We start from the raw sequence: 1,153,433 nt of genomic DNA, 5'->3' as shown, positions 1-1,153,433 counted from the left end.
TCCGTGCTAAGTGCAGGCCATTTGTCAGGAATGTTGCAGAGAGGATTCTTATTCAGGTAACAGTCCCACCAACTGAACTCTGAGGTGCTTACTAACCTGGAGATTCTATGAGTCTTCCAAGGCAAATCCTGGCTCCCTTCCATCACCCTCAATCCCATCTTTCACCTCCACCTCAAAGAAGGGGGCGCTGACGCATTTAATTAAACATAATGACACTCGGGGAAGTCCACCCTCTACCGAATAATGATAGACTCGGCTTCCCAGTCTCACAGGGCTGGGCAGATGTTCATTAACTCTTACAACACCTGGGTGAAACAGGCTTCCTGTAAAGGTGGAAAAACTAAGGACAAGAAGGACCTCGCCCAAGGTTCCTGCACCACAAGACAAAGGCTCAGCATTGGATACAACTAGCCCTCATTCCAAAAGAACAGGAGAACTAGAAGGAGCCTTAGAGCATGGAAGGGAGCTCAGAGATCATGGGGTGCAACCCCTGCCTTCTTTTACAGAGAAGGTAGCTGGAGTCCTGCATTGGGGAGGTGGCCTGCCCAAGGGAAGCTCCTACTTTACGACCTTCTTTCCTGCTTGGGATCCAGGATATTCCACCTTCCCTGGAGATTTCCTGGAGAAAATGTGAATAATAATACTCATTCTACCTACCTCACAAGAGTGTTGTAAAGAAAAGCATCTCATAAGCTGTGTGGGTCTATAGGAATGGGAGCAAGCAGTATTGCCTCTAAGGGCCAGGCCTTAAAGCTCAGCTGCTGCACAACTGTACTGTATGAGCTCCCTGAATCCCGGTCAGATAAGGCTCCCCACTGGGCTCCGTGTGGGCCCTGTTCATTCTTGCCTCCTGGTCTTTGCCAAGGCCTTTCCTCCTCCACAGCAAGTCCACCTCCATCATGTTACATGGTGGGAAAGGCTTGTTCATTCATTGATTGTTAGCCGGTGTCCACTTTCCCCCATTTGGGGAACAGGCCTCAGAGAAGCTGCTCTAGCCTTTCTCCTGGGCTTTGCCTTCCCCTGGTGACTAGGACAAATCCCTGGTACTGAGAGAGAGAGAGAGAGAGAGAGAGAGAGAGAGAGAGAGAGAGAGAGAGAGAGAGAGAGAGAGAGAAAGAGAGTGTGTGTGTGTGTGTGTTCTTTTTCTTTGGTCTTGATCTCAGATTTTATTGGCGTAGGGGAACTTCCACTGTGGAAACTACCTCCACAAATGCAGATCTGTAATTCCTCCATAAATTATATGCCATACATACACACATATATACATATATAATTGATAGGAAGACAGGCAGGTAGGTAGACAGATAAGGAGACAAGGAGGCAGGCAAGCAGATAAGCAAGGAGACAGACAGGCAGGCAGACAGACAGACAGATAGGCAGGCAGGCAGACTCATATAGAGAAGGCAGGACATATATAATTCTTCAATACTTTCAGGATCTGTGATTTTCTCACATTCCTTCCACTCATGCAAATCCGGAGCTCATTTAAGACTTAGTAACTTATTTTAGGATTCCTGTGTTGAAGAATTCCATCAATCTGTGGCCACTCTGTGGCGATGAGCTTCTCTGAGCTTAGAATGGTTCCTCTTCAGACAACAGACAGTTGGCCAGTATGGCCAACATCACGAGGCTTGTACTTGAAGCCATCCCAGCTGATCAGGACCTGGCCAAAGTCCTGCTCTGGAGGAGATGTCAGGGCTGCCTCCAGGCCACAATGAGACATGAGAGAAGGCTGTCAGCACAGGACACAATTATAACATACACCCTCCCCTGAAGTCCTTTGTCTAATCTCTTGTTGTGGCCCCAAGGTGACCCTGGATTCTCAATTGCCCAGCCTCATGCACAAGTGTGGGCAGGTCCTATCTGCCAGAGCTGGAAAGCCTTCAGGTATGGGCCTGGAATCTGAGTTTTGTGTTCCCCATCCATCAGGGAACCAACCAGAACCTGGGAATATTCATCACTGGAAGGTTGGCCACAAGGAGATTATTCTTTCCAGTCATAACCCAAGGAATCCACCTACTAAGGTATAAAGGGAAAATATCCTGCCTGATTGGAGTTACTAAATCCAGAATCCTTGAAATATGTATATATATGGACCATATATGCATGTGTGGATGTGGATGCGTGTTATATGTGTATTATAATTATAATGGTAATGATTGTGATGACAACTCTAAGTTATACAGTGCTTTGAGTAGAGCTATTTCCCCCCACAGTGTCCTATGAGAGAGCTAATGCTGGTGTTATTTCCACTTTACAGATGAGAAAACTGAGGCTCTGAGAGGTTAAGTGACTTTCTCATGTCCTACAGTTAGTAAATGTGAACTCAGGTCTTTTACCTCCAAGACCTATAATCTTTACACTAGGCTATAATACCTCTCCCTGTATATGTGTTCATGTACCTAGGCACATGTATGTGTGTATAGGATCACAGGCTATCAGGGCAAGAAAAGGCCCTTAGAGACTATCTAAGTCCCACCCTAGACCTCCCTAATTTTGTGGAGGTAGAAATAGGCTTAGAGAGATTGAATGACTTTGTTCCCAATCCCATGGAAGCATATCTGGGATTCCAACCCATGTCTTCCAGTGGCAAGTTTAGGCCTCTTTGAACTCTTAATACATTGTCTTCACAACTCAGTGGGCTGCCATACTGGGGCCCCAGAGAACAAAGTCAAAGCAGGAAGGCTTGTAGATGTACATAGATGTGTGAATTATGTATGGATCCACATGTACTTATAAGTATAATGTACACATGTCCCTTTATATGCACGCAAGGACATATGAGCCTCCAGTACTTGTGTATACTTTTGTATTTATATACACATTGTTTTGTGTCTTATAGGTGTTATGTATACAGCTATAGACAAATATGTGTGTATTTACGTGTATGTGGACATTCAACGACTCATTCAATGAGCCTTCATTAAGCTCCTACTGTTTTAAGAGCACCATGTTGGAGTCTGAGGGAGATGTGCGTTTATGCTTAGGTCTTTGTGACCATGTGCATTATGTATGTGTGTACGTGCGAGAGGCAGCATGGTATAATAGAAAGGCCATTGGACCTGCAGTAAGGAGAGAAATGATTTCACACAGCCTGTGTGACTCTGGACAAGTCATTTATTAGTAGTCATAATAATAAGAACCACCAGCATTTAAGTAATACTTTAAGATTTGCAAAAAGCTTTATATATAGTTATCATTTGGTCCATACAACAACCCTTTGAAGTGGTGTTCTACAGATGGGGAAACTGAGGCTGAGAGAGGTTGAGTGATTTGGCTGAGGTTACACAGCTGGTAAGAGTCTGAGGTAGGATTGAAATTCACACCTTTTTACTCCAAGTCAGTCAGTCAAGGAATCAGCAAGCATTTATTAATCACTTGCCATGTGCCAGGCACAATGCCAAGTGCGGGGGGGGGGGGTACAAAGAGAAGCAAAAACAGCCCCTGCCCTCAAGGAGCTTAGATGCTAAATATGGAGTGGGGAGGAGACAATATATGTAAATTAGAAAATACAAGCTATAGTGGGGAAGTACGTATAGAATAATTTTACCCACATACATGTATGTATATACATACATATATGTATACGTGTGTATACATGTGTATATTATATATACACCTATTTGTGTAGCCAGATCTAGGGTGGGGGAGAGAGAAAAAAGAAATTTATATGATAATCTTGTTGGATATTTGAAAGGAATAGCAAGTTGTCCATGGTAGATTTGCAGTTTCATATACAATCATCTTTTTATTGTACTATTTATGGAATTGCTTGTTTTATTCCACAAATTAAAAATAAAATAAATTGAAAAGATATAATGGGGGACTGGCCAATGTGAGTCTTGTCCTAAAAGAAAAAAAGCTAGTATTTATATAGAGCTTTAAGGTTCGCAAAGCTCTCGATATCTCATTTGATCTCATCAAAGAAACCTACCTGTGAGGTAGGCATTATTATTTCCATCTTATGACTGACAGAACTGAGGTTTTGAGGGGACATGTGACTTGTCACATAATAAGTGTCTAAGGCATGATTTGAACTAGGTCTTCCTGACTCCAGGTTTAGCACTTTTATTGACTGCACCACATTGAATCATGGTCTGCGCTATGCAATCCCACAATCAGCTTAGAGCGTGCACAGTACTCTATGACTATTTCCTATCCACTTACTTGGTGGCAACTTTTTTTCTCCCTGGCTATATTGAGTGAAGAGGATGAACTGTTGTGCACCTCTGAGTGGGGGAGGGGCTGAGGGCCCTTTCTCCCACAGGCTACAGTCCATGAACACGTAGCCCTGATCTTGCTTCCATTGCTGAGGTTCTAGTCTTTCCTGCTCTTAGATGGAGTACTAGGCATGGAATGAACCAGGCTGTGACCTTGTAAGCTTTGAAAGGTCAGGGGAACCACCCAGGGTCCAGGAATTAGAGTCCTTATGAGAGTTTTCTAGCAGCTGAGCCTGGTGAAGTATCAGGGCACCCCCTAGGAGGGAATGACCTGCTTGACCCAGAAGAGCAGTGAATGGACCTAGCATGCCCAAATGGCATTTTCTGCAAGCAACTGTGCTTTGTCTATTGTCTATGCCATATTTGGAAACCAACTTGGTAGGTCAAGTGCCTTGTAGCAACTGCTTTCTATTTGAGTTCACTTTCCCCAGAGACCAAGTTATAGTGGGAAGAGTATGTCCCTGATACTGGGGGGAAATGCTTTGTAATTGCATCTTCTTGGCTTTGTAAAAGTTAATTGATTATTTGATATTGGGGTGCTGATTGACGGGTCAATCAATGATATAGGAGAGATACTACTAACTCTAACTTGCAATTGATAGTACACAGAACTAGACCAAGGGCTCCAGGTGATAGACTTGGAAAGACACCTCCAACCCCTTGGGACTACCCCTAGAAACCTGAGGAGGAGATGTGCTAGCTGCCCTTGCAACCTAATTCTTCAGTGCTGGTGGGAGTTGGGCAAAGGGCTCCTGGTCCTTATCTAGGCTCCAGAGAGAAATAAAGAGTAGATGGAAGGCAGCTTTAGAGAAGGTCAATGTCATGGTTTCCAGAGCTGGACACAATCCTCCAGTTCACAAAATCACAGAACCCGAGAGTTGAAAGGAGACTCAGGGGTCTTCTAGTCCAATTTGTATTCCAAAAGTATACTCATCTGTAGCACACCCAATAAGTAGTCACCCAGCCTTGGCTTGCAGACCTCCAACAAAGGGGAGCTCGCTCCCTCTGGAGGCAGAGGGGTGGTCTGGCCAAGGCAAAGCACAGTGGGACTCGTGTCCTTCCTTAATGATCTTTTGTTAATGCAGCCTAAAGTCCTAGGTCTTAACAGAGGATTTAGGACCAGAAAACACCTTAGAGCTCATTTAGTTCAACCCTTTCGTGTTATAGATGAGGGAACTAAGGCCAGAAGTGACTTGTAGCAGTGAAGGGGACCGGGAAAGGCTTCTGTGGCTCTTTGTATGCCACCGAGCTAAATGAATCTATTTCTCCATTTGTAAAATGAGGATGATAACCCTCACCTGACCTATCACCCAGTTTGAGAGAAAGGTAACTTATCAAGGAGCAGCTAGGCGGCACAGCCCTGGAGTCAGGAAAACCTGAGTTCAAATCCAGCCTCAGACACTTGACGCACTTACTAGCTGTGTGACCTTGGGCAAGTCACCTAACTCCAATTGCCCTGCCTTCCCCCCCTCCAAAAAATAAAAAAAGAGACAGGTAGCTTATCAATCTTCAGATGCTATAGAAATATAAGTTATTCCTATGTGGTTATACCTCTGTAGCCACAAACACGTACGTGTGTGTGTGTGTGTGTGTGTGTGTGTGTGTCTGGGAGTTCCCTCATGACTTGCTGCCTTTGCCTTGGGGTTGTCCCAATTGCTGGTATCAAGGAGGAAGCTGAGGCCTGGGACTCCCTGCCCAATCTGGATGCCTGGGTGGCTGTAGCCTCAGGACAGAGGAAGGATTGGGGTGGGGGTGTAGCAGGCATGGGAAAGCAGGTCTGGCAACCTGGTGGAGGAACAGGCAGGCAGCCAAAGAGAGATCAGACATAGCACTACAATAGTCACCCCTGGCCTGGTTCAGGGCAGCTTGCTCAAAGGTAAGAAGGCCCAACAAACAAGCCCTTCTGCCGCTAGGAACTTTGAGCTCCTTTCCTTCCCTTCCCCCTCCCCACTGTCACTCATAGGGTTCCAGTCCCACCCCTGTCTGGCTCTGGGGCCAAGGCCCAGGCAATATATTGCTTGGGCAGGGTTGGCTCCTTCTCAACAGTCTCTATGAGTTTCGAAAGGGAAGTGCCTCAGGAAGGGAGTAGGAATGATGGGAGCAGAGATTGGGGTGGCGGTATGAGGAGGAGGGCACCTAGCTAATGTGATGTGGTCTGGTGAAAAGAACACTGAGTCTGTAGTCAGAGGACCTAGGACAGAATCCAGGATTTGCTCTTTACATCCTGAGTTACCTTTCAGTCTGTCCCCTTCAGCTTGGCACAACAGAAAGAACACTTGCTGGCCGACACTCTGTGCCAGTCCTAGCTGCTACTGACTGACCTTATGATCTTGGACAAGTTTCCTCTATAAAAGGAGATGACTTCTAAGGTCCCTTCCAGCTCTAGCAATTGATTATAAGTCACCTCTAGCTTTAGTTCCCTCATTTACAACACAAAGGGGTTGTACTGAAAGATCTCTAACGTGTTTTCTGGTCCTAAATCCTCTATTAAGACCTAAGACTTTAGGCTGCATTAACAAAAGTGTATTAATGAAGGACACAAGTCTCACCGTGCTTTACCTTGGCCAGACCACCCCTCAGCCTCCAAAGGGAGTGAGCTCCCCTTTATTGGAGGTCTGCAAGCCAAGGCTGGGTGACTACATATTGAGTGTGCCAAAAATGAGTATCCCTGAGTCTCCTTCCAACTCTCAGGTTTTGTGATTCCATGATCTGGAGGATTGTGTCCAGCTCTGAGAACCATGACATTGACAAGCTTTGTGTCACCTGGAGGACAACTGGGTTGGTGAGGAGAGCAGAGAGCATGATACCCAAATATATATTGGAGAAACTGGGATACTTAGTCTGCCAAAGAGAAGATGAGAGCATGGAGCTCTCACTTCAGCTAGATGAACAGCTATGATGAGGAAGAAGGTTTAGACTTGTTTTACTTAGTCCCAGAGGATAGGACCAGAAGCTCCGATAATCCCATTGATCCATGATCTCATTGGTATGGGTAAGTCCTTTAGGGAGGCAGATGGCAGTTCATCTGGACCTGCCCATCTTGGGCCATCCCCATTGATATATTCCCATAAATTTGCTGAGGGGTTCCACACAATGGGCTGAAGATTTTCCTCTTATTCTCCCAGCATTAACATTGGAACATGAGTACTGTCCATTGGCTGCCTCTTGTTTCACTACATAACTGGCTGTCTCTTTTTGTGATAGCAAATCTGATATCACTTCTCCTGGGGACTTTGTCATTTAAAATGTGTTGTAGCCAATTCACACTCACCATGCACATCTTCATTGATCTCTGGGTGATCCTCAACTTTACTTCTCCAGGGACAATATTATTTCATGATTGGTAGCCACATACTGGAAGAATGTTGGGTTTTGGGTGGGCGCTTGAGACTAGGTCTCCCTATCTTATCCAGGATGGATGTGCAGAGGCCACTTATGGATCCAATCCCACTGCTGATTGGCATGAAAGCTTTTGACCTGCTCCATTTACAACTCGGGCAGTTTACCTTCCTTGGGCAGCCTTGCTCCTAGGCGCTCACCATATTGGGGCCAAACCTACAGCAGACATCCATTTGGCTTTAGACCTACTTAGGCTCAGAACTCTTAAATGCAAACAACCCATTAGCCTCAGCTTCCCCCAATAGCAGAGATTACAGGCTTGTGCCACCATGCCCAGAAGAATACTGATTTTAAAAGATGGCTCTTTGTTTTAGGGAGAAGGTTGGGGTTATTAAAAGTACTTCCCAGTTTCCCAAATGCAATCCAACCCACTGTTTACCCCCTGTTCAATTCTGGGCCCGGTTCGTTATCCATTTATAATATATCTTAGACATTGTATACTGATGCACATGCTGTATAGGTTGTCCGTTTTGCTGCCTATGACTAGGCATATGACTGCGCAGACAATAGACATTCTTCATTCATTTGGTTTTTCCTGTGGAGCTAGTTACTATATCTAGCCCAAGCTCCTTTGAGTGATTATGAATCTTTTTTAGCAAGTTCTGCCATGTTCCAGGAATGGATGCCGTCAGCACAATGTCATCTGTCAACAGAAGCATCTGGAGGAAGACTCTTTCTATCCCTCTGGCCTCTATCCTCCCTCTTCCATTTGGATTCTACACTGAACATCATCCTCTGTGACAGTCATTAACATCATAGGTGAACAATTGGGGTTTCTAGGTGGCACAGAAGTGAGGCTCTCTGGACATTTCAAAGCTCACAGGGTCACATGGAAAGTTGGACCTGGAGTCAGGAAGATCTGAGTTCAAATGTGAACTCAAACACTTATTAGCTGTGTGATGCAGGCCAAATCACTTAACATCTGCATGCCTCAGTTTCCTCATCTGTAAAGTAGGGATAATAAAAGCACCTGCCTCCCGGGATTGCTATAAGGATCAAATGAGGTATTATTATTCAAGTCCCACCTCTGAGATTTGATGACAAGCAGATGCACATCCACATTTTACCCATGTGTCTTTGGGCAAGTCATTTAACCTCCCTGGGCCTCAGTTTCTTCATTTGTAAAATGAAGGGGTTGGACCAAATGACCTCTGATGTCCCTTCTAGCTAAAGTTCTATGATCTCGCATTCTGCATATGCCTTCATATTTTATGCTTTGTTTGATATTAATAATCAGAGCATTGAACAAAGTTCTATGTTATTGCATCTATAAAGGTATCTTGAATGATTTAGATATGGGTGTGGGAGACACCTTGTTGGAGAGCTTTCAAAGTGTGGTTTTACTTTAGAGAATCAAAAGCTTTTTAAAAAATAGTTTTAAAAACCAATTAGCAAAGTGGGATCTTGTATTCTCTGTGTCTTTCAGTCAATTGTGCTCAAATGTGGTCCTCTGGAACTGGAGATGGCCAGAGTTACCCTGAGTGGAACAGAACTTCCTATTCTAAGATTATTGTCAGGGGATCCGTTATGTGTTCAGGGAATGTCTTGGTCATAGTCTATAGAATCTTTGAACATTAGAGGTAGAGATTCATAGGGCACCTTGTCCAACATCCAAACACACTTCAGAAATCTCTTTTATGGAATCCCTAGCAGATGATGACCATCCAACCTCTTCTTGAACATCTGTAGAGACAGGGAGCTCACTACCATTCAAGGCAGCTAATTTCATTGTCAGACAGTCTGGACTGTTAAGAAACTCTTCCTTATATTGATCTGGATTCTGCTCTCTGTGTATAAGAACAACTCAAATTCTTTTTTTATATAGCAGCTCTTAATATATTTGAAGACAGCAACCATCTTACTCCTAAACCTGTTCTTCTCCAAACTGAACATCAGTAGTTCCTTCAACTTATCTTGGCGTGACATGGTTTTCCGTCGTCTTGAGGTGGTTGGTAACTCTCATCTGGATATGTATCTGCTTGTCATATAAGACTAGATTACAAACTGGCTTCTCCATTAATTGCTATCAGTGAAGTTTGGGCTCTCTGCTCTCATCTGTCAATCATGGTTTGATGAAACTTACCACAAGGGTTTCATTTCCTTTCTCAGAATGGAAGGGGGTTTCTCATCGGCAGATGAGGCCCCTCTGTCATGCAGGGCCTGAATTTCAGCATGATGTGGTAGAAAGGACGCCGAACTGGAAGTCAGAAGATTTTAAGTTTGATGCCATGTAATGACAATAAACAAGCCTGTCATGAAGAATAGATGAAAAGTGCATGTCCACTCCTTCTTTGCAGAGATGGGGGATTATGAATGTAGAACACCGCATATATTGTCAGATGGTTGAAGTGTTGCTTAATTTTGATGAATTGCTTTCTTTCTTTCTTTTTTATCATTTGGTACAAGGAACTCAAGCATCTAGGTGATGCAGTGTATAGAGCTACAGGCCTGGAGTCAGGAAGACTTGAGTTCAAATCCAGCCTCAGACACTTGCTAGCTGTGTGATGCTAAGCAAGTCATTTAACCCCGTCTGCCTCAGTTTCCTCATCTGTGAAATGAACTAGGGAAGGAAATGGCAAACCATTCCATTATCTTTGCCAAGAAAACTCCAAATGGGGCCATGAAGAGTGGGACACGACTGAAGTGACAACAACAACAGCAAAAAAACAAGGAACGACTGCCTGGATAGAAGAGGAAGCGGTGTATATATTTGGAAATGAAGGTGATAAAGAAACAAAAGATAGCAACGTTTTCTTTTCAAAAAGGAAGATGTAGGTACTAGTCCCAGTTCTTTATTAGCTGTGGGACTTTGATCAAGCTCCTGAGCATCAATTTCCTGATCTATATAATGGACATAAAACTTCTTACCTACTTCCTTAAACCTAAAACTCCTGACCTCACAGGGTTGATGTAACCTGTAACTGTTAGAAATAGTGGCTGTTAGCATTCTCATCATAATTATAATAACGATAATGATAGCTACCATTTACAGACACTTGAAGGTTTGCAAAGTGCTTTACAAATATTATCCCATGGACAGTAATGCTGGGAGATAGGGGTTATTATTATCCCCATTCTGCAGACGAGAAGACTGAGGCAGATAGTGGTTAAGTGACTTGCCCAGGATCACACAGCTAAGCAGTGTCTGAAACTAGATTTGAACTCAGGTCTTCCTGACTATACAGCCAGCCTTCTATCCACCAAGCTATCAGTTAATAGTTGTGGCAGGCACCTAGTGTTTTGTTCAAGGGCTGTCCCAGGGTCAAACAGCCAACCTCAGAAGGTTAAAAAGAGAAGTTCCCTTTTGTGGACGTGGACTCCTGCAGCTCAGGGCACCTATCTTTCTGGAAGCAAAGAAAGGGGCTTTGGTGCTGTCTAGGGGAGAAAGAGATTTACAGTTTGGTCTAAGTGCAAAATCTCCCCTGGGTCCCTGGCCTGGAAGCTGGGGGAGGTGGAAGAGACGAACTAGCAACTAGGCCAGCACAGTGTAGTGTGGCAGCTTCCTTGGGCATGTCACTTCCCCTCTGCGGGCCTCCAGCTTCCTCCCCATTTAAAAGCCAGGGTTTAAACTATGTGCTCTCTCATGTCCCTTTCAGTCTTGATATGTTCTGTCCTAATGATCTCTACTCTAAATCTCCTTCCAATCCTAAAATCCCGTGTGCTAACAGTTCAGGTTCTAAGGACCTCACGTAGCACTTCATACCCTTTGGATGCATTTGTCACATTGCATTGTTCCTTGGACTTCTCTGCATTTGTATCTCATCTGCCTTCTGCACTGTGAGCACCACTGAATTCAGACAATGCGTCTTAATTAAACTTTGATCTCTCTCGGTGCCTAGCACAGTCCTCTGCTCCCAGTGGGGCTTAGTAAATGTTCTCTCTGTTGGTAAGGTTCCTTCTAATGCGGTATAAGCTCTGGGAACTCTCCTCAAATCTTCCCACTTGATCTGGCTTTTCATGCCCAAATCTGCTACCCTTAAACTAGCCTAGCCCTCCATTGTCTGTTACCTCTGGATTGCCTCTGGCTACTTCCCCGCCCTTGATCCTATCAAAATCCCACTCTCTGGGTTCCTGGAGTCTGACCTCTAGTCACCCCAGTCCCATCACGATCCTTCCTAAACCCCTCCTTTAGTCACCCCCAAACTACTTGGCCACTTCTAGATCCCTCCCACAATCTTTCTGTGTATAAGATCCATCTTGCCTCTGAAGGTGCTCAGATTTAATCTAGCTCAGACTCAATCTGGCTCAGATTGTTCTGGCCCACTTGTCAATACAAGCACCACAAATGCTCAGATTCCTTAAGAGTCTAGCCCATGGTAAACTTTCTTAAGAGCCTGCTCAATATGATGAACCTTTAATAAACTTTGTTTTTCTTTGTCTGAAAGAAGGCTTGGGTTGAATTCATTTGGGCAGGCCCCAGCGTGTTGGTATTTTGGGGTCCTGAGCACTCCTAAACCTCAACACTTCCAACCTCAATTCTATTCGACACATTTTTAGATACTTACAATGTGCTATCCTAGGTGCTAGTGATACAAAGACAAAAGAAAAACGAAATGGGCTTTGATATTAGGAAGTCTATGCCTCCCAGCTCTAATATTCTATTATCTATATTCTAATAGTCTACATTTTAAGGTCCCTTCTAATTCTAACATTTTACACTCCAAAGTCCTTTACAGATTTGTGGTGCAGCGGAGAGCAGGACTTGGAGTCAGGAAGACCTGAATTTAAATCCTGACTTAGACATTGTCTGTGCGACCCTAGGCAAGTCATTTGACCTCTCTGTGCCTCAGTTTCCTCATTTTTAAAATGGGGATAATACTAGCATCTACCTTACAGGGCCATTGTGAGGACCAAATGAGTTAGCATATGTAAAGTGCTTTGCAGACCTTAAAGTTCTACGTACATGCTAGCTATTATTTTTAGTTATTATTATCCTAACATCCTACGATCTCACTAAGGTCCCTTCCAGCTCTAACATTCAATGTCCTAGAGTCATTTAAATTGGAAAGCTCACTCTGGCCCTGCTGTTATTGTTAATATCCAATCTGATTATTATTTTGGCCTAAATGATGGGGAGGTTTTGTGGTGGAGTAGAAGGAGCGCTATATTTGGAGTCAAAAGCTCTGGGTTGAAATCATGGCTCCACCATTTAATAACCGTATGCTGTTTTTGTTCAGTAATTTAGTCATATCTGAGTCCATATGACCTGATGGACAAAGTCCATGGGATTTTCTTGGTAGAGATACTAGAGGTTTGCCATTTTCTTCTCCAGTGGCTCCGCATTTCACAAAGGAGGACGAATCGAATAGGGGTTCAGTGGCTTGCCCAAGGGTCACAGAATTAGCAAATGTTGAGGCCAGATTTAAACTCAGATCTTCCTGACTCCAGGCCTAGTATTCTAACCACTGTACCACCTACTTACATGGCTACATGCATGGCTACAGGTAAATTATGTAACCTTCCTGAGCCTCAGGGTCCCGGGCTAAGGTCAATGATTATATCACTATCCACAAACTATCTCCTCGACAGAGTTCGGCTTGCTGTTATGAACAACAGTGATAATAATTCACATTTCCTTTTCTGTAAAATATGGTTAATACGATTTGCATGACCTACTTCATAGGGTTGTTACAAGGAAAGTGCTTTGTAAACTTTATAGGATGTATTTTATCATCATTATCAATCATGATCAAAAATGAGCTGAGCCTTTAGAGGAAAGGGTTTGTGGATAGTAAATTAGTCTTTCATTGACTTAAGCCGCTGTGCCTGGGAATACCCTGGCAGCATCATGAGACTTCACAGGGCAGCTAGGTGGTGTAGTGGGTAGGAGTCAGGATGACCTGAGTTCAAATCCAGCCCTGAATACTTATTAGCTGTGAGACCCTGGGCAAGTCATTTAACTTCGGTTTGCCTCAGTTTCCTCAAAGGTAAAATGGGGATAATAATAGCACCTATCTCCCAGGGTTGTTATGAGGGTCAAATGTGATAATAATTATGGAAAATGTTAGCACAGTGCCTGGCACATAGTAAGTACTGCATAAAGGTTAACTATTATTCTCACTAGGAAGTCTGAGATGCTGGATTGTGGAGCCCTTGGAGAAAAATACTAATACTAGTTCATAGGTCACAGTTGGGAGAGGAGATGAGAAAGGAAAGGGTTTCAGATTGCCTCGTCTGGTCTGGAGTAGGACTGATCTGATGCATTGATACCCTGTGGAGAGAGGAGGAAAGCTTGTGCCGGACCCTGCCACTAAAAGAGAGATAATTTCCGGAATCTTCCTTCCTCCGTGCAAACCACAGCGTTTCAGAAGAAGATGTTACTTATTTTAGAAGCCGCCTCCCCTCCCTCCACCTCCATCACCACATCATTTGCAGCTCAGTACCCTTTTAGGAAACATCTGATCTGTTGCCTCCAGAGCAGAAAACTCGGGGAAACAGCAGTCCCGCCCTCTATTCCTCCAAGTTCCCCTTCTTCCCCCCCCCCTCTACATTTTCATTGTCCACATCTCCCAGCCCCTAGTCTCCTTACTCATCTCTTCCTTCCTTCCCCTCCATCCCCTTCCTGTCCTAGTCCGCTAACCCATGAGGAGGATGGGGATGCGGGACAGATCCCTTCAGTCGTTATGGGGTTTGAGGACCAGCATGGGAGGAGGAGAATTCAGAAAGAATCCTAGGACGACTGGTAGAGTTGATATTGTGAAAAGCGAGGGGCTTCTTGAGAAGGTTATGGGTTTAATAATGCCTGCTGAAGAGTCGCCCTGAAGCCTCAACTGGATCCATGGTCTGAGCAGGGGTGGGGGAGTTCCAGAGAAGCCTCATGGGACCAAAACCAAGTGACTCAGGAAGAGAACAGTACTGGTGGTAATTAAAGGGGAGCCCTATATTTGCTTGTATCCCCAGCACTTAGTAAGCACTTAATAAGTACTTGTTAACTAACTGACTAGGAAAAACAGTCTAAGATAAAGTCTTCCATGTTTTCTTCCTTATTTCCCCCTGAATCATTTTCAGATAGGATCATAGAATAATCAAGCTAGAAAGAACCTTAAAACATGAAATGTTAGAGCTAGATGGCACCTTAGAACATGGTATCTCAGAAGACAGAACAGAACATCAGAGCTTGGAGAATTTCAAAACACAGGATGTTATACTCCAAAATTTTATAACACAAATATTGGGGCTTAGGGACTGTTCTTGATCTTGGCCCCTACCAAAAGAGGGTGATACCTTTTCTACGATTTATAGTCTTACTTGCCTAGAGCACTGAGAAGTTACTTGGCCTGGACCACATGGCCAGTATGTGTCAGGGAGGGGAACGCATCTATCTTCCTGGCTTCGAGGCTGGCTTTCTGCTACATCACATGAACACAGTGTCAAAGCTGGAAGGACCCAGAATGTGAGAGTTGAAAGGGACCCAAGAAGCTATAAGAGACCTTAGAACACAGAATGTTAGAACATAGTATATGAGAACTACAAAGGACCTTAGTTTCATCGAGTCTGGCCATTTTATAGAGGAAGAAACAGGGGCCCAGAGAGGTGGATACCAGATCTTTAAGTACCGGTCTTATACTTGAACCGAAGTCTCTTGTTGCTCTATCAAAAGGCATCTTAGTGGGGTGGAAAGCATAAGAATGACTTTCCTGACCCTACCACCCACTAGAACCCTCCCTCCATAAATACTTGTATTTAACTTATCATCATTCAGTTGTCGTTCGGTCCTGTCCGACTCTTTGTGACACCATTTGGGGTTTTCTTGGCAGAGGTACTGGAGTGCTTTGCCACCACCTTCTCCAGCTCATTTTATAGATGAGGAAACTGAGGCAAACAGGGTTAAGGTCACACAGCTAAGGAAGTATCTATGGCCAGATTTGAACTCATGAAAATGAGTCTTCCTGATTCCAAGCCCTGTGCTCTATTCATTGCACCACCTAGCATATTATCCTGCACATACACATGTTGTCTCCCTTCTCCCTCCTCGCCCCCACCTCCAGCCTCCATCCCATAAAAGCTTCTTGAGAATAGGAATTGTTTTATTTTTGTGGACTCCCCTTGCCTGGTACTGTGCCTGGCACATAATAGGTCCTTAATAAATGCTTGTTGAAAGCATGACCCCAAAGAAGAGAGATGAGATGATCCTTCCCCCTCCCTTGCAGAGGCAGGAGGTAGATAGGTGTGGAAAACTGCATATATTTTCAGACTTTTCTCATCATATAAATCAGTTTTGCTGATTTTTTTCTCCTCTTTTTAAAAAAATTATTCTCTGGGGGGAGGACAGCTAGGTGGCACAATGTAGAGAGCACCAAACCCTGGAATCAGGAGGACTTGAATTCAAATCCAGCCTCAGGCACTTACTAGCTCTATGACTTTGGGTGAGCCACTTAACCCTGATTGCCTCCGAAAAAAAATTCTTTGTTGTATGGGATGGCTCTTTGAGAGTGAGAGAGGGTGGGAAACAAAAGATCAAGAAAAATGTATTTCAAGAAAGAAACTTGTAGGTTGAATTTGAGTCTGAAGCCCTGGGTTTGAGTCCTAGTGATGCCCCTTCGTGGGGCGGATGCTCCTTGGGAAGGTTGCTTCTACTCCCTCAGTTTTGGTTTCCTCACTTACAAGATGAGGATAACACTATTTCATGAGGCTTTTGAGAGGAAATTACTTTGTATGCTACAAAGCACTGGAGAAACGGAAGATACCATGACACGATGGCATCATTTCTTAGCAAGTGTGGCATGAGCAGGCATGTGCACACATGCATGGGTGCACGCATGCTCACATGCAAATACACAGAGAAATCAGGGAACAGCCAGAATTCTTTGCTTAAAGAAAACCCTCTATTAAAAATGTAGGATGCGTCGGCAAAATAATTAAAGTGGAGAGAAGACAGCAGGCCTCTTTCCTGGTTCTCAGAGGCTCTCTCGGGGCCAGCCTCTCTAGGCTGTGTGCAGAGTGGCTTCTTCCTATATATTTGGAGAAAAGGCACTTTATTACAGTAATTTATCACCTCCATAAACGTGGCTTCTCTGTAACGCGGAATAATTTGGAAAGAAATATGTTTTAAAAATTAAAAATGCAGTCAGTGTGCGCCCAGTCAGGTCTGCGGGGAGACATTTTTGCAACTCCGGTAACTGCCCCGGTAGCTTTAATACCGACTCGTTCCATTATTTAAAGTATGATTATATTTTTCCTGCTCAGAGCTTTGTCAGCTATAAATAAAATATAAGGGTTGAATTGTGGTGGGGCCCAGTAAGCAGTTCCATTATTGGTACTTAATGGGACTTGAGGATGGAGGGAGACTGGGGGAGTGAGTAGGTAGTTCAACATGGCGCCAACACCCATGAGCTCTGGGTGCAGAAAAGCTGATGGCATGGGTTTGCCCGGTTACTTTTCTGCTTGGGTTTTTGTTTCACACTTTGAGTGACCTACTTCCCAGCATCCTTTAGGACACTGTTGACAAGGCCACATGCATACTCATCTAGACCCATAGCATGTTAAGGACCTTGCAAAGAAAAACCATGGACTCTTAGAGTTCCAAGAGATGTGGAAGGACCCTTAGACAATAAGATGTCAGAGCTACAAAGAACAGAGAATTCAAAAACATGAAACATAGAGTGTTAGATCTATAAGGGCCCTTAGAACACAGATTCTTACCACGTGGAAAATAGTATATTAGAGTTTTATGTTCTAACTATTCTTAGGACATAGAATGTTACAACGTGGAATATGGAATGTTAGCTATGTAAAGGACCTCAGAAATATAGTTGAGTGTATATAATTCAGGAAATATTTGTATATGCCATGAGCCCTATCCTCAAAGAATTTACAATCATATTAAGATACATACCTATCATCATTGTTCACATTTCCATAGTACTTTTCAATCTACAAAGTTCTTTTCTCAAATCAACCCTGTGAAGTAGATAGCACAAATATTATTATATACATTTTACAGGTAAGAACATAGAGACTCAAAGAGAAAAAGTAATTTGCTAAGGATTATACATCTAATAACCGGCTAAGTCAGGACTTGAACAAAGATCTTGTGACCCAAAGTCTAGCACTTTTTGCACTATCCTACTGCATAGCTTTTCACATAAAAGAGTCTGAATACTAATTTGAGCACAACTAAGGACCAAGGCAGTTGTGAAAGGACAGAATTAGCCAGTGAGTCATGGTGGTGGCTGTGGGTTCTTAAGGGCATGGAGAAAGGGGAGGAGGGGGAAGTAACTCCTGAATTCTAAGAAGTCACTTTGACAATCAGATAGAGACAGAGGTTGAGTCATCTGTAGGGCCTTATTTGGATCTAGTTTAACTGGAACTGAGAAATTGGGGTAAAGGCTTCCATTTCCCTGCCCCATTGAAGTGAGGGGACTCCCTAGCACCTTACTGGGCACCTGCCATGGCAAGCCTTCCAGAAACTACAGTGGGCAAGTCAGAGCTAGAAGGGACCTTAATGATCATCCAGTCTAAGCCCCCCTCCCCTTTATAGAGTAGAAAACAGATTCAGAACAGTAAAGTGATTTGCCTGAGGTCACGCACAACTTAACAGGGGCAGAGTCAGGTTTTAAAACCAAGTCTCCTTGCTCCCAGTAAAGTGCTCCTTCTACATCTGGCTGCTTTGTTGATAAATCTGGATTCCTCTGGGGTGGCCCTTCCCAAAGGCAGCCTGAAAGACAACTTTGTTTAATTGTTGGGGGAAGGAAGTATCTCTCTCTCTCTCTCTCTCTTCTCTCTCTCTCTCTCTCTCTCTCTCTCTCTCTCTCTCTCTCTCTCTCTTTCTCTCTCTTTCTCTCTCTCTCTCTCTGCATGTGTGCTTTTTCTCTTCTGCTCCTTTCCTTCCATTGTCTCCAAGTCTCCAGGGCCCAGTCAGCCTTCTAAAGCTGTAGGCACCACTTGGCTGCGCATTGAGGAGATCACATCACTACATCACTCCCCAGAGAACCAGCTGGAGGCATTTCTTGCTGAGAACTCATGGAGCTGAGGGTAGATTGCTCGGCCTTCCAGGGTGAGGGCCATGAATGGGCCAGCCTTCCCTGCAAGGGACCCCAGTGAACAGAGGGAAAGAATCCATTGAACTTATTCCCTTTGTCCTTAATGCAACTTTTCAAATGACTACACTCCTTCCTCTGTGGCTAGCTAACTACGTGACTTTGGGTAAAGATTGAACTCCCTGACCTTAGTCTCCTCATCGGCAAAATCAATGTGTTGGGTCAATCAGTGAGCAGAGCTCTTACTACATGGCAGACACTGTGCTAAGTGCCGAAGGGACCACGAAAGGCAAAAGCAATCCTTATTCTAATGGGAGAGACAATATGCAAACAATTATGCACACACAAGATATCCCCAGAGTAGATGGCAGATAATTTTAAAGGTGAAAACACTAGCAAGAGGGGAACAGAGGGGTGTGTCCAGAAAATGTCCGAATTCTATCATCTGTCAGCTCACTTTCAGTTCTAACATTCTATATTCTAAAATCCCTTTTAATATTCCGTAATCTAAATTTATGTTTGTTCTAAATTCCCTTCTGTGCCTCACACTCTTTGACTGTAATGATCAACTCTGACCTAGGCCCCCCAACAATCCAAATCTAAAGCAGAACCATTGGAGTCAGTGGCTAAAGGATCTGGGCCTGATCATCTCTGGTCTGGGCTGCTCATAGCTCCCTTAGACCCAGAATCATTATCTGTATTCTTGAAAAAATAGGGTATCTTGCTTAATCAAACATTCTGGTCCCCTGAGAGCTACCCTTTGTAATAAAATGCATATAATCAGTGAATCTCAGAATGTTAGTTCTATAAGAAAACAGCCTCCAAGAGGTAAAGTCAATTGTCCAAAGCCATGCCAACATTATGTGGCACAGCTGGTACCTGAAGCCTGGTCTTTCCTGTTCCCCGCTGTAGTCCTCTTTCCACCACATGACACTTGATGAATCTTAAGGTCAAGAGGGACTTTTGAGTCTAGCCCCCTCATTTGATAGAAGATAATCCAATGCCCAGCGAGGGGCAGTGATTTGCCCAGGGTTAAACAGCTAATCAGTGGCGGAGCTTTGACTAGACTCTCAGAACAAAGCTTCTCCCATGGCACTCTGTAGTATTCTCAACATCAACATTTTCCTCCCTGACTGTACTAGAGTCCTGTGTGGCCTGCTCTCTGTAATAGACACGTGCAATATTTAATTTACTTTAATTAAAATATATTTTAGTGGGTTTGTGCTTTTTTTTGGGAGCATAACTCATTTTGATGGGAACCCATTGGATTTTAATGGGAAACCGATTATATGAACATATTGTGTATTTTAATGAAGCTGATGTGTGATTGTAGGAAGAGCCACCTACAGGTAATTAAAACCTCCTGGGTCCATTAGGGAATAAGGTGAAATGAAGTTAGGCTTGTTTAAGACAATTAGTGTAGACAATGATCTGAGAACATATTAAATGGCCCTTGATGAGGTACAGCTGTGCAGGTGGCTAGTTCAGGGACAAACAAACAGGGCTTTTTATGAAATAGTAATGATTTGAATATATCTGTTTATGTTAGCAACCAGCACCCTCTCCTCTCTACCCCAGTGATGTCTCTGATGGGGGGTTTTTCCATTCCCTTGGGCCCCCTCCTTGGGGCTCTCATTCCTGCCTTAGTGTGAGAAAGGACTTCCTATGGGTGCTGCCATACAAAGATGAATGATTCTCCATGGGCTGCTGTACCTTTTGGGACGTGCCCTGGGACTAGGGGCAATGAAGGTACTGAATGCATAGAATTTCTTGAAGATGAGGCCTTCATGGTCAAGGAAAAAAACTCATATTCCTTTTTCTCCCTATGATTTAAACTCCCAGAAAAATAAATTGTGTGTTTCTGAGACCTATTAGAGTGAGTTGGGCTGTATGTACAGTATTCAGGCTATAAGGACAGTCCAAATTCTAGTGAAAATGGAGAAAGCAGTGCTCTGCATTCCCCTCTCCCCACTCCTCAACCTTCTCCTGTCTCAACTGCAATCACAATAAACATTTCTCCCACATGTTAGAACATTCTAAGTTGTAAGATTGCTCCTGGTACTAATTTTCCATGTCCTGTGTTCTAACAACAAACATTCTAAGGTTCTTTTCAGCGTTTCCATTCTATAGCCAGGCCCTCAGAACTACCAAGCACAGCAGCTTACATGTATACTCCCCCACATGAACAAAGAACCAAGTAGGATTCCTAATATTTGGGATCAGTGGGGCTCAAGCCAGGGTGGGGAGTCAGCCCTAGACATAGCAAAAGGCCCCCTTTATCTAGCAAACCCCAGCAACAGCCCCACCAGCCACCCAGCCTCCCAGACTCCTGCCTCCTGCCAGGGGCCTCCGCCAAGATTTCCCCATCCAGCCCTGACAGGGGTCTGTAGCTAAAACATTGATCTGGCAGTTTTCCCTCTTTAAGTTGAAGTGTTATGTTGGCACATGGCACACTGTGGGTGGCAATTTGCCAGGGGGAAGCATGTGTTGGAAATCCTTGCTCAATATTATAGCAATCTGGGGTGTGTGCCTTATACAACTCAGGAGCCAGCCAGCCTGAGGGCCCAGGAGCCTTCCCCTGTGGAAGAGAAAAAGGGAAGAGAAAAAGGAAAGGATTGAGAGACTATGCAAGAGAGGCATGAGGGAGAAGAGAAGAATAAGAAAGAATGAAAGAAGAGAAAAGAGAGAGAATGAAGAAGGAAGAGGGAAAACATGAGAGATGGGGGGGAGAGAGACAGGCAAAGACAGAGAGAAAGAGAGACAGGGAGACGGAGAAAGGATTCAATTGACGAGATCAGTGAAAAAGTGAGAGAATAGAAAGGAGTGACAGCATGAAAGAGAAGAAAAAGATGAGATAGAAAAAAAGGAATGAAAGAGTAGGAGAGAAGAAAACCAAAAGGAGTGAGACCATAAGAGTGAGAGAAGAGAGAAGTGAGAAAGAAAAGAGAGGAGCTAGGGTATAAAAGAGGAGGGGAATGAGAGCATGAAAGAGAAAAGTAAAAGATCATAAGAGAGGAGAGAGACAAGGAATAAATGAATGAGACGGGAGACAAAAATCACAATGGGAGGCGTGAGAGATAAAGAGGAGAGGAGGGGGAGGTGACAGAGGGTAGGATGGAGAGGGAAATCAGGAAGAAGGAAGAGAGAAGAAAGGGAGGGGAAAAGAGAGGAAAAGAGGAAAGAGGACTTGACAGAAAAAGATACTGAGAGAGCAAGAAAAGACAGAGGAAGATCAGGAGACAGAGAGAGGAGGAAGTAGGAGAGAGGGTAAAGAAAGAAAAACATAGAGATGAAGGGAAGACGAGAGAAGGGTGAAGTACATCAAATCGTGTTGTAGATCAGGAGATTAACTGTGCCCAGGACCCTCCACTTCTTCTCCCATAGATACTTGGTTCAGGGCCTGGGAACACAGAATGATTTGAGAATGTGCCTAAACCCGGTGTAAGAGAGAAACCATAGTTCCCATGATTCCCAACTGGAAGGCGACACTTAGAACCTCAGTGAAGTTGGAGCTGGAACCTGAACATGGACCAGTTTCCTGCTTGCATCAAGCTGAGTTAAATGAGTTAAAACACACACACACACACACACACACACACACACACACACACAACAGGCCTCAAGGATGACGTCATCCTAAGTTTGTGCTTTGGAAGTAGCTTCCCCTAGAATGAAGGAAAACAGAAAAAAACACAGTGTGGTGATTGAACAGGACAGGACTCTCCTGATAATCATAGCCTTGTAGAATTATAGGTGTTAGTGCAGGAATGGACCTTAGAACACAAGATTAGAAAATAGAATACAAGATAGTAGAATTGAAAAGGATCTGAGAAAGTCGATTTCAATCCTCTGAGTCAATAAGTCAATTGATAAACATTTATTAAGCATCTACTATGTGTTAGGCACTGTTGCTAAGTGCTGGGCATTAAAAAAGGCCAAAAACAGTCCCAGCTCTCAAAAATTTCACGGTTGAATGGGGGAGACAACATGGACAACTTTGAGCAATCTCTCTCTGTCTCTGTCTGTTTCTCTGTGTCTCTGTCTCTCTGTGTGTCTCTCTGTCTCTGTCTCTATCTCTCTTCTCACATGTATATATACATATATGCACATATATACATACATACATATATATGTGTATATATATATAGTATAAATTGAGACAATCAACAGAAGGAGGGCGCTAGAATTAAGGGAGATTGGGAAGACTTCCTGTATAAGGTAGGATTTTAGCTGGGACTTAAAGAATACCAGGGAACTCAAGAGGCAAAGACGAAGAAAGAGAGAATTACAGGCATTACAGGGGGATAGCTAGAGAAAATGCCCAGAGTCTGAGGATGGAGTATCTTTGCCAAAGCACAGTGAGGGGGCCACTTTTACTGGATTGCAGGGTACGTGGGGGCAGGGGGAAGGTATAAGAAGATTGGGAGTAAGCAAAGAGGTTAGGGCCAGATAAGTGAATTTGAGAATCATGTTCATAGAGATAATAATTGAATCCATGGGAGCTAATGAGATCACCAAGTAAAATAGCATAGGGGGAGAAGAGAAGAGGGCCCAGGATAGAGCCCACACTTAGTGGGTATGACCTGGATGAAGATTCAGCAAAAGGGACTGAGAAGGAGCAGTCAGATAAGTAAGAGGAGAACTAGGCGAGAACGGTGTCACAAAAACCTAGAGAAAAGACAGTATTAAGGAGAAGAGAGTGATTGACAGTGTCAAAGGCTACAGGGAGGTCATAATGAATGAGGATTGAGAAAAGATGATTAGATTTGGCAATCAAGTGATAATAAGTAACTGGAGAGAACAGTTTTGGTTGGATGATAAAGTGAAAGCCAGACTGTAAAGAGTTAAGAAGAAAGTGAGAGGAAAGGAAGTGGAGGCACCTATTGTAGTCCACTTTCTCGAGGAGTTTAGCTACAGAAGGGAAGATAGGTATGGGATGATTGCTAGCAGGGATAAATGGATCAAGTGAGGATTTTTCTGAGGATATGTGAGACATGGGCACATCTGTAGGCAGTATGGAAGCAGCCAATAGACTGAGAGAGACTGGAAGATAAGTGAGAAAGTGGGATTGATGGAGAGGACAATCTGCTGGAAAAAAATGGAATGGAATAGGATCACTTCAGTGGTGGGATTCAGCTGGTTCACGCAGGTTCAGTAGAACTGGTACCTAATTTTAGGCTTAGTTCCACGAACTGGTTGTTAGGAGGGGTGGGGCCTATGCTCACCAAGTCAATGGTGGGGGCAGCGCCTTGGCTCGATTCCATGGAGAACTGGTTGTTAATTCATTTGAATCCCACTACTGCATCACTTGTGTGTGTTACAAGGGTTAGCCTTGGGAAGAAGATGGGCCAGCTCATTATGTGGGACAGGAATGAAGGCAGAGATAGTGGCAGAAGGTATCTGAGAGATGCAGGTTGAGGAGGAGGGGAGAAGAGGAAGCTCTTAGCTAATGGCCTGAACTTTTCCAGTAAAATTTGAAGTGAAGTTCTCAGCTGAGAGACTGGAGGAAGGGGAAGCTATAGGAAATCTGAGGAGGAATGAAAAGGTTTGGAAAAGCTGCTGTGATGAGTGGGAGAGTGAATCAATTAAGGAGGTATAGGATTGCTTTGCTACAGTGAGGGCCCAGTTGAGGATACCTAATATAAATTTGTGATGAATCCAGTCAGCAGTTTTGTGATTTTTTTCCAGCTTTGTTCAGAAGCACATGAATAGGAGTGAAAGGCAGCAGATGGTGGGAGTAATCCAGGGCTGAGGTTTGGCAGGGCAGGAGCTGCAATAAGATAAGGAGGGAAGGGATTCAAGGAAAGAGGACAGTGTAGAGTTGCACTGGTTTATCAAGATGGGGAAGGCTTATCAAGATGTAGTCAGTACAGGGGTAAAGGCCTGGGAAAGAGCTAAGGGATTGATAGATTGGAGGGCAGGGTGAAGATGAAGAACAAGATTTGGGGTTGCAAGGCAGAAGGACAGGTGGAATGACAGCAGATTAGAGAATTTCAGAGTTCAGAAACATGGAAGTGGAGCATTTCTGGGTGAAGGTATGACCATCTCTGTTAAAGCTGAGGTGGAATGGAAGAGGAAGTCATGGGAAATGAGCAAGTGGAGGAACTGGGAAGGAAAGGTGTTTGAGAGAATAGCGATATGTATGTTGAAGGCCTTTAGTATGAGGGTAGGTGCTGGAGAGGAAAAAACATCCCAAACCAAGCACTGAACTTACCAATGAAAGGAAGAGAGTGTTCTCGAAGTTGGCAAGCAACAGCTACCAGAATTTTGATTGGATGGTAGATATGGATGGATTGAACCTCAGAGTGGGAGAGATTACCTAATGATGGTGGTGGAGGGAGAGCCTGGAAGTGACAATGGGGAGCAAAGAGTATTCTAACTCCCCCACCTCAACCAATGAATTGGGGGAGGGATACGAATGTGTGAAAGTACAGTCAGGACTGGAAAACGTGGCCAGGGAGTCTCTAGCATCAGGAGGGAATCAAGTCTCAGTGAGAACCAGAAGGTGAAAGAAGTGGGAAAGGAAACAATTTAAAATGAAAACAAGTTTGTTACCTATGGAGCAATTACTCTAAAGAGCACAGTGTTGGGGTGAGTAGCTTTAGAGTGATACATTGTGTGTGGTGGTGGTGGGTGTTGTTTGAAGGGTCTGGGAAACCCTTGATTGGGCAATGAAGGATGGAGGATGGGATTTATATAATGACATCTACAATTCAAGATCGTTGGGATGAGGGAGAAATGACCAGGTTGAAGCTGACAGATGAATTCAGGAGGGTTATCAACATCACTAGGAGTGGAGTGGTGTCTGTCCTCTTAGGCTAGGAGGAGGGAAGTATGGTAACTTGGTGAAGATACCCCAGGGGCAGAGCTGGGATTTGACCCTTATCTCTAGATTTCTTGAATCTAAGTCCAGTGCTTGTTCCTTTATAGTTACCTCACTGCATATGAGAATTCCCCTCCCCTTCAAGACAACTGAGCTCATTTTAATTAATCAAGACCATTTGAGATTTAGAGGGTTCCCTAGAATGGAACAGATAAGCCAAGAATTTCTAGGCCTTAATCAGGAGATGGCACTAATAAGTTAAATTAAATTGGTCTTTCTACATCTTCTATACCCCACCCCATCTTTGTTTCTAGTTTGTTTTTTTTTAATCTGGAACTAAGGGAAACAAGTGGATTCCTTCTACTCCATGAGAGTCCTTCAAATTCTCGAACATATTGATCATGCCCCATGGTCCCTCTTTTCTCTTGTCTTCTTTTCATCTGTCATGCAATAAGGGCCTATCCAACACAAGCATCTTTCTATCTGCCCAACTGCTGGTCCATGTCTTCCCAACTTCCCAACTACCCTCTTGACCCAGACCTTCAGAGATCAACACCCTACCTCCTCACCTTTGAAGAGTTAATCCACTTGACACTCATCTCTAAGGCTAAACTAACTTGATTAATGAGTAACAACTCACCTATCCCACTATATTATGTGTTCTATTCAATCTAGACATCCACTAGGAAATCAGGGACTACTTGACATGAGCATCTTAACATCTTCTCTGCCACATTTTCCCTCCCCCTTTCTCAAGGGCTTCCATCCCTTGAACCTTCCATGATTCAAATTCCCAGCTCTAGTGGGGATTACTGCTTGAACCTTAAATTGAAAAGGACAAACAAAACTGAACAAGGCAAGCACCCCAGCCCATTTCTTAGACCTGAAGTAAAAGAGGGAGCAGGGGAAGAAAGTCCTTTCCTTCTCACTGGTTCAGTTATGGTGCCTACACTGTGAGCAAACTGTAAATTGGACACAATAGGGAAGAGGCCACTCATAAAAGAGCTTGACCAGAAAGATCTTGACTGTCTTACTATTGCTGGTTTTAAAGATGTAGCCTTTATGGCTTTGCAGCTAATCAAAGAAGACTACCCCTGGCCACATGGTAGAGGGTGAAAAGTGTCTCCATGCTAGGCAATCTAGGCATACTTCAAGGGCCCCTCTAGATGCCTCCATGTTAGGTGATCTGGTTATGTTCCAAAGATCCCATTACATACACACACACACACACACACACAGAGACACACACACACAGACACACACACACACACACACACACACGTTTTTAAAAGCTGGGCTTTATTGATGAGTTCCTTGTACAGCTACCTCAGTCTCTTTAGGCAGCTCCCTTCTCCTTCTCATTGGAATCATTTTTTCTTGTGTCTCATATTCTAAAGAATTTGCCATTCCTTGTGGTCTGACTTCCCTTTCAAAGTATTCATTGAATGGATCCTCACTATCCTTTCTCTGAATCATTCAAAATCTGTTCTCCCCAAATCTAGGGTACAATTTCAGACTGAGTCCAGCATTTCATTCCATCTCTGTTATGAACTCTAGGATGGAGTTGTCATTTACCCCCAAATGTCCTGTCATTTCTACTTTAGTCGACCATTCCTTCTTGTTGGGTCAGAGTTAGGTCCAGAATGCACTTCCTTTTGTTACCTTTTGAAGGATGAAACTAACATTAAGTCAAGTTAAAAATTTGTCAATTTCTCTGCTTTTGGCAGAGACAGAGCTCCAGCAGATGTCCAGAGAGTTGAAGTCTCCCATCATTACAATAACATGTTTCCATGCCAGATTTTTTTTTCATAATCTATTTCCCAAGCTTCTCATCTAATTCCTCCTTCTGTCCAGGTTTTCTGTAGTATATTCTCACAACAATATTGCTTCTGTTTCTAGATCTCCATCCAAATGGTCTCCACTATATTTCTCTGTTCAGATTCATTGATTTCCTTGCATGAGAAAAATTCCTCTTTTTGTTTTCTTGAGATTAAGCCTAAGTCTCCCAAACTCACCTAGTGGCCTCTCACAGGCCTAATCTCAGTGCTGTTTAGCACAGAAGTTCAACTTGCTCCATTTCCAGCCTGGGCTGGTCACTCTTCGTTAGGTAGCCTGGTGGCCCCACACTTTAGGAGGCTCACCATGTTGGGGCTAGACTTTGTGCAGTAACCTCATTGATTTTAACTTTCCTAAAGCTCAGAATTCCTGAGCTTAGGTGATCCACCAGCCTCAACTTCTCCTCACAGCTAGGATTATGGGCAGCATCAACATACCCAGCCTGAACATATATACTTAATAGGCAGTACTATTCAAGAAAATGGAAATAAAGTATATGTTCATCAACTGGAAAATGACTAAACAAGTCGTGGCACATGAATGTAATGTCAGGAATATTACTGTAGCATTTATATGAAACAATGAATGTGAAGACTATAGGGAGGCGTGGAAGGACCTATAAACAAGCCTAAGTAGCAAAACAATGCACATAAAGACTACAAGAATGGCACATCAAAATGAAGCTGGATGTTCTATAATTATAACAATTAAGCTTAACTTTGAAGAAGAGAGTGCAAAAAGTACATCCCTCCTGTCTTGGTGGAGTATGTGGATGGACCACTGCATATACTGTCAAGCTCAGCTGATGTGTTGATTTTGCAGAACTGAATTTTTACTGACTTTAAAAAGAAACAGGCTTTTAAAAATTCTGAATCTAAACACACAGCCAAAATAGGGCATCTCCATATGCACAGAAAAACACAAAGAGGATTGTATGTGAAACCATGAATTTCCAATTCATACTGCTTACTTTAAGAAAAAAAAAGGTATATAATAAATTCCACTTTACTTTCGAAACTGTCCTGCTTTTCAGTGCTTCCTTGTGAACTTTCTTCTGTTCTTTTCTGCTCATTTAAAAAATGTTTTTATGGCTTTTTTTATGTTGCTATTGCTGACTCCCTCTTTTCTCCCTACACACTCTCCCAAGTAAAAACTACGGTGAGAAAAACAACAAACAGAAGGAAAAGCAATGACGACAAAAACGGTATAAGTACAGTCAAGCAAAATGGATCAACGTGGTGGCTGTGTTTAAAAATGTATGTCTCTTTCTGAACCTTGTATCTATCACCTCTCTGTCAGGAGATGAGTAACATGATTCTTCTCAGGTCCTCTGGAGACATAGTTGGTTGTCACTTTAATCAGAGTTCTAAAGTCTTTCAAAATTGTTTTTCTCTTCAATGTTGTTATTGTAAAAGCTATCCTGTCTCTGCTCACTTTACTCTGTATCAGTTCATAATAACCAGGATTCTCTGAAAAAAAAAAAGTCTTTCATCATTTCTTTCAGTGAAATAATATTCCATTACATTGATATATCATAATTTGTTAGTTATCTGAGGCAATCTAAAGCATCTCTGTTCTTTGCTTTTTCTTTTCCTTCTAAATGCCCCCTCCCCCCCTTCAGGATAATTTGCTTTGCTTCTAGGCTAGACCCTCCCTGGTATTATTCTCATTCTTACCCCCCACCCCACCTACCAATCTTTTGAGTTTGGTGTTTTTCAAACTGTGAGTGTTCAACCCTCTTTTGTGTATTTCATAAGAGTAAGGTTATTCTATTGCCTATTACCCCCACCCTTTCCTCTATCTTTGTGTGCTCTTCTTACCTACCACAATTATGTGAAATTTCAAGTTCCACCTACTTCTTCCTCCTTTCCACACTAGCGTATTCCTTCTTTTGCCCCCACTTCTCTTTCCTTGATTCAGACTGTCAGAACAAAACTAATCCACCCCTCAGGTCCTCCTTCTTTTTTAAAATTTAACTCTCTCAATACCCTTTGAAAATATTAAGATTCTGAAGGAATATTTATCTCCCCTTATTAGAATGTTAGCACCATATCATCATACAGCTCTTTTTAATTGCTCTAATAAATTTACCTTTCTAGATTTCTCTTGACTCTTGTGTTTATATTTCAAAGTTCTTAGCTCTTGTCTTTTCATCAGAAAAGATTGAAAAGTCTTTCTTCCAATAAAAGTTCATTTTTCCTCCATAGGATTATACACAGCTTTGCAAAATGTTATTCTTGGTTGTAAGCCTATATCTTTTGCCTTTTGGAATATTATATTCCAAGACAGTGCTCACTTGAGCAGCCCATATACTAAAATTGGAATGATACAGAGTTTAGCATGGCCCTTGTGCAAGGATGATATGCAAATTGGTGGTGTTCCATAATTTTTGGGAGCTAGGTGGCACAGTGAATAGAATGCAGGGCCTGGAGTCAGGAAGACTCATCTTCATGAGTCCAAATGTGGCCTCAGACATTTACTAGCTGTGTGCCCCTGGGCAAGTCTGCTTAAATTTCATAATCTGCAAAATGAGCTGGAGAAGGATACTATTCCAGTATTTTTACTAAAAAAAAATCCCATATGGGGTCATGAACAGTTGGGCATACTGAAAACAACTCAACAACTCCAACAAAAATTCTAAGATACCTGGTTTATAATAGTAACTTCTAAGCCTTTTGTGATCTTGACTCTGGTTCCTTGGAATTTGAACAGCCACTTTCTGGGTACCTACGGTATCTTTTCTTTCTTCAGTGTGGAAGCTCTAGATTTTAACTGTGATATCTCTGGGACTTTTTAGCATTTCTTTCTAGAGGTGATTGGCATATTGTTCTTATTTTTACTCTACTCTCTGGTTCTAATTGATTTGGAACATTTGGATTTCTGATTTCTTGAAATATAGTGTCCAGGATTTTTTTTAAATCATAATTTTCAGGAATACCAAGCATTCTTGAATTATTTTGCCTTGACCTCTTTTCTGGGCCATATTCTTTTGATACCTTTATTTTCTTCTATTTTTGACATTTGAATTTTTATTCCAATATTACTTGCTTTCTCATAGATTCATTGCTTTCTGTTCTAATTTTCAAGGAATCTGTTACTTAGGTAAAGATTATCATTTTCCCTTCTCATCTATTTATTCTCCTTCCAATTCTTTCATCCAGAGCTTTTTATTCTTTATCTTTTTCTTCATTTCTTCTAGGAAGGTAGTTTTTGTGGATAATCCTTTCAGTCTCTCTTTATGGCTATTGTGAACTTATTCTCTCCTTCTTTAGGGGGAAATCTCCATAACAATATTTTTTTTGTTGATTGATATCTCCTTTGTTTCACTCATCTCTACTACTTTAGTTTTTTAGTTGGCCCTTTGTGCCAGGGTCAGGCCCTGGCCTCTGCTGTGCTTTGGAGTAGGGTGGTAAATCTCACTTAGTCTCACCCTAGATCACCTGGGTTCCTATGCTAACCAACACTTCCTAGGGTTAGCACCCTGCCACACACACCAAATCTTTGAGATTCAGGGTAACAGGGACCTTGGAGCCCCTGGGTACATGAGTTGTCCTCTTCTGAGCATTTCTATGCTACACTGATTGCTTTTGTTTCCTTATGCTTTCAAGATTTCCACCTCAGGGCTTTCTGAATACCCTAAGACTCTCAGAGGAGCCCTCCACTCTTGCTACCTCTATATACAGATCCTTACATACCACCCATGTCTCAGACTTATTGCTAGTCACACTGGGAGGATGCTGTCTTGTTTGCCTATAGTAGTTGGAGTTGGCTTTGCTGGTGGCCCCCTTTCCTATTGCCCCTGGGCTTCTGGTTGGCCTTTTGTGCAGTTCTGGGGTGAAGAAGTCATCTTAGCTTCTCATTGGTTTTCTTGATTATTACTTGGTCTGGAACATTCAGAGTTTTTGATGGAGTAAATGTGTGAGAAGTAGAACTGCCTCCATTCAGACAGCCATCTTGTCTGGGAAGCTTCTGGCTTTCTTTTTTATTTTTTGTTCCAAGATGACTCTCTGGGAAAGGGAGAGGCAACATATTTGGAAATGAAGGTGATATCGAAAAGTAAAGATATTTTAAAAATTAAATATCTTTTCAATGCTATTCTATCCCTATCTTTCATCTGTCCTGAGCATTTTGAATACACCTCAGAGAGAAGTTCCAGTCATGGGTCCCATCCTACATCCATGAAGACAAATTTTCTGCTTTGCATTGTAATTTCTAGATCATCTTGTTTATTACTCACACTTTGTGCATTTGTGTATAGACATCTGAGGGGTGCTATTGGATTTTATTTCTGACTCGTTTCTTGGATGTTGTCTCCCGTGAATTGCTGTGCCTCTTTTCTGCTGTGCTTCTCCCTATATGGTGTCTTCCTATGTCTACTACTCTCTGTGGTACCTGATTTATGGTCAATTTTCTCCTTTCCTCTCCCTTTTGCATTTAGTAACCTCTTGATTAGACTCACAAGACTCTAGGCAAATATGTTTTTACTGGCAAAATATATGCTTTTTTGCAGGGGCAAATATGCCCTTTTTATAAAGGCAAACATCTCTTGTTAGGTGTACTTCATCCCTTGCTCACCCCATAGACTCAAGAACTCATAATTTCTTTATTTTAAATCACGGTCCAGAAATACTAATCCTATTAACAGAAACCATCTTCTTACCCAGCTGAGTATATCTCAAATTTCAATTTCTCTTTTGATTTCCCCTCCCTTTGTTTGGCAGTAGCGATAAAAATGCCACCTGTTAACACAAGGTCTTCTGGGTTTTGCCCAGGACTATATAATCTTTAACAATGCTTTATATGTTCCTTTTGGTGGTATCATTTGCCCCAACTTGAAACACCAGAATTGAGAAGTAACAACCATTGGATCTGACAGTTCTCAGGATGCTTTCCATCATCTACTGAATATATGTCCCAGGAAGACAGCAGATGTCTGGGCTTTTTCAGATCATTAAATAGCTGCCTAGGTACCCCTCAGCCGGGAATCAGCAAACCATTAATGGTGCTATGGAACCACACCATCATTCCTGGGAACACAAGAAATTGCTTCCTTCAGAGTTGATCCAGCTCCCCTACTCTACAAGAAAAGCCTCAAACCTATTACATACAACCCAACATTCAATGGTTCTTCCCTCCTTTCTGGGTATCACATTTTTTCTACCTTTCACTCTTCTACTGTAAGTGAGGAATCCCTGACTCTTTACATGATTTTTCTTCTCTTTATTCCTTCAAGCTCTTCTTCCATCCTTTAAAGGACCCCCTTTTTTATTCCTGGTAACCTGGAGAGTAAGCAAGCATTCCTCCAGACCCTTCATATTCTCATCTAGAATAGAGACTATCTTGCATTTTATTCACATGTAGGTGTTCTGCCAGAATTTTGAACTGGCAAAAGTATAAGCATAGTACGTTCTCTGCAGGCCACTGAAAAATTCTTCATATTTACTTGACAGATCATTTGTCTTCTTTTTTTGGTAGTTCTCTTGGCTTACTCATGATTACATATAATTGCAAATTGCTTATTTTTGAGAGTCAAAATTAGGAATTTTTTTTCTAATTCAATTAAATAAACATATTAAACACCTACTAAGTAATATCCTGTGCTAGGTGCTAGATATATGAAGACAAAAATGAAATTAGTCTTCAAGGAATTTACATTATACAGGAAGAAATAACATGTAAACAGATAAGTAAGATAATTCAAGGAGGGAAAGAGAGCAAACCAAAGAGATCAGGAAAGGCATCAGGGCACTGAGCCTTGAAGGAAGCTAAGATTCTAAGAGGTAGGGCTAAGGAAGAAGTGCATTCCAGATGTGGAGAACAGCCTGTTCAGAGAAATGGAAGTAGAAGATGGAATGCCAAGTTCAAGGAAGAACAAGTAAGTGGGTTGGAACATAGAGTGACTGACAGGGAGTAAATAAATCTGGAAAGTGTTAGATTGGGAAAGACTTCAAATTACAGGGTGAGTAGTTTGTATTTTATCCTAGGTGCAACAGACTGTTCTTAGAGCTTACTGAGCAGGGGAGTGACACAGCCAGATCAGTACTTTTTATTTTTAGGGAGGGAATCAAAGTTAAGTGACCTGCCTAGGGTCACACAGCTAGTACATATCTGAACCTGAATTTGAACTCAGGTCCTCCTGACTGCAGGGCCAGTACTCTATCCGCTGCACCACCTAGCTGCCCCAGACTAGTAGTCTAGGAAGCATATTTTGGTGCTTATGTGGAAGACAGACTAGAGAGGGGAGAGATTGGAATCAAAAGTTCAGAGAGTTAGAGCTTGAAAGCACATCAGAGGTCATCTACAATTTTTTTGTATCGTTCATGTTTTCTTTGTTTTATTCATCTCTATACAACTTTAGTTCTTGAATTAACCTTCTGTGCCAGGAAGATCCTGTTCCCTGCTGCGCTTTGGGTAATAGAGGCCTAGAGAAGTTAATGGCCTGCCCAGGTTCACCCAGGTAGTAATAATCACATAGCACTTACCCTGTGCCAGGTGCTTTACAATTATTATCTTATTTGATTCTCACAACAACTCTGTGAAGTAGGGGCTATTATTATCCCCATTTTACAGTTGGGGAAACTGAGGCAAGCAGTGGTTAAGTGGCCAGCCCAGAGTTACACAGCTATTAAGTTAGATTTGAACTGAATCTTCTTGACTCCAGGCCCAGCACTCTATCCACTGGACCACCTTTGTGGTTGTGGTTGTTGTTCCGTTGAATCTGACTTTTCGTGACCCCATTTGGGGTTTTATTGGTAGGATTTTATTGGAAGGATTTGCCATCTCCTTTTCCAGCTCATTTTACAGATGAGGAGACTGAGGCCCTGGATCACACAGCTAGGAAGTGTCTGAGGCCAAATTCGAACTCAAGTTTCCTGACTATAGGCCTGGCACTCTATCTACTACACCCCTTGGCTGCCTCTAAAGTCTCACTAGGGCACATGGGCTTAGGAGTCATCTGTGTCTGAACATGTTCAGTATCTTTTGTTGTGAAGGGAATAAATAGCTGTCTTATAGCTGATATTTACTTGGAGAAATTTTTCTAGAAGGATCCTATTAATCACTTTTATAGGAGACCCTAGACATGAGTCATACTTAAGCTTCATTAAAGAGATTTTCCCCAGAACTCTGGAGGTAGGGCCAGGCTATGAGCCATAGAATTCAAGAAAAGCCTGTTTCCCCTCTTTTAGGGGTCATGACACAGTCAGGAATCAGTCCAGTTCTTGTGAGTTCTGAGCTGAACTCATAGGGTTATAAAACCATGCATACCCTTTGACCAAGCAATACTACTACTAGGTCTGTGTCCCAAAGAGTTAAAAAAAAAAAAGGGGGAGGAAAGGACCTATGTGTGCAAAACTATTTATAGAAGCTCTTTTAGTGATGTCAAAGGGGAATGGCTAAATAAGTGGTTATATGTGATTGTGATGGAATACTATTGTGCTATAAGAAAGAGAAGCAGGATGCTCTCAGAAAAACCTGGAAGGACTTACATGAACTGATGCAAAGCGAAATAAGCAGAACCATGAGAACATTATATGTGGTAACAGCAATATTATATGATGACCAACTATGAGTGACCTAGCTATTCTTAGCAATACAATGATCCAAGATAACTCTGAAAGACATAATGAAAAATGTTATCCATCACCAGAGAAAGAGTTAATGCAATCTGAATGCAGATCAAAACATACTTTTTCTTGGGTTTCTTTTTGTTCTGTTTTCTTTCACAACATGACAAATATGAAACATGTATTGCATAACTGAACATATATAACCTATATCAAATTGATTGCCTTCTCAGCGAGGGGGGAAGGGAGGAAGGTAGAGAATTTCAAACTCGAATTTAAAAAATGTCAAAAATTGTTTTTACATGTAATTGAGGAAAAATAATTTTTTTAAAGTATATGATGAAGCTCCATTGATCCTCAGATGAATAGTTATGGCATTGACTGTCCTGGTTTTCCTTCTTTGGAAACATTTCAGTTTGACTGTATCCTTCCTAAAATATGATTTCCAGAACTGAAAATAATACTCAAGATGTGGTCTGACCAGGGCAGAGGACAACAGCATTATGACTTCCTCTAATATGGCCTTTCTTTCTTTTTTGTTAAGTTTTCATGTTGCGTTTTGCTTCTAGATCACAGTCATTTCTCAAGGGAAGACTTGAGCTTCCCCTCTCCCCTCCTGTATCAGTAAGGCAAGATTCATGACCTCGAAGATAACCATGAACATGCCTGTATAGTTTGGAATCACAAAGTATAAGAGATTCTCTAGGTAGAAGGCAGGGGAAGTATAACATTTATTTAGACACCAGAGGACCAAATCCCAGAACTAGTCATTCCAATTTGATATAGCAGTAATTATATTCCAAAACCAGTAAGTCCACCTCAATGTAACAAGAAGGAAATTATAACACAATATTACAGCAAGGAACCAAGTCATCCCATAACCTTCCCCCCTGCTGGGGCTTTTCCATAAATACTCATGAATCCCAACTATCTGCTTGCCTGCATTCTCTCCCCTCTCAGTTTTCTGGTCTCTGCAGCTCCCTGGTTTCCACTCTCCTCTCTGCACTTTCTCTGCTGTTCTGTCAGCTTGGAGTTCTTGCTTCTCCTCTTTGGGCTGAATTCTGAATTCTGACCTTACAGTGGCTACCTTCTGGGTATTCATACTCTTTTTAGGGCCCAAGGGCTTCATGCCCAATCAGCAAAAGGGTGTAGGCCTGGGGTTTAGCACTTAGTAAGTAAAGGGTATAGGTCTGCCTCTAATCAAACCTCTCTTAACTGGCCCCGCCTGAGGCCTATTGGATAGGCGGGAAAGATTTTTAATCACTGATTGGCATCACATTGCCTCCCCCAGCACTCTCCTTTAACCAAGAAAAACAGTTAAGCAAAACTGATTGACATGGCAAGTACATCTGACCACATCTGCAACAGTCTGTACCTGGAATACTCCACTACTCTACAAAGAGGAGGGAAGTGTGTTTTTTCACCTGTTCTCTTGGATCAGGATTTGGTCAGTTGACTTTCATTGCTATATTGTTTGCATTGTTGTAGTCATTACAAATAAATATTATACACACATTATTTATAGTTCTCCTGGTTCTATTTAAGTCCAATTTAGTTCAGATGTATTCCATTATTTCTCTTAAATTCTCATATCTGTTATTTCTTGTCCATAGCACAATAATATTTTATTACATTTATAGAAATTTGTTTAACCATTCTGCACTCAGTGGGCATTCACTCTATTTTTTTGATAACATAAAGAAGTGCTACTCTGAATATTTTGGCATACATGGAACACTCCCCCTCTCCTTCCTTGGGAGTGTGAGTAGGGTGATTGTTAGGTCAAAGGGTATGATCAGTTTAGTGACTTTTCTCACATACTACAAAATTGGTTTCTGGAATAGCTGGACCAATTCACAGCTCATAGGCTTCTCTTTAAAAAGCCTAAAATTGCATTCATTGCTTTTTCTACCTTACCACAGCACTGACTCATATTCAGCTTGTGGTCCACTAAAACTGTTAGATTTTTTTCCGCGGGAACTATTGACTAATCATGTATCCCCTATCCTGTATTTGTGAAGTTAAGTTTTTGGATCCATGTGAAATACCTTATTTACCCCCATTAAATTGCATTTTATCAGATTCAGCCCATCATTTGAGCCTGCCAAAAACATTTTTGTATCCAGTGGTCTCTATCACCCAATATGTTGGGTTTTTTGCATGTGCAAATCTGATAAGGATGTCTCCATCCATGTCACTGATCAAAATGACAGAACATAACAGGACAAAGAACAAATCCCTGGTATGTTATACTGGATACATCCTTCCAGGGGGATGTTGACCTATTAATAACTACTCTCAGGATTAATCCTTCAGCCTCCTCTAAATCCAGCTAACTCTACTAGCCTACATATCTCCGTCAAGTTCACAAAGGTAACATGGGAGCCTTTACCAAATATGTTGCTGAAATTTAAATATGCTATCGTTTTTGTGAGCTCCTGGAGATGTCTTTTGTCTTTCTTTGCAACCCCAGTGCTTAGTACAGTGCCTGGAACATTATAGGCACTTAAAAATGCTTATTGGATGATTAACTATGGGCTTCCCCATATCCATTTAGTTGCCAGCATAGTCACCAGTCTTATAAACCGTTTTTAAAAAAAGGAAATGAAATCAGCCTTGTGTGACCTGAAGCCATGCTGTCTCTTACTGATCATCATATTCCTTTATAAACACTTAAAACTAACTTTTTAATAATATTTAATACTTCTATGGAGTTGTGTTCTCATCAATGTGGGTAATCCCTTCAATAGTGCAGAGCATGACCCATCCATACCTTTTCATCCTATGTAACTCTTGTCCGTGTCCTACTATCTACCTACCCATCTATCATCTCTCTCTCTCTCTCTCTCTCTCTCTCTCTCTCTCTCTCTCTCTCTCTCTCTCTCCATCTATCTATCTATCTATCTATCCTCCACAGGGGTCTACCCTCTATAATCCTTTTAATTAGTCTTTTTCAATTATCAAGCATTAATTTTGTCTCCCTTACACTTCCCCTTTTCCAATGGTAGGAAAAGAAAAGGAACAACAAAACTCTTATAATCAGTATGCATAGTTAAGCAAAACAAATTCGCTCATTGGCCGTGTCCAAAGGTATGTCTCATTCTACATATTTAACACATCACCTCTCTGTCAGAAGATGGGTAGCACCCTTCATCCTCAGTGCTCCAGGATCATGGTTGGTTGTTTCACTGAACAGAGTTCTTAAATCCTTCAAAATTGTTCCTTTTTATGATGTTATTGTTATGATATAAATGTTTCCTTACTTTGCATCAGTTCATACAAGTCTTCCCAGCTCTCTGAAATCATCTTTCATCATGTCTTGCAGCACAATAGTATTCATTACATTCACATACTGTATTTTGTTCAGTTTTCAGGATACACCATATTTTGTTCATATGTCATAAATTTTTATGCCATAATTTGTTGAATTATTCCCCAGTTGATGACCACTCCCTTAGTTCCTCTGTGATCTCATAATATTATACAGGTACTCATGGGTTGTCTACAAATTAATCCTCCCTCTCATTACATGATCAATTTACCTCTTTTTCTAGGTACACATTCCTTAATGACATATTTTGTGCCTCTTCTGAACACAATTTATATTTGAGCCAGCTGGGTAGTGCAGTGGATAGAGTAGACCTGGAATCAAAAGATTCAGGTTTAAATCTGGCCTCAGACACCTACTAGCTTTGTGACTCTGGGCAACTCATATAACTTCTGTCTTACTTTCCTCTACTGTTGTTTAGATAAAATGAGATGATACTTGTGAAGCACTTTGCAGACTTTGAAGCACTACACAAATACAGGGTGTTCCTAAAGTCTGGACACATAGGTAAAAATGCATATTTTCAAGAAATGAAATGAATGAAATTGTCAACAACATTTTATTTAATTTGAATATTAACAAATAACATCTTCAATATGATTTCCATCATTTGTGCTGCAAAGGTTGATGTGCTTTGCAAGATTCACGTGACCTTAATGCAGTAACTCCACATTTCCTACATGTCCAGACTTTAGGAACACCCTGTACAAGTTGTCATATTGTTGTTGTTGTCCAGTCGCTTCGGTCATGCTGGACTCTTCATGACTTCATTTTTCCTGGCAAAGATACTGGGATGGTTTTCTATTTCCTTCAACAGCTCATTTTACAGATGAGGAAACTGAGGCAAACAGGGTTAAGTGACTTGTGCAAGGTCACATGGCTAAGGCCGGATTTCAACTCTGTAAAATGAGTCTATGCTGTGTACTACGCTGAAGAGAGGCGGTATGGAGTGCTGTGGAGATGGCTGACCCCAGAGCCAGGAAGGCCTGGGCTTAAGTCCTGGGTCTCCCACAAACTACATGTGTGATCCTTGGCAGGTCACTTAACCTTTCAGTCACTATCCCTAAAGGCGATTCTTGAAGACTAGAAAAATAACGCCTAATGATGATAGTTAGCACTTACATAGAGCCTTAGGTTTTGCAAAGTGCTCCGTGTGTTACCTCATTTGACCCTCACCACTGCCCTGTGGTTTATCAGCGCATTGCACACACTTAAGGCATGCTTGCACCTAGCAGCCTAGGGGCTACTATTACCCCCATTTCACAGCTGAGGAAACTGAGGCTGAGAGGTCAAGTGATTCATTGGATCATGCGCCTAGTAAATCATCCGAAGCAGGATTGGAATTCAGGTCCAACTTGACCCCAAATCCACAACTTTACCCACCAAACATCTACTTCCAGAACAGGTGCCAACCTGTATTGGAAGAGGGAGTTTCCTCACCATAGGTTCCCTTCCTCAATGGCATTACAAGTCTAGGCTGAAATAAATGTCATCGTCTATTTGCACTCATTATCATCTCTCTGCAGTGGATAGAGTGCCAGGCCTGGAGTCAGGAAGACTCATCTTCCCGAGTTCAAATCAGAAACTCACTAGCTATGTGACCCTAGGCAAGTCACTTAACACTGTCTACCTCAGTTTCCTCATCGTAAAACGAACCGGAGAAGGAAATGGCAAAACGCTCCAGTATCTTTGCCAAGAAAACTCCAAATGAGGTCCCAAAGGGTTGGACACAACTAAAATGACAGAACAACAGCAATCTTTGCTCCATTGTTTTTTTGGTTGATGCAAAATCTGAAATCTTTGGAAACTGTTAGCCCATGATTTCTAGTTATATTTTGTTGTAGTTCTACCGCATTGCATCATGGGAATATATTAGCATTAAGAGGATAGATTTTCATAGAACTAGAGTCTGAAGAATGTTAGTTATCATCAAGTCCAACCTCTCATTTCACAGATGAGGAAACTGAGGCACAGGGAGATTAAGCTACTTACCCAAGGAGACACAAATGCTGCGCTATTTCTCAGATTCCATCCAGTCCACCCTCTCCCTCTTGTTCTACTCTGGGCCCTGCTCATTGTCCCTCTACTCCCTCTGTCCGTGATCTGCGCATTGGGAGAGCATCTCCCTGGGCTATCTGATGCATATCACCATCTAGACAAGAACAGGACTCACATCAATCTCAGGTTCCAGTGATAAGATTGAAGAGACAGTAGAGGCCTGACCTGAAGGGTATGCTGAGTCACTACAAGTCCTCAGTCCCAGTTTTCCAAAGGTAAAGCCACCTTCAGGAGCTGAATACCTGCTCTACATACAGGGTATCTTCTAGCTGGGCTTCATCCCTCACCATCTTGGGGTGAGGTTCTTGGGTGGGTGTCAAACACAACTCCAACTTGGACTCCCTAGGGATCCAATCCTCACATTTTTCTTCCTTTGTTGCCATTGCCTCTGAGATTTCAAAACTCTGAGATACTGGGAGCTAGAGGGAACTGAAAGCTAGTTCTAGAGGGAAACAACATCCATTTCAGGCCTCACCAGATGTAGTAGAGGGCTAGCTCTGAAGAAGATGTGGTCGTCTTAGATTCCAGGTCTCAGTGCACCAAAGGTATTAATAAGTAAGTTTTTCTCCTGAGGATGTCAAGAGCAGGAGGTGAATATCTACTACATTAATCCAGGATAATGCCCTATGCATGTGGCAGGCATTCAAAACCTGATTTTGATATCCTCAGGAGAAAAACTCACTCCCTAGTGCCTTTGAAACCTAAGATGACTAAGTCCCCATCATCTTGGGTGAAAAGAGAACATGAGTTCTGCCTTGCCCCCAGTGATTCAACTGCCACCTTATTCTTCCTTCATTACTAGCAAGCAATGGGCTGAACCCCAAGAAGACGAAATTGGTAGGGATAAATGTAAAGTCTCACACTTGGGCATAAAAAATCAACTTCCAAAGTATAAGATGTAGGGAAGACATGGTTAGGTAACAGTATGTCTGAAAGAAAATTGGCGATTTAGTGGAACTCAATTTCAATAGGATAAGGTGGCAGCCAATGAAGGTAATAAGTTCTTGGGTTACATTAAAAGTCATAGCTTCCAGGAGTAAGAAGGGGATGGTCTCACTGAATTAATTAGAGTATTATCTCCTGTTTGGGATGGGCAGAGTGGGTGGAGAGAGGGTAATGGTTTAACAAGGACATTGATAAGTTGGAAAGTGTCCAGAGGAGGACAACTAGGATGGAAAAATGTCCTGAGTCCCAGTTCTATGAAGGTCATGTGAAAGAATTCAGGGTGTTTACTCTAGAGAAGATAACTATGTTCAGGTATTTGAAGAAATACCATATGGAAAAGGGACTCAGTTTGTGTTATTTGATTCCAGAGGGCAGAATAAGTAGCATTGGGTGACCAGTGCAAAGAGGCAAATATATAGGTTTGGTGTGAGGACGAACTTCCTACCAATCAGACCTGTCCAAAAATGAAATGGACCTCCCCTAGAGGTTGTGGCTTCTCCCCTCATTGGAAGGCTTTCCTTTTTTTCTTTAAATAATATTTTATTTTTCCAATTACGTGTAAAGACAGTTTTTAACAGTCGTTTTTAAAAAAAAATTTTAGTTCCAAATTTTTTTCTCTCCCTCCCTCCCTCCTCTCCCTCTCCCTAAAACAGTCATTGAGGGACTTTTAGCAGAGGCTGGAGGATGACATGCTGTATGGCTTGTAGTAGAGATTCCTTTGGGAGTGTGAGAAGGACTAAAAGGCCACTGAAATTCATTCCAGATCTCCAAATCTGTAATTCTGGGATTTTGTCTCAGAAATAGAAGATATCCTGGCGTTCTGGGTTCCAGAGGTGGTAAGGGCCTGCCCTGAATTGGCATTCAGTCATAGCAGATCCCAGAGGATAGGTGTACTGAGGGTTATTCTCCATGGTGGGCAAATGCTCAGCTCCAGCTTCCTTTACCCCTGAGATTCAGAATCAATGACTGCTAGGGCAGGACTGCTCTTCCCTATGTTTCCTCTCTCTAATCTCATCCCTACCTACTTCAGCCTCACTGCTACAGAACCTACATCAGGGATTCTTAACCTTTTGTGTCTCAGAGACCCCTTTGACCCCTTTGGGGAAGCCCTTCCCAGAATAAAGTTTTTAAACTGATGAAAATAAAGAAAGAATTACAAAGGAAGCCACTTAAATTGAAATAAATATGTAATTCTTTCTCATCCAAATAAATGTACTCCCTGGAATCATGCCCCACCCCCTGGGACATTGAACCTAAAGTTAAGAATTCTGGTTTACACTCTCTGCCTCCTACCTCAAAACTATGCTCTGCTATTTATAAACTCCCTTTGGATCTCTTCCCTTCACACTCGTTTCATCTTCTTCCACTAACGGAAACCTGACTTTCTCCAGAAAAACGGTGCTTTCCTGGCCACCCTCTCCAGTATGAGGTGTTCCTTCTCTCATGCTCTTTGAAGCATGAACCCCTTTTACCTTCAAGATCATATAAAAAATCCTGTTTGGGGCAGCTAGGTGGCGCAGTGAATAGAGCACCAGCCCTGGAGTCAGGAGGACCTGAGTTCAAATATGGCCTCAGACACTTGACACATGTACTAGCTGTGTGGCCTTGGACAAGTAACTTAACCCCAATTGCGCTGCCAAAAAAACCAAAACAAAACAAAATCCTGTTTGGCTTTCAATGCCCTTTGTAACCTGGCTCTTTTCCACACTGACAGGCTTTTTATACCTAACTCCCTTCCTTGCACTTTATGATCCAGTGACACTGTCCTCCTTGCTGTTCCTTGAATAAGACCCTCCATCTCTTGCCTCTGGACATTTTTTGTTAGCTGGCCTCCCTGTCTGGAATGCTCTTTCTCCTCAACTCCTCCTCCTAGCTTCCTTGGCTTCCTTCAAGTCTTAGCTAAAGTCCAAACTTCTGCAAGAAGCCTTTCCCTGTCCTCCTTAATCTTAGTGCCTTGCCTCTGTGACTACTAACGTATCATCTGTATAGCTTGTTTGTACAAAGTGGTTTGTGTGTTGTCTCCTCCATTGTACCATGAGCTCCTTGAGAGCAGGGACTCGTTTTTGCCTTTCTTTATATCCCCAGAGTTTAGCACAGTGCCTGGCACATAGTAGGCACTAAATAAATGTTAGTTGACTGGCTGGCTTACTGATTGAAGCTCCAGAAACATCTTGTACCTTCCATCACCTATTGGGTCCAGCATGTGTCCCCTGAGGGAAAGGGACAAGGGGCTGGACTTGGTGTTTTCCATCTGTCTCAAAGCAACAAATTGGATGTCCAGTAGAAGATAACATCACCTCTGGTGCAAAGAGAAGCAAACCCACCTTTGACCTCAGGATTTCCATCTTCTGGGGTGCCTTTTCCTGTCTAATCTCTAGTCTTTGAAGGGAAGAGGAGTTGACCATGTGCCTGCCATCTCACATTGCACTTGCCTCCTGCTTGATCTCCAACCTTTATTGGGAGTAGTACCTTCCACATTCTCCCACCTGATCATATCCTTCAGATCCCAGGGATTCTGAACTTCTGCAGATCATCCTTCAAAGCTTCTAAATGAAGATGGAGAAAATCATGCAACCATTTTGACTGAGTCCACTACAAATTTATGTTACATAACCTCAAATGGGCCCTCACTGCTGCTAGGCAATCCTACTATACCTCCATTGTCAACTCTGTAGCCCACTCTTCACAGCAGCTCTTCAAACCTTTTTCAAACCTCCCAAAGATCCTCCTACCCATTTTCTCAGCTAGAATCTTGCCTTATATTTTCCAGAAAAAAATTGAGACCTTTCCCTATGAGCTCCCTCTTCTTTTCTCTTCTTTATCTCCTATCACTCAGATGCTTTCTACCACTATTTCTTCTTCACCCCAGTCTCACATGATGAAATTGCTTATGGTTAACCAAGGCTAACCCCTCTAACTTGTTCAGGTAATCACTTTATATCCTGTCTGCAACAAATTGCTCCCTCTGTCATCCCCATTCTTTCACTTATTTTCAATCTCTTCCTGTCTATTGGCTCATCCCCTACTGCCTACAAAGATGCCCATGTCTCCCCTATCCTGAAAAACCTTCACTTGATCCTTCCATTCCTGCTATCATCCTATATTTCTTCTTCCTCTTATCGACAAACTCTTCTAAAAGGCTGTGTACTTACTCTCTTCTTAGCCCCTTACAATGTAATCTCTCACCTCATCATTCCACTGAAACGGCTCTCTCCAAAGTTACTACTCATCTCTTAGTTGCCAAATCTAACGGCCTTTTCTTAATTCTCATTCTCCTTGATCTCTCTACAGCCTTCAACACTGTTTATCGATCCCTCCTCTTGGATACTCTTTTCTCTACTAGGTTTTTGGAACACAACTCTATCCTTGTTTTCCTCCTACCTATCTGACTATTCCTTTGCTGAATCCTCTTCCAGATCACAGTCTCTGTAGGGCTTCACTTGGTGATCTCATCAGCTTCCATGGATTGAATTATCATTTCCATGCTAATGATTCTCAAATCTATCTATCCTTCTATAAACTCTCTGTTGACCTCCAAGCTCACATCTCCAACTATCTTTTAGACATCTTGACCTGGATGTCCAGTAGGTATCTTAAATTCAATATGTCCAAAATTAAGCTCATCATCTTTCCTCCTAAAAACTACGTCCCCTGCCATCTTCCCAATTATTGTAGAATGCAACACCATCCTCCCAGTTCCTCAGACTCACAACTCGAGTCATCCTGTACTCCTCATTATCTCTCATTCCCATATTCAATCTGTTGCCAATGCCTGTCAATTTCACTTTTACAAATATGGCCCCTTCTCTCTTCAGATCTTGGTACCAGTCTGGTGCAGCCCCTAATAATCTCTCACTTTGACTTTTATAATAGTCTGCTGGTAGATCTGCCTGCCTCAATCCTCTCCCCCCTCCAATCCACCCTCCATTCAGGTATTAAAGTGATTTTCCTAAAAGACAGGTCTAATCATGTCACCTCTCTACTCAACAAACTCCAGTGGCTCTCTATTGTGTCCAGGATCAGATACAAAACACTCTGCTTGGCATTAAAGCCCTTCATAACCCAACTTCTTCCTACCTTTCTAGTCTTCTTATATCTTACAGGAGGTCCAACACATACCCTTTGATCCAGTCGCATTGACCTCCTTGCTGTCCCTTGAACAAGACACTCCATCTCTCTTCTCTGGACATTTTCTCTGACCATCCCCTATACCAGGAACGCTCTCTCTCCTCCATTCTGATTACTAGCTTCCCTTTAGTCTCAACTAAAATCCCATCTTCATAGAAAGCCTTCCCCAACCATTCTCCATTCTAGCTCCTTCCTTTTGTTAATTATTTCCTATTTATCCTAACTTGCTTTGCCGATATTTCTTTCCATGTTGTCTCCCCCATTAGATGGCAAGCTCCTTTCTTTTTCTACTTTGTGTATCCCAAGTGCTTTGCACAATGCCTGGAACACAGTAGGTGATTAACAAATGCTTATTGATTAATTGATTGAAAAGGAAGAACAGACATACTTCTCCTTCTTGACTCCCACTTCTAGACCACCCTCTTGCCACCACCATTCAATGTAACTTTTTTTCATCTCTAGCTTTTCTTTCCATTTAATGTTGATTTGTATCTTTGCTCTAACAAACCTATACTGTACACAGACAGGTGATTCAGAAATGACTCCCACATGGATCACTAGAAGTCCACATCAAGTTTTGCTTTGCTACTCAATGCTCTCCATGTCCGATGCTTCCTAACTCTCTTCTTAAAGAAAGCATTCATGATCATGGGATCATCGGATCACAGACTTAAAGCTGGAAGAAACTTTAGTGACTTTATCTAGTCTAGTGCCCTCATGTTACAGATAAGGAAATTGATATATAGTCATGAGACTTCTGTATAGTCTACAAGACTTTGGCTTTTGTGGTTTCTTCATCCTGAGTCACATTTTTCAACATATTATTTTTTCCACCCGCTTCTATACCCACCTTTGCCCTGAAGTCTCTGAATATCGAAGGGTATGTTGATTGAGCCTGAGGTCCTGGTAATTCCAGAGTAGCTGTGATGGGGAATGTTAAAAGGGATGGACTTCACAGGCAGAATTGACTACATGTTTTGTTTTTTTTGTTTTTTTGTAGACAGAGGGAGGTGGGAGAGAGAAAATAAGAGTTTAATAGTTGAAAAAAGGAATTTAAAAAAGGAAGAAGGAAGAACCAGGAAAATAATATACATAATGACTACAACAAGGTAAATGAAAGGAACAACAACCCAAAAAATTAAATATGGTAAAAGAATCATGATTAAACTTGACCCCAAAGGAGAGATATGAGCAGCTAACTCCCTCCCTTTTTCCCCAGAAGTGGGAGGCCTTTGGGTATGGAACATTTCTTATACTTTCCAACTCAGCTAATGTATTGGTTAATTTGATAAACCGTTCTCTCCCCCTCCTCCCTTTTCTGGATTATTCTTTGTTACAAGGGATGGTTTTCTGAGGAAAAGAAGATGGAGGGGATATATTTGGAAATAAAGATGGTGTGAAACAAACAGAAAAAGAATTTGGAGGTTCGTATCGAGTTATTTTTTTCCTCTTTTTACTTTGTTCACTGAGTTTATTTTCATCTGAAAATGTATAACCACATTTCATGGAAGAAAATACACATAGCTCTCGACTCCAGGAAAGACAATTATGGTACAAACAGTTCTATTTATGACAAGAAGAGAGCGATGCCACCATGGGCAACAGCTGCATTTCTCAGCCCCGGAGCCTTTGCAGTCTTGCTCTGTGACATCCTAAAGGCCCTTGGCAGAATAGCAGGAGCAGCAGCTTTTCTTGCAGGAGGCACATTTGCATTCTTTGTGTTTACAGAAGCTTGCTTAAGTATAGGAGCCGCCAGTGGAACAGCAACGGATCAGGAGGCCCATGGCTCCGGCATAAGACAACTGTACGATGGAAGGAGCTCTGACTTTGGAGTCCAAGGACCTGGGTTCAAATTCTGCCTCCGATGATGCTACTGTGTGATCATGAGCAAGGCATTTAACCTTCCTGGGCCTCAGTTTACTTATCTATTAAGCCAGGTCCCTTCCAGTTTTAGAGCCACAATTCTATGACGTAGATAAGGAGGGCAATTGGAGAGGTCTCTAGTGGCTGTCTGTTATCTCTAGGATGAAATAGAAAATCTTCTGCCTGGCTTTTACAGCCCTTCACAACTTGGCTCCTTCTTGCCTCTCTCAAGTCTTCTTATGTTTCACATCCCTCCACATACTCTACGATCCGGCAGGATTGGCTCTGCTGCTGCGTGAACAAGACATTCCATCTCTTAACGGAACATTTGCACTGGCTGCTTCCCAAGCCTGGAACACTCTCCCTCCTTTTCTCAATCTCCCGGCTTCCCTGGCTTCCTTCATATCTGAACGCCAATTCCACCCTCTTCTCTGCCTCCTACTGCTAGTGTCTTTCCTCTGAGATCACCTCCAATTAGATTGATAGATATAGATATTTCATGTCCCGATATTTGCATGTTCTTTCCCTCATTACAATGTGATAGAGGGCAAAGACTGTTTTTGCCTTTCTTTGTAGCCCCAGGGCTTAGCGCAGTGCCTGGCACATAGTAGGCACTTAATAAATGCTTATGGACTTGACCTGACTGATCCTCTTGTGTAAGTTCTTCACAGAATTTCTCCATCCACCTCTTTACTGTCTGCAAGGGATAGCAGCACAAAGGCTGCGATACCTTACTAGTCTTGTCAATCATGAGCTCTGCAGCTGTGAGAGATGACCAAATGTACCATTGAAATGAGGTTGCTTTTGCAAGCATTTAAAAACCAGTTTGGCCAGCTCCTTTATTTGCTTCTCCAAAGAGAACTTATATTTAACTGTAACTTCCTTATTTCTTCTGGTTTTATTTATAATGAAAATGTCAATATGGATATGATTCATTTCCTCTGGTACTGTGTTGACTCATCGGCCATTAGATAAGAATCTCACTTTTAGAGAACCAATAATTATTTATTTATAGGTGGTTTAAACGTTGTGCTCCTTGACACCTTTTCCCCCTCTTCTGCAGCTATGCTACCATCGCTGCAGACATGGAAAGGGATTGTAGAGGACCAAAGGCCATTTTGTATTGTTCTTTGTTTCATGGTCGTCATAGCCAAAGAATCCATGACCTACTGACCCACCTCCTGGTGATGAGGCTCTCTGTACTTAACCAGACATGTTCTTTGGCTAAGATCATACTCTGAGCCTTCCCAGCATAGTGACAGACATGATGCTCCACTAACATGGCCTTCAAGAAGCTTAACCAATAAGGCATTGCAATTGGACTTTTGTGGTGGGGTTTATGACATCCTAGAATTTTCCCAAAAACTGAAGTCAAATTCAGTGGCCAATAATTTGCAGGTTCCATTATTTTTTTTGAAGGTTAGGTCAAACTTTACCTCTCTGTAGTTCTGTGGCACCACTCCAATTCTCTGTGGTCTTTCAAGGATCATGGATAGGGGTTCAGTATTCACATCTGCCAGTTCTTTCAGTACTCTGTGAGGTTGTTTGTCTGGCCCTGGTGCCTTGAATTTATTGAGGGCAGCTAAGGTTTCAATTCCCAGTTCATCATTTTTGTTCTATATTTGCCAGTTGGAAGATCATTCTTTTTGGAAAAGAAAACAGAAGCAAAACACAAATTGAGTAGTTCTGCCTTCTTTCCTTTGCCCCACCCACTCCCCAAAATGATCCTACCCCTCTTTAATCTTCCTGTCTGCAACATACATAAAAAAGCCCTTTTTTGTTAATGTTGGCATTCATACCCAGCTTCAACTTGTAGTGATTCTTTGTCCTCCTGCCATTATTCTTGCAAGACCATGAGACTCTTTAGTATTTATCCTCCACTATTTGTCCTTGCTTTTGCCTTCTTTATGTGTCTTAAAAAATCAAAGTTAGTGATTTCCCTATGCATCAATACGGGTCTCTCTCACTGTCTTTTTTTTTTTTGAGGCAGTTGGGTGATTTTCCCAGGGTCGCACAGGTGGGCTGATATTTGAACTCAGGTTCTCCTGACTCCAGGGCTGATACTCTATCCACTGTGCCACCTAGCTGCCCCAACACAGATCTCTTTAGACGCTCCCCCTGTGCTTACCCACTGAAATTGTTTGTGTTTCTTTTGTCAAACTTTCATTCTTCAGTGGTTCCTACCCCTCTTCCCATGTAATATTTTAGACCACAAGATCTTGTCTATCCTATGGAGGCCCTTCAGCACTGTAGAAAACTGTCCTGAATCTGGAATCAAAGGAGCCGGGCATCTGAATTCTAACCCTGCCGCTTACTACTTGGTGTGATTGTGGTCACTCAAGGCTCCTAACGTCTCTGGGACTCACTTTCCTCATCTGTAAAATGAGAGACTTGCATTAAGTGACCTCTAAGGCCCTTTCTATCTCTAAAGCCAAATGATCTTCTGATCTACGATCCTTTCTCTGAACTATTTGGAATCCCTTCTCTCAAAGTCTAGGCAGTATGTCAGAATGGATCCAATTTTCCTTTCCTTCTCTAACAGGAATTCGTGATCTCTTCTCCTCAAGTCCTCCTACCAGTTCTAGCTCAGCAACCACTACCTCCTTCTTGGTCAATCAAATCCAGAATTCCAGCTCCCCTTCTTCCTTTCTCCGCTTTTTGAAGAATAAATTGATAATTAGGGCAAGTCACAAATGTATACAGTTCCCTGCTTTTGGCAGCTCGAGAACACATCTGAATCTTTGAGGTCTCTTGTGTCCTGGCTGTAATCATGCCTCTGCAGCAGGTTTGTGATCTGTTTCCCATGCTCCTTAGTCATTTCTTTCTTTTGTCCAGCTGGTCTGTAGTATTTTCCCACTATTAATATCAATTCTGTTTATTTTTTTAAATTGATTTTCACTCATCAATTCTGCACCCTGCTGCCCTCCTCCAATTGTGGGATTTCTTTAAATGAATGTCTTTTCAGTATATGATGCTAGAGAAACACTATGCTGAAATAGATTGAATCCTACCTCTGATGCATACTGGCTATGTGAGCTCAGCAAGTCATTTAACCCCTTAGTGCTCCAGGCCAGTTACTTAAGCATTCTGTGCCCCAGGAGACTCTCCACCACTCTAAACTGCCATATAACTTCAGCTGCAATGGTAGAAGGAGCTTTCTCTTTGGGAATTAACCATACCAACGAAATCATGGGACCTGTTCAAAATAATAATAACAGAAACGATTAACAACAGTAATAATGATCATAATAATAACACATGGTCCTACTTCACTTTTCCTTTTACTTATTACATTCCTTTGCATCAGTCTCTCATTCCATAGTCATATCCCAGTTATGACCTCCATCCCACAAATCCCAGAGAAGCCACTGATGTTACATTTTCCTCCTTGTGCTATTTTTTATTACCTTATTTGTTACTCATACTTTGTGCATTTGTGTATTGACATATGAGGCCATAGATTTTATTTCTGGTTCTCTTCTTGGCTATTATCTCTTGTGAATTACTGGTCCTCTCTTCTGATCTTCTTTCTTCTTCCTAACTTACACCTCAATAGATATAGGTGGGTAGTTTTCCCCATTTCCTCCCACCCCCGTCTGCAATTTAACAACTTTTTGATCATATTTACAAAACTTCAGGCGAATATGTTTTTACCCACTTTCAGGTACGCTCTATCCCTGGCCAAGAGTTCATCATTCTCTTATTTTAAGCTGTGGTTCATAAATGCAAATCCTGTTCTCAGACGTCATTTTAACCAGCTGCTTACTTTCCATATCTGCCTGTTTCTTCTGAATCTTCTACTTTCAATCAACTATAGTGAAGAAAACACCACCTGTGCCCCTCAAGTCTTCTATTTCTTGCCCATAATTCATAATTACTTGCAATGCTCTTATGGCATCAGGACCCTAGGCCTATCTCATTTTGTTGACCTTCTTGAGAGCTTGGTGTCATTGTGGAGGCCTAGACTTGGTATAGCTAAGCTGAAGAAACTAATGATAATAATAATTATTATATTATATTAACGTTTATTTAGCACCTACTATGTGCTAAGCTGAGCATTTTATACCCATTATCTCATTTGAGCCTGCCAACCACCCCAGGGAGGTAGGAGCTATTATTATCCCCATTTTACAGATGGGGAAATTGAGGCAAACAGAGGGTAAGTGATTTGCATAAGGTCACATAGCTAGTAAATGTTTGACTTCAGGCCTTCACTCTATCCACTGTACTGCCTGACTACTCTATGGGAAAATATGCTCCCTTTGCAAAAAAAAAAAATATTGCCTCTAGTAGTATATTGAAAGAGCCTGCTCAGCTTGCAGTTCTAGAATGTTCTAATCACAACTTGGTCACTGGATCCCACTTACCATGCCTTTATCAATTTCCTAACTTTGCACTTCTTTCTCCCAGAATTATATTTACTCCACCAATCATCTTTCTATTCTCTACAATTCCTTCTTTGTTCTTTGTCTTCTTGATGCAGTTATAAGTTGTATTTTGAATATTTGTAAGGTTGTAAATTGGTCACTGTTACTCCATTTGGCTGTGAGACCTGCTTGCATACACATAGCCTAACTGCCCCCTTATTTTGTTGTCGTTCAGTTGTTTTCAATCATGTCTGCCTCTCCGTGACCTCTTTTGGAGTTTTCTTGGCAACGATACTGAAACGATTTGCCATTTCCTTCTCTAGTTCATTTTACAGCTGAGGAAACTGAGGCAAACAAGGTTAAGTGACTTGCCCAGAGTCACACTTATTAGCGTCTGAGGCCAGATTTGGCCCCAGGTCTTCCTGACTCCAGGCCTGGCACTCTATTCGCTGCACAACCTAGCTGCCTCTGTCCCCTCAGATATACAAGTCCACTGCATCTGGGGCCATCACCAATTGTCCTGACTCATGTCTTGCCACTGGACTCCAATTGCTCTGGAGGATAGAATGAGGCTGATGACTTTGCATGGCTCTGCCTCACTTAAATCCAGTTCATTTGTAAGTCAAGACATAACCCTCCTGATGTCATTAGTCCTCTTTGAGAATGAAGGTCAAACAACAGCAATATACAAGTAATAAAAAAAAAATGCCTTGGCTAAGCCAGAAAAATGCAGAATCCTAAGTTAATTTTTTTAAAACTTGCTAGGTTTCTCTTAGGGTATACTTATCCCCCTTCTGGGTTATCATTTGTATCCACAGAAATTACCAGGAATGAGCAGTGGTCATCAGACGTAACAAGTCTTGAGAGATTCTCCATTATACCTCACTTAAATGTCCCAGGATGAAAGTAGATCTCTTTTCTGTTCCTGTCAGGTTGACAAATAGTACTCAGTTTGGAGTCACCCGCCATCTCTACTCTTCCTCATTTGGCTTTTATTGGCTGTTGTCTCTCCTAGGAACACTCAAGAATACCTAGAATTCTTTCTTCCAGCAGAAGAGGCTGTTCCCTTCTGAGTGGGTTCCACTCTCCCCTCTAAAGGAAGAGATTTGTACCCATTTGTACCCATTACTCAATGGTCCTTTTTTCCTTCTATCAGAGATTAGGCTTCTCCTCTGACACTCTGGATTCTTTTTCTTCTTTGCTTTGAAGAATTTCTGTTTCCCTCTCCTTCTCTAGTAATACTTTGTTTTCCCTGATAGGCTGAAGAATAGAGAGACATTTTTCTAGCCCTTTCACTATATCCTTGGTGAGGGATCCCAAACTGCGTTTTGCCCGATACGGCCGCTACTCGACACTGGCAGCAACACATACGTAACACACATGGCATGTTGCTATGAATTCCCTCTGCCCTCCACAGTGACTGGAAGCTAGATCCTCCTTTTTCTCTTCTCCCGCTCATAGCTTTATGCCACACCACCACTTTGCCCCACCTTCTCATCTAACTGGGGGCTTAGCTGCTGAACACTCCACATGAGGCTTCCCTGGCTTTTTCTCATGAGGATGCTAGCTTGCTTAGTTGCATTTGACTGGAAATGAACAGTTTCTTGTCAAAGCCTCAGTGAAAACAAAATCTGCCCAGTCCCCTGCCAGAGGGTTTCAAACAGAAACCTAATTACTAGAAATATTTTATTGATTTAAATCGAATTACCTGTTCCTTTCCTCTTACCACTGGTAGGCTCAAGATGCCGCCTTGACACCTCTCTGGTACCTGTTGGTAATGTGTCTCAGGAGTTTAAACTCAGGAGAAACTCAGCTGGGGACCAAGCTGGTGTATCCTGGCCTGATTGGGAGCAGGAAAGATATGACCCCAATGAGGGGTGAGGGGATCATATAGAGAGCAGAGTAATAGAGGGGAAAATAGAAAACTCCTCGCAGGAGTTCCAAAGCTATAGGTCCTCCTAGCTCCATTTAGAATGGATTTCTTGGGATTGCAGTTCGGTGCTAATTAACTCATATACTACTTTAGGAATTCATAACTTTGTCACTGTGTGTACTCCTTCTACTGACAGAGACAGCAACCCATCTATATCGTAGAAATGCTTCATTGGTAGTAGAGAGAGCATATGATTATGAATTGGGGAACCTGGGTTCAAATCCCAGCTCTCTCCTTTTTTAAAATAATATTTTATTTTCCCCCAGTTACATGTAAAAAACAATTTTTAAACATTTATTGTTTTTTTCTTAAAGTTTTGTGTTCCAAATTCTATCCCTCTCTCTCTCCCCTCCCCCACCCCTGAGTCAGTAAACAGTCTGAATATAGGTTATACATGTACAGTCATGTAAAACATTCCATATTAGTAATTTTGTGCAAGAAGACTCAAACCAGGAAAGAAAGAAAGAAAGAAACAATGAACCAAAGAAAGAAAAAAGAAAAGAAAGAAAGAAAGGAGGGAGGGAGGGAAGAAGGAAGGAAGGAAGGAAGGAAGGAAGGAAGGAAGGAAGGAAGGAAGGAAGGAAGAGAAAAATAGTATGCTTCAAATAAAATATTCAAACATTAGTTCTTCCTCTAAAGGAAGATAGCATGAGTCCTTTGGGATTGTCTTGGATCATTATATTGCTAACAATAGCTAAGTCATTTACAATTCCTCATTGTATAATACTGCCGTTATTGTATACTTTATACTGTATACCGTTCTCCTAATTCTGTTCACTTCATTTTGCATCAGTTCATGTAAGTCTTCCCAGGTTTTTCTGAAGTCATTCTGCTTGTCATTTCTTATAGCACAACAATATTCCATCACAACCATTTGAACTCAGAGCAGAAGATGTCCTCCTGGCTCCAGCTTGGCACTATAGCCACTGTGCCACCTGGCTGCCCAAGAGTCAGAGAACAAGGATTTAAATTCTGCTTCTGATGCTTACTACTAGTATGACCTTGAGCAAACCACTTCAATTCCCCGGGCCTCCATTTTCTCAAGTGTAAAATGGAGGAGTGGGAGTAGAGAAGGCCTCTGAGGCACCCCCCAGCTCCAAATCTCTGCTCCTTTGATGTTTGCCCAGATGAGCAGGCAGCAAGCTTGTAGTGAAGACTAAATTGTTCCCTGTATGTGCTTGCTAAGCAGAATTCAGGGCCAAGGAGCGGGGGGGTGGGGACACATCAAGAGAGGGGGGTATGAAGCATGCAGCTAATGAGGGACTTTGGGAGCTTTGGTGGATGACTTCTGAGCCAGCCAGCGATCAAAGCTATGGCTCTCCAGGCACAATGTTTGGCTAGCCAAGTGGAACAGACATTGTATTTGTTGCATTCCTACAGCAAGCAGGATTTAGGCCATAAGGAGCAACCTTACTGGTGTGTCACAAAACCTCCTTAGTTGTCTTGTCTGGGGAGTGGGACGAATGAAATGCTCGATCATGAGGCAGAATGGCATCTGGGAAATGAGCCCTGTGTTTAGAACCTTAGGACCTGGGTTCGAATTCTGACTCTACTCCTTATGCTTGTAGGATCATAGACCTTAGAGCTGGGAAAAGACTAATCTTAGAGGCCATGGAGTTCAACTCCCTGTTTTACAGATAAGATAAACTGAGGCTCAGAACCTAAAGTCACTCAGCTAGTAAGCGTATGAGGATGATTGGACCTATTTCTTCTTGACTACAAGTCTGGCATTCTACACTAACTAGCTCTGTGATGTTGGACAAGTTAATTAGCCTCTCTGAGCCTCATTTCTTTCATTATCTATGAAATGAGGGAGTTGTAGACTAGATGATTTCTAATATCAATTCCAAATCTAAATCCTACTATCTCAGCAAGACCTGTGTTGTCAAAGGTAACCATCTCTTAAGAAGAGACTCTCCCAGGAGCTTACAGATGCCCACAGCTGAAACATTTCATTTTCTTTCATGAACTCTCCTCCCCAAACTCTACCACCACCATCACCACTTCATGAGATTGCTAAGGGCAACTGAGTAGGGCAGTGGATAGAACAAAGAGTCAAAAAGACCTGAATTCTAATCCTGCATCAGACATTTATTAATTGTATGGCCCTGGGCAAGTCATGTAACCTCTTTCTGCTTTGGTTTCTTCATCTGTCAAATGAAGGTCATAATAGCACCTACCTCACGGAGTTGCTGTTAGGATCAAATGAGTTAACATGTAAAGTGATTTTTTTTAAAAATGGAATGCTAATACTGCTTACAAAAAGGGAAACTGAGTCTCAGAGTCCTTCAGGGCTATATGACCATGGGCTTTGACTTGAGTCAAAGTTTCCTCTGTGTTAGATTAGATGATCTCAAGGTCCCTTCTACTGCTAAATTCTGTGACAAAGATTGTCATGGAGAAGAGAAACTAAATTTGTTCTGCTGGTTCTGGAGGGTAGAACCAGAACCCTAATTACAGGAAGGTGGACTTTCGCTCAGTACTAGGAAAAGCTTCCTGACCATCAGAGTTGTCTCAGAGTGGAAGAGGCAGGCTGTTTGAGAGGGTCGCAAAAGTTCTGGGACTTGTTTGTCCTTTGTCTCTCTTTGTATTCCTAGCCTTTAGCACAGTACCTGGCCATAGCAGGCACTTAATAAATGTTTGCTGACCTACCTAAAGTTTTAAGTCTTCAAACATAGGTTATGTTGACGACCAATTATTGGAGATGTGGTAGGAAGCAGGGGTCACACTAAGCCTAGTGACTTCTTTGGTCCCTTCCAATGCTGAGGTTCTGTGATGTTATGACTTGAATTAAGTTTACACTAAGTTTAAAACAGAGTCTTCATTTAAGGATTCAGTCTTCTTGATTCCTGCTCTAGGTTTCTTCCTGGTTGTTGTTCAGTCATTTCAGTCGTGTCCAGCTTTTCGTGATTCTATTTGGGGTTTTCTTGGCAGAGATATGGGGGTGGTTTGCCATTTCCTTCTCCAGCTTATTTTACACATGAAGAAACTGAAGCAAACAGGGTTAAGTGACTTGCCCAGAGTCACACAGTTGGTTAGTGTCTGAGGCCAGATTTCAACTTATAAAGATGAGTCTTCCTGATTCCAATCCCAGTTCTCCATCCACTGTACCACATCTTCTCTTTGAGGGATCCCCAACCCTGATGTGGGGTGTGGCAGAGGAGATGCTAACCGTATTCTGGACTGTCCAGAACATCTTCCATTCTCTGATTCCCAACAGAAAACAGTGAGAGAGCAATGAGATATAGTAGAAGACATGTTAGATTTGATTATAGACCTGAGTTTGAACCTTAGCTCTGTTGCTCATTCATGGGATCCATGGGTAGGGGTGTGTTAGTAAAGTCTAACAATGGAATCTCTGGAAAAAATGTACGTATGACCCACTTTTGAGCTTAATCTGCATTATTAATATTTTCTCCATCACTTTCATAAGTTAAAGCAATCACCATCAAGCCCTGATTTGAAATGTTTTCAAATTTCCAAGGTGAAAATTCTCATTCTGAACATTTAACAGTCAGCTCTCTCGAGCTGCTTCAGGCTGGTCTAGCACACCTGTGTCCATGGACATATCATTTCACCTGGGACTTGGTTTCCTCATTTGTCAAAAGAAGGATTGGGGCTGGGTGGTAGATAAGTTCTCATTTTACTCTGACATTCTAAGATCTTCTTTAGGCCCAATGCTCTATGTTAAAAAGTCCCTTCCAGCTCCAACATTCTACACTATGGGAGGGCCCTTCTAGGTCTGTTAGGCTGCTTTCTAATGTCACTTAGAGGCCCTAGCCTCATGACAATGTGTTCAAAAGAGTATGGGAAGTTCAAAAGAGGACCTAGTTTAAATTCTGGCTCTGCTGCTTATGTGATCATGAGATTAGTTTCCTTATCTGTAAACTGAGGAAGTCACACTGGAAGATCTCGATAATCCCTCCTAGTTCCAACTCTATAATCTTACAATCCTTCCAGCTTTAACTTTCTTTGTTATAAGATCATGGCTCTAGAGATGGAATGGATCTTAGAGGCTATTTAGTCTGACTCCTTCATTTTACAGGTGAGGAAACTGAGGCCCAGTGAGGTTAAGTGATTTGCCCAACACCATATACATAGTAAGCTCCAGAAGCAGGATTTGAACCTAGGTCCTCTGATTCCAGAGCCCCATGCTCTTTCTACTGCCCTTTGCTGCTTCTAAGTTCTATGGTGCCTTGCAGTAATAAATGTAAGATCCTCTGTTGCTATGATGCTCCCTCCCTCCTTGCAGCTCTTAATGCCCCTACCCATCTGCCGGTAGGCCTGCAGGCCCTTGGGTCTTGCTCACATGGCCCAGCCTGGGAGAGCAGAGTTGATTAAAGCCCCAGGTAGCATCAATGACATAAGGCAGGCTGAGGGGATGGCACCCACGGTCTCTGCAAATGCTTCCTGGCCTCCCAGAGAGCCAACTTCCTCCAGCAGTAAAAATAACAAGGTCCCAACAGACCTCTGTGGCAGGAAGGCATAGCTCAGATTTGAGGGAGGAGCAGGAATGGGAGCACTGGATGGAAATGGGGGATGGGGAACATTCACATGGCACATGGAGGCTGGAGCCCCAGGAAGCAGGAGAAGAGCAAGATGAGGATGGGGGATGGGGGAAAGGTGTCCAGGTTCTGGCCCAGAGGGTCACTGGACCCTCTTCGGTAGTGGCAGGGCCAGGGGTAGCCTAGGACCCTACACAGGTGCCAGCCCCGGGAGAATCTCAGTCTTCCAGAGCTGCCTATGACTCATGACCAAGACAATGAACATTTTCCTCAAATATATGTTTGTATGTGACTGCAACTATGTATTTGTGTCTCATGTGTCTAACTGTATGTATAATTGTATGTGTGTTTGTGTAAGACTGTTTCATGTATCTGATTATGTATTTGTGCATATGTGTCTCCTGTATGACTATGTAGGTGATTCTGTGTGTGTCTGTGAAGTATGACAGTGTGTCAACATATGACCACATGTACATTGGTCTGTGTTTGTGTTTCCAATGGCCTTACTCTGATGTATTATTTCTGAGCATTTATACTTTTCTCTTGTAAAGAACTCGGGGAAATGCAATGTTGTGTTCATTTAGGTACGTTTTCAATTGTGTGTGTCTATGTGATGGTGAGGCAGTAGGGTGCTGTGGAAAGATCTCTGAATTTAGAAGACCCAAGTTCAAATCCCAGCCCTTCCATTTATCACTAAATGACCTCGGGCAGACTCCTTAACCTCTCTGAGCCTCAGTTAAAGTTACAGATGAGGAAACTGATGTGAGGGTAAGTGATTCATCCAAGGTCATACACATGGAGGCAGGATTTGAACCTGTGGGGTAGGGTCCCTCCTGCTGTAGATCTAAGAACCTGCCCGTCTATGTGTCTGCCTGTGAATGTGTTTTTCTATTTGTCTATTTCTGTGTACCTGTGAAGATATTTGTGTGCCTCTGTGTGTCTGAGTTTGTGAGCATACTTGTGTCTGTGAAGAAGTAAGTGATCAGCTACTCACTCTCTGGCTGAATTGACCCTGGGTAAGTCCCCATCCCTCCCCTGGTCTCAGGTTTCTTCTCTATCACACAAGGGGCTCTCTAAGGACCCTTCTGCCTCGATACTTCATAGCACTGCGACCACTTCTGGTTTTCTCTGTTGCCTTTTCATCTTCCCCACATGGTAAATTCACAATTCTCAGAAACCCCGTTGTCCAGCCATACTTCTCCCATTGCACAGAGTGGGAGATGGAGGCCTGAGTAGAGGCAGGGCTTAGGCCAAGACTCTGCCATACATTCAGGCTGATATAAACCACCTACTTAGAAAGAAAACACAAGGTAAAACGAGCAGGAATCTTCCCTAGAGCTCCTAGAATTGTTGAGCTGGGAGACAGGGCTGGGGGAACGAATGGGGAAGCAGGGATGCTTGGGCAGGACAGGGTGAAGGACAATTCAAAGAACAAAAATTCCATGAAGTATAGGTGACTGACCCTTCATCAGTAGTGCAGAGGGCACGAGAGGAAAAGGTCTGAAATACCAAAGATGGTCCTCTTCTGACAGGAGGCGGGGGGTACTGGCAATGGTACTGGATTTGAAGTACGGAAGAAAATGAGTTTAAATCTCAACTTTGACACTTAATAGCATTTTTGCTCTCAGCCTCTCTGAGCCTCAGTTTCCTCGTCTGTAAGATGGCAATAATAACCCTTGCACTATTTATCTTAAAGGATGACTGTGAGGAAGCCACTTGGCAGATCTTAACGGGCTATGTAAATGTGAGTTATTTTTCTTAAATCTCAGGTAGAAGGCAGAAGTCAGACTTCAAGAATGATTTGCTTGTAACAGCTGATAGATTGATTTTTGAGGGGGGCGATGGATTCTCTGATACCTGGAGGTCTAAGGGGAAAAAAGATGAGTGGCTCTCTTTATTGAGATGGCCAGAATGGAGGCAGGGGACTGGAAGAAATGACCTTTCCAGGTCTTCTTTGGACCCAGACAGTTAAGAGGTAAAGGGGGTTGATTGGGTATGACTGAGAGAATATACCCCCCTGGTGGCCAATTTTCACCATTGCAACCCAGGTTTACCCCAGCCCAGTTACTCCCTTCCTAGCCCTTACGGTATATGCATAGTAGAGAGTGGGTCTTTAATCCATTTTAAAGTGACTTAGATGAAAACAAGCATCGTTCCTCCCGAAGTGCTCATCTGAGGGGGAATCAGAAGGCTAGGGGGAGAGGGCCAGATCCCCAAGATCTGGGACAACGACGTAAATTAAGAAATAGAATTCAAGTCCTCAGCGGTTGGATAAACCATACAGTGATCACCACCACTACCATTTCATCATCATAATCCTTCCCAGCCTCCCTATCACCATTAAAATCTTCCCCATCATCCTTCTCACCATCATCACCCCAAGATCACTTATATCATCATCGTTCCCTTCACTAAGAGGAATGGGATAGAGGAGACCTAATGGGTATGTGGGGTAGAGCAAAAAAGGACCTTGGAGTGGGGTGAACAGAACAGGATTTGGGTTCTGGACCAGCTATGTCACCTTGGATGAGTTCTCAAAATCCTTTAGAACTCTGTTTCTCGTCTGCCAGAATGAGGGGTTTGCATTGAAAGATCTCTGATGTCCCTTCATCTCTAACATCTTATAGGCTCTTTTAAGTTCTCTTCCCACTCAAACTTTTTATGTTCTAACACTCTGTGTTCCAGGGAGCCTCCCAATACTAGCAAACTTGCTATGGTCTAAGTTCGCTTTTATCTCTAATTTTCAATACTCAAGATTCCCTTCCAGCCCCAACATTCCATGCTTTAAATTCCCTTCTAGCCCTGGCATCCTATGCCCCATGTTCCTTTCTAGACACGTCTATGAATTCTGTGAAGTTCTAGGTTTGCAGCTGCCTTTGCCCATCATGAACGCAATCATGGCCTCCGCCAATTCCTACTACCACCAAGGATCACAGAATCTCAGAATGTTACAGTTTGGAGATACCTCGGTGATCATCTATCCAACTTTTCATTTCCTCCCCCATTTTACTGATGAAGGAATTTGCTTATCCAAGGTCAAATAAGCAACAGAGCTGAGACATAATCCCAGGTATTCTGACTCCAAGTTCCATAACAGTAATTTATTTCTTCATAGGTTTCATGCCCCTTGAGTTGGAGCCCCCAAAAGAGTCCTCTGCCCTCACATATTAGTCACTGGCAATAGGTACAAACAGTGGTAAAAGCAAGAATTCTTCCTTCCATGAAAGCCTTTTCGGGGTTCTGACTTGGGCTCCCCCATGGAAGAAGTAGATTCTCCCCCATTCTTTAACCCCAGCTCCTGAAAAGCCTCCTCAGGGCTCATGTCATTTGGAGGGGGTGGGGTGGGGAGAAGAAGGGGTGCCTATAGAGCATAGCTCTACAGAGACTTTGAGGAATGGTAGTATTGAACCAACAAAATATGTTGAGAAAATTGAATGCTTTCTTACTCAAGGCGAAGGACCCAATTTCTAGGTGTGGGGATCAGACTAGCACAGCTTGTAGCTGCTTGGAGAGTTATTCTATTGTAAGAGGCCATAGAGGCAGGGGGAAGGGAGGGGGGAGCTATTCAAAGACACATCTAATCCAAGGAGCAAGGGAAAGGCACAATAACAAGCTGAATTGCTTCTCTCTCTCTCTCTCTCTCTCTCTCTCTCTCTCTCTCTCTCTCTCTCTCAGCTTTAATACACACTCAAATGTGTGCATACATTCAAATACATAGTCCAATGCCCCAATGAATGTATATGTAGGTACATTTGTGTCAGCAGAAATACAAACACATTTGCACAATAATCCATGGCCCCGCAAAGATTTGCAAATATCCAGGTACAACACACACATTTGTGTAAACACATCTCTGTGCACACAAATGTGCATGTGTGCGTAGTGCAGACACACAAAGGTAAATATACATGGATATGCAAATAATATGAATAAAAATAACTCATTTGTATAGTGATTTGAATTTTATGAAGCACTTTGCACAAAACACCAAAGCCTGGACTGTGTTCAACGGACCTGGATTTGAGTCCTTGCTCAACCAGAGGTTGATAAAAGTGGAAATATTATAACCTCCATCTTACAAATTAGGACACTGAGGCTCATATAAATCATAGGATCATAGGTCTAGAGCTGGAAGAGACCTCAGAGGCCATCTAGTCCAATCCCCTGCCCCATTTAACAGATGAGGAAACTGAGGCTCATAAAAGTAAAGCAACTTGCCCGTGATCACACAGATAGTAAGTGTTGGAGCCAGGATTTGAACCCAAGTCTTTTCCAGTTCAGTCCTCTTTCCGACTATACCTCCTTCTGTGCCTTAATCTAGTCTTCTATAAAATGAGGGGTTGAATTTGATCTTGAATGGTTTTTCCAACTCTAATATTCTATATATTCTAACGTTCTATATTCTAAGGTCTCTTCTAGCTCTCTGACATTCTATGATCCTATAGAAGCCACACAGTGATGCCCAAGGTGAAGCAAACAGGACTCCCCCCACCCCCCCTTCACCATTGGGTCTGATAAACCTCCTCCCCCCTCCCTTTCCGGTTGGCTTTTCTCTCCCTGGGGCCCAGTTCGGGAGAGTGGAGCCTCAGACACACACAGAGCCCAGCTCTTTGCTAAAGCCATTGTTGCCTTTGGCAAAAGGCCCTACTTACAGGCTGAAGGCCAGGGCCTCTGTGAGTGGGGCTAGGACAATGGGACCGCCTAGGCCTACAGAAATTGCCCCAGTGCCTTTGCAAAGCCCCGCTTAGCCAGCAGCTGAGTGACAGCTGAATTGGGTGGGGGGGAGCACTCTGTGAGAGCCAGTGCCCCACCAGGCTGCCGAGAGGTACCCGTTGTCTGCAGCCCCTGCACAGCTGCAGACACTGGGAGGTCCCTGGTTCTTTGCTCCCACCCCCCAGAAAGAAGTGCCTCCCACAGCCCTTCTGTCCAGCCCCCCTGCCCACTGGCTGGACCCTCCTGAAGGGTCCTGTCAACACTGATTGGGGAGCAGATGGGAAATAGGCAGGAGGGGACCTGCGACAGGGCCACACTGAATCGGTCTGAGCCTCTATCCCACCCCCATCAAGGAGCTGCCCCTGTCCTCTTTCCACTCCACTCTTCCCCCCAGAATATATCCTACTAAGCACAGACCTCATAGTGAAAGGAACAGAATACTGGACAGAGTGACAAGAAGACCTGAGCTGCAGTCTCAGCTCTCACACTAACTTACTCTGTGACCTAGAGTGAGTTATTTTCTCCTTTGGGGCCTCAGCTTCCTGGTCTATAAAATGGGAAACATCATGGCATAGTAGAGAGCTGGCTTTGGGGTCGGGAAGATCTAGGTCCATGAGCTGCCTTGGGCATATACTAACTATGGGACCCTGGGCTAGTCGTTCTCAGAGCCCCAAGCAATCCTCCAAAAACTATTATCTGCCATGAAGAGGTCAATCTATATTGGCAGAGGGAATTTCCTTATTGGGAGTTCCCCATGCCAATGAAAAATGAAATCACAGCTCCCATTTGAAAGAGGTAGACAGACAGAAAGACGGAGAGACAGAGACAAAGAGAGAAAAAGAAAGACAGGGGAGGGAGGGAGAGAGAGAGACAGAAAGAGTTGAACTTAATTTATAATTCCTCTTCCAGTTGTCATATTCTAAGGTCCCTTTTAGTTCTGACATTCTATATCTCCATGACATCCCCCATACCCTCAGTTTCCCCATCTGTCCAATGAGGGGATCTAACTGGTTGACCTCTCAAATTGCATAATTCTAAGCATAGCTCTGGAGTATTTGTGAACTTGAAGCAATGGGGAGTCTGAGAAAGGGAGATCTCAGAAATTGTTGCCTGAGCTCAGCACTGAGCCCATTGTCTGACCTGCTGTTGTCTTTCCCTCATAGTACTTACCACCTGTGACCTGAAGCCTGGCTGTTTCCAGCTGTGGGACCCTCCATCAGTCCTCTCAAACATGGTGACCTGCTGTTAGTGCTTTGTAACAGACCCCAATTTGGGGAGGAATGGGAAAGATGGGGAGCAAGAATCTCTTTTGGCCATCTCTTACCTTTTGGCATAGCCCTAGCCCTATAGCCAGTCTGTGGACACATTTCTCTGCCATCATGATCTCTCAAATAGGGCTCCAGGATTGTCAGGCTGGTGATAACATACAGGCTGTCTTCTGTACCAAAAAAAGCCCCTTCCATTTTATTCACAAATATGTGTATCGTGGGATATGTTGTATGTATGAGTCATGTATGTATCATGTATACATGTGGTCTACAGTGTACATGCCTATGTCTTATCTGTAATAGTAATAGCACATTTCTGTAGCACTTTTAAGAGTCACAAAGTGATTTTCTCACAATAGTCTCATGAGGTAGTAATAGAAATGAGTTTACCCCCATTCTACAGAGGAAGAAACTGAGACCTAGAAGATAAAGCGAGATAGATTCGCAGATTCATAGACCTGCTTTGAATCATATAGTGAGTAAATGTCGGAGGTAGGATATGAACTCAGGCCTCCTAACGTTTGTGTGTATTTTGTGTGTGGATGTGTGCCATGTTGTGAGTGACAACATCTGGCCAGTCAGTCTATTGTATGATCAAGAGTTGGTGTTCTTCTCATGTGAAAGGGTTGTGGGCTCTATGTCATGGCTGTGTGTATTGTGGGGTGCATATATGTGTGTGTGTGCATGTGTATGTTATGATACATATGCATGTTAAAGGAAATCAGATCTGAGGGTTTTTTAGGGAGAAAATAAAACTATTATTTGTTTTCAGGAGGGGGCAGGAGAGAGCCTGAATCTTTCTCATTACTATTATCCAGGTCTTTGGATGGTTCCCTGAAAATTAATGCTGCTTTTAAAATATACATGTACACACATATGCAAGTACACACACATGCACAAATACACATTCACATACAGCAGCAGCAGGATCTCTCTCTGGGTGTCATGTACCTTAATCAGATGTCACATGTCCTGTTGCCCACACTAGGCAGATGTTGTCCTCATCACCCCCTTCTCTTTCCTAGGAGCCTTCAAGGTTTCACACACACCCCACCCAGGGAGATATTCCCACTGCTTCGGACCAGCAGCCAGCCTCAGGAGAGACACCACCTGTCTGGCTCATGTCTCGGGGATTTCTCCCCTTCACCAACAATGCCTGGATTTGGCTGCATCAGCCCGGAGATTAGCCCCAGGAGAGATGGGGAGCAGGTGGCAGACCAGAGCCCACTGTTGACAAGGCAGCAAGGATGTCTGACCTAACTCGCATTCCAAGTACATCTTATTCCCCCTTCCCTGCTCTCTAACCTGTAGCAAGCACCAATCTTCTGTCTTCAGCACTGCAGCCAACTGTGAGCGGATCACAGTTTGTGTCTCCTCAGCAGCCTAAGGTAATTTCTATGGGCAGATAGGCATTGTGGTTTCATAAGATGTGGAGTCAGAGAAACCTGGTTTGTACACAAACTCCATTATCTGTAAGTCACTTAACTTTTATGCAAGCCTCAGTTTCCTCATTTGTCAAATGAGGAGGTTAGATTAAATTATCTCTAAGATTTCTTCTAGTTCTAAATCCTACGAGATCACCCTGGATATGGAGTCAGGCAACATGGCTTTGCCACTGATTGTAAGGTTAGTGATGGCCTCAATCACCTTGTCTGAAAAATGGGGATAATACCACACTTTCCTAAAGTCAGAGGACTGGATCAGATGATTTAAGGTTCTTTCTTAGGCTGTCTCCTTAGCACTAATCATTCCAAGTTCAGCAAATTGTTTTTATTGGTAGAAAGGGCGTCAACACTAAAGTTCTTCTGGAGACAGCCTTTCCCCACCTTTTCTGACACCGACTGAGTCTTTGAGGACAGCAGAAGGGAGATAACGGACCCTTAGAAGTGTGGTTGTAGGCCAGATGGCCGGCTGGGCCTGGCCATCAGACAAGCAGAGCCGCCACTAGATGGGGATGTCAGAGACAGAACCACAGCTCCCACTGGCCCTTCCTGAGGAATGTCCTAAACAAGTTAGAAAACAAGGTCAGAAGCAGCAGGAATAAGCAAGAAACGAAAGGCCTAATAACAGAATGCTAGAGCTGGAAGAGCTTAGAACAGAAAATGTTAGAACTTGGAAGGGCTTTAGAACCTCAAAGGTTAGAGTTTGTGTTCTAAGACAAGCACCTTAGAACATAAAATGTTAGAACGTGGAGCGTTAGCAAACAGGCCTTACTACTACTACTAATGATAGCTGGTCTTTATATAGTGCTTGAAGGTTTGTAAAATTCTGTGAAGATGTTTATCTCATTTTAATTTCACAATAATCTTGGGAGGTGGGTGCTGTTATCCTCCCTATTTTATAGACGAGGAAAGTGAAGCAGACAGCAGTTAGATGACTTGCTTGTCACACAGCTAGTAAATATCAGAGGCCAGATTGGAACGCGGGTCTTCCCGACTCTGGAGCTAGAGTCCTAAGCACTGTCTGCCAAGAGGGGTCAATCTGTATGGGTAGGGGGAATTTCCTTATGGGAGTTTCCCATACCAATGAAAAATGAAATCACAGCCCCCATTTGAAAGAAGCATATAGACAGAAAGACAGAGAGACAGAGACAAAGAGATTACATCTAGAAATGGGAAGGAACTCAGAACATTAGAACATCACATACGGCACATGAGAGCTGGAAGTGACTTTGGGTAGCATTGTCTAGGCCAGGCTCCTCATTTTACAGATGAGGAAAATAAGTCCCGGAGAGTTACCTGGGGTCACAGATTGAGCCTGGCTGGGGTGAAGAAGTGAGAAGCAGGGATCTCCATCACAGAACTAGGGCGATGTTCACGTACGTATTTTGTATCTGTGATTTCCCCTCAGTAGAATGTTAAATCTTTGAGGACAGGGATTGTTTCTTTTTTGTCTTTGTACTCCAGTGCTAAGTACAATGCCCAGTACATAGTAGACACTTAATTAATGTCTGGTGAATGAATGACTTGTATATACTTGGACTTGCTATCTCCTCTCTCCCTTCTTTCTCCTTCTACTCTTCCTTCCAGGGACCTGCTTCCCAAGCTCCCAAAGTTCTAATGCTGGGTGTTCGATCTGGTAACTTCATTCATACTGAAGTGTTAAGGACTGAACTGGTAAGGAAATCTGCATTTTTAAGGTAATATTTAACCCAAAGGAGTAAAGCTCTAAGGATGGGATTTCGGGCATTGTGGTAGCTGTATAGCAAGATTTGGGAGCAGAGGAGACTTCTCCGGGCCCCTTACTGTATGGGTAAGGTCAGCTTGATTGGGACATATTCTCCAGGCATCAGTTAGAGAAAAGTTTGATGCTTAATCAACTTAATTTATACCTGTTAGCTTTTTGAGGCAGCCAGGCAGCACAGTAGCTAGAACGCCAGGCTTGGAGTCAAGAAGTACTGAGTTCAAATCCTGTCTCAGACATTTCACAGCTGTATGTCCCTAGGTCAGTCACTTAACCTCTCTCACTCAGTTTCTTCAACTACAAAATGAAAGGGTTGGACTTGATGACTTCTGATGTTCCTTCCAGGTTTACAATCCATGATTCTATTGTGACTGAGCCCAAGTTCTAATGAGAACGTCTAGATAGCAAGTTTTCTGACTCTTCCCACTACACTGTGCTATTCTGAAGCTCTTCTCTGGGGGTCCCAGGCTCTAGCTGATGATGCCCCACACCCTCTGAGCCCCTGCAAACTCCTGGATCCCCTGGAGAACCTGGAAGTGCAATTCCCCCGGCCTGGCAGGGGCTAGCAACTCAACATCTTACTTCCCATTCTTTTGGCAAGAAACAAATTGAACCAAGTTCCTAGGGGCAGAATAAGGAGTGATGGTAGTGCCCAAGGTTACACAGTGACCCTGGTGCGTGAAGAATAGATAAGAAAGACGGCTTCATTTTTCAGACCTGTGATCAGGTTTATTAAAGATGGTAAGGTGGAAAGAACACTAGCTCTCAAGTCAGAGGACCTGGGTTCAAATCCTACTTCTGGTGTTCACTATCCATATGACCTTAGGTGAGTCATTTAACCTTGGTAGGCTTCATATTCCTCATCTGTAAAAGGAGGGGATTGGATTAGATGGCCTATGAGTTTTATACATTTATTGTAAGAATATTAATCTTGGAGAATGGTCAGTCTTAAAGCAGAGTAGGTATAGAGAATAAATGATTGAAAAAGTATTTGTTAAGCCAGGTGCCATGTTATGCACTAGGGATACTAATACAAGCAAACAAGACTGTCCCTGCCCTCAAGGAGCTTACTTTCTAATAGCAAAGACAACAACATTCTCAGTGAAGAACCAGTCTTCAAAAATTGTGAAGTTCAAAGAATGGTCAGCTTTGGTGAATGGTGAGTGAGTCTTTGATAAGAGTCAGTTTTGAAGAGTAGTCTATCTTGAAGAGTCCATCCTAGACAGAAAAGTCATTCTTTCAGAATGGGTGGACTCCAAGAACGTGAACTCACAAGACTGACCCTGTGTCTCTCAGGATGTTTTTCCCTCTCTTGGGGACCTGTTAGCAGGTTGGCCAAGCAGCTATTGCTGGTGGGGAGACCAAGCTTATCAGAAGAGGGAGGAGAGGCTAGATGCTGTGTTATTATCTCCCGGCTCATTAGGTTGGATGTCACCGCACTCACTGCCATAAAACTGTCTAATGGGGAAATTACTTGAGGACCATAAAAATTAATGGCAGCTTCTAGGACTCTCACAGAGATTTATTTTGGCCAGGCTACATCACTTGGAAGGGGTGGGGGAAGCTTTCTGGCTCAGAGGAGTAGAGACAGGCAGAATCCCCTCCTTCTAGTTTTGCAAAGCTGTAGCTGGCTAGTCTCTATCATATGGGTACCGAAACCTAAAGGGCTGCATCGGGGATGAGGCAGGACTCTGGGAAAGAACCCCCCACAGAGTTCATCTGTAAACACCCACCCATCCCAAAGAAGGCAATGGGAGAACCACACCAAAAGCTCATCTCCAAACCCCAATTAACCACAGACAAAGAGGCCAGGCAGGGGCTCATAGCTCAACACCTGACTCTTTACTCTGTTGGCAGAAACAAATTAGAACAAGTTTCTAGGGGGAGAATGGGAAAAGGGGAATCTTGTGCAAGGGAGGCCTGTCTTCCCATAAGGCTTTGCTCCATCTTTTTTCTGCCACTTACACATGCTTAAACGTGCACACACATACACACATACTCATACTCATGCACACACACACACAAACACACACACACACACAACTTTCAGGTAACTCGCACAATCCTACCCTCTTGCCTCACTTTATATTTTGGGTATTATTCCATGGATGCATAAAGTCATCATTAGGACGTCAAGTAGATGCTTTCAAAAAACTAAACTCCTCATCCAGAAGGGGCAGAGACCTCAGTGCTTTCAAGAATGTTTGAGGACGAGGTTTGGGGAGAGTTACGAGTATAGCATCAGGGATTATCTAGGGTTTCTGGGATCCATATCTATAGACTGTTTAGAGCAGGAAGGAATCTTAAAGATTATCTTGTCCAACCTCCTCGTGTAAGAGATGAGGAAACTAAGGCTGGCCTAAAGTCACAAATCTAGGAAGTGGAAGATCTGCCTCCTGTATGTAAAGGATTCATCCAGCAAAGGTTGGATGAGAGTCCTCACTGTTCTTCTGTAATGATGGCAGAAGGCAAGGCGTAGTGTTGACCAATTCTTTTCTCTATTTAAGAACTGTCCCTAGACCAACTGTGTCAATCAGAGCAAAGAGGTAGGAGCATGTATTTAAAGCTGGAAGGGACTTTATAGCTCAGATAGTCCAACTTGCTCACTTTGCAGTTCAGGAAACTGAGGCTCAGAGGGGATAAATGACTTGTCTAAGTCAAGCCAGTAGTAAATGGCAGAACTGAGATTCAAACCCGGGTCTACTACCAGCTGTGGCTTGCCAGAACCTGGTGACCCATTTCATGGATTATCCAGGCCCAAATCAACCCATCTGCTACATGCCTTAGAAGAATATGTGAGGGTGCACATGCCTGGCACACAATAGGCATTTACTAAATTTTGATTGGATTGGATTGGGTTGAATCAGTCTCCTGGAGTGAGTAGAGCCAATGTAGTATAGTAGAAAGATAATTGGAAGCAGAAAGATTGAAGTCAAATCCTGGATCCTCCACCAGCTTGCTGTGATATCAGGTACTTCTCTCTCAACCTCGGTTTCCTCATCTGTAAAATGGAGATACTAATACTCTTGCTTCTAAAGCACATAAGCTATTGTCCATACTTGGCCGTGCTCGCTGGAGAACTCTCTCTCTGTTCTTGGATTTCCACCAGACCTCCCACCCTACCCAAGGCCTCTAGTCATATCTTCCTAACTCCCCTCCCACTGTGTTATTGTCTCCTAGCCCCCTAACTCTACCACGTTGTCAGACAGACCCTCAGGGTATGATTTTCTCCCCTGTATGTGGCTGGCACAGGATGAATTCCTGAAGCTGGAGTGCGTCCCCCAGGCTCTGTCTGGATCTGCAGGTGGGACAGGCCCTCTCACATACCCAGATTGCATAAGCACTCATGCCCTTAGTGGGTGAGGGGGCCAAGGGAGGTTAGTTCCCTAGCCAGAAGGGGAGGGTGTAGCCCAAACAGCTTTGGGGAAGGGAGCTGAACCCCAGAGAATCAGAAGCAGCTATCCATGGACAGGAGAAAAGTAACATTTTAAGATGGAAAGGAACTTTGGAGGCCCTCTAATCCAACCCTTTCATTTTTCAAATGAGGAAACAGGCCCAGAGAAGTCAAGAGATTTGCCCCATGGTCACACAGTTGGTTAGTGGTAGATCTAGGATTCAAAAAGCATTGGATTTGGGAAAAAAACAACATGAAAGTGAATCCTGGCTTAGCTTCTTATTCCTTGTGTGTCCTTAGGTAAGACATTCACTCCTCTGGGTCTCTTGTTTCCACAGCTAGAAAATGAGGGTTTGACTAGACAATCTAGAAGGTTTTGTCCATTTCCAGCAGTCTAGAATTCCTCCAACTCCAAATCTAGGGTTCTTTCCCCTATACCACCCTGCTACTTATTCTAAGCCAATCTCCCCTTTTCTTTCTTTTCTCTTCTCCTTTCCCCTCAGGCTCCCTGTCTCCCTCACCAACTCCCCTTCCTGCTTTCTCTTTGCTTTCTCTTATTCTCCTTCCTCTTTTTTCCCTCTCCTGTCTTCCCTCCTCCTCTCATTCTCCTCTATCTCTTCTTCCTCCTCGCCTGCCCAGCTCTTTTTCCTAGATGCTTCCTTCTCTCTCCTTTTGTGTATAGATGTTTCTCTCTGTCCCATTTCTGCTTTTCTCTTTCTCCTCTATTATCCCTCTCTCCTATTTCTCTCATTCTCCTCTCTTCTCTCTTTTTCCCTCTCTCATTCCCCTTTCTCTTTTTCTTTCTCCTTCATCCTTTTAATTCCCTTCATTCTCTTTCTCAGCCTCTCTGTCTCTCTGTCTCTGTCTCTTTCTCTCTCACATACACACACACACGTACACACAAGCATGCACACACAAACCTCCCGCATATACTTTCTTTCTCTCCCTTCTCCCATTCTTCCTTCCCTTCCTCTTCTCTTTCCTCCCTTTTCTCTTCCTAATTCTTCCACATCTTTGACTACTATACCTTGAACATCTCTGTTGTAAATAATTCAAGTACCCCATTGGATCAACAATAGAGAGATTCTGAAAAGGGAACTTGAGAAGTATGTTTAAGTGAGGGTGTGAAAGTAGGTAGTTGTGTTTGGCAGGTATCTGTTCTCTGCTAGGGTAACATTCCATCAGACTTGGTTCTAGAGCCCTGCTCTCAAGAACTCTAAAGTTGCACAGCCCCTTTTAAATGGAATCCATGGAAATAACCTGGTATCCACAGGATGAAACCTCCCCCTCCTATCCTCAGAGGCCCAGATACCTGGGAGGAGCCATTCTCCTCACTGAGGAACTTCCACAACTCCAGCCGTTGAGAAATAAAGCAAGCCCTAATTCATCTCAAACCTCACCGGCTCAGACTCTGCCACATCTTAACCTGGGCTTGGCTGAAGATTGTGAAAAATGGGGGAAAGAAAACATTCACATTAACACAGATGAACAGTGAAAACAAGATGGCGGGGTGGGTGGTGTTTGTGCTTTTTTAAAAGACAAAATAGTATAGAGTGAAAAGCATTCCCCTGGGAGCCAGGAGCTAGGAAGGAGCCCCAGGCCCAGCACCGCTACTCACTTACCTTCTGACCTCTGACAAATCACTTTAATGTTCTGAGCCCCCTGTTTCCTCGTGGAAGGAGGTGGTTGGACTAGATACTCTCTAAGGACCCTTCTGGTGCTAACGTTCTGTGATCCTATAATCCTTCCAGATGTAATGTTCTAGAATCATGTGATTTTAGCCTAAAACTTGAGCAATGAAGCTAGCAAGCTGTTCCCCAAAGGCCAAATCCCCCAAAGCCTGGACCTGGGTATGGAGAGAGTATGGGGGAGAAGAAGGGAATAAACACATATAGTGCCTACTAATTGCCAGGCATTGTCTTATGTGCTTATATATATAATATATATACATATATACACACACATATATGTATATATGTATGTATTTGTATACATATGTATGTATATACATATATGTAATTGTGTGTATATAATTTGATCCTTAAACAATCCTGTGAGATAGGTGCTATGATAATACCCATTTCATAGTTGAAGAAACTGGGACAAAGAGAAGCTAAATGACTCAGCCACTGTCACACCATTATTAAGGTTTGAGGCTGAATTTGAACTCTGGTCTTCTTGAGGCCCAATGTTCTAGCCACTGCACCACTGGCTGGCTTTCTAGCTGCGGCATAAGCATCAAGAGGAGACAGCAAGGTCAGATATCCCACCCCCCTTCCCTTCTTGAAATCCGGATGGAAGGAGCCCTGCCTTTTCCCCAGGAGAAAATATGCGGGTCCTTCTAATCTGCATATTTATCACAATAAAGCAACTGCGTAATTGAACATTGGTGTTAAAAAAATATCCCAATGTGTTACAGGATTTTGCCTTACAGAGTGAAGAAAAATTGCTGTGAGAAGGTGGTTAATTATTTCAAAAGACAAATTCCATGAAACAAAACAAAAATAGCCTCCTCCTCTATAAAGAGAGAAAATAAGAGGACATAAGGAAGGAAAATGCTCTGTCCCCATGTCCACTGTACCCACTGAGTCGGGAGAAAGAGACTGAAATGCAAGGATAATAATAGAACTGAAGAATTCTAGAATATCAGAGTGAGAAAAGCCCTAAGGACACAGGATATTAGAACCCAGACCGTAGAACCTCAGAGCTGGAAGGGACCATAGAACACAGAGAGTCAGAGCTGGGAAGGATCCTGGATCACAGAACCTTAGAGCTAGAAGGAACGTTAGAATATAGAAAGTTAGGAAGTGGAATAGAGATGGTTAGAGCTGAATAGGATCTTAGAAAACAGAATGTGAAAACATAGATTAGAATGTCAGAAGAGGAGAAGCCCTTGTATATCATCTAATCCACCTCCTCCAACCACTCCCATTCTAGAAATGTTGAAAATGAAGCCTAGGAAAAAAGTCTAATGGTTCCTACCATTTTGGCACTTCTCGTCATGTTCTTCAAGCTGAAGATGAGGGCTTGGTATTTGGGGGAACATATTGACCTGAATACCTTCCAATCCCAAGGCCCTAAAACAAGAGGAAGCCCCCTTCCACACTGCCAATTTGCAGCTCCCCCAGGGCCAGCAGAAAGGGCCCATCCCAGATAGGCTGAGACCAAATCACAGAAAAGGCTATTCCCAGCAGCCAGCACAGGATTATGGAAAGAATGATGGATTTGGAAGTTAGAAGACCCTGGTTTAGATCCCAGCTCTGCCACTGACCCACTATGTGACCTTGGGTAAGTGGCTTCCCTTCCTGGGTCTCAAGTTACCTCCTCTATAAAATGAAGTGATTAGATTAGACAATCTCTCAGTCTTTTCTAGCCTTAAATCTTATTACATAAGACCTTTCCTGGTCTATTTACATACAGAATCATGGCCTAGTTTCAGTCTTAGCAGTGCTTTCTTTTGCCCAGTATTTATCCACTCCTCTTTCCTCCTGTGGATGGTACTAAGACTTCAACCAGGACCTCCTAATTACCCCATGCCTCAAAACTTAGGCTCAAGGCCCGGCTCCCACAGTCACCACTTCTCTCTGAGCCTCAGTTTCTCTAACAGAAAAATGGAGATGATGATGCGTGTACTACCTACTTCACAGGGTTGTTTAATGAAAACCTCTTGGTAAGCAGAAACTAGAATGATTTCCCACCACATAAATGGGAGCTGTATTTATTTGTTTCAGAAGCTGAGGCCCCCTAGTGGCCTCACTCAGGCAGGCCCAAGGGGCAAAGTAGTTGCTGACAAAAGCCTGGAATGGAGCTGCATTTATTAGGTCAGATCCTATCTGGAGGGTGGGCTTCAGTTCTTGGTGCCAGAGTTTGGAAAGTCTACTGGCAAGCTGGAATGTGTTCAAAGGAAGGTAACCAGGAAGGCGAGGAGACTTGAAACTGAGTTATGAGGAGCTGAGGATGTTTATCCTAGAGAAGAGATGCCCTTGGGTGACGGGGTTCAAATCCGAGCTCTGCTACTACCTACCTGTGTGGCCTTGCACAAATCACTTGCCCACTGTGAGACTCAGTTATCCCCTCTACAAAAAGGGGGTGCTGGACTAGAATTTATGTAAGGTCCCTTCCAATTCTAAATCCTATAAGTCCGGGAAAGTGCCTTCCTTGACTCTGTTACCAATGAAGAGCCTTGGCCTCCCCGGGCCATGGGTCCCAGCCACTGGTATTAGGAGAAGGAGAGTGGACTATCAGGGAACATAGCAATGAGACACGCTCCGGAGGCGAGGTGGCCAATGAGAATGATGCCTCCCCAATCATTCCCCAACAGCTGTAGCCCAATTAAAAGCAACAGTTCACAGGTGTTCCTGGTAATGACTGTAACACAGAAAGCACAGTTCCCTTTAGGGCTCTTTAAAAAAAAATGTCGAGCTCTTTAAATTTTATTCACCACCAACATCAAACCCAAGGAGGAAATAATAAAGAAAGTGAGAAGATATAAGGCAGGCGAAACAGAAGAATAGACATGTCCATATGCACATGGATGTATGATGGGGGATACTCACCTCTGTGCACATTCACACATGTTTCACATGTGCAGATTCACCTGCATAGCCATCCATGATTACATTGTCACTACAGCTCGTGTATGTTTGCCCATATAGATCTTCGAGTGCTTTTGCTTATATATACACTAATGTATTCAACCAGCATTATTCATGCATATATTTGCTTGTTTCAACATATGTATGTTTAGGCATGTGCATTTGCATACACATGACCATCTGTGCATATGTCCATGTAGGTATGTACTCCTCCGTATACACATCCATGCTCTGTACACATATTCAGACTCATAAGTTCATGTCCATGAATATATGTATGCATGCCTATATCAGTATAAGCTTATCCTCTTATGTGTACACATGTGATCATTTATGTGCTTATGGATACCTACATATAGGCTTCCTTGTATGGCTTCATGTACATACATTTGTACACACTTATACACACAAATTCACAGGTATACATGTATGTATACACATACACACATGTTTTCAAATGTACGCATGCATACACATTCTTCCAGAGGAGAGAGGGAAGAATACTGAATGTGGAGTCAGAGGACCCGTATTTGAATTGAACTTGTTATACCTGTGTGACCTCGAGCAGGTAACTTTACCTTCCTAGGTCTCAGTTCTCTCAACTGTAAAATGAGGAAATTTCAGGTCCTTTTTTCATGTCTCAATGCTCTCAAGCCAAGGGGCTCATCCCAGGTCACAGAGCTCTTTAGTAGCTGAGCTAGGACTCAAAGCCCTGATCGTGTGCTGGCCCCTCTGCTCCCCAGCATTGCCTCTTAGCTGCTGGCCCTCAACACCATGTACTAGGATTGTGGCCATACCCCATTCTCCCCTTCTCGGTTCAGTTTTTTATTTCTAGTTAGCACAAATAGCTTAAAAACGTAGATCTGAGATCAAAACAGAATCGCAGGTTACTGAGCATCTGGTCTATAGGAGTGTGCAGTATGCGGTGAGATAATTTTAGCTGAATGTGTTATAAACAAGATCTGTAGAACCTCGCAATGTGTCGAGTTTTGAAAACTTACCATTTTAAATGTATAAATTGTTTAGAATATTTAACATCTCGTTGTTTAGCAATTGCCCTGGTCCCCTTGACTTTCAGGGAGAAGGCGACATGCATTCAAATCAACTATATGCAGGCTCTCTACCCCCTCTGAGCGTATAAAATATAAATATTACTGGAAGGTGGGTGGATACACTCCCCCATGCGCACGCACTGCCTGACTGCTTTTGACCATTTCGTGTGAGGCATCAAGGGAAAACATCCGTTAACCACTGTGCCATAAATAATATTTCTCAGCTACTATGGCCTTTTTCAATTGAATGTTCTAATCCGATCTTACTCCTCCTGTTATAAACAATTCAAGGTACGATAGAAACAAAAACCTTAGTGGTATCTGTACCAGCCATGCAAAGCAACCTGCAAAAAACGATACAAACATTTTGTATTTATTCTTAGAGTTTCTCTAGGTACCTATAGGATGGGAGAGCCAGAAAGGACCTTTGGACACAGACCATTAGGAAATCTAATATTTGACTTAGAAACAAGGGAGTGTTGGTAAATGTTCGACGACAAAGCTCTCTGGGGGAAAGGGGGATATATAACAAACCCTGATGTTTAATCTTCATTATTATTAACATTTTCTTCATCACCTTAAGTCTAGATAATCAACAAACAATAAGTCAAGACTTAATTTGGGCTCAGACACTTCCTAGCAATGTGACCCTGGGCAAGTCACTTAATCTCTGCTTCCCTCGGTTTCCTCCTCTGTAAAATGGGGATAGAAATAGCATCCACTGCCAGGGTTGTTGGGAGGTTCAAATGATACAGTGATTGTAAAGTACTTAGCATAGTGCTTGGCACATTGTGCGTACCGTATAAATGTTAGCTATTATTATATTAGAATGATCGTTATTATCATTAGTAGCATTTGCCAATTTCTGAGATGTAAATGTGCACACTGAAAATTTAATAATTGGCTCTAGCAAGCTGATATGAGCCAGCTCCAGCACCACCCTGGTTAGAAGGGACCTCAGAACACAGAATGTGTACAAACCCATCTGACATTGTGAGTTGACTCCTTTTGAAAAATCCAGTCTCTCTCTGGGGATGAATTAAAGGGAAGTAAGTGGGATATTCAAACAGTCCGTGAGAATATAAGGAAATTGGAGCATGCAAAATCTGAGATTTAAAGCTGGAAGGCACTGATTTGATTCAACCCTCTCATTTATCAAAAGGAGGAAACTGAGACACAGAGAGGTTAAGTGACTCACCCTGGGTCACTCAGGTAATAAGCGTCAGAGACAGGATCAAACCCTTATCTTTTAACTCCAGTCGGAGAATATTTTTTCTACTCTACCACATGCCTCCAAATTAGCTACCAACGTTCTTCCCAGTCACTAGCACAAGCAAGGTAAATATTGATTGATGCTGCAGAGGGATACAGAAGGGTCCATATTATAAGACCTTCTGGGGGTGGAATAGGAAAACAAGTAAAGATGAAGAAAATAAAAATAAATGTTGTATGTTGGGGCTGGCACTGGACCTTAGGTAAGCCTGCAAGAGAAAATTTCCTTTTTTGTCTGGGTTCTCATTTCCTCATATCCCCGAGGAAGAGAGTCAATGACCCTGGTTCTACCACTAACTGGTTATGTGATCGTGTGCAAAGTATGTCACCTCTCTGGGACTCGGTCTCCTTCTATACACTATGGACAGGGTTGGATAAGAAAATCTCTAAGGCCTTTTCTAGCTCTGACATTTCAGGGACATGGTGCTTCCAGGAGTTGAGCTGCAATTGAAAAGGTCCATTTTCCTCTCTTCCTGACACCTAGAGAGATGCCACCGCCATTCAACCTACCAAATATGATAAGACATTTCATGAGATATGAGCACTAAAAATACACAAGGAATTCAACCATTCTATAGAACAATTTGGAACTATGCTCAAAGGGCTATAAAACCATGCATACCCTCTGACCTAGCAATACCACTACTAGGTCAGTATCCCAAAAGAGATAAAAAACAAAGGACCTATATGTATAAAAAATATTGATAGCAGTTGTTTTCTGGTGGCAAAGAATTGGAAATTGAAGGGATGCCCGTCAATTGGGGAATGGCTGAACAAACTGTGGTATGTGATTATGATAGAATATTATTGTGCTATAAGAAAGCAGGATGGGCAGGATGCTCTCAGAAAAGCCTGGAAAGACTTACATGAGCTGATGCAGAGTGAAATGTACTGTGTATGAAGTAACAGCAATATTCTAAGATGGTTGGCTGTGAATGACTTAGCTATCCTCAGCAAGACAACTGTGAAGGACTTATGAAAAATGCTATCCATCCCAGACAAAGAACTGATGGTATCTGAATACAGATTGAAGCACACTTTTTTAAATTTTATTTTTCTTGAGGTTTTTTTGTGTCTATGATTTCTTTCACAACATGACTAATATGGAAATATTTTGCATGACTACACATGTATAACCTATATTGAATTGCTTGCCTTCTCTGTGAGGAGAGGTGGGATGGGAGGAAGGGAGAGAATTTGGAACGCATGGTTTTAAGAACAAATGTTAAAAATTCTTTTTAGGTGTAACTGGGGAAAAATAAAACACTAAATAAATGTTTAAAAATATACAACGACTGACCAGGAAAGTCCTCTAAAAACCATCTTTCCGTGTCCCTTCTTCCCTCCCACGCCAAACCCATACTTCTGCAGTGGGCTCCTTCCCAGAGGCCCAGACTCTAGAGGGCTGGAGTCAGGAAGAGCTGGGTTCACATCTAGCCTTGGATACTAGTGTCTATCTGTGTGACCCCAGGCAAGTCACTTAACCTCTGTCTCCCTCAGTTTGCCCATCTGTAAAATCACATCACACTAGGACCTACTTCTTAGAGATGCTGTAAGGATGAAATGACAATATTTATAAAGAGCTTTGCAAACTTTAAAGTACCATATAGATGATGGCTATCGTCATCAACATCGTAGCACCCTCAGAGAGAAATGGCAGCCCATGGTAAAAGAAAAAAGGCAGATGTCTATAGGGAGATGACTAGTGAGCAAGGTAGAATTGCCCCAGACACCAGGAACCAGAACCTTGAAACAACCTTCTGTGAGCAGCTGTCACCTTACTTCTACCTCTATCTTTTTACTGTTAATTTAGACCCTGGATGCCCAGAAAAGGAGCATCAACAGAGACAGACTCATTTTAAGAAAACCTGACCACAAAAACCTAGACTGACAAGGGAACCAATGTTCATGTTACCAAAGGAATTACAGATCTAATCAATTCTAATCCTCATTTTACAGATGAAGAAACTGAATTTCAAAGAGGGAAGCACTGTGTGGTTTGATTGAAACAACATAGGACTGCATTCAATAAAGTCAATGGAGCACCCCCTATGGTATACTTCCCCAACTTGCACTCAAACTTATGGGTTGAGTACCCAAAGGAACTACTACCCTCAGGGTTCAAAGGTGTGTCCTGTGGCACCATCTTTCTAAAGCCACAGCACATCAGCCCCCACCAATATATTTCCCATGAACAATCAGACAGTAGGATAAATTGCTATTAACAAAGGCATTTACTCAAATGACGTGGTAAGAATAGCAGTACAGTAGCACTTGCTAGACGCCAGGCATTGTGCTCAGCTGCTGAGGACACAAGTACAAAGAATGAAACGATTACTATTTGCGAAGAGTTTGCAAAAATAATCACCAAATAGCTTTGGGGTTTAGGGATCCCCAAGTTTTTTTTAATTCAAGATTTTCCTCATTTTTGCAAATGGATGTCTGAGAAAAAGGTATAGAGGCAGCCTACGCCCTGGTGGGGCAAGTTCATTGTCTAGGTAGTTCTTTTCATCTTTAAGTAAAGTCCTCACAGACTCACATCCTTAAAGGTACAGAATGATCCACTCAGATCTGATAGAGTCCCAATCCAACAGCGGAATACTGGTCCAGCAGAAATACTGTGCCCTCTGAGAAGAGAATCCATCTGAGCAACATGTCCAGTGATGAACTTTATTTGCATGGAAAGAAAAAGGACACTGAGGTCCTGCTATTCCAGAGTTGTGAGTAGCCTTGTCCATGTGTTTCCTAAACGTGTGCCTCATTAGTGCTCTGCTTTTGGTTTGCGCCTACAGCAAAGATGTGTATTTGTGGGAGAATGTGATCCAGGTTCATGGGGGGATGTTACGAGCTTATATTCTACTGTCAGGAAACAATAGGCACATAAATCCATAATATATGCAAAAATAAATAATTTAAGGGTATAGAAGCACTAACAACTGAGGGAATCCAGAAAGGACTTTTGTAGGACATTGCATGATGTCCAGCAGGCAGCTGGAGGTGACATATTAAAACTCAAGAGACAGATGAAGCCTGAATTTAAATTTGGGAGTCACATTCATAGGAGTGATAGATGAATCCATAGAAGTTGAGATTACCAGGAAAAGAATTGTAGAGAAAGAAAAGGGTGCAGAATAGAGACCCATGGTTTTAGTTTTCATAGCTATGGTATAGATATAGATATAGATATAGATATAGGTATATATGAGTATATGTCTGTGTATATGATAGAGCAAATGGCACAAGACAAGATTATTCTAATTACATAAAATTTAAACATTTTGTGCAGACAAAATCAATGTAGCTATAATAAGATGAGTTGCAGTAGACTAGGAAAAAAATCTTTGCATAAAACACCTTTGATAAAAATCCAACATCCAAAATATATAGAGAATTGACCTAAATATATAACAGTGTCATTCCCTACTAGATATGTGATCAAAAGATATGTACAATTTTCAGAAGGAGAAAGGCAAATTATAAACAACCATATAGAAAAAATGCACCAAATCACCAATAATAAGAAGTGAGAATTAAAACAATGCAAGGGTATCACCTCACATGTATCAGATTGGCGAAAATGTTAAAATGTGGAAATACTCAATGTTAGAGGGGTTGTAAGCAGCCAGACACGCTGTTGATGGAATTGGGACTTGGTCCTATAATTCTAGAAAAAAATTTAATTATTGAAGAAGAGTTACTAAGTTATTTCTCCCTTTTGACCCAATGATCCCCACTTTTGCTGATTAGAGCTGAATGAAATTGCATGACCACATTGACTAGGTTCACTACAAATTTATGTTATCTATTCTCCACTTACCCTTCATTGCATCAAGGCAATTCTTTTACTCATCCTTAATTAATACAGTTGCTGTTCCAAACACTCTTCTCTCCTCAAGCCTCCCACAGCACCCATTCTCACTACTATCTAAGCTGAGGAATATATTTTACCAAAAAAAAAATTGAGGACATTCTAAGTGAGTTTCCTCTTCTTCCATTTTCTTCATCTTGCAACACCTTGACATTATCTCCTTATTCCACTCTCTGATTAAGAGATGATCCTTCTCCTAACCAAGGCCAACTCTGTTACCTGCACCCTCGATCCCATCCTTTCCCATCTCCTCTGGAAGATTGCCCCCACTGTCATTTTTCCCCTCTAATCTTTATTCTTTCTCTACTTCTGTTGTCTACAGGCAAATCTAGATCTCTCTCATACTTAAAAAACCCATCTTTTTTGGTTTTGTTTGTCTTCTCTCATGATTCACTCCGTTGGTTATAATTCTTCTTTACAACTGGACTATCATGTGAATAAGTTCAATGTGAAGGTAAATGTAGAACCTATGTTGGATTACATGCCGGGGTGGGGAAGGGAGGGAGAGAAAATTTGGAACCCCAAAAACCTGTGGAACAGAATGTTGTAAAACTAAAACTAAAAAATAAATTTAAAAAACCCACAAGAGACTCCACCATCTACACAAACTATTATCCTCTATCTCTCTTCCCTCCCCCTTCTCAGCCAAACTCTTTGAAAGAGTGAACTACAACTTTTGCTCTGTTCCTCTCAGCCTTTGCTAGACACTATGCAATTTGGCTTCTGACCTCGTCATTCAACTGAAACTGCTCTCTCCAAAGTTACCAATGATCTCTTAATTGCCAAATATAACAGCCTTTACTGGGTCTTCATCCTTTTTGACCTCTTCGCAGCATTTGACACTGTTGACTACCCTCTCTTCCTGGATACTCTCTCCTTTCTGGGTTTCTGTGACTTTGCCCTCTCTTGGTTCTCCTCCTATCTGTCTGATCTCTCCTTCTCTTGGGGCCATCTCCAGTCATCCCGATTGATATCTGGCTGCTGGACCCAGATGGCTCCCAAGGAGGAAATGAGCTGGTAACTGCACAGCCCTCCCTCACTTAAGTCCAATTCACTTGCAAGTTATGGCATCACCTCCCTGTTGTCATTGAAGACATTCTCTTCTGGAACAAAGGACAAACAACAACCTCTCCTTTTCAGTCTCCTTTGCCAGGTCACCATCCATATCATGTCCCCTAACTGTGAGTGTAGATCAAGGCTCTCTCCTGCCTCCTCTTTTCTTTTTATACTCTCTCATTTGGTGACTTCATCTTCTACCTTGTATTTAATTATTATTTCTACGCAGATGACTCCCAGATCTATATGTCCACCCCAGGGTGCCACTCTCATTTTACAGATGAGGACACTGGGACAGACAGAGGTTGAGTGACTTGCCCAAGGTCACACAGCTAGTAAGCATTTGAGGAAACATTTGAACTCAGGTCCAGCACTCTACCACACCATCTAGCTTCTGTTACTTCCTCTTACTGTGTGATCCTAGACAAGTCATCTCCTCTCTTTGGATCTCCTTTTCCTCATCTGTAAAAATGAAAGAGTTGAACCAAAAGCTCTCAAAGATTCTGCTGAGCTCTTACATTCCAAGGGCTTTTCCAGTACCACCATTCTGTGTTCTAAGTCTAGCAGGGAAGCCAAAGGGAACTACTGCTGAACTTCAGAGGGGCTCAGGTTACTCACTGCTCCCTAATCTGTCCCCAGTTATATGGCTGTATTTTGGGTTCATTGCTGGGGAAGCCCAACTTCTTAATAGGGGAACAAGACTCCCTCCTGTCACATTCATTGGCTCTTCATCCCCACCACCAGCAACTCCAGGGACCATTTGATTTATGGTTTTAGTCACGGGTTTTAAAAAAAAAGTACTTGATGTGCAAATATGAATCAGGTTTGGTATCTTTTATCTCTCACAAAAGGTAATGAGAGGCACACACACACACACACACACACACACACACACACACACATTTCTTAGTGTGTATTTAAGAATAATTAGAACAGAATTCAGTAACATTACTATTTGCATAACCAATTGGGAGGAAGGTATCTAAGCCTCATTGCTGGGATATGAAACAGTTTTTGCAAGGCTGCTAATTAGCCATTCTGCATTTTACCTCCACTGGGTATAAGCCAATCAAACACCAAGCAGGATTTTCTTTCCATTGCACTCTGTCTGTCTCTCTCTGTCTCTGTCTGCGCCTCTATCTCTTTCTGTCTCTGTCTGTCTCTTTCTCGCTCCATCTCTGTGTCTCTCTCTGCATCTCTGTCTTTCCCTCTCTGTCTCTCTGTGTCTTTATCTATGTCTGTCTGTGTCTGTCTGTCTATCTCTCTTTCTTTCTCTCTCTCTTCTCTCTCTCTCTCTCTCTCTCTCTCTCTCTCTCTCTCTCTCTCTCTCTCTCTCTCTCTCTCTCTCTCTCTCTCTCTCTCCTGTCTTTGTCTCTGTCTCTGACTCTGCTCACCAGCCCCACCTCTCCAAGGATGCTACTGCTGCCTTGTTAGTGGGAGATGTTTCCACTGCGATAGCCAGCCTTTGGTCTTTAGAGTTCTCACAAGACCTTATTCCAAAAACAATAGGACGCAAAGGGGACAGGGATCCATCCCAGGCATTAGCCTGCCTGGGTAGAATGTGTCATTCACATGGCAGCCAAATGGGGAGGGGTGGGGACCTACCTGACTCTCTAAACAGTTCAGAGAATCATCCTCGGCTGCAAAGTGGGGACACAGAGGTCCAAGGGGCAGATCGCACCTCTGGCATATCCACAGAGTTCTGGCTCAGCAGCCAATTAGAAGACTGAACCCAGCAATGAGTCATATGTGGCAGGAGGCCTACCTACCCCCCACCCTACCCCACCAAGTTTCCATATGGTCACCAGGAATGACAACTGAGAATGCTCCAAAAAAGGAATCTGGAGGGCGCCTACTACACAAGGTCCTTTCTAGCTCTCACATTCAACCATGAAGATAAGTGTCTTGACCAAGGCCAAGGCCACTGTGACACAATCAGGGCTACAGCTCAGGCTCCCTGACCACCTCCCCACTTGTTTCGGTCTTCTTCATTTCTCTTCCAATCTCACACCTCAGGGTCCTGTTCAATGGGCAGCTCTTCTGCAGTTAGCTACAAGAATCAATTAAAAAACACCAGCCCCCATTTACATGCAGTTTCTCAGGAATACTGCTAGTTTATAAAGGCTAGTACAGGGAGGCCCCGGGGACAGGGGCAGCCCTCTCTCAGGCCTCAGGTGGTAGCAGAGACTCAGCCTGGGGAGGCCAGCCGAGTCAGGAGACAGAGCCTGAAGTGATGGGGCGTGTTGTGTGTGGTGCGTGCTCCACCAAAGGAAAAATCAGGGGCCGCTCCGGGAAGTGTTTTCCCTTCTCAAACATCTTGGCATCTTGCTGACACTGATCCGGGCCTGGGAATGTCATTCCTGAATAAACATGATGTCATTTCCATTCCAAACATACTCTTCCCGGACAGCTGCTGTCAGCATCAGTGAAGAAAAATGCCACCTCACCCGTGACAGGTGCCACTTGATGTACTTTGTATATCAGCTTCTCCAGAAAGCACACACATACACACACAGAGAGAGGCACACGAGCTCGCACACACGCAAAATCAGCCAGTCATGCAGATGCTATTTAAAGTATGTTGCATCTTGATGAGAAATGCAGAGGTTGCTAATATGTGATGCTAAGGCTCCTGGACCCAGGGCAGGAAGGACAACTACCCTCATGGATCTTGTTAGAGGAGAACTCATGGAAGGAGAACCACATCACAGAATGTCAGGGCTAGAAAGGATGAAAGGGCATAGAACATTACAGCTTGAAGGAACATTAACTGTAGAAGGTTAGGCTCTACAGATTAGGAAGGAATGTTAAAACATGGAACATTGGAAGGGCCCTTAGAACACGGAACAAAGAACTGTTAGAACAGGGAAACATCTGGAAGGGACCTCAGAACTCAGAATGCCAGAAGATAGAAAAATAATATGTTTTCAGAGATAGGAGAACATAGAAATCCTCCCCTCACAGCCCAGCTCAGGCACTACCTTCTCAATGATGCCATGCCTAGACTCCTCCTCTCAGATGAAGGTGAGAGACAGCAGAGCAACAGAAAAAAGACTTGAACTGGGTGGCGACTGATCTAGGTTCAGAACCTACCTCGGCTATTTCCTACAAGCATGATCAGGCATTTATTAAGCACCTATTATGTGCCGAGCAAGTCACCTGCCCACTCTGGCCTTCCGTTTATTGGCCTGTGAAAAGGAAGGTCTAAATGATCTCCAAAGTCCCTTCTAGCTCCAGACACTATGGTCTCTCCCTCCTAAAATGTCTGTGGTCATTCAGCCTGGATCTTTCCTTTACATTTTTTTTTTCTTTTTAAGTGTTGTATTGATGCTTTTTTAAAAGGTTATGGTCATTTCCCAGTTAATCCCTGTCTTGCCCCATGTCAGAACCATTCCTTTTGGCAAATGTTGTTCAGTTGTTTCAGTCACGTCCAACTCTTCATGACCCCATGTGGGGTTTTCTTGGCAAAGGTACTGGAGTGGTTTGCCATTTTCTACTCCGGCTCATTTTACAGATGAGGAAACTGAGGCAAACAGTTAAGTGACTTGCCCAAGGTCTCACAGCTAGTAAGTGTCTGAGGCCAGATTGGAGCTTATGTCTTTTTGACTCTAGGCCCAGTGCTCCTCTATCCACTGAACCACCTAGCCGCCCCATTGACAAATGGTACAATTGAGCAAAACAAAACATCACACTGGCAAGGTCTGAAAATGTGTCTCGGGGCAGCTAGGTGGCACAAGGAGTAGAGCACCAGCTCTGGAGTCAGGAGGACCTGAGTTCAAATGCAGCCTCAGACACTTGACACACTTAATAGCTGTGTGATCTTGGGCAAGTCACTTAACCCCAATTGCCCTGCCTTCCCTCCTCCAAAAAATACTAAAAAAAAAAAAAAGAAAAGAAAATGTGTCTCATTCTACACCTTTGGTTCACTACCTCTTTACTGAGGGGCAGAAGGTATACTTCACCATTAGTACTATGAAGTTATATTTGGTCACTGCATTGACATTTATCAAAGTTACCTTCATACCATAATTATTGGTGTATATGTCTTATCTCCCAACAGAATAAGTCCCTGAATAGCAGGGCTGATGTTCTAACTAATCTTTATGTCTCCAGTACAAAGCACAGAGCACCTTGTACATAGTGCTTAAAAATACATATTTTAAAACAGGTACATTTATGCACGGCTGATGGAGCTGAGAACCAATCTAGTCATACTGGAGAGCAATTTGGAACTATGACACCAAAGCTATTAAACTGGGCATACCCTTTGACCCAGTGATATCACTGCCAGGTCTATACTTCAAAGAGACCAAAGGAAGAGGAAAAGGACCTTTATGTACAAAAAAAATATTTATAGGAATTCTTTTTCTGGTAACAAAGAATTGGAAACTGAGGGAATGTCCACCAGTTGGGGAATGACTGAACAAATTATGGCATATGAATGTGATAGAATACTATTTATTTTGCTGTAAAAAATGACAAGGAGGATGGTTTCAAAAAAACCTGGAAGATAAAAGGCGGGGGGATGATGGAGTGGAGGGCAGATGGGGGTGGAGGTAATCAAAACAAACACTTTGGAAAGGGGACAGGGTCAAGGGAGAAAATTCAATAAAGCGGGATGGGTTGGGAAGGAGCAAAATGTAGTTAGCCTTTCACAACATGAGTATTGTGGAAGGGTTATACATAATAATACATGTGTGGCCTAGGTTGAATTGCTCAACTTCTTAGGGAGGGTGGGTGGGAAGGGAAGAGGGAAGGGAATTTGGAACTCAAAGTTTTAAAATCAGATGTTCAAAAACAAAAAAAGTTTTTGTATGCAACTAAAAAATAAGATACACAGGCAATGGGGCGTAGAAATTTATCTTGCCCTACAAGAAAGGAAGGGAAAAGGGGATGAGAGGGGAGGGGGGTGATAGAGGGGAGGGCTGACTGGGGAACAGGGCAACCAGAATATACGCCATCTTGGAGTGGGGGGGAGGGCAGAAATGGGGAGAAAATTTGTAATTCAAACTGTTGTGAAAATCAATGCTGAAAACCAAATATGTTAAATAAATAAATTGCATTTAAAAAAAAAAAACCTGGAAAGACTTATATGAACTGATGCAAAGTGGAGTGAGCAGAACGGGGAGAAAAATTCACACAGTAATGACAATATTGTGAAGGCATCTTTGAGCAACTCGAGAATTCTGATCAACACAACAACCAAACTCTCATTCTGCCCTTCTTCTGATTGAGAGATGATAGATGAATTCAGAGTTCAGATTGAAACATGGTTTTTTGGACGTGGCCAATGCAGAAATTCATTTCGCTTGACTATATATGTTTGTAACAGGGGTTTCATTTTTCTTGCTTTCTCAGTGTGGTTGGAGGGATGCAGAGGGTATAAGGGTAAAGTGAGAGAGGTGGGAGATCTTTGTTTGAGAATAAATTTAATCTAAAATTTTTAGAATACATATTTGTTTAATTTCTTATAATTCTTCCTCCTTACTCTCTTTCTAGCTTCCCCTTCTGGAAGTGTAAATGTAAGTGGGTTTGTTGAATTCAATTGAATTCAATTTGCTTGCTAGAAGATGGGATGCTTTTTGAGGACAGCAGGGGAACCAAACTAAAAGTCTCCACATTTCTGTTTAGGTTGACCACTGGTTGTTCCACTACAGACCTTCATCAATTTACATAGTATCTATTTCAAGAACCCATGAGTTCTCCATTTCTGAAGGCCTTCAGGCCAAGGCTGCACTCCTATTCAGATAGAAGCTAGACTAGATGACCTCTGAAGTCCCTACCAAGCTGTAAGAACTGTGCTGGGTCTCAGTTTCCCAGTCTGAAAGATGAAAGGTTGGGCTTGATGAGTTCTAAAGTATCTTTCAGCTTTTGATCTATAATCTCTCTCTCTCTCTTTCTCTCTTATAAAATGTGTCATACTAATCTGTTTTTTACCACCTGTAAAAATAGAAAGTAACATCTATTGAAAAACAGCTAAAATTATAGCATGTGCAAATAATGAAATATTACTGAACTGTAGGAAACAATGAAGGGAGGAAAGAAGGAAAAAAGAAATGATGAGTATGAAGAATTCAGAGAAATATTGAATACTTATTTGAACTGATACAGAGTGAAGTAAGCAAAGCTAGGAAAATAATATAATGATTCCAACAATGTAAATAGAAAGAACAAAACTGAACATTGTGTGATTATAATAACCAAGAAGCTTGGCCCGGGAGAAGAATTGAGAAAATATATCTCCTTTTCTTCTCTGCAGAGGTTGGGGACTATCAGGGTGTGATATTGCATATTACACACTTGGTTGATGTGTTGGTTAGTTTTGCTAAACTACTTTTTCCCTCTTTGTTTATTCTTTATCACAAGAGATGCTTCCCTGGGTAGAGGAGGGAGGGAACACACACACACACACACACACACACAAAGCAAAATATATCAATAATTTTTTTTTAAATGATGGAGACTCAAATGCCATCTGAGGTCTACTCTAACTCAAAGATTCTGTAATTCAACCCCCAAGGCTTCATTTGGAAAACTGCAGAACCTGTGACAATTAGTGTTTTACTGTTCTCTCTTTTTAAAGTACCCAAATAGCCTGAGCAGCCAAGAGGGTCAGAAGCCGGGCAAACCATCTGGACAAGAAGACCCTAGTCAATCAGACCAATTATACCACATCTACTAGTAAGTTTTTATATGCTTTCTCCTTAGGCAAAAACTAATCACTGGGCAAAGGAGGCCCAGAGTTCCACAGGGAGAACAAGAAAGCAGTCACACCTGTCTTGCCTAGGGCAGGCTAGTAGTGCTGAATGGCATCATGAAAGGAGCACTGGGGGCAAAGCCAAAATGGCAGAGTATGGGCAGCAACCCAGCTGAACTCTCCCAAAATTCCCCTTTAAACAACTTTAAAATAACTCCTCAGATCAAATTGTGGAGCAGCGGAGCCAACAAAAGGTCAGAGTGAGACTTTTTCCAGCCTAAGAAAACTTAGGAGGCTGACGGGAGATATCTGTAACACCTGGGTAAGGGCCCAGGCAGGAGTGTGGCAGCAGCACAGCACCAATGGTGGCTCTTGGAGGGGGCCATAATAACAGCAGCAGCAGCAGCAGCAGCAGCAGCAGCTTTGAGAAGTCTCAGCATAGAAATGGTAAGGGGGTCAAAAAAGTGGTCAGAAAGAGATTACAGGTAACCCTTTGCTGACACTGGGTGCAGCTGATGCTGATTTGGCCACCCTATTACCCATAAGCAGTCTGGATCACAGTTGCAGGGTGGAGAGGAGTGCTTATAGTCAGTCAAAAGGGAGCAGAAGCTCTGGCCACAGTTCCAGGACCAAGAGGAGTAGAACTAGCACTTATGGCTGCAGGGGAGTAGGGGCCTTCTTGGGTAAAGAACAGAGTGCAGACCAAGGGAACAGTAACCACAACTGGATCTTTCCACCTTGATAGGATCAAAAACTCACAGATACTCAGAACTAACTCTGAAAACAACAGTATGAAAAAGCCTGAAGCTAGGACAGGGTCTCCCTACCCCCAAGGAGAGCAGAGTCCAACTTTAACATAAAGTTCCAAGTCAAAAAATTGGCTGGAAAAATGAATGAACAACAACAACAACAAAAAAGAACTTAACTACTACAAAGCTACTACAGTGACAGGAACGACCGAGACATAAACTCAGAAAAAGACAAAAACAAATGTGAAAACAGCCACAAGCAAAGTCTCAAAGAAAAATGCTAATGGGATGTAAGTCCAACAAGAATTTCTGGAAGCGTTAAAGAAAGAAATAATATTAATAGAGGAAAAATCAGGAAAAGAAATGAGTGATGAGTGAAAGTTATGAAAAGAAAGTTAATAGCTTGGTAAAAGAGGCACAAAAACACTGAAGAAAATAACTTTTAAAAATAGAATTGGCCTCTTGATAAAAGAGGTACAAAAATTCACTGCAGAAAAGAACTGCTTCAAAAGCAGAGCTGGGAAATGCAAAATGGATAGTTTTGCTTACATTAAATTAAAAAGGTTTTATACAAACAAAACCAATGCAACCATGATTAGAAGGAAAGCAGAAAGATGTGAAACAATTTTTAAAGCAAGTGTTTCTGATAAAGACCTCACTTCTAAATATATAGAGAGAACTGAGTCAAATAAGAATACAAATCAATTACCACATCTCTCCTGTCAGACTGACTAAAATAACAAAACAGGGAAATGATAAATGCTGGAGAGGATGTGGGAAAATTGGAACATTGTTACATTGCTAGTGGAGTTGTGAGATGATCCAGCCATTTTGGAGAGTAATTTGGAACTACACCCAAAGGGCCATAAAAATGTTCATACTCTTTGACCCAGCAATACCACTTCTAGGGTTGTATCCCAAAAAAATCACACAAGTGGGAAAAGGACCCATACGTACAAAAATATTTATAGCGGCTCTTTTTGTGGTAGCCAAGAATTGGAAATCAAAGGGATGCCCATCAATTGAGGAATGGCTGGACAAGCTGTGGTATATGAAGGTAATGAAATACTATTGTGCCATAAGAAATGGGGATGATACAGATTTCATAACAACCTGGAAAAACCTACATGACATAATGCTGAGTGAGCGGAGCAGAGTCAGGAGAACATTATACACAACCACAGATATATGGATTCCATGAGGACCAACCCTGACAGACTTTGCTCTTCTCAGCAACACAAGGTGCAAGGACAACTCCAAAGGACTCACGATGGAGAATGCTATCTACATCCAGAGAAAGAACTATGAAATTTGAATGCAGATTGAGGCACACTTCATGCTCGCCTTTTTTTCCCCCTTTTTTTCTTCTATTTTGTTTTTGTTTTGGGGTTTTTTTTTTTGGTTCTGTTTCTTCTTTCTCATGATTCATTCCATTGGTCATAATTCTTCTCCACAACTTGACTAGTGCATAAATTAATTCAATGCGAAGTTATACATGGTAGTTATATGAGATTCCATGCCGTCTTGGGGAGGGAGGCGGGAGGGAGGGGAGAAAATCTGGAACTCAAAATCATGTAGAACCGTGTGTTGTAAACTAAAAATAAAAAAAAAATTTAAAAAGGCAAGCAATTCAAAAGAAAATACAGATTTATAAAAATAAAAAAAGAATACAAATCATTCCTCAACTGATAAGTGGTCAAAGGATATGAACAAGCAGTTTTCAGATGAAGAAATTAAAGCTATCCATAGTCATATGAAAAAGTGCTCTAAATCACTACTGATTAGAGAAATGCAAATTAAAACAACTGAGGCACTACCTCACACCTATCAGATTACCTAATTTGAAAGAAAAGGAAAATGATAAATGTTGGAGAAGATGTGGGAAAACTGGGACAGTAAAACATTGTTGGTGGAGTTGTGAACTGATCTAACCATTCTGGAGAGCAATTTGGAACTATGCCCAAAGAGCAATCAAACTGTACATTCCCTTTGATCCAGCAATACCATTACTAGGTTTGTATCCCAAAGAGATCACAGAAAAAGTTTTTTTTTTAAATCTACATGTACAAAAATATTTATAGCAGCTCTTTATGTGGTAGCAAAGAATTAGAAATTAAGGGGATGCCCATGAATTGGGGAATGGTTGAACAAGTTGTGGTATATGCATTTAATGGAATACTATTGTGCTAGAAGAAATGATGAGCAAGCAGATTTCAGAAAAACCTGCAAAGACTTGCATGAACCGATGCTGAGTGAGGTAAGCAGAACCAGGAGAACATTGTACACAGTAGCAGCAACATTATGTGATGATCAACTATGATTGACTTAGCTCTTCTCAGCAATACAATGATCCGAGACCATTCCAAAAGACTTATGGTAGAAAATGCTATCCACATCCAGAGAAAGAGCTACGGAGCCCAGATGCAGATCAAAGAATACTCTTGTCTCTTTTCTGTGGCTTTTCCTTTTTTGTTCTGTATCTTCTTTCACAACATAACTAATGTGGAAATATGTTTACATGATTGTACATGTATAACCTATATCAGATTGCTTACCATCTTGGGGAGGGGAAGGAGGGAGGGAGAAAATGTGAAACTCAAAATTTTATTAAAAATGAATGTTGAAAACCATTTTTACATGTAATTGGAAAAAAAACTATTTTTTTTAAAAAGCAGAGTTGGCCAAAGGAAAAGGAAGTACAAAAGCTCACTGAAGAAAATAATTCCTTTATTAGAATACGACAAAAAATTAGAATTGGGCAAGTGGAAGCTAATGACTCTATGAGACACAGATAAATAATAAAACAAAATCAAAAGAATGAAAAATGGAAGAAAATGTGGAATATCTTATCAGAAAAACAACTGACCTAGAAAATAGATCAAGGAGAGATCATTTAAGGATTATGTGACTATCTGAAAGTCATGATCAAAGAAAGAGCCTAGACATCATATTTCAAGAAATCATAAAGGAAAATTGCCCAGATAATTTAGATCCAGAGAGTAAAACAGAAATCAAAAGAACTCACTGCTCACCTCTTGAAAGAGATCCCCAAATAACACCTCCCAGGAGTATTATAGCCAAATTCCAGAGCTCCCAAGTCAAGGATAAAATATTGTAAACAGCCAGAAAGAAACAATTCAAATATCATGGAGCCACAGTCAGGATAACACAAGGTTTAGTAACTTCCATGTTAAAGGAATGCAGGACTTGGAATAGAATATTCCAGAAGGCAAAGGATCTAGGAATACAACCAAGAATAATCTACCCAGCAAAACAGAATATAATCTTTCAGGGGAGAAAATGTATATTTAATGAAATAGAAGACTTTCAGGCATTCCTGATGAAAAGACCAGAGCTGAACAGAAAATTTGACATTCAAACACAAGACTCAAGAGAACCATAAAAAGGTAAACCTGAAAGAGTGATCATAACAGACACAATAAAGCTAAACTGTTTACATTTCTATATGGGAACATAATACATATAATTCCTAAGAACCTTATTATTATTAGGACAATTAGAAGGAGTTTACATAGACAGAGGGCGTGGGTATGAGTCGATTATATTGGGATATCTTGAAAAATGGATGCACTGAGAGATGGTGAAAGGGAGAAGTAGAATGGGGGAATTTCTCTCACATAAAAGAGCTTGCAAGGAAAAGTTTTTATAGTGAAGGGGAACACGGGGGGGCAATGCTGGAACCTCACTCTCATTGTTATTGGTTCGAAAGGAGAAGAATATATATGTGTGTATGCATACGCATACACACACACACACACACACACAATTAGTTGGGTATAGAAATCTAGCTTACCTGATAAGGAAATAGAAAGGGAAGGAGATGAGTCATTGATGGGGGGGATGATAAAAAAAATGGGTGAATTAAGTGAGGCAGTGGTCAGAAGCAAGACAGACTTCTGAGGAAGGAAAGATAAAAAGAGAGAATAAACAGAAGAAAATAGGATGGAGGGAAATACACAGTTGGAATCATAATTGTGAATGTGAATGGGATGAACTCATTCATAAAATAGAAACAGATAATGGAATGGATTAGAAACCAGAATCCGACAATATGTTGTATATAAAAGACACATTTAAAACAGAAAGTACACCGAATTAAAATAAAGGGCTGGAGCAGAGTCTATTTATGCTTCAGCTGAAGTAAAAAAGAAAGAGGGTAGTAATCACATCTCAGACAAAGCAAAAGTAAAAATAGACCTAATTAAAGAGATAATCAAGGAATCTGCATTTGCAAAAAGATAACATACACAATGAAGTAATATCAAATTTTTTACAAGTTTCTTTGATGAAGGCCTCATTTCTCAAGCATATAGGGAACTGAGTCAAATTCGTAAAAATAAGAGCCATTCCCAAACTGATAAATGGTCAAAGGATATGAACAGTCAGTTTTCAAAAGAAGAAATCAAAGATATCTGTAGTCATGTAAAAAATGTTCTAAATCACTATTGAGTAGAGAAAGGCAAATTAAAACAACTCTGAGGTACCACCTCACACCTATCAGAAATGACAAATGCTGGAGGGGATAGGGAAAAAATTTGTTTTCAGTTGTGTCTGACTATGTGACACCATTTGGGATTTTCTTGACAAAGATCCTGGAGTGATTTTCCATTTCCTTCTCCAGCTCATTTTATAGATGAGGAAACTGAGCCAAACAGGGTTAAATAACTCACCCAGGATCTTACAGCTAATGAGTTTCTGAGGCCAGATTTGAATTCAGGAAGATGAGTCTTCCTGACTCCAGGCCTGCTGCTCTGTGTGCTATGGCATCACCTACCTGTGCTAGCAACTCACCTACCAACTGCCTATAATTTCAATTTCCTGATCCCCCTAACTAGGGTTCACTCCCTCCTTAAATAACCACACACATATATGTGTGTGTACATGTATATGCATATACATATGTGTATATATACACATATACATGTGTTTCCATTTCTTATCCCTCTAGTAGAATGTAAGTTCTTCAGATAAAGGACCATTTTTAGTTTTGTCTTTGAATTCCCAGCCCTTAGCAGAGTGCCTTGCACATGATAGTCCCTTAAAAATATCAGTGGGATTGGACTGAAGTGGATTGAGTACACTGTCACTTAACCTTCCTGAACTCCAGCTTCTTCTTCTGTACAATCAGTCGCTTGATCTAGTTTGCAGGTTTGTGGCGAGGAAAATGCTTTGTAAAACTGGAAGTGCCAAGTTGTCATTGTGTTCCAGCAGTCTATGTTGGGAGCTCCCTTTCGGCTCCAACATTCTGTATTCTAATTTCCAATCTCAGAGCCTCAGGGTTTGAAGGAACTTCTGAGGCCACCTACTTCAACTTTCTTCTGTAGAAAGGGATTCTTTCTATAGTATGCACCCCTAACAGGTTCCCCACCCTTGAATTCTAGCTTCTGCTTGAAACTCTCCAGTGATGGGAAAACAATTACCTCCCAAGGCAGCCTGTTCCACCTTGGAATAGCTCGAATTATTAGGAAGTTGTTCCTTCTATGAAGCCAAGATGTGCCTTTCTGGAACTTCCACCCATTTCTTGCTGTGTATTCTGCCCTCTCGAGTCAAGCAATAGATTCAAAGAAGTCTGATCCCCTTTCCAAATGACAGCCTTTCAAATATTTGAAGCAAGTTATCCTGTCCTTCCCAAACTTTTCTGGAAACAAAACACATCTAGTTCCTTCAATCAATTCTCCAGTGGCCTGATAACCTCATTATTCTGGCTGAGGCCACCACTGAGCCACAAAATCAAAGTCCTTTAGAGGGAGGAGGACACCTTGCAGTCTAGCTTTTAGATGAGGATTTTGAAACTAAGGGTCAGGAAGTGACCTTCTCAGAATCACATAGGTAGTGAATGGTAGAGGCTGTATGAGATTGTGTTCCTTTTTACTCCTGATCCAACTCTCTTTTTTGATGCTAGGTGGTGAAGTGGAGAGAGTACACACATAACATTCTATTCCCTAAGGTCCATTCTAGCCCTAACATTCTGTATTCCTGTGATTTTGTTTCAGCCTACTTAAGAGTCATTGGCTACCTGGCACTTGAAACCTTGTTGATGTAAAGGTAGGGGTCACACTTCCATTTCAATTAATGTAATCAGAGAAGATTCAATCATGGTCCTTGAAGCTCTGTTCTTCCTTGGATCTTTCCACAGTTGTTTGGTCTTGGTGTGTCACTCTGTTCCAAGCTAGATTTGTTGTCTCCCCCTGGAGCAGTCTCTTTAATCCCAGATGGTTAACATTGGGGAAGGGGACAAATTGATTGCCTTTCAGGAGTTTGGCTCCAACTCAACTCCAAACTTGAAATCCTTGGCCACTGGTCTCATCCACTGGCTGAACTTTCTTACTATTTTTAGAGGTTGCCCAAGGGGTATGACCTCAACCAATCACAATATGTTTTCAGTGTGGCATCATCTACCTTCACCCAGTCACTAAAAACCTATATGTAATCCTTCTAAATTGACCAAGGATTTATCCACCCATTGGTCTAGGAAAATTTCTTAATATCTAGCATTTCTCTGTTGATCGATTCAGTTGAGTTGCCTGGTTTTCTTACATTAATTAAGGTACGGGTTCTTATGTTGGAGTGGGGGGGGGGTGGCAAATTGTCACATTAACAAATGAGAAACCTGGGGACATGTTCCAAACACTGGAGAAGTTGAAAACAATGGGAGTCGGGTTCACAAGCCAATGAAGTGTAAGTCACTAGACATGGGGGTGGTGGGGAGAAGAGGTAGTTTGCCCCTGGGGAAAGTTCAGGAAGGGCAAACCATCACTGCTTTAGGGCGTTAAATTAAAAGACCAGATGATGATGAGTGCAACAGTGGAAAGGAGAGCAGGGCAGACCAATTATATATCAGAAAGAGCACAAAGTTTGGAGTCAGAGAACCTGGGTTCAAATCCTGTCTCTTCCTGCCTAACTTTGAGCAACCTCCTGGATCCTCGGTTTTCTCACCTGTAAAATGAAAGAGTTAGACTTGTAGCTTTCTAAGTGCTCATCTAGAACTACATCCTATGACCCCAACAGGCCCTGAGGGCTCGGTACAAGATATTCTATTCCTGGGGATCTGAAGTGACCTCTCTCTACCTTCCCCCTCTACCCTGCCTCTCAGACAGAATCTCTGAATCCGTTGCTGATACTATGCATGAAGGACTCTCAGATCCTCATTTTCCTCGTTACCAAACTGAAACAAGGCCAGATCTCTGGCCTCCAGTATGTCTAATTTACCCAAACACTTCTCAGTTGCTGCGTGACTGTTTTCTTTCCCCATTCCCCATGCGGTAACAGGTCACTGCCGTTTACAGAATGGGGATCTCATTCTCTTCTGCTCGGAGGATAAACATTGCATCAAGCTATTCAGAGAGCTCCTTCTCCTCACCATAAATACTAATTAACTCATTGTGAGTAACTATTGCACTCAAGCCAATAGCTGGGGTTGGTGCACGCACAGTTATGTGATTTGCTTGAGCAGAATTGGTGATGGAGACAAGCTGTTGCTAAAACACTGTTTTTCTGCCCGTGAGCAGCAGTGAGCTTGCCCACCTCCAACATGCTGCCAACTACACTGACCCCAGGGGCTGGGCTCCTGAGAAGAGATATGGATGCTATTCTTACCCAGTTGAGGGAGATCTGGAAGGGGGAAGCTGATGACTTTCCTTCTTATGGTAACAGTTAAATTCATGGGATCCATTCAAATTTCCTTCCAGCTCTAACAGTCTATGTTCTAGCCTTCTAAGTTCAAAGGTCCCTTGTTCTATGTTCTAATGTTCTATGTTCTAAGGTCCCTTCTAGCACTAACCTTTGAATCTCCAGGTTCTAACATTCCATAGTCTAAGGTCTCTTCCTACTCTGTTCTAGACCTCTTGTCAGGGAGAAGAAAAGCATCCTCCTGATATAAAACACTGACTATGTTAAGGAAAACAGAAGCATCTGGATTTTAACAAAGGACAGCAGAGAGATGGGTCAATTCTTTATCCCTGGGTGTGACTCCTAATAGAAGAATTTCCACAACCAGCTTCAGGTTGGTAGGAGACAGATTTTTGGGAAGTCCCACCACATGGACAACTAACTAGTCTTCCTGTATGTAAAATTAGATAGTGTCACCTAGGATAATGGAGCTCCCATTGTAATCACACGCTCAAATCAGATTAGCATGAGCAATTATTCACTGTGATTCTTAATAGTGGTGAGAATAACTAAGTACAATAATAATATTTTATCATTGTTATCAGACATGTTGGATGCTACCTTCAATCGTGACTTTTTCTCTTTGATCTTATTGGAAGGCTGCTGACATTCTAACATACATACTTCTCCCTGGGCCACCAGGGAGGTCACCGAGGTTGACCCTGTCATTTCCCACAATTCCCCAGGAATCCACAGGATCATTCTCTCTGCCTCTCCACAGAACCCTAGCATGCCAGAACTAGAAGTGTCTTTAAAACAAAAACTATTAAAACATAAAGTGTTAGAGGTGGGGGGAGGACTATTAAAATGCAGAATATTAGAGCATATCAATCAATCAACCAACAGCATGTCAGTAGAAAGAGCACTGGCTCTGGGGTCAGGAGACATGGGCTCAAAGTCTACCTCTGATGCTTAATGCCTGTATGGCCCTTGGCAAGTCACTTAGCCACCTTAAGCCTCAGTTTCCTCGTGTGTAAATGAGAGAGTTGGATTAGATAGCATCTGGGGTCTTTTCCAACACTGGATTTATGATCCTATGATCAAACATTAAATGCCAGTTATATGCCAGGCACTGTGTTAGATGCTAGGAAGACAAGGACAAAAACAAAATAGTCCCTGCCCTCAAGGAACTTACATTCTAATGGGGGAGGAGAAACAACATGAATATATGAAAACTAATGTGAAATACATGCAAAATAATTACAAAGTAAATGCAAAGTGTTTGGGATGAAGGGGGAATGGCAAGGCAGAGGGGTGGGGGTGGGGAAAGCCTCATGTAAGCGATGACATTGAACTGAGCTTTGAAGGAAGCTGGGGCTTCTAAGAGGTGAAGGTGATGGAGTGTGTTCCAGGCATGGGGCACAGCCCACACAAAGCCACAGAGACAGGAAATGGAACGTTGTACATAGAGAACAGCACGTAGGACAACTTGATTGTACTAAATAACGCATAAAGGGTAGTAACAAGTAGTAAGCCCGGAAAGATAGGCTGGAACCAGACTGTGAAAGTCTTTAAATGCCAAACAGAGGAATATGTATTTTGTCCTCGATGCAATAAGAAGCCACAGGAAGTGCCACTGTTAGGACTATGCATTAGGAATATCATTGCGACAGTTGTGTGGAGGGTGATCAGAGAGGAGAGAGGCCAGAGAAGAAGTAGGAGGCTAACCAAGCAAGGGATAACGGACTTGAATGAAGGTGATGGTCACATGAATGGAAAAGGGGGAGGCAGATGTGAGAGACTGTGAGAGTGGAATCAGCTGAACTTGACAATTGATTCGATATGTGGGGGAAGAGAAAGAGAAGTCAGTGAGTGAGTTACTGAATATTCACTAAGCACCTACTAAGCGCCAGACACTGTAAAGCTCTGAGTATGCAAAGAAAGGCAAAAGATGGTCTCTGCTCGCAAGGACCTCACAATCTAGAAGGGGAAACTGCATGAAAACGGCTGTGTACCAACACAATGTACACAGGATAAATTGGAGATAATACACAGAAGGGAGGCAGCTGCATCAAATGGAACAAGAAAGACCTTGTTGAAGGCAGCATTTTAGCTGGGACTTGAAGGCAGCCAGTAGATAAAATGAGGAATGGAAGAAGGAGCATGTTCCAGGCATGGGGGCAGCCAGAGAAAATGCCTAGAGCCGAGAGATGGAGTGTCTTGTTTAAGGAACAGAAAGGTGGCCAGTGTTGCTGGATCAGTGTATGTCAGGGTGCATAAGGTGTAAGAAGACTGAAAAGGTAGGAGGGGGTCAGGTTATGAAAGGCTTTGAATGTTAAACAGATTTTATGTTTGATTCTGGAGGTGCCAGTGTGTATGTGTTGGGGGTGAGGGTGGGGTGATGTGGTCAGACCTTTGCTTTAGGAAGATCACTTCGATGGCTGAGTGGAAGATGGACTAGAGGGGAGAGACTTGTGTCAGGGAGACCAACCAGCGGGCTAGTGAAGAAGTCTTGCACCAGGGTGGCAGCAGTGTCAGAGGAGAGAAGGGTGCCTATGCAAGAGATGTTAAGAAGGTAAAATTGACAGGACTTGGCAACAAACTGGATGGGGCGGGGCAGAAAGTGAGGAGGGGAGGTTCACACCTAGGTTGTGAGCCTGGAATGGTAGTGTCTTTGACAATAATAGGGAAGGTTGAGGGGGGGGGGAATAATTCGTTAAGTTTTCGACATGTTGATAGGGAGATGGTAGTAATACGCTGGAGAAGACAGGTTGGAATGGCCTCACTTGTGTGTGTAAATGGGATTGCTTTGGCAAGAAGGGCCCCCTCCTCGTGTGAGACAGGGATGAAGGTGGAGATAGTGGTAGAAAGCATCTGAAAGATGCGAGATGCAGAGGAAGGAAAGAGAAGGAGCTCTCAGCCAATGGACTTCATTTTTTTTTTCAGTAAACTAGGAGGCAAGGTTCTAATTAAGAGGGAAGGGGAGGGTAAGCTACAGGAGATTTGAGGAGAGATGAAAAATTCTGGAAAAGCTTCTGTGGTAAGTAGGATAGTGAGTCAATTGGGAGGTATAAAAGGATTGTTTTGCTGCAGTGAGGGCCCAGTTGAGATTATGTGTAGTGGACCTAGTCAACATGGTTTAGTGATTTTTCTCCAGCTTTGTTCAGCAACACATGAATAGGAAGGAAGGCAGCAGATGGTGAAGAGTTAAGGATGACTCTGAAGTTGTAAATCTGAATTATTAAGAGGACTGTAGTATCCTTAACTCAAACAGACAAATTCTGATGGGTATATTCGATAATGAGATCTGTCTTGGACATGTTGAGTTTGAGATGCCCGTAGGACCTACTGTTAGAAATGTCCCATAGGCAGTTGGTGCTAAGGGATTGGAACATGGGAGAACTGCATATTTAGATCTGAGAGTCATCTGCAAAGAGAGAGTAATTGGACTCATTTTGAAGCTGATGAAATCTCCCAGATAGAATGTATACATAGAAGAGAAAAAGGCTTAGAACAGGATCTAAGGATAGCCCCACAGTTACGAGCTGGGACATGGCTGATGATCCAGCAAAGGAGAATGAGAAGGAGGAGCCAGATAAGAGGAGAAACAAGAGAGAGAGAGCAATGTCACGAAAATCCAGTAGGAAGAGGGTGAATGAACAGTATCATAGAGGTCAAGAAAAATGAGGGCTGAAAAAAGGCCATTGGATTTGGTTATTAAACAATAACAGCTAACTTTGGAGAGAGCAGTTTTAGTTGAGTGATGTGGTTGGACACAAGACTTCAAGAGGCTGAGAAATGAGAGAAGAGTGTAAATGGTTTTTTCTACCAGTGTGGCTGTAAAAGGGAGAAAAGATATATGATGATGTCTTGAGGAGATGGTAGGGTCAAATGAAGGTTTTTTAAGGATAGAAAAGACCTGGAAATGTCTGTAGATGACAGAAAAGGATCTAGTAAATAGGAAGAGACTAAAGATGAGAGAGAGAGAGAGAGAGAGAGAGAGAGAGAGAGAGAGAGAGAGAGAGAGAGAGAGAAGAGAGGTGAGAAGAGAGAGAGAAGAGAAAGGAGAGAGAGAGATAAAGAGAAGAGAGAGGAGAGAGAGAAGAGAGAGGAGAGAGAAAGAGAGGGAGGGAGGGAAGATGATTGTGAAGGCAATGTCAGAGGATGGGAGGGGATGTGATCAAGGGTGGAAGAAGAGAGGTTGACCTTGGTGAAGATGGCTGCCTCCTCATCAGCAAATAGAGGAAAGCTTCCAGGTCTGATGTTCTAAGATATTTCCTTCTCTAACATTCTATAGTCAGACATTCTATGTTCTAAAGGCCCTTCTGATTCTAACGTTCTCTGCTCCTACAGTTAGAATATTGCCTTTGGATTGTAAGCAGGAGCAACTTATGCCTGGATTGCCTAGGAGAAAGAACAATAAAAGTTATTTGAGTTTTACCCCATGGTAACTGAGTACAGGAACAGCAAGAGAAGCTCTAGAATTTAAAGCAGCAGAAGGAGGATACCAGCAGGGACCTTAAGAAAGAATGGTAACCCAAGAAAAGCTGGTTCCTGAATATTTCTTTGACTAGAAACAAGAAAAAACATTTCCCCTTGAAGATTTTATTCCATATATTAAAAATAAAAAAAATTTTTAAAAAAGATCCAATGTTGATGAATGCAGTCTCAGCCTGAACATGAAGAGAAGGAAAAATCCTCAGGTATAGAGAGAAACTGCCCCAGATCTGGACTCTATGAATCTGCGTTCATAATCCCAGTTCTGCTACTACTGCAGGACCAGACTTCCTCTCTTCCTAAGATTTGTTTTCCTCATCTGTAAAATGACATGGTTGATTTGGATCAGTGGTTCAGTGGATCAGTCTATCAGTTGTGTTTTTTTTTAATTTTGATTGTATTTCAATATAGTTGGTTTCCTTTCTAATCCCATATTGTTAAAACATTATTCTGAGAAGGGGTCCGTGGGCTTCACCAGATTGCCCAAGGGATCCATAAAACCAAAAAAAAAGATTAAGAACCCCTGGACAAAATGCTAAGTTCTCCTCCAGCTCTTGATCCAATGAACCTGGCTACAGACAAGATATTGCTACCTTTAAGTCCAGAGGAGAAGATAAGAGCTTTAGCCCAGTTAATGGTACAAGAAGAGAATTTGGAAGGAAAATCAGACTTCTTGTGGAATCAGGTTAAGAGGACCTGACCCAGCATCTTGGCCTGACTCCAGCACTATGCTCTATTCTTACAATATGCCAGCTTTGACATCTCTCAGACTCAGTTTCCCTAGGTATATAAAGAGAAGATTGGGCTAGAATATCTCTAAGGTCCCTTCCAGCTCTAAATCCTATGAACCTATGAAACCTAATCTTCTCTACAAAGGACCCATGTCCTATAAAGGACCAATACTTGTCTGTCTCCCCTTTCAGAAATAAGGGGAAAAGGAAACATCCATGCAGCCAGGAAATAAGAGAGGTGAAACATATCCCTGAAGGAAAATGGCATCCAACACTCTTGGTTCCTTTCAAGGAGACAGAGGCGTTTCCAACTGTAAAGGAATAGATCCATAGGTCTTCATTTCTATGATGCAATAGGCCAATAGAATATCTCCCAGAGAGCTGTGTATGAAACCTCAGAGTAGTGACATTACTAGGTGAGGACTCTGATTGGTGAGGAGGCTCTACAAAATGTAAGGTTTAAAAAGTGATTCAGCAAGGGCTAGATGGAGAGTGCACAGAGAGAATACAAATGGTAGGATGCAGAATTGTGGTCAAGGTAGAGAGAGAGAAGATGCCATGGAGCAGTGATCATGGTGCCCTGAACCCCAGCATCCTATTTACATCATAACAATGCCTACAGAGCCTGAGGAGAGAGATTTCAGCCATTCACTAGCTTGCATCAAGGGACTGTCAGGAAAGGCTCCAAGAAACAGATGGCCCCACACTTTAAGCTCCCACCATTTGGTCTGTGAGCCGCAAAGTGACTTCATAGCAGAAGTTCCCTTCTGCTCTGCTTGGAAGTTAGAAAGTTTGAAAGGAACTAGATTATAACTCCTCTTGGAAGTTTAGGAGATTTGAACACCTTTCCATATTTTATTTATGTTGCTCAATGTTTTAATTAAATGCTTTGCTATTAGATTTATGTGTTGCTGGTATGGCAAAGAATAGAACAGCGCATTGTGTGGGGGTCTCAGACTGTGGGCTGAATAGTTATCAACACAAAACAGTCACAGTGAGCCTGGGAGGAATTCAAGAGAGCTATGTAACAAGAATAAGCCTCTGTTTGGGCAGCACCTAGAGATCCGGAGGTGGGCAGATCATTCTAACGAAGGCTCTATCCTGCAAATGCCAGAAGTGAAACCATGACAGGCAGCCTGGCAGAGGGTCAAGAGCACTGGTCTTAGAGTCAGGGTTCGAATCTGGCCCTGAATTTATTAACCTCTGTGATTTGGGGCAAGTCTCTCCTTCCCTGAGTCTGAGCTTCCTCTTCCATCAACGCTTGCATTTTTCTTCAAAAGGTTATCTTAAGGAAGATATTATGTAAACTTAGAGTGCTATAAAAATATGGAATATTTTGAGGCAACATGGTGGAATGGAAGGAGCATCTGTCTTAGAGTCAAAAGATGTAGGATCCAATCCCTGTTCTGTCTGTTTACTAGCTCTGTGACACTGGATAAGTCATTTAATCTCTCTTTGCCTCAGTTTCCTCATATGTAGAATAAAGGTGTTATACTAGGTTGTCTAAGGTCCCTTCCAGCTCTACATTTTTAATCACATGGATTTATCTAATCCTCTGTTTCTCCTCCTGTAAAATTAGGGTGGTAATTCTTATGTTACCTGTAGCATAGGGTTTTCTGGAGGACAGAGATTTTTATACCTGAAAGTGATATAGAAATGAGTTATTATTATTATCATTTCACATGAGCAAACACTGAAGCCAAATAAGTAATCAGCTCTTACCTTCCTGGCACTGGGCACAAGGTAAGTGGCATTAAGAGCCTACTCACTGGGCAGCCACTGGGTGTCCGGGCTGGGCTGGAACTGGGAGTCAGCCCTCCCTTCTGCCCTTCCTTGGCTAAGGGGGCTCCTCTTGTCTTCTTCCGCTCAGTAAGAACCAAAGAGAAGAACAGCACTTGTCACAGCAGGTCAGCATTTAAAATCCCATTCGCTCCTCATTTGAGAAGATGTGCCTGGCTCACAGGCAGGGAGGCAGGCAGGCAGGCACCAGGCAGATGGAAGGGCCTCCAGGAGGCAGGACAGTGAATTGTCTCACATGGATAAACCACAGGGAGAAGAATGGAAGAGAAAGGCCTCTGTTTTTTCTCTAAAAGATGCCTCAGTTTGAACTGGAGTTACTTACTCTGTACAGGTGCATCTAAGAGCCTGGGGCCTGACCAGTGGAGTTCTGTCTGTGTGTGTCTGATTGAGTGTGTATCCATCAGTAAGCCTGTGTCTGTGTGTGCCTATTCGTGTGTGTCTGGATGTATGTTTCAGCATATTATGAGTTTCTTTGAGTTTGTTAGTCCGTCCGTGAGTATGTATACATACAGACAGACAGTATCCTCCCTGTCTCGTGAGTATTATAGAGTGTGTGTCTGCGTTTGAATATGCAGCCGTGACTATATGATTGTAATTATCTTCTAGAGTGCACACGTGTGTGGGTTTGTGTGAGTGAAAGCGTAATTGAGTGTGCATATATGTACTTGCATATGCAACTGTGAGTATATGATTGTGGTCGCCTTCTAGAGGGCATGTGTGAGTTTGCATGAATGCAAGTGTCTGAACATACATGTTTATATTAAGAGTCAGCTCTGGACTTAGAGCCAGGAGACATAGACCTGGGTTTATCTCAGATATTCCCAACCTAGATAGGCACCAGCTCTATGGCTGTGGAAAAGACATTTCACTTCTCGAGCTTCCATTTCCCTATCTGTAAAATGAGAACCATGATCCTTGTACTATATACCTGCTATAGAACCTGGTAACATGTTGTGAATAAGTGTTTTTGAGCCCTACTTCCCTATGTAATTCTGAATTGTAATAATTACAATAACTATTATTATTAATTCTGAATATCAGTCTAATTTTATGTTTTGGAGTGACTACGAGTATGAAAGTATGAATCTGCTATGAATGTGGGTGAGAGACACATGTGGTAGGTGTGCATGTGTGTGTGTGAATTTTGAAGTTAGGCCTTAGTACCATAATGATGGGTGTCCCCAAGTTCCTCCCCATGCTGGTACTGTTCAATGAAAAACTGAGGCAAAAGCAGATCTCAGCTCCAAGGTGTCTAAATATAACCCACAGTCGAATGGAAAGTCTCAGCAGGATTAACAAGTGTAAATAGACAAAGCCAGTCCATTAGAATCCAGGATCCTGGGCCCAGAAAGCACCTTTTCTCTTCCCTTCCCTCTTCCCTCTCCCGACTTCTTTTCTCTCGCTCTCCTTCTCTGTCCTGTTTCCTTACATCCTTTTTTTTTATTAAACAAATCCAAACTTTTATTTACATTGTTTCCTTACATCTCTCCCTGCTTTGCTCCCTGCTTCCTTCCTTGCCCTTCTTCCTGCTCATATCTTTCTTCCCTCCCCTTTCACTCTCTGCCTGCCTTTTCCCACTTCCCCACGCCTTCCTTCCTCCTCATAACCCTCCCCTGCCTCCATCCTTGACTTCCTTCCTCCCCTCCCCATCTCTGTCCCTACTTGCCTCTTCTCTGCCTCCTTCTGAGATATTTTACTTTAATGAGAGCTACCTCCTCATCTGCCCCCTTGGCCAACATCAAGGGGTCATAGGGCATAGCTTTAGCACTTGGAAGGACTATATAAAAATAATTTAATCTAATATCATTTAAAGATGAGGAAAATAATGGTCTGGGGAGGTTAAGTGACTTGCCCAAGGTCATATAGATAATTAAATAGCAGAATTGGAGTTCAAAGAGAGCTTCAAGTAAAGAGGGAGGGAATAAGCATTTCTATGGCACCTACTATGTGCCAGACACCGTGCTAAGCACTTTTTTTTTTTTTACAAACATTACCTCATTCGATCCTCACAGCAACCCTGGGGCTTAACCACTATCATTACCTCCATTTTACAGACGAGGAAACTAAGGCAAAGAAAAGTTAAGTGATTTGCGCAGGGTCAAGCAGCTAGTAAATTTCTGAGGCAGAACTTTACAATAACCATCAGTTCAGTTCAGTCATGTCCGACTTTTTGTGAGCCCGTTTGGGGTTTTCTTGGCAGAGTCGCTGGAGCGGTTTGACGTTTCCTTCCCCAGCTCATTTTACAGACGAGGAAACTGAGGCAAGCAGGGTTAAGTGACTTGCCCAGAGTCACACAGCCAGTAAGTGACTGAGGCCAGATTTGAACTCAGGACGATGAGTCTTCCTGACTTCAGGCCCAGCGCTCTATCCACTGTGCCATCTAGCTTCCCTGATAATAATAATAGCTGGCATTTGTATAGCTCTTACGATGTACCTGGCACTGTGCCTGGTGCTTTACAACTATAACCTCATTTGCTCCTCACAGCGACTCTGGGAGGTAGGTGCTGTTACTGTTCCCATTTCACAGATGGGGACGCTGAGGCAAACGGAGGTGAAGTGACTTCCCTAGGGTCACTCAGCTAGTAAATGTCTGAGGCTGGATTTGAACTCAGGTCTTTCTGATTCCAGGGCCAGCGCTCGATCCTCTGGGCCGCCTGAGTAGAGAACAGGAGGAGAGGGGCCTCAAACACTTGTGTGACCTTGGGTGGGTCATCTTATCTCCTTGGCCCTCAGGCTTCTCCTCTATAAAACAAGTGGGCTAATGTTGTCAAAGGTCTCTTCCAGCCCTCAAAACCTATGGACCTGTCCTAGCAAAGTATTGAGCAAGATTGAGGCCCCAAGAGCTGGCAATGAATAGTCACCAGGTCCTGACCCTTACCCACGCTTTGTTCTTTGCTCTAGGGTTGCTTTTCTTCTTACCAGGAAACCAGGCTCCTCTGTGTTCCAGTTCCACCCACACCCCAGACTACTGAGGAAGTGTTATTTTCAGCTTTTGTAAAGGTGCTGACTCCAGAAGGACAACAAGCAATAAAAAGTCACCCCAAGTACAAATGTGAATCAAGTATGAGACAGGCAATTTTATCCCCACACCCAGAAGGGGAAGGATGGAGCAGTGCAGAATTATAGAATTATTATGGAAAAACCAGTTTTGAGGTGCGTATTCAAGCCTTGTTGGGACATTTGAAACAGGATTTCTAATTCAATATTTTATAGTTCACCCCCAATGGGTTACAGTGTTTTGTCTCTGGGGGTGACTATCCTGAGAGACCAGTCTGCTGCTGCTGCTGCTGTCGCTAGTGTGGTGTCCTAGAACAGAGGAAGATAAGAGCTGCCTTACAAGATCTCCCAAGGTCCTGTATCAGGGGAGAGAAGACACAAATTAGAGGCAGCCCCACCCCAACTTAGGCTTGCGTAGGAGGTCACACAACTCATAGAATCATCAGAGAATCAAGAGGCCTTGAGGCCGGCAGAGTTCTGGCTCAGTAGCCAATTAAGAGTCTTCATGGCCAACAGAAAGCAGTCATAGAATATCTGTGCCTACTCTGAAATGGGGAGGGAGGACAGAGGGAAGGGAAGGAGAGCAGTATTTAAAGAACTTATTACTATGAGAGCTGGCCCAATAGATAAAATGTTGGGCCTGGAGTCAGGCAGATTTGATTTCAGATTCAGCCTCGGACATTGATTAGCTGTGTGATCCCAGACAAATCACTTGAACTTTGTTTGCCTTGGTTTCCTCGTCTGTAAAACGAGTGTAATGATCGTACCTACCTCCCAGGGTTTTTGTAAGGATCAAATGAAATAATATTTGTAAAGCAGTTAGCACAGTGCCTGGAACATTTGTTATTCAGTCATTCAGCTGTGTCCAACTCTTCGTGACCCCATGGACCATCGCACACCAATACCATCCATGGGATTTTCTTGGCAAAGAACTGGAGTAGTTTGCCATTTCCTTCTCCAATGGATTAAGGCAGACAGAGGTTAAAGGACTTGCCCAGGTTCACATAGCTAATAAGTGTCTGAGGCTGGATTTGAACTCAGGTCTTCCTGACTCCAGGCCCGGTGCTCTATCCGCTGAGCTACCTCACCTGGCACAAATTAGGTACTTACTAAATGGTTGTTTCCTTCCTTCTTTTCTATGTTCCAGGCATTATGCTAGGCACAGCATATATATAAAGACAAAAATGAAACAGTTCTTGCCCTCAAGTACCTTACATTTTACTGGGAGAAAACAAAAAGCAATAGTCGGGAGTTGGGAGGAGGAGAACACTAACAACTTAGAAAATCTGAAAAGAGGATAGCCTTAAAGGGAGCTATATCATTAAAGCAGAATTCATGACTTCAAAGATAACCATGAATATGCCTAAATGGTCCAGAATTGCAGGATGTAAGGAATTCTCTAAGTAGCAGGCAGAAGAGTTAAAGGATTTATTGAAACTCAAAAGTAGCAGACCCCTGGACCAGTGTCCCCAATTCGACATCCTGGCAAGAAACTTCCAAAACCAGTATGCCCATCTCACAACAGTGACCAGAAGGCCACAGAAAAACATTATGGCAGCAAGCCAAGCTATACTGGTGCTTCCCCTCCGCCCAATGCCAGGGACCTCCAGGACTGACCTCCAGCCCCTGCTCAGCACTCTCCAGTCTCCACAAGGGTCAGTGCTGCTTTTTTGTAGTGCCTGCCGCTGTCACTGCTGCTTCCGCCGAAATCTCCAAGCTGTGTTCCAGGTAGCTGACTGCTTGCTCTCTCCTTCAGCTCTTAACTGCTCTCATCAACTGCCTCACCAACTGCCTCTTAGCTCTGCTCCAACCATTCAGCAAGCTCCTCCCACCACAGGCTTCATGGCATCACGTAGACCAGAACTCAGGCACCTACCATTGGCTCCAGTCCTAGCCACTCCCCCCAGGACCCTGAGAGCCCCGCCCCCAAGCCCAGTGAATGGGTGGGAAAGATCTTCCCATTCACTGATTGCGTTTACTTTCGGCCCCAGGATCTTTCACATCCATTACACAGGTCAATGGGAAACTGGTGTCAATAATACCATAACAATAAAAATCTTGGGGTAAGGGGTGAAAGTCTCATTTTCCATAGCTTCTTCTTGCTGAAATTGTATGTAGAGCTTTCCCTGCCCCAAGAGTCCCATTCCAGAGGTTAGTTCTTTAGCAAGCTGGCAGGAATTCCAGGAATGCTAGGCAGTCATCTGAAAGTGTAGGGTACTTAAATCTAAAGGAGACAGAACTAGCAACAAAGTTAACTAAAACAAAGAACAAAAGAGTAAGCAAGTATGGGCTATTATACTTAAATAAAATCATCCTCATTCTGGTTGAGACTCCAATTATACAAAAATTCGATCTCATAGCCTAACTCAAGTAGGAAATGTTTCTTTTCAAAGGGAACACAATAAGGAAACTAAGTCAGAAGGGTCCCATCCTGGGTGGACACTAGGTTGTTCTCCAGGCCTTTTCCCCATATACAAACTTTCATCTGTTAATCACACAAGATCACCTTCCCTCTGAGTGGCTTGTGGCATTTATCAGCATCAGCTGCACTTCTGGAGTCCATGAATCTATTATTACAGCCCTGTTCGCGGTAAAATATATGGTTCAGGGACACGATTCGGTGATTATCTTCCCCTGAATAGACAACTGTTACCTTGTTGTCCTTCCCATGGGCTATGACTTCTGCAGCCTTTGGAATATCATCTGGCTTCCATTTTACCCATACCTTAGCTCCCAATTTTATTCCATCAGTAGAATCAAAGCCTTCCTTTCCTCTGAGAGTTATTTTGGAAGGAGAGTCATTTTTCACAAAGGGTATTTTTTCACAGGGGTTAATAATCACTTGGACTATCCTATCATTTCTACAAAATTGTACAGGTTTTTTACCCAAATTCTGGAGTGTCACAACAATTTCTCTTTGACAATTAGAATCTATCACTCCAGCCAATACATGTACTCCTTGAGCTGCTAATCCTGGTTTAGGTAATATCCATCCAAAATGATTCCTGGGGATTCTCATACATACCCCAGTAGAGGTTTTTCTTATCTCTTTCCTATTCAACCTAAAATTCTCTATACGATGTAAATCATATCCTGCCGAACCAGGTGTTCCTGGGCATGGTGGTGAGACATCTTCCCTCACAATCCAAAATTCAGTGTTTTGGATCTCATGTGTTTGCTGTTTTCTAATCTGCAGATTTGGGGTCATCATTCTGGCTAGAGGTATAATCCCTCCTAAGGGCCTATTATTCAAATTACATAAGGCAATAGAGAAATTATCCTTCCAATGTCAATATGAATTATTAGAGCTTAATTTTCTTGCTGTTCTTTCAACAATTCATTCATTCTTTCAATTAGCCCAGATGCTTGTGGGTAATATGGAATATGATATATCTACTCTATATTATTCAACACACAATATCTTTTCATTTCATTACCCTTGAAATGTGACCCATTGTCACTTTGAATCTGCATTGGGGTTCCATAGTATAAATTTACAATATCTAGGGTTTTACAGTGTTTTTCTGAGTTGCATCCTTATAAGGACAAGCCACTAGTACACCTGAACAGGTGTCAACACATGTACATATATATTTACATCCTTTATCTTGGGGTAGTGGTCCAATATAATCTATCTACCAAATTTGGGCTGGAACTTTTCTCCTTGCTATTTCTCCAGCTACTATCCTAGGAACAGTTCATTCTTTTTCCAGTTGGCATACACAACACTCCTCTGTTATTTGTTTTAACAATGCATGAGAGATACTAACACCTCGATCCTGTGCCCATTGATGCGTGTCCTGGACCCCTAAATGGACGGCAGTCTGGTGGACCCATTTTGCTAAGGCTGGGTCATTAGTTGGAGGTGGAGTAGGGATAATACATTTAGTAGCAATCTTTGCTAGCCGATCCGGGTGTGCATTGTACGCACGTTCTGGTGTGGTCAGAGTTGTGTGAGCATCAATGTGAAAAACTGACAAACTCGAACCAGAGACATATCTCATATATCTTCCCATAACTCTTTACCCCAAACTTGTTTGCCATGGATCTCCCAATTCTGATTCCTCCATATAGGCATCCATGTAGCCAACCCATTAGCTACCACCTATAAGTCAGTAAATATATGACACTGTCCTCCTTTCTCTGTTTTGATGGCTTGATGCACTGCCATCAGTTCGGCATATTGGCTACTTCCACCTATCCCACAACTTTCCAGAATTCACCTAGTACAGGGGTTATAGGCTACTGCTTTCCAATGTCTCTTGTGTCCCAAATATTTTGCTGTCCCATCAGTAAACCAAGCATGTTTCTTCTGTTCCTCGGTTAGTCCATCATGTCCATTATTCCATTTCACCAAGGATTGTTCCAACTGTTGCTTAAGTTCAGGACATTTTTCATTCCCTCCATGTCAATGTTCACTACAGATTCAAGTAGAGCAGAAACTCCAATTTTGCCTGGTCTCGACCTATTCTGAATATACCACTTCCATTTGATTATGCTCATCTCTTGCACATGTCCAATTCTGTGGGAAGCTGGGGTACCCACCCTCATTACCCAAGTCATAATTGGAATTCCAGGCTTTAATACCACTTCATGACCCAGAGTTAGTTGCTCAGTTTCTACCAAAACCCAATATGTAGCTAACAGTTGCTTCTCAAAAGGTGTATATTGCATTACAGATGAAGATAGTTTCCTTGACCAAAATCCTAAAGGTACACTTCGGCTTTGTTGCTTTTGCCACAAACTGCAATTCGCATAGTCATCTTGCACAGTCAATTGTCATTCCACTGGCCCATTTTGCATAGGCCATAAATCCAGGGCCAATTGTATAGCAGCCTTTGTTTCCTCAAAAGCTCTACTTTGCTCAAGTCCCCAATCAAATTCCTATTTCTTCCTGGTGACTTTATACAAGGGTTTCAAAATCTTTCCCAAGTGTCGGATGTGGTGTCTCCAATAACCAAATAGCCCTATGAACTTTTGGGCCTCTTTCTTATTAGTAGGGGTAGGAAAATCCTGGATTTTTTGTCGAGCTTGTGAGAGAATTTTTCACAGTCCTTTATTCCACTGTATCCCCCAAAATTTTACAGTTTGAGCTGGCCCTTGAACATTTATGGGGTTAATTTCCCATCCTTTGCTTTTCATATGGTCAATTAATAGTGTCAAATTCATCTCCATTTCTTTTATATTTTCTCCTTGTATCATGATGTCATCTATGGAGTGGGTAACTTTAATTCATCTAAATGCTCAGCTACAATCCTGTGACAAATAGTTGGGCTATGAAGATATCCTTGTGGCAGGCAATGTAAATGTATACTGTCGGCCTTGCCAAGTAAAAGCAAACTGGTCCCATTGCTTGGGGTCTATTGGGATCATAAAGAAGGCATTGGCCAAATCAATAACTGCATACCAAGTCCTTTCATGTTTCTGTATTCTCTCTATTAAAGTAACAGTGTCTGGAACAGCAGCATATGGGGGAGGAGTCACTTTGTTCAGCTGTCTATAATTTACTGTCATCCTCCACATTCCATTTGACTTTCAAACTGTCCAGACAGGGTTGTTCCATTGAGTAGTTGTAGGGACTAACACTCCCGCTTCAACACATTCTTTTATAGTACCGGCAGTTTCATCTTGCCCACCTGGCACACGATATTGCCTCAAAGTAATTACTTCAGAAGCTTTGGACAAAGTGATTTGATCCATCTTTATTTTCCTCACTAAGACTGCATTAACACCTATTTTCCTCACAGCAAATTGGTATTTCCCATCAGGTAAATTCAAGGTCATATCGTTCAATACATCTATCCCAATGATGTATTCAGGAATCGGCACAATAACCACAGTATATTCTTTTTTGGGCAACTGTCCAATTTTCATCATCAATTTAACTTGTTTGGCTGATATTTTAGCCCCTCCTAATCCTGTGATGGTAATAGGAGTTCCATGGCTGAACTTGTCTGGATTTCCATAGATAAGGGTGGCCTCTGCCCCAGTATCTATTAATGCCCTAGTTACCATACTTGACCCATTTTTCCAATATATGGTCAAGTCAATGGGGGGTCTGAAATCCAGCCTGTTTATTTCCTTAATTTGGACTGGGGTTTGACCTGTTTCCTAGTATTCCCTAACATGTGACTCACTTGGGTGTGAGGGCTCAGGGTCTGTAGCATCTACAGGAGCAGTTCTTATTTCCCTATTTTGTCTGTTATCAAGTCCTTTATCTTGGTACATTCTGTACAGTTCATTGGTTGGAATGCCATCTATCATTTCAAAGTCTACCCCTGCTCTCAATAGAGGAGTGAACATTTCTTTTCCGGTCACTCTATTTTGGCACCAAATTTGCTGGCTATTTACTCTCTTCTCTCAGGGAGATTGATCCCTTCCCTAGTCTCCTAAGTCACTTAACTGTAAAATCTTATCTATCACCACTGAAAGACGGCTCCCTATTTCCCCAAGTAACAAAGTCAAAATTAGGTGTTCGTAAGCAGGAGGAGCTGTCCTGATTATTAAATTCCTATGAGGGATTCCCAAAGGATCATCGTAATATCTGTCTGCAGTTCCTGTCATGATAGCAGTCTTCATTACCTCCTCCTTTAGTATTATGATACAATCTCTAAGTGAATACCAAGGTTTATTCTCAGTGGGCCACATAGAATCAGTAGCATATCTCTTATTACATCCCTCAGCGGCTAATACCAACAGATTAGTCTTGCCATCACCATCTCTTTGCTGATGATGTTCCCTAAATGCTTGCTGAACTAGAGGATTGTGGCTGATACCTATGAATCTCATACAATCCACCCTATCTACTGATATTCCACTGGCCCCTTGATCAGTGAGTCTTACCATCCAAGATATTAATAGTTCTCCCATTCTTTGGGTGAATCTACTCAAAATGTCTGTGATCTCTTGCTGTGAAAAATCTTCCTGGATTTCCCTCGTAACTGAATTGTCACCTTGGGTTTCTGTCCTCCTCCTTTGTATGGGATGAACGTCTGTCTGAGTATTTGACCATCTCTCCTTCTCTATGCGAGGGACATCCTGAACCCTGGTAACATTTTGTGCCTCAGCCCCCAACATTGTCTCATTTTCTCTCCACTCCTTTCCCCTGCCACTGTGGCAAGGACAAAGCAGGCAGTCAGGCTTGACCTGGGCTGGGTTGAAATGCATTCTTGGCTTATTTGACCTCCTGTTGCTTCTAGCCACATTAACGGAAAAATTCTCATTTGAGTCAGTAGACTCTTGAGCAACAGTTTGTTCTCCTGCTATCTGAGATTCCCCTTCTTGCTGTGGCATAGGAGTGCCCCCATTTCTTTCACTTAATCTCAATCTTTCATATACTAGCTAGTAGGCTGATAACACCGTCCAGCTTTGCCTAGATAGTGATGCCCCTGACTGAATTCTAACCTCTTGTAAACATCTTTCCAAATCCCTGGGATCTCACCTCTGTAGCCTTGGCTCCCAGTTTTCACAGAGTCTGGCTCTTTTAGCCCATTCTTTTCCTAGGGAGGAATAAAACGGATCTTCCCACCCTGGGACATTCATCTCTTCTTCTGAAGTTCGTCTGCTTGTAAATAGAGATCTTATACCTAGGGATCCCATCCTAGTCACCAGATATATCATTAAGGTAGAATTCATGACTTCAAATATAACCATGAATATGCCTGAATGGTCCAGAATTGCAGCATATAAGGAATTCTCTAAGTAAAAGGTAGAGGAGTTAAAGGATTTATTGAAACTCAAAAGTAGCAGACCCATGGACCAGTGTCCCCAATTCGACATCCTGGCAAGAAACTTCCAAAACCAGTATGCCCATCTCACAACAGTGACCAGGAGGCCACAGAAAAACATTATGGCAGCAAGCCAAGCTATACTGGTGCTTCCCCTCCGCCCAATGCCAGGGACCTCCAGGACTGACCTCAAGCCCCTGCTCAGCACTCTCCAGTCTCCACAAGGGTCAGTGCTGCTTTTTTGTAGTGCCTGCCACTGTCACTGCTGCTTCCGCCGAAATCTCCAAGCTGTGTTCCAGGTAGCTGACTGCTTCCTCTCTCCTTCGGCTCTTAACTGCTCTCGCCAACTGCCTCACCAACTGCCTCTTAGCTCTGCTCCAACCATTCAGCAAGCTCCTCCCACCACAGGCTTCATGGCATCACGTAGACCAGAACTCAGGCATCTACCATTGGCTCCAGTCCTAGCCACTCCCCCAGGATGCTGAGAGCCCCGCCCCCAAGCCCAGTGAATGGGTGGGAAAGATCTTCCCATTCACTGATTGCCTTTACAGGAGCCTTGAAGGGAGTTAGCGGATCCAAGAGGCAAAGACGAGAAAGGAGAGGATGACTTTCAGAACATGGCAGAGAATTTTGGAGCTGGAAATTTGTAAGAGAACAGAAGGTCATTGCTTTCATAACTATGACTGGTGGGGGGGGGGGCAGGGAGTTTATAACCAAATAAAAGAAGGAAGAGGTTACAAAATACAAAACTGACTATTCTGATTACATCAAATTTAAACGGTTTTGCCCAAACATAATGAATGCAGCTAGAATAAGATGAAAAACTATATACTTTTTGATAAAAGTCTAACATCTAAAATCTACAGAGAACTGACAATAATATTTGAAGCCAACATATAGTCCGCTGTAGATAAGTGGTCAAAAATTCTGCACAGTTTTCTAAAGAAGAAAGGGAAAATATTAACAACCAAATGAAAAGATGCCCCAAAACACTAATAATAATAATGGAAATGGAAATTAAGATAATTCTGAGGTATCAATATCAAATTGACAAAGCTAGTCAAAGATGAAAATACCCATTTTGAGAGATTGTGGGAAGAAAGTCACACTAATACACTGTTGGTGGAACTATATATTGGTCCAACCATGCTAACAAAGAATTATGAATTTTGTGGGGAAAGTAAGTAAACTGTTACTTGATCTAACAATCCAACTTTTGGGCTTATATTTAAAGAAAGAAAGGACTTGTATAAACTCAGATATTCACTTTTTGTAGTGACAAAAAAACTGGAAACAAATAGATGCCCATCACTTAGGGAATAACTGAAGAAATTGTAGTATAGGAATGATGAATTATAAATAGGAGGAATTGAAAGAAATGTGGGAAGATTCTTATGAATTGATGCAGAGCAAAGAAAGCAGAATCAGGAGACCAAACTACACAATGACTATATAATGGGAGCAGCCCCGCTGGCTGGTATAGCTGATATAATCACAGAAAGTGAGGGGCAAATAACAGAAGTCATGAGATGTTCCTATGTTAAATGCAAAATGTTTCTATGCTCTGTTATCCCTTTATAAAGTGGGATTAAATTGGAAAGGGACCTTGACATTGAAAGAAGGAAGGAAGGAAGAAAGAAAGAAAGGAAGAAAAGAAGAAAGGAAAGAGGGAGGGGAGGGAGGGAGGGAGGAAGGGAGATTATCCATCCCCTGCCTAGCCTTTTAAAAAGCTAAGCCTGCCAACTGAGAGGGTACTTGAGACCCAGTTGAAGTAAAGAGCAGAAGGGGAAGATGTGTTTCTTCTTCCCTACCAACAGTCAAAGCACTTTGCAACAGAGCTACTCCTCATTCTCTCGGAAACACTGCTTCTAGCAGTGAGCAGAGAGAGAGACAGTGAGTGGAACAGGAAGCAGCTCCAAATATCACAACCTCTGGAAACAGAGAAGAGTTGGCTGTGAAATCAAGAGCAAATTGACACTGGCAGTTGAGCTACAGAGCAGAGCAGACCCGGGGAGCCCAACCCTGGCCCCGTCCAGCAGAGGCGATGTGCCCAGAGGGGGACACCCTGAGGATACCATGAGAAGAGAAGCAACTCTGGCTTGTCCTAAAGTACTAGAGGCATGAGTTGCCTTGGCCACGGGTGTTTCCTGTGTGTGTGTCTCACTACCCATGTACTTTCTGCCTATTCTTCCCATGGACACTGTGTGCATTTGTGAGAGCCTGTGCCCCAGGGTCATAAGGGAAATGTTCTATGGCTTCTCCTCTGACTATGACAGCTTAGTGTTATTGATCATTGCGTCCACTAGCTGGGGTCTAATAAGCTACATTTCTAGGACTACACACCCATAGAGCACCTTTGAACCCGAGGTAGCTGGTGTCCTCTGGGGAACCTGACCCTCGATTTGCTAGTTTGAGTTAGGAGTGAGTATCCATGGTGGGGCAGTGGTGTTACAACTACAATTTTAGGGAAGATGGGGTAGGGGTGTAATAGTATTTTATTTTTTCTGATTACATGTAAAGATAGTTTTCAACATTCACTTTTATAAGTTTTTGAGTTCCAAATCTTTTTTCTCCCTCCCTCTCCTCCCCCCTCCCCAAGACGGCATGCAATTTGATATAGGCTGTACATGTACAATCATACTGAACATATTTCCACATTAGTCATATTGTGAAAGAAGAATGTGAACAAAAGGGAAGAGCCACAAGAAGGAAAAAAAAGAGAAAACAGTGTGCTTCGATCTGCATTCAAACTCCATAGTTCTTTCTCTGGATGTGGATAGCATATTCCATCTTGGGTCTTTTGGAATTGTCTTGGATCATTGTATTGCTGAGAAGAACTAAGTCTATCAGAGTTGGTCATCACACAGTGTTTGCTGTTACTGTATACAATGTTCTCCTGGTTCTGTTCACTTCGTTCAGCAGCAGTTCAGGTAAGTCTTTCCAGATTTTTCTGAAATCCTCTTGCTCATCTTTTCTTATAGAACATTAGTATTCCATTACATTTATATACTGCAACTTGTTCAGCCACTCCCCAATTGATGGGTATCTCCTCAATTTCCAATTCTTGGCCACCACAGAAAGGGCTGCTATAAATGTTTTTGTACACATGGGCCCTTTTCCATTTTTATGATCTCTTTGGGATACAGACCTAGAAGTGGTATTGCTGGCTCAAAAAGTATGCACAGTTTTATAGCTCTTTGGACATAGTTCTAAATTGCTCTCCAGAATGGTTTGGATCAGTTCACAACTCCACCAACAATGCATTACTGTTCCAATTTTCCCACATTTTCTCCAACATTTATCTTTTTTTGTTGTTGTTATATTAGCCAATCTGATAGGTATGAGGTGGTACCTCAGAGTTGTTTTAATTTGCATTTCTCTAATCAGTGGTGATTTAGAGCATTTTTTATATGACCATAGACAACTTTAATTTCTTCATCTGAAAACTGCCTGTTTATATCTTTTGACTATTTATCAATTGAAGAATGATTTGTATGCTTATAAATTTGACTCAGTTCTCTATATATTTTAGAAATGAGGCCTTTATCAGAGATACCAGCTATAAAAATTGTTTCCCAGCTTTCTGCTTCCCTTCTAATCTTGGTTACACTGGCTCTGTTTTGCAAAAATGTTTTAATTTAATGTAATCAAAATTATCTATATTGTATTTCATAATGTTCTCTATTTCCTGTTTGGTCATAAATTCTTCCCTTCTCCATAGATCTGACAGGTAAACTATTCTTTGCTCTCCTAATTTGCTTATAGTATCACCCTTTTTGACTAAATCATATACTCATAAGAAAGTGATTTCTGGAAGAAAGCTACATGGCACAGTGGATAGAACAGTTCAAACTGGCTTCAGACACTTACTGTGTGATCCTGGGAAAGTTGCTTAAGCCCAATTGCCTGCCTAAAAATAGAATAAAATAGTGATTTCTGTACCAAAAAAGTACATCTATAAAACATTTTAAATAGAATTTCAGAGGAGCTCAGAGGATAGGTGTAAAAGCAATGGGAAGGCACAGGAAATGGTTCCTAGGAACGAGAGCTATCCAAAACTGGATTGGATTACCTTAGTAGATAGTGAGTTCCCCATCACTGGAGTTATTCAGATTAAGGTCAGATGAACACTTACAAATGTCATAGAGGGGATTTCAGCTTACAAGTAAATTGAACCAAGTGATCACTGAAGGGTCACAAGTCTAACTCTTCTCCATCATACCCTTTCAAGTACTTACAGAGAGTGATTATCTTCCCTTGTCCCAAGCCTTTTCTTCTTCTGGCTAAACATTTGTATTTCCTTCAATTGATCCTTGTTTAGAACGGTCTCCAATCTTACCACCCAATGAACCTGCTCCAGCTTGTCAACATACTTTTTTTTAAATGTAGGGACTGAATCTGTGTGTTGTGTTCTTATTAAGAGAGACTAATTGTTGTGAGGTTGGCCTAGTGTAGAGGACAGTCAGGTGGCACAATGGATAGAGCGCCAGGCCTAGAGTCAGGAAGACTAAACTTCCTGAATTCAAATCTGGTCTTGGACACTTACTAGTTGTGTGTCCCTGGGCAAGTCACGTAACTCTGTTTGCCTCAGTTTCCTCATCTATACAATGAGCTATAGAAGGAAATGAAAAACCACTCCAGTACCTTTGCTAAGAAAATACCAAATGGGGTCATGAAGAGTCAGACACGACTGAAAACCACAACAAGCCTAGTGTAATCAAAAAAGAGTTGGCCTTGGTATCAGGAAGACCCGGAGTCCAGTCCTGCTTCTGATACATACTGCCTGGGTGACCCTGCGCAAGGCAATTGGTCTGCTACTACCCACAAGCAACTCCCTGAGTTTCAGAGCAGACCCCAATCTGCATGAATAGAGGGAGTTCACTCACCATGAGTTCTCTATACCAGTGAAATCACAGGACCAACTTAAAAAACTAAAAACATTGAAGTCTACACCAAAGTCTCACTGGGGTGCAGAGGCCTCCTGGGCTTATCAAAGGCTATACTGAAGTGCTAACTCTGCCAGATGCCACCAAATTGTAAAGGCTTTGATTATTGACCCACAGATGGGCTTAATCTCTGTTACCCAATGGCCAGTCCAGCTACGTTCAGAGGGGCTCAGTACCAGGTTGGCCAAAAGGTAATGTATTTTTTGACTATAACAATTCTCAAAATCTCTTGACCAAACTATAGAAGGATCATACTTGCTAAGACTCCTGTATGTTGTCTTCCCCTATTAGAACGTAAGTTCCTAGAGGGCAGGACTGTCTTATTTGCTTGGACTTGTATCACCAGTGGGCTAAAGGCCCAGTGCTTGGCACATAATGCTTAATAATTGCTTTTCCTAGGTAGCTAGCTATCTCTCTGTCGGTTGAGAGAATACTCATAACCAATAATATCACAGATCCTGAAAACACTGAAATAAAGATCTCATTAGCTTTTTTTGGCTTCCGTGTTGCACTGCTGACTCAGTATTGAGCTGTCTGTTCACTAAAATTCCCAGACAGAATAACAGAATCTCAGTGTTGGAAAGGAATTCAGAGATCGTCTAGTCCAATCCCTACCTGAACAGGAATCCCTTCCACCATGACCCAAGAAGACAATAGAACCTGAGGAGAACTTAGAACATAAAATATTCAAAGATAGAATATTCAAACCACAAGAGCCTTAGAGAAGACTCATGGGATGTCAGTGCTAGAACGGGACCTTAAAAATAGCATGTCACAATAGAAAATGTTAGAAGGAATCTTAGAACACAGAATGTCGGGCCTGGAGGAGAGTTGAGAGCACAGAGCATTCACATGTCCTACAAAGGGTATTAATGTTGGGAGAACTGGTCTAGTCCTATACGTACAAATGAAGAAACTGAGGCATAGAGAGGTGAAGGGTCTTGTCCAAGGTCACGCAGTAAATTAGAACCAGAAATAGAACCCAGATTTTCTAATGCTAATCCTTCTTCCTCACTTCAGTTCTCTGAGCATCAATTTCATCATTTCTTCCTATTGGTAGGTTGAGAGCTCCCTCTCTGAATGTCATCATTTTCTCTCTTCTCCACTGATCTCCCTGCTGCCAGCTCCCTGGCCGGCCCATGTGGCCAATGTGGCGGACTCTGCCAGGGGGTGAATACAAGACCTGACAAAGTTGTGACTTTCTTAGACCCTTTGTTTGTGTGTCTCAATGACAGCTGCACCCATGCCTTATTTATATTATCACAAGAGCATCAAAAACCACCAGAAAAGGAAAATTGGAAAGGAGCAAGCACTTCCAGAGAGAGGCTCAGACTGTGCTTGCAACACATTGTGATTGAGATGTCATCTGCTATGGCACTGACTGCCAAGAACCAATGGCAGGCAGTGCGGAATCATATGGAATTGCAGACAACTACCTGCCATGGAGCCTGCTGAGGTGGTGCTGGCAGAGCCACTCAAATGCACAACTGAAGCCACTGGGGAAAAATCAGAGAAAGAACATAGAATGTTAGGGCTGGAAGGGACCTGAGGCCATGAAATGCTTGAACACAGAACACAGAATATTAATGCTGAAACAGACCATAGAACAGAGAATGTTAGCATCTAGTACATAGAACGTTCCAGTTGGGAGGTTCCTTAGACTACAGAATGCTAAAACGTAGATTGTTGGTGCTGGAAGGGACCTTAGATTATAGAATGTTTGAACATAAAACACAGAATGTTAGTGCTGGAACAGACCATAGAAATAGAGAATGTTAGAGTCTAGTACGTAGAACATTCAAGTTGGGAGGGATCTTAGATACTTAGAACACTGTTGTTGTTCAGTTGTGTCTGACTCTTCGTGAGCCCATGTGGGGTTTTCCTGGCACAGATACTGGAGTGGTTTGCCATTTCCTTGTTCAGCTCTTTTTACAGATGAGGAAACTGAGGCAAACAGGATTAAATGACTTGCCCAGGGTCACACAGCTTAAGTGTTTGAGGCTGGATTTGAGCTCACTCAGGTCCTCCTGACTCCAGGTCTGGTGCTCTATTTGTGGCACCACCTAGGTGCCCCGAGAACATCTTGATTTTACTGGCTCCTGATATCAATCAAAAGAGAGTTAAAAAGAAAGTGACCTAAGCTAATAGTCAAGAGATGCGTACGTTCAAGCCCTGCTGCTGACACTTACTGGCTGTGCAGCAGTGGACAAGTCACTTTATCTCTCTAAGCCTTAGCTTTCTCATCGGTAAAATGGGGACAATAAATCTTATGGGAGCAAATGAGATGCTGTCTGTAAAACACTTTGCAGACTTTAAAGAGAGTTTACATAGGTAAACGTGGGTTCATGTTTTGCCTCTAACACAAAATGTTTGTATGACTCTGGACAAGTCACTAAACCTCTCAGCGACTGTAGGAAGTCGCTAAGACTAGATAAGGTGCTGGTAGAGATTTCCTCTCTGGGCATTCCTGATTCCAGTAAAATTTCAGGTCCACTCCCGCCCCCTAAAAATTCTCTATATAAATATCTGTATTAGGGAAGGAGCTTCATTTCCTCAGTTTCCTCATTTGTAAAATGCAGAAGTTTGGACTCAAAGTTAATAATCATTGATAGAAGTATGTAGGTGATGCAGCAAATAGAATGCTGGACCTAGAGTCAGGAAGATCTGCATTCAGACATTTAGCAGCAATGCGACCATGAGCAAGTCACTTTAACGGCTGTCTGCCTCAGTTACCTCATCTGTAAAATGGAAGTAATAACTGCGCCTATCTTCCTAGGCTTGTTGTGGGGATAAAACAATATAATTGTTGTAAAGCACTTTGCAGACCTTGAAGCTCTATATAAATGCTAGCTGTTATTGATTTTTCCTTTTTATCATTAGTCTATGTTCAAGGTTTCTTCCCAACTCTGTCAGATTGTTCTCAGTTCTCTTCCAGTGTGCCCATATTATCTATCTATCTATCTATCTATCTATCTATCTATCTATCTGTCGTGTGTGTGTGTCTGTGTCTGTGTGCGTGTGTGTATGTGTGTGTGTGTGTGTGTGTGTCTGTGTGTGTGTGTGGGAAGCAATCGGCCTTAAGTGACTTGACCAGGGTCACAGAGCTATTGTCTGAGGTCGTATCGTATTCAGGTCTTCCTGACTCCAGGACTCATGCTTTATCCACTGCACCACCTAGCCACCCCCGTGCTATATTCTAAAATCCTTTCAGCTTTAACATTTTATGGTATTCTGTACTTTATAGAATTTAGTGCATAGAATTTGGACCTTTTAAGTTATCAAGTCCAACCCCTTTGCTTTAGATGTGGGGAAACTGAGGACCAAAAAAGTAAAGTGACTTGTCTAGAGTCACACAGCCATCCAGGGGAGAATTCCTGACTCCAAGTCCAATGCCTAATCCCTTATGCCACACTGCCTCCTAGAGTTCTTTGAGGTTTATGGAGCTGCTTCCACTGGCCAGGCAAAGTCTAAGCCGGTGAGTGGTCTCTGCTTCTCAAAGATCCTATAGCCTCACTGGGGAAGCAAGATACAAACCCATGAGAAGTGAGTGAAACAAGAATCCAAAGCAGCTACAGAATCAATGTCGCAAGGCCACTTGTGATTAACGGCCAAACAAATGGTACAGGCAGCCAGTGCCCTAGGGTCCCGGGGGAGGGAGCGACCAGAAGATGATGGAAACTAGAAGTTGTAAACTTGCTCTGGTAGTTGAACAACAGGGACCTTGGCTGGAGATTAATCTGGGTTCGGGGCCAAGACGGAGGCCTCTGGACCTGAGGGATCTCTGAGTCACACTGGTCTCCTTAGCTGGACGAGGTTGGATTCTGTACCTTATCCTGCATCCCCGTAATTGCTCCCCTGTAGGTAAATAGTGCCTTGATCAGTCCTCAGCAGAAAAGGCTTTGGCTGCACTCCTGGCAGTGATCTATTATCAGGGCTATTATTAGACATAGAGCATAGCATGCTAGAGTTGGAAGAGACCTCAGAGCTCATCTACCACAGCCTCCCTCGATTTACAGGGGAGGAAACTGAGGCCCAGAGAGGGGAAGCCACGGCTAGTTAATAGTAGATCCAAGGCTAGTATTATAGAGCTGGAAGAGACCTGCCTGGAGCAGGGAATGTTAGAGTCAGAAGGGATCATAATATATAGAATATTAAAGCAGGAAAGGACTTTAGAATACCCAGTCTGAGAGGGGGAAGGAACTAGCTTATAGAATGATAGAGCTGGAAAGGACCTTGGAATATAAAGCTAGAAGGAACCTTAGACTACAGAATGTCAGAACTAAAACACTGATTAAGCAGTCGAGTAGAGACGATCCTAGACCTCTTGGCTTGGGCATTTCTGTATCTGGCCTTGGTTGTTTGATAAGGCTGGTTCCATCTTCTGGTGAAGCTCTGTATCTTTACCTGCTTTTCTGGGCTCACGCCTAAGTCTGGTTTTACCACTGTCCAGTCTGTTTCATCATTATCCAAAGACTCGGATAATGATTTGGAGTCAGAAGAGCTGAGTTTGAATGTTTCCTAGATAGGTGATTTGAGCAAGTCACTTTTTATCTCTGAAAGCTTTCCAGAGGTGAGGAGCCTGCAGCTTCGAGGCCACATGTGGCCCTCTAGGTCCTCAAGTGTGGCCCTTAGACTGAATCCAAACTTCACAGAACAAAAATATGGGATTTGTTCTGTGAAGCTTGGATTCAGCCAAAGGGCAGCACTTGAGGACCTAGAGGGCTACATGTGGCCTCAAGGCCACTCCCTTTAGACCCTTTAAAGCCTCACACTTCACCTCACCCAAAGAGAAGCAATCTACTTAAAACTGGAGGGAGCATTAGGGAAAACTGGGCAGCTAAGTGTTGCAGTGGACAGAGCGCTGGGCTTAGAGTTAGGAAGACCTAAGATCAAATACAACCTGAGATACTTACTAGCTGTGCAACCTTGGACAAGTCACTTAACCCTGTTTGCCTCAGTTTCCTCATCTGTAAAATGAGATAGAGAAGGAAATGGCAAACCACTCCAGCATCTCTGCCAAGAAAACCCCAAATGGGGTCATAAAGGGTCAAAAGCGACTGAACAACAATAACCACACTGGGGAGAAACTGGGCTGATTAGCAGCTGGATGGCCTTCCAGGTACTAACCAAACTGGCCTGCTTGACATACAAGGGCCCCCCATAGGACACTGCTTCTCCCATGTCCATGACTTTGTGCAGGCTGGGCCCCCATGGCTACAATTCACTCCCTCCGCACTTCTGCCTCATAGGATTGCAGCTTCCTTCAAAACTCGACTCAGGCGCAGCCTCCTACAGGATTCCTATACTGATGCCCCTCCCCCCAGAGAACTTTGTATATATTTTGTATTTAATTTTCTGCATGCAGTGTGTTTCTCCCCAATAGAATGTAAGCTCTTTGTGAACACTTTAGTCTGAGCATCCAAAGCACCTAGCACAGTGCCTAGAATACAGTAGGCATTTAATTGTTGTCACTGTTTATCCTCCATTTTCAAAAGAGGACTTTTTGACATCACGGGGGATGTCTCGATGGGTTCATGAATTGGATCTAAGCGAGGCAGAATTTCACAAAGTTGTCAGCCTCACTGTCTCTTCCAGAGTCATCGAAGTCCAATGGCAAGAAAAAAGTCAGGATGACCAGGGATGGCCTGAGATGCAATGGATGACTTTGACTTCTTCTTCAATGCCTGACCAAGCTCTAAGCACTCCACAGAACCTGCTTCAGACCTCTTCATGGTTCTTAGAACAAATCGTTCCACGAGGGGAAGGCTTCGAATGCTTGAAGTAGACACCCCTCTAACTCAACCACGGGTTTGAAGCCTGTTGGTTCCCTTCAACTTGGTTTAGCTCCATCTCCTGAGACGTTTTATCGGGGTGTGCCCACTGTACATAATACAGCTTCTTGGAGCCACAGGTGAGAGCTGGGTGCCAGGTGGACACCCAGGGTGGATGAGCAGCCCTGAAAAGGGCCAAGCAAGCCCTCACACCAGAGTGCTAGTCCTCCTTGAACACCTCACACCCACCCCAAGCATTTAATAAATAAATGCTTATTGAATGAATAAATGAATCTTGGCTCCCTCAACTGTAAAATGGTAAGAAATAATACTTATATGACCTACTTCACAGAAGTTGTTGTAAGGATCAGACGAGAATGGATATAAAGAGCTTTGTAACGAAATCTCAACTATTACTAGTAGTTATATTCCCCTAGAGACTGCACTGATTCCTAACCTTCTAGGATTTAGCCAAAGTGGCCTGCTTGCCATTCCCCATACACAGAATTGTACCTCTTACTCCATATCTTTACATAGGCTGTCTGCCCCCATGCCTAGACTGCTCTCTCTTCTCACCTCCTCCTCTTAGAATTCCTATGTCCCTTCAAGGTTCAGCTCACATACCACCTCATTCAAGAGGTTTTCCCTGATTCTCCCAGTTCTTATTCCCATCCTCTCCCTATCATCACTGCATCTTTATTTTGTAAAAATCCTACATCCATTTATCTGTGAAAATGTTGCATCTCCTGGTAGAATGGAAACCCCTCGAGGGCATGGACCATGTCCCTTTTGTATTTAGATCCTCAGTATCTAGCACAATACCTGGCACATGAGGAGGCTTTGTAAAGACTTGCCTATTGACAGATAGATCACCTGTCATGTCTACAGACTAGATTTTGCTCCTGTTTTAAAGCCCATGCCCCTAGCTGAACCTCTCCTCATTGCTGCTTTCCTATCTGAGGAGCTGAGTAGAATGATATCTTTGTTCTGCTCCTTACTGTGTGACTTGAGGCAAGTGACTTTTGAGCCTCAGTTTCCTCTTCTGTTAAATGAGGTGATTAGATTAAATTCAATTAACAAGATCCAGGCACTGTGTGAGGCACTAGTAATAGAAAGACAAAAATAGTCATTGCCCTCAGAGAGTTTACATTCTACTAGGGGGAAATTCTCCTAGGGCATCTAGGTGGTACAGTAGAAAGAGCACCAGGCCTGGAGTCAGGAAGACACCCTTTTCTGAGTTCAAATCTGGCCTCTGACACTTGGTAGCTGTGTGACCCTGGGCAAGTCACTTAACCCTGTTTGCTTCAGTTCCCTCATCTGTAAATGAGTTGGAGAAGAAAATGGCAAACCACTCTAGAATATCTGCCAAGAAAACCCCACATGGGGTCACGAAGAGTCAGAAGCAACTGAAATGACTAAACAACAATAAAGGGAAACAACAGGTATAAAGATAAGTACATACATCCCAAAGAGATCATAAAAATGGGAAAAGGATCCACACATACAAGAAAATTTATAGCAGCTCTCTTTGTGGTGGCCAAGAACTGGAAATTGAGGGGATGCCCATCAATTGGGGAACAGCTGCCTAAGTTGTGTTAGATGAATGTAATGGAATACTATTGTGCTATAAGAAATGATGAGCAGGTGGACTTCAGAAAAACCTGGAAAGACTTATGTGAACTGATGCTGAGTGAAATGAGCAGAACCAGGAGAACATTGTACACAGTAACAGCCACAGTGTGCAATGACTGACTTTGATAGACTTAACTCTTCTCATCAATGCAAGGATCTAAGACAACTCCAAAAGATTCATAGTGGAAAATGCTATCCACATCCAGAGAAAGAAATATGGAGTCTGAATGCAGATTGAAGCAGACTATTTTCTTGTTTTGTTTTGTTTCGTTTTATGTTTTTCTTTCTCATGATTACTCCCATTCATTCTAATTCTTCTTTACATCATGAATAATGTAAAAATATGTTTAATAAGACTATATATGTAGAGCCTGTATCGGATTGCATGCTGTCTTGGGGAGGGGGAGGGGAGGGAGGAGGAGAAAATCTAAAACTTATGGAAGTGAATGTTGGAAACTAAAAATAAATAAATTAACTTATTTTAAAAGAGATAAGTACATGCAAATAAATGCAAAGTAATTTCAAGAATAGAGGTAGAAAAGTGCTAACAGCTGGGAAAATCCCAAAAAGGCTCCTGTCAGAGGTGGCACATAGTTGTACTCTGAGGAAAGGTAGGAGATGTGTGATGTGGAGGACCATAGAATGGATGCAGCACCAGGAGACAGAAAATCATGCACAAGGAGCAGTAAGCAGGCCAATTTTACTTCAAATGAGATTTCATGAAGGGGAATATTATGCAATTAGCCTGAAAAAGTTAGATTGAAACCAGATTGGGAAGGACTTTAAATACTAAATAGAGAAATATGCATTCAAGCCTATAGTCAACAGGGAGCCACTGAAAGTTCTTGTAGCATCAGGGTAGCATGATAGAATATGTAGATTTGGCCAGTCTGCATAGAAATGATAATTTGACTTCATGATCTCTAAAGTTTCTTCCTCCCAGCTCTATACCTTAAAATTTAATAATCTTCTGAGTCATGCAACTACCTTCTCTGGGTTCAATCCAATAAACATTTATTAAATATATATTGTGTTCAGAGTCCTATGCTATAGTGTCACAGGTCATAAGACTATCCCTATCTTCAAGAAGCTTATAGTTTATTTAGGGGGACCATAAATATACCTCATAATATGCATGTTAGAAAGGTATAACGTGCTATGAATGGCGGGGAGGGAGTAGAGTCATTTTCAAGGTGGGAGAGGAAGAACTGGGAAAAGCTTCCTAGAGGCAGATTTCTGTTAGGGTTTAAAAGGATAAGTAGCAATTTATCATGTGAAGAGGAGGAAGGAGAGTATTTTGGGCATGATGTGAGTGAAGTTATCATGTAGGGTGAGTGTAGCACGGGGCAACATGGAGGCATCCAGTTTAACCGGATCGTAGAGTACATGGGAGCCCTCTAGAGGAAGCTTGGACTCTAAGGCTGGACAGGGTTGTAGAGGACCTGGAAGGCCTCATTTTTCTCCAGGCTGCAGTCCAGTCTCTCTGCAGACTACAGAGACTTCTTCACCTTGGAAGTGTGTTTCACTCTTAGACGCCTCATCCTGGAGGTCCCCTCTGACCCTGGGGTCTCTTCCTCTAATTAGCTGCCATCCCACCCTCGACCCCTGTTTTAAGTAAGACACCCAGGCCAGTCATGTCTTCATTCCTCTCCAGGCTACCCTCCTGTCTCTCCAGACTTTCTCTACCACGCCTCTTTATAGGCATGCCCTACCCCCCACCAACCCACCTTTATACAGTTTCCTCTTTGCCTTGCCTTCCTCCATTAGAGTGTAAGCTCCTTGAGGGCTGAGACTGTCTTTCCTTTCTGCCTGTGTTTGTAATCCCAGCACAGCATCTGGAATGGAACATAGTAAGGGCTCGAGAAATGCTTGTTGACTTGACTTATCTTGTCTAAGGAACTCAAATTTTATTTGATAGGCAATAAGGAGCTACAGAAAAATTTTAAGCAGAGGCAAGCTCGGCCCAGATCTGTGCATACATGCAATATAAAATAAGTGAAAGCCCTTTGAAAAGTTTATAGTCCTATCCAAATGTGAGAGTTAATAGTAAGTTAAGAGGTACATCTCTGACTCCTCCAGGAGAGATGAAGGAATGTGTTTTGGAGAGAACACTACCTTCAGACTTTCAGGCAGGACAGTTTGAGTAAAGAAAAAGGTTTCAGTCTGGGAGAAGATGGATCTGGGGACCAGAAGAGCCAGGGGACATGAAAAAAAATTAAACCAAAAGCCTGTAGGCTAACTTCCCCAGGCTTCGGTCTGGAAGAGCTGAGATGATGACCGTGCATTATAGTGAAAAGATCACTGGCCTAGGAGTAAGAAGACTTGGGCTTGGACCTTGGCTCTGTCACTAACTAGCTTTAGGACTAAGCAAGTTCCTTCACCTTCCTGGGCCTCAATATCCTCATCTGTCCCACTAAAATCTGAGTTCTTTGAGGGTAAGGGCTGTCTTTTGCCTTTCTTTATATTCCCAACAATTAACACAGTGCCAGTCCATAAATAAAGTGCTCAATAAATGCCTAGTGAGTGACTGAGAGGATTGGACCAGTGATCTCCAAAGTCATGTCCAACTCTAGCATTTTATATTCTATGTATGGCCCATTCCAGCTTTAATGATCTATAAATCAATCTGCGGCCAGAGCTTGTGCCCTGTGAAAGATTTCATCTTTCCCAACCTAGCTTATCAATTCCACCCACTTCCTCATGGCCCTGGGATGACTCATCCCCAGAAAATTCCAAGGGAGAGACTTCCCAAACAATGTCCCAAACACTTGAGGAAATTTCTCAAAAGAGTCAGCTCTTGATTGTAGCAAAAGGCTTTAATATGATTGAAATTGGGCAATTGGTAAGATTTGCTCAGCTATAACACAGTGAGCCTCCCTTCAACTGAACCAACTCCATGGCCATGGCCCTGGCACCAGCAAGGTAATGGTAGATGTTTAATAACCTGGTCTAAAAAAAAATGTACACAAGACACATGTTTAAGGTTAATCTGCATTATTAACATTTTTTCCATTACTTTCTTAAACCTACACAATCAACAAAACAACAAATCAAGCCCTGATTTGTAGCATTTGCTGAATCCCAAAGTATAAATGCTCACCTTGAAAATTTAACAATCAGCCCTCACGAGCCAGTACAAGCTGGCTACAGCATACCCCTGCCTGGCCCTGGCCCTATTTGAGATTTTTTGGAAACTGGGTTGGGCAGTTCTGCCCGCACAGGATCTGGCTCCTCTCCTGTCAGACCAGTGTTCCCAGAACACCCGCTCACAGGGAAGAATGGAAAGACTGAATTATTAACAGTGGTGGTGGTGGTGGTAATGAAATCTTCATTGTTATCATTATTTATCATTTCCTCTATCTGTGCCTAGGCTTTCTCTTCTGTAAAATGAGGGGATTGGACTGAATGGTCTCCAAGGCCCTTTTTACCTCCTTCTAATATCTATGTTCTAAGATCTCTGTAAGTTCTGACATTCCGTGCTCTAAGCTTCATCCAAGCTCCAACATTCTATATTCTAACAGTCTTTGTTCCAAGGTCTTTATCAACTCTAATATTATATATTTTAACAATCTGGGTTCTAATGTCCCTTTAGACTCTAATATCCTGTATGGTGGCATTTTATATTCTAAGGTCTCTTCTACATCTAACATTTTATGTTCTAAGATCTCTTTTCCAGCTCTAACATCCTATCTCCTAACATTTGATGCTTCTCAGTCCCTTTCAGCTCTAACATTCTGTTCTAAGTTCCCTACCAACTCCAACAGTCTATGTTTCTAACATTCTATGTTTGCCAGTGCCTTCCAACCCTAACATTCTATGCTCTATGTTGGAACATTCTATGTTCAAAGGCCCCTTCTAGCTCTGACAGTCTATTATTATGTGGTTCATCACCATATCACAGAAACTTGGCAAGAATTCCCAAGTGACACCATAGGAGCTGGAGTCATTTGGGAAAAGCCCTCTCCCCTCCTCCTGCCCCCCATAGATTATTGTTTGTTATTGTGCAGACTGGCTGTTCTGACAGGGCTGGGGGAGGGGAGAGGAGGGGAGCGGGAGGGAGAGGAGAAGAAGCTCCCCCTGAGTCCTGATGTCTTTGCCAAGAGTGAGCCCAATAGATTATTCCCAAAGAGGCCTGGACTCCTCCTGCTGCCGCTGCTGCTGCTCCTCTGTGGGGAGACGCAGGTGGAAGCCAGGCAGCTCAGAGACTAGAGCTGCTGGGGCTATTTCCATAAAGCCATTGCAGCTGTTTCCAAGAGGCTAGGAAGTAACTTTTGCTGACCCACAGGGGCATCACTGCAAAAAAGCACTGGAGGGAATTTCCTGCGGGAGGTGACATGATTAAAGCTGGGTAGGTAAATCTCTCTACCCAATGCACCCACCAGCTCAGGAAGAAAGTACTCACTAATCCACTCCAGCCTAGGAATGGCATGCCCTAGCCCAATAAAAATACTCAATGATCCAGAAAAATACTTACCAGTCTAGAAAAATGCCAGCCCAGGAAAAATACTCACTAGTCCAAAAAATTGCTCACTAATTCAGGACAATGCTCACTATCCTAGGGGAAAGTTTGTTGTTATCCAGTCATTTCTCACGTTGTGACCCCATTTAGGGTTTTCTTGGCAAACATAGTGGAGTAGTTCCATAATTCCTTCTCCAGCTCATTTTACAGATGAGGAAACTGAGGCAAACAGAATTAAGTGACTTGCCCAGAGTCAAAGTGTCTGAGACCAGATTTGAATTTTGTTCTTCCTGACTCCATGCCCAGAACTCTACCAGCCCAGAAAAATACAAACCTTTTCATACAAAGGTATCAATCCAATAAAATGACTTATTTATTTGTCAAAAGTACTTCTTCAACTAGGAAAAAAAATTACAGTAAGTTTCCTTGATAAAGGTCTCATTTCTCAAACATAAAGGGAACTGAGTCAAATGTATAAAAATAAGAACCATTCCCCAACTGATAAATGGTCAAAGGATATGAAGAGAGAGTTTTCAGAAGAAGAAATCAAAGCTATTGATAGTTACATGAAAAAAATGCTCTAAATAGCAATTCAAATTAAAACAATGATGAGGTACTACCTCACACCCATCAGATTGGTTAAGATGACAGAAAAGGAAAATGACAAATGCTGAAGGGGATGTGGAAACACCGGGACACTAATGCTCTATTGGTGGAGTTGTGAAGTACTCTAATCTTTCTGGAGAACAATTTGGAACTGTGCTCAAACGGCTATAAAACTGTACTTAACCCCTGACCCAGCAATATCACTAGTAGGTCTGTATCCCAAAGAGATCAAAGAAAAAGGAAAAGTACAAAAATATTTATAGCAGCTCTTTTTGTGGTAGCAAAGAATTGAAAATTGAGGGGATGCCCATCAATTGGGGAACGGCTGAACAAGTTGTGGTATATGCTTGTGATGGACTATTATTGTGCTGTAAGAAATGGCAATGGGGGGGGGGGGCAGAGCCAAGATGGCTGCTGGAAAGCAGAGACTTGCCTAAAGCTCCCCCCAGGTCCCTCCAAACACTTATAAAAAATGGCTCTGAACAAATCCCAGAGCTGCAGAACCCACAAAATAGCAAAGGGAAGCAGGGCTCCAGCCTAGGACAGCCTGGATAGTAGCTGGGAAGGGTCTGTCGCATGGAGCTGGGAGAGGAGCGGAGGAGAGCCCAGCATGAGCTGCACCAGGACCAACCAGACCAGGAGCTCGTCAGAACAGGCATAGCGCCCTGAATCAATGAGCTGTGGCAGTTACCAGACTTCTCAACCCACAAACACCAAAGACAACAGAGAAGGTTAGTGGGAAAAGCTGCTGGGACAGAATGAAAGGAGTTTTCAGTTGGCCACTGCCCTGGGGGCAGCAGAGGTGGTGCAGCTCTGAGGCTGCTTCCAGAGCTCCAGCTGCAGTTGCTTCCAGCCCCAGGCCCACCTGATGGGAGGAATTAAGCAGTGGATTAAAGCAAGAGTGCAAAGCCTGCTTTGCCCTGCCTGGATCTGGGCTGCAATCCTGATTGATAGTTCTTGGGGGAGAAGGTGTGGCAGAGCTTGCTGTGTAGAAGTAGCTCTGAAAATAGCAGCACAGCCCCTCAAGCCTGGGACAAAGTACTCTATTACTCTACAAGCAGTCATACCCCAACAAAAAACTCAAGGGTCAAGTAGTTGGCTGGGAACATGAACAGGCAGCAAAAACGTACTCAGATTCAGACTCATACTTTGGAATCTTTCTTTGGTGACAAAGAAGACCAAAACATACAACCAGAAGTCAAAAAAGTCAAAGAGCCTACATCAAAAGCCTCCAAGAAAAATATGAACTGGTCTCAGGACATGGAAGAGCTCAAAAAGGATTTGGAAAAGAAAGTAAGAGAAGTAAAGGAAAAATTGGGAAGAGAAATCAGAGTGATGCAAGAAAACCATGAAAAACAAGTCAATGGCTTGCTAAAGGAGAATCAAAAAATGCTGAGGAAAATAACACCTTAAAAAATAGACTAACTCAAATGGCAAAAGAGCTCCAAAAAGCCAATGAGGAGAAGACTGCCTTGAAAGGCAGAATTAGCCAAATGGAAAAGGAGGTCCAACACACCACTGAAGAAAATACGACCTTAAAAATTATATTGGAGCAAGTGGAAGCTAGTGACTTTCTGAGAAATCAAGATATTATAAAACAGAACCAAAGGAATGAAAAAATGGAAGACAATGTGAAATATCTCATTGGAAAAAACACTGACCTGGAAAATAGATCCAGAAAAGATAATTTTAAAATTATTGCGCTACCTGAAAGCCATAATCAAAAAAAGAGCCTAGATATCATCTTTCAAGAAATTTTGAAGGAGAACTGCCATGATATTCTAGAGACAGAGGGTAAAATAGAAATTGAAAGAATCCACTGATCACCTCCTGAAAAAGATCCCAAAAAGAAGACTCCTAAGAACATTGTTGCCAAATTCCAGAGCTCCCAGATCAAGGAGAAAATACTGCAAGCAACCAGAAAGAAACAATTTGAGTATTGTGGAAGCATAATCAGGATAACACAAGATCTAGCAGCTTCCACATTAAGGGATCAAAGGGCTTGGAATATGATATTCCGGAGGTCAAAGGAGCTAGGATTAAAACCAAGAATCACCTACCCAGCAAAACTGAGTATCATGCTCCAAGGCAAAATATGGATTTTCAATAAAATAGAGGATTGTCAAGCTTTCTCAGTGAAAAGACCAGAGCTGAATAGAAAATTTGACTTTCAAACACAGGAATTAAGAGAAGCATGAGAAGGTAAACAAGAAAGAGAAATCATAAGGGACTTACTAAAGCTGAACTGTTTTCTTTACAGTCCTACATGGAAAGATGATATGTATAATTCATGAGACCTTAGTATTAGTGTAGCTGAAGGGAATATACATATATATGTATAAATATATATATATATATATATATATATACATATACATATATATGTGTATATAGACAGAGGGCACAAGGTGAGTTGAATATGAAGGGATGATATCTAAAAAAATAAGATCAAATTAAGGGATGAGAGAGGAACATATTGAGAGAGGGAGAAAGGGAGAGAGAGAATGGGGTAAATTATCTCACGTAAAAGTGGCAAGAAAAAGCAGTTCTGTAGGAAGGGAAGAGGGGGCAGGTGAAGTGGAGTGAGTGAATCTTGCTCTCATCAGATTTGACCTGAGGAGGGAATAACATACACACTCAACTGGGTATCTTACCCCACAGGAAAGAAAGAGGAAGGAGACATAAAAGGGGGGGACGATAGAAGGGAAGGCAGATAGGGGGAGGAGGTAACCAAAAGCAAACACTTTCAAAAAGAGACAAGATCAAGGGATGAAATTGAATGAAGGGGGATAGGATAGGAAGGAGCAAAATATAGTTAAGTCTTTCACAACATGAGTATTGTGGAAGGGTTTTACATAATGATACACATGTGGCCTATGTTGAATTGCTTGCCTTCTTAGAGAGAGTGGGTGGGGAGGAAAAAGGGGAGAGAATTTGGAACTCAAAGATTTAAAAGCAGATGTTCAAAAAAAAAGTTGCTTTTGCATGCAACCAGGAAATAAGATATACAGGCAATGGGGCATAGAAATCTATCTTGCCCTACAAGAAAGTAAGGGAAAAAGGGATGGGAGGGAATGGGGTGACAGAAGGGAGGGCTGACTGGGGAACAGGGCAATCAGAATATATGCCATCTTGGAGTGGGGGAGAGGGTAGAAATGGGGAGAAAATTTGTAATTCAAACTCTTGTAAAAATCTGGTAACTGCCACAGCTCACTGAATCAGGGCGCTAGGGCCCGCTCCGTCCAGCTCCTGGTCTGGTTGGTCTGAGCCGCTCAGGCTGGGCTCTGCTCTGCTCCCAGCTCCCAGCTCCCAGCTCCGTGTGGGATAGACCTCACCCAGAGACCATCCAGGCTGTCCTGGGCTGGAGCCCTGCTTCCCTCTGCTGTTTTGTGGGTTCTGACGTTCTAGAATTGGTTCAGAGCCATTTTTTATAAGTTTTTAGAGGGACTCAGCAGGGAGGTCACGCTAGTCCCTGCTTTCCAGCTGCCATCTTGGCTCCGCCCCACTCTTGTAAAAGTCAATGCTGAAAACTAAAAATATTAAATAAATAATAAAAAATAAAAATAAAACACCGGCCTTGGAGTCAGGAGGACCTGAGTTCAAATTTGGCCTCAGACACTTGACACACTTACTAGTTGTGTGACTTTGGGCAAGTCACTTAACCCCAATCGCCTTGCCTTCCCCCATCCAAAAAAAACACTCACATGACCTGAAGTAAAATAAAATGAATAGAACCAGGAGAATACTGTACATAGCAACAGTAATGTTATAAGTTGATCAACTGTGAATAACTTAGCTAGCCTCAGCAATATAATGACCCAAGAGAAATCTGAAGGACTTATGGTGAAAAATGCTATCCTTTCCTAGAGAAAGACTGATGGACTCTGAATACAGATCGAAGCACATATTTCAAAACTTTATTTATTCATTTTATTTATTTGTTTGTTTATTATTTTTCTTGTTTTTTTCTTTTTTGGTCTATGTTTTCTTCTACAAGCATGACTAATATGGAAATATGTTTTGCATGATTATACACATATAACCTATATCAAAATGCTTGTCTTCTAAATGACTGGGGCAGGGAGGGAGGGAGAGGATTTGGAACTCAAAATTTTTAAAACAAATGTTAAAAAAAGTTTTTACATGTAATTAAGGAAAAATTAAATACTAAATAATTATTTTTATAAAGAAAAAAAAAGAAATGGTGAGCAAGACGCTTTCAGAAAAACTTGGAAATACTGAACTGATGCAAAGTGAAGTAGGCAGAACCAGGAGAACATTGCGCACAATAACAGCAATATTGTGTGATGATCAGCTGTAAAGGATTTAGTCGGGATGGGGAACCTGGAGTTTTGAGGCCACATGTGGCCTTCTAGGTCCTTGGATATGGCCTTTTGACTGAGTTTTACAGAACAAATCTTTTTATTAAGGGGATTCGTTCTGTGAAGTTTGGATTCAGTTAAAGAGCTGCACTTGAGGACCTAGAGGGCCACATGTGGCCTTGAAGCCACAGGTTCCCCACCCCTGACTCAGCTATTCTCAACAGTACAATGATCCAAGACAATTCCAAAGGAACCATGATGAAAAATGCTATCCACCTCCAGAGAGAGAACTGACGAACTCTGAATGCAGATTGAAGCACACTTTTTTTTTTACTTTTTAAATTTTTCTTGGGTTTTTTGGTCTGTTTTCTTTTACAACATGGCTAATATAGAAATATGTTTTGTATGACTTCACTTGTATAATCAATATCAAATTGCTTGTCTTTCCAAGGAAGGGGGAAGGGCAGGAAGAAGGGAGAGACTATGGAACGCAAAATTTTTTAAAATGATAATTTTTTTACATGTAATTGGGAAATATTTAACAAAACAAATAAAAATAGATTGAAAAAATACTTCATCACTCAACAAAAGTATTCTCTCCAATCAGCCCCAAATGTCTTTAATCCACTGATAATACACTCTATTCCCCAGCCCAGCAATGGGGGTGGGGAGGGGAAGGGGGGGGAGCTGTGCTTCTTATTTGCTGCTCCTAGGTGGCCATCTGAAGAGACAGATCGATTGGGCCTGAGCAGCACCACGATGTAGCTGAGCGTGGAGACCTTTCATCAGGCCTAAATGGACAGTTTGATCTGTCAGATTAATCTGTCCAGTTCAAGAGAAGGGAGACAGATTAGAGGGACATTGACAAACTGTACCACATTGAGGATAAGAGTGACCAGAATAGGGAGGGAAAGGAAAAAGCATCATTAATTCCTACTATGTGCCAAACACCCTATTCAGCTCTTTTATAAATATTATCTCATTTGATTCTCATAACTCTGTGAGGTAGGTGCTATTATTATCCCTATTTTACAGGTGAGGAAACTGGGGCAGTGGGAGATTAAGTGACTTGTCCAGGGTCACACCTATAGGGATCCACTGAAGGAACCCTGTTTAGTCTGGTGAAGAGAAGGCTGAGAGAAATAGTTTTCTGTCCTAGGAAGTCTTTGGACAGAAGCTGGATGACCACTTGTCAGAGATGTCATAGAGAAGATTCCTGTTTAGGTACAGTTTTCCAGGTATTTGAATGACTATCCTGCAGATTAGGGATTAAGCTCTTCGTCAATTGGCCTCCAAGGACAGAACCAGGAGCAATTTAATTCAATAGACATCTAGCAAGTACCCACTATGATTAAGGCCTTGGGCTTGGTACTGGAGATATAAAGATGACACAGGTCCCGACTTTAAGGAGTTTATATGCTATGGAGGGAAGAGAAAAGTATGAACAATGAATCATTATAACACAAAGAAGAGACCCAGGTAAGAGGCCAGAAGAAATCCCAACATTTGGTGATTCTTCTCCCTTTGGTGGAGGAGGCCACCAGGGAAGGCTTCATGGAGAATGAAAATATTCTGGTTCCTAAGTAATGAGCAGAAGTGACAGAGAGGCAGATTTCAGCTTGATATAAAGAATTCCTAACAGTTCAAAGAGTCCAAAAGTGGAATGGAATACTATGGAAGGTAGTGAATTTCCTGTCATGGGAAGTCAAGTAGAAGATGGATGACCATTTATCAGGGATGTTGTAGAGAGGACTCCTGCTTAAGTACAAGTTTGGCAAACTGGGCTTTCTGTTCCCTTCTGGTTCTGAGCTTCTCTGGACCTGTGATTCCATGATTCTGAGTGTGTCAATTTCATGCAAGGGTTGCTAATGGCAGGTATATTTAAAGGTCAAGTGCTGAGTGTCTGGGCATGGGGGAGAGAAGGAGAGGGAGAGGGAGAGACAGAGGGAGAGACAGACAGACAGAGACAGAGAAAGAGACAGAAAGAAACAGAGAGAAAGAGTGGGGGGGGACAGAGAGAGTCAGAGAGACACACAGAGACAGGGAGGAGGGGGAGAGAGAGAGAGAGAGAGAGAGAGAGAGAGCAGGAGCAGAGGGCTAGGGCAGAAGGTGTTCTGTCACAGAGGTAATAAGAGGCAATACCTGATACCATAGAAAAAACCCTGGATGTGGAGTCAGGGGATCTAGATTCAAACCCAGGTTCTAACACTTATTAGCTGCCTGACTTTGGGCAAGTTACTTCCCCTTTCTGTACCTCATTTTCTTCATCTATAAAATGGTGATAAAAATGGCCACGCTTCCTCCTCTGGTTTAGTGAACAGTGCTTGAATATGCAATTTACATCCCAGTTCTGCTATTTCCTAGTTGTGTGAATGTTAGTCAATCACTTAGACTCCCTGGGCCTCAGTTTCATCATTTGTAAAAGATCCCTAAGGTCCCTTCTGTCCCTAAATTTTGGATAGGAAGTGCTTTGTGAAACTGAGAGTACTAGAGAAAACATGAGTTATTATTACATATACAAGGTTTTTAAAGTGTTTTTCTCACACAAAGTCAATCACATGATGCAGCCAAATTTGGAGGCTGAGAGAGTGGTGGGAGAAGTGAAAATCCATCTACAGAGCATTAAAGATTAAGTTGCTTTTAATAAGAGAGACAGTATCAGACTGTAAAGATTCATCCAAAGGGAGAACAGTGCTATATTGATTCAGCCTTTTTTAAAAAGTTTGTTTTATTTTTAATTTGTGGAATAAAACAAGCATTTCCATAATATAGTATAATAAAAAATGATTGCATAAGAACATGTAAACCTATTATGTACAACTTAAAACTTATGCCGTCTTAAAAGCTAGCCATGGAAAATTCTTACAACAGTTCATAGCAAAAGCAGAAGTGATGGAAGAAGGATTTCTTGGGACCATCTAATACTTGTCTTACCCATATCTGGCATCTGGCCCAAGCCCCAATCCCAGTGGAATGACAACAAAAACAACGAATAATGAATAATTGTGATATTGATAGTTTAATATCTTGAAGATCCCTGCATTCCACTATGTATACCTTCCCTCTACCAATGAAAATAGGAATGCCTTAGTATAGACTGTGTTTCTGAGTTTCTGTGGCTAAGAAAATTCATCCCCAGGTGACCAAATCTCCCTCCTGTCACCAAGTCCAACACACTTTCCATTACACCACACTGCCTCTCATGAGGATGCTCTCTCAGGGCCTTTCTAAATCTAAAATCCTGATCCTCTGAAATGAGATGAGGTATAAAAAGCCATGTAAAAATGGTAGAGCCCAACTGAAATATGAACTACGATGAGCATCATCATTAAAATAATTATTCGACTTTAAAGGAAAGGTCATCGTGGTATCTCTGTACCACTGTGTCCTTTAGGGGACCCTCTCTTGAAGTTAAACAAGGGTTCTGATGGCGGGGGCAGTGGAAATCTGGTTTGTGTCTCTGGGGAGAGAAGGCTCCCTTCAGGTTGGTGGGGGTAGGAGAAGGAAGAGGTAATAGTACGCTGGGAAATGGGGAACCTTTGTAGGGAGCTGAACACTCCTCAGGCTTGTATTCCAACCCACCTCCATCATCCATGAGGGCCTAGTAAAGGCCTTGTGGAACACACCTTCCTCCAGTGTGCCAGAAAGCTCACCTCCCAGTTCAGCAGGGCTTGGAGCGAGGCCAGATGCCCGACCCAGCCCTGTTTTCCATGGATTTCCACTCGCCCAGCGGCAGGCCCCTGGGCCCCTGTGTCAGGGCATGTAAAGAACACCCGGGCCAGCACAGGCCCCCTGCCAGACAGCTCTGGCTCCATCAGATAACTAAGGCTTCAGCCTCTCCCCTGCTGGCATCTTCTAGGAGCCTGGGGCCCCACCTAACCTGGCGGGGAGTTTACGTAAGTGTTTTTATGGAAAAACAGATGCACACACCAGTCCTTCCTGGGCCTGTCATGGGAGATCCAAAGAATCACAGAAAGTTAGAGGAGAAGGGACTTTGGAACACAGGATATTAAAACATAGAATATTAGAGTTGGAAGGGGCCTTAGAGGTTATTCGACCTAACCCCTTCATTTTATAGATTAGGAAAGTTGAGTCCAAGAAATGAAAAGTAACGTGCCCAAAACTACATAGCTGATATATAAATGGTAGAGACGAGGCTTAGACTCAAGCCTCTCGATTCCAAATCCAGATCGCCCTCCACTGTTCTGCTGCCTCTCTCCTACCCTCCTCCTTTGAGCCTTCCCTGGGGCTAGCTCCCCAGTTCCTCAGAAATCAGGGCAAAAATGGATCCCCTCACAATTAGAAGTCTTCCAAGAAATATATCCAGAGAAGGATGACCAGGATTGTCATCTAAAAATTATGCCGTATGAAGAATGAAGGTGGAAGTGAGATGTTCATCCCAGAAAAGAGAAAACAGAGGAGGGATTACATGACTATCTCCAAATATTCAAATAAGAATGATTCAGAAGAGGGACTCAACTTGTTCTACTTTGTCCCAAAGATGAGAACTAGAAGCAGTGGGGAGCAACAGGGAGTCAGATTTTGGTTCAATCTAAGGAGGGACTTCCTCATAATAGAATTCTCTCCCAAAGTGGAAGAGGCCGCTTCGTAAGAGAGCGAGTCCCATCTCGTCGAAAGCGTTCAGGCAAAATGTGGATGATTGTCAAAGATATAGGGGATTGCTGTTCCACATAAGCTCGACTAAGGTGACTTCTGAGGTACCATCCAGTTCTAATAATCTATAATTCTATAATATCAGTTCCTTCATCTATAAAATGAAGCAGATGGCTTAAACGATCTCTAAAAGAACCCTGCTATTTCTAAATTCCAAGATCCTTTGGACTCTGAGCTTTGAACAAAACCCCATGACAGTAAGAAGCATTGGACCAGGGCCTCAGGAGTCAGAAACCTGGCCTTGAGTTCTCATCCTGCCCCTACTAGATGATGGCCTTAGGCAAGCCACCGAATCTCCAAGGGCTTCAGATTCCTCACTGATCAACTCTGGGTCAGGTGTAGGGGGTCCTAAGTGAACTAAATGAGCTTTAAGATCTCTTCCAGTTGCAGCCTCCTAGGAAAATTTCTAAATATCTGTGCCCTGATCCAGTATTACTGTTCCTGCAATATAACGACTTTTTCTTGTTCGAGACCTGGGTTTTCATTGGTATCAGAAATTCCCTCCACTGAGGCAGATCAAGCAACATAACTTATAAATCTCCCGGGGGCACTGAAATGTTAAGTGGTTGGTCCAAATCAAACATGTCAGTGACTGGAATTGAACCCAGGTTTATCTGACTCTGGTTTTCTGTTCATTATGCCTCAATCATAACTCACATTTCTGTAGTATTGTAGAGATTACAAAGTACTTTCCTCACCACAATCATGCAAAGTAAGTCATACAAATGTAATTGTCTTTAGACTATAGTACCCAGTCCCTTTAAAAAAATTATTTATTTTTAATTTTCAACATACACTTCCGTAAGATTTTGAGTTCTAAATTTTCTCCCCCTCCTTCCCAACTCCCCTCCCCAAAATGGCATGCAATCTGATATAGGCTCTACATATACATTCATATTTTCTCGTTAATCATGTTGTAAAGAAGAATTAGAACCAATGGGAGAAACCACAAGAAAGAAGAAACAAACAAACAAAAAAAGAGAGCAAATAATATGCTTTGATCTGCATTCAGACTCCATAATTCTTTTTCTGGTTGTGGGTAACGTTTTCCATCATGAGTCTTTTGGAGTTGTCTTAGATCCTCGCATTGCTGAGAAGAGCTAAGTCTATCAAAGCTAGTCATTGCCCAGTGTTGCTGTTACTGTGTACAATGTTCTCCTGATTCTGCTCACTTCACTCAGCATCAGTTCATGTAAGTCTTTCCAGGTTTTTCTGAAGTCTGCCAGCTTATCATTTCTTATAGCACAATAGTATCCCACTACATTCATATACCACAACTTGTTCAGTCATTCCCCAATTGTTGGGCATCCCCTCAATTTCCAATTCTTGACCATCACAAAAACAGCTGCTATAAATATTTTTGCACATGTGGGTCCTTTTCCTTTTTTTATGATCTCTTTGGGATACAGACCCAGAAGTGGTATTGCTGGGTCAAAGGGTATGCACTTTGGGCATAGTTCCAAATTGCTCTTCAGAATGGTTGGATCAGTTCACAATTCCACCAGCAATGCATTAGTGTTCCAATTTTCCCACATCTTCTCCAACATTTATCATTTTCCTGTTTTGTTAGCCAATCTGATAGCTGTGATATTGTTTTGATTTGCATTTCTCTAATTAATAGTGATTTAGAGCATTTTTTCATGCGACCATAGATAACTTTAATTTCTTCATCTGAAAACTGCTGGTTCATATTCTTTAACCGTTTATCACTTGGAGAATGACTTGTATTCTTATCAATCTGATTCAGTTCTCCATATATTTTAGAAATGAGGCCTTTATCAGAAACATTGGCAGCAAAAATTGTTTCCCAGCTTTCTACTTCCCTTCTAAACTTGGTTGCATTGGCTTTGTTTGTGCAAAAACTTTTCAATTTAATGTAATCAAAATTATCCATTTTGTATTTCATAATGTTCCCTATCTCTTGTTTGGTCATAAATTCTTCCAATCTCCATAAATCTGACAGGTAAACTATTCCTCGTTCTCCTAGTTTGCTTATAGTATCAGCCTTTATATCTAAGTCGTGTATCCATTTGGACTTTATTTTGGTCTACTGTGTAAGATATTTGTCTATGCTCAGTTTTTGCCATACGATTTTCCAGTTTTCCCAGTAGTTTTTGTTAAATAGTGAGTTCTTATCCCAGAAGCTGGAGTCTTTGGGTTCATGGAACAGTAGACTACTATAGTCATTGACTACTATGTCTTGCGTACCTAACCTATTCCACTGAACCACCGCTCTGTTTCTTAGCCAGAACCAAGTAGTTTTCATGATTGCTGCTTTATAATACAATTTGAGATCTAGTACAGCTAGGCCACCTTCCCTTGCATTTCTCTTCATTAATTCCCTTGATATTCTGGACCTTTTGTTCTTCCAGATGAATTTTGTTATTATTTTTTCTAGCTCTATAAAATAATGTTTTGGGCCCAGTCCCTTTTTTCCTTCTCTTTCCCCGGACAAACACTTTCTCTAGACTAAATAAATCTTCCTTCTAGGGTTCAATTAAAGAAAGAAATGAGTCAATTACAGAAAAAAAAATTGGTGAACAAAAATGTTTTGGCTCTGTCCAGCATCTTGCACAAAAACAGATTTTTAAAGGTGGCAGGGACCTTAGAATATAGCATATTAGAACAATAAATGTTAGAAACCTGCATTTTAAAGCTCTCTATATTCTAGCTCCCACCTATCTTTCCAGAACTCCTTTCATATTAATCCTCTGTTCCAGTTAAACTATCGTTTTACTGATCTATGTACATGACAGCCCATCTCTCGCCCCATGCCTTTGCATAGGTGGTCTCTCCCATTTCTGGAATGTTTCCTCTCCTGACATCTGCCTCTTAAAATTCTGAGTTTCCTTCAGAGCACACCTTGAGTTCCTCCTTTATCATGAGGCCTCTCCTGATTCATATTTCCCCACCCACTTGTGAGTGCTCTCTGCTTATTAAGATGACTTTTCATTACTTTATATCTACTTTATGTGTCCTTATCTACATATGTGTTTTATCCCCCACATCCCCTCCTTGGGAGCAGGGACTGCCTCATTTTTGTCTTTGTATCCCCAGCTAGCACAGTGTCTTGCACATAGTAGGTGCTTAATAAATGCTTGTTAGATTGAATTGAATACAATAGTAAAACTCTATATATTTCATATACTTGAAGGATCTGTGCTCCTTCCACGAATGAACATCCAAGCTCTTCTATAATCTAGCCTATGGTCTCTGAAATCAGCTGTGGCCAAAATGTCCATGCCTTTGGACCAACCCTAAGATAAGTATCTCTACACATGCTCATTCCCGGACAACATATTATTCATCACACCTATGGGTTTCTGATCCATCAGTACTTCAAGGATGGGTTATTCCATTTTGTGGGTGCCCCTCTTCAGATGCATATTGTAACTCCTCCATGACTCAAGACACAGTTCTGTGAATTGCTGTAGATGAAAAAAAATATCATCTGGTGAATGACCTTTTGTGGATGCTAGCTTGTTTTTAGGGGACATCCATAAGGTCTTACCCTGAATTTAAACCCCAAAGCCTCTCCAGCTTGGTAGGATCAGCCACCGTTTGTGGCCTTTCTATATAAACTTCAAGATGCAAGGTCACTTTCATTCCAATTAGAAGGAGCATTGAATTTTTTTTTTACTCTAAATTTAACACTAAATAAAACAAGTATTTCCATATACTAGTAGAGCAGAAAAGAGGATTGTATGTGAAACTGCAAATCTCTAGAAGTGTAGCTTGATTTTTTTAAAGCATAAAATAAAACCAAAATGTAACCTTCAAAGCTATCCTGCTTGTCTGTGATCCTTTCTGGCTTTCCTTGTATTGTAGGTCCCCTCTACTTGGCGAATTCCAGTTGCTCCATATCACCTCCAGAATCAAATACAAAATGCTCTGGTGTTCAAAGCCTTTCATAACCTAACCCTCTCCAACCTTTCCTGTCTTCTTACACCTTATTCCTTGACATGTGCTCTTCAATTCAGTGACACCAGCCTCTTGATTGTTCCACAAACAAGATATCTCTTGGTTCCAGGAATGTTCTCTGGTCATGCCCCATGCCTGGAATGCTCTTCTTCCTCCATTCTTCCTTTAAGTCCCCCTCAAAAATCCCATCTTCCACAGCAAACCTTTCCCAACACTGCCCCCTTTTTAAAAAAATTCTGGTGCCTTCCTTCTATTAATTACTTCCTATCTATCCTGTATATATCTGCCTTTGTCTATATTTATTTGCATGTTGTCTCCCCTATTAGATTATAAGCTCCTTGAGGGCAGAGACTTCCTTTTGTCACTTTTTGTATTACCAGTGCTTAGCAGAGTGCCTGGCACACATAGCTTACACCTTTCCTCTCCCTATCTCTCTGTGTGTCTCTCTCCCTGTCTCTGTCTCTTTCTGTCTGTCTCTGTCTCTGTCTCTCTCTCTCTCTTCATATCCAGTCAGTTGCCAAGTCTTATCAATTCTCCCCTCCGTAATACAGCCCACATCCATTCCCTTTTCTCCACTCCCTGCCCTGGTTCAAGTCTTCAACACCTCCCACCAGGACCATGGAAATAGCTTCCTAATTGGTTTCCCTTTCCAATTCCAATTCCAATTCCCTTTCCAAGCCTCTCTTTTTTCCAATCCATCCTGATGCTCGTAGTTGCCAAACTGAGATTTCTAAAGCACAGTTTGGTCCATGTCACTCCCTTGTTCATGGGGCTCCAGTGGCTTTCAATTGCCTCTACACTAATCAATAAATACTTCTGGTTGGCTTTTTAAAGCTTTTCACAGCCTGGCTCCAGCCTACCTTTCCAGGATTCTTGTGCCTCACTCTTACTCACACTCTCCATTCTCCACCAAAACTGGCCTGATTGTTGTTTTCCATATACTTGATTTGATTTGTTCCCTCTGTGCCTTTGCACAGGCTGTCCCTCATGCCTTGAATGTACCACCATTGTAACTCCACCTCTTAGAATCTCTTCTTCCTTAAAAACTCAGATCAACACGCAGTAGTAAGGATCACCCTTGAACATAATCACACATAGGTATGAAGTCCTTTCAGGAGTATTTCCCCCTTATCATCAGTTTTTCAGCAAGTTAAGTCTTTACTTGTTTCGAATTTCTTCTATTTGATGAGAAGCCCTGGTTCCCACCTCTCTCCTAAGCTCTACTTAGCTGATTATAGCAACGGACAAAATCATCTAATTGTTTCCATAGCAACATGAATCTCCGTTCCATCTGCTCTCTGATACAGACTACACTGTTTTAAAGAAACTCTAGTCCCTTTCCAGGCTACAATTGTTTAAAATACTGTACAGTACTTTATGGGAGATTTAAAGGATTTTCAAGGTTGAGCTAACTTGGGGATGGAACTCTTATCCTCCTCCCCCACCATGCGACTCCACCGTACATCACTAAAAATAGTATAATTCCCCTGTTGCCATCAGCGCTATCATTATTCTTTTCAGTGTCCCAGGATAGAAACCTTAGTGTTCGTTTTGACTTCTCTCCACCCGCCCCCACCCCCAACCCAACCCCACCCCACCCTATACAGTGCTAAAAGCACAGGATTGGGAGTTAAAGGAACTGACTTCCTAGCCTGTCTCTGCCTCTTGCTATCTGTATGACCCTGGCCCAGTTGTTTATCCTTTCTGGGCCTCAGCTCCCTCATCTGGAAAATAAGAGGCTTAGACCAGCTGACTTCTAAGGCACCTTCCCACTCAAAATCTGAAATCACATGATCATATTACCTTTGTTAGTGGTCCTTTCCCAAACTGGAGGCACTTGTGCTTGAGATGGTGCCAGCAAGGAAATATGGAACTGGGGAAGGGGCCAGGGACATGTGTATTTTTTCCCCCTAAGAAGATATTGGGCCCTCAAGTCACTCAACTCTAGTTGTTCGGTTGGGCTACGTGGGTGGTTGTTACTGTTCTATGGTATCTCCGCACAGGCTGGCCCATGCCTGTCACCCTGGGGCTGAGGGAAGAGGAAGAGAAAGAGAAAGAAGGAAACATAGGGCTCTTTGTGCTCCCGGGCCAAGCCCAGCCCTGAAACTTCTGTCCAGCGATCTGACTCTGTTCCCAGACCCAGGATCTAGAGCTGTTTTAGCCACCTGCTAAGACCTCCACTCCTTTCTCATCACCCCCAATAAGGCTGCCATATTACAGGGCCAAGTATGGGGAGATAAGACCTCAGTGAGGAAGGAGATTAATCCTATTCGTGAGTGCTCTTGGTACAGTGTACAGAATACGATTCTCTGGAGTTAGAAGACCAGGGTTTGGTTTTGGTGGCACAACTTATTAACTGGTGATTTTGAAGGAACTCCTTTGGTCTCCGTGGGCTTCAGATTTCTCATTTGTAAAATGACAGAGCTGGGCTAGATAACTGGCTTCTAGGATCTCTTCCAGTTCAAAATCCTACGATCCCATTCTTTTTTTCCTCTTCTAAACTCAGAGGCCACCTCTCCAAGAAGCCTTCCCCAAAACTTCCCCTCAGGCCTCATATAATTCTTTTTTGTACTTTTTAAATACACTTTTATCACATAACATTGTATAGTATGGCTATCTGTGTTGATGTCTTTTTCACATCACATAGCATTTTAAACTTGTCTTGTACCCTTATTATATTCTGTTCTGCATTGTAGTTATTGTGTATCTGCTTACTGGACTACAAACTCCATGAGGGCATTTATCTTTTTTTAATTTATTTTTTATTTTTAGTTTACAGCACTCAGTTCCACGAGTTTGTGAGTTCCAAATTTTCTACCCCTCCCTCACCTCCCCCCTCCTCCTCCGAAGATGGCATGTAATCTGATATAGGCTCTACATATACCTTCACATTAAACTTATTTTCAAAATAGTCAAATTGTAAAGAAAAATTATAGTCAGTGGAATGAACCATGAGAAAGAACAAACAAAACCAAAAAAAAAGAGAGAGAGCAAATAGTTTGCCTCAATCTGCATTCAGAACCCATAATTCTTTCTCTGGATGTGGATAGCTCTTTCCATCATGAGTCCTTTGGAGCTGTCTTAGAACCTTCCATTGCTGAGAAGAGACAAGTCTATCAAAGTTAGTCATCACAGATACCGTGTGTCCATAATCGTGTATAATGTTCTCCTGGTTCTGCTCCCCAGACTCAGCATCAGATCATGTAAGTCTTTCCAGGTTATGATGAAGTCCGTCTGCTCCTCATTTCTCATAGCACAATAGTTTTCCATTACATTCATATACCACAATTTTTTTAGCCATTCCCCAATAGATGGGCATCCCCTTGATTTCCAATTCTTTGCCACCACAAAAAGAGCTGCTATAACTATTTTTGTGCAGCATTTATCTTTATATCTCCTCTTCCCCTCAGTGCCAAGAATAGGGTTTACAGACAGTTTGCACTTAATTGATAGCTGTTGAATAAGCTAGTAATATCAATATTAATAGGTCACATAAGTGCTTTAACACTATGAGGTTGGCAGCTCAGGCATTATAGTTCTCATTTTATAGGTGAGGAAACTGAGGCTCAAAGAATGCAGCAACTTACCCTGAATGAAGATTCAAACACAGGTCTGAATGAATACTGTACAGCTTTGTCTTATCTCACTCTTTTCTCCTTAAATGCCAGTAAGCAGATACAAAGGTTTTGGAAGAGTCCAGCTTCTGTCCCTAGATGAGCTAAGAGAACAGAAAGGGCTCCTGTACCTAGGACTAAATTGTAAACTGATGTCATGGTGAAAGGGGGTGACTATCACTGTCAGAGTAGCTGACAATAATGATATTAAAAGAAAGAACGTTACCAAGAGCGGGGTAGGGCAGACCAAATATCTGACAGGCCTGTGGATGTCGGAACCCAGTAACAGCCCCCACCCACCCCCACCCCAAGTCTTAATGCCTTCCCAATGAGATATAGTGCCTTGTAGAGCAAAGACCGCTGGACATAAAATCAGGAGACATGGATTTCAATACTTACTAGCTGTGGGACAAATTTCTTCTCTGCACATTTTTTCTCATCTATAAAATGGGACTAATCCTTGTACTACTTACCTCATAAGATTTTCATAATCCCCTTTCATAAGGGATTTCCAAAGTTGAGCTAACTTGGGGACTGAACTCTTACCCTCCTCTCCCTTTACCATGTGACTCCACTGTACATCACCAAAAATAGGATGATTCCCCTATTGCCATTAGCACTATCACCGGGAAAATACTATACAAGATGTTCCAAAAGTCTTAGTGCAGCTTTAAGCTATTAAAACTGCATGAAGATTCTTGGGGTACCTTGTATAAATGTAATTTGTCACTATTTTTATAAGCGCTCTTGCCAGGTCTATGATAGGACCATAGAATCATAGAATGTTAGACTATAAAACATGGAATGTCAAAATTGGAAGGTATCTTAGAGGTTATCTATAGAGGAGGAAATCGAGATCCAAAGAAGAGAAATTAGAACCCAAGTCTCCTGATCCTTAGTTCCAGCGCTCTTCTGACCCCCTCCTGCTGTTCTCAGGCTCCTCGCCGCCTCCCCCTGGGTCCCTCTGAGGCCCTGAGCCCAGTGGTGGTGGGATGAGGTAAGGCGGGTGCAGCTGTTGCAGCACCCGGCTGGCTCTGCCAACTTTGGGGGAAGTTGGCTGGCATGATGGTCCCTAGAGAGAAGTAAGGGGAGGGGAGCAAAGGAAGGGGTGAGGGGCGAAGGAGGAAAACAAAGAAAGCAGCTGAGAAGAGGCTCACAGGTGGCACACTGGAGTGGGAGAGCTGGCACAAGAGAGAAAATGGGAGGGGAAAGAAAAAATAATATTGAGCCTGGAGAGAGGACAAGGGTTGGGAAGAGAAGAGGGCGAAGGGAATGTTTGCTGAGGACTGGAACATGGCCATGGGCTTTTCCTGACCATATCTCCAGATGGTGTCTCTGATTCCATCTAACATCTCCCTATACCTTCCCAAAGGACCCGCACACAGAAACACACATTCAATATACACAGAGACATTTGTGTCACCCCAATATATACACACATGAATAGAGACTTTGAGGCACATAATAACATATACAGACACCATACTCAAAGTCTCCCAATACATATAGATATGCCCCTAATATAGATGAGACAAAAAGATACATGTTTTTAACCATCTTTCCCAAAAGACACATAAGCATTCTTGTCACACTCATTACTGACACATTCATACACAAAGACAACCCAACCCAAAGACACTGATATCGCATCAACCCATATCATGATATGAAGATACAGTGCTCCAATACCCACATTCAGATACCTCCCAACACACACACACACACACACACACACACACACACACACACACACACACACACCAGCATGAACCAAGACATTTTCACTACCAGTGCATACATGGAGCAACCCCAAAACCAAGAAACATCTTTACCCCCTTCATATACATCTCAGTATACAGAAACATGCCCTGTTACACAGACATCATCCACACAGACACAGTCACTCAGCACACAAGATGTTTCCATCACTTCAATGTACCCGACATACATACAGAGACCCAATGTATACAAACTATCTCACCATCCCCAATAAACTATACCCCCACACACAACCACAGATAGCACCTACTATAGACACATACTCTTAAATATACTCATACACAGAAACACCACAGCACACATGCACCAACACACATATACAAAGACATGCCACAGACAGCCACATCTTCCCTACTCCACCTCCATACACATATGTACTCAGACTCACCCACATGCAGACACAGCCTCCTCTCTCTCTGTCTGCTAGCTCCCTTGGGAGGCTGCCACCTCCCATAAGGACCACAGGGGGGCAGTGTGGACACCCTCAAGGCACAGTACTGGACACACCAGGGACTCCAGTGTCCTGCCTTCAACATAATCTTCCTAGGGCAGGGAAATCTAGTTTATCTGGATGATGTCAGGCAGAAGCATCTGTACCATAAAAACTGAAGACCCTACTCGGCCAGAGGGCAGACAGGTTTGGTGGCCAGAGCCCTGGAAGCCAAAGAAGATGGGTCACAATTTGTCATCATAGTCCTACTCCTGCAAAGGTGACTTCCTTATCTGGGGAGCTACTTTTCAGTGAATGTACTGATGTAATAACTAGTCAACACTACAATAAGACAGTGGGTGGAAGGGCAAGAAAAATCAAAAGCAGCTAACATGGGAATTTTTTTTCCCCAATAATGCCTATTCAGCGTAAGAGCCTCTTACTTTCTTGTTTGTGGATCCTTTCAGTTCTGCTTTGGTAGAGAATTTGGGCAAGATATTGGCCTTTGTTTTGTATATTTATTTGGTTGGTTTTGTTTGTGGTTATTAAAATAGTTAGACTTTTTAAAAAAACTAATTCCCACTCCTAGAGAAGGGTGGGGAAGTATAAATATTATCCCCCTTTCACAGAAGAGGAAAACTGATAATCAGAGAGCTTTTTCACAGAATACTAGGGCTGTAAGGGTCCTTAGAACAGAAAATGCTGGAGCTAGAAGGAACCTTAGAAATCACTTTCTCTCCCCTCCCCAAGTGACAGACGGATAAGGAAACTGGTTTTAGTCATGTCAGATTCTTTGTGACCCCATTTGGAGTTTTTTTGGCAAAGATACTGAAGTGATTTGCCATTTCCTTCTCCAGAGCATTTTAAAGATAAGGAAACTGAGGCAAACAGGGTTAAGTGACTTACCCAGGGTCACACAGCTAGAAGAAACCGTACCAGAGAATTAAAAAAAAAAATCCGGCCCAAAATCTGACTATAACTTGGTGACTGCGCCAGAATTAGAACCCCAGAACTCGAATTTGAGACTCAACTAACTCAAAGTCAGTGTTCCTTCCATTTCCCACCTTGGCTCAAAGCTATTGCCGTAGCAGACTGGTCGAGGAAGGCCAGAGTCTACAGCGAGGAAGACGGTTTTGGGGGCGGGAGAGCTGGGGGGTGGGCGTCTGCTGTCTGGGGGGTCTGTCTACAGCCGAGGGCTCCTCCGGGCGAGTCTACGCCAGGTGCCTCTCGCCTTCCCCAGCCCCTCCTGCCTGCCCGCCCGCGTCTTAGAAAGGAGGAGCGACAGGGGCAGAAGCCCAGACCGGCCGGGTAGTTCTTTCTCGCTGCGGGGGTGGAAGGCAGCCTCTCCCTTCACGCCCTCTGGAAACAGGGAGCGGTCTCCTGTTCCCTTGGCCGGGACGTTGCCTCCTTCTTTGACCTGAGGTGTAAGGGAACGTGCCGATCCCACTGCCCTCCAGATCGCATAGTCGGACTAGACCCGTCCCTGCCCTCCGACTCCCCGGGAGGGAGAGGTCAGGCCGGACAACCGACCTGAGACGTGGTACTGAAGCTGCAGGGTCGGAGAGAAAGTGAAAATACCCACCAGCTGGGGAGGGAGATAGATTGATAAGGCAGTCCTCGGCTCATAGACGTTCAGCGCTGGAAGGGATCTTAGAACACATAACGTTTACACTTAGAACATATAACGAATATTACAACATAGAAGTGCATATGGGGGCGGAAAACGTTGAAGTTAGGACCCAACAGACAGTCCATTGGAAGGCTCTTTAGTCCAACCCTCTCCCCACTTTTACAATGAGTTTCCGGCTTCTGTCTATGTTATTTTAAAAGTGACTGAGTGTATAGGTCTGGGCTATACCTATGCTCTCTCCAAAGTGGGGAGAGGATTAGGTATGTCATCTCCCTCCACCTTCCCTCACAGTGTCCAGGATCAGGCAGGGTTCTGCTCACTATCTAAGATCCCTGAGATCTTGTTTGTTAGATTCACAGACTCTCCTAGACACACACACCCCCTTCCTATTTTTCCTTTCTTTCTCAGTCTTCATGATGGTCTGTCCAAGGCAGCCTCCCACCTCTCTGATCCGGAATCTGCCTCCAATTACCACCACCCTCTGGCTTCCTGAGCTCCGATTCCCCCAGCTGAGCAGAATCTATCACCACCCCTATTGTCCCTTGGGCCCTGGACTCAGCTGGGACCTGCCCACAGGCTCCTCCAGAGCTCTGAATGAAATCCTGCTTACTAGCCAAGTCCCAACTAACCTTCCCCCTCCAAATTCCTTTCTTCCAGTGCTTTGCCCCACCCCTGCCCCTGCTCCCAGGCTGACCCGGCCCAGGGAGGGCTATGGTGCCAGGGGAGGGGTGGGTACTGAGATCTGCTCAGTAGCCAAGATCGAGCTGGATTCTCTACAGGATACTATTCCCATCATAGGGCTACAAATTCCTTCATCCCCCATATTTCTCCTCCCTCTCCCCCATCCTTCACTCTCTTTCCTTCTTTCCTCTCTACTTTCTACCTTCTTCTACTGTAGCGTCCCTCTGGGCTTGATTCCATAACTCACACTTGAATATACAAATTGGGGAAGTGAGCCCAGAATTCAGCTGACTATTACCATCTGGGATCTAGGGATGACTCTGAGAACTTGTGGCTTCTAACACTGAAGCTCCTGGGTGCTTCTCATCATTGATGGAATGGAAATCTATTAACTTTTTGAAAAGGAATATATTAAGAGGGCATAGTAAGGACAGCAATTCCAACAATAACCTTCGCTCCTATATTGGGGTACGATCTCCCCTTGTACACACAACTGTGGAGAGTGAGGTGAAACAGTACAAAAGTACAAAGGCAGTCAGGTACATAAATAAACAAGTAAATAAATAACATATGGGGCCAAGAAGTACCTGTTCCTAGCCCCTGGAGTCCTTTTCTTCCTTCCTGCCATCCCATGAAATTCTCCTTCAGAATACCTCCACTGGTCTTTCAGGATCAGTTCCTTTCTGGAGCCTAAGACTGGCCCTTCTTTCTTCAAGGATTACCTCCCAGGTGCTGAAGCCATCCTTGGGTTCAAGCTCATCTTCTGTCATCAGCCAGTGCTACCTCCTCCAATGAATACTACTACTGATTCTGGTGACCACTGGGGATTTCCCATGCCTCTTCAAAAACTTCAGAGTTCACAAGATTGTAACCTGGTCCATGCAATCTCTGGATACTTAGTTACCTAAAATGGGGTGGGGGTGGGGGTGGGGGGATAGAAAAGAAACAAAGGAGGCATGGTGGCCAGATGGAGGATTGTGGCGCGCAACACTTAGTGCCAAGAAATAAAAGAGCAAAAGAACCAAAAGAGGAGCAGATCACTCCTTTCTGTGTGTGCACTCAATTCCAGTTCAGCAACTCATGCATGAGTCATCAGTTCTCAAGGATCCTCAGCCAACCAGAAGACTATTTGTCACCTTGGAGTACCAGCCCTTCAGTCACTCATGGCTAGAAAAGGCTCAACCAGGCTTAGACTTGGATTGGAAGTAGGCAGCACATATCGTAAGGACTGATACCAAGCTGGGAATCCCTGCACCTGTGCTGAGGCCCTTCCCCTTCCCTCCCTCACCCCCAAACACCGGATAGTCAAGACCCTTATTACAGTAGAATTTGAGGACTGATTTGGATATAAAAAAGTCAAGGGGAGGGATGATTTAAAGACAACATCAAGACTGAAGTCATATGAGCTGAGTAAATGGAAGAATTGTTGTCTGAAATAATAAAGTCTTATCAGACAGCATGGATAGAGAGAAATATAAAGCTTAGCTTTGGACATGTTGAGTTTAAATTGCTGAGGGATGTCCAGGTAAATATATCCTGTAAGCAGTTGGAGATGTAATAAAAGATTTGGGAATCATCTGCATGGAATCAGCAATTAAAGCCCAAAGAGTGGATGACATTACCAATGGAAAGTGTGTTGAGAAAGAATAAAAGAGGGCCAAAGCAGAACCTTGAGTGACATGGTGAAATTGAGAAGAGAATAAGGAACCAGCAAGAAGACAAAGAAGGAACATTTGGAGAGATAGGAGGAGAACAAAGAAGTGTGTTATCTCTGAAACCAAGGCAGAAGAGACTATCTAGTAGGGAGTGATCAACTGTGTGTGGTAAAAGACAATGGAGATTGAAGAAAAGTTGCTGAATTTGGATAATACATTTTACACATGAGGAAAATCAAGACTGAGAGAGGGTGAAGTGATTTGCCCAAGGTCACATAGCTAGTTAATAGTCAGGCCAGTTATTCCAAGTCTAAAACTTACCTTAAGCAAAATAGAAATGAAAGAGATAAATTAATATAAATACAAAATGAAAAAAAAACCAATTAGCTGAATAAATGAATAAGGTCTCTCTACTGATGCTTAAAATGTTGGGGCTGATAAAATTACTGAGAAGGAATAAACCTATTGGGGATGCTATACCCACTGAGGGCTGGTCAATCTATTGACTCTGATGTATCCACTGTACTGGATTATTATCTAGTATAAATATCACTGCATTTGAAGAAGCTGTCCTGAAACATATTGCCTCCAAATGTCAGAATCCTTATCTTCATTCAAGATAGCTCAGGTTCCCCTTCATCTGTGAAGTTTTCCCTGATTCCCCAGTTGTTAATATGTTCTGCTTTCTTAATTTTCTTTACACCATTTTTATTTATGTATCTGTTGCACACCACCCCTCAAAGATCAAATTGTATTATTATTTTCTCATGCCTCTCCATCTTTTTACAAGAATAGAATGAAATACATAACCAAATGCTTTGATAACACTTACATATAAGTATACTATGTATATAATATTCCCCTGATTTATAGTTTAGGACCCCTATCAAGAAAGGAAATAAAATTAGTCTGGCATAACCAGTTCTCATAGGGTCTTTGTAATCATAGTTTTGTTTTGTTTTTCTCCCTTCAAGGTTCACTAACCATTTTTTAAAAATGATCCATTCTAGAATTTTCCTAGAAATCAAAGTCAAACTTACTGGCCCATGACTCGCAGACTCTATTCTCCCTGGTTTTTGAAATTAGGACAGAAGTAAAATTTAAAAATGAGTAACTTGGCCTATTCGTTGTTGTCAATTATCACTATCCCATTGACCTCAAGTAGTAGTCTTAACCCTTCTTCGATCCTTGTTTCCTCAATATAACTTAGGGGGAAAAACTTTTTCTTGTTTTTGGCATCTTAGTGTCTTTGAGGGTTTTTGTTTTGTTTTATTTGCATTTGTATTCTCCAACATCAACTCATTCTGGGCTTTACTATTTTTACCAGCATGTGCCTTGATCTCACATTCATCCTGTTACCTGTAAAAATCTAAGTTGGTTGATGAGTTCCTGGTGCATCCACATAGATCTCTTCAACTCCTGTTTTCCCTTCTCCTTGCAATTGTTTCTCTCTGTGTCTTCAGAATTTCATTCTTGACTTTCCCATCTTCCTTCCTGGACTAACTTCCCTTGAAGAGTTTTAGTAAATGGAAGCCTACATATTCTCTTCCTAGAACCTCTGAAACCTGGTTTTTCTCCCCCCAAAAATCTAAGGTGCCTGTCAGACTATATCCAGCTTTCTTCTTCTCCATCATAAATTCTAGGAATGATTATTTCTCCTTAAGGTTCCCACCATTTCCACCCTGAAATCTCTCTGTTAGCAAAAATCAGATCCAGAATGGAATTTCCCTTTATTAATCCTCCTACCTTTTGTGGAATGAAATATTAAGGCTAGTCAATAAGTTGTTAGCCACTCTGCTTTTTGCCAAGAGAGCATTCCAGAAGCTGTCTGGATAACTAAAGTGTCCCATTGCTGCTATATCATACCTCTGTGCTAGCTTGTGATCTATTTCTGAAGTCCTCAACTCCTTCTTCTTTCTATTCAGGTGAGCCGCATTATAACCTGAAGACTTGTATTCCTCCAACCACTAGTTTCATTCAAATGCTCTCCATCATGCTATTCCTGAATTTTCTTACATGAGTGTACTTTAAACATAAATATATGTACATATATATGTATATATACATATAATGTTAACCCTTCTCTCACTTATCTTATTTCTTCTGAATAGAGTATACAACACACTTATCCAGAATACAATTCCAGTCATGGTTTCCCTCCTACCAAGTCTTAATGATGCCAGTGAGATCAAATTTACTTTTTTACATTAGGAAGGCTAGTCACTCTAGTTTATTGCTTAAGCTGTGGTCACTTGTGTGTAGATATTTGGGTTTTATTATGGTCTTCTGTAAATTTATAAATATCTCAGCTATTATTCTTCCTTCACTGTAGCTACCTATTATATTATCTAGCTTGGGGAATATAAATAAGTAATTTTCTCCTTCACCCATCCTTTAAAAAAATATTATAAATGCCCTTTTGATTAGATTTGCAAGAAAGCAAGTAAATACATCCTCATCAGCCTTTGTAAGGTTTACTTCATCCCTGGCCAGAAGTCTGTCATCCATATATTCTGAATAAAGGTATAGAAATCCTATTCTAGTTCTCAAACATCACCTTCTTAGCCAACTATTCTTAAATCAATTTTTTTTCTTCTGCATCCCTTGTTATCAATGGATAGCACTGAGGAAAATAAAATCTGTGTCCTTGTGGTCTACAGTTTCTTGCCTAAGACTTCATAATCTTTGGCAATACTTTCGAATATCATTTGTGCCCACATGAATCACCAGAAGTGGGTAGTCATCTGTTTCGACAAGTCTTGGGAGGTCTCTGTTATGTCTTGAATATATGCCTAGGAAGACAATAGACCTCTATTGTTGTTAGCAGGTTGACAGATAACTGCTTAGTTATCCCTTAAGGAATCACAAACCACCACTACTCTTTTCTTCTTCTGATTTTGACTAGATAATTTCTCACATGATAGTTTCCGTGACTCTGTTTGTCCTTAAACAAGTGCTTCCTCCTCAGAGAATCCATTTCTCCCCACTTCAGGAAAAGCTCCAAATTTGCTTTTGGTTTTTGTTTGTAGCTACTAGAACACTGTGGGTCTTTTCCTTCCGTTTCTTTTCTGCGTGATATTACTGCTCTATCTGATTTCCTGATAAGGGGTGAAATTTCTTCTCTACTATTTTGAATCCTTTTCTTCATTAAGGCTCAGTTACATTTTGAAGGAACATTTCATTGTCCCTCACAAACTGCAGAGCGGTGTACCTTGGTCACTGACCTCCAAGGAAAGGGAATAGATCCTTTTATTAAGGGGATTTGTTCTGTGAAGTTTGGATTCAGTCAAAGGGCTGTATCTAGAAGGCCACATGTGGCCTTAAGGCCACAGGTTCCACACACCTGTAAACTAAGTCATAGAGCTGGGAGGGACCTCAGAACATAGAGCAAATAGAAGAATATTAGGATGTAGGACATAAGGTTTAGAACCGGAAAGAATCTTAGAGACAATTTCATCCAGATCCTTCATTTTACAAATGAGGAAATTGAGGAGCATGGGATAAAGAGACTGGCCCAGGTTCACACAGCCAGTAAATGGCAGTCAGGATTGGAACACAGGAGTCCTGATTCCAAATCCAATGCTCTTTCTGTGTACCTGGCTCTTCTTTAACACACTCACTTGTTTAAAAAAAAACAACAACCTCAAAAACAGAGACTGTTGTAGCTGGATATTAGAATCTCCTAAGGATGCTTAGAATCTCCTAACTTTTACAAATGAGAAAACTAAGGCCCAGAATGGGGAAGTCACCTGCTTAAGGCCACATGGGATATTAGTAGCAGAGCCACAGTGTTAGAACCTCGAGTTTATAACCCCCAGAGCTCATGACATGGTGCTATCAGTACTTCTCAGGGTATCCATGCCCGTTAGCTCTATTGCTAGAGGGCGATTGGGGGGAGAGGCCCTATTATTTTCTGGTGGGAAGTGACCCCTGCATTTTGGAAACAGATTACTCCCACAAGGCGACAAGGATAGAAGTACAGGGTTTGGGTTACTCCTGGCCAATAACCTCCTCCCTCTTGGAGCACCCTCGCCATGGGTTCCCTCTGTCTTCCTCCAGGGCCACATCCTGCCCAAGCAGAGTATTACCCTGCCCTGCCTTCTCTTTGCCTTCTCTTACCTGGCCAGGTCCTAGGGGAAATGAGAGCTGGACAAACAGATAAGAAGGACAGAGGTGAGGATTGCCCATCTTGAGACAGAAAGAGGTAAGGCTTGTACTGACTTCACCAGCAAGCAATATTCAAGCAGAGAATGAATGATCATTTGTCAGTGATTCTGTAGGGAGGTTTTATGCTTCAGGCAGGATTTTTGGATTAGACAGTTTTTCTTCCTCTAACATTTGATTTTGTTCTAAAGTCTCTTCCAGTTCTAACATTCTAGATTCCACCTAACATTCTATGCACTATTTTTTCTTCTCTAGTACTATACTTCATCCTTTATGTTCTAACATTCCAATCTCTGTACGTCTCTCTCTGTCTCTGTCTCTCTGTGTCTCTCTGTTTCCCTGTGTCTCTGTGTCTCTCTGTCTCCATCTCTTTCTCTCTCTGTCTCTCTCTCTGTCTCCCTCTCTCTCTCTATCTCTCTGTCTCTCTCTGTCTCTCTGTCTCTGTCTCTCTCTCTCTGTTTCTCTCTCTCTCTCTCTCTCTCTCTCTCTCTCTCTCTGTCTCTGTCTGTCTCTCTCTCTCCTCTCTCTCTCTCTCTCTCTGTCTCTCTCTCTCTCTCTCTCTCTTTGTACATATGCTGTCTCTCTCTGACTCTCTCAATTCAGGAAAGAAAAACCTTTCCCTCTTTATCCCCTCCCCCCATCTCTAACACACTATTACAAGCTTCTAGCCATGTTCCTTTGTTGAGAGTGTGGGGAAGGGGAGGGGGCACCCCCAGGCTGTGTTCCAAGAACCAGACTCATCTGTGTGGCAGTGCTGACAGACAGAGATAGAGATCAGGCTCTGTCCAGGCCTGAGCAAGGGGCATAACTCTGTGTCTATATCTTTGTCCATATGAATACTTCTGTGTGTATACATGTTTGTGTCAGTGCAGGTGTCTCTGAGTATGTCTTTGGGCACACATTCCTCCATCTCTGTGTATATGCAGCTGAACCTCTGAGCATGTATAATGTATGTATTTCTCTGTATATATTTATGTGTCTTTGAATGTGTCTCTGGAGTGTGTCAGGACATACATGCGTGTCCTTCTGTGTGTATCACTATATGTATGCATACCTTGGAGAATGTTGTTGATGGATGGCCATGTCTCGATGAGAGTTAGTGATCTTACTGAAGAAGGTTCTCTCTCCAGCAGTAAAAAAGCACTACCTTTAGCACAATTTTTGTCCACAGCCTGCCTTAAATGCTCTATATCAGGTCTACCCAATAGGATGGGAGTTGCCAGGGTAGCACTTTAGCTATCCATCCCTTGCTCTTGACACATGACTGTTTCACCTTCTTTTGTAATCCTACATTTTTCTTAATGGCATCATTTCTGGCAGTTATTGTGAGCACGTCACCATTGCTAGTATATAACAGCCTCCTTATACCTGCCATCTGTCCATTGCTCTTTGAGATGGCCACAATTTTGGTTCTTTGAATGTTATGGTGTTCCATTATTCTTAGCCATATAGCACCACAAGAAAAACATTGATGTTTCCAAAAAGACAGGTGGGGGTGGTTAGAGAACAGATTGGGGTCATAGAATTAGATTGTAAACTTCTTGAGGGCAGAGAATATCTTTTTGTTTCTTTCTGTATTTCCAGTGTTTAGCTCAGTGCCTGGCATATAGAAGGTGCTTAACAAATGTTTATTGATTGAGCTACTAATTTACGGAAAGCACTGTCCAATTTCCCAAAAGCGATCCAACTCACTCTATTCTTCTTGTTTAATTCTGATTCTTGCTCATTACTGGACTCATGGACCAGGCTCATGACCTGTTCAAGATAAACTGAAGATATGACTCTCTGGATTGTCCCTTCAACTACATATCATAATCTCGGCCACATGCACACTCTAAATACACTTTTTTAATTTCCCCTCTATGGATCACTAAACTAATCTCCATTGAATAACTGAGGATCTTACTGAGGAGGTCATCTGAAAAAAGGAGCATCTGTAGGATCTTACCATATAGAGGGAAACCCTCTTCCATTTGGACTCTGAGAAAGCCACCCTTCATGACATTGGCAAACACTCTTGGCAAGCATATGCCTTGTTTGGTATTAATAATCAGAGAATGGTTGAGCAAAGTTATCTCTGTGGTTACATCTATCAAGGAATCTTGTATGATTTCACCACATGCGTGGGAGAAGCTATGTTGGAAGAGGCCTTTAAGGCTACATTTTGCTCTGCAAAGGCAATTTTTTAAAAAATCAACAAACAATAAACAGTAGGATCTTGTATTCCCTATACTTTTTAATCCCCTTTACATGCAACAGCAACACTGGCTTCCTTGCTGTTCCTTGAACATAACACTCCATCTCTTGACTCCATGAACTTTCCCTAGCTGTCCTTAATGCCTGGAGCTTCCTCCCTCCTCATCTCTGCTTCCTTGTTTAGTGCCTTCCATCTGAAATAATCTCCACTTTATCCTGTATTTAGTTTGTTTGTACATATTCTTTGCATGTTGGCTCCCTCGTTAGACTGTGAGCTCCTTGAGGGTAGGGACTGTCTTTTGCCTTTCTTTGTACCCCCAGCATTTAGCACAGTACCTGGCATATAGTTAGCACTTAATCAATGTTTGTTGGCTTAACCTGAATTGTGTAACTATGAGGATGTGGTCTGGGTGACAAAATAATCTGCCAAATCCTGCATGTCTTCTCATATGTTCAGTAGGAACAATTTCCACATGTAAATACTATTCTCACAGGATATTGTAGATATGAGAAAATCAGCGTGCAAGTTGGTAGTTGCTGAAGTCTTGTCACCTTTTGGGAGTAATATTAGCAGCCCTAATCTTATCTATTCTTGTGGTATTTTTCTATGTCATATATTTTGAAAATTGATTATTGAAGTACCTTATTAAAAATTAAGAGCTAGAAGGAAGCTCAGAGATGATCTAGTCCCAAACCTTCATTTTTCATATAAAGAAAAAGAAACCCATGGAGGATAAATGACTTTCCCATGGCCACAAAGGTAGTAAATATCATAAGTGATATTTGAACCCAGGTTCTCTGGCTCCAGTGCCAGCACATTTTCTTCTGCGAAGTGTGGCTTGGGTTTCTTCTGGGTATTTTTTGAAAAGTCCAGCCACTCTTACCAACTTGATCTTTTAGAGTGCCCTTTCCATCTCTATATGTAGCACAGACAGCATTAAGACAGCATATCTCCTTTTTATATCCACCTTTTAGAATCTTTCATCCTCCTAGGATCCACTCAGGTGTCCACTCCTATATGAAAACTTTCCTGACTTTGCTAGGTGTTAATGATCCCTCCCTGCTCAAATTATCTTATATTTATCTATTTATATATCATATGCTCCAATAAAATAAAAGATCTTGGAGGGCAAGAACTGTCTGGTGTTTTTAATCTTTGTTTTCCCAACATAGTGCCTTGCATAAAAATATTTGTTGAATTGAACAGAATCCAAATGTAGTGGTTCTTCTATCACTGGCTGTGAACACAGATCACTAGAGAAAGACTGGCAGATCTGTTCCATTTTACATCTCTTTGTTGTCTTCCTTGCAGTTTCATCTATAAGTGCATTTAAGACGATATGACCTAGCTGAATGTCACATTAAGCTTCCTGCAGGTTAATTTTCTTCTTCAATACATTTCAATGTTTTGTGAGGTGGTATTACTCATAATCTTTTGTATCATCCTCTATAAAGTCATACAAGTGGCCTTGTACTCTAAACAGATGTCTCCCCTAACTGCCAGGTCTATTCTCTTGCTAAAGATGTTAAGCATTTGCTGGGTTGGATCATTTGGGAAATCTTTTGTTCTCAGTATGATGACACCTTTGCATCCATTTAACTTCTATAATAAATAATAGTCACAACCAATGTCTTTACTTTTGTCAACTTAATATTTTTCAAAGTCAGTAGTTCACTTAAATAGATTGACTTGCACGAAATGTGCTTTCTCATCTCTAGCCTTTCTTCTAGTTTGGTGCAAGGTTTGACTTTTGCCTTAACTAAGTCAATGATCTGACGGCACATAAACAATTGATTCCAGAATGACTCCAAAGCAAGTAGAGTCTCAGTTTCTTCATCTGTAAAATAAGAATAATGATATTTGTACCAAAGATGACAAAATATGGGAACAGTCAACATCGGTGGTGTTGTAAGAAGACAGGAAGTTATAGGGGCTGTGAAATAGTCCAGCAATTCTGGAAGATGATTTGTAATCATGCTAAGAGAGTGACTACAATGTCCATACTCTTAGACTCAGAGATCCAGTTGCTAGGCATATATCCCAAAGAGGTCAAAGGTAAAAACAAAAGTCCCATATATACCAAAAAATTTATAGCAACACTTTTTATAGTGTCAAGGAACTGGAAATAAGATAGATGCCCATAAATTTGGAAATGCCTAAACAAATTGGGGGAGCATGCAGATTGAAGTATACTTTTCCTTTATTTTTCTAGCTTTTATCCACTTCAGAACATGGCTAATTCAGATATGTTTTGCATGATTTTTGTATGTATAATGGTTATTATATTTTCTCAATGGCTGGGGGAGGGGAGTGAGGAAGACATTTTGGAACTGAAAATAAAAAAATAAATTGTGGTGAGAAATCTAACGGAATATTTAACTTCACAAGAAATTATTAAAGAACACAGAAAAACAAGAGAAGACTTACATGCACTGATGCAAAGTGAAGTAAACAGAACCGAAAAAATATACCCAATGACTTACAACAATGTAAATTGAGAGAACAACACACACACACAAAAATCAAAATTGAATGCTGTGTGATCATGGTGGCCATGTTTGTTCCCAAAGAACATATAGGAATGCTCCTCCTCCCTTCTTTGCAAAAAATTCTGGATGTAGAACATAGTATGTAATGTCCATCTTGATTAATATGTTGGTTAGTTTTTCTGAACTGCTTTGCCCCCCTTCTCTCTTTTTTATTCCTTATTATAAGGGATGACTTTTTGGATGAGGGAAGAGGAGAGAGAAATTAAAAAGTGAAGGTGATGTCTCTGAGTGTCTCTGCATGCCATGTCTGTATGTTTATTTCTCTGGGTGCCTATGTGCATATTAGTCTGTACATATAGAAATAATTTACATGAATGTGCATGTGTCTGGGTGTAGATGCATGTTTGTATTTTCATTCAACAAATGCTTACTGAGAGCTTACTTTCTGCTCAGTCAAAACCAAGATCCTTGGGGCAGCTAGGCGGTGCAGTGAGTAGAGTACCAGCCCTGGAGTCAGGAGGACCTGAGTTCAAATCTGGCCTCAGACACTTGACACACCAGCTGTGTGACCTTGGGCAATTCATTTAACCCCAATCGCCCTGCCTTCCCCCCTCAAAAAATTAAAAAAAAACAAGATCTTAGTAGGTGCTGAATAACAATATTTTGAAGCAAAATGGCTTAGGACCAGGACACTGGGAACCATAGTTTCAGTAGCTGTGGGTAAGGGCCAAATGATCAGTACAGACGGTAAAGGCAGCCAAGGGGTGGGAGGTACTTGTGTGTGTGCTGGTTCTGTGCATGGTTTATGTTTACTTATCCTTATCCATTCTCTGCCTGCAAAATGTCCCCCATTGAACATTTTCTCTCTGCTTCCACTCCCCCTGCACTTCCCACCTGCACTTTTGTAGGGGGTAAAGCACTGACCTTAGAAGCTTAAGACTTGGATTCAAATCCCGAGTCTGAGACTTAGTAGCTAGATGACTTTGGGCAAGTTACTTCCTTTCCCTAAACTTTAGTTTCCTCCTCCGTAAAACGGGACCTTCCTTAATTTAACAGGGTTATTGCAAAATACTTTCCTCACAATCCAGTAAGGCAACTAGTATGAGTATTATTATTTCCACTTTAGAGATGTGGAAACTGAGGCTCAGGAAGTTTAAATAATTGCCTGTGGTCATAAATGGATTACATTTCAGAGTCAGAACTGAAATGTGAATTGTCCTCGTTATGTTAACCTAAGAACTACTGTCTCTCCCTCTCGTTTCTCCTCTTCAGGTCATCCTTCAGGGCGTTTCCAAATAATCTTCCTAAGATATAAGTACCCCTCAAAGAATGAGGGCCTCCCAATCCCAAAGTCCCTCCTATGAGACCTGAAATCATTCCTTCATAAACTTCTAAATCCCCATAAAGAAAGCAAAGGTCAATTCATGGACCAGTGAAGCCACCTCTTTCTCACCCCCCCCACCCCCACCCCCCCCGCTCTTTGAGCCATCCAAGGAAGGGAGCCAAAAGTTCCTTGGAGCCCTAGCAGATAGGTGGTCCTGTAACACCCTCCCCCAAAAGAACATTCCCAGTACAACCACCAACCAGAGGACCCAGATGGGAGTGGGTCTGGATGGAGGAGGAGGGCAGGAATGAGGGACCTGAAAAAATGTCCAGAAGCTGCAAGAGGGAGCAGAAGGGTGGTAGAAAAGGAGAGTTGAAAAAAATGGGGAATGAAAGAGGTTTGTGGTGATGAAGGGAGGAGAGAAACTGGGAGTTACAAAAGGAGGGTTGGAGGAGGCAGAGGGAGTGGGAGAGCAGAGAATGGGGAATGAAAAATGGGGAGGGTTCGGAAGGAAAGAGAGAGCCTTCGGAGAGGCCTCAGAGAACCAAGTCCAGGGCTCCTTCCACTCCGCCAGCCTCCTTCTCACCATACCAACCAGGTTGCCTTTGGAACATCTGGAAGAGTGTAACAGCTCGCAGCAAGAGGAATATGTCCTCTCTGTGGGGCAGAGCCAGGATTTGAGAATATTCACATTCGGGGCTGCATGGGGTAGCTGGAGCTGGAACAGGTACAGAAACAGCTGGTATAGGAGCTCTGGAGTTGGAACAAGCAGACCTGGAGGCTGGTCCCGGTTCTGCCGCTTGCACCTGCATGATCTTCAGCAGGTTATTTCACCTCTCTGGGCCTCAATTTCCTCACCTGTAAATTGAAAAGCTTGGCCTAGGTGACCTCTAATTTCCCTCAAATGCCCAGCTCTCAGTCTATGATCCTCTAGTCTCTCTGAACTCGTTTCTTTTTATGGAAAAGCTCTATATGAGTATGAGCTATTATTGACATTCTAGAATCCCAGGCTGGCCAGATGAGCTACAGGGAAGAAGGTGGGAACTGTAGTCCCAAAGGTTGGGTCGTTTGGGGAAGGGAAGATGTCTAAACTCCAATCTGGCCCCACTAGGGGCCCCACTCAGCAGGTAATTTTTCTCTTTAGCGATTGCCTGAAAGCCAAGCAGCAGGAAAAGTGAAAGGATTCACTCAGCAAGTTTGTGGCAGAAATTTGAGGTTCCCCTTGGGACTGAAACTCCCCACACCTATGCTTACACTTTGCCTGGCTGCAGGCTGTAGTGGAGCGAAGGTAAGCTTGACCCTAGACTCTGCTCCCTTTTCTGATATGTACAAACTGTGTCCTTGGGCTAGTCACTTTCCTTTTTCTAGAAGGAAAGCCTGAGTTTCATCTCTCTGTCTGTCTCTGTCTCTGTCTATCTGTCTGTCTGTCTGTCTCTCTCTCTCTCTCTCTCTGTACACAAGCACACATATACATATATTTTAAAAAGTAAACGTTGACTAAGTGATCTCTAAGGCCTGGTCTAGTTCAAAAACCCTATAATTCATAGGATTCTATGACCTCTGCTCCCCATTGCTTCACAAACTTCCCATGTCCACAGCCCAAGGCTTCTGTAATTACAAAGGACTGTGGTGGGACGGAAGGAGTGGGAGATTCAGCAGAAAGACGAAAGAAAGAAAAAAAGAACACTACAGGCCTTTGGTGCTGCTGGGGCCGCTTGCATTACTAAGGAGGAAAAAGATTACTTAATTGTAGGCCCGTGCTTCCCCCCTTATTGGCTCCCGGAGGGGAAACACCCCCCTTTTCCCCTCCTCCTAGCTGCAGCCCCCAGCCCTGGGTGTACATTTACATAAACTGAACTTCTTCCAAATTCAATTGGTCTATCTCACAAACCGTTTATTCAAGAAGCATTTGCCCGGCCCAAAGTTCTCCTGAGAGGCCTCCTATTGGAGTGACCGTGACCCCATAGTGCTCTCCTAGATAAGCCATTTGGAGACCAAAACCCAACTGGGATGACCAAGCTGGAAAAGCGTCAAAGCTGATGCTGCCCAAACAGTGTGGAATGACCGCTGATCACAGAAGGTCGCCGGCCAGGAGGTGAACTGTTTGGACAATGCAGCTTATTCAGACTGTCTACTTAGGCGAAGACGAGTTTCGATCTGTGTCTGTGCGCGTTGGGCCCTCCCCAACGAAACCGGGGATTCTAGACGTGAAGAGGAGGGTCATGCCCCCATCCTCTCGGCTTGGGCCGAGGGTTAGGAGGAAGGAGAGATGATAATATGAATTGACCTATACTTTGGCGTAACGCAAAGCACCCTAAATTTGTAGTCCAAAGATCTGGGTTGGGCTCTGACTCTCTACCAAGTAAACTTTTGTATGACTAGGCAAACCACTCCCCTTCACTGGGTCTCAGTTTCCTTACCTGTAAAATAAAGACAAAAAGTGTTGCGCTACTTTCTCCAAAGGCTGGTTGTCAGGCAAACTATAAAAGCGCTGTAGAAATGTGAGTTATTATCAATAAAATTGACAATATTATTTTTAAAATAAGCCTCAGTTTCCCCATCTGTAAAACGCAGATAATCACAATTACACTTCACACAAGGTTGTAGCGAGGAAATCGCTACACAAAACGTAAATCTTTATAGAAAGAAGTTATTGTTAGAGAAATTTGAGCCTCAGTTTCTTCACTTGTAATATGGAACTAATAATCCTTGCCCTGTGTAACCATTAAAATGCTCTAGAAATGGCAGTTGACGTTGCTACAGCCCTCTTGGGAGTAGTGAGACCGGAGGGGGCGAGGTTGAGTTGACTGTCTTCCCTCCTTTCCCCAAGGGTGTCGAGCTGTCTCGAACCCTTACCCCAGGGGACAAGGACAAGGGGACAAGTAGGACAAGGGAAGTAGCTCATTGGGCAGGAAGGCTGATTGACAAATCCCTGCAATCTGTTACCATGTCCAGGGGCTGTAGCTGTTAGCAAAGACTATGTTTCCATCGACTCAATCGTTCTTCCTGCGCCGGGTTAACCCGGCAGCTCCAGAACGAAGGGATTGAGGTGGCGGAGGCAGAGGAGGGGTAGAAAAGCAGCCAGACTCCGTTCCAGCTGTTTCCTCTCTGAGTACATCTGGTGCAGAGAAGACTGGCCCTCCCATCTCAGTCACTGTCCCCAACATTCCGAATTTCTGCGCCATCAAATTCACAATGAGATGGATTGAAAGCTTTTTCTCTTTCTCCTCTTTGGTATGTAGCTGAGGAGGTAAAGGGAAGGGACGAGCATAATGTCCACCTGGGCAGGTGCTAGAAATTCCCTTTGAGAGTTATTTACACCTGCCTGCACAGTTGGGATTCCTTTAACCAGATACATGGATTCCGATTACTTTTTTTTTTAAAGGACAGAGCTCGCTCCAGTCATAACACCATAGATTTTAAAGTTGGAAGGGACTTTAGAAATCATCTAATGCAATCCTTTCTTTCTACAGATGAGGAAATCGAGGCTTTTCAAAAAAAGCTAAGTCACTTTTCCAAGGTCACACAAGTAACAAGGAACAGAGCTCTGATTCAAATATGCAACACATATTTTGAAAATGGAGCAAAGTCATGAAAGAAAAAAGAAAAAGAATTCTCTAATAATAACTTCAATAACACATTTACACAGTACCTAAGTGCTTTCACATACGTTTTCCCCTTTGACCACTAGTATAGCCAAAGGAATACACAATCTATCACACACTTAATAAGCCCCTAAAGGGTAGTGGGGTGCATTGAATAAAAGTGCTCGATCCAAAGAAGACTGGGGTTCAAATCCAGCCTCTGACATCGATTACCTGTATGACCATGGGTAAGTCATTTAAACTCTTTGAGCCTCAGGCATTTCTCTTAGGACTCTAACTTGGAGAAAGGGTTTCCATCTGCCTGGAGGGATGTGGAAGGAGTGATTCCCACAAGACTGAAATCACAGGTCCTTGATATATTGGAGTGCCCTATTATGCATAGTAAGTGCTTAATAATAAATGTTTGTCGAATCCCCAGGGCTATAATGTAATTCATAGCAGCAAGAGAAGCTGACTGATGCCTCAGATGGAAAGAGACCAGGACCCGAAGTTAAGAAAGCCAGAGATTTGAATCCTGACCTTGGCACTCAGTAGTTGTATGACCCTGGCTGTTGTCACTTTTATTATCTGAATCTCAATTTCCTCATCTGTGAACCAAAGATAATGCGCACCGCCAACCTTACAGGATTGTGAGCAAAGTACACCTTAAAGCCTTATAAGGATAGGCACTAGACCTGTTGTTTAACTAGCACAGGGAACTCCTTAGTGAGCAAATTCCCTCTGCCCATGAAGGCTGGCACCTCCTCTGTAATTTAGTCTTAGTTGCCTAGAGCACTAGGAGGTTAAGTAACTTGCCCAGAGTCACACACATCAAGTATGGGTGGGACTGAAACCCGGGTCTTCCCGTCGTCAGGGCTACCTGCCTAGCCACTAGGCAAAACTGCCTTGAGTTAATGCTATAGAAATGTAAATTATTATTATTCCTGGCATCTCATTCCTTTTGATATTTTCCACCCTACTAAACTTGGCTCTGCCCATCTCTTACTTTTCCCTTCCAAGCTGGTCTCCTATCTGCTTCTCATTTTTCAAGAGAGTGGCTAGGTTGTGTTCCAGGACTGGGTGCTTCTCCGTCTTTCTTCTGCCACAACTGCCTCCCCCTATCTAAAATTACCTGAAGCTCCTAATGACTACATCGTCCCTTCTGTTGAATGTTTAGCAGGCATTTCCCTGAATATTTTTGAACCTAAAACACTTTAAAGAGCCATAGAATGTTGTTGCAACTGGAAGGGACCTTAGAATGTAAAGTGTTAGAACAGAAAATGCTAGGGTAGAAATGATCCTAAGGACACAGAATGTTAGAACTGAGAGGGACTTTACAACACAAGGTCAGAGCTAGCAAAAAGTCCTGAGGACACAGAAGGCTAAAACATTGAGATTATGTGTTCAACCCCTTTATTTTACAGAGAATGGAAGTAACTTTCCAAAGGTCCCAGTGCCTGTTAGTAGCAGAGTGGAGGAATTAGAATTCAGGCCTCCTAACTCCTATCTCATTCCTCTTTCCATTTCGTGTTTCCTGTCTGGATGTTTTCATTCTGGGGCAGTGAAAATACCTTGTCCTTTTTCAAACAGGCTCTCCAGCAGGCAGAGAATCTTCCCATCTCTACATGGATCCCAGACATCCTAAGAGGCTGAGAGGGAAGAGCTGGGAAATACAAGCCGTGGAGCCCCTGGAGGGAATGGCTGCAGGCCATCTGTCTGACTTTCCAGTTTAGCTGGAGGTATTAGTCCCAAGAAATCTTTGCTAGACTGAACTGCAGCCAGTTACCCAGTAGTTTCGATAAGTGGTTTTATTACTGGTTAGATTTTACAAATTCTGATATTCGAACAGACGTCCACCTTAAAATTCTAAAACAACAACAGAACCAATGAAGGGGTGTTGTGTGTGTGTGCGTGTGTGTGTGTGTGTGTGTGTGTGTGTGTGTGTGTGTGTGTGTTTTGTTTGTTTGTAGAACTATTCAAAGTAACAAACTTTTTTTTAAACATTTTTGCTCTGGTCATAAATATACAGAGAGAAAAGGAGGCAAGAGAGAAAATGGACATGGGAAATCCAGTATGTAGATAAAACAGTATATAAGGCACGTGGCAGTCTTTGAAATACAAGAAGCTCTAGCCAACTTAAATTAATTCTTGTTTTCCTTGCTCAGTCAGTCCACAAAACTGTACAGTTACACAAATGTTGTGTTGCGGATAGATCTTCCAAGTTAATTTTCAGTCCACACTCTGTAGTTACCAGAACACTCATTTTTCCCCCTCTGTTTCCAGGCGAGATCCTAAAATGTGGTTAGTTAGTTGCTCAAAGCCTCTATTTAAAATACACTTGGAATTCAACTAAAGGATAATTTCTTTTTTAAAGAAATTATTGGGAAAGCGTCATCAGAAAAGGTTTGTAAGAGTTGTCTGTGTAGGACTCCTGGACTCATGGCCCTCCAGGCTCCCAGGCACGGAAGTTAAGACAGACGTCACAGTTGGCATTGTGGGATTAGTCAAGTCCGTGAGGGTGGTGGGAGTGCTGGAGGGGCTCATGGATGCGTTGGAAATCTCTGAGGCTGGGCCCGATGGGGTCCCCGTCTGTAGTGTGGAGTCTGAGGTCTTGTCCACCCCTGTATTCTCCTGGCGTAGAAGGTTCCGCCTGAATTTAGCTCTGGCATTCTGAAACCAGACCTGAAACAATTAGACAGAACAGCCAGAGTTTACAAGCCTGCAACGAGGAAGGAAAGAAAGAAAGAAAGAAAGAAAGAAAGAAAGAAGGAAGGAAGGAAGGAAGGAAGGAAGGAAGGAAGGAAGGAAGGAAGGAAGGAAGGAAGGAAGGAAGGAAGGAAGGAAGGAAGGAAATAAGGAAAGAAAGAAAGGAAGGAAGAAAGGAAATAAGGAAAGAAAGAAAGGAAGGAAGAAAGAAAGGAAGGAAGAAAGAAAGAAAGAAAGAAAAAAGAAAGAAAGGAAGGAAGAAAGGAAGAAAGAAAGAAAGAAAGAAAGAAAGAAAGAAAGAAAGAAAGAAAGAAAGAAAGAAAGAAAGAAAGAAAGAAAGAGAGAGAGAGAGAAAGAAGGAAAGAGAGAGAGAAAGAGAGAAAGAGAGAGAGAAAGGAGAGAAAGAAGGAAAGAGAAAGAGAGAAAGAAAGAAAAAGTGAAGAAGAAAGGAGCATAAAAGAGATAATGAGAAAGAGCAAAAGAGAAAGAAAAGAAAAAGAGAAATGAGAGGAGAAGAGAAAGGTAGAAAAAAAGAAAGAAACCCAATCGACCAGCTTCCCATGGGATCATTTTTTTAAAGCCTCTGTCAGCTGCATTGAATAAGAGCAACCTTCTGGCTTGTACCCAATTCTGTCCAGCTGATTTTGGCCCAGGGCTGCTCTTCAGGCCCACCTGTGTAGATTCGGCCCAAATATCCAAGGGAAGGGGTGAGTTGAGGCAATTATCTGACTAATTCAGGCCCGAGAAATCTTGCAATTGGAGGAACAGTATCGTGAGGAACTGAATAAAACAGAATATGTATCTGCACAGAATTCGGCAGAACAAGGGCCCTGGATCTGAGATGCCCCCACCATGTCTCTCTAGTTATCTTTGGGTAAGGGCACAGCATGCTTAAAATACTCTAAAAAAATATTGCTTGAATTTACCTTTTATGTGTATACACATAAATACACATGCAAATGCATTGCCACATACCTAGCATATACTGCATAGACACCTATATACATATGTACATTCACATTCATATTTATCTGCCTACATATGCACAATATGTGTATTGTACATGCATATCTATATATAGCCATGTATGTATATCTATCCATATACACAAATCCATGGGTACCTCTACTCATATACATGTGCATATATATCTATATAGTGCATACAGAAGCACATAGATTGTACGTGTATTGCATGAGGATATATATTAATTGTATATTTATATGTGTACATGTGGATAGTCCACTATGTCTGCACATGTACTTCTACTTGCATGTGCACACAGAACATGTTTGCATATTCCTGTGTGTGGTTATACAGATCAGGTATGTGTGTACATGCACATCTATACATACAAACAAATGTTTAAAGACAAACATAAACATTATACACATATAAACAAATATTTATATGCACACACACATAATACTCTGGGGAAAATTAGTGAAAATAAATTATGTTGGAATGTGAAAACTCCAGAAAGGTTAGGGATCACTGGTCTAGATGACTTTTAAGTTTCTACTGACCTTGGGGTGCTTCTCCCATTACCACTTAACCACTCTTCCCACCCCTCAAAGAGGGGAAAAGCAAGAACTTTCTGAAAGGATGTCAGTGTCTATTTTCCCATTTCCATCCATGCTGGCCATTATTTTTTTTTACCTTTGTGATAGGGACATTGAGAGAAATTCAATGTTTCCCCTTGTCTCTCCTTTCCAGCTCCTGTGAATCTTTGTTTATAGGACCCCTATTGTTCCCCAAGCCCTTGATATGAAGGTTGCCTTTCCAAAAGAAGCCATTTAGTAGGTGATATTCATTGTGCCTTAATTTTGATTCAGTTTGTAAATCCTATCTGATCACATCTGGGGGCAGTAAAAAGAGAGACTTGGGGGGGGGGGGTTCTATTAAAAAAGCACTCTCTCCTTCTGTCCACCTTCCCACATATATATGTCCAAGGGCTGAACCAAGGCATGAATGATGATGGCGGTGGTAGTGGTGATCATACAATGATGCTGAAGTTGATGACTTCACAGCAGCAATGAAGACAACTCACATTTCTAGAGTATTTTAAGACATACAAAGCATTCTCCTTACAGATATCCTGTGAGGTAAGAAGGGAAAGTATGACTATTCCCATTTTACAGATGAAGAAGCTGAAGGACAAAGGCATTAAGTGACTTGCCTAGGATCATGTAGTTACTAAGAATAGACAGCAAGATTGGAGTTCAAGTCTTTTGACTCTGAAGCTCTATCTGTCTAATGGAAGGAGCCAGCACACCCAGCTGAGCCTCAGTTCCATTCAGTTTTCCTTTGCTTTTAATCTAATGATGGTCCCATAGTCCAGCACCACTTGTGATTTCTTACGTCCCCATGGTGCTCCCTGACTGGACCTCCAACCCTACCATCCGGACAGGTTGTTTCCTTACAGAAACACACAAGGAAACTGCTCCTTTCAGGTTGATGATACTCAAAGGATGCTCCTTGTGTATTCCAGGGCCTTGCAAATAAAAATATGCAAACTTTAACCTGCCTGCCCCAGAGGGCCCACCCCAGACTTTAGGGAAGTGAGCATATCAATGATGTCAACATTTTTTTTTTACATTTCTGTCATGCAGAAATCATGAAATCAATGGCTTTTGATGAGAGTGAGTGTTGAAAAAGAAAGTACTACAATGAAAAGTAAGGATACTTGGCTTCTAGTCCCAGTTCCACCAATAAATTACTGGATTACCTGGGGCAAGAATTTTGCCTCTCTGGGCTCAGTTGCCCCATCTGTAAAAAGGCGGAGTTAGAGTAGATGATCTCCAAGGTCCCTTCCATCCCTAATATTCTATGTTCAAAATTTCTTACAGTGTTAACACTGTATGGTCTAAAAAAATTATTTTCCCTAAGGTCCTTTGGCTTTGAACTCCAGGTTTTCTAACAACTGCCACTGGTTGTCTTCATTAGCTTCACACTTTTTTTGAGGTGTAAGTGAAGGGTTAAGTGACTTGCCCAAGGTCATACAGCTAGTAAATGTCTGAGGCTGGATTGGAACTGGGGTCCTCTTGAGTCTAGGACTGGCTCTCCATTCACTGCACCACCTAGCTGCCTTTAACTCCACATACTTGTGAATTGTCTTTTCACAACCTTCTCCCCAGATATTATACTGGCTCAAATATAGGCCTTCCACAAATATAGGCCACAACCCCCACAATAAGATTTCCTAGAAAGAAAAAATATAAAATGCTTTTAAATTTATCATATAAATAAAAAAAATACTAATCATTGGCCATACTCCAATTTCAAACAAGTTATATTTGGAAGGAGGCAGGGGGGAGTACAGCCTCTATTTGTCCCAATTTGGACTTCGGATTCCTATACAATTACTATTACCACTCTGCCTAAGCAGCTACAATACCTTTGAGCAACGATCAAGCTTTTCCAGTTAAACCAGCCTAAACAGGATTGTGGGATACAAGCGGATCATTAGGGGCGATGGTTCCTTCTTGCTGTCATGTTCATCTGTGGCATGTATCCAATGCTCGGTAGATTATTTAATCTTAGAGATGATCTAATGTTGCCTCCAAAATGAAGTGAAGAAATTGAAACACAAAGAGGAGAAATCACCTGCTTATGGTCAAGCTGTTGAACTGGGTTAGACCCTGTTTGGGCCTCCAGACTCTCAGTCTAGTATTCTTTCCACCCTAGCAAGGTGGACCTCCATGAGGTGGATCAATGGTTCACTTGTCCCATTTTGCAGCTGAGGTGATAGAAGCCCAGAGAGTTCAATCAACTGCCCCCAGGTGATGGAATGACAGAGGCAAAGCTTAAGCCTCTAGAATCCACAACTGGTCAGCAGCTATTTGTCCACTTACACCTACTGTGACTACCTGTCCTGATCTGGAATGGGAAATGAACCATGCTTCCTTCAGGAGAAAAGAGAAAATGCCATTTTATTTAAAAATAATAATAATGGTGATTACCAGGAATTATTAAAGAATCTGCCACTGTGGATGCTAACTCAGGCTAGGAAATAAACCAGCATCAGAGGTGATGGAGTGCAGCAAAGTAAAGATCTCCCAGAGATCGAGGTAGTCGTGGCTAGCAGCTCTTAAGATATTCCTGTGGACTAGGAAATGGTCTCTCCTTATTTATGCCCCTTATTAGTTCTTTAAGCATACCCAATTTATATCCCCTCACAGAACCTCAGTTTCCTCATCTATTAAATGGGGATGATAATCCTTAGACTACCTTGCCCTTGAGATTATGAGAAAAGTGATATGTAAACTGTAGAGTACTAGGGAAATGTGAACTAGTAATGTTACCATTATTTTTGCTATTATTATGCAAAATTGCTGGAGAGTCCTTCTTTTCCAAGAGCTTTTCAGATATAGTTATATGCCACTCTGGGATACTGCTTTCTGTAATTAGACCATGACCTAAGAGGCTAAATCCCGCACCTACCCCATTTTAGCTGGTCAAAAGAAGGGTGCTAATATATAACCACCTAGAAAACATAATAAGCAAATAACAAAGGATGGGAACAAGACCTATGATATCTTAGAAGAAGATATTATTCCCTACACCAATATGGGTTGGAATCTTTTCTGCAACTTATAGTCTTAAAAAATTGCCTACAATGCTATGGGATTAAGTGACTTGCCTAGGGTCATACAACCAAGTATATGTCTGAGGTCTTTCTGACTCTGAGATCAGTTCTCTCTCCACCTTGCCATGCTGCCTCTTTAACAAATAAGCATGATCCTGAAATCTGAGTTTCTGTCCATAAATTAGTGCACAATCACCCATGTATCTACCTCCACATCAACTTTACTCTCTGCTCCCTAGAATCTGTTCTCTGTCCTGTGAAGGGTTAAAAGGGAGGAGTAAAACTCTCTTTGGGGCAGCTAGATGTTGAAATGGATAGAGTGCCAGACCTGGAGTCAGAAAGATTCATCTTTCTGAGTTCAAATCTGGCCTCAGAAACTTACTATCTGTGTGACCTTGGGCAAGTCACTTAACATTGTTTGCCTCAGCTTCCTCATCTGTAAAATGAGCTAGGGAAGGAAATGGCAAACCACTCCAACATCTTTGCCAAGAAAAACCCAAATGGGGTCCAAAGGGTCAGACATTACTGAAACAACTGAATAGCAACAAAATATCCCTTTTGCAGGGGAAGCAGACATCCCTGAAAGAGATACCCAAGACTGTGTGTATGGATGGAGCTGGTGGACACAGCTCCAATCTGTCCAGGAAGGGAGAGGGAACATCATAGTAGAAAGAACACGGGAGTGCACAGTCAGGAGGCATCTGGTTCTTCCACTAACTTGTGGTTTACCTTCAGCAAGTAAGTCACCTCTTTATTCCTGGCTTCAGTTTCCTCAGCTGTAAAATGATCAAACTGAATTAAATAACCTCTCAGGTCCCTCCTAGCCCTAACACTCCATGTTATATTTCAGTGTCCTAACAGTCTACATTAATCTCTAAGATATTCCATGTTCAAAGGTCCCTTCCTAAGGTAACATTCCTACAAACTCTTAACAGTCTATGCCCTAAGAGCTCTTTCAGGATAACTATTCTAACACTGTGTTACATCCTATACTATAAGGCTCTTCTTGTTCTAATATTCTAAGATTCTAAGGAAGAATCTTCAATAACTCCATAGTCCTTGAATTCTATGAGAAGGGGCAAGGAGGGTTATTGGCATAATGAATTTAGATAGAATGCTCCAGACAGAAGTGGAGTCTATGAAGAAGGAATTTGTCTGGTTTGCCCTTTGTAGGGGAGAGAGAACAGCACCTGAAAATTCTGGTGATACATTTGCTCGCTTTGGGGATTTCACCACCCTCTACCATTACCTTCTTTAATAACTCAGGGTCGAATGGAGCAACTGGAATCTAATTGCCAAATGCTCTGGGATCTCTTCCTTTACCTCCCTGCTCAATGTTACTTCCATCATTGGTCAAGAAGGGTCAGAAAAAAAGAGCGCAAATTTGTACTTTTCTCCCATCTCAGGGAGGCTGGCTAAGGAAGAAGGCAGAGTCAAAAGAGAGTTTGGACATCTTGGGATTTCATTGATTCTACTTCTTCATAGCCAAATATCCTTGAAGATGATGGTATAGCTGAGCCCTAAGTAGCAGCTCACAGAATCACAAGATCTAGAGCCAGAAGGGGACCCTTAAATAAAGCATGAGTCCCCTTGAACATCTCTTGACAAGTGGTTATCTAACATCTGTTTGAACACCTGAAAAAAAAAACAAAACACTGTTTCATGAGGTAGCCAGATTTAACTTTTAGAAGATCTTCCTTATTTTGGGTTGAAATCCAATTCCTTGAAACTTCCATCTTTTAGTCCTACTTTTGCTAACAGGCTTCAATAGAATAAATTCACTCCATGTCCCAACAGGCAACACAGCAAATCCCCATTCTGGTTCTCCAGAATAGATAAGGAGAGAGAAGAGATGAACGGATCCCAACTCTCCTGGTCTTTCTTTTAAGACTCCAAAGTGGGAGACACCAACTCATCATCAGGTCAACACCACACATAGATTTTGAACCTACTGTGAACAGCAGCTCATTGGTCAAGCTCTGAGTGGCAGAAAGATCCTGGTTCATAGATGGTTAGAAGTGGAAGGAAGGGACTCTAGCTGAGGGAATATTAGAATTTAGAATGCACGCTGTTGACGCTGGAAGAAATGTGGGAACATAGAATGTTAGATCTGGGAAGTATCTATTTAGAATGGGTCTACAATTTAGAACGCTAGAGCATAGAATAAATACAGTTAGAGCTGAAAGAAATGTTAGATATAGTCTATCTCCCTTCATTTTGCAAATGAGGAAACCGAGACTCAGAGAGAAGTGATTTATCCAAAAAGGTAAGGGGCAGAGCTATGATGACACGACCTCCTTTTCTGATTCTACTTTTAAAGCCCGGGCTTCATGGGAAACGACAGATGCCCAATGATTCTGAAAGCTCTAGAATACCCTTCATTGATCCTTCCCACTTCCTTGGGATACTTGAGGGCGCCTGCTTGTGATAGGGATGGTGAGTGTCCATGGGCTGTTCCAGGGTGGACCATCAGTGAAGCAAATACTCTCCACCTCTCCCAAATTCCCTTCCCCATTCTGAAAATAAGGGATAGGGACACGGAAATGGGATACAAGGGCTGCATTTTCTAAGCTTGGGTAATAAAAGAACTAGAAGAAAACTTGAACAAAATCCTAAACAATCCTGTCCCGAGCTGAACTCGGTTGTTCTAGTCTCCTGGGCAACTCCTGCGAGTTCCCATCTCTGTTTTCTCTCTCGCTTGCCCTTCTCTCCCCCTTTTCTTTCTATGAAACACCCCTACTTCCCGGAGGACATAGGGGAGCGGAGGAAGAGGTGAGGTAAGGGCTCAGGCAGAGAGCTGATTTTTTAAAATGGGTCAAGCGCTGGTGGTCTCGAGCCCAGACAAAGGCAGAAAAGGGAGACAGAAACAGGTTCTCGTAGGGGCAAAGAGGCGCATCAGCTTGGGATTGGCTTTCGCGGCGTTCGCTCAGCTGACGTCATAAAGTCATCTCTGGGGAGCCAGTGGAAAGAAGGGGGTATCTCTCTTCTCCCCTTAAAATAGTTCTCAATCTTGTAATAATTGAAAAACTTTTTTAGTGTGACTCCGTTCTTTCAGTCCCCAGCCTCCATCTCCCCCCCAACTTCAACACTCAGAGAATCCAGACCACCTACTCCAATCCTCCAATCCTCCATTTTACAAATGAGAAAAATGGGGTCCAGAGAAGGGAAGTACCTTACACTTAGTAGGTATTTAATGAATGTTTGTTGGATTGCCCAAGGTCTCCCAGCTCTTTAAGGAGCAGAGCCGAATTTAGAACTTCAGGGTGCAGATCCCATGCTCTTTCCACTACCATCGTGTGAAAGAATAATTGGAAAACTTTCCTAGACCATTCCCTCCCATTATTCCCAGCTCCAGACTCTAGAGACCCCAAACTCTCTTCTCCCGGGCTCTGAGGCTTTCGCCTCTTTCTCTCCCGCCCCAGGGGACCGCAGCTCCCCTAGAACTACAGAGAAGTCCAGCGCCGGACCAAGAGCCCGGATCTCTCGCTGCTGGCTACAAGGAAGCCTTTTCGCAAAGAACCGTCTTAGGGGTACCCATAGCCAACCGGTTCCCTAAGAACGTATCTCAGCAATCGCTCCTCACCCTCAGTCGGAAATTACAAAGCTGCGCATTAGAAATTAACGCACTTTAATCTTTGAAAGTCATTTATTATTCATTTGCACCACGGAGGCAAATATGTTCTGTCTGCCCCTGATTGACAAAACAAATGCAAGTTTCTATTTCGTTTTTTCGGATAAATATTCAGAGAAGTCTCTGAACTTCCTTAGTGTCTTAACCTAGCGAAGAAGTCAGTAGGCTCAACTCACTTTTGCCTTTCTCTGTAAAGCCTACCCATCACCAAGGCAGGGTGGGAGACTAAAAGGGTAGGAAGGAAGGGAAAAGGCTTAATTAAATGAATAATTACAGTCATCAACATTAGAGGAAACTCAACCCTGATAGTTACACGGAGGAAAGAGAAAGAGAGAGATATTGAGAAAGAGAAAGAGACCCCCAAGACACAAAACACAGATAAAGATACAGACAACGACAGAGGCCGAGGGAAAGGGAGGAGCAGAGACCTAGAAAAGGCCGGAGTGCCGAGATGGGGTGGAGGTGGGGCGTGGAAGGAGGGGATCTGAGCCTCTGGTAAAGACAGAAGGGGACTGAAGAGATAAAAACCGAGGGGAAGGAGCAGAGAACCGGTGGGGAGGAGGAGGGCAAATATAGACAAACGGTATGTATGCCCTGCATGTTGTAGGCACATAAAATGCTTTTTGGATTGAATTAAAGTGAGAAACAAACGGAAGAGAGGATTCTTATATTCTTCAGAGCTGAGAGGGACCTCGAAGTCCAGACGGAAAGACAGAAGGAAAGGGTCGAGAAGAGATTGACAACAGAAGAGTATAGCATAAGTGAAGAGAAACAGGAAGAATTACTCTCCGGGCCTAGTTTCTCCTGTCCATACAATTCCATAATTAGACGAAGTTGTCTTTAAAGATCCTTCCACTTCCAAACTCCTATGGTCGTAAGAAGGAGTGGGGGGGGGGGGGGGGAGAAACAGAGAAAGGGACAAAATGACCCCAATGGCAGAGACACCAAGGTGAAAGAGAAACTGAGACAGACAGGCAGAAAGGAGGAAGACGGAGCAAAAAAAGGGGCTCAGGGGAGAGAGGGATAGGATACTAGAGAAAGTGATCCAAAAGGAGCAGGACCAGGATTTCTCGGAGTTTCCTTTTGTGTTTATCTGATTTTTCACATATCGGGAAGATTTCTCCCTGGACTTCCATAAAGCTAGTCTTTAACATTAGAGCAAGCTCCAACGTATGAGAGATCTCAGGGAAAACTCCAGAGGCCCACGAGTTTGGGTGTGTGAGTGCGCACTGTGGGTGTATTGTCTGTTCTGTGCTGTGTGTACTGCTATGTGTTGGGTGTGATATATCCCGCGGACTACTTACTGTGGGTTGCGTTTTGTATATCATATTGTGTAACTGTGTAATCTGAGGTAGCCACGCTCCTGCCTCCCATTATTTCTCCCACCCCTTACCTGGAGAACTCTCTTGGTGAGACCCGTCTTCTGTGCTAGCTGTTTCAAGTCCTTGGCGTCGGGGTTATGGTTAATAGCAAAATAGGACTTCATCGTCCTCAGCTGGTGATGTTTGAAGGAGGTCCGCATTCGCTTAGTCTTCTGGCTGCTGGGGTACTGCTGGTCCCTGTCCAGATGGTCCCCGTCATTTTCGTTGCAGCTCAGTGCTAGAGGGGAGAAAGGTTCAGAGGTGAAGGGTGGAGTGAGGAGGAGGCTTATCGTGCCCTCAGTTTAGGGCAGAAGACATTTCCCTAGAGGAAGCCTGCATCTTCAAGGTCCAGGGAGCCAGGGGGTTCCTCCCAGTCTCAATCTGCAACAGTCCCTGCCCAATTTCTAGGTCAACAAAGCCTACTAGACTCTGCTTTCCCCATCCAAATGGAGTAGAATCCAGGTCCTGAGAAGTCAGGCTATTGTCAGTCAGCTTCAGTCTGACACTGCTCCTTCCAGCCCTTAAACAAATGTACAGGAAAACTATAGTAGCCCCTCTGGGTCTCACAGTCATAGCTCCTTGGATCAAAGGATTTAGTGCTGATTCAAAAGGCGTAAAAACCAACCCCTTCCTTTTATAGATGAGGAAGCAGAGGACCACAGAGAGGAGGTGACTGGCCCCAAATCACATCGATAGAAAGCAGCAGAACAGGGATTTGAACACAAGCCCTTGGATTCTAAATTGTGTTCTCCTGCTACTACATCAGCATTTGTGAACTTCAGGTAGTTTCAAAATTGTGTTCCTATGTTTGTGGTCTATCTGAAGCTTTGGGATAATATAGGACATCTGACTGATCATAAAAATAAATCCCTATGACTCAGAGATTGAATTTCTGGCATTCAAAGTACATGCATCATAGTAAAGAATGGAGAATCTGAAACATACATATGTGACAATTACATAAAATGATAGCAACAGCAGTAACAAAAATACACAGAATAAAAAGGAAACAGGAAAAGAATATGGAAATGAACAAGGTGTATAAATTCTTTTTGTCAAGATTAATATGCATTTTAAAAAATAAATTATAAATAATTTGGAGTTGATGGTCTTATTACTCTCATTTTGTTTTGTTTAATTGATTATTGTTAAGTTCAGAATAACTTTTATACATAAATATGTGAATTTATTTTAAAAATCATGTACATTATAAAGTTTCCTTCTCTGTGCTCAGTGGGGCCTAGGCAGAGCTGCCTGCAGTACTACTCCTTTTAAGAATTTTAGAACTGGAAGGGAACTTGTCAATCATTGAATCCAGTATTCTCATTTTATAAGTGAAGAAACTAAGGCCCCATGAGAAGGAATGATTAGCCTAAGGTCATGCAGCTGGAACTCGTCAGAGCCAAGATTTGAACCCCAATCTTCTGTTTCTGTTTCCAGATACAGGACCCTTTCAAAGGAACCAGCCACAACAGGAAAGGATAAACTTCCCTAGCCTTAGGAGAACCAACTTCTCTATAGCTAATAGATCTACCTCCTTCACTATCTCCACGATGTCCAGACAATGACCCGGGCTCACAGACACTCCTCAGCGAGGAGCAGAGAGGTGCCCTATTCCCTAGACACTTTCCAGCTAGAGACTGGATTCAGGGGTTTCCACAAAGCTTAGTTATTACACCCAAATGGGGTAGGGAGTAATCCTTTCACAGTCAGTGAGAAGTTCCTTCCATAAGAGGCCAGGTCACAGCTTGGCAGGGGACTCAGGTCACAGCTGCCACCCACTATGGGACCACAAAGTAGGATGTCCTCTGCACCCCCTGCCCCAAGGACCGACAGAACAGGGTCCTTCCCTTTGCCAATAATCCTCCAAGAAGGGCCTTGCCCCACCACCAAGAGCCCACAGAACAGGCTCTTTCTATACCGCCCCCCCAATAACCCACTGAGCAGGGTCTCCCTCTTCCAAGATTCCTCAGGGTATAGACCACCTGGGAGAACCCTTAGGATCAGTCCTGGGACTAGAGCCAAAGAAGGGGGGAGAACACAGGGGTGCAATTTGAGGGATGGAAGGGGAGGAGGAGCTTAGTCCTTTAAAACAAGTTCCTGCCATTTAACAAGGAGTCAAAGGATAGTCCTTAAATGTGGTTTCAGAGAAATAATAGCTCCCATTCCTATAGTGTTTTAAGGCTTACAAAGCTAGAGCCCTTTCTTCACGACGGTCTTATGAGGTAGAGAGTACAGGCACTATAATTCCCATCTTACTGATGAGAAAACTGAAGCTCTGAACAAAAAGTGAATTGCTTAGCCAGTAAGTGTCAGAACTGGGACTCTGGCCCAGCTCCCCTACCCTAAGTTCAACCCCAAATCTGCCAGTTACCTCCAAGGTGCCTGAGAAAAGGGGTGAACTCAGGAACATATAACGTTTATTCTCACTGACCTCAGTGCCAGTCCCAGGTGATAGGAAAGGGGGGGAAATGAAGAAAAGGAAGCAACTCATAATGATAAGAATAATGGTTTGTACCTACATAGAACATTCGAGTTTGCAAAGTGCTTTCACATATTATCTCATCTGATCCTCTCAACAGTCTCCTGAGGTGCTCCAGTCTTTAAAGATAATGATACTGAGGCTCAAGGAGATTCAATAACTTGTCTAGAATTACAATGCCCCGGAATGTATTTTGGAGTTTGAGTTGAAGTCTTACAAGTAAACAAGCATCCTCAGAGGAGGGGTGGACTGGGGGCAAAGGTGAAGGCTGTCCCTTGAGGGCAGAACCGGGACATGTCATTTGTGGACCTCAGACAAAAAGTTGAAAACTCTATCGACCTGATGCTTGAAAATTGTGCTCACACATGCTTCTGACCAGGAGGCTTCTCTACAATCATTCCCATTTCTACAGCATTCCAAGATTTACAAAATGCTTCTCTCCTATGAGGCAGGTAGGTAGGCTATATTGATTAAAAAGGGACCCTGGTTTTTATTGGTGTTGGAGTTCTCTCAATCAACTCAGATCCCAACCGATCTACAACTTAGAATCTTAGAGTGTGTCTCTGAGGTCCATAGAGGTTAAGGGACATGCCTAAGGTCCCTCTACTAGTGAGTGTCAGAGGTGAGATTTGAACTAGGATCTCCTTGACTCCAGTTCTAGCACTGTATTTACCATTTCTCCCTTCTTCTGTTATAGGGATAGTGCAGAATTTGTTATCCTCATTTTGCAGTTGAGGAATTTGATGTTTAGGAAGCTGAAGGGACTTGCTCATTGCCACAAATTAGTATATACCATATATAATACTCTAAACCAGGTCTCATTCCCTTGGACATTTTGTGGTCATTGAACCTTAGAAACCATCCAGTCCAACCAATGGTCCCATTCCATAGATGAAGAAACTGAAGCCCAGAGATATGAAATGAATGCCCTTAGTTCACAAAGAGACAGGATTTGAACCCAGGTCCAAAACATAGTGGTGTGCTTCCCAATATATGGCTCTGTCTCTCATAACATATGCTATTTTATTTGTCATCAAATAAGTATGCAGAGGCCTTAGAGGTCAGGGTTTTTTTTTTTTGGCATAAAAAGGACACACATTTTGAAAAGTCATGTTTAAAGAGCCTCTCCATGTGTCTCTTTGCCTATCCTTAGTCCCAGGTTGGCTTGAAAGGAGGGAATGGGGAGGAGGGAAAACACTGAACCATCCACAGCTGCTCCCTCAGGCACGTTCTCAAGGGATTTCTCTCAGTCCTTCCCAGGACAGTGCCCCCTCCTTCACTCCCTCCCGGACTTCTGTTAATGAGCTCTGCTGGGGGCCTATGCTGGCCCAGTGTGCCCTTGGGATCCTTCCTGAGGTAGGCCTGAAGAAGGGGGGTGGGGTGGAGAGAAGGTCGGGTAGTCCAAAGGGAAAGAAACTCCTTTGAGGAAGAGAAGGGCAGAGTGGAATAAGAAAGAGGTAGGAGGGGCCTGAAAAGCAAAGCCCCCTCAAGGGTTGGAACTGGGAGAATGGACAGAACAGAAAGAAATAGCAATAGGGGCAAGACAGTAAGGAGGCATAAGAAAGTGAACAATAGATAAACTGTCTCTTCATTTCTATATTCAGGAAGACCAGAAAAGGTTAAGGAGGCAGTAGTTTAACAGAAGGGGTCTGGCTCTGATATGTGGCCTTTGGAAAATCATTTAGCCTCTTTAAGACTTAGCTTTCTTATCTGCAAAATGGGCATAATAGTGGTAGCACTACCTACCTAACCTTTAAAGTGGAACAGATCTATTAGCATATTGGGCACAAGAGAAGCTTCTCTGGATAGCCTGACTGAGGCCTGGCTTATGCTGGGGAAAAAGCCAGGGGAAAACAGGAAAGGAACTAGGAAAATAGGGAGATAGGGAGATTTTGGTTAAGAGGAGCTGGGTCAGGGATCAAGAGAGTGAGAAGAAGCAGGGAGATGGGGGAAAACATGAGATCCGATAGAGGTTGAAGTTGGAAGCCTGGACTGAAGTCTCGGGAAGGAGAGTATGAGGGAGAGAGAGGGTTAAGGGGAAGTAGAATGAGAGGAGGTCAGGGTAAAGAGAGAATGGGGCAGGGAGAGAAGCTGGGAGGTGGGGGAAGTGATGGAATGAGGAGGGGAAGGGGGAGTTGAGGGATTAGTTCAGGAAAGGGGACATTGGGCTGGGAGGGAGGTCGGGGAAGGGGGAGATGGGGTGGGGGAAGCGTGGGTAAAGGGGAGAGGGTGGGGAGGGCTTTGGCTTTCTTTTTCCCTCTCAATTAGGCCAATTCAATAGAGCTAAAGAGCTCGTAAAATCATGAATAATTTACTCGTGATCTGTTATTAACCCATCGGGTTTCCAGCTCTTGTCGCCGGGACTGAACCTGTAATCAAATCTGACTTCGCCTCATTTTACTAAAGACGAGATTGTAGGTTCAATTGTCTAAATAATGGATTGGAATCAAATCAGTAATTACGCCGCCAGGCAAAAAAAAAGGGGGGGGGGGTGGAAGGAATAAGTCACCGCCTTCCGGCCAGAGCTGTTTGCCCGGCCCCAAAGTCTGCCCGCCAAGCTGCTCCCGAGCTGCCTTGGAGCGCCCGGCTCGGCCAGGCCAACCCCATGCTGCGCTGGGCTCAGAGCTCCCCAAGGGACCGGGCGTGGCTCTCCTTCTGGTTACTAGCAGCACCAACCCCACCCCCCTAGCCTTCCCTCTTTTCTTCCTGGCCTCCCCCAGGATCTGGCCAAAATCGCTCAGTCCATAACCCTCCCCTCAACCCCCACCACCACCACCTCCCAGAGCGCAGGCAGGCCCCCCTCCCCCGCCCCGGCCCGCGCTGGGGCCCAGAAAAAGGGAGGGGGGAGAGCTGGAGAGATTTCTGAGGAGCTGGACCACAAGGGTCCTGCCCTTTTTCATGCTTTACCCAGACTATCAGAACAGTGGGGGTAAATAGAAAAGAGGAGTTTCTAATGAATTTCTGTGCAAACTCGGAGGGGTAAGTGGGACTCCTGTGCCCTTGACAAACCTGACCCTGCTCTTGCTAGATCCTATAGGATCATAAAATGTTAAGCTGAAAAGGAACTTTAGAGATCATCCTAGTCCAACCCCATTTTACAGAGGGGGAAACAGAGAACCAAAGAGGGGAAGAGACTTGCTCAGAATTACACAGGTAGAAAATAGCAGAGACCAAATTTAAACTTAGGTCATCAGACCATTGGAATCATTCAGCCTGGTTTTCCAAGGATAGATTCAGATAGCTAGGGAGACCTTCCCCCCCGCAACACACACACACACAAACTAGACTACAGGCCAAGGACTATATATATATATACACACACACACACACACACACACACACACACACATAAATATACACATACATACATATACATTTATCACTCTAGCTTCAGACAGACCATCATCTCAGCCTAGATTTGCTCCTGTAGGGATTGAGGACTCCCATTTCTATAAAGTTTACAAAATACTTTCCTGAAAATGGGTAGAGCCTGCCTTCCCATTTCACAAATGAGGAAACCGAGGCTCAGAGAGAAGTGACTAGCCCACAAATCATACATCTGGTAAGTGTCAACTTTAGGATTTCAACTCATCCCAATTTTCTAAATTCAGCCCTTTCCACTACATTATGAGACCCCTGCTGGGTTGAGTGACCTTGTGTCATCATCCAGGCAAACCCATACATTTGGGCTTCTCAGAATGCATTCCTTCCCTGGCTAGGGCCCCCTGCTCCAAACCAGGCTCCCAGCATCACTTGCCTTTCTAAAGTCTCTTCACCACGGGAGTGAGCTTTTGGCTGCTGCTAGGAGTGAGGGGAGACATTGACTACTCAGAGTCCTTGTTAATCGGACGGCCACATCTCTCCCCATTCCTTTTCTGGGTATATTTTAGTTTTTTCATGCCAATAGGAATAGACATAATACTAATCTCACATTTCTATCACATCGTAAGGTACAGAGTACTTTCCTCAGAACATTCCCGTGAGGTAAGGAAGTAGTGTCCCGTTTTTCATAGATAAGAAAACTGAGATTTTCTTGTCCAAGGTCACACAGAAAGGAAATGTTAGAGCCCCAATTCCAACCCCAGACTCCTGACCCCAAGCTCTGCTGTCTTTCCACTACACCATGCAGGTTCTAAAAGGGGACAGAAAGTAAAACGAAAAAAGAAAAATCTTCTGAATCGAGGAAGACGAGGGCCGACCTGCAGAGATGCCGCTTTCCTGGGAAACACTGAAAAATGGCCCCATGTTCAGACATCAATTCAGCAGTCCCTCTTCTACCTCTTCGCCGCCCCCCCCCCCAATAACAAAACAAAATTTCAAAACTATCCTCCAGTATCTCACTCCTTTTCAACAAGTGAAGGAGGATGAACGACAACAGGGACAGCAAACTCTTTAAGGGGGAAAAAAAGAGACGAGAAAGAAGGGAGGGGGAGGAGGGAGAGGGGGGTGGGGGGGGGAGAATGGATCTTTTTGAAGTCTTGGCTTCCTTCTAAGCTATTCTCCACTTGTCAGCCTTCATCCACATCTCAAACCCGCCAGCCAGTCTTCTACCTCACAGAGATACCAGCCCGGGGGGGGGGGGGGGGGAGAAGCGAAAAATCTCTCCCATTTACTCAACGATTTAATTCTCAACGCGGCTGCAATTGCTCCTCCCCCCACCTACCTTAAGGGGAAAAAAAAATCCCATCATCACATACACACTCGCCACCCGTGGGGAATAGAGATCTCAGGAACTAGTCCTAACTTCCACCTCAACCTGTCCACACTTAGAACTGTTTATAAATATACACAGATTTTAGTTTTATCTGAGAAAGTCAGGACGCAGCGTCAGTTTCATCCTCACGGAGAAGGGAAAAACACTCAGTCGGGGCTCAGTGGGAGAAAGAAGCCAAGTCAAAACTATAATACTCAAACGAAAAAAAGCAACCCCTCCCCCCTTCAGTTTTCCAAATCCGTGTTCTTTGCATTCAAGATTCACGGATTCCGATTCTGGGTTTAACGTTTCAAACAGAGGCACGTGAAATTCATCTTCCTCCCCCCTTTAAAAACAAAACAAAACAACCCACCAACTCTCCAACCCATTTCTCTCCATCCCATTTCTTCGATTGAACATAGATCATCTATACAGATGTGCTCCATCACATTTTAATAGAAGTAAACCCGCCTTAACACCGATTCCCCCGCCCCCCCCACCTCCCTCCCTCCAAAGATAGCTGAAAAGATAGTTTTGTTTGCAGTTGTACATTAGACTGACGGGAGAAAGACCAAAACCTTCCGGAACCGGTTATCTCGAAAACGAAATAAAAAATAATTACAAATAAACTCTATCTATTTAGGAAGCCAGGGGGATCGTAAAGCTTTCCCGGCCTGTCCATACCTCAGGCAGATGTCGACGGTTTAATTTACTAGTTCTCAGAACCTCAACATCTGCCATCTAAAGGAAGGTAGCAGGCGGAGGTGGGGGTGGGAGTGGAGTAGAATGAAAGGCCGAGCCCTGCAAAAATTAGGGAAGAGAGGAGAAGGAAGTACCTTCTGAAAGCAGGAAAACTAAACCGAGACCTCAGGGACTCTCCGCTGGGGAGGCGCGTAAAGCAGAAAGAATAGTACACCCAGAAAACCTGGGTTCGAGTCACAATTTTTGTTAGCTGTGTGACTTTGGGCAAGTCATTTCCATTCCCTGGACCTGTTTTCTGATGAGCAAAAATGGGGACAATGAGACCTTGCATTTCCTGTCACAGCGTGGTATTGGGAAGGACGTGCTTTAAGAAACTTAAAGGGTTAGAAAAATGGGGGTTGTAGTTATTTAAACTGTTGATGATCCACCTTTCCCATCTCTCTCCATTTCCAACACCCCCGCAGTTCGTTCCCGGAGCCAGCGGTACAGAATCAGGCCAGTCCCATCGCTTCCCTGGTCCTACATTTCGGGGAATATGTTCCTACTTAGTACTGGGTTATATCTTCGTAGCTTTAGGAGAAAAGTGTTCAGTGCTCCCAGCACATTGGTTTCTCAGGTACCGCGGAGAGCGGGCGAGGACGGCTGGGGGCGGGGGGTGCTCCCAGGACAAGGGGAGGGGGGCGGAAAGACTCGTAGCCTGAGCCAAGGGGCACCTGGTGAAACCAGCCGAAGTCGAGAATGGGAAACAGGATGGTTCCCTCCCCACATCCCTGACTTTGCGCCTTCTGATCCCCCCTTTTCGCCAAATCCCGCAAAGTGATCCCTTCCGCCTTCACCAACAGCAGGTCAGCGGGAAGGTCAAATTTCTTACGTTTAAAGCCGCCGCCGCCGCCGCCGCCCCCCCCCACTTGCCAGTCTCTGGTCCACTATTCCTCACAGTCTTTCGTTGCCTTCCCCCTCCCCCGCCTCGCGCCCCACATTGGCATAGGCCGGAACCCCCTCCCTGTCATCTATCTTGTTAGGGCCTCAGCAAGTCGGCTCTCAGCTTCCCTCCAGACTCGGCCCTGTCCCGCCCGGGCCTTACAGTAACCAGGCCTTGCCTCAAGGTCCGCTTGGCTCCAGGTCTGAGTCCCCAGCCTGGGCCTCTCCCCACTCCCCGCTCCGCCCCGGGCACCTGCTCCCGGCCTCAGCGCTCAGCTTGCCACTGGCTCCTGCAGCTCCAAAGTCGCGCTTCCCCAGCCTGTCTTGGGCCGCAACCGCTCTGCCGCTCCCTTCCCCAGCCCCACCCCCGCAAAGGCGAACAATCAAAATCAGTTCTTGGCCCTCAGAAACTCGAGCTTCACATTTCGGTTTTCCAGGTTTCAGCTCCAGCTATACTTCTCCCTCCCTTAACCCCCAGCCCGGGCACCTGCTCCCCTGCTCCGCGCCAGGCTCTTAGAGACCCTGCAACTCCCTGCCCCGGCTGCTCCTGCCGGGGCTCAGGCATCCGCAGCCAGCCAGCACACTACGTGGTCTTGCAAGATCCCCCAGAGAGGATTCCTGGTCCTCGAAAGTGAGAATTTACCATCTCTGGCCTTCATCCTTCAGCTCTAGACACATTTTTCTGCTCCCTCCCCTCCAGCTTCCCGCACCTGCTCCCCTGAACTCCCCGGGCCTCTGAAGCTCCCAGACCTGGCTTCTCTCGCCAGGGCCGGCCCTTGCAGCCTGGGCTAACGTGCCCTCCTCCTAGGCGAGCTACCAAAGGGAATTCACAGCCCGGCCCTCGGAAGTGCTAATTTACAAGCTCTGCCTGCCTTCCAGATTTCAGTTCCAGCTACCCTTCTTTTCTCCCCTTCTACCTACTAATCATGAAAAGTCCCCCCTCCTGTTTTCTCCTTAACCAGATGACCTCGCTTTCCAAACTCCCTCCTTCCAGATGATGGGGGTGGAGGGTAGGGGATGGGGGTGGGGGAAGAGACCAAAAGCCAAAACTTCCAGAGACCAATTCACAAGTTCCCATAGCTATGAGGTGCTGCGCCCCTACCCACCCACCTACCCAAGTCTCGAAGGACAGAAACGCAAGGGCAGTGAGGGTAAGGAGGTCAAGAAATCGACGCATCCCATTTAATCCCGGGGGGTTAAGGTAGATAAGGGAACAAGGCAGAGCAAGGTGGAAATAGGTGGCAGAAGTGGTTTAGGGAACTGCAGTCACGGACCATCTGGACAGGCCCACCAGCAGACACAGTCACAGAGTCCTAGTCCTCCCAGTAGCAATTGTCCCCCACTTCCACGCTCTGAGCCTCGCCCGAGGAAGTCAGAGCTCTAGGGGGCTAGGTAGGCCGGAGAAATTCGCTTCTTACCTGCATTGTAGGCGGCCAGGTCCGCCCCAGGCCCTGGGCTCTTCCGTTTCCGCGGCCTCCCCTTCTGCACTGTACCCACGCCGTTGTAGTAAGGGAGGCCCAAGGTGTTGGCCCCGCCGGCGCCCAAACCCGAGCCCTTGGCTGCAGCTGCCGCTGCCGCTGCTGCCGCCGCCGCCACATCGGCGTGGTTGAAGTGGGCCTGGTAGTCACCCTGCAGCAGCGCCTCGAAGTGCAGCCGGCAGTAGACCAGGCTATCCTTCATTCCAAAGTGGTCGCCAGTGGTCAGCATCTTATTGCACGTGGTGCAGGTGAAGCAGTTGAGATGGTAAACCAGGTCCCGGGCGCGCATCACCATCTCTGATGCTGAGATGCCCAGGTGACAACGGGCACAGCGTTGCACAGAGAACCGCCTGGGGTAAGGAGAGAAGGAAAACTATTTGGGGAATGTGGCTCCCTCTACTCCTTATCTGTCTGATCAAACCCTTCGGGCTCCCCCCCCCCCCCCCCAGCGTTCCACCCAATGTCAGATTCTTTACTATTATCTAGTAGACTAATAGGACGAGTAGGCCTTGAAGTCTGCAAGGTACTGGGTTTCAAGAGTCTTTCCCTACCCTGGGGCAAGTGTCCTAGGATTCCCCAGTCTCTCTCCTTCTGACACCTAAGACCCCCACCTTTACCTGCCTTCACCAGAAAGCTCCCTGTTTCTCCTAGTGCTTGTGCAAGACCCAAGAGAGCCCCCAGTTAGCTCCCACTCCTGCCCTCCTCAAAGTTGTCAACACCGGGGACCAAGGGACTTGTCACATGCCCTTCCCCTTCCCCCACCCTCCCCCAGCACTCCCACGCCACTGCCAGTGAGCAACACAGACCCCTGAAACAAGAGGGAATTTGAGAAAGCCAGAGAAAGGAGAAAGATTGAAAGAATATAAGAAAAAGTAAAAGGAGAAAGATGATTAAAAATAAAATGGAAAACCCTAAACAGCAAACGAGAGGGAAAAGTGAAAGGAGAAAAAAAAGAGAGGAGGAAGAGGAGGAGAGAGGGAGAGAAAGAGAGAGATTTTTCCTTCAAAATTTATTTTCCATCCTGTCCACACCCGGCAGCTCCCAATCACTCTGATCGATCCAGAAATCTCTAGAAACCTTTTCCCAAGGATCTCCTGTCTCCTCCAACACTAAGTCCAAATATGGCGGGGGAGGGGAGGGGAGGGGAGGATGCCTACTTCTGAGCCTCCTGAGACTAAAGGGAGAAGGGAATGGAGGCCAAGGGAGACGCTTCTTTTTAGTTTCACTTAAACTTCCAAGTGGGGCAAGGAAGGGAGGGACTCTGCCTTTGTCCATCCTTTAAGGAGTCCATCCCCATCCCCACCCCCGCCCTTTTCGTTTCAGGAGAGAAACATCCCCCACATCCGCTCCCCCAGGGCAGCTTAGGCCGAGCTGAGTTCACCGCGCTCGGCTTGGGATGGGGCGCCGGCTCCCGTACCTGTAATAGTCTTCTTTGCAGTAAATGCTGCCGTCCTTGCTGAAGCAGGTGAGCTCCGACTCCAGGTTGAGTTTACACTCGCAGCACTTCAAGCAACGCATGTGCCACTGTTTGTCCACTGCCAGTAGGTAGTAGCGGTCGGAGATCTTACCTCCGCAGCCCGCGCAGAGCGCGGCCCGGTCACTGCTGATGGACGGCATGGTCTGTGGGGAAAAGAGGGCACAGTTAGCCCAAGCCAGGGTCGGTGTCACCTGAAGGCGGCTACCCGGATCCTTTCTCCCCAGGCCAGAGCACGCCTCCTCACTACAACCTACCACCGCTCCGGCTCCAAACGCTGCCCTCTTCTTCCAGTCTCCCCCAAAGGAGGGAAGGTACCCTACAATTTAGTAAGGCCGATGGGCCTAAAGAAAGAGAAACTTTTACCCCGGCGCTGGTGAAAAGGACCCCAACCCCCACCTCGTAGCCGGCGTGAAACCAGACGCCCCAAAGCGGCGCCTTGCTCGCGACCTCTGCCTCCTCTTCGGCCCTGGTCCCAGTCTCTGGGTCTCTCTCCTCCCCTCTCACTCCAGATCTCTCCCTCCCAATCGCCTTCGCTAGCTCTCGCCCTCTCCTTCCTCCCCCTCACCCCCCTTTCTCAGAATCGCCCTCTCCCTCCCTTTCTCTTTTCCTCCCTCCCTCTCTCGCTTGCCCTCCCCCTCCCTTTCTCCAGAATGGCTTTGGGGCTGGGGTCTTTAACTCGCCCTACACGGGAGGATGGCGGGCGGGGGGGGGGCGGTAAGGGAGGAAGCAGTGGAGGGAATGAAGCACCCCTTGCATAAAATGTTTTCTCCCCTGGGTCACACGAGTGACTTTAAAGGTGGTATTTAAAGAGTTTGTGTTCCCCGAAACATCATGGTTTCCAGACTGATTTTCTTAAACTGTTTTAGGGGCGGTTTTTTCTCCTCTTCCCTTCTTTCTCCCCAGCCCTGGATTTAAAAAGAGAGAGAGAAATAAAATACAGCGAGTCCCGCACGGCTTTGGAAGTCCGGGGATAGAGAGGAGTCAGGCTAATATCGCCAATGTGAGTCAGGCGTTTGCATTCAAACCAGGACCTGGAGAAATATAGCCTGGCCCCCTTTCTCCTACTGCAAGCGAACCACAAACCCCTAGGCCCTACAGCTGAGACAGCACCTTCCTGGGACCTTCCTCCCCACCCACCCATCCCTACACACACATTACCAGACCAGATCCTGTTCCACCACAGAAAGGTCCGGCTTTCACAAGAGGCCGGCCAAGGGGACTGTCACCCCAACGGCAGCGGCTCCATGACCAACAAAGTCCACTACTCGCAACTACTTCCCCAGAGCCCTCTCCGCCCAGTAGAAGACCACTTGGTGCCTTCCAGTCCCCAGAGGCACCAAGTTCTAGCGAGGAGGAATAGACAGACTTCAAAATGCCCCCGCTCCCTCGGCCCACAGCTCCAGCCCTACCCCATGGAGTCCTTAATTTATTTTGTCTAATAAGAATGAGCATTGGGAAAGGAAGGCCGCCTTGCCCCGGATCCAGGCACAGCTCCGCAGAGAAATTGCAAAAGCTGGGTCAGGTTATTTTTCTCTCCCCAAAGGTCACGCCCGAGTCGGACGCTGGGCCTGGCCTGCTCTGGGGACTGAGAAGGGGCCTGCCGGCCTGTCGGAAACCCTGGGATCCCGCGGTCTGGGCCAGCCCAGAACCCCATCCGCATCTGGGGTCCCAAGGAGAGGGGCCGGTGCCCTTTACAAACGCTGCCGCCCAACTTTGGGGCTCCCCCCTCCAGGGCTGGAGAAAGAAGGGTGGCAACCGCCCGGCGCTTGTCTCCCCCACACACACCCCTGGCAGACACACACCCTCCCAGACCCAAGACCCCCGAGACTGGGATAGAAGGCGCCGAAAGACAGACAACGAAGCCCTCGCGCCCGAAGTAATCAATCCTTTGCGGGAATAGTAAGCCAGGTTTTGCCCCTCCGATTCCACGCAGTGGCTGGAGGCTAAAGGAAGCGGGGCTGGAAAAAAAAAAAAAAGGCAAGGAGCCAGGGAAGCTCCTACAGCCCGGAGTCCGGAGCCCGGAGCCGGGAGCCCTGAGCTCGGAGCCTGGAGCCGAGCGGAGAATATCAACTGACGGCGGATTGTGCCGGCTATTTCTTTCCTCCGAAACCCGGGTCCTGGCTGCCGCAAGGACCAAGGCCCCTCGGGCTGCCCCAGGACGAGAACTAAAGGAGGGCTGAGTGCGGAGCACAAACCAAATTCGGGGGACTCCAAGGTGGGGGAGAGGGCGGGTATTCCCCGCCCTTTCACCCCAAGCCTCCCAGAGGAGGCAGGTAGTCCTTGTCCTGGGCCCAATTGGGCCCCTGGCTCTCCCACATCAGGAGAAATGCTAGGCGTTTCTCTCTCTCGTGTCCTTCTTTCTCGTTTTCCACCTCTTTCCTAGGGGGGAGCCGCAGCCCAACAGAAAGCCCTCCGCCCTGGGTTGAGGGAGTGTTGCTGAGGGCTCGGCTTCTTGCCGCCCCAGCCTAGGCTTCTGAACCCCGGGCCCAGCGAAGGGCGCTCCGGAAAGTACACAGCTCACTTTCCCCAAAACTTCGAAGAGCACCCAGAAGAGGAGGTGTGGGAATCGCCAACTCCGCGTCTCTCCACACACTCACCCCAACCCCGAAATCGTAACTCCTAGTCAAAGCCTTCTCCCTTCTGCGCCATCCCCCCAAGCCCTTTCCTCCCGGATCCCTCAAAGCAAACACGGGTATGAGGTGGTTGATCTGCCTTCTCCTGTTGGCAGTCCGCGGCAAGGGGCGGGGGGGAGGATTGCAGAACAACTGGAATCAGCATTTGGGGTGATACAGTCTTCCACCTCTGTCCCACAGCCTCCCCTCTCCCCGTCTTGTCTTCCCCTCGTTCCCCTCCGCATACAGCCCTTTCCCTCCTTCCCAACCCGTGCGCCTACCGTCTCCGTCTCGCCCCGGTCTATGGCTGAGCTGATGGCTGGCGCTTCGCTCTTGGCCCTGCGGTCCATTTCGTCGATGACCCCGTGCACTTCGGGGCCCGACAAGCTGTGGAAGAGCATCTCGGCGGGGTCGGGCCCCCGGGCCGGAGAGAGGAGGAAAACGAGGAGGAGGCAGTGGCTGAGACGCGGGAGAGGGAGCTGAAGGCGCCGCGGGAGGCTGGGGGTGGAGGGAAGGTGGGAGGCGGCCGCTGGCCCACGAGTGCTGGGGGCTTACCCTGGATCCGAATTCCTCCGGGGGTCGTTTTGCCCTGCGCTCGGGAATGTTAGCGGACCAGGCGCATCCCTCCTCCCACCGCCTCCCGGGCTGGGCTCTCCTTCGCCCCAGCCCAGCCCCGCCCAAGCCCAGCTCCCCTCAGCCCCCCAGGCTGTCAGCGCTGCTTGGAGCAGCCGGCTGAAGGGAGCGGTTCTTTGCGCATGGTCTGCCCGAGTCCTCTCCGGGACGTGCCCCAGGCCTGGGCACCTACATAGCTAGAGGTCTTGGTCACTGAGGGGCAAAGCTGCGGGGAATTGGGGAGAAGGGGAGGCTCAGGAGAGGTGGTTAGATGTCGAGCCCGGGGACTCAGGGAGGAGGGCAATGGCCAACGTCCCCTTTGGGCGCCTTCAGTCGGCTGGCATTGTCGCTTGGCCTCGGGGTCAGGGGCTAGAGCCCTCGGCTATGGGCGCTGCGCGAAGCCAGGAGGTCGCAAAGTCTGGGAGGCTGGGTTCTCTACCTCCTCAAACTCCGCCGGTGCCTCTCCCGGGGAGGGGAGGGAAGGGGAGGAGCTAGGGAATACCAAAAGGCAGGCAAGAGATAGACAGTCAAGGATGGAGGTAACGATGAGTCCCCTTTCCAAAAGCGACTCCTTCCCCCCCACCCCAAGTGTCCCGCGTCTCCAAATGCGCCCTGCTCTGCTTATTATGCCTCTGGCTGATATGAAGTAGCTGGCCCTCTATGATGGGCGATCTGAGACGCGTAACTGGGGAGGAGCAGGGGTGGGAAAGGGAGGAGGAGGAAGACGAGGACGAGGAGGAGGAGGAAAAGGAGGAGGAAGAAGAGGAGGACGAAGCAGATCAAGAGAAAAGAAGAGGAGGTGGAGAGGAGGAGGAAAGGAGAGGGAGGAGGGAAGTAGGAGGAAGAGGAGGAGGAGGAGAAGGAGGAGGAGGAGGAAGAAGAGGAGGAGGAGGAGGAGCCGGGATCTCTGCCGCTGCCTGGACCTGCTTGGAGCAATCCCCTTAAAGTGCGAGCTAAGCAGCTACCCCAGCTCTGCAGTCCGGGTGAGCACAAGCCTGCGCGCCTTTTCTACAGCCTCCTCTGACATCACGTCCTGCCGTAGCCCCATTGGCTAAGAACCGCCTCTGGCCCTCGCAGCGCGTGCTGCCTAGAAGATGGGATGCAGGGGAGGGGTGTTGTGATGGATTGGAAAGGATGGAGTGAGTGGGGGGGGGGGCACTGGCTGGTGTTGGGGAGGGAGAGAAAAAGGAGGTAGCATTGGTAAATTCTAAGCTATTGATTCCTTCCTGTTTTGACTTTGAGGGAAAGGAAAAAAAAAAACCTTTCCCCATCGGTTCACCTCTCTTTTTTTCTCCCATCCTCCCTAATATATTTCTGCAAAAAAAGATGTTGGAAGAATCCTCTCTCTCCACCCCTGCTGTGGCTACTGCTGAGTGGCCCTACCCCAGTCCAAGCGAGACTGTCTGGGTTGGAGGGTAGGAATAGGGTGAGTTAGGAGAGAGAAGGCCCAGCCCCTGAAGCTAGCAGTCAACACAGCTTGAATTTAAACCCATTTCACTTCGGTTCACTGTAGGAAATCCACCAGTTTCCCGCCGCTGGCTGATGGGAACATCACATGATTCATCTCTAACGTGAGCTGAACAGGGAAAGGAAGAGCAGGATAAGGAGCAAAGGCGCCAGAAGGGAAAGGAAGGGGAAAGCCAAATTCTTCAGTCTTTCTAGTCAAAGAGGAAATAACTCTTTTCTCACGTCTCTCCCGCTTTCATTTAAAACCATCCCATTCTTAAAAACCCATTCATATTTAACAGAGTACTTAAACTCTTAGAGACCTTCCCCACAATAAGTTATTCCTCATCCATTGCAGCTGCACAAACTATTGAGGATGCTTCCTGACGATCATCAAAAATCATCTGGTGTAGTGGGAAAATTTCAGGACTTGTAACCAAAACACCTCCCGTTTCTTTCACTTACTAGCCACGTGATTGTGGGCAAAGGTAGTCACTTCAGCTCTCCTAAGTTTACACATCTTTAGAATGGGACTAACCATCCTTTATCAACCTCAAAAGGTTGTTGTGAAGACCGTAATAAAGTGAAATAATGGATAAAAAAATGCTCTGTGAACCTTAGCCTTCCCTCTCCCTAAACTTACATAATACTTGTTTTGTGCCTCTCTGACGCTTTAATCACATTTTGTTTTATTTTATGGTTATTTGTATATGTATTCTCTTCTAGACTGTAATGTGCAATGATAGATTTTGTCTCATCTGAAATTTTTATCTCTCCCAATGATTCATACAATGAAATGCATTCAGTAGGCATTTAACATTTATTATATTAATGTGTTCAATGGGTGATTAATAAATGTTTGTTGATTTAAATTGCAGTATAGATATATTATTCTCTTCCCCCACAGAAGTGCTCTTCCCAGGTCTGCTAGATTTAGGTACTTCTTTCACTGCCATCCTTCCTCTGGACCCTTGAAAAGCCTCCACCCACCACTAACTTTGAGATTCAACGAACCATTTCTGAGGCCCCCCAAGTATGAATTGTGTCTATTGGGGAAAACAGAATTACTAATAAATATAAATTCATAATTTGGCTGAATTAGAAGTAAAATCAGAGTGGCCAGCCCTGACTGGTAAAATCATTGTGTACATTATAATCACACACACACACACACACACACACACCTTACTAGAAGGATGTCCAGCAAGAATCCTGTCTTTTCGTTTATGGCATTGTGCTTGTGGAAGCTATGGCCCTCTATAATGTTTCACTTAATATTATGTTTTCCCTACAACTCATGAATGTGCCACTAGCAACCAGGGAAGTATATGGAATAATGAAAAGAGAACTGGATTTAGAATCCAACAACTTAGTCTCTGCTATATGCTACCCATTACCTTGGTCAAGTTGCTTGACCTTTCTGACTCAGTTTTCTTATCTATAAAATGAGGCTAGATTAGATGATGTTTAAAGTCTATTCTAATTCCAAATCCTGTCATTTTAGTCTCTATCATGAAATGCATTATTCTCTGGGCTAGATCTCCACCACGTTAGAAAGAAAAACAGAAAAGTTGGAGTGATTTTTCACTCATGTACATACAATATAACCAGTTTTAACTCTGCATGCTTCTAATGCCTGAAACTGCACTCTGTACATAGCGGGCAATCAATCACCAAATAAACATTAAGTGCCTACTCTATGCCAGGCACTGCGCTAAGCAATGGAAATACCAAAAAGAGGCAAAAGACAATTACTGCCCTCAAGAAATTTACAATCTAATTGTTGCTTGTGCAATGAATGAATGTACACATGTGCAGAAATATACATGTGAGTAAATGTTTATAGACATAACTAGTACTATTCCACTCAAAGATAGTAGCTTCTCACTACCTAATCTGGAGGCTGGGGTGCAGATGGGGGGAATGATGTAGAAGTCCAAAACAGGTTCTAGAAGTCGAAAAGCAGGTTTTATCCTCTATTTTTATCAAATATATCAAACCATCCTGACAGTTTTCAATTCTACTGATTTAGAAAACATGGTACAGTAGCATGAGCACTGACCTTGTCCTCAAGAAACCTGAGTTCAAGTCCCAACTCTGTCACTTCCCAAGCATGAGGCTACAGGCAAGTTGCTTCACCTGATCCTGTTTTCTAACTCTATTACATGGGAATAACACCCTTGCACTACCCTCCTTCCAAGGGTTGTTGTGAGGAAAGCACTTTGGAAATAGGGAAAGAACTATACAAATGCTAATTATTATGAATAATAGCCATTACTTTTACATTCTTAGAATCTAAGAGTTGCGATTTCCATGGGGGAGGGGGGGCGGGGAAGGTTGAGGTGGAATAATTAAACCTGAGTGTAAGCCAGTGTTTCTGTGGTGTGCTAACATACTAAATGGACATCTGGGGGTAGGAGAACAACGATAACCAGTTACATAATCTGAATCCTTCCTTATTTTCATTTACCTTTTTCTCTATCCAAGAGAGCAAACTGAAGTTGAGTTAGCCCAGGGAATTCGGGGCTAACAGTTCTTATTACCACTGTGTACCTTGGCTAATGATCTCTTAGAGTTTGATTCTTATTTCTGAATTTAGCTATGGGATGAGATTGCTGTCTCCATCCAAACTGTTTCTACTTAGAATCCATTAAGAAGGTATGTTATTGCCCTCCAGTTCACAGGCCAGCAACTTTGATAATCTTCCTAAGTGATGTAAAAACATGAGAAGACATCCAGTCTTCTCCGCTGAGACAAAGCAAACAGAGTAATAGACTGTAAACATAGAGCTGGTGGTATACATCCTGACACATGAATGGCATTAACATTGTTCGGAATAAGAAGCTTGGCATTGTTGTATAATAAACATAAAGAAGTGGGGTGTGGGGGGACCATCCCCCTCCATGACAATGTAAATTATGTTGCACATGAAATCGGGAGTCCTGAAACGGAAAATTATTCACTATCCCAAAAGGGTCACTAAAATTCTCTTCCTTTTCTTTAGATTGCATTTGGTTGACTAGAATAAAATCCCCCTAACCTGTATTTTGTAGTAGGTGACAGGTGAACTAATAGCAGGTCTGGAGTTTCTCTACTCTGGCTCGCCGAGGTAGCGTCATCTTCACTACCATCTGCTACCTACCAGACAAACAGACCAACCACATAATGAGGTACCAGCTTCTACCCAGCTACCGTGACTAAACCAGAACAAAAGAACTCAACGCCTCCTTCAACAAAGGGACACAAGTCTAAGCTGTCTCTGCTAATTGCTGGGTTTCAGGTTGTCGGTTCCAGATTTCAAGTGAGCTGCCAACTTCCACCCGGACTTCCTAGCTGGTGGAGAAAGGTAAAATGGGCCTGGGAACAAGGAAGGAAAGGGATAGATAAAGAAGAAGAGTTTGAGGAGCAAATATCTAGTTAAGCTAATTAAAAAGATGGGGGAATGAAGGTGCCCAGGAGAGCAAGGTCATGGTGGGGGGAGTAGGCTACAGGGGGACAAGGTGTGTGGGGGGGGAATGATTGATAACTCATGTTTTCTATGTTTTTTTCCATTATTAGGCTGCAATATATGGGACATAGCATAAACTATGAATTAAATCGTAATTGTAGCTTCAGGCGTCTTCATTGTCTGCTATGGTGTTACGTCTTCATGCACGGTGATTGACAAGGTGCAATTAATCATCTTACTCGGTTGTAAATATGGGCACCCTGCTCAGTAGGCATCAGGAAGTGTGTACCAGCAAAGGAAGCAATAGTTGACGCTGATATACCATTAAATCCAAATGAAGCCGTTTCAAGAATGTGTGTTTGGTGTGATGCTGTTATCGTTTATTTCTAAAATACTGTACCAACAGATTTACTTGATTTGCAAGTTAACTACAACATTAACTGGTTTTATTTATTTGGTCGCTCCTTCATTTTTATAGGCAATGATGTTGCTCTGCTTGAATGTGAGACAGTTTGCTTCGTGACAAGCAAGAGGAGCCCAGATCTGCAGCTTCCCCAAGTCTCAGGAGAAAGATTTCCATTTGGTAGCTTCCTGGAGCGCCTTGAAGTGATTACACAAAAGTGCTCACCCTTTCTCTCCCCCCTCCTCAACTCCTTCTGCCCCCAACTACACTTTCCTATATAATTTTACACTCTGAACATCCCAAGTGATCCCTGCCCAATGGGTCAGCTTAAACTCAAGGAGAACAAGGAAAGGTAGAGAACTCTCAGAAAATAACTTAGAAAAGGCATGGCGCAGTGGTAAATACTGACGTGGAAACTCACACACTGCCTTAAAGCAAGAAGGAATGTGTTCTTAGACATGTTTGCAGTAATGAAGGCCAATTTGGTGGTCTGTTTCTTGGGTAAAGTATTTCTCTGTCCTTATCCCCAGCTTGCACAATTGAGCAAATTATTCTTCTTGCTCACACAAGTAGTTCTTGCCTAGGGAAATTTGTTGTTGCTGCCCCCCAACCTCCTTCACCTCACAATAAAGCTGCTGGGAGGAGAAATGGCAACTCATTTTGGACATCCTGAGCTTTAAAAAAAAATAGTCCCTGTTACATATTTGAGTTTGCTTTTGTCTGGCTTTTCTGTCATCTCTTAATCGCTGAATATGTATAGGAAAGGACGGCTTATCATGTACAGAAAATGAAACAAAGACACACAACGTACTGTAGGAGGCATGTCTTCCGTGTAAATCCAGTTATAATCAAATGACTTTTCTGTGCTGCTCTCTAGGGTTGCTAATTTTTAAACCAAGTTTGGTAGCTAGCCTGGAATACCAGCACTTATCAGAATTATGTTTTAGGGAATCTATTCTAGGATTCACTCTTAGATCCGATGACCCTAGAGAGAGGAGAGGAGAGGAGAGTGCACCAGGATTCCCAGTCTCACCAATTTTGATTCTCCCTGACTACCCCACTTCCCTCCTTTACTTCCCTGGAGACAGAAGATGGTTGCACTTTGGAAGAAATGCACCTAGCCAAGGATGGATCCTAAACCTAATTTAAGAGATTGTCAGGCACCAAACAAGACTTCAAGACTGTATTTTATGAGATTGGCAGATTGTCTTTGCCAACGTGTGCAGGAAATATAACGGACATGCCACATTGAGTAGAAAACACTAGGATTTTTTTTTTGAGGCAGACCCAGTGGTGCAAAGTGTTTTGAGCTTGAACCCAGGTCTCCGGACTCAAGACCCTGCTCTGACACACAAATTCTGTTGCCTTGGGCAAGTCAGTTGCTAGTAGTTCCCATTTCCAAAGCACTTTATAGTTCACAAACCACTTTCTTCACAACAACTCTGAAGTTGGGAAAGCAAATATAATTAAATTCATTTTAGTAACATGAAAACTGAGGCTAAGAAAAGCTCCTCATCTGTAACATGAGGGGAATAACCCTTGCAGCTACCTCCTTCAGGAGGGGTTGTGTAAATGAAATGTCTTGTAAACCTTAGAGTGGCCTGGAAATGTGCTCTGGTATAATATTCTTCCCATTTTACAGGCAAGAACTTCTCTGACCTTCCACATTCTCTCCAGTAAGATCAGAATAATAATACTGGCTCTCCCAACCTCACCAGACAGTTGTGAGAAAAGTATTTTGGAAATCTTAAAGCACTCTAGAAACAGGAGTCATTATTGGTGTTTTCTCTCAGTTTACAGATGGGAGACCTCTCCTCTCCCAGCTCCCAGTGTACTTATCTCTACTGCCTGCTTCACAGGGCTTTTGAGGAATAAAAAACAGTAAAAGGTTCTAAATGCATGCTATTATCAATCAGCATTATCATCATTATTTTGCTATCTCACTAAATTCTACCATCTTTAGGACATGAGGATGGACAATTGACTTGGGACACAAGGAGGGGCAGCCCTATCTTTTGCAGAAACAAAACTGCTTGTAGCCAACTCCCTCCCTTTTTTTCCTGCAGAACAATTCTAAAACTGCTTCTCTGGGTGTCATGAGAGCAGAGTGGGAAACTCACTGCCCGGCCCTCTCTCTAGGGCCCTGTTAAGCTTACTGAACTTAAAATCAAACAAGAAGTGTGAAGGAAGGTTTGAACATGATGCGTGTCAGGAACGTGAAGGTTGGAAGCCTCTTTTCCCTTTCTTTTAGTAACAGATATTAATATTGTATTCAATGGTATAAAAAGGTAGGGACTGGGGAGAGGCTTGTGCTCATATGCAATTTTGTCAAGGTTTTTATCTATGATTATGATTCCAGATGTATAAACTCCCAGAGGAGAAGAATGAAGGGAGGCTGGCATGTGACATGTGTTTTAAGGTGTTTGGCACCGTTTCCCAAAGTGGTGACAAAATGCTCATTTTTATTACAGTGACTCGGTAAAAGAAATATGAATTCAGAGGTCACTGGTTGTATACTGCAGCTAAAGGATTTACTATTATTGTGTGTATGTGTGTGGAGAGAGGGAGAAGGGGGGAGGGCTGTTAGCTGAGCCCTGAATCATGTTATCAGCATTGTACATCTGTCATATCAGATAATACTTAAAGAAGAACAATTTTAACAAACGACACCCCAGCTAATTGTGCTCCCCCCCCCCTTAATTTTGCTGCAAAGATGTAAGTTTCCCTGAAAGTGAGGAAAGCGAATATTGCAACAAGATGTGTCTTTTTTCTATGGTTGGGGCTGTGACCAGCGTTTTATGCTAACTTATTTTTAATCTAGTCCAGAATACTCCCGAGTCTTTTAATGACCATTTTGCTAATCTGGTTGCTATACAAGACTTTATAGTCCAAGCTCAAGTAACTACAATAAATTTCTTCACAGGGAAACACCTCTTGCTTGGGGGGAAACAGAAAGATTTTTTTTTTTTAACAGCCAAGCTATTTTGACTCACGGAAAACTATTATGTCTAAATACGTAGAGGGTGATTTTACGCTGGAAAGTGCCCCGATCTCCCCATCCTACCCCCCAGGCTCTTCCTACTCCCGCCACAGTATCAGCCATTCTTCTGACAGCAGGGTACCCCAAACTCCATTTCCAGGCAAACCTTCCCCCATAAACCTTTTACGAGTTCCAGATCCACCAATCCGAGCGGTGTCTAGGGCCGCCCTGATTGGATATAGTGTGGGTTTGGTAAACATTTCTACATAAAAAGAAGGGTTTGTGGCAGAAAGACGCGGCGGCCAGTACCTCTCTCTGATTCACAATCTGCGAGAAGAATGTGGCTCAGTGCTCTTTGCTGGGGGCCTGGGCGGGGAGGGGGAGGAAGTAGAGAGAGGGAGAGGGGGGTAGTGGTGTTAACTAACCCCCACATCTAACTACAGAAAATACTAGAAGTACATGCGTGTCTTGTGTGTAGAGAGCCGGACCCCTGTATACGATATGGCCAAGACAATCTCTCTTTCGGCTTCTAAGCCAACTGCGTTGGATTTACAACGCGTCAAATTCCTAACACACATATCAGGCTCCTTTCGTGCAAAGAAGCTTCCTTCGTTGGAAGAAATTGGGAACATTTTCTGTTTTATGGGTGCGTTTAAGAGGGTTGGGGGTGGGGAGGCGGAGAAAGGCCGGGGAGGGGGTTGGGGTGGGAAGTCGAGGTGTCATCTGTAGCAAATCTGTCCGCAGCTGAGCGCCTGGGAGCTAGGGAGTGTTGAAGGGAATCCTGAGACACCCACATTCTTTTGTTCATCCTTCATCTTTTCACAACCGTCCCTCCTCACCTGCACATCCATGCTGGACAACAGAACTGTTTGCCTTTTTTTTTTTTGCCTTTTTGTTTTGTTTTGTTTTTATAATCAAAGGAGACTTCAGGTAGAGATGTTTGGCCCGGTCATTGCCATCTCTGGTGAGCCTTAATTGTTTTCCGGGTTTGTTGATTTCCAAGAACTCCACTCCCTCACATTTTTATCATTATACTAATTAAAACAAGAAATGTTCCCGGGCGATTATCTTTGCATGGATGAAAATCATTAATGACCCTTGCAGGTATATGGGAAATACTGTTTGGTTAATTTCCTATAGGCTAATTTCCTCAGGCATAAATAACATGGATGGGTTAAAAAAAAAAACACCAAGCCCCTGACACTTTGCAATAAAACACAGGAACTAATTGTAATAGCATTCTGCTGATTCCCTACATGAAGAATTGTATTTATAACCAGGCTTACCCCTTAATTTGTATATTAATAACAGGTAAAAAAAATCTCCAGTAAATATTTTTTAAAAATAAAATAAATGAAAGGTTTAGTTGTCAACAGACACTAATGAAATTTGGACTTTATATGGATGAGATACCCTTGTTGTCCTTTACTTTTCAAGCAATACATTTAAATTCTTCCAAGCAAAGATGATCCCATGTAATCAGATTTGTTTGATATTTTCAAGAGATCTGGTCATTTAATATTTATTCTCCATTCCTGAGAGTTTCTATAATTATAGCTATCTATTTTGCATTTATTACTCTTTGCAAACTCTCCATTATTCACTCTTTCTTGTGCTTATTAAACAGTACCACCTGCACCAAATCCAAGAAAGCTTTGCCCTCAATCTGCCCCAGCTAAAAAACCCCCACTATCTATTATCACTCCTTGAAGGTCAGTAGAACACTTGGCGATGGTATAGGTCTGATCCCAAGGAAAGGCATCAATATTTTCAGGATTGGTTTCTCAACAATGTTTTGAGGCCAAAACATTATGGGTATATGAAATCTACCTTTTACCAAGTGTCTGTCCTGTCCTCTGCCAGGAAACTCCAAAAGCAATTAGCAAGTCCTTTAATTAATTATTTTCTGTGTGTCACCAAGATGTCTATGGCACAAATGTCCTATCCTATAAGCGTAGTCAATATTTTGTCAAGGGGATCCTTGCTGCTGACCACCACAGAACCAGTTCTAGAAATCATCTCCAAGAGAGGGAAAGTACAAAAATATGGGAAAGCTCAGGGATAGCTTGGGAACTCATATCTCTAGATGATATACATTCAGAGAAGAAAGAAAGAAAGGGGGCTAGAAACAGTTTTGGGGGAGAGGGTACTGAAATAGTCAAACAAAACAGAACAACAATAGCAAACAAGGAACAGAAAGTTTGGAGCAAAGCATAGATCCTCCCACAGAGATACTTCCCCCACCCCACCCCCATTGTTGTTTTTGGTTCTAGCTAGTTGGCTTCCTACTTTGTTAGCAAACTACTCATTCAAGTGGTGGTGATTTTAAAGAAAACACACACACACATACACACACACACATACAAAATAAGAAAACAACACATACAGAAATGCCTAGTCTCACAAAACTCAGTGTGGTATGTCTTTTAAAGTATCCCCTGCCTTGTTCAATACACTACTTATCTTTAGTATTGTCAACAGCTCTCCATGTAGGACAGATTAATTAAGTGGCAGGTCAGACACAATGAGGTGAAAGGGCAGTTCCACCCAATCAGGACCATTTCTTCAATTTTATGTATAAGGAACTCTTGTAGGGGGAGGGGAGGTGCCAGTTTTAGTCCCCGCAGTTTGATTAACAGAAACATAAAAAAAAAATCTACAAATGATCATGGATATAGGGACCATTTAGGGCATCAACTTAAGAGAGAGAACTATATACATTTTAGTTTAGTCTAACTAAATAGGCAAATCTGTAAATCTTTCATATTTTTCAATCCCAGATGAAAAGACTATTTGTCGAAGCATTTGAAATTATATATATATGTGTATATATACATATATAATACACACACACACACACACACCCCACATCTTATTTGTGACAATGTTTCCTGGGGGTGGTTTAAGGCTCTCCCATGGTCTTCAACATGACCCTTCTTCAAAAGAGCTAGCCAGGGCTTCCAAGGCAGCTTCGCAAGTAACATGATGAAATCATTAAATGAAAAGCACACCCCTGGCTGTCTGTATGGTATTGCCTTGTCCACAGGCAGGCATCTCTCCCTATGCTCAAACCCACAGGTTTACAAAGTTAATTTTCAATTTCAGGGAAGATTCTGAGAAAGGAGAGGAAGAAGGAAGGAGAGAGAGAGAGATGAAGGGAAAAAGCGAGAGCAGGGAAAGGCAGGTGAGGGGGTAGAGACAGAAAGATGGAGACAGGAAGGGAGGGGGAGGGAGAGAGAGAGAGAGAGAGAGAGAGAGAGAGAGAGAGAGAGAGAGAGAGAGAGAGAGAGACTGATTTTGTGGAGCCTCATATTTTGAAAGCAATCAAGTTATTTCACCTCAGAGTATCAGTTTCCTCATCTGTAAAATGGAGGCAACAAAAATTGCACTACTAATCTCACAGGGCTACAGTTTGGGAAAAGTACTGTGTAATCCCTAAAGTTTGGGATTCCAGTGGGAATCCCCTAAAAGCAGGAGACCTGGATTCAGAACCCAGTTCTCACACTTCATGTCAGGCTGAACGTCTCTGGTCAAGTCACTTCCCACTTTTGAGCCTCAGTTTCCTCACCTAGTGTATGGGAACAGTAATCCTTGTACACAGGGTCTTAAGGAGAAAAAGTACTTTTAAACTGGGGTTCACAAAGGTTTAAATTCTATGGAAATGGGAGCTATTATTATTCAGTCCAATTACAGGTCATCTTTAAAGCTCCCTTTCTCTCTCATTCCTTTCTAAATATAACCATTGATCAATAAAAAATTAATTAATTGGGAAAGGTCATGTGCCAAGCTGGCACTGTTTCTTAATATAAGAAGTGAAAGGTTTTAAGAGCTTTACACAGCCTAGGAAATCAGACATTAAGTCCCCTCACATCTCTTTATCACTCTCAGTCCCTGTTGCATCGAGGGTCCAAAATGCTGCTTCAAGTATTCACCGATTGTGGACAAGCCCTCAAAACACAGAGGATGGTGTAAAGATCAGGAGCAACCCTGAAATCAGAAGTGTAGGGTGGGCCCATCCGTTTTTCTAAGGAGATTCTTTGCTGATAAGAGCAAGCCCATGGTGGTGGTGTGGGGGGCAGGGGTGGGGGAGGGTCATTTTCACATTTTCACAAACATTTGCCTAAGAACCCAGATGTGTGTATGGGGTGGGGGGGTCTGTTCTATGATCAGCCATGTAGTCACTTTGAATAGGCACTCAAGGTAGAATGCCAGCTTTATACAGTTTCCTAACTGTTCATTTTCTTGAATCATCTGGGATAGATATAAAAAAAATCGCTCAGAAATACTTAACAGCCTGATCAATACCCATTGATTGCTCAAGCTCCGAATACTCTAACAAGAACAGCTTGATCATGTATATTTGATCACTGAAAAATTCAAAGCATCTTGGTACGGCAGATCGAGTCTGTGATAAAATATCTTTTCTGCTGTTTCATAAAGTGTGTGTAAATAGGTGGGGAGATAGTTAGATGGACACGGACATCCACACACATAGTATAGTGCCTTTCATTGATGGTAATTTATTGCTCGTATATTTGATGGAGAACAAGGTAATTAACTACGCTCTTACACATCTGTGCAGTATTTTACAGCAATAGCAATAATAAAACACCTTTCTTACATTTTAGGAGGGGAAAGGGTAGGTCTGCCCATGGATTCAACGGACCCGAGAGTATAAACTTGAAAAAGCCTTCTCCTTATAAATCCTGCATTCCTGCTAAGTGATGGCATGCATATTACACGGAGGTACACTAAGTTTATCTCGGGGAAGCCATCAGTGAAGGGGTGTAGGGGAGATAACTCGAACCAACCCTTTCCCTGCCTAGCTCTTGAATAGATGTTATGGACCTTTTAAGGGCATATTAGGAGTGCCCTCGAATTTAGTTTTGTTCTGTACAGAAACAAAAGCCTGTTAGAAACATATGTCCCCCAAACTATAGGCTACTGCCTCACCTTTAGCATCCATATAACACAATTTTGGGTTTCTGAGAGCCAGACAGTTAACGTTCCCATGGGTGAAGATATATTAATGGTAATATTAACGCTATTACTGGCTACAATGGCGCTATACCACATGAAATATTTTCTATGACTGACTTTTCTCCCAGGGAGTCAAAATGTTCATTCTTACTTCTTGGATTCAGTTATTTTAGGCACACATACGTTAAATCCATTTAAATTGCCACACTCTGGTAAGGGGAAACAGAAGAAGAGATCCTATGACAAAAGCAGGGAAGCGCCTGCAGGTTAGGACCCGGAGGATGCTTCCCAAAGGATGGTGAACTAGGCAAGGGAAAGAGAAAGGGGGAAAAACCCAAATCAACCCCACAAACAACAACAAAATTAATTACCTGATAAACTTCCCATTTCTGGACTTGCCTGATATGTCCTCCACACAAATTAAGTGGGGCTTCTAAAATTTCCAGCATCTGCCAGTTTAGGCCCCCTGTTTTATAGGGGGGGAGGGGGCTATTTTCATATGATAATACATGTAATATGATATAGAATGGCAGAATGCATGACAGTTGCCCATAATACGGAGAAAGTCAGTCAAAGGACAGAGGCGACATTTGGATAATTAGCATCCATTGGCCAGTCAATCATGCAGACAGAAAAAACTGAACTAAACCCACAATGGAGTTGGAAAACAAAAGAGACCCCAGCCAGTCTCAGGATTAACTGGTCTAAAGCGATCTAAATGCTTTTGTATCTGAGGCACTAAGGCTCCCTGTGCTGCCCACTCCCCCTTGGATACCCAGGGAACTAATTGTGGGGATCAAAGTTAAAGCCCTCTCACTCCTTTTGCCTTTCTCTTTGTAGACTGCTCAACGCACAGAAGAAAAAAAATGATTTCTCCCTCCGTGTTCATTAAACTATTTTAAAGTTCGAGGGGGGGAAGGGAGTCTCTGAATGCCATCCCCCTTCTGCAAAGTCGATTCTGTTAGGTAGCATTTTATAGAGTTCCTATTTCTTTGTTGGGGCGGGGGGGGGGGGGAGAACCTTGTGCAATATGTTTTTATCCTTCCTGTCTTGAAACAAGTGCACTTACCAATCTACAGCTCCCCGGGCAGACAGCAACCTGGAGCCAGGTACTCGGCGAGAACCTGGCCCCAGGAAAATGCGATGTTTTGTTGTTTTGTTCGGTTTTTTTTTTTTAATGGCCGATTTCCTCATAGAGTAATGACCCTTTCTCATTAAGCACACTTCTTGGTCTTCTCCCCCACGACCCCACCCCCACCAGAGCTCATGCCCCAGAATTAGCTGGAGTTGGAGAGCAGCCACTTGGCAACCCAACTAAATTAAGGAGAGAAAGAGGAAGAGAGAGAGAGAGAGACAGAGACAGAGAGAGAGACAGAAAGAGAGACAGAGAGAGAGAGAGAGAGAGAGAGAGAGAGAGAGAGAGAGAGAGAGAGAGAGAGAGCCGCCCCCCCTTAACCCTAGGACACAGATAGTCATGTAAATACCTACCCCCGAGACGGTATTCCCATGGGGTCCTTCTCATACAAATTCCAACTCGCCTAATGCCCTTAATGAAAGAAGGGAGGGTATGTTGGAAAGGCTGGTTCTTGTAGGAGAGTGTGGATCAAGGCAAAGCGACAGCAGATATGTGAGAGGAGAAGCGGTACCAGCCCCATCAGCCGAGCAGAAAGGAAGCGCCCAGGGGGTGGGAGTGGGGGTGGGGTAGGGGTGGGGAAGGAGTGTGGAAATCTTTCCCCTCTCTCGAGCAATTGGCAAATTGACTCCAAATCACATCCCGACACCTTGGGATAATGGATGCCTTCTTACCTTTAGTTGTTCTCTGTAATTAGTCTGTGCAGCAACCCCGGCACTCCTGATACAGAAAAGGGGGGAAAGGGAGAGGGGATGGAGGTGGGGGAGGAGGGAGAAGCAGTGTGAATGTGTGTGAGACTGTCTGGGTGTTTGTGTCAGCATTGAGTGTGGAGTGTGGGTACTGGGGAAAGGGATAGAGTATGGGGGAGGTGGGTTGGGAGAATGGTGAGAAGGGATGTTGTCAACCCTCCTTTCAGGTGCTGAAGGAGGAGACCCAAGAAGGTGAGAGGTCGGTAGAGCTGGAGGGAGATGGAGGAGTGGAGGGTGAGGCAGGATGAGTGTGTATGAGATGCTATAGCTATGTGTGCCCTGAATGTGAGTACTGGGGTGAGGGATGAGTGTGAGAGCAATGGTGGGGAGCAGTGAGAAGGGAGGCTGCATCTGCCTCTTTTGGGTGCCAAAAGAAGAGCCAGAAATATGTAAGATATCAGTAGAAAGGAAGGAGGAAGGTCTGGGTGGCCTTTTGTGTCTCCTTCAGAATTCACTAGAAGAAACCTCCAATCCACCCTGTCACGACTCTCTGGACCCCTCTTACCAAGTGCTGGTCAGCAACACCAGCACTAGAGAACTGACAAGAGGAAAGAGGATAGAGAAATAGAGAGATGACTATCAGATGGGCTGGGTTGGTTTTTTTTTTCCTTCTTCCCCAAATGGGCCTCTACTGACAAATCAATCAAGGCCCATTCAGGCTAATGATGCAGCCAGACTCCACTCACTAACCTGACTGTAGCCTCCCCCAGATCCCCTACATAATACTCAGCTGATGACTGGAAGTACAGTCAGAGTCAGGCTGCTTTTTACAGTTTGATTTGTTTATTCACATCGTCTCTGCTTTCCCTCATTCTGCCTGCATGTGTCTCACTTGTCCTGCCTGCCCCCCCTTCTTTCTTTCCATTTTGATCTTTACAATTTGCCTCACACTTCTTTTCCCTCTTTCTCTTTCTTCTCTCATCCTTCCTGGTATCGTTTCCTTCTGCTCGTCTTTCTTCCAAACTCAACTCCCTCTTTCTTGCTCTTTCATTGAAAACTTTTAAATTGGGAGAGAAAAAAAAAGCTCCTGACTGAAAGCTTATGTTGGAAAACAGACTGTAAAACAAACACCTGTTTCCACAGGTTCAAGTGTTGGGAATCACATTTGGTAAAGTAGAAAGAATGCTAGATTTGGAGGCAGAAGACTCAGCCACTTACCAGTCAGAAAAACCCAAGTTCTTTCATCTCTCTTAATCTCAGTTTCCTCGCTGGGGACAATAATATTTGCACTGATTCACAAATTTGCTGAGCCTCACTTTCTTCATCTGTCAAATGGGAATGATAACCTATATTCAGCATAAGAGGCATAAGGGAAAGAGTGCCTGCATTGGATTAAAAAAAGACCTGGGTTCAACTCCTACCTCTGACACATATAAGCTATGTGATGATAGGCAGGTCATTTCACTTCTGAACAACCCAGATAACTCTAAGACTATTTAAGTTATATACAAGTAGCTGAGCTCTGCATCAGTGGAGGGAATTTCCACAGTTGGAGTTCCCTATGCAGAAGTGAATATAGGAGTTCCTTAAACAAATCCTTGCATCACCTATTTCCTAAGAACTATTTGAAGAAAGGGCTTTGTAAACTATAAACCTATAGCAATGGGAACTAAATAATAAGCTGCTTTCATTCACTTACCATATTGGCATTTGACTTCATAGGTCTATGCATTAACATGAGTCCTGGGGTTGTCTGAGATGGGACAGTTCTGACTGAGAAGTTCAGAATCAGACATTTTCTGCTCTCCTCCTGACAATGATCAAAAGCCATTTTCTGGGCTTTGTTCAATTCAACAAACTGAATGTTTGTTTCAAAGACATTTGTCGAAGAATCCAGATTATTTATTAGGTGCTTGTTATAGTAAGATGCTATTCTTCTCTGGGCTGTTTCTGGACCACAAAGAGAAATAAATTTGAATAACATTTCTACCTGGACTCTCCTAATACGTGAGTCCTTTGGGGCTACTCACTTAACTCTCTTCCTTTTCACCCTTTTCAAGTTATAAAAAGGGCCTCCCATTTCTCCCATCAATCTTCAAACACAATCCCCTTCTGAAACCAAGCAGAACTGTCTCTGGCTTCTGGCACATTGGACCAGGGAGGAGAAATCCCACCCACTTCTGTTCTGCTTTTAATCCTGAGCCATGTGGTCCTGAATCTTTCTTTTAAGAGCACTTGAGGAAGAAAGCCTTTAAAAGCCCCCTATTGGTATCTTCTGTATATTGGCCCGCCCAGACTAACCAGGGCGCTTCCCACGGTACCGTAGCAAGGACAGAATGATGAAGGGAGAGCTGAAAAGTATCCAGTGAGTGCAAACATGGAGGTGGGGAAAGGTGAGGGAGGAAGAAGGAGGAAAAGGAGAAGGAAGAAAAGGAGAAGAAAAGAGGGAAGAACATATAAAGGATGAAGACTACCAAGCATAAGAAGAGAAGAGGATGGGGAAGATAGCAAAATGAAGAGCTTTTAAAGTAATTATTCAACTTTAAAACAATCCTTTTTAAACTCTTCAGAGCCCAGCAAAGCAGATCTAAGGCAAGGATGTGGGTCTCTCACTATAACCTGTAGCTTTGCTTGGTGATTATCTTCAAAGCTATCCTGTCAAGCTAGGAGTCTTTTAAACATCACAAGGGAAAGTTTCAGAGTCTGGTTTTTTTTTCAACTTTGTTTTTAAATCAAGAGATGGGGAAGTCCCTCTAACCCCAGAGTAAAAAAAGTTCCAGCATCCCATCTTGTTGCTGACGCCAGGGTTTGGGAGTTTGGCGTACTGCCGAAAAGGTGTTCTAGGCTTCTGGAGTTCAGGCTTCTCTAATAGTGGACTGCTAAGGGGTCAAGTCAGCTGCTTTCTCTAGGGTAGTAAAATGACCGGTGGCAAAAAGTCAGGAGATCTAGGTCCTTGTTCTTGTTCTGTCACTTGCTATTTGCCCTCGGGCAAATCACTTCTGAGTCTCTTATTCTTTATCTATAAAATGAAGGGATTATACCTGGTGATCTGTAAGTTCCCTTCTAGCTCTAAAATTCCATGTTCTGAGATACTTAAAAACTCTAGCAGTCAATTTTCTATGGTCTCTAGGAACTCCAATATTAGGTTCTAACATTTTATGTTCTTTGGTCCCATTTAGTCCTAACATTCTACATTCTAAGCTTTCTTCTAGTTTTAAAATTCTATGTTCTAAGGTCTAACACACTATGTTTTAAGGTAACTTCTAGCTCTAACATTCTATAATTCTAAGAACTCTCCATTCCTGTTGTCGGACAGTTTTACCTCAGGAAAATTTAAGAAAAATTGTGGGTATGGACTTAGGAAACAAACCATCTACTGACTTTTGTGTTTCCAGTGTTAGAAAACAGGAGAACTGAATTAATAAGGCATCACTTCATCTGACCTCTTAATCTGCTTGTTTTCTACCTGCAACATTTACTGACAAGAAAATACTAATTCATAAAGGTTATAACATGCACATTAATACTATGCTTTTTATTCTTCTTTGCTCAGACAGCATGAAATAAGGGCAGATCAAGCTTTGTTTTTAAAAATCCCCTTCATGCCACTTTACAAGAATTTACCTTGTTATTTTTAGATGAGACGACTCTGGTAGGGCATAAAGTGCTTAGCTCTGAGAGCCAGGAAAATTGGCCTTAAGCAATGACTGTCTTGACCTAGCCACAAGACAGTGGGCAAGTCAATTTACCTCTCAAAGCTTCAGTTTCTTCTTCTGAGAAATGGGGGTGGGGGGAGGCTAATTATGCTTGTCACTTACCTTCAGTTGTTCAGATGTAGACAAGTCTCTTAGTCCCAGAGAATCTGTTTCCTCATTTGCAAAAATGGGGATAATAATACCTGTACTACCTACCTCCTAGGGATGTGAGGTTTGTTTCTTTGTACATTGTTAAGCTATAGAAGGTAAGCTATTATTATTAAGTCCAATCCCCTCATTTTACAGATGTGAAAACTGAGTCACAGAACAATGGAATGACTTGCTCTAGGTCATATAGCTTGAAATTATACAGTTCCAGGGAACACAGAACAGGGATTAGAACCCAGGTTCCTGGACTCTCAGTTCAAGTCTCTTTTAATTTGTAAAATGAGGATCATAACACTGCACTGGCTACCTCACAGGATTATAGCAAGGAACAACTGATAGAATGTTATATAAATGTAAGTTGTTATGAGTGTCTTTCCCTTAAATTAGACTAATGTCCTTTTGAAAATGCCAACCTCTGCCTGAAAGTGAGCTAAAGGGAAAGAAGGGGGCACTCAGATCAGGCTAAAGAAGGTCTGGTGGTAGCTATAAAGAGACACAAAAGGGGCCACTCTCTTCCCAAGGGCTTGGGGGGAAAAGGGGCTAGCCAGTAATGGTCAAGGATAGAATAGAAGATGAAGAAAATCCTGGGTGGAATTAGACATGAGCTGATTCCTTCCTGACTAGGGTCTCTTTACACCCAACTCCCCCTGCCCATAACAGAGATCAAATAAGATAATGAATGTCAAGTGCTATAGAGATGTTAGTTATTATTATTTATAGATCAAATCTGGTTGATTTTGAAATTATGATTTGGATGTTGGATACACATCAAGACATTGGCTTCATGCATTTTAATTAGACTGCCTTTTTTCATTTATTACTAATACAACCCTCTTAACTATGATTTATTTGTTAAACAAAGCACTATAATCCGTCACTTATTCATCTTAATTTCAACAAAATTAAAGTAGTCTCTGTTATATTGCACCTAATTGCACTTGCAATGAAAAGAACGGAGATGTTAATCAAAATAAATTGAAGATAAACAATAAAATCATTACATCTTTGCTGCAGTAAGTGTAACTAATCAGCTTTGACTTGAAGCGACGGAACAGGAATAATGAATCTGTCACTGAAGACATGCTCATTAAATATAACCTCATCCGCCAGGGTCCTGCAGGCAGGAGACAGCAACACTGCCCTACACGACCCGCTGACTCTCTCGTCTTCTAAGCAGAGAAGGGGGGAGGTGAGGGAAGCAAAGGGGACAGAAGAAGGAGGAAATTGCAGGCTGTTCCAAGATTTAAAAATACTACAGCTTGGCTTGCTGGGAAGGGGAGAGTGCCACAGGTGTGAAGCACGCTGCCGACTTCCTCGGGCAGTGGGAGGCAAAGCTGGAGAGTGTGACTCAAGAGTTGTCATCACATGAAGATGAAAAAGCGAGAAATGGGGGTGGGGAAAGAGAGGAAGGGAGGAAAGAGAGAGGAAGGGGGAGGCGGAGGCAGAGGGAGGAAAAAGGAATGGGAGGTGGAAGAGGGGAAGGAGAGAAGATAGTGAGAGGAAGAAAAGAGGAGGGAAAGGGGGAAAGAAAGACTCAAAATGTACCAAAGCACACAGGACACTGGAGTATAGAATGACAGAACAGGAAATGTTAGAGCTGAAAGGGAATGAATCTAAGAGCATATCTAGTCCAACTGACTCTTTTTATAGAGAAAGAAACAGGTTCAGGGAGGAAAAAAATGACTTGGTCAAGGTCACAACGCTGGCTGTAAATAGAATCAAGGCTAGTCCTGGACCTTCTGACTCTTGCTTAAGAGAAATTCATGTCTTGTTTTCCCCTAAAATATATTAGAGAAAGAGCTGAGGACAAAGATAAAGAGACACAGCCCTGACAGACAGACAGACTTTGGAAGTAAGGGAGCCAGAGACAAAGACAAATGAAAGGATGGGAAACCAGAGGAAGAGGAGTGCCTTAACCAGACAGATTAAAGTGGGGAGGGAGGAGGTTTGTCTTAATTAAATAATTTCCCCTGTGAGAAAAAGCCACACATACAGTTAATTTCAAGTCAGTTGAAGCCCAGGAGCTTTTTAGGTTAGGTTTGGTTTATCTGAGCGCTGCCCTGAGGGGGAAAAAAAGTCTCTGGAAGTCTATTCAAGTAAACCTGAGACAAGCCATTTATCAGTGATGCCCACAAGAGTGAATTGCTAAAGACAAGAATCCCAAGAGGAGACCACAATAGCTCATATTTATATAGCACTTTAAAACTTTTCTGACAACAACTCCACGAGGTAGGTGCTGCAAGTATTTATTATGTTGCCAGGAAGACACTGATGCCCAAAGGTGTAGGTACTTGTCTGAAGTCACAAGGCTAGGAAGGGAGCAAGCTGCAACCCTTGGACCTAGATTTGAGTCCAAGTCCAACACTCATTTCATGATACTCTTTTACTATAAGACTGTCTTCCACATATAGCCAGTCAAATGTCGGAGGGAGTTGCAGAATTAATCAGTCAATCTGATCACCTTTGGATGTCAAACTAAGACTAGACACTCTAGGCAAATCCTTCTCTCTCCAGACTCTCTCTTTCCATCCACCCACCCCGAGGTGTTCTTTTCTCTGTAATAAGATAGGAGTGTGTGTATGTGGGGGAGGGGGGGGAGGTGACCTTAATAAATGACTTTTTTTTTGGTCCATACAAGTACCGTCACAGTTCTCAGTATCAAAAGAGAGAAACTGAGGAATAAACAAAAGATGAAGAGACTTATAAGACAGAAGTAGGAATGGAAAAATCTAGCCATTGCTACTTTGGGTGAATATAGCTTTATGGACATGGAACTTCTTTATATCTCTCTCTCCCTCCCTCCTTTCTTTTCTTTTTTTCCCTCCCTCTTCTTTTCTCTCTTCCCCTCTCACTACAGGAGGGAATCACTGTGGTATAACTCTGGACTTGGCCTCAGAAAGACCTGGGTTTTAATCTCACATCTGGCCCTTACTAGCTATGTAACTATGGTTTAGTCAGTTAATCGCTCGGAGGCTCAGTTTCCTCATCTGTAAAATGGCGATAATAATACCTGTAGGATCTATTTCACAGAATGTATAAGGCTTAAATGAGATGATGTATAATAAAACGTTTTGCAAACCTTAAGGTGCTAGAAAAATGTCACTCCGTTATGACTCTAACATGTTCTAAGGTCTCTTTTAGCTCCAAAATACTGTGAGCCTGTGATTCCAGATTTAAGTGAAACTGGGGTGACCAGGAAGGAGTCTTTATTAGCAAATTCTTGGGGGATATGGAGCTGGACCTTAAATTCACACCAAGTTTCATAAGCTGGGGAGTATCATGACACAAGGGTTCTGGCCCTCTAACAGGCCTTTCCAATTTAACTCAGAAGAGGGTGGTTTATCTATCCTAGGTGACTGACTTTTGCTGCCTTTATTATCCCTCTTCTCTGGGTTTCTTCTCTCCCCCACTAGCAGTTAGGACTAACAAAACCATATTTGAGGCCATGAGACTTTGCCAGGGGTGTAGTCTCACTTTGGTCAGTTAGGTTCAAGAAAACTTTCTTCCCTCCCTACCCCACCCCTACCCAGCCCAACCCCACCCACTCCTGTTTTGAAATGCAGGGTGCAATTCTGAGTAGAGTCATTTAGATAATTATGCTTCTCAGAGTAGCTTGGCTGGAGGTGGCAAGGATCCAGCCCCACCATGGGAGACCCATGACGCAGGAGGCAGCCCCCGTGTTTCTCTTTGAAGACTCTTCCAAACTGGGAACAAGTTGCCCTTCTGCTCTGCCAGATGGGTGCAGGACACAGTGTGCCAGGTGAAAAACCCTCCTGCTCGTTAGCCTTGGGAATCTGCCAGGACCTCATCTCATGGCTTGTTGGTGCCTCTGATGACCTAGAATCATAGGCTTTAGAGCTGGAAGGGATTTTAGAAATCATCTAGTCCATTATCCTTAATTTAAAGTGAAGGAAACTGAGGCCCAGAGGGGAGGGAAATGATTTGCTTATGATCACATAGCCCCAGATTCAGGTTTTTAATTTAGATCTTCTAACTCTGGAGAGATTTCTTTCCATTATATCTCAGTTGATGAATGAGATGCCAAAGTCTCTACTATTTTCCTGTGATTATCTTGAAGCTTTCACAATTAAACCAAGGTCTCTCTCTTAAAGCTACAAAAACGCAGAAAGCTCTTGGGCTTCTTTATATGTTATCATGAGGAGTGTTGGAGCTAATGGCTTCTAAGGTGACTTCCATAGTGGAAAGAACCTATGGATTTGAACAATAGACTTCGTTATCACAGTCTATTATGTCTATCAATCAATCAACAATTCACAAGCCTTTATTAAGTGCTTACTGTATGCTAGACCCTTTCCTAAGTTGGTTGTCCTTCCTCCTCCAAGAGAATCAAAATGACATCACTGTGTTAGAGTTAAGTTACAGTGTGTACAACTGTGAATGATCAGACCAATACAAGTTTGGAAGGCTTTACCATAGGTCAGGCACAATCATTCCATATGAACATTTGGAGTGGAGATGTCTCTAAATTTGCACCTCTCATGTTTCTTGTGAGCTACTGTAATTCTGCTTTGCCCATAAAGCACAGTGCCTTCTTTGATGCGGGCATGCCATGCTAAGCAGTCTTGTGCTAGTGACTCCCAGGTCACACAATTCCAAACTTCCTCAAAGAGACCTTGAGAGTATCTTTGTATCGATTCTTCCGACCACCATGTGAGCACCTTCCTTGCAAGAGTTCTCCATAAAAATGGCCTTTTAGGGGGGTCAGAGCCATGATGGCAGCTGGAAAGCAGGAATTTGCCTAGAGCTCTCCCCCAGGACCCTCCAAACACCTATAAAACATCTCCGAACAAATGCTAGAACTGCAGAACCCACAAAATAGCAGAGGGAAGCAGGACTCCAGCCCAGGACAGCCTGGACGGTCACGGGGTAAGGTCTATCACACAGAGCTGGGAGCTAAACTGAGTATCATGCTCCAAGGCAAAATATGGATTTTCAATAAAATAGAGGACTTTCAAGCTTTCTCAGTGAAAAGACCAGAGCTGAATAGAAAATTTGACTTTCAAACACAAGAATCAAGAGAATCATGAAAAGGTAAACAAGAAAGAGAAATCACAAGGGACTTACTAAAGTTGAACTGTTTTGTTTACATTCCTACATGGAAAGATGATGTGTCTAACTCATGAGATCTTTCTCAGTATTAGCATAGTTGAAGGGAATATACATGTATATATATATATATATATGTATATATATATATATATGTTATATATATGTATATAGACAGAGGGCACAGGGTGAGTTGAATATGAAGGGATGATATCTAAAAAAGTAAAATCCAATTAAGGGATGAGAGAGGAATATATTGAGAGAGGGAGAAAGGGAGAGATAGAATGGGGTAAATTATCTCACATAAAAGTGGCAAGAAAAAGCAGTTCTGTAGGAAGGGAAGAGGGGGCAGGTGAGGGGGAATGAGTGAATCTTGTTCTCATTGGATTTGACCTGAGGAGGGAATAACATACACACTCAATTGGGTATCTTACCCCACAGGAAAGAAGGAGAAAGAGGATAAAAAAGCAGGGGATGATAGAAAGGAGGGCAGATAGGGGGAGGAGGTAATCAAAAGCAAACACTTTTGAAAAGGGACAGGGTCAAGGGAGAAAATTGAACAAAGGGGGATAGGAGAGGAAGAAGCAAAATATAGTTATTCTTTCACAACATGAGTATTGTGGAAGGGTTTTGCACAATGATACACATGTGGCCTATGTTGAATTGCTTGCCTTCTTAGGGAGTGTGGGTGGGGAGGGAAGAGGGGAGAGAATTTGGAACTCAAAGTTTCAAAAGCAGATATTCAAAAAAAAAGTTTTTTGCATGCAACTAGGAAATAAGATATACAGGTAATGGGGCAGAGAAATCTATCTTGCCCTACAAGAAAGTAAGGGAAAAGGGGGTGGGGAGGAGTGGGGTGACAGAAGGGAGGGCTGACTGGGGAATGGAGTAGGGGGGAGGGCAGAAATGGGGAGAAAATTTGTAATTCAAACTCTTGTGAAAATCAATGCTGAAAACCAAAAATATTAAATTAAAAAAATAGCCTTTTAAGCTATTTTGGCATTGGAAGAACATGGCCAGCCCACCAGAGTGCTAAGTGTTGAGTTTACAAAGAATCTAAATGGTTCTTGTCCTTAAGAAGCTTACATTCTACAGGAGGAGACAACATGTACCTATATACATATATGCCTAACATGTTCAAAATGAATATGAAGAAGTTTTGAGAGAAAGGTGGTGCTTAAGCTGAATCCTGAAGGGATTGTAAGAGTCTGGGGTGAGGAGAGAGTGCATTCCAGTCACGGGAGGCAGACAGTGAAAAGAGAAAGGAGATGGGCAGTGGAATTCTGTCTTCAGAGTATCAAGTAGGCCAATATAGATGGATCAGAGCGTCTATAGAATAATGATCACGATAACAATGATAATTGTAATCAGAGACTGAATCTCGGCTTCGCTGTCTACTAACTGTATGACCTTAGGCAAGTCACTTTTATTTCCTCAGTTTTCCCCTCTGTAAAATGAGGGGGATAGTACCAGATCATCTCTTAGGTCTCTTTTGACTCTAAATACTATGAACCCTAGTATCGAAGCTACCAAGCGTCAGACCGGGCTGCCTCAAGTGATAACATACTTGTATGCTGAGTGACTGAGACACAGCAGATGCTTAATAAATGTTTGTTTATTAATCAATTGATTGACTGAGAATAAGACCTGAATTCTAGTTCTAGCTCTGCCAACCAGTTAATATGTGACCTTGGGAAAAATCCCTTTTCCTCTCAGGGTCTCAGTTTCCACACCTCCAAAGTAAGAGTGTTAGCATTATCTAATCTTCCCTTCTAGCTCTAAATGTCAATAAACTGTGTAGATTGCAGAACTGCATATTGTAAATTTCTAGGCGGGCCAAAGTCACTGGTCATTCCTTCAAGAGGTCAATGAGATGGTATAAAAAAAAAACAAAGACCAGTCTTTCATCTTTTAAAAATCCCTCTGATGACTTCCCCTCCCTTGTTTTATAGTTTCTTGAAAGTTGTTAGGAAAATCAACATGGCCCATAAATTACTTACTACCCACCCCCCACCTAAGTGTTGCTAGTCCAATATGAGTTATTCCTTGGAGAAGCCAAGGAAAGCAAGGGGAGACACCTTCTTCCAGAGAGTATGGAGTTCAATGTGGCTTGTCCCATTAAAAATAAAAAAGCATGATCTCTTTTAAAATAGTCCTTGCAGATAATAAACTCTTTCTCAAATCTTTTATGAGGGACCCAGTCTGTCTCCTTCACAGCTCCATGTATTGTTTGTTTTCTCAGATATTTTAATTGAGTATACCATGGCTTTTATGCTGCTGTGGTAGGCCAAACCTGAGGTGAAAACCTGTCATTGCCCTTTGAAGGCATTTTATCCAGAACTAGAATCAAAATGAGAACTAGAAGGAACTTTAGAACATAAAATCCTGGAGATCGAAGAAATGTTAGGTGTGGTTTGTTTTTTTTGTTTTTTTTTTTGGTCAGAGAGTGGCAAGGTCCGGACTTGTGATTTCATTAGTGTACGGAAGTACTAGCCTGAAGTTGCAGATCAGCACCTGCCTAGGGGCACTGAGAGGTTAAGTTATTAATTTGTTCATAGTCACACATAGTACATGACTGACCCAGAACTTGAACCCAGGTCTTTCCAGTTTTAAGGCAGGCCCTCTCTATCCATTGCACCTATCTCCCTCTCATACCATAGAAAAGAAAGTACTAGAAAACTAAAATGTGAGCCAAAAGGGACCCTGCAACATGCTGTGTCATAAGTGGGAGAGAACTCAGAAACTGTCTCCCCATTTGGGGTTATTTCCTTGAGAGTGAGTGTAGAAGCAGACATTTACTTTCTGGTACAGGTAAAAGGATGATTGATGTCATGAGAATAGAAATGTTTGTTCATTTTACTAGCAGATAAACTTTCCTGAGAAGACTACTAACATCTTTAACCAATCAACAAAAAATTTTTAAATACTTACTTACTATGTGCTATGCTCTGTTCTAAATTATGGGGATACAAAGAAAAGCCAAAAACCAGGCTCGGTCATCAAGGAATTTATGTTCTAATAGCAGAGATAACATGTAAAAGACTAGGTACATATAAGATATATACAAAAAAGATGAAGGTAACCTAAAAAGGGGAAGTCATTGACCACTGGGGAGATTGGGAAAGGCCTCATGGGAAGGTAAGATTTTAACCGAGTCCTGAAGGAAGCCAGGGAAGCTAAGAGATGGAGGTGAGAGGGCAGAGAATTCCAGGCAATTCAAAGTACAGAGAGAGGAGATGGTGTTATGTTTCAGAAACTGCAACTATGCCAGTGTAGTTGGATCATGAGATAGCTAGGTGCCACAGTGGATAAAGCACTGGGCTGGGAACCAGGAAGATTCATCTCCCTGAGTTCAAATCCAGCCTTAGACACTTACTAGCTGTGGGACCCTGGGCAAGTCACTTAACCTTGTTTGCCTCTGTAAAAAGAGCTGGAGAAGGAAATGGCAGACCACTCCAGTATCTTCGCCAAGAAAATTCCCAAAAGAGGTCATGAAGACTCTGAAATGTCTGACCAACAACAACAAAGTTGTGTCATAGGGAGTGAAAGGCAGTAAAGGTTGTAAGTTTTGTAAGGCAAAAGGCAGTAAGGTTGTAAGAAGAGTGGAAAGGTAGGAAGAGGCCAGATTAAAAAGAACTTTTAATACCAAACAGAGGAGATTATATTTGATTCTAGTGGTAATAGAGAGTCACTGAGCTCATTGAGTAGAAGTAAGAGGGGGTGAGTGGTAACATGATTAGACCTAGAGTTTAGAGTGGAGAATGGATTAGAATGGAGAAACTTAAGGAAGAACTCTATTGTAGTCATCTGGGTGAAAGGTAGTAAGGGCTTGAACTAGAGGGAGGGGCTCTCTGAGTAGAGAGAAGAGGACAAATGCAAGACACGAAGGTAGAGACAAGATTTGACAATGGATTAGCTATGAGTGAGAATAAGGAGTAGAGGATAACACTCAAGTTGTGAGCCTGGGTAACTGGGAAGATAGTGATGACCTCAATGATAATAGAGAAATGTGGAAGAAGGGAGGATTGGGGGTGGGGGTGGGAGTGGGCGAGAGGTAATGAGTTTTGTTTTGCATTGTACAATGATCAACTATGGATAACTTCACTCTTCTCAACAATACCAAGATCCAAGACAATTTCAAAGGACTCATGGTAGAAAATGCTATCCACACCCAGAGAAAAACACAAAGGAGTCTGAATGCAGATCAAAACATACTACTTTCACTTTTTGTGTGTGTGCTTTTTTTTCTTTTGGTTTGTTTCTTCTTTCACAGCATGACTAAATGGAAATATGTTTCATATGATTGCATATATATGTATATATATATATATATATACACACACACACACTCACATATACATACACATACATATATATGAGGGAGGTAAAGAGGAAATTTGGAACTCAAAATTTTTTTTAAATGGATGCTAAAGTTTGTCTTCCCATGTAATTGGAAAAAATAAAATACTATTAAAATGAGCTCTGTTAGAGATGCATACAGGATATCTAGTTCAAGAAGTCTAAGAGGCAGTTGGAGACACAGAGCCCAGCAGAGAGACACTAGGACTGGCTATATGGATCTTAAAATCATTGACATAGAGATAGTAATTGAATCCTTGGGAAGTTATGAGATTACCAAGTGAGATAATGTAGATAAAAGAGAGAAGCGAGCCCAGGAGAGAGCCTTGGCCCAGGAACACTCATGGCTAGTGAGCATTGCATGGATGAAGAACCAGCAAAGGAGACTAATGAATGGCTGGATAGATAGGTGAACCAAAAGAGGGCAGTGTCATGAAAGACTAGAAAGGAGAGTGTATCCAGAAGGATAAGATGATCTACAGTGTTAAATGCAGCATAGTTCACAGAGCACCGGGCCTAGAGTCAGGAAGACTCATCTTCCTGAGTTCTAATGCAGCCTTAGACACTTACTATCAATGTGATCCTGGGCAAGTCACTGAACTTTGTTTGCCTCAGTTTCTTTTTTTTGTAAAATGAGCTGGAGAAGTAAATGGCAAATCACTCCAGTATCTTTGCCAAGAAAACTCCACATGGGATCTTGAAGAGTCAGACATGGCTGAAACAACTGAGCAAGAAATCATTGGTAACATTGGAGAGCGTAGTTTAAGTTAAATGATGAGGTCGAAATCCAGATTGCAGAGGATTTAGAAGAGAATAAGAAGGAAGAGAAGATGTAGACATCTTTCTCAAGGCATTTAGACACTAAGGAAAGGCAGTAATTAACAAGAACGATCAAAGAGAAGGTTTTCTAAGGATGGGGGAAACCATTTTCACAGGAAGCAGAGAGGGAGAGATTGAAGATGTCTGAGTGATGAGGAGAGGAGAAGAGGGAGCTCTCAGCAAACAGTCTCAATTTTTTTTGGTGAAGTAAAAGTCAAGGTCCTCAGCTGAGAGAAAGGAAGGAAGGGAGTGCTGTTGGAGGCTTGAGCAGAGACCAGAAGGTTTGGAAGACCAATTGAGAAGAGTGAGATAGGGAATCAATTAGGAGGCATAGAATATTTGCCTTGCCAAAGTGAGGCTGTAGTTGGGATTAGATAACATGAATTTGCTGTGGGCCCAGCCAGCACAGTCTCATGAACTCCAGCTCCTTTTAGCAGAAACAAAGTGGTCTAATGGTGAGAGTGACCTAGGGCTGGGTCTTGGCAAGTCATCAGCAGCGATAGCAAGGAAATCAAGGTTGGACTCAGTTGGTAAGGATTTTATAATGAACAAAGCTGGCTTCATCAATTCTTAATTTTATTCCATTAATATATAAAGGTCCTTATCCACACAAAAAATGTACTCTCTGCCCCTTTGCACTGTTTCAAAACCTTCCTACCTTCAAGGCTCAACTTAAATTCTACCACTTTTGCAGGTATATTTAAAAAAGAAAAAAGACCTAAGCTGAGAGTAAGGAGACCTGGGTGTATAGTGGGGAAAGCTCTGGAGTCAGATGATCTGGATTCAAATCCTGCCTCTGACAGTATATGTGAGACCTTGGGCAAGTCACTTCATATTTTGGGGCTTCAGTTCACCCATCTGTAAAATGTTGAACTAGATGGCCTTTTAGTTCTCTTCTCATTCTATATTTAAAATCTACTTGAGGTATGCCTATAGGTCAGTCACTTAATCTCTTTATGCCTTATTTTCCTCACCTGAAAAATGAGGTAGTTAGTCTAGAGCATAGGTTCCCAAAGTGGGTGAGACTGCCCCCTGGGGGGCACTGGAATGATCTAGGGGTGGTAGTAGCCTCGGTTGCAATTGAAGGGTATTGAATAAAAATAAGGGGGCATGGAAGCATAAGGAAAGAAGAGAAAAGAAGAAAATTTGAAAAACCATTCATACATGTTTCATCTGTTGTATAACAGAATTAAAGTCATAGTGATTACATTATTCACCAAATGAACACACAAAATGCAAGTTATAATCAATCAGTGGTCAAGTCTGCCAACAGGTCTTAACAAGCAAGTGTTGGCAGCTAAGTGTGTCATTTGTTATCAGAAAGTCCAGCATGCATCAGCAGGATTATGTGCATGTAATGACTTGTTTACAATATGATACTATATAGTTACACAATGCAATGTTGCATCATCAAAACTTCAATGCAGAAAAACCCACAATTTTGCAATAAATTATTAAATTTAAGATGTGCCATTCTTTAAAAATATATATATATTTTGAAATGACACAAATTAAAAAAAACTGTTAAAAGGTTAAAGAAAGTAGATTTCCAGAGGGACATTGAGTAATTTTTTTTTTGAAAAGGGGGTGGTAAGCCAAATAAGTTTGGGAATCTCTGGTCTAGAACATTTTTAAGGTCCCTTTTAGCTCTAACATTCTATGATTCTATGCCTTCCCTGACAATCGTAGCCCAAAGTAATCTTACTCCCAGCCGATCCCCTATGTAGGTAATTTTGGTAGCTCTCATTTGACAATTAATCAAACGATGTTTTATGACATTGGTTTGAAATGGTAATTAGCCCACATTATTACTTAACTTTTCCCCTCTCTATGTGTCATTTCAGTTAGGCTACAAGTTCTTCGAATGTAAGATTCAAGCTAATCCTTTATTATCAGAGGTCAGACTTTTCCTAGTTCTGCTCAGCGACCATTTCAAAACATCTAGAGCAAAGAACAGGTCCCATCGTTCTTTAGAAAATGTTTCAGACAGAACTGTCTTAGAAGTAGGGAGCTCTGTCACTGGGAAGAACTTACAGAGAGACAGATTTTGATTTGATATATATAAAAAAGTCTTCCTAACAATTAAAGCTGCCCTAAAATGGAATGGGCTGGCTGTCATAGGAGGCAGGTGTAGATGGTAGAAATTTATCACTGAGAGTCTTCAATCAGAGATGGATGACACCTCTTTGGAAATCACCTTTTTTACTCTCCTTCTTTACCCCGATCTCTGATGAAGAAATGCCAATCTCTCTCTCTCTCTCTCTCTTTCTCTCTCTCTCTCTCTCTCTCTGTCACCTTTATCCCTTCCTTTTCTGTCATATCTAGCAGGTTGCTCCTACAATCACCCCATTTCTAATTTTCAATCTCTCCCTATTGGTGGTATAGGGGATAGAGTACTAGTTCTAGAGTGAGGAGGACCTGAGTTCAAATCTAGCCTCAGACACACTAGCCATGTGACCCTGGGCAAGTCATTTAACCCTGTTTGCCTCTGTTTGCTCATCTGTAAAATGAGCTGGAGAAGGAAATGGCAAACCACTCCAGTGTCTTTGCCAAGAAAACCCCAAATGGGGTCAGAAAGAGTTGGACAAGACTGAAATGACTCAACAACATCTATTGACTCATTCCTTCCTTATAGACATGCTTAGGTCTTCTCCATCTTTAAAACATCTTCCCTAGACTCTATCATCTCTATCAGGCCATCATTCTATATCTCTCCTTCATATCAGCCAAATCTGTAGAAAAAAAGTTATCTTCTCTTGTAATTTCCGCTTCCTTTCTTCTCATTCACGTCTCAACTGCTGGGTTGATATAGTGTTTTGTACACTGTACATAGAGTGGTACAGTGGAAAGAATGTAGCTCTGGAGTCAAAGGACCTGGGTTCAAATTCTGCCCCTGATGTTTGCTTTCTCTATGACGGGGGGTGGGGGTGTGCAAGTGACTTATTTTCCCTGGGCCTCAGTCTCCTCACCTATAAAAATGTGAGAATTGGCCTCTGAGAACAAGAAGTTCTAGACTCCTTTGAGCTCTAGTCCCATGGTCGTAATATGATCAATAATTTGCAATATGACTTGTGACCTCATCACTTAATTGAAACTGATCTCCCCAAAGTGATGAATAGTCTCTTCATTGCCAAACTAAATGTCCTTTTCGTAATCCTCCCTTCAGTGACTCCAAGACGAGGCCATTCTCCTTTCTTTATGTTTTGGGAACACTACTCTCTCTCCATTCTTACCCTCCCTGTCTGGCTGATCCTTCTGAGTCTCCTTTGCTGGCTCATCCACGTCACCACTTCTAACTGTGGTGTTCTGCAAAGCTCTGTCCCAGGCTCTTCTTTCTGTGTAGACTCTCAATGACTTCATCACTTCTTACGGGTTTAACGATCATTTCTATGCAGATGGCTCCTAATGTCCACATACTGCTCTAGTCTCTCTCTTAAGCTCCAGTCCTAAATCATTAGCTGCTTATCAGACATTTCAAATTGGTCGTCCCAGAAATGCCTCAAACTCATCATGTCCAAAGAAGAATTCATTCCCTTTCCTCCCCCTCCTCTAAAACCACACCTCGTCTGGATTTCCCTATTTTTATGGAGAACACCCCAATCCTTCTAGTGGGCAGGTTTTTGAAACCTCAGATTCCTCCTCCACTGCAACAACCTTAAAAGTCAAATCTTGTCTATTCTACCCCTACAATATCTGTTCCTCCCTACTCCACTGACAACACAACCTTCCTACTTCGGGCCTCTTGGTTGGTGTCCCTGCTTCCAGTCTTTCCCTTCATTCTTAATGTAGTTGCCAAAATAATATTACTAAAATAGAGTGCTATGTGACTCCCCTGCTAAAAAAAAAAGCTCCCATGGCTCCCTATTACCCTTAGGATCAAATACAAACTACTCTGTTCGGAATTTATAGCCCTTTACGACCTTTACTGACTTTAATATATATTTCCAGGCAGGGGTAAATATTTAACAACTGGCTCTACAGGATGGGGGGGAGTGTGCACAACATACTTTAAAAGTAAATCTGCATTATTCACATCTTCTCCTTTACTTTCTTAAGTTTAGACAATCAACAAAACAATAAATCCAGCCCTGATTTGGAGTATTTGGTGATTGGTCTAAATGGAGTATTTGGTGAGGTATAAATGCTCACACAGAAAATTTAATAATCCGCTCCTGTAAGCCAGCTCCAGCAGACCACTGTTTCCAGGCTTGTTATACAATGCTCCTTTTCACACATACCCTATATTTGGCCTACTTTTTGTCCCTCACAGGCAACATTCCACCTCCTACCATAATAGCAGCTAGTATTTATATAGCTCTTTAAGGTTTTCCAGGCACTCTGCCAAACTCTTTTACAAATATTATCTCATTGCATCCTCCCAACAATCCTGGGAGGTAGGTGCTATTATTATCCCTATTTTACAGATGAGGAAACTGAGGCAGACAGTGATTAAGAGGTTTGTCACACAGGGTCACACAGATAGTAAGTGTCTGAGGCAGGATTTGAACTCATATCTTCCTGATTCTTAATCCAGTGCTCTATCTAGTGCGCCACCTAACTGCCTCTTCATGCCTTTTCTTCGCACAGACAGTTCAACATACCTGGAATGCACTCTTGGTTCATTGCCACCTCGTGAAATCACTGATTTCCTTTACTGGTTCAGTCGTGTCCAACTCTTTCTGACCCCGTGGACCCTATGGCATCAATACTGTCCATGGGGGGTTCTCTTGGCAAAGAAACTGTAGTGGTTTGCCATTTCCGTCTCCAGTGGACCAGGGTCCACAGGTAGTGAGCATCTGATGCCACATTTGAACTCTGGTCTTCCTGACTCCATACCCAGCACTGTATCTGCTGAGCCAACTAGCTGCCTCCTATTTCCTTTGAAGATCAGCTCAAATACCACTTCCTGCAGAAGACCGTTTTTTGATACCCCTAGCTGCTGGTGCCTTCCCTTTAAAATTACATTGTATTCATTTTGTGTGTGTTCACTTTGCCTATCCTTTTATGCTTATATGTTTTCTTCCCCTATAGAACATAAGTTTCTTGAAGGTAAGAACTGTTTCATTTGTGTCTGTATCCCCATGACTTGTATTGTGGCTGGCATATAGCAGGTACTTAATGTAGGTACTTAATGAATGCATATTGATTCATTGATTGAAGTTGCATATCAACTTCCTGTTACAGGTACCATTTTGAAAAAAAATGAGCAATGAGGATCCTTCTATCTCAGAGTCTTTAACCCTTTTCAGAATTTGAACAGGCTTACACATTTACAAAGCTAAAGCATTTCTGAATTGGATTTATGAAGAGAGGGACCATGAGATCAATTATCACAGTATACCATTGGTTATGGCATCTAAAAAATTTCTCCTTTGACTTCTGAAGCTGCTAGAGTGAAGACTCTAGAAGTATATATGTATCTGGCACAGAATAAATGACATTTGTCTGGAATTATTTTTATATACATTCACTAGGCCACTAGGATGATTCATTCATTCATAATTCATTCAATAAACATTTATGAAGCACCTATTGCCTATGTTCAGCACTGGAGGAGATGCAAAGAATCCAGAAGTGGGGATGAGCCATGAACACAAATAATGGTTGGTTGTTGTCTTTCATTCTCAAAGAGGACTAAAATTACATCACTAGGGGGGGCGGAGCCAAGATGGCAGCTGGTAAACAGGGACTAGAGTGAGCTCCGTACCCGAGTCCCTCCAAAAACCTCTAAAAAATGGCTCTGAACCAATTCTAGAATGGCAGAACCCACAGAACAGCAGAGGGAAGCAGGGCTCCAGCCCAGGACAGCCTGGATGGTCTCTGGGTGAGGTCTATTCCACACAGAGCTGGGAGCTGGGAGCTGGGAACGGAGTGGAGCAGAGCCCAGCCTGAGCTGCGTGGACCATCCAGACCAGAAGCCGGGCGGAGGGGGCCCTAGCGCCCTGAATATGTGAGCTGCGGCAGTTATCAGACCCCTCGACCCACAAACACCAAAGACTGCGGAGAAGGTTAGTGGGAAAAGCTGCGGGAGTGGAAGGAGTTTGCGGTTCGGCTCCCAGCCCCGGGGGCAGCGGAGGTGGGGCAGCTACAGCTGTTGTTACTTCCGGCTCCAGGCCCACCTGGTGGGAGGAATTCAGTGGCGGATCAGAGAAGGAGTGCAACAGTCTGCTGAAGATCTAAGCCCAGTCTGGACTGGGGGTTCTTGGGGAAGGAGTAGTGCGGATCTGACAGAGCTGGCACCTCCCCCCCAAACGTGGAACATAGAACTCGTTAGTCTACAAGCAGTCATACCCCACTGAAAAACTCAAAGGTCAAGTTAGTTGGTTGGGAATATGGCCAGGCAGCGAAAAAGCGCCCAGATTCAGTCTCAGACTTTGGATTCTTTCTTTGGTGACAAAGAAGACCAAAACATACAGCCTAAAGAAGACAACAAAGTCATAGAGCCTACAACCAAAGCCTCCAAGAAAAACATGAACTGGCCCCAGGCCATAGAAGAACTCAAAAAGGATTTGGAAAAGCAAGTTAGAGAAGTAGAGGAAAAATTGGGAAGAGAAATGAGAAGGATGTGAGAAAACCATGAAAAACAAGTCAATGACTTGCTAAAGGAGACCCAAAAAAATACCTGAAAAATACACTGAAGAAAACAACACCTTAAAAAACAGACTAACTCAAATGGCAAAAGAGCTCCAAAAAGCCAATGAGGAGAAGAATGTCTTGAAAGGCAGAATTAGCCAAATGGAAAAGGAGGTCCAAAAGACCACTGAAGAAAATACTACTTTAAAAATTAGATTGGAGCAAGTGGAAGCTAGTGACTTTATGAGAAACCAGGATATTATAAAACAGAACCAAAGGAACGAAAAAATGGAAGACAATGTGAAATATCTCCTTGGGAAAACCACTGACCTGGAAAATAGATCCAGGAGAGATAATTTAAAAATTCTTGGACTACCTGAAAGCCATGATCAAAAAAAGAGCCTAGATACCATCTTTCAAGAAATTATCAAGGAGAACTGCCCCAATATTCTAGAGCCACAGGGCAAAATAGAAATTGAAAGAATCCATCAATCGCCTCCTCAAATAGATCCCAAAAAAGAAATCTCCTAGGAATATTGTTGCCAAATTCCAGAGCTCCCAGATCAAGGAGAAAATACTGCAAGCAGCCAGAAAGAAACAATTTGAGTATTGTGGAAACCCAATCAGAATAACCCAAGATCTGGCAGCTTCTACATTAAGAGATCTAAGGGCTTGGAATGCGATATTCCGGAGGTCAATAGAGCTAGGATTAAAACCTAGAATCACCTACCCAGCAAAACTGAGTATCATGTTCCAAGGCAAAATATGGATTTTCAATAAAATAGAGGACTTTCAAGCTTTCTCAGTGAAAAGACCAGAACTGAATAGAAAATTTGACTTTCAAACACAAGAATCAAGAGAAGCATGAAAAGGTAATCAAGAAACGGAAATTGCAAGGGACTTACTAAAGTTGAACTGTTTTGTTTACATTCCTACCTGGAAAGATGACGTGTATGATTCATGAGACCTCAGTATTAGGGTAGTTGAAGGGAATATGCATATACATATATATATATATATATATATATATATATATATATATATATATATATGTTTATGTATATATATGTGAATGTGTATGTATGTATATATCTATGTGTATAAGTATGTATGTGTATATATATGTGTGTTTATATATATATATATATATATATATATATATGTAAAAGAGAGAGAGCAGACACAGGGTGAGTTGAAGATGAAGGGAAGATATCTAAAAGAAATAAAATGAAATTAAGGGATGAGAGAGCAACATACTGAGAGAGGGAGATAGGGAGAGACAGAATGGGGTTGATTATCTCACATAAAGGTGGCAAGAGGAAGCAGTTCTGTGGGAGGAGGGGAGAGGGCAGGTGAGGGGGGAATGAGTGAACCTTGCTCTCATCAGATTTGACCTGAGGGGGAATACCATACATACTCAGTTGAGTATCTTACCCCACAGGAAAGAAGAGGGAGGAAGATAAAAAAAAAATAAAAGGAGGGGATGATGGAGGGGAGGGCAGTTGGGGGTGGAGGTAATCAAAACAAACACTTTGGAAAGGGGACAGGGTCAAGGGAGAAAATTCAATAAAGCAGGATGGGTTGAGAAGGAGCAAAAATGTAGTTAGCCTTTCACAACATGAGTATTATGGAAGGGTTATACATAATGATACATGTGTGGCCTAGGTTGAATTGCTCGACTTCTTAGGGACGGTGGGTGGGAAGGGAAGAGGGGAGAGAATTTGGAACTCAAAGTTTTAAAATCAGATGTTCAAAAACAAAAAAAAGTTTTTGCATGCAACTAAAAAATAAGATACACAGGCAATGGGGCGTAGAAATTTATCTTGCCCTACAAGAAAGGAAGGGAAAAGGGGATGAGAGGGGAGGGGGGTGATAGAGGGGAGGGCTGACTGGGGAACAGGGCAACCAGAATATAAGCCATCTTGGAGTGGGGGGGAGGGTAGAAATGGGGAGAAAATTTGTAATTCAAACTGTTGTGAAAATCAATGCTGAAAACTAAATATGTTAAATAAATAAATTTAAATTAATTTAAAAAAAAGAAAATTTAAAAAAAATTACATCACTAGGTGGGAGTCAAGGTATAGTGTGTCCAACTGGTTGATCAATCCAACATGAGTTTGGAAAACTCTACTGCAGGTCAGGCACAAACAGTCCATATGAACATTTGGAGTGGAGATGTCTCCAAATTTGCACATCTCCTCTTTCTTGTGAGCTATTGCAATTCTGCTTTACTTATAGACCACAGTGCCTTCTTTGATGCAGGCACATCATGCTCGGTGGTCCTGTGCCAGAATCTCCTATGTCTTATAATTGATTCCAAAGTTCTTCAGAGAAACCTTGAGAGTGTCCTTGTATTGCCTCTTCTGATCTCCTCATATGCACTTGCCTTGTGTGAGTACTCTGTAAATAATCTCTTAGGCAAACATATATTTGACGTTTGAAGAATGTGACTAGCCCATTGGAGTTGTGCTCTCTACGGTAGAGTTGGAATACTTGGCAGTGCAGCTCAAGAAAGGACTTCAGTGTATGGTACCTTGTGGTCAGGAGATCTTCAGAATCTTCCCAATACAATTCAAATGGAAGTGATTCAGTTTCCTGGCATGGTGTTGGCACACTCTCAGTTTCACAGGCATACAACAATGAAGTCCAGCACAATAGCTCTGAAGACCTTCATTTTGGTAGGTAATCAAATACCTCTTCTCCCCCACACTTTCCTTTGGAGCCTCCCAAACACTGAGCTAGCTCTGGCAATGCATGCATCAACCATGTCATCTATGTGTACATCCCTGGAAAGTACACTGCCAAGGTAAGTGAACTTATCCACAGCATTCAAAATTTTTCCATTTGCTGTAACTGATGGTTCCATATATTGATGGTGTGGTACTGGCTGGTCGAGAACCTCTGTTTTCTTGGTGTTAATTGTCAGGCCAAAATGAGCACATGTATCAAAGTATTATACATACTTTGTTGCATCTCAGCCTCAGAGCCTGCACTGAGTGCACAATCATCTGTGAACAAAAAGTCATGCACCAATTCTCCCTTTTAGTCTTGGCTTGTAGCCTTTTCAAGTTAAATAATTTGCTCTCTGTGGTAGCTGACCTTGATACCATTTTTGTCCTCATTGAAAGTATCTGACAATATCTCAGAAAACATCATGCTAAAAAGCACGGGAACAAGAACACAGCCCTTCTTCATTCCACTGGTGACTAGGAAAGTGTAAGAGCATTATCCATTATCCAGAACCCATGCAAGCATAACCTCATGAAATGGACATACAATACTGATGAACTTCACTGGCCAACCACATTCTGCATAATTTTCCACAAGCCCTCACAACTGACAGTATCAAAGACCCTTTGTTAGGTCTATGAATATTGGGTACAGACCTCTGTTCTATACATTTCTCCTGGAGTTGTTGAGCAGCAAACACCATATCGACTGTTCCTCATCTCTTTCTGAAGCCGCACTAGCTCTAAGGTAGATACACAAATAACTCTCATATATTGAAGAGGTCCAGAGTGGTATGAAAGACTCGAGAGGAGAGAGAACTTCTAGAAGAGGGCAACATGTCATGGAGGGGGTGACATCTAAGTGGATCTTGAAGGAAGGAAAGAGTTCAAAAAAGTATAGATAAGGGGAGTGAAGGAAGGAATCACTGCAGACACAAAAGTAGGAAAAATGTTCACAAAGGTCCCAAAGTAGGAAAAACATAGGATTAGTAGACCTGTTAGGCTGGGATGTAGAGTGTGTAGGGGGACCAGCATTGTGATAAGGGAGAAAAGGCAAGTTGGAGGGACAGGCCCAAGTATTGATGACACAAAATAAACACCTAAATAGTTGTTGGATGAACCAATGAAGCAAACATGAAAGAAAAGTCACTTTTCTCTTGCTTTCTCCACCCCACCCCCCACAACATTTTTAACAACTTGGAGAAAGATTAGGCCTCAGTTTTGGAAACATTAAATCAAAGTGTTGGCTAAAAAAAACAAAAACAAAAAACAATATCATGCACTTTGAGCTAATAAATATAGTGAAGATGCTTGTCATGCAGAGAGTCTGGTTTAATTGTGCTCTGGGAGGAAACATTCTCTTTAGGAGGCATGTGGTGGGGCATGCGTGATGTTGCTAAGCAATTTAATGTTGAAGCTGGTGAAGAAACATGGGCTCATGAAGATCAGCTTCTGATTTAAGGCCAGTCATTAGAGGAGGCCAAAGTTGGGAGGGGTGGACATCTGGAAGAGTCCCAGAGCCAAAGGGATGATGATATAGGGGAATACAGTTGAAAAGAAAACTGGGAAAAATGAAATTAAAAAAAAAAACTATTCCAGGGAAAGAAGTTAAAGCAGCCTGAGGATTCATTCATTCAACAAAATATAATGTAGTGGAAAGAGCCCTGGAGCTAGAACCAGGAATTCTAGGTAACATAAACTCATTGTGTGATCTTGTGCAAATCACTAGGTTCTAGTTTTCTCAACTGTAAAATGAAGAAGTTGGTCTAGACTATGTCTAAGATGTCTTCCATTTCCAACATTTTATTCTAAGCCCCTTTTCTAACTCTAATATTCTGTTTCCTGATCTAATATCCACATTTTAAAGAGTTTTCCAACTCTAAAAGTCTTTGTCTTACATTCTGCAGTTTTTCTCCTTTAAGCTCTAAGAATCCCCTTTGTGCTAGAATCTTGGGGTAATACAAAGTTTGGATAAGACTGACCCCTACCTTCAAGGAATTTGTAGTCTAGTAAGAATGATTAGATTGCCCAGTGATAAATATAGTATAAGTTAGAATGCAGTAAAAGTATGTAAAAAGAGTACAAAGTTCTAACTGATAAGTAGAGTAGAAAATGTTAGGTTTGTAGTCAGAAGATCTGGGGTTTTAATTCCAACTTGTCTAACCTGTGTGACCTCTGGCAAGTCATGTTACCTCTCTGGGTCTTAGTTTCCTCATCATCTGTAAGATGAGGAAACCAGACACTTAACTTCTAATATTCTTCCCTGTTCTAAATCTATGTTCTAGCTCAGTGATGTCAAACCCAAATAAAAATGGGGGCCAATAAACTGAAATAGGATCCCTATGGACCACATATTGACTTAGAAAGCCACATATTGTCTATGGGGTTTTTTTTGTATTTTTATCCATTTTGTTAAATACTTCCCAATCACGTTTTAATTTGGTTCAAGGTTGTGTGTTTTACACCTCTCCTATACCTCAGGGAGATATCATTTCTAGCTGGGTGGGTAAGACAAAGCTTCAAAGAGGTTCCTTTGGAACTGGGTCTTGAAGAGTAGGTAGGAAGTCAGTTGACTGAATAGGGAAGTATGGTGAGTGAAGACATTTCCAGCTTTACAGAAAGAATGGTGTGGGTAGAGCTACAGAAGCAGGAAAGCACAGGATGTGTTTGTGAGTAGCAAATAGTCCAGGTCAGCTGGAACTTATAACTCATGAGACATACCACTGTAAGATGATACTTTAGAAAGCATTGGGAGATAGGTTGTAGAAGGCTTTGAATAGAAGGCTAAGAGGTTAAATGCATGTGGACAATAACTAATAAAATGTTTTCAACAAGGTGATGGTGTAAACATGTGTATTGTGAAGATTCATCAGGCAGTTTACACAGGGGACATATTGAAGGATGGGGATACAGAATTAAAATCTCCTTCTGTATTAGTCTTCCATAGCCAGAATATTGGAGATGACTGGAATTGCTTTTTCTGAAGTGACCAAGCAGAAAGGCGTGGTATGACGCAAAGAATGCTGGTTTGGGGCTCAGAGAACCTGAATTTAACCTTGGTCGTGCTGTGATATTTAACCCTGGTCATATGTGATCTTGGGCTTATTACTTCCTCACTCTGCACCTCAGATTTTTCATCTGTAAAATCAAAGATTTGGAATAGCTTAGATCCCTTCCAGCTTTGAATCCCATTTTCCTAATGCAACTCATCTCTTGGATAACTAGCCCACTGTAAACGATAGCAGTCAAACTTCAAACTTCATATGTGACCTTTCCACCATAGGCAGCTCGATGGTATAGCAGATAGAGCAAAGGACTTAGAGTCAGGAAGACCTGCTAGATGTGTGACCCTGGGCAAGTCACTTAAACTCTCTGTGCCTTAGTTTCCTCATCTATAAAGTAACTATGATAATGGAACCTGCCTTACAGGATTGTTGGGAAAATCAAGTGAGGTAACATATTTAAAGTGCTTTCCAAACCTTAAAGTGCTATATAAACATTTATTGTTATTGGTATTGTCATCATCATCATCATCATCATTGTTATTATTACCTCTGCCTCAGCTCAGCCAACCATTGGAATCTTTCTAAAGAGTGGCCCAGCATCTCTCTTAGACATGTCCCCAGGACTTCAGTTAAATCACTATAGCTCTTAAAGAACCAATGATGACAGGATATGGCTTCTTAAATGCAATAGGATTATTGTGCTTTTGACAAGGCATCTCTATTGTTCTTTAGGGCTTAGAAAGGTATTTCCTTCCAACAAACCGATGAAGTACTCTGACCAAGTATTATCATTCCTACTTTACAGATGAAGAAACTGAGACTCATTGAGGGTAAGTGATTTCAAAATGACAAAGCATTTGAGCCAGAATTCATGTTAGGACATAATATGTTACGGATGAAATAGGAAATAGAAGTTAGAATACAGAATATAAAAGTTGAAAGGGACCATGGAACATAGGATGTTAGAGCTAATCAGGATCTATAAAACTACTGAAATCACATCTAAATTGTTCTGAATTTGAAGATTGTGACTAAATAGGAGTGTACCTATAGAAGAAGGACACCAAGATAATGAGAACACTTAAAAACTATGCTGTGGGAAGACTACAAAAGTATCTGACATCTTCTTTCATACTATCCTTGAACAAGATGGAGGGATTCAGGATGCACGGTAGTGGAATCAGATAGAATCAGAACTGGTTGAATATATGAACCTAAAAAGTAGTCCTTAATGGGTTGATGTCATCATATGTCTTAGGTCCCTGTGGAGCATTACAGGGATCCATTCTTGGAATTGTACTGTTTATCACTTTTATTAATGACTTGGATAAAAGTATGGATGGCATGCTTATCAAATTTGTGGATTAACACAAAGCTGGGAAGTATAACTAATATGTTGGATAATCACCAGGATCCTAAATGAGATCTAGAATAAAAAGAGGCTAGAGCATTGGGATGAATCTAAGATGAAATTTACTAAGAATAAATAGAAAGCTTTATGCTTGGGCTCAAAAAATCAACTTCAGCAGTACAGACCTAGAGAAGGGCAAAGGAATGGGGAAGATATGCTTAAATAGCATAGAATGAGGGTCAAGACTTAATAAGATGGAGTATACTAGGGCGGAGCCAAGATGGCAGCTTGAAAATAGGGACTCACTTGAGCTTCCCTCCAAATCCCTCCAAACACTTGTAAAAACTGACTCTAAACAAATTCTAGAGCTACAGAAACCATGAAATGACAGAGTGAAATAAGTCTCCAGCCCAAGATGGCCTGGATGGTCACTGGGAAGGGTCTATTGCCATGCTGGGAGAGGAGTGCAGCCCAGCTTGGGCTGTGCTGGAAGAAACCAGGCCAGAGTACACCTGGCAGAGCAGGCCTTAGGGCCCTGAATCACTGAGCTGTGGCAGTTTCCAGACTTCTAAACCCACAAACGCCAAAGACAATTTAGCAGGTCAGTGGAAAAACTGTTGTACCTGGGGGAGAGAAGTGTGCAGGTTGGCCCCAGCCCTAGGGAGGCAGAGATGGCAGCAGCTATGGCTGCGGCAGCTGCTTGCAGAACCCCAGGCCCACAGACGCTGGGGGTAATCAGGCTGCTGATCAGAGTGGGAGTGCAGGGATCTCTTTGCTGGCACTAAGGCAGCATTCTCTTGCTTTGCCCCACTTGGATCTGGATCAGTCCTGGTTGGTGGTCCTTGGCGGAGGAGGAGTGCTGGTGTGGCAGAGCTTGCAGTGACTGTGGAGAGGGAGTTACACAGCAGAAAGGAGCACTTGTACTCACAGACCACAGCACAGACCAGGAGAGGAGTATCATACCACCTCAGAATAGAAGTGGCTCTGAAAACAGCAGCGCAAAACCCCTGAAGCTTGGGACAAAGCACTCTCCACTCTGGAAGCAGTCATACCCTGACAAAGAGCTCAAAAGTCAAGTAATTGGCTGGGAATATGAGCAGGCAGCATAAAAGGACTCAAACTATAGAATCTTTCTTTGGTGACAAAGACATACAGCCAGAAGAAGTCATCAAAGTCAAACAAAGTCAAAGATCCTATATCAAAAGCTTCCAAGAAAATTATGAATTGGTCTCAGACCATGGAAGAGCTCAAAAAGGATTTGGAAAATCAAGTAAGAGAGTAGAGGAAAAATTGGGAAGAGAAATGAGAGTGATGCAAGAAAATCATGAAAAATGAGTCAATGACTTGCTAAAGTAGACCCAAAGAAATACTGAAGAAAATAACACCTTAAAAAATAGACTATTCCAAATGACAATAGAGCTCCAAAAAGGTAATGAGGAGAAAAATGCCTTAAAAAGCAGAATTAGATGAATGGAAAAGGAGGTCCAAAAGACCACTGAAGAAAATACTGCCTTAAAAATTAGAATGGAGCAAGTGGAAGCTAATGACTTCATGAGAAATCAAGAAATTATAAAACAGAATGAAAAAATGGAAGACAGTGTGAAATGTCTCATTGGAAAAGCCACTGACCTGGAGAATAGATCCAGGAGAGATAATTTAAAAATTATTGCACTACCTGAAAGCCATGATCACATCATCTTCCAAGAAATTATCAAGGAAAACTGTCCTGACATTCTAGGACCAGAGGGGAAAATAGAAATTGAAAGAATCCACCAATTGCCTCTTGAAAAAGATCCCAAAAAGAGAATTCCTAGGAATATTGTAATGAAATTCCAGAGTTCACAGGTCAAGGAGAAAATATTGCAAGCAGTCAGAAAGAAACAATTTAAGTATTGTGGAAACATAATCAGGATAATACAAGATCTAGTAACTTCTACATTAAGGAATCAAAGGGCTTGGAATATGATGTTCCAGAGGTCAAAGGAGCTAGGATTAAACCTAGAATCACCTACCCAGCAAAACTGAGTATAATACCTCAGGGCAAAATATGGATTTTCAATTAAATGGAGGACTTTCAAGCATCCTTGATGAAAAAAACAGAGCTGAATAGAAAATTTTACTTTCAAATACAAGAATCAAGAGAAGCATGAAAAGGTGAACAGGAAAGAGAAATCATAAGGGGCTTACTAAAATTGAACCATTTGGTTTACATTATTAGATGGAAAGATGATATTTGTAACTCATGAGACCTTTTTCAGTATTATGGTTGTTGAAGGGAATGTACATATATATAGGCAGAGGGCACAGGGTGAATTGAATATGAAAGGATGATATCTAAAAAAATTAAATTAAATTAAGGGATGAGAGAGGAACACATTGGGAGAAGGAGAAAGGGAGAGATAGAATGAGGTAAATTATCTCACATAAAAGTGGCAAGAAAAAGCTGTTATAATGGAAGGGAAGAGGGGCTAGGTGAAAGGGAATGAATGAATCTTGCTCTCATGGGATTTGACTTGAGGAGGGAATAGCATATACACTTAATTGGGTATCTTACCTTACAGGAAAGTAGGGAGGAAGGGAATAAGAGGAGGGGGATGATAGAAGGGAGGGCAGATTGGGGGAGGAGGTAGTCAAAACAAACACTTTTAAAAAGGGGCAGGGTCAAGGCAGAAAAGTGAATAAAGAGGGACAGGATAGATAGAGGGAAATATAGTTAGTCATTTACAGCATGACTATTATGGAAGTGTCTTGCATAATGATACCTGTATAACCTATATTGAATTGCTTGCCTTCTCAAGGAGGGTGGGTAGGGAGGGAAGACGGGAGAGAATTTGGAATTCAAAGTTCTAAAAACAAATGTTAAAAAAAATTGCTTTCACATACAACTGGGAAATAAGATATACAGGCAATGGGACATAGAAATATATCTTGCCCTACAAGAAAATAAGGGGAAAAGGGATGGAGGAGGGAGTGGAGTGATAGAAGGGAGGGCAGACTGGGGAAAGGGGCAATCAGAATACATGACATCTTGGGGGGGAGGGTAGAGATGGGGAGAAAAATTGTAACTCTTGTTAAAATCTTGTGGAAATGACTGTTGGAAACTAAAAATAAATTTTAAAAATGAAAAATAATAATTTAGTGTACTACATCTATTATGTCAAATGGGACGTGTGTTGCTGGTTGTATACCTGGAGGGGGAAAAATTAAGACTTGCCCAAGCAATTTTCAAGGTAAAATAGAAACACAGTTCTTAAAATCTGTTTTTTTCCTTCCTGGAGAAATTTTGAAGTTTTCATAAAAAAAAATATGGTTTTTATTTGAAAATGATCCTTCTCATCAAACGATTGTAAAGAATGAGAATTGAGGTGTTTTTGTTTGTTCATTTGTTTGTTTTCCAGCAGTGGCGAAATATTTGTGCTAGTTTTCATGCATTAACAATACAGCTGGCCAAAGTTTGGGGGGTCCAATTGGTGGTCATGGAGTAGAATAAAATTTCCTGGATCACAACTCAAAAAAAAAGACTTAATAAGATGGCATTGAATAAAGATAAATGTAAGGTCTTCCATAGTTATAAGAAACTGGCTTCTCAAGTAAAAGAAAAGTCAGGAGCAGTTAGATTGCAATTCATCTGAAAAAGATCTGGGGATTTTAGTGGACTGAAAGCTCAGTGTGAGTCACAATGAAATATGGCTGCCAAGAAAGCTAACGCATAAGCCTGGCCTGCTTAAAGAGAGACATAATGTGCAAGACTAGGGAGGTGATAGCAAGGTGAGCACTGCTATCTTCTACCCTGACCAGACCAAATCTAGAGTACTTTGTTCAGTTCTGGGCACTACATTTTAGGAAAGTCATTGGTAAACTGGAGAATAGCCCAAAGTGGGGATACCAAGATGGTAAGAGCCTTGAGTACATGCCAAAGGAATATCAATTGTGGAAAATGAGGGTACTTAGCTTGAGGATGAGAAGACTTAGGGGGAATGAGACAGCTATCTTTAAGTATTTTAAGGACTGCCATTTGGAAGAGGGATTAGTCCTGTTTGGCTTGGATCCGGGGGCAGAACTAGGTGCAATGGATACAGAGAGGTGTATTTCATTTCCATAGAAGAAACTTCCTAACAAGCAGAGTCCATTGGAATAAGCTACATTAGGAGATGGGGATTCCCTTTCGCCACATGATTTCAAGTGAAGGTTGAATGGTTACTTTTTAGGTATGTTATAAGGGGAACTCTTGTTCAGGAGTTCTAAGGTCCCTTCCAACTCTAAGATCCCATGATTCAGATAGAATATTAGGGTTGAGACAGACCTTGGACTCATCTAGTCTACGTAATTTACCGAAGAAGCTAAGGCTCAGAGAGGCAACAAGACTTGTCCAAGGTAATGCTAAGCTAAGCCATCTCTCCTAATTCCATTTCTTGGGTTCATTAATTCATTCATTTAACGAGCATTTATTAAGCATCTATTACACATTAGGCACTGAGCTAAGCCCTTGGGTTAGGATGCCATAGTTAGTGAGTAGTTAGTGAGTTAGTTTAGGGTTGCAAGAGACCCAAAAGACCATCTATCCTAATCCCTTTGTTTTATGAATGAGGAAACCATAGCCCAGTGTGGGGAAGTGACTTGCCAATACCCTACAGCTAGAAAGTAGCTGAGCCCACATTTGAACCCAGATCCAATGACCCCAAATCCAGGGGTCACTGGTGAAGAAGAAGGAGGATGAGGAGGAGGAGGAGGAGGAGGAGGAGGAGGAGAAGAAAAAGAAGAAGAAGAAGAATAAGAAGAAGAAGAAGAAGAAGAAGAAGAAGAAGAAGAAGAAGAAGAAGAAGAAGAAGAAGAAGAAGGAAAGAAAGAAGGAAAGAAAGAAAGAAAAAAGAAAGAAAGGAAGGAAGAAAGAAAGAAAGAAAAAAGAAAGAAAGGAAGAAAGAAAAAAGGAAGGAAGGAAGGAAGGAAGATAGGAAGGAAGGAAGGAAGAAAGAAAGAAAGAAAGAAAGAAAGAAAGAAAGAAAGAAAGGAAGGAAGGATGGAAGAAAGAAAGGAAGGAAGGAAGGAAGGAAGGAAGAAAGAAAGAAAGAAAGAAAGGAAGGAAGGAAGGAAGGAAGAAAGAAAGGAGAAAGAAAGGAAGGAAGGAAGGAAGAAAGGAAGGAAGGAAGGAAGGAAGGAAGGAAGGAAGGAAGGAAGAAAGAAAGAAAGAAAGAAAGAAAGGAAGGAAGGAGAGAAAGAAAGGAGAGAAAGAAAGGAAGGAAGAAAGAAAGGAAGGAAGGAAGAAAGAAAGGAAGGAAGAAAGGAAGAAAGGAAGAAAGAAAGAAAGGAAGGAAGGAAGGAAGGAAGGAAGGAAGGAAGGAAGGAAGGAAAGAAGGAAGGAAGGAAGAAAGAAAGGATGAAAGAAAGAAAGGAGGAAAGAAAGAGAAAGAAAGAAGAAAGAAAGGAAGGAAGAAAGGAAGAAAGAAAGAAAGAAAAAGAAAGGAAGGAAGGAAGGAAGGAAGGAAGGAAGAAAAAAAGAAAGAAAGAAAGAATGAGAGAGAGAGAGCACAGGCGTGGGTGACTGAGACCCAGCCCCCTAGTACACTGTTTTCATATTTAATAATCCTTTTGCTCAGAAGAAGGAGAAACTTGGCAGAGAGTCCGGTCCATTCAGGTCAATTGTTGTTGGGCCGCTCTTTTCTTTGGGTGCATGCATCTCCAGCATGCCTGTTTATACTCAGGAATTTTTCATGGGTCTGCTTTCTTGCTGTTGGAATAATCACAGGTTTTAAAAATAAGAATAGTTACTGCCTATTCTTTTGTGAGCAGGGTGGGAAAAGGTCATTTGGGATATGGTGCTTCAAACACTTCAAAGGGCGCATCTTTTACTACAGGTTTAAAGACAGCTATGGAACAAAAGGGGATGTGTGCCTTGTGTGGCTGAGCTTCTAGGCAGTAACTGAAGGAAGCAGGCAGATTGTGCCTTCAGGGAAGGAGTGGGGGTAAATCTATTGCCCCTCTAGCATGCACAAGGAGTGGTGCAGGACCTGTTCTTGGTGTGGGGGTGGAGAGAGAGACAACCCTAGATCTTTGGAGTCGGAGGACTGGGGTTCAAATTCTAGCACTGTTACTTATCACCTGTGTGACCTTAGATCAGTCATTTCCATTCACTCTGTGCCTCAGTTTTCCCATTTGTAAAAAATGTGATGTTTGGAAGATATGATTTCTATGGGCCCTTCTAAGCTGTAAATGGTAGGATTTGTGGGAGGATATTCTAAACACCAAAGAGTTCAGCTCCATCCCCTTTCTCCCTCTTGTGAATGATGATAGCTATGAACATTTCTAGAATGCTTTAAAGATTACAAAGCACTTGCCTCACAACCTCTCTGATAATTCAGTAACATGGAGTGTGTCACCACCACCTTGCAGGAAAGAAGCTAAGGCTCAAAGCCAAGAAATGGCATGCCCCAAATCTCATGGCTGGTAAATGGTAGAACTGAGCTTAAGAACTCTGGTTTGGTTTTTTTTAAGTTCTGTATATGGAGATGTCCTCCAGGCCTCACGACACTCCTGAGATATAGGGGATGTGAATATTAAGATCACTAGACTTAGAATCAGAAAATCTGAGTTCTTCAACTCGCTACCAACAAGATCTTGTATAAATCCCTTAATCTCTCTTTCTTCACCTTTTAAACAAGGGAGTTGAACTGGGCGATGATTTCCCCAAGTTTCCTTCCAATTGAGCCAGGTGACTGATTTCTAAGTTCCCATCCAAATCCTAAGATTTTGTCATTATCTTCCTCATTTAACAGATTGAGAGAAGGGGGGAAATGACTCTCCCACAGTCCTTCAGGGGCAGATGCGAGGTTGGAATCTTGCCTCTCAATTTGGAACTTGCCGAGGGGCTCGTGGCTTCATGTTTCTAAAGAGAAAGACCATTTTTGCCAAACCCATAAGAGCAATATGAGATTTTGGTCGGGGGGGGAGGGGTGAGGGTGGTGGGGGAAGGTAAGGGATGTGAGACGAAAGTTGTCTGGACTTTTGGCTCCTCTTCCCAGAGAAATGAATTTCATTTACATCATCAATTAAGAAAATTACACTCACTAACTTGCCCAAGCTTGTATCAGAAGTTGTTTGGAAGGGAATAGAAATCATGATTAACTAGTAATTATTATAGGATTTACTCTTAACAAAGAACCAGCTCATGGAATCTAACATAGAATCTCAGGGGTGAACGAACCTTCAGGAGCCATCTAATGCCAGCCATACCTAAACAGGAATCCACTCTAAAAGAGCCCCAACTAGATGAACCAGCGGCTAGCTCACTCCTATTCGAAAGTCTCCAAAGGCAGTTCATTCCACTTTGGGACAACTCTCATCTTTGAGAAGTTATTTCTCATACTCTTCCTTTTATTTATTTGTTTGTTTGTCCATTTCTTTATTTTTAGTTTTCAACATTCACTTTTATAAGATTTTGAATTCTAAAATGTTTCCCTCTCCCTCCTCTGCCCCCTTCACCAAGATGGTATGCAATCTAATACAGGCTATACACGTACAATCATATTAAATATATTTCCACATTAGTCGTGTTGTGGCAGAAGAATCAGAATAAAATGGAAAATCCATGAGAAAGAAAAAAAAGAGAGAAAATAGTATGCTTCAATCCACATTCAGACTCCATAGTTCTTTCTCTGGATGGCTCACACTCTTACTCTTTGTCACTTCCACCCACTGCTCTTAGGTCTGCCCTCAGGTACCTCAGATATGTGGATATGGGATCACAAGGCCCCTTAGCCTTTTCTTCTCCAGGCAAAATAATGACAATTCCTTCTGTTAATCCTCACATGACCTGGCCTCCAGTCTTCTCTTAGCTTTCTCTGGACAGGCTCCAGCTTGTTACACAATCACAGAGTTAGAAGAGATCCCAGGAGGTTCCCTAGTCCAGTCCATGCCCCCCAAATGATTCCCAATGCAATATGCCCAATAAGTGATCATCTAACCCCTGCTTAAAGGCTTCCAAGGAGGAGGAATACACCACCTCTTGAGACAGTCCATTGCACTTTTGGATAGCTCTAATTGCTAGGAAGTTTTTCCTGGTATCAAAATTAAATTTCCTTTTTTCTCGACTTTCACCCATTGCTCCTAATTCTGCCCTCTGGGGTCAAGTAGAATGAGGATGATCTTTTATATCAATGAGTTTTAACCCTTTGTGTCACAGCCCTCTTTGGAAGTCTGATGAAGCCTATGGCCCGCCTTATGAGAAGAACATATTAAAATGCATGGAATTACAAAGGAACCCAATGATATTAAAATAAAACTATCAATATGATGAAAGTTTCAAGTTCATAGACTCTCTGAAATCTATGCACAGACCCCCATGGGAATGGCCAGTTTTTCTGGCCAATATTTATCGTTGGACAAATCAGCCACATCATTCACTGTTCACATCCATATCATTAGAAGTATTTGGTTAATATTGAAATTCCCTAAGTGGAAAACATTAGAAAGACTTCCTAATACAGACTCGAACTTGAGGCTAGAAAAGGCCAAGAGGAAGCCTCATTCATTTTCCAGTTATTATGAGAATAAAAGCAATTGAGGGGGCATGTTGCTTTGGCTGGATCCACAATGTTTCAATAGGCAAAGGTTTTCTGGTTAAATGTTTGAATGGGTTGGGCTACTCATGTTTTGAGTGTTTGCAATCATAGAATGTTAGAAATGGAAGAGACCTAGGATACACAATGGACTACAATGGACCTTAGAGCTCTTCTCTTCATTTTAAAAATTAGGAAATGGGTCCAGAGATGGATGATGTGACTGGCCTAAGGTAACATAACCAAAGTTTGAATCCCAGGACAGTGGTTCTTCTACTATGCTATACTTCTTCCATATTCATAGAGAAATGGAAAATTCCTGGTAGGTAATCATTTGGTTTCTGGAAAGCTGGGTGTGAGGAGGACTGGGCTAGGGGTAAAGGCAGGAGATGATTTCACTCTTCCATCCATGTGGGATCATCGTTAGCCATCTAAGTCCCAGGTAGGGGTACTACAGAGAGCTTTGGGAGAATCACCCCTTCGCAAAGAGTTCCAGAATTGAAGGAGAATTTAGTGGCTGCTAAGTCTAACCCTTACCCAAATAAGAAGGCCTATATTTGTCTCTTTATACATTCCATCCATTTCTCTTATGAGTGGGTGGGTGGGAAGGTGGAGACAAGCAGAGTATTTGCCCATGAAGACACCACATGGGAGGCAAAGTCAGGATGGCAGAGTAACGGAAAGAAGTACAGGCTAGCGCCACCACCAACCTTCCTCAAAGAACTAGAAAACCCCACAGAGCAGATGCTGATGGGGAAATTCAAGAAAGAACTACATGGGAGATTCCAGGGGAGATGGTATGAAGCTATACATTCTGAAAAGAAACTGGGAAGCGATCCATAAAAGATGTCACTGATTTATATTCAGCAGCACAAAGGGAACTTCTCACTAGAAGAGTTTCCATAATATGGTTGGACTCTGCCCTGGGTACACCGCATGGAGTGGCAAAAAGAGTTCTGGGCTTAGATTTAGGAAATCTAGGTTCATATACTTTCTCTCTGCCACTTACTAGATTTGTGACCCTGGAAAATTCACGTCACCCCTAGGAACCTCCCCCCAAGAAGTTCAGAATGATAACCCAGCATCACTGTGGGCAATTTCTTTGTAAACCTTTGTTTGTTTATTGTTATTGTTGTTCAATCATTCAGTTGTATCCAACTCTTTACGATCCCATTTGGATTTTTGGGGGCAAAGATATTCAAATCAGTTTTCCATTTCCTTCTCCAGCTCATTTTACAGATGAAGAAACTGAGGCAAATAGGGTTAAGTGACTTGCCCAGGGTCACACAACTAGTATCTGAGGCTGGATTTGAATTCAGGAAGGTGAATCTTCCTGATTCCATGCCTGACATTCAATCTACTGTACCACCTACCTGCCCCCAAAACTTTTAAGTGCTGTGTAAATCAGCCATTAGATTTCTTTAAGGTAGGGGCTTTTTTTTTGGAGGGAAAGGGCCTTATTATTTAGAAGAGATAGAACTTTCATAATTCCCACGTCTGTGATATTTTACAGTCAACAAAGTGCCCTCCTCAGGATGTAAGTAGAGTAAGTGCCACTATTCCATTTTACAGATGAATTAAGGGAGGCTCAGAAGCGAAGAGACTAACCCAAAGTTACACATTAGAAAGTGGCAGAACTGGGTGTGATCCTGGTTCTTTTGGTTTTGTAGTGCCTTATATTAACTTCACAATGCATCTTTGTTTCTAAAGTCTCACTTAAGATTTTGGAGAGAATTTATTTAGTGAGTTTTTTGAGTTTTTTTCTATAACATGCATTTGCTTGATACAAAACTGCATTTTATTATGAAATTTAGAAAACCCATAATCAATAGAGAGAATGGTATCTTATAGTTCTATATCCTTTATTTCATGTTGTTTCCATTGGGACAGAATTTATGCATTCATGAAATGGATAATGCATATTGCCAAAAAAAAAGAGTTTTTAATTTGGCAATGAGAGGGTTAAAGTGTGGGGATGCTCCAGCATGTTAACAGCATGAACGCCAGGTGAAAACAAATGGTTAACAGGCTGCCACTTCTCATCCTCAGGGCTCCTGCACTTTCTTGGCACCACATATGGTGTACACTCTTGGTGAAAGAGCTGAGCTTTAAAGGTCTCTTGCTGATGCTGTGAGCACAAAGGGTGGGGGAGGAAAGAAGAGAGAGAGAAAGAAAGAAGAGGGGGTAGAAGATTAAAAGAGAATGAAAGAGAGGGAAGTAATGGGAAGCAAAATAGGAAAAGGAAAAAGGAGAGAAAGAAAGGGAAAAAAAGATAGAAAGGGAAAGAGAAGATAATGGAGAGTTAGAAAGGAAACAAGGGGAGGAAAGATAGAAGGGAAAGGAAGGGAAGAGGAATGGAGGGGAGGGGAGGGAACGCAACTTTGTTTACTAAGGTACTACCAAGTGGGCCACGTAAAGACAGAAAAGGAGATATTCAACAGACACAGAATTAAAAAAAAGAAAAGCAGAAAAGAAATTAAAGATAAAAAAATGTAATCAAAATAGTTTATGTTGACTTTATGCTTACTCTTCCTGGCGCCCAGTTTTCTCTTATGTAAAATGGTGGAGTTGAAGCAATGGTCTCTAAGGTCTCACATTTTGTGATACCATGATTTCCATATGGAGGCAGTATGGAATTGTAGTTAGAGTACAGGGAGGGGAGTCGGGAAGACCTGGGTTCAAATCCTACCTCTGCTGAGTAAACCTGGGCGAGTCACTTAATCTCTATGTGCCTCACACAATTCTCCAGGATTTACCTACTAGTCATAATCGAATTGGTGAAAGGAGTTCTCCTGGGAAGAGAAAACTGCAGATTATTTGACTATGATTTCCACAAGGAAATGGACCTCTAATTTTCTAATGAGGTGATCTAATCTGATTGTATAATGTTGAGGAAACTTAGACTTGGGAGACCTTAGTCAATAAACATTTCTTAAGCACATTTTCTATGTGCCAAGAGTTAGGGATTACAAATGAGAAAAAGCCAGTCCTTGCCCATAAGGAGCTTACAGTTTAATGTAATGTAATGACCTTGGTTCATATTCTAGCCCTGGTGTTTACAAGCTATGTGACCCTGAATGCAGGGAAGAAGGAAGGAAGGAGGGAAGGAAGGAAAGAAGGAAGGAAGGAAAGGAGAAAGAGAGGGAGGGAGGGAAGGGGAAAAGAATTAATACTATGTAATTACAGAACAATCCAATCCAGGTCTCCTTCCTTTCCCCTCCCCTTCTAACCCAAACTAAATCATTGAGTCTTGCTACCACTCCCGCTTTTTTTTTTGTTGCTGTTAACAAGCCCCCTGTAACTATATTTGTTTTGTTTTCAGCAATAGCCTTCCAAACCCAGTCCTCCACTTCAAATACCTTCCTTCTACGTCCCTATCCTGAACCAGTCCTTCATTATTCTACTTCTGCTATAATATTCTTTTTATTTTTTAATTTTCCTTTGCCTGTCCTAGCTAAGAGTATGGTTCCCAAGATTCCCTTCCCCCTTTTTACTACAACTCCCTGTTCTCAACTTCTTGTTTGAATGACCTTCATCTGTATCACTCCAATTTCAAGAAATGCAAACTCTTTTCTTCTCCCATTTCTTTCTGGCTCTAGGGTATTTATTTTTGCCCACCCAAGCCCAAAATGTATTTCTCTCATCAATGATTCTTAAACAAGGTTATACTTCCAAGGTAAACCATCTCTTCCACTTTTAGCATGTAAGCATTGGATCATCGCTAACTCTTTTTAGTGATTTAAATTTATTTACCTTTCTTATGTTTCTTTTCTCCACTACATTCAGATTTCAAAGGTCTCTCCAACTCTAGTTTTCTTAAAAGGGATGTTTAGATTTTATCAGTTCTGTGAAAAGTTTATTTATCTTTCCTGGAGGACTCCATTTAACATCAAAGAATAAGATCCTTTGGAACAAGTCATTTTCTTTTGCTCTGCAGTATAGCTCAAATTTTTCTTTTCATTTCTCATTGATGATGAGTAATCCACAGTGATCCTGACCACAGTTTTTTGGTATGTGATCTATCCCTTTCTGGATATTTACAGTATTTTCTGTTTGTCCTGGGAGCTCTAGAATATGACAACCATATTCCTTTGTGAGTTAAATATGAAGTTTTTCTTAGGTGGCATTATGTGGAGTCTATCGATTTTTGGTCTCTGGTTCCAATACTCCTGGAAATTTTTCTTTTATGATTTTTTGAAATATGGTATTCAGAATTTTTGCTTCATCACATTTTCTGGGAGATCATTGATTATCTGAGTCTTATCTTCCAAGTCAATGATTTTTCCATGATTGAGACCTCAACATTGTTCAGTTGTTTTCAATCATATCTGACTCTTGGTGACCCCTTTTGGGGTTTTCTTGTTAGAGATACTGCTGTGGTTTGCCATTTCCTTCTCCAGTTCATTTTACAGATGAGGAACTGAGGCAAACAGGGTTAAGTGACTTGCCCAGGGTCATACAGCTAGGACATATCTAAGGCCAGATTTGAACTCAGGAACTCAGAAATTCTTGACTCCAAGCTGGGGGCACTCTATCTTCCACCTAGCTGCTTCTTGAGACCTCACATATTCCTTTAATTTTGTTTTCTTCTGACTTTAATAATTCTTATTGTATTATTTAGTTTTTTATTTCATTACCTCCATTTCCCATGGGAAGTCCGATAGTGTTAAAAAAACTTCCCATCTTCCTTCTCATCCTCATCTCCTTTCCCCAATTCCTTTTCCCCACTCAACTATCCTGCCAGGAGTCCACATACTATTTTATCAAAGTCCTTCTTAGAATGTCATGTCCAGAACTCAACACAGTATTCTAGACGTAGTCTGGCTGGGAGTTCTCATTCCCCTTCATCTAGATAGGACAGATATTTTTATTAGTACAGTGCAAGATTACAATAGCTCCTTTAACAACTATGTCATGTTGTATGCTCCCTTTAGACTTTTAGTTCATTAAAACTCTTAGATCTTTTTCATATGAACTGCTTTCTAGCTGTGTTATTAACCCCAAGGGTTTGGTTTGGTTTTTTTTTTTTTAAAGCTTTTTAACCCAAAATAAAATACCTTATTTTTATTCATATTAAATTTCATCTTTTTAGTTTTTACCCATACTTCTAGTATGTTAACATATTTTTGAATCCCAAAAAATCACTAGAAAATTTGTAATCCAATGTATTAACTGTTTCAGTTTTATGTTATTTAAAAATTGTTTTCTAAATTTTCATCCCAATCATTAATTTGGCCAAATATAGAGCCTTTCAGCACAGAACTAGAAATCTTCCCTCAGATTGTTATCATTCTATTAACTAACATTCTTTGGGTATGCTTGTTGGACCAATAACAATATGGCATAATGGAAAGAGAACTAACCATGGAGTCAAAAACCCTGCATTCATTTCTTGGTTCTACCATTTACTGGCTATATCACTTTGGGCATCTCTCTCAGCCTCTGTTTTCTCATCTGTAAGATGGAGATAAGAATATTTACATTACCTACTTTACAAGGTTACTGTGATTTACCTAGTAGAGGCTTAATAAATATTTATTGATTGATTCATAAGCCTTTTGTAAACCACAGTTGCCAAATAAATGTTATCAATATTATTACATCTATTCCACATTTCTCCACCTTGTCCACAAAGCTATTATTGTAAGGGACTTTGCCAAATGCCTTGCTGAAATCCCAATGCATTATATCTGCAGTATTTACCTGATTGACCAGTCTAGTATCCCTGTCAAAAATAGGAGATGAAGTTAGTCTGTCATAACTTAATGGATTTATTCTGGTTCTTAGCTGTCGCCAGTTTCTTTGTCAAGGAAATATGTCTGTAGCAGTCTATAGTAGTAAGGTCCAGAAACCAAAATTAAAATCATGAACTCTTAGCCTTAGGAAGATTGATAAGTATACTGTAATCTAGAATATCATATTCTACAATTGGTTTTGTATTTTTGAAAATACTTGTTTAGCATCAACTCCAAAATTCCTTTATTTAATCAAAATCTTTTATCATTCCGCATTTCCCTATACCTTAAGACCCCTAATCTTGTTCTTTGTCCTCACTGTGACTTCCATTCCCTCCAGCCTTCGGTTCTTTCCCAGGCCATCATCGCTGCACTCTATACTCTCTCTTCCCATTCCTATCTTGACCCCTTAGTGAACCAAACGAACTCTACAGTATTCTCACCCTCAATTCTTTTGCCCTCTTGTCCTATTGTTCATCATGCCTTGCTAAGCTATGACCCTGGATATCTCTTACCATCCACCTCTATAATTCCTACTCACATACTGCTGGATGGAGTAGGGGAACATTATGAAACCGTACCGATTGGACCTACTACAAATTTATGTTATCTAATCTCAACCGGGGCTTCAGTTCAGCGAAGCAAACATTCTCTTCCTCCCTAATTCGACTATCTCACTCTCCACAGCAGTGATTCCAAACCTTCTGGTCTCTCCTCTTGAAACCTTCCAAACCATGCCTCTCCCCAACCATCTCAGTTGACAATCTGTCTCATACTTGACTGAAAAAAATTGAGACCATTTGTTGAGTTTCCATTTCTCCCCTCATCACACATCATTTAGATATCTGCCTCCATTATCTTTCCCTTACTCCAGTCTCAGATGAAAAGTGGGGAATTGAATTCTCTTTGTGAAAACAAACCTCTTTGGCATGTATTCTTGGTCTTTTTTCTCCATCTTCTCTAGCAGATTGCTCCCACTACCATGCTCACTGTCTTTTATCTTTAATATCTCCATGTATCATGGCTCATTCCCTGCTGCAAACAAACACACTCATGTTTTCCCCATTCTTAAAAAACCTTCACTTGATCTAACCAACTCCAATAGTTATCATCTTATATCTCTTCTCCCCTTAACGGCTAAACTCCTTGGGAAGGCCATTTACCTTCAGTAATTCCACTTCTCTGTCTTTCTTCTAAATTCATTGAATTCTGGCTCCATCATTTAACTTAAACTACCCTCTCCTAAGTTACCAATGGTCTGTTAAGTGCAATGTCTAGTGGCCTTTTCTCAATGTTGATTCTCCTTGACTTTTCTGCTGCATTTGACCCAATAGATCACCTTCTCCTTCTGGATATTCTCTCCTTTATAGATTTTAATGACACTGCTCAATCTTGGTTCTCTTCCTGTATATTGGGGCAATTAAGTGGCATAGTGGTTAGATCATTGGCTCTAGAATGAGGAGGATCTGAGTTCAAATCTGGTATCAGATGCTTACTATCTCTGTGACCCTGGTTGAGTCACTTAACCCTGATGGCCTCCTTTAAAAAAAGAGTCATACTCTTCCTGTATATCTGCCCTCTCCTTTGCTGGTTTTTCATTCATGTCACACTCAGTAACTGTGAGAAAATCCTGAGGCTTCATCCTGAGCTCCCTTCTCTTTTCTATCAACCCTATCTCACTTGGTGATCCCCACTAACTCTTACTGATTGAATTATCGCTGCTAAGCAGATGACTCCCAGATTTATATATCCAGCTCTAGTTTCTCTGCTGAACTATAGGTGCACATCTCCAAATGACTTTTGGAAATTTTGAACCTGATAGCCTATATGCATCTCAAACACAACAGTCCAAAACTAACTCATTATCTTTTCCTCCAAAACGCCTCCCCTCTTACAAACTTCCTTGCTACTTCTGAGGGCACTATTGCTCTTCCTTACACCCAGGACAGCAATTTCAACGTCATCCTCAAATCCTCACTTGCACTCATCCCACATATCCGATCCATTGTCAAATCTTGTAGTTTCCACCCTTACAACACCTCTCCTTTTTATCTCATTCTCTCCACTCGTATAGTTGTGATACTAGTCACAATGCTAGTTTAGGCTTTCATCAACTCTTGTCTGGTCTACCAGAATAGCTGGTCACCTTTCCTCAAGTCTCTCCAGACTCCAAACCATCCTCCATTCAGGTGCCAAAGTGATTTTTCAAAACCGTAGGTTTAAGCATGTTACCCACCCATCCTGCACCCCACCCCACAAGGAGATCCAATCAATGAAATCCAGTGACTCTCTATCACCATCAGGAACAAATAAAAATTGCTCTGTATGACATTTAAAGCTTTTCATAACCTGGTTCCCTCATCTCTGTCCAGTTTTCTTAAAACCTGCTACCCTCCAAGCACACTATAATCCAGCCACACTGGCCTCCTTGCATTTCCTGGAAAATGACAGTCCAGCTCCTTTCTCTGTATTTTTGCCTTGGCTGCCTCTTAGCCCTGGAATTCTCTGTCCCCTTAGCTCTCCTTCTTAGTCTTCCTTTAAGACTCAGCTCAAAATCTGTCTTGAGCAGGAGGTCTTTCCCAATTCCTCAGCTTTTAATGCCTTCTCCTTTAAGGTTATATTTATCTATTCTGTATAAATTTTGCATGTACCTAGTTATCTACATGTTCTCTCCTCCATTAGAAAGTGAGTTTCTTGAGGGCAGGCACTGATTTTGTTTTGTTTTGTTCTGGTCTGGTTCTTTTGCCATTCTATTCCCAGGACTTAGTACGGTTGTCTGGCACATAGTGTTTTATAAATGTTTGTTGACTGATAATTAACTAAATGGAACATGCATATGACATAGTCCCTAACCTGGAAGAGCACATCATATAGGACTTCGTAGTACATGTACCATATTTCTCATGTAATACTTGGTAACTGACAGTATTGTCACTTTAAGGCACAGAATTATGTGTGCCTGGCCCACTAGGACCCTCCATAAGAGTACGATCTGTCAGACTTTTACTTTGTCTTCCATGGTACTCTGTCCTGACTGTGGTTTGAACACTGGCCTGGCTTCTGACCACTTCATTTTACCTCTCTCCTTCTAGTTCTGACCCCAGACAAACCACTCTTTGCAATATATAGCTGATTTCCAGATACTGGCTCTTTGAAGGGTAACCCTTTCTTGACTTGTATTGGCTTACTGAATGGGACACTTGTAGTATATGTATCAATACACAGACTACTTAAAGACTCTTTACCTTTCAAGTTAATTTAAAATTTTTATTGCTCTTCATTTCTGTTTTCTATTTAAAATTTTTGGCAGATTTATGTTGGGTCATCTTGATGTCAATAGACATCATTTTAAAGGATAATTTACAGGCTAATATTTGTGTCAAACAATTCATCCTATTTGCCTCCTACTCACATAGGAAAAGGGTTATAATAGGAATACTAAGGAGACCCATTATTTGGGATTCTAGATGTGATTAGAAAGAATGGTTTTTTTCTGCTTTAGCTGGAGGACAGGATAGAATTGAATAGGAAAGGTCAGAGAACAGTTAAAAATTACTGAGAAAGGTACCAAATTGTACGTAGAAACCCTGAAGAATAGTGCTTAGGGAACCTAAAGATTGAGGATCTGAAGCAAAGCAAAGTTAATTAGAGAGGTGGTGAAGTATTGTATAAAGAGACTTAGAATCTCTTCCTTCCTAGATAGCATTTTTAAAAAGAGAAAACATCAGGATTTCTGTAACAAATGCTAGAGATGGAATGAAGGAAAAGTCAGGTAGGAAAGCTAAGCTTTAACCATGTCCATAGTTCTGAAAGGGCTTCTTAGGTGTTATTCATAGGTCACTTAGCCCCTGTCTGCCTCTGTTTTGCTGCTTAACCCCATAAATTGGGCTAATGATATGAACCTACTTCACAGAGGTGTTGTGAAGATTAATTATGGTTTGCAAAGTGCTTTGAAGGTGAAAAGTACTTATTATGGTGAGACACAGCTTCCTTCATGTCTTCTCTTCCTTAGCACTTCCCCTTCTCTTTTTCTTTCCTTCGAGGGGCCCCAACACGGGAGGTATGCTTTACCTTGAAACATCCAGACTTCCCTGTTGAAAAGTTAAGAATCAGAAAGACTCATGCCTTCAATACAATGAATGAAGCCTTCTTTGAAAAACTTTATTACCTAAGCTACTTCTTCATTTCAAAATTAACCAAACTACTTCAAAAACAATTTGAAAGAGATGCAACAAGGTGTATTGGAAAAAAAAATAATGCATTTCACCTCTGAGCCTGTTTCCTTATCTTTAAAATGAGGATTATTCTACTTCTTACTACATGGATGTGAGAGTTTAGTAAATTATAAACCATTGTTTATAGATTCAGCTCTTACATTTTCTTTCCAAACTAAACCAACTTTAGCAAATTTGATCATTCACATTGGTAGAAATTTGATCTTCCATCCTATTCTCAGATTATATATGTGTATATAATATATACATACATATATGTATATAATATATATACATACATATGTATATAATATATATACACATATATATACATGGAGAGAGAGAGAGAGAGAGAGAGAGAGAGAGAGAGAGAGAGAGAGAGAGAGAGAGAGGTGGTAATTTGGTTTTTTGGGGGGGGGGGTCTGGCAAAAGACATTTGCAAAAAAGTTTCCAATCACAATGGAATATGTTGCACATAAATTCACATGCAAGTAGTTTCAAACCATTAAATTTTGGAATTTTATAACCAGAAGGGAACTTAGAACATAAGATGTTAAAACTGGAAGGGACTTTGAAATTTATTTAATCCTACTTTACCATTTTATAAATAAGCAAACAAAAGCCTAGAGAGTCTAAAGGATTTTCCTGTGGTCATACAGTTCCCAACGTGTTGGCCTCCTCTTGCCTTTTTGACTGGACAGAACTTGAGCACTTGGATTTTGCCCAGCTGGTTTATTATTATTATTTTTGGTTTGGATCTTATTTAGCTATCTAGGAGATAGGATATGCACAGAATGGGAGCCTATTTGCTAGCATGAAAAAGTCAAAAGCAATAAGGCAAAAAATTAGAAAAATAGAATATTGGATCTAGCAATATCACTGCTCATAAAGAAACTGAGTTGTTTAATCCCACATTTCTGCATTATAGTGACATTCCATATGCTCAGAGTTTTCATTTCCGGGTGGTAATAACACTTGGTTGTCCAAATGAAAAGCATGCTGGAGAAGCGTGCTTAGTGACATTATATAGTAACTACAACAACAAAAATGCTGAAGCTGATGACACAATAATGGTAGTTCCTTAATGAAAGACACTGTTACATTCTTTTTTCTTTTCAGTTCTTTCTTTTTAAAGTTCATAAAAATTTTCTATATTATGAACTTAGCGAATGTCAACAAAGATAAATATTTTAACAGAAAAAGAACAGAAAAAAGAATCATATATGAAACCATGAATGTTACACATATCTTTCATGAAAGTACCTATTAAATTTAACATTATGGTACCAAAACTGCCATGGTTTCCATGTTCCTTTTTGAATTTCCTTCTCCTCACTTCTGTGTATTTTTCAAATGTTTCCTTGATGCTCTTTTCTCTCCTTTCTTTTACATCATTATCATCATTCATCCATTCCTTACCGACAACTCTCCCCCACAAATATAAAAGCCCTCCCTTAAAAAAATAAGTACAGTTGAGCAAAACAAATTCACACATTCATCATGTCTGAAAATGTGTGTCTCATTCTGAATCTGTAGTCTGTAATCTCTTTGCCAAGAGTTAGAGGGCATGCTTTATCATCAGTCTTCTGGAGTCAAGAATGGACATTGCATTGACCAGAATTCTTAAACCTTTCAAAGCTGCTTTCCTTTACCTTATAATGGTCATATAAATTGCTCTCCTAGTTTTGCTCATCTCTGTCAGTTCTATAAGACTTCCTTGGTTTCCCTGACTCTATCCCTTTCTTCATGTCTTATGGCATAATAATTTTCCATTATATTAGGATATCATAATTTGTTCAGACTTTCCTCATTTAATGGGTACCCACTTCATTTCTAGTTCTTTGATGTAGCAAAAAGTATTTCTATACATATTTTTTTTACATGACTTGTTGCCTTTTGTTTTTTTTACCTCTTTAGGATGTATATATAGTTATTCTAGAGAAAGGATAGATAGATAGATAGATAGATAGATAGATAGATAGATAGACAGATAGATAGATATGATTTTTGAGTATAGTTTCTAAATACTTTCCAGAATGTTTGGATCAATTCATAGTTCCACCAATGGTGCCTGGCCTATGACAATCCCTCCAACAATTGTCATTTTCCTTTTTAGGTCTTTTTTACCAATCTGATAAGGTGTAGAGTCTTGCAGTTGTTTTAACTTGTATTTCCCTTATTTTGATAATTTGTAATTTATTTCAGATGATTGTTAATAGCTTACTTTTCTTCTTAAAACTTCTTGTTTGTATAATTTCATCATTTACAAATTGAGGGAATCGCTCTCGTACATATATCTATCAATTGCTTATTTGATATCTTATATATCAGATCTTTGTCAGAAATTTCCTGTATACATTTTTTCTAGTTAACTGTATCCTTTTCAATTTTATGTAATGAAAATTGTTTATTTTATTTTTTATGATAATTTCTATATTCCTTTTTAGTCAAGAATTCTCTGCCTAGTAATAGTTGTGAGAGGTATTGCTTTTCTTCTCTCATTTGTTTATGATATAACCTTATATATTTAAGTCATATATTCAGGGATGTTGTGAGGCTTAAATAAGATAATAGATATAAGGCATTTTGCAAACCTTAAGGTCTTATAAATGACAATTATTTTAATGATTACTGTTATTATTAGCCTACAGTCACCAAGACTCCAGGCTGGCAATGGTTTTTTACCCTGAGCCTTCTACTGTACTGCTGCTGAGCTCAAACAATATTTATACAGCAATATAGGAGTGGGATCATAAATGTTTAAGAACCAGGCTTTCCAGAGGAAAAAAACATACACACACTTTTCAGTTTAATCTGTTTTATTAACACTTTACTAACTTTAGATAATCAATGAAACAATTAATCAAGTTCAGATTGTAGCAATTGTTGATTTCTGAGGTATAAATACTTATATTGAAAATTTAACAACTGACTCTTGCAAGACAATTTTCTCTCCAGCAAACCTCCTCATATATCCATTTGGAGTTTATTGTTGTGTATGGTATGAAATGCTGGTCTACACCTAACGTGTCAAACTATGTTCCCTTTTCCCAGAAGTTTTTTTTTAATTGACTAGTGAGTCCCTAGTACTTGGTGTCCTTGGATTTATCAGCTACTATTCAACTATGTTTGATTGCTTCTAGGTCTTGTGTACTTAAACTGTCCTATTGATCAACTTTCCTATTTTTAATAGCAATATGTAATAACAGTAATGGGGCAGATAGGTGATGCAAGGGATAGAGTACCCAGCCTGAAATCAGGAAGATCTGAGTTAAAATCCAGCCTCGAACACTTAGCTGTGTGACCTGGGTAAGTCACTTCACCTCTTTGCCTCAGTTTCCTCATCTATAAAATGAGCTGGAGAAGGAAACCATTCCAGTTTCTTTGCCAAGGAAGCCCCAATGGGGTCACAAAGAGTCAGGAGTGACTGACAAAATGACTGAACAGCAACAATAACAGTAAAAAGTAGATTTGATGATTATCGCTTCGTAGGATCATGGTGATGCTTGCAAGCCCCCCATCCTTTTTGTTCCTCCAGATGAATTTTGTTATTATTTTGTCTAGTTTTAAAGAGTAGCATTTTGGTCATTTGTTTTATTTGATGCTATAAATTAATTTAGGTAATATTATAATTTTTATTATATTGACTAACAGTTCAATTATGAGCAATTAAGACTTTTTCAACTATTTGTATTTCTTTTTTTAAATAGTATTTAGTTGCATTCATATAATTCCTGTATATGTCTTGGTGATGATTTCACTTAGTCTCCATTAAAGTTTGAATTTTTTCTTCAAATATTCTTTGTTTATTCTAATTTTTATTGTGTTGTGGTCAGTTAAGGATGTGTTTAATATTTATAAATTTCTTCATTTGTTTATTAATTTTCATGCCTTAGCGAATGGTTAATTTTTATAAAGATGCTATGCAAAACTGAGAAATATACACACCCTCCTTTCAATTCCCATTCACTGTCACCAGAGACCTATCTTATCTGACTTTTGTAAAATTATATTCAGGCTCTTAACATCTTTCTAGTTTTTCTTTTGGTTTGGTTTGTTTAGGTCTAAAAGAGGCATGTCAAGTCTCAACTATTATAGTTGCATGGTCTATTTCTTTTTGTAATCTAGTCAGTTTTTCATTTAAGTACTTAGATACTATGGCATTTGGCACATGTGTTACCTATTGATGTTTCATTATATGTGGTGCCTTTAAGCATCATGTTGTTTCCTAATTTATCTCTTTTAACCATGTCTATTTTTATTGTTGACTATCTAAGATCATGACTGCCACACCTTTAAAAAACTTTCCTGAAGCATAATAAATTCTGTTTCAACCTCATTTTAACTCTGTGTGAATCTTTATGTTTCAAGTGTGTTACTTGTTAACATATTGCTGGATTTTGTATTCTAATCCAATTTGCTAACTTCATCCATTTTATGGGTGAGTTCATCCTATTCACACTCATTGCCATGGTTATTAGTTTTGATCATTTTCTCATTTTTCCCATTGCTCCTCTTTCATCCATTTACAAAAAGAAGGTGGGGAAAGGGGAAAAAAGTATGATCGATGATAGAAATATAGAAATTAAATGTTCTGATCTGACTCCTTTTCCCCTCTTTCCTTCAACTAATCTAGAGTGAAATCACTAGTTCTAATACAGTTTTCTCCCTTTTTAATCCCCCTTTTATGATCTACCTTCCATAGTTGAAGTTAGCTTGTGAATCTTTCTTTTCCAACTGTACCATCTCTCTTTCCATGTTCCTCACCATTTCCTTCAGAAATTTAAAATTTTCTATACCAAACCATGTGTATTCAACCTTTCTTTTCTCAGTTCAAAGTGAAGTCCATGAGCTTCCCATTCCCTCCTGATTCTTATTGTCTTGATTCCTGATTCTTCATGTTTATATATTTTTCTTCCCTAAAACCCCAATAATTATGAGAAATAAGTTCCTCCTCTTTCTCATTTCTTTGTTAAGGTATTTCTTTTTACATTTAATTTTTGCTTTATTTTTCTTAGTTATATGTAAACAATAATTTTAATATGTTTATTTTCAGATTTTGAGTTCCACATTCTTTCCCTCTCTTTCTCCTTCCCCTCCCCCCTCCTTGAGAAGGCAAGCAATTTGATGTAGATTATACATGTACAGTTATGCAAAACATTTCCATATTAACCATGTGGTAAAAGAAAAATGCGGAGCAAAAAACCCCCTCAAGAATAATAAAGAAAATAAAAAAGTATGCTTTAATTTGTTGTCAGATTCCATCAGTTCTTTCTCTGGAGAGGAATAGCATTTTTCATCATAAGTCCTTTGGAACTATCTTGGATCAATGTATTACTGAGAATAGCTAAGTCACTCACAGCTGATCATCATACAATATTGCCGTTACTGTGCACAGTGTTCTCCTGGTTCTTCTCATTTCATTTTACAGCAGTTTCTGTAGGTCTTTCCAGGTTTTTATAAAAGTATCCTGCTCATCATTTCTTGTAATATAGTAATAGTCCATCATAATCACATACCACAACTTATTCAGCCATTCCTCAATTGGTGGGCATCCCCTCAGTTTCCAATTTTTTGCCACCACAAAAAAGAGGTGTTGTAAATAATTTTTTTACCTATGGGTCCTTTTCCTATTTCTTCGGTCTCTTTAAAGTATAGACCTAGTAGTAGTTTTATAGTCCTTTGGGCAAAGTTCCAAATTGCTCTCCAGAATGGTTGAATCAGTTTACAACTCCACCAACAGTGCATTAGTGTCCTTATTTTTGCACATCCCCTCCAACATTTGTCATTTTGTTTTTCTGTTATATTAACCAATCTGATAGGTGTGAAGTGGTACCTAAGAGTTGTTTTAATTTGCCTTTCCCTAATCAATAATGATTTAGAGTATTTTTTCTTATGACTATAAACAGCTTTGATTTCTTCTGAAAACCACTTGTTCATATCCTTTGACCATTTATCAATTGGGAAATAACTCATTTTCTTATAAATTTGACTAAGTTCTTTACATCTTTGAGCAATCTGGCCTTTATCAGAGAAACTTGCTTTAAATGTTTTCCTCAGTTTCCCACTTTCCTTCTATTTGTTTTGTCTGTACAAAACTTATTTAATTTGATGTAATCAAAATTATCCATTTCATTTCATGTGATCCTCTCTATCTCTTGTTCGGTCATAAATTCTTCCTTTATCCATACATCTTACAGGTAAAATATTCCATATTCCCCTAATTTGCTTATGGTATCATCCTTTATGGTTAAATCATATACTCACTTTGACCTTATCTCAGTGCATGGCAAAAGATGTTGGTTTTTATCTAGTTTTTGCCACACTGCTTTTCAGTTTTCCCAGCAATTTTTTTGTCAAATAGTGAGTTCTTTTCCCAAAATTATGTGTCTTTGGGTTTGTCAAACGCTAGATAACCATGGTCACTTATTACTGTGTATTGTGAACCTAATTTATTCCTCTCATCCACCACTCTATTTCTTAGCCAGTATCATATTGTTTCAATGATTACCACTTCATAATATAGTTTGAGATCTTGTACGGCTAAGCCAAATTCCTTCCCTTTTTTTATTGATTCCCTTGATATTTCTTGACCTTTCATTCTTCCAGATGAATTTTGTTATTGTTTTTTAGCGCCATCATTTTTTTTAAATTGATTGATATAGCACTGAAGAAGTAAATCATTTTAGGTAGAATTGTCATTTTTGTTATATTGGCTTGACCTACCCATGAGCAATTAATATTTCTCCAACTGCTCTGATCTGACTTTGTGTGGAAAGTGTTTTATAATTGTGTTCATATAGTTCCTGGGTTTGTCTTGGCAGGTAGACTCCCAAGTATTTTATATTGTCTGCAGTTATTTTAAATGGAATTTCTCCTTCTATCTCTTCCTGTTGGATATTGTTGGTAATATATAGAAATGTTGATGATTTACATGGGTTTATTTTATATCTTGCATCTTTGCTGAAGTCATCAATTATTTCAACTAGTTTTTAAATTTATTTGTTAAGGTATTTCTTAACAAAGGAAAAAGTATTTCTTTTTCTTACCACTTTATTTTTTATTGTAAAAACAATAAAAAAATAACCACCCCCTAGACCCTGTGTTTATCTTTCTTTATTCTTTCTGCCACCCTTGAAAACACAGATTTATTCATTGTATTTGGAGTTCTTTATGTTTATTCATGTAATTGTAAAGAGATTGTAAAGGGACCCTTGTCTCTTCTTTCCCTCCCAGACTATAGGTACTTCATCATCACTGAACCCCTTCCAATTGTTCAAATGTATTTATCTTTTTAAGTTTATCTTGTCTCTTGTATTTGTGTTTCAACAATTCCACCAGCTCTGTTCTTTTCTTCACTAATGTTTGAAGATCCTCTCTTTTTCTGTAGCAAACCCCTCTTTCCCCCATAAGAGGATACTTAGTTTTGCAGGATAAACTTTTCTCAATTTTGAATTTTCTTTTGTGTTTTTGAATATTGTGTTCCAAGATTTCCTTGACTTATAGTAGTTGTGGTAAAGTTTGTGTGACCTTGAGTGTGGTTCTTTGGTACTTGAACTCTTTTTCTGTCTACTTTGGGCGTTTTTCTCCTTAAATTAGAAGTTCTGTATTTTGGCTATGATACTAGTAGATATTTTTACCTTGGATTTCTTTTAGGAGGTAATTTATGGCTTGTTTCTATTTTCTGTTTTTCATCTCATACTACTAAAGCTGAAGAGTTTTCTTTCACACTTTCTTGAAATATGTACTCATTTTTTTTGTATCATCATGGTTTTTAGGGAGTTCAGTGATTTAAAAATTATCTACACTTGACCTGTTCTCTAAGAAATTTGTTTTTGATAGTAGAGATTTTACATGTTCTCATTTTTTGGTCTTTTGTCCTTGATCTAATATTTCTTGTTGGTCCATTCTGTATCTCAGAGAGTCCACTACTTAGGTAAGGTTTTCCATATTCTATTCTAAGGTATTTATTCTCCTTCCATTTTTAAGAGTTCTAATTTCATTTTTAAAGTTCTTGCTTTATTTCTTCCAGCCATTTTTGGAGTCCTTGTGGCTAACACATGGATTTCTCAGAGTTTCTATTTGAATTTATCCTGGAATCATTCTCTGCTGGATTAATGTCTTGGGCTTCTTTTAACGCAACAGATTTATTCATTGTATTTGGAGTTCTTTATGTTTATTCATGTATTTAGCCTCAGTCCCTGGATTGTGACTTTGCGATGAGGTCAGGTTCTACCCCTTCCCACATGCTTGGATTTGGTGGGTAAGCTTGGTCTTGTCCCCTCTGTGGATGTCACTGTTTCTGCAGTTCTGAATGTAGTTATTTCATTCAGTCCCCACCCTCTATATATATTTCTGGCTTTCACTTCCATCTCTTGGTGCCCAATAAAGATGCCAGTATTGACCCTATCTCCTTCTCCTTGTACAGTCACCAACTGGGACTTTGCTTTTTCCCCAGCTACTTCCTTCACAGATCCCACCTAAATGTTGGAGAATACACTGGCCTCAGGTCTTGGGCATAGCACTGATTGTGTCCCTTATTGTGATTTCAACAGGAGCACTGGCTACAGGCTTCTTGAAGGGCCCTAGGTAAGTATATACTGCTTGGTCCTGTCTCCTTGTCCAGTGATTTATGAGGAATTGGCTCTGCTATGGCTCCTATAGGTCAGTTGGGATCCTGCTGACTTTAGGCCACCCTTTACCAGAGTTTACACTGGCTTCTGCCCCTCCCAGAGCATCCCTGCTCTGACAGCTTCAGGATTCTGGCTGTCTTTTTGTGCAGTCCTGAACTGGTTGTAGGAGCTTACTGAAATCTTCCTTTAGTCTTCTTGTTCATTTTTTATCTGGCGCCCTTTTCAGATCTTTATTAGAATGTTTGTCTGGAGACCTGGACTGTTCTAGGATATATCACATCACTATCTTAATCACAAGTCTACTGTTACATTGTTATATTTTATATTTTAAGACCCTTCCAGCTTTGACAATCTATGTTATGTGCTACTGAATAGTTCATTATAAAAAGTCCCCATGTGAGCATAGCCTTCATTTCTTTAACAATTGGTAAACGAAATTCATTTTGGAGATTGTATTTTGCATTGATGTTTGCTTGACTGCTAGAAATATGCATCCAAAGGTAGTGATAATTTTAAAAAAAACATTTAAAGGAAGGCTTTTTGTTAGCAACAAACACATCACGATTCATTTAAATGGTTGCCCTTGGAAGTCTTAAGATCCCTTTATTGAACCAATCTTTGTGCTCTAATATCCAAAAGAAAAGAAACCCAGAAATATAGCATTCCCACCAACCATAGCCAAGGCAGACCATAGACTATCAGAGGGAACTCAGAACATGTCATGTTAAAATTATGGACTTTTAAAGCTGAAGGGGGTCTTAGATTCATATCTAGTCATACCACTACTACCCCCAACTTTACCAATAAGGAAATTGAAATCCAGAACGGTTAGATGATCTGCCCAAGGTCAAAGATGTAGTTATTGTGAGATGTGGGACTTGAACTCAGGGCTCCTGATTCCTAGTCTAGTGTCAAGTCTGAAAAAATTCAGTATAACAGATGACTCAAGATTGAACAGAAATCATATGCCTGGCATATGTTCTCTGAAAACATTTGTTACAATTGCATGATGATGGTGTAAGGTTTCAGATATTAAAATGGTTAAAGAGGAAAACAATATGTGAGAGTGAAAGATGGAATGAGAACAAAGTAAGCTTCAACTCTGTCATCACCTGGCGATACCACAATTCCTTTCCCTTCACTTTCCCAAATTTTATACCAATTTTCCAAACCTGAGTTTATCTAAAATGGAGCAGATTATTTCCTTGCTTACACCTGGAAGCATGGCACATTCCCCCTTTGTAATGCTAGGGAGGATGATAGTAAAATTTTCCTTTTAGGTGGGTGGAGGGAGAGAGAGAAATAGGAGCAGAAGAAGAAAGGGTGGAGACTCAATTTCTGAAAGGAATCAAATGTTCTAGGTATTTAATTTTAATCTGTTCTGCACACAAAGTGGTACAGTGGAAGGAACAGTGGATAGAGAATTAGGAGACATAGAATCTAGTCTTGGATGTGCCATTGGGTAGCTATGTAACTTCAGGAAAGTCTGTTCAACATTTTATTTGGGGACTTGGCTCTAAATTCCCTTCTAGCTCTAACATTCTGTATTCTATGTTCCAAGATCCCTTCTACCTCTAACATTCTATGATTCTGAGAAAGAAGTAAAAGAGATAAAGAAAACCTGCTTTACAAATTCATAGCACAAATTTAAAATAATCTACTTGAATGATAGCAGAAGTAATGCTAGTCTGCATAGAGAGAAAGAAATACAGCCTTGCGATTACAAGTCTCTTGGGAGTAATAGAAGTCAGTCCCAATTGAGCTGAAGTTTAGGTGAAAGGAGGCTTGATTAACCTACATAGCACAACCTAGTTTACTGTAGTCTTTCCTAGGAACCCTGAAGAGAACTGCCTCTGTTAAGGAAGTCCTAACAGAGGCAGCTGTGCAAAGTAAATTTAAATGGCAGTTAATTGAAAACTTTACCAACAGAATTGAAATGATGTTACCAATAACTGTTTTCTTAACAAAGACCGTGTAAGAAATAATTCAACACCATTGAGCTATGTGAATTTCCTCTTATAAATAGTCATTGTTTGCTCAGTTTCCAATGCAAAAGATAGAGAACTGAAATGAAAGGAAAGTTGACCAGAGAGGTAGTATAGTCAGAAGATATAGATTGGAGTCTTGGGGGCTCTGTCACTTATTATCAAAGACACTTCCCCTATGGAGCCTCAATTTCTTTATCTGCAAAATGGAGATAATATTTGTTCTGTAAGATTGGTGCCAAAGAAGCTAAAGGAGACAACACCCCCTTTGTAGAGTTGAGAGGGGCAGGGACCCACAGGTGTAGAACATCACATATATTGTCAGATTTTTGCATTGATAAGTTTTGTCAATTTTCTCATCTTCCTCTTTTCTTTAAAAAAATATTTATTATAAGGGATAGCTCTCTGGAAGAGAAAAGAAGAATGATGCAAAGGGAAGCAGGCAACATAAAACCCAAATATGTGTGAAACATTTTAATAGGAATATTTTTTTCTACCTAATCCACAGGGCTATTGCTAGTATGCAATGTGATATCATATCAAAGGAACAGCAGGCACTATACACATGTTAGCTCTTATTTAAAGTAGGATTCATCTTTGTATTCTGTGTACCCTTAGCCTACTACCTAGTACTCTTCATGTAAGTAGACCATTAATAAATGCTTGATACTGGAATGGATGAATTTTTTACTTTGAAAGATCTTAGATCTCACCAAAATGGATGTTCCATCCATTTGTTCAGACTGCTCTCCAACCATGCCTTCTCATTTTTTTAGTCTTGTCCATGCGTTTCTGTACACTTTCCAAGAAGAACAACCTGATGCACTGGAGATCCTCTGCTTTTCATGTGTCGTGGACATCAGTGTGACACTTGAGCTGTCCATCTATTATTCTCTCACTCATGATAGGATAGTACAAGGATGGTAGTCCATAATGTCTATTGATTCAACCCACATAAAGTAAGTGTCAAGATGCTACTGTCTGATGCCTTGAATTGGAGTGATGTTGCACAGGAAGTATGTTTGGACATGCCCTATGGGTTTTGTATAAAATAGCAAACCAGTTTGTAACCCACAGATTTGAGTGTCTGGCAGCTTAGGGTGGAAGCCTTCCAGCTAAGCTCCTGAGATAGGGAGGAGAAAAATCCTAGCTCCAGTCTAAGTCCTTGTCTCCTCACCCCATCTTTGGGTGGAAGAGGACTGTGAAATTCAGAAGTTTTGAAGATTTAGACATTTCATCTGAATTCTAGGAGCCTTCCTTGAGTAGCCGAAAGCAGTATTTGAATCAGGAGCTAAGGATAGATTAGACACAGCAAGTAAAGGCATCTCCAGATACATCTGTTTATGGACATCATTATGCTGATTGAGTCAAATCCTAGAACACAACAGGGTCTCTTAAGTAAGATCCTGGACTTCTCAAAAGTCATCAACCTAACACTTCATGTGGGAACAATGATGAAAAACTGACCTGATTATAATATGCAGTTCAATGTTATCAGCCCATAGAATTAGTCCATAGGTACATATTTGGACAGGCACTGTAGATAGGAAATGAGCTAGATGAATTATACCAGTGTGAAAACTAAATCACTCAATCAACCATCTTGTTAGCTAACTAATGTTGGGCAATCCATTTCTCAATGTACCTGGGTGAATTAGAACTCTCAGGGAAAGGAGGGATTAGTTTGTCTAAAAGCCTGTGAAAATCATGACTATGCATTACAGGATACCAACCTGAAAATAGCTCGTTGAACAAACAGGACAGATGTCTCCTGTCACCCAAATGATAAAGAGTTAACTTAAGGAATAAGTGCAGAGTGACCCATTAAAATTGACTTGGTTGAAAACCAGGGAAAGTTTTACTTAAGCAATGAAATAGCTTCCAGTGAGGAAAATATATGTTAAAAATTTTTAAACAAATGTTTTTATTCTAAATTTAACACCAAAAAAACTGCCAATTTTTTATATGAACACAAAAAGATTGTATATGAAAATGAGAACTTCTATTCAATGCTTCTTGCTTTAAAAAAAGTATATAATAAATTCAACCTCAGACTTTCAAAGTTATTTTCTTGTACATCTTCTCAAACTCTCTTTTATTTATTTTATAAAAATGTTTCAATGGCTTTCCTCTTTTTTTCTTTTTTTATTACCATCACTTTCTTCCTTTCTTCCCAATTCCTCATCCACCCCACACCCAATCAAGAACAGGATGAGAAAAAAAACAAACATAATAAATAAGTATATTCAAGCAGAACAAATCCATATAGTGACCATACCAAAAAATGTATGTTTCTCTCTGCACTTTGAGTCCATCATGTCTCCGTGAGGTAACATGCTACATCATAGGAGGAAAAGGATATCTAAACAAAGATAACTAGATGAGGTGTGATTGATCACTCAGAGAAAGGTCTTGTTAAGGCTGTTGAAGTCTAGCATGCCAGATGATGGAGGTGATATTCCTGCTATCCTTTACCCTGGTCAGATCCAATCTGAAGCATTTTGTCTAGGTCTGGGCATCATGTCTGAGGAAGGACCAATGGATAGAAGACTTGAACTTAAATACCAGTATTTAAGGAAAGGTTGTTTAGTTTGGAGAAGGGGAGATTCAAGGGACACAAACCACTGCCTTCAAGTATCTGAAGAAGCGTTATGTAGAAGGCTAGTCAAATATATTCTGGTTGGCATCAGAGGGGAGAACTAGGACCAATAGAAGGTATAAAGAAGGACTTCTTTTATTTAAAAATTTATTTTATTTTTCAACATTTATTTTTTTTAAATTTTGAGTTACAAGCTCTCTTTGTCCCTCCCCTACTTATTGAGAAAGTAATATGATGTATGTGAAGTCATGCTAAACACATTTCCATATTAGCCATGTTAAAAAAACACACACACACAGAGGAAGAAAAATAAAGCAGTGAAAAAAAACTGTGTTTCAATATGCACTGAGTTCATCAGTTCTCTCTCTGGAGGTGGATAGTATTTTTCATCATGAGTCCTTTGGCTTGTCTTTGATCATTGTCTCAGAGTAGATAAGTCTTTCACAATTGATCATTGCTACAACATTTCTGTTACTGTGTACAATGTTCTCCTGTTTCTGCTCACTTCACTTTGCATCAGTTCGTATGTGTCTCTCTAGATTTTTCTGAAATCATCCTGCCCATTATTTCTTACAGCACAATAGTATTCCGTCACAATTATATACCACAAGTTGTTCAAACATTGCCCAATTGATGGGCATTTCCTTACTTTCCAATTCTTGGTCACCACAAAAAGAGCTGCTATGAATATTTGCATACATAGAGATCCTTTCCCCTTTTCTTTGATCTCCTTGGGATACAAACCTAGTAGCAGTATTACTGGGTCAAAAGGCATGCACAGTTTTATAGCCCTTTGGGAATGGTTCCAAATTGCTCTCTAGAACAGTTGGACCAGTTCCCAGCTCCATCAATAGTACATTAGTGTCCTTATTTCGGAAGAACTTCTTAACAATGAGAATTGTCCCGAAAATGGGATATAAGTATTATACAGGAGATACTAAATCTAAAGACCAGTTGACTCTTGGACAGGGAAGGAATAGAGGGGATTCTACTACACTGAGTGGTAAGCTGACTAAAGATGTCTGCTCAGGCACAGTTCTGAGATTCTAAGGTTTGAGGGACAAACACTCGAAGTGGGTGGAGCTAGCAAAGGGTTAATTGTTTCATAAAGTTAAAACAGCTTCGATGATTGTGGGATTCCCCAGTAACATGAAGTTAACATAATTAGACAAGGCACTAGATTTTCTGTGTAGAATGCCAGCTGTCACTCTACTTGCCCAGTACAGATCAAAGAAATTTATTTTGTCTCCATAAGTTATTAGACATAATGGAGTCATTCAATAGTGATATTGTCATAAGAAATATGTCTCTTGCTTTGAAAATAAATATCTCACCTTTGCTTCCTTTTCTTTAGGAAAAGCTGGTAGAAATCAAACTATTTAACTTCAGTATTTACAGCATGCCATCTTACTGTCACATCAATTTTTCCATGGTCAAACCTGCTGTTAGTTTAAAACCTTCTTGTGAGGCCCTTTCCAATTCTCCCATTCTAATTTCTAACATTCCATGTTCTAAGACCTTTTGTAGCTTAAACAATTTATGTGGATTCCATGTTCCAAGGCCCATTTGAAATCTAATATTTTAGGTTCTAAGTTCTCTCCAAGTCCCCAAATTGTATAATGTGGGTCTCTTCGCAAGAGTTCCTTTTGCCTTCCACGATTCCACCTGACCTCTCTTTTGCCAGGTCATCCTTTCATTGCCCCTTTTAGGGCCTGCCAGGCTCTTTTTGAATAGAAATGCCCCCTTAAGTCTTCTCTGCTGCTAAGTTTAAACACTTGCCTTGTATTTAAATGTTTTTCCCAGGAGACTAACTTTCTTTTGCTAATTGTTGCTTCAGCATGGCTGCTCTGGAAGAAAAACCCAAGTGGTATGTGCCAAATTCGAGCCCCATCTCCTCAGGGCTCGAAGTCTTGTCCCTCCTAGAGGAAGGGCTATGCAGGTAGGGCTGTGGCAAGTTTCCAGTCCCTATTCCTTTGCCAGTTGGCACCCCCTGATTTTGGCTAGAGGTCTCAGGAATGCAGCCGGCTGGAAATGAGGCTCAATTAGCTCCTCCAGGTGAAATGCCCATTTGGAAAATGACTTCCCATGTCTGTACAGCCATGAGCTTGCCTTCCTAGGGAGGCGTGTCTGAATGTGTTGGGTTTATTGGGTGCATGGCTTATCTTCATGTTTAGTTATTATCTGTACAGGACTGTAGGTCACAGACAGGATTTAGAGCTGAAAGGGACCTTACAGGTTATCCAATTCAACTCCCTCATATTAGAGATGAAGAAACTGAAGCCCTGAGATTTTAGAGTCTAGAGTATAGAATGCTAAAGCTTTAAGAGGCTTTAAAGTATAGAACATCAGAGAACTAGATTACCTTGAAAAAAGAGCATGTTGAAACATGGAAGTAATACATGTAACAACTAGACATAACTTTAATCTCTAGCTTGATCCCCTCATTTTACAGGTGAAGAAACTGAGTCCCAGACAGGAGAAATGACTCTTCTACGATCACGCAAAAGTTAATGAGTAACAGAGTTAGAATTTGATCTCAGGTCTTGTGACCCCAAATGCAGTGCTTTTTCCTCTTTTCCAGTTTTACAGCCTTTTATAGTAGACAAAAAGGAGTCAGTCCAAAGGAAAGTTTCATCTAGAAGATATATGGTGATAATTTTTTTTTCTGCACAGGTAAGCAAGCATGAGTCTAGGAGAGCAGTAGAAGCTAGAAATTGTTAAAAATTTCTTCACTCCATAGGATTGACTGAGGAAATCCCTCCGTCTGAGATTCACTTGCTATGTGACCCTGGACAAGTCACTTAATCTCTTAAAGCCTCGCTTTCCTCCCATGTAAAAAGGAGATAAAAATGCATGCACCATCTGATAGGGTAGTACAAATATCACTAGCGAATATCATTCTGTGCTTCCCAGATGTAGAGAGAGAAGGATATTGAGAGAACAGAAAGGTCACTGAAATGGGAGCCAGGAAATTCAGTTTCTGGTCATTGGTTGTGCTATGTGATCTTTGGCAAGTCATTGACCCCCCCTTTGTGGACCACAGTTTCCTTATTTTAAAAAACAAGGGGTTAGACCAGGTCATCTCTAAACTACCTTCCAAATATAGACACGGAATCAAAGAATCCTATGAGTCAGAAGGGACAGAATATGTCAATCATTCATTCTAAAAGTTCTGACTGACATAGGTGAACCTTGGTTCCAATTCCACGTCTGATGCTTTCTCCCCATGTGAGTCTGGATAAAACACTTCATCTCCCTGGGCCTCAGTTTTCTAATCCATAAAATGAAAGGTTTGGAAAATCTCTAATGATCCCTTCCAGCTCTGAATCTATGATGCTATGAACCCATACTTGAAGTACAGATTCCTTTAGAAAGTAATCAGCCAGCTTTTCCTTGAAGACCTCCTAATAAAAGGGAACTCACTACCTTTAGATACAGCCCATTTAAAGAGCTATGCTATAATTCCATATATATTAACTAAAGGTGGGATCTTGGAATGTGACAAGCTGGAAATTTGGACCATGGTATCAAAGGGAGATCTTTATACTTATTATTCCATTAAGGTTTCCTGACTTGGAAATAGGAGGTGAGGTAGAGGTAGTAGTTGTTCTATGGATTGCTTTCTTCTTATCTATAGGTCAGTTCAGTCTTCCCCCAACCCCCTCCACTTCTAGTGAAATGAATTAAGCATTTGTTTTCAGTGCCAAGTCAAAAACCCGGCTGAACAGGAATTTTATAAAGTTACTGATTTTCCTTACCACTTGGGAGTAGAAACATGCAGGGAAGATCCAGGAAGCTCAAGTTCTTCCCACATCTAATTGATTACATAATGTACAGTCAATCAATCAGTAAATATTTATTAAGAGCCTACTTACTATATACCAGGTGCTGTGCTAGGAGCTCCCTGCCCTCGCGGAACATAAATTCCATTGGAAGACACCACGTGTATAAAATAAATCTGATTAGAGGGGAGGTATTTGTGTTTGAGAGGATCAAAAAAGGTTCCCTGAGGGTGGAGCCAAGATGGCAGCTGGAAAGCAGGGACGTGCATAAAGCTCTCCCCCAGGACCCATCAAACATCCATAAAAATGGCTCTGAACAAAGTCTAGAACTGCAGAAACCATGAAATAGCAGAGGGAAGCAGGACTCCAGCCCAGGACAGCCTGGATGGTCACTGGATAAGGTCTATCACATGGAGGTGGGAGTGGAGCAAAGCACAGCCCAGCATGGGCTGTGCCCAGACCAACCAGACTGGGAGCTCAGCGTAACAGGCCCTAGCACCCTGAATCAGTTAGCTGTGGCAGTTACCAGACTTCTCAACCCACAAACACCAAAGACAACAGAGAAGGTTAGTGGGAAAAAACTGTGGGGACAGAGTGAAAGGAGTTCGCCTTTTGGCCACCACCCCAGGGGCAGTGGAGGTGGTGCAGCTACAGCACTACAATTGCAGTTGCTTCTGGCCCCAGGCCCACTTGATGGGAGGAATTAAGTGGCAGATTAGAGCAGGAATGCAGAGCCTGCTCAGATCTGAGTCATGCTCTAGGTTGGCAGTTCTTGGGGGAGGAAGAGCACCAGTGTGGCAGAGCTGGCTGTGTAGAAAAAGCTCTGAAAACAACAGTGCAGCCCCTCAAGCTTGGAATAAAGTACTCTACAAGCAGTCATACCCCAACGAAAAACTCAATGGTCAAGTAGTTGGCTGGGAACATGGCCAGGCAGTGAAAACGCACTCAGACTCAGACTCAGACTTTGGAATCTTTCTTTGGTGACAAAGAAGACCAAAACATAACAGCCAGAAAAAGTCAACAAAGTTAAAGAGCCTACATCAAAAGCCTCCAAGAAAAATATGAACTGGTCTCAGGTCATGGAAGAGCTCAAAAACGATTTGGAAAAGCAGGTAAGAGAAGTAGAGGAAAAATTGGGAAGAGAAATGAGAGTGATGCAAGAAAACCATGAAAAACAAGTCAATGACTTGCTAAAGGAGACCCAAATATACTGAAGAAAATAACACCTTAAAAAATAGACTAACTCAAATGGCAAAAGAGCTCCAAAAAGCCAATGGGGAAAAGAATGTCTTGAAAGGCAGAATTAGCCAAATGGAAAAGGAGGCCCAAAAGACCACTGAAGAAAATGCTACCTTAAAAATTAGATTGGAGCAAGTGGAAGCTAGTGACTTTATGAGAAATCAAGATACTATCAAACAGAGCCAAAGAAATGAAAAAGTGGAAGACAATGTGAACTATATCATTGGAAAAACCACTGACCTGGAAAATAGATCCAGGAGAGGTAATTTTAAAATTATTGGACTACCTGAAAGCCATGACCAAAAAAATACCATCTTTCAAGAAACTATCAAGGAGAACTTCCCAGATATTCTAGAGCCAGAGGGTAAAATAGAAATTGAAAGAATCCACCAATTGCCTCCTCAAAAAGATCCCAAAAAGAAAACTCCTGGGAATATTGTTGCCAAATTCCAGAGTTCCCAGATCAAGGAGAAAATACTGCAAGCAACCAGAAAGAAACAATTTGAGTATTGTGAAAACACAATCAGGATAACACAAGATCTAGCAGCTTCTACATTAAGGAACCGAAGGGGTTGGAATATATTCTGGAGGTCAGTGGAGCTAGGATTAAAACCTAGAATCACCTACCCCACAAAATTGAGTATCATGCTCCAAGGCAAAATATGGATTTTCAAGAAAATAGAGGACTTTCAAGCTTTCTCAGTGAAAAGACCAGAGCTGAATAGAAAATTTGACTTTCAAACACAAGAATCAAGAGAAGCATGAAAAGGTAAACAAGAAAGAGAAATTGCAAGGTACTTACTAAAGTTGAACTGTTTTGTTTACATTCCTACATGGAAAGGTAATGTGCATAATTCATGAGACCTCAGTATTAGGGTAGCTGAAGGGAATAGACATACACATATACATATACATACATATATATGTGTATATATATGTATATATATATATATATATACACACACACACACAGAGACAGAGGGCACAGGGTGGGTTGAATATGAAGGGATGATATCAAATTAAGGGATGAGCGAGGAATTTATTGAGAGAGGGAGAAAGGGAGAGATAGAATGGGGTAAATTATCTAGCATAAAAGTGGCAAGAAAAAGCAGTTCTGTAGGAAAGGAAGAGGGGGCAGGTGAGGGGGAATGAGTGAATCTTGCTCTCATTAGATTTGACCTGAGGAGGGAATAACATACACATTCAATTGGGTATCTTACCCCACAGGAAAGGAGATGGAAGGAGATAAAAAAGGGTGGGATGATAGAAGGGAGGGCAGATAAGGGGAGGAGGTAGTCAAAAGCAAACACTTTTGAAAAGGGACAGGGTCAAGGGAGAAAATTGAATAAAGGGGGAGAGCATAGGAAGAAGCAAAATAAAGTTAGTCTTTCACAACATGAGCATTGTGGAAGGGTTTTACATAATGATATGCATGTGACCTATGTTGAATTACTTGCCTTCTTAGGGAGGGTGGGTGGGGAGGGAAGAGGAGAGAGAATTTGGAACTCAAAGTTTTAAAAGCAGATGTTCAAAAAAAAAGTTTTTGCATGCAACTAGGAAATGAGATATACAGGCAATGGGGCATAGAAATCTATCTTGCCCTACAAGAAAGTAAGGGAAAAGGGGATGGGGAGGAATGGGGTGACAGAAGGGAGGACTGACTGGGGAATGGGACAATCAGAATAAATGCCATCTTGGAGTGGGGGGTGGAGGGTAGAAATGGGGAGAAAATTTGTAATTCAAGAAAGGTTCCCTGAATGAGGTGGCATTTTCTCAGCTGAGTTGTCAAGGAACATAGGGATTCCAAGGTTTCCCAGATTGATATAGGCTTGACCAACAAGAAATAGCCCTACCCATTCTTGAAAAAAGGAACAATAAACATAGATTCTAGAACAACAAACATAAATGCTAGAAGAAAACTTAGAGTATAGAATGTTTCTGAAAGGGCCTGAGGACAAAGAATATTAGAACATAGAATATTTGAGGGACCTTGGAACAAAAAGTATCAGAACATAGGAGAATCTTCATTTTATTTCTGCCTTTACAGGGACAATGGAAAACTTAAGTTGGCATCTGTCAGAATCAGGTTAAAGTCCACAGCGTGGAAGACAAAGTGGTCAAAAATCATAAGAAGAAAACCACAAAATCTCTCTTTTTTTGATCCTTTGAATGACTGTAACGAGAGATTTTGAAAAACTAGGTGGAGATCATCAGATACCATTGAATGAAGACTAGGAATAATTATTTTTCTTCTCTCTTTTCTGTTGCTATGGGTGCCTGAGGCACTTGAACCTGGAATCTGCCCCTGCTATCCGAATCTCGTCCAGAGCTTCCCCCTCTGGGTCTCGTCTTGATCCCCTTCCTTCTGCCTCCTATTGTTTCCCTTTAAATGGCTCATCTCTATTGGGAGGACAGATCTCCCCTGTTCTATTCTGTGTCTCCAGCACTGCTCTGAGGATTTGCCAGCAGGCTGTTTTGAGGCTTATGAGCCCTAGTTTCCTTAGGGGCTGCACTATCTGTGCTCTGCTGAATAGTATTACAATTACCACCAAACTCCCTAGCTGGCTGCAGACATTCGTGCTGTCAACGGAATTGCAAAAAATGCAATTCTTGCTACTTAATGAGCAGTTTGTTTGTGTAAACAAACCAGGTGAGGTGAAAAAAGTGATGCTCTACAGTCTGAAACACAAGTGAACATTAGCCAGATGGAGAGAAACACATTTCCACACTTTTCTTTTTGGTGAGACTTTGGGTGGCTGGAACGGACATCTCAGCACTGCATGGGAGTTGGTACTTTTCACATCTCTCTTCCTGGCCTGGATATCATCACATGGACAGTTCTTTTCTTTCTTTTCCTCTCCTTTCAATTTCATGCTAGCATCTGTTGCTGCCACAGCCTTTTCTGGCTGTTTCGAGGATCGCATTAGTATCCCACAGAGGTAATTCCTTCCCTATAAGATCAGTATAGAATCATAGACTTGGAAGGATCCTTAAAAGCAAAGAATGTTAGAATGTGTAATATAGAATGCTGGATCAAGAAGAGATTCTAAAACATAGGATATCATACCACACAACATAGAATGTTAGAGGTAGAATGGATTTTAAAGGTTATCTCCCTTAATGTTCTCATTTTACAAATGAAGAAATCCAGGGATTTCTGTTTCTGATTATCTGTTTATTGGTGATCTTTGAAAGACTGTAGCAAATGGGAGCACTGCTATAGAGCAAGAGGAGGGCAAGTGGGATTTCAATTTTCAATAAATGGAAGATAATGGAATCTATAGATTCAGTGAAATTCTAGATAATATTACTGAAGAGATGACTTCTGAATATCTAGGGGAAAAAGTGGTGATTCCCACATGCCTGACTAATTTAATTTCCTTTTCTTTTGACAGGCATCCTGTAAATCAAGGGAATGCTCTCTAGATTTCACCAAAGCACTTGACAGAGCCTACTATTATTATCATATTTCATCTGCAAAATGGACATGAAAGAAATGAGGCAAACAAGAGTTAAGAGACTTGACCAAGGTCACAGAGCTAGTAAGTGTCTGGGGCCAGATTTCAACTAGTCTTCCCGACTCCAGGCCTGACACTCTGTCTACTACACTCAATGCCTCTATTTTCTCTCCTTTCACTATTTTGTTTTTTTGTAAATTTTTTTATATTTTAAACTTAAATACAAAATGAGAAAAGAAAAAAAAAACATTAATGTTTCCTGAAAGCAACATATTGTTGAATTCAAAGTTTAAATCTGCTCTCCACTTCCATTTTATGGGTAAATTTGTCCCATTCATATTCTAAGTTAGAATTACTGTTGTATATTTTCCTCCTTCCTATTTTCCCCCTCTATCCTTCTCACCTTATTTACCCTATTTCTCCTTAATCCTCCGCTTTGCTTCTACCTGCTACTTTGCCTTCCTATTCCTTAACCTGCCCACCCCTCTAAAAGTCCCTCCATTATCCTCTTTGCCTACCCTATTCCCTTGCCATCTTATTTCTTTCTGGATTTGGAAGACTTTTATACATACATACATACACACATACATACATACATACATACATACGTACCTACGTACCTACGTACATACACACACATACACACATATATACACACATTTCCCTCTTTAACCCATTCACAATGAGAGTAAGGTTCCAGCGTGACCCACCCACCCCCTACTAGCTTCTTCTGTATCAATTTTTCATTTTATGACTCATTTGTATGAAATAGTCACTCCTTTTTATCTCTCCCTACACAATTTTATTTTATTTTTTAGAATCAGCCCAGCATACTCAGCTCAGTCCAAGTCTTTCTTTCAACCTATACAAATAATGAAGACAATTTTAAGAGCACTGCTAATATTTTCACACATACAAAGTAAACAATTTGAGTCCCTTATAATTGGTCTTTAATATTTACCTTATATTTCTCCTGTATCTTACATGTTGAATTTTTCCTTAAATTCTGGGGGTTTTGTTACAAAAACCTGGAAGTCTTTCAGTTTGTTAAATGTTTGTTTGTTTGTTTCCATTCAGTATTATACTTAACTTTGCTGGCTAAGTCACCTTTGGTCATAATCCCAGCTCTTTTGCTGTACAGAATATAGTATTCCAAGACCTACAGTCCTTCAACTGTAGCAGCTGCTAAGTATTGTGTAATCCTTATTGTAGCTCCATAATATTTAAATTTTTTTTCTTGTTGCTTCCAATATTTTCTCCTTAACCTGGGAGCTTTGAAATGTGATCACGATTTTCCTGTAAGTTTTCCTCCTGGGATCTCTTTCAGGTGGTGATTGGTGGTTTTTTCTATTTCTGCTTTGCTTTCTTGTTCTAGAACTTCAGGGCAATTTTCCTTGATAATTTCATGTAATATTTTATCAAGATTCTTTTTTAATAATAATTTTCAGGTAGTGTGAGTATTATATTATTTCTCCTCAATCTGTTCTCCAGATCAGTTGTTTTTCTGATGAGATGCTTCACTTTCTCTTCTATTTTTTCATTCTTTTGATTTTGTTTTATGATTTCTTGGTGTCTTAGAATGTCATTAACTTCCCCTTGCCCAAATCTAGTTTTTAAGGAATTATTTTCTTCCTTAAGCTTTTGATTGTCTAATTCCAGTTGATTGATTTTCTTTTCATAATTTTCTTGGATGGCTCTTTTTTCTTCCTCTAATTTTTCCTTGATCTCTCTTCTTTGATCCTTAAAGTCCTTTTTAAGTTCTTCCAAGAACTCTTTTTGTGCTTGGGACCATTTAGCATTTCTTATTGAAAAAGAAGTGGCTCTTTAAAGCTTCATCATCTTTCTCTGAATATGAACCCAGATCTTCTCCATCCCCATAGTAATTATCTATGGTTGGGTTCTTTCTCCTTTGCTTACTCATTTTTATTTATTTATTTTTTGTTTTATGCTGTTTTTAGCAGTTATTAGTATAATCAAGTTGTAATCCCAAGGTATGGGGAAGGATGCACCAAGTTTTAGGTCCTTCTTACTGTTATTTTCTGAGGTCTGTCTTGAAATCCAACCTTGGCCTCTCCTCTCCACTCCTAAGAGGCAGCAATGATCTTGCTCCCTGCAGTCCCTCTGGTGCCCATAAACTACAGCTGTCCTCTCTGCCCTAGAACTGAAAACCAGGGACTCAGCTCTCCTGCAAGTGCCCACAGCCAACAGGATCCTCACCCCTCACTACTGCATTTACCAGGTGTGTGCTAGCTCCTTTTCCCCACAGCAACAGCCCAGAACACATCTAGTCAGCACAGCTATGCTTAGAAGGTCCTTCAAGCTTCTCCTACTCTATTGTCAGACCATGACAAGGTTTGCAAAATGAAAGTTTCTAGGACTGAGGCTGTCTCTCAACCCAGCTCCCCCAGGGCTTATTGTTTGTTGATTTTCAGAGTGGGCCTGGAGGTTGAACCTTGGAGATTCTATCTTTCCCGGGGTCTTCTCAAATTGTCTTAGGAGAACAACTGCTTTACCCCATGTTTATTTCTGCTGTTCTAAATCAATATTCTATCTTTTTTTGTGGAGGAAATTTAGAGAGCCAAAATCTTTCTGACCTCTTCTGCCATCTTCCCAGAATCCTCTCTCCTCTCACTCTGTTCCAAGCTCCCTGCAATCTGGCTTCTGACCTCATTATACAACTGACTCTTCTCACCAAAGTTACCAGTGATCTCTTCATTTTCAAATCGAATAGCTTTTTCTCATTACTTCTCTCTCTCATCTGTTGAAGTTGACCACATTCCCCTCTTTAATATTCTCTCCTCTCTGGGTTTTTGTGACTGTTCTTTCCTGGTTCTTCTTCCTCTCTGACTTCTTCTCAGTCTCTTTTGCTGGATCTTCAACCATGTCATGCACACTGTGGGTATCCCCCAAGGCTTCCTCTTTGGCGCTCTTCTCTTCACTTTCTGTGCTCTTCCAGATATCTATGCCGATGTTTTCTAGATCTATTAATCTCATCCTAGTGTCTCTCTTGAGCTCCAATCCAGCATCAGCAATTGCCTTTTAGACATCTAGAACCCAAACAACTCATATCTCTCCCCTGAAACCCACTTCTCTTCTAAGCTGCCCTATTATTTTTTAAGGAATCATTGTGTTTCTAGTCACCCAGGTCCTCAACTTTGGTGTTATCCTTAACTCTTCTCTCTTGCTCACCCCATATATCCAATCAATTTCCAAATATTGTCATTTATTTCACTGTCACTTCTCTTGTTATTTGTCTCTCCATTCACACAGTCAACACCTTTTGCCTGGAATATTACCATAGCCTTCTAATTGGATTCCTAGGTTCAAGTCTCTCACCACTCCAGTATTATATATTCTCCACACATCCAAAGTGATTTTCCTAAAGCGTAGGTCTCACATCTCTCCCTTAGTCAATATCTCCCAGTGGTTCCCTAGTTCCTCTAGAATCAAATATAAAGTTCTCTGTTTGGCATTCGAAGCTCTTTGCAACCTTTCCTCTACCTATTTTTGCAGTCTTTTAATATATTTCTCCCCTTCACACAGTCTGTGGTCCAGCCATATCAGCCAATTTGCTGTGCCTCATATACTTCCCTCCATCTTCTGCCTCTGTGTTTTCGCACTGCCTGGTCTCATGCCTGGAATATCTTCCCTCCTAACTTCTGTCTTGTGGAATTCGTGGCTTCCCTTAAGATTCAGTTAGCACCATCTGCTACAGGAAGTTTTTTCCAGTCCACCCAGTTGTTAGTCACTTTCCCAATGAGGTACTTTCCATCTATTCTGTATTAATCATATATATTGATTTATATATTTGTTATTTTCCCCATTAGAATGTAAGCTCAAATAGGTAGGGAAAGACTACTACCAAATTCCTTTTATGACACAAATATGGTTTTGAGACCTAAATCAGGGAGAGCAAAAACAGAGGAAAAAAAAACAACAAACTAATTCCCCTAGTGAATATTGATGCAAAAAATTTAAATAAAATACTAGCAAGGATACTATAACAATATATCATAAAGATCATACACTATGACCAGGTGAGATTTATACCAGGAATGCAGGGTTGGTTCACTATTAGGAAAACTGTAAGCATAATTGACCATATCAATAAAAAAGTCATATGATTATCTCAACAGATACAGAAAAAGCTTTTGACAAAATACAGCACCTATTCCTATTAAAAACACTAGAGATTTTGGTCTCCATCTTCACCACAGCGGAAGCAGGAGTAGCACGCCAAAGTTGCCACCATGCAGCTGTTTGTCCTTGCACAGGCTCTGCACACCCTCAAGGTAACCAGGCGGGAGACAGTAGCCCAGATCAAGGCCCATGTGGTGTGTCTGGAGGGCATCACCCCCAAGGATCAGGTCCTGTTTCTAGGGGGCTCCCTGCTGGAGGATGAAGCTGTCTTGGAGCAGTGTGGAGTGGAGCCCCTGTTCACCCTGGAAGTGGCTGGTCAGATGTTAGGAGGTAAAGTCCATGGCTCTCTGGCCCGAACTGGAAAAGTAAGGGGTCAGACTCCCAAGGTGGCTGAGCAGGAGAAGAAAAAGAAGACTGGGTGTGCTAAGAGGAGGATGCAGTACAACCAATGCTTTGTCAATGTAGGGCCCACCTTTGGCAAGAAGAAGAGCCTCAATGCTAACTCCTAATCCCCTGGTACTTTCTGTCCCCAATAAAGCCACTATGACTCTAAAAAAATTTTTAAAAACCCACTAGAAAACATAAGAATAAATGGAACCTTTCTTAAAATCATAAGTATAATCTATATGAAACCAAGAGCAAGTATTATCTGTAATAGAGATAACTAGAATCCTTCCCAGTAAGATCAGAGGTGGACCAAGGATGTCCATTTTTAACACTATTATTCATTATTGTACTAGAAATGCTAGCTATATCAATAAGAAAGGAGGAAACAAGACTATCACTCTTTGACTATGACATGATGATAAACTTAGAGAACCACAGAATTAAAAAAAACACCTAGTTGAAACCATTAACAACTTTAGTAAAGTTGTAGGGTATAAAATAAACCAATATTAATCATCAGCATTTCTACGTATTACAAAAAACACAAAAGAAGAGATAGAAAGAGAAATTCCATTTAAAATAACTGCAGACAATATAAATACTAAGGAGTCTGCCTGTCAAGAGAAACCCAGGAACTATGTGAATACAATTACAAAACACTTTCACACAATAAAGACAGATCTAAACAACATCATGGGTAGTGTGAACCAATATAACAAAAATGGCAATTCTACCTAAATTAATTTGCTTATTCAGTTCTATACCAATCAAACTACCAAACTACCAAAACTACCAAATATAGAGCTAGAAAAAATAAAATTAATCTGAAAGAACAAAAGCTTAAGCATATCAATGGAATATTTTTTTCTTTAAATGTGGAGGAAGGCGGCCTAGCAGTACCAAATTTCAAACTATATTACAAAGCAATAATCATAAAACAATCTGGCATGGGCTAAGAAATATAGTGGTGGATCAGTGCAATAGATTAGATACACAAGACAGAGTAGCAAATGACTATAGTAATCTAGTGTTTGATAAATCCAAAGATCTAAGCTTTTGAGACAAGAGCTCACTACTTGACAAAAACTGCTGGGAAAACTATAAAACATTTTGGCAGAAACTAGGTATAGACCAACATCTCACATAGTATATACCAAGATAAGGTCAAAGTACATAATTTATATGTAAAGGGTGATACCATAAGCGAATTAGGAGAGCATGGAATAGATTACCTGTCAGGTCTATAGATAAGGGAAGAATTTATGATTAAACAAGAGATAGAGAGCATTATAGAATGGAAATATTGATGATTTTGATTATATTAAATTAAAAAGGGTTTGCACAAGTAAACCAATATAGCCAAGATTAGAAGGAAAGAAAAAAGCTAGGGGAAAATTTTTACAGCAAGTGTCTCTGATAAAGCCTTATTTCACAAATACATAGAAAATGGAGTCAAATTTATAGGAATACAAGTCATTTCCCAATTGATAAATGGTCAAAGAATATGAATAGGTAGTTTTCAGATGAAGAAATCAAAGTTATCTATAATCATATGAAAAAATGCTCTAAATCTCTATTGGTTAAAGAAATACAAATTAAAACAACTCTGAGGTACCACCTCACACTTTAATTAAATTGTCTAATGTGACAGAAAAGGAAAATGACAAATGTTGGAGGGGATGTGGGAAAATTGGGACACTAATGCATTGTTGGTGGGGTTGTGGACTGATCCAACCATTCTGGATAGCAGTTTGGAACTACACCCAAAAGGCTATTAAAAATACTCTTTGACCACTACTAGGTCTGTATCCCAAAGAGATTAAAAAAAGAAAAGGACCTATTTGTACAAAAATATTCATAGCAGCTCTTTTTATGGTAGCAAGGAATTGGAAATTGAGGGAATGCCCATCAATTGGGGGAATGGATGAACAAGTTGTGGTATATGAATGTAATGGTATACTGTTATGCTGTAAGAAATGACAAGCAGGATGCTTTCATAAAAACTTTGAAAGACTTACATGAACTGATGCAGAGTGAAGTGAGCAGAACCAGGAGAACATTGTACACAGTAACATCAATATTCTATGATCAACTGTGAATGACTTAGCTATTCTCTTAGCAATACAATGATCCAGGACAGTTTCAAAGGTCTCATGATGAAAAATGCTATCAACCTCCAGAGAAAGAACTGATGAAATCTGAGTACAGATCAAAGCATCTATTTTTTACTTTATTTTTTTCCATGGGTTTTTTTTTGGTTTGTGTTTTCTTTTACAACATGACTAATATGGAAATGTTTTGCATGACTGCACATGTAAAATCTATATCAAATTGCTTGCCATCTCAGGGAGGGGAGAAGGGAGGAGAGGAGGAAGGGAAAATTTGGAACTCAAAATTGTTTTTACAAGTAATTGGGAAAAAATGAAATCTTTTTAAAAAATAAGTAAATGAGGGGAGCATGGAAAGATGTACCCATCAGATCTATGAATAAGGGAAGAGTTTATGACCAAACAAGAGAGAAAGAAGATCACAAGTACTAAAAGAGATAATTTTGATGACATTAAATCGAAAGGTTCTTGTACAAATGAAAACTCAGAATTATAAGGAAAGCAGGAAACTGGAGGGGGGAAATTTACATCACACTTCTCTGATAAAGGTCTCATTTATCAAACATATAAGGAACTGAGCCAAATACATAAAAATAAAAGCTATTCTCCAATTAATAAAAGGATATGAATAGGCAGCTTTCAGAAGAAGAAATTAAAGCTATCAATAGTCACAAGAAAAGATGCTCTAAATCACTACTGATTAGAGAATTGCAAACTAAAACAGCTCTGAGGTGCCACCTCATACCTATTAGATTGGTTAACATGACAGAAAAGGAAAATGATAAATGTGGAAGGGGATGTGGAAAAATATGTACACAAATGCACTGTTGGTGGAATTTGTGAACTGATGCAACCATTCTGGAGAACAATTTGGAACTATGCCCAAAGGGCTACAAAAACATGCATGCTTTTTGACCCAGCAACACCACAATTAAGTCTACATTCCAAGGAGATCAAAAAAAGGGAAAAGAACCCATGTGTTCAAAAAATATTAATAGCAGCTCTCTTGTGGTGGCAAAGAATTGGGCATTGAAGGGATGTCTATCAATTGGTGAATTGCTGAACAAGTTTTGGCATGATTGTGATGGAATACTATTGATCTTTAAGAAATGACAAGCAGAGGGGGCAGCTAGGTGGCGCAGTGAGTAGAGCACTGGCTCTGGAGTCAGGAGGACCTGAGTTCAAATCTAGCCTCAGACACTTGACACGTGTACTAGCTGTGTGACCTTGGGCAAGTCACTTAACCCCAATCGCCCTGCCAAAAAGAAAAAAAAAAAAAGGAAATGACAAGCATGTGGTTTTAGAAAAACCTGGGAAGACTTATATGAAATGATGCAAAGCGAAGTGAGCAGAACCAAGAGAACATTGTATACAGTAACAGCAATACTGTAACAATGATCAATTGTGAAAGACTTAACCACTCTGATCAAAATAATAATCCAAGACAAAGAACTCGTGATGAAAAATGTTATACATCTCCAGAGAGAGAACTGATGAGCTCTGAATGCAGATTGAAGCATTCTTCTTTCATTTTATTTTCCTTTCTTTTTTCACAACATAGGTAATGTGGAAATATGCTTAGCATGACTTCATCTGTGTAACTGATATCATATTGCTTGCTTTCTCAATGGGTGGTAGAGAGGCAGAAGGGAGAAAGAATTTGGAACTCAAAATTTAAAAAAAAATTAATGTTAAAAATAAATGTTAAAAGTTGGAAAAAGAATATAAACTCCTTACAGACAAATTGTGTTTTAGCTTTTTATTTGTATCCCCCAGACTTAGCACAGTGCCTAATATATAATAAGTGCTTAATAAATGCTTGTTGATTGATTGGATTATTCTGTCCTGATGGACAGATAGAAAGATGTGAGCAAGATAATGTGAGTTAGATTCAGAATCAGTTGAATGACAACCCAAAGAGAAGTCGTTAATATCAAACTGGAGGGAATTTTCTCCTGGAATCCTACTGTGTCGTAGGCTGTTAGCATACATGACACACATATCAACTTTGTGGATCACACAAAGCTAGGAGGGATAGCTAACATATAGCAGAACTGAGTCTGGATTCAAAAGGATCTTGAGAAGCTAAAATGATGAGCCAAATATAATAAGATGAAATTATAGTAATGTACCACAAAGATCATACAATATGAACAAGTGGAATTTATACCAGGAATGCAGGACTGGTTCAATTTTAGGAAATGTAGATAAGTGTGAAGTCCTATACTTGGGCTCCAAAAAAATCAATCACACATGTGTAATATGAAGGAACCTTCACTAGAAAACAATTCTTCTGGAAAAGATTAGTTGGGTTTTTTGCTTTGTTTTGTTTTGTGCATTGCAAGTTTAATTCATATGGCAGCAAGGAATAGTAGATAGAGCCCTGGATTTAAATTCAGGAATATCTGAGTTCCAATCCTGCCTCAGATATCTATTAGCTGTGTGATCAGTTTCCTTATTTTAAAATGGGGATAACAATAGCATCTACCGTATGAAGTTGTTGTGAAGAGCAAATGAGATAATGCATGTAATGCTTTGTAAACTTTAAATTAAATACTGTTTAAATCAATATGAATCAATAAGATGACATGACAGAGAGAAAAAGATGAAGTGATCTTAAGGTGCTTTAAGAGAAGTGGCGTAATGCCCAGGGCTCAGGTGATAGTGGTGTAATGGATAGTGTTGGGCCTGGTATCAGGAAGACCTAAGTTCAAATCCAGACAAATGTGACCCTGGACAAATCACTTAACCCTGTTTTCCTCAGTTTCCTCATCTGTAAAATGAGCTGGAGAAGAAAATGGCAAACCACTCCTGTTTCTTTGCCAAAACAAAACAAAACAAAACCAAAAAGCGGTCACAAAGAGAAGGGCATGACTGAAAATAACACAACAATGTCAGGTAATGGTTTTGCTATACTATGTGGTAGTCAGACAACATCTGGGGTATTGTGTGTTCAGTTCTAGGTGCCATATTTTAGGAAGGACATTAATAATCAGTAGAGTGTCATGGGATGACCATTCTAAGAAAATGGGAATGTTAATCCTGGAGAAGAGAAGACTTAGTGGTAAAAGGGGCAGTGGAGGTGGGAATGATTAAGTATCTGATGGATTATCACATGGAAGCGGGATCAGATTTATTCTCCTCAGTCCCACAGGACAGAACAAGGAATAATGGGCAGAAATTACAGAGAAGCAGATTTAGGCTTGATTTAAGGAAAAATCTCCTAACAATTAGACCTATTCAAAGATGGAATGGACTGTTCTGGGGCTTCCTGAGGAGGCCAGATGGCCACTTGTTGGAAATGTTGTAGAAGGGATTGTTGTTCGGGGCCAGCTTGGCCCTGCTGGCCTCTGAGGTCCTTTCTAACGGAGTCTCTGTGATTCTGTTTTCTGGCTCCAAGTTCAAGATTCTATCCACTATACCATGCTGCTTCTCCTTAAGACCAAGACACTTCTAATAGAGAGTGTGCTTTGTTTCAGCCACGTTGAAGCAATACTGTCATTTTCCAGTAAGCCTGAGTGTATTTAGTATTTTTTTTAAAACATAACTGACTCATTCTAAGGGAAAGAATGCAAGCGTTTCAGTAAAAATAAATTACAGCAGAAGATCCTTGCCTACTTATCTGTGGATGCCCTTGTTTGTCAGCCTCTATACTAGAAGCTCATGGTTCAAGGACAAAGATCACCTTAGGCACTGAGAAGTGTTTAATGTGGCCCCTGGTTTTCTCAGCTTTAAAAGTAGGTGGTTGGATTAGATGATCTCCAAGGTCCTTTAGCTGTGTGATGGTAGGTAAGTCACTTAATCTGCCTCAGTTTCCTCATCTTCAAAATGAGGATAATAACACCTACCATTATAGGGTTGTTGTTGGTGGTGGTGAAAAGCAAATGACAGAATATTTGTAAAGCACTTTGCAAACCTTAAAGTGCTACATAAATGCTAATTATTATTCTTATTTTTATTATTGTATTATGTTCTATAGTCTCTTTCCAGTTTAATATTGTCCATTCCAAGGTCCCTTCTAAGTGGATCGTCATCATACGTTTGTTCCTCAGAGAACATACATTGTCCATCAAGAGTGTCTCTGTAGATGGAAGTCTGGGTAATTGCCTTATATTCCAGGAAGGAAATGCATTAGGATCACATAACACACATGCCACACCATATAACATTATTCTTAGGACAGAGAACACATGCTCCTATGGCAGCTACTGACTAAAGCCAAACCGTCTGCCTCAACCTCTTCCTGTGCTGGTAATATGGCTACCCAGGAGCTGATGACAGTTTAATAGACTCTTTACCCTTGAATGCTAAGGGAAAAATAACTCACAGCATTATGACATACGAAAGTAATGTGTTTTATTTTTAGGCAATGCGGTGGGAGAGCCAGAAACATATGGAGAAAGTAGACTACAGATCTGCATCACTTTTTCTTGGGAGGCTTGGGAGGGTTAGTGGTGGAAAAATCCCTGAGCTAGGAGGCAGAAGATTCAGATTTGACTCCTGATTGACACGTACTGGCTCTCTGACCATGGGTGAGTCATTGTCCCTCTTTAAAACTCAGTTTTATCATCTTTAAATGAGGAAATTATACTAGATGATCGGTTCCTCTCAGGGATAGTGTATTGTGTATAATTATTACAACAACAATATTTAATAAAATTCCTAACTTCTTAGGAGTGTCCTAAGTTCTTACAATCTTACAATGAGCTTTCTCATTACTAGGAAGTCAATTAATAATAACAATTAATACAGTTAATAATTATAATAGCAACAACAATAATAGCTAGCATTTATGTAGCACTTTGAGGTTTTAAATATTCTTTATAAATGTTAGCTCATTTTACTTTCACAACGAACTTCAAATGTAGGTGCTTTTGTTACCCCCTTTGATGAGGAAACTGAGGCAGCCAGAAGTTGTGACTTGCCAAAGTCTCACAGCTAGTAAGAGTCTGAAAACGATTTGAATCCAGTTTGGCTCTGGCCTCCGAGGTTCTTTCTAATAGAATTTCTGTAATTCTGTTTTCTCAGATACTTTCTAGCTGTGACCCTGGACAAGTCAGTTAGCCCTTCATTGTTGGCCTTGGTTTTCTCAAGTGTGAAATGGGTCTGATAATAATAGCACCTACCTCCCAGGATTACTGTGAGAACCAAATGAGATAATTATGAAGTACTTAGCACAGTGCCTGGCACATAGTAAGCACTATGTAAATATTAGCTGTCACCATTATTACTATTATTCCTGATTCCAAGTCCACTGCTTTATCCATTGAGTCACCTAGCTGCCTCATTTTTTTCATATTTTAGAGCAGGACTCAAACTATCGCCCAAGGGCTGAATCTTGGGCTATAATATAATATGATATAATGTAATATGTACTCATATATTATATTATGTAACATGTAATAATATATGATATAAAATTTTTACATTTTTATATACAATAAAACTTTATTTTAAAATGCAAAAAAACAATCTTAGATCACAGGCCATCCAAAAACAGACAGTGGGCTAGATTTTGTATGATGGCTGTAGCATGCCAACTCCTGATGTAAAGTATCTTTAGGCTTTAATATTTTGTTCTAAGGTCCTTTTCAGCTATCACATTCTATGTTCTAAGGTTTCCTCCAGCTAAAACATTCTATGTTCTAAGGTCCCTTCCTGCTCTATGTTCTGAGGCTCCTTCCTAAACTCCTACAGTCTACAGGATTTTTCATTAGTAAGAAGTCAGGTCTACAGAGTGCAATATTTCAAGCTTTGGAACACTTACCCTTCTTTCTGCCACAAAATGGCTAAAAAAAAGTGAGATCCCAAGAAAGCATCCACAGCTAATTGGGAACAAGCAAGTGACCTTCACTAGTTCAAAGAATCCCTTCACCATAGTAACAGGACCCAGTAAAAATGAGTTGCTGGATTGAACATCAGCCATGAGATCAGATATCTTTGATTTTATTCTTCACTCTGAGGCTAAGTCTCATTTTAAACCCCATAAGAGAGTGTCTTACTCTAAGTCCTCTCTCCTCAATCTGTGAACCTAAGGAAGAGCCACTCAGAAGACCTGAGTTTGAGCACTGCCTGTGTGATCCTGGGAGAGCCCCTTCCCCATTTCTGAATCTGTTTCCTCATCTGTCAAAAGGGGATAATGATACTTACTCTCACAGAGCTGTGGTAAGAAAACTGTTTTGTAATAAAAAAGTTTATGGTCCATGTGGTCTATTATTATTTCATCTTCGATACTTCAAAGGAGCCATTACTTCACTGATGTGGTCAGTCCCTTCACTCATGCAGATCTGGGCCCCTTTATGCCTCAGAAAGACCAATCTTCCTGATTTGCTGGGTTCGTCGAAACACATAACTGGGCAGCCAGCCTCCCAGTGTGATTGCAATTCTCTACACTCGGCAACTTAATTCTTGTCTAACAGACACAGAGACCATCGCTGGGGCCTGTGTTTGAAGCCTTTGCAGTTTGATAAGCCCTATCCAAGCTTATGTTCTACTAAAAGTTCCAACAGAGCTTTTTAGAACCAGGATCATCCCTCCATGCTGCAATGAGTCTTGGAGAAGGACTTTAATGAGTATTTAATAATAATAATAATAACAAAAATAATAATGACGATGATACTCATTACTATAATTATTGTGACTGTAATTCTTCTAAGATTATGGCATTCCATGATTCACAGCTACTGAAATAAACTTAGTGTTACAAAAGAAGGAAATAAGCATTTAGTGTCCATGTGCCAGGTACTGTGCTAATTGCCTTACAAATATCCTCTCATTTGGTATTCACAACCGCCCCAGGAAACTGAAGTGGGCAGATGTTAAGTGACTTGCTCAGGGTCAGATTTGAATTCAGGTCTTCCTCCCTCCAGGCCCAGCACTTTGTCCCCTGTTAGCCACTTCTAAAGATGGATTTGTTTTTGTTTCTGTTTGGCAGCAGAGATCATCTTGAGCTCATCAATAGTCTCCTACAATTTCCCCAATACAAACCAGCCTGCTCTACGCCTCCTGATCAATTCTGGAGCAATCTATCGTTCACCTGTAGTGCTTTTCCAAGAGATACATAGGTACTAATGACTGCCAATAGGCTGTCCAACTGTGTGTATTCTGGGCAATATTCCTCCTTCAACCACTTGTTTCTTTGTTTGTTTTTCCCAGTGTGGAATCATAATTACAGGTGACCTATAAATGGCCCACGTGGTAAGTGTAAGTGGAGTGTAGCCTGCTACCAAAGGTAGAAGTGGCCCGTAAGACAACATCTAAGATGAGGAGACTTGTAACTAGGTCAGCATGACTTGGGCTTCACCACTAGGCACTGAGATTTAAAGAACAAAAATTTCAAATGATGATTTAGAAAGATTATGCAATTTCAAGATTCGTCAGTTTGTTTTTGGTACCACTTTTACTCCTTGAGCAGGTAGATAGTCATAGGCCAGAATATTAGCAGAGCTTTAACTCAGCCAAGACAAGCGGGACTTTGCCCCAGGTCATCAAATTTAGAGGGTGTCAACAGCACTTGCAATCCTTCAGCAGCGTAGAAGCAACAAAGCTTAGCATCTAGTTTGCAAGAACAATTAGTTAAAATAGGATGCTACTAAAAACGACAAGCAGGGGTGGGCTCCTCCCCTACATCCTCTTTCTTTTCTCCCCTACCCAGTGGCTTTCCCAGCTCTCAAAAGAGTGACCCAATGTCTTTATCCCTTTCCCATGAAATACCGTTGTGTTCCATTCTCACAGGAGCTGAGGGTCTGATTCTTCCTGCTTGTCCTAGGAATGGTTTGTGACACTTGCTGGGAAACAAAAATTTCTAGCTATCCCTTTGCTAATCAGCTAAACTAGGAAGCTACCAGATGGTATATTTCCCCACCCCATCCTCTCCTTCCCTGCCCTGCATCCTAATACTAGGGAAGCTCTTCCTTTAACTCTCTCTGTCTTACTTCACCATCTAGGCAATAGCCCATCTAGTGCTGTAGCTTCTCAGTATCCAAGGATCTTCCCCCATAGAGGCCTCCAACCTAGGGTCTTTGTTTCCCCCTCCAGGGGCATTGTCTGGGATCTCTAACCATAGAGGGCTGGGGTCCTAGGGTCTCTTCTCTCACTTTGCTGAATTTTCCTTAATTCTTTCTTATATTATTTTAAATTAATGAAACACAAAGTTGATTTGAGGGCACATGTGGTGCTGATTGTCCTGACACAACATTGTGAGTTACAATTCTGCTCGTACATACACATGACTTAAGGAAGACGAGGATTGGTCATGTAGTGAGTCAAGGAGTACTGATAGATAGCTTGAAGGATGTGTTGGCATCCCCAGAATATTAAAAGAACCAGAAGGGCCCCCCAGAGTGTTGGATGGGTCTTCAGGGGAGTTAGTCAAGAGGCATTTGGGTCAGGCACTTTGCTAAGCACTGAGGATACAAAGAAAGGACATAGTCCCTGCTCTCAGGAGCTCAAAGGCTAACAATAAGCAAGCTATATATATGATAAATTGGAGGTAATCAACAGAGGGAAGAAACAAGAATTAAGGGGCATTAAGAAAGACTTCTTATAGAAGGTGGGATTTTAAGTGGGATTTTGAAGGAAACCAGGAAAACTGGGGAGAAGCTGAGGAGGAGGAACATTGCAGGCATGGGGGAGAGCCAGTGAAAATGCCCAGAGTTGGGAGATGAGTGTCTTGCTTGAAAATTAGCGAAGAGGCCAGTGTCAATGAATCACAGATGGGGGATATAAGGTAAAAGAAGACTGGAAAGGTGTGTTTATGTGAAAGGGTAGGTTATGATGGATTTTGAATGCCTGCCAGACAGAGGATTTTATATTTGATCCTGGAGATAAGAGAACCACTGGAGTTTACTGACTGTGTCGGTGGGCCTGTGTGAGGTGGGGAAGGGGAGTGTGACCCGTCCAGAACTGTGCTTTAGGAAGATCATTTGGACAGCTGAGTGGAGGATGGACTGCATTTAGGGACAAGAACCTCACATTCTGAAAAGACATGGAGGGGTTATAATCTACTCCCGAGAGTACAATGCCCGGATTATTGACACTATAAATCCACTGAGGGATCAAGTTATTATTGTTATATAAGACTCAAAATTATATCACTTAATCAGTGCTTCTGAAATCAACTAAAATAATAAAAAATGATTGAGCAAATATTTGATAATCGATTCAATTCAACAAGATGTCCCCCCCTCATCACCTCCAAACTTATCACAATGCTGTTAACTCAAGCCTTGATTGACACCACCTCCCTCAGTCTCCTCTCCCTCTGATTGGACAGTTAGAGGATGGAGTACCAAACTCCTCCCAAAGCCTTGTACAGAACAAGATGCCCCTACTCTGGGTACCCATAGGTCTCCCTGCCCCACCCCTTTCCTGCCTCCTTTTGTGTGTTGTCTTTCCCCCATTAGATTGTAAGCTCCTTGGGGGCAGGGACTGTCCTTCTTTTTAATAATTAAATCCCCAGTGCTTAGCACAGTCCCTGGTACATAGTTTATTGGATTGGATAAGGGAGAATGAGAGAAGGACTGTTATAATAAGGGGAAAGTAATGACTGCATACCTCCAAGATAATAGACACTTGTGCACAGAAGGCCACAATGCAAAAAGTAAGGTATGAAACACAATATGGAGACAGCTACATTCAATCCACAAAATTTGCAATAAATGCCTACTGTGTAAAAGGCATTGTGCTCAGTCCTTTGAGATACAAGAACAAAGAAAAATAATAGTGTCTGTCCTGAAGGTGCTTACCATCTACCAGGTGGGAATACCATATATGCAAAGATAAATACTATAATAAAAGGTAGGGTATAATAGTGCAAAGGAGAATTAAATTTTCAAAATACCCCTAGTTCCCCAGTTCCTGAAAGAAGAGAAATATAGCCACTTATCCTCAAAATGTAAGTGATGGGATGAACCTTTGGGGTGCTGTCTCACAAGGTACTGATAGATGACAGTCATCTCTAAGAAAATAAAGGCATAACCAATAGCTCACATTTCTATAAGATTTGACAATTTACACAATGCTTTCAGGGTACATCTTCTTATTTGATCCTCACATATCCCTGGGAGGTGGACAGTGCAAATACAATTGTTTTCATTTCACAGATGTTTGGGGAGAGACGGAGAAGTGAAATGACTTGAGATGCCACAGAGGGGGAGGTAAAGTTGACAACTTTTGCCTTGCATTCTGGCTGCATGAAGGCCCCTGCCCCTTTGGAGCCAGTATTCAAGGTCCTCCACAATTGGGCTCCAATTTGCCTTTCCAGCGTTGCTTCAACTCTTCTCCACTTTACACACTCTATGCTCGAGTGAAATGAGACGACTCGGTACCACTTGTTCTTGTCCTGCCTTGTCCTGTCTCCCAGCCTTTGTTTATGCTTTTCTCCCTGCCTGGAGTGCTCCATTTGCCTTCCCTTCCCCTCCTCCCCACTCAAATTTCCACTTGCTGAAATAATTTCCTTTCTTCAAGGCCCTGCTCTGATTCCCCTCCCCCAACCCCATGAAGCCTTCTTTAATACCTCCAGCTGCAAGTGATCTCTTCCTCCTTGAATTTCTTTTAGCCTTTTGTTAGGACCTCTCCTTTGCACTCATTGTCTCTATTGAACTATAGTTGCACTGCAGATGGAAAACAAAGCTAGATTCCAATAGGAGGAAGAGATTAAATTGGGTCTCATCTTGGAAATTTCATAGAATTTTCAATTATCCAACACTCTTCACAATGAAAGCTGGTCTACTTAAACACCAAACTTCTTCTAGGAATGCTGTATGGCTGTGAACCTTGGAACACAATGAACTCTGAAACTGTAGGTGACCTAATCCACAGATATATGATAGGATTAAGCAGACTCCCACCTATTACCAGTCAGCTAACTGTCATTTAATTAAGTACCTACTACACACCAGGCCCTGTACTAAGTGCTCAGGGTACAAAGAAAGGCAAAAACAGAACATCCCTGCTCTCAAGGAAGTCACAGTCCTAAACATAGCTGGCAGACAAGAAGAGGCTTTTTGACACATTCAGTACACTTAGGACCTCGAAAAGGAGGTGGGCTGTCTATGTCATGAGACATGATAGATGGACAGCCCAAGTGCTGCAGTGGTACCCAGGAGACATTAAAAGAACCAGAGGAAGGGAATTGGGTGAAAAGCTTTATCTAAAGACAAGGAATGGAGAAAGAGACCCGTGGAAGAAGCATCGCCATGGATGAAGTCATAGATACACAAATATTGAAATATGTTATCTTATGTCTCCTACTAGACTGCAACTATTTGTGAATTATGATTTTTTCTGATTTTATCTTTCTATCCCCAGAGTCAAATGTTGGGCCCTGTAAAACATAGGGGCTTAACAAACTCTTGTTGAATTGAATAAAAACAGAGCAATGAATCCTGGCCACCAATTTAGGCATTTTGCTCTTTGACAAAACAACAACAATCAACAAGCAACAAGCATTTACTTAGCTCCTGCTATGTATTGTTAGGCTGTGGAGATGCAAAGAACAATTCTCTGCACTTAGTATGATATTCTATCTGGGGAAATAACAGATACATATATGTACATATGTGTATACATGTTTTTAAATTAAAAATATTTCCAAGTAAATACAAAGTGATTTTGGGTGGGTGGGGGGAATACTAGTAGCTACTGGAATTTGAGCTGAGCTTTGAAGGAATCTAGTAATTCTAAGAGGAGGAACTAAGGAATGGATTCTAGGCCTAGGGGTAGGGGTAGGAGATGACAAAGGCGTGGAGCTGGAACTGGAATGTCCTGTGGAAGAAATAGCAAGAAGGCTGGTTTGGCTAGACAAATGCACAGAGTGCATAAAGAGAAGTAATATGAAATGTAGGTTGGAGCCAGATTGTGAAGCACTTTAAATGCCAAACAGAGGAGGTTATATTTTTATCCTAGAAGGCAAAAGGGAACAACTGAAGCTTCTTGAGCAAGGTAGTGATATGGTAAGACCTATGCTAGATCCAGAAATGACCTTAGAACATAGAGCTTCAGATCTGGACAGGACCTCAGGACATAGACTGTTACCCTTGTAAGGGCACACATCCCCTCACACTATCATCATGTAACATTCTTCCCTTTCTCAGCCAAACCAAACTCTTAGGAAAAGCTGTCTGTGCTCATTGCTTCTACAGTTATTCCTTCCACATCTCGGGGGTTAGGGGTGCTGCACCCCCATGATCTGAAAAATCTGCATAAAATTTTTTGGCTCTCCCTTCATACCCAAGAAGAAGTCTGAATCTTTTCCTTCTCTTTTATGGAGTGTTTACAGTACCTTACTGTAAAATTTGGGTTAAGTATTCGGTCATAGGCTCTGTGTCATCTGCTGGCTTTCGTGTGCCATCTGAGACTTCCTCAGAACTCCCCCAAATTTTCCTCAAAATTCTCATTTAATTTCCTATGCCAACCTATGGTATATTGAAACCACAATGGGGAAAGTCACAATGTGGAAGGGATAACTGTACTTTCTGTTCTCTCACTTCTCAAACCATTGTAGTCTGGCTTCCAAAGTCATCATTAAACTGAAACTGCTCTTTCCAAAGCTACGAGTCATCTCTTCATTGGTAAATTTGATAGCTTTTTCTCAGTCTTCCTGTATATTATCCCTTCTCTGGATTTTCATTACATTACCCTCTTCTGATCCTCTGCCAGAAGTATCTGTGTGGTGCCGGGACAGAGGGATTGGCCTGGAGTCAGGAAGCCGTGAGTTCAAATTCAGCCTCAGATAATTACTAGCTGCGTAACCTTTAGGCAGGTCATTTAATTTCTATTTGCCTCAGTTTCCTCAACTGTAAAATGGACATTACAATAACACTTGCTTCCCAGAGTTGTTGTGAGGATTAAAAAAAGAGAGATAATATCTGCAAAGTGCTTAGCTCAGTGCCTGGAGCATTCTAAGTGCTATATAAATGCTAGTCATTTTAACCTATATGTCTGATTGCTCCTTCTCAGTCTTGTACTGGGTCTTCATTCATACCATGCTTTCTAACTGTAGATGTACCTCCAAGATTCTGTCCTGGGCCTTGTCCTCTTTTCTCTCTACATACTTTCATTTGGAAACCACATTAGCTACCGTGGGTATAATTAGCTTCTCTGTTCTTTGTTATTTAGATGTCTTAGGAACGTCCAATTCTTTGTGACTCCATTTAGAAAAGATACAGGAGCGGTTTGCCATTTTGTGCTCTAGCTCATTTTACAGATGAGAAACTGAGGCAAACAGGGTTAAGCTCAGGATCACACAGATAGTAGGTGTCTGAGGCCAGATCGGAACTCAGAAAGATGAATCTTCCTGACTTCAGGCACCCTGTTCACTGTTCCATTTGGCTGCCATCATCTCTATAGAGATGATAATTTTACACATACACATGTATACATACATATATACATACATGTATATGCATTTATATATGCACATATGTTTGTGTACACGCACACATATACACACACACACACACACATACATATATATACCAAGCTCTGTTCTCATATCACCAACTGCCTATTAGGTATTTCAAATGGGATGTCCCATAAACATCTCAAACTTGACACCTGCGTAACAGAACTCATCTTTTCTCTCAAATCCATCCCTTTTCCAGATTTCTCTATTTCTTTCTGTCAAGGGCACCAGTATTCTTCCAGTCTACCCGGTTTTGCAACCTCGGCATTATTCTTGACGCCTTATTTTCCATTACTTCACTGATCCAATCAGTTGCCAAATCTTACAGCTTCTAACTCTATGACATCTCTCTCACACATATCCTTGTCATTGCTCACACCTCACAAACTTTAGTTCAAGCCCTCATTACTTCTCACTTGGATTATTGCAATGTTCCCCTAATTGATCTCCTTGATGCATTCTATGACTCTAATCCATCCTCTACACTGGTGCCAAAGTGATTTTCCTTAAGGGTAGGTCTAACCACATCACTCCCTTACTCAATACTTTCTAGTGGCTCCCTATTGCCTCTGGCACAAAATATAAACCCTTTTGTTTAGCTTTTAAAGTCCTTCACAATCTGGCCCCAAAATTACCTTCCCAGTCTTAATTATATATCTCCTTTTTGTCCCCTGGGGTCTAGCCAAAGGAACTTCTCATACATGGTATTCCCATTTCCCCTCCCCATACCTTTTCACTGACTCTCAACTCTACTATAATTCTCTACCCCCGATGTCTGCCTCATAAAATCCCTTACTTCCTTCAAGACTTAGCTCAAGCATTACCTTCTAAATGAAGTCTTCCCTGATAGCCCAGCTGCTAGTGCCATCCCATAACTACTTTGTATTTATTTTCTTTTTGCTATGTATATATTTATAGCATGTATGTTGTTGTCGTTCATCCTTGGTTCTTAAAGAGGACCAGTGACGTCAGGAGGGTGATGTCCTGACTTGCAAGTGAATTGGATTTAAATGAGACAGACCTGTGCAAAGTCAACAGCCCCACTCTCTCCTCCAGAGTTATCAGTGTCCACTGGCAAGATATAGGTCAGAATGACTGGCAGTGGCCTGGGATGCAGTGGGAGACCCTGGTCTCTTAAAGCTAACGTTGTTCCCCTGTCTCAGTTTGTCTGAGGCAATACCCGTGCAGTAGTTAAAGGCTAGGTAAGAAATGAAGAAAAAGATGACCTAGTTTGCCTTCATAAAAGAATCAATCAGGGAGGGCAAGACCCCCAGAGTTTCTGGCCAGAACAGAAACAATTGCTATTTACACTCAGTCTGAGCCATCAAAACCAAAACAATGAGCAAGTGAGGCTTGGTCTGGGGCCTATTATTGGCCAATCAGTGAGAGTGAGAGTGATTTGGGCTTAAAGACCTAAAGTAGCTCCATCTGAATCCCAGTGGGCCTTATCAAAGCCTGGTTTTTCAGAGCTATATTTCAAAAAATCATAAATGAAAACTACATGAGACAAAAGAGTTAATTGTCCCAGTTTGAAAAAAAAAGATAGACTAAATGAGTAGGGAAGAAAAAAAATCTAGCCTCCAAACCACAAGATGCCTTGTAAAATATGAGTGAGCAAAATTTATATTCATTTGGACAGAGCACCACATGTAAGATTATGACTCCGCATGTGGAGGAGTAAATAGTAGCATTGCCCAACTGGAACTGGCCTGTTGGGTCCCCCCGGGGGTGAGGGAGGAGGCAGCTACTACTACTTACAGATTGTTGTTCATCCTTCACTCTTAAAGAGGACCAATGACATCAGAGGTGTCTTGACTTGCAAATATACTCTGGAGGTCAATCTCCCAACCCTCATTCAGTAGTTATAAGTTGGATGCCGAAGCCAGGCTACTGCTCCTTTAGGCAAAGCCTAAGGGTCTTAAGGTATCTTTTTTAGAACTTTGCCTCAAAGGCCTCCATCTAGTATGTTCCCTTCAATACTAATCACCAGTGATTACTGCCCCAATATAATTTTGATCAGCTGATTTTCCAAAATCAATTAATTCATGAACATAAATTAGTTTTTACAAAGGACTATTTACTGAAAAAGTATAGCAAGGACAATATTTTGTAACACATTCCCCTTGAACCAGGAGATGTTTTCCCCCACATACCTGTTGGGTCCCTGGGGAGAGTGGACTCAACCTTAAAGTGATAATTACCAGGCATTCATCCTACCACGTTCATTTTGGGGAGTGACATAGCCTGTAGATGACTCACTTCCATGCTCATAGAACATGGTGTCTCAGCTGCCAGACTGATTAATTTCTGGTCTGGGACATGTAGATTGTTCCTAAGGGCTGATTCCTCAGACTCTCTGGCTGTAGCTATCAGTAGACTTACACAGACTCCAGTTTTTGGACTTTTGGTGGTTCTTCTGGCTTTTCAAAGCTCATCAGGATATAACCTGATCAGTTCCTTCTCTCAGTTCCTTCTCTGTCTCTGTCTCTCTCTGTCTCTGTCTCTGTCTCTCTCTGTCTCTGTCTCTGTCTCTCTTTCTCCATCTGTCTGTCTCTCTTTCTCTGTCTCTCTGTCTCTGTCTCTCTGTCTGTCTCTCTCTCTCTCTCCCCTCCCCCAAACCCCAGGATTAGGAAAGAATACATGTGACAGAGATAGAAAACAGAAGCAGAGGTGGCACTAGATCTTCACAACTACATCGCAGTTGGGTGTGAGATTAGGCTGCTGGTAGATTGTCTCTTCCCCTACCTGGAGGCTTATGGCATTTTTAATTCCACTCAAAAGATGTGGAGAAAGCGAGTAGGCATCGATGTATTCCACCTTTTGTATGTACACTCAATTCCAACTCAGCACCCAAGTGAAAGTCTTTCAGGAAACTGACAGGCAATGAAAGATACTTATGCAGGATCTGAAGCAGGGATAGAAGGGACTTTCCATTGTGAATTTCTCAAAGTAGGCTCACCAAGTCTACAGATGGTTGGCAACAGGCAGGGCACTGGGTGGCGCAGCGGAAGGAGTGACAGGCCTGGAGTCAGGAAGATCTGAGTTCAAATGAAGTCTTAGACACTTAGCAGTTGTGTGACCCTGGGCAAGTCACTTCACACTGTTTGCCTCAGTTTCCTCAACTGTAAAATGAGCCGGAGAAGGAAAATGGCAAACTATTCCAGGATCTCTGCTAAGAAAACCCTAAAAAGGGTCATAAAGTGTCAGGCATGACTGAAAACAACTAAACAGCAATAAGGTATTATGTGTGCTCTAAGGACTGGGCCCTCATTGGCTAGTCCCTCATTACGTATTTACATATGTACATGTAAACCGCGCCCCCCCCCCTCCATAGAATGTAGATACTTTGAGAACAGGGACTGTTTTTGAATTCTCAGTATTCCTGATAAATAGTAATGGTTTAATAAATGCTTTTTGTTTGGCTCATTTATATTAGAACAGAATTTTGTAGTCTGAAAGAGCCTTATAGGTCATCTTGTCTAATACTCTCATTTTATAGTACAGTGTACTGAAGCCTAAGAAAGATTAAATGACTTGTTCTAGGCTGCACAGATAATTAGTAGCTGAACCAGATCATCACCAGGATATATTACTCTGTTGTAGGCACTGTGCTAAACACTGGAAACACAAAGAAAGGTAACACATTCTCTGACCTCAAGGAGCTCACATTCTAGGGGTCTAGACAACAACAGGCAAAAAAACAATGTGGATACAAGCTATTTACAATGTAAATGGGAGGTAATGTCAGAAAGCACTGGGGTGAGAGAAGGGGAGGGGAAAAAAGCTTCAGGGGGTCGGGGATAACCAGAATAGGTCTTTTGCAGAAGGTGGGATTTGAGCTGAGTCTTGAAGGAAGCCAGGGAAGCCATGATGTAGAGATGAGGAGGGAGAGAGTTTCAGGTTTGGGGGACAGTCGGTGAAAATCCATTGAGTAAGGAGAATGGAATATCTTGTAAGACGAACAGCAAGAAGGCCGTTGTCACTGGATCACAGAGTTCACAGGTGTAAGTGTTGCAAAGACTGGCAAGAGGATGCCAAAGGATTTGTATTTGATCCTAGAGGTAATAGGGAACCACTGATGTTTATTGAAAAGGGAAGTGACATGGTCAGAAGATCACTTTGTTGGCTAAGTAGAAGATGGATTGGAGTGGGGAGAGTGTTCAGGGAGGGAGACCAACCAGCCAGAATGGACCATTACAATAATCTAGGCATGAGGTGATAAGAGCCTGCACCAAGGTGAGGGCTATGTGAGTGACTGACCAAAGCTAGAATAGAAATCTGAATCTCCTGGTTTTCAGTCTAGAATTCCTTCTATTTTATTACACTGTCTTCCATCATAAAGGAAATAGATTAGCAACACAGTAGCTTTGAGTTGGAAAGAATTGGAGAGATTGTGGACCACCAACTGTACCAGAAGAGACTTCTGTACATACTTCTGTACATGCTACAGGCACCCAGACATTTTTGTGGGCACGCCAGTTACAACCTTCTTTGAAATGGTGCCAAGGTTGTGTCTCAACAAATAGCACATTTTTATTTATAGTCTCCTGTGTGGGGCTTTTGAACTAACTCCTAACTCTGGGAGAGATCTTGATAACAACCATTTCCTTGGAGAAGGTTCACAAGAAATAAGATGAAAAAACACCACAGAGACCGTATGTGTCTAGTAGTGCTTTGCCTTCAGAAAGTGTTTGTTTATATGAGTGGCTGGGTGTTGGAAGGTAGATTCTTTTCCTCTTTATATGATTCAAAAGACTTAGAATTTAAAAAGATTATATAGACATTTTTAAGGAAGGTCATATTGTCCTTAGGAACATCATAGCCTGTTAGATCTGGGGTGTCCTTTAGAACAGAAAATGTTAGGTATGGAAGGGACATTAGAATGGCAGTAAAAAAATATTAGAGTGGAAATGGAACTTGGAATATAGAATATGAGCTCTTAATATGTTAGAAATGCAATGGACATAGTGCTATAACTTAGAATATAGAATTTTAGAATGGGAAAGGTGTTTAGAACATACAATATTCAAATCAGAAGAGACTTTAGAGATCTTATTGCGCAACGTTAGGAAATAGAGAGAGAGAGAGAGAGAGAGAGAGAGAGAGATAGAAAGAGAGAGACAGAGAGAGAGATGAAATGACTTGAACAAGGTCACACAACCAGTTAGTGGCAGAGCCAGGACTGGAAGCTAGAAGAGCTGGTCACCTCATCAATTGCTATTTTCACTATTCTGCTTCCGTTGTTTTGAATGTTTATTAAAAAAGAAAGAACAAATGCTCCCTTGGGTTTAAAAAGTCTGAGGATAAAGTAAAAATAATTTTTGTCAAAAAAAGTATCAAAAAGGCATTCCTACCACTATGAACTAATAATTAAATAAGGTTCTACTTCTTACCTTTTCTTCTTGATACTCTCTTCTCTCCAGGTTTCCTTGATACTACTTCATCTTAGTTTTCATCCTACCTCAGAGATGAGATACAATGTCATATGATGGCAAAGGTCCTGGATGTGGAGTCAGATGAACTGGGTTCAAATTTTGCCTTGGACACTTATTAGCTGTGTTCTTCCTGTTGGACCACTCCATCTTAGTCTTCTTTTCTGGATGTTCATCCAGGAGATATCTGCTAACTGAGGATGTCCCTCCACACTCTCTCCGGGCCCTTTTTCCTTCTGCCTCTATAATATTTCACTTGTTGATCTTATTAGCTCCCAAGGAGTCAATTATCAGCTCTATGTAGATGATAATCAGATTTATTTGTCTAGCCCTAACCAATCTCCTGACCTCCAATCTCACGTCTCCATCTGCTTGTTAGACACTTTGAACTGAATGTCTTATAGACAGCTTAAACTCAACATGCTCAAAACTAAACTGATTCTGTTTGAGCTCCCCTCTTCCTGCCTGCTTCCTGTTACTGTTGAGGGTATCACTATTGACCGAGTCATTCAGTCTTGCACCCTAGATGTCATCCTCTACTCCTCACTCAGTCTCACTCCCTATATCCAATATGTTGTCAAGTCTTCTTGATTTTATCTTCTTAACATCTGTGGTATGGGCCTTTTTCTCTTCTCTGACACTGTCAGGACCCTGGTGTAGGCCCTTACTTCCTCATGCCTGGACTATCATAATACTCTGATGGTTAGTTTGCCTGCCCCAAGCCTCTCCCTTCTCCATTACATCCTCCAATCAATCAACAAACTAATCTTTATCACCTCCTTAAATGATAAACTCCAGTGGCTCCCTATCACTTTTAGGATTAAATATGAAATTCTCTGTTTGGCATTCAAAGCACTTTATAACCTGATCCCTGCTCCTTTATATTCTTCTTACACCTTATTACCACCATCCCTCTCTCCAGTCATCTTGATCTACATCTGGCTGCTGGACGAAGATGGCTCCAGAGGAAAAAGCAAGGCTGATGACTTTGCACAGCCCTCCCTCACTTAAACCCAGTTCACTTGCATGTCATGGCATTACCTCCCTGATGTCAAGGTCCTCTTCAAGAATGAAGGACGAACAACAATGCCATAACTATCCCTCTCCTTCTCCCAGTGACTCTACACTCTTCTGGATTTCATCATGCTCCCTGGAAGTCCATTATCCTACAAGATCACATCAACTCTGCAACTTACACCTCAAGTAGCCCCTGCCCCTGCAACTCCTCCTTTCCTCCCTTCCTCTGAATAGGACATCAGAGCTACTCCGGATTCTTCAATAAAGGAGGGCACTCAGAGCAGTCTATTCATTTCCCAATGGAAACTTCATCTTCTTTCCATCCCCCCATTGGATTGTGAGCTCCCTGAAGGCTGGGACTGTCTTTTGTCTGTTTTTGTATCCCCAGTGCTCAGCACAGTGCCTGGCGCATAGTATGTACTTAATAAATGTTTATGGATTGACAGTTTGACTCATTGCTATTCCTCTCATAAGCCGATCCATCTCCCCACTGGGCATTTTCCCTGGCTGGCCCCCACCTTATCTTTAGCTCCTAGTTTCCCTAAAATCCCACCTTCCATAAGAAGCCTTCCCTGATCACCTTAATGCTGGTACTTTTGTATTGTTGATTATTTCCTCCTTAATCTTAGTGCTTCCCTCTGGGAAGGAAACATGTTTCTCTTTGGGAATTGGGACAAGGTAAATGCCAGGAACAAGACCAGGACAATAGGAATCCCTTTGGGTTGGGCAGGTGAAGGGGTGGTGAGCGCAAGTAGGAGTTAAAAATACCCTTTACCACATTGTTCCCATTGTCGATGAGCTTCACTTTACCCCGTCTACTTCTTGTTTGTCCATAGATGATAACATGTTGTCTCCCCATTAGAACATGAACTTCTTGAGAACGAGGACTTTCACCTTTCTTCGTATCCACAACGATTAGCGCAGTGCCTGGGACATAGTAGGCACTGAATAAATGCTTCTTGACTCACTGGTCACTTGACTAATATTTTTTGATCTGACACTTTGGAGCTGTGCTGAGGTAAAATATTGTTAACTTCTTATTGGTGTTCAACTGTTTTCAGTTATGTCTAATTCTTCGTGACCCCTTTTGGGGTTTTCTTGGCAAAGATACTGAAGTGGTTTGACCTTTTCCTGCTCATTTTACAGATGAGGAAACTGAGGCAAACAGGATTAAGTAACTTGCCCATGGTCATATAACTAGTAAGTGTCTGAGGCCAGATTTGAACTCAGGAAAATGAGTCATCGTGATTCCAAGTCGAGTGCTCAACTGCACCACCAGTATTTATGAGTATTTAGGTGGTAATTAGAGAGAAAAGGGATTATGAGATTTTAGCTTTTAGAGTTAATGTAATAGCAACTCAAATCAAATTGTACCTCCTTTTTGGCAGAGCACCCAGGGGAGATGGGAAAGGGAGAGGGAGAAGGGGAGAGGGAAGGAGGGGGGGAGGGGACGGGAAGGGAAGAGACTACTTACTCCGTTGTGTTTGTTCTTTGTTCTCAAAGAGGACCGTGGCATCAGGGAAATGATGACATGACTTGCAGTTCACTTTGATTTGAATGAGGGAGGGCTGTGCAAGGTCACCAGCCTCACTTTCTCTTCCTAGCACAAAGTGAATGTAAATACTAAGTAGTAACTGTTTCTCTTTTGGCCAGAACCCTGAGGGTCTTCCCTTCTCAGTTTGATTTTTTTTTTGAGTTTTGATTAAAGGGACCATCCCTTGATTAACTTTTTAAAGAGGTCTATTCACTGAATGGGTGTTACCTCACTCAAAGAGAGAACCTGAAAGGACCTTAGCCAGAAAGGGCCAGGGTCTCCCAATACATCCTGGGCCATCTCCAGTCGTCCTGGTGAATATCAGGCCACTGGACACATATGGCTCTGAAGAAGAAAGTGAGGCTGGTAACCTTGCACAGCCCTCCCTCACTCAAACCAAAGTCAACCGCAAGTCATGTCTTCGTTTCCCTGATGTCAAGGTCCTCTTTGAGAATGAAGGACAAATACAACACTCAAATATATGCATATCGCTTTAGAAGTTTAAAAATACCATACATGGAATACCTCTTTTGATCCTTACAACCACTCTGCAAGGTAAGGGCTACTGTTATCCTCGTTTTACCAATGAGGAAACTGAGGTTGACAAGAGCTTAAGTGACTCAACCAAATTCATGAAGTTAGTAAGTATCTGAGACAGGATTTGAACTTAGATGTTTCTGACTTCAGGTCTAGTGGTCCATCTATTACACCATACTCTTATGTAGTATAATCTTTCTTCTTACAGATAAAGAAATTGAAGTCTTTGAAGTTTAGTGAATTATTTAAGGTCACGCAGGTTGAGATATGAACCCAAGTCCTTTGACAATGTCAAATGGAATTTTCCTGCACCTCAAATTAAAAAAACAAACAACTATCCTAAATTAAATTAAATACCTACATGCCTCCTTCAGGTAGCCTACACTGACTTATGTGATAGAACAAGGATACCCAAAGCATGAATAGGAATTCCTTTCCCCATCTGAATCATGCATTAGACCAAACAACACTTTTCTGATCTCGTCAAGCGGTGAATTATATGTTACGTTTATAGGTAACATGGAGTCTCCAGGGGAAGAGTTGAGAGGTGGATGGTTACTGAAGGGGATGGCTGGAGGATTCCTGGGCTCTGTAAAGGAAAATCAAGGTGTAGTATGAAGCCCTAGTAAGCAGTGGGGCAGGAGGGGGATAGGTGGGTTATCTACAAAGGCCCAGTGGTTTGAGCACAGAGCTGACCTCCAGTAGACATCTTTGAGATTAAACTGAACCTGTCTCTATATGGGAGAAGGCAGAGGGCCTATGTTCTGTGTGGCAAAGTTGTAGAAGCAGATCATTTCTGCAGCAGTTTGGTGTTGCCATAGGGGACATGTATGAGAAGAGAGGAAGGGAATAAGCATTTATTAAGCTCCTCATATGTGCTGGGCACTGTGCTAAGCACTGTACAAATCTTATCTGATTTGATCCTCACAATAACCTTGTAAGGTAGAGGCTATTAATATCTCTCTTTTACAGATAGGGAAACTGAGGCAAAAAGAGGTTAAATGACATGCCTAGGGTCACACGGATAGTATCTGAGGTTAAATTTGAAATCAGATCTCCAGGCCCAGTGCTGTATCTTACAGAATCTAGCTGCCTGGGAAGGAGATCTTCTTAGGTCTCTATAGGGCAGGAATAGGTATTTCTGCAGAAGAGATTTATGGAGACAGTCTCCATAAAGGAATAAAAAATGGAAATAGGAGAGAGTCAATCAACAATCATTTATTAAGCACTTAATATGTGCCTCATATTGTGCTAAGCACTGGAGATAAAAGGTAAAAGCACGGTCTCTACCCTGGAGGGAGTTCACAATCTAATGGGGTAGATGGCATGCAAAAATGTTTACATATAAGATTTTATCTATTTATATATTAAGATTTTATATATACGGTGTAAGAATAAATTTAACTTAGAGGGGAGGCACCACTAGGGGGAAGGGGTTCTGTGTTGAGGTGGGAATGATGTACTGGGAAAGGCCTCAAATCAACTTGGAAACAATAATGTACAAATAAGGATAAACTAGAGACAATCGAAGAAGGGGTGTGTGTGTGTGTGTATGTGTGTGTGCTTGAGCACACACACAGGTGACCAGGAAAGACCTGTTGAAGAAAGTAGTATTTTCACTGAATCTTGAAAGAAGCCAGGAGGCAGATGTGAAGAGGTAGGAAAATATTCCAGGCATGGGGTGGGGTGGGGTAGGGTGGGGGTGGAGGGAGCAGCCAGTGAAAAGGCATGAATTCTGGAGCTGGAGTGTCAGATTTGAGCAACAGTATGAAGACCCCTCTATTGCTCTCTGAGTGACTCTCATTTTGAATACCGTGGAGGCTGTAGTGTTTCATGACTCACAACCACAAAACAACACCAGAATTAAAAAGATGAAGCTTTTTGTGAGCAGTTTGTTATCATGAAAAAGCTCTGAAATTTCCAAAACACAATTTAGCTCACTTTCTTCCTCTTGTTTAGTACTGGACTCAATTCATCCATTTGCAGTGATTGTTGAAGATTACATATACACATATATACATAGCTATACTCACACACATACATATACACCCTATGGACAAGCTTGGTAGCAACTACGGCAAAGGTTCTGCAAGAATAGATGGTCTTGGCTCTCATATTGAAATGTAGGTGTTTGTAGGGAGGAGTTGGTTTCCATAGAGAATTGTAGGGGAAGGTATGCGGCCTGTATAGTGGAAGCCTAACAGAGGCTGTAGGGGAAGGGAAATCCTCCTGTAGAGGAGAGTTGGGGGGATAGGGAAGAAAACAGTGCCTAAGGAAGGAGGCTAGTGAGCCACTTAAATATATCCGTTGGGTCTCCTCAGGTCAAGACAAGAAGCCTTTATTAAGCACTTACTATATGCCAGTTACTGTGCTAGCACTAGGGTTACAAAGAAAGGCAAAAAACAGTTACTGCTCTCAAGGACCTCATAGTCAACTATGTAGAAACAAGATAGATACATATCTATGTATAGGTATACACACACATATATAAATAGATATAGATACATATGTGTATATAGAGATAGATCTATACATATATGTATCTGTCTTGTTTCTACATAGTTGTTTCTAGTACATAGTTGTATGTATCTATCTGTAACCATACACACATATGTATCTATATACATCCATCTTGTTTGTACATAGTTGTTTGCACACATAAAGTTGCGTATATACATTCATGGTTGTTTTCACATGGGTACATAATTGTATATACATGTATATAAGTGTGTATGTAGGTGAAATATGCACACATATCTTGAGCTAATCTTAGAGGGTAGGCACTAAGATTTAGGAGGCTTGGAAAGATCTTGCAGAAGGTGAGACTTCAGCTGGAACTTGAAAGAAGCTAGAAAAGCTATTAAAAGGAGATGAGGAGCGAGAACATTCCAGACTAGGGGACAGTTAGTAAAAAATGCCTAGACCTGGGAGATCCAGTGCTTTGTTTGACGAACAGCAAAGACACCAGTGTCATTGGATCAGTAACGTAAGTAGAGCGGAGTAAGATGTTAAGAAAACTGGAAAAGTAAGAATGGGCTAGATTATGAAGCACTTTCAAAAGCCGGAGGGTGTTATACTTGATCCTAGAGGTGATAGACCCTGGAGTTTGTCTAATGGGGGTGGGGTGGGTGACACGGTAAGAGCTGCTTTTCAGGAAGATCACTTTGATCACACTAGACTGGAGCTGGCCAAGAGCAGGCTATTGTAAAAGTCCAGAGACCTGAACCCGGTTGGCAGCAATGTCTGATAGGAGAAGGGGGGCATATCCAAGATGCAAGCTAGAAATGACAGGACTTGGCAATGACTGGATAGGTCTAGTAAAGGAAAGGACACGTGATTATTGTAAAGAACACTAGATTTGGGAATCAGACTGCATGGGTTTTTGAATGCTGACTCTCCTAGTTCCCAAGTCACTTTTCCTTTCTGAGCCTCATTTTCCTCTTCTGTAAAATGAGACTGTTGGACTAATCTGTAGTTTCTCTTTCAGCTCAAACTCACTGGGTCCTATGACTGCGTTCTAACCAGCTTTTCCTTTTTTTTTTTTTTTTTTTTACCCACCCCTTGCTCTGCCCTATCCCGAACTTCCCGGGCTAAGCCCAGAGGGCCCTGGACTACAAGTCCCGGCAGGCCCCACGCGGCGGGAAGGCGGTGGGGCGGGGCTGGGCGCGTGTCTGAGCCTCTGCCTCTGCCTCTTATCAGAGTGTGGCGGGGAGGGAGGTTGCTGAGCCGTGGGATTTAGGCGCGCGCGCGCGGCGGCGGGGACGCGCCCCAGCAACCATGGCGTTTCCCGGGACCGAGCGAGTGAAATAGACCCGGGAGGGGGCCAGAGGGGCGGGGCGGGGAGAGAGAGGCAGGCAGGGAGAGGCTGGGGCCGGGCAGCGCCGAGTGGGGCCGGGGCCCATGAGGAGTCCCGGGGACCATGGGCTCCAGGATCAGGTGAGCGTGGGCAGGCAGGCCTGGAGCTGGGGAGGCCGGGATGAGGTTGGGGGAAGCCGGGTTGGAGAGGCCGCGGGCCCGGGGGACTTGTTGCAGTGACAGGAAGGGCCTCGTCTGCTCGGGAGTGGGGGTGGGGGCGCAAGCTGTGGAATGGAGGGGGGGGGGAAGTTGCCATGGTGACTAGCGAGGACTGGAGTGTGTGTTGGGGGGGCAGGCAGCTGGTCAGGCGCTTACCGGGCCCCGGGTGGGGGCGGGTCGGGGCCCCCGGGGAGGGGAGCAGAGCCGCAGGGAAACTCCGTTTGCCTTGGGGAAGGGGAACGGGGAATGGTAGTCTAGCAAGTGCGAGGGTCGCATAGAGAGGGAAACATGTGAGCAGGAGGCGTCACAGTATCTTGGGATCTACTTCAGCCTCCCTCATTTTACAGAAGTGTAGTGTGGTTTAATGGTAAGAACCCTCATACTGGAATGAGGAAAACCGGTTTCAGGATACCCGATCCCACACTCAATAGATCTGAGGTCCTGGGAGACTCACTACTTTGCTCATCTGTCAAATAGAGAAAATCACAATTTCACCACCTACCCCATAGGGTTGTTGTGAGAAACTTGCTTTACCAAAATTTAAAAACATTGTAGAACTGGGGCATACTATTTTTACAGGTGAGGAAACTGAGGCTCAGAAAGGGGAAGTGACTTGCTCAAAGCCACATAGTTTTTAAGTGGCAAAAGAGAGACTGGCTTGCTGGTCTCCTGATTTTAAATCCTGGGAACTTAAAAATAGGGCAGAGATGGAACGTCAGAAAGGCCCGGGGGTGGGGAGGGTAGGGGAAGTATTGGAAAGGAATCCCTAGAACTTCAGAACTTAGAAATGCTCTTCTTCGTAAAAGCTTCTTTGAGAGGGGAGAACTGAGAGCCAGAGAAGGAAAGTGATCGAGGAAAATACTATTTATTCCAATTCTCTTCATTTTAGAAGGGAGGAAACAGACCCTAAGAGTTAATATAACTTGTCCAAAGTCACAGAGATGGCAAAGTCAGCATTTAAACCCTGGTCCTTTGCCTAATTCCATTACTTGCTTCTTCCACCATGCTGAAGGGAGTGGGGGTGGGGAGGGGTGTCATAAAACGCTTTGATAGCATTATCGAATGCTTACTTTGTGCCTGGCACTGTGCTAAGCATTGAGTATTGTGTTACAGTTATTTAAGTTTGTATCTTCTCCTTCTGGGCTTCCTGAGTGTTCTTATGGTGTCTTACATGAACATTGTATCTCTCGGAAGTGCCAACCTTAGTATTTTGTGCAAAGGCTTAATAAATGTTTATTGAATGAATGCATGAATCAATACATAGTAAGGATATGCTTTTCCAACTTAAGTGCCTTACCAAATGTAAAATGCTTTGCAAACCTTAAAACTCTATGCCAATGCTAGCTTCTAATACTATTATTACCAATTGCTGTGGCCCCAGTGCCTTTCTTTGTAACTAGTCTTGTGTGCTACAGCTTGGTTAATAGGTTGATACCTGGGTAGTTCTCATTGTAGAGGTAGTTAGGTCCCTGAAATACTAACAGTGGTAGCTGTGAGATTAATCTTAGCCTATTTTAAAAAGAAACTGACAACTTTTATTATAAGAGGGGACAGAGGAAATCTGCATACAGGTCCCTGATATATGAATTGTATCCTGGGGTGAAAATTGGCATGTATTTGGATGCAGCTGGACTTTGTGAAGTCCTTCAGACATGAAAGCCAAAGTTTTGTCCTCAGTATTTTTCTCTCATCTAGTTATTTAAGGGAGATGGTGTTTATAAGCACTATGCTTATCATCATTATACTATATAGCTCACTTTTTTGAAAAGCATTTTACTACTTCCCTAAAGTCCTACTTTGATACCTAATCTTGGATAGGAGTGATACTAGGTACTTGAAAATTGCCAGTAGAGTGAAAGCTTTGGCAGGTCTTACTAAGTTGGAAAGACTTCTGAAAATAGGTCTAGAAATGGATAGAGTTCAGAGAGGCTTCAGGTTGATTGCAGGGTGATTCTTTTTTTGTCCGAATAGCTTTCAAAGAACACTAAATTATCAAGGATGATAGGATTACAGATTTATAGTTAGAAGGGACCTAAAGTACCATATAGTCCCACCCCCTTAATTTATATTTGAGGAGACTGAGGCCCAGGGAGGAGAAATGACTTGCTCAAGATCATACAAGTATACAAGATACTAAGTGGTAGACCTAGGATTTGAAGACAAGACCTTTGATTACAAGTTCAGTGCCTTTGAAAAAAATGCTTTGCTGATAATTTTTAAAAAATATATAACTATAGGCCTAGAGCTAGAAGGGAGCCTCCAACACCACCCAGTCCAGCCTCCTCATTTAACACATGAGAAAACTGAGGTTCAGGGAAGTTAAATGACAGTCACACAGGTATTAATCATCAAAGGTGAGATTCTGACATAATTATGATGATGATGATAACTAGCATTTATATAGCACTTTAAGGTTTACAAAGTACTTTCCGAATATCTCATTTTATCCTCACAACAACCCTGAGAGGTCAGTGTGTTATTATCATCTCCATTTTACGAATGGGGAAACTGAGGCATATTGGTTAAGGGACTTGTCCAAGGTCATACAGCTAGTAAGTATCTGAAGCAGGATTTGAAATCCAAAAGTCTATACATGGTGTCACTTAGTCACCTCATTTACATTGACTTCCTCTTTCTACCTCCCCCACCAAATACAGTTCAATAAATACAGTTAATAAATACAGCTCAGCAAAAACAAGTCAACACATTGACCAAGCCTGAAACCTATAGTTGATTGCCTCTCTACTAAGGAGCCAGAGGTATTTTTTCAACTTTAGTCCTTTGCAGTCTTTTTTAGACACTACATTGTTCTTAAGTCTTGTGGTCATGGTATAAATTGTTCTCTTGGTGTATTCACTTTATTCTGCATCAGTTTGTACAAGGTTTCCCAAGTTTCTCTGAATTCTTCATATGTCATTTCTTAGGGCACAATATTATTTCATCACATTCATATACCAGTTTGTTCATCCATTCCACAATTGATGGGCTTCAGGACCCACTGGGCCCCCTTCCCTAATGGGGAAGGATCATGATTTTAATCAGTGGAAGAAGGAGTACCCACATTGAGAAAATTATTCAAGGTGCTATATCACTTCAAAGTTTATAAAAATGAGCCTTTGAGAGGTAGAGAATGCAGGTGGTGGGGGCGGTGTGTGTGAAATAAAGTCAGGTGAAATGACTTGCCAATAATCCAAGAAGCCAGATAGTATTAGGGCTGGAACTCAAACTGAAGGCCTGTGCTTGCTCCATTATACTAGTTACTTGATGTTTAGTGTGTCTGCCTGGTCTGGTAAGACTGTGTTCTCCTCTTGTTCTCCTCTTTAAAGTTTTTATAGCCTCACTTTTAAAAAGAATACTTCTTCCTGTATATGAAAAACAGAAGGGGTATGAAGACAGAAGATTTGTAGCTATGCTTCTGCTCTAACTGAATTTGAGACTGACACTATATGGAATATTAGTTTGGTGTAATTCAAATCAATAAATTCCATTGCTGAAATTCACCTAAGTCCTAGAGCCATGGGTTGAGTTTTTAAAAAGCCACTTGTAAGTTTCATTTGTAGACCCCAGTGAAATTTTGTTTACATTATTACCGTATTACTGACTTAGGAACTATAATTTTCATTCACAGTTAAAAGGATGGTAATGTTTTTGGTGAAATATCTTCTGATATCAGGATCCTGATACATAGAGCTGGAAGGGTCTTTAGATGCCTTCCATTCCAACACTCTTATATTTACAGATGAGAATACTGAGGTGTAGAGAGGGAGAATGATGGAATAGTGGTGTGGTGGAAAGAACATTGCCTTTGAGACAGAGGACTTGAGTTTGAATTTCAGCTTTGCTGCTAACCATCTGTGTGACCTTGGGCAAATCACTTAGTTTTTTGGGGTCTCAGATTCCTTATATGAGAATGAAGGGTTTGGCCTACATAGTACCTTCCAGTTCTGCTGTCTAGGAATTATCTTATTCTTTACTTATGGTCATTCAGGTAGCTAGTGGAAGAGTTAGCATTCAAACTCAGACCTTCTGAGTTCAAGCCCAGTGCTCTTTCTGTTATATTATACTACACTGGTTTCTCTACTGTCATACTTTCTCTGTTACTTTTTCCCCAGCTGTAGATACCTGGATGCATTAGCTCTATGTATATCTAACATTGTTTTTTTTCCCCTCTCTCTTTTATAAATGTCAGAGAGCCCTGACTCTGTTGTTGCTAGATACAATGCTCCTCCCTACCCCATCTCCACTGTAGCCTTTTTCCAAAGCAATTAACCTTTTGCAGCTTAGATTCCAGTTACAGTAAACATTATAGAATTGGTTTATTTCAGTGTTTTGAGATTTGTTCTTGTGGAAGTTAAGAAGGGGAAGAGCCTAAGGGTGGGGCTGACAGTTATTTTTACTGGAACATTGGCCTCCAAGTTTTATTGCTATTAGGCTGCGTGACTCTATGTTGCAACCTTCATTGAATCATAGAAGGGAACATTAGAACATAGAGTTTTAGATTTAGTAAGGACTTTGGAACATGGAATGTCAGGTTGGTAAGGACCCTTAAAACATGGAAAGTTAGATCATGGAATCATCTTGAGCACAAAGGATTATTGTTATGCCAAGCTCAGGACACAGCCTGCTTGCTGGGCCTTAACTCTGGAAAACAGAATATTTTGACAAATGTCAGATCAAGAAGGGATCTTAGAGATCATTTAGGCTAACTCCAATCTGAAGTTTAAATCCTTTGCAAGATATTCTACAAGCAGTTATCCACCTTCTGCTCAAACACTTCGAGTTACAGGGAAAAGTTATAAGACTCTTGCATCTGCTCATTACATTGTTGGCCAGCTCTAATTGTTAGGAAGGTCTTTCTGATATTGAACTGAAATTTGCCTCCCTCTAACTCCTACCCATTGGTCTTCCTTTTGCTCTCCAGGGCTGAGCAGAATAAATCTAATCCATTTTCTTTATGGATTTGGGTTGTTTTTTTTTTTTTTTGAAAAATGCATTGAATATATATGGACAAAGTGCTGAAATACTTGCAGAACAATTCTGGAAAATTTGCTGCTTATATTGAAGAAGTAAGAGAGAAACCTGCATAGCACTTATTTTATATTTTCCTGGGTTGCAGTTAACTTGAAAAAAGGTTAAAAATCTAATTTTACAGAATTTTGGAGCTGGAAGGAACCTTAAAGAGCCCCTCTCCACCCTTATTTTTCAGAGGAGAAAAGTGAAGTCCATAGAATTTAAGTGACTTGCCTTAGATTATACAGAAAATTAGTGGCAAAGCTAAAACAAAAACTCATGTCTCATGACTCTTGTATCAGTGTTTTTTCATGATATGACACAAGTCTACAGATAAGAAGAGCCTATGTGATATATTTAGGGTCTTGTCCATAGTGTGTATTAAATAAGCATTTGTTGAATCAATGAAAATTGGGAGGCTAAAGACTTAATTTGAAATATATAAAGCATTAGAGTGAAAGGTATGTTACTTCTTATAAAAGAGTTGTACGACAGACATTTATTAAGCCTTGTGTTCAGAACACCATGTAGCTTAGGTTTCAGTAGAGTCATAGATCATAGAATCCTTGAGCTGAAAGGAACCTGTGAGGTCATTAATCCTAACCCCTACTTGAATTAGAATCCTTTTGACAACACCACTCATTGAGCCTCCAAAAACTCACTGCTTTCTGATGTACCCCATTTCAGTTTTGGACAGTTCTTATTTTTAGGAAGTTTCTCCCTGAAAACTGCCTCCTTGTAACTTCTGTTCATTGATTCTGGTTTTGGCCTCTGGGACCAAGGGAAACAAGTCTATTCCCTTTCCTGCAAGACTGCCTTTCATATATTTGAAGATAATTGTATTTCCCTTAAATCCTCTCTTCTCCATGTTAAGCATCACCAGTCCTTTCCATTGATTCTTCAGTCCTCTCCCAAGCCTGGTCTCCCTCTTAGATGCATTCCACCTTAATAATACTCTTCTTCAAATGTTCACTTGCTAAAATAGGAATCCAGCATGTTGTAGTCAAAGAATTATGGACTTTGAACAGAATTTGAGACCTGGCTTTGAAACTTCTGAACTGCCTGACTTTGGGCAAATCACTTGAGGTTCAGTAGCCTCACCTGTAAAATGGAAGATAGGCTTAGAATTGCTTTGAATTCTGAAAATTCAAGTGACATTGTCACTTCCCTGTCGTCACATAGCCATTGTCTGTCAGAACTTGAACCCAGGTTTTTCCTGACTCTAGGATCAGCCCACTAGCCATTATACCACATTGCTCCTTTAATATTATAGGTTATAAACCAGTTGCTATCTTGCATTGATGGAGAGAGTTTCTACACCAGCAGTTACATACTGATAAAGTCATAGGTCAGGACCAAAACCAGGTGGGAATAGTAAGGCTGGTAATCCTGACTTCACGGGTTGGAGTAAAGAAGAGGCTTAATCAGGTGCTTGAGCTGTTGCTCCTCCTATTTGCAAAAGCTAACATTGACCTCTAGTCTGTGAGGAAGACCAGGGTCCTCCCTGAATAATACAGGGAAGTGAAGAAACTTGCCCTTCTGTGAGACTGGGTCAGTCAGCAACTGAGATTCAAAAAATCTCAAGTTAATACTGGCTAGCCATTAACTCTCTCTTGCTTTAGGTAGAATACAGCAAAGCAGGCAAATTTGGTTCTTTGATCTTTTGGAGCCTCTCTGTTCTGTGGCAAATATTGCCATAATATCTGAGTGCTTGGAAAGGGAACTTATGAAGCATGAAATTATATTCAGTGTAAAGTTTGTACAAAAATGAGGCTTCCTGTTCATTAAACTAGACTGCCCTGGGCTAGTAGCTCAGGGGCACTGAAAGAGCACAAGACCCGAGTTTGAATCCTGGCTCTGCCCCTTACTGTTTGAAATCCCTTCACCTCTCTAAGCCTCAGTTTTACCACCTTTACAGTGGGAATAAACTTACCTGTCTCACAAGGTTGGTGGGAGAAAACTGCTTTTAAGATCTGTAGGACTGTGAGTAATTTCTTATTGCTATGAATAGGTTCCAAGTTTCTGTGTCCCAGTTGCAGGAGAAAATATACCATTTGTGACTGACCGATGCTTATTGACTTTAACTCAAGGCATTACTTAGCCTGCTGAGACAAAATTTCAAGCAGCAGGTTTCAGTTCAAGCTTCTCAACTAATCTGACCTTTCCTATTCCCATCCTCAAAAACAATGAAATTCAGTGAAGATATTTGTTAAATGCCCTGCTATGTAGTAGGCACTGGGCTAAACACTGGAAATACAAAGACAAAAATGAAACAGCCCTTGCCGTCTAGGAGTTTACATTCTGCTGGAGGATACAAAACAATTTCAAGGGGGAGAGAGTACTAATCATTGAGGTGGGGGATGGGCAGGAAAAGTCTCATATAGAGTGTGGCCCCTGAGCTGTGTTTAGAAGGAAGCACATGCCACATACAGGGGGTCACTTGTGCAAAAAGCGTGGAGGTAGGAACTGGAAAGGCCTATGAAGAGAAGAGCTAGCAGACCCCACAAAGACACAGGTTTATCACAAATGGCCTTATGGAAAGAGATCTCTTAGGCATTACTTAGGCATTTCAAAAGCACCTGTGTTGCCCTTGCTTTAAAACAACTTATTTTACACATGAAATTGAATTGAAGTAGTTTCAAATGTGACCAGTCAACTTTTTTTCTTTGCATAACTTGAAAGCATCTAAAGTGATTCTGGGAGAATTCTGATTATAATGTTTGAATGTATCTGGGTGTGATTGTCCACATTGCTTGATGGAGTAATTAGGGCTGTATCCAGAAGCCCTGTGACATTCCAAATATGTTTAAATTCCAGGCCTTTAAACACTATTTAAAAGCATAGGAAGCTGTATAAAAGTAGAAGCAAGGACCCTGGATTGAAGCTTAGAAGGCCTATTCCTGGGAAACAGATTATAGCTCAATATAAGGAAGTATTTTCTAACTATTATAGCTGTCCAACAGAGGAACAAGTTGCCTTGGTGATAAGTGAGCCTCATTCCTGGAGGTCTGTAGAGACTGAGTGATCATTTGTTGGGAGTGTATGCATCATGTGGCACTTAGACCATTTCTAAGGTTCTTTTCAGCTATATGAATCTGGGATCCCTGCTAATACTCTAGGATGCTTTGACTCTGAGATGTCATGAAGTTAGCACCCTGGAAAGCTCCTGGAAGGTTACTCTTTAAACATGAACAGACGTGTGTCTGGTCTGTTCAGGGAATTAATAACTAACAAAGCTTGGACAGATATGTTTAAATCTTATTTAGTCTTGAAATGATCCCTGTGGATTGGAATGTGGTTAATATAAAGTAATTTAACTGATAGTATAGACACATTGCCGGAAACCATACTGCGTTCTAACATTGGTTGTGGTGACATCTCAGAACTTGTTTCAATGCATCAAGTGAAGGAAGTGGGTTATAAGTCATTGAAGGAAGTATTCTAAGTGAGTTTGAAGCAACCTGACACATTTATGGACCTGGGGAAAAGAAGATGAAATATATCATAGAACGTAGCAATGAGAAAGCTGGGCAGGATGGCTAATTCAGCATTCTTCTGTTTTTTCTTACTATCCTGGGATTGTGCCTAACCAATATTACATAAATACAATTTATTTCTCTAATTTAATAGATACTTATTTAGTGCCTAAATGTTGCTAGCACTGTGGAAGAGATAGGTCTTATACTTAGTAGCTGATAATTAAAGATCACTGGGCTATGCGTCATGAGGCCAGAGTTCTAGTCTTGCTTCTGGAAGCCATTTTTCTTCTCTGGACCCTAATTTCCTGCTCTGTGAAATGAGGGAGTTTAGACTAGATCTCATTAATTTGTAACATTCCATATTCTAAGGCCTTGTTGAGCTCTAGCATTCTTCTATGCTCTAAGGCCCCTTTCAATTCTAACATTTTGTCTTCTAAAAGTCTCTTCTAGCTCTCACATTCTAGGACAGCGATTCTATGATCTTTTTCTAACTGCAGCTAAGTCAACCCATTTACTAAGGGTGAGATGAGGGTGGGGTGTGGATTGAGGACAGGATGTGTTCATCTGATAGGAAGGCTGATTCTTGGAAGCTAAAAAATGGAGTATTTATTTTTATTTTGTTAAACCCCTTGGAGTGGGGGAAGCGGACCTGGATTCTGCTTTGTGGCTGTGAAGGTACAGCCTTTTCCTGGCCCTTTGGGATAAAAGGTCTTAATGTTTCCACCATTCTTTTTGTTTAAAACCAGCTTTGTTGGGCGGCAGGAAGATAAACAAGAAAGGAAAACACACCAAAGAAAGCAGAACTTTATTCTAGTCCCAGCTATTCTTAAGGGAGTCAAACAGCCATTATTTCTCAACTCCTTGAGAGTTACACTGAGATAAATAAAGCAATTCGATAAAAAAAAAAGCATTTTGAGAGAGGTAATGTGGTGTTCCTGTGCTTAAATCCTGGCTCTGCTGCTTATTAGCTATGTGACCCTGGGCAGAGTGTTTTTCCTGGAGTGGGGTGAAGGGGACAGCTATATTGAAAGCAAAACATCACTGCTCCTTTAATTATAGCATCTCTGTCTTTATATAGCTGATTCATAAGATTTTAAATGGCTGAGAGAGATCATGGAGTATTAGGGATCTTAGTGGTCACGTAATCCCACTCTTTTTATAGTTGAGGAAATTGAAGGTCAGAGAGAAGAGATAATTTGTCCAGGGTCACAAAATTAATAAATAATAGCTCTAGGATTTGAACTCAGGTCTTCTCACACTAAATGCAGGGGTTTTTCTTTCCTTTGTGAGACTGACTCTGAAAATATTACTAAAAGTGACAAATTAAAAATAAAGTTTTGTAATTGCTTCTGTAATTGCACAACAAAATTAATCATTTTATAACAAGTCTCAACAGTATCTTACATTCTTTTCTTAAGGTGTTAACTTGTTGAGAGGTTAGGCAGAAGGCACCCTTTGCTAAAGCATTCCATTTTAGGATTAAGATGACAAAAGGAGATTTGTAAAACAATAATAAAAACTTTTTGCCTTTTTGTCTAATCTTGAGGCATCAAGATTTATTATATGATGGTTGCCAACTATATTGGAATGTATATACAATTTCTGGTCAGATAATTGTTAGTTAATATTCAAAGGTTTCAAAAGGCTTACTGAAGTTGTAATGGCAAAATGACTGGGTTTAAAGTGAGTGGACCTCTGTTGGATTCGTTCCTCTCCTACTTATTAACTGCATGACCGTGAGCAGTCTGCTCTGCCTTTCTTGGGTCTTAGTTTCCTCATATGTGTAATGAGTGATTGGAATACTTTATCTCCAAGTTCCCATCTAGCTTTAAGCTTTTTGATTCTTATGATAAGTTGTATCTAAATAAATGTGTGATTGCTATTGAAGGGTATGAAATGAATTGTAATGAGTTCCAGCGTTGTGTTCCTTTCAGCAATTAAAAATCTCTACTTATTAAGCATCATCTCTAGACAGTGGAGGATCTGAAGATAGATATGCTAGTGGTTGAATAGAACTTAGACTGAGATAAATGTAGTAGAACAAGGTAGAGTGCAGTAGTGACAAAGGAGTGATCCAGACAAGATGTTCCAGGAAAATTTAAGGATAGAAGGGTCACTTGCAGCTTTGGAGGGCTTAGGGTATGGGGAAATTTGGGAAGACTTGATGAAGAAGTTGGCACCTGAGGTGGGCCTTGAAGGAAGACAGACAGATAGATGCATGCGCTCGCACACACACACACACACACACACACACACACATACACGTATGTCTATAGATACAATATATACACATGCATTTATTTATTGGTATGTGTATATTTATATCTATCTACCTATGTGTATGTATGTGCTTTGTAACCTTTAGAATACTATCTAAATGCCAGCTATTATTTTGGCATGGGAGGAGTGCATTACAAGTATGGAGGTAGCAAAGGGCAGGATGACTTCAAGAAATAGCTAATAGTCCATTCTGGCTGGAATGTAGAATAGATGAAAGGGAATAGAGTAAAATAAGGCAAGAACGGTAGAGTAGCTCCATACCGAGGAGGGCCTTGAATGAGAAGGTCAAGAGCTTGTATTTCATTCTGTAGACAATAGGGAGCCATTGAAGGTTTTTGAACAAGGGAATTTGTGCATTGGGAAGAGTTTTTGGCAGCTGGGTGAAGGATGGTTTGGGTAGGGGAGAAACTGGAGATAAGAAAACAAGTTAGGAGTTCTTTACACTAGTACAGGCCCTCTGGAGACATCATTGGTAATTGCTTTAATCAGAGTTTTTAAGTCTTTCAAAGTTATTTTTCTTTGTAGTATTGCTGTCCCTGTATACATTGTTTTCATGATTCTATTTACTTCACTTTGCATTAATTCATACTACCTGCAATTTTCTGGAATTGTCTCTTTTGTCATTTTATGGGACAGTCATATTCTATAACATTCATATGCCACAATTTTTTTCAGCAATTTCACAGTTAAGAGACAATGTAAGGCGCATCCTTAGGTTGTAGTTCTTCTCCATCTCTCTGTCTTTCTCTCTCCCTGTCTCTCTCTAATCCATCCCTTCAGGGTTAGGAAGTTGGTTTTGCATGTTACTTATTCCTTCCCCAGTATTATCCTCCCTTTTCAGTGGAAATTTCTCCCCTTTGTTTTCTTGCTTAGTTTGGTATATTTCTACACCAAATTGTTAGGTTTATATGTGTGTTCAACCCTCCTTGGTCTGTTTCAGGTAAGAGTAAGGTTCATCTGAGACCCACTTCCGCCGTCCCCTTTCCTCCATGTTTGTGTGCTTTTCTCCTCAGGTACTCCAAATGTGGGAAATAACAAGTTCCATTGCCCCTTTCCCTTCTTTCTATTTCCTTCTCTTTTCTTTCCTCTGTTAGAACCCTCAGAATAGAATCCTTAGTACACCAGGACCTCGGTTTTTCTTATTTAAACTTCCTTGATACCCTTTGAAGACATCAAAATTTTGAAAAGACATTTGTTTCTACTCCCTATTATAATGTTTTCATTACATCCTCTTACAGCTCCTCCTACTTGCTTAAGTAAGTTTATCTTTCTAGGTTTCTCTTGGGTTTGTATTTCAAAATTCCTACTCAGATTTGTTTTGTTTTGTTTTTTTTAAATCAGAAATGCCTGCAAGTCCCCTATTCCATTAAAGGTCTATTTTTCTCCTCTGTCAGATTTTGCAGAGTAAGTTATTCTTGATTGTAAGCCTGTAACTGTTGCCTTTGGGGATATTGTATTTTGAGATCTCTTCTCTTTTATGGTAGATGTTATCAGATCTTGTGTGATCCTTATTGGAGTTTCTTGGTACTTGAATTGCTTCTTGTATGGAGGGGGACTCCATGAGGTGGAGATAAGGAGGGAGTGCATTGCGTGGGTGCGATAGCCATTGCAAAGGCACAGAACATGGAAGATGGAGTGGCATGTGTGAATAAGGCCAGTTTAGATCAAAGAGTATAGGCAGAAAGAGTGGTGTCCAGTAAAAGAAAAGAAGTTGGTGCTAGGTTGTGAAGGGCTTTAAAAAATAAACATAGGAATTCATGTTTTATCCTAGAGGCAATAGGAAGCCACTGGAATTGATTGGGTAGGGGACTCACATGGTCATGTGTGCTTAAGGAAAATTACTTTGGTAACAGTGTGTAGGATTGGATAGATCAGAATGGTTAGAGACTTGAGGCAGGGAGACATATTAGGAGTCAGTTGCAATAATCTAGATGAGAGATGATGACGATTTGAATTAAGATGGTAGCTGTGTGAATGGAGAGAAGAGGTTGCATGCAAGAGATGTTGTGGATGGAGAAATGGCAAGATTTAGCAACTGATTGAATATGTGGGATGAAAGAGTGTAAGGACTTGGGGATAATGCTGAGGTTATAAACTTGGGAGAATGGTGGTATCTGATAGAAATAGAGATGTTTGAAAGAAAGGAGGGTTTTGGTGGAAAGATAATGAATTCAGTTTTAGATATGTTGAGTTTAAGGTGGTTATAGGATATCTACTTGGAAATGTCCAGTGGGCAGATGATATGGGACTGAAACTGCAGTATGTGAGTTATCTGCATAGAAATGATAGTTAAGCCCATAAAAGTTGTTTAGCTTACTGAGAGAGAAATTGTAGAGGGAGACAAGAATAGGGTTTAGAACCAAGCCTTGGGGAATACCCCAGTTTAGTGGCCATGATGTGGTTGATGAAGCAGCAAAGAAGACTAGAGAAGAAAACCAGCAGAGAGTAGAGAGTATCCAGGAGACAGAAGTCACCAATGAAAAATTCAGCAGGCAAATCAATGAAGATGAGGACTGAGAAGAGATTGCATTTGGCAATTAAGAGATCTTTGATAACTTTGGAGAAATCAACTTTAGTTGAGTGATGAGGTTGGAAGCTAGATTACAGTTTTGGAGTGAGAAAGAGGAGAGGAAATGGAAGCAGTGAGTATAGACAGCTTTTTCAAGAAGTTTGGATAAGAAAGCAAAAGAGATATGGGATGATGGTGTCTAGTGAAGATTTTTCATGGATGAGAGAGACCTGAAATGTTTGAGGTCTATATGTAGAGATCAGTTGATAAGGGAAGAGAGAGGAAAAAAAGATGGGGGGGAGAGGGAGGAGAGGAGAGGAGAGAAGAAGAGAGAGGGGAGAGGCAGAAGGGATGGAGGGAGAAATGGGGAGGGGGGAGGGAAGAAGAGGGAGGGAGAAGGGAAGGAGGGAAAATGAGGAGAGGGAGAAGGGGAGAGAGGGAAAAAGGAAGAGGATTAAACATACATGTAGAGGAATTAGCTTTGCCTAGGAAAGGGCCACTTTTGTCAGAGACTGGGTGAAGAGAGAAGATAGTAGCAAGCAGATGATGTCAGAGAGTTTTGGGATGAAAATCATTAAGTGATAATTGGTAACTTTAGGAGTGAAAAATTTCAGTTGAATAAAATGGACTTCATTTGGTATGTGGAATAAAGGAAAAGGAAGTGTCAAAGATGACTTCAGGGTTTCAAGCCTGAGTGACTTGGTGGTGGTGCCATCAAGGGAAGTTGGAAGAAGGGACAGGTTTGGGGAAAAGATTGTGAGCTGTTTTGGGCATGTTGAATTTGTGGTACTGATGGGTCATTTAAGTGGAGATCAGTTGGTCAACAAGTATTTTTAAAATACCTACAATGTGTCAGGAACTGTGCTAATCATTATATATTCAAAGACAAAAATGAAACAGTCCTTGACCTCAAAGTCCTTGCCTACTGTTAGAATGTCTCAGATCTCCAACCTCTAATACTCAAAAGATAATGCAGCCACAGATTCATTTTGAGAGGTCTTCTATGTTTTCTTTCTAATCTGATGAAATGTAATCAAAGAAAAGTGGATGCTAATTGAAATAATAAATCTGTATCTATATCTATCAATCTATATCAATTTATATCTATCAATCTTCTATGTTTTCTTTCTAATCTGATGAAATGTAATCAAAGAAAAGTGGATGCTAATTGAAATAATAAATCTGTATTTATATCTATCAATCTATATACGTTTTAAGATAGTTTGGCTTTTCCCTTCTTTGAGCTCTTTTACCATTCGCTATATCCTTTATATCCATTGTATATTACTTGACTTCACAGAAATTTGGAGTTGGAAGAGTACTTCGAAGCCCCCTGGTCTAAGCCCCTCTTCCCTCCCTCCCTTATAGGTCTTTTTGACAGCACAGCATGCCTGGCAGTTGGTTATCCAAGCCACTGAATCACCGGACATTATATAAAGAGTTCTATAAAGAAAAATGTTCTTTTTTGACAAATTCCTTGACTTACTCCCATGCTTATTTTTAACAGAAACAAGAATTCTGATAAAAGACAAAGCTTTTGTTAAGCCCTTACTATATGCCAGGCACTGTGCTAAGTACCAAGAATATAAATATGAACAGAAAGAAAGCCAGGCTGCTAGGGTAAAGGTAGAGAAGTAATTAGGTTAGGGAGTCATGCATAGGTTGAACTGGATTTGATAGTGAGCGTGGTTAGCATGATTTCTCTCAGGTTCATTTATAGTAGTCTTTTGTAGGTATGTATTTGTTATTTGCAAGTGAAATTTAGTGCTACCTTCCCCGCACTAACATTGTTAGTGCTAGAAGGGAACTTAAGACATAGGGTGTTAGACTGGCAAGGAATAAACATAGTGTACAAGAGCTGGAAGGACCTCACAGACCACCTTGTCCAACTTCCTTTGTTTACATAGTAAAAAAACTGAGACCCAGAGAGGTGGTGACTGATCCAGGGTGTCATGGCAAGTCAGTGGCGTACCTGGAACTAGAACTGTGGTCTCTTATTCTCATTTCATCACATTACTGCCCTTTTATCCCAAAGGAAAGCATCTTCAATAGTGCATCAGTTTGTGCTTGGTAAATTTGACTTTGTCAGTATTTGCCATTTAGAGAAAGACTGAAGAATTATGAGTAATTGAAGACCCTAGAGCATGTGCTAGGTCATAGGAATTAAGAGTTGCAAGAGACTTTTAAAAATATGTTTTATTTTTTCCTCTAATTACATGTTAAAATAATTTTACTTTTTTAAAAAAGTTTTGAGTTCCAAATTCTGTCCTCTCTCTCCTCTCCTCCCTCCCTGAGATAGTGAGCAATCTAATGTAGGTTATACATGTACAGTCATGTAAGTCATTTCCATATTACAGGATGTTCCTAAAGTCTGGACACATAGGCAAAAATGCATATTTTCAAGACATGAAATTAATGAAATTTTCAACATTTTATTTAATTGGAATGTTAACAAATAACATCTTCAATATGATTTCCATCATTTGTGATGCAAAGGTTGATGCGCTTTGCAAGATTCACATGAACTCGATGCAATAATTCCATATTGCCGCCAACTTTACCACATTCACTCTTTATGTGTTCAATCAAGTGTGTTGAATCTGTGATTTTCATTGAGTACACTTTCTCTTTTAGTATACCCCAGAAAAAGAAGTCAGGGGGCCTAAGGTCTGTTAATATTCCAAATATTTCAAAATGTGCATTTTTTCCTATGTGTCCAGACTTTAGGGACACCTGACAAGGAGACTTGAATAAAAAAAGGATGAAAGAAGATGAAAAATAGCATGCTTCAGTCTGTATTCAGACTCTATGTCCTTTCTCTGGAGGTGGATAGCATATTTCATCATGAGCCCTTTGGGATTGTTTTGGATCATTGTATTGCTGAGAATAGTTAATTCATTCACAATTCTTCATTGTACAGTACTTCTGTTACTGTGTACAGTGTTTTCCTGGTTTTGCTCACTTCACTTTGCATCAGTTCATGTAAATTTTTTTTTAATTCAGGTTTTTTTTAAAATCATTCAGCTTATTATTTCTTATAGCATGATAATATTCCGTCGCAATCATATACTATAGCTTGTGTAGCCATTCCCCAATTGATGGGCATCTCTTGATTTCCAATTCTTAGCCACCACTAAAAGAGCTTGCAGGAGATTTTTGACATAATTTAGTTTAACCTTTTCATCCTACAGAAAAAAAGGAAGGTTTAGAGAAAGTCTAAGCCTAAGGTCACATAGGTAGCAAGTCGAAGAGCTAGGATTTGAATCAAGGTTTTCTGTTTCCAAATCCTAGGTTCTTTCTGCTTAGAAGAAAACATATTATGGGGTTTGTTTGTTAATTTAAGATAATAATATATTGTACATAAGTGCATTGTAATAGAACCAAGACTACATCATGATCATGCCTTTACATTGGGTGCCCTTCCTCCCCCTCCTTTTTCAGCTTCATTTATATTCATGTATGTTGTCTTCTCCCATCAAATTGTGAGTTCCTTGAGGTCAGGAACTGCATTTCTTTTTTTTTTCGTATTCATATTCCTGGTGCTCAGCACAGTGCCTGGCACATAGTAGTTGCTTAATTAATTTTTATTGACTGACTTGACTTTGCCATGATGGTACATTAAGTACACAGAACATGAGATAGATAAGATTTATGCCTAGAGTAGAAAATGGACTCTGAGTGTGACCATTACATTCGTCAAATTAGCAATGAGTATTAGCAATAACTTCCATTTCTATACTGCTCTGTCATTGCAAAGTGCTCTCCTCACAGGTGAAGCAGGTGGACCAGAGATTGTGGCCAACATCTTAGATGATAAAACAGGCTCAAGGAGAAATGAGTTGCTCACAGTTACATGGGGTGTGTGTGTGTTGGGCTGGGACTCATATCCTAGCTTCCAGCAGGCCAAGGTCCCAGGAGCTGTGTGTTTCGCCATCTGATTTTTCCAGGCTGGACTTTCTTTTTGCAAGGAGTTTAAAAAGATAAAATTGAAAAGTCATGGATTAGTTAAGTAGAATGAAAGCAGTGATTAATATTCTCCTGAAAAACAAGAAGGTATCTTAATTCTTACAAGGAAGTAGAAATAAAAAATAGTAATTAAGAGAGGGAATGAAATAGAAAAAAAGCCTTTCTTGTTTGAATGTGAGTTAAGTACTCTAGATTTGGTGTCTATAAAAATAACTCATGGAGATTTGTTGATGTCTTTATATATATCTTGTCTCATAGTGTTAGTCATGGCTTTTTCCATCTGTAACATGTAAATGATCATAGATAAATACAACTGTAACTAATAATTACAGCACAATTTATTCCCAGTGTTTCTCAGAGTGTTTTCACAATTTCAGACTCCATGTGGAATGTCAGGCTCCAGATGTTAGAGCTGGCAGGGACCTTAGTCTCCATCTAGTCCAACTTCTAAATTTGACAGATAAGCAAACAAGTCTGGAGAGATTTCACCTTGCCATAGGTGACACATGTAGATAGAGGCATAGGATAAAACCCGTTTATGGGATAGTAGAAAGAACATGATTCTGAAGACCTAGGGTCTACTGATTCAGCCACTTATAATCAGATAATATGTCCTTGAAGTCACATAATGTCTTTCAGCCACCATTTCCTCAACTTTCAAGTAAGGATGACCACTCCTACCTGATAGGGCTGTTGTGAGAGTTAAGGGAAATAATAAATATTAATCACTTGATAAACTATACTTTGTAAATTGTAAGGCATTCTAGGAGGTACAAGTATTGTAAAGCTGGTACTTAAAATGTATTGGATTGAACTCAATTTAGCAATTAAACTAAGTGAGAAAACTTCATTGATTTTATCATCACTCATCACATTGAAGTAATAGTTATGAACTAATTTTAAAAAATTCTTATTTTCATTTCCAAATTCTCTCCCTCCCTGCCCCTTCTTCTTCACCCATTGAGAAAGCGGGAAGTATAATATACATTATGGTATATATGAAGGCATACAAAACAACAAGAAAAACAAACAAATAAATAATATACTTCAGTCTGCCTTCAGAGTACATCATTCTCTCTGGAGGTGGATAGCTTCTTTCATCCTGGGTCCTTTGGAATTGTCTTGGATCATTGTCTTGAACAGAGTAGCTAAGCTTTCACAGTTGATCATTGTCACAATATTGCTGTTAGTCATTCACAGCAGATCATCATACAGCATTGCTTATAATGTTCTCCTGGTTCTGCTCACTTTGCATTATTTCACATAAGTCTTTTCAGGTTTTTCAGAAACCATCCTGCTTGTTATTAGTTATAGCACAGTACAGTTTCATCACAATCATATACCACAGCTTGTTGAGCCATTCCCTAATTGATAGGCATTCTCTTAATTTTCAATCCTTTGCCACCACAAAAAGAGCTGCTATTAATATTTTTGTAAATATAGATTCTTTTCCTTTTTCTTTGGTCTCTTTGGGGTACAGAGCTAGTAATGGTATTGATGGGTCAAAGGATATGCAGTCTTATAGTCCTTTGGGCATAGTTTCAAATTGTTCTCCAGAATAACTAGGTCCATTTACAGTTCTACCAGCAGTGCACTGATGTGCCTGTTTTTTCATATCCCCTCCAGCATTTGTCCTTTTCTTTTTCTGTCATGTTAGCCAATCTGATGGATGTGAGGTGGTATCTCAGAGTTGTTTTAATTTGCATTTCTCTATCAGTGATTTATAGCATTTTTTCATATGACTATTGGTAGCTTTGATTTTGTCTGAAAACTGCCTATTTCTGAACTATTTTTTAAAAAAGTTAATTGCCAAATATGGAAATATGTTTTGCATGATTTTACATGTGTAATTGGTATCATTTTGTTTGCCTTCTCAGGTGGGTGGGAGATGGATTGGAGGAAAGGAGAGAATTTAGAACTCAAAAGTTTAAAAGAAAAGAATGCTGAAAATAAATAATAAATTTAGAAAAAAATAAAAAATAATAATAGCTAAAATAGTTTAAAAGGATAGGGGATAGAAAATAGACTAGGGATTCATTGTTACTAAAGTTTGTTTTTACTTCATGTTAGGATCATTTTATAAAGGTAGAAAAGCAGTATGGTATACTGGAAATAGAATAGAAGTCAAGAGACCTAGGTTTTAGTCCTGACTGTCACTTATAAGGTCATGTTACCTTGGGTAAATTACTTTCCCTTTTTGAGTCTCTTTTCTTGTCCATAAAATGAGTAGGCTGTACTATGTGATCTCAAGCGTCCCTCTAGCCTAACATGCTCTTTTTTATGGTTACTTTAAGCTCTTCCATTGTGTGATGTAAACTTCCCTTTCAGCCCCTACCATTCTATGCTGATGTAGAATCCAAGCTATTAGTGCCACATTCCTGTTTCCTAGATCACTTGGGTTTTTTTTTTCTTTTTTAATCAGGGAAGAGAGTACATACTGTTTTAGTGCCTCCTTCCTTGTGACAATTGGGAATTTCACCTTCAGTGCTTGTGTGCCCATGTGTACATAATATCCATTTTGGTGTCAGCACTGCTGGTGTTTTCAAGTCTTTGGGGAAATGGTTGGGGACTCATGATTTAACGTACATATACATTCTTTTTTTTTTTTTTTGTTGATGCTTTTTAATTTCACATTGATTTTAGATTTTATCCCTTCTTTCTTCCTACCCACAGAGCTTTGCCTTATAACAAAGATTAAAAAAGAAAAGCAAAAAAAAAAGTAGCTTAGAAAGACTTAAACTTGTAGATAATGTCTAATATCATATACAATATTTCACACTCATAGTTTCTCCTTCCCTCCTACCTTTGCAGTGAAGAGAGGGAGGTGCGAAAAATGTACTATTCATTTATTCATCCATTCATTCTTCTCTTTCTTAGAGATTTCTGGGTTAATACATGGTAGAAAAGGGAAGGCTTTTCCATCTTTTGTTATCTGCCAATGTGCTGGGTTTGAGGTTGAAATCTCAGAATTGTTTTAATTTACATTTCTCTTTTTATTAGTGATTTGGAACAATTTACAGTCTTTTTTAAAAAACTCTTTGTGTCTTTTGATTACTTTACTGCTGGGTCACTAAATCTTATCTGGGTCCAAGCTTAGTAATTATACTTTCATAGCATTCAGCTTCATTTTATTGTTCTTTCCATTTACATTGTTGTAGTCAGTATGTGTGTTGTTTATATTTTTTTCCTTACTCTGCTTATTTCTTTTTGCATCAGTTCATATAAATCTTTCCATATTTCTCTAAATTCAACAAATTTGTGTTTCTTAAGGTGAATTCATATTTTTATCATATCAATGTACAACAGTTTCGTCATTCCCCAATCAATGAGCACTTTGTTTTCAGTCCTTTTCTACCTCAAAAACTGCTATCAAGAGTTTGATAAATGTTAGAACTTTCTTCCTGCCTTTGTCCTTGATGAGAGGTATACGGCTGGCAAGACATCTCTAGATCTAGGGCTGTGGACATTTTGGTCACTTAAAAAAAAAAAGATATACTTGCAGATGACTTTCCAGAATAGTTAGACTAATATTTGGTACTCCCAACAAGTGTATTTGTACCTGTCTCAATACACTTGTTGGGAGTACCAAATATTAGTCTAACTATTCATACAGCTGCTACTCATTATTTAAGTCCTCGTTACTCTTACCTAGACCCTTGGAATAATCTTGCAATTGGTCTGTCTGCTTCTATTCTCTCTCTGATCCATTTTCCAAAGAGCTGTCAAGTTGATATTCATCTACAGCACAGATAAGACAATATTATCTCCTTCATCCTCCAACCTCCCCGCCCCCCCCAATCTTATATGGCTCCGTGTTCCCTCTAGGATAAAATTCAAGCTCCTCAGCTTGGCATTCAAAGCCTTCTACAATCTGGGTCTCACCAACCTTTCTTGTCTTATTTTATATTGCCGTCCCATGGATTTAACTATGATTTCTATCCTGATGACTCCGAGATCAGTACATTCATCCCTAGTGCTTCTTTCCCAAGTTCTGGTCTTGCATTACCAACTTCCTATTGAATATTTCCAACTGGATGTCTGAGGGCATATTCATCTCAACATATTCAGAACAGAACTCATTACCTTGCCACCCAAATCTGTTTCTCTTCCAAATTTCCTTATCTGTGAAGGTACTACCATCCTTCTAGTTACTGAAGTTTTCAACCTCAATAGCTCAGCCTCCTCACCTTACGTATCCAATCATTGCCAAACCTTGACCTTGACATTTTTATCTCTATAACATCCCTGGAATCTATCCCTTTCTTCCCACTCACCCACCACTTTGGTTGAGGCCCTTAATACCTCTCACCTGGATCCTTAAAATAACCTCCTAATTGGCTTCCCTGCTTCTAGTCTCTCTCCATTCAAATTCATCCTCCATACAGCTCCCAAAGCAATTTTCCTTAAGTACAAGTCTGGTTATCTCACTGATACTCACCACTCTCTAGCAGCTTCCTATTACCTTTATGATAAGGACTAAACCTGTGATTTCATAGTTATTGGAAACTATTGGCTGAGGAAATGGTTTCTACCATCTACCAGTTGCCATCTCTGTATCTTATAGTGTTAGAGCAGAGGAGTCAAACTTGAAGCCTGCTGGCCACAAGCAGCCTCCCAAGCCCCACAGTGTAACCTGAACCAAATTAAAATGTAATTTAGAAATATTTAACAAAATAAATAAAAATATAATACAACATAGATAATGTTAATTTGTGGTTTCCTAAGTCAGTATGCTGCAGCAGGGATCTTTTGAGTTTTATACCACTGGTCTCTAAGTTCTCTTTTTATTAGGCATTTGGAGCAATTCTTTCCTAAGGGTCTTAATAGTCCTCCAATTTTTTGAGAAGTGTTTGTTTATGGCTTTTGACCACAGAGGAATTATATGTTGAGTGAAAGATTAAATGATGTGCCTAGGGTCTCTCAGCCAATGTGTGTATCTAATGCAGGACCTGAACTCGGGTCTTCCTGACTGTGAAGCTGCGTTTCTATTCATTAGGCCAGGGCTTCTTAAACTTATTCCACTCTTGACCCCTTCAGCACTTCTTAAATTGTCACAGTTTAAGAAGTGCTGCACTAGGCCATGAGGCTTCTCTTTACTTCTAGGATCAAATAGAAACTTCTCTGGCATTTAAAGCCCTTTATGACCTGATCCCAACCTACCATTCCAGCTTTCTTACATATTACTCCCCCTTAAACAGACACACTGGCATTCTCAGCGTTACTCATACACGGTGCCTTTGTATTGGCTGTCCTCTGTGTCTGGATACCGTGTCTGCTCACCTCTTACTCTTAGAATTCTTTGTTTCCTTCCAGTTTTAGCTCAAGCATCACCTTCTATGAGAAGTCTTTCTTGATCTGCTGGTGCCTTCCCCTCAAAATTATTTTGGATCAGTTTTGTGTATGCCTATATGTGTACATGCTGTCTCTCCTGGCTACATTGTAAGTGCCTTGAGGGCAGGGACTGTTTCACTTTTGCTACCTTTGTGATCGTGTTGATTCTGATTGAGTTTTCACCAAAGTCTATGTAAGACTTCAGGGATGTTTTCTATAGTATTCGGCAGGGTAGTACAAATGTTAATAACCTTCATGTTATTTTATTGTAGGCAAAATCCAGAGACTACATTTGAAGTGTATGTCGAAGTGACCTCTCCTGGGACAAGGGGCCCTCTTTCAGGTACTTACTTGTGTGTTTGGTTAAGATGAGGTCTGTTCTGTTTGCTTTAACACATAAGGTACATGTTTAAATGGGAGAATGTTTATTTTTTAAAAGTATATATTTATTTTGAGGATGTTCGTAGCCCTGGTCTGTTTTTGCATCATACTACAAAGAAAAAAATCATAAGTATTTTATATATTTAAAATCATGCGACAAAACATATTTTCTTGTTTCCGTTATACCAGAAAGGACTCAATTGGAATCTTACCCTTGAATATGAGGGTCAGTTGTTGAGTGTGAAGCAATATTATCTTCAGGAAGACATAGATCACTCTTTTCCTTGTAAAATTCTCCATCTTGTCGTGTTCCCCTATAATCAAACCTGAAAGGGACACTTGATTTCTAGTCCATGTTAATTTGTTGTGGGCAAGTCACCTCCTGTCTTTGAACTTGAGTTTTCTTACCTGTAAAATGGAAAGGTTGGATTAGATCACCCCAATGTCCCTTTTAACTCTAAGTGCAGTCAATATAAATGGTATAGTGATAATGGATAGAACATTGGTCTTAGAGTCAGGTGACCTGGGTTCAAATTCTGCCTCACACTTTGAGGACTAGTTGTGTGAAAATTGTCAATCATTTTTAACATGGTATAGTGTCAGTTTCCCTCTTGTAAAATGGGATGCTTCTAGAACCTACCTCATAGAGTTGTGAAGAAAGTACCTTGCAAAACTATGCAAGAATAAATTACTCTTAATACTCTGTGCCCTAATATTTGGTGTCCAAAGGCCCTTTCACCTCTAATATTCTCTCATTCTTTGACTTCTTAGCACACCTTCTTGTTCTTTTAAAAATAAGAGGGTTTTTTTTAAATGATAATTTGGATATGACCTTTTAGAAAAGAAACATACAGTGATAGGTGTAGGAAACTATAAACAGGCTCAACTTATTTATTTCCATTTAGTCGTTCATATTTTGAGTGTTTTAGATGAGCAGTCATAAATATTCAGTCTAACCTCCTTTGTGAGTAATAATTATCATCTGAACAAGAATGAGGGCATGAGAAGGAAAGAGTTAGCAAATGAGGAAATGAGATAAAGTAACAGAATAAACACACTGTAACACATTACCAATAATTTACATGGGGGGGGGGGGAGTGGAGGCATCATCTAGGACATGGTGTCCCTGGAAAAGGAGGTGGGCTGATCTGGTATTAAGAATCAGGGTCGACAGATGGACAGCCTGAGGGCTGTACTGGTCTCCATGAAATATAAAATAATCAGAGGAAAGCTTTCAGTGCATTGAGTGGATACTCTAAGGAGGATTTAAAGGGAAGACATGGATAAGAATTCCACTGGATGAGAGAATATGAAAAAGTTTTAGTCTGTGCTGGTGAAGGAAGCTTTTGCATGGATGAGATCACAGATTTATTGAAATGTGGAATTATCTTGGAAAAAAAATCACCATTACTATATAAAAGTGACAAGGAATGTCCATAGCTGGAAAATTAGTTTGTATTCCAGCCTATCAGTTCTCCATCTGTGGCAGATGTGTTCACTTTATATCATTAAAAAAAAATTAATTTCTCTGTTAGTTTAGAAAGTGTTCCTAACCTTTCTTGAGTATCTTTGAGTGGTACGTCAAATGATTTCCTTCTTACAGATAAGGGGAGGTCATTCATTCATACTTGCAAAATACTTACAACATTCAACAAACTCTTCAAAGTGACATAGAGTATACAATCTCCCTTAGTCCTCTAGGAGCTTAATAGAAATGGATGCACACAGAAGGGACCTTAGAAAATAGGATGTTAGTGTGGGAATGGATCTTTATAATACCTAGTCTGATTCTTTTGATTTTATTGATAAGGAAACTGAGATCTAGAGAAGTTAGCTGACTTAAATAAGGTTGCAAGATTGAATTAGTAACAGAGCCAGCATTATAAACCCTAACCAACTGAATCACTTGAGCTAGGAAGTTCTGAACTGTGATTGGACTAAGGCCAATTAGGAGTCCTCACTAAATCCTGCACTAATATGATGAACCCTGGGGAGTTAAGGGTCACCAGGCGACCTAAACAGGGGTGAACCAGCCTGGGTTGGGAAAAATGGAGCAGATTAAAGCTTCCATGCCAATCAGTACTGGGATTGGCCCAGTACTTGGAGGCCCACTTCCAGGCTGAGAAAGATGGGGAGATCTAGTCTCCAAAAAACCAAAAACTACCAAATGCAATACCACAATGATATCGACAGCTGTTATTTATATTGTGTTTCGTAGTTCCAGAGCACTTTTCATAGGATTCTGGAGCTAGGACTGGAAAGGACCTCAGAGTCCATCTTATCTAGTATGTCACTTTACAACTGAGGAAACTGAGGCACAGGGAGATTTAAGTAATGTCCAAAGTCATAAAGGTAGTATCAGAAGAAGGATTTGAATCCAGGCCCTTTGACTCCAGAGCCAGCAATTGCTCTGTGAAGTAGGTGGTGCAAATATTATTATCTTCATTTTGCATATATGAAAATTGAAGCTAAGTGAGGGGAAGCAACTGAGACTAAAGTCACATAAGTAGTGAGGGTAAAGACATCCTTTGGATCTTGGGGTTCTGATTGCGAAAACTTCAAGCTGCTTCACTGAAATAAAAATACCAGCATTCCTGGAAAACACCTAGAAAAAGCACCACCCATTTAAGCATAAAGAGAAAAAGACATTGTGTCATAGGGTTACTTTTTTAAGTAATCAAGAAGAATTTTAGACCAAAACTAAATATACTTGGCCTACCCATTGAACCTTAAATGTAGCCCAGAAGAAGAGCAAATGATCAAAGAGCCTATGCTTCAGGAATATGGTTTAGTTAGTCAAAGTCAAAGCCAAGTTAGATATTCTAAGGTCCCTTCCAGTTCTGAGACATTCTTAAACAGCATCAATGTTCTGAGTTTCTTTCTTCCCCTCTTCCCTGCCGTTCTCTCTCCTTTCTCCCTTTCCCTCCTTCCTTGCTATTCCCCCTTCTTCCTCCCCTTCCCCTTTTTCTTCTGTCTCTCTCCCCACTCTCTCCCCTCACTGCTTCCCCTTACCTTCTTCCCCCATTTTTCCTTCCCTGTCCCCTCCATCTCCCTTCATCCCCCTCTTCTCCCTTTCCTTTTTGCCAAATCCACATGTATGCAGTTTGGGGTCTACTGGTTTTTTCTTTATATCACTTCATATGGGTCTTTCCTTATTTTCTTGAATGCTCATATTTATCATTTTTTACGATACCATAATATTCGATTACATTAACATACTATAATATATTCAGCTGTGCTCTGATTATTAGACATAAAAGTTGTTTTCAGTTTTTTCCCCCCCAACAGCCCCCCCCCCCCAACTGTGAGGTTTATACGGGTAGATCCTTTTTCCTTTTTAATGATGTTTTGGGGATGAAACCCTAATAGTGGAATTGCTGGGTTGAGAGGTATGATTGATTTTGTGACTCATTGCATATTGCTGTATTACGGTTCATAATATTCGTTTGTATCAGACTGCTGCCCACTAACAATATATTAGAAGTCCTGTTTCTCCAAAGCCCTGCAAACATTGGATTTTATACATTTTTGCTGTTTTTGTCATTCTAGCTGTCCAGACATTTTAAGGGACTTTTGCCCATTATGAGATAAAGAACATAAGCTATTACTTAATATTAAGTCTTGTTGACTGCCATAAGTTCATATGGGCCTAATTTTTTATAAATTACCTGTAGTAGATTTGTCCTTTGATGTTCTACAATCCCTTATCACTGTCATTTAAGAAAATTGCAAAGAATCTACTGTATGAATTGTCTTTGTTTCTTGTGTCTGAACTGTTTTTTGGTGCCAAATTCTCTGGACAAACTTAACCATAAACATTACATTGTACAGTACTAGTGTCTGGGCATAATCTTTCCTTTGAAGTTTGTTTGCATCCCCCTGGAGGGATTAATTCCCTGCTGTGGGAAGGTGGGTTAAAAAGCACTGAAACTACTTTGCAGTTTTTTAATTGGAGGATTTAGTATACATTTTGTTCTATAAACCAAGTGCATTTATAGGGTGCTTATTTTTTAGTCCTTTGCATGTACAGTGATATATTTTTTACTGTTAGAAAGTAATTTTGAAACTTTAAAAGGGCTACTTAAAAAAACTGACAGGTTGTCCCACAAATATGATACAAGGTAATAATCTCTGAGATAGCTGTATTTTTGAAACCTTCAAAGTTCCTAATAAAAATGAACTTATTTTAATTCATCAAATATATATTAAGCATCTACTATGTTCAAAGTCCTTTCTGTGCTGGGAAGAGATAAAAAACAACTGTCCCTGACCCGAAGGAGTTTACAGCCCAACGGGGGAGATATGACATGCAGGACACAAAGGAGAGTGTGATAGGGACCATAGAGAATCTCACTAGAAAGCATGAGAAAATTGGAGGAGGGATAGCTCCTTCTTGATCTGTCAAAAATCCTGCCTCATCTTTTAGGATACAGCAAAAATGTCACCATCTTTTATCATCTCAGTAGGATGTGATCTCTCCTTTTTCTGGAGTTCTGCAGCACTGTGTACCTCACCTAGCTCCTTTCCATATTCTCCTTTATTGTTATAGCTACTCTGCATACGGTTGCCTGGACTAATGGTGTTTCAGAACGACGTAGTTAATGCATCTTCAGCCTGACATTCAAAGTCTTCTGCATTGTCATTGATTTGATGGAAATAACGGCCTCTATCTTCTACCTATCTTCCAGTTTTTTGTGACTCTAATTAGTGATGTTTGCTTGTGCTTGCCTTAGCTTTTCTACTAGATTGTAAATCAGGGGCTCCCAAATATTTGTCCTGCTTGCTCTTAGTTTTCAGTAAAACCTTTTTTTTACTCCCTATTCAATATAAAATGTGAAATGAAATAAATTCTAGTACTTCCCATGAACCTACACATAAGAAATAAAATAGATTCATTTTTTCATGGAGAAAACAGTATTTGGTACATAATGCTTTTTGTAGCCTCATAAAATTGTTAATGTAAATTTTTTCACTAACATTACTAACCTTAGAATATTTCAGTAGGATAATATAGTTATTTACTAAGCATTTCTCATATCCCCTTGGGGGCGGTCTTCATACCCAGGTTGAGATCCCTTACTGTAAGTTTGTTGATGGTGAGGAGCAAGGTGTGGTGAAAAGAGCATTCATTGGATTTGGAATCAGGAGACCTAGATTTCATTCACTTGCTGATTTTTCTACTTGCTTGTGACCTTGGACAAGTCACTTTACTTCTCTGAGGCTCAGTTTCCTCCTCTCTGAAAAAGGGAATAATGATATCTGTACTACCTATTCACAAGGCAATTGTAAAGAAAGTCCTCTGAAAACCTTAAAGCTGTATAGAGGGGAAAGTTGTTCTTCTGTTAGACACAGAGCCTATCACAGACTGTCTTCCATAGCAGGTGCTAAATAAGAGTCTTTTGGTTGGGTAAATGAAATATTTTCAATAGTTCTTTAGATAAAGAATACCCTTTCCCCCCGTAGGCCCTACTCCCTATTGAAAGAGTTTAGAAAAAATTATATGTGTAAAATTGTTATGAAAATAGCATTTGCCTCTTAAAATTATATGTAGATTTGTGTATTCTCAATCCTCTTTCAAATTTAACAAATCCAACTAGATACTACACAATCAAACACTGTTCTAAGGGAGATATAAAGTTTGGTAACTGAAGATTCCTGCCCTCCTGGAACTTCTATTTTAGTAGGATAAAGATACTAACACAAATAAATACTAAATGGTAATGGAGTCAGCTAATTGTGTAGGGAAGCAGATTGAGTAGGACAAAACTTATCATTTATTTGCCCTTAACAAATAGTTCAGCACCCACTAAGTACAGAACACTTTGGGAGGTTCAGAGAGATAGAACTGTGAATAAGATGTGGTGCCTACCAATAGAAGCTTATAGTCTAGTTCAGAGAAAGAAAGAAGGGAAGGGTTTAAGCATTTGACAGCACCTACTGTGTACAGCACCTACTGTGTGCCAGGCACTATGCTAAGTGCTTTTTACAAATATTATCTCATTTCATCCTCCCAACAATCCTGCAAACTAAGTGATGTTAAATTCCTACTTTACAGTTAAACAAACTGAGACAGACAGAGGTTAAGTGATTTGCCCAAGGACACACAGCTAGTAAGTATCTGAAACTGGATTCGAACACAAGTCTTCCAGACTCCAGGCCCAGCACTGTATCCACTGTGCTATCTAGATGTCTTTTTTGTTGTTCAGTTGCGTCCAACTCTTTGTGACCCCATTTTTGGGGTTTTCTTGGCAAAGATACTGGAGTGGTTTGTCATTTTCTCCTCCGGTTCATTTTATGGAGGAGGAATGGAGGCAAACAGGGTTAAGTGACTTGCTCAGGGTCAAAAAGCTAGTGTCTGAGACCAGATTTGAACTCAGGAAGATAAGTCTTTCAGCGCCCTGTAGCTGCCCCTGATGCCTCTAGTGGGGGGCATTGTGACTCATATACAAATAAAATTTGTGTGCTTATATTCCAGTTTGTAAGAGAGGTACAAACCAAATGCTGTGTGAGGTTTTGGAGGCTGGATGCAGGGAGAGATCAGGGGAGGCTTCTTAATGGATGTTCGGGTGTGGAGAAGGTTGTTAGCAAAGGCCTAGGAAAGGGAAGGTGCAGGATGTATTTGGATTCTGCCTAGTCCTATGGTTGGAGCATAAAATTGCCCAGATGGGCTGAGTGTGAGAGAAGGCTACAATGGGAGGACAGAGTCAGGCTATGGAGGCTGAGGAGTCTGCACCAATTATCAGGCAAAAGGGAATCATTGATGGGTTTGGATATTCTAGTAACAGGAATATGGCACATATACAAATTATTATAATGTGAAATAGAGCATAATAGTAGCTTACATTACATCTGGACTTTGAGGCAGGAAGATTTGAGTTCATATCCTGCCATCAAGGATTACAAGCTGTAATTTTTCTGGGCCTTGGTTTTGTCATCAGTAAAATGAGGGAGTTGTGCTACATGACCTCTCAGGTCCTTTAAAGTTCTAAGTTGTCTTTAGTCTAATTTATCCTCATGACATCCTTGTAAAGTAGATATTGGAAGTGGTATTATTATTCCTGTGTGAGAAATGAGGAAATTGAGATCATAGGAATGAAGCGACTTTTTCAGGATTATCCACCTAAAAAATGGCATAGTCAAGATTTGAACTGGACTCTCTTGATTTCCAATCTTGTGTTCTTTCCAGTGTGTGCTCAACATATAAACAAACTTGTGTCTGGGATTTTGTCTGGGCACCTACTGGTAAGTATTGGGCATTACAGGCATTAGAGACATTGGTCATGGTATTATTCTGTTATCATGTAATAGCAAAAATAATGCTATTGTGCTCTGCTATTATGTTCTATCCAGGTAGAAATGACCTCTTCTGTACTTGGAAGGGAATCTCTTGCTGCAGAAAAGCAGCTTATGTGGCCTCATCTTTGACATGCTGAAACTTTGCAATGAATTTTAAACTAAAATGCTCCATGGCAGTTGGCCTTGTTGTGCTTGCTGCAAATTCTGTCCTGTGTCAGATAGTTAACGTTAGGAAGAGCATGCTCAGGTTCTTTCAAGATATGTCAGCTTCCAGTTTCCCCCCCCATTACTGCTTCGTGAAAGTATAGGGTGACGTATTGAGATGCTTCCTCAAGAACTACGTGAAAAGAATATTCAGAGAATGGGTTGTTGTGTTTGAAAGGATTTTCAGGCTAGCTCCAGGTTAAGCAGAGACCCATAGGACTATAGAGCATTAAAACAGAAAGGGACTACAGAGTGTAGAGTGTTAGTTAAACATAGAACACTGGAAATTACAGAACTTTAGAGTTTGGCCAGTTGAGGGGTGTAAGGCATGGGAGGGGGAAAGAAAAGAGAATAATCTATTCCTAGACTTTCTCTACCTCCTGGCTAAGGGGCCTTTGAGGTCATCTGGTCCATTGACCTTGATTATGTTCAGAATGTCACTTATTTAATAGATTGAGAAGGTATAAATCTTGAGGTTTGGGAGGGAAGAAGAAACAAATCATCATGTTTCCCCTGGCAGCTTGGTGGCATGGGATAGAGTGCTGGGCTAGGGGTCTGGAAGACTTGAGTTCAAATCCTGGCTAAGATACTCACTAGCTGTGTGACCCTGGGTAAGTCACTTAACCTGTGTTTGCTTCAATTTTCTCAGCTGTAAAATGAAGGTAATAATAGCACTTACATCCCAAAGTTGTTGTGAAGATCAAATGAGATAATATTTGTAAAGCCCTTAGCACAGTATCTGGCACATAGTAGGTGCTATATAAATGTTAGCTGCTGTTATTATTATTATTATTACTATTATTATATCCTCCCTCCCTTCCTTCCACCCTCTGAGATTATCACCTCTCTTGTTATGGACATTATACTTCTCTTAACACAGTTTCAGATTGTATATTTGCTTGTGTGTTTGCCGTATCACGTTGTTCACTCATGTCAAATTTACAAGTCCACTAATTACTCCTCCACTTAACTTTTTTAGACAAACTTGTTCTAGCCTCATCTTCCTTACCCTGCATTTGTGAGATCAGCTTAGGATTTTGCACATCCAGGATTTCTTTCTTAGCATCAATTCAGATAAACATTGTCAAACTTCTGCTACATTCTGGAAGCTAGGGCCTGGCATGTTGGGAGGTGGGAGTGTGGTGGAGACAGATAAAGAAGACAGTGATTGTACTCCTGGACCCTACAGTTTGGTCGGGAGAACGGGACATACAAATCTGTTTTATACAGTTATCATTATGGTAATATGAATACAGTACTTTTTATGAGGTCTGAGATATAAGGTAATGAAATCTGAGACTGAGGAAGGAAAGATCATTACTGGTTTTGGTACAGGGAGGTTATCGTGAAAGGCATCGTGGAAGATGAGATGAACATTTTAGGCAGGGTCTTGAAAGGCTGGGAAAATTTCTGTAGGCACAGGTGGGAATTAGGGGTGAAAGGAAAAGGTCTTGGAGTTATTTTGTAGCTTACATGTTGATCTTCTTTTACAGTGATTCTCAAAATATTCATAATGTTTCATTACTGTTGTCCATAGCAATTGTTTCCCAGGTTGCAAAACTTTTACTATTTAAGGTCCTAACTTAAATCCTGTAAACCTCTGTCATTCTTTTTCTACCAGTCTCTGCCCCCTTCAGCCACTCACTGCTCAGGCTGTGGTTGGTAGAATGGCCTTAGGCAGGAAATTTGGATAATTTAGCACTCTGCTATGGTTTGGTTGGAAAATATGGCTTTAGTTAGAAAAACAAATGTCTATAGATTCACTGTAATATTAATACTAGTAAACATTTTACTTGGAACTTTTCTTTCTAGTACTAAGAATATGGAACTTTAGCATTTAGCTAGCATAGTTCTGATAAGTTTTTAGCTTTTTTCCCCTCATGAATTTCTCTAAATTGATTAGATTTAGAGCTGTAAGGGACCTTACAGATTATCTAGTCCAACTTTTTTTTTTCATTTCCCAACTATCTTTTATTCCTCTTCTTTAAAAATTGAAAGATTAATTATTTTGCAAAATAACAGTGATTTGGGTTGAAAATTTATTCCAACTCCAATAATCAGAGAAATATAAATTAAGCAATTTCGAAAGACTACCTTAGGCCCATTAAGGTGGCAAAGATAGTTCAATCAAATGATAAACATTCAACAACAATGGAACTGTGAAATTGGTAATAGGCACATGATTACGGTAATAGTAGTTATTATGTACACTGGTCCAAAGTTTCTGGAAAGCCATCTAAAACAAGCATCAAATGGTACAAAAGTGTTAATATTCTTTGACCCATTGACTTTACTTCTTTTTTTTTTTTTTGGAAGTAGCAGTGTTAAATTTAATCATTTAATAAGCATAATTAAGTTATTAAGCAATAATCATTACTAAGTATACTTATGTACCAGGCATTTTGCTTAGGTGCAAATATAAAAAGGCAAAAATGAAGCTGTTCTTGCCCTCAAGGATCTTACATTCTGTTGGGATAGAGCAGTATGTACACAGAAAAACTAAAAGCAAAATATAAACAGAGTAATTTCCAGGGGATAATACATTCAAAATCTTGAAAGTAAATCAAATCCCAGTGGCCATGATTCCAATGGTGTGACTGTTCTTTTTTTTTTTTTTTTTTGCATGCTCTCTTTTTTTTTAAATTTAATTTATTTAATATATTTAGTTTTCAGCATTGATTTTCACAAGAGTTTGAATTACAAATTTTCTCCCCATTTCTACCCTCCCTTCCCACTCCAAGATGGCGTATATTCTGGTTGCCCCACTCCCCAGTCAGCCCTCCCTTCTGTCACCCCACTCCCCTCCCATCCCCTTTTCCCTTACTTTCTTGTAGGGCAAGATAAATTTCTATGCCCCATTGCCCTGTCTATCTTATTTCCTAGTTGCATGCAAAAACTTTTTTTTTTTTTTTGCTTTTGAACATCTGTTTTTAAAACTTTGAGTTCCAAGTTCTCTCCCCTCTTCCCTCCCCGCCCATCCTCCCTAAGAAGGCAAACAATTCAACATAGGCCACATGCTTATCATTATGTAGAACCCTTCCACAATGCTCATGTTGTGAAAGATTAGCTTTATTTTGCTTCTTCCTATGCTATCCCCCTTTATTCAATTTTCTCCCTTGACCTTGTCCCTTTTCAAAAGTGTTTGCTTTTGACAACCTCCTCCCCCTATCTGCCCTCCCTTCTATCGTCCCGCCCTTTTTTATCTCCTTCCTCCTCCTTTCCTGTGGGGTAAGATACCAAATTGAGTGTGTATGGTATTCCCTCCTCAGGTCAAATCCAATGAGAGCAAGATTCCCTCATTCCCCCTCACCTACCCCCTCTTCCCTTCCTACAGAACTGCTTTTTCTTGCCACTTTTATGTGAGATAATTTAACCCATTCTATCTCTCCATTTCTCCCTCTCTCAATATATTCCTCTCTCATCTCTTAATTTGATTTTACTTTTTTAGATATCATCCCTTCATATTCATCTCACCCTGTGCCCCCTGTCTATATATATACACATATGTATATACATACATATACACCCATATATATACATACATATATATATGTATATATATACATATATATGTGTGTGTATATATGTGTGTGTGTGTGTGTGTGTGTGTGTGTGTGTGTGTATGTATGCCTATTCCCTTCAGCTACCCTAATACTGAGGTCTCCTGAATCATACACATCATCTTTCCATGTAGGAATGTAAACAAAACAGTTCAACTTTAGTAAGTCCCTTGTGATTTCTTTTTCTTGTTTACCTTTTCATGCTTCTCTTGATTCTTGTGTTTGAAAGTCAGATTTTCTATTCAGCTCTGGTCTTTTCACTGAGAAAGCTTGAAAGTCCTCTATTTTGTTGAAAGCCCATATTTTGCCTTGGAGCATGATACTGAGTTTTGCTGGGTAGGTGATTCTTGGTTTTAATCCTAGCTCCATTGACCTCAGGAATATCATATTCTAAGCCCTTCGATCCCTTAATGTAGAAGGTGCTAGATCTTGTGTTATCCTAATTGTGTTTCCATAATACTCAAATTGTTTCTTTCTGGCTGCTTGCAGTATTTTCTCCTTGATCTGGGAGCTCTGGAATTTGGTGACAATATTCTTAGGAGATTTCTTTTTGGGATCTGTTTGAGGAAGTGATCGGTGGATTCTTTCAATTTCTATCTTACCCTCTGGCTCTAGAATATCAGGGTAGTTCTCCTTGATAATTTCTTGAAAGATGGTATCTAGGCTCTTTTTTTGATCATGGCTTTCAGGTAGTCCAATAATTTTTAAATTATCTCTCCTGGATCTATTTTCCAGGTCAGTGGTTTTTCCAATGAGATATTTCACATTGTCTTCCACTTTTTCATTCCTTTGGTTCTGTTTTACAATATCTTGATTTCTCATCAAGTCACTAGCTTCCACTTGCTCCAATCTCATTTTTAAGGTAGTATTTTCTTCAATGGTCTTTTGGACCTCCTTTTCCATTTGGCTAATTCTGCCTTTCAAGGCATTCTTCTCCTCCTTGGGTTTTTGGAGCTCTTTTGCCATTTGAGTTAGTCTATTTTTTAAGGTGTTGTTTTCTTCAGTATTTTTTCTGTATGTTTTGGGTCTCCTTTAGCAAGTCATTGACTTGTTTTTCATGGTTTTCTCATATCCTTCTCATTTCACTTCCGAGTTTCCCCACTACTTCTCTAACTTTCTTTTCCAAATCCTTTTTGAGCTGTTCCATGGCCTGAGACCAGTTCATGTTTTTCTTGGAGGCTTTTGATGTAGGCTCTTTGACTATGTTGACTTCTTCTGTCTGTATGTTTTGGTCTTCTTTGTCACCAAAGAAAGATTCCAAAGTGTGAGACTGAATCTGAGTGTGTTTTTGCTACCTGGCCATGTTCGCAGCCAACTTACTTGACCCTTGAGTTTTTCATTGGGGTATGACTGCTTGTAGAGCAAAGAGTACTTTGTTCCAAGGTTGAGGGGATGTGCTGTTGTTTTCAGAGCTATTTCTATACAGCCAGCTGTGCCACACCAGCACTCCTCCTTCCCCAAGAACAGCCAACCTGGACCTGACTCAGATCTTAAGCAGGCTTTGCACTCCTGCTTTAATCCACTGCTTAATTCCTCCCACCAGGTGGGCCAGGGCCTGAAGCAACTGCAGCTGTAGTTCTGTAGCTGTACCACCCCTGCCACCTCCAGGGCGGTGGCTGAATGGTGAACTCTTTTCACCTTGTCCCTGCAGCTTTTCCCACTAACCTTCTCTGTTGTCTTTGGTGTTTGTGGGTTGAGAAGTCTGGTAACTGCCACAGTTCACTGATTCAGGGCACTAGGGCGTGTTTTGTCCGGCTCCTGGTCTGGTTGGTCCTGCCGCTGCCCATGCTGGGCTCTGCTCCCCTCTGCTCCCAGCTCCATGTGCGATAGACCTCACCCGGCAACCATGCAGGCTGTCCTGGGCTGGAGCCTGCTTCCCTCTGCTATTTTGTGGGTTCCACAGTTCTAGAATTTGCTCAGAGCCATTTTTTTTATAGGTTTTTGGAGGGACTTGGCGGGGAGCTCACGCAAGTCCCTGCTTTCTAGCTGCCATCTTGGCTCTGCCCTGCCAGTCCAACATTTTACAGAGGAAAATAATTGAGCCCTAAAGAGGTGAATGACTTGGTGAAGTGTCCCAGGGGGGAAGTGACAAAGCCAGGATTCAAACTTAGGCTTTCTGATTCTAACCTTAGCTTTCTCCACTGTTCCAAACTGTTCAGTAGGGGCAAATAGTCCTACTAAAGAGATCTGAAGATGGGAAAAAAACCCCTCAAATTTTACTCTTGTAGAAATATAAAAAATAATCTGGCCCTAGTCTTTCTCTTGTGTTGTGGTTCCTTATCATAGATTGCCTATAGGACATTTTGAACTAGATGGCCTATAGGCATCTTAACATGTCCCCAAAATGAGCTCATTATCTTTCTCCTCAAACCTATCTCTCTTTGAGATTTCTTTATTTCTGTTGAGGGCACCACCATCCTTCTAGTCACCCTGGTTCACAACTTTGGTTTTATCTTCAATTCTCATTCTTATCCCACATTTCCAGTCATTTGTCAAGCCTTGCCATTTCTGGCCCCAGCATCCTTTATCTGTATCTACAGTATCCCCCTCTCTGCTCACCCAGGCACCACCCTAATTCAGGCCCTCAGCACCTCTCACCTGGATTATTACAATAGCCTCCCAATTGGACTTCCTTCCTCAAGTATTTCCCCTCTCCAATGATTTTCCTAAAGTGCTGGCTAACCACATCACTCTCTCTTCCCCTGTGAATGCCAGTGGTTCTTTATTACTTCTAGGGTTAAATATAAACTCTGGCATTTAAAGCTCTTAATGACCTGGCTTCTTCCTTTCTTCCTAGTTTTCTTATACAGTACTCCCCTCCATGAACTCTGTGATCTGGTGGTATTGATCTAGGCTGCTTCTCAAACACAGTGCTCCATTTCTGCCTCTTTGCTTTTGCATCGGCTGTCCCTCAGGACTAGAATGCTCTCCTTCCTCACCTCTTCTTGGAACCCTTGGTTTCCCTCAGGACTCAACTCAAGTACCACCTTCTACAGGAGACCTTTTCTGACTCCCTCCCCTCCCCCCACAATGGCTTACCTTATAAAGTTCCTTGTATTTCTTATATTCCTGTATCTCTAGATGTATATGTTTTTCTCCATTGGAATGTAAGCTCCCTGAGGGCAGGGAGCGTTTTCACTTTTTCTTTGTATTCTCAGCATTTAAGGAAGGTGCTTGCGTATAGTAAGTTCTTAATAAGTACTTGATTAAGACTACTGTGAAAGATATTCAGTCTATTTCTTCTACATCTTTTTCTCAAAAACTGGCCAGAAACACAATAGGCAGAATGCTATAATGGAAAGACTACTTACTATTGGACTAAGCATCAGAATAACTGGGACCGACTTCTAGCTCTGTCACTAGTTAGCTCTACAAGTTGACTTCCAGTGTTCCTTCCGGTTTTATTATTGCTATCATTAAAAATGATAATTCACAACTAAGGCTTACCAAGTGTTTTCTTTGTAACAACTCTCTGAGGTGGGTAATACTGGCATTTTTATTCCCATTTTATAGATGAGGTAACATGACTTCTGTATTCAAAACCTAGTCTCTCTCTGGAGAATGCAATAATCTTTTTACTTATTTAGTTTTTCTCTTAGTTTTAATGGTTTGAGCCCTAAAATTCTACATCATCAGGCCTCTTCTTACTCTAACTTTGTTTTAACCTACATGTTTTTATATTTGTTCTCAGATCCCTTCCAACTCTAGCATTCTGTGAATGTGTTATTGAGGGGATGACCTTTGAGATCCCCAATGTGATTCTGTTATGGTCAATGTACTTTTCCTCCTCTCCTAGACATGTTCCCACTTTATCTGCAGTATAGTATATCTCTAGTAGAATAGACCCATTTTGCCTTATATGCAGTCACTTTCACGCATGATGTTTTTCTATACAAAACAAACCCAAACAACCTAAGATTTTGATTCCAAAGATTGATTTTTCTGTTTCAAAGGTAAAAACTCCTTGAGGTTTGTTGAACCACTTTAGAAGCTGAATAAGACCCTATGTTTTAAATACCCAGAAGATGTTTTGCGCATGTTGGAAAGTACTCTATGGCTTTTGAACTTTCTTTGGTATTAATTTACAACACAGTTTGGATTTGGTTCTCTGTATTCTATTGTAGATAGGCTCCCTGTTCAAAGGCTTTCATTAAAACAAAAAGGCTCTGTTGCTGGCATCGCAATGCTCTACCATTTGCCCAGCAACAAACTAAAAATATGTTGCTTGATTTGAAGACAGTTTTCTTACTGTAATGTGTCTTTAGGCCTTTGGATTTTCTGTTACCTTGAAACACTAAAAAATTTTGGAGAGGAGATGAGTAAATGAAGTTGTTATTTTTATGCTTCATAATGCAACCCATCATAGCAGTTTAGGGGGAATGGTTCCATCATTTATTCATGCTTTTATTTAATGCTCAGCAGATATTTATCAAGCACCTACTATATGGAGAGATAGAACTCTGGGAGAGAAGCAGCTTGAGCCCTCATGGAGCTCACAGTCTAGTAGGAAGGTTTAGTGAAGAATAGGATGTAATAAGCATATAACACGTGCACAGTACCATATGAAGGTAGAAAGATAATTTCTGATTGAAGAATTATTGAAGGCTTCCTGGAAAAGGTGTCATTTGAGCTAGACCTCAAAGGAGAGAAAGGATTTCAACAAACATCCCCTTGATGTGTATAGATGGAAAGTGATTTGCCTAAATTCACATAGTGGATTAATAACAGAGTCAGAACTTCAGCCCATGACTATTGACTGCAGTGGAAGTGTTTTTTCCAATGTATCATTCAGTAAACATTTATTTAAACTCCTATGGTATATGGAGCATGGTGTTAGATGCTGGAGAGGATATGATGTTTAGATAGACTCTGCCCTTTCCCCTGTAGTGCTTACTGTACAGTGAGAAGGTAAAATATTAACGGAGATAGTTGTATTGTATAAGCACATTAAAAATATATTAGTTCAGAAGGCTATATGACAGGATGTTGTGATAAGGTCTTTTGTATAATTGTATATATCTCTGTCACAGAACATATGTTTTTTTCCTCCTGATTTGAGACTTGTAATTTTGAGTAATGGCTCACTCTGGCCCCGATTTTGTTAAATTTACAAATGAGTATACACATTCTTGTGTATTCAAAGTGGTTCTTTTTCATGCTTTTGTTTAAGTGAGGCTGGCTAAGGGGAAGCCTGATGTTTTAGGAACAGTAATGGAATTAGAGATGAGTGACCTGGGTTTGAATTTTGCCTCCCATACTAGCTGTGTATCCCTGAAAATTTACATAAATTTTCTGAGCATTACTTTTTTCATTCATGAAATAGGAATAGTAAATAATCTTTCTTTAACCCCAGCATATATTGTTCCTCTCACACTTTGGTTTCTTTACCTTTAAGAAAACAAAGGATTCCCCCTCCCTCCCACTTAACAGTATTGTTTTCCTAATATATATATAAAGATAGTTTTCAACATTCATTTTTATAAGATTTTAAGTTCCAAATTTTTCTCCCTCCTTTCTCCCCTCCACAAGACAGGAAGCAATCTGATATAGGTTATATATGTACAATTATGTTAAACACATTTCCACATTACTTATGTTGGGAAAGAAGAATCAGAACAAAAGGGAAAAACCACAAGACAGAAAAAAAAAGGTGAAAATAGTATACTTTGATCTATATTCGTACTCTATAGTTCTTTCTCTGGATGTGGATACCCTAGTTTCTATCATGAGTCTTTCTGAATTGCTTTGAGTCATTGTATTGCTGAGAATAGCTAAGTCATTCACAGTTGATCATCACACAATGCTGTTGTTACTGTGTACAATGCTCTCCTTCACTCACTTCACCCAGCATCAGTTCATAGAAGTCTTTCCAAGTTTTTCTGAAATCTGCCTGCTCATCATTTCTTATAGCACAATAGTATTCCATTATAGTCTTATACCACAACTTGTTCAGTAATTTCCCAATTGATGCGCATCCCCTCATTTTCCAATTCTTGGCCATCACAAAAAGAGCTGCTATAAATATTTTTGTATATGTGGGTCCTTTTCCCTTTTTTATGATCTCTTTGAGATACAGACCTAGTAGTGGTATTGCTGGATCAAAAGGTATGAAGTTTTATAGCCCTTTGGGCATAGTTCCAAGTTGTTCTCCAGAATGGTTTGATCAGTTCAGAACTCCACCAATGATGCACTAGTGTTCCAATTTTCCCACATCTTCTCCAACATTTATCATTTTCCTTTTCTGTCATATAAGCCAATCTGATAGGTATGAGGTAGTACCTCAGAGTTGTTTTAATTTGCATTTCTCAAATCTGTAGTGATTCAGAGTACTTTTTCATTTGACCGTAGATAGCTTTAATTTCTTCATCTGAAAACTGCCTGCTCACAACCTCTGACCATTTATCAATTGGGGAATGGCGTATATTCTTATAAATTTGCCTCAGTTTTCTATGTATTTTAAAAATGAGGCCTTTATCAGAAACACTGGCAGTAAAAATTGTTTCTCAGCGTTCTGCTTTCCTTCTAATCTTGGTTGCATTGGATTTGTTTGTGTAAAATCTTTTTAATTTAATGTAATCAAAACTGTCCATTCTGCATTTCACTATTTCTTGTTTGGTCATAAATTCTTCCCTTCTCCATAGATCTGACAGGGAATCTATTCCTTGCTCTCCTAGTTTGCTTATGGTATCACCCTTTATGTCTAAATCATGTGCCCATTTTGACTTTATCTTGGTATTTAGTGTAAGATGTTGGTCTATGCCTAGTTTCTGCCATACTATTTTCCAGTTTTCACAGTAGTTTTTGTCAGATAGTGAGTTCTTATCCCAGAAGCTGGAGTCTTTGGGTTTATCAAATGGTAGATTACCATAGCCATTGACTACTATGTCTTGTGACCTTAACCTATTCCACTGATCCACCACTCTATTTCTTAGCCAGTACCAAATAGTTTTGATGATTGCTGCTTTATAATATAGTTTTAGATCTGGTATGGCTAGGCTACCTTCCTTTGCATTTTTCCATTATTTCTGCTGATATTTTTGACCTTTTGTTCTTTTAGATGAATTTTGTCATTATTTTTCTAGCTCTGTTAAATAATTTTTTGGTAGTTTGGTATGACACTGAATAAGTAAATTAATTTAGGTAAAATTGGCATTTTTATTATTTTAGCTTGACCTACTCATGAGCAATTGGTATTTTCCCAATTATCTAGATCTAACTTTATTTATGTGAGAAGTGTTTTGTAATTGTGTTCATATGGTTCCTGGATTTGTCTTGGCAGGTAGGCTCCCAAATATTTTATATTATCTATGGTTATTTCAAATGAAATTTCTCTATTTCTTGTTGCTGGGCTTTGTTGGTAACATATAGAAATGCTATTGATTTATGTGGGTTTATTTCACATCCTACTGCTTTGCTAAAGTTGTTCATTATTTCAAGCAATTTTTTGATTGACTGTCAAGGATTCTTTAAGTATAACATCATATCATCTGCAAAGAGCGATGGTTTTGTTTCTTTATTGCCCATTCTAATTCCTTCAATTTCTTTTTCTTTTCTTATTGCTAAAGCTAACATTTCTAATACAGTGTTAAATAATAGTAGTGATAATGGGCATCCTTGTTTCTCCCTTGATCTTGTTGGGAAAGCTTCTAGCTTATCCCCATTACCTATAATGCTTACTTTTTAAAATTTTTTAAAATTTATTTTTAGTTTCCAACATTCATTTCCACAACATTTTGAGTTACAAATTTTCTCCCCATCCCTCCCCTCCCCTGCACCCCAAGATGGCATGTATTCTTATCCCCATTACCTGTAATGCTTACTTTTTAAAATATTTTAAAACTTATTTTTAGTTTCCAGCATTCATTTCCACAACATTTTGAGTTACAAATTTTCTCCCCATCCCTACCCTCCCCTGCACCCCAAGATGGCAAGCAATTCAATGTAGATTATAAATGTATCGCAAAACACTTCTGTAATAGTCGTGTTGTGAAAGATTAACTATGTTTCTCTCCATCCTATCCTGTCCCCCTTTATTTAATTTTTTCCTTTGACCCTGTCCCTTTTCAAAAGTGTTTGCTTTTGACTACCTTCTACCCTAATCTGCCCTCCCTCCTATCATTCCCCCCTCCCCCTTATCCCCTTCCTCCCTACTTTCCTACAGGGCAAGATACCCAACTGAGTGTGTATGTTATTCCCTCCTTAAGCCAAATCCAATGAGAGCAAGATTCATTCATTCCCTTTCACCTGCTCCCTCTTCCCTTCCATTATAACAGCTTTTTCTTGCCACTTTTATGTGAGATAATTTACCCCATTCTATCTCTTCTTTTCTCCTCCTAATATGCTCCTCTCTTACCCCTTAATTTTATTTTTTCAGATATCATCCTTTCATATTCAACTTACCTGGTGCCCTCTGTATATATGTATGTGTGTGTGTGTGTGTATATATATATATATATATATATATATATATATATATATATGTATATTCCCTTCAGCAACCATAATACTGAAAAAAGTCTCATGAGTTACAAATATCTTTCCATCTAGTAATGTAAACAAAATGGTTCAATTTTAGTAAGCCCCTTATGATTTCTCTTTCCTGTTTACCTTTTCATGCTTCTCTTGATTCTTGTATTTGAAAGTCAAATTTTCTATTTAGCTCTGATTTTTTCATCAAGAATGCTTGAAAGTCCTCTTTAATTGAAAATCCATATTTTGCCCTGAGGTATTATACTCAGTTTTGCTGAGTAAGTGATTCTAGGTTTTAATCTTAGCTCCTTTGACCTCTGGAATATATTCCAAGCCCTTTGATCCCTTAATGTAGAAGCTACTAGATCTTGTGTTATCCTGATTGTGTTTCCACAATACTTGAATTGTTTCTTTCGGGGTGCTTGCAATACTTTCTCCTTGACCTGGGAACTCTGGAATTTCACTACAATATTCCTAGGAATTTTCTTTTTGGGAACTTTTTCAAGAGGTGATAGGTGGATTCTTTCAATTTCTATTTTCCCCTCTGGTTCTAGAATATCTAGGGTCTTTTTTTGAACATGGCTTTCAGGTAGTCCAGTAGTTTTAAAATTATCTCTCCTGGATCTATTCTCCAGGTCAGTGGTTTTTCCAATGAGATATTTCACATTGTCTTCCATTTTTTCATTCTTTTGGTTCTGTTTTATAATTTCTTGATTTCTCCTAAAGTCACTAGCTTCTACTTGCTCCATTCTAATTTTTAAGGCAGTATTTTCTTCCATGGTCTTTTGGACCTCCTTTTCCGTTTGGCTAATTCTGCCTTTTAAGACATTTTTCTCCTCATTAGCTTTTTGGAGCTCTTTTGTCATTTGGGATAGTCTATTTTTTAAGGTGTTATTTTCTTTGGTATTTCTTTGGGTCTCCTTTAGCAAGTCATTGACTCGTTTTTCATGATTTTCTTGCATCGCTCTCATTTATCTTCCCAATTTTTCCTCTACTTCTCTTACTTGATTTTCCAAATCCTTTTTGAACTCTTCCATGGCCTGAGACCAATTCATATTTTTTTTGGAGGCTTTTGGTGTAGGCTCTTTGACTATGTTGACTTCTTCTGGCTGTATGTTTTCATTTTCTTTGTCACCAAAGTAAGATTAGATAGTCTGAGTCCTTTTATGCTACCTGCTCAAATTCCCAGCCAATTACTTGACTTTTGAGCTCTTTGTCAGGATATCACTGCTTCCAGAGTGGAGAGTGCTCAGTCCCAAGTTTCTGGCGTTTTCTGCTGCTATTTTCAGAGCTATTTTTATTCTAAAGTGGTATGATACTCCTCTTCTGGCCTGTGCTCTGGTCTGTGAGTGCCAGCACTCTTCTCTGCCATGTAATTACCAGGAGGACTCCCTCTCTACAGCCACCACAAACTCTCCCACCCCAGCACTCCTCCTCCCCCAAGGACTGACAGCTGGGACTGCGACCCAGATCTAAGCCGGGCAAAGCAAGAGGATGCTGCCTCAGTGCCAGCAAAGAGATCCCTGCACTCCCGTTCTGATCAGCTGCCTGATTCCCACCACTGTCTGTGGGCCTGGAGCTCTAGAAGCTGCCGCAGCAGCCACCTCCACTACCCCAGGCACATATAATACTTACTGATGATTTTAGATAGATATTGCATATCATTTTAAGGAAAACTTTTATTCCTATGCTCTGTAGTGTTTTTAATAGAAATGAGTATTGTATTTTTTCAAAAGCTTTTTTGTATCTATTGAGATAATTGTATGGTTTCTTTTAGTTTTGTTGTTGATATGCTTAGTTATGCTGACAGTTTTCCTAATTTTCAACCAGCCCTGCATTCTTCATATAAATTCTATCTGGTCATGGCATATTATCCTGATAAATTGTTATAATGTCTTTGTTAATATTTTATTTAAAATTTTTGCATCAATCTTCACTAGGGAAATTGGTCTATAATTTTCTTTCTCTGCTTTGGCTCTTTCTGGTTTAGGTATCAGCACCAAAAAGGAATTTGGTAGGCCTCCTTCTTTGCCTATTTTCCCAAATATTTTGTATAGTATTGGAATTAATTGTTCTTTAAATGTTTGGTAGAATTCAGTTGAAAATCCATCTGGCCCTGGAGATTTTTTCCTAGGGAGTTCATTGATGGCTTGTTCAATTTCTTTTTCTAAAATAGGGTTATTTAGGTATTTCCTCTTCTGTTAATCTGGGTAGTTTAATGTTTTGTTAATATTCATCCATTTTACTTAGATTGTCATATTTATTGGCATACAATTGGGCAAAATAACTCCTAATTATTGCTTTAATTTCTTCTTCTTTGGTGGTGAATTCACCCTTTTCATTTTTTGATGCTGGTAATTTGCTTTTCTTCTTTCTTTCTTTTTTTTTTAAATCAAATTAACCAAAGGTTTATGTATTTTATTGATTTTCATAAAATCAGCTCTTAGTTTTAGTAGTCCAATAATTTTCTTTCAATTTTATTAATTTCTCCTCTGATTTTTAGATTTTCTAATTTAGAATTTAATTGGGGATTTTTAATTTGTTCTTTTTCTAGCTTTTTTTAGTTGCATGCCCAATTCATTGATCTGCTCTTTCTCTATTTTATTCATATAAGCATTTAGAGATGTAAAATTTCCCCTAACAACTGCTTTGGCTGCATTCCACGAATTTTGATATATTATCTCATTATTGTTCTCTTTGATGAAATTATTGAGTATTTTTATGATTTTTAGTTTGACCTACTCATTCTTTAGAATTAAATTATTTAGTTTCTTATTTCATTATGATTCGAAAAGAATGTAATTAATCTTTTTGCCACTCAGCATTTGATTGTGAAGTTTTTATGCCTTACATGGCCGGTTCTTGTGTAATGCCATGTACTGCTGAGAAAAAGGTGTATTCCTTTTTATCTCCTCTCAGTTTTCTCCAGAGGACTGTCATATCTAACTTTACTAAAATTTCATTCACTTCTTTAACTTCTTTCTTGTTTGTTTTGTGTTTAGATTTATCTAGTTCTGAAAAGGGGACATTGAGGTACCCCAATAGTATAGTTTTCCTGTAACTTCACTTAACTTCTCCTCTAAGAATTTGAATGCTAAAGTACTTGGCACATATATGTTTACTATTGATATAGCCTCATTGTCTATGATACCTTTTAGCACGATGTAGTTTCCTTTCTTATCTTTTTAATTAGACCTGGTTTTGCTTTTGCTTTGTGTGAGATCAGGATTGCTACCCCTCCTTTTTTTTTTTTTTTTTTTACTTCTCCTGAAGCATAATATATTCTGCTCCAGCCTTTTACCTGTACCTCATGTGTATATTTCTGCTTCAAATGTGTTTCTTGTAAACAACATTTAGTAGGATTCTGGTTTTTAATCCACTGTGCTTTCTGCTTCCATTTTATGGGAAAGTTCATCTCATTCACATTCACGGTTATGATTACTGTGTATTTCCCTCCATCCTATTTTTTCCTATTCATACTTTTCTTTCTCCTTCCACCTTTTTCCTCCTCACCAGTGTTTTGCTTCGGACCACTACCTTCGTCAATCTGCCCTCCCTTCTATAAGCCCCCCACCCCCACCCTCGCCCTTTCTTTCCCCTTTCCCCTCCTAATTCCCTATAGGGTAAGATAAATTTCTATACCCTACTGTGCTTTTTTGGTGCCAAATTTGATGAGTAAGGTTCAAACAATGATCACCCCCTCATTTCTTTCCCTCTACCGTAATAGTTCTTTTGTGCCTCTTCAGGTGATGTAATTTACCCTATTGTGTCTCTCCCATCCTCTTTTCCCAGTACAATCTTTTTTGACCTCTTAATTTTTTTTTGTATCATCACATCAAAGTCAACTTATACCCACACCCCCTGTCTGTGTAACTTCTAACTGCCCTAATAGGGATACAGTTCTCAAGAATTACAAGTATCATCTTCCCATGAAGGGATGTAACAGCCTTATTGAGTAGCATGTTTTTTTCTTCCCTGTTTAACTTTTTATGCTTCTTTTGAGTCTTGTATTTGAATATTGAATTTTTGGTTCAGCTCTGGTCTTTTCATTAGGAAAATTTGAAAGCCCCCTATTTCATTTAATTCTCATCCTTTCCCCTGAAAGATTATGGTCAGTTTTTCTGGGTTGTTTATTCTTGGTTGTAATCCAAGCTCTTTTGCTTTCTGGAATATATTCCAAGCTCTCCAATCCTTTAATGTAGAAGCTGCTAAGTTCTGTGTAATCCTGACTATGCTCCTTGATATTTCAATATTTTTTTCTGGCTGTTTGCTGTATTTTCTCCTTGACCTGATAATTCTGTAATTTGGCTACAATATTCTTTGGATTTTTCATTTTGGGATCTCTTTCAAGAGGTGATAGGTGGATTCTTTCAATGACTATTTTACCTTCTGGTTCTAGGACATCAGGGCACTTTTTCTTGATAATTTCCTGAAAGATGCTGTCCAGGCTGTTTTTTGATCATGGCTTTTAGGTAGTCCAGTATTCTTAAATTATTTCTCCTGGATCTGTCTTCCAGGTCAATTGTTTTTCTAATGAGTTATTTTACATTTTTTTTCTATTTTTTCATTCTTTTGATTTTTTTTGACTGCTTCTTGATGTCTCAAAGTCATTAGCTTCTGCTTGCCCAATTTTAATTTTTAAGGAATTATTTTCTTCAGGTAGCTTTTGTACCTTCTTTTCCATTTGGTCAGTTCTGCTTTTAAAGGAGTTGTTTTCTTCAGTGGATTTTTTTCTTTCCATTTGGCCAATTGTCTTCTTTAGTCAAATTTTGTCCTTCCTTTTCGAAGCTGTTGACTCTATCTTGTATAACTCATTTCTTTTCCCAGTTTTTCTTCCACCTCTTCTGTTTGATTTTTACCATACTTTTGAGCCCTTCCAAGAAGACTTTTTAGGTTTGAGACCAATTCATCTTCCCCTTTGAGGCTTTGCATGTAAGCATTTTGACATTGTTATCCTCTTCTGAGTTTGCATTTTGATCTTCCCTGTTGTCATAATAGCTTTCTATGGTCAGGGCTCTTTTCTGTTTTTTATTTTTACTCATTTTTACCTATTTCATGACGTTTAAAGTTGAGCTCTGCTCCTGAGACACAGGAGGGACACTGTCCCAAGCTTTCTGCGTTGGGGTCCTGGGTGCTGGAGGCTTGTGCACTGCACTGGGGTGGCCTGGCCTAATTGCGCCTATTGTGCTGGGGGTCTCTGGGCTGGCAGTTTGCTTTCTGTCTTGGGGCTGGAGGCCTCACAACTGGCCTGCTGTGCCACTAGTCTGCTGATCCAGGACTGAGGGCTTCAATTGCTGATCTGTTCTGTGGCTAAGAGCCTCCTGCTAGCTTGCTGGATACCATCTGTGCTGGGCTGTGCTCCCCTTTTTCCCAAATGAGACAGACCTTTCCTGAAGTCCTGAGTTTCCTTTGGCTGGAAAATTGTTTTACTACTTCTTTTTGTAGGTTCATGCCAGCCATTTAGAAGCTTGATTTAACGTTGTTTCCAAGACAAACTAGGGAGAGCTCAGGCAACTTCCTGACTTTCCTTCCCCGCCATCTTGGCTCCTCCTCTAAAACAGAGGATTTTGACAGTTAATTGTCATCTTTGAAGAAGTCTGTATGCAGCCAATATGAAAGAGATCTAACAGAACTTTTTTCCTGAGGAGATGTGGGTAGTTAACTATCATTGGAAAATAAATCTGTGAAGGACCTGGAGAGTCTGTCATTTCTGAGAGTGAGAGAGGAACTTTAGTGACACTAAGTTGAATTAACTACCTTTAGAGAAGGACTCTATGGCAAAGACATTTTGCATGAGAGACATTCTGAGAAGAATTCCTGAGGGGCAACTGAGAGGCTTTAACTGCCATCCTGAGGTGAATTTAACTGTTATACTATGAGGAGAGAGGTGCAGTTAACTGACATTTGTAAAAGGAATTCCATTGTTGAATTGTGGTTCCTGTGTTTTGGAGGAGCTGGTAGCTGTAGCCATTGATGAGAGAATTCTAGTCAACATATTTTTCTTGCTTTTTTTCCAGAGTACTGACATGACTTGGGTTGTGACCATCCTCTCATATGACATTGTGTCAATATCTAGCTATATCTGTATTATTTGTTACTGTTATGGTTAAAAGTACTGATATTTGTCTACCAGGGGTGGGGAACCTATGGCCTAGAGGCCACATGTGGCTGTCTAGGTCCTTGGGTGTGGCTTTTTGACTATTGAGTCCAAGTTTTACAGAATAGATCCTTTTATTAAGGGGATTTGTTTTGTGAAGTTTGGATTCAGTCAAAGGGCTGCACTTGGGGACCTAGAGGGCCACATGTAGCTTTGAGGCCACAGGTTCCCCACCCCTGAAGCTTACGTGTTTGGGGGTTGAGACTGAGAAAAGAGAAAAGGCGTAAGGGAAAAGAGGTGTCTCTGGTTCTAAAAATGAAGGGTGGGGGCTTAGAGCTAATTAGCAAAAGAGATTTTTGCATTTTAAGTTCTTTTTGAAGTAATTATCATTCATAACCACTAGATTACTTTTGAACCCAGTGAGAATTAATAAGGTAATAAGGGAGTAGCATGATGAGATGAAGATGTGTTTCTCTCTTTGAGATATTGTTCATAATATACATCAGACACATCTTCTGCAGGTTCATACTTGTGCGGTCTTATCCATAAGATTGCTACATGTAACTTTATCAAAATCCTAATATGCTTGTACTATCTACCTCAAAGGGAGGTTGTATGGAAAGGGTTTTGTAAAACTTAAACCACTATGGAAATGTGAGCCAAGGAATTATAGAATCCGAGCATTGGAAGGGACTTCAGAAAACCATTTATTCCAATCCATAACTGAAGGAGAATCCCTTTTTTATTTAACATTTTAAAAAATTATTATTTTTCTCAATTACACGTAAACATAGATTTTTAATGTTTGTTTTTTAAAATTTTGATTTTGAAATTCTCTCTTTCCCTTCCTTACCCACTCCACGAGAGGGCAAGTGATTTCGTATGATTATACATGTGCAGTCATGTAAAACATTTCCATATTAACCATGTAACAAGAAAAAAAGAAACCAAACTCAACCTTATACCAAAAAAACCCTAAGAATAATAAAGTTAAAAAAAAGTATACCTCACTGTATTTAGACTCCATCAGTTCTTTCTCTGGAGGTGGGTAGCACATCATGAGTTCTTTGGAATTGTCTTGGATTATTGTATTGCTGAGAATAGCTGTCATTCACAGTTGATGATACGATATTGATGTTACTTTGTACAATATTCTCCTCATTCTGCTCATTTCACTTTGCATGAGTTCATGTAAGTCTTTCAAGGTTTTTCTGAAAGCATCCTGCTTGCCATTTCTTATAGCACAACACTTTTTATCATAACCATATCCCACAACTTGTTCGTCTGTTCCCCAATTCATAGGTGTTCCCTCAATTTCCAATTCTTTGCCACCTCAGAAAGAGCTGCTACAGATATTTTTGTGCATATATATATATATATCCTTTTTCTTTTTCTCTGATCTCTTTGGGGTTTAGACCAGTAGTAGTATTTCTAGGTCAAAGGGTATGCACAGTTTTGTGGCCCTGTGGGCAGAGTTCCAAATGGCTCTCCAGAATGGTTAGATCTGTCCATAATTCCTAAAATTCCTAAAAGATGATGCTATTAGCATGCTATATTCAATCTGCCAGCACATTTGAAAAACGCAACAGTAGCCACTGGATTAGAAAAGATCAGTTTATGTCCCAATCCAAAAAAAGGCAATGTCAAGGAATGTTCACATTATCAACAGATTGTGCTTATTTCACACACCAGCAAGGTTATCTTAAGATTTTGCAAGCTAAGCTTCAGCAGTATGTGAACTGATAATTACCAGCAGGCTGATTTTCAAAGAGGCAGAGGAACTAGAGACCAAATTGCCAACATTCACTAGATTATGGAGAAAGCAAGGGAATTTCAGAAAAAAAAAAACATCTACTTCTGCTCCGTTGACTGCACTAAAGGCTTGGATTGTGCAGATCACAACAAAATGTGGTAAGTCTCAAAGAGATAGGAGTGCCAGATCATTTTACTTGTTTCTTGAGGAACCTCTATGTGGACCAAGAAGCAAGAATTAAAACTGAACATGGAACAACTGATTGGTTTAAGACTGAAAAAGGAAAATGACAAGGCTGTGTATTGTTACCTTATTTATTTAACTTGTATGCAGAGTACATCATGCAAAATCAAAAGCTAGAATTAAGGTTACCAGGAGAAATATCAATAGTCTCAGATATATGCAGACAATGCTTCTCTGATGACAGGGAATAATGAAGAATCAAGAAGCCTCTTTTTGAGGGTGAAAGAAGAGAATGGAAAAATTGGCTTGAAGCTTAACATCAAAAAAACTAAGATCTTGTCAAGTAGTCCCATTACTTCCTGGTAAATAGAGGGAGAAGAAATGGAAGCAGTGTCAGATTTTATATTCTTGAGCTCAAAGATCATTGCAGACAGTGACTGCAGACAGTGACTGCAGCCATGAAGTTAAAAGACACTTGGTCCTTGGAAGGAAGGCCATAGCAAATCTGGACAGCATTCTAAAAAGCGGAGACATCAACTTGCTGACAAAGGTCTATATAGTCAAAGCTGTGGCTTTTCCAGTAGCAGCGTGTGGCTATGAGAGTTGGAATATAAGGAAAGCTGAGTACCAGAAAGAATCAATGCTTTCAAATTGTGGTGCTGGAAAAGACTTTTGATAGTCCCTCAGACAGCAAGGAGATCAAATCAGTCAATACTTAAAGAAATTAATTCAGGCTATTCACTGGAAGGTTAAATACTGAAGCTATAGCTTAAATATTTTGGCCACATAATAAGAAGACAGGACTCCTTGTTAAAGACTCTAATGTTGGGAAAGATTGAAGGCAAAAGGAAAAGGGGAAGACAGAGGATGAGATGGATAGATAGCATCCTGGAAACAACAAACATCGACTTGGACAGACTTCTAGAGATAGTAGAGGATAGAAGGGCTGTGCGTGCTATGGTCCATGGGGTCATGAAAAAATCAGACAGAACTGGGAACAACACAATAGCATTCTACATTTATCTTTCTACCTGCTTATATATCTAAAAAAGTTTTATCACTGCCTTTTTAAAAAAAAAACCGCAGTAAATTCTGCATATACTCTGTTTACCCCCTCTTATAACAGAGAAATATCAATATAGTCATGTGGCATATGTAACACTCTGCACCTGTACTCCCCCCTTATCAGAGTTCAGCTTCCTTTTAGTGTTCTTTGCATTTACTTTATTCTAGTCTTTGTTCTGTTTATTTTATCTTTCATCAATTCATTACAAATTTTACCTGAAGTTTTTTTTGAATTTTTGATATTTGCCATTTCTTACTACATGGTAAGTATATATGACCCTAAAATGCTCATATACCTTAGTTTTTTAGTCATTTTTTATTAAGTAGAAATTTTGTTTTCAGTTCTTTGCTACCACAGAAGGTGCTGCTATGAATATTTTGGTAGATACTGGGTCTTCCCTGATGACTTTGACCTCCTTAGTATCATCCTATTTTTAGATAGCTCTGAATATTTGGAAGTTTTTTATTATATGGATCCATATCTTTTTTCTTCAAATTCTACCCATCATTCCTGCCAGTTTCTGCCTTTTGGGACTAGCAAAACAAGTTTGAATTAATTTCTTCCATATGGCAGCCTTTCAGATTCTTGAAGACAGCGATCATGTTCTCCATGAGACCTTCTTGTCTAAGACACCTTCTCTTCCAGATATCATCAGTTTCTTTAGTAGATTCTCAAATGGCCCATTCCCCATTCTGACCCATCTTCTTCTCAATCTGGATGTTCTCCATAAAAATAAGGTACTAAGCACAATATTCCAGATTTGGACTGACCAGAGTATACCACACAACAGGACTGTCACCTCCCTTGGTTCAAGACATAAGGTCTCTCATTGCCGCTTTGGATAGCATTACCTTTTTTTTTTTTTTAAATTTCTCTGTCACCCTTTTGATTCTCAACAAGACTGCAGTTCACTAAAATCTTCAATTTTTTTTTTTTGTTACTCAAATTGTTAATTGGCATGTAAGCGGCCAAGTGAAGCCTCAAACCCAGGTCCTTGATTCATCCATCATAAGGTCATAGCTTTCGAGCTACAGTGGACCTAAGAGGTATCCAATCCCCTCATTTTACTGAAAAGGAAACTGAGGCCAGGGAGGTGAAGTGATTTATTCAAGGTCACATATAGGTAAGGTGGTAAGCAGCAAAGCAAGTACTGAAACCTATGTCCTTTGACTCCACATCCTGCCCTCCTTTCACCATATTAAACTGTCGTTTAGCCATCCTTTTTCTATCATGTACTTTTGAATTTTATTTATTTGAATCTGTGTTTATCCCTGTTAAACTTCATCTTCTTAGATTGGCCTATTGCTCCTGCAAGTCATGATTTTTGGACTGACTCATCTAATATGGTTAACTTCCCTTTCTAAATCATGCTTCTGTGTGTGTTCGTGTAAAGGAAACAGTGCAAGAGGAAGGAGAGCTTGGTCCTGGCCTTGCCACTTATTAGCCATATGACTGTGGCCAAATCACTTTATACCTCTGAGGCTCAGTTTCCTCAAATAGATAATGGAACTAATAGTAGCTTACATTTATATAGTGCTTTAAAGTTTGTAAAACTTTTTCCTTATAGCAACATTGTAAGGTAGGTAGAGCAAATAGTTTCCAGTTTCTTGCAGAAGGAAATTGAGGCTTTAAGAGGTAAAGTGCCTTGCCTCAAGGTCACACAGCTAAAAAAATATTAGAGCCAAGATTCGATTTCAGGTTTCCTAGCTCCAAAGTCTAGAGTGCTTTCTGTGATAATTAATGGTATTTTCAGTTTTTGCATGTGAGTAAAAATTGTAATCAATCAGTGCAAATTTCAAATGTTACATTTTGAACTTCTTAGAAGATGGCTGTCTATTAAAAATTATTTCTGTAAGCTCTACTTGGTTTTGCATCAACTCTGTGATAAGTCTTGGCACTGTGTAACTTCAAGAGCCATTTTGGTAATTAACAAATTCCAGAGTTTAGTTCAAATAGGGATTATCTCTTCCTTTTCTCCTCCTTCCCCTCCCTCCTAAAAGATACCAGCTTGCTATTAGAGGTATTGAATATTCTGACCTGTAGTAAACTCTCATTTATCTGACATGGTCCAGGAACTTGGTAGCCTGGTTAACTATAAATTATTATACATGAATTACCAGTTTTTTAAGAATCAGAGTATAGCAAAACATGGTTAATATCAAAATGTTCAGGGAAATCATGTTGTATAGACATTAGTTGAAGAAACTGGGGATGTTTAATCTTGAGACTAGAAGACTTGAGGGGGAGAGCATGCTAATCATCTTCAAATATCTGAAGGACTATCATACTGTAAAGAGAGACTTTGCTCGGATGCAGAAAGCAGAACTAAAACTAACAATAGTGGTTCATATTTATATCTATCACTTAAAGATTTAGAATGCAGGTTTTTAACCTGGGGTCCATAGACCCCCAAGGTGCCCTATGGATAGATTTAAGAGGTCCATGAACTTAGGAAAAAAATTACATCTTTATTTTCACTAACCTGTAACTGAAATTTAATATTTCCTTTAATTATGAATATAGTCAGCAAGCACATTATTCTGAGAAAGGGTCCGTAGGCTTCCCCAGCCTGCTAAAGGGGTGCATGATACAAAAAAGGCTAAAAACCCCTCATTGAGCAAGTGCTTTCATTATTATGACTAGAAAGGTAGGTGGTGCAAGTGTGTTTATCTCCATCTGATAGAGAGAAATTCATGCTCACAGAGGTAACAGGACTTACCTAGGGTCACAGCAATTTAGTAAAAGTGAATAGGTTAATAGGATTTTGTGCTTGAAGGGATCCGCTGGTCACTGAATCTCTGAGATGAACGGGACCTCAGAGGTCATTTAGTCCAAACCTTAGCAAGAATCCCCTTTGTCTCCTTCATACCTGACAACTGGTCATCCACAAGGAATCCTTATGTTAATTTCTTTGTTATTTTCTATGTTAATTTCCTGTTTTGCCTGCTGGTACTTATCCCTAGTGCTTAGGGCAGTACCTGGCACATTGACAAGCTGGATAAACTGTCCCTTCATCCACATTTACAAAAAAAAAAAAAAGCTCTAATTTGCATATGCATTTCTAGTTCCTGGTATTACATCTGTCTAAAAGATGTACTCTGTTTTTTGTCTTAATTGTCTAATTTAAAAGTTTTCCAGGGTAGACACCTAAGATACTTCCAACTTCTCACAGCCTCCTCTATTATTGTTAAGCACAAATACAATAGTAATACATCACAGTCCATGAATTCATAGTCCGGAAATCATTGCCTTACATTTGTGTATGTGAATTTTTTTATGGTCCAAATTTCTGGACCTCCTACAAGGGGAAGGGAAAGGAGGGGAAAGGAAAGGAATCAGCATTTATATAGCACCTACTATGTGCCAGACACTGTGCTAGGTGATTCACAAATATCTCATTTGATCTGCACAACATTTCTTCCATTGCCTTTAATCTACTCCCATTGCCATCACTTTAATTCAGGCCCTCTATGTCACCACTGCTTGCTTGGACTATTGGAATAATTCTTAACTGATTTCCTTGTCTCAAGTTTCCCTCCCTTTTTACTCCATTTTCCACAAAGATGCCAAATTGATATTCCTAAAGTATAGGTCTGTGTCATGCCTGCCTCTCTTTAAGAATCTGTAATGCTTCCTTGTTGCATCTAAGATCAAATACAGGTTCCTCTGGCATTTAAAGTCCCTTCCATCTTGGCTCCAACCTATCTTCCAGACTTATTTCATATTATTCTCTTTTATATACTTTTTAATTTATAGCCAAATTGGTTTACCTGCTGTTCCTTGTACCTGACATTCTACCTCCTATCCTCATACCAGCAATGCATTCCCACTTCATCTTCCCCTTTTGGAATCCTTAGTATTCTTCACAGATTCACTGATTTTTAAGAACTGGAAGGGACCACAGTGGCCATCTAGACCAACCATTCACAAAAGTAGTCTCTCCTACAACAAATATTTCCAGTCTTTGCTAGACAACCACTTCTTAAGGTAATCTGTTCCATTTTCTAATAACTCCAGTTGTTAACATGTGGAGCCTAAATTGACCTCTTTGCAATTGAGACTAAACAGAACAAATCTAATCCCTCCTCTAAATGTCAATTCTTCAGATAATTGTAGACTACTATCATGCTCCCTGGAATATTCTCAGCTCCTGGCTAAACATTCTCAGTTTCTTAAAATCATCTTCATGTGACTCAAACTCACGGTGCTTTACCATCCTGGTTGCCCTCCTGTAGGGCATAAACATCAGCACAAATCTCCCCACCTTTGGGAGGCTTATTCTGATTACCCATAGCTTTTAAACAGCCCCCACTCCCCATTTCTTTGTATATATGTTGTATTTGTTCATCCATTGTTCATACTTGTGTCTCCCCCCTGAGTCCTTGCCCCCCATATGTTTTGTTTTGTTTTGTTTGTTTTTTATCTTTTGGCAAATAGTATGTGCTTAAGAAATGTTTGTTGAGTGAATGAATAATTATCATCTGTGCTCTATTCCTAACCAGTGGGGACAGATCCTTGAATAGTTAGTTCCTTTATACAACCCCTTTGATTTACAGTTTTCCTCACAACAGCCCTGTTATTCTCCATTATATACATGAGGAAAGCTGACCTTCCAGTGATAAATGACTTGTCCAAAGTCACACATAAGCAGAGGATATATGGTGTTTTGTAGTCAGGATGGAGGAGTGGAGTTCTAGGCAAAAAACATGTGTGGTCATCCTTTTGTAATTTCAGAATCTTAGGATGTTAGCACTGAAAGGGACCTTCAAGAGATTTTCTTTGTTGCAAAATGTGCCAAAAGATATTTCTCCCCAAGGATCTTGTCTTTCAGCAGTTTGTGAAGGCAGAATAAATTTTCACTTTGTGTTCAGGGAAGATGGTAAGTAACATGATTCTGTTCAACCATAATTTAAGAAAAAATCAAGTTAGAAACGTAAATGTGATAGCAGTGGCAAAGTTGTCAGGGTCTTAGAATTTAACAAGTGTTCGAAGGATTAGTAAAGGAAATGTAGTTTATACCGCTGCTTTTATGACAAAGAATTTAAAAGGTTTTACTCTAAGCCTCACCATGTGTTTCTTCCTTTTCTACAAAACATACCACTAAATTGAAAAGAGAGATGAATCTCTTAGAGGGAAACTATTAACTCTGAGGGAGTTTATCTTTGTTTGAAAGAAAGCAGTGCATTTACATTTGAATTGGCCCTGAATGTAGCATGTATCCCTAATCTGGTTCCTACTACAAGTTGGTAAGTAGTTTAAGTACTTCCTACTTTTATGTTCTGGCTGGTGTAGTACCATCCCTGTTTTCTCTGGAGGTCCTAAATTTTATACCTCAAAGTAAGCGAACTGCTGTCCTATTTAACTCATAAGTTTTTGTGCGGCTCAAAATGAGATCATGTGTGAAAGTATTTTGAATAATATAAACTGCTATTCAGCCTAGTAGTGGAAAAAGTACTAGTTTGGGAGTTTTGGGATTGGGATTGGGGGAAATCCTGGCCACTGCTGAACAATGTGACCTGGGGTAACCGACCACTTTCTGGGCTCTAATGTCTATTTATAAAGTGAAGGAGTTAATAAACTATATGATCTCTAGGGTTCTGCCCAGCTCTAGGATTTAAAAAGTTTTATTATTTTTCTCTGCCAGAATTATCTATCTGTCTGTCTGTCTACGAATACATATCTATATAAGTACAACTCTCTGGCTCTGTCTCAGTCTCTGTCTCTTCTTTTGTGTCCAGATGATGTTGTGGATAGTATAGGACATCTCTCTCTCTGTCAGCATCCCCCCTGTCTTTCAAATCTCAGTTTAAATGCTGCTCCTCCTTATAAAGGGAAGGGAACAAGAAGTATTTATACAGCTTCTACTATGTGCCAGGCATTTTGCGAAGGGCTTAACAAATATTATCTCATTTGATCCTCTCAACAACCCTGTGAGGTAGGTGCTTTATCCCCATTTTATAGTTGAAGAAATGGAGGCAAACAGAAGTTAGTGATTTGTCCAAGGTCACACATGCAAGTCTTCCTGATTCCAGACCCAGTGTGCTGTTTCCTGTGCCACCTGGCTGTCCTTGGAAGTATACCTTCTCCTCCCCCCCCTCAAGTTATCTTTCTTCATCTGATCTTACCATACTTTATAATCATCTTTTTCAGTTAAAATTTCGAATGCTAGCTAGCATTTATATAGACTTTCAAGTTTGCAGAGGCTTTCCATATATTATCTCGTTTCATCCTCACAACCCTGTGAGGTAGGTGCTATTATTATTTCCATTTTACAGATGAGGAAACTGAGGCTGAGACACATAAGTAGTTGAGGTAGGATTCCAACTCAGGTTTTCCTCAGTCCAGTACTCTATCAACTTCGCCACCTAGCTGCTTCATGAGAGTATGCATTTTGTCTCACTTGTATATTCCACAGCACTGAGCACATTGTATTTATTTAATATAGATTGTCTTTAATAAACGTTTGTTGAGTGAATGAATTTTTTTGGCCTAGTGAAGGTAGGTTTGATCTATATGATAGAAATCTTTCCAAACAATAGTAAAAACTCCAAAATTACTGCAAGATTATAAAATCTTTTAAAGATAATCTTTTGCAAGAAGAAAGTTTTATTTCTTTTGGCAACCTGGTTTAATGGAAAGAATACTGGATTTGTTGTTGAGAACCCTGTTGGAATCTGCGCTCTTTCACTTATTTTCTATGTAGTGAGAACTTGGGGCAGGCTATTTGATTTTTCTACTTGTGAATTTCATCATTTATATATGATCCATTTTAGCTCCAAGATGCTATGATAACTTCTGTGGATCCTGTCATAATCCTTATGATTTTACAACATCCCTGAATTCTAAATTGAAGCCTTACCTCTTTAAAATAATGGAAGAATTTATGGAGATACTCACTTTAGTTTTACTGCTCGCTTAGGTTGCTGGTGTTAATCAGCAAACATTTACGAAGTTCTTGTTGAGTATACAGCATTTCTTATTTCATTGAGTTCGTCTTGATTAGATTTTACTGATACGTTCTACTTGATCATAACTTGCTGTAAGTAGATTGTTAGCACATTAGCCTAAATAATATACTAGGAAAATTGCTTCTGATTGTGAGATACCCTTCTTCAATCATTACACTCACTTTTCCTATCTTAGATACTCATATGTTAAAAGTTGAGGCTCTTTTGCCAATTGGTTTGGAAATGGTAATTGCTGAACAAATTATCTATTTGAATCGAATTGGTAAAGTAGCTGTCTTGCACTGGATTATATGGGGTTACATCCAGCTTAACATCCTATGTTCCAGGGTTCTTTCCATCCCCCATATTGTGTTCTTTGTTCTAGCATATTCTCTAAGATCCTTTCTGTAGCTCTAAGATTGTGTTCTTTCTTACTTTAAGATGTTTTAAGGTCCTTGCTAACACTTATAATTTGATTCCATAGCTTGGAAATTATTTACTTGTCATTTGTACCAGGCACATTTGGGAAGGAAATCTTCATTGCTCTGTTTGTTTTAGATATTTATACTTGCAGCCCTTCTTAAAAATGACCATAGACCCTCGCTTGCCTAGGCTGTCAGTGCATTGCTGTTGTTTAACCAGAAGGGGAGACTAGTTGTAGAAAAAGTCTCACTCATGAGACTTTACAAGAAAACCCCCCTTTTGTAGATATATATGTATATATGTGTATATATATATGCACATATATATATATACACATATATATGTATATTTTAAAAGAGTTTGACATCTTCATCAAGTTCACAGTAGGCCTGCTTTGTTTGCTCTCTCTTGAATGGCTGATAAGATTTTTCTTCTATTGTCTTGTGCTGCTAGAACAGATCTTTCCATGGCTGGGGTGGGTTTTTTGTAAATCCACAATATGGTCATTGTCTGGTGGTGAATAATTGTGGCTGCTTTTTGTACCAGCAGAACTAAGGCTTTGGCTGTGAACAGATTCCTTCTTAGCGTGAAAAGAGACTAATCCATGTAAATACAGGCCCAAAATAAAGCTTTACAGAAAAAGGGAAAGACTGCTAAGCAGGAGGCCATAGGTCAGCAATTTAACCTTTAACCTTACAAATAAGAAGCATGAAAGTTCCAGAATTGGTTTACAAAGGCGAGCTCCTGTGATCTGTCAGTTTTTCTTTTCAGAGGACAACTGAGTGAGAGAACTGACTGACAGCTAGTGCCTTTTAACTGCACAGTGAAATTAACAGCTTCATGGAAACCTTACTTTTTAGAGATGAAATTAAGGATTACCTTGAAACTTTGTTTTGTAAAAGCCCCTATTGAAACTTAAAAAACCCTAAAAAATGAAATTTTCTTAAAAATCAGTGAAGATGGCAATAGAGGGTGGGTGATCATCTGTCAGAGATACTATAGAAAAGACTCCGGCATTGAGTGGGAGCTTAGATTGGAGGACTTCAAAAGTCCATTTAAATTCTCAAGCTTCCCTGGTTGCTTAGCCCAGCATTCAAGGCCCTCAACAGTTGGCCTCCAGCCTACCCTTCTAGCCTTCGCTTGCTGTGTTCCCTTCACTTAGCCTCTTTTTAAGTCAGACTGCCCTGAATATTCCATGTTTTTCTGCCTTATCTTGTCTCTTCTCTCCCCTTGTATTTATTTGTTCAGGCATTCTTTCTCTTCTCAAACTTTTCAGAATCCTTGAGTTCTTTCCAGCCCAGCTCAGTCTAGTTTTTCCTCTTCATATTTTGTTGTCTGGCTACCTTTTTTGCTTCTATCAAATTCTATTTCATATTATGCTTATTTGTATACCTGCTATGTACCCTCATTAGATTGTAAGGACAAAGACTGTGCCCTTGAAACTCTATCCCTGAGCATAGGGCCTTGTATAGAGTAGTTGTTCTATAAATGGTATTGAATTGTATCTTGGAGGATGGTTAGGGTCTCAGTAGGCCAAGATGGGGGTAAGAGCATGTTAGATGGTTTTATAGTATGAATACGAAACTTTTAAAATCGTAAATCACTAGTAAAACAAATGATCTATTACAGAGGGTGTAAGTACAAATAGGGTAAGACTTGGCTAATTTGGGGCTTCTATTAAATCTTTAATCCATTCTGAGACATCTAAATTTTATACTACAACATGCCACCAGAACCTTTCCCCAGGACCTTTTTGTGACACAGAAGAAATTGTGGGCTTTCAGAGTACAAGTTCTGTCAGACACTATCAAGTTGGAAAAGCTTTGAATAGATGCCTGGTGCAAGGTTTTCTGTCTGTTATACAAGCACCAGCTTAGCTAAGGGTGGGGAGGTTGAGGGACCAGGTGAAGAAATTTTTTGTGGTCATGTTGGGGCCGTGATCTGCATTAGTGGAGGGAGCAGCCCTCAAGGGTCATACAATCATGGATCCTTGCAGTATTGAAGTAAATCCTATGATAATACCAGGGTTTAAAAAAAAAAGCAAACAACCAATTAGTGTTAATTAGGTGAACATGTTCAAAAGAATAGCTGAAATCTTTACCCTTGATGGAATAAGCAAAAGAACATAAGGTTTGGAGTCAGTGGACCTATATTTAAGTTCTGGCTGTTTTGTTCATCACCTGTGTGATCTTAGACAAGTTACTTAACCTCTCTGTTCTCAGTTTTCATGTCTGTAAGATGAAGGGGTTAAATTAGTTGATCCCTAATGTCACCATAGCTCTAAATCTGTGAAACTTCAAAACTATGATTCACATGGAATTATTCTCCTGTCGTCAGAAAGCAGGAAAAAAAGCTGGAACGTTACTCAGACAATCAAGGGAAATTGTAGTTTCCCCTAGAACCTGCTGCCCAGTCAAATTAGGAATAACATGAAGGTAAAAGTATGTTTTTGATTTCTAATAATGTTTTCAGGTCTTTCTCTAGGAAGGAAAGCCTGACTTAGAGCCTTCGATTTCTAAATCAGCTCTGGAACAAGCTTCTGCATCAATCCTAGAGAGATTGCCCCTAGTAAGGTGTCCATTTGACTGCAAATGAAAAATAATCATTAGGATGAAGTTGTTGCTTTCTGTTGGTAAAGATTCTTTTCCACACATCTATATATAATAGAGCTCCTATAAATGAACTTATAATAATAACTGATATATATATATATATATATACATATATATGTGTGTGTACACACACACACACACACACACACACACACACACACACACACACACACTTTAAGGTTTGCAAAGTGTTTAACCTATATTATCTCATTTGATCCTAACAACAATCTTATATAGTAGGTGCTATTATTACTTTAATTTTGCAGATGAGTCAACTGAGGCTGATAGAGGTAAAGTGACTTGCCCAGTTGTCTAGCTAGTAAGTGTCTGAGGTCAAATTTGAACTCTGATCTTCTGACTTTAAGTACAGTACTTATCCACTGTGCTGCCTAGAAGGGAAATCTAAATAAAGCCTGAGAACAGCCTAGAAATCTTTCTTCAAAAAAGTGATTAATATCTGTAGTATTTATAGCAACTATATCTCTCTTTCTTCTCCTCCTCCCAGAGATCAGTCTTTTATTATAAAGAATAAAAAAGAGAAAAAAAAACCTAGATGATCAAAACTAATCAACATATCAAAAAAAGTGACATTATATACCTTAATCCATACCCTTTGTCCTCCACCTCTGCAGAAAAAGCAGGGTCAGATATCCTCTTGTATTTCTTTGGAGCCAATCTTAGTCATTATAATTTCCAGTTATCAGTTTGGATTGTTTTCTTGTTATTGTTTTTCCATTTACATTTTTATAGTGATTGTGTTTATTGTTTTTCTGGTTCTGCTGAATTTCCTTTGCCTTAGTTCATACAAATCTTCCCATGTTTCACCATATTCATCATATTTATAGTTTCTTAGGGCACAGTCTTAATAAATTATATTCATGTACCATAAATTGTTGTTCTCCAATTGATGGTCACCTATTTTGTTTCAAATTCTTTGATATTACAAAAGGTGCTGTTATTAGTATTGTGGTATATAAAGTCCTTCTTTAAATCATATGTTGGTTCTACCCAAAGAAACATCATGAAGTAGGTGAAGTATCTTACAGAATGGTCCTCCCACTGTTTGGTGCCTTTTCTTCTCTTAGTTGTCCTGGACACTCATGTTGCTCCATTATTCCTTCAAGCCTATCATTCTTAAACTACTTTGTTTAGGAACTAGAAATTATGCTAGAGGATTTAAAAGAGATTAGGTAGTGCTATCCTGACTCAATTGATCGCTAGATTCATTTAACATACCTCTGGACGATTTGGGAATGATGCTTTTTCTCATCAGACATTGTCATCTTTGTACAGGGAAGATACAAAAAGAAAATGCTCTTTGCCTTCATGGAGCTTACAGTTTAGCAGGGAAAATAAAACATGTGATGGGAATGTCAGATTCATTGCCTTTAAATTATTAATCTGTTCTGTTGCTGGCCTGATTTTTCTGATTATTGGAATAAGTTAAAATCTTATATACTCTTTGTGATAAAACCACAGAAACAAAAACTGTTTAAGTTGGAAGGAACCTTAGCAGTTATCCATTCCAACTCATACCCAAAAAGAAATATCCATTACAACCTATCTAGCAAATAGTCATTCAGTCTCTTCCTGAAGCCCAGGGGAACCCTCCACCTTGCAAGGAAGCTCGTTTCACTTAGAGATAATTCTTATGGCAAGTAAGCTTTCTTGATGTCAAGTTTAAAGTTGCTTCCGCAGTTTCTCCCTATTGCTCTTCGTCTTGCCCTCTGGGGCCAAAGTAACTCATTCTTCCCTATCAGTCCTTCAGATATGTGAAGACAGCTATCATATCCCCCCTGAACCTTTTGTTCTCCAAGCTAAATATCCCCTGTTCCTTTGAGCAGTTCTTACATAACAAGCATTCAGGCCCTTCACCATCCTGGTTGCCCTCCTCCAACTGACTTTTTCCAGCATATTGATATCCTTGTTAAACCATGGCACCCAGAACCAATTGGCTGCAGGACTTTTCCATCTAGAAGTCTTATAGACATTTCAAGTTCAGCATCTCTCTAAAACAGAGCTCACTGTTTTTCCCCTTGAACTGATCCCTCTTTCAAGCATCTTTCTCTTGAGGGCCTTACCATCCTGCCAGTTACTAAGGTTTGCCACTTTGTTGTCATTTGTTATCTAATCTCTACTGGGCCTTCATTTCAGCAGGGCAGTACTTTTACTTAATCCCAACTGATTCACTATTGCCCCCACAACTGGGCCTGTTCTAAGTTCCTTCTCTCTTCAGATCTTCCATAGCACTCCTTCTCCCCCAACAGTTAAGGATCTCATCTCCTTCTTTCACTTTGAGCTTTCTCTTCTTCCTTTCTCCTCATCTTACAATCCCTTGACCTCGTCTCCCGTTGTCTCTTCCTTGGCTCTAGTCTCTGATGAAAACTTGGCCCTTTTCTTTATCAAGGTCAGCCCTCCTATGTGTACCCTTGATACCATCCCTTCCTGTCTTCTCTGGCAGATTCTTACCTTCTCCCTTCAGTTAATTTCTCAATGTACTAGTCTCTTCCCTGCTTCTTCTACATACATAAATCCAAATGTCTCCAAATCTCCCCAAACCTTCACTAGATTCAACCCATCTCCATAAGATTATTGTCCTATATCCTTACTTCTGTTGGGAGCCAGACTCCTTTAAAAAGCTATCTGTTCCTTGCCTCTCTTTTGCCTTTTACTTTCTTTTAAACTCCACAGTCTGGCTTCTGCCCCATCCCTCAACTGAAACTAGTGTCCTGAAAGTCACCAGTGATCTCATGGCTTTTTCTTAGTCCTTATCCTTCTTGACCTTTCTGCAGCATTGGACAGTATTGACTACCTTCCATTCCTGGGTGCATTTTCATGTTTCTCCTGGTTGGGTTTTCATGATACCACTCTCTTGGTTCACCTTCTATATGTTTGACTAGTTCTTTTCAGTCTTATTTGCTGGAGTTTCATTCCATCCACATACCTTAGTAGTGAATATACACCAAGGCTCTAGAGACATCTCCGTAACTCCATAGACTTCTATCAACACAGATGACTGGGAGATGATGAGGCCATCACATGAGATAGTTCATGAATTTGTTTATGTTGGCCTAATCTCTTTCCTGAGCACTGTCCTGTATCACCAAATGCCTATAGTCTATTTCAAACTGAATGTCTTATAGGACTTCAAACTCAACATGTCCAAAATGATTCATTATTTTTCTCTTAAAACGTGCTCTGCATATATAAAAATGAGCTAATATCTTTCCTCTCAAACTCTCATCTCTTCCAGCTTCCCTATTACTGTCTAGGATACTACCACCCTCTTAGGCGATCAGGCTCATAACCTAGGTGTCATCATCAACTCATATCCAATCTTTTATCAGTCCTGTCCATTTTACCTTCTTAACATCTCTTGTATAGGGCCCTTTCTCTCCTCTCGTGCTGTTACCACCCTGAAGCAAATGCCCATCACTTATGCCTGCACTATTGCAGTAGTCTGCTGGTTAGTTTCCTTGCCTCAAGCTCCTCCCTACTCTGGCCCATCCTCCACTCAGCTGTCAAATGGACCTTCCTAAAGCTCCAGTCTGACCCCTCCTTTTGCCCCGTTAAATAAAATTTAGTCACTCCCTATGACCTCCAGGATCAAATATAAAATTCTCTAGCTTTTAAAGACCTTCATATCTTGCTCCCTTCCTACATTTCCAATCTTCTTTCACCTTACACTCCCCTCATGTACTTTGTGATCCTTTGACCCTGGTTTCCTTGCTTTCCCACACACAAGAAGCTCCATCTCTGTGCTCCATGCATTTTCACTGACTGTCCCCTATTCTTGGAAGAAGCTCCCTTCTCATCTCCAACCTACTGGCTTCTCTGGCTTCTGTCAAGGCCCAGCTAACATGCCACTTTCTACAGGAAGCCTTTCCCAATTCCCTTTAGTTCTAGGGCCCTGCTTCTATTGTTTATGTCTGATTTATCCAGTATCTATCTTGTTTGTATGTGGCTCTCTCCTCTATTACACTGTGACCTCCTTGAGCAGGGAATGCCTTTTTCCTTTTTTCTATCTCCAGTGCATACAGCATAGTCCCTGAAATGTGGCCTAGACTTGATAAATGTTAATTGACTGAATCTAACAAACTTTAAATTTCCTTATTTTTACTAAAGGCACCACTCATCCCACATATCACAACAACAAAAACAACAGCAATAATTATTATAATAACTAAAATTTATATAGTGCTTTAAAGTTTGCAAGGAGCAGCTAGTGGGTGGAGTGGATGGAGTGCCTGGCCTGGAGTCAGGAAGAGCTGAGTTCAAATCTGGCCTCAGACACTAGCTGTGTGACCCTGGCCAAGTCATTTAACCCTGTTTGCCTCAGTTTCCTCCTCTGTAGAATGATCTGGAGAAGGAAATGGCAAATCATTCCAGTATCTTTGCCAAGGAAACCCTATGGTCAGTATGGTCCATGGGATCACAAAAAGTTGGACATGACTAAATGACCGAACAATGAAAAAGGTTTGCAAAGCATGTTTTTATAGATATATAATTTCATTCTCCCAACAATCCTGGGAGGTAGCTACTATTATTACCTTCATTTTATAGATGAGGAAACTGAGGCAGAGAGAGGTTAAGTGACTTACCTAATATTACACAGCTAGTCAATGTTTGAAGCTGAATTTGATCTCGGGTCTTTCCGACTTCACATCCATTGCCCTTATCTACTGCGCCACCTAGCTGCCACATCCAATCAGTTTCCAAGTCTTGATCTACTATCTCCTCTCTGCTCACATAGCCACCACCCTGGTTCAGGTTCTCATTACCTGAACTAATGGACTAATGCAGTGCTTTCTAATTGGTCTTCTTGACTCAAGTCTATTCCTACTCTATGATGTGTCGTCTTCCACACAGCTGCCAAAGCAAGTTCGCTAAACTGTAGGATTTACCATTTCACCACTCTATTCAGTAAACTATAGTGGCTCCTTGTTACCCCGAGGATCAAAAATAAACTCCTACTTGGCATTTAGCCAGAGAGCCTGGCCCCAGGCCATCTTTTTTGCCTTCTTACACATTACTCCCAGGCACATCCACTATAGTCTTGCCATACTTGCCATTTTGCTGCACCTTAATAAATGCTTGTTGACTGACATCAGCCTATCTCTTGTCTCTGACTTTATACTGTCTATTCCCCTGCTACCTCTTTCTCTTTGCCTTCTCTCTTTTTTCCCTCCCCTCCTTCTTAGGTGTCCTTTGAGTCTCAACTCAAGTACCACCTCCTTTGGGAGCTCTTTCCCAGTCCCCTTGCTGCCAGTGCCTCCCTATCTTCTTTCTACCTGTATTTATTTTGTATACACCTACATATGTACTTGTCTTGTGTTAGAATGTAGACTCTGAGGTCAGGGACTCTTTCCCTTTTGTATCCTCATCACCTAGCATAGTACCTGTGCACATGGTAGGCATTTGTGGATTGATCAGTTGGTCCTCTACTCTTTTCTTTCATCATTTCCAGTTAGTTGCTAAATCTTGTCAATCCTATCTCCATAACCCAGGATTATAGATGTAGAGTTATAAGGGATTTCAGAGGTAATTTGTTCAGGGTCACACAAATAGTAAATGATACAGCCAGTATTTGAACCTAGACCTGATGACTCTAAATCTAGCACTTTTTCTACTTCATTTCTGTTACAATTGTCTCCTTCCCTTCATTCATCTTGATCACCACCCTAGTTCAATCCTTCATCTCTTCCTGCTTGGGTTATTACAATTAGGAACAGATGGGGTGCTATTGGTAAAGGGTTATTAATTAATTTCAGGTGAAATAATGCAAATTTTTGAATTGTTGGCTATTTATTTTTGTTAAGTTGTACAGAGAAGAAGTGAGCCAGAGAAGGCAATGGAATTTTTTGAGTTATGAACCAGAAGACCTGGGTTCTTGTCTCATTTCTGTCATGAATACACACAAAAAGCTGTGTGACCATTGGCAATTCACTTCCTCTCTCTGAGTCTCAGTTTTCCCATCTATAAAATGAGGGGGTTGGAGTTCTAATTGCTAAGATCCTTGCTGGTTCTTTATAACATTTTGCGTTTGTTGTCCTAACATTCTATGTTTTAAGGTACCTTCAAGCCCCACCATTTTATGGTTCTGTGATTCTAACTTCCATTATAGTGTTTAATCTGCTACCCATTTGCAGGAGACAGATGAGGCTCTTTTGGTACTAAGTGCTATGAGATGATAAGATAAACAATATAAAGCTATTGTTTGGGTCAAGAGATATAACTAGGAGATCAAGCTTTAAGCAGAGTGAAGACTGCTAATTATATTCTGAGTTGCTTAAATCTTTTGATTCATTTGTTTTTCTGGTTTTTTAAAAAATAAGTAATTAATTCAGTTGAGACATTGGTTTATTTTCTTAATTTGGTTGTGTGTATACGTTTGTGAGAGGCTATGTAGTAGAAGATCTGAATATGCACTGTGTCAGAAACTATGTGCTTTTTAAGGGCTATGTCTGGGTCAGATATAGCTAAAAAGGAGAAAGAGCAATGGACCCTTTCTGAGAGTGAATACATAGCTGTCATTACCTGCATCATTCTTTACAATTCATCTGCTTAGTTTACACATTGACAGAAAAAACCAGTCTCTACTCACCCAGAGGCACAAAATTGCTGAATTTCAGTTAGAAGGGATTTTAGAGGTTACGTACAACTTGCCTGAACAGTAACCCCCTCTATAACATTCATAAGATTATAGATTTAGACATGGAAGGGACCTTAAAGTTCATTAAGTCCAACCCCCTAATTTTACAGAGGAAGGAACTGAGGCACAGAGAACTTAAGTGGTTTGTCCAGGGTCACACAGCTAGTAAGTGTCTGAGGCAGGATTTGAACTCTAGTCTTCTTGACTCTTTAAGTTCAGTGCTCTGTCCACTATGCTACCTGCCTGCCTCAACAAGTAGTCATTCAACTATTACTTGAGTATTCTCCAGTGAGGGAAAGTCACTGCCTCCCCAGGTAGCCTAGTCTATTTTGGATAGGTCTAATTGTTTGGAAGTTTTCCTTACATCAAACCTAAATTTACCCTCCTGAAACTTACATCCATTGCTCCTAACTTTATTAGCTTAGAGTTATATAATGTTAACTCTAGAAGGTATCTGTGGATGTGGACTGTCACAACTGGAAGGGACCTCACAGATCATTTAGTGACAGTTCCTTCATCTAACAAACGTGGAAACTGCTCAGAAAGGTGAAGCCAGTTTCCCATAGTCACAAGATTAGTAAATAGCAGAGCTAAGACTGGAACTCATGCCTCTTGACTCTGATTATATTACTTTAAAAAATTATACTTTGCTGATTTCTAGTAGTTATATCCTTACTTATTCTTTTAGGTGAATGTTCTTGTTATTAGTTGCTGAATGTTCATTAGTGTTTAGCTATATGCCAAATCATTATGCAGTCTTAACAATATCAAAGAATGGATCTTGAGTATGAAATATGAAGAGAAAGGAGTCTGTGAAATGAGAATAATCCTAATTGAATTAGGAATGGAAATAATGTTATTCATACTGGTTTTCATTAGTTTTCAAACCTATGACCTCTGAAGCCAAATTCAGCATGTCCTGAAAGTCTTGGTGCAGTTTTAAGTTCCTAAGACTTTTGGTACACTCAGTACAGTGTATGTAACACTGTATCACAGACAGAAAAAGAAACTTTGTAGTGTGGTGGAAATAGAGTTCAGTTTAACAAACACATATCAGTAACTGCTGTGTGCAAAGGCATGTTCCAGGGGCTGGGGGTACAAAGATGAAGTGTTATAGTAGAAAGAGTGGTTTTGGAGTCAGATGTTGTGATTTTCAATCCTGTCTTTTACTTAGTACCCTTGAGACTTTGGACAAGTCAGTACCCTTGAGATTTGATTTACTCATCTGAAAAATGTGGGGGATGGACTAGATGATTTCAATAATCTCTTCTACCTTTAAAGTCCTATCATACTGTGAAGTCCTTTCGTTTGAGTAGTTTATGATCTATTGTAACCTGGGAAAGAAAGCATGTATGTGAGTGAGTATGATAGGAAGTAGAAACTGAAAAGGGTAGGGCAAGGTGGCATAAGTGTGTTGAGGAAGAACAACTATTACCAGTGGGGCCAGAGGGAATCTGGGAAGGCTTCATGGAGGAGGTGCCACCTGAGTTGCTCTTTGAAAAGCATGTCTCAAAGTGAATGGAACTGGAAGAAAGTAGGATGATATCTGGAAATAGTTGGACTGAAATGTAGAATGTATGAGAACTAAAACAAGATAAAGAAATGTAAGTTAGAGGTTCTTAAGTACCAGGCAAAGGAATTTGTATTTTATCCTAAAGATAATGGGGAGCCCAGAAAGGTCCTTGATTAGTGGAGTGACATGATCAGACCTAGGCATAAGGAAAATGGATTTGGTGACAGTGTGAAGGAGATAACAGAGGGTAGAAAGACAGAAGCAAGGAAATCCATTATGAAGCTATTACAATAGTCCAGGTTGAGAGGTAATGAAGGACTGAATTAGGGTGATAGCAATGTGAGAGGAAAAAGCAGTATGAGAGAGATTGTTGAAGTAGAACTGATAGAATTGAACATCTGTCAAAATGGGAGATTAGGTAAGAGAAGAGTCATTGATAATTGTGAAGTTTTGAGCGTTGGTAACTGGGAGGATATTGGGGCCATTGTTACAGTAAATATGGGCTTTTAGGAAGTGGTAGGTTTTGAGGGGAAGCTCTGATATTACTATCTCTGGGACCTTGGGCAATTTGTTAATAACTGACTATAACTTTGGGCAAGTCATTTTCTTTTCTCAGCCTTCATTTCCACTTCTATGAAATGAGAGGGTTGTACTAGATCTTTAAGTCCCTATCAGATCTTTCTGATGTATTTTCTAATTTTCAGTGTGAAAGATTCCTTTCAGCTTGAACATTCTGTTTTTCAGAGTCTCTGTCAATGCTAATACTCTTCATTGTAACATTCATGTTCTAAAGGATTAATATTCCATGTTCTTAGGCTCCTTTCAGAACAAACCTTCTATGTTCTATGTCAAAAATTTTTTATTAAATACTGTGTATAAAGCTCTATGGACAACATGATATGATGAATAGAGTAGTCAGGAAGATTGAGATATGTTTACAAGCAATGGAGGAGGGAGCCCAGAAGATGAGGAAATATTTGAGATGAGAGAAAGAAAGTGTATGATAGAAGGGGCAAGCTTTTAGAAGAGACAAGATGGAATGAAAATGAGACCACAAATAGAAGCATTGCCCTTGTCAGAGAGAAGGATTATTTCTCTCAGAGACTGGAGTTAAGGAAGAGAGAATGAAAGATAAGGTACAGAGGTTTTGAAGTACAAAGCAGTAGAAAAGAAGGAGTATATAGCAGATGGCCTTGATTTTCTCAGTAAAGTTGGAAGTGAGGTTCTCTGTTGAGAGGGCAGTCAGAGAGGAAAGTGTGAGAGATTTGATGAGCAAAGAAGAGAATGTTGAATTCCCTAGGGGGTACTGGCTCTTAATAAAGTTAAACCCTCACATTCTTAGAGATCATTTAGTAAAATTCTCTCATTTTGCATAAGAAAAAAACCAGATGCCTAGAGAAGTGAAATGAATTGCCCAAGGTCGCTTATCTGTTTAGAGGCAGAATCCAAATTAAAATGTAGGTCTTTTGACTAATAGCTTAATTCAAAAGACAATTAATTCTCATAGTATATGGTGTTTGCAATAATAAAAGAAGGAAGAAAACTACACACCAGTATCTCTGATGAACACTGATATGAAAATTTTAAATAAAATATTAGCAAGTAGGCTAAAATAACATTGCATTATACATTATGACCAGGTTGGGTTTATATAGTAGGATTGTTGGGTTGGTTCAGTATAAGGAAGACTGCAAATATAATATAATAACAAAAATGTGTGATTATATTAATAGATGTTGAAAAGGCTTTTTACAAAATCTAACAACTTTTTCTATTAAAACTCTATAAATCATTGAAATAAGTGAGCCTTTCCTTAATATAATAAGTAATACCCATTAAAATCCAAAATTTAAGAGTATTTGTAATGAAGAAAAATTAGAGGTCTTTCCATTAAGATCAGGGGTAAAGTAAGGATGCCCATTAGCACTACTACTATTTAACAGTGTCTGAAATGCTAGCTACATAGTATGAAAATAATTGAGAGGATAGGAATAGACAAAGAAAAAAATAATATTGCATTTTGCAGATGTTATGATGGTATACTTAAGAGAATCTTGGGGAGTCAGCTAAAATTAATTGAAATAATTAATAATCTCAATGCAGTTATAGTATATAAAATAAATCCACATAAATCAAGAACCTTCTTGTATATTACTAACAAAACCCAACAGGAAGAGCTAGAAAGAAAAATTGCCTTCAAAATAACTATAGAAGCTATAAAATATTTGTTAATATATCTACAGAGATTTATACAGGAGATATATGAATCTAACTATAAAATTCTCTTTGCAGAAATACAGACCTAAATAATTGGAGAAACATTAATTGCTTATTTATAGGTTGACCCAATGTAATAAAAATGACAATAGTACTTAATTTACTTATTCAGTGCTATACTAATCAAATCACCAAAGGAATATTTTTATAGAGCAAAAATAAAATAAATGATATTCACATGGAGCAACAAAAGGTCAAGAATCTCAAGGGTAATGAAAAAAGTGGGAAGGAAAGGGGTCTTTGAGTATTAGATTTCAAATTGAACTAAAAGCAGTAATCATTAAAACAGTTTCATACTGGTTATACAAGAGAGGATTCCTAGTTTAGTACTGTTCCCAATATACATCATACTACTTTTGCTTTGCCTTTTTGGAATAAGACAGTGACATAATTATTGATTTAGATGTAGATGTTATTGTGTTGCCTTTGAAAATCCTAATGATAACTGTGGCAGTTCTGAAATAACGTTTTGCTTGGGAATTTTACCTGTGTTTTAAGGTAGTGATTTGGTTTTCCTCATTTCATTTTGTGCAGCCTAAGTTGTCTTTTAAAGGGTTATGATCTTATTGGTAAAAATGTAGCTGAAATAGAGCCCATGTTTATTCTTAGTGGAGCATTAGACTAAAATTCCCAGTAGTAGAGTATCATTTAATATATCCAGGATTACTGACTTTCTCAAATAAAATAGTTATAATATGAGCAGTAAAAATATATAGAGAAAACATTGTAGTAACTTAAACAGGTGCTTCATAAGACAAGTTGTACTCGTGTTATGTGTTATCATTTGAATCAAGGCCTGTCTGCTCAGAGCCTAGAAATGCTGTGCCTAATACTAGGCACTGACAGGAATCCAGAGTGCATACAAAAGATAGATGTGCATAGATGTTAAACATAAATGCGCATAGAATGTTAAAACATAAAACATTAGTGTGGAAGATATCTTAACACCTTTCTTTTCTATTCTTTGCTTTTGGTCTGGACCTGTGATTTAATAGGCAATATTGATATAGTGCTTTAGGTTTGCAAAATGCTTTATAAATATTATCTCACTTGATCCTCACAGCAACTCTGGGAGGTTGGTGCTATTATTATTCCCATTTTACAGATGACATAGATAGAGGTTAAGTGACTTGCCCAGGGGTCACATAGCTACCAGGTATCTGAGGCTGGATTGAAACTCAGATCATTTGCAATCAATCAGTAAACATTTATTAAATGCCTACTACATAGCAGACACTGTGCTAAACATTGGGTATACAAGAGGAGGCAAAAGACAGTCCCTGCCCTTAAGAAGCTTGCAGTCTAATGAGGGAGAAAATATGCAAAGAAATATATACAAAGTGAGCTATATATAGGATAAATAGGAAATAATTAACAAGGGAATGACACTGGAATGAAGAGGTGTTGGTGAAATTTTCCTTTAGAAGGTGAGATTTTAGTTAGGACTTAAAAGGAAGCCAGGGAGGTCAAAAATTGGAGCAGAGAAGGGATAGCATTCCAGGCATGGGGAGCAACCAGAGAAAATGCCCAGAGATGAGCAATGGAGTGTTTTGTTGGTGGGACAGCCAGGAAGTCAGTGTCACAGATCGAAGAGTATATATTGGGGAGCAAGGTGTAAGAAGACTGGAAGAGTAAGAAGGGGCTAGATTATGAAAGGCTCTGAATGCCACACAAAGTATTTAGTATTTGTTCCTGGAGGCAAAAGGAAGCAAGTAGAGTTTATTGAGTATGGAAGTAACATGATCTGACCTGCATTTTAGGAAAATCACTTTAGTGATTGAATGGAGGGTGGATTGGAGTGGGGAGAGACTTGAGGCAGGCAGATCCACCAGCAGGCTATTGCAATAATCAAGGCATGAAATGATGAGGGCCTGCACTGGAGTGTTGGCCATGTCAGAGGAGAAAAAGGTGATACAAAGGTAAAATTAACACACAATAGCTTGGATGTAGAAGGAGGCAGGGTGAGAGATGCTGAGGAATCTAGGATGACTCCTATGCAGTGAGCCTGAGAAACTGGGAGGATGGTGTTGCCTTTTGCAGTAATTGGGAAGGTAGGAGGTTTAGGGGGAAAGGTAATGAGTTCTATTTTGGACATATTGAGTTTGAGATGTCTGCAAGGCATTTGGAGATGTAAGATTGAAGGTCAGCAGAGAGATTGGGGTAGGTAAGATAGATTTGAGACTCATCAGTGCAGTGATAGTAATTAAATCCATAGGAACTGATGAGATCACAAAATGATGCAGTACAGAAGGAAAAGCGAAGAAGGCCTAAGGAAGCATCCTGAGGAACACCTATGGTTAGAGGGTGCGATCTGAAGGACCATCCAGCAAAGGAGTGGTCAGATATAAGAGGAGACCCAGGAGAGAATGGTGTCCCAAAAACCCAGAGAAAAGAGAGTATTAAGGAGGAGAGGACAATCAACAGTGTCAGTGGCTATGGAGAGGTCAAGGAAAATAAGGATTGAAAGAAGGCCATTGGATTTGGCAATCAGTAGTAACTTTGGAGAGAGCAGTTTTGGTGTAATGATGAGGTTAGAAGCCAGATTATGAGGGGGTTAAGAAGAGAGTGAAGGCACATAGGTACCACAGTAGATAGAGTGCTGGGCTTGGATTCAGGAAAACCAGAGGTCAAATCTGGCCTCAGACACTTACTAACTGTGTGACCTAGGCAAGTCACTTAACCTCGTTCACCTCAGTTTCCTCAATCTGCAAAACATGGAGACAAAATGTGGAGAAGGAAATGGCAAACCACTCTAGTATCTTTGCTAAGAAAACCCCAGAGAGAGTCACAAAGAGTCAGACATGACTGAAACCACTGAACAATCACCACAAGAGAATGACAGCAGAAAATATGGAGTTATTTTATATATGTTTTATTCTGATTTACTTTACTTCTTTGAGAGTTTGGGATTTCACCAGTGGGTACTGTTTTTTTTTTTTTAAACAATGAGGATCTAAGTGCCTTCTTACCTTAGAATCATAGATTATTTGTGATTTATTGTGGCTGAAAGAATTTGTCACTCAGTAGCCAAATTTCTTGTAATAAAGTTCTCTTACTTTGCTGGTTCTTTCATAACATCCTTAGTCTGATCTTGAGCCTAACCTGGAGTTTGGGGTAGAGTTTGGGCTAGGACCCGCCAGAGCTTCAAGAATCCAGGAGTTACCTTCTCGTCATGATGAGGCACCTGGGTGGGACTTCAGTGGACACTTATTCCTGTTTATTTCATTAAAAAATTCTTAATGACCTCATTACAGTTTAGTTATAATTACCATGTTTAAACTTTTGTGCATGAAAAAAGGTTTAACCAGCCTTTTTTTTTTGAAACTAGAAAAAAAATTAATGAGAAGAGACAAAGAGACATCAAAGAGGTGTTCCCTCTGATTGCAGTGTTAGAAGTTTTGCCTGAAAATAGGTTACATTCCTTCTGTTTTCAGCTGAATCCTCATTAACTTTACATTTTAATGATGTCCAGAGCAAATTATGCCATTTATGGTCAGTGCCTTAAAGGGAAGCTTAAAGGGTACTTTAAAAATGTTTCTTGGCTGCTAGCAGTATTTACCCTAGTACTGTATTATAAGAATGTTTTTAAAAAATGCCCAAACCAATAAAATGTACATTGAATTTTTTTGTTCAACTGCTATTTGGGGGTCATATTTGTGATTTTATTGGTACAAGGAATCCCAATAAGGAAACTTCCTCACCATGTAAAGATGGGTAACTTTCTAACAATTTATAGTCTTAAAAAGTTGTCTGAGCATCCTGACATATTATTTGGGTTCAGTATACCACAGCCAGAGGTGTTTGAGGCAGGACTTGAACCCAGATCTTCTAGACTCATTGTTAATAGTTATTAACCACTGTATTAACAGTTATTAATAAGCAATACTAAAATAGACTAGGAATGATAATTTTTCTCTTCATTGCTCTTTATAAAGCTTATGAAATAGTTTACTTATATTTTATCATTTGATCTTCAACTATTAGCCAGGAAGGTAAGAAATACATCCATCTGCATTTGATAGGGAAACAGGAGAGGGAGAGGGAGGGGGAGGGGGAGGGAGAGGGGGAGAGGGAGGGAGAGGGGGAGAGGGAGAGGGAGAGGGAGAGATCTCCTAAGATTTAAGCTGAAAGGGATTGTAGAGATCATCTAACCTTAGGCAAAGCACTTAAGCTATTTGAGTCTCAGTTTTTTCATTTGTAATGATGTATCAGCTCCAGAAATGTGATCTAGTCAATTCATTGCTCTCTGTTGTAAATCCCACTTTGCTACCCTTATTGTGTGATCATAGACAAGTCTCCTAATTTTCCTTGGCCTCAACAATAAAATAACGCTTATAAGTACTTAGCTCAAGATGGATGTCAGGAACAAATATGATAAATAATATAAAAGACTTTGTAAATTGTAAAGCTCTGTATAACTCAGCTATTATCATTTTTGTTCTCTTATATCAGGCAGAGCTTATTTAGAAATAGTCCTGGCACAAGTTGCTATCCTACTATTCTTTTATATTTGATGTTTTGTAAACTATTTTGCAGGGGCATAAAATGACTATGTTTTGTGACTGAATAAAAGTGTTAAGATGTAAGCTCATCATCTGTAAGCATCTCAGGACAATTCTAATAGCAGACAGAATAACCAACAGGGATTGTAAAGCACCTACTATGTGCTAGGCTCTGTGCTGGCCTTTGGGGATAGAAAGACAAAAAAGAAACAGTTCCTGCCCTCAAAGAGCTTACATTTCTAATGGTGAGAAACACGTAGTTATGTAGTTTATATCCATTATATACAAAATAAATATTAGATAAAACAGTGTTGATAGCTGTGGGGAGGGAGGTTAATCAGGAAAGATTTCCCATAGGTGGTGCTTGTGCTAAGTTTTGAAATAAACAAGAGAATTTCAGAGACAGGATGAAAGAGTGCATTCCAGGTGTGTGTGTTGGGGGGCAGCATGCAGTCTTGTCCAGCAGATTGCTGGACACCAGTGAGAAAAAGCAAGGCCAGTTTGGCTGTACCACAGAGAGTGGGAAGTAGGGTAAGGTCTAACAGAACCAGAAAAAGAAGTTGGGAGTCAGGGCTCCAAAACCTAAATGGAGAAGTTGGTATTTGATCCTATACTTATTGGGTAACTATTGGCATTTGTTGAATAGGATAGTGATGTGGTCAGACCTGGCTTTAGGAAAATCACTGTGGGGAGAATGTATTGAACTGGGGAGAGATCACAGGTTGTGGTTTGTCCTTCCATCTCATTGTCGCTCTCAAGAGGACTATGACGTCAGGAAGATGATGCCATGAATTGCAGATGAATTGGATTTAAGTGAAGGAGGTCTGTGCAAAGTCACCAGCATTACTTTTTCCTCCGAAGCCATCTGGGTCCAGATCTGAATGACTGGAGATGGCCCAGGATGCGGTGGAAGATCTTGGCCTTTTTAAGTCACGGTCTTTCCCAGTTCTCCCTTTGACTGAGGCAACACCCATTCAATGATTAGGGCTGTTTAAGAAGTGAACCAAGGTATGGCCCCTATAATAATAATAACAATAATAATAATCAAACTGGGAGGAGAAGACCCTCAGGGTTTCTGGCCAAAAGAGAAACAATTACTATTTACATTCACTCTGAGCCATCAGGGCCCCCAAAATAACCATTAAATGGTACCTGGGCAGGGGAGAGATCATTTGAGTAAAGAAAAGGAGAAGGGATAAAAGAGATTTTGTGAAGATAGAAATAATTTGAATTGGCAACTGTCTATGTAGGGTAAGTAGAGAAGAAACCAGTAGAGAGGGAGAAATTGAAGATGAAAAAATGGGGAAAATAGAATTGGCAATCTGCTGGACAAGACTGGAGAGGACAGAATCAAGAGTACATATTGAAGGGTTTGCCTTGGCTAAGAGAAGGGCTGTCACTTTATATGAAATGGGTGAAGAAAGAGATGATGGAGGAAGGTGTCTGAGTGATATGAGATGTGGAAGAGGAGACAAGGAGGACCTGTCTACAAATCTGTCTACCTTAATTTTTTTTTTTCAGTGAAGTGTGAGGCAAGGTCTGTAGCCGAGAGGGTCGGGGAGAGAATACTACAGGTGACTTGAGATGAGATAGGAATATTTGGAAAAGTCACTGTGGTGAGATAACAGATTGACCAGGCAAGTGTAAAGGGATTATTTTATTATAATGAGGGCCCAGTTGAGATCATGTAATTTAATTTTTTAGTGGAGTCAGTCAGCATGGTTTTGTGATTTTTCTCCACTTCAGTTTGATGGGATGTGAATAGGAGTGAAGAGGCTGGATGAGGTTTGGTGAGGCATGATCATTGATTGGACAAGGGATTTGAGTGTAGAAGAAAGCATTGAGTTGAACTGATTCTCCAAAAGGTCCAAATAGGGGAGGGAGGTGAGTACAGCCATTTCAGGGGTGATTGTTTGGAAAAGACCTGAGGGATGAAGGGTGAACAGGATTAGCAATTATAAGGCAGAGGAAGAAGATGGAATGATAAAACATTATGATCAAATAAAGGAATTTTATAGTTCATGAATATGGAAGTAGAATATTTGTGGATGATGATAAGATCAATTTTGTGACCCTGTCTTAATTATTAAACAACAGTGATCTTGGGGTTCAACATCTATATTATTCATGTTGGCCATAACTTAGTGATAGGTACAGTAAATAAATAGATTTTCATATTTTAAATATTCGAACAATCAAAATTATATTGTCAAAACTTGTTTGACGTGTAAAGGAAAACACACAAAAAAACCCCTGATTGTTTAAAAAAAAAAACAACTCTTTTTCCCTTTAGAGGATACCTTGAACACAGGGATATTCAATAAATCCCAGGACATAGAGGAATCATGACACCCTTTCTGTGAAAAGCAGTCCCATTTAATACTGAGATCCAGTGATCCAGATCTTTGCCCTCTGGAGACTTTTGTGCCAGGGTTCTTGTCTTGAGCCACAGAGGTCAGCAATGAGTAGTGTAGCCAAGTCTATGAGGTGTCATGACTTCTCTCTTAAGCTGTAGATGGTGCTAGACAGCAAAATGACCTTTCCTTATTCAGCTTTTCACACAGGGCAGGATGCTGCTTTCTCCAGTCAACTCCACAATATCAAACATTTCCCCCAATCAGATAAGCTCTTAGCATCCTGTAGAACTTGTCTCTCCAGGCAGGTGGCATTTTGCTCTTCTAGGCTCCTTCTAACTCTGTGGCTTCTGAGTTCTGTGTTCTTTGTTTTGGTGTTTCTTGTACGCTCCCTTTCCTATCAGCTTCAAGTTAGGGCCTCCTCACGAATAATAACACATTTCTAAGTTGGGTTGATAAACCCTGAATCTACATGTCTATCAGATGTGACTCAAATAGTTATTATAGAATAGTCCTGTAGTCCCCAAACAGTCTTGATTTTGAGTTAGTTGTCAAGTACATGCTATGTGCTAGGCACTGTGTTAAGCATTGGGAATACAAAGAAAGACAAAAAACAGTCCTTGCTCTCAAGAGGCTTACAATCTAATGGATTCCCAAGTCATGAAAACAGTCCTATTCAGATTAGCTGCTGGGAAGCAATGCACTATAACCATTTCTAACGTCAGCATTTTGGTTTCTGAATTACTGTTCTCTTTCATGTCCTCTAAGAATTAGTATCTGAGGAGTTGATATTTCTCTCAGCCTGAGCAGTCTTGTGTTTCTTCTTAAGTTGTTTCATGCAAAATGGACTTTTCCTGCTCCTTTCAACAAATAAATTGTGCACACAAGAATACAATACATTAAAATATATAAAAAGATCGAAAATAGATAAAAAGTGATTTTTGAGGGGAAAATACAATCAGCCAGGGGTCATCAGGAAAGCTTTTGGGGAGAATGTTGGAAGTGAGCTACTTGTCAAAAGTAAATACTTTTGGCAAATTCATGGTCTTATACCTGTCGTTAGCTTTTACTGTTGCTCTGTAATGTCTGTTTGTTCCAGAAGTATTTATATGATGTAATATAATAATAATAACAAGTAGCATTTATATAGTACTTTAAGGTTTGAAAAGTGCTTTACAAATATCTTGTTTTATCTTCACAACAAACTTGTTTGGGTATTTATTTTTATTATCTCCTATTTACAGATGAGGAAACTGAGGCAGGTAGCGGTTAAGTGACTTGCCCGGAATGACTCTGATGATACGTTTTAAACATGTTTATCATGTGCTTTGACAATATCTAATGTTTTTTAGACTTTTTAATGAAGAAGTATTACTTTTTTTTCCCTTAGGGTGATGGGTCTTGTTTTTTTGACAACATTGTGTATTGTTGTTGTTCATTCATTTGAGTTGTATCTGACTCTTTGTGACTCCATTTTGGATTTTCTTGGCAAAGGTATCATAGTGATTTGCCATTTCCTTGTCCAGCTCATTTTACAGATGAGGAAGCTAAGGCAAACAGGGTTAAGTGACTTGCCCAGGGTCACAGAGTTAGTGTCTGAGGTCAAATTCGAATTCAGGAAAATGAGTCTTCCTGCCTTCAGGCCCAGCACTCTATCTACTGTGCTACCTAGCTGCTGTAACATTGTATAGGTTTTATTTATTATCATTACATCCTTCTTACCCTTTTTATGGGTTCAGATTCCAGTAGTCTAAGGATAAGACCTCATCCTACTATTATTCTTGTATATTTAACGTGCTGTGAATTATTGTACGATTGGATAAAATCACTGATTCTTGCATTTGAGTAAGATGTAGGTTCATGTTCTGTTTTTTGTTGTTGTTGTTGTTGTGTCTTTTCAGTCATGTTCAACTCTTCCTGACCCAATTTGGGGTTTTCTTGGCAAAGACACTGAAGTCAGTTTGCCATTTCCTTCTCTAGCTCACTTTACAGATGAACTGAGGCAAACAGAGTTAAATGACTTGCCCAGGGTCACAGAGCTAATACATATCTGAGGTCAAATTTGAACTCAGGTTTTCCTGACTCCAGGCCTAACACTCTATCCACTGCACTATATAGCTAGAGATTCACTGAAACCATCTTCTGGATGATTCCACTAGCAGACAGTATGACAGTAATGGCATGTACTTTGTCCTTTTCCACATGGTTTTAATTTCTTCTTTTTTTGTGTGTTTTGAAAGCTTTTCATTTCATATAGTTTGAAGATCATGACTATTTGGTATGAAAACATCTATTCAAAACGTTGGTCTTAAATTTTTATAGATCAATGTTATAAACATTTAAGACCAACGTTTTTCCCCTTCATAACAACATAGAGTTTTATGTGGGTGACTGTTCTTTCTGTAATGATGCATTGGTTCTAGTACAGTTTCTTTGTTGAATCCTCAAGGATCTTTGGGTGTTTGTATTTGAAATATGGCGATTTGTCATCTGTTTGTTTATATAGGATAGTGAACTTTTGCTATATATTTCTGACTACCTAATCATGGCTTTCTGGATGCTGGTAAAATTCTAATGTTTGGTAAACATTAAATTGTTGCAGCCTGCATGCCGCATAATTCTGCCGCCTCGTTGCATAATCTACATTGATCAATCAACCCAGACTTTATTTCTGATATTTTCTAGATTTAATTCTTTCATTAATTTGGAAGTCATTCTTAGTTCTATTTAGAAGAGGTAATAATGGATTTAAGGCCAAGCAGAACCGTAATGGGATCATGATGGTTATTATTACTAGACTTGCCCGGTGATGACTAATAACTGTGTAAGTTTTTTTTTTCTTAAGTGTTGTCCTCACTACAGCCCTTTAAGATAGTGCAAGTATAAATACCCTTATTTTATATATGAAGGAGCGGAAGTTTAGGGGAAATGACTTTCTGTGAATGATTTGATTAAAAGTTGCAGTCATAAAACCAGGTCTTTTGACTCAAGTCCCGAGTCTGCCTGCTAAATTATGCTACCCCTCCCAAAACAAGTTAGGTTTTCCCCCTCTGGTTTAATAAGAAATAATCAATTGTAGAGATAATTATTCTGCTTACAGGTACGAAAGTGAACCCAATGCCTTCCCCTCTGTTCCCCCTTATAACAAAATAAGTACAAAGTATCAAAACAAATCACCTTATTGGTCACATCTGAGAACTGGGGGCCACATGCCACGCTCATAGTCCATTACTTCTCTGTGCAGAAGAGAGAATTACGATTCACTCGTACCCTTCTGAAGTCATGATTGCTCAAAGTTTTGATGTTTTTCAGTGTTTTTTTTTCTTTTTTTTTGGCATTACTGTCATGATTGTGTCAGTTATTCTCTTGGTTCTGCTTACTTTGCTTTCTATCAGTTTGTATCCTACTTTATCTCATTGAAACAATACCTTTTCAAAAATAGTTTCCCTCATTTTTGAACTGAATTCAGTTCACAGAAATCATTCATGGCAAATGCTTAAGAAAAAATGAGCTTTTTCGAGCTCCTCAAAAAGTTAAGGTGATTGGAAAGCTAGTATGTTTAGGGACACGTTGTATTTGCACAACAATGAATGCCCAAGATTTCAAGTTACTCAGTTTAGAACACCATCATCTGTAGCACAGTGTTTATAGTGGAAGTCTTGAAAGCTTAATTATTAGAAGATGATAAATTAGTATGTCATGTTATGTCATAGTATTTTTATTTTTGCTGCTACATTTTATAAGTGGATTAACAGGACTGTCACTGTTGTCATAATAAATGTGGGGAGTTTCATGAAGTCAGGTAGTTATAAGAAACATTAGAGTCCTATTTCATCAATTCAGCAAATGTTTATTAAGTATTTACTATATAGAAGGTACTGGGGAATACAAAGATGAAAAAATGACATAGTTCTTGCCCCCAAGGACCTTACAATCTTTTGGGAGCGCTAGGGTATAAGCGTAGAAAACTCTTTCTTGCTATTGGCTTCAACCCATATTGCCTCCACTTCTGCCCTCATTTCCACTTCCACTGGGCCTTGGGAATCACCTGGGGCTCTGGTGGGTGAGGCTTTGCTTTATTTTTCTTCTCACTTGAGGGCCAGAAGCTCCTTCCTTCCCCCCACCCCCATATGTTATCTTCTTTCATTTAAATGTAAATTTCTTGATGGGAGAGACTACCTGGATTTCTTGTATTCCCAGGGCTTAGCAGTGTGCCTGGCATGTAGTCATTGCTTAATAAATGCTCTATCTGTGTATCTGGGAGGGGTGATTAGAGGATAGATCTTAGGAGGGTGCTCTAGGAAATTTGGAGAAGGGAGAGAACTCTCTCACCTAGGGCGTCCAAGAAGGCTTTTTAAAGATGGCAGAAGAGCAGTCTTGAATGAAGTGAAACGGAGATGAGGACAGAGTACATTCAGCAAGTGGACATGAGGGCATGTGGCACATGCAGGAGATAGAAAGGGGATTCAGCATGGGCAGAGAGTAATGATATAAACAGAACTGGAAAGGGAGGGTGGTGTCCTATTGTTGAGAGCCATCAGTGTCAGGCATAGGAAGTTATTTTACTCAGTGGGCCAATTGTATGCCAGTGAAGATATCAGCTAAGCAGCTAGAAGGCACAGTACATAGAATGCTGGATCTGGAGTCAGGAAGAGCTGAGTTCCAATCCAACTTCACACACTTTGTGGTTTTGTGACCCTGAGCAAGTCACATCCTCTCTATGCCTCAGTTTCCTCATCTGTAAAATGGGTATAATAATAGTGCCTATCTTCCAGGGTTGTTGTGAGGATCAAAGGGGATAATAATTGTAAAGTGCTTCGCACTCCTGGCACAGAGTAAGTGCTATATAAATGTTAGCTGTTTTACTATTATTATACAGAAATGGAATACTTCACCATTCTGCATGTCATCATTGCATGGGGCTCATAGTAATCATCTTTGTTGTCCGAATTGTAGTATATGTGTTGCCAAAGCAAATAGTAATATTAGCTATTATTATTGTCAGAGGAGTAATGTGATCAGGACCTTGACCTTGATGGGAAGGACAAAGAGTCATAATGCCACTTGATATGGGCTTATATAGTTACTCATAGAATCCTTTGTGCTGTAAGGAATGTTTGTGGCCATCTAGTCAATTTCATCTCTATAATTATTGGATTATAGGATTGTGGATGCCCTGAAATGGAGATACACAGTTGTAAAGTTGCCCTTTGGGTTCTTTGAGTAGTTTAGTGTCCCATAGTCCAAACTTCGCCTGATTCATTATGTAGATTAGATGACCACTTAGTTCTAGTTGGTATTTATAGATACCTTGACGTGAAAGTGGTGTACCTGAATCATATCTGAGCATAACACAGGAATGTAAAACATAATAAAGTTGCTTGTAATGGAATGGACTGCCCAGTGAAGTATTGCATGTCATGTCAGTGGATGTGATCTCTTGTCTAAGATATCATAAAGGATATTCATGCTTCAAGTATTTGCTCAACTAGATAACCTCTGAGGGTCCTTTCTAGAGTTCCAATTTCAGTGTTCTGTATTTCAAGTTTCCTTCTAGCTGTAACATTTTCTGATGGATTCAGTTTGCATTTCTCCAGTCTAAGGTAATTGTATAAACTCTATTTCTAGAACATTACCAATTCTTTTGTTGAATTAGGTATTGTGGTTCACCAGAGGTGACAAGTGTACTTCTGAGAATATATGGGTTGGCTTACAATCAACCCATTCGATGCTTCATTTAGATGAGATTTAGGAGATGAAGTCTGATGTCTCATTTTCAGTTGATTATTCCAGATCTCAAAAATTAACTAATTTCATGGTTTCCCAGTCTTTTTGATTAAAAATACATTTATGTTTTGTAGAGTTTTTTTTTTTGCTTCCTCTTGCACTAAAAAAAAAAAAAATTGATGAATTTCCCCTCCCAAAAAACTTTTTTGGTACTACTCTACTAATCACATTAACTAGAATTTACTTGAGTAAATGTTGTTTAAAAAAAACCCCAACAAAAACATCTGCAGGATATTGTTTTAAATGCTTTAAAAAGTGACTGAGGCAGTGACAGGTGGACTCTTTCCAGATCAAGTGACAAAACCCTATGTCTTTCTTCAGTTTTAACTTAACAAAACAGATCTCAGGGCCACCTGTGGGGCACATCCAATGATTCCTCTGAATTAGATAACAAACATCTCACTAAGTTATTTAGTTTATTGGTGGTTTCCTTTTGTTGTTGGGCAGATGGTTCAACATACCTTAATTATACTTCTTCTTTTAAGATCCCCCTTGGTAGAGAAGCCTAGAACCACAGAGAATAGATTTGATTTTTTCTTTTGAAATAGTTTTATTGATGCTTTTTGTTCCTATATTGATTTATTTCTTTCCCCTCAACACACACTGAACTCTACTTCATAGCAAAGAAAAACAAGCAAAAACACAAGTTATTTTGCTCTGCCTCAGTTCATACAAATCTTCCCATGTTTCATTAAATCTCTTGTATTGCTCATTTCTTACTGCACACTAATATTTCATTACCTTAATACACTATAGGTATTTTTTTTTTTTAGCCATTTTCAAATTGATGGGTACCTACTTTGTGTCCAGGTTTTTCGTTACCATAAAAAGTGCTAAGCCTATACTCCAAAGGGAAAGCAAAGGAAAAAGGACCCATAAACACAAAAATACTTGTCATAGCTCTTTTTTATAGTGGCAAAGAAGTGGAAACTAAGGACAAGTGCCTATCGGGAAATTTGATTGGGAAATGACTAAACAAATTATGATATATGAATGCAATGGAATGCTGTTGTACCATAAGAAGTGATAAAAGAGATGGATTAAGATAAACCTGGGAAGATTGTATGACCTGATGTAGAGGGAAGTCAGTAGAACAATTTAAACAATAACATTATAAAGACAATTTTGAAAGATTTAGGAACCCTGATAGATGCACAATTCTGGATGATGAAGAATGCCACCCCCACCTGACAGAAAGGTTATGAATTCTGTATGCAGAATGAGACCTATATTTTTGGACCTGGGCAAGTAGGAATATGTGTTGCTTGATTATAAATGTTTTTCTTAAAGATTTTGTTTTTGTTTTTTCTTTTGGAGGTGGGATAGAGAGGGTGGATGCTTGTAATTTAAAAAAACAAAGATTAGAAAATGCCAAAATATAGGAACAATTTAGTCTATTCTCATGTAATTTAAAATTAATATCCAGAATGGTTAGACTGTTTCACAACTATATCAACAGCATATCAGTGAGCTTTTCTTTCCTTAGCTCCTCTAACATCACCTATTTGTATTTTTTGGTCATCTTTAACAATTTTCAGAGTGTAAGGTAAAAACTAAGAGATATTTTATTTGTATTTCTGTTAATTGGTTTGGATATTTATTTCATATATGGATGAAATCTATCAATATGTAGATGTTGATAGTTTGCAATTTTTCTTTGGAAAGCTTCATATATCTACTGGGGAATGGCTTTATGGTTTTACATATTTGTGTCATTTCCTTTTATATTTGGAAATGAGGCTTTTATCAGTGGATTTTCTTTTGCAGTTTCCCCCTATCAGCAGTTTCTCTTCTATTTTCTTGCGTATACAAAAGCATTTTACTTTTATGTAATTTAAATGGTCTTTCTTATATTTTATGATCTATTCCTTGTTTGATTAAGAATTCTCCCTCTTCCCTGTGGGAGTCCTATTGCCATTATTTTCTACTATTTGTATGATACTATCTTTTCTGTTGTGGTCATGTATCCATTCTGAGCTTATTGTGGTATATGGTGTAAGATGTTAGTCAAACATAATTTCTGCCAAACTGCTTTCCAGTTTTCTTAGCAGTTCTTGTCGGACAGAGAGTTCTTTCCCTAGTAATTCATATCCTTGAGTTTATCACACACTATTGTTTTTCATTGCTTCGGTTTTTTGCTTATCTGTCTGTTTTCCTGATTTGCTTTCCTGTTTGTTAACCTGTACCAAATAATTTTATAGTTATTGCTTTTTGGTATAATTTGACGTTTAGTAATGCTATGTGTGTTTGATTTCTTCTTATTTGCATTGTGGCTAATGTAAAGCTGCTAATTCTGTACTCCCTCCCAATTCCCAGATTTTCTCACCATTATATGCAAGCTCTCTAACCGTTCTATAGGGACCTAGAACATATAACAAAATATTAGTGCTGGGTGAGACTTAGAGTATAGAATGTTGGAATAGAGAATATTGAATGATAGCACTAGAAGACACTTTGGAAAACAGGAATCTTGTTTTCTGTCCTTGAAAATAGTTCCTGAATAGCTCCTGGTATAATGAAAAAAGCACTGGACTTGAAGTAACTTAATTCAGCAACCATTTATTAAATACTTTCTCTTTGTAGAACATATGCTTTAGGTTCTAAAAGATGGACAGTGCTTAGATAAATCACTATCCCTGCTTTTGTGGATTTTATAGTCTAGTAGGGGGATGTGATTATAAACAAATAACCATAATGCTGAGTCAGGAAGACTTGTATTTGAAGCTTACCTCTGAGACATACTAGAAATGTAACCATGCACAAATCTTAACTTCTCTTTTCCCCATGTGGCTTTCAAGGTTGTACATTGGGCAATAGTTGCTGATATGCATGGGAGTAAGGATTTTCCATATGGAATTTTCAACATGATTCAAATCACAAGTTGAGATGAAAGGCCAAACCAAACATACATATTGGCCAGTAAGTCATTTTTTAGGTGCTTACTAGGTGCTGGACACTGGGATATAGAGATTAAAGACTATAGCCTCTGCTTTCAAGGAGCTCATATTCGATAAGGGGAAACAGCATTTGCACATGTGCATATACACACACAGAGTATATATAAATGAAATAAAAGGTCATTTAGGGAGAAAGAAGCACTTGGCAGCCATGGAGATCATGGGAGTCTCATCCAGATAGTGGTACTTGAGCTGAACTTTGGAAGAAACCAGGAATTTTAAGAGGAATGAATGAGGGAGTTCATTCCATGCAGGGGGCCCAAAGATGGGAGATGGCATGTCATCTGTGAGATACAACAAATAGACCAGTTTGACTGGATCATGTAGTGCATGAAGGGGATTCATTTATAATAAGCTTGGCAAGGTAGGCTGGAGCCAGATTGATAAGGACTAAATGCCAACCAAATGGATTTACATTTGATCTTAGTAGTAATAGGGTGCCATTAGTCCCCAGGGGAGTGACATGGTCAGACTTATACTTTAGGAACATCATTTTGGTAGCTGTGTAGATATCTCGAAGATAGTTGAGACTGGAAGTAGGGGAAAAAATCAGGAGGCTGTTACAATAGTCCAGGTGAGAAGTGATGAGGACTTGAACTAGTATTGTAGCTGTCGAAGTGGAGAGGAGATAGATGTGTGAGAGATTGTGGAGATAGAATTGAAAAGACTCTGTATCCGATGTATAAGTGAAATTAGTTAAAGTGACATATGAAAATGATTGTAAGGTTACGATCCTGAGTAACTGCAAGGATGTTGGTAAACAGGAGTACTCTATGGGGAAATTCAGAAGAGGGGGAGGTTGAGGGGTGGGGCGGAGGGCAGAAGATAATAAATTCTATAATACTGTAATACAAACTAATACAAGTATGTGAGAGGTAGTAGCAAAGTCCTGTGTGATGTCTAGGGACCAAACTAATTTTCTGCTTGGGGGAAGAGCAGTGGGTGGTAGCAGTCTTTGTGTGACAGAGAAAGCTTCTTGTAGGAAGTAGCATTTGAATTGGGCTTTAGAATTTAATAGTAGGAATTTAATAGGGAAAAGAAGAGGATTCTCTTTATAGGACACAGAAGTGGGAGAGTACAGGGTACACAGGTCTAGGTAGGCTTATCTTAATGGACTATGTGGCAAGGAGTAGAATGTGATAAGCCTGGGCAAGTAGGGTGGTGTATTATTATGGAGGAAATGGAATTTCTAAAGAGAGGAGTTTGAATTTTACTCAGTAGAATATAGAGAGCCATGGAAGGGATTTGAGAAGAGTGATGTGATCAGATCTATGAATAAGGAAAATTAATTTTGTACAGGATTCATTGAAAGGAGGGATAGAGTTGAAGCAAGAAGATTTGTGAGGAGGCCATGGTAGTACTGGGTGGTAATGAGAACATTTCTTAGGGTATTATTGGAGAGGAAGGGTTGGATTTGAGAGCTGTTGCTGAACTGGATTCTGACATTTGCTAGCAACGTGATCAGGAGCAACTCACTTCTTACTAAGCGTGTTTCCTTCTCTCTAAAATTAGGTTAGTAATTCTTATACAAACTACCTTGTGGAGTTGTTGGGAGGGAAGTATTTTGTAAACTATAAAGTGTGAGTAGTATTGGAACTAATATTATTATGTGAGTTATTGCCTACTTCTTCAAACTTTCCATACCTATTCCCAAAGAGACTGTCTGGTAACCAGGGCATGCACATAAAATTTTCCTAACAGTATAGCAGGATATGGGATTATTTTGAATTACTCTCTTCTTTTCACTGGTGGGGTCTAATTTGTTGAAAGACATTTCCATACTTCTTTTGGAAGCAAATAAGGTGCTAATTGTCATGTGCTTAGTATGGTCTTGACCTGTTGATTTAGTGTGCCATTTAATGGTTTGTTCTTCAGATGATTTGAATTTTGGGGTATTTGTGACTGTATCCGAGGAGGCAGCGAAGTTGTGGAAAAAACTTATTCATTGTCAGGGAATCTGGGTTCTAGTCTTAGCTTTGCATATGACTGGCTCTATGGCCTTGAATAAATAACTTTCTTCTATAGAAAGGATCCTGAATTTGGAGTCAGAAGAGCTGAGTTTAAATTTTGCCTCTGACATTTATCAGCTATATTCTCCTCTGACCTGTTAGACCACTTCTTTATCTCCTTTGCCAGATCTTCATCCTAGTCGTGTCTGCTAATCTCTGTCTCCCCCCCCCCACCCCCCCCCACCCCGCCCAATGCAGCCCCAACTCTGTGCCGAGTCCTCTTCTCTTCTTCCTCTACACTATTTCACTTGGTAATCTTGTTAGCCCTGGTGGATTCATTTCTGTGCAGATGAATCTCGCATCTCCTTTCCTATTCTTGATCTCTCCCTTCCTCTCCTGTTTTACATCTCCAGCTGTCTATTGGACATTTCAAACTGGATGGCCCATAGGCATTTTAAATTCAGCATATCTAAAAGTGACTTCATTGTCTTTCCCCACCAAACTCTTTTCCTCTTCTGATCTTCCCTATTACTGTTGAGAGTACCATTATCTTCCTAGTCAATCAGACTTTCAAACCAGGTGTCATTATCAACTCCTCACTCTCTCTAACCACCCATATCTAATTAATGGTCAAGTCTTATCATTTCTGCTTTACTACATCTCTTGCTCCCTTCTCTCCTTTGACACTGCCACCACCCTGGTGCAGGCCCTCATCACCTCATGTCTGGACTATTGCAACAGCCTATTGATTCCTTTCCCTGCCTGGTCCATCCTCCACTCAGTTGTCGAATTGAGCTCAGTTCTCACTGTGTCACAATCTCTCCCTTCTTTCAATAAACTCTACTAGCATCCTGCTATCTCTAGGATCAAATATGAAATCTTTAAAACTCTTCATAACCTGACTCCTTCTTACCTTTCCAGTCTTTTACCTTACTCCTCCCACATACTCTTGCTATCCTGTCACATTGGCCTTTTTGTTGTTCCTTGCACAAAAGACTTCATCTCCACACTGTGCATTTTCATTGGTTCTCACCTTTGCTTCAGACTTTTTGTCTGCATCCCTGTCTCCTAGCTTCTCAGCAAAAGTACTACCTTCTTCAAGAAGCCTTTCCCAGTCCTTCTTTCTTTCTGAGATTTCCCATAATTCCTTTATCTATCTTGTTTGAATATAGTTGCTTTCATGTTGTCTCTCTCATTAGACTAGTAACTTCTGGAGAGCAGATACTGTTTTTTTTTTTTTTTGCCTTTCTTCATATCTCCAGCACTTAGCATAGTGCCCAACACATAGTAGTTGCTTATTTAATGCTCATTGACTGACTATGTGGCCAAGGCCAAGTCACTTCTCTACATTTCAGTTTCTTCATCTCTAGAATGGGAATACAAATATCTGTAGCATCTACTTCACAGGGTTGCTGTGATGTTTAAATGCGTTAATGTATGTAAGTGTTTGCAAACTTTAAAGCACTATATAAATGCCAATTTAAAAAGTTAGCATTAGTACTAACAATGATAATAATTATAATAATCTCTTCCAGTTTTAATATTCTAAAATTTTAAGTGCAAAAGAGAGATATTAACAAAATACTATGTGAAGTCTTTGGAAGGAAAAATCATTTCCTCCTTGAAGGATAAAAGAGGAAATTGTTTTTGAGCCAAGCCTTGAAGGATGGGAAGATTTTAATCAAGTCAATAAATGAACAAGGGCCTGCCATGTGCTAGACCCTGGAGGTACAAAGACAAAAACCAAATAGATCTTGTCTTCAAGGAGTTTATATTCCATCAGAGCAGAGGTTCTTAACCATTTTTTGTATCACGGACTTTGATGGAGTCTTGTAGAACTTGTGAACACCTTTTCAGACTAATGTCTTTAGATGCATAAAATAAAATCCATAAGATTACCAAGGAAATAAAATATATTGAAATGGTTATCAAAATATAAAAAACCAAATTTGTGGTATAGTAATACATATACTTCATTATTAATGCATTTAAAATATAGGCAAGTTAAAGTCAAATTTTATTTTTAAAAGACATAAAAACTGCTGTTCCTTAGCTTGAAGAACATTAGAATATGGAATGGCCTTTGACAAGGCAACATTCACATCACATTAGACATTTTATTGATTTCAATTTTTGTTTCATTTCGATGATTACAAGTGTTGATAATGAAGATTCATAAAGATATTTTGTTGCAAATTGGTCGTACAACCAGCGAGTTCATCTTTGGCTGGGTTAGTTTCTTAATACGGTTTATATCAGAAAGAAAAGGATTGTAAAGAAAGGGATTGTAATGCCATCCAGACAAAAATGACTTTTGCAAGAGTTCCAAAGTGTTTCCAGGCATCCTCAGATTTCTCTTTTCAAAGAAATTGACAGAGAATTTTATATCTCCACTCCATCTTGGTAAGCATTTCTTTAACATCTAAAAGTTTGCAAGTATTTTGGCCTGTACTCTCTTCTTCCATATTGACAGCTTAGCCAAGAAAGCTTTTAATTTTTTGGTAGCATCAATAATGATGACTTCAGGATTTTGAATTAAAAGATTTATCTCATTCCTATGGTTAAAATATTTGCCAGATAAGCCAACCAATGGATAAAATCCTCTCTAGTATTTCAAGAGTGGCTTTTCTTTTTCTTTCCAAAAAAGTAAAACTTTTTTCCTTAGTTCAAACTAGAGCTTCAAGACACGTTCACTTGAATGCCAACACACTTCACTGTGGTAGAGAAGCACTTCATAGTCTGTTCCCATTTTTTGACAAAATCTTTTAAAAATATGATGATTCAGAGACCTGCTTTTGTTAAACTTGGTGACTTTTGTGATTGTTGACAAAACTTCTTTCAGGATTGTTAGAAGTGTCTTTTTTTGTCAGTGTGTATCTGTGTAAAAAGCAATGAGTGACATTGCTGTGAGTAGCTTCCTCCTTTCATTAAGTAACAAAACTAAATATATTACCAAATATCTCAGGAGTTCCAATTGCTCAAAGAGTAGTGAGCCTTTTTTTCCCCTAGTAAAAATTGTGTTTGGCGGAAAAAATAAAAGTTGGGTTTTCTTTTTGGTTTTTGTTTTTACCATTTCCTAATTGTTGGTGGCTTTTGTAATTTCCAGAAGAGACATAGAAAATAAAAATTCTTCTTTGATGGTGTTAGTGTGAACATAGTATACAAAAACAAGCAGCTAGGCACATTGAGGTATGTATGAATGTAATTTCATTTAATTGCATACTGAAGGGTAATAGAACTGCCAATTCCTTGATGACCTTAAGAATATTAAAAAAAACTATTCCAGAATGTATCACGTTATTTAACAATGGTATTGCTTCCCATCTTTTCCTCTTTTGCAGTCCACAAACTAGCTCAGTTATGACATATGTATGACTTTACTAAAGTCTCTCTAAGTAGTGTGGGATTTTTTTTGTTTTGCAATCCAGTAAACAACTAGGATGCTTCAAGAAGAGGTTTTTATGAAATGATAAATCCAGGTTTTGGAAGTGTCCCAATTTTTTGCAATAAGCTTCCTTTGCATGAAATCTTCATCTTTAGATGCATTTTCAGCATGTATATTTGTGAGGTGCTCTTTCAGTTTTGCTGATTTCATACCTTGGTTTGCAAGGATTTTTCTACACAAAAACATACTGTGGTTTTTGTGTCCTGTCATGTTCATTAATGCAAAAGAAACCGTATTATACATAGTCTTCACCATGCTTCCTTTTCTTTTACAGATCCAACTTAAGTTGAATTGTCAAAGTATAAAATAAAGCTAAAATAAAGCCTTTGATTCAGTTGCTATTTTTGAAACAATTTTGTATGGTTTTAAAGTGATTTATTTGATAACTCTGCATAGAATTTTTGTTAAAGTATATGATAGTCAAGAAATTTATATGACATGTAAGTAAAAATAAGGAAAGTGTTGCAGTTTATCCAATGTGGTTAACACTTTTAATGGCTTTTAACCCTTCTATAATCATAGATCATAGTGATAGCTCAGGAATTAGGTCCTTTCAGGAATTTGTTTTTTGTTGTACATGCATGTGGCTTTATGGGTCTTCCTAGAAATAATGGTCCTCATTTCTGATATAATTCACAGTATTCTTATGAAGTTGTTTTTAAAACTTGTGCTATTTTCTTAGAATAATAATGTGTGAATACTACTTGAAAAGCATACTGCATGTAGATGTGTTTACCTCAAAACAATGTACAAAAGGAGTATGAAGAGAAAAATACGCTTTTATACTCACAGAACTTACTTAGTTGTGCATGACCTATATCATTGCTCAGTTTGTTAGCAGTAATATGAAGTTACTTTAAACAATACACTTCAACAGTTATCTCAGTCATTAAATGTATTTGAACTTGCCTGATCTACACTCATAGCCAGGCCTGTCAGTGTTACAAGAGGGCATTGCCTTAAAAAGAGTTAAGAATTCTCATTTGAACTGCTCAGTTTTGCAGAACTTTAACAAATGAAATCGACCTTCTGCTTTCCATATGTTAATCAATATGCAGTTGTACATATGTAAGCTGGAAAACATGTTAGCTGTCTGGGTCACCAATTTGAGAACACCTTATTTTTTGGTGGCTGAATGACAACTTAAGTGCAGAGTTGCCTTTTGGTAGTAGAAGTGTCTGTAGATGGGAGGATTATGATCATTTATGATCTGAGCCAGGTCTAATAACCTTAGTTTCAAGTAGTGATGAGTGTAAGATATTTGCAGCAACAATGATGTGATATGAAAATATCTGTGATTTCTACTAGTAACAGTACTGCTAATACTACTATGATTTCTTACCTACATTCATAATAAAAGGAAATGATAAATTTCAGTTAAATGTTATTGAAAATAAAGTTGTATTTTTTTCCCCATCCATTTACCCCCTGAAATCTATCCACAGACCTTATGTTAAAACCCCTGTTTTAGAAAAAACAATGTCCATGTATAAGCGGTAGAGATAGGAACTGGACCTGTGATTTCATTGGTATAGGGAGCTCCTGGATGGGTAAACTCCTTTGACTTGTGCAATTCTGTACTTTGTTTTCACTGTAATCTTAGACAATTGCATAGAGCACTGAGAGCCTGAAACTTTGCTGACGTTATTGTTGCAATTAATAACTTTCTGATTCCTTATTATTTTCTAAGTAAACCATCATTCCATCAGTACATAGGGATAGGTTTATTTCTTTTTTGCCTATTTTTATGCCTTTAATTTTTTTCTCTTGTCTTATTGTTATTGCTAGCATTTCTAGAACTATATTAAATAATAAAGCAGTGATTAGGCGTCTTTGCTTTATTCTTGAATTTATTGGGAAAGCTTCTAGGGCATCCCCATTGCATATGTTTGCCTTTGATTTTACATAGATAATTTTTTTGAAATAAAAAAGCCCTCTGTGCATGTATTTTGTAGGGTTTTTAGCATTAATGAGTGGTGTACTTTGCCAAAGACCTTTTCTATATCTATTGAGATAATCATGATTTGGCATGTTTTTGTTTTTAATGTGCTTAATTATGTTGATTGTTTTCCTAATGTTGAATCATCTTTGCATCTCTAAGATAAATCCATCTTGATGATTATGAATGATTTCTTGGATGAATTACTGTAGTCTGAAAAGATTTTATTCAAAAATTTCAAATCAGTTTTCATTAATGATAGTGGTCTATAGCTGGGATACTGAGTTATTAAATGACTTGCCCAGGGTCTCACAGCCAGTTTGTGTCAGAGTGAGGATGTGAACCCAGGTCTTCCTGGCTCCAAGGCCAACTTTCTAGCCACACACTATGCTGCCTCACTCTCATTTAAGCAAATACTAAATAAATACCAAACAAATACAAGTTAATTTTCAGGGTGGAACTGGGAGGAAGATGGAATAAGGAATTCCCTCCTGTAGAAGGTGGCATTTGAGCTGAGCTTGGAAGGAAGTTAAAGATTATAAAAGGAATCGTGAAGAGGAAATACATCTCAGGTACTGCACAGCAGCTTGTGCAAAGCCATGAAGATAGAAGATGGAAGGTTGTGTATGAGCAAGAGCAAGTAGGCTCATTTCCCTGGCTGAGCTGAGAGGCCATGTGTAGAGGCAGGGTAGTTCAGGAAGTACTTTGGTATGGCAAGTGATAGATATCTAGGAAGGGGAAAGGAGACTCACAGAAATAGCAGCAGGGCCATCATAGAGTTCACAAGTCAAATAGAGCTTCTGAGAGCTTTCTTTTTTTCTTCAAAATTGTTTGTCAGATTTAATGATTTTGGATCTGGTATGAGGAGACTTGGGTTCAGGTCCTTTCTGTGACCCTTGCTAGCTGTGTGACCCCGGGCAAGTCTCCTAACATCTCTGGATCTTTCAGTGTTCTCATCTGTAAAGAAAAAATAAAAGAGAACAATACTATTTGCATTATCTCCCTCACAAAGATTGTTGTGAGAAAAGCTCTAAAAATGTGAGCTGCTATTATTATTATTTTATCACTTTGATGCTGGGTTTGTGAAAAGCAATTTAATTGTCTATATTTGACTTCCTGGAAACCTATTCAGCAAGTGTTCCCCTACTGGACTTTTCCACACAGTTATTTCTTAATGACAGGAGATGGTGCCGCATTCCAAGCATGCATCTATCCAACCTCCCTTTCTCCCATTTGCGCCTTTGTCCATTTCATCCCTTCCTTATTTTTCTCCTTTGTACTGGTTGGTTCATTTTGTAAATTGACAAGACATGGGCTTTGTTGTTTTTCTATAAAGCCAGTTATTTTAGAGAGATAGTTTACCCGAGATAAGAGCTATTTATGTCATAAGCTATTGATTTTTAATTAATGTTGCCTAGGCTCTCGCATGTTGGCAGAATTGGTAACAGCTTGTGGCATTTTTTAATTCCTTTTTTCTTTTTGGTATTTTGACAATGTCATTCATATCTCATGGAAAAAGTACCTCTGTCAGGTTAAATGTGTTAAAACACCGAGCAGAAAAGGAGAGGAGGAAACCCTATGCTGCCTGGAAACCTTGATCTGTTGCCAAAGTATTTAAACAATGTCGTGTTTTGGTTTTCTAGTTCCAAGCTGCTTCTCAAATCCCTTGCTAATTAATCCAGTTAATTCTTTGTAGACTCACTGTATGCTGGTGCTGCTATCATTGAGAGCCTTGTTTTGTTTCTGAACCAAATCTAAGCCCTGTTAGCTTGTAGTACTAAAGTGAGTGCTCACAGATGTGAATACAGTGTTTGGGGTCTTTAAAAAAGAGTGTGTGCACAGACGCCTCATGTGCTTGTGTTCTCCTAACTTTAGAGAGCTTCCTTGATGAACATTTCAACCTCAAAATAAGTAAGAGGAACTAGAATATACCATTTGCTGGTCAAATGCTGCTTGCATGCTTGGCTAACAAAATGTGAAATAAAAAGATTTGTCTTTCAGCATTTCACAGAGACATGGAACAGAATTTTAGAGCTGGAAGGAACCCCAGAACATAAAGTGTTACTGCTGAAAAAGAAGCTAGAGATGACCTTGTCCACCTCCCTCCTTTTACACAAACTTTGGCCTAGAGAGGTAAAGTGACTTCCCCAAGGTCATACAACTGAAATGTTAGCACTGGTGCTGGAAAGTAGACATTCAGACTTATGGTCAGTCCAGGGCTTTTTCTTACCAGATTATGTACTAGGTACTTGTTATGTCTTTGTTGGATTTTTATGAAAGCAAAGACAAAAAGCCTAATGATGTTTTTGTTCATTCTGTTTTATGATACTATGATAAAAAGTAGATACTAATGACATTTTTTAAAAACCAAGACTCAATAATGTTCTTGTTTTGGAAAAATCAAAACTGAAATGCAGGAAAGTTGACATTTGTTTATTTTACTCCCAAGCCATCCAATCCGGTAGTAAAATACAGTAGTAGAGCACTGAACAGCCCTCATTTTGAGGCATGCAGTTATGGTAAAAGAGCCATTGCTTTGGAGAAAGAAGAGCTGGGTTTGAGTCTGCAATAGTGCTATGGGATAGTGTCTTCCTCTGCAAGTTAGGGATAATAGGCTTGCACTGCCTGAATCATAGAATTGTAAGGCAAGCACATTTGTAAACCTTAAAGCACCAGAGAAATTATTTGTTCTTTACTATTATAATAATAGAAAAGTGTAATATAAATGTAAGCTGTTACTTTCAGTTTTTTGGTTGATAATTACTTTTTGACTAGATAGATCTGGTCTAAGACCTAAGAAACCTTAGAACTCCTTTAAAACTGATAGTATATATGTTAGGTTCTGAGTTGTAAGCTAGAGTAGTCAAGAAAGGGATTTCCCTAGTTTGTAAAAAAATTTTAGATGATTTACTGTCAAACAGTATAAGATTATCTAGTTTTATGATACACTATGACTTCTCCTTCCTTGACCATCTAGTTTGCCTCTAGTTTGGGTACTCAAAGCATCACAGCATCTTAGAGTGTGAAGGGATTTCAGCCCAGTCTCATGGTTCTCATATCTTTTCTCTAGTGGCACAGTCTTCTTTGCCATGTGCTTTGGGAAATCCCAGCACTGTAACTGATAATTCTGTCAAGCCAGTCTTCCTCTCAACAATTTCTTTTTATTGTTCACAGTTCTTATTTCTGTGGCCAAGCAAAACAAGTCTGCTCCCTCTCGCAGCTTGATAGGATGGCCTAGTGACTAGAGTACTGACCTCTGAGTCAAGAACCTGGGTTCAAGAAGTCTTGGCTCTGATACTTACTTTCTTACTTACTGACCCTGGACAAGTCACTTACCTCAGGCAACCCTAAGCTTTTAAGTTATCAAGAATATATTGATCTGCCTTGGTAGAGGAAGTTTCTTACCAGGAGCTCTCTATACCCATGAAATCACAGGTTTGGGTTAAACAAACAGACCCAACAGAATACCCACAATTTCAGTGCACATTTAGCATAAACTCCTGGCATACTACTGTGCCATGGCATACCCTTGATCTAGTCCTGTCCACACTCTGAAAAGAATCCCTAATACAATGTACTGGACAAGTGATCATTCAGCATTTTCTTGAATACCTCCAATGAGGAGAAATATGCCATCTCCCCAGACAGCCCCTCCACTTATGGATAGTCCTAATTATCCTGAAGTTTTTCTCACTTCGAGCCTAAGCTTGCCTCTTTGCAACTTCCACCCATTAATACAGATAAGTTAGGGCATTTGGGGGGAGGGATTACTCTGAGGCCTACAAATTCTTCATAAATGTCAGAAGATGATATTTCTGCAGTTAAGACATCAGACACGATTATGTTTTAATCTGGTTTAGGTGGTGCTCGGGAGTATTGTGGACTGGATGGAGCCACAATGTATTTGACACCTCTGTTCTATAGTAATTATGTAGCGAATGGATTGACTTTCTCATGAAATCTCTTCTTTTATAACATTTCATATTTTGAATAACACCCTTGTTCTCTTGTAGAATTTTCTCTTTGGAATATATATCATTTTGCTACATAGGAAATATAGCCAATAGAGGAAAAAATCCCAAATAGCAAAGTAAGATGAGTGTTGTGTGGGTTTGTATACATAATACATACTACATAAAATCTATAATTAATTCTGAATGTAAGAATAATTGGTCTTGAAATCCTCCCACACAATTAGGAGTTGTACTGAGTGCTCTCTCATTGGAGAGAGCTTTAAACCATCTATTTGCTGTGTACTATTGACTTTGATTCCCTATAAGAAGATTATGCATATGTGCAGATAATATATAATCAAAGTAAAACAGTTATTTGTAGATGGGTTAAATTTATAGCAATACATTTCCCAAATTAATCTAACCTTTCTCTTCTGGAGTTCCCTTCTGATGTTTGAGCTCTAGAAGAATCTGCCAGTGGAATGTAAGGTCTAGCAAGTTATAATGCTGGAAAGACTTTGAATACTGACTGACTGAGTTAAGGGAAAGGCTTATTACAAAACGTTGACAACTAAGTTTGGATATTAGGGGCCTGTTAAATAGCATTCTTGATCAAACTTGAACTTTAAGCAACATGGTAGAAAAAGCACTTGACTTGGAGTCAGGAGACTTGAGTTAACTCTTTATTAGCCATTTAACTGTGGGTAGCCTCTCTGAACCTCTGTTTCTTTTTCTGTGAAGTGAGAGCAATTGTATATGGACTACTGGCACCACAAGGTTGCTATGAAGAAAGTATTTCTTCAGCACTTAATAGTGTGCCTGCCCTGCTAGGTGCTAGGGATGCAAAAGATAGATACAACACAGACTCTGGTCTTGAAGAGGTTATAATCTAAGAGGGGGAAGGATGTGTTTACAAATACATATGATTGATACAAGGGAGATTGAGAAATACAGATGTCTAGGCAGAGTGCTAGAGAACTTCAAGAAAAGATAGCTTTCACCAAGATGAATACAGACGTGTTCTCTGCTCTCAAGGAAATTACAATTTAGAAATATAAAGGTGATAAACTAATAATGATAATCATGACATTTCTATGCTTTACTGGATTATTTTTCCCTTTTAGAGAACATTTTTTCTTTAGAGGCAACTGTGGTAGAAAGGAAAGAAGACTTGTCAGAGTTGTGATACCTTGGTTCTAGTACTAACCATTGCACTTTCTTTTGTGAAACTGGATCACAAGTGAAAAATGTTTAAGAAGTCCTGATCTGGAACTTTCTTGAATGATTCTAGGGAGGTGGTGGTACAGTGGCAAGTATGCTGTTGTAGAATGAGAAGACACAAGTTTAGAGCCTAGTACTGTTACTTACAGGGGGTTACTTCATTTCTTTAGGTCTGAGTTTCCTTGTCTATAAAATGAACAACTTGAATTAGATGAACTCAAGCTCAAAGGATGTGATCCTTTAAGGTTCCAGACTTTTAATTCTTTAACCGAAGAAACTAGGGGGTTATCTGCTGAGTCATAAACAAATATTTTAACCACAAATGCCTTGGTTGAAATTTGAGATTCCTTTTATCTTACTTAGGAAGGACATTTAACTAAACAGTGGTAGACTTTTTTTTTTTTAATGTTAGAAAAGGCATTGTGGTATAATGGCAAAAGCCCTGAATGTGGAATGAAGAATCCTATGGGACCTTGGGTAGGTCACTTCATCTCCCTGGGTTTCAGTTACTTCATCTGTAAATGAGTAGGTTGGACTAGATGGTCTGTCTTTTAGTCACTTTTAATTCAATCCAGTGATAACTGTGCCATCTAGCAGTCTTGAATTCCCTTAACTTTGATCTTAATCATGCTTTTTATGGCTTATAGTACCGGTTAAATGGGTGAAAGCTACATTTCTTAGAAGGATACCTTTAGGGAATGGCAATCGTCCTAATTTGAGCTGACCTTGTTGATGCTAGCCTAAAATGTAACTGATATAAGATAGGCCAGTAATACCAATGTACACACACTGAAACACCCATCCTATACTTGATACTGTGCAGTCAGTGAACTTTACACCAAAAGAGATAACCCATTGTTAAGAATCAGGGTCTTGATTTTCTCTTCTGTTAATCTCACTCTCTGTAGATAGCCAAGGAACTCTCTTTTCAAACAAGATAACTACTGCAATCAGTCCCGATTAGAAGAATAATTCTAATCATAAAAAGATCCAGGGACCCCTTTTGGAAGAGTATTTTTGCCTTTGTTTTAGATCTTCTTTTCCTTCATTTTGGGGCCTTCTAAGTTTTGAAGATACTTATTCAATACTTCATTAGTTCAAGGAACTGTGGTTTAATTTGCATTAGTGTTCACAAAGTAGAGACAGATTATAACTCTACAATTTAGTAAATAGATTTGGAGAATAATTCATTACTGACTAATCTGGTGATGAACCTCTTAAACTTATCTAGGTTAGTCAAGACTTTGAAGTATTGGAGATTGAAGTTTTAATAACAATAAATGAAGTTTACAAAGCATTTGAAAAGGATTTTTTGAAAGGATTAGAGACCCTTGAGGAAAAGGACTGGTTTCTCTTTGGTCTTTGGATCTTTAACAGAAGGCACAGTGACTTCTACAGAATAGGCATTTAGTAAATGCTTAGCAAATTGAATTCTCCCCATTGGGAAAAAAGAAGTGGTGGTGAGAGAAGTTAAGTGATTTGTCAGTGGTCATACAGCTAATAAGTAGGAGAGCCAGGATTGAAACCCATGTCGTCTAACTCTAAGCCACTTTTCTTGCTACTACATTGTGCCATCTTTTTCTTATGCATGTCTTCTTCATAAAGGTTTCTAGGGAAGTACAACTGATAGTTGCTGCCCGCTAGAGTTATTCTGAGCCTAAGAATTCCATGCAAGGCCATGCGACATAGTGGAAAGAGGTCTAGCCTGGGAGTTAGGAAGCCCTGGATTCAAATTCTATCTTTGATTCATACTAGCTATGTGACCATGGTAAAGTTACTTTACTTCCCAGTGTTCTAGGCAACTTGCTAAGACTATAAATTATAGATGGAGTTGCTGATCTATATTGGTGATGAGACTTTAAATGCTGAATATACTTCACATTGATGAAACCACAAGCCCAGACCCTCTTCTCCATTAGTATTTCTACTACCTGTTGCCATTCAATGAAGACCCAAGTTTTCCACATTTAGCATTATGGGATCATTCTGGTATTATTCAAGGACTTTCCACTTCATCTAGCCCAATCCCCTAATTTTACACATCAGGAAAATGAGGCACAGAAAGGGATAATTGACTTTCTCTAGGTCATGTGGAGAGATTATGGTAAAGTTGAAATTTGAACTTAACTTTTATACTCCCAAATTCAATACTTCTACCATACCATCGATCCCAAATTTGGGGGACAGTGTATTAACAGAGAGTTAGAAGTTAAACCATTCATTCATTCAACATAGAATTGCATTTATAAGTGCTTGCTAGGTTCAGAGCATTGTCCTGTAGGTGATACAAAGATGAATAAGACAATTCTTGCATTGCTATTTATTGTTATTAATAACAACTCACGTTTGAATAGTGCTATGTGATTTTAAAAGTGTTCCTCACAACACTTTTAAACTCTCACAACACAATGCCTATCCTGTGAGATTTGTAGATAGTACAGAGGTTATCCTCATTTTCCAAATAAATAGTCAGGCACAGAGCAATTAAGTGTATTGTCCAGGATCTTGTAGTTAATAAGTGGCATAATCAGATTTCATATTTGTATCTTCTTGCTCAAGGACTTCCATGGAACATAGAGTGAGGGTGATAAGTGAGGGTGATGCATGGACATAGAGAAACTAAATGGTAATTAGACATACAATTTATGAGCAGTAAAAAAGCATCCTGAGGTGAAAGGAAGCACCCCTTATGATCTATGCATCCTTGTCAGGTTCTGGGAATACAAAGACAAAAATGCAAAAGCCCCTCCCCTTAAGAGCTGTTGAATTGGCATTTCACCTTCACCTCATCCCTGTGCCTTCTGGGCAACTCCCTCAGGATCCATGTCTTCTGCCCAGATAGATCACGGCTTGGGCTCATCCTCTTGGAAGGGATCATTTCTGAGAAGACTGTATTTGTAGAAGACTCCTCTTGCTGCCAGTCTGTTCTGACTGAGAAACCCAGGAACTCTCCTGATTTTTGAAGTCTTGAGGCTGCTGCCAAGTCTGGAAATGTCCATCATGGGTCTCATATTATAAGCTGCCAGATCTTGTGTGATCCTGACTGTGTTTTTTTTTTTGTACCCAAAATGCTTCCTTCTGGATGTTTGCATTAAGGATTTTTTTCTTTTGGGGAGGGGGAGGTGGGGGGATGTAGTGCTAGATTTTGGTTCTGATATTTCTGGGACTTTTCCTTCTGGGATTCTTTTCAAAGATAAGTAGATTCTTTCTATCTTTACTTTGCTCTCTGGTTGTAATAGATCTGGGCTGTTTCCATTCATGATTTTATAAATTTAAATATAAATATAAATTAAAATTATACAAATATATTTTTATTATTTTATTGTATCTATGTAATTATTATTTAACATATAACATAATATAATAATATATTCATATTGTTATTTTATTATAATATATAAATAAAAATTAAATATAAATTATCAGCAAAGTATATCCAGGAAAAAGAAATAAAGCAAAAGAAGTATTCAGGAACCCACTGTATAGGCTTGCCTAACAATACATGTGACTGTTGTTACCATAGCTGCTGGGGGGAGCTTCCACTTCTCTAACCTCCAGAGAGGGAGCCTCTATAGAATCCTTGCATGCTAGGCAGATGGGAAAAGAGAGAATGCCAGAGAGCAGAGTCACTCTTTTTAAGGTCTACTGAGTGGATGGTTCTTTCTGACCCAGTGGCCAATCCTCTTTGATGCAGCCTCTTCCCTCTGCTGATGTCTTGGTGACCAAGAGATTGCTCTGTTTTCCCAAAGTCTTTCAGCACTGATTACATTTTCCCCGGAAGTGACCTGTCAGTTAATCAATTACTAAACACTTATTAAATGCCTGCTATGTACCAGCATTGTAGATACAAAACTAGACCCATACAAATGTAGATGGAGATAGAAAAAGAGGCAAAAGACAATCCCTGCCCTCAGAAGCTTTCAATTTAATGGGAGAGAAAACATGCAAACAAATATATACAAAGCAAGCTATATACAGGTTAAATAGGAAATAATTAAGAGAGGGAAGGCTCCCAGTAGAAGGTTGGATTTTAATTGAGACTTAAAGGAAGCTAGGGATGTCAATAGTTGGAGCAGAGGAGGGAGAGTGTTCCAGGCATAGGGGACAAAAAGAATGCTGGGAGCTGAGAGATGGATTGTCATGTTCATGAACAGCCAGAGGCCGGTGACACTGAATGGAAGAATATGTTGGGGAATAAGGTGTAAAAAGACTGGAAAGGTAGGAGGGGGCCAGGTTATGAAAGACTTTGAATGCCAAACAGAACATTTTGTATTTGCTTCTGTAGGCAATAGGAAGCAAGTGGAGTTTATTGGTTATGTAGGTGACATGATCAGACCTGCACTTTAGGAATCACTTTGGTGGATTAATGGAGGATAGCTTAGGGTAGGGAGAGACCTGAAGCAGGTATATCCACAAGCAGGCTATCACAGTAATCCAGGCATGAGGTGATGAAACCTATAGTTTCTCATCTATGCTGCACATGTACTGTGTGAAATGCCCCTCATGGGCCCATTCCCTCCCATGCGCCATACTCTGCACACCAATCCAAACCTTGCCACAAAAGGATCCTTTGAAAGATTTAGTGTAGAAGGTGGTGCTTGAGTTGAGTTTTGAAGAAAACTAAGGATTCTAAAAGGTGGAAATAGGAAGGATTGCATTCCCAACATGGAGGATAGCCAGTGCAAAGGTATCAAGTCAGGAGATCCCTTGACATAAATGAGGAGCCCAGGTTGGTTGGACCATAGAGTGCATGAGGGGGAATGTCAGAAAAATAAGTCAGGAAAGGTGGATTGGTGGAGATGAGTGAAGGTGAATTTTATAGCTGGGCAAGAAAAATATCATGGGCAAGATAGTCTTTGTGCTGGGCCTTAAAAGATTGATAGAATGTCTGCAGGTGAGGATGGAAAAAGATATTAGTATAATGCTTATCTCCCAAGTTAGAAAGTATTCACACTATATGATATATGGCAGTATTAGCAAATATAGGACTCGTAGGACCTATGCAATATTTTAATCCCATCCTTGTTCCCTCTTAAAAGAACGAACTTCGACCGAACAAATGGGGCTGTCCTCTTAGAAGCGTAAAATCCAAGGGCTAAAGGGGGCATTATGGGTGATCTAATCTAAACCCTGCCAGGAACAGAAATCTTTTCTGCATCAGTTCTGACAAGTGGGCCTCCACTCTGTGCTTGAAGACCTGTAGTAACAAGGAATTCATTTTCTTCACAGGACTCCCATTTTAGTTTTGAAAAGCTCTAATTGGTAGGAAGTTAAATTTAATCTACTGATTCTATACTACCCTAGAATGACAGAATTTCAGACTTGGAATGATGGCCTTAGAAGCAAAAACCATCTGCTGTCCAAAACATTTAGGAATATATATTCCACACCTTTGCTTATTTGCTTCAGTGTTCAGTGCCAGGGCTTTTTTGAGAGCCAGTATCATCACCAATGGTCTTATGGGTTACTCTTCATTCTATCTCTGTTCTTCTTCTGTTGCCTTTTTATGGTTTGGTTCTGACTGTGGCTTCTTGAAGTCTGTCGCAGTGATACATGAGTTCTTGCAGGTCCTCCGAAACTGGAAATACTTCAGGTATGGGCCTGGTTATGTATGAAGTATGCATCTTCTCCATCTGGAGAGGCTCATCACGAGTGTAGACCACTGCATAATGATTCTTTTTTTCTTTTAACTGGAACAGCTTATGTAAGGAGTGTGTGTGTATGTGTGTGTGTGTGTGTGTGTGTGTGTGGCCAAACATGAAGCCTTTCTTGCTTAGTAGAACTTGTATGCGTGTTGTATACTTGAGACACATCATCAAGGAGATGGGCAGGTCAGGTATTGAGAATGCTGGATAATGTATAGGTAGTCTGAATGCTGCACTGGGTTATCCGACATGTGAAAGGTACTAGTGGAATATATCCATTACATTGGGTGGCTTCTCTCTAGAGGATTCATGGAGGAACATGGATGAGAATCACAGCATGAGAAGGTGCAGAGGCAACATGGTATAAGGGAGGGAACATTGGTGGTGTTGGCAGAAGACCTGGGTTTGAATCCAGATTCTTCTCTTTCCTCTCCATGTGATATTGGAAGAGCCAGAGTGCTCAGTTTCCTCACTTACAAAAAGAAGGGCTTTGACTGGATGATCCTTAGGATCCTTTCTCTTTCTCAGACATGTGAGGCTGTGGTTGCTCTTGGTATTGGGGGAGTACCTACACTGAAAGGTGGGATAGTAGATAGCCAGTGAACATTCATCAAGCACCTACCGTGTGCCAGGCAAAGTACCTAACATTATAGATACAAAGAAAAGTGAAAGATAGTCCCTGCCCTCAAGGGAGTCTAATAAGGGAGACAGCATGCGAACAAGTGTGTACAAACAAGCTATATACAGGATAAATAGGAAAAAATTAACAGGAAGGCTTCCTATAGAAGGTGAGATTTTAGCTGGTACTAGAAGGAAGCCAGGGAAACTAGGAGGTGGAGATGAAGAGGGAAAGCATTCCAGTCATGGGGGACAGCCAGGGAAAATTGTCAAAGTGGAGACCCAGTGTGTCTTATTTGGGGAACAGCAAGGATGTCAGTGTCACTGGATTGCAGAGTATGAGAGGGGAAATAAGATATAAGAAGACTGGAAAAATAGGGTGGGGGTAGGTTATGAAGGGCCTTGAATGCCAAGCAGAGAATTTTGTAACTGATCTTAGAGGTGATGAGGAGCCGTTGGAGCTTATTGAATAGGGAGGTGATATGTCAGATCTGTACCATCGGTAGAATATAGTGCAAAGAACAATAGTTTTGGTATCTGGATTCAGTTTTTGCCTATGTCACTTAGACTAGATAGTTTTAGTATCTTTTGACTCCAGTTTTATAACTATATGATAAGATCACAGGCCTCAGTGCATACGTTATAAACACTTTGGCATGGATATGTGTGTTTGCACACATGCATACTCATATGAATATTTATTTGCATGAGTCTGTGATATGATTTGTGTATGTACTTTTTCCATGGTTGCAGATTATCACTTTTTCACCCCAAAGTAATTAGTCTTTGTTAAGTTGATATGTCAGAAAAAACAAATGACTCCGTAGTTAATCTTTTGTTGACATGCTTCTGCATTTAGCGAGGCTAGTCCTTGGAAAATAGACATACTCAGTTTATCAGTGGATTGATACTCAAAGAGGTCCAGTTGGTAAGACCTGTCAAGTGTTCTGCCATTATAGACTTCAAAATCAAGGCTTTGTGGTGTGCCGTTATAGATTTCAAAATCCCAAGGTCACTTTCATACCTTGATCAGGCACCAGAGGTGGGTAGGGAAGGAAATAGGCATTTATATAGCTCCTACTATGTGCCGGGCACTGTGCTAAGAGCTTTTTATAAATATTGTCTCATTTGATAGGAAGACTTTTGTCAGGGGTATATCAAATGCATTTATGTGTTTATATACATACCTCAAAATCTATATGTATATGATTGTTTACAAGTGATTTATTTCTATACTTCGTGTACCACCCTTTTCTTATTACATTGAAGATTTTTCTAATACTTTGAATATGTAATATGATGGCATCTCTATTATGTAAAGTTTAATGGTTAGGAACAGGAATTTTGGTTTAGTAGCATCTCTCAGGCTGGATTTTTTTAATAGTTCACTTCACTGTAGTTGGCATTGGTGCTTCCTTGTGCCAGTGGAGTTCATGGTCTTCAGTATTATTAGTTTGATAAAAGGAGGCACTGTACTGTATAAATATCACACCAACTAAACCTATACAAAGCATCTTATGATGGCAGACCCATACAAAGAGGAAAAACGCATCAGAAGATTTTAACTGCATTTGTTATTGGGGTCATTTAGTAAGCGACATCATTTTTCAATGTAATCTTTGGGGGTATTTTTAAAAATTTTGTAACATTTGTATTTTTTAGCTGTCATTTTCAAGGCTAGTGGTCAGTTCAAAGTCTTTTTGATGCCATTGACTTTCTGTGCTGTAATCACTGGTTTAGGCTCTAATCTCCAGGGATGCATAAATTATGATAATAAGTTGAGGGGGATATTGGAGCTGTGCTTGTTGTAACATTATTGTCCCCTCTGGGATGATCTTTGTACGATTATGCTCTGCAGGTTGTTAGGCTGTACAACCAGATCAAGTTCCACACAATACCACAGATGACGATTGAATATTAAATGGGTATAGGGGGAGGAGGGAGCAGGCATCCATCTAAAATGATCTGATTTGAACCCTGGAAGATTTGTGAGAATAGAATGGAGAAAAAGAGGAGAAGAGGAGAAGGAGGGGGAGGGGAGGCAGTGCAGAAGAGAAGAGGAAGATGGAGGGAGACGGATACAACTTCTTTCTCCTTGCTTTTCAGATAATTCAGTGGCATTGGCTATCATCTGTTTTCTTAAATTTTTAAATTTTTGCTTATCACTGATTCCTGCCATGCTTTTTCTTTTAGTATATTGCTGTTATTAATATTACTTTAATATTTTGAAAGATCTGTGATTCCTTTGGTGTGGGTAGTTCCTTCATTGAGGAAAATTTTAACCTCTCTTTGCCTTAGAAGATGGTCTTCATGAGTTTCTGTGACAAAAACAAAATACCAAAAAAAATACTCATCACCTTGAGGCCATTATCCTAGTAATGAACCTTGGTGGTCCAAGTCTCCCCTAACCTTAAAAAAAATTTCAGTAGACCTAACCATCACTTGAATCTATTGTTCTACAACTCTCCTCCCTTTCTCAGCCAAACTCCTGGAAAAAGCTCTCTATTCTCCCTGCCTCTGCTTCCTCTCCTCTCACTCCTGATCTTTTGCCACCTGGCTTCCCACTGTATCCCTTAAACGAAATTACTCTCTCCCAAGTTACCCATGCTCTTTTAATTGCAAGATCTGGTGGTCTTTTGATCATTTCTCTCATCCTTCCAACTTGTTTGCTGCAGATGATGTTATTGACCGCCTTCTCCTGGGTGCTCTCTCCTCTCTGGTTTTTGTGACTATTCTTTCCTGATTCTCTTCCTACCTACTTAATTACTACTCAGTTTCCTTTGCTGGTTCATCATCCATATCATGTTCCCTAATTGTCAATATAATCTAAGAGTCTGACCAGTTCCTTTTCTCTTCTCTCTCTATAGTCTTCTTCAGTTACTTTATTAAATCCCATGGCTTTAGTTATTATTATTTTTGTGCCAATGGCCCATGGATCCAGCCTGTCTCACATAAGCATCATTCCTACATCACCACATTGCCTATTGGATAATTCAAACTGGAGGCTGGCCTTTAAGTAGCATAGTGATTAGAGCCCTGGGCCTGTAGTCAGGAAGACCTGAATTCAAATCTGGCTTCAGACACTTACTGGCTGTGTGACCCTAGCCAAATTGCTTAGTCTCTCTGAGCCTCAGTTTGCTCATCAGAAAATGAAGGTAATAAGAACACTTAATTTTATAGGGTTATGAGGACCAACTGGGATAATATATGTAAAGCACTTTGCAAATCTTAAAGTTTTGTGTAAATGTTAGCGAAGATGATGATGATGATGATGTTGTTTCATAGGCAACTCAAATTCAACATGTCTGAAACAATTTGTTCTCTCCTCTTTACCCCCCATCCCTTTGAAACATTCCTATTTTTGTCAAAGGCACTACCATCCTTCTAGTCTTTCAGGTTCAAAACTTCATCCTTGACTCATCATTCTTCTTCATCCCTCATTTCTAAGTCAGTTGTAAAATCTTGCTATTTTTTATTTCCACAGGGAATTTTCCTTAAGTGCAGATCTGACCATGTAACTCCCCCATTCATTAAACTCCAGTTTGCTCTGCTCTTGGCTCTAGGATTATGTTTAGCTTTCAAATCCCTCCACAACCTGGCCACCGATCTATCTTTCCAGCTTCACTGGACATGGACACTATGTGATCAGGCCAAATTGGTCATCTCTGTGTTATCCACATAAAGCAATCCATCTTCCATCTCCATGCCTGGAATGCATCCCTTCCTCACCTCTGCCTCATTGAATCTTTCTCTTCCTTTAAGAGGTAGTGTAAGTATCACTACCTATATGAAGCCTTTCCTCATCCCCTTAATTTTGATCTTCTCTCTCATTCTGTCTTATATTTAGTTCCTTTGTACATATTTGTATTTATTCTCTTTATATTTGTTCTGGATATGTCTCCCCTGTTAGAATGTAAGTTTCTGGAAAATAGTGATTGTTTCTTTCTTTATATTTGTTACCTTAGCACAATGCGTGGCACATAGTGCCTAATAAATCCTTATTAATCAATTGATTGGATACTAGGTATATTGTCTCCAAACTCATAAGTAAAATCTTTCTCTGTTGATACCAGCTCTTCTGCTTTACTAGTGTAGCCTGCACTACCCTGGGTTCACCTCCGTGTTTTGATAAGGCATTAGAAAATAATTTTAATAGAAGAGTGTTAATAATAAAATCATATAAAATTAAAAGAATATAAATTCATCCTGATATAACCATGGAAATAACTTGAAAAAAGTCTATCAAATATCAGCCTTAGAGTAAGGCATAAAAAACAGGGAGAATAGTGTCATGAAGGGTATTCTATCCCAAGTTTCAGTAGTTCAGTTCTCTTTGAATAGTGAGATTCTCCAAATACTCCTGTTCATAGATGATGTTTTACTAACTGCATTGATTCTTGAAACACTATAGATCTTCCTCACTGAAGTCCAGTCACTTGAAAAAAGATTGGCTATTCATAATAGAAAATCAAAATAGAAGAAAGACCTTTTGTCCAGATTATAACATGCAGATAACATAACAGATCTATAACATTATAGACAGGTAACCCATTGGATTAGTCAGCCAGTATTTTATATATATATCTCCAAGCTGACCATTAATGATTATTCTTTGTGATTGATCATTCAACCAGTTTTGAATCCACTTAATTTCCCTGTCATCTAACCTAGCGGTGTCAAACTACAATAGAAATGGGGGCCACTAAACTGTATGTAATGCATATTGACTTAAAACAGCACATACTAACTATCTGTGCTTTATTTTATTTTTACTTTGTTAACTTTCTCATTTCCAATTTAATCTAGCTGTTGCAGTAGTACATGAGAGAGGTGATGAGGACAATTGGACTAGGTTTTTAACTGTGTTGGTAGAGAAAAGGCTACATATCTTAGAGATGTCTTGAAAGCAGACATGACCAGATGTGGCATTGGAATGAATATGTAGGAATGAAGAGTACTGAGGCCATGAATCTGAGTGACTAGTAGAATGATGGTGTCATTTACATTAATAGGAGAGATTAGAACATGGGACACTTTTGGGGAGAGAGAGATTGAATTGTGCTTTGGATATGTTGAATTCGAAATGTGTATAGGATATCCAGTTTGAGATGTACTCAAGGCATTTTTTAAAATTTATTTTTTATTTTTAGTTTACAACACTCAGTTCCACAAGTTTTGAGTTCCAGATTTTCTCCCCTTCCCTCTCTAACCCCCTCCCCTCCAAGATGGCATGTAATCTGATATAGGTTCTGCATATACCTTCACATTAAACTTATTCACTCAATAGTCAAGTTGTAAGGAAGAATTATAACCAAGAATGAATCATGAGAAAGAAGAAACAAAACCAGAAAAGAAGAAAAAAGAAAAGAAAAAAAAAAGAGAGAACAAATAGTTTGCCTCAGTCTGCATTCAGACTCCATAATTCTTTCTCTGGATGTGGATAGCTTTTTCCATCATGATTTTTTTGGAGCTGTCTTTGATCCTTGTACTGCTGAGAAGAACCAAGACTATCAAAATTAGTCATCATAGATACCGTGTGTCTGTGATCGTGTACAGTGTTCTCCTGGTTCTGCCCGCATCACTCAGCATGAGATCATGTAGGTCTTTCCAGGTTGTTATGAAGTCTGTCTGCTCCCCATTTCTTATAGCACAAAAGTATTCCATTGCATTCATATACCACAACTTGTTTAGCCATTCCTTACTTGATAGGCATCCCCTTGATTTCCAGTTGTTTACCACCACAAAAAGAACTGCTATAAATATTTTTGTACATACAGGTCCATTTCCCACTTCTATGATCTTTTTGGGATACAGCCCTAGAAGTGGTAGTCCTCAAGGTATTTGGTGAGTTAGGAGAGTGCCTGGATCTATAACTCTGGGGATCTTTGGAATGGGAAGAGGTATTGAGATGGATCACAACTGGGAAACTGCACAGCATTTTCAGTGGTCTGAAGATGCTCCCTGCCACCCAAGTCAGTCTTTTAAACCTGTAGTATTCACTAGATGATAAAGAGCTGTGAGTCTTGAAACATAGCAATCTCAAAAGATTGTAATTGTAGGTGATCCAAAGGGCAATGAAAAGACACATAGTAGCTATAAGTAGCCTTTAGCATTTTGTAACAATTATCTGTTGTTTCAGCTTGTTCTAGCTATTTTGGGACTTTCAGGAAGTTTTCCCTAAAGAGTCAGATTAGTCAATGAATCCTCAAAGAAATAGGTCTTTATTTGGCATGTTTTGCCCAACACAAGGAAAGCATGAGTATTAACACAAGGCAGCTGCCGGGTGAAAGGGGCAAAGATAAAACTAGTGAGGTTACTATAACCTTGAATGTGATGGTTATTTAGGCAATGACAGGAGGCAGAAGTGGGTCAGTGATGAACCTTTGAGAGGTTTTCCTTCAGACATGGCATATATTTAGATTATCCCAAACTCTAATTACTCTTCTTTAATCAATATGAGAGATACATGAGTCTTTGTCCAAGACAAGGATAATTCAGTGACCTAGGTACGAACATGAATTTTATAAGGCAGGGATGAGATCTTGCTCAGTTGCATCTTACATGATCATACCTATGTTTTAGAAAAATCACCTTGTCAGCTGAATAGAGTAGGGAGAGATTTGAAGGAGGGAGACTGATTAGAAGACTGTGGTCTGAGGTTCCCTGGGACAAACTAACTCACAGGGGTGCAGTGAACTCATGGGGTACCTTGTATTGTTTTAAATTTTCACCTGTTAGACACCAGACACACTATTAGCATAAGGTAGTTAATTTTCAACTTTAGATAGTGCTACATTCCTTTTGATGATATACTCTATTGCTTAAGATATGTTTTTGTTTACCTACACTTTTAGCTGTGCCAGTAACTTCTAAAACTTTCTCATTTGTTATGTCATATCTTTGCAAAAGCTTCATTTGGTGGGGTTTGTTGTTTTAAAAAGCAAGTACCTCACAAAAATCAATGTGGAACAGGAAATGAGAATGGTAGCGTCCAGTTTGATTCCAAGGTATGAGGAGGTAGGTGTGCTTGCCCAGTAGGTACATACATTCCATTAGTAAGTAATTACGGTTATTTAAAAATTAGATAAAGTATTTTCTTTTAAGTTATCTGTATTTTTTTTTGCAAATGTTAGCTGGGTTGTTAGGACATAAATATTAAGTTCTTTGGACATAACTACTTAATAAATGGAACTGGTAGGTATTTCTTTTGGCTTAGGAGCACCTCAAAAAATCACCAAGAAGCTAAGGATGTTATAAATTAAGAAAGTTTGGGAATCTCTCCAGAAGAGTGGTGATGAGAGTCTGGATGACAGTTGTGACTTTGTGAACGTAAGTAGGCAACGTATCTATAAGAGATGTTGGCGTTATTCTCTTCCCATCACTGGTGAAACTCCTGGTAACCATTGTGCAACTTGATACTATTCTATTCCCTAATTGTGATGCAGTGTGGTGAGTTTGGAGTGAAACTGCGATTGAGAAGTAAGGCAACTTTGACAAAGCTTTTATTGCCATGGGAAAGGACAGAATTTTAAGATCTAAAAGAAAGCTGTCTTTCCAGAAAGTCTTAATCCTCATTACTGAGCCCATGTATCATGAAAGTGCTATAATTCTTAATAGATTTTTGTAGTGAAGAAAGCTGAAATTGGAGTAAAAAAAATCTGGGTTGTATGTGGTATGTTCTCTTTGGCACTAATTGTATGGTTTGTGGAAAGTCACTTCACCTCTTTAGGCCTCAGTTTCCTCATCTGTAAAATATGGTTGTACTAATGTGGTTGTACTAAGTAAACTCAAAGTCCTTTTCAGTTCTGTATTCTGTGTTATAAACTTTATTTCCATTTCTTTCATTCTATTCTATGGCCCTTTCTAGTTCTAGCATTCTAGTGCTAACATTCTTTATTCTGAGACCCTTTTCAGATCTAACAATTGATGAATATATGAATTATATTAAAAGTTGTGTTCTGAACTTCTGATTATGATAAACGTTTCAGAAATTTTTCAAGTAGAAGCAATAGAGTTGGAATAAGTATATGGTTTCCTAGCATGACTATTTTGAAGAACTGTATTTGTTTAGATGAATAAATTCTGATTTAACCAATTCAAGTATTTTTTGTATTTGCGTATACAATCTGTGACTGCAAAATAATAAGATGGGGATATATGTAACTCAGTTATTCTTTTTTTAATTATCATTTATTTACTTAATATTTTTAGTTTTCAGCATTGATTTTCACAAGAGTTTGAATTACAAATTTTCTCCCCATTTCTGCCCTCCCCCCGACTCCATGATGGCATATATTCTGATTGCCCTGTTCCCCAGTCAGCCCTCCCTTCTGTCACCCCACTCCCCCCCATCCCCTTTTCCCTTACTTTCTTGTAGGGCAAGATAGATTTCTATGCCCCATTGCCTGCATATCTTATTTTCTAGTTGCATGCAAAAACTTTTTTTTTGGAACATCTGCTTTTAAAACTTGTTCCAAATTCTCTCCCCTCTTCCCTCCCCACCCACTCTCCCTCAGAAGGCAAGCAATTCAACATAAGCCACACATGTATCATTATGAAAACAGTTCCACAATAATCATGTTGTGAAGGACTAACTATGTTTCCCGCCATCCTATCCTGTCCCCCTCTATTCAGTTTTCTCCCTTGACCCTGTCCCTTTTCTAAAGTGTTTGCTTTTGATTACCTCCTCCCCCTATTTACCCTCCCTTCTATTGTCCCCCCCTTATTTATCTTCTTCCTCCTTCTTTCCTGTGGGGTAAGATACCCAATTGAGTGTGTATGTTATTCCCTTCTTAGGTCAAATCTGATGAGAGCAAGATTCACTCATTTCCCCCTCACCTGCCCCCTCTTCCCTTCCTACAGAACTGCTTTTTCTTGCCACTTTTATGTGAGGTAATTCTATCTCTCTCTTTCTCCCTCTCTCAATATATTCCTCTGTCATCCCTTAATTTGATTTTATGTTTTTAGATATCATCCCTTCATATACAACTCACCCTGTGCCCTCTGTCTATATATATTCCCTTCAGCTACCCTAATACTGGGGTCTCATGAATTATACACATCATCTTTCCATGTAGGAATGTAAACAAAACAGTTCAACCTTAGTAAGTCCCTTATGATTTCTCTTTCTTGTTTACCTTTTCATGCTTCTCTTGATTCTTGTGTTTGAAAGTCAAATTTTCTATTCATCTCTGGTCTTTTCACTGTGAAAACTTGAAAGTCCTCTATTTTGTTGAAAATCCATATTTTGCCTTGGAGCATGATACTCAGTTTTGCTGGGTAGGTGATTCTTGGTTTTAATCCTAGCTCCTTTGACCTCTGGAATATCATATTCCAAGCCCTTTGATCCCTTAATGTAGAAGCTGCTAGATCTTGTGTTATCCTGATTGTGTTTCCATAATACTCAAATTGTTTCTTTCTGGCTGCTTGCAGTATTTTCTCCTTGATCTGTGAGCTCTGGAATTTGGCTACAATATTCCTAGGAGTTTTCTTTTTGGGATCTTTTTGAGGAGGCTATTGGTGGATTCTTTCAGTTTCTATTTTACCCTCTGTCTCTAGAATATCATGGCAGTTCTCCTTGATAATTTCTTGAAAGATGATATCTAGGCTCTTTTTTTGATCATGGCTTTCAGGTAGTCCAGTAATTTTTAAATTATCTTTCCTGGATCTATTTTCCAGGTCAGTGGTTTTTCCAATGAGATATTTCACATTGTCTTCCACTTTTTCATTTTTTTGGTTCTGTTTTATAATGTGATTTCTCATCAAGTCACTAGCTTCCACTTGCTCCAATGTAATTTTTAAGGTAGTATTTTCTTCAGTGGTGTGTTGGACCTCCTTTTCCATTTGGCTAATTCTGCCTTTCGAGGCATTCTTCTCCTCCTTGGGTTTTTGGAGCTCTTTTGCCATTTGAGTTAGTCTATTTTTTAAGGTGTTATTTTCTTCTGTATATTATTGGGTCTCCTTTAGCAAGCCATTGACTTGTTTTTCATGGTTTCCTCACATCCTTCTCATTTCTCTTCCCAATTTTTCCTCTACTTCTCTAACTTGCTTTTCCAAATCCTTTTTGAGCTCTTCCATGGCCTGAGACCAGTTCATATTTTTCTTGGAGGCTTTTGATGTAGGCTCTTTGACTTTGTTGTCTTCTTCTGGCAGTATGTTTTGGTCTTCTTTGTCACCAAAGAACGATTCCAAAGTCTGAGTCTGAATCTAAGTGCGTTTTCGCCGCCTGGCCATATTCCCAGCCAACTATTTGACCCTTAAGTTTTTTGTTGGGGTATGACTGCTTGTAGAGTAAAGAGTACTTTGTTCCAAGCTTAAGGAGATGTTGTTTTCAGAGCTATTTCTATACAGCAAGCTCTGCCGCACCAGCACTCCTCCTCCCCCAAGAAACGCCAACCTGGATGGACTCAGATCTTAAGCAGGCTCTGCACTCCCCCTCTGATCTGCCACTTAATTCCTCCCACCAGGTGGGCCTGGGGCAACTGCAGCTGTAGTTCTGTAGCTGCACCACCCTCGCTGCCCCCAGGGTGGTAGCTGAACCAGGTACTCTGTTCACTCTGTCCCCAGCAGCTTTTCCCACTAACCTTCTCTGTTGTCTTTGGTGTTTGTGGGTTTAGAAGTCCGCTAACTGCCACAGCTCACTGATTCAGGGCACTAGGGCATGTTCCGCCCAGCTCCCAGTCTGGTTGGTCTGGGCGTAGCCCACGCTGGGCTCTGCTCCGCTCCGCTCCCAGCTCCGTGTGCAGTAGACCCTACCCAGCAACCATCCAGGCTGTCTTGGGCTGGAGCCCTGCTTCCCTCTGCTATTTAGTGGGTTCTGCAGTTCTTCTCTGTTGTCTTTGGTGTTTGTGGGTTGAGAAGTCTGGTAACTGCCACAGCTCACTGATTCAGGGAGTTAGGGCCTGTTCCACCCAGCTCCCAGTCCGGTTGGTCCGGGTGCAGCTCATGCTGGGTTCTGCTCCACTCCCAGTTCCATGGGATAGACCTTACCCAGTGACCATCCAGGGTGTCCTGGGCTGGAGCCATGCTTCCCTCTGCTATTTTGTGGGTTCTGCAGTTCTAACATTTGTTCAGAGCCATTTTTTATAGGTTTTCGGAGGGGCCTGGGGGGGGAGCTCACACAAGTCCCTGCTTTCGAGCTGCCATCTTATCTACTCTATGGGATATAGGCATTTTAATTACTTAGTTTAATTGGAGGAGAACTTTGGTCAAGGCATAGCAAATATACTTGAATTTATCCAACTAAATGAATTTCAAAATTGTCCCCTTGGGAGAATTTCTTCCAACTGTTATTTCAACTGTGTTGCTACTAATTCAAATACTTCTAGAACTACTCTCTGAAGTTTCCTTCATTTGAAACTATTTTACAAGCCATACAATGTTAAAAAATAATTACTGACATTTTTATAGTATTCTACAATATATTCCATAACAATTACAAAATCACTTAACATAAATCACTTAAGGTTTATGAAGTGCTTTACAGACGTTATTTCATTTGACCCTCACAACAACCCTGCTAGGTAGATACTACTATTATCCTTATTTTAAAGGTGAGGAACTGAGGCTCAGAGAAATTCAGTTACTTGTCCAGGGTCACATGGATAAACTGTTATTACTAAAAATGCCTGTTTTATGACTGCCCTTAACATCTTGTTTATATTTCTCTTTCGAAAATTTAATCATATTCTGCCTTCTATTATTTTTATTTGGTTGATTGGTTGGTTGATTGTTGTCCTATGTTCTCGAAGAAGACCAAATGATACCACTATGTTAGAGACAAGCCACAGCGTGTCTGATCTTGGCTGATCAAACCAATATGAGCTCAGAATGCTCTGCCACAGATCAGACACAAATAATCCATGAGAACATTTGGGGTGGATTCTCTACATTTGCATATCTCACATTTCTTTTAAGCTACTTCAGTTTTGCTTTGCTCATAGAGCATGATGAGGGCACGCCATGCTGGACAGTCCCGTGCCAGTGTCTCCCATGTCATGCAATCAATTCCAAAGTTCTTAAGAGAGACCTTGAGAGTGTCCCTGTATCACTTTCTGACCACTGTGAGCACTTGCCCTGTGTAAGTTCTCCATAAAGTCTTTTAGACAAGCATATGTTTGGCATTCAAACAACAGGGCCAATCCATCCAAGTTGTGTTCTCTGCAACAGAGTTTGACTGCTTGGCAGTTTAGTTTGAGTAAGGACCTCAGTTTCTGGTACTTTATGCTGCCAGGTGATCTTCAGAATCTTCCTAAGACAGTTCAAATGGAAGTGATTCAGTTTCCTGGCATGGTGCTGATAGACTGTCCAGGTTTCACAGGCATACAACAATGAGGTCAGCATGATGGCTTTGTAGACCTTTAGTTTGGTCCTCAGTCTAATACCTCTTCTCTCCCACATTTTCCTTTGGAGTCTCCCAAACTCAGCTGGCTCTGGCAATACATTCATCAGCCTCATGATCAATATGTACATCTCTGGAAAGTATATTGCCAAGATAAGTGAACTTATCCATAGTATTCAAAACTTCTCCATTTGCTGTAACTGATGGTTCCACGTATGGATGCTGTGGTGCTGGCTGATGTTTTCTTGGTATTAATCATTAGGCCAAAGTTAGCACAGGCAGCAGAGAATCAATCCATACTTTGTTGCATCTCAGCTTAGGAGGCAGCATTGAGTGCACAATCGTCTGCAAACAGAAAATCATCCATCCACACTACCTCCCCTTTGGTCTTGGCTTGTAGCCTTTTGAAGTTGAAGAATTTACCATCAGTGCAATAGCTGACCTTGATCATTGTCATTGAAGGTTTTTGACAACATGGTTGAAAACGTCATGCTATAAAAAGCCTTTGAGCAAGCACACAGCCTTGTATCACTCCACTGGTAACTAGGGAAGTGCAAGAGCCTCATCCATTATCCAGAACCCAGGCAAGCATGCCATCATGAAATTGGTGTACAATACTGATGAACTTCTTTGTGCAACCAAATTTTGATAATTTTCCATAAGCTTTCATGACTGACAGTGTTAGAGGCCTTGGTTAGATCTATAAAAGTTATGTAGAGATCTCTGTTCTGTTCCTGGCATTTCTTCTGAAGTTGTTGGGCAGTAAACACCACATTGACCATTCCTTAGCCCTTTTTGAAGCCACACTGGCTTTCAGGTAGATGACCATCTTCCAGGTGAAGGATCAGCCTACTAAGGAGGACTCACAAGAATCTTGCCAGCAATGTCTAAGAGAGAGACACACATACACACTCTTCCCCCCCACTCCATTGTGATTGTCACAGCACAATCTATTTCCTTTACCTTTATAGAGGTGGACAATTGAGGCGACCTTGAACTCCTGGGAGTTAACGTCTTCTTACTATATAACCCAGGAAATTTCAGTCAGCTTTTGTATGAATACTGGACTCCCCACCTTGCAAATCTCAGCTGGAATAGAATCAGCACCAGTTGCTTTGCCACAAGATAGGAACCTAATGGCATTCAAAACCTCTTCTTCAGTTGGAAGTATGTCTAGAGAGGGATTGACTTCAACCTGAGGTAAACAGTCAGTGGCTTCAGCATTAGTTGATGGCAGTCTGTTGTTCAGCTCACCTCTTTAGGATCATTAATACTAATTAATGTAGCTCCATCAACGTTGAGTAGTTGAGATGCACCATATGTCTTTGGCCCATAAATAGCCTTAAGGGCATCATAAAAGTGCTTTGGATTGTTACTATCAGCATAAAACTGAGCTTCATTTGCCTTTTTCCTGAGCCTGCATCTCTCTAAACTTTGTTTGTACTCTACTTTTAATGGTGTTAAATGCTGCCTTCTTAGAGATGGATGAATTGTCCTGCTGGTAAACTCTGTGGAGTTCTCGTTTTTCATTTAGCAGTTTTTGAATTTTCCCATCATTTTTCCCCATCATTTTCATCAAATGTTTAGACCCAGATGAGCAAATGCAGTGCTGTATAGCAAATCTTGAAAGTTGCTCTATTGTTACCAACCTTTTGTTGGCTCAACTTTCCCTCCATGTTAGCAAGAAACTATTTCTGCTCAGGGAAGTGCTCTAATCTGTTGACATTAAGCCTTCTGGTAGTCATTTTGCCTTGGGGCTACTGTATTTGTTGAATTCAAATGTTTAGCTTGGAGAGGATAAGTCTATGATCAGTCCAGCTCTCTGCACCACACATTGCCTTCATCACTCTCACATCTGGTCTGTGTCTTCTCCTTACAATTACATAGTCTATTAAATGCCAATGTTTGCTGTGAGGGTGCATCCATGAGGTATGATTGGATTTAGGTAAATGGAAGACTGTATTGATGATGAGAAGGTATGAGATTCACAAATCTCAAGTAGTTAGTGACCGTTGTTGTTGCCGTTTCCAGCTTCATACCTCCCAAGGACTCCCTGACATGTCTTGTAGTCTGAGCCTACTCCACCATTAAAGTCACCCAGAATTATAAGCTTGTCCTCTTTTGATAAGGGTCTCTAGGTCTTCATAAAATTTTTCTTTGACCTCCATCAGGGTTTGTCATGGTGGGAGCATAGGCACTGATGATGGTGGCGTACCATTTTCCTACAAGTAGTAATCGCATTGTCATGAGCCTGTCATTTGCTCCTTTTGGTAGGCATATAAGCTTGTTGATTAGATTAGTTTTGATTGCAAAACCTATGGCAGTTTGACAGCTTCCTTTCACTGTGACCACTCCAGAAAAATATGTATCCATCTCTGACTTCAGTAAGCTGGCCTTATTTCACTTCGCTGCTATTTGGAGGTGATACCTGCTGAGTTCTCTCATAAGAAGAGCTGTTCATATTTCAGATCTACTGGATTTTGTGTTGTCTATAAGTGTGCACACATTCTATGTACCAGTGATGAGTAGAATCATCTTTGCAGAAGTTTTTGTACATTTTTTGGTGTGTGTGTGTGTGTCTGTGTGTGTGTGTCTGTGTCTGTGTCTGTGTGTGTTTCGACCTCAGTGTGAGATACTCACCTGCCACAGCAATTGGACCAGGGTTGGGTAAGCAGACAATTTTTAGGGCACCTTTTCTACCCCTTCCTCTCACCAGGAGGTGAGCAATTTGTTCCTTAAAAGGCTGCTCAGACACCTGGGGGCTGCTGAATCCCACTGCTGCTTCCAATGAAAAGATGACTCTTTGGCCTGGGCCACCACTGTGCCGCTCCTCTGTGCAGTGTCTGCACCTGCTGCTTCATCACTTGCCTGTCACCATGGGACTTTGAGATAGTTAAAAATGGTAAAATGAAATGGGTGATATCTTTTGATTTCTGCATAATTGGATTTAAGTGAGGCAGAGTTGCATGAAGTTGTTGGCCTCATTTTCTCTTCTAGAGTCATCACAGTCTAGTGGCAGGACAGAGTCAAGATGAATGGTGATGGCTTGGAATGCAGTGGATGACCTTGGTGTCTGATATCTAACCAAGTCCTAAGCATTCCATAGTGCCTGCTTCAGTTGCCTTCGTGGCTGTTGAAACAAATTGTTCTCATCCACCCATTCCACCAGGGGAATTCTTCATGTGTTTTTGGTAGACATCCCCCTATCTCACCTATGAGTTTGAGACCCCTCGGTTACTTGCAACCTGGTTTAGCCTATCTGCCAAAACAGTTTACCAGGGTGTGACCATTGTGCATGCTATAATTTCTTAGAGCCACAGGTGAGGGTAAGGTGGATCAGAACCAAAGATGGAAAGCAGCATTGAAAAGGGTTTGGCAGCCCTCACACCAGAGGTACTAGTCTTCCCTGAACATACCCTATACCCCAACTACTGTTTCTAAAAATCCCTGTTTTATGACTTACATTAACATTTTGTTTATATTTCTCTTTAGAAGATTTAATCATATTCTGCCTTCTTTTTTTTTATTTAGGTATGTGTTTTATAACCCCTGTAGATAATAATCTCCAAGAAGGCAAGAATTCTGTCTCTCCTGGCTCACAAAACAGGGACTCTGCATATAGTCGATATTTACTACGTGCTTATTGGATGAATGAGCTTACTCGTTTCCTTTGTAATCTATTGTACTGGAACCATATTCCAGGGGGAAAACAATGGAATTTTCAGAAAGACCTAGACTCAAATCCTAGCTTAGCCATGTACTTAGTTTTCTGACCTTAAACAAGTTGTCCGCTTTCTGTGATCACTAGTATCCACATCTGTCATGAGAATAACAATCCTTTTACTACCTGTTTCATGGATTTTTTTCTGATAAAAGTGCTTTTCAAAATCTAAAACTCTTTAGAAAATAAGTTTTTTTAATCACATAAAGTGTAATTTAATATAAAGGTGGTTGATTCATCTTAGAGCCTGTCCATGAAACTTTTGCAAGTGAACTTATAAGAGTAATTTAAATTTTTATAGCATTTTACAATTTGTAAAGGCTCTATATGAAGAACATCTGAAAATTAGGGCAGTCCAAAAGTGGAGTGGATAGCTTTTAGAGAGTGAGTTCCCCATTACTGGATGTCCTCATGGAGACTTACTTTTTTTTCATTCTTGAACAACTAGAATAGACAAATATGTACTTTTGACGTGGAACAATTTAGGTGTTATGTTTAGCTAAGAGTAGGGACTGTGTTTTTCATATATTTAATACCACAATTCGAACATGCTACTTGAGGGTTTTGCATTACCTGGCAGTGAACTGTGGTAAATATTTTATCTTTGCCCTCTCCCTGGGTATATGTACCTGGGATGAAGGGATAAATATAATATGCACTTTATAAGAAGAAACTATTGAACCTTAAACTTGAAACTGTCTTCAATTGTCTCCATTAGCCTTGAGTCTTTTAAATGTGCAAACGTATGTTTTTTCTAACTTTTAATAATAATAGCTTATAGAACTATAAACTATAAATTATTGTCTTTACTTCTATTTTGAACTTTTTAATATACAAATACTTATTTTTCTGAATTAAGAATAATGGTGATACACTTATTTTACATGTGTTTTGAGTATACTTATATATTTACATATTGTCACTATTGATATGTCGCATAGTAGCCACCTAATAGGTGCCTATTGACTGATTTAAAAAAGATGTTTAAAAAACATCTTATAGTTGTAACTAGTGTCTACATACTGTCTTTGTGTTCTGATTTTTTCTCCTTCAGCACTATTTAATGTAAATATTTCCATGTACTGACATAGGTTCTTTTCATTTTTTACTTCTAAAGTATTTTATCATGTTAGCTCACTTTTAATACTATAGCATCACTTTATTTTTCCTTAATTTTAACGTAGGAGAGTTTTATTAATGATTTCCCTGTTGTTTGACATTTTAGTTCTTAGTTATTCTTTATCGTATTATTGCTATATTGATTTGAACAGTTTTATACAAATTATTCATTTTTGTGGGAGGGTAATTGATTATTGGACATTCTGATCTGAAAGTTCCTAAATCATCTCAAATTCAGCATGTCCAAACAAGAACTTTTTAATTGTCCTCCCAAACTTTCCTATTTCTGTTGGGGGTGCCATTATCCTCCCAGTCGAGCAGGTTTGTTATCTCAGAGTCATCCTTAACTCCTCATTCTCACTCATCCCACATATCCAATCAGTTGCCAAGTCTTATTGATTCTGCCTCTGTAACAACTTTTACATCCCTCTCCTGCTCTCTACTTACTTGATCTTCTACCCTAGTTAAGTCTTTCATCACCTCTTGCCTAGATAATTGCAATTGCCTCCTAATTGATCTCCCTGTGTCCAGTCTCGCTTCCAATCTGTGTTTCACACAGCGTCAAAGTGATATTCCTGAATCATATGCTCTGACCCTGCTCTATAACCTCCAGTGGCTCCTTATTACCTCTAGGATTAATTAGAGATTCCTCTGTGTGGTACTGAAAATCCTTCATAACCTGGTTACAGTGTTATATCATTAAGGCAGAATTCATGACTTCAAAGATAACCATGAATATTCCTGAATGGTCCAAAATCTCAGGATATAAGGAATTCTCTAAGTAGCAGGCAGAGGAGTTAAAGCATTTATTGAAACTCAAAAGTAGCAGACCCATGGACCAGTGTTCCCAATTCGACATCCTGGCAAGAACCTTCCAAAACCAGTATGCCCATCTCACAATAGTGACCAGGAGGCCACAGAAAAACATTATGGCAGCAAACCAAGCCATACTGGTGCTTCCCTCACCAATGCCAGGACCTTCTAGCACAAAGACCACCCACTGGCCTCAAGCCCCTACTCAGCACTCTCTGGTCTCCATGAGGGTCAGTCCTGCTTTTTTTGTAGCACCTGCTGCCATTGCCACCGCTTCCGCTGCAATCTCCGAGCTGTGTTCCAGCTAACTGACTGCTTCCTCTCTCCTTCAGCTCTTAACTGCTCTCACCAACTGCCTCTTAGCTCTGCTCCAACCATTCAGCAAGCTCCTCCCACCACAGACTTCATGTCATCACGTGGACCAGAACTCAAGCGCCTAACATTGGCTCCAGTCCTAGCCACTCTCCCCAGGACCCTGAGAGCCCCGCCCCTGAAGCCCACTCAAATGGGCAGGAAAGATCTGCCTATTCACTGATTGCCTTTACAAGTGTACCTTTCTTAGGCTTATTACATGTTCCTCCACTTCATACATTACACCTTCCAGCTAAATTACTCTTCTTCTTGTTCCTCATACACACCACTCTATCTCTTATCTCCATGACTTTGTGCCAATTGTTCCCAATGCCTGAAATGTACTCATCTTCCTCTTTTAGAATCACTAGACTCAAATACCACCTCTTAAATGAGATGTTTCCTTACTTCCTCTGCTCCTATTGCCTTTCCCACCAATTACCTCATGTTTATACATATTTTGCCTTTCTTTATCCATTTACATGTTTTGCCCCTTTGTATACAAGGCAAGGACTGCTTTTTGTCTTGTATACTCAGTGCCTAGAACAGTGCCTGACATATAACAATGTGGTATGTAATAAATACTTTTTGGATATTTTGAAAACCATAATTATTAAGTCAGTGGATATGGGAGTATTGTAAATCTTGTTAGGTACTAGTAGTTTGCTTCCTAGAAAGAGTAACAGGCACATTTTAATCCCATCTCCCAATTTTAACCAGTTATCTAAAATATAAAGTTGTGAAGTGAAACATTGTTTATTGTTTAATTACGGCTTTTAACTAGATGATCTTTGGGACTAGATAACCTTTAATGTCTCTTCTGGCTCTAACATTATATATTTTAAGGTCTCTCTCATCTCTAGTATTCTGCATTCTGACATTGCGTATTTTAAAATCACTTCCAACTCTACCACTCTGGTCTATTGGAAAATAGAAGAGATCACAAAAGTAGCTTATCTTTTTTATTTTTCCTAGAAACCATATAAGTAATATAATAAAATCATTTCTTCCATTCTTGTGTAGCCCATAGATGTCTGCTATCCTGAAGATAGTTATCTCTCATTTTGGGTGCACCGCAGGTTATTTTGGAACAAGAATTGATCAGGGTTTTGTAGTCGCCTTTGATTTGGCCAGTTTATAGTTAGTTGTATTTTGGGGGAATGTTGTATTTTTCACATTTGTTTGTGATATAATTATAGATCCCATTTAGGCTAGTCAACAGGTCCTGCTGATTTCAAAACAGAAGGTGCATCTGCAGACAATGCTTAGATTGTAGAAAATTGGTTTGCATTAGCATTTCATACTGCAGGAAAGCAAATTATATTACAAATGTATAATTTTAAGAAGTGCTGCTTTTTGTGATATTGTTTTAAAAGTCTGACACTGATTAATATTTCATTTGATGGGCAAGAAAAATACTTTGTTTATGGAGTAATTTTTCTCTGTTGGTCCTTTACAGGTTATACCTTTAGAGGCTAGTTAGATTTTGCCAGTCTTGGGATCCTGGGTTAATTTTATTTGTTCTCGAAGCAAGTATTGAATATCCTTGAAATTTCATAAAATTAACATCATATTCAATGGTCAGCTCTTTTAAGAGATTCATTAGTATTGATGATAATCTAGTTATTTAGACTAGATCCTATTTCCTGGTTTAAATGTATGGTTGCTTTTTTGTTTGTTTTGGTTTTTTGAATTATTTTTCTGTGAAGAAAATTAATATGCATTGTTTTGTGTTAATAAAAGAAGTAGTTGTTCTTTGAATTAAGTGTATGAACTGCATGAACTCAGGAATGATTTTTTTTTTTTTAAATAACACTTTGAGAACTGCTGCTTGGTTAGGGCACTTTTGTTCCAAGCTCTCTTTGAGTCAGTTCCTATTAAACCTGAAATGTGACAACCTGTACAACAATGGAAATATTCTTACAATACATTTCTTGTATTATTATTGTGTGGGTTTGAGGAAACTCTCATAGTGTGCCTAATTGAATTCATTATGCTTAATGAATTTGGAAAACCAAAGGGTACCTTTTGTTTACTTGAATTTAAAACTTGGAGCACATAAGAAAGAAATGCTTTGTAAAAGCATAAAAAATGTTATAAAATATACTACCACATAATCTGTAGAATGCAATGAATTAGGAAGTTTAAGTCACCCTCAGATAATATTATGGTAGTTTCAATATAACAATTACAAGCAAAGGTTGTGAAAATGACATGCCAAGCAAGTTTCCTTCTGGATAGATGCTGAGAAAGGGAAGGGGAGGGGGAATATTAAATTATTATGTGTTTTTATTAGCAGTTCCTATGAATTCTTTGATAATGGAATTGATCACAGTACATTTCTTTGGAAAATTGTTAATGTCCCTGTTATATGCCTCTATAAGAGTTCTTCTAAAGTAGTATTCAGAAACATATCATTAAAGTAGAATACTATTCTATATCCCCGTTAAAAAACAAAAAATTCAAATTTAGCTGCTTGATACTATTTACATTATGTAAATTATTATAGTCGATGTGGCATTATGTAAAAATTCTTAATGTATCTCCACAAGGATTTCTTGAAGTGAAATAATGCTTGTTGGTTCCTATAAATTTGACAAGAACTTAGTGGTGATTGCAAGCATACCAAGTGATCCCCTTTTTTTATGAGAAAAACACTTGCTTTGAAAAATAGGCATTTACCTAAATACCTCCTCAATTCTCTTTTTCCTAGGCCTGAGCTCTGGAAAAGAAAGAGAATTGTGCCAATTTGAAATTGTGAATATGAACAACTGTGACCTGCCATTCTGAAAAATGTTGGTGCCTGAGCCCAAATGAACCTTATATTTCTTGAGACTTTCTATTCTATAAATGTAAATGAACACTGATGGCTTTGGCCTCCCACCTGCCTTTGTCTAGTATCGTCACTCTTTATCTAGATAACACGTTAACTCTGTTTAGATTAATTTTGCTCCTTGTTGGATACAGGTGATGTAGGTCGGTCATATTTTTCTTTTCCTGCTGTGTCCAGCGAAAAATCAGTTGCATCCACTACATCCCATCCTGTGAGGCATCAGCACCCATGGCTTGTCCCATTTCAATGATAGCATGAAATATTAGTTAACTCTTTCTTTGAACACTTTCAGGACAAGGAGGGCTTTGCCAGCTGCTAAGAGTGAATAGGCTGTCACCAGGCAACTCCTGTGTCTGGGATACAAAGAGCTGAAGGAAGAATGAATGTGACTATTCATGTATTGAGCACTTAAAATATATCTCCATTAACTTCATTTACTAGTTAAAAGGTTATAAGAAAATCAACTTGTCAGAACTAGAAATTGAAAGCACTCCCTATGTAAATATTCCCTGGATAAGGTAATCAAAAGACAAATCTACTTTAAAATTTTAATTATCTTTTATATTTGGACCAACTATATGGGGATTATACAGAGACTTCATAAAAACATTTGGTGGAAAAAAGGCTGCTGTCTCCTTTATATTAGAAGGTACCTCCCTTTTTCTCCCCTCCCCCCTTCTTTATAAAAAGAAGCTTTGAAAAAGGAAGACTTGAAGAGTTGGTGGTTAGGAGATGCAGCAAAATAATCGCAGGCAGAGAAATGGAGTTGGAGTCAGGAGACTTGAGTTTGAATCTTTGCCCTAACACATTCTAGTTGTGTGACCATAAACAGGTATTTCGTTTCAGCTCTGGCCTTCAGTTTAATTGTCTTTAAAATGGGGAAAATAATCCTTGTATTGCCCTCAAAGGGCTGTTATGAAGACAGCACTATATGAATTCTAAGGTGCCATATAAATTTCATGGTGGTTATTAATATCAGCAATTCTTCAGAGAGAGGGGAGGCAGAAGTTGTATACTTTGGCTAACTTGTCAACATTTTGCTTGAAAAAATTGAAACATGGGATACAAGAAAATGGGGAAAAAACCCTTAAACGATGCTAAACTCTGTAGTTTGGCTCAATTTTAAAAGTTTATGTTTAAATGGCAATATTTGTAGTTAGATTAAGACCTAAACCAGGAATCTTAATACAGCATTTATGTTATTGTTCTCTTTATTAGTGCCAAATTTTTCCGTCAGTTAAATGGTCAAAAGATAAGAACAGGCAGTTTTCAGAAGAAGAAATCAGAGCTGTCAATAATCATAAAAAATTCTCTTAATCACTAATAATTAGAGAAATGCAAATTAAAATAACTCAGAGGTACCACTTCACACTCGTTAGACTTGCTAAATTGACAGAAAAGGAAAATGACAAATGCTGGAGGGAATGTGGGAAAATAGGTACTCTAATGCACTGTTAGTGGAGCTGTGAACTAGTCTAACCATTCTGGAGAACAATTTGGAACTATACCCAAAGGGCTATGTGACTGCATACCCTCTGACCCAGCAATACTGCAACTAGGTATATATCCCAAGGACATCAAAGGAAAAAGAAAAAGGAAAAGGGCCTATGTGTACCATGTAAATAGATGACTATTTATAGCATCACTTTGTAGTAGCAAAGAATTGGAAACTGAGGGGATGCCCATCAATTGGGAGTGGCTGAACAAATTGTGGTATATGAATGTAATGGAATGCTGTTGTACTGTAAGAAAGGGCATGGTTTCAGAAAAATCTAGGAAGATTTGTATGAATTGATGCAAATTGAAGCGTGCAGAGCCAGGAAACCATTGTATACAGCAATATCAATATTATGAGGAAAAGCAACTATGAAAGAGTATAACTCTGATCAATACAACAATCCACCACAACTTTTAAGAACCTGTGATATACATTGTATATCACACAGCTAGTACATGTGTCAAGTATCTGAGGCTGGATTTGAACTCAGGTCCTCCTGACTCCAGGGCCAGTGCTGTACTTGCTACGCCACCTAGCTGCCCCTGTGTCTATGTTTCTCTCACTACCTCAGTGGCCACAACTCCTTTATGGGTCCCCAGAGAGTAGCTGATTAGTACTGTCCTCAGGGTCCTAAAGGCAACCCTGAGGGGTGATGGATCTAGTACTATTGCTCTTTAATCCTTAGCAGTGTCATCCCTACTATCAATTAACTAATTCAGTCCATTAGCTTTTAGAATAGAGATTTCCCGAGAAGGTATAGCAAGAATATTTGGTATAAAACATTCCCTTCAAACCAAGGGTTCACTTTCCTCTTAGTACACACAAAGTTCCTGAGGAGAGTGGACTCAAACCCAAGTTACAGAACTAGTGAGGTATACATATAGAGACTACATGGGACAAAGAGTACATCCTATTCCTGGCCCCAGAAGTCCTTTTCTCCCATTGTGGACTTCTCATGACCAGAGTTTTGGTCCTGGTTCTGTTACTTAGTACTCTTCATAAGCTTTGCCTTCTTTTTATATCTTATACTGCTACCTCCCATGTACTCTGTGATCCAGTGACATTCGTGTCCTTGCTGTTCCTCAGACAAGACATTCCATTTCCCAACTTCAGGCATTTTTACTTTTTATCCTCCGTAGTTGGAATGCTCTCCCTCCTCATCTGTGGAAAGCTAAGCCTTAGAAGTCCTAAGGGTGTATGGACATATCAGAGGGCAGTCTGATGAATGGCCTAGTGGAAGGGTCAGTGCTGAAGACTAATGGTTCTTAGGGCACTGCAGAGGGGCAGTTGGTGAGGCTTTCATTTTGCTGGAAAGATTGCATTTGGTGTCTCCCTGCACATCTGTGTGGTGTGAGCAGCCACGTCTGCCTTGAAGGTGGAGGGTAGGTGTGGCGTTAGGACAGAAGGGCCAAGCTCATTACTAATAAGGAAGGAGGGCATAAACCTGAAGATTGGCGTGGAGGTCCCTCTTGTAGGGATGTGAATGGTAGTATCAGTGTCTCGCCAGGAATGGGAAAGGGAAATAGGGCATTGATAGGAGGAAGCGTATGGGGAAGAACTCCCTGCCATACCAGTTTTTCTGGGTCTGCCCACCCAGTAGGATCTGGGGAGCTCGTGGCCTGGGATAAAGGGGGAGGGTGTCCTACAGGGCCTCTTCTTACCTGATACTTTTTTATTGATGAGGTCTAAAGGTGTGAAATCTCTTGCTTAAGGTCACAGAGTGAATTTGTGGCGGAGGAAATGTTTGCTCTTAGTATATTATCAGCAGCATATTGGAAGTGCTTGTTTGTGAGCTCTCTGGGCCATACTGTTACAGGGTGTCCTAAGCCTTAATTTAAAAGCGAAGAGCATTCATAAGATTTTCAAGGTCTTTTTGATTCCTTGCAATTAGCATACATAGTGAGAACTTTGATGTTTTGGATGGATATTGTATTGAATTCTTTACAGTCAGATACAGGGATAGAATTCTTTCATCAGGGTTTTACCAGATTCTTCTATCAAGGAGAAGTCAATTGGATTTTTTGCTTATCATCCTTTTCTCGTTCACCCCCCTCACTGTATGACCAAAAACTTTTCCTATAACTTCTTTTGTTAGTGGGTTTGTCTTTTTGAAATTGTCTTGAATTAACTTTAAAGTCACTCAAGGGGCAGCTGGGTGGCGCAATGAGTAGAACACCGGCCCTGGAGTCAGGAGGACCTGAGTTCAAATCCAGCCTCAGACACTTCACACATGTACTAGCTGTATGACCTTGGGCAAGTCACTTAACCTCAATTGCCCTGCCAAAAAAAAAACCAACCAAACAAACAAAAAAGATAAAGTCACTCAAGTCTGCTTCCTGAGGGGCACAAGTGATTTACATAGTATCTTTAAGGTAGGTTTGTTTTGGGAAGTTTGGGGGAGGAATCCCTGAATAGAACTAACCAGAGAAAAATCTTTATTTGAAGAGATTGAGAAGGGTAATTCAGAATAGAATTAAATTAATAGAATCACAGTCATGAATTCTTTAGATCTAGAAAAGAATTTAGGGTTCACTTAGATCGACTCCTACCTGAAGCACTGAATCCTCTCTTTAATACCCTAAGAAAATGATTATTGAGCTTTGATTGAAAACTTTGCGGGATAAAGAGCTCATTGCCTTTCAGTACAGCCTCCTCATTGTTGGATAGTTCTAACCATTAAAGAGTACCTTTTTATTTTTACATTTTTATTGCTGTTGTGTTTTTATCACCTTCGTTTTTGAATATACCTTTCCTCCCTCCCTTAGCCAATGAACTATCCCTTATATAGAGAAATTTTTTTAAAAAGAGGGAAAAAGTTCAGGAAAACCAACCAGCAGATCAACTGTGCCTAACAGTATATGCAATGAATTTCTGTACTCACTGTCACCCACACCTCCTGCTTCTGTGGGTAGGAGTGGGAGGGTTGGGGGAGGGGGTAGATGCATTTTTTTCAACTTTTGGGAAGGCCAAGTTTGGATGTTATACTTAGGTTGTTTTGTTTCTTTTTTTATTCTTTTCACTTACATTATTGTGGTCATTGTGCATATTATTTTTCTGTTTCTGTTTATTTCACTCTGTATCAGTTTATATATCTTCTGAGCTTCTCTGAATTCTTTATATTCATAATTTCTTACAGTCCAATAGTAGTCATCTATATTTCTATGTTATGACTTGTGTAGCCATTCCCCAGTTGATGCAGCAAATGCTTCTTGATACTAACAAAAATCTGCCACCATATGATGTCTCCCTCTTCACTGTCCCCTGCCATTCTGCTTCCTGGATCTAAGTAGAGATCGTGGGATCCTCCTTCTCCATGGCAGACTGAAGCAGTTTTTGGTAAGAGTTGGGGAGTGGGGGAGTCATACCTAAAATAAGGGGATTGTCCTAGAAGATGTTCTCTAAGGTCCTTTCAAAATGTAAAGCCCTATGATCCTAAATAAGAGGGGCCTTGTATCTTGTTCAGGATACAGAGCAGTATTGAATATTTTTAACCAGTGTTTTAAGTTTCCAAAAGATTATACTAGTGTCAGAATTCCAGGTGAATTGGAGAGGGTCCTGACAGGAGGCAGGAAGATCTGTGATCTAGGTTTGACTTGATGAAGGCCTGGTAGTAATGAACATAGATAGAAATGCAGTAGATTTGAGACATTTCTAAGAAAGAATGAACAAGAATTATGTTATTGATTTATGCTTTTTTTTATCCTTTAGAATAAAGGAAAGGAAAAAACCAGAGATTATTCCAAAATTTAAAAGTCTTGGTGATTAGGAGATTGGTGCTGAAAAAGCACAAAAGTTGGAAGGGAGCTAGTTTGGGGGTGGAGTTAATAGGCTTGGTTTTTCATTAATGATGGGAAAGTTATCTGGCAATTGGAGAAACTGCTGGACTTCATATATAGCCTTAATAGTCATTTGTAAGAATGTTAGAGGTGTGAAACTCTGAGAATGAATTATATGCTTTAGAGGGATGCAGCTTGGTATTGTGGAAGGTGGATCGGATTGGGAGTTGGGAGATCACAGTTCTAGTGCCAGATCCAAGTGCCACTCACATTTAAATCATAGTTTTGAGAAAATCATTTCTTCTCTCTAAGCTTTAGTTTTCTTTTCTTTGAGGCTTGACAGAGGGTCCCTTTCAGTTCTTAACCTTAGAACTGTATAGAAATATGGACTATAGGCCTGTGATTCTTGTTTGGGGGATCATAAATTCTCATGGAAAATAAAAGAACTCAATCTATTTTCATATGATAAATAGCATATGGTATAATTTCTGATATACAGTTTCATATTTAATTTTTTTTGGAAAATATGCAGGTGTCAGAATTTTTTTTAGGGAACTCCACTTACATTACAACATTCACAGGTTTTAGAATAGTTGGGAGAACACTGTGTTAATATAACTTATATTTACATATTCCTGGAAAAACATTGAAGCATAGTGGATAGAGAGTCAACTCTACACACTGGCTGTGTGAACCTGGGTGAGTCATTTAATCTTTCACTGCTACAGGCAACTCTAGGACTATGTGTTGCAGAGAAAGTGCCAACCTGCATTGGTAGGTGGAGTCTGCTCACCAAGGAATTCTCTATCCCAATGAATTCACAGGTCTAGTCTCTATCCCTCTATATGTAGGTGACCTTTATTATTTCTTATTTCAAAATTTTTTTTCATTATTCTGAATTTTGTAAAAGTAAATATTTCTATATACAATCATGGTGAGGAGGAAGAATAGATTTGGGGATACAAGGCAGAGGGAGAGGTCTAATGACAACAGGTTTTGATCAGATAAAGGAATTTGAGAATTCAGGAATGTAATAGTAGCACAACTGGGCAGGATGGGCAGGTTAAGAGTATGACCATCAAAATGTTATCCATATCTAGAGAAAGAACTATATAGAGTCTGAAAGCAGATCAAAGAATACTGTTCTCTCTCTCTCTCTCTTTTTTCTTTCTCTTGGTTTTTCTCTTTGTTCTGTTGCTTCATTCACAACATGACTAATGTGGAACTATGTTTAGTATGATTGTATATGTATAGCCTATATCAGATTGCTTGCCATCTTGGGGAGGGGGGAGGGAAGGGAGAAAGGAAGAAAAAATTTGGAACTCAAAATCTTATAAGAGTGAATGTTGAAAACTAAACTAAAATTAAATTAAATTTTTAAAGAAGAGTATAACCATCTTTGTGTGTAGCTGAGGTAGAGGTGGAGGAGTAGGCTATAGAACATGAGTAATTTGAGTAATTGCAAAGTTGGGGTGTTTGAGGGAGTATTATGTATATTGAAGCATAAGAACCTCCTGGTGTAAAATTCTTTCCATGGATGCAAATTAGTAACTCATTATAAGATCATTGATTTAGATCTGGAAGAGTCTTGCGAGCATTTCTTTCAGGAGGTGACTATGGATTCTTTCTATTTTCACTTTGTCCTTTGATTATAAGTCCATTTAGTTCAGTCCCTTTATTTTATAAATGGGAAAACTGGGGTGTATGAATGTTAAATGACTTTCTTAATGTCATACAGATATTATAAGAGGCATGGTTTGAACCCAAGCGCTCTGATTTCAGGGACAGTGCTCTTTTGGTTTTAGAGAGTTGTTTCACAGAGCACTGAGACTTTAAGTGATTGGTGTGTCATTATAAAAGTATATGTCAAATACAGGTCTTGAATTAGGTCTTCCTGATGCTAATGCTGCCTTTTATTCAATATACCAGGTCACCTGTCTTATAAACTTATTAGAAAACATAAATCAGCAGGTATATGTTATAAAATACTTCTTCACCTTACATAAGGATTAATTTATTCCTGAGTTGTTTTTTTAAAAAAAATTCTTGAGCTTCCCTTATATATTAGTGTTTACAGATCATTAATAGAGTTGTTGAGGAACGGGAAAATTTAGCTTTAAATGTCAGGAACCACTGCCTGTAGAAGATATGTCTCAAATGATGATAAAGCATTCTAAGATAATTTTAAGGCATGATGAAAATTGTATTTTATTTCTATAAATTAATCTTATACTTTTTTTTTCATTTTCATCAAGGCACAACTTGATCTATATTGGGACAGGAATATCACTATGCTTTAGTATATGATTATTGCTCCAGTGTGGCTGATTTATTACTTAAGAAACACAATGACATAATAGTATAGCCTTGTAGGTATCAGATTTGGACCTGGAAGGGATCCCAGAAGTCATCTAATTTAATTTCTTCATCTTATAGATGAGGAAACTGAGGTCCAGAGAGGTTAAGTTACTTTCCTAAGGTCACTCAGGCATAAGTGGCAATGTCAAGATTTGAATCTAGGGCCTTTGATTCCAAAATGAATTAGATATAGAATCTTAATCTGAGAGGGACCTTGGAAGTCATCTGATAACAGCACTTGTCATTTAAAAAATGAGTAAACAGAGATCTGGAGAGGGGAAGTTGCTTCCATAGCATTTTACTTGGAGCTATACCTTTGTGAAGACGATTTTTCTAATTAAATTTTTGTTCAATGAACAAGCATCTATGCTCTCTCCCTTTCCCCTCCCCCTTCTCCCCAGTAAGGGGGAAAAAAAAGAAAAAGAAAACCCCTTGAATAGCTATGCATAGTCAATCAAAAGATATTTCCACATTGGCCATGTCTAAGAGTGCATGTCTCACTCTATATATCTAGTCCATCATCTCTCTGTCAGGAGGTGGCTAGCATTCTGCATCATCAGTCCTCTGGAATCATAGTTGATCAGAGTTGCTCAGAGTTTTTACGTATTATAGATACCTCATTTTTATGATGTTGAATTATGAATTGTTTTGTTAAACTTTACTGAATCAGTTCAGTCACATTAAAGTGATTCATGCTCCTCCTACCCCTTCCCTGTTGGTATAGACTTCTGTTTGTTCTCCCTGATTATGTGAGATGTCACTCCCCTCTATTCTTCCTTTTTTTCTTCCCTAGTACATCCTTTTCCCCCTTCCTTTCTTTTCTCCTTTTGAGATCATTAAACCATAACAAAACTACTCCCAAGTTCTCTGTCTTATTTTACTTCCTTTACAACCCCTGCCCATAACATGGTACCTTAATCATTCTCCTTACCCCACCCAACCCCGCATTAGAATGTGGATACTTCAGCCTTCAAATTGTTGTTGATGTTATTCAGTCCTGATGTCCTGATGCTGACTCTTCTTGACCTTGTTGGAAGTTTTCTTGGCAAAGACACTAGAGTGGTTTGCTATTTCCTTCTCCGCTTCATTTTACAGATGAGGAAACTGAGGCAAAATAAGGTTAAGTGGCTTGCCTAGGATCACATAGCTAGTAAGTGTCTGAGGCCATATTTGAACTCAGGAAGATGAGTTTTCCTGACTCCAGATCCAGCACTCTATCCATTGTGTCACCTTAGCTGCTCTATTTTTCACTTTTCAAATTGCTCATTTATATTTACCTTTCTATGTTTTTCTTTACTGCTTTATTAGCATTTCATTGTATCTACTCAGCTCTGATCTCTTCTTCAAGAATGTTTGGAAGTCCTATTTCACTAATCCATTTTAAAGGTCCCAGTTTAGTTCAGTTACTTTTTAGTCATGTCTGGCTCTTCATGACCCCATTTGGGGTTTTCTCAGCAAAGGCACTGGAGTGGTTTGTCATTTCCTTCTCCAGCTCATCTTACAGAAGAAGAGGAAACTGAAGCAAACAGGATTCAGTGACTTGCTCAGGGTAATATAGCTAGTAAGTGACTGAGGCCAGATTTGAAGTTAGGAAGGTGAGTCTTCCTGACTCTGGGGCCAGTGGTCAATCTGCTGTGCCACCTAGCTGCCCAAAAGTCTGCGTAGGATAGGATTTTATTTGCTTTTGCTGGGTAAATTATTCTTGGTTATAAGCCCATATTCTTGGCCTTCTGAAATATCAAGTTCTTCACTGCTTTAGAATGATGGCTGATGTGACTGTGGCTCCTCAGTACTCAAAGTCTTTCTGGCAGCTTGAAGTATTTTTCTTTGATCTGGAAGCTCTGATTTTGGGTGTGGTGTTGCTAGCATTTCTTTTAGGAGGTGACTTAATGGATTCTTTCTATTTTCACTTTGTCTTTTGACTCTAGGTCAGCAAGCATTTGTTAAGTGCTTGCTATGTGATTGGCACTGTGTTAAGCAATGGAAATACAAACACAAGCAGAGTTGCCTTCAAGTCCTTGCCTTCAAGGAACTTACATTTAATGGGGGAAGACAACATACCAAAAAACCCAAAATACTGAAAAGGGAGTGGGGAAGTTACTCATGGCAGGGACATGATAGAGAAAGTTCAGAGAGGCAGAAATCCAGGAGAGCCTGGAGAAAAATGAAGACGTGGCTGGCCTAGACACTTTCCCTATAAAAGAGTTTAGAAATGGGTTTAGAGGTGAGTGGGAATGAGGCAATCAGAGGAAAGGGCCACAGGGGGCAATTTTCTTTCATGATTTTTTGAGATCCTTTTTTTTTTTTTTGGTGATAGCTTTCAGGTCATCCATCTATTCTTAAATTATCTCCCCTTGATTTGTTTTCCAGGTTAGTTGTATTTGATATGAGATGCTTTATATTTTCTTTAATTTTTAAAATCTTTTAATTTTGTCTTAATATTTCTTTTTTTTTTTTTTTTTTTTTAATAGTCATTAACTTCTGTTTGGTTCATTCTAATTTTTGGTGAGTCTTTTACTTTGGCAAGAATGTGTACTTTTTGTGCCAAGATGTTATTTCACTTTCAAGGTCTCTTCTCCATAACTCTCATTTCTTTTCAAATTCTTTCCTCTAGTGCTCCCAATTTCATGTATAAGAACTACTTTAAATTCATTTCTTCCCTCTTAGATAATTTCTTCAAGGAATTCCAATTGATCTTTTGTGGGCATGTTGTGTTTTTCTTTGAGCCTTTGTTGAGGGTAAAAACTTGGAAAAGCAAGATGAAATATTATGTGTGATGAATAGCAGGTTGGTCAGTATGGCTTGGCTATTAGAGTCTCTCTTGGAAAGCAATGTAGTAAAAGGTTGGAAAGACAGAAAAGGGCCAGGTAGTGAAGAGCATTAAATTGCAAACAAAGGAATTTCTATTTGATCCTAGAGGTAATAGGGAGCCATTGGATTTTATGGGGTGGGGGTGTTGACCATGTCAACCTGCACTTTTGGAAAGTCATTTTGACAGTATTCTGGAGGATGGATTAGAGTAGGGAGAAAGATTTAAGATTAATATTAGTATTGGCATTTTTATTCGTTTTTATTAGAAACTGCCCAATTCTATTGCCAGAGTCCAAGTGAGGGGTGATGAGGGTTTGATCTAAGGTGATAATTACATGAATGGAGAGAAGGGGACATCTGTGAGTGTTACAAAGAAAGACATTGTAGGGTCTGGCACCTGATTGTATATATGAAATGAGCAAAAGCTAGGTTGATACTGAAATTGCACACCTGGATGCCTAGAAGGCTGATGGATGCTACCCTTTTATCCTAGGCTCTCTGCCTATCTCTCAGTTTACAGATCAGTATGCTGAGGCTCAGGCAGGTAAAGCAACTTTCTAAGGTTACATAGTCCGTAAGCCGAAGAGTAATGATTCAAACCCAAATTTCTTGCTGAAGTCCATAGCTCTTTTGCTGCCCCACACCACCAGCTTGGAGGCTGTTTTTAACTGTAATTCTGAAGAAACACCAAAATGTAGCAGATCACTGCTCTGGGAATAAGAAGCCCTAGCTTTTGGTTTTGGTTATGCCATTGTGATGGCATTATGTGATTGTGTGATCTTGGCTAAGTCATTTAATCTTTCTAGGTCTGTTTTCTCATCTATAAAATGGAGATAACTGTACTCGATGGCAGAATCAAATCAGGTAATTTTGGTGAGGTAGAAAGAGACCTGGATTTGATTTCAGGAGACCTGAATTGCAATTGTGACCTTTACATTTATGAGTTTTGTGACCAGATGCAAATCATTTTTACTGCTCAACCTCAGGTCCTCCATGTGTAGTACAAGCATCATAATGCTTTCACTACCTATTTATTTTGTCTAATAGACACATATAGTATACATAACATGTTGTTAACACAATAATGTGTGTGTTATATATAGGTCTGTATACACATGTGTATATACATATGTATTACATAATCAAAATTTCTTCTAGTAGCCCTCCTTGTACTGCCTTCCAGAGAACCATCCCATACAACATACATATACACATGTACATGTAAGTATTTCATATTTCACTGGGTTATATAAGGAAAATGCTTTGTAAACTTCCAAATATTATAGAAAAGTGAGTTGTTGTTATGTGAAGGCATAAACTTTGTAAACTTTGAGCATTGTTATTGTTTGAGTTGTCTTTTCAGTGATGTAGATGCACAGGGATTGTTCATTGACTAAACACACACACATTGAGTGCCTACTATATGTAAGGCATTGAGATAGCTATAATGTTGAGTAGACATGGACCTTCTGTTTAAGGTTCAATGCAGTTTGTTTCATGGTATGAAATAACACTCCATATAGTATATGCTGTCTAGTATGCAAGTATATGTGTATATATGTGCAGATAATTTCCTGTTATCCTTAAGCAAATGACAGATGTTATATCTATTTATAATAACCATATGCAGTGATTTTATCTTTATAACACATGAGGGACACAGCTGTCAATTGCGTTATCTATAGTAATTATAAAACGAGCAGGTTAGAACTAAATAGATCTCCAAGGTCCTGTCCTCCTCTGATGTTCCATATTTTAGTATTCTGTGATTTAAGACCCTCTTTGCCATAGATATTCTGTGTTTTATAATGCTGCAAATAGATATAATGGTGTAACATTATTATTATTGACATCAAGTGAGTGGGAAAAATAGAGCCCATCTATAGAAAGTGAATGGAAGTTTAAGGTACAGAACACATGATAACACATTTCTACCAAAAAAAAGTGTGTGTACTTCAAAGAAACCACAGGTACATTTACCTGAAAATGTGATGAAATTTGGGAATCAGTAGGAAGGTTTATATTAGTTTTTAAAGAAACACACCCCTTCTAAATATGTAAATTCTAAGAATAGATATACAAACCTAAACTTTTTATTGAAAATATTTCAGTACAAAGACATCTACATAAGCATATTAACTGGTCAGCTTTTTTGGTTATTTCCCTTCCAATTACCCTCATTCTTTTTATTTTTATTTTTTTTTGTAATTCTTCTTGAAGTTTCTTCCTCTTTCCATTTTCAGTATGACTTGTCAGGACTTCTTTAGCAAATAGTTTGGAGAATTGTTAGGTGCCCATTCTATTTTGAGACTAAAGGGGTTACGGAAAATATTTCAAATTGTCAGTAATCTTTTTGGCATTCACAGGTAAAAAATCCATCAACATGCCCAGGAAACAAAGATGAACACCCCCCCACCCCCAATTTTATTGCCTAATGTCAACGGGCTCATTATTTGTACAACAGCTGATGTATTTAGTACTTGTTGATTCACTTAATTGGTGAGTGTACTACATTCATAACAACTCCAACTACGGAAAACAATAGGTCAGTGTCTGCTATTTATGCATAAATAGTCACATAGAGGCAGAATATGTCTGAAAGGCAGAATATGTTATTTTGAAGAGTAATCTGTTACATGAATGGGGCTATTGCTTATACCATACTGAGGTGGGTTTTATGTGTTCCTGTATTCAATAATTGTCTGTATACTTACAATCTGGGAAGCTTGTAAACTATGCTTAAGATATTAGGTTAACTGTAATATTGAATAGTAGATAGTAATATATCTGAAATGCCAGTATTGAAGGAAATATAAAAAGAAGAGCTCGTGTGGAAAAACATGACTTTTCAGATTGGTAATAACCCAAATATTTTTATATCTGCTGTATTCTTTGTGTTTTTAAATTGCTTTGGGTCCTAGAATTTTTTTTTGGGGGGGGGTGAGTGTGTATATTTAAAAAAAATACAACTGTTCTTTTGTAGTTGCTGAATATACATTTAAATGCTTTGGTCATTTACTCTGTCATAAGTAGCATATTCAGAATCTGAATTTTGAACTGGAAATAATTTTTTGGTATGATAGTAATAACTCATATTTATGTGGCACTCTGACTTCCCCCCAAAAACCCTTGTAAAATATTTATCTATTTTAAGTGGACAAATTAAGGGGAATGGATTTTTTGTTTGTTTGTTTTGTGGGTGGAAATTGGAGAAAGGGAGAATCTGTATTTAGAGGCTGGAGTAATTGTTTAGAATAATAATAATGACAATAATAGGTCCCATTCAGATAGGTAGCATTTTGAATTTTGTCTTAATAACCCTGTCAGGTATGCAGTGTCTTAGTCTAAAAAGAAAGGCTAAGCCTGTATTTTACTACTTCTCCTTAGATAGCTGAGTTATCAAAGGCAGCAGAAAGAAATATTGACTGGGTTTTTCGTAATTGGTTGTTGTTTTTGTTTTTTGTTTTTGCTTTTAAAGTAATATAAATATGCCCTTTCAAAAAATATGTAATGCTTTAATAATCCAAACTTGGAAAATTAAAGTTATAAAAAGGATCCATCGCTAGAAGAGTTGTGATTGTTTAATAAGACTGAACTAATTACCTAGGCATTTTACAATTTAGAGTAAACAAAGCCGAATTTTTGTAGCGGAAACAGTTTCTTTGAAGGTTTTCATTAGCATAATTAGAGTTTGTTGCAATTTTCTGTCTTGCTATCAAAACTTTTTGTTTTTGTCCTACCAAAAATTAGCTTTTGTCTTTTTCCTTTTAAATAAATATTTTAAAGTTGAGACTTAAGGTTATGAAAGAGATTTTAACTTGCCTCTGAAACACACAGCTTCTGTGGGTGTGCACGTTGTGTGTATGTGTTTTGTGTTTATAAGATCGGATATTACTATGATGATTCAAAAAGTAATATAACAGACTTATAACTCTTTTGTAGTATATTCTCATCCTCTCATCTGGAAAATTAAATCAAGCTACAGTGTGGATTAGTATTTAGGTTGTGGGGAAGGGAAGATACTATCTTAAATAACATGAAATTGAACGAGATTATAGTTTGCATGTAATTCCAAAGTCCTTTTTTGTGTTACCTTTGGAGAGGGGCAGTTAGGGTAGATTTTTTTTTTATGATATACAGCCTTAAACATTAAATTCTGTCTTAATGACTGAGACATTATTTTGGTAACTCAAAGATAGTGTTAAATGTGATGGTCTCTGAATTGGTACTTGGCATTTTTTTTTTAAGCCGAGATAAGCCTCTTAATTAGCCACATTTGTAATGTTTCAATTTTAAAGTTACTTTATATGTGGTTTGGTGTGCTTTTAGAATTGTAGGATATCCAAGTTGGAAGGGAACTCAGAAGCCATCTAGTCTGTTACCTGAGCAGTCAGAATTGAAACTCACTTCTTTTAGTGTGTATACGAAATGAAATAGACAGACAACACATACACGAAATTAAGTCTCATTATTATGTGGAATCCACACAAAGAAGAAACTTTGTGTTTCTTCCTATTTAAAATAAACTACTTTGCTTAAATGTAGTTACACGAGTCCTGAGCAAAAACTTGAAGTGATGTATAGATAATGTAGCTACTGAGCTGCAAACTAGACCTCATAAGTATCTACTGAAGCCTTACGTAGCATTTCTGGTGCAAGGAAACAGTGTCTGCCATGTTTTCCAGGAACTTTAAGCCTAAGGCAAAACTTGGGGTTTTTGGAGTTTGTGTAAAATAATTTATAGCACCTACCCAGCAAATCTGGCCCAAATTCTTTTTCTACTAATTAAACATCCTCTGGCAAATTCTAGTATATCTTATAGGTCTAAAAGTACACGTTAGAAGAGTGGCAAATTTGGAATAACATGAAAAAAGAAAAACTAGCCCCTTATCCAAAAAAAATTCTGAATTCTTCCTCAATTTTTGTGCTCTGGAAAACCCAATCTTTTTAGATACAGTAATATTCTTTCTTTTCTTAGGTCAGGTTGGGGTATACAGTCATGTCTTGTGAAAAGGCCCATATTAAATTTGGAAAAAATCCATTATTCCTTGTACTAGCAGAGTGCTTAGGGAGAGGAGTTGTCTTTTCTTTGGGTGACTCTGTTACACTGGAGGTAGTCTGTTGCATCTATAAGGGATGAAGACCGTCAGTTCAAGAATCTAGGGCTACCAGAGGTTCAGTGGTTTATAGATACTCGGGACTTGTTGGCAAGAACTTGCCTATCAAACTTTCAGTTGAAAAGTATTTTCTTGAGAGATCCTGGTATTGATTTTCAAGTCTGCAACTATTTATCATTTAAATAAGAAGTAAGTAGCAGATAGTGACAAGACTAGGGGGAAAATAAGATGGGGAAATATAATCATATCATGTCTAATACAAATTTTATTGTTAATATTTAAAGGATTAATACTTTCATTGATATGATTATGCTATTGATACAGATGGTAACCAAATTTTTTCAGCCAGAGCATGTGATGAATACATTTTCAATAGTAATTTTAATTTTCTAATTGTCTTAGTCATGCCTAATGCTGGTATCATGTTTCAAACTTCATTTCTTCTAATGAGAAAGGATTTCTGTGTATATATTTGTCTTATTTTCCAAACCAGAAACCAGGACATGTGTTCTGACAAAGGATGTTACATTTGCAGAGCCTTGTTAAAAATATGTTTTCTTTTCTGCAAATCAGAACCATCCTAGAAAATCCAGGACATGTAGAATTGAGAATAAACTTTTCCTTGCCACAGTTCCCTGCTAGTAGATCTTTGTAGTGAAAGTTCACTGCTCATGACCATCTATTTTCGATTGGAGAGTATAAATGTGAGGTGGCATTTTGGAAATTAACAATTGTAATAGTGGATAATAGTTTAAGAACTAGAGATATAAATATTAGATCGATGCACAGTTTTCCAGTGTATGTTATTTTCCACATAAAGATATAGAACATTTCATAAAATGGTCCCAGACCATTTAAAACTCAAAGAAATGCAGCTGACGCAATGAAATACATAGAGTACTTGTAAAAACATACAGACACGCAAGTGGATTGCTGCCAGACAGAAAATATAAAGGCGGTTTGCCTAACTGCAGGGTGCTGGGTTTTGTACATGTGCCATGCCCGTGCTGTTAGTACAGAGTATGTTGTGTTGCTTGGGGAAAAGCAGATTGCATTTGGACCTTTTTAGCTTAAGAGTCTTCTGTAGATCTTTAGGTGAAAATTATGGATTAGCGCAAAGTGAAGAAACCATGGAAAATAGGCGTTTTGTGAAAACACCAATGCAACTTGTTTTCCTTTTTGGTGTTAATTTTGTAAAAACTATTGCATAATATTCTTGATTACCAGCTGCCACCAAGTTCTCTTCTATTGCCTCCTTGTGGAGTCAGGGGGCCCAGAGGTTCTCAAAGCTTGCTAATTGAGTAAAAGTTTTAGATCTTCTTTCAGGTCTAGAAGGTTGATTATAGTCTAGGCTCAATTGATGGGCTATGGGTCTCTTGTCAAAGAACCAGTGTAGCTAAATACATAGAGGCTCATTACTAGAATGTTCATCAAGATGTGTTGGATTTTTTTTGATCACAGCAAACTTTTGTAAAGATAGTTTGCAATAGCATAGTGGTCTTGCAATCTGCGTTGGTAAGGGTATACTATGCTGACGCAAATGAATCATGAATTCTAGAAATAATGAAGTGTGAAGTATTGATTGATTGCTATATTGGATATTTGTGGTTAAAAGGAAGAAGCTTTGTTCCTTTAAATTGACCCAATTTATACGTGCCAAAGCACTATTAGGTAGACTTTAAAAAACTAATATTTGTTAAGAGTTTAGGAAAATCAGAGCTGCAAAAGCTTGTAGACTGATTGTAGCACATGATAAATTATTTATTACTTGTCTCTAAGAAATACTGAATCTCCAGTAGAGTAGTCTTAGGAAAGGTAAGTAGATTGATTTAGTAGATTGTGTTGCTATGCTGAAATAAAGCAGGATTTCATGGGGAATCTAGTTCTTATAATCAGTCCTATCGATTTATGCATTCTGGAGTTCAGAAATGTCCATTTACTATTAGTATTTTAAAGTAATTTGATGCTTCCATCCACACAATCACTTTCTCTCTGCTCATTTTATTATTGTTTGTTGTTTAGTTGTTTCAGTTGTACCTGACTCTTCACCTTATTTGGGGTTTTCTTGGCAAAGATACTGGAGTGGTTTGCCATTTCCTTCTCTAGCCCATTTTACAAATGAGGAAACTGAGGCAAACAGGGTTAAGTGCCTTGTCCAGGATCACACAGCTAGTAAGTGTCTAAGAACAAATTTGAACTCGGGAATATGAGTCTTCCTGATTCCAGGCCTGGAGCTATTTCTACTTTGCCATCTTGCCCTCTGTTCATTTAGTGTATGTTTTTTTTAAAAATAATAGAATTTTCTGGTTTATAAACAGACCCTTGAACGTAAAAGGTTAAAGCTGAAAGAAACCATGTGTATTTGCCTGTCAGTCTCCCTCAACTCCATTGCCCCCTCATTGTATCCCCATTAGAACCCAAGCTTCATGAAGGCAGGTACTGCTTTGCTTTTCCTCTTTATTTTTATGACAGCAAGCATAGTGCCCTGTACATAGTAGACATTTAATAATTTTTTAAATAGAATATTAGTAGGTAGAACAAAGAATGTTAGAACTGAAAGAGATGGTAGGATCTAGAACAGACAACATTAGATCAGGAAATCTATAGTAATTACTTATATGTGTTAGTTTAAAAATTTCTAGTTCCTTAGTGTTCTGGTTGGTTAAAGCAACGACTGCAAGTTACATATTTAGCTGACTTTTTACCACCATCTAGAAGAATCAAAGTATTTTTTGAAAAAAAAACTAGTAGCACATTACATATTTGAATGGAAAATGGCTGGGGATATTTGTTATCAAAGGGCTGATAAGAAACAAAGTTTTGCAGGAACAGAGTGAGTGATTTCAAGGAAAAAGAAGAAAGGGTTCTTAATCTTTTTTGTGTCAGGAATCTCTTTGGCAGTCTACTGAAGTCTATGGACCCCTTCTCAGAATAATCATTTAAAATGCTTAAAATATATCAGATCAGAAAAAAACCATTGAAATACAGTTATCAAAATACATATTTTTTTAAAGAAGTTCACAGACTCAGGGTAAAGAACTCCTGCTGTTTGGAGATTTTTCTTTTGGGGCATCAGTTTGTGTTGAATTCAAGTTGTCAGTCATATGTGTTATAGAAATTAGCAATTATTTTTATTCTTTCTCATAGCAGTAATAATATAAACTTCCATTTATATTATGCTTTAAGATTTATGTAGTAGGTAGTACAAGTACGGTGATTCCCATGGATTGATGCAGAAGCAGACATAATGAAGGAAAAGGTCTTGCCTGTGATCTTCTGATTCCAAGCCTGGCACTCCTTTTACTGTACCACATTGCTTGTCAATACATATCACACTTTAGAAGAGCTTTAATAGATGGCAAGGCAGCTCCTTTGCCTGCTAATCCCTGCTTGTGTAGGGCCTTTCCATTCAGTAGGCCGTTTTCATTGCCCTGTAGGCTGCTTTCTGTAGAGATGGAGTAAACTGGTTCCAGTCCTGGAAGATCGCTCTTCCAGAGTTGCAAAAGGTTGTTCCAAGTTGGTACTGATGTCCCAACCAGTTTTGAAAAGTAGTTGGCTCCCGGGTTTTGTGCTTTTCCCACAAACCTTAGTCCTAATGCATTCTGTTAATTGAAGAACAAAAATTTTTCCTTTTTCTAACGTCCTTTTCCCATGCTTGACAATAGTGTGGTGATTACTTTGGGTTCTCTAAGGCTATTCCAGAGGTACGTAAGCTCTAGGTAGATCATACCAAACTGTAAAGTCTTCTAGTAAAAGCTTGGTGATGAATTTAATGTCTGACATCTGGAGACTTGCCTAGCTAAATTGGGAGAGATTCGTTATTGGAAGATGGATGAATTCTTCTGCTCATAGCAAATCATGCTAAGTACCTGCTAAGGTGTGGAGGGATTGCTATTGATCTGTTGGTGGATTGAGCACTAATAATGATGAATTCATGGGTCTTTTTGATTCTTTTTTTTTTTTAACAAACCTTAACCATAGAAAATGATCAAAATTTGGGTAAATATGGATTGGAGAGAGACTAGCATCTGGCAAAAATGCATTCAACACAGCAAACTTATCAATAGAAAGAACAAATAGTTTGAATTTACCAGATGCCTGTTGTATATTTTGCAAAAACAAACTATACTGATGATCGTAATGTCCCTCTGAAAATAAACCAAATCCTTCTTATTTTTGAAAAGTTGGCTGTTTTACTAATCAATAGCAAATGGTATCGTAATAGCTCCTAATTAGAAAGCTGTGGTGTAATGGAAAGACTTAGACTGAATTTAGTCAGAAGACCTGCATTACTTCCTAGTTGTAGGACCCTGGGCAAATCAAGCACCTCCAGAATTTGTCATTTTCTTTTTTTGTCAACTTAGCCAATCTGAGGTGTATGAGCTGGTAGCTCAAAGTTATTTTAATTTGCATTTTTCTAATTATTAGTAAATTAGAGCACTTTTTCATATGACTCTTGATAGCTTGGATTTCTTCCTCTGAAAACTGCCTATTCATGTCCTTTTATCAATTGGGGAAGAAATAAGTTTTTATTAAGCACCTTCTATATTCCAGTCACTGTGCCAAATATTTTATAAATGTTATCTCTTACAATAACCCTGAGAAGTAGGTGGTATACCATCTACAGTTAGGAAACTGAGGCAAACAGAGGTTAAGTGATTTGCCCAGGATCACCCAGATGCTAAGTATCTGAGTCTGGATTTGAACTCAGGACATCCTGATTCCTGATCCAGTACTCTACCTACTGTGTAACTTAGCTGCCTTATTGGGATGTTGTGAGGAAAGTATTTCATAAAACCTAAAGTTCTAGGTAAATGAGGGCTCTCATTTATTGTGAATAGTTCATTTATCTATTGACTTATCGACTGGAAATTGGTTGATCTTGGAAATATGATTTTGTAAATCAAATGAACTTTTATAATTTTATTTGAAATAGAGTATCATGGATACTATTTTCCTCTAGGCTTTTTGAGTGAGGCTAACTGTATCAGACAGAACATGATTTCTTCTTATATTTTACTACTATGTTGTTTATATGGAAAAACCAAACTAGTAATAGGGGCTTTCCTCATCATATTCTGTTCTAAAACGTTTGATGATGGCCAGAGAAGACTTAGACTGTATTCTATAGCATCTTCAGAGTTTTTTTCTAAATATTTGGGAGAGTGTTCATTATAATAGCGTGAGTCTTATCCCCTGTTTTTGAATTAGCCTTGAAAAGGTTTCAGCCCTTTGTGCAGTCCACCCCCACCGCACACCCCCGGCCCCACCTAGTAGTGTGAAAGGAGGTTTTTCCAGCCCACATCTGTAGTTGGGTAATGGAGTCTTCTGATTAAAGTTAAAAAGTCAAAGCAGGTTTGGAAACCATTTTGTGCGTGCGTGTGTGTGTGTGTGTGTGTGTGCGCGTGTGTGTGTGTGTGTGTGTGTGTGTGCGCGTGTGTGTGTGTGTGTGTGAGAGAGAGAGAGAGAGAGAGAGAGAGAGAGAGAGAGAGAATGAGAATGAAATAGATTAATACACACACACACACACACACACACACACAGAACCTTTGTAGCTGGTGAAATTTTTGTATTAGGTAAAAGCCCAAAGTTAACAGTAATGTCAGGTCTTTTTTTTTTTTTTAAATTTCTTTTTCTGTATTTCTGGAGGAGGGTAAAAGGGAGTTCCTTGAAGAGCCCTTCCTTGTGCTTATCAACATAGCAGCCTCATCTGCCCTTCTTGGATCCCCTGCCAGGGTTGCTATCATCTTCTGATCAAATATTAATGTGTGATTCTCTGCCTGCTCACTAATCCAAAGCCAATTAATATTATCTGTCAATTATTTACAGGTCCTGAGGTGCAGAGGCAATTCCCAGAGGACTACAGTGACCAGGTTTGGAATGCGTAATTAATTTTTTTACATGACAAAATTTATTTCAGGGTTGTTCAACACATTATTACCATTTTTTAAAAACCAAAAGTGGTAAGTAGATTTTTAGAAGGAAAGAGGGGCAGTGATTAGGAACTAACAATGAAGAAGCCAAAAATGAACTGGTACCAGGAAATGCTGATACTAGATTTGGGGGATGAATGATGGATGTGTAGTATAGTGGATATGTTGCTAGACGTAAAGTTAAGGGATCTAATTTTGAATGCACTTTCTAGTACGTATTAGCTGGGTTACTCTGGGCAAATCGGCTTACCTTGCCGAGGCTTCTTCATCTGTAGAAAGGGAGCAAGGGAGGAAGAGAATAATCTTCTATGTAGTGCCTCCTATGTGCCATGCACCATGTTAAGTGCTTTGCAAATGTTATCTCATCAAAATAGGGTATATTCTTTAATTTATAACATAGGTATGAAGAAAATACTTTTTTCAAACTTTAAAGTACCATAGAAATGGAAGTTATTGTTATTAATATTTTCATTAGGCACAGAGAAAGGTAAAACATTTAAGGACATTCTACTTTGGAGTATGCTGTGCTTTGCTGTTTACTAGGAAATTCTCATTGGGTTGTTTGTTGTAGGCATCTTAAAAACTGCCTTGTAACATTTCCCAAATTTGAAATAGATTATGAAAAACCAGTAAGCAGCAGTAGAATTGAAATGGGAATACAGATATATGAAGGAAAAATCTTTTAGGAGGTTTTGTGTTGAGGAGAGTTTTAGCTGAGGTGCTGATGAAATCTAAAGGTGTTAGGTTCATTCTTTTAGTAGAATTAGAAAAGCCACTTTCATCAATGAGGTAGCCCTAGCCAATGCAGAATTTCCATTGTTTTTAAGCACGTTCATGGTGCTTTAAAATTTGACCAGGCTATGCATTTGTGGACAGGATTGTAACGTTTTTTGCTTTGATGCAAAGAGGAGCAAGGAAGTCACCAGAGATAGGTTGTTTTTTTTATCTGTTTATGCTTTTAATTTTAATTTTATGACACCATTGCCTGAATCTGTTTAGAAAAGCATCTTTAATTTCATTAATGAAACAACTTCATAAATCTTTTCTCTTTCTCTATTGCCTTGTAAGGCCCTGTTACATGTCTAGTTCTAGCTCTGCCCCTAATTTGTTTTATGTCTTTGTACAAATCATTTTACTTTTCTAAAACCCATTTTCCTCATCTCTTAAATGAAGGAGTGATGTAGACCAGTGGTATCAGACTCAAGTAGAAACTGATGCCACTAAATTGTATATAAGGATCCCTGCGGGCTGCATAGTGACTTGGTTTTAAAATGTAATATTATCTCTATTTTACTGTATTTTTATTTATTTTGTTAAATATTTCCCAGTTACATTTTAATCTGTTTTAGGACACACTCAGGAGTGTTGTGGGCCATATGTTTGACACCTCTGACCTAGACCTTTTAGCTCTACTTGTTTATGTTCTAACATTCTATGTTGTAGTGACCTTTCTAGTATTGTGGACTAATAATCTATTCTTAGGTCCCTCCTAGTGTTAACATTTTTTGGTTCAATACTAAATATGATTCATTGCTAAATATGATGTTACACAACATGTTTCTGAGATATTTCTGTTGACTTCAACAAATATTTTTAAAGCTCTGTGATCTATAAGACATTACTTGGAGCTGGGGATATAGAAATGAAAAAAGTTCATAAGTATAATCGATAGGGAAAAAGTTGGGAAACTAATATTGATAAAATGAGTTGCAGTAACAAATGTAGTTGAACACTAAATATAGTTGAACATTGATGTTGGGGGATAAATCTATCATGTATGATAGGATTATTTTTATTGATATCTGCACGTATGTATATTTGATATACATATGTACAAATATGTGGCATATATGTGCATGCACACATATACACACACATACCTTCATGAAAAAGGCATAATTTGACCAATATTATAGCTAAACCACTGGTATTAGGTAGTTCTATTAAGATGGGAATTTATTGTACTGGCATAACATTATTGTGACTAGCATCATTTTGTTATAAGGTTAATACAGTAAGACCAACCTCTATTGTACCAACCCAAGATCTCAGTACAAAATCATTTACTGGTCATCCATCTGTAATATTTATGAAACATTATTCCTTTGAAATTAACAGTCCTTTGTAGTGATTCTTTCTTTCATGACTTTTTTTTTTTAGAGGAACCGGTTACTAATATGAGGTAGAGTATATTTATGTAAGAATCCTAGAGGGAAAACAAACAAACTGTCAGTCTAGTGTATCCACGATTCAGTAGAATTAAAACATTTGTGTTCCGAGTTCTCCTTACCTCCTTCAGTCTCCCAAACATTCCCAAACCAGATCCTTTTTTTTTTTTTTTGGTAGTTCAGAGGCAGCACTGTGCTGTGGAAGGTGCATTGGATTTAAGAAGACCTGGATTTGAGTCCTTGGTCTACCACTTAGGAGCTGTATGACCTTTTAGAAAATCACTTGACCTCTCTGGGTCTCAGTTTTCTTATCTGTAAAATGAGGCTTGTAGTACTTGCACTCCCTTTCTCCCAGAGATGTTATAAAGTACTGTATTAGCTGTTAGGCTTGTACATACCACAGGCACACATGTTTGTGTGTGTATGTGTTTGTATAGATGCATACATTCATACATGCAGAGAGAGGGAGAGAAAGTGAGAGAGAGAGAACAATTTTAAGCTCCCTCTGAGCCATAAGATCTTATTAGATTTTTATGAGAATATCTCAATTTTTTTCTTTAAACTGTCAAAACAGCACAAAAAAATTTAAAGCAATATTAAGAGTTGAATGTGAACTTTCAGTTATCAGAGTATTGTTTACTCTGTGTGTGTGTGTGTGTGTGTGTATAAGTTAAACTTTCTGTGATCTAGTAGTCCAAGTAATGAAGAAAATTGCGGTAGGTTGAAAATAGTTGAAACCTGGAAGAATTTCTTTTGACTTTCTGTCATGTCAGATTGTAACATTTTTGCTTTAAAGTTCTATAAAAAACTTATGGTTTATATTTGAACAGCATTGAACATCCTCAATACAAATCTTGGCATAGACGTTGAGTATAACACAATGACTCTTCATTTGTCCTTTGAATTATCCAAGGTAACTAGCCTTTTTTGTCTTAGATGCTAATACTCAGAATAGACACCATTTATATAGTGCTTTGAAGTATATAACAACCCTCTGAGGTAACAGTATTAGTACCCCCATTTCACAGAGAAGAATCTGAGGATCAGAAGGGAAATGATTTACCCAAGATTACCCAGTTTATGTTTTTTACCCACATTTAGAGTCCATGTCTTCTTATTCCCAGTCCAGTGCTTTTTCCATCACACTACACTTCCTCTCAATAGCATATGCTTGTTGGGATCCAGCTTATCCTTATAGTCATAGCCCTTAAGTCTTGAATATAATTGGAAGCATTGTAGGGAACACCCGTTGGAGGATACAAGCTTGACTTATTTAGAAGGTGTTCTTTTTTATTTTTTTTTGACATTTTTAAAAGTCATTACTAGGTTAGAATTTAGAAAATGACTTATGGAGCATACTTTTCCCATTGATGCAGGCACGTGTAAGTTATGATACCATTAAAGAAAGTTTGACTTGGTTTTAGGAAGGAAACTTCTGAGTACACAGATATTTCTTCTTTTTTTTTTTCCTTTGTGGGGTAAGCTATGTCTACTGGCAAATGGGTAAACAAATTGAAATCTAATAGGAAATTTACATTTCTTAGGTGCCTATTTTTATTTGGTTCTTAGAGCTACAGCAGTTCAGAACTAGAGTGCTCTTTAGAGTATAATGTGTTAATGCTAAAAGGTACCTTTAAACATAGAATGTTAGAATATTGAATTTTAGCCCTGGAAATGATTTTAGAATGTAGAATTTTAGAATAGGAATTGCTGTTTGGATGTAGAATGCTAGAGTAGGAAGAAACTTTAAATATCATTATAACATCATTTGATTTTACAAATGAAGAAATTGAGGCTCAGAGAAAGGAAGGGACTTGCTCATGGTCCCATATCATGTAAAGTGGCAGAGCCTGGAATAAAGTCAAGGCTCTCTGTCTCATGATTTATTCACTGTGTCATGCAACCAATCAATGGTTCCCTGACCAAGTAAATTTAATTTTTTTTCTCTTTATCAAGAGATGCTTCAGAGGCAAATATTTCTGCCCCTTTGTGAACTATTATAATAACACAATTCTAAGATGTTTCTATTTACATATAGTGCTCACGTTCTCAACATACAGTATTTCTTGTATTCAAACATTTATGATCAAGTCCATAAGGAATAGTTGAGCTAAATCAACACAAAGTAAAGCACTTATTACTACAAAAAAAAATTCCCCTCCTGTTTCCCCTTCATTCGTCTAAACTCTCAGGGCTTGTTTTTACATACAGTATATTTCCCATGTACCAGCACATCTGATCAGAGACGCTTGCTGCTGCTAGATGTTTTATTCCGTGTGTTCTTTGTACCTTACAGTAAAAGAATCTGTCACAAATTATTGTGGCCTACTGCTTTAGAAACCAAGAAAAAAGGAGGTTAGATTGACATCTGTGACTGAATAATGATGACCAGCCTTTTGGCTCCCCTTGAGCCGCAAAGCTAGCATTGCCTTTAGAGTGGGAAAAGAGGCAAGAAGAAAGAGGAGGGATAAAAGAGAGTTACAAATCTGTGGTCCTGGAGATGTATTACTGTTGGACCAGTTATCTGCGTGGTATGATAATCCATTTTGATCTTCTCTGTCTTAATTGTCTGTTAAAGACAAAACGGGCGGGAAAAGTTCATCAGTTTCATCTTTGTGTCTCTCGTTTAGAGGAAGAATAAATGACCCATCAGTATAGAAGAAACCTTTCTTTCTGACACGGAAGTAATGCAGACCCAACACGTTTTATTAAAATATTTCTCCCTCATTATTTCAGCCTTCTCAGCTATGATAGATCTTCCTGTTTCATAAAAAATGTAATCTGAAATGTAAATAAGGGTCTTGATAGTGTGGAAGTAATGAGGAGCTGAAACCACATTTTAGGAATCGTGATTGTAATTACTGACAAAGTAAATTCTCTGTCTTGATTCCCCCTCCACAATTGCTGCCTCCCTCCCCCCCTACAAGTTGTCTGTGACACCCTCCGACCACAGTGACATCTGTGCTTTAAAACCATTAAATCACTGTAACTCAGTATTTCATATTGAATCTCAGAAGTTTCCTATCTTTGGGATTGTTGTTAAAGCTTCAATAATTTCTTAACGACACACAGAGCTTGTTTATGTGTACATTTTTGTGTGTCCTTTAGAGTAAAAGTGAGGTCTTTTCAGAGTTTGTTTTTATCCGTTTGTTTTTGTTTACTATATAACTGGTTTAAAAGACAAAATGACAGTGATAGTATCCTGGTTTGCAAAAGACATTTTCCGAAACAAAAAGCCCATCTCTCTGAAATTTGATCAATTAATATCCCAAATAATTCAATTGAATCAAACATAATTCTAAGATGTTAGAGTTTGCAGGAACCTTAGAACATGGAATGTTAAATCATAATAACAATAACTCATACTTTATAATTCTTTCAGAAGTATAAAGCACTTTTCTCACCACAACTGTGGGAGGTAGGGTAGTGGCAAGTATTATTTTCTCCATTTAACAGTGAGGAAACTGAGACTTAGAGAGGTGAAGTCAATTGCCTGCAGCTATACAGCAAAAAAAAAAATTGGAACTTGATATTAAAACTCTTATCTTCTGACCCTAAGGCCAGTGCTCTTTCTGTTATTGTCAGAATCCTTATCAGCAGAGCATTATGATTTCAGGCTCTTTTCCCTCTTTGCACAGGACATAGAATGCTAAGTTTGGAAAGATTAGTATAGTATAGATTGTTAGATCATAGAACAGTAGAATGTAAGCCTCTTGAGGACAATCACAGTTTTTCTTTTCATTTTTGTATCCCCGGTACCTGGCATGGTACTCTGCACATACTTGATATTTGATAATGTTTGTTGAATTGAACAAAATATGAAAACTTTAAGAGATCTTTAACATAAACTGTTAGACTTAAGCTGTTAGAACTTTAGAAGGTTGCCTCTTAGAACTGAAAGGTATATTAGAATGCAGAGTGTTAGAGCCTGAAGGGACTTAGGTCCTAGATTGCTATAATGTGAACCTTTACAGCTAGAAGATGCCTAAGAACATAAAATGTTAAAACACAGGATATTTGGGCTGAAAAGTTTCCTTAGTGATCAAGGATTACATGGGTTTTAAGGATTAGACCAGTTATTTGTTACACATATTGGAACTTGTAGTTATTTTATGTTTTTAGATTTTCAACAGATTTCTGACCTTACGTGATAGTCATTCATAATATAATTCAAAAGAACTGCCCTTGTAGGAATTTTGTCTTAAGAAAGTGTAGAAGGCATAACAATCTTATATAACTCCTCTTTCTTGATAAGCTTTCTAAGAAAATATCAATATGTTAATGCATTTAAAATCAAGTAGTCTTTCCTATTGAAAATTGACTTGTAATTAATTGATAGGATCTGTAATAACTATTAGGTTTACTGCATTCATTCATAATTACAAAAATAATTAGTAGAACTTTACTCATGATTAGTGTTCCTTTAATGAATGCTAATTGAATTAAGAGAGAGATGGGATGCTTAAAATTACACGTTAGGAAATTAGTTAGGCCATACTCAACAAAACTCCATCTTTGGTGGTAGGATAGTATACAGATTTCAGGTCTATTATTTCTTTTTAAATGTAGTCCCCAGTAATTATAGTGCTTGGCACATAGTTGTTTGGAACAAAGATATACTAGTAACCCATCTGGGGGATGGTTTCTATAAATAGCCTTGTAATAGGCATTTAGACATAACATTTTAACAGATATTAGTTATAAAGCTATTATATCCTATACTAAAACATCAGTAATTAATAATTTGGTCCTACACAGTTGTACTTTTTACAGCTTGTTTGTTCTGAGAGCAAAGATGGGAATTGGGTATGGTTGAAGCTCCCTTTGTGATGAGTAAGTCTCTAGTTGGATGCAACATTGCTTGTGTCTCACAGCCCTTTACAAAGGAACTGAGCTCTGTTCTTCTGCTGTTGGTTATGTATATTTCCACTTTGACTTGCAGGTAATTTTTCTTTCCACTGGCACTGAAACAGAGGTTATAATGAAACCAACCATCTATAAGCATTTATAGAAACTATAAAAATTTTATGGAAATCTTTATATAGAAACTAACAGTGTTTCTCATATACAAGCAATGTAGAAACATGGTGCATTGGGAAAAATAACAAATAAAAAAGTACCTTTTCTTCATGGTGTTATATGGTCTATGTGATTTTGGAATTTCAGGCTGGCCAGTTAGGCAAATTATGAAAATGTATATCATCTACATACCAAAAGAACACCAAATACATAGCTTAGCATGGGCTAATTGTGATAGAAATTGGCATCTTGGGGTTGGGTTAATTGCTTAAATATGAAGTTTTTCGTCTGCTCAATCCAGGTATACTTCTTTGTCTTGTAATTACTCCAGAAAGTGGATAGGAAAATCTGATTAAAGAGTAGCAGTGATAGTTTTTCAAAGCATTTTCTTGCTTTGTTTTGTTTTTGTGAAAAGATATAGGAAAATGTGATTGTCTTGTTATCTAAAAACAATTTAGATAAGACAAAAGGTAAACCTTGCCAGTTGCAACTGAATCTGTATACAGCTTCCCTGAAGAAGTTATTCAATAAATGATACTAATAATTACAATTGCTTCTATTTCTCTAGTGCTTTAACTTTTGCAAAATGTTTTCCTTACAACACTCCTATAAGGTTAGTAGTATACGTTTTATTATTCCCATTTTAATACAAAAGAACTAAGACTAAGAGAAGTTAATCTCAGTTACTTAAAAAAGTTAAATGCACAGTGTTATAAAATTATATGTCACTTAGCCATAAGCATTTATTAAGCACCTACTATTGGCTAACCATTGTATTAAGGGCTGGGAATACAAAGAAAGGCAAAGGACAGGACCTGCTTGTACAATGAACTGCCATTGAAAGAACCCACATGCAATACCGCAGAGGAAAATGTAAGCAAGTGATAACATTTGGTCAAATTCAAAAGGATGAGGGTAGGAGAAGGCTGTCTGTGTGTATCCCAAAAGGCAGGCATCATGAAGAGCAGACACAAAAGAGGGAAGAAGAGGAATAGCAGTAGAGAGACCCAGAAACTTCAAGTTCAGTTTGCATACACGCTGCACTGAGCTCTGTCTAAATTGGACCCCATCTAAGAGGATTTAATCATTGCCCTAATCAAGAGAGCCATCGCATGAAGCAGTTTCATTTAAGATTCTTGGCTGTATGTGGAGGGTTGTCTGATCCCAGGACCTTGGGCACTATGTCACAGTGACACATCAGTACGCTTACAGTCCTGCAGTCTCTCCAGTGGCTCTAAGTGTACAGGAGAGGATAGTGCCATGGATGAGTAGTGAGCACTAGACTCGGTGCTAGGAAGCCTTAGCCCAGATCCTACTCTTCTGGGCACTGGCTGTGAGACCTTGGGCAAGTTCTCTGCTTAGGGCCTCAGTTTTTTTTTTTAACCTGTAAAATAGGGATAATAAAATGCTGCCTACTCACAGGTTATTATGAAGAATATACTTTTTAGACTATAAAGCACTATACAAGTGGTAACTGTTATGTTAATATTAATATGATCAGTATTTTCATCAGTTAGCCTATAACCTGTGTAATGTGTAGCTAATATAGGCTTTTATCATGTATATAACAGCAGTAATGATAATAATAAATAATGATGTCGTGGTGCTTCCGTAAATCACATTTTCTATTAAAATTGCTTCAGGCCTTATCGGAAGTAACTAGATAAGAAGCAGTGTAGCATATGGCCCTGGAACCAGGAAGACCTGGGTTCAAATCCAGCCTCTAACATTGGCTGCATGACCCTGGGCAAGTGTTTTAGATAGCTCTCTAAGATTAAGTTCCAGAGGTATTGGTAGAGAGACTTTCCTCCCCTATGAGTTCTTTTGTTTTAGTGAAATCACAGGTTCAGTCCCTATCCTAACTAGATATTATTAATATTTGCTCTTATATAATCATGTCATTATTTTTTTTTTTCCTTTTCTTCCATGAAAACTTGAAAACCGGTTCTCTAATAGTTATCACAGGCCTTGGTAATTTGATGGAGTTAGACTTTCAGGTGGAACTAATTTTTTTCTCCTACATGTGTAGTAGAAAGTAGAAGTCCCAATCTCTGTGGCTCCCAAACCTCTGAGGTAGTCTTTGGTAAATAACAACAAAGGACTTTCTTCTTAATGAAGTTTCATCCGGTGGAGCTTTCAGTAGCTAAGATTGCCCAGGCGTGTGGTCATTTAGGCGTTCAGCTGAGGCTGGTGGGGATAGAGGTGCCTGTACTTTTCTCAAAGCCTCATTGGTAAAGTACTGATGTGTGTGGAAATTCCATTTTGGAGTTGGAACTGCTTGAGGAACTGGTCTGTAGAGCCGTAAAGAAGAAGCAGTGGTAGAAACTGGACAGTTCATCAAGAAGGAAGGAATTCTGGGTCTCTTGCTAGCTCCTTGTATATCCTTCTGCACTTCACCTTTCTTGGCCTCAGTTTTCTAACCTGTAAAAAGATGTGCTGAGATCCCTTCTAGGCATGAAAAGTTTACTCTAAAGTCTCTGAGCCAAACACATGTTCTAAGGTCCATTCTAGTTCTCAGAATTGATATTCTTTGGTTCTTTCTAGCTTTGAAACTCTTCAAGTCTGCTTCAAGTTTTTCCTGCATTATTTGGTGTGTTATTTAGTTGCTTTGTCAGTGCTTCTAAGAACCTGTCCGTTTTTCTGATAGACAGTAGGTTTATGCTTCTAAAATTCCTTGCAGTATAAATCAATAGCAATCTTAGCTCCATTTCTCTAGTGGTTTGCAACTTAAGAAGTACTTGCCACAAAATCCTGCTAAGTATGCAAATGGTATTATGGCTATTATAGAGGAGGAAAAGTTTGCCCACATGTTGAGTCAGAAAGTAGGATTTGAGCCTAGGTTTCCTGTTCTTTTCATTGGTCTCAGAGTTTTCATTTAGTAGAATATTTCTAGTTTAACTATTTCTGATAATCATCTCTTAATTCCTGTGACTCAATTTTTCTTTTACTTTTGAAGAGTTTTTGTTTGGAATAGAGATTTGACTATTGTGTTTGACTGTAGAGGGCAGAACCATGTTAGAAACCAGATTTCCTGATTCCCAGCTCAGTTTAAATACACATATACCAGGATGTATCTGAATTCATTGGACTCTAAGGGGATTTAATCATTGTATTGTCAAGGGATCCATCTTAGTAGGCAATTTAATTTCTAAGGGGTATAAGATGGTGTAGCACTGAATGATTTCTAGGATAGTATTATAGAGTTGTTTAAATATCCCCATCAAGAAGTCATTCAGCTTTTCCTTAAAGGTCGTCAGTGATAAGGAATTTGCAGCTTGGCATTTTGCCCTATGACTGTTGGCAAGTCATTTTTTCTTTTGAGGTTTGATTTCTTCATTTTTTTTTAAAGGTTAAAAATGCGTGTATTATTTGTCTCATGAGGTTGCAATGAAGATTAAGTGAAATAACATGTGCAAAACACTTTAAATTGTAGCTACTTCTTTTATTACCATTTACAAATAAAGTGACCTGAGTGCTCAAAGATTAGTAAAGTGTCAGAGTCAAGATTCATATGCAGGTCTTCTAACTCTGAATCTAGTGTTCTTTCCATTATTATCACTAATGTAAAATGGTAATCCCTGTATCTATTTAGCTTTGTATTAGGACCATATAAAGCTGTGATTTCTTCCTAAGTGATTTCACAGACCTCAGAAAGATTTCTGGACAATTGTTACTTGATAAATCCACTTAATACTCTTCCTTTGTCTGTGGGTTTTACACGTACACACACACACACACACACACACACACTCACACATGGGTCATAAGTGTCAGAAAATATTGATTAATGTGTTCATTGGGGGACACTACATTTTAGGAAGGACTTTGACAAGCTAGAGGATGCTCATAGCGAGGCCACCTGGATGAGTGATGTCTTTAAGTATAACATTTCTTTCTCCTTGCTGAATTTTATCTTCTTCCTCTTCCTCTACTTTGTCTTAAGAAATACCTTGGGGGCACCTCTTTATGTGCTTATACAACCATTTATTATATAACATGAGGATTGGTTGGAGGAACTAGGAATATTTAGGCTATAAAAGAGAAGAATTATGGAAACATAACATCTCTAAACATTTGAAAGGTGGTCTTGGTCATTCTGTTTGGCCCAGATGGCAGAACTCAGAGCATTTGGTGGAAATTGTAGAAAGGGAGATTTAGGTTCAATATAAGGAAAAATCTTCTTGTATTTATTTGGTTTATATTTTGTGTACACACACACACACACACATACACACACACACACATACACACATACACACACACATACATTTTGTTTCTTTTTCTAGGAGGTAAACTCCTTGGCCTGAGAGGCTATTTCAGTTTTGTGTTTGAATTTTAAGTGTCTAACAGAGGGACTGGCATATAGTAGGTGCTTAGCAAATCTTGCTTATCAAATCAATATATTTTCTGTCATTTATATCATTAGACTCTATGTCCAAAAATGGGATCACTGGATCAAAGAATACAAGCAGTTTAGTGAGCTGGGTTTTTTGGGGGGCTATGTAATTTTCAATTGAATTCCATAATGATTGCCCTAATTAATAGCTCCACCAACACTGTATTAGTGTGATTTTTTTTTTCTTACAGGTTTTCTAACATTGCCTATTTCTTCTTTTGTCAGCTTTGCTAATTTCATGAGTATGAGGTAATCAAATTTATCATTCCAAAGAAAGAATACCTATAATGGTCATGCATCATTGAATTTGAGACTTTGCATCTATAAAAATTTAGAAATTTAGTTATAGGTCCTGTTGTTCCTATAACTTAGTCAAGTCAGTCATTAAGCATTTATTAAGTGCCTGCTGTGTGCCAGATACTGTGCTAAGTACAAGGGATACAAACAAAGGAAAAAGACAGTCCCTACTCTCAAGGAATTCATTAATTGAGCCCCTTAGACAATGGTATGTGGGATAGGATATGCAAACAATACAACTTTGTGTTGTCCTACAAACATGTAGGATAAATTGGAGATAACCAGTAGATTGAAGGCATTTGCATTAAAGGGTGTTATGAAAAGTTTCTCATGGAAAATGAGATTTTAGCTGAGACTTGAAGGAAACCAGGGAAGGTATAGATATGGAGGGACGGTATTCCAAACATGGATGAATGGATGTGAAAATGCCCAGAACTGAGAGATGCAGTGTCTTGTTCAAGGAATAGCAAGGATATCTATGTCACTGGATCACCAAATACGTTGGAGTGGGGAGGAGTAGAAAGTATGAGAAGCCTGGAAAGGTATAGGAGGGGGCTAAATTGTGAAGCTCTTTAAATACCAAACAAGATTTTATGTATGATCCTGGAGGAGAAAGAGAACCACTGGAGTTCATTGAATAGGGGAGTGACATGGTCACATCTGTGCTTTGGGGAGATTAATTTGACAATTGAATGGATTGGAGTAGAGGGAGATTTCAGGCTATTGGCAATGTTCTAAGAATGATGTGATGAGAGCCTGTACCATGGTGGTGATGGCATCATTGGATAGACAGGGGTATTTATGAAAGATATTAGGAAGGTAAAGTTTACAGGCCTTGGCAGTAGAGCGAATGTGGGAGGTTAGAGAGAATGAGGAATTGAGGATGACATCTGAGGGTTAATCCTGGGGGACTGGGAGGATGGTGATACCTTTGACTAATAGAGAAGTTGGGAGGGGGGAATGGTCAAGGGGAAAAGATAATCATGGGTTCCTGGGGACATCATGTTTGTTTTACTCTTTTAACTTTAATTTCTTTGGTTCTGTACTGCAGAGTTAAATTTCTTCTGGTTACCATAACTTTAAACTGATCTTGTGTGTTCAGTTACATCCTGGACTTGGAGTCTGGAAAAGCTGTGTCGTTTCCCATCTCAGACATTTACTGGTTATGTCTGAGCACAGTCATTAAACCTTTGTCTCAACTTGCTCATCTGTACAATGTAGGGGCTGCACTTTGTAGCTGCTAATGTCCTGTCCACTCTTAATGTGTGCTCATAGAATCCTATAATACAGTATGAGACATTTTTTTGTACAGGTAGGAACAGTGTTCTATGTAGAGAGAACCTGGGAGATATCACATTGGTCCAGATGTAAACTTCACTCCTCCTATACCCCTCATCTGGCTTGTACAAAACCTATACTCTCCTTACAATTATTCTCTTAATAAGAGAACAGTGACAAATGTTATAGAGAGGGAGAGGACAGTGATAGTAAATATGTAAAATATCTTTATTTGTATTAAGGGAAATATTTTAAAAACATTTCATAGTAAATTTATTTGGGTTTTATGTTAATTTCATCTAAATACCTTTTTTTGTATACCTCTGGTCTAAAGTATTCCTCTGATGTTTCATCATGGAATGAAAGTGATTCTGAGTTCTTGAAAGTCTTGGAGTGCTGCAGCCTGTGTGTCGATTCTCCTTTATAATGCAATAGATACATAAACTCAGGGTTGAAGACCTGTCATGCATGCTGCAGTGTTTGTCATGGTTTCCCAACATTAGTGTGCATGGCAGATGAGGCAGGTACAATAATATCATTGACCTATTAAAGAAAAATGTTGAGCTTACCAACCAATATTTTGGACTGCAAGAATACCATGTTGGCTTACCCAGAGTTTGTCATGTCACAAAAGGCAGGCTTTAGTGAATTTAGCTAACCAGTGAAACTGGAAGAGTTCTGTTGCTTAAACCAGAACTTGAGCAGGCTTATGTGTCTCCAAAGAACAGGCCTCTATGGTTCTACTTTAATTCTTATTCCATTTGTCTATGTTGCATAGCCATGACTAGGAACTGTACACGTTCCTTGAATTTCTATCTGTACCATCCAGCTTAGTCAACCCCTTAAGGCCACAAGTCTAGGGAGAATGGGGGGGGGGAATGTTCATAATACCATATAATTCATGAATGTGGAAGCAATGTATTATTAGCCTGAAAAGGTGGATTGAAGTCAGGTTATGGAAGACTTTAAAGGCCAGAGGAATTCATTCTAGAGATTATAAGAAGCCACTGCTGTTTATTGAGCACGAGAGTAATTTGGTTACACATATTTTAGGAATACCCCTTTGGCAGCTATGTGAAGGTTGGATTGGAGAGGGCAGAGACTAGAGCAGGGAGACCAATTAAGAAACTATAGTATTTGTCCAGGTGAGAGATGAGGAAAGTCTGAAAAATTGTAATCAATAATATGCTTCAGATAAGTTAAGGCGGATAAGGCTTGAGAAAAAGACCACTGGATTTGAATATTAAGAGGTCATTGTTAACATTGGAGAGGGCATTTTCAGTTGACTCATGAGGTAGAAAACCAAATTGCCAGGAGCTCAGGAGTGAGAGGAGAGGAAGTGAACATTAAGAGATAGACAACTTTTCCCAAGAGTTTGGTTGTGAAAGGAAGAGAAGTTGAGGTTGATAGATTGGGAAGAAGTGGAAAGGTTACATGAGGGTTTTTTTTTTTTTTTGAGGATGGAGAGCATTCAGGCAGTAGTGAATGAGTACTAGATAGGGAAAGATTGAACATTATTTAGAAAGGGGATGATTTCAGAATCAGTCTGCTACGTAAGACAGAAGGGGGTGGATTTAAGGGTATAAGTAAACAGTTTGGCCTTAGAGAGGAGAAGAGCCATCTCTTCATCAGAGATGAATTAAGGAGTAGAGAATGGGGGGATGATGTCAAGTAGTCTTGATCTCTATAAAAGGTGAAAAGAAACAGCTCTTAATGAATGGTTTCAGTTTTCTCAGTAAAGTTTGAAGCCAGTTCCTCTGTTGAGATGGTGGTGGCAACCTTGAGAAGAAAAGAAGAGGTTTAGAATAGTGATTAGTACTGTAGAGAATCATTTGGGAAGGAATACAAGGGTTGCCTTGCTGCAGTGAATGCCCAGTTGAGATTAGAAAACAAAATTGTAGTGGACCCAGGAAATGTATTCTGGGGCTTCTTCATATACTATTTAGCAGCTTTGGAATAGGACAAGAAGATGGAGATGATAGGGAGTAATCCAGGGTTTTGGTTTGGCAAGGATAGAATAGGGCAGTGGCATAAATGGGCAAGGAATTTAAGAGCAGAGGAAGGTGTCATGTTGAGTGGGCTTACTATAAGAGCGAGATTGGAAAAGGATGAAAGTGAAGTCAGAGTAGGGATGAGAACCTGGATAAATATTGAGGGGTGGAGGGACAGGAAGTCTCAGTGAAGATGAAGAATTGTTGGAAGAGTGAGGCATAGGGAGATGGAATAATGTTATTATCAAATAAAGGAATTTCAGAGTTCTTGATCATGAAAGTATAACACTTGTGGGTGATAGCAGCATTTTAAAGGTGTGACCTTCCCTGTATATGACTGAAGTGAAACAAAGGAGTAGGCATGTGAGTTGAGGTTGAGGAAGTAGAGAGCCAGGATGCTAGAAGAGACTCCTAAAATAAATGTAGGGACTGAGGTGGAGAAATAGTATAGGTAAGAGTGAGGCCAAGACAGTTAGGGATTAGAAGGTTTTCACTTAATAGCTGGGAATTCTATCACAGGGATTGAAAAGGAGTAAGAGGTAGGAATTGCAATTCCATACCTCTTACCTGGAGTTCCCTCAGTGATTCCTGTGAAAGATAGAGAGTGGACTACTTATCTTTCAAATTGTAGGGAAGAAGAAAAATGGGGATTAGTATTAGTGAATCTGTACATTAGGTTGATTGGGTGGCCAGGTGACTCAATGGATAGGGCACTGGCCTGGAGTCAGGAGAACCTGAGTTCAAATCTAGCCTCAGATGCTTGTTAGCTGTGTGACCCTGGGTAAATCACTGTTTGCCTCAGTTCCTCTTCTACAAAATAAACTGGAGAAGGAAATGGCAAACCACTCTGGTAGCTTAGCTAAGAAAGTCCCCAGTGGAGTCACTGAGAACTGGACATGGCTGAAATGACTCCTTGGCAACAGATTAGGCCATGGTAGTAAGAGGTCTAGTACCTCAGGCTTTGGTCTTGGCTAAATTATTGAGATAGAAGTCAGTTGCTGGAGTCTCTGGCCTTGGGGCAGCAACCTGGTGCTTGGCTCCCTGATTCTAGAGGTATAATGTCTGATGCACAAGGCTCAGTTGTTGCACCCTTTGATTAATCTTTATTCAGCTACTGTTTGAAGACCTTTAGTGAGGGGGAATACATTACCTCTTGAGGCAACTTACTTTACTGGGACAGCTCAAATTATTTAGGAAGTTTTTCCTTTTCTACAAATTCTACTCAAATGATATTCCCCTGAGGTCAAGCAGAAGTCTAGATCCTCTTCCACATGATAGAGTTTCAGATACTTAAATAGAGCGCTCATGTCTCTTCCCTCACCCTCACCTTAGTTTTAGCCAAACATTCCCAGTTTATCATTTGATCTTCATGTTAAGTTTTCAAAGGTCACCCTTCTAAGGTTCTTAACTTATTAATGTCTTTCCTAATATGTGACACCTATAAGTGAATAAAATTCTTCAGAAATGGTCTGACTATGGCAGAGACCATAACAAGACTATCACTTCCTTAGTCCTGGACTCCTTGACTCTGTCTTCTTGCAGCCTAGTATTGTTAACTGTTTTTGTATGCCATATCACAGTGCCAATTCATATGGAATAAGCTACTAAAAATCTTAGATCTTTTCAGATGAACTGTTCTTTATCCATGTCTTCTCATTTCTTACTTGTGAAGTTGATTATTTGAACTTGAGTAAGGCTTTATATTTACTCTTACAGGGGTGGGGAACCTGCAGCCTTCTAGGTCCTTGGGTGCAGCCTTTTGACTGAGTCCAAGCTTTACAGAACAAATCTTTTTATTAAGGGGATTTGTTCTATGAAATTTGGATTCAGTCAAAAGACCTCACTTGAGGGCCTAGAGGGCCACATGTGACCTTGAGGCAAAAAAAGTTCCCTCCCCTGGAACATTTGGCATACTGTGCCTTGCACATAGTAGATGTTCGATAAATATTTGTGAATTAAATTAAATTTAATGTTATTAGATTTGGCCCACTGTTCTATCTTATTGAAATATTTTTAGATCTTAACTGTCTTTCAGTGTGTTACCTATCCCTTCTAGCTTTGTGTCAGGCAAAAATTACAAAAGCAAGTCACATATACTTTTCTCCAATTCGTTGATAAAAATGTCTAGTAGCTTAGGTCCAAGACAGATCCTAGAAACTGCCGTAGAGATATCCTTCCTAGTTTATAGTCAACCATTAAACACTGCCTTCTTTATCTGGCTATTCATATAATTCTAATGGTATTATCATTCAGCCCACATAACTTTATCTTCTCTGTAAGAATAGCATGAGAATCTTTGTTGTGTACTTTGCTACAATCTAAACTTACATGCTTTATAGAACTACAGGGAGACAAATAATTTGACAGACATTCACTGTTTATAGTTGGGCCCTTTCCAGTATGATAAAAATGACAGTATTTCCTAAGTTAAATTACATGTTATCTATTTATATATTATTTGATTTCTTATCATATTACTAAGGATATGCTTTTTGGAACTAGACAAAATTTCATTTGAAGCAATAAAAAGTCTGGAATTTTAAGGAAATAGTGGGGAAAAATATGAATAAAAGGGACATAGCATCAGATAGTGAACTATATTAAAGATCAGTAGTTACCACAACTATTTGGTCCTGACTAAAAACAGAGAAGTAGATAAGTGGAAGAGACTAGATAAACTCAAACCAAAAGCAATTAAAAACAGTATTCCATTGTTTTAAAACGAAAATAAAAATAAGAATATAAACTACTGGGGCAATAACTCTCCTTTTGTAAGAAATTGCTCTGGGAAAACTAGAAAGTAATTTTGCATTGAGAACACTTTACACTACATTCCATAGTAAGATCAAAAAACTCCTTTTATGTAAAGGAAGAAGGTTAAACTATAAAAACAGTTAGGGAAGAATAGTATTAAGTACCTTTCACAATTGTGAATTCTTAACCAAACAAGAAAATAGAGGTGATTATAATGGATAAAATAGTAAATTTTTACTAAATAAAAATTAAAAGCTTTTTTGCAAAGATAAGATTAATGAACACAGAATTAGAAAAGAAATAGCCAGGTATGTGAAAAATTTACATCAAGTATCACTAATAAAACTTTAGGATAAATGGTGGTAAAGTGAGTTGGGACTCAGGTTCACATCACCAAGTTAGGTCTAATAAGTTCTGAAAGCTCATATTATTTCTTCCCTGTTTTGATTTTATGCTTTTAAAAAATGGTGATTTGATTTTTCCTTTTATCAGTTTAACTAAAGATCTCTAAATTTTGTTAGTCTTTTTTTTAAATTTTGTCATTTTTATTTAATATTTTAGTTTTCAACCCTGATTTCCACAAGATTTTGAATTACACATTTTCTCCCCATTTCTAACCTCCCCCCATTCCAAGATGGCATATATTCTGATTTCCTCATTCCCCTGTCAGCCTTCCCTTCTGTCACCCCACTCCCCCGCCCCATCCCCTTTCCCCTTACTTTCTTGTAGGGCAGGATAGATTTCTATGCCCCATTCGCTATATATCTTGTTTCCCAGCTGCATGCAAAATCAACTTTTTTTGAGCATTTGTTTTTAGAGCTTTGAGTTCCAAATTCTCGCCCCTCTTCCCTCCCCATCCACCCTCCCTAAGAAGGCAAACTATTCAACATAAGCCACACATGTGTCATTATCAAAACAGGTCCACAATAATCATGTTGTGAAAGACTAACTATATTTCCCTCCATCCTATCCTGTCCCATTTTATTCAATTTTCTCCCTTGACCCTGTCCCTTTTCAAAAGTGTTTGCTTTTGATTACATCCTCCCCCAATCTACTCTCCCTTCTATCATCCCCCTTTTCTTATCCCCTTCCCCCTAACTTTCCTGTGGGGTAAGATACCCGATTGAGTGTGTATGTTATTCCTCCCTCAAGTCAAATCCAATGAAAGCAAGATTCACTCATTCCCCCTCACCTGCCCCTTCTTCCCTTCCAACAGAACTGCTTTTTCTTGCCACTTTTATGTGAGATAATTTACCCCATTCTATCTCTTCCTTTCTCCCTCTCTCAATATATTTCTCTCTCACCCCTTAATTTTATTTTTTTAGATATCATCCCTCCATATTCACCTCACCCTGTGCCTTCCATCTATATCTATCTATCTATCTATCTATCTATCTATCTATCTATCTATCTATCTATCTATCTGTATATTCCCTTCAACTACCCTAGTACTGAGAAAGGTCTCATGAATTACATATATCATCTTGCCATGTAGGAATATAAACAAAGCAGTTCAACTTTAGTAAGTCCCTTTTGAATTCACTTTCTTGTTTACCTTTTCATGCTTCTCTTGATTCTTGTATTTGAAAGTCAAATTTTCTATTCAGCTCTGGTCTCTTCATTGAGAAAGCTTGAAAGTCCTCTTATTTTATTGAAAATCCGTATTTTGCCTTGGAGAGTTATACTCAGTTTTGCTGGGTAGGTGATTCTTGGTTTTAATCCTAGCTCCACTGACCTCCGGAATATCGTATTCCAAGTCCTTCCATCCCTTAATGTAGAAGCTGCTAGATTTTGTATTGTCCTGATTGTGTTTCCACAATACTCAAATTGTTTCTTTCTGGCTGCTTGCAGTATTTTCTCCTTGATCTGGGAACTCTGGCATTTGGCGACAATATTCCTAGGAGTTTTCTTTTTGGGATCTTTTTGAGGAGGCAATCTGTGGATTCTTTCAATTTCTATTTTCCCCTCTCATTCTAGAACATCAGGGCAGTTTTCCTTGATAATTCCTTGAAAGATGATATCTAGGCTCTTTTTTTGATCATGGCTTTCAGGTAGTCCAATAATTTTTAAATTATCTCTCCTGGATCTATTTTCCAGGTCAGTGGTTTTTCCAGTGAGATATTTCACACTGTCTTCCATTTTGTCATTCCTTTGGCTCTGTTTTATAATTTCTCGATTTCTCCTAAAGGCACTAGCTTCTAATTGCTCCAGTCTAATTTTTAAGGTGGTGTTTTCTTCAGTGGTGTGTTGGACCTCCTTTTCCATTTGGCTAATTCTGCCTTTCAAGGCATTCTTATCCTCATTGGCTTTTTGGAGCTCTTTTGCCATTTCGGTTAGTCTATTTTTTAAGGTGTTATTTTCTTCCGTATATTTTTTGGTCTCCTTTAGCAAGTCATTGACTTGTTTTTCCTGGTTTTCTTGCATACTCTCATTTCTCTTCCCAATTTATCCTCTACTTCTCTAACTTGCTTTTCCAAATCCTTTTTGAGTTCTTCCATGGCCTGAGACCTATTCATATTTTTTTTGGAGGCTTTTGATGTAAGCTCTTTGACTTTGTTGACTTCTTCTGGCTGAATATTTTGAGTTTCTTTGTCACCAAAAAAAGATTCTGGAGTCCGAGTCCGAGTCTGAGTCTGCCTCCTTTTTCACTGCCTGGCCATGTTCCCAGCCAACTACTTTACCTTTGAGCTTTTTGTCAGGGTATGACTGCTTGTGGGGTAGAGAGTGTTTTGTCCCAAGCTTTAGGGGCTGCACTGCTGTTTTCAGAGCTACTTCTACTCCACTGTCGCCGCAAGCTCTACAACAGCAGCGCTCCTCCTCCCCCAAGAACTGCCAACCCGGATTGTGACCCAGATCCAAGTAGGGCACAGCAAGAGCACCTGCCTCTGTACCAGCAAAGTGTTCCTTGCATTCCCGCTTCGAGGTGCCGCTTGATTCCTCCCACAGTGTGAGCAAGGGACTCTGGAAGCAGCCTCAGGAGCTACCTGCTGCTGCCGTCAACACTGGCTATGCCACCCCCGCTAACCCTAAGACTAGGGCCAGACTGCTTTCTAACCTGATTCAGCAGTTTTCCCACTAACCTGCTCTGTGGTCTTTGGGGTTTGTGGCTTGAGAAGTCTGGTAACTGCCACAGTTCAATGATTCATGGCCCTAAGGTCTACTTTGGTTGATTCCCGCTCTGGACTGTCCTGGCATGGCCCACACTGGGCTGCACTTTGCTCCCAGCACAGTGTGATAGACCCTTCCCAGCAACCATCCAGGCTGTCCTGGGTTGGAGACCTGCTTACCTTTGCAATTTTGTGGGTTCCACAGCTCTTGAATTTGTTCAGAGCCATTTTTTACAGGTGTTTGGAGGGATTTGGGGGAGGGCTTACACAATTCCCTGCTTTCTAGCCGCCATCTTGGCTCTGCCTGCTGGTATATTCCTTTCTATCCCCGTTCAGTTTTCTCCAGAGGTCTATCATATCTACCTTTTTTAAAATTCTATTTACCTCCTTATTTCTTGCTTATTTTGAGGTTAGATTTATCAAGTTCAGAGAGGGGGAGGTTGAGTTCCCCAACTAGTATAGTTTTGCTGTCTATTTCTTACTGTGACTCCCTAAACTTCTCCTCTAAGAATTTGGGTGCTATACCACTTGGTGCATATATGTTAAGTAAAGATATTACTTCATTGTTTATGGTGCCTTTTAGCAGGATATAGTTTCCTTTCTTCTTTCTTTTAATTAGCTCTATCTTTGCTTTTGCTTTGTCTGAGATTAGGATTGAGGATTGCTACCCCTGCTTTTTTTTTTTTTTTACTTCAGCTGAGACATAATATATTCTACTAGCCTTTTACCTTTACTTTTACTGTATCCCCCTGTTTCAAATGTGTTCCTTGTAAATAGCATATTGTAGGATTATGGTTATTAATCCATTCTGCTGTCTGTCTCTGTTTTATAGGAGAGTTCATCCCATTCACATTCACAGTTATGATTACTATCTATGTCTTTCTCTCCATCCTATTTCCCCTCCCATTTATGCTTTTATTTCTCCCTTCTCCCTTCCCCCCCACCACAGAAGAGTTTTGCTTTTGACCACCACCTTCCTCAATTTTCCCTTCCTATCAGCCCCCCTTTCTTTTCCTACCCTTTTCTCTTACAACTTTTTCCCTCTCTTCTAACAATAATCCCACTTTGCTTTCCCCCTTCCCTTCTACTGTTTATAGGACAAGTTAGATTTCTATACTTAACAGAGTATGTTATTTCCTCTTTGAATCAAATCCAGTGAGTAAAACTGAAACAGTGCTCATCTCTCTGCTTTTCCTCTACCATTTTTTGTGCCTTTTCCTGTGATATAATTTACCCTTTTCTGCCTTCTCCTTTCCTCTTCTCCCATTACAATGCCTTTGTACCCCTTAGGTTTTTTTATCATGACATCAGTTAATTTATACCCACACCCTCTATCCATGTATATCCCTTTTAAATGTCATAATAAATATACAATTCTCAAGATTAACAAATATCATCCTCCCATATAAGAATGTAAACAAATTGGCCTTATTGAATAACAAGGGGTTTTTTTCTATTTTTTTTTCCTGTTTACCTTTTTATGCTTCTCTTGAGTCCTGTATTTGAAGATCAACTTTTCCATTGAGCTCTGGTCTTTTCATCAGGAAGGTCTGGAAATCCCCTATTTCACTGAATGCCCCTTGCCTGAAAGATTATGCTCAATTTTGCTGGGTAGTTGGTTGTAGTCCAAGCTCCTTACGGAATATCATGTTCCAGTCCCTCCAGTCTTTTTATGCAGAAGCTACAAGATCCTGTGTGACCTTGACTGTAGTTCCTCAATATTTGAATTTTTTTGTTTGTTTGTTTGTTTTTGGCTGCTTGTAGTATTTTCTCCTTGATCTGATAGTTCTGGAATTTGGCTACAACATTTCTTAGCATCTTCAATTTGGGATCTCTTTCAGGAGGTGATCAGTCGCTTCTTTAGATGGTTATTTTGCCCTCTGGTTCTAGGACCACAGAGCACTTTTCCTTGATGATTTCTTGGAAGATACTGTCCAGGCTCTTTTTTTCATTATGGCTTTCTGGTAGACCAATAATTCTTAGATTTTTCTCTCCTGGATCTATTTTCCAGGTCAGTTGTTTTTCCAATGAGATATTTTACATTTTCTTCTATTTTTTCATTCTTTAAATTTTGTTTGACTTGTTCTTGATACCTCATAGAGTCATTAGTTTCTACTTGCCCAATTCTATTTTTTAATGAATTATTCTCTTCAGATAGCTTTCGTACTTCCTTTTCCATTTGGTCAATTTTTCCTATTAAGTTCTTTTCTCCAGATAGGCTCTGTACCTCCTTATCCATTTGGCCAATTTTACTTTTTAAGAAATTGTTCTCTTCAGTACATTTTTTTATTTGTTTTTTTTTTTAATCACTGGTCAATTTTTCTTCTACCTCTCTAATTTGATTTTTAAATTCCTTCTTGAGCTCTTCCAAGAATTCTTTTTGGGCTTGAGATCAGTTGATATTCTCTTTTAAGGTTTCAGATATGAGTATAGTGTCAATGCTGTCCTTTTCTGAATTCATATTTTGATCTTCCCTATCCCCGTTGTAAGATTCTATGGTCTTTAACTTTTCTATTCTGCTTTTTATTCATGGTGGTTGCTTTTTTCCTGACTTTTAAAGTGGATCTCTGCTTCTGTGGCATAGGGGGCTCTGTTCCACACCTCTTGTGATGGGAGCTAGGGTTCTGGTTACTGGCTTTGTGTGCTGCAGCCTCTGGTTCTGTCAGCTAAAAGCTATATATGTAATGCTCCTATTCCCTTGGTCCTGAGCTAGAGCTAGCTGGTGTGTGCCAAGGCCAGGTCTTTCTGAGTTTCCCCAGGGTTACACTGATGCTCACAAGTTGTGGTGTGGGAGAGGGGTGGTCTGGCTGCTGGAAATCACCTCCTTGCCTAGGGCTGGATAAGCTCAGCCACTGGTGGATGCCAGCACTGGTGTCTGCCAACTTCGGGTCCTGGTATTGGTGCTTGCTGGCTCTACCCCCAGGGGCTCAGGGTCTCCCACTGGTCTGCTGAGGTGGTGCTTGCTGGAACAACTCTGGTCCTGCCCTGGACCCCTTTATCTACCACAGGAGGGACCCTTCCCTTCCATCTCCCTAGCCTCCCAAGCTAAAAGACTGCTGTACTCCTAGGATCTACTCTTCCAGGATTTTTTGTGGGGCAATATTCTCTAGGTTTTTTAAGGTTAAGAGGGGGAGAATGAGAGCACTTACTTTACTCTGCCATCATGGCTCCTGACTTGTCTGTGGGCTGATATCCCCAGGAACAGTTGATCTTGCTGCTGCAGGCTCCCCTGTCCTGTGCTGAGAGGTTTGAAGATCACTAGTGCTACCAGCAATTGAGTTGGTCAGGTCTGGGCCTGCTTTCCCTCTTTTATAGCTGAATCTGCACTGATGGAGCCCATGCACTCTGCAATCTCCCATCTGGGCGCAATAGATTCTTCCCTTTGACCTTCCAGGACAGGGCTGGAAATCTGCCACACTCTATCTCCCAGTGGATTCTGCCTCCTCAAAATTTGTTCAAATTCACTTCTTAAAGGGACGGGACAAAATTTGTGGGAGAGCTCTGGTGAGTTGCTACTTTCACTCTGCCATCTTGGCTCCACCCCCCTGAGTCCTTGTCTTATTGGATTGTCAAAGGCACTCTGCCAGCCCAACTCCAGATCAGGAGCATGCAAATTTAGTTGCTTATTGTGCCCAGTGTATCGCATGAATAGGGAAGGATGCTTGTGGGATCTGGGATATCGACATTCTCTGATGTTTTTTCGCAAGTGTTTGTTAGGCAGTTTTCCCACATCACGGATTTAGCTGCATTTATCCTATGCGTGGCACATTTCTTTTTATGACATTTTTGAGTTTGGGAGATTTGAGGAAAATTATTATGCTATCACAATGTCGTAACCCATAGTTGACGAAGGCATGTTGACTCTTTGGGATTACTTATTCTTTTCCCAGATTTTCATCAAAGCCAGCACCTTAATTATATGCCTTAGAATTTTCCAGGAATTGAAGTCAGGTTCTTTGGCCTCTAGTTTCCAGATTCCTCTGTTAGTTTTATTGGACCAGAGTTGGGAAGACTTGAATTCAAATTTGGCCTCAGCCACATATTAGCTATATGACCATGGGCAGGTTATTTAACATCTGTTTTCATCTTTTGTTCATCTGTAAAGTGAGGATTGTAATAGCACCTACCTCCCAGGGTTGTTGTGAGGATCAGTGAAATAATAATTGTCAACTGCTAAGCACAGTGCCTGATTCATAGTGAGCATTATATAAATATGATTGTAGTTGTAGTTGTTATTGTAGTTATGGTTATCTACAGTCCTGGGGCACCTCTCCCATTCTCTGTCATTTTGATTCAGTAATCTTCTGCCAGCTCTTTTAGTACCTTGGGCTGTTGCCTATTTGGGCCTGTTGACTTGAACTTGTTAAGTGCAGATAGATGATCTTTTGCTTTCCTTCTACTTGTTTTGGGGTTCAATTCCCTATTCACCACTTTTGTTTGTTCCTTTCTACTTTGAACATTATTTTCCTTGGCAGAGAAAAGAGAAGTAAAGTAAAAGTTGAGTAGTTTTTTCTCTGTCATCAGTTATCATTATCCTAGTGATTGTATCCCTTCTTTAATCTTCCTATTTTCTATGTAGCTTTAAAAATCTCCACCTTTTTATCGCCTCTGGCTTTCCTTGCAGCCATGGCATATTCTGAGCTTTAGAACCTGACACTGTTCTTAAAGAACTGTCACACTTTTGTGACATTCATTCTCTGTTACCTGCCCCTCCTGCCATCTTTTCTATTTGTTGAGACATCTCCTGGTTCCCCTCCCTCCACCCTATCAGTTGGAGAACCTTGCCTCATATTTTATTGCTAAAAGAGAGGCCATTTGCAGAGAGCTGACCCTATTATTCAACTGAAACTGCCCTTTCCAAAGTTACCAATGATTTCTTAATTGCCAGATGTAATGGACTTTCCTCAGTCTTCATCTTTCTTAACCACTTTGCAGCCTTTGACATTGTTGATCACAATCTCTCGAATATGTCCCCTTCTCTCCTCTGATACTCTCATTACCCTGATAGAGGCCCTCATCTCATGCCTGGACTATTTCAGTAGCCTGTTGTTTAGTCTGCTTGCCATGAGTCTCTCCCCCATTCCAGTCCATCATCCCCTTTTCAGCCGCCAAAGTAGTTTTCCTAAAGTCTGATCCAACCGTGTCACCTTGCTAATCAATAAACTCCAGTGGCTCTCTATTACTGCCAGGATTAAATATAAAATCTTCTGTTTGATGCTCAGAGCTTCATAAATAACCCTGCCCCTTACCTCTCCAGTCTTCTTACATACTTTATATATACCCCCACCCTCCAAATACTATTTGATCCATTGACATTGGTCCTAGCTGTTCTATAAACAAGACTATCTGTCTTTTGGCTCTGGGCATTTTCATTGGCTATGCGGGGCCCTACCCCATGCCTAGAATGTTCTCCCTCCTCATCTCCGCTTCCTGTCTTCCCTCTCTTCTTTAAAATCCTAGCTAAAATCATACCTTCTACAGGATGGTTTTCCCAGTTCCTCTCATTTCTAGTGACTTCCCTCTTTTAATTATTTCTTATTTATCCTGTATATGGCTTGTTTATACATAATTATTTGCCTGTTTTCTCTTCCATTAGATTGTGAGCTCCTCAAAGCCAGGGACTGTCTTTTGCCTTAGTATCAATAATGCTATTTCTTTTGCATCAGGATTAAGTAAATGGTTATGTTTATGTCATAAAAATGGCATGATTGCAAGTACTTGGGTGTGTCATGAGTCACTAGACATTTATTAAGTGCCTATTTTGTGCCAGAGAGACCATTCCTGCCCTTATGGAGCTTACCCTCTAAGGAGGAAGGACAATACACAAAAGGAAGCTGAAAGGGTAGGGACTGCCAGAGGGTTCCCATTTTGGGGCATATGATATTTATGGAGTCAAAACCACACAGAGTAGCTGATGAGAAATGATGAATTAGCTGGAAAATTCAGTGCCTTCTATAAAGGGAGGCTCTGGAAGGATTATATTGGTCTGCCCTTCAGTCAAAGGGGAGAGTCAGTTGTTAGTACTATAAATACCACACATTGTGTGGGTGCTTTACTTTATGAGTAGCTGGTTGTGTACACAGAAAACCCATTGGATAGGGGATCAACAGCAAGAGTGGTGAGTAGGGGAAGAATATTTCCCCTCAACAGGATGCTGAGAGAATTTGAGTATAAATGTTTTATGGCCTGTTTCGAGGAACCTTGTTCTCCTAGGGTTGAGAACATAGCCCAGAAAATAGTGGATTTTGTTACACTATATGAGAAGGGTAATATAGACATATAGACAGAAAGAAGTATTTCTTTCAAGAAGAGAATGAAAATTTCAGAAGAAAATGAAAATGGTTGAAGAGGGATGTTCTTGGGGCAGAAAGGAAGTGATGGAATTAAAGGTATAATCAAAAGGGTTGTTGTTAGAAAAAGCACCATTTTACCTGCAATAAACCTGTGAAGTAAAATTATCTTCAAGACTGAAACAATTCATTTTTCTTTAAGCAGTTCTTCCTTCATACTTACCATTGACCTCATCTTCTAAAGTTGGAATATTAGTACCATTTCAGACTCCTTCCACTTCCTCTTCTATCATTTTCTTTCAATCCATAACATTTCCCACATTTTTTTCTTCACTCAGAATTATCTATTTTCTTTCACTGGATTATTGTAATAGATTCTTTTAAAAATATTTTTAAAAAATGATTTGACAAATATCCTATCTTTCTTCCCCAGCCTGGGCAGTTCTCCCAAAGCCTTCTTCTATCATCCAACTCTCTCAGTAAATCTGTTTTTAACATGGTAATTTTGTGTATCTGTGTATTTCTAAATTTATATGTACATATATCTCACCCCAACAGTCTGAGCCTTTAGTACCCTGAGCCAACCAAGTGTCAAGGAATGTCTCCACCCCTTTCCAGGACAAATTAAGGAACTTCCTCCTACTATTGAAGGTTGTCACCTTCTCTACAATTGGAGAGTTGCCTAGGGGCAGTGACAGGTTAAGTGACTTGCCTAGAGTCATATTTCTAGTAGATATCAGAAGCAGGACTTGAACTCAGGCCTTCCTGAATCTAAGTATAGCTCTCTAGCCACTTCATCATGCTATCTCTTGTGATTCTTATGGTTTATTATTTTATAATTTAAATGCCAGCTGATCATTATCATCATCATCATTATTCTCACTGATTTCAAGTTTTCTGACTTTAGGTCCAAGAGTTCTTTAAATGAATATATTCTGCTTTCTGTATGTAATTTATCCTTGTTAGTCTTGTACTAATACCCAGAGCAAAATGTTGGGGTAAAGGAATCTTCTAGAAGGAAGTGATTTGGTAAGAGTCTCCAAATACTACCATTTAGACTTTTAGATAGATATTACACCTTTATTTGTATTTCCATCCCCCTTTGCCCTGGCATATATCTCCTACCCTCTCATCTCTACTCCCTCAAGTTCTCCCCATCCTTTCATTCTCTCTAAGACCCTTTCTCAGAACAACACCCTTAACTACATTTGGAAAATATCATGTTTGGCTTTAACTTTGCTTTGGACAGAGAAATTATTTAGTTCACACAGCAATCATTTAATTTAGAGATGAACCAGATGTTAGAACATATAACATCAAGCCTAGAAGGGATTCTCAGAATGTAGTGATACAATATCAGATGTTAGAGCTGTCAAATACTGTAGTGCATATAATGTGAGATTTAGAAGAGACCTTAACAAGGAGTGTTAAAATATTGATTGTTAGATCTGGAAGGATTTCTAGTAATGATAGTACCGGAGAGTAACTTGAATGGTTATAAATAGAAGGGACTTTATATATCATCTAGTTCAATCCCTTATTCTGTAGATGAGGAAACAGGCCGAGAGTGGCCAAATGACTTGCCTAAGGTAGTGTCATCAGTGACAGACATGGGACAAAAATTCAAGTCTCTTAGCTCCCAGTCCACTGATTTTTCCATTGTGCTATGTGGTTTGGTCTGGTTTTGTTCATAGCCTAGTTTGTGGAAGCTGAGACTGAATGCTAACCATTTCCAAGTGTCAAATAAATGTCTCCTTACCTGTTAAACTGATGCCTGAATATTCTATAATGGTAGATGCCTGGGTAATGACTGCATTCTGAAACTCATTTAAATCAAAATAAGCTACTCTCCTGAATACATTGTGCATTTTCTTGACTCTATCTCTGCATCCTATGTATTCTTTTTTGTTTTTAAATTAGGTTTTATTTTATTTTCATTAAGATCCTATCTTATGTATTTCTTAAAATCTAATAAATTCTGAACTTCTAACTATCTATTCTTCTGAGTTCTATTAAAATACTTCCATCCCTGTGAAGACCTCTTTTATTTCCATCCTCTCCTCCCCTTGACTTGCTGAAGTTGAAAGTGGACATTTCCTCATCTGGCCTTTATCATTCTTCCTATGTACTATATTTTCTTTGTATAATATTTTTTTGGTTATGTGCTTTACTCCTGGACTCTTAGCTCCTTGAAGGTCAGGACCAGATCTGTATTTTACCCATCTTTGTACCTTCTTCTCCTCTCCTCTAGTAAAGTTGTCTTTCACTGTTTCATCATAGCATGGAGCTGATCTTGGGCTTGTAAAGACTCTATCAGGGGCACTCAACCTTTGGCAAATACTAAGAAACTAGAAAGACTTTCTTGTGATAGACTATATCTGTTATCTAAGAACTAGCAGAAAGGCTCATGACTTGAAAGGTGGTCACTAGGTGATTTTTTTTTTCTTTTTGGTCATAACAGTCCTAAAGACTCTGCTAAGGTTTGGAATAGTTGAATTTCACTTGAGTAGAGGGTGGACCTACATTACAGAAATCTTGCTTATTAGACTTTCATTTTCTTGAGAAGAGTTATATTTCATTTTTTCTTTTTCTCTTTGTCCCCAAAATGGTGCTCTACAAATAGTAATTACCTAATAATTTCACTTTATTCCCTGGCTATATCCTCCTTAGTCATCTTTTCTTTTGCTAGCCATCTTGCTTCTGGGACCAGAGCCACATTCTTGGGGCTTTAACACTTTCATCTCTGGAATTTCTGCTCTGAGGCCTCTCTTCTCATTGGTGAATCCCTCATGTGGCTCATTATATTAGGCCAGGGCAGTTCCAGCCATGCCTCACTTTCCTCTCTAGCCATCTTTTTGCCAGCTGCCTTATATATTCTCTCTGTTCTGTACCTCTCTCCTATTTCTGGAATTGTAGTCAAATTAATATTACTATTGCTACTAGATAATATGTGTCTATCCTTTTCTATATCTCTGCTCACTATCCCTGTAACTTTCAAACCAAATATCCCACTGTAACCATCACTGCTTTTTATGTGTTGGCTCTCCCATTAAAATGAAGCTACTTGAGCAGGGGTGGAGAACCTGTGACCTTGAGGCCACATGTGGCCTTCTAGGTCCTTGGGTGTAGCCTTTTGACTGAGTTTTACAGAACAAATCCTTTTATTAAGGGGATTTGTTCTGTGAAGTTTGGATTTAGTGAAAGGGCTGCACTTGAGGACCTAGAGGGCCACATGTGGCCTTGACGCCTCAGGTTCCTCACCCCAGTGAAGGAAGAGACTGCCTTCACTTTTGTGTAAGTTCAACCAAATTCTCTTTCGTAGGCCCAACTAAACACAGTGAATTTCATATAGGTGCTTCATTGAAAGTATTTGTTGAATATATGAAAGAATGAATCAGTCAACTAGTACAATCTGATTGAGAGCATGTCCTTAGTACTTTTTTTTCCAATTCTATTTCTTATTTTTAAATTTTTTTTTTTATTTTTAGTTTACAACACTCAGTTCTACATAATTTTGAGTTCCAGATTTTCTTCCCCCCCTCCCCCCCTCTCCCTTTCCAAGACAGCATGGAATCCAATATATCTTCTACATATAACTTCACATTGAACTTATTTACACATAGTTAAATTGTGAAGAAGAATTATGACTAATGGAATGAATCATGAGAAAGAAGCAACAGAACCAAAAAAAAAAAACCACAAAAACAAAAGAGAGAAAAAAAGGGGGGAAAAAGGCAGGCATAAAGTGTGCCTCAATCTGCATTCATAATTCATAGTTCTTTCTCTGGATGTAGATAGCATTCTCCATCGTGAGTCCTTTGGAGTTGTCTTTGCACCTTGTGTTGCTGAGAAGAGCAAAGTCTGTCAGGGTTAGTCCTCACAGAATCCATATTTCTGTGGTTGTGTATAATGTTTTCCTGGTTTTGCTGTGCTCACTCAGCATTATATCGTGTAGGATTTTCCAGGTTGTTATGAAGTCCGTATCATCCCCATTTCTTATAGCACAGTAGTATTCCATTACCTTCATATACCACAACTTGTTCAGCCATTCCCCAATTGATGGGCATCCCCTTGATTTCCAATTCTTTGCTACTACAAAAAGAGCCGCTATAAATATTTTTGTACATATGGGTCCTTTTCCCACTTGTGTGATCTCTTTGGGATACAATCTTAGAAGTGGTATTGCTGGGTCAAAGGGTTTGAACATTTTTATAGGCCTTTGCGCATAGTTCCAAATTGCTCTCCAGAATGGCTTGGATCAGTTCACAACTCCACCAGCAGTGTTCCAATTTTCCCACATCCTCTCCAGCATTTATCATTTTCCTGTTTTGTCATTTTAACCAACCTGACAGGAGAGATGTGGTACCTAAGAGTTGTTTTGATTTGCATTTCTCTAATCAGTAGTGATTTAGAGCATTTTTTCATATGCATATAGATATCTTTAATTTCTTCCTCTGAAAACTGCCTATTCATATCCTTTGACCATCTGTCAATTGGGGATTGACTTGTATTCCTATATATTTGGCTCAGTTCCCTGTACATTTTAGAGATGAGGCCTTTATCAGAGACACTGGTTGTAAAGATTTTCTCCCAATTTTCTGCTTCCCTCCTAATCTTTGTTGCATTGGCTTTTTTTTGTACAAAAACATTTCAATTTAACATAATCAAAACTATCTATTTTGCATTTTGTAATGCTCTCTGTCTCTTGTTGGGTCATGAATTATTTTCTTTTCTATACATCTGATGAATGTCCATCACCTTGCCTGAAAAATTATGCTTAATTTTGCTGGGTAGTTGATCCTTGCTTGTGGTCCCAGCTCCTTTGCCCTTCAGAATATCATATTCCAATTTCTCCTGTCATTTAATGTAGAAGCTGAGAGATCCTGCATGATCCTGACAATAGTTCCACGATATTTGAATTGTTTCTTTTTGACTGCTTGCAGTATTTCCTCCTTGACTTTATAATTCTGAAATTTGGCTATAATATTTTTTGGTGTTTTCAGTTTGGGATCTCTTTCAGGGGGTGATCAGTGGATTCTTTCAATGACTATTTTACCCTCTGGTTTTAGGACCTCTGGGCAGTTATCTTTGATAATTTCTTCGAAGATCCTGTCAAGGCTCCCTTTTTCATCATGGATTTCTGGTAGACCAATAATTCTTAAATTGTCTCCCCTGTATCCATTTTCCAGGTCACTTGTTTTTCCAATCAGATATTTCACATTTTTTCTGTTTTTTCATTGTTTACATTTTGTTTGACTACTTCTTGAGGTGTCATAGAGTCATTAGCTTCTACTTGCTCAATTCTAATTTTTAACGAGTCGCTGTCTTCATTTTGCTTTTGAGTCTCCTTTTCCAATTGGTTGATTTTACCTCTCAGGGTGTCATTTTCTCTATTTAGATTCTGAATCTCCATAGCTATTTCGCCAATCTTATTTTTTAAGGACTTGATTTTGTCTGTTTTTTATTTCCATTTTTTCTTTTACCTCCCTAATTTGTTTTTTAAAATCCTCCTTTAGCTCTTCCATTAATGCTTTATGGGCTTGCGACCAGTTCACATTCCCTTTTGAGGTATCAGATCTGGGTACAGTGTGATTGCTATCCTCTTCCAAATTGGTATGTTGATCATGCCTGTCTCCATAAAAAGAATCAATGGTCCTTGTTTTTTTTTGTGTTCTTCTTCATGTTGGTTAGCATTTTCCTGGCTTTACAATGAATTTCTGCTTTTGAGGCTCAGGGCTCTCTGTCCCAGGTTTCTTATTCTGAGGATTGTGATTCTAGTTAACTGGGTTAGTGTATCATAGCCTTGTATGAGGTGTGGGGGACGGGTCTGGCTGCCTGAAGTCTCCTCTTCCCCTGGGGTTTCTCTCCAGCACTGTTGCTCTTCAGCAATGGTCTCAGATGTTTGTTGTTTTGCTGGTGTCTGGCACTTCCCCCAGGGGGTACAAGGGTATGTCTGGGCTTCTGGTGTTGACCCCTGCTGGGTCTGCTGCTCTGGGACTCAGGAACTCCCACTGCTTGGCCACTGAAGCCCCACTTCTGTCTCCTCTCTTCCAGTGTTTTTTGCCTAGAAATTCTCCGGGTGGGGCTGGGGGGCAGGGATTAGAGCTGTTTACTTGGCCATTATGTCTCCTGGAAGTTCAAGAAGACACGTTTCATACCTTTGGGCTGCAAGCCCCAGGAGTTGATGTCTCACAGCCAGTGGCATTGCGCTGCTGCCTCTCATCGCTTCCACAGTGCTGTACTGTGTTGGGAGGCCTGGGGATCTCCACCAGTTTTGGGCACCCAGGTTTCTCCCAGCCTGTCTCGCATGTTGTTTTCCTCAGCTGCTTCCGCTTTGGTGCTGTCTGGAGCAGCTCTGCACGCCAAGCGCTCTCCTAGCGTACAGATTCATCCCGTCGGCCTTTTGTACCCTCCTGGCATGGAAATTTGCCTCACTCAGACTGCTCTTGGTTTCTAACTCTCTCAAATCTTCTCAGATTCACTTTTCTATAGGAATCTGACAGAACTTATGAGAGAGCTCTGGTAAGACACTGTTCTCAAGTGCCATCTTGGCTCCGCCTCCATTCTTGGTGCTTTTGGAGAGGAATCGTAGGATCTAGTTCCAGAGCTGGAAGGTACCTCAGAGGCCATCTAGTGCAACCTCTTCATTTAACAAATGAGGGAACTAAACCTCCAGGTGGGTGAGAGACCACCATTAGTAATGGAAAAAGGGGCACTAAAAGGAGACTGGGAATATTAAGCACAGATTTGCCACAATCATGGCTTTCCCAAAGGCCTATTTACCTTCAGCTATGAAGAGTCAAGAAGAAACTGTATGTAGAGGTATTTTTAGTGTGCTCAACCCTATCTGGGTATGGCTTAGTGAGAACTTTGCCCGCAGCTAGCTATTTAGGTGGAAAAATATAAATAGATCTAAGTTCTTTGCACTTAAGTCGAGGAGCATTTTTTGAACATCTCTTCGGTATGAGGCATTGTATTAACCACTGCATGGGAATGGAACATGAAGACACATGTGGGTGGTAATAGTATAAAGAACATTGACTTGGAGTCAGAAGACTAGGCTTGGAGTCAGAATATAGGATATGTGCCCCACAGACAAGTTACTTTTCCTCTCTATTTCCTTATTTGTAAAACTGGTATAAATAATTTTTGACTATCTTTTTCACATGGACATTCAGAGGTATGAAGGGACATAACCATATACAACACAGCAAAAGCTTCTCAAGTACCAACTGTGCTCAGAAATCAAAGTATATAGAAAAATTAGATAAGCTGTGGTATGTATATGCTCTTTGTAGACATAGATCAATATTATTATATCAAAATTCTTTCCTTCTCTTTTCTCTTTATACACTTTCACTTGGTGATCTCATCAGCTCCCGTGGCTTAAATTGCAATGTCTATGCAGATAATTCACAGAACTAGTCCTAGCATCTCTCCTGATCTTTGGTCCCATATTGCGAAGTGCCTATTGGCGTTTCTGGATGTCTCACCGGCATCTCAAACTCGATATGTATGAATTGAGGTTACTAGCTTTTTCTTCACATGTTACTCTTTTCCTAACCTCCTTTTTTTCTGCTAAGGGTACCATCCTTCTGGTGACCTTAGTTAGGTTTTCAGACTAAGACCCATTTTCAGCCTTTCATTTTCACTCAACCTCCATCAACATCAACTTCCACAACATCTCTTGCATCTGTTCCCTTCTCTTTACTGATATGGCCACTAACTTATATCAGGCCCTCTTTGCCTGAATTATCTCACTAGCCTCTGAATTAGTTTCCCATCCCTCAAATCTTCCCTTTCTAATCCATCTTCCATATACCTGCCGAAGTGATATTCCTAACCATATCACTCCCTTTGTTAAGAGTTTCAATTAGTTCCTACTTACTTCTAGGATAAAATGTGAACTCTGCAGTTTGGGATTTTAAAGGCCTTCAGAATTATCCAGTCTATATTATATTTTCTGACTTATTTTGCGTTGTATGCTTTTACTCATTTTGTGTATTAGTCAAATTTCCTTTCTTTGGTTCCTTATACAGAACACTCCACATCTGTGTCTGTGCCTTTTCATAGCCTTTCCTGCATGCCTGGAATGTATTCCCTCTTTACCAGACCTCTTAGAATCCTGAGCTAGGCAAGTGTCATTCTTATATAAAGAGGCCTTTCGTGTTGCCTGAGCATTTAGTGCACCCTCTCCTGCCAGGTTAACTTTGTATTTACTTATTTGCTTACATATTGCTTAATAAACACTTGATTGACTAAATAGTTAGACATTCTAAATTTGATAATTTCTTCTAGAAATTTGCTGCAGACAGATTTGAATTTATCAATTCAGTTTCTGGAATCCAAATGATGTTTCATTTTCACCATGATAAATTTGATGGATTAGTGGGCCATTCAGTTGAAAATATCCAGTGAGCCATTAAGAATATGAAATTGGAAGTAAAGGAGAGATATCAGAATTGGAGATACAAATTTGGCCATCATTTGCACAAAGCAATGTGGCATAGTGCAAACATAAGCGCTAGATTTTGAGACAGAAAACCTGGGTTTTATTCTTGGCTTTGCTATTTACTAGCTGTGTGGCTTTGGACAAATGACTTCCCTCTTCTGGTTCTCAGTTTTCTCATAGATAAAATATAGTCCTTAATCTTGTGAAGCCTATGATTAATGGTGTGTGAAGACATGAGAGTACATAAGGAGATCAGGGGAGGACAGAAATGGGGTGGTGACCCCATGGGTGGGCCAAAAGAAAAAGAGGAACTAGTCAAGGATCAGGGATTGCTGAGGTGGGAGACATGCATGCAAGAATTTGTTTGCTTCTATTTATGCAATATTCTCATCAGTTGAGAAATAGGAATGATTTCTTTGTTTCTTCTACACATGGCCAGGAAACAAATCTCCAAATTTTTATCCGTGAGGAAGAAAGGATATGGCCAAGAGAAGTTTCCAATTATTAACCCAATTATATATAAAATACTGCTAATTCTTTGCAGAAAGAGTCTCAGCAGGGTGGGGGTTTAACCACTGGTTTTCTAGAGCTACAGAAATTGTAGAGTTGTATGGCAGCATTGATGATAATTTTGTCCAGTGTCTTTTTTTTTTTTTTTTTTTTTTTTTGCAGAGAAGGAAACAGGGGTTCAGATGGTTAAAGTGCCTTTGCCCAGAGTAACAGCTCCTAATTGGCAGACCCAAAATTCAGCCCAAGCCTCCTGGCTCCAAATACAGTGCTTTTCCTGCCACATGCCTGTCCCCTTGTAACAATCTTCTTATGTCTTCTGAAGGATATTGGTTGTGTTGATGGAGCAGGAAAACTCAAATAAATGATTACCTTTCTGCCTTAGCAACTCATCAAGGCTAGTGTTGTGGTTTTCCCAATTTGTCAGATGGATATAATAATAATGATACTTTTATTCCATGTCTCATATGACTGTTGGGAGAATCAAATGGTATAATGTGTATAAAGCATTTGAGCAGGTTTTAAATCCTGATTACAAATTGGTAAGCTCTAAATTACTATATAAATGACATCTATGACTATCATCTTTTTGTATTAATGTCTTTATTATGAGGAAATTGAATGTAACTTAAGAATTTATAATTTAATTGGAATACAATTCAAAGCCAAGATGGGGCATAATTTCTTGTTGGTACTGTAACTCTTTACCGATAATGTAGTAAGAGGTAACGAGGTATAGTAGATTGAATGCTGGTCATGAAGTCAGGTTGATTTGAGTTCTGATTCACTTTTTTATGTTTCCTTAATAATACTTAGTTTTATAGGGCTTCTTTAAAGATAATACATATAAAATATGCATATACATTTATATAATGTATGTAAAACAATTTCATCTTTTAAGTTACTCAATCAGTCAGTAAAATTTCTTAAGCACTTATTATGTACCAGCCAGTGTACACTGGGCATATGAAGAAAGTTAAAAGACCATTCCTGCCCTCAAGGAGCTCACAGTTGAATGAGGGAGGCAATATGCAAATAACTATGTACAGACAAGCTATATGCAGTATTAATAGGAAATAGTCAACAGAGAGGAGGTATTAGCATTAAGAGGAATTGAGATAGGCTTCCTATAAAAGGTGGGACTCCAGAGGTCTTGAAGGAAGCCACAGAAGCCAGTAGACAGAAATGAAGAGGGAGAACATTCCATGCAGTCATGATCATTGCTATCATAATCAGTCATTCAGTGTTAAATAATTCCTTATAAATAGACAGATAAAACATTTATTTAAGCAATTACTATGTATCATTTATTTTGTTAAGTGCTAGAGATGGAGAAACTAGAAATCAACACATTCCATCTTCTCAAGGAGTTTATATTTTGGTTGGGGAAAGACAACACAAAGAAGGGGGAAAATGATGGTGACCTGTGGGAGTGGGGGAGTTGTGAGGCAACTAGTGTAGAAATGGAGCAGAGCAGATATTAATAAGAAGAATTCATGGCTATGCTTTTTTATCTTCCCCTTTATTTTAATATTCTTCATCTATCAGTGTCAAGTATCTCCTTGATGCTAGACAAGTAGAATTCTTTGCATTACAAAAAAAGTTATTTTATTCAAAAGATCTCTGATTTCATTGGTGTCAGTCCTCCTACAAGTACAAGTCCTAACCATTTCATTTCTATGTACATAGGATATGTATCCATGTATATATGCCTTCATGGTCTGTGGCTAAAAAAAAAAAATCGTCCTTTGGTAACTGCACTTTTGATCATGAACTTCTTTCAGTTTAAATGAGTGGTCCTCAAGCCATAGACATACATGGTCGATCTCCAATCTGTCTCAAAAGTCTTGTTTTTCCAGCAGGTCAGACCTGCTAGAGTTTGTGTTTGCCAATATTACCATCACAGATATATTGTCCCCTCCTTGACAAGGTGGCATATTAGAAGAAAATATTAGTAAGAGAACTGTTCTATTATAAAACCTAAGAGTAAATAGGAGGAGATGTAGATTAATATATCATGATGGTATTCATTTTTGGCACCTAGGGACCTTTATTAACACGTCTTGTTAGATGATGATTTTCAGTGCCTTACTGGGAAGTACATTGGATAATTTGTGTAAACCATGCTGTACAGATTCCTTATTTTAGCACTAAGACTTACAAAGGCTTCTTTTAGCGGTCCTTTAATTTTGTACTTATGTATGTGACATAGCCTGTGGCTGTGATAGCTACTGTGAATCTGCAGTTGTTTGGGGATGAAAGGAGGAGGCAGCTGGAAACTCAGTAGCTACATCTAGCTGTCTACCTAGAGAAGGCCTTGATTTGGAGTTTATCTAAACAAGCCCCACTAATCCGAGCTATCTAGGGGGATCTACTGTCAAAACACGCAGCGTGGCCCTAAGGCAAACACAGCCTCACTGAAATGAATTCAGGGGCTTCCAATACTCCAATGACTACATACTGGAGGCTCTCTCTTTTTTTTCCCCCCTGAAAGAGGGTAAGAGAGGTAAAATTTGCATAATGCCTTTTCATTGGAAACTTTTGGAAAGCTGACAGAGCCCCAGCTTATAGATCTGTATCCACAATACAGAGTGTATAGGAGAATCCTTGAATGACCTAACCATATTGAAAGAAAATATAAAAGCGCCCAAGTATAGCCAAGTGAGAGAGGAAAAGAGGCTGATGCATTGTCTAACATCTGCTCCACTTCTCGTTAGTTTTGTTCTTTGCTATTCTATGTGGACTTTGGAGAAACCTAAGACAGCCGAACATGAATCCTATAATCTTCCTTGTGAATATTTATGCAGCATGGCGGGGCCCCTAAGCTGTCCTTGGCGTTTTCCGACTTCCCCCTCTCATTTCCATGCCCTCAAATGAGGCCAGCATTTCAAAAGCTAAATAAATGTTTGTGAATGTTTATAAAAGATTTGCATAAATTTGGCCCTGTTTGAGAAAGATCACTTTTTTTCTCTTATGCCAGTTGGGGGGGGGCGATTTTTTTTTTAAGGTTCTCTCACTACCCCCTTACCCCCTTGTCTTGACAACAAAGTCCTGCCTACCAGAACAATGATTGCTGATTAAGTGGGTCTGCCATTGGGACTGAATAGGGCTTTCGAAATGCTGGGTTAAGAAAGGCCTATCATCTGAAGGCAGAATTATAGAATTTGGAAAATGTTATCCCATGTAGACACTTAAATCTATTTTTTAGTACCATGTAATTACGTTAGACAAAGAGTTCTCAGGAGTTGTAGAACACTGTAGCCACTCATGGTTTAAACAAATCTCCCTTGGGTAGTAGATTTTAATAACCGGGAAGTTCAAATAATTCATAATAGTCCTTTTCTTTTCTAAAGTTGAGTAAGCTTCAAAATAATTGTTAGCCTTTGTGGTTCTTTGGGATCCCTAGTTCACTAATAGTGTACATTCACATGGTGACTTTTGGCCATGAAATTAGCTCCGATCTTATAATCATATTGTTCTTCCCTATTTCAGGCATCCAGACACAGCCAGATGAGAAAATACATTGGACAAATAAAAATTGTATGAAATATAATCAAGAACTTATATTTAAAATACTTCTATCCTATCCCTATGGCTGTAGCAGATATTTGCATTTGCTAAATGTATTTTTAAAAATTAGAATGGTTTTTGTGGGGCTGTAGGAGATGTTGTAGATAGAAGTGTTAATTTCATTGGGGAGCTTGGCACTAGCAAAGTGGTAGCAGTTTGTCCTGTTAGTACTTTGGTTGTACTGGTTTAAAGGTTTAAGTTGTCATTAAACCACAAACTCCAGCTACTTTCTCTGACACGATTTTTTTTTTCATCACATCTGCTAGGCCTGGGTCCCAGGAGGAGCCTTAGAGAGCAGTGAATTCAACACGGGCCCATTATCGACTGCTTTTTCGTATGTGGTGAAAGGGCTCAGACCTCAGGGAGGCTTGGAGCCTCCTCCCGTGTAATGTCCAAGTCAGATTTGAAGGACTGGTGGCAGGAAAGCTTTGGCCTTGGGGTGTGAATTCTAAGAAATGGAGGCACAATTAAGTTTAAAAAATTCAAGGACTTTGAGCTTGGTAATGAAAGATTTTTTTTTTAAAAGACTAATGTGAGCAGAAAAGTTGCCCATCTGTGCACAATTTTGTGTGCATTTCAAATATTTAAATTCTGACAGCTTTTAATATGCTTACAAAATAGTATTTCCATCAATGCTCTTTTTCTTTGGAATGGAGGGAGAAGTAACTAAATAGTATCAATGTAGAGCAAGTGAGTTTTTCACTGAAATACTGTTGTTTTGTTATTTGGGTCCTTGTCTTAATGTGATCTGTTTTCGTTTTGTGTTGTTTTAAAATTCATTTTCTGTTTCCTCAGACATTCCTAACTAATGTTTACATTATGTTAAAAATAGCATCCATTTAAGCAAAATTTTAGAAATATGTATAGGTCACAATATATTGAGAGTTATACTTCATTACTGTTTTGTAAGGATGTTCAGCTCAATGACTTACATTACTGATATCCTTGATGCAAATTGTAAGCACTTAGAACAATACTTCATGGATCTATGATTTCATAAACATGTGTGCCCATTCCACCAACACAGACCACAATTCTGTCACATCCTAGACAATTTTGAGTTGCAGTTGCAAAATAAAACATTACTTATTAATTTTTGAAGCACTCTGAAACAATCTTAAGATTTTTAGTATTTAATAATGGCTATAAATTTCAATTTCCCCCTTTTGTAGCCCTTCTATTCAAAATTCTAAATCAATAAAAAGAAACAATAGAAGTTGTACTATGAAATTCTTTGTTTTTGATGTTTTGGTTAACAAAGAAAAGAGAAAAAGATGAAATGAGTTTTCCTTTTTCTAAATAAAAAAAACTTTAGTTTTCTCTGTTAAATTTTTTGGTGGGGATTTATAAGATATAGTCATTGGATTATAGCATGATAAATTTAGAGCTGGAAGGGCCCTAGTTCGACTGCTTAATTTTATAGATGAGAAAACCGAGGTCATGAGAATTTACATGACTTGCTGAAAGTCAAACAGATAGTAACTAAGCAGCTTTGGGCCCAATGTCTCTGACTCCAAATCCTTTCCGTGAGTCTGTTCTGTTTGACCCTATTTTTAACATGAATTTTACATGTAGATGCTTATTAAAATTTAAGATTTTTTATAATCAAGAACTATAGTTTCATATTCAAATCCATAGAATTATTGTGTGTTAGAACTAGAAGGAACCTTAGAACAGACTCTTTGTTGGGGAGGGTCCTTAGAGATCTGCTAGTACAACCCCCTCATATTATAGATCAAAGAAACTGAGGCTGGGAATCATAGCACTGTTTACATTATTTCTATTCTAATTAGTGCCTGTAGAACAAGTCCTTGACACTATTCAGAAAAGTTGTAAGAGACTTTAAACATATTGTTGGGAATATTCCTTCTTCCTTAAGAGGCAGTATGTCAATAGAATTAATAAAAAATGTATCAGGAACTTTATGTTTAGTTGAAGGGTTGAGCTATAAAATTGCTTATTTGATCAATACTTTTTCCTTACCAAAGAGATAGTTTGGTGCTTAACTATAATGTAGATTTTTAATTTAATTAGGTATTTCAAATCATTTACTTATTCAATAAATATTTGTTAAGTGCATTCTGTGTTCCAGGCACTTATGATTGGCACCAGGAATACACAGACAAAAATGAAATAGCCCCTCTTTTCAAAGAATTCATATTTCCATAGCTCTGTCTAATTTACAAAGTGCAAAGATCACTAGAACTCTGTGAGCTATGTAGAGCAAATATTATTACCTCTACAATATATATGGAAAAATTGAGGCACAGAGAGTGAATTGCCCAAGTCACACAACTATAAGCATCAAAGTCAAGTCCCCTGACTCCAAGTCCTATATTTATTCCACCGTACCATACTTAAATTGGAGTAAAAAATGTTCTTCCTGTTTTTATACTTAGGAAGTTACTGTTCTTCAGTATCCTTGATGATAATTAAAATTTAAAGAACTTCTAATTTATACTACTACATAGGTATCTATTGATCAATATTTTAAAGTTCTGTTAACTTCAAAATAGTGCCCCCTTTTTAAAGTAGAAATGACTAAAAGTAGACATTTCTAAATAAAATGTATTTATTTTTTATTTTGCTTTTAAGGCAATCAATTGACTTAAAGATAGCTTTTTTTTCTTTTTAGTTGTTTATACACATTACAATTATAAGACCTTGAGGGTCAGTATATCTTTATGCCTATTTGAATAGAAAAAATTTTACAGGTTGGAATATAGCATTTCAGGGCTTAGAATTGTGATCTACATAGTAGTGCATCTTCATTTTAAAAAGAGTGAGATAATTAAATCTCTTTTTGTCTCTCTTCTGTTGATCTATCAATCTATCCATTTGAATCCACAGAATGTAGAATATTAGAGTTGGAAGGTGACTTTAGATCATAGAATCTTAGAAAATAGAGCATAGAATATTAAAAATGGAAGGGGTCCTAAAGCATAGATTGTTATAACATTGTTTCTTCCTTTTGTGGACAAAAAGAACTTGTCTGCATTTCCCATCAGCCTTCCTTGTATTGTGTCCTGATAGAAGATCACTTTTCCAATAAACCATAAAGAAACACATTTTGCTTTCTGGCATGATCATTACCATCTTGTTTGTACATTGATCTCAAATATTTTTCTTTTTCTTTTGAACTGTTAATAACTTGCTGAAATTTCTTAAATATCAACCCTTGATTTTTTTTAGAAAGGACACAGAAAAATCAAACTTTTTAAAAAGGAGTTTAATCATGGTATTGTGCTTGTGTGGTGTATGCATGCATGCATGTGTATGTGAATGTTCAAATATACATGTAGGGAAACGTGTGTTCTCTCTAGCTGCCAAACTCACTTATTTTTTGTTTATCGGTTTCAATAAAGCAAAGCAAATAAAGAAAGTACATGTTAATAATGTTGATAGCCCTTACAGGATCTCCCTTCCCCCTTTCAGGACGAAATAGTATAGCTTTCTCATTATTAATGATCCTAATTAACTTCAGTGAATCTAGCCTTCAAAGTTTTGCTTCCAGACAGGACTCTGTAATGGTGTAAAAATTATAAATTTAAAACCTTTCACCTAGTTTTGTGGCTAGATGAGAGAAGCATCCTTCTAGAAGGAAGAATAGAGTTTAGTGCCCTGTTTCCCACCTTTTCAAGACTGTAATGACCTCACTTGCTGATTCCTTTGCCCAGATAATTGGGGAGAATGCAAAGTCGAGTGAGAAATCATCTTGAGAGATATGTGTGTCCCATTTGCAAATGTACTAACTGCTGGATGATGGATTACATTCTCAGTTGCTTGAGGTTTGGTGCGTGAATTTGTTTCATTCCTTTCATTATTCTGTGGAGGTAGCAGTTTTCATAGAACTGTGGGATTTCAGGGTTCGAAGGGGTCTTAAAGATCATCTAGTTCTGCTGCCAAAGCCAGTGTGGCATAGGGGAAGAGTACTGAATTTGCAGTTAGAGGATCTGGCTTTGACCCTCACCTCTGACAGTTATTACCTGCGTGATCTTAGGAAAGTCATTTAACATTTCTGCCTTCAGTTTCTTCATCTGTAAAATGAGGGAGTTGGACTAGATGACCTTTGATTTTATGACCTGTACATGAAGCAGGAATACTCTCTGCAGCCTTCCTAATAAGTAAGTATTCATCTAACCACTGCTGAGGGTGGGGTATCCACTAATTCTTAAGGCATCCTATTTTACTTTTGGACATTTCTAGTGATTAAGAAATTATTTTTACATTGAATCAAAATCAGCTTCTTTTGTACATTCTTTCTTACATTAAATACTCAAGGATGGTGATCATTTAGTTTCCTCATACATAAGATGAAAGAGTTGGGCTGGATTCTATAATCCTACTTTCTCCCAAGTTTTCTCTATGCTAGATATCCCTAATTTTTTCAACCAGTCCACATATGGCCATGTTTTCAAGACCTTTCACCATCTTTGTTGATCTCTCCTGGACAAGCTGTCCAGCTTGTTATTGTTCTTCTCAAAGTGTGGTACCCAGATCTAGATAATGTACCTTAGATATGATTTAACTAGGGCAAAGGACAGGAACATTGTTATTGCTTCCCTTGTTCTGGAAGCTATACTTCTGTTATTGTACTCTAATATCACATTAGTTCTTTAGGTTGATACATCACACTCTTGACACATCAAATTTTATTGTAATAAATACATAGTTTAAAAACAATGTATTAGCACAATAATTGACACCAAAAATCTGCATTTAAGTCCTTGTTCTGCTGCTCAGTGACTGTGGGCAAGCCACTTTACCTGTGTAGATTTCAGTTTCCTCAACTGTATAACATAAATGATACCTGTACTACTTATCTCCAGGGAAATATTATGAGGAAAGGATGTAAATAGTAAAGCACCTCATAGAAATGTGAGTTGGTGTTACTTGTAAATCTTCCTTCTTTTTTCCCCCTTCTCTCTCTTTGCTTCCTGTTCTGGCTTCTTCCCACTTCAATGATTGTCTGTTTTGGGGCGGGGGTGGGGGGGAAAGGCCCTTTTGGAAATTGCCCATTTCATAAATTGTCTTGTGACACAAAGGGGTTGAACGCTGTATCCTTGTCTCATTTATTTTGAAAACTTTGCTATGGAACTCAACTTAATCAATGAGCCCACTGTTGTCTCCAATAAGTTATGTGTTGGCCGTATTGATTGAGGGGGATTTTAGCAAACCCGTGCGGGGTTTATAATGTCAGCAGTGTTTTGATTATGAAAAGAGTTGGAACCTGGGGACATGGAACCAGGTGGTGTATGTCCTAAAGCCAGTAGTGACATGGTGGGCTGCCTTCCCCTTGGGATCTAGTTCATGCTCTGCACTTTAACTGTGGTGACTGGAAGCTATAGATTCACTTTTTTTTTTTGGCTCATTAAAATGTTAAGAAATCAAACTGCACATAAAAAAAGCCTTGTGAAAATATAAATTCTGGGATTGATCCTGGAAACTGGCGGATGCTGCCCTTCTCCTTTGCTCACACTACCTCTCCCCACCTCCCCACCCCCGACAATTGGTTCATTTCCATTTCTTCTGTGTAGCACATAGGATAACATGTTAGGGCTAAGAGAAGTCCTCTATTCTAACCCCTTCATTTTACAAATAGGGGAATTGAGTCTCATCGAGGGGAAGTGATTTGACAACAGCTCCAAAACTAGCAAAATTCCAGTCTTGGGCTTTTGACTCCCAATTCAGTTTTCTTTCCACTCTACCACACTGCTCAAAGACATAGGTTTTATAAAAAGGAGTACATGTAATTGGTTGATAGAGAACATTTTCTAAGCAAAACAATCAATGAAGTAGCTTAGAGACTGTCTGTATTACATGGAAAGCAGAGCTTTGGTGTCTTATTTGAAGAGTAGCATTTTTCATATGAAAGTGATGTCATATTTTCTGAAGGGGGAAGGATGAGAAAGATATTCATTCAGTGATTTAGTCTTGCCTCTGACCCTAACAATTTATGTACTCGAGCCTCTTATTTTCATTCTCTGGGCCTATGCCCCCTTCTCTGTGAAATCAGGGTATTAGACTGGATGATCTCTAAGTTCTCTTCTATCCATGGCATTCACTCCATGGTCCCAGGTTCCTTTTCTGCTCTGAGGTCCCATCTGTTAACATTATTATCCTGTTTAACAGGAAACACAACATATACTTTAGAGTAAGCACTCTTTTTCTTTTTGTGATATAATGATGACAATTACTTATATATACATATATGTATATATACTCACATATAAGTGTATATGTATAATATCCAGTTTACTATCCATTAAAGAAAAAGGACTTTGAAACTGCTGACCAAACTAAAAGCTCACTTCTTGGCTGGAAGAGTGATTTCTTAGTGAGAGGTTACTTAGTTGATCTCAGAGCTCATCCATGTAGGTGGACACTCCCTCCATCCTCCTTAATTGATTAATTGACCTCTATCTACTCATCTCCTGGACACCTTCATCTTTTTTTTTTTTAAATTTTGTGGGGACTTTGATTTGCTCCTATGTTATCCTGTATTCTCCCTATATAATGACCCCATCTCCTTCTCTGATCATTTTTTTTTTGGCTGATAACTTTCACATTGAGAGGTAGCTGTGGTACAGTGGGTAGAGAGCAAGCTTTAGAATTAGGAAGACCTGAGTTCAAGACCCACCTTCAACCACTATTGGCCACATTATGCTTTTTATGCCATGTTATAGAGTGAGAGACCTAAAGAGTTCCTTTGAAATCGTCTAGTCATAAAGTCCTATATGTTTAGTGCTGAAAAGGAGAAGGGAATTGAGAGGTCATCTAGTCTCTTCTTTTGTTTTACAGATGAGAAAACTGAGGCCAGGATGGAGTAGTGATTTTCTTAAGTGGGAGTGCTGGGAGTAGAACTTGTGTCTTGTCTCTTCATCCAGTATTAATCCATTGTAACATGCTAACATGTAGCTCTCTTCTGGAAGATAGACCTAGGAAGAAAGGAAAGAAGAAAGCAAGCATTTATTAAGTGCATTCTGTGTGCCACGCACCATGCTAAGCACTTTACAAATATTATCTCATTTGTTTTTCACAGCAACCCTGGGAGATAGTTGCTATTATTATCCCCATTTTACAGTTGAAGAACTGAGACAGACTGAGTAGTTAACTGACTTGTCCAGGATCACACAGCTAGTAAGTATCTGAGGTTAAATTTGTACCCAGGTTTTCCTTACTCCAGGTCCACTGTGCTCTGTCCACTGAGCTGCTTGGCTGAATCTAAGTTAGGCAGCCTCAGGGTTGTTATTCATCAATGGACTTGATGGTGAAATGATGAAATGGCAAGTGTAGACTTTTAAATAGTGATATACAATTAACAAACATTTATTAAGTGCTTACTGTGCTCTAGGGCATTGTGCGTTAGCACTGGAGATACAAAGAAAGGTAAAAATGTGATCCCTGTCTTCAAGGGGCTAACATTCTAGTGGGGAAGACAAAATGTGAAAAATTGTACATGTAAGACATATGCAGTGTAAACAGAAGGCAGTCTTAGAGACAAAGCACTAGCTGTAGTGGGGGTAATGGAAATGTCTCCTGCAGAGGGCAAGGTTTGATCTGTGTCTTGAAGGGAGCCAGGGAAGCCGGGAGGTGGAAATGAGAAGGGAAAATGTACCAGACATGGAGGTTAGTGAAAATGTAGAATCAGAACATGTTATGTGTTGGTGAAGTATGGCAAATAAGTCAGTGTAACTGGGTTAGAGAATGTGTGGAGGGAAGTAAAATGTAAGAAGATTAGAAAGGTAGGAAATCCCCAGGCTGAGGAGTCTTTAAATGCCAAACAGAGGATTTTTTTTAGTTAACCCTGGAAGTAATAAGGAGCTATTGGATATCACTGAGCAGTGAGATGCCTTGATTTGGATCTGTGGCTAAGAAAATAACTTTGGCAGCTGTGTGGTAGACTGATAGGAGTGGGAAGCATATTGAGACAGAGAGACTGACCAGGAGGCTTTTGTAGTAGTACAGAGAAGAGGTGATGAGAGCTTGCACCAGGATGAGCTGTGTGAGTGGAAAGAAAGAGCCCTGTTTGAGAGACATGAAGGGAGAAATGATGAGCCTTGGTAACAGATTGGGGATGTGGAGTATGTGAGAGAGAGAGGTTGAGGATGACTGAGGTTGCTAGCCAGAGTACTGACCAGTCACCCTAGCATTTGTCCCACTATCTTTCCCTTGACATCCTCTCCCTTTTTGACATCAGAATGTGTGATGTTGCTATGTAGGGGAAGAAATGTAGTACAATGGATAGAATGCTAGATTTGGAGTCAGAGATACCTAGGTTTGGGTCCCACCTCCAATGTTTAGTAACTAGTCGTTTAATTTCCCTGAACCTCAGGCAGCTTTCTTGGTTGAGTTACTTGACTGATGAAATTACAGATCCCTGATGTCTTGACATTTGTAGCTGTTATGTTTTAGAAAGTCTTAAAGCTGGGTCTGTTAACTACCCAGTGCATCTACTTTAGGGCAAAATGTAGTAGTCATGGGATTTCTTCATCTGAGATATCTTCGAAGCATTTTTATCAGTAAAGTTCCAACTTAAAAATGGAAAAGTCCTTTTTTGCATTTGTAGCTTTTTGGTGGTAGAGGAGATCAGTCTTTGTGGTCTCTATACCTTTGTTAGCATATGTGTTTGAATTTTACAGACTGTTTGGCAAACATGCTGAAGTGGTTTCATTTAAAATATACTTTTTGAAGGAAATTTGATCCTGAGGTAAAAAGAAGACTCTCTTTTTTTGTTTAAATTATTTCTTTTGTTTAAATTATTGGGAGGGTACATGTATAAATAAAGGTGTTAGTGGGTCTAGGACCCTAAAGAGTTTAAAATGAATGTTCCTCCCGCTACACTACTAGTTGTCTGAACAGTGTCCTTATTGGCCTGGAAAACTCCTTCATGCCTGTGTATAGTAGTCTTAGAATCACAGAGTTAGAAGGGACCTTTGAACACAGAAGGTTCAAACACAGAAGACAAGAGTATTCAGTCTGAAAGGAACTAAGCACCTTAATGGTATGCAAACGTTAGGGAAGTATCCTAGTGTCTTAAATCTAAGCAAGATAAGGTCAAAGCTCACATAGTAGGGGCCAAGATCCCAGGGCCACAGTCTAAGTTCTGCTGGGAGGGGAATGAGGGGCAGGACTAGAGTACAGGTGGAAAATGGAATGTAGTGTTCATGGAATAGCAAGGAAGCAATAAATAGTATGGTTGGAATAGTAGGTTTGTAGAAGAGAGTCATGTTCGGGAAGACCAGAAAGAGAGAAAAGGGCTAGGTTATGAAGCTTTATAAGTGCTAATTAAAGGAGTTTATATTAGATACCAGAGGTAATAAGGACCCACTGGAGTTTGAGGGGGGGAAGTGGGATGAGTTGTGACATGATGACATTTGTGCTTTAAAAACACAGAATATTACAAGTTGCTCAGGACCACATGGAGAGCGTTTCTGGCAGAACTGTCCAGGACCCTGTTTCTCCTTAATTCCAGTCCTAAGCAGTCTCTTCTGTGTGAGTTGGTGGTGATTAATCTTTAAATAGAAGACATCCTCTTTTAAAATAGCACATAGGGTATTACAGACAGCACAGCTCAGATATGACTAGTATACAGATACAGCAATTTAGACCACATTGAGAGAAATTTTCCTTTGTTATTCATCCTAATCAAAGTTCGTTTAGTGTTGGCTTTCATTTTTTAACAGTGGTACAGTTAATGTAGTCCCCATCTAACAATGGCAAAGAACAGAATACTCGCAATTGAATTATGTAGGAGGAATGTGCTCTGGCAGGGAAAGCTTTCTGCTTCATTGAGTAGATGATTAGATTGATGTGAGTTTCTTTCTTGAGTGATAGAACTGGTTTTAAAACTAAATGAAGCAAGCATCATCAATCCAGTTAGCATTGATAACTCATTATTATTGGTTGGAAAAGGGCTGCATTTGTAACCTGATCTTTACTCCATCACACTGACAGATTTGGACTTCGTTAAGGTAAGGCAGGCTTATTTCGACTTAGATCCAAGACTTAAAGTCATAAAAATGTGCTCACCATTTTTTCCTGAAATTTGTGAGTGGAAAAGACTGGAGAGCAAAGAAGATTCATGAAAGGGATACAAGTGTAATTTTTATAACATTTGAATTAATGATTTTTAATGGTGTCGATGAGGCATTTCATTATGTTTGTCACAGGAGGTTGTCTAAGTAACTTTTCTGCCTTCTATATGATAAGCACTTAAAAAATGTTTGCTGACTTGAATGGCCTCCTGCATTTATCTGGGTATATGTTTATGTCATCTGACTTTTTTGGGTTCTATGTTCAACCATTCTGTCTACTAAGGACTCTTCTAGGTCTCTCTGACATTATAAGGTCTGATGTTCCAATATTTAATTTTATGTTCTAACATTCTATGTTTTAAAGCTTCCAAGACTAATGTTTTATGTTCTAACATGCTGTATTCAGGCATCCCATTTGAGGCCAACATTCTGTGTTTTATGGTATGATGCTCTGTGGCCCAGCCTTCCTTCTGGCACTAACATTCTCTCACTCTGGCACTTTTTACTGAGGAAAGGTTTTCTTGTCCAACAAATGAGAAGTTTTGAAGTCGCACTCCACCTTTCCATTATTAGCTCTTTCTGAAAAATGTGTTCAGTGTTTTCTACCTACCTATTTCAAAAAGACATTTAAACTAACAGTTTACTTTGATTAATTGATAAATTGGGAATGTGTAAACAAGGACAAGCATAGTGGTGTCATTAAAAAAAAACTTGGAAAATGTTACAGTTTGATGCCAAAATAAATTGGTGACAAATAGAAACTTTTACCAAAAACTAAGCAAATAGAGGTTGTAATGAAGGAAAAGATTGTGAGTACATTCAGGAAAAATGATCTCTGGGAACGATTGGCTTTATCTCTTTCTTGTTATTGGTCCTATTGATGTGGGGAAACGGTTCCTAATCCCAGACCCCTCTGTTCCTAGGTAACAGGCAAAAATGGTGCCAGCAGAAGTGGTCCTGCCAGGCCAAGCCCATGTGGTTTGGTGTTATTCAGTCTGATCCATATGGTCATGCTGAAGATGGTCCCTCGAGGGGTGTTAACACTCAGCCATGCAAACTCCTCCCTCCCTTTGGAGCTTTGCTGCCGGGCCCCTGCTGCTTGCCCATGTGTGAATCTTGATTAATTTTTCATTTTTAATGAAGTTTGATCATGTTTATTATTTCACATGATTGACTGCCCAGTCCTCCTCCCCATGTAATTGATAAAGCTCATATTTCTTCATCTGTCTCAGATTTCTTCAGGGGTAGAGTTGTAAGATTGGGCGCTTGTGGTTAATGTTAGATTTATTGCTCCCATTAGATGTATAAATTATCTCTTTTTCTCTCCACAGGAAGTTCTACAGACTTTGACCAAGTTTTGTTTCCCCTTCTGTGTGGACAGGTAGTGTTAGATTTTTAAACTTTACAAGAGAGAAAAAAAAACAACACTTGTCAATAAAACTGCTATGGAGAATGAAAACCATGCTATTTGTTAACATTCTGTCTGTTTAACTATGATTTAGAGTACCTATGTGCCGGGGAGAGTTGCAATATCCTCTTTCCTGGGGATTTTATGGGCACCATCAAAAAGTTTAAAAGTTTGAACTGTGCATTGGTAGAGGAGCGTGGGATAGTGGGAAGAGTCCTAGGCTGGGAGGCAAACGATCTAAAATTGACTCCTTAGCTAATGTGCCATGTGACCTTGGTCCGGTAATTTTCCCTCTGTATGCTTCAGTTTCCTCATCTGCAAAATGAAGATCAAATTATAGCATAAATAATAACAGTGAAGAAGAAGCAGTGGTATGGTAGCAAGAGCTCATAATTTGGAGTCAGAGGAGCTAGGTTCAAATTCTAACTCCGTTAGTTTATGTCTTTGGAACTTTGCACAAGTCACTTAAACTCTCTAGGCCTCAGTTTCCTCATCTGGAAAATGTGGGTGCTGGAATACTTGATCTTTAAGACTCTGTCAAGTTCTAAACCCTGTAATTATTTTATTCTTATAATAATAACTTCTGTAATAATGCTTTAAGGCAGGGCTGTCCAAACTTAGGTTTTTACTGAAACAATAGACAATGTATTTTGATTTGCCATTTTAGTGAGAGCTCTGCAGTAGCTCAGCTTCATTTAGTAAATCATTTATGTAAATATCTATGCTTGTAGGTGGGCCACATTCAGCCCATGGGCTGCATTTTGGACAGCCCTGCTTTAAGATATACACATTCCCCTCGCCTCCCTTCCCCCCATTAAAAATACTGAAGTAATAGTGACAGGATTATTATCCCTATTTTACAAGTAAGGAAACTGAGACCCAGAAGTGAATTTTTTTGTCCAAGTTCACATAACTTGTGAGTGTCAGAGTCACAACTTGAACCCAGGTCTTTTTAACTCCAGACCTAGTGCTCTTTCACTGTACCATGCTGCCTTTTGGTCATCTCTAAAGTTTCTTCTGGTGTTATGAATGAAAGATTCTATGAATCTTATTTCAATAGCAAACTTAAACTGCCAAGTTAGCATGGTTAGAATTTAATCTCCTGCTATTTACTATGTATAGTATATTAAACATGTAAGTGCTATTACAGAAATTCATGCATTTTGGATATAACATATATGTGTGCATATGTGTATGTATGTGGAGCTGGAGGGGGGGGAGGGAGGGAGGGAGGGAGAGAGAGAGAGAGAGAGAGAGAGAGAGAGAGAGAGAGAGAGAGAGAGAGAGAGAGGAAGAAGAAGAAGAAGAAGGAGGAGGAGGAGGACGAGGAGGAGGAGGAGGAAAAGAAAAGGAGGGAGAGACAAAGAGAGGGAGGGAGGGAAGGAGGAGAAGGAGGGAGACAATATGTGTATATTAAGCAAACAGAAATTGTAGGTGCATCAGATTTAAAGATGCTTGACTTCTCTTGAAATGGAGTGATCTCTGTCCATTCTTGATATGATGAGTCAGATAGATAGCCTCAAGTAGTGACCAGGGCACTGGACTTGGAGTAAAGTGACTGAGATTCAAGTCTGAAGTTATGTTTCCTACTGTTAATTGTATAACTTTGTGCAAGTCACTTTCTCCTCACCTACTTAAATGAAGAAGTCACACTAACTGATCTCTATGGCATCTTTTGGCTCTGATACATTCTGTGATTCTGTGACATATTGGTAGGTCACAATTTGGATCTTGGTCAGATGCCTAATTTAATTCAACAAAGTGCCTCCTATGTGCACAACACCGTGCCTGGTGTTGGGGCTACAAAGATGAAGTGACCCAGCCACTGCCCTCAGCTTGCAGTCCACTGGCAGAGGTGGATGAGACATGTACACACATACCTATGATGCACAGTTAAATGTGGTCAGTACAAAGGAGACATTCAAGCTCAGGGCCATGAGAAATTTGAAGAGGAAAGGAATATTCCTACCTGAGGGAAATTAGGTAAGAACTTCTAGGCCAGTCAGTGCACATGTGATCAACATTAAATAAAAGATTGGCCTTAATTTTCAGATGAATAGACTATGAATAGAGCAAGCAAATTTCTTTTCCTTCTTGTATCTTCTGACTAAGGCCAGCAGATTGTATTTGCTTGTTAGTTTCTATTTGATGTAAGTTTCCCATTTATTTATATTAACCAATTATATGTAAAGCCTAGATTTTACTCACTGATAAAATGCATATTACAAATCATGGTGATGATACACTTGTAGGCAGTAATGGAGCTGGCATTTTTAAGAATTCTGTTGTATTTTTAATAAAGAAAAACATTTTAAGCAGTTCGGATATGACTTTCTGTTAAGTGGAGATCTGTTCTGGGAGGATTTGGTTTTTTCCATGGCTGTTATTTTTAAATGAATATTTTAAAACTAGAGACAGACATGGCATAGTGGATTGAGTGCTGATATTGGAATTAAGAAGACGTGGCTTAAAATCCCTCCTCTGACATTTACTGATTATATGGCTATGTATGGGCAAATCACTTAACCACTCAGAGCTTTAAGCAACTCTCTAAGATTCCATATTATAGATCATGATCTGTGTTGGTAGAGGGAGCTCCCACACTCGTGAAACCATAGGTCCTTGAGGCATTTTTAAACTAATAGAACAATTGTATGATGCAGGGGACAGGACATGGAACTTGGATTCTGGATGCCAATACTGTCCATGCAACTGTGTTACTTTATGGCCTTGGTTAAGTCACTTTACTTCTCTAGGCCTCAGTTTGCCCATCTTTAAAATGAGATTAGACTCTGCAGTCTCTAAGAGGCTTCCAGCTCTTCTGGTCTATATTCTAATATTCTGTATTTTATGTTATAACATTCTAAGTTCTAAAGCCCCTTACTATAGCATTCTAGGTTTTAATATTCTATATACTAAGTTCAGAGTGCTGATAATTCCTTCACATGCATAATTTGGGGACAGAAATGTTGCTCTAGTGATGTAGTTTAATCTTTTACAATAGTTCCCTCTTTTACTGAGATCTCTTTCACCTTAAGTGTGATAAAATATTCTTCTTGATAGAATAAAGTATTTTTGGGAACCTAAAAGGAACATAGTATTTGAGTCCCCTCCTTTCTGTTCCCAAATTTGAACTTTTACAAAATTTAATCTAGTCTAGTTTAGACTAGAAATACTAATAAATTAGTTCCTTTTCAAGAAATACAAAGGTTTTAATGCCAGGATTTTCTCCCTAAGTATCAGTAGTACAATTTATACTTCAAATGACTATCTTAGCTCTATTTGTCTCTGGCCAGAGTCTAAGCACCCAGGGTGTTGGCTTTATTATTATGGGACATAGAGTCTATTCTAGTAGAGTCAGAGAGTAATGTCCTAGTGGATTCTTTTAGAAAAAAGGAGTCTTCCTAATCATTCCTGTGTCCTTTTTCCTTTTCGGCCATAGCAAATAGTTGTACAGTTTGTTAGTCAGTCCAAAAAAATAGGACTTGCCCAATCACTGTTAAATAGAGAAGAGATAACTTGTAAGAAAACTTAACAGTCCATAGAATATTCGAGTATGAGTAGACCTTACAACACAGGATATTAGAGTTGGAAGGGACTACATTAGAACATAGGATGTCAGAGCTAGAAGGGGCCTTAGAGATCATCTGTGCCAATACCCCCTACTTTATTGGTTGGGAAGCTGTAGCCTGGGGAGATACCTCTCTGGAAGGAAGTTAGCGGTAGAATAAGGCATAAAACTGAATCCTCTCTCTACACAATTAGGGTTTTCTAACATATGAAGGCTTGTCCTATGAAAGGAGAATTATTCTTTTTTAGCGTGCTCCTAGAGAGAAACAGTAGGAGCAATGGGTAGAAATTACAGGAAGGTAAATTTCAACATTAGCAATATTTTTCTAAAAGATAGAGCTCTCAGATATAGTTCTAACAGATATAGCATGAAATAGGCTGTCTCCATGGTTAGTCATTTCCTCAACATTAGAAATGTCCGAAATGAGGCTAGGTAACCATTTGTGGATCTGGGTAAGTGAGGACTAGATGACCTGTGAGGTCCCTTGTAGCTCTCAGGTTCTATAAAATTGCCTGTTAATTCTAAATTCTTGGAATTGTAGAATTTTAATTTTCGTATGACCAAACACCTAATACAATGCCTTGTACTTAAGAACCTAAGAAATATGCTTTAAAAAATTAAATCTTGCTTGTCATTTTAAGATTTTTCTATTTGGAACCAGGAATTATACAAATAATATACCTTCTTGAAAATACTTAATTTTGGTATTATTTGTTATTCTCTTATCTTCACACTGTTTCTCTGAAGTAGAAGTAACATTCTCTCCATTTGAAAAACAAATGGTGATAGAAATTACATACTGAAGAAAAATTTTTAAATACTTATTGAACATCTTATATGTGATTAATACTATTCAAAGTACAGAAGTATAACACATGGCCACCTTCCCTCAAAGCCCTTAGTTGGGTTGGTGAGACAAAATACACGGTAAAAGATAGTGGGCTATTCATTTCAACTAATAATCATAACTAACATTTATAGCCCTTTGAGTTTAGCAGCACATTATATATATTACCTCATTTCATCCTCACAACAACTCAACAAATATCTGTGAAACTTCCATTCTTCAATACAGAGTGCTTTGCTTGGCACTAGAGGTGATAAAGCAATAAATAAGATGTCTGGGGTGGTGGTGGTGATGTCTCTGACCTTATAGAGTTCACAATTTAGTAAGGAGATGAGCCTCATATAATTACATACCACTTGGGATATGATAAATGCATAAGAGAGGTACAGATGTTTTGATATTGATGGACTAAAGTGAAGAGAGTTATTTATGACAGAAAGAATGAGGGAAGGCTTCATGGAAAAAGATGTAGATAGCATCTGAGCTGGCTCTTGAAGAATGAGTAGAATGTTAGTAAGCAGAAATGGCTGAGAGGATATTCCATGTATGAGTAACATCAGCAAATACAGTGTGATGGCAAAGTATGGAATGTGCTCTACAGGGATAAAGGAAGATGGCTAAACAACTTTGTATGGAGCATGGAATACATGAAGAGGAATGAGGGATAAACTGGGAAAGATAGGTCAGACCTAGGTTGTGGAAAGTTTTAAATGGCAGGCTAAGGACTTGGGACTTTATTCAATCTGTAGATGGTTCTATATTAAGCCATTCCTGCTTAACAACCCAGGGATGGTGGAAGAAAAGTAGCTGCCATGTGGGATTCAGTACATTGGCCCACATATAACTGCTCCATAAATGTTTGGTGATGATGACTTGGCTAACATGGACCTTGTCTCTCATGTGATACCTGGAATCCAACTGTTTCATCCACATGGTCCATGCCTCTGCATTCCATTTATATACTATACCTGGAAGCTTCTTCAAGATTTAATGAAATGCTTCTGGAGGAGACAGAAATAACCATCACTTGGCAGGCAGCATGAAGGTTAGATTCTGTGGTTTGAATAAACATTGCTTTTCTTCCTTGTTCTTCATGTTGACATGGACTTTGAAGATACATTAGACGATGTAGGATAGTGTTGACTTTATCCTTAAAAGATTGTTTTTGGAGATATTCCTATTTTTGGTTTTGGTTGTTTTGACTTGCTAAGAATTAGGGTCCGATTGGGTTCAGAATTCCTGATCTACTTGGGGCATCTACAGTAGAATTGTTTTGTTTTGTTCTTTAAAGAAAACTTCATGAAAAAATTTTATCCTGAGAAATTCTGAAAGTTTAAGGATTGGGAAAGCATGAAAGAATATGGTGCTAGAATGAAGTTGTTGGTTCTCCTTCTAGCTCTGCCACTAACTTTAAGCAACTCAATTTTAGTTTAGTTTTGTTTTTTAATCTGTAAAATGAGGAGTTTATACTAAATGATCTCTAAGGTCCTATGAGCTACTAATAAATCTTTGTTTTAAGATCTCTCACAGTTCCAATGTGTCTGTATCTTAAAGATCTTTTTGACCTTTAACATTTTTTATGTATTTTTTTAAATGTTCTATGTTAGTCCTATGTTCTCAAGGCCTTTGAATTCTGACACTTTGTTCTCTGTCCTAAATTTCCTTTAAGCTCTAATTCTCTTTGTTCTTTTCTATTCTCACTCTGCATTCTCATATCCCTTATAACTCTAACATTCTATGATCATTTGATTACTGCAAGATAAAGAATTGGTGCAGAAGTTGAGGATAAACGTGAAAACAAAAACTATTAAGAAATCAGATCCTCTTCCAAAAGTAGTCAGCATGGAGAAATATCTAATATTATTACAGTCTGTATCAACAAGTGGAACGATAAATCAGTCTGCCATGCAGAAACCTTTAAGACCTTTGTTTGACAGGGATTCCTGACTATAAGTTAACTAGCAGTTGCCCAAGGAGAAATACCTTAAAATATAATGATTTTGAGCTTTGTCATTTAGTGATATGTAAAGTAAGTGTCCCTCTGTAAGCTATGGTACCCCCTAAAGTGCCCTTCTCTTTGAAGTAGATGTCTGACTAACAGCTGTTGTTAACCAAAAGCTCAATACCTATAAAAAAAGAGATATAACCAGAGGGGAGCACCTTCTCCTGGCTGATCTATTCCAAGTCACCAGGATTCAAATGGTAGAAGTTTCTCCCATAGGAGAAAAGATAAGCTAAACAGAGAACTTTTAGGAACATAAAATGTCAGAGCTGAAAGGAACCTCACAGTCTATCCGGTCCAATCCTTTGATTTTTATTGGTAAAGAAACCACAGCCTAGAGAGGAGGGACTGCTCTTTGAAGGTTAGTTAATGACAGAGCCAGAACTAGGATCTGTGTCTCCTGATTCCAAGTTAAATATTCTCTCTCCTATACTATGATCCTGTAATCCTTCTTGTCATGAATGAATGAATGAATCCCTTTGAGGTCTCAGATAACCAAGCAGTAGAATAGTTGCACTTTCCACATTCTTGGTTTTATGATTATTGTTATTTGTGAATAGGAAGGAGGATCTTTATGAAAGTCCTAGTTTCATCCCTCATTGTGACTTGAGGATGGCGTCCAACTTTCTAGTCATGTGATCATGATCCAATCACTTTTAAGCTTCAGTTTCCTCTTCTGTAAAATGGGGATAATAATATTTTCATGACATCCTTTATAAAGGTGCTAAAGAAAACACTTTATAAACTGTAAAATATTATGAAAGTGTGTAATTATTGTTCCTCCACTAAAACCTTACTGTTGAAGTCTGGAGGTGATCTTGGAGGCAATGCCAAAAGAAGACAAGCTCCTGTAAGTCCTAACAACCTTCAGTGGTGCAGGATCCCTGTCCTTGGAGCTGTTAATACTTTCATCTCTAAGGTTACCTTGTATCCTTTGTGTGGATCTTGTATATATACATTTTTTTTTCCTCCATTTGAATGTATGATCCTTGAAGGCAAGGACTATTTTTACTCTTTATCTCCCTAGAGCTTAGTACAATGGTTGGCAAATAGAGCTTAATGAATACTTGTTGATTGATTATCAAATAGAGTGTCCGTTACCAGAGAACCAGAGTAGCTAAGTGAAGAGAGATTCATTACCAGAATGTTGACCATTAACTACTAAGACATGAAAAAATTGTTACCTGTATCAGTGAGAGAAGTGCCCATGCTGATGATATTCAACTCTGAAGTATTTTGCATAGATTTTTAAAATAATAACATACTTTTCTATAACACCACAGTTTACAAGATACTTTAACCAAGATCTTACAGTTAGAACATAAAACAACTCTTTGAGGTAGGTAGTGTAGATTGTATTATATCCATTTTATCAAGGAGAAAACTGAGGCTTAAAGAAGGGAAGTCAGGCCACGCAGATACAGAATTAAAAATTGAACCCAGATATTTTTGAATCCCCAAGGTCAGGATTAGCTCTTCTGACTGCTAGAACCTACCACTTACACATTCTCTTTATCTCCTGTCTTTTTTTTTTTCTTAAAGGATTAAAGGACAGGTAATTGTAACAGTTCTCATTTATGTAATACCTTAAGGTTTACAAAGCACCTTCCACCTCATAGTTCTATGAGGTTAGTAGGGCAAATACAGTCATCTCCATTTGACAGATGAAGAACCTAAATCCCAGAGGAGAGAAGTGCCTTGCACAGTTACATGACTAGTAAATGCTGGAGCTGGGATTTGAACCCTGGTCTTCTGCCAGCACTTTCCACTCTACTACACTGCCTCTCATACTTGGATTAAGGACTGGATGGGCATTTGCAAAGCACCAAATATTTAAATATAACACATGCCAACCAAACCAACACCTAACCTTTTTGGAATGCTAGCTGAGCCTGTTTATTTTAACCATCTTAGAACCTGAAACCCAGAATAAAACTCATGAAGGTACATAATTTGTGAGATCACAAAGCATTACCTTATAAAAAGCTGGGGCGCATTTGTAACTTAGAATTTTTCTGACCTGTTGTGCGAAATAATTCAATCACATGAGCCTTCCCCTCCCCCAAGCGAGCCTTGCTTTCGTCCCCAATCACTTTAATTATGTGAGCTTGAGTCTCGTTTCTCACACATCCTCAGCTCTCAACCTTGTTAAAATTAATCATATAATCCTTCTTTAAAACATAGTATTAAGTCACCATAGTAACATCGCATCCAAGCTTTATAGATAAAACATAACAGCCACAAGAAGGTAGCATTGGGTGTCCCCTCGACAGCTCTGTAACTTTTATAGAAATGTGTTTCTTCTCTTGGCTTGTTCAGGGTGGAGGATAGCATTACTTACACCTGTTTTATTACCATGTTCCTTTTAAATTGCTACCTTATTTCTGTTCACATTCTTGGTTAAACCTGGCAGAAGAATGTATTTTCCTTTGCTCCTGAATTATTTTCTTGGCCTCAGCAATCAATCTCCAGACAATATAATTTTCCCCCTTTAAATTGAAATAAGTCCTCTCCTTTGTCATGGGAAAATCTTGTAAAGTGATAATGATGATGATGGTGGTGGTGGTGGTGGTGGTGGTGGTAGTAGTGGTAGTGATGATGAAAATGATAGTAATGATGATAATGATGGGGGCAAATAGGGATGGTGATATACATTTGGCCTTTACATTCTTTTAGATGAAAAAAAGATTTACAAAATACTTTCTTGCAAATAACATTTGAGAGCTCCTGTAAGGTGTGCTAGAATCCTGGCTGGAGGATTCCTAGTCTAACCCTTCATTTATAGGTAAAGAAGCTAAAACCCGGCGATAGAAAGTAATTTACCCATGATTACCCAGGTAATAAGAAGTGAGCTAGGATTCAGAACCAGATTCTGTGCCTACAGATCTAGGGCTTTTCCCACCACCTCACTTGTCTATGCTAGGTTAGATGATCCTGGTTGTAATCTCAGCTTTGTTACTTACTACCCATGTGGAAGTATGCAAGTCACTTTCCTTCCCTGAGCTATTTCATCATCTGTAAAATGGTTCTAATCATATTTCCACTCCCAGGCAGGTGAGAAGCATATTCTATAAGCCTTAGAGGCCTACAGAAATGGCAGTAGTTGTCATTCTGCTTCATCTTGACCATATCCCTGGATGGTTGGTCAACAATTTCTTTTCCCACAGTGCTTTAAGCTTTGCAAAATGCTTTCCTCATAAGATCCCCAGTAGCACAAATAGTGTTACCCTTATTTTTAAAATGAAGCAGGTGAGGCATAGAGAGCGGGAAGTGACTTTGCCCAGGATCACATGGCTAGTATGTGTCAGAGCTGGGATTAAAACACTTTTTTGACTAACCAGGTGGTCTCTCTTTTTTTGTAACCATAGAGCTCTATATAAATGTGAGCTGCTGCTATTATTATCATATCCTGGCAATAACACAATGAGGTAGGAAATATAAGTACTCTTATCCCCATTTGACTGATGAGCAAATAGAGGTTTGTTCAGACTCGTTCAGTAGAGTTGGTACTTGAACTCTCCTGACTCAAATGTTGGGCTTTCTCCATTAAACCACATCTGCTGGCAGAGATAGAGGGTATTGGTATTTGGTGCCTATTGCAGGATGCTGCCAAATAGGACTTGGTACATCAAACCCATTAAAGGCGCTTAGGTTCCCAAAGGCTCCTTGATTCTTGATTTACACATATATCTTTTACCCAGGTTTTTTTTTTTTATTTACAAGAACTGGCTTTTAGAAATCTTATGTGGTGCTGAGGACTCAACAGTAATTATGAGTGCTTTCTTTAGAGAAGACCACTTCAACTGTTATTTACCATCTTATCCTAGATAATGGTATTCATTTAATTTGTCAAGTGAATGATGTAGAAGAGCATTTCTTTAATCTTAGTGCAGAATACATAGATTCATTTTTGGTATTTTATATAGGAAAGAAAATAGTTAAGTTTAAAAGCTCATAAATTCCATTGAGAATTTTTAAAAAAAATTTATTTGTTAATGCTAAAATCTCATCAGAGACATTCATTGCATTTCAACAAGTATTTATTAGGCCTGTGCTGTCCTCGCAGGTCTCAGCTAAGGACTCACAGCAGTGTGGCAAGGCTCCTCTTAACCCTAATGTTCCAGTGTTTCATGTCCTAAAGGCTCTTTTAAAGTTAACATTACTGAATTCCAGTATTAGAATTTTAAAATAGCTATATATGTGTTAATTTTAAAATAATTTATTATATTTTGTTAGCATATAATGTGGTTTATTGGTTGTGCTTTTGCCTTTTTTTTTTTTAAAGAACAGACGTTGTATTCTAATTTTACTTTAGGGCCTATATGTGTGATGTGCTTTTTATTTTTGTTTTAATGCAGTAAAAACATTGCTTTGTTTAATGCTTTCCTGTAGCATTGTTTTTCACTATCTTGGAAAGCAGCTTGCATTGTTAAACAATCTGGCTTTCCTGGGCTCCAAAATGAGCTCCTTTGGGCTTCAAAAATCTTACATGGAAAATGGCGTTTGGGAAAGCAAGTGCTCACCTTGTTCCTTGTATCTCTAAGTGGTTTTACTAAGTAACCCTAAGCACTTCTAGGACATCATTTAGAATCATGTAATCATAGAACATGAAGTAAAGAGAGCTTCTGTAGAAGGGTGCCTTGGAAAAAAGAATGACAACTGAAAGAGATATTGAAACACAGAATATTTAGAACATTAGGGCTAGAATGGATCTAAAAACATAGAACATCAGAACTGGAAGGGAACTTAGAACAGAACATAGCTAAAATTTATATATTGCTTTACATATGTGGGGTGTGCCAAAAGTCTTTATGTGGTTTCAAATGATTAAATTTCGGACCTGCAGTAAGACTTTTGGAATACCCTGTGTTATTGCATTTGATCCTCACAACCTTCTGAAGTAGGTGCCCCCTTTCCCCTCATTTTTGCAGATGAAGAAACTGAGACTGAGATGAGTTGAAGTGACTTGCCCAGGGCCACAAAATGATAAGTATGTAGGGTGGAATTTGAACTCAGCCTTCCTGACTCCAAGCCCAGCACCTATTCTAACGTTCCTCAACACGGAATGCCAGAACTGACAGAAACCTCAGGCATCATATATTCTAACCTGCTCATATTCCAGATGAGGAAATTGAAACTCCAAGGAATAAGTTCATTTGCTTAGGTTATGCTACTAGTTAGTAGTAGAACCTGGAATTGACTTCTTTCAGCTTCAGGTACAGTGATATATTCTTTTCTAAAGGTGGTTCCAGAGATTGACTAATTTCCCTTTAATTCTGGTGAAGAATGTGAATGTGCAAGTTCATTTAGAGAACCATAGGCTCACTGAGAAAGGAAATGTTACAGGTTCAATGACTTGGTTTGATTAGATACTTTTTATCACTGAACTGGGTTGCACAATTTATTTTCCCTTTGTTCTTTCTTTCCTGTAGCCTTACAGTGAGCCAAGTTGGCCAGAACTTCACATTTGTGCTTACTGACATTGACAGCAAGCAGAGGTTTGGCTTCTGCCGCTTATCTTCGGGAGCTAAGAGCTGCTTCTGCATCTTAAGGTAAGGGGAGGTTGGGCTGTGGTTATTGGTTTGTTGGAAGAAGCAGTATTGGGCCTAGCTTTGTTGCGAATGTAATTTAAGTTTTCCAGCTGTTCTCCATCGTTCCCTATCTCTTCTCTGCAAGTCACTGCACTTTGGGCAAAGGATTTCAAAATGTTGTTCATGCGCTTTTAAGCCTAGGAAGATAATTTTCATTATTTATTTGTATTTCTTGCCTTGAATGAAGGAGTCAATGCCTCTAGGTCATGTGTGAAAGTTGGATGACATAGCTTGAGCTCTTCCTGTTATCTTGAGCTGTCAGAAATTATCTTGTTAAGCTTCTTTTTAAACATTTTGTATATGTAGGATTATTAATAAACATGTGTCTGCATCTAAGACTATCTTGCCAATGCCGATCATGTCTTCCTCAGTTTCTACAGAAACTGCTCTTAGAGTTCAGTGTTGTTTTTTCTACCTCCAGGAAATCTTTCCAGATTTCTTCTCCCTTCTCCTCCCTCTACCTCCATAATAGTTTGTTTTCACCTCTACAAATAATTTATGTATTATTTTATATCATAGTTCTATTTGTGTCATATCCCTGATGAGACTGTGATCTTCCTGAATGACAAGGGTTTATTTTGTTTAAATTTTGTATCTCACCTAGAACTGAACACAGGGCTCTGCTTCTAGTAAATATATTAGGCATTTTAATGTTCATTGAAACAAATTGCTTCTTGTTTGTAGAGGACTAAGTTAATACAGTCATAGGATCATTGAAACTCATAGTTGAAAGAGACTCAAAGGTCATCTAGTTCTCCTGCACCTTCCTGAGGAATGAGGAAACTAGTCCTTCCAGAGGTAGCTTCTTCCACTTTTTGAAAATCCTTATTTTTCTTTATATTGGTTTGAAATCTGCCTTTCTTCAACTTTGGCCCATTGTTCTAGTCTTGTTCTGTTTAGCCCATCAGACCAAATCTAATCCCTCTTCCACAAGATAGACCTCCCTCCAGAAAACAAACAAACAAAACCAAAAACACTTTAACAATAACAACAAAAACTGGTGTTTATATAGTGCTTCAGGATTTGCTTTACAGACTTTGTCTCATTTGACCCTCACAGCAGCCCTGTATTTAAAAAGCCATCCCTGCTGCCATACCCTGGCCCCTCCTCCCTTCTCCTGTGCTCCAGGCTATCACCAGTAACTCCAAGTGATCCTCAGGTGTCCAGGTTTCCCATCCTCTTTCCATCCTAGGTGACTTCCTCTGCTCCCTGAATCTTTGTAAATCTCCATTTGTGTCCTGGCATTCCATTTGTTTGATGCTTGATTTCCTTCTGTCAGTAATGGTCAGAGTGAATTCTGGTGTGGAGGGGCTGTGTGGAAATTACATTTCAGCACTGCAGGGTGTTCCTGAGGGAGAATTAAAGGTATCCCATACATACCACTCTCCATCTGCCTCTGTTAAATAGGTGTCAGAGGGGCCTGTCTCCTGTCTGTTGCTGCTAACACGGAGCAGCACAGGTCAGGGGAACTTCAAGGTGCCCCTGACAAAACCCTGTTACCAAGGACTTGGACGTGGGCCTTTGAAATGAAAGGCCAGACCTTGGGTGAATTCCAGAAAGGGGATGTCTCTCTGGTGTACCAATTCCCCCATTACATTTTTATTTTTTCTTCCTTTTCCTCTCCCCCTTTCTCTCTCAAACACAGGCACATATTACATTGGGGACAGGAGGAGTGGAGCTTCTGAGCTTTCAGGTCTCTTAATTTGAAGTGCTAGACATTTATGGTCTTCTGTACATGTATGGTACTTCTTGCTCACACCAGAAGTAGCACAGTGTATTAGGAAGAGCATTGTTCCTGGAATCAGAACACACCCCCTCCCCCCTTAAGAATTTGGCTTTCGTGTGATCATGAGCCATACCTTATCTCTCTGAACCCCAATTTCCTTATCTGTAAAAGAGTACTAGAATAGAAGTCAAGGGACCTGAGTCCTAGCCAGTTGTAGTTGATTTTGGTCAGGTCACCTTACCTCATAGGTTCATCAATAAAAATACTTGCACTCCTTGCTTCCCAGAATTTTTGTAAGAAAAGTGCTTTGTGAAATTTAAGCATTATACAAAGGAAAGTTGCCACTACTATTACCACCACCACCACCACCACCATCACTACTACTTGGAGTTGTGAAGGAAACAAGGGATTCTAAGAGAGAGAGGTGAGGAGAGAATGCATCTTAGGCATGGCTTCAGCCATTGAAAAAATAAGGAGAGAGCCAGGTATGATGGCCCATGACTGTAATCCCTATTATAGTTGACTACCCCTCAACCCCTAATCATTTTACAGAGGAAGGAACTTATACCTACAGAGGAGAGCCATGAGATTTAGAACTGTAGGAGATCTTAGAAGTTAGAATTAAGTGACTTGTCCAAAGTCACACAGCCAGAAAGTAGCAGAAGTGGCACTCGAATCTAGGTCCTTTGTCAAAAAATGCAGTGCTTTTTCTCAGGCATGTCTACATAGATATAGCTACAGATATATTGACATACACATATTTATTCCTACATAGAGATATGGATGTGTGTGTGTATTTGTATTTATACACACTTATTTAGCATGTCAGGATAGCCAAAGCCTGGAAATTGTCGGGATGAAATCCACTGAATTTTTACGTGAATATGCTTTGGTTTTCTTTCTGGTGATTTCAGAAAGTATTGCTGTGTCATTTCTTTTTGCAAGATCAATATATTTGCCATTCTCTGCATAGCATTATTTTTCTGTCATAGGTGGGAAGTTGAATAACCATTTAATCATTTTGGGTATTGTCTTGTTGAACTCTGTAAAATGAGAAGCAGGGTAACTTAGTAATGAAGAGTTCAAAGACCTGGCTCCTAGGACCTCCACACAGCTCTAATTTTGTGACTTTAGTTGTCAGTTCTCTTCTCTGGGCTTTCCTCATTGGTAAAATAAATGGCTTGAACTAAATGCTTGTTTCTCCATTGAAAGTTCTGTGTTCTAAAATTTTGTGTTTTAAGATTCCATGAAATTATGACATTCACTTCTAGAATTTTTTGAAAACTGTAGGCTGGGTTCCAAGGTACTCTCCCTGACTGACTTTTATTTTTGAGTCAACACTGTCATTGTGTTGGTGGGTATGATTCGTAAGACATATCAAACTGTAGATTAATATATTCATCTTATTAAAGTGGAAAGAAGCAATAGTTGTGCTGTTTTTGGAAAACTTTATATGAACTAAATCTTGCATTTTTTTCTTTTTGGAATTGTTCTAGAAGGTTGTACCCAGGCTATCATGCTTTTTGTCTATTTTCTTTTTAAATAGGAAACAGATTTTGGCTTTCTTTATGTCTGTTACTGTAACCATGAATGGAGAGGACTTAGTGGATGATGAGATGGAATGGTGTCCTGGAATTGGATTTGGAAGATGAAATATGAAAAAATTAAATGTGTTATGTTTGTACGCAGGAGGCAGAATCAGGATCTTAGTTTTCCTATAGAAACATATTTCAGCTCGTTATATCTTTTTTTTTGTTTGTTTTTTGTTTGTTTTTTTTTCTTTTTGTTTTTGCTTTTTGGCAGGGCAATTGGGGTTAAGTGACTTGCCCAAGGTCACACAGCTAGTACAAGTGTCAAGTGTCTGAGGCCGGATTTGAACTCAGGTCCTCCTGACTCCAGGCCCAGTGCTCTACTCACTGCGCCACCTAGCTGCCCTAGCTCGTTATATCTTTTAACTATTAGAGCTGATCAATAAGGAAATATGTTACTTCACCAAATAGTGAATTTTCCATCAGTGGTCTTTAAGTAGAAGTTAGATGACCACTTGTTGGGGATGTCATTGAGTAGATTCATACTATAGATGACAGTTGGACTGTATCATACTCAAGATCTTTTGCAACTGTTAACATTATGTAATATTTAGGTCCATTTCGGCTCTGATGTTCTCAATTGTATAAGCTAACATTCTATGCTCTAAGATCCCTTTAGGCTTTCACATTCTATTTTGTAAGATTGCTTCCAGTTCTTACCTTTTATATTCTAAGGCCCCTTCAAGCTCCAATCTTTTACATGCTGAAGTAATTTTTAACTTTACCATTAAATCCTCTAAGATTCTTTCTAGAAATAACTTCTATATTCTAAGTCCCCGTTCAGTTCTTATAGTCTAAATTCTAACATTGTGAGGTGTAATTTATAGCAGTGGAGACTGATTTACATTAATATTCACCGTGGAAATTTTTTTAAGCATATGAAAATGCAGTTTAAATCTTGCAAATTAAATTTTGTTTGGCTTCAGATTTGCCCACACTTTTCTACCCCAACTCTCCCTACCCACCCCTTTCTTAGGCAGGTCTGTATCCAGGACTCTCTTATTTTCTCCCTCTGTACTATTTTTCTTGGTAATCTCATCATCTATCGTGGATTGAATTATCATATCTGTGCTTATGATTTTCAAATTTACCTAACCTAACCTCCTTTTAGACCTTCAGTTCATCTCCATCTGTTTATTGGACTTCTTGTCTTATAGTCATCTTAAAATCATCATATGCAAAATTGAACTCATTATCTCTCTCCCCAAACTCTCCCCTTTTCCTAACGCTTTCTATAGTGCCACCATCCTTCTAGGCACTGGGGCTTGAAACCTGTGTATCATCCTGAACTCCCTATGTTCTCTCACCTTGAATATCCAAACATTTACCACATCCTATAGATTTTACCTTTGTAACATTTCTCACTTGCTTCTCTCCTTTGACACTGCCATTACCCTGGTACAGGCCCTCATCACTTCACACCTGGACCCTTGTAGTAGCTTGCTGGTTGGTTTCTCTGCCTCAAGTCTTTCCTTACTCCAGTCTGTGCTCCGCTCAGCTGTCAAAGTGATCTTCCTAAAGTATAGGTCTCACCATGTTACCTCACTACTGCATAAACTCCCGTTGCTCCCTATTGCCTCCAGCATCAGATATAAAATCCTGTTGGCTTTCAAAGCTCCTCATAACCTGGTGCTCCTTCCCATACCTTTCCTATCTTGTTACACATTATTACTCCCTCCCCAATTCCTGCCCCCAGCGCAGTCTACTCTGCAGTCCAGTGACATGGTATCCTTGCTGTCCCCGGCGGAAGATACACCATTTCCCAACTCCAGTCATTTTCCTTGGCTATCCCCCATGCCTAGAATGCTTTCCCTCTTCATCTCTACCTTCTGGCCTTCCTGTCTTCCTTCAAATCCTAGCTAAAATGCCACTTTCTACAGGAAGCCTTTCCCAAGCACCCTTAATTATAATGCCTTTTATCTGTTGATTATTTCTAATTTATCTTGTATATAGCTTGTTTGTACACAGTTGTTTGCATGTTGTCTCCCTCATTAGACTATGAGCTCCTTCAGAACAAGGAAGGTCCTTTGTCTTTCTTTGTATCCTCAGGACTTACCACAATGCCTGGTACACAGTAGGCATTCAACATTGACTGTCTCCCTGATGTGTCTAATAAAAGGTTGCTTAAGGACATTCAAAATATGCTTTTTGTGGGGAACTACTTCCTATGAATCAGCAGAGGGAGTGCAAGATCCCAAAGCCTCGTCACTGTTGTTCTAGGGGTAGAGTGGGTCATTCTAAAAAAAATATGATTTCCTGATTTTTATTTTTAAATGATTTTTCCATTTTAAAGCTTTTTTAAAAATCATGTTCCTTATTTTCCTCATTTTTCATTAGTAAAAATTTTCAATTTCTGAAATGCTTCATTGAATAATATTTAGAAACCTTCTATCAGAATAAACTAATAGACATGCACTTAAACAATCAAAGACTTTTTCTTCTAGTAAGTTCCTTGGAGAGACAGTCTAATGTAATGGAAAGTTCCAGTGATCTTGAAGGCAGAGTACCTGAGTTTAAGTTCTGGCTGCAATGCTTAACTTGCTTATGTTACCACTTAGAGCTTCACTTTCCTTTTCTATAGACTCCTTTGATCTGTCCTGCCCCTTTTATAGGTGAGGGAACTGAGGCACTGATAAGAGAAGTGATTTGCCCAGAATAACACAGATAATAAGTAACAAAGTTAGGCTTTTAATTAGGGGAAGTTGATTTTGAATCAAGGGGCCTTTATTTAAAATCCAGTGCTCTTTTCAGTGTTTCATAGTGGATAAAATGCTGGGCTTTTCTACAGGAAGCCCTGAATTCAAACCTTGCATCTGTTACTAGCTGTGTGACATGGGGTAAGTTAGTTACCCTCTTTAACCTCAGTTCCCTAATCTATAAAATAGGGGTACTTATACCTGCAGTACCTACCTCATAAAACTCTTGTAAGACTTTGAGAAGATGTCTATAAAGCCCTTTGTAAACCTTAGAAATTATATGTGTCATCTGCTATTATCAGTATTCATTCATCCATCCATCCATTCATCCATTCATTTCCCCATCCATTCATTTATTTAGTTATTCGTTCATCTATTTCTCTAGCCATTAATTAATTTATCTGGCCTTTTATTTATATAAACATTTATATAATTATGTATTCATTCATTCATTTATTTGTTGGTTTGTTCATTTATTTATTTCCTTATCAGCACTCTACCATACTTGGGCCCCCTACCTACTTTCTAGGTTTGTTGGGTGGCTAATGCTTTGTACATCCCAAAGTGCTCTAGAGTGGGAGCTGCTGTTATTCTCTCCTGTTCATTGATACATTGCTCTCTATTTGACCATCACCTAGGAAGATTCACTTTTCTTTGTGTAGTACAAGCTACAATTAGAAACAAGAAAGAAACAAGGCTTTAGAGCCTTCAGCTTCTAGCTCTGTCAATGCTGGTATTTTTTTTTAAAACATTTGTAGTGTAGGAGAGAAATCAAAAGGGTCTGTTTCCTCAGGCAGGTGCTGGATATATGTGTGATGGCCCTTTTAGTGAAAAGGGAGGGATGTGTGGGGGGAGGTAGTTGTGGGGACAGCGCTAAGCTCTCTACCTTAAAAGCAGGTGCTATTGAAATATTCCAGAAACAGATGGAATCCTCCATCTCACTTTCAAGCCATTTATGATAGTCTTGCCCGAGGGCACCCTGCTATACAAACAAGCATAATCTAATGTTGGAGGGGTCTGTCTGGCCTTTAGAGCCACTCTGTCCCCATCCCCCAACAGCTCTGGAGAAATCAGGTTTTCTTCCCAGTGCCTTAAATTTAATTTGGGAAAGCTGGGTTGCTCTTACCATGGAGGAGTTTTCTTAGTCACTCAAGTGTTTCCTGCCTCCTCAGAATCCTGTGTCTGCCCCTTTTAATGGGGAATATTATGGTATTCTGAAAAGAGCTGGACTTGGAATCAGTTGAGTTTATTTGTGGGTTCTGACAGTAGCTATGTCACCATAAGCCAGTAGTGCTATACCTCTTTGACCCTCAGTTTCATCATAACCTCCTCTGCGTGTGGTGGGTGAGTGTGTGTGTGTGTGTGTATGGTAGGGGCGTGGGGGGAGCAGGAGAAGATGATACGTACATTTCTATCTATAGGCTATTGTGAAGAAATTGCTTTATAAACCTTCATGTTTTGGAATTTGCGTTATGGTTTAGGTTAAAGCTAGGAAGACTGATACTGTGTTACTTCTTATGGATATTTAAATTAAATGCCCAGTCTTCGGGAGAAATAGTGTGTAATTATCCTCATCCTCATTTGAAAGGTGAGAAAACTGAGGATCAGATAGATTTAGTGACTTGTCCAAGACTGTTCAGTTACTAAATAGATTTGCCAACACTTGAACTTTTTTATCATTCAGTATTTCCTCCTGTTTCATTTGGTTTCCATCAGAAACTTTTCAGAGGTCAGTGCTATCACTACTTCTAGTTTCTAGGATGAAAATTCTTTCTGCCTTCATACTTCTTTAAAAATTGAGTGGAAACCTGCAAGGGTAAAATTTTTAAATTTAATATTTTATTTTTCCCCCATTACATGTAAAAACAATTTTAATATTCTGTTTTTTCCTTCAGATTTTGAGTTCCAAATTCTCTCTTGCACCTTCATTCCCCACCCCCCCACCATTGAGAAGGCAAGCGATTTGATATGCTATGCATATAATTGTCATGCAAAACACATTTCCCTTTAAATCACATTGTGAAAGAAAACACAGACAAAGAAAAACAAAGAAAGTAGAGAAAAATTATGCTTCTATCTGCACTCAGCCTCCATCAGTTCTTTTTCTGGAGATGGATAGCATTTTTCATCATAAGTCCTTTAGAATTGTCTTGGGTCATTGTATTGCTGATAATAGCTAAATTATTTACAGTTGATCATTATACAATATTACTGTAACTGTTTATGTTCTCCTGGTTCTGCTCATTTCACTTTGCATCAGTTCATATAAATCTTTCCAAGTTTTTCTGAGAATATCCTGATTGTTATTTCTCATATTCCATCATAATAATATACAACAACTTATTCAGAAGTTTTACAATTGATGGACATCTCCTTAATTTTGAGTTCTTTGCCACACTAAAACAGCTGCTGTTGTTATACATATAGATTCTTTTTCTTTCTGTTTTTTATCTCTTTGGGATACAGACCTATTAGTGATATAAAGGCAAATTCTTGAAAAGTGGTAGTCAGAGGCAGCTAGGATAGAGGGCCCCTGGTGTAGTGGATAGAGCATTGGCCCTGGAGTCAGGAGGAGAGGACCTGGGTTCAAATTTGGCCTTACTAGCTGTATGATCCTGGGCAAGTCACTTAACCCCAATTGCCTTCTCCCCCCACTCCCCCCCCCCCCCCAATAAAGAAAAGTAATAGTCATGGTGGAGGTGACAGTGGCGGCAGCAGTAGTAGCAGTAACTCTTCTTTATATGATGCTTTACTTACTTATTACATTTACATATTACCACAACCCTGTGATTTAGACAGTGACATTGGGAAAAAAAGGAGAAACACAGAAGTGCTCTGGCCTCCTAGAAGGATGATAACTAGCCACAGGGAGAAAGTACAACTACTAGGTTTTGTTCTGATTTTGCTTCTGATTTCTCTGCCTAGGAGAATGACCTTTATCCTGGAAATGATGGAATAAAAATAGATAACAAGGAGTTGATGCCCAAGATAAGTAAGGAGCTAATATAATAAAAGAACTCACAGTTGTCCTTGATGATTTCACATCACTTGGCATACATCCTCAAGTACTGGTGGAAAGAACTGGTGGGTGTACTTGCTAAGCCATTGTCAATGATATTTGAAAGATCATAGAAAATGGGAGAAGTACTAGAGAAAGGCAAACGTCCCTTTTGAGAGAACAAACTACAAACTGTAGGCTAGTGAGTTTGATTTAGACTCCTGGGAAATTTCTAGAACAAATCATCAAAGAGATGATTAGTGAACTAGAAAAGTTAACTTTGTTTGCAGAGAGTCAGCATGGCTCCAACAAGGGCAGATCAGGCCATGCTAACTGTATATCTTTTCTTGATGGGCTTACTACATTAGTAGGCCAGGAGAATGCTGAAGATATTGTTTTCCTACATTTTAGCAAAGCATTTTATAAAGTATCTTAGACTAATCTTATGGACAAGGTAGAGATGTGGACTAAGGGATAATACATTTAGATAAGTTCAGGACTTTTGGAATAGTCAGATTCAGAGGATAGTCATTAATAATGCAATGTCCTGTGTGGTCATCTCCAGTGGAGGAGTGCTTCAGTGGCTCATGCTGTCCCCTGTGTTCTTTAATATGTTTATTGATTACTTGGATAAAGGCAGAAGTGGAATGCTTATCAGATTTACAGAGTACAAAAAGCTGGGAGGAATAGCTAGCATTCTGGATGACACTATTAGAATCCAAAAAGCTAAAGAACTGGGCTGAATTTAATAAGATGAAGTTAAAACAGAAGCAAATGTAAAGTCTTATATTTGGGTTAAAAAATGAGCTTCACAAATACAAGATAGGGGAGTAATAGGTTTTTTTTGCGGGGGGTAATGTATGGGGATTTTAGTAAACTGCAAGCTTGATTTGAGTCAACAGTATGACGTGGTTGCTAAAGAAGGTAATTTATAATCTTAATATTATGAGAGGCAGAGCTTCTGAGAATCCAGAGTCTTGCTGTACTTTGTCCAGGTAGGAACCACATGTAGAATATTGTATTAAGTTCTGAGTACCGCAGTTTAGGAAGCATATTGAACTGGAGGGCATCTAAAGAAGGTCAGCTAATATTTTTTGTTTGTTTACGTGCCTATTTATCGATCTACTCTTTTTCTTTCTCATTTGTGGAAATGGTTAGAGATATAAATATTGTCTCATTGTTGTCATTATCTTTAATGACAGTATTGTTTCTATGATTTGTTCTTTGCCCCAACTGGCTGCACTCTTTTGGGCTTCTCCATCATGTCCTTAGGAACTCAACATTGGAATACCTTATCATCCTAAGGTTGAATCAGCCTTGGCATTCATGCCTCATTGGTACCTTCTGCCTCTCTGATTGGAATGCTGAGCAATAAGCTCCAAAACCTCCATTTAAGGATGGGACTTAGGCCAGTCATTTTTTAATTTCTCACCTGGGTATATTTGTTTGACATATCCATTGTACTCTCCCCCTTCCCACCCCCCACTCCCACTGCCTTACTTTTCAGCTTTCTTTTATGTGTTGTCTTCCCCCACTAGATTGTAAGCTTCTCACGGTAAGGTTGTCTTTCCTTTTCATATTTGTATCCCATTGCTGAGCACAGTGCCTGGTACATAGTAGGTCCTTAATAAATGTTTATTTACTGAATGACCCATCCATTCTTTAGGATTGTTGGTCTCCAATTAATTTTTAATCATTGCTTCAGCAGCCCTTCATTGAATGTAATTTTATTGTATTGTCTTCTTAAAAAGATATGTTTAATGTTTGTTTTCTGCATTTGTTTGTGAGGTTTTTGTGCCTTCACATAGTAAATATTTATGCCCTTTACATAGTCAGTATTTGTGAAGGTGTCATGCACAATCGATAAATATGTATACTCCTTTTTATTCCCATTCAATAATTTCTAGAGTTCTATCTTATCTGATTTTTCTAAAATTCCTTTATTTATTTATTTTTTATTAAGGATTTTTATTTTTAGTTTACAACACTCAGTTCCACATGTTTTTGAGTCCTAAATTTTCTTCCTCTCCCCTCACCCCTACCCCCCAAGATAGCATGAAATCCTGATATATCTTCTACATATACCTTCACATTAAACTTATTTACACAATGGTCAAGTTGTAAAGAAGAATTATGAGCAATGGAATGAATTATGAGAAAGAAGAAACAAACCCCCCCCCCAAAAAAAAAGAAAAAAAGAGAGAGCAAATAGTTTGCCTCAACTCCAACTCCATAGTTCTTTCTCTGGATGTAGTTCTTTCCATCATGAGTCCTTTGGAGTTGTCTTTGAACCTTATATTGCTGAGAAGAGCTAAGTCTATCAAAGTTAGTCATCACAAAAGCAGTATATCTGTGGTTGTGTACAGTGTTCTCCTGGTTCTTCTCCCCTCACTCAGCGTCATATCATGTAGATCTTTCCAGGTTATTATTCAGTCTGTATCTTCCCCATTTCTTATAGCACAACAGTATTCCTTTACATTCATATACTACAACTTATTCAGCTATTCCCCAATTGATGGGCATCCCCTTGACTTCCAATTCTTTGACACCACAAAAAGAGGTGCTATAAATATTTTTGTACATACAGGTCCATTTCCCACTTGTGTGATCTCTTTGGGATATAGCCCTAGGAGTGGTATTGCTGGGTCAAAGGGTATGCATGTTTTTATAGCCCTTTGGGCATAGTTCCAAATTGCTTTCCAAAATAGCTGGATCTGTTCACAGCTCCACCAACAATGTATTAATGTTCCAATTTTCCTACATCTTCTGCAGCATTTATCATTTTCCTGTTTTGTCATGTTAGCCAATATGACAGAAGAGATGTGGTACCTAAGAGCTGTTTTGATTTGCATTTCTCTAATCAATAGTGATTTAGAGCATTTTTTCATATACCTATAGATCTCTTTGATTTCTTCCTCTGGAAACTGCTTATTCATATCCTTTAACAATTTCTCAATTGGGGAACCACTTTTATTCCTATAAATTTTGCACAATTCTGTGTATATTTTAGATATGAAGCCTTTATCAGAGATACTGGTTGTAAAGATTTTCTCAAATTCTCAAATTCTGTTCAGTTCCTTCAATTCTTTTTTATGTCTCTTTTGGTTAGATTTATCTAGGTCTGAGAGGGTAAATTGAAGTTTTCCCACTTATAGTTTTATTATTTCTATAACTCATTTAATTTTTCCTTTAAGTATTTAGAAGCTTTGCCATTTGGTACATACATGATTAGTCTTGGTATTAATTCATCATCTATGTTACCATCTAGTAAAATGTAGTTTCCCTGTTTATCTAATTGAATCGAATTTTACTGTCATTGTGTCTGAGGTTATGATTGCTCCCCCTGCCTTTTTTTTTTTTATTTAACTTCAACTGAAACATAATAGATTTTGCTCCAGCTCCTTATTTTAATCCTGTGTGCCTCTTTGTGTTTCAAGTGTGTTTTTGGTAAACTACATGTTGTTGGATTCTAGTTTCTAATCCATTATACTATTCTTTTTCATTTTATGAGTGAGTTCATATCGTTCACATTCACAGTTATGATTGTTAATTGTATATTTCCTTAGACACTATTCTCTTATCCTTTTCCTTCTCATTTTTTCCTGCTACCTCTTTATAAAGAAGAGGATAGTGAGAGATAAGGAGTAAGTTCAGCCTTAGTGCTCTAAGTTTGTTTTTATACTTATACACTGTGATTATATGAGGTAATTTTTCCATCTTTCTTCTCCTTCACCTCTCCACTAGCATATTTCTCTTCCCTTCCTATTTCATAGGTTCTGGTTTAGTGCTGGTCTTTTCGTCACAGAAGTCTGGAAGTCCTCTATTTCATTAAAGTTTTTTTTTCCACTTTAGAATTATACATAGTTTTGCTAAGTAAGTTATTCTTTGTTGTAAGCCTATACTCTTTGCTTTCTGGAATATTGTATTCTAAGCTCTCTGCTCCTTTATAGTGGTGGCATGGAGAGATGATCTTGCATGAGTCTAATTGTGGTTCTTCAGTATTTGAATTTTTTCTTTCTGGTTGCTTATAGTGTTCCTCCTTTGACCTAGAAGTTCTGGATTTTGGTTAATATATTCCCAGGAGTTTTCATTTTGGGGTTTCTTTCAGGAGGTGACCAAAATATTGTATTTCTGCTTTGCCCTCTGATTCTAAGAGATCTGGGCAGTCTTATTTAATGATGTCTTGCAATACAATATCTAGGCTCTTTTTTTTGGTTGTGTTTTTTGGGTGATTTAAATTATTTCTCCTCTATTTGTTTTCCAGGTCAGTTTCTGTCATGAAGATAGCTTACATTTTCTTTTTTTTCAATCTTTCAACTTTGTTTTAAGATTTCTTGTGTCTCATAGAATCATTCTCTTTCATTTTATCCATTCTAATTTTCAGGGAGTTTTTTTTTTCCTTGAGTAAAGTTTTGTAACCTCTTGTTTCAATCTATCATTTCTCTTTCTTAATCTTCTATAGTTCTCACTTCTTTTCCCATTTTTCTTCTAGCACTCTTATTTGGTTTTTAAAATAGTTTTTTAGCTCTTAAAAACACCCAAACAACTCTTGCTTCATCTCTTCCAAGAACACTAGTTGAATTTGTGTCCAAGTTGTGTTTTACTTTGAGGCTTTTCTTGTAAATATTTTTGGAGTCATTCTCTTCCTCTGGGTTTGAGTTTTGAGTGTCCCTGTTTTCATAATGATTCTTTATAGTGGAATTCTTTTGTTTGTTTGGTTTGTTTACTCATTCTTTCAGCCTGCTTCCTGACGTCAGGCTTAATGTTAGGGCCAGGCTCTATGCTTCTGGGGGGGAATATCTGAGTTGGGGTCTTGTCATCTTGGGTCCTTCTGCTGTTTTCTTGGGGTATTGAATATTGTGTTATTCCCAGATCTCAGGGACAGTTAAAGCAGGAGACCAGTAAGCTTTCAGTATTTCCATAGTGGTGTGATCCAGGGCAAAGTCTGATCTGAGCTCTCTAATTTCCTGACTTGCATTGGGTCTGCAAAACACTTTTATTGCCTTGCACCTGGTTGGAAGCTCCAGTAGATTTCTTTTAGACTCAGCCACTATCAGCTAGCTTGACATCTCTTATGATGTAGAATGACAGAATTGTGAGTGACCCTTAGGTCTGGGATTTTTTCTGAGTTTTCTGCTGTAAGCTTCAGACTAGGCTGTAAGCTGAAACAGAAACTCAAGTCAACTCTTGAGTTCAGAGCCACACAGCTACTGTTTGCATCTGAACCTGTTGCTTGTTTAGTGCACAGACCAGTGCAGGGGTGGCAACCTGTGGCCTCCAGGCCACATGTGGCCTTCTGGGTCCTTGAATGCAGCCTTTTGAATAAGTCCAAGTTTTACAGAACAAATCCTTTTATTAAGGGAATTTGTTCTGTGAAATTTGGATTCAGTCACAGGGGCTGCACTTGAGGAACTAGAGGGCCACATGTGGCCTCAAAGGCCAAAGGTTCCCCACCCCTGCCTGCCTTAGGACCTGTGACTGTTCCTCACCCTGAAATTTTACCCCAGGGCACAGGTCCCTTCCTTAGTCCATCCTGGATTTGTGACTTGGAACCTGGGTAGTGACTGATAGTTGCCAGTTGTCACCTGTTTTTGCATCCTGTATGAAGTCAGTGTCCCCCTATATAGGTCTGGGACCTCCATTGCACAGCCGGTGTCCTCTTTCAGTTTCTGTACACTGTAATGTTTTGATGCAGAATGCCGTTGGTCAAACCCTGTTCCCAGTGTCATCAGACCTCTCTGTTTCCTTTTTCTGGCTTGAGTCACAAGAATGATGCACTGTGATTTTTATTTGTCTTTAGGACTCGATATGGTGCGTATTTTAAATCTTGGTGTATTAGAGAAACTGGGCTTCTTACTGATTCTCCCCCACCTTGGCTCTGCCCCTCTTCTATTCCTATACATAGAAAACTTCACTGGGTTCTTTTCAAAAGATATTGGATTGGTCAAGCACCTTGAAAACCTGAGTTACTGAGTTAAAGATGTTCTCACTTCCACTCAAAGAAATGTAAGAAAAAAATCTCCCAAATTGAATAATGATTCACCATCATTGATGAAGGTCAGTGCCTTACTTGCTTTTGAATGCTGATTAACTCCTAATTTTAACCCTCAGAAAGTTAAGAAAGAACAGGTCAATTGTATCTAGCCCTGTACTTTGTATTTATTAGCTTCTTTCCTGTGCCACATAATCACCTGCTTTCTGTGGATCTCAATTTCCTTTTCTCTCAAATGAGAGGGTTGAAGTAGATCATGATTTCTTAACCTGAAGTCTGTGAAATAAAAACAAAAAATTTTTGTTAACTATTTCATTATAATTGGTTCCTTTGTAATCGTACATATTTTATTTTATGCAATTAAAAACATTATTCTGAAAAGGTGTCTATATGTTTCACCAGATTGCCAAAATGGTCCTTGACACAGAAAAAGATTAAGAACCCCTTGACTGGATGATATTTGAGATCCTTTCTAGCAGTAGCACCCTGTGCTCTGAGATCTCTTCTAACCCTAATTTTCTTGTTTTCTGTGTCACCACACCACATATGCTTTCAGGTCCCTTTTAGTTCTCACATTCTGTGTTTTCTGTTCTAAAAAACTGTGTCCTAAGGTCCTCTCATGATATATAGGTCCAAATTCTAGATTCTAAATTTCAATTCTAAAAAGTTAAACCTATTTTCCATGAGAACATCTTTAATCATACAGTGTGATGGATATAGTTCATCCAGTGGGAAAATGCTTCACATAAGAGAGTAGGTGGGTACTTTCTGGGTCAGTTTGAATGTGGAAAACTCTATCAGTAATTCTAAACAAACCCCTCTGGGTTTATTTAGAATTGTGAGAGTGCGTTATCTTTTACTTTCACAAAAATGAATGGGAGGGAGGGATACCTCATTATTCCTCACCTTTCTGCCGTTTGGGTCCAAGTTGTCTTTTAAGGCTAAGTTGTACTCATTATTTAAATAGAAAGATGAGGTTTTGGATATGCTAGGTGTGACTTACACCAGCCAGTTTTAGTGTAAGCTGAGGTGTAAATGGTATTGCAGACCAGCATTTCAGCCATTTCACACAGGTATTGTGGTGTAAGGGAAGAGCATAGAACTGGTCATCAGAAGATCTGGAGTCTAGAGTAGCTCTGTTATTGACAGACATTGTGATCTTGTGCAAATTATTTAACCTGGCTTAAGTTTCCAAAGTAAAGGAATTAGACCAAGTGATCTATAAGGTCTGACATTCTATGTTCTATTTTCCTGTGTTCTGAGTTCCTCTGAGTTCTAAGTTTAAAACTTCATGATTCTCTGAAGCCCTGGTATAGTGATTAAACACTGGAATTTAACTTAAGGCCTTCAGTTTTATTGGGGATCTCCACTTACCTATGTGACTTTGAAAAAAAAAAATAACTTCTCCAAGCTTACAAATCCTCTTTAAAATGGTGGAGTTGGAAAAGATGAACATTGGTTCTTTCTAGTTCTAAACCTTAGAATACTAATGATGCTTGTTATATCACTTTGCATTGTTGCTTTTAAAATTTTGAAAAATCAAAAAACTGAATAATTATTTCTGATACATTTGTAAAGAAAAAAGTAGTCCTTGCATGCAAATGTGAAAAATGTTGATAGTCAAATCTCAAGCCCTCTTTTAAAAATGTATTCTTTTCGGTCTCTGTTTATCTAATAGGACTAATAATGGGCATATTTTCCAAAAAAAAAAAACTTGCAAGATTTTATCTTCCAAGATAATTCCAGAATTTGACAATGAAATAGTTTTTAGCTTCTATAAATGATGACTTTAGAAGTATAAACAGAGTATAAAATATTTTTAATTGAATTAAAGATGCAACAAATAAATCCTGAAATTTGCTTAGCTTTATTCATTTTTATATCATCTTCAGCTGGAACAGCTCCATTTAGCAGCATGCATTGAGTTGCAAATGCAGAAGCAATGTGGGAGAAAGCAAAGGCTTTTTGAATCAGATAGATAAAAATCTAGGCTTAGAGTAGGCTCAGACTCCTAGTTAATCTAAAATATGACCATTAAGAAAAAAAAGGATTTAAAAAGCCCATGTGTGGAAAATTTGTAGAAAAAGTTAAATTTTGTGCGCTTACTGTAGATGTGTGGGATGAGAGTGAAATGTTTTTGTTCTCCATTTGTGTCAATGAAAAGTTGCAAGGATCTTGAGCAACATCATGTTTAATTGTTGTTCTTTGCCGTGATTCACCAATTTTCAGCTACCAGTAAGTGAAGATTTAAAATCCCTTATCTATGATACAAAGCAATATTTATTACCAAATTAATTCTGAAAGGCATCCTTGATGGTTTTTAAACCATTATGTTTCAGAGGGCCTTTGAAGTAAAGTGGGCGGAGTTTTGTATGTCGTGTTAATTGCTCCATTGTTCATTTATTCAGTCTGGTATTTTAACTAGCTCTTTATGTGCCATAATGAGCCCAAAATTCAAGGAAAAATGCTTGGCTCTCAAATCTTGACATTTTTTTTCTTAGTTAAAAGCATAGTGGAAAAAGAAGTTGGGTGGAATTCAGTGCCTGGAGTTTGTGGACCCGTCTCCTAGGGTGTCTAGTCTCCCTCTTTTGAGTCTGGCTCTTAAACAGAAACTAGAAGACTTGACATAAATATAACAAATACCCTAATGCAAATAAAACTGACCCCAACCTCCCCCCCCCCAATTTTAAATGGATGGATTATTTGGCATCTTTGGTCTTTTTAGTATAGCATCATTATCCTATTAAACTGCAGTTTTAATTTCGAAACTGGTTTGGCCGGGGGGAGGGGGGTGGAGGGTGTTCCACTAGCTGTTATCTGTTTTCTATAGATAGGGATTACGTATTCTTATTTAACAAAGATATCAGAGTATCTGGTTGAACTCTAGAGATAAATTCATAAAACTTTAGCACTAGAAGGAACTGTAGAATGTACAATTTAATAACAATGGTGGAACTAGACTTAGAGATCATTTCATTTACCCTCATTATTTAGAAGAATAACTCTTTGTTTAGAAATTGATTTGGTTTTTAACTTGATTAAAATTCACTGGGGGTTATAACTATTGAAAATATTTTTACCCGAGGAGGATATGTTTACAACACCTACTCATGGTTGCTTCTAGTCATCTTTGATATGCAAGAACACTTTTTAAAATTTCTTCCATATAGGAATACCCTCTTATACAGTTGGCCCAACCACTGTTTTTCACAATAATTATAGCCTTATACTACTTAGATGACTATATCATAACCAAGTTATCTTCGAGTTATGAAACCTCACATTAGTTTCATTAGGCTGATTGTTCATTTATTACATTATGCTGTGACAGAACAAAACTACCCTCTGTAATTTTGTTTCCTCAAATGAGTGTGAATGTCAGTGAGGTATAACGGAGAGAGAATGGGACTTGGGAGAGAGCATGGCATAATGGATAAAGTACTGTGCTTGAAATTAGAAAGAAAGATCTGTGTTCAAAATCTGATTCTGCTACTTCCTAACTCTATGACCAGGGACAAGTCATTTTAGTTTTCTGAGCCTCAGTTTCCTGCCCTTGAATGTAGTGAGTAACTTGTAGTAAGTAACTTCACGTGGTTATTGTGAGGCTCAAATGAGATAATAATGTATGTAGAATATCTTGTAAACTTCAAAGTGCTACGCAAATGCCATCCCCAGAAGTAGATGCTGTAGCAGCCTGTTACCAATGTCTCAGAGCCTCCTTTCCCCCAGTTATAAAGTGAGTATAGTAATACTTTTATTACTTCACAGAATTGTTGTCAGGAAAGTGTTCTTCGAAAACTTAAACACTATCGAATGGGACCAGCTATTATTTCCCCAGATTAATTAAAGATGCCAGGCTGGTCATGCTTATGTGTTATTTGACTCTAGTTGACTGTCTCATTCAGTGTCTTTAAAGAGGTTGGCTGCATTCTTCCCTGCAGAATGCTCTTAGAATGAAATTCATTGTCCGCCTTTCTCCTTGTCTTCTCATGTCCTTGCTCAGTAATATACTCTTGCTCATATAATCAATCTGCAATCCTTTGCCGTCTAACTTAGTCTCTAGAAACATACTTGGAGAAAGAGACAAGCATGGAAACCCATGTTTAAATTCAGTTGTGAAAAAGGAAACTTGTATATGGTTGATTTTCCTGTAACTGATGTTGTCTTTGAACTTGGGGCATTATAGGAGATTGGAATGAAAGAAAACTTCTGAAAGCCTAGTTCATTTATCAGACGAAGGTAGAAGTGATCTCAACTGTGAATTTGGAATCAGAAGACCTGAGTTCCAGTCCTAGCTTTTCAGGGAAATGGCTCCCATTTGTATAATACTTTACAATTTACAAAGTGCTTGCCTTGTTATAACCCTGTGAATAAGACAGTAAAGATATGTTATCTGAATTTTACAGTTGGGGAAAGTAAGACCCAATAATATACTTTTGGTCATACAGTGGTCATATAGTCAATCAACAAGCATGTATTCAATGCCTCCTTTGTGCTAGGAACTGAGATGCTAGAGATCTAAATACAAGGGCTAAAACAGTTTCTACTGTCAAGGAGCTTATGTTCCTTCTGGGGAGACAAATACATATGCAAGTATATACAGAATAAATATAAAGAGCATAAATACAAATAAATACAAGGTAGTTAACGGAGTGGGCAGCTAGGTGTTGCAGTGGATAGTGTACTGGGCATACAGTCAGGAAGACCCATCTTCCCGAGTTCAGATCTGGCCTCAGATACTCACTTGCTGTGTGATCCTGGGAAAGTCACTTAATTCTGTTGCCTGAGTTTCCCCATCTGTAAAATGAGCTGGAGAAGAAAATGGCAAACCACTCCAGTATCTTTGCCAAGAGAACTCCAAATGGGGACACGAAGAGTCAGACACGACTGAACATCAATAAAGTTAAAAAAAAAAAAAACAGAGTATAACTAAGGAAATAGAGCATTAACAGTTGGGAGAATCAGGAACGGTTTCCTGTAGAAGGCAGTGTTTGAGCTGCATCTTGAAGAACGAGGTGAGGAGGAGGTGAATTCTAGTTATGGAAGACCCTGCCAGGGCAAAGGCACCAAAATAGGAGATGGAGTACCTTATATAAAGAACAAAGAGAAGGCCAGTTTGGTTAGATCATGGGATATGGGAGGGGGATAATGGACAATAAGGCTGGAAAGACAGTTCAGGGCCAAGCCATTAAGGAGCTTAAAAAAAATAAATTGGAGGTTTATATTTGATCCAACGGGCAATAGGGAGCCACTGGAGTTTATTGAGCGACATGGTCAGATCTTGCATAAGAAAAATCAGTTTGGCAGCTGGGTGGAAAATTGACTGGATAGGGGAGTGACTTCAGGTAGGGAGATCAGTTAGGAGTTTGTTGCAATAACCTAAGTGAGAGCTGATGAGGTCCTGAACTAAGGTGATAGCTGTGTGAGTAGAGAGAAGGGGTCAGGTGCAAGAAATGTTTTTGAGACAGAAACTGTAAGATTTGACAGCTGACTTAATATGTGTGGAGAGGGAGAGGGAGGAGTTGTAGATAACCAAGGTTATGTACCTAGGAGATTGGACGAATGGTGGTGTCATTGACAGAGACAGGGAAGTTTGGAAGAAAGGGTAGATTTGAGGTGGGAAGATTATGAGGAGTGTTTTGGATGTGTTGAGTTTGAGATGTCTCCAGGCATCATCCAATAGGCAGTTGGTGATGTGAGACTAAAATTCTAGAGTGAGACTGGGCATAGATAGATATGGGGTCATCTGCATAGAGGTGATACTTAATCCCATGGAAGTTGATGAGGCTGCCAAGAGAAAGTAGAGGAAGGGAGAAGAGCAAAATGCCCAGGACATAGCCTTGAGGAAAATGCACAGATCGGGGACATGATATGGCTGATGAGCCAGTAAAAGGAGATGGAGAAGGGATAGGTCAGAAAGGAGACTTGTATAGGAGGAGAAGGTGGTTAACAGTGGCAAAAGCAGCAGATGGAGGATGAAGACTGAGAAAAAGACCATTAGACAGTTTTTTCTAAGAGTTTAATTGAGAAAAAGAGAAAGGTGTAGGGCAATAGCTTGAGGGGATGGTTAAGTCTAGTGAGAATTTTTTTTAAGGATGAGGGAGAGTTGGGTATATTTTAAGGCTGTAAGGAAGGCATGAGTAAATTGAAATGTTGAACATTAGAGGGGGGATAACAATGGAGGCAGTCTGCTGGAGAAGATAGGAGGAGATGGAATCAAGGGCACATGTAGAGGTGTTAGCCTTGACGAAGAGAAAGGGCAACCCATTATTTGAGGATCAAATGACATAATGGGCTTGAAAATGCTTTATAAACTTTTAAGTGCTACATGAATAAGTATTATTAATATCATTATTATTTCTATTGTTATTCCTGTTGCTGCGAGAATCTGAGGTAGTAAATAGAGAGACCAGATTGGCTGAGTGTGTCTGGCCTTCACATCTCCATGCTCCAGGCAACAAGAACAGGTGCAATAGTACAAGGAATTTCCTTCCAGGAGTTACCAATTCCAGTCATACCACAGGAATGGTCCCCCAAATGTTGTTGTAGACATCCCCTGGACATATGTCACCATCTGAAAGTGCTCTTTCCCCCCTTACAGTTCTCAACACTTTATGTGCAGCTCCCACATTCTAGTGCATATTATATTTTGTGTGTAATGTAGGAGAGGCAAAGTGATGGAGTGGAAAAAAACACTAGATTCAAAGTCAGAAAATTTGGGTTTGAAATATTTTACTTTGTTGGGGTTTAGTTTCTTCACTTGAAGAATGCAAGAATTTGAGCTAGATGATTGCTAAGGTTCTTTCGAGCTCTGAATCCTTTGTATCTGTGACTCACACCACCTATAGCATAGGGTAGTTGGGAGTAAAACTCTTTATAAAGCTTAAAGCACTGTGGAATGAGAGCTGTTATTAATAATAAAAAATTGTAAGTTCCTTGAAGACAGAGACTCTGGTATCTCTGTTTTTGAGGCACTGAGGAGAGGACCTTTCATGTAAATTGGGACCCAAATGTTTGTTGAGTCCAATTAAAATGGAAGCTTTAATTACTTGGACCTAAGAAAAATGAACTTTGGTTATTCCTCAGCAGAGTAACTTTTGTTTCTTCAGGAAGAATCCTCAATATTAGTTTTGCTGTGTGATTCTAGGCAAGTCAATTCACCTTTCTGGGTGTTTGTTTCTTTATCAGTCAAATTGTGGATACAGGTCTTACCCCAGGGTTTTTGTGAGGAAGCACTTTGTAAATCATAACAATCTGTAAAACAGGAGTTGGCTGTTACTTGAACAGAGTTTGGCTCTGGCCTTGCAGATTGTAGCAGTTCTATTTTTATCTAATTCTTCTTGTCTTTTTCTTAGACATTGGTGTCATGTTTGGCTAAATTGCCTAGAAATATATTCCTTCACCCCTGCATTTTTGGCCTTACAGTTTCTGCCCTGACCTGTTTTATGTTTTCACAAACTGAGCCCCTGTGGACCTGTCTGAACTTTCTTGGTGTGATCCAGCCTGAATTCCTTCCTTTCTCCTCCCTCTCCTTTTTTCCTTTGATATGCTTGGGGTTTTGTTCATCTCCCCCAAGGATGGGCCTCGATCACTGAGCCGGGCCTCTCTTGTGGTGCAAAGTGCGAATGGTTTTTAATTGAGCAGAAACATGTGGAAGGATCAGGAATATCTCAAGGGATTACAGAAAAATTCCAAATTTGTACTACATACAGCTTGTGTTTAGAGCAGGGTCTGCTGGGAATAAATGTTAGTTAGTGTGGCCTGTGACCTTAAAAACTGTTGACATGGATTTCAGCCAGGAACTAGCCACAGACCTCCTTTGTTAAGCTCATTCATAGCTCCTTGAAAACTCTACTCAGTGCAAGTTGCCAACTTGAATCTAAGGAAAGCAGAGTTTTTTTTTTCCCCCTTCCCTTTCTTTCCCATGCTTTGGAAACAGAGGACGCCCCTTAACCAGCAAGACTTCTTTAATAGGACTCCATAGCCTAAACTCAATTGGAATTGACAGTTTCCTGGCTTGGGGTTGCCAACTGGCGGTGCAACGAGGCATAGGGGACAACAGCTTTAGGGAGTGTATACTACTGTTTATGTATGTGTAGTAGAAACTTAACTCCAAAGTATTGTGAAACCCACTTAATTCAAAAATCAACACCTCTTGTCCGAATTAGAAAAGTCTTCTAAATCTTCACAGGAAGACAATTCAAAAATGTTATTATATATCTTTACATATTACATAACATATCTGAGTACATGCATATCACACACACACACACACGCATGCACACACGCACAGACACCTCTGTGATTTCTTCAGTGTAGGGAACCAATACAGATTGGCTCCTTCTTTGTAACTTAGAGTCCTGTAGAATTGCCTGGGTTATTGAGAAGGTTAAGTCACTTGCCCAGGGTCTCATGGTCAGAGGAAGGACTTGAATCCAGGTCCTCCGATTCTGAGGCTAGCTATCCATCCACTATACCACACTGCCTGTCATTATATCATCTCCATTAGGTATATAACAAGAGAAAAGGCAAAATAGCGTTTTTGGTCATGCCTCCTGAAATTTACGCTAGTTTCATCTATAAACTTTAAAAGGAAAATGATATTTGAATTGCAGAATTTTTCTTCTTCTTTATAATACATTTATAGCAGGGATTCTTATCCTTTTTTGTGTCCTGGATCCTTTTGGCAGTCTGGTGAAGCCTGTGCATCTCTTTTCAGAATAATGTTTTTGAATGTATAAAATAAAATGCATAGGATTGCAGAGGAAGCTGATCATGTTGAAATACAATTATTATGGACCCCATGTTAGGAATTTCTGATTCATAAGAATTGAACATTTGTTTTCTGTGTAAAGCTTTATACATAGATTTATATTTAACCTTCTTTCTCTGTATGTTGTTCTCATTTGGTAGGTAGGCAGGTTATCTCATCACTTTATGTGAGGAGGAACTGATCAATTGTGAGGTTAAAGCACCTTTCCAAGGTCATTTAACAAATCCATATTATAATTAGGACTAGAAACTAAATATTTTCCAAATCTTATACTCCATCCTGTTTTCCTGTCCTTAAGTTCCCTCTCTACTCTAATATTCTCTCTTCAAATATGCATAGCTCTAAGAACCCTTCTAGCTTAATTATTTTATGTTTTGTAATCTAACCTTCTATGTTCTAAGATTGCCTCCATTTCTTATATTTTATGTTCCACTCTTCCCTCCTTCTAATAATCTATTCGGTGTTGTTACACTGTTTTAAGGTGTTGTCCAGTTCTAGAATTCTTTGACTCTGTAAATTGAAAGAAAGAAACATTTTAATTGAACAATCTGAATACAAAATTAAAAAGAGGTGTATGTGCTTAAGAAAAGAACTTTTTTTGGTTACTGTTGACAGACTGATAGGGGCCCAGGAACCATCTTGAATAATAGTAATTATGATCTTTGGTTGGCAACCATCTTTAATAATTAACATCTTTACTTACCCCTTGAGAAATTTCAGTTGTTAGAGTAGAGTATTTATTTCCGGATATACTGTAGAGATTGTTATTTTTAACATAAATACTCTAGCAGACTTAGCACTTTGAAGAGCTTCTGAGTTTGGGCGTGAATTTAGTGTTGCATGTGTGAGAAGAGAACGAAAATGTTGATGGAGTCAGTTTCACATTGGCCTGTAGGCTGTGGAAACTTTGTAGGAAAAAATGATATAATTTTCTTGATGGGGGGAAAAAGTGGTGCTCATTTATATTTGAGAAAAAGTCCTTAAAACAACTTTTTTCTTTATCTTTATTCACACTATCATCCCCATCTCTAATATTTGCCCTACTCAGAATAAAACTTTCTTTCTCTCTTATAGTATGATAGGATTTAGAAGGGACTTTATTACGATTGGGAAGGGAGCTTATTAGAGGTGATGTGATCTGACGGCCCTCTCTTTATGTGGATTAGAAACTGAGAAAGTCTCAGACATAAAGTGACTTGCCCAAGGTCCTACAAATATTAAGTGGCAGGGCTGAGATTTGAACATAGTCTTAGGATACTAAATCTTCTTGCTACCCTTCCACCACTTCTCTTAAACACACTTTGATTATCTGTCCTCCAGAGAAAGTCTATAGGATGCCATATTTAATGCTTTTTCAGTAACTGTTGTGTAATGGAAAGAGCACTGGCTTTGGAGACAAACAATATGCATTCAGATTCTGGCTATGTGTCTTAAAAGCTGTGTGTCCTTGAGAAAGCAGTTTCTGTCTCTGGGCTTCAGTTTTTTGATCTGGCATCTCCATCCACTGAGTTGGCTGTGATTTCTAAGATTCCTTTAACTCTAAAGTCCTCTGATACTCTTAGTCCCAATTATGTGTATCCCATCTATTGCTAGGAGACACAAAGATGATTAAGTCATGGTTCCTGTTCCCAAGGTGCTAACCTGAGAGTCAAGGAATGGACCCAGATAAACATAATAGAAATTAAAATCTAAGTATATAAAATAAATACAAGGTGTTGTGAGATAAGATGAGGGAGATACCACTCTCAGCTCTTTAATATTTAAGAGGCGAATTTGCAAAGGGAGCATTTTGGGAAGTCAGGGTATTTGGAAATAGTGCAAGATATTGGGGATCTATTACTTTTGGCAGTATAGGTACAAGCCAAAACCTTGGCTTCAGATCGGTCAGGGTGATCAGTGAGGGCCTCAGTCCAGTCACAATATTAAAGGTCCATGATTTTATAGTGGTCTTGTTCTTTCTACTGACAAATGTTGCATTCATTCCTTCATATCTTAGTAGATGATGTTTGGGAGTTTCTGCGGCTAAAAATTTCATCAGCTTACTGGAACCTTTTGGTAATATGCCTTTTTCAACTTGGTTAAGCTGGTTGTTAGACAATATAGTTACAGAATGACTCTGGGCCATCCTAGAAGCCTTTCACATTAGGTAGAACCTGTTAGAGGTTATGTTCCAATGGAATAGCTTTTGAGAGTCCAAGATCACCCCCGTACTACTGTGATACTACCTCCTATAATGTGTTTGTGTCTCTCTCTCATAAGTGTATATATGTATATCCTTTTATTAATGTGATCCAAAAAGGTTCAGAGAGTGCTTTGAATTGATGCAACTTCAGAAAATAATTTCTTCGTCTGTCAGGGTCTAGACAAGAGCTGAGGCTGCTAGTGTTTCCCTAATAGTCCAAAATATCTCCTTGCTAGTAAGATTTTCACACAATCATCTGGGGAAATTATTTGATGTCAGTATTTTAGTTATTTAGGGTCAAAGGATAATAGTTCTAGAATTGGAAGGTACCTCAGAGACTATAGAATCCTACCTCATATTTACAGTTGATGAACCTTGGGGCACAGGGAAATTACTTAATTTGCCTATTTTGGTATATTATAACGACTTTAATTATGTAACACCCCCATGGTGGTGATGCCTCCAAAAGATAGCCTGGTGTTGTCTGCTAGGTAGGCAGAGTAAGATGTGACTCCTAATTGGTGGAGAGAATTCTGAGTGTGATGCTGGGCACCTGTGTAACAAACTTAGATAGTCTTTGGGAGAGACATATGGAGGAGAGGAGCTCCAAGGAGTAACTGGAGAAAGACTGTGGAATTTCAGCCATGAATGGGAAACCAGCTCCATCATATATGTCCTAGGAATTGATCGAAATTGTGGAGAATAGATCTCTTCCGGGTGAGGTTATTTCCCCTTTGCTTGGTTGAGCTGAAATCTTATCTCACTCTCAGCTATAGAGCTCATTTAGCAGAAGAGTTTCTGGAACCAGCTCACTTTGTACTTTATTCAGATATGCAGCAAAGCACTCAGTTTTCTCTTGCTACCCTCTGTAGATTCAGGATACAGGGCCGAAAGTTGGAGGTGCTGTCTTTGGCCCTGTTCTTACTGCTGAGTGGAAAGTTATTTTGCCGCCAGAGGACAAGTACTGTCAGGTTTTGCTAAGCTGGAAGAGCTTCGGGGATGGGCCCAGTGTGTCTTGTAAGGACCAGCCCAGCAAAGTGCAGAGGTCCACCACAAGAAAGCTAGCCAGCGTAATTCATCGAGCCTCTGGAAAAGGTGGTGGGAGCTGTCATCTTTGTCAGTGGGGGGAGTACCCAAAGTGAGGAAAGCATGGATCTCGAAGGACTGAAGCATTCTTCCTCTTCAGTAGCAGCCATTTAATCTTTCTTTTTTTTTTCTGGATGGCGGGAGGAGGCTGTTTAAGAGTAGATTACTAGCCATCGTTTACATAGTGCTGCAAAGTTTTCAAAGTGCAAGTATTTCATTTTATCCTCTCAACAACCCTAGAGGTAGGTGCTGTTGTTTTCCTCATTTTACAGATGAGGAAAGTTAGGCCGACAGAATTTAAATGACTGGCCCAGCTAGCTATTAAATTTCTAAAGCTGGATTTGAATGCAGTTCTTCCTGATTCCTGTTCCAGCACTGTGCTACCTGTCTGCCAAAAGTAAAGACCAGAAAGGTCTATAACCTAGAAGATACATCCTAAGGAACTTCCCTGAAATACAGAGGTTCAGTGACAGGTCCGATACGATACTCTATTCACTATATCACAATGCCTCTACAAGATGTGTTTAAAAGAAAAAAAAATACACATTGGTAAGTACAAAAAAAAAAATTATGCCAAATTTACATTACACAGATTATTGTTGAAAGTTTGAAAAACATTTATTCCAATGCAAATAAATATGCTTTATTCATTTCTGTATGAATAAGAGAGGCTCTGTGGCTTAGTAGATAAAGAGCTGGTCACAAAACCAGGAAGACCTGGCTTCAAGAAGTCCCACTTCTTGTACATATTGGATGTATAACCTGGGGTGAGTCACTTAAACTCTCCTTGCTCTAGCCCACTGGTATCAAATTCTAATAGAAAGGGATCCCTGTCACTTCATATTGACTTAGAAAATCACAAATTAACATGATCTATTTTATTTATTTTGTTAAGCATTTCCCAGTTACCTCTGCACTCAGGAGTTTTGCAGGCCTGAGTGTAGGCAGCTCTCTTAAGACTGAGTTTCAGAAAAGGTAGCTTCCTTACCTGGGATTTCCCTATGCTGCTTAAACCACAACTGCAGTTCCAGTCACTTCTGTCTTCAACACTGTCCTTTTCAGTTTTGTCTTTTATTAGAGGTATGATTATAAGATGAACTTAGCATTGGTACAAGCTAGTTTTAAGGGGCAAATGTGGCCTATATTTGAACCGATGGAGCATTTAATTTCATTGTACTGAAATTTGTTTTCATGAGGTTTCACAAAATGGGAGAAAGCCCACCTTTTCCTAAAAGCCTTGTTTCCTCAATTTTCCCCCCACCTCTTTTTGTAAACTTTGATTAAGAGCTCTTTTCACAGCTGAACCAAATAGTTCAAATCTTTTTTTACTGTCTCCCCAGCTGCAAGTGTCTCACATCAAAGGCATATATGAAACTCTTGTTAAAAGATAGTGTGAGTTCATCATCTCAGCAGAGTGGGACCTAAAGACTTAAGATAACTTCCAGCCACGAACCATTTTCATGTCATCAGGGAGGTGTAGCTTCATCCTGGGTTCACAATATTTCCTTTTTCAACCTGCCACTCAAAGACACTGCCAAATCATATTTTCTTTTTGCTTTAGTTTTACTTATATTTTATTTAATATGGAGAAAACATTATATAAAAAGACAAAAAGGTTTAAAAATACAACGAAAGGAACATATAAGAAAGAAAGTTAAGATTTTGAGTTTCCTTTTGCCCTTCCTTCCCTTGTCCCACTTGTACAAATCTAGGCCTCATTACTTCCTTAGTGCATTTCTAGGAATTGCTATAAGATATAATTATAGAATTTTAGAGTTAGAAGAAATCTTGAAACATAGAATGTTAGAAATGGAAAGAGCCTTAGAGTACAACATATTGAAACCAGGACTATAGAATGTTAGAGCTAGATCTTAAAGCACTGTATAAATGAGAGTTATTACCTGTTAACATTATTTTCTTTTTTAAAAAAAAAATTATTATTCATTTATTTTTAATATTAAAAAATTTTACATTCCAAGTTATCTTGCTCCCTCACCCACTGAGAAGGCAAGCAATATATCAATTAATTATATATTAACATTGTTTTCTAATATTCTTTTTTCTCAAGTTTTCCTTTCCAACTTTAATAATCAGTATGTTCATAAAGGTCACTTCCACCTCTTGCATTCCATGATCCTTGTTCTTTGCCTTTATTGATTAATATTAGGTCCATGTTCAACTTTTATGCAAAAAATTTGCTAATCATATGCTCGATCAAGAAACATTTAGTTTGAGTCATTGGGATTCTGCATCACTGCAAAAAATACATTTATCCCTGAAAAACAAGGGATAGATGATCTCCTAATGTTGCCTGTGTCAGGAATCATTTCTCTTGGCAGTTAAGGACTCAAATAACTTCTTGAGCTAAGAAACCATAATGTTTACTTTAATGACATTTTTTTATTAGTGATGAATAAGAAGATAGCAAACAAATCAGAAATACAGAAGATAATGAAAAGGAGCTGTTGACCAAATCTGGCAGGTTTTTTTCCTCTCTTACTCAAAGGGTAGGCTTCAAAAGGAAAAGTTCCTCCCATTTCTCCTTTACCCTCAACATCCCACTGTATCGTTAAACAGTTAAATATTTGTGCTCTAGACAAGTATCAAAAAGGAGAAGCTTCATGACAATAATTGTTAGGTCTTTTCAGAAGCTGAAATTGAAAACAGTATTGTAGGTGCTTGGAAGGGGTCTAAGGGATTATGTTTACGGGGCACTTCATAGGGTGGCAGTGAGGAGAGCATCTTGTAAACCTTAAAGCAATGCTAAGAGTCACTATTATTGTTACCTGAAAGTGCGTAAGAATATGGGTATAAATAAATACATCAGCAGGCTTAGATAGAATTTTTTAAAAGGAATTAATAAGAGCATCTCATTGAAATACCTTGTATTAAAAAACACCTTGAAATCTTCAAAATGCGCTCCTCACAAATTTCCTCTGATGGATAGAGTAGTAAGCACAGCAGTGGCATCAGAGAGCACTGACTGAGAGTGAGGAGGCCTTGCTACCGTTGCTGACTCCTCCACTTGCTAGTGGGTGACCTGGGGATAGGACCATATCTGTCTTGATTTTAGTTGTTTTCTCTGTAATGTGAGGAGGCTGGATTCAATAAAGCCTAAAATCCCTTCCAGACCACACTATCTATGTTCTTTGTAGAGGCAACTGGTGGCACAGTGGATAGAACACAGGACCTGGAGTCAAGAATACTTGAGTTCAAATCTGCTATCAGACAGCTGTGTGACCCTGGGCAAATCTCTTAACCTCTGTTTGCCTCACTTTCCTCAACTGTAAAATGGAAATAATAGTAGCACCTATCTTGCATTGTTTTTGTGAAGATTAAATGAGGTAATATTTATAAAAGTTCTTAGCATGGTGCCTGGCACATAGTAGGTGCTGTGTAAATCTTTATTCCCCCCTCCCACCTCATATTCTGAAATTCTTTTAAACTTGAGTTTCGGTGCTCTAGGATTCCTTCTTGTTCTATTGTCCTTTGTTCTAAGGTTGCTTCCAGCTCAAACTTTCTATAGCTTTCTTAGAAAACAGTAATTAACTCCCCCCCCTTTTGATATCTTCTCCATCTCTGTCTCCCCCTCCCCTTCACTCTCTGTCTCTCTTTTCCCCTCTCTTCTTCCCTTCCTCTCCCCCTCTTTTTTCTTTATCCCTCCTTCCTTTCTTCCCTTCCTTTCTTTTTTACACCTCTCATTTTTTCCTACTCCTTTTCTTCCATTTCTCCCTCCCTCCCTTCCTTCATCCGTTCTTCCTCCTTCCCTCCATCCTTTCTTTCCTTCTTCCTTTTCTTCCGCCCTTCTACTTACCTCCTTTTCTTCTCCCTCCTACCTTCTTCTCTCACTTCTTCCATCATTTTGTGTATTTATGTTACTGTTGTAGATACAAGATCTCTTTCCTCATTGAACTGAGTATAGCTTTTTCTGGAAGTTTTTTTCAGCCATAGTTTAAAAATAAAAAACAAAAAAACTTATATGCCAAATGTAATATATAGATAGCAGGTGAAATGTATGCTAGATATCTGATTGTTATATGAGTATTTATCGCAGGAATTTTTCCAATTGCAAATGATGCAAGTGTTTGGCATGTTTCAGAATATTCCTTTTTGAAAGCAAAGGCTAAGGTAAAATAATATATTCATTGTTTTCTGGGACCATGTTTGTCTTTTTATTTAGGGCTTTAGCCTGCAAAATAATCTATCTTTGCTTCCTTGACCCAGTCTGCTTTCTTGTTTTTCTTAGACTTAGAATCATCTGTTCATGATCTCATAGCATTTGCTCCTTAATAAGTGAGGATGAGATCAGTAGAAGGCTTCAAAGAAGAAAACTGCAAAAAGGCTCTCCCTCCCCGCTCTGTTTGGTGGCATTAGTTGAGATGAAAAAAAAAAAGTAAAAGATGACTCCAGTATAGCTCTTGGTAGGCACCTTTGTCAGAACAGGGGAAAAAAAAACAAATAAACCAGGAATTGGTTTTAGGAAACCTGTATTCCAGTCTCAGACCTATCTTTTTTTTTCCTATCTTTGTGACTTTAGGCAAGTCATCTTCCCTCTTGTATGCTATTTTTTCCTCTGTAAAATGGGGATATACAAGGCAGGTTGGTGTAGTGGAAAGAGGGCAGGCCTTAGAATCAGAGGACTTGGTTCAGGTCTTGGTTCCTTCCTTCTGCCTGTGTGACTGTGGACAAATTACTTAACCTCCCTGGCCATTAATTTCCCAATTGCAAAGTGAAGGGTTTGGACTAAATAACCCCTGAGGTCCCTCCTACCTTTAAATCTATAGTCCTATGATATTTTTGCCAACCTGCCTCTCAAGTGGTTTTGTGGTGATCAGTGATTTGAAAACCATCTAGTGCTAGAGAGTTGAAGCCTGGCATCAGAATCAGAAAGATGAAGGTCCAACTCTCACATCTGACAAATACTAGCTATGTGACCCTGAGCAAATCATTTCATCTCTGAGCTCACCTAGGAAATGCTTCAAGAGTATATGTTGCAAAGCAGAAGCAGATCTTCATTGGTCGATGGAGATTCCTCATTCTAAATTTCCTAAACCAATGAAATCACAAGTCTAGTTTTTAAAAAAAAGGCATGCTTTATAATGGGTTGTCCAAGGACATTTCCAAGTCTTTTTTTGTTTGTGGTCTTAATATAAAAATATAATTTAAATATTTTTTATTTACTCTGAAACTAAGCTGTAGACATTAACCTTTTTGCTGGATGCTAGTATAGAAAGAGAATAGGCTAGTGGAAAAAGGCCTGAATTGGGAGTCAAAAGCTTTCTGGCTTTGCCACTGATAAGATATATATGATCTTGGAAGACCATTGCCTTGGGAAACATCTCTGAAGTTTCCTCAGTGATGAAATGAGGATTCTATACAAATAGAAAGAGACAGTCCCTGTTGTCAAGGAGCTTATATTCTAATGGGGGAAGACAACATAGAACGGGCAACTGAAGAAGCATGGGTACAGGTATCCAAAACAGGGTCATGGTGGAGAAAGTTTGGAATGGTGCTTGGAGAGTAGTGAGACATGCAAACAGAGGTTGTGGGAAGAGCTGTCTAGTCAGAGAGAGAGGCCTCAGGGGTGGAGGGGACTTCCAGAGCTGGAGAATGTGGAGCTTGCCCTGGGCCTTAAAAGAAGTTGAGGATTCTAGATTTGGAAGTGAGGAGAGACCTCAGTCCAGGCATGGGGAATGCCAGTAGAAAAAAGGTGTGGAAATAGGAGACACAGTGCTGGGTTTGAGGAATAGTATGAATGAAGAGGAATAATGTATAAGGCTGGAAAGGTAAGATAAGGCCAGGTTGTGAAGAGTTCTAAGTGCCAAACAGAGGAGTTTTGAATTGATCCTAGAAGTAGTAGGAAACCACTGTCATTGAATATGGGAGTAATATGGTCAAACCAGTACTTAAGGAAAATCACTATGGAGGTCCTCTGGATCATGGATTGGAATGGGGAGAACTTGAGGTGGGAGAACAAGTTAAATACCTTCTAATTCTATTCTTATATGGATCTGTTACATTCATCTAAATTTGGATGTATCCATGATCTTAACCAGTGCATGTTTTAACCTGCCCACTCTTTACTTTATGCAATTCTTGTCCATACGTTTCCATAAAAATTCTGTAGGATTCAAAATTTGGTCTTATGAGTTTTTTTTAAAAAATGGTCTTTACAACTACATCATGATTTCCTTGATGTCATTATAACACTTGTCTTAGCAAGTCATCACTGGATCATCAGCATCATAATTGGTAATATATTATGGCTTATTTGCAATTGTGATGAAGCTTTCAACTAACAAACTACCCTTGATTGTAGGTGATCCATGAAAGCTGAATCCTTTATACAAATGGATGAATTTTGTAGAATTTGACCCTGGGCAGGCTGCTTCTCAGTGCCTAGGCAAGTCTCCAACACTGTAAGTTGTATGGCAGTTGGTGATTTATATTGGTCGATGGGGTTTCCTGACCTAGAGTTCCCTATGCCAAGGAAATCACACATTTGGATCAGAAAGTAAAAGAAGGAGAAGATTATATAGCAAAATAATTTCTAGGGTGATAGAAACCCTCTTCCTCTCCTCTTGATTCCTTTTGTAATACAACACTATTTGCCGTTATAGATTCATAGGTTGTGGTGCCCATAGCAGATCGCTGAAATAAAATTTGATATTCTGAGGGACTGCTTCAGTGTAGCCGCTGTGGTAAGGTGTCATTATAATGGTATTGCTTAAATTTGTGGTCCCTCCAAGTAGGAAGGAACGCCTAAAGGATTCCAGTTTCATCTGTAACTGAAGTAAGAATCCCTTCTACAATATCTGGACAAGTGGTCCAGGGGAAATGTCCTCTAGAAAAGTTCCATTGACTGGGAATTCATTGTTTCACACAACAGCCCATTCATTGTTGAACCAAACCAACTTCTTTTGAGTTGTTTGAATCTTAGATTTGGAAGGGATCTTAAAATGTCACCTAATAAATTTGCTCTTGAATTTGAAAATCCCCCTAAAACATCCCTGCTAGGGGGAGATCTAGGCTTTGCTCGAAATACCTCTAGTCATGGGGAACTCACTACCCTACTCATGTAGCGTATTCCATTTTTCATAACTGTCATTGTTTAAAAAAAAGTTCTTTTTTTTATAGCTAGCAAAAACCCCCCTCTACAACTTTTATTCTTTGCTTCTAGTTCTACCCTCTGGGACTGAATTGAACACATCTAATCCCTATTCTACATGGCAGCTCTTTGCATACTTTAAGATAACAATCATTTTCCACCACCTCCCCACCTCAGTCTTTTCTTCTGTTTGTCTCCAATCCCTCCCCTCCCCCCATCATCATCATCATCATGATGATTTGGAAAGTATTCTGGATTTGGAAAGTATTATAAAACATTAATGAAACATGGGGTCCTTCACCCTAAAGTGGCTACAGAAAGATTAACACTTCCTCACCAAAAAGGAGGAAGAAGATTGATAGGTTTTCTTAGCACAAGGTGAAAAAATGCAAAACAGAACAAAACCAAACCCCCAAACCTAGAGATACTCCTTTGGAAGAGGCAGGCATCATTTCACTGAGTAGAAGGAAAGGCTGAAAATGGGCACACTACAATTGGATTTGCCAAATGTAACCAAAAAGTTATATAATGATGTACCTCTAGGTGGATGAGGCCGATGATATAACTAAGATTCAGGAATGGAATCCAAAGGCCCTCCATGTTTGACATCCACGTAAATTCAGCCAACATCAAACTCCCAGCTTATGAATACAGATTTCTAAGACTCAGCCATTTGTTTGCACCTTGTGTAAACATGTTGTTGGCTGGATTTATGTGGATGTCTGTACGCGGTAAAGATAACTTTTTGCACTTTCTGGTGGGTATGACCTGGAACTGAGCTACCACCATAAAACTCTCAGCTTATGAAAACATAGTTTCTAAGCTACAGGAAACAAAGAGTCTTCAAAATACTGAGAATAGGATAAGGTGCATGTTACCGCTGTCATCCCCTGTGTTGCTGGGGTTATACCAAAGATGGTCTCTTTGAGACTACAGATGAGCTTATGTCCTATTACCTTTAATCAACTACATACAGCAACTGTTTTTTTAATTTACCTATGTAGTTATCTGTAGAGCATTAAATAGAAAAGAATAATAGGATAGTGACTTATCCCTAGATCATTTCCTTCCAAACCCCTGTGAAAAAGATGAGAACGATAACGATAGTGACAACAACTTTCATTTCTGTAGTGCTTCAAGAGTTACAAAGCACCTTCCCTACAAAAATCTTTTGAGTGTTGTTAATTTAGGCAGACAGGTAGTCAGTGTCTAGAGTGCTAGGAAGTCAGGAAGACCTAAATTCAGATTTTGCTTCAAATACTTACTAGCAGTGTGACTCTGGACAAGTCACTTAGTCTTTCCTAGCCTCAGTTTCTTCATCTGTAAAATAGGGATTGTAATAATAACACCTACATCACAATCTTATTTTGAGTATCAAATGAGCTAATAAAGCACTTTGCAAAGCTTAAAGTACTATGTAATGCTATTATTATTATTATTGCTTTATAGCTTATTTCCTCAATATACTGTAGTTATACTAGACTCCTTGCAGTTCTTTACACAAAACACTCCATCTCCTGGCTGCATTTTCATTGGCTGCTCCCTGTGCTTGGAATTCTTTCCCTCCTTTCTGCCTCCTGGCTTTGCTGACTTCTTTATAGTCCCAGGCTAAAATCACAACTGCTACAAGAAACCTTTCCTGATCCCCCTTGATTCAAATGTCTCCCCTTTTTGACTGTCTCCAACTTATTCTATAACTATGTATTGGACTTAGTTGTTTGCATGTCATATCTTCCATATTAGACTGTGAGCTTCCTGAAAACAGGGACTGTCTTTTGCCTTTCTTTGTATCACTAGCACTTAGCATAGTGCCTGGCACATAGTTGGCCCTAAATAAATGTTGATTTGACTTGGCTACATAGATGAAGAAATTGAGTGTCAGAGAGATTAAGTAATTTGCCAGCCATGCCTTTATTTGTTATTTATATGACCAGGTTTCTGTAGAGCCAAGCAGAAGAAATGAGTTTAGTTGTATGACTCTTTCTTCATTGGCATCCTCCCACTATCAAAAGTTAGAGAATTCTTTTTCTATTCTTGTTCTCTGGCTTCCCTTCTCTTCTCTCATTAAAGTTTGTCCCACTGTGGCAAATACTAAAAGTAATAAAGCTGTTGTATTTCTCAGCTGATTGATTCCCTGTTCCTGGCCTCTTCCTCTTCCAATTCATTTTTGACATGGCTGCCAGAATAATCTTCCTCATAAACTGGCCTGTCCAAGACATTTCCTTGCTCACTAACCTCTGCTGGCTCCCTATTGCCTATGGGATAAAATATAAACTCCTCACCCGAATGTTCAGGGTCCTTTAGGGTCTGGTTTCTGGATGCCTTTTCATCCTATCTCCTATTATGTCCTTTCATTCATTGTGCTCTTTATGATATTCCATGTTCTAAGATCCCTTTCATCTATAACATTCTATAATTCCTCTGAATGAGAGAAATGCCCACCTATCATGGATAATTTGTATCCAAGGTGTCGGTATTTTTTTCCTTCCTTGGTTCTGAATGAGAGCTTTTCTTGACAGAATTCACTGCTCCTAGTAATGTTATTAATTAAAGTATAATATTCATGTGCTACAGTTGCTAGTGTGTGCCAGCTTCTCTATTGCCTGGAGGAAGTGCTGTTTAAACAATAGAGCAATATTAGATCTGGTTCTTGTCCTGTCTTAATTTGTCTAATGCATGTGGTTTTCCTCCTGAGTTTCGAGAGATTTAAAAAAAAATGGGTTTTTTTTTTAATGGAACCATCAGCCCTTAGTGTAGGTATTTCTCCAGGTTTAGTTGTCTTTTTGCCCCCCAGACCCACCCTCCAGGGAGAAAAAAAAGAATCGACTTGCATGATTTGTGTCAGGATTAAGTTATGCCACCTTTGAAGTCTTCAGCCTCCTGAAAGTACAAGGAGTTGTTTACAAAGGAGCCCATCGATTCTCTTCTCCACCCCTCCCCCCCTTCTGTGGAAGCATTCGAGCAGTAAGACCTGCACAGTCTATTTGGCACAGTAGCTGCTCTCAGCTGGCCCTGTGCCCTCCTGCTGTTAGTCAGACCAAAGGATGTGCCAGATCCCGGATTGTTGCAGAGCGAAGCCTGCCTGCAAATCTGCTTGCAGTTAGCCCGGGGCCTTTTTGGCAGTGCACCCCAGTCGATTGATTTACTTGCAATCCGTTTTCCTTAATATTTTCCATCTGGCCAACAATGACCCATAAAGACAGACACAAAACAGGGTTTGAATTATGAGGAGGGTGATAGTAAAACGCTTCCAAATCTCACTCTAGAACCTGCAAGAATGGCTGGTTGCCATTGCAGACGGCAGAAGGAAACTTTTCCCTAGTTCCATTGCACAAAATTCAGTCAGATCAAAGCCCAGGACCAGTCAGCTTTTAAGTGTTTTAAAAGGCTTTATAAATTCCGTCTCTGAATATGGAATTTCAGCTGCTCACTGGAAGCGATAGTGCTAATGTTAAAATTTTTTGAACAAAAATATAATGAGGGTCAGAGGGAACTTGTCTTATACTTAACTACCAAACTTTGAGGGATATTCAGTTTTAACAATTAATGGGCCTGGGACCCAGTTGTTACAGTCTTTGGGAAGGCATTGCAATTGTCCAGATGTTTTCCCATCAGCTTAGAACTTGTTGAAATTGAGGTTTTGGAAAAACAGAGAGTTGTTTAGGCTCTTGAATGCCTAGTAAAGAATTTTTCTAGAGTTATTTATAAGTTATATACTAATGGTTGTTTGAGTCAGAATTAAGTGCTACCTAATGAATAGTCCTATAACCTTGTGTAAGTCACTTTTCTTCTCTGTACCTCAGGAGATTTTGACTAGCTGATGTCGGGGCCCTCCCATGTTATCTGTTTGAAGATTCCTTTCAGAACTATAGCATTCTATATTCTTAGGCTGCTTTTAGATCCTCCATTCTATATTTTAATATTTTGTATTCTAAGGCCCTCTACACAGCCTTAACATTTTGTATTCCAAAGTCACTACCAATTCAGATGTTCTGTGTCCAAATTGTCTAACAGCATTCATTTTGTTTTCCATTTCTTCCCATCGTCATCTTCATCCTCATCACCATCACCTCCACCACTGTCCCTATCTTGCTGATCATCATCATTCTTTATTGTACAGCACGTTAAGTTTTGCCTTTGATCCTCACAACAACCTTATGAGACAGGTGCTATTCTTATCTCCCTTGTGCAGTTGAAGAAACTGAGATTTCTAAGATGCTGAGTGACTCTAATGGTGAGTATCTGTGGTGGAATTTGAAGCGAGGCCCCCTGACTTAAATCCTACACCCTCTCCATTATACAGCAGAGCAAGGTGGAAGGAGCACCAGCCTCGGCATCACAAAGTATGAGTTTAGAGCCCAGACTGTGTGACCTTGGGCAAATCACTTATTTTCTTCTGTTCAGTGAGAGAGTTGGAGTAAATGATTGAAGAGCTCCTTCCCAGCTCTAAATCTGTGATCCCATATCATTATCTGTAGTTCTTATGGCACCTTTTGGATGAATCAATTAAGACACTTAATTTAAGGGCAAATTGGAACCTAAGATGAGATGATATAACTTTTAATTTCAATACAGTTTGGCATAAAAATTTCTAGTTATGAAATGTTATCTTGCCCTAAAATGTTAGATGCAAGGTAAATTGAGAATGAAAGCGTTTATTTGAACTTTTTTTTCTTTTCAATAAGCTGCTTCTTCTAGGGATTTCTAACATAACCTCACTTTTTTTTTTAGCTCACATTATTGTAGTCTTTTACAGTTTAGCAAGTACTTTCCTCACAACAATGATGCCATAATGCAGGCATTATACTCCCTGATGTACACATAAGAAACTGAAGCTCAGTGAGGCAGAGTGGATCATACAAAGTCCCCGAAATAGTGTCAGAGCCTGGTCTTGAGCCAAGGTCCCCTGACTCCCAGTCCACTTCCCTCTCTGCTGTACTATGGAAGAAAGAATGGTTACAACCTTCATTTTCACAGAAAACTGGAGTTCATGGAGGTTGTTCCTTGCCCTCTGTCACATTGCAGGATTTGGTCCAAGCCTCTTTATTCACAGTCTGTTGTTGCTCACACCCCATGACCGTGCTGCCACCTCCTGTTTACACTTTATTTTAGACTTGCAGAAGTTTGACTGAGTATTTTTCTAGACTTACCTCCTTTGGGTGGTAAACTCATTGTATCACAGTATAAATCAAATTAGGCCTATGCTTTGAGTGAACCTTGTTACCCCTCTGCATGTCCTCAGCATATTACAAGTGTGTTCAAATTGAAAATAGTTGTCGTCATTTTGGGAAGTCCTGTCTTCTCTGGTATCCTTCATTTGTCTCATTAATGAGAGATTGTTTCTATTCATAGTTTTTAGTTTCCCATATACTAATATAGGATGAGTAAATCCAGATCAATGGAAACAAAGCATTTCTAAAACACTGAGCACAGTGGGTCAGGTCTATTAAGCATAGAAGAACTACCTCAATACATTTTATCACATTGTAGCAGCTGGTCAGTTTGGGATCACATAGTCAGTAAAGCCTATAAACAAAGAAAGTTAGAGCTGGATGGGAAAGTACCTTAGAACTCTGAATGTTAGAGCTGGAAAGGAACACAGAACATAGACTATAATGACATGGAATTTTGACACTAGAAGAGACCTTAGGGCATATATAGCATGTTAGATGAGAGCATGTTAGAATTTCAATGAACCTTAATACTTAGAATACTAGAATATAGAACATATGATATTAGAGATGGAAGTGACCTTAGAAGATAGAATGGTGGAACAGAGAATGCCTGAACTTGAATGGATCTCAGAATATGTAATGTTAGAGGGAAACTGGACATAATATTGAAGCACAGAACATTAAATCTAGAAAGGACTCAAGGGCTTCTTCTAATCCCACTCCTTTATTTTTCAGAGGCAGAAACTGAGGTCCAGAGAGGATAATATAGCTTATCCCACGTCACCCAATAGCAAAGTCTAAACTAGAACTCGAGTTTTCTAGCAGTGTAGCCCAATATACTTTATTGTGCCATTCTGTCTTGGTGGTCAAAATGACTTTGGGGAGCAGATTGAATGAGCAGGATAACTGAAGGAAATATTGTTACTTCTTACAATAAAGATCTTTCTAGATAATCTTAGATCATAACAATAAGTGAAAATATCATGTTTCTTTGCATAGCTATGAGGTTAAATTATTTCATTTAATCCTTATAACAATCCTGTGAGTGAGCTACATGAGTTTTACAGATGAGGAAATTGATGCTTAGGAAGGTTAAATCATTGTCCAAGGTCATAAAACTAGTAACTAACACTCCAACTTGAACCCAAGTGTTCTATTTCCATTACATTCAGCTGCCTGCATAACTAAGAATTTATTGTGTATGGATAACAGGCCACATCTCTATTGAACTTTTAAGTGTGAAAAATACTTCACATTTATTATCTCATTTGTGGTTACAAGAGATCTGTGAGATAGGTAATAATAATAATAGCTATTGTTTCAATAGTGCTTTATGGTTTACAGAGTTCTTTCCTCATGATAGTCTTGGGAAGTAGACAGTATAAACATCTCCATTTTGCAGATGAGAAAACAGAGGCCTATCATAATTAAGTAACATTTCTGAGGTCAGACAGCTTCTATGACAAAACCAGAACTTAACCTCTGGCATTCTGAATCCGGTCCAGTGTTCCTTCATGGTAGCTTACCCACTATTCTGACCAAATTCTGAATAGACTCCAAAGCATGAATGTTCGAGCAATGAAAGCTTGATTTGCCCCAGCTAAAGAGAAGATTTAATCTAATTTAGATAGCCATAGTGATAATATAAGTGCTATTCATCCTTCCTAGAAGGGCTAATTCTCAAAGCAGCATATTCAGTGTATGGGTAGAGGTATAATTCTCTGATTTTGGTATAGAGTTGACCTGTATTCTCTTCTTCTTTTACCTTTGAAGTTTCGATCTGTTAATGAGAATGTGAACTTGTTTTTTGTCCATCTCCTTTTTACCACTCCCCCACCCCTAACTTAATAGTATTTCTTCCAATTACATGTAAAGTTGGTTTTCAGCATTCACTTTTATAAGATTTTGAGCTCCAAATTTTTTTCTCCCTCTCTTCTTCTCCTCCCTAAGACAACAAGCAATCTGATATAGGCTATACATGTACAGCCATGTTAAACATATTACTACATTAGTCGTGTTGCGAAAGAAGAATCAGAACAAAAGGGAAAAACCACGAGAAAGGAACAAAAAAGAAAGAAAATAGTACGCTTCGGTCTGCATTCAGACTCCATAATTCTTTCTCTGGATGTAGATAATTTTTCCATCATGAGTGGTTTGGAATTGTCTTAGATCATTATATTGCTGAGAAGAGTCAACTCTATCAAAGTTGATCATCACGCAGTATGCTGTTATTGTGTACAATGTTCTTCTCGTTCTGCTCACTTCACTCAGCATCAGTTCATGTAAGTCTTTCCATGTTTTTCTGAAGTCTTCCTGCTCATCAGTTCTCATAGCACAGTAGTATTCCATTACATTCATATACCACAACTTGTTCAGCCATTTCCCAATTGATGGGTATCCCCTCAATTTCCAATTCTTTGCCACCACAAAAAGAGCTGCTATAAATATTTTTGTACATATGAATCCTTTTCCCTTTTTTATGCTCTCTTTGGAGTACAGACCTAGTAGTGGTATTGCTGGATCAAAGGATATGCACAGTTTTAAAGCCCTTTGGGCATAGTTCCAAATTGCTTCCCAGAGTGGTTGGATCAGTTCACAACTCCACCAGCAATTCATTAGTGTTCCAATTTTCCCACATTTTCTCCAGCATTTATCATTTTCCTTTTTTGTAATGTTAGCCAGATAGGTATGAGGTGGTACCTCAGAATTGTTTTAACTTGCATTTCTCTAATGAATAGTGATTTAGAGCATTTTTTCATATGATTGTAGATAGCTTTAATTTTTTCATCTGAAAACTGCTTGTTCCTATCTTTTGACCACTTCTCAATTGGGGAATGACTTGCATTCTTATAAATTTGACTCAATTCTTTGTATATTTTAGAAATGAGGCCTTTATCAGAACCGCTGGCAGTAAAAATTGTTTACCAGCTTTCTTTCTAATCTTGGTTGCATTAGCTTTGTTTGTGCAAAAACTTAATTTAATACAATCAAAATTATCCGTTTTGCATTTCATAATGTGCTTGTTTGGTCATAAATTCTCCCCTTCTCCATAGATCTGACAGGTAAACTATTCTTTGATCTCCTAATTTGCTTATGGTAGCACCCTTTATGTCTAAATCATGTACTCATTTTGACCTTGTGTTGGTATATGGGGTAAGATGTTGGTCTGTGCTTAGTTTCTGCCATACTATTTTCTAGTTTTCCCAGCAGTTTTTGTCAGATAGTGAGTTCTTATCCCAGAAGCAGGAGTCTTTAAGTTTATCAAATAGTAGATTACTATAGTCATTGAATACTGTGTCTTGTGTACCTAACCTATTCCACTGATCTACCACTCTTATTTCATAGCCAGTACCAAATAGTTTTGATGATTACTGCTTTATAATATAGTTTTAGATCTGGTACAGCTAGGCCACTTTTCTTTGCATTTTCCATCTCCCTTTTCCTTGTTCATTTAGGTTGCCCCTTTGATCCATACCTAGATACAATCACAGATCTCCTTGAGTTGAAATGCAGGAGGGTTCTCCCTTACAGCATCTGCCATTTGGAGACCTGCCTCTTTGCTATTTTGCTTTCAAATTTTGCTTTGCTTTTTGCTTTATGTCATGTATATAGCATAAGACTTTTAGATTAGCTGAAAAAACATCTTTTCTGTCTTGTTTACCACTTGGTCACCTGCTCTTGGGTTTCTCCCCCTTCTCTTTAAATACATGAGAAGTTTGTGCTTTGTAGATCAGTATATGATTTCAGAGTTTGAAGGGGCCTTAGAACATAGAATTGTAGCACTGAAAGCTACCTTCAAGATAATCTAAGATAAATCTCCTTAATTTACAGGAAAGGAAAATGAGTCCCATAGAAGTGAAATAACTTTTAGGCACAGTTACGCATTGAACTACAAGCATAATTGTGATATAAGAGTTTGTTTATTTAAATGATAGTCATGCCATGAGGTAAATAAAATCCATTCTGAGCCCTTAAAATGGAAAATTGAATAATTATTAATCTTTAAATATCTTGGCTAAAGTTATAGCTTGCACTTTAAAAAACACTTTATAGCTTAACAAGCATTTTTCATACGTTATCTTTGAATGCTCACAACAGTTCTGTGAAGTAGATAATGAAAGTATCATCCTTATTTTAAAGGTAATGAAACCAAGGCTATCACCTGGTAATAGTTGAAAATGCATTGGATAATCAGAGGACCTTTGTTCAAATCCTGACTCTGCTACTCAGTTGTCTTGTATGACTTTAGAAGAGTTGTATTCTGGGCATGCTACACGTCTAATCCCTGCTTCTTCAGGATACTGAGGATGGTGGATCTCTTGAGCTCCAGAGTTCTGAGCTAAAGTGAGCTAAATCCATAGTATGACCCCAGTAAGTTTGGCATTAATATAAAGAGCTCTAAGGAGTGGGTGAGGGGACCAGGTTTCCTAGGGAGAGATAAACTAGCCCAGGTTGGAACAGAGCAGGTCAAAACTCCCATGCTGATCAGAGTGGAATAGGCTCTGTGAGTAGCCTCTTCAGTTCTAGCATAGGTGAGATACAGAGAAACTTTTTTTTAAAATTTGTCTTAAAAAGACAGAAAGACAAATTGAAAGATTGAGAGAGATAGAGCCGGCAAGAGAGAGAGAATGAGAACACCTTTTCAAGTCTTGCTTCTCTGTCCATAAAATGAGACATTGGACTAGTTTGTCTCCAAGTTTCTGTAAAGCTGTAAATCAAATAATTTGAGTACCAAGTGAAGTAACTTTTCTATGGTCACTCATCTAGTAAGTGTAAGAGCCTAGATTTGAACTCAAGTCTTCTTATTCTAAGGCCAGAGTCCATTCCACTGTTTTTTTTTTGTTTGTTTGTTTTTTGAGACTACATCAGAGCCCCTAATCAAAACGACACTTGAGACATAGGCTAAAATCCTGAATGTTGTGGTATGGATAACATAGTGTCCAGAAAAAAATTTTTTTTTCTGTTTCTTTGTCCCAGGATCAGTCACAAGAAATGACTATACTGATTGACATACACAACAAAGAAATTATATATTGGATGACATGCTGATCGCCACTAGTGGAGATAACATTTCCCCATTTCTATACTGCTTTTCTCATATAATACTACCTAGTGAGAGAAATAGTATAAAATTTATCATCTCCAGTTTACTAATGAAGACATTGAGGCCCAAAAGAAGCAAAGTGACTGATCTGTAATTACACAACCAGTAAATCTTAGAAATGGGACTTGAGTTCGGGTTGTCCATTGCCAAAACCAGTGCTCTTTCCAGTACACAATCATGCCTCATCTAAGAGTGAGGAAAATAAGTCTTTTTCAGAATGTTCTAAGGATTGACTTCAGCTGTGGCTCAGAGGATGTCAAAACTTTAACTGAAGCTGCAACTCTAATCACATTATTTTTCTCCTGCTCAGTGGAGCTAAGAAAGCTTAAGAGTATTACCATCTGGGCAAATCCTACCAATGGTGAACTGTGAACTGCTTACCAACTTAACAGAAACTCTTGCTACTTCATTCATTAATTAGGCCTCCCCGACACACCTTCTCCCGGTTGCCAAGCTACGGTAATGGCTATCATTAAATCCTGTCGCTTTTTATTAACCCTTTGGCCCTGGGTGGGCTGGAAGCCCCCACTTTAATACTAATGCATTTCACATTAGTGTATCTCCCTGAGAAATCCCATTCCCCTGACACACAAGATGTAGAGGAGAGAACAGGTTAAGGACAAAGCTGAAAAAAATTCCTCCTCCACCCTGCCCCCACCAGCATTAGTCTGTGTGCTTTTAACATTTTACAAAATGCAACTATCAGTACAGAGGTGCTGATCCAGTTTGATGACAGATATAACATCTACCCAGCAGATTTAAAGATGGCTTATTTTTCCTCAGTTCCTTCAACTGATCCTTGTGTAATTGCTTGGGAATTCCGTGGCCTATGGGCAACAGAAGGTGGTTTGTAAGTCATGTGAGAAATATAAGAGTTCATCTTTCTCAGAGCTGTCTTTGAGACTTCCTTGCAGTCTCTTGGAAAGTGTAAGATAGAGAAATATGTGATCCCTTTCCATCATTCATTCATTCCAGAAGCAGCAAGTTATTGTCTGCATCAGTCAATCACTTATTAAGTGCCTACTATGTGCTAGGCATTGTCAACATAAAGAACTGGAACCTTTTCCTAAGCCTTCTACCCACCTCCCTTTCCCCTCCCAGTTCTCATCAATCCATAAACATTTATTAAGCTTCTGCTATGTGCTAGGCACTGTACTAAGTGCTGGGGATGCAAAGAAAGGCAAAAAACAGCCATTTTTTTTTTCAAGAAACTCACAGTCTAATGAGGGAGACAAAATGTAAACAGCTGTATAAACAACCTATACATAGGATAAATTGGAAATAACAAAGGGAAGCTATTAAAATTAAGGGAAACTGGGAAAGACATTTTGTAGAAGATGGGATTTTAGCTGAGACTGGAAGGAAGTGAGGGAAGCCAGCAAGCAGAGATGAGGAGGAATAGCATTCCAACCCTGAGGGATAGCCAGTGAAAATAGCTGGAGTTGGGAGGTGGAGTGTCTTGTTGGAGTCACAATAGAGGAGGCCAGTGTTACTGAGTTGCAGATCAGAGGATGTAAGAAAACTGAAAAGGTGTGTGGAAAGGCAGGTTATGAAGGCCTTTGAATGCCAAACAGAGAACTTTATATTTGATCCTGGAGGTAATAGAGAGCAGCTAAAGTTTGTTGAGTATGGAGGTGACATGGTCAGACCTGTACTTTAGAAAGATAACTTTGACAGCAGAGAATGGACTGGAGCAGGGAGAGACCTGAGGCAGGGAGACCAACCAGTGGGCTATTGCAGTGGTCCAGGTGTGAGTTGATGAGTCTCCGCTCCAGGGTAGTGGGTATGTCAGAAGAGAAAAGGGGGTATATAAAATAAAACATATTACATAGGTAAAACTTACAGGACTTGGCAACAGATTACATATGAGGAGTGAGAGAGTGAGGAATTGAAGTGACATCTAACTTTTAATCCTGGATAACTAGGGGAATGGCTGTACCCTTGCCAATAATAGGACAGTCAGAAGGAGGGGATAGTTTAGAAGGCAAGGCTAAATTATCCTCTTTGCAGCTGCTACCTATTGTTCTTAGTTTTCCATGTTGGGCCAAACAGAAGTCTGATAATCCATCTTCCATGCGACAACCCTTCAGATACTTGAAGATAACTATCATGTTTCCAGGGGCAATTGGTGGTACTGGACCTGGAATCAGGAAGAACTGAGTGCAAATGTGACCTCAGACACTAGCTGACTGACCCTGGGCAAGTCACTTAACCCAGCTTGCCTCAGTTTCTCATCTGTAAAGTTAGCTGGAGAAGGAAACGGAAAACTGCTTCAGCATCTTTGCCAAGAAAACCCCAAATGGGGTCACAAAGAGTCAAGCACAGCTGCTAAACAACAACAACAAAATCGTCAGTCTTCTGTTCTCCAGGCTAAACCTCCTCAGTTCCTTCAGCTTATCCTCATTTGACATGGATTTAAGGCACTTCATAATCCTGGTTGTTCTTCTTTAGATACTTAGATTCATTCAACACTGGATATGCAGCCAGAAATCGAGACTGTGAAACGGAAACTCAGAGAAATTAAATGATTTGTTTACTGAAAAGGACCTTAGAACATGGAAATGTTAAAATGAAAAGGCTTACAAGTATGTGAGGTAAAACTCAGATCCAAGTTTCCTGATTTCCAATCCACTACTCTTTCTATTTTACACTGTCCTGCAATATTTATAACTAGCTGCAAATTAGGAATGTATGATTAAAAAAGGAGGCGGGCCACTCATATGGGCAAGAGTGAAGGAAAATAGATTATGTATCCCAGGGGTTTCCCTATTTCACATAAAATCGAGAATGACCTGTAGGACAGACTTCCACATATTCGGTAGAAACTCCATTGAGGAGCTTTAAGAGAACATGGAAAAAGATTTCAAAGAATGGCAAAGTATGGACCATGATTGGCATTAATTAAAGAATTATTCACATCAATAAGATCATGATTCAATTGAATTATTGAAGTATAAACTATAATTTATGTACTTTTTTTGAGAGATGTGATAGAAACTAGGGAAGGGGACAAGCATTTATTAGGCACTTAGTGTGTGCCAAGCACTGTTGTATGCTTCTATCTCTCTTGATCCTCACAGCAACTCTGGGAGGTACATACTATTAACATCACCCTCATTTGGTGGTTGAGGCAATCAGGTTATTTGTCTTGCCATATAGCTCATAATTGTTTGGGGTTGAATTTGAACTCAGATCTGCCTTCAGACCCGGTGCTGTATCCACTGCACCACCTAGCTGCCTAGTGGCTAAAGATGGAATTGTTGAGTATCAGAGTAGAAAATAATTATCAGTATCAGAAAATAGAATATTTGAAAATAGAATTAGAAAATTAGAATTCAGAGGGACCTTGGAGATCATTTAGTCATACTCTTATTTTACAAAAGAATGAGTTGACATTTAAAGAGATGAAGCCAAACAAAAAACCAGCAAGCATTATGTGTCAGGCACTGTTCTGAAAGTCAAAAAATGAAGTAATCCTTGTTTTCAGGAAGCGTGCATTCTATCTGAGGAGATGGTTTGTACAAATATAAGTATACACATGTAACAACATGGGCCTGGAGGCACCGGGTTGCCTTTTCCTTTTCCTGCCAAGGGACCCTTAGCTTTGGACTTCTAGTCAAAATGAGTTCAGGCCTGAGGAGGCAGGGGTCCTAAAATAAGGAGTCACATTCTTTCTTATGCTCTTAGGCTCTTCACACCATGACCCTGGAGCTCTAGAGAGAATTACTTGAGTGTTTAGGTCTAGCTCATGTCTACTAAGGTCTAGTAAATATTCAGTGCACAGGACTGGTGTTTTTCTTCTGCATACACATATGGATGTATGCACACACACAAATTCTGAAAAGAGAAAAGACTCACAAGAAGTGTGTTGACAAAACACTTGAACATGAAACAATAGCTTATAATGGCTTATTCATTGTCATGTGGTAAATTATTGCAGAGCTTGAACTTAAACTCTTGTACTTTTCCCACTTCTTTGTGTTTTCTAGTCTCTGATCTAATCAAGAGATTTCTAATCTCTTGATATTGAGAGACCAGTTCATAAATTCTTGATTACTCCCACATAAGGACAGTAATATTCTTTGCCTTCTAACCTCAAACTAAGATTGTTTAATTTCTTTGTGTGTGCAAATTTAAACAAATTGAACTCCTTAAACTAACATGATTTCAAATTGTATGATTAGAAGTATGTTGTCCAGGGGCCCCTAGGTGGCAGCTAGGTGGTGCAGGACTCTAGAGCACCAGCCCTGGAGTCAGGAGGACCTGAGTTCAAATCCAGCCTGAGACACTCGACACACTTACTAGCTGTGTGACCTTGGGCAAGTCACTTGACCCCAATTGCCCTGGCTTCCCCCTCCAAAAAAAAAGTAGTATGTTGTCCAGCATTAAACTAGTGATGGTCCTGCTTTGTCCCTTAGAGCACATGTATGGGACAGTGCAATGTAGTAGAAATTAATTTAGAATCATAAGACTGAGGTTTGAATCTCAACTCTGTTGTACTATGCTTATGTGACTATAAGAAGGTCACTGCATTGTTTTTTCTCCACAAAATGGGGCAAATGATGCTTCTACCTCCCTCACAGGATTATTGTAGGGATAGTGCTTTGCAAACTTGGAATTGCTGTAGAAAATGTGAAGAATTAGTTGGAGTTATTATTATGATCAGGTCTCAGTGCCACATTTCTTTTACTTGAGTCTACAGGAGAAAACTAGGAGTAGTAGGAGTCTGCAGAGGGATAGATTTAAGTTCCCTGAAAGGAAGAAATTCCAAACCACCAGACCTGTTCAAAAGTGGAGTAGACGGTCTCAAGAGGAAGTGAGTTTCTCTGTCATTGGAGGTCTTCACGTGAAGGCTAGATGATCGTTTGTCAGAGATGTTGTAGAGGAGATTCCTCTTTCAGGAAGTCCTTAGAATAGAGAACAGCCGAGGTCCCTTAGTTTGGAGATTCTATGATTCTGGGATTCTAAAAATGCATTTAAAAAGCCTTTGGAATTTAAGTGGATCCTGTTTGTTAACAAACAGCTCCAGACTCTGTAAAAAGTGGGGTGATTTGAGAGAACAGAAGAGGCAATTAGTTGTGCTCTTCAGAGCAGCTCCACTACTGTATTAGTTTGCATTCACTCCGATAAAGGCTGAAAACATAACCCAGCATCTTGTCACACTACCTACAGTCCAGCTAGATACTTAGCTTTGATTCTATTAGTGCCTGTCTTGAAATGGATGTCTTGTCATGTAGCCTTTCTGATTATTAGTAATTTAAATTGACTTGGTGGTTGAAAGTACTACCACAGGCTGGAACTGATGGACTGTGACCTCTGTGGTCCTACGGCTTTCAAGACAGTGATGTTTCTACAAATTCCCTTCGCCCCACCTCTCCTTCCAAACTCCCACCTTTTTTTTTAAGGCTTTGAACACCCTTTCTGCTAATTCTGAAAATGAAAGCATTACAGTTGGTACCTAGACACCTTTAAAAGGAAATGGGCTTTATAAGTGTACTTTTCCCCTTTGAAGGTAAGTACCATCTATGGGGCCACTCTCTCTACTTGAATCAGATCTAATTTGACCCAAGACATCTGTGAAGATACAAACTAAAAAAACAAAAGTGACAAGGAAAACATTCCCCTGATTCTAAGAGCTCTGCCTTTGGAGAACATTCCCAATTTACCTCAACCTACCTTTCTAGCTTTATTTCACGACTCTCTCTTGCATACCGTTATGTTCAGGGTCCACTGGACCAGTTGCTGTTTCCTGATCTCATCCTTTCCTTTGCTGCCTTCTGCATTCATGAAGCCTTTCTCTGGGTCAGAAAATACTTCTTATCTCCAGGTGGTAAAATTACTTTCCCTGAAGACCTAGCTCAAGTGCCCCCTCCTCGAAGAAGCCTTTTTTGGGCCCTCCAGCTACATGTGGTTTTTTTTGTCTGCAGATTTTCTCAGCACATTTTGTCTGGATTTTCCCTTTACCATATCATACTCAAAATAAGGAGACAGGCTGACAAAATAGATAGGCAGGCCTGAGTTCATGCCCTATTTCAGACATTTATGTGACCCTGGGTTATCAACAAGAGTTTATTAGGCATTGACTGTGTACCAGATATAATGCTAGGCACTGGAAATGCAAAGACACAAATAAAATTATCTCTGCCCTCAGGGACCTTATATTCTTTGGAGGAAGGCAACATTTATATGCTATAAATTTATGGCAAATATATGTAAAATGATAAGTTTTTGTAAAGGAACTAGTAGTCCATTGTAGGTTGGGGAGACCATCTTATGTAGGAGCTGGCATTTGAACTGATCTTTCACAAATATTAAAGTTTTAAAAGGTGGAGGCAAGGAACAAATGTTTTCTAGTTATGAAAGCCAGCCTGTGCAAGGGGATGGGATTTTGAGTATGAGGAATGAGAAGAGAACCAGTTGGGAAGTCAAGTCATTTAACCCCATTGAGCCTTGAGTTTTCTCTCCTGTAAAATGAGGGTGGTAATAGCATTTACCTTAGAAGATTATTATGGAGGCAGCTAGGTGGCGTAGTGAGTAGAGCACTGGCCCTGAAGTCAGGAGGACCTGAGTTCAAATTCAGCCTCAGATACTTGACACACTTACTAGCTGTGTGACCTTGGGCAAGTCACTTAACCCCAATTGCCCTGCCATCCCCCTCCAAAAAAAAAGGGGTATTATTATGAAGATCAAAAAAAGATAATGTATGTAAAGCACTTCGCAAAATGCTATATAAATGTGAGTTGCTATCCTCTTTTGTGTATTTGTCACAATTCTGCAGTAGTTCCTAAAGTGTAGGGACTGTGTCAATTTTTGTTATTCTATCCTCAGAAACTCACACGGCATCTTTTACATAGTACATGCCTAATGAATGTTTAGTGGAAAGAGCATGGCAATTAGGTTCATGATAGATCTGACCTCAAATCCTCGCTCTGATGCTTACTAGCTGTGACTACAGAATACAAAGGCATCATCCTAAAAGCTTATGACACAAAGATAAGGGTAAAATAATCCTTAACTTCAGTATACTTACATTCTACTGGTAGGACCCCATATCTGTATAGATAAGAACAAAGTTATTTGAGGAGGAAGAGTGGGGCAGGAGGTTGAAGGAAAAAATTTAGGAGGTAGCAAGTAAACAGTCTTTTTTTGTGTGACACTTTAAAAAAGTTATTTTTTCCCATTACATATAAAAACAATTTTTATCATTTGTTTTTTAGAATTTTGAGTTCCAAATTCTCTCTGCCTCTCTGAGACAGCAAATAGTTTGATATAGGTTATACACGTACAGTTATGCAAAACATATTTCCATATTAGTCATGTTGTGAAAAAAAACATAGATAAAAAGACAAAACCAAGAGTAGTAAAGAAAGTTTTTAAAAAAGCTTGCTTCGATCTACATTCAGATTTCATCAGCTCTTTCTCTGGAGATAGATAGCATTTTTTTATCATCAGTCCTTCATGTTTATCTTGGATCATTGTATTGCTGAGAATAGCTAAGTCATTCACAGTTGATCATTGTACAATTTTGCTCTTGCTGTGTACAGTATTCTCCTAGTTTTGCTCACTTCACTTTGTATCAATTCAGGTAAGTCTTTCTAGGTTTTTCCGAAAGCATTCTACTTGTCATTTCTTATAACACAGCAATATTCCATCACAATCATATACCACAATTTGTTCCCAATTGATGGATATCCCCTCAGTTTTCAGTTCTTTGCCACCACAAAAAGAGCTGTTATAAATATTTTTTGTATGTGTAAGTTATTTTCCTTTTTCTTTCTTTTTTTTTTTAAATCTCTTTGAGATACAGCTCTAATAGTGGAATTGCTGGGTCAAAGGGTACGCACAGTTTTATAGCCTTTTGGGCATACTTCTACATTGCTCTCCAGGATGGTTAGATCAGTTCACAACTCCACCAACAGTGCTTTAGTGTCCCCATTTTCCCACTTTCCCTCCAAGATTTGTCATTTTCCTTTTCTGTCATAATCAATAGTGATTTAGAATTTATTTTCATACGACTATAGATAACTGATTTCTTCATCTGAAAATTGCCTGTTTATGTCCTTTGACCATTTATCAAGTAGGAGTTATAAGTATCATCTTCCCATGTAGGAATACAAACAGTTTAACCTTATTGAATTCCTTATAATTTCTCTTTCCTGTTTGTGTTTTTGTACTTATTTTGAATCTTGTATTTGAAAGATAAATTTTCTGTTCAGCTCTGGTCTGTTCTCCAAGAATGCTTGAAAGTCCTCTATTACATTAAATTTCCATTTTTTTTCCTTCTTAGGTGATTATTGGTTGTAGTCCTAGCTCCTTTGCCTTCCAGAATATCATATTCCAAGTCCTCTGATCCTTTAATGAAGAAGCTGCTAAATCTTTTGCTTATCCTTTATCCTAACTGTGGTTCCACAGTATTTGAATTGTGTCTTTCTGGCTACTTGCAATATTTTCTTCTTGATCTGGAAGCTCTGAAATTTGGTTATAATATTCCTGAAAGTTTTCATTTTGGGATCACATTCAGGAGGTGGTCAATGGATTCTTTCAATTTCTGTTTTACCCTCTGGTTCTAAGATATCAGGACAGTTTTCCTTGATACTTTGTGAAACATATATCTGATTGCTTACCCTCTCAGGGAGGGGAGTGAGCGGGGAAGGAGAAAGGAATAGAATTTGAAACTCAAAACTTCAAATAAAAGTGTTAAAATATAAAAGAAAAAAATAATCTGTAGGCTCTTTTTTTAAATTATGACTTTCAAATAGTCCAGTAATTATTAAATTCTCTCTCTTAGATCTATTTTCCAGGTCAGTTATTTTTCCAATTAGATATTTAACATTTTCTTCTATTTTTTTCATTCTTTTGACTTTGTTTTATTGTTTTGTGGTATTTCAGAGTCATTAAGTTTCCAGTTGCCCAATTTGAATTTTTAAGGAATTATTTTCTTCAATGAAATTTTTAATCTCCTTTTCCATTTGGCTGATTCTACTTTTTAAGGAGTCCTCTTCAGTGAATTTTTCTTTATTTTTTCCATTTGGCCAATCTTGCTTTTTAATTTCTTCTCTTCAGTATTTTTTGTGTCTCCTTTACTAAGCTGTTGACCTTTTTTCATGATTTTCTTGCATCAGGCTCATTTAAAAAAAATATTTTTTATTTTTTGTTTACAACAGTCAGTTCCACAAGTTTTTGAATTCCAAATTTTCTCTTCCTCTCCCCCCACCCCCCCTCCAAGATGGCATGTAATCCGATATAGGTTCTACATATACCTTTGCATTAAACTTATTTACATAATAGTCCAGTTGTAAATAAGAATTACAACCAATGGAATGAATCAAGAAAGAAGAAATGAAACCAAAAAAGAAGGAAAAAAAAGAGAACAAATAATTTGCCTCAGTCTGCATTCAGACTCCATAATTCTTTCTCTGGAAATGCATAGCTTTTTCCATCATGAGTCTTTTGGAGCTGTCTTTGAACTTTTCATTGATGAGAAGAGCCAAGTCTATCAAAGTTAGTCCTTACAGATACCTCGTGTCTGTAATCGTGTATGATATTCTTCTGGTTCTGCTCCCCTCACTCAGCAATAGTTCATATAAGTCTTTCCAGGTTATAATGAAGTCTGTCTGCTCCTCATTTCGTATAGCACAATAGTGTTCCATTACATTCATGTTGCATACTTTGTTTAGCCATTTCCCAATTGATGGGCTCTCCCTTGATTTCCAATTCTTTGCTACCATAAAAAGAGCTGCTATAAATATTTTTGTATATACTGGTCCATTTTCAACTTGTATGATCTCTTTGGGATACAGCCCTAGAAGTGGTATTGCTGGGTCAAAGGGTATTCACATTTTTATAGCCCTTTAGGCATAGTTCCAAACTGCTCTCCAGAATGGCTGGAGATATGAGGCCTTTATCAGAGACACTGATTGTAGAGATTCTTTCCCAATTTTCTGTGTCCCTCCTAATCTTTGTTGCATTCGTTTTGTTTGTACAAAAAGTTTTCAATTAGAAATAATCAAAATTATTTATTTTGCATTTTGTAACACTCTCTATCTCTTGCTTGGTCAAGAATTCTTCCCTTCTCCATAAATCTGATAGGTAAACTATTCCTTGCTCTCCCAAATTGCTTATATCAGCTTTTATTCCTAAATCATGAACCCACTTTGACTTTATTCGGTGTAAGATATTGATCTATGCCAAGTTTCTGCCATACTATTTTCCAATTTTCCCAGCCGTTTTTATGAAATAGTGAATTCTTAACCCAGAAGCTGTATTCTTTGGATTTATTGAACAGTAGATTGCTATAGTTGTTGACTACTGTGTCTTGTGTACCAAACCTATTCCACTGATGCACCACTCTGTTTCTTAGCCAGTACCAAGTAGTTTTGATGATTGCTGCTTTATAATACAGTTTAATATCTGGTATGGCTAGGCCACCTTCCCTAGCATTTCTTTTCATTAATTCCTTTGATATTCTGGACCTTCTGTTCTTCCAGATGAATTTTGTTATTATTTTATCCAGCTCTGTAAAATAATTTTTGGTAGTTTGATTGGTATGGCACTGAATAAGTAAATTAATTTGGGTAAAATTGTCATTTTTATTATATTAGCTTGGCCTAACCATGAGCAACTGACATTTTTCCATTTATTTAGATCTGACTTTACTTGTGTGAAGTGTTTTATAATTGTGTTCATATATGTCCAGTGTTTGTCTTGGCAGGTAGATTCCCAAATATTTTATAGTATCTACAGTAACTTTAAATGGAATTTCTCTTTCTATCTCTTGCTGTTGGGCTTTGTCAGTAATATATAGGAATGTTGAGGATTTTGTGGGTTTATTTTATATCCTGCAACTTTGCTGAAGTTGTTTATTATTTCAAGTAGTTTTTTATTTGATTCTCTAGGATTCTCTAAGTAAATCATCATATCATCTGTGAAGAATTTTAGTTTCTTCTTTGCCTATTTTAATTCCTTCAATTTCTTTTTCTTCTCTTATTGCTAAAGCTAATATTTCTAGTACCAAATTGAATAAAAGGGGTGATAATGGACATCCTTATTTCACCCCTGATCTTATTGGGAATGCAACTAGATTATCCCCATTACATGTAATGCTTGCTGATGGTTTTAGGTAGATGCTATTTATGATTTTAAGGAAGACTTCATTTATTTTTATGCTTTCTAGTGTTTTTAAGAGGAATAGGTGTTGTATTTTGTCAAAAGCTTTTTCTTCATCTTTTGAGATAATCATATGGTTTCTGCTAGTTTTGTTATTGATATGATCAATTATCCTTATAGTCTTCCTAATATTGAACCAGGCTTGCATTCCTGGAATAAATCCTACCTGATCATAGTGTATTATTCTTGTGATAAATTGCTGCAATCTTTTTGCTAATATTTTATTTAAAATTTTTGCCTAAATATTCATTAGGGAAATTGGTCTATCATTTTCTTTCTCTGTTTTGACTCTTCCTGGTTTAAGTATTAGTATCATATTTGTGTCACCAAAAGAATTTGGTAGGACTCCTTCTTCACCTATTCTCCCAAATAGTCTATACAGTATGGGAATCAATTGTTCTTTAAATGTTTGATAGAATTCACATGTAAAACTGTCTGGCCCGGGAGATTTTTTCCTAGGGAGTCCATTGATGGCTTGCTCAATTTCTTTTTCTGAGGTGGGGTTATTTAGGTAATTTACATCCTCTTCTGTTAACCTGGGCAATTTGTATATTTGCAAATATTCCTCCATTTCTCTGAGGTTATTAAATTTATGGGCATACAATTGGGCAAAATAATTCGTAGTTTTTGTTTCAATTTTCTCTTCATTGGAGGTGAATTCACCTTTTTCATTTTTGATACTGGTAATTTGGTTTTCTTTTTTTTTTTTTAATCAAATTGACCAAGGGTTTATCAATTTTATTGTTTTTTTTTCATAAAACCAGCTTAGTTTTATTTAGTAGTTCAATAGTTTTGTTGATTTCAATTTTATTAATACCTCCTTTGATTTTCAGTATTTCTAATTTAGTATCTAATTGGGGATTTTCAATTTGTTCTTTTTCTAGTTTTTACAATTGTATGCCCATTTCATTGATCTCCTTTTTATCTATTTTATTCATGTAAGCATTTAGAGATATAAAACTTTCCCTAAGAACTGGTTTTGCTGCATCCCATAATTTTTGGTATGTTGTCTCATTATTGTCACTCTCTTGAATGAAGTTATTAATTGTTTCTATGATTTGTTCTTTGATTTACTCCTTCTTTAAGATTAGATTATTTAGTTTCCAATTAATTTTTAGTCTATCTTTCTGTGGTCCTTTATTTCAAATAATTTTTATTGTATTGTGATCTGAAAAGGATGCATTGCCTATTTCTGCCTTTCTGCACTGGATTGTGAGGTTTTATGCCCTGGTACATGGTCAGTTTTTGTGTATGTGCCATGTATTGCTGAGAAAAATGTATATTCTTTTCTGTCCCCATTCACTTTTCTCCAGACGTATATCATATCTACCTTTTCTAAAATTGTATTCACCTCCTTCACTTCTTTCTTGTTTATTTTGCGTTTACATTTATCAAGTTCAGAGAGGAGGATGTTGAGGTCCCCTACTAGTATAGTTTTGTTGTCTATTTCTTCCTGTGTCTCCCTTAACTTCTCCTCTAAGAATTTGGATGTTATACCACTTGGTGCATATATGTTAAGTAAAGATATAATTGTCTAGGGTGCCTTTTAGCAGTATGTAGTTTTCTTCCTTATCTCTTTTAATTAGATCTATCTTTGCTTTTACTTTGTCTGACAGTAGGATTGCTACTCCTGCTTTTTTTTTTTTACTTCAGCTGAAGTATAATATATTCTACTCTAGGCTTTTACCTTTACTATGTGTGTGTATCCCCCTATTTCAAATGTGTTCCTTATAAGCAATATATTGTAGGATTATGGTTTTCAGTACATTCTGCTATCTGCCTCTGTTTTATAGGAGAATTTATCCCATTCAGATTCAGTTATGATTACTATCTGTGTGTTTTTCTCCATCCTATTTCCCCTCGTGTTTATGCTTTTCTTTCTCCTTCCTCCCTTCCAGTCCTCAAAAGATTTTTGCTTGTGACTACCGCCCTCCTCAATTTTCCCTCCCTATTGTAACCCCTCTCTTATCTTACCCATTTCCCCTTGCTACTTCTTACCTCCCTTCTACCCTCTCCCTCCTTTCCCCTTTCCCCTTCTACTGCCTGTAGGACAACTTTGATTTCTGTATTTATCATAGTATGTTATTCCCTCTTTGAACCAAATTGGATGAGAGTAAAGCTCAACCTTACCTCTACTGTAATATATTTTTGTGCTTCTTCACGTGATGTAATTTATCCTTTTCTACCTCCTCCTTACCTCTTCTCCCAGAAAATCCCTTTGTACCCCTTAATTATGTTTTTTATCATCACATCAGTTACTTTATATTGACACCCTCAGTCTATGTATATCCCTTTTAATTGTTGTAATAACTGTACCTTTCTCAAGATTGATATATATATGTATATTACATATATACATATACATGTATATGTGTGTATATCTATATCTATCTATCTATATATAATGTATATATATAATGTATATATATGCATATATACATAAAACAATATAATCCTATGTAAGGATGTAAACAAATTGCCCTTATTTAATAACAAGATTTTTTTTCTCCCTGTTTACCTTTTTATGTCTCTCTTGAATTTTGTATTTCACGATCAAATTTTCCATTGAGCTGTGTCCTTTTCATCAGGAAGGTCTGGAATTCCCTTATTTCATTGAATGTCCATCTCCTTACCTGAAAAATTATGCTCTGTTTTGCTGGGTAGTTGATCCTGGGTTGTACTCCAAGCTCCTTTGTCTTACAGAATAGCATATTCCAGTCCCTCCCCTTATTTTCATGTAGTAGCTGCAAGATCCTCCGTGATCCTGACTGTAGTCCTCAATATTTGAATTGTTTCTTTCTAGTTGCTTGCAGTGTTTTCTCCTTGACCTGATAATTTTGGAATTTGGCTACATTATTTTTTGGAGTTTTCAATTTGGGATCTTTTTCGGGGCGGGGGTGTCATCGGTAGATTCTTTCAATGACTATTTTTCTCTCTGGCTATAGGATCTCAGGGCAGTTTTAATTGATGATTTCTTGGAAAATACTGTCCAGGCTCTTTTTTTCATCATGGATTTCTGGTAGACCAATAATTCTTAGGTTATCTGTGCTGGATTTATTTTCTAGGTCAGTTGTTTTTCCAATCAGATATTTCATGTTTTCTTCTGTTTTTTCATTCTTTAGATCTTGTTTGACTGACTTTTCATGCTTTATAAAGTCATTAGATTCTACTTGCCCAATTCTAATTTTTAAGAAATTGTTTTCTTCATTTAGCTTTTGTACCTCCTTTTCCAGTTGGTTAATTTTACTTTTCAAGGACTTATTTTCTCCTGTTAGATTCTGTACTTCCCTAACCATTTCACCAATTTTACTTTTTAAAGATTTGTTCTCATCAGTGAATTTTTTTTTCCATTTTTTTCTTTTCCCTCTCTAATTTGGTTTTTCAAATCCTCCTTGAGCTCTTCCCAGAATGCTTTTTGGGCTTAAGACCAGTTCACATTCCCTTTTGAGGTTTCAGATGTGGGTATAGTGCTGTCCTCTTCTGAATTGGTATTTTGATCTTCCCTGTCTCCATAATAAAAATCAATAGTCCTTGGTTTTCTGGATTGCTGCTTTATGGTCTTTGTCTTTTGCCTGGCTTTTAAAGTGGATCTGTGCTTCTGGGGCCCAGGGTCTCTGTCCCAAGCTTCTTGTGCTGGGAACTGGGGGCTTGGTTGCTGGTTTTGTATGCTGTGGCCTCTGGTTTTGTCAGCTAGAGGCTACAGTGCTGCCGCTCACCTGGTACTGAGCTGGAGCTGGCTGGTGTGTAAAGGTCAAGGCCAGGTGGATGTCTTTCTGAGTTCCCCCCGGTTATACTGAAACTTCTTGTGTGAGGTGTGGGGGAGGGGTGGTCTAGCTGCTGGAAATCTCCTCTTCCCCTAGGACTGCACTACAGCATGGATGGTCTCAGCCATTGTCTCTGATGGTGTCTACCACTTCCCCTTACTGTGTGAAGGCAAGTCTGGGGTTGTGGTATTGACACTTGTGCTTTTCTTTCTCCTTCCTCTCTTCCAGTCCTCAAAAGATTTTTGCTTGTGACTACCGCCCTCCTCAATTTTGACACTTGCAGACTCCACCCCGCTGGGGCTCAGGAACTCCCACTGGTGTGGAGGGGTCAGGTCAGCTGGGACAACTCTTTTCCTGCACTAGTCTCCTGCCGCCACAGGAAGGGCCCGTCTCCCCAGCCTCCTGAGCTAAAAGGCTACTGAAGCCCCACTTCTGGCTCCTCTCTTCTAGGATTTCTCCTGGGGCAGTATTCTCTGGGTGAGGAAGGGAGGGATGAGAGCCATTTTACCTGGTCATCATGGCTCCCAGAAGTTCAAGAAGGCCAGTTTCAAACCTTTAGACTGTGGGCTGCAGTCCTTAGGAGTAGTTATTGTTGCTGCCACAGGCTCTGTGCTTCTGTCTCATGTAGCTCTAACAGACTTCCATCTTGGGCTGAGAGCCCTGGGAATTGCCACTGTAGCTGGCAATTTAGCCCGGGCCTGCTCCTGCTCCCACTCAGGTATGGTTTAGTTCCGTGCACCCAGTGCTCTCCCCAGGCTCATTTATTTTCCTAATTTTTCCTCTAATTTGTTTTTCAAAATTCTTTTTTAACTCTCCCAGGAATTGTTTTTGAGCCTGTCTTGATCTTCCCTGTTACCATAGTAAATTTCTATGGTCAGCTTCTTTTTGTTTTTAATCTCATTTTTCTAGCCTATTTCTTGACTTTTAACTTTATGTTAAAGTTGGTCTCTGCTCCTGGGGTGGAGGGGGCCCTGTCCTAAGCTGCAGGTATTTCATGTTGCTGTTTACAGAGCTAGTTTGGGGTCTGTAAGTTTTCAATTCTTAGGTGATATGATCTAAGTAGAGGCGTATTTACTACTCTTTTCTCCTGTGTTCTGTTCTGTGAGTGACCACAAGCCCTCTTTTCCATCCTGGAACTGTGACCAAGGTCCCTCTTTCCCTTTGGCTTCATCCTCCAGTGTTTGCCAGTGTTCCTCCTTGCCCTGAGACTTCAATGCAAAATGACATATTGGCAATACAACAGAGTCCTACCCCAATGCCAGGAAAGAGTCTCCCTGTAATTTTTGTGTGATCAGTTGTCTCATCCCCTTACCATCTGTGGTCTGAGAGCTTTGGAAGCTGCTGCTGTAGATTCAGTCACCCCCAAGACCTCACTGTTGTCTTGGACTGGGAGGGGCTCACTACTGGCTGCCTGGTACAGGGGCCTGGGGCCTCACAGCTGGCTTTTGCTGGGGCTTGGAGCCTAGCCGCTGGCTTGCTCATGGGTGGGCTGCACTTTCACCCCAGTGAGACAGACCTGTCGTACCAACTTTTTAAGTTGTCTTGGGCTGGAAAATTGTTTCGCTCTGTCATTTTGTTGGTTTTGCTGCTGTAGAATTCATTTTTAAGTTGTTGGGAGGGGAATTTTGGAGAGCTCAGGCAAGACCCTGCTTTTAATCTGCCATCTTGGCTCTACCTCTCTACTCCACCCTACCCTTTACCCCCCAACTGAGACTTGAAAGGAGCTAGAGATGTTAAGAGATAGAAATAAAGAGAAATTTCATTCCCAACATGATGGACAACCTGAGCAGAGACAGAAAGATAGGCTTAGGAATATCGAGGATGGGGAACAGATAGTAAGTAAATAGGTCAGTTTGGCTAGGGTACAGTATATTAAAGAGAGTAATAGGAAAAAAATGAGTCCATTGAAGTATCTTGTAGAGGCTTTGTGTCAAACTGAGGAATTAATATTCTAAGCTACAGGCAGGTGGAATGGTGGAAAAAGAGCTGGCTTTGAGAGGTTTAAAGAGGTTTAAAATTTAGTTCTCCTGCTTGCCACCTGTGTTACCATTGGCAAGTCACTTTACCTCTCTGGGCCTCTGTTTCCTTCTCTGTAAACTGAGCAGAGTACACTGCTGACCTCTGCAGTCCCTTTCAGAGCTAAATCCGTGATCCTCTTGTCCTAGGATGATTTCTGAGATTTCTTCCAACATTATGATTGAGATCATATGGTTCTATAATTCTAAACTGAGTTCTTTCTAAAGCGTCAAACTCCTTTTCCAGATTAGGCAAGGTCTGAGAAAGCAAAGATCATTTTTCAACTAAAGAAAACCTGAAGAGCTTCCCTTGAGGAGATGACATTTGAGCTGGAGCTGGTTACAATTTCTGCAAATAGAGATGGAGAATAGTGTGAACAAAGTCATCGGTATAGCATAGGGACTGGCCATGCTTTCACTGATATAGGGAATAGCCAGCTGAGGGAACTTCTATTGATACAGGTTGGCACCTTTCTTGCAATTATGGTCTTAGTGCTTTGAAGTTAAGTGACTTGCCTAAGATCATACAGACACTTTATGTGGGAGGTGAGAATTCAATTAGGCATTCCTGCCTCCAGTCCAAGTCCAGATCTCAATCTACTACCCCATCCTGTTTGTGGCGGGGAGGAGAGGGGAAAGGAAACATGGAAACAGTAAGATACTAGGTAAGTTTAGGGAGCTTTGAATAGTTAATGAGTCTGAGATGTAGAGTGGCCATCAGTGGGCATTAAGACTAAAGAAGTTAAGTTGCCTCAGGTGTGGAGGACTTTGGATGCCGGGCAAAGTAACTTTCATTTTGTTTGGTATATAGTGGAGATGCACCGAGAGGTTCTGACTATGTGAAGAGCATAAGATGATGTGTGTCACCACCTTGTCCCCAATCCTAGCACTGCTCCTGCGTCCTTTGTGATATCTGGCAAATCACTTCAGTTTTTGGAGCCTCAGTTTTCTCATCTGCAGAATGAGACAGTTGGACTGGATGGTCTCTAAGGCTCTTTCTAGCTCATAATCCTAGGACAGCCATAAATGTTGGAGCAAAGCTGCAAAGCCTTCATTTCATCTTTCCGAATATTATAGATTCCATTTTGCACTGACTGGTTAAAGTGGTCTTCTGTGTTAGTTTCTGATCACCTCATGAAATTATGTCTTGTAATTGATTCCAGGACTTTGAAAATAGCAAAAAATGATTATCTTTTACGTTCCTACTTCCCTATTCAAGTTCTTTTATATAACCATGTGAATTGCTTTTGAAGTATAGGGTTTCCTCTGTACCTGCTGGAAGAATAACTCTGTATTTGAAAGTATACTGTGCTCTTTGTTGTTAAATGACCACTTGTTTTTTGTCCATTGTTGTTCTTGAAGAGGACCATAACATCAGGAAGGTGATGCCAGGCCTTGCAAGTGAATTGGATTTAAGTTTGGGAAAGTTGTGCAAAGTTACCAGCCTCACCCTCTCCTCCAGAGCCGTCTGGATCTAGTGGCAAAATATAGATCAGGATGACTGGAGATGGCCCTGGATGCAGTGGGAAAACTTGGCCTCGAATGTCTAGGGACAACTGTACAATTGTTTCTGGCGTTTCTTTTAAAACAAGACAGACTCATAATCTATTCCAGGCCAATGTTCAACACCTTCCCAATCCAAAGAGGACATGTAGGACCTTGTGCTCTGCATTGGCTTTAGGAACCTGGATTAAAGAGTAGATGTTCAAGTTGGTGAAGTGAGAAACTTGAAGGAAGCTGGGATCTTCATCTGCTCTACAAACAAGCAAACACTAGAAACACCAAAGAGAAAAGAAATGACAGTAAAACTTCATGAGAAAATAAAAACCAACCAAACTGAGTGACCACTAGGCTTTAATGGAAGGAATACCTCTTACCATCTGCTTCAGGGCCATTTGCCAAATATAATTTTTAAAAAATTATTGATATATTTTGTTTTTTCATCACCTTCATTTCCAAATATATGCTTCCTTTGCTACTCAGAAGGCCAAACTAAAAAACTAACCAAGAATTAACCAAAATTGTTGAGAATCTATTAGGGAACATGAACAAGAATTATATAGGAAAATGCTTGGAGTCCAGAGATGGGGTACAGTGTGTGAGGAATCGTAAGGAGGCCAGTTCACTGGCTCAAAGAATGTGTGGGGGTAAGGTGTAATAAAACTGGAAAGGTAGGAAGGAGCCAGGTTATGAAAGACTTAAAACCCAAACAGAGGATTTTATATTCATCCTGGAAGTAATAGGGAGCAATTGTAGTTTATTGAAAAAGAAAGCGATGTAGTCAAATCTGTATTTTAGTAAGATAATTCAACAACTGAGTGGATGATGGACTAGAATGGGGAGAGACTTGAAGCAGGGAGACTAATCAGGCTATCAGTGCAATAGTCTGTGTATGAAGTGATAAGGCCCTGCACCAGGGTAGTGACAGTGTAAGAAGAGGCAGGTGGGCATCTATGAGAATTCTTACAAAGTAGAAATAATAGGACTTAGCAATTGAAGATAATAACTAGGTTTTGAGCTTGGGTAACTGGGAGGATGGTGATTCCCCCAAAAGTAATAGGAAATTTAGGTGGAGGGGATAGCTTAGGGGCCAAAGATGAATTCAATTTTTGACATGTTGAGTTTAAGATCTCTGTGGACATCCAGTTTGGACATCAGCTGAGTTATTGTGGCTGGCCTGTTGGATCTGATAATATTCTACATAGAGATGGTAATTGAATCCTTGGGAGCTGAGGAGACTGATTAAGGAAGTAGTAGAAGAGCCTTGGAGAGCACTGACAGTGGATATGACCTGGATGAAGATACAGCAAAGGAATCTGAGACTGAGACAGGAAGGAGAGCCTGGAGAGAAGTCTTAGAGAAACAGAGAGAGAAGAGAGTATCCAGAAAAAGGTGGTGATAAACAGTGTCAAGAAGATAAGGATTGAGAAGAAGACATTAGATTTGGCAATTAACAGATCATTGGTAACTTTGGAGAGAGCACTTTCAGTTGAATTCAGTAGGTCTGAGTTATGACTATAGAGTTAAGAAGAAAGTAGGGGCACCTATTGTAAACAACCTTCTCAGAAAGTTTAGTCACTAAAGGGAGGGGAGATATAGGATGATAGCAGTTGGAAATGGATGGATCAAATGAGGTTTTTTTGAGAATGGGGAAGGCAGTAGGGAAGCAGCCAGTAGAAAGGGAGAGATTTAAGATTGGTCAAAGAGTGGAGGTAATAAAGGGGGCAATGTGCTGGAGAAGATAGGATGAAATGGGATTCTTATACATGTAGAGGCATTTGCATTGTCAAGGAGAAGGGCCATCACTTTATCTGAGACAAGAGTGAGGAGGAGATAGTGGTAGAAGGCATCTGAGTAATGAGAGGTAGGGAGAAAGCGAAAAGAGGGAACTCTCTGCAAATAGCCTCAGTTTGTTCAGGAAAATGAAGCACTGTTTTTGGCTTAGAGAGTAGGGGAAGGGGGAGCTACAAGAAGTTTGAAAAGGTAAGAAAAGGTTTGTAAAAGTTGTTGTGGTTAATAGAATAGTAAATCAGTTAGGGACGTATGAAAGAATTGCCTTGCAGCAGTGAAGGCCCATTTTGATTATGTAACATACATTTGTAGTAGATCCAGTCAGTGTGGTTTCATGATTTTTCTCTAACTTTGTTCTGTAGCATGTGAATAGGCATGAAGGCAGTGGAGTATGGGAGGAACCTCTCCTGGATTTCTTCTCTACTTTCTCTATACTCTCCTTGAAGTGATCTCATCAGATCCTATGGGTTCAATTACTATCTCTTTGTAGATAACTCCCAGATTTAAAGATACAGTTCTATTCTCTTACCTAATTGCCATTCCCACGTAACCAACTTTTTATTGGTTGTTTCCAACTGGGTATCCTACAGGCACCTCAAGTTCAACATAATCAAGGTAGAATTCAACATTTCACCCCACACCCACACTTTTCCAAATTTCTCTATTTTTGTTGACTTTACCACCATCTTTTTAGTCATCCAGGCTTGCAACCTTAAAGTCATCCTCAACACTTCACTCTTGCCCATCCTATATATCTAGTTATATCTAGTAAAGTCTTATTGATTCTACTGCCATAACATTTCTCACATTCATCCTCTTTGTAAATATTTTGTGACTATACAGGCAAGAACTGTCTTTGCCTTTGTTATTTTTGTATTCATTGCAGCGTTTATCTTGTTAAAACACTTAATGGACATTTCTTCATTTGTTCATTCAGTCTTTCCTTCCTTCATTTATTCATATGTATCTATAATTTCCCTAATAGAATATAAGGGGCAGAGTAATTTTAAACCACTACCACAGTGCCCAGTACCTAACACTGTAGATGTTAAATAGATGGTTTTTTGATTGATTAACCTAGAGAATGACATTTCTTGAAAAAAATGGGAAAGATGACAAAGATGAACAAAAAATGTGAAGACAAAATCTGACCAGTGACAATGTTTGTGAAAGAATGTTTCACAGAGGAAGGTAATATAGACTCATCAAATCATTGTTATATAATGCAAATGAGCTTGTACCTAGAGAAAGGTAGTTTAATTCTCTGAGGAGGAAAGAACTTGGAGAAATGATGTTTCAAGTTCATAGATGTCATCATGAGAAAGGTCATCTTCAGAAAAAGCAAAGAGGAAGAAAAGACAAAATCATGATTGGTGACTGTGTCAAAGGGAACTGTTTGTTAACTTTTTGTCAGTCTTACATTAACAATAGATAAGTCTGCTTTCTTCCCAGAATGTTCTTCTTAGACTTGATGGAGAATCTAACAAGACTTATCAAAATTTATCTTTACTATCCAATCTTGGTGTTTCATATGAATACAATTATGATACTTCCAAAAGGAATCTTTAAAGCATCAATAAGGATTATGGAGTCTTCTGCAAAAATCTGAAAACTTTAAGGATATAAAGTAGATTTCTATTCATTGTTACTGAGCAAAGGCAGAGGCTGATGAAGAGAGGACAACTTTGGGTTTTTAGACCACAGCTTAAAGTATAGGAAAGATGGGCTTCTTGGTCAGCACCATAATGCACTTAATGAGTGTGGATAAAAGCTGCATTTGCCTAGACTTGCTTAAATTTGATCAAGAGGGCTTTAAATTTAAATAGGAAGACAAAGGGAAAAAATACCTACACACATCTTCCAAACTAGATAATGTAGGGTATATATAGGATATATACATATACATACACATATACATATATATGAGATGTGTGCGCACATTTAGGGTTATACACATGTGTACACATGTGTATACACACAAAAAATAGGAAGAAGAATAATGCTAATACTTAGTGCTAGCATTTAGTACTGGGGTTATCATTTATATTACTCTTTAAGGGTTATATATGCTATCTCATTTGACCTTGAAAACAACTCTGTGAAGCTGGTACTATTATTATCCCCATTTCAAAGATGGGGAAACAGACTGAGAAAAGTTATTTGTCCAAAGTCATACAGCTCAATAACTGTCTGGGCTAGATTTTAACTTGGGTCTTTTTGTACCCAAGTCCAAAACTCTCTCTGCTGTGCTACCTAGCTTCCTGTAGAGTGGCAGGGGAGATGCCCAGTAATTTTGTAGACTACAAAATCCAAGAACAGAGTCATGGTGTGGATAACAAGGAATTCAAAGTAGAGATCCTAACACAGGAAGGCAAATTAGATCTTATGTACGTATTGCTTATACTTGGTACAGTGGGATCGATGATACCTAGAATATTGCTGTAAAAGGGTAGATATTGTTTTTCAAAAGAGTAGAATAAAGAAGAAAGGGTGGAGGGTGGAATAGTTTTGAATACTTCATTACTTCAGTAGGTCATATTGCTTACCTTCTCAATGAATGAGGAGGGGCAGGAAGGAGGGAGAGAAATTGGAACTCAACGTTTTTTTTTAATGAATGTTAAATTTTTTAAAAATGTAATTATAAATTATGTAATTGTAAATGTAGATAACTTATTGTCAAAAAAGAAATTGAACAAGCTATAAATGGACTTCAGAGGGAAAAACCACATGACCAGATGGATTTACAACTGAATTCTACCAAATGTTTGTTGGTGGTGGTGGTGGTGGTGTTTTTCACTTGTTTCAGTCGTGTCTGACTGTTCGTGATCCCATTTGGGGTTTTCTTGGCAAATACTGGAGTGGTTCGCCATTTCCTTCTCCAGCTTATTTTACAGATGAGGAAACTGAGGCACACAGGGTTAAGTGACTTGCCCAGGGTCCCATAGATAGTGTCTGAGGCCGGATTTGAATTCAGGAAAATGAGTCTTCCTGAGTCTGGGCCTGGCCCTCTGTTCACTGCACCACCTAGCCACCTGAAACATCTAGTGCATAATTCCAATCCATCGTAAACTCTTTGAAAAAATAGGTAAAGAAGGGCTCCTATTAAATTATTTCTATGACGTAAATATGGTCTTAATATCTAAACCAAGGAAGACAAAAACAGAGAAAGAACATAACAGACCAGTTTCCGTAATGAATATTGATAGAAAAAATCTAACTAATAAGGAGACTACAGCAATATAGGATAAAGGTCATATACTATGGTCAAGTTGGATTTATGCCAGGAAAGCCTTGGGCCCTCTTCTCTTCTCCCTCTATACTACTTTACTTGATGATTTCATCAGCTTCCATGGATTAATTATCGGATTCTTAAATTTACCTATTTTGCCCCGAATTATGCTAACCTCTGTTCTTATATCTTCAGCTGCCTTTCAGACATCTTGAACTGGGGGTCAGTAGACATCTTAAATTCAGTACTGTATGTCTAAAGCAGAACTCACCATCTTTCCCCCTAAATTTTCCCTCCCTCCTACTTTCCCTCTCCTAGTCCCTTAGGCTTGCAACCTAGGAGTTATCCTAGATTCTTTATAATCTCTCATCCCCTTTCTCCAATCTTTTGTTAAGGCCTGTGAATTTCACTTTTGCAGCATCTCATGAATGCCCCTTTCTCTCCTCTGACCCTGCCCCCACTCTAGTGCAGGCCCTCATCACCTCACGCCTGGATTATTGCCATAGCCTGTTAGTGGGTCTGCCTGCCTCAAGTCTCTCCCCACTCTAGTCCATCCTTTGCTCAGCCACTAAAGTGATTTTCTCAAAGTGCAGATTTGATCATGTCACACACACCCCACCCCCTTTACTCAATAAACTTCAATGGCTTCCTATTGCCTTCTGGAGCAATTACAAAATGCTCTGTTTGGCATTCAAAGCCCTTTATAACCTAACCCCATCCTACCTTCTTACACCTCGCTCTTCGATCCAGTGACACTGGACTCCTGGTTGTTTCATGAACAACACATTCTCTCATAGCTCCAGACATTTTGTTTGCCTGTCCCCCATGCCTGGAATGTTGCCTGGCTTCCTGTAAGTCCCAACTAAAATCACACCTTCTACTGGAAGCCTTCCCCATCTACTTTCAATTCCAGTGTCTTCTCTTTGTTAATTATTTTTTATCTTGTATATAGCTTGTTATGTATGTATTTCTTTGCATTTCTCTCCTCCATTAGATTGCTCCTTGAAGGAGAAACTGTCTTTTGCCTGGCACATAGTAGGTGCTTAATAAATGCAAGCCTATGTCAGTTTTTAGGGAAACTGCAAATATATTTGACTACATTAATAATAATAACAACAAAAATCATGTGATTATTTCAGTAGATAAAGAAAAACTTTCGATAAAATGCAATAATCATTCAGATTTAAAACACTAGAAAGAATAGGAATAAATGGAACTTTTCTTAAAATGATAATTGGTTTTTACCTAAAACTAAGTGAAAGCATTATCTAAAATGGGAATAAGCTAGAAACCTTTCCAGTTAGATCAAGGGTGAAGCAAGGACATTCATTATTGTTTAATACTATAGTAGAGATGCTAGCTTTAGCATCAAGACCATGACTGAAGGGATAAGCATAGACACAGAGGGAACAAAACTATCACTTTTTTACTGATGATGTGGTTTACTTAGAAAACCCTAGAGAGTCAACTAAAAACCACTCATAACAATGAACAACTTTAGCAAAATTGCAGGGTATAAAATAAACTCATACATATCTTCAGCATTTCTGTATATTACTGACAGAGAGGTAGAAAGAGAAATTCGAGTTAGAATAACTGCAGACAATATATAATACTTGAGTAATTATCTGCTAAACTATCCACAGTAACTATGTAAACACAAATCACTCTTTACACAAATAAAGATCTAAATAATTGGGAAAATGTTAATTGCTCATGTGTGGGCTGAGCCAATATAATAAAAATGATAACACTAACTTTATTAATTTACATATTCAATGCCAGACCAGACTTCCAAAAATTATTTTATAGAACTAGAGAAATAATATAAACATTCATCTAATGGAGCAAGAGGTCAAGAACATCAAGGGAAGCAATGAAAAAAAAATTGAGAAAGAAGGGCACCTAGCAGGACCAGATCTTAAAGTATACTAAAGCTATAATCATCACAACAGTTTGGAACTGAGTAAGAAATGGAATGGTTGTTTAGCGGAACAGAGTAAGTGTATGGTGTACAGAAGCAATCAAATACGATAACCTTGTTGTTTTTGTTTGGTTGTTTTTAGTCACGTCTGACTCTTTGTGACCCCATTTGGTATTTTCTTGGCAAAGATACTAGAGTGGTTTCCCAGTTCCTTCTCCAACTCATTTTACAGATGAACAAACTGTGGCAAACAGGATTAAGTGATTTGCCAAGGTCACACAGCTAGTAAGTGTCTGAGGCCAGATTTGAACTCAAGAAGATGAGTCTTCCTGACTCCAGGCTTGGCACTTTACCCACTGTGCTACCCAGCTATCTTCATAAAACCCAAAGATCCTAGCTATATAGGACAAGAACTCACTATTCAACAAAAACTATCAAGAAAACTGGAAAGTAGGTTGGCAAAAACTAGGTAAATAGATATTGACACTGTATACCAATCTATACAATGACAACAACATTGTAAAAATACCCTACTTTAAAAGATGTAACTCATCAACACAATGACCGATCAAAATTTGAAAAGGTACATGATGAAGCAGGCTATTTATTCATCTCCACATAAAGAGCTGAAGGAGTCAGAGTGCAGATTTTTTCTTCTCTTCCTCTTTCTTCTTTTTGGACACAACTACTGTGGAAATTTGTTTTGCATGATTATGCAAATTTGTAATTGATTTTGTTTTTCTTGTCTTCTCAGCAATTTTGGAGGTGGGGGAGGAGGGAGAGAATTTAGAACTGAAAATAAAATAAAATTGAATTAAAGACTTGTATTCCATGCAAAAAATGATCATTTTGCTTGTTGCAGCCCGTATTTCTAGTACAGTGTTAAATAATAGTTGTAATAATGGATATCTTTACTTAATGCTGACACTAATAGCTAACATTTATATAGTACTTGTTGTTCAGTCATTTCAATTGTGTCCAACTCTTCATGAACCTATTTGGGGTTTTCTTGGCAAAGATACTAGAGTGTTTTTCCATTTCCTTCTTCAGCTCATTTTACAGATTAAGATACTGAGGCAAACAGAGTTAAGTGCCTTGCCTAGGGTCACCTAGCTAGTAAGTGTCTGAGAATTTGAACTCAGGTTTTCCTGACTCCAGGCCTGGGGTTATATCCACTGCGCCACCAAGGTGCTCACTACTTGCAATTATCTCAATATGTTTGACCCTTGATATTATTGGAAAGGTTTATGATATTTCTCCATTATATGTAATACTGGTTTCTAGTTTTTGGTAGATACTGTATATCATATAAGAGAACATACATTTATTCCTATGTTTCCCATGTGTGTGTATGTGTAAAAGAAGTATATGTTGTATTTTGAAAAAAAGAAAACTTTCCAGAAAAATCTTGATCTAATCATGTGACTTTGTTTTCATTATCAACATAGACAATTTTGCTTAAAATTTTCTCTACATTGAACAAATCTTGCATTCCTGGAATAAATCCTATCTGTTTACAATGTATAATCTTTTTCATGTGTTGTTCAAGCCTGTTTGATAGTATTTTATTTAAATTTTTGTGTCAGCATTCTTTAAGGATACTATTCTATGAATTTCCTTTGATTTGCTTTGCTGTGGTTTAGCTATGAAATGTAGAAAGAAACATTTATTAAACACCTAGCATATGTGAGGGACCATGCATGCTAGCTGCTTTACAAATATTTTCTCATTTGATATATATTCTGTATTTTATTTGACATGTATTCTATAAGTAGTCTGTGATACAAATAAAATTTGAAGAACATATTTGAATCATAGATAGAATTTGATCAGATCTTTTTTTTCTTGTTTTTACACTTTACTTAAAATTGGAAATAATTGTTCCTTGAATGTTTGATAGAATTCACATATGAATCTGTGTGGTCTTGAGGTGTTTTCTTTGGGAGATCAGTTTTGTTCGTTGTTTTGAGATTGTACTATTTAAATTATCTGTTTTCTTAATGAAGGCATATCACATTTTTGTAGCTATTGATTCATTTTATTTAAATTTTCAGTTTTATTGACATGCAGTTTGGTAAAGTAATTTTTGATATTTATATTATTTATTTTTATTGTGATTTCTTCTTTCATTAAAAGAGATTAGCTAATGATTCATTTATGTTATTATTTTCTTTGTAATAAGCTAGCTTTCAGTTTTATTTTGCTTTCATTTGTGATAATCTATTTTTAAATTTCTGTTTTGCTATTCATTTGCTTTTTTAATTTGTTGCTTTTTCTATTCTTTCTTTGGATGGGTGCTTAATTTAGTTATCTATTCTTTCTCTTTTTTATTAATGAAACTGTTTTAAAGATAAAATTTTTTCTCCAGGACTGCTTTGGCTACATCCCAAAATTTTTTGAATGTTCTTTCATTTGTTGTCTTTTATTTTGATGAAAATTTCTATTGGTTTTGTTGTTTGTTCTTTGATACACAAATTCTTTAGGAATCAATTGTTTAGTCCTACTGATTTTTATCCTTTCCTAAAAGGACTGCATTAGCTACATCCCAAAATTTTCTGAGTATTCTCTCATTGCTGTCATTTGCTTTGATAAAAATTGCCATTGTTTTCATTATTTGTTCTTTGATATACATTCTTTTGGAATCAATTATTTAGTCTTATTTTTATCGTTTCTTAAAAGCCCCATTATCGAATGTAATTTTATTACATTATGCTTGGTAAAAGGTTTTTAAAATACTTATGCTTTTCTACATTTGTTTATGAGGTTTTTAAAATGCCTTACCACTACTAGATCAGGTTTTCTTAAAATATCGTGTTCAGAAGAGAATGTTTATACATCGTTCTGTTACTATTCAGTAATCACCAAAGATCTATTATCTCTAAATTTTCTAAAGTTCTACTTAGGTCTTCATCTTGTTTATTATTTTTCTTTTGGTTATACCTGTCTAGGTACGAAGTAGATACACTGAGTTCTCCAACTATCATAGTTTTATTCATTGTTTCTTCCTGTAAATCACATCCTTTAACTATTTGGATTCTCTACAATTTGTATGTGTGTGCGTGCGTGTGTGTGTGTGTGTGTGTGTGTGTGTGTGTGTGCGTGTAAAAATAAAATACTGATATTAATTCATTACGATGCCTTTGTAATGTACTTTCTCTTTTTATCTCTTTTAATCATGTTTATTTTTACTGCTGCCTTCTCTGAGATAATGATTGGTATCCTTCAGCATTTTAAAAAGTTTTATCTGAAGTAAAAAGGTTTTCCTTCAGCTTTCACCCTTTTAAAAAATCTTTGTGCTAATGTTTCTGTTATAAGTGTGTTTCTTTTAACCAGCATATTGTTGGATTCTGTTTTCTAATCCATACTGCATCCTTCCTCTATTTTATGCTTGAGTTCATTCCTTTCATGTTTACAGTTATGATTATTAATTGTTTATTTCTGTACCTCATGTCTCTTATATTTTTCTTTGACCTCCTTAGCCTCTCTCTACAAAGAAGAGAATGTTGTAATAAGAAGGGTGGTGAATGAAAATTACAATGGACTCTTTTATCAAATCTGATTCTATTTCATTACCCCTCTTCCCAAGTTTCTTTACTTTCATTTCACTTCATGTTCCATACTCTAAAGATGGAAGTTTAAAAAAAATAAAGATGGAATTTGTTTTGCTTATTAATAATCCCTCCATGAACTTCTTATCCCTGTCCCAATCAGATTGTCTGTTGGACTTGATGTATTTCTATACTAAACTTTATGTGTGTATGTATTGTTGTCCATGTGTGTTTATGTTTCAGATGAAAATGAGTGTTCGTATAATCTTTTTGAGTAATCTTATTACATGAGATGTTATTCCACTTCCCTTCCTCCATTTCTTCCCCATTTTCTTTTCTTTTCTTTTCTTCTCTATTCTTTTCCTTCACATTTTTTTTCTTTAAGGTAATCAATATACAGGGTGTTCCTAAAATCTGGACACATAGGAAAAATGCATATTTTCAAGAAATGAAATGAATTAAATTTTCCACCACATTTTATTTAATTGGAATATTAACAAATAACATCTTCAATATGATTTACATCATTTGTTTTGCAAGATTCATGTGAACTTGATGCAATAACTCCACATTGCCGTCAATTTTCCTATGTGTCCAGACTTGAGGGACACCCTGTAAAACAAAACTGCTCCCAGTAACTCTGTGTCATTTTCTTTCTCTGTAACCCTTGAAGATAGAGTTCAGAGAGGACAATTTTTTTCTTTTTCTTATATTTAAAATATATAAACACTTAATCATTATATAGTCCCTTCCAATTGATTAGATGTCTTTACCTTTCTATGTTTCTCTTGAATCCCGTGTTTGTATTTTATTGTATCTACTCATCTCTGGCCTATTCATCAGGAATTCTTAGAAGTTTTTCTTTTATTAATGACCCATTTTTTCCCCTATTGGAAGATTATGCTTAGGTTTTCCAGGTAATTAATTCTACATTATAAGCCTTTAACTTTTGCTTTTTGGAATGTATTTTTCCATGCTTTCCTCTCTTTTTGAGTGGTATTTGCTAGTTCCTGTGCTGGCTCCCTGGTAAATGAGCTTTTTATTTCCAGATATTCTGCAGTGTTTTTTCCTTTACCTTGGAAACTATGGATTTTGGTTATGAAATTCCTGTTTGTTTTTATTTTGGGATTTCTTTTAGGAAGACATTGGTGAATTATTTTTATTTTTACTTTACCCTTTGGTTTTAATAGGATTGAAATTCTTGATTTCTTGAAATAGGATAGCTAGGCTATTGTTTTTTATAGTTGAGGTTTTCAGGTGATAAGGTGATTCTTAGTTAATCTCTTCTTGATCTGTTTTCCAGGTCTGTTGATTTTTTTTAAAAGGAGACACTTTATATTTTCTGATATTTTTGCAGTTTTGATTCCATTTTTAAAAATAAAATTTTATTGATGGTTTTCTGTGTTTTAAACACCATAATTGCCCCCCAAATCCCTCCCTCCCCTTTGCTACATGCCAGAGAACCATCTCATATAACAAATATTTTTAAAGACAAAAAAGAAAAAGGAAAGAAAGGAAAATAAGTCAGCATGACTGAACAGTGCATCAAAAAGCCTGAAAATATGTCCAGTGTCCATTTGTGGACTTCCCATATCTACAAAAGGCTAGAGTTGGGTGTTTTCTTTTACATCTCATCTTTTGAGCTATGTTTATTCTTTATAACTTTGAAATATTTTGATTTTTTGCATAATTCTTTCTTTTTATCTTGTTCTAGTCATTGTATGTATGCGATATCTTTATATATATAGATAGATATACATATATAATTCTTTTACTCTGCTTAATTCACTCTGCTTCAATTCATGTAGATTTTTTAATGCTTCTGTTTTCATCACATTTGTACAATTCAGAGTTCTTTTAATTTGAAATTTCTTATTATTATTTCTGACTGGGAAGATTCTTTCATATGGTTGTTAATAGTTTACAATTCTTTTTAGAAAAAATTTTTATATCCTTTGATTCTAAATGTGTGTGTGTGTGTGTGTGTGAGAGAGAGAGAGAGAGAGAGAGAGAGAGAGAGAGAGAGAGAGAGAGAGAGAGAGAGAGAGATAGTAAAGTGCCAGGCCTGGAGTCAGAAAGACTCATCTTTTTTAGTTCAAATCTGGCCTCAGACACTGACTATATCCATGCAGTCATTTAACCCTGTGTGCGTCAGTTTCTTCATCTGTAAAATGAGCTGGAGAAGGAAATGTTAAACCACTTCACTATCTTTGTCATGAAAACCCCAAGTGGGGTCATGAATGGTCAGACATGACCGAAATGACTGAACAAAAGAGATAGATATACATGCTTTGCCCCCTCCTGACATGCATAGCCACTTATGTGTGTGTGCATCTGTCTATGCATCATCTGTTGTTTTTGTGTCTTGAATGAAAAAATCTTAGCACATAAATCAAATACATTTTTTCTACCCCCATTCAACCACTTCCCTTATCCTAGGTTCAATAATTTTCTCTATATTGAAGCTTTTCAGTTTTATGTAATTAGATTTATTGATTTCTTCTTTTGTAATTGATTCTATCTTTTATTTGGTTAATCTCCTACATATAGCTGTGAGAGGTACATGATCTTCCTGTAATTTTTTTGGTAGTATAATCTTTCATATTAAAATCATGTATCCATTTAAAATATATTATGGAATATGGTATAACATGTTGGTCCAAAGCTAAGCTTAATTTCTACTAGTCTGCTTTGTAATTTTTCCAGCAGTTTTTTTCATCAGATATGGAGTTCTGTTCTAACTAATTTATATCTTCCAGCTTATCAGACACCAGGTTATTGATTCCTATTGTTTCTGATTTTCCCTCATCTCCTGTGGTTCTCTTGATCTACCTATTTTTTTAAAACCAGTACCAGTTATTTTGATGACTCCTGCTTTATAACATAATTTGAAGTCTGGAAATAGTATTCCTCCCTTCATCTCTGTGTCTTTTCATAGTTTCTCTTGATATTTTAGATCTTTTACTTGTACAAATTAATTTTAATCTTATTTTATTGATTTCTATTTAATGTTCCTTTGATAATTTGTTTGGCATAGGATTAAAAGTGTAGATTAATTTTGATGATGATATCATTTTTATTATATTGGCACAACCTAGCTCCAAGTATTAAATATCCCTTCAGCTATTTAAGTTGTTCATTAAAGGAGCATTTTGTAATCAAATATATGAAAGTCATTTGTGTGCTATGATAGGTTGATCCTTGGATGCTTTATGTATTTTTAATTTTAAAATGGAAAGAGATTTTCCTTTCTTTTATTGTCTCTTGGAATTTGTTATTACTATGTAGAAATTGGGTTGATTGAATGTTTGTTTTGTAGCTTTTAACTTCACTAAAACCATTGTCTCAATTGGTATCTTTGCTAATTCCCTACAATTTTAAAAATAAACTCTTGTATTATCAGCAAATGAGGATAGTTTTGTCTCCTCTTTACCTATGTTTGTGCCTTTAATTTCTTTTCTTGCCTTATTGTTATTACTCCCGTTTTGAGAACTAAAGCAAATAATTAGGGGTAGTGGAGTGATAGTAGAGTCATCCTTACTTTACTCCTGGATTTATTGGGAAAGGTTCTACTATATCTCCAATGCACAGTATGCTTGCTTTTAGTTTTAGATAAACAAATTAGTTTTCAATTGATCAATTTCTCCTCTAATTTTTAACATCTTTTTTTGTGCTTATTTCGCATTTATTTATTTGTTGCCCTCCTAATTATTTTAAACTCATTCACTTCATTAATCCTCTCTTTTTCTATCTTGGTAACATGTTTGTAAGGATATAATTTTTCACTTGATGACTTTTTTTTTTACTGCATCACAGAAATTTTGGTGTGTTTAGTCTTTAAAATTTTTATGGTATTTTTAAAAATTCCTCTGTCCATACTTTGTATGATCTTTAACAGATACAAATAAATGTTCATCTTTTTTCTTTGAAAACCTTTTCTACATTCATTGAGATAATTGTGTGGTTATAGACATTTCTGTTTTTAATATGATTAACTATGTTGATTGTTTTCCTAGTGTTGATCCATCCTTGTATCCTTGGTATAAATCCAAGTTGTTCATGATGACTGACATCTTGGATGAATTTCTCTAGTTTTTGTGACAGCACTTAGTACAGTGCCTAACACATAGTAGGTGTTTAAATATTGATTGACAGTATTTTGAAATTTATATTCATGAATGACATTGATCTATAGTTCTCCTTTTGTACTTTACCCATCTCTTGTTTAGGTATTAGGACTATAATTGTCTTATAAAAGGAGTCTGGTAGGGTGCTTTCTCAGTTTTTGAGAATAATTTCTGTACTATCATTGCTCATTGTTCTTTAAAAGATACATACAATTCTTTTCTGAATCCACCAGGACCAGGCATTTTGTTTTTGTTTTGATAGTTCCTTTACAACTTATTTTAGTTTTTTTTAGATTGATATTTAAGATTTGTTTTGGTCTTTTCAGTTTAGGTATTTTACATTTTTGAACATATTCCTCTTTTTCTTTTATGTCCTCAGTTTTGTTGGCATATAATTCTGGATCATAGGTTCCAATAATTCTTTTCATTCCTTCTAATTTAATTGTGATTTCACCTTGTTCATGTGCTATTTTGTTAATTTGGCTTTCTGCTTTCTTTCTAAAATCAGATTGACTACTTTTTAGTCTTTTCAAAGAATCAACTCATAGTTTTGTGATTTCTATCATTTTGTTTTGATTTGCTTTGTATTTATTTCTCTTCTTTTTTTCAGGAGCTATTTTCCCTCATCATTGTTCTTTGACTTGAGTTATATTACATATTTCCTTCTATCATTTTCTTTCCTTATCTCCTTTTAGGCACTTTCTCATTCTGCAAATTAGTACCACAGTTGATTCACTTGTAGGCCAGATGCTGTGATGTTTAGTCTGTAATGTTTTAGGCTTGTTTCTTCACCATCATTTCTATTTGACTTCTGTTTTCTTCTTTACCTTCTTGTGTGCTTTTGAAAAGAAATCTCCTGATGGTCTTTCTTTTTTTTTTTTTTGTCCGTGATTGCTGGACATGATTGCCTTTCTTGTATTTCTGTTGTCTGATGTGTTTGAAAAGCAAATAATTTCTTTTTTGATAGTTAGAGTTGAGTCCCATTTCAAACTGATGGGTTGGGCTGTGCAGCCCTGCTGCTAGATAGTGGTGACAGTGGAGGTGGGGACGCTGAGTGAATACATTCAGATTTAGGGATTAGCCTTTGCTGCTGTTACCTCACCAGGTTTTTACCTCGTTAGGATTCTTGATATCTCAACTCTTCTTAAACTGTAGGTTGTGATCTCGTGTAGGGTGGTGATGCACAATTTAAGAAGTGCTGAATGGGTCATGAGTGGAAAAGGTTTAAGACGCCCTGTTTAGACCATGGAAACAGTTGAAATTATTTTTTGTTCTTAATTTCTATTTTTGAAAGGATTGATAGTTTGTGAGAATCAGAGAAAGGCATCTTGTTACTTAAGTAAGGTTTTGCTCCTCTTCTGTTTAGGTTATTTAGGTGCTGGGTGTTCTTTATCTTCTTTATTCTTCATTAGGGTATTAGGTAGTCTTTTGTGCCTCTGGTGGCTTCCTTGGTCAAGGCTCTGACTTGTCTTTTGTCTTCCTAGGGTAGACCCGCACAACTTGACAGTAGATAGAGGCCAAAATTAAAATAGGCTAAACTTCTTTGGGCTGCAGATAGGTTTTTAGTGGCTCACTTTCCAAGTAAAGGTGTAATTAATGATTAAACTACTTTGCAAATAAACCATATTTCAAAAAAGGAAAATTATAATTAATATCAATTAATTACACTTATTACTTAAGATTTTTATTTATCATGGAATCACATTAATGTTTTAAAAATTACTTTGTTAAGTGGTACAAGTTTTAATACATTTTTTAGGTTTTCTTACTGTTTACATTTAATTCATGGGAATGTATTACACTTCTTGTCAGCAATCAGTTTATTTTACTCTGGAATCCTGTTTGAAATCGATTTCTTTAGAAATCTGAAAACTAACAGTAGCTGCCTCATTTTCTGAATTTACTTTCTTGAAAAACTGTTGTTCACCACTGAGATTTTTCAACAATTTGGACAGTTCAATTTGTTTTTCATTGGTGTTCAGTTTGCCAAACTGGATGTTTTGATTTGAAATGGCGATGAAGATTGTATTCCTTAGGCTATTAGTTCTCTATTACTATTTTGTCTCTCTTGTAGGTAAACAAGTATTTGTCCACTCTGGATTAAACACTCTGTGTTCTAATTCAATCTTCTGTTCCTTTTTATCACCCACTTTACAAAGTCACCCTGCAAAATTTAATGTTAGAGCCAAAAAAAATCTCCACAGCAACTGCTCACATATAAAGAAATACTGAACTGAGTGTCTGACCTTGGAGAGAGCTCCAGACACTCATGTAACTTGGAGGGTGGCCATGCACTGAGGGAGGGGAAGAAGCCCTTGTGTTGTTGCCGTTCATCACATAGTGGGCATCAGCTGCATTGGCACATGGCTGCACTCACTGTGTCCCTGTTCAGTGCCAGTAATGACTGAAAACATAGGGAAAAGATATGACTCTCGCTCTTCTCAGAAGAGACAGACTGACAATGGTTAGTTGCTGTGGGTCATGTGACAAACAGGAACAAGTAGGCAATGGCAACCCATCTGCACAGTAGTGACCAGTGGAGGGTGGGTTAAGTGGGGCAAGGACAAAGCACTCATTACATCTTTACTTTCTTTTACATCCACTACATTTTTTGTGGGCTACCTGAAATCCTTTGGTGGGAGACATGTTGTACAGGCTTGCTCTAGGGGCTCCCTTGGTCAAGGTGCTTGGTAGTATTTATTCCCTCTGAGTTTCCCTTGATTAGGGCACTGGTTTTTCTCTGTTGCCACTAGGGTTCCTTCGTGAGGGGGGTGGTTCTTCCCCACACCATGGCCCCTTGGGATCCTTTTGTGGGTTTTGTACTTGCAGTTTTTTTTTTCTTCTCCAGGCACTAGGTGGTCTTCTATCTCTTCTCAAGATTCCTTAGTCAGGATTCTGGTGGTCTCTATTTCATGCAGCACACTTGATTAGGACACTGGATAGTCTTTGACACCTTTGGGGCTTCCTTGATTTGGAAGTTGGTTGATTTTCTGTCACTTCTGTGGCTTCCTAGACCCAAGAACTGAGTTATCCTCTGTCTTCCCTGAGCCGTTCTTGATTGGCATGTTATGTATTCTTTTCTCTTCTGAGGTTCTTCTTAGAGCTCTGGATTGTCTTCTGTTCTTTGGCACTTTCCCAGTAAGGGTGGTAAATACTCTGCCATTTCCCCCTAGGACTTCTCAAGTTAAAGTTTTTCTCCTCTTCCCTCTGGAGCTTCCTCAGTCAGGTTGCTGGGTGGTCTCCTTTGCCTTTGGAACTTCCTTGATCAGGGTGCCAGGTAGTCTCTGTACTCTTCGAGTTTCTTTCTCCAGTCAGTGTACTACCTCAGATTTCCTTTCAGTCTAATTACCTGTTTTCATGTTAACTTCTTTGTCAGGACTCCTTTTTAGTGTCTGCAGTTTCTGGCTCTGTTTATGTTTAGTTCTGAGGTAGATGAATGAACTTATTGTAATTTCTCTTGGCAATTTTTGATCATTCAACTTGGTGTTCCTTTTTAGAACATTACTGGCATATTAAGTGGAAGAATTGAGTTCCTGTGTTACCTAGTTCATTCTATCTTAATTGAAAGAGCAAATGTGATAACATGTTCAATTTTGTGTGCCATATTTTAGGAAGGACGTTGACAAGTCAGAATATGTCCAGAGAAGGGCAACCAATTTGATAAGAGTACTAGAGACTGTGCCTTAAAAGATTAGTTGAAGAAATTGGGATTGTTTAGCCTAAAGTAGAGTAGGCTTGTAGGCTGGCTGAAGGAGGGAGTAGGGAGTGAGATTTGCCTTCAAGTATTTGTAAGGTTGTGATAAAGAATAAGCATTAGGCCTTTTCCTTGGTCTCATCGGGCAGAGCAAGGAGCAAGAGGTAGAAATTAGAGTAGCAGATTTCAGTCTCAATAAAGTAAAATCTTCCTTACAATTAGTTATTTAAAAGTGCATTGGAATGCCTTTTAGGAGGTAATGAGTTACCATCATCATTGGAAGACTTTAAGCTGGTGCTTGGTCACCACTTATTAAAAATACTGAAGAAGGCTCCCTATGAAAATATGATTCCTGATACCGCAAAGAGTTAAGAATGATCCCTTATAGACTTACCCACATTGATGAATTAATGGATACTTGAAATATTAAAGCATGTAAGGGCATTTGCTCACACAAAGAGCTTTATGATTTCAAAGCTCTTTTCTCATGTGATCTTACTAGCATTAATAACAGTGATAGCTAAGTCCTTTTGTTGTAGCTCCAGTGCTCAGCATCACATGTACCACTTACACAGTAAATGCTTAATAAATGCTTGTTGAATAGAATGGGACAGATTGGGAATAGAGGCAGAAATGGAAAAGGATGACATTGCTGGGTGACAAAACAGCATAATTAAAGAAGGCTTAGAGGTACAAAAGTTCTAAATATCTTTCCAATTTGGCATGAACATAGAGCTCATGGAAAAATAATGTAAGATAAGACTGGGTACATTGCAGGCCAGATTAAGGACCTTGAATGCCAGTTTCAGAAGTTCAGACTATTTTGGTATTAAGTGGTATTAATTTGGTATTAAATTAAATATTTCATTAAACTGAAAGTTTTTGAGTAGGAAAGTAATGTCTGTGACCAGGAAAGGATGTGATGCAATAAGATCAATTCAGCTTGTGAAAAGAGGTGACTTTGTGGAGGTTTTTCCATGGCATCAGTTTACAGACTGTTATTTTGTTACAAAAGTTATTTTGAACAAGGTATACATGTTGTTATAAGCCAAAAAGGAACTTTGTATTTGGCATAGTATCAAGGTTTGTTTGCTTAATTTACAGCATTTGAAAGTGAAATCTCAGGAAAATTTGGGATTAAATGTAACATAATGGAAAGAACACTAAAGTAGTAAGGTTTTTTGTTTGTTTTTGTTTTTTGTTTGAATTCCCTACCTGTTTGACACCTTTTTGTTTGTTTTTGTTTTTTGTTTGAATTCCCTACCTGTTTGACACCTTGATTGAGTCTATATTCTACAGTTTATATTGCTTCCTTCCAACTATACCATTCTGTGGCCTAAGGCTCTTTCCAGTTTTATCATTCTTTGTTTAAAGGTTCCTTCCATCTTCAAAGTTCTAGGATTCTCTGGAATGAGTCAATGAGAAGAGGTCAGTTGACCACTCTTCAAAATAACTGACCAAGAAATTATTGCCCTGGGGAGGGGAAATTCCAAGAAAGGGGAAGAAAGATGTTTGGGTATCCTGATAGAATAGAAGTGAATTCTTGGGCATAGCTCCGTTTTGAGTATTAAAAGTGACTGCTACAGAAGTGTAGCTGGATTCTCTGGGCTCCAAAAATAGAGAAATAAAGGCTTAGGTTCAAAGAGCAATGTTGGCTGAATCCTTTAATAGTAAAGCCTGAAGCTGATCAACATGCACAGATGTTACTATGGAGATTTGTGTATGTGAGCCAGTGTATGTGTATTTAAGCTTACAAGTGTGAAAAAGTTGCTATTATAGACTGAAACTATATAAAAGTGGAAGACAGTAGAACATTTTTATCCCCACAAGGTACAGTGATGCATTAGAACTTGCAAGGGGCAGAGTTGAGAATTATACAAGAGAAATTCCCAAAGGTTCCTTACCATGCCTTTTACTTTTTTCCTCTTGCTGCTCCCCCCTTTTCTTTTTTGAGAATGTACAGAACATCATAGAATCATGGAATGTTGTGGCTAGAATTCTGGTTGTAAAAAATGGCAGGAGAGGTGGGAAACAGCTGAGTATGTTTTATTATCTTCACAAAGGTGGTAATAATAAAGCCATTTCAAAGCATAGGTGGGTAGGATGTCAACTGGCAGAAATTGGGAAGAGCAGCTCCCTTGCAGATAGAACATTCTGTGTCCTGAGTTTGCAAGGCAGTGTGGTGCAGTGAAAGAGGACTGGATTTGTAATGAGAGACCTGAGTTTATGTCCTGGCTCCAGAGTTTGCTGTCTGTGAAACTAAGTTTTAGTCACTTATCTTTTCCATATTTGAGTTTCCTTATAGCAATGTCAAGAGAATGTTTTTTAACCTTCAAAGCCCTGTGGAAAAAGGAGGGAGTTATTATTATAAGGTCCCTCCCAGTTCTAAGATTCTGTGTTCTAAAAATCCATGTTCAGAAGTCTCTTCCAGCTGTAGCATTCTCTGTTCTGAGCTTCTGTCCATTTCTGGTATTCTGTGTGCTAACAATCTATGTTTCTAGGTCCCTTCTAGTTCTACAATCCTATGCTCCCTATGGTTTACAAGGGAACACACTGTATTTCTGCCTCTTCTCATTCTAATGAGCTCTTTTAAAAATATATCAAAAGAAATTCTAATCGCATAATCTTCACATTTCAAAGGAGTGTGTATTTATTATGAAAACTACTGATTCATTAGGAAGGCCTCCTGATTCAAAAAGCAACAGCTGCTTTTAGTTAGAATAAATCCCGTCATGTCTCATACCCCCTCTTGCTTTGAGGGGAAGCTTAATGTTTAGCTAATTCTGAGTTTCATTTTCTTTCTTTCTCTCTCTCTCTCTCTCTCTCTCTCTCTCTCTCTCTCTCTCTCTCTCTCTCTCTCTCCCTCTCTTCCTCTTCCTCTTCCTCTCTTTCTCTCCCTCTTTTCTTTTCCTCTCCCCCCTCCCTCTCCTCATTCCTTCTCCTCCCTCCTTTCCTCTTCACCTCTCTCTCCGTCTCTCCTTCTGTTCCCCCCATCTTTTTCTCCTTTCTCCATTCCTTCCTCTCCCTTTCTTCCTTTCTCTTTCCCTTCTTTCTCCCCTCACTTTCTTCTCTTTTCTCTATCCTTCCTCCCTCTTCTTTCCCCTCTCCAAATAGCAAAGTATGATTGCCTCTCAACAAAACAAAATAAAACAAAACCACTCTTTTAATGGATTTTTATAGGATCACAAAAGCTAATAAAACTCCTGATGATCTTTTCTTATTGGCATTCAGCAGGGACAGAGAAGTGAATTGTATAGCGATCAAGAAAAAGAAGTTGAGGCCCATTGTAATATGAAATACAATAATTGAAAGTCAGCGAGCATTTCTGAGTCTATTGTAGGTCCTTAAATGAAACTACAGCATACGTTTCCATAAGCAGAAAGAGCTTTTTTTGGCGGGGAAAAACACATAGCTGTATTTTTATACAAAATCTGGAAGCCTATGTTTGAATGGTTGCACAGAAGAGATAGATAAGTGTAGAAATGTGCATTCAAATAGATTTCTATGATTGGTTTGTAATGACCTGATTGTGTTTCATATCATTATGTGATTTACCATTTCATTTCCCTAAAGTACATTTCTGGACCCATCAAAGAGAAGTACAGTGGAAAAAGGCCCTAGATTTGGAGTCAAAGGACCTTGTTTCTTATCCTACCTTTTCTAACTTAATACCTATGTGAACATTGGCAATTTTGTTATTATCAAGTCTTTGAGCAAGTCTTTTTGTATTCCTAGTGCTCAGCACAATGTCTAGCACATAGGTCATGGGTTCATTAAAGTATTTTTTGAAACATACTCCACTAGCCTTTTTCTGAGCTACTAGGGTGAGTGAGCCTAGGTCTCCTGATTCAAAGTCCAGTATTATTTCTATTAAAACTATACTGAGAAGGCAACATACTAAAGTGGAAAAAGCATAGGACTAGGAATCAGCAGCACTCAGTGAAAAGTTTCAGATCTGCTGTTCACTAGCCTTAAGGCCTTGGGCAAGTCACTTTCTCTTGGACCTTAGTTTCCTCACCTGTAAAATGAGGAGGTTGGATAAGGTTCGTTTTAACTCTAACAGAATGAACATAGTAATTCAATAGCTGGTATAGCCGGTGCTAACTAAAACTCGAATAGCATATATGCTAACAATATTATGTAATATCATTATTTTATGGCATATAAATTCATATTTTATCTTACAGTTATTATTTTATAGCTTTCATTCTATGTCTCTTTCTATGGGTTGCAGAGTTCTTTCTTCACAATTGCAGTGTGAACTTCTTTCTCCATCATGAAGGAAAGTAGCATATTACTCTTCTATTTTTATAAAGAAGGAAACAGAGCCTTAGAGAACAGAATGACTTTGTCCAAGTCCAATAGGTTAAGAAGCATTATTCTTTGATCACCCAACAGAACTTGTATTTGAGTAACCATGAGTGACAGGGAACTACTTTTTAGACAAGTAAATATTAAGTTTAAAATAGTTAAAATGTTAGCTTTATGAGAACATACTAATTTGGTAGGTTTAAAGCCTTGTCCAGTTAAGTCATTAACTGTGGTCTTCTGTATCCTCTCAGTCAAGAAGGTATGTTGAAGTATTTGAAGTTTTAACTTGAAGGGGCTCTTCGTCGAGCAGTGGCTTAAAAAACCTGGCAAAGTTACGTTTGCCATACTTTTCTCTTTGCTTTCTTTTGCCTTTGAAATGAAAAGAAATTTCTGTCTTTTGGCTAGTGATGTTTCAGTGAAAATTAATTCCTTTAATAATCTCTGTGGCCATAAGACAATCAAGCATGATAGGCAATTTTCAACAATTCAGGTCAACAAGCATGTATTAATAAGCAGTGTACTATCCGAAAGCCACTGTGTCCTGCACTAGGGAAGAAAATTCAGTTAAACTTTTATTAAATGCCTTCTATATACAGATGCCACAGTCAGTTTTAGGACTATAAAGATGCAGCAGGATCGTCTTTGTTTTTACAGGTTAAGTTTAGTAGATGAGAGAAGTGCACTTAGAGAACTGTAATACAAATGAGAATGTAGATTATAGGCAGCTCGGCATAATGAAAAGTTTGCTAGCATGTAGGACATAGGAAAAGGACTCAGCCGCTTAGTTAATAACCATTATTCTAAGCACATTACAGTACAAATGCAAGCAAAAAGACAGTCCCTGCCCTCAGGTAGCTTACATTATAATAGGGAAAGAACACAGAAAAGAGGAGCTAAAAAAGGCTGTGAGGGGAAGTGCCTCAGGAGGGACATGGTGGCTAAATTCTGACAAAAAAAGATGGCTAGTGGTCTGGGTCCTTTCCCAAAATGGAGGTTCTGGGAAGAACTCTTCACTGGGGTGGAGGAAGGAGGCAGGTGAAGCATGGTAGAGTCTTGGGTCCAAGTACTTATGGTTAAAGTAGAAATTCCTCACCTTGCCATTTAAGATCCTCCACAATCTGGCTCCATTCTACCTGTCTAGCCTTATGTCCTATTACTCCCCTTCACGTCTACCACGTTCTTTCCAAACTGCACCATCAATTTGAATTTTGTATTCCTAGTGCTAGAATTAAATGTTCCATCTGCTGATGCCCATGAATTCTCACAGACTTTTCCCCATTCCTGGAATGCATTTCCTCCACATCTCCACTTTTTACTTCCTTACCTTCCTTCTAAGCTCAATTAGTCTGGGAGTGGAGGAAGAGGGAAGTCTTCATGAAGAAAGAATCAGCTGAACTGTGTACTGAAGGAGATGAACAGGCAGAGATATAGGGGGACAGTGTGCATAATCACTTGAAGCCAGAAGAAGAACAGGATTGGGGAAATTAATTTGTGATCTCCAGGAGCTCAATTCAACTCAACAAACTTTTAAAAATCCCCTACTCTGAGTTAAGTGCCATGATAGATACTGGCGATACAAAGACAAATGAGTTCCTGCCATCAGGTGGATGCAGTATAAGTAAATACAAATTAATTTAAGAGGGATAGAATAGAGCATTACCAATTGAGGGTAACATGAAAGATAAGATAAGGATTCTGAGGGTCAGAGATGAGGTAGGAGTACATCTAGTTAACTGGGTTAATAACCTTACAGACATCCTTAATTCTTTCTTTACCTAGGTTTTATCCATCATACTTCCACAGCATCCTTTGAATCTGTCTCCTTTCCTTGAATACTGTTGTTACTATAATTTAGAACTTAGCACCTCTTGCCTAGACTATCATAATATCTTCCTAATTATTTTATCACCTTCAAGTCTCTCCCTTTTGTTCCCCATCTATCTCATAGCTACCTACAAACTCTTCTTAGTGGTTATATTGGCAGCTGTGGGATAGATGGATAGAACATGTATATACATGGTCACTGCTCCGTTTAGAAATCTTCAGTTTCCCTATTGCCTCTTGAATGAAACACAAACTCTTCTGCCTAGTATTTAAAGGCCCCCATAGTCTTTCTTCACCTCAGTGCTCTGGTCAGCCTACCCTTTGAGCTCTTTCTGACCCTGGCATTCCACTTTCTATCTCCATACCTTTGGATGGGCTCTTCCCAGTTTTTCTGAGTCATATGTGTCCCATGAGAGCAGAGACAGGGCAGCACGACCAAACCAAAGGGAATGTGGTCTGGAATCCATTCAACAATTTCATTGATTCTGTTGCAGCCCCTTTAAAGCACACCTTGCAGTTGCCTTCACCCCACACTTCTGTGGCAGCAAATAATAGACTTTAATTCTTCCTACCTCCCTCCCCTGTGTGGAAGACAGGAGGCATATGAAAGCAGAATTGTGCTCTGCCTGGAGCAGCAGAAGCAGCACTCAGCATAAGAACTAAAAAACAGAGGAAATTGGGCTCCAGTGTATGTGTGTGTTGGTGGCGGGGGAGTGGGAGGGGTGTGTGGTTGCATCAGTCCTGAAGGAAAAGGGGTCAGCATCTATCTGGGGCCAGTTTTGTTCCTTCAAAAGTCACTTGGGACAGGGTTTGAGGCTGGTGAAAACTGAATTTCTCAATGTGGGAGAAGGCTGAGATGGTTTTGAGACCCATCCTTTGGGAGATCACAATCAAAAGAAAATAAGTCAGAAAGAGAGCAATCGAGGAACATGAGGAAAAAAAGAAATTACTAGCAAACTCAGGAGGAGGAAGATTCAGCTACAAGCAGATAAATCAGGGAAGATATTAAAACGGAAGAGAAGATGGTCAATAAGACATCTACATGAGTCCAAACATTTTTAAACAAATACTGCAAGACAAAGGAAATTGAACAAATAACTGATGAAGTAGAGGATCTTGTGGATTCCCAAGAGAGAATGGAACCACAGTAGGATATTCCTGAAGTATTCAAGAGATAAATAATGGTTGTGAAAGCAGAATGTATGGCCTGCACAGCAGAAATAATTGCAGAATATTGAATTCATGGTGGCAGATCTCTGCAAAGAAGTGAAATATACAACTATACAGGAATGAAAGACATTCTGGAAGAAGAAAAGCAAAGTGCAATAACATTAAAAGAACATGTAATCTCTATACAAGCAAAACATACTGACTGAGAACACATGATGCATAACAACAGGTCAACTTAAGGATTATCAGCCTCTCAGAAGAACATGGAAAATAAAAAATAAAAACCCCGAATATTGTAATGCAAGAAATAATTCAATGAAACTGCCCAGAACCTCTGAATACAGACAACAAGGTGCCAATTGAAAGAATCCCCTTATATAGAGAGATCACTTCCTGGAAAAAACCCTCAGTTTCAGATTCCAGGACAAACTCTAAGTGGTTAAATTTAACAGTTCCAGTTACACATTTTGTAAGTAACTAGGAGAAAGAACTTCAAATATAAAGGAAAGGAAGTTCCAGAAACACAAGACTTTTCTGCACCCACCAGAAGGGAATGGAATAATGTATTCCAAAGAACAAAGGATTTTAAGATTTTAAGAACCCAAGGTGACATAACTTCAAAACCTAAGCCTACTCATCGGTGAAAAAATGTGGACCTTCAATAAAAGGGAGACACGTGAAGCTTTCCTACAAATCAAATTCTTTAAAAAGAGTTGAGCAGATTTTTTTTTTTACTTTGTGAAGCCCTAGACAAAATACACACATACACACACACACACACACACACACACACACACACACACACACACACACAATATCTACCAAAGAAAGAACAAATAATAAAACAAATTTTGTCACATATCTAGAGATTATTAAAGGGAGAAAGACAGGTACAATGGGAAAAATACTTTGGGGTTAAAAAACGACAATAAGAAAAACAACAAAATAATAGCAAAACCATTAAGAAATTTCTTTCTGAGTGTATGCAGGAAGATAAATATGAAAGCAGAGTTTAAATAGAAGAAGTGTTGATGAAAGAACAGGCCTGAAACACCATGGATTGAATCCCACAACTCTCCTGCTTCAAGTGAATTAATTTTTTTTAGTGGGACTAAACTGCAGAATTGAAAGGATCCACAAAAGAGTGAAGGAAGGTAGACTATAAAGGAAAATATATCATGTATTCTAATTAATTCAGTCTATATATGTATTTTAACTGAACTGAATTCTAGGTTTGCATGATGGCTATGCAAATGCACAGAGAGGCAGGTGATGCAGTAGATCAATTTGGATGGAATATAATATGGGAAGAGGTAAGATATGAAATAAGATTACAAAGTTAGTTGGTTGCCAAATTGTACAGGGCTTTGAATGTTTGTCTGAGGAATTTATATTTTACCTGAGAGGTATTATGGATGCTTCTGAAAGTTTTTGAGCAGAGAACTGTCTTGGTTATACCTGTACCTTAGGAAGGTTATTTTGTCAAGTGTGTAGAGTGATTGGTTGCAATTAAGGAGATCAGTTGGAAAGCTATTACAATAGTGTAGGTGAGTCATGATGGGAGTCTGAACTATGTTGGTGGTACTGTGGGTAGAGAGAAAGGGAACCATTGCAGGAGATGTTGTGGACGCAAGATCACAGTCTGTGCAACTCATCAGTGGTTCCTTCAGCAAAAATAAGGAAGACTGAAGCAGAGGCAGGTTTAGAGGGAGAGATAATCAGTTAGATTTTGGACTTGTAGATTGAGATGCTGATAGAACATATAGATAATGTCTGTAGTAGTTGAAGGTACAGGACTAGAGTTGAGGATAGAGATTAAGGGTAGATAGATTTGACATAGCATAGCATAATAATGTTGACTCAACTCATGGAAGCAAATGAACTTACTGCTGAAGAAAGTGATAGATAAAAGCGAAAGACTCAGGACAGAACCTCAGGGAACATTTACCTTGCAGAGGAGAGAAATGGGTAATGATCTACCAAAGGAGACTGAGGAGGGGTCAAATCAGTAAGAGATAAACTGATGAGAGCTATGTCATGGAAGCCATAGGAATATAAGATGATATCAGAAGTAAGATATAGGTGATTGTCAAAAGCTTCAGAGAGTCCAAGGGCTATGGATACAAAGGAGAGGCTTTCAGGTTTAGGACTTAAGAGATCACTGGTAACCTTTGAGAGCAGTTTCACTTGAGAGCTGGAGCCAGAAGCTTGACTTCAAACAGTTGAAAAGAGAGCAGGAATAGAGGCAGTAAGAGTAGACTATTTGTTCTAGCGTGTTGGCAGTAAAAAGGAAGAGGGCTATGGGATGACGGTTTGAGCAGATGGCACATTTGAGGGAAATCTTTTTTTTTTAAAGGATTACATAGAACTGGGAATGTTTCTAGGCAATGGTTTCCCTCCAGTAGATAGAGATTGGAGATGAGAGAGAAAGAGGTAATGATTATTGGAACGACTTCCTAGAAAATAGAGGAGAGAAAGGGATTAAGACCACAAATGAAGGAATTAGCCTTGGCACGGAGAAGATATCTCTTCCTTAGATACTTGGGTAAAACACAACAAAATGGATGAAGATATGCAGGAGTTTTGAGGTATGCACTTGGAAAGATAAGTAAGCTCTCAATAGATGGCCTCTTTTCTCAGTTAAGTAGCAGGCAAAAGCAGCTTGCTGGATGAGATGAAGATGAGGTTGGTATGTAGGGAGTTAAAAGAGTAAATGTTTTAGAAAAGTTACTGTGGGGTGTATGGTAGTCATTCAGTGAAGATTAAGAGAATTTTTGTGTAGCAGTGAATGCCCATTGAGGCTAGGTGACATGTATTCATTAAGTTCCATGACATGAATTCAGCCAGTGGTTTTAGCAGCTTCCAAGCATGAGCAGAAAGTTTGCAAAAGTGAGCTAAGCATAATAAGGTAGCCTGAAGGGCCCTAAATGATGGGCTATGTTTTATGGTGTAGGCTATAGGGAGTGACTGAAAGGGAAATAACATATTTAGAACTACAGTTATTCCTTCCACATCACAGGGGTTAGGGTCACAGTGTCCTTGCAGTCTAGAAAATTTGTGTAAAATTTTTTGGCCTTTTCTTTGTGTCAGAGAAGTCTGAATTTTTTTCTTTTTTTATGGGGTGTTTACAGTACCTTATTGTAAAATTTGGCTTGATATATAATATTATACATATATTTTATGCATGAGTTTCTCAACCTTTTTTTCTGTTGTTTGCTGGCCTTTGCGTGTCATCTGTGGCTTTTGCAAAATTCCCCCAAAATTTCCATTTAATTTCATATGCTGACCTATGATATATCAAAACCATGATAGGGAAAGTCATGATGTAGACGAAATAACTGTATACAGAAAAATAAAATTGTAAAAAAGTTACTACGGTAGCATTTTGGAGGACAGATTTAGAGAGGAAAGAGAAAGTAAGCAGGAAGATCAGTTAGAAAGTAGCTTGGAGGTAATAAAATTTTGAACTAAGGTAATTGTAAAAAATAATTTAATCAAATTCAATGAATATTAAGGACCAGCTGTGTGTGAGGCTCTATACTTGACAGTAGTATATTAACGATAGACAAATTTTTAAGCCATTTAAGACTTTCTGATACAGCTAATTCCCTTCATATAAAGGAGTTTAAATATAAATTGAACAAATATTACACATGGTAGGCACTTCACAAATACTTGTTGAACTGAATTGTGTTGTTCATCTACAGTGAAACATGTTGATAAACAAGTTCTATTGATTATCCATCTAACTGAATTTCACTGTCATCACAGTAGGCATTCTTCCACTTGGTTTCTTTTTATGTGGTAGGTCAAGTCTTTTGAGTAATTGTGGATCTCTTCTAGGAAGCTCTCCATTGTTCTATGGCTTGACGGAATGAGCATAGTCATCTACAAGAAGACCATGTGTACAATAACATCTCTAGGGAATCTTTCTTCTCTTTGGGATCTTTGCTGGACTTTCATAGCCTTCTTACACTTCACTCCCCTTCACATACACCACAATCCAGCTTCCCTGACCTATCTGCCATTCCTTACATATGGTAGTCCATCTCTCAATTCTGTTAATTTTCTTTGACTATCCTCTATGCCTGGAATGCTCCCCCTTCTCACCTCAGGCTCATCATTTGCCTCAATGCCTTCAATATTCAGCTCAAATATCCTACCCCTCTGTCCCCAGTCCCTTTCCTCTAAGATTATCTTCCAGTTGTGCTGCATATCTATGTATGTTTGTTTGCATATTCATATTTGTGTATCTCTATATAGATATCTGTATAGTTCTATATAGATATCCACACAGATAAATATTCACATGCACATCATTATTTCTGTATTTTCTTCCCCATTGGAATGGGAGCTCCTTGAGAGAAGAGATCATGTTGTTGTCTTCTTTGTATAACCAGTACTTAGTATGAGGCTTCACACAAAATAAGTGTTTAATAAATGCTTCTTGTTTACTAAGTGACAATCTCCATGACAGTGACAAATACTTTTTGAAAGTGCTTATTTTTAAAAATTAATAACGTCATTAAAATTATCTCTGGTGGCAAACACTTTTGGAAATCATTAGTTTTCCCTTTTTGGAAGTTAATAGGATTGTTAAAGTTATCTCTGTTATTTTTAAGGACACTTACAATGATTTTGACATAAGCATGGGGCATGGACTTTTGAAGGAGAGTTTTTAATGTATATAAAGCACTTTGTAGTTCAGAGAGCATTGGTATTGTAATATCTCAGAGTTTGAAGGGACCTCAGGAGGGATTCTAACCCATACCTGAACAAGAATTCCCTCATAACACCCTCAAAAAGTTATCAGCCTTTGCTGGAAGAGCAGATGAGACGATAGATGTGACAGTTTTGTAACTGTGCCGGACTGTAGAAAGGTGAGCTATTGTTATGGAAATTTTTGAAGAAGATGGTGTCATAGAATCATAGAGAGATGGAAGGAACCAACAAGTCCAGTCCCTTCATTTTATAAATGAAGAAACCAAGACCCAGAGAAATGAAGTGATTTAACCAAGGACAGAGGAAATAAATAGCAGAATTGAAATTTGATTCCCGATCCTCTGATTACAGATCCAGCAATTTTGGTTATACAGAAATCTCTCATCTTTTATGTATGACTGATTCTCAGCACTTGCAATATGTTATGGATGTTGTTTTATATAAATAAAAAATTTTCAGAGCATAGTGGAGCCTAAGAGTCTATTTTTTATCCAGAACTCAGAGTCAGAAGGAGCCTTAAAAAATTATAAGCTATTGGATCTGAAAGGGAAATGTTGACACCAGTATAAATCTGTCATCTTGTAGGTAAAAGGACTGAGATCCAGAGAAGGAAAGTAAATTGATGTCACATTGTAGAAAGGATACTTGGTAAGGTGGAAAGGTATCCAAAAGAGACCTATGGGGCTGGTGAAGATCCTCAATTTCATATCAAATGATGATTGCTGAAGAAACTGGGAATGTTTAGCCTAGAGATCCAAAGATCTCAGGAAGACATAGCTTTCTTCAAGAATCTGAAGGGCTATAACCTAAAAGTACATTTACCACAGTGTGAGGCACATAGTAAGTGCTTAATAAATGCCTTGTTTAAAAAAAATTTTTAGCTGTCTATTTGGAAGAGGAATTATACTTAATTCTATGTTACCCCAAAAGACAGAACTAGGAGTAAAGAGTGAAAGTTGTAAGAGAAGCAAATTTATGCTTGATATAAGGAAAAGCTTCCTAACAGTTAAAGTTATCAAAAAATGGAGGAAGCCATCTTATTTGGTGGCAGAATACCCCTTCATTGGTGGTCTTCAGCAAAGACAAGATGGTCACTTATTGGGAATTCTGTAGAGAGAATTCTTTTTCAGATGTTCATTGGATAAGATTTTTACTGAGGTCCCTTCCAACTCTGAAAGGGCAGTTCTTTGATTTTCATTTTGATTTGCCCAAGTTCCTATCTCAGATTACTGACAGAGTCGGGAAGGAGCTCACGTTTGATGATTCCTTGATCTTTCTGATGCACTACTGTAGCAATACCTTAGCAATGTAAAAAATATTTTTTGTGATATCTTTTATTTTTAATATCACCTACCTACATTTTGCATTGTATCCTTCTCCCCAACCTGTCCCAGAGAGTCATGACTTATAAGAAAAAAATAAGAAAAAATGGTCTGCAACACTAACCAACATTGAAAAATCTTCGTGTTACATGCAGTGGTTTTTACCCGAGTCCCCTGTATCTACAAAGAAACAGGAACAAGTATATTCTGATATTTCTTCTTTGGGGCTGAGCTTGGTCATTACAAATTCAAGGCATTTTGTTTCTATTGTGTTCTAGTCATTGTGTAAATTGTTTTCTTGTTTCTATTTACTTCGTTTTGCATCTATTCAACTACTTTAAATTTTGCAGGAAAACTTGGCTAGATCTTATTCATCTTAGAAAAAGTTTCCATTATACCTCTGTTTACTTGGCTTACACATAAACAAACATTGTATGGTCTTTAGCCAATTGTGGTTAAATTGCATATTTTCTGTAAAAGAAGGAAAAATGTGGTACATATGCCAATACTTTTTCCCTCTGCCCTTCCCCCTCAGAGGGGGAGAGAGCTAGAGAATCATCTGGTCAAAATGGATGCTGCTTTTAACTTCTCAGAATGTTCTCAATTGAAACATATCTTTGTAATTTTATTGAAGGTGGCAATAATTTCCTCCTGCTATTCCTTGTAATGTTATGGCACCCTCGGTTTTACAAACCTGCTAGTAGAGTACTAACTGCGACAGGTACTACCAGTGTAGAAAGGCTTCAAGTATGAGCTGTATGTCTTTGGTATCAGAAGACCAATCTGGTTTAGAGAGAATCATCACCAGATGTTTGGCCATCAACAGATGAAAAATTTTAGGTCATATTTACAGAATGAAAACTGTCCTTTAAGAGGAAGAAGTGGGGCAGCTTGGTAGTACAGTATAGAGCACCAGCCATGGAGCCAGGAGAACCTGAGTTCAAATTTGACTTCAGACACTTGACACTTCCTAGCTGTGTGACCTTGGGCAAGTCACTTAACCACAATTGCCCTGCCTTTCCCCCTCCACGTAGAAAAAGAAAAGAGGGAGAAGGGTTTCAGTCTTTCCCGAAAGAGAGTATTTACAGTATATATAGTAGATTTAATAAATACTTTTTATTATTATAGCCATGGATCAGTGAAGTAGCTTATAATCATAACCTATTTTAATAATTGCTTGCATTTCAATAATGTTTTCCAATTATAGAGCTCATTCCATATATTAATTAGTTTTATTGTCACTGTATCCCTGGGGCACATATAATGCAAGTAATAGTATCCCCATGTTACATGTGAGGAAAACGATGGCCAGAAAGGGGGAAATTACTTTACTAAAGGGTGACAGCTAGCAAGTGACAGCACCCGGGACTTGATTCCCAGTCCAGGATTTTTTATTTCTCCCTCACTGCTCCTGACCCTGATTTCTTTGTATCTTTCCAGTCATTGAGGTTGATTTATCCACTGTGGAGCCTTTGAATATCAGCTGTCTCCAACCTTCCTGAGCCTATCACTATTTTAATGCTCTTTGCTAGAGGTTGTTTTTTGGATTTGGTGCTCTGGGCAATCTCACCCTGCAGTGTTTCCCTTCCTTCATTTAACCTTTGACCTATGAAAACAAGAGTTAATCAGAAGTTCTAAGGTAGCCAAGAGGAAAGGGAAGTGTTTGGTTACAAATTAAATATGAGCCAGTAATAAGCCATAAATTCCCAATAGTGCTACTAGCTGTGCATGTGGGACAGAGTATTTGCACTATAAATTCAAGTTCAGGGTTCTTGGGAGTTGCTACAGATAGGAAATAAATTAGATTCTCTATCTTAACTCCCAGTGTTCAGTCCTTTGTCTTATGTAAATGTTTTCTTATTGCATCAGGTAGACATTAAGCTAACTTTAATTCTGCTTTCTTGAACTGAATTCAGTGTATGGTGGCCATATTGTTGCTAAGTCCCTTTTAAAAGCCATTTTATCAACTTATGTGTCACTAGTCATTAGTATATTTTTAATTTATTGAATCCTCCAGTGTTTTGCCCCCACCCTTCCACTATTAACTGTACATCCTGATTTTTTATATGAATGAATATAAAAGTAGAAATGCCTTGTTTAGAAAGATGGAAAGTCTTGGCCAGGGATTTTTAACCTGGGTACCTGTGGACTCAACAAGCTGTCCATGGGAGAGGAAGGGAATAAGTTACATCTCTATTTCAATGTAATTGGTTTCCTTCATAATCCTGTGTACTTTATATATGTAAAAGCATTATTCTTCCCTAGACTGCCAAAGAGTCCATAGTATAAGAAGACGTTAAGAACCCCTGCTGTTGAGGTGCTGTTGTGTGGAGGAAAGAAAAATGGATTTGGAATCAGACAACCTATGTACAAATTCCAGCTCTGCTACTTTTTTATTACCTGTGTGATTTTGGGCAGGCCACAACTTCAATGGACCTCAGTTTCCTTTTTGGTAAAGCAAGAGGAGGATACTAGATGATAACTAAGTTCCACTAGAATTCCTTTTTTTCCCACTTTCTTTCCATTTCATTCACTTGCCTTATGAGATATAAATTATTACTTTAAGTACTTGTGTGTGTGTGTGTGTGTGTGTGTGTGTGTGTGGTGCTCAGTACCTGTTAGTGAATTAAGGCAGAAGGATTTCAGAGTGGGAAGGAAGCCTCTAGAAAAAGTTGTCAAGGAAGTTCATTGATCTAGGTAGTATAAGTGGCTTTATGATATAGCTAGACACTTATATAGATGTGCAATTGACTGTTACACATCCAAGAAGGAACTGTGGGGTAAATAAGTTGAAATGGGCAGTACTCTTAGAAAGCAAAAATCCTTTCATAATTTTCGCTAGTTTAATATTAATTTGTTTTTTAAAAAAATAGGAAATACTTTACCTGCTATTAGAGTTTCTGACATATATAATAATTTTTATAACAATGTGAGAGGCAACAGGGTATACTGGAGAGAGTATTTTTTTTCTATTTTTCTATTTTTTTTTCTAACAACTAGCACTAACTGTGTGTGAGCTGAGGCAAGTCAATTCCTTTCACTGGGCCTTAGTTTTCTCATTTTTAAAATGAGAGGATTGGGTTATTTGATCTCCAGATCACCTTCATTGTTTCGTATTTGTGTTCTAAGGCCCTTCCCACCCCTAAAATTGTGTTCTAAGGGTCCTTCCAGATATGAAGTTTTATGATTCTATTACATGTCACCTTGGTCAAGTAACTTCTAAACTTTTCTTTCTTTATCTGTAAAATTATGCTCAAAACACAGATTTGTTGCAAGCACCAAAGGAGGGAGAGGTGTGGAATTCCTTATGTAAATATGAGAGGCTATTATTATAAACTGGTTTCTTTTAAAAATGATCCCTTTAGGGGAAAAGACATTGGATCTTGAAGCTTTAAAAAATATATATCTTTGTTCTCTCATATGTAATTAAAATATAGAAATTGAACACTTCAGCTTGGATTGAACTATTTGCATTTTGTGTTTCTGAATACAACATGTAAACTAATTTCTAAAGCAATAAAGAGCTGACATATGACTAATGCCCCTGGAGTTCAGGAGTAAGAAAATATACTGAACCACTGGGAGCCAGCCAAAGTTGTATTGCTCAGAATAGTTAAAGCTAAAGGATACTCCATTTAACATCTTTTGAGAGATTCTAATTTGTGATTGGAATTTCAAAGTGGGAACTTCAAATCATAGTCCTAAAACTTCAGATATACAGTGTTGAAGCTAGCTGTGACCTTAGAACATAGAATATTAGACCTATCATTCTGTCTTCTGAAGTTCCTTTTAGAACTAGTTAGGACTACAGAGTATAAAATGGTAGCATATGACAGAAGATTGTAATGCAAAGAACATAGAATGTTTGATTTAGAAGGAACTTTAGAAAACTGAAGTGGTAGTGTTGGAAGATCTTAGAGACAATTTAGTCTAACCATCCCTTCTTAAAAAAGACAACTTTCTAAGTACAATAGGGAAAAAAGCAATATGAAATAGGAGATTCATAGATTTACAGAAAATTCCCTTTTTTACATTATGCTGTGTGTATTGAAATGGTCTTTTTGGGGTGTCTCCAATCTAACTTAAAAAATCTTTTGAAGTACAGTTTGAGGGTGGTATAACCAGATGGGAGTTCAGCTGAGAATGATCTGGAACAGCAGTGGGGAACCCATGGTCTCAAGACCACATGTGGCCTTCTAGGTCCTTGGGTGAGGCCTCGTGACTGAGTCTAGGTTTTACAGAACAAATCCTTTATTAAGGGGGTTTGTTCTGTTGAATTTTGGGTTCAGTCAAAGGGCCACACTTGAGGACCTAAAGGGCCACATGTGTCCTTGAGGCCAGCAGGTTCTTCACCTCTGATCTGAGATTTTTAATGGACTAGAAACTTATGAGTTATCATTGTGATATGAAATCCCCAAAAGATCATTCAATCTTAGGCTGTATTAGGTATCCAGAACAAGGGAAATGGATTGTTCCCTTGACTTCTGATTCTTATTTCCCTGTCTTTAAAGTGGGGATAACGTTTTTTTTTTCATCTGTGACTATATTAGTTTGATTTAGTTAGTATGCATCGGTACCCAGTACTCATTTGGGCTTCTTGTGCATCCATTTCCATTACTTTGTCCCCTTTCTCTGTTGAAATAGTGTCCTTTTCCCCCTAGGCTATGAAGCTTAACTGAAACTAAACTTAGCTTTAGCACCTCACTAATCCATTACATTATATTACAGAAGTAATTTAAAGCAAAAAGTAAGGTGTTCTGAATTGGAGGGAGCTTGAAGGGCTATAAATGCAGGTGGAGGCAGCTCCACAAACTCACCCTCTAAGTTGATGAAAGGCCTGTCCTCTAGGCTTCATAGAAAATACCTGAGAATTACAGTAAATTGTCTGTGGAGGTGTCATTACTACAAAGATATTACGTTACCACCACTTCACTAGTGATACCAGGAAAGTGTCTTCCTGCTTTCCTACTGAGTAATCTTCAATCATTGTAATAATTTTATATAAAGGAAGAAGACAAAACCTCTCTCTTTTAGGAACAAAAACCAACCCAATTATTGACTCATCATCAAGATGGAGGAAAGAGTCTTGTTTCCAAATATTCAGAATGAGTCCTTTTTGTAGATTTACACAAGTACAGAAGATTTAAGATAACATTTTCCCACTGTGCTACACACAGTGTATTTATCTGCACTAAGTTATAATAAGATTATAGGTAAAGAGTTGGGAGGGACCTCAGAAGTCATTTATTCCTAACCCCTTATTTTGCAGATGAAGAAGCTAAGGTCACACAGCAGAGCTGGAATTTACATACTCTGGCTTCTAATTTAACACTCTTTTCCACTATGCTATGTTGATATGTTAATAAAACATGCATTGTTATTTAAATAACATTTGCATTAGTTTGTTAATAACATAAGCACCTGGCACAGTGGAAATAACTTTGGACTTTGAAATCCAAAGATAAGGATTCAGACACCTTCCTGCTAATTACTAGCTTTGTGACCTTGGACAATTCACCTTTCAGTTTTGCTTTTGTTTTTTTGTCTGGATCTGGGATTTCATCGGTGTGGGGAACTCCTACAAGGAAACAATTTCCTCATCCGTAAAAGGAGTGTCTGGATTAGGTCAACTCTGAGACCCCTTCAATCTTAGCACTCTATGGTCTTAGGGCTCGCCTTTGTTGTAACTCTGCCACTACCCCAATTTGAGTCTCAGCTGCCTGATTTATAAAATAGGAAGAATATCTGTTCTCACAGCAGTGTTGTGGGGTTCAAATGGGATAATTGATGTTAAAACACAATAGTGTACATTACAGGCTTACTATGTACTACAGTGCCCTCACCAGTGTCATTTCATAGGTCAAAGGGTGATAGAATCATGCACCCAGAGCTGGAAGGGACTGCATTCATTATCACACTGATTTTACAGATGAGGAAACTGAGACTCAGAGAGGTTTAAATGACTTACCTAAGATCACATAGATACAAAGCAGCAAAGCCAAGATTCAAACTCAGGTCCTTTGTCTCTAGGTTTGGTGCTCTTCCATGAAATAATATGAGATCACATTTCCATACTACTTTATAATTTTCTCACAGCCCCACCCAGAAATCTTTTGATGTAATGCAAGAATTATCACCTCTATTTTAGGGATAAAGAAACTTGGGGCTCTATGAAGACAGACACAAGTGACTAGCTTTGGGTAACATGGCTAAGTGGCAGAGCTGGGACCTGAACCAAGAATTCTGGTTCCAAGTATAGAGCTCTTTCCATTAGTCCACATAGCCTTTCATAAACTCAGGCATAAACCAATCAGTAAACATTTATTAAATCTCTGTGATGTGCTGGGCAGTATGGATACAAATGAAAAAGGAGCTCACATTCTACCACGGCACAGGTTCTCAAAACTCTTGATCTTAAGATTCCCTTACACTCTTAAAAAATTATCGAGGACCTCAAAGAGCTTTCACTTATATTGGATATAGATAAATAGATGCATGCACATGCATACATATATACACACATATGTATGTGTACATATATGTATGTGTATTTATATACATGCATGTATGTTTATATTTACCATATTGGGAATTCAAACATTATTGTGAAAATAGGTTTAACCTCATGAAAGGGTCTTGGAGACTCTCAAAAACCCAAGTTCACTCTTTGGACCACAGTTTGAGAACCACTGTGCTAAGGAAATATCACGTCTTCACAAAAGTATAGGAGGATATATTAAAAAAAAAATCACACAGTGATTGATGGGAGGTCTAGGGAGGTACAACACTAATGACTAAGAAAAATCAGGAAAGGCCTCTTGAAGGAAGTAGCACCTGAGGTGAGCCTTGAGAGGCTCTAGCAGATCCAAGAGATGGAGATGAGTTGGGAGAGAATATTCCAGCAGTAAGGGACAAGGAGGACAGCCCGTGCAAAGTGAAGTGTTGTGAGAGGTACAGTCTGTTAAAGAACACTTCCTGACTGGGGAGTGATCTGGGCGGGCTTCTTGGAAGATGTGGGGCTGGAATAGAGCTTTAAAGAACAAGTCAGAATTCAGCAATTGAGGGTTGAGGTTCAGGAGATATGAATGGTCAAAGTAAGTCTGGAGCAAAAGGGTATGGTGTGGCCTTTAGAGGGGGGCTCATTGTGGGGAGGTAAAGAGGGACCTTGAATGCTAAGAAGTTTGAACTTTACTCAACCTACAGTTTATTCTCTTAGACATTAAGGAAGTAGAAACATAAATAAGTATTTGTTTCACTTCCCTGTATGGGGAAGCCCTGTTTACTAGATGATGACAGACATACTTTAAGTGGAGTTGGGGTTTCAATATCCTCACCTGTGACAGAGGAAACCCCCACTGCGCTGACCAATCTGGTTTAATGAAGCTGTACAGGAAACTCTCTTAGCTCCGAAGCAAGATAAAGTTCAGCTGTGAACCCTGGCCTCCCAGCAAGGGAAAACAGGAGCTCTTTGAAGGGAGACACAGCCACACTGCCCTTGCTAGATAGCCATCAGTCAATGCATGAAGGGAAGAATGAGGAGTTTTTATAGCAAGGTCAGGCAGCTGGTGAAATCAAATGACCTTAAGAAAAAGCTATTGGCCAGGTTCTGAAGAAGTTAATAAACCTTTCCCTTGGTTTATGATTCTAAATTTCATGGAAAAAGGAGTTGATTTGGTTAGATCAGATAGTAAGTTTACTTTATAAGGATTATAGCAAATGGCAAATTGAGTCTCAGAGATTGGAAGGGACCTTGTGTCATTGAATGTTAAAACTGAAGGAGACATAGCCTGCTGGGACATAGAGCATGGAATGAGAGTGATAGAAGAGAACTTGAAACATGAACTTTTGAAGCTAGAAGGGTCCTTAAAAGCCATTTAGCCTAGCTCATCAAAAACATGAAGAAACTGAGGTCCAGAGAGAGAAAGTGATTTTAGCGTTCCTTTTCATTGAGATATTCACAAAAGAGAATTGAGCCAGTCACCACATTATTTCATGAATCATCGCTAAAATTTTTCAAAGGTTTTCATCATTCAGTATTTACTGTTGTTATTAGTTGCAGCTAACATTTTTGTAATGATAATATTTTCTCCTGACTACCCTACAAGGTAGATAGCCTGTGAATTTTTCTTTCCATTATGCAGATGAAGAAACTGAAGGTTGTTTGAGAAAAATTAACTTATCTAGGGTCACTTAACTAATAATTGGTAGAGCTGGGACTTGAACCCAGTTTTTTTTGACTTGCAAAACACTGCAGCATTGTTGAGACCCTCCCTGTTTTCCATGAAAGTAGACATGCCTTTTTTGGTTTCCTTTTTTTTTTCCAGCCTTTTGGGGGTTGGATCTTATTCCTGGTACCCCTCCTTTGGTCTTGTTTACAAAGACTCCTCTAATCTTTATGGGGAGTCTCCTTTGGAGAGGCTTTCTCCAGAGGATCATAATAGCTTTTTAACTCTGCTGAGGTTTGTTTAGCAGAAAGGCAATGGAGAAACTTATCTGCTGCCTAATCCCTCTTGAATGTTTACATTGCTCTGCTGAACTAAATGCTGTTTAAAGTGGCAGCCATCATAATAACCAGTGTGCAGCTGCCAGGGCTGATTGAAACCTATTACAATAAGTGATAATACTGTCATATAAGTAAAAAGTTAAGTTGCTTATCAGTCAATTTTGATAAGCTACTTAAATTTTATAGTAGCATATCTCAATGTCAAACAAATGTTAATGATAGAGGGCTGTTCACTTTCTCTGTCGTGGATATTTCATCTCACATAATTTATCATCCCAAGTTGTACAGTTTAGTTAGCATAGGGGCTCTGATTTCCTTGGAGGTCGCAGTATGCAGTCGTATTGTGTCCAGTTCGGGTGCAGTACAATTTAGAGGAACATTGACAAGGTGAAGCTTGTCAGAGAAGTTGAATGAAGGTGGAGGTGATGGCGGACTAAAAATCTTATCATTGAAAAATACTTGAAGGAAATATGGGATGTTTAGTGTGAAAAATAGCAGTAGCAGTCACTTAAAGCTATCTGGCTTTTAAGGTTTACAGAGCTTTTCTAACAATAACCCAATTAATATTATTGTCCCTAATTTACAGATGAAGAAACTGAGGCCCTAGAAAAGTTATGTGACAGGCTTTGGGTTCTAGAGAGCTCACAGTAGAACTAGAACAGGAACTTCATTCTGTTGACTCTTTGTCTTTTATCATTGCACCCCACTAAAGAAGTAAAGGCTTAGGTTGTTTAGCATCCCAGACTTCAACCCAGGAGTATTGGAATTTCCATCAGGAGAAGAAGGGAAAAGTCTTGTTCTGTTTCTCCTGAGAAAGCCAACTTATTAGCAGTGGGTAAAAGTGTGGCTTTGTCAAGAACAGATCATGCCAGATTAACCTTTTCTTTTCTTTTCTTTTTCTTTGGGAGAACTGCTGCACCGGTAACCAATCAGGGGAATGCTGTAGATAATTAGATTTTAGGAAATCATTTGAAAAAGGCTGTAATGCTGTTCTTATGGAAAAAAATGGAGAAATTTGAGTTCAGTGATACTATAGTTAGGTGCATTCTGAACTGGCTTTATATCCAGACCCAGAAAGCTAGTCATTAGTCATTGTTTTAATATCAACTTGGAAGGGGGTCGGTAGTTCCCCGAGAGATTATTCTCTTTTAATTTTGTACTCCCACTTGGAGACCTCCCATTGGATTGGTTATTGTCTCTGTGTACGTGGCTGTTACATCTATATATCTAGAGCTACTTTCCCTTCTGAACCATATAGTCCCACAATCACCAATTGCTTCTTGAATATCTCTACCTGGATTTCAGGTGGGCATCTCAAATTCAACATGAACTCATTAACTTCTTTCTCTAAACTCACTTCCATATTTTCCTATGAATATAAAGGGGACCACTGGGATTCTCTCAGTTCCCTAGGGCTGCAAACACGATGTTATGTACTCCTTGCTCTCATTCACTTCACAGTATCTCTTATTGCACCTTCCCCCTTGAAAGTACCTTCCATCTTTCTTTCCACTCACACAGTCAGCACCCTAATTGAGGTCACCTGCACTATTGATCTACCTGCCTCAAATCTCTTCCTGTTCCAAGACATCCCCCTGTCAGGTGCCAGATCATTTTCCTAACATATGTGGTCTGAGCATGCCACCTCTCTCCCCAGCCCCAAATCCCTATTCAATAAATTCCCATAGGGGGGCGGAGCCAAGATGGCGGCTGGTAAGCACGGACTAGAGTGAGCTCCATACCCGAGTCCCTCCAAAAACCTATAAAAATGGCTCTGAACCAATTCTAGAACGGCAGAACGCACAGAACAGCAGAAGGAAGCAGGGCTCCAGCCCAGGACAGCCCGGATGGTCTCTGGGTGAGCTCTATTCCACAGGGAGCTGGGAGCTGGGAGCTGGGAGCTGGGAACGGAGTGGAGCAGAGCCCAGCCTGAGCGGCGTGGACGATCCAGACCAGAAGCCGGGCGGAGGGGGCCCTAGCGCCCTGAATATGTGAGCTGTGGCAGTTACCAGACCCCTCGACCCACAAACACCAAAGACTGCGGAGAAGGTTAGTGGGAAAAGCTGCGGGAGTGGTAGGAGTTCGCGGTTCCGCTCCCAGCCCCGGGGGCAGCGGAGGTGGGGCAGCTACAGCTGTTGTTACTTCCGGCTCCAGGCCCACCTGGTGGGAGGAATTAAGTGGCGGATCACAGCAGGGGTGCACAGCCTGCCAAAGATCTGAGACCAGTCTGGACTGGGGGTCCTTGGGGAAGGAGGAGTGCGGCTCTGACAGAGCTGGCACCTCCCCCCCAAACGTAGAACATAGAACTCTGTAATCTACAAGCAGTCATACCCCACTGAAAAACTCAAGAGTCAAGTTAGTTGGTTGGGAATATGGCCAGGCAGCGAAAACGCGCCCAGATTCAGTCTCAGACTTTGGATTCTTTCTTTGGTGACAAAGAAGACCAAAACATACAGCCTAAAGAAGACAACAAAGTCATAGAGCCTACAACCAAAGCCTCCAAGAAAAACATGAACTGGCCCCAGGCCATAGAAGAACTCAAAAAGGATTTGGAAAAGCAAGTTAGAGAAGTAGAGGAAAAATTGGGAAGAGAAATAAGAAGGATGCGAGAAAACCATGAAAAACAAGTCAATGACTTGCTAAAGGAGACCCAAAAAAATACTGAAAAATACACTGAAGAAAACAACACCTTAAAAAATAGACTAACTCAAATGGCAAAAGAGCTCCAAAAAGCCAATGAGGAGAAGAATGCCTTGAAAGGCAGAATTAGCCAAATGGAAAAGGAGGTCCAAAAGACCACTGAAGAAAATACTACTTTAAAAATTAGATTGGAGCAAGTGGAAGCTAGTGACTTTATGAGAAATCAGGATATTATAAAACAGAACCAGAGGAATGAAAAAATGGAAGACAATGTGAAATATCTCCTTGGAAAAACCACTGACCTGGAAAATAGATCCAGGAGAGATAATTTAAAAATTCTTGGACTACCTGAAAGCCATGATCAAAAAAAGAGCCTAGATACCATCTTTCAGGAAATTATCAAGGAGAACTGCCCTGATATTCTAGAGCCACAGGGCAAAATAGAAATTGAAAGAATCCATCGATCGCCTCCTCAAATAGATCCCAAAAAGAAATCTCCTAGGAATATTGTTGCCAAATTCCAGAGCTCCCAGATCAAGGAGAAAATACTGCAAGCAGCCAGAAAGAAACAATTTGAGTATTGTGGAAACCCAATCAGAATAACCCAAGATCTGGCAGCTTCTACATTAAGAGATCGAAGGGCTTGGAATGCGATATTCCGGAGGTCAATGGAGCTAGGATTAAAACCTAGAATCACCTACCCAGCAAAACTGAGTATCATGTTCCAAGGCAAAATATGGAGTTTCAATAAAATAGAGGACTTTCAAGCTTTCTCAGTGAAAAGACCAGAACTGAATAGAAAATTTGACTTTCAAACACAAGAATCAAGAGAAGCATGAAAAGGTAATCAAGAAACAGAAATTGCAAGGGACTTACTAAAGTTGAACTGTTTTGTTTACATTCCTACATGGAAAGATGAGACCTCAGTATTAGGGTAGTTGAAGGGAATATGCATATATATATATGTTTATGTATATATATAAGTGAATGTGTATGTATGTATGTATCTATGTGTATATGTATGTATGTGTATGTATGTGCATATATATATGTAAAAGAGAGAGAGCAGACACAGGGTGAGTTGAGGATGAAGGGAAGATATCTAAAAGAAATAAAATGAAATTAAGGGATGAGAGAGTAACATACTGAGAGAGGGAGATAGGGAGAGATAGAATGGGGTGGATTATCTCGCATAAAGGTGGCAAGAGGAAGCAGTTCTATGGGAGGAGGGGAGAGGGCAGGTGAGGGGGGAATGAGTGAACCTTGCTCTCATCAGATTTGGCCTGAGGGGGAATACCATACATACTCAGTTGGGTATCTTACCCCACAGGAAAGAAGAGGGAGGAAGATAAAAAAAAAATAAAAGGCGGGGGGATGATGGAGTGGAGGGCAGATGGGGGTGGAGGTAATCAAAACAAACACTTTGGAAAGGGGACAGGGTCAAGGGAGAAAATTCAATAAAGCGGGATGGGTTGGGAAGGAGCAAAATGTAGTTAGCCTTTCACAACATGAATATTGTGGAAGGGTTATACATAATAATACATGTGTGGCCTAGGTTGAATTGCTCAACTTCTTAGGGAGGGTGGGTGGGAAGGGAAGAGGGAAGGGAATAAAAAAAAAATATATAAAAAAAAATAAATTCCCATAGATCTTCGATCCTGAAGGATCAAATATAAATTACCCTGTCCTAGCATTTAAAACTCATCATAAAGTGTCTTTCTTTTTCTGGTCTTGTTACATTTTACTCCCTTTCATGCAATGTGTGATCCAGGTACCCTGGTCTACTTACTGTTCCTTATAGGTGATGCTGCATCTTCCATCTTCATGCACTGCTTGTGCCCCATTCTTAGAAAGCTCTAATTCCTCTCCTCCACCTTACCTTCTCACATCCCACATTTACATCAAGCTCAGCTGAAATCTCATCCTCTTCAGGAAGTCCTTATAGGTCTTCCTCAGTTGCTAGTGTCTTCCCCTCCAATATTACCTTTCACCTACTCTGTATGGACTTTGTATGTACCTAGTTTCTTACATCTTGTCTCCACCATTAGAAATTAAACACCTCGAGGTCAGGGACCCTGTTTTCACCTCTCTTTGTCTCCCCAGCACTAATTTTAATAAATGCTTGCTGATTAACCAACTGACTGTGCTTGGCCCCTATGTTGTTTTACTATTTTTTATCAGTGACTAGGATTGAGTATCTAGATAGCATGCTTATCAAGTATACACATGAAATACATAGCTAGGAGGGTTATGATTAACCTGTCAGATGATAGAGCCAGGATTCAGAAAGACCTCAACAGGCTAGAACATTACTCATACCGCTATAACTTGGGTATTAAAGAATCAACTTCACAAATACAAGATGAGGGGGGCATAATAAGTTTATCTGAAGAAGATCTAGAGAGCTTAGTGGACAGATTTAGTATTCACTTACTAGGAGTTGAAAGTGATCAGGTAGGCAAGCAATCAACCAGAAAACTTTCGTTAAGGTACTGTGCTAAATGATGGACTGTGTGAATGTGTAAACGGTCCCTGTCCTCAAGGAACTCACGTTCCAGTGGGAATGACAACAATAAATACATAGATACATACAAGATCTATACGGAATACTTATAATAACTAGCATTTGTACAGCACTTTACAGGTTTGTAATGCACTTTACAGATGTTTTCATGTTTTATCCTCAGAAAAACCCTGGGAAGTAAGTGCTGTTATTATATAGACCCCACCCCCACCCACCTCTGCCTATTTTATAGATGAGGAAACCCAGGCAGACCCAAGTTAAGTGACTTGCCTAGGGTCATAGAGCTAGTAAGTGTTTGAAGCAGAATTTGAACTCAGTTCTTCCTAACTCCAACTCTATGTGTACTATGCTACCCAGCGGGCTAAATGGGAGATAATAGCAGAGAGGAAGGCATTTGTAGCTGGGCCTCTTGCAGAAGGCAGGACTTGATCTGAAACTTGAAGGAGGTAAGGTAGGGAAGGAGAAAGAGCACTTCAGATATAGAGGATAGCCAGTGCAAAGGCATAGACATCAAGGCTGGAGTGTTTTGTGTGAAGACCAGGCCTGTCTAACTGGATCCTAGAGAAAGTATGTGAGAGTAAAGTGTAAAAATACCAGAAAGGAAAGAAGGGACAAGGTTATAAAGAGCCTTCAGTGCCAAATGTAGGATTTTGTATTTTATTTTGAAGGTAGTAGAGAGCCATGTGATTTTATTGAGTAAAGGGATGACATTGTCAGGCCTCCACTTTTTAGGAAGATCATTTTGGAAGTTCTGTGGAGGATGAATTAGAGTCGGGAGAGACGAGGTAGGGAAGCTAACACTCCCTATTGCTAGGTCTCTTTCACTGTTAAAATCCTGTGGGTGTCAAGTGACGAAGGCCCGAACAGGGAGATGGCGATATGAATGGAGAGAAGGGGGCATGGTCAGGAGATGTGTAAAGGTAGAAATGACAGGATTTGGCCACAGATTGGATAGCTGAGGTGAATGAGAAGGAAGAGTCAAGGATGACAGTGAGGTTGTCAACTTGGGTAATTTGACAATGGTGGAGAAGTTGAAAGGAAAAGAGGATTTCAAGGGGAAATAGAATGAGTTCTGTTTTGGACACGCTAAATTTAAGATGCCTCTCAGACATTCAGTTTGAGACATGCAAAAGCCAATTAGTTGATGATGTACAAATTTAGCTTAGAATGATACTCCAGAAGATAGTGGTTCTCTCTCTTTCAAAGAACAGCTCTTCTCTGGAATGTCAGTTTGTGTTGTTGCTCAAATTTGGCTGTTTTTAAAGTCTTCTCTTGGATTGTGTTTCCTGCAGATCCTAACCTGACACATAAGTCATAAGTCTAAAACAGGGTTTAGATAGATAGATATAGATATAGAGATATGCAGATATATATATGTAGATAGATAAAGATATATAGATATATATGCAGATGTATATGTAGATATATAGATAGATATAGATATAGACATATAATATATATGTGTATATATATATATATAATTTAATATTTTTAGTTTTCAACATTGATTTCCACAAGATTTTGAGTTACAAATTTTCTCCCCACTTCTACCCTCCTCCTACTCCAAGATGTCATATATTCTGATTGCCCCACTCCCCAGTCAGCCCTCCCTTCTGTCACCCCACTTCTCCCCCCATCCCCTTTCCCCTTGCTTTCTTGTAGGACAAGATAGATTTCTATACCCCATTGCCTGTATATCTTATTTCCCAGTTGCATGCAAAATCAACTTTTTTTGAGCATTTGTTTTTAGAGCTTTGAGTTCCAAATTCTCTCCCCTCTTTCCTCCCCACTCACCCTCCCTAAGAAGGCAAGCAATTCAACATAAGCCACACATGTATCATCGTCAAAACAGTTCCACAGTAATCATGTTATGAAAGACTAACTATATTTCCCTCCATCCTATCCTGTCCCCCTTTATTCAGTTTTCTTCCTTGACCCTGTCCCTTTTCAAAAGTGTTTGCTTTTGATTACCTACCCCTTTTCTTATCCCCTTCCCCCTACTTTCCTGTGGGGTAAGTGTGTATGTTATTCCCTCCTCAAGTCAAATCCAATGAGAGCAAGATTCACTCATTCCCCCTCACCTGCCCCTTCTTCTCTTCCAATAGAACTGCTTTTTCTTGCCACTTTTATGTGAGATAATTTACCCCATTCTATCTCTCCCTTTCTCCTTCTCTTAATATATTCCTCTCTCACCCCTTAATTTTATTTTATTTTTAAAATATCATCCCTTCATATTCAACTCACCCTGTGCCCTTGGTGCTAATACTGAGACAGGTCTCATGAATTACAAACATCATCTTTCCATGTAGGAATGTAAACAAAACAGTTCAACTCTAGTAAGTCCCTCATGATTTCTCTTTCTTGTTTACCTTTTCGTGCTTCTCTTGATTCTTGTGTTTGAAAATCATATTTTCTATTCAGCTCCAGTCTTTCCATTGAGAAAGCTTGAAAGTCCTCTATTTTACTAAAAGTCCATATTTTGCCTTGGAGCAATATGCTCAATTTTGCTGGGTAGGTGATTCTTGGTTTTAATCCTAGCTCCTTTGATTTCTGGAATATCATATTCCAAGCCCTTCAGTCTCTTAATGTAGAAGCTGCTACATCTTGTGTTATCCTGATTGTGTTTCCACAATACTCAAATTGTTTCTTTCTGGCTGCTTGCAGTATTTTCTCCTTGACCTGAGAACTCTGGAATTTGGTGACAATATTCCTGGGAGTTTTCTTTTTGGGATCTTTTTAAGGAGGCAATCAGTGTGTTCTTTACATTTCTATTTTACCCTCTGGTCTAGAATATCAGGGCAGTTTTCCTTGATAATTTCTTGAAAGATGATGTCTAGGCTCTCTTTTTGATCATGGCTTTCAGGTAGTCCAATAATTTTTAAATTATCTCTCCTGGATCTGTTATCTAGGTCAGTGGTTTTCCCAATTATTTGTTTTACATTGTCTTCCATTTTGTCATTTCTTTGGTTCTGTTTTATAATTTCTTGATTTCTCCTAAAGTCACTAGCTTCTACTTGCTCCAATCTGATTTTTAGGGTGGTATTTTCTTCAGTGGTCTTTTGGACCTCTTTTTCCATTTGGCTAATTCTGCCTTTCAAGGCATTCTTCTCCTCATTGGCTTTTTGGAGCTCTTTTGCCATTTGAGTTAGTCTATTTTTTGAGGTGTTATTTTCTTCAGTATTTTTTGGGTATGCTTTATCAACTCATTGACTCATTTTTCATAATTTTCTTGCATCACTCTCATTTCTCTTCCCAATTTTTCCTCTACTTCTCTTACTTGATTTTCCAAACCCTTTTTGAGCTCTTCCATGGCCTGAGACCAATTCATATTTTTCTTGGAGGCTTTTGATGTAGATCCTTGGACTTTTTTGACTTCTTCTGGCTGTATATTTTGATTTTCTTTGTCACCAAATAAAGACTCTATAGTCTGAGTCTATTTTCGCTGCCTGTTCATGTTCCCAGCCAACTACTTGACCCTTGAGCATTTCGTCAAGGTATGACTGCTTGTAGAGTAGAGAGTACTTTGTCCCAAGCTTTAGGGGCTGTGTTGCTGTTTTCAGAGCTACTTTTACCTCACTGTCACTGCAAGCTCTGCCACAGCAGTGCTCCTCAGCCCCCAAGAACCACCAACCTGGACTGCCACCCAGATCCAAGCAGGGCAAAGCAAGAGAAGCCTGCCTCAGTACCAGCAAAGTGCTCCCTGCACTCCCGCTCTGATCTGCTGCTTGATTCCTCCCACGTGTGGGCATGGAGCTAGAAGCAACTGCAGCTGGAGCTCTGGAAACAGCCACAGGAACCTCCTGCTGTTGCCGATGCTGCGCCACCTCTGCTGCCCCTGGGGCTGGGGCCAGACTGCTCTCAGCCTAATCTAGCAGTTTTCCCACTAACCTGCTCTGTTGTCTTTGGCGTTTGTGGGTTGAGAAGTCTGGCAACTTCCACAACTCAGTGATTCATGGCCCTACAGCCTGATCTGCTCAATCTATTCCTGGTCTGGTTGGTCCTGGTGCGACCCATGCTAGGCTGTACTCCACTCCCAGCACCATGCGATAGACCATTCCCAGCAACCATCCAGGCTATCCTGGGCTGGAGACCTGCTTCCCTCTGCTATTTCATGGGTTCTGCAGCTCTAGAATTTGTTCAGAGCCTATTTTTACAGGTGTTTTGAGAGTTTGAGGGGAGAGCTTAAGTGAGTCCCTGCTTTCTAGCCACCATCTTGGCTCCACCCCAAAACAGGGTTTTTAAACCTAGGATTCACAGAACCCCGAGGAATTCATGGGTAGATTTAATGGGTTCTTGTGAACTTAGGAAAAAATTGCATCTTAATTTCATTCACTTCTAACTGAAATTTAACATTTCTTCCAATTATGAACATAAGTAACAAACATTCTGTGCAGGAGTCCATAGGCTTTGTCAGACTTCTGAAAGGGTACGTAACACAAAAAAGCTTAAGAACTGCTAATCTAGAGGAAGTATTTTCCCTTATACCTTAAAAATAGATATCTCTCCCCAATTCCTTAATGTCTTAAAATGGATTATTGTGGTTTGATATTGTCTCTTTTTCTTGTAAATCAGCATCTCCACTGATCTAGAGGTTTAGGGGAATTCCTTCCCCTAGGTATTCCCCAGGAGTATTTCATTCCATGTCAATTACCTATATCCCTCCTCAAACCTTGGGCATCTGGGAAATGTTATTTAATTTTGCCTGGGACTACCTAATGAAACATCTGAGGGATGGAGGAATAATACTTCTTCCACCTCCTGGCCACAGACATTGGGAAAAGCAATAAATTTTAGTTCTCAGTATGTATAAATCTGTGTACATATATCCTCTTCCCTGACATAGTTTTTGTATATTCCTTCATATCAGAAACTGTCTTATTTATCTTTGTATTTCCTATAGTGCCTACTATAGCCCCTATTACCTAGTTGGTTGTAATAATAAATGTTTGTTGAGCAGATGAATGAATGAATGAATGAATGGATTTCCTTAGGAGGCATTTCAAAGAAGATATATACCAATCTAGCCAACCTTCTCTATATACTCATTATTTCTTGTCTCAAATAATTCTGATGAAGAATTGCTTCAGTGGTGGAAAAGGGAATCTTGGCCTTAGAATGATGGTCCTTATTCCTAAGAGGCTTCACCTAAAGTATTCATTGGAAGCAATATAGTCAGTAGCTTTTTAAGTTTTGAGACTCTCTTGATTTAAATTTATCACCTAATTCAGATTCTGGTAACTCACCTGGCTCTCAGTTTTCCTTTTCACACCAACTCTGGCCTGTATCCTAGAGGATTTAAGCACACGTGTTGAAGTTCCCTTAAACACTCCAACCTCCCGTTTCCTCAATCTATTCAAGTCCGACCCTCTGTTCTTCCCTGCCACTTCAGTCATTCACAGGGAAGATCTTACAAACATCCACAAATGTTCTACTTCCAACATCAGGGACTCTGAAATTCTTTTTTCAAATCATATTCTTTGATAATTCCACCTCTCTCTATATCCTACTCCTCCTAAACTTATTCAAAGGTGTTGGTTCTCGCTGTGACGTCCAGTTCTTCTATCCCCTAGTACCACATATGGCCCTCTAAGTCCTCAAGTGCAGCCGTTTGACTGAATCCAAACTTCACAGAACAACTCCCCTTAATAAAAGTATTTGTTCTGTGAAACTTGGATTCAGTCAAAAGGCCCCACCCAAGAACCTAAGAAGGCCACATGTGGCCTCAAGGTGTCAGATTCCCCACCCCTGTCTAGTACTGTGCTTGCCTAAGCCATCACATCTAATCTGGATTCATTTATCTCCCTTCCAAATCTTTACCTGTTAACAATTTCAGCTCTGTCCTATACTCTCAAATATATTACTTCTCATAGCTTATTAAACCCCAATCCTGGATTAGTCCTATCCTCCACCTCTCCCATTCCTATAGCCTGATCATCCATATGAATACTCTCTCCTCTTTGAATTTTTTCTGACACTGCTCTGTCTTTGGTCTCCACTTACCTCTCTGTCAACTCCTCAGTGTCCCAGGCCTTCTTTTTTGTATACTCTCTCACCATGGCTACCATGGCCTCATCAGCTTCCATGGATATGATTTTCATCTCTATGCAGGGGATACCATATCTATGTACTTGTCTTTCCTGAGCTTTAATGGAGCATAATGAACTTTTTGAACTGTTTATACCATTGGTACCTGAAACTTAGCAACCAGTACAGTGTCTGGAACGGCCTATCACAGACACTTAATATATGCTTGTTGATTGATTGTCCAACTTCCTTATTTTTATACGTGAAGAAACTAACTTAAAAGAGTTAAGTGACTTGTAGAAGTGGACCTACCTACTAAGGGACAGAATGAGGATTAAAACACTGGTTGTCTGGCTCTTATGCTGATGTGTTTTCTCTCTGTCCCATACTACTACATCTCCTACTTTTGATCCATACTTCTAAGTACTGTTATTTTGCCTTATTAACATATGGTACACAGATAATTTTGAAAGTTGACATGGATAATACATTTCCTGTACTTTGGAGTTGGTTACCATTGCTAGAAATTCATTCATAGCTTATCCAGTAAGACTGCATTGTCTTTTTCCCCTTCTTCCTTTTAAATCATTGTGCCTCTAAAGACTTCGTGTGATGCGTGGAAGAGGGCATTGGAGGGAGGTTGGCATGTCTGTGCCAGGATAAAAGGCAGTGTTGCATAGTAGAAAGACTGCCTGATTTGATGTCAATAACTTGGGTTCATATCCTGCCATCTATGCGTAACTGGTGATGTAACTGTGGCTAATTCATTTAACTATTCTGAGCCTCAGTTCCTTTATATGGAAAATTGAAGTATTGATATTTGTATTATCTACCTCATAAGATTGTTGTGAGTCTTAGATAAGTTAATGTACATAAAAGCACTGTAAGACATTTAAAGTATTATATAAATGTCAGCTATTATAAATGGTTTCTAAGGCGATTTGGGTTTGATGTAGCCTGTGCATAGGATACAACATAAGTGGGAAGTGATTCGTATTTATGTGTGCTGTTTTGGCACTATTATTATTATGTATGCAATGATGATAGTTAATTATAAATTTTTTTCTGACAGTCTTGGGGGTAGATAAAAAGTTTTCATATACAAAGATAGAATATATATGTTTCAGTTAATTTATTCTCCATAAAAAGCCTCTTTATTTTTGAGGTATAACAGGAATTCATGATGAATATTTATTTGCCCCATACTCCTGATAAAGAATCTTTGAAGAAAAAAAAACAATAGTTACCCTCTACTAAAGACTGCTCGTCAATATCTCATCAGGGTATGAAGGTGGCAAGATGTTCTCAACAGCTCTGCAAGTCTAGCATAAGCCCTGACAGTTCCCTGCTAAAATTTAAGAGGCTTTGAATAGATCCCTGATGATGGACTATGTAGCATTTTGTCTGAGGACCAGCCTACCTAAATTCTGTCGGGCTCAAAAAGTTGTCTGACATATCATTAATTTTTTCGGCCACATCAACTCCTGAAGATTGTTTACTATGGCACCAAGAGGCTGCTGTCTCCAGTGGTGCACTGCCACCCTTGACAATGAAATTATCAGTCCCTGAAGTATTAAGTAAAAATTAAGCAAGTATTAAGGGGCAATTAACATTTCAACCATCTCTTTATAACATAACCTATGAAATGGAGATTTTTTTTAGGACATAGAAATAGTACCAGACATTGTTAGATCAGTTAGATCAAGGATAGCAGATCTTATTTATCTATCTTTATATTTTCCCTTTTGCATATATCACTATGCTCTTTATTTAACAGGTGCTTTTACATGTTCATTAAATGAACTGGAAAAAAATGTACTTGAACTAGAGCAAAACCCCAAAGGATTTTGATGTTTTAACTTAAATTCAGTATTTCTCTTTTTCCTTTCCAGCTATCTACCCTGGTTTGAAGTTTTTTATAAACTACTCAACATCTTGGCGGATTATACAGCAAAAGGACAGGTATTTATATTACACCTTTAAAAAACAAAAAAACAACTGATTTTGTGTCAAATGCTAAAAGGATTAGGCTAACCTGACTGGGAAAAGAGCCCCAGGCTAGGAATAGGGAGACTTGTATTCAAATCACTGCTCTACCATTTAGAAGCCATTTGACTACAGGCAAGTCCCTTTACAGTTTCATCTGTAAAATGAGGGTTTTGAACTAGATGATCTCTGAAGGTCCTTCCTGCCCTAATAGTCTATTTGTGTTCCAGTATTCTGTCTTCTAGGGGTCATTCTAGGGTTCTCATTAGGTTTAAAGACATCCTTCAAGGTGTGAGATTATAGATTGATAACAGGTGTGTTATGACTTTATTTTTTTTTAATTTAACTGTTCTCACACTATTTTTATTGGAGGTATAAACCATAAGCCCTTTCTTTCAAAGTATTTGGAGTGAATTTTTTAACTGTCAGCTTTGCAATATAATAGTAGTGAAAAGGTGTGTACATCTTGAAGAGCAATAGAACTAGAAAAAAAATCATTATCATCACTGTTGACATTTATGTATTGACTTATACTTTACAAGACATTTTGAATTTTGTACCTTATGTAGTCCTTGCAACAACCCTTTGAGGTAGGTAACTAATCTTATCTACATTTTATAGAAGAAGAAACTGATGCCCATAGAGAGGATGGGACTTTGCAGAGATCATGGGGCTAAGGACAAATTCTTATCTCGAACTCAAGTCAGATGAATTTAAATTTAGTGTTAATTCTACTATACTATGTATTTTATAGTGTTATAGCCAGTCTTATCCCTCCGCATTCCTGATCACTCTTTCTATCACACTTGTGATGGAAATCACCATATTTGGTCAAGATACATATAACAGGTTGAGTTTGCCATCAGCATTAGTGATCTCAAACCCTGCATTCGTTTAGAGCTGGTTCTGCATTATATACACACACACACACATATACATATACATATACATATACATATATATACACATATATACACACACATACATATATACATATATACACACATACACATATATACATATATACACATACACATATATACATATATATACACATACATATATAATACACACATATATGTATATACACATACACATATATACACATGTGTGTATATACACATGTGTTGTACCAGAAGCGAGTGAGACATACCACAGAGTATAAGTTTTAAGTGGAGGATTTATTAGCCGGCGGCCATCGGGGTACGGCACCACAAATCAATGGCAAATGTGTTGGGGTGATGGCTTGGCTTATATAGGATATGGGGGTACAGAGTCGGGGGGAGGGGGGAAGAGGAACAAAGGTCCTGGCTGATCAAAAGATTCAGTCAGGTTATGGTACTAGTGGGATAATCTCATTTACATTCCTTGGTGGAGTCACGGAGCCCCAGGGATATCTGCTAGACAGGGTCTGCCAGGTTATCCTTTAGTGGGATGGTCCTATCTACTGACATTCCTTGGTGGAGTCATGGAGTCCCAGGGGGTTTGCTAAATGCCAAAGATATCTGTGTCCATTCTTTCTGGGGGTGCTTGTCAGTAGCTAGGGGTTTCTCAGGGGTTCCTAATTTTCTTTGTATTACATTCCCCACTTTTTTTCTTCATGGGAATTTCAAATCCTTGAAAAAAGGAACGACCTGATGGGGCATAGCAATAAAATTAGGAGGCCAACCAAAAATGCTAAGCAGGGTTGACAACAAAAGGAACGCTAGGTCGTTGGCCCCAGGGGAAGGCCAGACCTAGTTGGAAGACTCAAGGAGAGTCCAAGGAGCCTCCCCAGGTACTGCACTCCAGAAATTTAAAAAAATGGTATAAAACATCCCACATTTGGAGTCCCAGGGGGTTTGCTAAATGCCAAAGATATCTGAGTCCATTCTTTCTGGGGGTGCTTGTCAGTAGCTAGGGGTTTCTCAGGGGTTCCTAATTTTCCTTGTATTACACATGTATGTATATACACATGTATGTTTGTATATGTATATATATTATGTGTGTATATATGTATGTGTGTGTGTGTCTGCTTATTTTCTAATGCTTAGTAGCACAGTGCCTTACCACTGTGAGTGCTTACTTCATAAATGTTTATTAAATGCTCTCGAGTCTCTCTCTCCTGAGTCCAGGGGCCTTTTCATATTTTACATGGCTAGGAAATATAGATATCAGTGAGATCTTTTCTTCTAAGTCCTGCCCTTAACACTCTTTTTTTGGTTTTCAAAGAACATTTCCTATTACCAACGGAGACCATGAGCAAGGAGTTGCAAAGGAAGATTCATTTATCTTGGGCAGAATTCAGTGGCATTTGAGATACTCCTACCTGTTTCTGGTTGCTGATGGTGAATGTTAGAATTCATAGCCACCCTCCTTTCCAGCTCCATTGATTCTCTGTTTATTTCTGAAGGTTGACATTAAACATAAAATATGGGCTCTCTCAGTTGAAAGATAGCTGAAAATTTTATTCAAATCTTAGCTGAAGCAAGTATCTTCTTTACAATTTCCTCAGTAAGTGGTCATCTAACCTCTATTTGAAGATGTTGACTGATGGCCAACCTATTAGCTCCTGAGCCAGTGCATTTTATCTTTAGGAAGTTCTTTTTTTTCACTGAGTTGAAACTTGCCTTCCAGTAACCTCTTGGGCTTTTTCTTCTATATGACAATGTTCTACATTTTTTAAAAATATGAATTTTTTTCAAATTAAATTTAAAAACAATTTGTAACTTTAATTTTTTTTAAATTTTAAGTCCCAAATTCTCTCCCTCCCTTCTTCCCCTTCTTCCTCCCTGAAATGGCAGGCAATTAGATTATACATGTGCAATCATGTAAAACATGATTCCATATTAATAGTGTTGCAGAAGAAAACACAGAACCCCCCCCCAAAAAAAAAACAAGAAAAATGAAGTAAAAAAAAGTATGCTTCAATCTACATTATGTCTTGTAATGTTCCCTATATCTTGTTTGGTTGCAGATTCTTCCCTTATCCATAGATCTAACAGATAAAATATTCCATACTCTCCTAATTTGATTATGGTATCATGTACCCATTCTGACCTTATCTTGGTTTATGGTGTGAGACATTGGTCTGTATCTAGTTTCTGCCAAACTGCTTTCCAGTTTTCCCAGCAATTTTTGTCAAATAGTGAGCTTTTGTCCTAAAAGCTTGGATCTTTGTGTTTTTCAAACACTAGATTATTATAGTCATTTACTACTTTGTATTGTATACCTAATCTATTGCACTGATCCACCACTCTCTTTCTTAGCTAGTACCAGATTGTTTTAATGATTACTGCTTTGTAATACAGTTTGAAATCTGGAACTGCTCGGCTACCTTCCTTCATTTGTTTTTCATTAATTGCCTTGATATTTTGATCTTTTGTTCTTCTAGATAAATTTTTTATTATTTTTTCTAGCTGTACAAAATAATTTTTGGTAGTCTGATTGGTATGTAATTGAAGGAGTAAATTAATTTAGGTAGAATTGTCATTTTTATTGTGTTGGCTTGGTCTACCCATGAGCAATCAATGGTTTTCTCATTGTAATGTTCTACCTTTTTAAAAAATTCCATATTTTATTATTTAATATTTAGTTTTTAGCATTGATTTCCACAAGATTTTGAGTTACAAATTTTCTCCCCATTTCTACTCTCCCCCCCACCCCAAGATGGCTTATATTCTATGTTCTACATTTTTAAAGACTATAATCACATACCATTGATTCCCCCACCACCTTCTAAGCCCTCCCTACTCTAGGCTAAATATCTCCAATTCCATCAAAAGATCCTCATATGGCATGGTCTCCAGTCCTCCCAGTCACCCTTTTCTGCATGCTCCAGTTTGTTATGATCATCCTGAAATTTTATCTTCTTAACTGAACACAATTCTTTAAACAGATTTTGAGAGAAGAACTGATCAGTCACTTGTTTTGACTATTAACTCTTTTTGGATACCAGGTCAGATTGCTGGCTTTTATTGAGCTTGCAGTCCTCTATAATCCATCTCTTCATGAACGTCCACAAAACCGGGCTTGCTGTGCCCAGACTACTACTGCTGTTGTCTCTATCCAGAGGGACCCTGTCCCTTCACAGGATCCACCTCACTGGATCACTACTGTAGGCATTGGCAGAGGAATCAGCATACTCACTTTCCGATGCTATTTACAGATTCTGTCTCTACCACCATCGTGCCGCAGCAGCACTTTCTCCAAACTTATCACCTGATCCAGAACTTGATGGTCATTACTAATTCACTGCCTAGGACATTCTCCATGAGATCAGTGACTGGCTTACACTATCCCTAAATACCCCAATTCTTGCCTTCATAATAAGCAACTTCAACATACATATTGATGTTCTCACAAATAACTTAACTTCATGGTTTCTCCATTTACTCAACTATCATCTGTTACTCCTTTACTACACCTCAGATACCCACAGAGGTAGTCATTCCCTGTACCTTGCCATTACCCACAAGTGCTTTACCTCCATGCTCAAGAAACTCTGACATTCCTTTACCATTAATAATCTTTTATCATTCTATCTTTTCCTATGCCCTACTCCTTCCAAACCTATTTATTCTCACAAAGATCTACAGTCTCACTTCTCAATATTTTGCCAAGCCATTATCCCTATTCTGGCTAACCTCTCTTCCCACCCACATCTTAGTGTTTTGGTGAAACAGTATACACACTCTCTTCTACTCTCAAATTCCTTGCTTCTTTGTCTTTTCACTACTTAAGCCTTGCCAAACTCTAATCTGGATTACTGCTACCATTTGCCTCCTCTGATCCTACTTATGTGATGCTGAACAGAGCTGGTGAAAGTCTTAGAACTGTGCTGACTAGATCTACTATACATTAATATGGTCTCACTTCATCTGGGCCTCATCACAGCAAGACAAAACTTTTATTCCTCCCAACTTGATTTTCTTTCCTTCTCTACAATAGCTGTTCAAACCATTTCTTTTCTCTTCAAGAAATATTTCACCAGCCCTTCAGCCCTTCTCTACCAATGCCCAGGTCATTCTCTATTTTTTCTCTAAGAGTCCAGTACATGATTCATTGTTTTCTTTTTCTCTTCAGTTTTTGCCCTTATGCTAGGGTGTTTAATATACACATTGATGCTCCCTGAAACATCCTAACCTCTCAGTTCCTCAGTCTCCTCAGATCCCACAACCTGCTCCTCTACTCCACTTCAACTACACACAGACATGAAGACATCTTGCATCTTGCCATTATCCACAAATGTTCCATTTTTATAATGAAAAACCATGAGATTTTCTCCATCTGATTATAACCTGTCTTTCAATTTTCCCTATGCCCTACCCTTCCGAGGCTTACTTTTTGGCTGTATCATGACTTCTGATATCTGTTGGTCTCAGTACTTTCTGAGGCCATTACTTATTCCTGTTCTGTCTTCATTTCTTATTTCTCAACCTCAGCCATATAGTTAACCAGTTCAACTTCAGAGTCTTCTATCCTTAAATGTCTTTTCCCATTTTCCTACTCTTTCTTTGCCAAAATACAAACTTGGATTGCCATCACCATCTGTCTCCTCTCTTCCTTATATGCTGCTGTATGGAGCTAGAAGTAATGCAAAGTAGCTGCCCATGTTTACTATAGATTTGTTATCTAATCTCAGCTGGGCACTCATGGCATTGCCCGATGGGCACTCATTTTCCTCTTCCTTAATTGACTCCTTATTCTGCTATCCACAAAGGTTTTTTCAAATGTTATTGTTTCTCTTCAGACTTCCTTTTCACCTCACTCTCTCAGCTGAGTCCTTTGCCTCATGCTTTACTGGGGAAACAAAACAAAACAAAAACATTCCAGTGAATTTCTGCTGTACTCCCTATTCATCACATGATAATCCAGTCTCTTCTTTTCACAACTGTTTGGCCTCCCTCTCCACCACTGACTCCTTTATTCCAATCTCTTAACAAAGAGATGGTCTTTCTCCTCACCAAGGCCAGTACTTGTAAATGGACCCTCGATCCCATCCCCTCCTGACTTCTCCAAAATACTCTCTCCACTGTTATCCTTATTCTTACTTGAATTTTCAGTTTCTCCTTATCTACTGGTTTCTTTCTTGGTGCCTACAAAGATATCAATAATCCTTCATTCTTAAAAAACCCTCACTTACACAACATGACGAATAAGGAAATATGTCCTACATGACTGCACATCTATAACCTTTATCAAATTTCTTGCCTTCTTGATGAGGGTGGGGAAGAGAGGGTGTAAGAAGTAGGAGGGTGGGGGAGAATTTCAAACTCAAAATTGTACAGGACAAAATTTAAAATTTTTTTGCATGTAACTGAAAAAAAATAAAATTAAGAAAAATAAAAACCCTCACTTAGGGTTATCCTTACTCTTTACCTTTCTTCTCCTTTTAAACTTTAAAAATCTGTCTATACTCAGTCTTTTCACTTCTTTTCTCACTAATGCATTATTATCAGCCTTGCTCCTGAACCCTAAGGACCATGGAACTGTTCCATCTTACTGAAACAGAAACTTCCTATATGTGTTATTTCCCATAATAGAATGTGAGCTCCTTAAAAAGGAGGACTGTTTTGGTTTCTGTCTGTATCCCCAATGCTTAGCATGGTGCTTTGCAGTAGTTACTTAATAAATATTTTTTCATTTGTTCTCATTTTCATTCTCTTTGTATTCCTCTGCAATCTGACTTCTTACTTCATCATTTAAATGAAAATTCTTCTCCAAAATTATCAACAATATCTTAATGGTCAAATTTAATGACCTTGGGGCAGCTTAAGTGGTGCAGTAAATAGAGCACTGGCCCTGGAGTCAGGAGAACGAGTTCAAGTCTGGCCTCAGACACTTAGTAGCTGTGTGATCCTGGGCAAGTCACTTAACCCCAATTGTCTCCACACCACTTACCTCCCCCCCCCCCCCAAATTAATGACCTTTTCTCTGTCCTTTTCCAGCTTGAATTCTGTTTAACACTTGACAATGTTGGCTAAGATCTCTCTTTTCATGGCATCCTCCTACCTGTCTGACCACTATTCATTCTTGTTTGCTGATTCATAATCCTTGTCCTGTCCACTAACTATGGGTCTATTCCAGACCTGAGCCCTCTTCTCTCTTCTTTCAGTGCTCTTTCTCTCTTGGTTACCCGATCAACTTTAATGGATCCAAATACAATCTCTATACAGATGGCTCTCAAGTCTGTATATCTAGCCCTAGTCTCTATCTTAAGCTCCAATTCTGTATCAATGACTGCATATAGGACATTTTGAACTGCATGTCCTATAGACATCTCAAACTCAGCATGTCCTAAATAGAACTTCTTATCTTTCCCCAAAACTAACCCTTCTTCAAACTTCCCTTTTCCTATCTAATGTGCCACTACCCTTCTAGTCACCCAGGTTCTTAATCTTGGTGTCATCTTTGACATCTGCCTCTCCCTCAGCCTATATATCCATTCCATTGTGAAATCTTTTTGTCCATGTCTCCACAATATCTCACAGACATCCTTTCCTTTCCATTCACACAGCAACAACCGCAGTTTAGCCCTCATCACCTCTCCTCTGCATTATTTCAATAGCCTTCTCTTTGCTTTTCCTGATTCAAGACTTTCCTGACTACAGGCTATTCCCCACTCAGCTGCAAATTAATTTTCCTAAATTTCAAGTCTGATTATTGTCTCTCTATTCAATAAACTCTGAGGTTTCTTATTGCTTCGGGAATCAAATATAAACTCCTCAGTTTCACATTTTAATCTTTTACTATCTGTCCCCTTCATGCCTCTCTAGTCTTCTTACACTGTAATCCCCTCCTCAGACTCTGCAATCCAACCATACTAGCCTATTCACTATACAAAAAAAGTATAGCACTCCTGTCTTCACCCTCCTCAACTCTGCTTTTTGGAATTTCTAGTTTCTTCAAGACTCAGTTCAAATACCACCTTCTACGTGAAGCCTTAGCTGCTAGTTCACCCTCTGCCAAAACTTGTAATTGTTTTGTACACATTTTTTATATACTTTATATATATATATATATTGTTTCCCCCATTAAAACATAAGTCCCTTGAGGGCAGGGACTGTTCCAGTTTTGCCTTTTTATCCCTAGTGGTCAGCACATTGTCCGTAACACAGGCAGCACTTAATAAATGATTGTTGATTGATATCTTTGTGTTCTACTCACATCTCATCCGTCTTGTGTTTGTCTTTTTTTTAAAACCTAGGTACAGACTTTACATTTATCCCTTCTTAAATTTCAGTTTCTATATCCTGAAGAAGCAAAGACCAAATTGGCCATGGGGATTGAGGATGGCAATTGACATTTGGGTAGTTTATGATTAGAGAGTATTTTCTATTTTCATGCTTTCTAAAGATTTAGAAATTGAATTAGAATTCGTATTACTTTGACATCCAATTGATAATATTCAAATAACCTTAATAATTGATATGTTCCAGAATCCTCCATTATTGTATATTGTTTTAACTTGTAGCTTCTTAGTAGAGTGTTATATACTCTGTGATTCTTTAAAAAAATTAATTGAGGATGATGGTAGAAATCTTCATTAATCTCCTAGGAAACCACATTGTTTCCAATTTGAAATCATTGTTATGGGCTCAGATTACTGGATTATTTTCAGAATTTATGGTATATAATGCATGAAAAGTAATGTAGAAATATGTTTAGCATGATATCATTTGTATAATGAGTATCATATTTCTTGCCTTCTCAAAAAATTGGAGAGGGGGTGAAGGGAGGGAGAGAATTTGAACTGAAAATAAGAATAAAATTTAAAAATATTTTTAACGAATGTAATCTGTTATGAATATCACCAAACATTTGTGAGAGAATCTCTTTGGTCTTCACAAGTAAAATGTAAACAAAACTTAGCCACAGCATGGTCTAGTGGAAAGGACCCTGAATTCGAAGTCAGCGTTCTTGAATTTGTACTTTGCATCTATCTCTACGATGAGATGTCTTTCAAAGGGAAAAATAAATGTCACAGACACTGAAAAACAAAGTGATTATAGGCTGCTCTCAAGTATTACACAAACTGAATTGGGAAGAAGCAAAAATGATACATGTATTTGAGCATTTTTAACATTTACCTAATTTTCTGCTTCCAGTTCTGTCTCCAGCCTGTGACTACCCCAAGCTAGCACAGAATCAGTGGCCAGACTCTTCCATGCAGGTTGCTTATTGATGTCTGAACTTTCAGTTTGTTATTTAGGACTGTTTTTTTTTTTTTTTCAGGAGAGTCAAAGGAATGAGCTGCTTGAAACACTTTACAAACTTCCCATCCCTGATCCAGGAATGGCTGTCCATCTCAGTGTGGTAAGTGAGACAGATTGCATGTAATTAAGAAGAAAACGTTTCATTACATAGTGTTTAAAGGAAAAATTATTCAGATAGGATGGCTTTGGGTTTTTTAATGTTATTTTTATGTTTTGCTTTTAAGAAGTACAATCATTTTAGGGCTTAGTGAAGTAAGGGTGTAGGGACAGGAGAGGGGGGAGGGTGAAGGTGTTGGTGTGTTTTTTTTATTCCAGTCTGCAGACGGTCTTTATTTCAGAGATGACATGATATAATGGAAAGAAGAGGCTTAGAGGACCTGGTTTTCTAGGTCCGCTGATCCTAAGTCCCAAACATGCTAATGTCTAATTTTTCAATTCAACAAATTTCTATTAAATCATAGTATCTCAGAGTTGAAAGGGGTCTCAGAGGCCATTTAGTCCAACCTGCGTATGAAACATGCATTTCCTGTACAACAGTCTGCAGAAGTAAACCAACCTTTGCTTGAAATCTTTATGGGGGGAGAGGAGTATTGGAGGGAAAAGGGCGTGGAAAAAGAGGCATATGTGGAGTAAGAGTTGGAAACCCACTACCTCCAGTTCCACTTTTGGACAGTCCCAGTTGTTTTTGACTTCTTAGCAACTTTCCTTCATTTCCAATAGTTTTTCTCAATAAAATAAATCTAATCACTTTTTCTAGGTGACAACTCTAACATCACAAAGGCATATGTCATATATTGTCTGGCCTCTAGAAACAAAATTGAAAACTTGCTATCTCTAATCTTACTGATTTTTGGTACCTAGTCTTTCTTTTAATAGTCTCTGCTCTGGATGTGCCTCCTCCATATAGCTGGTATCTCCTCCCTTTTTTGCAATCTCCTTTACCTTGAACCTTCCGTTCCAGAAACTTCCATTACTCATAGAACTAACCAATTGGTGACTTCCCAACTGGGAAACCAATTATATGCTCCTGAGGACCCATTCTTTCATATAAAATCCCAGCTCATCCCCTGCTGAGCTGACCTGTTGTTTGGTCCGGGAGCCACGTATTCCTAGACCACACTAGGAGGAGTGGCAAGTCTCTCAAAGGGTCAGTGATCCCCTCTCCTTTTCTGCAATTGCATGAAGATCATCTCATCCAAGGCCCCAATCCTCTCCTGGATGAATTGAGCTTGGGTCCTGTCCCTTCTGGAAGCTATGACCTGAATGTATCCCTTTTTTATTTTGGTGACTGTCATCCAGATGTTTCAATTTCCCTGAACCTCTGTTTCCTTGATGTCCTCGTTTTCCTGGATTTCTCAAGTTAGATCTTATGCCTCCGCTTGTGTGAATTAAAATGTGCCTGTAATAAAGACCTGTTGCTTTTAGCATTCCTGGCAGGTCTGCCTCTTCTGTGAAAATCTCTAAGTCTCCAAACCAGCTAGAATTCTCAGCACTCTCCAAAGTACTTTGTTTCACAATGGGAAGCATACTTCAGTTCTTTAAAAGATCTGCAATTTCATGGGTATGAACAGTCCACTTGCTAATTACAGCCCCTTCTCACTTTAGTTATCGCTTTTATGCATTTGGGCTGAAAAAAATTCCTGAGATGTCAACTTTCAGGTAATGAGCCTTTTTTCACTTGGTTAGTCTGTTCCTTCAAAGGCAGTCTATCGCTGGGCCCATACTTGACGTTTTGCTGCCTTGATGTAAGATCTGGTAGAGCTTGCACTTAACTGGCCTAACAATGGATAGCCCAGAGTCAGCTCCACCCCGTGATGAAGCTTCCAAAGAGACCTGCAGTAGAGGATACATTTTTGCATCTCTTCTTTGTCTTGGTTATTATAAATTCATACCATTCAGTTTTGATTATTTTGTTTTTCTGTCCATTTGCATTGTCATAGTCATTGTACATATGCTTTTTGTGTTTCTGTTTACTTCACTTCAAAGCAATTCATAAAAGTCTTCCCATGCTTCTCTGTAGTTGTAGTCATAGTTTCTTACAGTATAGTAGTATTCCATTATATTCATATATCACTACTTGTTTGTCATTCCTCTATCAATGAGTATCTAATTTTTTTCCAGTTATTTGTTACTACAAAAAGTGTAGCTATGATTATTATGGGGTGTGTGTGTGTGTGTGTGTGTGCGTGACCTTTCTTTATTGTCATTGACTTTCTTAGGGTATATAATTAGCAGTGGGATCTCTCGGTCAAAGGGCATAGACATTTTTTTTCACTTGCTTTTAGCATAATTACAAATTTCTTTCCAGAATGGTCGTAATCATTTTTTCTTTGTTTTGAAGGATGAAATTAACATTCAGACAAGTCAGTAAGGTATCTCTGCTCTATTTTCAGCAGATCAGTCTGCCAAAAAGTTCCATTAGATGTCTGGATAATTGAAGTCCCTCCTTGCTATTATATTTTACCTCAATTTCAGGCTTGTGGTCTGTTTCTTGAATTCCTCATCTATTTTTTTTTCTATCCAGGTGGTGTGTCGTATGCTCTGATAACAAAAGTGCTTCTGTTTTTCCCTCCATTAATTGTCATCCAAATGCTCTCTGCTGTGCTTCCACCCTCTGCTTCCTGGATTTCCTCACATGAATTATATCTTCTTAATATAACTGCTACCCTACTCCTATTTTACCTATTCTATGTCTTTTAATATATTTACTCATGTTCTTTTTTATATAACTTTTATTTTACTTTTAAAAATTAACATTTCTCTTTCTCTCCATTTCCTGCATTGAAAGAAAAAATGAACAAACCAGACTTTTGTAACAAGTACGCATAGTCAGTCAAAACAAATTCTCACATTGACTGTGTCTAAAAATATATCTCTTTCTGCATCTGTAGTCCATTGCCTCTCTCTGAAGGTGAGTAGTGTGGTTCATCATAAGTCCTCTAGGATCACGGTTCTATATTTCATTGAACAGAGTACTTAGTCTTTCAAAGTGGTTTGTCTTTACAGTGTTGTTGTTATTGTAGATTGTTCTTTTGAGTCTACTCATTTCATCCTGCCTCAGTTTATCCAGATTTTCCCAGCTTTCTCTAAAACCATCCTAGTCATCATTTCCTATATCATAATAATATTCTACTACATTGATATACCATAATTTTCCCCAACTTATGGGCACTCCTTTTGTTTCTGGTTCTTTGCTACAACAAAAAGAGCTGCTGTAAACATTTTTGTTCATATGAGTAATTTTCTTCTTTGATTTCTTTGGAGTATAGGCTTAGTGATCGTGTCCCTGGCTCAGAAGGTATGCAGTTTAGTGACTCTGGAGTATAATTTCAAATTGCTTTCGAGAATGCGTGGGTCAGTTCACAGCCCTACCAGCAACTTGCCACTATGCCTGTTTTCCCAAAGCCCTTCCAGCAATTCTCAGTTTCCTCTTTTGTTATATTTATCAATCTGATTTGTGGTATACCCTCTGAATTGCTTTAATTTACATTTCTCTATTAGTGATTTAGAGCATGTTTTCATGTGGCTATTGATAATTTAGATTTCTTCCTGTGAGAGCCTCCTGTTTGCATCCTTGGGCCGTTTTCCTTATTTGGAATGGCTGAGCCATTTCCAGTTATGTTTTTCACTCTACCAAATTTCAGTCATAGTTGTGAGGTCAAATTTCTGTCCTTGCATAAGGACAAGTTTACTTTGTGTGTGGCCTAAATTTTAGGCATTCATATATAGACATTCGAAGTCATGAGCTTTGATCATGGCTCCTTTTTTGTGAACCTCTGAGTAGCTTAACTGTTATTCATCTTCATTAATTGTAGCTGTTCTCAGTTGCATTTGTTTTGATAGATATACATAAACAATTTCCCCCTTCTCATTGCCTTTTTTATTTTCAAGCTCTTTAGATTTAATTTTTCAATAGCCAGCTAGTCTTTATTAGGTGAAACCCATCCCATCCCAGGAGTCTGTCATTCTTGAGTTTTAAGCTGTGTTCCTGAATCCAAATCACTTTCTCAGATACCATAATTCTTAATCAGTTGTTCATTTTCAAAATCAAATTTTCTCTTCTTTTTTTCCTTGACTTCAGTGAGTAGTAATGAAGGAAATCATCATTTTGAGAAGAGATAGAAAAAAAAGTCTTATTAGTTTTCATTTATTGGACCTGAGTTAGAATCCTATCTGAGCTACATATTTCCTTTGTGGATTTGTTTAAGTCACTTAACTTCTGTAGGTCTTGGTTTTCTCATTGCTAAAATGAGAAAGTTGAAACTAAGATCAGACTAAGAGAGATAGTCCCTGCCCTCAAGAAGGTTGCAATCAAATGATGGAAAATGATATACAAAAGGAGGCTAGAAAGCAGAGTGGAGTGAAAGACAGGCACCAGGGGGTATTTTGTTTCCTGGAGTTGAAACCAGACAGAGCTGCAGATACAAAGTCAAGTGGGTTGGATGTCCAATTTCTGCCCTCTATAAAGGAAGGCCTTGGGAGGAGTTTAGTACTCCACCTTCCAGTCTTCTAATCAAAATGCAAAAGATGCAGAGGGAGGTGGTATCCAGTCTTGAATTTAGCTACATGGTGAAGCCATTAGAAGTTATGAGCTGGTCCTAGGTGGGGCATCTTGTTCTTGGAGTTGAAACTAGGCAGTGTTACAGATGCAAAGTGGAATGAGCTGGACACACACACACACACACACACACACACACACACACACACACATAGTGTGTATATACACTATTCCGTAAGCATAGACTTTTCTAAGGTCTCTTCCAGCACTAACATTCTTCTTGCTAAAGTCTTTTCAAACCATAAAATTTTCTAGACTAGCTTTGCTGCCAAACCAGTATTACTGGCCATCTTAAATGATCTTTTGAGATATTTCAGCTATTTCACATCAATGCTTTTCAGGCATTCTTCTGGTCTTCTCTTGCCTCAAACATTTCATGAGTAAGACAGAAGGCTGTCAGAGAAACTTGGTCCTTGCTTTGGTTGGAAATTTCTAGGAACTTTTTTTATGTAACCATTTACAAGCCATAGGATCTCTGACACCTTTGTTTTCCTTTCATTGTGAAGTATTTGTTTTCATGTTTTATTTTCTCTTTTGAGCCAGTATATAATTGAAGTAAAACATTAACCAATGACAGAGCACCAAAAGCAACTTTTCTGACTTTGTTGGTTCATATCTGCTAACTATTATTATTGGTTACTTGTTTTGTGTTGTGGTGGAGAAAATGGAAATATTTATTTTTTTTAAGAAGATTGAGCAGGAGTGAAAAGAGAGCAAGAAGTTAGAATCATAAAGTGTTAGAGTTGGAAGGGACCTTTATCACTTACTGTCATTAACATAGTAACAGGAATGCTGCTCACATTTACTTAAGACTTTAGTGTTTACAAAATGTGTTCCGTACAACAACCTTGTGAAGTAGATTACATATGTATTATTAGAAAACAGAACACCGGACTTCTACCAACACAGGTGCCAGAATTGGAGACAGAGTGCAGCATTCCAACCTGCCTGCTCCAGAAACACCCCACAGTTATCACTAGACCAAAAGCTTGTCAATAAATCCAATGAGAAGCTATAGTGTTGATCTGCACAGAAGCCAGCCAGGATCCCTTAGGCCATCTGAAAGCTAATGGTCTCCAACAAAACGAGTACCAGCTGAATAAAAGAGCACCTGCTGTAGCGGGTAGGGCTCTCCGTACAGCGGCAGCAGCCGTGGAAGATGACTCCAAGAAATCCCTTGAGGGATCAGAAGGCCGACCTTGGAAGCCCGAGGAGAGGGAGGGTAGGCAACAGTGACCAGCACGATCCCAGAGCACGCAGAATTGGGTAGGCCAAACTCAGGGGAGGTCTGTAACACTATCCTGAGATGTAAGAGAGTGCTCTGAAGATCAACACTCTGGGCCTGAAAGATCCAAGGGGAAGTAACCCTAGGAGGCTGAAATCAGTTCAGGGGATCTCGGGGGATCCAGAATGACACCAGCTAGGGCCGAGCTATCACATCTAAAAGCACAACAGAGGGCAGAGGCTGGCCCTGGCATAAAGTGTTCAGGAACTAAAGCTGGAGACATAAGTTAAAAAAAGAAAAAGCCAACACCTACTAGTATCAAAAACTATTGCAAACCTTTGAGGCCTACCACAAAAAGAAACAAATAACTCCAAAACACCTGGAAGCAGAGACTCAAAGGAAAAAAATGCTTTTTCTACATGTATTGCATAAATACCCAGATGAAGTGAAATGAGATAAAAATGAAATAAAAGCTTTATAGGAAAGATTTGAAAGTAAAAATAAAACTTAAGAATAAAAAGTGACAGACTTTTACCCAAGAAACAGACTCCTTAAAAATAAAAATCATTGATTCTGTGAGACAGCAAGAAATATTAGAAAAAATTTAAAAAGAATAAACTGTCTGATACCAAAAACAACATATTTTGAAAGCAGTTCAGAGATTTCATAATTGGACTGTGATTTTTTAAATTGTCCTTTCTGTCTCTCCCACTTCCCATTCCCAGAAATCTCAAATAACAATTTTTTTTAACAAAAGAAAAAAAGGAGAAAAAAATCAGTAAACCAATCCATAAATTGGAAAAGTCTGAATATATATTTAGTACACCATACCTGTGGAGTTCCCGCATCCCAAAGGTTTGGGGTGAGAATGTCTTCTCATATCCCTTTTTTGGGGGCCATGCTTATTCTTTGTAACTTTGTAACATTTTCTTTTTATTGTTTTGTGGATGTTTTATTTTAGTAATTGTATATACTGTTTTCTTGGCTCTGCTTATGTCATTTAGCATCAGATTACATCAATTTTTCCATGCTTTTCTGTATTCATAATTTCTTACAGACCAATTATATTCCATTACTTTTACGTGCCACAGTTTATTAGCTATTCCTCAATTGATAGACATCTAATTTGTTTCTAGTTTTTTGCTATTACAAAAAGTGCTACTATAAATATCTTTGTGAACATGGGGAATTTCTTCTTATCATGACCTCATTGGGGTATATGCCTAGTAGTGCAATCTCTGGATCGAAGGGTAAAGCCATTTAAGCAACATAATTCCAAATTGCTTTCCAAAATGGTTATACTGATTCACACTTCTACCATCAGTGTGCCTACGTTCCTCCAGCTTTGATGATTCCCATCTTTTGTCATGTTTGCCAAGTTTCAGGGTATAAAGTAAAACTTCTGGCCTGCTTTTATTTGCATTTCTTTTGTTATTCATGATTTATATCAGTAGTGACAAACAGAAACAGAGGTGGGAAAAGGGATCACTAATCCCTATATAAGGCTTCTTCCTGTAGACTACATTGACTTAGAGTTAAAATGTGCTGTTATCAATATTTTATTGTATTTTTATTTATTTTGTTAAATATTCCCCAATTACATTTTAGTCTGGTTCCTCTATATTGAAGTATTGTGAGCACTCAGTATTTGCATGAGGCCTATTTGACTCCTGTTATTTAGAGCATTCCTTCATATGGTGGTTAATTGTTTATAATTTTTCTTTTGAAAACTCTTTGTTAATATCCCTGGGGTATTTATCTTTTGTGGAATCCTGATGGTCTTAAAACCATTTCTATTCACATGAAACCAGAATGCGTATTAACATGGTGGCCTTTCCTCAACAACTTCTATATGTTAGTTTAATTAGAAATTAACCTCTCTGTTGACTGTTTTAACCTCATTATGCTGCCAATTAAAATGTGCTGGTTAAGACTATCTGGTAAAGTTTAATAGCATGAGACTTGTGTTTTCCACAATATAATTTATATTTTTGGAAGTATTGGTTGATGTTTTCAGATAAAGGTTGAGCAAAAGCCTCTGATCTAGTGCATTTTTCACCTTCATTTTGCTCTTGCACATCCTAAATATTCTGGGTTAGTTTAATACGTATTTTTATCTATCACTATAATTATACAATATCTTCAAAAATCAGATTTTCAGGTACTCTGAAGAATGCAATGATGACCAAACCTTGTAGGTGGGAAGGAATGAAACTAGGAGAGCTAGGGATGGAACTTTGATAGAAATGAACTTTTACTATACTCTGATTTTTATGGATATCTTACCATAACAGTTTTTAAAAATTTGCTTTCTATTTGAAAAAAAAAGTCTATTTGCCGTTATTATTGTTTATTTCTGACCAACCAACTAGTTGTGAATAAAATATTAGAAGTAACTTGTACTGCTTTGTAAATTTAATAAAGTAAACTTAATTCATATAAAGAAAAAGAAATTAACCTCTCTGTAAAGGAATGTTTGGAATTGGGCAGCAACTCTTCTGTAGATTCAAGTAGAATGGTCAGCAAGCAGGTCATACTTATTTTACTAGCTTCCAAGCTTTCTTAGTACAGCCACCTTGGGTTTTTTTTAAATCTTTACTAACTTGGTGAGTATAAGGTGAAACCTCAGACTTGTTTTGATTTTTAAATTTAATAATATTTTCTATTATCCTAGCAAAAGATTATTGATAGCTTACAATTCTTCCTTTGAGAACTGTTTGTTAATATCCTTTGCTCACTTATCTGTTAGAGAATGACTTTTTATCTGTTTGTTGTCTATATATCTCGGGTACCAAAACCTTACCTGAAAATTTGATACAATTCCCCATGCCCCCCTGCCCAGTCGACCACTTCCCTTCTTACACTAGAAATATTTATTTTGTATTGAAAAACTTTTAATTTTCATGTCATCAAGATTATCTAAGTTTTAGAATTCCCTTCAATTACTTATCTGATGAAGACTTCATCTCTATATACAGCTGTGAAAAGTATATTATCTGCTTCTCTAATAATTTTTAGTGCTTTAATCTTTAATATCCAGATTATAGATCCATTTTGAATTTATTTAGGACTATGGTATAAAATATTGGTATAAGTCTAATTTCTGCCAGACTGCTTTCTGGTCTTCTCAGAATTTCCTATAAAATAGGAATAAATTTCATAATTTCTGAATTCTAGTCTATTTCATTGAGCTACTTTTCTGTTTTTTTTTTTAATCAACTGTTTTTGATGATTGATGCTTTGCCATATGGTTTAAGGACTTGAAGTTGATTCCCCTTTAATTTCTACCCTTTTTCATATTCCTCCTTTATATTTTAGATCTTTTGTTCATTTAAGTAAATGTCATTATTTTGTCATTCTATAAAATATCCTTTTGTTAGTTTGATTTGGTATAGCATTAAAACTTTAAATCTAATTTGGTAGTATTTTGCTTTTTATTACATTAGAACACCCAACCATGAGTACTTAATATTTTTCTAACTATTTAAGTTGTTCATTATTCTTAAGGATATTTTATAATTGAATCTGTGGAAGTATTGATTGTATTTAGGTAGATTGATCCTCTTGTATTCATTTTACAGTTTAATTAAATGTCCCTTCCCTTCCTATTATAGTCCCTTAGATTTTCTCGTTATCATATAGAAATGCTATTGATGTTTTTGTGGATTTATTTTGTAGCTTGTAACTTTTCTGAAGCTATTATCTTCCTTAATTTTCCTTGATGAATCCCTAGGATTTTCCAATTAAACCATCATGTCATCAGTAGATAGGAATAGTTTAGACTTCTCTTTTCCTAATTTTATACCTTTATTTTCTTTCTCTTGTCCTTTTGTATTGCTGGCATTTCTAGAACTGTATTTTTAAAAAAGAACATCTTTGTTTTGCTGCTGTATTCATTGGGAAATCTTGTAGGGTATCCTCATTGCTGATGATGCTTGCTTTTTTAAAAAAACATTTCAATATCCTAAAAAAAAAAAAAGGTCCCTCTTGACATTGACTTTGTAGGTAACTTTAGTATAAATTAGTGCTGTATTTTGTCAAAAGCTTTTTTCTTTATTCATTGAGATAATTTTTTTTGATGTTTTTGTTTTTCATATGATTAATTGTACTGTTTTTCTAATGCTGAATTATCTTTGCAACCTATTATAAGCCCAACTTAGTCAAAATGAATGAATTCTTGAATAAATTGCTATAGTTGATATCATTAAAAAATTTTTTTGGAATTCATATTCATTAATGATATTAATCTACAGTTCATCTTTGTTTTATCCTCCTTGCTTTAGGTGTTAAGACAACTGTATTTACATCATAAAATGAGTTTACTAAAATGCTTCATCATCAATTTTTGTAAAGAGTTTGTGTAGTATTTGTATTAGTTGTTCTTTAAAAGTTTGATAGAATTCTCCTATAAATCCATCAGGAACAAGAGTCCCTGTGTTCCCACCATGGTTTAGTTCCTTTACAGCTAGTTCTGTTTTCTTTTTTGAGACTGGACTAGTCAAGATGTCTATTTGTTCTTCTGTAAGTTTAAGTATTTTATATTTTTGAAGGTAATCCTCCTTTTGTGTGTGTGTTCTCAGTTTTACTTGCTAGCTACTTACAATAGCTTCTGGATAATTCTATTCATTTCTTTTGGTTTTGTTGTAATCTCACTTTGTTCAAATGGTATTTTGTTGATATGCTTTTATGCCCTCTTTTTTATTTTGTTGATTTTTTAGCAATGATGCTAATTACTTCAAATAACAAGCTTTTACTTCTGTCCATGAGTTCTATAGTCTTTTTTGTTCCTAATTTATCTTTTGCTCTCCTAAAGATTCCCTTCTTAGTGTTCAATTTGGATTTATTTGTTGGGTTTTTAATCTTTAAATACATATTAAGTTCATTCATTTTTTCCTTTTTTATTTTGCTAGCTTATGGAGATAAAATTTTCCCCTAAGGATGTTAACCTCACTGCAGAAATCATGATATGTGTTTTTCATGATCTTTCACATATCTTTCACATAATTGGCAATTGTCCCCTTCTATCTTAATAGGTTATTCAATCCATTCATATTTAAAATTACAAAAACTTAGCTTGATACTTTCCTTCATTTGTGTTTCTGGAATTTTTTTTAAATGAATTTGGGGTGGAATTTTTGTCCCTAGACTTTTTAATTAAGAATTTTATCTTGTAGGGACAATTGTTTGTCATTATCTGTTTTAAGTTGGATCTTTTGTTTGTGAGAATCAATTTTTATTCTTATTGCATTATTGTCTGTAAAGGATATATTAAAATTATTTCTATCTTTTTATTTTTGTTTGCAATATCTCTGTACTCTACCACATTGTCAGTTTTCTTTTATAAGTTCTATATGATACTAAGATATTTACATCTTCTTTGAGCCATCCCATTTTGAAGATGCTATAAGGTTGTGTTTTCTTTTTTTAAACTATGGTTTCTCCAGAAGTTTGTTGGGCTCTTTATTTTTCACTTCATTTATCTTTCTATTAAACTTATCCAGAACTGAGAAAGGGATATTGAAGACTCCTGTTACTATTGCGTTACTGTCTATATCTCCTTGAAGCCTTAATAATGTTTGCTTTGTGAACTTAGATACTAAGGCATTTGGAGTTTGTAACTTTATTATTGATGCTGGTTTGTGGTCTATGGTTCCTTTCAGCATAATATACTTTTCTTATTTATCCCAATTATTTTTTACTCTTTTTTTCTTTGTCTTTATAGCATGATGACAACTCCTATTTTTTTTATTCATTTGATGCATAATAAATTTTTTTCCATCCCCTCAATTTTATTTTGTGTTTATCTTGTTTTTTTTAAAATTTATTTACTGTAAACAACAAATTGTAAAGTTTTGATTTCTTATCCAGTTTCATTTAATTGTATTATTTAATCCATTCACATTTAAATTTGGGAGTTAAGTTTACATATTTCTGTAAAAGTATAAAAATAATTTTTTCAAGTCATGATTTTTATCCCTTTTTGGCTGTAAACACAGTACTATGTCCCTTTAATTACTTTAATCTTTTTTTATGGTGACCTTATTCTCGCAGGCCATCTTCCCCTTATCTGGGATCTCCTCCTTTTGTTATTCCTTTCCCTTTGAGGTTTTGCTTATTAGTGCCTTTTTTTCCTCCTGCTTTCATCTGTTTATATAGTTCTTCTACCTTTTTTTTTTTCCATCTCTGTCAGGTAGATTGAACACATAGCACAGTGTTTACAGTCAAAGAGGGATAAATTTATCGTAACTTGAAAAAATGTATTCAATAAAGAACTCTGAAAAAAGGATTAATAAGCTATTTTAGATTAAAATGCTAAAGGATTGGTTGGTCAAAGAACAAATTGAAGAACAATGGACAATTTAATCAAAGCCAATGACAGCAATGACAAAATATACCAAAGCTTATGGACTGTGGCTAAAACAGCTCTTGAGGGAAAATAGATCTGTAAACATTTTCATCAGCAAAAGAAAGAAGAGAAAAGTTTGCATGTGAGGGAGAGAGCAGAGCCAAGATGGCAGAGGGGAGCCAGGAAGTTGCCTGAACTCTCTAGCTTTCCTTGGATCTGATGTTAATTCAAGCTTCTAAAAGAATCCTGGAGCAACAGAATCCACAAAAAGACAGAGTGAAACAATTTTCCAGCCCAAGATAACTTAGAAGGACTTCCAGAAAGGTCTGTCTCAATTGGATAAAAGGGGAACAGAGCCCAGTGCAGGAAGTGTCTAGGCAAGCCAGAGGAGGTTCTTAGCCATAATATAGATCATACTTCAAGGCCCTGTAGGCCTGGCTTAGCAGGCCAGAGGTACAGCAGACCTACTATGAGACCTCCGGCCCTAGTGCAGCAGGTGAACTGCCAGCCCTGAAACCCAGGGCGCAAAGGATGCATCTAGGCTGGGCCACCCTAGCGCAGTGGACAAGCCACCAGTCCCATAGGCCCCAGTGCAGAAAGCAAGTGACCAGATCCCTTTCCCCCAGTGCAAGAAGCTTGGGACAGTGCCTCCTGTACCTCAGAAACAGAGCTCAACTTTTAAAAATGAATAAAAAACAATAAAGAGCCCTGACCATAAGAAGCTAATATGGTGACAGGGAAGATCCAAACACAAACTCAGAAGAGGACAACAATATCAGAATTCCTCAAAGGGGAATATGAATTGGTCTCAAGCCCAAAGAGCCTTCTTGGAAGAGCCCAAAAAGGATTTTAAAAATCAAGTAAGAAAGGTAGAAGAAAAATTAGGAAAAGAAATGAGAGTTATGCAAGAGAATTATGAAAAAACAATCAACAGCTTGGAAAAGAAAGCACAAAAATTGAGTGAAGAAAATGACTCCTTAAAAAATAGAATTGGCCAAATGGGGAAAAAAATCCACTGAGGAAACAAGTCCTTTAAAAGTAGAATTGGCCAAATGGAAAAGGTGGTAGAAAAGCTCATGAAAGAAAATAATTCCTTAAAAATTAGAATTAGGGAAGTAAAAGGAAAAAAAGATCACTGAACTTGACATGCTATTTAAAAAGAAAACTAGAAAATCAACAAAAATTTTTAAATTTTAACAATATACCAAAGTAAAAATTCTAAAAATCAAGGAGTTAAACTAAATTGAAAACAAATTAATAGTAATAATAATGATGATGCATTGAATTTATAAATAAAACTATGAACTTTTTTTGAAAAAAAAATAAAATTAATAACTTGTTTATCATAAAGGGAAAGAAAATCAAAATTGTGAATATTATAAATCAGAAGTGGGAATTCACATCACTCAAAGATGGTATAAGGGAAACTATAAGAAATTATTTAGTCCAATTATTTGCCACTAAAATCGATAACTTAAATAGGTGAATATTTGCAAAAAATAAAAATGCGTAGTTTAACAAAACAAGCAATAGATTATTTGAATAGTCACCTATCACAAAAAGTAATTAAAGAAGTCATAAATGAACTCCCAAAGAAGAAACCAATCAGGACCACATGAATTTAAAAGCGTATTATCTTAAATATTCAAAGACAAACTAATGCCAATATTACAGAAATTGTAAATAGGAAAACATGGCATCTTTCCAAATGTTTCACTTAACATAAATATGGTCTTGGTACCTTATCCAGGGAGACACAATGCAGAAAAAGTAATCTACAGAGCAATATTCTGAGTGAACATTGATATAAAGATATTAAATAAAACAGTAGTGAAGTGACTACAACAATATATCCATTATGATCACATTGAGTTCATACCAGAAATGTAGGTTCAGTTCAATAAAATGAAAACCATGAATAGAGTAGAACATTTTAATATACAAAAATCAAAATCACATCATCATACTGATGGATGTGTAAAAGCTTTTGTGAAAATCCAACATTAATTCAATTTAAAATGTTAGAATGCATAGGAAAAAGTAGATTTTTTTATAGATAATATGATTTTAATAGACTATTCTAGAGCATAATCATTTGAAATAAATTTTAGTAAAGTTTTAAGACATAAAATAACACCATGGAAATCATCTGTATTTCCACATGTTATTATTAATATCTAGCAGAAACACATAGAAAAAGAAATTCCATTCACAGTTACTATAGAATATACTTAGTAGCCCACCTGTGAAGACACCTAAGAACTAGAAGATATAGAAGAACGATATTAATAAAAGATTCCTTATAGAGACCAACCTTAAGATTTGTAGAAATATTAGTTTCCTACTTCTATAATAAAAGTGACACTACTAACTTTGTTTGCTTATTCTGTGCCATATTGATTAAACTACCACAGGCCTACTTTACAGCTAGAAAAAAAGTTTTCATCTTGAGGAATAAAAGGTCTAGAATTTCAAGGGAATTAATGTGTAAAACAGAAGAATAGAAGTTGTCCTAGTGGTATGAGATCTCAAATTGTAATATTAAACAGCAATCATCCATGTGAATTGGTGCTAGATAAAAAATAGAATATTCGACCACTGAAACAATTTAGGTACATTGCATACCAAAGCAAACAATCCTACTGGCCTGTTTTCTGATAAACTCAAAGACCCCAGCTACTGCATACAGATGTCTGTTTAACAGAAATTGCTGGGAAAACTGGACAGCAGAAGTTAGATTGAGAACAATACCACAAACCATAAGCCCCTGAATGAACAAGGTCTGTAGGAACCTAGGAGGTGTTGAGGGGTATGGAATAAGCATTTGCTACCTTGTGTCAGGCACTGTGCCAAGGGCTTTGCCAATATTATGTCATTTGTTAATAATCCTGCGATGGTGGTGCTATTATTATTCCCATTTTACATTTGAGTAAATTGAAGTAGACAAAGGCTAAGTGACTTGCCCAGGGCCACACAGCTAGTATGTGTCTGAGACTGAATTTGAACTCAGATCTTCCTTACTTTATCCAGTACTCTATCCATTGTGCTGCCTAACTTCTTCTAAGGGTGAATGAATGAATGAATGAATGCAGAATTTATAGTGACCCTGGGCAAGTCACTTAACCCTGTTTGCCTCAGTTTCCTCATCTGTAAAACAAGCTGGAGAAGGAAATGACAAAGTACTATAGTATCTTTGCCAAGAAAACCTCAAGTGGGATCACAAAGAGTTGGACACAACAGAAAAATGACTGAACAGCAATAACGATGATGTGCGAAGCAATGTGCTAAGTGCAGGTGATGTCATACAAAATTAGAAGAGCCCCACTCGGGAGGTCGCACCTATGGAAGCATCTAGCTGCAAGTCAGATAGAAAAATCTCATGGTCTTTGGGGCACAGTGGCAAAGCAGATGTTGATGTCTTTTCTTTAATGTTATTTCCACTAACAAAATCATATCGAGTTTTTGATGTTAAATAATTTGACAATGCCAAAGACTTTTGTGGCAAGAATTTTCTTTTCTTGGTCTTCAAATAGCTTGGCCTTCAGCACCTGCAGAATGATTGCCAGGCTTCCCAGGTGGATGACTGAGGTTACTGGGCTGGATGATTTGCTATTCCCTAGGCTCTCCCCATCAAGGTCTGAGGAGTGACGTTGGTCGAGAGTGTGATTGTGGCTTGACTTGACTAACACATACTGCCTTCTGTCTCTCCTTTAAGATGCCTTGCCAAGGGGACCCCCGTCCTATAGTAAACTGCAAAGTCAGAATGAGCTTCTCTGCAGATCTTCTCATTCTAAATCTGTTACTCTTACCACTATCCTCCATTTCCTCAACAGTGTATTTTGGTCCTGAAGGTTTCCTGGTTTCCACTGAAGACTTGGAGAATATGCTAAGAAGATACCAAGATGAATTCTAAAGGAATGTGACCTTGATATCAAGGTCATGTCATAAGCAAATTAGAGGATTTAGGAAGAAGTTACTTTAGATCTCTGGACAGGGGAAGAGTTCATGACTAAACAAACCATAGTATTCCACAAGGAACAATCAAACATTTTGGTTATATAAAATTAAAGAATTTTTGCACAAACAAATCTATTGTATTTAAAATTAGAAGGGAAACAGGTAAATGGGAAAACTCTGCAGCAAGTTTCTATGATAAAATTTTCCTGTTCAAGATATATAACAAACTGATACAAATTCATAAAACTAAGGAGAAAACTCAGTAAATAAATGGTCAACAGGCAGTTTACAAATTATAGTTCATACTATCAACAGCTCTATTAAAAATGCTCTAAATCACTGATAATTAGAGGAATGCAAATTTGCCAAATTAAAACTACTCAGAAGTTCTACTTCATATCCATTGGAATGGTTAATAATGACAAAAAAGATGACAGCTGTTGAAGGAGCTATGGGAAAATAGTAACACTGGTGTGGTGTTGTGGAGCTGTGAATTGTTATATTCTTTTCCTGGCCCCGTTTCTGAACCTCCTGGACCTCAAAATTATGCCTTTACTGCTGTCTCATCCTGAAACTCTACTCAGTGGCTGGGACCTCCTTGCCTAGATCTTCCTGTGCCTTCTCTTCCTCTGGGGACCAGGCTGCAGGGAGAGGAAGAGAAGCGATAGCAAATGTGGGGATTTATTGTGCATGATTATGCACATTTTTCCATCTCCCTTATAACTATACTTTCCTATATGTCATGTTGACCCCTATTAGAATGTAAGTTCCTTGAGATCAATGACTTCCTCCATCAGACCTGTTTCACTCCTCCCATTGATGAGTTCCTCCCAGAGCCTCCATTTTGTGAAGGGGCCCAGGCCAGCCTGCATTCATTCCCCTTTGTCTTTTCCATGATTTGTTAGTCTTCAGAACCATGCTAGCTCATCCAAGAAGTTCCCTTAGTGCTTGGGGCCTCCTTTTCTTGGAGCAGCCCTACTACCCTCATGGCTTAGTCACCCTGGAATATTTTTCCATAAGGCCTGTCCTCCCTTTTCCCGTTAATAAGTTCTTCCTGGAACCTCCATTTTGTGGAAGTGTCCAGGTCAGTCTGCATTCACTCCCTCTTGGCGCTCTTCTTAACTTTCTGGACCTCTAAAGCATGCCTTTACTTCTGCCTCATCCTCAAAGTTCCTTCAGAACTTGGGGCCTCCTTGCCTTGGGTCATCCTGCCACTTCCACTGCCTGCATATTATTGAATATCCCTCCACAACTACTGATCACCTTTTCTCGTTGGTGAGTTCCTTTTGGAGCTTCTATTCTGCAAAGATGCTGAGGCTAGCCTGCCTTCATTTCCCTCCCAGCCATTTCTGACTTCCTGAACTTCAGTAACATGCCCCCATATTTGGGAGTCTCATCAGGTACTTTACCTCCTGTTCCCCCACCCCTAAACCCACTCATGCCCTTCTACTTAGCTCTCTTTTCTGTGTTTTCTTCCCCCATTAGAATGTAAGTTCCTTGAGGGTAGGGACTTTGGCTGAGAGGTTGTATTCTTATCCCCAGTGGTTAGCACAATGCATGGTACATATAAATGTTTAATAAATATTTGTTTCAAGCAGTTTGGAACTATGCCTCCAAACCAATAAATTGTATATACTCTTACACAGAAATACTCCTGCTTAGTCCTCTCCTCCAAAGTGATCAAAATGACCCATGTGTACAAAACTTTATAGCTACTCTTTTTTTAATGACAAAGGACTAAAAACTGAGGTAATGACCATCAATTGGAGAATGGCTATACAAATTATGTCACGTGTATGCAATTGAATGTGTTATTATGCTTTAAGAAATTAGGAAAGGGAGACTTTCAGAGAAAACTAGGAAGACTTATAAGAACTGATGGAGAGTGAAAGTAATTTATATAATATATTTAATTTTTATATAATAACAAAAACATAACTTCGAAAGACTTAACTCTGATCTGTGCGGTGACCAACCATGATTCCAGAGAACTGATGATGAACCATGCTCCCAACCTCCTAACAGAGAGATAATTAACTAAATATGCAAAATAAAACATTTTAAGCGATAGCAAATGTGGGGATTTATTGTGCATGATTATGCACATTTTTCCATCTCCCTTATAACTATACTTTCCTATATGTCATGTTGACCCCTATTAGAATGTAAGTTCCTTGAGATCAATGACTTTCTTTTCTGTTTCTATCCTAAATGTCTTAGCACAAACCTGTGCACATTTCTTATTCTTATTAAATACTTTTTTATTCATTCATTCAGCATCTAGTCTAGCCTTAAAATTGCAAAGAATAAGGAAGAACCCCAGTTCCTTGTTTGTCCAAAGATTTTTGCACTTCACCAGTGTTTCCCAGTCAGGAACTATAGACTTCTGAGTGGCTATGGTTTTATTATTAGGGGTTTAGTTCATTAAGTGACTCAGTATGATAAATAAGTAAGCATCTGTTTTGTAAACTGAATGAATAATATGTCTCATACATATATGTAACAACATTTCCAAAAATGTTGACACCTTTGTGATAGATAAAATGCAAATTCATTTAAAAGTATTAGTGGTTCAATAGTAGATTTTTGTTATTTTAAAACTTTCAGTTCACTAGATAATAGGGGAGTATAACCACTTTCGTTGGTGGCTAGCCATCAAGTGTTTTACTGAATGGGATCATCATACTCTAAAAGTTTGAGAACTATTACACTGAACCATGCTTCTTTCAATTGAATGTATATTGTTTCTGAGTTTTTTCACTGCACCTTTACTCAAGGCCTAGCATGTATGTCTTGATTTTTAACAGGCCTTTAGGGAGTGTGATCCATTTTTTGTTAGCCTGTGACCAGAGACTCTCCATTTCTATGAAGTTTCACCAAATAGATTACCACACCTTCTTTGCACTTCATTAATGATTTCACTTCCCTGTATTATCCATACATGTTAGAAAGCAGCTTTTTATATAGCAGTCAATTGGCAGAGCCATTCTGTTCCACCCATGGATTGGAGGTTTCTTCCCCCTGCCGGCGAGTGACCAGATGTGGCAGGCTTTTTAGCAAAAATCCTCTTTAAATGTAAACCTAATAAACTGTGTACTCTGGGATGCAGTTTTTCTAAGTTTAAAAATGTATTATAAAGAATGAAGCTTCCAGTGCTCTACAAAAGAGCACTCTCTCCAGTTATTTTTTCTAATGAATTTCCTCTTCTTGAGGAAAGCCAAGCACCCATGAAACTGATGATTTGATGTTTCATGGTTTCATCTCCACAACTTCTTCTTAGGACTCTGCTTTCCTGATTGGTGACTAGCTCCCCCAGCCCACTGTTTCAGACAGACAGTAGCCACGCCTCACTTCATTCTCCACTCCACAGACATTTTTTCTTAAAACTACTTTCTGACATCCCATATCCTAGCCCTATCTCCCTTCTGCCATTTTGGAACCATGATCAAATCAACTATTCCACTGCTGCAGGAAGGGGTTCATTGATCTATTCTGTTATGACCCCACTCACCATCCCTGTTACTGTTCACACCAAAGTGCCTCGCTAGCTATTGCACACCTATGTGCTTTCTCTCCCTCTGTTAGAATTTGGGTCTGTCTTTGCTTTTGTACTTGTATCCTCAGTTCTTAGCACAGTGCTTGGCACATAGTGAGCACTTCATAAATGCTTTTGCATTCACATAAAAGAAGCAGCACCTTGTAATGGAACTCACTTTCTCTGTAGACTTGGCATCAGGAGACTAAATTTTAAATGTTGAGCTTGGACTCTGAGTTAATATATGCTCTTGAAGTCAAATTGCTGCCTCTTTCTGAGCCTCTTTAGAGTTGAGAGAATATTTGTTCTGCCTCACTCAGAGAGGATGTAAGGTATAGTGGAATGAATGAGTTTTGGACTTTGAATTAAGACAACCTAGGTTCAAATCCTCTCTCTGACACTGACTTGCTGTATGGTTATGGGTAACCTCCCCGAGTCTCAGGCAAGCTACCCTGTTTTATCCCTCGAGTTGTATGTGGTTTGCAGATGGACTTTGGTGGAAGGAGTTGCCATACTAATACAATTTTAGGATTCTTGATGTATCTACTGCCTCTTTCAGAGAGTTGTTCTAAAATGTAGTTTCTCTTCCAATGTACCCTCTCTCAACTCACGTTCATCAGTTACATCCTTAGGAAGAGGACGGGGTGGGGGGCGGGGAGGAGTTGCTGTTGGCCAATTGAGTTTTATGATCTTATATGGGTCTAGACTTCTGAAACTATAATTCGTGAACCTCCACTGGTGCACATACCTTTAATTACCCAGTAGACACAACTAACTTAAAACAGAAGCTTTTATCGAGATGGTATTCTGAGAACAATTTTAATAAAAGATCCCCCCACAAGCTTGGGGTGTATCCTCCCACAACCACAAAGCATCAGTGGGAAGAGTGGGCACACATGTGCCGAACATATGTGGCAAAGACAACTCACTCCTCCTTGTTAATTTAAATAAATTCCTGTCCTTTTTCTAAATCTTATCTATATCACTGGTCACATAGGGAACATGTGTCCAAAGCAACTGACGTCTCTTCCACTTCCAGTCCCTGCTAACCCTTTTCTTCTCATGATGTCATCGCATGTCTGTCTTCTGAGTGCATCTCTTGTAAAAAGGTGGCTTGGCAGAGCTTCCTGGGCATACTTTTCTCTACCTCTTGAGTTCTGACTTCCAGGGCTAATTCTTTCTTGAATACACTGCGGGCTCTCTTCTCTGACTATGGTGATTATACTGTCTAGTGTTCTGTTCTACCTTGATCCTGCTGTTTTTGTGGCATGTGGTTTGTCCTACCAGGAATCTGTGAGATGTCACAGCTGATGAGCCCCCGTTGAACTAGAGAGGAGCCCCTTTGTCTCAACATCTGGGATCCTTTCTTTACTGCCCGAGATCACACTTGTTTGAACTTTCTTTACTCAAGGCTTTGCAAGTGTGTCTTGATTTTTAACAGGCCTCTGGAAGTGTGGTTCATCTTTTGCTAGCCAGTAACTAGCCACCCTATGATTCTGTCAAGCTTCACCAAAGAGGTCACTATACCTTCTAAGGGATTACTTCTTTGTACTTCATTAAGATTTTAACACCTTACTATCTCTGTCGTTCTCTACTGCAGAAGTGTCAGTCAATCCACGAACAGGCTTTTCTTAAGTACTTACTATGTGCCAGAAACTGTATTAACCACTGACAAAACAACCAGGGACAAAAAGAAAATAGTCTGTCATCAGGTACTTCATATTCCATCAGAAGGGATTACAAATAGCATCCTTCTAGGACCATTCATCTGCATCACATTCATGCTGTCAATGTAGAGTCCTCAGACATTGTAACATTGTGACCACTGCTCTTTCTGGACAGTAGGGGTAACCCTAGGGGTTCTATTTCTACCACTCTTGCTCAACACCAGTGTGCTTCCCACTGATAATCAGCCAATACACTTAATTATCTTTTAGAAAACAAATTTACTAAGATGGTATAATGAGAACAGTTGGTCCAAAAATTCTCTTCCAGAGCCTGGATCACACTCATACATATACACACAGATCCATGGGAAGAATGAGTTCAAACTAGAGTAGAACCATAGAGGGGCACACATGTTGAATATCCATATGGCAAAAGGATATCATAACTACTTATGCTTTATGACCTGGAAATTCTTCTCTGGTGCTAGGAGGGGTCATACCACTTCTCTATTTAACTGTTCCTGTTGCGTCACTTTGCTCCTGTTTGGATGTGTTTTCTTCTACTTGTTACTCTCTGATCCTACTGGGATACTGTGCTACTGATCTTGTCTCTTAGATGATAATGGTATGGTCAAATGACAGGAGTAGAGAAGACAGACAGATTTTCTATTACTCCCACAGGCGATTTCCTTTCAAGGGCATGGCTCTAAATCATTGCCTAAACTTGGAGTCCTCCAACTTGAACTTGACATCTCTATGCAGAAATCCTTCCAGTTTTTTAAAGGCCCTCAGAGATGGAGTTAGCTTGTTGGTTTATCCAATCAACTCTTCCATTTTTGACCATTCTATCTCGGAGGTTCCTACAAAATAAAGAAATTACAAGGACTAGACCATCCGACTTAACACATTTAAAATTTTATCAAGGCCTTATATTTATTACTTGGAGAGAGAGGGTGTGAAATCTTCTTTACAAATATTGTATTAGATAATTTTCTTCATTTTGAGATACACTGAGCTGCATTTGAGCCAAAATATATCCTATAACATTAAAACTACCCTACCCAGACTCTTCTGACCCCACACCTACATAGGAGACTCTAAGACTTGAATCATGATACTTGATTAGGAAATGCTAGTTTCGGAATTTTTACAATTTTAGTACTATTTATTGTACAATATAAAGGTAGGCTTATATTCATGGGAAGGAAAGAGTAGCAGATAAACTCAGGAAAACTGACCTTTGATGAAAACTGGTGATTTTGTGAGGTAGAAATGAGGAGGGAGAACATTTCAAGCATGGGGGGAAAAGCTATGCAAATTCACAGAGATGGGAGATGAATGTGAAAGGAATAGAAAGGCCAGTTTAGCTGGACTTCGTACATTAGAGTGTTTATAAGGGGAATAATGTCTAACAAGCCTGGAAATAATGTCTAACAAGGTTGGAGTCAATAGTCAGCTAGCATTTATTAAGCATTATGCTATATACATGCCAGGAATTGTGCTAAGTACTAAACAGAGGAGTTTGTATTTGACCCTCAAGATACTAGTGAACCACTTTCGGAAATTCATTAGCAAGGAAGTAACATCATCAAATCTGCCTTTTAGGAATATTATTTTGACTCTGAGGAGAAGGGATTTGAAAGGGGAGTTACTGGAGCCAGGGAGATCAATTACACTTTTTCAGTAATTTGGGTGAGAAGTGATAAGGGCTTGGACTAGGTTGGTGCCTATTTAGGTACAGAGAATAGAACAAATAGAAGAAAGGTTGTGGAGTTAGGTAACTGTTCAGACATATGGGATGATTGATTGGAGTTGAAAATGACTGTGAGGTTATGAATTTGAGTAACTAGAAGAATAGTGGTGCCCTCAATAGAAATAGAGAAATTTGCAAGAGTGGCTTCTTATAGGAAAGACAATGAGTTCGCTTTGGGGGCATGTTGATTTTGAAATACCTACAGTATATCCAATTTGAAATGTCCGAAAGACAGGTGGTAGCATTCAAGAGAAGGTCTAGGGCTGATATGGAGATCTGAAAATCTTCTAAATAAACGTGATAATTCAATCCACTTGAGCTGATGAGGCTACCAAGAGAGTGACGAGAAGAGAGGGAGGAGAGAAAGATGAGAAAGGAAGGAAGGAAGGAAGGAAAAAAGTTGTGATCTGTTATGATTATTTTGATTTATTTTTTTAGATTTACCATCTCAAAGTTCAATTCATCAAACATTTCTTCAACTATTAAAATATAAAGTCATTATAGTTTTTGTTGATGGAGGAATTTCTTGTATCAATAAAATCACAGATTCTGGAAATGATACTTAAGGCAAGAATTAATGAGTTTTTTTTATTTTAACATTTTTGAAAAATCTCCAATTTCTACTTGAATATTGCCTTCAGGAGCGCAAATTGCAACCCCTGCCAAACCTTGGATGATGATCTTTATGAGCTGCTTATGGATTTTTAAAAAATCATTGCTGTTTGGACATCTCGCGATACTATGACAAACATGCATTCTCAACCAGGCTTTTATTCCAGTTTAATAAGACCTTGCTAAGAGTTTAAGCTTGTGTGCATTGTCACACACATATTGTCACCTCAACAGCACTGTGAGGTGTTGGGAGAAGAATGTCAGTGGATAGTTTTCCAACTCCTTTGTATTATGATTCCAGATTATTGCTTTAAATGTTAAGGAATATCTTGTAGTAAACTATATTACCATTTTTCTTTACATCAACAGAGTATTTAATTTTTTAAAATCATTTTAGCGATGATTCAGCATGTTTGGCTCCAGATGATATGCAACCTTGGAATCATGAAACCTGAGTTTGAATTGTAACTCTTTCATTTACCAACTATGTGATCTTAGATAAATCTCTTACTCTTTGTAAACTTACATTTCCTCATCTGTAAAATGGGGCTAATTATATTTGCCCCACCTACCTCCATAGATTTATTGGGTATGATCAAATAGTGTATGGGTTCTTTGAACCTTAAAGTGCTATATAAATAACTATTATTGTTGTTATCATTATTACTATTATTCATTTTTACAAAAACAAGTTACATTCTGGGTTTTTGTTTTTCCCCCTAGCACTCTTACTTTACTGTGCCTGACACAAGAGAACTTCCCAGCATACCTGAAAATGTGAGTATCTGAGTTGATTTAAATTCCTTTTATTTCTCTCCACTCTTCTGAAAATTTTTAAGGGTAGGTAGGTCAAGAGAGCCTGAGTATCTGTAACAGTAATAGAGAACTCTGTCCTCCCATCCCCATCCCCGTTCTGTGAGGATTAATAGTTTGCAATACTTCATCCATTCACTGGTCTCCAGCAATCATTCATGCCACTAAAGATTAGCTAGCCCTTCTTCTTGAAAATTCCTATGTGTGCCTTTAGCTTTACCATTAAATTCAGGGATTTAGATTAAGAAAACTAAGTCTGAGTTATACTTCTGCCACTCTTGACTGTGTGTTCTTGGGCAAATCACTTTCCCTCTGAGGACTTCACTTTCCTCATATATAATATGTGAGGAGAAGTAGACCTAATGATTTCTAATGTCCCTTCCAACTCTAGTATTCTGTGATCCATCACACTTTTCCACTGCTTCAGAAAGGATTCACAGTAAGGGGAGTTAGTTCTACAATTCCTAATATGACAGTTTTCTCCAGCATTGGGATAAGTAAATCTCTAACCACATTAGGAGACCATATCACAAGCAATTGAGATATTATTACTCCTAACTTACTGATGAAAATTCTGGGGCTTGGGGTTGAGTCATGTGACCAACAAGATGGAAGACCAGACATTTTCTCCAGTGTTTATGTGATCTCTCAGATCTCTTCAAAGTAAGAATTACGTGGAAGAGGTAAAACAGTTTCAGGTATCTCCACAGTAAAACACCAGCAACACTAGAGAGGTGACAGTCCAGTGAATCAATAGCAGAAAAGACTACCATGCTCACTCAGTACCGTGTCCTCAAGCAGACCCCACACTAAAGCACGGTGGCACAAGTACAGAAGGAGACAAAGGTAAAAGTGGAACTGAAATGGAAAAACTGATGGTGGAGTAACAGGTCTGAAACATGATGTACTAAACCTCACAAAACCCTGACTACAAGTGAATTGATATTTTCAATAGGACTATACTACAGAGAGAATGCATAAATGGAAGAAAGGGAAGAAGATGGAGGGGAATGTATAATACATTCAAATCAAATCAGTGATAAATGGTGACAGGAAAATAACTCCCGTATTCTTTCAGGAAGAAGAAAGCCTATAGGAAAATGGGTGAAATGAGAAAAGTAGGAGGAAAAACAGAGAGAAGCAAAAGGGAGAATCTCAATTCAGAGATTCGAGGGGGTTCTGTGGAAGAATACTCCCTTTGGGTGAAATGGGTTTGTTACAGTGGGTATAATCTACTGGCATCTGGTACTTTGAGAGACTACTACCTCTGAGAGAGTATTTTGCCTCTGTGAACAGCATTCTGTCTAAGGAGGGGAATCCTAGGAACAAGTGACACACTAAAGGTTGGAAGGGCATGGACTCAAACTAGAGATTTCATGGCAAATGGGGGAATGGAGAATGATCATAGGGCACATAGGTAATAATGAAGTGCAAAATCAAGGATACCAGAAATTTCTGCCTTGGGGCAATACTTTTATTTTCTATCACATCCATAAATTGTCATCTCCACAACTGAAGGTCAACAGAAAAATGGAGAAGGGATAAAAGACAAGCTCTGTAATGAAATATCACAGTGATTAGTTAGAAAAAGGAACTCAAAATAGATTCTTTAAGGGCTTTAAATCCATGGAAACACAGAGATTTAAGGAATAAATATGTATATGGACTATGAATCAAAGTCTGTAATAGAGAGAATACAAAGAGAAATAATGCAGAGAATGGGGAAAAGATTCTTTTTTTAAGGCACAGAAAATGAAAACAAAAACAAAACCTTGAAACAAGTTGGGAGAGGAAGGTGGAGTTAGGGAAAGGAATGGGTATTTTCATTGACTATTTAACTGAGAGGAAAAAGAGAAGAATTAGATGACTAATAAGGAAGAAAGAAAAAGGAATTAACAAATTAAGCGAAACTCCAAAACTCGAGAATGGTGTGACAGATGGGGAGTGCCAGGAATTTGAGCGTAAGAGGAAAAGAGCTGATGGGAAAGAGAATCAACCAAAAAAGCTGAGAAGTCAAAGTACTGTGTTAACAGAAGAAGGACGGGGAGGGGAGAGTAATCCTAATTTGGAAAAAAAACAAATAACATTAGAGAAAATGGAAGAAAATATAAACCTAACTTTCTTAACTTTAAATGTGAATTGATTAAATTATCCAATAAAAGACCTAACAGAAAACCAAATAGATAAATAGTGTACACTTTAAAAAGGTTATAGAACTTGTGTGGTTTGCCCTTCGTTCTGAAAGAGGACCATGACATCAGGAAGATGATGCCATGACTTGCAAGTGAATTGGATTTGAGGGAGGGAGGGAAGGCTGTGAAAAGTCACCAGCCTCACTTTCTCCTCTAGAACTATCTGGGTCCAGTGGCAAGATATAGAACAGGATGACTGGAGATGGCCCAGGATGCAGTGGGAGACCTTGGCCTTTTTAAGTTAAGGTCTTGTAATCCCCTCACTTCTTTTCACAGTCAATTCACATATTCATAGTTAATTGATTATGAACAAGTACCTCAACCTAAGTCTCAATCCCCCCTCCTTTTTTTTGGAGGGCCACACAGTAGTATTTGAAGCCAGATTTTAATTCAGATCTTCTGACTTCAGGACAGGTGCTCTATGCTGTGTCATCTAGTTGCCCCAATTTCCTCTTTTAAAAAAATATTCTTATTTATTTTGTTAAATATTTCCCAATTACATGTAAAAAAGTTTTTAACAATCAATTTTAAAACATTTTGAGTTTTTAATTCTCTTCCTCCCATCCTTCTCCCCTTCTTGAGAAGGCAAACAATATGATACCAATTGTACATGTGAAATCATGCAAAACATATTTCCATATTAGTAATGTTGCAAAAGAAAAGATACATACAAGCAAGAAAAATAAAGAAAGTAAAAAAAGTATGCTTCAATCTGATTTTAGCGTTCATTAGTTCTTTCTCTGGAGGTAGATAGCAGTTTTCATCATGGGTCCTTTAGAATTGTTTTGGATCGTTGTCTTGATCAGAATAGCATTCATAGTGCTCCATTGAACACTATTGATGTTACTGTGTACAGTGTTCTGGTTCTGCTCATTTCACTTGCATCAGTTCATGTAAGTCTTCCCAGGTTTTTTAGAAACCATCCTGCTTATCATTTCTTAGAACACAACAGTATTCCATAGAACCATCTAATAAAGGAACTACCAAAAGAAAAAAACCTCCTAGTTCTGATGGATCCATAATTTTCTATCCATAATTCTATCAAACTTTTAAAGAACAATTAATACCAACACTACTAATTATTTTCAGAAATTAAGAAAGAAAGCACTCTTCCAGACTCTTTTTATGTTAGAAAAATAGTCCTAATATCTAAACTATGGTGGTAAAAGCAAAGAAGACCTATAGTTTAATATCATTCATGAATATCAATTCAAAAATTTTAAATGGAATCCTGTCACACAGACTACAGCAATTCACCCAAAAAATCATTCATCATTATCAAGTTGTACTTACCCTGGAATGCAAACATAATTAAACATTAGGGAAACAAGCAACATTTTTATCATATTAAAAACAAAATGCAGTCTAGTTAAATACAATAAACATTTATTAAGGGCTTACTAAAATATATGAAACCACATGATTATCTCAACTAGTTAAGAAAAAGTCTTTGAAAAAGTGCAAGGGGAAATACTAATTTATGCTAAAAAAGAAAAAGCCTATCAAATATAGGCATAGAGAGGTCTTTTTTTTAAATATGTAAAGGTTCTCCCTAAAATCGAAAGTAAGCATCATATGAACTGGGTATATACTACAAGCTTTCCCAGTAAATACAGGAGAAAAGCAAGTATGCCTACCTTCTCTATATTTATTTGATATAGTTATATAAATGTTAGTAATAAGGCAAGAGAAATAAATTAAAAGCATAGCAATAAGCAAAAAAGAGACCAGACTATCCCTACCTACTGATGGCATGATGTTACTTAGGAAATCCTAGGAATTCAGTAAAAAAAACTAAGTGAGATAGCAGCATCAGCAAAGTTGTAGGCTGCAAAATCCACAAAAACTTTAACAGCAAAACAGAATCCAAAAGGCAATAATGTATAGGAAGATATTCAAGACAACTACAAAATCCACTAAATAGATGGATATTAATCTTCCAAAGCACACAAAATTTTTTTCCAAATTAGAACCACAATGATGTTTTACCTCACATGCTGCAAAATGGAAAAGACCACAAAAACATGTTAATAGTCATTGTTGGAAGGATTATGAGAAGATAGGCACACTAATGCACTGTTGGTGAAGCTGTAGCTATGAATCAGTACAAGAATTTTGAAAAGCAATTTGGAATTAATGCAAATGAAATGATTAAAATGTCCATACCTTTTGACCAAGAGATTCCAGGACTAGGCTTATTCCCACTGCTGTCATAAGAAAAAAGTCCTCATATATACCACAAATTGTTTAACCGATTGATAAGCATAAAATTGGAAACCAATAGATGATTATCAGTCAGTTAAACAATTTCTTGTACATTAATGTAATGGAAAATTATTGTACCTTAAGAAATGACAAATGTGATAAATACAGAGAAGCATGGGAAGACTTACATGATCTAATAAAGAACAAAGTAAAGCAGAGCCAAGAACACAGTTTACACAATGAAGAAAACAATATTAATGGAAAGAATAGCCACAAAACAATCCAAAGTGAGTGTTGCAGAGCTTCAAAGAACCAATGTGGCTCCAAAGAACATATAGGAGAAGACCCCCACATCTCATTCTTTGGCAGATGTGAAAGGTCCACATATTGCCCACATTTTCAGACCTCTAATGTGTTAGTTTTACTAATTTTTTTCCTCTAAAAATTATTTGTTTTATAGGATGATTCTTTGGAATGGGTGACGAGGGAAGAGTATTGAGAAAAATTTTAATGATGTAGAAAAGAAATAAATAAAAATTTGTTTCAAAAACTTAAAACCTGAGGTCCAAAGAAGAGAAGTGACATAAATAGGATCACATAGCTGTGAAGTATTAGTGATATCTAAAGGTTTGAGTCCAAACTTTTGTTTTACTTCTAGGCCAATATTCTTTCCACTATAGCCCTGAAGATGAAATATTTCAATTTTCAAGTTCTTAATGAAGTTTATTTTCTATTTTTCCATAACTTTAATATAAAAATTATGTTTTTCCTTTCAAAGGAAGTGGATACAATACCTGTAATTTATCATTAGCTTATACTCTGTATGCCAATATTACATGAGCATTAGTGTGTTTCATCTAATCGCAAAATGTAAGCAGAAGAGCACTAGACTAGGAGTCAAGATACCTGGGTTTATTATATACGTACCTACTGGAAATTTATTATGTGGTCTTGGGCAGGTTACTTCTCCCTTGGCCTTAGCTTTTCATCTGTAGAATGATGTAATAATGTTGATGATGCCAGCGATTTAATTTCCTCCTAGTGTTCTTAGGCTATTCTTGACTTCAGTTCCATCTTTTTCAGAATGGGGAATGATAATATTTGTATGGACTATTCTACATGGTTATTGTACAGAAAATACTACAAGTTTATTTTCAGTTGTCATTTGTTTTTATTATGATGATACATATTTAATATGAATACCCTTCACGATATTAACATTAGTAGTAAGAAAAAACAGTTCCGTAATTGAAGGCTTCACCTGTAAGAGGATTTCCTCTCTTGAGGCAGACTACAGCCCCATTATTCCTTAGTAATTGGTTTCATGAGTTGCTGTGGTAACAACACTTAATCATCTTGTGATGAACATGCCAGTGATAAGCCTCTATCTCACTGTTTTGCTCAGCTGTCCCACAGATTACAAACTTAGAGTCAGTCCATCACTGGGCCAGTACAAAGAAAAGCAACACGATCTAGAGGAGAAAGTGCTGAAGTTGCAATCAGGAAGACAAGATTTAAATTCTGCTTCTGATGCACATTAGCTATATGATGATGGGTCAGTCAGATGATGATACAAATGATGATGTCCAATGATGATAATAATAATAATAGCTAGCATTTACATAGTGTGTTAAGGTTTGCCAAGCTCTTTACAAATGATTTAATTTTATCCTCACAACACCCCTGAGAAGTAGGTACTATTGTTATCTTATGCACACACACACACACACACACACTCACGCACGCACGCACTCACACGCACATGTACGCCTCTGCAGTCATGCACACCTTTTTTTTTTTTTTTTTTTTTTTTTTGGTAACAAATGAGGCCATTGAGATAGAGGTTAAGTGACTTACCCAAGATCACACATCTATTAAGTCTCTGAGGGTGGATTTGAATTCGTTTTCTTGCCTCTAGGCCTAGCACTTTATCCAATGTGTACCACCTGGCCACCTCACTTAACCTCACTGGCCTTTAGTTTCTTCATCATCTGTAAATGGGAATAATAAGACCTCTACCTCAGGGTTGAGATAGGATTGTTATAAGGCTCAACTGAGATGTCTTTCATAAGCCAATTCACAAACCCTAAAGCTGCTATATAAATGCTAACTATTTTTATTAAGAGAAGACTTTCCTTTTGTTCAGGTGGCATAACCTTTGAGAATCAAAGGTCATGTACTTGACACAACAAGGCAGTGAGGGAACCCTAAATTATTGAAAGAAAATTTCAGTGAAGAATTGTTTTTTTTTGGGGGGGGGTTTGTTTTTTTTTGTTTGTTTGTTTTTGTTTTTTTTTCTTTTTGGCAGGGCAGTCGGGGTTAAGTGACTTGCCCAAGGTCACACAGCTAGTACATGTGTCAAGTGTCTGAGGCCGGATTTGGACTCAGGTCCTCCTGACTCCAGGACTGGTGCTCTACTCATTGTGCCGCCTAGTTGCCCCTCATTGCACCACCTAGCTGCCCCTAGAATTGTTATTGAGATTTAAAAATAATTAAACCTGTTTTAGACTTTAAATAATTTATTATTAAATACATGTTATATTTAAATATTATATATCATATTATAATGATATCTAAATTATATATTGTATATCGTATCATAATTATATTTAATTTCTATATTAAAGAAATATCCCAGATTACAAGCAGATATGTAGCAATAATTGTAGTAGTAAGCTAGTGGTGTAAGGCACCCCATGTTGGTTGGGTTTTGAAAGCTTCAGTTGATTAATGGATAATCATATGGAACTCCATGTGAAATATTAAACAAACTTGTCATGATTATCTAGCTTGGTGTCGGACAAAATGGTTAATGATTCATAGAAAGCATTTAGAAGGGACAGTTACATATAACATCACTGAGGTGTCACTTTTCCCAAAGATTCTCTATGATACAGACAAGATTTATGAACTCATAGTGACATCCAAAAATAAACAAGTGGAGTTCATTGCAGTCAACCCGTTATCACATAGGGAGATTGTCAGGTAATTGTTTATTGAAATAGTTTTTACATTGGTACTGAAGAATGACTCCAGCTTTTGGCTAATCTCTGCTTTCTGATAAATCTTGTTGCTGACTTGAGTCCTTATTAAACAGCACTGGACTGAGTTTTTTAACTAGGCCCTAGTTTCAACTCTGCTACTTTATGACCTGGTTCAAGTCACTTCTCCTTTAGGAGCCTCAATTCTATCATTTATAAAATGGTGGTTTTACTTTGTGATATCTGAGCTTCTTTGTCTGCTGCTCTTTGTTTTAACAGAGGGGAGCATCATAATTAGGTAGAAAGAGCCCTGAAATTTGAAGTTGGAGGATCTAGGTTCAAATTATACCTTTGCATTTTGCTATGTGTGAATTTGAGCAAGTTACTTAACCATCTTTAGGTCTCAGTTTCTTTCTCTCTAAAAAAAAAATTAATTAAAAAAATAAGAGAGGGCTAGACTAAATTTTTTTAAGACTTCTTCAAGCTCTAACTCTAAACCTGTCATACTTTTAATATTCTGAATTCTGAGGTCCTTAATGCTTCTAAATGTTTATGTTCTAATATTCTAAGATCCTTTCCAGCTCCAACATTTTATATTCTATAAATCTAATGAATGGGCTTTTTCTTAAATTTTTAAGACATTTCCTTCTTAAACATTTTAGACTCAGAATTTATAATATATACTCATTTCCCCAGAAAAAGTAACAAGCTATCCATGAAGATTTAACAATATCATATCAACTTAGAGAAGGCATTTGAAAACTTGCTTTTGTGGCATAATCGGAACAAATGTCATGTTTCAGAAATAAAACCTATTGAAAGAGTATCAAACATTTCTGCCTGGTAAATTGTTCTAAAAGAAGTCTTGTGAGTCATAGGATCATCAAATGTTAAGGAAAGAAAATACCTTAGCAAACTGTTCCTTTCTCCTCATTTTATAAGAAGAAACTTAGACCTCAATTATTCATAGTGGATATGGTCCTAAAAGTCACTAAACACAGTGAAATGGTCAACAAGGTTGACTAATATTAGTGTGGAAGCATTCAGGGAGCATCAATTGGGGGTTAGCACTGTGCTGGAAAAACTATCTTCCACAATATCTAAATGTTTTTCCTCTAAGTCTCTCTGCTTCTCTCATTCCTCATTTTTCATCTCTTTTGTCTCTAGCCCTTTCTTCTTTTCCTCATTTTCCTTTTTCTTCTCTCTTCATTCCTCTTTATTTTTCATCTGCTACTCCATCTCCTTTTCTCTTTATTCTTCTACTTATCCCCTATTTTTCTGTCTCCTCCCTGCACTTTCTGTCTCCCTGCTCCCCCTTTCCCATCTCCTCTGCTTTTTCTCTTTTTTCTTCCTCTTTCATTTCTTTTTCCTATTTCTTCCTTCTTCCTCTTTCTTTTCCTTTTCTCTCCCTTTATTCTTGTCTCTTCTTCCCCACTCCATCCTCCTCTATGTTCTCTCCTACTCAGTACCAGTCTTGAAGTCAAAGTGTAGTGATCTTGAAAGTCCTAATGACTTTGACGTAAAGAAGAGGAATAGAAAGAGAATAAAGATACCATTTCCCAATTTCCTACTGTCTTCTCAAGTCTAAAGTGCCCCGAACTTTATAGGGGCCTTGGGCTACTAGAGTTCTTACCCATCTCTTCCATTCAAGCAGTTATAGACTCAGGCATGTGATATCCCAGAAGGAAACAGGCAGGGGGAGGAAGCAGATAAAGGAGACAGCTTCTGTTTAGACACAAATATCTTGGTAATCAGCACAGATGGGATGAGAAATACCGAAAAAGTACATGACAGTTTAGAGGGGATTTGGCTAAATGTTATATATTTTTAATATACCTGTGTGTTGCTTTTACAACAAGCATCTGAGTCTGTTAGCATATGGTTTCTGAGGGTATTTCTTGTATTAACCAATATAGGTTTACTTGTTAAATCCATTCTTTTCCCTACTTCTCAAGTACATTTTTACAATTATGGGTTTTTCCCCCCTTATCCCAGCAAAATAAGGCTGAAAATTTGTCTCTAACGCTGTTTCTTCATATTTGGATGGCAAGCTGGGGAACATATTTTTGCACAGTATGAAACTTCTTGGCAGACTCCTCAGGCCACGTATTGGTGGCTTTAGAGTTATCTTTGGATCTGTCAAAAGTGCTAATGGGCTCTCTGGGCTCCTTTAAGCTCCTCAATCCTATTTTTCTTTTTCTTGAAAGAAAAAAGAAATCTACACATTTCATCGACAGTTAAGCTTCTACTAAAATCCTCAGCCACCCTATATTTTTGTCTACACGTGTATGTTGGCGAGAAGGTCTCTGCCATGTGAGCGTCTACAGTGGAGCCCTATCCTGACATCATTAGCACAGTCCTTGCTTCATCCAGCAGGAGATGCTCTTGTTGACTGACTTGGAATGCTATTTACTTTTCCCATCAAATTTCACATAATCATAAATTGTTAGAATATAAGGGATCATAGAAACTAAACCGTTGGAGCATAGAATATGCCATGTGCAAGCACAGAGTGTTACTATGGAAGTATCTTAAGGCATAGGCTGGTGAGCCGTTGAACGTAGCACATCAAGGCTTAAAGTCAATCTAGAACAGGTAGCGTTAAAATACCGGAGCCGAAGGGACATCAGTCACCCCTCTAATCCAACCCTCTCGTTTTACCCGTGAGGGAACTCAAGTCCAGAACAGTGAAAGAATGTTCATGCTGTGACACAAATAGTACTCACAGAGCCAGGACAGGAGCCACGTTCTCTGGCTCCTACCACCATACTCTTTCTGCAGCACAACACTCTCTTTTTGCCAATTGGTTTCTCTGCTGATTGCCGCATTTTGGACTACATCTGTTGGAGGACACTCTTTCTAAATATGGTACTTACTTTGTAATTTTTGATCTGTTACAAAATTAATGCAGTCTCAAGTTGTGAGGTTCTCTGGTTAATACAGTACTATAGCTGAACACTAATGAATCATAAGATAAATGCCCATGCTTATTCCCAACTGCTTCAATTGTTGTAATGCACATTGTGCTATTTGCATGTAAAATTCTCTCAGCTCTCGTGAATTAGTTGGGTTATAAATCCCTAATCATTATAAATTGCAGCTTCTGGTACAGAGAACTTTTCTTTATTTCTGGGAGAATGTATTGTGTGACATTGAAAGCCTATATAGCTCTGAAGAAACAATCATGTCCACATACCTATTAAAGACCTAGGAGTGGGGCATAATGAAACACTTGAATATTTTTCTTGGAATCAAAAGCACTGTTTCAAAGAGTGAATGGCAACCTACAGAAAAAGCTCCCTAGGATGCTGCCATGTCACAACCTGGTTCTCTTCTTGTCCGTCACTAGCTATGTGACATTCACAAGCCATTTTCCCTTTTTGAGCTTCAGGTTCCTCATCTGTAAAATGAGAAGGTTGGACTCAATTATCTCCAAGGCTACTCCTTGTTCTTACAATCTGTATTCTAATGTCTCTTCTAGTAAAATGTGATGCAATCTTGATAGTGGAAACATCACTAAACTTGAAGTTGGTAGACATGGGTTTAAATCCTAGCTCCAACCCTTTCTAGTCATGTGACTCTGGGCCAGGTCATTTAACCTTACTAAGCCTCATTTTCCTCATGTGTAAAATCAGGATGATACTGTTACCTCATGGGTTGTTGGGGGAAATGCATTGTAAATATTTAAGTCCTCTGTAAATATGACATAATGTTATTAAAATAATTTTACAATGTAGTTCAATTCATTCCACATTTATCAACCTTATACTACACACAGTAGACCCTGTGCATTTGAAGAGACCCAAAGATTAATCGGACACTGACATTGTGGAGTTTACAGCCCAGTAGGGGAAAGAAGATGTGCATAAATAGCTATTATACAAAATAGAACCTCAGAGCTCCTGGGGCAGGGGTGGGGTGGGGGAGCTTTCACTTTCACCTGCTGGAGGGATCAAAGGAGACTATGCTGGAGGAGGTGGTATTTAAGCTGAGCCTTGATGATTGGGTAGGATTTCTACAGATAAAAGGTGGGAGGGAGGGGCAGATCACATTAAAAAGAAAGTAGTGTGAGATAAGGCAAGTAGAAAGATATAAGATTCATGCCCTGGACCAATGGGATAGACTAGGTAATCTAGGTCTAAGATGTTAGACCTGTGCATCTACAATAGTGCCTCCAAAGCCCTAGACTTCTCGATTTAGAACCAAATGTGAATTGGAAGGAAGAGAAATGACAACATTGACAACACTACTGTGATGAATCTTAAAGGTTGATCCATGTGGCTTGTTAACTTTTTTCCTCCAATTTGGAAATGGCATCTTGCAAGACAATTCAGGGTACTAAGTTGTTTCTCTTTCATGTATTTCCACTGTCTGTTAATGTTTATAATTAAGGATAAAATCAAAACACAATCAACTCTTTTTTGTACCTCCTAGAGAAATCTGACTGAATATTTTGTGGCTGTGGATGTCAACAACATGCTACACCTCTATGCCAGTATGTTATATGAACGAAGAATCCTCATCAGCAGCAGCAAGCTGAGCACTGTGAGTAGAGAATGTAAATAGGCTGACTCCTGTACTATGTTCTCTGCCAGGAGTTCAGCAGGGAAAGAAATGATCCTTGTGTGCTTCACAACTTCAAGAAAAACATTAAAGTACTATTTAAACTTTAACAAGCATCTGCTGGTACTATACCCAGAACCTTCCTAAGAATTCAGCATAGGTTTAAAAAAAAAGCCTTCTCCTTAAAGTTGGGACACAAGTTCGAGTCCCATCAGTGTGGGGCAGTGAAAAGACAGCTAGCTGAATTCAGAATCACAGGATTGGATTTTGAAGCCTGGCTCTACTATTTACTAGTTTTATATCCTTGGGTAAGCTATTTAACCTTCCAGGCTTCAGTTTCCTTATTGGAAATGAGGGAGCTGGATGGAATCCCTTCCAACTCTAATTCTAAGAACCCACAACGACTTTTTATCCATGTGCCCTTGAGCAAATAACCGCCATTCATTGACCTTAAGTTTCCTCATTTATAAAACAGAGATAAGAATATTGGACCACATCTAGACCACATAACACACACTCAGTCAGTCAACTAACCTTGTATTTAGTGCTAAGGACTGGAAATGCAAAACAAATGGAAAGTACTTTGTAAACTGTCAAGGACTTTAACAAAAAAGCTCTTTTTGGGGGTGGGGGAAGGGAGAAGATTGACTCTCCCTATCTCACTCCAGCTGGATGTGCAATAATCCATTCATGGGCCCAGTTCCACAGCTGATCAGCTCCGAAGTTTTGACCTGTTCTGTCCCTGACTTGGGTTGATTGTCCTTTCTTAGGCAACCTGGTTGCCTTTTGCTTCCAGGTGCTCACCGTATGGGTATAAGACTTGGTGTGCACACCTGATCAGCTTAGCACACTGCAGTTCAGAATTTCTAAACTCAAATAATCCACCAACTTCAACCTCTCTAGTATCAGGGATTACAGGCTTTCCCCACCACCCCAGGCAATAGCTCATTTTTTTATAGCTCTTTAAAGTTTGTAAAGTGCTTTTTGTGACTAGACCGGGTTTCAGAATGGGAAGAATGAACTTTTATGTAATGGAATACCAGCTTTGAAAGTAAACACAGGCATCATACCACCAATCAGGACCAGCAATGTAGCTATATGGTGGTGGTAAATACTATTTTTTTTTGCTTAATAAATTTTCACTGCATTTTTTCTCTTTACTTTAGGTTTTATATATATTTTGTTTTTTGACACAACAGATACATCCTAACAAATGTCCAAACAAATCGCTTTACAAACTATATTCCGTGAGGAAATAGTTTAATGATTGATAAGTAACTTAAAGAGGAAAGCGTCTTTTAACTTTGTCAGTATGGTAGTAACACTGGCCATTGTATTTGACCACAGTTTCATCACTTCTCTATTTTGACTTTATGTAGTTGTAGTAGTAGTGCATGTTATCATTTCGGCATTATTTTCCTTGCTCTGCATCACTTCATACAAGTCTTCCCAAGTTTCTCACAATTCTTCATTCTTGTAATTCACTGATATAATACTAGTCCATTACATTCATAAACCGTTATTTGCTCATATCACAATTGTTTCAGATTTTGGTTATCATGATTAATAATATGCTGCTTCTACCCCTTTTCGTCAGAGAGGTAGGAAGTGTGGGTGTGGATCCTCACAATCAGTGACTGTCTGTTGTTTTGCTTAACTGTTTTTCTTTGTTCCAAGGGAAAGCTTACTTAGAGTAGGGAATTGGGAAGGCTGTGATATAAAAAAACAAAAGACATCAATAAAACTTTTTTTAGTGCTGCTATGTCCACAGAGGCTAAATTCATATGTTTACTGCTGAAGGGAGAGCAAGCAGAATTTATCATTGGCTGTTTTTCAGCTGGAATTATGCCAGTAAAATGACTAAAATCTCTATATCCTTTGACCTAGAAATTCTGTTACTAGGCGTATACCCCAATGAGGTCATTGATAAGAAAAACGTCCCTGTATAGCCCAAGGGGAGGTGAGAGCATATTGGGGAAAATTTAGTGATGTTTCAGAATGTGCTGTGCTTTTCTCCAAGATACAATACGTAATGGATGCCCTGGCACATTTTAGGCCCTTAATAAATACTTGTTGATTTGAATCAAATGCAAGATTTGGCTAAAAAACAGGCCTTTTCCTCATGTAGTTCACAATCTGATAGATCATTCTGACACATATATAGATAGCTATAATATTGATATATATTCTGATATACATTACATATAATATAAATATATTGATGTAACATATGATAGGTTCATAAGTCACTCATAAGAAGTAGTGCAAAAATGCCATCAGCAATATCCATGGCCAAAAGTGAAGGTAGACTGGTCATGGCAGGGGAGCAAAAGGGAATGTTATTGGCCCAAATGTGGAACTCTGCAAATTGTTAAATGAACCAAAAGAAGACTTTTTTCATATTGGTTAGGTAGCTCTTCCAGAAAATTTATAGATAGATATGGAGAAGAATTGTGCAGGATGAGAAGGTGTGGAGAGATATTTGATCTGCACCAGTAGAGGGAGTATCTCCACCAATGAGATCATGAATTCATCCAAGTATCAATGTTCATAGGACAAATGCAAAGAGAGCGTTACACAGGACAGTGGGCAGGGAGAGGTGGTAGCGGTAAGGAAGATCAGGGAAGGTTTCATTGAATAGAGCATTTGAGCTCACCTTTAAAGTGTTGGTAGGAATTCAAGAGAGTGCTGGCCATATCTAAATAGATGTTATCCCTTTAGCCCTGTTCTTGGAATTAATTCATTAATGACTATGAATATTATAGAATGCTGTAATGTAGTCTGACCACAGACTGACTCAAGCTTAGTGGGATTTTCTGTCCCATTGATAGAAATATCACATGAAGAAAGAGAGTATGTCCTCGTACTGATTTGAGGAGAGGAGGAAATGGGAGAAGGCTATGTCTAGGAAATATGTTTGCCTGTTGCTGAATCCTAGGTTTGATCTCATGGCTGCCTGAAATATCTCATTGTATTTCACGTGTTATCTTCACAGAGTCTTGATTAGCTATAGGAATTACTCTGAAGAAAATGGTGGTAATTTTAGTTGGGCTCTGGGGCCCCTATAATTTCAGAATTAGAAAGTCCAGCTATTGTTGCCTTTTATATCCCCATATTACTAACATTTACTCCATGTTAGAGGAGTCCATTTTTACTCACTTTTAGTTGTTGGGGAAAAAAAAATGTATAAAGGGTACTTTAGCCTGAGATCTTCTGCTAACCTTCTCTTGGTGAATCCAGATGTAGCTAGTAATACTTCAGTCCACTGCATTTTTCTCAATTTTGTTTGATAAGATGGGTGCTTAATGCTTCTTAGGATCCATCAAGCACCTGAAAGATAAAAGCCATGGAAGTCATCCAGAGTGCCGCCATCCTTAGAAACAGCAGCACATCAATACAGAATCTCTCCCCAGTGCATTTTCCATCTATGTGTTGTGTTTTACATTTCAAGATTTAGTCGTCAATAAAATAGTGGGGATTTTTTTTTTTTGCATAAAAGGAAATTGCATGTTTTTGTTCTGTTTGCTCTCACTATGTATTGATTGTTTTCCTTTATGGATGATAAATAGGTGATGCTTAACTGATTCTTGTTCTTTCCTGTTGTATTATAAACACATCAAAGGACTTTCACAAGAAAAAGTTCTTGTTCTTTTATTATATTTCCTGACATGTGTAGCCACTGGTCTGCCCTTTGGTTGCCAAGGCACAAATCATCCTGTATTTATGTAACTTTGCTATGGAACCTCACCACTCTCATCACTTCTATAGCACCATAGGATTTAAAGTTGGAAAAGACTTTATAAGTCATGCAGTCTGACCTTCTCATTTTACAGAGGGGGAAGTGAAGAAGTGACTTGGCCATGACTATACAGGTAGCAAATAGTAGATCTGGTCGGTCTTCTGACTAAATTTAGTGGCCCTTCCACTGTGTCACCTCTTTCTTTCCCCCATTGAATTCTATTCTTCAAACTACTGCCACAATATTTTTTTCAGTTCAGCAAACATTTATTAAGTACATATATGTACAGAGTCCAATGCTTACTACTGAAAACACATAGACAGATGTGATATAGAAGAGTAAAATAAGTGCAAAGTAGAGATCTGCCTAAAGTACTCTGAAAAATTTGAGGTGGAATGTATTCTTACATGGGAAGGCTAAAGGAAGAGTCATAAATAAGATAACATCTAAATTCGGCTTTGAAGGAAAACAGTGGCTTCAACAGGTAGAGGATGGTGGGGGAGAAGCATAGAGGATGCTATGAGTATAGGCACAAAGATGGAAGAAGGTAGGACGATTATGAGGAAAGGTAAGTACTTTAGTCTAGTTTGACTTGAACTTAGAGGGGAATAGTATTAGAAAAGACTGGAAAGTCAGATTGGAGATTGGAGACCTATTATGGCGTGTCTTGAAAGCCAATATGAGAATTTATTCCAGAATCAGTAGAAACTGTTAAAAGTTGTTGAGATCAGTAGCATGATTGCAGAAAATTATGTATATATGTAGTAGAGAATCTTTGTGGAATCATCTGTCAACAAGGTGGAGCAGTGGATAGACAGTTGGGCCTGAAGTCAGGGAGACTTTATTTCAAATCTGGCTTCAGATCCTTATTAGCAGTGTGACTCTGGGTAAGTCACTTAACCCTGTTTGACTCAGTTTCCTCATCTGTAAAATGAGCTAGAGAAGGAAGCGGTAAACCACTCTAGTATCTTTGCCAAAAAAACCCCAGACAGGAACACAAAGAGTCAGATATGGCTGAAATGACTGAACAACAACTTTATAATATAGTAGGAAGAATAAACTTAAAATCTTGAAACTTAGGTTTAAATTATAGCCTAACTATGGGAAAATCACTTCCCTTCTCTTAGCCTCAGTTTTCTTATCTATAAAAGGAGATGGGCATAAACTATTGTGTGATATAGTTATCTATATAGTTGTCTTATACCCACACTCTGCCATGTACTTTATGAGGACAATATCCTGTCTAATCTTAGTATCTCCTTCAGAGTCTAATGCTCTAGATAGGCTAAGTAGATAGTCACTGTTTTTTTAAAAGGTTAAACATTTGATTGTTTAATTTTAAACAAAATCATGTGACCCAAATTTTCAACTTTAAATATGCTTGAAAAGTAGTTGAAAAGGAACAATATGACCTGGGTTTGAATTAAGTTTCTTTAGTTTATGAGATTTGTGATCCTGGAGAGGTCACTTAACCTTTCCTTTTGTTCGTTTTTGCATCTTGTATGTATTAGGCATTTTGCTAGGAACTAAGTCTACCAAAACAAAGTGTTCTCTTCCCTCAAAGAGCTTTCATTGGCGGAGGGGTGGCAAGAGGGGAGAACTTCAATGGATAATATGAACATGGATAAGAATATATAAAACGTACCTGCAGTAATATCTGGGGGTCAGAAAGAGGAAAGGAGTACACTGAAAATTGTGGGGAGTCAGGAAAAAAGCCATAAGGGAACATGGAGGAAGTGGAACTTCCATGGAGCCTTGAAATAATCTAGGGATTCTATGAAATGGAGGTAAAGAGAGAATGCATTCTAAGCATGTGGGACAGCATAAGCAAAGGCACAGAGACAAAAGGTGGAATGTCATACATGAGAAACAACAAGGAAACTGTTTTGGCTAGCATATAGAGTTCATGGAGAAGTGTAAATGTGCCCTAAGCCTTAATAGGTAGATAAAGTCAGTTTTTAAGACTCTTCCAATGCCAGTTAGAAGAATTTGTGTTTTGACCTACAGGCTGTTGGGAGTTCCTATAACTTCTTGAGTGGATAAATGACATGATCATGCTTGTGCTTTAAGAATATAAACTTGGTAGCCATTTAAAGGAGGGATTGGTGTGGGGAGAACTTTAAGGCAGAGAAACCAATTAGGAGTCTGTTGCAGCAAAAAGTGTGGCTATGGAGTTGAGGAAAAGAGACAGATGCTAGATGTTGAAAAGACTTGGCCACTGATTGGATATGGGTGGTGAGAAGAGCAGAGTTGAAAATGATTCCTAAGCTGCCACTATAGGTGATTGGAAAGATGTTGGTGCCCTCAGCAGAAATAGAGAAATTAGGAAAGGGGAAGGATTTGGGGGGAAAATGAGTTCCATTTTGAACAATGCTGATTTAGAGATGCCTATGGAGCATCCAGTTGGAAGTGGCTCCTAATCCATTAATGATGCAAGTCTGGAATTTAAGAGAGATACTGCAATTAGAAATATATGTGTTATCTTCATAGCAATGATAGTTGAACCCATGGAAGCCAACGAAGCCACCAACCAAAAGTGTAGTCAGAGAAGGCAAAAGGACTCAGGACAGAGCCCAAGAGTACACCCACATATGAAGGGGCTATGGATAATGATTGAGCAGTGGAAATTGTAAAGGAGTAGCCAGACAGGTCGAAGGAGAAGCAAGGGAGGATAAGTGTCACAAAAATCTGAGAATAGAGAATATCCAGGAAGAGGGGATAGTCTACAATATCAGATGTTTCAGAGAGGTTACGAAGGTTGAAGACTGAGAAAAGGCCATTGGATCATTAACCTTGGAGCAGTTCAGTGGATGTTGGACGTCAGCCCCTAGGAGTTAAAAAGGTAAATAAAAGAAGAAGAAGAAGTAGAGGAAAGAAAAATTGAGACATATTTTTGTAGGAGTCTGGTTGTAAAAGCATGAAGAGACATAGAACAAATGGGCTTAGTGAATGTTAAATTGAAATGGATATTATTTTAAGGATGGGGCAGACCCAGGAATGCCTATAACCAGTAGAGAAAGATCCAGAAGGTAGGGAAAGGTTGAGAATTAGAGGAGAGGATGTGGAATGATTGCGAGCACAAGCTGCCTGAGAGGATGGGTTTGAGGCTACATACAGAGAGGTTGGCCTTGTTGAAAGGAAAAGCTCTCTTTCCTTTTGAGTAGAAGAAAGAGGGGATGATGTCAGTGGCTTTATGAACAGGAAAGAAGAGGAACTTCACTTCATGTGAGAGGCAGTATGGGGTAATGGTTAATGTCAGTCTGCAAGAAGGGAAGACCTGTATTCAAACCTTATCTCAGACACCTACTAGTTATGTGCACCTGAGCCTCAGTTTTGTCTTCTGTAAAATGAGGGTAATAATAGCACTTAGGGTTGTTGTGAGAATCCAGTCAGATAATGCAAGTGCTTTGTAAAACCTTACTGTTTTTATATAAACACAAGTTATTATTATTAATTATTTTCCCAGTAAAGTATGGAGGTGAAGTCCTCTGCTGAGCAAGAAGGGGGAAGTATCCTGTTGAGAGGCTTTGAAAAAGAAGAAATGTTTTACAACAGACGTTGTTTTGCTCCTGGGGAAAGTTAAGAAGTCAATTAGGGAAAAGAAAAACAAATACCTTGCTACCAGAAGGGCCCAACTGAGATAAGATAACATAAATTTGTAGAGAACCCAGTCAGTATGGTTGTATGAGTGGGACAGCAACTATATTTCCACTTGCCCCCAATCATTTCTTTTCTTTTGAGCAAAGATCCTCAGTTCTTTCAACAAATCCTCAAATGGCAAGGTTCCAAGTCCTCCACATCATGCTGGCCCCTCCTCCTTTTGAGGCTCCAGATTGTCAGTGGCTCTCTTAAAACTTTGATCCAGTTTTCAGTTCTTTTGCCACTGAGGTAAACCTGTGCCTCACTTCTCTTCTGTAAAATGGGAATGATATCTCATCTACAGTCAACTGTTCTGGGTGACAAAGGTGACAGAATAACATTTGTAAAGTACTTCCAGCTCTCTGGGAGGATGGGACTCGACAAATCCCACATCAATCTTGCAGCTTGCCTATTTGCAGCCCTTCAAGCAGAGACGAGAGTGACAGTTTCAGACAGGTTTGAAACATTGGATCTATGCCAGAGCATCCTTGCCTGCACACTCTGCTCTGTGTGTTCCAGCCGTAAGAACAAGCTGCATTATTTTATTTCAAACTGTGCTCAGGGGAAGCCAAGACCTTGTAACTGGAAACTTACCAAGCAGTGAATTCTAAGACTATATTTAGTCTTATGTATTTTTTTATATGGGTTGTGTAGAGCTGGTCCATCAATACATATATCTTGAACAGGCACTGTGAATGGACAATGAGCTGGGCCCAGAACTGAACAGGAGGAGAAACACAAGCTCAGTTGCCTTTGCACCGTACTTTTAATGATCCCAGGCTTCTTCTAGAAACAAAGGCCCAATTTTTAAACATTAGTATTCTTCTTGTGATGCTATTTTACTACTAGTCATGGAATACCATCATCTCTAAAGAATTAAAGTTGGGAGTCACCCATCAAATAGAGAGGTGTGTGTGAAGGGATCTCTAGGCAGCAATGCATTACCGACGAGGCATTGTATAAGAGAAGCAGCATAATGGATGCTATGTACGAGAAGTGTGGTCTCCCGATATCCAGACAGTATCAAAAAATCTAGAAGAAAGGTCACAGCATATTGAGTAGACCCTCTGTGAAGAATTTTTGGCACAGTGTAGACAAAAGTCCCTTGTGATGAGAATACATGGTTAAGTTGTGATCTAGGCTTTAGGATAGAGAGGACTCATATCAATAACGTCATAGGCCTGTTGAAGTATCAAAGTAGAGCCATTTTTAAGAAAAATAAATAAACGAACTTTTTGTTCTTTCAAGCATTGTTGGGTTTTGTTTTTATTTTTCAAAGAAAGATAAGTCTTGTTCATGCTTATAATTAGTAGGGAACCTAGTCAGCATGGTTGTATGATTGTGAAGCAGAGGGTTCAGAGATATGAGCAGAAAATTAATCCCTTTAAAGAAGAGAGAAATCCTCAGGAGGGAGCATTAAAACTGAGGTGGGAAGAGGATGAAGAAGGGAGGAAGGAACCAAGAAAGGCCACATGTCAGAGGCAGTACCTGAGCTGGTGATCCTCAAAGGCAGCTAGGGACTCTAGAAGGTAAAGGTAAGGATAGCCTTCCAGGCATGACAAAAACATCATGCAAAGGCAAGCAAATTGAAGATGTAATGTTTTGTATAGGGAACAATAAGCAGTGGGTCAGGAGATGAGTAACATGGAATCAGATTATAAAGATAGCATGGAATCAGTTCATGAAGAGTCTTAATTTACAAGCCAGGGAGTTTGTATTTTTTCCTAGAATTAATAGGAAGCCTCTGAAACTTGTTAAGCAGTTTATGGCATGGTCATATTTGTGCTTTAGGAATGTCAGTTTGTCAGCCATGTGAAGAATGGGTTTCAGAAAGTTGAGAGTAGGGGAGCAGACCAATTAGGAGGCCATTGTAGTAGATGAGGTGAGAGATGATTAAAGTCTGAACTAGGGTTGTAGTCATGTGAATAGGAAGAAGAGGATATGCTATGAGACATGTTATAGGGGCAGTATTCCCAAGACTGGCCACAGATTGATTTGAAGGGTCAAGGAGAGCAAAAAGCCAAAGATGGCACCTGCATTTCATACCCAGGTGGCTGGAAATAGGGAGGTTAAGAAGGAAGTGGGCTTAGGTGGGACTCTAGATCTCTGTAATGGATTATATTTATATAGTGCTTTATTATTAATGTTATTAATAGTGATTCTTTCTTCCCAAGAACCCAGTGAGATGGATAGGTTTGCAAAATGCTTTATCTTATTTGACCCACACCAAAGTCTTAAAAGATGACTTCTACAAGTCACCTTTTTACACATTAGGCAATCCAGTCTCAGAAGTGAAAATAGGAAAGATTTCTTTAGGTTGAAGGTTGGATGAAAGGATGTTACAGTGAGGAGATGGCAGAGTAAGCAAGAGTGAGGAGGGAAGGAGATATGAGTTCTAGTTGTAGCAAACATATTCTAGGATTAGAAGACATTGAAATATATCCAGCCATTCCTGGATGTTGGACTAAGGATGTGCTCTGTAAAATTCATTTCAATGAAAAAAATAACACTCTGCTCCAAGTCAAGACACTTGGGTTCAAATTAGCATATGGCGTTTTTTACCTGCAAGATTTTAAAAGTTTGACAGACAAAATTATCTCAGTGTAGAAAATTTCCAGGGGATCAGACCCAGATTCTTCCTGGGAAGAAGACCCAAGATGCCTTCTGCCCTTGACATTAATCCCCATGAAATGACTTGAGCTGAAATTGACTTAACAATGCTCATTTACTTTGGTTTAGCACTTTCACAAATTTTGGGGAAGCATTTGGGTATAGTAGAAAGCAGTAGATTTGAAATCAGAATAACCTGAGTTCAAGTGTCAGCTCAATCACTTACTAAACATATAATCATAAAAGATCCTCTTTATATCTCTGGTGTATAATACTAATTCATTTTACAATAGTAATATCTTTAAGTACTTTATGCAGCTTTTTCAACTCCATTATCTAATTTAATCTTCGATACATCCCTGTGTGGTAAGTAATTATCCATTTTATTATTGAGTGCAATGGATAGAGGGCTACACCTGGAGTCAGGAAGACCTAAGTTCTAAAACAGCTTAAGCACTTAATAACCATGCAACTTATCCTCTGTCAACCTCAGTTTCCTTATATGTAAAATGAGAATTATGATACCTCCGTTCCAGGGTTGTTGTCCATCAGTCAGTGAATTAGGATTTATTATTTATCAATCAAGCAACAAACATTTAAGCCTTTACTGTGTGTCAGTAATTGTGGTAGGTCCTGGGGATACAGGTACAAAAAAATGAAACAATTTATACCCTCAAGGAGCTTGCATATCAAGAGAGATGACATGAATGAACAAATTAGTGAATGAATGAGTGAAAAAGTATTTATTAAACCCGTACTGTGTAGAAAACAATGCTAAGCATGAGGAATACAAAGGGAAAAGCAAAATCATCCCTGTTCTCAAGCAGCACAGAGGAGGAGACAGCACATATAGTGATACTTCAGCTGCAGAGCAGATGGAAATACCCACTGGTCTTTAGGACACAGCAGTCAAAGTAATGCATCATCTTTAGTGTCATTTCCATTTATTTAAAGCCACATTTGTTTCTGATGTCAAACTATTGGTTAGTGTTAAGGACTTTGGAGATGAGAACCTTCTTTTCTGGATCTTAGTATCTTTGGTCACTGAGGAGGTGAGGAGATATATCACTGGTTCATCTCCACGAATGTGTTCCTCATCGTGTTTTCAGAGCAGGATGGATGAAGGTCTAGGGGTTGGGCTTGAGAGAGCTACTCCTATTTCTGTGGCTTTTGGGCATAGGGTACATGTACATGTATATGTAGATACAAAATAAATGTGAGGTGAATAAATACAAGGTAGCTAGAGAAAGGGGACACTAGCAATTGGAAGGATCAGTAAGGGCTTTGTGAAGGAGGTAGTGCTTATGTAACCTCTCGAAAAGAGTGAGGATGCTAGAGACAGAGGTGAGGGAAGCCCTTCCAATAATAGCCAATATGTGAAGAGCAGAGAGAAGGCCAATTTGGCTGGATTGTAGAATGGTAGAGGGGGAATGATGTAGGATGAGCCTGGAAAGAGGGACAGAGAGGAGTTTATATTTTATCCTATAGGCAGTAAGGAGTGTCTGGAGTTTTTTGAATAGGGTAATAACATGCTCTGATTTTCACTTAAAGAAAATCACTTTGGCAACTATTTGGAGGCTGGATTGGAATGGGGAGACTTGAGGCCACAAGACCAATTAGGAGTCCATTGCAATAATCCAAGTGAGAGTTCATGGGGGTCTGACTTGAGGTAATGAATATGTAATTAGAGACAAGGGGTTAGACTGAAAGATTTCAAAGTAGGAATGATAAGATATGACAACTGATTGGATGTAGGAAGTCAGACGATGGGAATAATTCAGGGCTGGGACTTTGCAAGGAATGAGATCAGTTATGGGACCAGGGTAAAGGAACTCCAGAGTAGAAGACAGTGTGGAATAGAATTGGTTAACTATAGGGTTGAGATTGGGAAAGGAGTAAAGAGAAGCTAGAATAAGAGGTAATGGTCTGAGATAATAAGATTAGAGGATTGTCATGAAGACAAAGAATAGGTTTAAGATTGCTGAGGTATATAGGGAGAGGTGGTAGAATAGGAAACTGTACTGTCAGAAGAATATGAGACATGTTGATCATGGTAGTGAAATACTTGTGGGTGATACTGAGATCTAGGCTCTGACTCTCCTTGTGTGTGGCCTAGGTAGAATGGAGGAGGAGATCATGAGATTTGAAGAGATGAAGGAACTGGGACTCAGGGTGTGTGAGGGATCCTGCATATGGTAAAATAAACCATTTTCTACCTGCAACCTTAATCCTTTATACAACATCCGTGACAAGTAGTCAGTCATAGGATTTCCACTTGAAGACCACCAGGTTATTCCTTCTTACATCTGCTAATTGGGGGAAGTATTAATTATTAGAAAATTTTTTCTTTATGATGTTAATAACTCAGATTCCTCCAGCACTGTGAGGTTTATGAAATACTTTTCTTCCTTACAACCCTGTGAAGTTAATAGTATAGATGTTATTGTCTTCATTTTGTGGATTAAGAAACTGAGGTTCAGAGAGGTTAAATCTCTACAGCTAAATGTCAATCTGGATTCAAGTCCATGTCTCCTGATTCCAAATCTAGGTCTTTTCCTTAACTAGGCCACCCCTTGATTTCAGGGAGCTGAAATCTACCTCTGGATAGTATCTACCTGTTGGTCATAATTCTGCTATCAGGCACCAAGGAGAAAAAGACTGATCCTTCTCTGACAAGGACCTAGGCACTGATTATCTTTTGATAACCATAGTAATGTCATTTCCCTTCTCATTGCCTCAGTTTATTCATCTTTAAGATGGAACAAATGATGTGGACCACTCCTTTCTTCCTTTAGAGAGCAGAAAATCCTTTGTAAATTGTAAAACATTTTAGATGTGGGAACAATTTGCTAAAAGAAGTTCTGACTGTCAGGTATACCTGATTTGCAGCATGGTAACTGTGAGGTATCAGGGAGGAACATAGGAAAAGGCCTGGTCTTGACAAGCAGCTTTCAAAACTGAGAAACAGCAGCAGAGTATCCAGCTGAAAGCTGTCCTTGTTTAACTAACCTTTGGGATGCCTTTAGCTGGGGCTTGGCTTGGCTGTCACGCTTTACGTAAATGTCCTTCTGTCAGCAAAATGCTAGTTAACAGCTTCCAAGAGAATCAAAGTTCTCTCGAGACCAGGCTACCCAAAAACTAGAGAAACATAAGAAAACAAACAGTTTGGCATTTGTCCTTCCCTGTCCATCTCTCCAAAGTGACTGCAGCTCGTTTTTGACTAGAGTTTATATTTTCTTCTGTCACAAAGACACTGTGGTCAGTGTCATATCAACATAAACTTTCTATATTACTGACATTCTAGAAATGTGACATTTTAGAAAACAAAAGACTAAGTATATGATAAAAACCAATTCATCAAATACCAATTAATAATTTCTTATATTCTAGTTATGTTTGTATGCATCTCCCCTACTAGATTGTGACCTCCATTAGGGCAGGAATCATATTCATCTTATTTAATATTAACACATAACATTAATAATAATAACTTCAATACTTTAAAAATTCATAATCTCATCAGCATGGATATATATACCTTCCACCAATGTAAACCGTAGCCCTTCCAAACCCAGCTTCATGAGTTACTGTGGCTAAAATAATTCATCACTTCATGGCTATTTTCTTGAGGTTGTTAATCTCAGCACTTAGCTAGATTGGACCTTGGGCAGCAGATGCACAGCCTGTCTCCAGGATTATACTCAAAGACTTTCCAGCTTGGTAAGATTTATGAGGGTTTGTGGTTAGCTAGAACAGAATACTAATAATTAATATTCCTATAGTACTTTAAGGTTTACAAAGCACTCTTTTCACCACTATGCTGTGAGATGGGGCCTGTTATTAGCTCAGTTTTACAAATGATGAGGCTCAGTAAGCTTGAATGATTTACCTACTATCAGTCAATAAGTGTTTATTAAGCATCTAAAGCAATAAGGATTCAAAGGAAGGCAAAAATTTGGTCTCCACTCTTGAGGAACTAACATTGTAATGAGAGCGACAGCAGGCAGATAACTATGTACACACAAGATGTATGCGATGTAAATGGAAAGGAATCATGGAGGGAAGGGACTAGCAAGAGTGGTGGTGGTGGTGGTGGAGGAGGAGAGGGAGGGCAGATTGGGATGAGAGGTAATCATAATGCATGCTGTCTTGGGGTGGGGGAGGGGGAGATATGAGGAGAAAATTTGGGGCTCAAAATCTTGTGGAAGTGAATGGAGCTAAAAATAAAGTGGAAGTGGAAGTGGAACTAAAAATAAATTAATTAATGAAAAAAATAAAATAACATTTTAAAAGATGCATTACTATCTGTTTTGGTGCTATACCCTAAAAACCATGGGGTACTTCCCATGTTCAGCTTACAGCTAAAACCACACACACATACGCACAACATGCACATGCACACATATACACACAGGTGTGCACACAAATAATGTGTGTATATATGTACATATACACAGATACACCTGCATATACATATATACATATGCACATATACACTACACATATGTATGTGTGTATATGGTCTCCCTATTAGATATGAACTCTTTGAGAGCAGGAGCTGTCTTGCTTGTTATCTCCGGGCCTTAGCACAGTGCTTTTGCACATAGTAAGTTTTTGTTAAATACCTTTTCATTCATTCAAACAGGATTTTATATTTGATTCTAGAAGAAGCTACTAGAGTTTTTGAAGTAAGAGAGGACAGTGACATGGGCAGACCTACGCTTTAGGAAAATCATTTTGGCAGATGAATGGAAGATGGATTGAAATTGAGGGAGACCATTTAGAAGGCTATTGCAGTAGTCCAAAAGAGAGGTAATGAGGATCAGGACGGGTGAGATTGTATTGACTCCCAAGTTCAATAATCTTTCCACACCATTTCTCACTAGCAAGGGCTTGTGATTTCCAAAGTGCCTTCTTTGTGACAGTCTGGTGAAGTATAATGTTCCCCATTTTGCAGATGAAGAACCTTAGGGCCAGAGAGGTATAGTGACTGGTATAAGATTACCCAGGTAATAAGTGGCAATCAAGACTCAAGCATTAGGTCTTCTGCTTTCAAATCTAGTAATTTTTCTATTACCCTTCCTAATTTCCCTAATTCATCTTCCTATCTCCCTCTCACCTTGACCCTAGGAACCATGTCAGTATTCTGCACTCATTTGGGTCTTAATGATTTGTTGATGTTTTACTTGGCGAATAAAATGAATTCACAGATTTCCTGTTTGTTTCAGCCCCTTACAAAGACATTGTCATTTCTTGTAAAAAAAAATTAATTTTTAGGAATTAAATTTGAAATTACCTATCAACATCACTATTCTTCTTGCACCCCCTTGACTCCCACCATCTTCATGCTTCTGTTACTCCCAACTCAACACACTAATTTCTTTACTTTGTCAAAGGCTTTTTCTACGTCTATTGAGAGAATTATGTGGTTGTCATGTTTTTGTTTTTAATCTGATTAATACATTAATTTTATTTTTAATGTTGAACCATCCTTACTTCTCTGGTAGAACATTAGTTAGTTAGAAAATTATGTTAGTTAATGTTAGTTAAGTTAATTTTTGAGATAAATTGCTATGGCCTTTTTTATCAGAATTATATTTTTAAAATGTTATTTAATATTCATCGATATTATTGGTATGTGGTTTTATTTCTTTGTTTTTCCTTCCCTAGTTTAAGTATAAAAACTTTTATTTGTCTCATAAAGGGAGTTTGTTACAGGGTTTTTTTCCTTGATTTTTGAGAAAATGTTATAGTATAGGCTTTAATTTTTCTTTAAAAGTTGGTAGAATTCTTCCATAAGTCCATCAAGCTCAGGAGGTTTCCCCACCACCAACATTGGTTATTCCTTTACAGCTAGTTCAGTTTCCTTTACCGAGACCATATTATTTAAAATCTCTATTTGGTGTTCTGATAGTTTAGGTATTTTGTATTTTTGAAAGACCTGGTGTCTTTAAAGAGAGATTTAAAATGAGGAGAACTGACTTCATGTCCCAGATTGACGTTATGCTAACGCAGCGACTGGAAGCACAGAGACTTCAGAATATATTAATAACAACAATAACAACGTTCATATAGTGCTTACTATGTGCAAGGCCTTTTGCTAAGTGCTTTACAGCTGTCTCATTTCATGTCTTATTTAAATATGTTCATTCATAAAGTGGGAATCTTCATGCTCTTACTACTTACCTCAGAATCACAGAATCTTGAAGTCTAGTTCAACATATACCCCCAAAAGAGTCCCTGCTAAAACACACCTGACTAATGGCCTTCCAGGTCTGTTGTGAAGGAAGCTGCTTTGTGAGCCGTAAAGGGCTATAAAATTGTGAGCCGTTGATATTTTATTTGATGAAAGATTTTGCTAGTTACCTGTTTGTCTGTACCTTTATTAACATCTGCTTTATTTTCATTTTGATCAAGTAATCTAACACACACACATATATGTGCACATATAATGTTTATATGTATATATGTGTATATATATACATACGTATATATACTTTTAATTCTGTTTTCTTCATTTGACTGTCTTGATGTGTCATTTTTAGTAAATATATCTTTGTTTCTTTGCTGAAACACAATTATAATGGTAATTCATCTTTAAAATATAACATTTCTTATCTCATGGATGTGTTTTGAAGAAAATTCTTTATAAAATGCTACAGAAATTTGAGCTATTGTTATTATAATTATTAATATTATTAAATTGCTCCATTAAAGTCCTCTAATGTTTCAAGTTAGGAAGGAAACCTTAGATTCTCACAAAGACTGTTCCAGAGTTCCACAAGCTCTGGCAGGCCCTGTGAAGCTGGAGAGACTTTTGAGTGGTAGCTTAATGATGGACTGCAAGTTCTTTCACCCACGGATCAGCAGGCCTAGCTAGCTAAGTGTGAGAAAGCTCATTGCTGAAGAGTTGGCCACTAGGTGTCGGGGGATGGGTTTTATGGCCATAGCAATTTATGAAACCAGCCATCTACACCAATGGAGGAAGTGCTCACATTAATGGGATCACAGATCTTTTGAAGTATTATTATTGACCTATCATTTTAACACAATGTGAACAATAGTATAAAATTAATAGCATCATTGGTAGCAGTATCACTACTCTCCTATAGGGTCTGGTTCCCAGTGTTGCTGTAATGGTCAAATGAGATAATTTACATAGAGTTTTGCAACTTTAAAGTACAATACTAAAAGTCAGCTGTTATTGTTGTTACTAATATTCTAAGTAGTAAAAATCCTTATTCAAATTGCATGTTACCATTATAAAACACTTTGTGCCTATTGTATCACCCAAGATAATTCTGTGAAGATTTTAAACTTGCTTCTATTTTATCTATTTGAATTTTGTATCACCCAGTCTGTGACTTGCTTTTGATGCCATGATATTTGTTTTTTTGCAGTTAACTGCCTGTATCCATGGGTCTGCCGCTATGCTCTACCCGATGTTCTGGCAACATGTTTACATCCCAGTTTTGCCCCCACATCTGTTAGACTACTGCTGGTAAGGTGGCATGTGCTCCCTGTCACCATCTGAGGTGTCATTTGGTTTGGTCATGGGTGGGACCAACTAGAGTCTGGGCTCCACTGGCATAACTTTCAGGCATTCCATGCCCATGAGGCATTAGAGGAGAAATCTAATCAGGACACCATCTCTGTTGTCCAAGAACAAGCCTCAATCAGTGTGGAGAAGTTCTTCACTAGAGGCCTAGCCTCTGAAGAAACCTTTTTTTTTTTTTTTTTGTGGCTGCTACATGTAGGGTTTTCTGTGGAAGGAGTACTCAAACTGATGAAATCATAGATCTTTTCAAATATTGAGGTAAATTTTTGTGGCTATTTTTCAGTTTACACATAGATTATACAGATTTTCCAGTTTCCATTTTAGGAGTGCAGTCTCTCCTAAAAGGAGTGGGCTATAATAAAACCAATATGGTGTCTCACACGTGGTAGAGTTAGACATTGTGATGGCAGATATATTTGGGCTTCATAAAACAAGGAACTATTTCCAACTTGTTTCTCTGAATTTGCTCTCGTGCATTAATTAATATAAATTGTCACTTTTTAAAAATGTAGATCTTTTTTGAGTTCACTGAGTGTTCATGCTTGCAGTTCTTTCTATCTATGAGATTAAGAAACAATATATTTCCCATTATCTGTTGGAGGAGACTGATCTGGAGTATCTGTCTAATTTTTGTGTAACAAAAATTTTCTTGTTGATTAAGCAAGGCCAAATGGTTTACAGGTAAAGCTCAATTTAAAGAAAGCCACTTTTCACAGTATTTCGGTGGCAGAGTCTATGAAACAAAGCCCCCATTGAATAGCTAAAAAGAATGGTTTTTAAAACCTTTAATTATTTGGAAGGCTGTAATTGTACTTTCTCAAACATAAATTACGCTCCCCATTCAACAGATATTGATCTTACAAACATTAATTAACTGCCTACTGTGTGCAAAGCTCTGTAGTTGGCACTGGGATACAAAAAGACACACATAACATAAGTCCTGCTGCTAAGGAGCAAAGGAAAAACAAGTACACAAATAATTTTGATACCAAGAAGACTGAGGTCAAATGCTTGGGAGAGGATCTGAGAAAGCAATTTTTGAGTAATATTTGAGGAAGAAGAGATTATTTCCCTTGAAAGGTCAGAGAAGTCTTTCTGTAGGAGGTTATAACTAAGTTGGACCTTGAAGGAACAGAGGGACTCCTGTAGACAAACATGGAGGGAAGGATTTGTTCTAAGCATGGGAGACACCATGAACAAAAACATAGAGATGGGAGAGGGTAGGATAAGAGTGGGGAACCATAAGCAGTTCATTTTGGCTGGAAGTTGGATACTTGAAGGGAAGTAACATGAGATAAGGCTGGGTAGGTAGGTTGGAGCCAGATTGTAGAGGACCCTGAATGCCAGAGCCAGGAATTTCTACTTTATTCAGTAGGCAATGGTAAGCCACTGAAAGTTTTAAGTAGAGGAGTGAAATAATCCCAGCAATGCATTGAAATGCTCAGACAGACTCAGACAGAGTCAATTAGTGCACATAAACACAGGGAATAAAGCTCCCTTCCCCTGGAGGAGAACCTGGACTGCCAGTTGTTGGTGATATTTTAAGGAGAATTCATTTATTATGAAGACATTTAGGATTAAATCAATGTTTCCCAATACAAACTATATTGCTTAGGTAAAAATACTGCATATTTTTATGGAACAAATTCTTTACGGAAGGCTAAAGAACTATGGGGTGAGGGTGAAGGACAAATATCAAGGCTGAGAGAAGTAAGACCCTAGGAGGAGAAATAATTTTTTAAACTTCATAGGATATTAAGAAATAAGAACCCCAGGTATCAAGAGTTTAACATACTGCCGATTGGAAAATTGTGGACTAGATAACCAATTCAGATGAATATATGTGGATGATAATAATTCATTCGCCATTTTTATGAAAGAACCTTTTCGACATTTGGCCAGGAAGTATTTTGAGATATACAAATAATAATAGCTTATATTTGTAGAGTGCTTTAAAGTTTAAAGAACGCTTTTACATGAAGTCATTTACTCCTTACAACAACCATGGAAGGTAATTTGTCAGGTGTTATTATCCTGATGTTATCTCAGATAACAAAACTGAGCCTTAGACTCACTTGAAGGCTTCCAGCTCCTAGATCTTTCAAATGTCTTATTCTGTGATTTGAGAATTAGTTTTGGTTTTCTTTTTTAAAAGAATATTATTCATATCATTTGTTTTTATATCAAATTCATTTCCAAATTTCCCCACTTGTTCACCTAATGAACTATTCCCTGTAACAAAGAATAAATAATAGGGGGGGGAGATAAAAAAAAGTACAGTTCAGGAAAATCATTCCATCACCTGAATCTGATAGTATAATCAGTGTTCCACACCATTTGACCTTCACCTCTGTGAGGAAGGAAAAAAAAAAAGGTACATTTTCTTATTTCTTCTCCTGGTCCAAGCTTGGTAATTTTATTACATAGCATTCAGGTGTTTTTGTTTTTGTCCTTTACATTTGTTGTGATTATGTGTATTGTGTTTTCCCATTCCATTTGACTTTTAAAATCCTTCACAATCTGGCCCCTTCCTCCGTTTTCAGTCTTCTTTCATTCTATGCATCACTTCATACCTGGCCTATTGCAATAGCCTGCTAGTGGGTCTGCCTGCCTCAGGTCTCTTTCCACTCCAAACCAGTCCTCCATTCAGCATCAAAATGATTGCCTATAGGATCAATACAAAATCCTCTGTTTGGCATTCAAACCCTTCATAACTTAGACCCTCCTACCCTTCCAGTCTTCTTATACCTTACTCCTCAACACATATTCTTTGATCCAGTGACACTGGCCTCCAGGCTGTACTGCGAACAATACCTACCATCTCTGGATTCTGGGCTTTTTTTCTCTGGCAGTCTCTCATGCCTGGTATGCTCTCCCCACTCGTTCCTGTTTCCTGGCTTCCTTTAAGGCCCAACTAAAATCTCATCTTCTACAAGAAGTTTGCCAATTCCACTTAATTCTAGTGCCATCTTTCTATTAGTTATTTCCTATTTATCCTTTATATAACTTGCTTGTATATAGTTATTTGCTTGTTGTCCCCCATTACCTTGTGAGCTCTTTGAGGAGAGGGACACTCTTTTTCCACTTTTTGTATCCCCAGCATTTAGTGCATAGTGCCTGGCACATAGCAGGCCTTTAATAAAAGTTTATTGGTGGACCGACTTTATTCCCCTCCATGTACACTACCACTGGCCTTCTTGCTGTTCCTTGCACATGATACTTCACCCCCCAACTCCATGACATTTCTCTAGCTGTCTCCAATTACTAGAATATTCTCCATACTCACCTCTATCTTTTGACTTTCCAGACTTTCTTCAAAACTCAGGTCACACCCCACTTTCAGACTTTTCTGCCCCCCATTCCTCCCTCTCCCTCTCGATCCAGTTCCTTCCCTCCAAGATTACCAGAATGCCATTTACACTGTATATATCTTACATATGCAGTATTTTGCATATTATCTCCCCCATTAGAAAGTAAATTCCTTAAGGGCAAGGACTGCATTTTTGTCTCCTGCAAGCAGATAGCACAGTGCCTGGCACCCTATCAATTCTTCATCAATACTTGTTGACTGACTGACTTTACCTCACATCCATTTGTAGGATGATTCTTCATGTGCATCTTTTCTTAAAGTACAATAATATTTCATTAACTTCATGCACCACAATTTGCTTAGCCATTCCCCAATCAATAGGCATCTACTTTGTTTAAGATCTGTTTATTTCATAGGGCTAGAATAGATGGCTGTGCCAGTGTTTGTGATACTGATCTTTATGAATGAATTTTCTGACATTTCACCAAGAAGTTGGTTTTAAATCTGTGGGGAATCTTTGTCCACTTAGAAATCTGATAAGATGAGGATGCTGTAACTAAAGACTACTAGGAAGAGAAACAGATATTCTAATACGGGTTTAATATGATTATCTTCCACCAATTGTTGTCAGCATCTACAAAGGCTGTGAAATTATATTTAAAGTAAGTTTCTCATACTGTCTCTGGTGCTTCTTTATTACACTTTTGTCAAAGCCTCTGTAGAGCCCTGAGGTAAGGAGCCTTTAGGGATAACTAGCATTTTAAGTGAAGTGCCAGGAGCCTGAAACATGTAAATGTGAAGAAACTTGGTTCCTCTGCAGATGATTTAAATGTTAAGTACATCCCCATGTAGGGGATATAGGGACTGGAATCTGAAAACTATTATCTCCTGTAGAAATGAACCTTCAATTTACTCACTGCACAGGAAGGGCAGATGCTACTCATTTTCGCTGTCAGCAGGTGCCCTTTCTATGCATAATAGACTTCGAATGTGTAATTAACACATGAAGGAGGCCACCACTAGTCACTCTTTCAGGTACATGCTGCTAGCAGTTTTCAGGACAACCACGAGGGCCACGAGAGGTTCTTACATTGCCTAGAAGATTACCTTGCCATTGACTTCCTGAAAAAGACCTGTTAAAAGGGGCTAAATCCAGATCCCACTGTGGGCAGGCATAAATGTAGACTAAGAAAATATCCACTCAGGTCACCGACTCAAGATAGAAGAAGGGAGGGAGGGAGGAAGGGAGGAAGGAAGGGGGAGGGGAGGGGAGGGGAGGGGAGGGGAGGGGAGGGGAGGGAAGAAGTTAAAGCTGGAAAGGATCTTAGAGATCATTAATCCAAAACCTTCACCTTATAGATGTCGAAAACAGTTTTAATGAGAAAAAGAATGGGTCTTGTCTGACTGAGGTCACAGAGGAAGCAAGTAATGGAGTTTAGCCCTTCTGGTTCCAAATTTAGTGCTTTGGACCCCCCTGCTCAGTGGGCTGATTTTGACCTTGCCTGGCAAAGAACATAGAACCAGGGTGATGCCCCAGTATGGCGGTTATATTTTGTTTCATTTTTTTTTTGTTTTTAACTAAAAAATAGTTAAATGGAAAATGTACTGATCTCTTAGAGGACTGAATTCTGACTGCATGATACTGGACAAATCACTTTACCTCCCTGAGCTTCTGTTTACTCCTCTGTAAAATGGGGATAATAATCCTTGCACTAACTACCTCACCATACTGATGGAAGGTTAGAGGCTATAGAGTTGTTGAGCTGTCCTCAAAAGCAATTGCTGGCAAACCTCCCATTGCACATTAACAAACATAACAACAGATTAGCTGAGGGAGCTTTAATTAGCCTAGTAATAGCAGATTGTGATTGTTGTAATAAATCAATTTAGGCCAAATGGCTTTTCCCTGAATGCTTCTTAAATTAACCTCTGAATTCTACTCTGATTTGTCAACATGGAAAGGACATTATGGTCACTCAGGAGATTTATAATAACCTCCACAAAAGCAGATACAGCCTTCTCCTTCTCCTCCTTAGGATGGACATGTACTAGTCACATGACCATGGATAAGTCTCTTAGGCTCTCAGAGAGGCTCAGTTTCTTCAGTTTTAGAATGGAGGTAATAATCAATAAGCATTCATTAAGTACCTACTGTGTGCCAGGCACTGAACCCAAGCACCTAGATACAAAGAAAGGAAAAAAAAACCAGCCCCTCCTCTCAAGGAGTCTCCTTACATATATGGGTGTGATAAAAGCCCTTTGCAGCTTTCAAGAACTCTAAAAATATGGGTTATTTTAAAAGTTATTATGTGAATTATAGAATCTAACAGTAAGCTTCATGAGGGTGAAGAATGTATCTTATCTCTTTATCTCCCTAGTGCCCTAGTAAATAGGTGCTTGATAAATGTTAGTTATGTTTACTTGAATTTAATTAGATTTTGAGTCTGTGGTACTTTATACTTTCCCTTCTGCTTATCCTTGAAAACCTAGCTCAAATGACACCTTCTTCAGGAAGCTTTCCCTTATCTTTCCTCTCCCTTTTCTCCAGTGGGGCATGATTTCTGCCTCATCTGAACTTCAGTCTCCTTTTATGAATATCTCATGTTTTTATTTACATGATATATTTATCTGTGCCTCTCTTTATTGGATTGTAATCCTTTTGAGGACATAGAACATGTTTTTTTTTTTTTCGTTTTTGTGTCCCCTACCAGCACAGAACATTAACATTAAAGCATAATTTTGTTATTCAGTCATTTTTCAGTTCTGCCTGACTCTCCAAGGCCCCTTTTAGGGTTTTCTTGTCAAAGATGCTGGAGTGGTTTGTCATTTCCTTCTCCAGATCATTTTACAGATGAGGAAACTGAGGCAGACAGGGTTAAGTAACTTGCCCAGGATCACACAGCTAGGAAATATTCTAGGCCAGAATAGAACTCAGATCTTCCTGACTCCAGTCATGGCACTCTATATACTGTACCACCTGGCTGTCCCATAATAATAGCATTATCAGCCTTTAATAATTGTTTGCTGAATGAATGTATAACAGTAATAACACTCATCTTTAAGGTACCTTAAATTTTTAAAAAAGTACTTTTCTTCTAACTCTCATTGACAGGATGAATAACTCCATTTAAAAGATAAAGAAATTGATAATTTGATAATTTATAGCCAGCCACATAGTCAGTAAGCAGCAGAACTTAGAATTTGAACCCAGGTCTTCTCATTCCAAGTCCAGTACTGTTTCTTAGAACTTATGTATGAACTAGGACTAGGCATTACAGGTATCATTTTAGAGTTGAAGAAAAGCAAGTTCAAAGAGTTGAAAGGATTTGTGTGGTTACCCAGCTTGGAGGTGACAAGGCTTTGACTCACCCTCTGTTTGACTCTGAGACTTAATAGGATTTCAGTTACAAAGGGACCTTAGAGATCATTTACTCCAACCCATTCCTCTACCCAATTTTACATATGAGGAAACTGAGTCTCAAAGAGTTTAAATGATTTGACCAATGTCATATAAGTAATAGGTGGCAGAACCAATATTAAAATCCTCATCTTCTAACTCCAGCCCAGTAGTCTCTACTGTATCGGACAAAATTAACCTAGACCATGGCTTGGGATGACCAAGAAATTTAGGGAAAGGTCATCTTTCTATTCTACTTCCCTTTGACTGTTTTTATTTAAAACATTTTTTTTCAATATAACTTGCATTATTGTGTGGTTGTTTTCATTTGCAGCTGTGGCATAAGAATGAAAAGACAAGAAACAAAAGCAGATGGCAGAGAAAACGAAAGGAGGGATGCATTTCCAGCCCTTATGAATATTTAAAAGCATGTGCTGCTGGGTTCCATCCTAGTATGGAGCTGTGCTCTCTCTTTCCGACTTTGAAAATATGAAGCTGATAATGTTCCCTACCTTAGCTGTTTCTTCCCCCTCCTCCTTGGGGAATAGCACTGAAGGCTGGGCGTGGCTAGGACTAACAGGTTAAGTCTTCAGTGTTGATTAGTTTTCTTTTACAAAAGAAGAAATTAGGAAAGTCAGTGAGAGCTTGTGAAATAAACCTATATAGAGAGAGAACCCTTGGAAATGGCTTAATTGTAGGCTTGTCTTATTTCTAATTAAAGATGCCACTAGCTGTATCAGAGAATCAATCAACAACCATTTATTATGCACCCACTATGTACCAAGAACTGTCTAGAAACTGGGGGTACAAAGAGAAAAAAAATCAAACAATCCTTGTTCTCAAGGAGCTTGAATTCTATTGGAGAAAATAATATACTCACAACACAGACACACACATAATAAATAAGAGATAGTGAGAAAGGGCACTAGCAGTTGTGGGTGGAGGTTACAGGAAAGGCATTGTGTAGAAGGTGGTGCTTGAGCTGAATCTTGAAGAAAGAGAGGGATTCTTGGCGATAGAGGAGAGTGCATTTCTGGCATGGGAAGCAAAATAGAAGAGGGGGGAAGATAACTGAGCCTTGGAATATTCCCATAGTTAGGGGGAAAAAACAGGGGAGAATAGTGTCTTGAAAGCCCAAAGAAAAGAGCCTATCCTGGAGGTAAGGGTAGTCAGTAGTGTCAGATACAGCAAAGAAGTCACGAATGATAATAACTGATAAAAAGCCAGTAGATTTGATGATTAAGAGGTCATTGGTAACTTTGGACAGAGCAGCTTCAGAGTAATGAGGTTGGCGTACAGATTGCAAAAGGTTAAAGAGTGAGTGAGAGGAGAGAAGGAGGCGATGAGTATATCCAGTTTTCTTTAGTAGTTTGTAGAAGCAAGGAGAGATATAGGCTTCTAGACCCCAAAGGAGAGTAAGATCTACTGAAGACTCTAAGTGTGGAGGAGATGTTGAACATGTTTGAAGGCAAAGGGAAAGGTAATAAATAGTAGGTAGGGAAAGATTGAAGATTAGAGAAAAGGGGAAGATGTTTGGGAGCAATCTGCTGGAGAACAGGAGAAGAGGTGGAATCAAGGGCACATATAAAGAGGTCGGCCATGGGACTCTGAAGAGCTACTTCATCGTCAGAGGCTGGAGGAAAGGAGATGACAGCTCCAGGGTTTTGAGGTGAAAAGAATGAGAGGAGAGAGTTCACAGAGAATAGCCTCAGTTCTCTCAGAAGGTTGAGGTGTGTGGCATGGGAAGTGAGAAAGGTTTTAGCAGAGGAGACTTGGGATCTCTTCTGTGAGTAGTGACATAGTAATCAGTAAATGGAAGAGTAAACAGATTCTCAGATTTAGAAAGGACCTTGGACATTCAGTCATAGAATTATACGTTAGCCCTAGAAGAGACCTTACCCTTTGCTCATGCTAGTGATGGGGTATAGGCTCTGAGAACCCCCTTGAGCCCTACCTTGAATCTTCCCACTTGATCTGGTTTTAGCTTGAGGCCATAAGCTTTTCATGCCCAAATCTGTTACCCTTAACCTAGCTTGGCCCTCCATTGTCTGTTATCTCCCATTATCTGTTCTGGATTGCCTCTGTCCACTTCCTACCCTTGATGCCCTTAACCTAGCCTAGCCCTCCAGGTAGCCTTCAGCAGCTTCCTACCCTTAATCCCATTCCTGGAGTCTGACCTCACCTCAGTCACCCCAGTCTCATCAAGATCCTCCCTAAACCCCTCCTCTCATCACCCCAGACTACTTGGACAACCCTAGCTCCTTCCCACAATCTTTCTGTATATAAGATCCATCTTGTCTCCGTGAAGGTGCTCAGATTCAATTTAGCTGAGATTCAGTCTGGCCCGCTTGCCAATCCAAGCATCACAAATGCTCAGATTCCTTAAGAATCTAGCCAGTGCTCAGGGTCCTTAAGAGTCCACCCAATATGGTGAATCTTTAATAAACTTTGTTTTTCTTTGGCTGAAAGAAGGCTTGAATGGAATTAATTTGGCCAGGACTTGGCATGTCGGTATTTTCGGGTCCCGAGCACCTCTAACCTCAATATTATGGTTTCCTGACGGGGAAAACTGATGATTTCAAGTTCTTCTCCAGCCAAGACTGGAAGGTATATAAGCCTCCCCATCCCTATCCCCTTCTCACCCTCCAAGCACCTTGGAGGACAGCTAGAATGCTGTCTCATACTCACCCTGATGCTCTCGGGTTCTTGGTCCAGTGGTTCTTGGTCCAGTGGTTATTTTCAAGGTCATAGATATAGACACACCTTCTGAAGCATGAAAGACAAGGACACATTCCCTATCTGGAAGTGTATGCCCAATTCTTTCAAGTCTTTCCACACTAGGCGCTAGGAAATTGGGAAAACTTCAGGTACGTTTGGGGTTTGTTTGTTTGCTTGTTTGTTTTTTGTCTTGTTTTGTTTGTTTCTTGAGGCTTACTCCTAGATCCTCCTTTGTGGAGGAAGGGACTTCCAGCCCCCATGCCTATAATGGGTCAATCTTTTTCAGTTCCCAAAAGTTTGCCTTTGGGTTGTCTTTTACAAAATTGGGAAAATTTTAGTTTCTCTAAAGAACTTAAAAAGAAAAAAGTTTATGGCCTCAAGCTAACACCAGATTGAATGGGAAGATTCAAGGTGGGGTTCAAGGAGGTTCCCAGAACCTATACTCCCTCACTAGTGATCATTCAGCTTCTGCTTCAGCACATTGAGGGCCAGGAACCTCACTGACTCCATGGGAAGTTCGTCCAAGTCAAAATCTGCCTCTATGCAGTTTCATTCCATTCATTCCTTGCCATGCCTTCTGAGGCCAGTCAAAATAAGTTCAATTCTTTTTTCTCGTGTTAGCTCTTCAGATGCTTAAATATGGTTACTGTGACCCCTCTGAGTCTTCCCTCCAGGCTTAATATCCCTAATTTCTTATATTGTAGAAAGAGCCTTGTTTTTGAATCCTGGTCCTGCCATGTGTGTGATCATGTCATCTCATCTCTGTTTCTTCTTCTGTGCAAATAATTTTATTGGAATTGAGGGTCTCTAAAATCCTACCCCAAAGTCTATGATTCTAGGAACCATTCCTTACAGACCATTGAGTCTCATCACTACCTTGGTGACTTTATTCAGGTTGTTCCAGCTTTTCAATATCCTTCCTAAATTGTGGAGCCCGAATCTGGACAGTGTGCTGCTCATAATGCAACCTAAGATCTTTTTTGAATGTCAAGCCACACTGTTGGCTCATATCATATGGTTCACTAAAACTCCCAGAGTCTCTCATAGTCTCTCAGAGTTGTAGAAGATCTCTGAGGTCAGCTAGTCCAACCCTTACCTGAAAAGGAGTTCTCTGTATAACATCTCTAACAAATGGTGAGCCTCCATTTGTGGACCTCCTTGATGAAAAATTTTCATCCTCCTTGAGACTAATTATTTGGAAGTTTTTCCTTATTGAGAAGCTAAATTTGCTTCTCTTCAGCTTCTTTAGTTCTGCCCTCTGGGGCCAAGCAGAATCCATCTAGTCCCTCTTTCATACAATAACCAAATTTTAAATGCTCCGAGACAGCTACCTGTCCTTCCTAATTATTTTCTTCTCCAGGACAGATATCCCTAGTTACTTCAAACAATCTTCTCTCTATCCTGGTCACCTTTCTCCAGGAATAATCTAACTTGTCAATATCTACCAAAATGTGGTGTGCAGAATCATATACAGAACTCCAGATGTAGTCTAAGTAGCTGTAGGTTTTTTTTCATAGAAATTCTTTCCCCGCCTCCCACAAGAATCAGAGTCTAAAATAAGGTCCCCACCTCATTCACCTCCCCAAAAATAATTATGTTGGAGCTGATCTGGAAGTTTACTAACACATTGTTGGTGATGAAATAGTCTTAAGGAAGGGTAAGCTTAAATTTTTTTTTTCAGAAAGACATCAAGACGAGGAGGCAAATTGATTAAATGATTCCTGAGATTCTGAGTTGAATCTAAAAGTTAGTGTTCTAGATTAAACCCTGGGGCCTATCATTTGTAGGGTCAGAACCTGGTACAAGATTCATTAGTAGATTCAAAGAAATTTAAAAACCATCATATAACAATGGTGATATAAAACTTATATGCTTGTAACAGCATTGTGAAGTAGATATTACAAGTATTATGGACGAAAAACCTAAAAATTAGAAGATTTATCCAAAGTTATATAGTTGGCCATTGGCAAACCCAGGATTGATATCCAAGTCTTTTGACTGAATTCCTTGCTTTTTCACCAGCCCTCTAGACAATGAGTGGTATCCCAGACACTTGAGTAAGATAAGAGGACTGCGGGTTCTATTTATCTGTGCTTTTTCAAGGTCTTTCATAAACTGTCTGCCATATCAATCAGTTACCCCTAATCAGATTGTTAATGAATTACAGATGCATTAAAAGGTCTCTGGGAGCTGAGGAGTCAAAGAAGCATGGTTATCCATGATATACTATCAATATGAGGCATATCAGGTGGTATCCCATGGGGAGCAGACATAAGCTCATTTTACCCAAATTAGTGTAAAGGGAAGAATTCTGGACTTGGAGTCAGAAGATAGTGATTTAAATCTTAGGTCTAACAGAGGTTTTGTGGCTATAAACAAATCAGTTTACTGCTCTCAACCTCAGTTTTGTCTTCTATAAACTTTGTGCTTCTTAATTGATAATCCACACAGGATTGTTTTGAATGAAATGCTTTGTGACCGGAAGCAGTGGAAAGAGCACTGTATTTGGAATCCAAATCTAAGTTTCATTTCTGACTGATTTGGATTACCCATATTAATTAGCATAAACCAGCCTTATCTCCTTATCTGTAAAATGGGAATTTGTATTAGAATTAGGCAACACTTGTCAACAAGCATTTATTAAGTGCCTACTATGTTCCAGCACTATGCTAAATCCTGGGGATTCAAAGAAAGGCAATAGACAGGCCCTTCCCTCAAGGAGCTCATAGTCTAATGGGGAATATGCAAATAACTATGTACAGACAAGATACAGACAATAAATTGGAGATCATCTCAGAGGAAAGGGCTCCGTGGCAGAAGGCAGAATTCTTAGCTGACATTTGAAGGAAGCCATGGAAGTCAGGGGATGAGGAGAGAGAGAATTCCAGGAATGGGAGACAAGCAAGGAAAGTGCACACTCAGGATATGGATTGTCTTGCTGGAGGAACAGCAGTTTGCAATCAGAGTTCATTAGTTGTGTCTCTGAATGTTGATAGCATTTTTTTCATCAGGAGTCATTTGGAATTGTCTTAGATCGTTGTCTTGATCAGAGTAGCCAAGTCTTTTACAGTTGATCATCCTTACTGTGCACAATGATCTCCTGTTTCTTCCCACTCTACTTTCCATCAGTTCATATAGGTGTTACCATTTTTTTTTCCTGAAACCACCTCCCTCATTCCATAGCATAATAGTGATCCATCACAGTCATATGCCACAACTTGTTCAGCCATTCCCCAGTTGATGAGCAATCCCTCGGTTTCCAATTCTTTACCACCACAAAAAGAGCTGCTACAAATATTTTTGTACACACAGGTCCTTTTCCTTTTCCTTTGGTCTCTGTGGGGTAGAGATCTAGTAATGATATTGCTGGGTTCAAGGGTATGCAGAGTTTTATAGCCCTATTTTTCTCCAGAATGGAGAAAACAGTTTATTAGTGTATGTATTTTTCCTTATCCCCTCCAGCATTTGTCACATGTGATAGGTATGACATGGTAGCTCAGAGTTATTTTAATTTGCATTTCTCCAGTCAATAATCATTTAGAGCATTTTTACATATGACTATAACTTTGATTTTTTTTCTTCTGAAAATTGTCTGTTCATATGCTTTGACCTTTTGTCAGTTGGAGAATGACTTTTATTTTCATAAATTTAACTGTTTTATATATGTTTGAGAAATGAGGCCTTTATCAGAGAAACTTGCTCTAAAAATTTATTATATTACTTCATTGTCTGTCATACCTTTTAGTAATATGTAGTTCCCCTGATTATCTCTTTTAATTAGGTCTATTTTTGCTTTTCCTTTGTCTGAGATCATGATTGCAACCCCTTTTTTATTTTAGCTGAAGCATAAAAGATTCTGCTCCAGCCCTTTAGTTTAACTCTATGTGTGTCTTTCTGTTTCAAGTGTGTCTCTAGTAAATCCCATACCCTTGGATTCTGGTTTCTAATCCATTCTGCTATTCACTTCTTTTTTATGGGTGAGCTCATCCCATTCACATTTACAGTTATGTTACTGTGTATTTCCCTCCATCCTATTTTCTTCTGTATATCCTTCTCTCTTTTTACCCTGTTTCTCCTCAAAAGTCTGTTTTGCTTCTGACCACTGCCTCCCTTAATCTGCCTTTCCATTTATCATCTCCCCTGACCCCTACTTTTCTTTTATCCCCTTTCCTCTTATTTACTTTTTGGATAAGGTATATTTCTATACTCAGTGTGTATGTATATTGTTCCTTCTTTGAACCAATTCCAGCGAGAGTGAGGTTCAGGCATTTCCCACCATCACCTAAACCTTTCCCCCCTCCACTATAAAAGCTCTTCTTTGCAAGCCTCTTTTATGTGATAGAATTTTCCCCATTCCACCTCTCCCTCCCTGCTTCTCCCAGTACATCCCTTTTTCTCACCCTTTCACTGCTTTGAGATCATCCCAATGTAATCTACTCATACTCATGCCTTCTGTTTGTGTAGACTCCATCTAACTCCCCTGATAAGATAAAGTTCTTAGGCATCACATGTATCATTTTTCCATATGGAAATGTAAGAGTGTCTTAGTATCTAGAGCAGGGCTGTTGAAACAATAGACAATATATTTTGATTTGCCATTTTAGTGAGAGTTCTGAGGTAGCTCGGCTTTGTTTACTAAAGCATTTATGTAAATTTCTATGCTTGTAGGCAGCTGCATAAATCACACTGCTGGCCTCATTTTGGACAGCCCTGATCTAGAATATTTCTTTCATGTTTACCTTTTTATGCTTCTTTTGAGTCCTGTGTTTGACTAACAGATTTTCTTTTGAGCTCTGGTCTTTTCATCAAGAATGCTTGAAAGGCCTCTATTTTCATTATATGTTCATTTTTCCCCTGAAGAATTTTATTCAGTTTTGCTAGGTAAGTTATTCTTGGTTATAATCCTAGCTCCTTTGCCTTCTCAAATATCATATTCCAAGCCCTCCACTTCTTTAATGTGGAAGCCGCAAAATCTTATGTGATCCTGACTGTGTCTCCACAATATTTGAATGGTTTCTTTCTAGCTGCTCACAGTATTTTCTCCTTGACCTGTGAGATCTGGAATTTGGCTTAATATTCCTAGGAAATGACAAGAGGTGGAACCAAGATGGCAGAGTAAAGGCTGGGACTCACCTGACCTCTCCCCCAAACCCCTCCAAATACCTTTAAATAATGACTCTTAACAAATTTTAGAGCTGCAGAATCCACAAAAAGATGGAGTGAAACAATTTTCCAGCCTAAGACAACTTAGAAGGTTGGCAGGAAAGGTCTGTTGCACCAGGTTGAGAGGGGAGCACAGACCAGCACAGGTTGGGCCAGTGCAAACGGGGCCCCAGCAAACCAAGAACAGGCCTCAGGGTGACTGAATCAGTGGCAGCAGTGGTATTTTCCAGACCTCACAGCCCATAGAGGGTAAAGAGGTTGGACAGTGTATCAGAAGGAGATTTACAGAGGTCCCTCTACTGGCACCAGGGGCAGGATTGTGTTGCATTGCCTATTCTTGGATCTGGATTGCAGTCCTGAGTCTTAGTCCCAGTGTGAGAAGGAGGTCTAGCCCAGCAGAGCTTGTAGCTGCAGTGAGCAGGGACCCTGGTCACAGTTCCAGGGTTGAAAAGAGTGCTTGTGCTCACACACAAACCAGAGCACAGTAAAAGAGAGTAGTAAACACACTTCTTCCTAGATCATACCACCTTGGAAGAGCCAAAAACTTACAGGTCCCCAGAATTACCTCTGAAAGTAGCTGCACAAAAAACTGGGAGCTTGGGACAGTACCCCCTCCACTTGAGAAGCAGAGCCCTACTTTAGCATAGAGGTAAAAGTCAAGAAATGGGCTGGAAAATGAGCAAACAAAAACCAGAAAAACAAAGGAAAAACCTCTGACCAAAGCATACACTCAGAAGAAGACAACAAAGTCAAAATTCCTGCATCCAAAGCCTCCAAGAAAAACATGAATTGGTTTCAGGCCATGGAAGAGCTCAAAAAGGATTTTGAAAATTATGTAAGAGAGGTAGAGGAAGAATTTGGAAGAGAAATGAGATGCAAGAAACTCATGGACAAAAGAGTCAACAGCTTGGTAAAGGAGGCACAAAAATACTGAAGAAAATAACGTCTTACAATAAGCCAAATGGTAAAAGAGGCACAAAAATCCAATGAAGAGACGAATGCAGAATTAAAAAGCAGAATTGGCCAAATGGAAAAGGAAGTTGAAAAGCAAGATATCAAGAAACAATCAAAATCAAAATAATGAAAAAATAGAAGATATGAAATATCTCATTGGAAAGACAACTGACCTGAAAATAGATCCAGGAGAGATAATCTAAGAATTATTGGACTACCTGAAAGCCATGGGCAAAAAAAGAGCCTAGACAACATCTTTCAAGAAATTATAAAGAAAAACTGCCTTGATATTCTAAAACTAGGGGGTAAAATAGATGTTGAAAGAATCCACCAATGACCTCATAAAAGAGATCCCAAAAAGGAAAACCCCCACAGATGTTATAGCCAAATTCTAGACCTCTCATATTAAGGAGAAAATATTGCAAGCTGCCAAAAAGAAACAATTCAAATATTGGGAGCCACAGGGTAACACAAGATTTAGTAGCTTCTACCTTAAAGGATCAGAGGGTTTAGAATGTGATATCCCAGAGAGCAAAAGAGCTAGGATTATAAACAAGAATCACCTATCCAGCAAAACTGAGTATAATCCCTCAGAGGGAAAAATGGAAATTCATTGAAATAGAAAATTTTCATAAAGGCAGGGGGAGAGAAAAAGGGAATTTGTAACTCAAAATATGAAGAAAAAAGATTGTTGAAATTGTTTTTATATGTAACTGGGAAAAATAAAATATTAAATAAGATTAAAAATATATTCCTGGAAATTTTCACTTGGGGATCTCTTTCAGGAGGTGATTGATGGATTCTTTTAATTTCTATTTTACCCTCTGGATCTAAGTTTTCCTTTATAATTTTTCAAAATTTTGTACCTAGGCTCTTTTTTTGTTTATGGCGTCTGGGCATCCAATAATTCTTGAATTATCTCTCCTCCATTTTCCAGGTCAGTTGTTTTTCCAATGAGATATTTCACGTTTTCCATTTTTTCAATTCTTTTGGTTTTGTTTTTTGTTTCTTGATATCTCATGGAGACATTAGCTTCAACTTGCCCAATTCTAATTTTTTAGGAATTATTTTCTTCAGTAAGCTTTTGTACCTCTTTTTCCATTTGGCCAATTCTGCTTTTTTAAGGAGTTCTTTATGTCAGTGAATTTTTGAACCGCTTTTACCTATAGGCCAATTCTGGTTTTGAAGGTGCTATTTTCTTTCCTGTTATTTTGCCTCTTTTACCAAGCTATTAATTCTCTTTTCATAATTTTCTTGTATCACTCTCATTTCTTTCCCCAGTATTTCCTTTATCACTCTTGTCTCTTTAACCAGGAATTCTTTTTGGGCTTGAGTTCAGATAGCATTTTTGTTGTAGGCTTTGTCAAGTCCTGTTGCTGTTGTTGTTTGTTCATTTTTCCAGCCTTTTTCTTAACTTTGAACTTTATGTTAAAGTTGGACTTAAAAATGCTTAAAATTACAAGTCATTACACAACTGATAAATGGTCAAAGGATATGAACAAGCAGTTTTCAGATGAAGAAACTAAAGCCATCTATAGTCATATGAAAAAATGCTCTAAATCACTATTGATTAGAGAAATGCAAATTAAAACAACTCTGAGATACCACCCTCTCTAATTGGCTGATATGACAGCAAGAAAATGAAAAATGTTGGAGATGTGGTATAATTGGAACACTAATGCATTGTTGGTGGAGTTGCGAACTGAGCCAACCATTCTGGAGAGCAATTTGGAACTATGTCCAAAAGGCTATAAAACTGTGCATACCCTTTGGCCCAGCAATACCACTACTAGGTCTGTATCCTAAAGAGATCATAAAAAAGGGAAAAGGATTCACATATACGAAAATATTTATAGCAACTCTTTTTGTGGTGGCAAAGAATTGGAAATTGAGGGATGACCATCAATTGGGGAATGGCTGAACAAGGTTGGTATATGAATGTAATGGAATACTGTTGTGCTGTAAGAAGTGATGAAGAGATGGATTTCAGAAAAGCCTGCAAAGACTTGCATGAATTGGTGCCGAGTGAAGTAAGCAGAACTAGGAGAACATTGTACACAGTAATAGCAATATTGCGCAATGATCGACTTTGGTATACTTAGCTCTGCTCGACAACACAGTGATCTAAAGACAATTCCAAAAGACTGATGATAGAAAATGCTATCCACATCCAGAGAAAGAACTGTGGAGTCTGGATGCAGATTGAAGCATGCTATTTTCTCTCTCTCTGTCTCTCTTTTTGTTTTGTTTTTTTCTTTCTCCTGTTTTTTCCCTTTTATTCTGATTCTCCTTTCACAGCTTGACTAATGTGGAAATATGTTTAATATGACTTTACATGTATAGCCTATGTCAGACTGCTTGCCTTCTTTGGGACAGGGGGGAGGGGAAGGAGAAAGGAAGAAAAAATTTGAAACTCAAAATCTTATAAAAACGAGTGTTGAAAACTATCTTTACATGTAACTGGAAAAAATAAAATACTCCTAAGTGAGGAAAAAAATAAAATTGGACCTAGCTTACCTCGGGTTGGGGAGGCGCTATCCCAGGTTTCAGGCTTTTTCATTCTGCTGTTTTCAGAGCTCATTTTGAGGCTTCGCAAGTTTTCAGTGCTTCCAAGGTGGCATGATCCAGGGAGAAGTATGGTCACTGCTCTCCTGGTCTGTATTCTGGTTTTTCCCCAGGAAGGGCTCTTGCTTCCCTGTGGCTGCAAGCCCTGCACCCCTCTTGACCCTGGAACTGTAACCAGTCCCATACTGTCCTGTAGCCATAAGCACTAATGTTCCTCTCTCCTCGAAACTGTGACCAAGTTCCCTCCTCTCTGAGGGCCATAAGCCCTAGTGGTCCTCTCTACCTTGGAACTGAAGCCAGGGCCCCTGCTGCCTTGCAGTCAACCACCAGCACTCCTCTCCACCCTGGAACTGCAACCCAGAACTACTTGTGGACAATAGAGTTGCCAGTTGGCAACAGCTGCATCTAGTGCTAGCAAAAGGTTCCCTTTTAAAGGTTCCCTAGTTAAATGGAGAGGATGAAATATCAAGAAATGTCTGTGGGGGAAAATGGCATATTTTGCTAATACTTTTGTTGAAAATACCATAATACAAGGCACATAAAACCTCAAAAAAAAGTTCCTTATAATCTTTTTTCTGACCAGTTGTCTGACCCCCTTACCATCTCTGAGATGAGAGCTCATAAGGCTGCTGCTGTTGCCTCTACCACAGCCACCTCCAAGGCGCACCACTTATACTCCTGCCATGTTCCAGGCCAGCTCCCACACTAAGGTTACCAGACCTCTCCTGCTGAAATCCTGTTGTCTTAGGCTGGAAAAAATGTCTCACTCTGACCTTTTGTTAACTCCACAACTCCAAAATCTGATTAGAGGGGTTATTTTAAAGTTGTTTGTAGGAGAATGTTGAGAGCGTTCAGCTGGCTTGCTACCTGTACCACACCATCTTGGTTCTATCCCGTTTCTATTATTTTAAATTTCTCCTGTAAGAGAGATCTTAGTCATGGTTCTTGAATTTTTCTAAGCCTGTCTCCTCCCATTAGTCTGAAAAGGAATGGAAAGTGTTGACTATTCCAGACTTTTATGTATTCCCTTGAGGTTTCCTTTCAGACACTATCTGTGAACTTTATCCATTCATTCTTCCAAGTTTCAGCCCACGGCTCTTACTTCCACATAGGGGTGCCGCCTCTTCAGTTCTGAATATTTAATTAATTAAGGAAATCATGAAAGTGTATTTACCAAATTGAAGTTGTACTCATACCTCAGAGAATGATCTTTTTAAAAATTTATTTATATTTTGACTTATGGAATAAAATAAGCATTTCTATAACATAGTACAATAAAAAAGATAATTGCACATGAAACCTCAAATCCACTATGTACAGTGTGCTATTCCTTTAAATACACAATAAAGTTATCACGTAAATTTCCTTTTTCCCCGTTTTTTTCTCATATATATGCTTGTATTTGTCAGTTCTTTCTCTGGATGCACATAGCATCTTTCTTCTTATCTCCTTTATAGTTATTTTGGGTATTTATAATAGTAAAAAGGACATTCACTCAAAGGCATCCTTAAAACAATATTGCTGTTACTATATACAGCGTTCTCTTGCTTCTGCTCATTTCTCTCTTTGTTATTTCATGCAAGTCTTTCCATGTTTTTCTAAGATCGTTGGGCTCATCATTTCTTATAGCCCAGAGTATTCCATCACAGTCATGTACCACAACTTGTTCAGCCATTCTAAGTTCTAAGTGAACATTAGCCTAGCTTGATGGTTGGTGCCAGACATCTATTCTGTTATTGAAGGTTAGCTTCTATCATCCGTGCTCTGTCTAATTCTCTTAAAGCTGATGTAGTGATCATTTATAATCGAAGTACTACTGCATAATGGACAACTGGCTTTGGAATCCACCCTTTCTTAGCTCTATGACTCAAATCACGTTCCCACTCTCTCAAGCCATATTTTCCTCATCTCTTAAATGGGGATGAAAATACTTAAAGTATGGAACCCGTTGTTGTGAGGAAAGTCCTCTGTAGAAATGGAAGGCCTGGAGAAGTGGAAGCTATTCTCTTGCCTAAGACTGGTCTGATGATTGTTCTATGTTTGTTGCCACTTTCCCAAATATTTGGCCTTGAAACTGTTGTAAATACACTGGACCATATCCATATGTTCATAGGATTTAAAACATTATATCAGACAATATTAGAGCCAGAAGGGACCTAAGAGTTTATCTGGCTCAACCTTCTCACTTTATAGGTATATAGGAAACTGAAGCCCAGAGAGAAGGGACATCTAAGTTTTCTTAGAGGTAATAAATAGTAGAGCTTTAGTTCACACTCTGTTCCATTTCTGTGAAGAATTTAACGCTAAAAAGCAAACCATGTTCTTAGCTTTTAAAGCCTAAGACAGAACCCCTTACCTGCTGGTGTTTTCTTGGAAAATAAAGAAGAGGTTTAAAATTCATAGGATTCCCTTTACTAATCAGGGTATTATGATGAGAAATTGTTTGTGAATGAAAGATAGGATTGATAGAAATAATTTGAAGTGTGAACTGTTATTATGCTAACGCCTTGTTTTTTTAAGGGAGAAGAAGGTGGAGAGAACTTGTGAGATCTAACTAATCCCTAGACAGCCCTAAGCTAATGTACCTTTCTGATAGGCATATGTGTAGGGGAAGGAGGGGATCAGTGTTTTCTCTTTTTGGTCTCTAGGTGGCTTTATTTTATGTATTTGAACTACCAGTATACCTTTATTTCACCTGACTCTCTTCCAATTAGTAGCTGCCCACCTTGAGGAAACATAATTAAGAGGTCTCTAGTTAGCTAGAGGGAAAAGAATTAAATAAATTGTGAAAACAGTTATAATGAATGGGCAATACCGGCCCATTAAGAAACTTGCAATATCCATATTCATGCCTGCATATTGCAAAACAGAGGCCTGGTCTTTAGTACTTAGAATCACTGTAGTAGAGTTTGAGGAAGCCTTAGAACATAGAACATTTGGAATTGAAAAGGCCCTTCAAAAGTAGAATACCTGAGCTGAAAGAACCTATAACACATAGAATGTTAGAACAGAACGCAACATGTTAGTGCTAGCAGCAACCTGAACACAGAAAATGTTAGAAAGTGGAATGCTAGAAGTAGATGAGAGTTTTTTAAAAAGAATATCAAGAACAGAATGTCAGAATTGAAAAGGATTTTAGAAGTTGTCTAGGCCTCTTCTTTTACAGATGGCCACCCTGAGGCTCAAAGGTCATACAACTAGCTAGTTAAGTGACTGGCAGGAGGCCAGGAATGGACCCACTTTGGTCAACCAAAGTCCAGTTTTCTTCTAGCACATGGCGCTTCATCTCATCTTCTGAAATTGTATAACAATGGGAGGGGTGGCACACGAACTACGTGTAATCTCTGAAGCAGTCTATATTTTAGAGCCAGATTTCAGAAGTGGACCATTCTCAGAATGCTGAACTGTAGAAAAGTCTAACTCAAAGACCACAGTTCATAAATATGAGTCTCATTTTTAAAAAAAACACACATTTAAAAGCCTTTCATTATTAATAGGATCTCTTTTGTTTATTTGACTCTGTGATTTCATTGTTATAAGGAGCTTTCCTGGGAGAAAACTAATGCAGATCAACAATTGTCCTGCAGTTTATTATGTTATAAGAGAATTGCTTCAGGCCTTCCTTAAGAGTTAAAATGACTTGCCCAGGGTCAGTCAGTAAGTCCAGAGGCTGGATTTGAAACTTGATCATCTTGACTTGAAGCATGACCATTTGGCAATCCATAAGGTTGTAGGGTTTAGAGATGGCATCCTAGAGTGTTAGAGGTCGAAGGGATCCCAGAGTCATCGAGCCTAACCACTTGTTGTGCCTCTCAGCTATAGACATCTTTTTAGCAAAATCACACTGACTAGAGGAGAAGATCCTATGACTCTTAAGAATATTATCTAATGTTAAGAAAAGACAGGCAGCGTGAGATGTAGCTTTAGAGTCAGGATGACCCGGGTGTTCAAGGTCTGCCTCTGTCACATACTACCTTTATTAGTCAAGTGATCCTGAGCAAATCACTTAACCTTTGAGAGCCTCAGGACAATTCTCTGTCACTGTAAGTTGCAAAGCAATTGCTGATCTACATTGGTAAAGGGGGTTTACTTTTGGGGAACTCCCTACCCTGATAAAATAACTGGTCAGGACGAAACAAATTTAAATTAAAAATAAGATATCCAGGGACTTTAGACCTAGGTCCTCATTCCATCATAATGATAACTTATTTTTAAGTATCACTTTAAGATTTTTAACAATCTCTACCAATCTCATTTGATTCTTGTAGCCAAGCCTGGTGGGGTACAATTAATTTATTATCCCTATTTCATAGATGAGGAAACTAAGATTCTCAAAAATTAAGTAACCCATCTTCACACATATCACAAACAATTAACTAAGCTGGAATATGACACCAGATCATCTGACTCTGTCCAATGCTCTCTAGCAATGCCATTCTGCTGTCTGTGAGGTTCATTTGCTACCTGTGACAGTGGCCACATCACTCTGTATCTCTAAAGATAATTAAAATAATTTAAGCTTAGTTTAAAACTGTACTAGGCAACTGATCAATATGCTGATCCACCATAACTCCAAAAGACTCGTGAGGTAAAATGCTATGTACCTCCAGGTAGAGAACGGACGGACTCAAGAGTGCAGACTGAAGCATATTTTTTTCCTATTCATTTTTCTGGCTTTAGGATTTTTTAGAACATCACTAATATGGAAATATATTTTATATAACTATATATGTATAATGAGTATCAAATTTCTTGCTTTCTCAGTAGGGATGGAGAGAAGGGAAAACTGTGGAACTGAAAAGAAAAATAAACTTAAAATAACTACAGTAAGACTTTTGAGACACCCTGTATTACTTTCCCTGCCTACCTCATAGGAATCAAACAGTTCTGCAACTTCTTGCCAATACATACACACATATATATGTATATATATATATATGCACACACTTATACACATACATTTGAGCATTATATATATAATATACACGTATAAATATGTGTATACAAATATATGTATATCTATCTATCTATATCTATCTCTGTGTGTGTGTGTATATACATACACACACACACACACACACACATATATATATATATATATATATATATATACATATATATATATATGTATATATAATTCATCAAGGCCTATTCCTGCATGAAGCTTTCCCCTATAAAAGCTGCCCTATCTTTTAACAATCTGCATTGTATAATTGTGTTGGTAAGCAAAATGGGCTCTTAGCACTCAGTTCAACCAAGTGCCCTTGAAGAGTTTGGCTTTTGTTTCCTTTGATTAATTCAGTGTATTTCATTGAGCCTTACTCGTGCTAAGCCCCAGACCCAAACCCCTATTAGGTGCTAAGCCTATGTGGGTGTGAAGCTCCCAGGGTACTAAGGGGAGGTGCTAACTCAAGAGCCAGTCATAGCAGCCTAAGTTCTGGTCATTCAGATGACGTTTGATGACGTCTGAAATGGTGTAAGAAGAGAAGACAGAGCCGTTTGCTCAGGGCTTTCACTCTTGGTGGCACGAGCTGATGCGGAGACTCCAGGCAACTGTAGCTAAGAGCCCTCTAGCTCGTAAACCCAGATGTTGGGACTTTGTTAAACTCTGGTAACTATGTATTGAGATTTGAATCAGACAAGGTCTGTCTGTTGATGTTTATACTTTATTTGTATTTTGCTCTGAAGTTCATGGTGCTGTCTTTTTTTCCTGAACTAAGTGAGTGATATTTGTATGCTGGATTAAAATAAGCTTGTTAACCCCTTAACGTTGCTTTCCTTAGTAAAGCAGATCAAAAGAACCTGGGCTTTTGCAGCATGCTGGTAGCGTGCTTGTTGTTGGGCTTGTGTTGGTCTTTCACCCCCACAACAGCTGCTAGCTGGATTGTTGAAACAATAATTTAGCACCACATTATAATAATTACAATGATGTATATCATATCAGTATGTCATAAAACTATACTCTTTGATGGTTTGACTGGTCTCCGATCTTTCCAGTTTGAATGCTCTCTTTATCAATATAGATTTTAGTAGTATGCATACATACATATATGCATATGTGTGTGTGTGTGTATGATTCTTTGAATATTTTGTGGCTAACAGAATAGCACTAGACATGTCCGTCTGTTATCACTCACATGATCTTACCTACTTTTCCAATCTTTGATGATGTCTTCTTTGAGTCTTCTCACATACAAGAATCATTGTTATATGCTAAAACCTTCCTGATTCCACAGCAAATGAATGAAAAAAAATTATTATGTACTGAGTGCGGGACATATACAAGTAGGAAAAGAGAGAGAGTCCCTGCTCTCAAGAAGTGAACATAATTGGGAGAGGTAACATGTGAAAGAAAGTTCAGCTGCACAGCAGATGAAAGGGTCCAAAAGTCCCAGGGCAGAGGAGTGAGGCAGAATTGTTGTTCTTGTTTCATTGGTTTCAGTTGTGTCTGACTCTTCATATCCCATGTGGGGTTTTCTTGGCAAAGATACTGGAGTGGTTTGCCATTTCCTTCTCCAGCTCATTTTACAGATGAGGAAACTGAGGCCAAACAGTTAAGTGACTTGCCTGGGGTCGTGCAGCTGGTAAATGTCTGAGGCTGGATTTAACTTGTGAAGATGAGTCTTCCTGACTTCAGGCCTGGCATTTTATCCACTGTGCCACTTAGCTGCCCAAAAGCTGTGAAACACATGGCAAGGCCCCAGAGTCTTTAGGCTACATAAGGTTATGGTGACAGAGGACTGCAGGGCATAGAAGCAGGTCAGATCATAAGGCCTGGAGAATCTTTGGAGGCAGGGTTAGGAAAGATGGTAAGGTCTAATAGGGGTATTAGGCACCATCTCAGCCAAAACCTTGGGAGAAGCTATGCAGCTAGGGAAAAGGGAGAAGGCAAGAGTAAGGTGGGGTACCCTCCAAGGGGTCTCAGTTCTTCCCATAGTCTGACTCTGTCATATGAGTTTTGAGATAGCCAACAGCTGATGAAAAAGGAGAGATGGGTAAGGTAAGGGGCTAGAGTAACCACAGAGGTGGTGATTCTTCTCACTACCCCCAGTGTCCCTGATGGTTCACAGTGATTCTTTCTAGTCATCTTTTGGTCACCTGCAATTCTGGTTCCTCTGAGATTGTGTTATTCCTCGATTTATAGTCATATCACATGCCTAGGTGGGTTCATATATATACTACATGTGCAGCATTGATGCATATTCTGTATATGAATTTACATTCGTATGTTACTACCTTATTGTTTAATGTATATATGTCTTATCTCCCCAGTTAGTTGATACCCATTAAATATCTGGTTAGTTGATTGGATAAAGAAGTCCCTCAAGATCATGACATAGGAGAATCCTTTGAAAAAACTAGAGATATTTAATCTAGAGAAGAGAGAGTGAGCTGTCTTTTAAGTGTTTGAAGTGTTGTCATGTAAAAGAGGGATTAGATTTGTTCTTCTTGGACTCAGGAAGGAGAACTAGTAACCATGGCTGGAAGTGACAGAGGATGATTTTGGCTCGACAAAAAGGAAAAACTTCTGTGTAATTGGGATGGCCTCCTTGGGAAATGGTGTATTTCTCCTTTTCAAAGGTCATCTAGTGGAGGCTAAATGACTTCTTATCAGAGGTATCATAGAGAGAGGCTCCTTGTTCAGGTACAGGTTGGACTAGATGGCCTCTGAGGTCTCTTCCAGTTTGAAGATTCTGTTATTCTGTGAAATAATTGTCAAGTCTTCTGTAAACTTAAGTTAGTATTCTTTCATGGTATTATTGTATGAATATACATAGAATTATTCAAGTTCATATTTGCAGCATGTTAAGAGATTGTCAGCTAGGTCCTGGGTTTCTGTGTGTTTGCAGAGAATTTGTAATAGGTTCAAAAAAGTATCTGCAGTTTAGTAGGGAAATGATGACAGCATAGAAAGTAATTGTCTAAATTTACATTTGTACAATACATAAAGCTATTGTGGTGTGTAGAGTAAATAATGTGTCTTAAATATGTTCTAAATGCAGAGCTGTTACAGCCCGAACAATACTTGGCGAAGAAATTGCTTTTCCATGATAGGCCATAATGACTCCTTGGAAAAATTATTGTACTTAAATAATGCATGTTTAATATGCCTAAAATGTATAATCGACTTTGTATCTGGTGATTTCTTAGTGTTTGTACCTTCATGTTATTTCTAATGATTTCATTTCTTCCTTGTTTTAACAAACTTGGTTTTGTAAGAAGATAAAAACAAATGGTATTAGAACCTCCGTGTTTCAAATTTTATAATGTTCTAAGAATATCTTAGAGTCTAGATTATTACGGCATAGAACATTAAAACTGAATGTTGAAACACAGAATAGTCATCTGGACTATTGAAATATGCTACTGATTGGTTTCCCTGCCTCTTCTTTTCCCTTTCCAATTCATCTTTCTCTGACAAAGTGATTTTTCTAAAGCATATGTCCAACCATGTTCTTCTCCTCTTCGGCAAGCTGCAATGGCTCCCTGTTTCCTCTAGGGTCAAAATCAAACTCCTCTTTTTGGTATTAAAGCCCATCATAACGTGGCTTCAACCTGCCTTTCCCCGTTTGTTAGACTTTGTTGTCCTTTATGTTTCTGCACACCAGCCAAGATGGCCCTCTTGCCACTCCCTCTCTCATCATTGTACTGCTGACCAGTCTGTCCGCCAGGCACGGAACACAGTTCTTATTCACTTCCACTTCTTAAACTCTTTAGTTGCTTTCAAAGTTATGCCACATGCTACCTCCTACATGAGACCTTTCCTGATCCCTCCACAGCTGCCTGTGCCTTTCTCTGCCATTTGTTTGTTTTGTAGATAGCTTCTATTTTCTTGCAAAGCATCTGTACATTTTGTTCCCCTCACTTACATGTAAGTTATTTGGAGGCAAGAAATAATTGCATTTTTACCTTTGTGTAACCAGTGCCTAACATAATATAGCTGGCACATCCTAGGCATTTCTTTAAATGTTTATTGATTGAGGCTATCTGGCACATCCCTGTCAATTACTAGATGAGAAACTAAGGCCAAGAGAGATTATGTGACTTGCCCAAGGTCAAACTGCATATTTATACAGGATCCAAACATCCTAAGCACCTTCTGCTGCACTGCATTGCTATCTCCTTTTAGAAGAAAAAGCTTAATTAATAAATCACACAGAAGACTGTTATCTAGATATTTAATTATTCTTTTCTTTTTAAAATCCAGTTTTATAGACTAAATCCTTTGATAGAAGCATTTTTCCTTTGACATTTTTAATTAAAACTCACTGTTGTTGGCTCATTTTTCAATTAAATATGAAAAGATAGAGAAAGTGATGCAGCAGGTTGATTCTTACGGATTTGGGAAATTCTCGCACTGACTGGCAGGCTATGTTTCTAGACAGTAATAATTTGCCCCTGTTCTGGAATTCCACATTCTTCTTGCTTCCTTTCATTACATTAGCCAAGGTTCCGCGAGATGAGACATTTGCAGTCTTAAGACTTCCTGCCGGGGGTTCAGACTTTGTATTTCTGACATTGAAGCTGTCGTGTTCCTGAAGCTACTTAATTAGAAACACATTCGTTACACAGTATGCTGGGGAGAGCTTGGACAGCAGATCCCAACCACACAAGGAAGTTTGAGCATTTGTACAACTGGCATCTTAAACTAATGGTTTATGCTTTAAGAGGAAAAAATAAAATACATCGTCAGACAGTGCCTTGCCCCTAGAAGGCCTCCATTAGAGAAGAAGTTGAATGTGTACCGGAAAAAAAAAAGTTAGATACCTTATTTTCTTCATTAGAAGTTAAAAAAAAAATAAATCCAGTTTCATTATAGTATACGATTCTTTTCTATTGCTCTGAGGAAAAAAAAAAACCCAAAGCATTCTGGGAGAATGATTCCCAATCAGAGGAGATTTCATAAGGGCCCTGTTTCCATCCTCTTGAAATACTGCTGTAGAAATTTGTAGACTTTGGCTGAGAAGGGTATTTTATACTCTGAATGGGACTTTTTTGGTTGTGACATTTAATTTATTATTTAAGGGGTTCAGGTTGTATCTTTTCTGGTAAAGGCTTGTTTGTTATCTTTGTGCAGCTGCAAATTGATGCTGTTTGGATAATAACAGTAACAGCTCCCATTTTTTGCAGTTCTTTACAGTTTACAGAATTCTTTCCTCACAATTTTATAGATGAAGAGACTGAGGCTCCGAATAATAATAATAATGACTCCCATTTGTGTAATATTTTATAAACCATAAAGCAGTTCTATTTCCACACCCCCGGTGGAGGAGGTGGAACAAAGAATATCTTTTTTCCATTTTATAAATGAGGAAACTGAGGCTAAGATTAACAATAATAATTCCCATTTCAGTAACACTTCATAGCTTAAATGCCTTCCTCGCAACATTCCTGTGAGGTGGGTAGTATAAGTATTATTATTTCAATTTACAGTTGGGTAAACTGAAAATAACTGAAGTGATTTGTGGGAAACTAGGCTCCATTTTAGTCTTCTCTTTTTGCTACCTTATAGTTGCCTCTTCATGGAAGGTTAGCATCTTTGTTATCAGTATCCCTATAATGGTAACATAGAATAAAAACCCAGTTTGTTGTGATTGAAAGCTTTTGTGTCCCATCCTCACAGGTGTTTGTGGTTATTGCCCTCAAACAATGGGTGCCCCTTTTTGAAATCTTGTTGAGAAAAGTGTAAATTTGACATAAATCAAATTTTAGAGTGAGATTGTCTCTGGAAATGAGTTAAGAAAAACTTTGGCAGTACATCCCCATACCTTCCTCTCTTTTTCCAGCTTGAGATTCAAATCTCAGTTCTCTTACTCTGTATGATCTTGGGCAAGTAACTTCTCTAAGAAAGAAATTTAAACTCTCTGGACCTCAGTTTCTCCATCTAAAAATGATAAGGTTGGACTTGATATTCTCTGAGGGCCCTTCAGGTTTTCTAACTATCAGTACTCTGTTTTGTGTTCTAAGGTCCCTTCTAGATTCTCATGTTCTGTATTCTAATAGTCTTTATGATTAATGTACCTTCTGGCTGTAACAGTTAATTTTTTTAAGGTCTCTTTTGTGCTCTGACCGTCTGTGTTCTAACATTCTATTCATTTCAGTGATTGTGCTTCTTGTGTCCAGAAATTCCTTCCAACGCTAATATTCTATGATTCTATGAAACCAGAAGATAACCCATGATGAGAGCTCTTGCCTGAGCTGTTGAATGAGTATGTTCACCTGGATGCAACTCTCCAGGCGATGCTTAGCTTCAAGTGGGCAGTGAGGGTTCAGTATTCACCAATTCAACACACGCTTACTAAACACCTAACATGTGCCAGACAGTATGGCACATATTTGCACTGTAACTACAAAGATGAAAACAACTCAATCTGTGCCTTCAGGGAGCATGCAGTCAGTCAGTTAAGCATCCGTTATGTGCCAGGCTGTGTGCTAAGAGCTAGAGATAGAAAAAGAGGCAAAAGCCAGTCCCTGCCCTCGAGGAGCTTACAGTCTAATGGGGGAAACTACATAGAAACAAATAGAGACAAAGCAATCTCTATGCATGATAAGTAGGAAAGGCACTAGAATTAGGAAGGGTTGAGAAAGGCATCCAGTAGAAGATGGAATTTTAGTTGAGACTTAAAGGAAGCCAGGGAAGTCAGTAGTAAGAGTTGAGGAGAAAGAGCTTCCCATGGGGTCAGCCAGAGAAAATGCCTGGAGCTGAGAAATGGAAATCTCCCGTTGGGGAGCAGCCAAGAAGCCAATGTCATTGAACTGAAGAGTATGGGGATTGCAGGGGGTGGAGGTAGGGAGTAGGGTGTAAGAAGATTGAGAAGGTAGGACGGGGCTCAGTTATGAAGGGCTTTGAATGCCAAGTAGAACATTTGTTATTTGATCCTGGGAGCAATAAGAAGCCAGTGGAGTTTTTTGAGTTGGAGGTTAGAGTGACAGGAATGGACTTATACTTTGGGAAAATCATTTTAGTGGCTGAATGGAGGATGGATAGGATTGGGGAGAGCCTTGAGGTGGGCTGACCTACTAGCAGGCTATTACAGCAGTCCTGGTGTAAGATGACAATTGGTGACATGTTAGAGGAGAGAAGGGGAGAGTAATTGAGAGATGCTTCAAAGATGAAATCAACAGACTTTGGAAACAGATTGGATATGAGAAGCAAGGGATAGTGAAGAGTCAAGGATGACTCCTGAGTTGCAAGCCCAAGGGACTGTGAGGACGATGATGCCTTCCATGGTAATAGGGAAGGTGGAGGCCAGGGAGATTTAAGGAGAAAGATAATGAGATCATTGTTGGACATGTCAAGTTTAAGATGTCTACTGGACATCCAGTTTGAGATGTCTGAAAGGCAGTTGTAGATGTGAGACTCAAGATCAGAAGAAAATTTGGGGCAGTATAGGTAATTTGATAATCTAGAGACAATAATTAAATCCATGGGAAGTGAAGTAGTAGGAAAAAAGAAGAGGAAGACAGAAGAACCTTGTGGGACAAGGTTCCAAACCTCTGTGATTAGAGGATGTGATCTGGATGAGGATGCAGCAAAGCAAACAGAGGAGCAGTCATATAAGTAGGAAGAGAACCAGGAGAGAGTGGTGTCCCCAAAACCTAGAAAGAAGAGGGTATCAAGGAGGAGGGAGTGATCATCGGTGTCAGAGACTGCTGAGAGGTCCAGGAGAATGAGGATTGAGAAAAGGCCGTTGGATTTGGCAACTAAAAAGTCCTTTGTAGCTTTGGAAAGAGCAGTTTCAATAGAATCATAAAGTCGGAAAGCCAGACTGTAAAGCGTTGAGAAGAGGGTAAGAGAAGAGAAAGCAGAGGCACTTAGTGTAGATGGCCTTTTTGAGGAGTTTAGCTACAAAGGGCAGAAGAGATACAGGACAATAGTGTGGATGACAGGATCAAGTGAGAGTCTTATAAAGAGTCACTTTTTCTCTGTGGACTTGTTTCCTCATCTATAAAACAAGAGGGTTGGACCAAACCTCCTCAAACTTTCTAACTGAACGGTTTTCTTCTAGTTTACTCAACTGCGAAAGGGCTAAATCTAGTGATCCCAGGACACACACATATAGCAATGCTGCACATTAGATCATAGTGCACAGGAGCCATCGTAGAGAGATCTTAGAGAGTGGAGGGTGCTGGTGGGGGGGCGGGGGAGCTCTTTTTAGCCAAGGTCATCAGGCAAAGTTTCATGGAGAAGTGGTACCTGTACAGGACCTCAAAGAAAGTGCAATCATGGAAGGAATAACCCTTTTCCCATTCCAGCTTGTTGTTAATTCCTGCATTTTAAGCCTTGTTATTCAACTGCCATTTCTATTACAGGCGTGTGCTATCATTCCCAGGCTGCAAACATTTTGAAAATCCCTGTGAAGCTTCTCAGCTCGGGAACATAATGTCATATTAGGATTTTTGTTGTGAAAGAAAATGTAACTGTGCATACGTTTATTAAAACAGTTTTTCTGCAAATATTTAACCGTCTGTAATTTTCAGGCGGATGCAACAGACATTAAAACAGCTGTTTGTCTTTGTTTCTCTTCACAGTGCTCCCATGCCCTACCTCATAGGAATACATTTAAGTCTAATGGAGGTAAGTTGGCTTGCTTTCTCCAGAAATTTCTTGCTCTGTGGTTTGGTTTCCTCCTGTTTCTGCATGGCATTAGAATAGACTGAGTATCCGTATTCACAACTTAACATATGGGAACTCGTACAAGCAACACCTCAGGCTCTGTCCCCCTCCCTTGCTGACAAAGCTGAGCATTCAGCTAAGATCCCTTCCCACTAGGTTATTGTTTTCAAGATCTTTCATTCAGATGGAATATGATGTTTTCTCAGGTAAGGGTCCAGGGATAGGAGGGCAGAAAAGATCTTAAGAGAAGAGAGGATTTTTTTAAAGGAGTATTCCAAGCTTTGGGCAAATACTGGTCCACCTGCCTATACTAAAGAGCCAGCTTGTGTATATTCCTGTTGTAGCCAAGTGCTTGACTTGGCGACTAAGAGCATAGGGCCCTTGACTTTTAGAGCTGGGAGGAACTTTAGAACAACAATGTTGAAGTGTTAGAACTAAAGTAAACTTAGGAAGGTGAGGATTGGAGCTGGAAGCAGCCCCGATAGCTGAAAGGTAACCGAAAGCATTTCAGATTTGGGTTGAGAGGACTGGGGTTCCCGTCCCTACTCAACTCCATGTTCAGCAGGACTTAATGGACTTCCCCTCATTTTAGAGATGAGAAAACTGTGACCAGAGGAAGTTAAATTTCTTGCCCAGCATCAAATAAATGACCGAGTCAGGACTCAAACCCATCACCTGTCAATCAGTGTGCTTTCCACCTCTTCATCTGGCCTCTCAGTTTCCACACTTGTATCATTCAGGCAGAGGCAGTGCATGCCTGTGGAGTTCTTTTTGCTGTATATAATCTCTGAGAGCAAAGTCCTGAGCTTGCCTTTTTTCACAGAGGAGATGAGCTCTCAGGGGAGGGGAGAATAGGAACTGCTTCTCCCAGTGGTAAAGCTTTTCTTGTCTTGAAGGAAATGTGGCCTCTTCTTTTCTGTTCAATTCACTGTAGGTCGACTGAGACCACCTGCTTCTTCACTATTTGTTGCACACAGTGCTATTGTGCTTACGAAACGAAAAGAGTTGGTTATCGGAAAACCTGTTGGTTTGACATTGAGAATCTCAATCAAAATAGACCATTAAAAATCTGCTCCAATTTCTAAATTGACAGGCTGGCCATGTGGCTCCTACATTCTGTTAACTCTGCCTTTCTGTCATCACCCAGCCCTGGGTATATAAAGTGTAGGGTTTATGGACTGTCACAGATTATGTGTTCAGATTGTATTGTATTGAACTTTTTTTTTCTTTTCTATCCTTTGTTTATAAGAACTGAGGTAGAATCAAAGCTACAGTAGAAAGAATACCATTGAGAATTAGAATGAAAAACAACATTAAAAATTCAAGAATTAAAGAGACACCTCCTATCATAAGATTCAGAGCCTGATGAGACCTTAGAGTTCATCTAATCCAACCCCTTCATTTTCCAAATGAGAAAACTCGAGCCCACAGATTGAAATGACTTACCTATGTTACATAGGCATTAAATAGCGGAACTGCCAGTCAAACTGAAGTCCCTTGATTCTAAATCTAGTGTTCTTTTCACTATGCATTGCTGAACTATGGAAACCTCAGAGCTGAAAGGGACCTCAAAGAGCATCTAGTGTAACCCCTACCTGAGCAAGAATCCCCTCTTTAATTTCCCTTGGCTTTGCATAAAAGATTTCCACTGATGAACAACTCGTTGTAGCCAAAGGAATCCATTCTATTTGTGGGCTGATCTAATTATTCAGTTATTAAGCTGAAATCTGCTTCCTTAAAACTTGATAAACACATTGCTCCTAATTCTATCATTGGGACCTAGAACAATTTTAATCTCTCTTCCACAGGACAGCTCTTAAGATAACCGAAGGCAAATAACCTATCTCCTCTAAGTCTTTTAGACAGGCAGCATAGTGTAGAGGGAAAAGCTGAATCTGAAGACCTATATTCCAACTCAAGCTTTACCACTCATAAAATGTGTGTATTTGGACAAGTCACATGTCCTGTCTCTCTGGCTGAAGTTAACTCATTTGCAAAATGAGAGAGTTGGATTAGACAATCATTGAGATCCCATCTACTTATAACATTCTGTGATCCTCTTTACAACCTTCTACAATTTGGTTCTAAGCCATCTCTTTAATTTTATTATCCACTATTCCCTTTAACACACTTGATGTTCCATCTAAAATGGACTGCTTGACAACTTTTTTTTTTCCTACCTGAGAACAATGCTTTTGTGTATCTGGACTCTAACCCGGCACTCCTCGATGCCCTTTTCCACCTGTCAACTCCTATTCATCCTCCAAAGCCCAGCTCAGATGCTGCCTTCTTTGGAGAACCTTTCCTAAAGTCTCCACTTGGAGTTGAGCTCTCTATTTCCTGAAACTTTCACATTGTAGCTGTTACACACGTTGTATTAGCTAAGCTTCTTGAGGGCAAGGAACTATGCTTTTTTTTTTTTATTTTGGCATTCATTGCACATAATAGGTGCTCGGTAAATTGTTATTGAATGAATGAAGGTTTTTGTTGCTATTCCCCAGAAAGCATAGGGAGAGAAGATGCATTCTCTCTTACACTGTCATTCTCACTAGCAATTCAGCAAAGGATTTAAAAAGACTTATTTTTGACTGTCTTGTTAATTCTTCTCAAAAGCTATAGGCACCTTATTATGCCTTTGCATATGTGCCAGAATTTTTTAAACTTCAAATGAATGTGGCAGATGTTCGTAAAAGTTTAGAAAAAGCTAAACCATGAGGAGACTTTTTAACCATTTTTATGACTCTCAAAATTGTTGTTCAGGGTAAAATATGAATTGTGAATTCTTATAACTTGAAAATGGATCATATGAGGAAGAGGCTTTATTTATCACTAACCTAGTGGATATTTTTAGTATGAAATAATGTTACCCTAGGTAACAGCCAGGTGGTGTAGTGGATAGAGAAATGCACTTGGAATCAAGAAAATTTGAGTTCATGTTCTGTAGACACTTGATAGTTGTATGACCCAAAACAAATCACTTAACCTCTCTGCCTCAGTTTCCCTGTCTGTAAAATGGCAACAATAATAGCAGCTGCCTCTCAGGGTTGTTATGGGAGCCAAATGAGAAAAAATAGGTGAGGCCCTTTTCAGACCTTAAATACCATGAAAATGTTAGGTGTTTATTACTATTGTTACTATGGCCTTAAAGAGTTAGTACTCCTGGTGTGCCTCATCTTCGACTCAGGGCTAAGTTCCCTAGAAGCTATTAGCCAGTCCTCTCTCATTGCCACAGAATGTCAGGCCTCTAGAACATAGAGTATTACGGCTAGATAGCATCTCAGAACACAAGGTATTGGAGTATAGAATGTTCAAACTGGAAAGCACCTTGGAGATCACCTAGTACAACCCTCTTCTACAAGGCACCCTCCCAATAGATATCCTTCTCCCTTTCTCTTCCTGCCTCGCTTGCATTTATATGAGCATTCTCTCACCCTCTCTTCTTTCCCCTCCCCCCAAGGCCCACCCTCTCTCTCTCTCTCTCTCTCTCTCTCTCTCTCTCTCTCTCTCTCTCTCTCTCTCTCACCCGCTCTCTCTCGCCCCCTCTCCCTTTACCCTCTCTGCCTCTCTTCCCCTCTCTTTCCTCCCTCTGCCTTCCTCCTTTTTCTTTCTCATGCATTTCATACTGTCTTTAATTTGAAAATGCTTTTTTGTCATATGATGTGTAAGAACAGAGACTGATGCTGGATTTCCTGGCACTTTCTCCCATGAACAAAAAGATAGTATGTCATTATTGATATCTATGAACAAAAATCCCAGACATGGCCATTGGTGATTAAGGGTTTATATCTCAAGACTATCAACTTTGTAGTCATCAGAAAGGTCTGTATTGTTGTCCCACCAGCCTGTAAACTCCCTGATGAAAAGTGCCATCTCTTACTCAAACTTTGTATTTCCCCCAGGGCCTAGTGCAGTGTTCCACATATGTTAGGTATTCAATACATGTTTGTTGAATTCAAATTTTAATTCCTTGAAAGAAAACATGATCTTGACAATTATATTTCTTTATATTGGCTCCAACTCCAATAGATGACATTTCAACAAATGCAAAAAATCCTACAATTTCAAAAAATATGAAAATAATGTTACAAGAGCTAAATGAGTACCAGAAAAGATTGAGCTTCTTATTAAGGAAATGATATGCTAGCATTCTTTATAAAAATCAGTGATGTTCTGAAGTTATCTCTTAGTTAACCTTTCTAAATAATTAATGGAAAGGGGAGTTGGGAAGGGGGAAGGGCACAGGAATCCACTGAATTGTGAGTCAAGACCCCTAGGGCCAGTCTTGTCTCTGGCACAAACATATTGTATGATTTTGAGTCATTTCTGAGCCTCAATTTCTTCATCAGTAAAATGAGTGTGGCACAGAGGCAAAAAACCCCAAAAACCTAATTCAATCCTTAGAGTGAATTAATAGAAGCTGTGAGCAGAAGAAGTAAGGAGATTGCCCTGCTGTGCTCTTCCCTGGGCACATCCTGTCTGGAGGGCTCTGTTCACTGATGGGTGCCTCGTTTTAGAAGGAAGAAGCAGAGCATGTTCAGAGGAAGGTGGCTGGGTGCCATCCAGAAATCATTTGAATGAAGTAGGAATGTTCAGCCTTGGAGAAGAGAAGACTTAGAGACTTGTTACTTGTATATGAAGGGCCATCTTCTCAAAGAGGGGTTTGCTTTATCCCCAGAAGGCAGAATTAGGGGCTAGGGGAGGATATTGCAGAGGTAGATTAGATCTGATGTAAGGGAAAAACTTCCTAACCATAAGAACAGTCGAAAAGGGAAGGAACTGATTCAGGAGGTCGTCAATTTGTAGGTCTTCCAATTGAGGCTGAGTGACCAAAGAATTCCTATTCAAGTATGTATTGGACTAGGTAACCTTTGAAGTCTGTTCCAATTCTGATTGATTGAATTCTCTGACCTTTAAGGTCACTCTAACATTCTGTGCTTTGTGTTGTTCGGTTTTATATTTTAGGTGTCTTCTAACTCTATATTCTATGTTTTAAAGTTCTTTTTGAGGCCCCTTCCAATTCCAAAATTCTGTGTTCCATGGCAATATATTCCCTTGGGTTCCTTTTATTTCTAAGATGTGTACTAATACATGTAATTCCCTCAATTTGGCATTCCAAAATCAGAGTTCAAATGGCCTTTTTGATACTGAGGAAGTGGGAGTTTTTATTAAAGGTTTTATTCTTGGGTGTTAAAGTACTTTCCTATATTCTTTCTCTCCCTACCCTTTCTTTCTTACCCTTCTTATATTATGGTTTTTTCACACCCCAACTGGAATATTTGAATTTGGCTTTCTGCATTAACCTATTCTTAGCAATAGTGGGTGTAGGAGGTACACACAGGGACAAAACCCCAGGGCCCCTCAGTGCTCCCAAAAAGTATATGATTAATTCCACGGGGTTCTCAGAATAAATTGGTCTCTTTCCTACTGCTAATTATAAGATTGTGTTTAAAGCTGAGAGTTCATGTAAACCTGGGTTTGGAGAATAGACCCTAATTGTATTTAATGGATATGAAATAAAATACATAGAGTGTGATTACAATGGGTCTGTAACCTCATCAGTGTGGGTGCTCTTTCCAGTGGTGCAGGTCCTAATCTGTTCATACCTCCTCATGTTCTATAACACCTGTCTGAGTCTTCCCTTAATTCCCCCCGTCAGTTCCACATGGGAACCTTCTTCTCCATCTACTCGTGTTGTGGGGTAACCAGTGGAGCATATGGGCTCCTCCTCTGTTCTCCTTTGCCCTCCCTACATGACTGACTCACCTTCTTGGATGACTACACATTTCTTTGATGATACTTTTTATACCATTGCTACGCAGTTTTTTGATGATAATTTGCTGTAGCCACTTAGCACCTACAGTGTTATGTCTTCGTTTCCAATTGAGTGATTTGCAACTTGAATTCTTCAGAGATTGGTATTCTGTGACTCACAGCATATACCCTCACAAGAATATGGATGTTAAGAAGGTGGATGTTTGTCTCAGGGAGAAACTTGGGATCATTAAAAGCACTGGAATAATAGAATCTCAAAGTTAAAAAGACCTTAGCTAGTGCAATTCCTGCCTAAGCAAGGATCGTTTCTACTATTTTTCTGCCAAGTAGCCACATAGAATCAGATTCAAGACCATCAGTGATAACACACCCACTACCTCCTCATGTAGCCTATATTGCATTTGGACTATTAGGACATTTTCCTAGTATAAAGCTGAAGTCTTGCCATCTATAATTTATAGCCATCGCTCCTAGTTATGTACTCTGATGCCAAACAACATCTAATCCTTCTTCCCTATAATAGCCCTTCAGATATTTGGAGACGGAATCATATCCTACCTAGAACTTCTCTTCCCTAAGTTTGTTGTTGTTCAGTTGTTTCAGTCCCATCCTATTCTTCATGACTCCATTTGGGGTTTTCTTGTAAAGATACTTGGAGTGGTTTGCCATTTCCGTCTCTAGCTTATTTTATAGAGGGAAAACAGGCAAACAGGGTTAAGTGACTTGCCCAGGGTCACACAGCTGATAAGTGTGTTTGAGGCCAGATTTAAACTGAGGAAGATGATTCTTCCTGACTCTAGGCCTGGCCCTCTGTCCACTGTGCCACCCTACTGCCCTGGGTTAAATATCCCCAGTTCCTTCAGTGATTCTCACGTAGAGTACAGTTCTGTCCTTTCACAATCCTGGTGGCCCATTCTCTGCACTTGCTGTGGATTTGTCACCAGAGGATCAAGGTTTCAATGATTATTCTCCCACTTGGGGACTACCTGTGTGACTTAGAGAAGTCACTCAACCTCTTTGGGTCTTGTTTTTTTCATCACAAAAATGAGGGCTTGACTAAATGAGCTTTAAATCCTCTTTTAGTTATAAATCTAAGATGCTATGATCTTATGTACCTTTGATCTGGGGGATATATTTTGTCTCTTCTTGTGAAGGAGCTTTTGGTTTGTCTCATTCAGCAAAAATTTATTAATCGCCTACTATGTGCAGAGAGGTCTATGCTAGACGTTGGTGAAATACAGTTTAAGATATATGCATTGCCCTATTAAAGCTTACAGTACAGTAGGAGGTTAACTCATATACACAGATAACTATAATATACAATATACCATGATAAATGTATTAGAGAACTGTAAAACAAAGTTCTTTGTGAGGTCTGAGGCATAAGGTCACTACCAACTTGAGACAGCAAAGATGGCTTCCTGGAGGAATTGGCAAGCCCTGGCAGAAAAATCACAATGATCCATTATTAACAGACAGAGAAAGCAACATTTTTCAGTCACTCAAAAAAGGTAGTTTTTCGGTCAAATGAGCCAGCACTGGTACAACTAGATGCCCTTTTCTCTTTTTTAATGTCAAGAATCTTTAGTTCTTTGTGTTGGGTTATAGTTTTTTATATTTGTTTTTTAAATAGTTTGTCAGCAAGTGAACAAAAGCCTTCCATTTTAATTTTTTACTCCTGTTTTTCTTCTTAGCAGGACTTCACAGCTAGATAGTGGTAAATTGCAGTTCCTGTTAGCAAATGCTTGGATTAATTCAAAACACAAAATAATTGCATTCAGGTAGAAATTGCACTTTGCATATAGGTTCTTAGAATAGCTGGGAAATTGCAGGCAGTGTGGACATACCAGCTCTTAGTTACAGCCCAATAATGCTCTATCAATGTTGGGTCATTTATACAGGCGGCATCATGAAGTAATAGAAAGAACCCTGGCACTAGACCCTGATGATACTGGGTATATACTATTAGAAAAGACCCACCGTCACCTATGAAATGAGGATAATAATACTGTACTACCCATACGTCAGATACTATGCTAAGTATTGGGGACATACGATAAAACAGAGTTGTTAAAAGGGAAGGTTTTTTTTTTAATTTTAATTTTTTTATGTAATAAAAATCCACCTTCTTTCCATCCCACTTCTCACCCTCACCCTAACCCTCCCCTACCATTGAAAAAGAAAGAAAAAATCCTTTTGGTATATATGTATCATCAAGTAAAACGAATTCCCATATTGGGCATATTTTTTAAAAATATCTCGCTGTGCACTCTGAATGTATCACCTTTCTGAACATTTACCTTTCTGTCAGAAGGTATGTAGCATGCTTCATCATGAATCCTCCGGAATCATAACCGGTCACAGTTCTTGAAGTTTTTCAAGTTGTTGTCTTTACAATATTGCTTTTATTATAAAAATTGTTCCCTTGGTTCTGTTCACTTCATTCTATATCAGTTCATATAAATCTTAAGCAAAATCCTTTGTAATTGTATTCATTTAAATGGTTCAACATAATAGGTCTTTAACATAATCAATTAAATTGTATAAATCTGAAGTATTATTTACATGAAAAACTGAATACTATAAATGTATGTCTTTGGTGTGGTTTGGAACCATAGACCCTGGGTCACATCCTGATCCAATTTTGGGACTTGGAGCCACATCATTTCCTCTCTGAACTAGTTTCCTCATTTATAAAATGGGCTTAGGAAAACTACAGCATAGGGTAGTTGTGACTGCTCCCGGATAGCTCTTCTCCCTCAGTTTTCACAGTTCTGCTCTCTCCTGCTTCTTTTCCTTCCATCTTACTCTTGCCTCTCATTTTTCTTTGCTGGGTCATCAGCCATCTCTCATCCTCATAACTCTGGGTGTCCCTCTAAGTTCTGCCCCATTCCCCCCTTCTCTCTATACTTCTTCTTGGTGATTTCATTAGCTCCCGTTATCTCAATTATCACATCTATGCAGATGACCTACAAATCTGTGTGTCTAATGCCATTTATTCTTGTGAGCTCCTTTCCTGTATCAACTCCCTGCTGGACATCTCCACCTGAATTCCTGGAGGAAGCTGAAATTCAACTCACACAAAACAGAACTCATTATTTTCCTCCCTAACCCTCCACTTTTCCTCTACTCCAACTTCTCTTATTCTATAACATGTACTACCATCCTTTTAGTCACCCAAGTTCACAACCTCAGAGTACTCTTTGACCCTTTATTCTTCCTCCCCCCTCATTCTCATAATCATTTGCCAAGTCCTGTGAGTTCTACACTTACATCTTTAGCATTTGTTCCCTTCCCTCCACTCACATGATCACCGTACCAATTCAGGCCTCCACTGCCTTTCGCCTAGACTTTTGCACTTGTTTCCTAATTGTTCTCTCTGCTTCTGTCTCTCCCCTCCAATCCATCCTTCGCATAGCTACCAAAATGATTTACTTTTAAGCATCAATGTGTTCATGTCATTTCTTAGCTCTCCACCGCCCCCCCACCCTGCCCTTTCAGCTGGAATCTTGCCTAATATTTCCCTGAAAAAAAAGAGGCCATTTGCCTAGAGCTCCTTCTTCTTGCCCTCTCGTGTCATATCACCTAGATAACTTCAGCCATTTTCTCCTTTACTGTCGTCTCATGAGATGTAGCCCTTTTCCTTAACAACGCAAACCCCTCTACATGCATAACAAATCCCATTCCATCCCATCTTCTTCAGCATATTACCCTCTCTGTCATCTCTACTCTCTCACTTATATTCAGTGTCTCTCTGTCTCCATCTGCTTCCCTATGGCCTAAAAACATGCCTAAGTCTCCCCTATCTTCCGAAAACCCTCACTTGATCCATCCATCTTTGCTAGTTATCATCCTATATTTCTTTTCCTTTTTTGAATGTACTTCTTGAAAGGGCAATCTACAACCAATGCACCACTTTCTTCTCACTCTCTTTTTAACTCTGTACAGTCTGGCTTCCAGACTTATCATTGAACTGAAACTACTCTCTGCCAAGTTATCAATGATCCCTTAATTACCAAATCTAATGGCCTTTTCTCCTCTTCATCTTTGACCACTCTGTAGCTTCTATCACCCTCTTCTCATTAGTAGTCTTTTCTCTAGGTTTTCACAATGTTGTACTGCTCTTCTGATTCTCCTCCTACCTATCTGATTGCTCCATCTCTGTGTCCTTTGCTTGCTACATCTGTGTCCTGTTCGTACCCACTAATCACGGGTGACCCCCAAGGTTCTGTCCTGGTCCTATAAAGATATATATATATATATATATATATATATATATATATATGTGTGTGTGTGTGTGTGTGTGTGTGTGTGTGTGTGTATGATTTCAGTTGATCTCATTGGTTTCAAGGATTCAATTATCATCTCTATGTAGATAATTCTCAGATATATTTGTTCAACGCTAACCTCTCTCTTGACCTCCAGTTTCACATCTCCAACTCCCTGCTTGACATCTCAGACTGGATGTCTCATAGATATCTTAAACTCAGTATGTCTAAATGTTAATTCATTATCTTTCCTCAAAAAACCTTGTCTTCCCAACTTCCCTATTACTGTCAAGGGTACCACCATCCTCCCAGACATCCAGGTCCTTGTAATGTAGGTGTCAACCTCAGCACCTCAATCTCTCACCCCCCATATCCAATCAGTAGCCAAATCCTATTGATTCTATCTTTGTAACATCTTTCATAGTCTCCCTTCTCTCCTTTGACACTATCATGACCCTGAATCAGGCCCTCATTAACTTGTGACCTGGACTATTTCAATAGCCTACTTCCTCCTTCTAGCCTCTCCCCACTCTAGGCTATCCTCCATTCAGCTGTCAAACTGATGCTACTAATGTGCAAGTCTGTCCATGTTACCACCTTACTCAACAAACTCCTATGGTTCCCTGTTGCTTCCAGAATCAAATTTAAAATTTAAAATTATCTTTGGCTTTTAAAGACTTTCATAACCTGAACCCTTCCTATTTTCCATTCTTTTACACCTTACAGCCTCCTCCACCATGTAATCTGTTTTCCATTGACACTGGCTTCCTTGCCATTCCTTGTACACAACACTCCACATCTCCTGGCTGTGAATTTTCACTAGCTGTCCCTCTGTGCCTGGAACTATCCGCCTCCCTATCCTTTGCCTGCAAACCTATCTGGCTTCCTTCATTTCTCTGCTGAAGTCTCACTTCTGCAAGAAGCCTTTTTCGGTCCTCCTTAATCTTCGCGATTTTCTTCTGAGATTATCTCCTACTCAGCCTTTATATGTATTGTTTGTACAGAACTGTTTGCATGTTCTCTCCTCCCTTAGACTGTGAACTCCTTCCTTGAGTGCAGAGACTTTTTTGCTCTTTTTTTTTTTGTATCCCCAGTGTTTTTAGGGCAGCACTGTCTTAAGAATTTTCGGTGGCCATTCTTGCCTCAAAAGTGAAATACAGACTCCTTGGCTTAGCATTTAGAGCCATGACAGCCTGGCTGTAACCTAACTTTTCTGGCTTTCACATTAGTTTACCTCATGTACCCCACAAGCCAACCAAACCGGCCTACTAGCTGTTAGACACATTTGGAATTCTTTCTTACCTCTCTGTTCATTTGGACAGTAGTATGCATCTTTTCTTCCATTTCTTAGAATTCCTTACTTCCTTCAAGACCCATCTCCAGCACTGCCTCCTTTGGTGAGCTTTTCTTGATCTACATTCTAGTTGTTCTACTCTTTCTCCTCAAATTTCATTTATTTGTCTATTTAAATGATACAACCTACCACTCACAAAAAGAATATAAATTTCTTGAAAGCAGGGACTGTTTCATTTTGCCTTTGTATCCCCAGTGCCTAGCATAGCACTTTATATCTAGGATCATAAATCAAGGCCTCAGAATCCCTTAAAAGTTTGATTCCATTGTCTTTTACAGATGAGGAAACTGAGGCTCAGAAAGGTTAATTTACTTGCCTAAAATCTTAGGCAGTAAGTGCCAGAAGTGACGTATGAATGCAAGTCTGCTGACTTAAGAACTCCTCTTCTTTACATTGTACCAATCCAGTGTTTAATAAATGCTTGTTGAATTGAGTTAGAAAACATAAAATAGTTTTTACACTAAGCACTATATAAATGTGAATTTTACTAAGTTATTGTCATCACTACTTATGTCAGTAATTAATAGTGTTATAAATCATATGATACTAGCAATATAAAAAATAATGCAAATATTATTTCTACAATCAATCCTCACTTTTCATGGAGGTAACATTTCTAGAAAACAGCATGAAACTAAAAAATGTGAATGTTGATACACCGAACCTGTGGGAACTTGGGGGTTAGGTTCCTGTGACCACCAAAAACTGTAATCTTTCATGGCTGACAGTAGCTACAGACATTCCAGCATGAAGTTTATCTAACACTTTTATTTTCTCACTAAGCCAAGTCATTGACTTCGTATACTTGGGCTTAGTGTGCAAAGGACTTACACCAATGTTGGCAAGCATAATTGCAACACAAAATTCTAGTTTTAAAGGCAAACAAGGAAAATATGCAATAAATGTATAGGGAGCATTTTACAATGGTAAGGTGAATTAGACCAGTGAAGCACCTAGTAGGATACCAGCCACTCCACAAACTTGTGTGCATCACACCTATCATTTTTCCCCCTCTATTGTACATAGCTATGAATGTATGTGGTTGCCACTGCAAAAGTGACAGTGACTAATAAAGTCATGCAAATGCTTGAAGTCATGAAAGTTAAATGTGCAGATGGTAAAAGGATTGACTGTACGTGTATCAATAATTAGTAAGAATTTAAGTAATAGAAGGAAGGCACTAGAGTTAAGAGAGGTTGAGAAAGGCTTCCTAGAGATGATGGGGTTTTATTCAGCGCCTAATGGAAACCAGGATGCAGAGATGAAGAAGAAGAACATTCCAGGCCTAGGGGACAGCCAGAGAAAATACCCTGGCTGAGAGATGGAGTATCTTATTTGTGGAACAGCCAGGAGCCCAGTGTCACTGGGCCAAAGAATTAAATAGTATGTGGTGAGGAGGAAGGTATAGGAAGAGTGGAGATGTAGGAGGGGGAAAAATTATGAAGAGCTTTGAATGACAAACAGAGAACTTTGTATTTGGTCCTGGAAGCAATGGGGAGCCACTAGAGCTTATTGAATGGGGGGTGATGTTGTTGAACCTGCGCTTTAGGAGAATCACCTTGGTGGCCAAATAGATGGATTGAAGTGGGGAAAGACTTGAGACAGGCAGACCCACCAACAGGTTATTACAGTAGTCCAAGCATGAGGTGATGAGGGCCTGCACTAGAGTGATAAAAGGGTCAGAGGAGAGAAGGGGGTGTATTGGAAAGTTGTTACAGAGGTGAAATAGACAGACCTTGGCAACAGCTTGGATATGGGGAAGGGGGGATGGTGGTGAGAGATGATTAGAAGTCCAGGATGACTCCTAGGTTGCTAGCCTAAGGGACTGAGAGGATGGTGGTGTTCTCTACAATAAACGTTCTCATAAAAGAGCTTAGTAAAAGGTTAAAAAGCAACCTGTTGGGACATACTGAGTTTAAGATGTCTACTGGACATGTTCAAGATGTCTGAAAGGCAGTTGGAGATGCAACATTAGAGATCAGCAGAGGATTTGGGACAAGATAAGTGGTAGCTGTGTCAAGTGAGAGAAGGAGGCATATTTGTTGCAAAGGTGAAATCAACAGATCTTGGCAACAGATTGGGTGAGAGATAGTGGGGAATTGAGGTTGATACCTAGGTTAGGACCCTGGGGGACTGGAGGATGGTGTCACCCTCTATAATAATAGGGAAGTTAGCATGTGGGGGAGGGGTTAGGGGACACATAATGGGTTTAGTTTGAGACATGTTGAGTTTAAGATATCTTTGAGACTTACAATTTGAGATATCAAGTAGGGAATTGGAGAGACAAGATTAGAGGTTATCAAAGAGGCTAGGGAAACATAGGTACAATTAAGAATTGTCAGATAGAGATAGTATTTTAAATTCCATGGGAGCTTTTAAGATCACCAAGTGAAGTTGTATAGCAAGAGAAGAGAAGGGAGGCCAAGACAGAACTCTGCGGGATACATACCTTTAGAAAGTGTTGTCTGGATGAGGATCCATCAAAGAAGCCCGACAGACAAGAGACAAATCAGGAGAGAGTGGTTATTGCAGAAACCTAAAAAGAAGAAAGTATCAAGGAGAAGAGGGTGTTGAACAATGTCAGAGCAGGGCAGGCAAGAAGAAGAAGGATTGAGAAAAGGTCATTTTATGTGACAACTAAGAGGTCATTGGTAACTTTGGAGAGAGCAGTGTCAGTGGAATGTTGCAGCCAGAAGTTGGATTGTAAGCGGTTAGGAACAGAGTAAGATAAGAGAAAGTAGAGGCATTTACTCTAGAAAGTCTTTTCAAGGAATTTAGCCACAAAGAGCAGAAGAGATGTGGGGTGATAGTGGGAATGGAAGGATCAAGTGAGGGTTTTTTTGAAGATGAGGGAGACATGGGCATGTTTGTAGGAAATAGGAAAAGAGCTAGAAAGAGAAAGGTTGAAAATAAGTGATAAAGTTGGGGGTGACAGAGGAAGCAATCTGTCACAGGAGACAGAATGGAATAGGATTGCTTATACGGGTAGGGAGGTTAGCTTTGATAAGAAGTTCTTCTTTTCATGTGAAACAGGGGCAAAGAAGGAGATAGTAGCAGAAGATATATGAGTGGTATGAGATGAGGAAGAAGAGAGAAGGAGTTCATGCCAAGTAGCCTCAACTTTTTTTCTGTAAGATATAAGGCACATTTCCCAGCTGAGAGGGTGGAAGTGGGGGAATCAAAGGTTGATGGAGGGATGAAAATGGAAGAGCCTGTGGAGAAAGGGATAATGAAGTAATAAAGAATCTATAGAAGGATTGCCTAGCAGTAGTGAGGACCCAGTTGAAGTTGTATAACAAATTTGTAATGTACAGTATCAGAATGGTTGTGTGATTTTCTCTACCTTTGTTCAGGTGCATGTGTGGGAATGAAGGTAGCAGATGTGGTGGGAGTGATCCAAGGCTAAGTCTGGCAAAGCACAATCAGTGATATGATAAGGGGACTAGTGATCCAAGAGAACAGGGATAATGTACAATTGAACTGGTTTACCAAGGGGTCAAATTGGGGGAAATAGGAGAGAATGGCTGGTGCAAAAGATGGTCATCATAATATTCAAGAGAGTCGTTGTGTAGTAGATAGGGAAAGAGCCTCAGAGGTAGGGTGACCCACCTCTGACATTTATGGATTATGTGACCCTGGGCAAGTCCCTTCACCTCTCAGTGACCACAGCACTTCTTTGTAAGTTGCAGAATGGATACTCATCTGCATGTTTCCTTGCCAGGAATTCTCTACGGATGGATTAACATAGTAATGATTATTATTGTTATTATAACAATGGGAAGTAGACATCACTTCATCTAGCAACAAGAAAGGATGATAACAGGCACACACCATTGGACAGAACGTGTGATATTTGTGGTAGAGCACATGAAATGTGAGATACAAAGAGGTGAATCAAAAGAACTTCTGCGAGTCACAGCCTCATGAATAGAGACCAGCTAGTTGTAGACAAAGAAATAAGGAACAAATGCCTGAGGCATGTTGATCTGTTAGTGAAGACGGAAAGGTTTATGATGGAAATTCAAGACCAGGTCCTAATCACCAGAAATGATAGAAGGATTGTCTTTAAGGAGCCTTGATTTGGTGGTCAACACAGATTATGGGAGACTTGAGGGGAGAGGGAGTAGCAGAGATTGTGCAATACATTTCAGACAGCCAAAGTTTAGGATCTACCAAGTTAATAAAACATGCATGGCCAGGTAGCTAGCATTATGCATTAGAAGTTCACAGTCTTTAATAGACTCAAACAACAAATCCTCATTCCACAAATATGTACCTCAACTATTGTAGAGTGCTGAGCCAAGAAACTTCTCTCTGACAGAACTGTTACTTACAATCACCCAGATGTTATATTACCCATAAAAACTTAATGAAATCATTTTTAATAAATGTTGCTGTGCCAAATTCTCATTATTTTCTAAGCTACCTGGATGAAAAGCTTTCAAAATAAAAGAGGTTTACCTGAGGAATTCAGAAGCATGTGAAAATCCCTGGTTTCCTATTTGGTACCTCAATAGTGCTGAGGATGCTTTCAATGAGCCTACGGAAAATGAGTTTACATCATTATACTTTTATTCAGTTTTTAAAAAGCAGTTATTTTATCCATCTATTCAATAGTCTGTAGAATGTTAGATATAAAGGGAAAATAATATGATAATGCCTTGTTCCTTGACTCTTTCTATCCAAAATGAGGAGAAATAATGCTGCCACATACAAGGGTTATTTTGGCAACATTAAAGCACCATAGAAATGTGAGTCATTAATAGTAATAATAGCAAAGATAATACTTCTCTCTTAGCACATTGTGCTAAGTTCTGAGGATACAAGATAATTAATGCTCTTAAGAAGCATACATTCTAGTAGAAGAGTCAACTTAGTAAACAACCAGGTGCATCCTAGAAATATATAGACTCATCAGAAGGTCATATGGGGAGAGGAAGAGGCCTCTTCCAGGTGAGATTTGAGCCGAGTCTTGAAGGAATGTAGGAAAACTTAAGAAGTAGAGGTAAGGAAGCAGAGTATTCCAGCATGGGAGACAGCCAGGAAGAAGGCACAGACATGGGAGAGATGGAATTATGTTTAAATAAGCCAGTGTGGTAGCTGGATCAAAGAGTACATGGAGGAGAGTAAAGTGTAAGAAGACTAGAAAGGGTAAGGTTATAAAAAGATTTAAATGCCAGAGGAATCCATATTTGATCCTAGAAGTAACTCATTGACTAGGGAGGTGACATGACCAGACCTACACTTTAGAAAAATTACCTTGGCAGCTTGGAAGTGGGGAGATACTTGAGAGGAGATCATTTAGAAGGCTATTGTAATAGTTCAGGCAAGAGATGATAAGAACCTGAACTAGGATTGCAACCATGTAAATGGAAAGAGAAGGGGCAGTATACAACAACTGTTGCAAAAGGGGAACAAGATTTGGCCGTGGATTGTGCGTGTGGGGTGAGAGTGAGGAGTCAAGGATAACACAGGAGTTGGGAGTCCCAGTAACTGGGAACATGGGAAATGTTCATATGATAATAGTGTTGGTTAATATGAAACAAAACAAATTCTTGAGAGACTTGAGAAGTAATTTATAAAATGAAAAGCAATTTTTTTTCCTCCTGATTTAAGTAAATTTTTCAGTGAGTACATTTTCAAGCTAATTTGTTGTGACCAAAAAGTTTTGTCTCATGAGATACGATAATCTTGTGTTATAGATTAGGGGGGGAAAACAATCCTGATATTTTACAAAGAAAATCCCAGTTGAAAATATGGCATTATCTGTGGGATTGTTGTTTTTTCATTTTCCTATCATCACCTACTCAGTTCCTGCATGAGTCCATTTAGCCGTATTAAAATCAACTTCAAAGAAAATGATACTTTTATAAACTGCTAAATAATAGAAGCTTAGGCCATTTACTTGAGTAATGGAATTTAAGAGTACTAATCAGATTCAGATTCGGATTAAGATAAGTGTGTGGGACTACTGGCAAATTTTCCAAAGATGGTCTTCATCCAGACAGTGACACTTACTAGCTGTGACCGTGAGCACATTATTTAGACTCTTGTAGCCTTGATTTCCTCATATATAAAATGGAGATAAGAATACACACCTTTACTACCTACCTCTGGCAGGTTTATTATGAGAAATATACTACAAGGTGCAATAGAAGTATTCATTCAACAACCATTTATTAAGCTCCTACTATGTGTTTATCTACTTAGGCTATACTGTTTGTCACTATACAAATGTTTTCCTTCTAAAGTGATTTCATCTGTGAACTATATTCTGTATTTGCAACTATTTTCTATTGTTTTTCTCATCCTTGAGGTAAACTTTTAATCAACTCAGTTCATCAGGTACTTATTATATGCTTGGAATTATGCTTGGTACTTGGTATACAAAGAGAAGTGACATTCCCTGCCCTAAAAAAGACCTTACAATCCTATGAAGGTGGGAGATGGACGGGGCACAAACATTCAGTCAGTAAACATTTCTTAAGTTCCTACTATGTGTTAGGTACTATATTAAGAACTAGGGATACAAAAAGAGGCAAAAGATAGCCCCTGCCCTCAAGGAGCTAATAGTTTAATGGGGGAGACAACAAACAAGCAAATATGAACAAACAAGTGATATACAAGATAAGCAGTTGAAATAATTAACAGAGGAAAGCACTAGAATTAAGAGGGCTTGGGAAAAGATTCCTCCAGAAGGTGGGTTTTTATTTGGGACTTAAAGGAAGCCAGGAGGTGATTATAAGGAGAGGGAACATTCCAGAAGTGGGGGACAGGCAGTGAAAAAGCCCACAACCAAGAGATGGAGAGTCTTGTTTGTGGCATAGCCAGGAGGCCAGTGTCGCTAGATTGAAGAAAATACACGGTAGGGAATAAGATGTAAAGGGACTGGAGAGATAAGAGGGGGCTAGGTTTTGAAGAATTTTGAATGCCAAATAGAGGATTCTGTGTTTGATTGTGCAAGTGATAAGGAGCTATTGAAGTTTATCTAGTAGAGGGAGATGGCATGGTCAGACCTGTGCTTTAGGAAAATCACTTTGGTGGCTAAATGGATGGATTAGAGTGGGGAGAGACTTGAGGTAGGCAGACCCACCAGCAGGCCATTTCAGTGGTCCAGGCATGAGGTGATAAGGGCCTACACCAGAATGGTGACAGTGTCAGAGGAGAGAAAGGGGCGGATTGGAGAAATGTTAAAAGATGAAATCAACAGGTCTAGAAAGCATATCAGATATAGAGTGTGAAAGATAGTGAGGAGTTGAAGGTGAAATCTAGCTTGGGTGCCTGAAGGACAACGGTGTCGCCTTCTATAATAATAGGAAAATTTTGGGCCAGCTAGGTGGCGCAGTGAGTAGAGCGTTGGCCCTGGAGTCAGGAGGACCTGAGTTCAAATGCAGCCTCAGACACTTGACACATGTACTAGCTGTGTGACCTTGGGCAAGTCACTTAACCCCAATTGCCCTGCCAAAAAACCAAAAAAAAAAAAAAAATAGGAAAATTTGGAGAGAGAACAGTTTAGGGAGAAAGATAAGTTCAGTTTTGGAAATGTTAAATTCAAGATGTCTACTGGACATCCAGTTAAAGATGTCTGAAAGGCCATTGGAGATGAGAGGTTGGAGGTCAGCAGAGAATTTGGGGCAGGATAGATAGATTTGGGGATCTTCAGTATAGAAATAGGAGCTAAATATGTGGAAACTGATGAGATCACCAAGTGAAATAATATAGAAAGAGAAGAGAGGTGGGCCCAGGACAGAATCCTGTGGAAGGAACACTTACACTTAGAGGATGTGATCTGGATAAAGTTCCAGCAAAAAAAAAAAAAAAGATGGTGTGATGATATCCTAGAGAGAAAAGAGCATCAAGGCAAAGAGAGTGGTCAACAGTGGCAGAGGCTACAGAGTAGTCAAGCAGAATGAGGATTGAGAAAATGCCATTGGGTTTGGCAATTAAGATATCATTGCTAACTTTAGAGAGAGCAGTTTTGGTGGAATTGTGTATGCAAATAAGAAATGTGTATAGTATGAAGTATAACGTGATGGGAACAAAGTATTCCAGAAAGAGAATTCTAGGAACGTTTGAGGAAGAAAAGATCACTTCAGGGTTCACTTTTTAAATATATCTGGTGAGAGGCAGTGTGATCTAATGAAAAGAACACTATATTTGGAAAAAGAGCTGGATTTGAACTTCAGTTTTATTACCTTGGGTCAGTCTCTTCTCTGTGAACCTCAATTTCTTTCTTTATAAAATGAGGGAGGCACTGTGCTAGGCAGTCTCCATCCACTCAAAATCCTCTGATCTTTTCTTTAAGCATTGCTATTTTATGTTGGCAACTTCTTTTCATTTAGTCCTGGCAAGTGATTTGCAGAGGAGCCTTTTTTGGACCTGTAAGACTCGCTATGGCATGATGATGATTGAAAAGGAGAGCCCTCTGCCTAGTGAATTACCACTCAAAACTTTGGGAGCATGTGGTTTTAGTTAACACCAGTTTATGACTGACTGCTGGACATTTGCAATTGATATCTGAAGTCACCACGGTAGGCCTGGCTGTCAAGTGAACGAATTGATTCTTTAAGCAACACTAATAAATGGTTCTCAATTTTATAGGACTTTACAATTTAAAAAGTGCTTTATTCATGTTAACTTTGTGAAATAGATGGTTTGAGTATCATTATGCTCATTTTCTAGAGGAGGGAATGATGTGCTTTGACCATCAGTCAACACAGTTGGACCCAAGATGCAAACTTGGGTCTTCTGCCTCCTAGTCCATTTCCCTTGCAAATACATAGAACTTCTGAGAGCTGAACATTTCTAAACAAATTCAGATCTTACATTTTGTGAAAATATGGGATTGAAGGATTCTTGAGATTCTTTAAGTAAGCTATTTATATTGTCTGCAGATACCACATTAAAAAGAGCTTCATAATTTTTTTCTACAAAATCTCCAGATTGTTTGATATGTAAATATTTCACCAAGTAAGGTTTTATACTGGTAAGTTAATTTCATCTTTAGAGTGTGTTCTATTCTAAATTTCTGTCACCTACAGTTAATAAGTGTTAAGTGCCTACTGTGTGCCAGGCACTACATTAAGTGCAGACACAATTGTGGTTGAACTGGTATCAAATACCCAACTCTATTAACATCAGTGCCTGTCACCATGATGTTTTGCTGTTTACACATCACTTTCTGAACAACAACCCTGGGATAATGCGGATATTATCAGCATTACTTTACAGAGGAATATCATCTCAAAACAGATGACTCCTGGGTCTGTGTTTGCAGGTTTTTGCCTCTCCTGAGTCTCACATTACCAGCTCTCTATTGGTCATTTTAAACCAGCTGTTCTGTGGACTTTGTAAACGTACCATGTTCAAGATGAACTCATTTACTTCCTAATCCTCCTCTTCTAACTTACTCATTTCTGTTGAGGGCAACAGTATCCTTCTAGTAACCCAGGCTTGCTACCTTGCAGTTCTCAGTGACTCTTTCCTCTCCTGCCCTTTCCCTACTGCCCATATTCAATTTCTGTTAAGTTCAATATACATTCATCAAGAGCCTACTGTGTTCCAGGCACTGTGTCAAGCACTGGAAATACAAAAGTCCCTGCTGTCAAGGAACTTACAATCTAATGGGGGAGACAACATGCAAACAAATGTATGTGTAAAGCAAGTATAGATGATCCTACATGCCAGGAATGCATTCCTTCCTCACTTCCTGCCTCATAGAATCCCTAGCTTTCTTCAAGACCCAGTTCATGTGCTGCTTTCTTCACAAGACCTGTCCTTACCCACCTCATCCCTTGGCTGTTAGGTGTCTTGTCCTGACTGGATATTACTTTCTATCTATCTTGTATATATCTTGTATTTATCTGTGTAAAAAAAAATTCATATTTTTCCTTAATAGAATCCAAACTTTTTGAGGAGAGGGGCTAGTTTTGTCTTTGTTTCCTCAATGCCTACTTAACATAGTACCCGATACATGGCAGGCACTTGATAAATCCTTGTTAAATGAATGAATGAAAAGAGACGTTCCTAAGGTTACTTGGTTTGTAAATAGAGAACCTTGACTCAAACCCAAGTCACACTACCTAATAAATGCATTGTTTACATAGCCAATATGAAAATGTTTTGCATGATTTCATATATATAATTGGTGTCCTATTGCTTGCCTTCTCAATGGATGGAAAAGAGGCTGGAGGGAATTCTTTTTAAAAGAATATCAAAAAAAAATTTTAAGAATATTAAAAGAATGTCCAACAAGAATAGCTGCCCTCCTTCCAAAAAATACTTAGCTTGATGGTTGATTAATTGCTTGCCTCAACTTATTTCAAAATATGTTTAAGGGTTGAAATTTTGGATCAAGTGGAATGTAATCTGGGATTCAAGTCAACAAAAATTTATTAAGTGTGCAGATGACTGGGTCCCTGACTTGTCCTAAAGGAACATACTCTGGTAGGTAGATGAGAAAAATATATAGATAACTATAATACATAAGATATGATGAGTACTGTAGACTGGTATAAAAAAAATGTTATTGTTGAATGGGGGATCCAGGAAGCCTTAATGGATGATGTGGCTTTTGAATTTAGCTTAAAAGGTAAGGTACAGGGGCAGCTAGGTGGAGCAGTGAGTAAAGCACCGGCCCTAGAGTCAGGAGGACCTGAGTTCAAATCTGGCCTCAGACACTTGACACACTTACTAGCTGTGTGACCTTGGTCACCCCCAATTGCCCTGCCTCCCCCCCCTCCAAAAAATGTAAAATAAAAGGTCAGGTACACAAGAGGAGGGAGGACATTTACAGCACGGGCAACAGAATTAGCAAAAGGAAGACAGGAAAGCTGAAACTCTTCAAGGTGTGGATGGGAACAAATAGTAGACCACTTGAACTAGAGTGTCAAATGTGTGGCAGAATGAGATAATGCTGGAAAAATAAAGTAGAACCAAATTACAGAGTACCTAGAATATCAAGGGAAAGGTACTACAAAGGCAGCTAGATGGTGAAAGTTCAGTGATTGCTCAACCTGCAGTCAAGAAAGAGACAAGAGTTCAAATCTGGCCTCGGACACCTAGAGGCTGTGTGATCCTGGACAAGTCATTCAACCTGTGTCTGCCTCAGTTTCCTCAACTATAAAATGAGGATAATGCATGTGCTTCACCGGGTTGTTGTGACTGTCAGCTGAGACAATATTTGCAAAGTGCTTAACACCATGCCCTGGCCCATAGTAAGTGTTTAGCAAATGCCTATTCCCTCTCCTGGCTCTCTAGTAGGCATACCCCAATTCTACTATTTTTTTTTACCTCTGTGACCTTGGGCAATCCACTTTTGTAAAGTGGAGAATTGATCTAGATAATTTATCTAAATTCTACAGTCCAGGGTAATAGAAGACGCTGAATACCATTGAGCCAAAGAGTAGCCTGGCAAGATCATTGTATAAAGATTATTCTGATGTTATTAGGGTCAGATTAAAGGGCGAAGAGAGTGTAAGTGGGAAGACCTGTTCAGAAAGATGTTATTTCCCTAGCTCATTAGAGCTTTAATGACCAAGCCCAAATGTTTACTGCTAACATGTACGCATGAAGCCTGTCATGTTATTTTAGTGTAAGTCAATTAAACATTTATTAAATGCCAATTTGATATAATAGAGAGGCAGCATGGAGTAAGAGTAGGTAGAGAGATGGCTTGGAATCAGGAAGGCCTGGGCTCTTGTCTCCCCTCTGACACGCTCATTGGCTGACCCTAGCACTTTACCATTCCGTGGAGAAGGCCACTCCTTAAGACTTTTAAGTTGTAGAACAGTGGCTCATCTACATTGGTAGCTGGAGTTTCCTCACCAAGAGTGCCCTAAATCAATGAAACCACAGGTCTGGACAAAAATATCATCTACAAGCCATCATGTTTGGTGCTTATATACAAGATAAAAATGACACAATTCTTACCCTCAGCTGGCTTACTAATGGAATAGGATGTATACTCGTATACGTAACATGAAGTAGACAACCAAAGGAGCCCTCCCCAAAACTCCTCATGGAAAATCTGAGGAGAGGGAAATCACTTGAAGCTACTGTGATCAGGGAAGGCCTATGTAGGAGATTGACCTCTGGGAAGAATTTCAACAGGTAGAAAACAAAACAATGTATTCTAGGCATGGAAATTGTCCCTAGTATAGAGATGAAGCAGATTTAATAGGATCACTTCTAGGTTCACTTGCCCATCTTTGCAATGATTTTAGAAGCCTTGGAGAGCAGCAGGCATCCCCCAGCATTGTTGCATGCCTCAGTTGATAGACTTCTCTTCATAACCCAGAATAACAAACAGAATGCCCAGAGACTATATAATGGAACTGGACAGATTTATGGACTGTCTTAGCTAAATATAAATCCTGCTAGCCCCCGTGAAGCCCTCAGCACCCAAAGGATCAAGAATTTACAACTTTTCCCAGATTCTCTCATGCAGATATTTTGTACTGACCGAATGGGTTAATTGACAGATCTTGATAAGTACATATGGGCATCATCTATCCCTATCTTTATTTTTTTTTAAAGTAAAAAAAGATAAGCCTGACTTTGGAAGCCATCCCAATTTTTATAAAGAAGGGAATTGGGACATTTTGGCATATGGGGTTTTTTAAATGAAATTTCATGGAACTGAAAACAGTCAATTTTAGGTTTCCAAAAATTGTTTTGATTTTCCTTGGTATAAATTTGCTGCACATGGTCTTAGAAAAGTACTAAGAAAGGCTACTGGAACTTTTTTTTGGAGGGGGAGGATATTTGGAGTTTTTTCAAAGTATTGCCATGATATTATCATTATCATCATCATCAAAAATCATTATGATTATTCATCTAAAGTAGCATAGCATCATCTGTATGTTTGTCTTTATTTCCAATTATGCACTGTACCCCTGATAGACAAAATCTCCCTGCATTACTTATTAGCTATATGACTAAAGGGAAGTCGCTTTGCTGCACCAGGTCTCGGTCTCCCTACTTGGAAGAAAAGAACACTGGGGTAGATGAACTCTGATATTGTTAATCTACTTTAGATAATAATAAATTCCTAGATGGCAGAGACTGTATGCAATATTCACTGTTTTACTCTTTACATGTGAATAGGATGGGAGTAGCATGACATGGCGGAAAGAATGTTGAACTTAATAGTCAGAAAGCTCTAGTCAAAAGACTTGGGGTCCCCTCCCATTGCCTTTATAAGAGAAGTCACTGAAGAAGTCACTTAATCTTTCTAAACGCCAGACTCTACATCTGTGAAATTTTATTTGTGCTCCCTATCTCACAAGGTCCCTGTGAAGAGTGTGCTTTGTCAACTGTAAAATGCTCTGGAAAGGGAACCACAAATTGTGATGATGGCAGCAGCCGTAGCAGTAGTAGTAGCAGCAGCAGCAGCAGCAGTAGTAGTAGTAGCAGCAGAGCAATAGTAGTAGCAGTAGTAGCAGCAGAGCAGCAGTAGCAGCAGCAGCAGTAGTAGCAGCAGCAGTAGCAGAGCAGCAGCAGTGGCAGTAGCAATATTAGCAGCAGTAGTATCACAGCAATTGTTCACATATTTTATTGTGAACTGGAAATAGTTCTCAGGCTTGTCACTTAAGGTATCTGAGCCTTATTTTCTTCACCTTTAAAATAATATACATGAATATTCTATCAGAAAAGTACTTTGTAAACTGTCAAGTGCCATGGAAATGCAAGTTATTAGTATTATTATTAATAATAATAATTTACAGGTGGTGTTTTACAGTGAATTAGAAACAGTTATAGACACTGGACAACTTATTTCAGAAGTCTGGACCTCAGTTTAGCCTTCTATAAAATGGAGGTTTTTACCTATACTGCTTGCCTCACAAGAATGTTTTGATGAAAGGGCTTTGTAAATTTCTACTGTTTTTAAAAATTATAAAGCTTTTCTTATTCTAAAATGGAGGTGGCAAGTGAGAAGAAGGGTTTCATTAGGGAACATTTCCAGCTGTGGCCTTCTTAAGTATTAGAAGGTAACTTGCCTTTGCTTTAAATTTAATTTCTCTCTGATTCCCAAACAATTCCATTCAACCTCCCATGCTCTGGTAATCTGCATTGGCAGGGGAAATGGGCAATTTGGGTCTCTGGGTTAGCAGCCCAGACTGGTGATAAGGATCTCCGAGATCCTCTGTATAAGATCAGGGGCGACTACACATCAAGGCTAGGCAGAGGCACTGTCGGAAGAAAGGGGAAGATGCCCAGGAGGGGGGCAGCGGGCCACCTGCTGTGCCCGGATCAAAGGGTTGAAAGGTCAGAGGGCATAGCAAGCTTAACTATCTCTGTCTGCTGAATAGCAATTTCAGATTGTAAATCTTAGTGACTTCATTAAGTCCTTCTGGCCAAGACTGGGGAATGAAATAATAAAATTTTATATCTGTTGCATTTCCTGCTTCTGGCAGCCAGGTTGACACATTGTCGTCTGCAACGTAGCTGTGTCTTTAGGTAAACAACCTATAAACATTTCCCAAGCTTTGCTAGCATTTGAGTTTTGATGAAAGCTTGAAAACGTATTAAAGACTCAGATATGGGAAATTGTATGGTATGTTGTAAAATACAGAATATTAGAACTGGAAAAGACCTTAGAATATAGGCTATTATAATATAGCTTATAGAATGTTAAAACTAAAAGAAACCTTACAATATAGATCTGAAAGAGACCTTAGATTTCATCTAGTCCAGCATCCTCATTTCACAGATAGGGCACCTGAGGACCAGAGAAGTAAAATAATTTGTCCTAAGTGCCTTAGTTACTAGTATTTGGCAGAACTAGCCACTCAACCCAGTTCTTTGACTTTCAGCCAAATTTCCTTTTCTTTTCCATCACACCGTGTCCTGTTGTTCACATGATGATTTTTATAGTACGTGATAGCTCATTCTCTCTATAGTTACAACTTCTAAAACCAGTTTTGATTTATGTAAATAATAATAATTTATACTTTAATTTAATTTGGCAGATATTTGTTAAGTTAACAGGGTGGACAATCTTCTGTGCTAGGGATATAAAATCCAAATAAGAGCACTTTCTCCATTGTCAAGAAGCCCTACCATAGTCTCACAGTATGGATAATTTCTCAGCATTCTTTGGTTTATAAAACACTTCAAAACAACATTGTGAGGTGGAAAATATAATTATTATTCTACCTGTTTTACAGGTAGAGGTACCTCATGCTCAGCGGGTGTCATGCCTTGTCCATGGTCACGGAGAGGTTAGCAAGTATCTCAACATACAGTGCTCTTCCCACTACAGCATTTTGCTTCTTTCTAAACAGCTTGTCTCTAAACACAGAGATCTGTAATGGACTTTAGAACAGAATCTTAAGACATAGAACATTAGGTGACTTACTCTATTCCCCTCATTTTACAGATAAGAAAACTGAGGCCCAGAATTTAAAAAAAAAAAAACCCTTTCATTTTCCATATATAACAGGGGTCGAAAAGCTTTATGAACATTCTTATGATATAAAAGCAAGAATTTTAATGGTCCCAAAGCCTTTGCTTTTCTGGTATCTCCAGTTCAGGTGGCAGATATTTCTCCCCTTTCAGTGCACCTATTGGTATTTTCCAAGAAATTTCTATTGACATATTCTATTGAATATGATGTCCTAGATAACTTTTTTGGTCCCTACAGTTATTCCAGATTCACTTCTTCTGTTGCTCTTATGTGAGACCACTTGCCCCTAATAGTTGTTCATTTACTGGCCTAGTGTTTAAGACCCCCTAAAGTTTGTTTGAAAAGTTAAGAGATTTTCACAGTCAAGGTGCCATTTCTGAAATGCAAAGTGCTCCTTTCACCAGGAGATAAGTTCTCTCTGATTAAGTCCGTAATTCTTACTAAGCCATGTTTATAGAGGCCATAAACAATGTGTTCAGTGTGCTTGTTAAATTGTGTTTCCAACCACTCTACTCTTTAAAAAAACTGACATTTCAAATAAAAGGCAGGTGGAGATAGGAGTCCAAGCTGCCATAGTTTATGACAAATGAATGATGGCCAGGAGGGATTTGATGAGAAGAATAGAGGTCTCATTTTATGAGCAGGAGACCCAAGGACCTTCTTTGAGCTTATTGTATTGGCATATGTTTGAGATTCCCCTGAGAAATCACTTAATTCCCATTCAGTCCTTTCAAACAGAAGGGACATCTCCACTTCAGGTACTTTTAATTCAGCAAATGATTCATTTCAGCAAACATTTATTAAATACCTTGTGTGTGCATGTGAGTACTGGAGGAGATTCACAATTTAGAAAAGACAGAATCCCTGCTGTCTTTATTCCTTTGTATCTCTGTACCTAGAGAAGCTACATGGTATAGTAGTCAAGACTCTAGTCCCAGTCCATAGTCAGATCCAAGTTATATGACCTTGGGCAAGTCATTTCTTTACTTTGACTCTCATTTTCTTTATATGAAAAATGAGAATAAGACTGCTTGTCCTGTCTACCTCCACAAGATTATCATAAGCATCAAATGAGACTTATTAAGTAATAGTTTTTTATTCATTAAATCAGTAAATATTGTCTGCTGTGTATAGACTATTGCTGGATGCTGAGGGAGATAATAAAATTGAAATAAGACACAGTTTTATAATGGACCTTAACATTTAATTTTGGAGCTCGGGTGCCTCTACTCTTCCATGAAGTTTTCCTTAACACACTGCTCCTACTCCTTACCCTCAGTTATTGCTTTTCTTTCTCTTCTAACATGTCCACAACACATTTTTCTGATTTCTTCTTTGCTCCTTACCTGCATCCATACTGTATACCCCCAGTAGAATGTAAACCCCTTAAGGGAAAGCTTGCTTAATTTTCTTCTTTATATCTCCAGTACCTAACTCAGTGCTTTGCAAATAGTAAATATTGGTTGAATTAAATTCTTTGAATTGAGCAAATAATTCTTAAAGATCAATGGTGTTCAACTTGGATTAAGGAGATAGAGCAGGGTTGGAAACCTGACTCTAATACTTATTAGCCCTGTGAACAAAGAAAAATCACTTTCACTATGAGCCTGTTTCCTCATCTATAAAATGGAAACAATACCTGAAACAACTCCCTAATAAAGTTATTATAAGAAAAGTTCTTTATAAATTTTAAATCACTAAAAAAAAATTGGAGTTTTTATTATTGTTATGCACAAAGCCCTGCACTCAACCCTCAGGACAGGTAGATAAATATTTTATGGGACCCTGTTCTCAATGAGATTGCAGTTTAATGGGAAAGGAGGAAGATGAGAGCCATTCACAAATAGCTAGCAAAGGAGAGGGAAAATGTGTTATGGACAGAGGCAAAATTCAGATTAAGTGCTTATAAAAAATTTGAGGGATCACTTTCACTTTGGTGAAGATTGGGAAGGCAAGGGGTGAGTCAGGAAGGTTTCACTTTAGGAGAGCCTGGAAAAATTTCAACAAATGGAACTAGGGATGGTACATTCTAATTGTGGTAAAGGACACAGGGACAGCAGAGGGCAGAGAATAGTTTGACTGGAATATAGAGTATGCAAATGAAAGTCTGAGATGGGTCTGTATTGGTAGGTTGTAGCCACAGTGACCTGAATGCTAATTGTCAGGAGTGATATATTTTTGAGTGGGTAGTGGAACCTAGAAAATGTCTGAATAGAGAAATGAAAGTAATATAGTAGGTATTCTCCCTATTTTCTTTGGGGTTTTTATTGAATCCTTCTTAAATCCCTGGGACAATGTTAGGAACTCTGAATGATTTTTTAAAGGTAATAGGAGGGCAAGGTAGTGGGCAGATGTAAAGTGGAGGAGTCAGGAGGGATAGGAAATAAGAGATACAAACATAAAAACAAAGATCAGGAGTAGAATTTGTTAGAGAAAATGTGTGTGTGTGTGTGTGTGTGTGTGTGTATCCTCACTTAATTGTTGCCTTCTGGGGGTGGGGGGAAGGGGAGAAGGGGGGAAAAAAACAAAGTAAAAAGTCCACAGCAGAGAAAGAAAGAAAACTTACAAGGAAGCAAAGATGGACAGCTCTCAACACAATGTGTAGTATTCATTATGTAGGCTTTCTTGAAATGGTAATTTATTGCTGTATATTTTGAATCCTCTTTCACGTTCTGCTATGTACATGGCAATGCTTCTTTTTCCCTTTTCTTATTTTGTATTTAAGTTTATAATGTTTCTTTTTCTTCTCTCTATTGTATATTTAAGCTTTAGTATTTAAGTCTAAAAGTATCTTTTGGCCCTGCCCTCATGAAGAGAGTCTCACAGAATTTTCAAGTTAGAAGAGGACCTAAATGGTTATCTAGTCTAATCTCTATCTGAAAACAAAACAAAACCAAAAAATCCCTTTTACATCATTCATGACAAATGATCCTTTGCTCTTTTCTTGAAGACCTCCAGTGACTGGGAGCCCAAGGCCTGTAGAGGCAGCTCATTCTCTGTCTGGATGCATAGCTCTTAATTGCTAGGATCCCAAATCTACCCCTTTGAAACTTCCACCCCTAATTTCTAGTTCTGGCTTCTCTGAGCAAGCATAAGGAAACTAATACTGCTTCCCCATGATAACCTTTTAAGCACTTAAAGATAGCTACTGTATCTCCCTGTAAACTTTCCTAAGCTAAAAATTCCTAATCTCCTCAAGCAGTACTCATATGGCATGATCTGTGTGTCCTTCACCATCGTGGTTTGCTCTCTTCTCTGTGATCTTAGTTTATCAATGTACTTCCTATAAAAGTAACCTTTGGAGTTGAAGAGAAGACTCCAAATGAGATCTAACCAGGGCAGAGTATAACAGGGCGATCACCTCCCTAATCCTGTACACTGTTTCTTTTAACGCAGCCTAAAATTGCATTAGCTTTTTTATATGCTATGGCACAAGTGTTGTCTCATATTAACCCTGCATCAAAAGCCCCAGATGTATTTCAGCTGAGCCGATGTCTAACCATGCATCACCTGTCTTGTGCTTTTGAAAATGATTTTTTGAGACCAAGCCTAAAACACTACATTCATTTCTATTCAATTTCATCTTAATAGATTCTTTCCAACATTTGTTTGATGAAATCTTTGTAGATTTCGACTAGGTCACTCATTGCATTAGCTTTCTCATCCAGCCTTGTGTCTTCTGCAAATCTGATAGGCTTGCTAAATATTTCTAAGTTATGGGTTAAAAATGTTAATCTACACGGTGCTAAATATAGATCCCTGTGACACTTCACTAGAGACCTCTACCCAAAGTGGCATCAAACCATGAATGATTGAATCCAAATCCATCTAGCTGTTCCCTCATCTAGCCCGCTCTTCCCCCATCTTGTTCACAAAAATAACACAACAGGCTGTGTCAAATGCTTTCCCAAAATCTAAGTATATTACATCTATAGCAAAAAGAGAGAGAGAGAGTTTACTTTAGCATCTTTTTTATAAAGCCAAGCTACCCTTTGTGCTTCCTAAGTTCAACTAACATTCTTAAAGTGCCTACTCTGTACAATACATCATGTAAAAGATTATATTAACATTAAAAAGACATAGTCCCTGCCTTCAAAGAGCTTACCACCTAATGCGGAAAATTACTTATGTGCATCTATAAGCTGTGGTATAGTAGACAGTGTATGCATAGTACATGAAATCACAGATTTATAGAATTTGAGAGTTGGAAGGGACTTTAGCAGCCAGCTAGTCCAACCCCCCCCCCACCATACGCAAGAAGAGCCAGGAGACCTAGGCTGGATTTCAGGCTCTAGCACTTAACAGTTGTGTGATCTTGAACAAGTCGTTTTTTTGGATTTCGTTTTCCTCCTCTGTCAACTGATATATGAGACTTCTTTCTGCACATTTAAAATTATTATATGACTAATGCATAAAAGTAGTAGAAAGCAACAAAAATTTGTAGGAGGCAAAACTTCCCTCCCAGCTTGGGGATTAGGGACTACTTTAAGGAGGAATTGACATTTGAGCTGGGCCTTTCAGCATGTCCATGGATGAAGATGATGAAAGGAAAGTCATTCCACATTTAGGCAGTGAAGTAAGCAAAAACATGAAGGTAGGAAAGTTAAAGATGCATACAAAGGACAATGAGAAGTCCAGTTTTGCTGCAATATAGACTAAATGAATAGGGATATAGCCCAATCAAGAGGGCTTTAAACTGAAAAGAGAGAGGAAAGGAGGAACCCACCTACCTCACTCTGTCAAGCCAAAGAGAAGACCAGTAATACATTAGAAATAGTATTTAAGAAGATGGCCAGGAAGAAACCTCATGGCCTCACATGTATATATAAAGCTGCATCCAACCTACTTTTCCAGCCTTATAAAATTTTTATATCTGCATATATGTACATGTGTATGCATGTGTATACACATACACACACACTGCTTCCGTTCACATACACCTCTCTGTGGTTCAACTTCCCTTCTTGAAGTATTCATATACACCACTTCTCTCACTCTCCATGCCCTTGTATGGTTTGTCTCCTGGACCTGGAATGTTCTCCCTCCTTACCTTTGCCTCTTAAAATCCTTAATTTCCTTCAGACCTCTGCTCAGGTACTGTCTTCTGTATGGTGCCTTTCTCAGTTCCCTTATAGTTTGTAGCTACCTTCCTTCTCCTCCCTCCCCCCTTAAAAAAGACCTTGTGTTTGTTTTATACTTGCTTAATTGTTGTCTGCCTCTATAAAATATAACCTGCCATTGGATAGAAACTGAGATTGGGTTTTTTGGTGGGGGGGCATCTTTTTTTCCCAGTCACTGGCACCTACTAGGTGCTTGATACATGCTTATTTCGTTGATTGATATTTGAGCCCATGAGTATCACTAAGACTTGATGGGCTGTCATTAATGACTGGAATATGATATATAGATGCTTTCACATGAAGAAATATAGGAACCCATGGTGGAAACAATAGAAAATATTTGGATAAGGATCAAAGGAGGGAGATACAGAAGCAAATATAGACTACCTAGGCAGAAGAGGCAATTCAATAAGAAGCTTAGGACACAGCTCCATCATAAATATGGCATGGAAGCCTGTTATATGAATAACTGGGAACTCCAGCTATCTGGACATAAACTCTCTCTTTTCTGTAAAAACAAGGTACCCCCAAAATGAATGGTTTCCTGCATTTTGGTCCTTAAAAGGTGGAGGAAATAACAAGGGGGACTGCTGTTCCAGATTTAATTCTGACTAACAAGACAAAACTGAAGTAGAAATAATAGGAACCTTGGGGGAATGTGATCACTCTAGTGTAAAATTCATGATGGAGGACAGGAATGCTGGGTACAGTCTGACATGTACCTTAGATTTGGGGAGAATATTTTTCAAAGGTTTCAGAGAAAGCACAGATAGAATCCAATAGGCTAAACTCTACGAGGGAAGTTGGCTGGAGAGGAAAGATATACTCTCAAGAATCAAATTCTAAAGGTAAAAAGAAATGATTCTGATAAAGAGAAAACGAGGGAGTTGCCTAAATAGACCAGCGTGGCTGCATAGAGAATTCATTAACCAATTCAGATTTTAAAGATCTGAAGGCATGAAGGAAAGCAGGAAACTGGGGGAAAATTTTTTTTGCAGGAAGCTTCTCTGACATAGGTCTCATTTCTCAAATATATAGGGAACTGAGTTAAATTTATGAAAATAAGAGACATTCCTTAGTTGAAGAATGGTCAAAGAGTATGAACAGGAAGTTTTCAGAAGAAGAAATGAAAGCTAACAATAGTCATAAGGAATTCTCTAAATCACTAATTAGGGAAACTCAAATTAAAACAATTCTGAGGTACCACCTCATGCCTATCAAATTGGCTAACATGACAGAAAAGCAAAATAACAAATGCTGGAGGAGATGTGGAAAAATAGGGACACTAATACACTGTTGGTGAAGTTGTGAATTGGTCCAACCATTCAGCAAAGCAATTTGGAACTATACCCAAAGGACTATAAAACTGTACATACCCTCTGACCCAGAAATACCATTACTAGGTCTATATCCCAGAATGATCAAAGAAGCAGGAAAGGGAACCATATGTACAATATTTATAGCAGCTTTTTTGGTGGTGGTAAAGAATTGGAAATTGAAGGGATGCCCATCAGTTGAGCAATGGCTAAACAAGTCATGGTATATGATTGTGATGGAATACAGATGTGCTATAAGAAATGATGAGCAAAATTATTTCAGAAAAACAGGGAAAGACCAATATGAACTGATGGAAGTGAAGTGAGGAGGGCCAGGAGAACATTGTACATAGTAACAGAAATATTGTGACAATAATCAGCTAAGCTACTCTGATCAATAAAATGATCCACAACAGTTCCAAAGGTCTCCTGATGAAAAATGCTCACCACCTCCATAGAGAGAACTGATGTACTCTGAGTACAGATTGAAGCATGTTTCTTTTGATTTATTTTGCTTGCTTTTTTTTTTTGCAACATGGAACATGGTTAATATGGAAATATATTTTGTATGACCTCACATTCATAGTGGGTATCATACTACTTCCCTTCTCAGTGAGTGGGGGTGGGGCTGACAGAAGGAAAAAAATTTGGGACTCAAAAAATAAGAATGCTAAAAAATAAATAAATCTGAAGACATATGAGAATTATAAAAAGCTGAGGCAGTTAGGTGGCACAATGAATAACGCATTGGGTCTAGAGTCAGAAAGACTTGAATTCAAACCTAGCCTTGAGATACTTACTAGCTGGGCAAGTCACTTAACCTCTGTCTGCTTCAGTTTCCCCATCAGTATGATGGGAACAATAATAACACTTAACCTCCCAGGTTGTGAAGAGAAGGAAATGAAATTATATTTGTAAAGTGCTTAGAACAGAGCCTGGCACATGATAGGCACTATAAATATTGGCTATCATCATAATCATCATTACTCTTATTAAAGAGACAAGTTAGAAGATAGAAACATGGTAAATGAGAATGAATGCAAAAGAGTAACATGTCCCTTTTAGATTGGTGCCAGGACCATAGATCTCAACATGAGCCGGTGCTAGCAGTGATCTAGCTCCAGTAAAAGATTATGTATTTGTTTTAAAAATATTTGAAGAGTAAAAGGAAGCTAGAAGAAGGAATGGGCCTGCTACTCAGATGAATGCGATAGTAACGATGGGTAAGGGTGAGAATGCTCTTAATACAAGGAAGGATAGAACAAGAATGGTTAACAGGTAATGGAAACCCAAGATAAATATACAGCATCTCTGTTATTAAGGGATTCAAGTCACCAAGCCCAACTGGACAGACGGCATCACTGGACACTGAAAGAACTGTTTCTGATGCTTGCTCGCTCCTGTCAATGATCTTTCAAAGGTCTTGGGGAATGGGAAATGTACTACCAGACTGGAGAAAGGCAAATGTCCCAATTTTCAAAAAAGAGAAAAGTATCATGGGTATAAACTATAAATGAGCAGCTTGACTTCTGTACACCTGGAAAAATTCTAGAAGTACTCTATTAAAGTATTCGAATATCCAAGTCTCTCAACAGTCAAAAAAACCTCTCCTTTCCAGAGAGCATCAAACAACTCACCCTCTCCTGAGAAATCCCACCTTTACTCTAGAAGTATAATTCATGTGATTCATAGTAACTATGAAAGGGTGGGACCATTTTGCACATGCTTCCCAGCTCTGTTACTTTGCCTTTGGGGCCATGCAATCTTCTCTCCAGGTGTGAGAGGGTCAAGATTTCTCCATCTCATCTTCCACCTTCCCTTTTCAAAGCTCCAAGTCTCTTTTCTTTCTCTCATTGAGGTTCCATCTCTCTAAGTCCCTGTGCCTACATGCACTTGGTTCCCTGTAGAAGCTCTGTGGATGTCCCTGCCTCTCCCCTGGTCTACAGTGCAGCTCAGGATCAGTGTCTATGTCCCTCTTTTATTCTTTGTGTCTGTATCCATTTTGCTGTCTCCTTTTAAAGGTCAAGGCCAGCCAGCACCACTGTGTAAGTTTTAGCATTTCAAAGTGTTCAGTCAGTGATCTTCATTATTCTACTGCTTCGAAGCTTCAAAATTAAATCAGGGCCTAAAAGACAAGGAGAATTCACACTTTGTTGAAAAGACATATAGAGACAGAAGAGACTTGAGAGCACTTCACTTGACTTCTACCTCCTGCGTGGGCATGTAGATAGGGAGACTACTAAAAGCCAGCATGATTTCACCAAGAGCAAATAATGCCAAACTAACCTCATTTCTTATTTTGACAGGATAACTAAACTGGTAGGTCAGGGAAATGTCATAGACATTGTATACTTGTTCAAAATAGAGAGATGGTAGACGAAAGAAGTAGATTTGGAACTGATGGAATGGCCAGGTACTAAAGAGTAGCCATCAGTGAGTGGCTTGAAGTCAGCTAGGAGGATGAACTCTAGTGGAGTGGCCCATTTATTTAGTTCAACAATTTTATCAGTGATTTAGATGAAGCCATGGGAGGCATGGCTGTCAATTTTGCAAATGTCATACAGCTGAAAGAGATAGCTAACGTGTCGAATTGCCGGGTTAAGCTCCAAAAACTTAGAACAGTAGGTTAAATGTCCACACTTAAGTTCAAAATATCAACTTCAGGCATTCAGGAAGGTAGACCTGTGCCTAGGGCATAGATACGTGGTCAGCAGATATGAAGACACAGTTCTCAAAAGAATTGCAAAGTATTCACAGCCTGTATAAAAGATGCTCCAAATCATTAATAATAAGAAAAATGTAAACCAAAACCTTGAGGTTTTGCATCAAACCCCGCAAATTGGCAAAAGTAACAATAAATAGCAATAGTCAATGTTGGAGGGGTTGTGGAATGCAAGGCTCACTAATACTTGTTGATGGAATTGTGAAATGTTCCAACCATTTTGGAAAGCAGTTTAGAATTACGCAAATAGAGTGATTGTAAACTTTCTATATACCCTTTGAACCAGAGAATCTGTTACTAGGCTTATACCCCAAGGTATATATCAATAAGGAGAAAGTTCCTATATACTTCAAAATATTTACAGCAACACTTTTTGTGATAGCTAAGAACTGGAAACAAAGTAGATACCCATCAATTGGGAATGGCTAAACATAAATGTAATGAAATGTTATTGTGCTGTAAGAAAATATGTATATGATAAATGTGGAAAAGCATGGAAAGATATTCATGAACTGATGCAGAGTGAAGTCAGCAGAGCCAAGAAAACAATACAGTTTTTACAATATATAAAGTGTTTGTGTGTGTTTGTGTGTGTGTGTGTGTGTGTGTGTGTGTGTGTGTGTGTGTGTAGACTAGGCTACTGGCAGATTGTCAGTTTTGCTACCTAGAGACTTGTAGCATTTTAAATTCCATTCAAAAGCCATGAGAAAAGAGAGTAGGTGTCTGTCTATTCCACCTTTTTTATGTACACCCAATTCCAGTTTAGCACCCAAGTGAAAGGCTTTCAGGAAATTGACAGGCAGCAAAGGATAATGTGCATGATCTGAAGCAGTGAGGGAAGGAACTTTTCATCATGAATTTCTCAAAGTTGGCTCACCAAGCCTTGAGATGAATTAGCAACAGGCATATATTACAAGGGGCAGCTGGGTGACACAGTGAATGGAGAGGTGGCCCTAGAATTAGAAGGAACTGAGTTCACATCTGGCTTCAGCCACTTACTAGCTGACCCTGGACAGCAACTCACTTAACCCTGTTTGCCTCAGTTCCCTCATCTGTAAAATTAGCTGGAAAAGGAAACGGTAAACCATTCCAGTATCTCTGCTAAGAAAACCCTAGGAGTGGTCATAAAGAGTCAAAACATGACTGAAATGACTGAATGGCAACAAGAAGACAGATAGACCGACAGACGGACACGTACGCACATATATACAGTAACTATATACAATGTACCAACAATGTAAATGGAGAGAACAACCACTCACAAAAATATTAAAAGTGAATGTAACAAAAAGCTCAAGCAGGACTCAAAAGAAAAGATACGAGAGTCACCCTTTTAAGCCACCGTTTCATGGAGATGTGAAGTCAATAGGCATCACACATTGTGCATGTGGTCTGGAGGGGAAAGAGCTAGGAGGCAGGGAAACAATATAGTTACATACTCTAAAGTGTGGCAAGGCCTAGAAATGCTTTTCTAATTCAGAGAAAGAGAGTCATTATAGGGCTATAGGATTTAAGATGGAAAAGGTCTTAGAAATAATCTAATATAGTCCCTTCATTTTATGAATGAGGAAACTGAGGCCCAGAAAGATAAAATCACTCTCCCACGGTGACATAGGTAATAAGGAACAGAGATGGGATTTGAATCCATGTCTTCTTATTTCAAATCCACTGCTCTTTCCATTATGCCATATTGCTCCATGGGCTCTAGAATAAAGGGGGAAGAGAGGAAGGGAAGGGGACATTCCAAGTGGTGAGTCAGTAACATGAGAAAAAAATCTAAAAGCAGGAATGAGCCTAGTACATGGAGCATAGGGATGGGGAAATAAGCAGGACTTATGGGTGAAGTGGAGGAGTTTTTGTATTGAGGAAAATTTGGCGTTTAAGGGGCTAGGTAAATTGGAAACATGAAGCTTTCTTTGAATGCCAAACCAAGAAGTTGGTATGAAGGGCAGTTGGAATCTCTTATAGATTCTTGAAAATGTGGCTGAAATGAAGATTAAAAATCATAGAATGTTAGAACTGGAAGGTATCTTGGAAAATAGAATATTAGAGCATATTTTAAGGCTGTACCTTAGAACATAGGTTATTAAAACTGGAAGAAATTGTATTCTTTCCTCTAGTCCAGCCCTACCCTTTTACATATGGGAAAACTGAGGCCCAAAGAGGGAACAGTGACTTTCCCAGTGTCAGCTAATAAGTGTCAGATTCAGAACTACTGCAGTCCTCTTGACTCCCAGTTTATTGTTCTTTGCATTATTCCATGCTACTTCCTTAATTAATGTAGCAAGAGAGAAATTTTCAAAGGAAAAATGTTTTTGCTCACAAAACAAAAGTATCCTACCTTCCTCCTTCTTTCCCCCAATCAAAGCTATATCTATAGACCAACTTTTGGGGAGTATGGCCTTAAAAGTTGTCTCTTTTTCCTTCATACTACTTCAAAGAAATAGGGTGACTCTGAGCCAGCCCAAACATGGACTAAATAACCTTGTTTCTTAGAAGCCTTTAAAAACATTCTTTCTGTTGGAAAGATCATAGGATTTATCACCCAAGTAACTTATATAGATTAAAAGGTATGAACTCTTCTTCTGCAAAACCCAGGAGGAAGTTTTTTTCAGTCTTGTTTCTTAGTTCTGCTCAGTAGAATGAAGAAACTAGCTCCTTTTAAGAGAAGTCTTTAACTGAGGACTAGTTTTAATTAACACGCAAAAGAAGAAACCAAATAAAGGATAATGGAGGCATTCAGGGCTTATAGATTAACCTATCCATCAGCAAGCATTGATTAAACCCTTTCTGTGTGCCTGGCACTGTGCCGAGCAGTGGGGAAACAAAAAAAAAGCAAAAACAATCCCTGCCCTCGAGGAACTACATTTTAATGGGAGAGACAACATATACAAATCCTAACATGCAAAATAAATATAGAATAATTGGAAGGATCCATAGAGAGAATGGCTGTAGTAGCTGGGACGACTAGGAAAGACCTCCTTGAAGAGAACAGAGTCTTAAAAGGAAGCCAAGGATTCCAAGAGTCAGAGATTGGGATGTAGTATTCCAGGAATGAAGAACAAATCAGTGCAAAGCATCAAGACAGAAGATGGAGTATCTTGTTCAAGGAGAAAAGCAAATAAGTCTTTTTGGCTGGATAGCAGAGAAGGTATGCAGAGACCCATTTGTAAAGAACTTTACATTGCCAAATGAGACTTATCTTTCACTTATGTACTGTTAAATACTTTTAAAAAGTATTGGGGCAAGTTACTTCTCCTTCCTGGGACTCAGTTTTCTCATCTATAAAATGATCTCTAAAGTTTCTTGCAAATCTGACATTCTAGGTTCTGTGCTTTATTACCGAATATTCTCCATTGTAAGATCCCTTCTAGCTCTAATATTCTATTGTTGCTTGGGGATTGTGGGCTTTTGGCAAAATAGCTCTGTGGCCTTGCTTAGTCATCTTTGACCTTGTTAACATGAATCTGATATTGTTACATTTTGAGGGATGGTTTGAAGTTGGCTTCTTTCAAGAAGTGTTCTATCCCCTCTTTTCTAACCAACTTCTGGTTCTGGTTAAAGTACATTGGAAAACTCCAGCTGCATATTCACAGCTCCTCTGAGCTGTCAAACTGAGCTTTTTAATTTTGTGCAACAGGAAAGAGCAAATCAGTGTCTATTCCTTCCTGACCCTTCAGATGAAGGAAAAAGCAAAGTTTATCAACCCCTTGGCAGCTCAGTGACCTTTGGGGGCCTGAGGTGGTAAGGGGGAAATGTCACAGCTCCCTATGTACCTCTCTAGAATCTTAAATTCAATTAAAAGACTGTTTGACCTCTCCCTTCTCCCTTTCTCTCTTGCCCTCTCTTCCTTTTTCTTCAAAGCCAGTCATATTCCCTGTGGGTGAGGATCATAATCAATTAATCAACAAACATACTATTTACCAGTCCATACTATTTACAAAAACAAGAATTAAACAATCCCTGCTCTCAAGGAGCATATATTCTATTAGAAAAAAATAACATGTACAAATCTAACTCTATATAGAATAAATACAAAATTAATGCAAGGTACTTTAAGGGGAGTGGGAAAGCTAAGTGGCACAGTGGATAGAACAGTGGGCTTGAAATCAGAAAGACCAGAGTTCAAATCTGATCTCAGATACTTACTTATTAGCCCTGTAACCCTGGCCAAGTCACCTAACCTTTGCCTTCATAAAACTGGAGAAGAAAATAGCAAACCACTCCAGTGTGTATTTATGAGACTAGAAAGGTGGCTTGATGCTAGGTTTTGAAGGACTTTAAAAGTCAAATAGAGGAATGGATATTTTATCCTAGAGGCAAGGAGTCACTGAAGTTTATTGAGTAAGAGGGTGCTATTAACAGGCTTGTATTTAAGGAAAATCACTTTGGCTGTTACTTAGAAAATGCATTGCAGTAGAGAGAAGCTTGAGTCAGGGAGCCCAATTAGGAGGTTATTGCCATTGCCCAGGTGATGAGAGGTGATGAGGTAGGCTGTATGAGTAATAAGAGGAGGGCAGATGTGAAAGATGATGTAGAACTGGGGAGATTTGACAACCGATTGGATTTGGGGAGTAAGAGAAAGTGAGGAGTTGAGGATAATGCTAAGGTTCAAACCTGGGAAACTGCAAGGATGGGAGTGCCATTGGCAGAAGTTAGGAAGTTCAGAAGAGAAGTAGGAAAGATAAAGAGTTCTGTTTTGGCCATGTTAAGTTTGGCATACTTAATGGAACATCTAGTTTAAAATGTCCAATGGGCAGGGGTTAATTCAAAATTAGGTGCTATTCCCATTTTATAGATAAGGAAACTGAGACACAACAAGGTTAAGTGACTTGCCCAGTTAATAAGTGTCTGAGTCTAGATGTAAATTCAGAGTTTCCTGATTCCCAGTCCAGTGCTCCATCCACTGTGCCACCTAGCTATAGCTAGAGGACAGTTACTGTGATCTGGATTGGGTGATGAATTTCAATGGAATGAGCTTCAGAGAAGAAAAGTTTCTTGAGTTAGCAAAACTAGCAAAATTGAGCTTTGAAGGAGAAAAGGTACTGAGTAATGTTAGCAAAAGGAAAGATGAAAAGGTGATAAAGAATAAAGAGTCTTGTAATTCTTTGGGCAAGGTGTCATGTGGGAAGATACAACTAGTGCCAAAGAGAATCACTAGGAATTCAGTGTCATGGGGGGTGTGGGAGGAGGAATCATATCTTTGTGGGTGCCATAAGACAGGAAGAGCATAAGAAGAAGAGATCCAAAATGAAGGGAAGTTTGTTATTTATGGAATGCAATTCCAGAGGAATTGTGAGGTAAATAATGCAAATAGTATTTGACACCATTTTACAGATGAGAAAATTGAGGCTCCAAAAGGTTGTTGACTTGCCCATGATCAAACAGCCAATACAGTTTTGAAAGGTGATTTGAACTCATATCTGAATCCAAGTCTGAAACTTGAAATTCTACACCATGCTGCTTTTTAAGTGCTGTAGAAGTGTTAATACAATTATTGTATTTCTTCTTTCCCCACTATGCTTAGATATATTTGTTTATTCCCTGAAAGTAAAGTGAACATGTAGCCAACATGTATCAGGGAGTTCAGATTGAAAACTAGTTGGGCTGGCTGACTTCTATGTTATCTTTTAGCCTTAATATGATACTATAATACATTTTATTAAGTAGTTATTAAATACCAATGTGTGCCGAATGTTGTACTAAGCATTGGAGAAAATGTAACATCTAGAGACAGTATGGTCCCTGCCTTCTTGGAGTTTATAGTCTAGGAGGAAACTAAAGACAGAATGAATGTAAAGCATTTATTGATCACTTAATGTGTACCAGACATTGTGCTGAGTGCTCGAGATACAAAAAGCAAAGCAATCCCTGCCCTCAGAGAGCTCATACTGTAGTAGACCACCTATATAAGGGAGTGGTAAACAAGGAAGCATGTTTTGTTCAATGAAGTCATGAGAATGGAGACCTAGAACTTTTGTCTGATTCATCCTTTCAGGGAATGACAGTGATTGCATGGTTTTTTAGAAAGGTACAAAATGGACTTCTGAGTCACATGAGCAACAAGATGAAAGACTTGAGGGGCAGCTAGGTGGCACCTAGAGAGCAGAGCACCGGCCCTGGAGTCAGGAGGACCTGAGTTCAAATCCAGCCTCAGGTACTTGACACACTTACTAGCTGTGTGACCTTGGACAAGTCACTTAACCCCAATTGCCCTAATGTCTAATTCCCTACAACTTCTCCAACACAGAAATTATACACCAAAGATAAAGCAACTTCATCTGTCTCCACAGTCTAGGATATGCAGAATCCAAAAGAAGGTTAATTAAATTTACACACACACACACACACACACCCCATGAACTGATACTCACTGACTGAGCTTGCTCAACACCCCAGCCCCACACCTCATGCTACCACAGCATGGCCACACTAGGAGAACCAAAGAAATGACACAAACTTGCAACAAAGCCCACCTCCATAGATCAGGCACCCCTCCCTCTTTCTAGTAACATGGAAACTTCAACTCCAGGCTGCAGAAATTTGCCCAGTTTGTGACAGACAGCCAGTGTGACTATAGCCCTTCAGGAATAAAAGCCTGCTAGGTGTCACAACCCCATAGTTCCACTCCTACAAAGCTCTGAATTGCTGGTGCAGAGTCAAAGAACTAAGGAGAAGAGGGAAAGAAGACAGGATACAGTGATGGGGGCAGGGTGAAGAGAGACATGCTCTGTAGCATTCCTCCACATCTGAAGAAAAGAGCACAGCACCCAGCTGGAGACAGTTCTGATCACCCTAAAGTTACTTGGGGCATAGATATAGGTTGTTGAACTGTGACTTGCCCAGCATGGGAAAAGGCTGAGATACGCTGAAGGCTGGCCCCCGAGGAAACTATAATCAGAGTGGAGGGAGTCAGAAAATGAACAGTAGGAGAAAATAAGGGGGGAGGAAAAGGAGACTGAAATCACCAAAAATTTCAGGAAGAAGAAAACTCAAAGACCTCAAACATAAGCAGATAAATCAACAGGAAAAACAGTAACAATAGAAGGAAATATGACCTTTAAATCTAATGAACTACTTCATGCATCTGTGAATAAATACTGCAGCATAAAGGAAAATGATCCAACACTTGAGACAGGGGACCTTGTGGAATTTGAACAGAATATGGAACTCAAACATACTGTTCCTGAATGGTTCAAAAGAGAAATGAGAATATTGAGAAGAGAATTTATGTCCCACACAGCAAAAATAACAGAATTCTAGAATTCTATTAAAATTATTTAAAAAAAAAAACTTGAATCTACAATGGCAAGCTTCACCAAAGAAACAAAAGCAAGAACAAAAGATTAAGAATTCAAATTAAAAAAAAGAGTTAAAATATACTGAAGATAAAGACATTCTAGAAGAAGAGAAGCAAAAGATAGTGACATTAAAAAGGTACTAAATATTATGTAGGGTTTAAGGAGGAAAGAGTTTGAGGAGTGTGGAAGATCAAAGAAGGCTTCATGGAAGATACTGAGCAAAGATGTATGGGTAATACATTTATAGGGACAAAAAAAGAGCTTGAGCAAATATATGAATGCTCAGAGCATATTTGGAGGCAGAGAGTAACCAGTTTGACCCTGATTAAGATCCCGAGTATGTAAAAGAAAGTAGTATGAGGTAAGGCTAGGAAGGGGTAGTATGAGATTTTGGAGGGCCTCGAATGCTAAGTGAAGTAGCTTAAACATAGTTTGTTAAATAATAGCGAACCACTGTAGTTTCTAGCCCTCTTCTGCTCAAAATCTTTTATTCTAGAATTCTATCCATTAACCATTTCTTCCAACTCTTAACCTTTTGTAATCTATATCCTAACAGTCTTTGTTCTGGAGTCTATTGCATTTCTAACAATCTACAGTCTAAGTACTCCATCAGCTCTGATGTACGCAACATTGTCTATTCTAAAGCTCTTTCAACTATAGTATTCTGTGCTTCTAACTGTCCTTATGTGGAATATAGTTGGATAGACTGTGCATTATTAAGAACCACGGGAATCATTATTCCCACGGAATGATGATTGTAGCTTATATTTTTGTTGGATTTTTTTCTTCAGGGGAGCTTAAAGCCCTTATATGTACAGTGATACCCAGTTTGCAGATCCTCTGGGAATGAAGCTCATTTTACTAAAATTGACCTATACACAAAGGAGGTTGGAGGAAGTTCCAGTGTCCCTATCACTGAGCCAGTAACAACAAAGGCTGAAAAAGAGGAGGTACTGGTACTCTTCTAGGAACAGCCTTCTCTATGGTAGATAGGTACCTATACCCACTTGAGAAAGGGGAGTTCACTCCACAGGCTTATAGGATTTCCATCCCCATCTTGTTTGTTGAATTTCTGCCCTTTAATGTGCAGCAAAAATTCTACTTCTTTCATGAAGCTTTCCCAGATCTTCCCCTCCTCAAGTCAGGAATGACTTTCCCTTTCACATCTCACTTAACCCAGCCTACATATTGATGATATACGTAATTAAAAACTTTCATGTTAATCATGATCTTTTTGTATTTTAACCTGGGGTCTTGTCTTAGCTAAACTTTAGAACACCAAGTACAATGCTGTGCAAATTATGGTCCTTGATAGATGTCTGTTAGGTGAATGAGTGAACAGTGAACTGAGAATTAGGAAACCTGAGTGCAGCACTGAGTGACTGCCAGAGTTTAGCAAAGTCACTTAACCTTTCTAAGTAACAGTTTCCTCTCCCATTAAACAGGGGCTAATACTATTTGCACTATTTAGCTGACAAAAATCTTTGATCTTCATGACAACCCCATGGAATCGATCTAATAAGGATTATTTCTTTCCATTTTACAGATAAAGAAACTTCAGGGAATGGGAATGACTAGTAAGTTTTAGAATTGGGATTTGAACCAACGTTTTGCTAATCTGCAATACACCACACCACCTTTTGTCACTGCCCTTTGCTTTTATCATCAGGTTCTAAATCAAAGCATTTTTATACTGTGTATGTTAATAGCCTTGACTGAATTTGTGACTTCAGAGGGCAGGAAGTCAAGCAAGGTCCCCACTACAACATAAAGAGGAAGGCATTTTTTAATTAATGGGATCGATGGGGAAATGTCACATTTGGTTTTGCTCCTCTGTGCAGGAAATGCCAGTTGGGTAGCTAAAGTGTTTGTCCATGTGTGTGTGTTTTTTCATTGCTGAGAAGAACCCACAGCGGCTGGTGGGGGTGGGGTTTGCCTCTGGCAGAGGCCTTGGCATATGTTGTAACTAAAAAAGAGAGGGAATGTGTTCATGGACCTAGCTACATGAGAGCTGTTGGGTGTTCTTCAGTACCAGTTAGTATTTTTAATTGGGTAGGGTTTCTGGGGGACGTTTTTGACATCTGCTCATATCTTTGCCGAATTTTCTTCCTCAAAGTAAGAAACACAAGCTGTGTGGATAGAGTGATTTTTAAAAAATAATTGGAAGCAAAGACATATCTCTCTAAGTCGTATAGGAGGACTACTTTTTAAGGAGGCCAAAACTAACAGGAAAATGATTAGTCCAGTACCTGACATTCAAAAACAGATATTCTGGAGTCCTTTAGATCTCCTGCCTCCAAAATTGGGGTCAGGGATCTCCTGGGTGCAGTGGCATCATCCTAGCAGGCTATGGAAGACCTCCAAGGGATGTATGACTGACCAGTTGGAGGGTGGTATGACAAGTTGTATCCCACCCTTACTGGGAAAGGGCTAATCTTAGGATTTATCTCTAACACTTCCACACCTATATTTATCCCTCAACACTTACCCCTCTCCTCTCCTCTCTGACCTCCCTGTGCTGTACAAGCTTCTAGTCTTCCCCTTTATGAACTGGTTGTGTTCACCTGCCATTGGAATCACCCCCAGGGTTTGCACTTGGAGATAGTGACCAGTAAGAGACCTACCTTCCCCCTTTTCATTTTGGGTGGAAAATAATGAATCACACAGGATGAGAAGGCATGGATGAATTGTGATTTGGGTCCTGGATATCGTTATACTCTTTTCCTCCCCAAACCTACCCATCTTCCAGACTTCCCTATTACTGTCAAGGGCACCATCCTTCCTACCACTCATTCTAACAACCTTAATGTCTTTCTGAACTTCACCCTGTATTCACATGCCTAATCAGTTGTCAAAGCTTGGTTCTACCTCCATACCTCTCATTCACTCTCTTCTCTTTACTTTTACAGTCACTAACCTCATTCAGACCCTCTTCACCTCTTGCCTATACCATGTGGACCAAATTTATGCCCCCATCCTCTGCCTCCTGCCTGTCTCGATTAGATCACCTCTTGGTTGCAGCAAACTTCTCTCACTAATATGGGCTTTCCACTATGGGGCAATGACTATGAATCTGAGCACTGAATCTGACCCTCCCCACTTCTTGTTTTTAGGGGGGACAAAATGAGTCATACAGAATGAACAGACATGGACAGGTGGCATTGTTTACCTTATCCTTCCCTTATTGTTGAGGACATCACCTTCAACCTTACCTTCCTCTCAGATATCCATTTTGAGCCTTGGTGTTACCCTGGGCTCTCACCCCGCCATAGCCATGTCTTGTCATTTCTACCTCCAAAACCTCTCTCCTCTTGTCTCTTCTCTACACACAATAACCTGAGTTAACGTCCTGAGTTCAGGATATTATCATCTCTTACCAGAGTTCTTGCACCATGTTTCTAATTAATCTCCCCACCTTCCTGCCATCTCACCATTTACGTAATAAACTCCAGGGGCTCCCTACTGACTTTAGGATCAAATATTGTTTCATCTTCATCTCATACTTTTAAATTTTTTCTGTTTAATGTTTTATAATATATATTATTAATACAAGTATTTTATAGGGATAAATTACATAGTAATTTGTAGGGATGCGGCTAAGAGTGGACCTGTGATTTCACTGATATAAGAACTCCCAGCTGAAGATACAGGGATAGCCCTGTATTAATTCAGGTTGGCATATTCTCTGCAATTTATACTCTTAGAGAATTACATAGAATACTGAGGGGCTAAGTGACTTGACCAGAGACCCAGTCAGTATGTGTCAGAGGTAGGTCTTGCCCCAAGTCTATCTGGTTCTGAAGCCAGCTGTCTATCCCCTATGACAGCCTACCTCTGTATATAACTTATACATAAGTTAAATATACATATATTAGTGGTCCATGCATGAACATTTTTAACTTATCAGGTTGCACCATCAAAAAAATTTGGAGACAGCTGTTCTTAATGACTACATAGCAGCTGTACTAGAGACACCAAGTATTTCCTTCCCTTAGTCCTCCTTTGAGTCTTTTTTGCTTATGTTCCTTAGAGTAATCAGTAACCATTATAGAATCCCTGATAGATCTCCTGGGGACCTTGAAACATGGAATGTTAGAGCAAGATGGAATCTTAAAACATTAGAATGATAAAACATTGAACATAAACTGTGAAAGAAGATGAACCCTTAAAATAAAGTTGAACGGTAAGGACTAATTCCTATCAGCTGCTAGGGAGTAAAATACTAAGTGACACATTTGGATATTTTGGGAACTTTGCAAAAGAGGCAACATGGTGTAGGGTGAAAAGCCCTGGGTTTGGAATCATAACACTTAGATTCAAATCTTAGCTGTAATACTTCATGTATGACTGGGAAAGTCACCTTAATACAGTGATACTCAATTTACCCACCTGCAAAATGGGAATATTATTTCCATTCCCTAATTCACAGAGGTTTTCCATGGAAAGCATTTTGTAAATCTTAAAACAGTATAGAAATATGTAATAATTATGATGTTGCTATAAAATATATGACATAAGTTTATTACTACAGATTATGCATGTGGTATCATAATATAAACCTACATCATATACCATATTATCATAGAAATTTGAGACGTCATTATTATTGGTAAATGCAATCCAAATTTCAACATATTCTTTCTTTTACATGTGATTATTTACAGAAAGTAAGGACTATGGCCCTGGAAGATGTTGTGATCCTGAATGTGGATACTAACACTCTGGAAACTCCTTTTGATGATCTTCAGAGCCTCCCAAATGATGTGGTGGGTAAATATGTCTCTTGGGCAAGCATTAGTGATCCTACATTATCAGGATTAATATGTTTTGAATATCACGCAACAAGCAGTATTCTGGGGCCACCCTGATTCTGAATGAAATGCCACAAAGGTTTATAGCAGCTCTTTTTGTGGTGACAAAGAACTGGAAACGTAAGGGGATGCCCACCAGTTGAGGAGTAGCTCAACAAAGGTATATGAATTAATGGAATACTATTGTGTATTAAGAAATAATGTAGGATGGCAGCTGGAAAGCAGGGACTAGCATGAGTTCCCCACCACTTCCCTCCAAAAACCTATAAAAAATGGCTCTGAAGCAATTCTAGAACTGCAGAACCCACAAAATAGCAGAGGGAAGCAGGGCTCCAGCCCAGGACAGCCTGGATGGTTACTGGGTGAGGTCTTTCGAGCACGGAGCTGGGAGCAGAGCACAGCAGAGTGGAGCCCAGCGTGGGCCACGGGGACAAACCAGACCAGGAGCTGGGCAGAGCGTGCCCTAGCGCCCTGAATCAGTGAGCTGCAGCAGTTACCAGACTTCTCAACCCACAAACACCAAAGACAACAGAGAAGGTTAGCGGGAAAAGCTGCTGGGGACAGGGGGCTAGAGTTTGCGGTTCAGCCACCGACCCGGGGGCAGCGGAGGTGGGGCAGCTACAGAACTACAGCTGCAGTTGCTTCCAGCCCCAGGCCCACCTGGTGGGAGGAATTAAGTGGCGGATCAGAGCAGGAGTGAAGAGCCTGCTGAAGATCTAAGTCCAGTCCGGGTTGGGGGGTTCTTGGGGAAGGAGGAGTGCTGGTGTGGCAGAGGTGGCACATCCCCCCAAGTTTGGAACACAGAACTCTTTACTCTACAAGCAATCATACCCCGCTGAAAAACTCAAGGGTCAAGTAAGTTGGCTGGGAACATGGCCAGGCAGCGAAAACGCACCCAGATTCAGTCTCAGACTTTGGAATCTTTCTTTGGTGACAAAGAAGACCACAACATGCAGCCAGAAGAAGTCAACAAAGTCAAAGAGCCTACAACAAAAGCCTGCAAGAAAAACATGAACTGGTCTCAGGCCATGGAAGAGCTCAAAAAGGATTTGGAAAAGCAAGTTAGAGAAGTAGAGGAAACATTGGGAAGAGAAATGAGAAAGATGCAAGAAAACCATGAAAAACAAGTCAATGACTTGCTAAAGGAGACCCAAAAAATACTGAAAAATATACTGAAGAAAACAATACCTTAAAAAATAGACTAACTCAAATGGCAAAAGAGCTCCAAAAAGTCAATGAGGAGAAGAATGCCTTGAAAGGCAGAATTAGCCAAATGGAAAAGGAGGTCCAACACACCACTGAAGAAAACACCACCTTAAAAATTAGATTGGAGCAAGTGGAAGCTAGTGACTTGATGAGAAATCAAGATATTATCAAACACAACCAAAGGAATGAAAAAATGGAAGACAATGTGAAATATGTCATTGGAAAAACCACTGACCTGGAAAATAGATCCAGGAGAGATAATTTAAAAATTATTGGGCTACCTGAAAGCCATGATCAAAAAAAGAGCCTAGATATCATAGATAATTTCAAGAAATTATCAAGGAGAACTGCCCTGATATTCTAGAGCCACAGGGCAAAATAGAAATTGAAAGAATCCACCAATCGCCTCCTTAGATAGATCCCAAAAAGAAATCTCCTAGGAATATTGTCGCCAAATTCCAGAGCTCCCAGGTCAAGGAGAAAATATTACAAGCAGCCAGAAAGAAACAATTTGAGTATTGTAGAAACACAATCAGAATTACCCAAGATCTAGCAGCTTCCACATTAAGAGATCGAAGGACCTGGAATACGATATTCCGGAGGTCAATGGAGCTAGGATTAAAACCAAGAATCACCTACCCAGCAAAACTGAGTATCATGCTCCAAGGCAAAATATGGATTTTCAATAAAATAGAGGACTTTCAAGGTTTCTCAGTGAAAAGACCAGAGCTGAATAGAAAATTTGACTTTCAAACACAAGAATCAAGAGAAGCATGAAAAGGTAATCCAGAAAAAGAACAAGAAAAAGAAACTGCAAAGGACTTACTAAAGGTGAACTGTTTACATTCCTACATGGAAAGATGATGTGTATGATTCATGAGACTTCAGTATTAGGGTAGCTGAAGGGAATATGCGTGTGTGTGTGTGTGTATGTTTATGTATGTATGTACATGTATATGTGAGTTTGTATGTATATATGTATGTGTGTGTATGTATGTATGTATATATATATATATATGGAGAGAGAGAGAGAGGGCACAGGGTGAGTTGAAGATGAAGGGAGGATATCTAAAGGAAATAAAATCAAATTAAGGGATGGGAGAGGAATATTTTCAGAGAGGGAGATAAGGAGAGATAGAATGGGGTAGATTATCTCGCATAAAGGGGGCAAGAAAAAGCAGTTCTGCAGGAAGAGAAGAGAGGGCAGGTGAGGGGGAATGGGTGAATCTTGCCGTCATTAGATTTGACTTAAAGAGTGAATACCATACATACTCAATTGGGTATCTTACCCCACTGGAAAGAAGGAGGAAGAAGATAAAAAAGGGGGGGATGATAGAAGGGAGGGCAGATGGGGGTGGAGGTGATCAAAAACAGATGCTTTCGAAAGGGGACAGGGTCAAGGGAGAAAATTCAATAAAGGGGGACAGGTTAGGAAGAAGCAGAATATAGTTGATCTTTCACAACATGACTATTGTGGAAGGGTTATATATAATGATAACGCATGTGGCCCATGTTGAATTGCTTGACATCTTGGGGAGGATGGGTGGGAAGGGAAGAGGGGAGAGAATTTGGAACTCAAAGTTTTAAAAACAGCTGTTCAAAAACAAAAACAAAAAAGTTTTTGCATGCAACTAGAAAATGGGATGCACAGGCAATGGGGCGTAGAGATTTGTCTTGCCCTACAAGAAGGGGAGGGAAAGGGGGATGGGAAGGGAGTGGGGTGACAGAAGGGAGGGCTGGCTGGGGAACAGGGCAACCACAGTGTACGACATCTTGGAGTGGGGGGAGGGTGGAAATGGGGAGAAAATTTGTAGTTCAAACTCTTGTGAAAATCAATGCTGAAAACTAAATATATTAAATAAAAATTTTTAAAAAGGTTAAAAAAAAGGAATAATGTAAGGGATGGTTTCATAGAAACCTATGGAGACTTGATATATAAACTGATACAAAGAAAACAAAATATACAATAACAGTAATATCGTAAAAACAAACCACTTTAAATGACTTAAGTACCCTGATTGACACATTGACCAACCATGATTCCAGATCACGATGAAACATGCTGTCCATCTCCTGACAAAGAGCCAATGGATTCAGAGTATCAAATGAGACATATTTTTTGGACATGTCTAATGAAGGAGTTAGTTTTACTTGACAAAATATTTGTTAAAAGAATATTGTTTTTCTTTTTCTTTTCTCAATTGAAGGAAAAAGTGGAAGTGAGAAAATAGATTTTGTTCATTAAAAAATATAAAATTTGGTTTTAAAAGTAAATGCTACTATGGGCTTATTCTGCACTAAATTGGAAATAATTGGACAGCTACTCATTCTGGGTGACTTTGAGAAACCAGGTATTATGTTAAATATTTTTTTGCACCTATCCTTTTCACATAAGTTCCACTGTAGAGTTTGGTGGCAACCCTGGGATTATATTTTTTCATGAGCATCTGGAGCCTAGTCTGCCACTGTCTTTGATACCCTTCTCTGTTGGTAGTGTCCTCAAGTGAACTTCTCTCTTTCAAGTAAGAAGGTAGGGGAAAAGACGGCGTTTTTAGCTTGAGCAAATTATGAGTCAAGGATGATAACAAGTGGTCCCTTCTATCCATACCATTCCTGTACTTTGTGTTCTCACATGTGGCATGAGAGAGGACTTAGAAGAAAGAAAAGGGAAGGAAGGAAGGAAATGTAACATTTAATTGTTATATATGATAACTAGCAGTTGAGTCTAGACTTGCCAATACCCAGTGTTCATGAGCCAGAGGTTAACACTGAGATTCTTGGGGAACTATTGTTATTCAGTTGTTTTAGTCATTTCTACTCTGCCTAACCCTATTTTTGTGGCAGAGATACTGTAGTGGTTTGCCATTTCCCTCTCCAGCTCATTTTACAGATGAGGAAACTGAGGCAAACAGGCTTAAGTGACTTGCCCAGGATCACACAGCTAGTAGGTATCTGAGGCCAAATTTAAACTGAGGTCTTCCTGACTTCAGACCCAGTGCTCTATCCACTATGCCGCCTCACTGCACCTTCCCTTGGGATATTAGGGAGTACTTATTTCAGCTTGTATTCTCCTAGGCCAGGGGTAGGGAACCTGCAGCCTCAAGGCTATGTGTGGCCCTCTAGGTCCTTGGCTGTGGCCTTTTGACTGAGTCCAAGTTTTACAGAAGAAATCCTTTTATTAAGGGGATTTGTTCTGTGAAGTTTGGGTTTAGTCAAAGGTCCACACTTGAGGACCTAGAGGGCTACATGAGGCTGCAGGTTCCCCACCCCTGTCCTCAGCCCAACTGAATCTCTTCCTCCAATCAGAATGAAAACTAAGCTACCTGTATTTCATTGTGATGCTATTGTCTGCTTATTCTAGGTGACATGGCTCGGGGGAAAGGGGAATAATTTATTTTGAAAATGTTTAAGTGAAGGTATTTGTGTAAATATTGGGGCATTGTGAGTTGGAGGGTATTAAGATGGCAAAGTTGGAGACTTTACTTCAGCTCCCACAAAACCTCTTTTACAACACAAAAAATTGCACCAAACTGAATTCTGAGCAGTAAAGCCAAGAAAAAGTCACAATAAGTCATTTTTCTAGCCCAGGGCAGCTTAGGAAAGTAGAAAAGTCTGCAGGCATTTGTGTGGGAGCTGGCCAGGAGTGGAGACAGCAACAAAAGTGGCAACACTTGGCTGTAGTTGGCATCAGAGTGGGGAGCAGCCCACTACCCAAGGAGGGAGACTGAATGTCTGGGTGAAACGATATCTCAGGGAACTCTTATGCTAGCATGAGGAGCAGGAACAGGGACCATCTGGCAGCTCTGTTACCCCTTTCCCAGTTCTGAGTCACAGTACCATGGCAGAGAGCAGCGTTCATGGTCACAAGGGACCCCAGTGACAGTAAGGGGGTCAGACAGCTGGTCAGAAAGAGATTACAGGGGACCTTTTGCTGCCACTGGATACAGTACCTGGTTCTGTTTGGCAACTCTATTGCCCATATACAATTCTAAGTCTCAGTTCCAAAGTGCGGAGGCATGTTTGTGGTCACTTACAAGGGAGCAGGAACCCTGATTGCAGTTACAGGGCAGAGAGAAACACTAGTGCTTGTAGCTGCAGGGGAACAGGGGCCCTTGCTGAGTAAAGACCAGAGCACATACCAGGAGAGCGTAACTATACCTCTATACCTCTCTCCTAATCATACCACCTTGGAAGCACCAAAAATTTTCAGACCCCTAGAATTAACCCTGAAGGCAGCAGTATGAAAAAACCAGAAAGTTGGAACAGTGCCTCTCCACCCCCAGATGAACAAAGCCTAATTTTAACATAAAGATCAAAGTTAAGAAATAGGCTGGGAACATGAGCAACAACAAAAAAAGAACTTGACCATAAAAAGCTACTACAGTGGCAGGGACAACCAAAACACAAACTAGAAGGTGACAACAGTGTAAAAACAGCTACAAACAAAGCCTCAAAGGAAGAAACTACAAATTAGACAGAAGCCCAGGAAGAATTCCTGGAAGAGTTAAAGAAAGAAATAAGAGTGATAGAGGAGAAGTAAATGAAAGTGATACAGGAAAATTATGAAAAGACAATTAACAGCTTGGTAAAAGAGGCACAAAAAAATATTGAAGAAAATAACACCTTAAAAAACAGAATTGGCCAAATGGTAAAAATTGCACGAAAATTCATTGAGGAAAATAACACCTTAAAAAATAGAATAAGCCAAATGGTAAAAGATGCAAAACAATGCACTGAAGAAAGGAACTGCTTTAAAAGCAGAATTGGCCAGATGGAAAAAGAGGTATAAACACTCAGTGAAGAAAATAAGTCCTTAAAAATTAGAATTTGACGAGTGGAAATTAATGACTCCATGAGAAATCAAGAAACATTAAAACAAAGACAGAAGGAGAAGGAGAAGAAGAGGAGGAGGAGGAGGAGGAGGAGAAAGAGGAGAAATATCTCATCTGAAAAATAACTGCCTTGGAAAACAGATTGAGGAGAGAGAATTTAACAATTATTGGACTAGTGAGAGAAAAGGGGGAAGGAAGAAGAAAAATGGGGAAATTATCTCACATAAAAGAGGCATTGTAACAGCAAGCACCCTGGCACACCCAGGATGGCCTGCTAGCACGGGTTATTTGATCTGCTTTTCTAAAGGAAATGCAACTTTAAGGAGGTCAACAATCTTCAATCAAACATATATAAATCACTCACAAGTTCAGTGGAAAGGTCAGCACCTTGAAGAGGAGAAAATATAAGTAGAGAAATTAGCACACAGATTGAACAGATAGGGCTCCACCTGTCTGAACAAAGTAATCGATACATAATCACCAGACAGGGAGTACCAACATCTGGATTTACAAAGCTGGGGGGCTCCTTAACAACGACTACCCAGAGTCTCATCTGGCCAAATCACACAAACATTCTTCCCATGAGTGAGCCCCAAAGCAAAATCTTGGCTCAGAATATATATATACCTCTCAGAACCAGAAGGCATCACAAGCTACATGACTCAGTGCCTAATTATCAAAAGGTGTAAAAACCTTCCTACAAACAAGCTTTCTCTAAGCAAGCTTTCCCTTAGGCAAGTTCCTCTTAGGCAAGTTCCTCCTCCAGTGGGCTCTGTGTAACTCAGGACGTATCATAGCTGTGAGCTGGGCCAGAGCTCAAAGCAGCAAGATGTCTGTGATTGAAATACCTGTGTACCTTTAAACCTGGGAACATGGCCCCTGTTCCAGGAAAAAAGGGGAGATAGGTAGTTGCATAGGCCTATTAATGGACAGAGAAGATCTTATATTCCATTAACCCTACAGGCACTCAAGGAAACTTTTACAGTGATAGGGAAGAAGGGGGGGGAGTGTGTCACAATGTTGAATCTCGTTGGAATTGGTTCGAAGAGGGGAGAATATGTGTGAATGAGTGTGTCTGTGTATGTGTATGAAAAGATACACAAACACATGTTCAGTTGGGAATAGAAATCTATCTTACCTAATAGGGAAATAGGAGGGAAAGGGGATAAGACAAAAGGCTGGGAGAGTGGGGGTTGGAGAGGGTTGGTAATGGAATGTGATAAAAGGGAGGGTGGCTTAAGGGAGGCAGTGGTCATAAGCAAAACAGACTTTTGAGGAGGGACAGGGTAAAAAGAAAGAGAAGCATAAACAGAAAAAAATAGGATAGAGGGTAATGAACAGTTAGTAATCACAACTATGAATGTGAATGGGATGAACTTACCCATAAAACAAAAGTCAATAGCAGAATGGATTAGAAACTAGAATCCAATAATATATTGTTTACAAGAGACACACTTGAGAGAGAAAGGCACACAGAGTTAAAATAACAGGCTGGAGCAGAATCTATTATGCCTCAGCTGAAGTAAAAAAGGCAGGAGTAGCAATCATGATCTCATACAAAGCAAAAGCAAAAAAAGACCTAATTAGAGATAATCAGGGAAATCACATTTTGCTAAAAGGTACCATAGACAGTGAAGTAATATCAAAAAGGCCTCATTTTTCCAGTATATAGGGAACTCAGCCAAATTTATAAAAATAATCACTATTCCCCAGTTGACCACCTCACACCTATCAGAAGTGGCTGGAAGGGATGTGGGAAAATAGATACAATTATGAACTATTGGTGGAGTTATAAACTGGTCCAGTCATTCTGGAGAACAATTTGGAACTATGCCCAAAGGGCTATAAAGCCCTTTGACCAGCAATACCAATACTAGTTCTGTATCTCAAAGAGATCAAAGGAAAAAGGAAAGGATCTATATGTACAAAAATATTTATAGCAACTCTTTTTGTGGTGACAAAGAATTAGAAATTGAGGAGATGCCCATCAATTGGGCAATGGCTAAACAAGTCATGGTATATGATTGTGATGGAATACTGTTGTGCCATAAGAAATGACAAGGAGGACGGTTTCAGAAAAAACCTGAAAATATTTATACGAACTATTCCTAAGGACATTAGCAGAACAAGAACACTGTACACAGTAACAGCTATGTTGTAATGATGATCAACTTGAAAGACTTAGCTTCTCTGATCAATATGATGATCAAAAACAATTCTGAAACGACTCATGGTGAAAAATGCTATCTACCTCCAAAGAGAGAATTGATAAATTCTGGGTGCCAATTGAAGTATAATTATTTTACTTTCTTTATTTTTCTTGCTTTTTTTTTGCAACACGACTAATATTTGTTTCATATGTTTTCACATGTATAATTGATATCATATTGCTTGCCTTCTCAATGGATAGGGAAAGGCCTAAAGGGAGGGAGGGAATTAAGAACTCAACTTTTTTTATATGTTAAAAATAATATAGTAATTTTTAAAAAAAGGAATTTTAAGGAAGTAAATTTTTAGCACAATATAATTAGAGCCATACAGAAATGTAATACTAAAGAGTTTCCTGTCATCAGACAAATAACAAAGGTTAAATGACTACATATCAGAGAATAATCTATTTGGTTGGAGGGAATTCTCACACAGCTAGAAATTCAACTATATAATTTCTGAGATAATGAAAAGACAGAATCTAATTATTGGAATAGATCACAGAAGTCTTCTAATCCAACCTCTACTAGAACAATAATCCCTACTTTCAGCAAACCTGACTAGTGGTCATCCAGCCTGTCTTTGAATACCTCTAGTGACAAGAAGCTTTAAAAAGCACCCAAAAAAACCATTATTTGTATAATATTAATATTGCGTAATTGTTAGGAAGCTTTCCTTATGTCCAACCTAAATCTGCTTCTCAGTAACTTCTACTCATCAGTCTTAGATAATTGTCAAAATGCCTGTGTGGTTCCGTATTGCAAAATATAAGAGACTTTCTATATAAAAGATAGAAGTAAACCATTTATTCAGACACCAGAGAACCAGATCCCATAACCAATAAGCCCAGTCCATCACAGCAGCAAAGAATTCAATACACAGTATCACAGCAGAGAACCACTCCATCCCATAACCTTCCCTGCCCCCTGCTGGGTCACTGCCACCAGCAATCACTCACAGCACAGCCAGCATGTCTGCTCTCTCCCTCACCTCTAACTGCTCTCTCAGTATTTCCTGTGGCACACTTTCCTTTTCCTCTCAGCAAGCTCCTCCCACCACATGTGACTTAGACTTCCTGTGACATAAGCAGGTCACATGGCCTATTAATGGGTGGGAAAGGTCTTCAAACTTAAATTACCATTATAGTAAGCTCCCTGGAGGCAAGCAGAACAAATTTTATCCATTTTCCACATGGAAGTCCTTCATATGCTTGAAGATAGCTGGCCTTCTTTAAGTACTTTCTTCTGCAGAAAAAAAAAATCCTTCTGCTTCATATAGCATCTCTTCATGACTCTTATCATCCTTGTTGTCTTTTACTGGGCTTACCTCTATCTGCTCTAAAATACACCTGAAATCGAGGTATTCTGACCAAGACAGAGGTTAGTCAGCCTGTTATGTTCTTTATTCTGGACAATATGCCTCCCTTAATGAATGCATCATAGAATGTCACTAGTATTGTTGGTTGCCGGGTTACGTTATTGACTCACTGAGCATGCAGCCTACCAAAACCTCCGGATCTTTTCATAGAAGTTATTGTCTAGATATGTCTTTAATTCTATATTCACGAAGTTTTTTTTTTTTAACTCAAGCAGAGAACTTTACATTTGTTCATATTTAATTTCATCTTGAATTTCACCTCATCCATAATTTTAGCCTATCAAGAACTTTTTGTCTCCTGATTGTTAACAAGCATGTTAACTATCCCTCTAAACTTCATGTCATCTTTGAATTTGACAAACATGACATCTATGTCTTTATTGAATTCATTGATTTTTTTTTAAATTTTCAACAGCATGGGGCCAAGAATGAGTGTTTTGAGGTGCTTCATTAAAGAACCCCTTATCAGCTGACATTCAGCTGCTAAAGCCTGATCCTTGGGTTGGTCATTTAATTCTCTTTACAGTAAATTCATCTAACTTTATTATCATCCAGTCAAGAAGTGTCAAACATATGGCCTGCAACATTCTACAGTACAGCCCCAAGCAGATTAAAATGTAGTTGGACAATATTTAATAAAATAAATAAAAACAATAAAACATGGATAATGTTAATATATGGTTTTCAAAGTCGATATATGGCCCTCAGGGATCCTTTAGTGATCTGTATTTTTATTGAGTTTGACACCAGTGGTCTAGACTGTGTCTTTTTCCTGGGTAATTAATAATTTATTAATTAAGCTAGCCAGCAATGAATAAATTGATGGTCAGTGGTTTCTCTTGGTAATCAATGACCCCCAGTGGAGATCCTGAAAACCTTAAATATTTTTCTGGAGGGGAATACCCCTGACAAGTGAAAATCAATCCTGCTAGAGGTAGGCTAGAAGTCTTCAGCTCATCCTGCTGAGAATTTGGCTTGGTCATGAGACTCAGCCACCTTCAGCAATCTGGACAGGGGAATCCGTCTCCATCCAGACCACTCTGGTTGGTTTTCTCCTTCATGAGCTGGGTCATCCTAAACTCTAATGTAGGGGTACAAGGACAGGGGCTTCTTTTAAGTACTCACCCAGACTGGATTCTGTTTATACTCTAGTCTAAAGAGAAGTTAGGCCTCCTGGTTGGGTGGGATCCTGCCCAAGATTGAAGAGCATCTTCCTTGAGGGCTAGGGGTTATCTCCTCAGTCAATCATGTCCTTCTGAAACTGACTTTAACAAGAGCTGAATAGTATAGTAATTTCTCTCAGTATCTTCAAAAGCTCTGTCCTGGGCCCCCTTCTACATCTATCCTATCTCACTGGATGAGTTCATCAATTCTCATGGGTTCAAAAATCATCACCATATAACCTTTTTTGTTTAATCAGTTTTATTTCCACAAGTAACAGTAGACACTGGATAGGAGCCTAATTTTTAGGTTCTGAGTCCACTCCTATTCTTTTTTTTTTCTTTTTAGCACGTAATAGTAATTTATTTTTTTTCCAATTACATGTAAAGGTAGTTTTCAACATTTGTAAGATTTTGAGTTCCAATTTTTTTTCTCCCTGCCCTCCCCAAGACAGCAAGAAATCTGATGTAGGTTATACATGTACAATCATATTAAACACAATTCCACATTAAATACTATATCTTATTGTCTAGCCTCCTCTTTTTACATATGAAGAAAATGAGGCCCAGGGAGGTTAAGTGACTTTTCAAAGGTCACACAGGTAGCAATCATCAAAGGTAGGACACAAAACCAGGTGCTCTGACTCCAGAGTCAACAATCTTTCCTTTATACCACGTTGCCTCCCTATAAGGGGAAGTGACATCGAAGGTTATATATATAGCAAAATCAAGCTATCTAGAAAGGGAAGAGGCTGTCTTGCAAGGTAGTTATCTCCTTTTCACTTGAGGCATTAAAGCAGAAATTGGGTGACCATTGGTTAGCACAATGCTTTGCACGTAGTATAATGATTAATAAATGCTTTTGTTCATCCAGAGATGTGGATTCTTGTTCAGGTGGGGAATGGAATAGATGACCTCTTAGTACCTACCAACATGGAAGAGTATATGGTCCCTTCTCATCATTTGGTGTTCTTTGTATCTTTGGGCCTTGAACCATTGTTGTCTATTGTGTTCCTTTGGGAGAATAATCATGAGCAGCTTGCTGATGCTTTGGAAAGAATGTTGAAATATCTTTATTTTCTGCCAACTGAGATAAACTGGAGAATATCCAGAGGAGAGCAGCCAGGCTGGTGATGGGCTTTGAGTTCATCCCATGTAACATTATAACTTTCTTTTGTTACTTGAAGGGTTATCTTGGGGAAGAGAAATGAGGTGCAGTGGTTAGATGTTGCAGAGGGGCAAATCTTAGGATTGATGTAAAGTTATCCAGTTATCCACTTAAAATTATCCAGAAGTAGGATGAACTGCATCAGGAGATAGTGTGTTCCTCCTCACTTAACCAACAGATAGATAACTTTGTCAGCTGGGTTGTAGAGAGTCCATTTTTCAGGCACAGGTTGGACTACATGGACTCAGATCTTTTTAAATTCTGATATTTTGAGAAACCACAGTGCCTGGAAAATCTTAAGCACTTAGTAAATGTTCACTCTATCTGTCTGTCTGTCTGCATCTATACCTATAGATTTCTGTTGTATGGGCTTTTGAAGCACATTCATAATGAGGTTTGTTCCCACATTGTTTGTGATGGGAAGAAGAGAAGCAACATTAGACAGTGGTCAATGATACTGAGAAAAGATACATCTGCTCATGTGTGCTCTAACTATAGAAGAATGGAGACTCAGCATTTAAAGTTGAAAGGGAAATTAGAGATTATTTGGTCAAGCTCCTCATTTTTAGATTAGGCTCAGATTGGTGAAAATGATTTGCTCAAGGATAATAATTAGCAGAACTAACACTAAGACCTAGGTCTTCCGATTCTAAATCCAGAGGAGCTTCTGCTCTGCCACACTAACTTTGGGAAAGGGTGGAAAAGGTCGAAAAGATCAGAGTTGTCTGTTTTTGACTGGAGATAGCTGGCATTCTCAGCACATCATGGAGATTTGAGTGTCTAGACATCCTCCCAGAAGGAATCAGGAGTGAGAGATGGAGAACAAGGATGAATGGGTGGAAGTTACAAGGAGGCCACATTCAATTGACTATAAAGAAGTACTTAACAATTCATAAAATTTAAAGCTTTAAGGGACTTTAGAAGTCATGTAGTCCAACCCATTCGTTTTTCAAAACAGGAAACTAAGGCCTAAAGAGGTCAAGTAACATGCTCAAAATATTTCATGGTTGCAATGATGAAGGAGGTAATGGTGGTGGTGGTGGTGATAGTGGCAATGGTGATAGTCATAGTCTTGGTATTCATAGATTTGATACTTGTAGAAGTAGTAGTAGTAGTAATAGTCATAAATATAACACCTGAGATTCAAATGTAAGTCTTATGATTCTAATGTCAGAGTTCCTTCCAATACACTAAATTCTCTAATAATTAAATCTGTCACATATGAAATGGACTGTGTGGGAACTTATAAGATTCTTATCATTGGAAGTCTTCAGGAATAAGCTGGATAGCCACCTGAGGAACATAATAAGACCCAAAAAGTCAACTAGAAACCCTATAAAAGATGAGTGCGGAAAAATGCTGAGTCAACCTGTCTCTGTATCTGCCCATGGAAAAGGGGCACCTTACTTATCACATATCTTATTTTGTTATGCAACCACAGCTTAAGAAAACCATGAGTTAGAGCAAAGGTTCTTAACCTGAGGTCTGTGAACTTTTTTTTAGGGATCTGTGACGCAAAAAAGGTTAAGAATCCCTGCTTTAGAATCTCCAGTATCTGCCCTCACCTATCCACCTGCTAAAAAGATCTTTCTAATTGAGAAATCTGACCATGAATGATGGAAAGGACTGAATTTAAAAGCATTTATTACGCCCTCATGGTGGCAATCTGCCCATAGTCTGGCAGTCCTCAATGGGTACTCAACAGCCTGGGAAGAGGCAAGGGAAAGAAAGGAAGGATGCTACCACTGGGGTGCCACTAGGCCATTCAAAACAGATTTTAATGACATGGCAGGGGGAGGGGTGGCAAGAAAAGGAATATGTCCCTATTCCCACTATCCTTCCAGAATGGGTTTTGGGTAGCCCAAGGACAAGAGAAGACCATGTCACTCTTCTGCCTAAAAACCTTTAGTAGCTCCCTATGGCTTCTAGAATAAAATACAAATTCCCCAAGGTGGCATTTAAGGCCATAATCTATTTCTAGCATCCTTTTATAGCCTTCTTTTACTCTGTGCCCCTTGATGCATTTTGTATTGTAGTCAACCTGTATGGCCTTGGCTCGTCACCCTTCTCTGCAAAATTAGCAAATTAGACTTAATGGCCTTTTAGGTCCCTTCCAGCTCTAGACCTAGGATCCTACTAGCTATTTTCCAATATAGTCCTGTCTTTTTCATTTCTGTGCATTTGTTTAGGCTATCCCTTTTGCCAAAGGAGTCCCCTCACATCCCAAAATCATTCTCCTTGGATTCTTCTCTGGTGCTATCTCATCCATGAAGTCCTTCATTTCCCCAGTATTTCCTTCCCCAAATTTTCCTAGAACCTTTTGCCTGTATCTCTCTACTTTGCCTTTATTATGCCACATCTTGAATCATTTGTCTGTGTGTGTGTGTGTGTGTGTGTGTATATATATGTTATATATATCTATACACACACATATATGTTGATATATGTAAATATACACATATAGAGATAACTATATACATAGATAGCATGATTTATCTATGTTATTCTTCTTACTAGGTCAAAAGCCTCTTAAGAGGAAGACATTGTTTTCCATTTTTTGTATCCCCAGAACTGAGGACATATTAAGTCCATTTGTTGAAGTGAATTGAATCTACTTTCTTAAAGCATATTGGAATTGCTGGCTTCACATTCCAGTTCTGCCACTTCCTCACTATGTAACTTTGGATAAGTGATTTGACTAGGTAATATGACATATTACCTAGAGGAAAGAGCAATGATTTTGGAGTCAAGAGACGAATTCCGTTTCCAACTCCAGTTTTTATTAGCTGCCTGACTTTCTACAAATCATTTGTCCTCTCTGGGCCTAAGCGTCCATCTCATTGAACTGGGCAAGGTTATCTCCATGGCTCCTTTTAGTTTTAACATTCCATAATTTCTTATTTCACTGATGCTGAGTGACTGCCACTGTGGGTTTCTGTAGTGCCTACCTAAGGAGGAGCTGGGGAAAGATCTTTGGCGATGTGAGCAGTCAGGAATAGTAGTGGTGTTAATAACAATAATAATGCCCTTCCTTAGAAAAAATCAATAACCCATTGTGTTTTTATCTCCCTCAGTGCCAGTCAGAATGTTCTCCTTTGGTCACACTTAATGAATGTTTAAATGGAATTGAAGTAAATTGTGAAATGAACTTTGAGTGGGTCACCCTTACCTTCCTGGGGAATTTGCTTGTCTCTCGATTTCCAGTCCACAACACCAAAAGACTCTAACTTGTTGATTCCATAGTTAGGATAAGGCACATCCCAATGAAGTGAATCTGGGGTCTTGGCTGTGTGCATGGTTTGTCAACAATTGAGTATTTTATTAGACTTTATGAGACTTCATTAAAGAAGTCCAAGCAGGAGTACTGTAGAACATCAGAGGGTCCCTCACCAATAAACTCCCAAACTTCAAGCTTTGGAATGCCATAAATGTTTAAGACACTTCCTTCCTTTTCATTATTGACTTTTCCTTCACTTTTATACCAGCAAAGAGCTGTTTTTTATTGGTTAAAATTTCTTGATTCAATTTCTGCAGGTCTGTTTAAAAGCTCCATATTATCTGGGAGGATGTTTGGCGCATAGCAGAGGAAGTCCTGCCAGTGAATTCAATTAGCTGGCATAGCTTGCAGATATTGTACACGGTTTTCTGCGTTCTCCTTTTTTTTCACAACTACTACATAAACACAGCTGGGTTTAATATTTGTTGTAACAAAGATTTAACTGGGATCGTTTTTCTTGGGGTAATTAATGCTTGGAGCTGCTGCTGCGATGGTGCTCTCCTATTTGCAATCCTCCTTATTTCTTTTCCTTTGGTTATCCAGATAATGAAGGGTGCTCCTCCGGGTCTTTCCCTTTCCTTGAAACTGCTTAATACTTGGCTGTTACCACCTGAGAGCAGATGCATTTCATTGCAAGAATTGAATTTCTGTCAGTTCTCTCATGCATCATGTGTTGGGAACTGTAAGTGGATCAAGTTGTGTTGATCACAGCAGGGACACTGTGAAGCAGATCTATTATACATATTTCCCACTCCCCACCCCCACCCTCCCAGGAGCAGAGATGCCCCTCCCTCCCTTGTGCTTGTTCTTTGTGTCTATGTTTATGTGATCCACCTTGGGTCTCACCTAGTGACATTACTGCCAATGGATATCTTTCTTCTTCATACCAGAATTATTGTTGAAACAAATTCCACTTTTATCTGGGGAATCACTGAACATTTTATTAATTCCTGAATATGCACTGCTTTTCAATGGCTAAAATAAATCCATTGAAGCCCAGCCATAATGAATGACATTTATTTTGATGACATTTAGATTATTGATGCACTAGAAAATGCTAATTGGACAACCATTTTTCCTTCTGACCTTTCTGTATAAAAATAGTCACTTGTCTACACAAGTCAAGGCAGAGTTTTTTGCTTCTAAATCTGACTTAGACTTATGGAAGAAAGTCAGTGATGGAAGTGATGTAAAAACTTAGACTATATAGAACCTAGAATCAGAGTTGTAAGAGACCTCAAAAATAGAGAATGGTAGAAAATAAAATGTTACAACCATAAGGGACCTTATGACATCAAGTATTAAGAGTTAGAAGGATCCTTAGAACATAAAATGTTAGAGCTGGGAAGGAACATTAAGACATAGAATTTTAACACATAGACTGCTAACATATTATGTTAAAGCTGAAAGTGATCTCAAAGCATAGAAGATTAAAATAAGTAAATAAATAAAGTGTTACAACTGAAAGGAACCTTAAAATATAAAGTGTTAGGCCTAGAAGAAAAGGACCTTAAACCTTAGTCTTAGCCCTTTGTTTTTGGAATGAGAAAACCAGAGCCTGGAGTAATGCGTCCAGGGATATGAAATAAGTCACTTGCAAAGCCAGAACTTCATCCTAGGTCCCTGACTGACTCTAAGTCCTGTCTTCTTTCTAAAATGCCATAGTATCTTGTCATATTACATTTATGGTTCATAGTTTGAAAGTTTATGGGCTTGGGGTTTTTTGTTTGTTTCTTTAAGAAAACAGTAAAAGACCTGTCATACTAATCATGTAATTATTTTTTTAAGTTTTCATTTTGTTCATTTGTTTTTGGGGGTTTTTTTTCCTTTAAATTCTGGGGATTGCAGCTGCTAGTCAGTTGAAAGACTAATGGATAAACATTTGAAGTACAAATGGCTTAGTTTGGTTTACATAAAATATGCTGTGGTCTGAGGTCAAAAAACATGTTTTGGTGGACTTTTTGTAGCTATCATTTGATAAGTAGCCAGAGCTATTGGGGACATGTCATATATATCAAGGAATCAGTTATTGATCTGTTGTGTTGAATATGTCATAGGATAAAAGACTGGGAGAGCTGGAAAAGGCTTTAGAACATTGGAGCTAAAAGAAACCTTAGAGACCCTCTGATCCAAAGTCCTCGTTTGACAGATGTGAATGTATAAATTGTTTTTGTATATGAAGGAAGCCATTTATCTTTTGATTCGTATTTTTGGTCATGATTAGATTAGTTTGAAATAATTTTCATGCCCTAGTTAATTGGGATTTTTTTTAGTTGTCCATTTTGGTGTTGTAAGCTTATTTCAGGGAAATGATTTTTTTAAGATATAAATTCTGTTTTTCAGACATTTCCATTTTTTCAAAGGTAGATTCCATTTTTATTTTTTCCTGTTGTGTTTGCAAGAGGATGCTTCTTGGTTTATTCATGTTGACAACTGAAAAGGCTTGGACCTAATTAAAAGAATTTCCACTAGCACCTTTACTGAACCATTTCATTATGCTGCATTGCACAGATTGCATTTTGAAACATGGTGATAGTTTAAATCTGACCTTTTAAACCTGAACTGCCAGAAATATGTTGGGGGGGGTGCTTATTTTAAAATATTCCCAGAATCTATACATATAATATACATATATACATGCAGGCACATATTTGATTAGAAATAATGTTCATATTGAATGGCTACCTAGTGATATAAATATACATTTACTTTAAACTTAAACTTCTCTGGCTCATTTAGCTTAGGTAGGGGTATCTTTTATCTGCATTTAATTGCATGTATTACAACTAAATTGTTTTTAGGGATAACAAAGTAAATTTAACCTCTCTAAAATAAAGCTGGAAGGAAATCTAGAAAATGGAATTTTGGAACATGGAATTTAACATGTTAGATCTCACAATTCTGCATGAACACCTCCATAAATAAGGAACTTCCTCTTTCCTGAGGCAAACAGTTCCTATTTTAGATAAATATGAGAACTGGAAAGGATAGTAAGGAGACAGGAGGCATTGAATATAGACATCTTTTTCTAGGTGTCTACACCTTTGTTTTACAACATTCAATTAATTTCAACTTCAGGCATCCCTTCTCTTTAATCTTCATTTTCTCCTTCTTTACTAGTTCCTTATAGCCTTCCAACATATGCAACTCTTCATCCTTTAAAGGAAAAAAAAAAAACTTCACTAGACCTTGCCATCCTCTTTTTAGCTATCTTTCTACTTCTCCCTTTCTTAGCTAAACTCCTTTAAAAAGGTGTCCACGCTCAATGTCTCCTCTCTACCACACTTCCTCTCCTTTCCCACTCTCGTTCTCAACCTTTTGCATTCTGGCTTCCGACCTGATACTTTGACAGCAACTAGTGGCCAAATCTAATGGTCTTTTTTCAGTTCTTTTCTTACCCATCTGTTTACTTCATTTGACTCAGTTGACCCCTCCCTCTTCCTGGATACTCTTCTCCTTTCTGGGCTTCCATGACTCTACCCCCTCCTGGTTTTCCCACCTGTTCTTCCTCATTCTCCTTTCCTGGTTCATCACCTATAACTATTGGTGTTAACCAAGACTCTGTCTTAGGTCCTTACTCTCTTCCTTCTTTATTTTCACATGACTTCATTTGCTCCCATGAGATTATCATCTTCATTCTGTTCACAAATGTATATACATTAAGCCCCAGTCTCTTCCCTGGGCTTCATTAAGTACTGCATCACTGATTGCCTTTTGTACATCTAAAACTCAGCATGTCCAAAATAGGATTCATATCTAACCTTTCAACATTCTCCCCTTTTCCAAACTTTCCTATTTCTGTAGAAGACATCACTATCTTTCTAGTCCCTCAGGTTTGTAATCTCTTTGTTATCCTCAAGTCCACACCCTTCCCCATTCCACATTTCCTAGCAGTTGCCAAATCTTGCTATACTTCTGCTGCCACAACATCTCTTGCATCTGACTCCTCTTTACTCACACAGCTACCATCCTAGTTCTGGCCCACATCACCTTTCCCTCACATTTTCACAGTGGCCTTCTGCTCCCACTCCTAATGGTCTCCCTTCTTCAAGAGTCTCCCTACTCTTGAGTGTACTCTGTGCTGCTGCCAAACCGATTTTCCTTAAGCACAGATCTGACTGTGTTGCTCCTCTACTCAATAAACTCGCAGTAGCTCCCAGTTGCCTCTAGGATAAAATATAAACTCCTCTGTTTAGCTTTTAAAGTCCTTCACAGCTTTGCCCCCAACCTGTCTTTCTAGCCTCATAAGACATTACTCTTCCTCCCATGTTCTGCAAATTAGCCTTCTCTCTGTTCATCACTCAGCACTCCATCTCCCATCTCCACGCCTTCACACCCCCGTGCCACATACCTAGAAGGCCCTCCTTCCTCACATTGGCCTCATGTAATTCCTGGCTTTTTTCATCTCAAGGACTACATTCTACATAAAGCCTTTCCTGAGCTCTTTACCTGCTAGTGCCCTCCCTCTCAAACTACCTTGTATTTATTCTCTTTATATTTATTCTACACATACAGACAGTTCTATTATTATGTGACATATGTGTTCCTAAAAATCATCATGCTATACAAAATCAATCACAAAATAAAAGTCACAGGGTTTATGGAGGAAAAAAAGATAAGAACCTAATAAAAATGGTAGCACAGTTTTATAAATGCTAAATGGTTTAAAACTACATAAATACAACAATAAATGATGCTGATGTACACAGTCTCAGGCTGCTGCTTGGCCTGCATACCTCCCCCATGGTGTGCCTGAGTGGGCAAAGTCCAGTTGTGAACATGATGGCTGCAACTCTCTGGCAGGACTTGGCCATGGTGGAAGGTAGGGGATGGGGGAGAGGTGGACCAGCCCTCCTCTACCCACAGCTCTTACTGCACCAAAAGATATATAATAAATATAGCACCTTACCTTGAAAAAGGACCTAAAGTTTACTTGGGGAAGTGAACATTAGAAGGGTTGCAGCCTGTGAGTTATTGTGAAGTGGTACAGTTTTATACATTCACTGTTTCTTGTAGACAAAAATCTCATGTAAGTAAACACAACATTCATGTTATGCTCAAATCCTTTCCCTAATATTTCAGTCACATTGGAACAAATTTGCATGTTCAAAATAAGCATTATTACAGAACTGACTGTACTTATATATGTTCTTAATTTCTCTGAGTCTTAAAGATGAATTTTGCCATCTTTAAAATGAAGGAGCCAGACCAGATGAGTTCCAGGGTCCCTTCTAGCTCTAAATTGTATGATCTTAATTTAGTATTTAGTTAGCTGATTACAGTTGACAATGAAGCATAGAACAAGTGGCTGTTGTGCAGGGGGTTTGGGTTTGGGTTTAGGTTTGTTTTTCAGTTGGGTTTTTTTTGTTTTGTTTTGAGAAATAGAAGGATTTATAGTAGCAATTCAGGATCAAGTCATTACCTCCAGAGATCACGATCTCATGGGGGAAGTAGATATGTAGGCAAATAAGTATAATACAAACTAAAAATAAGTGGGTAAGAGGGGTACAAAGGGATGTTATCCTCCATGCCCTTCTTAAAGGTAGGGATTGAGTCATCTTGGATTTCCTTCAGCACCTAACACTGTGTATGTACATAGTAGGAGCTTAATAAATGATCATCAAATGACTGACTACTATCCCTCTGAACACCAAATCCCAGAAAGTCAATCCCAACCAAGTCCCCAGTTGCTAGATATGCCTTTTAGATAATAAGAATTATAATGCTGGTAGTGGTACCTAACATTCGTATTTTACGAAATGCTTTACACCCATGATCTCATTTGATTCTCACAAAAATGCAGTAAGGTAGGTGATGACTTCCCATTTTACAGCAAAGAATATTGAATTTCAGTGACAAAAGGGACAGTAAAGATCAGAAAATCATAGGATTGTAAATATTAAGCTAGAAGAGACCTTAAAGGTCATCTTGTACAATCCCTTTACGAAAGAAGAAAATGAGGCTCAAAGAATTTGAGTGACTTGCCCAAGGTCACATAAAGTATCATAGCCTAGATTGGAACCTACTTCCTCTTAAGTCCAAATTAAGTGTCCATTCCATTGCACCATGTTCTGTTTAGGACTCCAAAGATTAAAGAAGAAGCTAAGGCCTAAGAACTGGGCATGACTTGCCCAAGGTTACACAGTGTTAGTAGTAGAACCAGGACTTGGATTCAGATCTCCTGACTTGTGATCAACTATAAAACCCAGCCTCTCATCTATGCACTTATTGCCATTCACATGTTTAACTAGACCTCCCCTAAGCTCCCCTTCTGTAACATCTGCTTAAAAGAGGGAGCACCTTATGAGCTAGTATTTCCAACCCCCCAAAATTGCTGCCGACAGGCCTGTTTGTTAATGATTGGACTAGAACCCTTGGGAGCTCAGCAAAGCAAATTAAACATTAATATGGGAATGGTTTATTTTAAAATTTTGATTCCCTCACTCTTTTGAAGAAAATGCTGTCACTAACAATAGAATGCAGATGTCATCTCACTTCAGAAATTTCAAAGTTGTAGTGGCTAAAAGGAAAAGACAAAAACCTTCTTCCTGTGTGTTGGGGCGTGGGAGGCATGCGATAGGGACATGAGTTAAAGGGTAATTACACATAATTTCTGGCCTAGATGGACCTGAGAGGCTGAGTCTCCTGAGGGATACCAGATGAAACTGGAAAGAGTAGTTAGCATGTCAGATGATGGAATCAGGGTCCAAAAAGGTTTTGACAAGCTAGAAAAGTGGGCCAAATCTAATAAGATGGAATTTAATAAGGATAAATGTGGGGGGCGGAGCCAAGATGGCAGCTGGTAAGCAGGAACTAGTGTGAGCTCCATACTGAGCCCCTCCAAAAACCTATAAAAAATGGCTCTGAACTAATTCTAGAACGGCAGAACCCACAAAACAGCAGAGGGAAGCAGGGCTCCAGCCCAGGACAGCCTGGATGGTTTCTGGGTGAGGTCTATTCCACACGGAGCTGGGAGCTGGGAGCTGGGAACGGAGTGGAGCAGAGCCCAGCCTGAGCGGCATGGACCATCCAGACCAGAAGCCGGACGGAGGGGGCCCTAGTGCCCTGAATCAGTGAGCTGCGGCAGTTACCAGACTCCTTAACCCACAAACACCAAAGACTGCGGAGAAGGTTAGTGGGAAAAGCTGCTGGAGTAGAAGGAGTTCACGGTTCGGCTTCCAGCCCCGGGGGCAGCTACAGCTGTTGTTACTTCCGGCTCCAGGCCCACCTGGTGGGAGGAATTAAGTGGCGGATCAGAGCAGGAGTACAACAGCCTGCTGAAGATCTAAGCCCAGTCTGGACTGGGGGTTCTTGGGGAAGGAGGAGTGCGGATCTGACAGAGCTGGCACCTCCCCCCCAAACGTGGAACATAGAACTCGTTAGTCTACAAGCAGTCATACCCCACTGAAAAACTCAAGGGTCAAGTTAGTTGGTTGGGAATATGGCCAGGCAGCGAAAACGCATCGAGATTCAGTCTCAGACTTTGGATTCTTTCTTTGGTGACAAAGAAGACCAAAACATACAGCCTAAAGAAGTCAACAAAGTGCAAGAGCCTACACCAACAGCCTCCAAGAAAAACATGAACTGGTCCCAGGCCATGGAAGAACTCAAAAAGGATTTGGAAAAGCAAGTTAGAGAAGTAGAGGAAAAATTAGGAAGAGAAATGAGAAGGATGCGAGAAAACCATGAAAAACAAGTCAATGACTTGCTAAAGGAGACCCAAAAAAATACTGAAAAATACACTGAAGAAAACAACACCTTAAAAAACAGACTAACTCAAATGGCAAAAGAGCTCCAAAAAGCCAATGAGGAGAAGAATGCCTTGAAAGGCAGAATTAGCCAAATGGAAAAGGAGGTCCAAAAGACCACTGAAGAAAATACTACTTTAAAAATTAGATTGGAGCAAGTGGAAGCTAGTGATTTTATGAGAAATCAAGATATTATAAAACAGAACCAAAGGAATGAAAAAATGGAAGATAATGTGAAATATCTCATTGGAAAAACCACTGACCTGGAAAATAGATCCAGGAGAGATAATTTAAAAATTATTGGACTACCTGAAAGCCATGATCAAAAAAAGAGCCTAGCTATCATCTTTCAAGAAATTATCAAGGAGAACTGCCCTGATATTCTAGAGCCACAGGGCAAAATAGAAACTGAAAGAATCCATCGATCACCTCCTCAAATAGATCCCAAAAAGAAATCTCCCAGGAATATTGTCGCCAAATTCCAGAGCTCCCAGATCAAGGAGAAAATACTGCAAGCAGCCAGAAAGAAACAATTTGAGTATTGTGGAAACCCAATCAGAATAACCCAAGATCTGGCAGCCTCTACATTAAGAGATCGAAGGGCTTGGAATGCGATATTCCGGAGGTCAATGGAGCTAGGATTAAAACCTAGAATCACCTACCCAGCAAAACTGAGTATCATGCTCCAAGGCAAAATATGGATTTTCAATAAAATAGAGGACTTTCAAGCTTTCTCAGTGAAAAGACCAGAACTGAATAGAAAATTTGACTTTCAAACACAAGAATCAAGAGAAGCATGAAAAGGTAATCAAGAAAAAGAACAAGAAAAAGAAATTGCAAGGGACTTACTAAAGGTGAACTGTTTTGTTGACATTCTTACATGAAAAGATGATGTGTATGATTCATGAGACCTCAGTATTAGGGTAGCTGAAGGGAATATGCATACATATATGTTTATGTATATATATGGGTGAATGTGTATGTATGTATATATCTATGTGTGTATGTGTGTGTGTGTGTGTGTGTTTATTTATATATATATATATATATACAATTAGAGAGAGAGAGAGAGAGAGAGAGAGAGAGAGAGCGGGCGGGAGGGAGGGAGAGAGCGGTCACAGGGTGAGTTGAAGATGAAGGGAAGATATCTAAAAGAAATAAAATCAAATTAAGGGATGAGAGAGGAACATAGAGAGGGAGATAAGGAGAGATAGAATGGGATGGATTATCTCCCATAAAGGTGGCAAGAAGAAGCAATTCTGTGGGAGGAGGGGAGAGGGCGGATGAGGGGGGAATGAGTGAATATTGCTCTCATCAGATTTGGCCTAAGGAGGGAATACCATACATACCCAATTGGGAATCTTACCCCACAGGAAAGAAGAGGGAAGAAGATAAAAAAAAATGAGGGGGATGATGGAGGAGAGGGCAGATGGGGGTGGAGGTAGTCAAAAACAAACACTTTGGAAAGGGGACAGGGTCAAGGGAGAAAATTCAATAAAGGGGGATGGGTTGGGAAGGAGCAAAATATAGCTAGTCTTTCACAACATGAGTATTGTGGAAGGGTTATACATAATGATACACATGTGGCCTATGTTGAATTGCTTGACTTCTTAGAGAGGGTGGGTGGGAAGGGAAGAGGGGAGAGAATTTGGAACTCAAAGTTTTAAAAACAGATGTTCAAAAACCAACAAAAATGTTTTTGCATGCAACAAGAAAATAAGATACACAGGCAATGGGGTGTAAAAATTTATCTTGCCCTACAAGAAAGGAAGGGGAAAGGGGATGGGAGGGGAGTGGGGTGACAGAGGGGAGCGCTGACTGGGGAACAGGGCAGCCAGAATATACGCCATCTTGGAGTGGGGGGGAAGGTAGAAAGGGGTAGAAAATTTGTAATCCAAACTCTTGTGAAAATCAATGCTGAAAACTAAATATGTTAAATAAATTAAAAAAAAAACAGTTAAGCAAAAAAAAAAAAATAATAAGGATAAATGTACCATTACTCCAGCAGCCTATGTTTGCTTTCTGAGGGGCAACCTACCTAAATTCATAGAGGATAATCTTTCTATCATACCACAAATTCTACAATTGGCTTTTGAAAAAAATCTTCATGGGCAAAATGTAGCTAGACAGTATTTCTAGTGGAGCCAAAAAAAAAAAAAACCCTGGGGTATTAGTGGACAGCTAACTCAGTAGGAAACAACAATGTAACAGGGCAGTGGTATAAGTTAACATACTCCTAGACTACATTAATAGAATTGTATGCCATCTAGAAGGGGTACTCCAGCCACTATGCTATCTATCATCTGCTCTGATCGGACAAAATCTGGGGTGTCTTGCCCATTCGGGGCCTCCATCTTAGGAAAATACATTGGTGAATTAGATTATGTCCAGAAGATGCTAAGTAGGGTTGGGAGGGGGAGTACTGAAGATCATACCGTAGGAGGATTGGTTGAAGCAAAGGCATTTTGCCTAAAGAAGACATAAGAGGATTTAATTGTTAATTATGAAGTATTTAAAGGACTGTCATAGGGAAAAGGTTTTAATCTTTGTTCTTCTTAGGACCAAAGACAAAACATGGAGTAGATGGTAGAAATTACAAGGAGGTGTATTTAGTCTTCAGTCAACCTTCTAACAAACACAACTGTCCCATCATCAGATAGTCAAGCAAAGGCTAAATGGATCCTGTGAGGGATGTTTGTCGAGGATATTTCTGTTAGAAGCAAGAGATTGGATGAAGCAACAAAATGTAATGGAAAGAGTTCTCACTTTAGTGTCAAGAAAAACTTGGTTTCAGATTTCCCCTCCAATACTCTGTGGGCTCGTCATTTTAGTTCTCTGAGCACCAGCTTCTTCAGCTTTAAACTGGGAATAATTATACCTGCATTACCTATGCAACAGGATTGTAGTAAGGAGTAAATCAAATTTGTACAATGCCACCTTAAGGCCACCTTAAGGCACTATATAAATGTTAATAATATTTATCTCATCTTTTTTTATATAGTTCTGGGATGTTACTATTCTGTTAGTATTCTTTTACAGTTAATGTTCTGCAAACTCTTGCACATAAAATAATTCCCCTTTGCAATTGAATAGGCAACGGGGAAGGAGGAAGGGAATAAGTATATAGGGCCTACTCTGTGCCAGATACTGTGCTAAGCACTTTACAAATATTATCTGCTTTGATCCTCACAAGAACCCTGCAAGGCAGATGCTGTTATTATCCCTATTTTACAGTTGAGAAAACTGAGGCAAACAGGGTCACACAGTTATTAAGTGTCTGAGGCCAAATTTGAAATCAGGTCTTGCTGACTCCTGGCCCAATGCTCTTTCCACCGTGCCAACTAGAAACCTGAATAAAAAGTATTATTCTCTAAGTTTCTCTCTTAGTACAATGGGGATGATATGTACCTCCTCCTATCCCTGCATAATTTTCAACTTAGTTGGGTGTCTGTATTTTGAAACTTTTTTCATTGACCATAACTTGTTGACTATGAGTATTCACTTTGGTTACATCTATTTAAAATATCATTTTAAAATTTTTGTGGATCTATATTATGCTTGGGTGATTGTGGGTAACAGTTTTGTCTGTAATAATGTTCCAATTCTGGTACACCTTATTTGTTGAATTATCTATTATGTTTTGAGGACTGCATTTATAGTATGGGGGTTTGTTGTTTGTTAGTTTGTGAATGATAGGGAGCTTCTGATAATGTATAATTCTAGGTTCTGTTTTGCTAAGTCTCAAAATCATAGTTTTAGAGCTGGAAGGAATCATAGACGTCATCAAGTCCAACCCCTTCATTTTATTGATGAGGAAACTGAGGCAGAATATAAATCCAGGTATTCTGAGTTTTTGCATCATGCAGTGACATTTCGCGTAATCTCTACCAATTCTTTGCATAATTTGCATTGATAAATAAATCCATAATTTTTCATGGCTGTGACCTAGTCCTGAATTGCCTTCATAAACCCATTTAGTTCCGTAAACAAATCTGGATGATTCAGGCATTTGTTCAGTGCTTCTTTGTTGACATGTTGTTAGTTAAATTAATATAAATGTCACAGCATGGAGGGTGTTTAGATTCACTCTTGGATCTTAACTGTTCATAGGCTCTATCCAGAGAGAAATTATTTTCAGTTACATTGACAAATCCAATGACATAGACATTATCATCCTTTACTTTTTGCTCATTGAAATGATGCCTGCTTGTTCCAAAAGTGTTTCTGTAGGTTTTTAACCTTTTTATCATGTGCTCTGAAAACATCTATCAATTCTGTTATTCCTATTATAATCATTAATATTATCTCTCAGCTTTTTGGGGGAGTTTATATAGAAGTAGTCTGAGGACAAGTCACTTCCCTATTATAATTCTTTAATAGCTAATGTTCTGTAGATTATTACCAAATGACTGTTTTTTGCAACTAAAAAATATGAGCTCACCTGCCTATTGTACATCTCGAACTAGATGTCCCACAGACATTTTAAATTCATGTCCAAAAGCAACCTGATATCTTCCCCATTACATTCCATGCCTCTCCCAAACTGTCCCTTCTTCCTAACTTTCCTGTTACTGTGGAGGGCACCTGCATCCTCTCAGTCACCCTAGGCTCACAACGTAGGTGTCTTCCTCTACTCACTCTCTCTTAACTATATCCAGTCCCATATCCAATCTGTTGCCACATCCTGTCAATTCTAACTTCATAACATCTCTCATATGCCTCCTCTCCTCTGACATTGCTACCACCCTATTGCAAGCTCTCATCACCCAACAATTAGATGATTTCAATAACTTAATGATTGGCCTCCTAGCCTCAGGTATGCAGTCCATCCTCCACTCAGCTGTCAAACCAATCTTCCTATAACACAGGTGTGATCATATAACCTGTATTCATGAAACTCCAATGGTTCCCTATCATCTCCAGGATCAAATATAAAAATTTCCGTTTGGCTTTTAAAGCCCTTCTTCAGCTTTTTTTCTCCTACATTTCCAGCCTTCTAACACCTTATTCCATCCACATAGTCTATGATCCAGTGACACTGGCCTCCTTGCTCTTCCTCACACAAGATACTCCATATCCTGACGTTTTTCTCTGGCTGTCCACTATGTGTGGAACACTCTCCTTCATCATTTCTGCCTCCTGGCTTCCATGACTTCCTTCAAGCCTCAGCTAAAATCTCACTTTCCACAAGACACCTTTATTAATCCTCCCATAATACTAGTGCCTGCCTATATTATCCTGTATATCCAGTTTATCCTGAATGTATGTCATTTGTACAGAGCTGTTTACATTTTGTCTCCCCCATTGGACTGCAAGCTCCTTGAGAGCAGGGACTGTGTTTTACCTTTCTCAGTACTTACAACAACGCCTGGTACATTATAGACACTTATTGTTTGTTGACTTGACTTGAGCTGCAGACTCACTAAGAACATCTTCGGAAAAACTCCAGTAACAAACAGGATGATGGGGATGATATATGCCTTGACCTGAATTGGTTTGAGTTTTTTCTGCCAAGTATCTATATTTTTATAATTGTTATCTAACATGTTGTTGTTGTTATGTTATCACTTTTATTCTTATTTTTTTTCATAAGGTTCAGGTAGAAATGGTGCAAAGACCATCCTGCTATTGTTCTCTATTTAGTGTTCCGCATACTTTTGCACAAATAGATAAAATAACTGCTTTTTTGTAATTGAATAATAATATTGAGATATAAGCTTATCTTTTTTTGTTTGCTTTTTTTGTTTTTTGAGGAAGGAAGGCAGGGCAGTTAAGTGACTTGCCTAAGGTCACACAGCTAGTAAGTGTGTTGAGTGTGTGAAGCCAGGTTTGAACTCAGGTCCTCCTGACTCCAGGGCCATTGCTCTACTCACTGTGCAGCCTAGCTGCCCCATAAGCTCATCTTATGAAGATTAATTGAAAGCATCCTCAAGACTATTCCAGTAGCAGACAGAGATGACTTACACCTTGTCCTATTCCTACACTGTTTTAATTTCTTCTACTGTGTTTTTATATTTTGAAAACCTTTCTTTCATTGTAGTTTCCAGTTCATGAGTATTGAGTATAGCAAGATCTAGTAAAAATATTATTCTTAAAAATTTTTATGGATCAATGTTAAAGCCAAGTGATTGCGGACAATAGGTTTTTTTTGTCTAATAGTGTCTTGGTCCCAATATAGTTTATTTGCTAAATTTTCAAGGATATTTTGGGGTTTGCATTTAGCCTAAATTGATAGAGACTATTGCCTCACTAGGAAGTTTATTATACCAATAAAATCAAATGTCCAGCTAGGTGGTACAGTGGATACAGCACCAGGCCTGGAGTCAGAAAAACCTAAGTTCAAATCTGGCTTCAGACACTAGCTGTATGACCCTGGGCAAATAACTTTAACCTCTGCCTGAGTTTCCCCAACTGTAAACTGAGTTTCCTCAACAGTAAAATGTTGTTAATAAAAGTACCCACCTCTCAGGGTTATTGTGAAGATCAAGATTTGGAAAGTGCTTCATATAGTGCCTGGCATATAGTAGGCACTTAAATAAATGTGTATTCCCTCTTCACCTCCATCCCTATTTGTAGTACAGAGATTTGTTGTCTGTTACTTTACAAAAGATAGTAAGCTTTAGGTATAGAATGGTAACCCTCTGATCATGTCTTTCTAGGTATCCAGTAGATGCTAAATTTTTGCAACTTGCAGTGATATGTTGTATAGTTTCTACCACTTCTTTGTATAATCTATACAACCAGTAAGTCTAGGCTCCTTAAGGATAACCTTTCTGTAAGTTCTGGTGGCAACAATCCAATTATGATCTGTTTTTATAAAGCCTCCTGTTTCTATGGCTGCAAGACTCTCATTTGTTGTACACTTCTTTCTCAACTTATTGTTGGCACAGTTCATTGGATGTCACCCATGAAACACCTTCAGGTTTCATTCTGGGATGTTAGCTGTTAGGCTGTTAGGATGTTAGGCTCTGTCCAGAAACAAACTGTTTGTGGTTACTTTCAGAAATCTAGTGGCATATACCTGTTGTTAACCTTTACTGTTATTTTGTGAAGTGGGGAGTCTGTGTTCCAAATGTATTTCTGTAGATATTTAACTTGTTTGTCATATGCTCTTTTTTTCTATAACAACCTTGGGATATTGAGCCCTCTGTTTCATTAATATTATACAGGTTTTTGTTTGGATACCTTCTAGATCTACTGTCATCCAAATTTACCATTCCAAAAGTATATGTTGAGTGGTATTATGTAGGTGTTAATTGCTCTAAATGTGTTCTTCCTTCTAAGCTGTGACTTCAAGATACTAGTCAAACTCTTAACATATGTAGCCACAGCTTTCTCCTTGATAGCCTAATTCTCAGTGCATCAGTCCTGGAAAAATCCAGGTATTTGTATTACTTTGATCCATTCATTTAATTTTAATCCATATTCAAGTCCGAAGTATTCAGTCTTTAATCTCATTTGGCACATGTGAAGAGTTTTATAATTACAGAATCCAAGTGATATTTTTATATCTTTGGAGAAGGTTTCCATATGATGAAGTTACTATTTAGTGTGTTTTTCAGTGAGTAGACCCATATACCTTGATGTTATCAATTTACATCAAGTGATTGAGACTGTTTTGGTCTTTGACTTGAAGGCTTTGCTCAGTTCCATTCAGAACTAGAGCAGGCCTAAATTATATCCCCCAAAAGGCCACATTTTATATTAATTGTTTCTTACTTTACTGTGTGCTTTAAATAGACAACAGTTTTCCGTGTGGAACATCAGATATCCTAGTATTCTCACTAGGTTTGGATCTATTTTATATATTTGCAGTACATGACTAAACATGAGTGTGGAACTGAATCAAAGGTTTTGTACTAATCAATAAAGGTAGCATAAATGTTACAGATTTTTTTTTGAGCAGCTTATTCAGTAATCACCAAATCCATAATGAATTCCTTTGGGTCTTTTTGAAATACTATTTTTGTCTCCTTTACCAATATGTAGTTTTAATTTGTGTTTATGGGTTGTTGAGGGTTCAGGGGGTTAGCAGTACCAGCTGTGAAAGCATTATATAAAAAGTAAGATTTTATGTGATGTTCTAAGTTTTGCAAAGCCTTTAACATGTTATCTCATTTGATTTTCACAATAACCCTGTGAAACCTCCATTTTATAGACAAGAAAACTAAGTCTGAGAAAGGTTAAATGACTTGTCCAGGGTCACACAGCTAATAAATGACTAAGACAGGATTTGAACTCAGGCCTCCCTGACTCCCAAGTCCAGGGTTTTGGCCACTGGCTTCCTCATAAAGTATACACATATATAATTGGCCTATATTTGGAGGAATCAATATTATTCTCATCTTGTATAATAAGTACATAATGTCTTTAGTTAAGGAAAATGGGATTGAGCTTATGAGAGAGGGAGCTAGTAAACTGCTTTCCTAATAATTCATGTACCACTATGAGGCATTTACTTAGGCATGCCACTTTCCGTTTTTATAGAGAAAGTAGAGTTTGTCGTTTCACTTGATATAATCGTTCTCTTTCATTATAACAATGTTTCACACTTGATGCAATTTAGCTCTTGCAACCAAAAAAAAAAAAAAGGATTAGAACTTCCCATCTTCCTTTTGGGTTTCTTCCTGGCCTCTGATTTTTTTTACTTAGTTTTGAAAGCTCTGTAGTAAAGTTTGTGATTGATGTTCAATTGTTTATTTTGTTCTTCATGTTGTTTTGACTCTTGTATCTTTACTCTGTTCACTTTATTTCTAATTGCTGATTAAATGACCCTATATTTTCTGACATGATTTTGTTTTCTGGATTCCATACAATATGTTTCCTTTGTTGTTTACATTTTTAGGCAGTTTGGTGTGCAAGTTTTTTATTGTAAGAACCAACTAGATATTTATGTAATCCTCTACTGCCTTTCTGTAGAGCGTCAGTAGCTCCAATTATTTCTTGTACGGTCATGTTTGGTACATATCCACATTCCTTTATTTCTATGGTTCTCAATAAGGATGAATTAATGAATTATGAAGCATTAATTAAGTGGTTACTATGTACCTGCCATAGTTCTAAATGTTGAGGATTCAGCTACAAGGTGGACGTAAAAGCTTGAAAGTCCCAAGGGTGCTATTGTGGGGCAGATAACAAGGCCCAGAGGATCACTGGGTTTACATCAGTACACTGTATAACAGTGTTGGGGGGAATCTGGAAAGTCTTAGAGCAAGGCAGATAATGAGACTAGGAGGACCTGAATATGTAGCTGTAGGTCAGGTAGAAAAACCTGCTGATCTTCTATCACATTGGAAGGATGGGGATTCCCATTTCATCCAAACTATGAGCTGTCAAGCAGCCCAGATGGATTCTGGATGTCCTGGGCTGAGGGAAGGAGTGAGAGGGGAAGGGTATCCCTACTGGTGGAAGATATTCTCACTACTTGAAGGGAAGGCTGGGAAAATGCTATGTTACTGCAGCAACAGCTGTCTCATAAACTAGTGTGATGCTTTTATACTTTGTGTCACATACTGTGAAAGAATGTTTTCATTCATCATTGCCATAGCAGATAAACCAGCTTTTAAAAATTACTTTTTTTGTATAGTTGGTCTGCTAGTTAGATTCATGCTGTCAAACTCAAAAAGGACTTTTTGGAATTCCAATTTAAGTAGGCCTATCTCCTTTTTTAAAATAATTTGCAATATTAGCAATATTTTTACATTTATTTCATTATTATGTATAATTTCAGGCGTTTGCTCTAAGTAATCTCAGGTTCTTCAGTTTTTCTTTAGATTTTAGTAGCTCCTTTATTTTATTTCATGGCATCTAATCTAGGCTTAGAGATAAAATTTGTTTTCTTGTTTAATGATTGTTCTTCACTGGTTGCTAATACATTGCTGTGGGGCTAAAAGTATCATTGACAGAAAGCTGTATGAAGCCCTTTCTTATAACTAGTGAAATTTGTTTATAGATATAGTCATACTGCATAATGGGACTATTCATATTTTAGTCCATTTCAAGCAATTCCATTCTACTTTAATTCCATGTGCTAGTCACTTGATCAGCAAGATGAAGAATTAGACATTTTTTCTAATCCTCACAACCTTTCACACTTCTCCAAAATAGTAATTATACAAAGTGATTGAGTAGTTTCAGCTGTCTTCACCAAGAATCCTAACAAGGTAAAAAACAAACAAAAAAACTGATGAACCGCAGAGAATGCTAATCTTTAATCCCTAACTTCCTCACTCAGCAATCCCTTCTTCTGCAGCACTTTGGCAGGACTTCGTAATCCTACCCAAGGGCTTGCTACACAACTGTACCAGAATTTATGACCTATATAGCAGACAGAATTGCCAGAATATAAAAGCTCGAATCCATGGCAGCAAATCTCAGTGAAGAAACATAATAGGAATGCAAATGTACAGAAATTAAAGACAATCTCAAGAGAAGCAAAAAAAAAAAATAGCTAAAAGAACACATAATTTCCGCATAAGCAAAACATACTAATCACAAAGATAAGCTGTATAGCCAAATTAAGGATTATAAGTCTTCCCAAAGAATACAAGAGGTGGGGGTGGGGAAAGAAGACCATAATATGAACACCATAATATGAAAAATAATACAAGAAAGCTGCCCAGAACTTCTAAACACAAAAAAGAAAATTCCAATCATAAGAATTGCCTCCAGAAGGGGGTTGGGGAGAAAACCTATGTTTCAAATACCAAGACAAACTTGAAGTGGTTAAATTTAATAATTTAAATGACAAACAAGTTGTGCAATTGCCCAATAGAAAGACCTTTAAATATAAAGGAAAAGAAATTCAAGTAACGCAAGACTATTCTGTATCCACCAAAAACTGCAGGAGGAAATAGAATAATGTTTTCTGAAGAGGAGAGAAACTCAGGAAGCAATACAAGGTGACATGTTCCTGCCAGCCTGCCTAACCATAAATGAAAAAAGGTTAACTTTTAGTTTTTTAAAAAGACATTCAAAGTATTCCTAGTAAGAAAATCAGACCTGAATAAATTATTTATTTTTCAAGCATCCTAGACAATAGAAATACAAGAAAAGTAAACAAATAGGCTACCTGTCTCTGACTATCTCTGATCATGCGTGTAGGAAGACTCTTCTGGAGTGGCGTTGGCTTTACTGGCAGCCCCTGGCCCCTGTTTCCTACTGTCCTTGGCTGATTCTTTCTGTAGTTCTAGAATTGAAGAAATTTCTTATTATAGTTTCTCATTAGAGTTCTTGATAATTTTTCATTCTGGTGGGAAATTAAGGGTTAAAGTTCAAAATGGAAATAAATAATAAAAAACAAAATCAGAGAATCCAACTAGATAGTTTTCTAAGGTCCCTTACAGCTCTAAATCAGTGATCCGGTGTACTTTGCACATAATAATGATATTTTTCTTATCCAATCTAGATGTCTGTCTGTCTGAAGCCCATCTTGTGGTTGCCATTTTCTCTAGAAGTATCATAAATAATAGCATGAACTCCTTCCATTTGAGCCAGACTTCACATCTTACTCTTAGGATTCTTCCTGTCTTCTTGGCTGTTATCAACTTCTGTTTGTCTAAGTTAATCATATTGACAAGATTGACAGCACATTCCATTCAGCATTTACCAACCCAGTCTTGGTTGAGACTTGGTCTCTATCCATGTAGCATTACATGGCATCCTAGATTTAGACTCAAAAATCTCAAGCCTCAGTTTCCTCATCTGTGAAATGAGTAGGTAGAGCTAAATGATCTTTAAGGTAACTCCTTTCTCTGTCTATATGTTTAGGTCCCTTCTTCTGTCTCAAATTGAAATAGTGACTGCTGTACTACTTACTCTCTAAGGCATGTGAGGAGAGTACCAAAAAACTATAGAGCATGGTAGAAATAGGAGCTCTTATTCTGTAGGTGAAACAGGTAAAGCTGTGACGGGATTTAGCCATGTATTAGACCCATTAATAAATCAACAAAAATATATTAGATACCTAGCAGGTATAAGTAATACAAAGATAAAAATTAAACAATCATAAACTTAAAAGAGCTTATATTCTTATGTGGGAGACAACATTTATGTATAAGAGCATATAAAGAGAATAAATGCAAGGTAATTTTTAATTCAAGATGATGAGCTCACCAAGAAAGAGAAGAGAATGCATAGAACAGAAACTCAGAGAACACCCATACTGAGGGGGTATAATATGAATAACGGGCCAGCAAGGGAGACTGAAGAGTGTTTGGACAGGTAAGAGAAGAACCAGAAGATAGTAATGGCACAAAAACCCAGAGAGGAAGATAGAGCAGATAAGAAGCATACCCTCCTTAACCCTGTGGTCAACAGTGTCAAATGCAGTGGAGAGATCAAAAAAGATAAAGGCTGAGAAAAGTCCATCATATTTGGCAGCTAAGAGACCACTGGTAACTTTGGAGAGAGTCATTTCAATTGGGTGGTGAGATTGGAAACCAGATGGAAGAGGAGTAAGGGGTGAGTAAGAGGAGGGAAGTGGAGGAATTGGGTGTAGATAGCTTTTTCTAGGAATTTGGTTGAGCAAGGGAGGAGAGATATAGGACAGTAGTTTGTGGGGATAGTAAAATCTAGTGGCTTTGAGGGAAGGAAATTAAGTTTTTTCTTTAAGATTAGAAAAACTTAAGCATATTTGTGGGCAACATGGGAGGAACCAATAGATAGGGACCTGAAATCTCATTTCATCATGGCTCTCCTAAGAAAGAATAGTCTTGTGAAAGTAGCTCAAGGTCTGCTACTTAATACACAAGTGACCTTAATTCATTTAAGTTCTCTGGCTCTCTGTTTCTTCAGCTGTTTAATGAAGGGGTCAGATAGATGACCTAATAATTATGTAAGCTTCTTGAGGGCAGGATCTGTTTTTTTGCCTTTCTTTTGAATTCCCAGCATTTAACACAATGTCTGGCAATAGTAAGCACTTAATAAATGTTTGTTGACTGACTTCAGTTTCTCCTAGCTCCAACATTCTATGTGCCAAGGTCCCTTTGAGTTCTGATACTCCACAGTTCTATGAAGTGTGTAGAATCCATCCTTTTGGTGATACCTTTGATCTTTCAGAATATCACTAAGAAATTGTCAGTCACCCAGGGTTTTTGATCAAGGCTTTTGACCAATGGACTTATGCCTCCTTTTTCTTTACTGACAGGTTTCTTCATTGAAGAACAGGCTAAAGAAGGTCTCTACCACAACTGGGGATGGTGTTGCCAGAGCCTTCCTAAAGGCACAGGCTGCTTTTTTTGGAAGTTACAGGAATGCGTTGAAGATTGAACCTGTAAGTAGACTCTTGACAAATCTATATCCTAACATTCAGTCATGGTTGAAAGACTCACTTGTGATAGGGGCCATGGGAAATTCCCAGAATCCCCCTGACCCTTGAGTAAAGATAGAAATTAAGTATACCATTTTCTGAGCCAAGGAGTCAGGGCTTCCTGCCACATACTTTGGCTCTTTGATGGATATATGATTTCTCTGTTGTCGGAACTCTCTCCTCTTGTGCAGACTACAACTCTCCCATAACCTTTTTCTCCATGTTTTTCTATAAATCATCCATCTTAAATGCTTCCAATCCTTTGGAGAACTTCCTCTCATTCTTTTAGGATCTTCCGGGATCAAGTGGACCTCCACTGTCTCTTTTTTTCCCCTTCTATGACCCACTCTTTTTCTCCATGTTTCACTGCAAGTTGTCAGCAGTCATCTTTTTATTTCCCTTTGTATCATTTGTAATGTTAATTCTTCTAAGACTGCAGTGTTCCAGTGTTCATAGCCATATAGCATCAATAGGAGAATGCTGTTGTTTAAGAGAAGGACTTTTGTGGCATCAAACCATTTGAGATCATTGAAAGCACACTGTATTTTCCCCAAATACAGTTGATTTGCTTCTCCTGTTCAGTTCTGTGCCTGGTTTATTATCCATTCACATTGCCTGTTTAAGATACATGTATAAAGTATAAATTGATTGTTTCTTAAATAATTTAAATTCTGCCATGTTTATTTACTAAGCTCCTTCCTTATTTGTGTAGAACACTGTGTTAGGAACTAAGGAAGATAGATACAAAGGTAAAACTAAGTACCAATCCATGTACACTAAGCCAGATTCTCCCATTGAAGAAATTACAGTAATATTTGGGAGAAATAGATGAAACAACCATAGCCCATCTTACTTCCTTAACTGATTTCTGAGAAAATATTATTTTGATTAAAACACTTTAGAGGTCAGTTAGTTCTACAAAGAGGAATTTTTAGAAATGAATTCAACTAACATCAGTTAAGCACTTACTGTATACAAAGCACTATGTTATGTGCTAGAAGAAAAAGATAGAACATGGGCTTTACTCTCAAGGTGCTTACATTCTAGTAAGGGGAAAAGGCAAGAACACACATAACTATGATATAAAGGAGAGTAAGATAATTGCAAAAGAATTGTGGTCCAAGTGTTCTGGGAAATTTGAGCACAGGAAGATCACTTTCATTGTGGGGCTAGAAGGCTTTGTGAAAGATGTGGCAGCTAAGGTGGCCCTTAAAAGAAGTGAAAATATATCTATCTATGAAGTTCGGGGAAGGGGGCAGTGATGAGGAAAGAAAAGTGTTGATTTCAAACACACAGAATAGTGAGAACAAAGACAAGGTAAGAATAGGAAATAGAAAACAATCCAGCTTAGCAATAATGTAGAAGACATGAAAGTAGTATAGGATGAAGCTAGAAAGGTTATAACAATATTTTGGAGAGTTTCAAATTCCATTATCAAAAAGTTATCATTTTTTGACAGATGACATAAATGGACATTTGATTTAATGACGTTACAGGAGTAATGTCATTACAGCAGTTTTGTTATAATGACATAACTGCAAAATCATTTTGTTTGGGTTATTCTGATGTAAGCCTGTACACAAATCACTGCATTGTAACATAATATTGAAGTCACCAAGAAAGGCTTCTCAGAGTATGTAACTGAATCTGGGCCTTAAAGGATATAAGGAATGAGAGACTGAGAGACAGAGGATTTCAGATGTAGGAGATGGTATGAGTAAACGTCTGAAGATGGGAAAAGACAGTGAGTTGAAGAAACTTTTGTCAAGTTGGGCAGGAGGCTAGTGTCTATGAAGTTGAATAAAGTGAGATAATGTTAGAAAGTTGAATTGGAGTCACATTGTGGGACGCCTAGAAGTCAGGCTAGCAGTGATAAAAACTGACATGGTGGAGTCACAGATGCTGATCAGAGCTGACCTAGGAAAGTTGTTATTGTCCCTGAAATGAAACCATTTATGTGCATCTAAGTGAAAGAGAAACCACAGAGGCCTCCATTGCTGATTGTTCCACCTGGTTGTTAGGAGGTAGATAACTACCAGGCAAACAGGTGATTCAGGAACCATTCTAGTGGCCACTTTGTATTATTAGGGATGAAGTGTTTACCTTGGTACATCTGGTTTCATAACTAATGAGCAGGCCTGACCTTGCCAGGCAGAGGCTTCATTCAACCATTGGGGTTTATGAAGTATTTTCATAGCATCTCATCATCACAGCAATACAGCATTTAAAATCTTAGGGATGCCTACCAAGGGCAAATAAGAGATCCAGTAAACCAGGACTGAAAGACCCAAGGTTGCCCTCAGGCTTCTGCTTTTACAGAGGATTCAGGTTTCAATTTTATCTCCACCTATCATTACTTTACCTCCTAGACATTTGCAATCATATCTCCAATCCAGTGTCTTGGTAGTTTATTGCTGAGAATCATTTAGAGACAAGGGCACTATTGATATTAGTTCTTTGATAGATACTTGGTCTAGTGCCTTCCATTTATAAACAAGGAATTTAAAGGCTAACGGCCTCTATTTTTGTTCTAAGGTAACTTCAAGCTCAATCATTTTGTGTTCCAGTGTGCCTGCCAACTCTACTATCTTGTGTCCTTACATGGCATGTCCTAAAACCCATTCTTGCCCTGTATTTTATTAATCTGTGTTCTGAAATATTTTCTTCTCTAACAGTCAACAAGTTCTATGGACTTACAGATGTATAGACATTGTATGAATATGTATTGGCAAAAACAAACAAATGCCATCCCATCCAAAGACTCGTGTGTTTCCTCTGTCTGTCAGAGGAGAGGGCATTTCCAAATAATGAATGTGCATTGTCTATTTATGGGTTACTCAGAGGAACATCAGGTGTGAAACCCAGGAAAATATAAGTAGGGCCAACTTCTTTCTTCTCCATACAAATGACAAATCTAAAACCCTCCTGGCAGCCCAATGTGGGGTGGAAAAAAAAAACTCCTGTATCCATGTCAAGCGGTTGCCCAGACTTCCGTTCATTTATTTGGGCCTTTCTTGCTCTCTGACACGCCTCCTTGCCTGTTGCCAGGCAACTCTTAGAGTAGCAGCGTGTGTGCAGCTCTGATGGGTGTAAGAGATTAACTGGTTAAGACTGGGGGGTTTTATGGCTAGAAGGGGCAGGAAGAGACAAATAATTTAATTGTTCATCTGCAAATCATGTCACCTTCAGTTTTGAAGACAGAGCTGTAGGTGAGAGGTCTAAATTTTTGGGAGTAGAGAGTGGGGGGCCGGGGGACAATCAGTTTCTTGAATACTCTAAAAGATAGGCAGTACTGTGAAATGAGTTTCTCCTTACTGGAATTTTCCAGGCAGAGGCTAGATGACCTTTTTAAAACTAATCAATCAATTAAATTAGTAGGTGCTTACTATGTACCAAGCACAGTGGTATGGCTGGGGATACACAGACAGAAATGAAGCTGTCTTTGCCTTCCAGGGGCTTACATTCTCATCCCATCACAATAGACAACATGTGTATAAGCACACATGTACAAATGTATATATGTGCATGTACACATGTTACATATATGTGTGCATGTGTACATATAAAATAAATATAAGGTAATTTGCAGGGGAGATACTAACAGCTAGAAGGCTGGGGAATGGCCTCATGTACAAAGTGTCATGAGTTTGAAAGAAACTAGAGATTCTAAGGGGCAGAGTTGAGGACAGAGGACATTCAAAGCATAAAGGGATAGCCTATGCCAAGGCACAGAAAGGAGAAATGGTAAGTGGAGTATCATTGTGTAAAAACAAGAAGGTCAGCTTGACTGGACCAAAGACTACATGATGGAAGTAATATGTAATAAAGCTAGAAAGGTAGGGTGCTGCCAGGTTGTGAAGGCAGCTAGATGGTGCAGTGACTAGAGTGCTTGGCTCAGAGTTAGGAAGACCTAGCCTCAGACACTTATAGCTGTGTGATCTTGGGCAAGTCACTTAACCTCTGTTTGCCTCAATTTCTTCAGTTGTAAAATGGGGAGAATAACAGCCCTTACCTGATAAGGTGGTTGTGAGGATCAAGTGGGAGAATTTTTGTGCCAGGCACTGTAAGGGCTTTACAGATACTGACTGTCATTGCTAGACTGAGCCATCATCATTGCAGGAACAATATGTGCAGAAGAAATACTTGCACCTCATTGGTCACCACTTGCTCTTCGTACCTTCTAACTAGGATTGTGTCCTTGACATGGCACACATATTAGGAAGAAGTGACCATTTTAGGGGAAAAGAGTCCTAAGGGTTTTCTATCACTCTGAAATTTGGTGATACTTAGGTAGTTTTAAGCATATAAACCATAGCTTAAGAATACTTCTAAAGATTTGTGATTTCATTGTTACTCGTCCTTAATCTAACAAAAAAAAATTGAAATGCCTCCATATTATAGTAGATCTTTAATGATTTGCTGTGGTAAAAAAAAAAAATTCATTTCCCAGTAAATACTATTCTGGGTATGAACTCCTCTGTATCTTAGTTGGGTACAGGAGATAAACTCACAGTCCATGGCCAAGCACATTCTTAAAGATTGTCTAGCTTGGAGTGAGCTATTACATCTTGCACTCTAACATAACACCAGTCACCTGCACGTCACAAGGCAGTCCAGAGGTAAATGGTACTGGGAGGTTTTAAGAGGAGAGTGTCCAAATGAAAGCCAGATATCTAAGTGAAAATAAAATAATAATTTTCTTACAGTTAAATAAGCTGACTTTAGAGGTAATGAGCTTCCTATCACAGGTGGCAATCAAGCTGCAGCTAAAGAATAGCAAATGGATTCCACTATAGTTAAAGTGCTTTGTAGGTTGGACTGGATGACTTCCAATGCCCTTTCTAGCTCTGAATCTAAAATTCCGTGAGTCAAAATAGAAAGTGTAACATGCTAGACATTGAAGGGATATAATTTCACTTAGTTAAATGATTTCAAAATACATCTTTGAAAATGGAATGTCCTTTGATAGAGTACCCTCACCTACTTTTCTGGGATCCAAGAACATAAATCAGCTTTTGTGATGCTTAAAGGTTAAAACTGCGGGATTCTTCACACTTGAAAGGCTGCCCCTAGTGTTTTGGCATGCATAGCTTTCATGTATTATAAATATAAATAAATTTATATTCAGTAGTTTGTTTTCTTCTCCAAAGTTAACTACTATCTATAGTGATCCTTAGGAACCAGCATGGGTTCATTATAATAAGTCAGACCAGAGAAAGCCCATTTCTGTTCTTGAAAGAATACTAGATGAGTAGATAAAGGAATACTGTAAATATATTAGACCTGGGTTTCAGCCAGTTATTTGACAAACACCCTCATGATATAATTGTAAAGAAGCATATAAGTTGGCAGGTTTAGACAACTAGGAGAATTAAGAACTAGTTGAGCCACCAAACCCAAAGAATACTTAATCATAGCTCAGTGTCAGCTGAAAGGGTTGTAATGCTAGGACTTTGTTCCTTGAGCCTGTCCTATTCAAAATTGTTATCAGTGACTTGACTGAGAACATAGATAATATGCCCATTAAATTTGTGAATGATAACATGGGAATGGATAGCTAATATGTTGGTTCACAGAATTGGGAGCAAAAACATCTCAGCAGACTAAGGTAATGAAACAAGTCTAAAAAGGGGAAATTTAATAAATGTAAATTCCTACATTTGGGTTAAGAAAGTCACTTTTTTTGGCACAGAGATTCTAAAGGAAATTCATGACCTCTGAACTCCGTAGTCTAAGAGTTCCAACTCTGAGAGTCTTCTAGGCCTAATTCAGTTCAACATGCATTTATTAAATACCTTCTATGTATAAGGCATTTTGTTCAGTGATGGAGTTACAAAGACTACAGTCTACAGGAATTCTTATACTAGTGGGAAAATATCCTTTATAATTTTTTATAGTTCATAATTTGAGAGCTTTAATTTCACATAGGTGACAATAATAACTGACATTTATAAATCACTTTGTATTTTCAAAATGCTTTGAAGGCTCCTTTAGAGCCTTACAACAATCCTACGAGGTTGGTAGTGGAAGTAGTAAGTGATATACCCATTTCACACATTAAAGAATTAAGACTAAGGAGGTCTAATCAGCTGAAGAACTAGGCCTAAAATTCAGATGTCCTCATACCAAATCTAGTGCTCTTTGGAGTGAACTTTGAAACTTAGCAGATATGTGATCATGGGCAGGGTACTTTATGACTTTAAATCTCTCTTTCCTCATCTGTAAAATTTGATTAAGGATATTTGTACTTACTACCCCACAGGATTGTTGTCAAGAAAGCTCTTTGTAAGCCATAAAATACTATTGAAATCTGAAAAGTTATTATTATGCCAAGTTGTAGGCTTGAAGTCTTTATCTACTTTCTACAAGAATGATTTCCATAAGGTCCACAACTCACTTCAACTTGAGGGTATTTTAACTAAAGAAAAAGAAAATTTAAAAAAAACCCAACTCTTAAGCTGTTTCCTTTTAAAACCCAATTTCGCTAATCGGCAGTGTTTCTTGACAAATGCAGGTTGAACTAGCATCATTTGTAAATATTGTTGCCGGGGGAAACTGTCAAAATTTATTACATTCTTTTAGAAACATTCATTTAATAGATAATTTTAATTGCCTAATACTTTGTTGTTTAAATATTTGATATTTATAGAGGTAATTGGATGAAAAAAGTTAAGTGCTTAGAAATGTGTCACTCAGTATTCTTTCTCCTGGGGTGACACCTAGTGGTTAGCTCACTTTGTAGCATTGAATTTACTCTGTCTTTTAGAAGATCATAGACTTAAAATATTAGAAAGGAAGGTACGTTAAAACATACAATGTTAGAGCTTAAGAAACTTAGTGAATAGAATGTTAAAACAAAGAACATAATATGTCAGGGGCGGAAGGGCCTTAGACTATACAATGTGAGAACTGGAAAGCGTCTTATAAAATAGAATGTTAAAGCTAGAGGTGGAAAGTGACCTTTGAATTCATCTAGTCTAAATCCCTCACTTTACAATTGAAACAACTGAGTGCCAGAAAAGCTAAGTGATTCTCTAAGGTCACATAGTTGTTAAGTTAGAGATCTGATACTTAGTACCAGGTTCTCCAACTCCCAAACCCAGTATAACTTCCATCTCCATTTATACTACCAGACTTTTTAATTATAGTAACTTTCAGGAAAAGAAAAGTAAAATGATGTTGGAAAGTACACAGTGGGTCTGGCTAGGGATCCTTCCTAGCCTTAATCACCTAAACATTTGATTTCCTTGACTTTCCCCTTATCAACTAACAGTTGACAACCGATTCCTTTTCATTTAATATTTTTATCAGCACAACTAAAGATAACATTGGTCTGAAGTACTATAACTTCTTTACTAGCTGTTCTGTGCAAATAGAAAAAAGATCACTTGGATTTTTGTGCCATGTGATTGACTGGGCCTCAAACATTTGACAAAATGGGGAAAAGCTATTGAATATTATTTGGTTATTACAAAAATTCAGAGCTTTAAAATGTCCATCCTGGAACTGAGATAATCAGAAATTCAAGTGGCTGGCTGCCTGCTGATTGGCTCCTATGAACATCTTTGAATGTGTTGAAATCTTATTAGCCAGAGCCCTATTATCTTATCAGAGAGCACATGGATTTCTAATTTGATCATTCAGAGGTAGAATATAATTCTAATGGTAGCCTAATATCCTCTCTTGCATTTCTTTTAGTCTCTTCCTATAGTAACAGTATGATACAATGGAAAAATCTGAGGCCTAGATTTACATCCCAGCTGGGACCCTTAATCGCTATGGGTGACAATGGATAATTCAATTCCTCTAGAAAATATGTAGTATAAGGAATATAAAGAGTGCGGGATGTATAGGCTCTAGGTTCAAATCTTGAGTCTGTTTTGACCCTTGTTGGCAATGTGAACTTGGAAAAGTCTTTTAACTTCCCTGGTTCTCATCCTCCTCATCTGTAAAATGAGAAGATTGGACTAGGTAACCTCTGAGGTCCTCTGCACTTCTGAGTCTGTGATCCTTTGTTACTTATCCAAACCTCAGTGTCCCTGTCTGTACATAGAAAGGTTGGACTTCATGATATCCACAATCCTTTTTCGGTTCTAAAAACAATAGGCATAAATTAATAAATATATCTTCAGTACTTTAACAATGCATGATTTCATCAGTGTACTCTCTTCACTGATGCCTCTTGCAACCCCTCCATATTTTAAATGGAATATACCCTTTGTAAATTGCTGGGTAAGATCTCACCTTTGTCTTTTCACATTCTGCTTGGTATTCTATTTATCCGTAGCCTCTCAAAGTTCCCTTCTCATTAGACTTAAGTTTCCTGAACATTTTTCATCTTTCTATACGCAGTATCTACCACAGTGCCTTGTATGTAGTAGGTGCCTAATAAATTTTTATTGAATTGAAGATGTATAATGATGAATTATCTATGTATTTATTATAAGGCATAATAAAAAGATCACAGAACTTTGAGTTAGAAAACCTGAGTTCGAAATTTGTCTCTTATATTTACTACTTCTGTGACACTGAGCAAGCTAGTTCTTTTCTCCAGGCCTCAATTTGCTCCTTTGAAAAATGATTGTACTATTTCCCTCTCAGGGTTAATGTGAAAAAATATTGAGATATAATGGTAGTAAAGCCAGTTTTACTCAGTAAGTGTTATAGAAATAACCATTAGGAAAAAAATTTATGTCTTTAAATGCTTTCATCAACAAAAGAGAGAAAGAACAGATCAAGGAACTGATCTGCATGCGAATTTACAAATGAATTCTATCAAACATTCCAAGAGCAATTAATTCCAGTATTATATAAACTGTAAAATTGGGAAATGGGAAATTCTTCCAAACTCTTTCTATAGTACATATAGATTCTTGATACCTAAACCAGGGAGAAACAAAGAAGAGAAAGAAAACCATAGACCAGTATCCCTAATTAATACTCATCCCAAAAAATTAAATAAAATATTAGCAAAGAGGCTATAATAATGTAGTAAAAAGATTATACACTGTAACTAGTTTGGATTTATGCAAGGTTGGTTCAAAATAAGGAAAACTGTAAATACATAGACCATGTTAAGAACAAAATAATAGAAGCACATGATTATATCAATAAATACTGGAAAAGCTTTTGACAAAACCCAAAATCTGTTTCTGTTTTAAAACAAACACTAGAAAGCATTAATTATGGTTAGCAGTATCTATCATAGATCAAAAGCCAACACTGTATATAATGGAGAAAGCCTAAAGGCCTTCCCAATAAGACAAAGGGTAAAGCAAGGATGTTCCATTATAATTACTATTATTTAACATAGTGCTAGAAGTGCTAGTTATAGCAATAAGATGAGAAAAAGAAATTGAGGAAATTAGCATAGATAAAGGAATAACTGTCACTTTTTGCTATGATATGTCAATCTAGAGAACACAAAAAAGGTCACTGGAAACAATATCTTCAGCAACATTTCAGGGTTATAAACTAAATCCTCATACATAATCCAGATTTCTGTATATTGCTGAAATGTCCATAGTTATTATTGTTATTCTCGGGAAGACAATTACATTCTATACAGGTAAAGATAGAAAATCTGACTTCGAGGTGAGTAAAGTTGATGTGTAGCCTTGTGGAAACATTTTCTGTTTTAGTTAATCAAGATCTACATCCTACCCAACTGAAGTCAAATTCATTCAATGGAGGTGTATTAGTGTTTTATGAAAGTGCTCAGCTGGAGATTTATGTTTGGGTTAGAAATTTGATCTAATGAGTCTCCCTTCAGACATTATTTCCCACAGTTACAATTTATTGGCATTAATAAGTTATTTGTTGGAACCTTTCTTTCTGCCATTTCCCTACTTAGGTACAATATCCCTCGCTTCTCTTGCTCCCAACTATAAATAAGACTGGAAATGTTGAGGTTATCCTGAGGAAGTTTATTATGCGTTTTAATATTTGTATTTCTTCCTTGAAAGTGAGCAGTTAACATAAGTTCAGTGAAAAATATACAGCATCTGTAGAATAAGGAGGTTGGACTGTTTTGTCTCTAACTTCCCTTCTAGCTCTGACATTTTATAATCTATGAAATGTAAAATGCTATGTAAATGTGTTAAAAATTATTAATATCATTCATGGTTTTTGTTTTTATCATTTTCCCTTTTAGCTCTAATGTTTTATGTCCAATACGCTAACAGTTGATTCTTAGAGGTCATCCAAATCTAACATGCTGTGTATTATGTTTTTCCATTCTATGATCTAAGCTACACGTTCCAGATCTAATATTCAGTGATTCTGTGACTTCCTTGAACTTTTAAAGAAGGTACCAAAAACACTAATGCATAGGTGAAATTTTCTCTAGAAATTTAGCTTAGATGACCCCCTGATATAAACATTCACATAAGTGAGTTGACTGGGTTTGTGTGTAAATCAACCAGTATACCACCCATTGCTAACAACTCACCTGCCAGTTAGAGTCTCTCCCATTTTTCCCATCACATTATACAGCCCCCAAGACAGGCACACTATGTAGCACAAAGAAATCATAAGGCGTCAGATACAAAAAACTCCAAAGCGTGTGTCTTTCTGAATTTCACTTATGTTGCAGAGATGCTGAAGGCAGCTTTTGACGCTGAGAAAAAAGCGCTCAAGTATAGTGACATATCTTTCTCACTTTTCTCCCCGGTGGAATTGATGTGCTCCTCTAGAAAACTTAGTTTGGCCAGAGGATAGTGTAGTGTATCTGTATCTTTACATAACCACATTTGAGAGTGCTGACAAGGTATAGAAGGCTTTAAGGGAACATATTACCTGCCTTGAAGTACATGAAGGGATGTCATGTGGGAAAGGGATTGGGATTGTTCCACTTTGCCCCAGAGGGCAGATGTAGGACCAGTGGGTGTAAATTAAAAGGAGACAGATAACAGCTTGATTTAAGGGAGAACTTTCTGACAATCAGAGCTTTCTAACTATGAAACAATCTACCTCTGAGTTCAGTGAGCTCTCCATCCCTGGTGGTATTCAAACAGAGGAAGGATTTAAAGATTGTTGCTTCAGCTGAAGGTTATAAATTTAAGGTCCTTTCCAACTCTGAAGTTTTATGTAAAGCATTTATTTAGTTTTCTTTTGTATACTATGTTTCTTTTCAATAAACTATTGATTATATTAAATTAGGCAGATGTTTTCACGACAAGAATTTTTAAACAGTATGATAGTGATGAGATATTTATGTCATTCCATACATCAAAAAATAATGGTAATTATAATGTGTGTTAAGTGCCCCCCAAAAGTTGTGTGTTTAATATAACTGGGATACTAGGTCTAAACTCAAAGAAGTTTCTTTGTAAATCACCATTGACACTTAGTTTTTCAGTCATTCTATCCCACAAATTTATCAGGTGCCTGCAGTGTAGAGAGTACCATGCTGCACACTCAGGTAGCGGGGGAAGAATATAAAACAAATAACCACTGCCTTTGTCTTTATTTAGCTTGTCATTTAGCAAGGGTGCTAAGATGTGTGCAGAAATAGCTAAGAAAATTGGCACTCCTCTCAGTGGCTGTTCCATATCACTTGGTTTTGGAGTTAGACAACCTAGATTCAAATCCCACTGGACATCTATTGTCTTTGAGACCTTGTAACCTTTGTGACCTTCCTAGACCTTAATTTCCTCATCTAGAAAATAAAAGGATTGGACTAAATGACTTCTGAATTCACTTCTAGCTCTAATTTTATGATCCTCTGCTCTCTTCTTTCTTCAAGCCTCCCATGCCATCCCATGCCACCATCCTTCTTATTCAAGGATCTCACTTCATACTTTATTGGGAAAACAGAGGCCAATAACTGAGGCCCAATCTCAGAATACTTTGATATGTTCCCTTTTATCCATTTTTGCTACAGTCTCTTGCCTCACATATTCAACCCCTCTGTTTATTGCCCTGATCCCATCTCCTCCAGCAATTTTCCCACTTAGTTTTCAGTTCATATTCTCTGATCTTCATTCTCTCCATGTTACTAGTTCCTTCCCTGATATTTACAAATAAGCCTATGTCTCTCCATCCTAAAAGGACTTTCACTTGATTCTACCATTATCTCAGGGTAATATCCTGTATCCCTTTTGCAACCAAACTTCTAGGAAAAAGTTACCTATACATATTGCTTCCACATTCCTTTTACTCATCCTTTGTAGTCTGGCTCCTGACTTGATCACTCAACTGAAATCTCTTAATTGACAAATCCAATAATTTTTTTCTTAGTCTTTCTCCTTCTAGACCTTTCTGTTGACTATCCTGTCAGCCTGGATAGATTGTGCTGATTCATCAGCCATGTGCATCCTTGAACTATGTTCCCCATGGTGGGGTGTTCCCCTTTGCTCAGTGATGGACCCTCTTCTTTTCAGTCTCTGCACCATACTAGAGGGAGCTAGGTAGCACAGTGGATAGAGTGCTGAATCTAGAGTCAAGAAGACCTGAGTTCAAATCGTACTTCAGACACTTACTAGCTGTGTGACCCTGGACAAGTCACTTATATTCTGTCTGCCTCAGTTTCCTCAACTATAAAATGAGGATAATAGTAACACCTACCTTCCAGAAGTGTTTAGAGTATCAAATGAGATAATATTAGCATAGTCCCTGGAAAATAATAGGCAATTAATAAACGGTTGTTTCCTTCCATTCCCTAGATGATTTCAGCAGCTGCCATGGATTCAATTATCATCTCTATGGAGATAATTCCCAAATCTGTATGTCCAGACCTTATCTTTTTCCTAAACCCTAGTCCAGAATCACCAGCTTTCCTTTGGACATTTCCAGGTGTATAGTGCTATACACATCTCAAATTCAACATGTTAAAAAAATTCATTGTATACTTTCCCCTCCCCTCCCCCACCAGAAACCTTCCTCCCCCTTCTCAGCTTCCTTATTTCTATCCAAGATACCACCGTTTCTCCAGGTACCAAGATTTTATAATCTCAGAGTCATCCTCAACATTTTACTCTCCCTTACTCTTTATGTCTGACCAAATTTAGTTGATTTTTACCTCTGTAACAACTCTCACGTCTGTCCCATTCTCTTTCCTCACTCATACATAACTTATTTCATATTGGTCTTCTTGAATCCAATGGCTCATCTCTTTTGTCCAACTTACAAAGAGTTGTGAAAATAATCTTCCTAAAATCACAAGTTTGACCAAGTCACTCCTCTACTTAAGAAGGTCCAGTGACTTTTTGTCTCCTCTATATAAAAAACAAGCTCCTTTGTTTGTTATTTACAGCCCTTCACAATCTTAGTTTAGCCTACTGCTCCAAGCTCATTGCTTACTACTTCCCTTCATCATCTACATTCTAGCCAAAATGTCCCGCTTGCTCTTTCCCACACAAGACCTTCCATCTGTTGCCTTTGTGTCTTTGCCCCCATACGTGGAGTGCACACCTTGCATCTGCTTCTTAGATGCCCCAGCTTCCTTCAAGGCTCAGCTCCACAAGGCCCTTCCTGATACCTGTGTTCAAGTATCTTAAGGGTTGTCATGGGGAGGTGTGATCAGACTTGTTCTTCTTGGACCCAGAGGACAGGTCTGGTAACAATTAGTGTTGGTTCAAAAGAAGCAGATGTTGGCTTAGTGTAAAGAAAGATTTCTTAACAGAGCTATCCAGGAGTAGGATGGTGTGTGCTGGGAGATACTGGGGGCCATTTTACTAAAGGTCTTTTAGGAGATACTGACTGACCTCTGTTTTGGTTATGTCATAAAGAGGATGCTTGTCCAACAGCAAGTTTAACTATGTGGCCTCTAAGGTCCCTCCCCCCACTGAGATCCTGCAATTTAGAGAGATGTTATGGCATAGTGGAAGGAGTGTTAGAGTCAGAAGAACCAAAGGTAAATTCTGACTCACTTGTTAGCAAATCATATCACATTTCTGAGCCTCAATTTTCTTGTTGATAAAAAAAGAAAAAAAGAAGGAAATAAAGTAGGAGAGAAGGGATAATAACGTATGCCAACCTCATGAGGTTGTTGTGAAAGGAAAATGCTTTGTAAACTTTAAGCAGCTATATAAATGTGGTCTGTTGTCCTCTTCATCATCAGTACTCCAGTATCTTCTGCTGCCTCATCATCGAGATTATGAGTCTAGACTGTACTCCCCAAGGCTCTATCCTAGTCCTGCTGTTCTTCTTTTTCTCTCTGACCTCAGCAGCTTGCATAACTTGAACTGTTATCTCTAATGATTTGCCTATGTACATACAAATACACATATATGTGTATGTATACGTGTGTATATATATATATATACACACACACGTATACATGTATAATACATAGACATATACACATACATCTATGTAGTTCAAGTCTCACCCCTAAACTTCAGTCCTTCATCACCAATTAAACATTTCAAATTGGATGTCTTGGTGATGTCTCAAATAAAATTCATTTCCTTTTCTCCCAAACCTACCCATCTTCCACTCTTCCGTATTGCTGAAAAAGACACCATAACTCTTTCAGGCTCCCTAATTTGTAACCTCTGTAACCTTGTTGTCTTCATTTAACCTCATGTGTCCAATCAGTTGCCAAATCTTGTTTCTAGCTCTGCAGCATTTCTTGCATCTGACCTCTTCTCTCTACTCACACAGTCAACACAGTAATCCAGTCTTTCATCAGAACTTGTCTTGATTGTTACAGTTGGTTTTCCTGCCTCACGTCTCTTCCCACTTCAGTTTGTCCTCTGCATTGCTGCCAAACTTGTTTTCCTTAAGCACAAATCTAACCATGTCACTCCTCCCTCACTAAACTTCAGTGGCTCCCTATTGCCCCAAAGGTAAACAGAGCTTATATTTTGTCTTAGGGCAATAGGGAACCACTGAAGTTTATCCCTATAAATTATGATGATTACCTTCAACTAGCCCAACTTAGTCCTGCCTCCTGTTCCCTCATCTTTTCTGGCTTTACTGAGCCTCCACTCAGGTTGTTTCCCCTTCTCTGAAACTACCTGAAACTTTCTAGATAGCCCCCTTTTCTTCAGAACTTCCCGTCTCCCCTACCTCTGCAACTCATCCGGGAACAAGGAAGCATGCAGCAAGGAAGCATGGGGAAGGATTGAGAGTATACTACCCTTTGGGGAATGAGTCCAATAAGAGTACCAGTGGATGGGAGGAGTTCCACTAATGAGGAGACATAGTTAGAAGGTTAAAAGTCTCCAAAGGCGTAAGCAGAGCTTGATGATGTTATGTCCCAGGACTTCTGAAAGTCTGACCCCCAGGCAGTAGATGGAAGTGTGGTAGGGTCCAGCTGCTTTGCCTGACTCCTTCAGAGATCCATTTCCCTCTTCATCATATGGAATATTAAGTTGCTGAGAGTTCAGATGTACTGACAAGTTTGTCATTTCAGATATTTTTTTCCCCTCCTTTTAGCTTCATGAGAGTTAAGCCAAAATGTTAGGCTCTGAAGTAGCCTGCCTTGAGATGATAGAATCATAAATATAAAGCTGAAAGGGGACCATCTGATCCAAACCTTTCATTTTACAGATGTGGAAAGTGAGGCCAAGCAAAGTTAAGTAGGTTAAATGGCTTGCCTATATCGCTCAAATAGTTATCTTTATTGGGATTTGAACCTAAGTGCTCTGATTCCCAACCCAGTGCTCTTTCTACTGCATTTTGCTTACTTAGAAATTGATTAGGCTGTGCATAGAAGGTAAAAAGGACATGTAGCTGGCTCTTATTGGTAGCAATCCCTTGGCATAGGAAGAAGCATCAAGTCATACTTCTGACAGTGGTAATGAGCGAAGTAGGTGTAGTTGGAAGATGGCCTTTGGTTGGTTGCTTGTGACAGTATATTGCAAGGAGAGTGGTGTATAGAAGCAGAAAGGCTAATTCATGTAAGTGGCTGTGAGTCAGTGAATATTTTAGTGGTTTTATGAATAATTGTATATGATTGTGAGTATGCTTTCCATGAGGCTCCCTGACCAATTTGACTGTGTGTTTTGGCCTTTGGGCACAGATCTCTAGATCTGTCACCTCAGATGAACTTCCAGGTAAGGATCAATCATGGAAGTGATTGAGAAGTAGTACAGACACCCCAGACTTTGTCTAGCTATGTTGAGGCTCATGGGATCTTAATACTAATTGTCACAGAGCAATTCTAGCATTTGTGGATTGAGATAAGGAAACTAGCAGACATAGATATCTGATTGCACAGTTCTAAGCTACCAGTAAGGGGAAAAAAGAGTGATTGGGCACCAGTGTGCCATTGGTGGTACTATGAATTGATTCAACCATTCTAGAAAACAATTTGGAACTGTAACCAAAAAGTTATTAAAGTCTTTAGCCCCATATTACCATTATACAACTACTATAATCTGTTGACATTCTAATATGGGGAGACAATATATGTGTACCCTCTAAACCCTATCATCATCAGGGGTCACAGAGTCTAGTTAGACAAAAGTGGTTCTCTTATATTTTGATGATCTTAAAAGAAGAATGTAGGAGGAATACCCTAGTGGAGGGGAAAGGAAGAGGAAGGATGGAGAAAATTATCTCACATAATTAGAGCGTTCAAGTACAAACAAGGAGGAAGGGCTAAGGGGAGCATCTGACACTTGAATCTCACCCTATCTGAACTGGGCAAAAGAGGGAAGGATACACAAACACACACACACACATACACACATACACACACACACACACATAGAGTTGTGTTATTAAAACATTTCAGTCAACAGGGAAATAGGGAAAGGAGAGAAGGGAGAAAGGGGAATTAGTGGGAGTATATATTAAGAGAAAGATTAGTCCTAAGCAAAACAAACTCTTAAGGATATACAAAAATATTCATAGCTTTTTTTTTTTTGCAGTGGTAAAGGATTAGGGGTTGCCCATCAGTTGGGAAGCGGCTAAACAATTCATCGTGTGTATTTGTGATGGAATGCTATTGTTCTGTAAGAAATGATGAAGAGCCTAGATCAGAGAAACCTGGGAAGACTTGTATGAATTGATGCAGAGTGAAGTGAACAGAACCAGGAGAACAGTTTATACAGTAACAATACTCTAAGACAAACAGCTTTGGGAGGCTTATCACCATAATGATTAACCATAATTCCAGAAGGCTAATGATGAAATATACTATTCACTTCCTGATAGAGGTAAAGAACTCAAAGTGAAGAATAAGACTTTATTTTACATAGCTGATGCAAAAATTGACTGTCATTTTTGTAACAGAGGTTATTTTACTTTCTCAACAAAAGAGGAAGAAGGAAGACAAATTTTTGCTATTTAAAAAAAAAAAGCAAACAGAGAACATGATATAAGTTTAATTAGTTGTTTCATGCAACAAATAACTGATAGGAATTTTGTTTTAAGAGGGCTGCATGCAGTGTGTGCCTAATGGCAAAGGTTGCTTCTCTCACACAAAGTAAATTACTTTGTTGGAAATCTCAAATCTCTGAACAGGCTTACCTTGGAGATATTGTAGGTTCGGTTCCAGATCGCTGCAATAAAGCAAACATTGCAATAAAGTGAGTCAAACCAATTTTTTTGTTTCCCAGTGCATATAAAAGTTATGTTTATATTATACTATAGTCTATTAAGTGTGCAATAGTATTATAGCTAAAAAAATGTACAATATTTTATTGCTAAAAAATGCTCACCATCATCTGAGCCTTCAGCGAGTCATAATCTTTTTGCTTGTGGAGAGTCCTGCCTCAGTGTTGATGGCTGCTAACTGATCAGGGTGGTGGTTGCTGAAGGTTGGGGTGGCTGTGACAATTTCTTAAAATAAGACAGCAATAAAGTTTGCTTCATCAATTGATTCTTCCTTTCACTTGAACACTTAGAGGCCATCGTAGAATTATTAATTGGTCTAGTTTCAATATTGTCATGTCTCAGGGAAATAGGAGTCCTAAGGAGAGGGAGAGGGGGATGACCAGTCAGTAGATCAATCAGAACACATACAACATTTATCAATTAAGTTGGTCATCTTATACAGGCATGGTTTGTGACACCTCAAAACAATTCCAATAGTAACAACAAAGTTCACTGATCACAAATCACCGTAACAGATATAATAATAATGTAAAAGTTTGAAATATTTTGAGAATTACCAAAATGTGACACAGAGATACATTGTGAGTACATGCTGTTGAAAAGACAGCAACAATAGTCTTGCTCAATGCAGGGTTGCCACAAACCTTCAATGTGTAAAAAAACAAAAACCCGCGATATATACGAAGCAAAACAAAGCAAAGTGCAATAAAATGAGTCATGCCTATATAGATTTGGAGCAGCTTGCAGCTTTGATTTTGAAGTGAAAACTAGGTCCCAGGGTCAGTGTTCTGAATTAATTTACTCAGAAGTATTTAAATGTATGGGACATATGCCTGTGATATCCAGGGCTCGGGAATTATGATCAATGTGTCAGTACCATTTGTGGACACTTTTAGACTAGAAGTCTGAATTCCTAAGTGGTTGGGGACTTAAAGCAATCATGTTGTTAGCTTTGGAAACTTCAATTAAGGGGCAAGATGTCTATTTGTACATTTGACACCAGTGTGGCAGGGTGGCTTATAGGTGGGATTGAAAGGAAATGGTAGAAGAGAGACAGATGGCATGTAAGAGGCCTAGAAAGCCCTTAAATCAAGGTGACTAGTTGAGAACCATATGGCAGACCCTATTCTTGGTAGCTCAGAGAAAACAACAATAATTTCCTGATAAATAAGTCTTGTACCTCACTAGGATAGAGAGAGATGGATAATTTCCTCTACTTTTTGTAACCTGGAATGCTAGGAAATAACCTTTTCTACTATAAAGATATTTAACTTTTCTCAGTTGTCATATTGAAGGAAGATATATTTGGACTTATTCTCATAGATAAGAGTCAACATGACCTGCTGAGGAACCAGGTTCCTTCATTGTCAGATTCTGACTGGCTCAGGCAGGCATTCCTGGTTCTTTCTTCTTCTCAGAGATAGGTACACACATATAGAGTATCCATTCTCCTGGAACACACAAAGAAGATGGCCATTCTGAACAGACACAACCTGAAAATAGAGAGGGGTCTTTCAACCCTGAGCAGTAAGTTTCCTGAATAACACAGCCCTAAAGGTACTTGAGCCCAATTACTAGATTCTATTTGCCTCACCAAAGCATAAGTCTACCACACTTAGAGTAGGGAGGAGTCATATGAAGTAGGACTGACTGACTGAAAAAGTGGGATTATTCCAAATTATGGAGGGCCTTGAATGCTGGGCTTACTCTGTAAGCACTAATCAGCCACTGCAGGATCTTAGACAGAGGAATGATGTTGCCAAAGGATCATAAAATCATTTAGAACATAGAAATATTTAGAAGGAATCTTGGTGGTTATATAGTCCAACCCCATAATTTTACAGAAGAAGAAACAGGTCCTGAGAAGATTAGCCCAGCAGCATGCAAAAGAATGGATTTGAAAGGAAAAGCAGGAGAAGGAAAAGCAAAGGAAGTTTTTTGTGGGTTTTTTTTTCAGGTGTTGGCTATATCTTGAAGCCATTCTACTATATGTTGATGCTGTTGCTATGGAGATATTTTTCTTAAGCAGTTGAATAGAACAGCACATAGTTGCAGCAAACTCACTCTAATTGCTACCACATGGCTAGTTTCTTCATAGTGTACTTCTTTCACATGTATATTTCAGTAAGTACCTGGGTATTGTATAACTCACCTAGCTCTAAGTCCAAGTTCCATCAGGGGACAGAGTTCACAAAAACCAGCTCTCCATGGGAAAGGGTCCTTACTGATTTTCCTGATGGGAATAAGTACTGAAGGACCCCAATAGAAAAAGGGTGGGAGACTTTTTACCATGGGGTTGGAGTAATAAGGACAGCATTTGGAGGGATGTAATTTCTTCTACACACTGATGCTTCTTTTTACTATTATTGTTAGTAGTGGTTAGGAATTGATTTGTATTTTCTTAAAGCCAATTCATCCACAGATTCAAAGATTTAGTGCTTAGAATAGTGAACATTTGAGCCAGAAAGGGCCTTAGAAACCATGAAATCTGAACCTCTTCATTTTTACATGTTAGAAAATCAAGAGGGGAAGGGTTTTGTCAGTGTGATTTCATGGAAAGAGCATTAGGCTTAGAGTCAGAAGGCCTAGGTTCCAATCCCAGGGTGTTTACTAATGAAATAATCTTGAACAAATCACTGTACTTCTATGAATTGTAATTTGCTCACTTCTAAAATAGAGAAGAACAAAAAAAACACCCTTCCTAACTCATAGGATTGTTGTAAAGAGTGTCACTTTTTCAATTATAAAGCACTATATGGGCTTAAATATCACTAGCTTCCTACTGAACATTTCGATTTGGACATCCAAAATTCAACTCCTCTGTTTGGTTTTTAAAACCCTTCATAACTTGATCCCAGGCCATTGTACATTACTCCTCAGCCCACACTCCATCCAAACTGAGTGCCCCATCTCCCATTTCTGGGCCTTTCTGCTGGCCAACCCTCATACGGAAAACATACTCTCTCCTTACTTCCATTTTGGAGACTCCCTTATTTCCTTCAAGATTTAGCTGAACCACCACCTTCTACACAGAGCCTTTCCTGATCCCCTCAACTGCTAGTGACCTTCCTCCCCAAACTACTTTGTATATGTATGTATATACACAAACACACATACATACACATGTATATATGGAATGATCATTAGTAGTAATAATAGATGACATATATGGCATTTTAAGTTTCACAAAGTAATTATCTCATTTTGACTTCATAGCAGCCCTATGAATATATATAATTATTAAACCCATTTTTTACAAAGAAAGAAAAAGGCTCAAAAAAGTCAAATCACTTGCCTGTTATCACCTAAGAGTCACATGAAGGATTTGAACCCAGGTCTTTCCTGAGTATATGTGTTTTACCATGTGGAAACCTTTCTCAAAATTATAGAACTTGGAGAGCTAGAAGAGGACATAGTATATTGGAACTATAAAGGACTTTAGCATGTAGAATGTTAGAAATATAAGGGAGTTTAGCATAAAATATTAAACCTAGAAGGAACTTGGAATATAGACTATTATACCATAAGGCATAGAGTATTAGAACCATAAGGGATCATAGACCTCAGAAAGAGATCCCAGAATACAGAATATTAGAAATGGAAAAAGCTTTAGAGACCATCTAACTTAGCTCCCCATCATTTTACACATTAGGAGGGCCCAGAGAAATAAAGTAATTTATCCATGGTCCTATAGTGAGTTTATGAGAAAGGCAGGAATAGAACTGAATTCCTGATTCCTGGTTTCCTCCCACAAAGGGCATACTGAGTAAGAACATGCTGTCTGAAAGCAGAATAACTGGATCATTTCCCCCCACCCCCAACCCCAACCAGTCAGAAAAGCTATGCCACTAGCTGTGAGTCATGGCAAGAAGGACCCCTGGAGGAAAACCATTTTTTCATCTGGGTAGTTGGGCCCAGCTTGGTCCTCACCATAATTGTTGCTCTGGATGAAACTCCCATCTTAGTGAGACTGATATTTTGAGAACTGTCATCTCCACAGGACTATTTCAGTTGTGTAGAGTAGGGCTGTCTCTGCTTCTCTGTTTTATTTTTAACACATGGCTGTCTTTCTAATGAGCACCTTGTTTATATGGAGATATCAGAGTAACTCTGAATCTATTTTACAACTAAATTAATGATATCCAGGAAAAATTTATTTGGCTCCTTTTCTATTTATAAGGCCGTTACTAACTAATTGCCTTTGAATGTTCCCACTTATAGGATCTCTAATGCTAGTATTAAACAGTATTATAATCCACAACACTGTTCTTTGCTAACTTATGACTTGCCAAAGGTCTTTTTGATTGTAACAATGATAGCAAATATAAAGTGCATTGAGGAGAGGACATCAACCTTAAAACACAATGCCTAGCCCTCAGGTGCTAAATAAATGTTTGTTGAATGGAATTGGGGGGTTTTAGTTTGAGTCTCAGCTCTACCATTTTGAAGCCTGAGGTCAGGCTAGCAGATCCGGCACTTACTCTTTCCTGGGTCTCAGTTCCATCTTCTGTAAACTAGAGATAAAGATACTTTGACAACAATTCCCGTAGGACTATTGAAAGGGAAGTATCTGTGTAGATCATAAGGCACCTTAGAAATGGGAGCAGATTGCTCACACCTTTCTTTTACTCTTACGCTGTCCTTTGTAATATAAATATTTGTGTATAGCAGAAAGCTCAGTTATCTCTCCCTCCTCAAATTTTTCCAAAACATCTCTCACATTTTCCCCCTTCTCTCCACTTACAGTCACCACCCTGGTCCAATCCTTCATCACTCTGTCCTGTACAAATTTCAGTAGCCTCCTAATTGAGAAACCTGCCACAAGAGTCTCCCCACCCCAATCCATCCTCCAAAAAACTGCCAAAATGATTTTTCTAAAGGATATATCTGGACTATCTCCACCCCAACTCAGTAAACTCCAGTGGCTCCCTACTATCCCTGGGATCAAATATAAACTCCTGTTTGTCATTTTATGCTTCTTTTTTTTTTTAACCTCTCCAGTCTCCTTGCACATTACTCCAATTCATGCATTCTACAGTCTAGCCATCCTAGCCTATTTTCTGTTCTTCACACACAACCCTAAATCTTCTATCTTCATGCCTTTGTATAGGCTACCCCCCATGCCTTGGAAGGACTCCCTCCTTACTTCCTACCTCTTGGAGTTTCTTCAAAATTTGCAAGCCTGCATTATACCTACTATGTGTCTTTCTCTTACCTATTGGGGAACTTGTATTTATGATTCTTCTTTGATTTTGGTGTTCCATGATTCACAGCCATGTAGTGTCACTGAAAGAACATTGGTGTTAAGAAGCTAATTTTTTTTGTGGCAGCGAGCAACTTGGGAACACCAAAAATGCTTCACAGCTTCCCAAATGCAATCTAGCTCAAGCATGTCCTCAATCTCAATTCTCAGCTCCGATTATTCCCCAACTACAGTGCTTATATGTATGATTGACTAACTTGGTGACTTGTTCATTCAAATACATGTCATAATTTGGGTGCTTTCCCTTTTATCAGCATTATTTATGTACTTTCTCACACACAATTTAACAGTAAGTTTCTTAAGACCAGTGCTTGTGTCAAATCTGTCTTTATATTGAGTGCCTCCCCTATAATCCAAGCTTAATAAATGTTTACTGAATTGCATCGAGCTATTTAGAAAGGAATAATGACCATTGAAGGAAAGAGCTCTCCTCAGATTCCATATGGCAACCACTGATTTTATTTCCTAGAGCTGTGAAAGAGCTAACTGCCTGCCTCTGGCTATGACCTTCACAGTCAGCATTAACAACACAGCCTGCTATTCTAGTCCTTCAGGGTGGCTTTGAGAAGAGGAAGGAAGTGTAGAGGATTCTGAACTTTCTTAAACCTGCAATACAGATTATACCCAGTGATGACCTGGACAAATCCTGGTTTTAAAAAAAGACATTAGATCCCAGAGGGATCATTGTACCCATCTGGTTCGTGGGTAAACTAAGCCCAGGGAAGGCCCAGGGGAAGGGGCTTGCCCATAGTCATATAACAGTTTAATCAAAGAGCCACGCTTAGAACCCAAATGCCTTTCTCCTCATACATAATAATAACAAAAATTATAATAATCCTATCTCATCCTATGTAATTCTTATCTATATTTTTCCATAAAATATCTACAGAAAATTTGTATGATTCCATGGAAGCCTCCTCCATGTTCTTTAGTACCCCCTGCAATGTTATATATACCACTAGAACTAATTGCTTAAATCGTACCAATTTTTTTTTGTTCTTTTTCTTTTACTGGTTTTTTTGCTATTTCATCATCTGTATCACCCCTAATTGTGGTTATTTCCCGAGGTTCTGTCCTAGGGCCTCTTCTTTCCCTAGGTAACCTCATTAGTTCTCATGGATTTAAATATCATCTCTGTGCAGTTGACTCACAGAGACTAACAGAGAAAGAGACAGAAATGGAGAGACATAGATGGGGGGAAGAGAGAAAGAGACAGAGAAATATGGAGAGGAAGAAGAGAGAGAAGGAGAGACAGAGACAGAAAGAGAGGGGAGGAGGGAAAGACAGACAAAGAAAGATCCAATCCCAGGTTGTCCCCTAAGTTTCAGTCCTTCATTACCAATTACCTACTGGACACTCCTGATGCCACTTCTTGCTCTCCCATATCCCATGTATCCAATAAAATGTCTGTCAAATTTTGCCTTTCCTATCTCTACAAAATCTCTCACATCCGACTCCTACTCACAGAGCTACCACCTTGCTTCATGTCTTCCTCACCTCTTACATGCATCATTGTCACAGATTCCTGATTGGTGTCCCGACCTCAAGTCTTTCACCATCCTACAATATCCTATACACCACTCACTAATTTCATTTAAGTATATATCTGACCATGAAACTGCCATACTCAGTCAACTCCAGTAACTTCTTAATGCTTCTAGAAAAAAATATGAACTCTTCTAGTTAGCTTTTTTAAAAACTGTATTTTATTCGTAACTTTAACACCAAAAAAGTGAACACTTCCATATACACAGAATCACACACACACACACGTAAGATTGTATCTGAAACTGAATCTTCATTTCCTATCACTTGCTTTTTTTTCAAGTATAAGATTCTGTGTTACTTTCAAAACTGTCCTGCTTGTTGTCTGTGCTTCCTTCTGAACTGTTTCCTTTGAATTTTAAAAATGTTTGTATGGTCCTGGGGTTTCTTTGGTGTGGGGAGGCTCACTATTGTGACCCCCAGTGTCCCTTGGCAACCACTCTCCAATTAAAAACTGAGAATGAAAAAAGAAACCCCTTAACAGATAAGCATAATGAATTGGCACAATGGCCATGTCCAATTATTTATTTTTCTTTCTGCACATTGTATCCATCACCTCTCTGATAGAACATAGGTAACGTACTTCATTCTTGGGTCTCTAGAAATATGGTTGGTCATTGCCTTGATCAGATTTCTTATGTCTTTAAAAGTCGTTGTTCTTACAGTATTAATGTCCTTCTAGAAGTTATTCTCCAGGTTCTGCTCACAACACCTTGCGTCATTTTGTACCACCCAGGATTCTCTGAAACCATCTCTTTCATCCTTTCTTAGGCACAATAATAATCCGTTTGCCTTCATATAATACAGTTTGTTCAGCCATTTTCCAATTGATGGACAACTCCTTAGATTATGATTCTTTTTTTCTCCCCCCCCCTTTTAGTTCCTCCTTTGTTTTACTTGTGAATATTTGCTTCCTGCTCTTATTCTCCTCTTAAACACTTCTCCCTGCTTGTTTCCCCATGAATTTAATGCGCTTCTACATCAACTACAGGGTGTTCGTAAAGTCTGGACACATAGGCAAAAATGCATCTTTTCAAGAAATGAAATGATTGAAATTTTCAACAACATTTTATTTAATTGGAATATTAACAAATAACATCTTCAATGTGATTTCCATCATTTGTGATGCAAAGGTTGACGCGCTTTGCAAGATTCACGTGAACTCGATGCAATAACTCAATAACTCCACATTGCCATCAATTTTAGCACATTCAGTCTTGGAATATGAATATGAAATCATATGGTGTTGTTTGAAGTTGAAGATGTTATTTATTAATATTCCAATTAAATAAAATGTTGCTGAAAATGTCAATCATTTCATTTCTTGAAAATACACATTTTTGCCCATGTGTCCAGACTTTAGGAACACCTTGTATTTTATGTGTGTTCAACCTTCCTTTCTCCATTTCAGTAAAAGGTACAGTTCATCTTATCTCCTCTTTTCCTGACCTATTCCTGCATGCTTGCATACTTCTCTTCTCATGCACCCAAATAATGAGAAATAGCAAATTCTATCTACTTCTTCCTTTCTACACTAGTATTCTCTCTTTACCCTCTTTTCTCTTCCATTCTTAAAACCTTCAAAAAAGAACAAGTCCACACTCTGTTTTTCTTTATTTAATGACTTTAGTATCTTTGAAGACATTAAGGTTCTGAAAGGACACTTATTTTTTCTCTATTAGAATGTCAACATTGTATCATCATACAGCTCCAATATCAGATAAAATTACTCTCTAGGTTCCTCTTGATTCTTGTGTTTCAAAGTGGCTTGGATGTCCTCCATTCCATTAAAGTCCAATTTTTTTTCTCTCTAGTATTATATTCAGCTTTTCAGGGTAAGTCATTCTTGGGTATAAGCTCATATCCTTTTGCCTTTTGGATCATTATATTCCAAGACCTCTTCTTATTTGAAGTAGAAGTTTCCAGGTCTTATGTGACCATTGTAGTTCCTTGGTACTTGAACTTTTTTTTTCTGGATTCTTGCAGTATTTTTTTTTCTTTAATATGGGAGTCCTGGGTTTTGGCTATGACATTCCGGGGACTTTTCTTTTTGAAGTTTCTTTCTGGAAGTGATTGGGGAATTCTTTATATCTTTACTTTCCTTCTGGTTCTAATAGGTATGGACAGTTTTCATATGATTTCTTAAAATGTAGTGTCCAGGCTTTTTAAAAATTATTATCATGGTTTTCAGGAAGTTCAGTGATTCTTGTATTCTTTCGTCTTAACTTATTTTCTAGGTCATTTGTTCTTAATATCAGACACCTCGCATTTTCCATTTTTCAATTTTTTAAAATTTTATTCTAATATTTCTTATATCTCACAGAGGCATTGCTTTCTGTTTGGCCTGTTCTGATTTTCAGAAATTCTGTTTCTTTGGAAAGGCTTACCATTTTCTCTTCTATATTATTATTTGACTCCCAGTTCCTTTTTTCCCCAGCAGTCTTATTTATCTCATGCTTAGTTTATTCTAGATATTTGTGTACTTTTTGTGGAAAATCCATAGGCTGCTGGCTTGTTTGCCTACACAGCTGCTCACTTTGATAGCAGTCTCCTTTCCTGTTGTCCTCAGGATTCCTTGAATATCATTCAATCTGTTGTCAGTTTCAAGTTTGTGCTAAAGGAGGTATGTGGGAATTGGACTGTCTGCCTCTGCTTAGGTAGCCATGTTGGTCAGAAATCTCTCTCTTTCATTTTTAAAGCCTGGCCCCAAACTAAGAAGATATTTTCCCCTTCTTCACTCTGTGATCCAGCTAAACTGGGCTTCTGTCTATTCCTCACATGTGATACTCCATCTCCCGTATCTTTGTATTCCATCTCTAACTGATCCCAATACTTGCATATACGCCCTCCTTGCCTCAACCTAATAACATCTCAACCTTCAAGGCACACTGCAAGCACCTTCTTCTGCATGAAGACTTTCCTGATCCCCTTAACTACTAGAACCCTCCCCTCCCAAACTACCTTGTGTTTAACTATTTTGTATTTTTCCAAATAACTATATAGTATTTATTAAGCACCTACTGTGTTCCAGACATTGTACTAGGCATTGGAGATATGAATGTAAGCAGTCAAGAGAGTCCATCCTATCAAAGGGCTTACATTCCAGCAGATAAATAGAACACATAAAGGGGAGCAGGAAAGCTAGGGGTGGGAAACAGGGAAGGACAGGTACCCACTCCTGAACAGTGGGCAAGGGGAAAGAGAAAAAGTATGGCAAGTCAAGTCATGAGTGCAATAGAACATGTTTGAGGTCCCTCCTGAAATAGTCTGGACAGGCAGTCAGCAGCCAGGAGAGCAGGATTTCAGGGTAGAAGTTTTTCCTTCAAGCTTATTATATCCCATACCAACGTTTTTGTGTTTAAATCTATATCTAATATTCTAGCGTCTACTTCAACTCCAACATTTACATGTTTTTAAGGTCTCTTCCTGCTTCAGCAGTCTCTTTTCTACTGGCCTTTCTACTCTGATAGCCAGCGTCTTAAAGGCCCTTACAAACTCTACAGGTCCCTTCTCCCTCAAACAGCCTGTGTTCTATGCATCTCATGACTGGGAACAATATTTTCACCTTTTCTCATTTGAATTTGAAAATCCTAGTTCTTGGCGATGATGTTCTTACCTGAGTGAGTTGCATTTAGATAAACTCTCATGCTTTTAAAGTGCAGTGTGTGGAGTGCCAGTGTATTCAGTGAATATATTCAGGGACCAGCCCCTACCGTGAGGGGCCAGGGTCCCTACTGAAGCCAGACAGAAGCCGAGGTCCCTGTGTGGCCTGTTCTTCTGTGTTTGGGGAGGAACAAGAAAAGTTGCTTTATTCAAAAGCCTCTTTAAATCTCTCTATTATCAAGAAAGGGCTTCACAGTGAGGAGTCATGCCATGATATATCTCCTATGATGTAAGAGGTTTATATGTTTGACTAATCAATTATTCTGCTCTGACTTCTTAACCTCCATTTCACTCTTGCTGTTTTTATTGTCTATTTGCCTTTTTGTTGTTCCGGTGTTTCTTGTTTTGAGCTTTTATTTCGTGGGAACATTTTGACCTACAATATCCTCTTTTCTTCTCACTGTTGTTTTTTCCCTGCTTCTTCTTCCCTTTCTGATTTTGGTATCCCTTGTAATTGACCAGGCACAACCTCAGCATGCAAGTGAATGAGCGCATAAGCCAACTGCAAGGAAAGCCATTGTATTTGGTGGAACTACCAGGGTGCAGGGAGCTGTTAGACCCAGCATGGTGTATTACAAAGATCACTAGTTTGGGACTCAGAAGACTTGGGTTCAGGTTCAGGTTCAGGTTCCAGTGCTGCCGTTCACCAACAGGTCAAGTTGCTTTCCCTTTCTAGATTACAGGTCCCTCATCTGCAAAATGAGGATACACCAAAAACCTTTATGTGTGAGTCCCTTTACATTACTTTAAATCCTCTACTGCTTATTGTTCCCTCCACCAAACACATCACTTTTTCCTACAACTATCAAATCTATACAGATGACTCCTGAATCTGTGACTTAAGCCATGACCTTTCTTCTTGGGTCTAGACCTACATCTCTACTTACCTCCAGATCATCTCTACCTGGATAACCCTACCATCACCTCATATGTAGTATGTATAAAACTTCTCATCTCTCCTGCTAAATCTTTTTATCACTATTTCTGTCTGTTATACCACCATTTATGTAGTTTCCAATATTCAAAACCTTCACATTATCATTGGATCTTGCCTCTCCATGGCTCAGTCAGTTACAAAATCAAGTTGATTCTACCTCCAAAATGTCTCATGGGTCTCTCACCTCCCATCTATTTCCATTGATACCATACTAATATAGGCTGTCATTATCACCCACCTGCACTCTGGCAGTAGTGTCTAAATAGTTCTCCCTTCCTCAGCGTACATTATAATTCAGCCAAACTGAAGCACTTTCTACTCCTGAACATGCCTACCCTGTCCTGACTCTATGACTTTGCTCACATTATTCTCTATGCATAAACTGCCCTTCCTCCTCCTCCTCTTTTACTTTTTGAATTCCTCTACCAGACTTATAATCCAACTCAAACCTTTCTCCTCTGATCCCCATCATGTGGCTAGAAGTTTTTCTTTTTTTGAAAGCACTTTGTTTTTCAACTCTTTAATGTGCCATATTATGTAGCATTTTGTGTTAGTCATCTATGTTATTTTTCGAGTAGGTAAAAGAGGCCATCTTTTACCTCAATTCTTACCTAGGCTGAATCACTGAATGGGTGTTGCCTTAGGCAACTTGAGACCTGAGAAAGACTTTAACTTAAAAGGCCAAGGTTTCCTACTACATCTGGGACCATCTCTAGTCTTGCCATTAGACCCAGATGGCTCTGAAGGAGAGAATAAAGCTGATAACTTTGAACAACCCTGCCTCACTTAAATCCAATTCACTTGCAAATCAAGACATCACCATCCTGATGTCATTGGTCGTCTTTGAGAATGAAGGACAAACAACAACATATGTGATCCCCTAGTAAACTGTGAGCTCCATGGGAGTAGGGATCATGTCATAGAGAGATAGAGTGAATAAGGGAACATTGACTAAGTGCTTACTATGTACCAAACACTCTTCTAAGTGCTAAGATACAAATACTGACAAGCAAGACTGTCCCTTCCCTTAAAAACTTATATTCTAGTGGAGGACACATTGAGAAGGGCTAGAGAGCAGAAGTGGACAAGAACCCACGTGGGATCATGATGAGGAGACCACTGAAAAGTAGCCTGGAGGCCTGGGTTCTGGCAAGGTAAATCAAGAGCTCATCCAGAACTCAGGGGTCCAAGGGTCTGACAGGAGAGGGATGAGAGTGGGGATCATGGCTGGTGAGTGAATGGCATGGTAAAAAGCACCAGGAACTGGCATGGAAGCCTGGGCCCTAACAACATAAGAATTTATGTTTAGTATCTCCCCTAGCACAGAGCAAAGTGACATGGGCAATTATGGGTAATTAATGAATGTTTATCAACTTGATTTATAACATTGCATAAGTTTTGCTTTATTACCATTCATTCAATTAATTATCATGCCTACCATTTATGTAATGCTTTAAAGTTTACAAATTGCTTTACTTACAATATTGTTTGATCCTTACAACAATCTAGTAATATAGGAACAACAGGTATTATTCTCATTTTATAGATATGGAAATGGGCTTAGAGAGGTTAAGTGAGTTGTTCATGGTCCTATATCTAGTAAGCATCAAAGGTGAAATTTAAAGCCAGATCTCTCCTAGCTCCAAGACTAGCAGTCTTTCCATTGCAGTACATTGCCTCTCAACTTCTTCTTGCTTCCCTTTAGTGACTTGAAGGTGATCCTGAATTCTTAAAGGCTGGGCCATCAGGTCTCCCCAGGCTACAAAACTCTCATGTATGGGTCCTCCAATGGACTGTGTATCTGCTGTCTAGAGATATAGGCATGACCCTCATGAACATCAGAGAGGCTTATCAAGAACTGGGACTGCAAGGAATGAATTTTTTTGGAGGGGTGGGGGAGGCATAGCAACTTACAGAGACCAAGGTGTGGAGGGACTGTGATCTCAGCCATGTGGGAACTACCCTCACAGGCACAAGCCAGAGACATTTCAGACTTTTGAAGTAATAATAGTTCCTAGTTTTGTAACACTTTACAATTTAGAAAGTACTTGCTTAGTAACAACTCTGGAAGGTTGATAGTGCAGGTTTCATCATTATCTCTCTTTTTCAGATGAAGACACAGGGTCAGAGAGACTTGTTTATAGTCACATGTAGTTAGTAGTTAGCTAACAGAGCCAGGATTGTGTCAATGGATAGAAACTTCGTTTAGAGTCAGAGGACCTAGATCCAAGTTCCCTTTCAGTCACTTACAACCTGTGTGACCTTGGACAGACTGCCCAATCTTTCTGGGCCTCAGTTTCCTCATCTGAAAAATGAGAGGATTGTATTAGGTCACCACTAACTAGAACTAGAACTAACATAGAACTAACTCTATGTTTCTATGATCTTGTGATTTCTAGATTGAAGTCAAGGGCTCTTTCTCCATCCCTTTGCTGCCTCTTGGCTCTGGTACATACATAATATTGGTGAAAATCAAAACTGCTTAGTTCTCTCTATTATACATGATCTCCTTGGCTCTTCTAGCAGAAGGAAAATCCTTAAGTTTCATCATTGAGATCTAACAAGACAAGACCCCAACATGTTTTGTTGAAGGTGTTTGCAGTTGGATTACATATCATTCTTCATAAAACTCCTATGCAAATATTACTTCTATTTTGCAAATTAAGTAACTGAGAATCCAGTGTCAAGTAGATGACAAATGGTCTAGGTCTTCATGGGATGCAGGCTTGTCCTTTCCAGGCTGTCAGGTTACCTCACTGAGCTCTTCTTTGAAAATATGTTTTTCTTCTATAGTTAAACTAATTTTTTAAAGAGTTCCTACTTTCTCATCTGCTTCTTACATAATTCTTTGTTTCATGTTGTGGATCTTGGCAGCAACAGTATATTATGACTGAAATGTGCATTTTGTAAGTCATAACTTTATGCTTTGTATTGAAATAAACTGCGCACACAGTGTGTGCGATTTATGCAGCACACAGCTGGAGGTATCCCATTCTGAATTCTTCTGGCTGAAAATGTCTTTTTCAAATATTGAAAATGTGTTATGAAGTAGACACCATTATGATAATTGGAAATTCAGCTTTTCTGTCTTCCCAGAATATGAATATATATGTGTGTGTAAGTGTGTGTGTGTGCGTGTATATATATATATATGTATGTATGTATGTATATATATATGTGTATTTAATATAATCATATATGCATACATCTACACACAGGAACAAGAGAAAAAGATAGATAGATAGATATTTTTAATACAGTTAATACATCGTGTATACTTCACCTGGTTGCTCTTTGGTTATCTTTGACATCCCCTTGATATTTATTTAGATTCATGGAAGTGCCTTGACTTTGAACTGAATAGGTAACAGAACTAATAAGTTTCAAATCAACAATTTCCAACATTAAAGTTATACAATTAGAGAATTATAGCCCCAGTGATGTCTGTTTGTCTACTTTGTTCTTTGTCAGATGATCAAGGCACAGTTATGTGAAAATTCTGAGACTTGATTTCCATCGAATCAATGTGAATCTACAGTGAAGTTAAGCGACTCATTTTCATCCGTTTTGTGGAAAGAAATCATTCACCAACCATATTGGGGGGAAGGGGGCATGACATATGTGGCAAATTTCATGACTGTTATCCCCAAATTTATACTCCTGAATAATGCATTTAATTTGAAAGGATTCTCTCTCCTATAATAGGATGTGCTAACCTGGAATTCAAAGCCTGCCTTAGATCTGGCTTTACTCTGTCTAGTGCAGACAGTTTGATAGCATTGTCACCTCCACACATGAAAGGGGTATGTGTTTTTTTGCCAAAAGTTGTGCTATTTTCCCAGTTTCGTTTTAGGCTCCTAAGTCATGTAGAACATTGGCTCAGCAAATGCAGAGTCTCGCTGAGTTGGTGTTTTTCTCTTTGCCTGTTATCCCAAGAAACGATGCTATTAACTAACCAGGTAGTGTTTCAAACAGGAATCCTGAAAATATAGAGAGATTCATATGTATTGGAATACAAGAGATTTTAAAAGAAAGTTGTTATGTAGCTATCTAATTTTCAAGGAATGCATTTCGATAAACATTTTTTAAGCTACCACTATGTGACCTTGGAAAAGTGACTTCCCCACTCTGGGACTCATCTGTAAAATGAAAGAGTCACACTTTGATCTCTCAGGTCTCTTCCACCTCTTAATATTCCACTGTCCAGCATTCCACGTTCACCTAAGGTCCTTTTTAAGCTCCTCTGAGCTCAAATTGCTTAAGCAGAATTTTCAGCTTGCTGCTGCTGTTGTTTTTTAAGAGATTTTATTGAAACTCTGAGCAGTCTCTAAATTAAAGAACCTCAAGTGTCACTACTTATGTGAATGCTTTGGCTGGAAGACCATCAGTGGGAGAAGCTGACTTCCATTTCAGAGAAGGCACTGGGGACATTTCTAGTTTGGGAATAACTGCCATCTGTGTATACTGGAAGATAAATTGTCCTGGGAGGCAGGAGTCAGTCCTTTTCCTAGCTTTGGCTCTGTCTGTGTGCTCTTGGGCCTTGGTATTCTGCAAAGTGAGGGTCTTGGACTAGATGACCTCCCAGGTCTAACAGCCTGTGTTCTTAAGGTTCCTTCTATCTCTAACGTTCTGTGTTCTAACAACCTGTGTTCCATCCATTGTGAGCATTATTTTAGTCCACTAGGATGTATTGTCCAAAGTGGTGTGCTGAGACTTTTGGAAAAACCACAGTGGACTAGGTCAAGCATATTTGCTCTATTGAAAACGCAATCCACATTTCAGAATAGAAACAAAACAATTTTTGACCCAAGGCCATCTGTGATCATCATGTTATTGGGCAATCTTTAAATATTCTATTTCTAATTTTCAAAAATGGCTTTAGCTATATTTACAACATTTAACATATGAAAAATCTTTGGGAATGTGGTTTTTTTAATGGAATGGTTGTGTAATGGAATATTTCACGTACTGGTTCAGCCATAAAGCTTAGGGCTGATAAACAAAGCGTCTCAAGCCAAATGGCCCCTCAGCTAACCCCAATTAAAATAAAGATTTCATTCCACTCTGTCCTGACAGAGGGGAACATATTGTTGCCTTTAAGGGAGTTTGGTTTAGTTAATGAAAGAATTTTATTTCCTTCTCCCCCCCATGCCCCTCCCTCAAATACAGTACCTAATTAAATAAGATTCAATTTGTTACGACTGCTGGTAGGGAGATATTAACTCTTTTAAAGCTATGCTGCATCCACGAAGATAGACATAATATTTCTGAAGCTGATTGTCTGCATAGTTTTTAAAGAAAAAAGAAGTTACTTAAAAGCCAAACAGTCTTAAAGATGTATCTGTTTCTATATAACTTCTGGTGCCTTATGTATATTAAGAACTGTGCATTCTATGTCTGAAACATAAATTCTAAAAATAGGGTAATCATAGAATCTTTCTGAAATATTCATTAGAACAAAGAATGTTAAAACATTCTACTTTATGCCAAGAACACCATGCAAGTCCTTTCTTCTCTTGCCTCTATCTATGTGATCAGGTCCCTTCCCCATACTGGAAGGGATCATAAAACATACAATGTAAAATCATCTTTGGAATATATAATGTTTGGTCATGAAAAGTAATGCTATAACGAACATAAAAGACCCAAAGTGTTATATGTGGGACCATATACTATACTATAGGACACTACAACTAGAAGAACCCTGGGTAGAAGGTTACCTAACCAAAGGCAAATTACAGATATCACAAGAGCAAAATGACTTGCCCAAGCATACACAGCAAGTTAAGGCTAGACCACATTCTCATATGCTGGATTCACTTCTGGCTCCCAGTTCAGTTCATTGCTCATTCCATTCCACCCCATTGCCTCTTCACTTTCCATGTTTACATAAGTCTTTGTTTCCTCAAAGCATTTGTACTTTCACATAGTTTAATTTGCTGATAATGTTAGCTCCATCCATAAAATATCTTTCATGCAAGAAGTTGTATCTGTTAAAATATGTTAGGTAACATAAGTTGTGTACGAATGCCAGATTATCCTGGAGTTCCTTTGGAGTTATTGTGAATAAACATGTGAATGCCTAAGGAATTCATCATTTAACAGTAGCAGTGAACACCAGCAGGAGTGCTTTTTACTGTTCCATACACCAGTCTGTCATTGATTTTTCTATGTGTCAGCAACCCATCTTGGTTATTGGCTTCATAATTATAGAATAGCATTTCTTGGTATTAGTATGAACAAATTCTTTTACAATGGAAAGATTCATGGTTGGTGTAAGCATGTTACCAAGGATGATTTGTATTCAAGAAGTAGTCAAAAAAAATCAAAGATATATATATATATATATATATGGACAATGAGGTAAGTAAGGCACCTAGCAAGAGTAAAGGATAACTATTATGTGTCGCAAGGTGTTATTGAAAAGTAAAACCATAGGGGAAGGCTTCCAAGCCATTGGGTAGTTCTTCTATAGGGGATTTTTGGAAATTGTGGATAAAAATTGCACAGGATGAGAGAAATAGAGTTGTGTCCTACACTAAAGAAAACCTCTCTACTCTAATTGTATATACTGCATCATCTCCCAATCACATCTCAATTCCTTATAGTCTGACTTCTGATGTCCTTAATGAACTAAAACTGTTATGTCTGAGGTTACTAGCTGTCTCTTATTTGCTGAATCTCATGGCCTTTTCTCAGACATCATCTTGGTCTTCTTAACTTCTTTGTAGCTTTTTCCATTGATTGGTTCTTTGAGATCAGGTAAAGTTTGGCTACCCCCTTCCCCTAGATACTCTTCCCTCCCTTGTCTTTCATGACACTATACTTTTCTAGGTCTGATCTGAATATTCTTTCTTAGTGTCCTTTGCTATGTCATCACCCGTGTCTGACCTCCAAAGCATAGCTATACTCCAGAATTCTGTTACAATCCATCTTCTCTTCTTTTTCTCCATACACTCTCTTGATAAATTTTGTTAGCTTCCATAGGACTAATTATACTTTCTCTGCAGATGACTCTAAAATCTGTGGATTCAACCCTTTCCTAGCTCTAGTCCCTTATCAATAACTGCCTGCTAGACTTCTCTATATGTATACTCATAGATTTATTCAAACTCAACCTGCTCAAAATGGAGCTCTTTATCTAGGCTACTGCTGCCATCTTCTTGCTAGCCTCCTGCCATTTCAATCTTGAACCAAAGACCATGTCCTGACGGACTTAACCCTTTTGACTTCAGAAATCCCAATCTAGAACTCCCACTGCCCTAATTGGTGAGTGCTTCATGTAGCCCATTCTATCTCAGCAGCCCCAGCTATCATGCTTTACTTCTCTGTGACATTTTGTCTGACATCTTCCCTGCCACCTCACATGTATTTTCTCCCTTTTCCCCTGATTTTTTAGTTCTAGAACCATAATCAAATAAATAGTATAATTGTTACTGGAAAAGGTATGTCTATCTATTCCCCTATGGCTCTACTCAGCATCCCTGTAATTATCTGAGCCAAAATAAAATACTCCTCCTTGGCCACCACTTCTCTGAATGTATTTTCACCCCCATCAGAGTACAAGTCCCTTGAAGTCAGCAACTGTCTCTGCTTTTGTATTTGTATGTCCAGTGTATTAAGCACATACATGCTTAATCCATGCTTTCTTCATTCATTTGTTCATAACCCTGTCTTTTCTCCAAACTTCCTTGTTTTTTGTTGAGGACACTACCATCCTTCTACTTCCTCAGGTTCACAAGCTCAGAGTTATCCTTGACTCTTCACTTTCCCTCTAGTCTCTCTTCTGAGATAATAAGCTAAAGGGTAAAAATGAACATACTTTATGAGGATTATCAAAGGGATTAGATATTTGACTTCCTTTAGACTGCCTTTGTCTGCCTCGTGGATATTTCGAAATACCAAATACAGCCGGCAGTTCAGAAATATCAAATAATGAACTACTGTAAATTCACAAGAAACTATTGACCTTATGTTCCTGTATCAAAGTATGGGGAAAGGGGTAAAATGAAAAGATTTTCTTTCCTTTAAGGAAGAAAAAGACCTCATTCAGAGCCTTCAAAAACATTCAAATTCTACTTTTCAAATAATGATAACTTAAAATAATGATGATAAAAATAATAACTCATTTATATATCCTTTAAACACTCCCCTCAGAACAACCCCATGAGGTAGATAGTAGAAGTATTGTTATGTTCCTTTTATGGATATGTAAAATGAAGCCCAGAGAAACTAAGTGACTTGCCTATAATAACAGAAAATGTCAGAGCCAGGGTGCAAATCCTGGGTTCCTGATTCTAAATCTTACACTCTGTGAGCCCTTCAAATTCTGGTGAACTTTCTTCTTCCCAAAGGTTATCTTTGATACTGATATCCTGTTATGTAACTTGGCCAAACTTAGATAGCTGGAAGATGATAGAGCCAAGATTTGAACTCAGATATTCTGACTTCTGGCTTCAAATTCTGACTTGGCATTAAACCTTCTTGTTGTTCAGTCGTTTTAGTTGTGTCCCACTCTTTGTTTCTTGGCAAAGATGCTGGAGTAGTTTGCCATTTCCTTCTCCAGCTCATTTTACAGGTGAGGAAACTGAGGCAAACAGGGTTAAGTGACTTGCCCAGGGTCATACAGCTAATTAGTGTCTGAGGCCAGATTTGAACTCCAGATGAGTTTTCCTGACTTCAGAACCAGCATTCTATCCATGGCGCCACCTAGCAGCCTGGGATTAAACCTGGCTGTCCTCAACAACAACAACAAAAAGACAGTTTGAAAATTTTAGTACATAACTTCCTAACCAACTCTAAGAGATATATTAATCATCTTGTTATAATAAACACTTTATAGAAATCACATTCCTACTCTGTAAGATGAATTGGAACCAATGTCCATTTCTCGCCAATGAATTAACAAATGAAAAAGTAAGTCAACTCAACAAAGTTTTGGTTTTGGTTGGGAACAACTTGCTTAAAAGACACTGTCAGCAATGTACTACTGGAAACAGAAATGGCCTTATCATGTACCTAGAGTTAGAATGAATGGGTAGATAGCTCTGTTGCTTCCCCATTACTTGTTTTGATGTATCTATGATCCCATGACTATGGATGTTCCCTCCACCAGTTCAGACTGAAACCCACCCATGTCTTCTCATCCTGTGTGCTTCTTGTTGACGTTTTACCATAAATCCTCTAGAGAGAATCTGCCCAGCATGCTGGAAGATTCCTCTGTCTTTTAATACTTTGTGAATACCGGTGTAACACTTAGCCTGTCTCATTTATTATCCTCTTTGAATAGCCTATCCTATTTGAATATCCTATGAATAGCCTGTTTACTTTTCCTATTTTACCTTTCCTACATGTCCTTGATGATGTGTTCTATGCTTTTTACATGCAACTCATCTTATGTAATAAGCTGAGCCTATTAATGCCTACCACATATCTTTTTTTAAAATTTTTTTTTTACCAAACAGACCAAACATAGAATAAACAATACAAAGTACAATACAAAATAACCAGTAGCAGCAAAAGACTCCCAAACTGCATAAAGTTAAGCAAATTAGCATTTTAACAAGTGGTTCTGAGTGATTATGCATTCCAGTATGCCCTTCTTATTTATGATTGAAGAAAGAAACAAAGACCTTGTTCATCACCTCTGAAAAAGTCAGTGTTATCTGTCATTTGTCATGAATTCTCTTGCTGTTCAGTGCCATCTTCCTTTATAGCGTCACTGTACTTGTTCTTATTGTTCTGCCTTTTTCTCTCTATCATTTCGTATAAGCCTTCCCATAATTATTTGTATTTTTTATATTCACTCCTTATGGCACAATAATATTCTGTTACATTCATGTACAATAGTTTATCCATTCCCCAATTGCTGTTCACATAATTTGTTTCCAGTTTTTTGTTATTTGCTATTACAACTAGTGCTGCCATACATTTTTTTTTTTTACGCAGTTGGATCATGGGATCATAGTTTTAGAGCTGGGAGACAGCTCAGAGATCTTCTAGTTCAATCCTCTCATGTTACAGATGACAAAATTAAAGACCAGAGGGGTTGTGACTTGCCCAAGCAGAGCTGACATTCCATCCCAGGTCCTCTAACTCCAACTCCAGCACTCCTTCCACTGTACCATATTGTTGTGGGTTTTTCTTCATGTCATGAGCCTTCTTTGGCTATAAACTTTAAAAGCTCACAGTGCACCTATCCATTGCCCTTTGTGTCACCTGCAATTTGACTGTCTGAAGATCATAGAGTTTGTTCCATTATTTACAGCCATAGAGCATCCCCAGAGAATATATGTGTTGTTTTTGCGTCAGGAGCAGCTTGGGATCATTGAAAGTGCCATACAGTTTCCCAAAAACAATCCAACCTGGTATCCTCCTTTTATTCAATTCAGGACCCAGTTCATTTACCATCTGGGGTTCCTGTCACTGTCCAAGTTGTATATATTGATGGGCTAACTCACTGGGCTACACATCCAGCTACGTTCCTTTAATCTGAGCAACATAAGCAATACACTACATAAATTGATAAGGCTCATCTCTTTTTGATGGCTAAGGATATCACCGAGCCTGCATAAAATATCAAAAGAATCAGAAGGAGAGTAAATAGAAAGAGCATTGGACCTCAAGTTTCCTCTTGGTTACACTTACCAGCTATGTGCAAACTCCGAACCTTGCTATATCTGTTTATATAAAATGAGGATGTGAGGATGGATGTGACAGTACTTTGGAAACTGTATTAATAACAATAACAACAAGAATAACAGCCAGCATCACATAGCACTTTAAGGTTTGAAAGTGCTTTATAAATAGCACCTCATTTGATCCTCATAAACCTTGCAAAATAGGTGCTTTTGTCTTATCCATTTTATAAACAAAGAAACAGAGACTGAGAGGTTAAGGGCTTGACCAAGTCTTGCAGCTAGTAAGTTTTTGGGCTAGAATCAGCTGTTATTATTATGTAATTCCTATTACTCTTTGGTTAAATGCATTTGCAAAGACTTATTAACGTGTGCATTATACATCTCAAATACCTGCTACAGTCAGCCTTACAGGTTATTCTTGTGGTTGCTGTTCTTGCTCTGGCTGTGCCACTTAATAGCTTTGTAATGATGATAGGACTCTTCTCTGAGCATCACCCTCTTTATCTATAAAGTTGAAATAAAAATATGTGTACCATTTGCCTGCCTGTTATAAGGTTATTATGAGGAAAGTGCTCTGGAACTGTGAAATATCATTATTATTATTGTTGACAATTTTTATGTGTCTCCCAGCAAGATTCCCAAGCAACTGGAAGACAGAGGTTCAAAAAAGAATTAAAGAAAGGAAGATACCCTGTTACCGTCACCCTGTCAGCCAGTTAGGTAGCACAGTGGATAGAGCACTAGACCTAGAGTCAGGAATCCCTGACTTCAAGTCCAGCCTCAGACACTTACTAGCTATGGGATTCTGAGCTAGTCACTCAACTTCCATCTACGTCAGCTTCCTCAACTGTACGATAAGGATAATTATAGCACCTACCTCCCAGAGGTGTTAGAAGGATGGAGTAAAGCACTTTGTAATCCTTAAAGCACAATATAAATATTAGCAGCTGTGATGATAACGAGGATGAGGGTGAAGATGAGGAGGAGGATGGTAATCTCATGTTCTTTGGTTTTGTGGTAGCTTTCTTTAGGTAGTGAAGTAAAGAAAAAGGTATCAAAGTACTACTTGACAATTCCCTCACAGACACATTCTTTCCACGGAGACCAGAGGAAAAAGGGGTATGAATAGTGTTCTTGGCACGTAGTAGGCTCCTAATGTTTATGGATGATTATATAACTTGGTTATAACTGGATGTCCCGTAGGCCCCTCAAACTCAATATGTCAAAAGCTGAACTAATTATTTTTTTCCCAAAAAACTCTTCCCCCACCCCTTCTGAATTTCCCTATTTCCGACAAGGATACCGCCATCCTTCTGGTCACCCAGGGTCACAGCCTTGGTATAAAGAGTGCCCCCACATATCCAGTCATTTTCCAAATCTTGTCATTTCCAACCCCAGTCACATCTCTAGTATGTCTATCCCCTTCTCTCTACTTTCATGACCACCACCCTAGTTCAGGCCCTCATGCCCCCTCACTTGTACATTTGCAGTAGCTTCCTAATTGGTCTTCTTATCCCAAGTCTCCTTTCTCTAATTCATCCTCCACCTAACTGCCAAAGTGATTTTTTTTCAAAGTATAGGTCCTACTATGACTTTCTCCTACTCGGTAAACTCTTATAATTCTCTTTACCTCCAAAACCAAATATAAGCTCTTCTGTCTAGCTTTCAGAGTCCTTCACAGCCTTGGCCCCAACTTTAAAGTAGACTGGAAACTTTTTTCACTCCGTCTTTTTGTGGGTTCTGTCACTTTAGAACTTGTTCAGAGTCATTTTTAGAGGTATTTGGAGGGGTTGGGGGAGAGCTCAATTACTCCCTGCCTTTGCTTTGCCCTCTTGGCTCTGCCTCTGCATACTTGCCTTCTTGCTATTCCTCATGGAGTAGTCTATCTCCCATTTCCTCACCTTTGCACTGGCAGTCTCTCATGACTGGAATGAACTCCCATTTCCTACAATCCTTGTTCTGGTGACACCTACATGAAGACTTCCATGCTCCCCTCAGCTGTAGCTAGGTGGCACGGTAGATAAGAGTGCTGGACCTAGAATCAGGAAGATGAGTTCAAATACAGCTTCAGATACTTAATCACTGTGTGACCCTGGGCAAGTCACTTGATCTCTGTCTTAGCTTATTTAACTATAAAATGAGAATGAGGATAGTACCTATCTCTCAGGGTTGTTATGAGGATCACCTAAGATAATATTTGTAAAGAGCTTAGCACAGTGCCTGGTATACAGTAGATGGTTAATAAATGCTTGCTGTCTCCTTCAGCTACTAGTGCTCTCCCTCCCCTTCAAAATGTACTTTGTATTGTGTGTGTGTGTGTGTGTGTGTGTGTACATTTTCTTATATCTGATAAGAACACAAGCTTCTTGAAAGCAGAGGCCATTTTTGTTTTTGGCAACTTCTAGCACAGTGACTAGCACATAGTAGGTGCTTGGCAAATGTTTGTTGCTTCCTTGATAATCAGTTTAACCAATCCACAAGCATATGGAAATTGCTATTATACACAGGATTTCTCATAACAATGTTTGCCATGATAGGATTTTACGTATTGTCATTTTTTAGAGCTTGGGATATTGAAAATATCTTCTAATAGTAAAACATGTAAATCCTATTTAAATGTATCTTTATAATGCTTAACTTAAAAGTAATGGCATTTTCCCCTTGTACAACAGTGTCCACAGAATCCTTTTCTGATGTCTCATCCTGCCATGGAGGGGACCCTAGATTCTCAGTGACTATTCCAGCAGAGCACAAGCTCTTGGAAGATTCTGACATGCTGGGAAGGCATTGAATACGGTCCTGGAAATAAACTGTGTCTATATTTTGATGACAGACCTTGCTGAGTTTAGAGAGGCTCTCCATCAGTAGGCTAGCCACTTGGTGAGGAATTTTTTGGCCATGGCAACCCATGAAACAAAGAAAAACTTAAAATGGTTTCCATCATCTGACATCCCCTTCCATTTCTGCAGTGATGGTAGCAGTGTGGCAGGAAATGAGGCTTAAAGGCTGAGGCCTTTAAGAACCACAACTGGCTATAAGTGCTGTAAACATGAAATCTTTGTCCAGTGGCCATCAAGTATGCATTCTACTAGTGGTGTTGGATCATTTTAGTCTTAACATTCTGGATGTAAATGAAAGCAGAAGACAAAAGGAAGCTGCACAGTTCTTTTCATTATACTAAGTTTTTCCCTAAAACAAAGATCATCTTTTAAAAACCACTATTCTTCCACTGTTTTATGGCTGACAATTGTGGAATGATGTAGCCTTCAGAGAGTGGCAGGTGGTCTGTGTGAGAAGGCTGCAACATGTTACATAAAAGGAATTACACCAGAGAAAGGCTGTTATTAGAGATAGGAAAAAAAAAGATAAGTTAGGATAATTGAAGGATAGCCCTTGTGGTCTGTTGGTATCCATTTTACATCAAGATAGCATAAATAAGTTACTAGAAAGTTATTGGATGAACTCTCTTTGGCAGACTCGTTGGGAGAAATGAGGAAAAGTTGTTCATGGTGGATAGGCATGGATAGGTTACAATCTGCAGCATTGGAATGAGATCATGGATCTATTGAAGTACAATACTCAATATGCCATTATAGTTCATGTAAAGCAATATGAACTAAACTCCACCTTTTGATGTATGATTTATAAGAATTCATCATTTTTGTGATTTTGCTCGTGAAAACAATACTACATTTCTTAAGAACCTAAAAAAGTTGATTTTATTGTACCTTTTGAGGTCTAGAATTTTTGTAAGGAGACAAGTATAAAGAAAAGGTCAGTCAAACTAGACATACCTAATTTGAGTTAGTGCTAGAACCAGAATTATGAGCCACTACATTGTTTTCTGCTACCCCAAACTCATAAAAATCAAGTGAACCAAATTTTTAAACTAAAAAATAAATACCACCATCCAAAAGAATATTTTTTCAAATCAGAGAAAAAGTTTAGTAATATTAGCATACAAATTATTTTTATGGCTTCACAGCTAATGTTCTAAATGACTTTTGCAAATGTTAAGTTGTTGTTTCTGTCCCTAAGTTGGAAATAATTACTTATATCCAAAAACAGATTTACATATTTCTAATTATATTAACTTAATAGATGCCCTGCAGTTTGAATGAACCCACCAATATTTATTGGGCTGCTTTAAAAAATTGTTTTGAAACCAAAATTACCATAGATGGCTATGCTCATAAAGTTTACCAATATAAAGTGAAGTGACCTTTGGAGGTCATTGCAAAGTTTAGCCTCAGATTTCCAGATAATGTTTCATCTGTAAATGACCCATAACATCAATAAATGGTATTGTAACTTCATCCAATTAAATTTTGTCTCAATGTGGAATTCACCATTGCCTTGAAAATTCTTTGGAATTTTCATACATTTTATTGGGCTGTTTTGCCAAGATTTGTTTTCTTCTCTGATTTTTCAGTCAAGCAAAAGTTCTCATTTGTGTAAAGAGCCCTTTATACTTAACAGAGAATGTGCTCTTCAAACTGAGGCAAGAAGGCTCAGAATCATACAGTCCACATCTCTATGCTTTAGGGCCAAATGTTGTATTAGAACAACAACAAAAAAAAAAAACAGCAGTGCTGAACATAGTGCATTCAAAATGTCCTTCCAAAGACATCTTCATTGGTGACTATTTTTCTTGGTTGGAACTGCGAGATGATGGGAAAAGCCCTGGACGTGAAGTTTCAGAAGTCCAGAATCTGCGTCTCGCTTCTGCCACTTTCTACCTTTGTGACAGCACAGTGTTCCACGTCCCTGGGCCTCACATTGTTCATCTGTGAAATGATCACTGAGAACTGATCCCTTCCAGCTCTAACGTTCATTGTTATATATTCTAAGGTTCCTTCCAGTTCTAACATTTTATATTCTAATAATTGATAGCCTAAAGTTCTTCAAATAGTAGCTTTCTATTCGAATATTCAGATATTCTTTGTTAAACTTCTATTCCAGCTCTAAGGTTCTTCCTCCTGGCCCTGCAAACCTTACTGGACTATCTTAAGGACCAAACGAAACAGTGTTTGTGACAGTTCTTTGTAAGCTGGAAATTACTATAATAATAATCAGCTACTTCTTGCTTAAACATATTGGGGAGGGCCACAAAACTTTCCAATCCAGGTTTTCCTTTTAAAATCTCCTTTTTTGGCAATGTTGGCTTGGCAGTTCTAAAGTTTGCTTCTTACCTTTACACCTCTGAACAATTGATTTTGATTAGCAACATTACACTCAGCATTTACTTTGACATCTCTGAGAACAAACAGTCATTTTAAATGCCTTTTTTTTTTAAACCAAATCATGACAGGGACATCAATCCTTCCTCTGGTATATGAAGTCCTGTAATATTAATTGGCTGTCAGATTCTGAAGAAGTAGTGGATTAATGTGCTTGATCGCAGCTCTCTGTTCAGAGACTGAAGTTTGATCCTGATGTCCCCAGTCTCTGTACTTAATGCAATTACAGATATGCATTCAGGACATTTGAGTGGATTGCATTTCATTAATATGATTTGAGCGGACAACATTAAGCTGCTGTCGGGCCCTTTCTGACAGCTAATTACTAGAATGAAGCGTGTATATTTCCTAGGAACAATGGCATACTCATTGGGACCATGAAAACAATACAGAAATAGTGCTTTAAAACTGGGATATTACTTTTTGCACTTGTCATGGTTCTGAAGATTGGTATTTTAGTGAGAAGTTGGAAGGAGGAGGACCTTAAAACAAAATGTTAGAGCTAGAAAAGATCTAGACTCTGTTTTTAGAGAGTAGAATTTGAAAATATAGATGTTAGTACTAGAAGGGATGTTAGGACAATCTGAGAGTGACAGAACATGAAATAATAAGTAGCAGAACTGGGGCTAGAAACTAGATCTTCTGATTCATAGCATCCAAGATCCAGAAAGAACCTAGGAAGGTCACTGAGTCTAACCCGTTATTTTATAGATGAGGAAACCGAAGCCCAGAAAGGTTAAGTGATGTGTTAACCTGAGTTAGCCAGGGTAACACAGCTAGTAAATGTCTGAGGTAGGATCAAACACCAGTCTTCCTGATTCCATGTCCGGCACCCTATACCATGGAACACTACCTCTCCTCTCTCTTCCCACAGTCAGGAATAGCAATTAATTGAATTTCAATCCTCATTTTCCTTAACCTCTCTACAGCCTTTGGCACTGTTGATCACCCTCTCCATCTTGATACTCTATTCTGTCTAGGTTTTTGAGACTCTACTCTCTCCTCGTTCTCCTACCTATTTGACCATTCCCTCTCATTCATGTTTGCTAGATCCAGATCATCCAGATCACACCCTCTAACCATGGATGTCCCAGTGGATTCTGTCCTGGGTCCTCTTCTGCTACTTTGCTTGATCTTATCAGCTCCTATGAGTCTAATTACCATTTCTTTGCTGATGATTCTCAGTTGTACCTGTCCTGTCCCTACTCTCTGCCAGCCTCCCATCTTGGACTTCCAACTACCTTGCAGACATCTCATATTGGATGTCCAGTAGATATCCTAAACTAAACATGTCCAAAATGGACCTCATTATCTTCCTCCCCTAAACATTCCTCCCTTTAACTCCCCAGTTACTGTAGAGAGCCATACCATCCTCCCAGGCCCTAAGTCCCAACCTAGGAGTCAATTTTTCACTCTCCTCAATCTGTTGCCAAGGTCTGTCAATTTGCGACATGTCTCGAATATACCCCCTTGTCTCCTCTGGTACTGCCACCACCCTGCTGTAGGACCTTATCACTTCCTGCTTGGACTGTTTCAGTAGCCTGCTGGTGGATCTACCTGCCTCAGGGCTCTCTCCCAGTGCATCCTTCATTCAGCCACCAAAAGAATTTTCCCAAAGCCCATGTCTGACCATATCATCTACCATAAACCGGTCACCTCCAGGATCAAATACAAAATGCTCTATTTGGCCTTCAAAGCCCTTCATAACCTGTCCTCTCCTGCTTTTTCAGTTCCCTTACACCTTACTATTCACCCTGTACTCTTTGATCCAGTGACATTGGGCTCTTTGATGTCCCATGAACAAGACACTCACACGTCTCAGTTCTGGGCATTTCCTCTGCCTACTCCCATCCCCAGAATGCTCTCTCTCTGCATCTCTATCTCCAGGCTTCCCTGGCTTGCTTTAAGTACCAGCCAAAGACCCATCTTCTACAAAAAGGCATTCCTAACTCCTCCTAATTCTAGTACCTTCCTTCTGTTATTTCCTATTTCTCCTATATGTAGCTTGTTTGCATATATTTGTTTGATGTCTCCCCCATTAGATTGTGAGCTCCTTGATGGCAAGGACTGGGTTTTTTTGTGTCTTTTGGAACCCTAGCACTTAGCATAGTGCCTGACACATAGTAGGTACTCAGTAAATGTTTATTGATTGATTATTTGCCCTCTACAACATGAGAAACATAAGGTTCAAAGGTAACACCATCATCCCACCTCCCCAGGCTTGCAATCTAAATGTCATCCTCGATTCCTCACTATCTCTCTTCCCTTACATCCAATCTGTTAACAAGGCCTGTTGCTGTCACTTTTGCAATATCTCTCGAATATGGCCTCCTCTCTCCTCTGCCACTGCTCTAGTGCAGGCCCTTATCACCTCATGCTTTGACTGTTGCAATAGCCTGCTGATGGGTCTTTCTGTTTTAGGTCTCTCCCAACTCCAGTCCATCTTCCATTTAGCTGCCAAAACGAGTTTCCTAAAGCACAAGTCCAACCGTGTCATTTACACACACACACACACACACACACACACACACACACACACCATCTGTAATCTCCATTGCCTCCAGAATCAAAAACAAAATCCTTTGGTATTCAGAGTCTTTTATAATCTAGCCTTACATCCCCATTTACCTTTTTGGTTTTCTTATACCTTATCTCACCACATACTCTTTAATCCAGTGACAATGGTCTCTTTGCTGTTCCTTGAACAAGACTAAACAAGAACATCAGATTGTGAGGGCCAAGACTCATTTACCTCTTTTTGTATCCCCAGCCCTTAGCACAGTGCCTGTCACATAGTGGGCATTTAATAAATGTTTATTGACTAAGGCGAAAAAAATGGAAGACAGCCAACAAAAATACAGAGCTGGGAGATAGAATATCTAGCATGAAAAACAACAAAGAGACCCGTGTTACTGTATTTCAGAATATATGGACGGGGGAGTTAGGTGTAAGAAAACTCAAAAGGTGGGAGAAGGCCAGGTTTTAAAAGGCTTTGAAAATCGGAGGACTTTATGTTTGATCCTGAAGGTGATAGGACCACCGACATTTACTCAGTAGGGAAGTAATATGGTCAGACCTGCCTTTTAGGAAGATCAGTTTGACAGCTATGTGAAAGATGATTAGGGAGACCAACCAGTAGGCTATTGGAATAGACCAGGCATGAGGTGATAAGGGCCTTAACCAGTGTGGTGGCAGTGTCAAAGGAGAAATGTTATGAAGGTAAAATTCATAGGATTTGGCAACAGATTGGATGTGGAGAATGAGAGAGAAGGAGTCATCGAGGAAGACACCAAGGCTGTGAGCCTGGGTGATAGGAGGATGGTCATACCCCCCACAGTAAGAGGAAAGATAGGAAGACAGAGGATTTGGGGGAAACAATAATGTGTTCAGTTTTAGACGTGTGGAGTTTAAGATGGCTATGGAACATGTAGGTTAAATTGGCCATTACACAGTTGGAGATGTGACTCTGGAGGTTGGAAAAGAGAATCCTGATCATAAAGATGAGAATTGAATCCATGGGAGCTGATGAGATCACCAGGTGAAATGATGTAGAAGGAGAAATGAAGAGGGCCCAGGACAGAGCCTTAGGGAACACCCACCATTAGGTGAAATCCCGCAAAGGATTATCTACTTCAGTCTCTGTCCAATGTATGAATTTCTTCTCCAAAATCCTTTACCAAAATGGGTCTCTAACCAATGTAGGGACTAGATGCTAAATTCTCCATGATTCTTACTTATTCTTCCCCACATTCAGTTTCTTTGTCTGTAAAATAGAATTCTAACTACCTTGCATACGTTACATTTTTCTAAGAATCACAGGAGATCCTGCCATTCAATGCCCTCCACAGTTTAATTCCAAAATAATCTTTCTTGCCTTATTTCCTGCTGTTCTAATAGAATCAAAAGTAGAAAGGACCTCATAGGATCATAAAATCATGCCTTCGTAGACCTAGATCTGTAAGAGACCTTAGAGGTTATCCAGTCCAACCTCCCAGTTTTATAGATAGGAAACTGGGATACATAGGGGTGGATTTGCCCAAGGTCACACAAGTAGTAAGTGACAGAGCCTAGTCAGCATCTGCTTGAAAAACTCCAGTGTTGGGGATCCTGCTTGTACTCTCAAGTCTGCCCATTATGCTTTTAGATAGCTCTAATTGTCAGAAAGTTATGGCTTACAATGGCCACAAATTTGCCTTTCTGCAACTTCCTCCCATTGTTCACAGTTCTTTCCTCACATATTGTGTGTTACACACACACAGGACTATTCTCCAGTCAGGAGAAACCTACATTTGAATTGTGCTTCCAACACTTCCTTTCTGTGGTACCACAGACAATTCTTCACTTCTCTGAGCTCAGTTTCCTCATCTATAAAATGAAAATGATGATAATAACCAAATCCAGACATCCCCTTTCTGAATGCCCTGCCATTGCCCTCTCTGAACCACCTTACCTCCTGAGATTACATTCTGGGTGACTTCACTCAGCTGTGAAACCACCTTTCCTTGCTCTCCTGATTATTAAGTTAGCCAACAGAAATATGTAAAGCCTGCTCTATCTAGCTGGCCCTACCAGGGGTAGGGAAACTTTTATTAAGGGGATTTGTTCTGTGAAGTTTGGATTCCATCAAAGGGCCACATTTGAGGACCTACAGGGCCATGTGTGGCCTCAAGGCTGCAGGTTCCCCACCCCTACGGTTCTAAACCATTAATCATACCCCATCCAATCACCCTTCCTGGACTTCTTTTTGCCATCCAGTTTGCAAACTTGTATTCCTCCCTGCATCCATTCCCACCCCACCCACTCCCAGCTTATACCTTTTGTTTTAGAACAGTAATAAAATCTATACTACTATTGATTCTGGAAAGGTCATGGCTCCATTCCTTTGAATTCCCAAAGGAAAACACCCTTCTCTGGCCACTGCTCCTTTTTATGTATTGTCTCTTCCTACTAGAATCTAAGTAAGTTTCTTGAAGGCAAAAGCTGTCTTATTTTCATGTTTGTATCCCCAGCAATTAACACTTTATTTGGCACATAGTATTTAATAAATTTTTTTCATTCATTCATAGCACTTTAAAGTTTGCAAAATACTTTATATATGTTACCTCATTTGAACCTCACAACAACTCTGTGAAATAGGTATTAGATGATATTTTCCCCATTTTCAGATAAGAAATACTGCAATAACAAAAATGGGAGGAAATAATAGAAAAGGAAATCCCATTCAAACTTCATAAAATATCTGGGTTAACCTACTGAGTCACACTAAAGACTTAAATAAATTAAATTACAAAGCAGTCTTTAAACAAATAAAGACCACTTAAATAATTGGAGTGATGCCTTCTTTTGTTTGTGGTTGAGTTTGTGGTTGAGCCATGTCAATATAGTAAAAATGATAATATAACCAAATTAATTTACAGATTTAGTGTTATACCAATCACACCTACAAAGGAATCCTTTATGAAGCAAGATAAAATATCAACATTTATTTGGAGGAACAAGAAGTCTAGAATCTCAAGGGAAAAATAGCAATGAGGGAGGAGTAGCACTTTTAGACCTTAAATTATACTAAAGTAGTGATCATTGCAACTACTTAGGAAAGAAACTCATTTTTTGCAATTACTGTGCTTTCCCTTATATCATCATATTTTCTATACATGTCTTCTCAACTCCAGCTCTAATTAGATTATAAGCTTCTGAGAGAAGTGTCTATGTAATATCTACTTTTGTATCTCCAGTCCTGATCTTGGGGCCTTTCACATAATAGATATTTAGTAAAATGTTTATTCAACTGAGTTTACTGAAATAATATCTGGGATGGCATTTTATGAGCTGGAAAACATACATGTGATTGCTGAGCTATTGTCAATAATATTTGAAAGGTCATGTAAAACAGATAAAAGATTGAAGAAGGACAAATGTCCTGATTTTTACAAAAGAAAAGAACTGGGTATGCATTAAGTTAGTGAGCTTGACTTTAATTCCTAGAAATATTCAGTAATGATCCTTAAAGAGGTGGAAAGAAAAGAGAGCATTGATTAAAAAGAGCCAGCCTGGCTTCTTAAAGAATGGGTCATGCCAGAATAGCCTTTTTTCCTTTTCTGATATGCACTAAACTTGTAGATCAGAAGACTGTTATAGATAAAATTTATGTAGATTTTGGCAAAGCATTTGATAAAATATCTCATACTATTCCTGTTGAAAAGATGGAAAGATATAGACTAAATAGTAATGAAAATTGAGGGACATGGAATTGAATGAATGACTGGACTCAAAGAGTAGTTGTTAATGAGTTAATGTCAACTTGGCAAGAGGTCTCCAGTGGAGTATCCCAGATATCCGTGCTATATAACAATATTTTTTCGACGACTTTTGATGAAGGCATTTGATAAATGTCATGCTTATCGAGTTTGCAGGTGACAGCTAATATGACAGAATGCAGATCCAAAAAGATCTTACCAGTCCAGGGTTTTGGTATAAATCCAATAAGATGAAATTCAGCAGGGATAGATGTAAATTCTTACTGTTGTCGTCATTCAGTTGTTTCATTTGTGTAAGACTCTTCATGACCACGTTTGGGGTTTTCTTGGCAAAGATGCTGGAGTGGTCTGCCATTTCCTTCTTCAGCCCATTTTTACAGATGTGGAACTGAGGCAAATAGGATTAAGTAACTTGCACAGAGTTACTCAGCTAGTGAGTGTCTGAGGCCAGATTCAAATTCAGGAATATGAGTCTTCCTTACCTCAAGCCCGGCACTCTATCTACTGCGCCACCTAGCTGCCTGTAACTTCTTATACTTGGGTTTAAAAAACAATGCACTTTAAAAGCACAGGATGGGGGAGTCATGGTTAGAAAGTAATTTGTGTGAAAAAAAAGATGTAGGTGTTCCAGTGGTCTACAAGCTCAATATGAATCATCAGTGTGATGTGGCAGCCAAAAAAAATGAGTGTGATCTTGAGATGAATTAAGAGAGGCAGAGCTTCCAGGAATAAGAGAATGATGGTTGTGGGTATTCTGCCCTCATTGGACCACATCTGGACTATTGTGTTCAATTCTAGGTGCCACGATTTAAGAAAGCTATTGATTAACTGAAATGTATACAGAGGGCAAACAGGGTAGTGAAGGGAATTGACTTGAGGATCTGTTGAAGCAACTGAGGATACTAAGCTTGGAAAAGAGAAACCTCGTGGTGGGGGAGAGGAGGACATGATGGCTGTGTTTGAATATTTGAAAGACTGTCCAGTAGAAGACAGATGACATTTGTTCCATTTGGCCTGAGAGTGCAGAACTAGAAGTAATGCATGGAAATTGCAAAGAGACAAATTTAGGCTTAATGTGAGGAAAAACCTCCTAACAATTAGAGCTGTCCAAAAATGTTAGGAACTGCCTCAAGAGGTATTAAGTTTCCCTTCATGAGAGATCTTCAAGCAGAAAGGCTGGACGACCACTTGTCAAGTATATTATAGTGTAGTTTCCATTCAAATGTGTGTTGGCATAGATAGCCACAGACGTTCTTTCTAACAGAATTCTCTGATTCTGTGGTATGTTCACATGCACGTGTAAGAGGTTATTATTTTCATTGTTTATTATTGCTATAGCATTGTCACCTGTGGCTGACCGGACTTGTTATGTCCAAAGATATTGTTTAAAGGACTCATCATCCCCTAGCTCACTCAAGAAAACTTAATATTATAATAATAACACTCTCATTACATAGGTCATTCAAGGATTTTTAACTATGAAAAAACCGAAGTTCAGAAAACGAAAGTAACTTACAGATTGAATTTGTTCTGCCAGGTCTGAGAATGCAGAAGAAGGATGAATATGCATGTAAAGATAGAGTTACACACAAATCAGCAATAGTCCTTTATATTACCAACAAAATCCAGTAGCAAGAGATAGGAAGAGAAATGCCACTTAAAATAACAGCAAACATTGTAAAATACTTGGAAATCTACGTTCCAAGACACATGCAGGACTATGAACACAATTACAAAACATTCCTCACACAAATAAAACACAGATCTAAATATTTGGAGAAATATTAATTGCTTATGGTTAGGCTGAGCCAATACAATAAAAATGACAATACTCCCTCAATAAATCTATTCAGTGCCTTGCCGGTCAAACTACCAAAAGATTACTTTATAGAGCTCGGAGAAGTAATTTTTTAAAAAATTCATTCAAAGAAACAAAATATCAAGATTCTCAAGGAAATTAATGGGGAAGTGGCGGGGGGGGGGGGGGGTAGGCAGCAGTACCAGATCTCAAACTGTACTACAAAGCCTTAATCATCAAAACAATTTGATACTGGGTAAAAAGATTGAAAGGCTGATCAATAGAGTAGATTAGGTATACCATATGCAGAAGCAAATAAGCACAGTAGTCTAGCGTTTGATAAAGCCAAAGATCCCAGCTACTGGTGCAAGAATTCACTATTGGACAAAAACTATTGAGAAAACTAGAAGGCAGTCTGGCAGAAACTATATATAAACCAGTATCTCACAACATACATCAAGACAGGCTCCATATGGGTACATGATTTAGACTTAAAGGGTGATGTCATAAACAAATTAGAGTAGCATGGAAAAAAAATTACCTACCAGATAAATTCATAGGGGAAGAGCTATGATCAAACAAGAGGTAGAGAGGTATAATAGAGAGGTTCACAGGTGTTAAAATGGACTATTTTGATTGCCTAAAATTAAAAAGATTTTGTAAAAACTAATGCAGCTAAAATTAGAAGAGAAGCAGCAAACTAGGGAAAACCTTTGCAGAAAGTTTTCCCTGATAAACATCTCCTTTTTAATATACAGAAAGTGAGTCAAATCTATAAGAATAAGAGCCATTCCCCAATTGTTTTCAGAGGAAGTAATCCAAGCTATGAATAAGCTAGTGGGAAAAATACACTAAATCATTAATAATTAAAGAAATTAAAATTAAAACAATTCTTAAATACTACTTCACACACATCAGATTGACAAAGCTGACAAAAAAGGAAAATGGCAAATGCTGGCAGCACCATGGGAAAACAGACACATTGATGCACTGTTGGTAGAGCTGTAAACTGCTTCAGTATTCTGGAAAGCAGTTTGGAATTTTGCCCCCAAAAAACTATTAAGCTGTACATACCCTTTGACCAGAGATACTGCTACTAGGTCTGTACTCCTACGAGATCAAAGAAAGAGAAAAATGACCCATCTGTTCAAAAATATTTATAGCAGCTCTTTTTTGTAGTGTTAAAAAATTGGAAACTAAGTGGGTGCCCATCAGTTGGGGAATGGTTGAACAAGTTATAGTATATGAATGTGGTGGAATACTATTGTGTTGTAAGAAATAATGAAGGAGATGGTTTTGGAGAAACCTAGGAAGACTTGTATAAACTGATGCAAAGTGAAGTGATCAGAACCATGAGAACAATGTTGTAAAGACAAATAACTTTGAAAGACTTAGAAACTCTGGTCAGCACAATGACCTACCACAATTCCATATAACTCGTGTTCAAACATGCCATTCATGTCCAGATAGAGAAGTAATGGACTCAGAGTGGAGACTGAGGCTTTTTTTTTTCACATGGCTAATGTGAGAATTCGTTTTGCTCGAATACAAATTATATATTTCTAACAGGTTTTGTTTTTCGTGAGGGGGAAGTGGGAGGGAAAGAATTCAAAGCTGAAAATAAAATTGAATTTTAAAAAGCTAGATTTACACTTAATGTAAGGAAAAATCAATAATAAATAGAACTGTCAAAAATGGGAATTTTAGTGAAATGAAGCACAATATAAGCCAATAGTTTTATATTTCAACCAAGAAGGATAATAAAATTTTAGACTACATTAACAGGGATATAGCATCTAGGACTAGTGGTGTGACAGTCCTGACCTTTGAAGCCCCCTTTCAGTTTTGAAATTCTGTGACATGTCTATGATTACATAGCTTGTAGTAAGTGTTAGAGCTGGGATTTAAACTCAGGTCTCCTCCTGCCAACCCCCAGGTCATTGCCCTTTATTTCGAATTGCATGAGCTCTTCTCCTGGTTTCCTTAACATATAATTTCCTGAAAAAAAAATACTTCTAACTTCTAAAAGTCTTTGACTGCTAGCCCAGGCCCCTCTGAGTCCCAAGGGACAGATGGAGCCAAAGCAATCCCAGCAGCAGCTGAGAAGGATTTCCCTGGGAGGCTTTCACAGAGTGTTTTCAATCAGAGTTGCTGTCCCCTGAGATATCACATCCTGTGACCACCACTGCTGTTGCTGTGGTTAGAGTCTGGTCCGTACTAATCTCAGGCCCTTTCAGTTCCCTTCCCTCCAACTTTGTACTTTTCAACCCAAGGTGGAAGACAGATCCTGAAATTGCACAAGGTGGGGTGTGGTCATTGTGTGATCTTCAGTTTTTCCATCAGGTGTCAAAACAAGATCATAGTATTTGGAGCTAGAGACCACTAGGAAGGTTGGAATGATTCAGGCAACAGCCTAACCTCAAATCCAGGGCCCCCAGGAAACCATTTCAGAAAGAACCATGTCAGAGATGGGAGGATTTAGGAGGCAGAATATAGAAGTGGAAGAGACCTTAAACAAATGTTAGAGGAAGAGGGTGGAGGAGGAAGGAAGAAGACATACACAATGGAGGAAGAAGACAATATGGTACAAAGGGATAGAGGAAAGGGGGAAGAAAGAGAGGGAATTTGGCAGAAAAGGAGAAGGAACAAGTCGAGAAGATTGAGGGTGAAAACAAAGAGTTACCCAAGGAAGAAAATGCAGGAAGAAGGGAAAATAAACAAGTGGAGAGGGAGAAGTTCACATTTCTATAGCACTTAATCATTATAAAGCACTTTGCCCACATTATCTTGCTTGAGCCTTACAAAAACCCTGTAAAGTAGCTGCGTAAATATTACTATTCCCACATTACAAGTGAGGAAACAACTCAGAGAAAGGAGGTGACTTGCTCAAGGTCACACAGCTAGTTAAGAGGCGGAGCTGGGACTGGAACCTCGATCTAAGCCCAGTGATTTTTCCACTGACCATCCTAGCTTCTGGAATAATAATAAAAATCAGGACACATTCTACCAGCTGGCATGGGGACAGAGGAGGAATCTGGCATTTTTTTCCTGCCATTGAAGCCCTCTCTATAGGAAACTTTTTCAGTTCAGGAGCCTGGGGGGAAGCTTTTCCTACAGGGCTAGCTAGCTGAATTGTAAGCGTTTGTGCTTTCTACTGGGAGTTTTGTCAAGCCCTCTATCCCTTTCTTTGGGGAGCCTAGATGAAGACAGCCACCACACGACTAGGTCTGTTTCATGCTCTCCACATGAGGGATACTCTTTTTAGTTACAGTTTATGCTCCCTCTCTTTTTGTCTCCAAGAGGAAAGAGTTTACTTTGTGTAATGGTATCAGCTCCCTTGAACACTGGTTCTTTAAGAAAATCATAGCCTACTGTTTTTATTTGGAGGTGAAATACACAGTGATCCCAACCCTGGATACAAGCAGGGCAGAAGCAAGAAATACTGTACTGGTCCAAGTGTAAGGCCCATCTTTATAATGAAAGCTCACCTAATTACAAAGTGTTAGAGCTGGAAAGAACCTTAGAGATCATAGTTCACCCATTCATTTTACAGATGAAGAAACTGATGCTCACAGAAGAGAAATTACCTGCCTAAGGTCACATAGCTCATAAGTGGAAGAGTAAGACTAGAACCCAGCTATCCTGAAACCAAGTCCAGCACCCTTTCCACTACAAGGGAAAATATGTATTTTAAAAAAATATATATAGATGTATATGCATTTTAAAATGCTAAATGTAGACCCAATTTAATAGAAGCAGGATTTAAGGGAGAGGGGAATATATAATAATTATAATGCTTTAAGACTTCAAAAATGTTATTTCTTCCATGTGAGTATTCTCTTCACATACAGAGATCCCATCTCCTACATATCTCAGTAAAGGGTCTCCATGAGTTTTTGTGGCCAAAAAAAAAAAATAATCATTTCACTCCTGCAGGTCAGCAATCAGTTATCAGCTTCTCCACACCAGTGAATCACCAGACTAGTGCCTGAAGTCTTTTTAGCTTAGTCAAACATCCAAGCTTATGTTCCAGTGGCATAGCCACCAATAACTCAGGGTCACCTATATGCCATAATGTGATATCAAGGAAGATATCAGTGAAAGAAAACTACTAATAAAGTGATAGCAGTGATGACGATGATGAGTGAGTGACCGACCTGGATTTGGACCACTCTAGTATCTAGCATCCAGAATATCAGGGCTGTGTCTTTTGAAAATTAAAAGGGCAAATCGCTTCTCGGTCTTTTGGCTAACATCAAGTGTAGTATCTGTTCTTATCAGTTTAATATCTGATACGTCCTCTATTCGAGGACAATATATTAAATGGATTTTTGCAAGTATAGCTCTTTTTGTGGTAGCCAAGAATTGGAAATTGAGGGGATGCCCATCAATTGGGTAATGGCTGAAAAAGTTGTGGTACATGAATGTAATGGAATGCTATTGTTCCATAAGAAATGATGAGCAGGCAGACTTAAGAAAAATGTGGAAAGACTTACAGAAACTGATGTGAAGTGAGCAGAACCAGGAGAACATTGTACACAGTAACAGCAACATTGTGTGATGACTAACTTTGATAGACTTAGCTCTGCAATGCAAGGATCTAAGACAATTCTAAAAGACTCATGATGGAAAATGCTATCCACATGTAGAAAAAGAACTATGGAGTCTGAATGCAAATTAAAGCAAGCTGTTTGCTCTCAAAAAAAAATAAAAGGGCAGCAGGGGAAGAATTTACTTTAAAATTAGTAGAGTCATGGTGCAATAACTATCATTGAGCAAGAAAAGAAATAAGGGCTGTCTTGATGAGTAGCAAAAGATTCTTCAAATTGGAGAATACACTCTGTGATTGACTTAACAATTCTTGATCTGCATTCTCATTCATCTGCTACAAAATGGTCTCTGTCATCAGGCATCGTCTCAGAGGAAATGGCATCTCTTTTACATTTTCAATGAGATGAATACAACGAATTCTGTATTTTACACATTTATTAACACTGCTCTACTTCCCTGTGGTCTTGTAAGCATTCACACCACTGAGCCACTGATAGGTCCTGTGGTCTCCTGGATTTCTAAGTCCTCTCCTGCTAACACTCAGCGCTGTCACCTTTTGCTTTCTTAGGACCCTTCCTAATATCCTCTGGCTCTATGGAGGCAGAACACCAGGGTCTACGTTCTAGCTCACTACTTATTAGTTAGGTGACCTCAAGCAAGTCATTCAACCCGTCTGAGTCAGTTTCCCTCTTTGTGCTCCCCGTACAGGGCTGTTTTAAAGAAGGCACTTTGTAAAACTTGCATCTTATCACCATGGTTAGAATCACAGACTGCTAGAGCTGGAAGTGACTTTAAGGTTCATCTAGGCACCAAGCCTTTCCTTTTAAAAACAAGAAAACAGAGGCCCACAGAGGGGGTGGAACTTGCCCAGTGGGAATACATGATAGGGCCCAGGCTGAAACTGTGGGCTTTGGACTCCAGGTCCAGTGTTCTTTCCATCATACCAGAACTGTTGCTTATTGCATCAGTACGACTACTAATTAATTATACCATTTCACCTTTGTGTAGTACTTTACAGTTTCCATAACACTTGAACCAAGGCCTCCTGATTCCTAGCCCAGTCCTCTCTGACTACCCCCTCCTGCCCCAGGCAAGTTTATGTTGCTGTCAAGAGACAGATTTCTATCTGCTTCCACTTTGAAGCTTACAATTCATTCGCTGTATTTTGCTTTTCCAAGGTGCTTTCTGGTGTGTAGAGGGTTAAAGGCATTTCCACCCTCCCCAAAAAAGCATCAGTCAGGTACTCAGGTGCTGAAACCATCCTCAGCCACGTCAGTCACCCAGGGGCCTGATCAGCTGTTGTTCTGGGGTAGAGATTACAGGGCTTAATGATTAGCTGCGATAAGCTGCAGCTGATGCCAGCCTCTACCCCCTTTACACCTAATTAGCCTCATTAATGAGCTCTTCTGCTCTCCACAGAGAGGGCTTCCTCTTTGGAATAAGAGGCAAAAAAAAAAAAAATACCTTGCCCAGGTAGATGTGCTGAAACCTTTCATTATTGCTCACACCTGCAAAGCCGTGTGACTCACATTGAATGATGTTGCTAAGCTGAAATCCAGCTTGTTTATGACCATGTGCCAGATATTAACTATTTCAAAACCTATGTTTTAACCATGCATTTCCCAAATATTTATTAACACTGTGCAGAAAAGCAGTCATGTCTTAGTTATCTGTGTTATCGTAGCCTCTTCTATATACAAAGGTCTGTGAGGACAATGACTGGGAACTTATCTAAATGTTGTATCTCCCTCAGCAGAGAACACAGCTTTGCACACAGTAGGAATTTAAATCTATATTGAATGTTGAATTGATGTCCACTCTAATGGCTCAAAACCTCATTGAGTGAGGTGTTGGATACCCACAAAAATGAATTGAATTGACAGCTTTCTGAGAAGAGTCACAAAGGTCCTTGTAGCATAGTGAATTGAGAGCTCCTTCAGAGTAGGGAACACCTGGGTGCAAGTTCCTCTTCTGACATATACTGGCTGTATGTCCCTGGATCAGTCACTTGTCACAACCTCTCTGTGCTTGCTGCCTGAGGGCTACATTTCAGACCACAATACTCCAGAATACAACTTGAACCAGATTCAAATGCAATTGGGAAATATTTAACAAAATAAATAAAGATGCAATAGAGCATAGTCAATGCTGATATGTAGTTTTCTAAATCAATGTGCAGCCAGCAGTGAACCTTATATGTCATTTAGTGTACCCCTCCCTGCTTCTATGGAGTTTGCCATCATGGTTCTGGGTCACTCTCTAAGACTCTTAAGGTAGAAAGAAAGTCTTAACCAGTACTGTTCAAAGGAGTTTCTTTGATCAGGATTCTCTATAAACACCAGTGAAATTACAAAAGCCCCAATAGAGTAGAAAGAGTACCAGATGTACCCTTAAGGGAACTGGGTTCAAGTTTGGCCTCTGCTTGTCACTAACTGCATGACCTTAAGCAGCCCCAGTTCTAGGAACCTGAGCCAGTCTTCTCATTTGTCCCATGGGAATAGTAATCCTTCCACATCTCAAGGGAATGTTATAAGGATCAATTGGCATAATGAATGGGAAAGTCTATTGTCAACTATAAAACTATATTGTGTGAAGTGCTGTCATTATTATTATTAATTATCATAGAAACTTTCTCGCCCGTAGCATACGTGTCTGAAGGCCAGAGTCATCCAAACATAAATACCCTATGTGATAAACATAAATAGCAAGAATACATCTAATTTTTGGAGCAAAGGCAAGTCTATTACCACCCTGATAGAGCAAAGCAACTTTTTTCCTGTACAGTGCTTGAGTAAAGGCCCTTCAGCCTTGATCCTTCCTCCGATTTTATACATTGCTGCATCTTAAGCAATAAATAGCGTGGGGTAGTTGAAAGAGGACCGAATTTGGAATTATCAGAAGGCTTTAAGTCCCACTTCCAGATCCACTACTTACTCCCTGTATAATCTTGAGTAATACAATTCTCTTCTTGCTGCTTTCCTTTCCTTGTCAGTAAAATGGGGATGATGGGATTGCACCACCTGCCTTAGACTGGTGCTGTGAAGAAAAGCTCTTTGTAACCTGGAAAGTTCGGTATTCAATTCAGTAAACTTTTAAATATTTACCAAGAGATAGCATGGCATTGTGACTAGAGAATTGGCCTCAAAACCAAGAAGACCTGGGTTCAAGTCTTACCTTAGATGCATTCTGATTGTGTGACACTTGGCAAATCAATTAACCTCTCAGTACTCTCTAGGCAACTCCCTAAAACTGTAAATTGCCATCAACAAGCTGACCTGCATTGTTGTTGGAGGTTACTCACTCAGGAGTTCCCTATACCAATGAAATCACAGGCCTAGTCCCTATTCCTTTATTAAGCATCTACTGTATGCAGGGCATTGGCAAAGCAGGTACAAAAATGAAAATCAGAGTCATATAAAAATAAGCTATTGTCAATCATCAGAAGACATTTTCACGTAATAACTAGTCTTGTTTAAGAACTAGATTCATATCAGAATGAGTTGAATTAAACAGATTATTTTTAAATGGAATCTATGAGATCAAAGCAATGGAATATTGGACTTTGAGCTGTTGATTTGCAGGACAGAGTAATTCTGGCCTAAAACATTTCCCCACCTGATAACAAAGTAAACCTGATAATGAGGCAGCATGATAGAGTAGAAGGAGAGTTGGATGTGGAGTCAAAGGCCCCAAGTTCCAGTCCTGGCCCTGCTACCCTCTGCCTGTGTGATCCAAATGAGGTATGTTTTCGATAGCCATCCCTTCCAGTTTGAAATCTATGAGACTAGGATCTGAGGGCCCTACCAGCTCTAACAGCCTAGATTTCTTTCTATGTTTCTCTCTCAATTATTCTCTCTTTCATTATTCATCCAAAGAAATCCAACATGAAAAATTAGTCACCGCAGGAAACATTCTTCGCTGTCACATGAAACATATGACAGACTCCCGCAAATGGCAGAAATTTGCAGGGTGGGTTCAGCCAAGGGCTGGTGATATCTTTGGAAGCCCCATTGAGTGTGTGATGGAAATCCAACGCTTTTCAAACTAATCCGATCCGATCTGTCTGAGAAAGGCAAGGTCTAGGTCTTGTTTGGGTTTGAATTTGCTCTGCATTCTAAAGAGAAAATACAAGTCTGGGGATAGAGGAAAGAGCATTCATTTGGAACTAGAAGACTGGATTTGTGTCCAGGCTCTGCTACTCATTCACTGTAGCACCTTGTACATGACACTTTCCCTTTCTGGGTCTCAGTTTCCTTGTGAGTAAAAAGAAGGCAGCAGTTGCATTAGGTGTGGGCTCGAAGGCCCTTTCCACAGCTAGCATTCTCTCCTCTGAGGTTTCTTCCAGCTTTAACCAGGAGGTTCACTCTGCTCAGTGGGGAGCTTGTTCTTGTTCTTCAGCCTTTTCTCTCCTCTTCATTTCACTCCCCCTCTCACAGGGATTTCATTTGTTTCAGCGTCACTCCCATCATCCCCATATTTTTAGGTAGCTCTTCCATCTCTCTTTCACCCAGTCGTTGTTGTTTAGCCTCTCCATGCATATTTTATCCTTGTAATTTTCTTCCTGAATCAGCCTCTCCAGATCCTAATCATTTCTCTTTCTTTTCTCTGAATTCCCTCCAATTTGGGAGTTCAAAAGAGGTGCTTCTCTGCATGAACATGCTGTGAGTCTATTTGAAAATAGATTTCTCCTGGCAGCAGCCATCTTATGGAAAAGTGACATTCAAGACTGACCGTGGACAAGATTGTAAACAGGTTACCAATCAGGGAGACAGTCAGTGTTGAGCGCATTGATACGTATTTTTTTATTATGAATATATGTGCGCTTGTAATTGCAGTCTGGCCAGAACCCACTCTGCTGTAGTCAAGACCTTGGGTATAATAATAGTTGTCATTTCTATAGCTTTTTACAGTTTTACACAGCCCTTCCCTTACCGCAGCTCAGTGAGGTACAGATATTATTCACATTGTTATCTTCATGTTTCAGATAAGGAAACTGAGGTTAAAAGAGGGTGATAATAATAGTTCACAATTCTGTATCGTTTGTAAAGCCCTTTCCTTATCATAAGCTTATGATGTGGGTAGTGCTGGTATTATTATCCCATATTGCGGATGAAGATAATTAGGCTCAAAGAGATTAATAATAATAGCTCAGAATAGTGTGGGACTTCACAGTTCACAAAAGCCTTTCCATGCAGCAATTCCATGGGCTAGGTAGTGCTGGCATTACTGTTCCCACTTTGTAGATAAGGAAATAAGATTTAGAGGTGTTTTACAGTCCTGTGGCTGTCCTCACAAACAGAACAAAACTTACTGTCATTTTGCAAATGGAACTGAGGGACAGAGAGGTGCCCAAAACCAGACAACTAGTAAGAAGTAAGACTGGACCTTGAACTTGGCCTTCTAATAACAGCAGTGGAAATTCCCATTTCTTCTTAACCTTTTGCCATTTACAAAGCACTTTGCTCACAACAGTCCTGTGAATTAAGCTGTAGGAGTGTCATCATCCCGATTTTGCAGATCACTGAACAAGCCTTTTTTTGTAAGCATTGGCTATGTGCCAGGGCACTGTGTGTGCTAGGTTCAGGTGATAGATAGCCAGTCCAGGGCTCTTTCCTCTCTGCCATGATGATTCTCTTTCAGTGCATTTGGATCCCTCCTCTTACTACTTGACACGGGGTTTTCTTTACACCTTTCAGAAAACAGATTGGACTCACTAGACTCATTCTTCCATTGGAACTTAAGGGTATCCAAGAGGTATTACTCCTTTCAAAAGAGTAAAAAGCACCCTGGGTTCCCCATTGTCAAAGTCAAAAAAAGATGCAGGCCAACATAGAGCCCACATATCAGACACTCTGTACACTGAAGGCTCCCTGGATTTGTTACCTCTCCATTCACTGAAGAGCTTCCCTACACCATGTGTTGTCGGTTCCTACAAGGACCTCAGCTGCCCTTCTCCCTCCGGGGCAGAATTCTGCTGAGCCACCAGGCTTGGCAACAGGACCCCCACAGCCTCTCTCCAAGACAGAAGAGTTCATTCATATGGGGCAAAGACTGTTTCAGAATGTCTGCTGGTGGCATGCCAATATGTGTATTTTAAAAGCAAGCATTTGAATTGTAATTATTTAAATGGTGCTATACTGAATGTTACTTCAAAAACATACAAGAAAAGTAAAACAGTTAACTTCAGAGGCACGTGTAGCTCTAGAGTTTACATATGCTAAATAAAACTAGAATTTACTGTCGTGTGTGTGTTTATGAGAGGATAATCAAAGTTAGATCAAAGATCAATGAAGGCTTATCTGAAAAGAGCTTAAGAACATAAGATAGTAGAACTTAAATCTGGAAGAAACTTTAAAAGATGGAATGTTCAAACTTAAATTATAGAACTGAGGAACTATAAGGGACCTTAGAACATAGTGTTAGAACAAAAAACACAAAATGTTGGAACAGAGAATATAAAATGTTAGAGCCCTAAAACATGAAGTATTAGAATATAGTATCAGTATCATTATTATTATGGAGCAGTAACAATCTTGCACATTTACAAAACCCTTTACTCACAACAACCCTGCCAAGTAAGTATTGCAAATATTAATATCCCTTTTTTTAAAGACAGGGAAACTAAGGCCCAGAAATGAGGTAACTTCCCCCAAATTCTCACAGCTAGTTAGTGACAAAGCTGGCTCTCGAACCCCCAACTCTTTTGATTCTCAGTCCAGTGAGTATTTGACTACATCACCTTACCCTGCTAAGGTCAGAGTTCTGATAGTTTCTATTCCTGCTAAAGCAGCTATACTTAAATGCTTTAATACCTAAAGTTAGCAGCCTGTATAATTTTTTTAGACTTCCCTTGCATTTGGGCAACAGGGGTTGGGATAAAGGAAATACACTAAAGTATACCTTCATCATAAAATGAACTAAATTAACATGTCCATCACTGATCCAGTGTCCAGAACTACATGCATTAAGCTATTTCTAATGTAAATTTTAATGTTCTTTTGACAATAATATAGATAGCTTCTAATGAAAGGCACCAAAATGACCCATTAAACAATAAAGTTTAAAAAGTTGTCATTCCAACTAATAGAATATTGGGCTAGATTATTGTAAAGAGCTTGGGCAGAAATGGGGGAGGCAAGGTGAGGATCTATAGGTGAAGTTTCACCAATGACACCTTAGAGTATATGAATGTCTAGTAGAGTGTATGTATATCTAGTATCCAGATTGAGGAGGATGATAGTCACAGGATCATAGATTCAAAGCAGGAAGGAAACTTAAAGACCATCAAATCAAGCCTGACTCCTTCATTTTTACATATGAAGAAAATGTGGCTGAGTGCCCGATTTAGGACATTTGGAGAAAATGCCCTATGTAGGACATTTTTCTATTTAGACTACATTTGGAGTCTTATATCCAGTTCCAGGCACAACTTTTTAGGAGAAAAATTGGAGTTAGTCGAAAAGAGTGTAACCAGGATGGTGAAGGGGGTCTCAAAATCATTAGGATTATTTGAAAGAACTGGGGGTGTTTAGTCTGGAGAAAAAACTAGGAATAGGGAAGGGAAGAGAGAAAGATGTGATCACTGCCTTCAGACATTTGAAGGGCAGAGGGATTAGAATTTTCAGCTTGGCCCCAGAAAGGAAGACAAGGCATAGGAAGTAGAAGTTGCAGGGAGACAGTTTTCAACTCACTGTACATGAACAGCTGCCCAACAGTAGAGGGGAAATGACCTGTCCAGCACAAAGGTATTTAAAACTTATGGGCAGCTTCATATTCAATTGCTTACTAACCTACTTAATCTGGAATTCCACAAATATTCAGAATCTGCCAACCCTCAAATGGTTCCCTGGAGGAGACTTGTAGAAATAAATTGTCTCCCCAAATGATTGATTCACAGAGCAAGATTCACATATGTAGAGGCAGGAGCATTCATGCCACTCTGCAGCATTCTTTCTGGGTGACTCTTATAATTAATATTTACTTAAAACAAATCATTAGTCTCTGCTGGGCAACATTAAACCCATGTCGGCAGTATTTTCAGCAAAGCTTTCCCCAACACCTGTTATCATAAGTGTCTCTGCAGCAGCATGAACACCTATGGTGCTTTATAAATATGCCTTCCCTCAGCACCTGCATGAGTCCGTCACTCACACCACTCAGTCTCCAGGCCCATGAGCAGTGCCGAAGTCAGCTTGAGGACTGATGGGTTTTGCATGGTACTGGAAGGAATATCTTAAGTCATTTTCCCAGTGCTCCCATTCTCTAGATCATTCTTGGTACCTAAGCCTACATCATCATTATTATTATTACCTTAATGCAAACAGTACAAGTTAATATCTCCTGTGGTGGTGTTACCATCTGTGCCATAGCCTAGACCTTTAAAAAAAAAAGATAAGTCATTACAAAAGGTATTGGGAATTTTTCGCCACTTTCTTGTGGGAATCTAGTAGTCTTATCTGTGCCATGTAGTAGCCATATTAATTAATAAAGGATAGGGCTAGAAAAGACCTTAGACCATAGAATGTTAGAGTTGGAAGGAAACTCAGAGTTCATTCTAAGACCAATTCTCTAATTTTGCAGATCAAAAAAGTGAGGGCCAGAGAGGAAAGACAGGTTATGTAGTGTCAATTGTCAGTGGATCCCAAGCTGGAAAGAACGTCAGAAATCATCTGTCCCAACCCAGGCCTCCTAACTCACAATTCAGGACTCTCCTCACTACATTGTATTGTCCCACAGGTATCTGTGAGCTTTTTGCTCTATCTTATTTTTTTAACACTCATTTTTCCATTTTGAAAAGATTTTTCCCATAATACCCTAATGTACCTATGAATTACCATGCTAGTTAAGGGATTGGTATTAACATGATGCTTACAGAGGACTAAGAATCAACAGACAATTTTTATGAAAGTTTTCATTGTCTCTGAGAAGAGGTAAGAGAAGCAAAGAGATTTATCACAGTAGGGCCTCCCCCTTCCTTCAAATTGGCTGCTTTTCCCCCCAAAATTGATAGATCTCATAGTTCCAATGGATCTGAAAACTACAAAAAATAACAGCTTTAACATTGGTCCCCACACAAAAGGAACTTGTGGTTTCAGGGCATCAGAGAATGACTTTACAAGATGAAATGATCAGCGAGGGCACACAGGTCTGGAGGGGAGCAGAGTTGGCATTTTTTGGCCCTGCAAATAGCTGCCCATCTGCTCTCTGTCAGAATCTGTTAGGAGTGCATCTGGATTCATGCCCCTGAGTTTCAGCTCTGAGCTGGTCATGTGGTTGTCGCCACGACAACTCAAGGAGCTGTGTAAACTGCTACACTCTAAGCCAGATGCTTCTCTGCACATGTGGTCTAATTAGATGACATTCCCTTCCTTCTTCCTCCCTCTCTTCCCCCACTAACTTACACACCACACACACACACACACACACACACACACACACACACACACACACACAGAAATGTTGCACCATTTCTCCCATCTGAAATAGACTAGAACAACAGGAGTGGAGAGAGGGAAGTCACATGGCAGATTCATTTCATAATTATACAAACAGAAGAGCACTGGTTTATGCCAACTGGTTTAGGGAGCTCCGGGTGAAATCTGTACCTTGGATTAGTTTCATTGTGGCTAAAAAAAAAATATTCCCCAGACAAAGAAATGCTTTACTCTGTGTATTTTGTGGACCTTGTCAGGAAAAGGTGTTGAAATTCCATTCAATGAATATTTTAGAGTTTTTCAGATGCTATAGACCAACATTTCCCAAACTCATTTGCCCCTAGAACATTTTTGGCTTTGAAATATATTGGCAGAATCCATCAATGTTAGGCAAGGTAATCTGAGGAGATGGGATATCCCGGAGAAAACAAGAATAAGAGAAATTTTGGAGCAAAATGGAAAAAATTAAGCCTTTTCTCAGGCTGAAAAAGTGTTCTGCATAAGGAGTATTATGGCAGTTTGACATTGTTCCAGATATAGAATCAGAAGGATGAAGCTGAGATCCCAGCTCTGTTCCTTACTACCACCCATGCAACTTTGGGCAAGTCACTTGCCCTCATTGGATCTTGGTTTCTTTGTCTATAAAAAGAGGAGATGATCATTTCAAAAATTCCTTCCCCTCTGCAATCCTATAATCTCTGTGCTGGAGGAAAGGGAGAAATCAGAAAATGAAAAGTAAAATAAGGTGGACCAGGGCAAAGGCTTTAGTATAATTTGTAATTTTCAAAGAACCTTACTTCAGTCCTCAAAGCAGTCTTTTCCTAGATCTCAAAAATTGTCTCAGATAAAGTTAGGAAAATGGCAAGGTCCTAGGGTCCTTTGTTGTAGATTCTATGGTAGCATCACTGTCTACACAGCAGGCTCTGAAGAAGGGTATTCTTATCATTTGGGGGGAATATAGGGGATGCAGATCTGTTATTTTGTTGGTGTTGAAAACTCCCGGTGAGGAATCATAATAGCATCTCACATCACAAAATGCTGTCCGTCTTCACATAAACCCTGTGACATAAGCAATGCAAATATAAAGATCTGTAAAATCCCCATTTTTCAGGTATGGAAACTGAAATCCAGAAAGAGAAAGTAATTTGCCTAGGGTCACATAGATGGTAGACAGCAGTGTCAGAGACTAGCATTCAAATATCTGACTCCAAATTCAGGACTCTTCATACTGCTTACACTTTGCCACCCACACTCTAAGGACAGGAACCTTGGCATCAAAGGTTCCGAAGTTAGAAGGAATCGTGATCTCTAAGTTGGAGTTGGACTTTGACCTTCTAAACACCCTGACCTCTAAAGTATCTTCTAATATGGGGATTTGTTGACTCTGTGGTAAATAGGCTGCTGTTACAGCCAGAGCAGTCTTCTGGATATTCCAAATGAAGGACATGGCTTTGGCAAGTTTATATTAAGTCTTTGCTTGCTGGTGTGTAGGGACAGTGATGCCTGAGCACTGTTCTGGTTCTCAGCAGAAGCCCTTTTGTCATTCTTTTTTAACTTTTTTTTTTTTGGACGGGGGAAGGCGGGGCAATTGGGGTGAAGTAACTTGCCCAAGGTCACACAGCTAGTAAGTGTGTCCTGTGTCTGAGGTCGGATTTGAACTCAGGTCCTCCTGACTCCAGGGCCTGTGCTCTACTCACTGCGCCACCTAGCTGCTCCCCCTTCTGTCATTCTTCTTAGTTTCACCAAAGTATCTATTTCATACCAACCCACCCTTCCTGATTAGAGTGATAGATGATAGATGCGGTAAAAGGAAAGTTGCTACAGCCATCATCTTCATGAAGAGGCAGATTTTTGACAATGCAATGGCCCAAACTAATGTTTTCCAGTATGCTTACCTATAAATAGTAAGCGTGTCTTTTTGTTTGTTTGTTTTGCCTCAGTAGGCTTCCCAAGAGGCTTTTAGGTATCTGGCTCTGAGGACCAGGTGAAAGGAAGGAGTGAAAACCTTCTGCCTTTTCCCCCCACACCAGCACCTTTGGTTAAGACGTAGGTTCCCAAGGAGTGAAGACCTTTCACTACCAAACAAGGATTTGCTTTTCTATAGGAATGGCAGTTTGTGTACAAAGTCCTGAGAATGTTAATAGTCCTCCTACCTATGCTGTACATATGTAAATATCAGAGTAAGTTAATGCCCAGCCAATCATAGAAGAAAGCTGGAACTACAAGGGACCTCAGGAGGAATCTATTTTCATCTCTTACTGATACGTAAATGTCTTTGACAGAATCTCCCAATAAGCTAGAACAAGTGACAAGAGATAAAACCAATCACTTTGGAGCATAAATCAATACTATACACCCCTCACACCCTAGAGATGTCTGCTGTTAGCACTAGCACCTGAGGCCACAAAGCCACAAAGGTGAAGGATGTGTGGATAATCCATGGCTCTTCTTACTCGATGATGCCAAGTCAGCTTCCTGCTGTTTACAAGGTTCTCTGTAATGGTAAACTCATCAGAGTCCCTTCTTGCCACTGTATTGGCCAGCTGCCTTCCAGGCCTATTGCCAAAGTGCATGTGCTTCCCTCAGTCTGAATTTAAGTTGGCTGGTTGTCTTGGGATCTCCCAGCAGTACCGGAAGGAAGGAAATGGCCTGAGGCAATAGAAAGAGCAAGGGTCAGGAGACCCCAGTCTTGTCTCTGAAACTCACCAACTGGATTACCCGAGGTAAACCCCTTTACCCCCTCTGACCTTCCATTTACTCATCTGTGAAATAGCAAGTTAGACTAGGTAATCTCTATGGCTCCTTCTAGTTCTAATGTACTGTGATTCTTGTTGCTAATAGTTTCAGAGTGTAATTCTTCTCTGCCATGGCCCAGCAAAACTACATAGTTCCATGTAGTGGAAACTTGTACGTAGATGGCTTGAAGCTGCTCAGAGGAAATATATATATATACACACACCAGTACTGTTTCCGTTAATTCTCAGAATTTGGGCACCAGCATTTCCAGGCGGTGGAAGACAGCTGAGGGACCAATAAGATCAAGTGTGGTTAGAAGCAAATTTTTATTTGAGGCTAGGCCTGAGGCGAGATACAGCCCTAGGAGAGGAAGAGACAGACAGCCTTACCTTTGGGGAGACCCTATCATTTGGGGTTTGTGGTTAACTTAAACAAGGTGACAACCCATCGAATCAGATGTCTTCACCATCAAAACTGGCAAACATTACAGAGCATGGGTATAGGGAATATAGTAGAAAAATATTCAAGGAGTAATACAGGAAAGTCTAACCTAATGCTGTTAATCAGTTTAACAAAAACATGGTGTTAGGCAAAACAGCTTTACAGGACATAGGTCCATAGAAACAAGTTCTAAATGATGCAGTTAGGATCTTAGTATAGATATGGGAAAGGACCATAGAATGTAGAATTATGGGGCTACCTTAGAATATACACTATCAGCGTTTAAAGGGACTTTTTGTTTAACCCCATCATTTTATAGATGAGGAAACCGAGGCCCAGAGAGGCTAAGCAGCTTGCCCAAAGGCACATAGCTGGTTAGGGGCAGAGATGGGACTAGGACCCAGGCCTCCTGACTTCCAGGCCAGCATTCTTTCCACTCACTATGCTATACAGACTAGTGACCATTTGGTGTATATATTTGCTAGAGAATTCTGTCTCTGCCATTTATCACCTGTGTGACTTTGAGCAAATCACTCCCTCTCTCTGGGTCTCAGTTTCTTCAATGATAAAGTGAAGAAATTGGACTAAATGATTTCTAAGGTCCCCTTCCAACTCCAACTCCAAATCCCTTGCCATCTTTTAAAGGATAGAGTTATCTTTCAAAGATATCACCAAGTACCTAGGTCCTCTAAGAAAAATGTTTTTTCATCAGCAAGAAATTCATTATGAAACCTCTTCTCCTCTACATATCTGAGACCAAATTGTTTACATCTACTTTCCCCATCGTCCTCCATATAGTTGAGCTGCTTGCTGCTGTTCTTCTATCTGCAGTGGAAATGCAAGGTGTCTCATCAATGCTTTTCTTCCTTGACAGTTTAGATTTAGTTCCATTATGAGGCTGATTAAACCTTTTGTCTTCTTAGGAGATGATCTGGGTTCAGATACTCCTAGATGATAAGAACATTAATCAGCAGAGCCAGACGTGAGGATTGAAGCTTAGATCATATTAGCAGAGTTGGTTTTTTTTTTTTTTATCTCTGACCTGAAGGAGAGTTAAACTCAACTGCTTAACCCCATCAAGGACTTAGTTACCAAAAGACAAGTTGTACTCCAGGATTATCTCCCTGACTCACTAAATCAATTGAAAACTCCATAGATAATGAATAGGGACTTTATAGGTAAAGTTGAAAATTCCAAAGGTTTGAGAGATTTTCAGGGACAAATGGGTTTGTTCACAGCAGGGTCCATTAGAATAAAACTAGAAGCTTAGGTCAGATTCTTTTACAACTTCTTAACTTACTCTCTGTGGATCTTAAATATAAGACTTAATTCATTAAAATCATGAATTGTAGTAACTGGTGCAAGAGAGGATTCTGAAACATTTCTGCATCTAAGAAAACCTGAATTTAACATGGATGGGGAGATTTTGAGTTTGAGATATCTATGCACATAAATTTCAATGAGATTTAACTGATTATGCATTCAGGTGGGAAGCAAATTAGACTAGGGACCAGAGGATCTGGTCCTAGCTCTGCCACTAGCTTGTTATGTAAATTATGGCAAGGCCTTTTGCCTTTCTGGCCCTCAGTTTCTCCATCTGTAAAATTAATTTATTGAACAAGATCAGGGGTTCTTAATTTTTTTTTCGCATCATGGGCCCCTTTGGCAATCTAATGAACACCTCTCAAAGTTATGCTCTTAAATGGATAAAATAGAATATCTAGGATTACAAAGGAAAACCAATTATAATATAGCTATAGGATTACAAAGTAACCCAATTATGTTGAAATAAAGATGTAATTTTTCCCATCCAAGTTCACAGAACCCCTGAAATCTTTCCTATGGACCCCTTAGAGGTTCATAGGCCCCACATTAATTATCCTTTTTAGCTCTAACAATCTATAATAAAGACCCCTTCCAGAGCAAATATTCTATGTCTTGATGACCCATCTAGTTCTGACAATCTAAGAATCCATGTACTTTTTTTACTTGTACCTCACATAGCACTTTGTATGTTTCTCATCATGTCCTGTTTTATAATATAGTTGTTTTTCTGTATAGGTGTCATAACCTACTGTTAGACTAGAAACTTCTTAAAGGCAGAGATCAATTCTTATTAACCTATCTCCCCCACAAGACAGTGGGCATATTCTTGTTTCTGTACAACAGACAGACCTATCTTAGAGGCCTCAGCCCAAATCAGTAGGTGCCAAAAAACCCCTCACTTTTATCACTCTGTGATCCACAGAGCCTCCAAACTTTTCTTGATTTTTCCCTAGTGATCTGAAATCTCACACAGTGGAATTAGGCAAAGAAATAAAGAATGAATAATTTGAGTTCAAGAATAAAGAAAATAGTTGTCTTGTAAGTATTAATAACTGATATTTCTATAGCTCTTTAAAATTTACAAATCCTTTTCCCCACAACAACCTTTAAGGTAAGTAATCCAGGTATTATTATTCCCATTTTCAGAGGCTTAAAGAAGAGAATTGACCTACCCATAATCACACAGCTAGTACACGACAGAGCCAAGGTTCAGACTGCAATGTTTTGACTCTTTAAGTCCAATTCTCTTTATATAGTACTTTGCTGTCTCAGTACAAGGAGAACTTACATTTATTAAACATCAGAGCCAGGATTCTCAGAACCTGGACCTCTCAGATTGTTAGAAAAGACCTTGTATATCATCTAGTCCAATTCCTTCATTTTACAAAGGTGGAAACTGAGACCCAGAGTGCCACAGTGGCTTTTCCATGATCACCCAACATCCCACTGCCTCAAATTCTAAGAAGCCGTCTCCTAATTTTAGAAACCCCAAAGATGGCAGCCACCAGTACCAATATTTTGACATGTAGAATGCTCTACTAAAAGCCTTACAGTATACCAAGCAAGAAAATCTTGCTGACCCAGACCCTTCAGATACTGCCAGAGTAATGACAAAGAAAGTTTCATAGCCTATTAGAGCTGAAAAGGACCTTAGAACACAGAATGTTAGAGTATCAACCATAGAATGCCTGAGCTGGAAGGGACCTTGGAGATAATCTAATCCAACACCCTAGTTCCTATTATAGAATAGTGAACAGAAGGAAAGTGACTTGCCCTAGGTTTTACAGCTAATTAGTGGCAGAGCCAGAATTAGAGCTTCTCCAAATTTAGGGTTCTTTCTACTACACCAAACATACCCTCCTGGCTTTTCACAGAAAGAATAAGGGTCTGGGAAGCCAACAGGGTACAATAAAGAACATTTGGAATTGGGGGTCGCTGCATAAGAGATAATTGACTTGTTCAGTTTATACTTGGAGTGATAAACGACACAACCACAAGTATTGAGCAACACTAATGATGGGTAATCAGTGAGGTGTAGTTGGGACATAAGATGGCTCATTCTCAAACCTCTTTTGTCCAACTAGTATAGGAAAGGCACAGCTCTTGTGTACCTTGGCAAGGAACCGAAGTTGCAGTTTTATTAGGCAATCAAGATTCGACTCAGGAATGGACGAGAGTTGCTTCCAGCCTGGGCCCCCCTCACCTTAACGAGGCTTTAATGAAGAATCAATCTCCTGAAAGTGAGGCGAGTTCATTGTTAGGATGCCTCAAGTTTTGACAAATAGATGTGCCTAACAAGCGCTAGTCAAATGATTTGGATGCAACCAGAAGAGTAGAACGGGCCCTGGTGAAAATTGCCTTGGTACAGTATTTACCCATTCTGCTCCTATCGCCCTTATATTTACAGTTTCCCACACGCATTCCTGCTATATTACAGTAAAGACATTCAAATCACAAGAGTGCTGCCCGCCATGTGAGCTTACCCTGTGAGAGCAAAGATATCCTTGCTTTCTTCCCTCTGAGTTAACAAAGACAAGTAAGGGAAAGTCAGGAAATACTGATTAGTGTAAGAATATCCGATGAGCTAGGAGACACATGGGGGCAGAGATGACACAATAAAGTTGGATTGTCTCATGCATACAAGCAAAAGATTTCACCTGCAAATGACTAAACCATCTCTACCAAAGGAAAAGTAGGAAGAATATTAATGGTAATAATCAAAAGGCATAGAATGAATGAAATCAACCCCCATCCTATGTTGCTATAATTGTCGGACTTTTTTTTTCAAGCAAAACAGATAGCTGTTCCCCTAGTAAAGAGAATCATTTTTGGAGGACTCTTTGAGACTTTCCAATGAAAAATCTACCATTTGTATCAAATTGAATGCAAATTAGAATATATATCATCAAGGACTAGCTGTGGCCTTTAGCGGTGTTAGTTATATTTGCTGCTATTATCATCTCATTCTCAGCCTAGTGTGATAGAAACAGTCCTGGAACAGGTCACCGTCCTGCTATTATTCTTTTACATTTAAAGTTCTGTAGGCTCTTACAGTACAGGTAGATAAAATGTCTGCTTTTTTAATTTAATAAATATACTGGGATGTGAGCTTATCTTCTGTAGACTCACTGAAAGCATCCCCAGAGCAACTCCAGTAGCAGGCAGGATGACAGGGCTGATATGCACCTCATCCTGTTCCCACAGAACCCTGGTTTCTTCTGTTAATTCTCTAAATTTTGAAATCTCTTCATTCCATATGGTTTTGAGATTATAAATATTTGCTCTGGTAACATCTATTAAAAACTTTTTAAAGTTTTTATAGATCTATGTTATATCTGGGCAACTATGGGCAAATTTGTCTGTTTTGTTATTTCTTTTTCATTTACTGATGGAGTTCAGGTTATGATTTTTATTGACTTACATGTATAGAACACTTTATGTTTTACAAAGTACTTTATATAAATCATTTTGTTTAAAATATATCCACTCATTTAAATCTCACAATACCCTTGTGGTGCATATAGTGCAAGTATTATTATGCCATTTTATAGATGATGAAATTTCAGCTTAAAGCAGTTGTGCTTTGCCCAGGGTCACAAAGTGCCTATTCTTTTAGCTATACCACAACTACTTCTCTTAAATCATTTATTTAACTCAGAGTTTGAGACACCAATTGCTTATATATGTTTCAGATGGGAACTGACAAATTGTAGTATTAACATTAACTGCCAAAATGAAAACATAGAAATCCACTAATAAAATGGCAATATGCAACTGGTATAAAGAAATTAAAGTACAGTAGAGCCACTTTGGTACTTCATTCTCTTCTTTTCCCGACTCCTTCCCCAGCGGCTTCTTTCCCACTGCCTAGAAACTTGCGTAGGAGGTCTCCCCCAACCATTAACAAAAAAGTCATCCCCATCATGACCTCAAGCTCTCGTCTTACATCTTTTCTTCTTTTCACATCCAGACTCTTAGAAATTATCATCTATACTCATGCCTCCATTTCTTCACCTCTCACTTCTCAATGCCTAACAATCTCTCTTGCTATGCTACCATTACCAACAAGAGCTGTGAAACACTAAGCTTCTCACTATCCAGCCAGCCATCCTAACCTTGTGACATCTGGCTGGCTGGCTGCTCTCACTGACCCAGTGACACTCCAACCTGCCCCAACCCTCCCACACAGAAGCACATACACACAAGGGGGCATACACATGCACATACACTCACATGCACATGCACATGCACACACACACACACACACACACTCCTTTTTCACTCAGGGAATGATTATCAATTCAGCGTCAAAGTTGAGGCCTAGGGTATAGGTACCCTTGCTGATGATAGAAGGTGACTATCTGTGCCTCACCCCTCCATTACCATTGAGGACCCAAGACACCAGGCCTCTCACCCTTCTCCTTGCCAAAGCCAATACTTTTACTTATATACTTAATTCATCCCCTCCCCAAGGGGAAATGGGAAGCTTGCCTATTTGCTCAACCCTTCTCTTTTTCTAGCTTCAGTTTCTTTATATCCATTCACCCATTCCCTGTTGCTTATAAACATGTTCATATCTTCCCTATTCTTAAAAAAGTCCTCTCTTGAACCTGTCATTCCCTTATGCTATAGCTCTTCTCTCTTTCACAGTTAAACTTTTTTTAAAAAAAGGAATCTCCTCCATTTCTTCACCTTCTAATGATTTCCTGTGGCCCAAGACTGTCCCAGGACCTCTTCTCTCTTATTCCTCACTGTCTTTGTGATCTCAGTTCCTACAGGTTTACTTATCATCTCAGTGAATACTCTAGAGCACTCCCAACTCTATATCTGGCCTTATTTTCTCTCCTGAATTCAAATCCCCCAATCCTGGCTACCTACTTACTAAACATCTCCACCTGGATGTCTCACAGGTATCTTAAACCCATTATCTCCAAAATGGCATTCATCATCTTTCCTCCAAAAACTTATCCCTCTTTTCAACTTCACTATTTCTATCAAACTACCACCCTTCCAGTTCATAACCTCAAAGGCCTCCTTTATTATTCAGTCTTCCTTACTCCCTATATCCAATCAGTTGTCAAATCTTGCCCATTCTACCTCTGCACTTCTCTTATGTCTGTCCCCTTCTCTCCACTCACATGGCTACCGTCCTAGTTCAGGTCTTCATCAGCTCTTACCTGGACTCTAGGAGCCTCCTGTATCCAGGCCCTCCTCTCACTAGTCCATCCTACACACAGCTACTGAATGTCAAAATGCTTTGACATTTCTTTTTATTTTAGCTTCTTAACAATCAATCAACAAACATTTATTAAGCACTTGCTATATTCCTGGAACTGTACTAGGCACTTGGAGGCTGGTGTCACAGGACTGAAGAGTACATGGAGATGAGTCTAAGAAGACTAGAAGAGGGGAGCAGAGGAAATGAAGGGCTGTAAAATCCAAACAGGAATATTTTATATTTGATCTTGGAGGTAATAGGGAGCCACTGGGGTTTCACTAAATAAGGGGATGGCCAGTCAGTCTTCACTTTAGAAAAACCATTTGGATAGCTAAGTGGAGGTGTGACTAGAGTGGAGAGGCACTTGAGGTTGGGAAACCAGGTAGCAGGATGTTGGAGTAGTCCAGGTGTGAGAAGATGAGGAGATAAGGGTCTGATTCAGGGTGGTGGCAGGGTCAGAGAAGAGAAGGGGATATATGCAAAAGATGTTGCAGAGGTAGAATGAACTGGACTTGGCAACAGATTGAATATGGCGGACAAGAGAGGGAGGAATCAAGGCTAGCACCCAGTTTTTGAGCCTGGGTGACTGGTAGAATGGTGGTGCCTTCAGCAATAATAGGGAAGTAAGGGGGAGGGGAGGATTCGAAGGTAAAGAAAGTGGGTTCTTTTTTTGAGCATGTTGATTTTAAGATAGATATGGGACATCCAGTTTGAGATGCCTCGTAGGCAGTTAGAGATATGAGGCCAAAGACTAGTACTGGATAAGTAGATCTGAAAATCATCAGCATAAAAATGATAGATGAAACCATGGGAGCTAATGAAATCAACAAGTGAAATAATAAAAGGAAAAGAGACATAGTCCTCGGGTACCCCACAGTTAATGGGCACAACCTGGTTGGCAGTCCAGCAAAGGAGACTTATAAGCAATAGCAAGATAGGTAGGAGGAGAACCAGAATTGAGTGGTGTCACCAAAACCTGGAGAGAAGAATGTATCAAGAGGAAAAGGGTGATCTTCAGTGTCAGAGGCTGCAGAGAGGTCCCGAAGGATGAGGACTGAGAAAATGCCATTAGACTTGGCAATTAAGATGTCATTAATAATTTTGGAGAGAGTAGTTTTAGTTGAATCTCATTAGAAATCAGATTGAAGAGAGTGAGAGGTAAGGAAGAGGTGGCATCAGCTGTAGACAGCACTTCTTAAGGAGTATAGCCACAAAAGGGAGGAGGGATATGGGATGATAGAGAGGATGAATATATGGAAGATAGGATGGAATGTGATCGTTTGTGCATGTCAAGTGGTGTGCTTTGGCAAGGAGAAGGTCCACCTCCTCATGTAGGGATGGGTGAAGGAGGAGATAGTGGCAGAAGGCATCTGATGTGAGATGAGAGGGTGGGGAGAAGAGGGAGTCCTTGGCAAATGGGCTCAATTTTTTTTCAGTGAAATATTAGGCAAGGTTCTCAGCTGAGTGGGTGGGGGAGCTTTAAGATGTTTGAGGAAAAATGAAAAGGTTTAGAAAAGCCACTGTCATGAGTGGGAAAGTGAATCAACCAGGAAGATATAAAAAATTGCCTTGCTACAGTGAGCATCCAGTTGAGATTATATAATTTTTGCTATATTATATATAATTATATGAATTACATATAATGTAAATTTGTAGTGGATCCAATCACCCCAATTTCATGACTTAATATCATCTTTGCTATTGGGTTGACTCATCTCATTTTTCCTGCCTATATTCCCTTGTACTATCTCTCATTCCATGCCATACAAGCAACTCCTAGATAAAAGGAGGGAGCATACATTGGAAGGAATACTGACTATTGAGTCAGAGGTTCTGAGTTAGAAAGTGGCATAGTGGATAGAGCACCAGGCCTCAAGTCAGGAAGACTTGACTTCACATCCAACCTCAAACGCTTACTGTGTGACCCTGGGCAGGTCATTTGAACTCTGTTTACCTCAGTTTCCTCATATGTAAAGTGGGGATAATAATAGCACCTGCCTCTCAGGGTTGTTGTGAGAATCACATAAGATAATAATTGTAAAACACTTAGCACAGCAGCTAGCACATAGTAAACATTATATAAACAGTTATTATTGCCAGTTGGGTAAGGTTAAAAAAGTCGCTTAACCACTCTGGGCCTTAAGTTCTTCATCTCTACCATGAGAGGGTTGGGCTAAATAGATTCTGAAGTCTGTTCCACCTCTAGATCTGTAAGTCGGTGATCCTAATATGTTACAGCTTATTCATGCCCATCATTCTTCCCTCCGCTGCCACTGGGTCCCAGGGAATTCATTCATTCGTTGAACCACTATAGAGCAGACCTTCCTGGTATGGGCTGAGGAAAGAGCACACATTCTGTTTAATTCAAAAGAATTTTATTAAATGTCTGCTACATGCTGGCACTGGCAACACAAAGATGGAAAACAATATTGTCCCCACCTTCAACGTGATTGTTGCTGGTGTAGAATAGTGGAAAGACAGCTAGCATTGGAGTCATAAGAACTTGGGTTTGAGTTCTGCCTCAGCCACAGACTAACTGACCCTGGGCAAGTTACTTACTTCCCTTCCTTTGGCCTCAGTTTCATAATCTAGGAAATGGAAAAAATGGGCTAGAGCTAGAGCGAAAAGGGACCCCGAAGCCATTTAATCCAATCTTCTCATTTTGCATGAAGAAACCGAGACCCAGGGGAGGTTAAGTAATTTGCCCAAGTCACATAAGCAGTGAGTCAGAAACAGGACTCGAATGTAGGTCCTGTGAGTCCAAAGCTCTTTGTAAAGTACCGCGCTGCCTGCCATCCGGGCAGCTGTGAACAATTGCAATAGAGTGCTTTTTAACCATAAAGTATAGTAGAAGTACCGTTATTGACGTAGAGAGATGTGCTGTTATAGCTCTGATATAGTGATTGTTGTTTTCAGCATGTTTATATAGTCATGTTTTCTCGTACCAGGATGCTTTTTCCCCCATACACACTGTTAACTTATCTGAACAATTAGTGATTACTTGGACTCGGATTATATATTTTATCAGTTTTCTTTTAAAAGCCGAGGTGCGCCCCCATCACAGTCAATAAGGGAAGGATGAGTCTGACTTGAGAAAAGCTCTCCAACAAAGAGAACTGAACAACAGCGTCTCTCCAACGTAACACCCCCCACCAAATTCTCTGAAATCTATTCCATTAGTGCTGCTCATCACTGCAGCACCTCATGGAGGAAACACGTTTTCATCCTTTCTCATTAGCGTGTCCCCATCACAGACTTAATCATCTCAGTATGATAAAAGCAGTAACTACATTGGTATAAAGCCTGGTGATGGCCACTTTTTCCCTATAGAATAAAAATAATTACTCATATTTATGTAGAGGTTTTTATGGTTTGCAAAGCACTTTTCTAGGCTTGTCTCTTCTATTAAATCTCAGTGCAATTTAAAATCTAAAGTCATTTCAAGGCTGCCCCTTTACCTGGGATTCATGTCCTCCTCCTCCCTGCCTCTCTGCATCCTGAGCCTTTTCCAAGAATTAACTCCTCCAAAAAGCCTTTCCTGATCCACCTCATTGGTAGTGTTCTGTTTTTCCTCAGCTTATATTTAGTTTTCTGCCTACATGCTGTATCTACTCAGCAAAACTCAATGTTTGTTTAATTTCTGTGAGGGCAAAGACAATTCCGTTGTCATTGCGTCTCCAGCATCTAATACAGTCCCTTGTTCATACCAAATTAATAAGTGTATGTATGTTGAATGATTGAATTTAATTCTCTGGGCCTCAGTTTCCTTCTCCCAAAAGATGGATGGACCAGAGTAGATGATTTCTAAAATCATCTAACTTTCTTTGTTCTTAAGTCCCTTCCAGCCCTAGTACTCTGAGTCTATGATTCTTTGAATCACTTGCCCCTGCCTGTCTCCTAGAAAAACACTACCTGAACTGTTCACCTGTTGTGCCAGAATTCTGAAGCCAAAGCTGCTCACTCTAGTTCAGATCCATAGACCAGGGATGGTTCAGGAACTGAAACCCAAACAGGCCCGTGAATCCCAGCTGTGCTTCAGTCAGTCCCTGCTGACTGGCACGCCTCCCACAGCTGCTGAACACGGAAGCTCTCTCCAGCCAAAAGGCTTTGAACATTTTGGTGGGTGCATTAAAAGAACTGAAAATTAATTTTACACAAGCCAAATCTTCTGGCTCTTTGTCACTGCTGTTTTTCTTATTTAATAAATGTCTCTCCTTGCCGAATTCAGGCTGTATAGATTTAAGCATGGAGGAAATATGTGGCCTGATGGCAGCTACACAGCAGACTTCAACATTAACATAACTCATTAAAACAAGATGAAAGTAGAGCTTCAAAACAATCTGTCTTTTGCCAACAAGCCTGGGAAAGGGGGGAGATTTCATTCTTTTCAAGATATAAAAGTCTAATCTTTCTGAACTGAGAACACACCACTGAAATTAAAGACTTGTTTGTGTAGGTTAACCCTCTGAATCTGTTCAAAGAAGATTTAAGGTGTTGAATGTACAAAAACAGAGGATTTTGTTGTATCATTTTATTGAGTTATTCAAAGTAGTTTGAAGAGTCAAACTTCCTCAGCGAGGGGAGTAAGATTAACAAAATGTTCTAGGACTGGTGGATTTTAGTTTGGATCCTATTAGAATCATAGACATTGGAGATGGAAGGAAGGGACCAGAGAACTTAAAATGTTAGAACTGAAAAGCACATGAAAACATAGACAGCAATGTGTCAGAACATAGAATGTCAGAGGATTTTAGCACATAGAACATCTCAACTCATAGGAGCCTTAGAACACAGAGAGTCCAAAATGGCGATGATGTTAACATGCAGAATGTCCTGGGCCAAAGACACTTTATAGAACACCTAATCCAATTCCTTCATTGTATAAAGGAATAATTTGAGAACCCATGAAGAGAAGTACTTTGCCCAAAGTCATATAGCAAGTTTGTGATAGAGTCAGGACTAGAATCTGAGTCTCTCTTTGGCTGGGGATCTTTCTACTGCATCATGATCTTTAGGAAGTACAGCTAGAAATACACACACACACACACACACACACACGTATCTGCATATAAAATAAATATACATATAAATGTACACATATGTGTGTGTGTGTGTGTTTAGCTTACTGTCATCTGTGACTTGTAACTGGTTGGAATGTAGGTTCCATCACACTTTTATTGTCCTTTGTATCTGTAGAATGTCATTCCTGTTTGGCCATATAATGACTCAGGAGAGTCTTAACGTTTCTCTCCCTCTCTCCCCCATCCTTTTTGTCCTTCCCTTCCCAGGAGGAACCAATAACATTTTCTGAAGAAACCTTTGTGTCCCATCGATCCAGTGCCATGAGACAATTCCTTCAGAATGCGATACAACTTCAACTGTTTAAACAGGTACACACAGTTCTTCAGGTCTTCTCTCTGGAGCAATCCCCAAATGTGTGCATGTTTCTGGAGTGAAAACTTAAGGAGTTATAGTCTTCCAAGTTCCACCTGTTTTAGACTTTAAAAAATACATGAAATACTAAGTTCAATCATTTAATCTGTTCTAATAATGTCTTTATTTTTTATAAGCAGTAACTATAGCTCCCATTTCTTTAGCACCTCACAATCTTTTTAAATGGTTTCCTTAGAACAACCCAATAAGATAAGAATAAAAGGATCATTGGATTTCAAGCTGGAAGAGACATACCTTTAGTGACCATCTAGTTTAACCCTTTATTTGAGAGAAAAGGAAGCCAATGGTCAGAGAAAGGGAAGTGACTTGTTCCAGATCCCTTAGCTGTGAAGTAGAAGAGCCAGCGTCAGTATTAAGAAACCTTCACTCAGAGAGTCGTATGGGCTGTAACTTGGCCCATATTCCCATGGCAAAGTCACACACTGAATGGGCCTTTGTGAAAATACTTCAACCCTTGATTTTCTGACTCCAAGTTCAGTGTTCTTTACATGTAAGTCTCAGAAGTTTTTACACATCATAAATACTGTGCTCATATATATGTGTGTGTGTATGCACACACACACACACACACACACACACACAAGATTTGTATGTATATGTTCTTATTGGACGTTAAATCACTTTAAAAGGCTTGTCCAATCACAGAAGAAGGATTTTCTTTGGTCCAATATGCTGTGATTCAGTTCAGTTCAACAAGCCTTTACTGAGCATCTACTTTGTAAAAGGCCCTGGGAGACTATGGATTAGACTGGGGTGGGTAACCTGTGGCCTTGAAGCCACATGTGGCCTTCTAGGTCCTTGGGTGCAGCCTTTTGACTTGAGTCCAAGTTTTACAGAACAAGTCCTTTTATTGAGGTAATTTTTTTCTGTGAAGTTTAGATTCAGTCAAAGGGCTGCACTTGGGGACCTAGAGGGCTACATGTGGCCTCAAGGCCTCTGGCCTTGATTAGATGATAAAGCAGTCCAATGGATTTAGAAGTGGTCAGATAACTAGAGTCAAAGAGTTGTTATTAGTGGTTCAATGTCATCATTGCAGGGTCTAGTGGGCGATGGAGCTGTACATGGCTCTGTATTATTTGACATTTTTTTTTCAGTGAGTGGATAATGGCGTAGATGGTATGTTCATCATATTTGCAGATGACATGAAACTGGGAGGGATAGCTAACACAATGAAAGATCTTGGCGAGCTAGGTTATTAGCCTGAATCTAATAATATAAATGTGGTGATAAATGCAAATTCTTGCACTTGGTACAGAATATCAATTCCACAGATTTAAGATGGGAGAGGTCATGGATAGACAGACAAAAGTTGATCTAAAAATAATGGAAAGGTCCTAGTGGACAATAAGCTCCATTTGAGTCAGTCAGGTGTGATGTAGCAGACAAAAAAATGAAAGCCATCTTGGGCAGAGATTCCAGGAACAGAGAAATCACAGCCCCCTTTGTCTTCCTTGTCTGGAAGATCAGGTTCAGTTCTAAGTACCTTGATTTAGAATGAACATTAATAAACTGGAGGCTCTCCAGAGGAGGACAGCCAGGAAACTGAAGGGCCTTGAGTCCATGAAATAGGGATCAATTGAAGGAACTAGTCATGGTTAGCCTGAAGAAAAGGAAAACATGGAGAGGCCATGATTGCTGTGTTCAAGTATTTGAAAGATTGTTATGTGAAGAAAGGATCAAACTTGTTCTGTTTGGTCTAAGAGGATAAAGCCAGGAGCAGTGGGCAGAGGCTACAAAAGGTAATTTAAGTTCAGCGTCAGGAAAACTTCCCAACAATTAAAGCTTCCCACAGGTGGAATGATGCCTCAAGAGGTGGTGAAACCTCCTCCTTATAGATCTTCAAGCAGGAGCTGGAACACCACATATTGAATATGTTACAAAAGGGATTCCTTCATGTATGGGTCAGACTAGTTTCTTTCTTCTGTTGATTATTTCCAATTCTGTATATGGCTTGTTTGAACATAGTCATTTGCATGTGATCTCTCCCATTAGACTGGAACCTCCTGGAGAACACGAACTGTCTTTTGCCCTTCTTTGTATCCCCAGCACTTAGCACAATACCTGGCACTTACTAGGTGCTTAATAAATGTTTATTTGCTGACCAACAGTTCTCAGATTCTGTGATTCTATGAGTGCAAAGATAAATAATATATGGTAGATAAATTCAAGGAATTCACATTCTACCAGGGAAATGAGGACATACATACAGATAGCTATAATGAAAAAGAAAAATGTATAAGAAAGATACAGAGTGCTATGAGAAATCCAAGAAGGGAGAGAGAGCCTACAAATAGCAAAAAGCAGGAAAGGTTTCATGGAAGGAGTAGCACCAGTGATGGTCATTAAAGGATAGGTAATATTTAGAGCTGAATATTACATCTGTTTCCTGTGGGTGCTGTTTTGTTTGTCTCCTTTTTATAGTTTATTGATGGCCGCTTGGATCTTCTCAATTCTGGAGAAGGCTTCAGTGATGTCTTTGAAGAAGAGATAAATATGGGAGAGTATGCTGGTACGAAGTATTTCTTTTTCTCTCAGTCATGGTCAGGTAGTATAATTGTGAGACCTACATTCCAAGGTGTAACATGGCCTCCTCCCTTTGATGGAGCCTGGTTTTCCTTCCTTATGGCTTATTATTGCAATCAAGTTTATGTGAAATGACTTGAAAGGGTTAAGTTATCACTTTTCCATTTTCTAATTGTAGCAAGAGCTCATGTATCAGACAGGGGTTTGGATTAGATGACTTCTTAGAACCCTTCCAGATTTAAGAGCTGCTATTCCCTAGTGATGTACAGAAATGTACCTCTATCTTATATTAAAGTTGCTTTTATGTAATATATTTTTATTGAATATATTCAGTTGTTTTTCCTGAGCTGACATAAAATCAGGGACTTTCAGAGCCTAAAGGGACCTTAAAGCATAGACTGTTAAAGCGGAAATAGACCTCAGAACCTAGAATGTTGGAACGAGAAGGGCCCTTAGAACATAGACAACTATTACAACATCTAGTCAAACCTTTTCACTGAGGAAACTGGGGCCCAGAAAGGGGAAGTAACTTGCTTAATACCCAATGAGCTGTTGATAGAGCTAGGATTAGAACCTAATTTTCCAAATTCCTACTCTAGCTTTGCTTGTCGAGTTGCCAGACTTTCAGGGAGACTCACTATCCCAACACCTCCACTTCCTCTTTGACCCATCCCATGGTCGAGAAAGTTCAGCCTCACTGTCTTCTCCCTACCTTCCCCATCACTGTGTGTCTTGGACATACAGAATTTCCACGTAGTTTACCATATTTTGACCTTTCTAAGGGCCTTGTATGAAAAAGGAAATGGAAAAGTCCTGAGAGTGACTTGATCCAAAAGTTGCATAATTTAATCAGTTGGGTGTTCCCTCTACACTTGCCCATCACAGTTCCCCCAAATCTTGCCTTATGTCAGTAGACAGTGAATAAGTTGTGGATGACTAAAGAAATGTATCTGCTGGTGGCCAGCCTTCTGGTTATGATCCTTTCCAAATTTAGGCTCTTTTTCTGGGTACAGATCCACAGTCCACTCCTGGACTAGTATTTGAAACTTCTCAGGCATTCACTGTATAAGAACATGTGCTCCTCAAGCATGGCCTTCATAAGCACAAGGTCACCTCTATACCAGAATGAGGAATTGGGTAGGATTGTAGAGGATAATTAAATGATATCTTCTTTTAATTCTCTTTCCCTAGGGAGTGATAAACTATATCACCAGTGGCTCTCTACCGTGAGGGTAAGTGAATGACCATTCCAGTTGATGTCTCCTTTCTCATTACCCCCCTTTGTGAGTGTTTGTACCACCACTACCACCCACAAGCACATTGTTAGTATGCAACCATCTGGCTCTTTAATCTGAAGTTGCTTTTGTTTAAAATGCCAGGTCATTTTCACGCCAGTTGGCAAGTAGAAGAATAGGACTCTCTGAAGCCATCCCTCAGTAGGGAGAAAGAAGAAATAATTTCTCAACTTTCCGTTAGAGAGAGTCCAGCTCAAACATGTTGAACGTGATGTCAGAGAAGAATTATGGGTGCTCGGTTGCCAGATCCCAGTGTAATTATGTTTATCATGTGAAATCGTTTTATTAATTTATTAATTTTTATTAGTGGCACTTTCTGGAAAGATAGAGGCCTCAATACTCCAAGTGCCTATCTCCTTAATGTTGTTGCAGGCAATTGTTTGTTATTTTACTAGATAATATATTCTTTAACATTGCTTGTGTAATCTTGGGATACGTTTTGGAAATCCTAGAAAAATTCATTTTTTTGCTATGTGGTCTTCCTTTTTTAATAGAGTGGCAGAGTAGTATATCTACTTTGTATATATTTTCTAGTTACATTTCTGTGTTCTTGCTATTTCCCCCAATAGAATGTCAGCTCCTTGAGGGCAGAGGCGATTTTTTTTTAAATTTGTGTTCCCAGCACCTAGCATGGTATCTGGCACATTATAGGTAAATGTTAATAACTGTTTGATAAATGAGTACTGGTAAAAAGCACTGGGCCACATTTTTCTCATCTGTAAAATAAGGGAGCTAAACAAAATACTCTCTAAGGTTTTTTTGATCTTATATATGTACATCTTTTCTTCCGTATGTGGTCCAAGTTCTCCACTACAGACATGGCCCACTCGAAGATGATATATCAGAGGCAGCATGGGATAGTAGAAAGAGCACTAAACCTGGACACAAGACAACCTGGGTTTGAATCACAACTCTGATACTCCAGCTCTATGACCTTTGGCCAAGTCACTTTCCATCTCTGTACCTCAGTTTACTCATTTGTAAAATTGGCAAAGTTGCTTATACTACTGACTTCACAAGATTGATGTAAGGGAAAGCACTTTGTAAATCTTTAAGTACTATAGAAATGGGAATTATTATGGATAACACTGACAATAATACTATGAGAAGAGTGAGAGGTAGCTATAGGTAATAGAAGACACGCCAGACTTGAAAAATAGACCTGAGCTCGAGTCCTGATTCTTCTGTCGTTAGTCATAAATCAGGCACAAGGTTGGACCATCTCAAGAGTCCCTCCCTAAATCCCCTCTGCAGCCTTCCTGAGGTGCAGTCATCTTGTCTCTGCTTAGAGACCTCTGATGATGGCCCTTCACTGTTTGAACAGTGCCTCCCTGTAGCTTCTGCCCATTCCTCCTAGTTTTGTCCTTTGTACAGCCCGAGGTTCTGGGATTCCACGACCTTGGGTAAGGCTCTTTTACCTCTCTGGGCCTCAATTTCCTCATGTATAAAATGAGAACAACGCTGTCTGCTTGGCCTCTCTCACAAGGATTGTCATGAGCATCAGATAGGACAGTGGACACAAATATAATTGCAATTAGGCGGCACAATGGATAGAGCGCTGGTCCTCAAGACCTGAGTCCAAATTCAGCCTGATATTTAACTAGTGGTATGACCCTGGGCAAGTCATTTAAGCTCTTTTTTTGCCTCAGTTTCCCTATCTGTAAAATGAGAATAATAATATTACCTACCTCCCAGAGTTGTTGGAAGGCTCAGATGAGACAGTAATTGTAAAGCATTTAGCACGGTGTTTGGCACATATCAAGTATTATAGAAATGTTAACTGCTACTATTGACTACTTTGTAAATTGTAAAGCCCTGGCTAAACATTTTCATTCTTATTTTCAATTCAATATTATATTTCTTTTTTTGATCTAAGCACAATGTTAGGCTCAAAGCAGATGTTCCATAAGTACTTATTGGTTGATTAATTGATGAAGGCGATTTTAACGCTCACACAGTATTTTAACAGGCCACCCAACTGTTTTGGAAAGTAGGATGGAACGCATGAGTGGGTGGAACTTTTCCAATCTTATTTGTGTTCCATTATAATACTTTTAGGTACAGTTGTAACAGTGTAAGCATTTTTCAGTTAAACCTCGGAATGTTGAACAACAGCCCTGCCTTCATTTAGGATTTGTTTACTTTATCTGCCGTAGAATTGTTCCTTTGTCATGTCTTATCTATGAATAATAAGAGCTCCTATTTAAACACAGCTTCCTTATATGTTTGTGGCTTCAGAGTGCCTTCCTGTAAGCCATGAGGATTATTAACCCCTACACATGACATAGGAATAGGATTTGCCCTGGGTCATATAGCCGCCATTAGACTTGGGACTTGAACTCAGTTCTCCTGACTCCAGGTCTTCTGTGTATCACTGTTATCTCCTTTTAAGGCAACGTGCCCCAGTGGAGAAGCCTTAGGATACAAAAGGAGAAGATCTAGTTCCTAATCCTGGCCATGTTATTTACTGGTTACTATGTAACCTCGGCCAAGTCACTTCCCTTCTCGGGCCTTCAGGTAGCTCACTGCAAAATGAGGAGGGACTAGATCAAGTGACCGACCCCTAAGGAAATCTGTGGTCCTGTGGTCCTACCAACAGTCCCACGAGAGAAACAGGGCAAGAAGCATTACCACTTTTATAAAAAAGAAACACGGGCCGAATGACCAGGGAATGAAACTCAAGTCTCGTGATGCCAAGTCAAGCGCTCTTTACCATTTATTTTCTCAGAAGCGTATAAGGTAAATGATAAAAGTTCCAGTGGAGTGATTATACCCCTGCCATTGTGCGCACCGTGTACTTTGGGGGATTTCTGCATAAATAATAGTTAGATTTCATGATGTATCCCTTCTTCCCTTTTTCTCAACATTTAGATGGTAAGAAAGGCTGCATTCCTGTGATATAAAGAACCCAGAGCAGATAACCAGGGCCAGGAGAGTCAGGTACACAGCAAAGGGTAGTGTATTTTCAGTGTGACTATATAGCTCAAGCTAATCCGGAGCTGGCTTGTCAGCTGCAGCTATGTGTTAGCAGGTAGGGTATTGTCTTCTATTTCTTTTAGACTTTTTCCAGGTACGTAGGAGTATCGTGAGAAGTTACTGACCAGTGGTACAAGATATTCTCTCAAAAAAACTTTAGGAAATTCTGTTTATATCAAGGAAAGTGTGGTATATTGGAAAGAGTTCTAGATTTAGTGCCTAGAGATTTGGGTTCTAGTCCCAGCTCCACCACTAACTAGCTACGTGACTTTGGGGAAGTCATTTTCCTCCTCAAAGTCTTCGTTTCCTTCTTTAGCTGTTAAATGAAGGGTTTGGGCTAGATGATATCTTAGTTCTCTTCTAGTTCCAAAATTCTGTGAACCTGTGTTCTAAACATAAGAAATTCATAACTAAAGTTATTTCTGCCTCTACCTTTTATGTTCTGTGTTCTTACATTCTATTTTCCAAGACTCTTTCTAACTATAATATTCTACACTTGAAGGGCTCTTCCAACTTTTACATTCTAATATTCTATGTTTTAAAGTCCTTTCCAGCTCTATGATTCTCTGACTTTAAGTAGATAGTAACAAACCAAAACCCTAATCTCAGAGATCCTCCTAACCTAGAGTTTAAAGCAAATCAGTGTTTCCCCCAAAATACCAAGTGTCCCTATTAACCAAGCCTATGAGTAATGCTTGAAGTGAATTTCCACTTAGACGTGTTTGCCTTATATCAAATGTGCTTGTAACTTGATTTCATTTGGTTCAAGATAAGAGATCAGTGTTGGTGTTGGCTAGATGTGTCTGCAGTAGAAATGGCTAATTGCTTTTTTCATTATAGAAAGGAAGTGGAGCAATTTTGAATACTGTCAAAACCAAGGCTAACCCTGCTATGAAGACTGTCTATAAGTTTGTAAGTACTGCTTTGGGACTTGGAAACCAAACCAATCTTCTTTTGACTTTGGGGGACTCTCCAAGTGATAATATTTAAATATGCATGATCCTTAATTGCAAAAGAGATTTCTCAAAACTGATATGCTAGTTCCTGAAGAATTAAGACCATTTGGAAATATGAAGCATTGTTCTTTCATAAGCAACCTGTTGCTTTTGGGGTTTTCTTTTGCTTGTTTATTTTTTTTAAAGGGGAAATAATTATGGTTGATTTAAGATATAATCTTTCAAAGGTTAATTGAAAAAATGGGGCCCCTTGGTTTAGATTTTAAAACTAAACTTATGTGAGAATTATAACGTATAGCCCAAATAATGTTTGTTCAATAATATCACTTAATAATATTATTAATACATTTTGACCAGACCTCCACCATAAGGACATGGAACCCTACCGTATCATTTGATCTTTTAGCCAAAACATTTCTCCTGAGGATTAGCCTGCTTCCTGTTCTGCTTAAAATATCATTTCTCTGGGACTCACCAGCCCCTCTGACACTGACTTTGTTTTCCATGCAACCAATTAATAATATTGAAGATATGGAATATCTGCCTATAATTCATACCAGAGCCCCTATGAGGAAAGAGAAAAAAAAACACGGTCACAGTCAAAGCCAGATTCTAGTAAACCTTTTTCCACCTCTAATTTTTATTTTATTTTTTCAAAATAAAGAAGTTATTTTGCAAGGTATTGAAGACTACTAATTGTGGAATCTAGCCTACTATATTCCTTTTCACCTTCTAGCTTATTATAACACTATAGGAACTGTGTTGTTTCAGAGTAGTATCCCTCAGCCATATAGAAATAGGAGATTCACCCAGATTCATGATCTTCACGTCTCTTATCAGGCTCAGACATTTCCTCTGGCAGTCGCTCTCTCTAGCCCAGGTATTTGATACGCACTTAATTTCATTCATCCTTTTGGTGCCTAGTAAATGGCTAAAATTGTGGTAATTTTAATGTGAGCCATGACTGCCAATTTTAACCATACTAAGCTAAAAAAAAAAATGACATGGAGGCAAAAACCTAGGCATCTCTGCAGATATAAATTTCTGGAAAACAACCCGATGACAGTGGTTGAGTATCTGCTCCAGCCTGCCACCAATGACAGCCTGGGGTTGTCAGCCCTAACCTGGTGAAATTTCACTGGCATTCCAGTCCTGTAGAATCCTGTTGATCCCCTGTTACAGGAAGCTGTCCCTGGGCAGCTGAGAGAAATAATTAGAGCAAAGGAAGCTGAGCTTTGGTAGAAGGGGAGGGGGGGAGGTGGATTATTAGTTGAAGGGGAGGGGGAAGTATTTTGTGCCATCAAACCATAGAAAACAAAATCTTGTCTTGAAAGGATTTTTTTCCCTTAACCTTTGAGCTCCGTATTTGTTTTTCTAACCATTATGTTTTCACCTGATCATCCCATTTTTCCCTTTCCCTGTTCCTAGTAATCAGAGAAGGTGGTTCACGGTGGACCAAAATCAAGCAGTCGCTGCTGGAAACAGAAAAGGATTTTTAACTTAAATTAATTTTTCATGCAGGCAAAAGATCATGCAAAACTGGGAATAAAAGAGGTGAAAAACCGCTTGAAGCAAAAGGTACTTGAAGTTCTTATTCAAAATGTATAAGCCCCGCGTATGAAATGCTTAGCCACAAAAAGCATTATGTGATCAATAGAAAGCTGTTTGATACAGTGTTGTTAGCACACTTCAAAATGCATTACCAGCTGTCCCGGATTTTTCACACTGTTATAAATATTCACAGACAAAAAACTGTCTTCAAATAACATTAAGACTTTGGCTTAAGCCTACAAAGGCAAGGAAGTTCAGAGTTCCTGCTGTCAGTCTGTCCCTGGCCTACTCTGTGGTGTCTAGGTAACAAAGGGCAGGGGTCTGTGGAAATTGGCTTCTTTCACCTGTAGTAACTATGCTCTCTGAAGCCCAGGTAACTACCCGGACACTGTCCCAGTGACCCCTTGGGCAAAGTAACACAGGCATTCAGAGTATAGATATCATTAACACATGTAACATCCAGAAACACACATGGTGGGTTTGGAGTAGCTACCTCAGTTTGTTCCCAGAATGGCCCCATCACAGTGGTTTAAATTAGAAAACCTTGCTTTTGTGTTGTTATTAAGAGGAGTGAAAGGGAAGACAGAAGGGAAAGAGACTGTGTCTTCCTTCTCAGTGATAGAACTACATGAAAATAAAGGGATGTAAACATGGTGTAACAATAAAGTGCTAGACTAAGAGACCTAGGTTCTAGTTCTAGCTCTTATTACTCTACCACTACATGCTCTGGGTTTGGCCTTCCTGATTCTGTGCCTTGTTCCCCCAAGCCATAAGATGTATAAGATCTCTGAGATTTCAAAATGATACTTATTAGACCCCAATGTGTCCTAACAGTACAAAACACATCAGCTAGACTCTTACACTTGATGGTGTGAACGTGCATGCAAAGGGTGCTTTAAAATTAGTTTAATAAGTGGCAGCTGGGTAGCCCCTTAGAGTGCTGGACCAGGAGTCAGAAAGACCTGAGTTCAGATCCTCACTTAGATATTTACTAGCTGTATGATCCCCCAATTTCTTCATGCAAAATGAGAATAATAATGATCTCCCTCGCAGGGTTCTTGTGAGGATCAGATGAGATGGCATGCATAAAGCTCTCTGCAAACCTTAAAGCCCTTTATAAATGCTAGCTGTTACTGTCATTCATTGAGTGTCCAATGGGCATTAGGAAGGATGCAAAGTTGAGATAAGACAAGATGCTCACAGTCGAGCAGGGAGATGAGACTCAACGCAGCACTAATGCACAACACTATGTGAACACTTTAGAGAAGCACAAAGTACTATGTGAAATCTAAGGAGCATAGTCATCGCTGACAAGGAATCAGGGAAAGCTTCCTGGATGAGGTGGTCTTTGGGTTCATCCTTAAAAGATGGTAGGAATTCAAGAGAAGGGAAGGCATTTCAAGCATAAAGAATAGTTTAAGCAAAGACATGGAGGCAAGAACATGTGGGATATGCTTGAGCAACAGAGAGAGGTCAGCATGGTGAGACTGTCAATTGTGTAAGGTAGAAGAATATGAGATAAGCCTGGAAAAGTAGTTTACTACCAGATTATAGATGGCCTTGAATGCCAGGCAAAAGAGTTTGAACCTTATTTTGTGGACATAGGGAGCCACTGAAGATTTTTGAACATGGGAATGACTTGAAAGATTTGCATAGGGATGATATGAAGGAAAGATAAAGTGTTGGCTCAGGATTGATGCCATTGTGCTTTTTAATAGCCTTGGCCTATCTGATTTGGAAAATGTATTCACATAAGTCATTTTGAGGTTAGAGCTGAAAAAGAATGTTGGCTTTTTGAAGCTATAGCTTGATCCCATTCCAAAGCAAGTTGCATGTTCTTACTGCTGAATATAGGACTACTCAAACAGTCCTCATTTTTAAAACTTCTTTTTGGACAGATTTATTAGAAGCCAGATATGGTGTCATGAAACACTGGACTTGAGGGTAAAAGACAAATTATACTCTGTAACCTTGAGAAAATTACTTCCATTTTTTGAGCCTCAGTTTCTTAGTCTGCAAAATGGCCATAATATACTGTGGATTCCTGAGGTTATTATAAGGCTCAAATGAGAAAATATAATAAAAAGGACAATTTTTAAAGAATTTTAAAATGAGGAAATGCATGTGATGGCATTGTAAAATACTGTAGAGATGTGAACAATCTTACTATTTCATGGCACATACATGAATGGGCTTCATTCAGTCAATCTCCACATCGGGCTTCAATTTTATTTAGGATCTCAGTTGTTTTAGATGGAAACCAGTTTAAAGTTTTAAGTCAAAAAGGCCTCTAATTACCTTGGAACAATCAAATAAATTGATTCCTTTCCTTTAATTGGAAGGTCAGCTCTCTCTGACTGAAAGCTTTTGGTCTTTGCTTCAGTTGAAAATGAATTTTGTAGCAGCCAGATTTATAGTCTTGAAATTTAGAAGCCAGGGATAGAAATTCAGAGACCCTTAAGCGTAGAGTATCACCCTCTGTTAAAAATTGGGGGTGGGGGCTTCACGGGTTAAACGAATGCCTCATTTACCTGTTATTTTCAATCAGCCTACGTGCTCTCCCTGCACCCCCAACCTCCACCTCCCATCTTGGTCACTATCAGTTGAATTTGATCACAGATGTAAAGCAAGGGTAAATTTCTTCAAGCAATTTTTCCCTCCTCACCAGCTAGCTCTTTGGCTGTCACTGGCATTATACTATTACCTAAAATCATTAAAGATATGTTGCCCTCCCTAGAATGTTCTTCTTGTGCAGAATAAATACCACCAAGTGAAAAAAGCCCAAGGAAATTCTGATTGGCCATTCTATTAAAAAAAAGAGACAGTGAAAGGTCTTCCAGCTATTCCTAAATACACAAGAAGACCTTATAGATCCATTCTTAGTATTATTTCACATTCCTACTAATAGCCAGTGTTGCTCATAGAGCTTTTTTGTTGCTGTTGTTGAGGAAAGGGAAAAAATAGCTTGTTTAAAGAGCCTGGATCTCCCTTTTAAAAATCCACCCCTCCCAAGCCCCCATTGCAAACAATCCATTGAGTAGGGCCCCACTCCATTTCTTTCCCTCTTCCACTCCCCCCTTCAGGTTATTTCAAGATTCATTTGGGGAGATAATGTTCTAGAGAAAGTGTCAGTACATTTCAGGCACTATAAATGGTGAAACCCGTATCACTAACCATCGGACATTTTATAGAAATGTGTCTTGTCACTGTGGGACTGTTGACAGATCCATTAGTGTACCTTTTTCAATTTTCACTTCCCCTCCCTTGCTTTTACAGATTTTTGCAGACTTGATATTTTACAGTTTTTAGTAGCAGAGCTGTTTTGTAATTGAAACTCCGGTATTGTTCGGTGGGTACAGAATTTGGATCTTCTGCAGTGTTTTTCTGCTCTCTTTCCTGGGCCAATTTAAGGCTTTGCTCTGCCTGACCTTATTCAATGCAGCTGAAAATATTTTCTTGCCTTTCTTTTTCCCTTTTGTATGGCAACACATCCATGTGGAGCCCAGGAGATGTCTAAGCCAAATATACCAGTTCAGATTTCGTCATAGAATTAAAGCAGTTTCGAACTATTGTTCAGAACAATTCTTAACAGTGATATTCAAGAAATGATACAATTCTGAACTATGGCACAATTTCAAAAATTAAACCATTGTGAACGATTATTTTAATCAAGATATAGTTCTGCACAATGATACCTTTCCTAACAATGTTACAATTTCCAAACAGTGATACCATTCCGGTCAGTGTAATGAACATGAACCATGATACAGTTCTGAACAGTGATACAAATCCAGACAATGATATAATTTTAAGATGCACCAAGCTGGAGATCTGCCTCCTGCCACTCTGCATAGCAATGATGACCTCTTCAATATAATCAAGAGCCCAGTTTGCCCTTCCTGGGCTCCAGCCTTGGGTTTGAATTGCAAATGTGAAATGCGGGGCTGACCTATTGAGAGGTCATCATGGTGTATGGAAGGTCCGTCTTTAATAGGATAGTGGAGATTGAATGGAGGCCCAATTTCTGTCCGTATTTCAAAGCAACTGAAATGGAAGTTTTCAGAGGATCCCTGTGACTGATAGCAAATAATTGTTAACAGACACTGTGGCATGGCTTTATTTCACACCTCCTGTACTTCAACCCCAAACTAATAATAAGGATGGGTGACTTATTTCTCTCCATCAGCGTAGCAAGATGGTTGAGTCCTTCTGTTACTTGGCCTCCTTTGAAGGCTAACTGCACAGAATTAAGAAAAAATGCCTGAAATACCTTCCTTGACTTTCAGGAGGGAGAATTCAGCACCTCTGAATCGTCACCTAGCCTTATGTAGCACTGAGTGCCTGGGCTTGGAGATTAAAACCAAATATATTCCCTATGTGCAGAGCTCCTGTGAGGTATCTGGTGTCGCTGCCCTTCTGGTGCCCCATTTTTTAATGTATCGCTGGTCCCCACAAATGTTGCCCCTCCCCCACAGATGGCTATTAAAGTAGGTTCACATTAGACATCATTTCTAGCCTGGAGTGTAATTCTTGAGATAGAATTTTTTTTCAGTCTGGTAAAATTGACATAATTCAGTTTAATGAGCACAGATCACAGCCCTTTTGAAAGTTTCAACATAATAGTCCTCTTTCTAAAGTGCAAGCCAGGCATATCAATTGAGATTTGGATCCTGGATCCAGAGACGAGGGTTCAAGGCCCCACTCTGCCACTGCCTGGCCATGTGGCTAAAAAGAGCATTGATGGGATCATAGATTTAGAGCTAGGAGGAATCTCAAAGGTCATCTAGTCCAACCCTCTCATTTTGTAGATGAGCAAACTGAATGACTTGCCCAGGAGCACCCAGGTATTACATGGGGAAACCAGTATTCACATCCGGGTCCTCTGACTCAATTTCCTGCACACCATGCTAAGGAAGAGTTGAGGTCTGATCAAAGGCTTTCCAATGTTCATAATGTTTCTCAGGTTTCTTACCAATATTTAATTTTCCAAGGGAAAGGATTTGGAATAACAAGACCTGAATTCACATCTCAGTTCTGCTAACTATTACATGTGTGAATTTGGCCAGTTAATTCCCTTCTCTGGGCCTCAGTTTCCTTATCTGTAAAATGTAGGGGTTAGGTTAGATTATCTCAACTTTCCTTTCTGTTTCTTATAATCATCGTCTCATAGGCTAGTGGTACTTTGACAATTACAAAGCCCTTCCCTTTACAACAGATCTGTGAGATAGGTATGAGCAAAATTTATCCTCCCCTTTTGACTGATGAGGAAATTTCAGATCCAGAGAAGTTGTGACATTCCCCAGGTCACACAGCTAGTAAATATCAAAGCCAGAATGAAAATCTCCATCTCCTAACTCTAAGTTCAAAGCTTTTTACATTATGACATGATCATTCTAAACCCCATGATCCAGACAGCCCCTGTCCTCATGGAATTCACAGTCTACCACAAGTATATGATATATTCACAGATAAACAAGTAGAGTATTCATATAAAATAAATAAAAGATGATTGGACAACACTAGGGTCCACCATTGCCTGGTCTTGTGACTAAAAGAAAAAGCATGAAATTAGACATCAGAAGAACTGGGTTCAGGTCCCTGTTCCACCCCTTACTAGCTGTGAGGCCTTATTATGCAAAGTGTTCTCTCATGGTGCCTCAGTCATACCATCTTTAAAACAGTGCTAGATAGCCATACCTTTACAGCTGACCAAGGCATTATAAAAATTAATGTGAAATCAGAGTGTATGTAGCATGGCTGTGCTAACACTTTTTGCCTGGAAAGCACTGGAAGACTATGAATTTTCCTGCTACCTTTGGCATCATGGAAGCAAATTTACTGTTTCCATTAGCAGAGATTTTTGTTTCCAGTCCTTGACTTTGTCTCTGTATGCTGGAAGTGAGTGGGGGTCAAATACTGATCTTTGGCTCTGTGGGAGAGTTTACATCGTGTGTGTGTGTGTGTGTGTGTGTGTGTGTGTGTGTGTGTGTGTGTGTGTGTGTGTGTGTAAAAGCTGTAGGTATGCACTATATAGAATAACCATGTTCACACCTTGTCACACAGCTGTCAGTTCCTCTTCTCTAAATGCATTAAAAATCTTGCTCTGGCTCAATCAAGGAAATTCCAACATTGCTCTCAATTGGGGATATCAATATTCATTTCCTAATTTGCATTTCTTCTCTTCAAGCACCTTGGTTGTAGATGTGTTAGGCTAGCAAAAGAAAGGGCCTCTCTCAACGCAGGCGAGAGAGAGAGAGAGAGAGAGAGAGAGAGAGAGAGAGAGAGAGAGGAGTGAAGCCACCCATGAGAAATCTGGGTCAGAGATGCTAAGGGGGTTCCCTGACTGCTTTGGATTATGAAGCTTTCTCCTGCATTGTAGATAACAAAATTGGAGCCAAAAATATTTTCCCTTTGACCCCTGGCACGAGCACTCAGGTGTGGGTAATGCAAAGCCTCAAGTGTGGGAATTCTTCCCAAGAGCCTGCTATGTACCAGCCAATGTAGTGGGTATTGAGAATAGAAATACAAAAATGAGACAGCCCCTGTCTTCATGGAGTTTACATTCTACTACAGATATACAGTATGTTCACAGATAAGTCAATATAGTATGCATATAAAATAAATAAAAGATGATTGGGAGATGCTAGTAACTGGAGGAATCAGGGAAGATCTTTTGGAGGTGGCACTTTAACTGACCTTTGATTGGAGTTAAGGGTTCCAAGAGATAGAGGTGAGAAGAGAGAGAATTATAGGTACAGGGAACAGCTGGCACCGTGGTAGACATAGGAGATGGAATGCTAATATAGGGAATAGTGAGAAGGCCAGTACTTGGCCAGAACATAGAGTAAATAATGAGTAATGGAAAATCAGCCTGGAACAATGGGATTGAGCAAGATGGCAAAGGGCTTTAAATGACAAACAGAGGAATTTCTACTTAACCGTCACAAGAACAAGGCACCACTCAAGTATCTTGAGCAAGGAAGTGATGGTCAGATTTGTGCTTTAGGAATATCTATTTCATAGCCATGCAGAGAATAGATTTTGAAGGAGAAAGAATAGAGGTAGGGAGACCAATTAGGAGGCAATAATCCAGGAAAGAAAGGCTGTCTTTCATTTTACTGTTGAGAACACTACTATTGTCCCAGTGTCTCATGCTCACACACTCCCTTTCACCCCATGTGTTCATTCTGTAACCAGATCTTGTCATTTCTATCTTCATGGCATTTCTCATATCTGTCCCCTTCTCTCTACCTTGTACATGCCCTCATCCCCTCTCACCTGGACTATTACAATAACATCCTAACTGGTCTCCCTGTCTCTCATATCTACCCATTCTCCACTTGGGTGCCAAGTGATTTTTCCAAGGTGTTGGTCTAATAATCTCCCTGCTGTGTAAGCAAGCTCCAGTGGCTCCAGATTATTTCTAGGATCAAATACAAAATCTTCTGTTTGACATTGAAAGCCTTTCACTGCCTATCCTCTTCCTACTTCTCCAGGCTTCTTAGTCGTTCCTATCCTCCATGCACTCCACAATCCGGATCTTACTTTCTGTTTTTCACATGTAACCTTCTCTACCCCAGCTGCATGCCTGGAATTGGCTCCCTTCTCACCTCCGCCTCTTCCCTGGCTTCCTTCAAGACCCAAGTCAAATCATACCTTCTGCTTCCAGGAGGCCTCTCTTGATTCTCCCTCTTCCCTTCTATTGCCCACTCCTGTTAAATGTCTTCTCTCTGAAATTATCTCCCATCTACTGTGTGTGTGTGTGTGTGTGTGTGTGTGTGTGTGTGTATCTTGTATTTATATAGTTATTTGCATGCTGTCTCTCCCATTAGAATGTGAACTCCTTGAGGGCAGGAATAGTGTTTTTGCCTTTCTTCTTCCCCTTAGTGCTTAGTACAGTGCCTGCATCACTTAATGATTGATTGACTGAAGTAAGATTTGGATATGTATGAATGGGAAGAAGGTGTCAGATGAAAGATGTTAAGGAGGTAGATCATGAGACTTGGTAATTAATTCTTTGTGTGGAGTAAATAAGAGTGAAGGACCAGGGAGGGGTCTGAGGTTGCCTACCTGACTAGGACAAGGTACTGCCCTTAATAGAAATAATACTAGAGAGAGGAGCAGTTTTCAGGGAAAAGCCAGTGAGTTCTGCTTTTGACACATTGAGTTCGAAGCGCCTGATGAACATCCTGGTGTTGCTGTCTAGTGAGCAAGTGGAGATGTAGGTCTGGAACTCAGAAGAGGACAGATTTGTGAGACATCTGCACAGAGGTTGTAGTTGAATTCATGGGAATTAACGAGGCCGATGAAAGAGACTAGAGAGTGTGTTGTATTGGAGCTGTAGTATGTACTTATCACTTCTACTAGATTGTCAGCTCCGCTGGGGGCAAGAACTCTGTCGTTATCTTTATGTCACCCACATATTCTAGTACGGGACCCCCTACAGAGAACATATGGCAGAACTTTGGAATTATAGATAACGTTAGAACATAAATAGAGAATGTTTGGTTTGGGCTTTATATCTCCAGAGATCATGCTTGTTCTTGGCACTTATAGGCACTTAAGAAAGACCTGGAAAGGACCTTAGAACATCCACTGTTAGAACATAGAACATAAAATGTCAACTGGAAAAAACCTTAGAATGTTACAATAGAACATAGAATGTTAGAATTGGCTAAGACGTTAGAACATAGAAGTGTTCTTATATTGAGAGACTCAGCCTTGGAGTCAAAATGACCCCTGTTCAAGGCCTGTCAGCCCCCAGCAACTCTCCAAAACTGTAAGTTACTGATGAAATCACTAGAAAAAAGTCTTAAAGTATAGAAAGCTGTGATCCTGTGGACATTAGGCCTAATGAGGACCTTAAAATATAAGCCATTAGTTACGGGATATTACGGTGAAAGGCCATTCTTTCTATCGCCAACATTCCGTGTTCCCTTCCAGCTCTGTCCTTTCATGTACTATGTTATTCCATTGTGCATTCTCAAGTCCCTGGCAGCAGAGTGAGGCAGCCAGTAGCATAGTGAATTGAGTGTTGGGCCCAGAATCAGGAACACCGGAGTCCAGATCTGGCCTCGGACACTTACTAGCTGTGCGGCTCTGGGCAGTTTGCCTCATTTTTCTCAACTGTAAAATAAGGATAATAATAGCATCTACTTCACAGAGTTGTGAGGGTCAAATGAGATAATATTTTTTAAGTGCTTAGCACAGTGCCTGGCACTTATAGGTGCTTATTTCCTTCCCTTTACTTTCACCCCCTTCTGTTTTTGGTATTCTACAATTTTGTGATTCATTTTTTATGGCTACCATCTTCTTACATATTTCTCTTTTCAAGAATATATTGTCCCACACATAGTACCCTGCTCTGCTAATTAATTTTTTTGTTCAAAAAATTCCCCTGATCCACTCACAAAAATAATCTTTTCTAGACCATTTTAACTAATTACATTGCTTCTTTTGCATACCCTCCCCATACTGCTACGCATACACATTCATACATACACATCCTCACTCCTCTGTTTCTTCTTGGGAAGCATTGTGTGCCACCATCTGGATCTAAAAAGGGTCTCTTCTTGTTCTCTGGAGCAGACAGAGCCCATCCACCTCTTTGTTTTATTTGACCTAAGTACTTTAGGTCAGCCTATGTCCAAAAACCCCATTTCTAATTGGCTATCAGCTTACGTGTCTCATTATTGTACAAGACTGAAACTGGAGGGGCCATGTCAGGGGTCATCTGATCAAAGCAAGGTCTTTTAGTAGGCAACCTTCAGTCACCCTGGCAAAGCTATATGTCATTCTCTCACTATTCTTACCAAATGCTGCCGAGGCACATTAAGTTTAGGTTTTCAATTCAGCGGCCTCTATTCCCAAGGAAAAGTTGCAGTTCAGTTCAATAAATGTTTATTGAGCACTTGCTATGAGAAAGGCTCTATGTTCAGCTCCCAGCTAGGGAGAAGATACATGTACATTAATGAACATAATATAAAATAGATGTAAATAGTTGGAAAGAGCCTTCAAACATCAAATATTAGAACATACAACGTAGGATAGTTGAATTGATGGGATCCTAGGACAGAGATTACCAGAATTTAAAGGAACATTAGAGATCATCCAGCGCAGGGCTGGGGAACCTGCGGCCTCGAGGCCATGTGTGCCCTCTAGGTCCTCAAGTGCAGACTTGTGGCCACAGGTTCCCCACCCCGACCTAGGGCAACTCCCTCACTTCATAGATGGAGAAACTGAGGCTCAGATAGAGGGGATGATGTGCCCAACAGCCCTTAGTGGCAGACCTGAGAAAATCCCAAGTTTCCTAATTCCCAGTAGTTTTCCACTTCCCACGAAGCCTCCCATCTTCCCACATTTTATATATTTAGCCCAGTGTATACCAAAGGTAGCATCACTGACTTTTTTTTCTACCTCACAGGATATTGCTGAAAATGGCTGTAGCCCAGCCACAGAAGATCCTTTACCAAAGGCTGCTCCTTCACCATTGGCTGAAACAAAGGATTCCAAATTCCGAGAAGACAGGAGGCCCATCACCGTGCACTTTGGGCAGGTATGCATAGAACCTTTCTTTTACAATTCTTCCAAAACGGACTGTTCAGAAATATTAGCTAGCCTGTCTCCAATTCAGCTTGATTTTCAGAATTTTTTTTTTCATGACAGTTTTCTCTAGTGATAGCTGCTCTGAACTTCCAGTATTCAAAAGTCTTTTTCTGTTTCAAAATCTCGCTAAAGAAATTCCCAGAATTTGGAAGCAAAGCATCATGGCCGTGGCAGTCAACTCTTTTGACTCATATGAACTCATTAAATCCAACAGCTTCTGCTCTCACTACCTGAGAGAGAACCGGCTCATTAGAACCTTTTAGCATGGCAGGCTCCCTCTCTGTATCCCCAAGTAAAAGGCAGCAAGCCTTGGCTTTAAGAAAATCAATTTGGTTGTTCTTTATTAATATACTCCCAGAAAATCCATATCACAAGTCATTCTCTACAGGGTAAACACCTGTGTTCTGATGCAGGCAATCCAGAAGTATTTTCATCTATTATAAGGATTGGGAAAACTGTCTGTTGAATGTCTTTCCAAAGTTAAACATGGTACCAAGATATAAAAAATTAACTTCTCTTTGTCAGTTTCTCACTATGATCATGCTTTTGTACAAAGAAGGAATCTTGTCTGTTCTTCATCAGCTCCTTTGATTGAATTAGGTATTTTGTCTCTGAAATTCTTTTCAAAGCAAATGTAAAATGGTTCCTTTGATAAAGTGGAGTGTTGATAAACCAAAGTCTTCTAAGGATACCATTGACAAAGAGAATGGGGGATGGGGTAAGACACAAACCCAACAGCATGTGGCCACAACCAACACTGTGTCAGAAGAATGTTACTAATATTTATATATCGGTGTCTTGTCCTCTGTTAGACTGAGCTCCGTGAAATAGGAACCTCTTTATATACCTGCCCCTACCACCCAGGCACCACTATCCATTGCCTCGCAGAGCAGGCACATAATAAATTTGTTGAACAAATAACCAGCCACATCAAAGCAAACTGTGATACTCTGGTCTGTTGCCAGAGAAAGGCTGGAGATGGTCATCAAAGAGACCTCGGATTGAATTCCAGCAGTTTTAGTATTCACCCCTCTCCTCTCCCACCTAACCCAGCATTAGCCTGCTTCCCTCAGCAATGCAACTTCTTAGGTGTACATAAAAATGACTCTTACTAGAATAAACTGCCCCCCTCAGACATATACACATTCTTCCTTTTTTGAGTTTAGTTTTTCATTAAATTTTGATGAACATCAACAAAATGAACATTTCCCTGTATAAAGAAGAACAGAAAAAGAGTATATGAAATCGCACATCTGTTATATGCAGCTCAAAGGCTTTTTGTAGTATATATGAAATTTAATACAGGGATACCAAAACTACCCTCCTTGTCTTTATCTCCTTCTGAACTTCATTCTCCTCTCTTCTGAATATTGTTTTAAATGTTTCATTGATGCTCTTTCTTTTTCTTTGCATCACTCTCACTACCTCTTACACCCACCCCCACACTATAATTCTTGCAAATGGCAAATAGATATAATCAAAAATAACAAATCCATACACTGGCCATGTCTGAAAATGTAGCTTATTCTATTCCTCCATTCTATCACCTCTCTATCAAGGGGTGAAATGCGTGATTGAGTCATCACACCTCTTGAGTTATGATTGGTCATTGCCTTCATCAGAATGTTTTATAAATTGTTCTGCTGGTTCTACTCACTTCACTCTACATCAGCTCATGCAGGTTCTCCCAGCTATTTCAGCATCTGTCCCTTTCATCACTTCTTGTGGCACAATAATATTCTATTATATCTCTTTACCATAGTTTGTTCAACCACTACCCAATTGATGGGCACCCCCTTTTTGTTTCTAGTTCTGTGCTACAACACAAAGTGCTGCTATAAATCATTCTTGTACGTATTGTCTTTTCTCTCTTTCTTCCATTTGTTTAGGCTATATGCCTAGTAGTGGTTTTGCTGGGTCACAGGGGTGACTTTTGGGGTATAGTTCCAAATTGCTTGTTGGAATGGAATGGTTGAACCAATTCACTACTCCACCAACAGTGTATTTATTAGTATGACTTTCTTCTCATAGTCTCTCTTGCAATTGTCCTTTCTCTTTTCTTTTCTTTCTTTTTTTTTTGTAACCTTGCCAGTCTGATTGGGATGATGTGGAGCTCAGAGCTGTTTTAATGTGTATTTCTGTTATTGTCAACTATGGGGCATTTTTTCATATGGTTGTTGCTTTTCTTCTTTTGAACTCTCTGTTTATTTCCTCTGACCATTTATCTATTATGGAATGGCTCTTGTTCTCATATATCTGTATCTATTCTGTATCCTTGATAAGAGATATTTATCTAACAAATTTGCTGCAAAAAATTTTTCTCAGTTAACTATTTTCATTCTAATTCTAACTGCGTTGATTTTGTACAAAAACTTTTAAATTTTATATAATCAAAATTGCTCATTGTATCTCCAGCAATCATCTCCATACACATACTTTCACTGAAGGACCTACTTTGAGGGAACCAATTACCAAAGTTAAATGGAATAAGCAAGCATATGCACAAGGTTTTGTTGGGGGGGGGGGTTTCCCTCAATGCAGTGTTCTTAAGGGCAAAATAAAACTGAAATAATCTCAAAGCCAAACTTGTTAAATCATAATCATAAATTAACCGTAAGATCAAAAGCAGGAAAAGACCTTAGAAATCATCTAGGACAACACTTTACAGATGAGAAAACTGAGGCTCAAATAAATTAAGTGACTTGCCTAAAATCATATAGACTGTGTTAAAACTGAAATTTGATTTCAGATTCCAAATCCAGTGCTTTTTCTATGATAGTACCACAAAGAAATCATTTCGAAGGCGATTTCAGCAAATTATTCCACTTAATGAAGTGGCCTTTAAGGTATTTTCATTTCAGTTTTATTTTAGCCTTTAAACACTTAAGAATCTTACAGTAAAAAATATTTTATTTGCCATAGGTTATTAGTTCAGTGGCAAGTTTGCAGATAAATTTTTCTTATCCATCTAATGCTTTGTTTGAAATAGTCATGTGCCTTATCTTTAGGGTTTTTTGTTTTTGTTATTATTTTTTTGCTTTAAAACTTAAAAGTGGGATATTTACTACCAAAAAAAAAGGTTTGGTTAAAGATCACCTCAAAATGACATCGTTTCTACTTCCCCATACCCTCCTACCTCTGAAAGATCCCCCCCTCCTCCCCATCCCTCTGGACATCAGCTCAAAGTTGGAACAAACCTGAGTGACTGTCACTACCATTGCTAACAATGAAAGCTTTGGCCACATAGTGTATCCAGGATGGCAGCCCCAGGCAGGGAAGGGGGTGGTGTGGGGGAGGGGGGCTCTTTCCCCAGTAGCCTTTGTCCCTCTTTCTGCACACACACACACTCCTCTGGGCAGATGCATTTTTGAAAATATTACACAGGGGTTGAAAAATTTCCCAGTGTTAAATATAAAGAAATCTTTTTCCTGTTTCAGTGAGAATGAGGGACTATTTTAATGTCCTTTTCCAATAAATGAAGAATAAATATGTGTGTTTCTATATGCACATAAATGTAGATAGCATGTATCTGGGTGTGCATATGCCCCTATGTGTGTGGATAGATAGATGGATGGATAGATGATAGATAAATAGATAGACAGAAAAGATAGGAGAGGGAGGGGGAGTCGAATAAACAATTAAAAAGCCACCCCAAACTGTTGAAATAAGAGCTGTTTGTGCCTTCACAGGTCTGTAAACTAGGGAGGATAAAAGTGTCTTTTTTCCAGTCTGTGACTGGCTTCACGTGTCTGCCAGCATTATGCAAGTATACTGGGGGAAGGCAGAAATTTTTAAAATGCATGCATGTGGATGAGGGTCAAGCCCCGAGTATCAGTAATGCAGTGGGCTCCCCTGTACAGCTGCAGCGCCGGAGCCTACCCACAGCAACGAGATGCCTTAATTGAGACATGCTGTCAAAGTGACAAACACATTTGCATACAGTCTATTTATTTTCACCAGGGAAGGTCTACAGTCTGCCGTTGGTTGAACATTCTTAATCAGTTTGCTGTAAGTGAGCCGGCAGCTAGCTGTCCTGTGCTGGGAGCTTTTCTTCATTACATGACAGATTAGCTAAAGGGGGGATGGTCTAGAGAAGGCATTAAACCCCTTCATTTTAACTCTTTGTGGCTTACCCTACTGCACGTTAGCTTCTGGCCCTCTCCAGTCTGCTCACAGTTGTGACAGTCTTCATTATTCAGCCATTTCTTAAATACACAGTATCATGGTAAATTATTCGTAAGCACCCATGTAGTACAGGCAGGGCCACGGAGCTCAGAAACATCAAGGTTTCAGATTCTGTGATTCTAAAAATGCTTGTGTTTCCCTGAGAGTTTTAATTATATTCCTGTGTGCACGGTAAAAAAAAAAAAAAGGAAAGAAAGAAAGAAAAAAAAAAGATGTGATTTCATTCATTCAGGAAACATTTATGAAGCTCTTGTTATATGCAGTGAGTGCCCTATGCTCAGAGAAGGGAAGAATTCAAAGATAAATAAAACATTGCCCCATCATCAAGGAATTTTTATTCTAGTGAAGGAGATGAGACTTGGACACAAATAAAGAAAGATTATAATATGATGTGGGCTTATAAGAGGAACACAGAGTGTTACATGATCAGATGAGGGAGAAATCACTTTAAGCTGGAGGAATCCAGGTAGGCTGCAGAGAGGTGGTAGCATTGGAGCTGGGTCTTGAAGGTTGAGTGCTAGCAGTGGTAGGGGTGGGGAATTTGGGACAAAGGGAATAAATTTGCATAAGCAAAAGCTATAGAGGTAGGGGAATGCAAGATGTGTTGGAGGGACTAAATAATCAGATCCAAAATATTCTTTTCAATTCTAATATTTTATGGACTACCATTCAATATTTTGAGGTCTCTTGTAGCTCTAATATTCAAACCTTCTAAGGTTCCTTCTAGCTCTGACAGTTTGTGCTCTGTGTTCTTTTAGCTCTGGTGATAGTTGAGGAAACTATAATCCAAAGAAGAGGAAATTACTTGCCCAAGGTCACACATAGAGTTAGTAGCAATTTGCTTTGTTCAAATCTCTTCCCATCCATCATGAGCAAATCAGATTGGCTGTGGTAACTCTAAATATAGGTTTCAGATTCTGGTCTAGATTAATACTATCAAAGATGTGGGCCCCAGTTTGGAATTTTACTTGCTATCACCAGTCCTGCTCTTAGGAGGCAGGAAACAGAGAAATAAAGAATCATATGGGGGAATCATGGGAAATGGCCCCAGGGCCCTCTGCTTTGCATTCTCCCTTAACTGATTGATCTGTGGACAAATGAATCTCTTGCTTTCCACCCTGATGGATTCCAAAGGGCTTGTGTTGAAAGGTACCTCTTTTTTCCCCAAACTAAAAGAACATTCTTTAAGCTATTTAGTGTAAAGTTCCAGGATTGAAATAATGCACCAACGGAGTGAGTTGGAGCCAAAGCCAAAGGTTCCAGTGGTTCCCAGAGACTTAGGACAACAGTTTTTTTGAATACTTCCCAAATGCAAACTCCGCATTGGAAGAGGAGTCTCTTCATTTTTGTATAGACTTAATTAATAATTATATGCAAAAAACCAAGTCATCTGGGCTCATGTTTGGTGGATGTTTCAGCCAGCTACCAAAAAGTTCCTTTTTAACCTTTGCCCATTTGAAACTAAGGAAGCCAAAGGTTCATGTGTAGTGGAGAGACCAGTGAACTAGGAGTAAAGAAGTCTGGGTCCTAGTCCTCCACCCTGTTGCAACTCACTGTGTGGCCTTGAGCAAATCATAACCCTTCTCTGGACTTTACTTTCCTCATTTGTAAAAGGTAGAGGTTGAACTAAAAGATTTTGAGGTCCTTCCACCTCTAACATTCTAAAATTCCTTATTCTAAAGTCATTTTTAGTCTACTTTCTAAGATCTTTTGCAACTCTAGCATCCTGTGTTCTAATATTGTTTATTCTAAAATCTCCAGCTCTGCCATTTAGTGATTCTGTGAAGTCTTATAAAATTACTGGATCTTAGTGATTTGAACAGAGAGCGCTTTGCAGCAAGGAGGAGAAAGCACAAAGTTGGAGATGGGAAACCTGTGTTCGTCTTTCTGCTCCAGCATTTTCTAGGGGCAATAATACTCATACTAATAGCCTCTCAGAATTATTGTGAAGAAAGCACTTTATTAAAAGAAAACTTTAAAGTTATTAGTTCATTTCATCAAGTGCTAAGTGCCCTACCAGTTTTGTTGCCATGTTTGTATTTCCTTTTGCTCAAGTGGAGAAAAAAAATAGCAAATTAGCCCTCTAATGGAAGAATTTCTGGTCCTCGATGGTCATAAATCTGGATTTTTGTCCCCTACTAGAAACAGCTTTGTAATTATAGGAATTACACTCAAATCTCATTTTCCCTTAGGTACATTTTCGTTACTAGATGAAAAACTGATTTTCAAACAGAAGATCAGTGATAGGGAAGCAATATGATACATTTGCATAGAACTCTGGATCTGAAGTCAGAAGACCTAGGTTCAAACCCAGCTCTGATATTTACTGCCTTTGTTACCTTGGGCAAATCTCTTAACATCTCTGGACCTCCATTTCTGCATCGGTAAAATAAGGGCATTAGGTAGATCTTGATAACTTCTAAGGTGCCTTCCAGCTCTAATTCTGCAGCTCTTTTTCTGCTTCTCTGTGTTGTTGTCAATGCCCCTTGGGAGTCAGTGTGGTGTAACAGAAAGGATTGATCTTTGCTAGCTATGTGACTATGAGGAAGTCACTTCATCTGAGTCTCAGCGTCCTCATCTGTAAGCTGGGGACAGTAGTACTTGAAATTGCTACCTCAAGACTGTAAAGAAATAAAAGCAGAAGTTATTACTCTTCATGAAGGTCAGGTCGATGGGCCATGGTTGGCCTTTCCATTATCTAGTCACACTGTCCTTCAGACAGTTTTCTGATAGAAGCCAAAGTTAACAATCAAAGGAGCTTGCCTCTAAATATAGCCTTATATTTAGGAAAAAAAAGAAACTGCCAATAGAAAAAGAGAAATGAGATTCAGGAACTTCACAAGTGCTGAGTTGAAAATTCAAGAGGTTTTGATTAAGGATTCAGTGTTTGCTGAAATGTGTTTTGTTATCTTTGTAGATATCTTTTGTCTGTTTTCATTGAAGTGAAGAAACCTAAATATCCTAGCCAACAACAGTCGAAATCACAAATATCTTCCTGATACTGTATTCGGTAGACCTTATTTGAAATGTTCTTAGCCAAAGGAGACTCAAGATACAACTAGCAATTGCTTTCAAATCCAAAGCAGTTATTCTCCATTCAGCATGGACTGAAGGTAGCAGAGGAAGAGTAAGTTGAAACTGACCACAGACTCTTAATATATAGAATGTTACAGCAGAACAAAATGTTAGAATATAAATTGATATAACATAGAACATAATGCTGAGTCTGAGGAAGGCCTGCAAGTGGCCTAATGTGTGGCAAGCATGCTGGACTGGGAGTCAATGAGCCTGAGTTTGAATTTTGACTGACATACTTCTGTGACTCTAGGCAAGTCATTTGACTTCTCTGAAGCTCGGTTTCAATCTCAATAAGAGGTTGGTAATCATGTTTTTACTATCTACTTTATAAGGAACAAATGCCATAGTACTGCACTGTATAGACCTTAAATGGAATTAAAGAGGAGATATTAGAACATGGACTATTGATGCTGAAAGAAGCCTTAAAACCACAATTGTTAAGAGCTAGAAGAGGCTCTAGAGGTCATTTTGTCCAGCGTCCTCATAGAAAAAGCTAAAGCTCAGAGGGAGGACTGACTTGCCCATGGTCACACAATGAGTTAGTAGAGGCCAAGGTGAGTACTTGAACCCGTGTCTACTGGCTCCTGATAAGAGCAGAAGTCCTTGTCCCACTCCACCATATCGTCTCTTTGTCTGAGACAAAGCCAGAAGCAGAATGGCCCCCCTCCTGGCTTATAGCACTCTATGAAAATGAGTTTCTTTCTGCCCAGTCCTTGATGTATTCTGTGAGTGAAGGTGTTAATTAAACATTTCATCTACTTTGCAGTAATTTCAAACAAGATTGATATTTATCTTGTGACAGGCGCTTCTAGGGTATCCAGATTTAGGGAGCCCTATAACTCTGTGTTGGGAGTCAATGGATATAAGGGTGTTTTATATCCATAAAGCATTACATAAATATGAGGAATTATGATAACGAACCATCAGTTTCTGTTGCTCTTAAGCACTTCTCAGACTCATTGTGGTTGAGGGGGAAAAGCACAGGACTTAGGGTCAAAAGATCTGGGTTGCTTACCCAAACCTACCTGCACTGCCTATATTTCTGTTATCCCCATTTTACAGATGAGAAAACTGGCTTGCAATCTTTACAATATCATAATAGGGAGGAAGAGACAGGTAGACATAGAGACATCTTAGAACAGAGATTGTTAGATCAAGAAATGTTTTATCCCACATATTCCTTACACAGAGAGTAAGAGAATGTCATTGCCAAGACACTGACCCAAGTCTGCCCAATGCTACCTCCTAGGCAGTGGTGTCTACTGCAATAAATGTGATTGCTTCCTCCCTCCCTCGCCTTGAGGGAGAGGCACATTGAAGTGGGAGAAGTCCTGGACTTCAAGACTGCATACTTGGTTTGAATCCCAACTCTGCTACTCTTTAACCGATCTCTGATACTCAGTTGCCTTTTCTGTAAAGTAGGGATAATGGTTGTGCTATTAACCTCATGGAGTTGTTGAGAGGAGGGTGTTTCAGAAGACCCAAAGTGCTATGTGAGTTTGTATCACTGCGTCCACTTTAGGGATGGGAAAACTGAGACTTGACAATAGCATGCTGGGGTTTAAAACTGTCAGGAGGTATCTGAGAGAGAATCTTGTCCAGCCACCTCATTCTGCAGATGAGAAAGCTAAGATCTAAAGGGGGAAGCAAGTCAGCCAGGGTCATACAGAAGGAGGAGTTGGAATCTGAACTTCTGATTCCAAATCCAGGGCTCTCTGCCCCAGAGCTCCCTGCAGTGGTGTTCCCAAGGTCACACAGTTAATAAGAGCCAGAGCCAGGAAGCCAAGCCAGGTCTCTTTCCTCATGGCCAGACTGCCCCCCGGCTAAGCATCTCTCCTTCCCTTCTCATTCGGGCAGACTGGATCTTTCCTCTTCTCTCTCCTGTGGTTTCCATCTGTTTTCCTCACGAGTCTAAAATGTGGCAGCCCTGGAGAAAGGCAGGCTTTGGAGCTGCAGTGGCTCGCAGAGATGACTTTGGAAGGGCTGGTACCCAGAAGTTCATAGGAACCATAAGGAACAACAAGCTCGGTGATGACCCTGAATTTAGATTTGTTCTTTTTATTCATTATTGTCAAAAGGTCAGCCCTGTGAAAATGATCACTAGAGTAGTTTGAAGGCTGCACCCAAGCACTTCGAGCTTTACCTGCCTCCAAAGGGAATTCAGAGCAGGGAGGCAGATTCGGTGAGACAAGAGGATTCTAATTCACGGCACCAATGGAGATCCAGCCGAGTTTGTCATGGGACAGGTGGTAAAGACCTTCAAATGTTGAAAGCAAATTACAAGCAATACAATTCTCCATTAAAACCATAGAATCTTAGAAGGAGCCTCGGGAGTCATCCAATCCAGTTCCTACCTGAACGCAAATCTCCTTTATAAAATCCTCAGCTAGTGAATCTACTTGAAGACCTCCAGTGCTGGGGAACTCACTACCTCAAAAGGCAGCCCCCTTATATTTTTAGGCACCTCTGATTTTTAGGAAGTTTATAGAATGTCAGATTTGAAAGGAACCTTAGGAGTCATCGTATGTGACCCTTTCCTGAAGCATGAATCCTTCTATAACATAACTATAAAACATAACGGATGGTATGTCTTAAACACCTCCAGTAGTGAGGGGCTCCTAGGGTAACCCTTTCTACTTTTGGAAAGCACTAATTGTTAGAAAAATTGTTTCTTATACTGAGGCTAAATCTGACTCTCTGCAGCTATACCTCCACCCTGGCCATAGCTCCTACTTCCACCACCTGGAACCAAGCTGAATAAGTCTATTTCCTCTCCTAGTAATAATAGCTGACATTCGAATGGCACTTGAAGGTTTGCACAGTCTTCTCCCATTGAAACCTGGCTCTCTCCTGATGACCCAGCTTCCCTTTCCAACACTGGTTGCACTTTCACTCCTGTCCCACTGCTCACTGTCATGCTGGGAGAATACTCCTTAGAATCCTCCTTGTTCCCCACTACTATATCCAAGGCGACCCTCTACCACCATCACTCAGGACCCGCCTCTCCTTTGAGATTCACTCAACCCATATCTTCCACCCAATCAAAATTCTAGTAGCTATTCTCTACTGACCTCCAGGATACTCTTCTTTCCTCAATGAGTTCAATGCCTGGCTTGCAGATTTCCTTTCCTTCCCAACTCCTGTGCTCACTCATATTAGTGGACTTCAACCTACATACTGATACTCCCTCAAATACCTTCCAGTTCCTTACCTTACTCATTTCACATGATCTAATCTCCCACCCCACCTCAGCTACACACAGAAACCATCCCCTTGATCTTGCCATCACCCACAAATACTCCTTTTCATGTCCATGAACTCTGAAATTCCTTTCTGACAGTCTATTATCATCTCTTTCTCTCTCTCTCTTTTTCTGTCTCCTCTCCCTCTACCCTAACCACCCCAAAACCTATTCTTTGTCCTCACTCTTACCTGCAATGTCTTGATCCCTCACTTTTCCAGGTTATCACCCCTATACTAGCTACACTCTCCTCCCTTCCCCATCTTGACCCTTTAATAAGCCAGTTCAACTCCACACTAGCCTCTTTTCTTGGATCCCTTGCCCCTTTATCCTGTTACTGATATTGCCCTGCCAAGCCTAAACCGTGGATTACTCCACCATCTGCTGCCTTCACTATTATTCGTATGCTACTGAACAAACCTGGAGAAGATCACAAAATTGTGCTGACAGGATCCACTACAAATTTATGTTACACAAACTCTACTGGACCCTCACTGCAGTGAGGCAGTCCTTTTATACCTCCCTAATTGACTCACTAGCCCATTTACCACAGTGGCTTTTTATCTTTCTTCAAAACTCCTAAAGCTCTGCCCTACCCCAGCTGAGAAATTTGCCTAATATTACATGGAAAAAATCTAGATAATTTGTTAAGAACTTCCTCTTCTCCCCTCCTCCTCATCTTGTATCACTCAGATACCTTCCATCAGCATCACCCAGATACCTTTCATTACTGTCTCCTCCTTTACCCCCATCTCACAAGACAAGGTTACCCGTCTCTTTGCCAAAACAAACCACTCTACATGCTCAAGTAATACCATTCCATCCCATCTCCTCCAGCATATTTCCCCCTCTTTCATATGCAGTCCCTTACTTGTCTTCAGTTTTTTCCTGTCTGCTGGCTTTTCCCCTACTGCCTCCAAACATGCCTATATTTCCCCATCCTCAAAACACCTTTAATAGGGATCCTCTGTCTCTGCTAGCTATTGTTCCGTATCTTTTTTCCCCTTTGTGGCTAAACCCCTTGAGAAGGCCATCTACAATAGGTTCTTCTACTTCCTTTCCTCCCACTCTCTTCTTAAGTCTCTGTAGTCTGCCCTCTGACCTAATTATTCAACTCAAATTGCTTTTACAACTCTAATGGCCTTCTCTCAGTTCTCATCCTTCTTGACCTTTCTTCAGTCTTTGACACTGTCGATCACCCTTTTCTCCTTGATGCTCTCTTCTCTCCAGGTTTCTAGCCTAGTTCTCCTACACATCTGATTACTGCTTCCTCAGTCTCCTTCATCCAGGTCATGCCACTAACATGGGTATCCCCTACACTTCTTCCATCTCTTCTCCTTCTGTGTTACTTTACTTGATGATCTCATCAGTTCCAACAGATGTGCTGGTCAGACTCAAATCTGCTTATCCTGCCTTAACCTCTCTCCTCATTTTTAGTCCTGTGTCTCTCATTGCCTATTAGACATCTTGAACGAGATGTCCCATAGACCTCTTAAACTCAATATGCCCCAAACTGAACTCATTACCTTTCTCCCCAAATCTTCTCTTCTTTTCAACTTCTCTGTTACTGTCCAGGGTGCCATCATCCTCAGTTATCTAGACTCATAACCTACCTGTCATTCTTAACTTCTTCCTTTCTCACTTTCACATATACAATCTCTTGCCAACTTCTATCTCTTTTTACCTTTAGAATACCATATAATTACTATTCCCTCTTCTCTCCACTGACATTTCCACCACTGGCGCAGACTCTTATAGCCCCATGCCTGGACTACTGCAATAGTCTGCTGCTGGGCTTCCCTGCCTCAAGTCTCTCCCTACTCCAGCCCATGTTCCACTTACCTTTTGAGTTGATACTTCCTAAAGCGCAGGCCTGACTGTGTGATCATAAAAACTCCAGTGGCTTCCTATCAACTCCAGGATCAATATAAAATCTTCTGTTTGGATTTTAAAGCCCTTAATAACCACACACACACACACACACACACACACACACTCTCTCTCTCTCACTCACTCGTACCTCTTTCCAGGCTTCTTACACTCATCCCTGTGACTCTGAAATCCTATGACACTGGCCTCCTTGCTCCCTCCTTCAACAAGACACTACCTTTTGACTATGTATTGTCACAAGCAGACTCCTCTGCCTGAAATACTCTCCCTCCTCATCTCAGCCTCTTGGCTTTCTCCAAGTCCCAAGTAAAACCCCACCTTCTTTAACAAGCTTCTCCCAGTGCTTCTTAATGCTAGTGCATTCTGAGATGATCTCCAATTTATCCTGCTTTTATCTTGTTTGTACAAAATTGTTTCCATGTTGTCTCCTTCCTCAGATTGTGAGCTTCTTCAGACTAGGCACTATCTTTTGCCCTTTCTTTATGTCCCCAGAACTTAGCACAGTGCCTGGCACATGGAAAGTGCTTAATAAATGCTAGATGACTGATCAACAAAGATTACTTTGTTTGAGATCTGTACTTTAGGTATTATTATCCCCATTTTATAGGTGAAGAAACTGAAGCTCGGAGAGAGGAAGTGATTAACTTCCATTTTTTACAGCCATCCAGTCCTATTCCATGAGTATTCATTAAGCGTCTGCATTTTGTAAGATACCGTGCTAGAGCTACAAAGACAAAGTGGAAGCAGTCACTGTCCCCAGGGAGCTTATATTCTCCTAACACATCTAGTAAATGTCAGAAGCAGGATTCACACCCAAATCTTAACTCTACATCCTACACTCTGCACTACAGTGTCTTTTCATGACATCTGCCCTCCCACCACCAAAATCTTATCTTCCTCAGGCTAAACTTCCCCTCTCCTTTCAAGTGAAGCTCATATGGAATGGTTCTGAGTTCTTCACCACTGTGATCAGCCACCTGGATGTGCTCTAAAATGGGACTTCCAGAACAGCGTAACACTGCAGTTACTGACCGAACAAGGCCCAGGATGACAGAGCTGTGGCCTCTCTCTCACAGAGCATTAGGTCATTTCAGAACACACGCATCAAACCCATGTCTGTGGCTTTGCAGAAAAAACCAGGCCCCTCTAACTGGTAGTGATGTGGTGGGTGCTGCTTTTTCACTTCCCAGAGTTGTTGACGTTGAGCTCTCTTAGAGAACTTGTGGAGGAGATGACTTGGACGCTCAGAAGCAAAGTTCTCTCTTGGCCCATTATTTCTGGTACTTGCTCCCTCCACCTCATTTTCCTCATCAGTGAAATGGGAATAATAAGGCTTAAAGAGCTACCTGCTTCCCAGGATCCTCTGTAAAGAGCCGTGTCAGTGTGAGCTCATGCTGGTCTGGCACCTCTGCCGTGATGTTTGCTATGGATACAGGAGTAAGAATAGCACTTACAGGTTTATTTAAAAACAAAAAACTTTCCTCACAATAATCCTGTAGTAAGCATCATTACTACCACTTTACAACTGAAGAAAGAGAGGCCCAGAGGGGACGCAGTCACACAGCAAGGAGGCAGCAGAATCAGGCTTCCTGATTCTATGAGCAGGGCTTTTTCCACTATGCCAAGCAGCCTATCTATATGACATAAATCGATTATTCTCCTATACTTCACCTAGAGATACTTCCTCATAATTTCATTAAATTAAATACCTGATATTACCCAATTTGGACAGCTAGGTGGCACAGTGGTTATAGTACTGGGCCTGGAGTCAAGGAAACACCTCTTCATGAGTTCAAATCTGGCTTTAGACACCTACTAGCTATGTGACCCTGGGCAAGTCACTTAACCCTGTTTGCCTTATTTTCCTCATCCGTAAGATGAGCTGGAGAAGGAAATGGCAAACCACTCTAGTATCTTTGCCAGGAAAACTCCAAATGCATGCAAAGAGTCAGAGATGATTGAAATGACTGAATAACAACAAATTGCCCAATTAATGTTCTTACCGATACATTTTTTCGGTCTGTTACAATATTCTTCTTGTGCCCTATTTGCTTCCACTGTACTCCTCCTCTGATGCTTGTGCTGTAGTGGCATAGAAGAAACCACAAGCACTTGAAGGTTCTCCCAGTGAAGCAAGAACTATGGCAAGTCAAAAAACGTCAGTTTGATTCCCAACACTGCCACCATTAGTCACACTAGCCGTGTGACTTTGAGCAAGATCCTTAATCCCACTGAGCCTCTCTTTGCTTACCTATGGGATGAGAATAATGATACTTGTGCAGAGCGAGTGTTGTAAGGAAAGCACTTAGTAACTCTTAAAATACCATAGAAATGTGAGTGGTTGTTGTCATCCTTGTTGTCGTATTACCAGTGAGATGGAAAGGCTTCAAGTACACTCTCAGGCACAGCTTATGTCTTGTTGTACATGGACCAGCCTGAGTGCAGAAGCTCATCATCAGAATGTTGTCCACCAGGGCAGAACTGTTTTGGCCACAGCAAAAAAAAGAAAAGTGATACTTCTACTAGGGTAAGGGCAAAGGAAGGATTGGGGAGGAAAGCCTCAATCTGCATTGTTAGAGGTAAATTTCCATACCACAGAAATCAAGCATTCTTTAAGCACTGAATTGAATTCCATTTGCATACCCAAGTACAGACTGTGATAAAATTATAAAAAAAAAAGATGGGAATAAGGGGTCATTTATTATGATTATTTTAATTAAATTTCAAAAATTTTATAACCAGTTGACATCACTGTTGCAGCAATTTCTTCAGCTGCTGTCTAGGAACTCCACTTCTCCAGATGCCCTTCCAGATGGACACTGGAAGCGCAAAGGCCAAACCTTTACACACTAGCTTCCCCAGAGAACACATTAGAATGAATGGATCAGCAGGGAAAAGGACAGAATTTCTAGATGCAACATGCTAGAGGAAAAAAATCAGTATTTAAATGTTAAATTTAAATTTAAAACAGTGGGCTGAATCTAACAAGATAATAGGGATAAATGCAAAGTGCTGCCCTTGGGTTCAAACAGTCAACTGCACAGGTACATGATGAAAGAGGCATTGCTAGAGGATAGTTGTGAAAAAAATCTTAGAGGTTTTGTTGGAGTGACTACAGGCTTACTGTTACTCAACAGTGTGACATGGCAACACACACACACACACAAAACCACTGACCTTAGGCTGAATTAAAAGACACATAGTGACCAAAGCAAAGGAAATAGTTCCACTTTACTGTGCTGCATCTGCAATATTGTGTCTAGTTATAACTGTGTTGTACTATTGAATACCAAGCTGTTTATACTCTCTTGAGTTCTCTAATGCTCTCTATGCTCATAGCTCACATCATCTCCAAGTCCAGGAATGTAGAATATTATGACATACAATGTGGCTTTGCCAACTTTTCCCATCTTTTCATCAAAGGATGATGTACAGTGTTATGTAAAACCACCTTTATGTACATCACATATATAAAAACTGAAAAACACAACACTTGGCCCATGATGGATGGAGAAAATCTAGTTGTTCAGCAGACCTCCCAGGGCTTTGTGGAAAGTCAGAGCAACCATAACATTCCTGTATAGGGGCTCCTTGTTACATCTATTACACAGAGGAGCCCGTAAATAAATAGCAGAGCCTATCTTTCTGCACCAGTGCTTAAGTATGAAAATACAAATATGCTTTATACATAATACATATTTATAAAATAAATACATCAGTGGGTATAGGAATAACCATATAGCCCAGATTGACAACCAGTGAAAAGCTCAGAGGGTCTTTGGAACAATTGGCTCCATCCATCAACCCGTATCAGCATTGGAAATTGCCTTTTCTGCAACTAATCCAGCTCCCCTATCACAACTGATTGTAATCATGTGTACTGAATTTTTAGGCCCTTGACTAGAAAGCCAAGGTTCCTTTAGCATTAACTGACATGCCCCGTTCTTGCTTTGTATTTTCTTTTTTTGTTTGTTTTGATGTTTTTTAATTTTATTTTTAATTTTAGTTCCACATTCTCTCCTTCCCTCCACTGACCCCGACACCCAGGGAGAAGGTAAATAATAGTTACTTTGTATTCCCTAGGGTCCTTTTCGGCTTTAGCATTTTACTTGCTAAAGTTCTGCATTTGAGGTACCATGTAGCTCTTATATTCTCTCCTCACAATATCGTTAGGTCCTTCTAGTTCTTACTTCTTTGTTCTATAGTCAAGAAGCAGCATAGTATAGTAACCAGCGTGCAGAACTTAGAGTCAAGAAGGCCTGAGTTCAAATCCTGCAGAGATCCCTACTTAAGCTGTAGGAGTTCTACTGTCATAACAGGATAAATCAGTTAACCTCTCATAGACTCAGATTTCTTCGTCTGCAAGATGAAAATAATAATAGCACAGCACAAACTTTCTAGCATTTTCCTACACAAATGTCAGCTATCATCATTGTTCTTACTTGAAAATGTGTTCTAGTTCTAAACATTTTATGTTCTGTACTCCTAGAAACCGTGTGGCATAGTGGGAAAAGTGCTGGACTTTGGAGTTGGAGGCCCTGGGTTTGAACCCTAGCTCTGCAGCTTACTTTCTGGTATTGAGCAATCAAGAAATTAATCAATAGCCATTTATTAAACATCCACTTTGTGTCAGGCCCTATACTAAGGCAACAGGCGAGAACAAATCAAGCCACTTCCCTTCCTGGGACTTCTGTTTCCTCATCTATAAAAGGAAAGTAAATTAAATCATTTCCAAGTTCCCTTTCAAACCTAAATCCATCTATAGCCATATATTCCAGAATACCTTCTAACTCCTAACATTCTGTAGCCTAAGAAACTAACATTCAGTGACACTATGAAGTGACCCAAGTGATGAAAACCCAGGTGGGATCTCCTGAGAGTGTGCAGGACACACAGTGACTGTGTGTCCCTGTCAGTATTTTAGGGTCTGTCACTTGGAAGAATGCTGTTTAGCACCAAGTAGAATTGTTGCAGGATGTCATGGAGTACACATTCAGAAAGATGGGTAGTTGGGGCTGATGGTAGAGAGAAAGAAGAGCTTTTCTAATTATGTAGATTCCTCTTACAGGAGTCAGGCAAGACACGGAAGCCAAAACATTGCCTTTTCTGACTCTCCTACAGTGAGAGAGACTTGTTACTTTCAGATCTTCCCCCCCCCCACCACCACCACCACCAAGGAAGGAATGGATTTTCAAAAAGTCTGTTTCTTCAGCCTTGCTCCCCCCCCTCCTTGATTCCCCAATTGGAGCTCTGAGACTCAGAGATCCATCTAAAGAATCTAATGTCAGTAGCCAGACCTCTGATTGTCCCGTAAGTGTGCTAACAAAATGGCCAGTCGGAATGGCACAGTTCTCTGCCCCCCCCCCTCCATTTTTAATGCCACATTGCTGGATTCTCAGATTTTAAATGAAAAATATATGCAGTTAGCTGTGCGCTGACAGTGTCCTTGAGGATTTGACAGTGAGATTTTCCAGCAGTTGCTTTTCGTTAGAATCCTGGTGGTGTTTAATAAGGCAGTCGAGCTGCTGGGACCTCTACTTCTTGTTTGTTCTCCGAGGGCTCCGGGGCTGCTGCGGTAAGCACATCGACCAGGGCTGATCATTACAAGGGCGTACGCCACCATGAATAAAAATGTCACACGTTCCCCCATCTCGCAGCAGTACAAAATGTCATCCCTGTCAGACACACATTGCAGGTAGCAGTGTGCAGTCACTACAAATTGGGGAGCTGCATATTCCCCCAGCGTTATGATATTCTTCATTTGAAGCCGAAGAAAAACAGTTGTTAACCTATTAGCTGGGATTTTAAACTCTGGTGAGGCGGCAGATGGGGAGACTTTCACACGCAGATAGAAATGTATTCCAGGGGTCCAGGAATTTCCAAGTCTGTTTCTCTGTCCATTTGTATGGTAGAGGGGAGGAGGGAAAGGAAAAACAAAAAAGAAACCTTCTCTGCTCTACAAACCTGTCTATCGTCTTTCACCAAGGAGACCTTCATACAGGGAAAACTTGGCTTATTTCATATTTAAACCTCTTATCAGTTTTAACTTTTTTCTTAAACTATATTTTGCTTTTAGGGCCAGTGCAGTACAATAGAAGGAGCACTGGACTTGGAGTCAGGTGATCTGAGTTCAAATCCTGGCTCCAGCTCTAACCAGCATCATGAGTCACTCAATCTCTCTGAGTTTTTGTTTTTTTTTTCCAACTCGAAATGGGAATTATACTCCTAAAACCACTTACTTCATGGGTATATAGTAAAAGTGCTTTATAAACTGTAAGGTGACATAGGAATGTATTATTATCATTATCATTCTGGGTAGGGAAGAAAGGTATATCTAGCCAGGACATTGGGTTCCTCTAGGACCATCTTGAGCTATTAATCAGAGGATGATCTGGAACTTTTTTCACCAGGGACAAAAAATATTTGACAAGGAGATAGGACAGAACACAGTCATGCCACCAGTGCAGTCATGCCAAGAGAGGGAGTGGTCTGACCATCACCCCCCAAGAGGGTTGATGAGGGTGATGGTGGTATGGTTCAGTGGAAGACAACAAAGCAAAGATCAAGGACAGCAGACACTACAGGGAAAGAGTGAATCCCCAAGGATAAAGCATGCTTGCTCCCCTCTCCCAAGATCTCAACACTCTGGAATAATGCCCTGTGCTAATTACTGTGCTACTGTTAATTCAAATCATAGTTCTTGGCATTTTCAGCTAGAAGGCTTCCTTGAGGCAATCTAGGGCAAACCCTTCATTTTATCAATGAGGAAATGGGTCCAGAGAAGAAATGACTTGCCCAAGGACATACAGTGAGTCAATGATAGCATACATACTCGTATCTCCTGACACCTTGCCCTGTGGTACTATCTGTACCTGCTGTCTCATGTTCCAGAACACTGGCTTACCGTTCAACAATCACCAAGTATAAAAGAGACCTAGTCCACAGGAAGCTGCCCGTGTCTGTCGACACCACTTACGAAATCCTCAGCTTTTGTTGTTCACTCATCCTCCCTAGGCCTTCATTTCCCCATTTTCTGAAAATTTTAAGGTTGTACGAGTTGATCTCTGAATTTCCTTCCCGTTCTGACATTCTATAGTCTGAAGTCCACTCTAGCTCTAACATCCTGTGAAAATAAGTAAAGGTTTTTTCAGGCTTTTTTTTTTCTTAGAATGTTCTGTTTAGAGTGAACATCCTTTCCAGAGATGATGAATTAGCTTCTGTTTTGCTGAGCCAGCCCTGGCCCTTAAACGTACTGAACTCATCCTCATTGACCTGGTTGTAGCAGGCATGTTGAAATGTGCATGTTTGCAAAGGCAAACCCTCTCCTGGGTCCTTGGGTCTGAGTGGATTTTATAGGCAGAGAATTCTAGAACAACTAAGGAAATTGTCCTCTAAGAGAGAAATAAACCCAGGTCCTGCTGAAAGATGTTCTTGGCTTCTCTCCTACTCCACTTCATATGTCTTACAAATGACCCTGATACCAAATATCTGTCAGAGTTTCTACCTAATATCCATAATCTTTGAATTAGCACTCAGATACTCTTTCCATAAGTGATGAATTCATTCATTCAATAAACATTTACTAAGTGCCTGCTATATGTATTGTACTTTTCATGGTTTTCTGGGATTCAGAGGTAAGTAGGGAATGATCCCTGCCCTCAAGGATCTTCTAAACTAGTAGGGTGGCCAAACACTTTTGCAAACTTTTAACTATAAGGCAAGTTAAAATGTTACTGTGTACGTAAGAATTGTAAGATCAGACAAGTTCATAGGAATCATAGCTTTTAAAAGCTGCGAGAGTACTAATATCCCCTTATTTTACAGGATACTTACTTAAGGAAACTGAGGTTTGGAGGATGAAATGATTTGGTGAGGCTCACAGAGCAGTGGCAGAGCCAGAGTTCAGACCCAGGTCTTTTGACTCCACTTTAGTGTTCTCTCCTGGGGAAACAGAAGGCTTCCACATGGCAGGTAGCATTTTAGCTCAACCCTGAAAGATGAATGAGATACTAACAACATTTATCTAAGGTTTTAAGATTTTCAAAGCACTTCCATTGTAGAAGTAGATAGTATGGGTATAATTAGCCCTATTTTATAAATTAAAAAAAAAAACAGCATCAGAGGCTTAGAAAGATAAAATGACTTCCCCAGAATCCCACAACCAGTAGATGGTGAGGCTGGGACTCTAGAACCAGAGCACTGCGGGCTATGCCAGCATGCGTCTCTGAAGATGTCACGATTCCAGGTGTGAATTTTCCCATCTGATCAAGAGTCTGGTAGTGTGCACAACAGATATATTTTCCTCTGGGTGAGGAGGGAAACTGGTACGTGTTCTGCTCCAATCAGATTTAGCAGCCCCTCAACATGCACCAGCCAGCATTGCTCCCTTGAATGGCAGCAGATCAGCAGAATGTAAAGTTCCAGCTCTGCAGCTGCGCCAGGTTAACAGCAGATTCTCCTCCCCTCCCCTCCCCGTTCTATTCCCATGTCTCCCTTCCCCCAACTAGAGCAAGTGAGGTCCCAGGGCTCCCCTGCACCCCCTTCAAGCCATTTCTGCCCTGCTTGTAGGTGAGCAGCAGAGCTCATTGCGCAGGATATCTCTGGGAATCCCTCAGTATGCCACCAGAAATTCAGCACTTTTCACCACAGCAAAATACTGCCCCTGTCAATGAGGGGGCCTACCCTGAAAAGGAGTGACTGACCAGTGCTCCCATGTAGCCATGGAAGAACAGAGTCTGAGACTCAGAGGTCACTGACCTCAGAATGTGCAGGAATATCTCCCACAACCTCCCCAATAAGTGCACCTCCAGGCTCACAGATCTCTTGTGATGGGAAATTCACAACTATTTGGGGGCAACTAATTGTTGGGAAATTTTTCCTTATTTTGATTTGAAATCTGCCGCTACACTTTCCCCTGTTGCTCCCAATTCTGCCTTGCTAGAGCCGAGCAGAAAAAGTCCAATCTCTTTTCCCCATGATCGTTCTTTCAACACTGAAGGACCAAGGTCACCTCTCCTCAAGTCTGCTCTTCTCCATGCTAAACATCCCCACTGGATCTTCTTATGTGGTGATCACCAGTCTGCTCACAATCTCATTCATCCTCCTCTGGACATTGTTTTATCAGTGTTCTTCCTGAAGTGGGCACAGTCCTCCAGACAGGATCTGACCAGGGCAAAGGACTATGGAACCATCCCTTCCCTCTGTTAGTGCAGCCTAAGACCCCAGGCTGCCCATAACAGACGTGAATAAGAATATGACCTATTTGTGAAAATAATTGTAGATGTGAATTTTCAATTCATTTCTTTTTCCAAAGATGATCTGTTCTAACACAGCATTGGTGTAGTGCCTGAGAGGATATGGAGGAGTTCCCTGCCTCAATTTAATATCAAGAAAAATTTCCTGACAGTCAGAGCTATCCTAAGGAATAAGAGGCCTTTTAGGAAGTCACTAGAGGTCTTTACAAGGAAAATGGATGACTATTTGTTGATGATGTCGTAGAAATGATTTTTACTCAAGTAGGAGTCAGAATAGATGACCTCTAAGCAATGCTGAAATTCTCTGCTTCTAATCCTATTGCCTCATGCACGAATGCCCCCACTACATCCCTGACAAATGGTCATCTAGCTTCTACATGAACTTACAGGGACATGGAATTCACTGCCTCTTAAGGCATTCCGTTCTTCTGGGCTCTGATCATTAAGATGTTCTTCTTTTATTGAGCTGAAGTCAGCCTCTCAATAACCTCCACCTGTTGGTCCTTGTTATATGCCCTCTGAGGCCACGTAGAATAAGTCTAATCCTTTTACACATGGAAGTTCTTGGCATATTTGAAAACTATGATTTTAGCGTAAACTTAGCTTCTTTTCAGGCTGTACTTCCTCAGTTCCTTTAACTATTCCTCAGATGATATTGCTTTCAGACTCCTCCTCATCAATGTTACCCTCTTCTAGAAACACCCCACTTGGTCAGTATCCCTCAAAAAAGGTCTGACCCAGGACTGAACACAATATTCTAGATGTCCTTTGACCAGAGGAGAGGAAAATCGAATTAGCACCTCTTACGTTCTAGACACCACTGAGTAGTTTTTCTTCTGGGATCAACCTAAATTCTGAACACCATACACATGAATGCCTTTTTAAATTAAGTTACTTTGGGTTTTTTTTTCCCACTTTGGCCTATGAGACCAACACTAGAAAGGTAATCACCATTGCCTGGCCTAGTTTTTTGCTGTCTCTTCCTATCTTGGACCTTTAGCCATAATGAATGAGCTTTCCAGTGTTTAATGAAGAGTCATCTCTTGCAAATAATTTCCTTTCGTGTGACTTAAAATGGACTTTTCAAGGTAGCTAAGTAGGAGATCATGGCTAATCCTAGTTATTCTCTATCTCAAAATAGCAAGAAATGCACAAAATAAAGTAAAAAAAAAACTATAAACATAGAACAGAGAGGATAGGGAAAAGCTCATTGCAGGAAACCCTCACAGGAAAACCAAGTAGAGCAAAAATGAGTAAACAACCAAAAAGAAGTTCCAATATAATTAATACAATAGAGCAAAAGAAAACAATAAGAAAACCCCAGATGAGAGGGAAAATAGAACAGTAATAGCTAAAAGACCCCTGGAAATGAAAATCTAATAAATGCAAGAACCTATGGAATAATTTAGAAGAGAGTAAAACAATTTAAGGAAAGAATACAAATGGAAATAACTACAGAAATTAGAACTCTGAAAGAAATTTTGAGAGAGAGAGAGAGAGAGGCATAAAACAAACCTGGAGAACCTCTGCAAATAGATTATCCAAAAAGGAAATTATTAGACTGGGAACTAGTCAGAATGGTTAGGGTGGTAGAACTATTGTCAGAACAAAACAAAAATACAAGCTTAGAAGAATGCCAAAGAGCTCTGTAAACTAAGACAATTGAGCTCAAAGATAGAATGCTCAGGGAAACAGCATCTGAATGCCTTACTTCAGAAAAGTATACAAGAAAACTACTGAGGAAGAGCAAAAACAGAGTTAGCTCAATGGACTGCACAGATTGCTGACTAAGCAAAACACTAACATCATGGTTAAGTTTCACAACTCCAGCATTAAACAACAAATATTGCAAGCATCTAAGAGGAAACACTTCACGTACCAAGAAATTACAGTCTAGACCACACCAGATTATTCTTTGTTCATGAGAAACAACCAATAAATGCAGTGATGTTCCAAAAATTAAGGAAAATGGGTATGCAACCCCAAAATAATTCCCTACAAAGTTGAGCATAACTATTTTTAAAGCTATATTTTCAGCAAAAGAGAATAATTTTAATTATTTCTTCTGAAAAAAACCAGATGACTTAAAATGCTTCCAGGCCCCCAAATACTGCCTCCTTGGTGGGGCTTGAGACCTTCAATAAAGGGGGTTAAAAGAACTCAGGCTATTTAGCCTGGAGAAGAGAAGACTTAGGGGGCACATTATTCCCTATCTTCACATATCTGAAGAGATGTCATGGGGAAAAGAGATTAGACTTTGGTATGACCACAGGGGACCTGGGTCATAGGGGCACCTCCCAGTGATCCCAAAGACATGAGCCAAGCCAAGGACTTCACTTCTGGGTCTGTCCTTTGAAAAACACCAGAGACATGAAGTCATTTGATCTCTCTCTGTGTTGAGAAGGTATGGCAAGAGTCAGGGTTAGGAGAGGAAGAGTGGGAAAAAATGACAGAAGTTGAAGAAAAAATAGGAAAGAATGTTGGCCATTTCAAAGGACACTCCACACACACACACAGAAAGATCCTTTTAGAAACTCCTTTTTTGGAGGTATATCAAACAAAAAAAGCTCTTTTATTTTTGTGCCTTGCATAATAGCAGGTTTCCAGTCCTGTTGAGCAAAAGAACCTTTCTCCAACCCTAGAGGGATCCTGTATTGCTACATAACTCTTTGTCTTCCCCTCCTATCTCTCAATGTTTCATTCATAGGTCAGAGCATTGATGTAGTGTCTGGCTAGAAAAATTAACCAGGTGAACTCATTCTCTTTCCTCAATTAAGATAATGATAGAGTTTAATTGTGACCTCCTCTCTTGCTCTAACAGCCCTGGGTTCCTCATATATTTGAGGCTTGTACTCTGTAAAAGTGATGGCCTTTCCAGCTCTCCCTTCCACAAGATTACAATGGCTTATTCCTCTTTCTCATCCCTGGGAAGGAAGACTCTAGGAATGGAAATCAGGACCAAAGTTGGAGAATGCTTTACAGGCCCGTGTTTTGTTTCCCCCATCCAATCTGGTCCATCTCAGGGAGCATCATCTTCTCAGTGATGAGGCAGTGTGATATGGGGGGAAGAATACTGATTGGTCTTGCAATTCAGGAGGCCTGGGTTTGATTCCTGCCCCTGCCATTAATTAGCTGTGTGACCTCAAGCAAGTTGTTCACTCTCTGTGGGCTTCAGCTTCCTCATCTATGAAAGAAGCAAATTGGAATAAACAATCACTTAGGCCCATTCCGACCCTAACATTGTTTTCAGCTTGCCTTCCAGCCTCAGTGGTCTGTGTTCTATTATTCCATGTTTTGAATTCCATTCTGACTCTTAACATTCTGGGTTACCTGTTCTGTAAGTTGATTGAATGCATGTGACTTTGTGAAATCACTTCCTTTTTCTATATCATCTTCAAAATGAAGCAGATAACATTTGCATGTTCTACCTCATGGGATTTTTGTAAAGAAACCAGCTCATAAATCCCTTTAAAAAAGCATGGGCTGCTCTTCAGTCTGAGTCTCCATGGTTGCAGCTCATGGAAATCAGGATTTATAGCAACATATGAGAGCCGACGGGGTGTATATAATAATCGTCTTAATTCAACACTTTCTTTGTTAAAATATGTTTTACTGATATCTTTTGTTTTCATATCACAGTCGCTCAAGGGAAGGAAAAGGAATCCTAACCCCATTCAGATTAAAAACTAAAAGATTAAAACAATTCAGCAAAAAGACCCAGTAAATTGGCCACATCTGACAGAGTATACAAAGTCTGCCCTAGTGGTCCCCCTCCTCTCTGCCATGAAGAGAAAGGCATGTTTTGTTATTTATCCTCCAGCACCATTATTCATCCCCATCATTTTACATATGAGGAAGTTGAGGCCCAGAAAAGATAAAGGAACGTGTCCTGTGCAGCAAGTTAGCAGCTGAGCTGAGACTTGAAAGATTCAAATCTACTCAATCACAAAAACAATATGTCTTTTTGTTCTGTGTGGGTCTCTGAAACAATTTCTTTTCAAACTTGCCGTACTTAGCTCTTTGGGGAAAGTCCTCGACTTGGAGTTTAGACTTCAGAAAATGGAAACAAATTAGGACATTTTCCTTCATTCCCTGCCCCACATTCAAGAAGTTGTAGAATTTTGTCTACCTGGAAGAAACAGCCCCATTCTTAATTTCTTTGTGTGGTCCTGTAGAGCTTTTAGAAAAACTCAATAGTTCACAGGAGTGCTTCCTACCATGTCCATAACTAGGACTTGCTAGTCTATCCAGAACCTTTTCCCAATCCCCCCAGTCTGTAACAACCTTCCCTTTGAACCTCACATATCTCCTTGTATCTCTTTAATGCATTTATCATATAATATTGCAGACGATAGAGCAAGGCAGTTATCTGCCTTGTGTCCTTAACCTTTCAGACTGTATGCTCCATGATGGCAGAAACCATGTCTTTTCTGAACTGTAGGTCTCCCCTGGTAAGGCACATTTAGGACAGTGCTCTGCACGTAGTAGAAACTTAAATGTTTATTGAATGAATGAATTTCAGAGCAGTTCTAAAATACAATATAGCCATTTTTTTTGTTTCATAGCAAAGCTGTTATGGTGATTGTACCAGAGAAATGACAGTATTTCTTCTAATTTGTGATCTTAATTCTGGCCTCCTGCTAAAGGGTCTGTTTGGGATAATGTTCTTAATAAAAATTAGAGGCCTACTCCACTGCCTTCTCATGGCGTAGAAATGATCCTGAGTTCTTGAAGGCTAAATAACCAAGGCAAGAGTTCTGGCAAGTCCCACCAACGTGGGAAGACTTCAAGTATGGACCTAGTGATGGACTGCGTCTGTCATCTGAGGATCAGCTCAGCCAAACTTAAAGAGGCTTGTTATCACCTTGACCACTGGGTATGAATTTTTCATCCATAACACCTCAATAATGGTACCTGTCTACAAAGTCAAAGAGAAGTTGTGATCTGTGTTAGTAGAGAGAATGGCTATGTCCAATGAAATCTTGTGGGTACAAAAGTAATAGAATTTACAAAGTGCCTTCTTCACAGTGACTAGTAAGGTTGGTGGTGCAAATATGATCCCTGTTTTATGGTGGAGGAAACTGAGATGAAGAGATGGAAGGTGAATTGCCCAGGACCACACAGATGTCAAGCAGCCAAGACAAGACTGGAAAACAGGTCTCCTCATTCCAACTCTGGTGTTTTCTTCCATTACAGCACATTTAAGAAGGAGCTCTTTGATGTACCAAATCTTGCTTCACTGGGGAAAATATTCAATTATTTTAGATTTGTTCAATAAAAAAAAAAGGATACTTTTATTGTGAGAAGGCCACATACCTCCAGTAAGCGCTTATGTTCACTTCTCTGTTGCAGCCTTTAAAAATGTTATCATGAGGGTACATAATACTGGCAGATTACTCCAACTGACCTCTGTAAGTGTACCACCTGCCTCCTAGCCAGGCCCTTTGCATCCAAGGACAGTGGTTGAATTGGCTGGCCAATTTCTGAAGGTGAAGAGCAGTGTACTGGGCGTCAGAAGACCCAGACTCTGAGAACACCTCTGCTGCTGACTCAAGTTAGAGTTTCCTTGTTTGTCAAATGAGTGATGTGGACTAGGTAATCCATAAGGTCAATTTCAGTTCTAAAATTATGTGTTCTCAGGTCCCTTCTAGCTCTGACACTCTGTGGCTCGCAGAGAGCCTAGGAACCTTTACAATGTAGTAAAGGCCTTGTGTGTTGGCAATATTAAGGCTGGCCTACGAGGATGATATAAAGGAATGGGTTAATGCAGGACTCTTTTTGCCTTCCTGTGATGCACTCTCTGCATTCAAGAACATGCCTCGTAATTTAGCTGTTTTCAGCAGTGCAGCCCTGCACGGTGTGCCCATTCATCCATACAGCACAGGTAATTAAGTTGATATTCCAACACGGCTTCCCCTACTGACCTTTTGGAAACAATGTGTTTTGCTGCATCAACAAATTAACTGCAAATCAGATGCTGTCCTAGTAAATATGATCTTCATATACTATGAATATACTTACTTATCCCATGCTGATGACAGATACAAACACCAACATTAAAAATGAAGCACCGACAAAGGGCAAAGAACTGTTATATTCTAGTAGGACCTTCATGTCAATTACTTTTTAGTGCTTGTCCTTCCTCGTGTTCCCATTTTACACACTTTACAACACTGATGAATCCACTGTAGTTATTTGTCAGGATGAAGGGAAATGCAAACCACCCTCTGGCCCCATCTAAGTTTCCTTCTGCTGCAGTGTCCAGAAACACGTTCTTGAAATGAACAGCCCTGCTTCTGGCCTAAAGCCCAGACCTTGTGAATGCTGATCACTTGTAACTCTGAAGGTACAATGAGCAAAGAGTCAGAAACTCATGGAATATTAACAATAGAAGGAATGTAGAGTTTTTCAGCAGAGAAACATACATTGTCAGAGTTATATGGAACTTAGAACGTAGAAAGTTAGAGAATGTAATCCTGGAGCTAAGGAGAAAACTTAGTCATAAAGCATAGAATGTCAGAATTTGAAGGGAGGGACCTTACAAAATAGAACCTTAACACAGGAAGGGTCCTCAGAGGTGATATCTTCCAAAATCCTTATCTGAAGTATGAATTCCCTCTACAACATCTGTGATAAGTAACCGTCTACTCAAAGAAATATATACTAGAACTACTTTTAAAAAAAATTTTAAATGCTACCCTATGAGAAACCCATGAAACAAAAAAGGAGCACTACTACCATCCCCCATCCTAAGGGAAAGGAGGAGATGTTCGCCCTGTAGGAGTATCATCTCTGGAGGGTCCACTCACTGGAGAGAAAAGAGAAAGGATGGCATGGGACCACAGCACTAAGCTGCATTCCCACTGATTTTGAGAATAATCTGATGATAAAACACTTGATGGTGACATCTTCCAGGGTCAAGACCAAAGGGAGAAAGGCAAAATCCCAGTGGGTAGGTATTAAAGACCCCCCTGGGACTATGGGGGGGAAATATGAACTCCTCCACTAATTATCAGGACACCCTGCCATGGAATACACATCTCCTAGGGGACTCCAGCTGAGCCTGTTAACTAGCAGACATCTGGGCGATTAAAGCAGTATTTCACAGTTTGCACAGAGAAGGGTTTCATGTTCTATCTAGTAGAACATTCAACCTAAGGAGTAAGTCTTTCTTGTTCCTCCCTTCCCAAATAAGGAGGTGTTGAGTGTTCATGTAAGGGCCTGAGGCACAATACTGGGGATAGAAGCTCCCAGTTCATTAGGATCATAGATTCCCTAAGTTCGTAGAATCATAGAATTTAGAGCAAGAACAGACTTTAGAGATCGGTAGATCACTCTCCTCATTTTACAGATGAAGAAATGGAGGCCCAGAGAAAGGAAGTGATTCGCATGTGGTCAATAAACTGGGAATTAGCTGCAGTAGGGGTTGAACTCCAGATTCCATGCTCTTTCTATCAGTACAAGCTACATAAAGAGGAAGGAGGGGAGTATGATGTAACAGGTCACATGATCCTAGATTTCAAGTGAAAAGAGCCCTTTAACATCTTTTTAGTTCAGCATTTCCCAAACTCTTTGGTCTCAGGACTCCTTTTCACTCTTGAAATTTATTGAGGACCTCAAAGAGATTTTGTTTATATGGGTTATGTCAATCAATATTTTTTATACTAAACATAAAAACTGATAAATTTTTTTTAAAATATCTATAACTTATTTTAAAATAACAATCTATTACATTTTAACATAACTAATATAATTTTTATGAAAAGTAACTTTTTTAATTAGTGAGAAGATTGGCATTGTTTTACATTCTGCATTCAATCTGTTGTGATATGTTGTTTTGATTGAAGTATATGAAGAAAATCTGGCCTCACATAAATATGTAGTTGGAAAAGGGAGGAGTATTTTAGTAGGCAAATAACATATTAGCATTATTATGAAAATAGTATTGACCTCAATGACCTCCCAAAAGGATATCAGGGACCCCTTGGGGTTCACAGACCACACTTTCAGAATTGCTTTTCCAGTCCAACCCCTTCAGTTTATGAAAAAGAAAACAGACCAGAGAAGGGAAATAACTAGGTTAAGGTCACTCTGCTAATAGTAACAGAGTGCTGAACAGGTCATCCACTCCTACTCTCTGCTATATCACCTTGAAGGACAAATTTTGGAGGATTAAAAAATCCCATAATGATCAAAAGCAAAAATCAAAATAAAGCTCAACACAACATTACAATTTCAAGAATAGTATTTTTTTTTTTAATGCATCACAATCCCACCAGCTTGTGAGCTTTTAGGATGGAAACTGGCTAAAGAAAAGAATATTAAAAGAAAGCCATGCAAGAAGTAGCCATAGTCCAGAGCATGAGACTCAAGAGACCTGTGTTTTAGTCCTACTTTCTGACCACCACCATGCTGTGAAGCCTTAGGCAAGTCACCTCTGCTTTCTGGGTTTCTGTTTTCTCATCTCTAAAGTGGGACAACTGAACTTGATAACAAAATCCCTTCCAGTTCTAAGTCCTATTATTTCACTGGGGCAGGAGGTCACATGCAACAGCAGTTAAACAGAACAGGAACCCACTTTCCTAGAACTGCCAGTTATTTTCTAAAATGAATTTTTTTTCATTTCTTTTGCCTTTACTTCAGTCAGTCAATCAATAACCATTTGTTAAGAGCCGACTCTGTGCCAGGCACTGTGGTGAGTGCTAGGGATACAGAAAGAAACATCATCTTCATTTCCCCCTGCATCCCTCCCACCTTGCCAGAGAGCCATCCCTTATGACAAAGAATTTTAAAAAGAGAAAAAAAATCAGGAAAACCGATCAATACATCAAAAAAGTCTGACAGCGTTTCCCACTGTTGAGCCCCTGCACCTGCAAAGGAGTAGGGCGATATATCTTCTCATATTTCTTCTTCAGGGTCAAGTGTAATCATTATAATTTTACAATGTTCAGTTTGGATTGTTCTGTTCTTTCCACTTACATTATTGTTTATTGTTTTCCTGTCTCTGCTTGCCTTAATTTGCATCAGTTCACATAAGTCTTTCCATGCTTCTCTATATTCATCGTCTTTGTTTTATTGTTTCTTTTATCGCAGTAATAGTCCATTATCTTAATGTATCACAAATTGTTTAGCTATTCCCCAGTCACTGAACATATTTTGCTTCCAGTTATTTGATACCAAAAGGAGTGCTGCTATAAATATTTTGGTGTATATGAAAACTTTGTATTTGTCATTGACCTCCTTATGGTTTATATTCCTAGTACTGTACCCTGGCTCCAAAGGTATGGACATTTAGTCACTTTACATACTTCTAAGTTGATTTACAGAATTACCGATTCACTACTGTACCAAAAATAAATTAGCCTGCCTATCTTTTCAACACCTGTCCAACATTGACTGTTCCCATCTATTTTTTGTCATCTTTGCCAATTTGCTGGGTATGAGGTGAAACTTCAGGGTTATTTCATTTTGCATTTCTCTTATTATTAGTCATTTGAAGAATTCTTTCATATAGTTCTCAAGTGTGAGGTTCCTTTGAAAATTTTGTTTTGTTTTTTCATATCCTTTGATCATTTTATCTGTTGAGAAACAGCTTTTAGTCTTTTATATTTGTTAGTTGTTTACATAGCTTAGATATCAAATCTTTATCACAGTTGAATATTTCCCTCCTTATCCTAGATGCATTAATGAATTTTGTTTGGATAAAAGCTTTTCAATTTCATGCAATTAAAGTTATCATTTTTATCCTCTGTAATTACCTTTCTCTGTTGTTTGATTAAGAATTTACCTCCTAACCATAGCTGTGAAACCTATGTGAATCCACTTTTCTTCTAATTTTTATGATATTATTTTTAATATTCATGTCAGGTGCCTATATCCATTTTGAATATATCATGGAATATCAATCAATCATCTAGCATTCATCCTTGACCACCTTCATTAAAGCAAATGCTTCTCCTTTGAAATTCACACTCTCCAAATTTGTCAACCAGTATAGATCCTGGTTGCTGCTATGTATAGAGTACACTACCCCCCACCCACCCACCTGACAACCCTGTTTTTCATCTTTATTGTGATATCTGTTTCCCCTACCCTTTAGTTCTTCCTATGTGTACTGATTACACTATCATTTCCCTTGCCCACTTGGCCTCTTCTAGTATAGCCTCTTGCATTTTGTTATATAAAAATGTTGATTTTGTTGATTTATTTCATAGCTTGCAAATTTGCTGAAGTGGTTAATTTTCTTGACTAGTTTCTTTGCTGATGCCCTAGGATTTTCTAAGTAAATTGTCATGTCATCAGCAAATAAGAATAGTTTTGTCTCTTCCTTGCCTGTCCTTATTGCTTTAATTTCCTTCTCTTGTCTTATTGGTATTGCTAGTATTTCTGGAACTATATCAAATAATAGTGAAGAGAGGGGGCAACCTTGCTTTATTCCTGTATTTATTGGGAAAGTTTCTAGAGTTTTCCCATTGTATTGCTTGCTTTTGGTTTTAGAAAGATATTTTTTATCATATGAAAAAGTATTCCTCTATGCCTATACTAAATGGCTTTTTTGTTTTTAGTATAAATGAATGTTACATTTTGTCAAATGATTTTTCTGAATCTATTGAGATCACCATGTAGTTTTGCATGTTATTATTTTTAACGTGATTAAATATGTTAATCATTATCCCAATGTTGAACCATCTTTGCATCTCTGCCATAAGTGCAACCTGATTATAATGAATGATTTGAGGGGATAAAGTGCTGCAGTCTTTTTGTCCTGGTTTTATTTAATCTACAATTCTTTCTTTGATTTATCCTTTCCTAATTTAAGCTTTTAGACTATATTTATCTCATAAAAGGAGTTTGGCAAAATTCTCATTTTTTGAGAATAACTTGTTAAGTATTGTTTATGATATCACAATTGAAGAATGCCAATACTTGAAAGACCCCTAAAACATGGTGGAATATTAGAATTGAATTGTATTTCTTTCTCACCCCGCCCCCCCCCCCCAGCCAATTACAAAGTACCATTTCTCTTTATAGGCAAAGGAGGCAACAGTTTATCACTTTTTGTTATTGACTACCTGGAATTTTAGGTGGGGTTTGTGCCCTAGAACTGGAGGAGGAGAAGAATGAACTGAATCACACTTAGGAAGTTGTGCAGCATTTCAATTTTCCCAAACTGCTCTCTGCCATAAAAGAACAATTTTTTAAACCAATATTGTCTTCATGATGCTATATTGTTGTGAATCATGGTTCTTGGACAGGTCAAAATTGCCAATGGAAAGATGCATCATGGATATAATTTAGCCACCACCTAATATCACTGATGACTTGTAAGAAGGTCAGACTTGGACTTGTATTTGAATGACCTAGATGAGAGTCCCAGTTCTATTACGTAGAAAATTTAATGCTTTGTGTGAATCAGTTCTTTCTGGGACTCAGTTTATTCATCTGCAAAATTAGAGGGTAAGACCAAATGATCCCTGGAGTCCATTCTGGCATTCAGATTCTGTGATTCTGTAGAATAGGAGGTGGACCAGTCATTTAGCAAGTATGAAGGACAGCAGATGGACAGTCCCAAGAGCTGCCCTGGTACCCATGAAATATCAAAGAGACAAGAGGAAGAATTCTAACAAATTGTTTGGCTCTTCAGTGGCAAATTTGTGGAAGAATATAGATTAAAAATAACATGGACTAAAAAGAAATGGAAAAATTACAATTCATGCCGACAGAAGGGGAAAAAAGAAAAGAAGGAAACATTTATGTGCCAGGTACTGTGCTGAGCACTTTATAAATATTATTTCATTTCATTTTCACAACAACATTGGGGAATACTGGTAAGCGTTGTTATTATCCCCCTTTTGCAGTTGAAGATACTGAGGCAAACAGGTTAAGTGACTTGCCAAAGGTCGCACAACTAGTAAGTGTCTGAGGCTAAATTGAATTCAGGTTTTCCTGACTCCATGCCCAATGCTCTATCCATTTTACCACCTTTGGAGAAAGTATCCATGCTATTGATGTCATGGAGATAGCAAAGCATGGATATGTGAAGTTGTAGGGCAGAGGTAAGAATAATCTCTTTTGAACCTCACCTTTCCTTGAAGGACAGTATTTATTGGATATTTCTTAGTGAGTTCTACCATATGTTACTTCAGTACGAAAAGTGTGGAGGGTAGTGGAGAATTAGGAGGAGAGAGAGAAATGGAGAGAAAAGCTCAAAGGTACGGGAGCCTGGCAGGAGGTTTGTTCAGCATGTTGACCATCTCACTAGAACATTAGGAAATCTTTCTGTTTGTCTCAAATAACCTTTACAGGTTGGAGATTAAACTAGATTTTCTCCAAGGTCCTTTCCACCTATGGCATCCAATCCTTTATGGGTCCTTCTCATGTTCCAAGATCCCTTCTAGCTTTTACATTCATAACATTTCCTAGCTAAAATGATATAAATGAAATAAAGACTCAAAGTATTTTCATTTACATTCTTTCTCTAGCAGAGCATGAGGGAATTTAGATCCTAAATTATACACACACACATTTTTATTTTATATACATACACATATATGTATATATAAGTGTGTGTATATATGTATATACATGAGAAACAGAGTAACTTCTAACATTTAGAAATGTCCCAAAATTCTACTGAACTTCCTCATTACACAGTGAGATTCTCATCAGTGAAAGTGTTCAAGTAAAGACTGACCAGTCATTTGTCAGGGATGTTATATGTTAACATTTCAGGTAAGATTTATATTAAATGACCTCTGAAATCCTTTCTAGTTTTGAGATGGTATGATTTGAAATGGTATCATGATCTAGGGAAGAAACCTACTTTCTCCACTCTTTCCTATCACCTTTTGTGATGTTAGGGAAAATAGACTAAACACAGGACCGACAGAGAGTACCTTGATTTGAATTCTGACTCTGTCACCAGCTTGCTATGTGATGTTTGACAACTCATGTCATATCCCTGGGCTTCAATTTCCTTCTCTGTAAATAGAGGAAGATGATCTAGGTCATCTCTAGGCTTCTTTCTAGATCTCACATTCCATGTTCTAAGGCCCCTTCCAGCTTTGAAATGCTAGATTTTATGATGGCCGAAAAAGTGGGAGAGCTGAGCTTCCCCAGACCCTTTAAGTCATGCAATATTGTCTAATTGACAGTGAAAGGAGATTAACAGTAAAGAGTTCAGTGATTTCTTCCAAGATGCTCAGTGTCTCAGATTCCTGTCGATTGATTCCTAGCCTGGTTGCATCATAACAAAGGATCCCTTAAATACCAATAAGGTACATTAAAAACACTGTTTGACTAAATGAAGCTACAACACTGCCAACTAGTATTCTGAAGGCTCAGTAACATTAACTGGATCTGTGTACAATACGAACAGCTCAATAGGACCTAGTTATATTCCCATAGAAATATATGCCAAGCCAAGTCTACTGATCACAGTATGATTTAAAAGTACTTCTAATTAGCTCCCATCAAGCTAGTTAGTAAAATTGTCCACAGCCTTGGACACTTACTAGCCATGTGACCCCAGGCAAGTCACTCAACTTTTGTCTCAGTTTCCTCAATTGTAAAATGTAGATAATAACAATACCCACCTCACAGAGCTATTGTGAGGATCAAATGAAATAATATTTGTAGAATTCTTAGCACAGTGCCTGGCACCTGAGAGGTGTTCCATAAATGTTTGCTCCCTTGCTCCCTCCCTTTCATCTTTTTCAGTAAAGTTCAGACAGAAATGGCTCTGGTTCCAATTGTCATTCTATTATTATTTTATATGCTTTTATTCTTTTATAGTTAGTGCTCTATGAACTGTTAAATAAGTGGATAAAATAACTGCTTTTTATAGTTTACAAAATGTTAGAATAGAAGCTTATCTTCTGTAAACATCCTGAAAACTTATTCAGGACAGCTACAGTAGCAAATAGGAAAATGCTTGGGTGGCTGCCTCCTCCCGTTGAGCTCCTATGCTACGTCTCTATTTTTTTTAAGGTTTTTATGTCATGTAGTTCAGTATGAATATTTAGCATGGTGACATCTATTGAAAATATTCTAATTTTATACGGAGCAGTGTTTTATGTAGGTGAGAATATCCCAGAACCAGTACAGTTTATTAGTTGTTTTTCAGGATGTTTTAAGGTCTGTATTCATGGTATGTGAATTGGTCATCTGTCCCTCCATGAAAGATAAGCAAGCTTCTGGTATGTAATTCTAGCTAAGTGTCTTACAAGCTATTCAAAAAGTGCTAAATATTTACAGCCTGAAATGACATGCCGGGGCTGCTAGGTGGCGCAGTAAGTAGAGCACCAGCCCTGGTGTCAGGAGGACCTGAGTTCAAATGTGGCCTGAGACACTTGACACACTCACTAGCTGTGTGACCTTGGGCAAGTCACTTAACCCCAATTGCCCTGCCTTCCCCCCTCCAAAAAAAAAAAAAAGAAATGCCACGTCACACAGTTTCTACCGTTTCTTTGCATAATCTACATTGATCTCTAATTCCAGGCTCCTTAGAAATAACCCTTTTGTGATGTTTGGTGCTGACAACTTGCACCTAGACTGCTGTCATGAACCTCTCCATTTGCATAAACATGTCATCGTCGTCGTCCTCATCGTTGTTATGGTTGTTGCTATTGTGGCTGCTTCTCTGAGTTTCCATTCCCAAGGCAAACTGCTTGCAGGAGTTGTGTGGTATGGAAAGGATGCCAGACTTGAGAGTCAGCAGGCCTTCCCCCTGCTGGCCCCTGGGTCTTTGGGCAAATCATTTTATTTCTTGGAGTCTCAGGTTCCCTATCTATGAAATGGGAGTAATCATCTTTGCCCTGCCTGCCTGTCAGGGCCGTTGGGAGAGATTAAGGATATAAAGCGTGTTACAGCCATATAAAAATGAGTAGTCTGTGATAATCATGAGTGATAATCATTCTACCCATTTTCAGGTAGTCCTGGGAGAGATGCATTGCTTGGCCCTGTCAGTTTCCGTAGGAAAAGCTGAATGCCTTGTATAAATTTGCCCAGCCTAATCTTTTTTCCCTGGGCTGAACATAAAGAGAATTGAATGCTCTTGGTGTGTACTGATGGTTTCAGTTTCCACTTCCAGCCTCAAAGACCTTGTCCTCCTCGGCCTCCTCCTCCAAAGATACACCGCTGGGCACAGCCCGTGAGTAGCTGGCAGTTTTGCCCCCCCCCTCGCCCCTGCTTAACACCGCCTGAACCGCACTCTTTAACAGCATTCATTACTAAGCCTGGGCAGTTTGGATTTGCCAGTCAGTTCCCTCCTTCTCCGTGTGGCACAACCTAAAACTTGCATTTCGGTTCTCTCCTCTCTTTCTCTTTTTCTTGACAAGCGATGAGAAGGTGGCTGGGCTGCTGTGTGTGCTGTGTTTTCTTGGCATGGGTTTTCTTTTGATCAGATCCTGGGAGTGGTGTAGTGGGAAGAACCCTGGATGTGCAGTGGGAGGGACAATCCCACTTCTGACCCTCAGTAGACATGTAGGCCTGGGCAAGGCATTGGACTTCCCTGACTCTCCGTATCCTCCTCTATAAAATGAATGGGTTGGTAAGAGAGTAGTATGGTATAATAAAAGAGCACCAGATTTGGAGTCAAAAGACCTAGGTTAATATCTCAGCTCTACCCACTTACTTGCCTTATAACCTTGAACAAGTCACTTTCCCTCTGTGGTCCTCAGTTTCCTACTTTGTAAAATTAATAATGGGGCAAAAAGTTGGACTAGATGGTCTCAAAGGTTTCCATTTGCAATTCATGGATTCCCTGACTAAATGTTCTCTCAGATCCCTTACAGCTTTAAATTGGGACAACATGGGATAGCAGAAAGAGAGCTCGACTGGGAGTCAGATACCTGGGTCCAGCTTCCAATGTACAATTCAAATTCTGTGCCTGAGTTTCCTTGACTGTAAAATAGGGATAGCAACCCCTAACTCCCTACAGCATGGACTGCTCTGAAGAAAGTGCCTTGTAAACTTTAGAGTGCTAGACAAGTAAGTGCTGTCATCATTATTAAATCCTATGATGTTTTAGCCTATGAGCTTTAAAGCCATATATGAAAAGACTTACTTTTACAAAGGAAGCAAGAGTCTGGCAGCAGAGTCCACAATTTCTCCAGATACTAATTTGGAAATACATTCGATGCCTTCTGTTTTGTGGGAAGTAAGCTACATCCAGAGACTATCAAGCCTGCCCAAGTGGAGGCAGACGTTTCTTTGCCTTTAGGAGCAATGCAGAAGTAGAATGAGCTTCATTTAAAATGCAAGACAAGGAGCCGGGACCTGTTATAAGAGTGATCTGGGATGAATGTGGGGCAATAAGTTAGTTGTAGGGGAGGAAACCATTCATTGTGACCTACATTAATAACCTATATCTGATTGCTCACTGTCTCAGGGAGGGATATATTTTGGAACTCAAAACTTTAAAAAATGTTTAAAAATTTGTTTTAACATATAATTGGGGAAACTAAAATATTATATATATACATATATATTTTAAAATTATGATGTACATTAGTCATTAGAATGTTAGCTAGACCCAGAGAACAGAGTTGGAAAAGGTCTTAGAACACAAAATGGTATATCTGAAGAGGATTTTGGACTATGGAATGCTAAAACATAGAACACAGAATGTCAAAACAGAATCTTAAACCCCTCCTTGGAGATCATCTAATCCAGTCCTTTCCCATTGAATGGGTGTGTGTGTGTGTGTGTGTGTGTGTGTGCGCGCGCATATGTGAATTGATTGCTAGCTTCCTAGTGATTAAAAATTTCCAAATCCAGACTCTAGAATTTGTGAAAGCTGTGAAGACTGTGGTATGTGAGGGGATCTGGTTCATTAGCATTGCCTCATTTTTAATCGTTGGTGCATGTCAGTCTGGCTCTTTAACCTTCCCCTTTTCCAGTTTGGGTGTTCCATTATCCGTGATGCAGATGTCAGTTTCCTTTCTGTTCATAGTGTATGTTTGTGTGAATATGCACGGTTTTATCATGATTGTACTATGTGGGGTGATGCTGGGTTTAATATGATGGAATTATAGATTACGTTCAACTAACTGGACACTAATCAGCTTTGGAAAATACATTGAATTGTGCATCAAAGTGCTTGGGTTTGTAGCTTGTGTCTGGTGCTTACTAGCTGGGTGACCTTAGACAAATCAATTCACTTATCCTGAAATCAGTTTCCTTAGCTGTAAAATAAGGTTTGACTAAATTATTCTAAAATACTTTTTCCATTCTAAATCCAAGAAACTGGTGCCACCATTTAACGTAATGTGGTGCAACAAAGAGCCGGTTTTAGAGATAGCAAAAACCTAGCAGATTGGCTTATCCAGTTATTTCATTTTACAGATGAGAAAATTGAGGGCCCTGTAAGGTTAAGTGACTTGCCTAGGGTCATACAACTGGTCAAATAGCAGAGCTGGAATTCAAACCCAGGTACCCGAACTCCAAATTCAGTGTTCTGAAACTTGGATTCAAATCCTGGCTCTGACACTTCTAGCTCTGTAACATTGGAAATTCATTTAACTCCCATCCACCTCAGTTTCCTCTTCTGTAAGATCAGAATAACAATTATCTTGTACTCCCTACTTCACAGGATTGTTGTGAGGGAAGTCTTTTGTAGATCTTAAGCATTCTATAAATGTTTATTATTATTATTGAAAATAACTTCATAAAGATAGTAACAATAAATCATAATAAACTTAATTCAGAGGACTAAAGGACTAAAGCTTTTGCCAACTTTTGTAAGCCACAGTTATCCAATGAGTGGCCCTTTGGAATTTTACTCATTGAGGTCTTTGTTAGTATAATCCCTTTAATAATCCTGGAGGTATGGAGGAGGGGCAGGGAGGCATCTCTGGGCAATGCGATGCAGTTGTTTCCATTTGAATCAAAGCAAATCTTGCTAGCTCTATTTAATCTTTCAGCTGCAGTACATTACAGCTGTTGGTATGATCTGTTCATGTCAACTGTTTCTGCTCCCTGTGTGATTGATAACAGGTTAGGAGAGTAAACATTGCCGTAAGAAAAGCACCAGTTGTATTTCAGCTGTCTACATTAAAGTGCTAGTGGAACAGTGGATTCTACAGGAGCAAACCGAGATGATTAGAACACACTTCTGATGCCACAATGTGCTTATGTTTATGTGAACCTTATTCGGAATTTATTTGTTCTGTCATTTCTCTCCCATCCCACACCCTTTCATCCCCCTGGGTTGTGTAGGCTGTACTTGATGGTGTGACCTTGGGGAAGTCACTTTCTGGACTTTTCTCATCTTTAAAACAAAGAGGATGGACTAGGTGATCTCTTCAGGCTGCTTGTAGTTCTAACAGTGGGACAGTGGCCAAAGTTGGAAGAAGCAAGAGATGTGTGTGTAACTTGGGTCCCCAAAGCTCCCAGAATGGAGTCAGTCACCCTAAGAACCCTCACTCTTTGTGACTTAAATGGAAGAGTAAATTTATGAGAGTCTTGGTAGTAGAAGCCCTCGGGGTTGCAGACAGGGCTGCACATCCTCCTTTGTCAAAGCTGCCACATCCATAGCTGCTGTTGTATAAATGAGATAGCAAGAGATGGGGACCCATAAGAACCTTAGAGCTGGAGGGAACCTTTGTAATCATTATGGCCACCCCCCCTCATTTTACAGATGAGGAAACTGAGGCTACAGAAGGAAAATGCTTTGGTATAGTGACAGAGCTGGGAACTGAGCCCAGGTCTCCCAACCCAATATTATTTACACAAGACCATGTCATCTTCCCTCCTTGAACTTGTGGAGGCTTTGCTTTCACCAAATATTGAGGATGCAAGTTTTGCCCAGCAAGGCTCATTATATAACAAGCCCCTTTGGTAGGAGGGGCTGGATCCACAGCCTGGGGGGTGGGGGTGGGGGCGCAGCTTTGTACCAAGTCACCTATGGCTGGAGTTCAAATGTTACCAGGATATTTGGGTTTTCTTTATTTAAAAAAGAAGAAGAAGAAGAAAGCATTGAAAATGTCATCTGTACTAAAGGCTAGTGGGGGTTGGGGGGAGGGGGGAGTGGAGGGGGAAGGCTGACTCTCTCCTGACTGCATGTGAAGCTCTTTATAAGCTTCGTATTTATTATTTCTCTCCCCCTCTCTCCCCATTAAAATCAAATGTACTCGGCGCTTTTGTATTCAATACACATTTAACCCTGCCGACTTAGATTTCTCAGGTTTTAAATCCAGTGGGGAATTGGCTAGTTTCCCAACTTTCCCCTGAAGTCCCCCTTGAACAGGGCTCTAAATCCTTCTTAGCATTTTCTCCCCTGACACTGCTGGTCTCATAACACTGGTGGGGCCATACGTGTGTGTGTGTGTGTGTGTGTGTGTGTGTGTGTGTGTGTTTTCCCCCAACCCCCCCCCCCAAAAAAAGAAAGCATAACCAGAAAGGTGAAAGTGTTCACAGCATGCTGACAAGCCAGCTTTGCGCATCATAGTCCTATTGCAGCTTAATTAAACACTTTTCCTCTGTATGTATCTCCCTCTGTGTCTGTCTCTCTCCCACTCGCCTCTCTCCATTCTCTGCCCCTTCATTTCTCTATCCCTTCCCCTTGTCCACTGCCTCCTTTTTCCTCAGTGCCTTTTTTCTCTTTCTTCCCCTTTGTGCCCCTCTCTCCATTTCATCTTCATCTCTCCTTCCTTTCCTCTCCCTTTCTATCCCCTCCCACTTCCCCCTTCCACTCTGTGTGTCTCTTCCCTTCCTATCCCTGGTTATCTCTTCTCCTCCCCTTCTCTCTTCCCCTTTCTTCTCTCTCCCTCCCTCTCTCTTCCTCCACCACTCTATCCTCCTTTTCTTTCTTTCTCTCCCCTCCCCTCCACCCTTTCTCTGCCCATCTTTCCCCCTCCTTCGTCTCCCTCTCCTCGGCTTCCCCCCTTCTCCCTCTCTCTGTCCCTCTCTGTCCCCCTCGCCTCTCCCCCTCTCTGTCTGTTTTATCATCCCTAATGAAGCAGTCTCCTCCATCGATCCTGCTGATTGCCAGCCCCATTCCTTTTGTTTGTTGGCACTGAGCCATTCAGCTGCACTCTGACAGCTCAGCTCGTCTAATTAGCTCTGTTGTTCTTTTCCCCATGTTTCACCACGTTGCAAGTTCAGTCGAAGTTGCCACAAACTTAATCCTTCCATTCTAGCTCTAAGTTCACATTCTTAAGCTGCCTTTATTGTAGAGAGGAACAGCCTTGTGTGAGGACTGATCCCCCAGACCTTCACATCTGACCTTTCCTGCAGCCTCCCCACTCCCATCGCCTCCAGGAGCAGCTGCAGGCAGCCTCGCCCCTAGGAGCTTCTCCATCATCCTGGCCCTCTGCTCATCCTTTGAAATAATAACAGCATATCCCATTTCTACAGCACTTTGCTCACCACAACAGAGATTAATAATAATAGTTCCTATCTCTGTAGTGCTTTACCATGTACAGGGAGTTTTTCTCACCACAGACATGTGAGAGAGTGCAAGGAAGATAATCCCTATTAGCAATGTGGTACAGTGGAAAGAATGCTGAATTTAGAGCTCAGAAACCTAGTTTTGAATTCCAGCTCTGACACATATTAGGTGTGTGACCCTGGTCATTCAGTCAGTTAACTTCTGGACAGAAGTCAGTTAACTTCTCTGAACCTCAGCTTCTTCTATACAGTGGGAATAATTATATTTATATTACCCACCTCACAGGGTAATTATGAATAAAGTACTTTAAACCACTATAGAAAGGTGAATGGTTATCCTTGTTATGTATAGGTGGAGAAAGCAAGGCTCAAAGAGGTTTGATGATAACAGTAATCGGATTGCTATCGCACTTAGTGCTTTCCTCACAGCAACCCTGGTAGCAAGTGTGACAAGGCCACAGAATAAGGATTATTATCCCCATTTTGTAGATAAGGAACCTGAGAAAGCATTAACACAGCCCAACTCTAAAGCAAGTCAGTAGAAAGGTCACAATTTAAATCTACACCGCACTAACTCCAAACCCATTGCTTTTTCCATCACATTCCCAGAGTGTGATAATCCCTGTGTCATTTTCTAGACTTAGGTATACATATTGACAAGGATTTAATAGGATTCAGCCACCATCTGGGCTGGGAGGGTTTAGACACAGGTATTAGAATGTACCTGAGCACGTGGGAAAACCATCAATTCCAGGTTCACTTTTAGTATTGGTTGTTTTTCCTTTTATTGGGGGGGTGGGCAGAGAAGGGATGTCGATATCCCCATAATTGTTTGCTTTCCTTTTTCAGCCATCATAGTACGGTAGAAAGAGCCCTAAAGTTTACAACAAGCCAAAGTTGGTGAGAAAATACAAGAATAATAAAAGCTTTTGGGCTTGGGGCAGAGCAGCGGTGGTTTTGTGTTGGTTGGTTGGTCAGGCTTTTTTTTTTTTTTCAGTAGTTGCATTTGGGAGAAAAGGAGGATCAAAAAAGGAGTGAAACAGTGTGACTAAGATTCTGTTAACAAAGCATGGAGAGAAGGCAGAACCACTCAACTCTTATTTTACTTCTGTTTCTTTGCCAAAGAAAATGATCCTAGGACTGGAAAGGATAGAACAAATATAGCTAATAGGCAGTTGAAATGGAACATAAATAAGAAAGTGCCAGCCTGCCCTTAGTGAGTTAAGGTTACCAGGAATGGGTGAAAGAACTGGTGGAAGCAATTGCTAACCACTCTAAAGGACCTTCAGGTGACTGAGGAGAATGGGAAAGGTGTCCCAGGACTGAGGAAGAGCAAATGTCCTGCTTCTCAAAAAATGAGAAGAGAGTCATTAGTAATCCAGCAGTTCCTTGTCTTTTTTGTATCATGGACCCTTTTAGCAGGAGGGTGAAACCTGTGGGCCCCTTTTCAGACTAATGTTTTGAACGTATAACATAAAATATGTATGAAAGAAGCCAATTATATTAACATATGGTCATCAAAAAATTTTTTTTTTAAATTCATGGACCCAGACTAAGAACCCCTTGCTAAACTGTAGTCCAGTCAGATTAACTTTGTTTCCTGGAAAAATTCTAAATGGATTTTTAAAGGTACGGTCAATGAACATCTAGAAAAGGAGATGTGATTCCAAAGAACCAGCATGGCTTAATCCAGCACAGGCCATGTGAAGCTAACATCATTTTCTTTTTTTAACAAGATTACTAGGATTAGAAGATCAGGGGAACATTGCAAATATAGTTGACTTGGTGTTTAGTAAAGTGTTTAACAAAATCTATCACACTGATGTTATGGACAATATGGAGATGTGTGGGCTAAGTGATCATCTGGGTAGGTGAATTCATAAGTAGCTGAATGGCTGAGCCTAAAGAGTAGACATTAGTGGCTCAATGTCAGCTTGGAAGGACATGTGTAATATATCAGGGATGTGTGCTGTGATTATCAAATTTTCAGATGAGCCAAAGCTAGGAGGCATAGCTAGAATGCTGGAATGAATCTGATAAGATGAATTTAACTCTTATAATTGGGTTAAAAAACTAACTTCATAAGTATAAAATGAGGGAAGTGTCAGTAGATAGCACTTTGTCTGAAAAGAGATTGGGAGATTTAAGTGACCTTGTAAGCTTAATATTAGTTAGCAGGTTGAAAACGGAAGCTTAAAAAGTTACCATGACTTAAGCTGCATTGGGAGGCAGTGTGGCCAAGTGTAGGGAGATGGTCATGTTTCTGGGCACAAGACTTCTACTCAGAGTACATCAGGATCATTATATTGCATTCTGGGAGCCCATGTTAGGAAGGACATGAATAAGTTGGAGCATATCCATAAGGGCAGCCAGGATGGTGAAGGCCTATGTGGTCACACCACAGGAATGGCCTATGAATGTTAGCCAGGAGAAGACCTGTTGGAAGGAAATTATAGTTCTCTTGAACAATTCAAAGTACTGCCATGGAGAAGAAGAATCTGATTTATTCTGTTTGGCCCAGGGCAGCAGAACCAGAAGCAATGAATGAATGGAAGTTGCAGAGAGAGAAATGGAAGCTTAGGAAAAAGAAAAACTTCCCAACCATTCAGTCTACCCAGAAGTAGAATGGGTTACTTCTAGAGGTCTTCAGGCATGGACTGGATGACTGCTTGTCATGAAAATTATAGAGTGAATTCTCGTTCAGGTCAGAATGGAGCTGGGCAACCTCCGATGTCCCATCCGGTTTGAAGATGTGGGGAATTCTCTTACCTGTGCCAGATTCCTGTTTCTGCCATTTGCTTACTGTATGACCCTGGACAAGGCATAGCATTTCTCTGACCCCCAGCTTCTCACATCAGTAAAACAGGAGTAATAATGTTTGTTCTGTCTTTCTCCCAAGGGTGATTGTATAGAAAGTTCTTTGTAGGACTTCAAAAAATTTATTATTGACCTCCCTGAGTCTCAGTTTCTTCATGCCTACAATGGTAAAATAATCATTGCCTTGCTACTGTATAGGGTTGGGGGATTTTAGATATTATATTAGGGGTATGTGTGTGTGTATAAAATGAGGTACGTATGTGTGTGTATATATATATATATATACATATATACATATATGGTACGTGCATGTTATGTATGTGTGTAGATATATATTCTATATTAGGTGTGTATAAAGCATATTCTATCTAAATTTCAACTGTTATTAACATTACTGGTCTAAAAATGTTTCTCCTTCCCTTCTTTGCACAACCGAGGGACTATGAGTATGGAGCACTGTATATATAGCAAGCACTGTATATATACTCTTAAGCTTATACTGTCAGACTTGGCTAATGTGTTAGTTCTGCCAAATTCCTTTTTCTCCTGTCTTTCTTTTTTATTCAACTTTGCAAGGAGTGGCTTGCAAAGCAGGGGAGGAAAGAGATATATCTGAAATGAATATGATCCCAAAACAAGTCAGTAATTTTTTTTTCCATAACAAAGTTTCAATAGTTAGAGAGAGAAAGAAAGAGACAGAGACAATTTTTAATTTGGAAATTATAACCATTTTGGCCAGAGAGAAAATGTGTAGCTCTACAACCCTTATAATAACTCATTTCTGTGGTGTTTTAAATTTTACAAAGCCCTTTCCTCTCAGCCACCCTGTGAGGTAGGTAGTGCAAGGATTATTCCCATTGAACAGATGGTAAACTTGAGGCTCCAGGAAGTTCTCATAAATAATAACCAACAGAGCTTGGACTGGAAGCAAAGTCTCCTGACTTCACAGCCACCACCATGTTCACTATGCCATACTACCTGTCTTCCTTAATCATAATATTAAGAGACAATTGTTTCCAATATAAAGCAGTTTCCTTTTTATCTGAAAATGTGGGTTGCAGATCATTTAGGGCACACAGTGATTTGGAAACTTCACGTTCTTTATGGATTCCTGGTGAGTTATAGGGAGATTCTTTCTGGAGGGCAGCTGTTTCAGAAACAGTCAGCAAAATCTTCCTCCTTGCTGAAGACCAATGACCGGCATTGGGAGATGAGATTGACACTTGGACATTTTCATTTCTGATGTTCCTCTTCCTCCCCTCGAACATCTTCCCCTGGAGCTTAACTAGACACAACACTGCCCTGTACTTCCAAAGGACATGGAGACAGGAAGCTTGTTTATGTATCCCTGTTAGTTCATTCACTAGCTCTGTGACGCAGTTCATCTCTCTGAGCCTCAGTTTCCCCATATGAAAAATTGAGATAGTAATCTTTGTACTGCTTCATGGTGCAGTTATAAGAAAAACAAAATGATTTTGTAAGCCTTAAAGAAATGAGCATTATTATTATCGCCCCAAACACGAGCTTTTTTTTTTTTGGCAAGTGACTACCTACATCTCTGGCTATTGAATTTCTTTTCTTTCTTCAAAGACCAGCTCAAATGCAGCCTCTTCCATGAAACCCTCCCTGATCACCCCACCCCAAATTGATTCCTCATTTCCCAATTCCTCTGACTTCTTCAGTCAATCAGCCATGAAGCATTTATTGTGTTACTATGCACCAAGCATTGTGCTAGGTGCTGAAGATAGATAAAAGGGAAACAGTCTCTGCCCTCAAGGAGCTTATATTTAATCAGAGGAAACAACATGGACACTCAAGTCAATAAAAAATACATCCACAAAGTAAATACAAAGTAGTTTGGGGGAAGAGAGAAGCACTGGCAGCTGGTGGGAGGAGATCCGGAAAGGCCTGGTGCAGGAAGATGTCAGGAGCTCACTTTGGAAGAAAGCTAAAGATTCTGAGAGCCTTGGGGGAAGAAGGGGTACACCACAGCTATGTGGGCAGCCTGTGCAGACACATGGGGTGAGAGAGACAGTAGCCAGGCCAGTTTAGTTGGAATAAGGAATGCATCAAGGAGGAAGTAATGTATACCTTCATAAATCTGAAAAGAGAAGCTGGAGTCAGTTTGGGAAGAGCTGTACCTTCTTGTCACATTCTACACCATATCAGAGTTATTTGTTATTTGTATCTGTGTCTCAGCTCCCTCACCACTAGGTTGGAAGCTTTCTAAGAGTTGGGACTGGGTCTTTTTTTCATCTTTCTATACCCAGCACTGAGCACGATGCTCTACAGAGAGAAGGCATTTTTAAAATGTTGGTTAAATTGAACCACAGGACCCTTTCCCTTGGGCTGTCTTTGTCCATTGAGTGTGGAATAAGCAGACCATTTTCTAAAAAAAAAACAAAAACCAAACAAAAAAAAGCTGACCATTTTCTGCATGGGAAGTTTTGCATGGGGAGACATCATGAGCTTACCCACAGCATACCGAGTGCAGGCCTATAATAACCCTCTCCCCAAATCTATACTCAGTTTTGGTGGGTTTGTCGAAGACCTGCCAGAGCTTCTGCTCCACATGGCCTTCAGGGCCCAGGATGACCACCTCACCACAGAGAGATATTGGAGGAAGCCTTACACAGTCTTTGTTTTTCACACATCTCAGTTCAAAGTGATGCTTTTATTCACTGGGAGGAATAGTTTAGTGGCAAGATCCCTGAACTTTAAGCCAGGTCACTTTGAATCCTAGGGCTATTATTTACCATTCCTATGACCTTGGACAGGTGTCTGACCTGAATTTCTGGGCTATTGTCAGGACCAAATGAGATAGTAAATGTAAATGACTTTATAAACCTTTAAAATGCTGTAAACATCTAGCTGGCTCTTTTTCCCCCACTGTTCTCTTTGTCACTTCTGTTGTTGATCTTTTTTACTTTTGAAGGGGGAAGGGAAGCCAGTGTGTATGGTCTCATTAGTATAGGCAATTCCTAATGAACAACCAACTCTCTCTTAAGTCAGCATCTACTCAGGGTTAGGAAAGATGGTGAGAAGCTGAAGAGTACCCACAGAAGGACAGCCAGGATGAGGAAGGGCCCCAAGATCATGACTGATGAGGATTGACTGAAGGAATTGGGGATGCTTAGCCCTAAAAAGATTTAGAGGGAGGAGAATATGATTGTTGTCTTTAAGTATTTGAAGGGCATTCTGGTGGAGGAATGATTTGGCTTCTTCCACTTGGCCTCAGGGGGCAGAACCAGGGCTCCTGGCATCCCATGGCTGTTGTGAGGTTAAAATGAGATAATAGATGGAGAGAACTTTAGAAATCTTAAAAATATATAAATATCTAAGTGGTCCTGGGCTGTGTGGTTCACATTTTTAGGAAGGTACCCTGGGCACTGAATAAAATAACTTGCCAGACTTGAATGCAGGTCTTCCTTCTCCAAGGTCAGTCCTCTTTGCACCATGTGTTGCTGCCTGTGCGCCTGATTGCTTGTTGAGGATGGTATCACAGGCCACATAGGAGTTTTGTACAAGCCACACCTGAGTAAAGGTCTAACCTGTATTTGGACAACCCTAGGAAATTCCTCTTTAGTTTCTCAGTGCCTTTGGCCCAGATGCCTGCTTCAAGAGCATTGCTACTGGGAATAGTCTTTAAAAATATCACTTTCAAGGAAAAGTCCCTAGACTCATGGAAAACACTGAATTCCAGTTTACTGTTGGTGAGGCAGAAAGAGGGTTGAGTTTAGCATCAGAGGATCTGAGTTCAGATTCCAGCTCTGTTACATACTGTGTATGACTTTGAACAAGTCACTACCCCTTGCTGAGACTCAGATTCCTCCTTTCTGAAGTGAAGGAATTGGACTAGATACATCTCTAAGGTCTGTTCCAGCTCTGGATTTTATGGCCTTAAATGATCTAACATCTCTGAAATGGATAGGATCTTGCTGACATGCAGTTGATGTGAGACGCTTGCCTTTTATTCATTGGCAGGTGAGCCATTTCAGATCTTGAGAGAGCTGTTGTCAAACTGCACGTCTTCCTTTCCAGTGTCCCGACTCACTCCTTGCTCTGGCTATTTTCTCCTCCTCTGCATCTTAGGTCCGCCCCCCAAGACCTCAAGTTGTCAAGCGACCAAAGAGTAATGTCACCATGGAAGGACGAAGAACTTCGGTGTCAAGCCCTGACCAGTGAGTATGAAACACGTTATTGCCGTCACCCTGCAGAGGCCGACACTTCTTCCTGTGGAGCACATAAATTCCCTTTCCCCCACTGTGTCCCACCCCGCTAGCTTCCCAGTGAGGCCAGGCTGGGTGTTTTGCAGAAAGGTCACTCTGGGAGCAGAGTTTAATCTCAGAAGTCTCCTACTAGTTCAAGGTATTGTGTGGGCAGAATGTCTAGAGACAAGAGCCCCTGGCAGAGATTGTCTCTATATGACACCCGGGCCCAAGTCTTTTGAGTTGTAAGACTCAAAAGACACTTAGAAGGAAATTCATTAAGTGTGAATCAGTTTCCACACCGTCGTCTTGGCAATGCAGAGCAATAGAACTGGGTTCTTCCATCCGTGACCATAAACATTTCCCAAACCAAGGAAGGGCCACAGAAAACCTGCCTAGATTGCAATGAAGATTCATATATTTCTGTAGCTCTTTAAAGTTTGTAAAGTATTTTCTTCACAACAAACCTGTGAAATAGGTAATATACATATTCTCCCACTCTTACAGACGAGGAAACTAAAGTTAAGAGAAAAGAAGTAAGCTTACACTTACTGGATTTTGAGTGGTAAGGGACCTTAGAAATTATATATTCCAAGACCAACATTTTTACAGATGAGGGAACTGACACCGAGTGAGGGGGAATGGTACAAGATCATATAGTTAGTGTCTGAGCTGGAGTTTGAGCCCAGGGCTTCAGATACTCTCTAGCATCTGTGGGCACTAAGGACTTGCCAAGAAAGTCCTGGAGTCCACCTCAAGTTTGCCCTGCCTTCAGAGACTTAAGGTTTGCTTGGGACCCCCAGAACTTGAGTAACTTGCACAGAATCACTTAACTGGTGTGTGTCAGGCCAGACCTGACCCCAGAGTCAGAATACCATGCTGACTAAGACTAATGAATATTAGCCATAAAATGGCAGCTCTTCACTTATTCATTTATTTCTCTCTCTGAGCCTCCTGGCCCTTCTCTATAGAAGGGGGCCATCCTTCTTGTACTCCCTGCTGTGCAGGACCATTGTGGGTAGGAGAGGCCTCTGGAAACCAGAGCATATTATAAAAACAGGGGCTATGGTAGAACCCAGGCTGCAACTTGTGCTTCAACCCTGTAAAGTGGTAAAACTGCAATTACCACAAGCCACCTTCCATAACGACAGGTTTCAGGCCTCCAGGTAGGCCAGGAAGTTGTCGCCAGGAAAGAATTCCTAGGTTGGCAGGATTTAGAGCTATTAGGACTGAAAAAGATCTCAGAAACCGACTAATCCAAAGCACTCATTTTAAAGATGAGGAAACTGAGGCACCCCCTCCCCAGGGAAAAGAACAGAAAAGGGAGGAAGAGACTTGCCTAAAGTCACAGATATAGTAAATATGAGAGTCAGGACTAATCCTGGGGCCAGTGCTGTTTCAACTACTTCTGCTCCTGTATTTTAGGGGACATGCCTAATTTGCAAGAAGAGCATTTTCCAGAGTTGTCCATTTGCTTCAACTTTCTCCAGACATACAAGCACTGTAGTGAAGGGGAAATCAAGTGAGGAAGAGGTGAGGGACGGAAGTGTTCAGTTCATAAATTCAGTCCTAAATAACTAGGCCACTTTTTAAAAGCCAGCAGTGGCTTGCAGGCCTTCCAGAGGTGGAACGAGTTTGCCCCCTTGTGGATGAAATTCCTTATCGCCTTAGAGGACCTGAAGCGCCAATGACTTCTTTCTGTGCCTCCTCCGGATGAAATCGTTCTTCCCCTATTCAAGAAACAGTCCTACTGTCCAAGATATATGTATTGATTCCAAATCAAAATCTTCTCACAATCAGCAAACGTAGTTCAAGCACACTGTATTGGGACTCAGAGTTAGCCCAAAAGGATTCTGGGCATTGGAACTGCTGCCTTGAATGGGTCGGATTAGCTGATCTCCTTTTTTTACCCTTTTGCTAATCAAATAAATGCAGAGTTAAGAGATGATCCTTTGGTGAGTCCAAGGCATCATATAGCTATCAATATTTTATAACAATAACCATTTAAACAGTTATTTAAAAATATTCCCTGATTTTTTTGTAGCATATCAATAGCTCTCTCCGCTTGAGTCCCCCATCCTTCTCGATAATATGGGACAACCCTTGGTCCTCAAAAGCTGTACCAGCATAGCACAGGCTCTTATAGGTCTTACTGAGCTAGAAAAGCTTCACACATAGGTCTAAGTAACAGATTCTCTCTGTCATTCCAAGGATAATGCCACTATATGAGGAAATATTGTTTTTTTGACTACAGCAACTCACAATCAGCCATCCACTAAGGCACAGAGTCACCTACATGAACAAAATCATGAATCCTTGACATTTCTTTATAGTTTTTTATATTTTGGTTATAAAATATTTTATGCACGTTACCTCTCTTCTCACAATATTTCTTTGAAGTCAGCTGGTCAGGAATGATTCTGTTTTACAGATGAGGAAGCTAAGGTTAGAATAACTTGCCCAAAGTAGCACCGTTAGTAAGTTGCAAAAATAGGACCCCAGCCAGATCTTCTGACTGCCACGCTGTATGCCAGCCAACATCTTTGCAGAGGTTTCTTAGAACTTGACTTTGTGTCTTTCTGGCAGTGAAATGCCCGAGCAAATCAAACTTGTGAAAGCGTGAGTATTAGCACACTGGCTCATCGGGGAAGTGTCAGCAAAGGCAAGCAAGATTACTAGGGCCATCATAGTCATAAATAAATTTTAAAATCCTACTGTGGATTTAGGATAAAGGATTACATCTTGGCATTTTGCTCTGAGGGATGGGGTGTGTGTGTATATGTGTGTGTGTGTGTGTGTGTGTGTGTGTGTGTGTGTGTGTGTTTTCTCTTTTTTCCTTTTAAATGACTCCAAGAAAAATACCCAGCACGCCCACTCTCCCATAATGCCAGTGACATTTTTAGTGCAGCCCCAGTGTTTTCCTAAGTGTCTCTCTCTGTCACCCTATCCTCCTCCCCCTTGCCTCTCCACATCCAAATGCCACGTACATCATAAACAGCCCTTCCATGTGTTTTTCTCAACTGTCACCAACTTCAACTTGGCAGGACCAACTCCTGCAAACACAGGAAGGATCCAGTGGGGGAAAAATATATTTTAATAAAACAGGCCTGCTATGAAATATTGTTCTAGAAGCAACAACAACAACAATCTGCTTGTATCATGCAGGGAGAATTGAGAACTCGGAATGGCGGGAAACGAAGCCTGATAGGGCCTGGCTGAGGCCAGTTTTGACTTATCCAGGAGAAGAGCAACTAAACCGAACTAAAACTCCCACAGTCATCAAAGGACATCTTCCAGTTGGGAGATTTGGGTGGTAAAATGCAACATGAAATACGTTAACGCCTGTGTGGATCCTCAGTACCGCTGGCTTCATACCTCAATTCTAACTCGCCAGTAACACTTTGAGTAATTAACACTGAGCCAGGAAGGATAAAATAGATTAAGGACACCACTTTGGGTTCCCAGCCTCGAGCAGCAGGATTTTTCCCCCAGATCATAATCAGCATGGGCAGCAGCATGGTGCCAAGGAAACTAAACACTGAGTTTAAAGCCAAAAGGCCAAAAGTACTAGTTATGCTATTTACTAGCTGTATGACCTTGGGCAACTCACTTCATTTCTATGAGGCTTAGATTCCTTGTCTATAAAATGAGAAGTTGGATGGTTCTTCCAACTCTAAATCTCTATAATTGTTTTCCAAAGTCTTTAAAAGTCAAGATCTGTTGAGTCTTTTTTCTTCCTTTTATAGCTAATTAGAAAAAGTGGTCCTTGAATTCCCAGTTGAAATCCCAATTCTGTGATATGTGGTCAGATCCACAAGGAAAAAAAATCTTTTCTAAAAATTCCATTGTTTTTAATAGAAGGAATAGAACATTAGGGTAGACCATTAGAAATAGGGCCCAAGAACAGAGAACATTGGAACACAGAATCTCAGGACTGAGAGGAACCTCAGAAGCTGTCCAGCTCAAGCCCTTCTCAAAGCAGGAATCCTGCTCCAGTGGCCAGGAAAAGTGATGCTTAATTTGGTCTCCTCCAGGGAGAGAGAATTCACTGTCTCCATTCTTTTGGAGGGAAGTACTATCTGTTGGGACATTTTTCCTTGGTTCTGCCTTGGGGCCAATCAGAATAAGTCTAATAATCCCTCCTCCCCATGGCCCCATTTCAGATATTTGAGGACAGTTCCCCCTGTGCCATCCTCCTCCACCCCTCCCTATCCCTCTTGGTTTTTTTCTTCTTCAGATTAAACATTTCCAGTTCATTCAGAAGATCTTCTATTGTCAAAGTCTCTCTTTCTCTCACCATCTCCATCACTTTTCTCTGGATTTGTTCTGACTTGTCACTGACTTTCCTAAAATGTAGTGCCCAGAACTGAATAGTGTACTCCCAATATGGTCTGATTAGAGCAAAGAACATCTGGACTTTCTCTAGATATTGTGCCTCTACTTATGAGCCTAAGAACATATTAGCTTTTTTTACATTTCACTAAAGGAAAATTATTTCACAAAAATCCATTAGAAGATAAAGAGCTACATTTTCAAAGGCCGAGATGTTGTCCATTCATTTTTTAGTCACATCTGACCCATTGAGACCCAATTTGGGGATTTTCTTGGCTAAGATAATGGAGTGGTTTGCCATTTCCTTCTCCAGCTTGTTTTGCAAATGGGGAAACTGAAGTCAAGAAGGTCAAAGGATTTGCCCAGGGTCACACAGCCAGGAAGAGTATGTGGCTGAATTTGAACTCAGGAAGATGAGTCTTCCTGACTCCAGGCCTGGCACTCTATCTACTGCGCCATCTAACTGCCCATAAAGGCTGGGTTACCATGCTCATATTTCATCCACTCCAAAACCCAGTCTTAATCCAGGACCAAGACACGTAGCTTGGTTTGGAAATACCATTGAATTTGCAGCCAGAGGAGCATAGTAAAATTCTGGCTCCAGTGTTTTTGCCTCTGTGACCCAGGACAAGTCATTTAACTCTTGTGGTCCTCACTTTCCTCATCTGTAAAATAAAAGAGTTGGACTAGAAAATCTCTTTGGTCTTTTTCAGCTCTAAACCTATGATCCTGTAATCACATGAATCCTCTGTAGAAGGAAGCATCAATTTGTGGAGTTGAAGGTGAGCCCAAAGGTCTATGGAGTGAAAAGAATAACTGGACCAGGGCAGAAGATCTGAATCTGAGAACCAAATCTGTTCTCAATCCCAACACGTCCTGGTTGTGTGACCATGGGCAAGTCACTTCAGCTCTGTGCTTCACTTTCTTCATCTGTAAAAGGCAGATGATCATCCTTGTACTTCTTCTCTCATGAGAATTATGTGAGGAAAGATCTTCGAAGCCTTAAAACCCTGGAAAATTGCAAAATTATCATCTAATCCACCCTGAATCTACTAAAACATCCCCTTCAAGTGGTGTACTTGAAGACCTTGCCTAGTAGAGTGGAATCAAAGGACCTGGATTCAGATATCAGCTCTGCTATATATGTGTCCTTGTACAAGTCATTTTTCCTCAATCAGTCTTAATTTCTTCCTCTGTCAAATAGACTAGTTGATGTATAAGGTCCCTTCCAGCTTTAAACCCTGTAAAACCTATGAAACTCGTTGCCTCTCCCCTGAGACAGCTCGTTCCATATAATATTCTTTGAATATTCAGTCCCCTCCCAAAGGATTTTAGCCTGTGACCTGTATTGTCCAAGCAAAGGGCTGGTTTGGGGTCGAGGTAGATAGGGAGTATCTGCCAAGATGGCCACAGGGCATCGGCGACATCCATCAGGCCTGTTTATGTCACTGCTCAGCTCTAACCTCAGTAAAGGTGGCCTTGTTAATCCTTATATGGGAACATTTCAGCATGAGACAGGGGCCCTGACCCCGTATCAATTATTTCCAAATGTATTCTTAATGCGCTCCCATCGGACCCTCAGTTCTACTCCACAGAGGCCTATTTAATTTTCTGACTGTCTTAGATACTCAATTAGGAAATGAAGGGTGGGTCATAGCCCCCCATTGCCTCTTGCTCTAGAGGGCAGACGACAACAATAATAATAATTCTCACTTCTGTAGTGCTTTAAGTCGTCCAAAGTACTTTCCTCACAAGCAGCCTGGAAGGCAGGCTTTGTTAGGATCATGCTATCCACATTTCTTAGTTTAGGAAACTGAGGCTCATGGGAGTTAGGTGGCTCATCTGGGGTCATGCAGTTTGCTTGAGCCAGGACTCAAACTTAGATTTCCTCACTCTAAGTCCAGTGCACCTTCCTTGACATGATGTCCTCAGGAACCTCATCATCCCAGAGATTGCATTAACCTTGGTACTCACCCTTAATCGGTATCCTCAGTACTCTCTGCACCTCCGAATGAAAGGCTGGAGGGCAGAACAAAGAGCACCTCTCAAAGACTCCACTTAAAGAGAGCTCTCAGGTTCCCCCTTCATTTCCCATTCAGCTGTACTCCTTTGGACTCCATCCTGCCCATACACCAGATACGCTCGCCTCCACACCTCCAATTTTCAGCTTCCTCCTGTGTGTTGTCTTCCTCCGTTGGATTGTGAACGCGTTCGCCTCAAACCTGCAAACTGGCAAAGATGACAAAAAATGACAGTAGCCAATGTTGGAGAGGTTGTAGTATGATAGGTGCACTAACACATGATTGGTGGAACTATAAAATGGTACAGCCATTATGGAGAGCAACTTGGAATTATGCAGATAATGTCACTAAAATGTCCATACCCTTTGAGCCATATGCCATTACTGGATTATACCCCAAGGAAGCCATGAATAAGAAGAAAGCCCCATGTACACTAAAATATTTATAGTTGCATATTTTGATAGCAAAGCATGGGAAACAAAGTGGATGCCCATCTTTTGGGAAATGGCTAAACAAATTGTGGTACATGAATGTGATATAATATTACTTTGCTTTAAAAAATGATGTATGCGATTAACACAAAGACACATGGAAAGGTCTACATGAATTGATTTAGAGTAAGCAGAGCCAAGAAAGCAATATACACAATAAGTATGTTGTGTGAATGGAAAGACCAACACATACAAAAATCAAAAATGAATGTAACAGAGGGTAGCTAGGTGGCACGGTGAGTAGAGCACCAGCCCTGGAGTCAGGAGGACCTGAGTTCAAATGTGGCTTCAGGTACTTGACACACTTACTGGTTGTGTGACCTTGGGCAAGTCACTTAACCCCAATTGCCCTGCCTTCCCCCCTCCAAAAAAAAAAAGAAATGATGGATGCAATTAATACAAAGAAGCATGGAAAGGTCTACATGAATTGATTTACAGTAAGGAGAGCCAAGAAAACAATATATACAATAAGTAAGACATGTAAATGGAAAGACTGATATACAAAAATCAAAAGTGAATGTAACAAAATTGTAAAAATCAAGCAGGATTCCAATGAAGACCTGTGGGAAGACAGCCTCAACCCATCCCTTCATAGAGGTGGGGAGTCCACAGGGGTTACACATTGCCTAGGTCTTTGGACTTTTTCAATACATTCATCCATTTGTCTGGGTTTTTATCCTTTAAAAAATACTATTATATGAGATAGCTCTCTGGGAGAAGAAAGGGGAAAAATACTGAGGATAACTAGAAAATTGCAATGAAAATTTATTTTAAAAAAAAGAGAAGAACTCTTTCTTCATATTTATATCTCCAACACTTAGTATAGCACCTGCAACATAGTAGGTGCCTAATAAATGTTTATTGACTGACTGACCTTGTAACCCCAAAGGTGCTCTTCCTGAGAGGATTGATTACAGCTTGTGTGGGGGGAGGGGCAGGAATGCCAGGTGTGGAGAAACGGAGCAGGCTGAGGTAATTACAGGTTATTTGGGGCTCTGAGGACTGCTTCTGACCTGTGGTGGAAAGGGTTAGGTGGCTCCTGAAAACAGACTTTCTGTGTTACTACCAGAAAGCCCCTAAATAAATAGGGGAAAGTGATGTTGCCAAGAAAGCCACAGGTAGAAAGTTCACGTGGGAGACGGCATGTTGTGATAGAACGAGTTCTGGCCTAAGAGCGAGGAAGCCTAGGTTCTAGTTCTACTGTGCCCTATACCTATAGGTCATTGGGCTGGCCACGTCCTTCTCTGAGGGTCAGTTCCTCATCTGTAAAATGAAGGGATTGGACTGGGTGGTCTTGAAGACCCCTTGCAGTTCCAGCATTCTATGTTCTATGTTCCGGCCCCAACAGCCAATGTTTCAAGGCCCCTTTCTTTCAATCCTTGCATCTTCTAACGTGCTCTTTCCACATCTAACGTGCTGTGGCCCAGGATCACTTTCAGCTGTATCAATCTGTGTTTTAAGGGTCCTTCCAGTTTGAATGTTTTCTGTTCTGTTCTAGAGACGCTTCCAGCTCTAGCATTTTAGGATTCTATGCTGCTGTGATTTCTAGTCCAGACACTTCTTCTCAAAATAAAAATCCCCAAAGTTTTACCCACCTAGATGCGCAGAGCAGAGAAAGAATGTGAAATAGCACCTCCTTCTACCCCAGATCCTCTCACTCCTACCATCTACAAAGGAAGTTCTCATTTCACTCCTACATGAGTTCCTTTCCCTGCCTCCCTCTGTATGTCCAGGTCTCATGATGTCAGGTGGGTTTTCAGGCTTCCTATTTGGGTAAAATGGAGATATTACTATTATAGGGACCTTATTAATTTTTTTTTTTGCTTTTTTGGCAGGGCAGTTGGGGTTAAGTGACTTGCCCAAGGTCACACAGCTAGTACGTGTGTCAGGTGTCTGAGGCCAGATTTGAAATCAGGTCCTCCTGACTCCAGGGCCGGTGCTCTACTCACTGCGCCACCTAGCTGCCCCGGGACCTTATTAATTTAATACAATTCATCAGTTATTTATTAAGTAATTACTATATGTAAGGCTGTGCTAGGTTCTGGGAATATAAAGATAGAGAAGATTCTTAAGAAATTTACAAACTAATAGGGTGGGAACAGGGGCAAGGATTGACATGGGCAAAAATAAGAGAGCGTGAGAAAAGTGCAGAGGAGAGGAGCAGGTAGAGTGTTAGGAGAAATATGAGGAGGGCACTACCATCTAGAGCAAGACTGGCTCATGGAGGAAGGACACCTGAGCTGGGCCTTGGAGGAAAGGGAGAGTTTCAAAAGGTAGAAATTGGGGACCAGGTAGGCAAGTTGGAGCTAAATTATGAAAGGATTTAAATATCAGAAAGGAGCAAGAGTCTGTTTATACTTCTACATATATTTTATTGACGAGGGAGTGGAGGGGAGAGGGGAGAAACAATTGAAGTTTCTGGAGTAGAGGAGTACCTTGATAGTAACTCATGTTTCTGTAGTTCTTAGGATTTACAAAGTTCTTTCTTCTCTGTGAGACAGCTAACTCAACTATTATCAGACCTATTTTGTAGAAGAGGAAAACTGAGACTACGGGAATATAATGTGTCTTGCCTAGGATCATTCAGCTGGCAAGCATCACGTTCAGGATTTGAACCCAGATCCCCAGACTCCATACCTAGCCTTCTTGTGCTTCACTGTGCTGTGCTGCTGCCTAAGTGTATATTAGGAAGATGTACTGCATAGCGAGAAGCTTTTCCTAATGAGAAATGTTTTCAGACTTTGTAAGGTAGCATGAATGTAAGGTAGCAGCTGTCACCTTTAGTGAGGCTGTTTTCCCCCACAGAATCTCGGAGTTGGAAGGAGCCTCAGAATCCATCTAGTCCAATCCAGAACTGAACTGGAATACCCTCTGTGTGAGCATCCCTGTAAGTGGTCACCCAGGCTTTGCTTGAAGACCCTACTACCTCCTGAGGCAGCCCATTCTGCTTTGGGATAGAGCAAGTAGTTGGGAAATTTGTCCTTACGTTAAACCTCAATCTGTCTCTCCGTAGCTCCCCCCTCCCTGCCCCCAATACTGCTCCTGTTTCTGCCTCCTGCATCCAAATACATCAAGTTGAATTTCCATCATCCTGCCTGTACTCCGAGCCTTTCCATCAGGAAAAGGGAAACCTTCTGGGATTCATGTTCCAGCCCTCCAGAGTGCAGGGTCACCACCACACTAAGAGGAGTCATTACCAGAAGTCCCTAGTAAAGGCATTATTCTATCACATGAATCAAAATCTATTCAGACAAGTTCCGCATAAACAATACTTTAGTGATTACTCAGTCATTTAGGAGAAATTCAGAATTATGTGGTGTTTGTGCATTGTGGCTAATATGTTTATGTCAGGAACATATGTTTATGTAAACATATGTAATTGAACATATATTTATATAAGCGAGCATTCATGCTTGAGAAAGAACACTAGTAGGCTCAATGCCTTCTAAGATACACACTCTCAGCTATGGCATTCCGTTATTTTCTCTTGAGCTTTGTGGAGACCCTAATGAGTTTCTTCTCATCTTTCCCCATCCCCCTACTCACTCAATGTGGAAGCCCCACAGGAAGCCACAGCTGGGACGGTACCCCAACGTAACTGTCAAGCAGCAACACCTCAGCAAACAGACCTCCATGCTTGGAGTCTTGCAGCCCCAGCCAGGACAAGTGGAATGTGTTGAAAGATCACACCCCCACCTCCTGTCCCTCCGGTTCTCCGGGAGCATTCCCTACCACCATGGCCTAGAGTGTGTCTCCATGATGCCAGCTGGACCCCCCCGACCCCCATCCAGCACGGCAGGTCGGTTAGGCAGAAATACAACAGCCCATCTCTCTTCCAGGCCCTTGGCTGGCAGCCTTCCAGGGCTCGCCAAGAGGCTGGTTGTTAACATGCAAGAGCAGAAGGCCAGGAGGGCAATTAACAAGTCAAAAAGGTTTTGGCCTGGCTAAAGCTGCCATCACTTCCCCAGTCTCCATGTGTTACTTTTCTGGAAATTATGCAAGACTTAACAGAAATCATAATGACACAGTCTCAAAGAGAGAAAGCTGCTTCTCCTGTGCTAGCCGAACTCATTAACCCAGAATTAGAACTGCCTCAGCCTTTTGGCTTCATTGGACCAACAGTAGCCTCCAATTACCATGGCCATGGGCCCCAAGGTGCTGCCAGAAGGAAAGAGTTTTCTAGCAGGGTAATCGAAAGCCCCCAAATCTGTCGCCACAGAGTAAAGAGCCGGCCTGGTACCAACAAGGAGCCAGATTCACAGATGACACGAGGCTTGGCTGGATAGCTATCATGCTGGATGACTGAATCTGGATCCAGAAAAGATCAGGGGATTTAGAGCTGAAAAGGCCCGTAGAGATCATCTAATCCAAACCCCTCATTTTACAGACAAAACAGGACTGCGAAGGTTGTAACTTGGCCAGAATGAGGATTCAAACCTGAGTCTTCTGCCTCCGAACCTAATAAAACAACAAAATAACAACACCCTGTCTCTCTTCAAGAAGCAAAAACTGATGGACTGAAGCTAACAAGATGAAATTGAGAGAAGAGGGGTGGAAAATTCTTCACTCGGGCCCACAAATTCAGCTGTGCATGTATAAGGTCGGGGCGCCATTCCTGGAGAAGGGACCCTGGACGCTGTTAGAGGCCTACAAGCTCAGTTGGAGTCAGCTGGTCACACAGTTGTCAAAAGAGTTAATCAGAGATTATGCCACGTTAATGGAAGCCCGGCATCCAGAGCAAAGGGGGTTCTTCGCGTGACAGTTTAGGAAAGACTGCTAAAGGGTGTCAATCACATCCAGCAGATGCTGACAAGAGTAAGAACCACCATTTACATAGTGCTTCAAGGTTAGCTCAGTGCTTTATATCTGTCATCTCATTTGATTCTCCCAGCAACCCTCGGAGGTGGCTGCTATCCTTATGTCCATTTTACAGACGAGGAGACTAAGGCCAAGAGAGCTTAAGTGACTTGCCTAGCCAGTTCCGCATTCTACCCACTGCACCACCTAGATGTTAATTTTTAGTTGAAGAACCCAAGGATATTTATTCTGGAGATGGAAAGACATGATTTCTATCCTCAAATATTTGAAGAACTGTGGTAGGGAAGAAGAGTTAGCCTTGTTCTTCTTGGTCCCAGAAGGCTTAGTGAGGAGCAGTGGGTGAACACTGCCCAGGGACAGGTTTTGGCTTACTCTTAGGAAAAAGAAGCCCTTCCAATTATGGTCAACCCAGAGTGAGTAGGCCAACTCATCAGGTAGTGACTTCCCTGTCTCTGGAGGAGTTCCAGGGAAGGCTGGATGACTACTTGTTAATGATGCCATAGAACAGTTTCCTGCTCAAGTATCAATCAATCAACAAGCATTGAAGTGCCTACTGTGTGGTTGGCACTATGCTAGACATTGGGCATCCAAGCACAAAGAATGAAACCATCCCTACTCAAAAGGAGCTTACATTCTGAGGGGGTTGGGGGAGAAGGGAGGGATAAGAGGTGCATCTTTAAGTAGATAAGCATAAACAGAAAGTGAAGAAATACAAATAAATACAAGGTCATTTAGAAGAGAGGACATTCATTGTTGAGGTGACTGACCATGCAGAAGATAGTTCCTGGGCTGCACCTTAAAGGAAGAGAGAGACTCTGTGAGGAGCAGGTGAAGAGGGTACATTCTAGGAACTGGGGGTGGCCAAGGCAGAGGCACAGAGCTAGAAAGTGGAGTGTCATGTGTGAGGAAAAGAGAGAAGGCCAGTTTGGCTACATCTCAGCGTGGGAGAGGGAGTATTGTCCAGTGCCACCAGAAAGCTAGGCTTGGGCCAGGTTAAGAAGAGCTTTCGAAGCTAAACACTTTATATTTGTCCTAGAGGCAATAGAAAGCCATTGGAGTGGATTGCATGGGAGTTAGACCAGATGACCCCTAAGGTCCCTTCAGACACTGAGATTCTGTGATTTAGTAGTCCATTGTAATAAGAGTGAGCTCTCAGGAAACGACTTCTCCCATTGCTTCAGAGACTCCACGCTTCTGTGACCAGGCCATCTTGGGGACAGAACTACATGATCAGTCACTCAGGGCTCCTATCTACAGGAACTGGATTTCTATTGGGCCTTAGCTTCTCTGTTGTTCTTCTGTCTCTGGGGATGCAAAGAAACATATCAGAGCTGCGTTCTTTCAAGGTACTTGGCTGATAGCTAAGTTGGGGATGAAAGAGAAGTGGAAACCCTCACCATTGCTTAAATAATCAATTCAGTATTTATTAAGGACGTATTATATACTAGAGCCCTTGTCTCCAAAGAGTTTGTTAATTTAGTAAGAGCTCAGTCTAAGTCAAGTATGGTGTAGGGAAAGACTACACATGGAATTTGGAGTCAGGACATGGGTTCAAATCATGACTGCTACTTCCTAAATGTGCAACCCCAAGCAAGTCATTATACCTCTCTGAGCCTCAGTATCCTCATTTGTGGCCTCCTTCACTGAGCTATTTTATGAGGAAAGCGCTTTGTAAATCATAAAGTACTCTAGAAACTTATTATAAAGTAGTATCTGATTGCATTTCACCATCATGATCTACCCTCAACCCAGGAGAAGCCCAGAATTCTCCTAGGCCAATGTATAGATTTCAAGCCCCAAAGCTAGTCCTGGGTCCAGCCCACCAAAAAGGCCCTGCATGCCCCAGGCATCATAGCAAAGTCTGAAAACTAGACTCAGACTATCTCCACTCACATCTCTGATGTGATTCCTGCTAGTTATATAACTTTGGGTAAAATACTTCCTCTCCCTGATTCTCAGTCCCGCCATCTGTAAAATGGGAATGATGATGCTTGTACTGCCTACTTTGTAGGGCTGTTGTGAGGAGTACACTTTGTAAATCTGAGAGTACATTAGAAATGGGAGCTACAATGAGGATTCTAGGGGACACCTAATCAGAGGGGAGCCAAAGTTGCTAATGTATATACAAATTAAAGATTCCTCACAAGGGAATGAAATAATCCTTTTTTAAAAAAAATGATTATAGAATCCCCTTCATTACTGCCTGAGACCCACTGCTCCCTGGATTTTTTTTTTATCTCAAGTACATTTAAGTGTCAATTAAATTTGAAATACCTCCATTTGTCAGCATTTCATTTCGGGCCAGTGTGATGTGCCGCCGATTTGTCCACGCATCCTGACACATAAAAAAACTCCCGAGATGCAGATCGTCCTCATTAAAAAATAAACCTGTGCGATCACGGCGCTGCCGAGCACCACGGAGCACATCCCCGGCTCGGTGGCGCTGTGTGGCTGACATGATATTTTAAAAGCAACAGCCGCGGCTGTCACTCCTGTCATATGCCGGGGCTAACGGGAGACATGTTAAACTAAACATTAGAAAGAGATCAGCAAGTCATCTGCATGGGAACTCGGCGAAGAGATTAGGTAGGCAGAGGCTGGGGCAGTCATGTGGAGATGATGAGGGTTGGCGCGCTGATGGACAGCAAGCTTTGCTTTGCCCCTCGAAGGCAACGGCAGCGCTTGCTGTGGAGCTGGGCTCCCTGTGACCTGCCTATTCACAGACAGCTCTTTGTGTATAAAATCCAAGCAAGTGGTGGGTGGCAGACTGCAGGGTAGTAGCTGAATTGGGTTAATGAGAGAATAGATGCTTCCCCCACACACACACACCCTACCCGATTCCACTGCCTTAAGCTAATAAAAAATTTAAACTTGGCCGTCGTCAATGGTTCATCCTTTATCTTTGACAAATATCTGACTGTATGTTTTAGGGAGTAACACCAGGAGCTAAATTTAAATAAGTTGATTTTTAAAACTCACCTTGGTATTAATGGGGAAGGGAAAAGCCCCACAATACCTCTCTCTTCATTGTTTTAGATACCACTGTTGGAATGTTGATCTCTCCCCTTTCCCCACCCCGACCTTCCCCCCAAGGAAGCAGATTGAGGCAGGCTGACATCACACCAGAAAAGTTCCTGTTTGGAAGCTCAGTTCAAATGTCACCTCCTCTGGGAAGCCTTCCTTGTTCTGCACCCTTCATTTGGTAATGACCTTCCCCTCTCACTGCACCCTTATTAATATTCCTCTAAAATGCATTTATCATAGATTTATAGTTTTCTGCGTTTGTACCTTATTCCTCTACTGGACAGTAAGTTGTATGAGAATGGGGATCATATCCTATCAAAACTTCACATATCTCTTAGCACACAGTACAGTGCTCTCCACAAAATGCATAATGAATGCAGAATGATTGATATCTGTTATCTCTTATGACAGCCTCATTGCTTCCTTCCTTCCCCCTTCATTGTGTCATTTCAGAGCACAACCTGTCCACAATCTTGAACCACTGTTTCTCAACTCCCTGGGACTACTTTCCTCACCTATAAAATGAGGGTATTGGGATGTGACCAGTAAGATGTCCAAATAGTTGCTTGCCATAAACTTCTCCAACTCTAAAACTTCCAAAGAAATGAAGTATATGCCAAACATAGAGTGGTTATGGCTAAATCCACTAGATAAGATGACAGAACCCACCCCACCCCCATACAAATGACCATTCCATGAATAATCTCAAAGAACTTTTATACTTAGAGTTCTCATTCAGTTTCCTTAACTCCCAGTGAATCTAATGCCTACTGTAGTGAGTGCTTTAATGAACCACAAGCACAAATAAGCTCAAAGGCTTGTGATTCAGGGTCTGCCTATAAAGATCCCTCATGGTAGTGACTTTGCCCAAAACACACACCCCTCCCCGCCTCTGTAAGAAGTGGCATACACTGATTCTGCCCAATCATGTGAAGAAGTGAGGGAAGAGCATGTGGAACAATCTCATGTAGTTAAAAATGTTTTGTGTGGTAGCCAGAGCTGAAGGTTAGGGGGAAACATAGCGTTGCACCTACCTACAGCTGAGGCAAGTCCTCTTTCCCTTGAGGCTACTCAGGTTAGAGAATAACAGGCCTGACTAACCACCATATCCACCAATAAAAGGAAGCCAAGGCTGCCTAGCAGCCCAGGCTCAAGAGTCTGTACATTTATGAAAGGGGAGGGACCAAAGAATAAAAGATAGAGAATACAGTGAATACAGCTGAAACACCAAAAGAATCAAGAGGAACCGCCTGAATAAAACCAAGTGCACAAGCCAACAAAGTAGCAGGAAGAAAAATAACACCTCAGAGAGAACAGAAACACATTTATCAAGTATAATGTGAAAGAAAATAAACCAGTGTTACCTGATGAAAGACAGAATCCTATGCATTCCTGAGAGATATCATGGAACAACCTCAAGAAATTCCAGAATGATTCAAAAGAGAAACAAAACTCTAAAAAAGAAATTAGAAATAAATTAAGAGTTAAGAGCTCTCAACATAGAAGTTAAAAATACAAGTGGGAGTAGGAAAAATTGATTACATAAGGGAAAATCTTTACAAAGAAGTGGAAGCAGAGAGAGAGTGACAGATTTGGAGAACAAAAATACTGAAATAGAGGAAAAATGGGCAGAAGAGAAGAAAAAGGCAACAACAATATGTGAATTTTATATAAGCCTAAACAACTGACCTTGAAGACAAGATGTGCAAAGATAATTTAGGGATTATAGGTCTCCTGAAGAACAAATCAAAAAACCTGTATACTAGAATGCAAAAAATAATGCATGAAAAGTGTCTGGAACTTCTAAGTCCAGACGACAAAATTTTGACCAAGAGAATCCACAGATCACCATCAGGAGGGAAAAAAAACAACAACCCTGTGCTTCAAACTCTGAGATAAGTAGTAGTTAAATTTAACGACTTCAGTAACAAAAGGTGAGACTTTCAAAGATGAAGGAAAGGCATTTCAAATAATAGGATTATTCCAAATTCATATGAAATTGTTGGAGAGAATGGAATACTGTATTCCAAAAAAGGAAATGAACTCAAGCTAAAATTAAGGATTTGGACTAATTGATCTCTAAGATTCCTTCTATCCCTGAGGTTCTTTGTGCTCACATTCCATATTCTAAGATACCTTACAGGTCAAACAATGTATTTTAAGTTCTCTTGTAGCTCTAACATTCTACCCTATTTTTAACAACTCAGCAAAGACCATAGTGCTCAGACTGTGACTTGACCATCTGCCATAGCATTAGAAAAACAGTCTCTTATTGCTTGTGAAAAGCAAACCATTTACTCTTTCATAGATCATGGAGCTCTTTCTTCAAATTATAGACTTTTAAATTTGGAAAATCCCTCATAGATGAAGTAAGTAAATCTTCTCATTCAACAGGTGAGGAAACTGACCAAAAAGAGGATAAATGTCTGTCTTAAGGTCACATGACAAGTTAATAATTAAGTCAGGATTAAACTACTGCCCTCCTGATTTCCAGTGCTCTTACCAAAGTCCCCCTCCCCCATTGTTGATACATCTTAGGGTTTGAGGGAGAATGTGGCTAGGTAGTGCAGTGGGTAGAGTCCTAGACCTAAAGTCAGGAAGACTCATATCTTCTTGAGTTCAGGTCTCTACTCAGACACCTCCTAGCTGTGTGACCCTGGGCAAGTCATTTAACCCTGTTTGCCCCAGTTCCCTCATCTGTGAAATGAGCTAGAGAAGGAAATGGCAACCCACTCCATTATCTTTGCCAAGAAAACCCCAAATGGTATCATGAAGCAGTAGACACAACTGAACAACAACAATAATAAGCTCATAACCTGTTCTGTCTTTGATCCGGTCAAGAGGATGACTCGCAATGAGTGTGGCTAGATGGTGACTTGATATAAAACAACAGGGGGGTTCCATTATATAGAATGTTAAAGTACAAGTCTCCTTTTCCCCCCAGTAGCAGAAAAATGTGGGTAAGCATGTTCATTTCTCTAGCAATCCCAAACTTGTGATGTTAGAGTCCAGTTCAAACAAGAAAAGGGCTTTGCTCTCATGTTTCCTGAAATTGCTAACAAGTTGAGTTAAGTTTGGCGAATGTGTCAAGGTATTCACAAGCTACCTCAAAACAGGAGGGAAAACTAATTAGAAAGGGTGCCCTGTCAAGAATTTGAAATAAATTTGAATCCTGTTGAAGTTTTTCATTTAATCTGACCCAACCTTGAATCATACATTCTTTCCTGAAGAAGTGATCATCAGAGAAGGAAGTGATTTCAAAGGCCTCTATCTCAACATACACTCCTTACCTCTCCCCGCAGTGTCCCTGTGGCAAGCTTAGGTCATGTCCCTGCCTCTGCTTGAAGACCTCAAATGACAAGGAATTCATTACTTTACAATCCATTCTAATTTCGGATAGCTCTAATTACTAGGAAATTTTCTGTAGTATCAAGCCAAAAATCAACTTCCTTGTAACTGACAACCCATCACTCCTAGTTTTGCTTTCTAAGGCTGAAACAAAAGGAGTCTATTCTCCTTCCACGACAATCCTGCAGATGCTTGTAGATCATTACCACGTCCCTTCTTAAACCTTCTCTTCTCCAGGCTAACTCATATGGCATGGTTTTATGTCCTTTTACCATTCTGGTTGCCCTTCTGTGTGTTTTAGTTCGATAATGTCTGCTTTATATGTGATACCCAAAACTAAACGTAATTCACCAGCTGTTGTCTAACCAGGATAGATCACAACGGAACTTTGTTCTCGCTTGTTCTGGACACTGTTTATGTTCACACAACTTAAGAGCATATTCATTCGTTCATTCAGCTACCATTTGTGGAGCACCCTCTACGTACAGAGATATGTGCTAAGTGATGGGAGAGATAAATTGATGATTGATATGATCTGTGCCCTTATGTAGCATATATACAAATAGCTATGGTGGAGAATAAACAATAAGACCTCTAGTCAATACAAAATGTGAGACTGGACAAAGGAAAGATTGTTTCTGACCGGGGTGTATCAGAGAAGGCTTCCTGGAATGGGTAGCATTAGGATTGAATCCTGAAGAGTGAATCAGATTTGAAAGGTGGAGTAGGGGCCAGAGGGATGACATAGGGAACAGTAGGAACAAAGGCATAGAGGAGGATCGCGTAGCACGTGGGTGGGAAACAGAAAAAGTCAAGTTGGACTGGAATACGACTTAACAGCATGTCCTAGTGGAATCCTCACCATATTTGAAATCTGAAGATCTGGGGTCTAGTCCGGGCTCATCACATCCTTGCTGTGTGATCTTGGGTGAGTCACTCCACCTTGTTGAGCCTTGCTTATCTGTAAAATGGTTACAATAATGCACACATTGTCTATCTACCTCATTGTAATGAGGAAAATACTTTATAAATTGTACGTGCTATAGAAAGGGGAACTATCATTTCATACATATTATTTCGTATTTCATCAAGGAACCTTGATTTTTAGTCGTGTGGGCGCTTCACCAACACAACTCTTCGAATCCTTAGTAGACAGTCCTTGTGAGTTGTTTTGGCCAGAAATGTTCATTTGGCCAGTCCTCTAGGGGTGAATTTCTCTGAGGTCAGTGAAGCTGATCCCTGGATGATAAACAGATAGTCTGTCTCCAGGCCCCTACTGGAGACCTTCCCTAATTGGTAAATGTTGCCAAGGCTAACGTGCCATTGGCACAGCCTTTGTAAACTAGGGTGAGAGTTGTTATTATCATTATTGTTGTAGTCGTTAAAACATAATTATCTCTGAAGAAAGTTTTGGAAACAGAAAAGAGATGTTGTAACTCAGGAGTGGCGAGCCTGTGGTCTTGAGACCACATGTGGCCCTGCAGATCCTCAAGTGGGGCCCTTTGACTGAATCCAAACTTCACAGAACAAATTCTCTTAATAAAAGGATTTGTTCTGTCAAACTTGGACTCAATCAAAGGCCACAGGTTCCCCACCCCTGTATCTAACTCCCAAAGATTATCTGTACTCTAACCTGTGCAAACTATCCTGAGACCCATTAAATGCCTGGGAGTAGTAACAATAGGAGGTCACACTTATATAGCACTTTATTTTTACAAAGTCCTTTACGTATATTATCTCATTTGATTTTGTCTGCCCTTGCCCAACCTGAGTTACTTCTACCATCTTCTTCCTCCGTACCTCATATGATACAAGCTCATATGGCTGTATTCTCCTGGAGAGAGCGTCTCTCCCGTATCAACTAGCTTTATTACAAATTTGTGCTGTCTGATTTCAGCTCGTCCCTCACCACTTCCTAGTGCTTCTCGTCTTTTCCCTGGTTGATTTTCTACTATTGTCTCCACCGCAGCTTCTTCTTTCCTCTCTTCAGACCTCCCACCACCTCCTCCCCGCTTCCTCTCAGAGGAGGTTCTCCCACCAAACTTTCCCCAGAAAATCAAGATCATGCATTATGAGTTCTCCATTTCCCCAAACCACCCCTCAAAATTCCTTTTCATCAACTACTGCTCTGCTGTACTCGTCTCTGACGTCACCAAGGCCAGCTCCTCCATTTGTGCTTTGGACCCCTCTCTTGCCTTTCTTCAGGTGCTTGCCTCTGAAAGGATCCTTCCCACTCTTTTATCTTCATTTCTCTTTATCTATTGGCACTTTCTCCTCTAGACAAACATACCCAGGTCCTCCCCATCCTTAAAAAAAATAAGTAAATCTTCACTTGACTTTGCCATTCCCTCAGACTATTGTCCTACATCTCTTGTCCTCACAGCCAAACTCCCAGAAACCCTCATCACCTCCATTTCCTCTCCTCCCATTTACTCCTTTGTCCCCTGCAGTTTGCCATCCAACTCCACCCCAAGACAAAAGCTGTCTTCTGCAAGGTTACCAACATTCTCTTAACTGCTCAATCCAATGGCTTTTTTTAATCAGTCCTCATCTTTCTTGACTTCTCTGTAGTTCATAGCACTGCTAGCCACCTCCTTCCTCTTGGACTCTATCTCCTTCCTCCCTAAGTTTCTGTGATGCTGATCTCTCTTGGTCCCCCTCACCCCAACCTGTTTGACCTCTCCTTATTTTCCTTTGTGGAAGCGTCATTCTCCCAGTCACTGTTTGGCCATCTCCCAAGATTCTGTCCTGAGCTCTCTTATCTTCTTTCTATATATTTCTAACTTAGTAATCTTATCTACCTCCATGGGTTCAGTTATTATCTCTGTTCATATGACTCCGGTATCTATATATTCAACCTTAATATCTTACCTTAACTCCTCTCATATTACCAACTAGCTGCCTCCTGGACTTTTCAACCTGTATAGCTATATAGACATCAAACTACAAATATCCAAAACAGAATTTTTTCTCAAAACCCACCGCTCCTCTAAATGTCCCCATTTCTGTAGACTATATCACCAGCCACCCCGGTTCATAGCCTTAGAATCATCCTTGATCCTCCCTCCCTATCTAATAAGTTACAGGTTTGTGGATTCTGCCTCTTCAATATCTTTCACATCTGTCTCCTCTCCAGCTGCACTAACTGCACCCTTGTTTACTCCCTTATCTCTCAGCTGGATTATTATAATTTTCTAATTAGTCACCCTGCCTCCATTCTTTCCCCTCTCCAATTCACTTCTTACAATACTGCCAAATCGATATTCCTAAAACACAGATTAGACCACGTCACTCTCTGATTCAAAAATCTTTGAGGATAAGATACAAAGTTCTCATTCCAACATTTAAAGCCTCTGCAGTCTGGTTCCCATCTACCCTTCCAGTTTTATTTAATATTACTCTTTTTTTTTCTTTTTGAGGGGGGAAGGCAGGGCAATTGGGGTTGAGTGACTTGCCCAAGGTCACACAGCTAGTAAATGTCAAGTGTCTGAGGCCAGATTTGAAATCAGGTCCTCCTGACTCCACCTAGCTACCCCTACTCCTTTTCTTATACTCTGTTCCAGTCAAACTGAACTGACCTACTTCATACGTGACATTCCGTCTCTCACCTCCATGCCCTTGAAACCACATCTTTCCACGTCTGGAATGCACGTCTTCCCTTCCACCTCATAGAATCCTCGGCATCCCTCAACGTGCAACTGTGGTGCCCCCTCCTGCATAAGTAGGGCCTTTCTTGATTCCCCAGTTGTTAGTGCTCATGTTCTCAGTCTCTGTCTGTCTCTGACTCTCTGTCTCTCTCTCTGTGTCTCTGTCTGTCTTTCTCCCTCCCTCCCTCTACCTTTCTGTCCCACCCTCCGCATATCAAATCTATTGCTCTGTATATGTGTGTGTGTGTGTGTGTGTGTGTGTGTGTGTGTGTATACCATCCCACAAGTAGAATATTAATACTCTGAGGGTTTCGTTTCTGTCTTTGTATCTCCAGAACCTCACATAGCACCACAGGAATTGTTGATTTGAGTTGGACAACCCCGTGAGGGGAATGCTGTAGGTACCACTATCCTCATCTGCTAAATGGGGCTGAAGCTCCAAAAAAGTTGCCATGGATACCCGGCTGATACGGTCAGAGGAGGAATTCAGACTCAGGTCTCTCCTGAGTTCAGCACTCTTTCCCACAACCTAACACTGTTTCTCACATACCAGCTAACATTTATAAAATGCTCTGAGGTTCACAAAGTCCTTTGATCCTTACAGTTCTGTGAAGCACCATTACAGCGTTATCATTCCCGTTTTACAGATGAGGAAGCACATGCTAGAGAACTGAATTGACTGTCCACGGCCATGCAGCTGGAAGGGGCAATAGGAGCAAAGTAGATGCTGTGGCTCTTGGGCATTCTGGATGAGACGGGCATCTACCAGTGGATGTGTCTGTGTCTATAGGAGACGCTGGGTTAACAGACAGCTGCCTCAGTCTCAAACCTAGGGCGGGGAAGGAGGACTACCTGCAAAATGTGAGGCTTTGGAGATCTAATGACTGGGGTGGATGAAGGGAGAACAGAAAACACCAAGTTATACACAGGAGCATCATAAATCAGAATGAGACAAGATGCTGAGAGGAGCAGAGCAAGCCAGATGGCCCAGCAACAGTATGGACAGCAGGACCGGTGAACCAGGCAGCTCTACCAGTCTGTCTGGGCATGTGGTAGAACAGGAAATAGGTTGTCTCCTGATAATATACGGCTAACCTCTTTTTAATGAGTGCTGGCCCCACCTTCCTTGACCAGTTAAAGGAGAAAGCCTTATTAAGACCCAGCAAGAGGCTGTGTGGTATATTGAAAAGACCCACATTCCAGCCCTGATTCCTGCATACAATCCATGGAACATGGGATAAGCCCTGTGCCTCCTCAGCCCCACTTTCCTTATCTGCAACATGGGGATGTTACAAGGAAACTTTAAAGCTCTGTCAGAATGTCTTAGTGTCGATTGTTATTGGTGTAATGGAAAAAATGTTAAATTGAGAATCAAAAGAACCGGGTTTAAATTCAATCTGTGCCGCCAAAATCCTGATCAACCCCTTTATTCTCTGTGTGCCTGTTCACTGAAATGAGAAAAGATGAGGTTGGACTAGATCAGAGGTGTCAGACTTGCGGGCCCCAACCAGATTAAAACGTAATTGAGAAACGTTTGACAAAATAAATAAAAAGTCAACACGACATAGATGATGTTAATTTGTGGGTTTCTGAGTCGGCGTGCAGCCTGCAGGGTCCATTTCTATTTGAGTTTGACACCTCTGGCCTAAATGATCTTTAAGGCCCCTACCAACCCTTAAGTCCTATGAGTCTATGATCCTGTTATTGGGTCAAACCCCTTCCCTTCTCATTCGGGCTCTGTCACTCCTCCCTGACTCTGTACTCACTCAGAAACATGGGCTGCCTCAGAGACAAAGAAAGGACCAACCAGAGCCCAAGTTGTGAGAAGAAATGAGGTAGAGAGATTTAAGCAAGGTCCTTTCTGCTCAAAGAAAGGGGTAAAAAGAAAACATGCCCAACTATTTCACGTGACTATAATGGCTAGGAAACAATAGCAGTGATTCAAGTATGATTAGTAACAACAAAGTACGGTCCCAAAATTACTCTTCTTCCCTTTGTTTTTATAGAGCCTGGCACTGCCTCTGTCTCTAGGTTTGGGAGTTGTGGGAGGGGAATACCTTAGCAAGTGTCTGACTTGAGTTCTGGTCAGTGTATAATTCATATATACTGTGGACATATTTTATATATGCCGTATATGTGTTTGTGTTTATAGATAGAGCTCATAGGTGGCTGACAAGGCAGATGTATTTTTTATAATAATTAATATTTAATCACCATATCACAGATGAAAAAGACTCTCTGAAGAGGCATCTAAGAGAGAATTCCAAAGAGCCACCACCAATCAGCAAAGAATTGCCTTTCCATATTCGTTCTCCATAGGGTTGGCTCTCTGTTGGTCTATTGCTGTGCATGCACCTCTTTGGAGTAGCTCCCCTAACCGGATATTCAGGTTCTTTGTAATCTACTACTCCCCTTTCTGATGTCCAGTTGACTCCCTTAGTGTCTTTTGCTCTCATGGAGTCATAGATTCTTAGACCTTGAAGGACCCTTGGAACATAGATTATTAGGGCTGAAAAGGAACCCTAGACTAACACACAATGCTAGAATATAGAATATTAGAGCTGAAAAGCGCCTTAGAGCATGGAATGTTAGCACATAAAATATTAGAGCAGTAACAGACCATATAATCCACCACCCTCACTTTGCAGATGAGGAAATGATGCCTTGTATAGTAATTGTGTAACACTGAATATTCTCATTAGAATTTATCATGTCTTAATTTATCTTCAGCCATGTATTTTTTGACATTTCATTGCATCTTGTATCCCCCCCACAAAAGGGGCTTAAAAAGAACATCTATTTTATAATATATTTCCATTATAGGGGGGAAGTGTTGACTCCAGAGTCAGAATTTCTCTTCACTGAGAACTTGATACGTGTGACTGCCACAACTTCAGGAATTGGAGATGGGGTGCAGCTTTCGGGGAAGTTCAGTGGTGCTGGGGCATTCAGGGTGGGACTGGGAAGCTGAGATGTGTCTTCCTCAAATGTGATGACAAGCTGCCCCGGGGTCTGGCCTCCCTCTGTGGGTGCTCCAGTATGGAAAAGGGAGCTGGGATTGCATCTTCTATTCTGCGTTTCTCCTCCATTTTTCCCTTTCCTCCTATCAAAGATTAACTCTGATAAAGGCATCTTATAATTTCTTGTTTTTTTTTTGTTTTCCTCTTTCCTTCAGCCTGGTAAAGCCCTTGCGACACTATACGGTCTTTCTCTCTGAAGACTCCTCTGATGATGATCAGCGGGAAGAGGACCCTTTCTCTGGCTATTCTGACAACTTCTTCTTCTGTACTCCCTTTGAATGGTCTCTCTCTCCCTCTCTCTTCCTCTGTGTCTTTCTCTGGGTTCGTTAGTGTTAAGCATTGAGCTCTGCTCGATGACCCTGCTTGTGGTCTCTAGTGCATGGTTTGGCCTTTGCTGTGCAAATCTAAAGCATGGGATGCGCACACAAATGCTTTTTTGCCTTGGCCCTTCCATGGATATAAAGAGCTAATGGTCTGCTGCTAGAACATGCTCTGCCATTTTCCAGTACCAGGGATAGACCCCACCCCCACCTGCCTTCTCCCCATGATATCCATTTTTTTCAAGTTTCCCTCTCCCTCCCCCCACTTCTTCTCCCCACCCCCCACTTCACCCCCGTCATAAATCATCATTCACTGCTGCTACTGCCTTCCTAGCATCCCCCATCAAAGACTCCTCCCCCTTGGCTGCCAGCTTCCAGCATGACACAAGCCTGGGCCACTCCACAAGGCAGGCATCTCTATTACATTATTACAGCTTGTGGTGTATGCTTTTATTTGTACCGTTTATGTTCTGGCTTTGTTGGTTTAAACAGGAGTTTGGGGCTTTGTTCATAGGTGTCTTTTAATTTCAAGACTGATCTGCTTCTCTCTGGTTAATCTGTTGTACTGTACAAATAACATTTGCTGCACTCACCAGGAATTAACAGACCTTTGGCTAGCAGCATACTCAAATCAAAATGCTGTGCCAAACCTAAGGATGTATTTTAGTGCCCATATGCAGAAACCAGCCAGTTTTGCCAATTGACCAGCCCATCTCAATTAACTTAACTGAAAGCCAAATTACTACAGCAAACTTTAAAGAGTTCGTATATAATTCATTAAAAATGAAGCATGTAAGGAAATGGCATTGTGGCAAAAAAAAAAATTAAATCCCATTGATTTTTATTGATATTGAATTCTACTTTTTAAACTAGAAGTATGGAACTTAAAATTATTTTTTCTTTAATAAGGGCTGTTTTCATTAGGATTTGGGCATATCTTTCCTTGGAAAGAAGCTTGCTCAGTTGCACAATAGCAGATTGCTGATTATGAGTCCTGATGTATAGATGAGAAAAGCTTTGTGTTGGGATTAGAGGTCATTGTACATTAGAGCTAGGATGAAATTTGGAACAAAGATGGTTAGAATATGGAGCACAATATGTTGCAGCTGGGACAGATCTCACAACATGGGCTATTATAGCCTAACTAGACTTTTAACACATGGAAAGCTAGAGCTGGAAAGGATCTTGGGACAAAGAACATAAGAGCTAGAAAGGCCTTTGAAATGTAGAATGGCGGGACATAGACTGTTACAACAAGAAAGTGCATTAAAGGTCTCAGGTAAGTCCCTTTCCCTCTCTGTTCTTCATCTATATGATGAAGGGGTTGGATCTCTAAGGTTCCTTCCAGCTCTCAACTTTGGTGGTTCTAGGTAATATAACAATAATAATAGTCCTATTGTTTCCCTTGCCCCAATTTTTTTTATAGGTTAGGAAACCAAGGCCCAAAGAAGCAAAATAATTTCCCCAAAGTCACACGGTGAGCTCTTGATAAGGCCAGCTTTCTCATTCCCAGTCTCTTTCCATGATACCATCTTGCCTCATTAAAGGGCCATTCTTGCTTGGTGACTTTGCTGTGATCCATGGAAGTTTAATTGTAGCAGCAGATGGGCAGTAAAGGAAAGAAACCATATTAGCTTGGCCCCCCAAATAGTAAAAGTTTATTCATTTGAATCCCAATAATTTGGAATATTCAAGTATGGTATATATGATTCTTAGTGAAGAATGAGTGTGACATCATTTCTTCCTTTCAGAATTTTTAACCTCCAATTTACAAACTAACGATCTAGTCTGAAATCAGTTGATTTTTTTTTAAATACTAAAGGCTCAAGAAATAAAGGATTTCTTTAATATGACTTGCAATCCAGGATAAAGTAGTAGTTAATTTTTTTTCTCAAGGCACTTTGAAGTTTAATGCATTATTATATATTACTGACCAATTCTAAATTTAATGTTCTAAAAATTAACAGAACTCATATTGTTGCTTAGATCTCATATTCTCTTAGGTTATAGACATACTATGCTTAAAAGCAGTGAGACTTCTATTTCTTAATTTGTCCTATAATTCAAACCTTTCACTAAATAACTCATATTAAAACTCACAGCCTGGCATAGTGAATAGAATGCCTTAAAGGTCTGGGAGTCAGGATTACCTGGGTTCAAATTCATTTCACCTCTGAAATTAACTGTCTGTGACCCTGGGCAAGTGATTTAAGCGCTCTGTGCCTCATACAACTAGGTGGAATTTGCTTATATACTAATCCATGGATGGATTGCAATCTGTGTTGGGAGAGGGAGTTCTCTTATCAGGAGTTCCCAATGCTGATTTAATCACAGATCATCAGTTTTGGTAACTTTTAAGTCATTGATCTGTAGATCTATATGTAACCTTAAAACCTTAAAGTTTGATTTGTTCCCATCCTCATAATTGAAGCTCAGAGAGGGAAAATTTTCTAAGTAAATTAACTTTTACTGTCACTAGGGACAAGTTTGAGTTTAAATATCAAGATGAGTTATATGACCTACTGAGATCACACAGAAACCTAGGGAAGATGTGAGAATCCTCATGGCCAGGAGATGGTGCTGTTTCTAAGGTTCCCTGACCAATGCCTTTTACTTCACTTTAGCTACAAGTAACTACACTGAGGCCTCAGAACAGTTCTGAGGCTGAGTACAATCTGAGTAAGGGGTTTAGAGCTTGAACTCTTAGGAGGTGACTCCACCTAAGCTCTATACTTTGGAACCATTGAGATGGTAGTCTGCCTGGTAGCTTTAGAGGACAGGAGACAATCACAGAATCTTGAGAGTAGGAAGGGACCTCAGCAGCCATCTAGTTCAGCCCCTAAATTAAAGGAATCTCCACCATAACACACCCAACAGGTGGTTACCTAGCCTCTACTTGAAGACTCCAGGGAGGAAGAACCCACCACCTCTCAAGGCAGCCATTGCACCTTGAGAAGGAAATGGCAAACCACACCACTATCTTTGCCAAGAAAAGCCCATGGACAGTGTGGTGCAGGGATTCGTGAAGAGTCACACATGACTGAATGACTGAACAACAACAAGCATTAGGAAGTTTCTCCCAGTATCAAACTTCCGTTTGCCTCTTTACAACTTCCACCCATTGCTCCAATTTGGACAAGTAGAATGAATCTAACCTCTCTGCCATTTCCCGTGATGATCCTGCAAATGCTTGAAAACAGCCACCATGTTCCCCTCTCTGAGTCTTCTCTTTGCCAAACTAAATATGCCCGTTCCTTCAACTAATCTTCCTATAACATAGACTCAAGGCCCTCCAGACACTCTTTAGCTTCTCAATGTCCTTCTCAAACCATGGTCCCCAGAATAGTATAATACTCCAAATGTAGTCTCCCAATGGCAGATACAGTGGAACTGTCACCTCCCTGATTCTAACTGCTATGTCCTTCTTAATGTTATCTAAGATCTCATTAGCATTTTAGTTACCATGTCATACTTCTGATTCATAGTGAATTTGTCCACTAAACCTTCAGGTCTTTTTCAGAACAACCACTATCTATCTATGCCTGCCACATCTTATACCTGTGAAGGTGGGTTTTTTTGTACCCAAGTGCTAGGCTTTTCAAGATCCTATTGGATTTGGATTCTATCATCCAAAGTGTTAGCTATGTGTCCTCACTTTGTGTCATCAGCAGATGTGATGAATATGACATCTATGCCTTTATCCGAGTCAAAGATAAAAATGTTGAACAGCACAGAGTCAAGCATAGATTCCTGGACATCTCCACTGGAAACTTCAGCCACATCAACATTGAACCATTTACACCTTACTCTTTGCTTCCAACTAGTTCAGAATCCAACTGATTGTACTATCATCTAATCCGTTATTTCTCCATCTTCTTCGCAAGAAGAGAGTACTTTATTAAAAAGCATCACTAGAATCCAGGTAAACTCTATCCATGGTATTCCCCTCATGTACTAGTATAGTAATGATGTCCAAAAAGCAAATGTCCCAACCTGTGCTTGATGGAACCCGGCTGGCTCTTCCTTTTTCCTTCCAGATGTTCAGCAACGATCTCTTTTACGTTCTGATATATGCAGGAATTGAAGTCAAGCTCACTGGCCTGTAATTTGCAAACTGTTCTCTTTCCTTTTGTGAAAATGGAGACATTTGCCTTTCTGTTCTCCAGTCTTGTGGCATCTCTCCTGTTTTCCCTGAACTTTCCCATATCATAGGGGTGGGTCTGCAGTCACATCTGCCAGTTCTTTCAGGACCTCAAGGTGGTGTTCATCTGGGCAAAATGAATGACATACATTGAGGGCAGCCAGGGATTCTCTTATAATCTCCTTACTTGTCTTGAATATCAACTCCCTGTCTATCATTTTTGTTCTGTCATTTCTAGCACAAGAGTCCATTTCCATTTCAGAGGAAACATACAAAATTAGCCATGAACAGCTCCACCTGTTCTCCATTGTCAGTCTCCATTGTCTCATCCATCCCAGCCCAAGGTCCTATCCTTTCTTTGATCTTCTTTTTTCTCCCAATAGAGCTTTAAAACAAAACAGAAAAACACCTTTTTGTTGTCCTTTGCTTTTCTCATTCTGAGCATTGGCATTCCTCAAGGGATTTTTTTCCCAGACCAGGCCACATTCTTATGTCATTTTCTGTTACCAGGCCTTGCCTCCGTCTTCTATACATTTCTTTTTTACAATCTAAGTGGGGTTGGTGAGTTCTCAGTGAATCCATATTGATACAATCAGGCAAGCCCCATTTTTCATCCTCATTGGAATCGTTTCTCTTTATAGGCTCAGAATTTCATTCTTAAGCATCTCCTATCCCCCTGCAGCTAACTTCTCCTGAAGTACTTTACTCCATGGGATCCTGCCTACATGTCCCCTGAACTCTTTGAAATACGCTTCACCAAAATCTAAGAAGCACATCAGACTATCCCCATATTTCCTCTCATCTATAACAAATGCTAGGAGTGGTCATTCCCCCTCCCCAAGGTTCTCGTCATTTCTACCTCAATAACTAGTTCCTTCCTTGTTGAGAATCATATCCAGAAGAGAATTTTCCCCTATTGGCTCTTCCACCTTTTGAAGGATGAAGTTATCACTAAAGCAAACAAGAAGTTAGAAGCGCTTAGAAATTTCACAAGAGCAAATGAGCAACCCCAGAGTTAGGGAGCCTCTTAGGTTCTGTGTAGTCAGGCTTTTACAGAACCCTAGAATGTGTGTGCTGGGAGGGACCTTAGAACATAAAACATTGGAATACAGAATGTTAATACTGGAAAAGCACCTCAGAGCAATGAATGTTACAATACTGAATGGTCAAGTTAGAACACAGAATGTTAGAGCTAGAAATGACCTTGAAGTCAAACTCTTCCAACCCTTTCATTTTACAGGTTGAGGAACTAAGTTCAAGAAAGGGGAATGATTTCCCAAAGGTCTTACAGGCATTCGTCTGATAGGATATGATGTGGAAAAGGGATACGAGTCAGGGAAGGAGACTGCACCCCATACACATACACACATATAGTAAAAAGGATATTGCCCCCAGTAGAAACATGCCTCTGCAGAGCCTTCAACCCCTCTCCCTTCCTCAATCTGTTTGTTGTTCCCTTTCCTTTCACCCTCCCCCCACCTCCCAGTCAAGGCTCAGCTGCACAGCTCCCTGCCTGTGTGACCCTTGCCCTCAGCCTCCCTCAGCCCTGGGTCTTCATGTAACCATTAATGAGCTAGGACTGCTTGTTAGCCACCAAATGCCATTGGAGGGGGGGGGCAGCATGAGGGTGTGCAGTACAAGCCACCAGTATTAGCTATGTGGCCCCCCTCCCAGCCTGCATCTGTTTATTGTTCCTCTGCTTGTGAAAGATGAACTCAGACACATTTGGCTCATGAATGTGTATGATTTGCTGCATTCGGGGGGGAAGGTAGGCTCCTGCCATGATACCTTTCCCTTTTCTCTCCCTTCACAAATATTTCCCCCCTTAATCTAAAACCTTGTTTAAATGCCACAGTGAGACCGGCTGCCAATCAGATGCCAATCACCTCCGAAAGGCATGTCAGGTCTTATTGTTAATTGGATACACATTATACTGTTTCCCCTCCCAGGCGCATGCAAATCCCCTTGTGTTCTTCCTGTGTTTTGGTGAGGTGCCTGGGAAAATTGTGAGTGAGGAAACTATGCCGACTGAGTCCAGCTTCTCTCCATCCCATGTCATGGCAAGTCATCCTGATTGGATCCTAGCTCCAATAATCATTAACTTCCTAACATCTTGCCTGGACTTTGGGTCTTAGGCCCAGCTAGCTTTACTGTGTGACTTTATGGTATAACACCCTCTGTGAGGTACTCCCGCCAACTCACACTCACACCCATGGATTGGTTCCCCAGAGGATAGCTGCTATTGGAGTAACCTTGTCAGGACCCACTTCTAACACTCATAAGCCCTCAACAATGTACCTTCCATTAACAATCAGCTAGTAAATTCAATTAACTCTTAACAAAGACATTTACTAAGCTAGCATAGTAAGAATAATAGGTTTAAAACATCCTCCTGCCCCCATAAATCTAGGGTATACTCTCACACAGCTACACACAGAGTCCATGGGAAGAGTGAGTTCAAATCTGGAGTACGATGGTGGTGAAATAGGGTACACACATGTGGCCCAGGCCGTTTACAAATCATGATACTGCAGGGCCTGGAAGACCTCTCTTTGTAGAGTACTAATGCATTGTTCCCTAGGTATAGCTTCTCTGTGAGGTGAATTGCTTAGCTTCATTCCCATTCTCTCTTCTCTGTTGCCTGGAGTCACACAGACCCTGGATGAGTGTTTCCTACTGGTAAAGTAGCTACCCTTCAAAGCTACATGACTGATGGGAGGAGGAAAGAAAGAGAAATTCTCTTCTTTCTCATAGGCATCTCCCAATGCTTGTGATCTCTTCTACTCCCAAACTATTGAGATTCTTCCAAAGCTTAGCTCTTTAAAGGCCACAGAGCCATCACTAATTTTGTTTATCACCTTGTTCCCTTATTGACCCAATGGAACAGGTGTTTTCACCTCATAAATGAATCATGGTGTAAACAGAATCTTTACAGTTAGTTTAACACCTCATTAATACCTTGTAATTATGTTCTTAGTCTTCTGGGACTGAACCAAGGTAGGGAGGAAACTCCTTCTCTTATGTTCTCCCCACCGTTAAATATTTGTTTCACCAGCAAATCAACCAAGATACTTTTTTTGGCAAAGGCCAGATGGGATAGTTCACAAATAATCCAAAAATTAACTTTGTTCCACAAGGATACAAACCACCCATAGCTGATGGGCCTAGTAATTACATTCACTTCGAAAATCAAAGTTACACAATTTTAGCAAGCAGACATCATTTTATAAAATTGTCATAGGTTACCACTTATTTTGATGCTTACAAAGGCCTTCTCCAACCCAGGGACCATAAAGAAAAGAACAGGAAAAAGAAAATCAAGCTTCCCACCTCAGAGGGAAAGCCTAGTCCCTACAGTGTCTCAGAACATGTAGAGTTATGCCCACAGGACTTAGGAACCTGGGGCTACTGAAAGTCACCCCCTTACCCTTCAAGTAAGAAACCAGACCACTTCGGTTTTGGTGCTTGTGTAATAACATGAACCCCGTAGCATAAGTAAGGCAGGAGTGCTAACCCTTTCCCTCTCTCAGGGAGGGGCCCCTCTTCTTGAAACCCATAGGCACAGCCTGGACAGGAGAGGGATTTGTGTATGTCTCTGAAACACCAGAGGGCACCCAAAATTTCTCCAACGATTCCTTAAACATATAGGAAATCCAAATATAGGTCAAAACTCATCCCTCATGAGGACAAACAGGCTAACTTAAAAAGGAAAACATTCCAAAAGTCTCCAGAGGGCTTGGGGGCTCCCCAAAAGAGATGACATATTTGCAGTTGATTACTCAATATTTCTAGGTCTTCAGATAAACCCTGTTCTATAACCTGCAGTACGCAAGGGTCTCAATGAGCGATCTGGACTCACGTTATGATAAGGCAAGCAGTCTAGGTCTGCTCAAAAGTTTTAAAAAAAAAAGAAAAATGACATATATGAGCTCCCATGTTATGTGCCCAGCGAACTACTAGACACCAATATCCGAGGTATGCAAAATCGATTCTGCTCATATTTGTTTCCATAGTCATTATGGTCGCTGTCATATAAAAGATATCAATACATAAGCATTCAGAGCTTAAATTGGCTCAAATAAACTGGTCAGACTTGAAAAGGAAACACATCAGAGTATAGACTGTCCAATTATAGTCCAAAACAGGGGGAAAAAAACCAAAATTCTAATCTTCTTCCAATGGATCCCTGCTAGGGCATCCAAAGAATATCCCAGATGGGGAATCTCTCTGCAGATCTCTATGCAAATGTACCCAAATATATCCTGCATAAAGCCCACCGGCTTCACCATGCCACCAAGGTGGGTGAGCAGCAGAGACCCAGCCTGGCCCAGAGTCCTGGTTACCCTGCCTGAAGAGGCAGATCAAAAAAGGACATGAAAAAGACCAGGAACCCCTGCAACATCTTCATTTGATAGCTGAGGAACCTGAGACCCAGAGAGGGATAAAGTTACCCAGTAAGTTACTAATGGAGTTAAGATTTGAACTCCTCCATTTTATAAAACAAGGACTCAGGAAAGGGAAGTACTTTCCCCAACTTCACACAGCAAGTTCACGGATGGGTGAGGACTAGAACCCAAATTTCTTGAGTCCTGGTCCAGTGCTTTTTCATTATTCCATGCTTCCTTTAATTTGCTTGGGGTTAAAAAAAAATGTAATCTTCCCTGAAAGGATACCCTGACTCAAAATGTATCTAGTTGGAATTCAGACTTTGTCTCTTCTTAGGCCTCTGCCATACCGGGTCCTGAGAGAGTCAGACAGTGCAGACGGAGAAGAGGCAGGGAGCCCAGAAAAGCGGGCAAAAGAAACCCTAGGTCCTCCACCACCACCACCTGACAGAATTGCAGATATCAACCTCCTGGAGGACATCTTCAGCAGTTTGGAGGTAGAGCAGCTGCCTCAGCCCCTGAGCCAAGCTAAGAGCTTAGAAGACCTCAGACCATCTAAGAATCAGGGGGACCAGCCTTGCACTTTCGATTACCAGGTATGACCAAAGTTGGAGGTGAAGGATATGGACTGTTGGCTGCCCCCTCTCCACTGATGACTTCCCAAAAAGAAATTAACATTGCATGGAAGTATCTTTCCTTCTGCAGGCCGCACTAGGCATTAGAATTAAGAAATCTAGAATGTTAAGGCTAGAAGGACCCTTAGAACACTGAATGTTCCAAGAATATAGAACCATAGAACAAGAACTTAGACTGTCTATGTACAAAGGGATCTTAGAACATAGAATTATAGAGCTATAAGGGATCTTAGAATGTAGATTGCTGTGCCTGGACAGGACCCTGGAATGTAGGATGGCACAACATAATATTTAGAGTGTCGGAGCTCAGAGGGACCTTAGAACATAGATTTTTCAGAGTGTAGAACTTTGGATGTTGAATCTGGAAAGCACCTTTGAGATGGTCTCGTTTAATTTCATTTTATAAGACAGGGAAACTCATAATATATTGGCATTTTCTCTGTATCCATGTTGTGAAACCTAGACTAGATCTTAAGCTTCTGTCTTATGTTCTGTGAACAGAGAATGGACCTGTGCTCAAGTGAAAGAAGCAGAATAATGCCTGGGCTGAAGCTCGCTCATCCTTACAACAAACTGTGGAGCATGGGCCAGGATGACATGGCCATTCCTACCAAACATTCTCAGCCTTCCCCAGAAAGGCCCCTGGCATCTCTAGGGAATACTCCCTCTCTGCCTCGGAGACCCCGAAGCCGGGATAGCATCTTGACCCATGGAGAGAAAGAGGAAACCCCCACTCCTACACAGGGCAACATCACCATCCCCAGACCTCAGGGAAGGAAGACACCAGAGCTGGGCATTGTACCCCCACCACCTACAGCCCGGCCTGCAAAGCTTCAACCCTTTATCACCACTGAGCCTGGGAAGACCCCAGGCCTTGGGCCCTCTGACTCCACCTCTGAACGGATACCAGAGGCATTTGGGAATTCAGCCCTCTCTAGGGATGTGGAAAGTCGACCACCTCTCGGTTATCTGCCACCCCCACCAAGGCTTCTCCCTACGCCTAGTAGTGCCACTGATATTCTCAAGCCAGTCCGTGTGGTCACAGACCCTGCAGGCTGTGAGAGTGATTACCTGTTGACTCTCCTTGACCCTCTAAAGACCGGCTGGCCAGACAGGGCTGCCCCTGGCTCTGTAGCTCCCAATACAAGTGGCTTTCCCTGTGGTGTGGGCGACTTTACCCCTGCATCCACTCCATTTGGGCCCAAGCTGGGCTTCCCTTCAGCTTCAGCCACCACCCCATTCCTCCAACCACCACTCAACCCCTTCACCCAACATGTGCCAACAGCTCTGCCAGTGTCTATGACCCAGTGTGTTGGGGGACCCTTTGCTCCCTCTCCAGCCTCCCTGGGCCCGGCTTTTACTCCCAGCTTTATGGCATCTAGCCCTGGCTTTTATACCCCACAGAGACCTCAGCCCAGCCTCTCAGCTCTCTCCATGCCTAATCTGTTTGGCCAGGCTCCCCCAGGGCCACATGTCAGCTCCTGCCCACCACCAGGCCATGGCCCCACCCAAGGTGGCCCAAGCCAATCCAGCCACTTGGGTGGCCCTTCTAAAATCCGAACGTTGCCCCTAGTGCGTTCCAGCTCAAGGCCAGCTGAGGCCAAGCAGGGGTTGATCCTGAGACCTGGAGACCCTCCGGTGGTTCCCCCCAGGCCCTTCAATAGCCTAGAGCCAGTATTACAGTCTTCGGGCCCCAGAGAAACCAGGGATCCATTTGAGGATTTGTTACAGAAGACTAAGCAGGAGATTGCGCCCACTCAAGGAAAAGTGGAGCAGCTTCGGAAGCGTTGGGAAACTTTTGAGTAAGATCCAAAGAAGAATTTGAGGTTGGTAGAGAGGGGTGTGTATTTTTGGAAGGTGTTTGGGGTTTGTCTAAATCCAACAGTTTTGAAGCATTAAAGGATGAAGGCTATTGTAAAGAAATAATATCCTCCACTCCCTCTTCTCCCTGTCTCCTCTTCCCTAGCCATGACTTCCAAGCAGTTTCTACTGATGGAAATGAATTTTGACTCAATGAAACCCCACTTTGTCCAGCTCTTCCTAAGGTTTTTGCCACTGCCATCAGAAGTGAGACTTGGCCTGCATTTTGGCCCTATCCTTCCTGTGGGTTTCTGCACTGACCCCTTGATGATTAGTTTCTCCCTTCTGATACCACCCCCACCAGCAAGGGAGCCAATTTCTTTTCTCCTAGCCCCTTAACCTGGTCAGGTCCCCCTGTACTCAACAGTTGTGGACTGGTAAGGATGTCAGTATTACCCATGGCCTTACTCAAGACAATTAAACCCAAGTTGGGTGTCAGAAGAGGCTCTCCCTACTCTCCCCACCCTAACTCCTCATCTCAAGATTTAAGTTCTATTGTTCTTAGACAATCTTCATCTTAGACATTCTTCAAAGCCTACCTAGAAGTAGAGACCCAATCATCTAACTATACTCACTTTCATAGGGAGTGTTGGATTTTTTGGTTTTTTTTGTCATTTAAGATGCTAGGGATCATTGATCCTTGAAGTTCCTATTTCAGGAAAACATAGCACAGAGCCAGCCCTGGACACCAGCAACTTTGATTTTTAGAAGATTTTAAAAAAGACATCAGAAGGAGTCATTAAGAGGAGCCCTTATAATATACCCTTGCTCTTGTAGCTCTATGTTAACACGATATATAAGTGTCCTAAATGGCCGTATCTGAACTGGATATCATAGTAGCTTATTTTATTATCAAAGTCAGGGCCCACATAGCCTATCTATCCTGGGAGGTAGCCCTGTTCAACCTAGGTGGAAAAAGACTGGGAGCCAAAACTCAGACTGAGTTTTGTCTCATGAAAGCATCCAGCTCCACGTCATAGCCTTTGGGTTAATGCTGTTGATTTTCCCTTATGTAGGACAGCATTAGGACCCACCTGAGGTCTTCCCTTCACACATACCCGGGCTTTCAGAGAGAGCCGGTTGGGGGGAAAGAGATCTTGCAGGGGGTAGGGAGGAGAAAATCATTTTGCCCGCATTAGATGTTCTTTGGCTACTTCATGGTGACAGAAGGGGAAAGTTAGCCCTCCCTCCCCTCCCCTCCACTCCCCTCCAGCTAGAATCTGATGAAATCAAGGGTTGGCTCTCAGAAGAGCCTCAAATCTGTGCCTCTTCTCTCCAGGAGCAGGGCCAGTGCTCATTTTGCCCACACCTGAGTTAAGTTGAAAATGATAGTTTTGGTGTTTTTAATCTGTAATTTTCCCTCCTTTATTTTATCCAATTCATTGTGTCTTGGATGGGGGCAAGCCTTGATGGTTGAACTGAAACTTGTTCAGGCTGTCTAGGTTTAAAAAAAAAACAACCACCTTTGAGGACAAAGGAAATTGTTCACATTTCGACCTGGTCTTTCATTTCCTGATTTTGGATGAGCTGGCTCATCCGTGAAGCCTACTGCTGTAGCAACCGAGTGCCCTGGATTCTGAGCCCCACCCAAGCAATCCTATCTGTAATCATGAAGATGTCCACAGCTCAGGGAGAGCCGTGTGGGCCTCATTGACGATCTTGACTTCTGGGAATGCTTGCTCCTTTGGCAAACCAGACAGTCACTTTTGGATTCAGGGACTAGGAGTAGTCTCTAAGAGCTTTGTCCTCAACCATGAAGCATGTGTGATTCAGAAGGGGAAGTCGCTTCATCAACTGGAGTTGGATGAAGAACTCGAATCTTTGAATTTGTTCCTTAAACCAGGCCAGACTGGACTGCTCAGCCCAACACTGGAATGAATAGAAGGTCAATCACAATGACCCCCAAAGCAATGCATGCTTAGATTTCCATGGTTTCATTCTCCCCTTAGTGGCATGTGCCAAGGATCAGTGCCATGCCAGGGGATATATCAGTGATGCCCAGGCACGCACAACACTCCTCCCCATCCTAGAAAGGCATCTTTCCACTCTCCTCTTTTATGTCTAGCACTGGGAGCCCTTCAGACTGAGGCTGGGTCAGAAGGGCACACACGAACAGGACACTGAAGAAGCCAAGACCATTGTAAGGACAGGTGGCTCGTGTTTCATCTTGTGAACAACACTTGCGGAAATTGGGTGGAAATAGTAGTCAATGTATTGTCCACATACGAGCACTGTATGTCCCTTTCTTCACTTACTGGATTGAATTTGCAAACCTGGGAATTAATTTTCTGTGACAGCTCAATAAAATCCTCTAGGGCAGAACATCTTTTGTTTACCTGGTCATCAAAGTGCTTCCTTTGATATTCATGGTACCAGGCCTGGGGGCCTGAAAAAAGGGAGGCAGCTTGGTACTGTGGGAAAGTCACTGAGCTGAGGGGTAATGGAGGTGGGCTCAAGTGTGGCCTCTGCCATGACTGTAAACTTGGATAAGCCACTTCCTAGTTTCATTTTCTCCTTAGTTAAAACAAGGAGGTAGGAGAACACAGTCTCTTCAGTCCCTTCCAGCTCTAACCTGTTGTGCTAACACTGTATTCCATGATCCCTTTTAGCTACAGGATATAGAGCTGGCAAAGTTATAGCTGGTACAGGTGGCAAAGCCTGTGGAATTTCTGTATTCTGAAGTTCCTTCTTGCCCTGACATCCAGAGTCCCTTATAACTCAAACATTCCATGATGCTAATGTAGATGCGTTATACCAGCCAATTGGTTTGGACCCTGAGTTCTATATTTTTAAAGGAGCCCAACTTGTCAAAGCAGGTTCACACCTTCATCCATGCCTGAGTTATGAGAGTGAAGGGAATACATGCCAACCAATTAACTAACACATGCTTCTGTATTGAAACAGCTGATCCAGTTTCTTCTGTGCATGCTTGGGAGCTAAGCAGACAGTGACTGGAGAAGTTGGATCAAGACTAAAAAATTTCATTACAAAGCAAGAGAATAGCCATGATTGTCTGTTACTGTCCTGATGATAGTTGCACAGTATACTATAGAGGATCCCAGAGCTGGGAAAAAGTGCTGAGGCCATGTCTAGTTCTCTACCCGGAGAATGGATAAGCATCTACAGCGTTACTGACAAGTGAGTCATCTGTCCATCACTTGATGTACGCAGAATTCACTACCTCAAGAAGCAATCCATTGCTTTGTGGGCAGCTCTGATTGTTAAGATATGCTTCCTACAGGGAAGGTTCCTAGTTCTGCTGCTGGCACTAAAAAGAGCAAGACAAATTCCTCTTCCGCTATAGAAAGATACCAGTCGTGCCACCACCTCACCTCCCAAATTTTTCCTCTTCAGGGCCTTCCGCTTGTCCTTGAATGAGCAAGAATAAAACAATCTGGTTTGCTCAGGAAGTTGCTCCTCGAGGTCTCCAGAATGTATGTTGCTCTTTCACCAGGGAAGAGTCATGCAGGAGCTTTGTTTGGATTTTAGCTGGGATGTAAAATAGTGATTTGATTTCAGGTCAAAGCAACAAGTATTTATTGAGTGCTGGCTGTATGCTCAGTTCAGTCTGAGGTGCTGGGCAGGATACCAAAGAAGTATGCGACAGAATCCCAGACTGCTAACCCCTGCCAGCTTCGAAAGCTGCTGTGGTAGCGAAAGCTACCCTGGACTAAGAGTCTTAAGATAAGGATTCATGTCCCAACGCTAACACTAATCATGTGACCATGAGCAAGTCACTTCATTTCTGAGGCTTAGGCCTCAGTTTTCTCACCTGTAAAATGGAGATAATCATATTTGTGTTCCTAGCTTCACAGGGATAGTGTATAGAGGTAGTGATAACAATAGCTGTCCGTAGAAGGCCTCTGTAAGATGACAGGGCTGAATGATTACAAACTATCATGCCTATAGTTGAAGGGACTAAGAGACAGTGAGTGACTTACTCAAGGTTATACAGCAGAGTAGGTGACTCAGATCTAGGTGTCCTGACTCCCCAACAATGGTTCTTCTGATGACACCAATACTGCCTCTTAAATTCAAGATGTTAGTTATTAAATCTAGGTTATTCCACTGACCTGACCCATAGCCATAAGATTTCAAATTAAAAAGGACCTCAGAGACCATATTATAGATCAGGAAGGGGGCCCTCTCTGGTCACCGATCTATATCTTGCCACTGGACCCACATGGCTCTGGAGGAGAAAGTGAGGGTGGTGACCTTGCACAGCCCTCCCTCATTTAAATCCAATTCACTTGCAAGTCATGACATCATCTTCCCGACATCATGGTCCTCTTCCAGAACTAAGGACAAGCAACAATAGGTAAGGAAACTGAGACCCAGAGAAGTACACACAATGTAAGCCGGTCTTTTGACACATCTAATTAATCCCCTCTGCTACTCCCAGCAGAATCTGGCTAGGTTTAGTCTGAGCCCCCTAGATGTTAGAGGAATGGAAGAGAAGATGTACTGCCCTCATCTTCTATCCCACACCACCTCCCTGAAAGATTAGCTAATATCGTAAGGAACAGCATCAGAGAATCAACTTCTTTAATGTTAATCCCTTTGAGGTGGGTGGGGTGGGGTGGAAAATTCGTTTCATGGGAAGTCTAGAAATATATGTTAACAAATCTCACCCATTAACCTTTCAGGGGACAGACGAAAGTCCCTGAAGGCTACTGAACAAACAATATTCTCTGGTATCTGGATAATTTGAACAGATGTCTGGATCAAAGGCACTCACAGAAACCAAAACAAAATAAGGAAGAAGCAGTAAAAAATCCAACCACCTGCCCAGCAGCAGTTCAGGTGCTGGGGCCCCGATTCCAAAGTTTGGGAAGAAAGGAGACGAATGTAACGTTTGGTATTATCCCCATTTTATAGATAAGACAAGGGAGGCCCAGAGAAGCTGTAATTAGCCCAAAATCACCCAGCAAGTAGTCTTGGATTGTCTCTTGTCATGTGATGACATGGACCCATTCCTAGTCCCAAATCGAGAATTAAAACTGACTGGTGGGAGGCACCAACTCAAATAAACAGATCAGTCTCTAGACTTCCTTATAAAATTTGCTCTTTTTTCCTATCCCCAGGAATTCAGAGAACAGAAGGGGAGGGTAAACTCTGATAAACTCATTGGTACCAAAGTAAGAGGAAGGACTATCCCTGTCTCCTTCCCAGGGGTTACAACCGGCAATGTTCCCAAGAACTGAGAGAAGCCACTGCTTGTGGTAGAATGGGAGCTCAGATTCCCATAATGCCTCAGAGTTTATGACACACTTCATCCGACAGCCCTGTGAGGCAGGGGGTGCATGCGTTATTTTACAAATGAGGAAATTGAAGCTCAAGGAAAGTGAGAAATTTCTTCAAGGATGCCCAGTTACTAACCTCTGAGCTGGGATTTGATTCCAGGCTTTCTGACTCCAGGGTTCTTTTCACTGTATTACCCTGCCCAGTGAAAGGATCACCAGTAGTAAAACTTCATAGCTACTGGGGCGTTTGAGGGGCAGGAAAATGGGGACCATGGAGTCAGTTAATAATTACTCCTACCAGTGTAGCTGATGCGAGGATGAAGGGAGAGATCTGGGCAGGGCCTGAGCAATGGCGGATTCATGTTATTTAAGGATTTTCATCCACTTTTGACCACAAGGGATCTTAAAATCATAATAGCTGGCATTTATATAGTGCTTCCAAATATGCAAAATAAGTCACAAATGTTATCTCATTTTAACCTCACCTACCCTGGGAGATAGATGCCCTCCATTTTAAAGATGAGGAAACTGAGGTAAATAGAGGTTAAGTGGCTTACCCAGAGAAACACCAGAAACCGTCTGAGGCATGACTTGAACTCAGGCCTTCCCGACTCAAAAGTCTAACACTCTATCCTCTTCACTACCTAGCTGTCTCTAGAATATGGGCTTCATTCTAGAAGAGACTTAAGAGCATAAGATGGTGGTGGTATAAGGGTCCTTAACACCTAGTCCAACCTCTCCATTTTACCGGTGAGGCCCAGAGAAAAGTAACTTGTCCAAAGTCTCCCACCTAGTAAGTGGTAGGAAAAATGGAACTAGGACCCAAGCTTCCTGATGCCCTGTTGAGGACCCTTCCCCCAGTATCATGCTGGTAGGTGCTACGGGGGATGTTGTTTGAGTGGCAAGTGTCCCAGATAGTCCAAGGAGGATCTTGGAGAGTAAACAGTCTCAGGACACAGGGTCTGCTCAGACTAATCCTGAGGGAGGGGTGGCCCAACCTCCCCAAGGAAAAGCTTGTAAAGTCTGACTGGCATCACCTGCTGTATCTACACACGCGCAGATTCCATTATGTGGTTACTCATCAAATTCTAGCCCTGCCCTTAGTTCGGTTAGGCTTCCTTTCTCTAAGCCTTTGAAATCTTGCTTTGCTAAGAGTTGGGCCCAGGTGAAAAGAGAGCTCCAGGAGGTCATGACCTCTAGATCAGGGCTCTTTGCACTGTATACAGTTCTCCCTCCTGGGCTGAACACTGAATGTCAGAATAACATGGAGTGACAGTGGGAAGAGCCCTACAGGAATAGGAATGGCCTTCATTTCCTGAGTGCATGAAGGTTCTCAGAACAATCCCACGAGCTAGATAGGACCTGGCCTACGATGTCCATTTTACAGGGTCAAAAAGAAATGAAGTCACTTACCCAGAGTCCCACACATTGGCAAGTGTCAAAGCCAGAACTCCAGTCCAGGTTACCTGAATACAAAATCAACTCTTCCTACTCCAGTGTTAGGAAATGTAATGGCACCCACAGAAGGGACCTCAGAGGTTATATCCTTCACTTTAACTGTCCAACCTCCCCACATTTTACCTTTGAGGCCCTGAGAAAAGTCATTTGTCCAAAGTCTCCCACCTAGTAAATAGTAGAAAAAATGGGCCTAGGACCCAAGCCTCTTGATATCCTATTCAGGACCCTTCCCCAGTGTCATGCTGTTGGCTGCTGTACAATGTGTAGTCCACTCCCTCATTTTGTACACAGGCAGAAATCTGGACAGAGCCATAGCTAGGAATTCTGTCCCCTGGGGCAAATATACTTGAGAAGTACACGGGAAAGAAACGGTCCACCACGGTCAGTTCCACAGCTACTAAAATAAACCTCCTAAAGCAGAAGTCCAAGCATGTCGTTTCCCCCTGCTCAGGAATCCTCAAAGACTCTCTGTGGCCTCTATAGTAAAACCCGTATTTCTCAGTTCGACATTTAAAGCCCTTCACCACCTGCCTCTAGTATGTCACTTTCCTTAAACGACTCCTCATTTCAGCCCATCTTGCCCTCTGGCTGTTCCTAAACTTGGTATTCTACCTCCCACATCCACGTACTCCCTCATTGCCCCACCTTCTCCAACTCTTAGGATGCCTAGCTTCCATCCAAGGCTCAGATCATAGGCTGCTTCCTTCAGGAAGTCTTTCCCCTAGTTGTTAATTCCCTCTCCCTCCTCAATTTGTCATTTAAATACTTTTCTACTTATATATTGTATCCCCCGATAGAATGTGAGCTCCTTGAGGACAGAAGCTTTGCCTTGCATGGGTCACGTGTTGCTGTTGTCGATCAGTTGTTTCAGTCATGTCTGACTCTTCATGACCCCATCTGGGGTTTTCTTGGTAAAGCTACTGGAGTGGTTTGCCATTTCCTTCTGCTCCTTTTATAGATGAGAAAACTAAGGCAAACAGGGTTAAGGGATTTGCTCAGGGTCACACTGTTAGTGACTGGGGATGGATTTGAACTCAGGTCTTCCCGACTCCAGGCCCAGCTATCTATCCACTGTGCCACCTATCTGCCCTAAATCATGTGTGCCTTAGTCATAAAGCCAGCATATGAACCTGGAACGTCCTGACACCAAGGCCAGTGCTTTTTCCAGTGTAAAGAACACTTTTGTGCTCACAAGAATGCTTTATGAGAGTTTTGTTTTTGGTGTTTCTTTTTGCTGGTGGGTATAAAGTATGAAGGCAGATATGTAGAACAAAGGGGAAGGAATAGCATTGCTAATTTTACCTATCTTATTTATTCTTGCCCCTAGATTTACTTGTATGACAATCAGAGAGTGCTTTGGAGGCTAAGGATAGCCCTGTTGCCCTAGATACAACATAATTCCTGTGGGGTTTTTTAGATAGAGTACCCAAAAGGGGATTATGGATATGCATGCTGACAAGCAGGGATTGAACAGGAGCTACAAGGAATTTTCTAATGCTAAGGGAGACAGGGACCTGAAGTCAGCAGCAGGTAAAATTATTCAAAAGAATGGAGCATTTTAGCCTAGGAGTTTCTGCTGGCTTCTTCTGGTTGCCTTGCCATGTAGAGGCTTACTAGCCATTACACCCTAGCAAATGGTTGCAGAGACACCAGACAAATGGTGCCTCCACTGGTCTGTTGGTTGCTGAACTGCTTTCTATTAACCTCAGGGGAAAACACCATTACGATTGTGAGAGAAGACAACATATAAGATGAAAATCATCACCTCCACTAAGAATATAAAAATAACACATTACGACCAAAAGCAAGGAAGTCAAACAGCCATGTTAAAGTCTTTAAAAGGCACTTCTGGGCTCCAGGCTCCAGTGTTAGAAAGTTCAGTAGTATAATTCATATCTTTAGCTCCAGTGTGACTTGTCCTATGTACTGGGAGGGAAGTGCCGCTGAAATTTTTGGGAGGGAAGATGCTCCCAGGCTTGATTAGCTTTCTTCATCTTGGTTTCTCAGCAGCTGCGCAGAAAGTATTATGGGAATGGGAAATCCTGCATCTTGTGGAGCTTTTCCCTGCTCAACTCTAGCCAAGCCCCTAAGTAACTCAAGGAAACCCAGAGACTTGTGACATACAGCCTTCCCTTCCTCCCCTCTCCTGATTCGGCCTATCCCACAATCAGATATACATACACATAGATATATACATGCACAAATGTGCCTTGCACACACATGTGCATGTACATGTGTGTGATGTGAACATATGCCTGTATACACATAAAGGCATGTATGATATAACTACATTTGTACTCATAGAAATCTACCCCTACACTGTCTCTCTTTCTCACACACACATACATACATACATATACACACACACACACACACACACACACACACACACACAGCCTCAGCCCAGCTGAAGCAAAATTCCTTAAATAGGAATACAGGGGTACAAGAAGGAAGGAAGGGGCAGCAGGAGGGTGGTGTCTATCTTTCTTGCATTATTCCTGTCATTCAGATTTGGTTCCCTGAGTTCCTCCCCATTTCCTAAGGGTGACCTGAAGATGGTGACCAAGATAAGAAGAGGGAGATGCTGTCCTCAACAAGCATTCTTCATACATGCTTCCTGCCCTTGGTCCCACCCAGGACCCTGTCACAAGTATTAGGGGAAAGAGGCAGAGGTCCAAGCATGGGAGACACTGTGCAGAATTCCCTCGGGAAAGTCCATGGAAGCATCCAGAAGCTGAAAACTCTTCCTGAGGCTGAGAAGGAGGAAATAGGGCTGAAGGCTTCACCACATCCTGGTATACTCTGCCAGTGGCCACCAGGAAGCCTCAGGGAGGCCAGAGGGAGGGCCCTAGACAGGCAGTTTCTACCTGGTCCTAGAGCCCCACTGGGCTCTTGTTGCCTATCTCTACCCCATCCCAAGTCATTTGCACAGGGCTGTCAGGGGTCAGGTTTGAGGAAGAGTTGCCATGGGAAGCTTTCCTGCCCTGTTCCTAGCGTCAAGGGAGAAGATACCCAAATGACCTAAGTCAGTTCATTGGATAAAGTCAGAAGGACCCTTAGAAATAACCTAATCCAACCCTCTCAATTTACAAAAGGGAAAACTGAGGCCAACAGAAGGGAAATGTCACTCAGGGAATGAGTAGCAGAGCTAAGATTCAAACCCAGGCCAAAAGTCTTAACTCCAGATCCAGAGCTTTTTGCTGTTGTGACAAATCAGGGTCCCTCTACTTCCAAAATCCAGGCACTGCCTGCCCAGGGCTAATGTGATTGGGCTCAGTTTTCCCTGGGCATCGAACCAGAAGTCCCAAGCTCCATTGGGCACCAGGGGAGGCCGAAGGATCTTCTTGCAACATAGCTCCATCCCAAAAGATTAGGGTTCCCATACCCCTTTACAGTAGGTTTGGGTCCCATGTGGCCTCACTGAGTCAGATAGACCCCAAGCTCCCTGCCGTGGCCAGCTCATCATCTGAGCCTTGACGGGCCACAGCCCCATCCTTGGCCTGGGATGTAGATGTGTGTGTGTGGTGGGGGTTGAGGGCAAGGTGTCATATCAACCGCTCCTCAGGTGGCACCTTGAGGACACTGTCCATTTCTAGCCGGGCTCCTGCCACCTCCTGTTGGCTGGGGCTATAGGTCCCCTCTGACTGACGCCTTTTCCGGGCTGCAAGGACCCCTGAGAGGAGGCCGATGAGGAGCAGCAGAAGACAGCCACAGGCCACTGGTATAACCACCTCAATCAATGGGAACGGGAACAGTGTGACTGGAGGCCCCTTCTGCAAAAGACATTAATAGAAAAAAGAGAGACATGAACCTCAGTGGAGCACCAAAGGCAAGAAAGAACTGGCCATAGATTGTCCAGTCTCCTTGGGCCTTAGGAGTCATGGAATCATGGACTTTTATAATTGGAAGGGACCTCAGGGAACATAAGGTCATGGGTTTTGGAGAAGGGAAGAGACCTTTGAGATAATCAGAGTCCAGCCCGAGTTTTAGAGATGAAGAAACCAAAACCCAGAACTAATTTAATCTAGTCCCTCCCTTATAAGTGATTGTCCAGCCTGATTGAAGACCACTAGTGAGGGGAATCCACTGACCTCACAAGGCAAGTTCATTCCACCTTGGCTCATTATTAATTATTAGGAAGTTCTTCCTTATACTGGATTAAAAATCTGCCTTCCCTTTAACCTCCTAGGTTTTTTCCCCTCTGAAGCTAAGTGGAGCTCCATGATAGACCTTGAAATATATCTCCATGATAGAATTTGAAATATAGAGACAGTGATAAAATCCATCTGAGTCTTCTGGTTAACCAGCTCCCTACTTCCTTTGAGCAGTCCTTGGATAGTACAATATCTCCTCCCCTCCCTATCTAGGTTGTCCCTCTCTAAACAGGCTCCAGCTTGACAACATCCTTCCCAAAATGTGGGGCCCACAGTCAAACTGGGTTCTTGAAATAGATGTCTGACAAGGATGTGGGGACTATCATCTGCCTTAAGCAAGACACTGTGTCTCAGTCCATACAGCCTAAAATTCCATTAGTTTTTTCAGCTGCCAGACTCATTTTGAACCTGAAGTCCACTAAGACCCACCAGGCCCTTTTCACATGCCTTCTCCATCCCATACTAGGACAGGTGGCTGTGGTTCACAATTACACCCCTTCAAAGCAAGTCAGAAGGCAATGGCCAGTCTGGTTTGTTTAGGTGCACATTTATTTCTTCTGCCTCTGCCTCTGCCTCCCTAAATCCCACCAGAAGAAAGCAAGAAACAAAAAAGAATGGATTAGGGTAAGGGCACTCCTTAGCCTATCCCCAAGAGTCACCCAAAGTCGCTAAATTTTAGAGCTGGAGGGAACCTTGGGAAAAAGAACGGAGTTGTAGACATGATTCTTAGTCCAAGGTCCCTTTGTCCTCACCTTATAATCAGGAAGGAGGATACAGGCAGGCTTTTTAAAAAGTGCCTCTTAAAAGGAAAGGATTCCAACCTTCCCCACCAAAAAAGGGGGGTCAGGGTGGTTTGCACATCCTTGGTTGGGATCAGACCCCATTTGGAATGATGTGTCCAATTCTGAGCACCGCATTCTAGAAATGAGGGTGACAAACTGGAGCCTACTCAGAGGAGGCAATCATGATAGTTGTCCCATCCTCGAACACTCCATTGAAGGAACTAGGGAAGTTTAACCATTTAACCTGAACAACATACTTAAGACAGCTGTCATGGGACAAATGGATTAACCTGCTCTGCTTGGCCTCTGGGTAGAACTAGAAACAGTGGGAGAGGGTTGAGTTGAGTCTAGCTGACCACTTGTCAAGAGTGATATAGGGCATTTCTGCTGGAGGGTAGGTTGGAATGCCCCCAGATATCCCTCCTAGCTCCATGATTCTGTGATTTATCTTTATAAACACAAGCTATATGGAGACCTAGGAGAGGAAACCCCCTCTCCTAGATGCCCAGAGTATTTTCCTGTGATCCCTCTGCTCTCTCCCTCCCCCAAATTCAGACTCATACCCTCACCCATCTCATCTGGTTCCCCTCCCCTGTGACCCTGAGTATTTTCCTCCCCTTTGTTTGGGTTCAGACAAAGTCTCAGCCCCTCCCAAGGTTGTCGTGCCAGTGGGTGGGACTGTGGGCCAGCTCTCTCCCCTCCCTCCATAGTGAACATCCCATGAAAAACCAGATTGCTGCCAAGCCAATATACTAACTTCTCTATTTGCATCTCTATTCCCACTCCCACTCCCACAGCTCTCATCGAAATTATGCCAAATCCGCTCAGCCATCTCTGTCACTCCCTCAAGGCTTAGAGCCCAGGGCCCCCAACTCACAGCCACATCACAACGCCGGCCCCCAAAACTGCTACTGCAGATACATTCAACCTCATTTCCGGCTGCTTGGCAGGTGCCACCATTCTGGCAAGGGTTGGGTTCACACTCAGGAACTCGAATTTGACACCTGGAATGAGGAAGAAAGCAAGGGCTAACACATTACTCTATGCCTCAGAACCAAAGTCAAACCCAACCCCAATGCCCTGCTGCCTCTCTACCTCCCAGAAGACCACCCTAGCAATCAGAGGTGTCATAAGTGGACTCTGGGGGAAAGTGAACTCCTCCCTAAAAATGTTCAAGCAGACTGTGGATGACTGTGAAAGATGTTATAAAAGGAGTTATATTTCTAATAAGTGATAGGCTAGATGCCCTTGGAGGCCCCTTCCTGTGCTAACATTCTGTGCTCTAATAGTCTAAAGGCCCTTCCAACTCTTACATTTTGGATCCTAAGGTCACTTCTTACTCTAAGATTATTTCATCTTATGTTCCTAAAAGGACCCTTCACCAAGAAAGAAGGAACAATTGGCATCTCAACCCCATGGCCCTTGCAGGGGTCAGTGTTATCCATGACCCTCCAGTGGCCTTTGGGAAGGGGAGTACCAAAACCATAAGGACTGAATTTCATATTTGAAATTTGAAGGGACTTTTAGAGATTATCAGCTGCTCATTTGACAGATAAGGGAAGCAATGAGAAAAGGCCTGCCCAACGTCACACGCCAAGTTAGTGGCAAGTCTCAGTCTGGGAAGATGTCACAAGATCATAGATTTAGAGCTGGAAGGTATTGTAGAGGTCATCTGTCCAACCCTCTCATTTTACAGATGAGGAAGCAGAAGCCCAGAGAAATGAAATGCCCTGGCTGAGGTCCCACAGGACTAGAACCCAGGTCTCCTGACTTCTTCAGCAGCACCATTTAGATGGGGCTTTGACCAGTGGATTTCTACCACTGTTTGATGAAACTCTCCCATCTGTCTAGGTATGCTAAGGACTCATGTATGCATGTGTGCATCTAATATTCATATCTTCATTTCAGGATGCATTCCTAATTTTTTTCTCTTCACTCTGTATGAATATATTAATTGACAGCTCCACTAACACAACCAAACTCCTTTATCCCCCTGACAAAAAATCAAACAAACAACTTTTAGCCATCCCCAGCTTCTGCCATTATCTCAGGACCCTGCTAGATGAGCTAATCTTTTGACACTTTTTCCCCAAAGAGCCTGGGAACCCACAGGGGGCTTTCTTAGCCCAAAGGAAGGAGGAGCCAATGGCAGTGCTTCACACACTGGGACAGGCTAAATGGGGAGTGCTTCAGCATGGGCAGGTCTAGTGGGTAAATTATTGGGTTTGGAGTCAGAGAACCAGGCTTCAAATCCAAGCCCTGTCCTCTCTCCAGGCCAAATGACCTCTAAGGTTTCTTCCAGCTCTAAATCCCATAATTATCTGATCTCCTAGTCCCTCCAGTTATGCTTCATAGGTGACATTTAGCAAGGCAAGCTTTGTTTGTAAGCATTTCAGAGGCCAGGGACCATACAGAAGAAGGTCCCTTTCTCCCTCAGTGAGGAGGCCTCAGCTCAGATTCCTCTCTTCCTGCCTTGGGACATTGAAACATCTTTTCCCTCACTTTGTCATCAGATACTAGCAGCATTGGCTCCCAGCCTTCCCCTTAGTTCTCCCACCTCAGGCCTGTGTAGCCCATTGGGCAGGTACAGTTGGCTCCCCAGGGCCCATCGGAACAGTGGCCTCCATTCAGGCAAGTGAAATTGTGGCCGCATTCATCTGGTGGGAAGGACCACCTAGAAAATAAGCATGACATCAAAGAATATAAGTTTTGGAAGGCATTTTAGAACATAAAATGTTAAACTAGAGAAGACAGAAAGCCAATTGGAAGGGACTCTAGTACCTAGAACAGGATTTTGGAGTGGGAAGAACCCCTGGAACATGGGATGTTAGAATATAGAAGAAGGCTATTTAGAGCTGGAAGGAATCCTAGAACACAGAATGTTAGAGGAGAAACAATAGAATATCAGTGGTAAGGGACCCTAGAACATAGTAGAAGAGAGAAGGCAGGATGTTCAAACTGAAAGGGAGGCTAGAACATAGAATGTTAGAAGAGAGAACACAGATTGGTACAACTGGAAGGGACCCTAGAACAGAGAACGTTAGAAAAGATAGAATGTCATAGTTGTGAGGAACCCTAGAAGATACAATGTTAGAAGGGAGAAGACAGGATGTTACAACTAGAAGGGGCCCTAGAACACAGAATGTTAAAGCAGAGAGCGCAGAATATCAAAGTTGGAAGGGGTCTTAGATATCAGCTAGTGCAACCCCCTTGCTTTACACAGGAGGAAACTGAGACAAGAGATCGAAGCCTCTCACCCAAGGCCACACATCTAGAAAACAGAAGAACCAGAAGCAGGACTATGGCTGAGCTCTCTAGACTCCAGACACCATGTCCTAAGTCACCCTGCCCAGGTACCTACTGGCATAGGGGGCCACTGAACTCAGGAGGACACTGACAGGAGTAGCCCAGGACACCATCCATGCAGGTGGCCCCGTGCAGGCATGCATGCTGGAAGCAGTCATCCACATTGGTCTCGCAGGCCCTCCCTGTGTAGCCTGGGATGCAGTGGCACTGGTAGCTGCCTGGCAGGTTCCCACAGTGGCCGTGGACACAAGGAGCAGAGCTGCATTCATCCACGTCCATCTCACACTGAGGGCCATCCCAGCCAGCCCTACAGGCACAGCTAAAGGCATTGAAGAGGTCCTGACAAGTGCCCCCATGGAAACAGGGTTCCACCAAACACACAGGGCCACCATGACAGCCCAGATGGATGTCATCTCCACTGTCCAGAAGGAACTGCTCTGGCTGGGGTAGAGGCATGCTGAGGCGGACGAAGGGCAGGTCAAGGCCACCAATGGTCACACGGCCTAGGCAGCCAGTGAAGTTTTCTGCCAAAACAATCTGCACATGGTTGCGGAGGAAGTCCAGGCTCCCTGCCCGGCCCCAAAGGGTCGTGTTGCTGGCCCCATCCAGCTGCAGCAACCAACGAGAGACAGAAGCTTCCGGTTCCTCCATGGTCAGGGAGACCAGGTGCCAGCCCCCGTCGGAAACGGGCACCACACCTCTGAAGGTGGCCCCCTCAATGCTGTTCCCACTCTGGATGGACATGGATAAGGAGCCATTGTGGATGGCCACCCACAGGGAGGCCCCCTCCCCAGCTGCCTGCAACAGGATGGCCTCAGGGTCCCGGGTACGGAAAGCCAAGGAGAGAGCTGCAAACTCCCGTTTGGCCGACATATTGTAGCTGGTGAACACGGCAGGTGGCTGATCTTGGAATGTAGCATTGGCCAAACCTAGGGGACAGGCACAGAGCTCTGTGAGCAAGGGTGAGGCTGGAGACCAGAGCTAGGGTCTACTTCCTACTTGTTCTTAGAGAGCCAAGGGTTGTGTCTGGCTGGGGCAATGCAGGGTTAGGAGGTGGAGAATGGATCATTAATGTATGGGGCCCAGACAATCCCTTAGAAGGGAAAGGGAGACCTGAGAAAACCTTAGCCTACTGGATGTGAGGTCTAAGGATGCCCTTGAGTAATATTTGACCTATCAGGCTATGCAAACAAGAGGGCACAAGGGGCCCAGTCAATCTCTTGGAGCTGTGAGCATGCCTGGCCTAGGGTGCCTTAGGAATTGTGAGGTCAAGATCATCCTTGGGATTGTGGTACCCAAACTATCCCCAGGAGTGTGCATGACCCCAGAATCTCCCCAATCAGTATGGGATCCCTTAGAAGATATGGGGCACAGGCTGTTCCTGGGGAGAAGAGGGTCCAGGACATTCCTAGAGGGTACGATGATCCTTGGGGATACCCCTAGGGGACATGTAGCTGTCTGTGCCAGAAAAAGGTAGGAGGAGATGGGCATTCCAAACTCCTTGACCTGGCATTTAAGGCCCTCGACAATCCATTACCACTCTGCTTTTCTAAGGTTAATTCATGTTATTCTTTTCTAGACACTTTGCACTAATTGACTGACTCCCCCGCCCCCTCAAATACACATTGTGTTCTCGTACTCCATGCCTTTACTTATGCTGTTCCCTACACCTAGAAGGCCCTACCCTCCTCCTCTTTGCTTCTTGAATTCCTAACCATGCTTCAAAATTCAACTTAACACCACTCCCTCAATGAAACCTTTCTTATCACCCTATCCTCAGATATCCCACAGCCCTTTGCACCTCTCTGCTGCCTTGCCCCTGGGATCAATTAGAACTCCTCTGTTTGGCTTTTAAAGCCCTCATGATGTGGCTGCGGCCTACCTTCCTAGCCTTCTTAGACATGACTCCCCTTCCCACACCCCACGGCCCAGCCACAGGGGCCTCTTACTGTCCCTCATCCATGACATGACATCCCCGCAATGTGATGCTCCCTCATCCCCTTCTGTCAGCATCCCTCATGTTCTTCAAGACTCAGCTTAGGGGCACCTTCCGGAAGAAGCTCTTTCTAACCCCCTCAGCTACTATGTTTGTCGTTCAGTGGTTTTCAGTCTTGTCTGACTCTCCATGAGCCCATTTGGGGTTTTCTTGGCAAAGGTATGGGAATGGTTTGCCATTTCCTTCTCCAGCTCATTTTACAGATGAGGAAACTGAGGCAGACAGGGTTCAGTGACTTGCCCAGGGTCACACAGCTGGAAGTGTCTGAGGCTGGATTTGAACTCAGGAAGATGAGTCTTACTGACTCCAGACCTGGTGCTTTATCTCCTGTGCCACCTAGCTATCCTTTCAGCTACTATTGTGTCCCTTCAAATCACCTTGTATCAAATTTGTTTTAGAATAATCATAGTAATTACCATTATTATTTTTATATCCAGCATTTTTATAGTGCATTAAGGTTTTCAAAGCACCTCAAATATGTGTTATTTCATTCAGTCGTGTAGAGGTACATATTGTCTCACCCGTTAGAATGTAAACTCCTTGAGGGTAGAGATTTATTTTTTGTCTTTGAATTCCCAAGGTTTAGCACAGTGCCTGAAACACAGTAGGTACCTAACACATGCTTGGATGATATATTAAATATTATATCCTGTGTCTATGTTGTATTCCTCGATTGGACTTTAAACTCCATAAGGTTAGTTTCTACTGTTATCCTTTGTCTTTCTCCCCACCCCCACAGGGTTAAAGACAGACCCGTGCCCACAGTAGGGGTTTTAAATGTGTTTGTTGAATAGAATGAATCAATGAATGAATCAAGTGTAGAGCTTAGGACATTCCTAGAGGTGAAAAGGATGGGACAAATAGTTTTCTCTACTCACAGATGTAACCATCCGGGACCTCAGCACAGGTGGTAGGAGCGGGGCAGGGCTGGTCCTGACACCATAAGCGCTTAGCACACGTGGGCCCGGTAAAATTGGGGGGACAGCTGCAGATGAAGTCATTCCAGGTCACAGTACACGTCCCTCCATTGTGACAGGGTTCAAGCTGCAAAAAAAGAGGAGAAGCAGCTCCCATTTCCGTAGAGCCGAAAGGTACACGACACCTCCCTTACGCCTTCCTTCACAACACATCTCCCTCACAACACCTTCCCTTCCCTTCTCAGGAAGAAATGCAAGGGTTTTTCGCCTCATTGTACAGAGGAGGAAATAGAGCCCCAGAGAAGGGAGGGGCAGTGGCAATAGTCAGTCCTACAGCTAATACTAGGTTAGTATACTAGGTTAGTTAGACCTAGGTTACTAGGTCTGGGAGGTACCAAAGATCAGAGGGAAGGCCCTCAGTCACAACCCTTTTTCCTCTTTAGGGCATGGACAGGAAGCTTAGGGATGGGTCGATGAGGAGCAGAGCCACTTACACTAAGGACCACCTACACTAAGACTCCCAGAGTTGGGAGGTCTCCAGGGGCAGAGGAACAACCTGTTTACAAATTGGACACTAGAACTAGACATTAACTTTAGACAAACTTGGATCTTGTCAGAGAAGTTGTTGAGGTAGATTCCTGCCCAGTGGAGGTTAGACAAGACAATAAATAGCAGCCCGCGATCATCCTTAAAACATTCACAAAACACTCTCCACACAGCCACACTTTGAGGTAGGTTGTGAAAATATATCTCCATTTAATAGATAAAGAAACTGAGGCCCAATAAAGTTGTGAGGTGCCCAAGGTTAAACAACTAGTAATAGGGCCAAGAGGCAAACCCAGGTCTCCAAAGCTGGTGTTCCTTCCACTTCATCACCCTTTCTATATGTCATCCAGGGTCCCTTTCAGCTCAAGAATGCTCTATGATCCAGCAGAAGGAAGATGAGGGGACCACTCATGGCAAGAGGAAGATTTCCTGTTTGGTGGAATCAGTAAAAATAGCCCCTCCCCAAACAGAGACGTGGCGGAGGATTGGGCTCACTCCCCCCGTGGAGGCCTCACAGAGTGAGAAGTCCAGGTCTGGGCGTGCTCAGTCTCTGGAGTCTAGACACAGGCCTGGACTCTGTGGGTTAGTCTTTCTTAGGCTAGGAGTCTCCGAGGACACACCCACACCTTGCTACCAAGCCAGGCCAGGCTAATGAGGATGGATCTGATGAGGATGGCAGTATAGACTGGCTGTCTGTAACTTTGAGCAAATCACTTCATTTCTTTAGGTCTGTTTCCTCATCTATAAAAAACAGGGGGGTAAACTAATAGGCCCTAAGATTCTTTCTACTTCTAACATTCTTTTGTCTCAGGTCCCTCCCAGCTCTGATGTTCTGTGTTCTTTGTTCTAACATCCTATGTGGCCTCATCTCTTCTAGCTCTTACATTTGATTTTCCATGTTCTGATGTTCTAAGTTCTAATGTCTCTGTTATTCTGTGTACAAAAGTCAAAGAACCCCTACTAAGTGGTTCACTCTCCCCAGAATGTATACATGCATGCGCACGCGAGCGCGCGCACACACACACACACACACACACACAGCCCAACCTGCTTGTTCACTCACCCTACAGGTGTCTTCAGAGACACAGCCCAAAGTAAGGTTGCTGGCCTGCCCTTCATACACTTCCCCAGAACTAGTCCAGTTGCCTCGGTGAAGGAGAGGGAGGAAGTCCAGGCGGAGACTGTTAAGACGGATATCCTGCAGACAACCTTTAAAGTTGCCCCCCCAGGGTTCAGCTGAGGCTGGTGGGGCCAGACTGCCTACGTGGACCTCATAGCTGGGGCCCAGAGGCAGCCCTCGAAGCTGTCCAGAGCCTAAGCCAAGGGTCACCAGGTGCCGGTGTCCATCATCCAAGCGTCCAGGAAGGGTCACCACTGAAGTGTAAGCTATGTCCACATGGACCTCCCCTCCGGCCAAGAACACTGTGTAGGTGGGCAGTGAGCCATTGGTCATCTGCAGCAAGAGGCCTGTAGCCTCACGAGTACGCAGAACAAAAGAGACAGTGAGGTTGGGGCCTGGTGCATCTCTAAGCAGGAGGGAGGCCATGCTGTGGGAGCCCCCGAGGCCAAAGGTCCATGCCGGTGGCTCTGGGGAGAAAGGGGACAGCAGAGGAACCCTCAGCAAGCTGGAATGGTCAACATGGAGAGAATACCCCAAAGGGAAATGGAGTCTAACCTTTGGTTTCAGAGAGACACAGTCTCCTTCCTTGAGGTTTGAAGTAAGAAAACACTGCCCAACTTCTCAAGAAACCCCAGATTAAAGGGGAGAGGCACCACCCTCCCCCTTGGGCAGTATTAACATCCTGGGAGCAGAGAGGGGCAGGGAGGGACATGGCCCCTGGCCTCAGGGATCCTCTGTCTGAAGTGGGAAGATGTGACCCCTGGACCCAAGTAACCCCTTATGCCCAGTATTCCTTGAGAGTAGGGGCTTTATCTTTCCCACAGACCAGGGGCTTCTAAAACCAGTCCATTGTTGCCAACCTTTTCCCTGTTCCCTTGGCCCCAGCCAACTTTGGAACTCACCCTGGGAACATGTGGGGCCTTCATAAGGCCTAGGGCAGTCACAGCGGAATGTTGTCCAGAGATCAACACAGAATCCCCCATGGTCACAAGGCCCTGAGGTACACCAATCAGTATGCTCACAGCCCAGCCGTACCCCAGGCCGGCCATCAGCAAGATCCTGGGGCACTAGCATATGCCCATCCACACGCACATCCTCCAGGCAGCCCACAAAGCTCGGGGTGGTCCCAGACACACCACCCACATGGACAGTCAAGAAGGCTGGAGAGTCTAGTGCTACTTCTTCTACCAGGGGCTGGCTCTTCAGGCAAGGCCCATTTCCACAAGCCTCATGCCACAGCCTCAGCTCCAAGGCTGAGTGGAAGAGGACCACTTCAGCCCGGTGCCAATGCCCATCACTCAAGGATGGGGTGTTGAGGCTCAAGGGGAGCTCAGTGCCCTCACTCCTCAGTATGGCCCACAGGGTGCCCTGAGACAGCACCAGGGTGAGGCTTTCCACAGTGTCTCCTCGGGAGAACAGAAGTCCATCAGGCAGTGTAGTTCGAAACCTCAGTGACACAGCTGGTTGCCCAGGCCCATCACCCACAGGCAGTGCCACAAGCAAGGAGCCACCAGTTGCCAGGGAAAAGGTAGTAGATTGGGTACACATGGGCCCATGAAAGCCTGGCAGGCAGTGACAGGTATAGCTATGGGCCCCCGCCTTGTAGATGGGGATGCACTGGGCCCCATGTTGGCAGCCATGACCTTCACATCCAGTGAGCAGGACAGAGCAATCTTTCCCACCCCAGGTTGGGGGACAGTGGCACACATAGTCATCTACACCATCCTCACAGGATGCACCATGGAAACAAGGCTCAGATGCACAATCATCAACATTGACCATGCACGATACACCTGTAGAGAGAGAGGGAGTGTCAGCCCACAGTCATGGAACTCCAGAATAACCCTGCTGGAAGAATCTGAGCCATCTTCTAGTCCAACCTTCCACCCAGTGGGGTAATCAACTCCAATCAAATCAATCAACAAACATTTACTAAACACCTCCTATATGCCAGGCACTGGGGATACAAATTTTAAAAACTGAAATGAGTCCTATCTTCACATGTTGTCCTACTCTCCACAGCATCACTAAGATGTAGTCAGATGCTGTCAGCTTGAATAACAGAAATAATTTTTTTGTTTTTTATTTAAAATCTATTTTTTAAAAATATCTACTTTAATGGCAGGTTGGGCTGGGAACCCAATAGACTAATTATCTCTAGAGGGTTAAAAATTAAAATATATCTAATAATAGAAATAACCTCCATCCCTATAATACTGTAAAGTTTACAAAGCATTTACTTCACAACCCGATGAGGTAGGAAATGTAGGCATTATATCCCCGTTTTACAGATGAGAAAACTGAGGATTGGAGAGGTTAAGTGACTTAGTTGCCGTTACAGAGCTAGATTCAAACCCAGGTTTCTTCTCACTCAAAGTTCAGTTCTTTTGCCCCTGCACCATTCATTAGCCACCAAGGGAGTGCCAATCAGCACTAATTATTAGGAAGTCATTCCTTCTTTTTCACCAGACCTGTCATTTCATTGGTATCACAGGCGACAGCCAGTGAGGAAGCTTCCTTCACCAAAGCAGATTGGTATCTCCTCCATAACTTAGAGGTCCAGAGAGTTGCCCAGGGACACTAAGAGGTTAAGTGTGACAGGCAGAACTTGAACACAGGCCTTCCTGACTCCAGGGCTAACTCTCTTATCCAGGACACCATCCTGTTGAGGCATATCAGGCAAAAATCTATCTCCTTGTAACTTAGTCTGAAATGGTTTTGATGATGTTTCATGGCAAAGCAAATAACCAGAAAGACCCAAGAAGTTCAGCTCCCAGTGAAGACATACAGGCTGTGTGACCCTGGGCTCTTATGTTGTTCATTGACTCTTACAATGCACTATCCAACTTGCACCTGGCAGAGGGTGTTTCCTCACCTGGGAATTCCCTCTGTCAGTGGAATTACAAGTCCAGTCCTTATCCCTATCCCTGTTTTTAGAATTAGAAAAGCTATTAGAGGAAGTCAGTTGGTAAACATTTGTTAGGTGCCTACTATGTGCCAGATACTATGTTAAACACTGAGGATACAAAGAAATGTAAAACACACTCCCTGCTCTGAAGGACTCAGTCTGATTAGAAAAGTAGATGCCTGCCCCCCTCCCCTGCACTTTACGAATGAGGAAACTGGAGCCCAGGAAGAAGTAGCTTGTCCAAAATCACAGAATTAAGTGGCAGATTGAGGAAAAATAAAATATTAACAAAAGGAAAAAAGTGTCAGAGCCTAAATTTGAACCCAAATTTCTAACTCCAATCCACTGCCCATGCTGTTCCTTGCTCTGCCCTCTAGAGATGAAACAGGACAAGTCTGTTGGGTCCCCAGTCCAAGCTGCCATTAAAAACCATCCTGCCTCTACCCCTGACGTCTGAAGTCAAGAACCCTGAGTGGCTGCTGTGCTCCTTAGTAGCCTCCTGTCCCCACAACGTAACTCTGTCCAACTCACACCAAGTCCAAACCAAACCTGAACACAAACCACAGGAATGGATGCTTTCAGAGCTGAAGGGGATCTTAGAAATCATCTAGTCCAAGCCCTTCATCTTACAAATGAAGAAACTGAGGCCCTGAGAAGGGAAATGACCCACCCAAAGTCACCTAAGTAGTGGCTGGAACTACGTTCATTTCCTTTGTTGTTCAGTCTTGGCTGACTCTTAGAGACTCCACTTGGGGTCTTCTTGGCAAAGATACTGCAGTGTTTGCCATTTCCTTCTCTGGCTCCTTTTTCAGATGAGGAAACTGAGGCAAGCAGGGTTAAGTGACTTGCCCAGGGTCACACAGCTAGGACATGACTAAGGCCATATTTGAACTCACGAACGTGAATCTTCCTGACTCCAGGCCTGGCAATCCGTCCACTGCGCCCCCCTATTTTCTATTTTCATTTTCTATATCACTCTAAAGCTTACAGAGCCCTCCCTCACAACAACCCTGGGAAAGAAGCAGCAAAAGTAGGCTGATTTCTATTTCATAGTTGAGCAGACTGAGAGCACAACCAGTAAGTAGCTGAGCTGGAATGTGGACCCCCGTTTTCTGACTCTTGACTGAACATGACTCCCCTACACCAGACTGCCCCCTCTCCGGACCCCTCCATCATCCCCCAGCAAATGTTCATTCCACCTCTGCTTGAGAGCTCAGTGATGGAGAAGCCCCTTTCCCTCAGGCAGATCAGTCCACTCAAGAGCACAGTTCTGGTTGTTGGAAAGTTCTTTCTTGCATAGAGCTGAAATCTGCCTCCCTTTCTCCACCTCCCTCTTTATCCTATCCATTGCTCCTGGATCTGCCCACGGAGACCAAATATAAGAACCCCAATCCCTCCTTCCATAGAGTGATGCCCAGGAGTAACAAAGGGACCCTTCCCTCCTCCCCCATCCTCAATCTGGTCTATACAGACAAAGCTCAGTGCCCTCCTCCACCCGCTCCACTGGGTCAATCCCACTCATACCTGCCAGGAACAGTAGGCCCCCCAGGACAGCCCCTGGGAGCAAGGATGTCATCTCACCCCCTTTGCAAACATGGGGGCCAGGAAGATGAGGTGACTGCCTTGGTAGGGCATTGGGCTGTGGGCCCAGACAACTCAAGGGAGCTGAAGGCCAGGGCAGCGGCTCCCCAGGAGCTGAGCTGGAGCAGAGGCTAATCCAGTTCCCCTTGGCCCGCCCCATCCCTCCCATCTCCACTCCAGCTGGCTCCCATCAGCACTGACAGACATGAGAATGTTCGGCTTAGGTCTTCCCTCCCTCCTTCCCTCCCTCCCTCCTCCACATGACGTCTCCCCAGCCCCAGCTGGGGAGCGACTGAGGCAGGGGGCAGTGAGCAGCATAAACAAGCAACTGGAGATCCTTTCACTATGCCCATCTCTAGGGCAGGAACAGTGAGCACAACCCCTGCACCCTACCCAAGCAAAGGGGGAAGGGAGGACTAAAATCAACGACTTCTATCTCCGTAAAGTTTTAAGATTTGTAAACCACTGTCATCACGAATTATCCTGTGAGGTAGAAGGTACAATTACTATAGAATTGTGTCCAAACACCACATCTGATGCTTATTACCTGTGTGAGCTTGGGGAAGTTTCCTCATCTGTAAAATGGGATTGGCCTGGATGGCTTCTGAAGTCCATTCAGCTCTAGATCTTTGATCCCCGTTTTACAGAGAAAAAGACTGAGACTCAGAAAGAAGATATGGCTTTTTCAGAGTCATACAACTAGTAAGTCACAGAAACAGGAATTGGTTTAAGAGCTAAAAGTCTTCTAATTAACCATCTCATCCAACCCCTTTATTTTACTGATGAATAAACTAAGATCCTGAGATGTTAGTCATTAAATAGACATCAAAAGTCACACTTAATTAGTGGTGGGGAGGGACAAGAAACCAGGTCTCCTAAGACTTTACAGATAAAGAAAATAGGTACAAAGGGGAGCAGCGCCTTCTCCAAGCTCATACAGGTAGTCAGTGGCCATGCTGGGATTTGAACCAAGGCTGCCCTAGCCCCCAGGTGCAGGCTTTTTCCATTATAGCTCATGCCCTGAAACCTCAGCCAGAAGCCAGGTCTACCCAAGGTGAGCCTAGAAAAGGGAACATCTCCACATCCCTACCACCAAACTTCTCCACATCCCCACTACAAAACTCCCTAGGGCCCACACCCACTATCCTCCGATGTGAGAGGAGCAGAAATAGAGACAAAAAGAGAGAGCAAGAGAGACAGACAGATACACAGAGAGAGAGAGAGAGAGAGCCCGCCCCTGCCTATGACTGCCAAGATCTGGTAAGGAACTGAAGACAAGTGGAGGAAGCAGGTGGCACACAGCTCCCAGGACGGGTTCTCATAATCTCACTAGGTCCCTGGCCCTATTACTATTTCATCCTCTTAGCCTGGAAAGCTCTACCTTTCAAAGTACCCCCCGTTCCCCCACCTGCCTCGATCAGCACCCTCCAAGAGACATGGAGAATACCCCCAACACCTCCAAGAGGCAGAAGTTCAGAGACAATTAATATTAGAAAGGACATTGAACATGATAAAAAAAAAGAAAAATCCTATATACCTCAAAATATTTATAGCAGCATTTTTCTTAGTATCAAAGAAATGGAAACAAAGCAGATGTCCATCAATTGGGGAATGGCTAAACAAATTTTATTATATGAATGAAATGGAATATTACTGTGCTGTAAGAAACAGTGTGTGTTAAAGAATACAGAAAAGCATCAGAAGACTTGTATGAACAAATGCAAACCGAAATAGTGAAGTAGAACCTAGAAAAATAAATAGGTAAATATATATAGTCACACACATAATGACTATAATATAAGTAGAAATAACAGAACAATTAGGGCTGAATGCTATAAAGTAGCAATGATTAAGCTTGGCCCCAAAGAAGAGATAGGAGAATTGACCTCCCTCTCTTTTTTCAGAGGGCAGTGTGGGTATGGAGCACTATCTATGCTGTAAAACTTGGCCGATGTTCTGCTGAACTTTCTTATTCTTTGGTTTTAAGAGAGAGTTCTCTGGGAGGGAGATGAGAACAGGCTATATTGGGAAGTGAAAGTAATATAAAAGCAAATTATATCAATACTTCTTTTAAAAAAGAAAAGACATTTATCAAGCAGAACACACCAGAAGAGGATAACCAGGATGATGAGACACCTAGGGACCAAGCCCTTTGAGAAGTGGATGAAGGAACTATGGATCTTTGGCCAGGAGAAGAGAAGGCTTGGGAAGGGTCGGGGGGAGCACAGCATAATCACTGTCTTCCAGGATCTGACGGGCTTTCCTGAAGAAGAATGGTTCTGCTTGGCCTGAGAGGGCAGAATTAGAAGCAATGGGTGAAAAAATGGGTGACAGATCTCAGCTCAATGTAAGGAAAGGTTTCCTATCCAGCACAGCTGTCCAAAAATGAAATAGAAAACTTCTTTATGGGGTAAATTCCCTGTCATTAAAAGATCTCCAGATAGAGACTGGATAACCATTTGTCAAGGGTGCTGTCCAGGGGATTTTGACTCAAATATGTCTTGGATTGGATCAACTCCGACGTACTCCCTCAACTCAGATTGCTGAGAAATTGGTTACCTTGGTCCCTATTCTTCCCCTGCCCCCACTACTCATGGCCTCCTTCTTGAGCACATCTAATCCCAGAACAAATGTGGCCACAGGTAGAATTTAAGGCCAAAAGGAACAGGCACTTCAGGCAAGATCCTCTAGTCCTGGGGTTCTTCACTTTTTGTGTGTCTTGGGCTCCTTTATCATTCTGGTGAAACCATAATGACCACTTCTCAGAAGGATGTTTGTTAAGTTTATAAAATAAAATACATAGGAGTACAAAGGAAACCAATTATATTGAATTATAGGTACCAAAATAGTTTTTAAAAAACAAATTCACAAACCCCAGAACCTCTAATCTAATCCAACCCTGTAATTTTACAGAGGGGGAAACTGAGGCCCAGAGAGGCAAAGTGACAAGGTATATTATTAAAAGATATTTTGATAACTGCGTTTCTCTGAGTTCACATCCCAGTTCTGACATTCTATGTACATTCAGCTCATGACCCCAAATCCTGCCTCCTCTCATCCCTCTCTTAGTATACTCTCCGGCCTCTGAATAAATATCTCCATTGATGGTGAGTTCACTACCTCCTGAAGCAGACCAGGAGGCTTCAGGGGCCTGGAAGTGCCAGGAGCTGGGAAAGACCTTCCCTCTTTCCAAGCTCCCTGCCTGTGTAATTGCTGAATGGAAGAGTTAGGCCCTGGGCCTGTGCCAGGGACAGGGGGAGGAGGCTGGCTTCAGAGGGAGGAATTTGTACTGGGGATGTGGGGTGGGTGGGGTATAGTGGAGAGGACAACATTCCAGTGGAAGGGGCAGGAGTGTTCATTCGAAGGTATATGTAGCTGAGGCTACGTACAAGCATGCACAAAGCTGTGGACCACACCAACAATTAGAACTCACATTTCTCTGCTTCATTAAGGCTAACACATTCCAACAACTCTGGAAGAGGTTGTACAAATGTTATTATTCGCATAAGTGAGAACAAGGGAGGTTTTGTGACTTACCCAGGGTCATAAAGCATGTGTGTGTGTGTGTCTGTGTCTGCATCTGTGTGTCCATCCTCTCAGACACACAGAGCCACACAGGGCTAGCCGCACATAGCTCTTTGCCACCCATGCACAAAGTTCCCTCATCCTGCCTTTATGTTTTCTGACTCTTCCAGGATCTAGGATTCCCTCTTCTGCCTGGTCAAGCCCTCCCCATCTTCAAGGCCCACTTCCTCTGTGCTTCCACAGCCCCTCACCAAGCCCTAAGGACCTGTTGCCTTGGCCCAAGAGGGATTTCGGCAAGTCTGTGACCTAGGGCCCTTTGCTAGGATTCGAACCCAGTTCCTCTGACTACAAATTCACTTACTAGGCTATAAGGATGCCCAAACCAGGTACTGGGTCTTCTCCAATTCTCTGCATACAAGCACAAGGCTAGGCATAGTGGAGATGCTTGGGAAATGCTCAGAGAAGGAAGGAAGATAGGAATTAAATGAGTGGATGATGGACTCAGTGAATGAATGGAGTAAATAAATGAGCAAATGCATGAGTGCCTGGTGGAAGAAATAAGGAAATGCTTATTAATCATTGCTTATAACTCTTCTGGTGCACTTAGGTTTATGAGTGAGTGGAGAAATAAATGAATGAAGTAAATGAGTGAGCTAAATGAATGACTAAGTAATAAAGGACAGAAAGAAAGCATGGACTGAGTTAATGAATACCCAGAGTTACAGCAGACATCCCCTATCAGTGCCAAAGAATTCAGGTGTCAGGAACGAGGTGGGGCTCTCTTCCTGAATTGCATACCTCCCTCTCCAGAGAAAAAGCGGTGAGACACTATTTAATGTACTGGGGTACTAATGACCCTCACTCAGGTAGAGGGTGCCACACCCCAAAGCCCTCGTCCCATCCCCCCATCAAGTACCTGTATACCCTGCCAGGCAGTGGCACTGGAAGCTGTTGGGAAGATCTTCACAAGTCCCTCCATTCAGGCAGGGTTGAGACTCACACTCATTCACATCCACGGAGCAGTTGTGCCCTATGAACAGAACAGTCAAGAGTCTTCAGTCAGCCTTAGACACAGACAGTAAAACAATTCCCTTCCATAATGCCCATGAGGTCCCTTAGGTTGGGACCTCACTCAGGATCTATCTGGGTACCAGGGCTCAGAGGCTGAGGACTAGAGGATGAGATCCTAGGGAGGATCTAGTCCAACCCCATCACTTCACCTAAGAGGAAATTGAGGCACCGAGAGGTGTCCAAAGTCACACAGCTAGTAAATAGCAGTAAGAAACAATATGCATGAAGAATACAGAAAAGCATGAGAAGACTTACATGAACTGATGCAAACTAGATTTGCACCAATGTCCTCTGACTCCAAAATCGTGCTTTTCCCATTGTACCACACACAGTCTGACTCAATGCATCCCTGATACCTGAAGGTTCAGAGCATGCCTGCAGCCAGCAGCCGCTTAGTAGGCCTTCAAGCTTGGACCAGAACCTAGTCTCCTGACATCCACTACAAGCCTTTTTCCACATTGAAACCCTCCTCCCTAGCATACTGTCTCTGAAGTCCTCAGTCAGATGTTCCAGGGAACATGGCCAGATGCAAATGGGGAGAATTGAGATGGGGGCTCCCCAAGTCCCACTCACCTGTGAAGCCAGGAAGACACTGGCACATAAAGCCAGCTGCTGAGCTGTAGCTGAAGGTCCCAGGAAAGACAGGCTGGACTCCCCCGTAGAGTGACTGATTGGATCGCTGGAAACAAAGGCCCCCATGGAGGCAGGGGGCCCCCTGGCACTCATCCTCATCCATCTCACAGTGCTCCCCATGGTAACCTGGGGCAATACCCACAGAGATACCCCATGGATTTATACAAACATGCACACATGTGCCACAAATATATACACAAGCAAAAGTTCCCTTATACCTACAGACATGTCCACGGGCTCTACACACGACTGATTGTGTGCATTCACATTGTTCATGGAATTCCAAACTAGAGAGTTAATTAGAAATTGCTTAATGTGAAAGAGTGGGAAACCAAGACCTAGGGAGAAGTGACTTACCCAAAATCAGATAGATAGGAAAGGCAACACTCTAATACCAGGGCCCTGACTCCTGAGGTCTCTGTACTAGGTTATGCCAAGTTTTTAGAATAACAATTGCACGTGAGAATCCTCAGAAAGCTGAAGTGGCTAATGAAGACCCGCTGGCCAAGATGAACCGGAGGTGCTGATGGGGGTGAGTTTGGAAGGGGGATTGGATAAACATGGACACACCAGCATGTGCACATGCACACAGACACAGGCATGCACACACACGCGCACATACCGGGCAGGCAGACACAGGTATAGTTGCTCAGCCCATCCTGACAGGTGGCATTGTGTAGACACGGGTTGGACAGGCACTCCAGCACTTCCACCTCACAGAGAGCACCCTCGAAGCCGGTCCCACCGCAGTCACACTGGAACCTGGGGCAGATCCAGCACCCAAGGGTCACAGATCCCCAGAAACTGACAAGCACTCTGACACTCCACAGTCCCACCCCACATCCAACCCCACCAGAGCTGAGTGGTAAACTAGACTAATCCCATCATTTTTCAGAGGGGAAAACTCAGGCCAGAGAGGGGAAGCAGCTTGCTTAATGTCACACAGCAAGCTGCTAGCACAGTCGCCAAATCCAGTTTCTGTGAACTAAAAGCTGGAAGAAGGCTTAGGAATCATCTAGTCGACCTTCACCCCCTGCCCCATTCCGCAGAGGAGGAAACCAAGGCCGGGAGACATGAGGTGGGCTTGCCCAAGGTCACCAGATGAATTGATCAGTAGCAAGGCCAGGACTCGAACCTGAAAAGTCTAGGTGTGTAGGTCTCCTGTACCAGGCTGTTGTATGTAGTTTGTACTAAGTTCATTTACCTTTGCTTTATTATTTCACTTTGTCAATTCTAAGTGTGTGAGGTGAAGTGGAGAGTGAGCTGAACTGAGAGGGAGGGAGGCCTTGGTGTGAGTCCTTGGGGCACGTCCTGACCGATCCTGGCCAACTCACTTTACCTCTTGGTGCCAGAGCAACTCTCTGGACCTGTAAGCTGCAGACCAGGCTCTGGACTGCAGAGGTAGAGCTTCGTCACAGGAAGTTCCCTGCATTCCTGAAATCACTGTTCTGGGCCCTGCCAAAAGCTTCTTATGTGTGTATCCCATCTCCCTTCCTAGAGCGCAGACTTGGTGAGGGCAGGGAGCAGCTCTCATTTGGGTTTTCTTTGTCCCCTCGCTCTAAGAATCGGGCCTTAGGTATCATAGATACTTAACATGACCAGTGAATTAAACTTTCTGCCTTCCTCCATCAGCTTCAGATCATTGACTTTTAGAAAGCAGGAGCTGCCCCTCTCCCTCCCTCTGCAGGTTTCTGAAGAACAGGGCCTCAGACTTGGAGTTTCTGAAGGTCAGGGACCCCATCCTCTTGCCCAGTCTCTTGTCACACCTAAGCTCAGCTCAGTTTTCAGCCTGTCCCTAGAGCTGGTCCTTCCCCAGGGCTCTCACCTATCAATGAAGTTGTGGCATATGCCTCCATTGACGCAAGGCTGGCTCTCACACTCATCAATATCCACCTGGCAGTTATGTCCAGTGTAGCCGGGGGAACAAAGACATCGGTAGAAGCCAACGCCCTCCAAGCAAGAGCCCCCATTCTGGCACGGGTTTGACTCACATTCATCTATTTCTGTCTCACAGTTCAGTCCTGAGACAGAGGAGTTGAAGTGAGGACCAGGATGGGCAGAAGAGGCATAGAGAAAAGAGACATTGGGGGAAGGGAGAGAGAGATTAGAGTGAGTATGTGGGATTTCCCAGATTTTCCTACTAGACTCCTTTATCCCAGTGTGGCTCCCTGAAGAGCTAGAGCAGGACTCAGGACTCGTTGCTGACCCAGAGATCGGGGGTGCTTTCCCCGATTTCCAAGCCCCCAAACCCCACCCTCAACAATTTCAAGACCCCAGGTAGCCCCTGCCCAAGTGATGAGGGGCCAGAGTATGGGTTTAGATACCCAGGATCAGAATGTGGGCCGTGAGGACAGGCTAGTGAACCCTTTCAGGGCAAGGCACATACACACAGACAGACACTTAGAGTTCACAAAGTATTTTCTTCATAACTTTGTAAAGTTGATAGTTTTCTGCATAAGAAGAAACTGAGGATCAGAGAAGGGAATTGAATTGAAATTCATGAGCTTCAGAAATAGAAGGGGCCTTAAGACCATCTAAGCCAACACGCTCAATTTACAGAGGGGAAAATTCAGGCCCAGAGAAGGGGATTAACTCAACTGAAGTCACATAGTTAGCAAATGATTGAGCCAGGAAATGAACCCAGGTCCTTGGATTCTCCATCTCCTCATCGCATTAGACTAGGCTCCATCCCCACACAGTCCCCCACCCCACCCCCACTGCTGCCGGGAGGCTCTGCCCACCCCCCGGCCCCCACACCCCACCAGGCAGGCTTCCAGAATCTATGAGTCAGAGAAGGAGTTGCCCACTGCTCCTCCCACCTGGTGACCCCAAATTCCTCTGTAGGCACATCCTGGCAGGCCCCCAGCAGCTCAGGCTCCCGTGCCTGCCGGTGCTAGGGGAGGGAGCTGGTCTGAATTCCAGGCCTCACTGCCCTGCCTGGGGAGGGAAGCTGAAGGGAGGGGTAGGAAAGAGGAAGGGGAAGGAGAAGGAGGGAAGAGAAGGAAGGGGAGGGGGAGTGGAAGAAAAGGAGGAGGAGGAGGAGGAGGAGGAGAAAGGGCATAGCCACTGAGACCAAGATCCATTGAGTCACCCAGGCAAGAAGAATCAGCCTCACTCTCACACATACACAGTCATGTGCACACTCAAAGACACACACCAACATATTTATACATGCACAAACATACCCGTGTGTTTTTCTGTGCTTCCACTGATGTGCACATGAGTATACACATATGGTCACATACATGTACACATACCCCCACACACATAAATACCGACAGACATACAGGGATACACATACACACACACACACACACACACACACACACACACACACACTGACTCCCCTCCATCATCCCGAAGGCCTCATTCGGGCAGGGAGCTCTGAAGACCCCCACAGACCTTCCTTTCTCTGGTGTCTTTCCTGCTCAACCATTTGTTAACTGTGTGACTTCAGTTGGGTTAATCTCCTTCTCTGGGTCTAAATTTTCCCCTCTGTAAATTGAAGGGGTTGGCTTAAGTAGTCTGTAGGACCACTTCTAGTTCTGAAGCTCATGAGTTTTAATTACCTGGACTGGGTCCCTTTTCCCTTGTCCCTGGGGTGGATTCCTTTTCCCTTGTCCCTGGGGTGGGTCCCTTTTCCCTAGTCCCTGGGGTGGGTGCCTCTCTTCCTGCCCCTGGGGTGGATCCCTGTCCCCTTGCCCTGGAGTGGGTCCCTATACTCTAGCTCCCCTCCCACTGGGCTGGGTCCCAGGGACCTGCCAGGCCTCACCTGTGTAGCCAGGGGAACACAGGCACTGGTAGCCATCCACACGATTGACACAGGATGCCTCGTGCTTACAGGGCCTGGACGCACACTCATCAATGTCCAGCTCACAGCGTGGGCCCTGGAAGCCTGGCACACAGTAGCACAGGAAGCCACCTGGACCATCCACACAGAGAGCCCCATTCTGGCAGGGGCCTGACATGCACTCATCTACATCTTCCTCACACAGAGGACCAGTCCATCCTGGAGGACAGAGGCAAGCAAAGCCAGCCCCTGCTGCAAGACAGGTGCCCCCATGATAGCAAGGCTGTGCAGTACAACTCCCAAGACAGCCATCCTTCCCACAGTGTATCAAGCTGCAATTGAGACCCCAGAAGCCAGGAGGACAGTGACAGGTGTGGTTCAAAGCCCCTGGGACTGTATGGCATGTCTGGTTCTCGGGGCAGACCTGCTCAGAGCAGGCATCGTAGAGCTTCTCACAGAGGGTCCCCACATAGGCCACCGGCTCTGTGGGACAGACACACAGGAAGCTACCACTACTAGTGTTCTGGCAGGTGCCCCCGTGGGTGCAGGGGTCTGAAGTGCAGCCACTGGGCCCTAGAGAGGACTGGGTTCCTGCAGAGAAGAAGAGAGAAAACAGAGTATCAGAGCTGGAAGAGACCTTTGAGATCACTAAGTGCATTGGTAACTGAGGCCTCAAGAGTTTTGTGACTTGCCCGTGGCCATAGGAAGTAAGAAGATGAGTCAGGGTTCACGGCTGACTCCCATAGCCCCTCATCCTGTCATTAGACTTTGGTAGCCGCAAAGGTAGGTCAGGCTTGGCTGTGTTGACATCCACAGCTGGGCCAAGGAGTCCCTAAACTTAGCACTCCACTCCCCATCCCAAACCATGACATCCTTATAATCCTTCCCTCCTCTAATCCCTCCTCACCTCCAATCCATCCATCACACAACCACAAAATTCAGCATTGTTCCACGCACATCTGGTGAGTCCCCATTGCCAGCAGAATAAATTTCCAATCGCCACGTCTGGCATTCAAAGCCTTTCATAAGCTGCAGCCACCGCACCTTCACTATCCAATCCATACTCCAAACAAAGCAAAAAATTCTGTCCCCTCAAAGACGTCCTGTGCTTTACAGCCTCTTTGTCTTTGCTCTCACTGTCCCCTCAGCCCAGAATTCCCTCCCTCCCCTTCTTTGCCTACTGAACTACTCTCAGCCCTTTAGAGTTCAAATCAAGTACCACCTTCTCCACCAAACCATCAAGGGATCCCACTGGTCTGTGACCACCTTCAGACTCGGGGCTCACACAAGCATTTTATTCTGCACTTCCCAAATGGACTTACGGTGTAATTGTGAATTATTGCTCCCTATGCCTGTGTCTCATTTTTCAGTTAGACTCTGACTCTATAGGGCTAGGGTCTGTGTTGGATTTAGACTCTGTATACATCAGGGGCTTCAGGAAATCTCGTGGTCTCTCATTTTGTAAATGCCAGGGCATGAGCGGGGCAAGGAATATCTATGAGCCAGAGTTAGAACAGGGCAAAGTGTGTACATACTACAGAAAATGAGCAGGGCAAGGAAGACCTGGAATTATCTACACTCCAGAACTGGGATAGGTCCAGGTGTATCTACACTTCAAATCTGAGTCAGAACAAGGATCATTTAAACCCCAGAGCACAAACAGGACCAATTCCATGTAGGGCAGAGCCCGCACCTACTCCAGAGCAGGGGAATGAACGGAGGTAATGTGTGTGGTATACTGGACTAAAAGCCAGGAAGCCCTGGGTTCAAATTCTGCCTCAGGTACTCATTAGGCATGTTGTCTGGGCCAAGTCACTTAAACTCTCTGAGCCTCAATTTTCTCATCTGTAAAATGGAGATAGCAATACCTATATTACCAACCTCACAGAGTTTTTCTGAGGATCAAAAGAGGAGATGCCTCTAAACTATTTTAAAACCTCTAGCTATTATTCAGGAGTCTAGGAGTAAGTCTGTATATTTGCGATTATACATTTTTAAAGTAAATATTCCTTTATAAAGGTCCGCTGTGTTGAGTACAGGTCTGTTGTTCAGTCGTTTCAGTCATATCCAACTCTCCATGACCCCATTTGGGGTTTTCTTGGCAAAGACACTGGAATGGTTTGGCATTTCCTTCTCCAGCTTATTTTATAGATGAGGAAACAGGCAAACAGGGTTAAGTGACTTGCCCAGGGTCACACAGCTAGCAAGTATCTGAGGCTAGATTTTAACTCAGGTTTTCCTGACTCTATCCACTAAGCTACCTAACTGCCCTCTACTCATTATTATCATATCCCAAATTTGAGGCAAGACCAATAATTTCTGTCCCCAAAGATGGGATCTCAACCCCAGAACAAGATGGGATCAAGGAATGAATAAATTTCAGAGTCTTAGGACCACAGAGCTAGGAAGGGACTAGGCCACATCCATATCCCCAGGCTCTCATATAAAGTAAAGGGGCTGGAATCGAGGTGGTCTCTGAGGGGCCACAGAGTTCTAGATGTAACACAGTGTAGTGGATAGAGTCCTGGACTTGGAATCAGGAGGGTCTGAATTCAAATCCACCCTCAGACAATTACCAGTTGTGTGACACTGGGCAAGTCACTTAACTTTTCTCTGTGCCTCAGTTTCCTCATCTTTAACATGAGAGTGGCAGACTTGTTGGCTTCTAAGATACCTTCCAGCTCCAAAGTTAATAGAAAACTGGGCCTGGACTTAGGAAGACCTAAATTCAAATCCCATCTCAGAGACTTACTGGTTGTATGACCCTAGGAAAGTCACTTAACCACTGTTTGCCTCAGTTTCTTCATCTCTAAAATGAGGATATAACAGCACCTACCTTCCAGGGTTGTTTTAAGAATAAAATGAAATAGTACAGTTATTCCTTCCACATTGAGGGGGTTAGGGTCACTGTACTCCCATGATCTGGAAAATCCATGTAAAATTTTTTGGTGCTCCCTTTGTACCAGAGAAAAAGTCTGAATTATTATGGTGTTAAAAGATAAGATATGTTGACATTATACAATACTATAGCTATATTTTATTCATTTCTGAGTTTCTAAACTTTTTCTGTGTCATCTACTGGCCTTCAGGTGTTATCTGTGGCTTCCACAAAACTCCCCAAAATTCCCATTTAATTTCTTATGCGTAGGTTGCTATGATATATCAAAGTGAGACAGGGAAAGTCTAGATGCCTGTACTTGTAAAGTACTTTATAAGCCTTAAAGCACTATATAAGTGCTAGCTATTGGTATTATGATTGCCTCATGGACTTTGCTCCTGACCCCCGACCCCTGACCCCCCCCCCCAGATCTTAGGCTTCCTAAGTGGGATAAGGGGGAAGGTGTCCAGGATGGACTTTGGAGGGGGATCTTTGTAGTCCTGGATGTGGACAGCTTCCCTCCTTCCTCCCTGGATACACAATCCCTCCAAAGTTCCTCCAGGAGCCTCCTGTGAGGCCCCAGGAAGGGGAGGGAGTGAGGGGAGGCCTTAGGGTTGACCCTAAGAGACAGGCCTCTGACTTTGAAGCGCTGTCCCCTCCCCTGAGCAGCCCCTGGCCCTCAGGAGAGCAGCAGAGGAGTCCAGACAAAAAGGATCTCCAATTTCACAGGGAGATAGAGTTGCCAATTTTCCCACTTCCACAAAGAGAAACAATAATAAAAACTCCAATCTCTCTAGCATTTAAAATATTATAAAGTGATTTTCCCCACCAGCGTCTTATGAAGTAGATAGTGCAAAGATAACTCGTGAACGCCATAGGAAGTAGAATCACAGCTGGTTCTTAAGATCCTAGTTCTAGAGCTGAAAGGCATGTTGGAGGCCACCTACTCAACTCCCTTATTTGACAGAGAGCCCCGGGGGGGGGGGGGGAGCTTACATGGCAACGTGGCCAAGGTAACATAAGTAATGCCAGCAGGTCGCTATGAACCCAGATCTTTCGGCTCCAAAGCCACGCGTGTGTCCCCTGTGTCTCACAAGCCAGGACTGCCCGAGAGCCTTCCTCCTGGGAATGGTTCCCTCTCTGCAATGGGCGCAGCTCACCTCAGATTTCCCTTTCTTGGGGGTTTGTCCACTTTTGAGCTCCCTACGCAGAGGAGTTTTCATCAGGTTTTTGGAGAATTATTTGATACTTTACCTGGAAACCAAGCTGAATATTAATTTTATCATGTGAGAGCACTAACTGCCAGCCCTTTATCAGCACATGGCTCTCCATCCTTCTGAATGACTTGTGTTTACCTGATTGATCTAGGGGAAGAAAAGGGAGTGAGGGTGTAGAGAGAGCAGAGGATTGGAAGACAAAAGAGCTGGGTTCTAAATCCAATTTGTGTTAGCTTAGCTGGGTGACCTTTGGCAAGTTCCTTGACCTTTGTCAGTTTTCCCATCTGTCAAATGGGTTAGCTATCCCTTACACTACTGACCTCACAGGCAAAGTGAGTATAATAAATAAATAAAGTATTAAAAGCTATAGAAACAGGGCCTGTTCTGATTCTTTTCCAGCTGTCATCTCATTAGGTGACAAGACAGGGATTCTTATCCCCATTTTTTCAGATAAGGAAACTGACTTACTCCAGGGAAATGATTTACTCCAGGCTAGTAGTTAGACCTGGGGCTACAGTCCAGATTTCCTGCCTCCCATTCCTGGACTCCTCTCCTCTGCTCCAGGACCAGTTCCTCCAGACTTCCACCCTGGGACAGTTCTCCCTTCTCTCCTCCTGCTCCCTCCCCCTCTCTGCCCTGAATTCCAGGCCCTTGTTTTCTGCCTGAGTGCCTGGCATGGAGGGAGGGAAGAGCTGACCTTGCTGAATCACTGGGCATCCCACAGAAGCTGCTCTTCCCCAGCCCCCAGTCCAGAGTTCTGACTTCCTGGGAGAGATGGGGCAGCCTTTCCCATAGGCTGGAGGTGAGAGAAGGGCTCGCTGGAACTCCTTTAGAGGGACTAACCTTGCTGGAGGCTCAGAGATAAGCCAGGGTCCTAGTCTAGCTCCCTAGGACCCAGAAATAGCACCCAAAGCTTGAGTGGAGCCCTGGATAGCAGAGAGTTATACTCACAGAATGACCTTTTTTTTTTGTTAGATGGAAGGGACTTTAGAAATGATCTGATCCAAATCTCTTCATTTTATAGATGAGAAACTGAGGCCCAAGGAGGGAAGGTGACTCATCCAAAGCAATAAATTAATTAGTTGGACTAGACTCCAAGTCTCCCAAGAGTCCAAATCCAGTGCCCTTTCTTCAGCGGAGGAGGGCACAACCAAACCCTTCCCCTCTGGCTTGAATATCTTCAAGGGATGGACGAACCAGCAAGCCTCTGCTCTCTGTCCCAGCCCCCCAGCTCTACCCTGCTGCCCTGCCCTCCCCCCAGTCAGAGATGTCACCCAGACATTAACCAGAGGGCCTGGTCCCTCAGACTTCAAACCCTTAGCACTCCCCCTTCCATAACACCCCTAACTGATAACTCTCTGATGCTTTATCCGCTCTTCACATTCCAATGGGGGTCAGGGGCCAGAGGCCAGGGCCTGGATCATCAACCATACTCCATCTCAAAGTAATGGAGAGTAAGGGTAGGGGGTAGAACCCTTGGTGTTACAAGGGAGAGAGAAGGTTGATTAGTCATGCCCTAATAGGAACAGAGAGACAGAGAATGACAGGTAATAATGCCCTTACCATCTGACATTTCTACAGACTTTCCCACTTTCCAAAGAACCTTACATGCATTGAGTGTGTGAAGAGGTGAGGTGATGCTATGGAAAGAACCCGGAACTGGGATTCAGGAGACGGCAAGGCAAAAGCCAGCTTCCACAGTTCTTAGCTGCATAAGCACATACAAGTCACTTAAGCAGTCTGAGCCTCACATACTCCATCCGCAAAACTGAAATAATTCCTCATAGTAAGGAAAGTGCTTTGGTAAATTTAAAGTTCTGTGTAAATGTGAGCTAATAATTCTCTGTTCAGACAGGCAGTGTTCTAACAGGCTCTTCTAACTTCAATAGTCTGTATCAAACATTCTGTGTTCTGAGCCAGAAGGGATCTTAGAACATAGACTGTTAGAACATAGAACACAGAAGATTAGAGCTGAAAAGGACCCTAGAACATAAGATACTAGAGCTGAAGGAAGGTCCCTGAGAAGGGACCAGAATGTTAGAGATGGAAGGGACATTAAGAGAGATTAGATCTGGAAGGAACCTTAGGATATAAAAGGTTTGAGCTGGAAGGGACCTTAGAATATAGGATAATAGAATCTAAGATTTCTAAGAGACCTTCCCTGGAAATTATCTAGACCCATCCCAAGAAGTAACTCCACTTGAGATGTTAAAGGGTCATCCAGGCTCTGCACGAACAGGGATTGACAATGAGGTCAAATTCCCTGCCCATTCTGATTCTGAACTGCTCTAATTGTTAGGAAGTCTTCCCTTTTATTGAGCTGGTCTGACTCCATGTAACTTCCACCTATCATAGGCTCTTAGGGACCATCTATATTCTGGGGAATCTTGGCCTTTTTTGGATCCTGTCCGGTGAAGCCTATGGGTCCCTTCTTAGAATCATGTTTTTAAATGCATAAACTATAATTCACAAAATTACAAAGGAAGCCAATGATATTGAAATATGACTATCAAAATAGTTTCAAAAAACAAATCCAGTGCCCCCATTTTGGTCCGCAGACTGCTGTTAGAAAGTTTTTCCTTCCTCCACTGAAAGCTGCCTGTCTGCAGCTTCCCCACCCCTGATCTGAGTTCTGGCCTCTGGGGTCAAGTAGAACGAGGGTAATCCCTCTTCCACATGACAGCCTCTCAGATATGCGAAGACAATGATACTGCCCCTCCTCGGTTTTCTCTGTCCTAAACTAAACCTCACCAGTTCTTTCAATATGTGTATTATCTTAGGGCATGAAACAACAAAATGGACACCCAATACTTCAGGCTGGAGTTCAGTCCCCTACCCCTTTGCTCCCAGTCCCCGGGGGCTCTGGGATAGAGGCCCTGGACAACATTTCCTTCTCCCAGAAACGAACAGACACGGAGATAAGCTGGCTCTTTGCTTGGACTTCAGAGCCAAGGGCTGGGGAGGCTGTAGAGGGAGGGTAAGGGAAGAGGGGGAGCATCCCTGGTCGGCTGGGATGGCCAGATCGAGGAGGTGGCTTGCTGCCATGACAACAAATCTGCATGTGCTTACATTAGCAAATCCCTTGTGACCTCCCCACCTCATTCTGCCTGACCTGAGCAGGCCACGGGATTAGCAGAAGGGCCTGGCCTGAGCCCCAACCTGTCCCAAAGCCTGAATGGGGGAGGGGGAAGCCTAGGGGCCAGGGCTAAGGCAGAAAGGCCAGAGGGTTTTAAATCTGAAGCCAACCTTAGAGATCATCTACTCCACAGTCTGGAGAAAAGCACCTGGGACCTGAAGTCAGGAGACCTAAGTTCCAGACACCTAAGAGCTCTATGATCCTATCAGGCAGGTCGGTCACCTAGCCTTAGTTTACTCAGCTATGAAATTAGATTGATAATTCTTGAGTGACACAGGACTGTTTTGAGGCACAGATGAGATGATGCATGCACAAGTTCTTTGTGACCAAGACATTCAAACACAAGTTATTATTTTGTCTACCAAAAGCAAGTTCCTCCTCCTCCTCCTCCTCCTCCTCTCTGAGTCTCAGTTTCCCCAGTTGTGAAACAGGGATAACTACTTGAGCTATCTACCTCACGGTGGTTGGGAGCAAAGGGCGGTAAAACCTTAAAGAGATAGAAATGGGGGCCATTATTAGCATCTTCTAAACAAGGCCTTTTGGAGATAATCACTACTGATTATTTGGTCTTTCTATTGTAGTGAATAAATTAAATAAGATAATAAAAATAACTTCCCCCAGGAGTGGAGGTAGCCTTGGTCAGGCCAACAGAACACAAGCCGGTAAGAAGAGGCCCATGCCCAACACCAGATGGTTGATTTAAAAACCAACCAGAATCTGGGAATGGTGAAAGCAAAGACTGATATACAAGAGTCAAGGAATTTGGGAACTTTAGCCTAGAGAAGAGAAGACTTAGGAGGGGACATGATAAAGGGTTTCAAGTCTTTGAAGGCTGTCCCATGAAAGAGACTTTTCCTGCTTGGCCCCAGAGTACAGAGCTAGGAGCAAGAGGTAGACGTTGCAGAGAAGTAGATAAGGGCTCAGAGGAAGGAAAATACTTCCTAACAATTATAGCTATCCCGAAGTGGGATGGGCTATAGGAGAAAGTAATGAGTTGTCCACTAATCTTCCTCCTTGTAGTTTTCCCAGGCTTCCTTCAAGACTCAATACAAATTGATGAAAAATGCTATCCACCTCTAGAAAGAGAACTGATGAATTCTGAGTACAAATTGAAGTATAATTTTTTTTGCTTTATTTTTCTTGCTTTCTTGCGACAAATATGGAAATAATGTTTTGCATGATTTCACATGTACCATTGATATATTGCTTGCCTTCTCAATGGGTGGAAAAGGGGCTGGAGGGAGAGAACTTGGAACTCTAAATTTTCTTAAATGAATGTTAAATAAATAAATTAATTAAATAATAAACAATTAATTAATTAATTTGTTCTCTTTCTCAAAAAAAAAAAAAGAAATGCAAATATAAAAAAATTTTAGATTCAAAATTGACCCTTTCTGCAGGAAAATGTCTTCTTAGTCCTCAGGATAGTTGCTAGTGCCTTCCCTCGGAGATTAGTTCCAATCTACTCCATATATATCTTATATGTACTGAGTTATAACCTTGGTCTCCTCCACTGAAATGTGAACTCCTTAAGGGAAGGGACTGTTATTATCTTTCTTTGTATCCCTAGTGCTTAACACAGTGCATGGCCTGTAGTAAATGCTTAATAATAAATACTTATTGGCTGGCTGACTGACTATATGGCTTGGTCTAGAAGTCCCTTCTGAGCCTGATATTTTGCGAACTTTTTTGGCCTTAGCAACTCATGAAACCATCTACGGCAAGGAAGAGATTGTGATCCATATCAGTGAAGACAGCATGAAATCAGAGCTCTTTTAAAGTGTTGAATTATAGTAATAATTCCAAATCTGTAGCTCTTTCCAATTTAAAAAGCACTGTCCCCACAAAAACTCAATGAGACAAGTAATACTAGTTTCACTAGTACATTTTCCAAACTGAGGTTGCCCATGGCACCACAGCTGTTGAGTATCAGAACTGGGATTTGAACTCAGGTCTCATGATGCCAAATCCAGCACTCTTTCATTCAGACCATACTGTCCCTCAAATATATCAGCCAGGAAAGATAAGGTTGATACAAAACCTCTCTGATATAAAATTTAAAATATATCTGTCTAGGGCCTAGATCTGTGATTTCACCCTTTGGGAACTCCTAGTTATAAACTTTCCACTGACGTAGATTGGCAACTCATCTCTGACTTGTCATTTGAAATATTTCTTGAGGAGATATCTGAGTGATTAAGTTTCTTGCCGAGGGTTATGTGGCCAATATGTGATAGGGGCAGGATTTGAACAAGGCCATAGAATCATAGATTTAAAGATTTAAAACTAGAAAGGACCTTAGAGATCATTGACAATCCCTTATTTTGCAGTGAGGAAATAGAGGCCCAGTGATCTTGATTGTCTCGTCAGGGTCACACAGCCAAGTGTCTTAGTTAGAATTGGAACCCAGGTCTTCCTAATTCCAAAGTCTACTGCTTCTTACATCTATGAGTATGAAATAGTTCTGCAAAAAGTTAAAATTAGTAGTCCAAGAACATTAAAAAGAACAATATATATGACAGCAACAGTGTAAATGAAAAATCAACTATTAAAGAATTCAAATCGATGTTGCAAAATTACAAAGTACAAGAGCCGCCCCTAAGAAAAGGTATGAGAAGGTGCTCATCACCTCTGCAGAGGTGGGTGGTCCCTAGGTATGGAATATTGCATATGTTTCCAGACTTTTTCAATGCATTGATCATTCAATGCATTGATGCTGGTTTTTCATCTTTTTTTCTCTTTATAGAAATATTTTTTGTTATATAGGATGGCTCTCTAGGAAGGGGAAGAGAAGGGACACAGAGAAATTTTGCCAATGTAAAAACAAAAGTTCTCAATCTTTTTTAAGAATAGTATTTCTCCTTTTAAAAGTTGCTGATCCAAACATGAGAAAAGATAAAAATGATAAAGTTGGAAAGGCTGCGAATTGGTTCAGCTTCTGGAAGACATTTTGGAATTGTATTCAAAAAGTCATGGGGTGTCCCTTTGATCCTCTGATACCACCATGAGGCAAGGAAGTCAAAGACATAAAAAGGTCCCTCAGGCACCAAAATAGTCATAGCAGAACTTTTTGTAGTAGGGAAGAACTTTAAACAAGGTGGGTGGCCATCAGTTGGGGGATGGCTGAACAAATCATAGTACCTGAATGTAATGGAGTATTGTCATTCAGTCATCTCATGACTCCATGGACTACGCTGTCCATGAGGTTTTCTTCGAAAAGATACTACAGTAGTTTGCCATTTCCTTCTCCAATGGATGAAGACAAACAGAGGTTAAATGACTTGCTCAGGGTCACACAGAACTCAGTTCATCCTGTCTCCAGGCCCAGTGATCTATCCACTGAGCCATCTAGCTGCCCGATGGAATATTACTGCCATAAAAAACAATGGATATGGAGAATCTAGAGAAACTTGGAAAGACTCCTAAGAAGTGAAGCTGCATGAAGTGAAACAAACCAGAACAGTTTATAAGATGACTGGTTAAGCACTTGAGAACTAAACCAGGCAGTGAGCAAATTGTGGCTTCAGAAGACTAAGGCCAAAGCAAGCATCCTTCCGCCTCTTGACAAGAAGGGAGTGGGGCATGGGGGGAGGATGGACTAGAGGTCACAATGAGGTATAGTGGCCAACCTGATTTTTTTTTTTGCTCGTCTATACTTATTTGTTTCTGGGGAGGGTTCTATGGATGGGGATTGGGGCTAGATAGGATAGAAAAAGGAGCATCAAGGAATTTAAAAAAAAAAAAGGTTGACAATACCTGGCTTAACCCAACCACCTGAGAAGGAAAATGAGGCACAGAGAGGGAATCTGATTTGCCCAACTTCACACATCAGTAGCAGAGCCTTTGGCCTCTGCTTTGCCTGGTGTTCTTTCTCCCCTGGAATTACAGTAATATCTCACCGTCCGTCCTCCACCCTCTGTGCCTTCTTCCACCTAGAATCTCCTAAACAAACTCTAGGAGTTCACACCCTTCTGATTTATACAGGACTTTCTTGTCCATTGACTCGGGCCTCCCAATGGACCTCTCTATGAAGGACAATTCTGATCCTTTCGCCCTTTCCTTCAGTGAGTAAACTGAAGTTCAGTGACTTAGGAAACAAAGCTAGGATGATTTGGGAGTCAGTGCTCCTGTTGTCTCCAGTAAAACCATATTGTCTCCCCATGAGAGAGATTAAGCGGTCCAGGCACTAAAATCCTTGGCTCATAATGCCGGTCTCACTTGCAAAGCTCCTGATCATTCCTGTAGCTCATTCATTCCAGCAGTGGTCAGAGCACTGGACCTGGAGATAAGAGGAACTGAGTTCGAATCCAGCCTCAGACACTTATCTGGTCATGTGTCTATGGGCAAGTCACATAATCTCTGTCTACCTCAGTTTCCTCAACTGCAAAATTAGGGATAAGAATAGTACCTACCTCCCAGCGTTGCTGTGGGAATAAAATGAGATAATACTCGTAAGTGCTTAGCACGATGCTTGTACAAAGTAGGTGATTAATAAATGCTTGTTTCCTTCCTTCTTTCATTCTTTCAAAACCTTCTTACTTCATGCAATTCTCATCCATTTTCTCCTATAGATTTTCCATAAAAGACCCACCCCACATACTGGAGAGTTCTTTCTCACTCACTTTTCAAAGATACCTGCCAAATATCTGAGTTGCCCATCTGTTCTCTTTCTAATACCACAAGGCCATCCCCTTCAAATACCTATCATACATCTCTTCAATGAGGCGGAAAAGCTACTGACTCTGAAGTCAGAGAACTTGGGTCCAAATCCCACCTCTGACCCCTTATACATGTGTGATCTTGGGCAAATGACTTAATCTTTCTGGGCCTCAGTTTCTTCATCTGTAAAAGGAGGGGATTGGACTAGATTACCTCTGAGGTCCCCTCCTGCTCTAAATCTGCAATCCTTTATGTTAAAGCCTAGGTCATAATTGGAAATAGACAGTAGCTTCCTACTCAGCCTATTTACACACAGTTTACACACAGTTCGAATAAGCTTTGTTATCTAGTTTCCAAGCCTGAATGAAGTTAGGAGAGAAATAGAGGGAACTGTCCCTCATCACATCATTGAGTCAAGCTGCTATATAGGATAATAGGTCTAAAGCTAGAAGGTACCTCAGAGGTCACCTAGTCCAATCCCCTCATTTTACAAGTAAAGAAACTGAGATCCACGGAGGTTAAGTTATCTGTTCAAGGTCACGCAAGAAGTAAGCAGTCAGAGGAGGTAGGCCTGAGCCAATTTATTATTACCAGTTGTTATCATTACCAGGGAGCAGCGAGGTAGCCCAGTGGATAGAGTGCCAGTCCTGAAGTCAGGAAGACTCATCTTCCTGAGTTCAAATTTGGCCTCAGATACCTACTAGCTGTGTAATGTAAGTCACTTATCCCTGTTTGCCTTGGTTTCCTCATCTGTAAAATGAGTTGGAGAAGGAAATGGCAAACCACTGCAGTATCTTTGCCAAGGAAACACCACATGGGACTGTGGAGAGTTGGACATGACTGAAAACAACTGAACAGCAATCATTACCACTGCTAGGCACAGAGAGGCCTGCAGGAGACAATGAAATGTGATAGATTTCGAGGGACTCCTCCAAAGAAGGTGCTATTTCATTTTTGGCTCTATATTCCCAGCATGGTGCCTCGCACTTAATAAATGCTTGTTGATTGATTGATTGAAGAAGGGACAGGAAATTTTGCTTCAGGGTAAATGGAACTAGTCTATTCTGAAGAAGCGGTGTGGTACAGAGAGGGAAGAGAGTACTGATTCCAAAGTCATCAGTCCTGGGGGTACAAACTTTGGTCAAGTTACTGCCCTCTCTGAGTCTCAGTTTCTCCCTCTGCCAAATGGGATTATATATGTATATATGTACGTATACAAATATACACATGTGTGTGTATATTTTTTTGCACTCCCTACTTCACAGGAAAGTCATGAGGAAAGCCTTTGGTAAACTTAGATGTGTGAGCTACCATTACAATCCAGGACAATCATTGAGATTGAGTTTTATGGCCCTGAGTAACCAAGGAAAACGTAGAAGCAATTCAGTAGAGGCAGCCTGATATCGTGGATAGTGCCAACACGGATTCAAATCCTGCCTCAGGCACTCTAGCTGTGTGACCCTGCGGGCAGGCAAGTTATTTAACATTGAATCTGACTTGAGTTGTGTCCAGTGGAGACCACTGGGAGTTGGCCCACTGGGAGCAGCCGGATGACATTATTAGAAGACATCAGTGGCCTTCAGCGCTGGAGATAGGGGGAGGGGGGCATCCTTAGCAGCCACAGCTACAGCAGACCCAGAAAATAAACGTCTCAGTATCAACAGTTCAACATCAGAGATGGATATAATTTTAGCAGTGAAAATGACATTAGAGATGAAGCATTATCACCTGCTTTGCTACTGCATCCTAAGGACCATGAGGCCCTTGCCTCTGACTCCAAACTGAAACTTCTATAGATGTCATCTCCCCACTTACAATTAGAGTTCACTGACACCAGGGAAAGACTTTTTTTCCTTCTGTCCATATCCCTTCCACTTAACACAGCGTTTTGCATATGGAAAGCATTTTTCATTAATAGTAAATCTTTTCATTAATTCAGCTCAGCTTCCTTATCTGTAAAATAAGGAATAATCGCATCTACCTCAAGGGTTTTTATGAGGCTCAAATGTGGTCACATATCTGTGGTGCTTTGTTAAGTAATCTATATAGATATACAAAATCGCTTCCATCTCTAAATATGTTCTACCATTGTCCCCGAGATCTTAGCTACTCCCCCCACCCCATGTCTATTTAGGTAAGCTTTGCTAACTGCCTTCTCCAACTGCTCAGTCTGCCATCCTCCTTCTCTACTTTCTCACCCTAGGAGCCTGGGATTAGAGATTGGAAATGAAAGGACCTCACGTCCCATTGTGTAATGGCATCCTCCCCTGGCCTGGCAGATTTACAGAAATACTCTGGGCTTCTCCATGGAAACTGCGCGGGCCTCTGTGGCAAGTGTGAGGGAGGAGGAAGGAGTCTGCAAGGGAAGAGGGCCCAGGCCTCAACTCAGAACCTGGAAGGCTCTAATTTAGGGACAAAGCCTAGGCAGACAGACGCCCTGGGTCAAATCAATGGGATCCTGGAAAACCTACCATATGAAGGCTGGAATCAGCTGTTCTCTCCACAGGGGTCACAGCCTACCCCAATGCCAATACCCCTCATCTCCCATGATCAGAGAGAGATGGACACACAGCCTCCAAATTCAGCTTCCCAGCTCAACCAGAAATCTAATTCTAGTGCTGTATTTGTGTGCATTTGCTAGGTGGGACAGTCGATAAAGTACCAGGCCTTGAGTCAGGAAGACTCATCTTCATGAGTTCAAATCTGGCCTCAGATACTTACTAGCTGTGTGACCCTGAGTAAGTCACTTTAACCCTCAACTATAAAATGAAAATGAACTGGAGAAGGAAATGGCAAACCAGTCCTGCATTTTTGCCAAGAAAACTCTAAATGGGGTCACAAAGAGTCGGACACAACTGAAACAAATGAATACCCACACTATGTATATGTATGTACCTGCATGTGCATTGAGACACTATGTGCTTACACGTATATATAGCTATGTCTGGGTATGTAAATGGTTATGTGTTTACATGACTGTGCTTTAGCATGTCCATGAATGCATGTTGACATGCATGTTTGTCCATTAATGTGGCTTTGTTTATGTGATTATATCTATGTGTATGACTGTATATTATGGGGAAGTGTCGATGTGGGTGTGTGAGAGAGACTAGATAATTTTATGTATGACTGCATATCTCCATACAGGTGTGTATATGCCTATCTGAATGAGAACGTATAAATGTGGCTGTCTTATTCATGAGGGTTAGCATGAACCTGTACGTCTGTGACTATGTCCTATCCAAATGATAATAAGTAAGAGACCATTACATTTAAATAGCTCTTCTTGGTTTATACAGTGCCACACAAATATTTACAAAGTGTGTCTAAGATGTTTATTTTTGTAAGTATATGTCATGGTCCTGAGGGGACAGACTTGACTCTGAGAGGTCCCTAGGTCTTCAGTGACCTAGGGACCAGAGCTGGAAGGGACCCCAGAACATAAATTTACGCCCTGAATGATTTTTAGCAGAAATGAAAATGGCCCTTTAGCCTATGACTTCCAACTCTTGATCCCTCAGGAACCTCAGAGATGGACTGGGACCAGTTCAGGTCATATTATTAGCCCAGAGACCAGAGTTTCCACAACCTCACCCTCAACCTTCCATCCAGCTTTCTGGCATGTACTCCCCCACTCCCTCTCACCAATGATGGAAGGTGGAGGGTGGGGGAGGGAGGAGGGATGGTTAGGGACCAACTAACAGTGGTTTCCAGCTTGGCAGTTGTAGCCATAGTGATCCAAACAAAAGCTACTCAAGGCCTGGGCCTCCCTGATTTTCCCTCTTCAGGGAAGAGAAATTCCAGGCCCCAGGAGCCAGCTCACCAGACAAAAGGGGGAGGGGGGTTGGGGGGAGTCAACTTTGCTTCAAAGTTTGAATGCTTTTCTGAAGAGAAAAGAGGCCCTTAATGGACAGGGGCCTCTGTCAAGGGGCTCCAATCAAGCGCCAGACCTAGATGGGGGATAGGAAGGACAAACATAGTCTGCACTGGGGGGAGGGAGAGATTGAGTGCCTAGAATAGTGTGTATGACTCTATGTGTGGTTGTGTGAAACTATGTCAGAGTGTGTGTATGACATACATATGTCTGTGTGACAGTATATAGCCACTTAAGAGACAGTATGGGACTACTACTATGTGATTGTGTATGAGTGTGTGGTTGTATGATAAAGGGAACTGGAAGAGTTCCCTCTAGGACCCCCACAATATTTCTGAGTCCCTACCCCACCTCCCAGGACACACACAGCTTCCCAGGATGACACGCACCCTCCCATAAACAGCTTCATCTTCATCCTGAAACACTTCCCTACCCTAGGGCTCTTCACAGATTCCCACCTTTCCCTTTCCAAGACTAGGGGAAAGAAAAGAAAAAGTTTTCTCTTTCCCTTTTTCCTATGAAGCCCAGAAAACACAGCACACCCCCACCCCGTCAACTTGTCTCATCACACAACACCCCACAACTTACATTATGCCACATATCTTATAACTCACACTCTCCAAGTAACACCCTCAGAGAACATCCAGCCCCCCACAGCTACATACACCAAAACGTATTCTCCTCCCCACGCTACTCCAACCTATCCACACACATACACGTTGAAGAGTGATGTACTGAAAATGACACTGGACTTGCAGATCAAGAAGACTTTTGTTCAAATCTGGCCTCAGACACGTTAGCTATGAGACCCTAGATAAACCACTTAATCTCTGTGCCTCAGTTTCTGTATCTGTAAAATGAGGAAGTTGAACCAAATGGCCTCTGAGGTTCTTGTTGCATGTGAAACCACAATTCACTCCACTATACAACATCTCACAATTCATATCTGCAAATACCACTCCAACTTATACCACATATAGCCCCCCAACTCACGTACCAAAATCACCACATGCCCTACCACCTAGGCTGCCCCACAACTCACGCTCAAACACGATATCTCACAGAGGATCTGCACCCCGCCTCAAAGCAGCACACAACCCTCACCCCACATACATATATCACATACCATCTACTCACAACTCCCTCTCCTCACCTCCCCCACATCCACACAGGACAATTCAATTCACACCTGTACACATAATAGTCTCAACTTAACGCGTCCCTCCGCCCTATTCTCAACTCATACTCAACAGGGCAGCTCACATCTCCAGCAGGGCACAGAGAGCCCTCTAACTCACCCCGGAACACAACAGCCACTCAGGTAACAAGGGAGAGGGGGACCATCCCATCCTACTCCTTCCACTACCCCCAGGGACCCAGCCCCCAGTGGGCTCCCCTCTTCCACCTCCGCGGGTGCCCCCAGTAGGGGTCGGTGCCCGCACTGGGCACAAGTCTGGACGCCCCTCCTCTACCGCCCTGTTCCCAGCCCCGGTCACAGCTTGAGCCCAAGAAGCCACAACTCACCCGAGGGTTCCCGCGACAGCTCCTGGGGCAGAGTCTGGGACAGCGACAGGGGCAGTGACAAGGGCAGGGGCAACAGAAAGAGCAGGAGCAGGAGAAGGCATCGGGAGCGGGGATCAGACCGCTCCAACTCCATCACCTGGCCGGGCTGGGGCGCTGGGACGCTGGGGCTGGGGGCTGCTCCTGGTGGCTAGCGGGGCCCCGCATGGTTTGGGTTCCCGGGCCCTCGTCCCTTCCCCCTCTCTGCCTTCCCTCCCTTTACTCTTCTCTTCTTATCCCCTCCCCCCCTTCTTTCCCCTCCCCCCTCCCTTTCCTCCTTTCCCCCTTCCCCTCCCCTCCTCTCCTGTCCTAACCTCACCCCCCCCTCCCCGCCCCTTTCAGGGAATAGACCGGCACTAATTCAGTGGACGTTGTCCCAGCCCCTCTGCCGCTAAGCCCTCGGTGGAGGGAGGAGAGGGGAAAGATAGAGACCCAGGCCAGCCCAGGCTCTGGGGGAGGGGAAGGGGAAGGGGAAGGGGAAGAGCATCAGAAGACAATGGGGGAATGCAGGGGAAGGCTCTTCCCAAATCTCTCGACTCTTAGGGACAAACTTCTAAGGCTGGCGGGGAGGGAGGCCAGGTAGAGCAGCACCCTCCCCCCCGCCCCTCCCAAACCAAAGTCCCGAACAGATCTTCATTCCAGGGACCCAGGCCTCCTAAAGGAGAGAGACTGCCTTCTCTCCTTCCCTCTAGAACCCCCACTCCAGGACCCCAAGCTCTGTGTGTGACTGCCTTCTGTTTGTCTATCTGTGGATGAAGGTTTAAGTTTGAATAGGAAACCTCCAAGCCACTGTCTCTCCCTCCCTCAATTCAGGATCCCCCTTCAATTCAGTTCCATTCAGACCAACATTCATTTATTAACGGTTCCTACAGAGCCAGGCTTGTGCTTGTCCTGGGAATCCAAAGAGCCGTGGCTCTCCCCAAGCACAAAATCTTGTGGAAGGATTATAGGATTGAGCGTAAGAAGGGCCCTTAGAAATCACATAGAACAGGGGTTCTTAAAACCTTTTTGTGTCACGGACCCCTTTGTCAGCCTGGTGAAGCCTAGGGACCCATTCTGAGAATAGTGTATGTGGTTTTAAATTCAAAATGAAAGGAAACGCTCGATTTCATTTAGAGATTAGTGAAAATAAAGATGTATTTTTTTTTCCTATCGGTGTTAACAGCTACCCTGAAATCTATCCACAGGGTCCATGGACTCCATGTTAAGAACCCTTGATCTCATGTAACCCCTTCATCTTACGTAGAAGAAAACAGACCCAGAGAGAAGGCTACAAATAACTACTGAACCAAAGCAGTCCATAAATACCTAGGTGAAGAGCTACCAGTCAAATGCTATGAAGTGTCCAAGGAAGGAAACATCATTCCCTACTAGAAAAATTTCACAGGTGGAAAAAAAACCCCACCCACAGGACTTAGGACTTAGAACTCACCTAGTTTAACCTCCCTGTCCCTCCCTGCCAGCCTCCCTCCAGTGTCCTTTTACGGAGGAAACTGAGGCCCAGAACAGAGAAGAGATTTGCCCGAGGTCACACAGATACTAAGTGACCAAGCTGGGACTTAAACCTAGGTCTTCTTACTCTAAAACCGGTGTTCTTTAGCCTATACCAGGAAGGTGGCCTGGGAGCGGAGCCTTGCAGAATGAGGGGTGGGAGCAGCGGTGCACGAATGCCGGAGACTCACAGGCAGATAAGCATAGAAGGTGGCCCTCCACGCTGTATTTGTCGTTCACTGACCCATGCCACAAACTGCCTTATATCTTTAGTTCTTTCTTCAATCGTGCCTCTCTAACTAGATCAGTTGCTCCTGGAACCCCGTTTCTAACCTCTGTTCCCACCGCCACCCCAAACTAGTTCTGAATGAAAGCAGGAAAGGGAATGGGAGGGCCTATGCCAGCCTTTAGACATGCTGCTTGTAGAAGACAGTGAGCCTCAGGCTAAGGCTGTAGGGGTGTGGTGGGAAGGGGTGGAGTCCAAGGGCTGAAATGCCAGAGACCATAAGGGCCAGGGTGCTGACCCTCTCTTCTGAGCCCCAATACCTCGATGATGTAAAAAGCACTGGCTAGGCTGTCAGAGCATTTGGGTTCAACTCCAGCCTCTGATACTACTTGTGGAATGGAGGAAACCAGCCTCAGTTTTACTCATCTGAAAAATGAGGAGGTTGGACAAAATCACCTCTGAGGTCTGTCCCCGCTTTAGAACAATGATCCTATGATCTGTCCTCGATTAGAGAGGCCAACTAGTCTAGTCAAAAGTCAGAGGACCCAGATTCTAATTCTGGCTCTGCCACTGATTCACTAAGCAGTCGTGGGCAAAGTTACCTGACCTTGCTGAGTGCCAATCTCCTCATTTGTAAAATGGGCATTATAGTGGTTGCATTATCTATCTCACAGGGGGTGTTGAGAGACTTATTTCAACAGACGTTTATCAAGGATCCATTGTTCACAGAGCACTATACTATACTAGGCTACACTGGGGAGATACCAGATTTAGACAAGACTGGCCCCCTGGAGCTCCCAATTTAGCTGAGCATAATTCACAAACACAGATAATTGTACCATAGCACTTCCAAGCTCCTTAATTTCATTTGTCTGAGTCTGAAGATCAGCTGCCCTCTAGAACTCAGCTGGTGGTCTTCCAGAGCCTAAGTGATCAGAAAAATTCATCCCCTGCCCCCAATGTGGGAGAAGATGAGCCTCAGACAACAGTCTCTCACCCAACTGTACCCAAATCCTTTGCCAGGTTGGTAGCACCTGCTGGATGGAGCGTGTCCTCCAATGGCATGGCCTCTGAGGGCCTGAGGTGACCTTCAAGCACTGATGAGGAATGAGAGAAAGACTTTTCATGAAATACAATACCATATGGAATTAGGGGTGTTTCTCTCCTGGAGAAGAGAAGGGAGGAGGGGGTGTATGTAGGTAGGAAGACATGATAAGCTCTTGTGTGGAGAAGGGATTAGATTTGTTCTGTTTGGCCTTAAAAGACAAAAGCAGGAACAATGGATGGGTGCTTCAGAGAGAGAAATTTAGATACAGTATCAAGAGAAACTGCTAACCTTTAGAGTTTTCCAAAAATGGAGTGGGCTTGACTTGGGAGGGAAGGGGGAAAAGGAATAGGGGGAGGCAGGAGGGAGAGGGCTTCCCATCAATGGCATTCTTTAAGAAATGAGTAGATGAACATTTGTCCTATATGTTGTCAAGGAGATTCTTGTCCCGATATGGGTTGGATCACGGAATCTCTGTCTTATTTTCGTATCCGCAATACAGTGCCTTACTCATAGGGAGAGGGACTACCTTTGTGATGTCTCTAGAACGGCGAACTGCTAGGTTAGAAATTCCTTTACCAATACTGCTCAGCACCTTCTCTTTGCCTTAGAATCTTGGAGAGCTGCCCAGGACACTGGGATGTTAAGTGGCTTGTCCAGGGTCACACTCAGCACATGTTAGAGAAGGTTCTCTGAGGCCAGCAGTCTCATCACCAGGCCACTGATGCCTCTGTCAGATACATAGTAGCTACTTAATAAATCCTTGTTGAATTGGATTAAATTGAAATCCTTGGCAGAAGAGATGCAATTTGGAAACACTGAAGGATGCATTCTCAAGTTATTCAGATAAGCAGAAGATACCAAAGGTTTGGGGGTGGGGTGGGGTGGAGTGAATTGTGTCTACCCTCATGAAAAAGAGAGAGACCACTATATCTAATGACTTATGACCGTCATACATACTTTTGCATGTCTATAAGCAAATCATTTTCTCCTCTGGATGCTCTCGATGTCCTTCCTAGAATGAGGTCTCCAGAACAGAAAACAATGCTGCAGGTATGACTTGGACAAGGGTCTATTTCTGCTTCCTTATGCCTGGAAGCTATGACTCTTTTAATGCCCCCCATAGCAAATTAGCCCATTTGGGGGTAGGGAAGGGGATAAACATTTATTAAGAACCTACTATGTGCCTGGCACTATGCTAAGTGCTTTGCAAATATTATCAAATATTTTATAAATATTATTATAAATATTAGCCACTTATTACATTTTTTATTCCTATTGAGTTTACAGACCACTAAAACATGCAGATCTTTTAAAAACAAACTCTTATCCAACCATACTTCCCTTGTTTTGTCCTTGTGAAGTTGATTTTTTTAAAAATAAAAGTGCAACTGCATTTATCCCATTAAATCTCATCTTCAGACCAATGTTCTAGCTAGCCCATCAGGATCTTTTTAGATTCTGTCATCTACACCTAGATTCTAGGTGTGTTATCTATCCCTCTAAACTCAGTAATGTGCAGCTGCTTCGTAGCATTATTGTAGGCAACAAGGAAGGCCACACCGTCCCAGGCACACAATTGATCCACCTCCCAATCGAAACTCACAGCTACTGAAACTACCCCACAAGGAAAAAACTAATGGATGAAGAATGATTCTTATCCTTACTATGATCTTCATTCGGATGGATGGTCCATTAATGCATATATTTGGGGGCCTGCATTGCCAGCAGCCAACAAGCTGGGTAGGCCCAGAATTAAATAGTTAAAAGAGAGAACAGACAGACTAGAATACATTGGGAAATGGTGTAGCCCTTTCAACCATCCCAACCTTCTCCCTAAAACAAAACTCCATATTTTTCCATTAATAACGGCCTATTGATGACATATTTTGCAAGTCATGGAATACCACAATCTCCAAAGATGTCCCCCAAGGATCATTGAACAAATGTATAGTGGATATAAGTAACCTGCAGCATAATACCAAAAAGTACTTGCACAGAAGACATGGTTAAAAGATATTATCTAGTTCTTCTTTCACAACATGACTAAAATGGAAATGTTTAATATGATTAACATATGTAACATATCATATCGTTTGTCATCATGGGGGAGGGGAAGGCAGGAGGTAGGGAGAAAAAAGTTTGGAACTCAAAATCTTATAAAAGTGAATGTTGAAAACTTTATATGTAATTGGAGAAAATAAAATACTATTTTAAAAAAAGAAAAAAGAAACACCAATCAGCTTAAAAAATAGATAAATAAATACTTGTTGGTTGAAAAAAAAGATATCATCTAGGATATATGTGAGTGGAAGAGAAGGTAGGTTGGTTGTGTAGTGAGAACTAGGGCTAACAGGAAAATGCCTCACGGGCTGCTCTGGCGCTCATGTAGGTTCAGTGACAAAGTAAAAGTCTTAACCTATTGGTTGGATCCAAATTGGTGAGGATTTGGAAAACATTTCGTATACGCTAAAAAGGCATGTATATGTTGAGATCTGATCCTCTGAATGAATGTAGATAAGATTTTTAGATACACCGAAATGTTGATTGGTAGAAACACAGACCTTCAAGCCAGATGGCATTTAAAGGGGTCACTTCGCTTGGCAAGATCACACAGCAAGTAACTGTTTGTACCTCCCAAAGTGGGACCACAGTGTGGACACAAGGTACCTCCCCTAACTTCCTGACCTCTAGGAGAATTCTAGAGGCTTGGAAGGAGAGAGGTTCTCCGAGACCCACTGTTACCTATCCCAAACAAAGCTCCTTCCGAAAGAATAGACAATCTCAGGGGAACAAGAGAAGCGGTCTCTCCTTAAGGTCTCTCCTTTTAGCACCACACCTCCCCCATTGCAAGGAGAAAGAGGAAGCCCCTAGGTCCAATGACCTTCAGGCGCCCCTTTGTGGCCACATCTGAAAACAGAGGAGTTGGCTCAGAAGGGCCATAGAAGATACTATATACAGAATCAGGATACCCAAGAGAGAAAGTTTAGAAAGTGTGTGAGGTGGGGGGAGGGAGAGAGTTTTGTGAGGGAAGAAGTTAGTCCAAGAGAATTGGGGTTCAGAAGGGGAAAGGATTCTAAATCAGACCTTTATTGTGTCCTAGACACCTTTTGGCTATCTGGTGAAGCCTATAGACCTCAGAATATTTTTAAATACATAAAATGAAACACATAGGATTACAAAAGAAACTAATTTTGTCCAAATAATGTCTTTTTTCCCATCCAATTTCACCATCCCCCAAGGTTAAAACCCCTGCTCTAGAAGAAAGAGGGAACCTAGAAGGAAAAGAGAGGGGAAGCCAAGAAGGAGGAGTCAGCTTGCTTTTAGACTGCTCTCATCCATACTGCCTGGCCATTCCCTCTCTCCGGGCAGATGGCAAATTTTCCATTTCTCCAAAAGTGTCAGACCTGCGATGTCTCCTTTCATCAGGCTTATGGAACCTGGGTGTGAAGTGGGAGAGCAGAGGAGAGCTATCAGGGTAGCTATAAAGGTAAACATCCCCAAAGGAAAACACCAGGGTCCTGATAAAAACCAAAGAAAGGGCTCATACTCACAGCCAACATAAAACAGACCTACCCTTCCTCCCACCCCTGGGTTTTCTCTTCTTGTTCTTCGGCATTAATGTGAATCCCAGTCCAGAGCTGGTGGACCGGTGGTCCCTTCTGTATCTCTAATGATGAAAGGGAGTGAATTCTCTGTAAAAATGAAGGGGTTAAGTTCAGTTCTGTTCATTTCTAAGGTCCCTCCCAGCTCCATCATTTTAGGTTCTGGGTTCCAAAAATTGTTCTAAGGTACCACTCAGTTCTGACATTCTAGGAACCTTCTCTTCTCTCGAAACAGTCTTTCTTTTAATGATTTCATCAGCTTCCATAAGTTTTAATTAATGTGATTCTCAGATCTTTAGTTTCTCTCCTGAGGTCCAGGTCCCACATCACAAGCTACCTATTGCATCTTTCTAATTGGATGCCCTGTAGACTTCTCTATCATTTCCAAAGCGGAATTCATTATCTTACCACCATGTAGTACTTGAGAATCAGGGCAAGAATTATGTCTTTCTTTTTCCTTGTAGCCCACATACAGTATGTGTCAGAGGTGGAATTTGTGGTCAGATATTATTTCATTATTTGTATTTATTTCCCCATTATCTAGCACAGTTCCTGGCACCTAGTCCCTGGCATTAAATAGATGTTTGTTGATTACTGAGTGATCCCATATTTTTATGCTCTAATTTCCTTTCAACTTATTCTTAGGTCTACCTCACCTCTAGCACTCTGAATTGTGTTCTCTTCTAACATTCTATATTCCAAGGTTTCATTAAGCTCTGGCATTCTGTGGTCTGAGGCTCTTCCAGCACTAACATCCCATGAGAGAGGGAAACAAAGGAAAAGATCTCTAGTTCTTGTTTTATAGATCTGCCCAAATGGGGTGACACCCATTGTCAAGGATTCCTTTTCGGGACCTGGGAAAAGAACTAGTTGAGAGACAGTGACAGTAATAATAATAGCTCACACGTCCCTAATGTTTTATAAAGCATTTTTTCACATCAGTTTTGTACAAGTGACATTATAGGTTCATGGGATTTAGAACCAGATGAAATTTTAGTGACTAGCTAGCCCAATCCCTTATTTTTACAGATGGGAAAACTAAGACCCATGTGGGATAAGTACAGGTTGACCTAGAATCTAGGTCCCTTTGTTGAGGGGATTGTGTTCTGTGAAGTTTGGATTCAGACAAAGGGCTGCACTTGAGGTTCCCCACCTCCTAGTCCTAGGTGATTCCTCTGAACTCTAAGATTCTGAAAGAGACTTGCCCAAAGTCAAATGACTAGTTAGTGGCAGAGACAGGATTCAAATCCACATCCTCTGACTCCATATCCCTTATGCAATGTTTTGTCTCATCTAGTCAATTTTTCAACACAAGCACTGGCCCAAGATAGTACTATGACTTAAATCTCGAATTCTTGGGTAGACTTCCTAACATTTTTAACTATTTGAAATGGCTGAACAAATTGTGGTATGTGATGTAATGAAACGTTACTGTACTGTTTAATATGATTGTATACGTATAGCCTATATCAGATTGCATGCTGTCTCGGGGAGGGGAAAACATTTGGAACTCAAAATATTTTAAAAGTGAATGTTGAAAACTAAAAATAAATAAATAAATAGAGAAATAAGGAATATGATGAATACAGGAAAGTATGGAAAGATCCACATGAACTGATGCAGAGTGAAGTAAGCAGAGCCAAGAAACAATATACACAGTAACTACAACAATATAAACAGGAAAAAAACACACGCAAAATCACAAATTAATTTTGCAAAATGACAAAGAACTAGCTTAGCCAGAAAGAAGAGACATGAGAAGAACCCCGCCCCACTACATACACACCCCTTTGCAGAGATGAGAGACCCACAAATGTTGTCTGTTGCATACATTTCCAGGCGTTTTCAATACATTGATCGGTAATGCTGATTTTTTCTCTTATTTTTCTTTTTTTTTTTGTCTTCAAAATGCTAACTGTTATGTGGAATGGCTCTCTGGGAGAGGGAGAAGGAGGAGACCTGGGAGAAATCATGGTGATATAAAAAAAGAAATGAGTAAAGACATATTTTAAAACTGTAATTAGTATCTCAAAGTGAAATGGGTTGCCTCAGGAGGTAGTGAATTCCCCTTTACTCAAGGTCTTCAAGCAAAAGTGATACAACATATTGTCAGATATGTTGTAAAGGGGTTCTTGTTCAGGTATGGGCTAGACTAAATAAGGTTCCTTCCTACTTGGATATTCTGAGAATATTAAAATAGTTCCCATTTTCTAGAAGTTGAAACTGAGCCTCAGAGAGGAAAAATGACTGGTCAAGGTCAGGTTAGTAAGTGGTAGAACAAAGGACTCAAACAGAAGTCCATTGTTATAGAGACGAGGACCTGAGATGTTTCCCCATCTGACCAGGGCAGCTAAGCTTCCTCTTTTTTCCTGACAGAGCAAAGAGCTGGCTTCTGGCACAGATTTTAATCCCAAAGTAGTCTCTAACAGAGGTTTAGACATTCTTCTACGCTAGAGGAAGGATTGCCTTCTCAGCCCCACTAGAGGGAGCTCTGAGATCAGTTTTGGTCTTCATGCTCCCAACCTGCCTGATCTACTTTGATGGTTTCCCAATGTTGGAGCTCAGAATACTCAAGAACATAGGGTGCAAAGGTTAAAAACTGAAAGGGGCCTTGAAGACTGGCTGTTTTAACCTCTTTTTACAGAAGAGGAAACTGAAGCTCCAAGAACAGAAGTAATTTACCCAAGGTCACCTCGTGAATAGGTGGCTGAGCTAGGATCTCTGTTTTGATTCACAGTCCAGAGTTCTTCCCCATGTCCTCCATTGTTTCAAGTAACCCTCACCTCTGCCCTCCTTCTCGACCCTGGACTGCTCTCCCCTGCTGTCCCAGGCACGTTTGGCTGGTATGGCGCCCAGCTCGGAGCCCCATGCACTGCACCACCCTTTGTAGATTAGAAATGATTTTATATTTTAAGCAAAGAGAATAATGTCTAGAGTGATTTAAGGTTTACAAAGCACTTTCCTCCCAACACTTGGGGAATTTTGAGGATAATTATCCCTGTTCTTCATTTAAGAAGACACATTCAAAGAAATGAAAGGTCTTACAACCAGAAAGAGTTAAAGCTATGGGGTTTGGGGGGGGTGTTCTTTGTGGTTATTCAGCAAACATTAATTAAATACCTACTAGATACAAGGTAAGGGAAGGTAGGTGACACAATGGTTAGAGTGATGGGCCTGGAGTCTTTCTGACTCAATCTTCCTGATCTTATCTTCCTGAATTCCAAACTGGACTTAAACATTAGCTGTGTGACCCTGGGCAAGTCACTTAACCCTGTTTACCTCAGTTTCCTCATCTGTAAATTGAACTAGAGAACGAAATGGCAAACCACTCCAGTATCTTTGCCAAGGAAACCTCAAATGGGGTCACAAAGAGTTGGACACAACTGAAAATGACTGAACACACATGCAAGGTGCCATGATTAGTGCATGTGTGTATGGGGTACAAGAATTAAAAAAAGGCTTGATCCCTGCTTCTCAAGTACTGTACAGTAGTAAGAGAGTTGGATCTGGAAGCAGAGCACCCAAGTTCAAATCCTGCCAAAGCTATGTTTTGAGCCTAGTTCTCTCCTGGCTCCAAGTCTAGTGCTTTTTCCACCATATCACACTAAAGGAGTGGGAGAGAAGAAAGAAAAAAGAAAGAGAAGAAAGAAACAAAGAAATGCGAGGAAAAAGTAAGAAGGGAGAGGACAGAGAATAAAATGAGGGGAGAGAATAAAACAAAAATATGAGGAAAGAGAGACAAAAAGAGAGAGGACACAAGAAGAGGAGCAGAAAGGGGAAGGGAGAGAAACAGAGAGAGAAAAAGAAGCAACCAGGAGAGAAAGAAGAAGAGAAAGTAAAAGAGGCAAAAGATAGTTAAAAAGAATGACGAGAATAAAAGAGATCAGGAGGGAAAGAGATTAAGAGGGATAGAAGAGGTGAAAGGAGAAAGAGAGAAACAGAGGGGATGGAGAAAGAGGAAAGGGAAAGCTAGGAAGAGAGGAAACAATAAGGAAAGAGAAAGAAAGAAAAAGATAATGAAGAGAGAGAAAAAAAGAAAGATCAGAGAAAGAAGAGAGGATGAAGAAGAAAGACAAGAAAGGGGAAAAGGTATAAAGAGAAAGGGGAAGTGAGAGAGAAGAAAAGAAAGAGTGAAAATAGTGAAAGGAGCAGAGAGGAAATAGAGATGGGTGAAAAAAAAGGAGAGATAGTAGAAAGGAGAGAGGGAAGACAGGCTTAAATGGCTGTACATGGCGAACCAGAAGGGCATCCATGTGACCAAGCTACCAGGTAAGGCTAGAGGGAGGCAAGCACATTCTGGTCTTTTTCTGACTCCTGTGGCCCAGATCAGAGAACACAGCATAGAAAAGTCTCCCCCAACCCTACGCCCTCCTTTCACATCAGACAGAGATTTTGCCTAGGTTTATTACTCCTTCTTTAAAGAATCCAAACAAGTAGAAATTCTGTAACATGAAAAAGTTATATGGCCTCAGGGGCAGAACAAAGGCCACTCTGATAACAGTTTCCTTTAAAAACAAACAAACCAATCCTGTCCTCACCAACCCTGGCCTCAACTGCCCTCCCTTCTTGCTCTAAGAGACTGATTCTTCTTCCAGAAGCTTTAGTAACTGCATGGCTTGGCACAACATGACATAGCATGACAATCCAATTTGGAATCAGGAGGCTAAGGGTTTGGTTTTTTTTGAAAAAAATTTTTCCAAGTACATGTAAAAACAATTTTTAACATTCAGTTTTTTAAAAAATTTTGAGTTCCAAATTCTCTCCCTCGCCTCCCCACTCCTGTCCTTGAGACAGCAAGCAATTTATATAGGTTATATAGTACAATCATGCAAAACATATTTCCATATTAGTTAAGTTGTGAAAGAAAACACAAACAAATAAATGAATGAATAAAGTGAAAAATAGTATACTTTGATTTGTATTCAGACTCCATCACTTCTTTCTCTGGATATAGATAGCATTTTCCATCATGAGTCTTTTGGAATTGTCTTGGATCATTGGGCATCTTCTCAATTTCCAACTCTTTGCAAGACACTAAGGTTAGGATCCTAGCTTTGCTGCCTACTACCCATGTGGCCTTGGGCAATGCCTCATTCTGGTCCTCAGTTTCCCCTTCTGTAAAAAGGGAGGATTGAACTAGATGATCCCCAAGGTTCTTTTTAGCTCTAAGCCAGCTAAATCTTTGACTTTCTTTTTAAAAATATTTTTTGTTTTTACTATGAACTTGAGTTGTCAAAAACTATTAAAATTTCAATATATAAAAAGCAAAAAGGATTGCTTATGAAGTCTATGGATTTCTTTAATACAGTTTTCTTTTGAAAGGTATATATTCAGTTTAGTAAGGTAGTAACAAAATTGTTCCATATCCCCTTTCTGAATCTTTTTGTTTTCTTCTTTGTATTTTTAAATGTTTTATTGATACTTTTGTCTTCTTTTCCACCTCTCTGTCACTTTGCACTCACTCAACTCTCCCCTTCCCAAACTCTTAACTTTCTGACACTCTTTGCCAACCCTTTATCTCACAGCAACTTCCCCAAAGTCCTGTGACTTCAGGATAATAGGTTTTGTTATCCTCATAGAAGAGATGGGAAAACTAAGTCCTAGAAAGGGGAAGTGACTTACCTAAGGTCAAATACTAAATTAATAGAATTACTTCGTGAGGAGAGATATTGTACTGTAGTTGCAGAATCAGAGGGACCTATGGTAATGAAGTCTTGGTTCTAGGCCCAGTTCTGCCTTTGTGTGACTTTGGGTAAGTCACCTCACCTTCATGAGCCTACATTTCCTCAGCTATAAAATGGTATCAGGGAGAGGGGTGGAAGTGATGCTCTCTAAGGTCTCCTCTAGTTCCAACATTCTGTGTTTTGAAGTACAGAATCTCAGAGGGGAAAGGAGTCTTGGAGATCTAAACCAGTCCTTAATTAAGCAGGGATTCCCTCCTAAAACATCTGTAGTTAATGGTTGTGCTTGAAGACCTCCAGTGATGAGGAGCTCAGTACCTCCCAGGGTAGACCATGGTATTATTGGAGAACTCAACTTTGAATATTTTCCTGATATCAAGTCAAATCTGCCTGTCTTGTAACTTCCCCACTCTGTTCCTAGTTCTCCACTCTGGGATAAAGCAGCACAAACATAAACCCTCCTCCACAGGTCATAGGAATGGTCAGTGAGGGTCTAATCCTGGGAGCAGGTGTACTCAGAGAACTAGGCCCTTCCCCTTGTTGCCATCACACATCTCCAGGAAGCTCACTAAAGATGGATGCTCCCTGGACTGGGCCCTCATTGATTAACAAATGCCTCGCTATCAATTTAACCAGTTGGTTTCTCCTTAATATCAATTAACCAGTTAAAAATCAATTATCATTTACCAGTGGATATTTGTTGAAAAACTTTAGCAAGAACCAAAGTACAAAAATATTCCTTCAGCTTAGGTCATACTCTGCCCTGTGCCATCTCTGCCCCTTGGGGGTGAGGAAATGGAGTCATACTTAAAGCATTTGCTCTGTTGAATTCACTTCCAAATGTGGTGTTGCCAATAGACAGTCACTCCTTTGCTTACAGGACTGGCTACAAGGCTGATCCATTACTGGCCTGGGTTAGATAGGTCGCTTATGACTGGTTCCGTCCTGGGCTCAGCTGCTGAACATCTAGTGATTCTTGAGACCTTTCAAGATCTTATGAGGCCCTGTACCAAAGAAAAGAAGCAATAAACAGGAGGTGACCTTATCTCACCATAGGATTGCTTAGGAGGCCTTGAAAGGAGAGGTTCAGTCAGAGGGAAGGGTATATTTGGAGCTCAGAGAGCTGTCTCTAAACATGGTGGCCAACAAGAATGGAAAAGACAATTCCTCTTCAACACCATGCAGCAAGTAGCCAGGAAACTGTCACAGAATATCCATCCGCACATTCTCTGAAGTGAAGAGGCCACCCCCTCCATTCCATGTAATCATGCATTTCTGGAAACAGGCTCACCAAATGCTAGTGCACCCAAGACTGGGCCGTCATTGGCCAGACTGCTCACTAAACACATAGCAGTCCTTCAAATAATACTTGAAGATAATGATTGGGTCTTCTCTCTCTCTCCCATACACCTACACACACACACACACACACACACACACACACACACACACACACACAAAAATTCTTTTCTTTTCCAGGCTAAATATCCTCTCAGTTCCTTTAGCTGATGCTCATGGAACATGACCTTGACTCCTGACACAACCCTGATTATCTTCTACCTCTAACCTGTCAATGTCGTAATTAACAATTCCATGCTCCAAGGCCCCTATCAATTCTAATATTCTATATTTCCAGATCCTCTTTCCAGCTCTAACATCCTACCTCTCTATTAAAGTCTCCTAACACCCATTCTTCCCAGTATTCCAGGCTGCTTTCCCAAAGCGAACTTCCTAGGAATCAAACTTGAGTGGAAGTGGTAAATTTTGGCCCCTGGAACCTCAAGGAGAGGTTTTGTGAAATCCCCAAACCTGTGGGTTTTTTCCTGAAAGGCATGGTAGGCCAAGGGGATGATGTTTCTCCACTGGGCAGCAGGTGGCTCCCAAGGTCCTAATGCAAATTCTCTCAGGCTCAGCTGCCCTCCCCTCCCCTCTTTCCTTCCTCTTCTGGTCTTCAGCAGGATCACAAACATAGAGAATTGGAATAAACTTTAGAGATCACCTTCTCCAACCTTCTCATTTTACAAACAGGGAAACTGAGCCCCAGAGAGGCCCTCTAAGGTCTACATTTTCAGGCTCTGAAGGAAGATTTTAGGCCCAAATGGGATGCTGGGGGCCAGAGCAGTTTGTAATTTTCCTAGGTCTGATGCTTTGCCCAGTCCTCCAAAACCATCATTTCCTGACAGTTTGGGTACCTGGCAGTTTTCTGCAACAGTCATATTCACATTCACACAGTTGGCCCAGAGATGCAGAGGATACAAAGTCTTGCTGTTTCATACTTTTTTTAATTACAAAGAAGCTTTTGACTTGGTAGAGTAAGACTGTCTTAAAGACTAGTGAAACAGAAAGAGACAAACACTTTCAGACATGGCCAGCATGTGGATTTGTTTTGCCCGACTATATTTATTTATTTCAAAGGAGAGATTTTTTTAGGGGGCTGGGGGCAGGAGGAAAGGGAGGGGATTGAAAGAAACTTAAATGGTGGATGATTTGGTCTTAGGGAGGTGAGAAGAAAGAAAGAAAGAAAGAAAGAAAGAAAGAAAGAAAGAAAGAAAGAAAGAAAGAAAGAAAGAAAGAAAGAAAGAAAGAAAGAAAGAAAGAAAGAAAGAAAGAAAGATAGAAAGAAAGAGAGAAAGAAAGAAAGAAAGAAAGAAAGAAAGAAAGAAAAAAGAAAGAAGAAAGAAAGAAAGAAAGAAAGAAAGAAAGAAAGAAAGAAAGAAAGAAAGAAAGAAAGGAAGGAAGGAAGAAAGGAAGGAAGGAAGGAAGGAACAGAGGGAGGAAGAAAGGAAGAAAGAAAGGAAGAAAGGAAGGAAGGACGGGCAAAGAACACCTGGGAATCACTTAAAAAAACCGAAGAGAGCAGACAGAAGGTCAGAAGGGAACAGAGACAAGTATTGGTACTTATATGTTCAAATGGAATTATGCCTCTAAAAAACCAAGCTGCACATAGTGGAGGTTCATGGGTTCGTATGTGGTCCTCTTTTTCTTCTCTATACCAGGAAATGTTCTTGCTTGTTGATGTTTTTCAAGTTTATTAGGATAATAAAAAAGGGGAAATTGTCTTTATCAGACACAGCCACTTCGAAGGCTTTCCCCCAATAATGTTTCTCATGCATATCTTCAGATTCAGATTCTTTGATTGATGCACCCCATAGAGATGACTTTGTTCACTGATCCACTGGGTGTCAGCATCACCAGAGGCATAAAGCAGAGAGAGATAGGCTCACTGAAGTTGTTTTCCTCTGCTGTAATGGAGAATATCCTGCACAGAGTCCAAATGGAAGGGGGTTTCTCTGTAGATTGTAGAGATCACAGATTTAAAGATGAAAGGGACCTTAAAAATCATATAGTCCATCTTAATTTTATAGATGAGGAAACTGAGTCACAGAAGGGGGGGGGGGTTGTGACTTATCCAAGGACTCACAGGGAGTAAGTGTCAGAGCTGGGATTCTAACCCAGATGCTCTGGCTTCAAATGCAGTCACACAATGATTAGAAGATTGGGTGGCAGAGGCAGCCCTGTACCATGCTGCTTCTCACAATAGCAGATTGCTTCAGGCCCCAGAACATCATAAGACCTCGATGAAATCCCCAGGGTTTCATAAGTGATGGGCTTAGATGTCCACATTGGAAAGACCAAATGGACAAAGGTTATGATGTGCAGTGAGAAGGGTAGCTCACTGAATTAGTCCGTCGATAAATGGTGTGTAACGTCCTGGACTTAGATTCAGAAAGACCTGAGTTCAAATACTGCCTCAGGTACTTACTGGGGGGGGGGGGGGATACTGGTCTTTTAACCTCTTAGCTTCAGTTTCCTCACCTGTAAAAATGGGGATAACTATAGCACCTTCCTTCCAGAGTTGTGAAGATCAAATGATGTCAAGTGCCTTGTAAACCTTAAAATATGATATAAGTGCTAGCTGTTAACATCATTATCCTGAACATGCCCCCAAAATGAGTGTGTGTGTGTCTGTGTCTGTGTGTGTGTGTGTTTAGCAGGGGAGTGGGGCTCAGAGAAGGGAAGGGGAGAAGGAATAAGCATTTATTTAAGCCCCTACTATACACCAGGCACTGTGCTAAGCACTTTTACACGTATTATTTCATTTAATTTTCGCAATTAAGGGAAGGGAGGTGAGGGAGTTGCTATTATTATCCTTATTTTACAATTGAAGCTTAAATGACTTGCTAAGGGTCACACAGCTAATAAATATCTGAGGCTGGATTTGAACTTGGGTCTTCCTGACTCTATGCCCAGCACTCTATTCACTCTGCCACTTCACTGATTGGACAGGATCACATTTGGGAAATTATGTAATGGCTTCAAATTATCCCAAACTGATCCTTGCTACCTACTTGCCCCAGCCCCCTTTGCATTTCTTCTTTTCTTTTACTGAAAAAAAAAATCATTTAGAAAATGGTAGTTCGTAAGGGACACATAGAACAGGAATTAAGAAATATAAAAAAGACTAAAAATGACTGATGTGACTTGACACAAACACAAAATCTAACATGCAGAAGAAGGCTTTCTTCATTCCTTGGTCTGTTTTCAAGAAACTGACGTCTATGGGTAGGGTATAGTATTACATTATAAGGTCACCCTCCCCTCATTCATTCAAATGAATATAAAACTAAAAGAAAGTAGTTCTGCAAATGAATGCTATTGTACCCAAGTGTTTTATCCTGAATCCCCAAAGGAGATAAAGAAAAAGTGGGTAGATAAAAGAGTCAACGATGGGGGAAACAAGTCATAAAATAAAATAAAATAAAATAAAAATATTGGCTGTGGTAAGAAGCTATGGTGTGTGGGAGTAGATATGCAGGTCTAGTACAAAGGTGAAAACCTTACAGCTCTCAAGCAAAAACTCATTCCAAAGTTCTTTCACTAACTCCCCTCTTTTTACCAAATCACAGTTTGGAAGGAGAGAGACAAATTGAGGGCAGCAGCCAAGCAGACAGAACCTGACCTAGCTAGCTAGATGGTAGCTCCCAATTCTTGGCTCCACATTAGGAAATCTTATTGATCCAGGAGGGGATAGGATTTCATGACAAAACATGAGACATTTTTAAGATTCTTCATTTTATTCTGTTTTAGTTTGGGGCCTGCCAGTTGTTTATTTTTATTTTCATTTGCTTTTTAAATACGTATGTGTTTCGTTTCCCATGGTTAGCAAGAATCTCAGCACAGACAATTAGTATTTATTAAGTGTCTATCATATGCCAGATATTGTGGTCAGTAGTAAAAAGAAAGGCAAAAAAACCCCAAAACTCAAACAACAAATCCATCCCACCCACCCACCCCCCAAAAAATAATAGTCTCTGCTCACCAGGAGCCTACAATCTAATAGAGGAGCTCACAGAAAAAGCAGTTGTTTCTTGAAGTGATTATTTTGTTTCCTCTCTCCCTTACCAGGTTTTTTGTGGAGCTTCTCAATCTCCAGCCTAGGAGACTCCATGACTAGCATCCCACTGACATTAAAAAAAAATGTGGTGATGTGTTTGGTGAACTCTGCTTTCCTCTGTGGTTTGGTTTCTTCCGGTGATGCCTCAGGGTGTCCATGTCATCGAATCATTGTAGACTGGATGAATCAAAGAGAGTTTGGCCCATTCCCGATGAATCTTTTCCTTGAGCTAAGAAGAAGGGCTGTTTCACCAGCAGGATCTTCATCATCATGACACCTCAATGACCTTTAGCTGAAAAATTGGGCAAGTGGTCTCAGCCCAAAGCCACAGTGGCAAAGAAGCAGTCAAGCCATTGACCAGATCAAACTCTCCATCTAATTATACCTTTCAGAAGTACCTTTGGGGCTGAGTCATCCAAAAGAATCCTTCACCACCAACCCAAGCCACCTGTGGGCTTTTACACATTTGTCTTTTACCTTCCACTTCTCCAACAACCTGCTGTTGTTCCTGCCTCCTGGCCCCACTGACTGACATCACAGCCCAGGCTGTCATCCACTGCCTCACATTATCCCCACGCCTATCTTTTTAAGCCAACATTCTCCAGGAGAAGCTCTTCGAATCATGAGATGCTTCAGTCTCAGAAAAATTACACCTGCCGGTGGCTCAAGAAGTCGTGTGTGGTGTGCTGGAAAGATTCCTGGATGTAGAGTCAGGGGAGCCCTGGATTGAAAGCTCACCTCTGACTCTTGCTAGCTGTGTGAGCATGTCTGGTAAGTCACTTGTCCCCTTTGACCTCCATTTCCTTATCTGTAAAATGAGATACTAATACATATAATATTTCTTCCAGAGGGTTGTTTCCCTCTGTCTTTCAAATGCTCTGCCGACTTTAAAGTCCAATGTAAATGTTAGCTATGATGATCATGCAAAGACAGATGGTGGGTACGAGCAGGTTGCAGCCTGTTTCCAATGCTGAACTGGGTGTGAGGAGCTATTGTCCTTATTCCGAGGCAGTCTGGCTTTCTGGGGGCTGAGGTCTGGTAGAGGTGGGAGGAGCTGGCCACCTGCTGTTCCCAGAAGGCCAGGCCTCAGGGATAAGTATCCAGGAGCATTGGGACTTGCTGCTCCCTGCCTCCCTCTCTCCCCTTCCCAACCCCCACCCCCCTTGTTCCCCATTACAGTCCCCACTGTCCCCTATGAGCTCGTCTTGTGGCCAAAAGCAAGAGATAGCAGATGGACGGCCTGAGTGCTGCCCTGGCAGCCATGAAATATTAAAAGGACTGAGGGAAGGACTCTGTGGAGGATTTATAGAGGGATGGGAACAAGCATTGCCCAAGATGAGGATGAGAAGGCTTGGACGGGCTGCCATCTGCACCACACCGATGAGATCATAATCCATTGAGGAATTGGAGTATTCGGCACTTAAATGGGGGGGAGGGAGAGGCAGAGCAGGGAACAAAGTCCTGCAGGAAAGAGCAGGACCTTTAATGTGTGTTTGCCTGTGGGAGGGGTGCTCTAGGAAAAGAAGGAACCAGAACTGGGTAGTCCCAGGACCCTCTTCCTTAGTGCCTTGTCGTGGGGGGTGGGGGGTGGGGAAGCTCATGGAGAGGAGAGTGACCAGATCCTCCCAGGCCCCTCAGACCTCACCTATCCTGGAATAACTCACATCCAGAATGAGTTCACATCAATAAAACCCGTCAAGGTTCACAAAGCATTTTCCCTTGAAAGCCAGACCAGGGATCATATTAATAATGATAGCATTTCTTTCTAGAGGGCTTTTAAAGTTTACAAAGTACTTCCCTCCCAATAGCCCTGTGAGCTAAGGGAGTGGAAGTATTGCTATCTCCATTTTGCAGCTAGGGAAGTTGAGGTTCAATTGGGGGAACAGTCTCACAACCCACAATTGATTCCAGGTCTAATCCTCTTTATGCTCCAGTGGGTTAAAAAAGAGAAAGGCCAGAGAGATTCTTTTTCCTTCCCAACCCCTAAAAGATCTTCTTGTTCCCAAGACCAGAACTGCACCAAGTGCTCTTCAGTAGGGCAGGCTTGTCCCACACCAAACTGAATGCTGCCCTCGGCTCGCATACACACAGTCCACCCCAATCAGCTCTTACCTTAGCTGAAAATGCAGTAGACATTTGGATTGGGCCCTGATTTCAATGGTATGAGGAACTCCCAGGTCAGGAAATTCCCTCTACCAATGCAGACTGTGTGTGTGCTTGGCACACCGCCCGAACCCCCAACTGCAATTTATAATTGTTTACTTAAAATTTATAATGTTAGAGAGTGGCCTAGGACCCTGAGAAATTAAGTGATTTGCCCAATGGTGTCATTCAACCCTATATGTCACAGGGTGGGACTTGAACCTAGGCCTTCCTGATTCAGCTACTGGGGTGAGATTTCCTTTCCAAATAATTCTCAACTATTTTTCAAGAATCTGTGATCTTATTCAGATTGCAGCCCCTCTGTGACTTCACAGATGATGTTTGAGACTAGTCGTGATTGAAAAATTCATTAAAAATGTGAGGAGGCCCTTTGAATTTACCTAGATTGGTCCTAGGTGAAAACAAAAACAAAACAAAAAACAAAAACAGGTACCCTGCCCATCAATCATAGACCTACCATCGGAGCCTTTGGAGTGTGAATAGACCAAGTAGAACTTGTTCTCTGCCTGTTGCCTATAAGGACTTAGGGTCAGCTCTAGACCCAGATGGACATCAGAGTAGGGCATTAGTGGAGAATAATATTCAAAACCTAGAACTATTACAGTATCTTAAATGACCTAAGAACATAGAATATCAGAGCTGGAAGGACCCAAGAACATAGAATTTCAGAGCTGGAAGGGTCCCTAAAATGTGAGAATGTCAGAGCTGGAAAAGACTCAAGAATATAGAAATGTCAGAGCTGGAAGGGACTTGAGAACATAGAATGTCAGAGCTAGAAAGGATCATAAAATATGAGAATGTCAGACCTGGAAAGGTTGTGAGAACAGAGAATGTCAGAGCTGGGAGGAACCCGAGAACGTAGACAGTTCACAAGCAGAACATAGAACTTTAGAGCTAGAAGGAACCCAAGAGTTTCTAATTTAACCCCTTTATTGTACAGACGAAGAAACTACACCTCCATCTCTGGATTGGGCTGGTAAAGAAGGTCAGGTTAAACTTCTTTACGAGCCCAATTCAGAGTCATTCTTGACTCTCCTTTTTCTCTCATCTCCCGCCCTCCCCCATCTCCTCTATACCCACCCAGCCACCACCCAAGACCAACCCTAATCACCTCTTCTCTGGAGTTAGCCTTCTTTTAAAAATATGTTTTTAATTAACAATAATTGATTTTGTTCCGTCACCAATTATTGAAGAAAGAAAACAAAAGCCAAACCAAAAAGAAAAACAAAAACTGAGCCCTTGTGACAAATATGCATAGCCAAGCAAAGCACATTTTCACATCAACAGTATCCAAAAACCAGCTCATTCTGCACCTGTAATGGCCTTGTCCTTGGTCCTGCTTCCTATCTCTTCCAGCTCTAATCCATCCTTTACATAGCCGCCCAAAAAAAAGGTCCTAAGAAACATGCCTGTGTCACTTACTAGCTGTGTGACCTTAGGCAAGTCACTTAACCTCAATTACCCTGCCTTCCCCCCTCAAAAAAAAAAAAGCCTTCAGTGACTCCCTATTGCTTTTAGAATAAAATACAAATTTCTCAGCCTAGCATTTAAGGTCTGCCACAGTTTAGCTCCTACCTGCCTTTCCGACCTTGTCTCTTTTTATTTTTTTTTTGTTTTGTTGTGTTTTTTTTTTTAACTGTGATTTTATTGGTATAGGGAGTTCCCTATAAGGAAATTCCTACCAACACAGACCTGCAATTGTTCTGCAATTTAAAGGCTTAAGGAGTTGCTTGGGATGCTAAGAGGTTGTTTGTTGTGTCCCACGGCCAAGATGTGTCAAAGACAGCACTAGAATCCAGGTCCTCTTATTCTCTACTTCTCTCCTTGTCTGAACTCTATGTTCTAGCCTAAGCTGCCCCCCACTCAATATTCCATGTCCTGCCATCCTCCAAGCCTGGACTGCATTCCCTCCTCATTTCTTCCTGTCAAAATCAGGCCTCCACTCAGATGCCACCTCCTCCATTGTATCAGCAATTAAGGTGGGACTTTCTTTTACTGTTTTCTCTTTTAGCACTTATTTAATCAAGTGCCCTTGAAGAGTCTAGCCTTTGTTTCTTTAATTAAATCAGGAGTCTTTGATGACCTCCTTGCCTCAAGGGAAAGCCTAGTTTACATGGGTTTAAGTTGAGTGTTTGCAATGCTTTTAGGTCATGTGGATGAGTGGCATGTTGTGGCGCCCTTTGACCCTGAGCAAGATTATATAAACCCAGAGGTTGGCATTCTCCCTTGGGGTTCTCAGTCACTGGAAGAGTAGCTTGGGACTCTGGACAGCCATTTTTAAGAGCCACTGGCTTGTAAACCCAGATGTTGATGCTTTCCTGGTGACTATGAATTCTGATTTGGCCTGTTTATGTTGTACATGTTTGTAATTTGTCTGTATTTGCTCTGAAGCTCAGGGTTCTGACTTTTCCTCCTGAACTAAGTGAATGCTATTTGTATGTTGGATTAAAGTAAGATTGTTAACCCCTTAACGTTACTTTCCTCAGCAAAACAGATCAAAAGAACCTGTGTTAGCAGCTTTCTGTGTGCTGGTTGTTGTTGGTTTTACACAGCCACAGTAGCTGCTAGCAAAATTGTTGTTATATCCATGAAGTCTTCCCTGATGACTCCCACTTGTTAGTTTTCTCTCCTTTCTCAATTTGTGTGCATGCTGTTTCCTCACAGAAGAACGTAAACTCCTTGAGGGGAGGGAGAATCTGCTTGATCTTGGTATATTCCCAGGCCCAGTGCTGAGTAAGCAGGCACTTAGTAAATGTTTGTGGAAAGGAATTGCATCCCATCCTCTGCCCTTGGTCTCACTACCCAGTGGAGTAACAGAAAGGACATGGGACCCAGTTCCAGTTCCAGGTAAAACACTTCTCTCTGAAGCTCAGTGTCATTTGTCAAATTATAATTATTATTCCAGATAGGACAGCCAGTGTGGCATAGCGGATAAAGGGCCAGCCTGAGTTGAGAAGACCTGGTCTGAATTCTGTCTTACATATGCTCTCTGGGTGACTCTAGGAGAGTCATTTGACCTCTCAATGCCCTAGACAGCCCTCTCAGTCTTTAAGGTGCAGAATAGCTTCTGATCTTCCTTAAAAGAGTACCTGGAGTTCCCTATCTCAATGAAATCATAGGCCCACACTAAAAAAAAAAATTATAACTATAACATATAACCAAGATATACATAAAGCAACAACACATGAACATATGCACAAACAGGCCATATTTGATAAACATTTATTAAATACCTTCTGTGTGAAAGCAAGTGACTCTAGGTGCTGGTAAAGATAGGTGTATTAGAGAATGTCCTGTCTTCATGGAGCCCATGGTCTAAGAGGGGATAATACCTGTGTACAAGTAACTGAAATATATTATATTCTATGATAAATATGTTAGGATGAAAACTGCTATGTTAGATCTGAGGGGGGAGTTAGGTGGAGACGGGGAAGGCTTATAGAAGGAAAGAGGTCATAGAAGGCTTATTGCAGGAGTTATATTAAGCTGGGTTTGTAAAGGGTGGCTAGGGGGACGAAGGCACTTCAGTTATCGGAAACAACATGAGCAAAGATGTAGAAGTGGGAAAGTACCGGTAAAAGAGTAGGCCATGTCTGAAACACAGGATCTTTGAAAGGGAATTATATGAGATAAGACTAGCAAATGAGGCTGGCACCAGATTGTGAAGGACCTTGAATGCCAGGCTACAAAGTCTGAGCTAACATTACTACAGGGAGTCATTGAAGAGTTTTGAGCTGAGGAGTGACCCTTGCAGAAGAAAGGTTAATTTGACAATACATGAAGGATTAACTACAGGGGCAGGAGGCCCATGAGGAGGCTATTGCAACAGCGTGGGCAGGATTGCCCTATATGACAACCCCCCCCATCCCGTCCCGAAGGAATCTCAGTTTCCTCATCTTTTTTCTCGATTCCCTCATCCCTTTAGACAGGCCTTGGGAAGACAATGGGGATTTGGGTTGAGGAAGATGTTGCGAAAAATAGAATTGATACATGAACACTCAGGACTCAATGCGTCTGTGAGCTTCTCAGAGTGACCATCTTCCCTCCCTCCAATGATACAGAATCAAACCCACACCTGATTACCCACCCTGCCTGCTTCTGGTCCATATCCATGTCTACAAGTTCGCCAGAAGGCATCTTCCTCCATTTCTCTGGGCATCCAGATGGTGCCAGCACCCTGGCTGGCACTGGAAGGGAATCAACCCCTGGCTCTAGCCATGTGGATAGTCCGCCTTCTTTTTCTCTCATACACTTCTTTGACAGTACCTTTTACTCCCATTCTCGTTTGAAGGTTCTTTATTCTGTGTTGCAGCCTCCTTGTACCCACTCTGTGGCTTCCCATTGCCCTCTGAGCAATGCTCATTTTTAATGCTTCCAAGACTGTAGTATTCCCATTACTTATGTATGTATAACAAACATACATAAATCTAACCAACACACATGTACAAAAAGCACATACATGCCCAATTCAAGCACATATGTGGATACACATGTACATTATGCACAAATACATACACATACTGTAAATATACATACCTTCACACATACATATAAACACAGCCTTGTGAATTCTGTAATAGTATAGCTACATGGATTTAATCACTCAATCAATAAGTATTTAATAAGTGCCCACTATATGCCAGGCATTGTGCTAAGTGCTGGGGACAAAAGACAAAAACTGATTCCTGTCCTCAAGAAGTTTACAATCTAAGAGCCTGTATCAGATTGCATGCCCTCTGGGGAGGGGGAGAGGGAGGAGAGAGAGGGGGAGAAAATTTAAAACTTATGGAAGTGAATGTTAAAATTAAACATAAATAAATTAACTTATTAAAAATAAAAATATAAAAAAAGCTTACAATTGAATGGGAGAGACAACATGCAAACAAACATAAACAAACAAGCTATATGCAGGATAAGTAGGAAATAATTAACAGGGGAAAGGCAGTAGAATTAAGAGGGGTGGGGAAGGATTCCTGTAGAAGGTGGGATTTTAGTTAGGACTCAAAGGAAGCCAAGGAGGTCAGTAATTGGAGCAGAGTAGGGAGAGAGTTCTAGCCATGGGGAACAGCCACAGAAAATGCCCAGAGCTAAGAGACAGAGTATTTTCTGGAACAGCCAGGAGGCCAGTGTCACTGGATAGAAGAGTATGTTTTGGGGAGTAAGGTATAAGAAGACTGGAAAGGTAGGAGTGGGCTAGGATGTGAAGGGCTTTGAATGCTAAACAGAGAATTTGTATGTGTTCCTTGAGACAATAGGGAACCACTGGAGTTTATTGAGTACGGGTGGTGACATGATGGGATCTGAGTTTTAGGGAAATCACTTTAGTGACTGAATGGAGAATGGATTGGAGTAGGGAGAGGCTTGAGGCGGGCAGACTGATGTAATAATCCTTGTGTGAGGTGATGAGGGTCTGTACCAGAGCCATGACAGTGCCAGAGGAGAGAAGGGAGTATACTGGTATATTGGTTGCAAAGATGAAATAGGCCTTGGCAACAGCCTGGATATGGGGGTGAGAGAGAGAGAAAGAGGGTGTGTGAGGAATCCAGAATGACTCCCTAGGTTGCAAGATTGAGGGATTTAGAGCTGGTTTAATTATGGACATGAAAAGTCAAAGAATAGCCATAAATGGGTCATGTCAACTTGGTGGGAGGTCTGTGGGGGAGCATCATGGGATTTTGTGCTTGGCCCTGTGTTGTTTATATATTTTTTCAATGGCTCAGCTAAAGTAATAATGATATGTTTGTCAGGTTTGCAGATAATACAAAGCTAGGAGGAATCGCTAATATTTTGGATGACAGTCAGTATCTATAATGGCTAATAATAGGGAGCATTTATATAATACCTTAAAGTTTGCAAAATACTCTACATACGTCATCTCATTTGATAATATAAGTATAAGGTCTAAAAAAAGCCTGACAGACTATGATGGACCAAATGATGGGTATGAAATGTAATATTATGCAACCGGGTTCAAAAACTCAACTGCCTGATTATAGAATAGGGAGGGATGGCTAACAATTTGAAAAAAATCTAAGGATTTTAGTGGTCAACAGTGTGTCACAGAAACTAAAATAACTAATAAAATCATAACCTCTGCTAAAGCAATGAGATAGCCTGAAGGATAGAGTGAGAGCCGGTAATGAGTCTGGAAGACCTGAGCTCAAATATGGCCTTAGACACTTACCAGCTGTGTGACTCTAGGCAAATCACGTGATCTCTGCCTGCCTCAGTTTCTTCAACTATCATAATAGTACCTACCCCCCAGGGTTGTTGTGAGGATCAAATGAAATAATATTTACAAAGCACTTAGCATGGTGATGGCACATAGTAGGTGCTTAATAAGTGCCTGTTCCCTTCCCTTCTTCTGCCAAGGAAGGAATAGTGTACAAAACAAAAAAGGAGATAGATGGTCCTGCTGTCCTCTTCCCTGCTCAGGGCACAACTGGATTATTGAGTTCAACTCAGCATCACACACATACCACATAATAGAGAGAACATTGCCCAGTTAGACAGCATCCTGAGAAGGCTGGCCAGGATGGGAGAGGGAGGCCAAGAGGCCAGGCCTTACAGGGATTGGCTGAAGAAATTGGAATGGTTCAGTCCAGAAAAGAGAACACCTAAGGGAAGACCTCAAGGGCTGTTATCAAGTCTTGGAAAAACTGTAATATAGAAGACAAGAGTTCTGTCACCCCAGAGGAGAGAGCCAGGAGCAACAGGTGGAAGCTGCAAAAGCATGTTTAAGCTGAATAGAAGAAAAAAAAAAGGATGGTAACATTCAGAACCATCCCAAAGTGGACCGGGCTGCCTTTGGAAGGAGTGGTTCTTCTCACTGCAGAGCATCTTTTGGAAGGTGGATTATGGGTGCTCAGGGACACAGGAGAGGCAATTACTGCTGACGTGAAGCATGGACTAGAGGACCTTCCAATGCTGAGATCCTGGGGTTCTGTCACTCTTAAATACCCACCCCCTTTTTTTTCTTTCTCTCCTCTCTCTCTGTGTCTCTCTTTTTTCTGTCTCTCCTATCTCTTTCCCTCTCTCTCCTCTCTCTGTCTCTCCCCTCTCTCTTTCTCCTCTTTCTGTCTTTCTCTCACCTCCCTCTTTCTCTCTCTTTCTCTATGTGTGTGTATCTCTCTCTGTCCTCTCTCTGTGTCTTCTTCTCTGTCACACACACACACACACACACACACACACACACACACACACACACACGGGTTTTGCAGGGCTGCTGCTGGCAGTGGCCACAGCATCCTCTCTAGAGATAGCTACTACCTCAGATCCTCAGTCTCACTGACTAAGTGGGGGGCCTGTTCTGAATGCTCTAGTCCTCAAGCTCTTACTCTATTTTTTTGTTTGTTTGGTGTGTGTGTGTGTGAGAGAGAGAGAGAGAGAGAGAGAGAGAGAGAGAGAGAGAGAGAGAGAGAGAGAGAGAGAGAGAGAGAGAGAGAGAGAGAGAGAGAGAGAGTGATGGTGACCACTTTAGCAGTCTGGAGAAGTCTGCCCTTTCTCAGAATACCGTATAAAATCAAATACATAGGGTTACCAAGGCCATCAATTGCAGTGAAATGAAACTACTAAAGTATAGAAAAAGAACAAGGGCAGAGACCCCAGGTTAAGACCCTTTGCCCTACAGCAAGCTTTACAATCCTCCCCACCCCCAAACCCTGGTCTTGGTAAGCAGAAACCCAGAAAAATGCCATCGCAAGCTCGCGCCTTCCTTCTGTCTCGGAAAGAGCTGAAATTGATCCTTCTCGGATTTGCAGTCAGTTCTGGGCATAGGGGAGCGAGCAGCCCACCAGTGGAGCCAGGGTCAGCCTCAGCAGCCCCAGCCCTCCAGTGACTGCCAGCACTGAGAAGGGGGAGGAGCCGGGCCTGAAGATGTTCGAACCAGGCCAGGAAAATGGGGAAGAGGAGATGGAACTCTAGCCTGGGAGGCAGGAGCCACACGCTCAGATCCCAGCTCTGCCCCTGACTTGCTGTGTGACCTTAGTAAACCTCTTGCTTTCTCTGGCCCTGAGCTTCCTCTTCTGTAAAATGAAGGAGTTGGACGGCACTAGAGGATCTCTAAGCTTCCCTCTAGCTTAAAGTTCTGTGTTTTTATTGCGGGCATCGTCAGATTCAGTGAATGTGGTGGTGGGTTTCGATGAATTTCTTTCTTCTTTGGGTATCCTTTGTCACCTTCAGCTAGGTCGTTCAATGGATAGAGCAGCTATAATGAGGAAGGGTTCAAATCCGGCCTCAGATACTTACCAGCTATGTGACCCTGGGCAAGTCACTTATCCCTGTTTGCCTCAGCTCCCTCATCTGTAAAAAGAACTGGAGAAGGAAATGGCAAACCACTGCAGTATCTTTGCCAAGAAAACCTCAAGGTGGGTCATGGAGAGTCGAGTACAACTGAAAGACCTGAACAGCAACAATTCTCTGTTTTCAGGGATGGTTTGCTGCACAGGGAAGGGGGAAGGACATGTTCAGAGATGAAGGTAAGGTATAACGGCAGTAATCAACCAAGCTCCCCGAGGGTGGGGTAGGGGTAGCATCTCCATCTGTGGGACCCTTGATTACCTCCGTCGCAAATAGAAAGAAACCCAAAACATTCTAGGCTCTGGCATCTTGCTATAAGTTGCCTTAAAGTTTTAATGCTTTGTAGTTGTACTGCTTATAGTGGAAAGGGCATTAGATTTGGAGTCAAAAGAAACAAGTTTGAGTACACTTATAAATGACCTGGGGGAAGTCACAAACTTTGTGGACCTCAGTTTTCTCATCTGTATGATAGGGATAATAGCAGTCAGCATCTCTATAGTACTTTTTCAAATATCACCTCATTTTATCCTCATACAGACCATTTTATAGGTGAGTAAACTGAGTCAAGGAGCTTACGTGTCTTGCCCGAGGTCACACAGCTACTAAGTGTCTGAGGCCAAATGTGAGCTCAGGTCTTCCTGACTGCAGACCCTCCTAGATACCTATTACCTTGCAGGGTTGTTGTGAGGCAAGCATTTTGTAAACCTTCTGTGTGCCAAATTCATATCCTTAGGTCAGGTGTAAACCTTACTGTGCCATGACAATGAACATTCATATCCTCAGGTCAGGTTCTCTCCTGGCCTCAGTTTCTGCTTTAAGGAAATGAGGCTAATAAAACCTACTCTGCCCCCCTCATAGGGTGATAGTTGTGAGGTTAACAATAGCTCGAACAAGAAAGCGCTTTCATTAAATGTAAAGTGCTGGACACAGGTAAGCTATCAGTGTTATTATTTAGTCTGAGCAAAGGCCTACAGGATGGTCCAATCACAGTGTCTCCTTGAGCCACAGATGTCCCTCCAGGGCCCTTAAACTTAACATCCCTCCTCAGTTATGCATCCCTCCCCCCCCACCTAACCATCCACCACCAGCAGTGGCTGTTAAATAAATAATCCATTAACAGGTTTCTCCTCCCCAGAATTGGTTGCACATCTATTAATCATGTTGTGAGAGATAGAAATCACCTCCCAAGGCCCAGTTACAAGATAAGGGCTGCCCACAAGATGCTGCTCCCTTGACTGCCAGTTCCTGGCAGGGCTGGGGAGGGGCCTGAGGTCTAAGCCTGGCTGACGGCCTCGGCTGGTGGCCTGATTTCCCCAGGGATCAAGGCTAAAGGCGGTTCTTCCCCTCCAGCCACTTGCTTTCTAGCAAGTTTTTTTTTTATATCTATCCCACCTCAATCTCCATCTCATTTTCCAAGGACTGCCCAACACACCAGCCTCAAAGTATGAACACGGTGAGCTTCTCCATCCGTGAACACTGTCCCAATCACACAGACCTGAGAACGTTTGCCCTGAAGGGGACCTTCACTTATGAATGTAAGAACATGGGATGTTAGAACAGACTGTTAGGGCTGAAGAGTACCTAGTCCGAATCAACCCCCCACATACACATACACATACACATGCATGCACATTTTGCAGATGAAGAAACTGAGGCCCAGAGAAGTCAAACGATTTGCTCAATGTCACACAGCAAATTTGAGAGAGAAGGTAGGTCAGCATTAGACCTCTGATTTCAGTGGTGCAGGGAATTCCTGGGAGGGGAAACTCCCTCTGCTAATGTGTGTAGGCACCTTCTCTGCAGCTGATAGTCCTAAAGAGCTGCTTAGAGCAGTGGCCTCCAACTCCAGTAGCAACAGATCACTGGGGGCTGCCAATAATGACTTAGAAAACTATCTGTCAACATTATCTATGATGTATTGTATTTTTATTTATTTTGTTAAACATTTTCCAATTATATTTTAATCTGGTTCTGGCCTTGTCCGACTTGTGGACCCTCGAGTTTGACACCTCTGGCCTAGACTACCAAGACAGTGACTTATCCAGGGTCACAGAGACAGTAGATGTCAGAGCCAGGATTTGAACTCAAGTCTTCAAGGACAGCTCTCTCTCTCTCTCCCTTACACCACCGGTGCTCCTACCCTCTGTATAACCCACAAAAAGAATGAGATAATTGTACTTTGTCTAGGCTGAGCTTGGGTCCCCCCAGAAGTCTTCCTAGGTTAGGGTCTGAAGTTTCCCCAGACCTAGGCCTCCTGATCCACTCTCCCCCAGGTCGCTCCTTGGACCAGTTCCCCTACACCTTCTTCCGTGGGGCATCTCCCCCCTCATGCAGTTTGGATTTATTTCCTAAGAGGGCAACCTGGTGGGTGACCTCCTCCTTCCTGTCCGTGCCTGGAGGGATGGGCCAAAGTTGAGACTGGGTGGATAAGTGGTGGGACTTCTGGGTTTGCCCTCCCCCCAATGCCCTCCTCCCAAGGTAAGAACAATAACTCCCTGCAGTGGCGCCACTGGAGTACACTTTCTAACCGGATTTGGAAGAGCTTTCATTCTCTGGGCTGTCTGACTGCATCAAGCCAGCTGTATCATTTCCCTTTAAATTATTCATGCACCTTTCTGCATCCCCCCTCCCTTCTTCTCTCCCTCCCCCTCCCCAAGGGCTAAACCCACAGGGTTGTTTTTTGCAGGCCTGTCAGAATTTTTTCTGCTGACTTTTTTTTTAAAGCTCTGCCGGCCTAAGAAAGACCCTGAACAATGTTCCCCTCTCCAGGATTGGGCCGGCAGAGAAAAAGCTGCACTGTGCCAGACCACACACACACAGCCTGAGGGCTCAGGTGTCCCTTTGGTCCTTGAGGTGGCCAGAGAATAGTTCTTGGGATCAGCACATCTGAGTTCTAGTCCTGGTACTGACACTTACTAGCTATATGCCAAAACGACTTTACTCCTCTGGGCCTCAGTTTGCTCGTCTATAAAATGGGGATAGTGACTTGCATCATTTACCTCACAGAGTTCTTGGGAGAAAAGTGCTTTATAAACCTTAAGCACTACAGAAATATAAGTTCCTATTATGATTGTCCTGTGAGCTTCTTGACGAATCTCCCAATATCTATCGCTGCTCTCACTGATCATAGTCTGAAGAGGCCGATTGGAAACTGGCAAAGTGGTGTGTCTTTGCTTCCTGAGGGAGAGAAGACCAAGCTCAGAGATTCTGCTAGGCCCTGTCCTTCCTGCCCTGCCCTGGCCTGCTCTACCGTCCCCTGCCTTCTCTGCCCTGCCCTCCCCTGCCCTGCACTGCGTTTCAGGAGATGCTGAGGTAGAGGCAGAGGAGACAGTCCTGCTGTGAGAAGGCAGTGTTTCCATGACCTTGTCAAAGGAGGAACTGGAGAAACTTAGCAGCCAGAGCAGGTCATGATGGCTGAAATTTCACCTTTACGCAGTGCATGATATTTGTTGTGTTCGATAACGTTATGATTCTATGCCCGAATCATCTGTGTTCTGGCACATAGGAAGTTAGCATCAGGAGGGATGCTGGAATATGGGATGTTAGAACACAGAATGTCAGGGCTGGGAGGGAACCTTAGAATATAGAACATTAGGACAAAGAACAGAAAATGTCAGAACTGGGACAGGCTTCAGAAATCACCCAGCTAATGCAGCAACCACCTCATTTTGCGGATGAGAAAATTGCCATCCAGGGAGGAGAAGTCACCCAGTTATTGGCATAGTCAGCTCCAAAGCTGCGTTTCTTCTTCCTCTGGTCCAGTCCTCTTTCCACTGCACCGCTCTTTCAGCTGGGCTTTTATCCAATTGAATCCAGCAAGAGGAAGACGTAGACATACTTCCACTGTCCTAGTTCTTCTCTGAGATAACCAGACAAGTTGTGCTCCCCATGGCATCAGAAGAAGAACTGGAGGATGTTGACGCCACTTTTATTTAAGTCCCGACACCTCAGGGCCCCAGCCTCTTTCTCATTCAGCCATCACTTGGCAGGAAGCTGGAGTTGGTGGAAACTTTCAGCTCCTGTCAGGGTATTTATAGCCATGTTCTCTCAAGCAGTTGGGAGTTTTTTTGGCTTTTTTTTTTCCAGTTTCATATAATTTTGCACTCTTCACAGTAACACAAGGTTTTTTGTTGTTGATGTTTTAAAAAAAGAAAAAGAGGAAATAAAAAAGGCATATGGGAAGATGCAGAGAGGAAGAGACTGGCCTTCTTCACCTTTGAGGAAAAGACAGACTGCAAAGGGTGGGCAGGTATGGGGGCTGTTAATGCAGGAAGGGGAGATGGAATGGAACTGTATTTCACACTGGTCTGGTTCATCTCCATGAAGATCCCTCTTTCTCAACCCAGTTTTTAACTCCTCTGGCATTGAGGTAGAAAAAAGGATGCCAGGAGGGAGGCCAGTGAGCTGGAGGATTTTCTTTTTCTAGACTGGAAGGGGGAGAGGGGGACCTCAGACTGAGCTGAGTTTTTATATGGACCAAGAGCCAGGGTCCAGGCTGCAGAGTTAGGGGCTTGGGGACTCATCTCTGGAGGCTACATTGGAAGTTGGAATCCAAGAACCAGGGGGAAGAAACTGGATATGGGAGACTAAGGCCTTAGAGTTGGTGGTCTGAGGTTTGATTGGATGTTGGGGTGGGACACCAGGATCAGAGTCCAGAGGATCTGGCTTGACAGAGACTGGAGGTCAATTGAGGGCCAAAGTCCTAGAAGATGGCAACTGGGGGTCAAAGCCAGGGTCAAAAGTCTAAAGGAGTCAGACATGTTGCCTTACTCCAGTAGGGTCTAAGATCAACATCGTAATTCCTGACATCCAGTGATGATAACAACTGAAATGTAGCTCTTTGCCTAAAATAAAAAAGTTTCAATTTGGAAATTAGTCAAGGGAAACACTCTCCCCGTGTATGGTATAGTACAGAGGCTCTCAAACTTTTTGGTCTCAGGACCCCTTAATACTCTTAAAAATTATTGAGGATCCTCCCAAGGAGCTTTTGTTTATGTGATTTTTATCTTTTGGTATTTATCATATTGGAAATTAAAAGTCTTAATATTATCAGGAAAATAGTTTTGATCTCATTGGCTCTCCCCCTAAAAGGGTCTCAGGGATTCCCTGAGGTCCCCCAGGTCCCACTTGGGAATCACTGAATAGCGTGAAGAATACTGGAAGGCTGGTTAAGAGCAGCAGCTAGAAGATGCTGTGTGCAGAGAACTGTAACTGCCGTCAGGAAGACTTGAGTTCAAATCCTGCCTCAGACACTTACTAGCTCTGTGACCCTGGGCAAGTCCCTTAACCTCTGCTTCCCCATATGTAAAATGGGCATAATAACAGCGCCTCCCTCATGGGTTATTGCAAAGATCAAACGAGATAACACACGTACAGTTGCTGTGCAAATCGTGAAGTGCCGTATAAGTGCTAGCTCTAGCCATTCTACTCTCATCCCAGCTCTGTGATGTGCTGCTTCTGTGTTCCTAGTCAAGACAATTCCCTGTTCTGGACCTCAGTTCTTTCATCTATAAAATGTTTAATTTTACAGGCTCGATGATTTCTTCCTGCTCTTAACTTCTGGGTTCTAAGGGCCATCCCATTTCTGGTGTGTTATGTTCTAAGGGCCATCCCAGCTCTGACGTGTTATGTTCTAAGGGCCATCCCAGCTCTGGTGTGTTATGTTCTGAGGGCCATCCCATTTCTGGTGTGTTATGTTCTGAGGGCCATCCCAGCTCTGATGTGTTATGTTCTGAGGGCCATCCCAGCTCTGGTGTGTTATGTTCTGAGGGCCATCCCAGCTCTGATGTGTTATGTTCTGAGGGCCATCCCAGCTCTGATGTGTTATGTTCTGAGGGCCATCCCATTTCTGGTGTGTTATGTTCTAAAGGCCATCCCAGCTCTGATGTGTTATGTTCTGAGGGCCATCCCAGCTCTGATGTGTTATGTTCTGAGGGCCATCCCATTTCTGGTGTATTATGTTCTAAGAGCCATCCCAGCTCTGACGTGTTATGTTCTGAGGGCCATCCCATTTCTGGTGTGTTATGTTCTGAGGGCCATCCCAGCTCTGATGTGTTATGTTCTGAGGGCCATCCCAGCTCTGGTGTGTTATGTTCTGAGGGCCATCCCAGCTCTGGTGTGTTATGTTCTGAGGGCCATCCCAGTTCTGACGTGTTATGTTCTGAGGGCCATCCCAGCTCTGACGTGTTATGTTCTGAGGGCCATCCCAGCTCTGATGTGTTATGTTCTGAGGGCCATCCCAGCTCTGACGTTTTATGTTCTGAGGGCCATCCCAACTCTGACGTTTTATGTTCTGAGGGCCATCCCAGCTCTGATGTGTTATGTTTAAGGGCCATCCCATTTCTGATGTGTTATGTTCCAAGGGCCATCCCAGCTCTGATGTTTTACTTTCTAACGGCTGTCCCAGCTCTGATGTTTCATGTTCTAATGGCCATCCCAGCTCTGACGTGTTATGTTCTGAGGGCCATCCCAGCTCTGATGTGTTATGTTCTGAGGGCCATCCCAACTCTGACGTGTTATGTTCTGAGGGCCATCCCATTTCTGATGTGTTATGTTCTAAGGGCCATCCCAGCTCTGATGTTTTACTTTCTAACGGCCGTCCCAGCTCTGATGTTTTACTTTCTAACGGCCGTCCCAGCTCTGATGTTTCATGTTCTAATGGCCATCCCAGCTCTGACATGTTATGTTCTAAGGGCCATCCCAGCTCTGACGTGTTATGTTCTGAGGGCCATCCCAGCTCTGATGTGTTATGTTCTAAGGGCCATCCCATTTCTGATGTGTTATGTTCTAAGGGCCATCCCAGCTCTGATGTTTTACTTTCTAACGGCCGTCCCAGCTCTGATGTTTCATGTTCTAATGGCCATCCCAGCTCTGACGTGTTATGTTCTGAGGGCCATCCCAGCTCTGATGTGTTATGTTCTAAGGGCCATCCCATTTCTGATGTGTTATGTTCTAAGGGCCATCCCAACTCTGATGTTTTATGTTCTAAGGTCTCTTTCAGCTTCAAAATTCTATATGCCATGGTCCCTCCTACCCCGCTCCTTTCCACATATCCCCCCTCACCACCCAAACCTGTCATATATACAGCGTATTTGCAGAGCACCCACTTGAGAAAACATGGTTATTTATAAGCTGCCAGGAGGCCTCTGGGAGGGTGGGAGACTGCAGCCTGACAAAGGATCTAGCTAAGAGGGAGCTCTATTTTTGGGGGGAAGCTATAGTCTGAAGCACACTCCCATCTGGCCACTGGCTGCAGGAACCTGGGAGAGTGAGCATGGATGATTTAACAGGAATCAGCCCCTTTCCCATCCCATTATTCAAGTCCCCTCTTTCCTCATTTAATCAGCAAGTTTACATTCACTATTATGCTCTTAGTGCATGTCACCGTCCCCTTTTTACAGATGAGGAAACTGAGGCTCAGAGAGAGGAAGTTACATGCTCAAGGTCAAACAGCTGGGAAATGCAATGCAGCATAGTGAAAAGAACACTGGAATTGGAACTGGGAAGCCTGGGGTCAAGTCCTGGTTCTGCCACTAGCTGTGTTACTTTGGACTAGTCACTCTACTCTAAAAGCCTCAATTTATTCAACTGTAAAAGGGGGATAATAATAGCACCTACCTTTCAGGCTTTCTGTGAGGATCAAAGGAAATAATATTTGTACAGTGCCTGGCATACAGTAGGCACTTAATAAAGACTTCCTTTCCTTTCCTTTTCTCCCTCCCTCCCTTCTTCCCTCCCTGTCTCCCCTCTTTCCTTCCTTCCTTTCTTCCTTCTTTCCTCCCTTCCTTCTTTCCTTCCTTCCTCCCTCCCTCCCTTCCTTCCTTCCTCCCTCCCTTCCTTCCTTCCTTCCTCCCTCCCTCCTTCCTTTCCTTCTTTCTTTCTTCCCTCCCTCCCTCCCTTCTTTCCTTCCTTCCTTCCTTCTCAATGTATGCTTCTTAAGTGCAAGGTTTGATTCACTTTTGTCTTTGTAGCCTCAGCATCTAGCACAGAGCCTGGCACCATCCTAGGCACTTAATAAATGCATGCTGATTGATTGACTGATCTCTAAAATGGGAGCAGCAATTCCTGTCCTGCCAAGCTCAGGGAGCAGTTGTGAGGATCCAATGAGATAATGGTTGTAAAAGCACTTTGTAAAGCACTATACACATATGAGTTATTATTTATGCTCCTGAAAAGCGTACGGATTAATTCCTCCATTGTACATTTGTTGTGCTGAGTAAAGAGAGGAGTAGAGTGAAATGTAGCTCTTTACCCAAAGAGCATTATCCAAAGCTCTTTACTCATTTAATCAGAACAATTCCGTTGTGACTGAATTTCTTTTGCTGCCCTGATTTCTTGTATTTCCTCCTGGAATGGAGGCAATGATGATGGTGACAAATGAGCCAAAGACTGCTCAAAGTTGTCCAAGAATGAACATGTTCTGTATAAGCTAAGACTATTGGTGTAGAGGCAGTTCCTGACTTCCGGAAGCTAGCACTTGGTGTTGGAAGACACCAGTAATTAGGATAATGGCCATAATTGGGGGGTGGGGGTGGGGGCAGGAGGGCCACTTGACTTTTTAAAAAAAAATCAAGTCTGTGATTTCACTAGGGGTAGAGAACTCCCAATAAGGAACTCCCACCAATGCAGTTCAGCACCAGTCTTAGAGTGTTGCTTGAGGGCACTGAGGGGTTCAGTGATATGTTCAGGGTCATGGGTCCAGGATGTGTCAAAGATGGGATTTGAACTCAAGCCTTCTTGGCATTGAAATGAGCTCTGTAGGAAGCTAAATGGTACGGTTGATGGCACAGTGGAGATGGCAAAGGGGCTAGGCCTGGAGTCAGGAAGACCCAAGTTCAAATCCAGCCTCAGACACTTACTTAAAAGCCATGTGACCTGGGCAAGTCACTTAAACCTCTGTCTAACTCAGTTTACTCAACTGTAAAATGGGGATAACAGTCACTACCTTCTGGAGTTGTAAAGATCCAACGAGATAGTATTTGGAAAGTGCCTGGCATATAGTAGTGCTTAATAAATGCTTATTCCCTTCTCTCCCATTTCCCTAGCCACTACACTACTCTGCTTATAGCATGGTGGTCATGTTATTAGTATTAATATTATTGATTAATATTGTTAATAACAGCTCAGGTTTCTATAGCAATCTAAGATTCACAAAGCATTTTACATAAATCATCCCGTTTGATTCTTATAACAACCCTGAGCCTGACGATGCTTGCGAGGGCACAGCTATCCTGGTGTGTGGCAGTGTGGCGGAGTCCACCACTTTGGTCTGGGTTCTAATCCCACATCCAAAACTTACTAGTTTAAGTCACTTAATTTCTCAGAACCACAGTTTCTCATCTGAAAAATGGGGATAATTATTCTTGCACTACCTACCTCATAGGGTTGCTGAAATGAAAACGTTTTATAAATACCATGGTGTTGTCGCTGTAGCTGTTACAGAAGAGGACAAGGAGGCCCTGAGACAGGAGTCAGCTAGCCAAAGTCACCTGGCTAAAACGACAGAAGCCAGGACTTGTGTCCAAGCTCCCTGATTCTTAACCCCGGGTTCTTTCAGGAGGGGGGAATTACAGGCCTTCAGATTTTCTCCCTGAGATGGAGCTGACTCAGGCCTATCAGTGGAATAAACCCTGGGGGATAGAGAAAGGAAAACCCTCCAATATGGACTGGGGGTCTGCTGGACCCAGCCATTTTGGGCTCATCTGGGTCTTTCCCCCTTGACAACACCATAAGCATACTCTAGGCAAGTCACTTCTTTCTGTGGCTGTTTCCTCATCTTTCAAATGAGGCACTTGGGCTATCTGACATCAACATTCTTCTCCAGCTTCAAGGCCTATCATCCTATGATTCTCTTGCCACCATGATCTGAAATAAATTGGACTTTTCCTGACAGACACCAGGCCGTGGGCAAAGTGGGTATTTTCACAGGAAGGAGAAACATGCTTCGCCAACTCACTGCCCTGGCCTGGTCCTGGCTCCGTGGACCCCCTACAGGGAAGACCAAGATGAGGTAGGCATTGTGCCGGCAGGGACAAAACATTTGAGGTGTTTCTTGGGCAGCTGGTGGCAAGGTAAAAACAATAGTAACCATTTCCATGACTCCTGGAAACCTGGCACAGGGAGACTAAAGACTGGTGCTCTCAATTTGGTTTCAAATCCTGGCCCTGACTTCCTGTATGACCCTGGACAAATTATTTTGACACTCTGGACCAATTTCCTCATCTATAATATAGGGGTTCAGATGGCTTAGATGATCTTAATGTCCTATCTTCCCCTTGCTCAGCTCACCCACACACCTCTCTTTCTCCTGTCCCATCCCCCGATGATCCATGCTGCGAAACTCACCCAACCAGCTGGCCTAGGGAGAAGAGGAGAGGAGAACCTGCCATTGTTTGCTAATCCCTCCTGGGGCCAGGTAAAGATTCAGAGGTTCATAAATTGCAAGAGGTGGAAGGGACCCTGGAGATCAGGTATCAGGGCCAAAATTTGAACACAGGTCTTCTGATTACAAATCCACTGCACAAAACTGCTGCCTCCTGTCCCTCCCCTCCCCAATGCATCAAACCCATGCTCAATAATCTTCCTAATATACAACTCTGCTCATGCCCATACTCTGCTTAATAACCTTCCGTGGCTCCCTATTGCCTGCCAGATAATATATAAATTCCTTTGCCTAGCATTCAAAATCCTGAGCTTTTTCTCCAATCTTATCTCATGCTACTCCTGCTCACATAGTCTATGTATCAGCCAAATTGGATGATTCTGTTTCCTTTAGTCTTATCCTGCCCTCTGCCATCCCCTACTGCCTTTGCTCATATCATCTTCTTCACCTGCAATATGCTCCCTCTCCCCTTCATCTCCTATATATTATACTCCTACATTCCCATCTCTGTCCACTGAGGCCCTTTTCCACTTTCCAAATCTAACACAAAGGACACCTCTTCCCTGAAGCCTTCTTGGATCTGCTTCCCGCCCCACTTCCTAAACTGGAAAGACTCTATCATTCTCTTCACATTTTTGTAACGTTTTTAGGATCTTCTCCTTTCACTTATCTTGCCCTTCTTTGTAAAATAGTTGTCTATGTACGTGTCTTTCTCCCCAACAGCTTGTATGTCAGAGAGAGCTAGGTGGCCCAGTGGATAGAGTGTGAGGCTTTAAGTCAGGAAGAGCTGAATTCAATTCCAGTCTCAGACCCTTACTAACTCTGTGACCCTGGGCAAGTCACTTAACCTTGTTTGCCTCAGTTTCCTCATCTGTAAAATGAGCTGGAGGAAAAAATGGCAAACCACTGTAGAATCTTTGCCAAGAAAACCCCAAATGGGGTCACAAAGAGTCTGACACAACTGAAATGGTTACACAACAGCATTAATATAGTACTTTAAGGTTTGCAAAACACTTTGCACATTTAATCCTCATAACAACCCTGTGAGATTGATGCCATTTTGTTGCCATTATACAGATGAGAAAACTGAGGCTGAAAGAGGCTCATGGAGAAACTCAGGGCACCTGCTTTTGACCTCATACAATCCCCTCAAAAAGCAGGGTCATGAGATCATGGTGGCCGAGGGCTTACAGAGGCTGCTTAGACAATTTGGTGGCATGACATGAAGGAGATAAGGCCTCTGATCGTGTTACATTTGGAAGGGGTCCTCCTGTGGGTGGTACCTATAGAACCAATGGATGGTGTTAGATCAGTTCAGGAGGCCAAAATACGTATCACTGATTGAATAGCAAGAATTTCCTCTTGGTTACTTAGAGTGGAGAGCCCTGGTAAAGAAATTAAAAATGAGAATAGTAGAGAATGAGATAGATTGGTTTTTAAAAACTGGAAAAAAGCCAGCTCCTGCTGGCTCCAGTACATCTCAAGATGCCAAAGAAGAGGGCTTCCTGGATCCAGGATGGCACTTGAAGCCTGCCGAAAGATGGCACAGTGTGTGGCGTCACGCCTCCCGCAGGGACAGAGAAGTTTAGGACCAGAAGTTAAGGCAGTCTGCTTTGGAAACAGATCCAAAAGAATGCAGCCAAAGAAGTTGTATTTTGCTACAACTGCTGGTTAGATGGGGCAGCTGGGTGGCACAGTGGATAGAATGCCAGGCCTGGAGTCCAGAGGAGCTGAGTTCAAATTTGGCCTCAGACACTTAATGGCTATGTGAGCCTGCACAAGTCACTTAACCCTATTTGCCTCAGTTTCCTCATCTGTAAAATGAACTAGAGAAAGAAATGGCAAACTACTCCAGTGTCTTTGCCAAGAAAACCACAAAGGGGACATGACTGAAAAAACAATTGAACATCATTGGTTAGATGGAAGACCTCAGGTACCATCCAAAAGAACAAAAACCCTGTAGTTCATGACCTCTGCCCTGTACAGAATGCTATGGTCTGTCTACTAGGCAGCCAGTGGCTTTTAGTATTGAACTTATATGGTTGATACCATCCAATCTCCAAGGTAAAAGAACATAAGAAGATGGTTTTCCATTGGGCAGTTTGAGTGCATGTCAAAAGAAATTTCTGGGGCAACTGCCATTTTTAATGGCTCATGGAAAGGTCAGTTGGTGACATGAACTACGGATGTTCTTATTTTGGTTGGAAAAACTTTGGAAGAGTATGAGGAAAGGATAATGGCCCTTCTTTGCTCTTTCTTATACACTGTTGAATGATGCTAGTGGGAAGTGGTTCAACCAACAAATACTTATTCAGTGCTAACTTTGTTCCAATAACTTCATAAATTCCAAATCCAATGGCTTTTTCTCTATCCTGATTCATATTTTGGGGTGTATGGTGTGTTCAAAGAGGACTAGCACCTCTACCAAGCCCTTTTGTTGTTTCTGTTTGCTTCATTTATTTATTTATTTTTAGTTTTCAACATTCACTATTATAAAATTTTGAGTTCTAAATTTTTCTCCCCCTCTCCCCTCCCCTCCTGCCCAGGATGGTATGCAATCTGATAACAAAAGGGGAAAAACACAAGAAAGAAAAAAAAAGAGAGAGAGAAAATAGTATGCTTTGATCTGCATTCAGACCTCATAGTTCTTTCTCTGGATGTGGATAGCATTTTCCATCATGAGCCTTTGGGAATTCTCATTGCATTGCTGAGAAGAGCTAAGTCTATCAAAGTCGTTCATTGCGCAATGTTGCTGTTACTGTGTACAATGTTCTTTTGGTTCCACTCATTTCACTCAGCATCAGTTCATGTAAGTCTTTCCAGGTTTTTCTGAATTCTTCCTGCTCATCATTTCTTATGGAACAATAGTATTCCATTACATTCATATACCAAAACTTTTTCAGCCCACAATTGATGGACATCCCCTCAATTTCTAATTTTTGACCATCACAAAAAGAGCGGCTATAAATATTTTTGTACACGTGGGTCCTTTTCACCTTTTTATGATCTCTTTGGGATATAGACCTAGAAGTAGTATTGCTGGGTCAAAGTGTATGCACATTTTTATAGCCCTTTGGGCATAGTTCCAAATTGGCCTCCAGAATGGTTGAATCAGTTCACAACTTCACGAACAACGCATTAGTGCTCCAATTTTCCCACATCTTCTCCATCATTTATCATTTTCCTGTTTTGTCATGTCAATCAATCTGATAGGTGTAATGTGGTACCTCAGAGTTGTTTTGATTTGCTTTTTTGTAATCAATAGTGATTTAGAACATATTTTTATATGATTGTAGATAGTTTTAATTTCTTCATCTGAAAACTACCTGTTCATATCCTTTGACCATTTCTCAATTAGGCAATGACTTGTATTCTTATAAATTTAACTCAGTTGTCTACATAGTTTAGATATGTGGCCTTTATCAGAGATACTGGCTGTAAAAATTGTTTCCCAGCTTTTTGCTTCCCTTCTAATTTTGGTTGCATTGGCTTTGTTTGAGCAAAACCTTTTTAATTTAATGTCATCAAAATCATGCATTTAGCATTTCATAATGTTCTTTATATCTTGTTTGGTCATAAATTCTTCCATTCTCCATAGATTTGACAGGTAAACTATTCCTTGCTCTCCTAATTTGCTTATAGTATCACCTTTTATGTCTAAATAATGTACCCATTTTGACCTTATCTTGGTATATGGTATGAAATGTTGCTCTAAGCCTAGTTTCTGCTATACTATTTTCTAGCTTACCCAGGAGTTTTTGTCAAAAAGTGAATTCTGGGGGGTGGAGCCAAGATGGCGGCTAGAAAGCAGGGACTTGCCTAGGGATCTCTCCCAGGACCCTTCAAACACCTATAAAAATGGCTCTGAACAAATTCTAGAACTGCAGAACCCATGAAATAGCAGAGGGAAGGAGGGCTCCAGCCCAGGAAAGCCTGAATGGTCACTGGGTAAGGTCTATCACTCATGGAGCTGGGAGCAGAGCAGAGCCCAGAATGGTCTGCGCCCAGACCAACCAGACCAGGAGCTGGGCAGAATAGGCCCTAGCGCCCTGAATCAGTGAGCTGTGGCAGTTACCAGACTTCTCAACCCACAAACACCAAAGATAACAGAGAAGGTTAGTGTGAAAGGAATTCACAGTTCGGCCACCACCCCAGGAACAGCAGAGGTGGTGCAGCTACAGAACTACAGCTGCAGTTGCTTCTGGCCCCAGGCCCACCTGGTGGGAGGAATTAAGTGGCAGATCAGAGAGGGAGTACAGAGCCTGCTAAAGATCTGAGTCTGGTCCGGGTTGGTGGTTCTTGGGGGAGGAGGAGCGCTGGTGTGGCAGAGCTTGCTGTATAGAAATAGCTCTGAAAACAACAGCACATCCCCTCAAACTTGCAGTCATGCCCCAATAAAAAACTCAAGGGTCCAGTAGTTGGCTGGGAACATGGCCAGGCAGTGAAAATGGATTCAGATTCAGACTCAGACTTTGGAATCTTTCTTTGGTGACAAAGAAGACCAAAACATACAACCTAAAGAAGTCAACAAAGTCAAAGAGCTTACATCAAAAGCCTCCAAGAAAAACATGAACTGGTCTCAGGCCACGGAAGAGCTCAAAAAGGATTTGGAAAATAAAGTTAGAGAAGTAGAGGAAAAATTGGGAAGAGAAATGAGAAGAATGCAAGAAAACCATGAAAAACAAGTCAATGACTTGCTAAAGGAGACCCAAAAAATACTAAAAAATATACTGAAGAAAACAACACCTTAAAAAATAGACTAACTCAAATGGCAAAAGAGCTCCAAAAAGCCAATGAGGAGAAGAATGCCTTGAAAGGCAGAATTAGCCAAATGGAAAAGGAGGTCTAAAAGACCACTGAAGAAAATACTACCTTAAAAATTAGACCGGAGCAAGTGGAAGCTAGTGACTTTATGAGAAATCAAGATATTATGAAAAAGAACCAAAGGAATGAAAACGTGGAAGACAATGAGAAATATCTCATTGGAAAAACTGCTGACCTGGAAAATAGATCCAGGAGAGATAATTTAAAGATTATTGGACTACCTGAAAGCCATGATCAAAAAAAGAGCCTAGATATCATCTTTCAAGAAATTGTCAAAGAGAACTGCCCTCATATTCTAGAGCCAGAGGGTAAAATAGAAATTGAAAGAATCCACTGATCACCTCTTGAAAAAGATCCCAAAAAGAAAACTTCTAGGAATATTGTTGCCAAATTCCAGAGCTCCCAGATCAAGGAGAAAATACTGCAAGCAGCCAGAAAGAAACAATTTGAGTGTTGTGTAAACACAATCAGGACAATACAAAATCTAGCAGCTTCTACATTAAGGGATGGAAGGGCTTGGAATATGATGTTCAGGAGGTCAGTGGAGCTAGGATTAAAACCAAGAATCACATACCCAGAAAAACTGAGAATAATGCTCCAAGGCAAAATATGGATTTTCAATAAAATAGAGGACTTTCAAGCATTCTCGATGAAAAGACCAGAGCTGAATAGAAAATCTGACTTTCAAACACAAGAATTAAGAGAAACATGAAAAGGTAAACAAGAAAGAGAAATCATAAGGGACTTACTAAAGTTGAACTGTTTTCTTTATGTTCCTACATGGAAAGATGGTGTGTATAATTCACGGGACCTCAGTATCATATATGTATATATATATATATATATATATATATATATATATATATATATATATATATATATATATATAGGCAGAGGGCACAGGGTGAGTTGAATATGAAGGAGCAATATCTAAAAAAATAAAATTAGGGTATGAGAGAGGAATATATTGAGAAAGGGAGAAAGGGAGAGATAGAATGGAGTAAATTATCTCACATAGAAGTGGCAAGAAAAAGCAGTTCTGTTTGGAGGGAAGAGGTGGCAGGTGGTGAGGGGGAATGAGTGAATCTTGCTCTCATCAGATTTGACCTGAGGAGGGAATAACATACACACTCAATTGGGTATCTTACCCCACAGGAAAGAAGGAGGAAGGAGATAAAAAAGGGGGGATGATAGAAGGGAGGACAGATAGGGGGAGGAGATAATCAAAAGCAAACACTTGAAAAGGGACAGGGTCAAGGGAGAAAACTGAATAAAGGGGGACAGGATAGGATGGAGGGAAATGTAGTTAGTCTTTCACAACATGAGTATTGTGGAAGGGTTTTGCATAATGACATGCATGTGACCTATGTTGAATTGCTTGCCTTCTTAGGGAGGGTGGGTGGGGAGGGAAGAGGGGAGAGAATTTGGAACTCAAAGTTTTAAAAAAAATGTTCAAAAAAAAAGTTTTTGCATGCAACTAGGAAATAAGATATACAGGCAATAGGGCATAAATATCTCTCTTGCCCTACAAGAAAGTAAGGGAAAAGGGGATGGGAGGGAGTGGGGAGACAGAAGGGAGGGCTGACTGGGGAACAGGGCAATCAGAATATATGCCATCTGGGAGTGGGGGGAGGGTAGAAATGGGGAGAAAATTTGTAATTCAAACTCTTGTGAAAATTAATGCTGAAAACTAAAAATATTAAAGAAATAATTATTTAAAACAAATTTTTTAAAAAGTGAGTTCTTATCCCAGAAGCTGGAGTCTTTGGGTTTATCAAATAGTAGATTACTATAGTCATTGACTACTGTGTCTTGTGTACCTAACCTACTCCACTGATCCGCCACTCTATTTCTTAGGCAGTACCAAGTAGTTTTCATAATTGCTGCCTTGTAATACAGTTTCAGATTTGGTATGGCTAGGCCACCTTCCCTTGCATTTCTTTACATTAATTCTCTTGATATCCTGGACTGTTTTTCTTCCAGATCAATTTTGTTATTATTTTTCTACTTACCAAGACCTTTACAGGGTTGCTCATCCACCTTTGAGGTCCACCTTTCCCCCAACTTTTACCTGTGTCTCTAAGAAGCTGTAGCATACATAGCAGCCACATGCTGGTAAAAACCATTTCATCAGACAAGTCAAAACAGGTTAAGGGTAATCGACAGGCCTCAAACCCATTGGTGAGTTGGGGGGATGTCCACTCCAAGCATATGAAGACTTCCTCCAGTGGAATGGACAGGTGAGAACAATTTGTTCCAATGGCCATGAAGGCAGCTGTGGAGTGCGTAGAGCTTGATGTCAAGGTCATCCACTGCATCCCGGGCCATTGCCAGTCATCCTGACTTTTGCCTTGCCACTGGACTTTGATGGTTCTAGAAGAGAGAGCAAGGCTGATGACTTTGTGCAACTCTGCCTTATTTAAATCCAATTCATACACAAGTCAAGACATCACCCTGTGATGTCATTGGTCCTCTTTGGAACAAAAGGCAAACAACAACATCCATATTTTGCGTGTATTTATATGTGCGTATATTGTTTCAACTGATAAAATATAAGCTCCTTAAAGGCAGGTATTGTTTCATTCTTTATATCTGTATCCCTAATACCTAACACACTGGTAGGTACATAGTAGGTGCTCAATAAATGCTCAGGATTGGTCAATTCATTGATCAGCCCCGAGAAGATAGAAGAATGCACCACTTGGCCACATTCAAAGATTTTTTTGAAAGCTAAAGACTTTTCTAGGATTTTGTAACTTTAACTGGACATCTGTGAAGATTTATGCCATTGCCACTCCACTTTTCATCGACCTCACTCTGGGTGCAGTGTGGTACAAGGGAACAAATGCTGGATTTGCTGTCAGAGAATCTAGGTTCAAATCCTGGCTCTGTCATCTGTGTGACACTTGGTCTCTCTGGGCCTCAATTTCCTCATCTATAAAATGATAGCTTTGGACTTGATGGCCTTCTAAGTTCCTTCCAGCTCTAAATCTGTAATCCTAGCAGACAAGAACTAAAAACAGAAAGATAAAAAAAGGCCCTCTGATCTGACTCCTCAGGTATGATTTATAGACCACTGGGAAGGGAAAGGAGATCACGTCTTCTAGGCCTTGGTCAACTGCCTCGAGCATGTGCGGATGTCAGCTGGTGCAGGTCCAAGTCAGTTGTTTGTGTTATACACAGCAAACAGCTTCACAGACCTGACAATCTTTAGAGCAGGGCACTGATGCTACCAGAAGTCTGTTACTTTGCAGAAGAGGACTTACCAACAGTGGGCCACTTTATTCCACTCACAAGTAAACTGTGGCTTTGAAGTGGCTTTGAAATGGACTGTCACCGAGAAGTTTTGAAGTTGTGTTTATGGAGCTTGATTTCAAGTAAAAATAGGTCACAACCCTTGCCATAATCTGTCTAGCACTAATAGTATAGTGTCTGGCAGAGATAGTTAGTGGTACGAACCAACTACGAGTTCAGCATACTTTACCAACTAGGGAAGATAAATGTGGGCTCAGGTACTCTGTCCTATAGGTCCTGTATCTCCAAAGCCATGGTAGTACCATGAGGAAATGAAATGTGTGGAGCCAGACCCGTGACACAAGAAAGTGGTTGAAAATATGGGACAGTATGCCATCGATGGATAGAAATTTTGTCATGTTGGACCAATCATCCCTGCCTTGGTTGTCCTCCCAATGGTGGAACGACTCAATGATGAAAGTCAATGAAAAGTGATATAATCCCCCCCCCAAATAAATATATAATGAGGATATGACCCTTGAGGGCTCAAGTTTTGTTTCCCAGAGGGCATCCTGTTGTGAGTATAGCAGAAGATGGAGTTGTGATAAATGAAGTACTGCCCAGAGGAGAACTGATCTAACATGAGATGTTCTCCAGGGTCTATCGCCCTATGACCACAGAGCACTACATGACAGCTTTTGGTCATTTGAGCCAAGAATAAACTATAGAGCTGGTACAAAATAAATTCTACTGACACAAGATGGCAGCCAATGTCTGTAGGAAGTATGAGAATTGTACTTAATATATAAAGTCCTATCAATTCACACTCTTTATTTGAAGAGTATAAGTACCAGTGGTCCTTTAGAGCTTTTGTGCATGAATTTTTTAAACCCCTGGATGGAGATAGGAAGAACATAAGCAACATTTTAGTGGTGGCAGACAATTTCACCTGGTATGCGCAGACATAGCCAACTAACCAATCAACAAGTATTTATTAAGTGTCTACTAGGTGCCAGGCATATAAAACACAAAAGCTTCTATGGTTGCCAAGGTGTTGTTGGAAATGTATTTCTTGCGATAAGGTTTCACTGCCAGGACCTCTCTGGCAAAGGTCAAGATTTTGAGAGCATACTGTTCAAGGAGGTGTTAGTTTGGCAAGAATCAAGAAATCGAGAGCTACGCCTTACCATCCTTGGGGAGATCTAACGTCAGAACATTTTAATCACACAGTGGTGAACTTGTTGGGAAACTTGAGAGCCAAGCATAAAGCTCACTGGAGTCAGTATGCAGCATTTTGAGGGTATGCCTATAATGCCATTAAGGATGACGCCATAGAGTTTTCCTCACATTTGCCAATTTTTGGGTAAGAGCCACATTTATCTATTGATTTGTACCTTGGATGCCTCAGAAGAGGGGGAAGACAGGGAGACTTATAACTAGTATGTCTCTTGGCTAAGATATTAGCTGAAGGGTGCATAGTGCCTAATTATGTCCTCCGCAGAGAAAACCTCAGAGAGAACAAACAACTACATTATGTTCAAGTTCATTGTCAGAAATTCTCAAGTGTAAAGTCCTACTACGAAACCTTAAGTGATGGAGATTTAGACAAAGTAAAAACAAAAATATATTAATGAATTTTAAAAAAGAAAAGAAATCTTGTTGTCCAGGAAAAACACACACTCAGACCAGTAGAGAGCCATACATATCAAGTAGTTGAAAGACTTCACAATCTGCCAATCTATAGAATAGCCCTGGAGAAAGGTCAGGATGCTAGAGATATGGAGAGAGGAGTTCATTGGACTCCTTGCTGCCAAAGAGGTCAAGAACCATGGAGAGCTGGACAAGTGGGCCGACTGCCTATCGTCATAGAGTTGTCCCACCACCAAGAAGATAAATGGGGCAGAGAAGAATTGTCCCTCACAGGTTTCTGATGAATAGTCAGAGCTAGACAATGACTCATACTATGGAGGAAGTATGTATTATCATTGGGATGAAGATGAAATAGCAAGTTGGTAGGGTCTTGTGGGATAGGGAAATCTGCCAAGACAGCACTAGCCCCAAGGGAATATCTGCCATGACAAGGTGGGGGAGGGATGAATCCATAGGCCCCTCCTTTTCTTCCCAATACTCCAACCCTCAGAGAATGGAGGCTACCCAAAGAATTTGTGCTTTTAGGGACTGCAGACAACTCTAATAGCCAGCCTAGGTCATTCCCAAGCTTAGGCTTAGCACTGAAACCCAGTGAGCCTGAAGATGGTGAGAGTCAGCCTGGGTTGACCATGAGCTCAACTATAGGCCAGTAGGATTGAGCTTGGCAAGATGAAAGGAAGTTACTACAAAAGTACTGCCCAGTGACCAGGTTGATGGGATGCTCCAGGAAAGAGAAAGAAGGTTCCGCAAGGAGCAAGATGATGCTCATTGATAGGCACATGTGTGTCCTTGGCAGGAAAACTCAGCTTGTGATGTTAGGCATGTCCCCTGTATTTGGTTTACTGTATATAACTCTAGTATGTGATATTATGTGATATAGGCCACCCCCCAGGTCAGGCCTTTATCCCTTTTCAGGTGGACAATTGCAAAAGCCTCCTAATTAGACTCTTTGCCTCATATCTCATTAGACTGTGAGATCTTCAAGGGCAGGATCTATCTTTTGTCTCTTTTTATATCTCTTAGCACAGTGCCCAATATATAGTAGGCACTTAATGATTGTTTATTGACTGTCCATCTCTTCTCTTTGTCAGCTGCCAAATGGATATTCCTAAACATGGGTCTGGTCATGTCATTCCCTTGCTTAAGAAGCCCTAATGGTTACCTCTTGTCTCTAGAATAAAAACAAACTCATCTGTTTGGCTTTTAAAACACTTCACCAACGGGAACCAGCCTACCTTTCCAGGCTAATCACATATGACTCTCCTTCATGGACTCTATGTTCTAGACAAAATGACTCACTTGCTATTCCCCTATATACCACTGTGTCTCCTGCCTCCAGACCTTTGCATAAGCCTGCCTGAAATCCCCTTTCTCCTCACCTCCACCTCATAGAATCACCATGCCTTGATTCCTTCTATATTCAACCCAAGGGTCACCTACTAATGCATAACACATACATCAGAGGAAGGAAGGGAAAGGGAAAAGGAAAAGAATTTTTTTTAGCACTTACTATATACCAGGCACTGTGCTAAATGCTTTACAAAGATTATCTCATTGGACTTCCACAACAACCTGGCAAGGTAGGTGCTATTAATATCCCCATTTTACAGTTGAGAAAACTGAGACAGACTGAGGTTGAGTCACACCTACTAAGGCAAGATTTCTTTTGTGTGTGTGTGTGTGCATTGCAAGTTTTGTTTATAAAGGCTGGGACCAACATCAATATTAAGACCTTTTAAAAGTTTAAATTAACTAGTACAGTATAAGGGAAAGCTGCCCAGGAGATACTATTTACAAAAGATAAATAAAACTACAGAAAGTAAAGTTTCATTCCAAGGTAGGAATAATGAAATATACAAGGTTACCATTTACTAATAAAATAATTTTGTAAACATCAACCCAAATCTACCATATTCGTAAGTTTCGAGGGGTTTTTTTCTTAAGGGGAAAAAAATCAACATACAATCTTTGGCACCATCTTTCAAAGTTATTTCTCCTTGGTTATATTACTTCTATGCAGTGTCTTCAGGTCCAGGCCAGGCCAGGCAAAAGCAACAACTGCCCATTAGCATATTTCAATGCCATCTAAAAGGGGATGTTTGGAAAAATTCCCTTTGGCTCAGATGCTTCCTCAAGTGTCAGTCCCTTCCGGAATCTGGTCCTTCCTTGCACCCTTTTGCTCCCACTCACACTGTACTTAGGTTCCTAGAAGTCCTTGACTTATGCAAATACTTCAAGTGATACACTTTACCTGCCAGCAAAGCCAAGCCTTAAAGAAGAGTTTGAAAATAAGCTTTTTAGTAAACAAATGGTCACAGGCTCTGTTCTGAGCCATCATTTCTGGGTTGTCGTAAGGCAAGATTTCTCAAACTTTTTTGTGTCAGGGACCCCTTTTGCAGTCTAGTGAAACTTATGGACCCCTTCTTAGAATACTCAGAATAACATTTTTCGATGCATAAAATAAAACATAGAAAATTACCAAGGAAACCAAAGGTTGATGAAATAAACAGGTAATTTTTTTTCCATCCGAGTACACGGACCTGTGGACATCTATCCATAGACAAAACACCAGCCCTAGAGGAAACCTATCAGAATAGGTTTCGTTACACATTTTGTATTTACTTTTTGGTGTACATATTGTTTTCCACCAATAGAAAATAAGCTCCTTGAGGGCAAGTATATTTCATTTTTGTCTTTTATCCCCAGCACCTGACAGAAGACCCAGCACATGGTAGGTGCTTAACAAATATTTGTTGAATGAATGTTTTGGCTTGTATGTAATCTCTGTATTTGTATAGCTATCATTGGCTAGAGCACTGGGCCTGGAGTTGAGAGGACTTGAGTTCAAATCTGGCCTCAGATAATGACTAGTGTGTGACCCTGGACAAGTGACTCAACCTCTGTTTGCCTTGGTTTTCTCAACTAGAAAATGGGGATAATGATAGCACCTACCTTGCCAAGTTGTTGTAAAAGTGCAATGAGATAGTATTTGTAAAGAACTTGGCATGGTAACTGGCATATAGTAGGTGCTAGAAATGCTTATTCTCTTCCTTTTCCCTTTCCCTTCCCCTCCACGATGTATGTGTTTTTGCTGTATGTACTGTGTATTTGACTTCCACATGTGACCAATGTATCTACACTGCTATATATGACAGTAATGTTGATGTGATATACTATGGGTTGATACATATTTTGGAAAATTAACTGATGACTGTGCCATGTGTATATCCTTCAAGGCAGAGTACCTGGTGAAATTTCTAGGGATTGCATTTTTTAATAGGTTAAGGGAACATTATTGGAGGCTATAATTTTTTTCATGAACCCTAGGGTGAAGAGGGTTTCAATTACTGGGGAGAAGTCTTAGGACTACGTCTCACAGAAGGCTGTGCATCTCAACCCACAGCAAAGCAAAGTCTACCAGCACAGGGTATTTTAAAAAGACTGGGAGAGTCTCATGAAAGGAAAACATCTGAGAACAGGGACAGATAGCAGAAACCCAAGGAGACTGGAAACTAGAACAGACAATGGCAGAGAATGGAGGTGTAGGCAGCAGCGGAGGAGAGGCAGGCTTAACTGTGAGCCCCAGACAGCTACATGGAGAGATGACAGCATCTGCTAGACGATGCACCCCAGACAGTCAAGCAGAATTAGAATGGGAAGAGCTCGGCAGAGAGACAGCTACAGATGTTGATCGGGAGACTACCCTGCTTCTGCTAGGCTGGGGATTCAGGGAGGATGGAGTTAGAGCTTGTCTTCCCAAGAGACAGCTGGAAGGAAGCAGCCATTTGGTATGAGTGCTGTGAATGTTGCTACTGAATTCAGTAGCTTTGATCAATCTTACTAGCCTATCGCAATTAAATGTCCCTTTTTTGCACTGATTTTTGCACTGCATAGACCACAGGATGGTTTGGCAGGGCAATGATGGTAGGGGCAAATGAGCCAAAGAGAGTAATTTTTGAGAGGTTGTCTAAAAGTAAACCGGTCTGTATGAACTCAGAGCCGGGCTTCTGGACCACAGGTTATATAGTATGCTAAGGAATTTATATTTTATCCTATGTAGCAATAGGGAGCCACTGAAGATTTTTGAATAAGGGAGTGGCCTGGAAAGACAGAGCTGGGCACTAGAAAGCTTAATCTGACAATGGTAAATAGAATGAATTAGGTGGCAGAGATTGGAGCAAAAGTCTAGTTAATGAACTGCTGCTGCAAAAGTCTGAGAGGGAACGAGGAGGACCCGTATGAGGATTTTGGCAGGGGAAGAGAAGGAAAGGGGACAGATGTGAAAGAAATTTCAGAGGTAAAATTGGTAGGATTTAGTGCTACATGAGTCCCACTGGCTAGCTCTCTCTCTCTCTCTCTCTGACTGCTCTTATCTGGAACAAGGGCCAGTCTGAGGGGAGTAGGGGGGAAGAGAGAGGAGAGAGAGGAGAGACACATACAGAAAGAGAGACAGAGAGAGAGACAGAGAGAGAGAGAGAGAGAGACACAGAGAGACACAGAGAAACCAAGAGACAGAGAGAGACAGAGAGAAAGAGAGAGACAGAGAGAGACAGACAGAGAGAGAGAGAGAGAGAGAAGAATGAGAATACTGGGGAGTAGGGAGACCTGCAGGCCTCTGGGAGGTGCTGGGATGTTGTGCCTGGCTCACTGCCCTCTGCCTCTACAACAGGAGCCCAGCTCCGCTCAGCCCAGACGCTTTCCGGGCAGTTCCACGTCAGGTCTGGTTTTCTCCTGGTTTTTTCCTCTTACAGGAAGGTTGGCTCTTTTCCATCTCTTCCTCCTCCTCCTCCTCCTCCTCCTCCTCCTCCTCCTCCTCCTCCTCCTCCTCATCTTCCTTCTCTTTGCCTAAACAACAACCCGTGTCTTCAATGGATAGACTTAGTTCTAATACCTCTGGAGACAGTAGCTCTCACTCCACGAGCTCCAAGTGAGAGCTGTTTGGTTTCAGAAATATAAATTCTCCTCTGGCCTCCTCTCCCCTGTCTTGCCCTCCTGTCCTCTGTTCTCCTCTCTGAACTGCCAATCTAGAGAATCAAAAAGCACTGAACTGAGGAAGGCCCAATTTTCCCAAACTTTTTAAAAAGTCTCTATTCTCAGAGATGGGTTATTATGCTTCCCAGACAATCATTTGCTCCAAGTTGGCCCAAGCTTTCCTGGCATCTCCAACAGATCCTGGAGCCAGAGAGAGAGGCTGGAGAGCTGTAGGAAGGGGATCTCTGGAGTGGAGGTAAGGGGATAGCAACAAAGATGAAGCCTCCTGGGCCCCCTCAGAGCCAGTTTACCCCAAAACCAGGCAAGAGAGAATCTATCTTCTCTCTCCTCTCCTTGCTTGGTCTCAGAAATACCCTAGGAAACCAGTCCAGGGAGAAGTAGGCAGCCAAACATCCTGGAGGAAGCCTGGTTGTCTTGGCCCAAATGGGTGAAGGGGGAGGAGGGGCTCATGCTGCCACTATAAATATGGAGCAGAACAGTGCAACATATGGACTCCACTCCCTCTCCCCACCCTCTCAGCATAGAACTTTGCCTCGTACTTTACAGAGAAAGTAGAAGATATTTGCTGTTAAGTTCCCTCTTCCTCCCTTCTCTGCATTTCAAAACCCATGGCACCATCTCTCCTCTCCTCCTTTACTCCAGTTTCTGATGAAGAGGTGGCTCCTCTCTCAAATGCCAGTCCTTCAGCTTATACCCTTGATCCCATCCCCTCTGATCTTCTCCAACAGATAGCCCTCCCAATCGTCCTTTTCCTCTCTATATAAATTTCTAGAGATCTACTCTCTGATTTCCTGCAGCCTACAGATGCACCCAGGTCATCCCATTTTAAAAAAAAGTCCTCATTTGACCCTATTATCCCCTCAAACTATTGGCCTAAATCTTTCTTCTCTTTCATATCCAAACTCCTAGAAAAAGCTGTCTCTATTTCCTCCTCTGTTCCTCCTCTCATTCTCTTCTTGGCCCCCTGCTATCTGGCTTCCAACTTCATCACTTAACTCTTTCCAATGTTACCAATGACTTTTTCAGCCCTGATTCTGATAGCCTTTTCCCATTCTTCTTGATCTCTATGCAGCATTCGACACAGTGGGTTACCCATTCTTCCTATTTACTCTCCTCTCTGGATTTCTGTGACACATGACACACATTCTTAGTTCTTCTCTTACCAACTGCTCCTTTTCAATCTCTTTTGCTGCAGCAGCATCCATATCCTACCAGTTATGGATATACTCCAAGGTTCTTTATGTGGCCCTCTTCTCTTTCTATACTTCTTTCTTGTTGACCTCATTAACTCCCACAGATTATGGCATTATTTTTATGTAGATTATATACCCAGATTCTATATCCAGCCATAGTCACATTCCTAAGCTTTATTCTCACATCACATCAATTGCCCTTTGACCATTTCCAACTGGATGCCCCATAGACATTTCAATCTCAACATGTCCAAAACAGAACTCATTATCTTTCTTATTTTATTTTAATCTTTCAACTAACAAGCATTATTTAATCTCTTTCCCATCCACCCCTATTTAAAAGAAAAAAGGGAAAAAAACTTTGTAACAGATGTTCACAGTTAAGCAAAACAAATTCCCAAATCATCCATATCCAAAAATGTGTCTCATTCTTCATCTTGAATCCATCACCTCCCTGTCAGAAGATTAGTAGCCAAATTCATCATTGTTCTTGTGTATTGGTCATTGCATGGATCATAGTTAAGTCTTTCAAAAGTTGTTTGTCTTTCCAATGGTGTTGTCACTGTATAAGTTGTTCTTTTCACTCTGCTTACCTTGCTCTGCACCAAGAGCTTGTTATCTTGGGAGTCAAGATGTAGAGTAGGAGTAGTACAGCTTTGCTTCCCTACCAAAACTTCTCCACAAAGATCTGAAAAATACACCAGACCTAATTCTAATTGGGAGCACCAAGAAAAATTTAACGAGGCATTTTAAAAGCCCAGGGCAGTTTAGGGAAACAAAGAGGTCTGGAACCCTGAGGACAGAATTTGGCCAACACCACATGTGCCAGCACCCAGGGACTGAAAAATGTCTAAGATTAAACCACAGGGCAGGAAGCACCTGGACAGAAGAAGATCCCAGAGGATCTCTAAACTAGCACAAGAATGAGCACCATCTCCATGAAGATTCAATCTAGCTCACCTTAGATTCGCTCTGGCCTGCTGGCATTAGCATCACAAATGCTCCGGCTCCCTAAGAATCTACCCATGATAACGAATCTTTAATACATTTTATTTCTCTTTGCTAGGACAACACTTCAGTCGAATTCATTTGGTAGGACCCAGCTTGTTGGTATTTTGAGGTCTTAAGCACCCCTAAAAACATATGGTTTGGGGGGCAGAGCCAAGATGGTGGCTGGAAAGCAGGGACTCGCTTAAGCTCTCCCCCAAATCCCTCCAAACACCTGTAAAAAATGACTGAACAAATTCTAGAGCTGCGGAACCCAGGAAGTAGCAGAGGGAAGCAGGTCTCCAGCCCAGGATGGCCTGGATGGTCCCTGGGAAGGGTCTATCGCATGGTGCTGGGAGTGGAGCGCAGCCCAGTGGGCTGCACCAGGACAGACCAGACTGGGAGTTGGCCCGGAGCAGGCCTTAGGGCCATGAATCATTGAGCTGTGGCAGTTACCAGACTTTTCAACCCACAAACACCAAAGACCATTGAGCAGGTTAGTGGAAAAACTGCTGTACTAGGGTGAGAGCAGTCCGGCCCCAGCCCTGGGGGTGGCGGAAGTGGTGCACAGTGGTGACAGCAGCAGCAGGAAGCTCCTGCAGCTGCTTCCAGAGCTCCAGTGTCAGCTGCTTCCAGAGTCAGCTCACATGGTGGGAGAAATCAAGCAGCAGACCACAGCGGGAGTGCAGGGCTTTCTTTGCCCTACTTGGATCTGGGTCACAATCCTGGCTGGCAGTTCTTGGGGGAGGAGCGCTGCTGTGACAGAGCTTGGGGTGACAGTGGAGTAGAAGTAGCTCTGAAAATAGCAGCACAGCCCCTAAAGCTTGGAACCAAGCACTCTCTACTCTACAAGCAGTCATACCCTGACAAAAAGCTCAAAGGTCAAGTAGTTGGCTAGGAACATGGCCAGGCAGTAAAAAAGGATGCAGACTTAGACTCAGACTCAGACTCTAGAATCTTTTTTTGGTAACAAAGAAGACCAAAACATGTAGCCAGAAGAAGTCAACAAAGTCAAAGAGCCTACATCAAAAGCCTCCAAGAAAAATATGAATTGGTCTCAGGCCATGGAAGAGCTCCAAAAGGATTTGGAAAAGCAAGTAAGAGAAGTAGAGAAAAAATTGGGAAGAGAAATGAGAGAGATGTAAGAAAACCATGAAAAACAAGTGAATGATTTGCTAAAGGAGATGCAGAAAAATACTGAAGAAAATAACAACTTAAAAAATAGACTAATCCAATTGTCAAAAGAGCTCCAAAAAGCCAATGAGAAGAATGCCTTGAAAGGCAGAATTAGCCAAATGGAAAAGGAGGTCCAACACACCACTGAAGAAAATACCACCTTAAAAATTCGATTGAAGCAAGTGGAAGCTAGTGACTTTATGAGAAATCAAGATATTATAAAACAGAACCAAAGGAATGAAAAAGTGGAAGACAATGTGAAATATCTCATTGGAAAAACCACTGACCTGGAAAATAGATCCAGGAGAGATAATTTAAAAATTATTGGACTACCTGAAAGCCATGATCAAAAAAAGAGCCTAGATATCATCTTCTAAGAAATTATCAAGGAGAACTGACCTGATATTCTAGAGCCAGAGGGTAAAACTGAAATTGAAAGAATCCACTGATCACCTCTTGAAAAAGATCCCAAAAAGAAAACTCCTAGGAATATTGTTGCCAAATTCCAGAGCTCCCAGATCAAGGAGAAAATACTGCAAGCAGCCAGAAAGAAACAATTTGAGTACTATGGAAACACAATCAGGATAACACAAGATCTAGCAACTTCTACATTAAAGGATCAAAGGACTTGGAACATAGTATTCCAGAGGTCAAAGGAGCTAGGATTAAAACCAAGAATCACCTACCCAGAAAAACTGAGTATAATGCTCCAAGGCAAAATACGGATTTTCAATAAAATAGAGGACTTTCAAACTTTCTCAGTGAAAAGACCAGAGCTGAATAGAAAATTTGACTTTCAAACACAAGAATCAAGAGAAGCATGAAAAGGTAAACAGGAAAGAGAAATTATAAGGGACTTATGAAAGTTGAACTGTTTTGTTTACATTCCTACATGGAAAGATGATGTGTGTAATTCAGGAGACCTTTCTCAGTATTAGGATAGTTGAAGGGAATACACATATATATAGACAGAGGGCACAGGGTGAGTTGAATATGAAGGGATGATATCTAAAAAAAATAAATTAAGGGATGAGAGAGGGAGAAAGGGAGAGATAGAATGGGGTACATTATCTCACATAAAAGTGGCTAGAAAAAGCAGTTCTGTTGGAAGGGAAGAGGTGGCAGGTGGTGAGGGGGAATGAGTGAATCTTGCTCTCATCAGATTCAACTTGAGGAGGGAATAACATACACACTCAATTGGGCATCTTATCCCATGGGAAAGTAGGGGGAAGGGGATAAAAAAGGGGGAATGATAGAAGGGAGGGCAGATAGGGGGAAGAGGTAATCAAAAGCAAACACTTTTGAAAAAGGACACGGTCAAGGGAGAAAATTGAATAAAGGGGGACAGGATAGGATGGAGGGAAATGTAATTAGTCTTTCACAACATGAGTATTGTGGAAGTGTTTTACACAATGATGCATGAGTGGCCTATGTTGAATTTCATGCCTTCTTAGGGAGGGTGGGTGGGAAGGAAAGAGGGGAGAAAATTTGGAACTCAAAGTTTTAAAATCAGATGCTCAAAAGGAAAAGTTGTTTTTGTGTGCAATGGAGAAATAAGACATATTAGGGAATGGGGCATAGAAATCTATCCTGCCCTACAAGAGAGTAAGGTGAATGGGGATTGGGGGAGGGGAGTGGGGAGACAGAAGGGAGGGCTGACTGGGGAACCGGGCAACCAGAATATAGGCCATCTTGGAGTGGGGGGGGGATGGTAGAAATGGGGAGAAAATTTGTAACTCAAAATCTTGTGGAAATCAATGTTGAAAACTAAAATATTAAATAAATAATAAAATAAATTGGAAAAGAAAAGAATGAGTGCCATCTTGCATGTAGCTCACTGACTACCTAGTTCCCAGTCATCCTGAGTGGGGCACAATCTGCAAAAGAGAGTGGTGAACAGAAGCAACAACTCAGGGGTCCTAGCTATGTACTGGACAAGAAACAAGTCCAAAATCAAATGGTAATGTGGCTCTGATCCCAGGAGAAGAGCAAAGTCTTGAATGTAGCCTCCAGCCCAGGGCGGGAGCCTTCAGTGGGATAACCAGGGCAAGTGTTCTAGACCAAAAGGGAGCCTGCAGTTGAGTCACTCTGAACCTAGAGCACATCCCACCTCTGGACTCAGTGGCTGAGCAGCAGTCTACTAAAGCCCCTAACCAGGGTCAAGCTGAAAGACCCATACCTGGGTCTGGAACATGCAGGGCATGTTCTGCATCCAGCTTCTGACCAGGAGGGCAATGAGCAGACTTCACTCCAATCACATTGCTTTGGGAGTACTAAAAACTCACAGGCTGGAAGAGTTAAGGAGCTTTGTTTTTGTTTTTATTTTTATTTTTGTTTTTTTATCTAAAAGCGATTTTAAAAAATAAACAAGAGCAGTAGAGGAAAAAATGAGAAAAGAAATGAGAGATATGGAAGAAAGATTTTTAAAAGGGAAATAACAGCCTGGAACAAGATATATTAAATCTTACCCCCAAAAAATAACTCCTTGAAAATTAGAATGGACCAAATGGAAGCTAATGATTCTATGAGACAATGAGAAATGTTAAAGCAAAGTCAAAAGATAGAAAAGATAGGAGAATATGTAGCATATCTCATAGCAAAAACAAATGACCAAAAAAAAAAACTACTGAAGAGCGATAATTTAGGAATCACTAGACTACCTGAAAGCCATGACCAAAAAAAAAAAGACCTTAGACATCATATTTCAAGAAGTTACAAAAGAAAACTGTCCAGATCTTTTGGAAACAGAAGGAAAAGTAGAAATTGAAAGAACCTACTGGTCACCTCCTGAAAGTAACCCCAAAATGAAAATTTCAAAAATATTACAGCCAAAATCCAGACTTCATGAATAAAATTGGCCAGAAAGAAAGAATTCAAGTACCAAGGAATCAGAGTCAGGATAATACACGATTTAGCATTTACAACTTTAAAGGAGCAGAGAGCATAGAATATATTATTCCAGAAAGCAAAAGATCTAGGCTTATAGCCAAGAACAATTTACCCAGCAAAAATGAGTAAAATTTTATGGGGGGAAAATGGACCTTTAACAAAATAAAGTACTTCCAAACATTCCTGATGAAAATAACAGAGCTGAGTAGAAAAACTGATAGACAAACACAGGAGTCAAGAGAAGCATAGAAAGGTAAATACGAGTGAGTAATCATAACAGACTAAACAAGGTTAAAATGTTTATATTCTTAAATGTAGAAATGATACATGAAATCCCGCAGAACTCTATCACTACTAAGGGTCATAAAGAGAGTTTAGACAGAGGGTCTGAGAGTGTTTTGTTATGTTTTAATGATCTTAAAAGAATGGAAAGTGCATGGAGGAGGAATACACTGGAGAAGGGGGAAGGGAGAGGAAGAATATGGAAAATTATCTCACCCAAGTGGTGTACTCAAATAGAAGTCAGCAAAGAGGAAAGAGGGTAGGGGTAAGAGGGATGGGTGACATTTGACCTTCACTGATCTGAACTGATCAAAGGAATATGCATTCATACACAGATGGGTACAGAAATATATTTCATTCAGCAGGGAAACAAGAGGAAAAGGGATTAAGGTAAAAGAAGGGGAATAAGAGGGAAATAAATTAAGGGAGTGACTAGTCAAAAACAAACTCTTAAAGAGGGTGCTGGAAAAAAAAAGAAGGAAAAGCATAAGAAAATAGGATGGGGGGGGAATACACAGTTAGCAATCATAACTGTGAATGTAAATAGGATGAACTTATCCATAAAACGGAAGAGTATAGAAGAACTAATTAGAAAATAGAATCCAGGGGCAACTAGGTGGCACAGTGAATAGAGCACCAGCCCTGGAGTCAGGAGGACCTGAGTTCAAATCTGGCCTCAGACACTTGACACACTTAATAGCTGTATGACTTTGGGCAAGTCACTTAACCCCAATTGCCCTGCCTTCTTCCCTCAAAAAAAAAAAGAAAAAGAAAATAGAATCCAACAATATGTTGTTTACAAGAAACACATGAAATATAAAGATAAACACAGAGTTAAAATAAGGGTTTGGAGAAGAATCTATTATACTTTTGCTGAAGTGAAAAAAGGCTGGGGTAGACTGGAATAGGGGTGGGTGGAGAGCCTCAATTTACCCCTTTCAGATCTAGAGAAATTTAGCCAAAAAAAGAAAAGAAATGAAGGACCATAGAGCTCTGAAGAATATTGAATGGGAACAGAAAGGAGCGTGCCTATTTCTCTGGCACTTTTAGAAAAATTGACCATGTATTAAGGCATAAAAATTTCACAAACAAGTGTAGAAAAACAGAAATATTGAGTGCATCTTTTGCTGACATAATGCACTAAGTGTTATATTCAATAAAGGGTTTTTGAAGCAAAGATTAAAAATTAATTAGAAACTAAACAACTTAATCCTAATAAATCCTAGAAACAATCAATAATTTAATTAAAGATAATAGCAACAATTAAACAGCATACCAAAATTTGTGGAATGCAGCCAAAGCATTATTTAGGGAGAAATTTATATCGCTAAATATTTTCACCAATAAAGAAAGAAAGAAAGAAAGATCAATGAATTGAGTATGTAACTAAAAAAAAAAGCTCCAAGAAAAGCTAACAAATTACACATTCCCATTAAACTCCAAAATAGTAATCTTCAAGATCAAAAGAGAGATTTTCAAAATTGAAAGCAAAAAAAAAAAACTTCTATTGAATAAATAAATTAAAGTAGGAACTTTAAAAAAATAACCTAGTAAAATAGATAAACCATTAGGTAACTTGATTTTAGAAAAGAAAGAAGAAAACCAAATTACCAGTCTTAAAAAAGAAAAAAAGGGAATTCAAAATTCAAAACCAATGAAGAAGAAATAAAAGCAATTGTTAGGAGCTATTTCACCTAAATATATGCTAACAAAACTGATAATGTAAATGAAATTGGTGAATATTTACAAAAACACATATTGCTGAGATTAATTAAATAGGAAATAGAGCATTTAAATAACCCTATCTTAGGGGAAAAAAAAACTATATAAGCCATAAATGAACTCCCAAAGGAAAAAAAAATTCAACACCAGATGGGTTTATAAATCCATTCCACCAAATATTTAAAAAACAGCTAGTTGCAATACTATATAACCTTTTCTTCTGTGACACAAATATGGTCTTGATACTTGAACAAGGGAGAGTCAAAACGAAGAAAGAAAACCTGTGAATATTGATGCAAAAATTTTGAATAAAGTATTAGCAAGGAGACTCCAGTGACATATTACAGAAATCACACATTATGATCAAACTGGACTTACTATACCAAGAATGAAAAACTGGTTGTATATTGGGAAAACTATAATTGACCATACCAGTAACAAAAATAGCAAAAATTATATGATTATATCAATTGATGCAGAAAAAGCTTTTGACAAGCTATAATTCACATTCTTATTAAAACACTAGAAAACAAGGGAATAAATAGAGCTTTCCTTAGAATGATAAGTAGTTATCTATCTAAAACTAAGAGCTAGCTTTGTATGTAATGGAAATAAGTTAGAGGCCTTTGCAAAAAGATTAAGAGTAAAGCAAAAATGTCCATTATCACCATTACTATTTAGTATTGTATTAGAAATGCTAGTTATAACAATAAGGCAAAAAAAAAAAAAAGAAATTGAAGGAACATTGTTGTTGCTGCTGTTATTCAGTCATTTCAGTTGTGTCTGACTCCATAACCCCATCTGGAGTTTTCTTGGCAAAGATACTGGAATAGTTCTCCATTTCCTTCACCTGCTCATTTTACAGATGGAGAACACTTAACAACTTACATAGCTAGTAAGTGTCTGAAGCCAAATTCAAACTCAAGTCCTCCTGACTCCAGGACTGGTACTCTATCCTCTGTGCCATCTAGTAGTGATGGAACAAGTATAGGCAAAAGAATCAAATAAAAATATTATTTTTTGCAGATGATATTTTGCTTAGAGAACACTAAAGAGTCCCCTAAAAACTAATTGAAACAATTAATTTTAGCAAATTTTCAGGATATAAAATAAACCCACATAAATCACTAGCATTTCTGTATACTATAAACAAAATCCAGCAGGAAGAAATTAAAAGAGAAAAACATTTAAAATAATTATAAAATGTGTAAAATACTTGGGTGCCTACCTTCCAGGACACATACTGGAATTATATGAACATAATTACTCTTTATACAAATAAAAATAGATCTAAATAATTGGAGAAATATTAAACTGTTCATGGGTAGGCCAACCAAATATAATAAAAATGATAATATTACCTAAATTAATTTATTTATCCAGTGCGATGTCAATCAAACTACCAGAGAATTATCTTATAGAGCTAGAAGAAACAATAATAAAACTCATCAGAAGAAACAAAAGATCAAGAATCTCAAGTGAATTGATGAAAAAAAGTGAGAAGAAAGGAATCCTAGCAGTACCAGATCTTAAACTACACTATGAAACTATAGTCATCAAAGCAATTTGGTAGTGGGTAAGACATAGAGAGTTTGATCAATGGAAATAGATTACATACACAATATAGAAAAGTAAACAAACACAGTGTTTTACAAGTGCAAAGATTCCAGCTATTCAGACAAGAATTCACTATTTGACAAAAATTGTCAGGAAAACTGGAAAGCAGTCTGACAGAAACTAGGTATAGGATAACATACTTGTCTTACCAAGACAAACTCCAAATGGATACATGATTTAGACATAAAGGGTAATATCATAAACATAAATTAAGGGAGCATAGAAGAAATTACCTGCCAGGTCTATGGCTAGGGGAAGAATTCATGACCATACGAAAGATAGAGAAGCTTACAGGATGTAAAATGGACAGTTACGACTACATAATTTTTTTTAAAAAAGGGTCTTTTTTGTACAAGCAAAACCAATGCAGCAAAAATTACAATAAAGAAAATAAGGGAAAAAAATCTTCACCACAAGTTTTGATAATGGTCTCATTTCTAACATATATAGTGAACTGATTAAAATTTCTAAGAATAAGATCCATTCACCAACTGACAAATGGTTAAAGGATATGAATAAGCAGTGTTAAGAGGAAAAAATCCAAGCTGTCAATTGCCGTATGAAAAATGCTCTAATTACTAATTAATGGAGGGATGCAAATAAAACAAGTCTGAGATGTTGCCTCACACCCAACAGAATGGCAATATTTAAAAAAAAAAAAGTAATGGTGATGGGGAAATGACAAGAAGGGCTAGAAAGGCCAGAAGAAATCAGGTAAATTAGTACATTGTTGGTGGACCTGTGAATTGGTTCAGCCACTCTGGAAAGCAATTTGGAACTATGGCCAAAAAGCCATTAAATTGTGCTTACTCTTGAACCAGAGATCTATACATCAAAGAGACTAAAGAAAGGAAAAGGATCTATGTGTTTACAAAAATATTTATAACCCCTCTTTCTATGGTGGCAAAAAACTGGAAACTAAGGGGATGCCCATCAATTAGGGAATGACTGAACAAGTTATGGCATATGAATGTGATGGAATACTATTGTGCTGTAAGAAATGATGAATGGAACGATATGATTTCAGAAAAACCTGGGAAGACTTGGATAAACTGGTGCAAGGTGAAATGAGCAGAACCAGGAAAACAATTATAAGTAATAACAATATTCTAATGGAGAAGGAGCGTCCCAAGCTATGTATCTAAGGCTTCACTCCCTTCCCACCAGATTCTAGTTCCATCGTAAACACATATAGCAAACAGCAAGTAAACTCATTTATCCAAGTCAATAACAAAATAGAAATCAGAGATAGTATACGCAGGAGAATATATACCACATGATACACAGAATGAATAAGCTCTCCTTTTGGGAGTGAGATAACTCAACTCAGCCAAGAGGGAGAGTCCCATATCTCTCCTAAGGGAAAATACCCCAGTCTCTAGTGTAGCATGACATGTTACTGATTGCCAGATCCTCAACATGGAGGGTTCTTCCCAAAATCTTTCTCTCCCTTCAAGGACTTAAAGAGAGACTGGGATGGCATATCTTTTCTATAGAAGCTGGAAGCCCTGAAAAAGACCAGGATGTCTCTTCTTTCTAGGTCTCCCTCATGCAAGCACTCAGTATTGAATAATTAATCTCTAGCAATGAAGAGGGAATCCTATGCAAATGGCTTTTGAGTCAAGGGTTACATTTTTTATGGGTATATGTTATCTTCTTTGATTATTTCCTTTGAGGGTAGTCAGTCTAATACCCCTTCTCTCCCACCCTTCCCTTCGGAGCCTCCCAAACACTGAGCTAGCTCTTGCAATGCGTGCGTCAGCCTCATTATCAAGGTATACATCTTAGAGGCAACAGGGGCCCACTGAAGGTTTGTGTGTAGGGCAGTTGCATGGTCAGACTTGTGTTTTAGAAAGATTACGTCGGCCTGAAGAAAGGAGAGACTGGAGTCAGGGAAATCAATTAGGAGACTTGCAATAGTCCAAGTGACAGATAATGAGATACTGAACTATGATGGTGGCTGAGAGTCAAGAAGGAAACAGAAGTAGAATCAAGAGGACTTGAAAACTAATTGGACGTGGGGGTTGAGGGAGAAGGAAAAGTTAAGGATAGATAATTCTGACATTAGGAAGCTAACTGACTGGATAGTGAACTCTGTCAGAAATAGGGAAGTTTGGAGGAGGGTCAGGTTGGGGGGGACAGGGTAGAGAAGAAGATGAATTGGTCTTTAAAGCATAATTGAGTTTGAGATCCAAGGCGTAATAGAAACACCCAGCTGGACTGACTAGGAGTGATTGAAGGATTTGTGCTGTGAGGCAGAAAAAACACTGGATTTCTACTCAGAGGTCCTGAGTTCAGATCTTACCTCTGCCACTTAGGAAACTTTTTTCTCTCTGGGACTAAGTTCTCTTGAGGGATTGGGATAGAATGCTGCTCAATCCTTTCTAACCCTAAGGGCTATGACTGATGGCAGCTGCAGAAAACAGGCACTTTCTGTCTGCCAGAAATGAGGATGGAGGATTGCTCAGAGACTTGGTGGAGAGGCGGTGTAAGGGGGAGATACCAAGAAAGGCCTTCTAGGAGGTTGCTCCTGCTTGGAAAAGCACAGCTCACTGCTCATCTCTACTGGGCTCTTCTGAGGCATATTTTTAGCTTCCTTCTGCACAGGGCCTCATCGGAGGCCACCCTCCTCCTAGGGGCCCAAAAGCACAAGCATCCCTCAAACCTCTGATTGAAGCTTTCACCAGCTCCCAGCCCCATGGGGCAGTCCCTCCCTCCCCACCTCACTCCCCCAGGAGACCTGTTTAGCGATTTTCATGTTCTTTGAGGGCAGTTACAGGCGCATTAACAACCTTCTTCCTCACCCTCACCCCCAACCCTCCTTTGGATCCCTGAGGAAATCCATACAGGCTCCATCTGGAGAGCCCTGCCATATGGCTCTTTCTGTTGCCAATAAATAAAAACTCTTAAAAAAAGCTTTCCAAAATAATCCAGATAATTGACCAAATTTACAGAATTCTAGATTCGTTAGATTCCAAATATATCCAACTATAAATTCTTTAAATTTCAAACTTTTAATTCCCCCTGAAAAAAGAGGGCTGGACTTTGGGTGAAAAGGCCTAAATTCCAGTTGCCACTCAACTACCTGTGTTACCTTGGACAAGTCCTTGCCTTCTCTGGGTCTCAGATGGGGATGACAATCACTTATATTCCTAAAGCCCTTTAAAGTTTACAGAGTATTTTCTTCATGTAGTACTATCATTATTGTTGTCCTGTTTTACAGATGAGGAAATGTAAGCCCAGAAGGATAAAGGGGCTGGTCCATGACCACAAAATACTGGATTCAAACCCAGGTCTCCAAACCCATCTCTAAGCCCAGGGCTATTTCTCCTTTACCACACTCCTCTCTCACTGGGTTGTCTGAGGTTCAAACTCCATAGTGAATACCTAGCACTTTGCAGTTCTAAAATACTATAAAAGTGTTGGACATTAGTATGATCCAGATGTTCAGCAGGTGTGGCCACAGCCTGAGGCCGGGAGCATCAGCCCTCTCTCCCTTCAGCTCTCACTCCTATACAGCTGGAAGGACATCTGTTGGGATAGCTTGTCCACTGCTTGCCCCCTCACTGCTCTGTGTGGGGCTGGGGGCCTAAGAGACCCAGGAGATGGATGTTTTTGGAGGTCTCAGGCGGAGAGGATGTTTCCCTGGTGAAAGACACTAGTATTGTCCACCAATCAGAATAGGCACTGACTGGGGGATAGGGGCAAAGTCCCTGCGGCCTTGTGGGAGGAAGCTGCCGGGGCTTTAGACCTCTGCCCTGAAACCACCAGCCTGAATTTCTGGCATTCTCATCAACTTCCAAACATCAGGCGAGGCCAGAAGTAAAGTCTGTCTCCAAGTCAACAAACAGCAGAATGAAAAGAGCTGGAAAGGGAGATCAAACACAAACGAGACAAATGCAATTCATCATGTTACGTGAAATGTGCATTATATGCACATGAAAAGGTTACTAAAAGGAAGTCAAACTCTGAGTACCTGGAAAAACCCATAAAGTTCCCAGAGAACAAATAACAAAAGCTACCTCCCTGTCCTCTCACAGCAGGGAGCAGAGGACTGACTAGCAGGTCAGAATATTGTATACATTGTCAGATGTAAACATTGTATCAAATAGTTTTTGCTTCACTATTTTTCTTTGTCACAAGATGGGGTTCTACCTGAGGGATCAAAATGATTGAGATAAAAAAACAAAAGTCTCTGTAAAACTTTTTAAGCACATCAGAGAGGAGCAAAACAAAGTACTTTCTGAGTACTAGGGATCTGCAAATGCCTTTCAGATACCTTGAATCAGATGTCCAGTAGACATCTTAAACTCAACATGTCCAAAACTGAACTCATTATCTTTCCCCCAAACCCTCCCTTTTACTTCACCTGCCTTATTACTGTAGAAGGCAATACCATCCTCAAGACCTAGGAGACATCCTGGCTCTTCACTATCTCTCACTCCCCATATCCAAGCTGTTGTCAAGGACTGTCAATTCTGCCTTGACAATAACTCTCTAATATACCACCTTCTCTTCTCCGACACTGCCACCACTCCAGTGCAGACCCTCATCTCCTTATGCCTGCATTATTGCAATAGCCTGCTGGTGGGTTTACCTGCCTGAGTCTTTCCCCACTCCAATCCAACCTCCATTCAGCCACCAAAGTAATTTTCCTAAAGTACAGGTCAGACCATGTCATTCACATAAACTCCAGGGGCTCCCTATTACCTCCAGTATCCAATACGAAATACTCTGTTTGGCATTCAAAGTCCTTCATAACCAAGCTCGAATTACCTTTTTAGTCTTCTTATGTCTTACTCCCCAACACACACTCTTTAATCCAGTGACACTGGCCTTCTGGTTGTTCCACTAACTAGACACTCCATTTCTCAGCTCTGCGAATTTTCCCTGGGATCCTCCATGCCTGGAATGCTCTCCTTCATCATCTTTGCCTCCTGGATTCCTTTAAGTCACAACTAAAATCCCCATCATTCCTAGGAGTACTTTCCCAACCTCTCTTAATTCTAGGGCCTTCCCTCTGTTAATTATTTCCTTTTTATCCTATATATAGCTTGCTTTGCTTATATTTGTTTGCATGTTGTCTCCTCTATTAGACTGTAAGTTCTTTCAGTGCAGGGACTTTTTGTCTCTTTTTGTATCCACATTACTTATCACTGTGCCTGGCACATAGTAGGAGCTTAATAAATGTTTATTGAATGATTGATAGAGAAAGGTCATTACCAATGGAGTAAAGAGGGAACATTAAAAGACTTTCTGATGGAAGTAGCCTTTGAGTTGAGTTTTAAAGGATTAGGAGAAGTATAGGGGGAAAGAAAGGGGGAGGGAAAGTAATCTAGGCATAGTAAGTAGAATGGACCACAACATGGCATATTAAAAGGACTATGAACATACCTAGGATCATGAAATTTAGACCTGGAACAATAGATAGGTAGCATTTTATGGTGCTTCAGGGTTTACAAAGTGCTTTATAAATACTACTTCAGTTTATCCTCACAACAAATCTGGGAGGTAGGTACTATTAGAATCCCCATTTTACAGATAAGGAAATTGAGGCAGAGAGAGCTTAAGTGACATGCCCAGCATCATAAAGTAGTAAGTGTCTGAGGCTAGACCTTGAAACTCAGCCCCCAAAGAAACTACAATCATCAGGGGGGAGGGAGTCAGGAAGTGAGCAATAGAGGGAAATAAGTGGGGAGGTGTTAAAATTACCGAAGATCTGAGGAAGGTGAGATCTCAAAGACCTTGAGCACAAACAGATAAATCAATAGTACTACCCGGAAGGGCTGGGGGTAGGGGAAGAGGGAGAAAAGTAGTTGGCACTCCTAGGGGCAATTTGGCAGGAAGATGCCTTTGAGGCAAATGGGGAAAGAAGGTAACCACAGGGAAAGTAAAATCAGTGGTAGACTGCATAATAAGGGAAGTTGGTGGAGGGGTGTCCTACCATGGGGCACTATCCTCATGTCATCTGCAGGAATAGGCATCATTCTTGGACAATAGTAAAGGAGAATCCAGAGGGTAAACTTTACAAGGTAGTGACTGAAACTGTCCAGAGGAGAGAACCTGGGAATGGATCCCTGGGAAGTTTTGGTTCCATGAGGAATACAGAGAATGGAGAAGGACTAGACAATCATAGGAGTCATGAACCAGAGAACGAGGGTCTAGACTACATAGAGAGGACAGGTAATGAGAGAGTGAGAGAACTTCTCTCTGGAGAGGGATGCAAAAATGAAATTTTAAAAACTAATGAACAGAACTAGTTAAAGAGAAAAAGAAGAAAGGGAAAGCTACTTTATTGAGAGAAAAAAAAAGGAAAAATTAATAACCAGATAAAACAGGAAAGAAAAAAGAAGTGATAGGCAAAACTCCAAAGGGAAAGGGATCAGGGATGAGGCAAAGCAAGCCACAGGGAAAATAGTCACTTCAAAAATGATTAAGCTAAAGTAACCCAAAGAGACATAGTACTGTGTTTACAACAGAAAAGGGAAAAAAATCATAACATGAAAGAGGAAAAGGGCCCATATATACAAAAATATTGATAGTAGCTCTTTTTGGTGAACCTAAGGAAGTGTCCATCAACTGGGGCATGGTTGAACAAATTATGGTAAATGCATGTCATGGAATATTATTGAATATTTGGAATATATGGAATATTTGTTATGCCATAACAAATAATGAAAAGAGTGATTTCAGGCAACTCTAGGAAGACTTGTATGAACTAATGCAGATTAAAGTGAGCAAAATTAGGAGGACAATTTATATAATGGGTGGGGGGGAAGGAGAAAGGAAATGAATAAGCATTCGTATAACGCCTACCATGTGACAGGCATATACTAAATATTTTACAAATATTTCCCATTTGTTCCTCACAACAATCCTACAAGGTAGGGGCTGTTATTCTCCCCATTTTACAGTTGAGGAAACTGAGGCAAACAGAAGGCAAATGACTTGCCAAAGGTCACACAGCTAACAAGTGTCTGAGGCTGAATTTTGAACTCACATCTTCCTTACTCCAGGTACAGCACTCTATGTGTTGCATCATCTAGCTACAACTAAAAAGAGAATTAAGTATTCCCATAACAATGACAAAGCATGATTCCAGAAGACAGTTGATGAAATATGCTACCTGCCCCTTTACAGTGAGGAGGTGATGGACTCAAGGTGGCAGAATAAGATAGCTTTTCAGACATGACTAATATTGGAATTTGTTTTGCTTGACTATGCATATTTGATTAAAAAAAGTTTTATTTTTCTTTCAATTTATTTGAATTTTTCTTCTCAATTTCTTTCACTTTGGTTGGAGTTTGGAAGAGGAAAGTGAAAGCTACCAAAAATGCCAGAGGGGGGGAGAGGAAAGGGGAGAGGGGAGAGAGACAGAGACAGAGAGAGAGAGATGGAGGGAGAGATGGGGGGGGGAGAGAAAGGAGAGAGAGACAGAGAGTGAGAAAGAGAGAGAGAGAGATACACAGAGAGAGAGAGACAGAGACAGAGACAGAGAGAGACAGAGAGAGGGAGGAGGGAGAGAGAGAAGAGAGAAGAGAAAAGAGAAGAGAAGAGAAGAGAAGAGAAGAGAGAGAGAGAGGAAGGAGAGGAGAGGAGAGAGAGAAGATATAAGAGAGGAAGGAGAGTAGAGGAGAGGAGAGGAGAGGAGAGAAGAGAGAGGAGAGAGAGGAAGGAACAGACAAGCAGGATAGCTTTGAAGATGACATTGAACCATGCCCACCCACAATTACAGAGTTCCCATGATAAAACAGGCTATGAAGAGAGTGAGAGAAATTCTCAGTGGAAAGGGGAACAAAAAATGAAATTTAAAAAACTAATGAACAGGACTAGCTGAAGGGAAGGAGAAGTAGGGGGAATCTAGTTTTTAGATCCTATTTACTGAGATCTATTTACTAAGTCTGATAGACTTAGACTGAAGATTGAGACATATTTTTTTTTGGCCCTGGCCAATGTGGGAATGTCTTTTCTTGATTTTTCATGTTTGTAAGAGGGGATTTTATTTTTCTTGCTTTCTCAAAGAGGGGAGAGAGAGGAAGGAGGAGAAAGCTGTCTCTTCATCTGGAAAAAAAAAAGTAAATTAAAAAAAAGAAAATAGCATGCTGAATTTGTTGAATGTTTGGAGAGAGAAGCAGGATGTACATAATGTAGGTTTGTGGCTACATGCACAATCCTCTTTTTCTGTTCTGCTTTCTATATGGAAATGCTCATCTCATTTGCGAAAAGTTATAAATAAAAAAATTCAAACTAAAAAAAGAAAGGAAGAGCTGGGTACAAACTGGGTACCAGCAGCAGATCCACCAGGACTTCACAACACAGTGGATCTGTGGAGTGTTGGAGAAAGGGAAGGGGACACCAAAGAGACAGCCAAAGCTCTGAATCCTAGGAGGATGAAACTGCTACCTGCAGAAATAGGGCAATTAGGGGAGAGGTACGAATGGAGCAAGGGCAGGGGGAGGGGAGGAAGGGAGAGTTCCAAAAGAGACACTTCCTATTGTCCAAAATGAGACCTTGATGACACTTCCAGATTATCTTACTAAAGCATAACTCAGATCCATTCACTCATTGGCTCAAAAACAAAACAAAACAAACAAAAGTCCCAAACCGCATTATCCACCAGACAAGGTTCAGACTCCTCAGCCTGGCTCTTGCCTCCCTCCCGCCGCCTCCCCCCCACCCCCCCACCCACCCCTGCCCTCCACCGCGAAACGGATTCTAACCTACGTGTCTTGTTTAGCTCCTATTGCTCCCTTGCAAGTACTCTCTATGCCAGCCAAACTGTAACTCAGTGCTCTGGGGCACACCCCTACCCTGTGCCTCTGGTCTGTACTTTGCTCATCAGTCACCTGAGGTCAGAATTCTTTCTCCTCCCACCAGCAACTCCACCTGTTAAAATCCAGCTCATCTTTTAAGGCCAGCTCAAATGTCACTTCCTCCAGGAAGTTTTCCCTGTAGCCTTCTTGTTCACTTTTCACAATACCTTCTAGATTGTGAGCTCCATGGGGGAGGGGTGTGAAAAATCATGGCGCATGGCCCTATTCCTTTTTGTTGTTGTTCATTCAGTTGTATCTGACTCTTGGTGATCCTCTCCCAGGGTTTTTTATGGCAAAGATACTGGAATGGTTTGCTGTTTCCTTCTCTACCTCATTTTACAGGTGAGGAAACTGAAGCAAACAGGATTAAGTGACTTACACAGGGTGACACTGCTAGTAAGTGTCTGAAGGCAGATTTGAACTTGGAAAGATGAATCTTCCTGACTCCAGGCCAAGCAGTCTATCCACTTTGCCACCTAACTACCTTAAAGTCAGGAAGACCTGAGTTCAAATCTTGCCTCAGACACTTACTAGATGCGTGACTCTGGACAAGTCACTTAACCTCTGTTTGCCTAGGAGGCAGCTAGAAGTCTCAGTTTTTTTCATCTGTAAAATGATCTGGAGAAGAAAATGGCAAACCATTCTAGCATCTTCGCCAAGAAAATCCAAAATGAGGTCACAAAGAGTTGAACATGCCTGGAAGACAATTCAACAACAAAAAAATAACAAAAATTTCCTACCTCTAGGCATAGCACGCTATCCACTGAGGTGCCTGGCTGCCCCATATCCCTTTTAGCACTTACCTTATAGATACTTGGGACCACAGAATGTTAGAGATGCAGGTTTTTATTAACTATGTATTGAATAAATGAATGAATATTTGTTGAATGAATATCGTTGAATGAAATGAGGGGACTAGATTGTAGATGATCTACAACCCTAAATCCTATGAATGAATGAATATTTGCTTAATAAATGAATGGGAGGTAAACATGGGACCAGGTGGCCTTAGTCATTAACATGGCCCTTTTGGCAGCACCCTTCAGGGGAGAAATAATAGTTCTCATATTTCTAAAGTACTTTTCTTATAGCTCCCCTGTGAGGAAGACAGGATAAGCATGACCATTCCTGATTTATAGACCAGAAAATTCAGCCCGCCCACCCCCACCCCAAAAGGGAAGCAGATTGTTCTCTCTCACTCAGCTAATTTTGGAGTCAAGACTTGGACCCAAATCTGCGGACTCCAAGGCCAGTGCTATTTCTATTACATAGTTCTGTCTCTTAAATGACCTTGGAGCTGGGGGTGGGGAGATAATTTGGGTCAGGAGTCCCTCGTGCCACACACCAGTTGGGTACCCCTCTATTACAGGGGTGTCAAACATGCTACATGCAGCCCCAGCATTCCCAAATACTGCTGAAAGTAGATTGAAATGTAACTGGGAACTATTTAACAACAACAAAAAAATGCAATAAAACATAGATGATGATATATTTTAAAACTAAGCCAATGTGTAACCCTCACAGATCTATATGCATTGGCCTTTTGAGCATGCCCAGATTGGCTAACATGGAGCCTGCTGCACCCTCTACTATGCGGGTAGGGGGTAGTCTCCTTGACTGGTGGCTCGCATTTTTTAAATGTGACTGAGACTGAGTGGTTAACTCTTTTTTCTGCCATCTTTTCATCTTCACTGTCTGCTTGCCCAGTGGAAACCATGAACTGAACTGGTGAGAGAGGGAAGATTTGTTTTCCCCTGCTCACCTTTCTTTTACCACTGCCTCTGAGGAATGGGGCTGGGTGTGTTTGTTTCTGTGTTGTTTGTCCCCAGTTTCAGGTTGGGCAGGTGATCTATACCAGACTCAGGACTTATGGCAATCTTGGAGCCAGGGCTGCAGGCGGGGTGGAAACCCTGAGAAGCCAGGGGGCTTGGAACTCGAACCCAAGGGGTGATTTGGACTTGGAACTGGGACTGTGCTCTATGAGAATACAGCCCAGTTATGAACCTAATCCCCTTCCCCTCTGGAAAACCTGAGGTCGTGGTGGGAGCTGGAGAGGGGAGGAGAGTGGTGTTGGAGGTGGGGAGGAACATTTGCCTCCCATTTGCTGTGGGAAGCAAGTTTGTATATTTGTGATTTTTGTACCTTTTTAAATAGTTTACTTTTTAGTTTTCAACATTCACTTCTATAAGATTTTGAGTTTTAAATTTTCTCCCCCTCTTTTTCCTCCCCTCTCCCCAAGACGGTGTACAATCTGACATAGGCTGTACTTATGCATTCATATTGAACATATTTTCATATTAATCATGATGTGAAGAAGAATTAGAACTAAGGGGAGGAGCTATGAGAAAGAAGAAACAAAACAAAAGAAGAGAAAATAGTATGCTTCCATCTGCATTCAGACTTCCAAATGCTTTCTCTAGATGTGGGCAGCATTTTCCATCACGAGTCTTTTGGAGTTGTCTTAGATCCTTGCACTGCTGAGAAGAGCTAAGTCTATCAAAGTCAGTCATCATACAACGTGGCTGTTACTGTGTACTGTTTCACTCAGCATCAGTTCATATAAGTCTTTCCAAGTTTTTCTGAAGTCCGCCTGCTCATCATTTCTTATAGTACGATAGTATTCCTTTACACTCATATACCACAATTTGTTCAGCCATTCCACAATTGATGGGCATCCCTTCAATTTCCAATTCTTGGCCACCACAAAAAGAGCTGCTATAAATATTTTCATACATGTGGGTCCTTTTCCTGTTTTTATGATCTCATTGGGATACAGACCTAGAAGTAGTATTGCTGGGTCAAAGTTTTATAGCCCTTTGGGCGTAGTTTCAAACTGCTCTCCAGGATGGTTGGATTAGTTCACAGCTCCACCAACAATGCATTAGTGTTCCAATTTTCCCACATCTTCTCCAACATTAATCATTTTCCTGTTTTGTCATGTTAGCCAATCTGATAGGTGTGAGGTGATACCTCAGAGTTGTTTTGATCTGCACTGCTTTAATCAATAGTGATTTAGAGCATTTTTTCACATGCCTATAGATAGCTTTAATTTCTTCCTCTGAAAATTGCCTTTTCATATCCTTTGATCATTTATCAATTGGGGAATGACTTGCATTCTTATAAATTCAACTCAGTTCCCTATATATTTTAGAAATGAGGCTTTTATCAGAGAGACTGGCTGTAAAAATTATTTCCCAGCTTTCTGCTTCCCTTCTAACTTGGTTGCATTGGCTTTGTTTGTGCAAAAACTTTTCAATGTAATGTAATTGAAATCATCCATTTTGCATTTCATTATGTTCTCTATCTCATTTTGTCATAAATTCTTCCCTTCTCCATAGATCTGACAGGTAAACTATTCCTTGCTCTCCTAGTTTGCCTGTACTGTCAGCCTTTATATCTAAATCATGTGCCCATTTTGACTTTATCTTGTTATGGGGTGTGAGATGTTGTTCTATGCCTAGTTTCTGCAATATTGTTTTCCAGTTCTCCCAGTAGCTTTTGTTAAATAGTGAGTTCTTATCCCAGAAGCTGGAGTCTTTAGGTTTATCAAACAGTAGATCACTATAGTCATTGACCACTGTGTCTTGCATGCCTAACCTACTCCACTGATCCACCAGTCTATTTCTTAGCCAATACCAACTAGTTTTGATGACTGCTGCTTTATAATACAATTTAAGATCTTGTGGAGCTAGGCCACTTTCCCTTGCATTTCTTTTTGTTAATTCCCTTGATATTCTGGACCTTTTGTTCTTCCAGATGAATTTTGCTATTTTTTTCTAGCTCTGTAAAATAATGTTTTGGTAATTTGATTGGTAATTTGATGGCACTAAATAAGCAAATTAATTTAGATAGAATTGTCATTTTTATTATGTTAGCTCAGCCTACCCATGAGCAACTGATATTTTTCCAGTTATTTAGATCTGACTTTATTTGTGCGAAAAGTGTTTTGTAATTGTTTTCATATGGTACCTGGGTTTGTTTTGGCAGGTAGACTCCCAAATATTTTATAATATGTACAGTAACATTAAATGGAATTTCTCTTTCTGTCTCTTGTTGTTGGGCTTTGTTAGTAATATGTAGAAATGGCAATGATTTATTTATTTTATATCTTGCAACTTTGCTAAATTCATTTATTATTTCAAGTTATTTTTACTTGATTCTCTAAGTATACCATCATATCAACTGCAAAGAGTGATAACTTAGTGTCTTCTTTGCCTATTCTAATTCCTTCAATTTTTTTCTTCTCTTATTGCTAACACTAACATTTCTAGAACAATATTGAATAGCAGTGGTGATAATGGACATCTGATTTTCATACCTTTTGAAGTAAATATTCCTTTGTAAAAGGTCCACTGCGTTGTATATAGACTTGTTGTTCAGTTGTTTTAGTCATTTCTGAATCTGCATAACCCTATTTGGGTTTCCTTGGCAATGATACTGGATTGGTTTGCCATTTTCTTTTCCAGCTCATTTTTCAGATGAGAAAACTGAGGCAAACAGGGTTAAGTGACTTGCCCAGGGTTAACAGCTAGTAAGTGTCTGAGGCTGGATTTGAACTCAGAAAGATGAGTCTTCTGACTCCAGGCCCAACACTCTATCCACTGCACCACCTAGTCTCCCATGTACACAGATAAGCGACCCCTGTTTCTTTTGGAGTTTGATACCATTACTCTGTTTGGGCCTAGACCAGACACCAAACCTTCCCAGCCCAGGACTCCCATGGAAGTCAGTTTTCATTCCACCAGCCTCCCTCCCAATTAAGCCTCTAAGGGAAGGTTTCTTAACCACCTTTGTGTTGTATACCCTTTTGGCAGACTGGTGACTGCTTTTTGGAATAATTGTGTATTACCTATCTATAGAACTAATGGAAATGCTAACTTTCAGTTAGAGGTCAGTGAAAATAAAGACGTAAATATTTTTCCACCCAAGTTCATGGACCTTCCTGAAATCTAGCCACTTGGGATCTGTGGGCCTCAGGTTAAGAACCTCTGGAGTTCTTTAAGACTCCAACACTTAGGCTCCCAAAATGGAAAGTAAATTGTCCAACCTCAGCTAGTTTTGGAATCAGTTGTCAGTCTAGTTGATAATAATATTAACAGTAACTCTAATGTATATAGTTTGCAAAAAACTTTGCAAACCACTTCAGTATTTTTGCCAAGAAAACCCCATGGGCAATATTGGCCTGCTATGGTCCATGGGGTCATGAAGAGTCAGACACAACAGAAAGACTGAACAACAGCAACAAACGCTTGATAAATTCTTGTTGACTGATCAACAGAAACAAAAAGAAAAAAAAAAAGCCTTGGTTCTTCTCTTACGAGGCCAGGCACCTCCTGGTGCCGAACCTGGTCCAAGGGTGAGTGGAAAACTGGAGGATCCTTAATGGGAGGGGGTATCTCAGTTCTTTGGGCCGGCAGGTCTATTTACACTGATAATAGGAAACACATTAGGAAGCCAGCCCCTGGGTATTTCTGATAAAATGTAGAGGAGGGGGAAGATGGGAAATTAGCGTTTGGCTTGAATGATGATGGTTCTGAAGCTGAAGGAGCGTTATTGGGATATAATTGGGGATAACGGGAGGAGATATTAAATATACCAATCTCTGTGCAATTTCAGGAGGCTTTTTAAAATTCTTGGTATAAACTCTCAGAGCCCATTCTGTTTTCAGAGTGTGGCAATGAATCTGGAATTGTGGGTATATGGAGAGAGTGGATTCCGGAACCAGGCAGATGTCCTTTAGCCATCAAGATTGTTTGGTGGTGGGTTCTAGTGCTGATTTCCAGAGTTATACCAACATTTGGGAGCAGCGAAGGCAGGTCCTGAAAGATGCTAAGAAACCTGAACAATTCTGAGCTCTGTACCATGACAGAGAGACAAAGAGATAGAGGGAGGCAGAGACAGAAAGAGACAGAGACAGACAGACAGACAGACAGACACACACACACACACACACACACACACACACACACACACAGAGATAGGAATGCAAACACAAGCAGACCTAGGGCCACAGCTGCAGAGTGCTCGTGTTAGCGTGTCCCAGTGTGTGTTAACCTAGATCGAAGCGAGCTGAAGAATAGGCAAGGTCTGCAGTGCCTAATTAGCAAAGGACTCCATAACTTCTCTAATGTCTCTTCCAGACCTAACACTATATTTCTCATTTTCTAATATTCTCTTGCTCAAGCTTCAAGCTCTAATAATCTATGTTCTATTTTCTAACATTCTATAGTTCTAAGGTCACTAACACAAAATTCTCATGCTATTCCTCAAAAATTAAAAAAAAACTGGAAAGACAAACCATATATGGATTCTTAAAGTGTATCTCCTTTTTAGAGAAAAATGGAGGGCAAAATCACTGAGCCAGTAAAGCAGAGAAATCTCTCTTCAGGCCGGAGGGAAGTAGGAATGCAGATGTTCACTAATCTGTAGGAATTTCTCTTCCCCTGGCTGCCTAGACTGGAAAGAAGAGGGTGGAACCCTCTATTATCTGCTGTGTGGAAGGGGCACATTCCTTGGCCACTTGCTTTTTGTTCACTAATCTACCCTTGGGTAGAACTCCAGAGAGATCATAAAGCTGCTGCTCCTGTCTTTTAAAGGCCAGTGCTTTTAGACCCCTTCTCCAATTTCTCAACTGGGCATAGTAGAAAAAAATCTTTGGGAAAGTTTCAGGTTAGAGTCTCCCGCTCTGCCCCTTCCCACCTTTATGACTTTGGGCAAGTTGCTTCATCCCTCAGTTTCCTCATCAGTATCATCCGTAGATGAAGGAAGGAAGGCAACAAGGATTTATTTATTAAGCACCTACTATGTGCCAGGCACTGTGCTAAGGGATTTACAATTCTCATCTCATAGGATCCTCACAACAGTTCTGGGAATTAAGTACTATTATTATCTGCATTTTACAAATGAGGAAAGGGCAGAGTCTAAGTGACTTGCCCAGGGTCAAGCAGCTAGTAAATTTCTGAGGCAGAATCTGATAATAATAATAATGATAACTAACATTTATAAAGTGCTTACTATGTGCCAGGCACTTTACAATGTGTTAGGCACTTTACAATTATTATCTCATTTGATCCTCACAACAGCCCTGGGAGGTGGGTGCTATTATTATCTCCATTTTACAGATAAGGAAACTGAGGCAGAGATAGGTTAAGTGATTTGCCCATGGTCACACAGCTAGTTAGTGTTTGAGGCTAGATTTGAAGGTCCAGAGCTATATTCACTGCCCTATCTAGCTGTAACAACAATGTTGCTTGCAGCTACTGTGGTTGTGTAAGGCCAATGACACCAGCACACAGGACGGCTGGTAGCACAGGTTCTTTGATCTGTTTTTCTAAGGAAAGCAACTTTAAGGAGTTTACAATCTCACTTTAATTAAACATACATGTATCATTCACTTAGTTCAGGGGGAAAAGTCAGCACCCAGAACTTCAGAGAAAACACAAACAGAAATTATATAAACAGAGCAAATAACACAAATCGACAGACAGGCTTCTAGCTGTCTGACCAAGACATTAAATGCATAGTTACCAGAGAAAGAAGCACCAACATCTGAGTTTTTCAAAGGCAGGGGGCTCCTTAACAACTACTCAGAGTCTCCACACCAACACTCTTCGCATGAGTGAGCCCCAAGCAAAATTCTAACCTCAGAGTATATATACACATCTTCAGGGTCAGAGGGTGTCACAACCATGTGACTCAAACCCATGTAACCTAGGCCTTCCCGTGACTTAAGCAAGTCATCAAAGACTGCCGATTCAATGAAAGACTCTTGGTTGAAACAAAGGCAAGACTCAAAGGTACTTGATTGCCTTAGTGTTGAGAAGAACTCCAAAACAAAAGACAACAAAAAAGTCCCACTTTACTTGCCATTACTGGCTGAGTCCAAGATCATAAAATGATCATAAAATTCATAGCTGGAAGGGACATCAGGGGAGTCTGATTCTTTCATAATATATGGTGAAATTAGGTCCCAGAGAAGTAAAAAGACTTGTCCAATGTCACATCGCCAGGACAGTGCCAAGCTGGGATTTACATCCAGGCCTCCAGACTTCAAGTCCAGCGCTTTTCTCAGGATATCAAAATTCTTCTTTCCACTTAAACAAATCCCACTATCTAGCCTTCAAAACTCAGTTAAGCCATGCTCCTTCCAAAAGCTTTAGAATTGGACTTAGCATAGTGCCTGGCATATAGTAGGGGCTTAATAAATGCTTATTGACTGACTGGGAGATCATCTAATCCAATCTCTTTATTATACAGGTAAGGAAACTGAATGCCTCAAGAAGGGAAGTGCCTCACCCAAAGTCATTCATCTAGTTGTTGGAAGAGATGAAACTAACAAATAATGTTAATAGTTGTCATGTGTAGTCCTTATAATGTTTAATATTTGCCATTATGGTGTCATAAACTTTGTGAAGAGTCTTACACATATTATTTGATTTAGTCCCACAGAAAGTACCCTGATTTTGGAATCAGAAGACTTGGGTTCAAATCCTACCTCTGACTCTTGATTTTCTATGTGACCTTGGGCACTTTACCTATCTGGGCCTCAGTTTTCTCATCTGTAAAATGGAGGCTTGAACTAGATTGCCTAAGATCCCTTTTTAACTTAAGTCTGTGATCTTCACAACAGCCCTGTCAGGTAGATACTTTATTTTTTGAATTATAATTAAGATTTTTTATTTTTAGTTTACAACACTCAGTTCCACATAACCTTGAGTTCCATATTTCCTTTCCCCCCTCTCCCCCACTCCATCCCCAAGACAGCATGGAATCTGACGTATCTTCTTCATATAACTTCACATTGAACTTATTCACACAATAGTCAAGTTGTAAAGAAGAATTATAACCCATGAAATGAATCATGAGAAAGAAGAAACAAAACCAAAAAATAAAAAACAAACCAAAGACAAAAAAGAGGAAAAAAAAGGTGGGGGGGGCGGGAAGGCAAGTATAAAGAGTGTCTCAATCTGCATTCAGACTCCATAGTTCTTTCTCTGGATGTAGATAACTCTCTCCATCATGAGTCCTTTGGAGTTGTCTTTGCACCTGGTAGCACTGAGCAGAGCGAAGTCTATCAGGGTTAGTCCTCATGGAATCCATATATCTGTGGTTGTGTATAATGTTCTCCTGGCTCGGCTCCGCTCACTCAGCATTATGTCGTGTAGGTTTTTCCAGGTTATTATGAAGTCCGTATCATTCCCATTTCTTATAGCACAGTAGTATTCCGTTACTTTCATATACCACACCTTGTTCAGCCATTCCCCAATTGATGGGCATCCGCTTGATTTCCAATTCTTTGCTACTACAAAAAGAGCTGCTATAAATATTTTTGTACATATGGGTCCTTTTCCCACTTGTGTGATCTCTTTGGGATACAACCCTAGAAGTGGTACAAGTAGATACTTTAGGTGTCATTATCCTTGATTTTTTTAGATAAGGAAACTGAGGCTCAAGGAAGTTTGCCATAGCTTCTATTACTACTAATAGTGGTAGTAATAACGATGTAATAACCATGATAGTAATAATGATATTTGCATAGTACTTTAAGGTTTGCAAAGCACTTTACAAATATTATTTCACTGAATCTTCGCAACAGCCCTGGGAGGTTGGTGTTATTACTATCCTTATTTTACAGATGGGGGAAACTGAGGCAGACAGGTTAAGTGAATTGCCCAGGGTCACACAGCTAGTTAGTGTCTGAGGCCAAATTTAAACATAGGTCTTCCTGACTCCAGGTCCATGGCTCTCTCTCCAGCTTCACCTCGGCTAGTTTAGGGTCAGATCTTCTTGAACCCAAGTCCAACACTTATTCCATTACACTGGAGAAAAATGTAAGTCTTCTGAATTATAGTCTAGGGCACTTACCTCTTCAATACAACCAAAGAATTTCAGATTTGGAGGGAGCCTCAATGACCATCCAGTCTGAACTTGATGGGGCTGACGGGGCAATGGGACCCCTAAAAGGGAAAGACCCTCAGTCCTAGAACTTTCTCACCCATTTCAGCCCCATACAACTCATATATGACAAAGAATCACAGCTTCGGTATAATTGACAAGGGGCCATCCAGTCTTTCCTGAAATACTTCCAATGAGGGGAAATTCATCACTTCCCACAGCAACCCTTTCCACTTTTGGTTAGCTCTAATTGTTAAGAAATTTTTTTTTCCTTAAATCAAGCCTAAAATTGCCTCTTTGCAAATTTGCACCCACTGTTCCTACTTTTGCCTATGGAGTAAAGCAAAACAAATCTAATCTTTCTTCCCTGGGGTCAGCCCTTCAGATACTTGAGGACAGCTCTCACATTCTCCCCGTCCCCCCCCCTTCTTCTCCAGGCTAAACATACCCAGTTCCTTCAGTTGATGCTCTTTTGTCATGACCTTGAAGCCCTTCATCATCCTGGTTGCCCTCCTCAGGACAAGTCTCCAGTTTATTAATATCCTTCCTAATGAAACACTTCCCCTATGAGTCATGCTGAGTGTGAACAAGTCAATGTGTCTCTCCACTAGGGATGTAGATTAGAGCAGCTGCTGCAGGATGCTATGTCTGTAAACTACCAAGTGATGCTGGCAGCTTGATCTGCATCAGCTCATTCTAAAACAAACCCGCAGAGGAGTGCCTCTGTCCCCAGGCTTTCCTGAGTGCCCATCGCAATGCTCCATATTCTCCTCTAAAGAGTATGAATAAAGTTGTAGGGGGAAAAAATCACCGATGGTTCTTTATGGCTTGTCACTTACAGGGGTGATCCACAAGAACCAATTTTAGTTCTGGGTGAGTCTGCCTCCAAAGTGAAGGGAATAGGTCTTTTTTTTTCCCATTTCCTGGCTCGTTATATCCCCATCCCAAAGTACAGAAAATGATCTCTTTTTTAAAATTTTATTTTATTTTTAATTTATGGAATAAAACAAGCATTTCCATAATATAGTATAATAAAACAATGATTGTACATAAAACTGCAAATCTACTGTGTACAACTTGCTATTCCTTTTAAATATATAACCAAGTTATTATGCAAATTTCTTTTTTTCTTCTTTCCCTCCTCCTCCAGCCCTAGAGATGGCCGCCATTAGAAACAAATAGGTAAATATATATATATATATATATATATATATATATATATATATATATATATATATATATATATGTGTGTGTGTGTGTGTGTGTTTATCAGTTCTTTCTCTGGATGCAGATAGTATCTTTCTTCATATGTCCTTTACAGTTAATTTGGGTATTTACAATAGTCAAAATAACTTCTTAGCTCAAAGTCCTTCGATAATCTCTTAAGCAAAGCCTAGGTATGGTTCATGTCTAGGGTTTCTCAAAAAAAAATTAAAAGATTATCAAGGTCCCTTCTAGAAAGATACTCATTACACGAAGCCCTAGACATCAGATATAGGACAGTTATTTATTTTCTCTACCACAAAAGAAATAATTAAAGCAAAAGACTAATAAGTCTTTTGAATATGTGAATTAACGCATTTGATGTACTCTTCTCTATGAAACACTGTGTGGGACTGCTGAATGGATAATTCATATTTACTTCAGATCTGTATTCTAAGGAGCTCACAAAGTTGAAATCTCCTGATGAGTCAGGACATGTCTTGGGCTTTAGCCCAAGACCCAGACTCTTCTTGGTGGTTTCTCCTGGAGGTGGTTTGTCTTCTCTCACAGAATTGCTGTAATCATAGAATCTGCCTCCCACTTCCAGTCAGTTCCAAAGAACTGACCTCCCAGACTCATGGGCTTATCACCAGAGCCAGAAACATCTGTCTCTCAGGATCACTCTTTGGTCACTTGTATTCAGAGAAAGAATAGGAAGGCAGGGACTCAAGGTCTAGTCCTGCCAGGCAAACACGTGTTCTTGCTGCCACAATGCATAGAGCTGCCATAGCTACTGTAGCCGTCAAACAGCAGGGCCTTCACCACCATGATGAGGGCCTCAGATACTAGACTCAACCAGGAGCCGAGCAGATTCTGCTCCACGCTCAAGAGAGCTTCTGGATATGCTTTACCTGTGAGTTCAGGCAAGTTTGTAGGGACCTTATCACTGGGTGTTTACTAACCCAGACACAAGCCACTCTCCCTACTGGTTCAACCATGGTGTTTGAGAGAGAACACAAGGCCTGATCAAGACTTGTAGCTCCAGTGACCTGAAAGACATGGATGTGTGTGCTGATATATATGGGGGTGCACATGCGTATGTATGGAAGGTCCAGCTTCAAAATCACAGGGGTCTTATATAGCTAGTAAACCCCTACCTCCAACTGATATCTGCTAGGGAAAAATACCTTTCCCCTGCTATCAAGAGAGAACCACTCTCTCAGCCTTGTCCCTCTCAGCCCTACCCTTATTCAGTCCCCATTCTTCTATTCCCTGTCCTTCTATTTTGTTTGCCTCAGTTTCCTCAGTTGTAAAATGAGGGTAATCATAGCACCTACCTCACAGGGTTGTTATGAGAATCAAATGAAATAATATTTGTAAAAAGAATTTAGCACAGTCTCTGGTACATAATAGGCACTACTTACTTATTCCCCTCTCCTTGCTTCCATTTCCCTTCCCTTCTCTTTCTCTTCCCCTTTTTCCTTTCCCTTCCCTTTCCTTCCTTTCCCTTCCCTTCCCTTCCCTTCTTTTCTTCCCTTCCCTTCCTTTCCCCTCACCGTTTCAATTATCCTCTCTGGTCCTGACTCTTCTCACCCCAATTTCATTGGTAACAAATCTCCTATCATCCTAGGCTTCTTCCTCTAACATTTTTTGAATCTTCTCGCCCTTGTAAAAACCTGGCTGTTGCTGAAAGACACTCATCCCCTTTTGTATCTAAATATTTATTCTCCCATGTCCTTTGAAGCACTGACTAGGAGGAATGCTCTCCCTTTCTCTAAGAGTCAGCCTTGCTACATCTCTGATCCAGGGTTCTAGGGTTATTTCCTAAGGGACTGGAGTGTCTCTTTAATGCCGTGAACTCAAGCCTCCATTCTTGGAGATTCCCAGATGGCTCATTCTCCTGACCTTTCGAAATTTAGAAGCTTGTAACCTCCCACTTAATCTCTGTCACTTTAAAAGAAAGAACAAAGCAGGGTAGGTTTTCTTCTTCCAACATTTTTCTCTCACCAAACATTGTCTAACAGGTAGAAGTCAGTCAAATAAGAAACCAAACCAAGGGAAGGAGAGGGCCCTCGAGGTCACTCCCTTCACTCATTTCTGGTTCAGCAAATCCAGCCACATTGAAGAGGCTACCATTCACCATGTGGTTGGCAGACCAGAACTGGTTACAGAATGTTGCACTCACTCCTAAGACTCTCCAAGGGCCTTCCATTATGCATCATCGCAACTCTCCTAGAACCAGATTCCCTGGCCTTGTCCACATAGGAAATCATATAAGCATGTTCTGGGCCTTTCTGCATTGTACAACAATTCTTTCATTCTTTGATTTATTCTCAATCACACTTGCTGTGTGAACTGTTTTAAATGCCTTCTCTCCTCCAGCACTCGATGCTCCCTTCCAACACCCCTCAGAAGAGTGAGTACCTCTCCTGCTTTTTTACTGAAAGACTCCAGGCCAACTGTGGCAAGCTCTCATTCCTACCTCATAGCTCAAATCCTTCTGAATTATCCCTGGTTCTTTCTTCCTTTGCTCTAGTCTCTGAGAAAGAGGAAGTTCTTTTCTTTGCTAAGGCCATCTTATCTACTTATACCCTTGACCTCATCCTTTTCTATTTCTTCCAGGAGCTTGGTCACCTGCCCACCCACTAGAGAGTTCTCTACCTGATTCTAGCCAACCACATGTATGACTTAGCATTTGAGTGTGCCAGAGACGATGAATTCCCCAGCAAGGGCCACAACAGCCAAGGCTTCTAGCCATGTTGAGCCTTATGTTTAAAAGGACTTGGTGTTTTGGTACAGTATGGTAGCTCTCGCAGATTACCAAGGCACCACTGCAAATTTATACCCTACATTCCAAAACATCACATGGGCAGAAGCAGCCAGGGAGTTCTTCATCTCCAATGCACTCAAATGCTGAGTCATACAGGTTGGCCAGAAGCAGTCGGGGAATATCTATGCATGCTGGGAGCCAGAGGAGAGGAGGAAGGTGACACCTCCACTATCTTCCTTTAGTAACTTTTCGATCTTTCCTTGTCTATCTAATTGTTCCATCTCTGCTATATATGAGCATGTTCATGTCTTTTCCATTATTAAAAGATTTCACTTGACCCTGCCATTCTCTCAAGCTATATATCTATATCATATGTATCTTCTCTCTCTCATAGACAGACTCCTATCTCTTTGCCTTTGCACACAGAGATGCCTCCCCCTAACCCCCATCCCCTAAATTCATTCCACCCCCACCTCTGCCTCTTAGAACCCTTAGATTCCTTCAAGGTTTAGTTCAATGTCCCTTCCTGGCATTCCCCCCACCCTATGGCTTTCTTGAGCCCCACCACCACCATGGCCCCACAGTCATTGCTACGACCTTCCTCCTCAAATAAATGAGTTATTGTTTTTACTTACTATGTATATGTTACATCCCCCAATAGAATATAAGTTCCTTGAGGGCAGGACTCTATTTTTGTGTTTGTATTCCTAGTGCCATGCTCATAGTAGGTGCCTAATAAATGCTGACTGAACTGAATCTAATAGTCTATGGCTTCTAATATTTACATTTCTATATCATTTTAAAGTTTCTGAAATCCTTTGCGCACACTAACCCTATGAAGGAGAAAATATAAGTGTTAGCATCCCTGTTTCACAGATGAGAAATCGCAGCTGAGAACTTACATGCTTTGCTCACATGGCTAGTAGGAATTGGAGCAGGTACCCAAACCCAGGTCTTCTAGCTTTAATAGCCAGATTCTTAGTAATGTATCATGTCTCTCTGATAAGGTTCTTGAAGACTAAGCCAGCCTCCAGGAGAGAAGATGGGAAATCGGTTCTGAGTTATAGGACATCACCCCTAATATCTAGTTGACTGGGGACCTCTGCACAGGCACGCACCCACTCTAGTCATGGAGGGGGACACCAACTGTCTTTGGGATACAGATGAGAGGCAGTGAATGGGGGGAGGGGGAGAATGTGGGCAGGGACGCTGGTGTGGGTACCAACAACTCCGCGGTATTTAAATCAGTCCATAAATATTTCACACTGAGCTTAGGCTAAAATAAACCTTCTGCCTGGTTATTGCAAGGCTGCAGCGGCCTGTCTGCTTGTCTTAATTTGTAGGCAGCTAGTGGGCTATTTGTGTGACATACAATTCCGTTAGGCCTCCCAGCAGAAACCCAAGAAATCAATGGCCTTAAATAAGTAATTAGAATTAGCTGACGACATTTTGGTTATCAAATAGCAAATGGTATAAATAAAAACTCATAACCTGTCCTTATTGCTATTAAGGATGCCTGCTATGTTTATTTGTCAGGTCAAGTGGGGGACACAGAAACTACAATGCAAAAGATTCAGAGGAGCAGAGAAAACAGTGAAAGACAGACAGCTGGAAGCAGGGAGAGAGCCCTGGACTTGGATTCCTAGGGACTGGATGCAATTCCTGACTCTTCTGTTTATGCTCTGTGTGACCTTGGGATTCATCTGTTTCTTCATTTGTAAGATGAAGGGCCTGGATTAGGTGATCTCTGAATTCTTTCCCAACTCATAAACCCTCTATGATCCTGTGATCTCCTAAGTATGGTCAGGGATTATTGCAATATGTAAATGGGAGCTGAGTCTTAAGAAAGCCGATTCATCATCAGGAATGAACAATATTTTCATCTGTTCAACAAACAGTTATTAAGCACCTACTGTGTGTAAAGCTCTCTGCTAAGCCTGGAAGGGTTTACAAGATTGCTCGTGGTCCAGCAGGGAGGGATTAACAACAATACACAAATTTATTTCCTAAATATATCAGAGAGGTGTGAGAGATAAGGAAAATACTATCTGAGGCCTGAAGGCATGAGTCTTTACAGATTAGGGAAAATGAGGTAAAGGTTTCTAGAGGGCAGCATGGTATTTGTGATGTACCTTAAGGAGAGGCAGCCTCAGTGGAAAGAGAATTGGATTTGGAGTCAGAGGGACTCATTTTGATTCTCTGTTCTCCTACCTTACACCAATGTGACCTTGAGCAAATTACTCAATGTTTCTGAGCCTCTGTTTCCTCCCCTATAAAATGGGTATATTAATATTTGTACTAAATAAAAGCATTGTGAGGAAATAGCTTTGTAAACTTTAAACTACCATAAAAATGGAAGATATTGTTATTAAGAATGGATAGGAATGCAACAAGTGGAAAGAGGAAAGGAGGGCATTCTGGGCATAGGGAACAACAGAAAAAAAGGTATGAAGGTAGCAGAGTACCACGTATTTCCTGAGGTAGAAAGCCATCCAGTTTGGCAGGAGTATTATTTGAGTGCTTATGGGTAGCTATGTGGAGCCATAGTGCACAGAGCACGGGACCTGGACTTAGGAAGACTCATCTGAGTTCAAATCTGGCCTCAGAGACACTTACTAGCTGTGTTAGTCCAGAGCCTCAGTTCCTCATCTGTAAAGATGAGTTGTAGAAGGAAATGGCAAATCACGCCAGCATCCTTGCTGAGAAAACCTCCAATGGGGCCACAAAGAGTCTGACATGACTGAAGTGCCTGAACAACTGAATGCTTGGAGGGGAGTAACAAAAGATAAGGCTAGGAAGGGAGTAACATGACCTGAGCAGGACTTGTTTGTCTAGTAACCTGGAAAGCATGAAACTGTGAGTGTGTGCTGCTGTATATGGGTGTGTATACCTGTACATAGTCAGTCAAGTATGTGCCAGGCATTGTGCTAAGCACTGGACATACAAAGAAAGGCAAAAATCAAATAGGCCCTGGTCTCAAGGATCTCACAGTCTGTCTAATAGGATAGATAACATGAAAACAACTATGTACAAACTATATGTATATATATATATATATATTATATATACACACACATACATATATGTGCATATATGTATATGTGTGTATGCACATGTATATATACATCCATATGTATATATACATGTATGCATACGTGTGTGTGTATATATATTATATATTTTATATATAGGAGGTAGTTTCAGATGGAAGGCACTGAAGACTAAGAAAGACTTCTTAAGGTGGGACTTTAGATAAGACTTAAAAGGCAGTCAGGTTATGTAGGAGGCAGAGATTGTTCCAGGCACCAGGGACAGCTAGTGAAATGTGTAACCTTGGGCAAGTCACTTAACCCCAATTGCCCTGCCTTCCCCACTCCAAAAAAAGAAAAAGGAAAATGCTTGCAGCTGGCAGGCTGAGCACTTTGTTCAGAGAACATCGAAGAGGCCCGTGTCACTGGACTGCAGAGTAAGTGGAATGGAATAAGGTATAAGAAGACTGGAAAGGTAGAAGGGCCAGGTTGTATGTTTGATCCTGTTTTATATTTGATCCTAGAGTCACTAGAGTTTATTGAATAGGGAGGTGATATAGTCAGATCTACATTTTAAGCAAGAGGCAGCTAGGTAACGCAGTGGATAGAGCCCTAGACCTGGAGTCAGGAAGACTTGAGTTCAAATGTGGCCTCAGACACTGGCTAGCTGTGTGACCCTGGGCAAGTCACTTAACCTCTGTTTGCTTTAATCCACTGGAGAAGGAAATGATAAATCACTCCAGTGTCTTTGCCAAGAAAATCCCATGAACGGTATGGCCCACAAGGTCACAAAAAGTCAGACTGAACAACAACACATTTTATTAATTTGACAGCTAGACGGAGGATGGATTGGCAGGAGGAAAGACCTGAGTGAGAGACCAACCACCAGGCTATTGCAATATTCCAGGCATAAGGTGATGAAGGACTGTACCAGGGTGGTGGCCATGTCAGAGAAAAGAAGGGGGTGTATATGTGAGATATTACAAGGGTAAAATCTACAGGACTTGGCAGTAGATTGGATATGGGGGATGAGAGATAGTGAGGAGTCAAGAATGGCACTAGGTTGCCAGCCTCAGGGACTAGGAGGGTGGTGGTGCTCTCAACAGTAATAGGGAAGTTAGGAAGAGGGGAGAGTTTTGGCATAAGATAATGAGTTCATGTTTGGGCATCTTGAGTTTAAGATGTCTATAGGACATCCAATTCAAGATGTCTAAAAGGCAGTTGGAGATTGGAGACTGGAGGTCAGGAGAAAGGATAGAGCCGGACAAATAGATCTGAGAATCATCTGCATAGAAATCGTCACTGAAACCATGGTTGCTGATGAGATCACCAAGTGAAATAGTATAGAGGGAGAAGGGAAGAGGGCCCAGGAGAATGTCTCGGGGGACTCCTCGTGTTAGCAGGTGTGACCCAGATGGAGATCCACCAAAGGAGATGGAGAAGGAGGAGCCAAAAAAGTCAGAGGAGAGGTTAGAGAAAGCAGTGTCACAAAAACCTGGAGAGAAGAAAGTATCAAGGAGAAGAGGGTGATTTTCAGTGTCAAAGGTCAAGAAAGATGCGGCCAGAGAGGAGACCCTTAGACTTTACAATTAAAATGTTTGGTAACTTTGGAGAGAGGAGTTTCGGTAGAATGATGAGATTGGAAGCCAGATTGTGAGGGGTTAGGAAGAGAGTGAGAGGAAAGGAAGTAGAGGTACCTGATGTGGACAGCTTTCTCAAGGGGTTTAGCCACAAAAGGCAGCAGAGATATAGGACAATAGTTAGTGGGAAGGGGCAGACCAAATGAGGATTTTTTTGAGGATGGGAGAGACGTGGGTATGCTTGTAGGCAGTAAGAAAAGGGCCATAGACACAGAGCAATTGAATCTAAATGAGACAGTAGGGACGCTAGAGGGGTCAATACTAGAGAAAGGGGGATTTCCAGAAAGGGAGCTCTTGTGCCTTGGCAAAGAGAAAGGCTTTGACCAAGAGCCATCAGAAAACCTTCCCTGATCATGCCTCCCTCAAAGTGATTTCTTTTTCCTCTTACAGGAAGAGAAAGGAAGTGAAGAGTGAAACAGGCACTGGGCTTGGAGGGAGAGGGCCTGGGCTACTGGGGCTTGCACCCTATGACTTGTTCCCTTTGGGAAATGACTTTGGGTGAATCACTTCTCATCTTCCGGATCACAATTTTCCAATTTGTCAAGTGGGGATGATTATAATGAGTTATTAATGAGTTGCTATAATCATAATTACTATTATTGCTTTCTCTCTTTGAGCCTCAGTTGTATCATCTGTCATTGCCACAGGTCATTGCCATGTTCCTGCTACCTACCTCAGAGGGCTGCTATTAGGACCATATGAGATCACACTAAACTATACAAATGTATTGATGATATATACACTCATTTGTATAGCACTTTAAAGTTTTCACCTTCTAGAGGAACTAAATTAAAAGTGGGATGATTTGTGTATAATGAGTTCCCTGTCACTGGAGGGATTCAAGTAGAGACCAAATGACCATCTATCAATAATTTTATATGAGGGACTCTTAAGCAGATCTCAGTTGTACTAGACAACCTATGAGGTCGTTTTCCAATCCTGAAATTAATTCTGTAACTTGGTGCTAGATTCAATGGGTAGAAGTTAAAGAGAAGCAGATTTTAGCCTCAGCTTCCATTTGTAATGTGATGATAATAATACTTGGGAACCTGTAGACTACAATACAGAAAACCACTGGATTTGGAGTCAGGAGACCTAGGTTGAATACCACTTCTGATAATTCTGGCCTGGGACCAAAGTTTGGGGTTTATAGACTGGGTTTAATCTTTGAGGGTTTCTTACAAGGGCTTCCCATAGGATAAACTCAACTTTACAACTCAAAGATTCTCTGGTTCTGAGAAGGAGGAAGGGAAGAGAAGAGAAGGAAAGAAAAGAGGATGGAAGCAAGGAAGGAAGAAAGTAAGGAAGGAAGAAAGGAGGGAAGGAAGGAAGGAAAGAAAGAAGGAAGGAAAGAAGGAAGGAAGGAAGGAAGGAAGGAAGGAAGGAAGGAAGGGAGGAAGGAAGGAAGGAAGGAAGAAAAGGAAGAGAGGGAAAGAGGAAAGGGAAGGAAGGAAGGAAAAAGTAAGGAAAAGAAAGAAGGAAAGAAAGAAAGGAGGGAGGGATGGAGAGAGGGAGAGAGAAGGCCTAGTATTTTGTAAGGTGCAGAGTGTTTTGCTATTAAGATTAATGGGGTTGGTGCCTAGGAGTTCCAAGGGGTGGGGACTTGGAGTTTGGGAAAGATGGAGGGGATCCTGTGCTGTAAGTCCCTACCATGGGGAATCAATTGAAAAGACACCATTACATACACTCAGACTTTGTCCTGGATTGTTTGCAGGGGGCAGCTGAAGGGGTGGGGGAAGGACCCATCCCACATGAGCCCAGTTGCCTAAGCTGTACAATGGGTCAGACAAGGAGTAATCCCTGCCTACTCCCCACACCTTTATGGCCTCCCAGGGGCTTGGGCAGGCCCTGCTGATCCCATTGATTTCCCCCATGGTTGGAATGCAGTGGTCAGCTGCCGACCACACGGGTAAATTATTCAGAATCCCCATGATTAAAAAGAAAGAGAGTGAGGGAGAGGGATAGAAACCATTTACTTAAAACCATGTATGGTCACATCCCCTGCACTAGCAGGCCAGGGCGGGGAGGGACCAGTTGGTTAGATAGCTCCCAGTAGACATCAAGCCTGCCTGGTCCAGGCCCTGGGCTTGGAAGACTTGATCAGTCTGTGGCTGCCCCTGCCCACTGCTAAAGAACTCTGGATTCAGTCAGAGGACTGGGTTAGAATTCTGGTTCTGCTGCTTTCTTATCGTCTATCCTTGGGTAAGTCACCTCTCTCTGGATCTCACTTTTCTCCTCTGTAAAATGGGAAGGGTGGGAGGGGAGTTAACTAGTTAATTTTCTGGCTCTAAATCCTATGATCCCATGATCCCAATGGCCCTGAACTATCTAACCTGTCACCTCTACGCCATTAAGATAAGTCTGGGACAAATCGTGGAGTCCTAGAATCTCAAAATTAGAAAGAACCTCAACCTGTACAGAACTATCCTCTACAACGTGATCGTAGAAGCTAGCATTTATATGATGCTTTAAAGTTGACAAAGTACATTATATATATTATCACATTTTATCCTCACGATGCCAGAAGGTAACTGCCATTTTTGTTCCCATTTTACAGGTGAGGAAACTTCGTCTGAAAGCAGTCTTATGACTTGCCTGGGGTCACGCAGCTACACACACAGCTAGGTTTGAACTCAGGTCTTCCTAACTTCGGGTCCAGTGCCCTGTCCACTTTAGCACCTTAGCCTCGACATCTGTGACAAAGCTTCTCCCTGATCACATTCAGAGACAGAGCATTCACAGTCTCCCAAGAAAGCCGATTTTGCTTTGGGATAGCTCTAATCGTAGGAAATGAATTGTAGAAATCTTTCTTTCCCATCCCTATTTTGAGATGCAAAATTTCATTTATTAAGGTATAGATTCATAGAATCTCAGAGCTGGAAGGGGCTTCCCAGGCCACATATAGCAACCCTTTTCTTCAGCAGGAATCCCCCCACCCATGACATTCTGACAGGTAGGTACTCAGCCTTTTCTTGAATCCCTCCAGTGATATGTTTGCATGACTTCACATGTATAATCAATATCATAGTGCTTGCCTCTTCAAGGGATGAGGAAAGGGTAGAAGAGAAGGGAGGAAGAGAATTTGGAACTCAAAATTTTTAAATGCATATTAAAATTTTATGTTATTGGGAAATATTTAACAAAATAAATAAAATGTAGTGACTGTCTCCAGTGATGGGGAGCTCACTATTTTACAAAGCTATCTAGTACAGCTTTGATCGTTAGGGATGTCCTTCTTGTATTAAAGCAAAATTTGCTGCTCCCCTCCCTCTATTGCTCTGAATTCTTCCCTCTGAGGCTGAGCAGAATTGGTCTAATTCCTTCACTTCTGAAAGTCCTTCAACTATTGAGAAAACTATCATATTCCTTCCTAAGTCTCATATTCCACAGGGCAAATATTCCTAGATCTTTTAGCTGTTGAAATTCCAGCATCCTAGTTATCCTTATCACTTAGTGCTTTGGCCAAATGCTGAGGACTCGAAGATTAAGAAAAGGATCTAGTCCCTTTCCCTTATTTTCAGTCCAGTGTTCTTTCCTTCTAAAGGACAAGGCCATGGGCAATGTTACACCAAGGCAAGACTACCCTTGAGGATATTAGGGCCCAGTCCTAGTAGGTAACTGAGTCCCCAGGTGCTTAACTCTTTAGCTTGGCTTTCTTGGTGCATGGACCTAGCCAACTACTGAAGAGAGATGAGGAGGTATGGCATGCTACCTTACATTTCTCACATTTTATATTGTGGTTGTGGGTCTTCCAAATTGCAGAGCCTTTTTGTGCCATCTCACCCAGAGTTGGACAATCCTGTCCTGCTTCTCCAATAAAACCACTGATGAGGGTATTCTTCCAGGAACTGCCCTTCCAAAAACAAAGGGCTGGAGGACAGATAGTGCAATGTAATGAAGCATGACTCTGGAGTCAGAGGACCAGCATTTGAACCCCACCTTTAACTCTATGAGATTTCACATTCATTTAACACTCTTGGGCCTCAGTTTCCTCACCTGTAAAAGGAGATAGTGGGGCTAGATGGCATCTGAGGTCCCTTCCAGGTTAGGTCTAAGAGGTGGCCTTTTATTTCTAATGTGATTTTCTAGGTTGCCTTCCAAGCTTTAAAATTCTAAGGCTCTTCCAACTCCTAACATTCCATGTTCGAAGGTTTCTTTCAATTCTGATATTCTGTATTCTAATATTCTTTGTTCTAATGTCCCTCCCAGCTCTTTTGTTGTATATTCTAAAGATTCTTTCAACTCTGACAGTCTATGTTTGAAGTCTCTTTAATCTTCCCTGTTAGCTCTAATTTCCATAAAGAGAAAGGAAGGACTGTGATGACAAGTTGGTTGAGTGAGGCCCACATTTTGTTATAAGTTCACTTGGACTCTCCTTGAGAAATAGAAACAGGAATCTCAAACTGCTGTCCCTACTGCTCATACCACACAGTGGGTCCCACCTGTGTTGTTTTGTTTTGTGGAAGGGAGAGACAACGCCCTCTCCAGATGGACCAGAGAAGATGTGTTCCCATGAAAATTGACCTTGAATGGCTTTCAAGAATAGAGATAGTTTATCTGTAGGGACTTCAGAGAAGAGGAGCACACTGTTTAAAAACCAGGAATGACAATGGGGCTATGTTTTTTCTCAAGTTTGATACAGTGGAGAAAACATGGGACTTGGTATTAGGAAACATGAGTTCAAGGCCAACTTTTGCCTCTTTCTATCTCTGTGAAACTTAGATAAATCATTTCATCACGGTATGGGATAGCAAGTACTAGACTTTATCTCAGAAGAGATGGGTTCAAATCCTGACTGTCACATATTTACCTTAGACAAGTCACTTAATCTCTCTTGGCCTTAGCTTCTTCATAGGTAATATGGAGATACCAAGTCTTGGAAAGATGTATGATAGAATGGAGAGAGAGAGAGAGTCACTTGATTTAGGGCCAAAGACCTAGATTTCAATCCCAGCTCTGATACTTATGACCTAAAGCTAAAGCTGTGGGTTTGCACAGATTGGGTTCAATTTTGAAGAGCTTCTTACCTAACTGACAGTACCAGTGGAGAGTAAGATTGAGGTTTGAACCTCCATATTGTACCTCTATCCCTTGGTACTATTTGGATCCAACTCCTGCTTGGTTCAGGAACTCAGTATTGTTCAAAAACCTGTCATCAATGTTCAGGACCTTTGATCCTGGAATTATTCTGATTATCTAGGAAATATGTTCACCATTTCACCCTTAATACTTCATTGCCGTCACCCTGAGTTTTTATAGATGCTGACTTGGCCCAGGAACTCCTCGTTGTTGTGCTGCTACCTTTAGCCTCTGCAGTCTCTGGGACCATATGTTTTTTTCTTTTCCTCTGGCCAAGTGTCTCCCTGGAGGTGCCTCAAAGACATGTACACCCTCCCTCCAGCAAACTGAGTCCCAGTCTCTGCGTGCATCTCCTCTGCTATCTATATCTCTTGTTACCCTGGTTCTCCCCATCTGTTTGTGCCTGCTCTTCCTTTTTAAGGCCAAGGCTGAGGATGTGGTTCAGCTTCATGTCTTAATCAGTTGGCCTCAAATGTGGTAGATGTTTCCACTTCGTATGTTCAATGCAGAACAAAGCTCTCATCAGTGTGTGGCAAGGAAGATCCGAGAAGGACAATGCTTGGATCTGCAATCCTTACAACCTTTACTTGAATAATCTTAGCCAAGTGGCTTTCCCTTCCTGGACCTCAGTTTCTTCATCTATAAAAGGAGTGGGTTGGACTAAAAGATCCCTTCTGATTCCCTTCCAACATTAAATCCCATGATCCTCTGAGTCTCAGTTTCTTCTTCTACAAAATGAAAATACTGGTCCTGTCTATGTTGCTGGAATACTCTGAAGATCAAATAAATGATTATAAAACATTTTATAAACCATGAAGTGCTATGCACATGTGAAGTATTATTGTTTCAGTGGAAAGAGTCCTTGATTTAGTCAGAAGACCTGGGCTTTTTATTTCCTAACTGCATGACCTTGAGCAAGTCACCGCTTCTCTCTGTATCCTCCTCTGTAAAGTGGGTCAATAATCCTGGCACCTCTGGGGTTGTTTCAGGAAAAGAATCTGTATTTTTTTAACGTGTGCTATAGGGCATAGCATTAGGGAGAGGAGAGCGGAGAGGTAAGAAA

General features: G+C 40.2%; 4 protein-coding genes, 1 non-coding gene and 1 pseudogene across 8 annotated transcripts; 4 read left to right on the top strand and 2 right to left on the bottom strand.

Moving 5' to 3' along the window:
- Nucleotides 1-29,545: 29,545 nt before the first annotated feature.
- On the top strand, nucleotides 29,546-29,649 carry LOC118845133. The gene has a single exon (XR_005010016.1). It is a non-coding gene; the product is annotated as a U6 spliceosomal RNA (small nuclear RNA).
- A 141,426-nt stretch (nucleotides 29,650-171,075) lies between these two features.
- On the bottom strand, nucleotides 171,076-196,200 carry LHX2 (LIM homeobox 2). Its single transcript, XM_036751078.1, has 5 exons — nucleotides 195,988-196,200; nucleotides 193,035-193,237; nucleotides 191,558-191,967; nucleotides 181,374-181,579; nucleotides 171,076-171,737 (listed from the first exon to the last, which is right to left on the bottom strand). Exons 1-5 carry the CDS (start codon nucleotides 196,105-196,107, stop codon nucleotides 171,450-171,452), a joined length of 1,227 nt encoding a protein of 408 aa, XP_036606973.1. The 5' UTR covers nucleotides 196,108-196,200; the 3' UTR covers nucleotides 171,076-171,449.
- An 87,406-nt stretch (nucleotides 196,201-283,606) lies between these two features.
- On the top strand, nucleotides 283,607-284,008 carry LOC118844929 (ubiquitin-like protein FUBI). Its single transcript, XM_036752948.1, has one exon. The coding sequence runs from the start codon at nucleotides 283,610-283,612 to the stop codon at nucleotides 284,006-284,008; it is 399 nt and encodes a 132-aa protein (XP_036608843.1). The 5' UTR covers nucleotides 283,607-283,609.
- A 27,770-nt stretch (nucleotides 284,009-311,778) lies between these two features.
- Nucleotides 311,779-1,009,059, top strand: DENND1A (DENN domain containing 1A). 4 transcript variants are annotated; one of them, XM_036750167.1, is made up of 24 exons: nucleotides 311,779-311,855; nucleotides 334,781-334,851; nucleotides 460,878-460,921; nucleotides 512,179-512,228; nucleotides 524,108-524,227; nucleotides 640,385-640,454; nucleotides 649,695-649,775; nucleotides 674,052-674,105; nucleotides 685,954-686,064; nucleotides 703,471-703,571; nucleotides 735,269-735,314; nucleotides 783,280-783,381; nucleotides 819,550-819,675; nucleotides 901,560-901,661; nucleotides 904,147-904,234; nucleotides 905,440-905,480; nucleotides 909,360-909,431; nucleotides 910,997-911,053; nucleotides 921,450-921,581; nucleotides 958,371-958,430; nucleotides 970,580-970,668; nucleotides 995,552-995,677; nucleotides 1,004,580-1,004,838; nucleotides 1,005,379-1,009,059. In XM_036750167.1, the coding sequence occupies exons 1-24, from the start codon at nucleotides 311,839-311,841 to the stop codon at nucleotides 1,006,681-1,006,683; spliced, it is 3,324 nt and encodes a 1,107-aa protein (XP_036606062.1). In that variant the 5' UTR covers nucleotides 311,779-311,838; the 3' UTR covers nucleotides 1,006,684-1,009,059. The 4 variants fall into 4 exon arrangements, with proteins under 4 accessions (XP_036606062.1, XP_036606063.1, XP_036606064.1 ...); XM_036750168.1 differs by lacking the exon at nucleotides 958,371-958,430; XM_036750169.1 differs by lacking the exon at nucleotides 995,552-995,677.
- LOC118845227 lies at nucleotides 876,795-876,913 on the top strand (annotated as a pseudogene).
- A 7,924-nt stretch (nucleotides 1,009,060-1,016,983) lies between the features above and the next one.
- Nucleotides 1,016,984-1,066,327, bottom strand: CRB2 (crumbs cell polarity complex component 2). The gene is made up of 16 exons (XM_036749815.1): nucleotides 1,066,242-1,066,327; nucleotides 1,063,198-1,063,374; nucleotides 1,057,962-1,058,061; nucleotides 1,057,056-1,057,242; nucleotides 1,039,750-1,040,358; nucleotides 1,037,803-1,037,998; nucleotides 1,036,600-1,036,739; nucleotides 1,035,918-1,036,103; nucleotides 1,035,190-1,035,303; nucleotides 1,027,162-1,028,052; nucleotides 1,026,203-1,026,726; nucleotides 1,024,555-1,024,720; nucleotides 1,021,736-1,022,609; nucleotides 1,020,932-1,021,048; nucleotides 1,019,252-1,019,378; nucleotides 1,016,984-1,017,211 (listed from the first exon to the last, which is right to left on the bottom strand). Exons 1-16 carry the CDS (start codon nucleotides 1,066,325-1,066,327, stop codon nucleotides 1,016,984-1,016,986), a joined length of 4,722 nt encoding a protein of 1,573 aa, XP_036605710.1.
- Between the last annotated feature and the right edge of the window lie 87,106 nt (nucleotides 1,066,328-1,153,433).

Source organism: Trichosurus vulpecula, chromosome 3 (genome assembly GCF_011100635.1).
Source record: "Trichosurus vulpecula isolate mTriVul1 chromosome 3, mTriVul1.pri, whole genome shotgun sequence".
In the NCBI taxonomy this organism is placed as follows: domain Eukaryota; kingdom Metazoa; phylum Chordata; class Mammalia; order Diprotodontia; family Phalangeridae; genus Trichosurus; species Trichosurus vulpecula.
The sequence above is the reverse complement of the archived record's forward strand: the minus strand, read 5'-3'. Positions and strand labels throughout refer to the sequence as shown.

What these genes read in the sequence shown, in the direction of transcription:
- CRB2 (XM_036749815.1), bottom strand. Translation starts at nt 1,066,327, where the DNA reads ATGGGGCTCCGAGCTGGGCGCCATACCAGCCAAACGTGCCTGGGACAG. An exon ending in GGTCGAGAAGGAGGGCAGAG is followed by an intron (nt 1,063,375 to 1,066,241) that starts GTGAGGGTTACT and finishes GGTTTTTATCAG; the next exon opens with GACCCTGGTGTTTTCCTTTG. An exon ending in GCTGTCGCGGGAACCCTCGG is followed by an intron (nt 1,040,359 to 1,057,055) that starts GTGAGTTGTGGC and finishes TCTTCTCTGCAG; the next exon opens with GAACCCAGTCCTCTCTAGGG.
- LOC118844929 (XM_036752948.1), top strand. Translation starts at nt 283,610, where the DNA reads ATGCAGCTGTTTGTCCTTGCACAGGCTCTGCACACCCTCAAGGTAACC.
- DENND1A (XM_036750167.1), top strand. An exon ending in ATTATACAGCAAAAGGACAG is followed by an intron (nt 640,455 to 649,694) that starts GTATTTATATTA and finishes TTTTTTTTTCAG; the next exon opens with GAGAGTCAAAGGAATGAGCT. An exon ending in TCACCGTGCACTTTGGGCAG is followed by an intron (nt 921,582 to 958,370) that starts GTATGCATAGAA and finishes TTCCACTTCCAG; the next exon opens with CCTCAAAGACCTTGTCCTCC.
- LHX2 (XM_036751078.1), bottom strand. Translation starts at nt 196,107, where the DNA reads ATGCTCTTCCACAGCTTGTCGGGCCCCGAAGTGCACGGGGTCATCGAC. An exon ending in TGCAAAGAAGACTATTACAG is followed by an intron (nt 191,968 to 193,034) that starts GTACGGGAGCCG and finishes TCCTTACCCCAG; the next exon opens with GCGGTTCTCTGTGCAACGCT. An exon ending in TCACCAAGAGAGTTCTCCAG is followed by an intron (nt 171,738 to 181,373) that starts GTAAGGGGTGGG and finishes TAATTGTTTCAG; the next exon opens with GTCTGGTTTCAGAATGCCAG.